The 1,153,433-nt window shown below is 43.2% G+C and overlaps 1 protein-coding gene, 4 non-coding genes and 2 pseudogenes across 5 annotated transcripts; 4 read left to right on the top strand and 3 right to left on the bottom strand.

Annotated features, from left to right (window-relative positions):
- The first annotated feature begins 25,568 nt into the window (after nucleotides 1–25,568).
- Nucleotides 25,569–25,641, top strand: Trnaa-cgc. The gene has a single exon. It is a non-coding gene; the product is annotated as a tRNA-Ala (tRNA).
- A 7,615-nt stretch (nucleotides 25,642–33,256) lies between these two features.
- On the bottom strand, nucleotides 33,257–33,340 carry Trnas-gga. Its single transcript is given in 2 exon segments — nucleotides 33,257–33,291; nucleotides 33,301–33,340. It is a non-coding gene; the product is annotated as a tRNA-Ser (tRNA).
- Nucleotides 33,341–287,945: 254,605 nt separating this feature from the next.
- Nucleotides 287,946–1,084,259, top strand: LOC124612930 (synaptic vesicular amine transporter). Its single transcript, XM_047141470.1, has 13 exons — nucleotides 287,946–288,101; nucleotides 715,800–715,948; nucleotides 953,317–953,511; nucleotides 982,275–982,428; nucleotides 988,921–988,979; nucleotides 1,018,667–1,018,750; nucleotides 1,027,911–1,028,093; nucleotides 1,028,340–1,028,441; nucleotides 1,033,037–1,033,211; nucleotides 1,034,177–1,034,228; nucleotides 1,040,504–1,040,687; nucleotides 1,046,088–1,046,221; nucleotides 1,080,970–1,084,259. The coding sequence occupies exons 2-13, from the start codon at nucleotides 715,813–715,815 to the stop codon at nucleotides 1,081,036–1,081,038; spliced, it is 1,527 nt and encodes a 508-aa protein (XP_046997426.1). The 5' UTR covers nucleotides 287,946–288,101; nucleotides 715,800–715,812; the 3' UTR covers nucleotides 1,081,039–1,084,259.
- LOC124557371 lies at nucleotides 425,553–425,670 on the top strand (annotated as a pseudogene).
- Trnas-cga lies at nucleotides 685,632–685,706 on the bottom strand. The gene has a single exon. It is a non-coding gene; the product is annotated as a tRNA-Ser (tRNA).
- On the top strand, nucleotides 685,947–686,021 carry Trnas-cga. Its single transcript has one exon. It is a non-coding gene; the product is annotated as a tRNA-Ser (tRNA).
- On the bottom strand, nucleotides 902,189–902,306 carry LOC124559763 (annotated as a pseudogene).
- Nucleotides 1,084,260–1,153,433: the final 69,174 nt, after the last annotated feature.

Raw genomic sequence — 1,153,433 nt, 5'->3', positions numbered from 1 at the left:
TCAGAGGTCTTCTGAAAATAAAAATTGTGGTCGAGGTTAGGCTCTTAGTTTTCCTTCAAGACGTGTGTCTTTAGGAAAGTGTAGTATTGTTGTAATTCTTCAGTTTCTTCCGCCGTATTTCTTGCTCGAACAGTCCATGGGTGTACTGCCGGTCCATAATGTCCAACGGGCATTTCTTGAAGCCATTCTTCGGAGCACGAGAAAGCTCCGGCCTCCTGCTGACAGAATCCCTTAGCCGGGCTGCGAGGCAGGGCTTGGTCGTAAATGCTCAGCAGTTGACAAGCCCCCCTTCCACGGCTCTAACACAAAACTTGGTTGCATAACGTTGCTCTAAATTCCACTCTTCTATTTTCGTAGCACACAACAAAAACACAACTTCACTGACCCTTCGAAAACCACGTGATGGTTGTACGGAGCTGAGTCTCTGTCTGAGCATCTGGAAGGGGTGAACACACCGGTCTACACAAGTTGAACAACACATCGTTGCCAGTGTCAGTCTCATTATTTTTCTCACACACATTGAATGTACAGGGTGACAATTATTGAACTATATGAAATAAAATAGTCGCAACTTCTGAGCGGATTGCGTTAGGACGTTCATACTGCACGGCTGGCCTCGGGGTATGATGGGAATTAGTATGCGCATGTATGGTTTGGTTTAGCGACGAAGTCCACTTTCATTTGCATGGTTTCGTCAATAAGCAAAATTGGCCCATTTGAGGGACTGAGAATCCGCAGTTCGCGATCGAGAAGTATCTTCACCCTCAATGGGTGACTGTATGGTGTGCAGTGTCCACTCACGGAATAATCGGTGCGATATTTCCTTGATGGCACAGTGGCTACCGAGCGGTACAAGAAAGCTTTGGAAGACGATATCATCCCCATTATCCAAAGTGACCCTGATTTTGACATGACGGAGCTCGACCCCATCGAAGCAGGAGAATGTTTGACGTCCTGAAGGATCACTTTGGGGACCTCATTCTGGCTCTGGCGTACTCAGAGGCCACTGGCATGGGCCTCTATTGGCCACCGTATTTTCCGGATCTGAACACATGCGACTCCTTTTTGTGGGGCAATATTAAAGACAAGGTGTGCGGCAATAGTCCCAAAACTATTGCTGAGCTGGAAACAGCCATCAAGTGGTTCAAAAATGTGTGTGAAATCTTATGGGACTTAACTGCTAAGGTCATCAGTCCCTGGGCTTACACACTACTTAACCTAAATTATCATAAGGACAAACAAGCACACCCATGCCCGAGGGAGGACTCGAACCTCTGCTGTGACCAGCCGCACAGTCAAACACGCACACCCATGCCTGAGGGATGACTCGAAGCTGTGCAGGGACCAGCCGCACAGTCCATGAGTGCAGCGCCTTAGACCGCTCGGCTAATCCCGCGCGGCCATCAAGTGGTCTTCGACAGCATCAGTGTTCCGACATTTGGTCGGGTCGTGCGAATTTTCATTATTCATCGGCGCCACGTCATCGCCAACGATCACAGGCATACCGAATACGTCATAACCTAAAACCGAATATCTGTAGTGACATTTACATATTGAATAAAGTATGTGCACGACGTAGTTTGTAATTAATTTACGTTTTTTATATAGTTTTATAATTGTTACCCTGTACATTGTGAATAGTAATGGTCCCATAATAATCCCTTTGAGTACAACCGAAGTTGCATTTATGTCTGGTGATATCTCTCCATTAAGATAGTCCGTACGCTCGTATTTTGTTCATAAATCGATATTGCGGAACTGTATCGAACGCCTTCCAGAAGTGAAGGAACACGACATGAAGCCATCAGAATGTGCCGCCCCTACTGGAGCACACCGTACAGCGGGAAGCGCAACTAGGGTATGTCGATGCAGAGGGAGGGGTGTGCCGGCTCCCTGAGGGATAAGGAGGCCTCGCCAATCGTCTCCTCGCAGCGCCTCACCTTTTGTTTTCGCGGCGCGCAGCTTTAAGTATTTTTTATTCCATTTCCTCGGGACCATTCATTTATCCGTCTGGCGGGCGCCGGTCCATTTATCTGCGCCCCAATCCGTCCGCCTGCGCCGACCCGTCCGAGATTGGTTCCGGAATAGAGCGGCTCCCCTCCCGGCGCTATCTGCCTTGTTTCAGCCTGCTCCATTGGCTGTCAATAGAAATGCCGACGAGCTGCCGTCGCCTGGGAACGGGCCTTGCAAAACGGGAGCTTCCGCATCGACTCAACGAACTTCGGCAACGTGCGAACTACAGGTTTATACCCTAAACAGAACGGAAAATGTCAGTGAAGTAAGGTTCCTTCCAAGAGTGGGGTGGTCCGAACACACGTCACTGACGTCGGACATATTTTCATGTCCGTCGGTAAAGGCTGAAAGCTTAGGCCGCCGGAAGCATGTACATGAGTTAAACGAGGAGTGTCTCGTATTGAACGAGCCAAAAATGATCGTCAGTATTCTTAATGGGACGATAATGTGATCATTTCTTGTGTACCCAAGACAGTGTTGTTTGGTTGTTACTGTTTAAAAGATATGTAAATGATGTAGTCATGTTGTACAAATGGAGAAGATGTCTTAATTACTGACGACGCCTTCGGCACAATTGTTTTATTAATCTCCATTGCATGATGTAATTTTAGATTTTTTACTTCTGATGAAGGTATATTTATATGTACCGAAACCTTGGTCAAGAATTTTAATAAATTTTTATCCTGCAGCTGTTTTTGGCTGTCATCCTTTATCGTGAATAAATGATTTAGGGCAGGCAATGGCAACATTTGGTGACTCACGGACCTGGTTCACATATTTACTGTAAGTTCGCTGGCCGCTCCATCGCGTGACGCGATAGCAACCTTCCAGCGCACAAAGACAAAAGCATAATCTTCTTGATGTTAATGTTTACGGGATAAACAGCCACACTCCACCAACACTGCGGTTCAATAGTTTTGATGCACTACATAAATGACATAGTAAATGGTAAGATTACCGGCAGTATTGGTAGCACTGGTAGGGAAAGAAACATAAATGAATGTGTAAGAGATAAAGTGGGAGTTGAGAAATCCTCTTTGTTGTTTGTTTATTTGGTTGTTTGCTTTGCGCATAATTAGAACCGCATATCATTCAGAATTAGTCTGCTTTGTGTTTTAATAATAAAAATTAAGTAAAAAAGTAATAAAAATTAGTCGATCGCCTAACTTCTGCGCATTTTTGTGACTGAAGCAACTAATTTAGATGCAAGTACAGTTTACATGCAAAAACATAAAAAATACTTAATTCGAGTTCGTATTTTGTACTCAATCGAATGTTCATCATCATGATCAAATTCAATAGTTTCTTGTTATTACTGATAATGCGAAAGTTGTTTATGAATAACGGAAAAATATTTTAAATAAAGTTGGACGAAGTACTGAAGTGATGTTTGACATACTTTTTTTTTTAATTTTATCCTTTTGTTGAGGAAATAGCGGTTTCTAGCGCTATGTGATAACTATGTATCGTTTTATTTATTTTTACCACAACATTCCTATGTTTCACTTTACAGATCAACAATTTCCGAATAAAATCACTTACATACCCTCACTCAGCTTCTTCAGGGTTCACAGCTTCCGTTTTTTTAGGGTACAGAAGAAACTGATCACATACGTAAAGAAAGCGATCTATATCAGGTAACGCCCGATAGGCATGCGACTCACTTAATGTACACGTAACGTAATTTCGACCTTAACTGACCAAAGCTATTAGGAAATCTACCGTAGTCTAGGCTTATTTATGATAGTGTACGGTAACCTAGAGTATTTGGCATCTTTCTCCCGACACGACACTCCACCAAATTATGCCTGATAACACGTGTTTTTGAGAGTACATACATTTTATGTTCACCCTGTCTTCAGATTTTTACATTTATCAACGCGTACTGAACGTTGTTTCTTTACTTACGAGTTTTACAATAGCTGTCTTGAAAGCTTGCGATGTATAATCATGTATTTCCGTTAATAAAGAAATAATGTGCACGACTCGTAACGAAATGTAAACAAACATCTTGAAATGTCACCACGGTAAAATAAGCGCCCACGACAGCAATTAGTTGCAGTCAGTTCATTATAAAGTACCTTAAGTTTCAACAGTTACACTATTCCAGTACATCCTCAGCTAATACGAGGAGCAGAAAAATAAAATACGTTAATGACATGGGCAGTCCCACTCGATAAGCTATTAAGAGTATCTTTGCGATTTTTGGCAACAGGATGTCATTGTAGGGTCAAAATTTAAACTGGTAATATCCAGAAACATTATCGGCAAGAATTTTTAAACATTTTCCCAAATATACTTTTGATAACTGATCGCATAGGCATGGGTTGTTTCCGTAGCCAGGACTAAATAAACTTAATTTGTTCGTTCATTTTTAAAAGTTTAAAAGTTTAATCACTTGAATATATCTTATATCGGCAGTATTACACGTATGACGGACTGGAAAGATGCAGACAACAGAATAGTGAATAGTCAAACCGTTTGTACTCAACCTCACATGCACAGTTCGTGTTCGTAATACTGAGAATAATTTAATGCGCAACAATACTGTTTGTCAGTATTTCCAGTACTGACAGTAGAAAGTATTCATTCTCAGACGGTCATCAAATTGACGTATTGACAATAGTGCTGAACGTGTGTGGACCCCTTAACTGGTTCTCCCTCCCGCGAATTTCTGCCGCGGGCCTGATTGAAACCGCAGACGATGCTGTGCTCTATAGAAAGCCAAAAGACTGCGGCGAAATTATGGAAGACCTGCGGAAGATTAATGATTTGTTGAAGGACTGGCAGTTGGCCCCGAACGTAAATAAATGTAACTAATTGCAGGTAAGTAGGCGAGCCGAAATTTGTCGTCAAGCGCAGTGCAGTGGTTTTGGTCGTACCTGACGTCCCGCAAGCAATGCGTCATGTTCGGCACCACAAACTATCAGTGGAGGCGGGTAAAATTAGGCATCCCCCCAGGGTTCTGTATTAGGTCCTACACTCTTTTCACTGAATGCCAATGAGGTGTCATCAAATTTGTCTTACTGTAGACACCACATGTCTGCTGGTTACCTCCAGGTGTATTTAAGCGCAAAACCAATAACCCTGAAGACAGCTATCGAGAATCTCAATGCTGGTTTGAGTGTACTATCAAAATGGGTGCAGGATATAGCGTTAAAGGCAACCCATCCAAAAGCCAAGCGGTACTGGTTGGTCGTTCTAGGCCCATTAGATCGAATTATCGGGAACTATCTTTAATCCTAAATGGGACAAATATCGATTCCTCTCCCTCAGCAAAGAGTCTAGAAACAGTAACAGATGAAAATCTAATTTGGACTGAGCACGTGACTGCAGTGTGCAACATGGTATCAACATCTCCCCATGCTCTGCAAAAATATAAAAGACTCTTCCCTCTTGACATGAAAAAGGAACTTGTACAAGCACTTAGAATTAATGATTACAGCGATGTTATCCTGCAGGGTCTTTCTTGGGAAAGCCTAAAGCGCCTGGAACTGGTTATGAATGTCCGTGTTCCTTATTTCTAGGAGGTTCGAGTCTTTGATTATATTTAACCATCATATGCACGGCTATCTTGGGTGCGTGCAGTCAGGTGCAGACATTTCCATACCCTTCGTCCTCTCTACTGTCTTATCAACGTACAGTGTCCTCTATATCTCGCCTCGACCTTAACGCTCTTGTCGGAAAAACATGAAAGAAACACCCATCAGAGCAGAACAGTCTCTGTTCCACTACATTTTCAACCACTTTCTGGAAGTCCTTCTCAGCTGCATGAGTCCATGAAATACCACCATATGGATGTTGAAATCATCACCGAACCCCCGCCATGTTTCACTCTTGGGACGAAAACTCGGCCAGAAGTTGTAAACAGTGTGAACCAAGACTAATGTGACCAGATGACTTTCTACCATTGCTCCATGCGGGGCCCTCACAGGGATACTCCTAACCGCCCGATTTAGGACCCCATGCAAGAGTGTCCGTCTGAATGCAGTGTCATTAAATCCGCAGATATGCGGTCAGCCGCTAATTCATTTAGACATGATACAGTTGGCGTGTGGTGTCACGCATGCTGTTCTGTGCTCTCAAAAAAAAATGTTCAAATGTGTGTGAAATATTATGGGACTTAACTGCTAAAGTCATCAGTCCCTAAGCTTACACACTGCTTAACCTAAATTATCCTAAGGACAAACACACACACACACCCATGCCCGAAGGAGGACTCGAACCTCCACCAGGACCAGCCGCACAGTCCATGACTGCAGCGCCTCAGACCGCTCGGCTAATCCCGCCCATTTTGCGCTCTCCCACAATTCGTTCTGTCAGTTGTTTACAGTACGCGACGAGATTGTTGTGTCTTTCTCAGATTCTCCTCAACAACCTACTGTATGCGACGCAATCATGTGGGATTCCTGTTGCTGGACCAAGAACTTTTTGATGGAATTTATAAATATTTACAAAGAGTAATAGAACTTGTGGTAAAGTGAGATCTATGCCCTACGTAAATAAGAATTTAAAGAATGACGCCTACGCTAAATTGTTGCATTTTGCAAACCAGTTTTGCCCGAAGCAAACCATGCCTTTTTTGCAAAAAGTACAAAGCTTACAGGGCTAATTTCGAAAGGAACTCAAAGTTCGCGACAGTAGGCGTAGTGGCAGGTCTCTCGATTACATTTATGTGACACCTTTGTGGTACTACGACACACTGAAAACTTTGACTACACAGATTAAAATATGTGACAATGGTATGTGAGAAATCAGGCTTCAAAACCGTTTTCTTCTTCATCTCCTACTGCATCTGCAGGGCCTCACACTTCTTTTCCAGCTTACGACATACTTTCCTTAACACATTATACGACCAATATGGTAATTAAACGACCAGAGACTTCTGGTTTTTAAGCAGTGATGTCAGTAAAAATGCACTTGGATGACTTTGTGAGTTTTCTTCCATGTAATTTTTAGCAGTTTCTTAAGGTATTATTACAATAACTAAGACATTCAATTGTTAACCGTTGTAATCCCTGGTGGTGGTGCATAACAATGTGCTTTGCAAGTCTCGGGAATTACATTAGAGAGCGACGATGTGGAAACTCCCGTGGCAAATTTTCGATCTTCGAAGGAGTTACTTTTTGCTAAAAACTTGAAAGTAGCTGTAAGACTTTCCTGTGCAGAAAAGCTCTTACTCGTAACTGTGTCGCTGCAGCTCATATTGTCTTAACGATGTTCGCCAATATACACTCCTGGAAATGGAAAAAAGAACACATTGACACCGGTGTGTCACACCCACCATAATTGCTCCGGACACTGCGAGAGGGCTGTACAAGCAATGATCACACGCACGGCACAGCGGACACACCAGGAACCGCGGTGTTGGCCGTCGAATGGCGCTAGCTGCGCAGCATTTGTGCACCGCCGCCGTCAGTGTCAGCCAGTTTGCCGTGGCATACGGAGCTCCATCGCAGTCTTTAACACTGGTAGCATGCCGCGACAGCGTGGACGTGAACCGTATGTGCAGTTGACGGACTTTGAGCGAGGGCGTATAGTGGGCATGCGGGAGGCCGGGTGGACGTACCGCCGAATTGCTCAACACTTGGGGCGTGAGGTCTCCACAGTACATCGATGTTGTCGCCAGTGGTCGGCGGAAGGTGCACGTGCCCGTCGACCTGGGACCGGACCGCAGCGACGCACGGATGCACGCCAAGACCGTAGGATCCTACGCAGTGCCGTAGGGGACCGCACCGCCACTTCCCAGCAAATTAGGGACACTGTTGCTCCTGGGGTATCGGCGAGGACCATTCGCAACCGTCTCCATGAAGCTGGGCTACGGTCCCGCACACCGTTAGGCCGTCTTCCGCTCACGCCCCAACATCGTGCAGCCCGCCTCCAGTGGTGTCGCGACAGGCGTGAATGGAGGGACGAATGGAGACGTGTCGTCTTCAGCGATGAGAGTCGCTTCTGCCTTGGTGCCAATGATGGTCGTATGCGTGTTTGGCGCCGTGCAGGTGAGCGCCACAATCAGGACTGCATACGACCGAGGCACACAGGGCCAACACCCGGCATCATGGTGTGGGGAGCGATCTCCTACACTGGCCGTACACCACTGGTGATCGTCGAGGGGACACTGAATAGTGCACGGTACATCCAAACCGTCATCTAACCCATCGTTCTACCATTCCTAGACCGGCAAGGGAACTTGCTGTTCCAACAGGACAATGCACGTCCTCATGTGTCCCGTGCCACCCAACGTGCTCTAGAAGGTGTAAGTCAACTACCCTGGCCAGCAAGATCTCCTGATCTGTCCCGCATTGAGCATGTTTGGGACTGGATGAAGCGTCGTCTCACGCGGTCAGCACGTCCAGCACGAACGCTGGTCCAACTGAGGCGCCAGGTGGAAATGGCATGGCAAGCCGTTCCACAGGACTACATCCAGCATCTCTACGATCGTCTCCATGGGAGAATAGCAGCCTGCATTGCTGCGAAAGGTGGATATACACTGTACTAGTGCCGACATTGTGCATGCTCTGTTGCCTGTGTCTATGTGCCTGTGGTTCTGTCAGTGTGATCATGTGATGTATCTGACCCCAGGAATGTGTCAATAAAGTTTCCCCTTCCTGGGACAATGAATTCACGGTGTTCTTATTTCAATTTCCAGGAGTGTATCATTCTTAAGAGTAAACAGTTTCGATAGTTATCTAGGTAACTCTCACGCAGCACTTAAAACAAAGAAGTATGACTAAGACGGTAACTGCACTCAGTAACCCAAGTACCACATTTCCTGTGATTCATGTTCATGTTCATAGCTTCAACAGCTATTGGTGCTGTAGCGTAAATAATACGCGTTCGGTCTATTTTCTCATGGAACATAGTTGCAAGTAAAGGACCCGCCGCGGATACGCCAAGTAAGATTTTAGAAATGACGAAACTCCGTATGCCACGCTTCGGCGAATACCTCCGCGCGGATTTCAGCATTTACAGGCAAACAGTTGCTCGTGGCTCTCCTGGACGCCGTCTTGCACGCCGGTAGGAACGTTCCCTTAACACCATTCTACGCACCTGCGGGCCACGGTTTTGTGTGCGTTCAGGTGCGCTTCAGTCTCGTGATTACAACTGTACGGGTGAGGTCCTCTGTAGTCCAGGTTTTATGGCTTCGGGGCCACGGTTTGCTGTTACGAGTCCCCGCTTACGGAGCTCCTCTCGTGTTATTTTTGTGCTAGCAGGGTTCGCGAATGGGGCGTTCAGTTCTGGAATGACTGTTGCAGCTATCGTACTCTTCGTTTTCGTCACGAACATCTTCAAAAACCGCATGTTACGATCACTCAACATACACTATCGTCAGCGTCATGACGGGTGATGTTTTTCCACTTTCCTTGGGTCAGATGCCTTTACAGAATGAGATTTTCACTCTGCAGCGGAGTGTGCGCTGATACGGAACTTCCTGGCAGATTAAAACTGTGTGCCGGACGGAGACTCGAACTCGGGACTTTTGCCTTTCGCGGGCAAGTGCTCTACCAACTGAGCTACCCAAGCACGACTCACGCTCCATCCTCACAGCTTTACTTCCGTCAGTATCTCGTCTCCTACCTTCCAAAAATCTCATTCTGGAAACATCCCCTAGGCTGTGGCTAAGCCATGTCTCCGCAATATCCCTTCCTTGAGGAGTGCTAGTTCTGCAATGTTCGCAGGAGAGCTTCTGTAAAGTTTGGAAGGCAGGAGACGAGGTACTGGCGGAATTAAAGCTGTGAGGATGAATCATGAGTCGTGCTTGGGTAGCTCCGTTGGTAGAGCACTTGCGCGCGAAAGGCAAAGGTCCCGAGTTCGAGTCTCGGTCCGACACACAGTTTTAATCTGCCAGGAAATTCCAGATGCCTTTAGGTTGGTTGCGGAAGCACCCAACACCATAAGGGCTCCAAGAATTCACCAACAGTCGAATTCACTTAGTTTCGACATAATGCACTCAGAACTTCACAGAACATTTTTATGACCACGAATTACACTTGTAGCGTATTTGAAGACATCGCACAGGTGCTGTTAGTGATCAAATACAACAACACACCCTCCAGGCTTGTCCAGAATGTGCATTTGTGTTCAAGTAAGCATTTCTCGTCTTGTTTCCATATTTTTCTCCAGTGCCTGTAAGATATTTATTACTGTTTGGAAATGAATGAAACTGCGGGAGCATGTTGGCAGAGATCTCTTAGTCATGTATGGGAAGTTGGACGTCATATGGCAAGAGATCAACGTGACTAGAGCACGAAATGGTATTGGCCTCACAACACAAGGCAACTGAGGGCAATGTGTGTCACCCAGCGAGCAGTTGCAGATCATTGTGGTGGTGTTCTTCATTACAATATGGCTCGTAGACAACATCTGGATGACTTCACACAGGAAGCAATCATCTGAAAACTGGAAGAAGAACAGAGTGTAACGAGCGTAGCCCTGGAGTTTGGAGCGGGCCGAAGTGGCCGTGCGGTTCTAGGCGCTACAGTCTGGAACCGAGCGACCGCTACGGTCGCAGGTTCGAATCCTGCCTCGGGTATGGATGTGTGTGATGTTCTTAGGTTAGTTAGATTTAATTAGTTCTAAGTTCTGGGGGACTGATGACCTCAGAAGTTAAGTCGCATAGTGCTCAGACCCTAGAGTTTGGAACTTGTGTTGCTCGCCATTCCGAACACACTGGTGCCTGAAGGTGAGGTCAACTACAGCAGTAAACGACCGCTACATTATGCAACAAGCAAGAAGGGATCCACGTCAAAAAGCAGGTGCAACGGCAACCAAATTTAAAAGGACTACAAAGCATAGAGCTCTATGCTCAACAACGCCACGGAGGCTGTTTGCCGATGGTCTCTTTGCCCAACGACAAGTACGTTGCGTTCTGTTGACATCTGCACATCCATGGCACCGTTTGCGATGCTACTAAAAGCATAGGGACTGGACCAAGCCGAGTAAAGGGGTCGTATGCTCTCGGATGAGAGCAGACTCCGTCTGTGTTTCTGATCGTACCCTCAAATGGCGCTAGCAGGGAACGCGTAATGAACTCAGGGACATAGTCGAATATGATCGTTCTGGTTGTCTAGGTGTTATTGTATGGGGAAGCATAATGCTGCTTCCGTGTACTGTCCGCAAAATCTTTGAACACGACACCCTCACAGGTCAACGTTATTGTGCCACTGTACTCCTTAACCATGCGTGTCTTTTCGGAGGTCCATTCGGGCTTGAGGTCATTTTTATGGATGACAGTGCGTGACCGCATCGAGCCCCACAAAGGGGGCAGCTCTCGGAACTAGGGAATATTCGCCGAATGGACTGGTCTGCCTGATTTAAATCCCATCTAGTGGCATGCGATGCGGAGGCGTATTGCAGCACGTTCTTATGCGCCAACGAAAATCGAGAGTGGAGGAAGAATGGAACGTTCTACCAGAAGATCTTTCAGAAAACCCAAAGAAATTTTGATCGTACGTAAAGACTGAGTGGTGCAAAAGGAATGGAACGCTCTACCAAAAGATCCTTTAGAAAACCCAAAGAAGTAGTGGTCGTTCCTAAAGGCTTTTAGTGGTACCAAAGTTAGTGTCCAGGCAGTATTGGACGAGACAGAAACTGAAACTGAGGGTTGCAATCCAAAAACAAAAATGCTAAACTACTTTTTAAATTGTTCCTGTATACAGGAAATCCCAGGAGAACTGCCGTAAATTAAGTTTCGTACATCTCAAAAGATAAGTGAAATACACTACTAGCCATTAAAATTGCTACACCAAGAAGAAATGCAGATGACAAACGGGTATTCATTGGACAAATATATTATACTAGAGCTGACATGTGATTACATTTTCACGCAATTTGGGTGCATGGATCCTCAGAAATCAGTACCCAGAACAACCACCTCTGGCCGTAATAACGGCCTTCATACGCCTGGACACTGAGTCAAACAGAACTTGGATGGCGTGTACAGCTACAGCTGCCCATGCAGCTTCAACACGATACCACAGTTCATCAAGAGTAGTGACTGGCGTATTGTGACGAGCCAGTTGCTCGCCCACCATTGACCAGACGTTTTCAATTGGTGAGTGATCTGGAGAATGTGCTGGCCGGGGCAGCAGTCGAACATTTTCTGTATCCAGAAAGGCCCGTAGAGGACCTGCAACATGCGGTCGTGCATTATCCTGCTGAAATGTAGGGTTTCGCAGGGATCGAATGAAGGATAGAGCCACGGGTCGTAACACATGTGAAATGTAACGTCCACTGTTCAAAGTGCCGTCAATGCGAACAAGAGGTGACCGAGGCGTGTAACCAATGGCACCGCATACCATCACGCCGGGTGATATGCCAGTATGGCGATGACGAATACACGCTTCCAGTGTTCGATTACCGCGATGTCGCCAAACACGGATGTGACCATCATGCTACTGTAAACAGAACCTGGATTCATTCGAAAAAATGACGTTTTGCCATTCGTGCACGCAGGTTCGTCGTTGAGTACACCATCGCAGGCGCTCCTGTCTGTGATGCAGCGTCAAGGGTAACCGCAGCCATGGTCTCCGAGCTAATAGTCCATGCTGCTGCAAACGTCGTCGAACTGTTAGTGCAGATGGTTGTTGTCTTGCAAACGTCCCCATCTGTTGACTCAGGGATCTAGAAGTGGCCGTACGATCCGTTACAGCCATGCGGATAAGATGCCTGTCCTCTCGACTGCTAGTGATTCGAGGCCGTTGGGATCCAGCACGGCGTTCCGTATTACCGCCCTGAACCCACCGATTCCGTATTCTGCTAACAGTCATTGGATCTCGACCAACGCGAGCAGCAATGTCGCGATACGATAAACCACAATTGCGATGGGCTACAATCCGACCTTTATCAACGTCGGAAACGTGATGGTACGCATTTGTCCTCCTTACACGAGGCATCACAACAACGTTTCACCAGGCAACACCGGTCAACTGCTGTTTGTGTATGAGAAATGGGTTGGAAACGTTCCTCATGTCAGCACGTTTTAGGTGTCGCCACCGGCGCCAACCTTGTGTGAGTGCTCTGAAAGGCTAATCATTTGCATATCACAGCATCTTCTTCCTGTCTGTTAAATTTCGCGTCTGTAGCACGTCATTTTCGTTGTGTAGCAATTTTAATGGCCAGTAGTGTAGATATTATTGGCAGTGGCGTTGAGAAACAGCTGAAATCGTTAAAACTGAACACAGCTGTATAGTCCGATTGAATCCCTATCAGATTCTATACTGAATTTGCCCCTCTTTCAAGTATAATCCATCATAGATTCCTCAAACAAAAAACCGGACCCGGTAGCTGGAAGAAAGCATAGGCCACAACCCCTTAAATAGGACAGTAGAAATAACACACACAACTACTATCCAATATCCGTGCCACAGATTTCTGTAGAACCTTATACCATAATCTGTGCTCTAACATAATGAGATATCTCGAACAGAATGACCTCATCTATGCCACCCACATCGATCATGTGAAACCCATCTCGCACTTTTCAAACATGACATACTGGAAACTTCGGATCGAGGCAGTCAAGTATATGGAGTATTTTTTGATTTACAGAAAGCATTTGACTCAGAACCACATCTACTCTTATTATCAAAAGTACGACCGTGTGGGATATCAACCCAAATTAGGTACTGGACTGAGGATTTTTTTGGTAGGGAGGATGCAGCAAGTTATCGTGGATGGAGAGTCATCGACAGATGCAGAAGTAACTTACATCATGTGTGCCCCATGGACGTGTGTTGAGATCTTTTTCCCGTTCATGTTGGATGCTGATGACCTTGCTAACAATGTTAATAGTAACCTCAAACGTTTGGCAGATGATGAACTTATCTGTAATGAAGTACTGTCTGAAAGATGCTGTGCAAATGTCCAGTGAGGTCTTGGTAAAGTTTCGAAGTGGTGCAAAGATTGGCAGCTTCTGTAAATGTTCAGAAATATAATACTGCACACTTTACATAACAAGAAAAAGAGAACGCAGTATCCTCTGACTATAATACCAATGAGTCACGGCTGGAATCTGTCAACTCATTCAAACATCTCGGTGTAACATTTGGAAGGGATATGAAACGGAATGATCACACAGGCTCAATCTTGGGTGAATCAGGTGGCAGACTTCGTTTAGTTGGTAGAGTACTGGGAAAATGCAATCAGCCTATAAAAAAGACTGCTTACATATTGGTCGTGCGACCCATCTTAGAATATTACTCAATTGCGTGGGTCCCGTATCAAATAGGACTAACAGGAGATACTGAACGTATCCAGAGAAAGGCAACACGTATGGTCACAGGTTTGTTCGATCAGTGAGAGAGTGTCACAGAGATGCTGAAGAAACTGAACTGACAGACTCTTGAAGATAGACATAACAATTCCTAAAAATCTATTAATTAAGTTTTAAGAACCTGACTTAAATGATGAACTGGGAATATACTACATTCCCTTCCACCACGACCACCTACGTATTGCGCCCGTATGGATCATGAGGACAAGATTAATTACAACACGCAGTGAGGCATTTAAACAGTCCGTATGCCCGTATTCCATGCGTGAATGGAATGGGATAAAATTCTGATAACTGGTACAGTGAAAAGTACCCTCTGCCATTTATTTTACAGTGGTTTCCAGAGTACAGATGTAGATACAGATTGAGAAGAACTGCTTACCAACCTTTTGGCCAACATCGGGGCACGGTGCAAACCATACAGTGCCATCTGTGATGGTCATACATACTATTAAGAACCATATCCCGCCTTTCCCCCATGTCCGTGGGACCATCATAAATCGCTGTGACTTCAAAGTAATTAGTGTCTTTGAATGAAAGTGTCATTTCTTTTCATCTCATTGCGTATTTCTTTCAGTTACTTTCTGTACTACTCTACAGCAATTTATTCTATGTATGGTCCAAGTTTCATCGAGCTATGTTACTTGGCTATTATACATCACGCGAAAATTAGTTTCTTCCTAAAGTTTCGCACAACAGTGTATATGGAAAACACTGGAGGTCACATTATCATTCCTTGCGGCAATTCGATATTACTTTCTTTTCTACGGAGCATTCACTGTCTAGTATAACTTATTGGGTTCTGTTGTTCGAATAGTCATCGACCCAATCACAAATCTTCATATGATCGTCTTCTACTTAGTAGCTTGCTGTGTGGCGTAGTGTGGAACGCCTTTTGGACGTCTAGGAAAACGGAATTTGCTTATTTATCTTCATTTATTTTTTGCAAAATCTTATAAGTGAACAAAGCAAGCTGTTTCACACGAGTGGTTTCTCTTGAATCCATTCTGATTTCCTGTCGGAAGCATGTTTACCTCAACAGGTGTGAAAGTCTGAGCTTAGCATATGCTTGCAACAAGCGGATGTCACTGATGTTGGTATGTAATTCCGTCCTTTTGTTCTTATACTCTTTTAACAAACAGAATGATCTGCAATCTTTTTCCATGCACACGAAATTATTAGTTACGCAAGAGATTCTAGATGGATGTGAGGCGAGTGAGTCGATAATTACACAGCGCGATCGTTGTAAAATCTATCTGAAACTAAATACTTTCGATACTGGAAGTGTTTGTGTCAGTATTTCCCTTTTCCGCATTTGTGCGGTGGTCAAACAGTGGTTTGCAGACTATAGATGTGATATTTATGATTTATGTCTGCTGTCTTCAGTTTCAAAACCAGACAGATCCATTAGAGATTGAGCGTTAGGTTTGGATATCTTCGTTCAGTTTACCACCGTAAAGAAAAAATTAACGGCGACGAGAACACTGATGTCGTTCACTATATTTATTCAGCTAACAGCACCAAGTAAATATATGGCTTATGTCAATGCGTATCAGAAACGGGATCATATGAACAGAGTAACGAGAATGAAAATTAATTTTAACTATTGCGTCAAAGCATCAGATGAAAACTCTATCTTTTGGTACTGGCTAAATGACGTAACAGTAGTAAATAGTAGTTAATAAAATATGGTCATTTTAGGGCACGCATATCGTTGACATTGCCAATATGGCCGTTCGTGTCTCTGTAAAACATCGGTGACCATATAATGCTAGTCGCACAAAGCTGATTGTTAATAGTCTTGAACTTTGAAATTTGGTCTTCAGCTTGACCCTAATTACATGGATTATTATCCTCCCAGAAGAAATTTGGTTTGTCATGTACAGTTATTTATTAACACTTAGTATTCAAAGACACTGTTGGAGACTATTCAGCAATCACTGTTTAATATGGTTGTGCCTTTGTTTATAGCAATTCAAGACTGATAATATTAAGTTCTGTAAGGTGGTTGACGCTCATATTGTTAAAAAAACCCAGCATTTTGTAGCAGTCATGACTTCCATGATTCGACTACAGTGCTTGTAGCATCGTTCCTACTGCTCGCTATATATTTGTAATTTCCACTTGACTTCTATGGAGATTATGTTTCATACTACAGCGGAACGCATGATTAACATCTTTCAAGCGGTAACACTAGAAAATGGGGTTGAAGCATGTAACTTAGTCCTTCTAAATTAAAACGTTATGATAGAGGTAAAAAGTATATTTTTATACAACAAAAGGCCTAAAAATAAATACAGGAATAAAACAATGCAACTACATATTTCCAACGCCCTTTCTGCTGTTTTCTAGAGAAAACTACAAGGAAGTGAATGAGAAGACCTAATTCTGCCGTTAATACTGTGGTGAAGGAACATGTGTGTGAAAATAAATTGCCTAAAATCTACTGCATCTACATCTACATGACTAGCCTGCAATTTACACCTAAGCTCGTCGCAGAAGCCCCCGAGAAAATCAAATAGTTAAATCATACTAATGATTTTTGGATTAAAATTTTGTAAGTGTGACAGACGCGACAATACAAGTCAATATCGTGAAGGAATTAGCCAAGAATGTAAGAAATTCTGTAGGAAAAATGGTTATGAACATAAAATTACCCTGAAAAATTTGGAAGCAAATGTTGTTCAGTTAGAAGAATATAAATTCAACTGTTTGGGAGAAATAAGTTAGTAAATACGTTTCTAAATAACAGCTTATGATATGAAGGCGTATGTTTACAAGATAAAAATTGTCTCACAACTTTAAAATACAGCAATACACTTCAACAGTCAAGCCACAGTCCATATGTGGAAGTGGATGTTTAGTACTAAATTATGATATCGATAAACGAGAAATATTAGAAAGAAAAACTCTATGGAAATTATGAATCCGCTTAGAAAAGACAGGCAATATTGATATATATCAGAACACTCAAAAAATAACGGAGCAGTAAGAGATTTCATTAAACACTCAGCTTTTCAAGTAATTTTGGCAAAAGAAGTTAATAACAAACTAGAATGAAGAGATCAAGTAAGATTTGCAAAGAAACAATATAAAACACGAAGAAACTACAGATAGAGACATGTATAGGATGAAAGTGATCCAGAGGAAGTAATCCAAGACATGAAGGAAAAAACCAATCAGTCGCAAAGTGAAGTGAGGAGAGGGAAAAGGAACGTTGAAAAGAGGAAAAAAAACTGGAGGGAAAATAAGAGAAAACAATGGACTGTGAAGATTTGAAACACATATGCACTGCAACGAGAAGCAAAGAAATTTTTAATTAAAATTAGTTAATAATAATTTTGGGTGCACATGTTCAAAATAGCTCCAGGCATTATGGGACTTAACATCTGAGGTCATCAGTCCCTAAGACTTAGAACTACTTAGGTTAATTATATTTAAGTACATCACACACATCCATGCCCGAGGCAGGATTCGAACCTGCTACGGTAGCAGCAGCGCGGTTCCAGACTAAAGCGCCTAGAACCGCTCGGTCACAACGGCCGGCTGTGCGCATGTTTTGAATGTATTTTAACAAATATTATGGTATATGTGTACCTGATGCATGTATTCTGGCGAATATACACGTAAACTACGGTATAGAAGTTTTAATGAAATTAAGTGTGACTGAAGGAACACTTCTGAGACGCCCAGTAATCAAGCAGACTATCCTCCGTGAAGCTTTTCTTTTCAATAGCTCATTGCCTTATTTTATTCCATAGGAAATGATAATTTTGCAGAACATTTTATGTAAAACTATAGAAAGTATGTATATAAAATAACACCTGTGTAACCGGCCAAAGGAGGACCTATGAGCGCTGATGACCTCGCTGTTTAGGGCGCGAAAAACGGCGACTACAGGCCGATCAAATAGTATACGTTTTGGTGTAATACTGTGTTATAACCCGGCGAGGTTGTTTTCAGGATATACAGGATTTCGTAAATTCTCGTTACACACTTCTAGGACTTGTAGAAGGCGTGAATATATACTTTTTGGAGAGGAACCCATGTTCAAAAACGTACCGTTTCCTTTCTACGACAGTTTTAGTTCAGATATGTAACGCTTCCACGTCTGCTAAGGGGACGAGAAAAGTCTCTGAGTTGCTTATCCTGGTATGCAGTAGGGTAGACAGAATGACGTGTACCACGTCGGGCGGTTACCTAATGTAACTTAACGTCTGCCTTGTTTGTTTCACGAGACTCCTGTAGAGAAAGAGAAAGATCTGCTAGCAGGAGTTCTGACCGATGCAGCAGAAATTAAAGAGACAGCAGGCGGGATGGAGAGTGTGTACCAGAACATTCTTCGTAGGTGCAATTATGTAACAACGTTGGTGGTCACCACATCGAGTCGCTGTTGTAATGCATCAGTACTGCTCTGTACGTACAGTATGCTGGATTCTTTTTTGTCCTGGAATAATGTAAACATATAATGTTTAAGTGTTAATACAAGCAAATTACCTTAAGTGGATATTTCGTTGTGTTTCCTTTTAAACACTAGTTAAGAAATTTAAACTTCTTTCCTGCATCTGGTTTGTAAATGGGTGGATTTACCTAGTTTTCAGCAGTGGTAAAATTAGTTTTCTCTATGACGTCACATTTCCTAGATACACAGCAGAATAAAAAATGGTAAGAGCGAAAATTGACAAAATTAAGTCAAACAATAATACACATTCAGAGCTTTTGGAATCAAAACTATTTTGTATGTATGTAGGGGCATGATGCCAATAAAAGGTCCAAATTACTTCAGAAGATATTTTTACCTTTAATCGTCTTTGGTTTTTGAAAAATGAGACAACGGAGCTCTTCTTTTGTTTATCGTTTCATCACTCTCCCTAACAAGACCCTAGCAGTAGTCACCCATCATCGAAGGGTTCCAATGGCCTTGGTAACGGTGTTCCATGGTAAGCGTTCACCATGCTCATAGCTTACGGCTCCCAGATTTTCCGGGAAGAAATCAATGCGAGAATGTAAAAGGTGAATTTTAAGCGACATTCTTATAGTTGTCCAACAGATCATTCACGATGGTAACATAGCTTTTGTCTTTTCTGTTACCCAAAAAGCCCTTCACAGTTGCTTTAAAAGAAGACCAAGCAGCTCATTGGATATCTGTGAATATTGTATCAGAGGTTGGATCTTTCAGAAATTTACTTATTTGTGGTCCAACAAATATACCCTCTTTCAGCTTTACCTCACTTAATTTGGGAAAATTTTCTTTTAAGTGATTGAAGGCCTCACCTTATTTATCCAGAGCTTTTACAAAGTTCTTGATGAGGCCCAACTTGATATGATGGGGAAGCAAAATGATTTTATCGGATTTAACCAATGGGGTATTGTTCACATTTACGTTTCCAGGAACATATGACTTCCTTATAGGCTACTCCTTGACTGCATAGTGTGTCTTGGTGTCACGGGTGCCCCAAATGCACAAAAAGCAGCAGTATTTCGTGAATCCAGCCTGTAAACCTGTGAGGAGTGCAACAACTTTTAAATCACAGCAAAGCTGCCATTCATGAGCCTTATATTTGATTGCCTCTAGAAGCATAGCCATGGTATTATAAGTTTCTTTTATGTCTACTGCGTAAGCCAAAGGTACCGATGCAAATGTCTTGCCATTATGCGGTAGTACTGCTTTCACGTTGGTTTTACTGAATAAATAGTCGCCACTCCTGTGGATTATATTGTACACCTAGCTGCATCATCAGACCATTGACATCTCTACTTACACACATTGAATTCTGCATATCGAAATACTGAACGAAGGAAGCACCTCTTGATCTGAAACAGGAAATTTTTGTCCCTGGAGCTAGAAGGTTCCGCCGTTGCAGTCTCGACCCCAAGAGTTGAACTTGCTGTTTCGATAGTTTTAGATCGCGAACCAAATCGTTCAGTTCCTTTTCATTAAAGAGCTAAGGCGAAGTGTCATGATATTGAGGAAAGTACTCTTCTATATATTCAATACTTTCTGATTCACTTGACATGGTGTCTGGTTCCGTGGCTTTCAAGTTACGAACAGCAACAGGCAACCCCTCATCATGGGGCACAGGCAAATGAACTGAAGATACATTTGGATACCTTATTTTATGTCTAGTTTTGCTTGAATGTCCCGAAATATTTGTAAGACAGAAGTCACAGTCTGAATCACTGTCATTAGGCTCACACTACACCAGCGGAACAGCGAGTGGCATGGCTCGGCGTTTTCCTTTCAACCACTCGGCTAAGGTTATAGTGCAGGTTATGCAGGCAATGTGAGGTGCAAAATGTTTATCTTGATCACCAACAGGACAATCAAAATACAGTTTATATGCCTCCTTAACCAAATCAGTGATTGGTTTTCTTTGTGCTTTTGGAGTGAATTTCCCACACACATAACAAAAGTTGTCGGGGTGGTTTAGACAGCAACGAGATCTACTAGTTGCTATTTTTCTTAGTGTATGTTTTAAACACCAAAAGTTTGCACTATCTTTCACAGGAAACGCTCACTGAGGATCTCTTTCACACTTCTGGATTACCACACTAACCATTTACTGACATTTACTAACTCTCCTCTGCAAATCAAAAACAAACAATTAAACATGAAAACAGAAGAACAGCAAAAAGCTCAATACTGAATACGAAAAATAAAAATCTTTAAAAACACAAAAATGTTATGTGACAGAACATTTTGAAAGGTATATTCAGATTCTACGCATCAAAATACATAGTAGTTGATGTATCACATTCCAGATGCAAAATAGCTGTTAACTAGTGTAATTGTTCTGCCTCGTGCCTAATTCAGTTCGCCAGGCAGAAGTGGATGAGTTAATCTGCATTGAAACCGTCGTAGAACGGAAGTGATACCTTTAAGAACATAAGTGCCTGTTCAAAATATTATGTACTCACTCCCCTCCACAACTCATAGAGGTTTCTATTTGGAATTTCCGAACATCCTGCACGTATCATCATTTGAATGTCCAGTGAATATTACAGATACATTCCATAGAAGTGAGTGACTAAGAACGTAGATGCCAGTGGTCAAATACATTGCTAAGATGGAATGAATCGATTACTGTATAGCTGCCTGATACATGAATTTGGTAATACCTTACAGCTCTTCTGCGAATCTTCTTAATTTCTTCTATGAATCCGTTTTGATAACACTCCGACACAAATGAAAAAGATCAAAGAGTAGCTCTAACGAGTGTTTGGTTACAGAAACCTTTCGTAGCTGCGTTACACTTTCTAAATGTTATTCCTACGAATCTCATTCTGTCATCAGCTATCCATGATAGATTTCGGTAGTAGTCCATTTTTAAAGTGCTTATGATGCCTATCCCTAATACTTGATGGTAAAGACTGATTCTAGAGCGCCTTAAAGTTGATAATTTTCAATAAAGTTCCTTGAGATAGTGGTGGAATCGATCACCGAGAATTTGGAAGCAAACTACTCGGTGTACATTCGTTGTGGGGAGGATATATTGATACCTGCTCCGAAGATGTTGTAGATGGCCAGTACTTCGGTATTGTTTCCCTAATAAAGATATTGCGTTGTTGGAGTTGGAAGCACCGCGAAGCAATTTTCACGACGTTATTATACTTTGTATCGCCGAAAGTGGAAAAGTTATCTGAAAATGTGCTCTTACATTTGTAAATCAAAAAAGGGTATATGATGTTCGAAAATGAGGGTACGTCTAGCATAGTATGCAGTTCCTCGAAACATTTGTAAAGAAAACAGTATGAAGCAAAATTTTATCTGCTGCGTATTATAGATAGAAAATTGTCGCAAAGAAATATGATTTGGCGACATCCCACGATGTATAGTGCCTCTAAATAAACATCCAGTATTGGCTACGAGAGGAAAGTAAGTGTAATCAACACTCTCAAACAAAACTAGTGGCATCACTCAATCTTTCATGTATGGCGTGCTGCCCATAGATAAAGATTACATGGGAGAACATTATATCTAAGGTACATGTGAGACTCAGACTTTTATTTTGGAGTGTACTGGGATGATTTAGTGGCAAAGTATTGTCCATGAAAGACAATGTTCCGAGTTAGAATCCGGGTGTGTAGGACGATTTCAGTGAACCAGTAAGGTTCCTTTCAGTGCAAAGCTAAAGTTTATTAAATTACTTTAAAACTGGTGTTGGTTCTCTTCAAAACTGCCATAAAATTTTGTACTGGTATTTTACAAATTAATTTGGTTCCTGCAATTTTATGTAATTTTTAATCTCCTCAAAAGAACGACTGTTCTTGATATTTATTCCATGCTGTAATGTTTTGTGAAAGAAATATATTAAATCTTTTCGTAGTTATCAGATAAACCACTGTTTACTAAAGTATTAAATTTAAGACTCGTGGAGATACGAAGAATAAACTATGAAAACACAGACATACATTTCTGAGAAAAAGTGTCCTCTGTTTTGGTAATACTTCAATTTCTGTCAATCTGTGTAACGTAACTGGATTGTTATTGCATCTTAGAGGCTGTGTTCAAGAGAAACTGAAATGGAGGTCTGTAATGTCCTTATAGGCACCGAACTATAAACTAAAAAAGTTTAAAAAAATGTCTCATTGACCAAAAGGAAATACCTAAAGAGAAAATGAGAAAATAGACGAAATGAATAAAAATAATAGCATCTTCCACGTCATACACAGCGGCCTTGTGGAAGAGACTTATATTGATGTTTATATTTACCACAATTTCCGTGAAAATTTTTGCACATACATTTTGTCTTTACCTGTTACAAGCTGTAAGAGCGTGAGCTTCGGTTTTGCGAATTTATAAACACCCTGTCTAACCTCAGGAAAGTAACAAATAATTCGGTGAAAATGAGTTGAAGTTAATGTCACAGGAAACAAGCCGCAGAATTAAACACCCGCGAAATGTAAATTAATAAAGTTTGGGAAATTCCCGGAGCGTGAATCCCATTACGAACAAACTGCGGCTCGCAGAAAGTTCGTCTTTCTCTTGACCAGCGTTTCGCACAGGCTCTGCTTGAGTGTGTACTGAAGGGCATGCTATGTCGTCATTTGTCTCCTTTCCCCAGTTCAGTAATTATTCAGACTGCATCTGGTGATAATTCTGTTCAGTAAGAACGTCGATTTAATTTATAGCTCCTCCAGTAACAGTGCAATAACCGTTGCATTTATACCACTGTTGTTTGCTACAGAACAAGTGCTACTGTGGTTATTACGGTATTTACATCATAATTACCGTTACACTGATCTATGCTCAGTTTTTAGTCTACATCTACATTTTATCGATATATTGGCTTTCAGAACGTCCCCATACAGCCATCTCAACTCTGTAAATATTATACTGTACTACAATTTGTTTTGACAGTCCAGAATATACATTCGTTGAAGTCGTACGATGGTACGAAGTTACATAAGCTTAACACAGGACAGGTTCCGACATAAAACTATTTTACATCCACAGTATACTGAAACGAGTAAGTAAGACGAAAATGTAACATACGATCAGTGTACTATACAGGGTGGTCCACTGATAGTGACCGGTCCAAATATCTCATGAAATAAGCTTCAAACGAAAAAGCTACAAAGAACGAAATTCTTCTAGCTTGAAGGAGGAAACCAGATGGCGCTATGGTTGGCCCGCTAGATAGCGCTGCCATAGGTCAAACGGATATCAACTGGGTTTTTTTAAATAGGAACCCCCATTTTTTATTACGTATTCGTGTAGTACGTAAAGAAATGTGAATGTTTTATTTGGACCACTTTTTTCGCTTTGTAATAGATGGCGGTGTAATAGTTACAAACGTATAAGTATGTGGTATCACGTAACATTCTGCCAGTGCGGACGATATTTGCTTCGTGATACATTACACATGTTAAAATGGACCGTTTGCCAATTGCGGAAAAGGTCTATAACATGTTGATGTATGGCTGTTGTGACCAAAATGCCCAACGGGCGTGTGCTATGTATGCTGCTCGGTATCCTGGACGACATCATCCAAGTGTACGTATCGTTCGCCGGATAGTTACGTTATTTAAGGAAACATGAAGTGTTCAGCCACATGTGAAACGTCAGCCACGACCTGCAACAAATGATGATGTCCAAGTAGGTGTTTTAGCTGCTGTCGCGGCTAATCCGCACATCAGTAGCAGACAAACTGTGCGAGAATCGGGAATCTCAAAAACGTCGGTGTTGAGAATGCTACATTAACATCGATTGCACCCGTACCATATTTCCATGCACCAGGAATTGAATGGCGACGGCTTTGAACGTCGTGTACAGTTCTGCCACTGAGCACAAGAGAAATTACGGGACGATGACAGATTTTTTGCACGCGTTCCATTTAGCGACGCAGCGTCATTCACCAACAGCGGTAACGTAAACCGGCATGGCATAATATGCACTATTGGGCAACGGAAAATCCATGATGGCTGCAACAAGTGGAACATCTGCGACCTTGGCGGGTTAATGTATGGTGCGGCATTATGGGAGGAAGGATAATTAGCCCCCATTGTATCGATGGAAATCTAAATGGTGCAATATATGCTGATTTCCTACGTAATGTTCTATCGATGTTACTACAAGATGTTTCACTGCATGACAGAATGGCGATGTACTTCCAACATAATGGATGTCCGTCACATAGCTCGCGTGCGGTTGAAGCGGTATTGAATTGCATATTTCATGACAGGTGGATTGGTCGTCGAAGCACCATACCACGGCCCACACATTCATCGGATCTGACGTCCCCGGATTTCTTTCTGTGGGGAAAGTTTAAGGATATTTGCAATGGTGATCCACCGACAACGCCTGACAACATGCGTCAGCGCGTTGTCAATGCATGTGCGAACATTACGGAAGGCGAACTACTCGCTGTTGAGAGGAATGTCGTTACACGTATTGCCAAATGCATTGAGATTGACGGACATAATTTTCGAGCATTTATTGCACTAATGTAGTATTTATAGGTAATCACGCTGTAACAGCGTTCTCAGAAATGATAAGTTCACAAAGGTACATATATCACATTGGAACAACCGAAATAAAACGTTCAAACGTCCCTACGTTCTGTATTTTAATTTAAAAAACCTATCTGTTAACAACTGTTCGTCTAAAATTGTGAGCCGTATGTTTGTGACTATTACAGCGCCATCTATCACAAAGCGAAAAAAGTGGTCCAACTAAAACATTCATATTTCTTTACATACTACACGAATATGTAATAATAAATGGGGGTTCCTATTTAAGTAAGCGCAGTTGACATCCGTTGGACCTATGGCAGAACCGAGCGAGGTGGCGCAGTGGTTAGCACACTGGACTCGCATTCGGGAGGACGACGGTTCAATCCCGTCTCCTGCCATCCTGATTTAGGTTTTCCGTGATTTCCCTAAATCGTTTCAGGCAAATGGTGTGGTGGCTCACTATCCCCCATCCATGAAAAAGGTTCCCGTTTTTACCTAAAGGGCGTTCCTTTGAAAATATGAGGGCTAGGGATTTTAGCCCTCTAGAAATTTCTAGAACATTCCAGGACATTAGAGAGTATTCGAGAACATTCCACAACGTTCCAGAATGTTCCGGAATGTTCCACAATGATCCGGGACGTTCTGAAATGTTCGTGACTAGTCTGGAACATTCAGAAAGATTCCAGAATATTCGGTAACATCCTGGAAAATCCCAGATCATTGTGGAACATTCCAAAACACTCTCGAATGCTATGGAATGTTCCGGAACATTGTAGACTTTTCGAAGCCTTCTCGGTATGTTCTTGAATTCGCTAATGGTGGGGCTATTCATTGGTAGGGGTACAGTGACGAAGGGAGAAACCGAAAAAGTAGCGCAGTTTGTGAATAAAAACAAATAGTAAATGTGAGCAGTCAGAATGATACAGTGACTGCATATAGATCGAAAATAAAGTCTGAAAAGTCTGTAAAATGTACTTACGGAATTTTTTAATAAAAAGGGGAGTTAGTTCATGTTTTAGCCAGTGTTCAAATGTAAATGATCTTGTCAGTTCTGGAGCGAAAAAGCGAAACAGGTGAAGAGCACGAAGCACGTTTAAGTTTCCGACGAACGACAATGAGTAACGTGAGAAGCAGAGAAACCGGAGAACAACGAAATGGACGGATTGAAGAACCAAGAATTGCGTCAAAATCTTGTAATAAAAAAGTGCGAACTCAAGCCAGCCATGAAAATATCAGTTTAGGAGAAGGGCGGAAGAGGACAAGTAAACCATACAACCTGAACGAAGCTGGGTACTCCAGCCAGTATGCTACATAAATACTGCTAGTAAAACAATAAGAAAGTATAAATCACCATTGATACACATTGAGATATTTCCAATTCAATCCAGATTTATGACTATATATTTAAATTAGCAATAAAATATACTTTGATCTGTGCTGTAAGAATTGTTTCAAGAGGTCCGGACAGCGTATTGAATATGTCTGCAGGTCTACTACCACTATCTAGACCAAACATGCAAACAGTATACAAGAGCCAGATTTGGTTATTACAGCCATACGTATAGATACACCAGTACTTAGACACATACACTGATCAGGGAGAACATTATGACCACCTACCTAATAGCCGGCATGTTCACCTTTGGCAGGGATAACAGCGGAGACACATCGTGACGTGGAAGCAATGAAGCCGTGGTAAGTTGCTGGAGGGAGCTGGCACCACATCTGCATACACACACACACAAGTCACCTAATTCTCGTAAATTCCGGGGAGTGGAGTGATGAGCTCTGATGCCACGTTCCATCGCGTCCCAGAATGTTCGATAGGATTCAGATCTGGGGAGTTGGGGGACCAGCACTTCAATTTGAACTCGCCATTGTGTTCTTCGGACCACTCTATCACACTCCTGTTCTTCTGACATGGCGCATTATCTTGCTGAAAAATGTCAATGCCGTCAGGAAAGAAGATCGTCGCGAAGGGGTGTACGTGGTTTGCAACCAGTGTAAGCTTCTCCTTGGCCATCGTGGTCCCTTTCACAAGCTCCACCGGACACATGGATTCCCAGAGCATAATGGAGACGCCACCAGATTGTTTTCATCCTGCAGTATAGTTGTAACAGAGCTGTTCCATCGTAAGACAAGGGATTCGCGCCCTCCTGTCGGAATTCATCAGACCCTGCAATGCTCTGCCACTGCGCCAACGTCCAGTGCCAATTGTCACATGCCCATTTCAATCGTAGTTACCGATGTCATGTTGTTAGCACTGGTAAATGCATGCGTCGTCGGCTGCGGAGACCCATCGTCAGGAGAGTTCCGTGCACTGTGTGTTCAGACACTCTTGTACTCTGTCCAACATTAAAGTCTGATATTAGCTCCCCACAGTTCGCCGCCTGTCCCGTTTTACCAGTGTGCCCAGCCTACGATGCCCTGCATCTGCAATGAGTGTTAGCCATCCAGTCCCACGTCGGTGGACGTGATTTCACCTTGGTTTCGCCACGTGTTGAAAACTCTCACCACAGTACTGCTTGAACACCTGACAGATCGTGTAGTTTCCGAAATGGTCGTGCGGAGCACCGGGCCATCACAATCTGCCCTCGGTCAAACTCAGATAGATCGCACGTCGTCTGCATTCTACACACGGGCAGCGCACTCGCTGGCGGTACTTGAACCGTACATATGTCTGACTAGCAGTCATTCCTCGCCAGGTAACGCTGCTACCACCTGGACGGGTTTATGTCGATAGAAGGATGGTTGTCAAAATGTTTTGGCTGATCGGTGTATGCATCTACAATCACCACCCGATATGTGGTGGACAGAATTTTTTCCTTCCTGTGTTTAATGCCAAGGAAGGACGTCACCGCTCTGTAAAGATGGAATATCTCTCATTTTAAAGATGTGGTCCTTACACGAGGTGTCCGCTTATGAACCAGTACATAATTACCACCGCTCACCGCGAGACTGAATACCGGCTGGTGACGTTACGGTGACGTAACCTATTAGGAAAAGTATATGAGCAGGAGAGAGACTAATGGCATCATGCAAGCGCCGATGCGGGCCGAAAGTAGGGAAATACGCTGATTTAGGCGACTTTGAGATAGGGCTGACTGTTATGGCCTTGCTCCTGGGAACGAGCGTCATGGAAATGGGGCATTGGTTGACTGATCGCGTGCTACTCTCGTGATTACCTGTCGAAAGTGACTGACAGACAGCCGGCCGCAGTGACCGAGCGGTACTAGGCGCTGCAGTCTGGAACCGCGCGACCGCTACTGCCGCAGGTTCGAACCCTGCCTCGGACATGGATGTGTGTGATGTCCTTAGGTTAGTTAGGTTAAAGTAGTTCTAAGTTCTAGGGGACTGATGACCTCAGAAGTTAAGTCCCATAGTGCTCAGAGCCATTTGAACCATTTGACTGGCAGACGGTAGAGCCACAAGTAGATGACAAGGTGCTGGATGTCCACAAGTCCGTGGAAGTCGGATGCTTTCCCGTTCTGTAAAGTAGGATATGTGGCGATCTGTGTCAGATCAGACGACAGAGTGCAATACTGGTTCATGTACAAGTGTTTCGGGCCATCCCGTTCAAAGCACATTGTCGTACCTGGGGTCCTCCAGCTGACGACCCATTTGACTCAAAAACGTCGTTGCAGTGGGCACAGGGTAACAGATATTTGATCGTTGATAAACGGAAACGTATCACACGTTGGGATGAATCACACTTCTCGTTATTCCAGATCGACGAACGTCCCGATACACCGTCATCAAGGAAAACGACTGCTCAAAACATGCACCACTCCAAGGACACTGGCCGGCGCGGGCAGTGTTATGCTGTAGGAGGACGTTCACCTAGTAATAGCAGGCACCATGACAGCTGCGGGCTACGTGAACACTACTGCGGAACATCTGCATCCTGTCTTGTATTGTGTGTATATTGAATCGAGGACTGACGGTGAGGCTTTGCCGTCTGTAGCCCTCAGTGGTTCACAATCCCGTGACAGGCCACAGCAGTCCACTCACCCCACAGCCGCCCCACGCCGATCCGGACACCAGAGGACCGTCCCCCCGTCCCCCCTCCCAGGGACGCCTCATACCAGTCGAGTGTAAACCCAAATGTTTGCATGGTAGAGTAATTATGGTGTATGCGTGAGTGGAGACAGTGTTTGCACAGCAATCGCTGGCTTAGTGTAACTGGGGCGGAATAAGTGGAACCAGCCCGCATTCGCTGAGGCAGATGGAAAACCGCCTAAAAACCATCCACAGGCTGGCCAGCACACCAGACCTCGACACTAATCCGCCGGGCGGATTTTTGCCAAGGATTGGCACGCCTTCCCGCTCGGGAGGCAGCGCGTTAGACTGTGCGGCTATCCGGGTGGGCGCATCCTGTCTTGCCTGACGTCTTGCGCAATAGCGATGGCATCTTCCAATAGGATAACAGTCTGTGTCACTAGGCCAGAGTCGTGTTACTGTGCTTTGATCAACTAGCGATGAACTCAAGTTGATGCCATCAAATGCACCTGATCTGAACCCGATGGAACAAGTCTGGGACACGGTTGGGCAATTCCGCTGCCACAAACTACCAAAATGTAATTTATGGAAAATGTGTGGTCTGTGCGTAAAAATTTGGTGCCGCATGCTTCCGGAAACTTACCAAAGACTTGTCGAATCCAGGGCCTTCCGTATGGCTGCTGCTTTGATCTCCAAAGGTACAACTAAGCATGTTGTCTAAAATTTCGTTCATCCGTGTATGCTGGATGAAGTACTGTGGTGCTTGTTTTGATTCTCTTGGATTTATTATTACTATTTTTATAAGAAGGCACTTTGTAATATTACAATGTTGTCCTTATTTGTCTCTCATTTCTAATACATCATCACATTTTCGTCATTTACTAACACCAGACCACACATTCACGACAAGACGGGTGTCACAGTATCTTTCAAGTAGTAAGTTAATCACAGAGTGATATACAGGTCGAAAACTAAACACAATGTCCCAGAAATGGCGCAAAACGCCCATATGAATTTCACATTTCTCACGTAAATCTTCGCAGCACAGAAATTTTAATTACAGTAATATTATAATTAGTACATCAGTTTTGCAAAATACTCCTTTTTTAGAAACCTGAGAGTTGGGTTATAAGAATATTCCGTTAGTTGTTCAAATCGTATTAAATTTTGTAAAACAGTATGCTAAAATGCGACAGTTTTTATCTTCAATAACTATGAAACAAGTTATTTTGGTACCAAAGGAAAATTGTTCTTTCTGAAGTGGGGGAAAGGTGGTTTCAGTTGCAGTGTATCAAGGTTAATGCAAACAACGATCACCTGTTTAGAAATTTTAACCCATACATACTTTGTAGGTATCACAATTTTACCTCACTTTTTGAAGTAAAACATTTTTGATAGAACTAACTGCACTTTTTCGACAGGAGACTGATAACTAAAATAGTGAGTAAAGGTTCCTTTCTACTGAAACAAGCAGATCAGAGATGGCGAAAGGTAACACTGAAACTATTACAAAACGCCTACATCTACATCTACATCTACATTGATACTCCGCAAGCCACCCAACGTTGTGTGGCGGAGGGCACTTTACGTGCCACTGTCATTACCCCCCTTTCCTGCTCCAGTCGCGTGTGGTTCGTGGGAGGAACGACTGCCGGAAAACATCTGTGCGCACTCGAATCTCTCTAATTTTACATTCGTGATCTCCTCGGGAGGTATAAGTAGGGGGAATCAATATATTCGATACCTCATCCAGAAACGCACCCTCTCAAAACCTGGACAGCAAGCTACACCGCGATGCAGAGCGCCTCTCTTGCAGAGTCTGCCACTTGAATTTGCTAAACATCTCCGTAACGCTATCACGCTTACCAAATAACTCTGTGACAAAACGTGCCGCTCTTCTTTGGATCTTCTTTATCTCCTCTGTGAACCCGACCTGGTACGGATCCGACACTGATGAGCAATACTCAAATATAGGTCGAACGAGTGTTTTGTAAACCACCTCCTTTCTTGACGGAAATGTTTACGATTTACAAAGGGGATTTGTTTCACCGACACCACCTAGATCAAAGCCAGTGGTGTGTGTTTGCCAGAAAACTATGTGGACGATTTTATATTGTACACTCACAATGTTTGGCGTCACAATGACGTTTCCAAGTGCACTAGCAAAATAAATACCTAATTAACCATTGATGCGAGGTGGGTACGGTTGCCAACCGTGTTGGTTGTTGTTACCATTTCCACCTTGCTGTTCCCTAAATCTTGCGGGCTCAGCTTGTGCGTTGACATTTTGTGTTTGCACTGGCCTCATAACTAAGGTCGATGGAATCAGGTACTGATAAAAAATACTCTTTGTACTGTTCTGGAATGGTAATTAACTTTTCACTGATGTGGGCAGGCAGACGGCTTTTCAAAATCTTTAACACGTTGACATGGGAAATCAGATTCGTCCAGTAACGAGTTTTATTCAGTAGGTAGGAAACAATACGTAAGAGTGTTAACACAAAAACAAGTAAATTTTCACGAATAATATACTCAACGGTTCTATTGTAGATAAACGAATGAATGTAGTAAAATACCATTCCTGTAGACTAGTAGGCACCTTCTAGCAGACTTGTTAGAGGCGTAGCTAAGTGTTGCTATCTTGGCTTACAGCGATTTACATGCTATGAAGTTTTCTTGTGTGTATCCATTTGGGTCACTGAATTGTGACGCACTACAGATTACGTTGTGAAATGGTTTTATTCCACAATTTTCAGTTGCAGCAAAAATGGTACATCAGATAGGTCCATTGTTGGTAGTCCATTAGCGAATATGCAGACACAATAGGTCGCCGACGAGGACGTAACAACAAATGACAGTAAAATTGAATATGTTGCTCGCCGTAAAACACGCAAAGTGATGTCTTGCTATGGGCCACGAACATGGCAGAAAAAAAATGGCTCTGAGCACTATGAGACTTAACTTCTGAGGTCATCAGTCCCCTAGAACTTAGAACTACTTAAACCTAACTAACCTAAGGACATCACACACAACCATGCCCGAGGCAAGATTCGAACCTGCGACCGTAGCGGTCGCGCGGCCCCAGACTGTAGCGCCTAGAACCGCTCCGACCAGCGAATATGGCAGAAAGATGCTACACTTATCAACAGGGCGAGAGAGCATTTTTAGATAAATTTTGGGCTGCCGCCGTACGGGAGAGGTTGCACCGTATGAATTAATACATCTCGTTTGTCTATGCAGATAAAACTTGTGGGTGCCTACACAAACCTTTTTGGGCTAACGAGGCACAGAATAGGCTCTCAGATATGTTACCTGTATCACCAGAGTGCCAGGAGTATGCAGCGTGTTTCACAATTCCTATTACAGGCATCAAGAGATTGTAGAGGGGGCTTAGTAGATGAAGTTCTGGTAAGTAACCCATGTCCAGAATTGTACCTTTCGGATGTGAAATAAATTTGAATATCAGATCACTTTCAAATGTCCAGCATCACAGTACGCACATAGCGGGGACAGCGATTTCTGAGCTGTGTGTTCTACAGTAGCTGCTCCATGTGATGACTCTGCTTTTAGTTGGACAAGGTGTATCTGCGACGCTTGCTTCCAAACACATGGTCGTCAAACCCTGGCGTGCGTTCTTGGAGCACTGCAGTCAGCCCTCCCAGCTGTCGTTGTAGTCGGATAAAAATGGTATGTGGTGTACTATCATGATCTGGTAAACGTTCTCGATACATACATTGCGCAGCGACACCATTGCCTACCGTACCGTAAAGGACAATGTTTGAAAGTGATCCGATCTTCAAATTTATTTTCTGTCCAAATTGTACATTTCCTGTGATGGGTTGCTTATCAAAACTTTATTTGCTAAGTACAGTCTACAGCCCCTAGAAACCTGTAACAGGTTCAAAATGGTTCAAATGGCTCTGAGCACTATGGGACTTAACTGCTTTGGTCATCAGTCCCCTAGAACTTAGAACTACCTAAACCTAACTAACCTAAGGACATCACACACATCCATGCCCGAGGCAGGATTCGAACCTGCGACCGCAGCGGTCGCGCGGTTCCAGACTGTAGCGCCTACAACCGCTCGGCCACTCAGGCCGGCCCTGTAACAGGAATTGTGAAAAACCATGTATAGAGAACTGAAGCTTATTGAATGATTTCTCACTCCCCCGCTAATCTACCGAAAATTGATCCCTGTAATGGTATTAGTAAGTCTTTATTTAACAGTCGAACAGCCCAGATATTGCCCTATTTTTATTACTCTCCGTCAGTGAAACAAACCTGTTACCATAGGTGCCGTCTTTCTCTCCGTGTATGGTCAATGTCGCAGGTAATTCATAAATATACCGATCGTGGACATTTGAGTAGTATTTCATAGTATTCAAGCCAAGATGTACATGTTTCTTTTAAGGTAGCTCTTCGGTAGATAAGCTGGGTTACATTAGTACCCTTCAAAACATGCGAAAACTGTCATTTTCCTGGTCCCACAGATCCAGAACAAATAACTAAATAACAGCTAGTATCACTTACCTAGTTGCCCATCCCCAGTAAGACTACTTTTAGCTACCATTATGCGCAACGTAGTATCAAATATACAATTTAATGTAAGGAAAAATTAATGAGAATGCACTTTTGGAGCTCGCCATTTTGTGGAACTGAATCTTAGACTGTGGGAAAATCGGAAAAAAGGGCATCTAAGAGTTTGATATTGATGCTGTGGAAGGATGTTGAAAATTTGGTGGACGGATGAGAGGAAATGAGGAGATTCTCTTTAAAACTGGTGGGGCAGAAGCATGTCTAAAACACCGACAAAAAGGGGCAGTATGATAGGACGCGTGTTAAGACGTCAGAGAATTACTTCCACACTACTTCATGAAGCTATAGAGGGTAGAAACTTCAGGGGAAGACAGAGATTAGAATGTATCGAACAAATAATTGAGGACTATGTGTACAGTGCTACTCTGAGATAAAGAGGTCAGAACAACAAAAGAATTCATGACGGGACACATCAAACCAGTCAAAAGACTGATGACTTTGCATCCAAACTGAAGGTTGGCTGGTAAGTCTGTACCAGGAGAAACTCCATCCTTCAACTCAGGCTTCATCCTAATACATGTAAATACACTGAAAGGCTTGATAAAGGTACCTCTAACTGACATATACACCACCTCTTAGCTGCGGTAACTGACCAAACCAGTAATCTACCTCTAAAAGCAATAATGTTTGTTTTCTTACCCTGGACTGTGGTGAATCCCCTTTCATCTTTATTGAAAACGCTATGAGATAGTTAACTGTGCTTTGCTAACCCCTACATCAAGATAGCAAAGAAGTTTTTGACAGTCACCTTGTTAAATCCACTTACTTTTGTAGAAGAAGCGAGTTCAAGTGACCTCAACCTCAATATTGAAATTTTTTCCAATAAATGGCAATCCATCCCTTCCAGCCATTCTGATACCCTTGTTAAAATTACGAGGAAGATCATTCATCCTCAGCTGGTCCAAATGCTATGAATCACAGATCCTAAAATGTCATTCCAAAAAATCTTGTCTCCAACGATTCGAGATGCTCGTTTATTCTATTTTCTTACTCTGAGGTAAAAATGGACTGAAGGCTACCATTTTTGTTGTCAGGAATACGTTAATTTCACTTCTGCTCTCCCCACTTCAAAATACTCCTTTGGACGCGATAGGTGGTTGTCGCAGTTTTGAAAGTCCTATTCTGCCCTTACTGCGCTCTGCTTGTCATACGGATTCCATGGTTGTCTGTCTCATAGTCCATCCTCGGCAAGCCTCTTTATCTCTGCATAACTGCAGCAGCCTACATTTTTTATGAACTTGGTTACTGCATTAAAACCATGGTCTCCCACTCCAGTTTTTACCTGCCATACTTCCCTTCGTTACTAAATTGAGAACTCGTCGACGCCCCAGTATCTATCCTATCAGCCGATCCTTCTTTTAGTCAAATTCTTCCGCAGTCCTCCAAATTCGATTCAGTATTTCGCTATTAGTTACGCGATCCATCCATCTTATCTTCAGTTTTCTTCTTTAGCAACAGATTTCAAAAGCTTCTATTCTGTTTGTCTCTGAACTGTTTATTGACCTCGGTCGCTGTGGCCGAGCGGTTCTAGGCGCTTGAGTACTGAACCGCACTTCTGTTACGGTCGCAGGTTCGAATCCTGCCTCGGGCATGGTTGTGTGTGTGATATCCTTAGTTTGGTTAGGATTAAGTAGTTCTAAGTCTAGGGGACTGATGACCTCAGATGTTAAGTCCCATAGTGATTAGAGCCATTTGAACCGTTTTTTTTAAAGACCATGTTTCATTTCTGTGCGCGCCTAACTGCAGACAAAACCGTCAAAAAAGACTACCCCAAAAAAGAAATTTATATTCGATTTAAATAAATTAGTAGCTTCCAGAAAACCTTTTCTTGTCATTGCAGTTCTGCATTTTATACCATCTTTACTTTGGGCATCATCCGTTATTTCGCAGCACAAGTAGAAAAAGTTATCAGCTCTATTAGTGTTTCATTTACTAACCTAATTCCCTCAGTATCGCCTGATTTAAGTCCACTACATTCCGTTACCCTTGTTTTGGTTGGTTGGTTAATTCGGAGGAGGGGACGAAACAGTGACGTCAGCGGTCCCATCGGATTAGGAAAGGACGGGGAACGAAGTTGGCCGTGCCCTTTCAAAGGAACCATGCCGGGATTTGGCTGAAGCAATTTTGGGAAATCATGGGCAACCTAAATCAGGATGGCCGGACGCGGGTTAGAACCGTCGTCCTCCCGAATGCGAGCCGAGAATGCTAACGACTGCGGCACCTCACTCGGTTTTGTTTCACTTGCGTTGATGTTTACCTCATAACTTCTTTTAAAGACAGTATCCATTCTGTTCAACAGCTCTTTTAAGGTGTTTGGCTTCTCTCGGATAATTACACACATACATACATACATACATACATACATAATATTTATCAGCAAACCTCAACTTTTTATTTCTCCTCTCTGAACTCTAATATTCTTTCCAAATTTCCTCTTGGAATCTTTTATTGCTCACTCATTATACAGAAGATAACATGGAGCACAGACTACTTCTCTTTCATGTTCTTCGACCCTTGTAAGTGCCGTCTGGTTTCCGTACAAGTTGTATTTTATCCCTTCTACCTTCAGAATTCCCAACAGTGGAGTCTAGTCAACATCATCAAAAGCGTTATCTAAATATATAAATGCTATAAACATATCTTTGTAAACCGTGGAGTCTGTATCGCTTAGAGTTTTCGTCCATATCTCTGGAACCCAAATTAATCTTCGCCGAGGTCTGCCCCCTATCAGTTTTTTCATTCTTGTGCAAATAATTCCTGTTAGCATTTTGCAACCATAACTTATTAATTGTTAGTTCTGTAATATTCATAGCAGTCAGCACCGCTTTTCTTTGGAATTGGAAGTGTTACTATCTTCTTGAGGTTTGAAGTTTATTTCATCAGTCTGTGGAACGGTTTTGTCACGGCTGGCTCTACCACAATCTCGATAATTATGATGGAATGTCATCTACTCCAGGACCTAGTTTCGACCTACGTTTGCAGTGCTCTGTCAAATTCTTCCCACAGTATCATACTTCCCGTCTCATCTTCGTCTAGTTCCACTCCTTTTTCAATAATACTGTCTTAAAGTTCATTTCCCTTAATCTTTCAGTTTTTCATTCTTTGCCTGGTACGGGATAACCATCTGAGCTTTTAACATTCATAGAGCTCCTTATCTTTTCTCTTTAATTTTCCGGTAGGTGGCATCAGTTTGGCATTTGTCCTCTAGCCATTCCTGCTCTGCCGTCTTGCACCTCCTTCAGAATCACTTTTTACACGTTTATCTTCTCTCCCACGTGCTTCATTTGCTGTATTTTTATGTTTTCTCCTTTCTTCAATTAAATTCACTCTTTTCAGTGTTATCGAGAAATTTCTTCTAGGTCTTGTCTTTTTACCTATGTGATCATCTGCTCCCTTCACTATATTATCTCTCAAAGCTACGTATTTATGTTCTATTGTACTGATTGCCTCTTTTACGGTTCAACTTCGCCTCATGTTGTTGTTGTTGTTGTTGTTATTGTGGTTTTCAGTCCTGAGACTGGTTTGATGCAGCTCCCCATGCTACTCTATCCTGTGCAAGATTCTTCAACTCTCAGTACCTACTGCAGCCTACATCCTGCTGAATCTGCTTAGTGTATTCATTTCTTGGTCTCCCTCTACGATTTTTACCCTCCACGCTGCCCTCCAGTACTAAATTGGTGACCCCTTGATGCCTCAGAACATCTCCTACCAACCGATCCCTTCTTCTAGTCAAGTTGTGCCACAAACTCCTTTTCTCCCCAATTCTATTCAATACCTCCTCATTAGTTGTCTGATCTACCCATCTAATCTTCAGCATTCTTCTGTAGCACCACATTTCGAAAGCTTCTATTCTCTTCTTGTCCAAACTATTTATCGTCCATGTTTCACGTCCATACATGGCTACACTCCATACAAATACCTTCAGAAACGACTTCCTGACACTTAAATCTATACTCGATGTTAACAAATTTCTCTGCTTCAGAAACGCTTTGCGTGCCATTGCCAGTCTACATTTTATATCCTCTCTACTTCGACCATCATCAGTTATTTTTCTCCCCAAATAGCAAAACTTCTTTACTACTTTAAGTGTCTCATTTCCTAATCTAATTCCCTCAGCATCACAAGGCTTAATTCGACTAAAAATGGTTCAAATGGCTCTGAGCTCTATGGGACTCAACTTCGGAGGTCATTAGTCGCCTAGAACTTAGAACTAGTTAAACCTAACTAACCTAAGGACATCACAAACATCCATGCCCGAGGCAGGATTCGAACCTGCGACCGTAGCGGTCTTGCGGTTCCAGACTGCAGCGCCTTTAACCGCACGGCCACTTCGGCCGGCTAATTCGACTACATTCCATTATCTTCGTTTTGCTTTTGTTGATTTTAATCTTATACCCTACTTTCAAGACACTGTCCATTCCGTTCAACTGCTCTTGCAAGTCCTTTGCTGTCTCATACAGAATTACGATGTCATCGGTGAACCTCAAAGTTTTTATTTCTTCTCCATGGCTTTTAATGCCTACTCCGAACTTTTATTTTGTTTCCTTTACTGCTTGCTCAATATACAGATTGAATAGCATCGGGGCTACAACCCTGTCTCACTCCCTTCCCAACCACTGCTTCCCTTTCATGTACCTCGACTCTCATAACTGCCATCTGGTTTATGTACAAATTGTAAATAGTCTTTCGCTCCCTGCATTTTACTCCTGCCACCTTCAGAATTTGAAGGAGAGTATTCCAGTCAAAATTGTCAAAAGCTTTCTCTAAGTCTACAAATGCTAGAAAAGTAGGTTTGCCTTTCCTTAATCTTTCTTCTAAGATAAGTCGTAGGGTCAGTATTGCCTCACGCGTTCCAGCATTTCTACGGAATCCAAATTGATCTTTCCCGAGGTCGATTTCTACCAGTTTTTCCATTCGTCTGTAAAGAATTCGCGTTAGTATTTTGCAGCTGTGACTTATTAAACTGATAGTTCGGTAATTTCCAATCTGTCAACACCTGTTTTCTTTGGGATTGGAATTATTATATTCTTCTTGAAGTCTGAGGGTATTTGGACTGTCTCACACATCTTGCTCACCAGATAGTAGAGTTTTGTCATGACTGGCTCTCCCAAGGCTGTCAGTAGTTCTAATGGAATGTTGTCTACTCCCGGGGCCTTGTTTCGACCTAGGTCTTTCAGTACTCTGTCAAACTCTTCACGCAGAATCATATCTGCCAATTCATCTTCATCTACATTCTCTTCCATTTCCATAATATTGTCCTCAAGAACATCGCCCCTGTATAGACCCCCTATATACTCCTTCCAGTCTTCTTTGCTTAGAACTGTGTTTCCATCTGAGATCTTGATATTCATACAAGTGGTTCTCTTTTCTCCAAAGGTCTCTTTAATTTTCCTGTAAGCAGTATCTATCTTACCCCTGGTGAGATAAGCCTGTACATCCTTACATTTGTCCTCTAGCCATCCCTGCTTAGCCATTTTGCACTTCCTGTCGATCTCATTTTTGAGACGTTTGTATTCCTTTTTGCCTACTTCGTTTACTGCATTTTTGTATTTTCTCCTTTCACCAATTAAATTCAGTATCTCTTCTGTTACCCAAGGATTTCTACAGCCCTCGTATTTTTACCTACTTGATCCTCTGCTGCCTTCACTATCTCATCCCTCAAAGCTAACCTTTCTTCTTCTACTTTATTTTTTCCCCCCATTCCTGTCAATTGTTCCCGTATGCTCTCCCTGAAACTCTGTACAAACTCTGGTTCTTTCAGTTTATCCAGGTCCCACCTCCTTAAATTCCCACTGTTTTGCAGTTTCTACAGTTTTAATCTACAGTTCATAACCAATAGATTGTGGTCAGAGTCCACATCTGACCCTAGAAAGTCTTACAGTTTAAAACCTGGTTTCTAAATCTCTGTCTTACCATTGTATAATCTTCTGAAACCTTCTAGTATCTCCAGGGTTCTTCCATGTATACATCCTTCTTTCATGATTCTTGAACCAAGTCTTAGCTATGATTAAGTTATGCTCTGTGCAAAATTCTACCAGGCGGCTTCCTCTTTCATTTCTTATCCCTAATTCATATTCTCCTACTACGTTGCCTTCTCGTCCTTTTCCTACTGTTGAATTCCAGTCACCCATGACTATTAAATTTCGTCTCCCTTCACTACCTGAATAATTTCTTTTATCTCATCATACATTTCATCACTTTCATCATCTGCAGAGCTAGTTGGCATATAAACTTGTACTACTGTAGTAGGCATCGGCTTCGTGTCTATCTTGGCCACAATAATGCGTTCACTATGCTGTTTGTAGTAGCTTACCCGCACTCCTATTTTTTTTATTCATTATTAAACCTACTCCTGCATTACCCCTATTTGATTTTGTATTTATAACCCTGTATTCACCTGACCAAAAGTCTTGTTCCTCCTGCCACCGAACTTCACTAATTCCCACTATACCTAACTTTAACCTATAGATTTCCCTTTTTAAATTTTCTAACCTACCTGCCCGATTAAGGGACCTGACATTCCACGCTCCGATCCGTAGAATGCCAGTTTTCTTTCTCCTGATAACGACGTCCTCTTGAGTAGTCCCCACCCGGAAATCCGAATGGGGGACTATTTTACCTCCGGAATATTTTACCCAAGAGGATGCCATCGTTATTTAATCATACAGTAAAGCTGCATGCCCTCGGGAAAAATTACGGCTGTAGTTTCCCCGTGCTTTCAGCCGTTCGCCGTACCAGAACAGCAAGGCCGTTTTGGTTAGTGTTACAAGGCCAGATCAGTCAATCATCCAGACTGTTGCCCCTGCAACTACTGAAAAGGCTGCTGCCTCTCTTCAGGAACCACACGTTTGTCTGGCCTCTCATCAGTGGTTGTACCTACGGTACGGCTATCTGTATCGTTGAGGCACGCAAGACTCCCCACCAACGGCAAGGTCCATGATTCATGGGGGGATTTGCCTCATGCTGCTTCTGAAACTCTTTACAACCTCTGGATCCTCAGTTTTCTCCAGGTACCATCTCCTTAATTTCCTACCTTTCTGAAATTTCTTCTGTTCTAATCACCAGTTCGCAACGAATAAATTATGGTCCGAGTCCATACGCGCCTCTGGAAATATCTTACAGATTAAAATCTGTAACCGAAATCTCTGCCTCATTATTTCATAATCATAGTTTTTATTATCCAAAAATAATTACCACTTATTACTGTAAATTAGTTACATTATTATTGTTGTTATTATTATTATCATTATTACTGTTATTACTAAGATGCATAGTTTCATATGTTTACATTGAATATTTATTTACATAAATAACTGCACAGCTGGTATATATACGACAGCAGTGGTCATACCGGCCGCTTGTTGGCCATTGTTCCCCCTGGAAGCCATTCCACAAAGTACCTATAGTTGTTAGTCTGCGACGGTCTCCGGTGAAACATTCGTCGACATGAGAATTTATTGCTAAGTACTTTACTTTAGAAAAACCTTACTTGTTCTATAAATTTGTTTAATAATTACATCAGTTGAGTAGTTATCTTCAATTAGAGGATCTCAAAACTGTACAAAAAGTGACTGCTAGGCAATGCGATATCCTGAAGCCTTCAAATGACTGTGTACAACCATGGGGTCAACCTAGTATAGGGATTTCTGATAATGTGGCTTTGGTTTGCTACCATTTCATTTGGGGCACTGCAAGTTTGTCATATTATTTTATTATTAGTTAATATAAAATCTTCCATATTTGTTTTTACTTTGTACAAAACAGACTCTGGTATTCTTCAGACTCATATACTTTTGTTCCTGCTTCGATGTGTCAACACTTTTGGTGCCTTCCCGCAGGATTTTTCCACGCTTAAAACAAAATTTTGTACAGGTACATCGCTCTTTAAAGTCAATAATTCCAGATCTGCGATGTTTCATGTGTGCTTTTGCACTCTCGAAATTGCATTGTAAGTATATTGATCGTATTCTGCTTGATATTTGATGTCGTCCTTTATATTGGTAGCGTCAATAATTTTTTTCCTAATAAAATAGTAGCTTATTTCGTCGTATGGTGTTCCTGCTTGTTAACCCGAATGTGTACACGTGAGTTAATTTGAGTCGTAAGTGGGGCCTATATTATTTGTATTCTGCTTGATTTCTGTTTGCTTTCGTTTTTCATATTTTCTCGCATTTAATGGAGGAAAGTTATTAGCTTTTGCCATAATTTTTTATTGAACTACCTTATACGGAATGAGCATGTAATTGTGCTTTGAATGGTATTGCTACTTGCCACTGAGTATACTTCTTAAAATTAATGAAAACCAAGCAGTTATTGTGTTGGACACTATTACGCAGAAAAAATAGTCTACATAAAAGCGCACATTTGAATATAGCGCAGTGTGAATTTACTACCACCGTGCGGAATGGTACTGTACATAGTAACCTCTACAGCATCTTTAGGATTTTGATGATATTCTTTCTTTCCCTGCTTTATGAGAAAAGTTAGAGAGATATTCTAACTTTTGCAAGACACCATTCGTTTTTTATTTACGCAAACTTATTTCATCATTTTTTGTGTTACCCTCAGTGGGATTTTTATTGTTCAGTATTACATGACGCTAACAAGTTATTTTGTGTTGGTAGCATTATAACTATCACACATTTTTTTTACAGCCTGTCATCTGCAAACAACATGACGATATCTCTTCTTCTGTTTTTCATCAATTTCAGACTGAAGATAGTGTTATTTAGCATGTTACATACAATTTTAAGTCTTGTTTCCCATTATTTCTAATATGTTAAGAAACTTATTTTCCTTGTTAACGTAAAAAAATGATTCAAATGGCTATGGGACTTAACATCTGAGGTCATCAGTCCCCTAAAACGTAGAACTACTTAAACCTAACTAACCTAAGGGCATTACACACATCCACGCCCGAGACAGGATTCGAACCTTCGACCGTATCAGCAGCGCGGTTCCGGACTGAAGCGCCTAGAACCGATCGGCCGCAGCGGCTGTGAACATAAGTTTTAAACCTTATACTCGCATTTTCATTTATTAAAAAAATCTTTTGATAGAATACATTCACACGTGTTGTAACGTATTCCAGATATGTTGCAGAGATCTTGGATGGTCTGTTAACGGTCTTGCAGAATCAGATCCCTCAATTTCTGAAGATTATCGGTGGTAATCACAGTTGATGGCAGACCGGAACGGTACTCACTCGTTTGTGAAACGCTCATATAGTCTACATGTGATCTATAGCGTTGTCCCCAAATGCTTGTGTCCAAACTTTGGTGCATTCCTGCAAGATTTTCTCACGTTCAAAACAAAGTTTTCTACAGATACATCACTCTATAAAGTCAGTCATCAGAGAACTGCAAATTCGCGAGAAAGCGACAATGAAAGTATGCTCACCAACTACTAAAATGTGATAAGTGTTTTAAATTTTTCCGTTGAACTTAAACCGAAAATTTAAGTCTTATTAGCGCTGTCACTTTCTACAGCGAACGTCATACGCGATATTTTCAGGTTCAGGACCTTGCTATCAGTATCTCTTTAAAAAGTATGTTGTGAGTAAAAATCAACAAGTAACAAAAACTACACCTTTTTAAAAGTTTTTTCTGGTGGTCGGGCAGCTTTCTAGTACACGTTATTGAAAATCCGTAGATATTGCTAAGAGTGCTCTAAAGCATATCTTCAGGTTCTGGATCCTACTAATACGTCAGTATCTCTTTAAAACATTCGTCATTTAATGTAAGTCTACAACACTTACTGAACGCTGCTCTTTTTAAAACATTTTTAGGGTGGGCGACAGCAGCCCCCCCCCCCCCCCCCCGGTTGTTATTGCGCGTTATAGAAGATACGTTGATACTGATATGGTTAAAACGTACCTGTGATTAACCATCGGCAACAATGCGCAGCACCATTTATCCGTTAGGGTTCGGTGCCCTGTCGATAGGGACGACATTTATGATAATAAGCCACTAGAGGCGGAAGCTTTCCGGTGGGACTTCTGTTGTATGAAGCGAATATTTTCGATGCGTAAATTAAAACGACTTGATATGTAAATGTCGTGGTTTGAGCCCGAAAATGAATCCCCTGTCTAACCAGCTGTCGGCTCTCTCATTAGTCAACAGTACTCTCCGGAAACGTCAGAGGTTTCGTTGGGTGGGTGGAATCAGTAGTTATGAAAATACTGTAGAGATTTAAAAAATTGTCGCCGGAGTGGTAGGTAACTATTCCGTATTTTAATTTAAATTCCATCTTTATGCGCTTAACATTTAATTTCGCGTGTCCTGTTGGCGTAACTATTTGCCACGTGTTTTGATGTCGGCGGCGCTTGAAAGAAGGGCGGACACAAGCTCATCCGTTTGCAACGCTAGAGGAGAGTTAATTCTGAAATTTGTAACGACGAGCAGTTGCAGCAGTGAAACAGACCTAAGATTTTTAGTGAAGAACCAGAATAAGAGAGTATAACTACGCGCGTTCTTACGTTTAGTTGTTTCGTAGGTAAACGAGATTATATCAGAGTGAAATCTTTTCCTGACAGCATTCCATGTGCTAAATTCTAATGTACTAGAGGAGGGTATAAATTTTCATAGTGCATAATAGAATTAACAGGATCTGTCACGAACTGTTAAATACAAATTGTTGAAGAGAGAAATTAATTTAATAAATTGTCCTAAGCTCTCTTGGTGTACGATCCATTTCCGTATATAAAATATTCCGAAGTAACAAGCTAGATGTCGTATAGAGGCAAAAGTGTAATCGTCACAAGAGAAAAGACTGGTAGAATTTTCAGATTTATTTAAGAGTATAAACATATTTGTGTTTTTTCGTTTGGAATATATTAGTCGGCAGTCGTAATGGGTAAAACGAGGTCTGTTTTTTTGTTATGACAAAAGTGATTCACGTCAAGCGAAGAACTCAGTGTCCACACTGTCAAGTGGAATATACGAAAATTCTTCTTCAAATCCTAAAGTAATCATTAGTAATTTTTAATTTAGCTTTGACAGTGTGGTCTTCTAGAATTCTATATATATCAGTATTTTCCATTTTAGAGATGTAAATGGGGGAGATACATTAGGCAGACAATCTTGTAGGTAGTGCAACCAAAGGTATGAATAATCATCGTGGGTATAAATAAACCGCTTCAGTTGTATTTAGTCCTTTAGTGTTAGATCATTACCGATTTCATGGCACTAAAAACCATATGTTCAGGTGACCATCTGCTTAACAATGAATTAAGAAGGCCTAACAACCGAGAAACATCCATTGATATGATGACACACTGCTGGCAGATCTGTTTCGTTGCCGTAATATATATGCATCTGATGTTTCTGTTTCAAGAGTTCCTTTAGGTTAGCATAACGTACGGCATTACTAATGAAAATAGATGCCAACTATCACCATCACATACTACGGATTGTTTTTCAAAGAAGTTTTTCTGCTTGTTACCTCAATATTCCTTGTTCTCATTCACCCTTCATGCGTCCCAAAAGACCACCGATCATTCGGCTGAGCTTGCGTATCACCAGTGGATACCTGAGCCATCTATAGGCATGCTGTTTACTTTCTTGTCGTCAGCAAGAGACAGCATGTGGCCGTGTCCCCTGTTCGCGACTACGTATAAACCGGAGAAGTCGAAAGTGCGGTTTTCAGGTTCTGCTTTTCCGTCAATAGCAATTTCTCTGATGTATTTGCACCAGGTAGAACATCACTCCATACTGTTGCAATCACTTCTTAGTTCTTGATGCTAGCTGCAAATTAGGTCTTAAAAGTTTTCCATTTATTTTCATCTTACCCGTAGATCACTGCGGTGTAATTTGTTTAGGCCCCATTCACCATACTGGATTGGGATCCACGCACCCGGCTGTTTTGATTTAGTGACATACCGCCTTTTAGCGGTATTTTGCTCTGACGGACAACAAATGTTGGGTACAAAATTCCGAGTTTTTTACCTCTAATGTTTTAGTTACGTGAGTACAAATATTTTAATAATCTCGTGTAAATGTTTTTAATAGATTTAAAAAAAATTAAAAGCTTAAAATAATTTTATATAGTTATCGTATCAGTAGATGTCTCACTGTTTTCCTTCTTGATTTTTTGTTACGCAGATGTTCACCTGAAGATGTGGCTTTTAGTGCCATGAAATCGGTAGTGATCTAAAAATAAAGTATTAAATACAGCCGGAGCGGTTTATTAACACCCAAGAATATACATTAGAGTTTTACGTTCCTTTCAGGACGAGGTCATTAGAGGCACAAACGACCGTACACAACATAGTTATGGAAGGAAATTGTCTACGCCCTTTTGTCTAAGGAACCATCTTGGTATTCGCCTTAATACGTCCAGCGGAGGTACGGAAAATCTAAATCAGGCTGACTGGATGAGGGTTTGATCGACGCGATTCCCGAATGCCGCTTTAGTGTGCTCGCTACTGCATCTTCTCACTCGGTTCAAACATATGCGAGTTTATTGTGCGTTTCGTAAAGTCCATCTTTCGCTATAACTACACCAGAAATACTCTCCGCTAAACATCGAAAGTTCTCTTGAGGAGTATAAAGGCAGTTGTAGTCAGTATCTTACCATATCGAATACACCAAAGAAGATTTATAATCCATCTATTTATTTGGATGTATACTCCATACTTTTGAAATAAGTTTTCATAACAACGTCATGAAATCATCACATTCTGTGGTTTCTTTTCCCCGGTTATTCGTGTCCTTCTAGTTGTTCTGAAGATTCTTTTGGATCTGTCCGCTGAATAGTCTTAGGTTCCGTGTGCCTTTTGATTTGAACTCCATGATTCACGGCCTTATGTTAGATCCGCCAGAAGCACTGATGTAGTCATCTCCATTTCAGTCGCTTTGAGAATTCAAAAGCTGTGTCTTGTCAACAGAGGCCAAGAGAGCCCATCCAATAGCTACGTGATCAAGCTAGGTGCACAACGGACCAACCGCTCAGTTATACATCTCTCGATAGCATGGTGGAGAATATTGTCAGCATTCTATTTTCTCGGTATTTAGTGTCACATTTCTTAAATATCAGTGTCTTATTCTTGAAGAATTCATTAAAAACAAGAAAAACTCTTTTCAACATTTTAAAATATAAAATAACTGATTGGATTACAATAATTTCAAAATGTGGGAATATGGAAAATCCTCCTCCCCCTTTTGTATTGCTAGGATTAAGGAGTGTTTTCAAAATTACATATCTCAAAATATTATTATACAGGATTGTACCAAAAGGTCCAAGAAATTTCAGTTTTGCTCGCGAATGGTTACGAGTACAATTAATTACCGCTAAGTGCCTCACCTTCTTGAATTAGTATGGGAGCTGAGTGGTTTCATTAGTAGTTGAGCGTACCCCACCCTTGGCCCTCCACCTCGTATAGTTGTTGACAAATCCAAAATGGAAAGCTCTGCAAGGTTTCCAGACGACCTGATCGCTCAGCTATTGTTGGGAATACGTCATCCTGGTTGATTGTGGGTGGGAAGAGCCCAGCCTGACTGGCCACACAATATGAGTTATGCACACCGTATGTATCCTGGTTCCAGCTGTGACTAGTTTACAGAACATCACGTTTACAACTCTCTCCGCCGGTATGCAAGAAGCTTTGTTTTAGTGCGTTATTGTAATGTTACCGTCAGTTGATGATGAAGAGCCAGACCGAGTACGGGGCACGTATCGGCATTGTTGGGCAGAGAAAGGCAATGTTTTGGTAGAGATTACAGTGTGGTAGATTTTACCAGATGTAATGTTCTTACAGATTTTTGACGTTCGATAAAGAATTGAGAAAACTGAAGTTGTGAATGCGAACCCTGAGTCTTACGTGGATAGCATAGCTTGTCAAAGACTTACGAGTCCTAGTCAGTCATATAGTACTAACGTATTCAGAAAGTTTCATAACTGAGCATCCAATGCTGCGGTGTGATAAATTCATCTTGATTAAGCCCTTACTAAATGAGGAGTAGAGGTAGTATTTCGAGCTCAACAGAAAATCCTTGGCGGCGGAAACGACATGTCAGAAATGCTGGTGCTAAGATATCGATGTAAAGTATGACGGACTGCGGCCATTAGCGGGAATATGTTAACAGATTAACGAAACATACAATATTTTATATTTAAAAAATAACAACCTTTCCTTAGTTGTACATCGTATTGTATAACAGCATATACTCAAAACATGCTTTTCAAGAACAATTGGACTAGTAAGCACAGAAAAATTCACATTTGCAATGCACCAAATAAAACTTATTGCTGTCACTGCTCTCTATATACCTGAAAATTTTAACAGAACAAAAAGGTAGGAGCTTACCTAACAAGCAACTTCGTCTAATCGACAGATTGCTCTTATTGTTGCTGTAAGTAGTATTGCAGTAGCTGCATTGAAAAAGCCTGTGGATTAAATTAAAGTCTCAGTCGTTTTTCTTTATTTTTAAAAATGGAAATCAACTGAGGTAAGCTATTAACCGCTATTAAGCTAACTCGAGGTTTTAGATACAGATTGAGTTGATAAGGAAATAAACAATGTAACTGGGCAGTATAAACATAAGAACATATTTCAGAGATGTTAACCTAACATGGCTAATGCGTTCTGATGCACATTATTGATGATAAAAAATCTACGTCCTTACAAACAGAATGGAATTAATATCTGCACTATATAAGAGAGACAAGATCTAGTTGACATAAGAGGTAATTTACGTACAATTTGGTTCTTCCATCACTATAAACTCTCAGTGCTAGTATCTCCACAGCCAAAAAAATCTAATGACGGTGTATCTTCCGTTTTAGTTTCAACTCCCGAAGAGAAAGGACTCAAAGTTTCCTGATTTTCGGTCTCAGAAGTGCTTTCTATCAAGAATAGCTTTTGTTATTCTCTGAATCTCTGGATTATGTCGAGATGTTTTAAACTGTTGCAGCTGATAGAGATATCTATAACAACCGTTTGAACTACTGAATTACTTCATAAAACTTTTACGTAATGTTGAAGCAGACACCTCGCCTAAAAGTTGTGCTGGGGAAAATTGGCATCTTACGGTTAGTTATAGGGTACACAGCCATAGAGCAGATCAAGTTTGCCAACCCACCCCTGACTGGCAGTCTTTTGTACAGTGGTATATGCTGATGTGGTTTTAACCAGTTTTAGATTGTTTTAGTTGCAGATTTGCCATGAGTAGTTCCAAAAAAATGTCTGAGGAGCAAAAAATTCTGTACGAAAAATTTTAGCAGTGTTCTCGTGAGAGTCTTCCCTCCTCATCCCCCCAGTGACACACCAACATCGAGGTGAATTGTCACACTGGAAGACGTTCACTTCTTTCCAAAAGTAGGACCACGAAGGAGTCCAACCTTGGCATGAAAATGTGGCACATAACCAATTTGACAGACACTGGCAATAAAAATATCTAAACGAAAAATATACGATCTAGTAGGCCTATTTTAGGCACAGCAGCTCAAAAAAGAAGAAGAACAAAAGTTCACAGGAAATGGGCTGAAATGGAAGAATCTGGATATGATGTATCAGATATAACAAGCAATGGCGAGTCCTCGAATCAGTTCCCCATTAGACATAGACGCTGAAGAGGAATGTGAGCCCAAGCCTTCAGGGTCTAAAAGCTGCACATCTTCACCAAATATACAGAAAGGCCCCAGAAAGCCATTTGAGGAGGATATTCGGAGCAATATAACGTGGTTGAATTAATAGTGGTGAATTATAGTTGCAGATTATATCCTAGATAGATATTAGATATGGATGGTGATGAAGTAATTGTTTCCATTAGGGTGAAAGAAAAGAAATTTTGGAGATGGACAGATATACCTTTCACAATTTTGCATAAACCAAACCAAATTGTGTGGTAATTAAAACATCCATAGTATTTTTTTTACATTATGTATTGAAGTAGAAGTTTTATAGATACTAACATACGTTTATTTCTTTTTTCATAATTAATTAATAGTGAAAGAATAGCACCATCTGTAAGCATTACATAAAAAAATAGGAAAACAGGAAACTAAGAAATATTCCAGCCAGATACAGTCTCCAATAAGTAAAGTTGCGGGATGTGTGTTTAAGTCGTATTGTGCTGTTTTTAATTACTTTTTAGGTGGTCAGGGCTTAGCCGTTGTCCAGCGGTAGTGTCTTCGATTACTAATCCAAACGTCCTCGGTCCTGGGTTCGAACCCCGCCACCGTTTAAATTCTGAATATAAATTACTAGCATAGTCCGCCGAAGACTTCCGGCATAAGAAGTCGCCCTCATTCCCCTAATGGCCTTGTCAAAGAGGGCGGAGGAGCGGGCAGCGGTTCACGGCACTTTCTGCCCTTGGAGTAGGAAACTGCCCATAAGGGTGGAAGAACCAGCAATGATCAATGACATGGGGATGCAGAAGGCAACAGAAACCATTGCATTAAAGACACATAATGTGTATCAACAAGACATGTGGCCTGTAACTGAAAAAGTGTGTTGATCATCATGTCTCTATTGGCAAAAGATTCCGGAATAGCCCATCCATTCGGATCTCAAGCAGGAACCTGCCAAGGGGGAGGTGACCATGAGAAAAAGATTGAATAATCAACGAAAGGATAACGCTCTGCGAGTCGGTATGTGGAATGCCAGAAGTCTTAATCTGGAAAGCGAAATGTAAAGGCTCAACCTACATATAATGGGAATCAGTGAAATGAAATGGAAAGAAGACAAGGATTTCTGGCCAGATGATTATAGGGTAATGTCAATAGCAGCAGAAAATGGCATAACGGGAGTAGGATTCGTTATGAATAGGAAGGTAGGCCAGAGAGTGTGCTACGGTGAACAGTTCAGTGACAGGGTTTTTCTCATCCGAATCGACAGCAGACCAACACCGACAACGATGGTTCAGGTATACACGTCAATGTCACAAGCAGACGATAAAGAGATAGAGTAAGAATACTGAACGGGTAAGGGAGATGAAAATCTGATAGTCAGGTAGTCTGGAACTCGGTTGTAGGGGAAGAAGCAGAAGAAAAGGCTACGGGAGAGTATGGGCTTAGTACTAGGAGTGAGAGAAGAGAAAGTCTAATTGGATTTTCCCATAAATTTCAGCTATTAATAGCGAATACTCTGTACAAGAATCGTAAGAGGAAGAGGTATACATGGAAAAGGCTGGGAGATACGGGAAGATTTCAGTTGGATTACATCATGCTCAGGCAGCAATTCCAAAATCAGATACTCGACTGTAAGGCGAGTCCAGGAGCAACATAGGCTCAGATCAAAATTTAGTAATGTGAAGAATACGCTGAAATTTACGAGACTAGTCAGGAAGAATCTATCCTCAAACAAGTGGGATACGGAGTATGAAGGAATGAAGAGATACGCTTGATGTTCTCTGAGGATATAGATACTGAGATAATAAAGAGCTCAGTAGGCGGTTCAGTTGAAGAGGAATGGAAATCTCTAAAAAGGGCAATGACAGAAGTTGGAAAGAAAAACAAAGGTACAAAGAAGATAACTGCAAAGAAACCATGGGTAACATAAGAAATATTTCAGTTGATCGGTGAAAGACGGAAGTACAAAAATGTTCAGGGAAATTCAGGAATACAGAAATAGAAGTCGATTGGGAATGAAATAAATAGGAAGTGCAAGGAAGCTAAGGCGAAATGGCTGCATGCAAAATGTGAAGAAATCGAAAAGGAAATGATTGTCGGAAAGACTAGCTCAGACTATAGAAAAGTCACAACTATGTTCAGTGAAATTAAAAGCAGGAGTGATAACATTAAGACTGCAATGGGAATTTTGCTATTAAATATGAAGGAGAGACCGGCAGGTGGAAAGAGTACACTGAAGGCCCCTATGAACGGGAAAACAGGTCTAATGTAAAAGAAGGCGAAACAGGAGAGAAGAGATAGGGAATCTAGTATTAGAATCAGAACTTAAAAGAGCTTTTGAAGACTGAAAGACTTAAGTTCAAATAAGTCAGAAGGGATGTATAACATTCCTTCAGAATGTGTGAAATCAATGTGGGAAGTGGCAACAAAACGAGTAATCTCGTTGGTGTATAGAATGTTTGAGTCTGGCGACATACCATCTGACTTTCGGATAAACATCATCCACACAATTCCGAAAATTGCAAAAGCCGACAAGTGCGATAATTATCGCACAGACAGCTTCATAGCTCATGCATCCACCTTGCTGCCAAGAATAACATGCAGAAGAATGGGAAAGAAAATTACGGATGTGTTAGATGGCAATCAATTTGGATTCACAAAATGTAAAGGCACCAGAGACGCAGCTCCGACGTTGCGGTTGATAATGGAACTAAGATTAAAGAAAAATCAAGACAAGTTCATTGAATATGTCTATTTGGAAAAGCATTCTAAAATGTCAAATGACGCAAGACGTTCAAAATTCTGGAGAAAATAGGGGTAAGTTGTATGGAGAGACGAGTAATATACAACATGTACAAGAGCCAAGAGGTAATAGTAATAGTGGAAGACCAAAAAATAAGCGCTCAGATTAAAAATGGTGTAAGACAGGATGTAGTCTCTGGCTCCTACTGTTCAATGAAGAAAATAAAAGAAAGGTTTAAGAGTGGAATTAAAATTCAAGGTGAAAACATATAAATGATAAGATTTATTAAAAAAAAATGGTTCAAATGGCTCTGAGCACTATGCGACTTAACATCTATGGTCATCAGTCCCCTAGAACTTAGAATTACTTAAACCTAAGTAACCTAAGGACATCACACAACACCCAGTCATCACGAGGCAGAGAAAATCCCTGACCCCGCCGGTAATCGAACCCGGGAACCCGGGCGCGGGAAGCGAGAACGCTACCGCACGAGCGATAAGATTCATTGATGACGTTGCTACACTCAGTGAAAGTGAAGAAGAATTAGGTGATGTGCTGACTGGAATGAACAGTCTAATGAGTTCAGAATATGGATTGAGAATAGATAAGTAATGAGAAGTAGCAGAAACGAGAATATCGAGGAACTTAATATCAGGATGATGGTCACAAAATAGATGAAATTAAGGAATTCTGCTACTTAGACAATAAAATAACCCATGACGAATAGAACAATGAGAACATCGAAAGAGGACGAGCACTGGCAAAAGTCTACTAGTATCAAATAGAAGCCTTAATTTGAGGAAGAAATTTCTGAGAATGTACGTTTGGAGCACAGCATTATATGATGATGAAATATAGACTGTTGAAAAACCGTAGCAGAAGAGAATCGAAGCATTTGAGATTTGGTGCTACAGGCGATCCTTGAGAAAACCGGTGTTCAACTTCATGGTTAGTTTCAAAAGTCTCATGATCCGCGGGATCTTGTGAGTTTTCCCCCGTACCCCATCTTGACCAATCAGGGATTAGGTCACTCGGCGCCATTTTCTTGTGTAGTAGTAAATATTGATGCCAGTGGAGTGTGTTTTCTGTTCTGTTCAGATATTTTGGGGAATATAATTCAATATAGTGGTTCGAATAAAACTGATTTGAGACACAAGTCATGGAAGAAAACGTTTCACCCGTTGGAGAAAGAGGAAGGCCAAGGAAACGTTCACAGCATCCAGAAATGTGGAAGCAAACGAATGAGGTTAGAATTTCCTGTTTCTTCATTGTTTTCAAATTAAACTGATTCTTGTTATTGGCTTGATTTGTTCCTCCACGTAAGAATGTATAAAAAATGGTTCAAATGGCTCTGAGCACTATGGGACTTAACATCTATGGTCATCAGTCTACATCTACATCTACATTACTACTCTGCAATTCACATTTAAGTGCTTGGCAGAGGGTTCATCGAACCACAATCATACTATATCTCTACCATTCCACTCCCAAACAGCGCGAGGGAAAAACGAACACCTAAACCTTTCTGTTCGAGCTCTGATTTCTCTTATTTTATTTTGATGATCATTCCTACCTATGTAGGCTGGGCTCAACAAAATATTTTCGCATTCGGAAGAGTAAGTTGGTGACTGATATTTCGTAAATAGATCTCGCCGCGACGAAAAACGTCTTTGCTTTAATGACTTCCATCCCAATTCGCGTATCATATCTGCCACACTCTCTCCCCTATTACGTGATAATGCAAAACGAGCTGCCCTTTTTTGCACCCTTTCGATGTCCTCCGTCAATCCCACCTGGTAAGGATCCCACACCGCGCAGCAATATTCTAACAGAGGACGAACGAGTGTAGTGTAAGCTGTCTCTTTAGTGGACTTGTTGCATTTTCTAAGTGTCCTACCAATGAAACGCAACCTTTGGCTCGCCTTCCCCACAGTATTATCTATGTGGTCTTTCCAACTGAAGTTGTTCGTAATTTTTACACCCAGGTACTTAGTTGAATTGACAGCCTTGAGAATTGTACTATTTATCGAGTAATGGAATTCCAACGGATTTCTTTTGTAACTCATGTGGATCACCTCACACTTTTCGTTATTTAGCGTCAACTGCCACCTGCCACACCATACAGCAATCTTTTCTAGAACTTAGAACTACATAAACCTAACTAACCTAAGGACATCACACAACACCCAGTCATCACGAGGCAGAGAAAATCCCTAACCCCGCCGGGAATCGAACCCGGGATCCCGGGCGCGAAGAATGTATAGGACTCTTTCTTTGGAACTTAACAGTGAGGAATCGCAAATTCAATATTTTAAGTCCAATTTTGAAAAATGAACAGAACCTCACAGTGTAGTTCGTTGTATCATTATAGGTACAAACCTTCAGTGCTGCCCCAGTATCCGACATGTCAACACCGTGTAGGAGCATTTAATTGTTGTTCAGTTTCTATGAACGATATCAAAAACTTTCATGATCTGCATATCGAGTCGCAACACGATAGTTCCCACGAAACCAACATCGTCCAAACAGCTCAGTACCAAAACTCACAAGATCCAAAATGGGGATTGTCAAAAATTACATGTTCCATAGCTCATTAACAAAACCCACATGATCCATAATATAACCTTAAATAATTGTAATTTCTCAACAACCAAATATAATCTGCAATATACGTAATGATTTATAGCCATTGTTCTTGCACATACTGATGTCAATATATGGGACATGCGCACGACGCATGTAAAACACGTTCTTAGTCATTTGTAAAAATTCATGTTTTTGGAGCATGTAAGTTATGCTTCTAACCTACTCAAAAGAATAGCACGAGGCACACAATGTCAGATGAATTACGATAAAAAAAAAATAGAATACAGTGTTTACATATCCACAAGAGACGTATGTGACAGGTAGGCAGTTGAGAGGTGAGATTCGCGCCGGAAACCACGTCTTTGCCTTCCGCTGCTGAGGGACGTGTTGGGAGGGGTGGTGGATATAGGGAGGGGAAGGGAGGGGCGGTAAGGCGTTGTGCGGGCCCGGGGGCACGCGCCCCCCTGAACGGTTTCCGGTGTCTGCGCAATGGAAGAGTGCTGTCGCCGCTCATCCCCCACATGTGTGCCTACCCACTTGATACGCACACCACGTGTGGACGCCGCTATTTTCAATTCTACACTCTTCTCATTCCTCGCTAAGCCAAGCCAAACTACGGTCATCCATTTGCAGATGAGGACAAAGTACTTGGCACGTGTGACAACTGAAAAAGTGCCGCTCTATATCTTATGTGGTTAATGTTTCTTCAGGTCACGGACACCGGTATTAAAGATTTCTGTATGATGAAAGTCCGAATATAGTAAGCTTCTAATAGAATTAAGTCACCGTAGAATATATTACTCACTCCCTTCAACGACCACAGTGGTCGCCATGCAGTGTTTCGATCAGTGCAGAACTACCAGGCACTCAGCTGACTGTCCACTACTGATGTACGAGGGGCCTTCAATAAGTAATACCATATATTTTTCCAACAATTTCGGTTGAAAAAGCCGGCCGCTGTGGCCGAGCCGTTCTAGGCGCTTCAGTCCGGACTGCGCTGCTGCTACGGCCGCAGGTTCGAATCCTGCCTCGGGCATGGATATGTGTTATGTCTTTAGGTTTAAGGAGTTCTAAATCATGACCTCCGATGTTAAGTCCCATATTGCTTAGAGCCATTTGAATTATTTTTTTCGTTTGGAAATGTGGGGAATTTTCTGTGGGTCATCGTGTAATATTCCCACTTCAGCCCGTATAGTTTCATGAAGTTCCGAGAGCTGGAGCCCCTATACGTAGCCTTCGAAATGGCGTGTGTGCCGGAAGTACGTTCCAAGCAGATAGCTGTCATTGAGTTCCTTTTGGCGGAAATTCAGAGCATCACACAGTCGCTTGCAGGATGTCAACAGAGGTCTGGCAGTGAGGAAAAGCACGATGAGTCGTTGAGCGCGTCCTCTACTATCATAGCAATGGAAATACTATCGACGAAAGTGCTGCTAAAGCAGAGTTGCTAAACACAGCTTTTCAAAAACAGCTGCAACCGTGAATAAGTTAGAAGCATATATCCTCAGAGTAATGAAGCAACTTAAATCAATAAAAGCAAGTATTCCGGTCCAGACTGTATGCCGGTTAGGTTCCTTTCAGACCATGTTGATGCAATAGCTCCATACTTAACAATCATAGACAAACGCTCGCTAGACGAAAGATCCGTGCCCAAACATGGAAAAATTCCACAGGTCACACCAATATTCAGGAATGGCAGTAGGAGTAATTCAATGAACTACTTGGCCATATCATTAACGTCGAGCCGGCCGGGGTGGCCGAGCGGTTCTAGTTGCTACAGTTTGGAACCGCGTGACCGCTACGGTCGCAGGTTCGAATCCTGCTTCGGGCATGGATGTGTGTGATGTCCTTAGGTTAATTAGGTTTAAGTAGTTCTAAGTTCTAGGGACTGATGACCTCAGAAGTTAGGTCCCATAGTACTCAGAGCCATTTGAATCATTAACGTCGATATGCAGCACGATTTTTGAACATGTACAGTGTCCTAACATTGTGAATTACCTCGAAGAGAACGGACTATCGACACACAGTCAACACAGATAGAGAAAACATCGTTCTTGTGAAACACAACCAGCTCTTTACTCAAACGAATTGTTGAGTGTTACTGACAAGGGATTTCAAATTGATTCCTTATTTCTAGATTTCCTTAAAGTTTTTGACACTTACCACACAAATGGCTTGTAGTGAAATAGCGTGCTTTTGGAAAATTGTCTCAGTCATGTGACTGCATTCGTGATTTCTTGTCAGAGAAGATTAAGTTTTTAGTAACTGATGGAAAGTCACCCAGGAAAACTGAAGTGACTTGTGGCGTTCCCCTAGATAGCGTTATGGGCCCTCTGCTGTTTTTTATCAATATAAACGATTTAGGAGACAATCTGAGCAGCTGTATTAGGTTGTTTGCAGATGATGCTATCGTCTATTGTCTAGTAAAGTCATCAGAACATAAAAAAATTTCAAAACGGAAAATATATCTGTATGGCGCGCAAAATTGGCAGTTGATCCTAAATAATGAAATGCATGAGGTCATCCACATAAGTGCTAAAAGGATTCTGTTAAACTTCGGTAACACGATAAATCAGTCAAATCTAAACGCCGTAAATTTAACAGGTGTACAACTTTGCTTCCGCCGTTTGCCGATAGGTGGTGACAACGGTAAGTAGCGGTCGAAAGAGACAGATCGCAGACGTCAGGCAGTTAGCTTGGACCTCGGTCAGCATAACCTTATTTAAACACTAGTCGATTTGTGTCTGCATCGTAAAGTTTTTCTTGACTGAAAATGTCAGTTTACGAGCGTAATTCTCGTCATCTAAGGGAGGTGTCACTGTTTTGTTCCAATATGAAGAAAACAGCGGCTGAGTCTCATAGAATGCTCTCAGGTACGTATGATAAGGACGCTAGTAGTGAAAGAACGTGTCGTGAGTGGTTTCAACGCTTCAAGAACGCTAATTTTAACGTCGTAGACGGCATAGTGGTGGAAGAGAGAATGTTTTTGAAGATGCAGAATTGGAGACATTGCTGAATGAAGACTCGCGTCAAACCCAAGATGAATTGGCACGATTAGTGGGAGTGACACAGCAAGCCATTTCAAATCGTCTCAAGGCTATGGGCATGATTCAGAAAGAAGGAACTTGGATCCCATGTGAGCTGAAACCAAGAGACGTTGAGCGGCGTTTGTGTGTTTGTGAACAGTTGCTTCAGAGGCAAAAGAATTTCTGCATCGCATTGTGACCGGGGACAAAAAATGGGTTCATTAAGAAAACACTAAACTCAAAAAACCATGGGGATATCCCGAACATGCTTCCACGTCGATTGCCAAACCGAATACTCACGGCTCCAAGATCATACTCTGCATTTGGTGGGGCGAGCTCGGCGTCGTGTACTACGAGGTGTTAAAACCAAGTGAAACCATCTCAGGTGCTCGTTATCAAACACAATTAATGCGTTTGAGCAGAGCATTAAAGGACAAACGGATGCAATTCAGCGAGAGGCACGATAAAGTGATTTTGCAGCACGACAACGCTCCACCCAACGTCGCAAAAGAGGTCAAAACGTACTTGGAAACGTTAAAATGGGAAGTCCTACCCCACCCCCTTTATTCTCCAGATATTGCTCCCTCTGACTATCAACTGTTGAGATCAATGGCGCATGGCGTGCCTGACCAACACCTCCGATCTCATGAAGAAGTCACAAATTGGATCGATTCGTGGATCGCTTAAAAAGACGAACAATTTTTTCGACGCGGGATTCGTACACTGCCCGAAAGATGGGAGAAAGTAGTGGCCAGCGATGGAAAATGCTTTGAATCATACATGTAACCAATTTGCTTCATTAAAGCCTCAAATGTTGGGGAAAGCGGAAGCAAAGTTGTACACCTTTTAAATACCTAGGAATTGCAATTACGACCAACTTGAATTGCAAAGAACACGTAGAAAACGCTGGGGCGAAAGCAAACGAAGACTGCGTTTTATTGGAAGAACACTTAGAAAATGTAACAGATCTACTAAGGAGACTGCCTACACTACGCTTGTCCGTCCCCTTTTGAAGTACTCCTGTATGGTGTGGGATCCTTACCAGACGGGATTAACGGAGTACATAGAGAAAGTTCAGAGAAGGGGGGTTCCTCATCGCCTAACAGAATACCATGAAGAGCATCGAAGGACCATTTTTGCGGAGCTGCTTGGGTGTTACGAGGCTTATCATAACAATTTTTTGTCGAATATCGTCACAGACGATGAAAAATGGGATCATCACTTCGAACTGGGAACGAAACAGAATTCCGTGGAGAGGCGCTACACCACCTCTCCTCCGAAGAAAAAGTTCAAAGCCGCACCCTTAGTCGGAAATTGGAAATTTATGGTAAGTCCTATGGGACCAAACTGCTGAGGTCATAGGTTCCTAAGCTTACACGCTACTTAATCTAACTTAAACTAACTTACACTAAAGGCAACACACACACACCCATGCCCGAGGGAGGACTCGAACCTCCGACGGGAGCAGCCGCACGAACCTTGACAAGGTGCCCTAGACCTCACTGCTTCCCCGCGCGGCTCAATCGGTAAAGTTATGGCGACAGTTTTCTGCGACGCTGAAGGGGTTGTTCTACGGCGACAGTCTTCTGCGACGCTGAAGGGGTTATTCTGTTTGATGTCCTCCTTCATGGTGCAATGATCAACTCCGAAGTGTATTGTGCTACCCTCCGGTAACTGAAGAAACATCAGCGTGTTCGTCGCCACAGAAATGCAGACGAGCTTCTCTCTCTCTCCAGGACAACGCAAGGCCTCACACAAGTCTTCGCACTCGAGACGAGCTCACAAAACTTCATTTGACTGCTCTTCTCTTCCTCATCCACCCTACAGCCCGGAACCCGCACCTTCCGATCTCCATCTGTTTGGCCAATGATGGATGCACTTGGCAGGAAGCAGTACGCGGATGATCGGGAGGTTATTGATTCAGCAAGACGTTGGCTCGGACATCGACTAGTAGAGTGGTACCATGGGGGCATACCGGCCCTCCCAATAAAGTGGCGTAAGGTCGTCCCATTGACTCGAGATTACGTTGAAAAATAGCATTTTGTAGCCAAAAAAGTGGGGAATGGAAATGAAATGGACGGGAGCCCCCTATTCGGTGGAGTTCGGCCACCAAGTTTGGCCAACAAGTGCAAGTCTTATTTCATTCGACGCCACATTGGGCGCCTTTAGCGCCGGTGATGAGGATGAAATGATGATGATGACAACACAACACCCAGTCCCCGAGTGGAGAGAATCTCCAACCCGTCCGGGAATCGAACCCGGGCGCGCTTGCATAGGAGACGAGCACATTACCACCCAGCTTTTTTTTTTAGTTCTTTGTTGATTTCATTGGGTTCTATTTTGTTCGTTGCATATGATCGGGGCGGACGTCTCATGACACCAGTTCAGGTTGTTCGTTGATCCGTTCACTCAGTTTTTTTTATTATAGAGGGTAGCTAAACCTTCTGACCGAACACGCTGAGCTACCGTGCCGGCGGCTAAGCAGGCGGAATAGTGGGGAATAATACGGTGTATTGCAATAGTGAATAAAATGAATCTGCTTTCAGAAAAAGGCTTTGCATACTTATTGAACGCTCCTCATAAATCATGACAGTGTTGTGCTATGCATGTGTCTTTCGGTTGTATGGAACCAATGGAGCAAGATGTGTGGACGTGAGACATGACATAATGATAGAAAGGAGTTTGAGACCCAGTCGGCACAAATCTTCGCATGCCAGTTTTGTATAATACTTCTGTACGCATTACAGCCGATGTCATAAAATTCGCTTTTATCGAATAACTTGGAATAATGTTTCATACAGCTGCTGATAGTCAAATCGTATTTAATAATTTTTTTATGCGTTCTCAGCCAACGATATCCGACTTAACCCAGTTGTAGAGAATTCGTTAGATACTGTATTTGTAGAATTTACTAAGCAGCAGACCACATCTACATCTACATCTACATGGATACTCTGCAAATCACATTTAAGTGCCTGGCAAAGGGGTTCATCGAACCACCTTCACAATTCTCTATATTCCAATCTCGTATAGTGCGCGGAAAGAATGAACACTTATATCTTCACGTACGAGCTCTGATTTCCCCTTATTTTATCGTGGTGATCGTTCCTCCCTATGTAGGTCGGTGTCAACAAAATATTTTCGCATTCGGGGGAGAAAGTTGGTGATTGGAATTTCGTGAGAAGATTCCGTCGCAATGAAAAACGCCTTCTTTTAACGATTTCCAGCCCAAATCCTGTATCATTTCTGTGACACTCTCTCCCATATTTCGCGATAGTACAAAACATGCTGCCTTTCTTTGAACTTTTTCGATGTACTCCGTCAGTCCTATCTGGTAGGGGTCCCACACCACGCAGCAGTATTCTAAAAGACCACGGGCAAGCGTAGTGTAGGCAGTCTCCTTAGTAGATCTGTTACATTTTCTAAGTGTCCTGCCAATAAAACGCAGTCTTTGGTTAGCCTTCCCCACAACATTTTCTATGTGTTCCTTCCAGTTTAAGTTGTTCGTAATTGTAATACCTAGGTATTTAGTTGAATTTACGGCTTTTAGATTAGACTGATTTATCGTGTAACCGAAGTTTAACGAGTTCCTTTTAGTACTCCTGTGGATGACCTCACACTTTTCGTTATTCAGGGTCAACTGCCACTTTTCGCACCATTCAGATATTTTTTCTAAATCGTTCTGTAGTTTGTTTTGATCTTCTGATGACTTTATTAGTCGATAAACGACAGCGTCATCTCCAAACAACCGAAGACGGCTGCTCATATTGTCTCCCATATCGTTTATATACACTCCTGGAAATGGAAAAAAGAACACATTGACACCGGTGTGTCAGACCCACCATACTTGCTCCGGACACTGCGAGAGGGCTGTACAAGCAATGATCACACGCACGGCACAGCGGACACACCAGGAACCGCGGTGTTGGCCGTCGAATGGCGCTAGCTGCGCAGCATTTCTGCACCGCCGCCGTCAGTGTCAGCCAGTTTGCCGTGGTATACGGAGCTCCATCGCAGTCTTTAACACTGGTAGCATGCCGCGACAGCGTGGACGTGAACCGTATGTGCAGTTGACGGACTTTGAGCGAGGGCGTATAGTGGGCATGCGAGAGGCCGGGTGGACGTACCGCCGAATTGCTCAACACGTGGGGCGTGAGGTCTCCACAGTACATCGATGTTGTCGCCAGTGGTCGGCGGAAGGTGCACGTGCCCGTCGACCTGGGACCGGACCGCAGCGACGCACGGATGCACGCCAAGACCGTAGGATCCTACGCAGTGCCGTAGGGGACCGCACCGCCACTTCCCAGCAAATTAGGGACACTGTTGCTCCTGGGGTATCGGCGAGGACCATTCGGAACCGTCTCCATGAAGCTGGGCTACGGTCCCGCACACCGTTAGGCCGTCTTACGCTCACGTCCCAACATCGTGCAGCCCGCCTCCAGTGGTGTCGCGACAGGCGTGAATGGAGGGACGAATGGAGACGTGTCGTCTTCAGCGATGAGAGTCGCTTCTGCCTTGGTGCCAATGATGGTCGTATGCGTGTTTGGCGCCGTGCAGGTGAGCGCCACAATCAGGACTGCATACGACCGAGGCACACAGGGCCAACACCCGGCATCATGGTGTGGGGAGCGATCTCCTACACTGGCCGTACACCACTGGTGATCGTCGAGGGGACACTGAATAGTGCACGGTACATCCAAACCGTCATCGAACCCATCGTTCTACCATTCCTAGACCGGCAAGGGAACTTGCTGTTCCAACAGGACAATACACGTCCGCATGTATCCCGTGCCACCCAACGTGCTCTAGAAGGTGTAAGTCAACTACCCTGGCCAGCAAGATCTCCGGATCTGTCCCCCATTGAGCATGTTTGGGACTGGATGAAGCGTCGTCCTACGCGGTCTGCACGCCCAGCACAAACGCTGGTCTAACTGAGGCGCCAGGTGGAAATGGCATGGCAAGCCGTTCCACAGGACTACATCCAGCATCTCTACGATCGTCTCCATGGGAGAATAGCAGCCTGCATTGCTGCGAAAGGTGGATATACACTGTACTAATGCCGACATTGTGCATGCTCTGTTGCCTGTGTCTATGTGCCTGTGGTTCTGTCAGTGTGATCATGTGATGTATCTGACCCCAGGAATGTGTCAATAAAGTTTCCCCTTCCTGGGACAATGAATTCACGGTGTTCTTATTTCAATTTCCAGGAGTGTAGATAAGGAACAGCAAAGGACGTATAACACTACCTTGGGGAACGCCAGAAATCACTTCTGTTTTACTCGATGACTTTCCGTCAGTTACTACGAACTGTGACCTCTCTGACAAGAAATCACAAATCCAGTCACACAACTGAGACGATATTCCATAAGCACGCAGTTTCACTACGAGCCGCTTGTATGGTACAGTGTCAAAAGCCTTCCGGAAATCCATAAATACGGAATCGATCTGAAATCCCTTGTCAATAGCGCTCAACACTTCATTTGAATAAAGAGTTAGTTGTGTTTCACAGGAACGAAATTTTCTAAACCTATGTTGACTGTGTGTTAATAGAAATTCATAGTGTTCGAACACAATATATGTTCTAAAATCCTGCTACATATCGACGTTAACTATCTGGGCCTGTAATTTAGTGGATTACTCGTACTACCTTTCTTGAATATTGGTGTGACCTGTGCAACTTTCCAGTCTTTGGGTACGGATCTTTCGTCGAGCGAACGGTTGTATATGATTGTTAAGTATGGAGCTAATCCATCAGCATGCTCCGAAACGAACCTAATTGGTATACAGTCTGGACCAGAAGACTTGCTTTTATTAAGTGATTTACGTTGCTTCACTACTCCGAGGATATTTACTTCTACGTTACTCATGTTGGCAGCTGTTGTTGATTCGAATTCTGGAATATTTACTTCTTCTTCTTTTGTGAAGGCATTTCGGGAGACTGTGTTTAGTAACTCTGCTTTGGCAGCACTGTCTTCGATAGTATCTCCATTGCTATCGCGCAGAGGAGGCATCGATTATTTCTTGCAGCTAACGTACTTCACATACGACCCGAATCTCTTTGGATTTTCTGTCAGGTTTCGAGACAGAGTTTCGTTGTGGAAACTGTTATAAGCATCTCGTATTGAAGTCCGCGCTAAATTTCGAGCTTCTGTAAAAGATCCCCAATCTTGGGGATTTTGCGTCTGTTTAAATTTGGCATGTTTGTTTTGTTGCTGCTGCAACAGTGTTCTAACCCGTTTTATGTACCAAGGAGGATCAGCTCCGTCGTTTGTTAATTTATTTGGTATAAAGCTCTAAATTGCTGCCGATACTATTTCTTTGAATGTAAACCACATCTGGTCTACACTTACATTATTAATTTGGAATGAGTGGAGATTGTCTCTCAGGAAGGCGTCAAGTGAATTTTTATCTGCTTTCTTGAATAGGTATATTTTTCGCTTATTTTTTGGGGATTTGGGGATTACAATATTCAATTTCGCTACGACAACCCTGTGTTCACTAATCCCTGAATCTGTTTTGATGCTCGTTAGTAACTCTGGGTTATTTGTTCCTAAGAGGTCTAGTGTGTTTTCAGAACCGTTTACTATTCGCGTGTGCTCATGAACTAACTGCTCGAAATAATTTTTAGAGAATGCGTTTAGCACAGTTTCGGATGATATTTTACGCGTACTTCCGGAATTAAACATGTATTTCCGCCAACATATCGAGGGCAAATTAAAGTCACCACCAACTACTATCGTATGAGTCGGGTGCGTGTTTGAAATCAAACTCAAGTTTTCACGTTTGATCAAATATAAAAGGTTCTAGTTGGATTGAGAAATACCCCACAGTTTAATTCATCTTGGATTATGGCACTGAGGAACTACTTCAAAAAGTCATAGGCAGCTGTTTCGATAGATTTCCTCTTCCTGAGACAACTGACGAGTGTCATTAAAAAAGTTAGATAGCCTTTCACCCATAACCATTTCAATTGTCTTTGAAAACCTTTATAATAGTGTGACTGGCGCATAGTTTTCTCTTGTGTGTCATCCTTTTTGTGAAGTAGCTTTAATATTCATAGTTTTAGTTTTATTGGGAATACTCCTGTACTAAATTATATGGTCATTATACGTATCAGTTACTTGAAAGTCTGAGAGTCGTGATGATGGATCCACGTTTCGTCACCAGTAATGATCCTGTCTAAGAACTTGTCCCCTTCGTTACCATAGCGATCCAAATGTTTTTTGCAGATGTCCAAGAGCGTTTGTCTATTAAACTGTGTGAGTTGTTTTGGGACCAGTCTTGAACAACCTTTATGAAACCCAAGTCTGTTGTCGATGATTTGGTACGCAGAACCGGGACTAATTTGCAGACGATGGGTCGCTTCGTCAATAGTTAATCGTCTGTCTACGAGAATCATTTCACGTGTACGCTCAACCGTTTCTTAATTTGTGGCGGTAAACGGTCGTCCGGCTCCTTCATCGTGCGTAACACTTGTGCGACCGTTTCGGAATTTTGCAGTCCATTCGTAGAAACTCCATCGTGGAAAAACACTTTCCCGTACTGTACCGAAAGTCTTCGATGAATTTCGGCCCCTGATACGCTTTCCGACCACAAGAAAAGGATCACTGAACGTTGCTCCTCTTTGGTGCATATAGACAGCGGAACAGCCATGATTGACAGCACGGCAGCGATAACGAAACTAACCTAGCATCTTGAAAATTGCAAAGATATAACAACAAATAAACAAAGCATGCGTCATCAACGTGAAACGACAGTACTACCAAAATAAACAAAAATATAACTATATTGCGAATAATAATTGACTTATCCTTGCATCAGTTAACTGAGAGTCTGCTTAGCTTAAACTCTGTTTAATTATCGTATATGAGATACCACAAAGATCACAGAACGCTTTTTTTAATTACTTCTGTTAAAGTTACTGGATAAAGAAACTTCACGTCAATATGAGCGTAATTTCCTGAACAAAGCAACGAGAGATTACCTCCCTCATTGGAGTCCAATTGAGCTAGTTCCTCACCTCTCATAATACGATGTCGACTACAACCTTCTAAAATTTCTGGTTTTTTATTATTGCAGAAACTTCTCAAGTGAGACTTAGGTCTTAAGAAAGAGGACATGTATTGATGTGGGACATGTATTGATGTGATAGTGCTATAAATTCAGTTGTTGAAGGAGATACACTACTGGCCATTAAAATTGCTACACCAAGAATAAATACAGATGATAAAGGGGTATTCATTGGACAAATATATTATATTAGAACTGACATGTGAGTACATTTTCACGCAATTTGGGTGCATAGATCCTGAGAAATCAGTATCCAGAACAACCACCTCTGGCCGTAATAACGGCCTTGATACGCCTGGGCATTGAGTCAAACAGAGCTTGGATGGCGTGTACAGGTACAGCTGCCAATGCAGCTTCAACATGATACCACAGTTCGTCAAGAGTAGTGACTGGCGTATTGTAACGAGCCAGTTGCTCGCCCACCATTGACCAGACGTTTTCAATTGGTGAGAGATCTGGAGAATGTGCTGGCCAGGGCAGCAGTCGAACATTTTCTGTATTCAGAAAGGCCCTCACAGGACCTCCAACATGCGGTCGTACATTATCCTGCAGAAATGTAGGGTTTCGCAGGGATAGAATGAAGGGTAGAGCCACGGGTCGTAACACATCTGAAATGTAACGTCCACTGTTCAAAGTACCGTCAATGCGAACAAGAGGTGACCGAGACGTGTAACCAATGGCACCCCATACCCGCCAGTTGATACGCCAGTATGGCGATGACGAATACACGCTTCCAATGTGCGTTCACCGCGATGTCGCCAAACACGGATGCGACCATCATGATGCTGTAAACAGAACCTGGATTCATCCGAAAAAATTACGTTTTGCCATTCGTACACCCAGGTTCGTCGTTCAGTACAGAATCGCAGGCGCTCCTGTCTGTGATACAGCGTCAAGGGTAACCGCAGCCATGGTCTCCGAGCTGATAGTCCATGCTGCTGCAAACGTTGTCGAACTGTTCGTGCAGATGGTTGTTGTCTTGCAAACGTCCCCATCTGTTGACTCAGGGATCGAGACGTGGGTGCTCGATCCGGTACAGCGATGCGGATAAGATGCCTGTCATCTCGACTGCTAGTGATACGAGGCCGTTGGGATCCAGCACGGCGTTCCGTATTACCCTCCTGAACCCACCGATTCCATATTCTGCTAACAGTCATTGGATCTCGACCAACGCGAGGAGCAGTGTCGCGATACGATAAACAGCAATCGCGATAGGCTACAATCCGAAACGTGGTGGTACGCATTTCTCCTCCTTAAACGAGGCATCACAACAACGTTTCACCAGGCATCGCCGGTCAACTGCTTTTTGTGTATAAGAAATCGGTTGGAAACTTTCCTCATGTCAGCTCGTTGTGGGTGTCGCCACCGGCGCCAACCTTGTGTGAATGCTCTGAAAAGCTAGTCATTTGCATATCACAGCATGTTGTTCCTGTGGGTTAAATTTCGGGTCTGTAGCACGTCATCCTCGTGGTTAGCAATTTTAAAGGCCAGTAGTGTAGGTATATATAAGTTGTATAGTTTGGCAATAACTTGATGATTGCAACACGAAACGATGTCCAACAGGATTTTTTGAAAAATTCTGCTCTCAGAAACATCGTAATATGACGGTTCACCTTTCGCCAAGAATCGATTCTGAGATGTTACGAACTGTAAGTGAATGGCATGTACACTCCGCAACAAAATTAAAGCATAACTTTTTCGAAACCCCACAATACCCACCAATTACGAAGCTTAAGTTTAAGGTTTACATACAAAACTTCATGTGTAACGGTGCAAAGTAGTGGCATGCCGCTACGTGAACCTCGGGTTCGAAGACGGCTCAAAGGGCGAGGTGTCAACACATACGGAAAAAAGGCCACAGCTCACAAATTCATGTGAGTTTTAGGGTGCGCTAATGATGTCACGTCGGTATCAAATTTTATCAGAATTCTGCTCAACGCCATCATACACGTATTACACGGTGTAACGTCGAAACACCTCCTTTCATCTACGTTCCACCCCTTCTTTTGACACCTCTGCGATGGAGGTCAGCCGGCCGGGGTGACCTAGCGGTTCTAGGCACTTCAGTCTGGAACCGCGCGACCGCTACGGTCGCATGTTCGAATCCTGCCTCAGGCATGGATGTGTTTGATGTCCTTAGGTTAGTAAGGTTTAAGTAGTCCTAAGTCTAGGGGACTGATAACCTGAGATGTTAAGTCCCATAGTGCTCAGAGCCATTTGATGGAGGTCAGAGCAGCGGCAACCGGCATTGAAATCACGCGGTTTCAGACACTCCGCTGCTACGAAACGACACGGGAGCGCCTCACGGGTGGCATGGAGGGCGTCAGTGATCCTACCCCTTCGCTTGGGGCGTTGGTCCCCACACATTTCGCTCTAGGAAACGACAATTCGCAGTGCAATGAGCAACAGGACGACATTCTTCACATTATTCGACACTACTGTCACACCTGGGCGCTTCAGCTCTGCTTTGAAGACATTGAATGCTGCAACCCCATTGACTGTTATCTGACACCTTTGGAGTGCAGCACAACTGCAATTTTTGCTATGCTGTACAACCTGGAATCACTAGGGACCGTCAAAAACCACTCGACGAAATCTGAACGTGATCCAATGCAGTAAAGGTTTCACATGCTTCTTTAGCCCTCATTTCTTTCGCGTCCTCCTATGGCGTGATCACATGAGAGAAGGGGGTAGAGCATTAAGACATGCAAAGTTCATGTGAACCGAGACCCTCTAGTTTGGCAACACCCTTGGTGCCACACACGCACCTTAGTTGAGCTCGTAACAAATGTACCTGTCAGAAACTTTGACACACATCTAGCGCCTGAGGTTCAGGCAACCCTTCGATACCCCTGAGATGGTCAGGTTCTAGAGCAGCAGCAAGGCATAATTTGTGTCGAAGTTTCTGATAGGAAAGTATGTAACGTGCTGACCTAAATAGCCGAATTGAGGAATCTTATAGGGGCCCTTTGGCGTTTTATTCATTTAAATCTTAATTTTGCAACCCCACCGAACATAAAGGTAGTCTGTTCCACGCTATATGCGTTCACGGAAACCACTTGATTAAGCTTAATGATTCAGTACCTCACGTTCCTGATTTTAAGAAATTAGTTTAGCTTTAGGTTCTTTTTATACTATTTTGGTACTTATCCGATAGTACTATTCAAAATGACCTCTGTCGGTCATGATATTAAGGGCGATGAAGACGACGTTGTACGTCCTTTCAAGCAATTACATTAAGCCTGTCATATCAATTTGACCCTTTTCTGGTCAGTAGCGCTTAGAATTTAATATAGTGACTTTACACGCTTATCCAAGCGCAGTCATCGAATACTATCATCGACCCCAAGTAATAGAAAAATGGCTTATTCATCCCCCATATTTTTAGCCTGCTTCTGGCTGATGGTATTTTGTCTGTCCTTCGTGCAAGCGTTTTGACCATCCGTGGAATTTGCTATCCCACATATGTAGTTTCAGCCTATCCACGTTCTGTAGTTCTATAAAGTTATCCTCGAGCTAGGGCATTGTACATACACAGGCATTAACTTCCTGCGTCTTTGACTCGGTCATTGGATCACTTTCGTAACACATTTTATGCCAATCACATGGAAGAAGACGATTTCTCAATCTGCGCATGCGTGTTCGTTTCTGACATTCTTACAGCCTAGCTGCCGGCCCCACCTCAGTTTACCTGAGAGCCCGCGGCCCATCGAATGTTGGCTGGGGTGAGGGAGCACGCTTCTGACGTTTGAGCAAAGTACAGCTATTGACACGGTACACACGTACCGTTTATTTTACATTTTATGCGAGTCTTTTGCCCTTTTGGGCGTTCTGTATTAGTGTTGGACAATGCCTCTTTAGGCAGTTTGTAGTTTTAGTGTGTTCCGAAGAAGGCGTGGCTATCCGCGCCGAAACCTAGGTCAGCATCCGGTTTCTATTTGCACTCGAGGCGGATTCTTTATAATCATTAAATTACGCTGCGAACTGTCGTTCCCGGCTGCGAAATGTGTGAGAATCGGCGCTCCAAAGAAAGGAGTGGTTTCATTGACGCCCTGTGTGCCACCCCTTGAGGCGTTTTCGTGTCGATTTTTCCTCTACAGTCCATAAGAAAACCAAATGGTTTCAACGCAGTTCTGATCTCCATGACAGAGTCTTCAAAAGAAGTGGTGAAGTGTGGGTAAGAGTGGGTGTGTGACAACATTCACATCATACGACATGTGCATGATAGCGTTGGGCAGAACTGTTGAGAAATTTGGTGCCAAAGTGACATCATTAACCTACTTTGCAGCTAAGATGAACTTCTGGACTGTGGCCTTGCTGTCTGGGGCATCGTCGAGCCCGAGTGTGACGTCACAGAGCTCCACGTTTTTCCATCATTACAGAAGATGGTTGTACGCAGCTAGGGTGTCGATTTAATTATCATTTCATTCCAGAGAAGCTGCACGGTCATCAACGGTGTCTGTTCTTTCGGGAATAGATACTACCTTCATATATACACTCCTGGAAATTGAAATAAGAACACCGTGAATTCATTGTCCCAGGAAGGGGAAACTTTATTGACACATTCCTGGGGTCAGATACATCACATGATCACACTGACAGAACCACAGGCACATAGACACAGGCAACAGAGCATGCACAATGTCGGCACTAGTACAGTGTATATCCACCTTTCGCAGCAATGCAGGCTGCTATTCTCCCATGGAGACGATCGTAGAGATGCTGGATGCAGTCCTGTGGAACGGCTTGCCATGCCATTTCCACCTGGCGCCTCAGTTGGGCCAGCGTTCGTGCTGGACGTGCAGACCGCGTGAGACGACGCTTCATCCAGTCCCAAACATGCTCAATGGGGGACAGATCCGTAGATCTTGCTGACCAGGGTAGTTGACTTACACCTTCTAGAGCACGTTGGGTGGCACGGGATACATGCGGACGTGCATTGTCCTGTTGGAACAGCAAGTTACCTTGCCGGTCTAGGAATGGTAGAACGATGGGTTCGATGACGGTTTGGATGTACCGTGCACTATTCAGTGTCCCCTCGACGATCACCAGTGGTGTACGGCCAGTGTAGGAGATCGCTCCCCACACCATGATGCCGGGTGTTGGCCCTGTGTGCCTCGGTCGTATGCAGTCCTGATTGTGGCGCTCACCTGCACGGCGCCAAACACGCATACGACCATCACTGGCACCAAGGCAGAAGCGACTCTCATCGCTGAAGACGACATGTCTCCATTCGTCCCTCCATTCACGCCTGTCGCGACACCACTGGATGCGGGCTGCACGATGTTGGGGCGTGAGCGGAAGACGGCCTAACGGTGTGCGGGACCGTAGCCCAGCTTCATGGAGACGGTTGCGAATGGTCCTCGCCGATACCCCAGGAGCAACAGTGTCGCTAATTTGCTGGGAAGTGGCGGTGCGGTCCCCTACGGCACTGCGTAGGATCCTACGGTCTTGGCGTGCATCCGTGCGTCGCTGCGGTCCGGTCCCAGGTCGACGAGCACGTGCACCTTCCGCCGACCACTGGCGACAACATCGATGTACTGTGGAGACCTCACGCCCCACGTGTTGAGCAATTCGGCGGTACGTCCACCCGGCCTCCCGCATGCCCACTATACGCCCTCGCTCAAAGTCCGTCAACTGCACATACGGTTCACGTCCACGCTGTCGCGGCATGCTACCAGTGTTAAAGACTGCGATGGAGCTCCGTATGCCACGGCAAACTGGCTGACACTGACGGCGGCGGTGCACAAATGCTGCGCAGCTAGCGCCATTCGACGGCCAACACCGCGGTTCCTGGTGTGTCCGCTGTGCCGTGCGTGTGATCATTGCTTGTACAGCCCTCTCGCAGTGTCCGGAGCAAGTATGGTGGGTCTGACACACCGGTGTCAATGTGTTCTTTTTTCCATTTTCAGGAGTGTCGTTAAAATATGGCAACCCGACCATTGACCGTCTTGTGCGAACACACACACTATGCCCCAACTCTTACGGGACTCGGTAGAATGTCATCCACGAGTAGTGAGTGTGTTAGGGTGAGACACTACGAATGTAGTGTGTGGACATACAAGGTGAGAATGTGGGTCTCGCGGGAGGCGTGAGCGAGATAGTCCCTGCAGTCGCACTATCCTCTCTGCTCTCGGTGGCTGACATGTAAACAGGAGATCCCGGGTTCTAGTCCCGGTCGGGGCACTCCTTTTTAACATGTCCCCAATGATGTGTATCAACGCCTGTTTGCAGCTAGGGTGTCGATTTAATTATAATTTTGTTGTAGGCATCTTTGAGCCAAATTTCAAACGCAAGTGTTGCAATGGGTGGGAATTACGGGATTTCGGAAAAGTCATCCCTTAATATTGTTGTGCATTTTAATTGGTGTACATGGATATGATGGCTCGGAATACTTTTCCTTACTGAGCGGTGTGGCCGATGTTGTTTCGTTTTTAAATCGAACTTCAGCGGGCGTGCTGTCCGCAGCAGCCCGCGGGTTGGATAGCCTGGCGAGATGAGCTGCCAACGGCAGACAGCGCCGCGGCCGCTCGCGTGAGCTTTCACGTGCAACCTCGCTGGCGAGCTCCGCTCCCACGGCTCTGACGCAAGCTGTGTGTTTCTGTTACAAGCCAATGGCCAGGTAATGGCTTCCAAACGCGTATTACAACGCTGTGTATTATATGAGAGCACTTATAAACACAATCCCAACACTGGTAAATGTTGTACACAGTGTGTTGTATTAGCAGCTGGCTTTCACTTGATACGCCATCTTGATTTATGTAAGTCGACTAGCAGACATGAGAAGCATATTGACAGCTAATGTTGTAATGAAATGTTTCCCTCTAATATACAGAGGGGTCCAAAAAAATGTACCCACTGTTTAAAAGTCCGTAACTGGCAAACTAATTGACGGAATTGTCTCATCTTTGGTAGTGTAATAGTTTGTAGTTCCGGCAATCGCCACACAAGCGTTGTATTGCGTTATTTTATTTTGTCAGATGACAGTCGCCAGATAGTCAGTGTTTTGTTCTTAGTTGCACCTAGTTACTCTAGTAAACATGGCTGGCGCAAGGCTTACATTCGATGAAAGGAAGTCAGTTTTGAAGCGGTATTTTATGTACGAAAATATTAATGAGGTTCAACGGCAATGGTGAAATGAGTATCAAACAGAGCCACCAACACGTTTAACGATTCATCGCTTTCGAGAGAAATTTGAAGCCGAAGGCTGCGTTAAAGATTCACACAAACAACGATCTGGACGACCTGTGACACTAACAAGTCCAGCTAACTCCCATCGTGTATTACAATAATTCACTCGATCACCACAGAAGTCTGTGAGACAGTGTGCCTGTGAAACTGAAGTGAGTCGCTCAAGTATTCGGCGAATTTTGAAGACAGCAAAGTGGAAGTGCTACATCCCACGATTGCTACACGCAATGAAAGAGGACGACCCGGATCGTAGAATGGAGTACTGCGAGTGGTTTACTAACATGGTGCGCAAAGATGAAGAGTTTGCAGAGATGATTGTGTGGTCTGACGAGGCACAGTTCAAACTCAATGGTACAGTAAATCGCCACAATTGCATCTACAGGGCCGCCGAAAATCCGAACGTCCATGTAGACAAAGCCGTGAATTTGCCAGGAGTAAATGTGTGGTGTGGATTGTCTTACCGGGGCTTGATTGGGCCATTCTTCTTAGACGGCACAGTTACCGGTGAACTGTACCTTCAGAAGCTTCAGACTTCCATTTTACCTGCCATCCGAGACGGAAGAGTTTACTTTCAACAAGATGGTGCCCCAGCTCACTACCAAAATCGTGTTAGGGCGTATATCGACGAAAATCTACCAGGAAGATGGATAGGCCGTAGAGGTGTTGTGGAGTATCCACCACGTTCCCCAGACCTATCTCCTCTGGACTTTTACCTGTGGGGAACACTGAAGGACGTCGTTTATCGACAAAAGCCACGCACATTGGATGAACTTCGAGAATCCATCGTACATTCATGTACAAATATCCAACTGAGCACGTTGCAGTCAGTAGTTCGTGCTGCAGTTCGGCGGCATCGTTTGTGTGTGGATGTTAATGGTGACCTTTTCGAACACCTACAGTGATATCTTTAAGTTGGACTTTAAGCTACATTTTCACCAAAAATGAGACAACTCCGTCAATTAGTTTGCAAGTTATAGACTTTTAAACAGTGGATACATTTTTTTGGGCCCCTCTGTTTTTCTATGAAGCTGTTATGTCTTATTAGCTGTCCAGTTAATTTATTTTTTCTTCTCTGTATCATGTTAATCAATCTCCTTTTCTCTTTAATTTCTTTTATTATCTGTTCATTGCATTTTATTTCACTCCATAATCGTTTTATGATTCTTATCCTTGTCTATATGCTTTTAATTTTCTTTTTCTGAACTTAGCTGTACTGCAATGAATTGCAATAACACTGATAATTTAGCGCTACCTTCCAGTCGAACCTTCCCCATCAGCCAAACGTCTATAATTTTATGATTACATACCTCAACCGATAAAAATGGAACCCTTATAGGATGTTTCTTTTCGATCTGTCTGTCTATCCGACTTTTAGAAAGAATGTTCGTCAGGAACGGATAGACGTATCGAGTTGAGAAAATCTCAAATGACTTACTAGCAAGGGAAACTACCCATAGCACCCACCTCAGATTTAGCGGTGAAATGGCCCAGTGGGCTGAACACAGATCAAACACGAAAACAGGAAGAAGATGTTCTGAACTGTGAGAAAATAAAGACAAAAGCAAAACAGAAACTGTGAACGGTCCAAGCTCAAGGTGTGGAATATCGATCGTATTGCAAGAATCATGGCATCGTGGCTGTGTGGTCATGGTGTTGGACTGAAGAGCGAGAGGTCCGTGTTCAGATCTCCCTTTCCGCCCGGTCATGGACGTATCTGTTCTCCTTCTGTAGTCTTAACAATTGTCATACCATACACTGGTTACAGAATGAGTCACGTGGTAAGAATGTAATTACCATCGCAGGTATATGTCATGAACAGTAAAAGCGGGCGAGATGCCGCATAGGCCTCTCACAGAAACGAAAACAACAAATAAACGGGTATGAGCTATGAAACTTCCTGGCAGATTAAAACTGTGTGCCGGACCGAGACTCGAACTCGGGACCTCTGCCTTTCCCGGGCAAGTGCTCTACTAACTGAGCTACCCAAGCGCGACTAAGGACCCGCCCTCACAGCTTCATTTCTGCCAGTACCTCGTCTCCTAACTTCCACACTTCACAGAAGCTCTCCTGTGATGAGTCGTGCTTGGGTAGCTCAGTTAGTAGACTTGCCCGCGAAAGGCAAAGGTCCCAAGTTCGAGTCTCGGTCCGGCACACAGTTTTAATCTGCCTGGAAGTTTCATATCAGGGCACACTCCGCTGCAGAGTGAAAATATCATTCTGGGATATGAACTAAATTATAACAAAGGAATTCATGAGTAAAAACTTCCAAAACGGAACGCAAGAGTCATAACACGTGGTATTTGTGTGGAACTAATAGGAGGTACGTATGTCTGGAGGTCCCTTCCTTACACCTCGCTGTTGCAAACAGTTCACTAAGACAGAGACACAAATTTAAATTCCGCAAACAAACACCTCAATGACCAGATGTTGCACATCCTGAGCTTGGACAATTCGCTGTTTCGATTTTGCTCCTTTCTTCACAGTTCGGTACACCTTCTCTCCGATGTCATGCTTGATCTGTGTTCAGTTTTTGATAGGCTATCCACTGTGTCATCTTACCTCTAAATCTGAGGGAGATGCGATGGGGAGTTTCCCTTGTAGGGTTAAATGACGATCAGTTTGGCTATCAAAAAGGTTAATGCCGAAGCTGTCTGTCTTTCCCAACTGAAAGAGAGTCGCAGTAGGAGTACAACAGCTCCTTCACTGTCCTTCGGAAAACCAAAAATATATTCGCCACGGTTTATCACTATAAATTAACTGCGTCTCCTCTGCTGTTCCAAGCAAAATACAGTTTTGTCGATTCGTCTCCACCTAACGCTCTGGAGCCAGAACTAACCACGGAAATGACCAACACTCGCACAAAGCTGTTTTACAACGCAGAAGCCTACTTCGGCGTTCCGCTGACGTCACCGATGGCATGTCGACGACAGATTAATTGAGGAACTGCAAGCAGACGGTACATGAGTCGGCTAGCTCTTGTCTACGGGAACTGTTCGCAGTGTGTTTCCTTAAATAGCTGTTCTCCAGGAAGAGACGTGCTGTTCCCTAGTAAATCGTGACCGGGTGTAGGCGTAATCTTGCGATGCGGACAACGACCTCCTGCTGTTGCCTGGCTAGGTACCCGTTGGTCCGTAGCCCTTTATCAGAGGGGACACAGGCCAGACGTGTTAGACATGGCCCTCATCAAGGGCATTACATCGACACTCAACGTTGCCGTTGAAAACGATCTGCCCTCAAACCACCAACCTGTAATACTTTACATTGAGGAAACACTGCAGCACATGGAACAATGCAGGATGTTGGACTACGGGCGTGCGAATTGGACATTGTTCAAGGAAACGCTCGGTAGCCGCATCCCACCCATACACGAAATTAACGAAACAACACAAATTGACGAGGCAGTAGAAACCCTCACTAACGGCGTCCAGGACGTAATGGCGGGCACCATACCTGATCGCACTTCACAACAACACAGTGCGGCCCTGCCCCAGGAAATCCTGGGCTTAATCTCAATGAGGAATCGCCTCAGGAGACAATGGCAGCGCACAAGGCGTCAGTACTTCAAACGGCATATTAACAGGCTACAGGGCATCATACACGATAAAATACAAACACATAGAACACAACAGTGGAACCAAAGACTCGAAGGGCTGGACACCGCGCGACCTGGGGTGTGGCAACTAGACTGACACTTCAACAGGGAGAAAATATATACCCCAACGCTTCAAGGGCCTGACCGATCTGCATACTCAGCGGAAGAGAAAGTAGAACTAATGGCCCGCAAACTCGCAGCTTTATTCACACCGAACCTGGTACCATCAGATCCAGTGTTCACACTTGCTACTGACCAGGAGGTTACACGCATTCTAGCCCAACCATCGCGCGACGACATTCGACATGCTAGCACAGCCGAAGTCTCCTGGGCTATAATGCATTCCGCTGCTAGGAAAGCCCCTGGTCATGATGGCATTCAAAACCGTGTCCTCCAGGAGTTCACGGATAAAGCTACTGAGTACCTAACACCCATAACGAATGCCATACTAAAACACCAACACTCCCCCGCCTTTTGGAAGACGGCCAAGGTCCAGGAAGCCGGGGAAAGACCACAGCCTCTCACAAAATTACCGACCCGTCAGCCTTCTGAGCTCGTTCAGTAAGATTGTTGAGAAGGTGATTCTCAAACGCATCACTAGGCACTGCAAAACAAATGACATCCTGAGACCGGAGCAATTCGGCTTCAGGAATCACCACTCCACAACACAACAACTCTTACGGGTCGTTATATAACACATGGCTTCAACACAAACAAAGCAACAGGGGCGGTGTTCCTGGACATCGAAATGGCTTTCGACCGTCTATGGCACAACGGCCTTATTCGCAAACTCAGCGACGCGGGATTCCCCGACGGGCTGGAGCGTCTAATACACTCATGCCTCACAGACAGCAGTTTCAACACTGACGTGCAGGGAAAACAATCATCACGACACGATATACACGCGGGAGTACTCCAGGGAAGCATCCTTGGGCCCCTACTGTTTAACCTCTACACAAACTATCTCCCAACCACACACAACACAACGATGGCAATCTACGGGGATGACGCAGCCATCCTCGCGCAAGATTGGAAACCATCAAACATTACGTCACGCTTACAGACTGCACTGAGAGTGGCTGAGCCTTGGTTGGAGAAATGGCGTGTTAGAGTAAACATCGACAAGTGCGAAGCCGTTCTCTTCACTAGAAGACCGAAGCAACTGCGCAAACACCGACACTGCAGACCAATAACTCTACGTGTAAGCCCAATACGTTTCCGTGAGAAAGTCAAATACCTCGGTGTCTGGCTGGACCGGAAATTACTCTGGGGGGACCACATACAACACATGACCAACCGAGCTAGCGCGAGGCTCAAACAGCTCTACCCTATCCTCAACAGGCGAGGCACCCTGAACAGAAGGGTGTCGAGGTCCATGTACATGACACTTATTCGACCCCTGATTACGTACGCAACTCCTGTCTGGGGATACGCTGCGCCTCCACTCCTGCGCCGTCTGCAGCTCATACAAAACAAAGTACTCAAAATCATAAGCAATGCTCCACGATACACACGCATCGCGGACCTTCACCGGGAATACCGACTTGAGACTCTCACGGAGGTAATCCACAAACTCACCACAAGACTATACAGAAACTTCAGACATTCCCAGAATCCGTTTACTCTGGGGAACTACGACCACAACCATAGATGGAAACATAAAAGACCAAAAGACATACTTGTAAGGACCTAACATCTATGGCCAAGCACACGCAAACACAACGGTACAGGTGAGCCCCTGTTAATCAGACGAAAATACTGGATATCAAGCTGGAATACACTGCCGAATAACTGACACCACGCAGGGAAGCCGTACCGTACACTGCATGCAGACAAGCTCCACACATCCCCCATACAGTGAGATGATCTATGGCCGCTATCCCACTACTATATAACGATCTTGATTGTTCCAGGAATGTAGCTGTTGCAGCAACTGGGATACATCGCCATGGCTTGCCACGGTAATGATGCATGATACCCACACTAACAAACCCAACCTTACACGAACTATCGCAGCTAGTAAGCCACTACTGCTCTTACTACCCATCCCGCTGTCGCAGAGGTTTTTTCCCTCGGCACGAGCCTTGGAACTTTTTTCCCTCTGCTCTTCAAATTGCTACCCTCATTCGCGTTTCGTTCACAATCTATCACCTGATGGACCGTGTTAATGCGTAGTCTTACCCAGACGCACGGATAACATCACAGCCCAGCATCCTGTGATCCACTCACTAGATAACTAACATGTTGATGGAGGTGACAGTGGAACTTTTGGTTTGGTCACCACGTTGGTGCGGACGTGGAGGGGCCCCATCTCTTTAGCCCTTGGTGCGCCTCCTGGGGGTGTTGGGGCATATTGGAAAATCCCACGTAGCTGCTACGGGCTGCGTGAGCGTTGCTTTCCGTGACTCGCGCTATAGCAGTCATGCGTGTTGCGACTGGTGTCCTGGGCGCTGCAGAGGCCTAGGCGATGATGATGGATGCTAGTCTGAAGAAAAATCAAGACACGTTCATAGGATTTGTCGATCTAGAAAAAGTGTTCGATAAAGTGAAATGGAGCAAGATATTCGATATCCTGTGAAAAATAAGGGCAAGCTGCAAGGAGAGATGGGTAATATACAATATGCACAAGAACCAAGATGAGCAGTAAGAGTGCAACACCAAGAACGAAGGTCGTGCGGTAGCGTTCTCGCTTCCCACGCCCGGGTTCCCGGGTTCGATTCCCGGCGGGGTCAGGGATTTTCTCTGCCTCGTGATGACTGGGTGTTGTGTGCTGTCCTTAGGTCGGTTAGGTTTAAGTAGTTCTAAGTTCTAGGGGACTGATGACCATAGATGTTAAGTCCCATAGTGCTCAGAGCCATTTGAACCATTTTTTGAACCAAGAACGAAGTGCACGGATTAAAAATGGTGTGAGACAGGTATCTAGTCTTTCAGCCCTACTGTTCAATCTATATGTCGACCAAGCGGTTACAGAAATGAAAAGGCTCGAGAGTGCATTCAAAATTCAAGGTAAAAGGATATCAATGTTAAGTTTCTGGTAATCCATGAAGGAAAATGGGACAGCAGCAGGACACGAATTACTTGAATAATGATAACAAAACCAACGGCTGTACTTGAATCCGATGTCGTTTATTCCTTTCAACACGTGCATGTGTAAAAAGAATAAACGAAGTTGGATTGAAATATAGCCGTTAGTTTTGTTATCATTAGGCAAGTAATCAATGTTAAGATTCGCTGATAACATTGCTATCCTCAGTGAAAGTAAAGAAGAATTACAGGACATGTAGAACAGAATGAACAGCGTAATCAAAACAGGTATTGCATTCAGAGTAGATAGAAGAAAGGCGAAAGTAATGAGAAGTAGGAGAAATGAGAACAGCGAGAATTAACGCCAAGACTGGTGATCACAAAGTAGAGGAAGTTAAGGAATTCTGCTACCTAGGCAATAAAATATCCCATGACGAATAGAGCAAGGAGAAATTGAAAAGGAGACTATCATTGGTACAAAGGGATTCCTCGGCAAGAGAACCCTGCAAGTATCAAACATAGGTCTTAATTTAACAAAGAAATTTCTGAGAATGTCGTGTGGAGCACAGCATTGTATGTTAGTAAGACATGGACTGAGGAAAAACCGGAACAGTAGAGAAGGGAAGATTTTGGGAATTGGTGCTACAGAAGACTGTTGAAAGTTAGGTGTACCGATGAAGTAAGGAAAGATGAGATTCTCTGCAGAAGCTGCGAGGAAAGGAACATGTGGAAGTCACTGACAAGAATAAATGACAGGATCATACGACATTTGTTAAGGCATCAAGGTAGAACTTCCATGATACTAGAGGGAGCTGTAGAGGGTAAAAATTGTAGAGGAAGACATAGATTGGGATACATCCAGCAAATAATTGAGGATATAGTCTGCAAGTGATACTCTGAGATGAAGAGGTTGTCACAGGAGAGGAATTCGTGGTAGGCTGGAACAAACCAGCAAAAAGACTTGACCAAGATTCTAAGTCAAGGCAGTCAAAAAGTGCGGCCTTTTATGTCACACATTTTCACACTAGCAAACTCACTCATTACAACCCATAGGGTACTTCCCGTTGACCTAGAATCATGAAGCTTCCCAAGAAGCAAGGTTTCACGCTATAACAAAAGGAAGCAATCTGAAAAATTGTTAATTTGTGATTATAACACAAGACAAAATTTTCTTTCGTTATTTATCATCCGATTCAAACTTAAAAATAAAACATTCTCGAAAGTTAGATTGCAATCCATATGGTCCTCTTGTGTGCAGCGATCGTTGAATATAGACAGTGGAGAAAAGAACAGCAATCTATCGCTCAATCTGTCGTTTTATTACAGCAGATCTAGATTTAAGATATTATATAGTCATCTTCAGTGCTACAAATTACAAAACAGGAGAATCAGGAACGAATTTAATATAGTTAACAACGAATCGTAAGGTCAAGCATAAACACCACACGGTTACATATCATATAACAACAGGTGACATTAATCCAAAGTGTCATGTAGTAAGCAATATTGGTTGATGTAGAACATGCAGGAGTGTAATACGAAAGCAAGCCTTTGTTTACAAGGTTAACAGGAATAAAATGTGACTTCAGAGATGTGTGGTGCCCTCTGTGGAGGCAACGGTGAATAATTAATAGTGATGAATCTATATATTTTTTAAAAAATTAAAAAAATTTACTGAACAATGAAACCTCAAGTAACTCCTGAAATTCTCGCGAACGACATCTTGCCAGTATCAGTTTCGATAACTGGCAAAAGTCGTCGAGATTCTCGGTTTCCGAGATGGTTGAACTGTGCATACACATATTTAAATTTTTACGGAACTCTCAGAGCGTGAGTGCTACTCATACCTGGCCAGGTTAATGTTTTTGCGTCATTAATTCTGTGACTAGTATTGTGCAGCCTGCAACGACTTCCCTGCTGGGCCAGCCTCTTCAGCTCAGAGCAGCACGTACCAGTTACTTGTTGGGTATATTCAGATTTCCGTCTTCCCCTACACCCTCTGCAGCTCCCTCTGGTATTATCGGTGTTATTCCATATCTTTCAACATGTCGCTTCTTCTATTCAGTGTTTTCCACTATATTCCTTTCACATGCCAATTCTATTGGAGAATTCTGCATTTCTCGCTTTATCAGTTCATCTAATTTTTCACATCATTATACAGTAGAACAACTCAAATACTTCAATTCTCTGATTCCCAATTTTCTTATATTTCAAATTCAATTCCGTAAAATCCTGTGCTCGAAACGTACATTCTCAGGAATTTCTGCCTCAAATTAAAGTTGCTCATTGATAATAGCAGACTCCTTTTGCCAGGAGCGTCCTCCATGCTTCGTCCGCCTTGCTTCCAAGGTAGGACAATTCCTTCACCTTATCTACTTCGTGGTTCCCAACTCTGAAGTTAAGTTTTCTCTTTCTGTAACTCCTCATCTGCAGATGAGAGTATTCATTCATTCAACAGGCCTGTAAGTCCTCCTCACTTTCATAGCAATATACTCATAGAATCTTACACTCGATGTCCTTTCACCTTCAATTTTAATACCACTCCTGACCGTTTCTTTTCTTTCCGTCATTTCTTCCTCGATGTTCTAATTGAACAGTAGCGAGAAAGACTGCATCCCTGTCTTACACAGTGTTTCAAAATGAATATGTGGGTTTTAAGGCTTTGTAGCACATATTACATTCAACTTGCAATTACAAATAATACACCAAATGAATGAGAAACACAAACAGTTTTTCTTACAATTATTCAGTGTGAACACCGATCACACATCAAGTCGATAGGCGAGTTGGTCCGAAACCTTGATCAATGTGTCAGGAGTAACTGTTGCAATAACACTGTATCTAAAGTCAGATAGATCAGCTGGTATCGGAGGCACGAACACATGATCGCGTCAGGTCGTGTGTGAACGTGGAGGTCATGCATAAAACGCTGTGTCAACTGGCCCCTTACATCCAACCCACCGGCCGGATACAACGTCGTTTAACCAGTCGCGTACTGAGTTATGCAGTGAGGCGACGCACCATCTTGCTCCCAAATAAAGATGTGTTGTTTAGCTTTTTCCCGTAGGCACGGGCCATAGCTGTAGCACATCAAGATAAGAAACATCAGTTACAGTTGATTCACCGAAAAAGAAAAGTCCATAAACTTTCCGCTGGGATATTTCTTGGGGCTAAGCGTGAAAGACTCCCACTCGTTCAACAAGTTTACCCGTCACTCTTTGTCATTCCATACTCTTCCCATTGCGCACAGGTATACAAACAAAACTGTTCGAGTTGCTCTTTCATTTGGTGTATTATTTACAATTGTAAGCTGAACGTAATAAATGCTACAACGTCTTAAAACCGGTATGTTCATTTTGAAACACCCTGTATATCCCTTCTATTCCGAGAACCATTCATATTGTTCCATCTAGTCTCTTGTACATAATGTATGTTACCTGTCTTTTCCTGTAACTTACACCTATTTTTCTGAGAAATTCCAAACATCTTGCTCCTCTTTACATTGTCGAACGCTTTCTCTATGTCGACGAATCGTATGATAATGTCTTTATTTTTCTTTAATTAAACTGCGATGGTACGGGGTTTTACTGTGTCTGGACCCTGATCGCTCATCTTCTAAAGTTTCCTTGGAACCACGTCCTGTCCTGATGCGACGTATAATGTGATTCATCCTGGGAAAAACTGTTTGCATTACACATGTCAGCAGGATACATAATATGTTCTGTTTCTTGGTGCAAATAGGGTTTCTTACAACAGGTCTGAGTGAGCCTACTAAATAAAACCATTTATTGCCTAAAATGTCTGTCCCGTATTCTCACGTTAACAATAGACAAGCTGCTACTAGTTCCGGCCTAACTCACATTTCTAGACGTAAAAGCATGTGCTTGCTCATAGTTTATGTTACAGGGTTCACTCACATTTCATGTTCTTTCAATAGTAGCCTGAATAAGTAAAAAGCTCTCTACCTGCTGTCTGAAGAATCGCAACTTATAGCATTCAGTGAATGGTTTGAAAATTCTACGATGCCTATCGGTTTTGGCATGCTCACTGAGTAGTACACAGTTTACCAATGCGCAGTAATCTGAAGTTCAGAATTATGATTGCATGGACGCCACATGGAACCCCTTAGCTGATCCAAAGAAAGTCGCAAAACTATCTAAAACTCTAGAAACGTCTAGAAACATTGTTTTCACCTGTTCTCATCATTTTACGAACTACTCTGCTTCTAATGGTAAGTAAATTAAAAAATTCTTGTAAATCACTAGGACACCTAGACAGCGATGCACACGCTACTAGAACTGAATTAAGAGTTCTCTAGAGGAGCGGCCCAAGACTGTCCCCCCCTCCTGAACACACGAATGTTCTCTATTCTGATTAGCAGGAACATGCAGCAGCAAGTCAGCTTCACAGCTTTTCGCAGACAGTCTGGTAATTTCCCTTCTTTCTCTTCTTGACCAGTATCCAATTCAGAATTTCCTTTAATCATTTTCGTAACTTAGAATTTTCAGAACAGCAAATAAACTGAAAATAGTAAAACTTTTACTTCCGTAAGGACAGAAGCAAAGGTTTTGCTTATACGACCCTTAAACTGCATACCGTACATTAAGTCTATCATAACATGTATATCACTCACTGCTTGATTACGCAACCTGACTGACACGCTCATTTATCATAATTATTAACACATTTCGATTACGTACAATCACTCTGTCCCTCACTCTTTCAGTGTAACAGAAGAAAATAACGAGGCCAAACCCTGAAAATAATAACTACTGTTTGAAAATTAAGTACATTACATGACTTATGTTGGTAACAACAAAATATTGTGTAATATAAAGCAGAATCTCAAGGAATTAGAGTAATCTAGATTAAACATTTCTTCTGCTGCTATGGTTTCCAGAGATCACACTACACGCAAGATCGTAAGGAGTGCAACTATAACAGTAATGCCTCTGCTTTTACGTAATGTGAAGTCATTTAAAGAACATTCCCTTTTGCATCTGATAATATTTTAAGCTGCATGATTTAATCTTTCATGTTATTGCTCCGTCAGAATATTATTACTCCACAAATATCACTAACAGAAATTTTCAGTTCTCGTGAGTACTACTTGTGAAAGATGTCACATTTTCTTTACTACACGTCTATGGTCATAAATTTTTTGTCATTAGACTACCGTTTTCGGTCTATAATGACCACCTTCAGATCTGTTTTATAACGACATGTCGTAATATACTGGATCCATTAGCACATGTTTCTATAAAACAGATCTGAACATGGTCATTATAGGCCGAAATCGGCAGTCGATGACAAAAAATTTGTGACCATAGACATGTAGTAAACCACATGTATTCTACATTCGGGTCACTGTTCAATTCGCGACCATGGTGCAACTTGTGAAAGATGTCACACGTCGGGGTTATTTCCTGTAGGAAGACTATCACTCAGTCCTTCACTTTACATCCCCTTGTTTTAGATGGACTGGTTTATACTTTCTCATTCCGACTATTTGAAAAAAAAAAATCCGCGGCTAAGGTGTATATATTTACAATGACAATTCCATCACGATGTTTTATCTCAGAATAGTTGTGTACTCTTACACATGACCACTTGTTTATGGATTCATCCGTCGCTTCTTGATAGAACAATTCCATATTGAGGGTTGAATAACAGTTAGGCGATTTTTTGTTCTGCTGATTTTTATTTGTATGAACTAGTTTTAGGCTTATTAAGCCATCTTCAGCTAACTACTGGCTATTGTTTGCAAGGAGCTTGTGTTCTTACGAACCAAACATTCTGGACTAAGATACAGAGCACTTATATCCGATCTGTAGTTGTGGTATTGCTTTGAAATTGTCAGGCAGCCCCCAGAACACAACTGTCGAGCAGTTCCGTCTTCTTGCCGATTCTCGGCCGGGCACTGCAGAGGTAATGAAGACGCTCCTGCAGCGTTTCCGATGAGAAGTGGTTGATCACCCGCAATACAGTCCGTAATTGATTCCCTCTGAGTCTTGTCTCAGCTCACAAGAACCGCTGGCTATGAAGACAAAATTTTTCGACAGACAACGAGCTTCAGAGCAGTGCAGATAACTGGCCGAAATCTCAGGCGGGTGCCTTCTATGACAAGGATATTGGAAAGTTGATACAGTACTACGACAGAATTCGAAGCTGGAGCGGCGACTATGTAGAGAAGTAGGTTGAAGGTGTACCTAACTGGTGCAAGTAAAACGTTTCTGGTTTTCACTGTGGTTTCCATTTCGCGACCCTTCGGAACTTACTTTCTGGACAACCCTCGTATTTCGTTGCACACGCGTGTTCATGTCACCACAGTTGACCCTCCACTTGTTGAAAGACATATACAGCCGGCCAAAACATAGCATTAATTGCTTGTAGTTAAAGTTCATTTTCTCATATGGAGTTTGGTTTCCAATAAAAATTCATTCAAGTATTGAGTTACAACAATATACATAACATGATAGCGTATATCTATGGCTTACAGTCCATCCATCACTTATACTACGTACATAAATTTCTTAAGTTTTAAAACGTCATAAAATTTTCATTTCAATTTGTTTGTTAGTTTCAACTTCTCTTCGTTCACATCACATGTACAAATTAATTACATATCACATTATTATGAGAATTCAAGCATAAGATACATTTGTGTTTCATTTTATAGATCGACTTTCATCACTTATGGTAGCTCATTTCTTACTTAGGTAGAGGAGGTTGAAAAACATTGGAAATAGGACTAAAAGATTGCGCACTGCTGGTGGCCTAACTACGCTTGGTGCCGCCTCCTTATTTGCGAGCCGCGCGTGTTAGCCATGCGGTCTGAGGCGCCTTGCCAAGGTTCGCGCGGTTACCCCGTGGGAGGTTCGAGTCCTCCCTCGGGCATGGGTGTGCGTGTTGTCCTTAGCGTAAGTTTAAGTTAGTGTATTTAGCGCGTAAGCCTAGGGACCGATGACCTCAGCGGTTTTGTCCCATAGAACCTTACCACAAATTTCCAAAAAATTACTTGTTTGGGAGGGAAGAAAGGAAATACTCATCTACTGGTTCAAGGAGTTATGAGGAAATGTTACTCGTACAATGATGGACTAGTTGCCAAGGAGCTTTTGTTCCATTGGAATAATGTGTACAGACTAATCATTCACGTAGTATCATGTTGTTTCTTCATGTGTTAGTGCTGTTTATTTCAATTCACGTGTAGCTTAGTGTGAAACATGGCGTTTTAACCATCGTAGACTTATTTTTCTCGATGAACTGGAAATGTCATTATTCGAGCTTCCATGTGACATGATAAAATTAATTGGTTTTTATAAAATCACAGGCTTAAACGTTTGTGTATACTCTGCAACGAATAGATACTGATAATTGTCACGGATATATACTGCGACGATGCATATTCCATTGTTCATTTGCGTTATGACGTTTGTATAATTATCTTTATACTAACTTGTTTACTCGAGGTGCGGCCCGTTTCTTCATTTGGTACCTGCTACCCTCGACGTAATTCTCTTCTTCTGGGCCGTGACGAAGCACCGGTTGCTGAAAGAAAAAACTTAAAACTAACTTGAAACTAATTGCATTTCGTAGCTCGGTGGTCACTGTTAGATTTGGTCATTGCATACGTCCGCAGATAATTCCATACGTTGTTCAAATTCATAGATATTCGTTTATTCTGTTACCCATTATGATAATTTACTCTGCAAAGAAAATTATTTTACATTTCTCACTGTATTTGGTCGTTATTCCTTAGTTTACACGTCTCGTATAGTTTTTCATAATACTTCCTTTTGCCTGTGAATACGTTGTATATTGCTTAATATTTAATTAACTCTCTGTGTACATACATCAAAAGGTCCTTAGTTCTTAGATAGTAGATATAATTGTGCAGTATTTCCGTTTACTTTGTATTTAAGTTAAGTACTTGTATATACTGCATTCCTATTTGGTTCGCCTTCTGTCAGCCTGTTGCGCATGCGCACGGGTCAATGCCTCCTCCTCTACTACTGACGTCAGCAAGTATTGTTGAACGCGGAGAGCTGAGAGGTAAGCTAATTTCGTTCATACTTTCATTCGCATGAGGCGGTGTGTTACTTCTCATTGCTGTTAATTTTATGCCTACGTGCAAAAGTCAGAAGAATTACTTATGCCGATACACATTACTTTATCTTAAAATAATCTCCAGAAGAAAAATTAGTGTTATGTACACTATGTACAATTATCTTGTGATAGAAATAAAAAATCCTACCTAGCTTCATCATTCTATAAAAGCTCTTACGTCTTTGTAGGGGTGAAGACCCTTGTCTCTTCCTGTTTACTCATAAACTAACCTGTACGTCCCAGGGTATCGTATTTTGGAAATTACATATGGTCCTGGATAAAGTAATTGCTACTTCTTATTCAGTTTGACAATTTTTGTCGATTTAGAATGCGTCCATAAGAGGACTCATTGCCCTTCAAAAATTGTGTACCACGTTTCAGTTTATTATTATAAATTTTCCTTCTATACTCGGCCCTGATTTCTAGTGTAACCATAGCTTCTTTGATTTTGTCTTGTAATGTCATTTCTGTAGTGTTCCTGTAGTGGGTATCTTTGGTAGGGGCGACCACCACTCATTCCTTTGTTTTGTGTGGAACATCAGTTCATTAGGTGTGAAACCTGTTGAAGAACGTGGAAGGCTATTGACAACTTGCATGAAGGGTGTTACGTATTCTACCCATCAGGTGTGTTTGTGAGGGGTGTACGTCCTAATAAACCGGTTAAATTCTTTAAAGGCTCGTTCTACTGGGTTTGCTTCTGGGTGATAAAGGCTTACTAATATATGCTTTATGCCCTATCTTTATGTATATAATTCTACTGTACGTGTGTATGTCACTGAACTCCTCCTAAACGGCTGGACCGACTTGAATGAATTTTTTAGTATGTGTTTGGGTGGCGCCCTGGATGGCTTGGATTCACAAATCAGCCTGGCAGATGGCACTGCAGTCGGTATCTAGGTTATTTATCTACACTGCAACTAAACGGCTGGATCGACTTGAATGAATTTTTGTGTATGCATTCAAGTGGGGGCCTGGAAAATTTACATTCTTAACCCAACACGGTAGGTGACGTTGCATTTTTGTGTGCAATAATTAGCGTATTATATTCAGATATGCGTTGCGTGCATAGGACTTCGTTTATTTATCGACTTTTGAGTGTGTTATGTTAAGTGTGTTATGTTATTTTGACATTTTTTTTGTGTGTTTTGATACTTCAGGTGTCGCATTTCAGTGAATATTAAGCGTATTATATTCACATATAACTTACGTACATAAAACAATGCCACATCTTCGTGAACGAGGAGATAATATTGGTCGACAGACTCGGAATTCACAATTGCTTCAGAACCGTCGGTTAAATAGATCGGCAGAAGATCAACCGACAGACAATGAAAATTTAAGAAACCAGGCTGCAATCAGATGTGCTAATGAAAGTCAAGAGCAACGCAACAAACGCCTTCGAGCTCATGCATTGAGACAAAGACTGGCCAATCAACGAGTCGCCGACACATTCAGAACACGTGAACAACAGCGTTAGCAAGTATATCGCGCATTGACACGTGCATCACTTCTTCGCCTTGCGTTTGAATATGAGTCGGACATCGACTATTTGTCACATTCACAAATTGTAATCGGCGCTATGAACAAACAATGTCAACACTGTCATGCACTCAAACACAAAGGTGAATCGGCCGGTTTTGCTGCGCGTCTGTTGTATTGCCACCATTGAATTCGCCGCCAGAAACAGTGAAAACACTATTGGCTGGAGCTATATCTCAGTGTAAATTGTTTTTGCGTAAAATTCGCAAATTCAATTCGTGCTTTCAAATGACATCATTTGGAGCAACAAAAATCGTTCAGAATGAGGATGGTCGCAATTTTCAATCAATGTTTAAGATTCAAGGCCATGTGTATCATCAAATTGGTTCTTTAATGCCGATGCTTTTGACAATGTTGACTGGAATACTCTCTTTCAAATTCTAAATATGGCAGGGGTAAAACACAGGGAGCGAAAGGCTATTTACAATTTGTACAGAAACCAGATGGCAGTTATAAGTGTCGAGGGTCATGAAAGGGAAGCAGTGGTTGGGAAGGGAGTAAGACAGGGTTGTAGCCTCTCCCCAATGTTATTCAATCTGTATATTGAGCAAGCAGTAAAGGAAACAAAAGAAAAATTCGGAGTAGGTATTAAAATCCATGGAGAAGAAATAAAAACTTTGAGGTTTGCCGATGACATTGTAATTCTGTCAGAGACAGCAAAGGACTTGGAAGAGCAGTTGAACGGAATGGATGGTGTCTTGAAGGGAGGATATAAGATGAACATCAACAAAAGCAAAACGAGGCTAATGGAATGTAGTCGAATTAAGTCGGGTGATGCTGAGGCAATTAGATTAGGAAATGAGACACTGAAAGTAGTAAAGGAGTTTTGCTATTTGGGGAGCAAAATAACTGATGATGGTCGAAGTTGAGAGGATATAAAATGTAGACTGGCAATGGCAAGGAAAGCGTTTCTGAAGAAGAGAAATTTGTTAACATCGAGTATAGATTTAAGTGTCAGGAAGTCATTTCTGAAAGTATTTGTATGGAGTGTAGCCAAGTATGGAAGTGAAACATGGACGGTAAATAGTTTGGACAAGACGAGAATAGAAGCTTTCGAAATGTGGTGCGACAGAAGAATGCTGAAGATTAGATGGGTAGATCACATAACTAATGAGGAAGTATTGAATAGGATTGGGGAGAAGAGAAGTGTGTGGCACAACTTGACCAGAAGAAGGGATCGGTTGGTAGGACATGTTCTGAGGCATCAAGGGATCACCAATTTAGTATTGGAGGGCAGCGTGGAGGGTAAAAATCGTAGGGGGAGACCAAGAGATGAGTACACTAAGCAGATTCAGAAGGATGTAGGTTGCAGTAGGTTCTGGGAGATGAAGAAGCTTGCACAGGATAGAGTAGCATGGAGAGCTGCATCAAACCAGTCTCAGGACTGAAGACCACAACAACAACAACAACACAATACCGATACCTGATACCGCCTCAAAACTTATACAAATCTACTTCATGGGTAATGAGGAGCAGCAAATAAACGCACGCTGCCAGTACAACCATATCGAGCAGATGGAGGAGCAAGAAATTGTGGGTATTTTAGAACCGTTATTACAGAATCACAACCACTTGGTCCGGTTGTTCAATACCGTTTCAGAAAGACTGCAAAACGACAACTATACGATCGTCATCAAAGCAGACAAAGTACTATTTGGGCAGCACACGGGCCGATATAATGCACCGACCGTTAATGAAATTGCAGTTCTTATGGTTGGCGACGCATTTGAACGTCGAAATATATGAATCCAACGCAGAGATAACACAGTGCATACGATTGAAGACAGTCATCGTTCTTACGAAGCTTGCAATATCCGTTGATATTTTGGGAAGGAGAAGATGGATATCATTTAAATATCAAAGAAAGAAATCCAGCAACAGGTACAATCTACACATGTCATTACCTAATATTTTATTTTTATGCAAGGTAAAACAATGTCGATTTGTGGGTTGGATCTAGAAAATCCGGCCTTTTCACATGGCCAAGTATATGTGGCGTGTTCTTGCGTTGGAAAACCGTCAAGTTTATTCATTTATACTCCTCAGGAATTGACTACAAATATTGTTCATCAACTCGCATTAAGATAAAATTAAACAAACATTATTGATTATAACGAATTGCTTTTAGAAAAATTTATGTTATTTCAACATAAAGAATAACGAAATTATTATTTTATTTGTATTTCATTTCATACTTTGTTTAATATCCTAATCGCTTGAAATATCATGCAGGACTACGTCTGTCGGGTCTGCTAGTGAGATTATAAATTGTTTCCACTTTTGCGCAGCGAAATATGAAGCATTATCAGTTAGTAGTACCTTTGGTTTACCTACTCTTCTCAAACAGTCTCCCTCAATTTTTTTCTGATATTTGTGGCTGTTGCATTTTTAATGGCAGACACTTTGATATGTTTCGTGAAAATATCGTGTAGTACTACTACGTATCTTACTCCTCCTTTACTTCTTGGACATGGACCAGCTGTGTCGAGGGTTACCGTATCGAGAGAGTTTTTGTATTCGGTGTAGCTCAGTATATTTTTTACACATTGGACTTTTTTGGTTATTGACATATTGCACAATTTCTTAGTACCTTTAAGACTTGTCTTCTCAAGTTTGGAAAATAACGAAGTGTTGCAATTTTTTCAGTACATTTGCCTACTCCATAATGTCCCCATACTTCACGTCTGTGTCTTATAAATTCGTCGATATAATCTTCAGGAATACACACACACACACACACACACACACAAACACACACACACACACACACACACACACACACACACACACCATTGATCAGATTTTTCATGTTTCCTACGAAACAAAACCCCCTTTGTACTCCTGATACCATTTACTTACCTTTCCACCGTCCTGCTTAAAGTTTTGCATGACTTTCCTCCATCTGCGAGCTCACTGTTGTATAATTTTCATTTGCTGAGAAAAGTATGGTAATCAGACTGTTGTGTTGTACCTTGCATTAATAACGTTTTGATTTCTTCGTCTTGCTCTGTTAATTCACTCAATTCCTCTAAACCTTGTGGTAACGTAGACAAGGCATCTGCAATAACATTTTGACTTCCTTTAATATAAATAATTTCGAAATTGAATTTTTGTGAATATAGACACCACGTAGCTAATCTATGGTGCAATAGTTTAGATGTTAAAAGAAATGACAATGACTGATGGTCACAGTAAACTTTGGTATTCTTGCCCCACAAAAAATATTCAGACTTTTTAAATGCTCATATTACCACTAAAATTTCCAATTCTGACACATAGTAAAATCTTTCTGCTTCTGATAACGTGCGAATAGCGAAATTGATGATCTTGGTTACTTCCTTATCTTGGAGCTGTGCAATTGCGTATGGCATCAAGTTTCTTCGAATTAGGTAATATACCTTTTTCTGTCACAACATATTCTAAAAATCTGACTTGCTCCTTTCCAAAACTAGAATCTTTTAAGCTGGTTGTTACTCCGTAATCAGCAAATCGTTGAAGCACCTGTTTAATGAGCCTGATATGTTGTAACCAAGTGGACGTGACTGTTAGCATGTCATCTACATAAACAGTGACTTTGCTGATCAATTGTGGTCCCAAAACCTTGTCCAGTGCAGACATAAACACTCCTGCACTACTGTTCAGTCCAAAAGCTAGAACACGGAAACCGTTAATTCTCCCACCAAAAACAAATGTATATTTTCGACTTTCTTCATGGAGCTTTATTTGCCAGTAGGACATCTTGAGAAAGAGTATACTGAAACATTTTGTACTGTAAAACTTTAGAAGCTGTTCGTTCACGTTGTATGGTCTTATGCTTACTGGCACTATAATATTATTGAAAGCTCTCACATCTGGACATCTGGAACTAATGTTATAGAACTGTCTGGTTTACTTACTGGTAATATTGGACTACATATGGTGAAAATGAAGGTTGTATCATTCCCCATTTAATCATATGATTGATCTCTTCCCTTACTGCCTCTCGTTTTGCCCATGGAATAGGACATGACATTACACAAAATGTCTCATGTGGATAGACTTCAAATTTATGTTCATAGTCATTGATTACTCATGGCTCCTTATTGAAAACATTTGCTTACTTAAATATCAAGTTAGAAATTTCTTGTCGTTGCATATCACCTAGTACCTCTGATTCACTTAGTTTCTGCTCTAAGAGTTCGTAACTAACCTCAGTGTTTGCCCCTTGTTAAGTATCGGATTTGTTTGTGAAATATACAGCTGGAAAGGAATATTGTACTATTACTTTTGACTGGTTTTTTTTTTTTACTTTCATCAGGTGTTTTCAATAAATCAATAGAAAAAATCTGATCGTTTACATAAAAGTGACATTTACCATTACCTACGTCAATCTATGTTTTGAATGTTCTAGACGTGTCCATGCCAATAAGACTGACTATAAGTTTGTCAATTATAAGAAACTTGCACTTCACTGTAAAATGTTCATGGAATAAGTGCCTGATGCTTAACCAATTTAGTCTTACTGCCTGCAGCAGTTTGCACCTTGCAGTTTTGTACAGAAAATGTTGGGAATTTTCCTCTCTTCTTCAATTCACAAAAAAATGCATTTGACATTAGATTGGTAGTTGAACCTGTATCTAAAATTACCTGTGTGTCAATGCTAAATATTTTCACCTTAATGATTGCTTGTATTTGTTCTTTCTGAACTTTATCTACAGTATCTAACTCTTGCTGATACAAATCATCCTTGATGACACCTTGTTTGCCAATCCTTATGAAACATGTTTGTAGTTTTGCTTTATCTCCACTCCCTGAGAGGTCAATAGCCTGGGGCTTAACTACGACGATTGGTGTTTTCCGACGGCGTAGCGTGACTTAATTCATTGCTTGGAGTAATTTCAGTTAGTTGCACTGAGTGTATACTTCGTCAATTTGTGTTGTTGTTACCAGCTGTGCAGTTATTTTGCTGCCCAAAGGTCGGTTGCGATACATCGTGAGGCATGGCATTGTTGCCGCGCGTCGGCCACAGCTGCTGCTGAATGTTTCTATTCATTTTCGGCATAAGCCCTTGTTATGGTGAATTGTAATTCGCTCGTGCGTTGAAATTACCCACGTTGTTTTGAAAATTTCTTTTAAATCATTTCTTTTTTCTGTTCTCGTTACCTCTGCGTATGCAACTTTGCTGTTGTGTGTACCATCTTTGCTGTGTGTTTAGATCAATTTTTACTGACTGATTTACATAACTTTATTGTTGTTGTGCCTGATTTTCTGCTGCTCTAATGGGTATAGGTCTTTCCTCATAAATTAAGTCGATAGAATCGAGCACTGACAGAAAATATTCAGTGTCGTGCTCTGTCGTTGTGACTAATTTTTCTCTAACGTGCGATGGTAAACGGCTTTTCAAAAGTTTTAACACGTCTGCCTGTGATATTGGGTTCGTCCAGTAGCGTGTCTTGTTCAGGTATTTTTCAAAGTACCCACGTAGGCTACCATATTTGCCTTTGAACGGTGCGGGGTTGAAAACCTCGCGTCTGAGTCTTTCTTGCACAGCCTCAGACCAGTATTTGTCGAGGAAAGCCCGTTCAGGTTGGATATAAGTGCTGCAACGTTCGGCCACTTCAGTTGCCTATAAAAGAACGTCACCTTGCTTATATCCTATCACAAATCTGATTTTCTGTGCTTCCGTTCAGTTTAGTGGAAATACATGACGAAAAGCACTGATAAATACTGCGGGATTCATTCTTTTACCTTCGGTACTGAATGTAGGGAACTGTCGCTGTCTTAGAGCGTACCTTCGTCTGCAAAAATAGTTGATAGACACACGGCATTTTCAGTAGTATTGATGTGGTTATTGTAGTTACCTGTAATTCCAGTTAGTAATTGCTCAGGTATTCGATTTGTGGTATGTTTACACTTCGCACTCTACAGCTGTCACTGGTACCTACTGTGGGACTCGTGACAATCTGTGGATAAATACCAAGAGGTTGTGATTTGTTCACTGTAGCCAGTGAATTATTTACACGCATATTTCGAGATCCGGTAGTATTATCTTCTAAAAGATTGCGAATCCTGTTTTCTGCAAAGGTCCCGAGTTCGAGTCTCGGTCCGGCACGCAGTTTTAATCTGCCAGGAAGTTTCATATCAGCGCACACTCCGCTGTAGACTGAAAATCTCATTCTGGAATGCTTACCTTCTTCACTATTTCATTTCCTTTTTTCTGAATAGCCTTCTCTACTACATCTGTGTATAACTTGCAATCGCTTACTAACTTTTCTGCCACACACCGTCAGGTGGCTTGCGGAGTGTGGATGTAGATGTAGATGTATTACCGTTATGTGTCGTACCTGCTCCAGCTTAACTAATAATATCACTCAGATTTTCATTGATATTCTCTCTCTCCATCTTAGCACATGCTGAGTCAACTTCTAATGCTGCTACTCTTAAAGTAAGCTCTTCTACAGTTAGAGGTACACCTTCATAGTCTCTCTTTAGTTTGTTAACGACATTGGCTACCTTTTTTACTGTCGAAACCAATTGGTTTTGTGTGGATTCAGTGTTTGTGTTTGCATCTGTGGTTTTCTTTATCTGTTGCTCTACTCGATCATGATGGTCGTTAAAAGAATCTACCTTCTGTTCTAACTCCATAATGTTACTGTTAACGTCAGAAAGTACTTCATGCTTTACTTGTCTCTTTATAACATTCAATTTTTCGTCGATTTCAGTGCGAAAATTTTAGGCTGTCATCGAATTTCTGTAGGACCGTGTCTTCCAAATCCCTGAATACTTGTATTTGTTCTTGTTTCATTCTAATTATAGCTTGTCTAACAGTGTTTTGTTGCTGTTTTACCGTGTTCATATCATGTGTGACGGTGTTCAGATTCTGTGTCAAGTTATCAATTTTGGTATTCATATCTTGTTTCATATCACTGAAAGTGCTGTTCATATTGTATTTCATATCATCAGATTTCGTGTTTATGTTACCAAATTTCACGTTTATGTTAGATAATAACTGCCATAGTAGTGCTTCAGTTGTACTACTATGATTGCCGTCAGCTGTACTTTCTAAGTTAATATTTGCGTTTTGAACAAGTGATGTTTGTAACGTGTTGTCAAAATTCATATTAGAATCGCTCTCCAATGATTCATTCATGAGAGGTATGTCGCTCTGGGAGATGCATGATACTGTCTCGTCAATTGTAAACATTGGATCGTCAAGGTTATTCTGCTGAGGACCGTCGCTATCGTTTGTCACACCTGCGACTCTCATTTCTGATCTACTTAAACTTTCTGCAGTAGGCATGCATGGCGTCTGAACTGCAGTTAATCGATCGCGCAATTCTACGCCATCTTCGCTGATGGCGTTTTCGCTATCAACAGTGGTCATATATTTTTCGGCCATGTTATATGAATATGCAAAAAATAAAATTTTCACCAAAACGTTAAAATTTCATAAGCTAGTTATTACACTTGACAAATGTAATTTACGTAATGTCAAAGCCCGTTTTACGTCTATTATGATATGCAAACTATTATACTGCAATTTTTTTATGTTTTCCTGACAATATGTATCACATTGAGAAACTCCTGTAAATTTCTCGCAAATAAAATTCAAGGCGCGAATAATGAGGAAAAGGTTTCGATCTACATCAAAAGAGGCGCTGCCAAGCATAACCATGCAAGCAACTTGCGTAGCCGTCCTACCTTTGCTGCGTCAAACAAAACAGCTTACTATGGAAAATTTTGCGTGACCTGGTTCCAATTCTTATTCCTTTCAAAAATTTTCTCCTTAATTTTGCCTTTTTGCATTACTTGCTCCCTGTCGTGATTAATGCAAACTGAAAATACAGACAGTTAATTTTTATGACCAGTAACAACGTCATAGAAATTTCTTACTATAACAATAATTAACAAACCCTACTCACAACCGGTGCCCTGAAATCCTGGCACACAGGTTGACAGTTGCGTTCTAAAAAAAATTAATAAATAAATATTACTAAATATTATTAAATATGCATATGAAAAAAAATTTTTGTTGGATATAACACAATTGCGTTATTAGAAATGTTCTGTGCTTATACGAACTCTTAGGCTATCGGACTTCGTTTCTTACTTCTTCAATTGTAGCTGCAGGCAGCGGTCTCCAAGTACACCGGCGCCTGTCATAAATAAGAAAATCCTCCTTCCTAGGATTCACTTCACTTGAATAAGAAATTCTTAATACTGGTATCAAATTTTTTTCTTATTCCAAACATGTGTGATACAAAATACTCGTAGCCCGTCATCCTCTGCACGGCACTACTTAACAGAACTCCTACATTCAAGAGAGTGTGTAAAAAAACAAAATCATGAACGAAAAAATGTATGAATGTTTTTCCTTTCATTTGTCGGCACCTTACCGCGCATTGATACTTAACGTCTTTGCCAACGCTTATGATCGATCGCTGTTTCATATTTTTGTTTTTTAATAAATCTTAATTTTACGATATCCTTGCGGTCTCTCACAATGTACAAAAGATGGGGCCGATTAAATTAATTTGTATTTCATGAAATGTGAGTTACATATGAATAACCCCTGTACAGATGAAAACTGGAAGTTTAACATTTTACAAAAGCTGGGTACGAATATTCAGTGTGTCCCCTTCTTGCTCCACAGCGTAATAATCCATCCCAAGTAAGTACATTTTAGGAATAAATATTCCATCATTCTTGAACTATTTTACTATCATCAGGAGGAAATAATTACAAACAAAACATGTTTTACTCCGCTCTTGATTCCTGCTAGTTGTCTGAGGTCGGGTTTCTTATCTCATGGTTGAAGCACATTTCTTCACGTTTTTCGTCGTTTATGAACATCAGGTCAGCTGTTTACGACACAGCTTCTACAGACAAGTGAGACAAACTACAAATATCTTTAGACGAATGGTACACTATCTTTCAAGTAGTAAGTTGATCACAGACAGACTGTCATACTATCTTTACTCGTCGCGACCAAAGACGGATTCCTAAGATTCGCTCGCAACTCCTGTATTTACAATCTCTCATTTCCCGCGAAACAGAAACGTTTCAATTGGAATAATTATGTAACTGCCACATTAATTTGGCCAAAATACACATTCTTAGAAGCACGAGGATTAGTGTTACAATAATATAGTTATGGTTATTAAGATATTATTCAATTTTACAAAAGAAGATACTACAATGCGAAAGTTTTACTAACAATAACTTTCCGAACAACTTTTTTGGAAAAAAAACTTGCGCTTTCAAAAGTGGAGAAAAGGAGTTTTCAATTGAGATTTGTCAAGTATTATAAAAATAATTTGTGTAGAAATTATTGGCAGTACAAACTTCGTTGATATCGCAATTTCATCATATTCCTTTAAACAAAATGTGTTGAATAGAAGTAACTGCGCTATTACAGTCGGTAGACATAACTTTATGAGAATAAGACAGTTTAACGTAAAAAAATTTTAATAAAATTTTGACAGTTTCTGAAACATACATTACCTATCTAACAGACAGTATAAAAGGAATATAATGTTATTTGGAATATCAGTTCCCTTATTTTAACATAAAACGTGTAATGACGAGCTTTTATTACTGTATGTTAAGCATATGTGTTATATTTGATTATAGCTTAAAAGAAATGCCACTTTTAGTTACAACACGTCCTGAATAAAAAACTGCTTATAAGTGATGACATGTATCTTAAAGTTCAGGGAACATCTAAATGGTAGCCAGACACGCAGAAGGCCCGTGCTCCGTGCTTTTCAGAAACACCCAGTTCATTGAAATTTCTTAAACCAGCGTCTTATGTTCTTCTTGGTTAGTGTTTCATCGTTAAACCGGAGACGAAATTCTCTCTGTTCAGAATAACTGAGTCATTTTTCCTGAATTCAAGACCACGCCAATAATTCTGAGACAAGTTGCACACAGTGAAACGTAGACTTGGTACATAGCAAGTGTTTATTTGTTTAAATCTGCACTATGTCAAATCGATGTACCTCCTCGTATTAAATTGCTCTCAGAAGGCTGTAAAAACGAACAAATAAAATTATTTCCAAATGTACTATTTTAGTTCTTAAAAAATAATAATATTTGTAATCAATGCAGCTTAGCAAGTTGTCTGTATTGAGGTGATGGGACTGCTCTTTATTTTGTTCAAGTACCTTACTCACTCAAGCTCAATAACTATAGTTCTTTATGAACCTTAAATTCACATTTGAATGATAGGGTGGGATTAGGGAATTATAACAATTTTGCATGAAATATCATTTTATTGTGTATACTTATACAGGATGAATCACGTAAAACCTGTACCGCAACTATTTCTGAAATGGGAAGTGCTGTTGACGTGCGTTTTCGCAGAATGGACTGGTAGTCAGGGGCTCCTATTGTTAGCCAATCAACAGATTGTAAAAATATTTAGAAAGTGTATTTTTGTGTAAACATACAAATTTTTAAATGGAACAATGCCTATTGACATTAACAAACTAAAAGTAAGCTAAATTAGAAGGTGAATGGTGTTTGTTGCGGGATTATAGTGAGAGTCGTTTACGAGGTACCCTATTTTGAAAGATCCCCACATTGACATCTGTACAATACCTGATGTAGCACACACTAAAGAGCAACACTAGTTACGTGTGTCCTGACCAGTAATGAGCCAACTGACCATCACAGGTTGTGTTCAAAATAACCACCGGCGGCGACAATACACGCTTCCAGTTTGGTATGGAACGACTGCCGCACACATGCTAGCATTTCTGCGTAGATGTCCGAGCAAGTTGCAGTAATACGTTGTCGCAGATCATCGGTTGTCGTTGCATATCATCAGGCGTAGTTGGTATGTCTCTGTAGACCGTGTATTTGAGCTCTCACCACAGCATAAAGTGTACAGGCGCCAAATCAGGGGAAAGGTACGACCAAGGTACAGGTCCTCTTTGTCCAATCCAGCGATTTGGAAACAATTCGTGAAGACATGTTGTAATACTTCATGCAATATGTGCTGGACAGCTATTATGTTGGTATCACAGGTCCCTCCTAGTATACAGAGGAACGTCTGTTAGGAGCCTGCGATACTGATGTGGATTCAGAGTTCCATCTAAGAGAAACGGGCCTATGAGCTGATGGTTCACCCTCCCACAGCACACGTTTACGCTCCGTGGACGCTGACGTTCCACCTGTTGGAGCCAACAGGGATTGTCAACAGATCTCTAATGCATGTCTCGGTGGTTTACCTGCCCATGATTGGTAAATGTGGCTTCATCACTAAACAAGCTACATAATACATCTGGAGTTTCCTGTCTTAATGCCCACGTACAGAAGTTAACATGATTCTCATAATCGTTTCCATACAGCTCTTGGTGCAGAGAGATGTGACAGGGATGGAACCTATGTCGATGGAGAATGCGTAGGACTCTTGCCTGACTCATTCCACTTCCTCACGCAATTGCGGTTGCGGGGGAGCTACCGTGCGGATCGACTTCAGCAACAGCTAGAACGTTTATTTCCCCCTCTTCTGTCGTCTCCTGTTTCCTTCTGTTACATTGTCTAGGTGTTGCCCCACCACTTTCACGACCAATGACCATCGCAGTCTGGTCCCTTCAATCTCACAAACCAACCAACCAACCACTTTCACATAACTGGTTGAAGATGCCGAGGTGGTTGACGACTATTCCGATATCTTGCCGCACACACAATGCAAGAACCAACTGCATTCCTCCTACATTCTCCATACACGACGTGCATATCGGCTTTTTCGGCATTGGTAAACCCTATCGTACGCTCACGACCTACTGCTCTGACTGTAACACACTAACTAACTAGCAAGTCGCATTGCACTGAAGGAACACACAAGCACACTGTAAACAACCGTAACAACATCGTGCATAGCAACTACGCAGGTTGATAGGCATGAACAAGTGTCGGTGTGGAAATTTTCAAAATACGATATCTCGTCAACGACTCGCACTAGGACCTTGCAGCAAACATAAGACGCTGATTTAAGAAATTTCAATGAACTGGGTGTTTCTGAAAAGCACGGAGCACGGGCCTTCTGCGTGTTTGGCTACCATCTAGATGTTCCCTGAACTGTAAGATACATGTCATCACTTATAAGCAGTTTTTTATTCAGGACGTGTTGTAACTAAAAGTGGCATTTCTTTTAAGCTATAATCAAATATAACATATATGCTTAACATACAGTAATAAAAGCTCGTCATTACATGTTTTATGTTAAAATAAAGGAACTGATATTCCAAATAACATTATATTCCTTTTATACTGTCTATTAGATAGGTAATGTATGTTTCAGAAACTGTCGAAATTTTATTAAAATTTTTCTACGTTAAACTGTCTTATTCTCATAAAGTTATGTCTACCGACTGTAATAGCGCAGTTACTTCTATTCAACACATTTTGTTTAAAGGAATATGATAAAATTGCGATATCAACGAAGTTGGTACCGCCAATAATTTCTACACAAATTATTTTTATAATACTTGACATATCTCAATTGAAAACTCCTTTTCTCCACTTTTGAAAGTGCAAGTTTTTTTTCCAAAAAAGTTGTTCGGAAAGTTATTGTTAGTAAAACTTTCGCATTGTAGAATCTTCTTTTGTAAAATTGAATAAAATCTTAATAACCACAACTATTTTATTGTAACACTAATCCTCGTGCTTCTAAGAATGTTTATTTTGACCAAATTAATGTGGCAGTTACACAATTATTCCAGCTGAAACGTTTCTGTTTCGCGGGGAATGAGAGATTGTACATACTATAGTTGCGAGCGAATCTTAGGAATCCGTCTTTGGTCGCGACGAGTAAAGATAGTATGACAGTCTGTCTGCGATCAACTTACTACTTGAAAGATAGTGTACCATTCGTCTAAAGATATTTGTAGTTTGTCTCACTTGTCTGTAGAAGCTGTGTCGTAAACAGCTGACCTGATGTTCATAAACGACGAAAAACGTGAAGAAATGTGCTTCAACCATGAGATAAGAAACCCGACCTCAGACAACTAGCAGGAATCAAGAGCGGAGTAAAACATGTTTTGTTTGTAATTATTTCCTCCTGATGATAGTAAAATACACTCCTGGAAATGGAAAAAAGAACACATTGACACCGGTGTGTCAGACCCACCATACTTGCTCCGGACACTGCGAGAGGGCTGTACAAGCAATGATCACACGCACGGCACAGCGGACACACCAGGAACCGCGGTGTTTGCCGTCGAATGGCGCTAGCTGCGCAGCATTTGTGCACCGCCGCCGTCAGTGTCAGCCAGTTTGCCGTGGCATACGGAGCTCCATCGCAGTCTTTAACACTGGTAGCATGCCACGACAGCGTGGACGTGAACCGTATGTGCAGTTGACGGACTTTGAGCGAGGGCGTATAGTGGGCATGCGGGAGGCCGGGTGGACGTACCGCCGAATTGCTCAACACGTGGGGCGTGAGGTCTCCACAGTACATCGATGTTGTCGCCAGTGGTCGGCGGAAGGTGCACGTGCCCGTCGACCTGGGACCGGACCGCAGCGACGCACGGATGCACGCCAAGACCGTAGGATCCTGCGCAGTGCCGTAGGGGACCGCACCGCCACTTCCCAGCAAATTAGGGACACTGTTGCTCCTGGGGTATCGGCGAGGACCATTCGCAACCGTCGCCATGAAGCTGGGCTACGGTCCCGCACACCGTTAGGCCGTCTTCCGCTCACGCCCCAACATCGTGCAGCCCGCCTCCAGTGGTGTCGCGACAGGCGTGAATGGAGGGACGAATGGAGACGTGTCGTCTTCAGCGATGAGAGTCGCTTCTGCCTTGGTGCCAATGATGGTCGTATGCGTGTTTGGCGCCGTGCAGGTGAGCGCCACAATCAGGACTGCATACGACCGAGGCACACAGGGCCAACACCCGGCATCATGGTGTGGGGAGCGATCTCCTACACTGGACGTACACCACTGGTGATCGTCGAGGGGACACTGAATAGTGCACGGTACATCCAAACCGTCATCGAACCCATCGTTCTACCATTCCTAGACCGGCAAGGGAACTTGCTGTTCCAACAGGACAATGCACGTCCGTATGTATCCCGTGCCACCCAACGTGCTCTAGAAGGTGTAAGTCAACTACCCTGGCCAGCAAGATCTCCGGATCTGTCCCCCATTGAGCATGTTTGGGATTGGATGAAGCGTCGTCTCACGCGGTCTGCACGTCCAGCACGAACGCTGGTCCAACTGAGGCGCCAGGTGGAAATGGCATGGCAAGCCTTTCCACAGGACTACATCCAGCATCTCTACGATCGTCTCCATGGGAGAATAGCAGCCTGCATTACTGCGAAAGGTGGATATACACTGTACTAGTGCCGACATTGTGCATGCTCTGTTGCCTGTGTCTATTTTCAAAACAACGTGGGTAATTTCAACGCACGAGCGAATTACAATTCACCATAACAAGGGCTTATGCCGAAAATGAACGGAAACATTCAGCAGCAGCTGTGGCCGACGCGCGGCAACAATGCCATGCCTCACGCTGTAACGCAGCCGACCTTTGGGCAGCAAAATAGCTGCACAGCTGGTAACAACACAATTTGACGAAGTATACACTCAGTGCAACTAACTGAAATTACTCCAAGCAATGAATTAAGTCACACTACGCCGTCGGAAAACACCAACCGGTCGTAGTTAAGCCCCAGGCTATTGACCTCTCAGGGAGTGGAGATAAAGCAAAACTACAAACATGTTTCATAAGGATTGGCAAACAAGGTGTCATCAAGGATGATTTGTATCAGCATGAGTTAGATACTGTAGATAAAGTTCAGAAAGAACAAATACAAGCAATCATTAAGGTGAAAATATTTAGCATTGACACACAGTTAATTTTAGATACAGGTTCAACTACCAATCTAATGACAAATGCATTTTTTTGTGAATTGAAGAAGAGAGGAAAATTCCCAACATTTTCTGTACAAAACTGCAAGGTGCAAACTGCTGCAGGCAGTAAGACTAAATTGGTTAAGCATCAGGCACTTATTCCATGAACATTTTACAGTGAAGTGCAAGTTTCTTATAATTGACAAACTTATAGTCAGTCTTATTGACATGGACACGTCTAGAACATTCAAAACATAGATTGACATAGGTAATGGTAAATGTCACTTTTATGTAAACGATCAGATTTTTTCTATTGATTTATTGAAAACACCTGATGAAAGTAAAAAAAAAAAGCCAGTCAAAAGTAATAGTACAATATTCCTTTCCAGCTGTATATTTCACAAACAAATCTGATACTGAACAAGGGGCAAACACTGAGGTTAGTTACGAACTGTTAGAGCAGAACCTAAGTGAATCAGAGGTACTAGGTGATATGCAACGACAAGAAATTTCTAACTTGATATTTAAGTAAGCAAATGCTTTCAATAAGGAGCGAAGAGTAATCAAAGACTATGAATATAAATTTGAAGTCTATCCACATGAGACATTTTGTGTAATGTCATGTCCTATTCCATGGGCAAAACGAGAGGCAGTAAGGGAATAGATCAATCATATGATTAAATGAGGAATTATACAACCTTCATTTTCACCATATTGTAGTCCAATATTACCAGTAAGTAAACCAGACAGTTCTATAAGATTAGTACCAGATGTCCAGATGTGAGAGGTATCAATTATATTATAGTGCCAGTAAGCATAAGACCATACAACGTGAACGAACAGCTTCTAAAGTTTTACGGTACAAATTGTTTCAGTATACTCTATCTCAAAATGTCCTACTGGCAAATAAAACTCCATGAAGAAAGTCGAAAATATACATTTGTTTTTGGTGGGAGAATTAACGGATTCCGTGTTCTAGCTTTTGGACTGAACAGTAGCGCAGGAGTGTTTATATCTGCACTGGACATGGTTTTGGGACCACAATTGATCAGCAAAGTCACTGTTTATGTAGATGACATGCTAACAGCCAGTCCACTTGGTTACAACATATCAGGCTCATTGAACAGGTGCTTCAACGATTTGCTGATTACGGAGTAACAACCAGCTTAAAAAATTCTAGTTTTGGAAAGGAGCAAGTCAGATTTTTAGAATATGTTGTGACAGAAAAAGGTATATTACCTAATTCGAAAAAACTTGATGCCATACGCAATTTTACAGCTCCAAGGAATAAAAAACAACACACTTTTTTAGGAGTAGCATCCTTTTTTCGTAAATTCGTACCACAGTAACTGATGAACAGTGATGCATTGCTCCACTTGTTACCAAAAAATAGGCTTTAGTTTTGGGATGGTAAGTGTCAACACGACTTTAATAACATTAAGCAGGCGTTAGTCAATGCAAACATTCTTGACCACCTTGACGTGTTCAAGGATTTTTGTCTATGCATAGATGCCCTATCTCAATGTCTGGAGGCATTCTTGCTCCAGATGCGAGAGGAAGAAGGTAAGGAAGTACCCAAGATCATCAATTTTGCTATTCGCACGTTATCAGAAGCAGAAAGATTTTACTATGTGTCAGAATTGGAAATTTTAGTGGTAATATGAGCATTTAAAAAGTCTGAATATTTTTTGTGGGGCAAGAATACCAGAGTTTACTGTGACCAACAGTCATTATCATTTCTTTTAACATCTAAACTATTACACCATAGATTAGCTACGTGGTGTCTATATTCACAAAAATTCAATTTCGAAATTATTTATATTAAAGGAAGTCAAAACGTTATTGCAGATACCTTGTCTACGTTACCACAAGGTGAGAAATTAAGTGAATTAACAGAGCAAGATGCAGAAATCAAAACGTTATTAATGCAAGGTCCAACACAACAGTCTGATTACCATACTTTTCTAAGCAAATGAAAATTATACAACAGTGAGCTCGCAGATGGAGGAAAGTCATGCAAAACTTGAAGCAGGTCGGTGGACAGGTAAGTAAATGGTATCAGGAGTACAAAGGGGGTTTTGTTTCGTAGGAAACATGAAAAATCTGATCAATGGTGTGTGTGTGTGTGTGTGTGTGTGTGTGTGTGTGTGTGTGTGTGTGTGTGTGTGTGTGTATTCCTGAAGATTATATCGACGAATTTATAAGACACAGACATGAAGTATGGGGACATTATGGAGTAGGCAAATGTACTGAAAAAATTGCAACACTTCGTTATTTTCCAAACTTGAGAAGGCAAGTCTTAAAGGTACTAAGAAAGTGTGCAATATGCCAAAAGTCAAAAAAGTCCAATGTGTAAAAAATGTACTGAACTACACCGAATACAAAAACCCTCTCGATACAGTAACCCTGGACACAGCTGGTCCATGTCCAAGAAGTAGAGGAGGAGTAAGATACGTTGTAGCACTACACGATATTTTCACGAAACATATCAAAGTGTCTGCCATTAAAAATGCAACAGCCACAAATATCAGAAAAAAATTGAGGGAGACTGTTTGAGAAGAGTAGGTAAACCAAAGGTACTACTAACTGATAATGCTTCATATTTCGCTGGGCAAAAGTGGAAACAATTTATAATCTCACTAGCGGACCCGACAGACGTTGTCCTGCATGATATTTCAAGCGATTAGGATATTAAACAAAGTACGAAATGAAGACAAATAAAATAATAATTTCGTTATTCTTTATGTTGAAATAACATCAATTTTTCTAAAAACAATTCGTTATAATCAATAATGTTTGTTTAATTTTATCTTAATGCGAGTTGATGAACAATATTAGTAGTCAATTCCTGAGGAGTATAAATGAATAAACTTGACGGTTTTCCAACGCAAGAACACGCCACATATACTTGGCCATGTGAAAAGACCGGATTTTCTATATCCAACCCACAAATCGACATTGTTTTACCTTGCATAAAAATAAAATATTAGGTAGTGACAGGTGTAGATTGTACCTGTTGCTGGATTTCTTTGTTTGATATTTAAATGATATCCATCTTCTCCTTCCCAAAATATCAACGGATATTGCAAGCTTCGTAAGAGCGATGACTGTCTTCAATCGTATGCACTGTGATATCTTTGCGTTGGATTCATATATTTCGACGTTCAAATGCGTCGCCAACCATAAGAACTGCAATTTCATTAGCGGTCGGTGCATTATATCGGCCCGTGTGCTGCCCAGATAGTACTTTGTCTGCTTTGATGACGATCGTATAGTTGTCGTTTCGCAGTATTTTTGAAACGGTATTGAACAACCGGACCAACTGGTTGTGGTTCTGTAAAAACGGTTCTAAAATACCCACAATTTCTCGCTCCTCCATCTGCTCGATATGGTTGTACTGGCAGCGTGCGTTTATTTGCTGCTCCTCATCACCCATGGAGTAGATTTGTAGAAGTTTTGAGGCGGTATCAGGCATCGGCATTAAAGAACCAATTTGATGATACACTTGGCCTTGAATCTTAAACGTTAATTGAAAATTGCAACCATCCTCATTCTGAACGATTTTTTTTGTTGCTCCAAATGATGTCATTTGAAAGCACGAATTGAATTTGCGAATTTTACGCAAAAACAATTTAGACTGAGATATAGCTCCAGCCAATAGTGTTTTCAATGTTTCTGGCGGCGAATTCAATGGTGGCAATACAACAGACGCGCAGCAAAACCGGCTGATTCACCTTTGTATTTGAGTGCATGGCAGTGTTGGCATTGTTTGTTCATAGCACCGATTACAATTTGTGAATGTGACAAATAGTCGATGTCCGACTCATATTCAAACGCAAGGCGAAGAAGTGATGCACGTGTCAATGCGCGATATACTTGTTAACGCTGTTGTTCACGTGTTCTGTATGTGTCGGCGACTCGTTGATTGGCCAGTCTTTGTCTCAATGCATGAGCTCGAAGGCGTTTGTTGCGTTGCTCTTGACTTTCATTAGCACATCTGACTGCAGCCTGGTTTCTTAAATTTTCATTGTCCGTCAGTTGATCTTCTGCCGATCTATTTAACCGACGGTTCTGAAGTAATTGTGAATTCCGAGTCGGTCGACCAATATTACCTCCTCGTCCACAAAGACGTGGCATTGTTTTATGTACGTAACTTATATGTGAATATAATTTGCTTAATATTCACTGAAATGCGACACCTGAAATATCAAAACACACCAAAAAAAATAAAATGTCAAAATAACAGAACACACTTAATATAACACACTCAAAAAGTCGATAAATAAACGAAGTCGTATGCACGCAACGCATATCTGAATATAATACGCTCAATATTGCACACAAAAATGCAATGTCACCTACCGTGTTGGGTTAAGAATGTAAATTTTCCAGGCCCCCACTTGAACGCATACACAAAAATTCATTCAAGTCGATCCAGCCGTTTAGTTGCAGTGTAGATAAATAACCTAGATACCGACTGCAGTGCCATCTGCCGGGCTGATTTGTGAATCTAAGCCATCCAGGGCGCCACCCAAACACATACTAAAAAATTCATTCAAGTCGGTCCAGCCGTTTAGGAGGAGTTCAGTGACATACACACGTACAGTAGAATTATTTATATAAAGATAGGGCATAAAGCATATATTAGTAAGCCTTTATCACCCAGAAGCAAACCCAGTAGATCGAGTCTTTAAAGAATTTAACCGGTTTATTAGGACGTACACCCCTCACAAACACACCTGATGGGTAGAATACGTAACACCCTTCATGCAAGTTGTCAATAGCCTTCCACGTTCTTCAACAGGTTTCACACCTAATGAACTGATGTTCCGCACAAAACAAAGGAATGAGTGGTGGTCGCCCCTACCAAAGATACCCTCTACAGGAACACTACAGAAATGACATTACAAGACAAAATCAAAGAAGCTATGGTTACACTAGAAACCAGGGCCGAGTATAGAAGGAAAATTTATAATAAAAAACTGAAACGTGATACACAATTTTTGAAGGGCAATGAGTCCTCTTATGGACGCATCCTAAATCGACAAAAATTGTCAAACTGAATAAGAAGTAGCAATTACTTTATCCAGGACCATATGTAATTTCCAAAATACGATACCCTGGGACGTACAGGTTAGTTTATGAGTAAACAGGAAGAGACAAGGGTCTTCACCCCCACAAAGACGTAAGAGCTTTTAAAGAATGATGAAGCTAGGTAGGATTTTTTATTTCTATCACAAGATAATTGTACATAGTGTACATAAAACTAATTTTTCTTCTGGAGATTATTTTAAGATAAAGTAATGTGTATAGGCACAAGTAATTCTTCTGACTTTTGCACGTAGGCATAAAATTAACAGCAATGAGAAGTAACACACCGCTTCATGCAAATGAAAGTATGAACGTAATTAGCTTACCTCTCAGCTGTCCGCGTTCAACAATACTCGCTGACGTCAGTAGTAGAGGAGGAGGCATTGACCCGTGCGCATGCGCGACAGGCTGACAGAAGGCGAACCAAATAGGAATGCAGTATATACAAGTACTTAACTTAAATACAAAGTAAACGGAAATACTGCACAATTATATCTACTATCTAAGAACTAAGGAACCTATTGGTATATGTACACAGAGAGTTAATTAAATATTAAGCAATATACAACGTAATCACAGGCAAAAGGAAGTATTATGAAAAACTATACGAGACGTGTAAACTAAGGACTAACGACCAAATACAGTGAGAAATGTAAAATAATTTTCTTTGCAGAGTAAATTATCATAATGGGTAACAGAATAAACGAATATCTATGAATTTGAACAACGTATGGAATTATCTGCGGACGTATGCAATGACCAAATCTAACAGTGACCACCGAGCTACGAAATGCAATTAGTTTCAAGTTAGTTTTAAGTTTTTTCTTTCAGCAACCGGTGCTTCGTCACGGCCCAGAAGAAGAGAATTACGTCGAGGGTAGCAGGTACCAAATGAAGAAACGGGCCGCACCTCGAGTAAACAAGTTAGCATAAAGATAATTATACAAACGTCATAACGCAAATGAACAATGAAATATGCATCGTCGCAGTATATATCCGTGACAATTATCAGTATCTATTCGTTGCAGAGTATACACACACGTTTAAGCGTGTGATTTTATAAAAACCAATTAATTTTATCATGTCACATGGAAGCTCGAATAATGACATTTACAGTTCATCGAGAAAAATAAGTCTACGATGGTTAAAACGCCATGTTTCACACTAAGCTACACGTGAACTGAAATAAACAGCACTAACACATGAAGAAACAACATGATACTACGTGAATGATTAGTCTGTACACATTATTCCAATGGAACAAAAGCTCCTTGCCAACTAGTCCATTATTGTACGAGTAACATTTCCTCATAAATCCTTGAACCAGTAGATGAGTATTTCCTTTCTTCCCTCCCAAACAAGTAATTTTTTGGAAATTTGTGGTAAGGTTCTATGGGACCAAACCGCTGAGGTCATCGGTCCCTTGGCTTACACGCTAATTACACTAACTTAAACTTACGCTAAGGACAACACACACACCCATGCCCGAGGGAGGACTCGAACCTCCCACGGGGTAACCGCGCGAACGTTGACAAGGCGCCCCTGACCGCATGGCTAACACGCGCGGCTCGCAAATAAGGAAGCGGCACCAAGCGTAGTTACGCCACCAGCAGTGCGCAATCTTTTAGTCCTATTTCCAATGTTTTTCAACCTCCTCTACCTAAGTAAGAAATGAGCTACCATAAGTGATAAAAGTCGATCTATAAAATGAAACACAAATGTATCTTATGCTTGAATTCTCATAATAATGTGATATGTAATTAATTTGTACATGTGATGTGAACGAAGAGAAGTTGAAACTAACAAACAAATTGAAATGAAAATTTTATGACGTTTTAAAACTTAAGAAATTTATGTTCGTAGTATAAGTGATGGATGGACTGTAAGCCATAGATATACGCTATCATGTTGTGTATATTGTTGTAACTCAATACTTGAATGAATTTTTATTGGAAACCAAACTTCATATGAAAAAATGAACTTTAACTACAAGCAATTAATGCTATGTTTTGGACGGCTATATGTGTCTTTCAACAAGTGGAGGGTCAACTGTGGTGACATGAACACGCGTGTGCAACGAAATACGAGGGTTGTCCAGAAAGTAAGTTCGGACCGGTCGCGAAATGGAAACCACAGTGAAAACCAGAAACGTTTTATTTGCAACAGTTAGGTACACCTTCAACCTACTTCTCTACATAGTCGCCTCTCCAGCTTCGAGTTCTGTCGTAGTACTGTATCAACATTCCAATATCTTGTCGTAGAAAGCACCTGCCTGTGATTTCGGCCAGTTATCTGCACTGCTCTGAAGCTCGTTGTCTGTCGAAAAATTTTGTCATCATAGCCAGTGATTCTTGTGAGCTGAGACAAGACTCAGAGGGAATCAATTACGGACTGTATTGCGGGTGATCAAACACTTCTCATCGGAAATGCTGCAGAAGCGTCTGCATTACCCCTGCAGTGCCCGGCAGAGAATCGGCATGAAGACGGAACTGTTCGACGGTTGTGTTATGTGGGCTGCCTGACACAGGCGAAATCTCTAACCAGGTCCTCATACTTGGCGGGAGACGCTATTCCCTACGCATCTTTACGTGCTCACTGTTCACTCATAACTGAAAAGAGGGATGCGACACGATCGACAGGCATACTGGAGACACTGCCCAACACATCTGTGCAATGTTTTCCGGATTTTCCCAGTGGTTTGCATTTCGCGACCGAACGGAACTTACTTTCTGGACAACCCTCGTAATTTCTGAGTATCGTGGCTCACAACGCTTGATACTTTAACAAGTGAACTATAGCTCTTGGAGCAGGTACTTACCTCATCAACTGATGCTGTTGGTCGGGGTTCTCTCCGCTGAAAATGCGAGTACGACGGATAAAAATGACGCCCGGGCCGTAAAAATGGAGAACTTCTGCCACGGCGTCAGGTTTTGAACAATAAGCGCACACCCGCTACACTCAGAATGAAGACAAACGCCACGGTAATTCTTCGATATGTGACACTCAGGTAAAAGTGTGACGCTCAATGTGAAATCAATACTAAGAAAGCGAGTGCACGCATGTGTAACGGTTGCATCTAGCATCTTGACCGTTAGCGTCTAGATCTTAGCCGCCAAATCGGCCAGTGCGGCAGCAAGAAACCGGCAGCGAGAATGAAGCAAACTGAACGTTGTTGTTAGTGCGCTAAATTCAAATATTTAATGGACTATCATATTATGTATATAATCTTTTAATTTCTTCTAGAAATTTAACATACGTAGGACAAACTGACATATCCATTCCATTAAATAAAAAAAAAATCCGACAAATAAAGGGCATCGACCCCTATCGGCAAATGTAAATAAAGACATACAAAAAACTGTGCTTCTCCATACCATGTCATCGTACAGTGTGGAGGCAATTGTATAAGTAGATGGTGAAAGACCCCCAGAACATCGTAAAATTAAGATTTATTAAAAAACAAAAAGTGAAACACCGATCGATCGTAAGCGTTGGCAAAGACGTTAATTGTCAATGCGCGGTAAGGTGTAGACAAATGAAAGAAAAAACATTCATTCAATTTTTTGTACATGATTTTGTTTTTTACACAGTCTCTTGTATGTAGAAGTTCTGTTAAGTAGTGCAGTGCGGAGAATGACGGGTTACAAGTATTTTGTATTGCACGTGTTTGAAATAAGAAAGAAACTTGATACCATTATTAATTATTTCTTATTCAAGTGAAGTGGGGTTGGGTTGTTTTTTGGGTGAGGAGACCAGACAGCGAGGTCATCGGTCTCATCGGATTAGGGAAGGATGGGGAAGGAAGTCGGCCGTGCCATTCCGGTATTTTCCTGGAGCAATTTAGGTAAATCACGGAACACCTAAATCAGGATGACCGGAATCGGGATTTTTTTATCTCATTTTGTTCTTTTTCTTGTTCTATATTGTTCGTTTACTTTGTTCCTGGCGGGTGTCCGATGACACTCGTTCAGGTTGTTCTTTGATCTGTTCACTCAGTTTTTTATTACAGAGGGTAGCTAAACCCTCTGGCCGAACACACTGAGCTACCGTGCCGGGATTGAACCGTCGTCCTCCCGAATGCGAGTCCAGTGTGCTAACCACTGCGCCACCTAACTCGCACAAGTGAAGTGAATCCAAGTAAGGAGGATTTTCTTAACTATGACAAGCGCCGATGTACTTGGACTCCGCTGCCCGCAGGTACAATTGAAGAAGTAAGATACGAAGTCCGATATCCTAAAAATTCATCTAAGCACAGAACATTTCTAATAACACAACCGTATTATATCCTACAAAAATGTGTTTTCATATGCATATTTAATAATATTTAGTAATATTTATTTTTTATTTTTTATTACAACATAATATAAAAAAATACGGTATTTACTCATTGTGGATACATCTGCGCTGTCACAGCCGTCTCCGCCTGTGTACGGTGGGCAATATGAATAGTCATAGAGCACTTGCTCACGAAAGGCAAAGGTCCCGAGTTCGAGTCTCGGTCCGGCACACAGTTTTAATCTGCCAAGAAGTTTCATATCAGCGCACACTGCGCTGTAGAGTGAAACTTTCATTCTGGAAACAACCCCAAGGCTGTGGCTAAGCAATGTCTCCGTAATATCCTTTCTTCCAGGAGTGCTAGTTCTGCAAGGTTCGCAGGAGAGCTACTGTGAAGTTTGGAAGGTAGGAGACGAGGTACTGGCGGAATTAAAGCTGTGAGAACCGGGCGTGAGTCGTGCTTGGGTAGCTCAGTCGGTAGAGCGCTTGCCCGCGAAAGACAAAGGTCCCGCGTTCGAGTCTCGATCCGGCACACAGTTTTAATCTGCCAGGAAGTTTCATATCTAGCAGGAGGTTATAATTAATGTGCAGCCTGGGCTGTAATTTCGTATGGCAGCGAAACTTGGCAGATATTCTGATGCGTTGGTTAGGTTAGGTTGGGTTGCGGAACCGATTTGCGCTGTAAAAAATTAGTTCCAATTTTGTTCACCAGGCGCAAATCGCTAGTTGTAGAGCCTCTCGTTGACGTCTCCGGTGCTCACATTATACAAACTGTGTAAGCGGCAGTTAATAAAACACCAATATTATGCGTTTCGCATTTGTTTGACCTTCTCTGCGACGTCCCGTCCCTAATCCAATGCATACGGGAACATTTCTGTACATCTTTCATTCACAGCGCCAGATTTGCATCTGGTGGCGAAAATTGTAACTACTTTTTTCCAGCGATAATCGGTTCGGCTTTAACGAACTAGAATATCTATAAGTCTCGCTGCCATGCGATAATTACCGCCCACACTGGAGTAATTGAATATTCATTACTACCACGTGGCAGCTCCCGATGCTATAGGAAGGGACCGCCGTTGGCTGCGAGCGTCGTGGCCGGCCGGGGCCACAAAGCACAGGCCAGCAACAAGTGGCGCGTGACGCGCTCCACGCCGGCTGCGAGTGACAGACCGGAGATATCGCGTTGACAGCTCCCCTCTCACAGTGCGAATCGGTGCCCACATGGACAACAGCCGCACCGATCCCCAAAATACCGGTCGTGCGAAATTCCGAACTGCTGCTTTCCTCGCATGGCATCTCCAAAACCATGGATCAAGGCAATCAGCTGAACACAATATTTCTTGATATACAAAAAGCGTTGAACTCGGTACACACTGTAATGGTACGACTATATCCGCCTTGCATATTGCCTCTTTTTTTCAGTTTAAAGCATTAACGCTAGATTGATGAATTAAAACTGTATTCTGAGTGATTGGAATAAGGGATGCAAGTGATTGATTATCATCTCACTCACTGATCTCTTGCATGCAAGCTTACGAGCTGCCACGCAGTGTTTCAGTATTTCCCCGGGCAACACAGAACATACAGAAGCTGTCTCCGATCTAAAAGAAGTGCTGAATTAAAATTTTTTAACATCACTCTTTGCATTGTATCCCTCTTTGCAACTGTTCACAACAAATACAAAAAAAATTGTAATTTTGTAGTAATATATATTCTAAATAATTCTAATTGTTGTCGTACATGGTACTGACAAATTATAAAATGTGATTTATTATGTTAAAGAACAGTTTTACGGAACAAAACGTCAAACGACCCGTTTGACAATTTCAAAGCAATACCACAACTAAAGATCAGATATAAGTGCTCTGTATCTTAGTCCAGAATGTTTGGTTCGTAAGAACACAAGCTCCTTGCAAACAATAGCCAGTAGTTATCTCAAGATGGCTTAATAAGCCGAAAACTAGTTCATACAAATAAAAATAAGCAGAACAAAAAATCGCCTAACTGTTATTCAACCCTCAATATGGAATTGTTCTATCAAGAAGCGACGGAAGAATCCATAAGCAAGTGGTCATGTGTAAGAGTACACTACTATTCTGAGATAAAACATCGTGATGGAATTGTTATTGTAAATATATACACCTTAGTCGCGGATTTTTTTTTCAACTAGTCGGACTGAGAAAGTATAAACCAGTCCATCTAAAACAAGGGGATGTAAAGTGAAGGACTGAGTGATAGTCTTCCTACAGGAAATAACCACGACGTGTGACATCTTTCACAAGTTGCACCATGGTCGCGAATTGAACAGTGACCCGAATGTAGAATAAATGTGCTTTACTACATGTCTATGGTCACAAATTTTTTGTCATCGACTGCCGGTTTCGGCCTATAATGACCATGTTCAGATCTGTTTTATAGAAACATGTGCTGATGGATCCAGTATATTACGACATGTCGTTATAAAACAGATCTGAAGGTGGTCATTATAGACCGAAAACGGTAGTCTAATGACAAAAAATTTATAACCATAGACGTGTAGTAAAGAAAATGTGACATCTTTGACAAGTAGTACTCACGAGAACTGAAAATTTCTGTTAGTGATATTTGTGGAGTAATAATATTCTGACGGAGCAATAAGATGAAAGATTAAATCATGCAGCTTAAAATATTATCAGATGCAAAAAGGAATGTTCTTTAAATGACTTCACATTACGTAAAAGCAGAGGCATTACTGTTATATTTGCACTCCTTACGATCTTACGTGTAGTGTGACCTCTGGAAACCATAGCAGCAGAAGAAATGTTTAATCTAGATTACTCTAATTCCTTGATATTCTGCCTTATATTACACAACATTTTGTTGTTACCAACATAAGTCACGTAATGTACTTAATTTTCAAACAGTAGTTATTATTTTCAGGGTTTGACCTCGTCATTTTCTTCTGTTACACTGAAAGAGTGAGGGACAGAGTGATTGTACGTAATCGATTTGCCCATATTTGCGTTATTCCCCTATTTGCGATTTTCCCATATTTAGTTTCTTCCCATATTTGCGTTTTTCCCATATTTGCGTTTTCCCCATATTTGCGTTCTTCCCATATTTGCGTTTTTCCCACATTTGCGTTTTTCCCTTATTTCCAATTTTCCCATATGTGCGTTTTTTCCATATTTGCGTTTTTCCCTTATTTTCGATTTTCTAATATTTGCGTTATTCCCATATTAGCATTTTTCCCTTATTTGCGATTTTCCCATATTTGCGTTTTTCCCATATTTGCGTTTTTCCCATTTTTGAGACTTTCCCATATTTGCGATTTTCCCATATTTGCGATTTTCCCATATTTGCGATTTTCCTATATTTGCGATTTTCCCATATTTGCGATTTAACCATATTTGCGTTTTTCCCATATTTGCGATTTTCCCATATTTAGGTTTTTCCCAAATTTAGGTTTTTCCCATACTTGCATTATTCCCATAGTTGCGTTTTTGCCATATTTGCGTTTTTGTCAGATATGCATTTTTGCCAAATTTGCGTTTTTGCCATATTTGCGTTTTTTCCATATTTGCGTTTTTTACATATTTGCATTTGACGCATTACTCATAAACCCATCCTACCAACCAATTCCTTCTTCTAGTCAAGTTGTGCCACAAAACCCTCTTCTGCCATATTTGCTATTTTCCGGTTTTTGCGATTTTCCCATATTTACGATTTTCCCATATTTGCGATTTTCCCATATTTGCGATTTTCACATATTTGCGTTTTTCCCATATTTGCGTTTTTCCCATATTTGCGTTTTTCCGATATTTGCGTTTTTCCAATATTGGCATTTTTCCCATATTTGCGTTATTCCCATATTTGCGTTTTTTGCATACTTGCGTAATTCGTATATTATCGTTTTCCGCATATTTTCGCCATTACTCATGAACCCATCCTACCAACCGATTCCTTCTTCTAGTCAAGTTGTGCCACAAAATTCTCATCTACCATATTTGCGATTTTCCCATATTTGCTTTTTTTGCCATATTTGCGTTTTTCCCATATTTGGGTTTTTCGCATATTTGCGTTTTTGCCATATATGCGTTTTTGACATATTTGTGTTTGTGCCATATCTGCGATTTCGCCATTTTTGCGTTTTTGCCATATTTGTGTTTTTGCCATATTTGCGTTTTTCGCATATTTGCGCTTTTCGCATATTTGGGTTTTTTCCATTTTTGCGTTTTTCGCATATTTGCCTTTTTTGCATATATGCGTTTTTGCCATTACTCATGAACAAATCCTACCAACCGATTCCTTCTTCTAGTCAAGTTGTCCCACAAAATTCTCTTGTGCCATATTTGCGATTTTCCCATTTTTGTGATGTTCCCATATTTTCGAATTTCCCATATTTGCGCTTTTCCCATATTTGCGTTTTTTCCATATTTGAGTTTTTCCCACATTTGCGTTTTTCCCATATTTGCGTTTTTTCCACATTTGCATTTTCCCTATATTTGCGTTTTTCCCATATCTGCGTTTTCCCCATATTTGCGTTTCTCCCATATTTGCGTTTTTCCCATATTTGCGTTTTTCGCATACTTGCGTTTTTCGCATATATGTGTTTTTGCCATATTTGCGTTATTGCCATTACTCATGAACCCATCCTACCAACCGATTCCTTCTTCTAGTCAAGTTGTGCCACAAAATTCTCTTTTGCCATATTTGCGATTTTCCCATATTTGCGATTCTCCCATATTTGCGTTTTTCACATATTTGCGATTTTCCCATATTTGCGTTTTTGCCAAATTTGCGATTTGCCATTTTTGCGCTTTTGCCATATTTGCGTTTTTGTTGTATTTGCATTTTTGCCCTATCTGCGTTTTTGCCATATTAGCGTCTTTGCCATATTTGTGTTTTTGCCATATTTGCATTTTTGCCATATTTGCTTTTTGCCATATTTGCGTTTTGCCATATTTGCGTTTCTCCCATTACTCATGACCCCATCCTACCAACCGATTCCGTCTTCTAGTCAAGTTGTGCCACAAAATTCTCTTCTGCCATATTTGCTATTTTCCGGTTTTTGCGATTTTCCAATTTTTGCGATTTTCCCATATTTGCGATTTTCCCATGTTTGTGATTTTCCCATATTTGTGTTTTTTCCATATTTGTGTTCTACCCATATTTGCGTTTAACCCATATTTGCGCTTTTCCCATATTTTCGCTTTTCCCATATTTGCACTTTTCCCATATTTGCGATTTTGTCATATTTGTGATTTTCCCATATTTTCGAATTTCCCTTATATGCGCATTTCCCATGTTTGCGTTTTTCCCATTTTTGCGTTTTTCCCGTATTTGTGTTTTTCAGATATTTGCGTTTTTCCCATATTTGCGTTTTTCCGATATTTGCGTTTTTCGCATATTTGCGATTCTCGCATATTTGCGTTAAACGCATTTTTGCGTTTTTCGCATATTGGTGTTTTCCGCATATCTGCGTTTTTGCCATCACTCATGAAACCATCCTACCAACCGATTCCATTTAGTCAAGTTGTGCCACGAAATTCTCTTCTGCCATATTTGCTATGTTCTGGCTTTTGCGATTTTTCAATTTTTGCGATTTTCCAATATTTGGGATTTTCCCATATTTGCGTTTTTCCCTCATTTGCGTTTTCCCCGTATTTGCGTTTTTCCCATATTTGCGATTTTCCCATATTTGCGATTTTCCCATATTTGTGATTTTCCCATATTTTCGAATTTCCCATATATGCGAATTTCCCATATTTGCGTTTTTCCCATATATGCGTTTTTCCCATATTTGTGTTTTTCAGATATTTGCATTTCTCTCATATTTGCGTTTTTCCCACATTTGCATTATCCACATATTTGCGTTTTTCACATATTTACGTGTTTCCCATATTTGCGTATTTCCCATATTTGCGTTTTTCCAATATTTCCCTTATTTTCCACATTTGCATATTCCCTATATTTGCGTTTTTCACATATTTGCGATTTTCCCATGTTTGCGTTTCTCCCATTTTAGCGTTTCTCCCATATTTGCGTATTTTGCATACTTGTGTTTTTCGCATATATGTATTTTTGCCATATTTGCAGTATTGCCATTACTCATGAACCTATCCTACCAACTGATTCCTTCTTCTTGTCAAGTTGTGCCACAAAATTCTCTTCTGCCGTATTTGCGATTTTCCCATATTTGCGATTTAACCATATTTGCGTTGTTGCCAAATGTGCGATTTTGCCATTTTTGCGATTTTCCCATATTTGTGATTATCCCATATTTTCGAATTTCCCTTATATGCGCATTTCCCATATTTGCGTTTTCTCCATATTTGCGTTTTCCCCATATTTGAGTTTTTCAGATATTTGCGTTTTTCCCATATTTGCGTTTTTCCGATATTTGCGTTTTTCGCATATTTGCGATTTTCACATATTTGCGATAAACGGATTTTTGCGTTTTTCGCATATTTGCGTTTTTCGCATATTTGCGTTTTTCGCATATTTGCTTTTTCTGCATATTTACGTTGCTGCCATTACTCATGAACCCATCCTACCAACCGATGCCTTCTTCTAGTGAAGTCGTGCCACAAAATTCTCTTCTGCCATATTTACGATTTTCCCATTTCTGCGTTTTTTACATATTTGCGTTTTTCCCATATTTTCGTTTTTCCCATTTTTGCGGTTTTTCACATATTTGCGTTTTTCCCATATTTGCGTTTTTCCCATATATGCGTTTTATCCCATATTTGCAATTTTACCATATTTGCGTATTTCGCATATTTGCGTTTTTGCCATTTTTGCGTCTTTCGCATATTTGCGTTTTTGCCTTATTTGCGTTTTTTGCATATTTGCGTTTTTCGCATATTTGCGTTTTTCGAATATTTGTGTTTTCCGCATTTTAGCATTTTTCGCATATTTGCGATTTTGCCATTACTCAGGAACCCATCCTACCAACCAACACCTTCTTCAAGTCAAGTTGTGCCACAAAATTCTCTTCTGCCATATTTGCGATTTTCTCATATTAGCGTTTTTCGTATATTTGCGTTTTCCCCATATTTTCGTGTTTCCCATATATTCGTTTTTCCTTTATTTGCATTTCCCCATATTTGCGTATTTCCCATATTTGTGTTTTTCCCATGTTTGCGTTTTTCCCATATTTGAGATTTTCCCTTATTTGCGTATTTCCCATATTTGTGTTTATCCCAAATTTTTTCGATTTTACCATATTTGCATTTTTGCCATTTTTGCGTTTTTGCCATATTAGCGTTTTTGCCATATTTGCGTTTGTCCTATTACTCATGAACCCATAATGCCAACCGATTCCTTCTTCTAGTCAAGTTGTGCCACAAAATTTCCCTCTGTCATATTTCTTATTGTCCGGTACCTGTGATATTCCAATTATTGGATCTACCCATATTTGCGATTTTTCCATGTTTCCGAATTTCCCATATTTGTGATTTTCCCATATTTGCGAATTTCCCATATATACGAATTTCCCATATTTGCGTTTTTCCCATATTTGCGTTTTCACATTTATGCCTTTTCCCATATTTGCGCTTTTCCCATATTAGCGAACTTCCTATATTTGCTATTTTCCAATATTTACGATTTTCCCATATTAGCAATTTTACCTTATTTGCGTTTTTCCCATTTTTGCGTTTTTGCCATATTGGCATATTGCATTTTCCCACATAAGTGCTTTTCCCATTTTTCGTTTTTCCCATATTTGCGATTATCCCATATTCGCGATTTTCCCAAATTTGTGATATTCCCATGTTTTCGAATTTGCCATATATGCGAATTTCCCATATTTGCGTTTTTCCCGTATTTGCGCGTTTCAAATATTTGCGTTTTTCCCATATTTTCGTTTTTCCCATATTTGCGTTTTTGCCTTATTTGCGTTTTTAGCATATTTGCGTTTTCGCGATATTTCCGTTTTTCGCATATTTGCGGTTTTCGCATATTTGCGTTTTACACATATTTGCGTTTTTCGCATATTTGCGTCTTCCGCATATTTACGGTTATGCCATTACTCATGAAGCCATCCTACCAACCAATACCTTATAGTCAAGTTGTGCCACAAAATTCTCTTCTGCAATATTTGCTATTTTCCGGTATTTGCGATTTTCCAATTTTTGCGATTTTCCCATATTTGCGCTTATCCCATATTGGCGCTTTTCCCATATTTGCGATTTTCCCATATTTTCGTTTTTCCCATATTTGCGTTTTTCCCATATTTTCATTTGTCCCATATCTGCGTTTTAGCCATAATTGCGTTTTATCCACATTTGCGTATTTAGCATATTTGCGTTTTTGCGATATTTTCGTATTTCGCATATTTGTGTTTTTCGCATATTTGCGTTAAACGCATATTTGCGTTTTTCGCATATTTGCGTTTTTGCCATTTTTCATGAACCCATCCCACCAACTGATTCCTACTAGTCAAGTTGTGCCACAAAATCCTCTTCTGCCATATTTGCTATTTTCTGGTTTTGCAATTATCCAATTTTTGTTATTTTCCCATATTTGCGAATTTCCAATATTTGCGATTTTCCCATATTTGCAATTTTCCCATATTTGCGTTTTTCCGATATTTGCGTTTTTCCGATATTTGCGTTTTTCCCATATTTGCGTTTTTCGCATATTTGTGCTATTCCCATATTTGCGTTTTTCCCATATTTGCGTTTTTCCCATATTTGCGTTTTTCCCATATTTTCGTTTTTCCCATATTTGCGTTTTTGCCATATTTCCATTTTTGCCATATTTGCGTTTTCGCCATATTTGCGTTTTTGCCATATTTGCGTTTGTCCCATTACTCATGAACCCATCCTACCAACCAAATCCTTCTTCTAGTCAAGTTGTGGCACAAAATCCTTTTCTTCCATAGTTGCTATTTTCCTTTTTTTTCGATTTTCCAATTTTTGCGATTTTCCCATGTTTGGGATTTTCCCATATTTGCGATTTTCCCATAATTGCGATTTTCCCATATTTGCGATTTTCCCATATTTGCGATTTTGCCATATTTGCGATTTTCCCATATTTGCGTTTTTCCCATATTTGAGCTTTTCCCATGTTTGCGCTTTTCCCATATTTGAGTTTTTACCACATTTGCGTTTTCCCCATATTTGCGTTTTTCCCATATTTGCGTTTTTCCATATTTGCGATTTCCCATATTTGCGCTTTTCCCTTATTTGCGTTATTCCCATATTTGCATTTTCCCATATTTGCATTTACCCATATTTGTGTATTTTGCATATTTGCCATTTTGCCATTACTCAGGAACCCTGCCTATGTACCGATTCCTTCTTCTAGTCAAGTTGTGCCACAAAATTCTCTTCTGGCATATTTGCGATTTTCCCATATTTGTGTTTTTCCTATATTTGCGTTTTTCCCATATTTGCGTTTTTCCCATATTTGCGTTTTTCCCATATTTACGTTTTCCCATATTTGCGTTTTTCCCATATTTGGGTTTTTCCCATATTTACCTTTTTCCCATATTAGCTTTTTTCCCATATTTGCGTTGTTCCCATATTTGCGTTTTTTCCATATTTTCGTTTTTCCCATATTTTCGTTTTTGCCATATTTTGGTTTTTGCCGTATTTCGTTTTTCCCATACTTGCATTTTCCCATATTTGTGTTTTTCCTATATTTGCGTTTTTCCCATATTTGCGTTTTCCCCATATTTGTGATCTTCCCATATTTGCGATTTTCCCATATTTGCGATTTTCCCATATTTGCGACTTTCCCATATTTGCGTTTTTGCCATATTTGCGTTTTTAGCATATTTGCGTTTTTGCGATATTTGCGTTTTTCGCATATTTGCGTTTTACACATATTTGTGTTTTCCGCATATTTGCGTTTTTGCCATTACTCATGAACCCATCTACCAATCGATTCCTTCTAGTCAAGTTGTGCCACAAAATTCTCTTCTGCCATATTTGCTATTTTCCAGTTTTTTCGATTTTCCAATTATTGCGATTTTCCCATGTTTGCGATTTTTCCATATTTACGATTTTCCCATATTTGCGTTTTTCCCATGTTTGCGTTTTTCCCATATTTGCGCTTGTCCCATATTTGCACTTTTCCCATTGAAAGGTCTCTGTTGGATTCCTATCATGTTTAATTTCTTAAATCTGTTGTCATTTGCTGGCCGAAGTAGCCGTGCGGTTAAAGGCGCTGCAGTCTGGAACCGCAAGACCGCTACGGTCGCAGGTTCGAATCCTGCCTCGGGCATGGATGTTTGTGATGTCCTTAGGTTAGTTAGGTTTAACTAGTTCTAAGTTCTAGGGGACTAATGACCTCAGCAGTTGAGTCCCATAGTGCTCAGAGCCATTTGAACCATTTGTTGTCATTTACGGCATAAATTCTTCTTCTAAATTTACTGTGGCGTTTCTGACTATCTGGGAGGAGACTGAGTAGTGGAACGTGTTACTTTTACACATAAACGAGAACAATCTGTCACACTACTACACTTTAAAACACAGTTTATATGTAATTCATGTCACACAGTCTCATACGGAACCTGCATCAGCTTTCTTTTATATACTGTATATGATAAGATACTGTCATCCCCCTTCCCTTCTGTGTGAGAGGATGAATGAGCAAATGTATTTCTAGTTGCATGCTTGAGGGTAGCAGACAAGCCTGTCTGCTAGAGAACAGTAGGACTAACGTCGGAACAGGTAGCTACGATTTCTAAAAGCAGAGAGGTCTCTATCCTTAGTATGGTCCTGTCCGTCCTTTGTCATGTTGGTATAGGAAGCTGCCCCTCTGGCCACTTCCGTTTGTATTGGTGAGCCACCCCTCAGGAAGGGACCAGGGCAGTTTGTCCGCGGCGAGCGTCTGAAGTGGTAAGATCTCCGGCTAAGCACGTGTCTGCTAAGTCCGTAGGACAATGGATTTCTTAAGTTCAGCCTAACTGAAAATTTAATTACCTTTATTTCAGGTTTAGCTCTAAAATATCTAATGTTATCTTAAATTGCAGTGCAGTGTAATTCTCGTGTGTAGTTCAGAATATATTCCGGTAGTTGCTTTGTCACTACTTTGCGAGTAAAGTGGAACCACGTGTTGATCAAAACTCTAACTAAGTTCATCAATCTTAAATGCGAATGTGCAGGAGATTATAACGTCTCGTCTTGACAATAATTTTCTATATAGCAACTTTTTTTTATCTTCAACCCACGTGGGGTGTACTTTGTGAGACCACTACCACGTGCATATATAATTGTTTGACCCATCAGGTTAATAGTAAGACGTTAGTAACCAGTTCGAGATTTTTCTTTTGTAAATTGCTTTTCGATCTAATATATTTTAATTATACAATTATTGTGGAGTTATACGCTTTGTGTAAACCAAGTTGACCACGTGAAGCATGTGGTGTAATCATCAAAGTAGCCCTCAGCTATTCTTTTTGGGGAGATTTCACAAAGAGTTAATATGAATTTAGTATACCAGTGTGTGGTAATTGCATGACGGACAGGATTGTGCTACGAACATAACTTCTTTGGGTGAAAATTGAATCGGTTGGTAGTGGTTAATTTTCTCTTGCATATGTTTCAACGTTCTTTGTGTGTTGTTTTATGAATGAAGTGTTGTATACAGTCTCCCAATCTTGGCTCCATATTTGACGTGTTCCACAAGATTACAAACTCACATTTTCACAGTCCTAAATAAGGCACCAGCTTAGTTATGACTCACATTTAATATGCTGAAATTTCAATGATCAACGTTAAAATAAATTTCCAAATATAAACTGATTTATTTCTTTTTATTTAAATCTTCTTTTATATATATATCACCGGTTGTCATATGTCTATTAAGAGATTATAATTAATGTTCATCTGGTTGGGAATTTGGTAAGCTAGAAAGGATACCTGGTGAAACAGTTGCTCAGTAATGCAAGATTAACTTCCCCAGACAGCTCACAGCTTTTAACCCGCTTTTATTGTCTATCAGTTCCATTTACATAGCAAAATAAAGCAACAACATTACACCATATTCGCGCTTTTCCCATATTTGCGGTTTTCCCATATTTGTGGTTTTCCCATATTTGCGATATTCCCATATTTGTGAATTTCCCATATTTGTGAATTTCCCATATTTGTGAATTTCCATATTTGCGAAATTCCCATATGTGCGAATTTCCCATATTTGCGAATTTCCCATATTTGCGAATTTCCCATATTTGCGAATTTCCCATATTTGCGAATTTCCCCCATATTTGCGTTTTCCCCCATATTTGCGTTTTCCCCCATATTTGTGTTTTCCCCCATATTTGCGTTTTCCCCCATATTTGCGTTTTCCCCCATATTTGCGTTTTCCCCCCATATTTGCGTTTTCCCCCCATATTTGCGTTTTCCCCCCATATTTGCGTTTTCCCCCCATATTTGCGTTTTCCCCCCATATTTGCGTTTTCCCCCCATATTTGCGTTTTCCCCCCATATTTGCGTTTTCCCCCCATATTTGCGTTTTCCCCCCATATTTGCGTTTTCCCCCCATATTTGCGTTTTCCCCCATATTTGCGTTTTCCCCCATATTTGCGTTTTCCCCCATATTTGCGTTTTCCCCCATATTTGCGTTTTCCCCCATATTTGCGTTTTCCCCCATATTTGCGTTTTCCCCCATATTTGCGTTTTCCCCCATATTTGCATTTTCCCCCATATTTGCATTTTCCCCCATATTTGCGTTTTCCCCCATATTTGCGTTTTCCCCCATATTTGCGTTTTCCCCCATATTTGCGTTTTCCCCCTATTTGCGTTTTGGCCCTATTTGCGTTTTGGCCCTATTTGCGTTTTGGCCCTATTTGCGTTTTGGCCCTATTTGCGTTTTGGCCCTATTTGCGTTTTGGCCCTATTTGCGTTTTGGCCCTATTTGCGTTTTGGCCCTATTTGCGTTTTGGCCCTATTTGCGTTTTGGCCCTATTTGCGTTTTGGCCCTTTTTGCGGTTTTGCCCTTTTTGCGGTTTTGCCCTTTTTGCGGTTTTGCCCTTTTTGCGGTTTTGCCCTCTTTGCAGTTTTGCCCTCTTTGCGGTTTTGCCATATTTGCGTTTTCCGCATATTTGCGTCTTTGCCATTACTCATGAACCCATCCTACCAACCGATCCCTTCTTCTAATCAAGGTCTGCGACAAAATTCTCTTCTGCCATATTTGCTATTTTCCGGTTTTTGCGATTTTCCAATATTTGAGATTCTCCCATACTTGCGAATTTCCCATATTTGCGTTTTACCCATATTTGCGTTTTACCCATGTTTGCGTTTTACCCATATTTGCGTTTTACCCATATTTGCGTTTTACCCATATTTGCGTTTTACCCATATTTGCGTTTTGCCCATATTTGCGTTTTACCCATATTTGCGTTTTTCCCATATTTGCTTTTTTCCCATATTTGCTTTTTTCCCATATTTGCTTTTTTCCCATATTTGCTTTTTTCCCATATTTGCGTTTTACCCATATTTGTGGTTTTCCCATATTTGTGGTTTTCCCATATTTGTGGTTTTCCCATATTTGTGGTTTTCCCATATTTGTGGTTTTCCCATATTTGTGGTTTTCCCATATTTGTGGTTTTCACATATTTGCACTTTTCACATATTTGCGCTTTTCCCATATTTGTGACTTTCTCATATTTGGATTTTCCTATATTTGTGATTTTCCCATATTTGCGAATTTCCCATATATGCGAATTTCCAATATTTGCGATTTTCACATATTTGCGTTTTTCCCATATTTGCGTTTTCCGCATATTTGCGTTTTTGCCATTACTCATGAACCCATCCTACCAACCGAATCCTTCTTCTAATCAAGGTCTGCGACAAAATTCTCTTCTGCCATATTTGCTATTTTCCGGTTTTTGCGAATTTCCCATATTTGCGAATTTCCCGTATTTGCGTTTTTGCCATATTTGCGTTTTTGCCATATTTGCGTTTTTGCCATATTTGCGTTTTTGCCATATTTGCGTTTTTGCCATATTTGCGTTTTTGCCATATTTGCGTTTTTGCCATATTTGCGTTTTAGCCATGTTTGTGTTTGTCCCATTACTCATGATCCCATCCTACCAACCGATTCCTTCTTCTAGTCAAGTTGTGCCACAATATTCTCTTCTGCCATATTTGCTAGTTTCCGGTTTTTGCGATTTTCCAATTTTTGCGATTTTTCCATATTTACGATTTTCCCATTTTTGCGATTTTCCCAAATTTGCTTTTTTCCCAAATTTGCTTTTTTCCCAAATTTGCTTTTTTCCCAAATTTGCTTTTTTTCCCAAATTTGCTTTTTTTCCCATATTTGCTTTTTTCCCAAATTTGCTTTTTTCCCAAATTTGCTTTTTTCCCAAATTTGCTTTTTTCCCAAATTTGCTTTTTTCCCATATTTGTTTTTTTCCCATATTTGCTTTTTTCCCATATTTGCTTTTTTCCCATATTAGCTTTTTTCCCATATTTGCTTTTTTCCCATATTTGCTTTTTTCCCATATTTGCTTTTTTCCCATATTTGCTTTTTTCCCATATTTGCTTTTTTCCCATATTTGCTTTTTTCCCATATTTGCTTTTTTCCCATATTTTCGCTTTTGCCATATTTGTGGTTTTCCCATATTTGTGGTTTTCCCATATTTGTGGTTTTCCCATATTTGTGGTTTTCCCATATTTGTGATTTTCCCATATTTGCGATTTTCCCATATTTGCGATTTTCCCATATTTGCGATTTTCCCATATTTGCGATTTTCCCATATTTGCGATTTTAACATATTTGCGATTTTCCCATATGTGTGAATTTGCCATATTTGCGTTTTTGCCATATTTGCGTTTTTGCCATATTTGCGATTTTGCCATATTTGCGATTTTGCCATATTAGCGATTTTGCCATATTAGCGTTTTTGCCATATTAGCGTTTTTGCCATATTTGCGTTTTTGCCATATTTGCGTTTTTGCCATGTTTGCGTTTTTGCCATGTTTGCATTTTTGCCATGTTTGCGTTTTTGCCATGTTTGCGTTTTTGCCATGTTTGTGTTTGTCCCATTACTCATGATCCCATCCTACCAACCGATTCCTTCTTCTAGTCAAGTTGTGCCACAATATTCTCTTCTGCCATATTTGCTAGTTTCCGGTTTTTGCGATTTTTCTATATTTACGATTTTCTCATATTTGCGATTTTCCCAAATTTGCTTTTTTCCCATATTTGCGTTTTTCCCATATTTGCGATTTTCCCATATTTGCGATTTTGCCATATTTGCGATTTTCCCATATTTGCGATTTTGCCATATTTGCGATTTTGCCATATTTGCGATTTTGCCATATTTGCTATTTTGCCATATTTGCTATTTTTTCATATTTGCGATTTTCCCATATTTGCGATTTTCCCATATTTGCGATTTTCCCATATTTGCGATTTTGCCATATTTGCGATTTTCCCATATTTGCGATTTTGCCATATTTGCGATTTTGCCATATTTGCGATTTTGCCATATTTGCTATTTTGCCATATTTGCTATTTTGCCATATTTGCTATTTTGCCATATTTGCGTTTTTGCCATATTTGCGTTTTTGCCATATTTGCGTTTTTGCCATATTTGCGTTTTTGCCATATTTGCGTTTTTGCCATATTTGCGTTTTTGCCATATTTGCGTTTTTGCCATATTTGCGTTTTTGCCATATCTGCGTTTTTGCCATATCTGCGTTTTTGCCATGTTTGTGTTTGTCCCATTACTCATGATCCCATCCTCTCAACCGATTCCTTCTTCTAGTCAAGTTGTGCCACAATATTCTCTTCTGCCATATTTGCTATTTTCCGGTTTTTGCGATTTTCCAATATTTGCGAATTTCCCATATTTGCGATTCTCCCATACTCGCGAATTTCCCGTATTTGCGTTTTTCCGATATTTGCGTTTTACCCATATTTGCGTTTTTCCGATATTTGCGTTTTACCCATATTTGCGTTTTTGCCATATTTGCGTTTTTGCCATATTTGTGTTTGTCCCATTACTCATGAAGTCATCCTACCAACCGCTCCTTCTAGTCAAGTTGTGCCACAAAATCCTCTTCTGAGATATTTGCAATCTTCCGGTTTTTGGCGATTTTGCAATTTTTGCGATTTTCCAATAATTGCGATTTTCCCATATTTCCGATTTTCCCATATTTCCGATTTTCCCATATTTCCGATTTTCCCATATTTCCGATTTTCCCATATTTCCGATTTTCCCATATTTCCGATTTTCCCATATTTCCGATTTTCCCATATTTCCGATTTTCCCATATTTCCGATTTTCCCATATTTCCGATTTTCCCATATTTCCGATTTTCCCATATTTCCGATTTTCCCATATTTGCGATTTTCCCATATTTGCGATTTTCCCATATTTGCGATTTTCCCATATTTGCGATTTTCCCATATTTGCGATTTTCCCATATTTGCGATTTTCCCATATTTGCGATTTTTCCATATTTGCGATTTTCCCATAATTGCGATTTTCCCATAATTGCGATTTTCCCATATTTGCGATTTTCCCATATTTGCGATTTTCCCATATTTGCGATTTTCCCATAATTGCGATTTTCCCACATTGCGTTTTTCCCACATTGGGTTTTTCCCACATTGGGTTTTTCCCACATTGGGTTTTTCCCACATTGGGTTTTTCCCACATTGGGTTTTTCCCACATTGCGGTTTTCCCACATTGCGGTTTTGCCACATTGCGGTTTTGCCACATTGCGGTTTTGCCACATTGCGGTTTTGCCACATTTGCGTATTTGCGGTAATTGCGTTTTTGCCATATTTGCTTGTTCCATATTTGCTGTTTTGCCATATTTGCTTCTTGTCATTACTCATGAACCCATGCTACCTACCGATTCCTTCATCTAGCCAAGTTGTGCCACAAAACTCTCTTCTGGCATGTTTGCGATTTTCCCATATTTGTGATTTTCCCATATTTGCGATTTTCCCATATTTGCGATTTTCCCGTATTTGCGATTTTCCCATACTTGCTATTTTCCTGTATTTGTGACTTTCCCACATTTGCGATTTTTCCATAATTCCGTTTTTCCCATATTTGCGTTTTTCCCATATTTGCGTTTTTCCCATATTTGCGTTTTTCCCATATTTGCGTTTTTCCCATATTTGCGTTTTTCGCATATTTGCGTTTTTCCCATATTTGCTCTTTTCCCATATTTGCTCTTTTCCCATATTTGCTCTTTTGCCATATTTGCTCTTTTGCCATATTTGCTCTTTTGCTATATTTGCTCTTTTGCCATATTTGCTTTTTTGCCATATTTGTTTCTTTGCAATTACTCATGAACCCATGCTACCAACCGATTCCTTCTTCTGGTCAAGTTGTGCCACAAAATTCTCTGCCGCCATGTTTGCGATTTTCCGATATATGCGATTTTCCGATTTTTCCGTTTTTCCCATATTTCGGTTTTTACCATATTTGCGTTTTTCCCATTACTCACGAACCCATCCTACCAACTGATTCCTTCTTGTAGTCAAGTTGTGCCACAAAATTCTCTGTAGTGTTGGCAGAAGAGCCAACGCTGTGTTTCTAGTGGAGGCCCAAATGCATGATGTAATACTTAACTGTAATCCACAATTGTAGAACATCTCTCTTGATGATACAAGCTTCACATAATAAATATCAATTGAATACGGTGTCTTGCTAGGTTGTAGCAAATGATGTAGTTGAAAGCTATGCTAACTATCGTCTCGGCAAATGAGAGCATAGTTGTCAGTGAACCTTTCCTTGCAAAGTCGGCTGTACAACTTGGGCGAGTGCTAGTAAGTCTCTCTACAGCTGCCGTATTGTGGCGCTCGGTCTGCTGTCACTGACAGAGGCGACACGCAGGTCCGGCGTATACTAATGGACTGCGGCCGATTTAATGGCAACCACCTAGCAAGTGTGGTGTCTGGCGGTGACACCACATTGTCTTCTGCCATATTTGTGATTTTCCCACATTTGCGATTTTCCCGTATTTGCGATTTTCCCATATTTGCGATTTTCCCATATTTGCGATTTTCCCATATTTGCGATTTTCCCATATTAGCGATTTTCTCATATTAGCGATTTTCCCATATTTGCGATTTTCCCATATTTGCGATTTTCCCATATTTGCGATTTTCACATATTTGCGATTTTCCCATATTTGTGGTTTTGCCCATATTTGTGGTTTTGCCCATATTTGTGGTTTTGCCCATATTTGTGGTTTTGCCCATATTTGTGGTTTTGCACATATTTGTGGTTTTGCCCATATTTGCGGTTTTGCCCATATTTGCGGTTTTGCCCATATTTGCGGTTTTGCCCATATTTGCGGTTTTGCCCATATTTGCGTTTTGCCCATATTTGCGTTTTGCCCATATTTGCGTTTTCCCCATATTTGCGTTTTCCCCATATTTGCGTTTTCCCCATATTTGCGTTTTCCCCATATTTGGGTTTTTCCCCATATTTGGGTTTTTCCCCATATTTGGGTTTTTCCCCATATTTGGGTTTTTCCCCATATTTGGGTTTTTCCCCATATTTGGGTTTTTCCCATATTTGGGTTTTTCCCATATTTGGGTTTTTCCCATATTTGCTTTTTTCCCATATTTGCTTTTTTCCCATATTTGCTTTTTCCCCATATTTGGGTTTTCCCCATATTTGGGTTTTCCCCATATTTGGGTTTTCCCCATATTTGGGTTTTTCCCATATTTGGGTTTTTCCCATATTTGCGCCTGTGCCATATTTGCGCCTGTGCCATATTTGCGCCTGTGCCATATTTGCGCCTGTGCCATATTTGCGCCTTTGCCATATTTGCAATTTTCTCATATTTGCGATTTTCTCATATTTGCGATTTTCTCATATTTGCGATTTTACGATATTTGCCAATATCCCTAATTACCGATTTTCCCATATTTGCGTTTTTTCCATTACTCATAACTCATCCTACCAACCAATTCCCTCTTCTAGTAAAGTTGTGCATAGAATTCTCTTCTGCCATATTTACGAGTTTGTGATTTTTGCGATTATCCGTTTTTTGTGATTTTCCCATATTTCCGATTTTGCCATATTTCCGATTTTCCCATACTTCCGTTTTTCCGATACTTGGGTTTTTCCCTTACTTGCGTTTTTTTCATTTTTTCGTTTTTCACATTTTTCGTTTTTCCCATTTTTCGTTTTTCCCATTTTTCGTTTTTCCCATTTTTCGTTTTTCCCATTTTTCGTTTTTCCCATTTTTCGTTTTTCCCATTTTTCGTTTTTCCCATTTTTCGTTTTTCCCATTTTTGCGTTTTTCCCATTTTTGCGTTTTTCCCATTTTTGCGTTTTTCCCATTTTTGCGTTTTTCCCATTTTTGCGTTTTTCCCATTTTTGCGTTTTTCCCATTTTTGCGTTTTTCCCATTTTTGCGTTTTTCCCATTTTTGCGTTTTTCCCATTTTTGCGTTTTTCCCCATTTTTGCGTTTTTCCCCATTTTTGCGTTTTTCCCCATTTTTGCGTTTTTCCCCATTTTTGCGTTTTTTCCCATTTTTGCGTTTTTTCCCATTTTTGCGTTTTTCCCATTTTTGCGTTTTTACCATTCCTTCTTCTAGTCAAGTTGTGCCACCACATTGTTTTATGCTATATTTGCGATTTTCCCATATTTGCGATTTTCCCATATTTGCGATTTTGCCATATTTGCGTTTTTGCCATATTTGCGTTTTTGCCATATTTGCGTTTTTGCCATATTTGCGTTTTTGCCATATTTGCCATATTTGCCATATTTGCCATATTTGCGTTTTTGCCATTACTCATGAACCCATCCTACCAACCGATTCCTTCTTCTAGTCAACTTGTCAGTCTTATTAGTTAAAAATTATAGTAATTCTGTTTTGCAAGATTTTGGACATAATTTTTTTCTGTATGCCTTATATTCGCTCTGTGTCGCATTTGAACCTATAGGAGCGTAAAATACATAGGTATTCCGTCTGTAAATTCTACTTCTCTGGATTTCATAGTTACGAGGGCAATAATAGCGAACTTTGGTATTGCATGAACTCATGAATTTATGCACTCACATACACACTACGATTACAAAGATAGCTTACAAGGTCATAGAACACAGCTTTGACGTACGGGCAACAGCAACTCAACCAGTCCGTCGCAAACGATAGTGCACACTATAGGTCGGACAGGTTCACAACATTTGAATGTTTTACGTAAAGACACTCTTCTCCAGATGTAAATTCCGGGGTTCTTCTCTGTACATATTGATAATGGACACCTTCTTACCAGACACAAGGACGTTGGTAGGAGTACGAGACGCATTCATACTTGGTCATCATTTTACTCTCAAGGTACTCCATTACGGTACATAGGCGGTCCACGCAAACCATATATACTGCGTTTTAGCACTACATTGAATATTTTCAATTAAATTTATAATGTCAAAGTCACTACCTAGTGCTAAGTCTACAGCCACGCACTTCGATCCACTGGCAGTCACGTGATTAGTATTGGCAAAGAGCAGTATTCTGGAGCCATTAACTGCAGCTCGCTGGGTTGAAGAAACTCCGACTCTGCTCCAGTAGCTCATTGCTGTGCTGCTGCTGCTGGGGTGTATACTTTACACCAACTGCATTTTCTGCTCCCATAATACAGTTATGTGCTGCTGTTGTGTTGAACACCTGTGTATCCTGTTCCAAAGTATCAGCTACGGTTGATTCCCACTCCATTGCATTGGGATGACGTTGCACTGTTGACAAAAATGCAAAAACAAACCATAAGTATTTGAAAAAATCATAGATTGGAGTGTTCTCCAGGAATGTGCATGTGAGTAGTTCACTGCTGCTGGTGAGTGGAGGTGCAGATGATGTGGGCAGCCAGTTTGTTTCCAGAACTCTTTATTAACAATCATATATGAATACAGAACAGTGTATCTGCAGTTGAAATACAGTACGTGACAGGCAGCATTCAGTCAGGCAGTAGTCAAGGATAGGCAGCCGAGCTCAGCAGGACTATCCAGGTGGTGAACACGGAACTGTGGGTCTGATTAGTGGCAGTGGGCTGACTAAAACCTACTGCAGGGCTATTACAAATGATTGAAGCGATTTCATAAATTCACTGTAGCTCCTTTCATTTACATATGGTCACGACACACTACAGATACGTAGAAAAACTCATAAAGTTTTGTTCGGCTGAAGCCGCACTTCAGGTTTTTGCCGCCAGAGCGTTAGAGAGCGCAGTGAGACAAAATGGCGACAGGAGCCGAGAAAGCGTATGTCGTGCTTGAAATGCACTCACATCAGTCAGTCATAACAGTGCAACGACACTTCAGGACGAAGTTCAACAACTGCTAACTCCATTCGGCGATGGTATGCGCAGTTTAAAGCTTCTGGATGCCTCTGTAAAAGGAAATCAACGGGTCGGCTTGCAGTGAGCGAAGAAACGGTTGAACGCGTGCGGGCAAGTCTCACGCGTAGCCCGCGGAAGTCGACGAATAAAGCAAGCAGGGAGCTAAACGTACCACAGCCGACGGTTTGGAAAATCTTACGGAAAAGGCTAAAGCAGAAGCCTTACCGTTTACAATTGCTACAAGCCCTGACACCCGATGACAAAGTCAAACGCTTTGAATTTTCGGCGCGGTTGGAACAGCTCATGGAAGAGGATGCGTTCAGTGCGAAACTTGTTTTCAGTGATGAAGCAACATTTTTTCGTAATGGTGAAGTGAACAGACACAATGTGCGAATCTGGGCGGTAGAGAATCCTCACGCATTCGTGCAGCAAATTCGCAATTCACCAAAAGTTAACGAGTTTTGTGCAATCTCACGGTTTAAAGTTTACGGCCCCTTTTTCTTCTGCGAAAAAAAACGTTACAGGACACGTGTATCTGGATATGCTGGAAAATTGGCTCATGCCACAACTGGAGACCGACAGCGCCGACTTCATCTTTCAACAGGATGGTGCTCCACCGCACTTCCATCATGATGTTCGGCATTTCTTAAACAGGAGATTGGAAAACCGATGGATCGGTCGTGGTGGAGCTCATGATCAGCAATTCATGTCATGGCCTCCACGCTCTCCCGACTTAACCACATGCTATTTCTTTATGTGGGGTTATGTGAAAGATTCAGTGTTTAAACCTCCTCTACCAAGAAACGTGCCAGAACTGCGAGCTCGCATTAACGATGCTTTCGAACTCATTGATGGGGACATGCTGCGCCGAGTGTGGGAGGAACTTGATTATCGGCTTGATGTCTGCCGAATCACTAAAGGGGCACATATCGAACATTTGTGAATGCCTAAAAAAACTTTTTGAGTTTTTGTATGCGTGTGCAAAGCATTGTGAAAATATCTCAAATAATAAAGTTATTGTAGAGCTGTGAAATCGCTTCAATCATTTCTAATAACCCTGTACATGACCTGGACTATGGATGCGGTGGCAGATGGTGGTTGGTTTGGGCTTAGGCAGTGAGTTAGCAATCGCTGCTTCCGGGCTCAGGGACGGCAAACGTAGCTGTGTCACAAGAACAGTGGCGACTGGCACGGGCTGGCCGTCATAGCAGGGCTCTGCTGCACCAATGAGGATGGGCTGGGCTAGGGGGTTTAAATGTCAAATTTTTCTGTGTTGCTTGGAAATTTCTGGAACAGAAGACAATAACTGGGCTCCAGTTGTTATGCAGCAGTCGGTCAAGCTGCAGAAACTTCCTGAGGGCCATTCACTCCCAGGTAATTGGCATGTGGATGCAGAACTGTAGCATCAGCGGAGGGTGATGTCTGGAGGGCAGGCTGCGAGTGTGGCCTGGTGATGGTTTCAGGCTGCTTTACGTGCTGTTAATATCCTATGTCGCAACAGAATATTAATAAATGGATAATACTGAGAAGATGGATGGACTAATACTTACATTCGTGTGAGCTGTGTGCGGCTCGCGTTGGCGCCGTTGGTAGGTTGGCATCGTGTAATAGGGATAGTGGCGTCTCGTTTTCTTCGTCTGTTTACTGGCGCCACTACATTTGCTAGCGTTGTCTGTCCGCGAGTGGCAGCAGCAGCGTTTGTCGATATCTAATACCTGTACTATCTTTGGAAGGACATGAAGTGTTTTCCGAGTCGGGTGTGTCGGTAGTTCGGTTGAGACGGAGCAGTAGAGAGATCCAGTAGTGCGTAGACATGCCGGGACCGCTGGCGGCACGCAGGCACTGCCAGATCGAGGGGCTGTAGTTGCGAGGGCCACAACCTCGTTGTCCACCGGACCCAGCACGTTGAGTTGAGTGAACATTAATCCAGTAGTGAAACCTCCATTTCTGTGATCACGCCGTTTATGCGTGCGTTGCTGCTCGAGGATCACTGTGAGACGAACAGCAGCAAGTGGAGCGTGTCGAGTTGGCAGAATCTATTAGCCGCTTCTACTGACTGTTATTAGTTTTTGAATTCTGTGTTATTATTCGTGAAGTGTAACCGAACGGTATTTTACTGCCTAGTGGGCGCTAACGCCCCCGTTACCTGCCCTGGAGGTTAGCGTATTTTTGCGGCATTGTACTTTTCCTCGTCTTGCCGATGCTGTCAGGCATGACATGTAGTTCGACAGACTGCTTGATTGCAGTGTGGATTGTGGTTTCTTTTGTCTACCTTGGTTGTAGTGGTTCCTTCCGCATGTCAATGTTTTAAACACCGGATCCTGAAGACGGAGTTCTGTCTGTCACTTCACCCTCACTTGAATTATTCCATCTTGTATTGGTTATCACACGTTAGGTGGATCTGGTAAGAGGATTGATCGGCGTTTAAACTGTACCTAGTTCGAGTTGCCGTCCTGTTAGTTGAGCGTAACTCTTGGCTGCCTGTCTCACTGCTTATGCAGCTATAGGGACTTTTCTCAAGTCGACCCTTGGAGCACTGTCTGTGGATCACTCCCCTTTTTTGTTTGGTCTGATTGTGTCAATTGTTTGCCGGCCAGTGTGGTCGTGCGGTTCTAAGCGCTTCAGTTTGGAACCGCGTGACCGATACGGTCGCAGGTTCGAATCCTGCTTCGGGCATGGATGTGTGTGATGTCCCTAGGTTAGTTAGGTTTAAGTAGTTGTAAGTTCTAGGGGACTGATGACCACAGATGTTAAGTCCCATAGTGCTCAGAGCCATTGTCAATTGTTTAAAAATAATATATGTTTGAATTTTTCCTATTGCTTGTGGCCTTCAGCTGACAAATAATTTGAATTCTCTCTTAATAAAGTTTTCAGCTGCCTGTGTAGCTTGTGTTACAGTTAATTTTTTTAAATGATTGTTTTAAAAAGTTTTTTCCTTCAATAAAGTGTATGTGTTTATTGTGCAGCCAACGGTAACTGATTAGGCCCCATCCACACCTTTTCCTGCTTTCACTGAGTCCCACGTGTCATCGTGTCCCTTCCTCGTGATGACTGGGTATTGTGTGATGTCCTTAGGTTCGTTAGGTTTAAGTAGTTCTAAGTTCTAGGGGACTGATGATCACAGAAGTTAAGTCCCATAGTGCTCAGAGCCATTTGACTGATGACCATAGATGTTAAGTCCCATAGTGCTCAGAGCCATTTTTTTTGTCATCGTGTCTGACTGTCTTCTTATTTTTTTTTATTCTGCCTGGGGGCGATGGCAAATCTCTGAAGATGCTTCATGATGATCCTCTCACTACAGTGCACAGAGCTCAAATAAGACTCGCACATCTGCAATAGCGAGAGAAGAAGGAGAGAAAGGGATTTTACCGCCAGTTTTAAGTCACACTATTGGCCTAGATCAACGGGCGGAGGGTGAACTTGATTTTGATTCCTGTACGCCCACAGTGGATGGGTGATCTTCATTCTCCCGCCACTTTTATGTTGTACAATTGGCCTATAGCAGCGGAACGAAGGGGTTATCTTGACACATGGCAGGTATAAGGCTCCATCACGAGCTAGAATTTAACACACGCAATTGCCATAGAGGTGTGGGCGGTAATTTTGACTTACAAATGGTTCAAATGGCTCTGAGCACTATGGGACTTAACTGCTGAGGTCATCAGTCCCCTAGAACTTAGAACTACTTAAACCTAACTAACCTAAGGACATCACACACATCCATGCTCGAGGCAGGATTCGAACCTGCGACCGTAGCGGTCGCGCGGTTCCAGACTAGAACCGCTCGGTCACCCCGGCCCGCCTTTGACTTACATTATCTGTTCCCATACTGGTGCTACGTCAACATGTATAAGCCAAGCCTGGCTGAAAATTAGTATAAAATTCTTGCTTATGAATGAGATAAGCGGAAGAAAACATAGTGCCTCCGCCCCTGTAGCAACGCGAGGAGAACTTGCCCCCTACTCCGCAACCACAATCTGCACACACACGATGAACGCCGACTGGGGCACTGCGAGCGCCAGCAGTAACTAATGGCCCCGCATAATAAATAATTTCTGAGATGGATGTTTCTGAGGACATTTTTGTGTTCACCACCACGGCGAACTCGGCCTTCCGAAACCTTAGCCGAGCGCTTGTTTGGCTTCTGAAATGATTAATCACATATTATTAAGCGAGCCATAATTAATTGTTGTTGGTGGGAGATTAGATCGCTAAGACGTGTGTTGACGTAGCAATCTCCTGAAGGCAGAAACGTGGGTGCTGTATTTACAGCTTAGGGTAGGAAATAAATATCATACTACGTAAATATGTTACACGGTACAAATCTGAGAATGTTATGCGGGTATCAATTGGAGTTGGATGATGTATTACGCACGCCGAGAAACTTGACTGTCAATAATTGTTTCTCAGCGGTGCAAACTCGTGGATAATCTTCAGAAATAGCTTTCCTCTGCCCATGAATGGTGTTATTAAGCGTAGATAACACAGTATTACTTACTTCCATATTACCAAAGATGATCATAGTGACAGACATGAGATTCACAGATGAATTCTAATCCTCCAGACTGCAGCGCAATAGCGTCATAGGCCTTCTGGACATGCTGTTCATGAGTGTACGTGTGAGCGGCATGTACAACGCTTTTCAGAGGTCCTCAGCAAATAAAAAAATCAAAGCAGCTTTAGTCTGGTGATCGAGGTGGCCAGGCACATGGACTTCCTCGTGCTATTTTTCTCCTGGAGAAGATGCTGATTCGGCAGTGAGCTGCTGCCCCAAATATGCGCTAGCCGCATTGCCTGTCGTACTGCTAAAGGAACATTCACAAGCAACTGCAAGAATTCAACAAACGCTTCTCCATTAAGGCTTTGTAGCGTTACAAATTATCCATCTCGGTGATTGCCAATAATTTCTGCGCAAACTTTGATACTAAACTGCTGCTGATGTGGCGATTCGACCATTGCGTTAGGATTTTCTCAGATCACATAAGTCGATTATGTGGTTTTATGATGCCACCTCTACTAAAGGTCCCTTCATCAGTGAAGAGTACCGACGACAATAGTCCCATAATGCTGGTAGTCATTTGCAGTGACTGGCATCAAAACGTTTCTCGTGAAGTAAACTTTCCTGCCTGTAATTCCTACACACGCTGCTGGTGGTAGGAACAGAATCGACTTGCATGCAGCATACGCAAAGTCGTCCTTATTGCATGCTGGACAGCCACGTGTCTGGAGCTATTACTGGGGTTGGACCCAGTATCGTGTAGAGCCTATTGCTCTCTACTTGGTGTGCGAACATCCCGTGATCGCCTAGATTCTTCCTCTCTCTGAAATACTCACGCTCACACAGATACTGCAAAACGTATCCAAAGGTTTTGTGCATTGCGTAGAGCTGAATATCACGGTAAGTGATCAGCCCTACTACCGTTTCCTCGTGCTTGACCGTTGAAACGTCCCCTTTGAACAATTTATCATGACTGTGCTTAAACTGACACACAATATTTTGTTAGCGCAACGCAATCTGACTTTCAAAATTCCCTACAAAAGAATGCCCCTGACTAACATTAAACTATACCTTTCACAAATCACTTACCTCACAAAAATCTTCGCTGCTCAAGCTACTGCAATACAGCGAGTGCCACTACTGCCAGCTAAATAAAAGATTCAAACTACGGAAGGCACTAACTACTGATAGGGATAGTTAGCAAATGAAAGATATTAATAGAGAACAAACAATGTATTTACCTTGATATCATCATATATAAATATAGCAGTTCATGACAAATTTCAAAACTCCGCCATCTCTCTCCCCACATCCACCACTGCTGGCGGCTCCCCTCCAACTGCGCAACGCTACTCGCTGTTCACAGCCAGCTGCCTAACACTACAATGGCGAGTATTACAACAATGCAAAGCAGCTACAGACTGCACACAGCACAGCCAGTGATTTTCATATTGAGTGCTACGTAACGTTGCCAATAAGAAAACATAAACAGTGTAAAGGATGAGCCAGACAATAAGGGATTTTACTTTATTATATGAGCACCCAAACGGTAACTTCATTTTTTCATTGCGGCCAAGCCACGGCCGGCAGTGTTAGCTGCCTCTAAATTCTTTCGTCCCACGGTCTACTAACAGGAAGTCAGCACCGAGAAAGGGCACCTTGTTCACGCGCCTCTCTCGTGTGCTGACGAGGTAACGCCGTCCCAGGCGTCGCTTAGCAGGCAACGCTCTGGAAAGTTCCATGCCGCCCGCACGGTTTGCTCGGTCCTGACCAATCAGGGTGGAGGAAGCCGCGTGGTGCGTCGAACATACCCGGCCGCCCGTCGCCGGGCCCGCTCTCTTGTATTCTTGCTCACCCGTGAGTCGGATGCGCGCCCTGTAGCATTGATCATCTCCCGCTTCTCCCGGTGCTGCGGCACTGTGGACTTAGTTTTGGCAGACAACCACTTTCGGTAGCTTCGCGAACAATGTTCGCCAAATTGCAAGCTCTGGCTCACCCTCACCTCCCTAGGCCTATGTAGCCCCTTTCATCATGCTTTAGCCAATAAATGGCCTTTCTCTAAAAATTACACTATTATTCCATAACGCCCACCGCCTGCCCATACCCGCCATCCTGTACAATTGGTGTCAGAGGTGTGGATCCGTTCCCGTAGTGACTTTGTCGCTACACTAAATTTCTCCCGGCAAGACGCCGTACACTTCGCGCATGGAATGCGCCAACCGGCCGCCACGTTTGCTCCACGTGGGCCGTGGCTGCTCCACTAAACACGCACAGGGCGCGCGCTGCAGCGAGGCAGCCCACGCTAGTCAGCCATGTGAGCCGGACGCCGCCGCGCTGCCCGCTGCCTGAGTTCGAGGGGCCTGCGCTGCGCGACCGGCCGGGCCGCCGTCATCCGCCGCCGTCATCCGCCACGCCGCCGCCGCCCGCCGCTGTCACCGACGCGCCAGGGGCTGCCGCCATCGCCGACCGGCCGAGCCAGCGCCGTCCGCCGCCAACACATTTGCCGCCGCCCACGGGTCCGGACGCCGTCGCCGCCGCCCGCCGACCACCGCTCGCCGCCACTGCACCATGCCGTCGCCGCCACCAATGCGTCGCACCATCGCCATCACCATGTAAGTCGCCGCGATGCTTACAACTATATCTTCGACGATCTTCCGCCGCTGGATTGAGAATCTTTGTGGCCGTCCTTTTTTTGTAACAATCATTACTTTTTTCTGGTCACTAGCGTCCCATAATATTGTGAACATGCCGATAGGGACACGAGCGACGGAACGGGATACCCCCGTAGAGGCATCTGTCTCGCAAGACCCGCTCGAGGCCATAAATGCACAAATACGCCAGTTATTCGCACAAAATCAGGAGCTACTTGAGCAAAACCGCGTCTTGAAACAGACGCTGGAAGCTAGTGCGCGAACTTCCATGCCTGTGGCTAGCTCCACCCCTGTAACAAATGCTCAAACAGAGGCAACTAACACTAATTCTGTCTCTAATACAAACGCCACAATTTCTGCTAACATGGCGACTGTAAGCAATTTTCCTGCGGCTGATTTCATTCCCACCTTTTCTGGGAAGTCCCACGAAAATGTAGCTATGTTCTTACAAAATATTCGTGATGTGGGTCGCACGTGTGCCTGGCCGGATGATCTATTGGTCAATGTAGCCAGACTCAAGTTGACTGGGGAAGCCCGAATGTTCATAGAAATAGTGGACGAATTGCGTGACACGCACGAATTTGAAGTATTGGCCCGCGGATTGACTACGCGTTATTCCGATACCAGAGGTACCGCATATTACAGAGATCAATTATCAACCCTTAGGCAGAAGCCTAATGAGGATTTTGATGCCTTTGCAGATCGCATACGAGCAGTATCTTGTCGTACCTATAAGCTAGGCGAAAATGCCAGTGAAAACAGAATTTTGCGCTCAGAAGCCGAAGCGCGTGCAATTGATGCATTTGTCCGCGGTATTGACCCCCGCATCGGAGGAGAAGTCAAAGCAGCCTCCCCCACTTCTCTGTTTGAAGCTGTTCGTTTGGCAATGCTACGCGAAGAGGTGTTGCGTTTTTGCGCTGCCGCCCCGCGCCCATCGGACCCAGTACCGGTCCCAGCAAAAGAAGTATTTTGTCAGCGTTGTGGGAAGCCCAACCATACGGCAATGCGCTGTCGCGCGCCGTATTGCACTATTTGCCAGACAGTAGGTCATGCTAATAATGTTTGCTCCACAAAGTCACCATTTTCAAATCAGATGCGCGGCCACCGCCGCAACGCGGGGTCGAATCAGGGAAACGCTTGGGGGGCAGGTTCCGCCACCCACCCGCGCCCCCGACAAAAATAATACACCCGGTTAGGACCGAAAAATGTAAAGAGGTGGAACACGTTAGTCTAGTTGGCGTACTCGGGAACAAATCAGTTAGAATTTTAGTTGATACTGGTGCTCAAGTTAGTGTATTGTTTGTGGAGAAAAATGATCGAAGGGTGTTACAGCCACCCCGGTACAATATCAGTGGCCTTGGAGAGGAAGTAATTGTCCCTGCAGGTTCGTGTGTAGTGAATCTGCAAATAGACGGTGGTAAATACAGTCAGAGGATGGAGGTAGTGAGGCTAAAGAAGGGTGAATTTGACATCATACTAGGGAATGACTTCCTGCACCGTTATCAGGGGATAGTGGACTATCGAACGCGAACTGTGCAGTTCGGCGAAGCAATTCACCGATTTGGCAGTGCGCACCCCCGTCAGACGCGAGGGAGCTGCAAAAGGCGCCGTTCACAGTCTCCCATAAAACCGCAGATGTGGGCGATAAAAACCACTCACCCTGTGAGGATAAAAGGCGGAAGTGGAAAGATTCTCTGGATAGATGTCAAAAATCAAGAACAGCCTAATACAGACATTCTGGTTGACCCGCTCACCCAGAATGATGTTTTAGATCGTCAGTCAGTACATATAAAGAGAAGTATCTGCCGACCGGAAAGGAGACAGAAGGGTTTTGCGATACCAGTAAGTATAGATAATTTTGGTGTAGAAGATGTTGTGATACCGAAGGGTACTATTGTTGCCAGTGGTCAGGAAATTTTTGAGGAAATAAGAGGAGCTGAGAAGCAGCGAAATAAAGATAAGAAAGGAAGGAAAGGAAAGAAATGTTCAGTTAGAGAAGTGCGATATGTCGCGTCGACGATAAGGAGTCAGTTAGCAGAGAAGTTAGGTCATTTAAACAGTGAGGAGAAAAGGATGTTGCAGCCGGTATTAGAGGAATTTTCGTGGTTGTTTGAAGAGAGGCAGTTTCTACCGGCTACGGATTTGGTTCAGCACGAAATTCCGACCGGAGAAGCTCGGCCAATTGCACAAAAACCTTACCGCATACCATATCATTTGCAGTCTGTAGTTGAAGATACGATTCAGCAGCAATTAGCTGCAGGAATCATACAACCCTCCTCGAGTGCGTGGGCGTCCCCCGTGGTCGTTGTGCCAAAGAAATCAGTAAATGGGGAGAAAGCCTATCGCCTATGTGTCGATATGCGGGCAGTAAATCGGGTAACGACACCAGACACATATCCGTTACCGCGCATTGATGAAACATTGGACCGATTGGGCAACTGTAAGTATTTTACCACCTTTGATTTGCGTTCTGGGTACCATCAGATCCCTGTTGCACCCCAGGACCGCCATAAAACTGCTTTTGTTGTACCTACAGGATTGTATGAATTTGTAAGGATGCCATTTGGATTGAGAAACGCCCCTGCCACTTTTCAAAGATTTGCAGACTTGCTGCTGCGTGGGTTGAAACCTACAACCTGCTTGGTGTATTTAGATGACATTATTATTTTTTCTAAAACGATAAAAGAACATGCAGAAAGACTGAGGGACGTTTTGCAAAGGTTAAAAGGAGCTCATTTGAGTGTAAAATTAGAAAAGTGTGCTTTCGCCCAGTCACAAGTACAATATTTAGGTCATATAATAAGTGGAGAAGGCGTCAAACCGGACCCCCGTTTGACCACCGCAGTAAAGGAATTCCCAACACCGACAAATGTCAAAGAACTACAGTCATTTTTAGGCCTTGCAAACTACTACAGACGTTTCGTGAATAATTATGCCACCCTTGCTAAGCCCCTGACTAATTTATTGAAAAAAGGAGTTAGTTTTATTTGGACCAAAGAATGTGATAAAGCTATGCAACAAATTCAACATGTTTTAACTAGAGCCCCTGTACTAGCGTACCCGGATTTTGAAAAACCATTCATACTGTCAGTGGACGCCTCAGATTATGCTGTAGGAGCCATCCTGTCACAAGAGATAGATGGCGAAGAACGACCAATTGGTTATGCGTCTCGACAGCTTAATAAAGCAGAGTCAAATTACAGCACAACTGAGAAGGAACTACTAGCACTCATGTTTGGTGTAACTTATTTCCGATGTTATTTGTATGGGAGAAAATTCACTGTCATCACTGATCACGCCGCGTTACAGTGGATGTTGAGCTTAAAAGACCCTAGTAGTAGGCTAACTCGTTGGGCTTTGAAATTGAGCGAATTTGAGTATGAGGTGAAACACAAACCGGGCAAGTTACACCAAAACGCCGACGCATTAAGCCGAAAGGTCAGAGTGATCGTAGCTAATGACGTTTCTATTGAAGAATTAAGGGAGGCACAGCAAAGAGACGTCGAATGTCAGAAATATGTGGCTTTGCCTGAATTTTCCGTTGAAGATGGAATTTTATATCGAAAGACCCATTTGGGTAAAGAGGCAGTAATCCCGAAAGAATTACGTTCCAAGATTATCGCACAGTGTCACGATAGCCTGCAGGCATGTCATAACGGCCTTCGCGCCACAAATTGCCGAATAGCCGCCCGTTATTTCTGGGCAGGAAGACGGAAAGACGTGCAAAAGTACATACAAAATTGTCTACCTTGTGTTAAGAGGTCCTTACCACCTCGAACGAAAGTGCCTTTACAGCAGGTACCAAAAGCCACTTATCCCTGGGCAGTAGTAGCAGCAGATATTGTCGGTCCTTTCCCTGTGAGCCCCCAAAATAATCGGTATATTCTGTCCCTTATAGATCATTTCTCTAGGTTCTTGATTCTCATTCCTATACCAGATATGTCCGCTGAAACAGTAGCGCGTGCTTTTGTCACCCATTTGGTGTTACCATACGGAAGCCCTGAAGCTGTACTCACAGACCAGGGTACGAATTTCATGTCTGCGGTATTTACCGAAGTTTGTCGGTTATTGCGAATTAAAAAGTGGCGAACGACACCGTTCCACCCAAAAGCAAACGGTCGCCTGGAACGAGTCCACCGCACCGTTATGCGCATGCTGTCTTACTATGTTAATAAACATCACTCTGACTGGGATAAGTATGTTCAATACGTTACGTCAGCTTATAACAGCCGTGTCCATGAAGCTACAGGGTACTCACCTTATGAAGCAGTATATGGCCGCCCTATGAATTCGCCTTTTGAAATTGACAAACTGCCCCCTGGAATTAAATCCAAAGATGTGAAAGGTCTAGCTCGACGTCTAAAATCCATTTGGAAAAAAGTAAGAGGGAACAATGCCCGAGCCACCGCCCAACAGCTAAAGAGAAGTAATCAAAAAGCAAAAATGCCTGAGTACAAGGTAGGAGACCTAGTTATGTTGAGCAATCCAGTAGTAAAAAAGGGAAGGACCAAAAAGTTTACACCTACTTATGAAGGACCGTACCGTATCATCCGGCTTACTTCACCGGTAAATGCGGAAATTCAGTTAGCGGAACGCACAGTGATCGTTCATTTTGACAGATTGAAACTGTATAAAGGACCCGAGCCACCCCCACCTAACAGTGAAACCAGGCCTATTACGCCAGTAGTTCCACCCAAAAAAGCAAGAAAGAAGGTAATACAACCGCCTAGACAGCAACGTAGATATGCTCTAAGGTCAAACCCCTATGATTTGCGTTCCTGAAAGTAGGTCTGGAATGGTATGTAAACAGTTGGCAAAGTCCTGCATGCAGCAAGAGAATTAATTGACGGAAAACACCGTAGTTACTATACATTTAATTAAATTGTGCATGTTAGTTATAAGTAGACATAAGAATTGGCAACTGTTGGTAACTGGTAATAGAATTTATGACGTCACATGTTAATGGAAGTGACTGAAGTTATGTGATCATTTTGTCTTGTCATTTAACGTCTCCAGTCATGTTATCGTAGCAGTCGAGAATTAAAACCACAAACATTCTTTAATCATGGAATTAAGGTGAAAGTTGTCCTTGCCAAAAGAACACGTAGAGAAAGAATCAGTTAATCTTGTATATTTCAAAGAGATTCACATTTCACTTGTTAATTTAGTGAATAGTGCACGAACACAGGTATTAAAGCTTTACCATAAAAACATGATACTAATACGCCTTCGTAATTGCCAGTAGATCAGTGACTACATGCAGCCGTCTACCTGTACTTTGAAAGACGCCCTATTACATGCATGTTTTGCAAAATGATCACACAACGATAATAACAAGAATAAATACGTCCAAGTTAAACAACAAATAGGCTACTCTAAAGTAAAAGGAGTCTTCCTGAAGTGCTATTTTATTGTTTTCGTGATGCGATGTTGAACAGACAACGAGGTAAGTTTTTTGGTACCACGTATTTCTGTATATTAAATGCCACGGAAGGAGTGCGTAAATACCTCCACTGTGGTCTACAGCTGTTCACATGCGCCGAGTCCCGCCCCTCCCTGTCAGCTGGCGACGCGGCCCCCTCCCCTCCCCATCCACCGGCCTGCCGAGAGAGCGGCCATTGCAGTTCCCCCTTCCCCACCCACCGCCTCTGTCCTTGGTGCGTGCAGCATCTGCACCTCTCCCCTCGCCCCTCCTCTCCCCCAACCATCGCCCTGCAGGCCACGTGCCACAGCCACGCTACACATTCGTATATTCGTACGTTGCAGTTTAAACAGCAAACCTAAAGTGATAGTTATAGAAATAAAGTCACCAGCTTAATATTGCCCTACAGATTTTATTAGTCTTATCTAAAGACGGGAATCTATGTGTATTGTCTATTTAAATTTTCAGTATGGAACAAAAATCGTGAGAGAGAACGTTTCCTGGTACGCATTGCCTAAACCATCAGGATTAGAAAATGTTGGAATTTCAGATCGATCTCCGGCTATGTTGTATCACCACCACGGTTAATAAACGGATCTATATGGCGCAAGAAAGCCGGCACTTGCCGCTATATCTGTCCTGTAAACGACCGCTGTGTGGGGAACGCGTTAGCCAAGGAGTTGGGTTTGGAATGCCATTGCAAAATATAGTTTATATAGAAGCCTAACACCTGCCATTTACCTAAATTTTAGAAGAAGAGAGTGTTTAAATAAAATAATTGGAACCCGATAGTTTTGTGACCTCTAGCGATTGAAGTTATTAGAGTCCCTTAGAAAAGAACATCCTCCATGCATAACTGTCGTGAACAACATAAGATAACTTTGGAAGGAAATTTTGTGACTGTACCGAGAGGTTAACTCCACGCGTAGTAAGAGGACGGACCCAGCATGAACGCCAGTTATGCTGCCGAGCCAGTGAAACCGGACGCAGCCGTACTGTCAGCTGTGCTGTCAGCAACTTACAATCTCACGAGGGCGACGCGTGTCGCACCTTAGCACCTCAAGCTGCACTGAATCTCAACACAGAAATTCTTAACCATTATATAACGAACCCTATGAATAACGTTATGCACATTTTCAATAGTCAGGAACTTACTTTGCTCCCTACACACTCTTTATATGACAAATGAACTCTAATTTTATAAAAAACCAAAGCACCGACAGGTAAGTCATATCGACGTCTTCCGAGATGCAACTAGCTTCGTCGAGCCGCCAATATTGATTATATGGAAGCAGGTAAGTGAGAGAATGAACAAAAAAGAACAACAAATACACACCGGAACGATTGACTGGGTGACTCATAATCACAAGTATTTGCAAAAACAAATCAACACAGGAACCGGTTTATCACACGTTTAATAATTATTGGCCTGTCCATTGAAGGAGACATAAAATCATTTTTCATCAGAATCTTGCTAAAGGAAGTATTAACGTGACACTACACTATTCCACAGCATTACACATAACATTGCCATTGCTTAATGACAGTTTTCCTGTGGGTAGAAGTACCAAAGATCGGTTGGAATGAAAATACAAACGAGAGCTTAAAGGAATACCAGGGGATGCTTACATTCATTTTGCTACGAAATGTAACTGGAGGATAAGGAAGTTTTGTTTGAAGGAAATAATATTTTAAACTTTTGCTTTTGTTACGGTTTTGCCACCGCTTATATCACTATGACGAGTTGCCAATTACTTATGTCAAATTGCTTGTGTCTAATTGATTACGTCCAATTACTTATGTCTAATTACTTGTGTCCAATTACTTAAGTCCATGTATTATCTTATTGTTGTTCATTTTGACTGTTTTATTACTAACTATTTAGAGAATTTTGCTAAAGTTTTGCCAGCACCAGTAATTTAGTATTTGTATCAACCTAGTGTTTCCATGTGTCACTGTGCTACTAGACTGATGAGGATAATAATTTTGTAGGATTTCAAGCATGCTAGAGTAAGTTCCCGAGTACTGCCAATTATCTGGTTAATAATAATGATGTCTTAGGTGATAAATTGTTTTAGAAGAGTAGTTTAGGATGTAACCATGCTTTATTTTGATTTGTATTTGAATGTTTATCTGGAGGGACATACCACATGCACCACCCGCAAGGGCACGTACCTGACGTGACGCGGTTGGCTCCCGCGCGGACCCTTAGCTGTCTGTGTCGTTTCTTCACTTTTCCGTTTCGCGGCATAGTCCGTTCTACCCACTTTGATCTTTCCACTATCAACAGAACAACACATGAAGAGTCATACACCACCCGCAAGGGCACGTACCTGACGTGACGCGGTTGGCTCCCGCGCGGACCCTTAGCTGTCTGTGTCGTTTCTTCACTTTTCCGTTTCGCGACATAGTCCGTTCTACCCACTTTCATCTTTCCGCTATCAACAGAACAACCCTTGAAGAGTCATGCTCCACCCGCAAGGGCACGTACCTTACGTGACGCGGCTGGCACCCGCGCGGTCCCTTAGCTGTCTGTGTCGTTTCTTCACTTTTCCGTTTCGCGACATAGTCCATCCTACCCACTTTGATCTTTCCACTATCAACAGAACAACACATGAAGAGTCATACACCACCCGCAAGGGCACGTACCTTACGTGACGCGGCTGGCACCCGCGCGGTCCCTCAGCTGTCTGTGTCGTTTCTTCACTTTTCCATTTCGCGACATAGTCCGTCCTATCCACTTTCATCTGACAACTTTCAACCGAACAACGCCTTTTGCAGTCTATTACCCGGGCGTATCCTAACACAAAACTATTCAGCCCAGACTTTGATCTTCCACCTCTAAGAAGAGTTCACGAGAACAGTGTTCCGAGCTCTCTGACGACAGCTGATCAGGCAACGTCAGACGCGAACCGCGTCTAGCCCGCAGCTAAACGCCAGTAAGCGGAAATCTCTGTTCAAAACCTTGAGCCTTCTTTGTTTTCCCATTGTATTTTCCGAAGGAATACCGACTATTGAAGTAGTAGCATTTAACTGTATGACGTGTCCCAGGACACTGCGATATAACCAAGGATAGACGGAGTTTTAAGCAACCAGCTGGGCCCGAGGTGACCAGCACTACGGAGTTACAGAGACGGCGAGTTTAGTCGCAAAATGTTGAGAGGACAAAGACGGCGAATTTGGTCGCAAAGTAAAGTTAGTCGCAAAATGTTGAAAGGATAAAGAAGGCGAATTTGGTCGCCAGTAAAGTTTTATTTTATGTGAGAGAAGTAGAGTTTGAGGAAGAAGTATGAAGCAGCTATCTTGGAGTCGCAGAACTGTCATATACACAGTTAAGTAGGCGACAACGTCGTGTAAACGATGCGCCTTGCACTGCACCTTCATAAAGGGAAAGTCCTTCAGAAATTACGCTCAACTTAGTCTTTTCTAATCCAATTCCTTATACTCTCTGTGTCCACTATGGACATCGTCGAGTTTTGTTTCCCCCCTCTCGTTAGCAACAGCCTTGACATCCAACGACACAATCTACGCCCCACCTGCACCAAACTGGTGTCATTTTTCTTGGTCAGTCTCCATTTATGGTGTTCAGCAAATATATTGAGTTACGTGAAAATTCTTCTCAAAATGTGAATGTTATTACACGTAGAGGGTCAGCCCAAAGAGGCACTCAACCTTCTTTGTTTACCGATATGGAATATGCAGTAAATTTAATATGATATATGTGTACTTCACTTTTACATTTTCATGTTATAAACCAATTTACTATGGCATAAAGTAATTTTAAAAAGTAGCCGCTGTAACAACGCATCTAACATGATGTCACGAGTAATCCCACTTCTATTTTGTTGGTCATCGATGAATAAACCCTGTCGATTACGCATATCTATTCCCCTTTATTCAGTAATGCTATACCCCTTTTTGTGACATTAATATTCGTCACTTTGAAGCACATAAATACGCTCATCTGGCGCAGGAGCCCAAGAACATGTGGAGAGAGCGTAAAATACAGACAGCGCAGTGAACAGCGTCGGTAAGCTTCATCGTTCTCTCTCGCTCTTACACCTGACGCTTGCTTCCTGCACGTAGCCGCCTCGGCTTCGCTTCTCAGCTGCCGCGTGCAGCCCCGACGCCGCGCTGGCCTTGGAAGTTATCTGCCGCGCGCCTTTCTGACGTAGCCTCCACGCAGGTCTTTAGCAAACGGTTCCCGTTGGAACACCACTTATAACCTTTCATGCCACCACGCCTTACTTAGTATTCGCACCCCTTTAATTATGCTTTTATACCTGAAAGCTCATTCATGATTCCCTTGTCAGCTAACGTTCAAGTTTTACCTAAAAAATCAAATAATCACATCCTAACGTCAATTGATGATTTGCTAAGATCATGAAAAAGGACAAATTTCTTACGTTCGCCTGTTAGCACACCTAAATTAATGGCAAACCGCCACTGAACGCCATACAAACATCACACCCAGTGCCAAGATAACCCTGGTCATTATTATTATTATTATTATTATTATCATTATACTAATATGGACCTAGAAAAAAGAGAAAACAGAAACCTATCAGGCATGTGCCCTCCCTTAGTTTTAAGAGTGAAACTGAGATGTCAACTAATGTGGAAAAACTAGTGTAGTGTAGTGAAGTGTTCCCTTAGTGATAAGTCCGTTTTTAAACGTGTTTGGAGCGTGTGAATCTCCCCTCATACCCTCCGTGCGCTGAGTTCCAGTGCACGGACCTGGCCACGGCCACGGCCACGCCCCCTTCCCGCCGGCAGCCTGCGCGCTGCCCGCTGAGGACACCACACCACGCCGCCTCGCGCCAGGCGCTCCCGCAGTGACTCACCAGTGGTGATATCTTTACATTTTCAACTTATTTTAACAAAAGCAAAAAAAGACATTTTTACTTCAACTTAGCAACAAGAACACTTGACATGTTTATCTAATTCACACTGCTATGATTTGTTCTAATTTTGTTTCGATATTCTATGATATTTTATGATGTTCTGATGTTTTACAATGTTTTGATGTTTTATGATGATTCTTGTATACACGAATATTGTTGACATGTGTAAGTCCTTTTGCGACCCCTAGGAGGTCTTTAGAGTCTATACATCCTCCCGTAGGTTAAGACCCCTGCCGTCTTCCGTGAGGGCCATTCTTAATCAAGTAATGTTTACTTCGTTTTGCAAGCTAAATTTGTTTACATTTAAATGCTAATTACATTGAGCGAATTCACGTACGTTCTCCGCTCCCACGGAAGGGGGAGGAATGTAAAGGATGAGCCAGACAATAAGGGATTTTACTTTATTATATGAGCACCCAAACGGTAACTTCATTTTTTCATTGCGGCCAAGCCACGGCCGGCAGTGTTAGCTGCCTCTAAATTCTTTCGTCCCACGGTCTACTAACAGGAAGTCAGCACCGAGAAAGGGCACCTTGTTCACGCGCCTCTCTCGTGTGCTGACGAGGTAACGCCGTCCCAGGCGTCGCTTAGCAGGCAACGCTCTGGAAAGTTCCATGCCGCCCGCACGGTTTGCTCGGTCCTGACCAATCAGGGTGGAGGAAGCCGCGTGGTGCGTCGAACATACCCGGCCGCCCGTCGCCGGGCCCGCTCTCTTGTATTCTTGCTCACCCGTGAGTCGGATGCGCGCCCTGTAGCATTGATCATCTCCCGCTTCTCCCGGTGCTGCGGCACTGTGGACTTAGTTTTGGCAGACAACCACTTTCGGTAGCTTCGCGAACAATGTTCGCCAAATTGCAAGCTCTGGCTCACCCTCACCTCCCTAGGCCTATGTAGCCCCTTTCATCATGCTTTAGCCAATAAATGGCCTTTCTCTAAAAATTACACTATTATTCCATAACGCCCACCGCCTGCCCATACCCGCCATCCTGTACAACAGCCTACTTACACAGAGAAAACATAAACAGCCTACTTACATAGAGAAAACATAAACAGCCTACTTACATAGCCCCCATGCTCCCCACAAAAAATTTTACAAATTGGTTTGGGCAGTGCCCAATACAGATTTGAAAATTTTTTTCATAATTACAATAACAAAGATATCAAATGCACACACTTATTGATACAATGTTGGTGAAAAGCTTAAATTTTCTCACAGTCGATAAAGACAGTCCTGATCATTCATTACGGTAAAATATAGTGTTTTTCTCAAAGTCTGAGCAGTAGAAGAAAATGCACACGGAAGTAGTGGATTTCCATGCAGTCTTGAAGAAGCAGTGTTGTCCTTCCAACGGAAAGACAGTGCTGACTCTTGACATGCAGACAGGTAATGGGCCACAACATAGCAAACCCACAGCAGAGTCATTCGACGTTTTGAAGAATATTGGTAGGTAGGTCATCACAGAGCAGACCCACTGGAGTCCTGGTAGAGATTGAGAGATTACGGTATTGGTGGGCCACCAGAGATGCAGACCCACTGCAGTCCTTGTAGAAATAATGGTATTGATGGATCATCAAAGATGTAGACCCACTGTAGTCCTTGTAGAGATAGCCAGCAGCCATCTGTTGTGACTGTGCAGGTGCACAATCACCATTGAAGAGTCTTGCGGATAATATAGCAAGTCCATAACCACCACTTGTGCACTCACAAAGTTTTTGGAATTGTCCTTAGAACCAGCAATGCTGTTATCCAGTCCCTTGCTGAGTTATTAACACACGTGCAAACACTAACAGTCCCAACTTCTCACATATTGTCCATATACTATGACCAACAGAAACGTGTGCAGTGAAATGTAACTAACAAGTTAATAATATCATGAACTGGTGACAATTAAAATTTTATAACATAAAAATACAATAACAAAGGTACAAATACATCATTAAAGAACATAATAATACAGATAACATTTGTAGGAATAGGGGCTTTACAAAAGAATCGAACTAACATATACATCAGTGGAATTATGACATGAGTACATACATAAAAGATCACAATAACTTTTGAAACACCAACTTCACACATGAGCATTAACACAAAACAGAATAAATAATGTCTAAACATCTTTACAAAGTAAATAACATATTATTAATGCCAATTATATTCGAGGATAACAGTATTCCTCATCATAGTGAATGTAGCTTAATATTAAAAGAAGAAAAAATTCTATGAAACTACACAGAGACAGGAAGAAAACAAATACACAAGGGTACACAAACACATAGTGGGATATCACCAATAGGAAAGGACAGGGTTCGTTTTCAGTGTAACATTTGGTACTGCAGTCCAACCCAAAACTTCATATATCTTTCCTCTTATTTCATCCTTTGTTTCCACCAAAAAAAATTCTATCTAAGCATGCTTTCTGTATTTATATGTTCACACATTTCTTACCTCAACATTTATTTCCAAGAAAATCCTACCTAAACCTGTTTTCTGTACTTTTTTTCGTATAACTTCTGAATGCATTTCTTCCAATTCATCGCAACTCATTCTCTTAGAGGCTACCCCCTCTTAAGCTAACTTAAATCTACTGAGCTCAGATGCTAAACTAAGGGACGAGGCAATGCAGCAGCACTTAAAACAATTAATATAAATGGAAAATCGCAAAGCAAGCTACAGTAAATCTAAATTACCAAGCAATTCAACATTACAACTAATATGAGGCAATGTGCAGCAACAAAAAAAATAAATCTGGCTTAGCAGAGTAACACAAATTAAAGTTCAGTAGCACTATGCCTGGCAAACAGCAGCTTATATCTAAACATGACATAGCTCAAGCAGAAAAAATAGTACACTAAAGATAACAATGCAGATAAGGGAAATGTATAATCACATCTTAATGTCTAAGTAATTAAAGTGGTGCACCACAAGAAGTTATTCTACCAAAAAGTTACCAATTACTTGAAAAGAAAATTATGAATGCAGTTCCTGTGAAGGTAAATGTCGCTTTGTGCTCCCTCATTTTTTTGAAAAAAATTATTATATACTCGATCTGTAGACAGAAAATATTTATATTAGTACATCTGTAAAATTTTATTTTAACCAATGCTGCAGTGCAGCTAGAAACTAGATATCAAATGAAATAAGCAACTATGTACAAAGCAAAGCGTAAGAACATCGTTCGGTAGTCATGTGGCATTTCATAAGTAGTAAAAAAAATCTCTCATCTAGAAAGACAGTGCCGGCCGAAGTGGCCGTGCGGTTAAAGGCGCTGCAGTCTGGAACCGCAAGACCGCTACGGTCGCAGGTTCGAATCCTGCCTCGGGCATGGATGTTTGTGATGTCCTTAGGTTAGTTAGGTTTAACTAGTTCTAAGTTCTAGGGGACTAATGACCTCAGCAGTTGAGTCCCATAGTGCTCAGAGCCATTTTTTTAGAAAGACAGTAGTCATAGTCAGGTGTGTAGACAAACTATTTCTTGTCATTTCATTAGGCATTTCAGTAACTATCAGAAAGTACGATATGTTTCCAAGTAATTAGCGTGTCGGATTTGCGATGCTTTCTCTAAAGGAATGACAATGGCCAGGATAATGGCCTCCCTTTTTTTTTTCTTCCTGTGCTCTGAAAGGCACGCGCCAATGGCCCTCTCTCCAGGCGTCCGACACAGCTGGGTGCCCACGACGCATTACGTGCAGGTGGTCACTTAACTTTCTTACGGAAATATTTACGACAGCAGTTTCCGCTACAGTGACAGTCTCACATAAAAATATTTCACAGGTCACAGAAAATCCTATAAATATAAGTGTCCAAATAAAATATTCGTCAGCATTGTGATACAGTCATGCATTTACGCACATTTCATAACTCTTAAAGTACGATTCTTGGTTTCCAACATACTTCTTATTCCTCATATACGGTAGCAACATCTTAGTGATCATAAACATATCTCAACAGCATAGTACACATCGTCGTCGTAATAATATCATAACACCTCAGTCAAATCTCAAAATCGTCGTAGCTTCCTAAAATAATTTCAAAACCTAAAAAAAATTCTCTGCTCATTTCAATAGTGTCATCTACGTCAAACGTACTTTAAAATCATGCTCCCTTACCAAATACATCATTCAAAGCTCTCATAGTATCACAATGATTCCGAAAAAATATGAACAGTTTACAAAGTACAGACAAAATACAGTTTCATAAGTGTGAAGTTACCCAACTGTGTATTGCGTAAACATGTGTCACTGATGTAGTAAAAAAATGTTTATCTCTCAGTTAAATGATCAGATAGCTGTGTAATTTGTGTGTTAGAGAAATATGGTACCGATGTGTAAAGTTGTATAAGCAAATACCATATTAGCTAGGGTTCCTTGTGGTTGCCACACACATAGTACACAAAGTAAGCGTGTACCCCCCTGAGGATTAATGTAATTATACCCTCAGGTGTTACAGATTACAACAATGGAATGAAATGTATTACGGAAAACCTTGGTATCATTGTCCTTCAAATATCTTTAAAAATAAATGATTTAAGTACAAAATTAATCATTCAAACACATGTCCTGTAGCGCTAAATGTGCGTCTTGCTGTAAGATAATCTCTGTGAAAGTGTCGTAGTTATTGTCCTCTGAAAGCTAAGTTCTGCAGAAGTCAATGTACTTACCTCATGATAAACAAAAGTCAAATGCTTTGCGTATAGATATCTTAGTCATTACGCTTATTGCCGTGATGAAGAAATTACTGTGCTGTAACGTATTGTTGTGCTACGGAAAAGGCAGTCTCATTGTAGCTATACTACAAAAGTTACTACTAAAACCTGTTTTACTTTCCAGAATAAAACAGAAAACTGTGCAGATATAAAACGGAAACACTGCAAAAGCAACATTGTAAATTTTCACTCATTAGTAGCGTCGTGATAAAACCGTAACCACTGTGTCGTCTGGTATCTCACAGAAAGTACTTTAAACCCAGAATGTATTTTCAAGTAAACCAAAATGTTGCATTAAAATCTCATTAGCAGTACTGATAAATGTTCTAAGTATGTGAGCCTTATAGTCGTTACGTAATCGTGCAACTAACAAGCAAGAATGTACAAATAACAACACTGTGTCGTCTGTTCACTATAACAATGCATTCGTAATTTCTGTTTAAATAAGTTCTCTTGGTTCTTGGCTGGATATTTCACTTCAAACATTGTTGCATGTTAACAGTTTCTTAAGTCTGACAAAGCATACTAGTAATGTGAAGCGAAAAATTTTATGACAAAGACTAAGTTAAAAAGCAGATTATCTTTCAATAAACGGTTTTACATGTGAAATGTGGTGTAATCTTTTACTCTTCAAAGTACTCAGAATTTCAGCTTGAACGCAATTATCATGCAGTATACGTCAGTAAAGAATACTGGAATTTTTTACAAGGTTAGCGTCTATGTTATTTTTCTCTGAGCCAGCCGGCGCACATGGGTGCCTGCGGCGCGAGTCATTGTCTGTCTCTTTGTTGGCGCGCGTTGTTATTGGGATTAGGAGACCTAACTTCTACGAATTCGCCTTGCCGAGAGGACCCAGCTCTGTTAGAATCCCGACAGTTCTGATGAAATTCACGTCTGTCGTTTTGTCGGTAGTTTACATAGTTTCTTGTTTGTCGGTCATGTGGTGGAGAATTTCTCCCTGAGTCATAACTGCGCGCTGAACTGTTGCGTCTAAAGTTATTCTGTCCCCCGTAATAATAATTATTTTGGTTCCCATATTGTCTGTTTCTCTGATTGTCTCTGTAATAGTCATTACCGCGGTGAGGTGATCTTTCCCTGTAATTATTACTACTCTGCCAACGGTTGTCATACGGGTGGTGTCTGTTTTGGTCACGATTTGCGTTGTAAGAATAGACCTGTCGTGTCCAGTTATTGTTTCTGTCGTCACGGAATTGTGACGGAAGTGACCTGTAGTGATTGATTTCCTGTTTTCGCATCCCGCGACTGTCTGTGTCAATTTCCAGTTCTTGTAACAGTCCCTGAAAAGCCTCAAAGTCTTCTTTACAACGTCCTGCTAAAATAATATGTCGTAAATGTTCAGGCAATTTGAGTAAGCAAATGCGGATGAGTTCTGAGGGGCTGTATGGGTTTGAAAGATACTGATTCTTATGCAACATGTCTTCAAAATATTTCACAAGACTGGAAAATTCAGATTGTTCGAAATATTTCATCATTATGATGCCATGTTTTACTCGGTCTTGTGTGGCTTGAGACCAATATGCTGAGAGGAAGGCATGGTAAAACTCTCCTTCACTGTGGCAATCGTGAATTACCGATTGCATTCTTACAGCTGGTTCATTCTCCAAGTAGCCACACATAAATTCTAATCTGTGTTCCAACGACCAGTTGGGAGGAAAGCAATGAGAGAATTGATGGAGCCATGCTTGTGGATGAATGTCGTTGCCAGAATTCTTAAATGTTTTGAATTTACGTGTAGTAATGAACAGCTTATAGTCAAAATCATCATGTCGGCGAGTCGCATGTCGGTCATTGTTACGTCGTTTCGGCGGTTCCATCTCAAAATTCGGTGTACCTTGCCAATTTCTTTCATAATTTCCGAAGTGCCCTGTGTTATTATTTTGTGGCTGTTCCGTATTTCTGTGTCCCTCTTCCCGTATTGGGGCACGAGTATCCTCTGAAATACGTAATTCTTGTATTACCTGTGTCAGCTGATCTTGTACTTCCCGAATTTCTCTTTTGTACTGTGTATTGATTTGATTTTGATTCTGTTTGAATTTTCTAATTTGTTCATACTCTTCTGTGTCAGTGAAGGCTACAGGTCTTGTGTCATTCAGATCATCATCTACCTTTGTAGATAAGTTAGTAACCTGATCCGAAAGTTCGGCTACTTTCTCCGATAGTGAACACATTTCCTCAGTGTGTTTTTCTGAACCAAGTTTCAGAGTGTCCATTTGTGTTGAAATCGAATCTACTGCGTCCTTTAAGTTTTCCTGAGTTTTTGCAAGTTGCTTAACCGAATCGGTAGATGCAACTGAGTCAATTTTAGCCCACAAGGTCTCATGATTTTCATGAACAATGGTTTGCAGTTCTTTTATGGCTGCTTCGTGATTCTGTAATGCATTTTCATGCCGCGAAAAAATAGGTTGAAAATGCTCACAAATTTGTGTTTTTACGTCATTACAGACCTTTTGACATTTCGATTCGATGTTATGTAACTCAGTGGTTAAATCTTCACGTGTTTGTTCAAGTGTAGTGTCTAACTTTTGAAGATTTTGTTCCATTGTGTCTAACTTTTTGAGATTTTGTTCCACTGTGTCTAACTTTTTGAGATTTTGTTCCACTGTGTCTAACCTTTTGAGATTTTGTTCCACTGTGTCTAACTTTTTAAGATTTTGTCCCATTTGCCTCTGATTTTGTTCCATTTGTTGCATTAATTGCAACAATAATGTATTAGTGTCTGGAATCTGTTTCTCTACGCTTTTCGGCAGTGCATTTGCACCGGCAACATTCACATTTTGACAAGCAGAAAATGCGTCTAGACTTATTTGAGAAAACGGTGATAACCCAAAACCTGAATCTACAGTATTTGCGAAATTGTGTCCTGTCATTTCGGATTCCTGAGGCGAGCTGTTGCCGACCGATCGATCGATAATGCTTCCCTGTTCACTACCTGTTTCACTGTCTACGCCATTGTTTGCAGCCCGCTCCATTTCCCTATGCACAATTACCAAATTACTACTTTGAACATCAGTTAATTCATTACTCGGTGGCGCTAACACACTGCTTTCATTTTCACTGTCATTTCTCAGTTTACTTTGGAGCCTAGTATTACGTTTTTCACACGCCATTATTGTCACAATATTTCACACGACAACACAGAAAAGCACAATTTGAAGAGCAAAAATAAGAGAACACATTAACATAACACTGAAAATAATATCTAGTTAATTGCAGCTGCGAAATACTTGGTGCAAATCTACATGCATGCCACAACTGTTTTACTGTACAACAATGAAAGACTGCAACTACAAAGGAGATTTTCTCTACAATTACGCGCTAGCAATAAACAAAATCTACACTAATTACACAAACTACAACAAAAGATCAGAAGATTCCAGTGAGGTATCCTAGGCGAAGGGTCGACATATGAAACGTCCTCTTAGAAAAATTTTACATGACTGTGCTTAAACTGACACACAATATTTTGTTAGCGCAACGCAATCTGACTTTCAAAATTCCCTACAAAAGAATGCCCCTGACTAACATTAAACTATACCTTTCACAAATCACTTACCTCACAAAAATCTTCGCTGCTCAAGCTACTGCAATACAGCGAGTGCCACTACTGCCAGCTAAATAAAAGATTCAAACTACGGAAGGCACTAACTACTGATAGGGATAGTTAGCAAATGAAAGATATTAATAGAGAACAAACAATGTATTTACCTTGATATCATCATATATAAATATAGCAGTTCATGACAAATTTCAAAACTCCGCCATCTCTCTCCCCACATCCACCACTGCTGGCGGCTCACCTCCAACTGCGCAACGCTACGCGCTGTTCACAGCCAGCTGCCTAACACTACAATGGCGAGTATTACAACAATCCAAAGCAGCTACAGACTGCACACAGCACAGCCAGTGATTTTCATATTGAGTGCTACGTAACGTTGCGAATAAGAAAACATAAACAGCCTACTTACATAGAGAAAACATAAACAGCCTACGTACATAGAGAAAACATAAACAGCCTACTTACACCGTGTACAGAAATCATTTCACTTTGTTCCTGGAATGAATAACTGATCACAGTGCTTCTGCTTAGATGAATGTTACCTCACAACCTGCAACAAGGAGAATATTGTTGTTCATCAGCGCCATCTACGGTGGCAAATATTCACCACCCTCCACTTGCAATGAGACCGTAGCACAGCAGAAATAAATGTATATTGAAAAACACTAATTCTTAAAACATAAGTTGAAAGGTTTCCTTATGGCTCACTCTTACTATTCTGTACAAGAGTTCTTTGCAGTATTTGAGAAATTTATTTTGTAATGTGTTATTTAGCCGTATAGGGTAAGGTAGTTTTTTCCTGTTTTATTAATCCTTTAGTTGTTTCTTCATCAACTTTCTCATCAACATTCTCTAAAGTACGAACTAACTCTTTACGTGCCCAAGTAGCTTTGGCTCACATGGTCCAACGTAACCTGATAAATAAAGAAACGCATCAAATAATAAGCTACCATTGTGTATCAGCATTTCTTCGTTATCCGCCCCGATAGCTGAGTGATCAGCCTGACGGATTGCCGTCCTATGGGCCTGGGTTCGATTCCTGGCTGGGTCGGGGATTTTCTCCGCTCAGGGACTAGGTGTTGTGCTGCCTTCATCATCATTTCATCCCCATTCGGCACGCAGGTCGCCCAGTGTGGCGTCGAATGTAATAGGACCTGCACAAAGGCGGTCTGACCTGCCCCGCAAAGGGCCTCCCGGCCAATGACGCCAAACGCTCATTTCCATTTCTTCGTTGCAGAGTCACCCCCCCCCCCCCCCCCCCCCAGTTTTTGACCACATGGTGATATGAACTCATTCGTTTCTTTTCCCGTCATTTAATATTCATCCTGTACAACGAGGAAATCGTTTCCAGTTTGTGTTCTTTCGTGTTTGCTTGCAGAGTTGCTCTTCGTGACTTACCATTGACAGGATTACGGTATGATGGTGAATCCACAGAGTCCATCTCGAGAACTTTTATTATTACTATATGTATTACAATCGGGCTGTTGATTTCGTAAAATCGAAATAGACTTGGGATGTCTATTACCGAACACAACGGTCTCGAGATCTTACAAGGCTGCAAATTAGATAGCTTTCGGGGTCGTTCTTCTGCAGTAACAAAATGGGACAGCAAATTTCTGTTGCAAGTATGCAGAAAACTGCTTTCACCCTACGGCATGTATCCCGACAATGGATGTTCTTTATAAGAAATCTTTTAGGAGGTACTTTTTTCACATAAAATAAACACAATCATGATTTATGTCGTTATCATTTATCTTATTTTGTAAATTGCGTGGTAACTTAAATTACATATGACTCTCAGAAACGCACTGAAATGAATGTTGAAAATTTTCATTCATTTACAAGTAAAGCGAAACGAGACGAAGAATCGAGTAATTTACGCTTGGTTACTTCTTTCAGTGGTCAGTCATCGAGTCGTACAGGCACATGAAGATACAATACACACTGGTGTGTAAACCTTAAATACGAAAGTAGCGTTCGCATGCTGTGTCACTGCCAAGTACCATAGCTCGATGAAACTTAGACCAAACATTCAAAGATCTGTTACAGTCTAACACCGAACGTAACGAAAGAAAAACGCAATGACGCAAACAGAAATGACGCTTTTACCCAAAGACAACAAATTCACCAAGGTCATCGCTATTTATGATGGTTCAAAAAATGGTTCAAATGGCTCTGAGCACTATGGGACTTAACATCTGTGGTCATCAGTCCCCTAGAACTTAGAACTACTTAGACCTAACTAACCTAAGGACAGCACACACATCCATGCCAGAGGCAGGATTCGAACCTGCGACCGTAGCAGTCGCGCAGTTCCGGACTGAGCGCCTAGAACCGCGAGACCAGCGCGGCCGGCGCTATATATGATGGTCCCCAGTCCATTACAAATGGGATATCTATTTCTACGTCATACTCCGCAAGCCACCTAATGGTGAGTACCGGAGGATACTTTCGTACCACTATCTGATCCCTCCAAACCTGTTCCACTCGTGAATAGTGCGTGGTAAGAAAGATTGTCGTTAAGCCTCTGTATTGGCCCTTATTTCTCGAATTTTCTCCCCGTGGTCAATACGCGAGATGTATGTGGAGGGAAGTAATATGTTGTCTGACTCCTCTTGAAAAGTACTGTCCCGAAATTTCAATAGTACACTATTTGCCATTAAAATTGCTACAACACGAAGGTGACGTGCTACAGACGCGAAATTTAACGAACAGGAAGAAAATGCTGAGATATGCAAATGATTAGCTTTTCATAGCATTCACACAAGGTTGGCGACGGTGGCGACACCTACAACGTGCTGACATGAGGAAAGTTTCCAACCGATTTCTCATACACAAACAGCAGTTGACCGGCGTTGCCTGGTGAAAAGTTGTTGTGATGTCTCGTGTAATGATGAGAAATGTGTACCATCACGTTTCCGACTTTGATAAAGGTCGGATTGTAACCTAACGCGATTGCGGTTTATCGTATCGCGACATTGCTGCTCGCGTTGGTCGAGATCCAATGACTGTTAGCAGAATATGGAATCGGTGGGTTGAAGAGGGTAATATGGAACGCCGTGCTGGATCCCAACGGCGTCGTATCACTAGCACTTCAGATGACAGGCATCTTATCCGCATGGCTGTAACGGATAGTGCAGGCACGTCTCGATCCCTGAGTCAACAGATGGGGACGTTTGCAAGACAGAAACCATCTGCACGAACAGTTCGACGACGTTTGCAGCAGCACCGACTATCAGCTCGGAGACCATGGCTGCGGTTACCCATGACGCTGCATCACAGACAGGAGCGCCTGCGATGGTGTACTCAACGACGAACCTGGGTGCACGAATGGCAAAACGTAATTTTTTCGGATGAATCCAGGTTCTGTTTACAGCATCATGATGGTGGCATCCGTGTTTGGCGACATCGCGGTGAACGCACATTGGAAGCGTGTATTCGTCATCGCCATACTGGCGTATCTGCCGGCGTGATGGTATGGGGTGCCGTTGGTTACACGTCTCGGTCACCTCTTGTTCGCTTTGACTGCACTCTGAACAGTGGACGTTACATTTCAGATGTGTTACGACCCGTGGCTCTACCCTTCATTCTATCCCCGCGAAACCCTACATTTCAGCAGGATAATGCACGACCGCATGTTGCAGGTCCTGTACGGGCCTTTCTGGATACAGAAAATGTTCGACTGCTGCCCTGGCCAGCACATTCTCCAGATCTCTGACCAATTGAAAACGCCTGGTCAATGGTGGCCGAGCAACTGGCTCGTCACAATACGCCAGTCACTACTCTTGATGAACTGTGGTATCGTGTTGAAGCTGCATGGGCCGCTCTACCTGTACACGCCATCCAAGCTCTGTTTGACTCAATGCCCAGGCGTATGAGGGCCGTTATTACGGCCAGAGGTGGTTGTTCTGGGTACTGATTTCTCAGGAGCTATGCACCCAAATTGCGTGAAAATGTAATCACATGTCAGTTCTAGTATAATATATTTGTCCAATGAATACCCGTTTATCATCTGCATTTCTTCTTGGTGTAGCAATATTAATGGCCAGTAGTGTAAATACCTCCGTGATGCCCAACACATCTCTTGTAAGATCTGCCAGTGGTATTTGTTAATTTAAAGAGCATTTTCCTACCACGTGTGTTTATGTGCCACGCCCACTTTTCTGTCACCCATTGTCAACCCACTGACTGTCAACTCTAAGCCATATGGAGATGCCATTATTAGCAAAATAGAATGTGTAGGCCATGTTCAAAAACGTTTGGGAACAAGACTGAGAAAACTAACTGTTGATATGAGAGGAAAAATATTAGAAGATGGAAAATTGTTGACCAGACAGTATCGTTTAACTAAAGCTGAAATAGAAAACTTGTAGGTATACTATGGGCAGGCAGTTATGAGAAATAAAGAAAGTCTGGGGGCAATGGAGAGAGATGTTTGAGCCATATTCTTCCATAAGTCCTCTACTGGTGATAAGCCATGTCATGGATTGTGTCCATCAGGAGAAAATTCGTGGTGCAAATACGATAAGGCTCAGGCAACTGGAGAATGTTATTCTTATCAGAATTCTCTTCCTGCTGCTGTTATTACAGCAATGTAACTTATTTTTAGAGTCTTGGCTCATCATGACCTAAGGAAGTGTCTGCATGGGCAGACACAGAACCCACATGAATGTTTCAACAGCATAATTTGGAACTGCCTTTCTAAAACTGTATTTGTAGGCATGCATACAATGAAACTAGGAAGTTCATGATGCTGTTATCATTCAGTTGTGGTAATATTGGAAAGTGTTGGGTACTGAAAAAGCTGGGAATTAATCCTGGTGAAAATATGATCACTGGGGCGCAACATTGCGATAAAATGAGGATAGCGGATGTAGACAGGTCTGCATCTAATGTGGCCGAGAAAGCAAGATAAACATCCAGGAAGGTGAAAAAGAAGCTGGAAGACCTGCTAGAGGCCAAAGAAGGGCCATCATATGCAGAAGGACAGTTTTAATTAACTGTAAGTAACAAATTTCAAAAGTTTTTTCTTTAAAGTCAATTTCACGCAAACTAAAATTTTCAGTACATATGCCCCATTATATGAGAAACTATCATAGATAAATGAATGAAATTTTCAGAGACTCTGAATAACATAAAATGCTACCTCTGGTACTACATTCATTAATATTCCTTGATTAGGAAGCTCTCAAAAAATATTTTCTGCAGAAAAAAACTTAATATTTTTGTTAACAAATTTAAAAAAGTATTTCTTAAAAACTGTAAAATGGATAAAGTTGATTTTAGTGCAGTTGACTCTATTAGCATCATGTAACATACAGTAAAAATATTAAGGTCCTACATCAAATAGTTTTTTCATAAATGGGTCAAATACTTGCCTAAATTAAGATAGGTTAGATAGGCAGGTTGTGGTCCCCTTAAATCCCTTCGATCACGTGTGGGATGCGTTGGGAGAAGTACTGAAGCACATCCACATGCATCAACGACCGTCCAGCAGTTGTCAACTGCGCTGGAGGAATGGAGAGCTCTACCACGAGAACTCCTTACCAACCTTGTGGGCAACATGGCAGCACGTTGCAGAGCATCTATTATCGTCCATCGTGATCACATGCCCTATTAAAAACCGCGTCGCGCCTTTCGTAATGTCCGGGAGATTCTCATGGATCGCGCTGACTTCAGTGTAATTATTGGGCTTGAAGGAAAGTGTCGTTTCTATTCTTCTCATTGCGTATTGCTTTCAGTTACCTTCTTTACTGTACTGCAGCATTTCTTTCTACGTGTGGTCCAAGTTACAGGGAGATACGTTACTTGGCAGTGACACATCATGCGAAAGTTACTTTCGCCCTAAAATTTTGCAGGCCATTCAGGAATTCACTGACAGTCACAGGTGATATTCCGATACGTGGAATGATACTGTCATTCTTCAAGTTTCAGCTAACAGGAACACAAATACACTAAAGGAAATGGAGTGTGGTCACTGAGCAGCGTGCAGCTCGCGTTGGTGCCGTTCATAGGTTGGCATCGTGTAGTAGGGATAGTGGCGTCTCGTTTTCGTCTTCTGTTTAGTAGCGCCACTGCATTTGCAAGTGTTGTCTGTCCGTGAGAGGCAGCAGCAGCGTTTATCTATATCTAGTATCTGTTCTATCTTTGGAAGGACATGAAGTGTTTTCCGGGTCGGGTGTTTCTGTAGTTTGGTTGGGACAGAGCACCAGAGAGGTCCGGCAGCTCGAGGACATGCCGGGACTGCTGGCAGCACGCAGGCACTGCCGGATCGAGGGGCTGTAGTTGTGAGGGATACAACCTCGTTGTTCACCGGACCCAGGACGTTGAGTTGAATGATCATTAATCCAGTAGTGAAACCTCCACTGTTTTGTGATCACGCCGTTTGTTCGTGCGTTGCTGCTTGCAGGGTCGCCACGAGACGAACAGCAGCAAGTGGAGCGTGTCGAGTTAGCGGAATCTATTAGCCATGTTCTACTGCCTGTTATTAGTTTTTGAATTCTGTGTTATTATTGGTGATGTGCAACCAGAATTATTTTACTGCCTAGTGGCTGCTAACGCCCCAGTTACCTGCCCTGGAGGTTAGGGTATTTTTGCGGCAGTGTACTTTTCCTCGTCTTGCGGATGCTGTCCGACATGACGTGTAGTTCGATAGCCTCCTTGATTGCGGTGTGGATTGTGATTTCTTTTGTCTACCTTGGTTGCAGTGGTTCCTTCTGCCTTTCGATATTTTAAACACCGGATTCTGAAGATGCAGTGCTGTCTGTCACTTCGTCTGCACTTGAATTATTCCGTCGTTGTACTGGTTATCACATGTTAGGTGGATTTGGTAAGAGGACTGATCAGCGTTTAAACTGTTTCTAGTTCGAGTTGCCATCCTGTTAGGTGAGCACAACTCTTGGCTGCCTGTCTCCCCACTCACATAGCTGTAGGAACTTTTCTCAGGTCGATCCTTGGAGCACTGTCTGTGGATCACTCCCTTCTTTATTTTGTCTGATTGTGTCAATTCTTTAAAAATAATATTTTGTTTAAATTATTCCTATTGCTTGTGGCCTTCAGCCGAAAAATAATTTGAATTGTTCTTGATAAGGCCTTCAGCCGTCAGTGTAGCTTGTGTTACTGTCAATCTTTTTGAAATGATTGTTTTAAAATTATTTTGTGTAGTTGTCATCCTCATTTGTAATTCAGGCCTTCAGCCGCTAATTGTTCTGCAGTATCGCTCGTGGCCTTCAGCTGACAAATAATTTCCAATTCTTTCTTAATAAGGCCTTCAACCCTCAGTGTAGCTTGTGTTACAGTCAATTTTTTTTAAAATGATTGTTTTAAAAAAATTATTTCCTTAGATAAAGTGTATGTGTTTACTGTACAAACAACGGTTACTGGTTACGGGCCGTTCACAACTTTTCCTGCTTTCCCTAATACCCACGTATCAATCACCTTGGCGAATGCTACCAAACTTGTACTCTAGTATTTCCATGGCTTTAGGATGATTTGATTAAACGTTTATCCTTATGCGGGTTTATTTTCAGTCCAGAGAAAACCTATGCCCAAACATAAAGAATGGCGCGAGTACACGTTGTGTACTGGGTGTATCTATCGTTTGTGGATCGTTGGAGGAGGAGGCCGCAACACGGCTTGCCCATAGGACGTACAGTTGCACTTATCGCCAAATATTTGACAACAGGGACACGGGAGAATCATGTCGACACATCGCACGGACAGTTGTGGAGGGGCTGCGGAGCAACTGGTGACTGGGTTGCGTCGGTACAGCAGTGTGGCGAGGAGAACACGCACGGGCCCCTACAGAAACTCAACACCACAACAAGATAGGGCGGTCGTTCAAATGACTCTGACGAATAGACAGATGACAGAAGTTGAAGTCCGGGCAGAGTTTACGGGTACTGTGTAATAATCACGAACCGGCGGTAACAGATTACTGGCAGGTGAGTTGAGGTCTCTAGTTGGTATTCATCGTTTACCGATGACACCGTACAACAGCCAACAGAGACTAACATAGTGTAGAACCAGAGTCAAGAGAAACGTTGAGTGGCATTCAATGAAGTTCAGTGAAGAAATTCTCTCCCAATATATTTTCATAAGTTGGCGCCCACAGCACGCAAATGGTTGAAGAACGTCATGATTATTACCAAGAGCTACTGTTTCGGACCACAGACCGTCGCCAGGGCCATAAAAGCATTTACATCATACTAGGCTTATGAAATATTTGGCTCCAGATAACTAAATCCGTGAAGTTGTCAGATAAAACACATGCTGTGGTTGAAGCCCACCACAAGACAACCAGACTGACAATGTGGTTTCCACAGTAGTGGGATGATGTGTTTTATTTGACGACTTCATAGCTTTCATTTTCCGACGCTAATAATTTTATAACGCCTAGTATGATCTTTAAATGCTTTTAAGAAACTCATGGTCTGTGGACCGAAACTAGATGTTAAAAAAGGCATTTTATCGGCAGCTCTTGCCGGTACTTATGAACTCCGTCCGACCAGGCATTGGAAGGTCCAACGGTATCGACCGGCCGCCGTGTCATCCTCGACCCATAGGCGTTACTCGAGGCGGATATGAAGGGGCATGTGGTCAGCACACCGCTCTCCCGGCCGTATATGAGTTTACTGGACCGGAGCCGCTACTTCTCACTCAAGTAGCTCCTCAGTTTGCCCCACAAGCGCTGATTGCACCCCCCTTGTCAACAGCGCTCGGCAGACCGGATGGTCACCCATCCAAGTGCTAGCCCAGTCAGACAGTGCTTAACTACGGTGATCTGACGGGAACCGGTGTTACCACTGCGGCAAGGCCGGTCGCACTGGTATTCATGACGTTCTTAAAAATTTTCTCTCCTGTTTCTGGAGACCAGTTCAACGCCAGTGTGTCCATAGACGACATGGTGAAAGGCCACAGAAAGTAGCGATTGTAGAGACTAGTACTTTTACAACTCCTGGATTCATAGTTTGGATAGCTATTGGATATGACAACAGACGGATTTGATTATAGTTGAAGGCAAGCTGAATGCTTGCAAGTATGTGAGAGGAATGGGAAATTTCGGCGTAATACAATTCATGATCAGGGAACTCGACACTGCAATTCACAGCACAAAACTCCTTGACGAAAGTATAAATTTTTGACTAGCCTGCCGGGTACTCTGATTTGTCAGCCATAGAGCACGTCTGGGATGTAATGCTAAGACTTACTTTCATACCAGCCTACAGCCAACCATCTTCATAAAGTCGCACAGCATGTGACTGGAGCATGGCAAGAAATTTCTCAAGATAATGTTCGGAGAGTATTCAGTTCCATATCACAACGTATAAAAGAATGTATACGTGCCACTCCGAGTCACAACTCAAACTAATGATAATGAACAACAGTTCCGAGTGAAAAGAAAATATTATTATGTACCCGTAGTGTGATGAACATCTGCACGAAGTTGCTTCACTTTCTACTTCCGTCCGTGCAGGATCAAGAGCGCATAAGGAATGAGATTTTGTCGACGAGTGTTACTACGTAAGCATTATCAAGTTTTTGTGGGTAAGGTTGTATCGCCCGCCCGGTCGGCCGTACGGTCAAACGCACGGCGTTACGGGCGGGAAGGAGCGCCTGGTCCCCGGCACGAATCCGACCGGCGGATTTGTGTCGAGGCCCGCTTGTAAGTAGGCTGTTTAGGTTTTTGTATTGGTAACGCCACGTAGCGCTCTGTATGAAAATCACTGGCTATGCTGTGTTCAGCCTGTGGCTGATTGGCATTGTTGTAATATTCGCCATTGGAGTGTTGGGCAGTTGGCTGTTAACAGTGCGTAGCGTTGCACAGTTGGAGGTGAGCTGCCAGCAGTGCTGGGTGTGGGGAGAGAGATGGCGGAATTTTGAGAGCGGACGATCTGGACGTGTGTCCATCAGAAAGAGTAAATTTGTAATATTGGATATCATGGACTGCTATATATATTATGACTTTTGAACACTATTAAGGTAAATACATTGTTTGTTCTCTATCAAAGTCTTTCATTTGCTAACTACGCCTATCAGTAGTTAGTGTCTTCAGTAGTTAGAATCTTTTATTTAGCTGGCAGTTGTGGCGCTCGCTGTGTTGCAGTAGTTCGAGTAGCGAAGATTTTTGTGTGGTAAGTGATTAGTGAAAGGTAGGGATTATTGAAAGTCAGATTGCGTTGCGCTAAAAAATATTGTGTGTCAGTTTAGTGTTGATCAGAATAGGTAAAGAGCGAAATGTCTGAGTACGTTCAGTTCTGCTCAGCTGTTTGAAAATCAAATAACGTCAGAGGTTTACCAGCACAGTCATTTATAAGTTTTCTAAGGGGACGCTTCACGGTGAACCGGCCAGTCTGTGTATGGTTTTTAGGCGGTTTTCCATCTGCCTCGGCGAATGGGGGCTGGTTCCCCTTATTCCGCCTCAGTTACACTTTGTCGACGATTGCTGCGCAAACAAGTTCTCCACGCACGCGTACACCACCATTACTCTACCACGCAAACATAGGGGTTACACTCGTCTGGTGTGAGACGTTCGCTGGGGGGTCCACCGCGGGCCGCACCGCACAGTAACCCTGGGTTCGGTGTGGGGTGGTGGAGGGGTGAAGTAGACTGCGGTAGTCGTCGTGGGGTTGCGGACCACTTCAGCAGCGGCGGGGACGGAGCCTCTCTGTCGTTTCTAGGTCCCCGGTTAAAATACAATACAAGGTTGTATCGATGCCGCATTAGATATTTGGAGCGCCTTTAATCGCGCCAGCGATAGCGCCGCTGCAAGACGTGTGGCTGTTTGAGCGAGGCGGCTGCGTGCTCTGCAGTGGCGGCACGTCATGCCGCGACGTATTGGCCACTTGTTGCCGCGCTAACCAGCCTCATGCATGTTTAATGCCGCCACAAGCCTCCACAGTCTTCTCTCGGAGCCAGATGATATCGCAGTTTGGTACCACGATTCGTGCTGGCGTGGCAACTAAAGCGTTATGTAGAGTCACTTAGGCAATGGTTCCTCCAGATTAAACAGTAGTGGTACACATTATTTCTTCTCATCCGCGTGTTTTGAAGAAGATTCGGGCGTAATGCAGCTCACAATTGCAACTGTTTATAGTAATATCTTACGCTTGAAGGCAAAAGAAGAGGTCGAGGCACATAGGTTTTGTTCTTCGCTTTGGCCTGAAAGGGTGAACCATCCACTTCCAGTACTCCCTGTGGCAACGTCAAGACTGAAATTAACTCGACATCCACGGAAAAAAAATCGGTCCATTCAATATTACACTTTGTGCAGTTCCATTCGTGCCAAGTTTATTGCCAAGGCTTGTTATGTGTTTGTAGACTGGCATGCGATGGCGACGTTGACGATACACACGTCAACTAGGCATAGTGCTTCAATGCTGTTGCAGATATAGCTCACAGCGGAATGATTCCGCTGGTTTTTCTTTTTTTTCATTTATTGAATTTCAATTCCCCCCGAAGGGGGCGGGCTGGCAGCAGCTTAGTATGCCGCTCTTCAGCCGACAGATTTTGTGACAAAGATCAAGAGAACAAATAATAAAAAACAGGCGATAAAATCGGAGACTTAGAGAGTAACAAGGCGAAAAGAAATCGTTGAACGTAAAACAACAACACAGGGATGATGACGCTAATAAAAATACATACGAAGCAGACAGGGAAAACAATAGACAATTAAAAAAAAACACGGCGACAGTCTGGATTCTGTTCGCAAAGGACATAAAATTCACACCTAGCGACAGCACGGTTTCTGTTCGCAACACGAGAAAGACAAACAACACTGAATAGTCACTGGAACACTGCACTAAAAAGTTGGCAAATGTGACACCACAGTCGAGAGCAGGTGGGGGGAAACTGGACAGAAGATGGGACAACAAAAAAGGGGGGAAAGGAGAGTAAAAGCGAAGGGGGGAGCCGGGAAGGGAGCTGAAGGAGGATGAGGACCCATAAGAGGGGTGGGGGGCAGACGCGACAGGGAGTGGGGTAGGCAGAGGAGGGGAATACAAAAGGACTGGGGGGGAGAAGGGAGGTAGGGAGAGGTTTAGTGGGGAGAAAAACAGGACGGAAGGGGGGGGGGAAGAGGGAGCTCAGGGAAAGGACAGAGGAAAGGAGGGGGATTGAGGATCAGAGTTGATAGGAAGGATAAATGGAGGGAGAGAGGGCATCATCCGGGAGGGGGAGTTGCCGGAAGCCACCTTGGGAAAGGAGATGGAGGGTGGAGAGATGGAGGGTAGGGGGGACACAACGGTGAAGACGTGGCAGGGGGCGGGGATGGGAGAGGAGAGGAGCAACCAGGGGGTGAGGGGGTTCAAGACGGCGGGAGGTGTAGAGGATGCGGATATGTTCGAGGAATAGGAGCAGATGGGGGAAAGGAATGAGATCATAGAGGATCCGCGTGGGGGACGGGAGGCGGATAAGGAAGGCGAGGCGGAGTGCATGACGCTCAAGGATCTGGAGGGACAAACTGTGTGGCCGACCGAGACTCGAACTCGGGACCTTTGCCTTTCGCGGGCAAGTGCTCTACCAACTGAGCTACCGAAGCACGATCCGCTGGTCTGCTTTGGCCGCTTTAATACTGAGCGTATGACCTCGATTACATAAGAGCGCTGATAACGGACTTAGCCGCTGCGATGGCCGTTGTCCCGTACGCGTGCTCTTGTCGCACTAGCTGTCGAGCAGGCCCAAGCGGGTTGCATCATGCAGCCTCGCAGGCGCTCAACGGCCAACGCGGCACTGTTTTCGATTTTTTTCAAATTGTTGCGTCCTTGAGCCCCCGTTCACCTAATGTAGGTCTAGCGATTGGTGGCTGACGCTACAGATCAAACTTTATTAATAATTATAGTACAGGGTTACATCATCAGTTAGAGTTACATTCTCAGCAAGTCCTTTCATCCATACATGTATTTCTTCATCATTCCTAACTTTACGACAGGAGCGGGTATATAATACAAAGGGCATATTACTATACACATAACTAGGTCTAGATTGTATGTGTGTGTGTGAATTATTATGGGACTTAACTGCTAAGGTCATCAGTCCCTAACCTTACACACTACTTAACCTAAATTATCCTAAGGACAAACACACACACACCCGTGCCCGAGGGAGGACTCGAACCCCTGCCGGGACCAGCCGCACAGTCCATGACTGCAGCGCCTGAGACCGCTCGGCTAATCCCGGGCGGCCCAGGCTTATCTTCTGATGAGGCACACCCGGGACTTGTACCCAGCATCACGGCACAAACATAGTTGTGTAACTTCCGTGTGCCCCATTTGAAGATGAGCCTGAAAAGGCTCGGAAGCTAGCTTCTGGAATAAACAGATCCAAATTAACATTATAAATGCGAAAGTAACTCTGTCTGTTACGCGCTCACGACTAAGCCGTTGAGAAGATTTCGATAAAATTTGGCATGGAGCTAGTTTGAACGCTGAGGTAGAACATAGGCTACTTTAGAAAGTTTGCAGCACAACATAGTTACTGATTCGAAGCATATAACGCGAATTATTGCACAATAATTACTCTGTGAGTAAGCTATTTACTCTTTGACTTTTGAATTTTATCATATTTGTAAAAGTGCTTTTATAGTTTGATGTGCAGCGCTGGATTAGGAGAGCGGTCTAAGGCGGTTCAGTCATGAACTGTGCGGCTGGTCCCGGCGGAGGTTCGAGTCCTCCCTCGGGCATAGGTGCGTGTGTTTGTTCTTAGGATAATTTAGGTTAAGTAGTGTGTAAGCCTAGGGACTGATGACCTTAGGAGTTAAGTCCCATAAGATTTCACACACATTTGAACATTTCAATAGTTTGATGTATTCTACATAATACAATGTACCTTAATTAATACTATGTTTATACAGTCCTCTACATGTTTAATTCATACATCCATTGTAATATCAATCACAAGCCATCACAGTTTAGTCCCTCGTCGGAGGTTCGAGTCCTCCCTCGGGTATGGGTGTGTGTGTCGTCCTTAGCGTAAGTTAGTTTAAGTTAGATTAAGTAGTGTGTAAGCCTAGGGACCGATGACCTCAGCAGTTTGGTCCCATAAGGCCTTACCGAAAATTTCCAGTTTTTTACAATTTAGTCGCTGTCACTTCCGTGAAGAGCTCGGTGGTCATGGGTTCACGTGTTCGATTCCCACACGGGTCGGTTTCTTTCTGCTCATGTCTGGATGTGTGCGTTGTCCTGATCGGTCGTCATTTTATCATCATCGACGTACAAGTCACCGAAGTGGCATTATATAAAAAGACTTGCACTAAGCTCCTGAACATCCCAACCGGCGTCTTCCGGCCAGTAAAGCCATAAGCATATTTTATTTCATTTTACTGGTACACGAGCGCAGCCGTGGATAACAGCTGGAACACAATGCTTACACAATCCTCAACGTGTTTAATCCATGACAATCCTTACTTCCATACTAATATTACAAACGCAAATGTAGCTCTGTCTGTTAAGTTTTCACGACCAAACCGATGAACCGATTACGATGGTATTTGTCACGGGGAGAGCCTCAACCATGAGGAAGACCACAGACTACTTCAGAAAGCTGTATCTTTTCGAGTATTATTAAAATTTTTAAACATGGTTTACATGAGTGGAGTGCAGACGACGGTGGCGGTGTGGTCGGTAACTCTTAGTGTCTGTGGATTATTCCGTGACATTACAAATCCAGTGTTACTGTGCGCGTGGTTTATGGCACTGAGTTCCTACACCACCTGCCACAGCTAGGAGGGAGACGGGAAGGGGGAGGGGGAGGAGGGAGGGTTTGTGGAGATACAACAATAAAGTCGGACGGTAAGCCCGAAAACCATATTTAAAACTGTTACTGTAAGCCTCGCAAACGTTAGTCTGATTTACCGCATACTTCTAAAAAAGCTCGAGCTGTGAATCCAACAAACCTCAGAGCAATTCGCTGGAGCTTGGACGCCTTAAGAGCTACACAGGCATTAGAAGAGTCACAAGCCAGTCGCATTTTGTGCACTGAGCCTCGTGCGTTTCTTACAGCTTCCAATATGCTTGAAGACTAATAACGGTGGCCTCATTTATAGACTATACGACAGAACACAGATGTGAAACGTGGGAAAAGTTGGTGCATTTGATTATTACCTATTAACTGAATATGTTAATCATAAAGTAATCACTCTAGGGGGATGTATAAAGAATGTAGGCACTGTTGTTGTTGTAGTCTTCAATCCAGACTGGTTTCATGCAGCTCTCCATGGTACCCTAGCCTCTGCAAGCTTCTTCATCTCCAAGTACCTACTGCAACCTACAGCCTTCTGAATCTGCTTAGTGTATTCTTGGTCCCACTCTACGATTTTTACCCTCCAGTACTAAATTGGTGATCCCTTGGTGCCTCAGAATATGTCCTACCAATCGACCCTTCTTCTAGTCATGATGTGCCACAAATTCCTCTTCTCCCCAATTCTATCCAGTACCTCCTCATTAGATACGTGATCTACCCATCAAGTCTTCAGCATTCTTCTATAGCACCACATCTGAAAAGCTTCTATTCTCTTCTTCTCTAAACCATCTATCGTCCATGTTTCACTCCCATTTATGGCTACACTGCATACAAATACTTTCAGAAAGGACTTCCTGAGACTTAAATCTATACTCGATGTTAACAAATTTCTCTTTTTCTGAAGCGCTTTCCTTGCCATTGCCAGCCTCTACTTCGACCACCATCAGTTATTTTGCACGCCAATAGCAAATCTCATCTACTACTCTAAGTGTCTCATTTTATAATCTGATCCCCTCAGCATCACCTGTTTTAATTCGACTACATTCCATTATCCTCGTTTTGTAGGCACTATGTTGATTTAAATTGGAAAGCGGGAACGGTCGGTCTGTGTAGCTCCGGTGGCAAAATCCCATCCAGTACTAGATGAGCCAGAGAATCTCCTAAAAAATCTTGTTTTGCACGAATGTAATGAATAGAGGAATTTTTAAATTAATTAGAAGATATAGTGCATACTCTCAGATTCGACACACAGCAAAGTAATAAAACATGTGCATTATGTACCTACATACCGGCACTGCATACATCTCTTACACACGTCGCTGCACCACTGTATACACAGACTCAGCTGATAACAGCTATTATTTTATAACTGAATGTCGCAATTATCAGAATCTACGAGCGTGTGCTGCAAAGTAATGCCTCAGAATTTTTTGCTTGAAAACTTTAAAGCTTTTTAAATAAAACAAACATTAACATTTCACTGCTTTATTCTTCATACGTTGTTGTTGTTGTGGTCTTCAGTCCTGAGATTGGTTTGATGCAGCTCTCCATGCTACCCTATCCTGTGCAAGCTTCTTCATCTCCCAGTACTTACTGCAACCTGCATCCTTTTGAATCTGCTTAGTGTATTCATCTCTTGGTCTCCCTCTACGATTTTTACCCTCCACGCTGCCCTCCAATGCTAAATTTGTGATCCCTTGATGCCTCAGAACATGTCCTACTAACCGGTCCCTTCTTTTTGTCAAGTTGTGCCACAAACTCCTCCCCAATTCTATTCAATATCTCCTCATTATGTGATCTACCCATCTAATCTTGAGCATTCTTCTGTAGCACCACATTTCGAAAGCTTCTATTCTCGTCTTGTCCAAACTATTTGTCGTCCATGTTTCACTTCCATACATGGCTACACTCCACACAAATACTTTCAGAAACGACTTCCTGACACTTAAATCTATACTCGATGTTAACAAATTTCTCTTCTTTAGAAACGCTTTCCTTGCCATTGCCAGTCTACGTTTTATATCTTCTCTACTTTGACCATCATCAGTTATTTTGCTCCCCAAATAGCAAAACTCCTTTACTACTTTAAGTATCTCATTTCCTAATCTAATGCCCTCAGCAACACCCGACTTAATTAGACTACATTCCGTTATCCTCGTTTTGCTTTTTTTGATGTTCATCTTATACCTTCCTTTCAAGACACTGTCCATTCCGTTCAACTGCTCTTCCAAGTTCTTTGCTGTCTCTGATAGAATTACAATGTCATCAGCGAACCTCAAAGTTTTTATTTCTGCTCCATGGATTTTAATATCTACGCCGAATTTTTCTTTTGTTTCTTTTACTGCTTGCTCAATATACAGATTGAATAAGATCGGGGAGAGGCTACAACCCTGTCTCACTCCCTTCCCAGCCACTGCTTCCCTTTCATGCCCCTCGGCTCTTATAACTGCCATCTGGTTTCTGCACAAATTGTAAATAGCCTTTCGCTCCCAAACAACTAGACACGTAGGATAAAGCTGTAGAATGATAATAACATTGTTTTATTTAAAAATCTGTAAGACTTTTCACCTAAGAAATTCGGAGGCATTTCTTTTCAGCACGCCCTCGAGCGTTCAAGGAGCTCTACAACTACGATAATGGGTAAGCTTAACCTGTAGGTACTGTAACAGACATTTTATTGATAAATAATGTGCTACTATCTTTTACAGAATTATCTGTCAAGAGCCATTCATGTTTACAGAAAATAGTTCAACAATAATAGTCATTTTTTTCCTCTTGTTGACCAACTAGGATCACATAACAACTTCAGTTCCTCTTCTTCCATTCTTTGTTGTTTCGTATTTTTCTATCTCTATCTTTACGTTCTCCACTTTTTATTTTTATTTTCTTCTGCCCACTTTGTTTCCAAATTCTTATTTTTTGTGCCAAGTCTCTAAAATTTAGTATTTTATTTTTAAGAAAATTTCTTCGTGTTGTTTCCCATTTTTGTCTTATTTCTGTAATCATGAGTATCGTTGATTTCGTTTTCCACAAATATAGTGATGTTTGTTTCGTTAGCCTGTTCTCATTCATTCGCTAGTGGTGCCCAAAGTAAATTAATCTTCCCTTTATCGTTATTTCTGATATTTTCTGTATTATTTTGCTAAAGCTTCTTATTACATTTTATTTTCCAACCATCTGTTGTTTATATTGCACACATTATTTTTCTAATAATTCCTCTTTCAAGTAACTCTATTCTCTTCATTTGTGTATCTGTATTATGATTATTACTGTTGTTATTACGTGCGATTCGACCATATGGTTCAGTTTTCTGAATTTACATGCACCTCTCCGTCTCTCAGTTTTTCTGTGTGACTTCTCTTTCTTTCTTTTTTCATTCCATTTTATTCTGTTTCTTTTCTCCGCAGTTTCGTCCTCCGACTGTACTTCCCATCTGTCATTTTCTTATCTTTACGTGAATCTATCCTAAACTCATGAGAGTTTTGTCTTTGAATGTCGCTGAATCCAGCGTATACTCTTAAGTCACTTCGTGCACGTTAAAAATTTGTCGACAAGTCTTGCTCCTGTCTTTAGATGTGTCCATAAGATTTCAATCTTCTTTTCCGTATGTTTGAAACGAGGTTAGATGATTTTCCTGTAATTTTTCAGAGTTTTAATTTGCATCTGCGCTATTGTTATTACAAACAAACGGTCAAACTTTTAAATTTGTTCTTGGGTGGGATCCGCCTTTAACAAACACACTATTGTCTTCCTTCATGTGCCGCTGAAGTTACAGAATCATAGTGGCTTTTTTTGTTCAACGTGCTTGTTTTTTTTTTTTTTTTTTTTTTTTTTTTTTTTTTGCAGCTGTTATTCTTCAACAGTTTGTCGTTCTTTCTGGTTTCCCCTTTATCTCCACTGTGAAAAAAATGCACTCTTTAAAGTTTCTCTGTCACTGTTTACAAAGTTTGTAAATAGTGACAGTGGAACCTTAAGACATGCAGTTTTTCACAAGAACTCCGTTCTTTCCTGTAAGAAGTCCCGCATCCTTAAACACTTCACATATTCGGATTCCTCTAGAGCAGGGTCGTAAACACAGTAACGCGATGTCATGAACCGTTATTGATAGCAGCCAGGTGTTATCTACTTACTGAGAAAGTGGTTCGTTGACGACATTACACGTCAATTATAGGGTAGTAAATGAACTTCAACACCCGCTCGCACACACGCACATACACACACGCAACACGCTTGCTCGCACATGAAAGAGAAGCAGGGAGAGAGAGAGAGAGAGAGAGAGAGAGAGAGAGAGAGAGTAAGGCGTTCTGCCTCAACTTGACAAAAGATTCCAAAAAGACTGTTGGAATAAAGTTCCTAAAGGGAACACAGGAAGGTGAGACTTGTGCTTTTTTTTTAAAAAAAATCCAATTACATTTCTGATGAAACTGATCCTTAGTTATTTCACCTGCTTGATATATTGAAACTGGTGCTGCTCAATACCAGATTGGTGTCGTGGTTCAGTGATCGCTAAACGTTCATGATACGGTGGTCACTTTGTCTCTTGTAAGTAAATGGGATAAGTTACTACTGATCACTGAATTACATTTCTATAATACGATAAATTAAACATCGGAAACATAATTTACATTATGCGTCTGGGGGAAAGATTACACGCGACCGCAAAGACAACTCTGCTGCTTCAGACACCGGTCATGTATCCGAGCGGGAGAAAATAAACTGGGTCGTGGCTATGAAGTACTAGAAGAACGAATTATTTGTTGTATCAACATGTGAAAGCTCCACAAATCGGGAATTCGTGTCGGAACATCAAATGTTCTGAACCGGCTCTTATGTTTCGTTCTCCAGAACATTCGTATCTTACCTGTGACTCTTCTTATAGCAATATGGCTAGAGGTTCTGAAATAAGGAATAAGATCAATTATTATTGCTTTTTCTCGTCTTAAGCTCACTGCAGTTTAAAAGCGTTTTTCAGTGTAAGCGTTTCGATTTTACTTTTTAAGCACCTTCAGTGGTTATTCTGGAAACATGATATATGTTATAAGTTTCTTCATTTTGCTACATAGGGACTTCAGAAAGAAAGTTACTCATGTCGTCCCACGCAAAGGCCATTTCGCAACAAGTGTGACGCACTGTCAGGAGAGTTCAAGTTCCAGGTTTCCTGCAGATTCAGTTCTGCTGCGGTAAGGGCAACACGTACATCACAGGGTGGGAGACAAATGACGAGGTAACTAGAAACGTACTTCTCAGTTGACAATTGAAGGACACGGGATAGTACGATTGTTGTTGTCAAAACGTCTAAGTTGCACACAGTGTCGCCGTGAAATCCTGGTGATAAGAGGTGCGGTCAATAAATAATGCAACACGTTTTTCTTGGCCAGTTTTGGTTAAAACATGTGGAATTTATTGTGGGACATCGTGGAATATTCCCGCATCGGTAATTCCCAAGAATGGTTGCCTATCGAAGTCGCTGAGTCCAAACGATACATATCGAACGTGCGATCGTAAATCGATCATGCAACTCTGGTGGCGGGCTTTATGAGTATGTTTACAGTGGTCACTACAGCAATGACAAAAGAAGAGCGTTACAAAAATACTTGCAATTACTCGTCGTCGGTGTTGTTTTCATGTTAAAGTCTGTTACCGTGGTCTGGATGGATAATTTGGAAGAGTCGAACCACGTTTTCTTCCTGATACTCGTTTGTTTTCCGCACTGTCCGCAATGAAATTGTAACGGTATTTCAGCATCGAAACTGTTCTTACGAAGTTTTACACACTTCGCACCACCACAGTCTACACCAGTCCCTTCTGACCTCATCTGGGCCGGCCAGTGTGGCCGTGCGGTTCTAGGCGCTACAGTCTGGAACTGCGTGACTGCTACGGTCGCAGGTTCGAATCCTGCCTCGGACATGGATGTGTGTGATGTCCTTAGGTTAGTTAGGTTTAAGTAGTTCTAAGTTCTAGGGGACTGATGACCACAGATGTTAAGTCCCATAGTGCTCGGAGCCATTTGAATCATTTTACCTCATCTGGCAGAACTCATATTTGCGACAAAAAGTCAAACAATTTTCTACGCTGGATAAACATGGAATTAGATTTGTCCATGTGGGAGAATCCGGGGAAGAAACATCAACGACACCAGACATCCCACTCACTAACGACATAAATCGTTTGGGTTTCCCTAGTAACTCATAAATAATTCGTGGAGGTATGTAATTTAGAGCAACAACGGGATAAACGGGAATCAGATAAAAATGACGATCACAAATAATTGACCACAATGCCCGCCACCGGAGTCGCATGATTGATTTACGATCGCACATTCGATATGTATCGTTTGGACCCAGCGACTTCGATAGGCAATCATTCTTGGAAATTATCCCGTTTCAATCCCTATAGTTTCAATAGGTGCTTGTAGTAGGTCTACGGAGACCTGGCGGTGAATAAAAGCACGGTGAGCCATTTGGTGAGTGTCACTATCGCAACAAGATCGCGAAAACCTATCCGATCTCTCGCGTGCCGGCGGGACGCATACAGCTGTGACTCCTGCAACGTTGGAACGTGGGGACACTCTCATTCGAGGTGATCGACAGATCACAATCAAACACCTCGCTGCTCAACTACACGTCTCTGTTGATGGTACTGACAAATCGTCCACTGGTTGCGGTACTCAAAGGCGTTTGCCCGCTGCGTTCCTCGTTGCCTAACAGAATACCATCAAGAGCAACGAAGGAGCATCTGTACGGAATTGTTGCGCGATACGATGCTGATCGTGACAATTTTCGATGCAATTATTGATGCAACACGACGTTGGCTCCGAAGTTGACCGTGTGGGCATACAGACCCCCTCTCGTAAAGTGGCGTAAGGCCGTCGCATTGAACGGTTATTATGTTGAAAAAGAATGGTGAATAATATGATGTACTGTGTAAAGCCGCCCTGCTTTCAGAAAAAGTGTTGCATTATTTATCGAAGGTCGCTCGTGTGTGGACTAGTTACAAAGTCACGTCCAGTCGCAGAGAAACGGTGTGAACAGTCGGACAAGGGCGCTTAGACGGGGGTAATACTGATATGGAAGTCCACGTCTTGCATCGTGTCACTTCCATCTTTTTGGCATTCTGATACAGCATCTGCGGGGGACATATATCGGAGATATTCCAACGTTGAGGACTTTCACCCAGTGATTGTCGAATGGCTCAGTGACCAAGCAGCGAATTTCTATCGTCGAGGAATTAAATCAGTGGTTGCACGTTGTGACCACTGTTTACAGAAACATCTCATTTTGCAGCATAGTTCAGCATCAATAAATGTTACTAGGCCTGCCATAATAATGTGCAACTTATATTCTGAAGACCCTTCGTAATTACAAATTAAAAACAGTTTCATTATAAATTTATTTACTATTACTCTCCACTGCTTTTCCCCTCGATGTTAGTGGAGGTTAAAGTCGAAAAAAATCTGGTTGGACATTAACTTTCCGTGATGTTTCGGCTTTTAAACACGCGCCTTTTCTTTTTCTCCATTTTCATTTTTTGCGCCTTACTTTTGAAAACTGCAACAGAATACCATCAAGAGCAACGAAGGAGCATCTGTACGGAATTGTTGCGCGTTACGAGGCTGATCGTGACAATTTTTGGTGCAATTATTGATGTAACACGACGTTGGCACCGAAGCTGACCATGTGGGCATACAGACCCCCCCCCCCCCCCCCTGGCAATGTGGCGTAAGTTCGTCACATGATATTCTAAGAGTTACGTGTTTCCCACTCAACATGATGTTTCTTTGGTCATTTGCTTCTCGAGAAGGTTGCGAGTATTACCAAACTTGTAAATATATATTCTTTGTTCATGTTTGGATTCAGTGGAATAAATACTTTTTAATGTATAAATAGCAAACGTAGAAACATTATGTGTACTATGTTTCCAGAATTGCCTCAGAAGATGCTTTTAAGTACCCTGTACGAGCATAACGAGGCCAGTTGTAAATACTCTTTAACTGCAGTAAGTTGAAAGCGGGATAAACAATAATAACTTACATGTAACCGCCGCTGCGGAAGACGACCATGTAAACAAAAATTAAGAAATTTGGTTTTGGGTAAGTACACGATGGCTAAGATTTTTCTTGGTGTATCGATTCATATTTGTGCTTTTTCAAATTCTTTCCTGTGCTTACTGCATACAACCAGTATTTTTTTTCAATAATAGCTCTTTAAAATGTTAGTACACTAATCTGAAGCTTACTAAGGTTCACAATGAAACGCATCATAGGAAAGGCAGAAGATTCGTTAAATATGTAGTTCAAAAGTGGTTCGCGAGAATGAGAGAGACAGAGAGAGAGAGAGAGAGAGAGAGAGAGAGAGAGAGAGAGAGAGAGGAGGACGAGGAAATAATTTCAGTTCTATTCCTAATTACGTATCACATAATTACTGGAGAAGGAACTTCGACTTTATTACAGGAAATGTCTGCAGAAGGTGTATTTAAACACACCTGAGGGCTTGTAACATTATTATCTACATTACCTATAGTGGTCTTACTTAACTTACTCGTCTGTCTTTACCTAGTGTGACTTCTGTATAACTTCTGTAACATCGATGTAAATGTTTTATTCATCGTTTATGATAATTTATGTAATAGTAATTAATCTATGAATGTAATTTCAACGTAATGTGCTGTAAAAGAATGTGTTATATTTTACTGGTTCATGCGTAGGGAAAGTAGGTTCGCAATCTATAAAACTTGGAGGGAAGTCCCTCCGCAACGGAACTACACTGAAGAGCCATAGAAACTGGTACACCTGCCTAATATCGTGTAGGACTCCCACGAGCACGCTGAAGTGCCGCAACACGACGTAGCATGGACTGGGCTAATGTCTGAAGCTGTGCTCTATGGCGGGGGGGGGGGGGGGGGGGGAGGAATTGACACCATGAATCCTGCAGGGCTGTTCATAAATGTGTGGAGCCCTCTTCTGAGCAGCAGGTTGCAAGGCACCCTAGATGCGCTCAATGATGTTCATGTCTGGGAAGTTTGGTGGCCAGAGGACGTGTTTAAGCTCAGAAGAGTGTTCCTGCAGCCACTCTGTAGCAATTCTGGAGGTGTGGTGTGTCGCACTGTTCTGCTGGAATTGCCCAGTTCCGTCGGAATGCACAGTGGCTACGAATTGATGCAGGTGATGGGACAGAATTCTTACGTATGTGTCACCTGTCAGAGTCGTATTTAGACGTGTCAGAGGTCCCATACCACCCCAAGTACACACGAATCACACCATTACAAAGCCTCCGTCAGCTTGAACAGTCCCCTGCTGACATGCAGTGTCCATGGATTCATGAAGTTGTCTCCATACCCGTACACGTCCGTCCCTTGATACAATTTGAAACGAGACTCGTCCGACCAGGCAACATGTTTCCAGTTATCAACAATCCAATGTCGGTGTTCACGAGCGAAGGAGGGGCACAAAGCTTTGTGTCGTGCAGTCTTAAACACGGGTGGACCTTCGGCTCCGAAATCCCATATCGATGATGTATCGTTGAATGGTTCGCACGCTGACACTTGTTAATGGCCCAGCATCGAAATATACAGCAATTTGCGGAAGGGTTGCACTTCTGTCACGTTGAACGATTCTTTTCAGTCGTCGTTGGTCCCGTTCCTGCAGGATCTTTTTCCGGCCGCAGAGATGTCGGAGATTTTATGTTTTACCAGATTCCTGATATTCACGGTACACTCGTGAAATGGTCGTGCGGGAAAATCCCCGGTTCATCGCTAACTCGGAGATGCTGTGTCCATTGCTAATGCGCCGACTATAACACCATGTTCAAACTCACTTAAATCTTGATAACCTGCTACTGTAGTAGCAGTAACCGACCTAAAAACTGTGCAAGACATTTGTTGCCTTATATAGATGTTGCCGAACTCAGCGTCGTATTCTCCCTGTTTATACATCTCTGTATTTGAATACGCATGCCTGTACCAATTTCTTCGGCGCTTCAGTGTAGACGGGTGGGAATAGAAAAGGTAGATCTGGCCGTCGAACTGCAAAACCTCTTTGCAGCATGAGTCAGTCGGTGGCTAGCAGGCAAAGGGTACGCATCCCGTGAACTGAAAGAGGCGAGAAGAATTGCAAGATTGTATAATATAGCCTCGCATATCTTGTATCTTATCAGCAAAACAGCACTTCAGTGTCAAGTAAAATCAATCCCAATAGTTAACTTTCTTTATGAGCCGTGATAGTACGGGGTACAACTTTGCCTAATTAGGCTGGCGACCTTTTTTCATGTAATTACAGTTTACTTGACTGCTAATAGAACGTTGGTTCGATTCCCGTTCACCTTTCTTTCAATAGAAAGCTTTAGGGAAACAAAATTAGTCTCGTACCTTACCAGTGCACACCGTGTCTGTCACAAAAGAAAAATCCTTTCACGGGGGTAACATTATCGGCATATTACTAATTTGGTAGTAGCCAGTAGTGTTATAGGCTCGTCTTACGTTAGGGGGGATTGAACCACCCTTGTAGTTGGTGAGAGCAGTTGATAGCTGTGGAGAGGGGACGTTTGCGTGGGGAAAGGTGTTCTGGTAGTGGGAAGCTGCTATGTCTTTGCTTGAATGCTTAAATATTGCCGAAATACGTGAGGAGTGTATGGGACAAGACGTTGCGATCTGATGCATTCCTTTCACAAAGAAGAGTATATTTCCGTTATCCTCTTTGCTGTACTCGTATCTTCAACAACTTTGGAAACACCATGGCACGGAAAAATGTGAATGTTATTGCTGTTTGTTTCAGTGGCAGTCCTCTATAGGTTCCTGCCTGTCCACGCAGTCGGAAATTGCCACAGTTTCGGAAATAATCAACTAAAAAATTGTTTCATCTTCGTTCCTTTTCCAGCCAGACGGAAATGTAAATAACGTCGAATATTGCACGACATGCTTATGTTGTATTCATAATAAAGACCCAAAACGTGTTAAAACCCGCAAGGAAAAAAATTAGCATACAAAGGATGGCAAACCTACTTTCTTCGACTCTGTGATCCACATCTTTATCCACTACACTACAGCAAAGGCAATTAGTGTTGGCTGTAATAGTATCTCTTGAAGGCCCACACTGAGGTGACAGGAGTCATGGGATATGATAAGCACTTCTACAGATGGCGGTAGTATCGCATACACAAGGTACGAAGGGGCAGCTCGTTGGTAATCATTTTTTATTCAGGTGATTCACGTGAAAAGGTTTCCGACGTGATTATGGCCGCACGACGGGAATTACCAGATTTTGAACTCGGAATGGTAATTGGAGCTAAAAGCACGGGACATTCCATTTCGGAAATAGTTAGGGAATCCAATATTCCGAGATCGACAGTGTCAAGAATGTGTCGAGAATATCAAATTTCAGGCACTACCTCTCACCGTGGACAACGCAGTGGCCGACGGCTTTCACTTGTCGACTGAAACGAGCAGCGGCGTTGGTGTAGAATTGCCAGTGCTAACAGACAAGCAATTCTGCGAGGAATAACCGCAGAAATCAATGTGGGACGGGCGACGAACGTATCTGCTAGTACAGTGCGGTGAAATCTGGCGTTAATGGGCTATGGCAGCAGACGAGTGAACCGAGTTCCTTTGCTAACACTGCGGTACCATCCCGCAGCGCCTCCCCTGGGCTCGTGACCATATTGGTTGGACCCCACGCGACTGGAAAACAGTGGCGTGGTCGTATGAGTCCCGATTGTTGTCGGTAAGAGCTAATGGTAGGGTTCGTGTGTGGCGCAGATCCCACGAAGCCATGGACCGAAGTTGTCATCAAGGGGCCGGCCGCAGTGGTCGAGCGGTTCTAGGCGCTTCAGTCTGGAACCGCGCGACCGCTACGGTCGCAGGTTCGAATCCTGCGTCGGGCATGGATGTGTGTCATGTCCCTAGGTTAGTTAGGTTAAGGGGCTCCGGAAAGGCTCAAAATCATGAAAAGTTCAATTTTTACTTTTTTGCGTTTTCTGAATCTGCAGACTATTACCTTTTAATAGACATATAACTTATTCAATTCCGAAGACTACAACTATTTTTAAATTTTTTTTGAAATGTGTTCTACATTGGCGTGACCCACTGTGGCGCTGTTAAACTGCTGTCAAATGGTGTTATTATTAACGTCCGTGTTCATCAGGTACATTTTAGTGATGTGAGATAAAGTATGTGTTGTGGCTAACCTATTTTCAGAGACTTAGCAGCACCTGAACTGTTGAAAAAGTGTGTTCACGGAAAAACTCAAAACCCCAATGAAAGTGTAAATAGTGTTATATGGTCGAGAATCCCCAAGACTGTATTTGTTGGAATAGAAACACTTCACTTTGGTGTGTATGATGCTGTTGAGACTTTCAATGATGGCAACATTGTAAGGTGCAAGGTATTTAGAAATATGGGAAGGAAGATAGGTTCTAACATGGTACGAGCGATGCTTGCTTTAGACAAGGAACGCCTTCGGGCTGCAGACAGGGCTGTAAAGAGTCTAGAAATACAAGCAAGTGTAAACAGGAGGAGGAACAAGAGGAAGCTGGAGGAGGAGTTTGCAGAGGATGAAGATAATGCATCCTATGGACCTGGAATGCACTAAAAAGTTAATCCAATCTTTGTCGCTCGATTCCCAAAACTTTTATTTTCCCATACTAATTAATGTTTTCTAAGGATCTTCCAAACATATTTGTTTCAAACTTTCAGTAAATGTTACACAGTACCTTCTGCATAATTTAACACAGCCTTTTTCCAAAAAACTGTATATTTTTGAATATATAAATAAAAAATTGCAAAAAAAAATGTTGTGAATTTTCATTACAATTGAGAAAAAATCATCTTTAATAACTGAACTAAAATTTTGTAAAATCCCTGTGTTAAATTGTAGCCCATATTCCAATAAATAATCTGTAAAAAGTTCAACTTCCTACCTCAAATACTTTGTGAGGAAAGATGTAATTTATAAGCCTTATTTTAACATTGCAAGTATAGGGCGTTCCGGAGCCCCTTAAGTAGTTCTAAGTTATAGGGGGCTGATGACCTCAGATGTTAAGTCCCATAGTGCTCAGAGCCGTTTGAACCATTTGAGGGAGTTGGGGTCTCCAGCGAGTTGGAACGCGCCTGCAGGGCAGTTCGGACCTGGCAGTCTTATACACTCCTGGAAATTGAAATAAGAACACCGTGAATTCATTGTCCCAGGAAGGGGAAACTTTATTGACACATTCCTGGGGTCAGATACATCACATGATCACACTGACAGAACCACAGGCACATAGACACAGGCAACAGAGGATGCACAATGTCGGCACTAGTACAGTGTATATCCACCTTTCGCAGCAATGCAGGCTGCTATTCTCCCATGGAGACGATCGTAGAGATGCTGGATGTGGTCCTGTGGAACGGCTTGCCATGCCATTTCCACCTGGCGCCTCAGTTGGACCAGCGTTCGTGCTGGACGTGCAGACCGCGTGAGACGACGCTTCATCCAGTCCCAAACATGCTCAATGGGGGACAGATCCGGAGATCTTGCTGGCCAGGGTAGTTGACTTACACCTTCTAGAGCACGTTGGGTGGCACGGGATACATGCGGACGTGCATTGTCCTGTTGGAACAGCAAGTTCCCTTGCCGGTCTAGGAATGGTAGAACGATGGGTTCGATGACGGTTTGGATGTACCGTGCACTATTCAGTGTCCCCTCGACGATCACCAGTGGTGTACGGCCAGTGTAGGAGATCGCTCCCCACACCACGATGCCGGGTGTTGGCCCTGTGTTCCTCGGTCGTATGCAGTCCTGATTGTGGCGCTCACCTGCACGGCGCCAAACACGCATACGACCATCATTGGCACCAAGGCAGAAGCGACTCTCATCGCTGAAGACGACACGTCTCCATTCGTCCCTCCATTCACGCCTGTCGCGACACCACTGGAGGTGGGCTGCACGATGTTGGGGCGTGAGCGGAAGACGGCCTAACGGTGTGCGGAACCGTAGCCCAGCTTCATGGAGACGGTTGCGAATGGTCCTCGCCGATACCCCAGGAGCAACAGTGTCCCTAATTTGCTGGGAAGTGGCGGTGCGGTCCCCTACGGCACTGCGTAGGATCCTACGGTCTTGGCGTACATCCGTGCGTCGCTGCGGTCCGGTCCCAGGTCGACGGGCACGTGCACCTTCCGCCGACCACTGGCGACAACATCGATGTACTGTGGAGACCTCACGCCCCACGTGTTGAGCAATTAGGCGGTACGTCCACCCGGCCTCCCGCATGCCCACTACACGCCCTCGCTCAAAGTCCGTCAACTGCACATACGGTTCACGTCTACGCTGTCGCGGCATGCTACCAGTGTTAAAGACTGCGATGGAGCTCCGTATGCCACGGCAAACTGGCTGACACTGAGAGCGGCGGTGCACAAATGCTGCGCAGCTAGCGCCATTCGACGGCCAACACCGCGGTTCCTGGTGTGTTCGCTGTGCCGTGCGTGTGATCATTGCTTGTACAGCCCTCTCGCAGTGTCCGGAGCAAGTATGGTGGGTCTGACACACCGGTGTCAATGTGTCCTTTTTTCCATTTCCAGGAGTGTAGTTGGGACGCGGCGGAAGTCGGTCGGGTTGGAGCAGTAGTGAGGCTCGGATAGCCACGACTCGCCCCACCGTTGCCTGCACACATGACTTGAACTGGGGACGGTCTTGGTTGATCGTCGGTTGGTCATCTTACCGAACGACGTGTATTTGCTCGCTGGTCGCTTACGGGTTGGCGGTGTGTGTCCCAACTCGTGGATTGGCTGTGTCATTGCTCGGTCACTGCTTTTAGCATTGGTTGTGTTCTTCGTCCTAGTGTTTGTGAAATTGTGTGTAGCTTGTGATGTCGACTGCTCAGTCATTTTAGTGCTGTCTCCGTGCGAGGAGTCGGTCAGTTGGCGTGGAGCAGCGAGGAAATCCTCCACAGGCCATGGTTTGGTCGGGCCAGCTGGTGGTCTCTACGCAGTGTCGGAGTGTACGGGGCTGTTCCCATTGCTACGTGGCTCACCGAGCCTGGACACGAAAGTTGAGTATGGATTTAATTTATCAGCAAATAAAGACTGTTCACATTGTATCGTCTGGTTCTCTTGTTGGCTGTTGGGACATTCCCGCGAGCAACAACGTGTGTGTTCGAGTTGGCGAAGGTTTAGCCACCGTCCGTTTGTGACGTATAAAAATTTTCGATGCCTTCAGTCTCACGTCTTTCAGTGTCACACAATTTTTTTTTTTTTTAAGTTGATCACTTAAGACCATTTCCATGGGTTCGTCCCTCAAATTCCACCCTCATATCACAAAATTGTCGTCTGATGTAGTACAAACTGAAAAAATAAATTCCTTTTAAAGCACAATTTTGTATATAATTTATATTCAAAGCCCTTACACCTGTGTCACAGAACAAATTCTACATCGAGAATACTTTACACAAGTTTAAGGGAAGAAATGCTTCCGATAATTAATACAGTATTTAAAGAACATCAAAATATGAACGGGCTGATATGAACAAACAGTACATGAGACTTTGTTAGTCAGATCAACTGTAAAAAGCTAAGGAGCATATTATTAACAAAATGAGCACTTCTCAGTAGGGGGTAAATCAAAACAATCAGAATGGCTGAAAGAGAGCACAATAACATGAGCCATAAACGAATAAAAGCTAAGCAACTAAGCAAATAAGAGAATAGGCAAGAATGAAATGCCAACAAAATGAGAGATGGCCGAACTCCGTCGGCACTTACATACGGTTGCGCTCGTGGCGGCACCTCGCGGCCCGTACGCAACACGCGCGCCTGCGACCGCAATGCACTCTTAGCGCTCGCGGCGGCGTCTAGCGGCCCGTACGCAAGTTGTGCGATTGTTGTCGCGGGTCGACCCTTAATCTATGATGTTACACTGTGAAGTCTAACTGTATTTGGTAATTTCCAAAAGAAGTGTACCAGCGGAATTTTCTGCCTTGTGGCCGTTAACGTTCCGGTTACCTGCCCTGGCCGTTGACGTAAATTTAGGCAGTGTCCTTTCGTCACCGTGTTGTCGCTATCCAGCATGGTGTGTAGTTCGACAGCTTAATGTATGCTTGGATGTGGGCGCCCATGCCTTTTACGTTTGCATTGAACTCCCAGTTGTGTGTTGGTCGAGTGGAGCGCAAGTTACCTTGTCGGTGGGTCCGTTGACTGTCTGTTGGTTGGGTTGTCGTCGAATCTGGAATGGTTGGGTCAACTGCCTGTCTCACCTAAGTGAACTTTTGAAACAGTATGCTGCCACAACACACAAGTCAATATGTTCTCTCCAAAGTTGTCGAATAATGCGAGTACAGGAAGCTACTTGTATGGGGGACCTGCTGGTAGGCAGTGTCACGGTCCCTGCGCCTTTGGCCTGCGAAGGCGCCGCGCGGCCGGCGTCCGGCGTCGGCAACGATCCGCGTCGCTGCCCCCCCCCTCCCCCTTTGTTTCCCCTATCCGCCCCACTCCCGCCCTGTGCTGTCAGCGATATCAATCACGTGACCGCTGGCGCTGAGTGGCCGCCCGCAACTTGCCGGACTCCATTATTTACCGCCTCTGCCGACGTCGACGCCGCGAATAAAGTATTTCCACTGGCGGCCGGCCCTCGCCAGCCTTCCACTGATACACAGTACTGCCTGGCCCTTAGAGTGTCCGATATTTCCCCGCAATATTTCGTAAAATAGATCCGGATTCGTCAAATTAGTGTTTGATGAAAGTAACTCTTGGTTTCTGTTGTCATTTAGCAAAATATATACGGGCCGATGATTTGTGAACTTGGAGTAGAAGCCCTAAAGTATCCCAGACGTGTTCCATCGGATTATGACTAGGCGAATTTGTCGTCTGAGACACTAACATGAGTTCGCTATCGTGCTCCTGAAACCACTGTAGTACGGTTCTCGCCTTGTGGCATGGACAATCTACTGGGAGATGTCATCACCATCAGGGGGAGTATCAAGCATGACGAAACACAGAGCCGTCTATAATAATGTTCATGTAGTCGACATCTGTTATGGCGCTTTCGATTACTATCACAGTTCGCATGGAAATCGAGGAAAATCTTAACTGATGATGTCGTTGTTCAACGTGGTACCTCGTATGGGTCGTCTGCCCCACCTTCAATAGTGTGCGATGGACTGCGTGCTCTGAAACACCTGTAACTGCACAAGCACTGTATTCTGTTGTCTGGTCGGACACAGAATACCGCCTATCCTTTTTCACAGAGTGGGAACGTCTTTGACCTTCAGGTCCTACACCGTGTCCGCCTACTCGTGATATGTTGCTCCGTCATTCATTTTCCATAATACTCATGTCAGTAGCACACGAACAGCCAACCAACTTCGGCATTTACGAAATGTTCTTTATTAGGCGCCGGGTAATACAATTCTGCCCTTTGTCAAAGTTGCTTACGTCAGTGGATTTCCCCATTTGTGGCACGTATCGTTTCTAGATTGAGTTCCCTCTCATCTATGTTCCACTTGATCTCTTTCTTACTGGTTTTACATTTACCCATTCGTTTGTATTTCAGTTAATATTTAACTACCATTCCAAAACTTTAAAAGGCCCTAAAATTGTATCTGCTAGTCGTCAGGCACTCTGACACATGACCTTATATGGGCACAAGAAAAAGACACATCAAACAGCTCGTGTCGTAAGACTGCACCACACGTCGACAATGAATATATCGTAAACATAAATTAATTTTCAAGATAAGGCATAACTGTTGTATATGCCCCTGCATTCCTTCATCAGATTCAGCCTAACATGGCACACATATCACTTACCTGTAAACAAGCACTGTATGGGTAAAACCCACGTCCCATTAGGGTGTGTGTGTGTGTGTGTGTGTGTGTCGAAACGATGTGACATCGGAGTTGGAGAGAGAGAGTGGAGAGGAGGAAATAGACAGAGGGAGGATGAAGGAGGAGATGGATAGAGAGAAGGGAGTGCAGGAGATTTGTGCATATGTGACATCTGTGAACAGCAAAAGCTGTGGGTAAGAAACTTGGTATTAATGTAATAACAAGAAGAAATGTATTTAGGACGTGTAAGACTGTATTTTAAGTTCGACTTTCAATAACAGCAGAACACTAATTCTCGTCAGCCAATGTACACACCTAAATACTCAGTCTGGCTCATGAATGTTAGTTGAGAGATTCTTTCATAGTAATGGATGTTTTTTCTTTTCAAATAATTTGACTTCTAACACGACAGTGCACCGTTCACAAATTAATTTAGTTGTCTGGTACAAGCTGATCTGAGTTTGTCCAAGAATCCTAACCTTGCATGTACAGGAACACATTCACAATTTTTTTAATTTGAGAGCACTCCCAACAAAAAAAGACCTTTCTGAATATTAATAAAATGGCAGAATGGGAAAAAGAACTCAAAAAAGAAAAGTACTGGAAACCAATATCACTGGGAACCAAAAAAGATGACCTACAAATCCCCTACTTAGCCTACGCAGACGATCTTGCAATAATGGCAGATTCTAGTGAAATGGCAGTCAAAGAGATAGAAACCTTAAAAGAACGTGCAGGAAAAGTTGGCCTACAAATATCTTTTGAGAAAACGGTGTTTACAACAACAAATCTAGAAATTTCTAAGTTACAAACCAAATATGGAGAAATTAAGAGGGTACCATACTTTAAATATTTAGGAGAGATAATTTCTGAAAAATACTCACAACAAGAAAGAATATTAAAAGCTCGTAGGGGTCTAGGGCTGGTCCAAAACATTTACAATAAAAAATGTCTATCTATAAATACAAAAATTAAACATTATAAGTCGGTAATTAAACCAATAATGCTATATGCCAGCGAAACCTTGACACTTATAAAGGAAAACAGATATGGAAAACCTGAAGAAAGAGGAAAGGAAAATCATTAGGAAAATTCTGGGACCAAGATGGACCAAAGAGGGGTATAGATTACAGAAAAATTCTAAAATTGAAGAATATTCTAACATAGAGATAGACATGAGGAAGAGGCGTCTAAAATTCTATGGCCACATAATGAGACTTCCCGATCACAGACTTACAAAAAAATAGTAAGATATGTAGCATCCCTTGTTAATGGAGGAGAATGGATCAAAAATGTAAAGAAAGATCTGGAATTAGCCAACATTACTACTGAAGACATGAACAAAAGAAACAATTTCAAACTTAAAGTTGACAAATGGGAGGTCAAACCAGAGACAAAAGCGCCGAGAACTGGAACAAAATGGAGCGAAGAAAGAAAAGCTGAATTCTCGCACAGAATGAAGACCTGGTGGGCAAACAAGAAGAATAAGAAGCCCCAGAAGTGAACCATCTTTACTTAGCGTCTTCCATGTTGGGAGCTTTACGACTAATAATAATAATAATAATAATAATAATAAAATTTGTCAGTGTACTACGCACAGTTTTGTCATAAATTATAAGGAAAAGCCAGATATTTATTAAATTCAAAAAAGATAGTCAAAAATCTAGGTATTAATCCGATTCAAAAATAGACAAACCATAGTATTAACTATACACAAAACGATATAAAAATACCTGGTATTAGTTAAATCCGAGAAAAAATACAAAAACTGTGTATTACTTAGACCTATATAAAGAGAATAATTTGCGTGTTGGTTAAACCGAAGAAAAAAATAAACACATAAATTACAAACATATCACTCCTCTTAATTGGGAGTTTAATTCAGTAGTATCTCATTTTGTGATAGTGCTAACTAATTCTATTTCCATCATAACAGGATTTAAGCTGCAGTCTATCTCCCATCACAGTAAGCATTACGTAAGTCTATTTTGTTTTATTTACCACTCAGAATCGTATCTACCTCGTAGTCTTTCCATCTTTTCCCATTCTCTTATCACAGTGGGGTGATCCCTACCCTTTCTTGATTGCTGTCAGTGTGAGTTACATCACAGTTTTCATTCATTTATTTACCGCGTTAAATTGCTGTTTGACCTTGCCACTGTGTACTTATTTTCAGTTTTACGCTGTTCGTCTTCTACACTAATTAAAAGTGCTTTGATTGGGCCTTATTGGAACGAACATGATTTATAAATGATGAACCAGGCATCTACGGCAGTGTCAGACATTGAAATCTCTAATAATAAAATGGAAAAAAAACCATTTTCTCCATGTTGTGTTTAGCATTTAACCTAATGATAATCTTTCTAATCTAAAGAACATAATCTATTAAATTTATCAAACAATGTAGAAATTGATCCCATCCAGCATTCCTTCAACATGGAATTTTTCTGCAACGCTTAATAGCGATTAATACTCATCAAAACATTAACTTCAATTTTTATTCCCATACAACATTAATATTCAAGACCTCTCCTGGTCATATCTGTGTACGCAGGCTCCAAATTAAACTGTACTTTTCATTAGCCCTTGTTAACTTCTCTTCCCTGCAGCGGGATTACTTTAAGTAAGTGCTTTGTGGAATCTTACTTCAGCTCTTCGTCCGTTCTCCATATAATATGGAATGGTTTCTGGGATTAGCTCACTCTCCTATTGGTACAACTTTCATTGTTTGAGTTAATGTCTATCTACATCGACGTTCTTTAATGGCCATTTAATCAACAGCTGCTCCCCATCGTGATCACCTCTGTTGTTCTCAGTTTTACTACTACCATTGTATTTACATTCTGGAAGAAATCCTTTAGGCTTTTCATTCTTTTCCCTTGCTAAACCCTTTACTCTTTATTTCTCCTCTGCAGATCAGTTCTGCCAACGGTTCCCGTCAGATCACCGACGTTAAGCGCTGTCGGGCTGCGCTAGCACTTGGATGGGTGACCATCCGGTCTGCCGAGCGCTGTTGGCAAGCGGGGTGCATTAAGCCCTTGTGAGGCAGACTGAGGAGCTACTTGACTGCGAAGTAGCGGCTCCGGGCTCATAAACTGACATACGGCCGGGAGAGCTGTGTGCTGATCACACGTCCCTCCATATCCGCATCCAGTGACGCCTGTGGGCTGAGGATGACACGGCGGCCGGTCGGTACCGTTGGGCTTTCCAAGGCCTGTTCGGACAGAGATCAGTCCTCTCTTTTGATTGTCTTCCGATATGCTCATGGACTCTATCGTCGTTACTCCATGATTCCCTATCCTTCTTTTCCACTTTATTCTCCTTTTTTCTTTGTCTTATTGCTTCATACTTCCTTTATCCCTCATTCCTCCTTTAATCCTTACTGTAGTCCTTTCTTCTCCCTTATTCTCCTCTACAAATGTCTTTTTCACCTTCGTTACTACGCTTTTATTGCTTAACTTCTTTTGAATTCCTCCAGACCATACTTCTTTTCACGTTAACATTGACATTAATGTGCATTGTTCACCTTTATTACCCTGTAAGATCTCCTCTCCAGGTTATCCTTTCATAACAGATTCGAGTGCCACTTATTTTTCTTACTGATGTTTAATTTCTGTGTTTGTTACTTGAAACCGTATAGCCATCATGTAACCTTTTCATTGCCCTTCCCGTCGCGCCTTATGATCTCCCCAGTCCATGTATTGTCAACTCAATCTCTTCAACATAAACCATCTCCTTTGTACTTTTCTTCCTCGTTTGAATTCCAATCGATTTCCATTATTACTAGTACTCACATTCTAGTTGCTTTTATATCAGTTCCTGGGATGGACCATACCAGGAAAGATCACTAACAGAGTTACGGAATAGAACTGGAGTTAACAGATTGCATTTTGATAAATGAAAATAGGAGAAAACTGTAAAATGTTAGGAAACTTGTGTACCCCACACATGTTTCACCTATATTGTGAAACCACTAACACTTTATTTAAAATTCTTAGTGGGTGACTCATCACCCTCGACGACCGGTGTCAAATCTTTATATAGTTGCTTTTTCCTCCTTCCTTCGTAACATTTAACTCAGTACCTTCCCAGTCTTGATATTCTGTAAGACCTATCTTATCAGCCTCGTTTTATGAATATGTGGCATACCCTACCACATCTTTCTTCTTATAAAAGGTTCTAAAGTTATGTTCCTCATTTGACACAGGCGCATTTGTTCCCGCTCCATTTCTTCCCTTTGTGACTTTACGATTTCATACTGTTACTAATTCGTTAATCGTGACACCACCAACGCAATACTTTTCCCTATCGCTTCGTTACAACAATCCTAATGTGAATCGATCCTCTCTGACTGATTTCCGTTGTCATTATTACTATCTCCCTCATTTCCGCATGCTCTGTTCTCCTTGCGCACGTTTCATCGTATTCATTTTTCTTTCTTTCTAATATTTCTCCTGGCCACTCGGTTTCTGACTTAATAACGTTGTCGGTATCAGATATATTTGTTTGCCCTTCCAATTCAGTTATTGATTTATCAGTGCATTCACCAACTTCATCTGTAAACTCTGGCAAATCATCTGCTTTCTCGCAAGCACAACTATCTCCACGATCTTCTTCCCCTTTTTTAGAGTTTGTTAATATCTCTGTCTTTCTCTCATATCTATTCTAAATAGTCTCCTTTCTCGTAGTCTAGTAATCCTTCCACCTAAGTCAAACATTTCTTGTTATCCACTGTTTCATGATGCACATTTCGTTCTTCATCAATCCACGAATTTCAAGTACTTCCCCTTCAGATAGTGTAGAACTTTTCAGATCGTTTCGGAACTGATTCATTTCCGGAACTTTACTTACCACTGGCGACTTTTGTATCCACAATAACGTACTATCCAATCTTCCTTTTCGTATCATAACTTATCCTTGAACATCCGACTGAATTTAATCGCTATTTGTAGTTTATAACTAGCATCATGTTTCTGTTATATGCTTTCCCCATATGGGACTTTTCTTCTGGTAGACTCCAAAGGTTCTTCAATTACGACTACGCTGATAGCTTATTCATTTAATGTTGACGATCACTTGTACCATCTCGTTTCAGGTCGACCCTTTTCTGGGGCAGTATATAATTTGATGGTGTTGAGACAGCAAGGAGCCACAATTTTATTTTCAGTTCCTTTATTCAAAAGTGCTTGTATGTATCAAAACATGTGGTGTGGGTTAGAAATCTATTCTGTGACAAATCTAAAGTGTTCAGTGAGAAAAAACTTACATGTACAACGATAGTAATGCAGTGGGAATGTATTCATATCTCTTGGACCATGAAAACAAACACTACAAACCGACATTTCACGACAATTAATCTGTAAAAAAAGGCACCACATGTAATGAAAGCATGAATCCGTCTGAAGATGAATCATAACGATTCGAAACCTGTAAAGGTACCTTTTGAATAAAGGAATTGAAAATAAAATTGTGGCTGGCTGCTGTCTCAACACCATCAACATTTGTCTTCAAACAACAGCCACGGTCCCCAACCATGTCACCATATGAACAAATTGCAGTATTCAGTTTTCCTGGCTATTTGACTGGATCTGGCCACGAAAACGAACTTAGCCTCATCCTCATACATGGGCAACCTTTCGTGGCCCGTGGACCTGACTGACATTCTTTACTTACGACGTTTTACAACAGCAATTAAAAAAAATTCATCGCAAAATTCTGCAACCCGGTTAGTACAGTGCATCTGAAGATGGGGTGCCAAGCATCTTGAAATGTCATCATAGAAAAATAAATGCTAGAAAAGCAACTGATTGTGGCTAGTTCTTTATAAATTAGCGTCAGATTTAACAGTTTCAGTGTTCTAATACGTCCATAACGGACAAGAACTGTTTACTAATAATAATACGAGATAACAATAGAAAAATACTGCATGCATTCCTGGTCGACGAGCAATGACTTTGTGAGTTTTGGGCACAGGCGAATCATTAGAGTGTTTGAAATTTCGTGTGTTAATGTCCACAAACATTATTAGCAAACATTTTGTAAAATGTTTTTCTGAAATGGTTTGATGACTGATCGGATAGCCGTGGATTGCTTACATAATACTAAATAATTTAAGCCATCATTCTGAGTTCAATCAAAATCACTTGAACTTAACATATATCGGTTGTATTATGCAGATGTAAAATTGATAAAAAAATGGTAGCAACAGAATGCGGAATATTTGAAAATACGTCACGTGCGGAGTAAAATTAAGGGCCTCGCTCCGCCACGAATTTCTTGCGGGCAGGATTGGGAGCAATCGCATGCTGATTGCCCGCTCGTGTTCTACTTCTTTTGCTAGGCATACTTCAACCTACCTGCGTTGTTCAATGGCTGCATATCATAACGGTTTTGTTGCTACCCTTTTGTATATGATTATGGAATCTTTGTGATTCATTTGTTTCAGATCGATACCAAAATCCTGCCTCATCTACTCGACTTAACAGTGTCTCTAAGCTACTGCTCGATGTTTTTTGAATTTTCCTGAGTATTTTGCGCCTTATTTCACCCATAATATCCTCCGCTTTCATGGATGGATCTGCGGATTCTAATTTACAAGTGTGAAGTTTTGTAAAAAGCTTTCATCGTCTCTCGGGATTTATAGTTTTCTGGACCTTTGAATTTTCTATCTATGTCCCTCTGCTTTTGTTTTCACCACTCTTTGGCTCTGCATTTTCTTGAAAAAGCTTGTACACTCGTCTAAGTCTATAATGGCCCAGCCTCGTGCATCTCCTGAACGCAGCTATTTTCCATTTATAAAGCGATCCTTTTCCGCCATTAGCTTCTTTAGCATTTTCTTACAATTGGCGATGAAGACGACCACATGCATTTCACCTGCAGCATCAAGCTTGTTATTGGCAGACAACCGTCTACTGCAGCAGAAAATTTCATTGAATATACCAGGCTCTTTGTTCATTCTTTATCGAAATAATTAAACCGTTCTTGTATTCCTTTCTGAATACCTACGAAAAGTACTTACGATAGTTTCACACATTTATGTAACCTCAGCTTTGTTAGATATACACTCCATGGCCTGTAAATCAGATTTACCACTAATTTTAATAATTACTTCTCTTCAAATTGTTCGCATATCTTAGTTATTGGCCCTCTAAACTCATCTGATTTAGCGCTTGTACGTAATTGAACTGCCTAAATATATTTCAAAATTTCTTGATGAACTGCTGTGACATTACTTTAGATTTTCTGTTCACATTCAGTCTCAATTTTGTTCATACGTTCTTTCAATTCTGTCCATACTTTGCAATCTTTTATTTGTTGTTTACATTTGTCCTCTAACTAAGGAAATTCCTTGGCAAATTTCTCAACATATGTCCTTATTCATTGTCTCATTGTCTTCATGTCCTCCTTCGTGTTTATCATCGTAGTTCATTAAATTACTCATCTTATTGTCTCGACTTTTACCTGCTTCATTGTCCATTGGACCTTTGTGTTACCTTACTTCTGCTCTCCCTCCTGATCGTAAGATGGCCCTGTTTTAGTCTCCTTTGATTTGTACATTTACAAATTGTTCTCTGTGATATTCTTCCTACATGTCCCGTACTATGTTTGACTTCCCATTATTATGATATTTTTCCCAGTTTTCTTTTTGTGAGTCTGCTATGCTTGTACAGTCTCACCTTTCAGTAAACGCCATCTTCTCTTCACCTTCGTCATCTGCGTCTTTTCGATTTGACATGACATGCCCCCTTCTATTGATCGAATGCTTATGGATCTCAATTCTACTTTCGATGTTAAAATTCCGGTGATTGCATCTAATTACAATCTGTTATTGATAGAAGAGGTTTTTTCAAATTTTTCCTGTCACACACGGCGCACTTAGAAATATTCGTACTAAAAAATCGGTCAAAATTATTTTATCTTTTTTTTTCGCAATAGGATCAAATGAAAAGCACTATGTGACCCGAATTACATGTTTATTTCCAGAATATACAAACCTGCCATGCGAACTATTACAATATATCTTTATTCAGTGTCAAAGTGTTGATCATCGCCCTCTTCGTGATCTTTGCCTTTCTCTGTAGTTTTGTCGCTATTATTTTCCTCTAGAGACAAATACGGTGCGCTTGCGATCATTAGACTGATGGCCTCTTGCGAAAATGGAATAGTTTCCTTATGATGCCTTTGTCAGCTGCAACTTAACTATGGGCCTGAACTTAGTAAAAATCTGTGTAGTACCCTCCTATTACAGCCCACACGTGAAAATTTACGAGCAAAATTTATTGTGTACTGGCGTACGTCCTTGCTGCGGCCTGAGCTGTTTTCTTCGACAATGGCAAGTATGTAGAGTTGCTTTAGATATGACTTCAGCACTGTGCATTAAAACTTTGTGGAGAGTTGGTGGCATAGGACATCAGTCACACAAATTTGTGTACAGTTTTGCAGTTTCACAAGTAATACAATCCAGTTTGACAGTACCATTGCTGTTGTCAGTCAAAATCGCTTCCAGGATTGCTTTGAATTGTTTAATTAAATCTACATTGATGCCTCAAAATTCCGTACAAAGATCTTCTGGTAAATGTTTTGACTCTTCCCAAAGAATCTACAACAGAATAAGCGAAAAACTGTTGTATTGCAATAGTTTAACCAATTTATCATTTCACTTTAAGTGAAAAAAAAAAAAAACAAATTTGAGGATGGGGGTGGACAATATTATTGCGTTAAACAATTTTCCTCGGTCTATATATCTTGCCAGTAAAAGAAATATAGCTCGACAAAACCGACAGGTAACTAAAAACACTGAGATTTCAGTGATTGTCGATTTGAAGTATCAAAAATACCCACAGAAATATTGTCTATAAACGTACAGTTTACGGAGTGACACAATAAAGATATAATAATAAATTACATAATGTTCATTTCCATATTAAATAGGTGTTCGTATCTAACTTAACCACAAAAACGAGAGAAGCAAACGTCACAAGCTAAAGCTGGTTTTTGACTGGCTTTGCAGCAGGTGGCGTGAGCGTAGGCGGAGGTTCTAGCTGCCGAAAGACGGGCAAGTAACCTACCTTGAAAACTGACAGGTTTGAAAGGATTTCAAAGTAACTCAGCGATTTTAATTTTTGAGCGGTTTTAGAGTGCAAATACATCTATGTGCGGCATCATTTTTAATTGTTTCCTGGCTTCCTTATCGGAATTTGATGATTTGAATTTTTTGTTGGTTAAGCCATGATCCAATCACTGTCCGCCATGACCTTGTGTCCTATTGATGACAGTATTGGTTTCAGTGACATGTCATTAAAAACTGTATCAATTTAATTAACTGTTCTGGTTCTGTACTTAGGATATGTTGGCCTTTCTGGAAGTGGCAGTCTGCAGCCTTTGCCCAAGAAACTTTACAGCCGCACGAATGGTCGTTCAGCTGTTATTTACGACCCACGGGCACTGAATGTGCTCGCCAGAGGATGCCTTGCCTGAGCCGTACAGGTTTCTAAGACGGCTGCGAACTTCGCACAGCCCTTGACAACAAACTAAATCCGTTCTCAAGTCTGACCTGTTTAAATAAAATTTAGAAAAGGAAATGTACCCAGATAGACGAAATCGACATCACAGCTGGAAAGAAAGTTTGAAACCTCAGAAAGACTGGCACAATATGCTTTTACATCCAACTTATTCAGCTACCTCATAATTTTGGAACAGTTTCTGCCAGTTAGGTGAAATATAAAAAAAATACAACCTCTTCACGAAAACGAGCTCTCTACAGCGGTGACTGACCTAGCTACAGGCAAGAACAGTCATTCTCAGACATGAACGCTCTGCTTGGTCTGGCGAGCCGGCGCATTCAGCGATGTTGCAGCCTGTCAGATTCCCCTGTCTCGCTTTCACCTCTCAACTTCTGGCGTTACTTCCTCCAATTAAGATGGTATACACCAGTATTATACTCATAACTGAAGAAATATGTTTAGCACAGCCGATTTCAATGGCCCTTCAAGGGAAAGAATGGCTCTGAGCACTATGGGACTTAACTTCTGAGATTATCAGTCCTCTAGAACTTAGAACTACTTAAAACTAGCTAACCTAAGAACATCACACACATCCAAGCCAGAGGCAGGATTCGAACCTGCAACCGTAGCGGTCCCGCGGTTCCAGACTAAAGCGCCTAGAACCGCTCGGCCACTCTGGCTGGCCCTTCAAGGGAGCCTCTAATTCAGAGTAATCGTTTTCCCAACATACTCTCTATTAACTCACGATGCCAGTGGGATACAAAGCAGCAGGGAGGCGTTGCTTGTAAACATTCAATGATGCCTGTAAAAAATATTCTGCAAAGCGGGGCTTCATACACTTAACGACAGCTCACTGAAATACTTCTTGACACTGTCCATCCAAAGATTCGCCACTCCTATCAGGTTTATCTACTCAATCGCGACTATAAGGGCATTCGTGGTTAGCTAAAACAACACTGAGGATATTCTCGTAAGAATAATTGGCGTAGTACTACTTACGAGTAAAGTGGAGAACAACGAGGCAGTTTCACGGCATAAGTTTTGATCAACTGTTCTAAACACTGTAAGTAGGCTGTTTAGGTTTTAATGTTGGTAGCGTCACGTAGCGCTCTGTATGAAAATCACTGGCTGTGTTGTGCGCAGTCTTTGGTTGGTTGGCATTGTTGGAATATTCGCTATTGTAGTGTTGGGCAGTTGGATGTGAACAGCGCGTAGCGTTGCGCAGTTGGAGGTGAGCCGCCAGCAGTGGTGGATGTGGGGAGTGAGATGGCGGAGTTTTGAGAGCGGACGATCTGGACGTGTGTCCATCAGAGACAGTAAATTTGTAAGACTGGATGTCATGAACTGATATATACATATATATTATGACTTCTGAACACTATTAAGTAAATACATTGTTTTTTCTCTATCAAAATCTTTCATTTGCTAACCATGCCTATCAGTAGTTAGTGCCTTCAGTAGTTAGAATCTTTCATTTAGCTGGCGTCCGACCCCGGTAGCTGAGTGGTCAGCGCGACAGACTGTCAATCCAAAGGACCCGGGTTCGATTCCCGGCTGGGTCGGAGATTTTCTCCGCTCAGGGACTGGGTGTTGTGTTGTCCTCATCATCATCATTTCATCCCCCTCGACGCGCAAGTCGCCGAAGTTGCGTCAACTCGAAAGACTTGCACCAGGCGAAAGGTCTACCCGAAGGGAGGCCCTCGTCACACGACATTTTATTTAGCTGGCAGTATTGGCGCTCGCTGTATTGCAGTAGTTCGAGTAACGAAGATTTTTGTGAGGTAAGTGGTTCATGAAAGGTATAGGTTATTGTTAGTCAGGGCCATTCTTTTGTAGGGATTATTGAAAGTCAGATTGCGTTGCTCTAAAAATATTGTGTGTCAGTTTAGTGATGATCAGAATAAGTAAAGAGACAAATGTCTGAGTACGTTCAGTTTTGCTCAGCTGTTTGAAAATCAAATAACGTAAGGGGTTTACCAGCACTGTAATTCATTAATTTTTCTAAGGGGACGTTTCAACAAATCTTAGTCTGTAAGTTTTGTCAGCATTCAAAACAAAAATTTTGTTCACCAATAAAAGTGACGGTCTATCTCGTTCTACCACTGACCTACACCAGTGACACGATCTACTTTTGACCAACCCTCGTCACTGTCTGCTTGGAAAAAAGGTAACACTACACCTGTTCGCAAATATTTCCTTATCTGAGACGTCAGATACATCACTTTTAGCCCGCATCTCGTGGTCGTGCGGTAGCGTTCTCGCTTCCCACGCCCGGGTTCCCGGGTTCGATTCCCGGCGGGGTCAGGGATTTTCTCTGCCTCGTGATGGTTGGGTGTTGTGTGCTGTCCTTAGGTTAGTTAGGTTTAAGTAGTTCTAAGTTCTAGGGGACTGATGACCATAGATGTTAAGTCCCATAGTGCTCAGAGCCATTTGAACATCACTTTTAGTAGCACACATAATTAAAATACTTTTGTTAGCACCAACTGTATGTAACACGTATACGCAGTTGCAGCAACTATTATGAGAATTTTAGTATGTCTGATTCTTATCGATACATTATTTTTACTATTTCGTGTTCCTCCCCTTCCGGGACAAGGACTTATTCATTCTTCTTGGGCCAAAGCGTGTCTCTCTTTTCAGACTGCGTCTTACTTTTCAGTTTCGTCTGAAGTATCCACAGCCCAATCTTCTGCAACGTCTGAGAAGCTAATTTTGCTCAACTCCAAGACACATATTCTATCCACTTCGGCGTCCCCTCTCCTCATGCGGCATTCCTCCTCTCGGCTTTCGGAACATTACGAAACAAGGCTACCTCTCACTCACTTGAATTCTGCTATTCCACTATTTTTCAAGATGCATAGTAATCAAACTAAAAATTGGATTTACATGCAGATTCCATGCAAATTTTCTGTGTTATATTTTCCAACCTACTGTACTAAAAATTATGCTTTCTCTCGAGTTAGTATGTAACACTATTTTCGAACCTGAGTTTCTTTCTTTCTTGGGGCCTTCGTCCCACACCAACGGAGGGTCGGCCTTGTTATTAGGATTTGGCAGTGTCAGTGGCAGAGGGTGGCTGGATGACCTTCCTGCTGCCACCCTGAACCCCCTGGGGCGTAAGTAGTGTACCCCAGCTGTCTGCATCTAGTCTAGTCAAGAAATAGTACGAACGTTTTCCAATGTCTCTGAGTCGTGTTACTGAGGCCGAACGTGAGGATCAACACGGTATTCACCTAGTAGGACGTGGAAAACCGCCTAAAAACCACCTCCAGGCTGGCCGGTTTACCAGCCCTCGTCGTTAATCCGACGGGCGGAGTCGATCCGCGGTCGGTGCGCCTACTCGAGACCAAGAAACAGCTCATTAGCGCTCTCGGCTACCCTGGCGGGTCATGTTCGAATCTGAGTGTGAGCAGGAAAATAAAACGTCACTGTCACGTCTCATTCAGATTAAAGGTTAGCATACTTCTACAAGAGACCATTTTATACTATGGAAGTTAAAAGTATTCCAGTGGTTGTGTCATACTACCATTATAGTGGCAGTTAACTTGGTCCACAAGTTTTATCTCACTAATATTGCAATGAAGTTATTTGTACTCAGACTGATAGCAAAGTTCTATCAACAGGATTAATGGACACAAATGGCAACCCTACTTTATGATATAGTACTGTTACGGTGGCAAAGAATGTATCTTCAGTCAAGTAAAGCATCTTTACATAAATTTAAACCACAGACCACCGAGCAGCTGTGCGAGTCCTTCTTATGGCGCTATAATAGTACTTACTTTCCACCGTTGGAACTGCTCCGCCGGCCGCTGTGACCGAGCGGTTCTAGGCGCTTCAGTCCAGAACCGCGCTGCTGCTACAGTCGCAGGTTCGAATCATGCCTCGGGCATGGATGTGTGTGATGTCCTTAGGTTAGTTAGGTTTAAGTAGTTCTAAGTGGTAAGGGACTGACGATCTCAGATGTTATGTCTCATGTGGTGTCACCGCCAGACACCACACTTGCTAGGTGGTAGCTTAAATCGGCCGCGGTCCATTTAGTACATGTCGGACCCGCGTGTCGCCACTGTGTGATCGCAGACCGAGCGCCACCACAAGGCAGGTCTCGAGATACGATATAGCACTCGCCCCAGTTGTACGAGGACTTTGCTAGCGACTACACTGACGAAGACTTTCTCTCATTTGCCGAGAGACAGTTAGAATAGCCTTCAGCTAAGTCCATGGCTACGACCTAGCAAGGCGCCATTAGCCTTACATAGTTTGATAGTTATCATATGAAATGTCTCATACAGAATGCTGTATTCACACAAAGAATAAAAGATAAGTATTCGAGGAGCTGCATACTTTTCTTATGAGAATTCACTACTTATCCTGTTCCAGAATTCACGCCCGTCTGCGTTAGATAGCGTGCATTTAGGCCGCCTCTATCCACAAGGTGTTGGCACATTTACCAACACATCATCTCATAGTGCTCAGAGCCATTTGAACAATTTTTTTTTGGAACTGCTCCGTTGTCTCGATATGTTCAGCAGCACACTGCATTCTGCAGATTCCTTACCCTTTCCGTGCTTGGACTTACCATTCATGAGGCTCTTGTTGGAAGTGAAAGCACTTACAGATAGATGAGTCGGTTCTTCATTACGGAATGGGACTTGTGTAACAAATCCAGTTGCTCTCAGAATTTCAGCAATATATTGATCCACTTAACAATTCACCATGGAACCTCAAAACGTGGATCAGGTCGCGTCCTTCAGACCACCCCTCCAGAAGATCGACACTTCGTCCGAATGGCTTCGCTGGACAGATACACGCCCTCCTCGGCTCTGGCGGAACAGTGTAACAGTGTAACACATTGTACACCATCAGGGCTGACAGTCCGCCGCCGTTTATTACGGCATGGGTTACGTGTGCTTCATCCACTTGTCCGCGTACCTATGGCGAATGATTGCATCAGATAGTGTTTTCGGACGAATCAAGGTTTTGTTTTCTTGAAAGTAATGGCCGTATTTTGATTCACCGCAGACAGGGGGAGCGGCATCATGGTGACTGCATTCCCACAAGACAACAGCGCCAACTCAAGGCGCTATGGTGTAGGGTACTATTGGGTACAATGACATATCACAGCTGGTGCGTGTCCAGGGAACTGTGACCACTGTGACCTACGTGAATGATATCCCGCGACCCGTAGCCATGCTCTTTCTGCACAACAACCGTGACGCCATTTTGCAGCAAGTCGATGCCTGACGACACGTTGCTGCACGAACAGGTCCTATCCTGGTGTCACTTGACGTCAGCCTTTTGCCCTGACCCGCCAGATAACCAGACTTGGTGCCAGTCGAAAATGTGTGGGATATGGTGAAACCCAATGTCAACCATCACAGACGAAGTTTGGGAACAAGTGAATGCAGCGTGGATGTTTATCCCACAAGACGCCATTCGCGCTTGATACGCGTCGATGCCATCAAGCACGAAAGTTATCAGGGCCCGTGGCGGACTCTGTGCCTACTAGGCAAAAGGGCACGTGTTAGACTGAGGTCACTGAAGTGTTAATCATTCCTGCAGAACATACTAATGAACATATCTTATGAATATGAACGCCCTTTCGCTACTGGTTCAGTGTGTTCAGTTATTTTCTGAACATAAGTGTATATGCGTGAGGTGTCTGTTCTGTCAGATGTGTCATACAGAACAGGCGCCACACATGCATGCATATGTAGTTTCCTCACACGTCACGTGCCAGAAACACAACCAGGTGGCATTCAGTGTCCTGTGGGCAACGGTCATTATGTTTTGGTTCATCGAAGTATCTTCGTGGAGAATACGTCACTAGAGAGCAGGGCACAGTTGAGCAGTTACGGTGTTCCCACTCAGGCAACTGCTTACAAGAAATGAACTGAAGATATTTACAGCGGAAGCTATAGTACAGTATGTACGCACAAAATAACTCTCGTCATCAACAAGAAATTATCCTGGAAGGTGGACGTTAGACATGTTACAAAACCATGTGAGGCTTTCTCTCAATAAAAATCGCAGCTATGACGGGATTTGTGCGGGCTGAATGTCAACGAAATTGTAAGGTTTTGACGGTCGATGTTACATCCAATAACTGATTACAGGGGAAGGTGTTATGGATCTAGCACAGATATCTAAGTTGACGAAATTAACAAATGTCGATACAAATCGCTTGCAGTCTGGATTGGAGCATTTAGCTTCACTCCAAGCAATGTACTATCATATGAATATTGCACAGAGGTTAAACAGTCAGATAATCTCCAGCGAATTTCTTTAAACGTGACAGTAAAATATTCAGCTATACAGTTGTTGATTACTAACTCCCCACCTCCCTTAGCTGAAGCATTCTTAGAAATTTAGGAATATTATATGGTTACCTCAACTAAGCAACTTTAATGTACCACACCCCCATAGATTATTATTGATGGAGATAATAAGTGATATTCCTTAACATCGCGATGGCCACTGAATTAAAAACATTTGCTCATAGTTTTTAATTTACCATTGCGATCCATATTCACGTTGGTGTTTCAGAATCACAGCTGGAAGCTCGTTCTACATCCCAAGCCAAAATAAAGCTGGTTTATTGAAATTAGCAAGCATCATGACTATGGTGCCTATGAATATACTAGAAGCACTATATTTGAGCTCGTAGATGACAAAAACTTTTACGTTTTACTGAGTGCTTCACAGCATGTTCTAAAAATGTCGCCAAACAAACAGATTGGAAACAAAGAAGCGCCTCTAAAAAGAAGGCGGTTTTGTTACCATCGTTTGAGTGAAAACAAATAATGGGACTACCTATAGCGAAGTTGATTACGTAGAGAAGGAAGCTGCTGCTCTGGTAGTGTAACGCACCTAACATTTTTGCAGCTTAGGAACCCCAATTAACGATAACGCCTTCTGACTTTGTGAGCGGCCGGCCGATGTGGCCGAGCGGTTCTAGGCGCTTCAGTCTGGAACTGCGCGACCGCTACGGTCACAGGTTCGAAACCTGCCTCGGGCATGGGTATGTGTGATGTCCTCAGTGAGGTTTAAGTAGTTCTAAGTTCTAGGGGACTGATGACCTCAGCTGTTAAGTCCCATAGTGCTCAGAGCCATTTGAACCATTTTGAACTTTGTGAGCGTGCTCAACCATAAATTGTCGGCTAAGTGATGCGTTAAGTATTGTCACACTATGGTTATGCGTATGCCGAACAGCTGATAAATGTGCGAAATGGACAGCGAGATATCGCGAATCTCATCTGATAACCTAATACAGCATTTTTGATTAACGAAAGTGTCAGTAACTAACGATCCAAAACACCTGCACTTCGAGAAAAAATAAGTCGAGAAGTGGGGAATTTCACAATTTTTTCCTAGGCACATGTACTCTAGCACTCACACATACAGATACACCGTCCAGTCACATTAATGTCATCACCGCATACGTTCGACGTAAACGGGCAATAGCCACTTATAGACAGCAGGTGGCAGCACTAGCAGTGGAGGGTATATAAAGCATTTCGGATTGATACGAATAATAATGTAATCGTAGTGGTAATGGGGAAACAGAGCGATTTATGTGACTTCCAAAAGGGCATCATCATTCGCTTTCGGGCCATAGGTGAAAGTATTTCTCAAACGGCGAAGTTTGTGAACTATTCGCATGCTGCGGTGGTTAAAGTATACTGCCCGCATCTCGTGGTCGTGCGGTAGCGTTCTTGCTTCCCACGCCCGGGTTCCCGGGTTCGATTCCCGGCGGGGTCAGGGATTTTCTCTGCCTCGTGATGGCTGGGTGTTGTGTGCTGTCCTTAGGTTAGTTAGGTTTAAGTAGTTCTAAGTTCTAGGGGACTTATGACCACAGCAGTTGAGTCCCATAGTGCTCAGAGCCATTTTTTTTTAAAGTATACTGACCATGGTAAAATGGCACTATCCAAAACTAACACCGAATCAACTGTGGTGGATCGTGGGCCATGGATGAAAGGGTGAACGACGGCTGCGGCGACCTGTACGGACGAACAGAAGTGCAGCCGGCGAGCAACTGACCGCCGAGATGAACCAAGCGGCTACCAACAGTGTCTACTTAAACCTATCTAACATAAGGACATCACACACATCCATGCCCGAGGCAGGATTAGAACCTGCGACCGTAGCAGCATCGCGGTTCCAGACTGAAGCACCTAGTCTGCAGCAGGCATCTGGTTAAGGCACCCTTACTGACTGTTGTTCGTCGGCGACAAAGGCTGGAATTTGCACTCCAACACCACAACTGGAAATCGAGTGAGTGGTGATCAATCACTTTTTATGCTCCAACAGCGTGAACGTCTGAAAGCAAACACCCTGCAACAATCGTCGGGGAGGACAGAGGAGGAAGCGTTATGGCCTGAGGAATGTTTTCGTGGTATTTGATGGGTGATCTTGTCATTCTGGAAGGCACAGTGGATCAACACATGTGTGATTCTATCCTTGGCGACCATGTCCATCCCTAGAAGCAGGACATTGCAACTGGTCACACAGCTCACAGTGTATGCGCGTGTTTCGAAGAGAACCAGTATGTTTACCGTACTCCCCTGGCCACCTAACCCCCTCGATTTAAAACCAATCGACAATCTATAGGACCTCCTCCATCGGGCTGTTCGAGCCATGGATCCCCAACCGAGAAACCGAGCTCAGCTGGCCACGGAACTGGAGTCGGCATGGTATCGTATCTACCAGAACCTCACTGACTCACTTCCTGCAAGTCCGCTCTGCAGAAGGTGGTCTCAGACTTTCGACAGGTGGTCGCGTTAATGTGTCTGGATCGTCTACAAGTAGTTAAACAACATAAACAAATGCGACATAATATTAAACAATTCCTAACACCTAACGAAAATATTCTGCATGAATAGTTATTAAGCATCTCTATGAGAAGCATCAGAGCAAATTGTAAAGTATTAAGTGGTCTACGAGGTGGGACAATAAAGTAATGAGGCAGATGTGAAAAAATTGTTGTTAACGGTTTAATCAAGTTTAGTGTTGTCTCCTTCAAAGTAGGTCCCTTCCAATTGCACACACTTTTTCCAGCATTTCTGGAACTCATATTCTGTAATATCCTCAAAGACCCTCGTCACAGCTTTTGGGACATCTTGTGTTGTTTGAAAATGGTGTCCCTTGACCGCCGTTTTGACTCTTGGAAATAGAAAAAAGACGCACGTAGCGATATCTGGTGAATAAGGTGGCTGTCGCAGTACTGAAATTTGTTTTGATGTTAAAAATTGCTGTACTCACAGAGCAGTATGGGATGGCGCATTATCGTGACGCAGAATCCAGTTATCAGCAATGTTGGCACGGATACGAAGAACTCTTTTACGAAGTCTTTCTAAAATTTCTCTGTAGTAATATTGGTTAACTGTTTGTCCAGGAGGCACCCTCTCTTTATGAACAATTCCCTTGGAATCAAAGAAGCACACAAGCATGCATTTCACTTTTGACTTTGACATGCGACCTTTTTTTGGTGTGGGTGATCCCTTTGAGCACCACTGCGAACTTTGGCATTTTGTCTCTGGATCGTACTGAAAAACCAACTTTCATCACCAGTGATAACAGGGCTCAACCATTCTGGATTGTCCGCAGCTCGTGGTCATGCGGTAGCGTTCTCGCTTCCCACGCCCGGGTTCCCGGGTTCGATTCCCGGCGGGGTCAGGGATTTTCTCTACCTCGTGACGTCCTTAGGTTAGTTAGGTTTAAGTAGTTCTGAGTTCTAGGGGACTGATGACCATAGTGCTCAGAGCCATTTGAACCATTAGCCATTCTGGATTGATTTCCGTTTGCTGTAACAGATCGGCTGCCACATTTTTCCGTTTCTCTCGCTGTTGTGGTGTGAGATTTTTGGGGACCATTTTTAAACAAATATTTCTCATACCAAGATCTTCAGTTATTACTAGACGAATCGTTCCTTGATTGATGTTCAGTTCTTCTGCAATCATTCTCACGGATAATCTTCGATCAGATCGTACGAGTTCACGCATCCTGGCCAGGTTGACATCCGGCCGTGAGGTTGATGGTCGTCCACAGCGGTCTTTATCTCCAATATTGGTTCTGCGTTGACTAAACATTTTATGCCAATGAAAAACTTGAGCTCTTGAAATAACCTCATCTCCAAAAGCCTTCTGAAGCTTACCGTAAGTTGTCGTCGCGTTTTCACCCAATTTAACGCAAAATGAAATGGCATAGCGTTGAGCAATATCATGCGGTTCAATTTTCGTGACAAGAGACACAAGTATGTTTTAACTTATTACAGCACAACTCACGACTGAGCTGTTGCATCGATGTGCCGCTTGAACTAGAAGCAGCTTATAGACCGAGGTCAAAGATGTTGTGCCTACGCAGGGTTGCCACATCTTGCAAAGAAAATCAGTCTCATTACTTTATTGTCACACCTCGTATTCATATTGTTAAAGCAACATATGTGAAAAAGAACGAAATCATTCAGATTTAAGCTATTGTTTATCGAATTAACGCTCACGAGTTATTAAGCAACGTTAATTTTACTGGAGTAAAAAAATAGTTGAAATGTGTGTGAATTCCTAAGGGACCAAACTGCTGAGATCATCGATCCCTAGACTTACACACTACTTAAAGTAACTTAGGTTAAGAACAAGACACACACCCATACCCAAAGGAGGACTCGAACCTCTGGCAGGAGGGACTGAGGCTGCGCGAACCGTGACATGGCGCCTCGAACATCGCAGCCACTCTGTGCGGTGGCACTGGAGTCACATGTGAGCATTCAGGACACTTACATGAGAATTGAAGTCACAGTCTTCTTTGCTTAACATTTTGCTTCAAGATCCATATTTATTACTGAGATAATTTTACATGGTTTTCTTCCTGTGGATAAAGAACAACAAAAATTTCGTTGGGTAAGCTCGTTCAGAAGGCCTCCAACATTCCAGCTGTGTCGTTGTGCTCTGTACGAATGTACTGCATATAATAATTATGTAATTGATTCACCTCGATGGGCGATGAATCCACCACCTTTAGCACGGGTGCACAATTATGTTCAACCTCCTATCAAAATATCAAAGTAGCGAGCATGGAGAGCATGGCGCTATGTAGAAGTATGGATCGGCCGGAAGTGTGCTGTGCAATTGCGCTGGACGTGTGTATAGATGGCGCAGTGGTTAACGAAACTGTTGGTTGCTTGGTTTGGGGAGAGAGGACCAAATAGCGAGGTCATCGGTCTCATCGGATTGGGAAAGGATGGGAAAGGAAGTCGGCTGTGCCCTTTCAAAGGAACCATTCCGGCATTTGTCTGAAGCGATTTAGGGAAATCATGGAAAACCTAAATCAGGATGGCCGGTTGCGGGTTCGAAACGTCGTCCTCCCGAATTCGAGTCCAATGTGCTAACCACTGTGCCACCTTGCTCGGTAAACGCAATTGTTTACTAAGCAAGAGAGCCCGGTTTGAATCCAAGTCCACCACATATTTTGAGTCATCACCGCTGATTCCACATAAAGTCCCGATGCAATTGACATCAACAGTTTCTTTCCTTTCGTCTCTTCCCCCTGTACCTTCGATTTACGTAATAAATATATAACAATTCATTTAAATGATTTGACACACAATTAGCTGTAGAATTCAAGGTAGTCATTAGCACTGGGGGGTCACAGCTGGTGGTATTGTCCCAGGTGGCGAGAATAAATCACACGTGCACAAAACTAAAATTTCACCTAGAATTTCAATGAATACCTTGTATGAAGTTTCTATAAAGTTCACAATACAGTACAGAATTGAAAATACGTGTCTGCCGTTTCCAGGATGTCACGTGTAATAAACGAAAAGCACATTTTACGACCACTCAGTCATCATACTGAAACGTCCCCTTTGAACAATTATGCACGGGACTGTGCTTAACCTGACACACAATGTTTTTAGCGCAACGCAATCTGACTTTCAAAATTCCCTACTAAAGAATGGCCCTGACTAACGTTAAACTATACCACAGGTCAAGAATTAGCGTTGCAAATCTGTAGAAACAAAATCCTATAAATATAAGTGTCCAAAAAATGTTCAGTGGCATTGTGATACATTCACACATGATTCACACATGTCATAACTCTTAAAGTACGATTCTTGGTTTCCAACATCCTTTTTCACAAGTCAAGAGTCCCTACCCACTATTCATTACTCCTTACCTTATTACACATATACGTATCCATCGACACTCGTCAATATTTCGTCATTATAAATATGAAGCATAATCAAATAACTCATATAGTAGCCTCAGCCTATTAATCGTAAACATACCTCAGCAGCATAATACACATCGTCGTCGTAAAAATAACATCATAACACCTCAGTCAAATCTCAAAATCGTCGTAGCTTCCTCCAAGAATTAAAAAAATTCTCTGCTCATGTCAAAAGTGTCATCTGCCTCAAACGTACTTTAAAAATCATAATCCCTTTACCAAATACATCATTCAAAGCTCTCATAGTATCACAATGGTTCCGAAAAAATATGAACAGTTTCACAAAGTACAGACAAAATACAGTTTCATAAGTGTGAAGTTATCCAGCTGTGTAATTACGTAAACATCTGTCAATGACGTAGTAAAAAAATGTTTATCTCTCAGTTAAATGATCAGATAGCTGTGTAATTTGTGTGTTAGAGAAATATGGTACCGATGTGTAAAGTTGTATAAGCAAATACCATATTAGCTAGGGTTCCTTGTGGTTGCCACACACATGGTACACAAAGTAAGCGTGTACCCCCCTGAGGATTAATGTAATTATACCCTCAGGTGTTACAGATTACAGCAATGAAACGAAATGTATCACTGAAAACTTTCTTTGTAATTCAAAAACCTTTAAAAATAAATGTTTTAAGTACAAAATTAATCACTGAAATGCGTGTCCTGTAGCGCTAAATGTGCATATTGTTGTAAGATAATCTCTGTGAAAGTGTCGTTATTTTCCTCCAAAAGCTAAGTTCTGCAGAAGCCAATGTACTTACCTCATGATAAACAAAAGTGAAATGCTTTGCGTAGAGATATCTTAGTTATTACGCTTATTGTTGTGATGATGAAAGTACTGTGCTGTAACGTATTGTTGTGCTATGGAAAAGGCTGTCTCCTTGTAGCTATACCACAAAAGTTACTAATAAAACATGTTTTGATTTCCAGAAGAATTCAGAAAACTGTGCAGATATAAAACAGATACACCGCAAAAGCAACATTGTAAATTGTCACTCATTAGTAGCGTCGTGATAAAAATCGTGTAGCTGTCACATAAACTAACCTCTGTGTCATCTGGTATCTCTCAGAAAGCACTTTAAATTCAGAATGTATTTTCAAATAAACCAAAATGTTGCATTAAAATCTCATTAGCAGTACTGGTAAATGTTCTAAGTATGTGAGCCTTATAGTCGTTACGTAATCGTGCAACAAACAAGCAAGAATGTACACACACAATAACACTGTGACGTCTGTTTACTATAACAATGCATTCGTCATTTCTGTTTAAATAAGTTCTCTTGGTTCTTGATTGGATATTTAACTTCAAACATTGTTGCATGGTAACAGTTTCTAAAGCATACTAGTAACGTGAAGTGAAACGTTTTATGGCAAAGACAAAGTTAAAAGGCAGATTATCTGTCAATAAATGGTTTTACATGAGAAATGTGGTGTAAACCTTTACTCTTCCTAGTACGCAGAGTTTCAACTTCAACGCAATTATCATGTGGTATACGTCGGATTCTGTAAGGTCCATTGTAAACTAGAAAGAATTTGTGACTCAAGTGTTTCTTCTTATGTGACAATGAATGAGCTTTAATGAGAACTTTCTGACCAATATACAATTTCTTTGCATTTGCTTTACCGTGTAGTTTTCTCCTTTTGTCTGCTGCAGATTTTATATTTTTAAGAGCCAAATCAATTATGTCTTTGTGTCGAAGTTTACGTGTATTCGGGAAAGGTACAAGCTCTCTGATTCTGTTCGGTGGTTCTTCATTCTTCAGTACAAGAGTAGGTGGTAAAGCAGTGGAGTCGTGAGGCATTTCATTCAGCACGTTTTGAAATAAGTGTAAATATCTGTCCCAATGCTGATGCTTTCTGTGACAATAAAGTCTGCAAAGCTTATTGATTTCTTTCATAATCCGTTCAGACGGGTTGCAATGTGGTGAGTACAATGAAATAAAAACAGGTTTGATTTTATGGTTGCGAAGCATGCGTGACCAAACAGCAGATCTGAATTGCGGTCCGTTATCTGAAATGACTTTACTAACGTGTCCAACTTCACGTAAGAAATTTTTAACAAAGGCGTTGGATACAGACCGTCCAGTGGCTTTACGTAACGGAGTGAAAGAAACAAATTTTGAAGTAAGTTCAACAGCGACTAAAACGTACGAAAATCCATTGGATGTTCTGACAAGCGGTCCCAACAGATCAACAGCAGCAAATTCTTTTAATTTAGCAGGAATAATAGGAAACAACGGAGCACGATGTGAGACAGTAGATGGTTTCGCCTTTTGACAAAGTTTACAAATAGACAAGACTCTTCGAATTCGCTTTTCCATATTGTTAAAATAACAAGTCGTTCGAAGAATATGATAACATTTTCGTGGGCCAAAATGTGCGTAGCTGAAATGAATGTACCAAATGAGCTTATTAACAAAATCGTCTGGAATGCAAAGTACCCATAGCTTGTCATCAACAGTGCAGCGTTTGAAGAGTATGTTGTTTCTAACCAGGTAATAATGCCGAATCTGTGTGTGTGTCTTTTCATGCCATTTGCTCTTGATGTCTTTCCAAATCGGATCTTTATCTTGTTCATGAGCAATGTCCTTTAAAGATGTGGTGATGAAGTTTTCAAAGGCGACTTTCTGAATGTAAAGAATACTGAAATTTTTCTCGAGGTTGCCTTCTGTGGTACTTTTCTCAAGCCCAGCCGGTGCGCGTGACAGTGCGTCCGCAACAATGTTCTCCTTGCCGGGAATGTAGACTATTGTGAAGCGGAATTCTTGCAGAAACAATGCCCAACGTTTTAACCTGTCATGATTTAATTTTGAAGACATAAGAAATTGTAATGCACGATGATCACTGTATACTTTTACGTGCTTACCAGAAAGAAAGAAACGGAATTTGTTAAATGCCCAAACGATAGCTAAAGCTTCTAATTCAGTAACGGAATAATTTTTTTCAGATTTTGTTAGCACTCGGCTAGCAAAAGCAATGGTTTTCTGAACGGTAGTGTCATTTTCTATGGCTTCTTGAAATAAATGGGCACCAAGACCGACTTTAGAAGAATCCGTACTAAGGCAGAAATCTTGTGACAGATCAGGATGAGCTAGTATTGGCGCGTAAAGTAACGCTTCTTTCAAAGAATCGAATTCCAACTGTGCTTGTTCGTCCCAGTTCCAAATAGTATTTTTTCCAGTGAGAGAACAAAGTTTTGGTGTAACTAGAATTTGCATATTCAGAAAACGACGGTAAAAATTTACGAGACCTAGAAAACTGCGGACTTGTCTTTTTGTGGATGGAACTGGAATGGCTCTGATTGCTTCTAACTTTTCAGGATCCGGCTGAATGCCTTCAGAAGAAATAATATGTCCCAAAAACCTCACCTTTGACCTACCGAATTCAGACTTTTCCAAGTTAACTGTAATTCCAGATTCTGCAAAAATACGTAACAGACTGTTGAGGATGCGATTATGTTGTTCCCATGAAGCTTCCGCTATTAGAATATCGTCCACATATAAGGTGATGTGACGTTTTAAGAACTCAGGTAATATGGAATTTAGCCCGCGAATAAATGCTGCTGAAGAAATGTTCAAACCAAAGGGAAGTTTCCGAAACTGATAACAAACGCCGAAACAAAGGAAAGCTGTGTATTTTCTGCATTCTGGATGAAGTTCGATCTGATAAAAGCTGGATCTGAGATCAATGGAAGACAATACTTTTACACCATTAAAATTTTGAAGAAGTTCTTCCATCGTCTGCGGCCTGTCTGTTTCAGGAATAATGATAGTATTGATTTGTCTCGAATCTAAGACAAGTCTGATCGATCCATTTTTCTTTTCAACAACATGTAATGGATTGTTGTATGAGCTTACTGCAGGCTCAATAATGCCCTCGTCAAGCATAGATTGTATTTCTGTTCTAACACGGTCCCTATAATGTGCTGGAATTACATATGGTCTAACACAAAATTTAGTATGCTCACGAACACGAAATTGGTATTGAAATCCCTTGATTGTTCCTGTTTTATGAGTAAAAACTGTGGAATGTGCTTGTAAAATCTCAAAAAGGTCCTGCCTATCAGTGTCATTACAATTCTCAATTGTTTGAATTTTATTCTGAATTAACTTATTAATGTCAAATGCGCCATCGATATCATCCCTGTCAGTACTTGCAGAGTGATTGTTAGTGTCTAGTTCCGTAGAAAAGTCCGAACTGTTGTCTAACAGAAGGTAAAGCCGATTAATTTCCTCGTCATGGTTTGAGAGCCAGTCTTCAAATTTCAAAGCTATTGACTTACCTTCTTTCTCTAAACTTATTTCAGCATCGTGAAAGCTTAAGATTGCTTTGTATTCATTCAAAAAGTCTACTCCCAATATAATTTCCGTCGACAATAATGGAACAATAAGAAAGTTTATAGAGAAGCTGTGGCTTTGACAAAAGAATTCTAAATTGGTTTGCTGGCGTACATCTACACTTTTTCCAAAAATTGCACCTTGTAATTTGATCTTACGTAACGGAAGTGTAGGGCAATCGTTCGATTTGTTACATTTGCTAAAGGCTGTTTCACTAATTACTGAGATGGGACTGCCAGAGTCAAGTACTGCCGTAAATTTTACGTCATTTACTGTAATGTGAATCACAGGATATGCAATATTGTTACGTTTTATGTCGTGTTCCTGGAGTAAGATGTCCCTAATGTCTTCCATTTTTACGTAATTACTAGCTACGGCAGCTGCGTCGTTAGTGTCATAAGAACGTTTTGTGGCTGCCATCGGTGTGAGTCATTGCCTATTGTCTCTTTGTTGGCGCGCGTCGTTATTGGGATTTGGAGACCTAACTTCTACAAATTCACCGTGACGAGAGGGCCCTGCTCTGTTTGAATCCCGCCAGTTCTGATGCAGTTCAGGTCTATCGTTACGATCATATCGTCTGTCGTCATGTCGGTAGATGCCATAGTTTCTTTCTTGTCGGTCACGTGGTGGAGAATTTCTCCCTGAATCGAAACTGCGCGCTGGACCGTTGCGTCTAAAGTTATTCTGTCTCCCCTGATAATATTTATTTTGGTTCCCATATTGTCTGTTTCTCTGATTGTCTCTGTGATAGTCATTACCACGGAGAGGTGATCTTTCCCTGTAGTTATTACTACTCTGCCAACGGTTGTCATACGGGTGGTGTCTATTTTGGTCACGATTTGTGTTGTGAGAATAGCCTTGTCGTGTCCAGTTATTACTTCTTTCATCGCGGATTTGCGACGGATGTGACCTGTAATTGTTGTGTTCCTGGTTTCGCGTTCCGCGATTGTCAGTGTCAATTTCTAATTCTTGTAACAGTCCCTGAAAAGCGTCAATGTCGTCTTTGCAACGTCCTGCTAAAATAATATGTCGTAAATGTTCAGGTAATTTGATTAAGCAAATGCGGATGAGTTCTGAAGGGCTGTATGGGTTTGACAGGTACTGATTCTTGTGCAACATGTCTTCAAAATATTTCACAAGACTGGAGAATTCAGATTGTTCGAAATGTTTCATCATTATGATACCATGTTTTACCCGGTCTTGTGTGGCTTGAGACCAATATGCTGAGAGGAAGGCATGGTAAAATTCTCCTTCACTGTGGCAATCGTGAATGACCGATCGCATTCTTACAGCTGGTTCATTCTCTAAGTAGCCACACATAAATTCTAACCTGTGCTCCAATGCCCAGTTGGGAGGGAAACAATGAGAGAATTGATGGAGCCACGCTTGTGGATGAATGTCGTTGGCAGAATTCTTAAACGTTTTGAATTTACGTGTAGTAATGAACAGCTTATAGTCAAAATCATCATGTCGGCGAGTCGCATATCGGTCATTGTTAGGTCGTGTCGGCCGTTCCATCTCAAAATTCGGTGCACATTGCCCATTTCTTTCATAACTTCCGAAATGCCCTGTGTTATTATTTTGCGGCTTTTCCGTGTTTCTAAGTCCCTCTTCCCAAGTTGGGGCACGAGTATCCTCTGAAATGCGTAATTCTTGTATTAACTGTGTCAGCTGATCTTGTACTTCCCGGATTTCTCTTTGGTGTTGCGTATTAATCTGATTCTGATTTTGTTTGAATTTCCTAATTTGTTCGCATTCTTCAGTGTCAGTGAAGGCTACAGGTCTTGTGTCATTCAGATCATCATCTACCTTTGTAGATAAGTTAGTGACCTGATCCGAAAGTTCGGCTACTTTCTCCGATAGTGAACACATTTCCTCAGTGTGTTTTTCTGAACCAAGTTTCAGAGTATCTACTGTGTCCTTTAAGTTTTCCTGAGTTTTTGCAAGTTGCGTAACCGAATCGGTAGATGCAACTGAGTCAATTTTAGCCCACAAGGTCTCATGATTTTCATGAACAATGGCTTGCAGTTCTTTTATGGCTGCTTCGTGATTCTGTAATGCATTTTCATGCCGCGAAAAAATAGGTTGAAAATGCTCACAAATTTGTGTTTTTACGTCATTACAGACTTTTTGACATTTCGATTCAATGTTATGTAACTCAGTGGTTAAATCTTCACGTGTTTGTTCAAGTGTAGTGTCTAACTTTTGAAGATTTTGTTCCATTGTGTCTAACTTTTGAAGCTTTTGCTGTGTTTGTCTCTGATTTTGTTCCATTGTGTCTAACTTTTTGAGATTTTGTTCCACTGTGTCTAACTTTTTAAGATTTTGTCCCATTTGTCTCTGATTTTGTTCCATTTGTTGCATTAATTGCAATAATAATGTATTAGTGTCTGGAATCTGTTTCTCTACGCTTTTCGGCAGTGCATTTGCACCGGCAACATTCACATTTTGACAAGCAGAATATGCGTCTTGACTTATTTGAGAAAACGGTGATAACCCAAAACCTGAATCTACAGTATTTGCGAAATTGTGTCCTGTCATTTCGGATTCCTGAGGCGAGCTGTTGCCGACCGATCGATCGATAATGCTTCCCTCTTCACTAATTGTTTCACTGTCCGTGCCATTGTTTGCCGCCTGCTCCATTTCCCTATGAACAGTTACCAAATTACTACTTTGAATGTCTGTTAATTCATTACTCTGCGGCGCTAACACACTGCCTTCGTCTTCACTGTCATTTCTCAGTTTACTTTGGAGCCTAGTGTTACGTTTTTCACACGCCATAATTGTCACAATATTTCACACGATAACACAGAAAAACACAATTTGAAGAGCAAAAATAAGAGAACACATTAACATAACACTGAAAATAATATCTAGTTAATTACAGCTGCGAAATACTTGGTGCAAATCTACATGCATGCCACAACTGTTTTACTGTACAACAATGAAAGGCTACAACTACAAAGGAGATTCTCTCTACAATTACGCGCTAGCAATAAACAAAATCTACACTAATTACACAAACTACAAGAAAAAATCAGAAGATTCCAGTGAGGTATCCTAGGCTAAGGGTCGACATATGAAACGTCCCCTTTGAACAATTATGCACGGGACTGTGCTTAACCTGACACACAATGTTTTTAGCGCAACGCAATCTGACTTTCAAAATTCCCTACTAAAGAATGGCCCTGACTAACGTTAAACTATACCTTTCGCAAATCACTTACCTCACAAAAATCTCCGCTGCTCAAGCTACTGCAATACAGCGAGCGCCACTACTGCCAGCTAAATAAAAGATTCAAACTACTAAAGGCACTAACTACTGATAGGGATAGTTAGCAAATGAAAGATATTAATAGAGAACAAACAATGTATTTACCTTAATATCATCACAAGTCATAATATATATATCAGTTCATGACAAATTAGAAACCTCAGCCATCTCTCTCCCCACATCCACCACTGCTGGCGGCTCACCTCCAACTGTGCAACGCTACACGCTGTTCACATCCAGCTGCCGCTGCCCAACACTACAATGGCAGACAACAATGCAAACTAGCCACAGACTGCACACAGCACAGCCAGTGATTTTCATATTGAGGTGGCGTTACCATAGAAAAACCTAAACAGCCTACTTAACGTTGCCAACAAGAAAATATAAACAGCCTACTTACATAAAGAAAACATAAACAGCCTACTTACAATACACGTCGGGGCAGCGAGAACGGTTTTAAACCGAAACGCAGAAATTCTGAAATAGCCCGTAGCCCATGTCAGGAATTTTCCAACCTTTTCAACGTATTACGTGGGGCCGTCTTGCCTCCAAAATAAATGTTCCGGTACGATATCGCAGCTGCTTCGTGTTATACGTGTGTTGTCATTCACAGCTCAGCAACGACAAACAGGGCGTCACCTGAGTGCAATGCCCTCTTGGAGCCTGCACCTACCCTATTACTGCTTACGTTATGCAAGTTTATAGGCTGTTCATATATTCAGAGAACCGTAATCACTCGTAGATCCTGAAGAAGATACCAACTGAGGGATCAAAACGTTGCTCGTCTAGAAGAAGTTGAAGACATGACGTGACATAATATCCTGGATGAATTTACATGTCTCAATTCTAACAACGTTGTGGAACTGTTTTTAGAAATATTTCTTATGAATGTTTACAATTTCACTATTTTGTATACCTACATATACTGTTATACACACGTTTACACAAATAAATTCATAAGGTTTACCATTTTGTCAAGTGTATGTATGAGACCTTTCAACGTTCAGACAATAAAGCAGTTTAAAATTTTTGTCCATTAAGGTTGGGGAACACTCGACTGTGGTTAATAACGGGTTTCAGAATAACTGCCACCAGTCACCTTCTGTGACGATTCAAGTTTTGCCAGGATAGATTTCAAGTCTCTTAGCGACTCATCATCAGACACAGTTTTGATTGTTCTGAAACCATTCATGGTAAAACGAAAACTGAATCATCAGAAAAAGTGGATAGCTATAATTTCTGAAAACTTTTATTTATCACTTTGAAAATTAGCTTAAGTAACTGTCTGTTTTGTTCACATCCTGTAAAGCACGTAACCAGCGGCAGAGTTTGTGTATGCTGTGTAATCAACACAACGAGAAAACGTAAACTATCTATTCCAAAGTGATTTGTGCACCAAAATTGGTCTTATGGGTGTAAACAACTGTAATTAATACTTTCAAGTCGATTTATGGTGTAAATAATTGCAGATACCTCTCCATATCCAGTGCTTATTTGATTCGATTTTTCTGTATTGCCACAGCCACACAACGACCCCGCAAGGCTACAGCCAATCACTAATAACTGCGTACCATCTGATGATGAGTCACTAGTTGACTTGACACCTGCCATGGTAAAATAAAAATTGAATCATCATAAAAAGCGACTTGTTGCAATTGTTTATGAAAACCTTAAATAAAGCGGCTATCGTATCATTGGATCATATTGCACCCCGGAAACAACAGCAACACAACTAAAAAACGCAGTATTTGAGAAAATCGATTTGTTGTTGTTGTTGTTGTTGTTGTGGTCTTCAGTCCTGAGACTGGTTTGATGCAGCTCTCCATGCTACTCTATCCTGTGCAAGCTTCTTCATCTCCCAGTACCTACTGCAACCTACATCCTTCTGAATCTGCTTAGTGTATTCATCTCTTGGTCTCCCTCTACGATTTTTACCCTCCACGCTGCCCTCCAATGCTAAATTTGTGATCCCTTGATGCCTCAGAATATGTCCTACCAACCGATCCCTTCTTCTAGTCAAGTTGTGCCACAAACTTCTCTTCTCCCCAATCCTATTCAATACCTCCTCATTAGTTACGTGATCTACCCACCTTATCTTCAGCATTCTTCTGTAGCACCACATTTCGAAAGCTTCTACTCTCTTCTTGTCCAAACTGGTTATCGTCCATGTTTCACTTCCATACATGGCTACACTCCATACAAATACTTTCAGAAACGACTTCCTGACACTTAAATCTATACTCGATGTTAACAAATTCCTTTTCTTCAGAAACGATTTCCTTGCCATTGCCAGTCTACATTTTATATCCTCTCTACTTCGACCATCATCAGTTATTTTACTCCCTAAATAGCAAAACTCCTTTACTACTTTAAGTGTCTCATTTCCTAATCTAATCCCCTCAGCATCACCCGATTTAATTTGACTACATTCCATTATCTTCGTTTTGCTTTTGTTGATGTTCATCTTATATCCTCCTTTGAAGACACTGTCCATTCCGTTCAACTGCTCTTCCACGTCCTTTGCTGTCTCTGACAGAATTACAATGTCATCAGCGAACCTCAAAGTTTTTATTTCTTCTCCATGGACTTTAATACCTACTCCGAACTTTTCTTTTGTTTCCTTTACTGCTTGCTCAATATACAGATTGAATAACATCGGGGAGAGGCTACAACCCTGTCTTACTCCCTTCCCAACCACTGCTTCCCTTTCATGCCCCTCGACTCTTATAACTGCCATCTGGTTTCTGTACAAATTGTAAATAGCCTTTCGCTCCCTGTATTTCACCCCTGCCACCTTCAGAATGTGAAAGAGAGTATTCCAGTTAACGTTGTCAAAAGCTTTCTCTAAGTCTACAAATGCTAGAAACGTAGGTTTGCCTTTTCTTAATCTTTCTTCTAAGATAAGTCGTAAGGTTAGTATTGCCTCACGTGTTCCAACATTTCTGCGGAATCCAAACTGATCTTCCCCGAGGTCCGCTTCTACCAGTTTATCCATTCGTCTGTAAAGAATTCGCGTTAGTATTTTGCAGCTGTGACTTATTAAACTGATAGTTCGGTAATTTTCACATCTGTCAACACCTGCTTTCTTTGGGATTGGAATTATTATATTCTTCTTGAAGTCTGTGGGTATTTCGCCTGTCTCATACATCTTGCTCACCAGATGGTAGAGTTTTGTCATGACTGGCTCTCCCAAGGCCATCAGTAGTTCTAATGGAATGTTGTCTACTCCCGGGGCCTTGTTTCGACTCAGGTCTTTCAGTGCTCTGTCAAACTCTTCACGCAGTATCTTATCTCCCATTTCATCTTCATCTACATCCTCTTCCATTTCCATAATATTGTCCTCAAGTACATCGCCCTTGTATAAACCCTCTATATACTCCTTCCACCTTTCTGCTTTCCCTTCTTTGCTTAGAACTGGGTTTCCATCCGAGCTCTTGATATTCATACAAGTGGTTCTCTTCTCTCCGAAGGTCTCTTTAATTTTCCTGTAGGCAGTATCTATCTTACCCCTAGTGAGACAAGCCTCTACATCCTTACATTTTTCCTCTAGCCATCCCTGCTTAGCCATTTTGCACTTCCTGTCGATCTCATTTTTGAGACGTTTGTATTCCTTTTTGCCTGCTTCATTTACTGCATTTTTATATTTTCTCCTTTCATCAATTAAATTCAGTATTTCTTCTGTTACCCAAGGGTTTCTATTAGCCCTCGTCTTTTTACCTACTTGATCCTCTGCTGCCTTCACTACTTCATCCCTCAGAGCTACCCATTCTTCTTCTACTGTATTTCTTTCCCCCATTCCTGTCAATTGTTCCCTTATGCTCTCCCTGAAACTCTCTACAACCTCTGGTTCTTTCAGTTTATCCAGGTCCCATCTCCTTAAATTCCCACCTTTTTGCAGTTTCTTCAGTTTCAATCTGCAGTTCATAACCAATAGATTGTGGTCAGAATCCACATCTGCCCCTGGAAATGTCTTACAATTTAAAACCTGGTTCCTAAATCTCTGTCTTACCATTATATAATCTATCTGATACCTTTTACTATCTCCAGGATTCTTCCAGGTATACAACCTTCTTTCATGATTCTTGAACCAAGTGTTAGCTATGATTAAGTTATGCTCTGTGCAAAATTCTACAAGGCGGCTTCCTCTTTCATTTCTTCCCCCCAATCCATATTCACCTACTATGTTTCCTTCTCTCCCCTTTCCTACTGACGAATTCCAGTCACCCATGACTATTAAATTTTCGTCTCCCTTCACTAGCTGAATCATTTCTTTTATTTCGTCATACATTTCATCAATTTCTTCATCATCTGCAGAGCTAGTTGGCATATAAACTTGTACTACTGTAGTAGGCATGGGCTTTGTGTCTATCTTGGCCACAATAATGCGTTCACTATGCTGTTTGTAGTAGCTAACCCGCACTCCTATTCTTTTATTCATTATTAAACCTACTCCTGCATTACCCCTATTTGATTTTGTATTTATAACCCTGTAATCACCTGACCAAAAGTCTTGTTCCTCCTGCCACCGAACTTCACTAATTCCCACTATATCTAACTTTAACCTATCCATTTCCCTTTTTAAATTTTCTAACCTACCTGCCCGATTAAGGGATCTGACATTCCACGCTCCGATCCGTAGAATGCCAGTTTTCTTTCTCCTGATAACGACGTCCTCTTGAGTAGTCCCCGCCCGGAGATCCGAATGGGGGACTATTTTACCTCCGGAATATTTTACCCAAGAGGACGCCATCATCATTTAATCATACAGTAAAGCTGCATGTCCTCGGGAAAAATTACGGCTGTAGTTTCCCCTTGCTTTCAGCCGTTCGCAGTACCAGCACAGCAAGGCCGTTTTGGTTAATGTTACAAGGCCAGATCAGCCAATCATCCAGACTGTTGCCCCTGCAACTACTGAAAAGGCTGCTGCCCCTTTTCAGGAACCACATGTTTGTCTGGCCTCTCAACAGATACCCCTCCGTTGTGGTTGCACCTACGGTACGGCCATCTGTATCGCTGAGGCACGCAAGCCTCCCCACCAACGGCAAGGTCCATGGTTCATGGGGGGAAAATCGATTTAATGAATTATATAAAACTTATACTGAAGTAGTATACGCTTTAAATTTCAAGTAGGTATTCCTGGCAGTAAATTCCATTATACTGTACGCAACAGTAATATGGACATGTAGTTCTACTATCGTACAGCGTGAGGAGTTATCAGACAATTTAATTACTTCTTTGATTGAGTCATTCTTATTGCTTTTCTGAAAACGTTTTTGATTTTGTTATGACTCCTCATGTAATACTTTTACCACTTTTCCACTTCGAATAATATCATTTTTTCACTTACTGTAATACAGTACGACATTTGAACCTCTATGAGTCCAAGTTAATACCTAAGTAAGAATAAATAATGAAAAACAAGTTGAAAGTGTTTTATTAGAAAAATCCAAAATGAAAAATTATAATTTGTGAAAATTGATGTAATATAAAAAGGAACATCAAATAGATACATTTTAAGGATCACAATTTACGGAAAGATAGAATCATATGTAGTAGTAGAAATACATTTGGCCGGAAAAAGGGATTCAAAATAAAATTTCTTTACAGCGGAAATATCCACTTTTTTCTTGTACGCTGCAACGCACGAAATTTCGTAATATACAGGGTTGTCCATTGATAGTGACCAGGCCAAATATCTCACTAAATAAGCACAAAACGAAAAAATTACATAGAACGAAACTCGTCTAGCTTGAAGGGGGAAACCAGATGGCGCTTTGGTTGGCCCGCTAGATGGCGCTGCCATAGGTTAAACGGGTATAAACTGCGTTTTTTAAAATAGGAACCCTCATTTTTATTACATATTCGTGTAGTACGTAAAGAAATATGAATGTTTTGTTGGACCAATTTTTTCGCTTTGTGATAGATGGCGCTGTAATAGTCACAAACACATGGCTCACAATTTTAGACGAACAGTTGGTAACAGGTAGTTTTTTTTTAAATTAAAATACAGAACGTAGGTACGTTTGAACATTTTATTTCGGTTGTTCCAATGTGATACATGTATCTTTTTGAACTTATTATATTAAGAATTACATGACAAACAAGTTAATAGTTTCACTGGTCACAGCCAGATGGTGTTACTGAATCTATTATGCATGAGCATCGAACTGTTTAAAACTCAACTGAAATTATATTGAACAATTTCAAGAAAGAAATTTATGCACAGTGACTACTACGTATAAGATTATATCGTTGCAGAGGGACCATAACTCGCACCGAAATACCAAGTACGGATTAGAGATGCGTACTGTTTCCAGGTGTGTCAGAAGACTGGTAATGTACGTGGAAGTAGACATCAAACCACAAAGGCAAGAATTATACAGTAATTCAGCCGATAGTTCCTCATTCCACAAAATCTGATCCGTACGCCGACTATAGGAGCCTGGTTTCTGTAACAGCTAAAGTCAAGTTTAACTACCTACGTTTTTGCAAAACGTCTGGACACTGTCAACTGAGACTCCTTTCAGTTTTTGTAGGGGACGGCAGGACGCAGGTCATCTTTTCTCTGTGTGTTCTACACTACACGAAATTACGGCAGTCTTCTCACGCCATGTTGTCAAGCTACGTGTTGTGTTATGGTTTTACTTGCAACGAAGGATTACAGATCTTACAACGCGCACTGCAATTACATCATCGCTGCAGGCGTACACAACACAGTGCAGCCCACGTGTGTAAAACACGTGCTGTAACACTAACGATCTGAAAGAAATCAATAAGATATGTACGTTACCTATTGGAATAATTCAGTTATACTGATCAAGATAATGGCCAATAAATAAAATAAAAGAGACTTTGAGGTCTACAGAATATTAAACACTAATTTTCCTTCGTTTCTTCAAAATGGAGTTACAATGAAAACGAGTTACTGACATCTTATTTTACTTTTTGAATTTCCTTATCTAGCTCATTTGTCTTATATATGGCAACTTCTACGCTTTTGATAGTTTTCAGAAAAGATTTTCTCCCGAAATGCTTTTCCAAGTTGCTCATGTGTCAGTTAACGCTTCCTAGTGTACCACACTCCGCCCGTAGTTTACGTAGCACTTACCAGCGCTTCAGTTCAGAGTTGAATATTGCTTTGGGATAGCTGCAAGATCAAGTTTACCAGAGAAGCGGTTCCTAGGTGAAGAGCGCAAACAAGTGTTGCTGCAAGTGGTGGAGAAACCTTTAGGTCCTAACTATTCCTTACAATACTTGGGAATGGCCCCAGGCAATCTGCAATAACTTCACAAAGCAGGCTTTCTTACATCAGTGGTACATACTGACGCGAAATTTTCGCTCACCGATTAACAAAAGGGGGTGCTTAATGACTAATTCGCAGGTGGAAAGTATGGAGGGTGAGTATTAAGTAAGAGGCCAAACTTCAGAATTGTAGAATGACGTTCATAATAATATTTGTTCAGAAATGGGCGCGGAGTCTGAAACAAAAGCAATTAGTGTTGGTACATTACAGTAAACATCAGATGGTATTAGTTTCTTTCACTTTACAAGAGATGTTCAAATGGATCTCCATGGGATGCCGTCCTGGACTGCCTCGCTGCTTCGAAATTCTAGAATGTTGTTGAATAGTGTCACAAGCTATACGGCCACACTGTTCAAGGATCTGCACATCAGCAACTGGTTCGGCATACGTAACACTCTTCAGATGCCTCCACATGCAAAAATCAAGAGGACTTACGTCCGGTTATGGAGGTGCTCAGGCACAAGAGCCTCCCTGAGCTGTCTGTCTCCTGTGAGTGACCATGACGATGTTGCTGAAGGAACATTCTCCAAGTAGACTGTTTTATGTTAATTCCACGTACGTGTGTCCATGAAGACGTTTGGCAAAACTAAGAAGTTTAAGTAGGCGGTCGCCAATAATCTAAAGCCACACATTAAAGTCAAAACCGTTGATGATGCGACGATTCCACCATTGTCTCACCATTTTATGTGGCCACAGGATGACAACTGCGTAGGCTTATGATGCGGTCTCTACTTAAGATCGCTTCATCAGTGAAGAATTCTTACAATAGAAATCTTATAAAGATGGTGGACTGTTGGGACGACGATTGTAAAAACCTGCCCCTTGTATTAATAATGGGCTATTTTGCTTCGACTTAGCTGATATCACAACCTGCAACACAGAAAATAATTGTGTTCATCTATGTCATATACACTGACAAATATGCATTAATGTGTGTAATGTATCAGTACTACCTGTTGAATTGAATACTAACCGTTCCTTTTTGGGCGTATGTTGGTGTGACCTCTTAGTTCCTTTTCCCATCAGGAATCATCTCCTCAGGTCTGTCACCTTTCTTAATACTCACCCTGCATAGTACTGGATGCAGTTTCTGGAGTTCCATTTGGAGATGACAACTGAAGCAAGCATATTACACGCAGCTGACGTTCGTAAAGATCTTTTAACATATTAGAATTAGTCTCATAGTAATGAGGGAAATTACAGTCCCATGCCTAGACAGGTATAATCTCTTATTGTCAAAAACATTTTTGGAAAATTACTGCAGCTGATAAATATAAAGTCATTTATTGGAAGACCAGTTTGAACAAAGCAGTCATTTCCCGGGCACAGCCCTATTTGAGGTAGCGTACTCTCATTGACATGAAATTCATGTGGCCTACCCAGTTAAAGAGAAACTCACAGAAACCGATAGTTTAGGAGTCTGCTGGAGTCTGCCAGTTCATTTTTTTCAAAATTTGCAAGAGACTCTCCTCTGGGTCAGACACACCTGTGACTGTTTATTTGGTCCTCCTTTGCATGTTTTCATAATCTTTTGTTATCCCTATTTGGTATGGGTACTAAACATTTGAGCTGTATTTTTAGATGGAACGCATGAGTGTTTTATAAGCAGTCTCTTTTGCTGGTTGACGATATTTTCCCAGAATCCTGTCACTGAACTGATGTCTACCATGTGCTTAACCTCCGATCTAATCGATGTGATCTTTCCTGCTCATATCCCTAGAAATTATTGCACTTACACTGAGGTGACGAGAGCCATGGGATACTTCCTAATAACTTGTCGGATCTCCTTCTGTCCAGCGTAGTGCAGCAACTCGCCACCGCATGGACTCAACAAGTCATCTGACGTCCCCTACAGAAATATTGAGCCATCCTCCATCTATAGCCGTCCATGATTGCCTAAGTGTTGCCTGTGTACGATTTTGTACACGAACGGACCCCTCGATTACGTCTCATAAATGTTCGATGGGATTCATGTCGGACGATCTGGGTGGCGAAATCACTCACAAACTGTCCAGAATTTTCTTCATACCAATCACCAACAATTGTGGTTCACTGACATGATGCATTGTCATAAAAAACTACATTGTTGTTTGTGAACATGAAACCAACTAAGGGCTGAAAATGGTCTCCAAGTAGCCGAACATAACCATATCGTCAATGATCAATTGGACCAGAGGATCCAGTCCATTACATGTAACACAATTAAACATAGGTTACAGCATTATGAAGCCACCACCCGCTTGCACAGTGCCATGTTGACAATTTGTGTCTATTACTTCTCTGGGTCTGCGGCACATTCGAACCCTACCATCCTCTATTACCAACTGAAATTGGGACTCATCTCACCACGCCACGGATTTCCAGTTGTCTAGGGTCCAACTGACGTGGTCACCAGTCCTGGAGAGGCACTACAGACGATGTCGTGCCGTTAGCAAAGGCATTCGAGTCGATCATCTGTTACCATAGCCTATTAACGCCAAATTTCACCACGCTGTCTTAACGGATACGTTCGTCGTACATGCCACATTGATTTCTGCAGTTATTTCACACAGTGTTGCTTGTCTGTTAGCACTGACAACTCTACGCAAAGACTGCTTCTCACGGACTCTAAATGAAGGTCGTCGGCCACTGCATTGTCCGTGGTGAGTGGTAGTGTCTGAAATTTGGTATTCCCGGCACAATCTTCACACTGAGGATCTCGGAATATTGATTTCCCCAACGATTTCCGAAACGAACGTACCGTAGTCGAGCTCCAACTACCATTCCGCGTTCGTCGTCTGTTACTTCCCGTTGTGCGGCCATAATCACGTCGGAAACCTTTGCACATGAATCGCCTGAGTACAAATGACAGCTGCGCCAATGCCCTGCCCTTTTTGTACCTTGTGTAGGTGATATTACCTCCATCTGTATATCTGCGTATCGCTATCCCATGACTATTGTCACCTCAGTGTAAGTATCTATATGAGTTGACTGTTTCAAGTTGCGATTCACTGATATTGTAGCCACGGGATATTCGTGTTCAGAATTTTGTAAAGTATTGCTACATGCTTGCCCTTTAAGGTCAGTAAATGAGTTAGTTACTTCTGTCAAGAACTCGTCTATGGCGTAGATGACTACCAGTATTACATCTACATCTCCATCTACGTGATTACTCTGCTGTTCACAATAAAGTGCCTGGCAGAGGGTTCAATGAACCACCTTGAAGCTGTCTCTCTACCGTTCCACTCTCGAACGGCACACGGGAAAAACGAGCACCTAAATTTTTCTGTGCGAGCCCTGATTTCTCTTATTTTATCATGATGATAATTTCTCCCTATGTAGATGGGTGCCAAGAGAAGGTTTTCGCAATCGGAGGAGAAAACTGGTGATTGAAATTTCATGAGAAGATCCCGTCGCAACGAAAAACGCCTTTGTTTTAATGATTGCCACTCCAATTCACGCATCATTTCTGTGACACTATCTTCCCTATTTCGCGATAATACAAAATGAGCTGCCCTTCTTTGTACTTTTTCGATGTCATACGTCAGTCCGACCTGATGCGGATCCCACACCGCACAGCAATACTCCAGAATAGGGCGGACAAGCGTGGTGTAAGCAGTCTTTTTAGTAGACCTGTTGCACCTTCTAAGTGTTCTGCCAAATAATTGCAATCTATGGTTTGCTCTACCCACAATATTATCTATGTGATCGTTCCAATTTACGTTATTTGTAATTATAGTCCCTAAGTATTTAGCTAAATTTAAAGCCTTCAGGTTTGTGTGACTTATCGCGTAATCGAAATTTAGCTGATTTCTTTTAGTACTCATGTGAATAACTTCACACTTTTCTTTATTCAGTATCAATTGCCACTTTTTGCACCATTCAGATATCGTATCTAAATCATTTTGCAACTCGTTTTGATCATATGATGACTTTACAAGACGGTAAATCACAGCATCATCTGCAAACAATCTAAGACGGCTACTCAGATTGTCCCCTATTAGTGAAAATGGCGGTTGGTTGTTATGTTTTACTTGAGACTAAGAAAGTAATGTATTTTTTGACTCAACGACTATGTCTCGAAGTCAGGTTTTGCATCTCGAAAACAACATAGACATGCACTACTTTCTGTGACGCTTTGTTCGTGACAGCTATATCTTGTTTTAGACTGGAATGAGGTTACATGCAACGCACTTTTTACATAACTTACGTCTAGTTGATGCTGATTTTATTGCAAGAGAGTTCTATAAAACGTGCGCTTGTAATTTATACAAATAATCCTAATTATTTTCTGTTATGCGGTGAATACTTTCTTCAGTGAATTAACATCAAATTATCAGTCAGTGAAACTATGCGAAATACGTTAATTTATTTGTCCTTCGTTCCCAAGCCTGACATATCTAGTGCCAGAACTCGAAACTTTGCTAAGACGTTTCAGAAAATCCATTACGTGTATTTGCACTTCTATTTCTCTTCTATATGCTCACTAGATTGACACTCACCCCTCACTCCCCCTCCCGTGCCATCTTCTCTCAACCAACTCCCTTTCCAAAAACCACAACAGGAAACCCTTTTACTGGCGACAGTTGGCTTGCTACATATATTATGCTATACTTTTTGCTATAGCCAATGAAGGTGTATTATATCATTTCTGGCAGATTGCTAAATAACTTTCGGAAGTATGGGTCATTTTATGGTTACATTCGTAACATTGGTACAATTTACAAAGGAGCAGTAACACGAAAATAAAAAAAAAGGATTGATCTGAATATACAGCGAAGGTTTGATGATGATAGATTTGTTGGTTTTCCACTAAATACAAGAACAAAAACTGTTACAAACTTAAGAAAGCCTTCATTTTTGATGGAATGGCCCGAATGTGATTTGTAGTTTCATTTTTTGACGATTTTTATATTCAGTTAAATAACACAAGGATAATCAGTTAAGCAAGTTGCAATTTGTGTAGATATCGTTCTTGGTTAGAGAAGATGAATGTAAAATGTTTTCGACCAATGGAGACACATCCTGGATAGTAGAATAAGTCAGGTTCATACCCTATGGAATTCCCTTGAAAGTCGTACAAACGAAAACGGCTGAGCTTGCATAGTATCTAAGATAATGGTATTCAGGAAGAAACATATTCAGATTCCGTCCGAACACCTGCGCTTTTGATGAAGCATTACGTGCAATTCTCAGGCTCGTTAATTGAAGGGATCTACGAAAGTAAGTTCTAACACATTAGAGCTTAATCTGAGTTTTCGAGAGTCATGAGTTTGGTTAAAATCAATGACAAGAACTTAAATACAATAACACAAATATGTTTATGCAGTACACAATATTTCTAACGGTAAATAAGGAATTGATTGTGAATAGCATGTGGTACTTTCGAAAACCCTTGTGGTTACGTGATCAGAAAAATCCTTTCTACCTTTCTAAGCTACTGGTGAGTCTTTCCGACTCAACGAGACCAGGAGCATCTCTGAAGATGTGCAGTACAGCTCTGGACGAAACGTTACGAGCGGAGAAGTTTCATGGAACACGGCGATACAACCCAGAAGACTCACCGGCAACTACGATATCCAGTCGTGTAAGCCTTCACTGTATGAATTCTTACTAAACTGAGAGTTAGCACTTTCTTTTGCCGATCCGTTAGTTCCTTAGAGGCCGCAATCAATTTCTTGCCCCATCCTTGCCCATTCCGATCTTGCGCTCTGCTTCTAATGGCACTGTGATTAACAGGCTTTGCTGGCGCGTATCCATGTTTGGGAGGAGGAGGGTAGGCAGTCATAGTAATATGATGCCCACCACCCAAAGATCATTTTACTCGAAGTGTTCATAGTTTTACATACACCAATTTCGAAAATTTTCAGCTAATTTTTGAAGAATGAATTGACAAGAAAACCAAGAGCCTCGAAAATCGCAGCGAATTCCAGTAAATCTCGAGCTACTTTTCCCACAGTATACTTTCCAGTTGCTTCCACGTGGATGGACATGCGACCTGACCCGCAGCAAGCACACATTCCAACAGAGCACGGGCTGCCTGCTATTCACAGACTGACCATGCCTACTACCAAAGACAAATAAAACACGTTTCGCTAGGTCGTAGGTAGTGTCATCAAACCACAGGAAGATGAGTAAGGCATTCCACACTCTCTTAGCCGTAGTCTGTATTCACAGTTTCAGATCTTAGTGAAGTACTGATAATGGTAAGCATTAAATGTATTCGCAGTTGCTAATACGAACAACCACCAGCTATAGAACAGAATGACGAAAATGCATGCATGTCCAAAGGAAATTTACGTTGTAATTCAGAATAAACAGGCAATGCAATATCGCATTTACCTGGCAAGCGACTTTCAAGTAAAATGTCTCGCCTATAAGGGAATGACTGTAATGGATGTACGATTACAGATTGTAGAAGCATGATTGACGACGTATGGAAGTTTGAGTCGTGCACGAATATCCAAACGGTAAGGTGACCGCTCGGGATAAGTGGAAAATCCGGGTTCGAGTCCCTTTCCGGTACAAATTCCTATTGTCATTCCATTCTACAACTGATGGTTGTCCATATTCGCAGTTACGAATACATTTAATATATTTCATAACGGCTTCAGCCGCCGCAGTGTCTTACTTTGGACACGCATGCATGTCCAAAGAACTTTACATCGTTAAGTCAGAAAAACATAGGCACTGCAATACAGCATTTATCCGCCGACACCGGGCCAGCAACTTTCAAGTAAAATGTCTCACGTGTACGGGAATATACATAATCGATGTAGGAGTGCAGGTTGTAGACGCATGGTTGACGACATTTGCAAGTGAGTCGTGCACGGATAGCCGAATGGTAAGGCGACCGCTCGCAATAAGCGGGAATCGGCGTTCGAGTCCCTTTCCAGCACAAATTCTTTTTGTCGTCATTCCATTCTACAGTTGAAGGTTGTCCAATTGCGAATACGTTTAATATATTTCATAATGGCTGTAGCGGCCGCAGTGTCTGTTCCTTTGGACACTCATGCATGTCCGAAGGAACTTTGCATCGCAAGTCGGAATAACACAGGCGCTGCAATATCGATAATAGTGAGTATATATTTCGGTTTTATATCGTGATGATTATGATATTGTGAGACATTTGTGATATCATTTTACTATTATTCTTAAATCACTTGCATGGAACGTGTACATCTCAGACTGTTGGATGTAAGCTTTTAAAGTTATGTTGTCCCCTGAACTACAGTTTCTTGGAAGTAATACTGAAATAATTGCTGTTATTATATTAAAACACATTATCGGGTTTATTATTAAAATCTTGCGAATATGTAGCACGTTACAAGTTAGGTGATAATGGCAGTTTGTAATATGGAGAAGAATGGGGATGGGAAGGGGAGGAACAGACGAAAACTGTTGGGATGTTGTAACTGAATGTCCACGGTAGCAGGAAACATATTTCAATTATACTTCCCTAAAAAGTTGACAGTATGCCCACTAGTTAATATACCTAGTTAATATCTGCTCTTATAACTGTTTGACAGAGTGGTACTAGAACAGAAATGTGCCAACAGAATGAGAAATAACCAATGACATTTATTAACAGAATTGAAAGAAAAGTGTACTGTACTTTAACTTTCGCAACAGTTCAGTGCGTGTCACTTGTTGCCCTGAAACTCTAAATAACTTTGCTGTCTCTTAGCAGTCTATGAATTAGTCACTACAGCTGAAAGTACATTGTACAGACACTTAGTTCACAGTATGGATTGCTCTGGAAATAGTGACTGCTAAGTCGGAAGAATTGCCTTTTGAACGGAACTCGAGGAACTGTGCGCGGTAATTGCAGGAAATGCTGGCACTCTAAGAACTTTTGATCTGCAGGAACTGTTGACGCTACAGAAACTGAGGGCGAGTGGTTGTGCTTGTGTGGTAACAGCATCTCGTGTGATTGATGTATACCTCTTGCCATGTACACAGCAGAAACAAACTGTAACCTTAAAGTTAATATCTTCTGGGTTGTCAGGCTGCGTCATATTTACTCTAAAATAATCAACGTTTCGACCCCTCTGCTGGGATCCTCTTCAGCATCTTCTGGTGACCACTATTGCTACAACACGGAAGATCCTAAAGAAGATCCCAGTAGAGGGGTCGAAACGTCGATTATCTTAAAGGAAATATGAAATGACCTAACAATCCAGAAGATTTCAACATTAGTGAGAACGGCCACGAAAGCCTGCAGACTTACATAAACTGTAACCTTCTCCCTCCGCCCCCCTCTCTACCAAACTTCATTCCGTCATATGTCTAATAGAGCCGTAAAATTATCGTAGGCTACTGTAGACTATCATAAGTAAGAGTAGATTACGGAAGTTTTCCTAGTAGCTTTTGCCAGTTAAGCTCGTACCTGCGTTAACTGTATGTTATGTGTGTTGCATACCTATCGGGCGTTACCTCACAACGATCGTTTTGTTTCTTTATGCAATCAGCGTCTTACTAGATTCCCCTCAAAAACCAGAAGCGCTGAACCATCTAGAAACTGAGTGAGAAAATACAAAGGACCAGGCAACCTACAGAACATTTTTGTTCTATAGTTATCCTACTGTCTGTTAACTTAAAAGTAAACAGTATTTATAGCAAAATTGAAAATGTCAGTGTTTAATTCAGGTTTTATTCGAAAATTGTTGATTTTTAACCTGAAACAAAAGGATCTTGTAATAAAAATAAAGGAGCAATGCAGGTTTACCATATAATTTCCTCAACAAAAAGGTAAAATAAAAATCCCAACAGAAACAAAAATATAGCAAACATTGCTTCAATACTTTGTCGAACACACATAAAACATGTTTCTGTTATTCAAAAACTTTCGCATTTATTGATAATAAGAGGAAACTCTTGCCTTTGGTCATGATGAAGAATGTTCTATAGAGCACAAAAAACCACAATAATTGTATATTTTTCATGTTTGCGCATGTAAATTGTACTTGCATCAAAAGTAATTGCCTTGGTTACATAAAAGCCCAGGAGCCGCAAGAACAAATAATTTTTATTGCTTATAAAATGAAATTTGTATTCTTTATTGTTGTTGTTGTTGTTGTGGTGGTGGTGGTCTTCAGTCCAGAGACTGGTTTGATGCAGCTCTCCATGCTACTCTATTCTGTGCAACCTTCTTCATCTCCCAATACCTACTGCAACCTACATCCTTCTGAATCTGCTTAGTGTATCCATTTCTTGGTCTCACTCTACGATCTTTATCCTCCACGCTGCCCTCCAATACTAAATTGGTGATCCCTTGATGCCCCAGAACATTTCCTACCAACCGATCCCTTCATCTAGTCAAGTTGTGCCACAAACTCCTCTTCTCCCCAATTCTATTTAGTACCTCCTCATTAATTACATGATCTACCCATCTAACCTTCAGCATTCTTCTGTAGCACCACACTACGAAAGCTTCTATTCTCTTCTTGTCTAAACTATTTATCGCCCATGTTTCACTTCCATACAAGACTACACTCCATGCGAATACTTTCAAAAATGACTTCCTAACATTTAAATCTATACTCGATGTTAACAAATTTCTCTTCTTCAGAAATGCTTTCCTTGCCATTGCCAGTCTACATTTTATATCCTCTACTTCGACCTTGATCATTGTGTTCCCCAAATAGCAGTGTGCTCCCTGCCGCCGTTGGATAAGCAGCTGCAGCAGCAAGTCGTATACTCCTAGCTCACTCATTTGTTGCATAGTTTAATTCTTAATTTCTTTGCGTGTTTTTGGTACTTGCATTGTATAATTCATAAATTTCTGGAGTATTATAGTATTTGAGAGTTGTAGCATCGCGTTTTAGTACCTGAGTAGTGTAAATTCGCGTAGTCGTCTGTCTTCTGTTTTTGTTTTGAACGGCCAGTGTCGGTTGGTCACAGTCAGTGTGCTCCCTGCCGCCGTTGGATAAGCAGCTGCAGCAGCAAGTCGTATACTCCTAGCTCACTCATTTGTTGCATAGTTTAATTCTTAATTTCTTTGCGTGTTTTTGGTACTTACATTGTTTAATTCATAAATTCCGGGCGTATTATAGTATTTGAGAGTTGTAGCATCGCGTTTTAGTACCTGAATAGTGTAAAATCGCGTAGTCTCCTTCCGCCGCCGAGCAGTGTGTCAGCAGTGCGCAAGTAGCAGCATTACTGCATTTACTAGGCAATCTTGCATTTTAATAACCGTTTAAATTTTGTGTCGATTTGTTTGCGCTCTCTGTAGATTAGTTCAGACGTTCTTTGCACAACAGTTTTTAGCATGGATAGGGACTGCAACTGCTGTGTTCGGATGCAGGCTGAGTTGGCATCCCTTCGCGCCGAGCCTCAGGCAGTGTTGGCTTCGGTCACACAGCTTGAGGCTGTTGCCAATGGGCATCACTGTGAGGGTCCGGATGGGGGTTTGTCGGGGACGGCCAGCTCGTCCCACGCATCCCCCGATCGGAATACGACTGTGGTTGCCCGGGATACTGCCCGCATTGAGGCTGATCCCCCACCTGTGGTAGAGTGGGAGATCGTCTCAAGGTATGGCAGGGGGCGAAAGACATTCCAGAGGGCTGAACGGAAGGCCTCTCCAGTTTGTCTGACGAACCGGTTTCAGGCTCTGTCTCAGGCTGATACTGATCTTCGGCCTGACATGGCTGCTTGTCCTGTTCCAGAGGTTGCCCCTCAGTCTGCAAGATACGGCGGTCGCAGAGGGTGGGCTTACTGGTAATTGGGAGCTCCAACGTCAGGCGCGTAATGGGGCCCCTTAGGGATATGGCAGCAAGAGTGGGGAAGAAAACCAATGTGCACTCCGTGTGCATACCGGGGGGAGTCATTCCAGATGTGGAAAGGGTCCTTCCAGATGCCATGAAGGGTACAGGGTGCACCCATCTGCAGGTGGTCGCTCATGTCGGCACCAATGATGTGTGTTGCTATGGATCGGAGGAAATCCTCTCTGGCTTCCGGCGGCTATCTGATTTGGTGAAGACTGCCAGTCTCGCTAGCGGGATGAAAGCAGAGCTCACCATCTGCAGCATCGTCGACAGGACTGACTGCGGACCTTTGGTACAGAGCCGAGTGGAGGGTCTGAATCAGAGGCTGAGACGGTTCTGCGACCGTGTGGGCTGCCGATTCCTGCACTTGCGCCATAGGGTGGTAGGGTTTCGGGTTCCGCTGGATGGGTCAGGAGTCCACTACGCGCAACAAGCGGCTACACGGGTAGCAGGGGTTGTGTGGCGTGGGCTGGGCGGTTTTTTAGGTTAGATGGCCTTGGGCAAGTACAGAAAGGGCAACAGCCTCAACGGGTGCGGGGCAAAGTCAGGACATGCGGGGACCAAGCAGCAATCGGTATTGTAATTGTAAAATGTCGAAGCAGCGTTGGTAAAGTACCGGAACTTCAACCGCTGATAGAAAGCACCGAAGCTGAAATCGTTATAGGTACAGAAAGCTGGCTGAAGCCAGAGATAAATTCTGCCGAAATTTTTACAAAGGTACAGACGGTGTTTAGAAAGGATAGATTGCATGCAACCGGTGGTGGAATGTTCGTCGCTGTTAGTAGTAGTTTATCCTGTAGTGAAGTAGAAGTGGATAGTTCCTGCGAATTATTATGGGTGGAGGTTACACTCAACAACCGAGCTAGGTTAATAATTGGCTCCTTTTACCGACCTCCCGACTCAGCAGCATTAGTGGCAGAACAACTGAGAGAAAATTTGGAATACATTTCACATAAATTTTCTCAGCATGTTATAGTCTTAGGTGGAGATTTCAATTTAGCAGATATAGACTGGGACACTCAGATGTTTAGGACGGGTGGTAGGGACAGAGCATCGAGTGACACTGTACTGAGTGCACTATCCGAAAATTACCTCGAGCAATTAAACAGAGACCCGACTCGTGGAGATAACATCTTGGACCTACTGATAACAAACAGACCCGAACTTTTCGACTCTGTATGTGCAGAACAGGGAATCAGTGATCATAAGGCCGTTGCAGCATCCCTGAATATGGAACTTAATAGGAATATAAAAAAAGGGTGGAAGGTTTATCTGTTTAGCAAGAGTAACAGAAGGCAGATTTTAGACTACCTAACAGATCAAAACGAAAATTTCTGACAATGTTGAGTGTTTATGGAAAAAGTTCAGGGCAATCGTAAAATGCGTTTTAGACAGGTACGTGCCGAGTAAAACTATGAGGAACGGGAAAAACCCACCGTGGTACAACAACAAAGTTAGGAAACCACTGCGAAAGCAAAGAGAGCTTCATTCCAAGTTTAAACGCAGCCAAAACCTCTCAGACAAACAGAAGCTAAACGATGTCAAAGTTAGCGTAAGGATGGCTATGCGTGAAGCGTTCAGTGAATTCGAAAGTAAAATTCTATGTACCGACTTGACAGATAATCCTCGGAAGTTCTGGTCTTACGTTAAATCAGTAAGTGGCTCGAAACCGCATATCCAGACACTCCGGGATGATGATGGCATTGAAACAGAGGATGACACGCGTAAAGCTGAAATACTAAACACCTTTTTCCAAAGCTGTTTCACAGAGGAAGACCGCACTGCAGTTCCTTCTCTAAATCCTCGCACAAACGAAAAAATGGCTGACATCGAATTAAGTTTCCAAGGAATAGAAAAGCAACTGGAATCACTCAACAGAGGAAAGTCCACTGGACCTGACGGGATACCAATTCGATTCTACACAGAGTACGCGAAAGAACTTGCCCCCCTTCTAACAGCCGTGTACTGCAAGTCTCTAGAGGAACGGAAGGTTCCAAATGATTGGAAAAGAGCACAGGTAGTCCCAGTCTTCAAGAAGGGTCGTCGAGCAGATGCGCAAAACTATAGACCTATATCTCTGACGTCGATCTGTTGTAGAATTTTAGAACATGTTTTTTGCTCGAGTACCATGTCGTTTTTGGATACACAGAATCTACTATGTAGGAATCAACATGGATTCCGGAAACAGCGATCTTGTGAGACCCAACTCGCTTTATTTGTTCATGAGACCCAGAAAATATTAGATACAGGCTCCCAGGTAGATGCTATTTTTCTTGACTTCCGGAAGGCGTTCGATACAGTTCCGCACTGTCGCCTGATAAACAAAGTAAGAGCCTACGGAATATCAGACCAGCTGTGTGGCTGGATTGAAGAGTTTTTAGCAAACAGAACACAGCATGTTGTTATCAATGGAGAGACGTCTACAGACGTTAAAGTAACCTCTGGCGTGCCACAGGGGAGTGTTATGGGACCATTGCTTTTCACAATATACATAAATGACCTAGTAGATAGTGTCGGAAGTTCCATGCGGCTTTTCGCGGATGATGCTGTAGTATACAGAGAAGTTGCAGCATTAGAAAATTGTAGCGAAATGCAGGAAGATCTGCAGCGGATAGGCACTTGGTGTAGGGAGTGGCAACCTGACCCTTAATATAGACAAATGTAATGTATTGCGAATACATAGAAAGAAGGATCCTTTATTGTATGATTATATGATAGCGGAACAAACACTGGTAGCAGTTACTTCTGTAAAATATCTGGGAGTGTGCGTGCGGAACGATTTGAAGTGGAATGATCATATAAAATTAATTGTTGGTAAGGCGGGTACCAGGTTGAGATTCATTGGGAGAGTCCTTAGAAAATGCAGTCCATCAACAAAGGAGGTGGCTTACAAAACACTCGTTCGACCTATACTTGAGTATTGCTCATCAGTGTGGGATCCGTACCAGATCGGGTTGACGGAGGAGATAGAGAAGATCCAAAGAAGAGCGGCGCGTTTCGTCACAGGGTTATTTGGTAACCGTGATAGCGTTACGGAGATGTTTAGCAAACTCAAGTGGCAGACTCTGCAAGAGAGGCGCTCTGCATCGCGGTGTAGCTTGCTGTCCAGGTTTCGAGAGGGTGCGTTTCTGGATGAGGTATCGAATATATTGCTTCCTCCTACTTATACCTCCCGAGGAGATCACGAATGTAAAATTAGAGAGATTAGAGCGCGCACGGAGGCTTTCAGACAGTCGTTCTTCCCGCGAACCATACGCGACTGGAACAGGAGAGGGAGGTAATGACAGTGGCACGTAAAGTGCCCTCCGCCACACACCGTTGGGTGGCTTGCGGAGTATAAATGTAGATGTAGATGTAGAACTCATCTACTACTTTAAGTGTCTCATTTCCTAATCCAATTCCCTCAGCATCACCCGGTTTAATTCGACTACGTTCTATTATCCTCCTTTCCTTTTGTTTATGTTCATCTTATATCCTCCTTTCAAGGCATTGTCCATTCCGTTCAACTGCTCTTCCAGGTCCTTTGCTGTCTCTGACAGAATTACAATGTCATCGGCAAACCTCAAAGCTTTTATTTCTTCTCCATGGGTTTTAATTCCTACTCCGAATCTTTCTTTTGTTTCCTTTACTGCTTGCTCAATATAGAGATTGAATAACATCGGGAATAGGCTACAACCCTGTCTCACTCCCTCTTCCTAGCCACTGCTTCCCATTCATGCCCCTCGACTCTTATAACTGCCATCTGGTTTCTGTAAAAACTGTAAATAGCCTTTCGCTACCTGTGTTTTACCCGTGGCACCTTCAGAATTTGAAAGAGTGTATTCCAGTCAATATTGTCAAAAGCTTTCTGTAAGTCTACAAATGCTAGATAAGTAGGTTTGCCTTTCCTTGATCTATCTTCTAAGAGAAGTCGTAGGGCCAGTATTGCCTCACGTGTTCCAACATTTCTACAGAATCCAAATTGGTCTTCCCCGAGGTCGGCTTATACCTGTTTTTCCATTCGTCTGTATAGAATTTACGTTAGTATTTTGCTGCCGTGCCTTATTAAACTGATAGTTCGGTAATTTTCACATCTGTCAACACCTGCTTTCTTTGGGACTGGAAGTACATTCTTCAAGGGTTCAAAATTCGCAATGCACTAATAGTAAATGATGCGCGATTCTACTGCAAAACAAACGACCAAATAAAGAATAAAACAAAGAGATTTCGTCGGCTCCCAGTTTCTCTTTCACACACTCATTTACTTCTCTTTCGCCACCAATGCTAACAATACTACCGGTAATTCCACGATTTACTACGACATTTATATAGCGTACCAAAAATATCGAACCGCAGTTTTGGTAGAGTGTAACTCTAATGTCTAACGATAAATCACACACTATGAACTCAGAACGCAAATATTTTCACCACCTCATTTGAGAGATTCTAAACATCGCTTGCGGGTAAAACAATTCGTCGTGGGCGTCTTACTGCTGGAGCAGCGAGGCTGCGTAGTCCGCCTGAGTTTAAGAATTGAAGAATAAATCGTGCTCTTAAATACTTGAACGGCGCTGTGTGGGACGGCCCAGCTGCCTCGGGGAAGCAGCATTAAATCTGAATGCGGCAGGTGGGACTTCTCCCCTCCTAACGCCGCCTCCGGAGGCCTGTGGAGAACGCCGGACCGCGGAAAACACAACCAAGTAAACGGCCGCCGTAAATTCTGCGAGCGATTTCAGAACGGAGTCTGGTTTTAGCGACTAGAGCAACACTTTTTTTTTTTTAAAATCGACGAGCGTGCCTGAAGCAGAACTTACGTCATTTACCACCGAAAGATTTTAAAGTAATTCGGCGTCCAGCCGAGATTAAACGTCATTGTACTTTTCGGACTTTGCTGGACTTAATATTCCAGCCGTGCTGTCTCGAAAAAATGAGTCCATTAAGAGCACTCAGGCCATAATGGCGTATTATCGACAAGTTCAGCGAAACTCGGCCTCAAACCACGCTGGAGTAAGCCTTGACACATCAATCACCGCGATCCGGGCCTCCTGACCCCACTGCAGCGTGCTGGTAATTCGAAATAGCTCTACTCCCGCTCTGCGAACGAAGTTGCGGAAGAAATGTGTGTGGCTGAGCGCTGTGCGTATTTTAAGAAGAATACAGCGGGGACGCGTGTAAGAATACGGAATGGTGATGTCTTTACACTGTCTCTTCCTAACCCTAGACATTCTCTAAATTACATAGCGTTCCAAAACTTCCGTTGCGTTTCACGAGTCAATATTTTCACACCAAAGAACATAGAACCTTGTGGTACATTTTAAGTTAAGCGTATGACTACTATGTTTTTGCTTTCAGAATTTCATATCTCGATGAAAAAGGTTTTTTTTTTATAAAGGGCAGATGTCGTAAATTAGTAGTAATTAACATTTAGTCTTTTAGGACACCACATACGAGACATGAAAACAATTATTTTACCACTGATTTTCAGTCACTGTTTGGCAGTTACCTTTGAGAACACGTACTTCTAAACAATTAGTATTAATAGTTATTGCTAAATGATGAAAGAGAGATTTCGTACCTTGTTCGTTAATTGATTTTGAACACAGAAGACATTAATTTCAAAATGCATTCATTACATTATAATATGATTGTGGCTAATACTTCACATGCAGCAGTATTATTTCATGAAACTATGCTTTCATAAAACAGCGACTAAATGCACAAATGAGACGTTTTCGGGAAAGCTTCCAGTTTCTTCAACTAATGAATCAGAACTAAGAACTAATCTCTGATATTGCCTGCGTGTCCTCAGAAAGGAAAACAATTGAAAATCCAGAGATTAAATACCAACGAGTTTAGAATGAAGGGGAGGTGGCGATAGCTATGCCGAGCACAGACGTCAGATGGTACCTGTCCGACATCTTGGTGAGTCTTACACGTCTGTTTGTCCGTTAAAGCCCTGTGTTAAACATACTGTCTTAGCGTTGCCGCGGCGAAATGACAGTCAGTTCTGGGTATGTACTTTCAATATACTTTCGTGGATCAAATCTCCTTGGTAAAAAAGTAAACCTACGCATGTACATAAAACCTTGGAGTACTTTTTACAGTTTGAAAGAAGGTGACATTTTTCCACTTTTGCTGTATTTATTTTTTGGTACACGACTAGCTTCTGCCTTTCATGGCACTTTCAAGTGATATTACTATATAAAAGAAAGCGCATTACGCGAAATTTTTTAGAAAGACAATTACCAGCAGTGGAAAAATGTGTCATATGCCTTAAAATGGCCACTGGACTCGAATTCGGGAGGACGACGATTCAATCCCGCGCCCGGCCATCCTGATTTAGGTTTTCCGTGATTTCCCTAAATCGCTCTAGGCAAATGCCGGAATGGTTGCTTTGAAAGGGCACGGCCGACTTCCTTCCCCATCCTTCCCTAATCCGATGAGACCGATGACCTCGCTGTCTGGTCTCCTTCCCCAAACAACCCAACCCAACCCCTTAAAATGGCAATGCCTTTAAATTTATGTGTCCTATCCGTTTTGGTTCAGATATATGCTGTCTTGTAAGAAAGTTTAAAATTTTAGTAAGACGTGAAATTTACAAACATATTACACTGACTAATGAATAAAGCTAAGCATGGACTAATAATTTCAAATATTTAAGACTATACATTTATGTGTGTACGTGAGGATAACAATAGAAGTGGTTTAGTACTACATCTTGTAAAGAATAAACATTCGTCCAAAAAAGGTAGGAAAATGAATATGTTAGAAGAAATGGAAATTTTCAGACATTTAAAAGGCGAAGCAGATATATATATACATTCACGAAGAAACAGATCTAGCGAACAGAAATTTTCTTGACAATTTGAGCCACATAATGCTAATAACCAATAAAAAATCGGCTATACGATAATATTGTAACATTATTATTTTATTTTTTACTTTCTATTTTCCATATTTCTTACTATTTATTAACTTTCCTTAAATAAACACATAAATATACAGTCATAGTCACTCGAAATTCTTAATCTGTTCTTAGCTTTATTGTGTAGTCTAAATTTTTCACAATATCAAAATGTATGGTGTCAAACTAAAAAGGCAGTATATGGGTTAACCAAAACGAATAGGCAACCTAAATTTAAAGACGTCCCCTTTTAATGCGTCTTCCTACAGCAGGCTTTCTAACAAGTTTAAAATAAATTACATTCACATTATTATATTTCTATTCGTGGAGGTAATCTAGTGTGCTCTCTTTTACAGAGAAAAATCATTTGAAAATGGTCTGAAAGGCAGAACATAATATGTACGAATAAAATTAATACACCAGGAGTGGAAAAATGTCACTTTCTTTTAAAAAAAATTTCTGCTGTGGTACCCACTATGAAGAAAATGTTTTACACTTTCATTTAGGACTAAAGTTTTAAAAACGAGTGGATTATAATCACGCCTTGAAATTTTCAATCAAAGCAAAGTCTACGATTTTCAGGCCCCGGAAAATCCATCTGGAAACAAAATGTGACTAGCGAAGTTGAACAGAAATGTGTAAGCCATGTGACTCAGAAAAGTAATTCATGAATGTCACTTTCACGTAGCACAATGTACGAAATCTATTACCATGATACATAACCAAACAGCAATCGGTGAAACAGCTCACGTTGACCTATCTTGGCTGGAGCTGAAACCTCATAGTATGCAATGAAAAGTCGCTTCTTTTCAACGTCTTCTGACATAGGTTTTCAGTGATTGATTTATGATATAGCCTGACGCTCAACAAGACGGCGCCCATGCTACATGACATGCTGCACTAGCTTGATACAAATAATGATAAGGCATATTTTACAATAAATTGGTGAGAAACTGACTGACAAAAAATTATAACGGAACACAAGGAAATAATTTTACACCTCCTCAGGGGCACTCATAACTACAAGTACAAGTATTAAATTTAATTCACGTTATAGGAACGCCATATTTTCACCTCACTTTTCCCCTGAATAAATAAAAAAAGTCTTTGAATTAGAGAATACATATATAATACACACCATTGATGTAAATGCTCAATATATATTTACTTGAGTAGCATACAATATACACTCCTGGAAATGGAAAAAAGAACACATTGACACCGGTGTGTCAGACCCACCATACTTGCTCCGGACACTGCGAGAGGGCTGTACAAGCAATGATCACACGCACGGCACAGCGGGCACACCAGGAACCGCGGTGTTGGCCGTCGAATGGCGCTAGCTGCGCAGCATTTGTGCACCGCCGCCGTCAGTGTCAGCCAGTTTGCCGTGGCATACGGAGCTCCATCGCAGTCTTTAACACTGGTAGCATGCCGCGACAGCGTGGACGTGAACCGTATGTGCAGTTGACGGACTTTGAGCGAGGGCGTATAGTGGGCATGCGGGAGGCCGGGTGGACGTACCGCCGAATTGCTCAACACGTGGGGCGTGAGGTCTCCACAGTACATCGATGTTGTCGCCAGTGGTCGGCGGAAGGTGCACGTGCCCGTCGACCTGGGACCGGACCGCAGCGACGCACGGATGCACGCCAAGACCGTAGGATCCTACGCAGTGCCGTAGGGGACCGCACCGCCACTTCCCAGCAAATTAGGGACACTGTTGCTCCTGGGGTATCGGGGAGGACCATTCGCAACCGTCTCCATGAAGCTGGGCTACGGTCCCGCACACCGTTAGGCCGTCTTCCGCTCACGCCCCAACATCGTGCAGCCCGCCTCCAGTGGTGTCGCGACAGGCGTGAATGGAGGGACGAATGGAGACGTGTCGTCTTCAGCGATGAGAGTCGCTTCTGCCTTGGTGCCAATGATGGTCGTATGCGTGTTTGGCGCCGTGCAGGTGAGCGCCACAATCAGGACTGCATACGACCGAGGCACACAGGGCCAACACCCGGCATCATGGTGTGGGGAGCGATCTCCTACACTGGCCGTACACCACTGGTGATCGTCGAGGGGACACTGAATAGTGCACGGTACATCCAAACCGTCATCGAACCCATCGTTCTATCATTCCTAGACCGGCAAGGGAACTTGCTGTTCCAACAGGACAATGCACGTCCGCATGTATCCCGTGCCACCCAACGTGCTCTAGAAGGTGTAAGTCAACTACCCTGGCCAGCAAGATCTCCGGATCTGTCCCCCATTGAGCATGTTTGGGACTGGATGAAGCGTCGTCTCACGCGGTCTGCACGTCCAGCACGAACGCTGGTCCAACTGAGGCGCCAGGTGGAAATGGCATGGCAAGCCGTTCCACAGGACTACATCCAGCATCTCTACGATCGTCTCCATGGGAGAATAGCAGCCTGCATTGCTGCGAAAGGTGGATATACACTGTACTAGTGCCGACATTGTGCATGCTCTGTTGCCTGTGTCTATGTGCCTGTGGTTCTGTCAGTGTGATCATGTGATGTATCTGACCCCAGGAATGTGTCAATAAAGTTTCCCCTTCCTGGGACAATGAATTCACGGTGTTCTTATTTCAATTTCCAGGAGTGTATTTCTATATCTTTCTTCCAATAATCTCGATAGCATTATTAGAATTATTCAGTGTGGCTATTCGGCACGGAGAAAATCCTAGAAGTCCTTCCAACACACACCAGAGAGAATATTATAAAGAGTAATTATGCGCTCATGGAATAGTAATAGTACTGTACGTTTTTGCACATCGATTCTGCGAGTATATAGATGGTCAAGTAGGAAACGTAATTCACTCATAGAGTTGTGCAGGGATAATTAGTAGAATATAAAGAGATATTACACATTGCCCCTCGCAGCGACCAAAGTTAATGATAATACACTTTGCGAGCTAACCGTAAATTTTGTTGGCTCATTTATTCAAAAGAGAAATATTTTGAAGATTAGTTTTTTAGAAATTTACCATAGAGTATATGGGTAACATGTTAAGACTGTATGTTACCAGAATACCTCTGCTGTGACTTTTACATGTACTGAGTATATCAACATCCCGCGCACATAGTCAGGGAAGATATAAATCAGTATGATCGCGGAAAAGGTCCACCCTTTTGGGAGCTGGCCTTCACAGGGAAACCCTGGAAAATCCGGAAGAATAGACCCCAGCACAGGTACTAAAGACGATAGGAAACCATAAACAAAGTGATTTTGAAATGTATAAAAAACTTGATAGATGAGGTAGATAGAATAGTGCCTCATAGTAAAAAAAAAGAAATCTTTACAACAGTGTTCAAAAAAAATTTTTTTTAATTTCTTTTTTCGACGGTGTAGGCGGAGATCTCGTAGTGGAGCCGATGAAACAGGAACACTGGGTACGGACAGCGGGTAGGCGACGTACAGCATTTGGTGGAGGCGTTACAGAAGACAGGCGATGAGTGGCGGTACAGGACAGAAGCTGGTAATGTGCCGCAGAAACGGCAAGATGGTCTCAGGAACAGAAGGTCAGAGACGTGAACGTGGAACAAGTCTAAAGTGGAATGAGAAAAGGTTCTGACTGAATATAGTCACGCACATATCTCTTTACAACAGCTCTGGAAGTAGCACACTTTAATGGATATAATTTTACATATTTCGTAAATACATCATTAAATCCAAGAATGAATCTTACTCCTCCTCCTGACCATGGTAGTGGGCCGCAGGTATCACACGAAATTAGTGACCTTGGCTCTTGTGGAATAATTGAATGCAGAACATCTTTACTACCTCTATTTTCCGGTTTTGCTTTCTGACAGATTAAACACTTTCGTATTAGTTTGTGCACTTTCCTCCTAATATTCGGAAAATAACGGTAGGCTCCTATTTTGTTTGCACATTTAACCACTCCCAAATGTCTCCATGATAAGTGGGTGAACCAAATTAATTTCTCCTCGTATTCTTTCAGGATGCACACACACCACCGTGTATTGTTGTCCTTCCCACATCTGAAGAATAACACTCCATTCACTAACTTGTAGTGATCTAAATTGGCAATTGAATTTTGTTGTTCCTTTAGCTGAATTATCTTGTTTCATCGCTGATCCTTCCGTTGCAAATTTCTCATATCTCTACAGAGATGTATATAGTAAACTTTGTAGTTATTGTCCTGCAACAGTAGTATTGGAAATTCTGAAGTATTGATTGATTCTATTTCCTGCGTTACACCTGCTGGAGATCTCGTTACTGCATCAGCAATAATATTCTCCTTTCCAGGTACATGAACGATTTTAAATTGGTATTTCTGTAGTTTCATTGTCCAACGTGACAATGTGGGATGTAATAATTTACACGTCTGCAAAAAGGTTAGTGATTGATGGTCACAATACACAATGGTTTTCGAGCCATATAAATAATAATAAAATTTCTTGAATGCCCAGATAACTGCAAGTGCTTCAAGTTCTGTTGCTGTATAAGTTATTTCACTTGGTGATAAAACTCTACTAGCAAATGATATTGGGCAGAATGTTGTTACTCCTTTTATTTTCATTATCTGAAAGAGACAGGCACCTAATCCAACAACCGAGGAATCCGTAGAAAAATAGAACTCACAATTCATATCAGGGTGATATAACAAGGATGCATTCACGAGTTGGTCTTTAATGTCTCGAAACGCTATTTCATATTCTTCGGTCCATTGCCACGGCACATCCTTCCGCAGAAGTCGGTTTAATGCTTCGGAATTCATGGCTTGATTCTTTATGAAACGACGGAAGAACGACGCCATTCCTATGAATCCCTTCAGTTGTCTCTTATTCCGTGGAGATGGAAAATTTCTAATTGCACTTATCTTTTTAATCGGCAGAATACCTTTTGCATCAATCACATTCCCAAAGAAGTTAATCTGTGGTAATGCAAAGTGAGACTTCTGTAGGTTTACTGTAATTCCTGTCTTCTTGAAGACATCAAAAATCCTTTCCAGAATATGTAAATGCTCTTCCCATGTCTTCGTGGCTATTAATAAATCGACAACGAATACAGTTATGCGACTTCGCAATTCTGGCCCAAGAACATAATCCAACGCTGAAATGAATATTCCGGCACTGATATTGAGTCCGAACGGGACAGCTTTAAATTGGTAACTTCTACCTGCATAGATGAATGCCGTGTATTTCGTAGATTCTTCACTCATGGAGACTTGCCAATAAGAACTTCTCAGATCGACACTAGTCAAGTACGAAACATCTTGAAAATTTTGAATTAATTCATCAATATTTTCCGGATGGGTTCTCACAGGAACTATTATTTTATTGATCTCTCTTGCATCAAGAACTAATCTTACGTTGCCTCCAGGTTTTGGAACAATATGGACTCGTTGATGGCTCAATCAGGTCCCATCTTAGCATTCTATTTATCTCCTTTTGAACAGATTGTTTTAATCGCCAGGGGATTGGATAGTTCGTGTGACAGTAAGTTTGATGTAGCTTTACTTGCAGGTGGCAAATATACCCTCTGATAATTCCCGGTTTCTCATCAAAAATCTCTTCATAAGCCGCTAACAGATGATGAAGCTGCTGCCTTTGTTCTACGGTAAGCTGATTTGATTCACTGGCTTTAAGTATTGCTGTTTGATTAAAGTCTTCATTCTTTATCGAATTATTTGAAAAATCCTTCCAACGACCGTTTGTCGTATCAATTAATTGAATGGTGGCACCGCGACAATACTTCTTATGCACCGTCTTGTTTCTATTTAAGTCCAGTGCTATCTCTCCTCCATTTATTCTAAATTTAACTTTCCCTTCCGAAAAATCAATCTTACAATCGTACTCCTGCATACTCCCAATACCAAGAATACAATCCACTAACAACTTCTCTACTACAAGGAACGTGCATCTTATTGCTACATTTCCCATCTTCATCTCCAATTGGGTTTGTATTTTGACATTGGGAGAGCGTGCTCCTACAGCTCCGATGATTTTACAGTTTTGTACCGGTAAAATTGGTACCTTCCTCTTCTTAACAATTCTCCTAAAAAGATCGCCAGAGATGACATTGGCGGAAGCGGCGGTGTCTAGTATTACATTCGTTGGATTCTTCTCTATTTCGACAAATACCTACGATACAGGAACACTCGATCTTTCATTCTGACACATTGTTAAATCTTTCGTCAACTCTTCAGTTAATAGCTCACCGTCATTATATCGTAACATTTGCACTTTTACTGAATCGCCCCTAACAGATGCCCTGACCGCTCCTCCGGGGCTCGATGCGGTCACGATTAGTTTGACTGATTTGTATTACGATTGCTATTTGTATCGTCAATTATTTCAGTAACGATCGGTTGTTGTGGTGAATCGTGATTCCGTTCTGTCTGTTGAAGTGAATTTGGTCGGTATTGACTCGATCGGTTCGTGTAGTTATTGTTATTATTCTGCGACTGTTGGTAGAACTGTCTTGCATTCCCATACATAGGATTAAATCGATTAAAATTTCTATTGTTCCTGAAACTGGCCCTCGCGGCACTGTTACTGAAATCTCCATTATAATAATAATTGTTGTTTCCATTTAATCCATTTCTAAGTCTTCGCGGGTAAGATGGTTGGTCGTGTTTATTATTACTGTTACTATTATTGCCATTTCCGTTCCTGGTGTAGCTCGGATTTGCTTCAATCGGTCTTATTTGCTGGAACATTTCTCTTGACCTTTGATAGTCCTCCTCAATTAAATCAATGTGATCAAGAGTGGTCATAAACGAGTCTAAGTCCTTATCATTTATGTACAGAAGCTGATTCCTTACATTCGTGGGTAATCTGGATTTAAGTATTCTGAGTATGTCAGGTAAAGGAATTCGTACGTCCCAGTATAATGATTTGTTAATATATTTCTCAAAATATTTCTTTAGGGATCCCCTAGAGAATGAGAAAGGCTCAGGATATAACACTTCCTGCCTTAGCCTTTCTTGTATTCCAGCAGACCAGTATTTTGCTAGAAAAGCCTGCTCAAATTCTTTATATACTTTACAGGACGATATTTGCTCAGATGACCACAATGCTCCTGATCCTTGAATATATCCTGACACAAAACTAATCTTTTGCCATTCTATCCACGATCGTGGAAATAGACCACTAAATCTTCTAATGAAAACTACAGGATGAACATTCCTTTTATCAGGATTAAAGATTTGGAATTGTCTTTCTTTAATCATTTTTTTCTTCTACCGCACTACGATTCCAAAAATCATGCTGTTCAAAATCTTCACGGTGACAATCTGGTCGATCAGCTCTAACCTGTGACGTTATACTTCTGTAAGCGCCTGACCTTGACGTTGACGGAATGTCACGCATAGATTGAGAATTTTGTTTCTTGCTTCAGCGGTTTCCAAATCCTCCTGCGAGAGATTTAACGATCTTTCAATATTTTCCTTCCAACGCGAAATTTCCTAACCAAGTTGGTCACGGACTTCCTTCAACCCTTTGTTAAAGAAATTCTCTTTGGAACTATCAGAAATCGACTGCAAAGCTACTTTCACTGTTTCTTCGGTCTTTTCAGAAGAAATGTTCTGCCGTTCTAATGTTATTTCTGAAACTTTTCCGGTAAGTACATTGATTCTATGTTCAACATTCGTCTGGTTTTCCTTGATTTCGTCGAACTGCTTTTTTAGATTGTCTTGTGATTCTGTTATTTCAGGTATCGTAGCTACGGCACACTGCATGTCCTCTTGTGCTTGTATTAATTGAGGAACAATTCGACTCGTTTTTGTATCGTGTCTATCTTGACAGATACATATTCGGTTAGTTCCGCCTTTAATCTACTGGTAATTTCTTGACATTGCTGACGGACCTGCTCAATTTGAGCAATGAGATTTTGTTCGGTCCTTTCTGCCTGTTCTTTTATTTCCTGTGTCTTGGTATTTAACCCGTGATCTAGTTCATTAAAGTTTTCTCGTAACTGATTCTGTAATTCGGTTTGCCCTTCTGCTAAGAGGGATAGCTGCTGCTTAATCACAATTTACGGGTCCACAACATTTTGATCTGGTGTTATACGAACATTGTCTGAACCAGTGGGGGTTTCTATATTGCTACCTCTATCCACAACAGTCTCAGAATTGCTCTCTGTGGCCCCTGATTCGGCGCAAACAGCTGAAGGCTGTTGCACGTCTTGTTGCTGATGCATGAACATTTTATATGAAGCTCAAGTTAATACCATAAAATAATTATCTATCACAGTTTATAAATCACTAAATATTGTTTCGAAATTAATGTCTTAACCAAGTTTAACGTTCATATTAATTCACTGAGGTAGTCAAGTTAAATGCTCACACACGAAATAATAATCACACAACATTAAAATTCTACAAGCTAACTACTCTCTGAAAATTTTCTTTCCAAGATACTTCAAATTCTATTTTAACTACAAAATTAAAAATTGGTTTGTTCTGGTCTTTATCTGGAGTGCACTTCTTGTCTAGTAGGTGAAACCTTTCCTATTGGCAGCCTTTACTGTCAGCACAGGATATCTCTGCAGCTTAGTTCCAGCTCGTCTTCTTCGTTTATCATGAAACAGAAAATAAATGTATTATAGAAAAATCCAAGAGAGTCCTGTCACACTGGCGCCAATATAATTTTAATTAATTTTTGTGTTTATACTGGCTGCCGGTGAGGAGAAAATTTAATTATTCGTATTTTATTAATGATTTGATTCATAAGCAGCCATATTATAATCATCACAGTCGCTCAAGAAAGTTATAATTAAGCTTTACTTGTTTAATCAGAATCGGACGATGACTCTCCTGGTCCGCAGTCTCGATGATTCGAAGCGATCTGCAATCCTGTGTAAATCAAATGTCTGGGTTTTCTTGCGTTGCGCACTCAGTCGGGAAACCTCAGATCAAGCGGAAAGTTTACTTTGATAGAGTTTAATCATCCGATGGAATAATGGAGCTCTTTTATCTAATAATTGCAGGTTCGTTTGCAATCCATCGGAAGTTCCCTACTGATTACCAACGAAACGACACCTCCGTGCAAATTTCCAATTAGAGAATACAGATATAATACACACCTTTGATGTAAATGCTCAGTATACATTTTCTTGAGTAGCATACAATATATTTTAAATCTCTTTCTTCCAGTAATCTCGATAGCAAAATTGGAATTATTCAATGTGGCTATTCGGCACGGAGAAAATCCTAGAAGTCCTTCCAACACACACCAGAGTGAATATTACAAAGAGTAATTATGCGCTCATGGAATAGTAATAGTACTGTACTACTTTGCGCATCGATTCTGCGAGTATATAGATGGTCAAGTAGGAAACGTAATTCACTCACAGAATTGTGCAGGGACAATTGGTAGAATATAAAGAGATATTACAGGTAAGAAGAAGAGAAAAATAGTATAAGTAAGTATGTCAACACCACTCATGGATTAGGCCTATTCCGACTGGCCACCTACTGCCTACCAAACAGTACGAGGAGTGGTCTATGATAGTGGGACATGTTGTCGACATGACGCCAATCACTCCGGCCGTTATTGTCAGTAGATGAATCCTAACGATACTGCTGCTTCTTTAGTCAAGCAGCTGATCATTTGATCTTAGAAGGGCTTAGTGGACCCCGTAAAAATAGTGTACGATGCTGTAATCAGTTTCCAGTCAACTACGTACGAGCAACCTATAAGCTTCCATTTTATGACGCAAAGGCAATGGCCCGATTCCTACTCATGGAGTGATTGAACCCAAGCAATGCCAAATCTAAACTTGTCACAACAACTAAACTTCACCGCGGGAAGCAAATTGAAATCGTCTCAACCAATTCTTCATTCATCGGAAAATCTGCAGAAAGCATTGACCTCCACCAAAGGCAGTTTCCTCTCCAATACAGCTCCCACGACTAGCATCTAACCGAACAAGGAACAGCACATAGACTCCAATACAAAGTAAATTAATGGCGAATTGTCTTTCAGACAGGAAACATCACGTGGGCTGCGTCCCCATTGATCTAAAGCGAACTGACTCCCCAAAGATGTAAAATGTCTTCAGCAACCAAGCAAGGAGATTGCTACACTGTCGGTATAGATTAACCGAAACTGATTATAAAAGACTCGCGTAAAGTATTGCAAAGATAAATATCGCGAACTACTAAAAACAAAAGGTAATGGAAAGAATTGAAAGTTACGAGTGAACAGGCAGCTTTTAAGTATTCATTTGCGTTTCCACAATGTTCACGGTGCTCAACTCCGCACGCACGGAAAACATCGAGGCAATAATGAGACACGTCCTACATTTTTGTGGACGTGTATGGAATTACTGCGTACACTGCTGCCGTGCGGTCTAGGTCGCCTTTTCACGGTCCGCGCGGCTCCCCACGTTGGAGGTTCGAGTCCTCCCTCGGGCATGGGTGTGTGTGTTGTCCTTAGCGTAAGTTAGATTAAGTATGTGTAGACTTAGGGACCGATGACCTCAGCAGTTTGGTTCCATGAGACCTTACCACCGTTCACTGCTGTTGTTGCGCGGCGTGAAATATTTCCTTACAAACAATTGTTATCACTTTCAAACAAGATATCTTATTATTCAGGGTGGTTAGTATCCAGCTCTGCGAAATGCAGTCCGTGCTCCAATGATCGGAAAATGGCTGGAGGCGCTATTTTTCAAATATTGAGAAGGAAATAAATGTATTTAAACCGTCGCCGAAACTGCAGGTTCTAGTACTCCCCACCATGAACCGACAACGATGTAAAAATTCTTTTTAGGGTTCAAACTAGGAATATATAATGTGAAGAAATGAAAGTTACGAGTGAACTATAATTCATAGTCTCACCATATGATGACGACATTCATTTAATCTCTTGAGTAATTAGTTCCATGAATACGTGAATTACTTATGGGCAAAATAACTTATACCAAGAGCAGGCATTGGTTGTCTACAGTATTTGTTTAGTAAAACATTAACACATTTCCAAATAATATTTTTACGCAACAGTACTGAGGCATGGACATCACAGTCAGTTTTATTGATACAATTTTCTGTTAGCAACCCAACTTCTGGAACAAATTAAATGAACAAAACTGTGTTTAATGAAACTCCTTTTGAATAGATCCACAGGTTTAAATGGTTTTAAATAACAATATATATCAAGTAATGGGACTACAAGACAAATCAATATACATAAAATTATAGATTGTTCTTTCACTTTTTTCACCCACTTCTTCCGTAAAAGTATTACATTATCTTTCAGTTCCTAAAGGCTGTTATATGATATTCTTTTTAAATATCCATTGTGGCTGGTTACAGTAGTCTCGATGGCTTCCTGTAATGCTGCTGCCTACGACGTTTTCCTTTTTTCTGCTGATTTCTGTCTGGATGGTCCTGCAGCCGAAGACAGGTGGACTGGACAGACAGGATAAACACATGGTACGGTACTTGATTCAAACCGTGATTCTGAAAGTGCGGCAGTTATGGTTCTTCCGTGTGTGGCAGATACTTCCCACATAACGTCGCCAACTTCTAAATGTCTGTGGCACACCTGAAAAATGAACAGTGAAATGCATTAATCATGATATAATCAAGCCAAGTGATCCGGGATACAATAATATATCATAATATAAAAAATGTGTTAGTAAATTTCAAAGGATAGTATTTAACTTCCGTCTGAAAAATTAGTAACTATGATGTCCTACCTGGTAATTTAACTGAGCCACATCTGTCTCACTCTATCATCTTTAATATATTTGAACACGCGAACCTTGTTTTCTGCTGTGTAATTTTCATAAACTTTCGGTACGAAACACCACATAACCATAATGAAGGCGTATCTGAATAAACCTATATTACGTTGCGTGAACTTCCCCCCCCCCCCCCCCCCCCCACACACACACACGAGTTTGTAAAACGTAATTGATTTCTTTGTACTTAAATAATAAATTTGTAACTATCATATAGCACACAAGTCCATCTCGCGGAATATCTACATCTACATCATTACTATGCTATTCACAATAAAGTGCCTGGCAGATGGTTCAATGAACCACCTTCAAGTTGTCTCTCTACCGTTCCACACTCGATCGGCACGCAGGAAAAACGAGCACTTAAATTTTTCTGTGCGAGCCCTAATTTCTCTTATTTTATCGCGATGATCATTTCTCCCTATGTAGGTGGGTGCCAACAGAACGTTTTCGCAATCGGAGGAGAAAACTGGTGATTGAAATTTCATGAGAAGATCCCGTCGCAACGAAAAACGCCTTTGTTTTAATGATTGCCACTCCAATTCACGTATCATGTCTATGTTACTATCTCCCCTATTTCGCGATAATACAAAACAAGCTGCCCTTCTTTGTAGTTTTTCGATGTCATCCGTCAGTCCCACCAGATGCGGATCCCACACCTCACAGTAATACTCCAGTATTGGGCGGAAAAGCGTAGTGTAAGCAGTCTCTTTAGTAGACCTGTTGCACCTTCTAAGTGTTCCGCCAATGAATCGCAGTCTTTGGTTTGCTCTACCCACAGTATTATCTATGTGATCGTTCCAATTTAGGTTATTTGTAATTGTAATCCCTAAGTATTTAACTGAATTTACAGCCTTCAGATTTGTGTGACTTAGCTGATTTCTTTCAGGACTCATGTGAATAATTTCACACTTTTCTTTATTCAGGGTCACTTGCCACTTTTCGCACCATTCAGATATCTTATCTAAATCATTTTGCAAGTCGTTTTGATCATCTGATGACTTTACAAGACGGTAAATGACAGCATCATCTGCAAACAATCTAAGACGGCTACTCAGATTTTCTCCTATGTCGTTAATATAGATCAGGAACAATAGAGGGCCTATAACACTTCTTGGGGAACGCCGAATATTACTTCTGTTTTACCCGATGACTTTCCGTCTATTACTACGTACTGTGACCTTTCTTACAGAAAATCACGAATCCAGTCGCACAACTGAGCCGATACTCCGTAAGCACGCAGTTGATTAGAAGACGCTTGTGAGGAACGGTGTCGAAAGCCTTCTGGAAATCTAAAAATATGGAATCAATTTGACATCCCCTGTCGATAGCACTTATTACTTCATGGGCATAAAGAGGTAGTTGTGTTTCACAAGAACGATATTTTCTGAATCCGTGCTGACTATGTGTCAATAAATCGTTTTCTTCGAGGTATTTCATAATGTTCGAACACAGTATATGTTCCAAACCCCTACTCCAAATCGACGTTAGTGATATAGGCCTGTAATTCAACGGATTACTCCTACTTCCCTTTTTGGGTATCGGTGTGACTTGAACAATTTTCCAGTCTTTAGGTACGGATATTTCTGTGAGCGAGTGGTTGTGTATAATTGCTAAATATGGAGCTATTTTATCAGCAAACTCTGAGAGGAACCTGACTGGTATACAATCTGGACTGGAGGCCTTGCCTTTATCAAGTGATTTAAGCTGCTTTGTTACACCGAGGATATCTACTTCTATGTTTCTCATCTTGGCAGTTGTTCTTGATTGGAATTCAGGAATATTTACTTCGTCTTCAGGTATCGATGGAAAACTTCACCGTTTTTATCGCACAGTGAAGGTATTGATTACGTCTTGCCATGTAGACCAGAATCTCTTCGAGTTTTCTGCCCCATTTCGAGACACAATTTCGTTGTGGAAATTATTAAAAGCATCTCGCATTGAAGTACGCGCTATATTTCGAACATCTGTAAAACTTTGCCAATCCTGGGGTATTTTGCGTTCTTTAAAATTTGGCGTGCTTTTTTCGTTGCTTCTGCAAAAACGATCTGACCCGTTTTTCGTACCATGGGGTATCAGTACCATCACTTATTAATTTACATGGTATATATCTCGCAATTGCTGTCGATACTATCTCTTTGAAAACGTTCCACAACTTTTCTACCCTTACGTGATCAGATCGGAAGGAGTGAAGACAGTCTCTTAAAAGGGCGTTAAGAGCATTTTATCAGCTTTTTTTTAAATAGATATACTTTGCGTTTCTTTTTGATGGTTGTAGGTGTTACGGTATTCAGCCTACCAGAAACTGCCTTGTGATCGCTAATCCTTGTATTCGTCACAATACTCACTATTTGTCCAGGATTATTTGTTGCTAAAAGGTCAAGTATGCTTTCGCAACCATTTACGCTTCGAGTGCCCACGAATTGTTCAAAATAATTTTCTGAGAAAGCATTCAGTACAATTTTGGATGACGTTTTATGCCTGCCGCCGGCTTTAAACGCATAATTTTTCCAGCTATGGAGGGTAGATTGAAGTCACCACCGACTGTAATTGTGTGAGCGGAGTACTTATTTGAAATGAGACTCAAGTTTTCTTTGAATTGTTCAGCAACTATATCTTCTGAGTCGGGGCAAAACGATCCAATTAATAGTTTAGTCCGATTGTCAGATGTAACCTCTACCCATAATATTTCACACGAGCTATCTACTTCGATTTCGCTACAAGGCAAATTACCTCTGACAGCAGTAAATACTCCACCACCAACTGTATTTAATATTCCCAGCACGTTGTTGATGCAACTCATGATAGGTGGTAACTTTCACAGTTTCTCGCTGACGCCAAAACTTCGCGTTCTCTGTTGTAAGGCATTCCCATGTAGGCGGTGTTGGCTTAACAACGTCATGTCCATGGCCTGTTCTAAAATTTCGTAACAGTCATAAGATATATATCGTTGTCGAAAAAGCTATTGGCACTCATATGGTACTCCATAATATTAAAATTTCCTTTGTTGTCCCGTTTACCAAAATACTAAAAAGAATCTCTGAAAAATCTCTCTGTAGATCAGTACACAATCACACCTAACCTCGAAGACAACTGATGTGAGAAGCTTGATAGTGGCGTCTTTAGTAAAACTCTGGAAGGATCTTATTTTGTTGTTTCTGTAGTGGATTGGTTGGTCCCCCTCGGTGTAGAATCTTGCTCCACCTGCCACTAACGCGTCGTATGTATAACAGGAAGGCGATTTGCCGTATCTTTTCCTCTTGGGTCACCTTGCTCTGTTGTTGCTGTATCATACCGTATAGTTCTCTCACTAGATCCATTTGTCCTGAAAGAGGGTAATAGCGTGCACCCAGGACGAACAGCAACGACTATCACCTACATATCATATATAGCAATAGAAAGAGAGAAGAAAAGCATACGTGTAAGTGGAATACCATATCAGCAACATGAGAAGTAGTCAAAAGGCTTTGGTTATCACCTGATAAAAATAGTTAAATAATTAAGTTTGTTTGTAAGTACATGTCTGCAGTTCTGTTACTCACTGATATCACCATGCCACAGTACCGTGGCAGGCGGCTAGAGGAAACAAAACAAAATAGCGCAGCCCATTGATAAAGTGGATTATCGTGCGCTGCAACAATTCCTGGAAGTGTACGGAAACAATACGCCATCTTATGACACAATGGTTAGATGACAAAGCTTCCAGTGTAGTCGGACACTTCTGAATGACAAGGAAGTGGCAGGTTATCCTTTTCTGGAGACCCGGTACGGGAGGTACTGTCTCTGGTATTTTATGATCAGCGAATCACAATCGTGACGATAGTGGGAAAAGTGAAAACCAGTCGTGGATCAGTTTTCAACATACTGCACGAGATTTTGAACATGACGAACATCGTCATCGCTGGTTTCAGTAAGTTTCCAGATCCATTCGAAAATCCCGTCTAAAAAACTGTGGAGAAATCCTTGCATGCTCTGTCAGGAGGATACAAAATTTGATAGTCAAAAGAAGAAGCATGTGTGAATGTGTATGCATAGCTATTAGGTGGCTCTTTGTTTTTTTTTTTTTTTTTTTTTTTTTTTTTTTTTTTTTTTTTTTTTTTTTTTTTTGGAAACAAGAAAAAATAGCTTGTAGTGAGAGCTAGGGAGTCAGGAGAAGACAGTCATCCCAGCCAGGCACACCGTTTTAATCTGTCAGAAAGTTTCAAAACATCGCACGTTCCGCTGAAGAGTGAAAGATTCATTCTGAAAACAATCGCATAGGGTGACGCGAAACCTTTATTCTGCAGTGTCATTTTTTCCAGTCCACAAGGTAAACAGAATAACTACTGCGAACCTTCGAAAGCAGGAGAAAAGTACTGGCAGAAGGAAAGCTCTAAGCGCAGGTTGTGAGCCAGTCGTGCCTGCTTATCAATTTGGGCAAATATAGGGTACCAAATTAATAGGGCAGACATCAAGGTAGCGTGGTACAAAATAATCTGTAGAAGAGTGGCTACGCCGGCCGCTGTGGCCGAGCAGTTCTAGGCGCTAGAGTCCGGAACCGCGCTGCTGCTATGGTCGCATGTTCGAATCCTGCCTCGGGCATGGATGTGTAGGATGTCCTTAGGTTAATTAGGTTTAAGTAGTTGTAAGTCTAGGGGACTGATGACCTCAGATGTTAAGTCCCATTGTGCTTAGAGCCATTTGAACCTTTGAAGAGTGGCTACCGACGAACGACGGTTCAAACCCGCGTCCGGCCATCCTGATTTAGGTTTTCCGTGATTTTCTTAAATCGCTTCAGACAAATGCCGTGACGGTTCCTTTGAAAGGGCACGGCCGACATCTTTCCCCATCCTTCCCTAATCCGATGGGGCCGATGACCACACTGTTTGGTCTCCTCCCCAACCAACCTACCAACAAACCAACCAACGATTTCACGCAATCAGACAACGCGAAAAAAGTTTTTCCAGTGCACTAATCGAAGTTTAAACTTAACAGTAAAAACGAAATGCGGAAATGGGTTAGAAAAGAAACTGCATTTCATTATTTCAGTCCAACGATTTTGAAAATGCCAAAAGAAAAACACTAGCAAAAAATTGTATCCTATTTCAAAAATAAACAAAGTGCGAACGACACAAATGATTTCGTTGTCAACATGGTTATTGCGTACAGAATAATTGCGTCATGCGGCACTACGAAGAAACGTGCGGAAAAAGAACACGTAGTATTTTTAGACACACGAATTGGTTAATAAGACGAAGTACAGGACTAGGGCCTTGAGTAAAGACACTGAACCGGGAAGTAGAAATGAAAAACCCCTATGGAAGTCATACCCTGAATCTTAAATTATAAACCTAGGAGGAGATAATTTTAGTTTTAACACAACGTCTAGCTAGGAGATATTAAGCTGAATTTACAAAAGTTTTTATTAAAAAAAGGAAGTATTTCTGGTATCAAAGAAAAATAAAGTAATTACGTCAATTATTATTTATTTTACTAGCTTCGTTCATATTACTATCGACTTATACACACGGTTTGATGTACGAGCTGATCATTTATTGTGAAGTGTCAGTAAGGGCGTGAATACGCTGCGTCACTCCAAAGGCACAACCAAAGATTTTCAGAGAAGAGAAAGAGGAAAATACAAAGATAGAAGGAAAACCTATAGAAAAGAAACTGTGAGGCAACCACTGCTGAAGAAGCCAAAACTGGATACTTAAAGACAGCAGGTTTAGTCTGTTAGAAAATTTCCTTTTCAAAGCAGTTGCACAATAATGAAGGTTCACTATTTGATCTTGAGGTAGAAATTCGTAATCCACAATTCCACTGACATAGAAAAAAATTAGAGCGTCATTTTGCTGTTGTGCTTTTCAGTTTGGGCATGGATATCCTCTGCTAAACAAATCTGGTGTCTAATCATGTGTCGCAATGCTACAGAAGCAAATACAACATCGTCTCTTATGAGGGTAGCCTCCACAAATATCAACCTGTTCCTACAACTGCTTGCCAACGTTCACCCAATGTTGCTTCTGCTGTCTGGATATCAAATGTGTAGCTGATTTCGTCGGACCTCCGTTCCATTTTTCATTTATTATCTGATGACGTGAACAAAATGCGATTACATCTGGAAATTATCTTTCAGACGATGGTGCGAGCTCATCAGATTGTTGATTTTCCGAACTCGACAGCCGACAATTTAAGCGTAAGTTGTTTTCATTGTGAGTAACCTTCAGTTGATTCAGGAGCACTTCTGAAACGAGAGAAGCATTCGTAGCACTCCGTTAGACGTAAGGCATCGTCTTCGCAGCCTACTTTGCACGTTCAGACGTTTACGTAAATATTGTCTTCACTTTCATATAAAATTTCACATTTCATCATTGCTCTCATCAGTCATACTGAAGAAACCGTCGCCATCATTTCATCATCTTTCACTCAAATAACAATAGGTCAGAAACTAAGAGCAGTATCATTAATGTGAATCACTGTGTTTAGTCTGGAAGTTATAATGAGTACAGTCCTACAACGCTCCTTTTTTCCGTGTAAAGAAGTTCGGATATGCTCTGAAGAGCTCACACATTCAGTACTGGAATATCTCAACAAATTATTTTCGTATGAACCAGTAGTATGGCGAGCCACTGAGGAACTGGAAGTTGTCAATCATTGCGATAGCAAATCAAAAGTTTCTGACGTGCATATTCATTATTATGGCAATGACTTTAAACAATGTGAGGTATTTTCAGCTCCAATCAAAAAGTTCTGAATCACTTGTTCCTTGCCAATCGAAAATGACTAAAACATGCAGCTAGTTAGCTGGGAAGCTTACGGTCATCAACAGGAGTCATAATGTAAGTCGAAAATGTAATTAGGCATGATTGTCTTAAGGAGCGCGACTAAATGTAAGAGTTTTCAAATTTGACTTCAATACAGTAGTCAAGCCATGGTGTAGTAAATTACAGAAAGTTTATATGACTAGTTTCGGTGAAGCTCTGTCACCATTATCTGATGCAACAAATATGAAATAAGTCTGCTGTTAATTATGAGAACCTAAAATATAAGTAGCATCTAACCACAACTGCATTGTCTTAAGAAACAATACTGCGAATTTATCATGTTTAATTAAACCTTGTTATGCAGTAATGGCGAAGAAGCAACATCATTGCAATTGATCTATATAGAAGCCTTTTTCTACATAGAACATTAAAATCTCAACGTCGTATATGTTGGATTAGGATCGGCGTTGTCCAACTACTTGCATAGAGAACCCGCCAAGTGAAACTCTTGTCTTACTGATCTTAGCACTTCTGCTGTTGTTCTGAAACATACATCACTCACGTGTGAAGTGGAGCCATTAACTGAAGTGTCAGGAAGCACCTTGATGAAGTTAATGAAATATCAACATCCATGCATGAATACTGTATATTATTATTATCTGTCTTCGAGGAAATAGCATCAGCGTACATTGGCCTTTAACAGCATACACCGTAGCGCTCGAACAGGAAATCGGGGCAGACCGAATGATTTGATGTTTCGTTCTCTGACAGATCGCCGTTTACTGTCGAGCGTGAAGCCTAGTGCTAACTGGAGACAACGCGGAACAATTCCGCATTTGTGTGCGAAACTCGGCACCCAAACTCCTTACCCAAAGACCGGAAAGTTGCATAGGTCACACCAATATTCAAAACAGGTAGTTGGAGTAATCCACTAAATTACAGGCCCATTTCATAGCGTTGATATGCAGCAGGATTTTGGAACATATATTGTGTTCGAACGTTATGAATTACCTCGAAGAAAACGGTCTATTGACACACAGTCAACGCGGGATTAGAAAACATCGTTCCTGTGAAACACAACTAGCTCTTTATTCACATGAAGTGCTGAGTGCTATTGATAGGCGTTTTGAGATCGTTTCCGTATTTCTGGATTTCCGGAAGGCTTTTTGACACGGTACCACACAAGCGGCTCGTATTGAAATTGCGTGCTTATGGAATATCGTCTCAGTTATGTGACTGGATTTGTGATATCCTGTCAGAGAGGTCACAGTTCGTAGTAACTGACGGAAAGTCATCGAGTCAAACAGAAGTGATTTCTGGCGTTCCACAAGGTAGTGTTATAGGCCATTTAGTGTTCTTTATCTATATAAACGATTTGAGAGGCAATCTGAGCAGCTGTCTTCGGTTGTTTGCAGATGACGTTGTCGTTTATCGACTAATGAAGTCATCAGACGATAAAAAAAACTGCAAAACGATTTAGGAAAGATATTTGAATGGTGCGAAAAGTGGCAGTTGACTCTAAATAACGAAAAGTGTGAGGTCATCCACATGAGCGCTAAAAGGAACTCGTTAAACATCGGTTACACGATAAATCAGTCTAATCTAAAAGTCGTGAATTCAACTAAAAACCTAGGTATTACAATTACGAACAACTTAATTTAGAAGGCTAACCAAAGACTGCGTTTTATTGGCAGGACACTTAAAAAATGTAACAGACCTACTAAGGAGACTGCCTACACTACGCTTGTCCGTCCTCTTTTAGAATACTGCTGCTAGGTTTGGGATCCTTACCAGATAGGACTGATGGAGTACATCGAAAAAGATCGAAGAAAGGTAGCATGTTTTGTATTATCGTGAAATATGGGAGAGAGTGACACAGAAATGATACAGGATTTGGGCTGGAAATCGTTATAAGAAAGACGTTCTTCATTGCGACGGAATCTTCTCACGAAATTCCAATCACAAACTTACTCCTCCGAATGGGAAAATATTTTGTTGACATCGACCTACATTGGGAGGAACGATCACCGCAATAAAATATGGGAAATCAGAGCTTGTACGGAAATATATAGGTGTGCATTCTTTCCGCGAGCTATACGAAATTGGAATAATAGAGAATTGTGAAGGTGGTTCGATGAACTCTCTGCCAGGCACTTAAATGTGATTTGCAGAGTATCCATGTAGATGTTGATGCAGATGTATATGTACCGAAGCTCCACGCTGACCATGTTTGCAGGAATAAGCACCATCGAACGTAAAGAACTTCACGTAATCAGAGGCTTTTATTAGATAAATTTAAGGATATCCCGCGTCATTTTTGCTGCCTTGCCTGAATTGTCGATTCAGTCTGCAAAGGCTTGCCAGTGAACAATAGGCAACAAAGAGAAAGGGGTCCACTTGTGTATCGTGACCAATATGTACCCCCGACTTCAGAACGGTTGAATGTGTTTGAGAATGTTGCTCGGCCGAGCTGGACATTGTACTTCGGCGTTGCCCATGGTCAGCACTGACGATAATGTTTTTAACAGGTCTAAGATTGTCTTCACTTGTTTGGCTGATCCCGTTGCAAACAGTGGTCACTCTTTAACAAATCCTTTTATGCTTTATATCGTTCCTTCTTCTTGGTAATTTTTAATGCAGATTTTCCAGTTTAACCTGTTAATGATTTCTCCACTATGAATGTGAACAGAATAATGTTACATTTCAGCAGAGATTTTATGTGCAGAGAACTAAACTTTGTGCACGGTATCATTTGTAACAAACCCGGTTGTTATGGTCCTCCAAAGGTGAACGCAACAGTACCGGCAAAACTGTTGAATCACGCCTCGCGATGAATACATTAAAATTAAAAACGTTAATTTGCACAACGGTTTTGTAGAGTTACTAAACAATTAATTTGATGTTGTGCAAGTAACGTGACAATTGCTTTGCCGACGTTGGTAACACCATCGAAGATAAGCGCTGTCGGGCTGGGCTAGCACTTGGATGGGTGACCTTCCGCGTCTGCCAAGTGCTGTTGGCAAGTGGGGTGCTTTCAGCCATTGTGTTGTCAACAGAGGATCGGTTTGATTGAGAAGGAGCGGCTCTGGTCACGAAAACTGACTACGGCCGGGATAGCGGTGTGCTACTTCATGCCCCTCCATATCCGTATCCAGTGATGCCTGTCGACTAAGGATGACACGGCGGTCGGTCAGTACCTTTCGGCCTTCCGAGGCTGTTCGGACGGAGGTAGAAGAAGCGTTCAGATGCCAGGTCAGAAGAATGTTCCATTGACAATCAGCAAAAAGAATACGCGCGCCATGAAAGAATATGAAAAGAAAAACACTGATGGTCATAATAAAAATACCGAAGATAGAAACATGTTCGGAATAACCATCCAAGTTTCGAATTGGGCATCATGAAAGCAAATACATCGCAGGCTATTCAGATTCCGACAACATGAAATCGGAATGCAGCAAGCGTGAAATTGGTGTGAAGTTTACTGCACGTTTGGATATTACAGAGGCACAACAGTATTTGTTCTTTATTTTCTTGGTTAAATGAAATTTATTTCTTTGTAGAACAGATATAATAGTCTGACTATAGAATATGTTATCTATAATAAGAAAAGAAGTTATGACTTTAAAACGTAAAGTCATAAGAATGGTACTAGTTAAATCTCGGAGGAATAGAATAAGTGGCAGGAGCATGTTTGTAAAATTAATATTCTTCCCTTGTCTGACATCCTTCACCTGTCACTTCCTCCTTCACCTTTTCTTCTCCTGTCCTTGGTCTGTCAAGATATATGTGTCATTGTAAGCTCGTATAAGTCAGCATAATTGCTTATTTTCTTTTAAATATTGACCCATGTCTAATTATTTATTATCATTAATCTCTTTTATATGTAATTGACAGTTTCCCAATTGGAAATGTGGATGAGTCGTGTTGTATGAAGGAGAATAATCGGCTTGGACGATGTCTGTTTAGCCGCCATTAAGGCTATCTCACTGAGATCGCTACGAATCGCAGTAATTATTGAAGACCTGCTTAGTATTTAATTCATAAAGTGCGATTTTCTAGCGCGAGCAGTAATGATGCACTTGAGATATTCAAAGATGCCGGCCATAGTGGCCGTTCGGTTCTAGGCGCTCCAGTCTGGAACCGCGTGACCGCTACGGTCGCAGGTTCGAATCCTGCCTCGGGCATGGATGTGTGTGTTGTCCTTAGGTTAGTTAGGTTTAAGTAGTTCTAAGTTCTAGGGGACTTATGACCTCAGCAGTTCAGTCCCATAGTGCTCAGAGCCATTTGAACCATTATTCAAAGCTGACGCGGCTGCGAAAAATAAGAAACCAACTCAGTTATTTCCGAAACATATAATATTTCGTGTGAATCGAAGATTTTCAATTGATCGTCAGTTTAACTCTCCAGTAGAGTTAAAATATGCGAATAAATAGCATTTAGGCGCAACAACACAGTAGATGGAAGTAATGCCATCTACATTCTGTAGCTGACGAAAGATTATGTAGCGTGCGTCTCACTCAGAAATCGCGTCTGAACGGTGCTTGTGTGTGAGAAGACTGTGTTACGTCTCATGTAAAAAGAAGAAACCTCTTTCAGAAGTGTCTCGATTCGACCGCTGCAAAATCATGATCTAAATGCGACTGCAGTTTCTCGTTCCGTGATACTGCTGCTCGCGTTGATAGGTATACCACAACTGCCATTGGAATATAGTATGGATGGGTTCGATTCTCAGTGCCCTGTACATCGCAGTGGCCCCACGCGACTAGGGCCTGAGAGGAAAGACACATTGTATGAGCTGGATCGTACAGGCACGTTACGCATTTTGAATCAGCACTTCAGCTCGTTTGCAGCACTACAATTACCCACACGGACAATTCAGTTCAGTTTCAATTCAGTTTATTGCTACAAATTTTAGACGTATTATCGGGAAGCTCTAAACAAGTCGTACATATTCGTTAATCATGGTAACAATGTTTTACATTATTTATTAGTAGCAAATCGTTTTAACAGCAACCATTGGTAATATTAATGTACAAATAAAACAGAACATTTAAAAGATAAGAATCAATTAAAAAACATAAAAAAGTGAATTAACTCGAGTTACATGTGAATAACTTCCTTTTTACATTCCTAGATATGTTACTGGCAGCCTCGGAAAAACTCGGGGTTTCCGATTAGCTTCTTCTAAACATAGTGTTGATGCACTGTTTTACATCGTCCACACTGGTAAGTGCGTGCCTCGGCAATTCTTTAGTCTGTACATACCCGTGTCGGTAGCCACAGAATCCTTTCTGCTCTTTTTACTCTATTTTGCTTTTTTTCTTATTTGTATATACAGTTGTTTACAAATGGTTCAAATGGCTCTGAGCAGTATGGGACTTAACATCCGAGGTCATCAGTCCCCTAGAACTTAGAACTACTTAAACCTAACAAACCTAAGGACTTTACACACATCCATGCCCGAGGCAGGATTCTAACCTGCGACCGTAGCGGTCGCGCGGTTCCAGACTAAAACGCCTAGAACCGCTCGGTCACTGAGGCCGGCCAGTTGTTTCCAGATCGCAGTCTAATTGTCTGCAGTCTCTCTCTACATGGAAAAGGGGGCATCTGAGAACGACATATTCAGCGGAATCTTCCTATCCACATTCACAGATTGGTGTGTTATTACATTCCATTCGATGCAGATGTTTGGGATATGTACCGTGACCTGTTAATAGGTACACCATATCTAGAGTAGGGGCAATGTCCGTAATTTGAGCCTGTTCCTAATGTTTGGGAATATGCTGCAACCGCGCCTTGGTGTGCTCCTAACGTCCCAGTCAGACTGCCATTCATCCATCTTCTACGCTCGTAAATGTCTTATCTCGAACACACGATCATATCGCTCACACCCCCACCAATACTGCGCTGCCCTGTAACGTACCACGATATCCATTGGACATACCCCGAGGATTACCAGTAAAGCCCGTACGGGTGTAGTGGAAAGGCACTGAAGAGCCTCAGAAGTATGCCCCGTTGAAATCGTCCCAGTATTACTTTGTAGCTGCCTAGTCTAAGGAGATGCTCCCAGACGCTGGCAGCGAAGCCCTCAGTGGCGCTGAAGATAGTTTCGTGTTATGACCGCACAGATGCAACGGTAATTTATAGTCAGCTGTACGAGCACGAGCAGGCTTGTGCATAATTTTGGCCGCTTTTGACACAACTACCAGCATGTCATCTGCATACGTGACACCACCTTCAATATCAACTGCCCCTTATAACAGATGTAATAGGGCTATGATACACTAGACTCTCTCTAATCCGGCCCTCAGAAGTCCGGCCTCTCAGTAATTGGGCGCACATCCAAAAACACGTGCACAATGATGACTTATCGTGCGCAACAATGCTTAGTTAAACAATGCTTTAATACTGTATTTAAAATTGTAGCTTTCTTTACAGTTCGGAATTGGGATTCTAAAAGGATAAGTTAAATCGAGGTTCTTCGCACAAAGTCGAGTTCAGTGTTGGACGAGCAACTATTTATGACGTCAAAAAGAAAAAAAAAGATGTTATTCTACAGCACTCAACACAAGTGGATAGTGAGTTGGAAAATCGGAAGGTTATGCGAAAGAGTGAGAATGAAGAACTGGACGTAGTTATTTATAGATGGTTCATACAACAACGCAGTAAAGGAATTCCAGCCAGTGATCCGATTATAAAGGAAAAAGTAGCTGCATTTAACAAATAACTTGGTGGTAGTAACTTGTTTGCAGCGAGCGAAGGTTGCCTATCAAACTAGAAAAAAACGACATGGCATTCGGGAGCTGAGAGTCGCCGAGGAAAGTCGCTCAGCTGACGATAAGAATGCTGATGAGATTGTAAGCAAGATATGGAAGATAACAGAGGAAGAATATTTAACTGCTGATGCCTTGTATAATGTTGATGAAACAGAACTCTTTTACAAGATGCTTCCTCCAAAAACATTAGCTTCCAAGAACGAGAAGGAGGCTCGTGGTTACAAGCAACAGAAACAGCGAGTAACATTAATGGCGTGTTGTAATGCAAATGGGAGTCATAAACTACTGCTTATCTTTTTTTTTTTTTTTTAAAAATCTTATGGCACTTAACCGCTAAGGTCATCAGTCCGTAAGCTTACACACTACTTAACCAAAATTATCCTAAGGACAAACACACACACCCATGCCCGAGGGAGGACTCGAACCTCGGCTAGGACCAGCCGCACAGTCCATGACTGCAGCGCCTTAGTCCGCTCGGCTAATCCTGCGCGGCTGCTTATATTTATTGGAAAATCCCAACATTCACGTTGTTTTCAACACACTTGGCATAAACACTCTACCAGTGCAGTATTGCGCTCAGAAGAAAGCGTGGATGGACAGACAAATATTCTCTCGGTGGTTCCATGAAACGTTTGTACCAGCAGTGAGAAAAGAGGTAAAGAAGAAAAAACTGTCCTTATAATTGACAATGCTCCCAGTCATCCTTCAGATGTTTCCCAAAACTCCGATGGTATACATGCACACTCTTTCTCCCACCCAATGTGACAGCCCTAGTTCAGCCCATGGACCAGGGAAATTTGGAATCAATTAAATGTCATTATCGACATTCAATTCTCGTTTCCTTGCTGAACGAAAGTGAAAAAGACTCTATCGAGACTATGCTGAAGGCGTGGGAAGCAATTAACATACGTGATGTTGTTTTCCAAGCAGCCGAAGCATGGGATAAAGTGGAGAGTGCCACCATAATGAAGAGCTGGAGAAAATTGTGGCCATGCATTGATGCCGAATTGGATCCAGTAGTGAGTGACAGCGATGAGCCAGTCAATTCGGAATTATCAATTACTTTGTACTTTGACATGTTCCACAATCTTCCAAGAGGAGAAGAAATTGATGAAGAAGATGTCACTAAGTGGTTGAATGAGGAAAACTGTAATACGGACCAAACTTTAACAGAGGAAGAAATAATCGAAAGCATGCAAGAAAGTAATGATGAAAGTGATGAAGAAGAGGACACAGGAGGAGAGAGCGTGAAGATTTGTCACACTGCTGGTGCTGAACCTGCCGAGGTCATCTTGGAGTACACTATGCGATAACCAGATACATGGAGTATCGATGTAATGCTTGTGAAGCGGTTGCGTGATAAAGCACGCCACTGTCGCGTATCATCATTGCGACACGTAAAAATTAGGGAGATGTTACATAGTGAGTGATACGACTGTATAATTATGTACAGTATTCACTCAAAGAGTAAATTTTCTTTGAAAATAAATGTATTTTAGGATTTAATAAAGTATATCCTTTATGTTTAAAAATTATATCCTTTGGTTTAATAAAGTACAGTACACTATATCCCTGTTGTTGTGGTCTTCAGTCCAGAGACTGGTTTGATGCAGCTCTCCATGCTACTCTATCCTGTGCAAGTTTCTTCATCTCCCAGTACCTACTGCAACCTACATCCTTCTGAATCTACTTAGTGTATTCATCTCTTGGTCTCCCTCTACGATTTTTACCCTCCACACTGCCCTTCGATACTAAATTGGTGATCCCTTGATGCCTCAGAACATGTCCTACCAACGGATCCCTTCTTCTGGTCAAGTTGTGCCACAAACTCCTCTTCTACCCAATTCTATTCAATAAATCCTCATTAGTTATGTGATGGATGTAAATTTAGTTTTTATTTACTGCGACTAAATTTACATCCATATCGACAGATAAGCTATAGTCATTGCGATACATTAAAGTGTGACCCATCTTTCTGCCATAGAACCAGCACCCAGCATTATGCTACTATCAGTAATGATGTAACTTCCCGGATCCTCCCGAAACCATCTGAAGATGAACCTGAAAAGGTTCGAAAACCGGTTCATGTAATAAAGCATTACTATAAAAAAAGTCACTGGTTGCAGTTGTGTATAACTTATTTACATTCAATATACAGTCACGGTTCTAAAATATCCGTAATGGATAAGCGTAAGCCATTGCATTTATTTCAGTGCTTGTTTGCGGATAATATTTGAATTTCAGTTTCGTCGTTTATACAGCGTGATTTTATCCACCGTGTACAAACTCTAGGGGTTCATCTATGAGAGGATACGAATCAAGAAAGGTGTAATGAACTTATGTCCGGAAATGTATGGTTTCCATGATAGAGACCATTTATTCAAACATACTTTGTTACAGAGACTGAGCTCTAATGGGCACCGTACCATGCAACCAGAGTTACAGTACGCATGGTTTCCTCCTAGAGGCTGGTACTGTTCCTCATATGTCATGCCCTAGCGTCCTCTCCTGCCATAGTAACTGGTAACGTTATGTCCGATTCACTTCTCTTTCTGATAGAGCGTTGTACCCTGCCATTTTTGTTACTGTTTTTGTGGTATAAAAAATGGATAGAGAAAAAAATGGTTCCGTTTTCGAATCGAGTACTTGACGACAAGGTGTGTACTTACGGAAAGGCAAACTGCAACGGGCTTCGGGCAGCAAGATTGTATCAGGAAACCTATTCCCGCTGACAACAACCATAGCATTTAGTGTATGTAACAGTGTTTCACCGTTTCACTGAGACAGGGTCGTTTCATGAAGCGGAAATCATGAAAGACGTGCCCGAAATGTTCGGACACCAGACTTGGAGACTGACGTCCGTGTCAGTACCAGGCAGTTGGTCCGCCATTACTGGGTAAGTCAGACAACCTTGTGGAACATACTCCATGACAGTTGTTGCTACCCTTATCACTCACAGCATGTGCATGCCTTACTAGCGACAGACTTTCCACATCGGGAGTAGTTTTGTAACTGGTTTCTTCACCAGGCAACCATGATTTCTGGATGTGTCTTCCATGCTGTTCACAGATGAGACCATCTTTAAGTGGAGTCATATTTTCAATTTTTCTTAACAATCATCTGTGGAGTAGTATGCACAACCCCCATGGTACGATGACAGCGAATCATCAACATCGGTGAAGGCGGAATGTGTGGGCCAGGATAACTGGCGACCGTATTTTGGGTTTATGGGTAATTTGGGATCATGTTATCAACCTCCTATACATACTGAATTATCAGTTTAATATCCGCACATTCTTCGTCTACGTCTTCATCTTCTGCTTCTGACGCCAACGTGTAAGCCTGAACTTTTACTGTTGGTGATGGTTTGCTGTTGATTCTGAGGAAAATCATCCTATCACTGAACTAATCAGAGTAGCTCATTCTCTGCTCAACCTTCCGATTCTTAAAGAATCCTCTCTGTTATATCGTTCTCTGTTGCTGTTGATATTGTCCTATAGTCATCTGACCAGAAATCCTCATCTTCCATTTCACCTCATTGTCCCTCTCTATATCTGGCGAGCACGGGGTCCCAGGTTCGATTCCCAGCGGGATCAGGGATTTTCACCTGCCTCGAGATAACTGGGTGTTTGTGTTGTCCTCATCATTTCATCATTATTCCTGAAAGTGGCGAGTTTGGAAAGGTTGGGAATTTGTATTGGCGCTGATAACCGCGCATTTGAGCGCCCCACAAAACCAAACATCATCATCATCATCATCATCATCTAGATCTGGAATGGGCCTTTGAATTTCCTTTATCAGATATTCTAGCTTCCCTACAACGTCCAAACTTCTGAAATTCCACACTCTGATTCCTAGAATGTTACCCTTTCATTGCTCATTTAATCTTTCTCTCGTAGTTACTTCTGCCTTGGCAGTCCCCCTCTGGAGACTCGAATGGAGGACTAATCCGGAATCTTTTTCCAGCGGAGAAATCATCATGGAAGTTTCTCAGTTACAAGCCACATATCCTGTGGATACCCACTGCCCGTTTTTAATGCAGTGGTCTGGTATTGTCTTCTGCGTCCTCTTGCCGTTGATCACTGCTGATTCATCTGCGTTTTAGAGGCAGTTTTCCGCCGCAAGGGCAAGAAGGTGTCCTTCTGCCAACTGCAGAACAAGGGTGGATTCATATTACGGACTTCTGATGACTTGTGTTCGAAGTTTTAGCAGTGGCTGGGCTCGAACCCAGGGGACACTGCCGCAAGACCATGTTGTTTATTCTTGAGAAAGATTTACTTGTCAGGTGATTGGACTTTCGCCCAATTACGTACATTTTTGATTAACGTATAGTCTGGCTACCTATCACGTTCACGACGTCAAGACACAGACTATCTATGTATTTATTCTCTGGTTTCTTTTAGTCTGCCACCTAGACACTAAAAGAGGGCAAATGTTGTACATAAAAATGTACATAATAACACAACGCACAATATGTTAAAATATTAATCGTATTAGTGTGTCTGAACATTATGCTGTTTAAGAAATGTAAAGGATAAATAAAGAGAAAGAGAAATAACGAAATAATTGGGCGGGACACACTGTACGAGGTTTCGCAAGTCTTTCTGTTTAGCACCAGTTTCACAAATTTCCTGTCTTTGTGATGTAGATGATATGAAATGATATGGAACAACGGAAACACCTACACATATATAGAGAGACAGAGTAAGAACACAGGAATTCCACATTCAGGGAACTGTACAGGACTACACTACACTACATTACATTACGTTACTGTACTTGGTACGGGAAGCAACACATGTTTTTCTGATTTTGTCTGGATTGTTAGCCCCTGGTGACGTGGGACATGGCTCAGGATTCACAGGAGCTGAGCTGTTATGCCATCCGACATGTATAAATATGGAGAGAGGTGCCTGTCAGGGTCTCAGGAAATCCTTCCAGGCCCTCGCTTAGTCTCAGTTCCTCTTTGCTTCCGAAGGGACTTTGTAGCTGAGTGTTCTGTATTGGTGCGTCCCGTTGTCATGGTGTATGGCTTCTTCTAATTTGTCTGTATGTCTCTCTATCTCTCTTCTCTATCTCTCTTCTCTCGGCCACGTAGGATTGCAGTTCCTTAGCCGATACTTCGTCTGTCAATAGTATCAGCTTGTATCACAGTTCCTCAATCCTTATTACGCTAAAGACTTGTGCGTTATCAGAGACGTTCCTGCCCTGGTCTGTAACACCTTGTCTGTTGGAACACTCCTAGAGGTGACGTCCGTGGCGAGAAGTATGAAATTCTCGATCTTTCTTTTATGTTAGGCGTGATATATTAGTTTCTCCTCACTGTTTCAGCCATATCCAGGCTTCTTATCAATTCTCTATCAATGCATGCCTTTATTTTCTTATTTGACGTGGCTCTTGTGGCCAATAACTACTTTACCTTATCATTTCCTCTTTTTAAGCCAATATTGCGCACTTGCCTTTCTTACGGCCAGGTCCAGTGGCAGTGTCATCACGGGCGCCGCAGTCGGTGTGGTTGTTTACGGGTCTGTCAGGCGAAGAAGCGGACTTACCTGGGCTAGCTGGAGAGTCTGCACTGCCTGTAACTTTCTGGCTCTATTAGTCCATAGACCCACCCCCATAACTCACAACAGCTATTAAGATGGTGTTATGGTACGTTCTTATTGGTCTTGGAGGCAGCTGCAAGCTGCCTTGGGCAATTCATGCAATTTTGTTCAGGACTTTAATGATTCTCTGGCAAATGACTTCGACGTGTGGTTGAAAGTTTTGATTTTCGCCGACAGTTGTACCATAGTATTTATATATAATACTTTTCTCACAACTGGTTTGTCATTTATTATGATTGTGCGTTTTCTTGCTCTTAATGACAGACTGTTTTTACAAGCTTCCAATATACAGGGTGTTACAAAAAGGTACGGCAAAACTTTCAGGAAACATTCCTCACACACAAGGAAAGAAAATATGTTATGTGGACATGTGTCCGGAAACGCTTACTTTCCATGTTAGAGCTCATTTTATTACTTCTCTTCAAATCACATTAATCATGGAATGGAAACACACAGAAACAGAACGTACCAGCGTGACCTCAAACACTTTGTTACAGGAAATGTTCAAAATGTCCTCCGTTAGCGAGGATACATGCATCCACCCTCCGTCGCATGGAATCCCTGATGCGCTGATGCAGCCATGGAGAATGGCGTATTGTATCACAGCCGTCCACAAGACGAGCACGAAGAGTCTCTACATTTGGTACCGGGGTTGCGTAGACAAGAGCTTTCAAATGCCCCCATAAATGAAAGTCAAGAGCGTTGAGGTCAGGAGAGCGTGGAGGCCATGGAATTGGTCCGCCTCTGCCAATCAATCGGTCACCGAATCTGTTGTTGAGAAGCGTACGAACACTTCGACTGAAATGTGCAGGAGCTCCATCGTGCATGAACCACATGTTGTGTCGTACTTGTAAAGGCACATGTTCTAGCAGCACAGGTAGAGTATCCCGTATGAAATCATGATAACGTGCTCCATTGAGCGTAGGTGGAAGAACATGGGGCCCAATCAAGACATCACCAACAATGCCTGCCCAAACGTTCACAGAAAATCTGTGTTGATGACGTGATTGCGCAATTGCGTGCGGATTCTCGTCAGCCCACACATGTTTATTGTGAAAATTTACAATTTGATCACGTTGGAATGAAGCCTCATCCGTAAAGAGAACATTTGCACTGAAATGAGGATTGACACATTGTTGGATGAACCATTCGCAGAAGTGTACCCGTGGAGGCCAATCAGCTGCTGATAGTGCCTGCACACGCTGTACATGGTACGGAAGCAATTAGTTCTCCCGTAGCACTCCCCATACAGTGACTTCTCTGACGCTGACATTAGGGTTATCGTCAACTGCACGAAGAATTGCCTCGTCCATTGCAGGTGTTCTCGTCGTTCTAGGTCTTCTCCAGTCGCGAGTCATAGGCTGGAATGTTCCGTGCTCCCTAAGACGCCGATCAATTGCTTCGAACGTCTTCCTGTCGGGACACCTTCGTTCTGGAAATCTGTCTCGATACAAACGTACCGCGCCACGGCTATTGCCCCGTGCTAATCCATACATCAAACGGGCATCTGCCTACTCCGCATTTGTAAACATTGCACTGACTGCAAAACCACGTTCGTGAAGAACACTAACCTGTTGATGCTACGTACTGATGTGCTTGATGCTAGTACTGTAGAGCAATGAGTCGCATGTCAACACAAGCACCGAAGTCAACATTACCTTCCTTCAATTTGGCCAACTGGCGGTGAATCGAGGAAGTACAGTACATACTGACGAAACTAAAATGAGCTCTAACATGGAAATTAAGCGTTTCCGGACACATGTCCACATAACATCTTTTCTATATTTGTGTGTGAGGAATGTTTCCTGAAAGTTTGGCCGAACCTTTTTGTAGCACCCTGTATTTTTCTATGTAAAGTGTAGTGGAGTAAGTCACCTTTGTGGCGCCGGCACCAGGCTGTTGCAGAGAGAGAGAGAGAGAGAGAGATAGAGGGAGAGAGAAAGGTAGAGAGAGAGAGAGAGAGAGAGAGAGAGAGAGAGAGAGAAGAGAGATAGACAGACAATCTAGAAGAAGCCATACACCATGACAACGAGACGCACCAGTATAGAACATTCCCCCACAACGTCCCTTGAGCCAGCTCCGACGAATAGGTGGTGACTCAGTGGTCATTGATTAGGTTGGTCTCCCAACGCTTTCCGTGTTTCGTGGCAACTGAATACAACTTGTCGCCACCGACATCACAGCGTACGTAGTCGCAATACGCAAGCAGCTACGTGTTCCTAATGCAGCTGTTAAAGACTAAACTTCCCTGTCCTTCTAATTGATGTGTGCCTTACACAGAATGTAGGCAGGTAGTGTCTAGGTCTGATGCCAGTGAGAGCATTAGAACATATTGTATTGCCTGTTCTTCTGCGTGTCTAATTGTGTTTGAGTCAGGTCTGGTTCCCTGAAGAATGTCACTTCTGGTCTGCTGAGCGTGCCCACTTACAAAAAGGATGGTGCTTACAAGCGACCCACGTGCCTCACTCAAGAAAATTAATATAAACAGTGGCTCTGCTGCAGACAGTGATTAAGATTTAAAACAGTTTTAACTGGAGGCAACATCTAGAGCGGGCATTTAGACAGTCTCGTACCTGCAGGTCCCGATGCTGTCCTTCGCAGCTGGCAGAGCTACTGTGCTATAAACTGATAAACGTGGGTTATTACGGAATTGTAGTCAGCTACCATTAACAAACGATAAATCGGTGTATTAACACGTTGTGTTTCCTGTAAGTAAACACTAAGAACTTTCCAGTAATACACTTCTGGTATTAACAGTCATAACCAACTATAAAATGGAAAAATATTACATACCTAACCAGCTCGTGGTCTCGTGGTAGCGTTCTCGCTTCCCGATCACGGGGTCCCGGGTTCGATTCCGGGCGGGGTCAGGGATTTTCACCTGCCACGAGATGACTGGGTGTCGTTGTGTCGTCTTCATCGTCTTCCCCATTACGGTCGGAGGAAGACAATGGCAAACCACCTCCGCTAGGACCTTGCCTAGTACAGCGGTGCGGGTCTCCCGTATCGTCCCCTACGCTCTGTGAAGGAGTATGGGACTTCATCATCATCATCACACAACCAACACTACCATGTCGGATGGATCGTAACTAGGCGCCAACTGACAATCCGGGAGAGTACAAAATGCACCATGTCCTATCGTAGTATATTGTGTCTTATTGTACACTGATAAGCGGAAACATTATGACCACTGACCGTCGCGACGTTGGATGCTGCCTGGTGGCGTTGCGCGCAAGTGACACGGTACAAAAGTATGTAAGTGTGGCAGACACGGACGGGGGATCACTCCAGCGAAGGTATGGGATGGAAACGAGGAAGTACATTGCGATAACGGACTTTGAAAAAGGGCTGATTATTATTATGCAGAGCCTGTGAACGAGTATCTCGAAAACGGCGAAGTTGGTCGAATGTACACGCGCTACTATCGTGAGCATCTACGGAAAGAGGTAGAAGGGCAGAGAAACTACCACTAGGTGCTAAATAGTTGGATGTGTACGACACTTCACAGAACGTGGAGGTCGGAACTTGTCTGTCCTGTGAAGTACACTACTGGCCATTAAAATTGCTACACCACGAAGATGACGTGCTACATACGCGAAATTTAACTGACAGGAAGAAGATGCTGTGATATGCAAATGATTAGCTTTTCAGAGCATTCACACAAGGTTGGCGCCGATGGTGACACCTACGACGTGCTGACATGAGGAAAGTTTCCAACCGATTTCTCATACGCAAACAGCAATTGACCGGCGTTGCCTGGTGAAACGTTGTTGTGATGCCTCGCGTAAGGAGGAGAAATGCGTACCATCACGTTCCCGACTTTGATAAAGGTCGGATTGTAGCCTATCGCGATTGTGGTTTATCGTATAGCGACACTGCTGCTCGCGTTGGTCGAGATCCAATGACTGTTAGCAGAATATGGAATTGGTGGGTTCAGGTGGGTAATACAGAACGCCGTGCTGGATCCCGACAGCCTCGTATCACTAGCAGTCAAGATGACAGGCATCTTACCCGCATGGCTGTAATGGATCGTGCAGCCACGTCTCGATCCCTGAGTCAACAGATGGGGACGTTTGCGAGACAACAACCGTCTGCACGAACAGTTCGACGACGTTTGCAGCAGCATGGACGATCAGCTCGGAGACCGTGGCTGCGGTTACCCTTGACGCTGCATCACAGACAGGAGCGACTGCGATGGCGTACTCAACGACGAACCTGGGTGCACGAATGACAAAACGTCATTTTTTCGAATGAATCCACGTTGTGTTTACAGCATCATGATGACCGCATCCGTACTTGGCGACATCGCGGTGAACGCACATTGGAAGCGTGTATTCGTGATCGCCATACTGGTGTATCACCCAGCGAGATGGTATGGGGTGCCACTGGTTACACGTCTCGGTCACCTCTTGTTCGCACTGACGGCACTTTGAACAGTGGACGTTACATTTCAGATGTGTTACGACACCTGTCTCTACCCTTCATCCGATCCCTGCGAAACCCTACATTTCAGCTGGATAATGCACGACCGCATGTTACAGGTACGGACCTTTCTGGATACAAGAAATGTTCGACTGCTGCCCCCGCCAGCACATTCTCCAGATCTCTCACCAACTGAAAATGGTCAATGGTGGCCGAGCAACTGGCTCGTCACAATACGCCAGTCAGTACTCTTGATGAACTGTGGTATCGTGTTGAATCTGCATGGGCGGATGTACCTGTACACGCCGTCCAAGCTCTGTTTGGCTCAATGCCCAGGCGTATCAAGGCCGTTATTACGGCCAGAGGTGGTTGTTCTGGGTACTGATTTCTCGGGACCTATGCACCCAAATTGCGTGAAAATGTAAACACATGTCAGTTCTAGTATAATATATTTGTCCAATGAATACCCATTTATCGTCTGCATTTCTTCTTGGTGTATCAATTTTAAAGGCTAGTAGTGTAGGATATATGGTGATCTGCGACAGCCTTGCCGAAAGAGCACAATCCTGGTGCACGCACAAGTGTTTCGGAGCACACCGCTCATCGTAGATTGTTGAACGTGAGGCTCCCCAGCAGACCATCCCTTCTTGTTCACATGTTATTCCAACGACAACGTCACTTTACGATTGCAGTGAGCATGGAACCACTAGGATTCGACCGTAGATCGATAAAAATGTGTCGGCTCTTCGGGCGAATCGCATTTTTGCTACACTAGGTTGCTGGTAGTCTCCACAAACGCCGTTGTCGAGGTAAACGACGGCTCGAAACATGCAGTGTACCAAGGACGTAGGCTGGTGGATGCAGTATTATGCTATGAGAGACATTCTCCTGCACTTGCATGGTATAATCGAACACACGCTGACAACTACGAACCACCTGCGTCCCTGCATGCTTGATGTCTTCCCCGACGGTGATGTCATCTTTCTTAATTGTCCGTATTTGGGAGGCAGATCTGTGCTACAGTGATTTGAAGAGCATCATAGTGGACTAACACTGATGCAAATACAATTGAATCCATCTGGATCGCTATTGGGCGCCATCTCCAGCTACACAAATAAGCGGCCCATTATTTACGCGAATCACATGACCTCTGCATAGACATCTAACGGCACATATTTCCACAAACCTACCAAAAAACTGTCGGGTCCCTCATACACAGAATCAGTGATGTATTTCGTCCCAAAGACGAACAAACGAGCTATTAAGCGGGGGTCATAATGCTTTGGCTCGTAAGTGTATATTCTCAGGCGACTCTGCCTATTATTTGCTTAACTGTTTAAAAATTATGAGAAATGACTGACGGAATTTCCCTGACATCTTGTACAGGGTTGGCAAAACAATACTGTCCAGGAAAATGTTTTATGCACTTTAAGATAGCCAACCTAAGCTACATCATGCACACCTGTGGCGGATGATGTAAGTTGGATTTCCTACTTTAAGGAGCATGAAATATTATCTGGGCCAGTGTTATTTTGCCAATTTTGTATATCAAGTTATCGTTTATAATCTCTATATTTAAAGTTATGACTGTCAGCCATCACTTCTTGGGATCTACCAATCATTTTGCCAGATGTCTTATCTCATAACCGGCAGCGCCATAGACAACCACCCTATTATAAGCACCATATCCTGTCAGCCCAAAATGTTTCGAGACTGGTTTAGTAAAAAATGGAGATGCGTTAAGATAGTTGGTTTTTTAATGTTTAATGTATTCTACATAGTCTCCCCCCCCTCCCCCCCCCCCTTGAGTACAACACAAAGAGCATTCATATAACCATGTGAAACTATCAGAAAAGTCCTTCCTTGGGCTGCTGTTTAACCTGCACGTCACGTTGAACTGAACGTCGTTTAGGTCGTCAAAGCGTTCATCCTTAATGTTAATATCTTCACTCTGTCATTTATATTGACAAGACCAAGTTTTATCACCTGTTATGTTTTTATCCAGCCAAAACTGTCTGCATCTAGCATTTCAGTCAAGTGACGACAGGCGTCCATGTGCCGATCTTTTCGTTTGGGAATGAAAATTTGAGGGACAAACTTTGCATACACTTTTCTGTTCTATAAAATTGAGCACTTGACCTAGTGATGATGCACCATTGCGATTTTTGGCGCCATATCGTTGACACACTGGTGTTGAATATCCATTACTTAACACTGCTTATTCACGACTGATGGTCTAATGCACATCTGCAGTCGTTAGTTCAGGCTGCCGCTGTAGTTACTTCGCTGACGTCGGGAGGAGTAAAATCAGTTTCGCAAGCTTTTGAAAATGGTTCAAATGGCTCTAAGTACTATGGGACTTAACATCTGAGGTCATCAGTCCCCTAGACTTAGAACTACTTATACCTAAGGACATCACACACATCCATGTCCGAGGCAGGATTCGAACCTGCGACCGCAGCAGCAGCGCAATTCCGGACTGAAGCGTCTAGAACCGCTAGGCCACAGCGGCCGGTTGCAAGTTTTTGACGTGTGTATATCGCAACATATGAAGGTTATTCGAAAAGTAGGGTCCGATCGCTCGCGAATGCAAACCGGAATGAAAATCAATAATGTTTTATTTGCAACTGTTTGTTATACCTTCTAATCACTTCTTTACATATTCACCACTGCGACTTACATATTTTTCGCAGCATTTTACCACCTTTCCAGTATCCTCGTCATAAAAGGCCTGTGCTTTCCGCCACTTCTCTACGCTGGTCTGCAATTCTTTGTCTGTGCCAAAATGTTGTCTTCATAGCCAGGAGTTCGTATGAGCAGAGATGAACATCGGAGGGAGCGAAGACTGAGCAGTATAGTGTGTGATCAGACACTTTCCATCGAAAATATGCGTCTTCATTGTCCCTGCAGTGTGCGGCCGAGATTTTAGAAGAAGGAAACGCATGACAGGTACGTTAAGTGACGTTGCAAGAAATCAGGTGAAACCTCGCAGAGGACACCCATACTTGCCGGGAGTCACTATCGTTCTAGCCATCTTTATATGCTCGATACGTGCTTAGAAGTGACAAAATAGAGACATTGCCCAACACATCTGTGCAAAGCTTCATTGGATTTTCACTGCCGTTCCCATTTCGCGGTCTGTAGCACCTTACTTTCGGAATGCTCTTCGTATATGCTGCTCAAACTGTATCCGACTTGTAACCGCTCAATGTCATTCAATACGATCACGACGACACCCCTCGATCGACGATAACACTCGTGGTGTCACTCGGCTTCATACACGGCAGTGGACGTTTGAAAATTCGTGACGCTAGCTCAACGGTCGTCAACTAATTTAAATGTATTTCCCGGCTGACTCTTAATTCAATTACTGCCACCGGGGTGAGGAGAAAGAACACATCCTGATGGTACCAGCATTATGCGTATTTAGATGTTCGATTAATCTGAATGGTTTGAAATGTTCCAGCGATTCTATTCGAACTCTATGCTGATGTACCGACAAGGACCATTTTCGCAGATAAACATGCAAGTACGTAATGGATGTTCAGTTTCTCAGTATAGTTCGTCGCACTCACACATTATACATCCGCTGTAAGAACAATTTCATGCATTTACATTTTTTGGTGTCCCACAATATTGGTTGGCTAAATATTATGACGATACGTTGCATACAACTTCCACAGATATTGTGTATCATGTAGTCGAGACTACGTAATGAAGCCAAAATCCACAGATATTGGCTAAGTATTATGACGATACGTTGTATACAACTTCCACAGATATTGTTTATCATGTAGTCGAGACTACGTAATGAAGCCAAAATCCACAGATATTGGCTAAGTATTATGACGATACGTTGTATACAACTTCCACAGATATTGTTTATCATGTAGTCGAGACTACGTAATGAAGCCAAAATCCACAGATATTGGCTAAGTATTATGACGATACGTTGTATACAACTTCCACAGATATTGTTTATCATGTAGTCGAGACTACGTAATGAAGCCAAAATCCACAGATATTGGCTAAGTATTATGACGATACGTTGTATACAACTTCCACAGATATTGTTTATCATGTAGTCAAGACTACGTAATGAAGCCAAAATCGTGGATAAAATTGAAATGTAGTTTGTTTATTAACACTTCTCTTTTCACTAATTAAATACGAAATATAAATCGGGATTGGAGGTGATGATCCTATCCTTCTTTTTTAGTATTTTAGGTCCCCGTTAATTAATATCTGGTAGTTAATAAGCAACTATTTTTTATGCTGTCTGTATCAGTTACCCCCGCAACCGTCCTAGGATAAGATTCTATCAATGCTCCGCGCACACGCGTTTCACCATTTTATAAAATGCAGAATTAAGTAAACAATAGCTTTCCGTTGCGCACAACTTTCGTGGGTTTCACAACCATAATAGTTTCCCAAGAGTATTTTTCCCAGCTAACACAAAGTTCGAATTATGTTGTCGAATTCATTTTCACTCCACCCGACAATAAACGTCTCTGATCACTTCGTCACACGTAACGTATTTTAAACGTGCTTGAAGAGTCTTTAAATAATCTCCTTAACGAATTTCGCAGTCGCGTACCACTTTTTCATCGACTAGCCCGATCGCGATAACTGAAAGTAGAGAGCTCAATAATGTGTTACATGTTCATTTATATGTATTAAAAAACAACTGCGCCCCTGTATCTTTCTGTCCCTCTTGGTCTTTGCTCCTTTGCTTTTTATTACTTTTCATTATATTGCTTCTTAGTAATACTGTGCAGTTATTAAAGTTTCGTATTACTTCCCCCCTTTTAGTTCTTCCAAAATAAAGTCTATTTATCTGCCATTTTAATTAATATGATGCTAATTGCCACGCCTGCCCGCAAAGTACCGTTATACACTGTATCCAACTATGGTTCTGTAGCTCGTAGAGAGCTGAGTAAATGTTGTGAAGCCTAAGGCTGTGTGATACTTAAAACATCTAATTACAGAAAATACATAAATGGCACGATTACGACAAAGAACGTCACACGGTACTGAACATTTCTCATTAAGAAGGTTTGTAGTGAATGGATGTGTACAGCTGCCGTACAGACGAAACGTACAGTGTCCTGTTATGGCGTCCATTGTGAGTATGATCTGTGGAACGAGTAACTAAATACCGGTCTAGTTGCGTTTCCATGTTTCATCGATTATGAGAAACGAGAGGCACGCGTCTTTGTCTGAGCGCGCACGACGCCGGCGTCCTCGGCGTCTCCGTGTGGGCGACTAGTGCGCGCGACAGCCGCGGCAGCGGCGGCGGCGGCACGGTCGCGCGCCTCGGCCATATAGAGCGGCGCGACGGCGAGCGCGCCGCCAGTTCCGAGGCAAGCGGCGCGGGGCTCGCAGGGAGCCGCAGCGGCCGCGCCACGCGCCACGCACAGCCATGGACGGCCAGCGCACACCCAGCGACTGCCTCCGCCGGTACACCTGGTAGGCGGCCGCAGCCCGCTCCTCCTCCTCTGCGTCGCCTGTCCGGCCTTGCCGCTGTCGGTAAGTCGCTAACCCCCTACAGTACGTCTGACGCCAGTCTCGTAGCGTCAGTCCCCTACTTTGTATGCCGGCCCGCAAGGCGCTCTCAGCTGGCGGGAGCCTAAGGGACGCGCTATTTTGCGACTGCTCCGAAGACATTTGTTTCATAACAAGCAAGAATGATCAGAAAAAAGCTGAACATCAACCAAGGGGCAAGAAATACTGTAGAAGGAAATAAAAATACCCCAACAACAACAAATTCACAGTAAAATGAGACTTTTAAAAGATTGCACTATTGCTCACGTAAGAATCTTGGCTAATAAAACAAGACAAACCAATTTTTAACTACGATACACCAAAGAAAAATACGATGATTCCTAAATGACGTTAAAATCATTTTACGGTATTTTGTAACTTAGAAACATTCCAATGACAAGCGATCATTGCGGGTAATTCTTTACCACTGACCACTTTAAAACCTTCAGGCAACGAGAGATGTAGCGTAACTGATTGCTACACATTCTACTGCTCAGAAATACTAGATTTCTGGGCCTTCTTCGAACTTACGGGAGCGCTTACGAGTCTCTCATACGGATGCTACCATCTCTACTGATTTACATCGAAATGCCGAAATGGATCTAAGTAATAAGAGAGAAATCATATATACTGGAAAGAATAGTAGCTATGAAACCATAAAAGAATGTACGTACGACTTCTGCATGACACTCACTGTTTAGGTCTGACAAGCCAGTTTTAGGAAATAAATCAATGGCTTGATAAGAAGCATGCCAGTGTTCTGACATGTATCAAATGGCAAAAACATACAAATTGTTCGTTATGGTGTTGGCGAATATGCAAAGCAGTTATAGTTGAAGTAGTATGGCTTTAGTAGCAGTAGCTTAAAATGACAACATATAAGTATTGAACCGATTGTGGAAATAAGCCTGTTTTATTTTCTGAGAAAAAGATACGCAATATAGTCTAAAACAAGTTTTACTTCGGAGTTTTGTGAACTTGTATTAATCGAACGATTTTACGTTGCAAAGCACAAATAATACACTTTTTAATAGAGAGTGCTTCTTATAGCGCAGACGCAGCTGTAAGATGAAGAAGCCGCACAACAATTGCTTAATCCAGAATCTTTTATTGTGTACACGACTGGTTTCGGAATACTTAAAGTTCCATCATCCGCTGTAAACTATAATAATGATTTAACAAAATATTTCCATTATTACAGTTCATACGAGATGATAGAACTTAAACTTTCCCAAAACCGGTCGTGTTTGTTAAGCAACTGTTGTGCTGTTTCCTCATTTTATAAATACACGTTTTAATTTTGTCCACAGTTGCAGCTTAACAGTATAACATTATTTCCGCTTGATCACATCTATCACCTCAATCACTACAAAATTCTGGTTGCATTAAAAGTGAAGCCTTTCGGAAGAGCAAACTCCCATCTTCAGTCACTTCACCGTAAGAATCAGAATATCTCTTGGAATAAAGATTTCATTAAATTTCTTTTATTTGTGAACAGATTTGTAGGTCTTATTCTATGAGGTATTCGGATTTTCGTGGTGGTGTGACTGAAGATAAAATCTTGTTCTCCCGAAACGCAACAGTTTCAATATGACCAAAAGTTTATGGTGGTTAACGTAATTGATGTGGTTAATCCGAAATATTCTGTTAAACTGTTAAATTAGAAATCTGGATAAAGTCAAACGTGTAATATTTGTGGTTTTAAACTCTGTTGCGACTGCTGTTACTCATGTAATTTAACCTATTGTATTAGGACTGCAGTTACGTTATATGAAATTTTACTGTAATTTGTGCACAGTCAATTAATTGCAACGCTTTTCAGTGTTTACTCTGTAATGTAAGAAGTGTCTATTAACGTTTATGTCTTGTAAATGTCAATATGTCTATTTTCAGCTATTTATTTTCGCGCACAACGGTTATAATTTTTGTAGAATCTAACCTGACTACAAAAGAAAATATTAATGGGAGAATCTGCGACATGCAGTATTTATTCTTGAACACTGAATCCCGTAGTCTTTGTGTTAAAAAAAGCGTGGCGTGATCCATTTTCTGCACTTGATGAGATGGTTCCCAGAGCATGCCCATAATGTGCTCTGTTTCAACTGCAAAATGGCGACGAGCCCTGGATGAGTATGTCCACCTTTCATGGAGACGCTTTGTTCGAAGATAATAAAATGAAAGAAGTAAACTTTAGCCGTTTCGGGTTGTGAATTATTATTGTTGACTTTCCTTTTTTGGTACCAACTGTTGATATGCAAAAGCAGTGCCATTTATAAAAACACTTGGTTAATCATGTGGGACATCTTGTCAAACCTTGACGTTACTTCTGCACTTGTTTCATTATTTTCCTTGTAATACTCGCGTCTTTTTGCACTTTCGACGATCTATCCCAAATTTTATATTTATTAATACTTTGCACGCACTCTCACGCCATCCGTCGCCGTTCCCGTGACAGCCATTGTCCGACTCACACTGACTAATGAGGAGAACATGGCAAGTGCCATAATCCGATTTCTCAGAAACTTCGCTCTGTGGAAGAGAAGTCCAAATAAACGAGGACATGTCTCGGCTTATCCGTAGATACTCGATCGTTTCTGAGAAAGCAGCGGTAAAAGTTTTCGACGTAATTTAGACGCCTTTTATTTGACCATAACGTCAACCGAAATGGTGGCGCAGTGCGGTGTGTCACTTTTGCGCCCCATGTTCGAAACCCGATTATTTTCTATATATGTTTTATTTTAATTTCTTTTTTTCATTTATGTACCCATGTCCGTAGAATATGGCTACATGAATAATTCTTGTGAAGATACGGGGTACAAAGGCATTATGTAAGTTATAAAATTACAACTTTTATTCATAATGAGGTCATACATTTAGTAAATGTTATATGTGAGTACGCTATTTTTAAATTCTCATGTTCTTGTATTTCATTCTTATATCAATTCTTACATTAATTCTTATATCAGATTCTTACGTTTATTCTTTAGGAGGACTTGGTGCATTCCTTTGGTTTATACCGATCGTAGAAACTCGAACATCACGCAGACGCAGATTTGCCACACTCACATTTCTTAGTATGAATCTCACTTGGGAAAGAAATGTCGCAGTCGGAATTCCTTACAACAGTCCAACGTAGGCAACGTAAGGTCGGTGACATTGCTGAAGATTCCACACGTTCGCAATAATTAAGCGGGAAACCACTTTACCGAAAACTTGCGCTTGTAGCTGATAAGGTACACTACCAGAATTTCACCGAAAACAATTTCAAATAATTTTCTCATTCATTTGTTTCTTCTTCTTCCTTTTTTGTTTTTAAATTTATTGATCAGACACACTATTATTACACGTATCAAGACAAGGGATGTCAGGTCGATTCCACATTCCTAGATTTTCAGAAGGCTTCTGATAGCGTTCCTCACAAGCGACTATTAATAAAATTGCGTGCATATGGAGTGCCGTCTCAGTTGTGTGGCTGGATTCGTGATTTCCTCTCAGAGAGGTCACAGTTCGTAGTGATGGACGGTAGATCATCGAGTAGAACAGAAGTGATATCTGGCGTTCCGCAAGGTAGTGTCAAAGGCCCTCTGCTGTTCCTGATTTGCATAAATGACCTAGGTGATAATCTGAGCAGCCCCCTTAGATTGTTTGCGGATGACGCTGTAATTTACCGTCTTCTAAAATCATCAGACGATCAATTCCAATTACAAAATGATCTAGAGAGAATTTCTGTATGGTGCGAAAAGTGGCAATTGGTACTAAACAAAGAAAAGTGCGAGGTCGTCCACATTGGTACTAAAAGAAATCCGATAAGTTTTGGGTATACGATAAATCGCACAAATCTAAGGACTGTCAGTTCGACTAAATACCTAGGAATTACAGTTACGAGTAACTTAAATTGGAAAGACCACATAGATAATATTGTGGGGAAGGCGCTTTGTTGGCAGAACACTTAGAAGATGCGACAAACCCACTAAAGACACAGCCTACATTACACTTCTCCGTCATCTGCTGGAATATTGCTGTTCGGTATGGGAATCTTACCAGGTAGGATTGACGGAGGACATCGAAAAAGTGCAAAGAAGGGCAGCTCGTTTCGTGTTATCGCGCAATAGGGGTGTGAGTGTCACTGATATGATATGCCAGTTGGGGTGGCAGGCACTGAAACAAAGGCGGTTTTGTTTCCGGCGACATCTATTTACGAAATTTCAATCACAAACTTTCTCTTCCGAATGCGAAAATATTTTGTTGACACCCACCTACGTAAAGAGAAATGATCATCATAATAAAATACGAGAAATCAGAGCTCAAACGGAAAGATTTAGATGTTCCTTTTTCCAACGCGGCATTCGAGAGTGGAATGGTAGACAAGTTGTATGAAAATGATTCGATTAATCCTCTGTCAGGCACTTAAGTGTGAATTGCAGAGTAGCCATGTCGATGTAGATGTAGATGAAGATAATATTATTTGAGCATACATTTAAAACATTCGTGTAGTAATCTCCTACAAACATGGGTAGATAAAGGAAAAACTAAAATAAAAATAATAATCGGGATTCGAAAACGGGGAGTAAAATTGTGAAGCCGCGACGTTAGCCACTATGCCACCGTTTCGGCTGAACTATGGATTCGCTTTATAATTCATAGAGTACCACGGAAAAGTTGACGGCCGTTTTCTCAGAAGCAATCCATTATTTGTGGGTAAGCCGAGACATGTGTTCGCTTATTTTGACCGCTGTTCCACTAAGTAAAGTTTCTGGGAAATGGGGCCGTAGCACTTGTTGTGTTCTCCTCGTCGGCGTCTCTTCCGCATGGTGTGTGTCTGCGTCGCACTCTGTGATGACGTGAACAGCGTGCAGGGGTTGACAGAAACAAAACATGTACCATTCACGTGATCATCTGAGAAGTGCAATACTCTTCTTGATAATTCCTTTTCGTTACAGTACATTTTTTCAAAAGCACTATGGGATTTAACATTTGAGGTCATCAGTCGCCTAGACTTAGAACTACTTAAGCCTAACCAACCTAAGGACATGACACACATCCATGCCCGAGGCAGGATTCGAACCTGTGACCATAGCAGCAGCGCGGTTCCGGACTGAAGCGCCTAGAACCTCTCGGCCACAACGGCTGGCAGTACATTTGTAATCAAAGAGTAGTCTCAAAGGGGCACTGACATCATTTACATATGCACTGAGGTGACAAAAGTTGCCGGATAGCGATGTACACATATGCAGATGACAGCAGTAACGCGTACTCATCGAATAAAACGGCACTGCATTGGCGGAACTGTCATTTTTACTCAGGTGATTCATGTGAAAAGGTTTCTGACGTGATTAAGGCCGTACGACGGGAATTAACAGACTCTGTACGAGGAATCGTAATCGGAACTAGACGAATGGGACATTCCACTTCGGGACTCGTTAGGGAATTCAGTGTTCCGTGACCCACAGTGACTAGAGTGTGCCGAGAATACTACATTTCAGGCATTACCTGATACCACGTTCAACGCTGTGGCCGACGGCCTTCACCTAACGACCGAGAGCAGCGGCGTTTCCGTCGAGTCGTCAGTGGTAATAGACAAGCAACACTACGCGAAATAACCGCAGAAAGCAATGATAGGCGACGAACGTATCCGATAAGACATTATGGTGAAATCTGGCGTCAATCGGCTGTGGCAGTAGACGACCGACGCGAGTGCCTTTGCTAACAACATATCGCCTGCAGACCCTCTCCTCGGCTTGTGACCATGTTATTTGGATTATATGCGACTGGAAAACCATGGACCGGGCAGGTGATAACAGATGATGGTAGAGTTTGAATGTTGTGCAGACCCCGCGAAACCATGGGCCCAGGTTGATAACAAGGCAAGCTGATGGTGGCTCCATAATGGTAAAATGTAAATGTCGTGCGACTAGGGCCTCCCGTCGGGTAGACCATTCGCCAGGTACAAGTTGACGCTACTTCGGCGACTTGCGCGTCGATGGGGATGAAACGATGGTGAGTAGGACAATACAACACCCAGTCCCTGAGAGGAGAAAATCTCAAACCCAGCCGGGAATCGAACCCAGCCCTTACGGATTGACATTCTGTCGCGCTGACCAATCAGCTACCGGGGGCGGACTCCATAATGGTGTGGGCTGTGTTTACATGGAATAGACTGGGTCCTCTGGTCCAACTGACCGGATCATTGATTCGAAATCATTATGTTCGGCTACTTGGAGACCATTTTCAGGCATTCAACGTTTTTAGAGTGCCACACTTATTCGCTATTGGTTCGAAAATGTTCTCGAAAATTCGAGTGAATGATTTAGCCACCCAGATCGCCCGACATGAATCCTATCGAATATTTACGGCCGCGTGGGTTTAGCCGAGCGTTCCAAGGCGCTGCAGTCATGGACTGTGCGCCTGGTCCCGGCGGAGGTTCGAGTCCTCCCTCGGGTATGGGTTGGTGTATTTGTCCTTATGATAATTTAGGTTAAGTAGTGTGTAAGCTTAGGAACTGATGAACTTAGCAGTTAAGTCCCATAAGATTTCACACACATTTGAACATTTTTGAATATTTATGGGACATAATAGAGAGGTCAATCTGTACACAAAATCCTGTACCGGCAACGCTTTCGCTGTTATGGACGGCGATAGAGGCAGCATTGCTCAATATTTCTGGGGAGGACTTGCGACGACTTGTTGAGTCTATGCCGAGTTGGTGCACAATGCCGGGCGAAAGGAGGTCCGACACAATATTAGGAGCTATCCCACGATTTTCGTCACCTGAGTGTAAAGAATAATAGTCATCCGCACTGATCATCTTTGCATTGATAAAACTGTATGGTGACATCTGACGCCTCTGAGAGCATGTGCATACAACACCCTCAGTGGCATTGTAGCGAGAAGGAAGTACTTCTCTGGGCGGTATCACTAACCTGGTGTCTTGCTGCTTCGGTAAGTCCCTCGTAGCACAGTAGTAGCGCTCAGTCGCCAGGTTCCATGTAGGTGGTTATCCTGCTGAATTGGAGTGCTTAGGGATGCCTGTTGTTAATGGTCAACAACGTTTGTACTATACTTGTTTTAATACAGCTTTGTCACATAGGTCACAGAATCAGCATTTGCAATATGGAGGCTCTGGACTACTCCGTTACATTCGACCCTTTACACATATTAACACGGTTTTCTGACTTTACTTAATGATAGACGCTGCCCATGACACGTGGCGTTCTAATAACTAATAACTTCACTTTCTAGCTTGTTTAACAGCTGAAATATGTACTGGCGACCGTTCTTTTAGAGCCGCCCCGGTTACTCGACCGTGCGTTTTGAGTGGCTCCTCGCGACTAACTCGCCCTGTCTTCCCGAAGAACAAGAGAGACCTCTCCTCTTTCTCCCTCAGCCAATAAGGACACTTCTCTCGTTTCCTACACACACACACACACACACACACACACACACACACATACACACACACAAACACACACACACACACACACATACACACACACACGTATATATATATATATATGCAAACTTTCAGCCAATAGGCGTTCAGATTGGTTTAAATGGCTCTGAGCACTATGGGACTTAGCTTTTGAGGTCATCAGTCCCCTAGAACTTAGAACTACTTAAACCTAACTAACCTAAGGACATCTCACACATCCATTCCCGAGGCAGGATTCGAACCTGCGACCGTAGCGGTCGCGCGGTTCCATACTGTAGCGCCTAGAACCGCTCGGTCACTCCGGTCGGCTGGGCGTTCAGATCGCTGTTGCTAGGCGGATCTGACGTCACGTTTGCGGACATTTTATATATATATATATATATATATATATATATATATATATATATATATATATGCTAACTTTCAGCCAATGGGCGTTCAGATTGGTGTAAATGGCTCTGAGCACTATGGGACTTAGCTTTTGAGGTCATCAGTCCCCTAGAACTTAGAACTACTTAAACCTAACTAACCTAAGGACATCTCACACATCCATGCCCGAGGCAGGATTCGAACCTGCGACCGTAGCGGTCACGCGGTTCCATACTGTAGCGCCTAGAACCGCTCGGCCACTCCGGCCGGCTGGGCGTTCAGATCGCTGTTGCTAGGCGGATCTGACGTCACGTTTGCGGACATTGTATATATATATATATATATATATATATATATATATATATATATATATGCAAACTTTCAGCCAATGGGCGTTCAGATTGGTTTAAATGGCTCTGAGCACTATGGGACTTAGCTTTTGAGGTCATCAGTCACCTAGAACTTAGATCTACTTAAACCTAACTAACCTAAGGACATCTCACACATCCATGCCCGAGGCAGGATTCGAACCTGCGACCGTAGCGGTCGCGCGGTTCCATTCTGTAGCGCCTAGAACCGCTCGGCCACTTCGGCCGGCTGGGCGTTCAGATCGCTGTTGCTAGGCGGATCTGACGTCACGTTTGCGGACATTGTGACGGAAGTTTGTCTCGGAACACTGTCTCAGATTGTAAGATCCTACTCCCGAATAGTGGGATCTTGTCCCTACTAAGGTTGCACAACATTGCCTCCTATGATTTCATCACTAGTACTCCTTGCTGACGCTTTAGTCTCAAATGTACATGTAGTCTTGCTGCTGCTGAGCATTCCCGATCGCATAAATCTGCATAATACTTGGCTCAAACACTTGAAGGGAATGCACGTATGCTTTACAAGGACCTTACAGTACAAACTTGGGTAGTGGTACCGACAGTTTGGGGAGTGCGGGGAGACTACCCGCTAAACAGCGGTGCATTCCGTGCCAGATCGGCGAGGAGGTAAGTACGAGCGCGGGACATGAGGTCGGTTGTTTGCCCGTGTCGTGGCGCAGCGCGACATCAAAGAACGGCGGCGATGCCGTGGCGTTTTATTGCACCGGAGCCTCGCGGCGTGTTGACACTGCGCCGCAAACGGCTCGTCCGCTGCCGCTGCCGCTGCCGATGGCCTGGCGGACTGCAGAAAGCCTGTGCCCCGCTCTCCGCTATAAAAGGCAGGTCTGACGCCGAGGCCAGATAGCGCCACAGTCCCCACATGTCTCAGATATACTTCACGGACAATGTAGTGCGACCTCTTACGATGCCGGGCTCAGAAGTTCCATGACTCGCAATAGTAGCCCTGACCGCATACAGTATTTGTTGCCAAGATCAGTGGTGTGTACACAGTAGAGACGGGCAAACTCGTTCATCCTTGGGAACTAGTTCAGTGCTGATAGTTCTTTTTTGGGAACCGTTCATTTTTACTCGTTCACCGTTCAATTGTGCTTGGTATATGGTTCTTATGAAAAACTGAAAACTAGTAGTGTAGATGACTGAAGGATGGAGGGCACCAAGAGGGGGCGCTTGCCTCCCCCCCCCCCCCCCCCTGGAGTACAGAGTTTTTATTCATAACAGATACAGATACAACAAACAGACAAACATGTAATAATTAGGCAGTGAAGAAATAACAAGCTAATGTAAGCAACAATGACGAAACAATCGATGACGATGTGTAGAGAGCTGGGGAAGAGAACATGAAAATCTCACGCGACGCGCATGGGCTATAGCACATGTAGTCTTGTAAACCTGTTGGTGGCTGTTTCCCAACTTAATAGACCACAAGTGTCTTGTATAAAATTCTTCGTTTCGTCTTCCACAACATAGCTATGCCACGTTGTAAACAATAATCGTTTACACCCTATATATACTTCACGTTGTCTCTGAGTTCGTAGGCGAAGTAGATTTTATGGAAGCATAAAATAAAATGTGGTTTTCTCATCATACTTGCGTCACACGCTTAGTAAAAATTAGGTTTTTATGTTGCATTATTAAAGTTAATGCAGCAATAATAATAATAATTAAGTTCGCAGTAGTAAAGTTTTTGGTTTGAAGGCTCCTTCTGAACAAATGTTTTTGAGATAATAAGTAAATACGATTTTATGGCAATCTATGTATTTTGAAATGGAGAGGCACCGCTTTTGCTACTGAACCAAAATGACCCACAAGCCACTTTTTTTTTCAAAGAAACCAAACTAGCAGCTAATGCAAATTGGAAACAGCCAAACTTAAAGATAATTAGAGCCTTCCTAAATGTAATGTTTTTTATATGAAAGATACACGAAAATCGTTTTATATGAATTTTCTTACTCTAAAAGTTAAGCATATTATTGAAAGTTGGTTGCTAATTCAAGTCGATGAAACCAAAAAATATATGAATAACAAAAAACTTGCCTTTTTTCTGTCTTCTGCTGTTCATCGATATAATGCAGTGAGCTGATATGCCCTTTTGTTACCTGAAAAGACGTACCTATTACATACAACGTGATTTTTATGTAATTTACGTAACTATAAAATACTTTTTGATTACCGGTCGTGGACGCTGAATAGCCAGACCCAAGTGCAAGAACAGTTTGGAACACATGTAAAGTGGGCGAGCGCAGTGAACGAAACGAATAACTGGATACTGAACTAACTAGGAGCAGTCGGCAGTGTAACTGGTCATGTGAAGAACGACGAGTGCGGCCGAGGGAGACCGAGACGGAGACGAGCACACGACCGAGGCTGGGACGAGAACTGCCGAAGTGACCGCCGCGACCGAAGTGAACTAGTGAACTATGAACCGATCGTTCCTCGTTCCCGGGAACTATAAGTAGACCGCCGCGACCAAAGTGAACTATGAACCGATCGTTCCTCGATTCCGGGAACTATAAGTAGACCGCCGCGACCGAAGTGAACTATGAACCGATCGTTTCTTGGAATTTGTTCCTCGGTCCTTTCGTTCATCTTGGTGAACCGTTCCTTTGCACCCGTAAGGAGAGGTGGGCTACAGAGCAACTGTCGTCGTAGGAAAGCTGGACAGGAGCACAAATGATTAACGAACAAGGTAACACGACAAACAGAAAATTTACTTAACTTGTATTCTCCGAGCATAAGAAGATTCGTTACATACAGGCGACAAGTATTTAAACCGACAAACTGTGGGAGGTTGTAGGGGTCATCAAAACAAATATTTTTCCCTAATGTCATTTACTCCTATGAGGATTATTTAAACCAATGGAGGCCGTATTACGCCCTTCAGTTGTTACAGGCCGTATTACGATCTTCATTTGTTGGAGGGCGTATTACACTCTTCAGTTGTAGGCAACTGCTGTTCACCAGCGTAGTAGTGCATTGTCTCTTTTTAGTAATGGAGCGATACACCTGGAGTGAGTACACTGATATAGTTGTTGCGTACTACGTAGCGCACCACAACGGACGAGCTATACAGCCAGTTTATCAGCAACAATATTCTAATCGCAGTATCCCGCATCATACGCATCATACGACCTTTGCTGCTGTGAACCAACGTCTGCGTGAGACCGGGTCATTTAGCAGATTAACTGGACAGGGACGCCGTCACACGGTAAGAACGCTGCAATTTGAGGAAGCTGTCTTGCAGCATGTGGAGCGGGATGCTTCAATCAGCACTCGTGCAATTCCACGTAACATGGGGACGAATCAGACGAATGTAAGAACAGTCGTTCCAGAGCAATTGTTACGTCCATTTCACTTAGAGCGTGTCCACAACCTGGAACCAGTTGATTATCCACCCAGAGCACAATTTCCGCAGTGGTACCTGGAACAGTGTAAAATGCATCCTACATTTCCATCCTGTGTTATTTACCGATGAAGCAACGTTCGGGCGTGATAGAGTCTTCAACATGCACAATTCGCATGTTTGGAGTGAGGATAACCCACATGCCACAGCTACTAGCGCTAATCAAGTGCGGTTCTTCGTTAATGTGTGGGTCGGTGTTGTTGGAGACTGTTTGATTGGGCCGAATCTGTTACTTAGGCCATTAAATGGCAGGCACTATTACAATTTTCTCGCCAGAGCATTGCCAGAATTGGTGGAAGACGTCCCGCTCCCTACAAGACAACGCATGTGGTTCCAACATGACGGGGCGCCGGCACCTTTCAGTCATCGTGTGGGTCGATTCCTTGAACGACGGTTCCCAGAAACTTGAATTGGCAGAGGTGCTCCTGTGCCATGACCTGCTCGATCCCCAGATATGTCCCCCTCTGGACTTTTTTGTGTGGGTAGAGATACACAACCTCGTTTACGCAACTCCTGTTGCATCAGAAGATGATCTGATTGCCCGGATAGTAGCAGCAGCAGGAACAGGATAATCCTGGGGTTTTTGCCCGTGTGTGACAGAACATGATCCGACGGTGTGACCTTTGTTTACGTGTCAATGGAGGCATTTTTGAAAATCTACTGTAATTGAAATTGGGTTGCGTTAATCTGTTGTCTCTTGGTAATAAAAAAATGGAAAAGTGTTTGTTGGTTTAATTAATTTGCCACCAGAGAAATCTTCATCTACCGGGTTAAATACTCCTCATAGGAAAAAAATGACATTAGGGAAAAATATTTGTTTTGATGTCCCCTACAACCTCCCAGAGTTTGTCGGCTTAAATAATTTTCACCCTGTATAATGCTGAAGATGCTGTGATACGCAAATGATTAGCTTTTCAGAGCATTCACACAAGGTTGGCGCCGGTGGCGACACCTACAACGTGCTGACATGAGGAAAGTTTCCAATTTCTCATACACAAACAGCAGTTGATCGGCGTTGCCTGGTGAAACGTTGTTGTGATGCCTCGTGTAAGGAGGAGAAATGCGTACCATCACGTTTCCGACTTTGATAAAGGTCGGATTGTAGCCTATCGTGATTGCAGTTTTTCGTATCGCGACATTGCTGCTCGCGTTGGTCGAGATCCAATGACTGTTAGCAGAATATGGAATCGGTGAGTTGAGGAGGGTAATACGGAACGCCGTCCTGGATCCCATCGGCCTCGTATCACTAGCAGTGAAGATGACAGGCATCTTATCCGCGTGGCTGTAACGGATCGTGCAGCCACATCTCGATCCCTGAGTCAACAGATGGGGACGATTGCAAGACAACAACCATCTGCACGTACGGTTCGACGACGTTTGCAGCAGCGCGGACTATCAGCTCAGAGACCATGGCTGCGGTTACCCTTCACGCTGCATCACAGACAGGAGTGCCTGCGATGGTGTACTCAACGACGAACCTGTGTGCACGAATGGCAAAATGTCATTTTTTCGGATGAATCCAGGTTTTGCTTACAGCATCATGATGGTCGCATCCGTGTTTGGCGACATCGCGATGAACGCACATCGGAATTGTGTATTCGTCATCCCCATACTGGCGTATCACCCGGCGTGACGGTATGGGGTGCCATTGGTTACACGTCTCTGTCACCTCTTGTTCACATTGATGGCACTTTGAACAGTGGAAGTTACATTTCAGATGTGTTACGACCCGTGGCTCTACCTTTCATTCGATCCCTGCGAAACCCTACATTTCAGCAGGATAATGCACGACCTCATGTTGCAGGTCCTGCACAGGCCTTTCTGGATACAGGAAATGTTCGACTGCTGCCCTGGCCAGCACATTCTCCAGATCTCTCACCAATTGAAAACGTCTGGTCAATGGTCGCCGAGCAACTGGCACGTCACAATACGCTAGTCACTACTCTTGATGAACTGTGATATCGTGTTGAAGCTGCTAGGGCAGCTGTACCTGTACACGCCAACCACGCACTGTTTGATTCAATGCTCAGGCGTATCAAGGCCGTTATTACGGCCAGAGGTGGTTGTTCTGGGTATTGAGTTCTCAGGATCTATGCACCCAAACTGCGTGGAAATCTAATCACATGTCAGTTCTAGTATAACATATTTGTCCAATGAATTCCCGTTTATCATCTGCACTTCTTCTTGGTGCAGCAATTTTAATGGCCAGTAGTGTAGTAAGTTAAGTATAGAGTTGTTCGTTTCGTCCTCTGCGCACGCGCATTCTAGATCTGTTTCAAACATTTTTTGAATTCTGAACTTCTGGTTCTTTTTGTATTCTATTCAGCGTCCATGACTGGTAAGTAAAATGTATTATATAATTCCGTAAATTACATAAAATTACGTGGTATGTGGCAGGTAACAAAACGGCATATTACCTTACTTCACTATTTTGATAAAAAGCGTAACAAAACGGCATATCAGCTTACTACACTATTTCGATAAAAAGCGGAAGAAATACTTGTAAAAAGGCAATATTTTTTTGTTATTACGCATGCAAAGAAAGTCAGCACGGTACACACGAGTGGCCATTTTCCAAGGTAGAAGAGCATGTTCATTATTACGGAAGGCAGACCGACTTACAACCGAATGAAGTGCGCGTTCCATTATCGAGTGTCTGGTGTCACTTTTTTTTTTTTTTAACGGGAATACGATAACTTCTACAATATTATTTCAGTGGTACAGGGCGGCGCACCGAAAAATTGGCCCTAGTCATAGTCGCCTAACAATAGTCATCTATTGTTTCGAAGTTGTTGTTTGCATTAGCTTATTTGTAAGTTTCTTCACTGCCTAATTATTACATGTTTATCTATTCTGCTCGTAGCGGTCAACACATTCTGCGCAATTGGCCAGCAGTCTGTACTCGGGGCCGGTTTTCCGTGTGCCACCTCATATCATTTCATTGCGATCAGCCACATAACGCTACAGTTGGCTAAACGAGAGGTTTTGCAGAATCACGAAACTTACAAGTGTGTGAGAATTCTGTTACGAGCAAAAACTCTGTACTCCAGGGCGGAGGCAAGTGCCCCCTCTTGGCGTCTTCCATCTTCAGTCACATATGCTACTAATTTTCAGTTTTTCGTAAGAATCGTATATCAAGCACAAATGAAGGGTGGCAGGCCGCTGTGGCCGAGCTGTTCTAGGCGTTTCAGTCCGGACCCGCACTGCTGCTACGGTCGCAGGTTAGAATCTTACCTCGGGCATGGATGTGTGTGATGTCCTTAGGTTAGTTAGGTTTAAGTCTAGGGGACTGATGACCTCAGATGTTAAGTCCCATAGTGATTAGAGCCATTTAAACCATTTTTGAACTGTGAACGAGTAAAAATGAACGGTTCTCAAAAAAGAGCGATCACCAGTGAACTAGTTCCCAAGGATGAACGAGTTTGCCCATCTCTAGTGTCGATACGTGATACCACAATCACATCTCGTCACTGATGTCGCTGTACAGTGCGAAACACCCACACCTCTTATGACAGCAGCCTGAGATCTTGCATCTCTCCCAACAATAGTCCTTACCGCATACAGTAGTTAACATCCGTTTCAACCTAATGTCACCATTCTCAGATCTTTTCGCTGATGGTGCACAGTGCGAAACACCAATGCCTCTTATGATAGCAGACTTAGATCTTCCATCTCTTGCAACAGTAGTCCTGACTGCATACTGCAATTAAGATCTGTTTCGACCTACTGTGGTCAACATCAGATCTCATCGCTGATGTCGATGTACTACAACTTGAACATATTTTTTTTGTGAACAGTTAAAGATATCGAAACAAGGTTTTCGGCAAGTGATAGTAGGCAGAGGGGCACATAATTTAATTGTATGGGCATAGTTTTAACTCTTGTATAACCTAGATATTGTAACAAGTGGAATGGCGTACTTTTTTAAGAGCAGTCGAAAGCAATCTTGAAGACCAGTATCGGAACATGACGCTCGATAATGTACGCATTGAATTTCTTCTCAGAAGTATTCGAGAAATGTGCTAAAGTTGAAAGTCAATGCTAGTGCTGTGTAAACACTAGAAAGAGGAGCTTTCACACCAGGTTCCATCTTTATATACAGCAAGGAAATAAACATGCGCTACTAAGACAAAATGTATTTCCTCTTGGCTTTACTTCATACGAATACATAGGCGTTCGCAAGGGGCGGTAAGGAAGGGGGGGAGGGGCGCCCTAGAATCTTGTATATAGAGTTAGTATTCATTATAAAGTTTACCAATAACAAATATCGAGAGGACTAGCTCAGCGCCCGCCGATTCGCTCGCATTTATTTCGTAATTACAACAACAAAAATTATATGGGTGTATTAGTCCTACTGAAAAATTAATGTATTAAAGAGCCGTTTATTTTGTGTGTAGTGCTGACAAAGCCGATTTGTCGTGGGGACTGTTAAATAGCTTTCTTTGATTTTGCTCACGAATTGGAACACCATATAAACATCTTACGCTAATTAAGGCCATAGAAGCTGGTTTTTTACGAATGTACTTCTGGCCAAAAAGCGATTTTGGCAGCTGGAGCCTGAATTTTTTGTTAATCCTGCCTTTTGAGTTCTTGTGGTAATATTTCTACACAAAATTTCATCCCTTTGCGCTTATTTCTTTACTTCTAACCGAGAAGTCAAATACCAGTTTTCATAGGTTTACCTTCAAAAATGTTTTAAAATAACGAAATATTTCGTCCCCTACTTCAGCCCCTTAGGGTTGAATTTACAGAAATTCTGAAAAATGCATTTTTTTAATTTCTAAGCGAGAAGCCAAATACCAATTTTCGTAGATTCACTTTTAAAAATGCTTTCATAATGAAATATTTTCATAAAACTATTCATTTTCTGTTTCGCCCCCATTAAAGGTTGAATTCCCAAAACAGTGAAAACAGTATTTTTTATTTCTATAACAGAAGTGAAAACCAATTTTCATAATATATATTTAAAAACGCTTCCATAATGAAATATTTTATGAATATTTCATCCCTATTTCACACCCTTTGGGGTAGAATTCCGAAAACCCCTTTCTTAAACGATGCCTACGGTGTAAGATCAATACGCCTCCAAATTTCAATTTTCTATTCTTTGCGGTTTGACCTCGGCCATGATGAGTCAATGAATCATTGAAATCTTCTTTTATATACAGAGAGATAACCATCAGTTCTCTGCTACACACTGAGGTGACAAAAGGCAAGAGACGGCAATATGCACATATACAGATGGCGTTAATATCGCGTTCATAATATGTAAGAGGATAGTGCGCTGGTGGAGCTGTCATTTGTACTTAGGTAATTATGGTGAGGAAGTTTCCGACATTATGGCCGCACGACGAGAATTAACAGAATTTGAACGTGGAGCTGGGCGCATGTGACATTCCGTTTCGGAAATCTTAAGGGAATTCAATAGTCCGAGATTCACATTGTCAAGAGGGTGCCGAGAATACTAAAGTTCAGGCACTACCTCTCACCACGCACCATGCAGTGGCCGACGGGCGACGGAGGATGTGTAGCATTTAATCAAAATGTCGCAGAATAATTGGTAAACTGTACGAAGGCATCTCAGACTTATTGTACAAATTTTGTTTATGAAACTGGTTAAGCTCAATATCGCGGCGAGTCATATATTAAATCTTTTCATTCCGCTGTGTGACTACATCTCTTCCCTTTTTGAAATCTCCTGTTAATTTCGTTGTTTCCGTTGTGTAAACACAATTTATAAGGCAATAACCATTTAATTACAAGGCGTACAACTTTGCTTCCGCCGTTTTTTCCCCAACATTTGAGGCTTTAATGAAAAAAATTAGTTACACATGTGTCATTCATAGTATTTTACATCGCTGACCACTACCTTCTCCCATCTTTCGGGTAGTGTACGAATCCCGCGTCGAAAAAATTGTTCATCTTTTGAAGCGATCCACGAATCGATCCAATTTGTGACTTCTTCATGAGATTGGAAGTGTTCATCAGCCAGGCCGTGCGCCATTGATCTAAACAGGTGACAGTCAGAGGGAGCAACGTCTGGAGAATACGGCGGGTGGGGTACGACTTCCCAGTTCAACGTTTCCAAACGTTTTGACCTCTTTTGCAATGTGGAGTCGAGCTTTGTCGTGCTGCAAAATCACTTTATCGTACCTCTCGCTGTATTGCGGCCGTGTGTCTTTTAATGCTCTGCTCAGACGCATTAACGGCGTTCGATAACGAGCACATGTGGTTGTTTCACTTGGTTTTAACACCTTATAGTACATGAGGCCGAGCTGGTCCCACCAAATGCAGAGCATGATCTTGGAGCGGTGAATATTCGGTTTGGCCGTCGACGTGGAAGCATGGCCGGGATATCCGCATGAGTTTTTGCGTTTAGGGTTATCGTAATGAACCCATTTTTCGTCCCCGGTCACAATGCGATGCAGAAATTCCTTCCATTTTTGCCTCTGCAGCAACTGTTCGGAAACACACAAATACTTTTCAACGTCTCTTGGTTTCAGTTCACACGGGACTCAAGTTCCCTCTTTCTGAATCGTGCCCATAGCCTTGAGACGTTTTCAAATGGCTTTCTGTTTCACTCCCACTAATCGTACCAATTCTTCTTGAGTTTGACGCGAGTCTTTACTCAGAAATGTTTCCAGTTCTGCATCTCTGGAAACATTCTCTCTTCCACCACTATGCCGGTTTACGATGTTAAAATCACAGTTCTTGAAGAGTTGAAACCACTCACGACACGTTATTTCACTGATAGCGTCCTTACCATACATACCTGAGAGCATTCGATGAGACTCAGCCGCTGTTTTCTTCATATTGAAACAAAACAGTAACACGCCCCGCAAATGACGAGAATTAGGCTCGTAAACTGACATTTTCAATCAAGAACAACATTATGAAGTAGACACAAATCGACTAATGTTTAAATGACGTTATGTTGACCGAGGTCCAAGCTAACTGCCTGACGTCTGCGATCTGTTTCTTTCGACCGCTACTTACCGTTGTCGCCACATATCGTCAAACGACGGAAGCAAAGTTGTACTCCTTGTATTTAAGGAAGATTAAATATTTTGAATTGAATAAACTTAAAAAATTTGGAAAGTTGTGGTAAGATCGTATGGGACCAAACTGCTGAGGTCATTGGTCTCTTAACTTAGGCACTACTTAATCTAACTTACACTAACTTACGCTAAGGACGACACACACACACCCATGCCCGAGGGAGGACTCGAACCTCAGACGGGGGGAGCTGCGCGGACCGTGACAAGTCGCCATAGAATGCGCGGCTACCCCGCGCGACACAGAGCTTGGCATGAGAGGCTTACTTGGCGGTATTCTTGCCACAATAGCCGATTGCGATCGCCTTGTCTTACAATTTTAGTACGATTGTTTGAAATATTTGCAAAAACGTTCAACGCCAACAATAAATCTGTAGCTGAAGTTTCAAGAGTATTCCAGTGCCGTTGAAGAAAGAATGCTATTCCAGAAAAAAAAAAAAAGAAAACACATGCTTGTGCATCTCTATTAATACAAGACTTGAGAGTATTACCCATACAACAGCATTACTTGTCCCTCTACCTACACTCATATGCCGAGAATGACGTTTCGATTCTTGAGCTGTTCATGAAATGAAAGGAATTCAAATTTAAGTTGACTCACCAAGTAATATTTCAGTCATCGTAACCACATCGGAAAGTACCTAAAGCCAAGGGTTGATGATGTATTTAGCAACAAGCTAGAATATATTCAGATACTCTTGTCAGGAGCTACACGTGTAACGGTATCAAATGCGTGATCCAATGATAGTCATAAAATGCCCGAAACCAACCATAGAGGTAAATGGTGAATTCTGTCACGTCTAGTGCTTTAACTAGAAGAAAATATTTATGGATACTCGCCTTTAACCTAGTAGCTACCACGTACGATATTCAGGAATCTCTGCTTTAACATTTTGCTTCCTGCAAGCTCTTTCTTTTGCTAATCCGTCCGCAGCTCGTGGTCTAGGGGCTAGCAGCCACCGTTGCTACCTCTGGATCACGGGGTCCCGGGTTCGATTCCCGGCTGGATTGGGGATTATCTCTGCCCGGGGACTGGGTGTCTGTGCTGTCCTCATCATTTCATCATCATCATCATCATCATCATTATCATTTGTGAGATTGACAAGATTGGATTGTGAAAAGAAAGTGGACTGTTCAAAAATTGGGACTTCGTACGGGCGCTGATGACAGCGCAATTGAGCGCCCCATCAATCCAAACATCATCATCATTTGCTAATACCCTTTCTTCCCGCAGCCAAGATTTCAAGTGGGGCTCAGGATTGAACTCATTTAGAGGTGGAGGTAGTCCCACGTAACTCAGATATGTCAGAGTACTACCTCGTTCGACAGTAAAGGAATTTCTTCATTGTGCATCGCCTTCTACCAGGCCATTTACAGGCCCTCCAACGGACGTGTACTTAACACTAGTGCCGTTAATGCCGCTCTAATGTGCAGCCGTAGACTGTAATCGTTGGAAAACAGACATGACATGTCCTTGCACTCAAGGAATTTCATCATTGTTGATTTCAATAAAATGGTATGGTATGGGATAAATATTTCTGAGAACGCCGTTCCCACCCGAATCTACATCTACATCTACATGATTACTCTGCAATTCACATGCATTCGGAAGAGAAAGTTGGTGACTGAAATTTCGTAGATAGATCTCGCCGCGACGAAAAACGTCTTTGCTTTAATGACTTCCATACCAACTCGCGTATCATATCTGCCACACTCTCTCCCCTATTACGTGATAATACAAATTGAGCTGCCCTTTTTTGCACCCTTTCGATGTCCTCTGTCAATCCCACCTGGTAAGGATCCCACACCGCGCAGCAATATTCTAACAGAGGACGAACGAGTGTAGTGTAAGCTGTCTCTTTAGTCGACTTGTTGCATCTTCTAAGTGTCCTGCCAATGAAACGCAACCTCTGGCTCGCCTTCCCCACAATGTTATCTATGTGGTCTTTCCAACTGAAGTTGTTCGTAATTTTAACACCCAGGTACTTAGTTGAATTGACAGCCTTGAGGATTGTACTATTTATCGAGTAATCGAATTCCAACGGATTTATTTTGGAACTCATGTGGATCACCTCACACTTTTCGTTATTTAGCGTCAACTGCACCCTGCCACACCATACAGCAATCTTTTCTAAATCGCTTTGCAACTGATACTGGTCTTCGGATGACCTTACTAGACGGTAAATTACAGCATCGTCTGCGAACAACCTAAGAGAACTGCTCAGATTGTCACCCAGGTCATTTATATAGATCAGGAACAGCAGAGGTCCCAGGACGCTTCCCTGGGGAACACCTGATATCACTTCAGTTTTACTCGACGATTTGCCGCCTATTACTAAGAACTGCGACCTTCCTGACAGGAAATCACGAATCCAGTCGCACAACTGAGACGATGCCCCGTACGCCCGCAGCTTGATTAGAAGTCGCTTGTGAGGAACGGTTTCAAAAGCTTTCCGGAAATCTAGGAAGACGGAATCAACTTGAGATCCCCTGTCGATAGCGGCCATTACTTCGTGCGAATAAAGAGCTAGCTGCGTTGCACAAGAACGATGTTTTCTGAAACCATGCTGATTACGTATCAATATATCGTTCCCTTCGAGGTGATTCATAATGTTTGAATACAGTATATGCTCCAAAACCCTACTGCAAACCGACGTCAATGATATAGGTCTGTAGTTCGATGGATTACTCCTACTACTCTTCTTAAGCACTGGTGCGACCTGCGCAGTTTTCCAATCTGTAGGTACAGATCTATCGGTGAGCGAGCGGTTGTATATGATTGCTAAGTAGGGAGCTATTGTATCAGCGTAATAAAGCATTGGTCAAGCATAGTGGACAAATTATTACAAAGATAGTTTACAGTAGTGAAAAAATCTTTATAGAAGATTTAAGAAAGTTAATGCAAGTTACTGCTAGTTGGTTTTATGTGAAGATAAATTTTCAACAGTCAGAGATAACCGTGTTGCTGTAACTGAAAATCGGACTTCGCAAATAACTTCAAAATGCGTAGCGTTCAGAATGCAGAGCACGAGAAATGAAAGAAAACTAATTTTAAGCTACTTTTGTAATTAAGTGAAAGTATCACACGCGCTTCCACCCTATAAAGCATTGGCCACATTTACGTAAAGGGTAAGGAGAAGAAAATGCTTCCATTTCAAAGCAAGAACAAATTTTTAAAATTCATCACTGATAATTATTATTTAACGAATACATACAGGCCACGAGCGAAAGACAAGACAAGAATTAAGTAACAAGATGAAAAAGACAAGCTACAAGAGAGAGATAAAATGGCGTCTTTAGTCTGTATAGCAGTTCATGGACTCTTTATGTGTCACCGAGAAACCTAAAGTTTCAACATACTACTTGTGGTAAATATTATTTGTTAAGCGCATATAACTGTAATTACTTTTACCACTAATTAGAGGCTTCACAAGGCAGTGTTCATCGACAGCTGACTTGGTTGGTTGTGTCAGACGTGTATGCCGTTCGTGCTCCAGACATCCAACCTACGGTCGTCTTCAAAAATAATGCTATATGTTCAATTAAAATTTTGAAACAAGTGTTAACCTGATTTTCAGCCAATTTTCAAGCGTAATTCCATGATAGTACAATTGAATAAGGTATTTTAATGACGACGGTAGCGCTTTCGTGAGCGCAAAGGAAAATTCGATGAAGTATTGGTGAAAGAAACAAATTAATGAGTTTAAACAAGGAATAGTGTTGCATTAATGCACACCTGAGTAATGAGCCTCATCTTGTTGACGAAATCCGTGAAAGGAAACATACTTGGCATCTGTACGTTCTCAATATAAGCACTCAGGACAAGAACTTTAAAGGGTAACAAAAAAATGTTTAGATGTGTGTGAAATCTTATGGGACTTCACCGCTAAGGTCATCAGTCCCTAAGCTTACACACTACTTAACCTAAATTATTCTAAGGACAAACACTCACACACCCATGCCGGAGGGAGGACTCGAACCTCCGCCAGGACCAGCCGCACAGGCCATGACTGCAGCGCCCTAGACCGCACGGCTAATTAAAGGGTAACAAACAATGACTGATCTGACGACGTCGGTGCTCCGAACTGGGTGCACCACTACATCATGTCGGCTTGCATGATACCTGTTAATGTTAAAAGCCAAAAGGAGAATGCATAGGAAACAAAGCGAGTGCATTTCGTATTGAAGCAAAGCAGTTAGAAGGGACCAGCTACTACGACCAAACCCAATGCTGGTGCTGACATATAAAGCCTCGGGGCTGTAACTTCGGACAAAAGTGAAAAGACGAACGTAAATTGTGGTAGAAAAATATCCTAATGTTCCAAAAGATTTTTTACCGGATAGACAACCTCTTGTAGGTGGCTACAATACGTCTAAGATAACCCGCATCTGATGTTTACTGATTTAATAAGACTAAAAATTATCCAATATCATCCTTCTTGCTGATTTTAGTTGAGAGGAAGGAGAGAGACAGTTTGAAGCTGCCACTGTTCGAGGATATGTTAACCGAAACTGGATAACGCCATGTATTTGGGCACATGGTTCTGAACTGGTCACAAAGAATACTGATTTTCATCCAAATTTGGACAAATATGCAACTAGAGAATTTACTCTTTATAAACATGACTCGAAAGCAATACGGTTTGCAAGAAACGAAAGTTATACGTGTGGAATGAACAAATAAAGCCAAAGCATGCTGTGACCTCACCGAGATGCATATAACAGCATGTTGATACAGTAGATCTGTATCATCCGTCCGAAAATTAGTGCCACTGTCCACACCGCAGAAAAGCCGAACCCAGAGTGTCTTTCTGTCGTGACCACGTTGGAGTCAATTTGAAATTTTCGCGGCGAGCACTTGATTGCCTCCCGCATTCCAAAGCCTTGAACTCCGCGAGATATCCCATATGTGGCTACACAGAGATAAATGCCGCACACAGCCAGGCAGTTATGACAGTCAAAACTGTTATACTGCAGAAGGAAACACAAGACTTGTGATGGATGCTCTTGTGCGCTTATGGCAGAAGTCTGTGTGAGTAGTTGGCGCCTTTCAACTGTTCTAGTTGTGTGGCCGAAATATGACATACCACACCGACACGGAATGTTGCAAATTCCTGGTTTTGAAATTATAATCTTTATATTCTGAGTAAGTTAATTATGATACGTCTTTGTAAGCTCCATCTGAGTAACTGCAATACACTGCTTCTCGAGAAAGGGATAGTGAATTTTGATAGCGCTCAGTTCAGACAACTAGAGAACCATTGTGCCTTCTGAAGCTTTTAGATAGTGCAGTGAACACAAATTTAAATAAATATCCATGTATTTCACGATTAAGGTTCTTGCCAGTTAAGATACCCTTTGAGATTTAACTGTCCCACTCAAAGTTTTACCTTCACATGTCGCATAGAGTTCCATGTTTCCATTCATCAACAGTCCAGTGTCGGTGCACGGGAAACATGGCCACTTAGATTTTTCCCTGGGAGCTCTGATTTCTCGTATTTGCGACGGCCATCTATTCCCATTTACGTGAGCGTCAACAGAATATTTTCGCATTCAGAGAAGAAAGTTAGAGACTGAAATTTCGTGAAAGGCTCTTGCCGCAACGAAAGACACCTTTGCGTTAGTGACTGACACCCCAACTCGCGTATCATATCCATGGCGCTATCTCTCCTATTTCGCTATAATAAAAAAAGCACAGCCCCTCGAGCTTTTCCGATGTCCTGTCTGGTACGGATCCTATATGGCGCAGTAGTGTGCCAGAAGAGGACAAACAAGCGTAGTGTATACAATGTCGACAGTAGGTCTGTTACATCTTCTAAGCGTTCTACTAATAAAACGCAGCCTTTGGTACGCTTTCTCCCACAACATTATCTATGTGAACATTCCAATTTAAGTTATTCGTAATTGACATCCTTAGGTGTTTAGTTGAATCAACAACCTTTACATTTGTGCGATTTATCATGTCACCGAAACTTAGCGGAGTTGTATTGCCTTACTAATTTTACAACTTGTTTTGATCATCTGATAATTTTAATAGACGGTAAATGACAGCATCATCTGCAAACAATACAAGATGGCTGCTCAGATTATTTTCTAAATCTTTTATATAGATTAGAAAGAAGAGAAGGCCCATAACAAATCCTTGGGGCACCAAATATCACTTCAGTTTTATTCGATGAAATTCCATGAATTACTACGAACTGTTTACTTTTCTCACGGGAAGTCACGAATCCAGTTGCGCAACTAAGATTGTTCTCCATAGCCTAATCAATTTGGTTACAGCCGCTTCTGAGGAACGGCCTTAAAAGCCTTCTCGAAATCCATAAATATAGAATCAATTAGAAATCCTTTGTCGATAGCACTCATTGCTTCGCGAGGATAAAGAGTTAGTTGTGTTGCACAAGAACAACGTTTTCTGAATCCTTGCTAACTATCTACCAACAGATCGTTTTATTAGAGGTAAAATATAATGTTAAGCACAGTATACGTTCTAAAAACCTACTGTAAATCGACGTTAGAGACTGGGGTCTGTAATTCAATAGATTATTCCTATTTACTAAGGATAGCAACATAATACTTCTATTTCCTATTCATGTCATCCTACACATTGCACTGAGATTAGAAAAATGAGATAAGGGAGATTGGGTCACAGAGGCATATAAACAGCTAGCTTCCCCTCGCTCAGTATGTGAAGAAAATAGGGGAGAAAATTGATTATATTGTTAGGAAGTGCCGTCTGCCAAACACTACCCAGTGAGTTGTTGAGTGTATACACTATGAACAAAATAAAAGTGGCACAGAAAATATTTCATGCACCTTAATACATGCAACCCAACTTACATCATCCACAACAGGTGCGATAGATGTAATATGGGTCGTTAATCTTAAGGCGCATGAAATGTTTTCGGTGCCAGTTTTAAATTGCTCACATTATATGTAGATGTAAAAAATATTAGAATTTTTAAAAGAAGTAGTGCAGGGCAATGGACATAGTATGCGTCCTATCGTAGAAAGATTAACGCAAGACAGGAAGTGCTGAAAGTCGATAGAAAATGAGTCGAAAGCCACAGTATGAAAATTAACTACCAGTGCGTCATATGTAGGAAACTGCTGGTTCTTTCAAGCTTTCGTACCTATTAGAAATATTCTCGAATGCTGTTTGCTTACTCAGTTCCACTCCGCACGATCTCATACATATGAATGCCCCTTGAGCATATTTTCTCTTACACCTCACAGGTGCACTAAAGCTTTGGTAGTCTCCTACTCCCACAGTCATCAGTGAATCGTAATGCACAAAAGAAAGCATATTTACCCTTTCTCTCGCCTAAATTTATTCTATATGCTGTTTTTTCTGATTTACATACTGCCAAAGAGCACTTAACTATTTTCAACTCAATCTCGGCGAAAAAATAACATCGGGAGACTCCAGTGAAGATTTCTACACATTTGGAAAGATGTACGACAGCTATTCTGGAAGTAAGATTCAAAACGGTTCAAATGGCTCTGAGCACTATGGGACTTAACATCCGAGGTCATCAGTCCCCTAGACTAAAACTGCTTAAACCTAACTAACCTAAGGACATCACACACATCCTTGCCCGAGGCAGCATTCGAACCTGCGACCGTAGCAGCAGCGCGGTTCCGGACTGAAGCGCCTAGAACCGCTCGGCCACAGTGGCCGGCTGGGAAGTAGGGTCCGATCGGTCGTGAAATGAAAATCACAGTGAAAATCAAAACTGTTTTATTTGCAACAGTTTGCTACACCTTCCAGCTACTGCTCCACATAATCGTCGCTCCAACTTAGATATTTGTTGTACCATTGTACCAGCTTTTCAATACCCTCGTCATACAAGGCAGCCGCTGTGCTTTCCGCCACTTCTGTACGATGGTCTGCAGTTCGTTGTCTGGGCCAAAATGTTGTCCTCGTAGCCAGCGGTTCATGTGAGCAGAGATGGGCGTCAGAAGCCCAATTTGGGCTGTATGGGGGGAGGGGGGGGGCTCAAACACTTCCCATCGAAAAAGCTGCAGGGACATCCTCATTGCCCCTGTAGTGTGCGACAGAGAATTACCATGAAAAATAAAACGCATGACAGGTACGTGATGTGGGGTTGCATGAAATCAGGCGAAATCTCTCAGTACATACCTATACTTGGCGGGAGACACTATTGTTCTAGGCATATTTACGTGCTCACTGTGTGCTCAGAACTGAAAATAGTGACGTGAAGCTATCGACAGGCATACTAGAGACACCGTCCAACACATCTGTGCAAGCTTCATCGCTTTTTCACTATCGTTTCCACTTCTCGAGCGATCAGATCTTCCTTTCCGAGTAGCCCACGTACGTGAAAGAATAATGACTGACCACCTATTGATTTTAATCATCGTGAAGTAAGACAGTCTAGAATTTCTGAGGGGCTGCAGTGAATTGAAGTTTCTCCAAAGAGAACTTCTAACCAGCAGCCATTATAGAGGTGTACCCACATCTATATCAGACGAAATCGTTGTAAGATTGATCTCAAGCGCATTGATATGACAAGCAAAATCAGTACAAATTATATCATACAGAAAGTCATTTTTCTGCTAATCTGACGTCACGAGAATGTAGCTAAGAGGACTCAAATAACGATCTATCCGAGCTGATTTCGTGTCGTTCTCATCGTCAATTTATTATTCCGCAGAATTTTGTAAATCGGCTGTTACGCGAGATGTTGACAGGTCTCTAGTACTGCTCCATCTTCTACTTGTCAATTTCCACATAAAACATGCTCCGTACAGCGGCCGCGTCAGAACTAGTTGACGCCCGCATCTATCAACGTCAGCCGCCTTATTAAACTTCCTAGGTAATTCGTAAACTTCTGGAGCCTTTTGTGCTGCCCCCATGCCCTCAGTTTCAATGTTACCGGCAGCTATTCCGCTTCATTACAAGTGATTATTGGCCTGAAGTCACACTTTTCACTCAGTAGTGTTTCCACTATCAGATTCATACTTCTCGCTTATACGATTTGTATTACAAGTAAGAATGCAATTGTGAAGTATTCATAGGAAATACTGCATAAATACACTCATTTCGTCAAGTTGTAGCGCTGCAACATGCTGGACAAGTTACTTGTTTCACTGGTAATGAAAACTTGTGAATAGGAAGTCTGATTAGAAACGTAATTCCTGTGAATGGTGACAGTATTTTGTCACTTCTGTACATAGTCTTGTCAAGAGTTCAACTGGGGTGGCAACTGACGTGTTTCCAAAAATCTTCTATAGAATATAACACATCGTTAACGCCGAGAAAGGATAGAATTACAGATGGAAAACTTATTGTTTCAAGGGAACAAAGTAAACATAAGTTGTAGTTTGAAAGCTACTTGGCATTCAATCAGAGGAAATAATTTAGTATAGAATTCAGCAAACTGTATTCATTTTTGGAATGTGAAGAACGCTGAAAAACTTGGACATATAGAATAGAAAAAATGGCTCTGAGCGCTATGGGACAACTTCTCAAGTGATCAGTCCTCTAGAACTAGGACTACTTAAACCTAACTAACCTAAGGACATCACACACATCCATGCCCGAGGCAGGATTCGAACCTGCGACCGTAGCGGTCGCGCGGTTCCAGACTGTAGCGCCTAGAACCGCTCGGCCACACCGGCCGGCTATAGAATAGAATCTTCTTCGTAATGGCACATAAAGACAGCGACAAGGGAGACGTTGTTGACGACTCATGAAGAACGTTGTGAGGTTATATTATCATTAACTGTCATATATCTATTTTCGAGACCTGTATAAGCGAAAATACGCTGATTCGGTAAATTACAAGTTACGCTAGGAAAAAAGAGATATCCTGACCAATCTGTCGCCGTAAGAGATACCACGTAGCAGCTTTATCTTTTTACTGTAAATTGCTTGCATTACTGAATTTTTGTTCTCACATTTTATCCTAAAATTAATAACATACACACATCACATTCTATACGCAGCATATATGAATTATAGTTTAGTACTACCCTATAGCCTCATTCTGTACGTACCACTCGTTGCTTGATCGTTAATTGTGGTATTACTCTGAGGCACTGAATGTCCAAAGGCTTAATTAGAAAAGAAGCGTTACTATCGATTGTATTTTCTGCTTCGTTGATCCAATAGGTGTAGTTTATGAACAAAAGAGAGCTGTGTTATTATTGTAGCAAGCTGCACAGGAACATTAAGCATTGGTTATTATATCGGTCTGCACTAAATGTACGGAGGAAACGAGCTGTGACTATTCGTGAGGAAACATTTTTGACTTTCATCTAAGGTGCTTAAAGGAAAAGATGCCGACTGTTGCACAATTCACTTCCCTCAGCATCTCCTGAACTAATGTGACTGAACTCCATTGCTCTTGTTTTAGTTTTGTTTAAGTTTATCTTTTAACATCGTTTCAAGGGACTGTCCCTTCTCTTCAAGTGTTCTTCCAAGTCCTTTGGCATCTCTAACAGAATTACACTGAGGTGACAAAAATCAGGGAATAACTCCTAATATCGTGTCGAATCTCCTTTTACCCGGCGTCGTGCGTCAATTCGACGTGGCATGAATTCAAAAAGTCGCTGGAAGTCCCCATGCTGCCTCTATAGCAGTTCAAAATTACCCAAGTGTTACTGGCGCAGGATTCTGTGGACAAACTGACATCTCCAGGGCCGTATCGTTAATGTCGATATGCAGCAGGATTTTAGAACATATATTGTGTTCGAATATTATGAATTACCTCGAAGAAAACGGTCTATTGAGACACAGTCAACATGGGTTTAGAAAACATCGTTTCTGTGAAACACAAATAGCTATTTATTCACATGAAGTGTCGAGTAAATTGACAAGGGATTTCAGATCAATTCCGTATTTCTGGATTTCCGAAGGGCTTTTGACACTGTAGCACACAAGCAGCTTACAGTGAAATTGCGTACTTGTGGAATATCGTCTCAGTTATGTGACTGAATTTGTGACTTCTTGTCAGAGAGACCACAGTTCGTAGTAATTGACCGAAAGTCATCGAGTAAAACAGAAGTAACATCTGACGTTCCCCAAGGTAGTGTTACAGGCCATTTGCTGATATATATATATATATATATATATATATATATATATATATATATATATATATATATATATATAAACGATTTGGGAGACAATCTGAGCAGCCGTCGTAGGTTGTTTGCAGATGACGCTGTCGTTTATCGACTCATAAAGTCATCACAAGATCAAAACAAGCTACAAAACTATTTAGAAAAGATGTCTGAATGATGCGAAAATTGGCAGTTGACCCTAAATAACGAAAAGTGTGAGGTCATCCACATGAGTGCTAAAAGGAACTCTTTACACTTCGGTTAGACGATAAATCAGTCTGATCAAAAACTTAGGTATTACAATTACGAACAACTTAATTGGAAGGAACACATAGAAAATGTTGTGGGGAAGGCTAACCAAAGACTACGTTTTATTGGCAGGACACTTAGAAAATGTAACAGACCTACTAGGAAGACTGCGTACACTACGGTTCTCCGTCCTCTTTTAGAATAGTGCTGCGCAGTGTGGGATCTTTACCAGATAGAACTGACGGAGTACATGAAAAAGTTCAAAGAAAGGCAGCACGTTTTGTATTATCGCGAAATATGGGAGAGAGAGTCACAGAAATGATATAGGATTTGGGCTGGAAATCATTAAAAGAAAGGCGTTTTTCGTTACGACGGAATCTTCTCACGAAATTTCAATCACCATCTTTCTCCTCCGAATGCAAAAATATTTTGTTGACACCGGCCTACATAGGGATGAACGATCACCACGATAAAATAAGGGAAATGAGAGTTCGTTCGGAAAGATATAGGTGTTCATTTTTTCCGCGCGCTATATGAGATTGGAATAATAGAGAAATGTAAAGGTGGTTGGATGAATCCTCTACCAGGCACTTGAATGTTATTTGCAGAGTATCCATGCAGATGTAGATGTAGATGTAGACCGATAAACGTTCTATTTTACTCATGTCGGGCGAAGTGGGTGGCCAAATAATTCACTCGAATTCTCCAGAACGTTCTTCAAACCAATTGCGAACAGTTGACATATTTGGGAACATGAAGCCCTTGAATTGCTCAAAGTAGCCGAACATAACCATTTCTAGTCGATGATCGGTTCAACTGGACCTGAGGATCCAGTCAATTCCTTGTAAACACAGACCACCCCGTTACGGAGCAACCAAGAGCTTGCACAGTGACTTGTTGATAACTTTCGTCCATGGCTTCGTGGGATCTACGCCACACTCGAACCCTACCATCAGCTCTTACCAATTGAAATCTGGACCCATCCGACCAGGCCACGGTTTTCCAGTCCTCTAGGGTCGAACCAGTACGGTCACGAGCCAAGAAGCAAAGCTACAGGCGATGGTGTACGTTGTTAGCAAAGGCACTCACGTCGGTCGTCTGTTGCTACAGCACATTAACACCAAATATCGCAGCACTGTCCTAAGGAATACGTTACTCGTACGTCTCAAACTGATTTATGCTCTTATTTCACGCACTGTCGCTCATGTGTTACCACTGACAACTCCACGCAAACGCCGCTGTTCTCGGTCAAGTGGGGTTCGTCGGCCATTGCGTAGTCCGTGGTGAGAGGTATTGCCTAAAATTTTCCATTCTCGGTGCATTCTTAACACTGTTCATCTCGGAATATTGAATTCACTAAAGATATAGGAAAGGAATGTCCCATGCTTCTAGGTCCAACTACCATTCGGCTTTCAAAGTGTAATAATTCCCGTCGTGCGGTCTGAGTAATGTCGGACACCTTTCACATGAGCACCTGAGTACAAATGTCAGATCCGGCGATGCACTGCCCTTTTGTATCTTGTGTACGCGATACTACTGCCATATGTATAGGCCGAGCGGTTCTAGGCGCATCAGTCTGGAATCGCGAGAATGCTACGGTCGCAGGTTCGAATCCTGCCTCGGGCATGTATGTGTGTGATGTCCATATGTTAGTTAGGTTTAAGTAGTACTAAGGTCTAGGGAACTGATGACCTCAAATGTTAAGTCTCATAGCGCTTAGAGCCATTTGAACCAATTTGCAAAATGTATATGTGCATATCGCTAGCCCTTGACGTTTTGTCATCTAAGTGTACAATGCATCGGCAGGCCTTGACATTTATATTTCTTCTCCCTGAATTTTAATTTCCTTTCCAAATTTTGCTTGGTTTCCTGTGCTGCTTGCTTCAATGTCCAGATAGAATATCATCAGGGCTGCAGCTGGCTACGACTTCTAGTTACATTAATTATTTATCGAATGTATTGTAATTTCCTAATGAGAACTATTTGTTTTTGTATGCCTGAATGGATTGCGAATCCGAAGAAGGAAAAAGTAATTTTTTGGTCTGAGTGATAACTCCAAGTTATAAAGTGTTCCGACGTTTCGGCCGGAAGTTGAGGTCGTCCGCAGCTCGTGGTCGTGCGGTAGCGTTCTCGCTTCCCGCGCCCGGGTTCCCGGGTTCGATTCCCGGCGAGGTCAGGGATTTTCTCTGCCTCGTGATGACTGGGTGTTGTGTGATGTCCTTAGGTTAGTTAGGTTTAAGTTCTAGGGGACTGATGACCATAGATGTTAAGTCCCATGGTGCTCGGAGCCATTTGAACCATCCGTAAAAAAAAAAAAAAAAAAAAAAATTGAGGTTGCACATCAAGAACACTTTCGTCGAAACTGATGCGTGCCGCCGCTGCCTGCACATGCGTAGTGCACAGTAACTAGACGCTATATCACTTCTACGTCCAGTATCGTAACACAACAAACAGATTTTTTTTGAGGTTGAGTTCTACAAAGGAGAGCATTGATTAGTTTCTGTGAACGGCCGTTGTAGACCTTCCCAACGGCCACAGCAAGCTTCAGTTGGTTAAGGTAACCCTGGAATGAAGAATTAGCCTTTTATTTCTCAGAGGAAGGAAGATAGGACAGCGCCGTCGAAAGAACTATCCAGACCTCTGCCTAAATGCACTTGAAGAATCTACAGAAAACTACGTCAGTGAATGGACTACTCGTACATTGTTTCTCTCATATTATAGTTATTCATTGAGCAAGATACAAACTTATGATTTACAAGCTCAAAGAAAAGCACCGAAAAATTGGCAAAACGACTTACGATTTATTTCAGTTAGATTGCAGTTAATACAATGCGACATGAACTTCTCCACAACTGGAGAAGACAAGTAACATAAAATTTATATGTATTTAAAAATATATACATACAACCTGTGTTATGAAACATAATATATTCTTCCCACTTCGAAATACGTAAATGTTTTTGGAGCTCACGCTCTGTAAAACAGCGCCGTGCGTTTTAAACAGATGAAAAGGGCTTAGCAGTCTTTGTTTCTTTAATGCGAAAATATAGTGAAACTATGCATGTAACTGTTCGAAAAGTAGTTCAGTGGCTTTTGCCTTGCGGAGAGAGAAGCCAATTTGACACATTTTGCATATTTTCATTCAGTACTGTCACATGGAATGATGTTCTGGGGTAACTCATCTTTACAAAAGAAAGTCTTCATTGCTGAAAAACATGCTATAACAATAATCTGTGATGCTCACCAACGATCATCTTGTAGACGGCTGTTTAAGGAGTTTAGGCATTTTGACTGCTGCTTCGCAGTATATTTCATCCCTCATGAAGTTTGTTGCAAATAATCCACTCCAGCCCAAAATGTACAGTGATGCATGTAACTTCAACGGACATTTATGCATAAGCTTTTTAAGCTTCCTTCAATTTTCCAGACGATAAAGACATTTTCAGAGAATCTTAGCACTGATATCCTTCTACTCCGAATTTTAATCCCACTTTCGATATTTCTTTTGTTTAGCGATACCATCACCAATTCCAAAAATTCTGTCAAAATGACTGAAACGATTATTTTTCCAATAGTACTTAAAGCAGTGGAAAAGCGTACATGCTTTAGTCCGGAGGATGTGGAAACGAATTAAGAAGTGTTGTAGCACAGTATTTCCTCGGATGAGAGGAAGTGAAGGAAAAGAAGAACGAATCTCGCCGCAACACAAGTCGCAGCAAAGCTGTGCTCTTCTCCAAGTTATTCCTCGGCTGGTCAGTTTCAGAGAGGAGCTGTGAGGCGCGGAAAGTATGTTGACAGCGTGGAAGCTAAGGATGAAACTCGTTTTGCGCAGGAAGTTCAATTATGGGACGGAAACGAAAACGGGGAAGACCCGCTAGTTACGGACTTGTGCGGTGTGCATCGCCCATTACACGCCTGTTATCTGCAAGTATCCGCCCTGACACGGAGCTTTGTACTCGTAACTCTTATGCTGCGATGAGGCCACTACCCTGTTGTAGGCGTCCTTTCTATTTTAGATGTCAGAGACTGTTACATAGCTACACGTTTTCCGCCAAACACATAATGTCTGTCGCGTTCCTTGACGATACATCTTCGTTTGTGATGAATGCTTTCTCTGCACCCCGTACAAATCTTGCTTTTTTTGGATACTACTAAGTATTTCGATACCACTCCTGCAGAATCAGGTACTCTTAAGTTAAATTAACATTTGTATCTTCTTCTTCCGCTTGTTTTGGCTGTCTGAGGACAACACTTTTCACCTGGTCTCTGTCCTCACCCGGTATTCTTTCATTCATACGAACAAACGTCACCCGTACAGGCTTTGAGCGTGCAACGGTATCGACCGCCCACCATGTCATCCTCAACCCTTAAGCGTCACCGGATGCGGATACGGAGGGACTTGTGGTCAGCACACCACTCTCCCGGCTGTTGTCAGTTTTCGTGACCGGTGCCGCTACTTATCAGTCAAGTAGCTACTCAATTAGCCTCACAAGTGCTGAGTGCACTCCAGTTGCCAACGGCACTTGGCAGACCCGTACGGTAACGCATCCAAATGCTAGCCAAGCCCGACAGCGCTTACCTTCAATGATCTGACGGGAACAGGTGTTACCATTGTGGCAAGGCAGTTGGAATTCTTTCATTCATACTCTTTGCAAGCTTCTTCGCTCTTGGGTCCTTGATGTTTTTTTCCTGGGTCTAATTTCTCCCTTAAAACCCAAGGCAATGTGAATTTTTTATGAGCCATCCTGTTGTAGATGTTAACTGTGTTCCAATTTCTTCCAGATCCCTTTGTAATCCTTGTATACAACATACTTTGACTATCGTGTTCATAATAAACTGCGTTATCGCCGCGCGGGATTAGTCGAGCGGTCTTAGGCGCTGCAGTCATGGACTGTGCGGCTGGTCCCGGCGGAGGTTCGAGTCCTCCCTCGGGCATGGGTGTGTGTGTTTGTCCTTAGGATAATTTAGGTTAAGTAGTGTGTAAGCTTAGGGACTGATGACCTTAGCAGTTAAGTCCCATAAGATGTCACACACATTTGAACATTTTTGAACTGCGTTATCTAATGTGCCATCCTTGCCTGGTTCATTATAAGGACGTGTTTGTGGTGGTATCAGAGATCCTCTCTGTCTGGCTATACAGTCCCTGTAACGACTGTCTAATGTTCTTTGAGGTCGCAACATTACCTCCGAAAGTTCTTCGTTCCACATGTTCTAACCTCGTAATTAACCCTGTCCTTGGAAGGTATTGACTTTCGGCTCTTATAAGGCTTTGACATTAATCGAAAGATTCTTGTTGTAGATGTCCATAATTAGTTATTTAGCTAATTTCATCTTGTTTATTCGTGCTCCTTTAGCTTCGTTTCTGTTGGCCCAGTTTCTGTCCACTCTCCTAGTTATTTAAATCTCTGTATCTTTTAAACTTTCTCTTCTTATGATGCCTTAATGTTCGTCAAATAGGTGTATTCTCGATACAGGTCTGTAAATCTACAGTAGCAGCTTGTCTCTGGTTCTGGGTGGCTTAATTCGTCATCTCTTCTAATAATAATTCTGGAAATATCACAACATAGTCTGCAAATGCCAGACAATAAAGTTGTATTTTATTTTTCTTCCACTCAGTAGAATTCGACCCTTTCCTTTCAATTATCGTCGTCATTCCTTGATCACCTTACAAGTCACAGAGAGCAGTGAGGGGAATCCCTCTCTCTGTGTGACTCGAGTCTTGGCCTTGTAAGGTCTCTGAAAACTGCCCTGTAAACTTGGCATTGTATGAAGTATTGGTTAAGTTATTTTTATCAGTTCATTGGATTTTCCATCCAAACATTTCTTCAAAATTTGGAAGAGAGTTGGTGTATCTACTCAATCGTAGGTTTTATTGAAGTGCACGACATTACGAAATTCTTACTTCTCTGTTTTTGATGCACAACATTTGTTCCGCGGACGATCTACCTTTCCTTAACCCTCCTTGTTTCTCTAAACAATTTGGCGGTTTAGTTGCTTTTGCATTCTAATGAGCAATACTTTTGAGAATACTTACAGTTGACAGGTGTCAATGATATCCCTCTGTAGTTCACAGTTTCTAAGATATTTTTTTGTGTGTGTAGGAGATTTTAGGGTCAACCTTCCTGCGGCTGTTCTTCTCAAACGTTTCCTATAATATGTGTTAGTTCGATAATTATTTTAGCGTTAGCATACTTCAAGATATCTGGAATGATCTTATCTCACGTATATTGTTTTTACTTGTTTCTCTTACTGTATCGTAACCGTGTGTAATTTTCCCTCCGGCGATATAAGAAACTCCTAACAAGGAAAAGTATTATGTTTGAGCGCTTGGGTGCACGTGTGTTACGAAATCGGATGGGCACTTTGCTATCTTGACTGAACGCTGCACGCGGTATAGACCTCTTGGTGCAGAACATAGAAATGCAAAACATTTACGCAACGTGCCATCACCAAATTTTTGAAGTGAGATATTAAACATACAGTCGAGAAACAATTTCCTTTCTCTGTTCGGAGGTTATGCTTCTCTGAACTGTGGGCCAGAACGTCTTGTGGGAGAGCCTCTGTAGAGGTTGAGAGGAAAAGCAAAAATGGCTCTGAGCACTATGGAACTTAACTTCTGAGGACATCAGTCCTCTAGAACTTAGAACTACTTAAACCTAACTATCCTAAGGACATCACACACATCCATGCCCGAGGCAGGATTCGAACCTGCGACCGTAGCGGTCTCTGGGTTCCAGACTGTAGCGCCTAGAAGAGCTCGGCCACACCGGCCGGCAGGAAAAGCAAGAAGGCAGCGACAGGTTAAAATTTGTAGTCTTTTGGTGAGGCGTGCACGAACTACGTATTTTTCCCATAAAGCCAAAGACCATACAACACTTTATCGCTAGAATATAAAAAGTTCGTGACGTAAAGAACTAACGTAAACTCCGTGCACTGGTTCCGGAGGACCCATCGGTACCGACCCACGGCCGTGTCATCCTCTGCCAATAGCGTAATTGGATGCGAAATGGAGGGGCATGGTGTTAGCATACCGCTCTCCCGGTAGTTGTCAGTTTTCGTGACCTATATGCACTGATACTCAGTCAAGTAACTCTTCAGTTGGCATCACGAGGCTGAGTGCAGTCTGTTCCTGTTCCCCTACCAAGGTAAAATCCCTGGTAGTACCGGGAACTGACCGTAGGTTCTCAGTTGGCAGTCAACCGCTCTGATCATTCAGCTACGAAGGCAGACGACTTAAAGAATCACAAAAAAAATAACTTTTACTGATTAAGCTGCCTACCAATAGTATCCACCCGTCAGCTGTTCGAGACGTAGGATACAATATAATAACGTCAGGTACTATCTCATCTGTAGTCTAAGATTCGAATTACCGAGTCATAGATAGACTTTGACATTGAATTACAGGGCGTTTGCTGGCGGTCTGTTATGATTGTGGCTTCGATTTATCCCTTGTACGTAAACGTACACGAGGGTAATTTCGAAACCAACGTCTCTCACTTGTTCTCATGGTAACTACAACAAAAACAGAAGGCACAATAGCATAGTTAAATTGAACAAGATTTCAGTTATATACTGACATTTTTACATATAGTCACTGGCATTGGTTATGAAATTTTATTAACGAGAAAATTCGTGCTCGTTAAAACCTGAATCAGTCGGGGCTAGGCACTGTGCTACAATTTGGACGACAGCGGTTCTGGATTTTGCTTTGTTGATGCTTTCAAGAATGCAGCATACCGGAGTTTATTCAGATTTTGCTGATATTCAGAAACATTTTCTCACCAGCCTGTGCGACCTTCTCTACTTTTTTCGAGGGGTAAGTGAAGGTGTCAGATACTGTCATTTGTCTTAACCTCTCCTCCTCTGCTTTTGTTGCAAATGGCGGACGTCGTGTCATACCAGCTAAAAGAGCGCATGAAAGATAAGAATGGTTTCAACAAAAGGCAGCTGTTGGAGTTTAATTGCTCAAAACAATTTGGATTCAAATTCCTCTCATCAGGCTTCGTGAAGTACATGGTAGCGCACGAACTCCAACTGTATTATCGCGACTGCGGGATGGAACATTGTTAACCTTTCGCCTCCGTTTTTGTTTCTTTCTCTTGTTTATCAAAAAATTCGTCACCCATAGCTTCCACACAAAACAGACAGCTAGTTATAAAATCAAATTTTGCTTCAGCCTAACGCAAATGTTTGAATCCAGCTGCTGTTGAAGGCTGTTCCTCTGAAAAAGCCTCCCTCAGAAACCTTTTAATTGACTTAGCTCTGCTGTACTCTTTTCTGCAAGATGCATGACCAACACCGTGCTTTATGTTCCTGAAACTATGAACTTCCCCACCTTTTCTCAATCCACATATTACTTTCTCACTATTATTGCGTAGGTCACAGATAACATCACTCTCACAGATTAAACACTTCTCAGTCATTGTTTACAGGAACATATTTTACAAGCCGGCCATGTGGTCGAACGGTTCTAGGCGCTTCAGTCCGGAACTGCGCTGCTGCTACGTTCGCAGGTTCGAATCCTGCTACTGGCATGGATGTGTGTGATGTCCTTAGGTTAGTTAGGTTTATGTAGTTCTAAGTCTAGGGGACTGGTGACCTCATATGTTAACTCCCATAGTGCTTAGAGCCATTTGAGCCATTTTGAGCCATATTTTACACACAAACACTCTTAACTACAGCAACTGAAAGTCACTCCACTATTTAAACATGAGAACAGTGAAGTTACTCTGTGTACTCACATAATAGATCTGGTCAGGAAATGCTAGGGATGGCATAGTCGATTGTTCGACGAGTAAACTGAAGAGTGAGTAGTTTTTGTCGTGCGGGATCTGACCTCCCCCTGAAGAAAGCCACAACAGCTGTACGGTATGAGCAACAATCAATTTCTCTACTAGCAGTGCAAGGCGATGTTCGGAGATTTACGTAGATTCTCGTCGTATGTGTAGTTTTATTAGTAACTAGTCTCTGTATTCCAGTTAGTGTTGACGCATTTTGTGGAAAACAAATACTCTCCAGGTTTGTCCTCGCACTGTGTCAACAGTGATTTACAAGGCGTGCTGCGGTAGGGAAAGTATGATTTTGAAACAGCGTGTAGTTGTTTCTTGCGTTGTAGTGGCGAAGAGAGAGAGGACACTCACTTGCTTCCTCTTCGTTTTGCAGACGCACAAATGGGTGAGGGATCTCATTCAGGCGACCTGTCTTTCCTCACGTTTCTACCCTCCACCCCTACTACCTCCCAGTGCCACCAGCCAAATACCCACAACCCAATTAATTCCCCAGTACGGTTCTACTGTACTTAGATATCGTACAGTCATTTAATATTTGATCTTGACCCACTTCATTTAACAACAAACATTAAATTTATAACATTAAAACACTGTTTTTAGTAATTTGCGATTTTTTCATCTCCTGCCACGCAGAAACTATTAGTTCTAGAGAAGAGATGAGTAGGATCTTTTTCGAAGGAAACTTAATGTATTTAATTTTGTACTGGCAAGGGAAACTTCCCAAGGCACCCCCTCAGATTTAGGTAGCCCGTCACGCATGGAAACAGGAAGAAGGTGTACTGAACTGTGAAAAAAGAAGCACAATAGAAACAGTGAACGCTTCATACTCAAGATTTCCAACATCGAGCTAATGCGAAAAGATACGGCCTGGTGGTTATGTGGTCATGCTGTAGGACTGTAAAGCGGGAGATCTGTGTTCAAATCTCTCTCGTGCCATTTTTTCTGCACAAGATTGTGAACTGTCCGTCCTAGCGTTGACGTGTCTGTTGTCTTTCTGTAGTCTTGGAAATTGACATACTATACATTAGTTGTAGAATATTAGTCATGTGGTAAGAAAATGATACCGTCCCAGGTAAATGTGGTGAATAGTGAGAGCAGGTGAGATGCCACATAGACCTGTGACGGACATGAAAACAACAAACAAACGGGTGTGAACTGTGTTACAACAAAGAAATTCAAGAATTAAAACTTTCGAAACGAAACGCAAGAGCCATAACAAGGTATGTACGCCTGGAGGCTCATTGTCTTGTAATCACGGGATCCCATTGTCGATTACCGGCGAAAACACACAAGATCGCTGATACGAACCTGCCAGTGGTGCGGACCCACTATAAGCAGTAGGTCTGATGCGAGATAATCTCGCAGTAGTATGTTTTGCGGAATCAACTTTCAATATAGGTCCGTTCCTTAAACCTAGCTGTTATAAACGTACGTTACAGCACGACAGACCAGACAGACAGTTTTGGAAAAAAAAAATGAGCACAGGAGGGAGATTTGAATACCGGTTTGCCGCTTTGTAGTCCAACATCATGATCACATGACCACGACGACGTGGCTCTTCCTAATTGTTCGATGTTGTAGGTTTTAAGTTTGGACCGTTCACTGTTTCTGTTTTGCTTCTTTTTTTCACAGTTCAGTATACCTTCTTCCTGTTTTCATGGTTGATCAGTGTTCAGTTTTTCACAGGCTCTCCATTGGGCTGTCTTACCACTAAACCTGAGAGGGGGTGCGATGGGGAGTTGCCCTTGTGGGTAACATCTCCGCTAGGAGCCGCAGTTTTCGAGTTATTCAAGAAAAACATAAGAAAATGACCTTTAAACGTGCCACACCTCAACGTACACACCCCACAGATAAGGATTTTTAGCGTGTGGTTAATGACACTCCCCCACACGACTGCAACAAAATTTGCAACTACACGAATTTGTTCTCCTATCCGCCCTTTTTTGGTCTTCGTTGACTGGCTAACAAACGGTGTGACGCATAGGGCGAGCAGGAATGTCAACAGTTTGCTGACGTAGCTGTAGAGTACGGGAAAGTGTTGAGTGACTGTAGGTGGGTAGGGGATTACTTATACCGAATATCTTGTATGGTGCGATGAGTGGCAGCTCGATGTAACCGTAGAAAAATCTAAGTTACGTGGATGAGTAGGAAACCAAATCCTGCAATGTTTGACTACAGCGTTAGTGGTTCAAATGGTTCTGAGCACTATGGGACTTAACATCTTAGCTCATCAGTCCCCTAGAACTTAGAACTACTTAAAACTAACTAACCTAAGGACATCACACACATCCATGCCCGAGGCAGGATTCGAACCTGCGACCGTAGCAGTCGCGCGGTTCCGGACTGAGCGCCTAGAACCGCTAGACCACCGCGGCCGGCCAGCGTTAGTGGTATGCTGCTTGACACAGTTACCTTGATTAGCAAAGCGACATGAAATGGAACGAGAACGTAAGGTGAGTAGTAAGGAAGGTGAATGGTCGACTTATTAGTACAATTATAGGAAAATGTAGCTCATCTACAGAGGAGAAGGTGTGTAGAACGCAGGTTCTACTCGTCCTCGAGTACTGTTCGAATGTTTAGGATTGCTGCGGTGCGTCAGCTCAAATGGAAGGTAAGATGCCGTTCTTTTGAGAAACGTTATGAGAAAACTTAGAGCGCTGGCCTTTGCGGATGACTGTAGAACGAATCTACTGCTGGCAGTGTACATTTCACGAAAGAACCACAAAGACAAGATAAAAGAAATTAGGGCTCATACAGATTATGGAATGTAGTCGAGTTAACTCGGATGATGCTGGGGAATTAGATAAGGAAATGAGACACTTAAAGTAGTAAAGGAGTTTTGGTACCTGAGGAGCAAAGTAACTGATTATGGTCGAAGTAGAGGGGATATAAAATGTAGACTGGCAATGGCAAGGAAAGCGTTTCTGAAGAAGAGAAATTTGTTAACATCGAGTATAGACTTAAGTGTCAGGAAGGCGTTCCTAAAAGTATTTGTATGGAGTGTAGCCATGTATGGAAGTGAAACATGGACGATAAATAGTTTGGATAAGAAGAGAATAGAAGCTTTCGAAATGTGGTGCTACAGAAGAATGCTGAAGATTAGATGGGTAGATCACATAACTAATGAGGAGGTGTTGAATAGAATTGGGGAGAAGAGGAGTTTGTGGCACAACTTGACTAACTTGACTAGAAGAAGCGATCGCTTGGTAGGACATGTTCTGAGGCATCAAGGGATCACCAATTTAGTATTGGAGGGCAGCGTGGAGGGTAAAAATCGTAGAGGGAGACCAAGAGATGAATACACTAAGCAGATTCAGAAGGATGTAGGTTTGAGTAGTTACTCAGAGATGAAAAAGTTTGCACAGGATAGTAGCAACAAATTATCTTGAGATAATATCGAACATCAAAACGGATGCAGGGGTTAGTGAACACAGGGTTGTCGTAGCGAGACTGAATACCGTAACTCCCAAATCCTTCAAAAGTACACGAAAAATATACCTATTCAAAAAAGTAGATAAAAATTCGCTTGACGTTTTCCTGAGATACAATCGCCGTTCCTTCCAAATTCACGATGTAAGTGTAGATCGGATGTGGCTTGAATTCAGAGAAATAGTATAGACAGCAATTTAGAGATTTATACCAAACAAATTAACGAACGACTGAGCTGATCCCCCTTAGTACATAAAATGGGTTATGACACTGCTGCAGAAACAACGAAAAAACCATGCGAAATTTAAACGAACGCAAAATCTCCATGACTGTCGATCTTTTACAGAAACTCGAAATTTAGCGCGGACTTCAATGCGAGATGCTTATACTCGTTTCCACAACGACTTGTCTCGAAACCTGGCAGAAAACCAAAAATATTGTGGTTGTTTGTAAAGACACAATCAATGTCTTCTCTGCACAACAGTAATTGAAATACCATCAATGACAGTGCTGCTAAGAATTACTAATCACAGCTTTCCGAAATTCCTTCATTAAAGAAGACGAAGTAAATATTCCAGAACGCGAATCAAGAACAGCTGCCAACATGAGCAACTTAGAAGTACATATCCTTGGTGTAGTGAACTAACATAAATCACTTAATAAAAGGAAGTCTTCCGGTCCGGACTGTATACCAGTTAGGTTCCTCTCAGAGTATGCTGATGCTGTATCTTCATACTTAACAATCATATAAAACCGCTCGCTTGACGAAAGATCTGTACCCAAAGTTGCACACGTCATACCAGTATTCAAGAAAGTCAATAGGAGTAATGCACTAAATTGCAGGTCCATATCATTAACGTCGATGTGCAGTAGACTTTTGGAACATATATTGTGTTGGAACATTGCGAATTACCTCGAAGAGGTAACGCGGATTTGAAAAAAACATCGTTCTTCAGAAACACAACTAGCTCTTTACTCACACGAAGTGTTGAGTGCTATTGACAAGGGATTTCAAATTGATTCCGTATTTTTAGTTTTCCAGAAGACTTTTGACACTGTACTCACAATCGGCTTGTAATTGCATGCTTATGGAATACCGTCTCAGTTATGCAGCCGGATTTGTGATTTCCTGTCAGAAAGGTTGCAGTTCGTTGTTACTGACAAACAGTCAACGAGTAAAAGAGAAGTGATTTCTGGCGTTGCCCAAGGTAGTGCTATAGGCCCTCTGCTGTACCTTATCTATATAAACGATTTAGGAGATAATCTGAGCAGCCGTATTAGGTTTTTGGCAGATTATGCTGACGTTTATTGTCTAGTAAAGTCATCAGAAGATCAAACAAAATTGCAAAACGGTTTAGAAAAGATATCTGTATGGTGCGAAAATCGGCAGTAGACCCTAATTAATGAAAAGTGTGAAGTCATCCACATGTGTCATCCACATGTGTGCTAAAAAGAATCCGTTTAATCAAATCTAATGGCCGTAAATATCTAGGAATTACAATTAAATTGCAAAGAACACATGAAAATGTTTTGGAATACTGTTGCGTGGAGTGGGACCCATACCAGATAAGATTAACAGAGTACATCGAGAAAGTTCAAAGGACAGCACGTTTTGTATTATCGAAAAATAGGGGAGAGAGTGTCACGGACATGATACAGGATTTGGGTTGGACATTATTAAAACAAAGGAATTTCTTGTTGCCGTGGGATCTTCTCACGAAATTTCAATAGCCATCTTTCTCCTCTGATTGTGAAAATGTTTTGTCGATCCTAATCTACGTAGGGAAAAACGATCATCATAATAAAATAAGGGAAATCAGAACTCGCACGAAAAGAGACAGTCGTTCTTTTTTTCCCACGCTGTTCGAGAGTGGTATAATAGTGAATTATTGTGAAGGTGGTTCGCCGAACCCGCTGCCAGGTAGTTAAGCGTGATTTTCAGGCTATGCATGTAGATGTAGATGTAGCAGTAGATGAGTCGCTTGCTGCATTTACTGGTGAAAAAGGAAGGGGAATCACTTGTAGTGGTACAAGGTACCCTCCTCCATGCACGGTGTGATTGCTTGCAGAGTACGTAGCTGTAGATGTAGAAAGAAACACACCCTGCCGATCCCAGAAGACTGTGCTCGTCACCTTGCCTGCTGGTGGTTACGTCTTGAACTTCTTCGTTGTTGGGTAATTAATATGTTGCCACTCATGTGGATGCGGCTCGTTGTGGTGACACCGCATCGCAGTGATGGTGATTTTACGAAAATTGTCAGCTTCGGCCTGGTATTGGTCTAGAGGTGCCCACAAACTTCCTTTCTATGACCGTTTTGGTCTCGTCTAGGCATCCTCATGACACATCTCACATATACATTGCGATAACAAGTGTAGTGTAACAACTTGTTTAAGGCACCTCAGCCGACATTCAGCTGTGGTCAGAATTCCTTCGTCGTAATCCACCGATCGTCAGGGATGAGTTGATCGACGCGTTTTTCAGTTTGAGGAATGTTATCCTAGCAGAGTCGACAGGGGGGGAGGGGGCTTTCAGTATCCAGCACATTACTGAAGTTTAGTGTAATCATCTAGATGTAAACGCCTCCATACATCTTTAGCAAGCTTCGACGGATTTTAATTGGCGCAGTTTGTTAAACATTGGGGAATTCAGTGACGCACCTCTATTTCATAGGCACCTCGACGTCAGCCGGCATTTTGGAACGCTCCGATACTGCTGCTGGATAATGACCTTAACAGGACATTAGCGGTAAGATCTGAAAATTTGTACTACACCGACATCAGCTGGCGCGAACATTCAAAGACGACACAATCATGGCGGGCATTGGATTCGGAGTATCCCTCCAGTCATGGGAGTTGTCTCAAGGAACCGGTCAGCCAGTTCGAGATATCAAGAAACTCTACAATATTCAAACTAGTGGGAGTCGATTGTATACGAGAAGACGGAAGACAAAGAAGCGTGAGGTGTTATTACGCTCGACGGACGCGAAGCGGTGGTCCGTACTTTGGCCAGCCGTGTTCAGCCAGAGCCACACGAGTTGGCAGCCAATTGCACCATATAAGTGGGCTCTGCCATTAGGAGCAGTTGGCCGCGCTAATTAGAAGGCGAGGGACGCGTGTGTCCATTCGCCCCCGCTCCCCCCACTACCCCCCCCCCCCCCCCCCCCGCCACTCCCGTTGATGCGTTAACTGCGTAATCCAGGGGCAAGGCCTGCTAATTGCCGCCTGAGATGGACACTGCAGTTCAAACGCCAGCCTAACGCCTGTTCATCAGTCAAATCTCTCTGCCACGCCGGACTGCAGCGCCTCTCGGTTACCAGTAGCGGCTGGCAATTTCTTGACACCGTTGCCCCAGAGTTTCCTTTTCTGTTGGTGCCTCCTCGCGGACTGAAGACTGTAAGCTATCCCTTTCTTCAAGTCACATTTTGTTTCCCTATTTTCCAAAAAAACAAATGGCTCTGGTCACTATGGGACTTAACTTCTAAGGTCATCAGTCCCCTAGAACGTCTTAAACCTAACTAACGGAAGGACATCACACACATCCATCCCCGAGGCAGGATTCGAACCTGCAACCGTAGCGGTCGCTCGGTTCCAGACTGTAGCGCCTAGAACCGCTCGGCCACACCGACCGGCCCTTATTTTCCAGTTTCGCAATTTTGTACCGCTTCAAGTGGTCTAGAGGTTGCCGGCATGATAGCTCAGCATGTTCCGTCAGAGGGTCAGCTACCCTCTGTAATAATAATAATAATAATAATAATAATAAAAGAAAACTGAGTGAACTGATCAACGATGACCTTGAATGGGTGTCATGGGACGTCCGCCCCGAATAAATGCGACGAACAATAACGAACAAAACAGATTAAAAAAAGTGCAGCGCATTTGATTCGTAATCAAAACCTCCTCGGTCCTGAGTTCGAACCCATCCGCCGCCGCTTAAATTTTGAATAAAATTCATCAGCATTGGCAGCCGAAGGCACCCGGCGTAAGAAGTCACCCTCATTCTGCCGATGGCCGTGTCAAAGAGGACGGAGGAGCGGACAGAGGTTCAGGGCACTCTCTTGCGCTTGGGATGAGAAACTGCCCCAAAGGCGGAAGAATCAGCAATGGTCAACGGAATGAAGATGGAGAGGGCAATGGAAACCACTGTATTAAAGACACATAATGTGTAGCCGGCCGAAGTGGCCGTGCGGTTCTAGGCACTGCAGTCAGGAACCGCGAGACCGCTACGGTCGCAGGTTCGAATCCTGCCTCGGGCATGGATGTGTGTGATGTCCTTAGGTTAGTAAGGTTTAGCTAGTTCTAAGTTCTAGGGGACTAATGACCTCAGAAGTTGAGTCCCATAGTGCTCAGAGCCATTTGGAACCATAATGTGTATCACAGGACATGTGGCTTGTAATTGTAAAAGTGTCATGATGACCTCTCCACTGGAAGAGATTCAGAAATAGTCCCCCATTCGGATCTCCGGGAGGCGACTGCCAAGGGGGAGGTGACCTAGAAAAAAGATTGTATAACCAAGGAAAGGATAACGTTCTTCGAGTCGGGGCGTGGAATGTCAGAAGCTTGAACGTGGTAAGGAGTCTACAAAATGTGAAAATGGGAATGCTGAGACTCAATCTAGATACAGCAGGTGTTATTGAAGTGAAATGGAAAGAAGACAAGGATTTCTGGTCTGATGAGTATGTAGTAATATTAACAGCAGCAGAAAATGGTGCAAAGGGACTAGGATTTGTTGTGAATAGGAAGGTAGAGGAGAGAGTGTGTCACCGTTAATAGTTCAGTGATATGGTTGTTCTTGTCAGAATCGACAGCAAACCAACACCGACGACGATGGTTCAGGTAGACATGCCGATGTCACAAGCTGATGGTAAAGAGATTGAGAAAATATAAGAGGATATTGGACGGTTGATTCAGTACGTAAAGGGAGACGAAAATCTAAATGTCATGGGGAACTGGAATGCAGGTACAGGAGAAGGAGCAGGAAAGAGGATAACAGGACAATATGCGCTTGGTACTAGAAGTGAGAGAGGAGAAAGATTGAGTTTTGCAATAAATTTCAGCTAGTAATAGCGAATAATCTGTTCAAGAATTGCAAGAGTAGGAGGTATACTTGAAAAGGCCGGGAGATACGGGAAGATTTCAGTTACATTACATCATTGTCAGGTAGATACTAGATTGTAAGGCGTAACCAGGAATAGATATAGACTCAGATCACTATTTAGTAGTGACAAGAGTAGGCTGATATTTAAGACTACTCAGGAAGAATCAATACACAAGTAAGTGGGATACGGAATTACTGAAGAATGACGAGATACGCTTGAAGTTCTATGACGCTATAGATACTGCGATAAGCTCAGTAAGCAGTTCAGTTGGAGAGGACTGCACATCTATACAAAGGGCAATCAACGAAGTTGGAAAGAAAAACATATATACAGAGAAAGTAACTGCAAAGACACCATAGATAACAGAAGAAATACTTCACTTGTTCCATGAAAGAAGGAACTTCAAAAATGTTCAGGGAAATTCAGGAATACAGAAACACAAATCGCTGAGGAATGAAAGAAACAGGAAGTTCAAGGAAGCTGCAGTGAAATGGCTGCGTGAAAAATGCGAAGAAATCGAAAAAAAATGATGGAAGTCGGTTTTTTCAATGCAGATATTAAGATATGCCCACAGGTGAAATTACTTTCTTACAATAATATTACAACGGCAGAAATCAATCATCATTGATAAATAAATGAATAATGTTTAACCTAACGAAAATGTACGAGCGGCTACGAAATATCACGACCGTAAGTACGTAGTACTGCGCGCCATAATCGTCAGTTTCCGATGGAATGGCTTCTGGTATGGTTCTCTCGTAACACCTCGCTCTCAGGAAAGTGTTAGTTTTCATTTAATCGTTATTAATTGTGTCGATGCTAGCTTTTATGGTGTCTAGTAAATAAATACATCCCTTTTGAACGTTATTCCAGATAATATAGCTTCCTGCTTCTTCACTTAGAATCACAGGAAGTAGAATTGCTCTTTACAGAGAACCCGACAGCACTGATACTGCTTCCACGAGGGACATAAACTTCCACAGCTTTATGGAAAAAAAAACAGGTAGAAAGATTCCTATACGTCGACTCTCTAAGGTAGTCCAAAGAAGGATTGTCTTACTCAGTGCAAAACTCGGATGTAAAAGCAAGGCCAGGCATACTGTATATCTCTTATACCATTCTCTAAGGACTCACTGGCTAAACTAAGACATTTTTAGAGGTTTGGTACAAATGGGGTGTTCCTGCATGACGTACGACAGGTGTTCATAAACTTTTAATATCACTTCCAGAAAATGCAGTTATGCAATCAGTTTTCTGGTTGCTTGAAGGTACATGTTTGCAGTCATGAAACGCATTGAAATCGATGCGCTAACAATAAATTAGTTCATACTGAAGCACTTGCAGTGTCTTTTTTTGGTTGGTTTGGTATTTTATTTAGCTGCTGGTTCGCTTCTTGTAGTTGAATCTGACTCAGAACAATTCATGAGATCTGTCACTCGACATAATATCTGACGTATTTATCTTTTTCTTATAATCTGATTCTCTCGAAGCGGAGTCTGCTAATCATGCCCCTGAAATCGCGTGTGTAGACGAAGAAAGGCTTGACTCCATCATGTTCTGCAGCTACTATTGGAACAAAAGGAGATAACTTCTACTCGTATCACGAAAAAGCACGTCTATTACTTTCCTTTTACGAACATATATTTCCTTGAATACGTGTACAGATCACTAGAGCAACTCGTGAATTAGAGTAGAATACAACTTTACATACTACACATGTCTCGAAGGCTCAACATCATATTCAGGATTACAATGTATTTCATACGCCGCAAAACCATGTTGTTTTTTGTTTTTATTCTTGGAGAGTGTGGTTGCTCCTTGATGGTGAAGCGACCGCCAAGCCGCGACGCCAAAACGTAAAAGGCGGGTGAAGCCGTTTACTTGTCATCACAGCTTGCCGTTTTCTCGTATTCCACCCCTACCGTTTAACGTCTGGATATACGAAAACCAACACCCACGCGCAGTACGTGTTCCGCGACTTAGTCCCTACTTACAAGGGAACCTCCCCATCGCTCCCCCCTCAGATTTAGTTATAAGTTGGCACAGTGGATAGGCCTTGAAAAACTGAACTCAAATCAATCGATAAAACTGGAAGAAGTTGTTTGGAACTATGAAAAAAATAAGCAAAATATACAAAGTGAGTAGTCCATGTGCAAGATAGGCAACATCAAGGCTACTGTAGGCGCAGGAGCTCCGTGGTCCCGTGGTCGGGGTGAGCAGCTGCGAAACGAGAAGTCCTGGGTTCAAATCCTCCCTGGAATGAAAAATTTGTTTTCTTTATTTTCGCAAAGTTATGATCTGTGCATTCGTTCATTGACGTCTCTGTTCACTGTAATACGTTTAGTGTCTGTGTTTTGCGACCGCACCGCAAAAGGTTGCGATTAGTAGACGAAAGGACGTGCTCTCCTATGGGAACCGAAAACATTTGGTCGCAAGGTCTTAGGTCAACCGATTCCTCCACAGGAAAACACGTCTGATATATTCTATGCGGCACTGGTGACAGATAATAATTGGCTGAAAATAAAAAATTAAACTCTTCACTCAATGGAAGTCTTGAACCCAGGACCTCTTGTTCTACAGCTGCTCACGCTAACCACTGGACCACGGCGTTCCTGGGCTCGCAGTTTGTTTGATGTTACCTACCTTGCACATGGACTACTCAGTTTGTACATTTTGCTTATTTTTTTCATAGTTCCACACAACTTCTTCCTGTTTTCTCGATAGATCTGTGTTCAGTTTTTCAAGGCCTATCCACTGACCCAACTTATAACTAAATCTGAAGGGGGTGCGATGGGGATGTTCCCTTGTTAATATTATTCTGTCACAATCATCTTTCCCTCTACTACACAAGGAGTGTGAAACGTTGTTTGGTGCCTAACTGCATGTAACACTTCACATCCTACAAGTTTACACATTTTGCAGAGATTACAGTCGGTAGTTCCCATCATACCGTAGCACGCCGATAGAGGTGAAAAATAGTTAAAAAACCAGCAGAAAAAGCGGAGATTCATGAGATGATTCATTTTATATATTTTGAAAGATAGTTCTTTCTGTGTTTCTATCGTGAATTGTTACAAATGGGAGTAAATTGCGAAAACTTTTTAAAGAAAATGGTGACGACTCGGACTTTAATATTAGAAGTACACATGGTACAAATGCTCTGAGCTTATTGTTTGGTGAAAACAATCTCTTGCTTTAAGCTGAGAATTATGGCCTGAAACGGAAACCTTTTAGTTGGACGACGGACAGTCTCTGTATCTGTCCCGCAACTCGTTGACTCGTACTGTAGCGAACTTAACGCTGAAAGATAATTAATTCATAATGCTGCCTGCAGCCTGTGTATAATGAGCAGTCAAATGAAAACGGGACGTATGGAGAAAGAGCAAGTAAACTGTTTATTATTTCATAAGTAATCGCTACAACTGCTAATAAATTTATACCACTGTGTGACAGTATGGTCAGTGCCTTCATGGAAAAAAGGTTTCTGTTGACTTCAGAACAATGCTTGTACCCAGACGTGCACTTGTCCGTCCGAAATAAATCAGCGGCCGCAGATGCCTTTTTTCAGGGCTCCAAAAATATGGAAATCTCATGGGAAGAGCCGGCCGCGGTGGTCTCGAGGTTCTAGGCGCTCGGTCCGGAACCGGGCGCTTGCTACGGTCGCAGGTTCGAATCCTGCCTCGGGCATGGATGTGTGTGATGTCCTTAGGTTAGTTAGGTTTAAGTAGTTCTAAGTTCTAGGGGACTGATGACCACAGATGTTAAGTCCCATAGTGCTCAGAGCCATTTGCACCATTTTTGAACATGGGAAGAGATCGTGACTATGGAGGATGTGTAAGGTTCAAAATGGCTCTGAGCACCCTGGGACTTAACTGCTGAGGTCATCAGTCCCCTAGAACTTAGAACTACTTAAACCTAACTGACCTGACGTCACACACATCCATGCCCGAGGCAGGATTCGAACCTGCGACCGTAGCGGTCGCACGGTTCCAGAATGTAGCGCCTAGAACCGTTCGGCTACCCCGGCCGACGATGTGCAAGGGCTTCTTAGCAAAACGTCTGCAGTGCAGTCAAAACAACCTTGGCAATATGTGGACAGGCATTATCCTGCACCAAAATGGTGCCGTCCGTCAACGTTCCTAGGCGTTGGACTTGATGGCGCGCTTCAAATTTTTGCGGAGTGTTCACATAACTCTGTGCGTCAATTGTGATGTCGTGTTCCAAGGAGTCAATGAGCACTGGGCCTTTGAAATCAAAGAAAGAGGTCGTCATGACTTTCTGGGAGCTGGCAGCCTGTTTTTTCGACTAGGCTGCTGGAATAAGTTTCTCTGGGAAGCCCTCACACATCCTCCGTACTTTCCCAATCTCTCCTCTTGTGACTTCCATGCTTTTGGAGCCCTGAAGAAAGACATTCGTGGATGTCGATTTGCTTCGGATGAAGACGTGCACGCCTGTGTACGATCATGGTTCCGTAGGCAACCGCTAATATTTTTCCATGAAGAGCAATGACCGTCTTATCTCACAGTGGAATAAATATATTGACAGTAATGGCGATTACGGAGTAACACCGGCAATGCAATATCGTAATTTTAAACATGGCTGTCAGCAGCAAACATAAGCAAACTTTCATTAAACGATGTATGCAACTAATCGGTCACATAAGGTTTATTGTAGTAAGTCTTAAGACATGAGGAGCCGACTGGCTGTTTACATCATTTACTCATATGGTGAAGATTTTTCTACCAACTCCACAGCACGCAGCATGGTTCACCGAATGCGTCTGGAGCCATTCACGAGGCAAGTGGTGCCTGCTCACACAATGACTTTTACCGGCGTTTCCGCCAAGAGAAGTTGATGTCTCATTCCTCAGTCAACCTCACAAAGAAACTAAGTAAGGAATGCAGAGGCCGGCCCCAAAAGCTTTTCTGCTGCAGGTGTAGCTATAGAGTAAGACTGTATCTATAGTAAATTCGGAAAATCGCCATGCACTGGGCTACGGAAAACAGATGTAGGTTACGTCGAAACTCCGAAACAAAGTTGGCAGAACCGTTTTTTCATAGATACGCGATTGCTTTTGAATTCGTTCTACCGTTGCGTAGCATTTAACTGTTTGTTTAAAGCTATTGAATACGATGTGTGGTGTGTAGAGGTTCAGTTTTTTTAAATTACGGCGATTTCAACTGTGGAACGTATTTTTCTTGTTGCACATCTGTTTTGACAAGGCAATAAATACACAGACTTGTTGCAAGGGCCGTTTGCAGAAAAACTCCCGGGAACAGGTGAATCTCAGCGTAACGGCATTCGCTGGCGCAGAAAGACAGGTACAGCGTTAAATGCCGAACGAACTGGAAGCCCGTATAAACTAAATGAACAGAAATTGTCGGATATTTCTGATTCTATGCAGCAGAGCCCAGAAAAATCACTCCGCAAGCTGGCACAGCGGTTAGGGAAACACAGAAATTAATCCAGTATAAAGCTACAACAGTGCATGAATTGAATACGGCGGATCATGGAAAGCGAATCCGTTGCATCTTGATGTCACGTCCTATAAATATGAGCCCTGGTTCCACCTCTCTGGTCATGTTAACACACAAAATACCCGACCTCACGCTGTGCTTGCAACGTCACTGCATCATCAGAAAGATGAAGCGTGGCTAAAAGTAGACAGACGATGCATTACTGCCTATTTATTGTTGGAAGAAAGCGTGAACAGTGAGAGTTATTATTTAATGATCCATGGTTTCACTGGCTTGCTAAAATAAGATGAAATCAGCAACTCTTGGTTTAAACAAGATGGCGCTACTGACAAAGGAACCTCCCCATCGCACCCCCCTCCGATTTAGTTATAAGCTGGCACATTGGATAGGCCTTGGAAAACTGAACACAGATCAATCGAGAAAACAGGAAGAAGTTGTGTTGAACTATGAAAAAAATAAGCAAAATATACAAACTGAGTAGTCCATGCGCAAGATAGGCAACATCAAGGAGAGTAAGAGCTCAGCAGCGCCGTGGTCCCGTGGTTAGCGTGGGCGGTTGCCGAACGAGAGGTCCTTGGTTCAAGTCTTCCCTCGAGTGAAAATTTAATTATTTATTTTCAGACAATTATTATCTGTCCCTCCGTCCCTCCGATGCGATCACTTTTTTTGGGAGTGATTATCACATCCACAAGAAAACCTAAATCGAGCAAGGTAGAAGTATCTTTTTACCCATTCGCCAAGCGTACATGTTAGGTGGGTCGACAATATATTCCTGTCATGTGACGCACATGCTGTCACCAGCGTGTTATAGAATATATCATACGTGTTTTCCTGTGGAGGAATCGGTTGACCTATGACCTTGCTATCAAATGTTTTCGGTTCTCATTGGAGAGGTACGTCCTTTCGTCTAGTAATCGCACGGTTTTGCGGTGCGGTCGCAAAACAAATGTTCAAATGTGTGTGAAATCTTATGGGACTTAACTGCTAAGGTCATCAGTCCCTAAGCTTACACACTACCTAATCTAAATTATCCTAAGGACAAACACACACACCCATGCCCGACGGAGGACTCGAACCTCCGCCCTGACCAGCCGCGGTCGCAAAACACATACACTAAACTTATTACAGTGAACAGAGGCGTCAATGAACGAACGGACAGATCATAACTTTGCGAAAATAAAGAAAGTAAAATTTTCACTCGAGGAAACACTTGAACCAAGGACCTCTCGTTCCGCAGCTACTCACGCTAACCACGCGACCACAGCGCTGCAGATCATTCATTACCCTTGATGTTGCTTAACTTGTAGAGGACTACTCGGTTTCTATATTTTGCTTATTTTTTTCATAGTTCCACACAACTTCCTCCTGTTTTCTCGATTGATCTATGTTCAGTTTTTCAAGGTCTATCCACTGTGCTAACTTATAACTAAATCTGAGGGTGGTGCGATGGGGAGGTTCCCTTGTGAGACACATCTAACAAACCATGAATCTTCTGCAAGAGATTTTTGGGGAACGTGTTACCTCAAAAAACCTATGGAGCCCTCGCTCGCCAGAGATTACTGCAACACACTTTCATCTTTGCGGAGCAACAAAATCTGTAGTGTATCGTAATCGCCCACTCACGGTTTGTGACTTAAAGATGAAATACGTACGTACGTGAGAAGCATATCACAATCAGATATGTATAAGGTTTCTTTCCAATAAAATTAACGATACAGGGTACTTTTCCGGCTCAATATTATGTAAAAATCAACGCCTATTTCTTTCAGATACTGTTTACAATATATATGTTTCACAGATTTTTTTTTTGATATCAAGTAATGCAGCACACTTTCTAAACAAGTTAGAAGTATTTTGAATACTTTTGAACCTGCTTAGGGTTATTAAAAAATTACAAGGAAATTGGCGCAATTTTTTTTCCAAAATGCTTCCTCAAATTGAGATACCATTTAATCCAATGTTATACATTTGAAGGAGACTTAATTTTTTACCAGATATGCATGACATGATGGCTGAGGTACTAGACATATTTAATTCCACCTATTATGTATATTACAAGGATAAAAAAATCACATCGTACATTTTAATTTTTATATATTTTTTCCTAATGAAATATTATTTTTTCTATAATTAAGTTGATTCTACACTAGAGCTTAGGTATAATACATGAGTATGGACTATTGCAACTTACAGAAAAAAATAGAGCGATGCTTTATAAACTTTAGGAAATATTTGTACCTGAATTCTGAAAAATACAACTTGCCTCAAATTACGAATGAAGATATGTGTCCAATTTAACTGTACCTCAGAACATTTCTGAAGCATAGTCTTCATCCTGCAGAATAAGCATTTCTTCATCTTCTAACTTCCTCTCGGCATTCCTTTTACCACTTCTTGATTCTTTGGTAACTTGAACAGAGAATCTCTCAGCTTCATGCACCCGTTGTCTGTCACCCGCAAGCAATTGATCTTCCACATTAGAGCCACATTTTATGCCTAAATTTCTCAGGACTTCCAACCTTCCTATCACTCCATCATTGAAACATATCACTGCATCTAGTGCACCAACTTTTAACGTATTCAGTACTACAGAAACATTCTTGGGTAATCTTTCCCATATGCAATGGTTGAAACTTTCATTTGTATTCTGAGTGACCCCATGAAGACATTTACTAAGCAAAACAGGGTCACTCAGATGTCTAAAAATTGGTTTTATTTCATTCATAACAGGCTCAGGAAGAGAATGCTTATGATGATATATTTGAAGACTTTCTCTTGCTTTTTGGTAACCACACCAAGAATCTGCGCCTTTAAGGCAAAGTCCGTGAACACGGTGGTCATCTGTGGACAACTTATGAAAGTAGGTGGCCCATATAGCTTTTCTCATTGCAGTAAAATCATTCAGAGGTGCAGTTCGTCTAATGGACAGTCCATACTAACTCTGAAGAAGGTCTATTTCAGTTTCCGTCAATCTGCCTCGGGCAGGCAGAGATTTTCCATCAGATAGCAACTTTCCATTTATTTCTCTTCGTAGCTTCCTCAATCTAGCACCCGTCCTCTTTTGCACATGTCCAAAACGCTCCAGTTTTGTTACATAGGCATCACCATAAACATTGAACTCATTAATTTTATTGAAAGCTTTAGAGCTCCCATCGCCTAGGTACTTGGTAAATCTAACGTTATAAACGGGTACCGACATCTGAAATATTTTTAGAGCTCCACCACACTTCATATCTCCACTGTAACCATCATAATTCTTAGAACACTGATGTTCACAATGTCCTTCAGTGTTACCATGGCAGGTGTGCCAGTACTTAGATAAGCATGTAACATCAACAACTTTTCCATTCTCCAGAGAAGCAGCACTTACAACACAATTGAAGGAACGATGTCCTCGAAGTTGCCATGTCCCATCAAGTACAAGAGCAATGTCCCTGGATCCAGTAATATTTACAGTTTCTTCTACTGCACGTTTCATAGATACTTTAGGCACACCCGTCGAGGCACCTAAAAGTATTTTATGTACTTGCTGAACATACTGGGAGGAGGAGGAAGGTCCATCAAATCAGAAAACGTTTGAGCAACCTTTTTTCCTTTTCCAACTTCACGTATTCCATACACTAACTTTCGAAGTCATTTTCGAGGTAGATTTATTGCAGGATCTACACAGAACAACTAATTTTGACTCTAAACCTTTCCTACTACTTTGTTGTTCAGTTATTTCCAGACAGCCTACATCATCACATTATTTACATTTTCCACTTCCTTTATCAAAGATGATAAGATGCCCACATAAACAACAACAATCCACTACAAACAGCACCATTGTTAACACAAAAATTTGAATCACCAGGAGGCGAGCCATGTGGGAGTTTCTTCCCTGAAGAACTGATACATAGGTTACTTTCAACAATATCGCTTGCTTTTTTGTGAACTGGTTACCACGGAATTTCCTTTTATTAAATTTCTTCAAATGATTCAAATGGCTCTGAGCACTATGGGACTTAATATCTGAGGTTATTAGTCCCCTAGAACTTAAAACTACTTAAACCTAACTAACCTAAGGACATCACACGCATCCATGTCCGAGACAGGATTCGAACCTGCGACCGTAGCAGCAGCGCGGTTCCGGACTGAAGCACCTAGAGTCGCTCGGTCACAGCGGCCGGCGTAATCAGACATTTGAAGCTATTTCATACATGGGAGTTCGACTATTCGGAGAAAGATACTACGGGCAGTTACTGGTTCGATGTATTACAGCTGTGTAGCAGCACCCTGCGAAAACGAAAATAAAAATAACAATAGAGGTAAATAAAAAACATTTCTCTCGCAAACATGGATTCGTATCAGCTAAAACCAGATAGAGCGCCACTATGTCACAGCGATTTAGCAACATCAGCCGGCTAAAACTTACAGGCTGTTAGCGAGATTCGTCCCGGAACATTTCGGTATCAGCAGTTGGCTGCCCTGTCGCGGGCACGAGGCGGCGCCGTGTTCTGGAAGCAGCAGTGCCTGAGAACAATGGCCGACGACAGCTGCGGTTGCGAGGGTCTGCGCCAATTAGGCGCCTCTTATCTCGCTGCCGGCCGAGCTTTAAGGGCTACCAACTGCCGGGCAGCAGACAGACTATCTCTGAGCCACCGTCTCTCTCAAACACACTGATTCTCACTTCAAATCGTGCCTCACTGGCTGGATCTTGTGTTCATTTGGTGTTTCATATCAGTCTTAGGACCAGTTTGCTTAACCATACTTGTATTATTGCTCACCTCAACAAGAGATGATATTTGGTTTGTGGGGCGCTCAACTGCGAGGTTATCAGCGCCCGTACAAATTCCCAACCTTTGCTCAGTCCAATCTCGCCACTTCCATGAATGATGATGAAATGACGAGGACAACACTAACACCCAGTCATCCCGAGGCAGGTGAAAATCCCTGACCCCGCCGGGAATCGAACCCGGGAACCCGTGCGAGAACGCGAGAACGCGACCGCGAGACCACGAGCTGCGGACTACACCTCAACAAGTCTCTTTATGGGGACCAACCTGCCACTGCTGATGATGCTGTCATCTCTCAGCTTCCAGTTTAAGTTCCCACGTGCTGAGTAGTGGTACAGAATTTTCTCTGCACTAGATGTTGTGATCGTACCGAAAATAAACTGACAGAAAAAAAATCGCAGTGCCATGAAAGAGTTTTGTAACATATATGAAGGTTGGGATGCGTGTTTCTACATCTGGAAGATGATGGTTATTCAAAATTCGCGCCAGTTTTATAAGAGAGGCAATAGTAGCCCCACTATGAGAATGTAAATCAGGTTTGCTTTAATATACGCTGTAACGGTCGTCAGTGTTAGTTAGCTTTGAGATTGGGATCGGAGGGTTGGTGTTTGTCAAGAATGCCTTTAAGGCGACAAAGACGCCATTATCAACACCTCACAGAGTTTGAATGAGGTCATCTAATAGGGCTACGAAAGCTGGATGTTCCCTCTGTAGTATGGCAGAAAGACTTGGCAGGAATGTAGCCAGTATACATGACTGCTGACAGCAGTGGACATAGTCGCAAGAAGACCAGGATCTAGACAGCCAAGTGGCACTACCGAGAGGGAAGACCATCGAGTTCAGCGTATGGCTCTGGCGCAATGTAACTGCATGTGCAGCAACAATTTGAGCAACACTATCCCAGATAGGTTACTTCAAATACAGCTCCGAGCCAGGCGCCCTGTAGTGTGCGTTCCACTGACCAAACCACCGCCATTTTCGACTTCAGTGGTGTCAAGCGACAGCTCGTTGGAGGGCAGGGAGGTCTGTTGTGTTTTCTGATGAAAACTGGTTCCGCCTCGGTGCCAGTGATGGGCGTATGTTGGTTAGGAGGAGCCCAGCTGAGGGCCCACTACCAACCTGTCTGCCTGCTAGACACACTGGACCTACACCTTATGGTCTGGGGCATGATTTCGTATGAAAGCAGGAGCAGTCTCGTGGTTATCCTAGGCACCGTGACTGCAAATTTGTACGCCAGTCTGGTGATTCGACCTGTTGTGCTGCCATTCATGGTGTGTTTTCCAACAGGATAACGCTCACTACTGCTGTTGTAGCCCAAGATGCTCTACAGAGTGTCGACATGCTGCCTTGGCCTGCTCAATCACCAGATCTGTCTCCAATCGAGCATATATAGGACATCATTGGACGACATCTCCAGCTTCAATCTGCAACAGCATTAACCGTCCCTGTACTCTCCGACCAAGATCAACAGGCATGGAACTTCATCTCACAAACCGGCAACCGCCACCTGTGTAACACAATGCATGCAGGTTGGCATGCTTTCGTCCAACATTCTGGCGATTACACGAGTTATTAATGTACCAGCATTTCTGATTTGCCATGGATTTTCTCTGCTTACACTAGCTTGTGATCTTACAATGTTATCCACTTTAATATGTTACCTCGGCAAATGTACTCCCGAAATTTCATTACTCTACATCAATTATCTTCCGGTTTTGCGATATTTTTCCGTCAGTGTGTCAAGGTCGAATGCAAGAGTGTGATTTATCATCTGTGCTTGTGAATGTGCATAACCGAAATCCTTTTGCAATTAGTGAATAATAATAATAATAATACCGTGTGATACACTGGCCTGGTGCAAGTCCTTCAATTGGACGCCACATCGGCAACTTATGTGCCCGTCAGCCAACAGTACCTGGTTTTCCCTGAACGGTCATCCACCCAAGTACTAACCGAGCCCAATGTCGCTTAACTTTGGTATCTGGCGGGACCGATGTTACCTTCGTGCCAAGGCTGTTTGTTTTGTGACCCAACCACTACCACCTTTGCAGACGACCAGTTATGACCGTCTCAGACGGCCATCTTCAGATCCAGTTGCTGCACAGGAGAACCATGCACTGGCATTCCTGTGCAGCAGCTAGATAGGGAGATGGACGTTTGAGATGGCCAAAACCGATCATCTGTAAAGATAATTGAGGCTGTGTCTTAAAATAAAAAAGCCATTGTAAATATCTCAGCAATCACGGCCGTCTTCAGATTAAATAGAATGTCATACTATCGTAAATGAACTACCATTTTACTCCATTAATCTTAAAAATCTAGGTTATTTACTGACCATGCTATTTGCAGACAACCAGCTAATTATTGTGAACAGTGCGAACTATTTACAGAGAGCAGCCTATAAACAACAAAGAATCTGTGCTTCATACAATCTGCGGGTAACTGATTACGTAGTGAAGATGATTAAATTTTAAGCGAAATACATAACAAGGTCCAAAATTGTAATAACCCATAAGACAATTGAGCAAGCAACAAATTTTAAATAATCAGTATACAATTTATCATATTAAGACGAAATTGATTTCCAAGATAAAACAGAATTTTAACGTAATAAATGGGACTATAAGATGAACCTTAAAGAGGAATGTAAGGAAAAAGACACAATTGAATTTTTACAGTTGCTAGATATGGACGCGAAATGTGGATAATAACGAAGAAGGATATAATAAGAAATCAGAGGTTGGAAATGAGATTTCTCAGACATGTAACAGGATATGCAATAAAAATCGAAAGCAAAATACAGGAATAAGAGAAAATTCTGGATTAATGTGTCTAAGCGAGATAAAAAACAAAAAAAGCAGAGAATGCAGAAGGAAATAGAAAGACTATACCAGCAGTATGGAGACTATCAGATAGGAAAAATACTGTACAAACACAAATCAACGGGGCGAACAAACGTAGGGAGATCCAAAAGCAGATGAAAGGACTTAATCTACCTAAGTAGGCCTAACAGGCAAAGCCCTAACACCAGGACAGGGTGATGGTGACGATGATAATGATGATCATGATGATGATTGTAGTGATGATTATTTCAGTATCGTCTAAATAGGGATGTGCCTGAACTCAAACGGATAAACTGAATAAAAATGATTTTAAAACACGAAGACGCATCTTTACTATTACCTAACAAGAGTATTCATCTGTAAAACTCGGCATTTGTGCACAATGAAGGTTTGTAGGTTTAGAGATTAAAGACTACAGAAGCACAAGAGCCTGAAAAACAATACCGTGTAACAAATAATTATGACCAGCGGATTCGCAAGCATCAGATGAGGAATTATTTAGCAAAAAGATAAAAATTTGTTCGAAACAATGTACGGAAACACAAGTATGTCCGAAAGAGCAAACACCACATATACAGGGTGTTTCAGAAGTGATGGTCAATAATTCACAGACCAAAAGTAGTTAAAAAGCTCCAATAAACATGAGTCCTTAAATCAATCGTTTCAGAGGTATCGTATTAATTCTAATTGGGAACCCACTGTAAACGCCGCTAGATACCACGGTATTCACGTTGGTATCTCAAGATTTGGGATCGACTGTCTATTTGTTTAAGCTTGCGTAACTACTTCCCTTTGTCCCTCCGTGCACTGTGCAGTACAGGCCTCACAATCAGTCACAAACGTGACGACACCGTGGACAGAAGTTACGCCAATGAAGAGTACTCTGACTTGTACTTCAAGTACGGCAAAGCGAATGGCAGTACCCGTAAGGCTGCGCGATTGTATTAAGAATCAGCCCGACAGACGTACATTTAGCCGGATACATCAGTACCTTAGAGAAACCGGGAGTTTCTCACACCAATCGAGAAGGTCGACCCAGATCCATAAAACCCGGTGTTGAGGAAAGGGTGTTACGCATTGTACTCGAACGTCCGAGTACTTCAGCAAGAAGGATTGCTACCGAAGAGCGAGTCCTGAGTCACAGCAGTGTGTAGCGGATTTTACATCGGCAAGTACTCTATCCATAATGAGATTTTCACTCTGCAGCGGAGTGTGCGCTGATATGAAACTTTCTGGCAGATTAAAACTGTGTGCCCGACCGAGACTCGAACTCGGGACCTTTGCCTTTCGCGGGCAAGTGCTCTACCATCTGAGCTGCCGAAGCACGACTCACGCCCGGTACTCACAGCTTTACTTCTGCCAGTATCTCGTCTCCTACCTTCCAAACTTTACAGAAGCTCTCCTGCGAACCTTGCAGAACTAGCACTCCTGAAAGAATGGATATTGCGGAGACATGGCTTAGCCACAGCCTGGGGGATGTTTCCAGAATGAGATTTTCACTCTGCAGCGGAGTGTGCGCTGATATGAAACTTCCTGGCAGTTTAAAACTGTGTGCCCGACCGAGACTCGAACTCGGGGCCTTTGCCTTTCTCGGGCAAGTGCTCTACCATCTGAGCTGCCGAAGCACGACTCACGCCCGGTACTCACAGCTTTACTTCTGCCAGTATCTCGTCTCCTACCTTCCAAACTAGTTCTGCAAGGATCGCAGGAGAGCTTCTGTAAAGTTTGGAAGGTAGGAGACGAGATACTGGCAGAAGTAAAGCTGTGAGTACCGGGCGTGAGTCGTGCTTTGGTAGCTCAGATGGTAGAGCACTTGCCCGCGAAAGGCAAAGGTCCCGAGTTCGAGTCTCGGTCGGGCACACAGTTTTAATCTGCCAGGAAGTTTCACTCTATCCATACCATCTTCGGCGAGTGCAAGCCCTCAGCAATGCAGACTTCCCTCCTAGAGAGAATTTCTGCCAATGGGTGCAAAAACAGTGTACCGTGTATCCCCTGTTTGTAAGCAGCATTCTGTTCATGGATGAGGCTGGATTTACCCATGACGCTATTGTCAACTACCATAACTGTCACATTTTGGCCTGTGTCAATCCTACTACACCAGACGTATCACGACATCAACAGCGTTATTCGTTGGACGTCTGAGCAGGACTGCTCGGAGACTGCATAGTTGGACCGCGCTCCCTACCACAGAGCCTAACCGGACAGTAGTACTGCGGTTTCTGCGGAATGTACTTCCAGATGTACATGATGATGTGGTACTGAACCAACGCCTGAACATGTGGTTCATGCATGACGGTGCTCCAGCACATTTTCATTTACGAGTGCGCCGGTTTTTAACACGGACGTATGGTTAACATTGGATAGGTAAAAGAGGGCTTGTGCCATGGTCTCCAAGGTTCTCGGATTTAAATCGCACGAATTTCTGTTCGTTGGGTCATGTCAAAAACCACCGCGGACATCTCACTTGAGGAATTACGCTCGCAGATTAAAGCAGGGTTCTAGCATTTACAGAATTCTCCAGGACTACTGTGCATATATATATATATATATATATATATTATTAATACTATTCGAATTGATTACGAAGTCTTAATTTACAAATCTTGTGAATCGTAAGTCAGTGGAGGCGTGGACTTACGTCGATTTTGCTTGCTTTATGCCGTTGAGATTTACGGAATTTGGTTATATACTTCTTCTTCCGCCATAACTACTCCTCATTTTTGACCGTGAATACAATACTGATTTTTATCGGACTTCCTCTTCAGATGCAGGCAGCTACAGTCACATGACATTAGCATAATGTGCTGAAGAAAAGAAAACTTTCGTGGTTTTACACTAAAAAGAACACTCACACTTCATACTTTCATAAAAATTATTATTCAGGTAACAGAATGTCTACTACACAGTTCTCATAAGAATACGTCTTCTCCCCACGAGAACTAAAGACAAAGAGTTCTATATAATTGAAAAAAAAATTGAATGGAGTTTCCATCATTTGTCATGCGCCTTCCGGCGTAGCAAAATACCGGTACTTCTTTTCCGACAGTTACAGCGGTCGCGCCAATGATTATTATCATAGGTTTCAAATTTTGTCGTAGCTTGTTGGGGCTTTTCCTTATGTACCTGTACACTACCTGAGAGGATTCGCAACTCATTTCAGACACGGGTTCAAAGTGGCGTTCAGGTGCATTGTCAACATTTCGAACACTTACTTTAACGTTTAGAGATGCCATGTGTTCCTGGACACTGATGAAACACAACAGAAAATGTATTGTATTTCGACAACGGTTAATTTCTTGACCTATGTTCACTGGAGCGTTTTAGCTACTTTTGGTCTGTGCTTGCCATGTGTGATTATTGACCACTACTTCTGAAACACCGTGTATATAATCCAGGCGAAGACGGCTAATGATATCTTCAGCGTAGTTGCACACGAGGCTCGAATTCTTACGGGAATCGGCGAAATGGCGCGAATAATGCGAATAATGGGCAAGGAACACTGAATTCGTAACGTGTGGACGAGTTGAGAATTTGGGTCTGATGGAAGGCGTGCCAGGGTAATCCGTGCAGTTGCGACGACCACTGTGTCCGGATGGCTTAATGGTCAGAGCAACTGCCTAGTAAGCAGGAGACACGGATTCGAATCACGGTCTACCACAAATTTTCAATATTCCACATTGATTTACGTGAATGTCCACTCGCAACCAATGGCTGTAATTCAACTGAGTCTCACTTCAGAGTTGGTCGTTGAATCATGAGGGAGGAGTCCCAGAAGATCGTCGCCATGACGTTACCTGCTGAGGGTACGGCTTTGAACTTTTTCTTCGGAAGAGGTGTGGCGCAACTCCGTGGATTGCCGTTTAGTCTCCGGTTGGGAGAGATGAACCTACCGCCTGTGACAGTGTTCGACAAAACTTTGTCGCGATCAACCTCGTAACGCGCAAGTATTTCCGCACAGATGATCCCTCATTGGTCTTAATGGTCTTCTGTAAGGCGGCGAGCAACCCAGAGAGCACATGTTTGAGTACCCCCAACTGGTGTACGAGTGTGTCAGCACTACCAATAGGAAAGTCCAGTTGAGCAGCGAAGTGTTTGATTTTGATCCGTCGATAACCTAGAATGAGAGTGTCCGCACGTTCCAACACTGCAGGAGTCACAGGCGTGTGTGGCTGATCGTCACGCGGGAGATCGGACACGTTTGCGCGACCTTGTTACGATGATGAAAGATGCCTCACCCAACGACTCACCGTGCTTTTGGTTACTGCCAGGTACCCATAGATATCAACATCTACATCTAAATCTACATGGTTACTCTGAAATTCACACTTAAGGGCCTGGCAGAGGGATCATCGAACCATTTTCATACTATTTCACAACCATTCCACTCTCGAATGGCGCGTGGGAAAAAGGAACACCTAAATCTTTCCGTTCGAGCTCTGATTTCTCTTATTTTATTATTATGATCATTTCTCCGTAGGTAGGTGGGTGTCAACAAAATATTTTCACATTCGGAAGAGAAAGTTGGCGATCGAAATTTCGTAAATAGATCTCGCCGCAAAGATACCTGGGAATTAAATCCACCGAGTTTTCAGTCTAGATATTCAACACAGAATTAGTGGGTGAGCCAGTGTATCTTTCCTCCCTTCGTCTTTCACGAATGGTTGTGTAGTATCGATGCTTGCATGTGGAATTGTAATGAACAATGGGTGATGAAATGACGTCAGAGCACATTTCCGCGGAAACCTTGCTTAGCATTGTCGTATTTCTATATAAGGAAAGACGCCGGGACGACTGGGCAGAGTTTTAGAGACAGGTCGCTGCGAATGAACAGCATACTGCAGAAGCGAACGTATTTAGACGACGCCACTTCCATGTCACAAGTCGCTGGAAGCGCAAATGCTGAGGAGATGGCAGCGTCGGTGCTGTCTGCGGAATATACGAAGGTACGCCCTGGTGTTTGGGTAAAAGAGTAGGTACGAACTCTCACAAATCGCAGTTAACATTTGCTCACGTACTCCACTTTTTTTTTCTTTTTCTTTTTTTTTTTTTGTCTTTGTTTCAGTGACTGCCACCCCAACTCGCGTATCATATCAGTGACACTCTCACCCCTATTGCGCGATAACTCGAAACGAGCTGCACTTTCCGATGTCCTCTGTCAATTCTACCTAGTAAGGATCCCACAACGCGTAGCAATATTCCTGCAGAGGACGGACAAGTGTAATGTAGGCTGTCTCTTTAGTGGGTTTGTCGCATCTTCTAAGTGTTCTGCCAACAAAGCGCAGTCTTTGTTTCGCCTTCCCCACAATATTTTCTATGTGGTCTTTCCAATTTAAGTTGCTCGTAATTGTAATTCCTAGGTATTTAGTCCAATTGACAGCCCTTAGTTTTGTGCGATTTATCGTATACCCGAAATGTATCGGATTTCTTTTAGTACTTATGTGGACGACCTCGCACTTTTTTTGGTTTAGTGCCAATTGCCACTTTTCGCACCATACAGAAATTCTCTCTAGATCATTTTGTAATTGGAATTGATCATCTGATGATTTTAGTAGACGGTAAATTACCGCGTCATCTGCAAACAATCTAAGGATGTTTCTCAGATTATTACTTAGATCATTTACGTAAATCAGGAACAGCAGAAGGCATATGACACTACGTTGCGGAACGCCAGATATCACTTCTGTTCTACTCGATGATTTACCGTCTATCACTACGAACTGTGACCTATCTGACAGGAAATCACGAATCCTGTCACGCAACTGAGACGATACTCCAAATGCACGCAATTTGATTAATAGTCGCTTGTGAGGAACGGTATCAAAAGCCTTCTGGAAATCTAGAAATATGGAATCGATCTGAGATCCCTTGTCGACAACACTCATTACTTCGTGGGAATAAAGAGTTGCACAAGAATGATGTTTTCTGAATCCGTGTTGGTTATGTATCATAAAGTAATTTTCTTCAAGGTGATTCATAATGTTCGGGCACAGTATATGCTCCAAAATCCTACTGCAAATTGATGTCCCTGATATGGGTCTGTAATTCAATGGGTTACTCCTATTTCCTTTCTTGAATATTGATGTGATCTGCGCTACTCTCCAGTGTGTAGGAACAGTCCTTTCGTCAAGTGTATATGATTGCCAAGAAAGGCGCTATTGTGTCTACATACTCTGAAAGGAACCTGATTGATATACCATCTGGACCGGAAGACTTGCCTTTCTTAAGTGATTTGAGTTGTTTCGCAACACCTAAGATATCTACTTTTACGTCACTCATGCTAAGAGGTGTTCTGGTTTAGAATTCTGGAATATTTATTTCATCTTCTTTCGTGAAGGAATTAAAACTGTATTTAGTAACTCCGCTTTAGTGGCTCCATCATCGGTAACATTTCCATCGCTATCGCGCAGTGACGGTATTGGCTGTTTTCTGCAACTGGTGTACTTTACAGGTTCTGTAAGCGCCTGTGAATATCTGCGATGCCCTGGATTTCCGCCTAAAGAAACTCAATGACAGCTCTCTGTTTGGAATGCACCTCCGTTACGGACTCCGTTTTGAAGGATACGTATAGCGCCACCAGCTGTCGGATATTCCTGGAAATATAGGGGCTGAAGAGGGAATATTCTAGGATGTCGTGCAACAAATACCACAGTTACTCAACCGAGATTGTCCATAAAAAATACGTTCCGTTACCTATTGCAGAGCCTTCGTAGCACAAGCCTTCGGAAGCAGAACCTCGCGTGCCTGAGGTACCAGGTGCGGGCAGAGAGTTTTATGACACCAGTCCAGAGAGAGGGCGCTTTGCGAGTGCCGGTGCTGTGTACCAGGGAGTTAGGGCGCTGTGGTGGTGGTGGTGGTGGTGGCGGTGGTCTTGCGCAACGTTTACGCTCGTGCTGCCACGTTTACTGCCGCACTAAAGTTAGGGGCGGCAGCACTGTTGTGGCTCTTACTTTTCAAGTTTAATTTTTTCTTTGTGCTACCCTATACTTCGGACCCAATGTACGAAAAGAAAAGTTGCAAGTTGAATTCCATAGTAACATGGGAAGCCGTGACCCTAAGCCCATACGTATGGAAGAATACGAAAAATCACATCAACGTCTCACATACTTTCTGTTTCAAAAGCTACACTACTGGCCATTAAAATTGCTACGCCAAGAAGAGATGCAAATGATAAACGGGTATTCATTGGACAAATATATTATACTAGAATTGACATGTGATTACATTTTCACGCAGTTTGGGTGCATAGATCCAACCACCTCTGGCCATGATAACGGCCTTGACACGCCTGGGCATTGAGGCAAACAGAGCTTGGATGGCGTGTACAGGTACAGCTGCCCATGCAGCTTCAACAGGATACCACAGTTCATCAAGAGTAGTGACTGGCGTATTGTGACGAGCCAGTTGCTCGGCCACCATTGATCAGACGTTTTTAATTGGTGAGAGGTTGGAGAATGTGCTGGCCAGGGCAGCAGTCGAACATTTTCTGTATCCAGAAAGGCCCGTACAGGACCTGCAACATGCGGTCGTTGATTATCCTGCTGAAATGTAGGATTTCGCAGGTATCGAATGAAGCGTAGAGCTACACATCTGAAATGTGTTACGACCCGTGACTCTGAAATGTAACGTCCACTGTTCAAAGTGCCGTCAATGCGAAGAAAAGGTGACCGAGGCGTGTAACCAATGGCACCCCATGCCATCACGCCGGGTGATACGCCAGTATGGCGATGACGAATACATGCTTCCAATGTGCGTTCACCGCGATGTCGCCAAACACGGATGCGACCATCATGATGCTGTAAACAGAACCTGGATTCATCCGAAAAAATAACGTTTTGCAATACGTGCACCCAGATTCGTCGTTGAGTACGCCATCGCAGGCGCTCCTGTCTGTGTTGCAGCGTCAAGGGTAACCGCAGCCATGGTCTCCGAGCTGATAGTCCATGCTGCTGCAAACCTCGTCGAGCTGTTCGTGCTGATGGTTGTTGTCTTGCAAATTTCCCCATCTGTTGACTCAGGGATCGAGACGTGGCTGCACGATCCGTTACAGACATGCGGATGAGACGCCTGTCATCTGGACTGCTAGTGATACGAGGCCGTTGGGATCCAGCACGGCGTTCCATATCACTCTCGTGAACCCACCGATTCCATATTCTGCTAACAGTCATTGGATCTCGACCAACGCGAACAGCAATGTCGCGATACGATAAACCGCAATCGCGATAGGCTACAATTCGACCTTTATCAAAGTCGGAAACGTGATGTTACGCTGTTTGTGTATGAGAAATCGGTTGGAAACTTTACTCATGTGAGCACGTTGTAGGTGTCGCCAACGGCGCCAACCTTGTGTGAATGCTCTGAAAAGCTAATCATTTGCGTATCACAGCATCTTCTTCCTGTCGGTTAAATTTGCGTCTGTAGCATGTCATCGTCGAGGTGTAGCAATTTTAATGGACAGTAGTGTATTAACAATGGTGTAACTGATTAACCAGTTAGTTTCAATTTCAATACGAATATTGTACTGTTAACTTTAACAATTCAGTATGTAACACTACTATGTGCAATGTTTGCCAGGAAATTACGCTGGTATGCAAACTCACGGACGTAAATAACTTTCTGATAATGTTTCACTGCCAGATAACATAGCCCGACGATACCAGGTGTACCGGTATGAAATGATTGTTAAGATACAAATGTGTCGATAGGGAACATTTGTTGTGAACAAGCCTTAATTTTTTTTTTGTTTCGTTGGTATGACATCCTTCAAAGATATTTAGTATACATCAAGTCATGGAACAAACAACACCATATGTTTTCATCGTGTTAACAATTTCGAATTTTGTACCAGAAAGTGATGATTTGCGGAAAGCATTAATTTTTTGTTTTTATTTGAAAAAAAAAACTGATGCGGAGTCGCGTCGAAATCTTGTCGAGGCATCTGGTGATCACGCTCTATCAGAAGCAACATGCAAAAGATGGTTTCAACAGTTCAGAAATAATGATTTTGATGTAAGAAATGAAGAACGTGGAAGACCACCAAAAAAGTTCGAAGACGCCGAATTGCAAGCAATATTGGATGAAGATGATACTTTGAGTCAGAAGCAAATGGCAGTAATGCTGACCTTTTGAAAGCTATGGGAAAGATCCAACAGTGTGGAAAATGGGTGCCACATGAATTGAATGAAAGACAGATGGAAAACCGAAAAACCATTTGTCAAATTATGCTTCAAAGACATGAAAGAAAATCAATTTTGCATAGAATTGTTACTGCGGGTGAAAAATGGATTAATTTGAAGAATTCTAAACGGGAAAAATCATGGGTTAATCCGGGACAACCATCAGCATCGACTGCAAAACCAGATCGATTCGGCAAGAAGACAATGCTCTGTGTTTGGTGGGCTCAGAAAGGTGTGGTGTATCATGAGCTCCTGAAACCCGGTGAAACTGTGAATACTAATCGCTGCAGACAACAAATGATCAATTTGAACTATGCATTGATCGAAAAAAGACCAGAATGGGCCAGAAGACATGGCAAAGTAATTTTTTTACACGACAATGCACCTGCACACGAAGCAAAACTGGTTCAGGACACAATCAAAACACTTGGCTGGGAGCTGCTACATCACCCGCCGTATTCACCAGATTGGCCCCTTCCGACTACCATTTGTTTTCATCAATGGGACACGCATTGGCTGAGGAACACTTCGATTCCTACGAAGAAGTCGAAAATTGGGTGTCTGATTGGTTTGCTTCAAAAGACGAACATTTCTATTGGCGTGGTGTCCACAAATTGCCAGAAAGGTGGTCAAAATGTATAGAAAGCAATGGTCAGTACTTTGAATAAAATGTTTTTAGTTTTCAATTCAAAATTAGTGTTTCATTTTCACAAAAAAACGCTCATTTCATACCGGTACAACTGGTATACAACGATACGTTACAGCATGGTAAAGAAGGTAACTGAAAAAAAACCGCAATGATAGAAACAGAAATGGCGCTTGTGTTCAAAGACAGTAATACTACTGAAGTCAGGATGATTTATGATGGTTCGCTGGTAATTGGAAAAAGGCGCTGCGTGGTTCTTAATAGGCTGTGTGATCAACAAGGACAGCAATACATACGTGCTCCCGTGCCGGCCAAGAGGTTCTCTTGGTGGGGCGTGCCATTCCTGCACCAGCTATGGATGGTCGTGACGCATTTGGTCGTGCTGCAATAAGTTCCCCAACTCATTCCACACGTGGCCGATGGTATTTAAGTCGGAGGAAAGGCCAGGATAGTCCATTCGCATCATATTCTCTCATTACAAGAGTTTCTCCACCTGCGCAGGTTGAAGCGGCCGCGCATCGCCATGCATAAAAGTTAAGTCAGCCACAGGATGCACGCCCGAAAAGACGCACATGGGGAAGGAGTACACGTCACTAACGTTGATCCATGAGTGTTCGTGTCCAAGGATTTGTAGGTCAAGACGCCTATGTAACATCATGCATCCCCTCACCAAAACAACTGGACCACCACCAAACCATCATATTCAACAGTGCTCCTGGGTACATTACGTGTTCCGACCTCTCGTCATATGAGGGTGCGGCGAGAATCGCTACTCAAGCTGAACCTGCTCTCAACCGAGAATAGCATGTGACATCATTCCTCGATGGTTCATTCCTATGCTCTTGACTTTACGGCAAACGATGCCGTCGATGTGCGGATGTCAACGAAACATAACATGCTGGTCGTCGGGCAAGGAGACCACCCCTATGCAATCGCGGTGCTACTATGGAGCGTGAGATTGCATCCCTAGTAGTGCTGATAAATGTGTTTGCAACTGCACCCTCCGTTTGACGAGGGTTCCTTCTTGCACAATCTGTCGGTCATCTGCTGCTGTAGTTGCCCCTGCGGTTGACCACTTCCTGACCTTCGAGCAGCAGCGACCGTTGTCCGAAACGCTCCCTGTTCACGCCAAACAACGCCATGAGTGATATCAAAGTCCTGGGCTGCACTCGTCACACTTACTCCTTCTTCCAGTTTCCCCATGACTGTTTCCCATGTGAAGTCGCTCTAATGCGTCTCTGGGACATGATGTAATGAAGAACGCTACCATAATCCACCGCAACTACTTGCCACGCTGTCTTTTCTCGTGCATTCAGCTACCTCTTGTTGCGGCGCTAGTTCCATTTGGCGCTCCATCCCATGTTGAGCTCACGCCATATGACGTCCAGCTTTCTGTGCACGGCAGGGAAACCTCCGGCAACATGCTTTCGCACTTTCATTCGTTCCCACCGAGTTTTTAATACGTTACGTTACCTTTCTATCTCGCCCTTTGGCTTTGTGGAGCTGTGGATGATGAGAATTTCAATTTTTCTTTCATAAATTATGGTTCTTTGATGAAGCAATTCTTTTTGTTCCATGGGAGCTTAGGGCGATATTTCGATACAATCTATAAGTAACTTCTTGTAGTCCTCCATGAGATGGAAGCCTCTTCCTCTCGAATCATTTACAACTTTAAGTTCACTGGCTTGGTGTAGAATGCCGACGTAATTTTCATTTACAACTCCGTTAAAAATCAAATATGGCATAAAATAATCTTTTTTTTATTAGAAACAAATTTTACGATCCCATTTTTGATAGTTTCTTTGATTCGATCTGTTTCTGCATGAACTCCTTTGGCATTTTCTTTTGATGAACTATCATTGATCAAGGCACTGGTGTTTTTAATTTTAGAAGCAGAAGACAAATTTGGAGCAAAGGATGCAAGGGGGACGTATTCAGTACACGGTAAAAATAATGATTTTTAAATTTTTTTAAGCCATACGAAATTGCAATAGACAACCTGTGAGACAATGCTAAAATCGATACATTTATTCCTCATAATTCGCTCTAGGTTGCTGTTCTCTCAAATTATCTCGAACAAATCATGCACTCAAGGCACGTCGGTTTTATTCAAGACTTCCTTTCCTTTACAGAACTGAATTCAAATATAGAATTAATTGACACGGATTACAGACCATGAATTTTCCAAATTTTTAAAGACTGTTATAATCGGACCTGTGTTTCCGCGGTATATATTTTCCTTAAAACCACTTTTCGTAATCATTTCATAGTCATGTAGCCTGCAATCATTACAAATTCACATCTATAAGTTCCATAGATGATGCTGCTGTGTCAAAAACTAATGCTTTAACATAGGACTGAAGAACTTATGTAGTAAAAGTTTCACAGACAGCTGCAGTCTGCTCTTTTCCAGACGCCGATCGGAATGCAGGCACTCCAAGAAGTTGCTCAGTATGACAGTTTGAAAGAGCCAGAAGACGTCTTTCTACCGTGTCGGTACCTGTTAATGCTAGTAGCAGTTCACAGTTCATTGGGTAGTAGCAGCTTGCAATTTTTTACCCTTGAATTCGTTCTTTATTTCAGTAACATTTTCTCCAGGAGTTGTCTTGGTGTAATCTGAATAGAACAGTTGACTGCAAAATCTTTCATATGCGGACCTTGTTCTTCGGATGTACTTATTAGGATGTGAACTCGTTCCTTGCCACTGGTCCGAAATCTATCAAAAGCAGCAACGAGCCTTGGAGTCATTGCTGCTTAACATCTTCTTCTACTTTTATTTGAGGCGATGGAATGTTTGGGACACTGTTATCAGTCGTTGTCTCTGGTGCTTCCTTGAAATCAATTAATTACGTGAACTTGGCGTCAAAAGTTCGGCAAATTTGTCTGAGCAAAAAAAGATGACAAGAAAGATGTGAACGGTAGCAAGTTAAACAACCGGTATAAAAGTGAAATTCTCAGTACTGAATGAGTAATGGATTCTTCTTTTATTTTGTTTTAAAATGTACCGATACGTATGTATAAAACTAATGTGATAAATTCGTACGGGTAAATAAATGATTCGCTAAGCTGTCGGGTTTCATATTTACTTCGCTCAAACCTCTTTTCAGCTGCCTCTGCTTGCTTGGTCACTCTTCTCTCTTCCCCTAAGAGCTGGTGATCGATTCCATGTATGAACCCTGGCCGTCCTTTCAAACGCCGTGTGGTCAAATACGGTTCATCTTCTCCAGTAGTATTACTATTTAAAGCACTAGCATGTTCTATGCGAAAAATCTGTTTCTTTTTGGTTATCACCTTCTGGCGATCTTCCAGCATTTTTGTAGTTGCCTCCATTGTCGATACAAAGCTTCTAATTTTTTCAGACAGTTTCTGAGTTCTAGTGCAGGAACTAGCGCCGTTTGCCAAAAAACCGTCACTTTCTGCACAGTTAATTTATTCATCTACTGATTGTAAAAATCTTTAATGTGTATTTTACAGATGTTAGGTTGCTTCCATTTATTTCATGGTGATAATACCCAAGTAAATAAATTTTCTCCCATGAACGAACTGAATATAAAGATGTTATATCCTTGATACAATGATCCATACGTTCCGTGGAATGCGAAGGACTATTGAAATGGTCCAGGTTCGGTCATAAAACGGGACGGCAGGAATTCTCTGCCTCATCTCGAGCTCTCTGAATCCCGTGGCTTTTCTGATATTTGGGGGTGCAAGAATATAATTAAATTATCTGTCTGTCTGTTTCCACATTCCCGACCCTGAGCGGACGAATGGTAGGTCAGCTCCGATACAGGCAAAACTACCCGCAACAGGAGCCCAATATTCAAATCTCCGAATACGTGCAACGGATATTTAATTGAAATTGTCAGTGACTGTCATTGCTTCGTCCCTGGATCTGCACCTGACTGCGTGGTTAGATAACTTATTCTCTGCATGAAATCTAAAGGTTAGATTCTCAGAGATTCTTTCAAGTTTAAGGAATAAGTTCTCGTAACTAGACTCCTGGAAATGGAAAAAAGAACACATTGACACCGGTGTGTCAGACCCACCATACTTGCTCCGGACACTGCGAGAGGGCTGTACAACCAATGATCACACGCACGGCACAGCGGACACACCAGGAACCGCGGTGTTGGCCGTCGAATGGCGCTAGCTGCGCAGCATTTGTGCACCGCCGCCGTCAGTGTCAGCCAGTTTGCCGTGGCATACGGAGCTCCATCGCAGTCTTTAACACTGGTAGCATGCCGCGACAGCGTGGACGTGAACCGTATGTGCAGTTGACGGACTTGGAGCGAGGGCGTATAGTGGGCATGCGGGAGGCCGGGTGGACGTACCGCCGAATTGCTCAACACGTGGGGCGTGAGGTCTCCACAGTACATCGATGTTGTCGCCAGTGGTCGGCGGAAAGTGCACGTGCCCGTCGACCTGGGACCGGACCGCAGCGACGCACGGATGCACGCCAAGACCGTAGGATCCTACGCAGTGCCGTAGGGGACCGCACCGCCACTTCCCAGCAAATTAGGGACACTGTTGCTCCTGGGGTATCGGCGAGGACCATTCGCAACCGTCTCCATGAAGCTGGGCTACGGTCCCGCACACTGTTAGGCCGTCTTCCGCTCACGCCCCAACATCGTGCAGCCTGCCTCCAGTGGTGTCGCGACAGGCGTGAATGGAGGGACGAATGGAGACGTGTCGTCTTCAGCGATGAGAGTCGCTTCTGCCTTGGTGCCAATGATGGTCGTATGCGTGTTTGGCGCCGTGCAGGTGAGCGCCACAATCAGGACTGCATACGACCGAGGCACACAGGGCCAACACCCGGCATCATGGTGTGGGGAGCGATCTCCTACACTGGCCGTACACCACTGGTGATCGTCGAGGGGACACTGAATAGTGCACGGTACATCCAAACCGTCATCGAACCCATCGTTCTACCATTCCTAGACCGGCAAGGGAACTTGCTGTTCCAACAGGACAATGCACGTCCGAATGTATCCCTTGCCACCCAACGTGCTCTAGAAGGTGTAAGTCGACTACCCTGGCCAGCAAGATCTCCGGATCTGTCCCCCATTGTGCATGTTTGGGACTGGATGAAGCGTCGTCTCACGCGGTCTGCACGTCCAGCACGAACGCTGGTCCAACTGAGGGGCCAGGTGGAAATGGCATGGCAAGCCGTTCCACAGGACTACATCCAGCATCTCTACGATCGTCTCCATGGGAGAATAGCAGCCTGCATTGCTGCGAAAGGTGGATATACACTGTACTAGTGCCGACATTGTGCATGCTCTGTTGCCTGTGTCTATGTGCCTGTGGTTCTGTCAGTGTGATCATGTGATGTATCTGACCCCAGGAATGTGTCAATAAAGTTTCCCCTTCCTGGGACAATGAATTCACGGTGTTCTTATTTCAATTTCCAGGAGTGTATTTTCAAATGAGATAAGAAGATGCACTACAAATCACCATTCAAACCAATAACCACATTTCCACGTTTTATTACTATCACACAACTAATATAAATTTATAAATAAAAACAGAGTACTGATGGAATATAAATTAAATGTACTCAGGAACTTTTCGTAATACACGTAATGTGGTATGTCTTTCCCTATCTATCCTTTTAAACATTCTGTAGCGACCCGGTGTGAGTAGGGCCGCTGTCATATAGCGATCCTGGACTGGCGGGCTGCGGAAGCGGTATTGCTGGCCAGCAGGGGCTAGGAAAACTCCGCTGCTGGATACAACATTGTATTGTATTGTATTGTATGTTAACCGAGGGCCTAGAAACGACACAGAGGCTCCGTCCCCGCCACAGCCACAGTGGTCGACATCCCGACGACGACTACCGCAGTCCACTTCACCCCTCCGCCGCCCCACACCGAACAACCTTTTCAGGGTTATTGTGCAGTTCGGCCCCCGGTGGACCCCCCCCCCCCTCCTCCCCTCCCCCTAGGGAACTTCTCACACCAGATGAGTGTAACCTATATGTTTGCGTGGTAGAGTAGTGGTGGTGTACGCGTACATGGAGAACTTGTTCGGCAGCAATCGCCAACATAGTGTAGCTGAGGTGGAATAAGGGGAACCAGCCCGCATTCGCCGAGGCAGTTGGAAAACCGCCTAAAAACCACCACAGACTGCCCGGCTCACCGGACCTCGACACAAGTCTGTCGGGAGCATTGGTGCTGGGGACACGGCTAACCGGGCTGGCTGGATACACAATATTCTTTTTTCTTTCTTTTTTTTGCTTTTTTTTTTTAAAGAAAACCAACTCACCGTGAAAAAAGAGTTTCGCAAATTGTGCAAGTGAGTAACGCGTTGGTCCACCTCTAGCCCTTATGCAATCAGTTATCGGCTTAGCATTGACTGACAGAGTTATTGGATGTCCCCTTGAGGAATGTCGTGCCACATTGGCGCGTTAGATCGCCAAAATCCTGAGCTGGCTGGAGAACCATGCCCAAAATGCTGTAATCGTTCTCAACTGGGGAGAGATCTGGCGATCTTGCTGGCCGAGGTAGGGCTAGCAGGCACGAATACAAACAGCAGAAATTCTCGCCGTGTGCGGGCGGACATTATCCTGCTGAAATGTACCCCCAGAATGGTTTGCCATGAAGGACAAAAAACGTGGCATAGAATATCATCGTTGACGTACCCCTGTGCTGTAAGGATGCTCGTGATGACAACAAAGGGGTTCTGCTATACCATGAAATGGCTCCTCAGACCATCACTCCTGGATGTCGGGCTGTTCGGCGAGCGAAAGGCATGTTGGTATTGCACTGCTGTCCAGGCCGTCCCACGTACGTCTACACTGGCCATTGGAGCTCAGTTCGAAGCGGAATTCATCACTGAAGTCAATTTTACTCCAGTCAATAAATTTCCACGGCCCTCCAACCAGCTCACGATTTTGACGGTCTAATGCGCCAATTGAACAGAATTTGGCACGATATTCTTGAGGAGACATCTAACAACTCTGCCTATCAGTGCCAATCTGAATAACTGATTGCATAAGGACCAGGTGTGGATTAACAAGTTATTGTTCAGTTTGTGGAGCTATTTCTCTTGAATAAGTCATCCAATTTTTCTGAAATAGCAATCATTATTTTGTCTGTACGTGTACGTCACTTCTACCTATTTCCGTTCCATTCGGATTATTCTTCCCGTGGCGTGTCTTTTTTGGCTTGGAGTGTACCCGGCCGCTGTGGTCGAGAGGCTTTAGGCCCCTCAATCCGGAACCCACGAGGCTACTGCGGTCGCAGTTTCGAATCCTGCCTCGGGCATGGATGTGTGTGATGTTCTTAGATTAGATAGGTTTAAGTAGTTCTACGTCTAGGGGACTGATGACCTCAGATGTTAAGTCGCATAGTGCTTAGAGCCAATTGAACCATTTGGCTTGGAGTGTATGTTATTTCGTCTTGAGTTACAAAGTCGGAGTGCTGCGACATCCCTGGGTACGTCCTCTGCAGACGTGTGCTCCACCAGCGGTGACGATAACGTCAGGAGGTCGCGGCGGCGGGATAGTTGTTCGATGTCTGCCCCCTGCTTTGCTGACACTATTTACCCCACACAGCAGCGCTTGTCTGAGTCAGCATTACATGGCTCTGCGTGAGCAGTGCCAGCAACAATTACGTCCGCTGAGGTGCGGAAGGATAGTGGCATTACTGCCCTGGCTGCGAACCGCTGCCCTCCTAGAGAGAAGTCCGATGCTGACGTAAGGCCTGGAGGACCAGAACCGTGACCGGTGTCTGGTGCTGGCTGGCTCATAGAGTTATGGTGATACCCGTGAAACGGACGTCACGGCGGGTGCAACCAGACTGTGCATAACTGGACTAGAGTCAGAGCATTTACAGTGGTTAATAACACACGTACACTGATCAAATAGAACATTATGAACAGCGACCTACTACCGATGTAAATCCATCCAGGCGATATAGCATAGTCTGGCGAGAAATGATTGCTAGTGAGACAGATGCACAGTGCATGTAGTATCAGTGAGTGTGTAGAACGGGAAGGCGCATGATCTGTCTGAGTTTGACCGAGGGCAGATTTTGATGGCCCGGAGGCTCAAATGGTTCAAATGGCTCTGAACAATATGGGAGTTAACATCTGAGGTCATCAGTCCCCTAGACTTAGAACTACTTAAACCTGACTGACCTAAGGACATCACACACATCCATGCCCGAGGCAGGATTCGAACCTGCGACCGTAGCAGCAGCGCGGTTCCAGACTGAAGCGGCTAGAACCGCTCGGTCACAGCGGCCGGCCCGGAGGCTCAGCACGAGCATTTCGGAAACTGCATAACTTGTCTGGTATTCGAAGAGTGCTGTGTTAAGCGTTTTCAACACTTGGCGAAACCGGGGTGAAACCGCGTCCATACGTCATAGGGTTGGGCGCTCACCCCTCATTACAGATGTCGAAAGTCGTAGACTGGTTAAAGAGGACAGGCGGCGAACTGTGGCAGAACTAACACCAGCCTTTAATATTGAGCAGCGTACAAGCGTGTCTGAACACACGATGGGCCTCCGCAGCCGACGACCCATGCATGCGCCAATGTTAACACCATGAGGTCGCCAGCTACGACTGAAATGGACATTGACTATCGGCACTGGACGATGGAGCAGTTGCAGTGTGTTGCATGGTTTGATGAATCCCAATACCTTCTTCATCGTGCCAATGCGAGGGCGCGATCCGCCGTCTTCCAGAGAACAGCTCCTTGAGACCTGTACTGCAGGAGGGATACAAGCTGGCGGCGGCTCCATTATGCTCTGGAGAACATACACGTGGGCATCCACGGGTCCAGTGGAGCTCGTGTAGGGCACCATGACGCCCAAGAAGTATAGTATACTATTTGCAGACCACGTACATCCTTTCATTACGATCGTGTTTCCCGACGGCAGTGGCATTTTTCAGCAGGATAATGCACCATGTCACAACGCCATGAATGTGATGGAGTGGTTCGAGGAACACAGTGGCGAGTGCCAATTGACGTGCTGCCCCGCAACGTCGCCAGATCTGAACCAGATCGAACACATCTGGGATGTGATTGAACGTGGCACCAGACCTCTTCGCTTCACTACCTGGAAATTACGGGACTTAGGTGACTTGTGCGCGCAAATGTGGTTCCAGCTCCCTCCAGCGACCTACCAAGGCCTCATTGCTTCCATGCCATGATGCGTCACCGCTCTTATCCGTGCCAAAGGTGGACGCACTGGCTATGAGGTAGGTGGGCATAATGGTATAGCTGATCAGTGTACTTTGCCGATGTATTTCAGTCAGGACGTTCAAATCAACATCCCCGTGCTCCGCAGACCAGCTTGTTCCACGGGCTCACTGCTATGTCACCAGGACTGCGTGTCTTGGTCCATTGATAATCTCGGTCTCCTTAACTGCATGCGTGCTCACGTCACAGATCATATCGTACAGGTGATGTGAGGGGTGTAGGTCAGCTTATGTCGACTGTTCATGTACCAGTTCTTACTCCCTCCGATAAGTGAAAAAGCTACGAGAATGTTAAGAGAAAAATTGCTCAGCGAGGAGGTTAAATCACGAATGTGCAATAAACAATATACGAGGCGTGTTTTTTTAAGTAAGTACCGTTTTGAAATTAAAATAGACGTGCTAGTATATCTCAATAATTTTATTTTTACATGAAAGCCTGTACCTTAATCTACACACTGACGCCATTACGGTCTGATTCTTCCTTGTTTACGTTGTGTACTGAGTGTTTAAGATACCTCCGATAATCGTGAGTCCCGCCGACTGTGAAGTACCGGTTGTTATAAGATTTCTTAGTGCTAAAGGCCTAAAACCGATCGATATTCATCCTGAGATCTGTGCAGATTACGGAGAAAACATTATGAGTGATGGATTGGTAAGAAAGTGTGTGAGAGTAAAGATGGCCGCACAAATATGCATGATGAACAACGAAGTGGGCGTTCTTCGGTCGTTAATGAAAGTTTGGTGCAGGAAGTGGACAATAAGGTGAGAGAAAACAGACGCTTTACGATTTCCTCCTTGTGGGACGACTTTCCTAATGTTTCTCGTAGTGTTTTGTATGGCATTGTGACCGAGCACTTGAATTACCGAAAATTGTGCGCACGTTGGGTACCGAAAATGTTGACGGATGTGCACAAAACCAAACGTTTAGACAGTGCATTGACTTTCCTTGAGCGGTACCACAACGACGGTGATGATTTCTTAAATCAAATTGTTATGGGCGATGAAACATGGGTGGGCTACGTCACACCAGAATCAAAGCCACGGTCCATGGAAGTTGAGCAAGGGCATCGTTTTGCTGCAAGACAATGCCCGTCCGCATGTGGCGAATCAAACCAAAGATCTCATCACATCTTTTCGATGGGAAACTCTAGATCAGCCTCCGTACAGGCCAGATCTTGCGCCCAGTGACTACCATCTGTTCCTGCACTTGAAGAAACACTTGGGCGGTCAGCCTCTTCAAGACGATGTTGAAATCAAAATAGTGGTGATGCAGTGGTTAACAAGTCAGGCGGCAGACTTCTACGCGGAGGATATTCAAAAACTGGTACAACGTTATGACAAGTGCCTCAAATTGACGGAAATGATGTAGAAAAGTAGATTAAGGTACAGGCTTCCCTGTAAAAATAAAATTATTGAGATGTCTTAGCACGTCTTTTTTTAATTTCAAAACGGTACTTACTTATAAAACACGCGTCGTATTAATTTGTTCTAAAAATGTTCTAGAAAGAATTGTTACGACGCCATGCAGTTGTCGGAAGTACTTGGGAAAAATGTGCAAGGTTAGGTGAGCCTGTGCGGCCACAGCTGGGGGACAATGCACTGAGCCTCGGGACGCCATTGCTGAAGTCCAAGAAATGAATTAACTATGTACGAGGGCTGTCCAGAAAGTAAGTTACGATCGGTCGCGAAATGGAAACGACTATGAAAATCCGATAAAGCTTTGCAAAGATGTGTTGGGCAGTGTCTCTAATATGACTCTAGGTAGAATTATGTCGCTCTTTTCATTCCTGAGCTCTTAGTGAGCGCGTAAAGATGTTATAGAAAATAGTGTCTCCCGCCAAGTACGAGGGCCTGGTGAGAATTTTCCCCTGAAGCTATGCAACCAACATTAGATAACTGTCGTGCGGCTTCTTCTTCAAGACAATTCTCAGCCTCATTCTGTAGGGGCAATGAAGATGTTCCTGCATCGTTTCAAAAAATGGTTCTGAGCACTATGGGACTCAACTGCTGAGGTCATTAGTCCCCTAGAACTTAGAACTAGCTAAACCTAACTAACCTAAAGACATCACAAACATCCATGCCCGAGGCAGGATTCGAACCTGCGACTATAGCGGTCTTGCGGTTCCAGACTGCAGCGCCTTTAACCGCACGGCCACTTCGGCCGGCCCTCCATCGTTTCAATTGGAAATGTTTGGTTACCCACAATACAGCCCGTAATTGTCTCCCACTGAGTTTCATCTCTGCTCAAACGAACCGCTGGCTATGAAGACAACATTTTGGCACAGACAACGAGCTTTAGGCCAGCGCAGAGAATTGGCGGAAAGCACGGGCGGCTGCCTTCTATCATGAGGGTATTGGAAAGTTGGTACAACGCTACGACGAATGTCTGAGTCAGAACGGCGACTACGTAGAGAAGTAGTTGAAAGGTGTAGCTAACTGTTACAAATGAAACATTTCTGATTTTCACTGTGATTTTCATTTCGCGATCAATCGTAACTTACTTTCTGGACAGCCCTCGTAAAAGCTCTGTAGTTGTTTTGCACATAAAATTTGCTAATTGACGTAATACTCTTTTGTTGCGCCAGGCCTGATCATTTACTAAAGATAATGTTCAAAACTGATTGTATGGTAACACCGTTGTTAAATTTTGGGGCGTTGCCGAATTAAAAGCAGCTCCACAACAGCCGTGTGTGGGGTAAGCAGTCAGGCAAAGAGGCGCTGGTGTGTAATTTCACAAGCGAGCCAGTTTGTACAGCACAGATGAATCCGTCATGAAAACGTAATATTTTTCGAAGTTAATGGTTTTATATTTACGGATTTTCCGCTTTTGGAGGCCCAGGGGCATCACTACTCCTTATCCTGTTGAGCCCAAATTTCTCGTAGGTCATTTTTACATGGAATGGAACTGGGAGGAATCTCACGAAAAATTATAAGAAATTAAAGAAGCGCCAAACAGGAATCACCCTACGGCACCGCAACACATGACTCTGCCCGCCGAACCCCTAGCAAGCAGGCTGCACGCACAGCACCCCAACAGCCAGGTACCTCGTACCACGCGGGTAGATCTACTCACAAGTGAACTGCGCGTTGTACACATCATCGATGCAGGGCTTGACAGGAAAGGGCATTGATAGAAGTGAGAACTTCAGATGGCCAAATGTTTAGAAAACTAGCATTTTTGGTGCGGTTTATGTTAAGCTAGCTTGCAGACAGTGGTTGGTGCATCGGAAAGACTGTAATCCGAGGACCGTAGACTCGAGTCCCTAAGTGCAAACACGTATTTATTTTCAATTTTTGTGTGACTCACGCTCCGAATAAAGCGATCTAATCCTCAGTATATTATATTTATTAATATTTTCATGAAAGGCGTGAAAAGGAAAGGGAAAGGAAAACTCTGAACCGATATAGTCGATGAGTACGTGGCAAAATATAAGAAAGTTGTCGTTACTTTATCAAAATCTAGGAAACCAGCACAGAATTATAAAATTTTCTTTGACTAATGCGATGAACCCCCATGTACCGGAGAACAAATTTATTCTGTTAATTGACTCGTAACGAGGACAAACAAATCCACAATTATACTACGAGATTTTTCAATATGAGGAAGGATTGCCAACGTTTAGTATTAAAGTGATTCCCCCCAAAGGCACTCCGCTAATGCGATGTCTGCTTTTATTGTCAGGTACAGAATTAGATCATAAGCTTCGAAACTGCTTTTATAAAGAGAGGGAAGAAAATCACATGTCGAGAAGACTGCTTCAAAAATACATTACGTTGTATACCACCAATTACTGTCGCTAGTATTTGGGAAATGATGCGTTACGCGTGCTTTGCTGCCAAGCAGTGTGATTAAAGAGAACCTTTTATTAATGTAAACCAAGTCTGTTTTTCTATAGAATCTTTAAAACAACTATGGTACTGCAAAAATTTGGCGTTTGTAACATGTGCGCCGGCCGGGTTGGCCAAGCGGTTCTAGGCGCTACAGTCTGGAACCGCGCGACTGCTACGGTCGCAGGTTCGAATCCTGCCTCGGGCATGGATGTGTGTGATGTCCTTAGGTTAGTTACGTTTAAGTAGTTCTAAGTTCTAGGGGACTGATGACCTCAGATGTTAAGTCCCATAGTGCTCAGAGCCATTTGAACCAGCCGTTTGTAACATGTGCAAGATGTCGAGAAAATTATTGCTTCTCCTATTATTGCGGTGAATATCTTCCCAGAACGTGTACATCATTAACTGTAAAATAATGAAAGTATCGAATAGTATACAGATAGTTGTCATCTATGCCCTACAGTCATATTTTGGAATTTTATTTGCAAACCTAATTTTTTCTTTGTTTTTCCTTTTCATTCATTTTATGAAAGTATGATTAAATACAATATCCTGAGTACGTTTCGGTTTATATGCAGCATAACGTAAAATCTGAAATAAAAAAAAGGATTCCGCACAGGGATTCTTTTACAGCAAGAGCGTTCTGTCCCGTTTGTCAGCTTACAAATGCATCTACCAGAAAAGTAAAGATTACTTCAATAGACCAGTTCAAACGCGGTCGACACAAGTTTAACTTCATGTAATACTTCACAAGCCAACGAAATGAGTTAGTTATCATAACACTACATTGCGGGCTGTCAGATTTGAGATATTCTCTAAAAGAATAACAATTTCATAACGGCTGAACGTACACAGCTGGCTATTACAATTGCAACACCATGGTGACGGCATATAACAAACGTAATATTAATGATTAATGAAAACCAGTTCACTTGTATTATTACACGTTTATTGTGTTACGACCGGTTTCGTTCGTTGAACGTCTTCAGGGGTAGTTATATTAATGTCATGACCTCCTTACTTCTGAGCAGATTTCCCAGTATTCTTAGCTTGTGCAGTCTCCTTAAATTTCCTTTCCCCGGAACTCCTTTATATAAAAAAATAAATAAATAAAAAATTTTTCAAATTTGTGTAAAATCTTATAGGAATTAACTGCTAAGGTCATCAGTCCCTAAGCTACACTCTACTTAACCTAAATTATCCTAAGGATAAACACACACACCCATGCCCGAGGAAGGACTCGAACCTCCGCCGGGATCAGCCGCACAGTTTTTAACAAAAAATATCAATTCTGTATATCTGTAAATTCTATCGTTATAGTTATTATAGTCGTTATTATTATTATTATTATTACTATTATCACTGTTAGCAGTAGCAGCAGCAGCAGTAGAAGAAGTACTGCCAGTACTAATTTTATTTGTCCATAATCAGTAGGCCTATTATTTACTCAAATTGTCACTGCAGACACTCATATAATTTTAATACTATTTGTCATATTAAAATTGTTATTTCTTAGGTAACTATAGTGTAAAAAAGGTACTGTATTTGTGAATCCATGGTCCAATGTAAGAGAGGGCCTGATGGCCCTTACCAGATCAGATTAAATAAATAAAAAAGTTAAAATACATGTAATGCTAGAAACCACTTCTAAAAATACTGGTTACAAATATTAAGCCGACCATCTGGCGAAGTATGGCGAGCAGGCACCGCATGCTGTATAGAGTAAACTGTTTGGGCAGTCAGCGTTTTTATTATATTTTTAAACACTTGTCACAGCTTTATATCTTCCTTGAGAAATCTAAGCCGGTCTGCGAGGGTAGGCGTTGGTAACCGTTTCCCAGCACCCTCTCAGATTCATTTTCCCGCAAAAATTATCGCCGCTGCCCGCGTAAGAAGCGGATGACAGAAGAGGAGCAAGGGGCCAGGCCACTTGTTAGCGGCGGCGATAAGAATGGTGTAGGTAGCTGTGGAGGAGTCCTCGGTAAATCGCAGTATCGAGCGCGAACGCCAAGACAAACAGCGGGCAGCCCTGATCAGCCGTATAATACGGGCGCCGCCATTACTCGGCCGGCTCATCTGACTTTCAGCAGGTGCGCCGCCAGATAGCGCGCGCGCTCTCTCAAATAAAACACGAACGCTGCGCTGTGCCACGACGCCAGCGCGCAGAGCGGCGGGTAATGAATTTACACGCGCAGGAAGCGGCGGCGCTGCCATTGTCTCTGTGTTGTTCCTTCCAGTGGCGTGCCAACGAGAAACGACAGCTTTGCTCGCGCGTCGCGTTTTCATCTCTTTGCCGTCGTGTTCTTCTCCTGTCCGGCTGGGGAAGTGCTGTATCTCATTGCCTCGTGCAGCTCTTAGCTGTGCGCCGTACGCAGTAGATACGGGAGTTTTCATGTTTATTTAGTTGCCTGAGATAAGAATACGTATTTACGCTGAAGTAATTTATAGAGTTCAGCGGCGCTTTCAACCCATAACCATTAATAATTGTAACTCAGAGATAAAGAAAATGTGAGAAAAAGTTTTCGAAGTCTGAGGCTGTAGTAACCTAACATGGCAATGTATTTGTCGTATGTTTTTATTTATATACACTGAAGCGCCATAGAAACTGGTATAGGTATGTGTATTCACATACAGAGATATGTAAACAGGCAAAACGCGGCGCTGTGGTCGACAACACCTACAGAAGACAAGTGTCTGGCGCAGTTGTTAGATCGGTTACCGCTGCTACAATGGCAGGTTATGAAGATTTAAGTGAGTTTGAACGTGGTGTTATAGTCGGCGCACGAGCGATGGGACACAGCACCTCCGAGGTATTGGTGAAGTGGGTATTTTCCCGTACGACCATTTCAAATGGTTGAAATGGCTCTGAGCACTATGGGACTTGACTTCTGAGGTCATCAGTCCCATACAACTCAGAACTACTTAAACCTAACTAACCTAAGGACATCACACACATCCATGCCCGAGGCAGGATTCGAACCTGCGACCGTAACGGTCCCGCGGTTCCAGACTGTAGTGCCTAGAACCGCTCGGCCACCCCGGCCGGCGTACGACCATTTCACGAGTGTACCGTTAATATCAGGAATCCGGTAAAACATCAGATCTCCGACACCGCTGCGGCCGGAAAAAGATCCTGCAAAAACTGGGCCAACGACGACTGAAGAGAATCGTTCAACGTGACAGATGTGCAACCCTTCCGCAATTTGCTGCAGATTTCATTGCTGGGCCATCAATAAGTGTAAGCGTCATCGATATGGGCTTTCGGAGCCGAAGGCCCACTCGTGTACCCTTGATTACTGCACGACACAAAGCTTTACGCCTCGCCTGGGCCCACCAACACCGGCATTGGACTGTTGATGGCTGGAAACATGTTGCCTGGTCGGATGAGTCTCGTTTCAAATTGTATCGAGCGGATGGACGTGTAAGGGTATGGAGACAGCCTCGTGAATCCACGGACCCTGTATGTTAGTTGGTGGAGTATCTGTAATGGTGTGGGCCGTCGCAATTGGAAGGATATGGGACCCCTGATACGTCTAGATACGACTCTGACAGGTGGCACGTACATAAGCATCCTGTCTAATCACCTGCATCCATTGATGTCCAGTGCAATCCGATGGTCGTTGGCAGTTCCAGCTAGACAATGCGACACCCCACACGTCCAGAATTACTACAGAGTGTGTCCAGTAACACTCTTCTGAGTTTAAACACTTCCGTTGGCCACCAAACTCCCCAGCCATGAACGTTATTGAGCATATCTGGGATGCCTTGTAACGTGCTGTTCCGAAGAGATCTCCACCACCTTGTACTCCTATAGATTTACGGACAGCCCTGCAGGATTAGTGATTTCAATTCCCTCCAGCACTACTTCAGACATTAGTGGTATCCATTATGCCACGTCGTGTTGCGGCAGTCTGCGTCACAAACAAACACACACACACACACACACACACACACACACACACACGCACACAAATATATATATATATATATATATATATATATATATATATATATATATATATTCGTTGCTTTAAGTGTAGAAGGAGTCGGTAGCAAATTGTGGCATGTAGATTGGAATGCTGAATGTTATCAAAAGTACTGATGTTTACTGGGTGTTTGAATAACCTAACATAGCAGGCCTGGAGGAATACTGATTGGTTCGTTCTATGATAAAGCAAACTAGACTTCGCGCTGTACGACCATTTACAGATAACATTTCCAGCCGTAGTCAAATAACCTAGAGTCTGATATAGAAACTATCTTCTTTATTTGTGATTTTAAATTTATCGCATAATCTGAATGAAATACACCATCTGTGTCTTAAGGTAGCAAGAATAAAATGCAGGGAACGGAAGAATATCTCTGAATTTTTCGGAAACCAGAATTTAGCTATAAGTGCATGATAGGGAGTTAAGAAGGGAGTGAGACGGCTTGGTAGCCTTTCGCACTTGTAATTCAGTCTGAATGAATAGAAAGTAAAGGAAACTAAATACAAAGTAGGAGAGAAAATTCAAGATCAGGAAGAAAAATGAAAACTGTTTAGCTCGTCGGTAACATGGTAACTTCATCACAAACTGGTAAGGACTTTTAAATCTGTTGAAAGGAATGTGTAGTGCCCTGAAAAGCGGTTATAAGATGCATATCAACAGAATTAAAACAAGGGTGATGGAATGTTGTGGAATTAAGTCAGAGGATAAAGAGGTACTGAGGTTAGGAAGAGATACGAAAAGTAGTAGATGAATTTTGCTATTGGACAGCAAAATACGTGACGATTGCCGAAGTAGAGAGGATAGAAAATGCAGTTTGGCAAGAGCAATAATTACGTTTCTGCAGTGGAGTAGCCGGCCGGAGTGGCCGTGCGATTCTAGGCGCTACAGTCTGGAGCCGAGCGACCGCTACGGTCGCAGGTTCGAATCCTGCCTCGGGCATGGATGTGTGTGATGTCCTTAGGTTAGTTCTAAGTTCTAAGTTCTAGGTGACTGATGACCTCAGAAGTTAAGTCGCATATTGCTCAGAGCCCTTTGAACAATTTTTTGCAGTGGAGTAGTACGTTACACGTCCAACACAAATAAACGTGTTTCCGTAAGAGCGTGCAAAAATGTAAGAGGACGTAGAGAATGCTCCACTGAACAATTTGTGGAGATATGGACGTAAACTTGTCTACCGCTTTGTCTAGCGTTACTGCTTTCCAGTACAAGTAACAGGCGTACAAGTTTACTAGTAGTGCGCTGTTTATTTATACAGGGTGTTTCAAAAATGACCGGTATATTTGAAACGGAAATAAAAACTAAACGAGCAGCGATAGAAATACACCGTTTGTTGCAATATGCTTGGGACAACAGTACATTTTCAGGCAGACAAACTTTCGAAATTACAGTAGTTACAATTTTCAACAACAGATGGCGCTGCGGTCTGGGAAACTCTATAGTACGATATTTTCCACATATCCACCATGCGTAGCAATAATATGGCGTAGTCTCTGAATGAAATTACCCGAAACCTTTGACAACGTGTCTGGCGGAATGGCTTCACATGCAGATGAGATGTACTGCTTCAGCTGTTCAATCGTTTCTGGATTCTGGCAGTACACCTGGTCTTTCAAGTGTCCCCACAGAAAGAAGTCACAGGGGTTCATGTCTGGCGAATAGGGAGGCCAATCCACGCCGCCTCCTGTATGTTTCGGATAGCCCAAAGCAATCACACGATCATCGAAATATTCATTCAGGAAATTAAAGACGTCGGCCGTGCGATGTGGCCGGGCACCATCTTGCATAAACCACGAGGTGTTCGCAGTGTCGTCTAAGGCAGTTTGTACCGCCACAAATTCACGAAGAATGTCCAGATAGCGTGATGCAGTAATCGTTTCGGATCTGAAAAAATGGGCCAATGATTCCTTTGGAAGAAATGGCGGCCCAGACCAGTACTTTTTGAGGATGCAGGGACAATGGGACTGCAACATGGGGCTTTTCGGTTCCCCATATGCGCCAGTTCTGTTTATTGACGAAGCCATCCAGGTAAAAATAAGCTTCGTCAGTAAACCAAATGCTGCCCACACGCATATCGCCGTCATCAATCCTGTGCACTATATCGTTAGCGAATGTCTCTCGTGCAGCAATGGTAGCGGCGCTGAGGGGTTGCCGCGTTTGAATTTTGTATGGATAGAGGTGTAAACTCTGGCGCATGAGACGATACGTGGACGTTGGCGTCATTTGGACCGCAGCTGCAACACGGCGAACGGAAACCCAAGGCCGCTGTTGGATCACCTGCTGCACTAGCTGCGCGTTGCCCGCTGTGGTTGCCGTACGCGGTCGCCCTACCTTTCCTGCACGTTCATCCATCACGTTCCCAGTCCGTTGAAATTTTTCAAACAGATCCTTTATTGTATCGCTTTTCGGTCCATTGGTTACATTAAACCTCCGTTGAAAACTTCGTCTTGTTGCAACAACACTGTGTTCTAGGCGGTGGAATTCCAACACCAGAAAAATCCTCTGATCTAAGGAATAAACCATGTTGTCCACAGCACACTTGCACATTGTGAACAGCACACGCTTACAGCAGAAAGACGACGTACAGAATGGCGCACGCACAGACTGCGTTGTCTTCTATATCTTTCACATCACTTGCAGCGCCATCTGTTGTTGAAAATTGTAACTACTGTCATTTCGAAAGTTTGTCCGCCTAAAAATGTACTGTTGTCCCAAGCATATTGCAACAAACGGTGTATTTCTATCGCTGCTCGTTTAGTTTTTATTGTCGTTTCAAATATACCGGTCATTTTTGAAACACCCTGTATGTACAGTCCTTATTTCCTGCCAGGAAACAAGGAGAACGAGCCTGATTACAAGAAAGTCCTGACGCATGTTTTGTTTACTATACTTGCCCATAAGGCGGCTCTGTTGTATCGTATTTACATTGTTCAATGACAGAATGAATCAACGACAGACCCATTCATTACTCAGTGCTATTCAGAGACGTACGGTACAATACGATGGAGCAGTAATGGTACAATATTTCCTGGTCCCTGAATCGGAAGGGGAGGTCCTATTCCATAGCCTGTAGTAGGATTCTGGGGCATATACTGTACTCGAACATTATGAATCACCTTGATGAAAATTACTAATTGGTACATAACCAACACGGATTCAGAAAATATCGTTCTTCCATGCAGTAATGAGTGCCCTCGACAAGGGATCTCAGATCGATTCCATATTCCTAGATTTCCAGAAGGCTTTTGATACCGTTCCTCAAAAGCGACTATTAATCAAATTGCGTGCATATGGAGTGTCGTCTCAGTTATGTAACTGGATTCGTGATTTCCTCTCAGAGAGGTTACAGTAAGGGGTTATAGACGATAAATCTGATCTGAATCCTCTTGAATATTTCCTTTGGGGATATCTAAAGTCACTTGTGTATGAGACCCCAGTGGTTACGGAGATGGAATTAGTTGCCAGAATTGGAGCTGCCTGTGATGTGATTCGAAGCACACCAGGGATATTTGTCAGGGTGCGTCAGAATGTTTTTCGATGATGTCATGTTTGTGTTGAAGCTGATGGCCGTCAGTTTCAGCACATTTTGTAAGATACAGTACAAATGGTACGTTCATTGTGTCAGTGTTGGCATTTGCAGTTAACTAATCTAAATAAAAAAGTACACAGTAATGTGATTTTATCCTATTATCTCCATAAGCTGGCTTGTCCGACCCCAGGTTCCCTCCCTCAGACTGTTCAGTGGAGCATCCTCTGTCCTGTTACATTTCTGCACGCTCTTACGTAAACATCCTGTATAAGCGTCGGTCGTCTTTAGTGAAAGTATTTGTCTGGGGTGTAAAAAAGTGTTCAACTGTGTGTGAGGACCAAGCGAGGTGGCACAGTGGTTAGCACACTGGACTCGCATTCGGGAGGACGACGGTTCAATCCCGCGTCCGGCCATCCTGATTTAGGTTTTCCGTGATTTCCCTAAATCGCTCCAGGCAAATGCCGGGATGGTTCTTCTGAAAGGGCACGGCCGACTTCCTTCCCCGTCCTTCCCTAATCCGATGAGACTGATGACCTCGCTGTTTGGTCTCTTCCCCAAACCAACCAACCAACCAACTGTGTGTGAAATCTTATGGGACTTAACTGCTAAGCTCATCAGTCCCCTAGAACTTAGAACTACTTAAACCTAACTAACCTAAGGACATCACACACATCCATGCCCGGGGCAGGATTCGAACCTGCGACCGTAGCGGTCGCCCGGTTCCAGACTGTAGCCCCTAGAACCGTTCGGCCACCCCGGACGGCCACCCACCCACCCACCCACCCACACACACACACACACACACACACACACACACACACACACACACACAATTTTATGTGGTGATGGCCAGCTAATGAGGAATCCTTATAGAGGACTCATCATATTTTAGGTAACTCTTGTATTATTATTGACATGCCGTTGTATTACTTACTCCATGTTACTGGAATGATCGTGTTACGACTTGACATTGTACTCTGCACATAAGATGGAGATTTATTAAGGTGTATTTACATATGATCTGACGATGGCAACTTAGATTTGCCCAATCCGGTCATAAACAAAATTATAATTAGCGATATTGGCTGTTGAAGTTTTTTCTATTTCATATTGCTGTAGAGGGCCACGGTAGTTGAGTAATGTCAAACATATATACAAAAAACTTTTTTCTGACGATACTGGAAAACTCCTGGAACGATGGACGAAGGTCACACAAAATCAGGATGATTTTTGCCAAAAAAAAAAAAAACAAAAAAAACAAAGAAAAAGGTCACTGTAAATTTAGAGCTGTTCTGGTATGAAATTAAAGAAAAGATGGTGCAGATACTTTATGATTTACCCTCTTAATAGGTGTGCTTGATGAGTAGCTCTCAGGCTTTTCAGCCCTGTCAATATTAAAGACGGCGTTGCTATAAAAGCGCTACAGCATTCGATTACAATAGCGAGATTCTGTAGAGCCAGACCTTTTGAGAAAATGAGTATCAAGCTCGCGTTTTTACGGTTTCTGAAACCGTGTTGAATGCTTCATTCCGCTCAATGAGCTTAGCGCGGTAGATAGACCCCATCGCTAGGCGCGGGCACACAATAGGAATCCCGAGTATCAGGACGGGCGCGCAGCAATAAGTACGTGGCTTCTGGTCTATATGGACGACCTGTTCAGCATTCAGAGCCGCCAACGCCCCGCTGCAGGATCGCTGTGCACTATCGTATACTATGGTTAATAAAATAATAGCGAACACGTTCACATCATCCTTTGTCTTTTATTTCAGGGGAAAAAATATTTTAAAGAATTTGAGGTTCGCTGATGGCACTGCCATTCTGTCAGGGACGACAAAGGACTTGGAAGTTGGCTGAAAGGAATGAATCTTGTCATCACGTCTACATGGTTACTCAGCAATTCAGACTTAAGTGCCTGGCAGAGGGTTCATCGAACCACTTTCGTACTACTTCTCTACCATTCCACTCTCGAATGCCGCGTGAGAAAAAGGAACACCTAAATCTTTCCGTTCGAGCTCTAGTTTCTCTTATTTTATTATGATGATAATTACTCCCTACGTAAGTGGGTGTCAACAAAATATTTTCGCATTCGGAAGAGAAAGACTGTGATTGAAATTTCGTAAATAGATCCCGCCGGAAAAAAACCACCTTTGTTTCAGTGACTGCCACCCCAACTCGCGTATCATATCAGTGACACCCTCACCCCTATTGCGTGATAACACGAAACGAGCTGCCCTTCTTTGCACTTTTTCGATGTCCTCCGTCAATCCTACCTGGTAAGGATCCCATACCGCGCAGCAATATTCCTGCAGAAGACGGACAAGTGTAATGTAGACTGTCTCTTTAGTGATTTAGTCGCATCTTCTGAGTATTCTGCCAACAAAGCGCAGTCTTTGGTTCGCCTTCCCCACACTATTATTTATGTGGTCTTTCCAATTTAAGTTGCTAGTAATTGTAATTCATAGGTATTTAGTCGAATTGACAGCCCTTAGATTTGTGTGATTTATCGTATACCCAAAATTTATCAGATTTCTTTTAGTACCCATGTGGATGACCTCGAACTTTCCTTTGTTTAGTGCCAATTGCCACTTTTCGCACCACTCAGAATTTCTCTCTAGATCATTTTGTAATTATAATTGATCGTCTGATGATTTTAATTGACGGTAAATTACAGCGTCATCTGCAAACAATCTTAGGGGGCTGCTCAGATTATCGACTAAATCATTTATGTAAATCAGGAACAGCAGAGGGCCGATGACACTACCTTGCGGAACGCCAGATATCACTTCTGTTCTACTCAATGATTTACCGTCTATCACTACGAACTGTGATCTATCTGACAAGAAATCACGAATCCTGTCACACAACTGAGACGATACTCCATATGCACGCAATTTGATTAATAGTCGCTTGTGAGGAACAGTAACAAAAGCCTTCTGGAAATCTAGGAATATGGAATCGATCTGAGATCCCTTGTCGAGGGCACTCATTACTGCATGGAAGAACGATATTTTCTAAATCCGTGTTGGTTATGTACCAATAAGTAATTTTCTTCAAGGTGATTCATAATGTTCGAGTACAGTATATGCCCCAGAATCCTACTACAAATTGAGGTCAGTGATATGGGTCTGTAATTCAATGCGTTACTCCTATTTCCTTTCTTGAATAATGGTGTGACAAGAGGTCACGAGATAAATAGCAGCCAAAGTACAGCGAGGGTGGTAAAGTCTAGTCGAATTAAATCAGGTGGTGAGGAAAGAATTAGACTTGGAGATGTGGTAGACAAGTTTTGATACTTCGGCAAAAAACTGACAGACAGTGCCTCACAATAATATTTCTATTTAACATAAAGATGTTGATTGACCTGCACGTACGCGCAGTGCCCTACGTTCCGTAACAGGAAGGTGTACCAGGTTTCTTGACGGTTTGCCACACGAGTTTACGCAAATGCTGATCTGGTCTCCAGTTTCCTCCTCAGTTAAAATACGGAAACATACAGAACAAAATTTACGTGATTCAGAGACAGATGGCGACCAAAACTTTCGTTATTAACGAGGGGCGTTCAGTAAGCAATGCAATACTTTTATTTATGAAAGCAGGTCGGTTTTATTCAGAATTCCAGTACAACATATTATTCCACACTCCTTTAAGTATAAAACCCTATTTTTAAACGTGATCTTCGTTCATTGCGACGGCCTTACGAAACCTTACTGTGACGGTCTGTATGCCTACATGGTACCACTCCAATGGTCGACGACTTCAATAACCTCCCCACCATCCACATACTGCTTCCCGCAAAGTGCATCATTCATTGGACCAGACAGATGGAAGTCGGAAGATAAGAGATCCGAGCTGTAAAGTGGATGTGAAAGATCAGTCCAATGAACATTTGTGTTTTTCTTTCGGGAGGGGGCTTGCGTGAGGCTTGGCGTTGTCATGGAGAAGTTCGTTTGCATCTTTTATAGTCTTCTGTTAGGCGGCTAGCAACCTAGCGGGCACAAACCTTTGAGTACTTAATTAGTAGACGAGTGTGTCAGCATTACCAACAGAGACGTCCAGTAGGGCAGCGAGGTGTTTTATTGTGATCCGTCGATCATCTCGAATGAGAGTGTCCGCACGTTCTAACATTGCAGGAGTCACAGCAGTGTGCGGCCGGCGGTTCAAATGGTTCAAATGGCTCTGAGCACTACGCGACTTAACATCTGTGGTCATCAGTCCCCTAGAACTTAGAACTACTTAAACCTAACTAACCTAAGGACATCACACACATCCATGCCCGAGGCAGGATTCGAACCTGCGACCGTAGCAGTCGCGCAGTTCCGGACTGAGCGCCTAGAACCGCTCGGCCACCGCGGCCGGCCTATCATCAGGGACCTATTCTTCACTTTGTTGTTTTGTGGTAGGTTCGTCTAGAACAGAATTGTTTGCATTTTTCTGTTCCCTCAGGTCGCGGCAGGCCGTCATCCGCCGTTGTTTTTGTTCGGAGACTAAGATGTGCAGGACAAACTTAGCAAACATTGTTCCTCAACACATTCTGGAGAATGTCTTGAACACTTGATTTCGAGATATTTGGTTCGTCGCTCTATTTCGATTTGTGGCACAACAACGTAGACTCTCGGGGGCCGCACGGCCGCTACTTAACACAGCCTCCTCAAAACTGTGTGGTCGAATGTATATCTTCTGTTTGCAGCTGTTAGTTCAAGTTGCCACCACTACACTGACGTCGCCCATACACTAGAAAAAATGTATTGGAAAAGAAGTCAAATGTTTAGTGAACTGATTTCTATGAAAGAAAGAAATTCAAAAATAAGATAAGTTAGAGAAACATTTGACGCGCTTTTGAATGACGCTCGAAAACATGCAGAGGAAATGAAGTGCCAGTTAAGAATGCACATTAATTTTTCTGATATATGAAAGACTCGATATTACAACATTTTTGAGACTGAAAAATTCTTGGAAGACTTTTCCACGTTCGGGTACAAACGATAGAAATACGTCAATGCCACAAAAGAGCAGACTGCATGGTATACATTACCGGCCGGACAGATACGCTCTAGTACTCTCCAACATACTTAGATTATAAATTAAATATTTAACTCTAAATTCTCAGTTGGCACCTAATTTGCTGTACGTAATTTCGTGTAAGATTCGCGGACGTGTCAAATATTTTTTTATCTATTTTATTTCTTATTTTTAGACAAATAATTTCACAAAATGTTTGACGATTCATTTTTCAGTTTTTTTAATTATCTGGGGCACTGTACTGGAGTAGTTCGTGCAGCTGTGTTACTGATACTGCTACGGTGGCGTAATGGCTAACACATCTGTAAGCAGCAGACCTGGGGTCAACTCCTGGCAGTGACACAAATTTCAGTTCACTTCTTCAGCTTCTCTCATTATTGTAGATAAAGTTGAGGCCCATATGACTCAAGGGAAATTTGATTATATAAAATACGCAGAAAATCAGTAACTCTATGTACCGTGGTTCTGTTTGTGGCGGGATGATGTGGCACAGTATGGGGTGCTTGACATCGACGTTTTCCTTTATGCTGGTGTAACAATACTTCGAGGTCTCATAGAAAATGGTTCAAATGGCTCTGAGCACTATGTGACTTAACGTCTGAGGTCATCAGTCCCCTAGAACTTAGAACTAGTTGAAACTAACTAACCTAAGGACATCACACACATCCATGCCCGAGGCAGGATTCGAACCTGCGATCGTAGCAGTCGCGCGGTTCCAGACTGTAGCGCCTAGAACCGCTCGGCCACTTCGGCCGGCGAGGTCTCATAGAGGCAGCCTTTAGCAAGAAATTTATAATAGAAACCCGAGTCCGAAAATATCATCAAACAACGCTACAAACCAAATAAGCTGTTGCGGTTAATAGTTGCTGCTCGGCTGCACAACCATTGGAAAACGCGAATTTGTACGCTGACGTATTGCACCCCTTATTGGTGTGACAGCCGTGCACTGTAGAGCAACAATATCTGCGGAGTGAGCATTCAGGCCCGCAGAACAGAACTTCTATTGCCAGCATACGTCGCCTTGAAACATCACGTAGCCTTTGTGTGGCATAACGTTAGCCGGTAACCACAGTGCAAGTTTTGAATGTGGGACGAGATTTAATGGAAGTTACATATATCGTCCCAAGCTAAGACCATGGTACAATAAGAGTGGCACTTTGACAGAAGAGAGTATTTGTTCCATTTTTCCTGCAGGCAAAAGTTCTGCTGCAGTACGGGGATAACAGGAGCATCACAATGTGTTACTGAAATGACGAGGCAACTAGAAACATACTCTAAGTTTAAGTATGCGATACAGAGCGATTCTTGTGAGAAAAACGTCTAAATTGGACGTAGACGCACCTTGAAATTCTGGCAAGTCTCGGATCAAATGCTATGTTGCGTCCAGCCGAGTTGAAATGGCGGCAACAATTTGACCATGCTGTTTGGGAAGTCCAGACTTTGCACAATGCGAATTCCATCTTCTTGGCAAATCTGATAAAGTATCTCAGTGGGCAGAGACTTTCCAACTATGGAGATGTTCGCACGGTGGTCCTCGAATGGTGCCCCGTCCTCAGCTCGTGGTCTAGTGGCTAGCATTGTTGCCTCTGGATCACGGAGTCCCGCGCTCAATTCCCGGCCGGGTTGGAGATTTTCTCTGCCTGGGGACTAGGTGTTTGTGTTGTCCTCATCATTTCATCATCATCATTAGCGACAGTGGCTAAATTCGATTATGTAAAAATTTGACTGTGAAAAAAATTGGGACTTTGTACAAGCAGCCGGTCGAAGTGGCCGTGCGGTTCTAGGCGCTGCAGCCTGGAACCGCGAGACCGCTACGGTCGCATGTTCGAATCCTGCCTCGGACATGGATGTGTGTGATGTCCTTAGGTTAATTAGGTTTAAGTAGTTCTAAGTTCTAGGGGACTGATGACCTTAGCTGTTAAGTCCGAAGAGTGCTCAGAGCCATTTGAACCATTTTGTACAAGCGGTGATGACCGCGCAGTTGAGCGTCGCACAAACGAAACATCATCCAATGAGCCCATGAAGACGGAACGAATTTCTTTCGTAGAAGTGAACGATTGGTAGAATGACAGAGACATGGTGACTAGGATGAAAAATACCGACATGTATATGGTATGGCAGCAGGAAACAGTTTCGTAAGAGTTTTAGATTGTGTGTAAAGCTTGTTGAAAGTCGTTAAGTGTTCACATTCTCAAATACTTGGTGAATATAATTTGGGTAATGTACGTTCCATGAGTTATATTGTCTCAAGCTCTATACACCGTTTCTGACTTTAATACTTGACTTACTGCGTTGAAACTTTAAAATAAGATTGAACATCTTAATGGGTTGAATATGACAGCATTTGAAATTTTTAAATTTGGCCAATAATTATATGAAACACTGAAAAACTAAGATAGTGGTGTGCAAAACGTAAGGACGAAAGTAACTTTCGCATGGTGTGTTGTATTGTATTGAACTGGGGACCTAGAAACGACGGAGAGGCTTCGTCCCCGCAATAGCTCTCGGTGGTTCACAACCCCACAACAGGCTACAGCAGTCCTCTCACCCTACCACCAGCCGGCCGGAGTGGCCGTGCGGTTCTAGGCGCTACAGTCTGGAACCGAGCGACCGCTACGGTCGCAGGTTCGAATCCTGCCTCGGGCATGGATGTGTGTGATGTCCTTAGGTTAGTTAGGTTTAATTAGTTCTAAGTTCTAGGCGACTGATGACCTCAGAAGTTAAGTCGCATAGTGCTCAGAGCCATTTGAACCATTTTGAACCCTACCACCACCCCACACCGAACTCAGGTTTATTGTCAGGTTTGGCCCCAGTGCACCCCTCAGGAAACGTCTCATACCATACGAATGTAACCCCAATGTTTGCGTGGTAGAGTAATGGTGGTGTATGCGTACGTGGAGAAGGTTTTCGCGCAGCAATCGCCGACATAGTGTAACTGAGGCGGAATAAGGGGAACCATCCCGCATTCGCCGAGGCAGATGGAAAACCGCTTAAAAACCATCCACAGACTGGCCGGCACACCGGACCTCGACACTAATCCGCCGGGCGGATTCGTACATGGGACCGGCACGCCTTCTCGCGTGGAAAGCAGTGCGTTAGACCGCATGGCTGACCGGTCCGGCGCATTGTGTGTTACTGCCAAGTAACATAGCTCGATGAAACTTGAACTATACATGGAAAGAATTTCTGTACTATAGTACAGAAGGTAACTGAACTAATTGCGTTATCAGACGAACGTAAATAACACTTTTCTTCAAAAACAATATTTACACTGATGTCATCGCGATTCATATGGTCCCCAAGACACTGAAAACGGCGGCATATGATTCTTTATAGGGTGTATGATTACGATGGAGAGCAATCCATGCTCTGCACAGTTCGATTAGGTTGAAAGTTTTCATCCATGCACTCCTGAAAAAACGCAGACTGAATCAGCCAATTTTAGGATGTCAACGAGACATATCGTACTGGCCGTCGAGCAAAGAGACCAATCTCATGCAGTCACCGTGACGCTATGGAGCGTGGGATTGCGTGCTTTGCAGCTCTATTCAGTCTGGTTGCAATTGCACAGCTGTCTGTTGTGGGTCCATTCTTGTTTGCTACGCAATTTAGCGGTCACCTGCTGGTTTAGTTGTCGGTGGTCGACCACCTCCCGTTCGTCGGATAGCAGTACATGTCTTTCGGAACGATCTTCATGCACGTGAAATAATGCGGTGGGTATTACCAAACTCGTGGGCTATACTTGTCACACTTCGTCCTTTTTCCAGTTCCAGATGATTCTTCCACGTGTTATACAAATGTTTTCTCCGGATCATTCTGTAATGAAGAACACCTCCACAGTATATCGTACTGCTCGCTGACTAACACACAGTCTTTTCCCAATCCTTCAATTGCCTAGTGTTATGGGACCAGCTCCATATGGCGCTATAGCCACGCTGACCTCACGACATATGACATCCAACTGTTTGCTCATTCTGTGCACAATTAGGAGACCTCTAGAATCATGTTCGCGCACTTTCATTCAGTTCCACGGAGTAGTTATTGCGTCGTGTTGCTTTATCTACCTCATCTTTATGTACTATGGAACGGTATTTATCGTCTCTGGAAGCCGTTAGACTGACCGTGTACAGCTGGTAATGTGTGGCCGTTTTAGTCGTTTGGTAAACAGATCATCTCAGTCGAAATGCAGTGTAAAGTAGAACCGACTACTTTGATTACACGCCTTATTATATATGTAGTTAGGCAGGGCACTGCCTGGGTGACAGCGTATTATCATATTCCGCAACATTACGCATACGAACCAGCTCCACAGCATGCACAAACAGTCAAAGAAATGGAAGAATTTTTTAAATTACCCAGTACCATATTTTATGTGTGTTCGGTTTATCCAGTACAATATTTTATGCATGTTCGGCTACATAGAACAAGATGCACTAGGTGATATCCGCCAGGACAAATGGATAGATAGGTCCGGACTAATTGCATGGCCCGACACAAATCCATTGGATTATTGTGTCTGAAGCATCTGAATAATTGATTTATGTGGCAGGCATTCCTAAAGCAGATGAGCTTCATCAGATGGGCACGGAAGCTCGCGAAACCATTCGACACAGTCCAGGGCATGCGTGTGTAAAACCAAGCTTTGACGTTATGAACATTTGTCACGAGATTCTGATTGAGACTCCTGTAAAATGAAGTGTCATCAATAGCTGAAAAACGAAGAGAATGCCTTTTTCATTTCTCTCCCGATAGTCAAAAAGTTCGTAGAAGTATTTACGACACGCATTGTACTTACACAGGAGTGAAACATTATTTAAGAAATATTTTTGGAAAGAGTGCTACCACCGAAATGAAGAGACGCATTGGTTAACATATTATATTTGCATTCATGGAATCATTGCCATCCGGATTTAGATTTGTCATGGTTTCCTTAAATATTTCCAAGAAAATACCGAAGAAATTCCTTCGAACGAGGTACGACCGTTTTGCTTCCCCAAAAAACTTAACTTGCGGTGCTTTACTAGTTATCGACAGAAAGCTAAACTCTACCTTTGCCCCCGTAATATTATTCCAGTTAGTGGTGTGGGACATCTGAGCTACAACGGATGTTCTTCTCTCGTGGAGCTATAACTGTCTACCGTTTTATGGCGTGCGCCTGCTTTAGAAGTCATTACATGATAACCCTTATGCTAAACAGTAATATTCTATAGGTATTGTAGTGTCCTTCACACAAGAAAGGATAAGTTTCAGACTGTAGTTTTTAGTTTTACGTAATTACCTTTATTTGTCCACATAAATCTTTTTTTTCCTTTGCATGTATCGTGCACAAGATGTCGGTACATAAGATATTTCCTTTGGGTTTTACTACTAACAAGTAAAAGTCATTTAAATTTTTATAATAAAAATGGGTTAACAAGAAATTGATTTATATATACTGTTGTAAGAAGGCTGTTTAGTTTTTTTGTTGGTAACGCCACGTAGCGCTCTGTATGAAAATCGCTGACTGTGCTGGTTGAATTCATTGTTGGAATATTCGCTATTGTAGTGTTGGGCAGTTGGATGTGAACAGCGCGTAGCTTTGGGCAGTTGGAGGTGTGCCGCCAGCAGTGGTGGATGTGGAGAGAGAGAGATGCCAGAGTTTTGAGAGGACGATCTGGACGTGAATCCGCCAGAAAAAGGAAATTTGTAAAGATGGATGTCATGAATTGATATTTTGTTCTCCATCAAAATCTTTCATTTGCTAACTATGCCTATGAGTAGTTAGTGCCTTCAGTAGTTAGAATCTTTTATTTAGCTGGCAGTATTGGCGCTCGCTGTATTGCAGTAGTTCGAGTGACGAAGATTTTTGTGAGGTAAGCGATTCATGAAAGGTATAGATTATTGTCAGTCAGGACCATTCTTTTGTAGGAATTATCGAAAGTCAGATTGCGTTGCGCTAAAAATATTGTGTGTCAGTTTAGTGATGATCAGAATAAGTAAAGGGAAAACTGTTTGATTACGTTGAGTTTTGCTCAGCTGTCTTTGTATCAAATAACGTAGAAGTTTACCAGCACAGACATTCATAATTTTTCTAAGGGGACGTTTCACTGTACATTACGACTTTTATGTGTAATTAAATGGTTGAGTTACACAATTTCATGTATGAGATGCTGTGAGGCTGAGCAGAAGCAGTTTTGCAGTCTGTAAGTCGTCGGAGGTTTTTTTAAAACCTGTATTTCAAAAAGACGTTCTTGCGGTAATGCATTGCCCTAACTAAATGATAAACTAGAGCTGTATGGAGATGTGTTTTCAAATATTACCAACGTTAACTCCACACGCTTCGAATCACACTTTCTCTTTATGTTACGAGCATTTCTGCGGCCTGCGATGCCTACAAATGCGCACAGTATTTGACGTCCAACTTCTCACAAGGATGTTAGACAGTTTCCATAAGCCGCTTGCAGCCGTATATGCTTCAATTGTATTAAAGTCGGGCTCCAAATTTCAGACCGAGGGAATTCGTTGGCGAATGCCCCTTCCCTGAATAAAGCTACGGAAACAACGTTAGTTAACTTCTGCCTCCGCCTATTTCGCACAGGGAATGCCGCAGTGCCAGTAGAAGGGGCCCGAATGGTTGGCAGCACTGGCGCGAATTTATCTTCGGACCGCCGGAATCCTCTGCGGCTTAACAGGCCGTAAAGTCTCGTTCGGCGGCCGTGTTTCGTTTCTCCGAGCGGGCGCCCTGGCTGAGGAGCATTTGTTTCCCATCACTCTCGAACCTATTTGCTCACGTTCATTCCTCCACGAATTTTCAACTTATTAGTCAGAGGATAGTAACAGCTATCTTAACTAAGCACTCGTGACTAAAAGCTACTCATGCAGTCAGAGGACATCTCGCCAGTAATGTGTGACACCACCCCCAGCGTTTTTTATGGCCTCAGTTCTGGTCGGAAGGGAGACAGTCCACAAGTTTCTTCACGCATTCAACAACAAACTAAAGCCAGTCATTGATCATTACATCGCGTGGAGCTACGGAATTCCGTTGATGCTGATTGCTGTGTGTTATCTGTCATTCCAAATATTGCTAGACATTTTCTGCAGAATAAGGGCGGGTGTTTTACCGCGCCAGTCGAGGTGTCAAACTGCTCTGACTCATCTAAACTGACAAGGGGAGGCCACGACGTTTGGAACGTGGATTTACTGCAGACTTCGTACACTCGTAGTACTCCATGAGGACAACAAAATATGTAAGCAGTAGCGCGTACTTCACAAGCGTTATTGAGAAAATCGCAAGTTAATTTCGGTTGTCAAATATATACCTGTGCGTGGCCATTTTTACTATGAAGCGGCGACAGCCCCGTAATCCCTGGATATCTGGATCGAATCCCGTTCGTCAGTATTTTTTTTATTTTCAACACACTCATTTTCTTTACTAATTATATTACAGTTGATATAATGGGAAAAATACGTGTAATCGGATGAACTTTTATTAAATTTACAACGTTATTTGGCAGCCTACAAATTTTTACTATCACAAATAATATAATATTCATAACTATCGGCTAGTAGACGACCAAACGCATAAAGTGATACTGAAAATGTATGCTTGTCCGTGTCTTCAAAATTGTTCGTATCTAATCGAAAGAGAACGAGAAATTGCTTCTCGTGAAGACGCTATTAAAATACAGTCGATACTGCATGACCAATTATCAGCGCCGATATTTAAGGAAATGCTGCGTTATGCACGGTTTGCTTCCAAATTATCGTCTGAAAGAGAGGTTTTTGAAAATGTTAACGAGGTTTGGTTTTACACGGAAATCCTCAAAAGACGTTACGTATGCGGAAACATAGCATTTATTCAATGCAGCTGATGCCGTTTAAACTTGTTTTCCACGTTTTTACGAAAAATACCATCCTGCAACTTGTACTCGTAATGTCTAAAGCCAGGATTGATTGTAGATCGTTCAAAAGCCGTCTGTGCCGGTCATAACTTGGAGGTAACAAGTTGTTTCGGTCTCCTTCCAGGTATAATGGATTTCTCAAATCACGGACAAGCGTACATTTTCAGTATCACTTTGTGATAGTAAAAATTTGTAGACTGCAAAATAACATTGTAAATTTAATAAATGTTCATCCGGTTACACGTGTTTTTTCGATTATGTCAACTGTAATATAAATAGTAAAGAAAATGACTGTGTTAGAAATAAAAAAAAAATGCTTTCGAACGGGACTCGATCCATCGATCCAGCGATTACGGGGGCTTGAACGCTAACCACTCGACTGCTGATGCTTCATGGTAAAAATGTCCCGCACAGTTATATATTTGACTACCGAAATTATCTTGCGATTTTCTCAATAACGCTTGAGAAGTACGCGCTACTGCTTACACATTTTGTTGTCCTCATGGAGTACTACGAGTGTACGATGTTTACAGTAAATCCGCATTCCAAACGTCGTGGCCTCCCCTTGTGAGTGCGACAGTTTTCGTATACCAGTAGGCCTGAATGAAAAAAGCTTCACCAGTTAGCGGACGAGGTAAATACCGATAGCCCGTCGGGATCTCATTCTACCCAGTACTAAGGCTGCTGATAAATATAGATATATCGATATTTCCCACAGGAAAATAATATTTACCCATGATACTCACTTCCCTCGATATATCGATATGTCGATATCAAAATGGCAATATCGAGAGCCGATATTTTTATTTTATTTATTTATTTTTATGCAATTTTCGGTAGATATTTGAAACTGTTCTTTTGAAATTTTAGTAGAACGTAATTTTACTTTCACTGTGTGAAGGTTTCTAACTACATTTTGAGATTTCGTCAGCCGCAGTCTTTCTCGCTGACTATGTATGGTATAGGTGGCAGAAACGTAGAAGTCCGATTGCTCTCGGGGGGGCGGCAAAAATTCTTCAAAAATAGTTGCTGAAAATGGTGGGCAAAAATCTAAATGACAAAATTGATGTTTGTGGCAGGTGGAGGCGTGTAGAGGAAATGCTGTCGTAATCGGCACTCGGCCTACCAACAGGAACTGCAACGTTCACCACGCGACATCAGCGTGAAATAAGTTTTATTTCGACATGTGATGATGATGAAGTCCCATACTCCGTGCCGGAGTGTAGGGGAACGATGCGGGAGACCCGCACTGCCTAACTAGGCAAGGTCCTAGTGGAGGTGGTTTGCCATTGCCTTCTTCCGACGGTAATGGAGATGAATGATGATGATGATGAAGACGACACAACAACACCCAGTCATCTCGAGGCAGGGAAAATACCTGACCCCGCCGAGAATCGAACCCGGGACCCCGCGCTAGGGAAGCGAGAACGCTACCGTGAGACCACGAGCAGCGGACTTGGATATGTAGGCAATGGCAAATTAAGAAAATGAAGTATGAGAGGTTAACTGGAATGAAATATTGTATGAAAACGCACCGTGTACACAGTTGCGAATTAAGAACACAACATTCGACCTAAAAAGTATTGCAATACAATCTTTTCATCTGCACAAAGTCTCATTAGTAACCTACAAATTTTCAAATTAAATGTTTCTCTTTCAATTCTTGCTTTAAGGAGGATAGTCAGGCCGCTAGCTTGTTGATGTACAGAATATTTAATGATAAATCTATACTTAACTATACATATCTGAAAACGGCAGCATGTTTAGAATGTGCAGCAGACACTTTTATAGGCTGATATGTCGGGATTTTTGGCCCTTGATGCATCGATATTTTTAGTCGATATATGTAGAGCCGATAATTATATCTTTTCAGATAACGATGTATCGGATTACCCAGGGTAGCCTCCACTAACGCAGACACAGTCACAGAACGACATACAGAAATAGCATTCACCTATAACAACACAGTTTTAAGGTAGAACAATTCGCAGAAAGAATACTGAACCATGAGAACTAGGTTTCGGTGATAAAACTGGGGAGTGAGGGAGGTTGGCAGACTTCTGTAGACCGTAGCACATGGCTGGCGCTGTTGCTCTTCCGCAGTATCGCTTAACACTCGAGATCTCCAAACGACCGAAACGGCGATCGAAGCCGAAAATCATGACTAGACTGCGCTCGACGTAACACGTTAAACTTTCCGGAACATGGCAGAGCGTACCTATCGACAAGAGGCGGTCACGGGAGAGAAGGCACCTCGTGGGCCTTCCAAGAAGACGTTACACAATATGGTCCGAGCGGCGATGCTCAGGAATTTTGTTAGTTGGTCGGCACCTCACACTACTGTGCCTACTGCTAGGAAAAGTAGTTCCGATGCCAACTTGCTGGGTGGTCAAGAGGCCAGTTGTTGCCTCCTTGTCCACAGAACTCGCCACTTCTTTTCACACCAGAGGGGTCTTAACCTAGCGCAGCCTCGGCCGTTGGGACGGTCGCCTTTTCTATGTTTATGTGCACGTCAAGACCAAGAAGAACCTGAATCTTTTTAATGGCCGTAGTCATACTGAACAATTTACTAACTCCTCTCAATGTCAAGCGCCGGAACGCCAGTCGGGAAGGACAGGGAAGACAAGGCTGTGAGAAGAAGTCAACTAAACGCACGATGTCCGGACATGCCTCCAGGACTTAAACGCGACAGCTGCGGCCCCTGTGTGAAGAGGAAACAAGCGCCGCGACCGACTGGTGAACGCCCACTTCCTACGACTTACCAAGAACAGATGTCTACACCAGCGACCCCCGTGAACGACGTCCGCCTGCAAGAACAGGAAGCCGTCGTTACAGCAGAATGGACTGCTTTTCGTACTACGCCTGTCGGAGCCGCCCGCAACTCTCCACACCAGCAGAGATCCGTAAAATTATCCGGAAGACTCGGAATAACGCACCAGGCAACGACTCCCTAAACAACACCGATTTGAAACAGTTGCCCAGGAAGCCAACTGTGTTCCTTATCCGAATTTTCAACAGCTCCTGCAGGGATATTTGCCTAGGGCGTGGCAGACGGCTCGAATAGTTCCAATCCCCAAGCCAGGTAAAGACCCAGCAGAACCCGACAGTTACCGGCCAATTAGCCTCTTGCCCACCCTTGGCAACGTGCTCGAGAGGGTGCTGTTGAAGAGGCTCCATGTCACGCTTACAGCGCATGATGTTATACGACCCGAATAATTCGGTTTCAAGGACAAGTTATCTGCCGAACTTCCACTTCTACGGATCACCGAACGGATACAAGAAGGATACAACAAGCAGCACTTCACGATTGTTGTACTCCTTGACATCGTAAAAGCTTACGGTAAGGTATGGCTACCCAACCTTATCGTCAAACTACATAGCACTACCCCTATTGCGGATTGTTACATTGGACTGATAGACAACTTTCTGCACGTCCTGTATGTCCGAGTCGACGATGGAAACTCCGAAATGAAACTGATCTCCGCAGGACTCCGTCATTTCGCCTCTGCTTTTCAACTTATATATAAATAACATCCCAACAGTCCCCCTTGTTACGGCGAGTTTTTATGCGGACGATACGGCCTTTCTGACGACTGGACGACACTTGGACCAGCTAATCGCTAGGATGCAACGGCAACTTGCTGTAATGGAACACTGGGCGCTACAAAATAACATAACTATCAACCCGACGAAGACGGCAGCCGTTATGTTCACAGGGAGGAAACCAGTCCTAAATGACAGACTCCAAATAGCTGATCAACTTATCCCATGCTCGCCGGGAGTGAAGTACCTCGGTGTCTACGTTGAAAAAAAAATTGCTCTTCCGCAGCATATTGACGACAAGAAAACGGCAGCCCAGAAGATGGCCAGGTCATTGATTCTGTTCCTGAAGAGTAAGGATCTCAACCCTAAGACTAAACTCCAATTGTATAAGGCAGCGGTGGAACCCACAATGTTATATGGCTCCACCTCGTGGGGAACTATGCTATCGATGGATCACAGGAGCTCCATGATGGAGAAGAAGCGTCGACATCCGCACCGCACTCCACGAGACCACTATACAAGAGAAGGTCCACGACAAGGCTCTACGAATTTTTTGACAAAATCTATGCCCTTAAGTTCGACAATTAGAACCGTTAGGAACGGTAAACCCAGCAAGATAGCACTAGTATCGAATACCTACGTCAGTAACGTGCCACCCCTCTGTCATAACACGAGGAAGCTGTCACCCATAACAGCATAGACACATCTCACTCTCCGCAGGAAATAGACATCACCAAAGACAGCAGGCTAAAGGACCCATTGAGTGCCCATGCCTAACTGAACGTGTAATAAATATAGTGTTTTCCTTTTATCCTTACATCGCATCCTAGAAGAATAAGTCATCAACGATGATCTCTTCAGCGCACACACACACATACACACACACAAACACACACACACCCACATACATACACACTAAAAAAGATACCCACTTCCACAGCAGCTTCCAGATTGCCGACTTGAATAGCAGCGTCAACTCTAGTTGCTTCGCCGGCCGGAGTCGCCGAGCGGTTCTAGGCGCTTCAGTCTGGAACCGTGCTACCGCTACGGTCGCAGGTTCGAATCCTGTCTCGGGCATGGATGTGTGTGACGTCCTTAGGTTGGTTAGGTTTAAGTAGTTCTAAGTTCTAGGGGACTGATGACCTCAGAAGTTAAGTCCCATAGTGCTCAGAGCCATTTGAACCAATCTAGTTACTTAACTTGTATTCTCTGTGTAGCACAAACTTGGGATTTTTTATGTTGAAGAAGATTAATTATTTCGTATGTCGCCCTTTGGTTGCAGCACAACTGTGTAATGACAAAAGTTAAGTATTGTAATTTCCTTTCTGTAATAAAACTCACTAATATGATTTATTTGTTTGTTTGTCTGGCGACCCAAGTATGCAGGCATCCTAGACAGCACACTGAAAATAACAGCAGCCCAAATCTGTTTGTAGCGAATTGCTATTACAAGATTTATTTTGTTTCTCTAATTCCTTAGGTGCTTTAATTCGCGATTGAATCTATAAATACGTCGAAATAAAACTGATATGCAAATTATGGGTAGAACAGTGCTTGTTCCTCGTCACAAGCTCCCGCATCTGTCACCTCATTTCATATTCGTTAGTGACTTCTCGATGATGATGATGATGATGTTTGGTTTGTGGGGCGCTCAACTGCGTGGTTATCAGCGCCCGTACAATTATCCAATCTTTGCTCAGTCCAATTTCGCCACTTTCCTGGATGATGATGAAATGATGAGGACAACACAAACACCCAGTCATCTCGAGGCAGGTGAAAATCCCTGACCCCGCCGGGAATCGAACCCGGGACTCCGTGCTCGGGAGACGAGAACGCTACCGCGAGACCACGAGCGGCGGACGTGACTTCTCGAATGGTTCAAATGGCTCTAAGCGCTATGAGACTTAACATCTGAGGTCATCAGTCCCCTAGACAGAACTACTTGAACCTAACTAACCTAAGGACATATCACACATCGATGCCAGAGGCAGGATTCGAACCTGTGACTGCAGCAGCAGCGTGGTTCCGGATTGAAACGCCTAGAACCGCTCGGTCACACCGGGCGGCATGACTTCTCGACCCATCCTTTGATTCTGACCTTATTTGTTCTAATATAGCTGTGTTAATAGTTTTCAGAAATATCTGTGTGTGCCGGCCTCTGGTGGCCGATCGGTTCTAGGCGCTTCAGTCCGGAACCGCGCGACTGTTACGGTCGCAGGTTCGAATCCTGCCTCGGCAAGTAAGTAAGATGGCGAGCCGCTAAGGGCTGCTCGTACTTTAGTGAACAAGGGTTGCCTTTTAGCGGCTTGCAATATTTCTTACAACTATTCATGACGTCGCCTTTCCGGCTTAGATCTTTTTTAATATGTGAGTTGTAAGTACTGCATCTTTTTCCAGTCAGTACAAACTTTAATTTTATTAATGTATTATATACTTAATATGTTTTAGAACAATTGGTCTAATTCTGAAGACGACGCTCATAGTAGCGTCGAAACCTGGTCAATTTTGACTTAATATTTGTTCTAATATAATTCTGATACGGTCACTGAACCTTAGCAGCTATGTTCAAAGTTTTAGATTAACATAGCGCCGTATTCCAAAATTGCGTAAAACTCGCTCGCACCCTAGCAGGAAAAAGCGCACACGAATCTTCGGTGTGGCTAGCCAGTGCCTCTATCTGATGTGAGACGGCTGGGTGTATTCGTTTTGGTGAACAGTGAAGTAGGGAGGAATCGCAGTTGGGGAGCGTGCCGACGCGGTTCCCCCCTGGGGGGGGGGGGGGGGGGGTGGGGGGGGGGAGCCATGAATGCCCCGGGCGACGCGTGATTGAGTCCGTTATCCAATATATCGCCCAATATGGCGGCGGATAGCGCGCGCTGCCTGCCGAGGGGACGAGTCGGGTAACTCACTTAGCTAAATGGGACGCGCACTGACGCGGCGGACACTCGCACCAGGGCGGTGTGCCTCTGCACTCCTCTCTCTGAAAGCAGCGTTTCACCTGCTTGATTAAAGACCGCTCAAATTACTCGCCGCTAAAATTACTCTGGCTTGCTCCCCCCAAAATGCACGAGGGTCCCGGAACTACGGGAAGAAGAGTGCGACTACTGCGAGCCCTAAGCAAATAAACTCCTTTGTACATATAAAAGTATACTTGAGAACTGATATTCGGTTTGAATGTAATGTTCGAATAGTTGAAATAAGCTCTGTAGTGCAGAGTCTGAGACACTGCGTTGAGCCAGCCACTGTGGTCGAGCGGTTCTGGGCGCTTCAGTCCGGAACCACGCGGCTGCTACAGTCGCAGGTTCGAATCCTGTCTCGGGCATAGACGTGTGTGATGTCTAGGTTAGTTAGGTTTAAATAGTTTCAAGTCTAGGGGACTGGTGACCTCAGATGTTAAGTCCCATAGTGCTTAGAGCCATTTGAACCATTTGAACACGCGTTGACGATCAACAGACGCATTCAATTAAGAATGGTCCTACATAAAATCGCTAAGCGGGTCTAAAGTTTCCATCCAGTTACTCGTTGACACGTCTGGTGTGACAGTTGAAGACTACAAAACGAAAGCCGAAGTCTTGAATTCCGTCTTTAAGAAATTGTTCACGCAGTAGAATCGTGCGTATACCGTCGCTTGACCATGGGACACACTCCCGTATGGATGACATAGTAATATGCGTCCCTGGCCCGACAAACAATTGAAAGTGATGGAAATAAATAAGTCGCCAGATCCGGATGGAATCCGTCCGGTTTTATAGAGAGTTCTCTACGACATTGGACCCTTACTTAGCTTGCATTTATTGGGAATAATGTAGCCTATCGCGAAGTCCCAAGCCACTGCAAAGAAAAGTGCAGGTGACTTCTGTACTTTTCTTTTTACTCTATTCTATCGCTTGCGCCGTCGTCCCGCATTTCGCGCAGGTTGGCGTGGTTAATTCGGATTTTGCATGTTAATTTGAAAGGGGTGGCCGGATGCCCTTTGTACCACCACCCCGTATCCCCCGGGACAGAATCAGAGTACCCCATCTGTCTGCATCTAGTATAAATCATGGAAAAGTGCGGATGCGTTTGAAATGTCTCTGAGTCGTGTAACTAAGGTGGGACGTGGGGACTAGCCCGGTATTCACCTAGAGGGATGTGGAAAACCGCCTAAAAACCACATCCAGCCTGCTCGGCACACCGGGCCTCGCCGTTAATCCGGCGGGCGTATTTGATCCGGGCCGGCGCGCCTACCTGAGTTCAGGAAGCAGCGCATTAGCGCTCTCGGCTAACCTGGCGGGTCAGGTGACTTCTGTACATAAGAAGGGCAGAAGTACGGATCCACAAGTTACAGATCATTATCCCTAACATCAGACTGCTGCAGAATCCTTGAACATATTCTTAGTTCAAATAAAATAAATTTTATTGTGGCCAAGAAGCTTATGTCCACGAATCAGCATGCTTTTAGAAAGCATCGCCCTTGCGAAACCCAGGTTCCTCTTTTCTCACATGATGTACTGAGAACTGTGGATGAATCCATATTTCTAGGTTTACGAAACGCATTTGACACGGTGCCTCATTGAAGACTGTTGAGGGAACTACGACCATAAGATAATGTTCCCAGTTATGTGAGTGGCTTCAATACTTCTTAAGTAACAACACCCAGTAAGCTGTCCTCGACGACGAGTGTTCATCAAAGGCAAGGGTATGGCAGGAATATCCCTGGAAAGTGTAATAAGATCGCTATTATTTTCTGTATACGTAAATGATCTGGCGGATAGGGTGCGCAGCAAAATGCGGTTGTTTGTTGATGACGCTGAGGTGTCAAAAGTGAGTGAGTGTAGGAGGATACAAGACGACTTAGACAAAATTTCTGATTGTTGTGATGCATGGCAGCTACCTGTAAATATAGAAAAGTATAAGTTAATGCGGATGAGTAGGTGAAAAAAACCCGTAGTGTCAGGCTACAGCATTAGTAGTATCCTGCTTGACACAGTCACCTCGTTTTAGGCGCTACAGTCTGGAACCGCGCGACCGCTACGGTCGCAGGTCCGAATCCTGCCTTGGGAATGGATGTGTGTGATGTCCTTAGGTTAGGTTTAAGTAGTTTTAAGTTCTAGGGGACTGATGACCTCAGAAGTTAAGTCTCATAGTGCTCAGAGCCATTTGACCCATTTTCACGTCGTTTAAATATCTGGGCGTAATGTTGCAAAGTGATATAAAATGGAACGGGCTTGTGCGCATTGTGGTAGGGAAAGCGAATGGTCGGCTTTGGGTTATTGGGAGAATTTTGAGCAAGTGTGATCTGTAAACGACACCGCATATAGGACGTTAGTGGGACCCATTGCTGAGTACTGCTTGAGTGTTTGGGACCCGTTCCGGGCCGAATTAGAGGAAGACATCGAAGCAATTGAGAAGCGGGTTGCTAGAGTTGTTACCGGTAAGTTCGAACAATCTACAATTGTTACCGGAGACGTTTCAGGAACCCAAACGGGAATCCCTGGAGGGAACATGAAGTTCCTTTTGAGGAACACTATTGAGAACATTTAGAGAACCGGCACTGAACCTGACTGCAGACGATTCTACTGCTACCAACAGACATTTCGCGTAAGGACCACGAGGATATGAGACATTATGGCTCATACGGAGGCATATCGACATTAGCTTTTCCCTCGCTGTATTTGTGAGTGGAGCTGGAAAGGGAGTGATTAGTAGTGGTACAAGGTACCCTCCGCTAAGTACTGTTCTCTGGTTTGTAGAGTATGTATATAGATGTATGGTTCTGCATCAGCTGTAGAATATTTCAGAACAAATGAAAATTTTTTGCCAGACTGAGACTCGGACCCAGATTTCCCGCTTGTCACGAGCGGTCACCTTAACCACTTTGGCTACCCGAGCATGCTTCCGGGACTGTTCAAAATCTCCATTTGTTTACACTCCCTTTCCTTTGTTCTGAAATATTCTACAGCTGGTGCGGAACCATAATGGCGGGTTTCGAGTTCATTCTTAATGAAATAAGCTCATCGAATAAAATACACTGCTGGAAAAAAAAAATTATTAGACTTAGAAACAGGACGTCGATTTCGATCCGATAACGGCATATGCCACCTGAGGGATAGTAGGTGTACTGATAATGGTGTAAGAGGTCCATGATTAAGGAATTTGTTGCTAGCGCACTCGAGCAGATGTAATTTCGATGGATTTCTCATGCGCTGCCTGCGATACGTAAGCTATAAGAGAATCTCAGACCAGAGAGCAGTGTTGTATGCAGCAGGAACTGGGTAGCAGTAGGAGTAAGTAGTTGCTAGCAGTCTGGTGTATCGTGTTGGCTGGGCCGGTCGTGGGGAGCGATGGCGGAGCCTGAGCGTTGTAGTATAAGGTAAAAGCAGTCTCGCGCATATGTACTATTATTATGTCAATCCCCATGTAAATGTTTTTAAAAATCTCTTAATAATAATCTTTCTTATAAAAAATTAACTTTTCATAATCATTCATCTCAATTTAAAGAACTTACTAATTTCTCCAATCAATGGTCATCCCGATTATTGTAAAGAAAAATCAGTTGTTTCTTTTTATACATGACAAATCTATCGGCCAGCATTGCACAGGGCTGAGCCAGAAAAATTTCTTATAGGAGCAGATATATACGCGTTATCCGGCGACCTTATTGAGGTAAGAATTTCAATGTACTGAGTATGATCTTTCAGGGCCATGACGCAGCACTGCTGACGTCCAAAATTTACAAGTTATTATTGGTAGGTTACGGATTTTTTTTTTTTAATGAGCAATCCATCGAAATTACATCTGCTCGAGTGCGCTAGCAACAAATTCCTTAATCATGGACCTCTTACAATGGTATTAATGTCGTCCGCCAAAAGATAGCCGAGTGGCATAGCTACCAGAGTGCCGTCTATGATTGCCGTTTAATAGAGAATGGTCACAGACGGAAGGCTCAGTGTGGTGCAGACGTGTGAAGCAAGCTGGCCACCATGCCACAGAAACCCACAGTCAAGTGAGCGAGTTTGAAACCGCTCACAGTCTGAAACGCAATATCATAAACATAAAAATGACGCATTGGCTTAGTAATTAAATCTCATAACCATTGTAACAACATTAATTAGAGACACGCGTTTTCATTTGTAGACGACGAGAATACAGAGTACTTCGCTTATGGAAAATTTCCGAATTTAATTTAGCCTAAATTCTGTACCCTCACAGCAGCACTATTGGACAAAGGTGTAGGCTTATAGGGGTTGGGATAAAAATACGGGAACTCAGCGAGAAATGCGTGCTTATACATAAATACAATTGCTAGCCAAGCCTGCATTTTTCGCTGTTGTATTTGACCACGAACAGAAACTGTGGAATGGCCTCAATACGTTTGAAGAATCAGTCACGGTCAGGGCAGTGTTCTGTGTAGTCGTGAGAGCATTATGCACGAGCTAAATGAATTCGAAAGTGGGCAGATTGTTAGTGCTTGTATGGTAGGTGTTTCCGCAAGCAAGGCAGCAGACATTTTTGGAGTTTCAGAAGGTACGGTATCGAAGATTTACACAGGATACAGGGACAGGGGAAGAACATCATGCGCTAAGATACTTCTTGGCAGATTAAAACTGTGTGCCGGACCGAGACTCGAACTCGAGACCTTTGCCTTTCGCGGGCAAGTGCTCTACCATCTGAGCTACCGAAGCACGACTCACGCCCTGTACTCACAGCTTTACTTCTGCCAGTATCTCGTCTCCTACCTTCCAAACGTTACAGAAGCTCTCCTGCGAACCTTGCACAACTAGCACTCCTGAAAGAATATTGCGGAGACATGGCTTAGCCACAGCCACGGCGATGTTTCCAGAATGAGATAGTCACTCTACAGCATACTGTGTGCTGATATGAAACTTCATGGCAGATTAAAACTGTGTGCCGGACCGAGACTCCAACTGGAGGCTTTTGCCTTTAGCGGGCAAGTGCTCTACTTTTTGGAAACATCCGCTAAGTCACAATGCGGGCGAAAGCGTGTATTGAGTGATGGTAACATACAATCACTGAAGAGGATTGTGACGAAAAATAAGAGGATGACAGCTACAGAAGTCACTGCAGAACTAAACGTCGCGCTCGCGAACCCTGGCAGCATCAAAACAAGACGAAGGGACTCCATAAGATGAGCATTGTCGAGCGAGTTCGAGTTCCAAAACCAGTCATCACTGATGAAAATGCTCGTAACAGCAGACCGTAGTGCCGAAGTCAAACCGGCCGGAGTGGCCGAGCGGTTCTAGGCGCTACAGTCTGGAGACGAGGGACCGTTACGGCCGCACGTTCGAATCCTGCCTCAGGCATGGATGTGTGTGATGTCCTTAGGTTAGTTAGGTTTAAGTAGTTCTAAGTTCTAGGGGACTGGTGACCTCAGAAGTTAAGTCCCATAGTGCTCAGAGCCAATTGAACCATTTGCCGAAGTCATAAAACCTGGGCTGTGGAACAATACTGGAAAGTAATTCAGCCTCAGAATTCTTGTTCCACCTTGCTTCCAACTTCTATCTGAGTTTACGTCCCACCAGTGGTTACACGAAAAGATCGCATTACTTACAAGGATTATGTGACTGTGCTTGCTGAGCAGGTCCTTCCGACTGTGCAATGTCTGTTCCCCAATGGTGATGTTGTGTTCCAAGATGCCAGGCCCCTTGCTCCTACAGCTTACATCATCCAGAATTATTTTTATGATCACGAGGATGAACTGTCGCTTCTCCCGTGGTACCACAGTCGAGATCTCATTATTATTAAGCCTCTTTGGTCTAATTTGAAGAGAAAGGTGCGTGTTCGCTATCCACTTATATCTACGTTATCTGAACTCGCTACTACACTACTGGCCATTAAAATTGCTACACCAAGAAGAAATGCAGATGATAAACGGGTATTCATTGGACAAATATATTATAGTAGAACTGACATGTGATTACATTTTCACGCAATTTGGGGGCATAGGTCCTGAGAAATCAGTACCCAGAACAACCACCTCTGGCCGTAATAACGGCCTTGATACGCCTGGGCATTCAGCCAAACAGAGCTTGGATGGCGTGTACAGGTACAGCTGCCCATGCAGCTTCAACATGATACCACAGTTCATCGAGAGTAGTGACTGGCGTATTGTGGCGAGACAGTTGCTCGGCCACCATTGACCAGACGTTTTCAGTTGGTGAGAGATCTGGAGAATGTGCTGGCCAGGGCAGCAGTCGAACATTTTCTGTATCCAGAAAGGCCCGTACAGGACCTGCAACATGCGGTCGGACAGTATCCTGCTGAAATGTAGGGTTTCGCAGAGTCGAATGAAGGGTAGAGCCACGGGGCGTAACACTTCTGAAATGTAACGTTCACTGTGCAAAGTGCCGTCAATGCGATCAAGAGGTGACCGAGACGTGTAACCAATGGCAACCCATACCATCATGCCGGGTGATACGCCAATATGGCGATGACGAATACACGCGTCCAATGTGCGCTTACCGCTATGTCGTTAAGCACGGATGCGACCATCATGATGCTGTAAACATAACCTTGAATCATCCGAAAAAATGGCGTTTTGCCATTCGTGCACCCAGGTTCGTCGTTGAGTACACCATCGCAGGCGCTGCCTGTGATGCAGCGTCAAGGGTAACCGTAGCCATGGTCTCCGAGCTGATTGTCCATGCTGCTGCAAACGTCGTCGAACTGTTCGTGCAGATGGTTGTTGTCTTGCAAACGTCCCCATCTGTTTGACTCAGGGAACGAGACGTGGCTGCACGATCCGTTACAGCCATGCTCATAAGATGCCTGTCATCTCGACTGCTAGTGATACGAGGCCGTTGGGATCCAGCACGGCGTTCCGTATTACCCTCCTGAACCCACCGATTCCATATTCTGCGAACAATCATTGGATCTCGACCAACGCCAGCAGCAATGTCGCGATACGATAAACCGCAATCGCGATAGGGTACAATCCTTCCTTTATCAAAGTCGGAAACGTGACGGTACGTATTTCCCCTCCTTAAACGAGACATCACAACAACTTTTCACCAGGCCACGCCGGTCAACTGCTGTTTGTATATGAGAAATCGATTGGAAACTTTCCTCATGTCAGCACGTTGTAAATGTCGCCACCGGCGCCAACCCTGTGTGAATCCTCTGATAAGCTAATCATTTGCATATCACAGTATCTTCTTCCTGTCGGCTAAATTTCGCATCTGTAGCGCGTTATCCTCGTGGTGTAGCAATTTTAATGGCCAGTATTGTATTTTCCAGGAAGTATAGTGTAAGATTTCCTTGAAAATCTTAGAGGATCTGTGTTTGTCGATTCGAGACGACTAGGCGCTGTTTCGAAGGGAACGGGATTTGCTACACCACATTAGGCAAGGTAATGTGTAGTGTTTCTGTGTTCTCAATCACCGCAGTAAATTTAGCGTGTGACGCGATACAGTATTCAGGGACAGGTGAGCGCGCAAAGCCGCAACTGCAGCAATAACCCACGTGTCGCGCTGACTTCCCTCTGCTGTGACACGTGGCGGAGAAACTGGCGCCCGCTATTAAACCGCGTCGTCAACACGAGCACACGCCCAAGTCGGGACGCTTACTGTTCTCAGGCGCCGTGTAACTTCGCAACAGCGCGCGCTGCCGCTGCAGCTCTATTAAATATGCAGCCGAAACACCGCCGTCCGTGCTAGTTATTCTCTTTGCTGTTTACCTTCTGCGGGCTGCTACGTTTGCACGGTACACCGCAAAGGACCTAAGCATACACACTTGTGGACGGAAGTATTAATGCAAAGGAGACAGTGTTGCACGTCTGTAAACGGGCAGGAAGGAAACTACCTGAAGTAGGGTAGTAAACATCAAACAGAGCAAAATTTTCTGAATAACCATAGGTCGTGTACAGTTTTACTTGCTACCCGTTCATTTCTTAAGTCCAAGACTATAACTACACTACTGGCCATTGAAAATGCTACACCACGAAGATGACGTGCTGCAGACGCGAAATTTAACCGACAGGAAGAAGATGCTGTGATATGCAAATGATTAGCTTTTCAGAAGATTCACACAAGGTTCGCGCCGGTGGCGACACCTACAACGTGCTGACATGAGGAAAGTTTCCAACCGATTTCTCATAGACAAACAGCAGTTGACAGGCGTTGCCTAGTGAAACTTTGTTGTGATGCCTCGTGTAAGGAGGAGAAATGCGTACCATAATTTTTTCGACTTTGATAAAGGTCGGATTGTACCCTATCACGATTGCGGTTTATCGTATCGCGACATTGCTGCTCGCGTTGGTCGAGATCCAATGATTGTTTGCAGAATATGGGATCGGTGGGTTCAGGAGGGTAATACGGAACGCCGTGCTGGATCCCAACGGCCTCGTATCACTAGCAGTCGAGATGTGAGGCATCTTATCCGCATGGCTGTAACGGATCGTGCAGCCACGTCCCGATCCCTGAGTCAACAGATGGGGACGTTTGCAAGACAACAACCATCTGCACGAATAGTTCGACGACGGTTGCAGCAGCATGGACTATCAGCTCGGATACTATGGCTGCGGTTACCCTTGACGCTACATCACAGACAGGAGCGCTTGCGATGGTGTACTCAACGACGAGCATGGATGCACGAATGGCAAAACGTCGTTTTTCCGGATGAATCCAGGTTCTGTTTACAGCATCATGATGGTCGCATCCGTGTTTAGCGACATCGCGGTGAGCGCACATTGGAAGTGTGTATTCATCATCGCCATACTGGCGTATCACCCGGCGTGATGGTATGGGGTGCCACTGGTTACACGTCTCGGTCACCTCTTGTTCGCATTGACGTCACTTTGAACAGTGGACGTTCCATTTCAGATGTGTTACGACCCGTGGCTCTACCCTTCATCCGATCCCTGCGAAAACCTACATTTCGGCAGGATAATGCACGACAGCATGTTGTACGTCCTGTACGGGCCTTTTTGGATACAGAAAATGTTCGACTGCTGCCCTGGCCAGCACATTCTCCAGATCTCTCACCAATTGAAAACGTCTGGTCAATGGTGGCCGAGCAACTGGCTCGTCACAATACGCCAGTCAGTACTCTTAATGAACTGTGGTATCGTGTTGAAGCTGCATGGACAGCTGTACCTGTACAGTCCATTTAAGCTCTGTGTGACCCAATGCCCAGGCATATCAAGGCCGTTATTACGGCCAGAAGTGGTTGTTCTGGGTACTGATTTCTCAGGCTCTATGCACCCAAATTGCGTGAAAATGTAATCACTTGGCAGTTTTAGTGTAATATAATTTTTCCAATAGATACCCGTTTGTCATCTGCATTTCTTCTTGGTGTAGCAATTTTAATGGCCAGTAGTGTATATTTAGTGATTTCTTTTGAATAATCAATACTAATGTTATAAGAAGGCGAATACAAGAAATCTGGTAATGTCGATTTGCAGCTGGGTTTTGGAACGTATACTGTATTCGAAGTTGATGAATTACTTCGAAGAAAACGATGTATTGACAAACAGCCAACACGGATTCAGAAAATACCGTTCTTGTGAAACGCAACTAGCTGTTTATTCTCAAGAAGTAATAAGTACTGTCGACGGGGGATGTCAAACTGATTTCATATTTTTAGATTTCCAGAAGGCTTTTGACACGGTTTTCTGCAAGGGACTTATAATCAAATTGCGTGCCTCTGGAGCATCGTATGAGTTGTGCGTCTGGATTCGTGGTTTGCTGCCAGAACGGTCACAGTTCGTAGTAAGTGACGGAAAGTCCTCTAGTAAATCGGACATAGGTATCTGGCATTCTCGAAGGAAGTGTTATAGGCCCTCTGCTTTTCCCGATCTACATAAACGATTTAGGAGACAACCTGATTAGGTCTCTTAGATTGTTTGCAGATGATGCTGTCATTTACCGTCTTGCAAAAGTCACCAGACTACCAAAATAGCCACGCGGTGAAGCTCAACTAAATACTTAGGGATTACAATTACGAATAAATATAAATTGGAAAGCAAACCAAAGGCCGCATCCGATGGGACTGACGGGGGACATCGAGAAATCCCAAAGGACAGATCGTTTTGTGTTATCACGAAACAGGGGAGAGTGTGCCACTGATGTGATGCGCGGATTGAGATGGCAGTCATTAAAACAAAGATGGTTTTCATTGTGACAGGATCTTCTCATGAAATTTCAATCAGCAACTTTGTCCTCAGAGTGTGAAAATATTTTGTTGTCGCCCACCTTCACAGAGAGAAATCATAATCATAAAATAAGATAAATAGAGCTCTCATGAAAAGATTTAAGTGTTTGTTTTTCCTCCCCGCTGTTGGAGAGAGTAATCGTAGGGAAACAGCTTGAAGGTTGTTTGATGACTTCCCTACCAGGCAATTAAATGTGAATTGTAGAGTAATCAAGTACATTACGTAAACTGAGTCAGTTAGCTGTAGCAATAGTGAGTAGTAATACTCATATTTCATTTTTATTCACCTGTCAATGCGGTTGAGTAACCCTTCACTATAGACTAATATTTCCCAGATTTTGATTGTGTGAAACATTTATACGACATTATAATGAAAGGTGAGCATACTGCTTTAAATTCTATCTGCATTTTAATTCTAAGGAATTTTTGTCGATGTAAAGCATACAGAAGGTAATGCACATTTGGCCTGAAACGAACTAACTTGGCGGGCTCAGACGCCAGACTACTTATACAGTTTTGACGATCTAAATTAATATATTCATTGTTGAAAACTAATCGTAACAGATTTAAAAACAATAATTAATTTAGTTCAATTAAACAGCACTATGGCACTATGGCGTACATTATGAAATACAAACAAAGACTGATTACACAAAATAACAAGCATACGCTAACTACATCTGAAATTTGTAATATTAGCAGTGATAACAATATGTATCCATCAAGTCTCAATTAATAAAATAATTAATATAGTGTATTTTTATTTTCTAGATAAATTACGTGCGAACGGTATATACGGTAACGTTTCAATCTGCGGCTAATTGAACTTTTATAAATCTGATAAAAGAATTAACTTCGATTGCAGTAAGTGGTGACATATTTACTAGCATTTAACATAAATGAATGCACATGATGCACAGTTTGAATATTTTGCGAACAAACCAAATGATTCAAAAATGGTTCAAATGGCTCTGAGCACTATGCGACTTAACTTCTGAGGTCATCAGTCGCCTAGATGGGTTCAAATGGCTCTGAGCACTATGGGACTTAACATCTGTGGTCATCAGTCCCCTAGAACTTAGAACTACTTAAACCTAACTAACCTAAGGACATCACACACATCCATGCCCGAGGCAGGATTCGAACCTGCGACCATAGCGGTCGCTCGGCTCCAGACTGTAGCGCCTAGAACCGCACAGCCACTCCGGCCGGCCAAAAAGATTCAGTTGGTTTTTGAATATGGTATCGGTCACTTCAGGACTGTGTCTCTTGGTCTGCCACATGACAGTCGGAAATGCATCGTTGCGGCCATAAACAACAGCCAATCAACGACAAGCGTGTGCAGGTGTGTGCATTTGAATTAATTTCCCTAGCCAAAGAGCGCAGTTACTAGTTAAATTAGCTGAAGGTAATGATTTCCTCTGAGAGTCAAGGCGAGACAAACTAAACTTTCCCATTCATGGTGTTAATGTTCGATGTCAATTTTGTGTGATGTTTACTGGTTATAGCTTAATTAATAAATCACCTAAGATAATGGTACCGTACTTCCACTAATTTGTTGAGATAACGAGCTATACTGCAGAGATGACACACACAGTTAGGAAACTGTTCCAGGCTATTATGCCGCGGTCGAATGGATTTCATATTTCAACCCAAAGTATCGTTCTCATCCTTGAAGGACATTTTCAAAGGAGATCCGATTCACACCCTGGCTCATTGCTGACTGCTACAAATATCCGTTTATGCGTGCTTCTGCACGATGGCATGACGTCACATGTTTTGAATAGGACCGAACATGCTTCCGCGGGGAACACCATTCTCTTACGCACTTTAATCAAAGTCTGCGCTGAAACCATACTGGTAGACGGCTGCAATCATGAGAGACTATCTTCTGACTAAAGAGTACGACAACAGCAACAACCAAAACAGGTCAATCCTATAATAATGAGTTATATGGTTCTCCAGAGTGTCTGTATGAAACCCAACACGCTTCTGCGTGGAACATCTTTTTCCTATACACTTTTAATCAAAGACTGTGCTGACACCGTACTTGTAGACGGCTGCAATCATGAGGGACTGTCTTCGGACTAAAGACGACAACAGCAACAGAGAAAAAAGCCAAGGTGTCTGTATAGGATCCAAGATGGGTCAGCGTGAAACACCTTTCTCTTACACACTTTTAAACAAAGTCTGCGCTGACACCATATCTGTACATGTCCGCAATCATGGGATACTGTCTTCTGACTAAAGTGCACAACAACAAAACAGGCCAGTGCTCCCATAACGAGTTATATGCTTCTCCAGAGCATCTGTATAGGATCCAACATGCTCCCACGTGAAACATGTCTCTCCTACGTACTTTTAATGGTAGTCTGTTCTGACACCGGACGGCCACTGTGGCTGAGCGGTTCTAGGCGCTTCAGTCCGAAACCGCGCTGCTGCTACGGTCTCAGGTTCGAATCCTGCCTCTGGCATGGATGTGTGTGATGTCCTTAGGTTAGTTAGGTTTAAGTAGTTTTAAGTCTAGGGGACTGATGACCTCAGATGTTAAGTCCCATAGTGCTTAGAGGCATTTGAACCATTCTGATACCGTATTTTTAGATGGCAGCAATCATGAGAGACTGTCTTCTGACTAAAGACCACAACAACAAAAATAGGCCAGTACCCCAATAACGAGTTATATGATTCTCAGAGCATCTCTACAGGTAACATGCTTCCACGAAGAACACCTTTCTCTAATTTACTTTTAATCGATTCTGTTCTGATATCATACTTGTAGATGGCTACAGTCTTGAGAAACCGTCTTCTGACTGGAGGTGACAACAACAAAAACAGGCCAGTCCTCTACTAACGAGTTATATGATTCTCCAGAGTGTCTGTATTGGACCCAACATGCTTCTGCGTGGAACATATTTTCCCTACGCACTTTTAATCAAAGAGTGTCCTGACACCGTATTCGTAGATGTCCGCAATCATGAGAGACTGTCTTCTGACTAAAGTGCACAACAACAGCAACAACAAAAACAGGCCAGTGTTCCAATAACGAGTTATATGCTCCTCCAGAGCGTCTGTATAAGCTCCAACATGCTCCTACGTGAAACACGTCTCTCCTACGAACTGTTAATGGAAGTGTGTTCTGACACCGTATTTTTAGATGGCAGCAATAATGAGACTGTCTTCTGACTAAAGGTCACAGCAACAAAAACAGGCCAGTGTTCCAATAACGAGTTACACGATCCTACAGAGTGTCTGGCATAGGACCCAACATGCTTCTGTGTGGAACACTTTTCTTCTACGCACTTTTAATCAAAGTCTGTTTCTGAGTCCATATTTGTAGATGGCCGAAATCACGATAGACTGTCTTCGGACTAAAGACCACAACAACAAAAACAGTCCATGCCTCTAATAACGAGTTACCGGGTGATCAAAAAGTCAGTATAAATTTGAAAACTGAATAAATCACGTAATAATGTAGATAGAGAGGTACAAATTGACCCACATGCTTGGCATGACATGGGGTTTTATTAGAACCAAAAAAGTACAAAAGTTCAAAAAATGTCCGACAGATGGCGCTTCAACTGATCAGAATAGCAATAATTAGCATAACAAAGTAAGACAAAGCAAAGATGATGTTCTTTACAGGAAATGCTCAATATGTACACCATCTTTCCTCAACAATAGCTGTAGTCGAGGAATAATGTTGTGAACAGCACTGTAAAGCATGTCCGGAGTTATGATGAGGCATTGGCGTCGGATGTTGTCTTTCAGCATCCCTAGAGATGTCGGTCGATCACGATACACTTGCGACTTCAGGTAACCCCAAAGCCAATAACCGCACGGACTGAGGTCTGGGGACCTGGGAGGCCAAGCACGACGAAAGTGGCGGCTGAGCACACGATCATCACCAAACGACGCGTGCAAGAGATCTTTCAAGCGTCTAGCAATATGGGGTGGAGCGCCATCCTGCATAAACATCGTACGTTCCAGCAGGTGTTTATCAGCCAGGCTGGAGACGATGCGATTCTGTTACATATCGGCGTACCTCTCACCCGTCACGGTAGCAGTTACAAAACCAGAATCACGCATTTCCTCGAAGAACTGTTCGTGCAGATGGTTGTTGTCTTGCAAACGTCCCCATCTGTTTGACTCAGGGAACGAGACGTGGCTGCACGATCCGTTACAGCCATGCTCATAAGATGCCTGTCATCTCGACTGCTAGTGATACGAGGCCGTTGGGATCCAGCACGGCGTTCCGTATTACCCTCCTGAACCCACCGATTCCATATTCTGCGAACAATCATTGGATCTCGACCAACGCCAGCAGCAATGTCGCGATACGATAAACCGCAATCGCGATAGGGTACAATCCTTCCTTTATCAAAGTCGGAAACGTGACGGTACGTATTTCCCCTCCTTAAACGAGACATCACAACAACTTTTCACCAGGCCACGCCGGTCAACTGCTGTTTGTATATGAGAAATCGATTGGAAACTTTCCTCATGTCAGCACGTTGTAAATGTCGCCACCGGCGCCAACCCTGTGTGAATCCTCTGATAAGCTAATCATTTGCATATCACAGTATCTTCTTCCTGTCGGCTAAATTTCGCATCTGTAGCGCGTTATCCTCGTGGTGTAGCAATTTTAATGGCCAGTATTGTATTTTCCAGGAAGTATAGTGTAAGATTTCCTTGAAAATCTTAGAGGATCTGTGTTTGTCGATTCGAGACGACTAGGCGCTGTTTCGAAGGGAACGGGATTTGCTACACCACATTAGGCAAGGTAATGTGTAGTGTTTCTGTGTTCTCAATCACCGCAGTAAATTTAGCGTGTGACGCGATACAGTATTCAGGGACAGGTGAGCGCGCAAAGCCGCAACTGCAGCAATAACCCACGTGTCGCGCTGACTTCCCTCTGCTGTGACACGTGGCGGAGAAACTGGCGCCCGCTATTAAACCGCGTCGTCAACACGAGCACACGCCCAAGTCGGGACGCTTACTGTTCTCAGGCGCCGTGTAACTTCGCAACAGCGCGCGCTGCCGCTGCAGCTCTATTAAATATGCAGCCGAAACACCGCCGTCCGTGCTAGTTATTCTCTTTGCTGTTTACCTTCTGCGGGCTGCTACGTTTGCACGGTACACCGCAAAGGACCTAAGCATACACACTTGTGGACGGAAGTATTAATGCAAAGGAGACAGTGTTGCACGTCTGTAAACGGGCAGGAAGGAAACTACCTGAAGTAGGGTAGTAAACATCAAACAGAGCAAAATTTTCTGAATAACCATAGGTCGTGTACAGTTTTACTTGCTACCCGTTCATTTCTTAAGTCCAAGACTATAACTACACTACTGGCCATTGAAAATGCTACACCACGAAGATGACGTGCTGCAGACGCGAAATTTAACCGACAGGAAGAAGATGCTGTGATATGCAAATGATTAGCTTTTCAGAAGATTCACACAAGGTTCGCGCCGGTGGCGACACCTACAACGTGCTGACATGAGGAAAGTTTCCAACCGATTTCTCATAGACAAACAGCAGTTGACAGGCGTTGCCTAGTGAAACTTTGTTGTGATGCCTCGTGTAAGGAGGAGAAATGCGTACCATAATTTTTTCGACTTTGATAAAGGTCGGATTGTACCCTATCACGATTGCGGTTTATCGTATCGCGACATTGCTGCTCGCGTTGGTCGAGATCCAATGATTGTTTGCAGAATATGGGATCGGTGGGTTCAGGAGGGTAATACGGAACGCCGTGCTGGATCCCAACGGCCTCGTATCACTAGCAGTCGAGATGTGAGGCATCTTATCCGCATGGCTGTAACGGATCGTGCAGCCACGTCCCGATCCCTGAGTCAACAGATGGGGACGTTTGCAAGACAACAACCATCTGCACGAATAGTTCGACGACGGTTGCAGCAGCATGGACTATCAGCTCGGAGACTATGGCTGCGGTTACCCTTGACGCTACATCACAGACAGGAGCGCTTGCGATGGTGTACTCAACGACGAGCATGGATGCACGAATGGCAAAACGTCGTTTTTCCGGATGAATCCAGGTTCTGTTTACAGCATCATGATGGTCGCATCCGTGTTTAGCGACATCGCGGTGAGCGCACATTGGAAGTGTGTATTCATCATCGCCATACTGGCGTATCACCCGGCGTGATGGTATGGGGTGCCACTGGTTACACGTCTCGGTCACCTCTTGTTCGCATTGACGTCACTTTGAACAGTGGACGTTCCATTTCAGATGTGTTACGACCCGTGGCTCTACCCTTCATCCGATCCCTGCGAAAACCTACATTTCGGCAGGATAATGCACGACAGCATGTTGTACGTCCTGTACGGGCCTTTTTGGATACAGAAAATGTTCGACTGCTGCCCTGGCCAGCACATTCTCCAGATCTCTCACCAATTGAAAACGTCTGGTCAATGGTGGCCGAGCAACTGGCTCGTCACAATACGCCAGTCAGTACTCTTAATGAACTGTGGTATCGTGTTGAAGCTGCATGGACAGCTGTACCTGTACAGTCCATTTAAGCTCTGTGTGACCCAATGCCCAGGCATATCAAGGCCGTTATTACGGCCAGAAGTGGTTGTTCTGGGTACTGATTTCTCAGGCTCTATGCACCCAAATTGCGTGAAAATGTAATCACTTGGCAGTTTTAGTGTAATATAATTTTTCCAATAGATACCCGTTTGTCATCTGCATTTCTTCTTGGTGTAGCAATTTTAATGGCCAGTAGTGTATATTTAGTGATTTCTTTTGAATAATCAATACTAATGTTATAAGAAGGCGAATACAAGAAATCTGGTAATGTCGATTTGCAGCTGGGTTTTGGAACGTATACTGTATTCGAAGTTGATGAATTACTTCGAAGAAAACGATGTATTGACAAACAGCCAACACGGATTCAGAAAATACCGTTCTTGTGAAACGCAACTAGCTGTTTATTCTCAAGAAGTAATAAGTACTGTCGACGGGGGATGTCAAACTGATTTCATATTTTTAGATTTCCAGAAGGCTTTTGACACGGTTTTCTGCAAGGGACTTATAATCAAATTGCGTGCCTCTGGAGCATCGTATGAGTTGTGCGTCTGGATTCGTGGTTTGCTGCCAGAACGGTCACAGTTCGTAGTAAGTGACGGAAAGTCCTCTAGTAAATCGGACATAGGTATCTGGCATTCTCGAAGGAAGTGTTATAGGCCCTCTGCTTTTCCCGATCTACATAAACGATTTAGGAGACAACCTGGTTAGGTCTCTTAGATTGTTTGCAGATGATGCTGTCATTTACCGTCTTGCAAAAGTCACCAGACTACCAAAATAGCCACGCGGTGAAGCTCAACTAAATACTTAGGGATTACAATTACGAATAAATATAAATTGGAAAGCAAACCAAAGGCCGCATCCGATGGGACTGACGGGGGACATCGAGAAATCCCAAAGGACAGATCGTTTTGTGTTATCACGAAACAGGGGAGAGTGTGCCACTGATGTGATGCGCGGATTGAGATGGCAGTCATTAAAACAAAGATGGTTTTCATTGTGACAGGATCTTCTCATGAAATTTCAATCAGCAACTTTGTCCTCAGAGTGTGAAAATATTTTGTTGTCGCCCACCTTCACAGAGAGAAATCATAATCATAAAATAAGATAAATAGAGCTCTCATGAAAAGATTTAAGTGTTTGTTTTTCCTCCCCGCTGTTGGAGAGAGTAATCGTAGGGAAACAGCTTGAAGGTTGTTTGATGACTTCCCTACCAGGCAATTAAATGTGAATTGTAGAGTAATCACGTACATTACGTAAACTGAGTCAGTTAGCTGTAGCAATAGTGAGTAGTAATACTCATATTTCATTTTTATTCACCTGTCAATGCGGTTGAGTAACCCTTCACTATAGACTAATATTTCCCAGATTTTGATTGTGTGAAACATTTATACGACATTATAATGAAAGGAGAGCATACTGCTTTAAATTCTATCTGCATTTTAATTCTAAGGAATTTTTGTCGATGTAAAGCATACAGAAGGTAATGCACATTTGGCCTGAAACGAACTAACTTGGCGGGCTCAGACGCCAGACTACTTATACAGTTTTGACGATCTAAATTAATATATTCATTGTTGAAAACTAATCGTAACAGATTTAAAAACAATAATTAATTTAGTTCAATTAAACAGCACTATGGCACTATGGCGTACATTATGAAATACAAACAAAGACTGATTACACAAAATAACAAGCATACGCTAACTACATCTGAAATTTGTAATATTAGCAGTGATAACAATATGTATCCATCAAGTCTCAATTAATAAAATAATTAATATAGTGTATTTTTATTTTCTAGATAAATTACGTGCGAACGGTATATACGGTAACGTTTCAATCTGCGGCTAATTGAACTTTTATAAATCTGATAAAAGAATTAACTTCGATTGCAGTAAGTGGTGACATATTTACTAGCATTTAACATAAATGAATGCACATGATGCACAGTTTGAATATTTTGCGAACAAACCAAATGATTCAAAAATGGTTCAAATGGCTCTGAGCACTATGCGACTTAACTTCTGAGGTCATCAGTCGCCTAGATGGGTTCAAATGGCTCTGAGCACTATGGGACTTAACATCTGTGGTCATCAGTCCCCTAGAACTTAGAACTACTTAAACCTAACTAACCTAAGGACATCACACACATCCATGCCCGAGGCAGGATTCGAACCTGCGACCATAGCGGTCGCTCGGCTCCAGACTGTAGCGCCTAGAACCGCACAGCCACTCCGGCCGGCCAAAAAGATTCAGTTGGTTTTTGAATATGGTATCGGTCACTTCAGGACTGTGTCTCTTGGTCTGCCACATGACAGTCGGAAATGCATCGTTGCGGCCATAAACAACAGCCAATCAACGACAAGCGTGTGCAGGTGTGTGCATTTGAATTAATTTCCCTAGCCAAAGAGCGCAGTTACTAGTTAAATTAGCTGAAGGTAATGATTTCCTCTGAGAGTCAAGGCGAGACAAACTAAACTTTCCCATTCATGGTGTTAATGTTCGATGTCAATTTTGTGTGATGTTTACTGGTTATAGCTTAATTAATAAATCACCTAAGATAATGGTACCGTACTTCCACTAATTTGTTGAGATAACGAGCTATACTGCAGAGATGACACACACAGTTAGGAAACTGTTCCAGGCTATTATGCCGCGGTCGAATGGATTTCATATTTCAACCCAAAGTATCGTTCTCATCCTTGAAGGACATTTTCAAAGGAGATCCGATTCACACCCTGGCTCATTGCTGACTGCTACAAATATCCGTTTATGCGTGCTTCTGCACGATGGCATGACGTCACATGTTTTGAATAGGACCGAACATGCTTCCGCGGGGAACACCATTCTCTTACGCACTTTAATCAAAGTCTGCGCTGAAACCATACTTGTAGACGGCTGCAATCATGAGAGACTATCTTCTGACTAAAGAGTACGACAACAGCAACAACCAAAACAGGTCAATCCTATAATAATGAGTTATATGGTTCTCCAGAGTGTCTGTATGAAACCCAACACGCTTCTGCGTGGAACATCTTTTTCCTATACACTTTTAATCAAAGACTGTGCTGACACCGTACTTGTAGACGGCTGCAATCATGAGGGACTGTCTTCGGACTAAAGACGACAACAGCAACAGAGAAAAAAGCCAAGGTGTCTGTATAGGATCCAAGATGGGTCAGCGTGAAACACCTTTCTCTTACACACTTTTAAACAAAGTCTGCGCTGACACCATATCTGTACATGTCCGCAATCATGGGATACTGTCTTCTGACTAAAGTGCACAACAACAAAACAGGCCAGTGCTCCCATAACGAGTTATATGCTTCTCCAGAGCATCTGTATAGGATCCAACATGCTCCCACGTGAAACATGTCTCTCCTACGTACTTTTAATGGTAGTCTGTTCTGACACCGGACGGCCACTGTGGCTGAGCGGTTCTAGGCGCTTCAGTCCGAAACCGCGCTGCTGCTACGGTCTCAGGTTCGAATCCTGCCTCTGGCATGGATGTGTGTGATGTCCTTAGGTTAGTTAGGTTTAAGTAGTTTTAAGTCTAGGGGACTGATGACCTCAGATGTTAAGTCCCATAGTGCTTAGAGGCATTTGAACCATTCTGATACCGTATTTTTAGATGGCAGCAATCATGAGAGACTGTCTTCTGACTAAAGACCACAACAACAAAAATAGGCCAGTACCCCAATAACGAGTTATATGATTCTCAGAGCATCTCTACAGGTAACATGCTTCCACGAAGAACACCTTTCTCTAATTTACTTTTAATCGATTCTGTTCTGATATCATACTTGTAGATGGCTACAGTCTTGAGAAACCGTCTTCTGACTGGAGGTGACAACAACAAAAACAGGCCAGTCCTCTACTAACGAGTTATATGATTCTCCAGAGTGTCTGTATTGGACCCAACATGCTTCTGCGTGGAACATATTTTCCCTACGCACTTTTAATCAAAGAGTGTCCTGACACCGTATTCGTAGATGTCCGCAATCATGAGAGACTGTCTTCTGACTAAAGTGCACAACAACAGCAACAACAAAAACAGGCCAGTGTTCCAATAACGAGTTATATGCTCCTCCAGAGCGTCTGTATAAGCTCCAACATGCTCCTACGTGAAACACGTCTCTCCTACGAACTGTTAATGGAAGTGTGTTCTGACACCGTATTTTTAGATGGCAGCAATAATGAGACTGTCTTCTGACTAAAGGTCACAGCAACAAAAACAGGCCAGTGTTCCAATAACGAGTTACACGATCCTACAGAGTGTCTGGCATAGGACCCAACATGCTTCTGTGTGGAACACTTTTCTTCTACGCACTTTTAATCAAAGTCTGTTTCTGAGTCCATATTTGTAGATGGCCGAAATCACGATAGACTGTCTTCGGACTAAAGACCACAACAACAAAAACAGTCCATGCCTCTAATAACGAGTTACCGGGTGATCAAAAAGTCAGTATAAATTTGAAAACTGAATAAATCACGTAATAATGTAGATAGAGAGGTACAAATTGACCCACATGCTTGGCATGACATGGGGTTTTATTAGAACCAAAAAAGTACAAAAGTTCAAAAAATGTCCGACAGATGGCGCTTCAACTGATCAGAATAGCAATAATTAGCATAACAAAGTAAGACAAAGCAAAGATGATGTTCTTTACAGGAAATGCTCAATATGTACACCATCTTTCCTCAACAATAGCTGTAGTCGAGGAATAATGTTGTGAACAGCACTGTAAAGCATGTCCGGAGTTATGATGAGGCATTGGCGTCGGATGTTGTCTTTCAGCATCCCTAGAGATGTCGGTCGATCACGATACACTTGCGACTTCAGGTAACCCCAAAGCCAATAACCGCACGGACTGAGGTCTGGGGACCTGGGAGGCCAAGCACGACGAAAGTGGCGGCTGAGCACACGATCATCACCAAACGACGCGTGCAAGAGATCTTTCAAGCGTCTAGCAATATGGGGTGGAGCGCCATCCTGCATAAACATCGTACGTTCCAGCAGGTGTTTATCAGCCAGGCTGGAGACGATGCGATTCTGTTACATATCGGCGTACCTCTCACCCGTCACGGTAGCAGTTACAAAACCAGAATCACGCATTTCCTCGAAGAAAAAAGGCCCGATAACGGTGTATGTGGTAAATCCAACCCTTACTGTGACTTTCTCGTTGTTCAATGGAGTTTCTACGACAGTTCTAGGATTTTCGGTAGCCCAAATTCTGCAGTTGTGGGCGTTGACAGACCCTCGGAGCGTGAAATGAGCTTCGTCGGTCCACAACACGTTACTCAACCAATCGTCGTCTTCCGCCATCTTTTGAAACGTCCACACCGCATATTCCCTCCGCTTCACTAAATCGCCAGGTAACAGTTCATGATGCCGATGGATTTTGTACGGATAGCATCGGAGGGTACGCCTCAGTGCCAACCAAACAGTAGTGTATGGAATGTCGGTGCGACGTGCGACTGCGCGAGCGCTGACTTCACCGTGCATTGACGAACCCGCTACAGTGTCTATTTCTCCCTGAACTGTCTCAGCAGCATTACGCCTTGTGCTCGGTCGGCCACTACGGGGTCTCTCGTCTAAACAACCCGTGGCCTCGAACTTCGAAATCATTCTCGCCACAGCTGCATTTGTTAACGGACCTTTACCCGTTCGAATACGCTTCCTATGGCGATAGGATCGTAACGCTGCTCTATCACATTCCCCATTCCGATAATACAGCTTCACTAAAAGCGCCTTTTCGGGTCACGTCAACATGCTGTGACTGCTGGCGCATCTGATTCTCTCTGTCATTACAGCTCCTTTTATACACGATTCTCATGCGCAGTCACTGACGTTTGGGTGTCCAGCGCCATCTGTCGGACATTTTGTGAACATTTTTTTTTGGTTCTAATAAAACCCCATGTCATTCCAAGCATGTGTGTCAATTGTTACCTCTCTATCTACATTATTCCGTGGTTTATTGAGTTTTCAAATTTATACTGACTTTTTGATCACCCGGTATCTGATCCTCCAGAGTGTTTGTGTAGTACACGACATGGTTCCACGTGGAATACCTTTCTCGTACGCACTTTTAATCAAAATCTGTGCTGCTACCGTATTTGTACACTGCTACAATGATGAGAGAGGACTTTCCCTGGACCCCGGCGCATCGCGCTTTGAATAGTTAATCAGCGCGCGGCAGTAGCAGCGGCCAGGCAGGCAGCGTCTCGGGCCAACTTGGGTAAACTGTGACAGGGCGGACGGCCGGCTCAACTCGCAGTCGGAGCAGGTGAGGGGCTACCAGCCGGCGGCCGGCGGCAGCTGCCTAACCGAGTTACCCCGGGGCGGGCGCGTCTGCAGCTGGACCACCTGGATGGGGCGGGGGCGGAGGCGGGGGCGGCCGACTTAAAACTAATTAGTCGCGGCCCCACCCCGCCAGAATAAACGCGCTGCTAATTGCTCGTCTCGCTACTTGATAACCTTAATTAAGCAATATTCCTCGCATGTGAGGGGCGCAGCTTGGCCGCGCTCATTTACCCGCTGAGATACAGTTTTAATTATCTGCTCTCAGCACCGGCGCCGAGTTGTCTCGCCTTCCAGAAACAATCGCAAGCGAATTTGTTTGCTTAACAGTTGCGTTTTCTCCCGAGTGAGCGCAAGTCGGTGTGCGATTGTGGAAAGTGGTTTGAGCTTCGAAACTGAATTTATTTTCCCCCAAGGCTTAATTAAAATGAGGAATCACAGGTCTCTAGATACATTCCCACATGATGAATTCTTACGTTGAGACTGCAGCTGTCTATGGTTTGGGGGAAGAAGATCCACCAAAATGCTACAGTTTTTATCCTTTGAACGTTATTCGTATGCCGGTTCCGGAAATTTGTAATTCGATTACTACTATTGTATAAAAAAGGAAAAATTTCTTATGTCAATGATAAAAGGTAAAAAATATATACGCCAGATCCTGAAATGAATTTCACCAGCGATACGTAATGATATAATTTAGATTTTGAACTCGTCGCAGTTAAAATATTAAGAACATTAAAACCGATACTACTGCAAATATCTGTTATGTTTGGATGTGGATTATATCTTGTGGCACGTCGATACAGCAGAAGGTTGTGCACATGGTGCAGATGTACATCTACATCTACATTTATACTCCGCAAGCCACCCAACGGTGAGTGGCGGAGGGCACTTTACGTGCCACTGTCATTACCTCCCTTTCCTGTTCCAGTCGCGTATGGTTCGCGGGAAGAACGATTGCCTCCGTGCGCGCTCGAATCCCTCTAATTTTACATTCGTTATCTCCTCGGGAGGTATAAGTAGGGGGAAGCAATATATTCGATACCTCATCCAGAAACGCACTCTCTCGAAACCTGGACTGCAAGCTACACCGCGATGGAGAGCGCCACTCTTGCAGAGTCTGCCACTTAAGTTTGCTAAACATCTCCATAACGCTATCACGCATATCAAATAACACTGTGACGCAACGCGCCGCTCTTCTTTGGATCTTCTCTATCTCCTCCGTCAACCCGACCTTGTACGGATCCCACACTGATGAGCAATACTCAAGCATGTGTATTGTGGAATGCACTGGGTTTGATTAACATTATCCGAAAGATCAATGCATTTAAGGGTGAGTGTATAGGAACCAGTCTACAGAAACGCATTACAATAGAACATTATTTTTGCTAGCGTAATTATAACATACATAGACTCATTTTACCCTATGTCATTAGGGCTTTGCTTCATCAGTCATAAAGATTTTAAGTGACTAGTACAGAAGACTCACATTTTGGAGGGCGACAGTTCAAATCTGCGTCCGACCATCCAGATTAAGTTTCCCGTAATTTTTCTAAATCGCTCCTGTGAAATGACGGGATGTCTCGTTTGAAAGCGCACGCCCGATTTCCTTTCTTGTCCTTAAATAAATCCGAGCTTGTGTTCCACGTTTCTAATGACCTCGTTGTCGACGGGACGTTAAACTCTAATCTTCCTTCCTTCATAAAAGTTTCACACGCCTAATATGAAGTATTTAACACAGTAAATCATTTGTAATCGGAAGTTTGAAATTGTTCTGTACACGAGAGTTTGATTCTTTAAAAAATAGGGGTCGCGATCGTACTAATAGCGTTGCCGTGCGTCTGGCTATCTATAGACGGACAGGGTGGCGTCCGGCCAAAAATATAGAAATTCGACTCCTTTAGGCTTTTTTGCGGTGAAGCAGAAAACGCACAACTGAAGCAGTTTCCCAGCTAATGACGGACGTGCGTGATAATTTTGCTTTACGCAGCACTGGGCTGTCGTATGCAAATAGCGCCTTGCACTTAGCCACTCATACAAGCAATGTGGCCAGCGTACTCATATTATGGTCTTATGGTAGGACATATGAAGATTGCTTGATAATGGACTAAGATCCGAAACTGCTCAAAATGTAAATAAGATTTTACAGCATGCGCCCTACGTTTTCCGTTTTAAATTTTACAGGCATTGTCATAAATATTAAAAATTCGAAAGCACAAATTTTCAGACACTATCTGTACAAGGTTAGGAATCTGGATGGGGCTAGGAGAACTTTCTCGCCGTTATCCTGTAAGTTGGTAAGCGTGCTACAACACCGTGCAGAAGAATGGCCTGTAGGTGGCAGCATAGTGCAGATGCACACATACCGTTGTAGTAACAGTATAAAGATGGCCGCCCCACTTGCGACTTGCACCAGGGAAGAACAGCGATCTGTTATTCGGTTTTTACGTAGTGAAGGTGTGAAACCTATTGAAATTCATCGACGAATGAAGGTTCAGTACGGTGATGCATGTTTGTCACAGAAGCAAGTATACAAATGATGTGACTTCAGTGGAAGATGCTCCTCGTCCAGGTCTGGCACAACGAGTTGTGACTCCACAGAACATTGCAGCGGTTGAAGCCATAGTGAAGGAAAACCGCCGACTGACACTGAATGACATTGCAGCATGTTTACAGATTAATCATGGGTCAGCACACCACATTGTGCATGATGTGCTCCAGTTTCACAAAGTGTCTGCAATATGGGTGCCACGGCAGTTGACTCCTGAAATGAGAAAACGACGTGTTGATGCTTGTGAAGAACTTCTTTGGCGCTTTGAAGGAGAAGGTGATGCCTTCCTTGCAAGACTCGTTACTGGGGACGAAAGCTGGGTTCACTTCCACCAACCGGAAACGAAGAGAGCGAGCAAGGAATGGCGCCATTCCTCATCACCAAAACCAAAGGTTTCGAACAGAGCCATCAGTAGGGAAGGTTATGCTGACTCTCTTTTGGGAAGAAAAAGGCGTCATTTTGGAGCATTGCATGCCAAGAGGGACCACTCTCACCAGTGGATCATACACAGATCTCATAAAAAATCATCTGCGGCCTGCAATCTAATCAAAGCGACGTGGATTGCTGTCAGCAGGTGTCCTTTAGCAACATGACAATGCAAGGCCCCACACTGCCCGTGCAACAGATGCAACAATCACAGATCTGCATTTTGAGTGTCTTCCTCATCCACCATACTCACCAGACCTCGCCCCAAGTGATTTCCATATGTTTGGACCATTCAAAGTCGCAATGGGAGGAAATAAGTTCCGTTCTGGTGAAGAGGTACGTCACGCGGTGCATGAGTGGTTGCCCGGACTACCAAAAGAATTTTTTTCTAAAGGAATTTATGTACTTTGTAATCACTGGAGACTTGCATTGAGCGTGGGGGCGATTATGTTGAAAAGTGATACAGTTTTGTACCACTTCTGCACACTAAATAATATTTTTAAAAAATTTAACCTTTTCATTTGCCTCACCCTCGTAATTCATTATTAGTAAACGATTGAAAATATCCCTTTGACTCCGAATCTATTTCAGTTACGTAGACCCACTTTTAGATGAAAATGTCCGCTTATATGTAACGACGAGTCTGCCTTTTCAATTTTCGGACCCGGTAATCCTAGTTTCTGGTACATATCTAGCGCCGGACACCCATCTCTGCGTAGTACTGGATTCCCAGCTGCCGCTGACGCGCCCGCTCCAGTTTTCTGATGCCGAATAGGCGAAACGGCTCCTGGGAATGAGGGCCGGCGAAGTTGGCGATATTTATGCAGAAGTGGAGCAGCGGCGAGCGTCGCCCACGTGCGGTCAGGCGCGTCCCGGCAAGTTGGGGGCGGCTCTGCTCCGGCGGCTGGAGGCGGCTTTGTGGGCCGGCGTGATCAAAGAGGCGCTCCTAATGGAGACTGTCAGGGCCAGGCGGCGCCGCCGAGCCCTTCTTCCCGCCCAGCCGCGCCGCAGCCGGCCCGCTTCCGCCGCCTTCTGTACTTGGGCCCGCAGCTTTTGTGGCCGCCCTATCAGTTCTGTCTGGCGCGAAGCGGCGATCTGCAGCTGCTGCCTGGGCCCAAAGTGGGCGCGCCCGCTCTTCTCTGCCGCCAGTTGCTATGGAGACCATCTTTCGCACGACTACTCTACCGAGGCAAACCTAACAAGTACGAGGGACGTAACACACATTCGTGGTCAATAACAAACTACTGAACGTGTCCTGGGGCAACGGCCTTGCCGCAGTGGCTACACCGGTTCCCGTCAGATCACCGAAGTTAAGCGCTGTCGGGCGTGGCCGGCACTTGGATGGGTGACCATCCAGGCCGCCATGTGCTGTTGCCATTTTTCGGGGTCCACTCAGCCTCGTGATGCCAGTTGAGGAGCTACTCGACCGAATAGTAGCGGCTCCGGTCAAAGAAAACCATCGTAACGACCGGGAGAGCTGTGTGCTGACCACACGCCCCTCCTATCCGCATCCTCAACTGAGGATGACACGGCTGTCGGATGGTCCCGATGGGCCACTTGTGGCCTGAAGACGGAGTGCTGCTGCTGCTGAACGTGTCCTAATACCCTAATCCTATACCGCCTGTGCGTGGATAGGTCGACTCGTAAGTTGGAATCCGCCGTTTTTTCTGAAAGCAAATTGGATTTATTCATGTTCTTTTTTTTTCAAAAAAAGAATAAATCTTTATTTACAATACATTATAATTATACAAATATAACCCACCACCATAGTGATTAGTGGGTCCTAAGTGATAAAACGTTGTTATTGCAGCTAATTACATTTTATCTTGTAAACTACAGAAAGTATAGACAGAACAGGTTAATGGGCAAACTTAAGATCTATGTTAAGCTATACACACTGTAGGGAAGCAGCCTACTCACTCTATAGTAAATTCACATCAGTTTCCATTATGTGCCAGCCAGTCTGCTGTAACTAGCTCTGACGTCATAAATGTTGCGCAATACCTTAAAAATCAAGCAAATGAACTAAAACTTTTCTAGCATGTCAGAAATAATACTAAATTAATGTGTGTTAAATATCAGTTCGATAACTTCAGCCATTTCCGAGATTTGGACGTTTTTCTGGAAAAATCATTGGCGCAACAGAACAGAGCTAGAGACTTCAAAATTTATATTTAGATTCATCTTTCATAATGATTTAATAAAAACAGTACTTTGGATTTCACAAATTAAGACTTTAGTGGAAATTCATGATTTTCTGGTTTTCGTCTCAAAACTGAAGGAAGCAAGATAGATTAAGTAGGTTAGTAAATAAGGCTAGGATGTTTAGATTTAAATAGGTTGGAGGTCCGCTATGATTATGAAAATGTGTAAAGTTTCTTTTTAATACCTATAAAATTATAGCGATAGCGGATCTCAAAAGGGACAGTTCAGAGCTCATCTGCTGCGTGCAGGGTAATTTAATTAATTCTCTCGCCCAAAGTATTTAACTTAGCCACGTCAAAATTTTATTATTAATACTTACCTGCGTGCTGAATGCACGTTTAAATTAAGAGCTTCTTCGGCCATCAGCCAAAGAAGCTATAAATTATTATGTATCTTGAAGTGGTGCGTTACTAGCCCAGCGGCTAGTCGGGAGAGCGGAATTAATCAGGCGTTCCCTCAGCCGTCCGCACCGCGGCTTTATATATAAGAACACTGCGCGAGGAAGCAAGGCCCCAGTTCTCTCCAGACGCTGAATGACACGCCATCTGTGTCGGTAGTCGCGTCGCATCAGTGTATCTGCTACAAACAGCCTCGGGTGCCGTATTAAGTTACTAGAGATACGCGGAACCATGAGAACATTTCATGTGAAGTGTTAATTCTGGAATGATTTTCATTAACTAGCTTCAGTTTGCGTATTGTCGTATTTTCACGTGCCGTCGCGGGACAGACATTCTACCAAATATTTAGCGTGGCGTTTGATGGAGTATTTTCATCAAATTATGGCGAGCATTTTTTTTTTTTAACATTTGATTCGGACATTTATAGTTGCATCAGCGCATTAGACTCTGAACTGTTCTGTTAGTTAGGTTGTAGGGATACTTGTGTTGTTTATCAGTGAATTTCAGAATATACTCAACTATTTTGGAAAACCGTTTTTGATTAGAAATCCCGGACAATCTCCTAATTCCTCAGAGCTATAAGCTGCAGCTATAAGAACATTCTCAGGTAAAGTGGGCACTAGGATATCTATTTACTGGCTCCAAGTTTTATTAAATCACTTTCTGGGGGTCACGGAGTAAATAGAGAGCCAGTGTTGAGAACGGCAAAAGACAGCAATAACAACATTCTAAAAGCTAGAAACTGATTCAACACGCAAGCGTTTATACAGCAATAGATTTAATTATTATTACAAACTCTTAACCGCCGCCCCACATATGGTGCATCGGCCGGGAAATCGACTAAGTGAAAGTGATTTTTAACTATTCGGATTCGCGAGTGAAATGCGACACGCAACTGAGAATAGAACAGTGAATGTGTTACGTGTGCATGTGGACGACGCAATTGGATTAACAACGCATCTGGATTGACGGAGCTGGCACTGAGTCTAGCGGTGCTGCCGGCATCGCGAGAAGCCAGTCTCGCTGTACCGCAATCGTCCCCTGGAGCAGCCGGCGCAGAGCCTGCAATTGCGGGCCACGCAAACACACAACAGCCGTCGGAGAGCCGTCCGCAGCTCAACGTGCCACGTCGCATCAGGAATCCTGGTACGCCGCGCCGGCAACGCCATACGTCGTGCAGAAGGAACTAAGTTAAGTGAAAAGCTGTTAAAAATTTTACTAACCTGCACTAAAAGACTGTCGGCGATGGAATCGCCAAAAGAAACTGAGGTTAAACTTAAATCAGAACCTATGTCTGTTGAGGGAACTGTAAATCCAGACAACGGTTCAAGTGTAAATATGCATGAAAGTAGTAATGTTAAAGTGAAAAATGAAGTATTGTCTCCTGACAGTAGTGTGGGAAGGGGCAATGATTCAATAATAGAGACCCCTGTAGTAAAGCGGAAAGTAGAAATTGTAAATTTATTGGATAATAGTTTCTCTGATGAATTAGAAATGAAACAGTCATCAGAAATGGTAGAGTTTAAGAAGGAGAAGTTAGAGATGACTAACCAATCAGAAGTTTCATTTGGTTTTGATGATTCTGGTATTGGAGCTAGTTTTTCGTCACCTGAGTGTGATAAAAAGCCAGCTCGCGAGCAACCCAAAGATGCTGGGGCTGTTGATCTAAATGTTATATTACAAGCAATAGCTGCCAGTCAAACAAATTTTAATATGCGGTTTGAGGCAATGGACAATAAATTAGAATCCAATAATGCTGAATTAAAGTCTGAAATAAGTGAGGTCAAGAGCAGTAATGCTAGAATGAATGCTGAGTTAAAGTCTGAAATAAGTGAACAGGTCAAAAGCAGTAATGCGGAATTAAAGTATGAGATTGTGGCCAGCCAAACAAATTTTAATAAACGATTGGAGGTAATGGACGATACTTTCAAGGCTGGTTGCAATAAATTGAAAGAGGATCTAGACAGTTTGAATTCTAAAATTGATTGCAATCATGAGGATATTAAGAAAAAGGTTGCTCAACAATTTTCTGAAATGTATAAGACAATAAAATCCGAAGTCGCTGAGGTTCGCAAAGACTTCCAAATGGAAGATGCGAAGCTGGAGCACAAGTTAACAGAAAAGATCGAGGCGGAGTCTGAACTGTGCTCAGATAGATTTAAAGATGTTAATATAAAAGTAAACATATGTCAAGCAGAAGTAGAAGCAATCAAAACTGACACTACTCATATTGTGCAAAGAGTAGATAATGTTGAAATGAAAGTAGAAAATATAAGTACTAACATAGCTAACATTGAGAGTAAAGTAGCTTCAGTAACTTCTGGTAATGGTAATGTACAACAAGTTGTAGCTGCAAACGCCGCTTTTATCGGGTGTCGGCAGTTCTTGCGGTTCGATCCAGATAAAAATATCCACCCGCTAGATTTCTGGAACGATTTTGAAGATGTGATTCCACCAACTTGGTCTGAGCGGGAGAAAATCTCATTTATTAGAAGCCATTTAGCAGGTGACGCCATGCGTTGGTCAGCTGATGTTATGTTGAAATGTAAAACATTAGCGGAATTTAAAACAGCTTTTATTAATGAATATTGGTCTAGCAATAAGCAAAATGAAGTGTTGAGAGAATTTTGGAGTGGAAAACGCTTCAATGCAGGCAAGGAATCTATTAAAGAGTTTGCTAGGTCATGGATTTCACGTTTGTCACATTTGGCGGAAAAGCTAAAACCAGAAATGATTATACTAGGTCTGGAAGCCAAACTGCCATGGTACTGGCAAACTAGAATTATATCAGCCCCTAGAGACAATCTGGATCGTTTCATTGAATATTTGGAACGTGTAGAACGTGTTGCTGCCAATGAGGAGCAAGCACGTAATAACCGTAATGCCAATAATAATAATAGTAATTTTAGGAACGAGCAAAATGGCAGTGTAAACATCAGAACAGTAGGTGTTCGTCATCCTAAGAGAGATAGGAATTGGGGAAATAATTATCAGAACCAACAATGGCGTCCAAGGGATAATAATTTTGTTCCAAACAGAAATATGCATGTAAACAACAGTACGGAAAGTAAGGCTATGCCAGCTAACTATAATGAAAATAAAGGAAACAGTAGTAGACCTAGGCAGGAAAACTAGTTCCCGTCTATGAGGACACTGGCGCTCACCAGGCGGTTACTTTTCCTAAGCCAGTAGTTAAGGGAATTGGTAAGACAGATCAGAATACTCAAACTGAACAGATGGATGAAATGTCGGTAGCACCTAAGGATACAACAGAAATATTAGATCACTCACAGTATTTGCTAGATACCGTGTTAGAGACGCTTTCTAAGTGGGAAGAGAAAAAGAAGGCGCAGCAGTGTAACAGTAGAGATGAGCTACAAAGTACTGAATTGACAGGTGAAGAAGCAGAAGAAATTCATGCTTATATTTACGATGAGGATGATGTGCTCTTATCTAAAGTGCCTGTGCAGGATGTTGATAATGTACTAATAGATTTAGGACAGGAGATAAGTGGGAATGTAGAGGGTAGGCTGTTTGGGGTCGATGAACCCAGTAGCTGTGACCAGTTGTCACTTGAGAAGGAAACCGACGATAATGGTGAAAGTGGTTTAGCTGTAACTAATGTTATGCCCGGTCTGGAGGCGCAGAATCGCTCAGACTACAGTAATTTGGGTCATGTTCAGCAAACTAAATGTAATGAAGTCGTGCGGTGTTTCGATTTAAAATTAATAGACCGACTGGAAAAGGCAGCTGAAAATGTAATTCAGGAAACCCCTACACACTGTGACCTAAATCTAATGAAGACAGATGTTGATCACTTTAGTTGGAGACAAATCCAAAAGGAACTACTAGATGAGTCTGAGGAACCACCTGTACAACTTAGAATAAGCCACCCTATAATAATAGTGAATATGTTGGGTATCAATGTACGTTGTCTCTTAGACAGTGGAAGTGAGGTGAGTGCGATATCTCAGTCCTTCTTTGATGTATTACCTGGTAAAGACAAGCTTACAGTAATGAGGGTATCAGGACTGAGAATAATTGGTGCTACTGGCAAGGTGTCAAAAACGGTAAAGGAAGAAGCTTTACTACCCTTTAACATTAATGGTAATTTAATTGATCATCCATGTTTAATTGTAAACAACCTCAGTATTGAGGTTTTAATTGGCATAGATTTCTTGTCGAAATATCAGAGTGTTGTTGATTTTGAAAGAAGCCAGTTAAAAATGGTCTTGCCAATAACCGGAATAATTATAGTACCTTTTAGTGATAAACATGTAGTAACTGATCATGAAACTTGGGAGCTGCCTATACGAGTTCTGAAAAATAGGAGGTATTGGGACGAAGGTGTTAATCTTAATAACAATAAGCTGAACACAGAAGAAGAAGAAGAAGCAATTATTTTAGACAAGATAGAAGCTAAGTTGCAGGAAATCGATAAAATTTCCGCCAATCAGAAGGAAGAACTGAGACAGGTTCTAAAAAGGCATCATAAAGTATTTTCGGATCGACCTGGCATAGTCAAGGGTTATGAATGTCAATTACAAGTGAAACCCGGCCAAGTGTTTTTCAGGAAGCCATACCAAATACATGTAGCTAGGAAGGAGGCAGTTCGAAAGGAAATACAGAGAATGCTAGAGTGGGGTGTGATTGAGAAAGCGGTCAGTGAGTACAATAATCCTCTTGTTGTTGTACCAAAAAGAGACGGGAGTGTCAGATTGGTCTTGGACGCTCGTTGGTTGAATGAAATTGTGGTTAGGGAAAGTGATAGACCGCAGAACATGGACGAGTTACTGCAAAAATTCCGGGGAGTAAAATTCTTAACGTCTATGGACATCACGTGTGGGTATTGGAATTTGCCACTGGCGGAAAGTTCAAGGAAGTACACAGCTTTCTTATACGAAGGAGTTTGTTACCAATACCGTGTGGTACCTTTCGGACTTAATATCTCTGTTTGTGCCTTCGTACGTGTGATGTGCCATGTTTTAGGACCTGCTTTAAGCAATAAAATAACAGTTTACGTAGATGATCTGTTAATAGCAACTCCTACCTGGGAAGAACACATAGATTTATTAGAGGAAGTGTTAGAGGCTATTGAGAGAGGTGGCATGAAACTAAAGATTGAAAAGACTGAGTGCGTTAAAGAGGAAATAGGTTTCTTGGGATATAGGATAAGTGGAAAAGGTATTCTGCCTGACCCAGGCAAGCTAGCAGTCATTGAAAAATTTGAGGCTCCCAGAAACAAGAAGCAGTTGAGATCAATGTTCGGTCTTTTCGGCTTCTATAGGCGTTTTGTTAGTGATCAGGCTTTTAATGCTCCCTGTCTTCACCTCCTGCTGAAAAAGAATACCCCTTGGGTTTGGACAGCAGAATGTCAACAGGCGTTTGAGGTGCTTAAACAATCGTTAATTAATAGTCCAATTTTGCATCATCCTGACTTTGAAAAACCTTTCTGTATGTCTGTTGATGCTAGTGGCTATGGTATAGCTGTGGAGATATTCCAAGTAGAAATAGAGAACGAACTAGAAGTGCACAAGACTATAGCTTTCGCCAGTCGATCTTTACAGGTAGCAGAGAGAAATTACGGCATCTCAGAACTGGAAGCATTAGCAATTGTATTTGGGGTACAGAAGTTTGAGCAGTATCTATTAGGTCACAAGATAATAGTTTACAGTGACCATAAGGCATTGACCTTTTTAAAGACCTGTAAATTGAGGAATGCTCGTTTGATAAGATGGTCATTGTATCTCCAGCAGTTTGACCTTGAGGTTAAATATATTCAAGGGAAAGACAATCTAGTAGCTGATGGGTTATCTAGGAGTGCGGAGCTCTGTGATGACGCAGGAATTACAGCAACAGACCCAAATGAAATTCGAATGTTTGCATTGCACGAAGTAAAGGAGGAAAGTGCATTAAAGAGAGTGATTAAGAACTTGAGACGTGAGCAGAATGCAGATGACCAACTGAGATTAGTGAAGAGCTATTTAGGAAATGCGAACTATCCTAAGGTTTCACAATACTATTGTCTGCATAAAGGTATTCTGTTTAGAAGGAAGAAGGTAGGTGTTTCTGAGTGGAAGCTGTGCTTTCCCTCACAACATGTAGACTTACTAATCGACTATGTACACCTGAGGTATGGGCACTACGGTGCAAAGAAGTGCATTGCAAAATTACAAGAGAAGGTTGTATTTGACAACATGTACCGCCGTGTGGCCAAGCGTCTAGCATCGTGTGTAGTGTGCCAAAAGGTCCGTGCTGCCAACACCAGAATACAAGGGGATATGCATTCAGTAGAGCCAACTGAAACCCTAGAATTACTGGCTTGTGATTTGTTTGGCCCTCTTCCTGTTTCGAGAGGTGGTTGCACCCATGTTTTTGTTGTGGTGGATGGATTCAGTAAATATGTGAAGCTATACCCAATTAAAAGAGCAAATGCAAAAACATTGGTTGAAAAATTGGAAAAAGATTTCTTCGTGAACGTTGGCGTTCCGAAGAATTTGCTGTCTGACAATGGACCTCAATTTACTTCTGATAGATTTAAGGAATGTCTAGATAAGGCAGGCGTGAAACATCTGAAAATATCTGCGTATTTCCCCCAAGGAAATATGAGTGAACGTATTATGAGGGAATTGAATAGGCTTTGCAGAACTTATTGTGCTCGGAAACACTCAAGTTGGGCAGAGCACATTAAGTATTTCGAGAATGTAATTAACAACCTAAGACATGATGCAACTGGTTTTGCACCTTGTGAATTGATGTTTGGCCAAGAACCGCACAATGTGATTGCAGATATGGTAGAATTCCCTATTCTAACGCAAATATCCACAGACGAGAAGAAGCTAAAGGCTAGGGCTAATATGAGAAAAAGAGCGTTGGAAAGGAAGAGGCGTCATGACACAAAAGCTGTACCTACTAGCTTTGAAATAGGTCAATTAGTCCTGGTCAAAACCAAAGAAAAATCAAAGAAAGTAAATGCGGAAACAAAGAAATTCATGTTTGTATACCAAGGACCTTTCAGGATAATAGGAAAACCACATGCCAATGCATATAGGCTAGAGTACCCTAAAAGTAAGAAGCTCTTAGGTCTCAGGAACGTGATTGACCTAAAGAAATTCATAGGTAGCCACTGAATGCTGTAGGGAGGAGGTTGTTCTGTAACCTCTACACAGTGTGGCAGCTGTGCAGTCCCAGCTGTGTGAGATCTTCTTTCCTTTTCAGGTCTCACTCACTCTTCATCTTTCCTGTCCTCAAAAATTTCTAACTCTTCTTTATAGCATTAAACAAATGAATGCTGTAGGGAGGAGGTTGTTCTGTAACCTCTACACAGTGTGGCAGCTGTGCAGTCCCAGCTGTGTGAGATCTTCTTTCCCTTTCAGGTCTCACTCACTCTTCATCTTTTCTATCCACCTAAAATTTCTAACTCTTCTTTACAGCATTAAACCAATGAATGCTGTAGGGAGGAGGTTGTTCTGTAACCTCTACACAGTGTGGCAGCTGTGCAGTCCCAGCTGTGTGAGATCTTCTTTCCCTTTCAGGTCTCACTCATTCTTCATCTTTCCTATCCCCAAAAATTTCGACCTCTACTTTCCAACACAAAATTTTCCGTTATGATAATCAAGCCAGCATTAAACTAATGAATGCTGTAGGGAGGAGGTTGTTCTTTAACCTCTACACAGTGTGGCAGCTGTGCAGTCCCAGCTGTGTGAGATCTTCTTTCCCATTTCAGATCTCACTCATTCTTCATCTTTCCTATCCACAAAAAATTTCGACATTATCTTCCAACATATAAAATTTTCTGGTATGGTTATCAATACAGCATTAAACCAATGAATGCTGTAGGGAGGAGGTTGTTCTTTAACCTCTACACAGTGTGGCAGCTGTGCAGTCCCAGCTGTGTGAGATCTTCTTTCCCTTTCAGGTCTCACTCATTCTTCATCTTTCCTATCCACAAAAAGTTCGACCTCTTCTTTCCAGACATGAAAATTTTCTGTCATGGCTATCAAGCCATAAGTTATGTAACCATTCTATCTACCGATTAGTGAAAAAAGAAAAATACCTAATGTGACAAACCTTATAGTGACAAACAATAGAGAAGTATGAAGTAATTAAGATATAAAATGTACTTGAGTAACAATTATGTATAGTACCCTGGTAATATAGTAAGTACAAAGTGTTGTTTTATTGGAAATGGTCCACCAACAGTAATTTAAAAAGATATATGAATTCATGTACAAGCAGAATCTGAAGTGGTAATGAAACCTAGTGTATGCATTAGAGCTAACTAATAAATAGTAAGAAAGAGATTGCTTAGTGTTATGAAAAATATGCAGATAAGATGTAAGATTAAACTCACCTGGTGTAGCAAGGAAAGGCAGTGTAATAGAATTGAGCAGTGTTTGTGGTTGAGACGTGAAGGACACGTCCCTGAAGTATTTATAAGGTTGGAGCTGGCCATTATTTTAGTGTAGTGTGTGACAGGATACACATACACGTATTGAGGTTATGAGTTGGAGGCGTGAATGCGACCATAGGTACCCTTATGTTAAATGAGACAGAGCAGCTCATGGTGTCCTAGAGGTTTAAGGAATTTAGCATTACGCTCGTCCATAATTACTTGATGCACTTCAGTGGTAGGTCTGAGAGAGACTACCTGAGGTTTCAGCGTCCGATCGAGTGGAAATGGATTGCCACGTGAGCAAACTAATCAGCTGCAGTACGCTATGAATATGAAATAAATGTGCTTTCCTATGCTTTAAATTTAAATGGAGTGAGTATTACTTAAGTTCATACACTAGCAAATAAATAAATAACATACTGACAGACGTAAAACATTATTTTAGCTCAGCATGAATACACTTCAAAGTAAGTAAGTACCTAATTGCAGATGTGGGACTGACAACAGCAGAGGACCAATTAGTGGATTTAGTTGTCAACTAAACGTAGTGTGTTTTGAACACTCAAAACTGTACTATTACCAAAAGTTACTCACATGTACAAAGAAGCTGAGAAAACAACCACTAATCATACTCATACTATCTCTAAGAATAAAGTAATCAAAGATGAGTCAGTTAAGTAAATAAGATGCAGATTTGTCAGGAATGTACCGAGCATTGGTTCAGCGTTCCGGCCCAGAAATAAGAAATTCAGATTAAATATGATTTATGATTGTATGCCTTAGGAGCAGAAATTTTCTCCAGTACGTGACTAACGGCGTTTTGAGCCATTTGTTTACCGACTTTATGACAATTAAGTAACCGTGAGAGTAAAATTGAGAAAGGTTCTGTTAACTTTGTTCCAGTAACATACTGAAGGATAAAATGTATATATCCCCATTTCATTGTGACCCACCCTTAGATAATAAGTGAACAGAGTCTGAGGCACTCTTTTTGTTTGTTCTACAGGACAAACCAGATAATGGCAGCCTGGTAGCTGCGTGAAAGCGTGGAGTGACTTGGACACAACTCACAGTGACCCCTCCCCTTTCCCCCATGTAATTTAGAGTGAACGTGAAGGACGCACACCATAGCAACTTCCCCTCCTCTACCCTTGTGAATGGAAGTGTAGGACGCCAGCCAAAGCGGCTACAACCACGTGTGTAAAAATTATTTGTGAACTTTTTCTTTCAGGTTTAGAAAAGACTGCTAAGAGATAATCATCTGTTAATGTATCATGTTATTTTCTTTGAATTTGTGTATGTAAAAATGTATTTAATGGATCTAAGATTTTCATAATTTTTCAATTTCTATGTGTTTGTTTGTCTAAGGCAATATGTATGCCAAAATATTTCATGACTTTGCTTTAAAAATTTGAGTAATGACATTGTTTAAAAGGCAGTGAACATGCCTACAATTTAAATAATTAATGTAGGTAATCAGTTTTCTTTAATGTTTCTACAGGTTTATATTTCAATTCTGATTTTTCATAGGGAGTTAAACTGTACTCTTGCTTCCCTTTTTGTAATTAAATTTTTTTTTCATTCATTAACATTCATAAACAAAAAATTTAAGTAGAGGGTGATGTAGGGAAGCAGCCTACTCACTCTATAGTAAATTCACATCAGTTTCCATTATGTGCCAGCCAGTCTGCTGTAACTAGCTCTGACGTCATAAATGTTGCGCAATACCTTAAAAATCAAGCAAATGAACTAAAACTTTTCTAGCATGTCAGAAATAATACTAAATTAATGTGTGTTAAATATCAGTTCGATAACTTCAGCCATTTCCGAGATTTGGACGTTTTTCTGGAAAAATCATTGGCGCAACAGAACAGAGCTAGAGACTTCAAAATTTATATTTAGATTCATCTTTCATAATGATTTAATAAAAACAGTACTTTGGATTTCACAAATTAAGACTTTAGTGGAAATTCATGATTTTCTGGTTTTCGTCTCAAAACTGAAGGAAGCAAGATAGATTAAGTAGGTTAGTAAATAAGGCTAGGATGTTTAGATTTAAATAGGTTGGAGGTCCGCTATGATTATGAAAATGTGTAAAGTTTCTTTTTAATACCTATAAAATTATAGCGATAGCGGATCTCAAAAGGGACAGTTCAGAGCTCATCTGCTGCGTGCAGGGTAATTTAATTAATTCTCTCGCCCAAAGTATTTAACTTAGCCACGTCAAAATTTTATTATTAATACTTACCTGCGTGCTGAATGCACGTTTAAATTAAGAGCTTCTTCGGCCATCAGCCAAAGAAGCTATAAATTATTATGTATCTTGAAGTGGTGCGTTACTAGCCCAGCGGCTAGTCGGGAGAGCGGAATTAATCAGGCGTTCCCTCAGCCGTCCGCACCGCGGCTTTATATATAAGAACACTGCGCGAGGAAGCAAGGCCCCAGTTCTCTCCAGACGCTGAATGACACGCCATCTGTGTCGGTAGTCGCGTCGCATCAGTGTATCTGCTACAAACAGCCTCGGGTGCCGTATTAAGTTACTAGAGATACGCGGAACCATGAGAACATTTCATGTGAAGTGTTAATTCTGGAATGATTTTCATTAACTAGCTTCAGTTTGCGTATTGTCGTATTTTCACGTGCCGTCGCGGGACAGACATTCTACCAAATATTTAGCGTGGCGTTTGATGGAGTATTTTCATCAAATTATGGCGAGCATTTTTTTTTTTTAACATTTGATTCGGACATTTATAGTTGCATCAGCGCATTAGACTCTGAACTGTTCTGTTAGTTAGGTTGTAGGGATACTTGTGTTGTTTATCAGTGAATTTCAGAATATACTCAACTATTTTGGAAAACCGTTTTTGATTAGAAATCCCGGACAATCTCCTAATTCCTCAGAGCTATAAGCTGCAGCTATAAGAACATTCTCAGGTAAAGTGGGCACTAGGATATCTATTTACTGGCTCCAAGTTTTATTAAATCACTTTCTGGGGGTCACGGAGTAAATAGAGAGCCAGTGTTGAGAACGGCAAAAGACAGCAATAACAACATTCTAAAAGCTAGAAACTGATTCAACACGCAAGCATATATCCAGCAATCAGATTTTTTTTAGTTTATTATTACAAACTTATACATCCGCCGCCCCACAACACTACTACCTACTTGTAAGTAATCTCAATTGCCTGCAGCGTCACAGGTGTGTCAGTGTGGTTATAAACCTACTGCAATGGCTTGCTCGTCGAGCTAATCCAGATGAGCGTGCCCCTGACACTAGGCAGGTCAAAATTACTAATCGCTGCAGGTTCGTATTTCGGTACCTGTTTCTAAATCCTACTAACTACTAACTAACCTACGTCAAGTCCGGTGCATGTCATCATTGTGAAGTTAATGTACCCCACTCCCCCTAGCGCGGCACGTGGCGGATTCCAACTTACGAGACGACCTGTCCACGCACAGGCGGCATAGGATTAGGGTACTAGGACACGTTCAGTGGTTTGTTATTGATCACGAATGTCCCTCAGGTATGCTATCAGAACTTTACGTTATACCTCGTTAGCCAGATTTCTCAAGGTTTCGAAAGTCTTATCGTGTCTCAGCAAGTTGTATGTGTCTTTGTTTGGTAGTTGTTGTCGTAATGTAGCTGCTGCATCATCGAAAAGGGGGCACTCGTAAACAACATGGTCGGGAGTACCCTCTGATACGCCACAGACACACTCGGGCGTGGCACTCTTCCCAAACCGGCATATATATGTCGGATAGGGCCCATGACCAGTGAGAAAATGAATTAAACCCCGGGTTGGCTCAAAATACCTCATGCCTAAACTGTCGTTTACATTTGGTAAGAGTCGGAAAGTTCTTCTACCAGATTCGTCCATTTCTCATAATTCCTGCCATAGATCTTCGCCCCTTTTCCTTATCTCACCCTTATCCCCAGCCCGAACTCCCAAAATATTTTCTATTTTCATGTCATTACCTTTCGTAGCCCAATACCATGCCGCTCGCTCCCTAATTTTAAATCCCCATTATCACTAATAGCCCCCCCCCCCCCTGGAGATGTCCTATAAGCCCCCACAGATCTTAGCAACATGTTTCTCTGTACTCTTCTCACTGTCATGGCGGCAGACACCACCCTTGTGAGCCTGTGTGCCCAGACTCCCGAGCCGTAACCTACTATTATTCAGATTTACAATACACCGTACCATTTTTCCACTCTCTTGGCTACAAGACCCTATTTTTCAGCACAATCTCCGTTCAGTGCGACGGCCTGTCGCGACCTCACTGGGAGGGCGTAGTTCCATCTACTGGTCGACGTCTTGCTGGATCAGTAACCTCCCCATCATCCACGTACTGCTACTCGCGGAGTGCGTCCTTCATTGCGCCAAACGGATGGAAGTCGGAAGGTATGAGATCCGGGCTGTAATCTGGATCAGAAAGAGCAGCCAATGAAATTCTGTGAACTCTTCTCTGGTGCACAGATACGCCTCCAGTAGACGTCTCGCTATTACTGTGCAACACCCCCGTCAGCCTCTAAAATCATTTCAATTTGGCGAGGAACAAAGTCTCCGAGCATCTTCGTGTACCGTATCTCACGTCGATCTTAAGCCATCATTCATGATTAACTTCCGAAGAACTACCAAACTGCGCGGATATTGATTGCTACGTTTATCGCCTGTTCCAAATAGCCGCAGACGTTTTATAAGAGGCAGTCAAAAAGTCTGAGGGCATCGCTGCACCTTATATGTGAAATAGTGCGACTCCGGTACGGGTATACACGTGCAAGCAGCAATATGTAGACAGGGGATCAATGTAACATTCGAATCTTTCCAACTTGTCTGCAGTAAATGAGGAAACATCAACTGTGGCGACGTTACTACCAAATGCAACCAAACAGAACCAACGTGTTGTTATTCTTTTCTTCCTTGCCAAAGGAAAAACATCAGTAGACGTCTACCGGAGAATGAAGAATGTGTATGAGGCAGCTTGTCTTTAATATCACTATTGTGAAATGGTGCGCCGCGTCCCGTGCTGAGCGCGATTCGACACAAGATGCCTGTCGATCTGGGGGGGGGGGGGGGGGGGGCAGCCTCATCCAACTCAATGGGGGACACACGAACACCCGCCCTATAGTCCTGATCTCCCCATTCGATCACCACGCCATCGGTTCCGTAAAGAAAGGCCTTGGAGGGTCGCAGATTCCTGTGGGACGATAGCTTCAGTACTCACGGGTATTTTATCCAATTGAAATACCGATACTGGATTGTACAGTCTTCGAACGGAAACTCTTTGATTGCCCCTAACGTATGGGGTAAAGATGGGGAGAATGGAAAAAAAATGTCAATCTCTTGGGTGACGATCAGTTTGGATTTAGGAAAGGAAAAGGCACCAAAAAGGTAGTTCCGACGTTTTATTGGACAAGGGAAGCAACACTTAACTAAAATCAAGATACTTCATGGTTTTGATCAAATGGCTCTGACCACTATGGGACTTAACTTCTGAGGTCATCAGTCCCCTAGACTTAGAAACTACTTAAACCTAACTAACCTAAGGACAATCACACACATCCATGCCCGAGGCAGGATTCGAACCTGCAACCGTAGCGGTCGCGCGGTTCCAGACTGTAGTACCTAGAACCGCTCGGCCACTCTGGCCGGCTACTTCATGGGATTCGTGAACTTAGAAAAAGCGTTTGGCCGTCTAAAATGTTCGAAATTCTCAGGAAAATATGTATCGTACAAGGTATGATATTCAGTATGTAATAAAACCAACCGGGAACGATTAGAATGGAAGACCAAGAACGAACTGCTCCGATTAAAAAGGGTGTAAGACTGGGATGCACCCTTCCATACTTCTGTTCAGTCCGTACATAGAAGAAGCAATGGAGGAAAGAAAAGATACTCAGATGTGAGATTAGAATTAAGGCTGAAAGAATATCAACGATAAGATTTGCTAACGACAGTGCTATCGTCAGTGAAAGTGGAGACGACTTACAGGACAAGGTGAATCGCACGCACAGTCTAATGAGAACGGAATATGATTTTAAACCGAAGAAAGATGAAAGTAATGAAGAGCAGCACAAATGAGACCAGCGAAAAACTTTACATTAACATGGATGAGCAAGAAGTAGATGAGGTGAAGGAATTATTCTAACTTGGAAGTAAAATAAAACATTCCAGACGAAAAAGGAGAACATAAAAAGCAGAATAGCATAGGCATAGAGGGTATTCGTGGCCAAAAGCGGTCTGCTAGTGTGAAATATTGGCCTTAAGGTTCTGAGAGAGTACGTTTCTCGTAAAGCCTTGTACGGAAGTCAACAAGCGACTGTGGGAAAACTGGAAAAAGAAGATGGTTCAAATGGCTCTGAGCACTATGGGACTTAACATCTGAGGTCATCAGTCCCCCAGACTTAGAACTACTTAAACCTAACTAACCTAAGGGCAGCACACACATCCATGCCCGAGGCAGCATTCGAACCTGAGACGTAGCAGGAGCGCGGTTCCAGACTGAAACTCCTAGAACTGCTCGGCCACAACGGCCGGGGGAAAAGAAGAGATTCGAAGTATCTGAGATGCGGTCCTATAGAAGGATGTTGAAAATTTGATGGTCAGATAAGATAAGGAATTTGGAAATTCTGCGCAGAATCAGTAAGGAAAGGATCATACAACGACTCCTCGTACTGAGGACTGATCGAAGAATTTTTAAAAGAATAACTTTACTAACAAAATGAAACTCAATTATAATGTCATTGGGTGAATATCCACACAACTACACTACTGGCCATTAAAATTGCTACACCCAGAAGAAACGCAGATGATAAACGGGTATTCATTGGACAAATACATTGTACTAGAACTGACATGTGATTATATTTTCACGCAACTTGGGTGCATAGATCATGAGAAATCAGTACCCAGAACAAACACCTCTGGCCGTAATAACGGCCTTGATACGCCTGGGCATTGAGTCAAACAGAGCTTTGATGGCGTGTACAGCTACAGCTGCCCATGCAGCTTCAACACGATACCACAGTTCATCAAGAGTAGTGACTGGCGTATTATGACGAGCCAATTGCTCGGCCACCATTGACCAGACGTTTTAAATTGGTGAGAGATCTAGGGAATGTGCTGACCAGGGCAGCAGTCGAATATTTTCTGTATCCAGAAAGGCCCGTACAGGACCTGCAACATGCGGTCGTGCATTATCCTGCTGAAATGTAGGGTTTCGCAGGGATAGAATTACGGCTAGAGCCACAGGTCGTAACACATCTGAAATATAACGTCCACTGTTCAGTCAATGCGAACAGGAGGTGAGCGAGACGTGTAACCAATGGCACCCCATACCATCACGCCGTGAGATACGCCAGTATGGTGATGACGAATACACCCTTCCAATGTGCGTTCACCGCGATGTCGCTAAACACGGATGCGACCATGACGATGCTGTAAACAGAGCCTGGATTCATCCCAAAAAATGAAGTTTTGCCATTCGTGCACCCAGGTTCGTCGTTGAGTACACCATCGCAGGCGCTCCTGTCTGTGATGCAGCGTCAAGGGTAACCGTAACCGTGGTCTCCGAGCTGATAGCCCCTACTGCTGCAAACGTCGTCGAACTGCTCGTGTAGATGGTTGTTGTCTTGCAAACGTACCCAGTTGTTGAGTCAGGGCTGCACGATCCGTTACAGCCATGCGGATAAGATGCCTGTCATCCCGACTGCTAGTGATACGAGGCCGTTTGGATCCAGCACGGCGTTCCGTATTACCCTCCTGAACCTACCGATTCCATATTCTGCTAACAGTCATTGGATGTCGACCAATGCGAGCAGCATTGTCGCTATACGATAAACCGCAATCGCGATAGGCTCCAATACGACCTTTACCAAAGTCGGAAACGTGATGGTACTCATTTCTCCTCCTTACACGAGGCATCACAACAACGTTTCACCGGGCAACGGCGGATAATTCTGTTTGTGTATGAGAAATCGGTTGGAAACTTTCCTCATGTCAGCATGTTGTAGGTGTCGCCACCGGCGCCAACCTTGTGTGAATGCTCTGAAAAGCTAATCATTTGCATATCACAATATCTTGTTCCTGTCGGTTAAATTTCGCGTCTGTGGCACGTCATCTTCGTGGTGTAGCAGTTTTAATGGTCAGTAGTGTACTTCCTTGTATGATCTGGGCTTTTTAGCACGAAGTTACAGATACCTTCCACAGTGCCTGGAAGCACCAACCTCGCCGGCAGGCAGCATACTTGTTTCAGCAGAGAGCGCTGTCAGCAGGGCGCCATTCCGCTGCGGCAGCTCACATCGCCTCGCAGCGCCACGCGGATATCCATCCGTGCCGACTATTTATGCCACTGTCGGAGGGTGTGAAATGCGTTACGCCCTACGCTCAAGTCGGTTGTACAAGCAATTCCGTCCAACCGCATCAGCAGTTCGGTCCCAGCGCAGCAAGTCGGCAGTACCAGCAGTTTGCCTCAGCGTTCCACGCCGACAGAACCGGCCCATGTCGTATTGGACTGTACCAGCAAAAACCATCCGTCGCACGCCGGCAATACCGACCCACTAACGTCCCAGGTCTTCACGCCTTCATCTACCACGACTCTGGAGTTCGTCGCGTAGGCACATCGCAAACGACGTCACAGGACAGATATTTCTGTTGTATGTACACTACTGGCCATTAAAATTGCTACACCACGAAGATGCCGTGCTATAGACGCGAAATTTAACCGACAGGAAAAAGGTGCTTTGATATGCAAATGATTAGCTTTTCAGAGCATTCACATAAGGTTGGCGCCGGTGGCGACATTTACAACGTGCTGATATGAGGAAAGTTTCCAACCGATTTCTCATACACAAACAGTAGTTCACCGGCGTTGCCTGGTGAAACGTCGTTGTAATGACTCGTGTAAGGAGGAGAAATGGGTACCCCATCACGTTTCCGACTTTGATAAAGGTCGGATTGTAGCCTATGGCGATTGCGGTTTATCGTATTGCGACACTGCTGCTGGCGTTGGTCGAGATCCAATGACTGTTAGCAGAATATGGACTCGGTGGGTTCAGGAGGGTAATACGGAACGCCGTGCTGGATCCCAACGGCCTCGTATCACTAGCAGTCGAGATGACAGGCATCTTATCCGCATGGATGTAACGGATCGTGCAGCCACGTTTCGATCCCTGAGTCAACAGATGGGGACGTTTGCAAAACAACAAACATCTGCACGAACAGTTCGACTATGCATCACAGACAGGAGCGCCTGCGATGGTGTACTCAACGACGAACCTGGGTGCACGAATGGCAAAACGTCATTTTTCTGGATGAATCCAGGTTCTGTTTACAGCATCGTAATGGTCGCAACCGTGTTTGGCGACATCGCGGTGAACGCACATTAGAAGCGTGTATTCGTCATCGTCATACTGGCGTATCTCACGGCGTGATGGTATGGGGTGCCATTTGTTACACGTCTCAGTCACCTCCTGTTCGCATTGACGTCACTTTGAACAGTGGACGTTATATTTCAGATTTGTTACGACCTGTGGCTCTACCCGTCATTCGATCCCTGCGAAACCCTACATTTCAGCAGCACTGTAGCGCTTAGAACCGCTCGGCAACTCCGGCCGGCTTAAAAGAAAAGCACCTTTTGCATACTGCATTTGCAGAGCATTTAAGAGAAAACAATCACAAACCTACTATTAGAGAGAAATACATGAAAATAGTTATAATAAGTAATGAAAAGAAGCCACTACCAAATGACCAACTGAATATGATTATCCACTCACTGCTGTTTACACTGACTGATCATCTAATACAGACAAATCCCATCAGATGATCAAAAATCTCATTTCTTTCCTAAGTATACAAATGAAAACTGAAAAAGAAAAGGTAATAGTTAAAAAATAAAAAAATAAAAAAGAACCACAAAAAATAAATAATAAAATAAAAACAGTACAGACAGCCCTCCCCCCCCCCCCCCCCCACAAACGTAACGTACACAGCACACATATAGTAAAAGAAAAAACAATTGAGAGGAAAAACTGAGACAGCTGGCAATACGAATGACACTCTAGACATAAAAAGTGGCAGTTACAGTGCTACACCACTGGCCATTAAAATTGCCACACCAAGAAGAAATGCAGATGATAAACGGGTATTCATTGGACAAATATATTGTACTAGAACTGACATGTGATTACATTTTCACACAATTTGGGTGCATAGATCCTGAGAAATCAGTACCCAGAACAAACACCTCTGACCGTAATAACGGCCTTGATACACCTGGGCATTGAGTCAAACAGAGCTTGAATGGCGTGTACAGGTACAGCTGCCCATGCAGCTTCAACATGATACCACAGTTCAAGAGTAGTGACTGGCGTATTGTGACGAGCCAGTTGCTCGCCCACCATTGACCAGACGTATTCAATTGGTGAGAGATCTGGAGAATGTGCTGGCCAGGGCAGCAGTCGAATATTTTCTGTATCCAGAAAGGCCCCTACAGGACCTGCAACATGCGGTCGTGCATTATCCTGCTGAAATGTAGGGTTTCGCAGGGGTCGAATGAAGGGTAGAACCACGGGTCGTAACACATCTGAAATGTAACGTCCACTGTTCAAAGTGCCGCCAGTGCGAACAAGAGGTGACCGAGACGTGTAACCAATGGCACCCCATACGCAAATATGGCGATGACGAATACACGCTTCCAATGTGCGTTCACCGAGATGTCGCCAAACACGAATGCTACCATCATGATGCTGTAAACAGAACCTGGATTCATCCGAAACAGTGACGTTTCGTCATTCGTGCACCCAGGTTCGTCGTTGAGTACACCATCGCAGGCGCTCCTGTCTGTGATGCAGCGTCAAGGGTAACCGCAGCCATGGTGTCCGAGCTGATAGTCCATGCTGCTGCAAACGTCGTCGAACTGTTCGTGCGGATGGTTGTTGTCTTGTAAACGTCCACATCTGATGGCTCAGGGATCGAGTCGTGGCTGCACGATCCGTTACAGCCATGCAGATAAGATGCCTGTCATCTCGACTGCTAATGATACGAGGCCGTTGGGATCCAGCGCCTTTATCAAAGTCGGAAAAGTGATGGCACTCATATCTCCTCCTTACACGAGGCATCACAACAACGTTTTACCAGGCAACGCCGATCAACTGCTGTTTGTGTATGAGAAATCGGTTGGAAACTTTCCCCATGTCAGCACGTTGTAGGTGTCGCCACCGGCGCCAACCTTATGTGAATGCTCTGAAAAACTAATCATCTGCATATCACAGCATCTCCTTCCTGTCGGTTAAATTTCGCGTCTGTAGCACGTCTTCTTCGTGGTGTAGCAATTTTAATGGCCAGCAGTGTATATTTCGAAAACAGAGTGACCTCAAGAGAGAGTGCAAGCTATCAATCAATTTGCCACATGAGAGAAAGCTGTGAGAGAGAAAGCTGTTTGGCTTACAAATAATAAATTAGACGCTGATCTGTCAGTACCTTTCCATTTTACTCAAAAAACTTAAAGGAACTGTTTTACATCTATAACCTATATGTGCAAATGGTATCGTCCATGTACGGACGAAAATATCGTGTAGTATTTGACGATACTCACTGAAGATGCTTCATAAATAAGGCGAAACGCTTCTGGGCGCACACGTTAAATGGATCAAATGACTCTGAACACTATGGGACTTAACATCTTAGGTCATCAGTCCCCTAGAACAGGGCTTCCCAACGTTTGGTCCGCGGACCCCTTAGGTGTCCGACGGCTCTTTCTAGGGTGTCCGCGGCCACCTTTCAGCAAATCGTCTAAAATAATGAGTAAAATTATTGAATAAAAATGTGAAAATCAAATTCATCACTATTTTTTTTCGCCTGAAAAACATGTGTACTTATACATCAGGTCGTATCCCCTAGCAGCCTCTGCGGTTCCTAAGTGAGAACGAATACACAGTTTAGTGCCGGAGAATGCGGGTTCTCTGATCGACTGTTTTGCAACAATACGGGGGTCCAGAATGAGATTTTCACTCTGCAGCGGAGTGTGCGCTGATATGAAACAGAGCACTTGCCCGCGAAAGGCAAAGGTCCCGAGTTCGAGTCTCGGTCGGGCACACAGTTTTAACCTGCCAGGAAGTTTCATATCAGCGCACACTCCGCTGCAGAGTGAAAATCTCATTCTGGAAACATCCCCCAGGCTGTGGCTAAGCCATGTCTCCGCTATATCCTTTCTTTCAGGAGTGCTAGTTCTGGAAGGTTCGCAGGAGAGCTTCTGTAAAGTTTGGAAGGTAGGAGACGAGGTACTGGCAGAAGTAAAGCTGTGAGTACCGGGCGTGAGTCGTGCTTCGGTAGCTCTGTTGGTAGAGCACTTGCCCGCGAAAGGCAAAGGTCCCGAGTTCGAGTCTCGGTCGGGCACACAGTTTTAATCTGCCAGGAAGTTTCAATACGGGGGTCGTTTGTGAGCCGGCTCACGACGCTAGATGCGCTGAAACCTTTTACGCATGCGCGGAGTGAGTTTTGTCGACTAATCACAGCGCTCGCTGGCACGTATGCGGCCCCAGGCATCATTAAATGCTAAACTTGCTTTGTCAGTGCACTACCTAATAAGTCGATTTTTGACACCCGTAGATTTTACATATATTTGCACATTTTTCTACGGATTTCACGAAAAACCACACACACACACACACACACACACACACACACACGACTGTTACAAAATACGTATGCTCCTTACACAACAGTAGCCAAACAGTGGAAGTGAACAGACGACAAGCGTCAGCATGTCAACAGCGAACAGTTTGGACGTGACGTTGATTGCTCTTGGAGGAAGGCAGCTCCAACGTGTGAAATGTCAGTTACCAAGTAATTTTAATCAGGCTATAGTGTGTTGAACAAAGAGAGTAAATCCACTAGTAAGTGTTTGGATACAGTGGGAATTCAAATTGGATCGTTAATTTCAAGTTGTTTTCATTCATCTCTAAACCAAAGACTATTGATACTTCGGGTGGTTGGGGTCACTGGGATCATAGCACTTGCATCAAGAAGCTTTCAGTTCGCATGGGTTTCGCTCTGAAATTTAAAGTTACTGTGGTCCTGACTGACTAGGGGTCCGCCATGGATTTTCGACTGAAGAAGGGGTCCGCCAGCTGAAAAGGTTGGGAAGCCCTGCCCTAGAACTTAAAACTACTTAAGCCTAACTAACCTAAGGACATCACATACATCCATGGCCGAGGCAGGATTCGAACCTGCGACCGTTGCGGTCGCGCGGTTGCAGAATGAAGCTCCTAGAACCGCTCGGCCACACAAGCCAGCCGCACAAGTTAAATACAAAGCTTAATGTGCAGCATGCGGAAGAGTTTTTCTTTTAAACCACTGCAATGTAGAACAATTTACGTGTTAAACTATTTGTAAATAAGCCAAAACTGCTAGAGGTTACATGACAAGTAGATTACTCGACACTACATGGAGTATTTGGAGTTTTAGCATTCGTACGCGCACTGATGTGAGCGGAGCGCTAGCAGGTGAGAGGGCTGCGTCGGCCCTCACGTCGGTTCCTCCTACGCCCCACGCGGGGTCGCTGGAAAACCGCATTAGCCGTTCCCTGTCGTCAATCTCACACGTCCCTCGCCTGCCGAGTTAGCGCCGTCAGCGAGAACGCGTGGGACACACCAGGAAGGTACCAGCCTCTGCTCCACATGTCGACAGAAATCACTCTTCAGGCGATGTCATGTCAAAGTGTAGCGCCGTCTCAAATGGACTGTTGCGAAACAAATAGACTAGACTGCGCAGGTCTTCGTGTACGTAATTGTTGACTGCGAAGTATAGGAGCACAACCTAAATCAATACGGAAGAAGAAGTTTCATCACAACATATCTACATCTACATCTCTCCTCTGTGCCGGCTGGTGTGGCCGAGCGGTTCTAGGCGCTTCAGTCTGGAACCGCGTGACCGCTACGATCGCAGGTTCGAATCCTACCTCGGGCATGGATGTGTGTGATGTCCCTAGGTTAGTTAGGTTTAAGTAGTTTCTAAGTCTAGGGTACTGATGACATCAGATGTTAAGTCCCATAGTGCTCAGAGCCATTTGAATTATTTTATCTCTCCTCTGTAGGCCACATTACATAGTTTGATGGAGGGTACTACTGTTATCACTGTTATTTTCCCCCTTTCCAGCTCTGAACAGTACATGGGAATAGCTAACTGCTGATACTCGATCCGAGAAAAGTGAGTTACTGGATACAATGCATTGTTATTTTGCTAGAAGAGTAGGTGTCGCTACAACTGGATAAGATCAAATTTCTCTAATTTTACTTTCATCGTATTTTCACGAGATATACAGGGTGATCAAAAAGTCAGTATAAATATGAAAACTGAATAAATCACGGAATAATGTAGATAGAGAGGTACGAATTGACAAACATGCTTGGAATGACATGGGGTTTTATTAGAACCAAAAAAATACAAAAGTTCAAAAAGGTCCGACAGATGGCGCTTCATGTGATCAGCATAGCAATAATTACCATAACAAAGTAAGACAAAGCAAAGATGATGTTCTTTACAGGAAATGCTCAATATGTCCACCATCATTCCCCAACAATAGCTGTAGTCGAGGAATAATGTTGTGAACATCACTGTGAATCATGTCCGGAGTTACGGTGAGGCATTGGCGTCGGCTGTTGTCTTTCAGCATCCCTAGAGATGTCGGTCTATCACGATACACTTGCGACTTCAGGTAACCTCAAAGCCAATAATCGCACAGACTGAGGTCTGGGGACCTGGAAGGCCAAGCATGACGAAAGTGGCGGCTGAGCACACGATCATCACCAAACGACGCGCGGAAGAGATCGTTCACGCGTCTAGCAATACTTTGTTTTTCTTTTGGTTCTAATAAAACCCCATGTCATTCCAAGCATGTGTGTCAATTTTTACCTCTCTATCTACGTTATTCCGTGGTTTATTAAGTTTTCAAATTTATACTGACTTTTTGATCACCCGGTATGTAGGAGGAAGCAATAAATTGGTCGGCTCGTTTAGGAACGTACACTCCCGGAATTCTAAGAGTAAACTACGCCTTTTATAGCGTTTCTCAAAATAAAAAATAAGATATTTTGTATTATTACTAAGGTAATCCCAAAAGTAAGGTCTCCTATTTTTTTACAAGTACATAGATCTGATTATTTCTACAATGGTTTACATCAGTTTAAAGCTTGAACATTTAGCTATTTTTCGACATAATCACCATTTGTGTCGATGCATTTTTGTAGACGCTGTGGCATTTTTTTGTATGCCCACGTCATACCAGCTCGCCGCCATGCCTCTTCTTTCACCTCGTCGTCGGAGCTGAATCGCTCGGACCACAATTAACGCTGACAGGTATTGTGCGACTCTGAAAGGATGTTGAGCAAGGGCGTACATATTCTCCATGACAACGCTCGCCCATACATCGCTCGGCAAACCGTTGCTCTCCTGCAACAGTTTCAGTGGAACATAATCACCCACCCACCCACCCTATAGTCCTTACTTGGCGCCCAGTGACTATCACCTGTTCCCTAGGTTAAAAGAACATTTGGCTGAAAGCGATTCAGCTCCGACGACGACGTGTAAGAAGAGGTTCATAACTTTCTGAACAGCATGGCGGCGAGCTGGTATGACATGGGCATACAAAACTGCCACAGCGTCTACAAAAATGCATCGTCAGAAATCGTGATTATGTCGAAAAATAGGTAAATGTTCAAGCTGTAAACTGATGTAAACCTTTGTAGAAATAAACAGGTCTATGTACTTATAAAAAATAGGAGACCTTACTTTTAGGATTACCCTCGTGTTATTATTTCTGTTCGATAGATATGAATTAATTAATTGAAATGGAATGTTAATAGATTTTATCTCTGCTAGTAAACGTGATTTTTAAGAAATCATTGAATAATTGGTAAGTTCTGGTGGAGAGCACTACGTGCATGTTACTTGCTTTGCTGGAGGTAATGCTACTGAAATGATAAAACATGACACAGAAAAAATTTACTATCTTTTCTAATTAAGTTGAACTCTGTCTTCCAGCGTCGTCGTTACATCAGACCGGCGAGTGCGTTGCTACACGACATTGTTTAGAGACCAATGACCAATCTGAATATTACACGGTTCGCGTCATAACATTGCCCTGATTTTGAGAAAAAAAAAATCGGTAAAAAAGACCTCAGGGACGTATGAATTATAATCTGACTGTGTAACCGGCGAGTGAGCATCGACAGTGTTCGGCCGTGACCACCAAACAATGCGAGAGCAACTTCTCTTCGATGCAGCCTGAAACTGAACTAAAAAATGCATTATGAAATCATATATAACGTGAATAGCAAGGAAACTGATCTTCAAATGAAACACGGCTACTCAACATCAAATCAACATAATTATTCAACAAAATCGTACAAGTTACACAAGGGACACTCACACAGCTTATCTCGGTAGCGGAGCAAAAAAGAGAGAGCGCGAACAAGTCGTGTTCCGCTTCTTTATATCGTTAGACAAACGAATGTACCTATTACATTCTGTTTCACAGAGTTTTCTTTACACATTTTAACTCGTAGATACTCCTTTACAAAGTAATCCACGAATAATTAAAAATACATCATCTCATTAGTACCAATTAATATACAAATTTATTTATATATGTAAAATTATTTATAATACATTCAGGTGTTAATTAAAGTTGGGGCTTCTTTTTTATGCATTTATAAAGTAACATTTCACATCATGCACAAATCCTCTCTTTCGGACATTGCTAATGGCATCGTTTGAGTTAGCTTGAACGTCTCCGTCTCCATTGTTATGCAGGATGAACAGAAACAGTCTGAACAGCTTGTAAGGGTATTGGGATGTTGTAGGGTAGATTGTGCTGAGAAACAATTGTCAATAAAGAAAACTCGATACGTTGTGCAGTTTCCGAGGTAATTAGCACTGTTGCGCACGCAGAGTCTAGCTGCCCTCCAGAGCCGATGTCGCCAAACGTGTTCTTCGTTTTGCTCCCTAAAACTGAACAGGAGAACCACACAAAATCTGGGCATAGGGCGGCAATAGGGATTGAGCGCGAGCGCTATTATCCACGTTACGAGAACAATAGAGTCAGTTCATCTGGTGAGCCGCTTGAATTTACGCACACAACGGTCTGATTGGCTAACTTCAGTTCTACGAGGGTCACTCCAAAAGAAATGCACACTATTTTTGTAAAAATACAGTTTTCATTCTGCATGTGTGGAAGTTTTACAGTGTGTCGATACACCCTTCCCGCTAGTTTTCAAAATTAGTTCAACCTGTTCCCGTGAGTGGCGCCGTCACGGCACGTCTTCAAGATGGCATCTACACTTGACGTTCGTCAGAAGCAACGTGCTGTCATAGAATTCCTGTGCTGTGATAACGAGACTGTGGGAAACATCCATAAGAGGTTGAAAAAGGTGTATGGAGATGCTGCTGTCGATCGCAGTACAGGTAGTCTGTGGGCAAACAGGTTACGTGATGAAAGCGGGCACGGCAATATTGAGGACTGTCCTCGCAGCCGCAGGCCTCGTACTGCACACACTCCAGACAATGAGCAGAGAGTTAACGAATTGGTGACTGCTGACACACACATCACAGTGAACGAATTGTCACGCTACGTTGGGATAGGGGAAGGAAGTGTTTGCAGAATACTGAAAGTGTTGGCGTTAAAAAAGGTTTGTACCAGGTGGGTTCCCAGGATGTTGACTGTGGCTCACAAAGAAACAAGAAAAGCGGTGTGCAGCGAACTTTTGGAACAGTACGAGAATGGTGGATGAATTTCTTGGAAGAATTGTGACAGGTGATGAAGCATGGCTCCATCATTTTTCACCAGAGACGAAGAGGCAATCAATGGAGTGGGATCATGCAAATTCACCCAAGAAAAAAATAAATTCAAAACCACACCTTCTGCTGGAAAAGTTATGGCTACGGTGTTTTTCGATTTCGAAGGACTCTTGGTTGTGGACATCATGCCAAGTGGAACCACCATAAATTCTGATGCATAGGTGACGACACGGAAGAACCTTCAAGCTCGACTAAGTCGTGTTCGACCAGATCGGCAAAAGCAGGATGTTTTGCTGTTGCACGACAGTGCACGGCCACATGTCAGTCGATAAACCACGGAAGCGATCACAAAACTCGGATGGACAACACTGAAACACCTGCCTTACAGTCCTGTTCAAAAATGGTTCAAATGGCTCTGAGCACTATGGGACTCAACTGCTGAGGTCATTAGTCCCCTAGAACTTAGAACTAGTTAAACCTAACTAACCTAGGGGCATCACAAACATCCATGCCCGAGGCAGGATTCGAACCTGCGACCGTAGCGGTCTTGCGGTTCCAGACTGCAGCGCCTTTAACCGCACGGCCACTTCGGCCGGCCTTACAGTCCTGACCTGGCTCCATGTGACTATCACCTCTTTGGGAAATTGAAAGACTCTCTTCGTGGAACAGGGTTTGAAGATGATGACTCCCTTGTGTACTCTGCCAAACAGTGGCTCCAACAGGTTGGTCCAGAATTTTACCGTGCGGGTGTACAGGCGCTGGTTCCAAGATGGCGTAAGGCAGTTGAGAGGGATGGAAATTATGTGGAGAAATGAAAATATTGTTCCTAAAGGATGTATCTACACACTATAAAACTTTCAAATTTGTAGAATGAAATATGGATTAAAAAAAAATGGTGTCCATTTCTTTTGGAGTGACCCTCGTAATTAATTAGCAAACGACACAACGTGTCGAATTTGTTTCCTAACAATTATTTCTCAGCACAATCTACCCTACAACACCCCAATACCATTACAAGCTTTTCAGAGTGTTTCTGACCAACATTTACACTGTATATTGTGAGCAGGAGTAGTTGTATAACACTGTCTTGTCGTACCTCCGAAATTACGTTTACGTCTGAAAATCTCTCTCTCCACTAAGACATGCTGTGCTCTGTTTAGTAGGAACTCTTCAGTTCGTTCACACAGCTGGGCTCGTATTTCCGTCTACAGCCGACAGAACAGCGCACCATATTATCGTGGCTGCTTTGTTTGTTAGATAAGACAACATTGTGAACAGCTGTGCACACGTATTACTCGGCACATTACAAGCGCTGACAGTAAACATTCACTCAATTACCTGCTGATAATCCACGATGATGATGGAGTACGCTAATAATGAACTGATTAATAATGAGTTTGATTTACGGTGTGGTACAAACGAATTAGGCTGTTGCTTCCCGTACGCATTCTGCACGTTTTACTGGCCGACATCCCGAGCTACAAAACTCGTCTTTTGAGGGAAACTGGTCCTACGAATTTGTTGTAATTAGTACTGGTTTGCTGCGGCGACACGCAGCAGTTGTGGTGGAGGAGGCTACTGCTATACAAAATTCAGTGGAAAGCTCACCGGATGCAAGTGCTCGAAGATTAGCTGCACGCTGCTAACTGCCGCAGTGATCTGTGTGGCCTCTCAGTGGTTCCTGTCCAATGACGATCAGTGCAGGATATGTATTCATTTCTTGATTTTCATCGTCATAGAACATTTTGCAGTGCTTTACTGAGCCAGCAAGTCACAGACCTACAGTTCGTCAGTAATCATCAAGGGAACATTTATAAGAAACGGCATTCTCAATCTCTTCTGGTAAACCTTCCGGGATGTAAGGTCGTGGTCCATGAAACTCTTCAGCTCCTAACGTTTCGTCCAGAGCTGCGCTGGACATCTTCAGAGGGGTGTTTCTCCTCCGGTGAGTCTTGCCGACTGACGGGTCAGACGTCTGAGAGCGACTTATATATCGTAGAAAGGGGACGTGTCCAGAGTTACACGTGATATGCACACCCCCTTTCTACGATACATAAGTCGCTCTCAGACGTCCGACCCGTCAGTCGGCAAGACTCACCGGAGGAGAAACATCCCTCTGAAGATGTCCAGCGCAGCTCTGGACGAAACGTTAGGAGCTGAAGAGTTTCATGGACCACGACCTTACATCCCGGAAGGTTTACCAGAAGATATGTCATCCGGTCGTGAAAGCCTTCATACTATTCTCATTCTCCCCAAGTACCATATTTGAGCAGCTGAAAATCCACCAGTCATCTTCGAGGTCCTTTCAGAGTATCTGCTCCCCGTCAAAGTTTACGCAGAAATCGATGGTGACTGCTTCTTGGGGTGTATGATGACATAGCTATTACATAGTAACTGAATGGACTTCCTTGAGATTGCCTTTCTTTGTTACTGCAGATCGTTATAGTGGCACTGACGCAGAACGCACGGTTACTTCGTGGGGAGCTTCTGCGCGTTAATACAGTCTTGTGTCCAGCTATCTGACTGAACATTAACCCTTAGAGTCTCAACAATATCAAAAAAATTAAATTTTGGAATTTTTCACAAAATTGACTTTCATTATCATGCTAAGCAAAGTATACAAGAATAAATTGGGAAAAGTAAACAATCAATTGTTTTAAGGCGGTGATTTCACTTTGGAACCACTGGGAAACTCAGTTTTCAACTACCCATCATTTCATGAGAAATGTTTGAAAGCAATTTCGCATTTTTTCCTGGACGCGATTCCACATTCGAAGCTTCCATGAATCACTCATAAAAGTAGCAGTAAAAACCTCAAATTTATCTTTAGATATACTTACTTTCACTATCACTTATGTCCTCAGTACGATCAATATAAAAAAGACCATATGTCACAATCTCCACAGTCTCCTACAAATCACTTAGCACAGTCTGTGCGTCGACTGATCCTTTTCGCTATAGTGCACTATATTTGTAGGAGTCCCTCCGTGTACTACCAGGCATCTTTGTCTTGCAGTAGCATCGTCGGTTTCATGCGAAAGATACTGGTACCTCAAATAAATCGATAAGATATTGGTTTCAAGCAGGAACCACTGGTACTCAAAGGGTAAGCGTAGACAATGGATTGGGCGCAACGCACCAGTTTTCTGGTTAGTTCAAATGGTTCAAATGGCTCTGAGCACTATGGGACTTAACATCTGAGGTCATCAGTCTCCTAGAACTTAGAACTACTTAAACCTAACTAACCTAAGGACATCACACACATCCATGCCCGAGGCAGGATTAGAACCTGCGACCGTAGCGGTCGCGCGGTTCCAGACTGAAGCGCCTACAACTGCTCGGTCCCACCGGCCGGCTTATGGTTAGTCAGCCATCCTGATTTCTCTGAGATGGTTTGTTTGCAACATCATCCCTCAGTGCTCTAACATGGGAGCATAGTGCGCTGTTTCGATTAACTATTTTTGTTTTTAGGGGGAGGGAGAGTAAGACATACGTGCTGGTATACAACGATAACAGATTCCTTCCTTATATAGAGATCAACTTTGCCCTTCTCATATGTAGAGTGAGCAAACGTAGCTCCATGTATGTTGTTGTCGTGGACGTCAGTCCGAAGAGAGATTTCGTGCGTCTCTCCACGTTATTCTATCCTGTGCAAGTTTTGTAATCTCTTCTTAGCTACTGTATCCCACTTTGAGTTAAACTTTTTTACAATAGTGAAGTCTTGGTCTCCATCTACTGTTTTTGTCCCCCCCTCCCTCAACCCGCTCCCCACTCTTCCAATTATCAAACTGATAATTCCTTGATGTCTCAGGACGTGTCCTATCAACTGGTCCCTTCTTTTAGTCAACTTGTGCCCCTAACTTTCTTTTCCCCCCTTTCGATTCAGTGCCACTTCACTAGTTATTTAATCTGCCCATCTAATCTTCATCGTTACTCTGTAGCACCATATTGCAGAGGCTTCTATTCTCTTCTTGTATGAACAGTTTATCATTCATGTTTCACTTCCGTACAAGGCTACACCCCAGACAAATATTTTCAGAAAGACTTCTAACGCACAACTTCTTTTCAAAATACTATCCATTCCGTTCAGTTGAACCCTTTCTTGCCCTTCGACCGTAATAACTGAAGTCTGGTTTCTGCACAGGCTGTTGCTTGACAACTGCTAGGGAACAACTGACACTTGCGAAGTAACAACTCCGGTTACTACGGAACAATAGACAACTGCTACGGAAAATCCGACCAATGATAGTACATGGAGATGTAGAGGGCGGACGTGTTAACTGCAGCGAAGCTCGTGCACAAACGCTCTGTATGCATTCATCAACTCACGCTGTACAGTGTTTGACGGAAGTTGTTGTGGAACTGATTAGAGTGACATTCCGTACCGTACGGCAAAATGGTGAAAGACATCATTTGGGTACTTGCGATAGTGGACGAACAGTTGGTCGGCTCGGAACCTGTCAAAGTATCACTACTGTGGCCACAGTAATGGGTGTGTCCGAAAGTGTCATCTCGCGACTAAAAAAATGACCGCTGAAGGTGGAAATGCTATGCGAAACCATGCCGGTGGCCGTGAACGGACAACCACACTGCTAGAGTATCGATATGTGGCCTTTGTGGCGAGAAGGAATAGACATGACACCCCTAGACAGATAGCTGCAGATCTTCCAACCGCTGTCGGTACACGTGCCTCTGCCATATCCATTAGGTGACGATTAAACCGCGATGTTTCGTATATTTGGAAGCCTTTTAAATGCATTCCGCTTCAACTACACTATCGGCGAGAAAGAGTTCATCGGTGTAGAGAGCATGTTGGTTGGGGTTAACAACAGTAATCCACAGTGATGTTCTCAGAGGAATCCAATTTGACTGTAGGAAATGATTTTGGCTACCAGTTAGTGTGGAGAGACGGCGAAACACGTTGCGCACCACAGAATATTCATGAACGTCATCGGTATGGCCTAACGTTAAGGTGTGGGCAGGCATTATGCACAATGGCCGAACACCGCTTCATATCTTTGCGTAAGGTACCGTTACAGAGCGGTGGTGCTTCAGGGAGACTGATCTGGGTCATGTCCGGCTCTTTAAGGGTGCAGTAGATCCTAACTTCCTGTTTATGGACTACAATACCCGCCAATAGAGGACCACTGAGATCTACGAGGTGCATTCAAGTTCTAAGGCCTCCGATTTTTTTTCTCCGGACTGGAAAGAGATAGAAACATGTGCATTGTTTTAAAATGAGGCCGCGTTCATTGTCAATGCGTTCCGGAGATGGCAGCACCGTACGGCAGATGGAATTTTACCGCCAGCGGCGAGAATGAGAACTGTTTTAAATACTTAAAATGGCGACGTTTTCCTTACTTGAACAGCGTGCAATCATTCTTTTTCTGAATTTGCGTGGTGTGAAACCAATTGAAATTCATCGACAGTTGAAGGAGACATGTGGTGATGGAGTTATGGATGTGTCGAAAGTGTGTTCGTGGGTGTAACAGTTTAATGAAGGCAGAACATCGTGTGACAACAAACCGAAACAACCTCGGGCTCGCACAAGCCGGTCTGACGACATGATCGATAAAGTGGAGAGAATTGTTTTGGGGGATCGCCGAATGACTGTTGAACAGATCGCCTCCAGAGTTGGCATTTCTGTGGGTTCTGTGCACAAATCCTGCATGACGACCTAAAAATGCGAAAAGTGTCATCCAGGTGGGTGCCACGAATGCTGACGGACGACCACATGGCTGCCCGTGTGGCATGTAGCCAAGCAATGTTGACGCGCAACGACAGCATGAGTGGGACTTTCTTTTCGTCGGTTGTGACAATCGATGAGACGTGGATGCCATTTTTCAATCCAGAAACAAAGCGCCAGTCAGCTCAATGGAAGCACACAGATTCACCACCACCAAAAAGATTTCGGGTAACCGCCAGTGCTGAAAAAATAATGGTGTCCATGTTCTGGGACAGCGAGGGCGTAATCCTTACCAATTGCATTCCAAAGGGCACCACGGTAACAGGTGCATCCTACGAAAATGTTTTGAAGAACAAATTCCTTCCTGCACTGCAACAAAAACGTCCGGGAAGGGCTGCACGCGTGCTGTTTCACCAAGACAACGCACCCGCACATCGAGCTAACGTTACGCATCAGTTTCTTCGTGATAACAACTTTGAAGTGATTCCTCATGCTCCCTACTCACCTGACCTGGCCCCTAGTGACTTTTGGCTTTTTCCGACAATGAAAGACACTCTCCGTGGCCGCACATTCACCAGCCGTGCTGCTATTGCCTCAGCGAATTTCCAGTGGTCAAAACAGACTCCTAAAGAAGCCTTCGCCGCTGCCATGGAATCATGGCGTCAGCGTTGTGAAAAATGTGTACGTCTGCAGGGCGATTACGTCGAGAAGTAACGCCAGTTTCATCGATTTCGGGTGAGTAGTTAATTAGAAAAAAAATCGGAGGCCTTAGAACTTGAATGCACCTCGTATTTACGAAATTTCAATCACCAACTTTCTCTTCTGAATGCGAAAATATTTTGTTGACACCAGCCTACGTAACGAGAAATGATCATCACAATAAAATAAGAGAGGTCGAACGGAAAGATTTAGGTGTTCCTTTTTCCCACGCGCCATTCGAGAGTGGAATGGTAGAGAAGTAGTATGAAAATGGTTCGATGAACCCTCTGCCACGCACTTAAGTGTGAATTGCAGAGTAACCGTTTGGATGTAGATGTAGATGCAGGTTGCTTTAACTTCTATCCGGACATTTCTAAACCGTGTGAATCACTCGTAACACCGAGTACGGCTTAAGCACTCATCGCCGTAGGCTTCCTGCATCATTTGGTGTGTCTCTGTAAAGGTTTCTTGAGTTTCACGCAAAATTTAATGCAGACGCGTCGCTCCTGTAACTCTGCCATTTCGAAATTCGCAAACTATGCGATACAGCGTTCTACTCAATACAGCACTGAATAATAACTGACAGTCAGCCAACAATGAAACTTCTGGCAGTTACACTTTAAACACTAGTGTGTGCAAGGATGCCAACCGCATTTCGCCCCAACACACCATTGGCTCGAAATTACGAATGTTCCGGAATTTTTTGAACAGACATCGTATGATCACATTTTATACCATGGAGTACTGGTACAGTAGAGGAATAGTTCGGAGGAGATAATTGTTTGTATCAGCATGACATTTCACCCAGTCATAATGCAACACCAGTGAGGAAATGGTTTGTGATCAATAACATCTCTGAAATATTGTTGGATGTGAGATCCGCGACAAACTAAGTTACATTCTGGAAGATAGGTTAACTACCAGCAACAAACTTTCTCATCAACATCGTTTGGTTGAAGATGAAAAGCTATCTGCATTAATTAACACACAAGTGATCCAGAAAATTCATGCACACCAAATGTAAAGGTATTTAGAAAAAGAAACGATCTGTTGTTTGAACTAAAGATGCACATTGCAGAATAAATAAAAACGAAAACCCACTGATGATGGCGCAGTGGTGCCGAAACATGTTTGGGTACTTAGAAAATACGGTGTTTTGCATAACTGGCGGACCTCAGTGTAACTGCAAACACGGCCAATACAAGGAGCTGCAAAACAAAATGATGAATATCTCTGAAATAGATTGGCCTGCCCAGAGTCTCGACCTGAATTTAACGGAAAACCTTTGGAACGAGGCAGAAAGTAGACTTCGCTTCAGGCGTCTCTGATTTCGGCTGTTGTTTTTAGACACCTCATTCAGAGTTCATTGCAGAGTTCAGTCAGCAGTAAAAGCGAACAGTGGATTTATCCCATATTAATATTCAGTAGTAGGTGTTTGGATACTTTTGATGAAATGATGTGTGATTATGTAGTAAATCGAGACCGTTATCACAAGAAAAACTAAGCATTTGTTGGAAAGGAAACGAATGTGCGTCGGAAAAAAGTGCTGTGCAGCTATAGTGGAGACCACGGTACAGGCCAAAACTATAGAAGGAAAGGGAATTTACCGTAAAGAAACAGACTGAAAAATCGGAACATCATAATTTCCTTCAAAACAGAAGAGACGGGAATATGTTTCTCATACACGGCATAAATCAAAAAGTAATACGTCAAAACAACGGAAACAAGATCATCAAAACACCATAAGGAAATTAAATTTAAAATTAGCACCAAGAAGTTATATCACTGGAACCATTACCATCACGCCACTGGTCAAAGCGGCCGCTAGTACTGCAAATTCCCGTTGACTCCGGCACCACACCAGTCAGTCTAATTTCACGCAATTCCAACAGAAAGCGCTGTTACCCAGGCGATGGTAGATCCTCTACGTGCTGTGGACGTTGGACGTTGCCTGGCAACTGCTCACTCATGTTCCACCACGACATTAGCAACCCAGTGCGGTCTTCCACCAACGGTCAGCATCAATCCTGAAAGTGACGAAGGAGGTAGGTGCACGATATTTTCTAGTTACATTGACACCATCAGAAGAAACCTCGAAAAGCCTAACCAATATATATGATGTCAGACAAGTGTGGTACAGCATAATCTGAAATGTTATTTCAATTTTACGCTCCAATGAAGTTATTCATAATGATGCTACTGAGGCGTCCAAATACAACACAGCTTTGTCAGTTTTGACGTCGTTCATTATGTGGATTAGGACAGATTCTTCAGATTTACGTATGTAAAGGAATTTCATAATTTCAGGTTCAGTACTTTGATTACGCCCGATCTGGTCCTTGTTCGTTTGGTACAAGAACGCCTCTACAGGATCCTTAGTTCAAATTGGGGAAAGAGAACTTGCAATTTTTTCCTTTGGCTCTGACCAGTGGCGCAGTGCTAATGGCTGATGTGATGTCATTTCGTGGTACGTATTTTTAATTGTACTTATCTATAAAGTTGTTCGTTTTTAAATTTTCATTCGTTTTGAAAGAAAGAAATTGTGTTGATACGGCGATTATTAGAAAAATCTACATTTCCTGGTTTCTATTTCAGTATTTTGCGGATTTATCACTCCTTTATATTTCGAAGGGCAAAGGCGGATCAGTTCTGCATCCAATTTTGCTGATAGTGCTGACGATAGTGGAAGTAATGATCGTGAGGTTTCAGAAGTGCGATTCACCATTCCGCTCTTGATTGAGAAGACTAGAAATCCGACTACCCCTGTCAGCTTCTTGCAATAACAGTGTAGATTTGAGATGTATAGCTAAAATTTATTTTGCAATATCAGCTACAATTATTTTACGAAAATATGTTTCTTATTTAGTTCGGATTCTAATTCGTAGTCTTCAATCCAGCTGTGGCTGAGTATCTTAATTACAGCCCCTGTTCAGTGTACGTACCTCACAGCATATCAGGATACAATGTAGTAAATAACAACAGTTATATGGAACTTATCACCTGTATGGAATTGTATAATATTCCATCCCATCAATATATAATAAAGTTAAACGTCAAACAAATTAAGTGCATGGTAGATACATAAGTCTTCACCATTATTGCTTTACTTAATTATCACTGAGAGCAAATAATTACAGACAAATCATGTTTTACTTATCTTTGTTTTCTTTTGCCTTTTTTACGGTTAGTTTTCTTCTATGATGACTGAAACGCATTTCTTCGCCTTTTTCGTCATTTATTAACATCAGCTCGGCGGTCCAAGACGCGACTCTTACAGACAAGTGAGACAAATGACAAAAACCTACAGACGAATAGAAGAGCATCTTTCAAGTAGTTAATTAATCACTGACTACTTAGAATCGTATCTTTACAGGTCAACATCAGACACAGACTCTCAGAATTGTGCGCAACACCCATATTCACAATTTCGCTCTTGCTGCTATAGTACTTTCTCTAAACAGAAATTTTTTAGTTTCTATAATTTTATAATTAGCACATTAATTTTATCAAAAGAATACATTTTTTAAAACTTGAAAATTGGGATTACAAAAACACAGTGCTAGTTATTCAAATCTTATTCAAAGTTACAAAATAATATTCTAGAATGCCGATGAATTTATCGTCAATAACTTTCCAAACAAATAAATTTTGGAAAAACGGAACTATTCTTTCAGAAGTGGTGAAAATGATATTTCGATCGAGGTATGACAACGCTGAGAAAAAAACCTTCACCTCTCTAAAAAAGTTAGGTAATATATACTTTGTAGGTTTCGTAATATTATCATTTTTTAAATAAAATATTTTTAATGAATCTAACTACATTATTACAATCAGGAAACTATTAAGTCAGTACCTAATAGTAAAGTTTAACATAAAACATTATTAATAAAATTTTGACAATATCTGGAACATATTAATTATCCATTGCGTATTTGGTAGACAGTATCAAAGAAATTTATAGTGTTATTTGAATCATTAGTTATTCTTTTGTTATTGATCATTTCCTTTATTTTTAAAATAACTGATGTGGTGACAAATCTTTCTTATTGTGCATTAAACATGCGTGTTCTACTTGACTATAGCTCAAAAGAAATGCTTCTGTTGGTTACAACACATATTGAATGAAATAATGCTATTACATATATCGCATAGTTTTGATAAAAGTTAGCACAGACAGCTTTTGTCGACATTAGTATCGTCTACTACAGTATCGGAAAACTACCTACCCCCTCCCCGCCCAATACATTTTTACTGATATGTTGTAACCTACCACTCAGAAACTGTACATTTAAAATTAGCGCATGCATAGTGGGCATTGGGCCATGTGTTATGATATGGAACAACGATGGGCTCTACAGTTGCGGATACAGTGACAGATCTCGACAGTTTCCATCTTCACTGTGGAAAACGCGAGGATTTCTTTCCCAACTTCTCTTGGCATATTTCTAGTGGTGTTGAAGGGATGGGATATGGGATCAGTGTGCACAAACGCGATGTCGGCGTGGTACCGCAGGGAAGAGAAGAAGGGAAGAGAGGAAAGATGCTGGCAGGAGAGGGGGAGGGAGGGATGGAGAGGGGAGGCAGCTGGCGGCCAGCCAATGGCGGCGCGAGCCCCTCCGACGTCACGGCCCGCTGCTGTCGGCTGTCGGGCGCACTTGTTACTCGCTCAATTGGGCTTGTTGGCGTCGCCATTGTTTGCAGCCGCGCTGACAGAAATGAGTCAATTGTGCGTCGCAGCTCTCAATATTCTGTTTCGTCCCACGGCGCAATACCCCTCTCGCACACAGCCACGCACGCGACGGGCAGATGTCGAATATTTCCATTCTCTTAGCGCCGGAGCGAATGCAGCCTGATTTTCGGCAGAGAATGTTCTGGCGCACGCTCACGGCGCTCTGAATTTATCTACGAGAATCGTTCGTTACCTGTACGGGAGAGTAGGCAATACATCGCTTTGTTCGCGACTGATTGCACATTAAACAAGAGAGCAGGTGCGATGAACTGTTGCAGGTGAGTCTCTTAATTTAAGATTAACTATCGTGAAAACTGAAATACTTAAGACAGACATGTCGGCGGAGGACTGTTTTGAATCTCACTGTACTTGCCACATATCAGCAATTTGTATCGCATGATTGTGATACTGCAGAAATATCACATCATCGAGAGCCAATAATCTTTCACTCCAGTATTTTAGACTTGTTCCTGACCTAGTATACACACGTCTACAATAACTGCGATAAAATAGAAATATAAATTAATGTAATTAATAAATAATATAAACGTAAACCGACCTGATGAATCTGACAGAGGGTACTTTGCTTACCTCTGCCACTCCTCACTCCCCATTTTCCTGTTCCATTCGCGAACAGTTCACGACAAAACAACTTTTCGGTAACCCTCCGTGTGAGCTCGAATCTCGCTAGTTTTACTTTCATGGTCTGTTCCTGAGATACACATAGGAGGAAGCAATATAGTGCTTGACACACCTTGATGCACAAAACTTCTCTTGTAGATTCTACCATTGGAGTAGGGTGGACATCTCCGTGATGCTCTCTCTCGCCATAGGCCGGCCGGTGTGGCCGTGCGGTTCTAGCCGCTTCAGTCTGGAACCGCGTGACCGTTACGATCGCAGGTTCAAATCCTGCCTCGGGAATGGATGTGTGTGTTGTCCTTAGGTTAGTTAGGTTTAAGTAGTTCTAAGTTCTAGGGGACCGATGACCACAGATGTTAAGTCCCATAGTGCTCAGAGACATTTGAACCATTTAAACCATCTCTCGCCATAAACGAACCGGTGACGAAACGCGCTGTCCTTCTTTCTCCATTAGTTCTATCACCTCTATCTGTTAGCAGTCCCAGACTGATGACAAGACTACCGCTCGAAGGGTTTTTTAAGCTACCTCCTTCGTGTGTGGATTACACACTGTGGTGAAGAAAGCCATGGGTACTTCCTAATATCGTGCCGGAACTCCTTTCGCTCGGCGTAGCAGCTCGACATGGCATGCACTCAACAAGTCATTGCAAGTCCCCTGCCTCTGTAGCCGTACATAATTGCGAAAATGTTGCCAGTGAAGGATTTTGTGCACGAATTGACCTCTCGATTATGTACCATAAATATTCGATCAGATTCAGGTCAGGCGGTGTGGATAGCTGAATCATTCCCTCGAATTATCGAGAATATTCCTCAAGCCAGTCGCGAACAATTATGGCCAGGTGACCTGGCGTATTGTCATCCATAAAAATTCCATCGTTGTTTGGGAACATGAAGTTCATGAACGGCTGCAAATGGTCACCAAGCAGCCGCATTAACCATTTACAATCACTAATCAGTTCAATTGGACCAGAGAATCCATTCCATTCCTTGTAAACATAGCCCACACTATTACGGAACCACCACCAGCTTGGTTCAAATGGTTCAAATGGCTCAAATGGCTCTAAGCACTATGGGACTTAACATCTGAGGTCATCAGTCCCCTAGACTTAGAACTACTTAAACCTAAACCTAAGAACATCACACACATCCATGATCGAGGCAGGATTCGAACCTGCGACCGTAGCAACAGCGCGGTTCCGGGCTGAAGCGCCTAGAACCGCTCAGCCACAGAGGCCGGCCCACCAGCTTGCACAGTGCCTTATTGATAACTTGGGCCCATGGCTTCGTGAGTTCTACGCCACACTTGAAGCCTACCATCAGCTCTTACCAATTGAAATCGGGACTTATCTGACCACACCGCGGTTTTTCAGTCGTCTAGGGTCTAACCAATGTGGTCATGAGCTCAGGAAAGGCCCGCGCCACATCGATTTCTGCAGTTATTTCAGGCAGTGTGTGCTTGTCTGTTAGCACTGACGACGTAGACAAACGCCGCTGCTCTCGGTCGTTAAGTGACGACCGTCGGCCACTGTGTTCTCTGGTTCCATTCAAGCCCAACTCACCGCAAACCCTTTGACTGCCAGCATTCCGAACCGCAACAAGGCCAGCCGCTTGGTGGACTCCGATTTTCCGCTCATAAACACTACACAAATTTCAGCCAATGTTCGTTGGCCTTCGTTGGTCTAGTGTGGATCCGCCTTTAGCACGTGGCAGAGCCACGCGCCGCTTGCCCTGTACTAGTTGAGTCTGCGGCGCGTGAGGCGATTGCTTGCGCGTGCCTAGCGAGTGGTGTGTACTGTGTGCTGCTCACCCGGGTTCGCCACGCTGATGCGGAGCTCTACTAAGCAGGTTCAAATGGCTGTAGGTTGCGGTAGCTATACGGAGATGAAGAGGCTTGCACAGGATAGATTAGCGTGAAGAGCAGCACCGAATTAGTATTCGGAATGAAGACAGCTACAACAACAACAGCAGCGTCAACATCACCTTCATATCTCTGAATTACCCTATGTGAACAAAAGTATCTCGACACATCCAAAAACATACGTTTTTCATATTGGGTGCGTTGTGCTGCGCCGGCTGCTGTGGTCCAGCGGTTCTAGGCGCTTCAGTCCGGAACCACACGGCTGCTACGGTCGCAGGTTCGAATCCTGCCTCGGGCATGGACAGCCGCGACCGACAGTACAGGTAGAAACAGGAAAAGACGGGTTAAGACAGGAAAAGACGGACCACATTTTTCAATTTCTAAATTGGATTTTTTCCTCATTATATAATCGTGAACACAGATAAATAACAATATGCAGTCAACTGATATTATTCGATTGTTAAAGAGTTTAATTATTAATTTATATCGTTCTTCTTTTATACAATAAGATATGTGAATAATTGTTTCAACTGAGTTGTTAAAAAAATTGAATAAATGACTGCATATACAAAATTCATTTATATTACTGTCAACTATACCTTCGAGAAGGAAGTAGAGTACTGGGCTAATTTGCCACTGACGTACTCCTGAAAATGTCAGTGGAAAATGGTACCTGCATATCAGGTCTCCTTGGCATACTAAAAGTTTACGGAGTAGAGTAGTTAGACAACCGGGGATTAAATTGTGTTCTCACCTGATCTGGTCCCACCACATATTATTCACGCTTATAAGAAACTGTAAAATGAAAAAAAGTTATAAAAGCGAATTTCATACTAATGTAATAATCAAGTAAGTAGCTGTACTATAAATGCAATGGTGTGGGCCAAATGAACTAAGACTTTTTGGAAATATAATTGTGGATATTATTTGGTATCGTTAGATAATTTGTTGATTGTGAGGGCCCCTTACATGCAGAGACGCGGGGCTCCAGGCCCGGTTGCTCTTGCCTAAATCCGGCCATGAAGTAATATATAAAGCGGGAACATTGTTACCAAAAATCTCAAAAAGTACTCGAGCGATTTACTTCAATTCTTTTACACATTACTCTAATAAACGTTTGGGTGTATTTAATATACACAGGGTGAGTCACCTAAGATTTCCTCTACAAATATTACGGGAATAGAAAGTGCTATTGATGTGCAGTTTTCACAGACTGCATTGGTAGTCGGGGACTCGTGTTGTTATCCAATCAACATATTATTATAATAATTAGAGCATGTGGTTTTCTCCAAACGCACACTTTTCTAAATGGAACAATGCCTATTGACATTTACAAACTAAAACTAGGGTCAATTAGAATGTCAGTAGTGTTTGCTGCTGGGTTTTACTGCCAGTCGTTTAGGAGATATCGTATTGCCACATTGACACTCGTACAATACCTATGGTAGTACACACTAACAAGTGCAAACACTATTTATATGAATTCTGACCAGCAGCCATAAAGTGACCATCTCCGGTTGTGTTCAAAACGACTACCAGCAGCGGCAACACATGCTTCCAGTCTGGTATGGATAACTGCTGTACATGTGCTAGCTTTTCGATGGAGATGTCCAAGCAGGCTGCAGTAATACGTCGTTGTATATCATCGGGTGTAGTTGGTATGTCGTTGTAGACAGCGTCTTTCAGCTCTACCGGAGAAAAAGTCTACAGGCGTAAAATCCAGGGGACGGGGCGGCCACGATTTAGAAATAATTCGTGAAAACATGCTGTAGTGCTTTGTGCGCTATAGACTGGGCAATCATCATGTTGGTACCACAGGCTCCTCCTAGTCTGTAGAGGAACGTCTTCTAGCGTCCGTGGAAGATGGCCTGTTTGGAGGCTGCGGTACTTGTTCGCGTTCAGTGTCCCGTCTATGAAAAACAGGTCTATGAGCTGATGGTTCACTATCCCACTCCATTGACGATGATGTTCCACCTGACGAAACCAACGGGGATTGTCAACAGACCAATTGTGTATGTTTCGGTAGTTTAACTGGCCATAACTGGTAAATGTGGCTCCATCACTCAACAAGATACGTGATACATCTGAAGTATCTTGTCTTAATGCCCATGTACGGAAGTTAGCACGATTCTCATAATCGCTTCCCTGTAGCTCTCGATGGAGAGAGGTGTGGTAGGGATGGAACCTATGTCTATGGAGAATGCATACAACACTTCGTCGTGCGACTGTGCGGTGACAAAGGTGCGGATCAACTGCAACAGCAGCAAAAACATTAATTTCCCTTTCTGCTGTCGTCAGTTGTTTCCTTCTTTTACAATGTGTGGGTGTTACACTTTCACGTAGTCCGCCCCGATAGCTGAGTGGTTAGCGTAACCGTTTGCCGTCCTACGGGCCTGGGTTCGATTCCTGGCTAGGTCGGGGATTTTCTCCGCTCAGGGACTGAGTGTTGTATTGTCTTCATCACCATTTCATCCCCATCCGGCGCGCAGGTCGCCCAATGTGGCGTCGAATGTAATAAGACCTGCACCAAGGCGGCCGGTCCTGCCCTGTCAGGTGCCTCCCTGCCAATGACGCCAAACGTTCATTTCCATTTTACTTTCACGTAACCGGTTGAAGGGGTTGATAAATAATTTACGAGGTGGTTGACGCCTATTGGAATATCTTGTTGCATACACCGTACAATAAGAACGGTATTTTTCCTAAACTCTCCATACACCATGAGAGTGTTGGCTTTTTCTGCATTGGTAAATCCCATTGTCCGCTCACGAGCTACTGCTTGGACTGCCACACACTACCTGACTATCAAGTCTCAATGCCCTCAAGGAACACACAAGCACACTCTAAGCAAACATATTAACATCATGCCTAGCAACTACGTGTGTTGAATGGCACAAACAAGTCTCGGTATGGAAACTTTTCAAAAAGCGATATCTCGTACACGACTGGTTCTAGAATCCTATAAGAAACACCACTGAGATTCTAATTTAGCCTACTTTTAGTTTGTTTGGGCATTGTCCCATTTAAAAATTGCATGTTTGTACTAAAAATACACTTTCTACAATCTTTTAATTGCCTAGCAAAAAAATGGTTCAAACGGCTCTGAGCACTATGGGACTCAACATCTGAGGTCATCAGTCCCCTAGAACTTCGAACTACTTAAACCTAACCAACCTAAGGACATCACACACATCCATGCCCGGGGCAGGATTCGAACCTGCGACCGTAGCAGTTACGCGGTTCCGGACTGAAGTGCCTAGAACCGCACGGCCACCGCGGCCGGAAATTGCCTAACAATACAAGTCCATGACTAGCAATCCGTTCTGTGAAAACTGCACATCAATAGCACTTTCCATTTTCGCAATATAGGCGGTGCAAGTTTTAGTTCATTTACCCTGTGTGTAAAAACTTTGCAAACAGGAAAACTGCATTTTTGATTTATCAACGTGTGATTAGAATACTACTACAGAATATGAATTTGAATTGATAATAAAAAAGGCTCAAGGTCAGAGAGAGTGGGGAGTGAGAGATGGAGGAGGAGAGAGAGGGGGCAGTAGGAGGTGGAGTGAGAGAGGGGCAAGGAGAAGATGGACAGAGAGGGGGGGAAGCAGGAGGAGACGGATTATGGGAGGGGGAGAGATAGAGACTGATGGGAGAAGTAGATTAAAATGCATGTCCAATTCCCTTATATACTGGAAACGTGTGCATTCTCTTTTCTTTCTTTTTCATTTAACAACACTGAGTGACAGCAGCACTTGGCCGGGAACAGCTAATATTAAAATAAATGCACAAAACGACCAAGATCTGGAGCGAGTGACGCGTCAAGAAACCTACGGAACGAATTAACAAAGCTACGCGAAGGATGTAACGATGAGGGTTACGTTGTGGCGAACGAAATGGACTTCTGTATTAGAAAAAAGATGCAGGCGATGTAACTAACCACTTCTTCTTGCAAAATTAATTTACTTTGTTACCTTTTTAATTAACGTGGTCTGATACGTAAAACTCCCATTTATTATTAAATTTCTACACGGTTGTAGACGGTTACAAGTTAAAATGCTTTGGCAGTATCTCAAATGGTATTACGGCAAGTTGAAAAAGAGTTAGAGAGAAGGGACAGGGTGATATATACGTGCGTATGATGGACCCCTTGCCTCAGAAATATTCCTGTCCCTCATACCTCCTCTGTGTTAGCACAGACGACGTGTCACTGATCTCATTTGTACTTAGATTACAGTACACGCGAGGTGCCCATTTGCTCCCACCACCGTGAGTGGAATGCATAAGTTCTGATAAATTTTCACCAACCTGCAGTCTTCTACAGTTGTTGTCCCCTGGGCAGAAAACAGCACGTAGGTCGTGAATCCGTTATCTTGAGGCTTTAAGAAATTCTTAGCGAGGAACTGTTATTTTAGAAATAATTAAATTTCCCATCACTTTGTTTATACGGGATGTCACTCGCTTTTTATTAGAAGAACACGAGAAACTGCACAACTACATTCCAGTTTAGAGTGAGAAATAATTTCTATTCTTCATCAAATTAATGAATTCCATATTTTCGTAATTACTGTCACACTATTCTCAACTATATGTTTCAAATAACCGTACGTAGCTACTAAAGTCTTAACTAACCGAAAATGGCAGATAACATGTCTGCTCTACGACGTTTCCCTATCGGCTCTATTATCAAACCATAGATTACTAACAAAGAATTAACACCGACCGCGACAGGCAACATGAATGTCCTCTCAAACTGTCGAACCAGTTCTAATTTTATAAACCACGGATCTTAACTGACACTGACCGCTCCAGACAGCGTGTCTGTCCTCCGAAACTGCCGAACCAGCTGTGATCTAACAGCCGAACCACTTCGCCCGCCATCCACGTTAGGAGCGATCCAAAGATCACCGAAGAATTTCGTCCTCCTTTTCGTTTCGCAGTTGTTTATTATTCTGGTGCTTATTAATACTCGCGAAGTTATGGAATGATAGCATGCTATTGAGAGATGCTTTAATTTGAAATTCATGTAAATACCCTATTTAATTTCTCGAATATTGATAATAGAAGATTGCCGTTGTGGCGCGCAACTTCCGAACGCAGCAGCCAATCGCGAAGAAGGGCCACAATTTAGGCGGTCTTTCTCGCGATACCCGTACTCAACAAACCATCTGTCATCGGTATTTCACACCACATTACGTCGTCTTCCCACTGCTGCCTTCTCAGCTGCTCTGAGAAGAGATTCTTGTAGCCGAATATGATGGCTGCAAAGCGAGAAATATTACAGTATCCATCCACATTCTGACGCGAAACTTTTTTTTTTCACTTCATAGGTAGATTTCATTTCTTTCCCTGTCTAACATAAGAGAGTGACCGCACTGTGTAAGGGGTCCTCAATGAATAAAACATGAATTGTTTGAACGTGAGTCACATATTTCGTAATGAATTAGTTGTAGTAGGTCTTGTAGTTGCCAATAAAATTCAGAATGACCGTTAAACCTGGAATATACGGGGTGTTACAAAAAGGTACCGCCAAACTTTCAGGAAACATTCCTCACACACAAATAAAGAAAAGATGTTATGTGGACATGTGTCCGGAAACGCTTAATTTCCGTGTTAGAGCTCATTTTAGTTTCGTCCACATACGCTCAATGGAGCACGTTATCATGATTTCATACGGGATACTCTACCTGTGCTGCTAGAACATGTGCCTTTACAAGTACGACACAACATGTGGTTCATGGGCGATGGACCTCCTGCACATTTCAGTCGAAGTGTTCGTACGCTTCTCAACAACAGATTCGGTGACCGATGGATTGGTAGAGGCGGACCAATTCCATGGCCTCCACGCTCTCCTGACCTCAACCCTCTTAACTTTCATTTATGGGGGCATTTGAAAGCTATTGTCTACGCAACCCCGGTACCAAATGTAGAGACACTTCGTGCTCGTATTGTGGACGACTGTGATACAATACGCCATTCTCCAGGGCTGCATCAGCGCATCAGGGATTCCATGCGACGGAGGGTGGATGCATGTATCCTCGCTAACGGAGGACATTTTGAACATTTCCTGTAACAAAGTGTTTGAAGTCACGCTGGTACGTTCTGTTGCTGTGTGTTTCCATTCCATGATTAATGTGATTTGAAGAGAAGTAATAAAATGAGCTCTAACATGGAAAGTAAGCGTTTCCGGACACATGTCCACATAACATATTTTCTTTCTTTGTGTGTGAGGAATGTTTCCTGAAAGTTTGGCCGTACCTTTTTGTAACACCCTGTATACAACAACTGGGAGTAGAATTTGTAAACAAATTGAGAGGACTGACACAATGGAACGGTTATTATTTCTGGAATTTATTCAGACTTTTGGTTGTAAGTAACAGTGATGCCATCTATACCTGAAGTGAATCTGTGTGACAAGTACACGCGAACAGCAGCCACGTGAATTACTACGTCGATTGAGCCGCGCACAGACATGCACTCATGGGGATTTACGGAAACGGCACGAGCGTAGTAATGGGCAGGAATAAACAGAGTTGTGTGCTGCAGCGCTGCAGTTGGCCGTTGCAGTGTCAGAGTTAGAATTGGCAGTACCGTAACTCACCGCAGAACAAGGGCTTTTTAGATGAGGCTCGGCCGCCAGGTCGAAGCCGTTGCCACGTTCTGGAAACAGAAACACTCGCGCATAGCACGGCATCCATATCAACAACAGCTTTGTACGGACGGAATGGTGGCAAATGCGTTCTGTCGTGAAAATCATTACTACACCGGCTACGAGAAGCTTCTTGCAGCAAATAAGTATTTGTGCTGCACCTGCACAACAGGTCAAATTACCAGACTGAAATGAAAATTTGTAGTCAGGATGCGTGGGATAACCGCAAGAGAGCTCCTACTGTCATACGAATCGCACCCCAGACCATAACTCCAAGTGTACGTCCAGTGTGTCTAGAACGCAGACAGCTAGGCTGCAGCTGCTCACTTGGCCTCTTTCTAACCAACAAACGGCCATCACTAGCCTGTCAGAGAGGTCACAGTTCGTAGTAATTGACGGAAAATCATTGAGTACAACAGAAGTGATTTCTGGTTTTCCCCAAGGTAGTGTTATAGGCACTTGGCTGTTCCTTATCTATATAAACGATTTGGGAGACAATCTGAGTAGCCGTCTTCGGTTGTTTGCAGATGACGCTGTCGTTTATAGACTAATAAAGTCATCAGAAGATCAAAACAAACTGAAAAACGATTTAGAAGAAATATCGAGACGGTGCGAAAAGTGGCAGTTGATCCTAAATAACGAAAAGTGTGACGTCATCCACATGAGCGGTAAAAGGAACTCGTTAAACTTCGGATACACGATAAATCAGTCTAATCTAAAAGCCGTAAATTTAAATAAATACCTAGGAATTAGAATTACGAACAACTTAAACTTGAAGGATCACATAGAAAATGTTGAGGGGAAGGCTAACCAAAGCCTGCGTTTAATTGGCAGTACACTTAGAAAAAGTGTACTACACTACGATTATCCGTCCTCTTTTAGAATACTGCTGCGCGGTGTGGGAGCCTTACCAGATAGGACTGACGGAGTATATCGAAAATGTTCAAAGAAAGGCAGCACGTTTTGTATGATCGCGAAATATGGGAGAGAGTGTCACAGAAATGATACAGAATTTGGGCTGGACACCATTAAAACAAAGGAGTTTTTCGTTGCATCGGAATCTTCTCACGAAATTCCAATCTCCAACTTTCTGCTCCGAATCCGAAAATATTTTGTTGACACCGACCTACATAGGGAGGAACGATCACCGCGATAAAATAAGGGAAACCAAAGCTCTTACGAAAAGATACAAGTGTTGATTCTTTCCGCGCGCTGTACGAGATTTGAATAACAGAGAATTGTGAAGGTGGTTCGATGAATCCTCTGCCAGGCACTTAAATGTGATTTGCAGAGTATCCATGTAAATGTAGATGTAGATGTAGATGAAGCAGACCTGACTTCCATCAGAAAACACAACAGACCTCCAGCCCGCCGTTCATTGTGCTGTGAAGCTCGTCCAGTTGCACTGGGTTGATCGATTTTTATATAGAATGTCGCGGGTTAAGAACACGGTTCAGAGTCAAAAAACTGGTTCTCACTGATACTCCACGAGCATTTGTTTATTTGTTTCACTGTGGTAATGCCGTGTTAAATGATATAAAGGAAACCAATCATATCCTTTATTACGATTTACTGTACAATGTAGGCCACAAGATAGTTGTGAATATTCTTAGTGTTCGCTATGCATGCTATTTTCTCTTAATAAGTCGATTGCCATTGGGTTTACGTCAAGCTATTTTTGATGCTGTGACAACTACTTGTCTTACCAGTCGGCAGTCGTTTAATGAACAAATTAAGAGCATATGGACTGTCAGACCAATTGTGTGATTGGATTGAAGAGTTCCTAGATAACAGATCGCAGCATGTCATTCTCAATGGAGAGAATTCTTCCGAAGTAAGAGTGATTTCAGGTGTGCCACAGGGGAGTGTCGTAGGACCGTTGCTCTTCACAATATACATAAATGACCTTGTGGATGACATCGGAAGTTTACTGAGGCTTTTTGCGGATGATGCTGTGGTATATCGAGAGGTTGTAACAATGGAAAATGGTACTGAAATGCAGGAGGATCTGCAGCGAATTGACGCATGGTGCAGGAAATGGCAATTGAATCTCAATGTAGACAAGTGTAATGTGCTGCGAATACATAGAAAGAAAGATCCGTTATCATTTAGCTACAATATAGCAGGTCAGCAAATGGAAGCAGTTAATTCCATAAATTATCTGGGAGTAGGCATTAGGAGTGATTTAAAATGGAATGATGATATAAATTTGATCGTCGGTAAAGCAGAAGCCAGACTGAGATTCATTGGAAGAATCCTAAGGAAATGCAATCCGGAAACAAAGGAAGTAGGTTACAGTACACTTGTTCGCCCACTGTTTGAATACTGCTCAGCAGTGTGGGATCCGTACCAGATAGGGTTGATTGAAGAGATAGAGAAGATCCAACAGAGAGCAGCGCGCTTCGTTACAGGATCATTTAGTAATCGCGAAAGCGTTACGGAGATGATAGATAAACTCCAGTGGAAGACTCTGCAGGAGAGACGCTCAGTAGCTCGGTACGGGCTTTTGTTGAAGTTTCGAGAACATACCTTCACCGAGGAGTCAAGCAGTATATTGCTCCCTCCTACGTATATCTCGCGAAGAGACCACGAGGATAAAATTAGAGAGATTAGAGCTCACACAGAGGCATACCGACAGTCCTTCTTTCCACGAAGAATACGAGACTGGGACAGAAGGAGGGAACAGATAGAGGTACTCAAGGTGCCCTCCGCCACACACCGTCAGGTGGCTTGCGGAGTATGGATGTAGATGTAGATAGATCCGTGATATTGCCTAGGCTGTAAATATGCGTACTAATGTAATTCATAGCTTGCTGTGTGACATTTTGCTTTAAATGAAGATTGGTACTCATACACACTAGGCGGCTGCAAGTCTAAAAGAATTTTATAGGATTTTATTATTTTTTTTAAAAAAAGAAAAATGACGAGCTTTGTTTCTGCGGAGCTCTTGATTGTATGCCGTCTAGTGCTGCTCTTTTTAAGAAATTTACATGTTCCCTAGAAAATCTGAGATGTTAAATAGTTTTATGACTAACAAATATGTAAATATGTTTCAGTCTATTGTGATGGATATACACAAAGGTTTGATGTAATGCTACTAACAAATATATACACATGATTTAGTTATTGTGCTGGATGTACACATAGATTTGATATAACGCTAATAATTCCATCATTTTTAAGTTTCAGCGGTATTATGATTACCTGTCACCTCTAAACTTGATTTGTACACTCTTATATTACTATATGTATACTCCTTTTTATGTAGGGGACTGAAAATGGCAAAACGAATTGCCGAAACTGGCTGCTTTCGAAATAAATAAAAATCCTAAATCTGTTGGTAAAGCTTATTGAATTGAAAAATGTCGTCAGTCTCTCCAGCCTTTATTGACAGTTGATCAATGTTAATGATGGCACTGCTGCTTTATTCATCTATATCTACATCTACATTTATACTCCGCAAGCCACCCAACGGTGTGTCGCGGAGGGCACTTTACGTGCCACTGTCATAACCTCCCTTTCCTGTTCCAGTCGCGTATGATTCGCGGGAAGAACGACTGCTGGAAAGCCTCCATGCGCGCTCAAATCTCTCAAATTTTACGTTCGTGATCTCCTCGGTTGGTCTAAGTAGGGGGAAGCAATATATTCGATACCTCATCCAGAAACGCACCCTCTCGAAAACCTGGGCAGCAAGCTACACCACGATGCAGTGCGCCTCTCTAGCAGAGGCTGCCACTTGAGTTTGCTATCACGCTTAACAATAACCCTGTGACGAAACGCGCCGCTCTTCTTTGGATCTTCTCTATCTCATCTGTCAAGCTGCTCCCCATGTGGCTTCACGAGGCTGCGTGGATCCCATTACATAACTCGCTAAATGGTTCAAATGGCTCTGAGCACTATGGGACTTAACTTCTGAGGTCATCAGTCGCCTAGAACTTAGAAGTACTTAAACCTAACTAACCTAAGGACAGCACACATATAGCACACATATTTATTAAGAAAAGCTAGTTTTTCACGTATCTGAGTGTTCATAATGTCAAATCTTCAGAACTGTGGTTCAAATGGCTCTGAGCACTATGGGACTTAACATCTGAGGTCATCAGTCCCCTAGAACTTAGAACTACTTAAACCTAACTAACCTAAGGACAGCACCCAAATCCATGCCCGAAGCAGGATTCGAAACTGCGACCGTAGCGGTCACGCGATTCCAAAGTGAAGCGCCTAGAACCGCTCGGTCACAGAGGTCGGCCATAACTCACCACCTCAGAAGAAAATATGAGGGGTAACCAAGAATCAAACATTTTCCCTTTCGCACTGAAAGCAGTGATGCTGACCAGTTTCTAAATTTTTTGTCTTCTTTATTTCGACGTGTTTACTCGTCAGGGGTTTTGTGCGGATGTCGCATGCAATCTTTCAAATTCAGTATGGTGTGTCGCAAAAGCCGACAGGCGCCGACGCCACACTCAACACAGTGCCGTCACGCTGGTTGCCAGCACAGCCCCTGCGGCAACACGGCGTTCCGGCTCCGCCATTTGCAGCGCGACCTGAGGAGGACCTTTGCGTACACGGACCAAAGCACAGAAGGCGTGTAGAGAAGCAAGAGAGGTCGCTCCTGCCACGAACCTTCTGCTGTATCTGTCAATCTCACCTTGCAGCCAATCAGGAGAAAGTGCACCTCCGCCGTGCGGGTATTTAGGACCGTGTCCGCACGCGCGCCGACAGGCTATCATCATAGGCCGCATTACCTGCTACTTCCGTCTCCATGATTTCTACCTCACCATTTGTGGCCTTCTATCCACCTCACTCCTACCCTCAAATACCTTGGTCTCACCCTCGACCGCCACCTCAAAAATGGTTCAAATGGCTCTGAACACTGTGGGACTTACCATCTGTGGTCATCAGTCCCCTAGAACTAAGAACTACTTAAACCTAACTAACCTAAGGACATCACACACATCCATGCCCGAGGCAGGATTCGAACCTGCAACCGTAGCAGTCGCGCGGTTCCGGACTGAGCGCCTAGAACCGCGAGACCACCGCGGCCGGCACCGCCACCTCACCTGGACTCCCCATCTCCTTATCATCCAACACAAAGCTCACAACAGACTACACCTCCTGAAGCTCCTGTCCGGTCAGCCATAGGGTCTGCATCCTTCCACCATCCTTCACACCTACAAATCCTTGATCCGCGCCATCCTCTGTTATGCCAGCGTGGCTTGGATTTCCGCCCCTCCCAGGTTCTATAAAGCCCTCCAAATCCTCGAACGCCATGCGCTCCGTCTCGCCTTCCGCATCCGCCTTCCGTCCCCCACGCGCCTCCTCTACGACCTCATCCCCTTCCCCCAACTTCTCCTTTTCCTTGAACACGTCCGCACAGTATATATATTTTCCGCCGCATTGATCCCCCTCACCCCCTGGTGTCTCCCTTCCCCTCCACCCCCAACCCATTACCGCTCCTTTACCGTTGTGTCCCACTCTCTCTCCATCTCCACACCCTCCACATTCTTTCCCAACGCAATTTCCACCATCTACCCCTCCCAGATGACGAGTTTCGCCCTGACATCTACCCTTCCTACCAACTCTAACCCCATCTTCCTCCTGCCTCCTCCTCAGGGCTCCCTCTCCTCCCCCTCCCTCCTCCTAAGCGGCTTCCCCCTCCTATTCCCCCTCCCTCACTTGTGCTCCCATTCAGTGTCCCTGCACTCCCTCCTGCCTTGTCTTCCCTCTTCATCTCATGCCTCACCAGTCTCCTCCCTCTTGGTGTACCCACTGATGCCACTACTCTTTTCATCCCACCCCCTCCCCTGCTGCACCTTGCTCTCCCCTCCTTTTCTATCATCTCTAGCCTGTCCCTCGGCAGGTCCCACCTGGCAGTTTTATTCTTCATTGTGTGTGCTCCAAGTGGATTTAAAGTGTGTTGTTCTGGAGTGTTTTTAATATTGTGGCCGAGTTTTAACCTGTGTGTGTGCCTTCAGTGTATTCTTTGTGTTTTAAGAATCGCTAACTGTGTTTTTTAACTTTATGTTGACTTTTTTAATTGTCCCCCGCCTCGCGGAATTAGCCGAGCGGTCTATGGCGCTGCAGTCATGGACTATGCGGCTGGTCCCGGGGGAGGTTCGAGTCCTCCCTCGGGCATGGGTGTGTGTGTCTGTCCTTAGGATACTTTAGATTAAGTAGTGTATAAGCTTAGGGACTGATAAATTTAGCAGTTAAGTCCCATAAGACTTCACACACATTTGAACAATTGCCCCCCATGGATGTCTCCATGTCAGTGTATTTTTACCTCCATTATCTGCCCTTATTCTGTTTTATGTTCCCCCTTTTTTTTCGCCTTATATGTAACATTTTATTCTTGTATTAGTTGTCATGTCACTCGGCTGAAGAGCGGCTGACTGTGCCGCTGACAGCCCTCCCCTTCCCCATATGGGGCAGGGGAATGAAATCACAATTTAAAAAAAAAACGACCATGCTGAGCACGGCAGTCAAGACGCAGCCAGCCAAGGGACCTTGGCAACGTGCTCACTGGCCCGCTGGTATTCTGTCAGACTCATTTGGCAAGACTGTAGAAACTGTGAACTCGTACAGATCGTAACTTACGTGTTAGTCTGTTACAATGTTCTCACCTCAAGGAGAGCGAGAACTTAAACAGTTGGTAGTCAAACCAGTGGACGAGGAACTCTGAATGTAGCAGCTTTCATTGTGTTGTTTCCTCAACCAAGACTTGTATTGTGTTTAATTGTGAACTTATTTTCGTGTTAGGAACTAGTTTTAAAGATTGTTACTTGTTTACGACAGCCAACGAAGACCATTTGTGTTGAGCTCACTATGTTCTTAAATATAGAGGATGAACTGTACGCTCCTGTGTTTCTTGAGGAAGTGTTCAAAGTCCAGGATACTTCACAATGGACGAGAACTTCACTCAGTTTTATGTTAAATAGGGTTGCCAGTTGTCTGACCGAAGACACTGATCTACCATGCCGGCTCCATTCGAGTAAAGAAACGACCGTAGGTGTCTAGGATTATTTGTTAGGTCTCCTACTAAAGCGCCACCCGACGACAGTGACAACGGATCGGAGTGGACTCCGTCAGCCGCGGCAAGGGCATAAGCTGAGGTGTGAGAACGAGATCTTGTTCTCTTTTTCTGTTTATCCTTTTTTGTTTCCTTTATATTTTCTCTGGGGTTTCAGTTCGGGTCTGTTCTTCACTTGTGATGAGGACAGATTTCCGATTTTAGGCCCTCCGCTTTTCGCTTTCTTGTGTCAATTGACGATAGTTTTGCCGTAGAGTGTGTTTGCTTGTGTGATTGCGCCTTTGCGGCACTGACGTTAGCACTTCCGTAGAATTACTTGCCTAGGTTTCTTTTACTGGAACACTGTCTTCATTTGTGTTACTGCGCATGAAGATCAGGACTGGAGTTTCGTCTCTTGTGGGTAAAAGGGAAGGAGCAAAATTCTCCGCGGAATAAACTTTAAGAGTCTACAGGGATGTGCAGAGGGAACCAAGCAAATGTTTAATTGCATATAGCTTCGAAATTAACTGACAAAAACGACTCATTTTCAGTGACAGTTATGAATACGAAAATACAACTAGGTTCGTAGATTTATCACTTTGCAACAACTTAATTGTTCCGCTGCTACGGACACCTCTCACAAAACAATAGAACGCAAAAGGATAACAAAAAAAAAAAAAAAACAAGAACAGACTGATGATTCACTTAAATAATCCTACGCATCTTTTAATCGCACAGAATTGGCTTTTTGTTCTCCGGCGAAATTATACAAGAACGTTTGCCAAATGCGCGGAAGTATATACACTGAAGAGCCAAAGAAATAGGCACACCTGCTAATATCGCGTAGGACCCCTGCGAGAACGCAGAAGTGCCGCAACATGACGTGGCATGGGCTCGACTAATGTCTGAAGTCGTGCTGGAGGAAATTGACACCGTGAATCCAGCAGGGCTATCCATAAATCCGTAAGAGCACGAGGGGATAGAGATCTCTCCTGAACAGCACGTTGCGAGGCATCCCAGATATGCTCAATAACGTTCATGTCTGGGGAGTTTCATGGGCAGCAGGAGTGTTTAAACTCAGAGGAGTCTTCCTGGAGCCACTCTGTAGCAATTCTGTACGTGTAGGGTGTCGCATTGCCCAAGTCAGTCGGAATGCACAATGGACAGACGGGATGCTTACGTACGTGTCGCCAGTCAGAGTCGTATCTAGACGTTTTAGGTGTCCCAAATCACTCCAACTCCACATACCACACAGCATTTCAGAACCTCCACCTGCTTGAACAGTCCGCTGCTGACATGAAGTGTCCAGGGGTCATGAGGTTGTCTCCATACCCTTATATGTCCATCTACTCGATACAATTTGAAATGAGACTCGTCCGACCAGGCAACATGTTTCTAGTCATCAACAGTCCAATGTCGGTGTTGACGGGCCCATGCGAGGCGTAAAGCGTTGTGTCGTGCAGTCATCAAGGGTACACGAGTGGCCCTTCGGCTCCGAAAGCCAATATCGATCATGTTTCGTTGAATGATTCTTGTTAATGGCCTAGCATTGAAATCGGAGCAGTTTGCGGAAGTGTTGCACTTCTGTCATGTTGAACGATTCTCTTCAGACGTCGTTGGTCACGTTCTTGTAGGATCTTTTTCCGGCCGTAGCGACGTTTGATGTTTTACCAGATTCTTGATATTCACAGCACACTCGTGTGGTCGTACGGGAAAATCCCCACTTCACCGCTGCCTCGGAGATTCTGTGTCCCATCGCTCGTGCGCCGACTATAGCACCACGTTCAAATTCACTCAGATCTTGATAACCTTCCATGTAGCAGCAGTAACTAATCTGACAACTGCGCCAGACACTTGTTGCCTTATGTACGCGTTGCCGACCGCAGCGCCATATTCTGCCTGTTTACATATCTCTGTATTTAAATACGCATGCCTATACCAGTTTCTTTGGCTCTTCCGTGTGTAATTAAGAGGCACGGTGCTACACATTTACGCTGTACCGTGCTTTCAAACCGGCGCCGCCATGTTAGACGTTCCAAAACAATAACTGACTACTGTTTACGGTTGCTTCGTGTTCTTACTTTCTGTAACGTACAGCTGCCTTAAATAGTAAATATACAGTGATTTCGTGAATAACACGGTGTCAGAAAGACATTTTCAGGCGTTTTTCAGGCCTTAAATGCAAATCTGATCAAGTAATACGACGCATTTTGCCTCGTTGATGTTAGTTTCTTTTTGTCAGATGTTTCGAATAACAAAGAAGAAAAGTGTCCTGAGAACATATTTTGCTATGTCTGGGCGGTTTCGAGTCTTTCCTTCTTACAGCATTTACCAGAGAGCTTTTTGAGTTGGACCAACAGAAAATCCAAAGTCAAATGTCAAAAACACAACCACTACAGTAACAATAAACATCGCTACCAAAATTCGTATATATGAATGAAAATATCGCTTGAACATCTCCATTATCGAATGAAATGTTATCCCCTAACAGTTTACGCTACAATCAGAACCATCAGTACACATGTAAATGATGCAAACTGACATTTCTATCAAATGACCTCCACCAGCAAGTACTGTGTTGGTGCATAAGTTGATTACATTTTTCCGTAAATTTAAGAAACGAAACAGATATACATAACAGAGACTTCAGTGATCATTAATATGTTCTCCTTCACTATTTGAAACAGCCTGCAAAAGCTGGGGTAACTTTTCGATATTACGACTGTGGAAAACACGCCATTTTGAGGTGAAGAACTGGTCGAATCATGTTCGGAGTGCATTTTCACCAGGAAAGGAAGTTCCTCGAAGGTTGTTCGTTAGCGAGTGGAAAAGGTGAAAATCTGAGGACACCTGATTAGTTGAATAAGTTAGGTGCGAAACGAATTCGCAACCGAACTACTGTAGAGTGGCTATTGTCAGTCTAGCAGAATGCGTGCAGGTGTTATCGTGCAAGAGAATCACTTCACGCAGACTTCCTGGTCATTGTTCTTGAATTGCCTCTGCAAGATGTCTCCGTTATTGACGATAATTGTCAGCAGTGAAGGTAACACCTCAAGGATGCAAATTTGTAGTAGTATACCAAATCGTCAGTGTTCCATCAGATGCATAACTTTATGTTTTGTGGATGCGGCAAGGTCTTTGTCCAGGGAGTTGTTGCTTTGTTTAAGCTCAACCACTCCTTTCTTTTCCTTATGATAGCATAAAGGCACAATTTCTCGTCACCACTAATGATACGGGATGGGAGTGGTCGGTGTTGTTCACGAGGCGATTGATGGCGAGCTGGTAAAGATACAAATATAGCCACGCAGTGATTTTTGTGATTTTGGCTTAGAGCATGCGGTACCCATACATCCGATTCTTGACCTCCTCCAATGCATGCAAATGTCGCACGATAGTAGAATAATAGGAATTCATCGCATCTGACAGTTCTCGAGTACACTGACATAGATAATCGTGGTTCAATGCGTATAAACGATCTTCATGAGACCCCGGTCCGCCCCCGGTAGCTGAGTGGTCAGCGCTACAGAAAGTCAATCCTAAGGTCCCGGGTTCGATTCCCGAAGATTTTATCCGCTCAGGGGCTGGGTGTTGTGTTGTCCTAATAATCATCATTTCATCCCATCGACGCCCAAGTCGCCGAAGTGGCGTCAAATAGAAAGACTTGCACCCGGCGAACGGTCTACCCGACTGGAGGCCCTAGTCACACGACATCAAACCCCGAAGATCTTTCTGCACGTGGAGAGCCACTAACTTCAAAACGATCCTCCTTAAAACGGGAAAACCATTTTCTTGCCGTTCTGTGTCAAATGACATTATCCTCATATATGGCGCAAATGTTTCTGGCCGCCTCCGCTGCCGTCACCTCTCCATTGATCTCATACAGAAGAATACTCCGGAAAGGTTGCTATTTCTCACCTTGGCACTCCATTTTATACCGTCCATAGCTCCACTCACTATCTTCAAATGACAAAATTACAGTATGTAAACTCAAATAACAACAGTGAACTGCAAACAAAAAATTACAATTGATAGCTAAAAGTACAGAAATCAGAATACGAACATGCAAGAGAAAAGGAAATTACGAACTTAAGCACCAACCTAACAACATTTGGTGACGAGGCGGACGTCAGCTTCAAGTCTGTGGCGTGTGACGGCTACCGTTATTATACCTCCACGGGTAAAGGAAAGATAACGAGAAGCACTTAACCTACGAGATACGGTTCAAATGGCTCTGAGCGCTATGGGACTTAACATCTGAGGTCGTCAGTCCTATAGAACTTAGAACTACTTAAACCTAACTAATCTAATGACATCACACACATCCACGCCCGAGGCAGGATTCGAACCTGCGACCGTAGCGGTCGCGCTTTTCCAGAGTGAAGCGCCTAAAACCGCTCGGCCACACCAGCCGGCACGAGATACGGCCAAGATCGCAAAAAATGAATTTCAGTCAGGTCACATGGACGCATCGATAATCTTACGATGCACAAGTACAAAATGCATCACTGCCACAACTATATAAAACAGAAATAACTTCGGAAGAGTCTTTGAAAACTTTCTGTGTTAACTGCAGTAGGCCCGACGCATTGATAAATCGGTCATTCCACAATGAATACAACGCAACGATGGACTATGACAATGTCCCGTTATGTTTTGGTTTCTGCAGACAACCACCAGTCGTTGCTGTGCCTGTTACACCTCTATTCCAAGTCTCTGCTGCATTCACATGTTTCCGAAGAGCTGTATTCCTCCGGGACGCGAAGCTGTGTGGCGGGTCAGACGCCCTTAGCAATCGACACAAGATAATTATTTTCAAAATGGTAGTTACAAGGACATTTTAAGTTTTTGTCGTTCTTCTCCCATCATTCAAAAATAATTTTGTATTCATTATCCTAACTTTAGATTTGAAGTTAATATTTTAACAGGGAATAAGAAAAGTTTATAACTGGACCTTTACATACTTTTGCTGCCTCCTCTACTGTTGTTGTGTAGCAGAAGCTACTCTTGAGTATGAAACTTCCTGGCAGATTAAAACTGTGTGCCAGATCGAGACTCGAACTCGGGACCTTTGCCTTTCTCGGGCAAGTGCCCTATCATCTGAGCTACCCAAGCACGACTCACGCCCCGTCCTCACAGCTTTACTTCTGCCAGTGTCTCATCTCCTACCTTCAAAACTTCACAGAAGCTCTCCTGCGAACCTTGCAGAACTAGCACTCCTGAAAGAAAGGATATTGCGGAGACATGGATTAGTCACAGCCGGGGGGGGGGGGGGGGGGGTGACGTTTCCAGAATGAGATTTTCACACTCTTCAGCGAGTGTGCGTTGATATGTAACTTCCTGGCAGATTAAAACTGTGTGCCGCACCGAGACTCAAACTCGGGACCTTTGCCTTTCTCGGGCAAGTGCTCTACCATCTGAGCTACCCAAGCACGAAGCACGTCCCGTCCTCACAGCTTTACTTCTGCCAGTGTCTCGTCTCCTACCTTCCAAACTTCACAGAAGCTGTCCTGTGAACCTTGCAGAACTATCACTCCTGGAAGAAAGGATATTACGGAGACATGGCTTAGCCACACCTTGGGGGATGTTTCCAGAATGAGATTTTCACTCTACAGCGGTGTGTGCGCTGATATGAAACTTCCTGGTAGATTAAAACTGTGAGCCGAACCGAGACTCGAACTCGGGACCTCTACCTTTCGCGGGCAACTGTGCTTGGATAGCTCAGATGGTAGAGCCCGCGAAAGGCAAAGGTCCTAAGTTGAAGTCTCGGTCAGGCACACAGTTTTAATCTGCCAGGAAGTTTCATATCAGCGCACATTCTGCTGCAGAGTGAAAATCTCATTCTGGATACTCTTGAGTAAACCGCCGCAACGGTGAGTATCGTTTCCCGAAATCTCATTAGACAACAAGTGTATCCTTAGATTTCACTGCATCGCAGACAGGCAACTGCTACCGCGTGACTAAGGGATCACTATCGAGTAGATTTAATGGGGAGATCTACTGAAAACAGAAACACTTCTTTACATCTGCAGTTAATAGAGATCTGAACATTCACAATTTTATAAAAAGCCATAACTAAAATTCTAATTTTATTATGAAATAGAAAATTTTATTGAAGAAACCTGAGATGGTTATAGGATCACTAAACTAAAATCATTAATTTGTCTTTAAAATTCTATTGTTTAGAAAATTTTGTAACTGCACAAGCAAGATTAATTATTTTTTGCTATTATGCATTCCTATAAATCAGAATTTAATTAAAAGATATTATGTTTTATTCGCTTCAACTATACAACTATGTGTTCAGAACACTGCTGAAAATTTCATAGCATAAGCACATAAACTTTTTAATAAAAGACTTCTAATAATGCAAAAAATCCAAACCGAGAATTGCAGTTTAAAAATTTAGTTGATACTAGAATCGCGCTCTACCAAAACTACGGTTCGGTACATTATATGAATCATGTAGTAAATGGTAGGACCACCGATTGTATTGACAGAATTGGTAGTGAAAGAAACGAATGTGTAAGAGACAAAATGGGAGCCGACGACATTTCTTTTTTTTCTTTTTGTTTGTATGATTATTTATTTTGCACATAATTACTCGTAGATTCGCACATCATTCAGTGTTAGACCATTGTTTATTTAATATCATTACAGAACATAGTTTGCATTTTATACGTAATAAAAATTAACTGATAGCGTAACATCTGCCCTTTTGTGTAACCAATGGAATTACTTTTGGTGCAATAACAGTTTGCATGTACAAACAAAAAAAATATTCGTAATTATTTAGGTCCAAGGTAAGATGATGGGCAGCGTCAGTGGTAAATTTTTAATCAGTTTAATAAAGATCGATTTCAGCTACTGTATTCAACTCATGATGACTTAGCGCAAATAAAATCGCACATTGCTCCACTTTGGCATCACATATAATTATGAAACTGATGGAAGCAGACCTGAAGTATGTTATTTTGTACTCAATAGAACGTTCTTCATCACAAAGGGGAGAGATTTCTGTCATTGTTGATAAATGCGAAAGTTGTTTATGTATAACAGTAATTTGTTTTACGTAAGTTCGACGAAGTATTGGAACGATGTCTAGTATAAGTTTCTTTTGCGTTTTTTTTTTAAATTTTACCTATTTGTTGAGGAAATTGTGTTTTCTAGCGCCATGTGATAAATCTTCTTAAATTACGTGGTACGTGTGTCAGTTTCCGTCCTAATAAAAATGCTTTCTAGCCAATGCCACTTTCCCGCCAAAAGCACTCAACATGCTTACTAATTATTGAATGTCTCTAACCTGTCACGACAATCTTCAGACGATAAAGAAATATGCTACCTTACGAAATCCGGCCATGAACTTGCTGCAGTGTGAAACCCGGTTACTGGTACTATAACTAAATTCGAATCGTTAGCAACGCGACCGGTTGCAGTAACTTGCCGAGTTATCGTATAACGAACAGAGATGCTAGGAGGCCACTAAGGGGCTCACAGGAGTTGCGGTGGAGCAGAGTTGCTAGCGCTACGGAAGAGCGACGATGCGAGCGCTTAACCGCAGAACAACGTAATTTGCAAAGTTGGCAGACGGCGGGTAATTGATCGGCGGCAGTTCCGCTGATCGCGGAGTGAACTGGGGCTAATGATGGGCCGCGGCTGGAACTGGACTTGGCAGTTGGAGGAGGCTGGAGCCGAGTAGCGTCCGCCGCGGAAGCAGCCGCAGGAAGGACGTCGTTAGCGGCAGGCAGCAACAGGTGGACGGGACCGCCGCACCCACCACCTGGCGAGCGAAGGCGGGCCGGCGCCCACTAGCTAACTCCTCATCTGCATGCCGTCTGCTCCTACAAAGTCCCTATCTTCAGAGCAGATAGACACCACTGCGCAGAGCGTCCTGTGGTGTGTTCGCCGTGACTGCGGCATCGTTTCTGCTTCGGGGAACAACAGAACTGCAACTACACGAGTACCAACCAGTCGGTGTCAAGTGGGATCCGCATCGTGTAGTGGCTGCGCGCTTCCTCGCCACGAAGTGGGGCAGATGTGCGCAAGTGCTGCCACTTGGCAGGTGGGCTACCGCGACCTGTTCAGGGATGACGGGGCGAACGGTTTCGCTACAAGAATAGCTGCCGCTACCCAGACGAGCTCAGGTGCTGATCTGGTCCAAAAATGTTGGGGCGTATCGAACTACTTCTGGGGGGCGTTATTGGTGTTATGGGGCTGCGTCCATTAGACATCAAGATTCGGGAACAGGCAGCATGGTACTGGATAACCAAAGGGAAGATTGAAAAGACCAGGGAAATCTGGGGGTACAGGTAGGTGACAAGTTTGTTATTAGAAGTAGCGGGCAGGAATCATGGGAAAATGAAGAAACGGGGAGAAGGTTATTTCAACTGCCGCCTAATATTAAGGAAAGATTAGAGATGGGTTACTTAGAGCCGAGTAGCACTTTCTTACAGGGCATGAACCATATCTGGCGCACCTATGTCGATTTGGAAAACGGGCTACACCAGCGTGTGACTATGGCGCTCAAGACGGCACACCTGAACACATCGTCTATGAATGTCCAATATACACTACTGGCCATTAAAATTGCTTTACCACGAAGACGACGTGCTACAGACGCGAAATTTAACCGACAGGTAGAAGATGCTGTGATATGCAAACGATTAGCTTTTCACAGCATTCACACAAGGTTGACGCCGGTGGCGACACCTACAACGTACTGACATGAGGAAAGTTTCCAACCGGTTTCTCATACACAAACAGCAGTTGACCGGCGCTGCCTAGTGAAACGTTGTTGTGATGCCTCGTGTAAGGAGGAGAAATGCGTACCATCACGTTTCCGACTTTGATAAAGGTCGGATTGTAGTCTATCGCGATTGCGGTTTATCGTATCGCGACATTGCTGCTCGCGTTGGTCGAGATCCTATGACTGCTAGCAGAATATGGAATCGGTGGGTTCAAGAGGGTAATACGGAACGCCGTGCTGGATTCCAACGGCCTCGTATCACTAGCAGTCGAGATGACAGGCATCTTATCCGCATGGCTGTAACGAATCGTGCAGCCACGTCTCGATCCCTGAGTCAACAGACGGGGACGTTTGCAAGACAACAACCATCCGCACGAACAGTTCGACGACGTTTGCAGCAGCATGGACTATCAGCTCGGAGACCATGGCTGCGGTTACCCTTGACGCTGCATTACAGACAGGAGCGCCTGCGATGGTGTACTCAACGACGAATCTCGGTGCACGAATGGCAAAACGTCATTTTTTCGGATGAATCCAGGTTCTGTTTACAGCATGATATGGTCGCATCCGTGTTTGGCGACATCGCGGTGAGCGCACATTGGAAGTGTGTATTCGTCATCGCCATACTGGCGTATCACCCGGCGTGATGGTATGGGGTGCCATTTGTTACACGTCTCGGTCACCTCCTGTTCGCATTGACGTCACTTTGAACAGTGGACGTTATATTTCAGATGTGTTATGACCTGTGGCTCTACCCGTCATTCGATCCCTGCGAAACCCTACATTTCAGCAGGATAATTCACGACCGCATGTTGCAGGTCCGTTACGGGCGTTCGACTGCTGCCCTGCTGCCCTGGCCAGCACGTTCTCCTCATCTCTCACCAATTGAAAACGTCTGGTCAATAGTGGCCGAGCAAGTGGCTCGTCACAATACGCCAGTCACTACTCTTGATGAATTGTGGTGAAGCTGCATGGGCAGCTGAACCTGTATACGCCATCCAAGCTCTGTTTGACTCAATGCCCAGGCGTATCAAGGCCGTTATTACGGCCAGAGGTGGTTGTTCTGGGTACTGATTTCTCAGGATCTATGCACCCAAATTGCGTGAAAACGTAATCACATGTCAGTTCTAGTATAATATATTTGTCCAATGAATACCCGTTTATCATTCTTGGTGTAGGAATTTTAGTTGCCAGTATTGTATTAAGGAACGATTAGAGATGGTTTACCTCGAGCCAAGAAGAGGTCTGCTGCACATTATTACAGGGCATGGACCATATCTGGCGTACCTAAGTCGATGTGGAGAACGTGCTGTACCAGCGTGTGACAGTGGCGCTCAAGACGGCACACTTGAACACATCATCAATGAATGTCCAATACATGACGACGTGGCGAATGAGTTGAGATATCAACTACCGAACAGAGGCACCTATTCCCTATTACGACGTGCTGACACCTATCATGTCTTAAATACGCTCCCAAACGAGGTACCACGTAAGATCATGAGGGAATATATTAGGGACCAAAATGGTCAATAAACAAAAAACCGTGAGAGACTGAGGTGCACCTGCCCAATACCGTTACGACCGAGATCCGTTGCGCTTCATGATTGGGCAGGCAGGTGTATGAAAATTCATCAACAGTAACAGCAGTTCCAATTAGATACTAGGTATTAGAAGTACGAGTTAGAATGTAGATACAAACTATCAGTACTAACAAGATTAGGGACTGCAGGCCAGTGCCAGGGGCACGCCCACTGGGATTAGCTCGGTAGGCAGACGACAAAGAGTAAGTTTGTAGTGCAGCTGGCACACATGTAACGATGCAGATTAGCCTAGCATTTAGAGTAGATTAATATATTTGAATTAACCTTGTCCATAGAAATTGTGCCAGACAGCAATTGAGAAACTGCATTTGTTATTGTATTAATTAAAGGCCCACTAATTAGTTTAGGTTGTGGGTTATTTTGTATGATTATCATTTTATTGTATTGTATTAATAAAGATTTAAAATATACACCTGGCGTGCAAAGGTTTGCATGATGTGTCACTGATAAGTAACGTATCTCGATGGAATTTAGACTATACACGGAGAGAGATGCTACAGTATAGCACAGAAGGAAACTGAAAGAAATACGTAAGGAGACGAACAGACAATACTTATTCTGAGGTCAGCTATTTGTGATGGTCCCTTGTGTAGAAGTCTCGTCGACACTGTGGTGTTCTTGCTACTGTAGAGTCTTGTGCCACAGTAAGCAAGAGAGAGGTTGATGTTATGGATGGTCAATATCCTCGTTCTACAACACAAATGCACACGCGGATTAATACGGTTCCTTATTTACACGGACCTTTACTTATCTTGAATACAGTCTATGTAGTACAAGCCCATCATTAATAGTCCTCTTGGAGACAATGTCGGTAATCTTGCTATTACAAACTTTAGTCTCTAATCCATTAGCTACGTACTGTCGTAACCTGTGATAAACTACAAACGCTCTGTGATCGAATTGACAGACGCCAAACTGGAGTGTGAGAGCGGGTCTCCACTCAGCGGCGGCGACCCAAGTACATGCTGTCTACAGTGCGTTGGCGGCGTGTTGCTTGTCGGTGTGTCTCTGGCCTCTCTCGTGAAAGGTGCGCTTGATCCAGCGCATAGTGTCGATCTTCGCGCTACATTTTTGCAGACCAATGTGTTGGCCAGCACTGCTCTTCCAAGTCCTTTGCTGTCTCTGACAGAATTACAATGTCATCGGCGAACCTCAAAGTTTTTATTTCATCTCCATGGATTTTAATACCTACTCCAAATTTTTCTTTTGTTTCCTTTACTGCTTGCTCAATATACAGATTGAATAACATCGGGGATAGGCTACAACCCTGTCTCACTCCCTTCCCAACCACTGCTTCCCTTTCGTGCCCCTCAACTCTTATCATTGCCATCTGGTTTCTGTACAAATTGAAAATAGCGTTTCGCTCCATGTATTTTACCCCTGCCACCTTTAGAATTTGAAAGAGAGTATTCCAGTCAACATTGCCAAAAGCTTTCTCTAAGTCTACAAATGCTAGAAACGTAGGTTTGCTTTTCCTTAATCTTTCTTCTAAGATAAATCGTAAGGTCAGTATTGCCTCACGTGTTCCAACATTTCTATGGAATCCAAACTGATCTTCCCCGAGGTCGACTTCTACCAGTTTTTCCATTCGTTTGTAAATAATTCGCGTTAGTATTTTGCAGCTGTGACTTATTAAACTGATAGTTCAGTAATTTTCACATCTGTCAACACCTGCTTTCTTTGGGATTGGAGTTCTTGTAGTAGGGCATTTCATTCTTCATCGAATGCGGTTGATAACTTCTGGTTGGTCTTTTGCCGCATGTGGACTTGCTGTAATACTTCTCCTAACGCATATGATGCACTTTTGGTAGAATTTAAGTCAGGGAAACGGACAGCGGACATTTCAGTCCATGTGTCGAATATCCTCTCGTTCCACACCTCTTCCACCTGCTCAGTTCGAAAAGGGTGCACATCCATAAGATCAAGTCGAGACCAAATTCATACCTGAAAAGACACACATAGTGCTGGAGTACAGAGTCAGAATAACGTCGACTGGTGTGTATATCGTCTTCAAAGATGTAGATATTAGTACGCTCATGCAACATTATGCCTCCACACACCCTACAACAAAAAAATCAAACAATATTTGACAGTGTTCCTGGGTACATTATGTATTTCCACCTCTCTCCATATCAGGGTACGACCAGCATAGTCGAACATGATCGTTTAAAAATCGGTACTTCAATTCTCGTGTTCACGTATTAATAATGTGCCTGAAAAGAAAATATGTTGAGCGCTCAAAAGGGGGACAGGAAATAAAATGAAACTTCGCGGGAAGAGACAGTACGGTATTTATTGCAGTGGTTACAAAATCGGGTCATAATTAATAGGCCGGCCGAAATGGCCGTGCGGTTAAAGGCGCTACAGTCTGGAACCGCAAGACCGCTACGGTCGCAGGTTCGAATCCTGCCTCGGGCATGTGATGTCCTTAGGTTAGTTAGGTTTAACTAGTTCTAAGTTCTAGGGGACTAATGACCTCAGCAGTTGAGTCCCATAGTGCTCAGAGCCATTTTTGAACCATAATTAATAAAGAACATGATACCCCACTTATCAGTATGACGCCGCACCCCGTCTGGTATGGAAGCACGCACTGATTCGGTTGGGTTGGGTGTCTTCAAGCTGTTGCACCTCTCTTGAGGCAAGGTAACCCACAGCTATTGTAACTGGTCCTTTATGCCCGTCACACTGATACTGGGGCGGGGTTGACGTTCGAGGTGGCCACAAATATATTCTATCGACGATCTTGATGGCCAGTGGAGTACTTCAGCATCGCACAAATAGCTCATAGAGACACGTGCCATGTGTGGACGAGAATTTCCCTGCTGGAAAATGACACCGCGGTACTGTCATATGAGATCTAATAGTTGAGGACACTTGTGTGAGTAGATTTGCAATTCTCTGCGACAGACGGAACGCCCATCAGAGTCCATTAACTCAGTCAAGGTTTAGTGTTGTTACCATGTGGCTGGTAGGTATATAAGGGCCATGAACAGCGCCAGATGTTGAATGATCGCTGTGGGGCACACGACGTTTCCGCGAACTCGTGTGAAACAGCGTTATCAGCACCTAGTAGATTTTAAAAGGGGCCTCATTGGTGGTTGAATTGTGCAATATTCAGATTTGTGTGTCATCCGGATATGACAGTGGCCGGATGTTAGACTACTTGGAAACGTGAAGGCATGCATACTCGACGTCAAAGTTAAAACGAATGCCCATTTTCCAGAGTGAAAAACTGAGTCCCCCTTCTAAATGACCTGCGGACAAGTGCAGTTCAGACACGCGCATCTTTACCATAAATTCATCCTAATACAGGCAATTACGTGGAGCAGTCGATCCCATCCTTTCTTAGACCATTACCGCTGAGTGCAATGAGACATTAGTTAGTACCCCGCCCTTCCCCACCCCCTTCCCCCTGTCCGCCTGCCAGCTATTGCACTCCCTCCACACATTATAATCAACTTCATTATCGTCAGTGTTCTGCCAAAAGGCTGGTTTTCACATGGTAGCTCTCCAGGTTATCCAGTCTTCTGCCATCCTCTTCAGGTCTGCATAGTTTCCTCTTTCCTTTATGTCGTCTATCATCTTGTAACTCCTTCTTACTCTCAGTCTTCTCCCACCAACCAGTCCTTCCAAAGCATCTGCTAGCAAGCACTCCCTTCTCAATGAATGTCCCAACCAGTTCTTTTTCCTTTCTCTTACAACCTTCAGTAGACGTCTTCTCTCACCAACTCTTCCTCATACTCTCATTACTCCCTCTTTCCATTCAGCTTATTCTCTCCCTTCCCGTCCACATCCACAATCAACTTCAGCACTTATCTAAACTGTGGAATGAGAGATTTTTTTGAACACTTTTATTTTTAAAACGATGTGTGTGTGTGTGTGTGTGTGTGTGTCTGGAAGCGGGGGTAGGGTAGGAAGAATTACAAAGGAATTCGTGGTGCATCGCATGTGCCACCCACAACTTCTTCTCAGATAAGAAAGCTAACAATCCATAGTGAGGGCAGACATTTGCTAGAAAACATGCTTCCCCTGCATTACTCCTCTCCATTGCAGCACTTGCTTGACCTGCACACTGCAACCCCATTTAAAATCAAACAATTTCACATGTGTGCAGTATACTTGATATTTGTGAATCACTTGATTGCAATACTCCTCACTGTGGAACTGCCACAGATCTGACGAATTCAGGCTGTTAATGCTTTGTGTCTGACCAGTCTAATAATAATAATAATGATAATGATAAATCTGAGTACATCCTTATTTAGTTACTGCTGTGTCGGTATGTCAATTAATTCATTTATCTGTTTGTAAGCGAGTAGTGAAGCAATTTATGGACGACTGTGGGTTCTGTCTACAACTTGCAGAAGACATTTTCTTGAGATATTTAGTATTGGTTACGTATATGTCTCACTTGTATCATGAGCAATGTACGGGACAAAGCACGACATATGAGTTTAATCGGTGGATTATGTGAGGAACCTGTAATCGCCACCAGATTGATGCTACTAACTGAGAAAAAGGCGGGTCGGGGTGGCCGAGCGGTTCTAGGCGCTACAGTCTGAAACCACGCGATCGCTGCGGTCGCAGGTTCGAATCCTGCCTCGGGCATGGATGTGTGTGACGTCCTTAGGTTAGTTAGGTTTAAGTAGTTCTAAGTTCTAGGGGACCTCAGAAGTCAAGCCCCATAGTGTCCAGAGCCATTTGAACCGTTTTTGAGAAAAAGTAATTGTTGATAACTTATATAATAAGTATCTGAGTCCTACAAAATTGCGATAATAATACTGATATTTTGAAAATAATTTAGTGTCGTGACTGAAATGAAATCGATTTGTTTAGTTTCTAGCCCTCTGGAGGTAATCACCCACAGGTTGCGAACCACTGACGTAGAGCATTTTGCATCCACGTCTAAAACACTGAACACTTCTAGCTCCCTAATCAAAATTGATAGAAATTTGATTTAAAATGACTTATCATACAGTTGGTTTAAATATATCAGCTACGTAATAGAAAAAATATATTATATTATATAAAATTGCAAGTTGTTGCTGTAACTCTCTGCTGGAAAGCAACTGAATAAACTGCGTTTCTAACTCCGTAGAGACAGTAACGGTTCTTCCGGTTACATATCTAAATAACTTTTCCTTTCTCTTATTATTTTATAGGTTACAGTGAGAAACACCTTCACTTAAAGACTCTGTATATACGACTTAGTAGATGTATCTCTGTTACGCACCCATGGGCTAGGTGTAGCGTGTTTGACTAGTAATCAACACATTCGGGGTCCCGAGTTCGAACCTCGCCAGTGCTTAATTCTTGACCGCGCCGTTCCTTGCCCCGCTGTGCGTTGCCGCCCGCCTCTCGCGTCGCTTTTCTGCATCGCGGCGTAATCTGACTCGTTTCGGTACACTTTTCTTAAATAAAGTGATTGTGGTGGTTGTAAGTTGTGAACAATTCGAAGCTATTGACAGGAGGAAAGTGTGCTATGAAAATAAGCAGGTTGGAATTGATTTATTTTGAGAGTCTGATGAAGGCTTTTGCAGGATGAGTGAACGCATACACAATACTTTCCGGAAAATAAGTGTTTCAAGAATTTCTTTCCTTGAGTAACACAGCACATTTGAAAATCTTATTTCTGAACTGTGCTTTGTAGGAATATCATTGCGAACAAAGAACAGAAATCTCTGTTGCTGGTTGGTACCCATCTATGCAAATGCGATTGTTGTTGCAGTGTACCCACATGTGAACGTACAGACTGTTCAGCGTATTTTTCATTTCATTAACTATTATTTTTAACAGCGTAGCGTCGAAAATGAATGTGAAGATACCAAGTGGATCCTTGCGACTGGTGTAAAACTCTAAATACGCTTTGCAGAGCATTCCGAATGTTGCCAACTGCAACCCGAGCACCGTTCGTCGAGTACGCAACGCAGCGCTGTCAGGGAGGTCGAACGCAATTCGTCGAGCAGGACCGAGGAGCTAAATTTTGAATATTCATCAGAAATGGCGACCGAAAACTTCCGACATAAGAAATCGTGGCTAACGGCCAACCGCCTTGTCAAAGAGGGCGGAGGAGCGGAAAAAAGTTCAGGGCATTCTGTTCCCTTTGGGGTCGGATACTGCCCTAAAAGGCGGAAAACAGGAGCAGTGATAAACGACATGAGTTGCAGAAGGCTATGGAAACCACTGAATGAAAGACGCGTAATGAGTATCCACAGGACACATGGCCTGTAATTGAAAAAGTAGCATGATGATCTCTCCATCGGCAAAAGATTCCAGACTATACCCCGATTCCTAACTCCGGGAGCGGAGTACCAAGGGGAAGGTGACCGTGAGAAAAAGCATCAATAACCAACGAAAATATGACGATCTACGAACTGAGAGTGGGGGTGCCCTAAGCACTGTGGGACTTAACATCTGAGGTCATCAGTCCCCTAGACTTAGAACTGCTTAAACCTAACTAACCTAAGGATATCACACACATCCATGTCCGAGGCATGATTCGAACCTGCGACCGTACCAGCAGCGCGGTTCAGGACTGAAGCGCCTAGAACAGCTCGGCCACAGCGACCGCCGATTGTGGGGGGTGGGGAGTGGGGGCAGAAAATTTGAAAAGTGAAATTGCTAAAGCTCAGTCTACACATAGTGCGAGTCAGTGAAGTGAAATGGAAAGAAAACAAGGATTTTTGGTCAGAAGAGTATAGGTTGACATCAGTAGCAGTAGAAAATTGTATAAAGTGAGTGGGATTCGTTATACATTGGAATGTGAGGCAGAGCATAAGTTATTCTGAACACGCAGTGACAGGGTTGTTATCATCAGAATAGACGGCAAACCATCACCGACGACGCAAGTTCGGGTATATATATGCCGACATTGCAAGCTGAAGATCGGGAGACAGAGAATGTATATGAAGATATGGAACGGGTATTTCAGCAAGAAAAGGGAAATCAAAATCTAATAGTCATGGCCGATTGGAATGAGGTAGGAGAAGGGCTGGCAGAAAGGGTTACGGGATCAAATGGGCTTGTTACTAGGAATGAGAAAAGAGAAAGATTTAATTCAGCAATAAATAGCAGCCAGTATAAGCGAATACCCTGTTTTAGAATCAGAAGAGGAGGAGGTGTACTTGGAAAAGGCCGGAAAATACGGGAAGATTTCAGTTAGATTACACCATGGACAGGAGATCAGATACTGGATTGCAAGACGTACCCAGGAGTAGATATAGACTCGGATCACAACATAGTGGTGATGAAGAGTAGGCTGAAGTTTAAGAGACTAGTAAGGCGGAATCAGTGCGCAGAGTAGTGAAGTATGGAAGCACAAAGAAATAGAGAGATACGCTTGAAGTTCTCCGAGCCTGTAGAAACCACGATAAGGAATTGCTCAGTAGGCAGTTCAGTTGTAGAGCAATGGACGTCTCTGAAAAGGGCGGTCGGAGAAGATGGAAAGAAAAACATAGGTACAAGGAAAGTAAGTGCGAAGGAACTGTGGGTAACAGAAGAAATACTTTATTTGATCGACGAAAAAACGAAGCAGAAAAAAGTTCAGGGAATTTTAGAAATACAGAAATACAAGTCACTTAGGATTGAAATAAATAGGAAGAGCAGAAAAGCTAAGGCGAAATGGCTGCATGAAAAAATGTGAAGAAATCGAAAAAGAAATGATTGTCGGAAGGACTAATTCAGTGTATAGAAAAGTCAAAATGACGTGAGATGAAATTAAAAGGAAGGCCGGTAACATAAAGAGTGCAATGAGAATTGCACTGTTAAATGCAGAGGAGAGAGCGGGTAGTTGGGAAGGGTACGTTGAAGGCCTTTGTGAGGGGGAAGACTTTCTTGATGACGCAGTAGAAGAAGAAACGGAAGTCGGTAGGGAACAGTTAGGGGATCCAGCATTCGAATCAAAATTTAAAAGCGCTTGGGACTATTTAAAATCAAATAAGGCAGAAGGGATAGATAGAACTTCATAGGAATTTCTGAAATCATTGAGGGAAGTGGCAACGAAACTTTGGTGTGCAGAATGTATGAGACTGGTGATGTAGCAACAGATCGTCCACACTATTATGAAGATAGCAAGAGTCGACAAGTGCGAGAGTCAGCGTACAATCAGTTTAACAGCTCATATATCGGAACTGCTGACAACAATAATGAGCAGAAAAATGTAAAATAAAATTGAGGATGTGTTAGATGACGATTGATTTGGCTTTAGGAAAGGTGAAGGCACCAGAAAGTAGTTCGGACGTTGCGATTGATTGATAATGGAAGCAAGACTAAAGAACAATCAAGACTCATTCTTAGGATTTTTCGACCTGGAAAATGGTGTAACATGTTCCAAGTTCTAAGAAAAATACGGGTAAGAGAACATCAACAGTGGAACAAAGTGCTCGGATTAAAAAGGATGTTCGGTGTATACATCGAAGAATCAATGACGGAAATAAAAGAAAGGTTCAAGAGTTGGATTAGAATTCAAAGTGAACGCACATCAACGATAAGATTCGCTGATAACATTGCTGACTTCAGCGAAAGTGAAGAAGAATTACAGGATCTGTTGAATGGAACGAACAGCCTAACCGGTACAGAATATGGCTTGAAAGAAAAACCGGAAAAAGCCAAAAGTAACGAGGAGCAGAATACATGAGAACAGTGAGGAACTTAACATCAGAATTGAGGATCACGAAGTAGATGAAGTTAAAGAATTATGCTACCAAGGCGGCAAAATAATCGATGATTAATAGAACAAGGAGGACATAAAAAGCAGACTAGCACTGGCAAAAAGGACATTCCTGGCCAAGGGAAGTCTACTGGTATCAAACATAGACTTTAATTTGAGGAAGAAATTTCTGAGAATGTACGTTAGAAGCAGAGCATTGTACAGTAGAGGAACAAGGACAGTGGGAGAACCGGAAAAGAAGAGAATCTGAGCCTTTGAGATGTGATGCAACAGAAGAATGTTGAAAAGTAGGTAATGAGTGAGAAGATTCTCCGCAGAATTGACAAAGAAAGCAAAATATCGAAAACACTGTCAATAAGATGAGGTAGGATGGTAGGACATGTTAAGACATCAGGGAATAACTTCCATGGGTAAAAACTGTGGGGGAAAACAGAGATTGGAGTACATCTAACAAATAATTGTTGAGTACGTAGGACGTAGATTGCAATTGCTGCTCTGGGATGAAAAGGTTGGCACAGGAGAGGTATTCGTGATCAGTCGCATCAAAAAGTAAGGAAAAAAAGAGAGAGAGAGGGAGAGAGCAGCTTACATGAGGGTGTTTACAGATGACGCAGTTGTGTGTCTCGAGGTGGCAAACTTAGAAAAGTGCTATGGAATGCTGAGATACATGCAGATGTCGATGTATGGTGTAAAGCTTGACACTTGATCCAAACTACTAAATGTGTATATATGTAATGTGGTGCACATAAACAGCCGAAAAGATCCCGATATGATCTGACTAGTAAATCGACGATCAGACACTAGTCTTCAAATGCCTAGTAGTAATTTAAGAACGATCGACCACTTAAGCCCAGCTAAGAGGAAGGCGGGTGCCAGACTGGGAGATTCTGAGTGGAGTGTAACTCGAAGTCGAAAGAGGTCGCGTACAGAAAACCCTTTTTTCGATCAGTTGTTGAGCACCAGTACATCTCACCCGCGACCGATTGTTTAAAGAATCGAACTACCACACATAAAACAGCTACTTCTTCTCACGTTTTAATATTTATGACGCCATATCCTCTGAAATAATGATATACGGGGAGAGCCTTACTCATAAATTCCGAGAGCTCACTTTCCCAAGTGAGTAAAGAAACACACTACTTAGTCCACCATATATCTCGAGTTATGACCACGACGCTAGAACTGGAGAAATTCTGGTCCATGCTGGATTGATACACATTTGTTATGTCATGAGCGGGTTCGTTCAAAAGGACATGAATATAGCTCGACTTCTTAAATAATAGTATTGGTACAACTGTGTGGGGATTTGTTATGAAGACTGTTGGCAGTGCAGTCTTGTGATGCTGCATTTAGCGGAACCGCGTGTGACATATAAATGTGTATCAGTAAAGCTGTAGTTGTTTCTTATTGTCTTTACGGGCAGTAGTTGCCTGTTATCTCTTCATTCCTTCACAGCGAGCCACTTCTGACGGACGGAGACTGAGCTGAGTCTGGCGCGATGTTTCTTGTTTGACAACGACAGCAACTTAAATTGTGAAAGCCGAGCGAAACGTAAGCCGAGCTTACAGAGCAAAATTCGTTAGTACTGAATTAATTGCTACGCTGGGTTTAACTTCAAGCTCTTCTTTCCAATTAACGAAGAGTTGCCAGTAATTAGATTCATTCTTTAATACGTAATTAGGAACTGAGCATTATTCTACCAGGGATCTTGGAGCCATAAAAATGGAAAGCCACGTAGCAGAAGCCATTTGTCTTAAATTGAATACTTATTATCGTACACGAAGAGGAGATATAACGAGATGAAAAGAAAATAACATGGTAGCCTGTGTATGGAAAAAGTCACGGATTTCGGCTATGATAACCTCTGGAATAAAAGAGATTAAAATCATCCCAAATTTTCTCTTCTAAAATAGCTTATCAGTTTTCTAAAGGAAACGATATCACTGATCCAAAGTGACAGATTTTTTTTACATTTTAAAAACACAAAATCAACGTTGACGGACATAACATCCCATATTATACTGTGTTAAGATTCACTGGAAAAAATGTAATTTTTTTATATCTGCATCTACATCCGTATTCAGGAAATCACGGTGAAGTACGAAGCGGAGGGTACTAACTTTTCTACCATATTTCAGTTTAATTTCTTTGAATCTTACAATGAACGTTCAGTGCGGGACCGCAAGTTCAGTTTTCATTGAGGCTCATTTGAAAATGTTGTATCAACAGTTATGACGTTAAAAATATTACCAGCTAATGACTCAGCATGTGCATCAAGAGGGTGATAGAAATTGAGTGTCCGAGAGGTGCATAGATCAATCTTCTATGGGACGTATGCATTACACTTCACAAAATGGACATCGTCGACTTTCAAGAGATGTTCAAAACAAGACTTTAACTTGCACCATTAACACCGAATGAAAAATGGCACGCCACAGTGATCACGAAGGTTCGCACAGTTAAGATGGAGGCAAGATCCTTGGAAGTTACAAACCGTGCAGGACATTCGGCTAGGTATCTACTCTTAAAGAATGCATGTAGAATCATATTGGTGTAACGAGGTAATGATAACTGATGGAATATATAGGCATGCAACCGAATGCGAAATAGTCTGTCGTGGAGCTTATCGTGAAACTGGGTATCCTTTAAGGCGTAGCTGCAAACACTGCGATAGTGTTTTGTAGGCAAAAAAAAAAAAAAAAAAAAAAAAAAAAAAAGAAAAAGAAAAAACAAGCATTCAGAGGCTGAATTTGTCCAGTGGGTCCAGGTGGTATGAACTGCAAAGTCACACACTTTTCAGGAGGGATAGTTTGTTCGAAAGGAGTATAATTTTACAAGCACACCACGAATAAAGTAAAAGCACGTTATTTTGACCAGTTATTGACCAAAAACAGTGCTCATATTATAATTGTAGTTCTCTTACGAAACTTCCTGGCAGATTAAAACTGTGTACCGGACCGAGACTCGAACATGGGACCTTTGCCTTTCGCGGGCGAGTGCTCCACCAATGAGCTACCCAAGCACGACTCACGACCCGTCCTCACAAGTTCAGTTGTACCAGTACCTCGTATCCTACCCCATTTTCCAACTCTTTCTTGCTGTGATGTAGATATTTCCTACTGCCCTTGCAACATCACGCCTCGATGTTAGTTGACCTTGATACAACTCTTTTGGTACCGCTATTTCCAGGATTCGTTTCATAATCATTTCCTCTTCAAATTCCGATTAGTCGGATATGAAAACAAATTCCTTATAGAACTATGGGATAAGTTCGTTTGTCTCATCTACAAATTTTCGGGCCGATTCCGCAGTTTCCTGTGCATCTTTAAGCTGACGCTTTGTATGAAAATTCGTTTGAACTTGTGGAAGCATGCAGTGTTTTCCTTGATATCAATGTAATCCATGTGGCGCGCAATATGATGTGCATAACGTAGTACGTCACTGTTATGCACATCTTGTAAATTGTATGGAGTACCCTTGAAGCGCTCAAACACCAGTTTTTATGACAAGTGCGCCTTGTCCTCGCTTGAATATGCGTAGTTTTTCTTATGCACTACACGGTCATACTGATGCGGATTTATCCGAAATCCGTTCGTAATTTTTTTTTTGTACTGTGGTACGGATGATCTTCCAAGTACGTAATTATATTTTGTACCCGCTCCTGCGATAACCCTTTTCCTTTACTACGTTTCACTGGAGACGGGATTTGTGGCTCCGTGTCCGACAAGGATGATGAACTAGGCTACATGGCTCGACAACTGTTTCAATATCACGTTCGCTTGTGAAGCACGTATCGTCATCATTGTAGTCTTCATGTACACTGTTCTCACAACCGAGCATATACGACACCACACACTACAATGACTCATCTTGTAGAAACGCTAATATATCATCTGGCACTTTTTTCTCACTCTGTAAATTCCTTGGCTTCCTCTCTGAAGAAATGCTAACTTCGGCAACTATTGTTTTAGATATAACACAATATTTGCTTTGTTTTTCGTTGCCATTGCTCTGCTTTGTATCAACATAACTAGCACAGTAGCACTGTTGTGAGTTATTCGTCCACTAAGCAGTTCTACTACGCTCCGTAGCCTCATACTGTGCGCACGATTGGATACCTCCAGTTCCTTCCTCTGTTGCCATTAGCTGCCAATATTGTGGTTGCATGTTTGACAATATGTGTTAACATCATTGGCCTTTTGTGACCTCGCACTCAAGAGGTTCCTTGTTAGTATATCATTGTTTTGGCGGTCCCTGCGGGAGCGATGCAGAGGCGCCTGGATTATATTCGTGGATTCCTCACTTACAAAGGTAATGGTTTTCTAAATTGTGCATGTAGGCTTTCGCTGCCTAGTCGACGACTTATCTTCAAGCGTCAAGCGCCTGTAAGTTCAGATTTCTCCGTATTTCCGTGGCAAATTTGGCCAAAATTCTACAAAGAGTCGCCCGAGAGTTTTGCCAGCAATCTCTTTCGTAGCCAGGTGCATTATCCCGGTACCCTACCAATGAATGGAAATTTCTCACCTGTTATACCTACGACTGAGGCTACTTAAGAATTGCAGTTCCTATAGCGACTTAATGGTAAACTCCGCTATTTGTATGAGTTGATTGATTCTAGTTATAACTCGTGATACGACGCTTTTCAGACTTAAGACAGACAGACACACAGACACACACACACACACACACACACACACACACACGATGTTACGTTTTTGAACGTTTAAAGCAAGTACCAAGCTTTACACCTCTACGAGCTCTGATCAAAATCTGACTGGATACGTAGTCTTTCAAAAAGATTCATCCGAATTCACAAGAGTAGCCAGAGCAATTGAGTGATGATGTTACAGTAGTATAGGGATAATGGAGAAGGATAAATGTATCAATTGGAGGTAAGGGCTTCCAGTTCGGTGGGCCGTGGAAATTTAAGGTACTCTTGAACTGACAAGGAAGTTCTTGATGACATTCGTTAAATTCACTGAAACCACACATTGAAATCGTAACATGAAAATCGTAACATGACTCTTAGAATAATCTCTTTCTCTATAGTAACCAGGAGCCCATAAAGGGACAAGGGAATGTTAGAGAAGCATTTCTGAGAACAACTGATCTAATACATTAAAACCAAAAATATGTTAAGTTCTCCATATAACAAATTCTGAATGGGGGCTCTTCCCGACTTAAAATTAAGGAACTGCCGGATGTGACTCTACTTTAAACTAACCAACAAAAACCTTATTTCACATTACTAAAACATCTACTAAAGAATGTTTACAACTACATACAAAAGACACACGTATAACAGACGGTACTCAACGTAACTTTAATTGATGAGACGGTGCATCTGGCAGAATTCTATGATCGTGTCTCTGAGTGAGAACATTTCCAAACATAGCATGCATCCAGTTGATCAAGAACAAATAGTTCTTCACTCGTAATTCTACGACCTTCATCCTCCCAAGTCCCTGCCTAACAGGGCAGATTGAAGATTCATATAAAAGAACTTAGTACAGCAGTCAGCTATAGTACTTGACTAGCAGTGTCGTTAGCAGAGCTTCAGAAACCGTGAAACTACCCGTCACTACCCTAAGGGGCAGTGCTCTCCGTATTACTTTTCTCGGATCCACGTATCATATGATTTCATACAACAGCGCAACGAACACACTTTCTGCTGTTGTCACACGGCGGCTCCTTTCCGCAACGGACGCCGATCCGCCTAGAGGCTCTGTTCCTGAGGCAAAATACCCTTCACACAAATCGACAGCAAAGCCCCAGAATCGTATTAACCGGTACACTGAAACCGACAGAGTCAAGAGGTATAAGCGACGACCTACCGACGTTCCGCCTTAGCTTCACACGTTGCTCAAACTAAGTGCCCCAACTTCGGAACTCTGATCGTGACATATAGAATTCCCGCTGAATTCCCCCCTCGTACTCTCAGATAATTTTCCATGTTGATGGACTAGTAACGGTTCACTAACTTGATGTCAGAGAGACCGAACATCCTAAGTCTACGGTACAATAATTATGAATTCCATTTGCTTGCACAAGTATCACAACTGCTACATTTAGAGCAGTTGTTAGAAATGGCGTCTCCGGCGTGAGTGCAAGCATGAAATCGTAGCACGAAGTTCAGTCGTAGCTGTTCTAATACCACCGGTTTCGTTTTAATAGTGTCGCTTGCAGCGAGAATTCTTGCCATGACATTCTCTTCACTCTCGACAGAGGTCTCGTATACAAACCTTTTCACAAGGCCCCACAAGAAGAAATCAAGTGGGGTGAGATTAGGTGATCGTGCTGATCCAGGTGTTCACGAACCTCAGTCCAAAGTTAGTTGGGGGTCCATCATATTGGAACGGCATCCGTTGGTGTGTAACAAGTGAGATACGTTCCAGGAACTTTCATCTTAGCAAATACAGTTTTGGTGCAAGTGTTCCACTATCTGAGGCATCAGGAACAAGGTAGCTTATAACTTTCGTCTCGGTCATTTCCGCCTCTTACTTCAAATAGATATATTTTTCCTTCTCAGTTATCTCTGAAAGTTTGAAATCACACTGTATCCGGTACATGGTTGGTTATTTGATTTGGGGGAGTGGACCAAACAGCGAGGCATCGATCCCATCGGATGAGGGAAAGATGGGGAAGGAAATCCGCAGTGCCTTTTCAGTGGAGCCATCTCGGCATTTGCTTAGAGCGATTTAGAGAAATCATTCAAAATCTAAATCAGGATGGCCGGACGCGGGTTTGAACCATAGTCCTCCCGACTGCAAATCCAATCTGCTAACCACTGCACCACCTCGCTCGCGTCTACCACATGAATGAAAATCGCAACTTGGAGTAAATCTTAAATTACATATGTGACTAAAAAGTTTTTTTTTAAAGTTCCGTCCGACTTTACATGGGAATATATTTTACATGCAGCCACATAAAACCTTGTACTTTTTACGGTTACGTTTGGAATTAAAGTTTTCTGTTAACTTTCACAAACGGGGAATGTGCCCTTCATCGGATGCATGACAAACGACCAGACAATTTTTCGCTCGTCCCATACGTTTTCAAGCATGCCCGAAATTATTGCATTCAACAGTACTGTTATTGTGCCGTGTTGCAGGTCATCCAGAATTGTTAGAAGGGCGACACAGACGGAGTCATCCACAAACCCGCATAAAAGGAAATCACATTCAGTGAGATCATGTGACATTGGAGAGAGGTGGTGCAATGTGAAATCCATACGTCCCTTTCACAATAGCATGTGCCATACTTTCAACAAAAATTACTGCACACCGTTGTAACTGTATTGTATTTGTTGAAACGGACAACGCAAAACGACATTTATTGCTGCGATATCGACATCTCGACTAGATGCACGCTGGGTAACGAATGAGCAATCGAGCTATCTAGCTGCACTAGGGAGATCCATACCGCCAATCGTATGAACTACATCTACATCTACATCTATATTGATACTCCGCAAGCCACCCAACGGTGTGTGGCGGAGGGCACTTTACGTGCCACTGTCATTACCTCCCTTTCCTGTTCCAGTCGCGTATGGTTCGCGGGAAGAACGACTGTCTGAAAGCCTCCGTGCGCGCTCTAATCTCTCTAATTTTACATTCGTGATCTCCTCGGGAAGTATAAGTAGGGGGAAGCAATATATTCGATACCTCATCCAGAAACGCACCCTCTCGAAACCTGGCGAGCAAGCTACACCGCGATGCAGAGCGCCTCTCTTGCAGAGTCTGCCACTTGAGTTTATTAAACATCTCCCTAACGCTATCACGGTTACCAAATAACCCAGTGACGAAACGCGCCGCTCTTCTTTGGATCTTCTCTATCTCCTCCGTCAACCCGATCTGGTACGGATCCCACACTGATGAGCAATACTCAAGTATAGGTCGAACGAGTGTTTTGTAAGCCACCTCCTTTGTTGATGGACTACATTTTCTAAGCACTCTCCCAATGAATCTCAACCTGGTACCCGCCTTACCAACAATTAGTTTTATATGATCATTCCACTTCAAATCGTTCCGCACGCATACTCCCAGATATTTTACAGAAGTAACTGCTACCAGTGTTTGTTCCGCTATCATATAATCATACAATAAAGGATCCTTCTTTCTATGTATTCGCAATACATTACATTTGTCTATGTTAAGGGTCAGTTGCCACTCCCTGCACCAAGTGCCTATCCGCTGCAGATCTTCCTGTATTTCGCTACAATTTTCTAATGCAGCAACTTCTCTGTATACTACAGCATCATCCGCGAAAAGCCGCATGGAACTTCCGACACTATCTACTAAGTCATTTATATATATTGTGAAAAGCAATGGTCCCATAACACTCCCCTGTGGCACGCCAGAGGTTACTTTAACGTCTGTAGACGTCTCTCCATTGATAACAACATGCTGTGTTCTGTTTGCTAAAAACTCTTCAATCCAGCCACACAGCTGGTCTGATATTCCGTAGGCTCTTACTTTGTTTATCAGGCGACAGTGCGGAACTGTATCGAACGCCTTCCGGAAGTCAAGAAAAATAGCATCTACCTGGGAGCCTGTATCTAATATTTTCTGGGTCTCATGAACAAATAAGGCGAGTTGGGTCTCACACGATCGCTGTTTCCGGAATCCATGTTGATTCCTACATAGTAGATTCTGGGTTTCCAGAAATGACATGATACGCGAGCAAAAAACATGTTCTAAAATTCTACAAGAGATCGACGTAAGAGATATAGGTCTATAGTTTTGCGCATCTGCTCGACGACCCTTCTTGAAGACTGGGACTATCTGTGCTCTTTTCCAATCATTTGGAACCCTCCGTTCCTCTAGAGACTTGCGGTACACGGCTGTTAGAAGGGGGCAAGTTCTTTCGCGTACTCTGTGTAGAATACCAAGCTAACCTTTTAGTTTCTATGCTTAAGTTGAAACTTTAGCCATGTCTCTGCACCCATTCGTGTGGAAGATACAGTCTTGTCAAATCGGAACGGTAATTTTGAAACACTTTGTATTTGTGCAGCATCTTTCAGGTAACACCTTTTTTCTTAGATAATCACATGCCCACAAAAATTTTGCTAGATCTTTAATGTACAACATGAACAGTAATGATCCCAGCACACTTCCTTGGGCCACGTCCCCTGTTATAGCCTCTCCATAAAAGATAACATGTAGCACTCTTCGTGCCAAGAAATCCTCTATCCAGTCAAGAAGTTCTTTGACGCAAAAAATTGCCGTTCGAAAATAGGATAATTATTTGAAACATTTATTGAGTTTGAAAAGAGAGAAAAGTGACACTTTGAACTCTTAAAGTTTCGGGGTTTGTTTCTTCACTAAAGAAACGTAGTTTCCTAAATTTTTCGAGTGACTGATGAAGAACTGTTCCTGTCTTCCACAAGCAGGGACAGGAGGGTTGGTGCTAGAGGTGTCAGTCGTCCCTGTACCAGTAACGGATCATCATGTCACCCTCGATTCTTTGCAGAATTGAAGTCCTAAGTCCTCCGTATTAAGAAAAGCTAGTTTTTCACGTATCTCAGTGTTCATAATGTCAAATCTTCAGAACTGTGGTTCAAATGGCTCTGAGCACTATGGGACTTAACATCTGAGGTCATCAGTCCCCTAGAACTTAGAACTACTTAAACCTAATTAACCTAAGGACAGCACACATATCCATGCCCGAGGCAGGATTCGAACCTGCTACCGTAGCAGTCGCGCGGTTCCGGACTAAAGCGCCTATAACCGCTCGGCCACGGCGGCCGGCTTTCTGAACTATGTATCGTACAATGACACAATTTTACAGATACATTGATTAATATGCGTGGGTATCGTCTGCAAAACGTATTGCGAATAGAGTTAGTAGTAAAGAGGTAATAAATTAAAACGCCCTGCTTGATAGTTAAGTTTTATTACATTTACAGCGAAAATGTAGTAAGCACGAAACTTCACCGCTTTATTATTTTATGAGAGGAGGATCAGCGATAAAAAGTTCCGAAAAATGTTTGAAATTATGTGTAAGTGTTCTCATTCTCAAATGCTGGATGAATAGCGCTTGGGTGATTTGCGCGTTCTGGGTTCCATAGCTTTTTTATTAAACTAAATTTTTTGTTGAACTGAAGTACAACAATTACGAGGATTTACAAATGTGAATAAGTATTGTAACGATCTTCATTAGACCCTTTAAATTATTAAAATTAAACAAAGAATTAATAATACTTTAATATGATGATGAAAATGCGATTATAGCAATGAACATACTCTATGCGGAGGAACATAAATTATTTTTAGTTGTTCTTGCGGAACATTTTCTTTAGTTGTTTATGTACTGTCTGAACTGCTTTAAGACATACACACAGTTTCTAACTATAATACATGTGTTATTGTGATAAACGTTTAACGTAAGATCACACTTATTAATGAGTTGATTATGGCAGCAATACAAATTTTTAATTCAATCAATAATTATGTTAAACACTGAAAACCTAATATTTGTTGCTTTTGAGAACCGTTAGATAGGCAACCTGCAGCTGCAATCCGGTAACCGTGTGACCGTTTTAGACCTTTTGTAATACGGACTGACCTCCTTTCCATTTCCGAATTCTGACGCATTTCTAGAAATGTTTGTCTGCAGGTACGTAACTCCAGATTTATCACAGTAGAACTCAAGGTGAATACATGACTTTAGCAATCTCTAAATACATTGGTTTCCTTGGTTGTCACGCAGTTCACATGAAATTCCGCAGTTTCCTAGGCGAGTCGGTGACTTCGCACTGACCTGCAGTCAAGGAGAATAAGAAACTTTACAGAACATTGCCTAGATAAATTCACGAAACCGTCCTTTGTCGCGCGCTCGTAAAACCCTTACTGAGCTTTCGGAAAGGATTGGTCTGAAGGATTGCCAGGATTTGTTGCTAGCAAACCAGGACGTTTCTCTAAAATTAACTAAAAACGGCCATAATTTGTGAATCATAAACCGTGACATTTCAGCACACTTCTCTTAACGTTAGAAAAGTGAAATATTTGTGCAAATTACTGTTGTAGTCAGTTGATGTAGTAAAATAATTAAATAAATGATCACTTTATGCTGTAAATAATTTAATAAAATCCAAGGGAGAGCATTCAAATGATAATAACATTTTACTATATTAGTACTGGTAACATACATTTTTTTTATTTTGAAACATTAATACGAGATACAAAATTTTCTACTGAAACACTGTATGTTGAAATGCAAAGTTCACATTATTTGTTATCCTACGTCTGATATTTATCTGAATTCTGAGCTTTCGAGAGAAGACCTTTCCGCTGTATATTATATTCATAAAACTTAGAGCAAATCATTTGATAATTAAAAACACATTTAATTATTGCTTCGATATTGGTTTCTTCTGTTTCATCTATTTCGTTTCTCAGTCCACTACTCATTCATGAGAGAAAATACTCGTTCCACGTTTGCATTATGCCCTGGAATACTGAAGACGAATTCACACACATTCAGCAACTGAGAATAGTGTTCTTCGCATCCAGTCTGTCGAAAGAAATAGGTCTATTTCTCCTGACATGATTTACCACCCCAGTTAACGCTATTTTTGTTGAGTTCTGATTCAGTGAACAACTTGAGTAAAGAAATCTGTTCATATAATAAACTATCATCTACTGACAATCCTTTACCTTGTACAAATGTTATTGCCCTTGTCACATTGCTCCACTCAGGTTCTGCATCCAGCAACATCCATTTAAAAATGGAAAACTCATTGAGATTTTCGACAATTTTCCTAAATAAGCTGCACACGTTTCGTAAAACTGTTCTACATCAACATGAAATTTTTGAATTTCACTAGTTAATTCAGCCTCGCTGTTCTGCAAGAGAGTGTTACTTTGAGTAGAATGAAACTTTCTCCTGTACGATGTTCTGTGATTCTGATAGTATTTTCCGAAATCTCAGCTACTCTTATAACACTACTGCCTGCTTTTGTCTCTGAAACACTCTCAACTGCCTATGCAGGAACCGCAGATATGCTTCCGTTGAGCGATTCTGGAAGGGGGTTGTCAGAAATTTAGGTGCCTTTTCTTCTAAGAGAAAGAATGATTTAAGAGCATCATACAACTTCAGTACTATCTCTCCAACAAACAAAGATAACGACCTTGTCTTGTATGTGACAACAATGCATGATACTCTATGCCCAAAATGTCACAAAACTTCTTTAGAGCTCCGTTCGTAGTGTGTATATGGACAAGTAACTGAAAAGTTTAATTACAAAGGTTTCTGCGTCAACATCCATCACGTCAACCGCTGCCTTGGCATCATTGTGTAGTATGTGAGCAGGGCAGCCAGCCCCTGAAAGATTTTCGTTTACTTCACTTTTTAATCTAGCAATACATTGTTTGTACCTGCTCCTCGCAATCCTCCAAAATTAGTGTTAGCATTGTCACCACAAAATGCAATACACTTACTCTTATCAATTTCATTTTCTTCTAATGCAGTAAAACAATACTTACTTATTGTAGAAGCGGTTTCATTTGGCAGCGAAACTAATTTAAGTAATTTCACTTGAATGCCACTCTGAGGTGAAAAATATTGAACAATTAATGGAAATATTTTTCAGCCTTGTGATTAGTCGCACCTGTAGCTATTGAATAATATCGGACCAGCGAAAGGTCGTCGCATATTTCTTTGACAGTATCAGGGGCCAAAACTGCTTTCAAAAGTGCTGCTGTTTTGGTTCTGACAACGTCACACTATTCGCTGTGACATAATCATTAAAAAGGTTGGAGCTTAGCCTAGAAGTACAGTTTACAGACTTCAAATACATATGATGTTTAACGGTATGGTAACACATTGTTAATTCCACTGCTGCTACTGTTTGACTCTGTTTTGATGACTTTGAAATAAATAAGTGTCTATTTTTTTATGTGTTGGCAGAGCACATGTTTGATTTATGCTTTTGGCTACCTAAATGATCTGTAATATCTGCCTTTCCTCCATGTGAAATGGAAACACATGACTTATATATTCCACATTCCACTTCATAGTCATGTCTTCCTTGTTTGACCATTCTTCTGTATATTTGTCTTGAAAGGAACACTTTCGCTTTGGCATTTGGAGCTCACTTCACACACACGCAAATACGAACTAAGCACAATAAGCCTCGGGCAAAGAACCACTTCTTAACTGATCTGAATCCCAAGACAAGAGTTAATAATAGAAAGAAGCGTTTCGCGTAATAAAAGCACTTGATAGAATCTGGAAGGTGCAACAATCAAACTAAAATCATTATTTTGCTTAACAGTGACAGTTAAAATACAAATCCACTCCAGTTTTTGGGAATAAATAGACGGTATGAGAGTATTTCTTTGGCATCAAAAAACCGGAACCAAACTGGCGTTCCGAATGCACTTTTGAGGGCACACATTTTTTAAATCCGAAACTGGGACTGTCTAGAAAAACCGGGACGCCTGGCAACCGTAGGTCTGACGTCTCACGTGGAGTTGCCATGGAACACCTTTCGTTTCTCACCAACGGCACATGAATATGATTGTGTTATACCTGGCCGATAGCTATCTCCGATTCCCTCATGGACGGCCCCTCCTCCTGCTACAGAATTCAACCACAACAGTAGCTTATCCTTTGCCCGTAGCAAATAAAAACCCATAGCGCATTGCTAAAACTGTGTTAAGTTGTACGGAATTATTTTAATTGTCTTCCGAGAAGATAGCAAAGTTATACTGTATGCGTTCTTATCCATGCTTCATCTGTGTGCCAAAAAACAACAGTCAGAAAGCGAAAATATCATATTCTACACTAGGAGAGAGACAGAAAATTCGTAAAATTTCCAGTTAGAAAAGATGTTCCCTCCGCAAGTTGATAATTTCTCGATATTTGTGGGGGATATAACAGCGCAATACGAAGTCGTAGTGTAACCCCAGTTGGCTTGTGTTCATAAGACGACGTGAAACTGAGAAGACAGATATAATATTTCTTCAACCATCGGCTGTTAAGAATTCTACAGGCCAGTTTGAGGGTCGTTTTGGGTATCTCACTTTAAGTATCTAGTCGCATGTTGTGCCTGGTATCATCATCCTAAATAATGGATCTTATGGAACATATTTGCTTAAATTTCAATTACGCCAATCAATTTTAAGAAGACAGAAGTCGTGAGAATAATTCTTTAAATTCAATAAGATGAACAGATATGAAGTTCTGTATGTAACTGAAATGTTATATATACCATCAAAACTGAATAAACGACTTTTAACGTTCATTTACTTTTCTTCACGTTGAGTATTAAATGGTTCAAATGGCTCTGTGCACTATGGGACTTAACTGCTGAGGTCATCAGTCCCCTAGAACTTAGAACAACTTAAACCTAACTAACCTAAGGACATCACACACATCCATGCCCGAAGCAGGATTCGAACCTGCGACCGTAGCGGTCGCACGGTTCCGGACTCTAGCGCCTAGAACCCCTCGGCTACTCCGGCCGGTACGTTGAGTATTACTCAATGGTATTATATGCGACTTTTAGTTACATGCAATAGGATTTCTTCACTCATTTAGACTGTTTTTTTATTTCAGTAACAGTCTAACTTTATATTTATATGAATGTCAATATATTTTGTGAACATTTTCTAGGTTTATTTTCTAACTCGTTGCGTATGTTGTATGTAATCACCTAAGAATCAGTAAATAAAAATGCGTCATGCATAATAGTATTAGCAATCTAAAATAGGCATTTTGCATACTGGTACCCTAACCAAATACGCTTAACTTCTGCGTATCAAAGTTATCTACCATAAAAAATATTTCGCGTACAACTGTGACTGCGTTGAGATTCCATGAGTATCGTGTGTCTTCTGGAAAGTTTAATTTTTGGGTCACGACACGTCTTCAATCTGTCAGAAGCCGTTATATCACAAATGACGATTTCAGAATCTTGTCTCTTTTATGAGGAGGTATTCTGCGATTGTGTGGCTAATAGAACAGTGAGCAACCTAAATGGATACTGCACTCCTGAAGACGAGAAATAATTTTTTACTTCACAACTACCTCCGCTGTGGCAAGTAATGTAGTGATGTGTGAGAGTGGCGGGAGATGGCCGTATCCGAAGGTCTGAGTGGCAGGGACGCCGGACGCGGCTACAGTCACGTTCTCGTGTTGACTCCGACGATGCGGCTAGGGGTCTCCAAGCCACTGTGCATTTCCTGATCTCAGCAGGCAAACAGCTTCAGCTCCGCGTACTGTGTACCAAAATGAAGGGTGGCGGGGTGAGATTATAGTAGTAGTAATGTTAGGTGACGCCTTACACTTACACACACACACACACACACACACACACACAAACAAACACACACACACACACACACACACACACACACACACACACATACATCAAGTACATCAAGCACACATCATGATTCTCAGCCGACTCCATCCCCAATTTGCCACTTGTACAGTAAGAAGAATCACAAAAATAATCAGAACGTGCTACTTCGTCTGTATAACAGATGTTCGTACGAAATCAAAAGATTAATAAAATAAACACCGCGGTTCTAACACTACAGGTTATATTCTGTTCCTGCTTAGTGGATACCATATCTAAAGTTTCTAGTACCTGCAAAGAACACTCACTGCTGGTACCATTCCTTAATACACTGTTCTTCGATGACACTGATTTACTCATTCTCCAACGGCCGGGATAGGCAACAACAGGGCATCCTGTGCTATTTCACATACGTCGGCACTTCTTGCTGAAGCTGCAGCATTGCGCTGTTTCTTGTCACCTATTGTGCCGCGTCCGTCTCTTGGTTCCGCGATCTGTTGCGGCTTTCAGACAATGCACGAGATTGACTTTGGTTGCGTAAGCCGGTACTTTACCTTACTTCACACAAAACACTTTTTTATATATCACACTTTCATTCAGCCTAGCGTCTAGTGCTGAACGCAGTTCATTATTGATCAGTATTGATGAACAATCACAAAAAGTATAGCATAGACATCATCACGTCACCAAAACTTATTGGACGGATATGGGTAGATGTACTGTATATGTACAGACAAACAAATGATTATAGTTTCCGAAAAAAATTGAATGATTCATTCAAGAAAATGATTCGCAAATTGAGCAAGCAAGCCATAACTCTTCGGTCCACCTTTAGGACTTATAAATCTTGCTGTTATTTTCATAACTATTAAAAATTCACAATGACAAATTTTTAGCACCTTCTTATTGGGGTTATAAGTCTGTATAGGGCTGAAGAAATTATTCTGTATCTTTCAGTCCGATATAAGAACGTGGTATATTAAAAATTAATTTTCGTTTAAATAATTATTTTCTGCTATTCAGCCTTGTGTGTGTGAAATGTTTGAATCGATTTCAGATATCGCGAAGACATTAAAACAGAGATATGTGGTAAACTTCAGGTTTATTTCAATTTCTCTTCACCTGAGTCAATCAGTATGTTGCTTCCTCCTACGTGTATGTCGCGAAACAACTGCGAATGTAGAAATTAAAGAGATTCCGCCTTACACAAAGACTTGCCAGCAATAGTTCTTCCTGTGAACCATTCTTGACTGGAACAGGAAAAGCTGGAAATGGTAGTGGAGCACAAAGTTTGGTGTAAAAATGGAAGCCACGATTATGCCTTCATAAATGTTCTCTAGTGTGCTGTCATCAATATCTTCCAATACACTGAATGTCATCTGTTTGGATGGAGACAGTTCGTATTCACTTTGACTGCACTGCTCCTGTTGCTCTGAAGCTGTACCTCGTGCAGTGCTTGAAACACACGTTCAGGTCGTTCATGTCCTTCCAAATCAGTATAAATAAATCCATTAAAATGTCATGTATTTATGTGTCTCCTCGTTATATTTTTGAATTATTTGTTATACAATATTTTCCCGAACTCTCTATCCTCGAATCCGATTTCATTTCCATTTTCAGCACGTCGCAGCTTTGTCCCTAACATTTGGACCACATTCGTTGAATCAATTCTCTTCAGGATATCACTGTGCACAGCTTACACAACAACCCACAGTAATTCCAAGAGACAGATTCGTATTGCAGCTATATATTGACTCAATTCTAGCACTTTTTATTGCAGCTGCAACATAGCACCACCTGACAGCGCTTGCAGAAAAGTGCGGAGTTTTGCATGGAAATGACAAAGACCATTGTTGTTTTAATGATAGAGTGCCATTCTATGCATGGTTTCATACGGTTCAGAGAGTTCGAGGTCAAAGGTGTCCCTCGTAAGATGAAGAGTTTGGCAGATAAGTTCGTTGAGGTCGCATGAATCCAGAGAAAAGACCGGGAATATACACTCCTGGAAATTGAAATAAGAACACCGTGAATTCATTGTCCCAGGAAGGGGAAACTTTATTGACACATTCCTGGGGTCAGATACATCACATGATCACACTGACAGAACCACAGGCACATAGACACAGGCAACAGAGCATGCACAATGTCGGCACTAGTACAGTGTATATCCACCTTTCGCAGCAATGCAGGCTGCTATTCTCCCATGGAGACGATCGTAGAGATGCTGGATGTAGTCCTGTGGAACGGCTTGCCATGCCATTTCCACCTGGCGCCTCAGTTGGACCAGCGTTCGTGCTGGACGTGCAGACCGCGTGAGACGACGCTTCATCCAGTCCCAAACATGCTCAATGGGGGACAGATCCGGAGATCTTGCTGCCCAGGGTAGTTGACTTACACCTTCTAGAGCACGTTGGGTGGCACGGGATACATGAGGACGTGCATTGTCCTGTTGGAACAGCAAGTTCCCTTGCCGGTCTAGGAATGGTAGAACGATGGTTTCGATGACGGTTTGGATGTACCGTGCACTATTCAGTGTCCCCTCGACGATCACCAGTGGTGTACGGCCAGTGTAGGAGATCGCTCCCCACACCATGATGCCGGGTGTTGGCCCTGTGTGCCTCGGTCGTATGCAGTCCTGATTGTGGCGCTCACCTGCACGGCGCCAAACACGCATACGACCATCATTGGCACCAAGGCAGAAGCGACTCTCATCGCTGAAGACGACACGTCTCCATTCGTCCCTCCATTCACGCCTGTCGCGACACCACTGGAGGCGGGCTGCACGATGTTGGGGCGTGAGCGGAAGACAGCCTAACGGTGTGCGGGACCGTAGCCCAGCTTCATGGAGACGGTTGCGAATGGTCCTCGCCGATACCCCAGGAGCAACAGTGTCCCTAATTTGCTGGGAAGTGGCGGTGCGGTCCCCTACGGCACTGCGTAGGATCCTACGGTCTTGGCGCGCATCCGTGCGTCGCTGCGGTCCGGTCCCAGGTCGACGGGCACGTGCACCTTCCACCGACCACTGGCGACAACATCGATGTACTGTGGAGACCTCACGCCCCACGTGTTGAGCAATTCGGCGGTACGTCCACCCGGCCTCCCGCATGCCCACTATACGCCCTCGCTCAAAGTCCGTCAATTGCACATACGGTTCACGTCCACGCTGTCGCGGCATGCTACCAGTGTTAAAGACTGCGATGGAGCTCAGTATGCCACGGCAAACTGGCTGACAATGACGGCGGCGGTGCACAAATGCTGCGCAGCTAGCGCCATTCGACGGCCAACACCGCGGTTCCTGGTGTGTCCGCTGTGCCGTGCGTGTGATCCTTGCTTGTACAGCCCTATCGCAGTGTCCGGAGCAAGTATGGTGGGTCTCACACACCGGTGTCAATGTGTTCTTTTTTCCATTTCCAGGAGTGTAGTTTTAAAAAATGCGAAGTAATTTATGTTTAGTAGATTTGATCACGATGTTCTAGGGTTATACACCGTCAACGCATTTTCTGTGGAAGTACGAAAGGAATGCAAGTAAAAGAGTAGAACTGGATGATAAGCCAATAAATTTGGGATAAGAACCACCTATATGCAAAAGGGGAGAGGGTGAGGGTGGAAACGGGGTAACAAAGAAGCGCAATGAAGAGCACCGCTTGTCTTACTTTATATTTTAGTTTATCATCTTAGCATCTTGGCATTCGCGTAGACTCAGTGTCCTTCCACTAAAGATAAACACGTTTCCGCGTCAAAAAGCAGTATGAGACACAAACTGTTTATCTCTCGTATGAGACCCAGAAGCATAAGAACTGCAGGGTCATATTTCACGTGCTTGGTAGTGAGTTTCTGCCCCGTCGCGATGTTTTTTTTAATCTGCACTCAGCGTCTGGCAGGTGTGCGCCATAATCCATGAGGATTATCACGTCTGAGCCGCAGAAAGCCGGTAAAAGCAACGAGCCGGCTCTGCACTCAACACATTTTGAAAAATATTAAATGTGCTCTTCTGAGATTTTTCCAGCCTTTCCTGCTTATTCTAAGAAGCAATTTCGTTTCGCACCACTTCCAAGGTTCTAAGAGCACTTACAGCGCTATAAAAGTGTAACCAGTATACATTTTTGTCCAAAAGTTAAGAGAAAGTAAAGAGAAAACTCGAAAGAGAAAATGTGATCAGTGACTACGTATCATCGTCATAATTTTACAAGGACGGTAATTGTGCTGCAAAGTATGGGAAAGAGTTGTGGCTAAAATATATAAGGAAAATTACATTACACCTGCTTATAATGAGTTGGTGGAATTCAGTTACGTCTACGAGACAGCTTGTTGCCTTAATAATTACACCTTCAAGATTAGCTGTCCACCTGAAACATAAAACACTTGGTCTGTACGCCAGACATATGACTGTATGTGTTATGTGCTTAGGAATCGATGGTGCTAAACCAGGTACACGTGCCGCTGAGTAGATCGATTATGATGAAACCTTTTATATCATTAAGGGAACAGTTCAAAATCGAGGAAGAGTAGTACGCTAGTACGCCACAACAAATAGTTTTTTGATGATTAGCTTGTACGACTTTTATTCGTCTTTTGGAAACGAAGCTTCATGATTGTTTCTATCCTCATACGTTATCTAATATAATTTGGCTACTTCTGTGGGGTACAAATAAATAAAAGTTATTATTCTTTTCAAAGACATTAGCCTTTTTTCACATACGCAGTTTTTCATGGCAGCTTACCTTCTTTTATTTCGATTTGAGAAAGTGGAAAAATTGTGCGAATCCCTATCATAGCCTAGCGTCATTCGAGCTCTTATTTTCCGACGGACATAATTATACTGTTAGTAGACTTAGGTATTAGTCAGATTCAGCTCTTGGGTCGTCAGATTCAGACACATCTTCACTCAGTTGTCAATTAGATTCAGCTGGGCCTTAATTAGCGTCGCCTGTAGTCTCAGGTGTAAGTTCTTCAGATTGTTCAGTTACGGAAATTCAATTAGTAGTTTATCAGTCACTAACGAAGGTACAGGAAGTTCATTGGCTATTACATCAGGATCTAATGGTTCAATTCCCGTTATTTGAAAAGCTTTCTCTTGTGTTGTATGCTCATGACCTCTCAGGCAGCATTTTAGAGTATATCCGATCGGCGAAAGCACCGTCCAGAGAAAGAACAACGACGCATTTTATTTTCCATCTCATTACCTTTTCTTTACTGTGATATGGTACGAAAAACATTATTTTCATATCATTCAATCCAAAACAACTAAGTTTTATATCTGTTCTTTCGGACATGTCCCGAAGAACAGATACCATCTTCATATATATATAGTTAAGGCTCAACGGCCATTTGACCATCTTCTGTGCGAATGGACAAACAGTGCCCGAACTCTTACGGGAATTGGTAAAGCCGCGAGTAATGAGTGTAATGGGCAGGAGCACTACGAATATAGTGCGGGACAATAAGTTGGGTTGGGAATGTGGGTCTCACAGGAGGCGTGCCAGAGATAAGTCCCTGCAGTCGCACTATCCTCTGTGTCCTCGGTGGCTCAGATGGATATAGCGTCTGCCATGTAAGCAGGAGATCCGAGGTTCGAGTCCTGGTCGGGGCACACATTTTCAACTGTACCCGTTGACGTATATAAACGCCTGTATGCAACTAAGGGTATTCATTTCATTGTATTGATTTAATTGTAATTTCAATCAAGTTTTAAGTATTAAAACTTACATGCAAATAAGTTAAGAAAACATATTTCATCTCGTGAATTCTAAATGAAGATGAGGAAGTAGATGACAATTTGATCTCTCCAACAGCAGTTGTAGACACACTAATACATCACATCAGACACCATAAGAAATGTCGCCAACTGAGTGAAATTACTCTGCATGGTCCCCCTCTTACTCTATGTGCCCTTCTAACATGCTCACAGCCAGACTCCTATTGAGCGGTTGGTGTCGCAGGGAAAAGCGGCAGTGGTAAATATGACGCCTGTATTACTGCTAGAGGCTCCGTATTTTGGGTCGTCACCGGTAATCTAAAAGTCTCCTTTACGTGAGCGACTTTCTGATCAACGTACACTATTCCTCGCAGGTGCGTATCATATTCTTGCATGCACGTCAGCCGCCAACCACGACGCCAGTGTGTATATGGTGTCAATGATCAACTGAGTGTCGTGTGCGGAGCTCTAAAATATGGAGTATGCTGCAGATTGTGGATGCATACAAAAAGGGCACTGTGGCATCGTCTGGTAACATAGGAATTAAACATTTTCCCGCCGATCTCTCTCGTACTTTTGTAATGGATTCTGTGCTATTGTGTTCTCTTAACTTTGTTATGTTCTTTTCAATACCAAAAACTTCACAAAGGGCTGGTATTTTCCTACTAGAGTTCTACCAAAAGACGGAAAAGATGTCACAAATAGAAACAAGCATGTTCTACCATCCCTAGGAAAGGAAAACACCTGTACTATCCATAAATAAGAATGTAAATGTATAAATATATTTTAATAAAATAGTTTCAACAGTGAATAGATCAGATCTATTTAACGAGGAAAATAATTTTCGACGTTATTTGAGTTAGGAAGAAAACGAGATACAAAGGATAAAGCTTTTACTGTTTTCTTAGCACGGGATATTCCAACATGAAGTTTTCAAATTTGATGAGGGATGTTTCAGAACGAGGGATAAGTAGACAGTGCGGTTTGCGGCATAGTGTTCATACACATATGAAGTTTTAGAAGCATCTAATAGAGTTTAGCATGTGCGTGATCAGAGAAACGCAGAATATCTAAGTGATATTCCAGTTCCTTCAATGTTCGACGTCGCATGTCCACGTAACGCCTCCATATTCCGTGAACGTCGTGTAACACTGTCTGACAGTGTGATGCGTCTGTAACGTGCCCGGAAACTCCGCTGGATCTGGGAGTCAGATTTGGTCTCTGTCAACCATTCTACACTCTGTGCCATCTGCGTGGGCGCGGGGGGTGGGGGTGGGGGGTGGGGAGAGGGATGGCCGTTTTCTTCAATAACTGACCTGTAAAAAAAACTAAACCAAACTTCAGGTGTGTGTGCGAAAATTTTTCCGTAAATCTATCTACCTCTCTCCGTTTTTGAAACATACGTGTTCAAAGTTCTAAAGATCGTTTTAGAGCACCCTGCATTGTTTTACTTGTTTATAATAATTTATTGTTGTGAGCAGATAAATGGTTATTTCTAAATGTTTGGAGTTCATATTTTTTAATATTTCACTTTTCCAGAGTGTGGAGGATTTATCACTCAACCTTTGTCAAGAACATTCACTCTGAATGTTGCTTTATCATTAATAAATCTCTATTAACACTGCGTGTTCCTCCATTATGTTACTAAATTTCATCATGTCACCCATCATCAAAATGTCGACCGTTTCGTAGAAAGGGCAGACCCTTATAACCGCACGTTCACGATTCAGATGTAAAACTGGACAGTGTACAGGTCTCACAACACAGGCAGTTTTGGCGCTGACATGTCAAAAAAAAAAAAAAAAAAACCGACCTCTCGAGACAGGCGACAATACCTACATGAATAACACCCCGCGGCCGCTACAGTAGACTCATTTGCCTGTAGTGATATTCCAGTTCCTTCAATGTTCGACGTCGCATGTCCACGTAACGCCTCCATATTCCGTGAACGTCGTGTAACACTAAAAGGAAGTCAGTCGATCGTGTGAAAGGCCCTTAACGATGCTAATGGAGGCAACTTACTCAACCCCTTTCCTTGTGTAAATCATCACCATCATTTTCCTCTTTCTTGACACAGAGCATATTTATTCTACTCAACTTCATGTATATTGTCAGTAAGTTGTTCGGGAACCTGATAATCTGCCAGAATCTGTAACAATTTGTTTCTGTTGACTTTTTCGAATGCTTTTTGAAGTCGACGGAGGCAATATGCGTCTCCGGATTGATTTCTCTATGTCTTTAGGGTTCCGTATCGCAACTGATAAAAAGGTAACCCTGATATGATCACTTTGTTGTCCGTCCGTGCGCCTGTCTGTCTGTCTCTTCAACTTTTCAAAACCCTATTCTCAGGAACGGGTAGGCGTATCAAGTTAAAATATGTTAATACTAAGGTCTACAGTCCATTTAGGGTGTAAAAAATTGTAGTTTCTAAGACAATGCAATCAAAAGAAACAGCCATTTATGTCATATGTTTTGATACTCTCAAATTCACTCATCAAAACCTATTGGATACTTCCCGTTGACATAAAATCATGAAATTTGGCAAAATGCAAGATATAGCCGCATAAGTGAAGTAAAATATCAGAAAATTGTTACTTTGTAATTATATCGCACGAAATAAATATTTCTTTGTAATTTGTCATCCGACTTCAAAAGTGAAATTAAAACATTCCCGAAAGTTTAAAATGGTTCAAATGGCTCTGAGCACTATGGGACTTAACTTCTGAGGTCATCAGTCCCCCAGAACTTAGAACTATTGGAACCTAACTAACCTAAGGGCATCACACACATCCATGCCCGAGGCAAGATTCGAACCTGCGACCGTAGCGGTCGCGCGGCTCCAGACTGTAGCGCCTAGAACCGCTCGGCCACCCTGGCCGACCATTCCCGAAAGTCTCGGAATCGCTGGGACAGATATCTTGCCAGTATCAGTGTCGATAACAGACAAAAATCTTCCTTCGAGATAATCGATTCCCAAAATGGATGAACTGTCATATATAAAGTTTGTACAGAACCCTCATTACGTGAGTCGTATTCTCGCCTGAAGCCATTTTCGGAAGCCATTTTGCTCCTCACTCTTGATGGATTCATAGTTCTGCACAATTTATTCTTGATGATGCAGCAACCTATACAACGTCGAGTTCAGTCTCCGATTTTGAAGATAGAACCAACAATTGATTTCGTCCAGCGCACACATCTATCATCTTCCGACCAGATATCTACAGCTACATCTACATGCATACTCCGCAAGCCACCTGACGGTGTGTGGCGGAGGGTACCTTGAGTACCTCTATTGGTTCTCCCTTCTATTCCAGTCTCGTATTGTTCGCGGAAAGAATGATTGTGTGGGCTCTAATCTCTCTGATTTTATCCTCATGGTCTCTTCGCGAGATAGAAGTAGGAGGGAGCAATATACTGCTTGACTCCTCGGTGAAGGTATGTTCTCGAAACTTCAACAAAAGCCCGTATCGAGCTACTGAGAGTCTCTCTTGCAGAGTCTTCCACTGGAGTTTATCTATCATCTCCGTAACGCTTTCGCGATTACTAAATGATCTTGTAACGAAGGGCGCTGCTCTCCGTTGGATCTTCCCTATCTCTTCTATCAACCCTATCTGGTACGGATCCCACACCGGTGAACAGTATTCAAGCAGTGGGCGAACAAGTGTACTGTAACCTACTTCCTTTGTTTTCGGACTGCATTTCCTTAGGATTCTTCCAATGCATCTCAGTCTGGCATCTGCTTTACCGACGATTAATTTTATATGGTCATTCAATTTTAAATCACTCCTAATGCCTACTCCCAGATAATTTATGGAATTAACTGCTTCCAGTTGCTTATCTGCTATATTGTAGCTAAATGATAAAGGATCTTTCTTTATTTGTATTCGCAGCACATTGAGATTCAATTGCCATTCCCTGCACCATGCATCAATTCGTTGTAGATCCTCCTGTATTTCAGTACAATTTTCCATTGTTACAACCTCAATTCATTATTAATTTTCAAGAAGCTTAGGAATCGGTCTGTAAATTACTTTCTTGCATATTTAAACAACTCTAGACTGAATAATGTTGCCCCGGGGCTTACTGTGTAAAGGAAATTTGAAGAAGAGTAATAGAGATTTTCTAATTGCCCTGCTGTTCCACCATTTCTCTCGGTCTATAAGCGAGCTACGTATTCGCCGCGCTGGCGAGAGTAAAACCTCAGTCTGGACGCCAAAAGCCGAGACCGGCTTGGCGGCTGCAACGCAATTTTCCGCTGTCAACGGTGGAACGCTGCCGTGATGAAGGCCTCAGCCGAAAGGCAAAGGGCCGCGCCCTGGCGCGTTCCTTTGAATGGCGCCATCGCCTTACTCGAATTTCGCGGGTGAGGGTGGTCCTCTCCTATTCCGGCCTTCGCGGTTCCACGTGTTCCTCGCTACTCGAGTCTTTACTCAGAGACTTAGAAATCCGTTTAAGAAAATCCTGAATATTTGCGGGTGGAAAGTGGTTGCTCCATGAATACATGTGAGTACCCCAGGTGATTGTACAGGGCTATTACAAATGATTGAAGCGATTTCATAAATTCACTGTAGCTCCATTCATTGACATATGGTCACGACACACTACAGATACGTAGAAAAACTCATAAAGTTTTGTTCGGCTGAAGCCGCACTTCAGGTTTCTGCCGCCAGAGCGCTCGAGAGCGCAGTGAGACAAAATGGCGACAGGAGCCGAGAAAGCGTATGTCGTGCTTGAAATGCACTCACATCAGTCAGTCATAACAGTGCAACGACACTTCAGGACGAAGTTCAACAAAGATCCACCAACTGCTAACTCCATTCGGCGATGGTATGCGCAGTTTAAAGCTTCTGGATGCCTCTGTAAGGGGAAATCAACGGGTCGGCCTGCAGTGAGCGAAGAAACGGTTGAACGCGTGCGGGCAAGCTTCACGCGTAGCCCGCGGAAGTTGACGAATAAAGCAAGCAGGGAGCTAAACGTACCACAGCCGACGGTTTGGAAAATCTTACGGAAAAGGCTAAAGCAGAAGCATTTCTTAAACAGGAGATTGGAAAACCGATGAATCGGTCGTGGTGGAGATCATGATCAACAATTCATGCCATGGCCTCCACGCTCTCCCGACTTAACCCCATGCGAATTCTTTCTGTGGGGTTATGTGAAAGATTCAGTGTTTAAACCTCCTCTACCAAGAAACGTGCCAGAACTGCGAGCTCGAATCAACGATGCTTTCGAACTCACCGATGGGGACATGCTGCGCCGAGTGTGGGAGGAACTTGATTATCGGCTTGATGTCTGCCGAATCACTAAAGGGGCACATATCAAACATTTGTGAATGCCTAAAAAAACTTTTTGAGTTTTTGTATGTGTGTGCAAAGCATTGTGAAAATATCTCAAATAATAAAGTTATTGTAGAGCTGTGAAATCGCTTCAATCATTTGTAATAACCCTGTAATTAAAATGAAGGTCTTCACATTAGTGCAGTCCACGCTCTATACATCGCTGGGCGCTGAAACATCGTAGGTATGTTCATTAGTCGGTGCGCTCGTGGGGTATGCTGAAAAAACTGATAGTTTCACTGTCTGCCGCCAGGTGAAAATATGGCGCTGTAAGCAGTCACAATGTGAAATGTTTTCTGGTTTGACGTCAATAAATAGGCTGAAGAATATTATCGAGAAACAGATGAATTAGATGGTGCAGAGGGGAGAGGGAGGCGGCCCATTCCATGCCAGCTGATAATGAAGTTGCTGTAGCTATAGTCGAAGTGCTCGAGCTGTGTCATGGGAGGTCGAAGAGCTCGAGCTGTGTAATGGGAGTTGCCTCTCCCTGGTGAACATTTCAAAATATTTTGCGGTGCTTTTTACATTGGTATTCACACAAGATTCAGAATGTGCGCCAAATAAAGTCCCAAGATAAACTGCAGCGCTGTGCCTTTGCCCTTCGCTTTTTGGCACGCATAAAAATGGACGACATGTATGAGTGGAATATTCTTTGGACGGACGAGGCACTTTCTACTCTGCACAGTGCCGTGAAAGTCCAGAACTGTCGCGTACAGTATTCTACTCCGCCACTTGCCGAGCAGGAATATCCATTGCACGCACCTTATGTGACTTTGTGGTGTGGTTTCACCAGCTCCTTCTTTCTCGGTACTTTTTACTTTGAGGAGATGACACTTTGCTGGCCTATTAGAAGTACAATGGTATTTGCACATTGTAAGGACGTTCTTGAGAACACGTGGGCCCAGCTTTGTAAGAATGCAACTGTGTCCACACCATTATTTCCATGCACCATTATTTCCATCTCTAGGCAGTTTCAAGATGTGCGGCCTTCCAGTGCCACAACATAAATCTATGAGACTTCTGTTAGTGAGCATATCTGGAAGATGATGTATGTCAGGGCTGTATCTCGATTCTTCTTGATGTGAAGGGTAGCATACTATGACACTGAATTACACCGGATATGCCGCCAGCAAGTGTCGACCATGCCGCATTATGGGTGCAGCATGTTTCTGAGTCGGGAGACCATAATGAGCACATGTCGTAGCTTGTGATCATATCATAATAAACGTGCCACAACCAGCATTATCGTGTGTTTGATCGTTCCCCCCTTTTCCTGCACCCACACCACATTCTGACTGCTGCAGCGCCATATTTTCACTTGGTCGCAGAAAGCGTAACTATTATTTTTTCAGCATACTCCACGAGCGCACTGACTAATGCACACGCTTAACCCTGTTTCAGCATCCTGCGGTGTATACTACCCGTTGCACTCCGAAAACCTTCCGTTTAATTATTTAATTATAGCCACACGGTATCGAACATATAAAAAAAGCAGACCATCCGTTAGTTTCGAGAGGTTACGACGAAACACGGGATGCTGTTTGCAACTAAAACAGGAAAACAAGTGTACGAAGACTGTTACTATTCCTATAATATAACGGCTCACTGCTCAATTTCGTTTTGGTCAAACCTTTTTGCTCCATCCACATCCTAGCAGGAAATATTAACTACAAGTAGGTCTTTCGAGTATTTAACGTGTTTAAAAGAGCTTCTAGTATATCAGGTTACATGGAATGTTAAACTTCGGCATTCACCTCCAGCCCAGCTTCCTTCCTTGCAGCTTTACAAATCAGGATGAGCTATTAAATCGAGCTCCGGTTAATAATCGTTAAACATCGTGGAACGGAAACGAATTCTAGCGAGGAGGTAGCGGAAGGTGACCTGGAGGAGACTGTCCGTTTGCTTTACATCAGTGGCCCGAGGTTTTCATGAGTCGCAAATCTTTATTTCGTAAGGTATCAGTAACACCAAGCCAAGAAAAGAAACAATCGGTGATACCTTAAACGTTAGATGGGAAGGCACGGTCCCCGTAATACATTATCTCCGTCAAGGCATCGAGAATTCACTCATGTGGGGAGGAAAAATAAGGAAATCATTAGATATAAGAAGGGAAAATTATTATTCTCTCGAATAGTTTGCAGGCACAACTGTAAAACACCATTTCTGTTAACTACAGATCACTATTTCAAACACTGGTGGCAGAATGAGGGAAATTACGGCGTAGCGACCAACAGACCACCAGCTATTTTTTGGTTGGGTCCAAACTCATTATGAGACTTAAGAATGACTCTCTACCTTTTCCTGACTTGATTGGATCAAGTAAGCTAAATCGAAAACGACAGGAATGCGACCAGTCGTGACTTAAACTCGGTCCTCCCAAAACCAGCAGGAGATGTCGCACTTACCGAATGCAATCAAAAGCCACACCACCGCTCGCGTCTCACCGTCAGTCAGGGCCCCGTACTCGCTCATCGCTGTCGTGGAAACGCTCCCGCAATTGAGATCATTCCACGGTCCTTAGGACTGGGACAAAGCCAATGGCCTTAGATTTGGAAGTGACCAACCATACTCTTTCCTATCATAACTTGCTCATTCTCGTTTTAATCTACCCCTTACAACGTCGTTTGGCACCCCCCTCATTTTTGCGAGTACTTCTCTCGCATCCAAAGGGAGGGGCTAAAAAGGCTCGTTAGATTTTAAAGTGTCCAATCATCCCATAATCTGCGTCCTTCTGCCTCTTTCAGCCCTGGTCAGCTTCGTTGCCTCTAAAACGGCGCTTGGTCGCGGGTAGAGAGGGAAGGTTTCCGGTGGATTTGAAACATTCCAATCACAGATCATTCGACACTACGTGTTTTTCTGTCTCTTTTCGGTTCTGCGCTTCTCTCTCAAGTCCAAAACAGGCTCCCTCTACCGAGTAGTGGAGAGAAGTTATCATCATGATTTAAATACGCCAACAATTCTCTCGTTTTTCGTTCAGTATTTGACCATCTCCCTCACAGAAGGTACACAGATGTACCTTCTGTGAGAGAGATTGTCATTGTCACCCCACAAGGTACCTACTTTTGCGGAGGGGGAAAGTTTTAGCTACCATTCGGAAAACCAAACCGACGTTCCAGCTCATACTGGGTCTTTCCTTCTTCTGCCAGTACGATACGTTAGGACTCAAGTACCCATACTATCACTCAACTGCAGTCGCACATGGAATAAGGAATAAATGAGTTAAAATGAAAACAATTAACTTGCATCATCTCCCTTACACCAGCCTTTAAAGAACTCTCACCAAGATAAAGTAGCATGGTAGATGCTGTACAGTGCCACCGGTATGATGTACAGGTGACACATTATGTTAATCTATATGAAACGGACGAATAGACACCTCTCAATTGGTGTTTCAGTTTCCACTGTTTCTTCCATTCAGTAGGTCAGAAAACTCTCTTACGTCTACTAAATATACAGGATGGTCAGAAACAGTATGAACAGCTTGTATACGGTGTTGCAGGATACGTTGTGCTGGGAAATACCTATTAAGAAAAAAATTCGATACGTTACGCCGTTTCCCAGTTAATTAGTGTTGACGTTAGCCAATCCGGCGGTTGCGCAAGCACATTCAAGTAGAGCGCCAGATACAATTTGTGTCAGTTGTTCTTATAGCGTAGATGATAGCGCACGAGACTGCTCAGCCTTTGGCTCGGGTTCGATCCTTCTACCGTCCCAAATCCAATTTTTGTATCGCTCCCTTGTTCGCTTTTAGCGATCCAAACGACCAACAGATTTGGCGACACCGCCCCTGGTGGGTAGCTTGAATCTACACCCACAACGGCATTATTGGCTAATTTCAATGCTAATTAACTCGGAAATGACGCAGCGTATCGAATTTTTTGTTAACAACTATTTCTCAGCACAACCTACCCTGCAACACAATTACAAGCTTTTCAGACTGTTTCTGACCAAGCTATATATACACATCAAAAAATGTTTTGCATCATCCCGGTTCCCAGAACTCCTGAAGATACTGTATCACAGACACAGGCCCTTTGACTGTTCAGAGTTGTCACTTAACCCGTCCAAAGATGTAAACAACCATGCATGATTAGCGTCTATTAGACGGATAGACGGAGGGTGTCCGACAGCCGATCATTTCCAGTCGTTCCACCAGGAACGAGGTACACCGCTCATACTGTCTGTAGTTCAACCATGCCTAGACGGCCAATACCGCGGTTCGATCGCGTCCGCACTGTTACTTTGTGCCAGGACGGGCTCTCAACAAGGAAAGTGTCCACGCGTCTCGGAGTGAACCTAAGCGATGTTGTTCGGACTTGGAGGAGATACAGAGAGACAGGAGCTGTCGATGACATGCCTCTCTCAGGTCGCCCAAGGGCTACTACTGCAGTAGATGACCGCTACCTACGGATCAAGGGTCGAAGAAACCCTGACAGCAACGCCACTATGTTTAATAATGCTTTTCGTGCAGTCACAGGACGCAGTATTACAACTCAGACTGTGCGCAATGGGCTGCATGATGCATGCTCAACTTCACTCCCGACGTCCATGGTCAGGTCCATGTTTGCAACCACGACACCATGCAGCTCAGTACAGATGGGCCCAACAACATGGCGAATGGATCGCTCAGTATTGGCATCACGTTCTCTTCAACGATGAGTTTCGCATGTGCCTTCAACCAGACAATCGTCGGAGACGTGTTTGGAGGCAACCCGGTCAGGCTGAACGCCATAGAATACACTGTACAGCGAGTGCATCAAGGTGGAGGTTCCCTGCTGTTTCAGGGTGGCATTATGTGGGGCCGACGTACGCCGCTGCTGGTCATGGAAGGCTCCGTAACGGCAATACGATATGTGAATGCCATCCTCCGACCGACAGTGCACCCACATCAGCATCATATTGGAGAGGCATCCGTCTTCATGGACGGCAATTCGCGCCCCCATCGTGCACATCTTGTGAATAACTTTCTTCAGTATAACGACATCGCTCGACTAGAGTGGCCAGCAAGTTCTCCAAATATGAACCCTATGGAACACGCCTGGGATAGATTGAAAAGGGCTGTTTATGGACGGCTTGACCCACCAATCACTCTGCGGGATCTGTCCCGAATCGCCGTTCAGGAGTGGGACAATCTGGACCAACAGTGCCTTGATGAATATGTGGATAGTATGCCACGACAAATACAGGTATGCATCAATGCAAGAGGACGTGCTAGGGGGTATTAGACGTACCGGAGTGTACAGCAATCTGGACCACCACCTCTGAAGGTCGCGCTGTATGGTGGTACAACATGCAATGTGTGCTTTTCGTGAGCAATAAAAAGGACGGAAATGGTGTTTATGTAGATCTCTATTCCAATTTTCTGTACAGGTTCCGGAAGTCTCAGAACCAAGGTGATGAAAAACGTTTATTGATGTGTGTAGTTGGGTGTGCTCCTTGACCAACACTGGAACAAGAGTTTACTGCATGAGGCAGGCGGTACCGATTACAGCACCACAGTGAGTGTGCGACGCGGGATTAGCCGAGCGGTCTTGGGCGCTGCAGTCATGAACTGTGCAGCTGGTCCCGGTGGAGGTTCGAGTCCTCCCTCTGGCATGGGTGTGTGTGTTTGTCCTTAGGATAATTTAGGTTAAGTAGTGTGACCTAAGCAGTTAAGTCCCATAAGATTTCACACATATTTGAACATTTGAACAGTGAGTGTGCCACACAGTGATTGATGATTAGCTGATCCTGTTCAGCGTGGTGACAGATGTACAGCAGAATGTTCGACAATGTTTCTGCGTACATTACGTTTTTTCATGTCTTACCATTTGAAGACACGTCCAGCACTGACGAATGCGCAGGTGGGGGAGCGCTTGTAACGACAGGACATTCGGCTAATGGATTGACCTGGCCGTTGCCCCAATTTAAATCCCATCGAGCAAGTGTGGGATGCGTTGGGGAGGGTTATTGCAACACTTCCACAAGGACCACCCAGCAGCTGTCAACAGCGCTCGTGGAGTTTATCACAAGAACTCCTTACCAAACTTTTGGTCAGCGTGGAAGCATGTTGCACAGCATGCACTACTGTACGTGGTGATTGCACACCTTATTAATAACAATGTCCCGCTTTTCACAATGTCCAGGGGGCCATCGTAAATCGCTGTGACTTCACTGTTGTTTTTGTCTTTGAGGAAAATTGTCATTGCGTATTTCTTGGAGCTATCTTCTGTACTATACAGTAAAATTTTTCTCTATGTATGACCCAAGTTTAATCCAGCTATGTTACTTGGCAATGACACATCATGAGAAAGCTTCATTGGTCCTTACGTTTTGCACCCCGTTGTATTCTTAAAACATATAAACAACTTTTCAGAAAGGGCAGCAACGCTTGTTCTCTGATGAGGTGGATATTTCACGCCAAGAAAATTATCCTGACCTGCTCAATGAAGTTATATGGCTATTGCTGTGAGCGTATCAAGCCTGTAATGGTTCTAATGACAAACTGAACACCTGTTCTATGTTTATTCTAACATCCTTTCAGTGAGAAGAATTTTTTGTGAAATTCTGAGAATGCTGAAGAAATTTTATGGACAAACATAAAAATGATTTAGGGAGTACGTTCCTTAGTATAAGTTCTCCCTTATGTGTCGACATCGTCTCGTTGATGTTTGTCAGTGAGGTCCTTAAACATTGATAATTTTATTGCATACTGTCTTAAAATACAATAATCATCTAAAGAAAATGCTAAACATATTTGAGCAATAAAGCAAACATTGTCTATCACTCTTGATGATGCTTTACATAGGCACCTGGTTTCCGCAATCATTCTTTCAGAAATGAATGGTTAATTGACCATCAGATTGATTGACGAGTACTATGTAATACAGAAGTACAAGTAGATTACTGTTCTTTTTCTAATTTGTAGTGATATTGCGGTGTCCAATTATAGCAACATAACGTTAAAAATAATCCTTGCATGTGGATGTAACAATGGTGTTCCCTTATAATTCCTTACCTGTTCGTTGAATTAACCTCATCAATAAAGATGAAGAATAGTTCCACTTTTGAACGTGTTTTCATGGCTTCTCATTTTTTATTTTATTTTGGTGTTGTTGTGACTAACAATTTGCAATTTTTCACAAGAACAACATTTTATTGAGGTAAGTTCACAAGGTTGATGACTGAACCACAAACAAAAAGGTAACAATAACGATGCTGGTAAAAGTCTCCTAATTGAGGCAAACAAAAGTTCACTTCTAATTTTCTACAAAGGTTCGTGATAACATACACAAACTAGTAAGAGTTCAATTCAGAGACGAAGACATAATCTTCAGCAGTTGAAGTACACGAGGTCAGCATCTGGACTGAACTGAAGTTCAGGGCTGGTTCTAGCCCCTAAATAGCTGTCTGCAGCCAGTCAGGTTTTGGCGTAGTGATACTTCCTGCATGCCGTGGCGCGAGCTCCCCCTGCAGGAAGTATTGCTCGGAATGTGTTTCCATTATCTTGTTTGTCAATAGCCGGTGTTTACCATGGTGCTTTTGGAAGGCCTTGGACAGAGACAACGCTGTCCTCTGTAGTGTAATATGGGTTGCTGGCCCTCAGGGGCTAACTTGGCTCCGGCATAACAGCTGTGTTATTTTCATATCTTCTGCATGCCTTTGTTCTGTGGTACAGCAGCGACCTTAATGATACTTATGATACGATGAAAAAAAATCTTCTTCCACACCTCAAATCTGAAACCTCTGATCTTCCCAAAGGCGCAATCTGCGCTTCACACTTCGTTGCCGCTTTCTGGTTGCAAATAATTCTCTTTAACTCATGGTAACATTACATTTTAGGTGATACTTGCAATAATGGAGGCTACAGCAAAGTTTTTATCAGTTATACACTACACTAAGCGCTGCTGCCCTGCGTCCGCTTGCGACCGCTATCAGAACAAGTAGGCGCGAATATCAGTTTTGGTTTTCCTACTGCCAGTGGTGGCAAATAAACACGAGTCAGTAGTAGAGATACATATGCTCAAGTGAGAGTCTGATCGGCGTAAAAAAAGCATGGGCAAAAAATAATAAAAGGAATGTTACACCACTGATACGATAATAAGCGGGCTGTGTTACGTCGCAGCAGGAAGAACGGGTCACGAACGAAGGCAAACCGCACTCCATAATCGAATGCCTGGTGGTACCTTTCCTCACAACTCTCTAACGGAGAGAACGCAGTGCTCTTCCATCCATAATCTGAAACACACACATCGTCCGTCCAAAATTTCAGAATCCGATTTTGCACTGGTCAACTAGAACATTATGACCACCTACCTAATAGCTGATATGTCCACCTTTGGAATGGACAACAGCGGCGACGCGTCGTGGCAGGGAAGCGGTGAGGCCTTGGTAGGTTCCTGGACGGGGTTGCCACATCTGCACAGACAAGTCAACTAATTCCCGTTAATTTCGTGGAGGGGAAGAGGGGGCGATGAGCTCTGACGCCAGGTTCACTCAGATCCCAGATGTGTTCGATCGGGTTAAGATCTTGCAAGTTGGGGGACCAGCACATCAACTGTTACTCGCCACTGTGTTCCTCACACTGTTAGCCTTGTGACTTGACGCATTATCCTGTTGAAAAATGCCACAGCCGTCAGCACACATGACCGTCATGAAGGGATATACGTGGTCTGCAACCAGTTTACGATATTCCTTCACCGTCATTGTGCCTTGCACGAGCTCCACTGGACCCATTGGGATTCACGTCAATCGTCTCCAGAGCATGATGGAGTTGCCGCCAGTTTGTTTCTGACCCGCACACAGTACAGTTGTTAAGTAGCTGTTCCCCTGGAAGACTACCGATTCGCGCCCTCCCATCGGCATAATGAAGAACATGTAGGGATTCATCAGACACTGCAACGCTCTGCCACTGTACCAACCTCCAGTACCGATCGTCACTCGCCCACTTTAGTCATAGTTGGCGATGTCGTGTTGTTAACATCGGCACGTGCATGGGTCGTCAGCTATGGAGGCCCATCGTTAGAACTGTGTGTTCAGACACACTTGTCCTCTGCCTAGCACTGAAGTCTGATGTTAGTTCCGCCACAGTTCGCCCCCTGTCCTGTTTTATCAGCCTGCCCAACCTACGACATCCGACATCTGTGACGGCCGCTGTGGCCGAGAGGTTCTAAGCGCTTTAGTCCGGAACCGCGCTGCTGCCACGGGCGCAGGTTCCAATCCTGCCTCGAGCATGGTTGTGTTTAATTAGTTATAAGTCTAGGGGACTGATGACCTCAGATGTTAAGCCCCATAGTGCTTAGAGCCATTTGAACCATTTTGAACCGACATTTGTAATGAGGGATGGCCGTCCAGACTCACGACTTCTGGACGTGTTTCCACTTTGGTTTATCCGCTTGTTGAAGACACTCACCACAGCACTCTTCGAACACCCGACAGGTTGTGAAGTTTCCGAAATGCTCGTGCCGAGACTCCGGGCCATGACAATCTACCCTCGGTCAAACTCAGGCAGATCGCGCGCCTTCCCCATTTTACACACGGACATCATGCTCATTGATACTACATACAGCGTGCGTGTGTCTGATTAGCAGTCATTCCTCGCCATGTGACGCTGGTACCACCAGGACGGTATAACAACAGGCGTGAATTCGACCATTCAGTTCTGAGCAGGCAGTGTTCAGTAGTGAATGCGCTGCCTTTGTGTGCCAACGTTGTTATGTCAATCACGATGGAGCAACATCTCTGAATCGTGGGTTCAAGACATTATCTGGAATAATAAAATTATAAACAGCCGACCAGTTGCAATGGATAAAGAAATCTTTACCTAGGTTTCAACAAATTTAAATTTGTCTTCTTCAGAAGGTGGCAATTTTACATTAGTATGGACTGATGTATCATCGCCGTTTTTACAAATGTCTGCATAGATCCATTTTTCCAAATTAAAATATAGCCCTAAAAATAGGGTTTGTCATGTAAGTAAGCTTGTGAGCTCTGCAACATCCATGTACTAATTTATACTTTCATGACAAACCCTATTTTTAGGGCTATATTTTAATTTGGACAAATGGATCTATGCAGACATTTGTAAAAACGGCGATGATACATCAGTCCATACTAATGTAAAATTGCCACCTTCTGAAGAAGACAAATTTAAATTTGTTGAAACCTAGGTAAAGATTTCTTTATCCATTGCAACTGGTCGGCTGTTTATAATTTTATTACGTGGAACCGTTGCTGTTGTGCAGCTATGTTTAAAATTATCTAGAATGGTTGGAGGAATAGAAAAGTGTGTGCAGAGTTTTTCCCACACACCTTTACTCCAAAGAAAAACGAACACACGCGGACGCCTGGCGCAGTTAGATTTTGAAGACCCTCATCACGGGTTACGAGACTTGGTTTTATCAGCACTAGCGACACGTGAAGCCGACATTTCAGCCAATGTGTAGCGCGAGTTGAACAGCATCCCAAAGGAGGAAAGCTTCACACGGTTGTATGAACTCAAGTGGTCTCAGGGGTGGTAGGGGGGGGGGGGGAGGGGGAGACTCTATGTAGAACACCTGTGCAATGAATCTACCCGATCTCGACTTTCCTCAATTTTTTACTATACCAGTCTGGAAACTTTTTGGGGTCTGTAACTTATACTCACCTTTTTTACATTCACACTTTAAAATTTTTTTTAAGTGGAGTCTGGATAAGTAATGTCTCCGCGCCTTGTAGTAGTGCGCGGCCCAGCGGCGGATCCCTGGCGCTCTCCCTACTGCTCTCCACCACCATTTCATTGAACGAGAGTACATGTTTTGTACTAGGATGTCAGCGTCCCTCTCATATCTGTCAGCTGTCTGTGATTTACGGTATCGTAGCAGTCATGATGGATCAAAATCCCTCTAAATTGGTTCAGATGGCTCTAAGCACTATGGGACTTAACATCTGAGGTCATCAGTCCCCTAGACTTAGAACTACTTAAACCTAACTAACCTAAGGACGTAACACACATCCATGCCCGAAGAAGGATTCTAACCCGCGACCGTAGCAGCAGCGCGGTTCCGGACTGAAGCGCCTAGTACCGCTCGGCCACAGTGGCCGGCATAATCGCTCTAACTGGTATTCAAAGGGTTAGATCTGAAGCTCAGTACTGTTGACTAGTGCCGTTTGTATCGTTATCGAGACTAGGTCCTCTTTGCGGAGCGTTGCTCAAGTGTGAGTTGTATTGAGTTGTTCTACTGATGTTTCTAGTTCTACTATTGATTCCTGTAGATAATCGATCGGGCATTCACAAGGTAGGTTTTCAATATCTCTTTCAAAAATTTAAGACAAAATGTAAGTTCGGGACCCTTGTTGTCCTCAATCATTTTTGAAGAAATTGAGGAAAAAGCATAAAAGTTGAGGACTGTTTCCAGAAAATGAGGATGTCTGGTCATTTTAGTTCAATTATTAAAAGGACATACCATAGATGACATAGACTGCGCATGACGTCATTTTACTGAAACTAATATCGAAGTCACGTGACTCGTGGCATACAGCCGAATATGTCATTAAGTACTTGTAGCGCAAAATTTGACTTTTTGTTACAGATAAAATGTGCATTTTACCAGAAGCACATATGCTCAGATAAGCCTTGTTTTGTATTCTACAAATTAGGTACAGTGACGAATGTTTCAGTTGTGAACGTGAACTTCTTTAAAATACTTGCAAAGATCTTTCCATGAGTTGAAAATTAGAATATATGTTGATCGTTAGAGATGAATAACTCAATGAAAGATTAACTTTTTAGAATGAGAGATCGTTAATATCTATTCACTACATTATTTTCTAATATATTATGTCCATTTTTTGGTATGTGTACTGGATAAAGAAAAATTCACAAAATATAAACGCTAATTATGGAAAAACGGACATTATGGATATAAGAGGATCTCGTTTCTTATAAAAGCGTAATAAAACATTTGATACATATTGTTGAGCAATCGTCAGTTAACTAATGCGGCCAGCCGAACCGGTGCTTCTGTGGAAGCGGTAGATTCAGACTGATGTGCAACAAAAGCAGGCATTCACCAAGGAACCGTAATTCTGTCGCTTGAGAAAAGAACTGCCAAAACTTTTGAAATGGCCACGAGTAATAACGATAGCCATCGAATGAATATGAGGAATTTCAGAAAAATTAGGTTAAGTGTATTAGTACATGACGTATAATAGCAATACGACAATCCATTTTATTGTTAAAATCTGTGCTTGATTTCAGGTATAAGTGAGAAAAACAGTCAGCCCGGTTTCGGATAGCGCACAGTTGCAGAGAGTCGGCTTGGTGCAATGAGTTTAGCTTGCTGGCCCGAGTCCTGTGACTTAGATGTTGTATCAAACGTCAACAAGGCAGATCTAAGCACTATGGGACTTAACATATGAGGTCATCAGTCCCCTAGACTTAGAACTACGTAAACCTAACTTAACCTAAGGACTGCAGACACATCCATCCCCGAGGCAGGATTTGAACCTGCGACCGTAGCAGCAGCGCGGTTCCGGACTGAAGCGCCTAGAACCGTTCGGCCCCAGCAGCCGGCTGGATCACGGGGTCCCGGGTTCGATACTCGGCTGGATTGGGACTTTTCTCTGCCCGCGAACAGGGTGGGTGTCTTTTCCTCGTCATTTCATCATCATCATCATCGTTCGTGACAGTGGCTAGATTGGATTGTGTAAAAACTGGGACTTTGTACGGTTCTGAAGACTGCGGAGTAGAGCGCCTCACTAACCGGACATGATCAACAACAACGAGCGCAGAAGAGGCGCTGCAGGCGATTACGTGCTGTTTGCAAAGACATTCGCGTCGGTCGTCTGCAGCCACTGCCCATTAACGCCGCACTGTTCTAACGAATACGTTCGTCGTACGTCCCAATTTGATTTCTGCGATTATTTCACGCGGTATTACTTGTCTGTTAGCTCCGACAACTCTATGCAAAAGTGAAGGCTGCCGACCACGGCGCCGTCCGTGGTGAGAGGTAATGTCTGAAAGTCTATATTCTCAATACATTGACACTGTGAACCTCGCAATACTGATTCCCTAGCGGTTTCCGAAATGAAATGTCCCATGCGTCTAACTTCAACTACCTTTCCGAGTTCAAAGACTGTTATTTCCCTTCTTTGGCCATAATCATATCGAAAATTTTTTCACATGAATCATCTGAGTTGAAACGATCGCTCCGCCAATGCACTGTCGTTTTGTAGCTTGTGTACGGAATACTACCGCGATCTGTAGATGAACATATTGCTATCCCATGACCTCAACATAAAGTGGCGACTATTCTGGTGAGTTTATCTTACGTGTTTGCATCATGTAGCTGTGTCATTGGTTTTGTGCTACAGGGATAAACACACACACACATACGCACACACAGCCTAGCGGAGTTATTGCCAGATTATCAGCCCAGTTCGAAGAACTTCTCTGTGGACAGCGAGCCTTAGCCGCGGACGCTCCGCAGAGTCAAAGCAAAGCTCACCAGCCCCGTTCGTCGTTTAATACGGCCTCGTGATGCTCATTTTAATGAAGTGAGTGATCCGTCCCGCCGCCATTATTAAAACGCGTCTGCTTCTGCGTGGTGTGCGAATATCCGGCAGAGGTTAATAAACGCCCGGGGGCGGGTCGTAACTGGCTGTTTGTGTGCTGTCGCGCGTTTTCCTCTGCGAGGGCGGCGCCGCCTCCGGCAGGAAATTGACGCCCGCAGCGCAGCTGAGAGCTCTGGCGGGTATTCCCCGCCAGCGTCTGCGCAGCGTAACCTACACTACACCACTGGTGCTGTGCGGCTATCGGGGAGCTCCGACCAGGGCAATGCCCTGGAGCCCGCACCATGTCGGTGGTCAACTGCAGGGCCAACGCTATCTTTTTTGTCCCCCTAGGCGAGAAATGAAGAATGACTCCCCCTCTTTTTACTAGAATCGGCCTCCCCGATCACCACCCTCCCGCCATCACCACCACCACCAACATCCAACGACACATCAAAGCAAATCTCCTATTATACCTTTAATCACAGACCTATATTTAATATTTTTTGTGGGATCTGAAATTTAAAAACCTCTCTCACACCGGCCTGATTTAGCTTCACTGATCAGGATAGTAAAAAACATGCGTATATTAAGGGAATTTTCATTCACAAAGCAGACTTATCACATTCACACAGTTCAATACTGTTCTACCCTGATTAAATTGAGCTTAACTTAAATTTCATAAGGCAGTGAAGCAATTTCGAAGTCTCGGTGCGACGAAAATTGTCAGTCGATCTCCTGAAAACATTTGTAATAATTATTAACTTTCGGTGGTCACATGGGGAAGACCGGAGATCTGCTGGTAAGACCGTGTTAGCCCATTTATTGAAAGTAATAAATTGGATATCTTGAGCGTACAAAAGGGCAGGTTCGTCCAGTGTAAATCAGACGTTCCCCACTGATCCCGTGCAACACAGCGTAGTAAGCAGACACTGTCAATAATAATCAGTTAAATAATACGCGAACACACTTACTTTAGTTTAGTTCATGTATTAAATTCCTTCTCATACAGAATATCAAGATGGCGACTAGCTCAACAATACATGCATATACATCTTCGTTCTTTCACCGCTAATCGGCAAGATCTGAATCATTCCTTTCATAAGAGAAAAACATAGATAGCAGAGAAGTTATTCCCTGGAGAAAATGCACGCTCAAAGGGATAATAGGGCTTGAAACTACTTTGCATTGATAATCATCGTATATTAAAGTTTAGGAATCGGTAAGATAAGAAGAGATATTTCGAGATATGTACTGAGCTATATAATTTATAAAATTTCTGAAAATATCATGGAGAGACTCGTGATCCAGGGGCAGCAACGCCATCCACTAGACCACCATGCGTTAGTGACCATATCGGTTGGAACCTAGATTACTCGAAAACTGTACCCTGTCAGATGAGTCCCGACTTGAGTTATAAGGGCTTATGGCCTACCAGACCCAACTAAGCCATGGGCCCAAGTTGTCAACAACGCACTGTATAAGCTGATGGTGGCTCGACAATGGTGTGGGCTGTGTTTACGTGGAGTGGACTGGGTCCTTTAGTCCAACCGAACCGATCACTGTTTGAAAGCGTTTATGTTCGGCAACCATTTATGGACTTCATGTACCCAAACGAAGTTGTCATGTCATTGGATCGCAACTGTCCATGACTGTTTTGAAGAACATTCTGGACAATTCAGATCACCCTATATGAATCCCATCGAACATTTATGGGACATAATCGAGAGGTCAGTTAGTGCACAAAATTCTGCACTGGCAACACTCGCAGTTGTGGACGGCTGGCCCTCCCGGTTGGCCGTGCGGTCTAACGCACGGCTTTCCAGGTGGGAAGGAGCGCGGGTCCCCGGCACGAATCCGCCCGGCGGATTTGTGTCGAGGTCTGGCGAGCCTGCCAGTCTGTGGACGGTTTTTAGGCGGTTTTCCATCTGCCTCGGCGAATGCTGGCTGGTTCCCCTTATTCCGCCTTAGCTACACTACGTCGGCGTTTGCTGCGCAAACAAGTTCTCCACGTACGCGTACACCACCATTACTCTAGCACGCAAACGTAGGGGTTAAACTCGTCTGGTGTGCGACGTTCCCTGGGGGGTCCACCGGGGGCCGAACCGCACAATAACCCTGAGTTCGGTGTGGGGCGGCGGAGGGGTGAAGTGGACTGCGGTAGTCGTCGTGGGGTTGTGGACCACTGCGGCTGCGGTGGGGACGGAGCCTCTCCATCGTTTCTAGGTCCCCAGTTAAGATAACATAACATATGGACGGCTAGACAGGCAGCATTGGTCAATATTTCTGCAAGGGACTTCCAACGACTGGTTGGATCCATGCCACGTCGAGTTGCTGCACCGCTCCGGCCACTATATTTTAAGATATGTCGTGGCGCTTGTCGCTTCAGTGTAGAAGAAGTCCCTGGTTGTTTTGTAGAGCTGCAGAAGATGGTCACGTGCCTGCAGACTTCTGACGCGCGGGGGTTGGACAAAAATATAAAAACCCTGCAAGAAATGTATGCTTGAACGTAAATACAGATGCTAGCCAAGCCTGCAGGTTGCGGTGCTGTATTTGGCGACGAACGGCAACCTGTACGATGTCCTCAACACGTTGCAAGAGTAAGTCGTGGTCAGAACAGTTTTGTGTGTCGCTGTGAGAGCATTACGCCAGAGCTAAGTCAATTGAAAAGGGGCAAAATTGTGGTGCTTGTATGGTGAGAGCTTCCGTAACTTAGGTAGACGAAGTGTTTGTTGTTCCAATAGCCACCGTGACGAAGATTTATACCGCATACAGAGAAAGCGGAATAAAAATTATCCACTAAGTCACAACGCGGACGAAAGTGTGTGTTGAGTGATCGATGACGGGCGGTCATTGAAGAGGACTGTGACGAGAAATAAGATGACGACAGTTGCAGTGGTCACTGCAGAACTGAACGTCTCGTTCGCGAACCGTGTCAGAACCAAAACAACACGAAAGGAGCTCCATAAGCGGAGAATCGCAGGGCGAGCTAGAATTCCAAAATCACTCATCAGTGATGCAAATACGCGCAGCAGGAAGACTTGGGGCAGAACCATAAAGTTTGCATTATGGAGCAATAGAAGAAAGTCATTTGGTCGGCTAGTCTTGTTGGACGCTGTTTCGAACTTCTGGTAGAGCTTACGTCCCAAAACTGAAACATATCGGAGTTTCCGTGACGGTATGGGCAGAGATTTCGTGGTAGTCCATGGGCCTCACGGTTATTCCGCAAGATCGCATTGCAAGGATTATGTCACCCTTTTGGCTGCTCGTACCCAACCTATCGTACAAGGTTTGTTCCCCAGTGGTGACGAGCGGTTCTAGGCGCTACAGGGCCTCGGTCATGGATGTGTGTGATGTCCTTAGGTTAGTTAGATTTAAGTAGTTCTAAGTTATAGGGGACTGATGACCTCAGAAGTTAAGTCCCATAGTGCTCAGAGCCATTTGAACCCAGTGGTGATGTTGTGTTTCAAGACGCGAGAGGTGCTCACACAGCTCGCATTGTCCAGTACTGCTTTTGTGAACACAAGAATGGTCACATCTCACCTGGCCACAACAGTTGCCAGATCTCAATATTATGTGGCCATTATGGTCTACTTCGGAGAGAAGGTAGGCCATTATGGTCTACTTCGGAGAGAAGGTAGCATCATCGCTATCCACGTCCATCATCGTGACCTGCACATGCCACTATTTTGCAGAAAGAAGGGTATAAGACTCCTTTGAAGACCATGCAGGACCTGTATTTATCCATTCCGAGAGAAATGGAAACTGTTTTGAATACCAAAGGATTTCCTACACCGTTTTAGACATGATAATGTGTTACGTTTTATGTGTTTCCATACTTTTGCCAACGCCCTGTAATTCATATCAGTGAATTATCGTCCATGTGCCTGTCGGCCTCATTGAAACAGTTACATAAGTAAGCTCAACCAGTTTCTACGAGAACATTGTTAAGGGAACTACACTACTGGCCATTAAAATTGCTACACCACGAAGATGACTTGCTACAGACGCGAAATTTAACTGACAGGAAGAAGTTGCTGTGATATGCAAATAATTAGCTTTTCAGAGCATTCACACAAACTTGACGGCGGTGGCGACACTTACAACATGCTGACATGAGGAAAGCTTCCAACCGATTTCTCATACACAATCAGAAACTGACCGGCGTTGCCTGATGAAACGTTGTTGTGACGCCTCGTGTAAGGAGGAGAAATGCGTACCATCACGTTTCCGGCTTTGATAAAGGTCGGATTGTAGCCTATCGCGATTGTGGTTTATCGTATCGCGACATTGCTGCTCGCGTTGGTCGAGATCCAATGACTGTTAGCAGAATATGGAATCGGTAGGTTCAGGAGGGTAATACGGAACGCCTTGCTGGATCCCAACGGCCTCGTATCACTAGCAGTCGAGATGACAGGCATCTTATCCGCATGGCTGTAACGGATCGTGCAGCCACGTCTCGATTCCTGAGTCAACAGATGGGGACATTTGCAAGACAACAACCATCTGCAGGAACCGTTCGACGACGTTTGGAGCAGCATGGACTATCAACTCGGAGACTATGGCTGCGGTTACCCTTGACGCTGCATCACAGACAGGAGCGCCTGCGATGTTGTACTCAACGACGCACCTGGGTGCACGAATGGCAAAGCGTCATTTTTTTGGATGAATCCAGGTTCTGTTTACAGCATCATGATTGTCGTATCCGTGTTTGGCGACATCGCGGTGAACGTACACTGGAAGCGTGTATTCGTCATCGCCATACTGGCGTATCACCCGGCGTGATGGTATGGGGTGCCATTAGTTACACGTCTCGGTCACCTCTTGTTCGCATTGACGGCACTTTGAACAGTGGACGTTACATTTCAGAGCCACGGGTCGTAACACATTTCAGATGTGTTACGACCCGTGGCTCTACCCCTCATTCGATCCCTGCGAAACCCTACATTCCAGCAGGATAATGCACGGCCGCATGTTGCACGTCCTGTACGGGCCTTTTTGGATACAGAAAATGTTCGACTGCTGCCCTGGCCAGCACATTCTCCAGATCTCTCACCAATTGAAAACGTCTGGTCAATGGTGGCCGAGCAACTGTCACGTCACAATACGCCAGTCACTACTCTTGATGAACAGTGGTATCGTGTTGAAGCTGCATGGGCAGCTGTACCTGTACACGCCATCCAAGCTGTGTTTGACTCAATGCCCAGGGTATCAAGGCCGTTATTACGGCCTCAGGTGGTTGTTCTGGGTACTGATTTCTCAGGTCTATGCACCCAAATTGCGTGAAAATGTAATCACATATCAGTTCTAGTATAGTATATTTGTCCAATGAATACCCGTTTATCATCTGAATTTCTTATTGGTGTAGCAGTTTTAATGGCAAGTAGTGTACATGCAGTTGGCATTTGGAATCGTGTGGTGAAACACGTCTTCTCGACAGTACTGCCGAAAACATGATGTGGGCCTGGTTCTGTCCACAAACCCTGCGTCTTCTATAGCTGTGTGTGTTACGCAGAAGATACTAAACGGTCGTTTATCCGTTGATAGCAGTCACCTTGACTGCAAAGAGGATCGCTATACATAATTAATATGCTGCTTCGTTATTTTCCAAGAGCATTTAAAGATTTTTTAGACATACCGAGATACTTTTCATCTATAGCGAGAGCTATCTTCGTGGAATGTGTACCAGTCGCATTCACAGCACTTCGAATAATAACATTCACACAGAAATGATGTTAAACCTATTGAAATCCGTACTATTTTCAACACGTACTTTCAGTGTGTGCGGCTTTCTGCAAGCACGTCCATCCTCAGACGGTGGTCACCGCATTGAGACGGGCCGATCTGCACTCTATGTTCTCAAATGGTAACCGTCAGGGGAGAGAAAAGGCAACGGCTCGTTGTATGGACGTGCTGTGCACGGCAAATGGAAGACAAGGAAACCTATGTCTCACTCGTTTCACGTGTTTAGCCCCACATCCAATGCAGTATGTGTCACCCAGTTCAGTTTATCACATATTGCACATTACAGTTTGCGTACTGTATACTGCACTAGTTGGGTGGAATGATCATCTCCCAGCAAACCAAAATCCTGTTTCACATATGGTAGGTCTAAGCGTAGGGCCAACCAAAACTAACAGGTGGCTATAATGAAAGAACAACAACTCACAGAGGTCCAGCGCTGGCTGTAATTATCGTGTGACAATGAAACTAGATATCCTACTGCGTTAGTGTGAAACCTAGAGCTATGAATGCAAGAAAGACATATAGAAAGATTTCCAAATGTAATGGATTAGGCACGGGATGTGGGCACGAAAGGTCAAACGAAAGAAAAAGGCATACTTCTGATTTTATTATTAACAGCCGTTGACACAGTTTGTTCAATAGCAGCACCGGAGACGTTGACAAGATGCTATACAGCGCCAGATTTCAGCCTGTTGGCCAAAATTGGAACTGTCTTGCCTTCTCCAGCGTAAATCGGTTCCGCATTAACGCGTTAGTTTCGCTACCATAAGATAATTACATCTCACACTGGACCTCCGTGGGCAGTTGCGCATTATTTATGACCGCTTCGTACTACAGCCAAAGGGCATTACTTTCAGTGACAAATAGATCTGCATATCTTTAAAGGGTCAAGCAACGAATACACTGGGCAGCAGCTGACTGGGAGCGTGTAGTGTAGTCCGACGTATCTCAGTTTTCCTTTTTTCACATGATGCAAGACGTCGACAATGAGGCGTTTAACATGCAGCGGAGGGTGTAGTTCAGATCGGATGTGGTTATGCGATATTTCGGGAGTGTTTTTCGTACAGCGACTTGTTCAATGTTCAAATGTTTGCGAATTCCTAAGGGACCAAACTGTTAAGGGCATCGGTCCCTAGACTTACACACTACTTAAACTAACTTATGGTAAGAACAACATACACACCCATGCCCGAGGGAGGACTCGAACCTCCGGCGGGAGGGGCCGCGCAATCCGTGACGTGGCGCCCAGACCTCGCGGCCACACCGCGGAGCCAGCGACTTGCGCATGCTGTTTCAAGTAATCGTAATCGCGAACAAAGATGCGTATCTTAACATTTTCGGTGATTAAGAGCTGACTTCTCTTCTACGTCTTCATGGCGAGTCCTCCCGTGATTACATCCTTGTCCACAGGTCTGCGCACAGAAGTTCCTGATTTGAAGAAAACTTGCTGCCCTATCGTACCTCCACCGTTGTAGCAGGTGTTAATCCCACAGAAAACGGTTTTTGGAAGAGTGAGTGATACCAGTACCCACGATTTAGTAGTTCTACAGAATCTGATTGTGGTGTATTGTAACAACTAAAGAGTACCTCAGGAGGAAGTCGAGCAGACTCTACAAAACAAATACAAATTGTTAGTAATTTATTAAAACTTGATAAGTCTATGATAAAAAAATACGCACCACGAAGGAGTTATGCGAATTGGTAGCAAACTGATTCTTTCTTTCTTGGGGCCTTAGTCCCTCTTCACGCGGGGTCGACCATGTTACTATTGATATGACAGTGTTAGTTGCAGAGGGTGGCCTGATGCCCTTCCTGCCGCCACCCCAAACCCCCCAGGGTGGAAGTAGTGTTCCCCAGCTGACTGCGTCTAGTGTAAGCCATGGAATACTGAGAATGTTTTAGAATGTCTGCGAGTCGTGTAACTGAGGCGGAACGTGGGGACCATACCGGTATTCACATAGCGGGATGTGGAAAACCGCCTGAAAACCACATCCGGGCTGGCTGTCATAATGGCTCTTGTCGTTAATTCGCCGGGCGGATTTGATCTGGGGCCGGCGCGCCTACCCGAGTCCAGGAAGCAGCGCATTAGCGCTCTCGGCAACCCTGGCGGGTTAGTAGCAAACTGATATTCATAGACATATCGACGGAAACAGCATAATTTTGAGCTTTAGTGGTCGATGGATGAATATACGACCTAGCAACGCAATTTTTCCGCGCAGCTGGCGAGCATAGTAAACAGGGGACATGTCGATACCGCGTCATGAAGGTTTTGCGAGTTTCATTCCTTGTACTTAGTTGGACAGTAACTGTGCCTCGCAGACAGGACTGCGAACAATATACGCAGATGTCAGTACTTGAGAGAGGACATGAAGTTGGGCCCAAGAAGCCGGCTGGAACAATCGGCGAATAGCATGACGTTTGAATAGGAGCGACGCCAGTATTCGGCGATGTTGTTAGGAATCGGTGAACCATGGGCGAACACGACGTCAAGAAGGAATCGGTCGACCTAGAGAGACGACAGCACGTGAGGACCGAACAATCGTAAGAGAGGCACTCAGAGCCCCGAATTCATCATTATCGCTAATCTGACGTGCAAGTGGTGCATCAGTGGCCACGAGGACCATTAGTAGGTGGCTCACAGAAAGGGGGCTTAAAGCATGGCGCCCCTTGCGCCGACTATCATTGATCTCCGTTTGCAGTGGTGTTGGGCTCATTCGATCTGGAATCTCATTGACTACAGTTGTCTTCAGTGATGAGGCCTGCTTCGAAAAGAGCCCGGGTGACCAGCGAAGGGGTGTCTGGGGACACCACAGACAGTGATGGGATACCAACCTGACTGAAACTTCCTGGCAGATTAAAACTGTGTGCCGGACCTTGACTCGAACTCGGGACCTTTTCCTTTCGCGGGCTAGTGCTCTACCAACTGAGCTACCCAATAACGACTCACGCCCCGTCCTCACAGCTTTACTTCGGCCAGTACCTCGTTTCCTACCTTCCAAACTTTACAGAAGCTCTCCTGCGAACCTTACTGGCAGAAGTAAAGCTGTGAGGACGGGCGTGAGTCGTGCTTGGGTAGCTCAGGTTGTAGAGCACCTGCCCGCGAAAGGCAAAGGTCCCGAGTTCGAGTCTAGGTCCGGCACACAGTTTTAACCTGCCAGGAAGTTTAATATCAGCGCACACTCCGCTGCAGAGTGAAAATCTCATTCTTGATACCAACCTGACTGTTGGCCGTCATTCGGCCCGACAACCAGAAGTCACGGTCTGGGGTGCCGTTTCTTTTCATGGCAGGACAACTTTGGTTGTCATCCGCGGCACCTTCACAGCAAAGCGGTACGTCCTCGATATTCTACATCCCGTTTTGTTGCCATTCATAGCGAGTCATCCTGCGCTTACACTTGAGCAAGATAAAGTCCGCCCGTACACCGCGAAAGCTTCTATTGTTTGTCTTGTGCTTTTCAAACGCTACTTTGTCTAGCTGATCGCCGGATCTCTCGCAATTGAGAATGTTTGAAGTATTATGGTTCAAATGGTTCAAATGGCTCTGAGCACTATGCGACTTAACTTCTGAGGTCATCAGTCGCCTAGAACTTAGAACTACATAAATCTAAATAATCTAAGGACATCACACAGATCCATGCCCGAGGCAGGATTCGAACCTGCGACCGTACCAGTCACGCGGTTCCAGACTGAAGCGCCTAGAACCGCACGGCCACAACGGCCGGCGAAGTATTATGTGTACGGCCCTCGAACCACTTGGGGTTTTGACGATGTAACGCGGCAGTTGGACAGAATTCGGTACGATATCTCTCGGTAAGCATCGAACAACTCCGTTAGCCAGCGTCAAGGCGAGTAACTGCTTGCATAAAGGCCACAGCCTTATTGATTTGCACAGTTCGTAAAGTTCTTTCTCTTGAACAAATCTTCCAAATTTTCTGTACATGTACATATCATCTACCGATTTCCATCCCATTTGGATAATTCCCTCGTAGTGCGTCTTTTTTTTTGTCTTAAGAGTGTACTTGCAGAAATACGATGTCAAAGACTAAAGGTCGCTGGGCTTCCAGCTTTACTTTAGTTACGGCTAACAAGCTTTGGGTCTCGTATCGAGCAAGCCTCGAGAAATGAAATTAAGAAGCTCGCAGTGTCTGTGCCCGTGTCTGCCGACAACAGGGCAGGGGATCACGCAGATGACGTCACCGGGGGCTGAGCCGGCAATTAGGCGCGCGCCTCGGGCTGGAGGCCTGGCGCAATCAGCGCAGCCGCTAGGCGGATTACGCGGCCGCTACACGTCCCAGCGGCCGGCGGCGCCGTTTGATGAAGTACTGTACTGCTGAGGGCTGCCCGCCCGGCAGACGCCGCGAATCACAGCGACGGCTACACGAAAATAACGTAGCCGCATAAGACTTTTCACAGTCAACTTGTAACATATCGTTCCGGACAATTCTCCACACAACACCAAAAGGCCCAATATTGAACTTTCTGGAACAGATACAAATCTATATACACAACTGAAAATATCCAGAAAAAATTTAAAACGAACAAACCGATTTAAAACATAAAAATTATCTTGATAATTTTATTGAAATTATTGACCACGTATAATTTCATAAAACGAACACCAGTATACAGCTGCAAAGATATTAATATCACAAAACTCCATAGATTTATATAAACAAATCTGTAACCATGTAACATCGCTGACATAACTTGATGTGGTGTCACCGCCAGACACCACACTTGCTAGGTGGTAGCCTTTAAATCGGCCGCGGTCCGTTAGTATTCGTCGGACCCGCGTGTCGCCACTATCAGTGATTGCAGACCGAGCGCCGCCACACGGCAGGTCTAGTCTAGTGAGACTCCCTAGCACTCGCCCCAGTTGTACAGCTGACTTTGCTAGCGATGGTTCACTGTCTACATACGCTCTCATTTGCAGATACGACAGTTTAGCATAGCCTTCAGCTACGTCATTACGACCTAGCAAGGCACCATATTATGTTACTATGTCTTCTGAACAGATAATATTGTGACTCATGTACCGTTAAGAGCGACGTTCCTCATTAATGGATTAAAGTTAAGTATCAAACTAATTACGTCCGATTTCTGAATTCTAATTCCTTGTCATGTTCCAGACCTCACGTCAGTATAGTCCTTCCCTCCTCACGCCAGCCTGCGTGAGCTAAAACGCGTGCATTTCGGCCTCTACTAGTAACACGGTGTTGGCTCTTCTGCCAACACAACACTTGAACCTGTCAAACTTACAAAATGTTAACAAGATCTGAACGATACTGGCCAACAAAAAAAAATTTCCACTGCCGAAACGTTACTTAGCGAGTACTTTATAATTTCACCTGTGCTTTGCTTAAAAACGCACCAAGTAAGGTATCTGACAGCAAGAGCGTCAGCGACGTAATATGGAAGTAAGTCTTACGCCAAATGTGCAAAATAATTATTTATTACGAAAACTCACAAATATATGATCTAAATATCGTACAATATGTTGCAGAGTGCTGGAAAATAGCGTCTGAGCCGAAATAGGCATGTAGCCAATGAAAATAAAGTCACAATAATAACAACTGCTACAGAAAGCAGCGTTTTCCCTTAATGTACACATAATGTCCTTTTAAGTTGTTGTTATGCCCGCTGAGTCAGTATCCGGAGGAAGCGGATGTTCTCTATCGCGAAGATGAGGCGTTGATCTTTCCCTAGTCCTCCTAAATAGGTTATGGTCGGAGCCTACACGGCTAGGTTTGTGAGCCCGCGTGATGCACGTCGCTATAAGCGGCAGGTTGGGACAGCCTCTGAAACGTTGGACGTGCTTAGAGAAATTCTCCAAGCGCGTCCGACGTTACCTGAATGATACCATTCCAGGACGTTGGATTGGAAGAAGAGGAACAGAAGATGAACTCCATAGCTGGTAGCCTCCCAGGTCTCCAGGCCTCACACCTCGTGACTTTTATCTATTGGGTTACGCAAAAGACCGCGTTTTCATCCGCATCATGCCTCAGGCTCTTGAAAGTCTGCGACATCGCATTGTTGAAACTGTGAATTCGATAACGAGAGACCAGCTGTTTCGTGTGTGGCAGGAAATGAGTCACCATCTTGATATTTGTTGTGCAACACACGGTGCTCACAGTGAATGCATTAAAATTGGAATTCCAGGAACGTGGAATTGTGTTTATATCTTCTGTAGTTTGGAGGCAATAAATGTTTTGAACAGTAGAGCTGCTGACAAGATGAATCTTGCATATGATTCTATTTATATGTATTTGACCATGCTGGTGCTGATTTTGTGTTTAAAATTTGACTATGCCACTATGGCTCCATTATATTAGGACATGGTTTTATAAAACAGATCTAAAGATGGTAATTATAAACCGAAACCGGTAGTCTGATGACATAAATTTGTGGCCATTGATGTGAAGTAAATGAAATTTATTAGATAAACACAAATTATCCTGTACATAAATCAATGAATGTCATTCTTTTGTAAAATCTTTACTAGCCAAGATCGCATATAGGAAATTTGGTAACTAGTTTCGAGCATTTTCGGTTATCTTCAGATGGAAGTACACACAGGTGTGTCGAAGATAAGAGGATACTTCGTCAACTGGCTGCTACGAACACAATGGAATGGAAGCTTCGAATTCATACTTGTAAATCGTAAGTACAGAAAAGCAATACTGTCGTGCATAAAAAGTGACATACAACAGCTGTGCTGTCTGCTGACAGTGACAGTCAAACTTGGGATGAGGCGGTCGTACACAAACCGCACGATCGACTCGTGGACACTTGTCTGTACTTAGGATTTACTCATGTTACAAATATGATTTCGAAGCTGATATCCAGTTGACAAAGTGTTGTCCTATCTTAGACACAGACAGGTATACATTGATCTGAAGACAACCGTAACTAGTTATCAAATGTCCTACATGCGATCTTGGCTAATAAATATTTTACCAAAAAATGACATTAAATAAATAATAGATCGCGTCTCTACACAGACAACGTCAGTGAACTAAAATTGTACTTAAATGTTGTCATAACGATAGTTTGTGAGAAGTGTTGTAAAATAAAAGTTCCGCACATTGTTTCACTGTTAAGCTATCGTGAACATCTGAGGACTTCACTAGTAAGAAGTATATGCATTTACTGCGTCGGTCGTCTTCTTACTCGGGTGTAAACATGACAGTGGTACCACCGTGGGCAAATCTTCTGTTCGCTTTGTTGGGTAATACTGGATAAAGAGGTCATTACATTTTCTTCTCTCGTCTGAGGTGTAAACAAAAAGATCGCTTGGGGCCCCGGAGCGTCCGCAGATCGGATTCAAACAGTGAGCGGACGTGACTCGGATGCACGAGAGGGCTGCGTCCGCTTACAGCTGTGATGCACCTCGCGTAGCTTCATTTACGTGACACGACCTACGCAGGTTTCCAGTTTAAACACTGGTTTGGAACTCTGTAGTCGTTTACGTTACGTCTGTCACGCTCCCCCGTAGCAGGAGTCGCTAACGCATACCAGTGCACTGGCGCCCGGTTCCGAGTTTGTGTGTTCGAATCCTGCTGGAGGAAGAACTATCCAGTGCTAGTACCTGGTCGGGAAGAGTAAGAGATACATTGGCATTCTTTTCCGGATCACCAGATAATGTTCCAATGACTGAACGCACTAGGTTTCACCGTCTCTTTTCTATCATTATCATACAACATAAACACACTGTACAAAACACCCATTACAACAACATACCCTCAAGTGACACACTTAAGGCGTAACTCTGATACACCACGAATAACTGTTGTATTGTGTGCCGAAGAAGAAACCCTTTCCTATTAGGCATCTGAACCTACTCTTCGCGGTCTATGAGCCAGCGATGCCATATGGCTCCTTTTCTCTTTAAATATGCAGCTGCGTTTTATCAAAAAAAAAAATGCAAAAATGTTTGTGGCGTCTAGGACAGTGGTCCCCAACCTGGTGGTAATCACCCCCTAAGGGGTAAAATGAAATTTTCTTAGGAGTAAAAACTAAAAGATTCGATTCTGTTACAATCACGAAACTAATTTTTTTTTCAGAAGATCATCATTGTTATCACAACTTTGTAAGACTCTAATACCGATTACACAAGTTATCAATAATTACTTTTTCCAATTAGTAGCATTAATCCGGTGCAGGTTACATGTTTCTCACATAGTTCACCCACCACATATGTTACCTTTCCTCCCATACATCGCTGATGATAAAAGTGAGACATACATGTAACAAATGCTAAATATCTCAAGAAACTGTCTTCTTCAAATTGTAGACGGTCCCTGCTGTAATCCAAAATTACTCGCTTCGAATTAGATAACTCGGGTAATTGACAGAAAGACAAAGCAGGAACTACATAAGGGCTACTAAGCTGCTGTACACAGTATTATTTATTGATATTGTTATTATTATTATTATTGTTATTACTATTACCATTAGTGGCTCTTGTCAGACACAAACCATTAGCAGCCTGAACTCTTCCAATTTTTTCCCAGTTCAGAAGTAAGGAATGCACCAGTCAAGTGATTTATGAACAGTAAGTATAGTACACATATTTTAGCTTGATGGATTTTAAATGGAGTTGCAGTGTGCAGGTCAACCAAGTGCCGCAATGGAGAAGAGTAATGCAGGGGAAGTTTGTTTTGTAAAATGTGTGTATCCTCGCTGTGGACAGTTAGCTTTCTTATCTGAGAAGGAGTTTTGGATATCCCTTGCGATGCATCACGAATTTCCTTGTCATTCATTCCGACACACACACACACACACACACACACACACACACACACAGAAACTAAATATCATCCATTTTTCACCGAAAATAGAAGTGTTCCAAGAAAAGTGCTAAATTTGGTGCTAAATTTGGTGGTGATTTGGGGAAGGGCCAACAGGCGGCAGAGGGGTGGGGCGGGATACTAATTAATGTCTAATTGCACTCATGGGTAATGTATATGAAAGGCTGGGAACCAAAGGTCTAGAAGGTAATAATTCATACGTCGACCTGTCAACTTAAAATCTTGCCTTCTCTTTTTGCTAGTATTAACTGAATTAGGGGTAATGATCAAAATGTTACTTCCATAATGGGCAAAATAGTGAAATTAACGCAGAAAACATGTTTTGAACTCTTAAAGTAGGCAACAAAACCCATCCGGGCCCTGTGGCAAATCATGTAAGTAGGGTTGCCTATCTGAAGATACATGAAATACTTTCAGGCTAGCTTTACTTCTCCCATCCCTTATAACTGCAGTGCCGATCGTGTCATCAGTCGGAAGTGGCGCTCCTTGCCAGATCGCCACTAAATTGAGTGAAATTGGACCGATGTGCTGCATCATAACAGCAGCGTTTTCATCGTTCTGTATCTCCTACTTCCACACACTGTTAAACAATAAGCCATGATTCATTCAACTGTAATACAAGCGGTGCGTAGGCTACTTGAAATCTTCTTGAGCCTTCCTTACTGCCGAGTGCTTTCATATTCTTCTCAACATTATCGCCCCCGAATATCGTTTTTATACTCTGATCAGCCAGAACATCATGACCGCATACCCAACAGGTGGTGTGTCCACCTTTGGAACGGATAACAGCGGCGACGCGCTGTAGCATGGAACCAATGAGGCATTGGTAGGTCGCTGGAGGCAGTTGGTAGCACATCTGCACACTCAAGTCACCTAATTCCCGTACATTCAGGAAAGTTTATACGCCATTGTCAATCACATCTCAAATGTGTTCGATCGCGTTCATCTTGCGAGTTTGGGGGCCAAAACATCAATTGGGGCTCACCACTGTATTCCTCGAACCACCCCATCACACTCCTTTCCTTGTAACATGGCGCATTATGTTGCTGAAAAGTGCCACTGCCGTCAGGAAACATGATTGTCATGAAGGGATGTACGTGGTCTGCAACCAGTGTGCGATACTATTGGCCGTCATGGTGCCTTGCATGAGCTCCACTGAAGTCATGGATGCCCACTTGAATGATTCCCAGAGCATAATGGAGCCGCTGCTAGCTTTTGTCCGTCACACAGTACCGGTGTCAAGGAACTGTTCCCTTGGAAGAAGATAAATTCGCGTCTTTCCATCGGCATGATGAAGAAGGTATCGGGATCCATCAGACCATGCAACGCTATGCCACAGCGCCAACGTCCAGTGCCGATAGTCACCCGCCCATTTCAGTCATAATTGCCGATGCCGTGGTGTTAACATTGACACTGGCATGGGTCGTCGGCTGCGGAGGCGAATCTGTGGAGTGTTCGGTGCACTGTGTGTTCACACACTCTTATACTCTGTCCATCATTAATGTCTGATGTTTGTTCCGTCACAGTTCGCTGCCTGTCCTGTTTTACCAGTCTGCTCATCCTACAGCGTCAGACATCTGTAATGCCGTCCGCCCCCGGTAGTTGAGCGGTTAGCGCGACAGACTGTCAATCCTAAGGGTCGGGGTTCGATTCCCGGCTGGGTCGGAAATTTTCTCCGCTAAGGGGCTGGGTGTCGTGTTATCCTAATCATCATCATTTCATCAGTGGCGTCAAATCGAAAGACTTGCACCCGGCGAACGGTCTACCCGACGGGAGGCCCTAGTCCACGACATTTACATCTGTAATGCCGCCCAACCCCACGACGTCAGGACGTGGTTTCACAGTGGCTTCGCCACGTGTTGAAGACACTACCCACAGAACTCCTTGAACGCCCGAAAAGTAATGCAGTTTCCGAAATGGCCGTATGGAGCCTCCAGGCCATCACAATCTGCCTTCGGTCAAACTCAGATAGACGCGCCCCTTCCCCATTCTACACACGTACAGTACGCTCACTGGTACTACATGCACCGTGCGTGTGTCTGACTAGCAGTCATTCGTCGCCAGGTAACACTGCTATCGCCGGACGGGTTTATATCGGCAGTAGATCGGTGGTAAAATGTTCGGGCTGATCAGTGAATATTCCTCAAGCTTGTCAGCGAAGTAAATGGATATAGCACACACACTCTGTTATTGTGGAAGGATTTCCCATCAGACTCCATTGGTATTAGTAACCACTTGGAAAAGGCTCTATGGAAAATTTCTTGGTGATATTTTTTTTCTATTTATGAAATACGGATAGCTGGAACAGTGAGGTTTGTAGGCAAGATGTAGCTTAATTATCAGATTCTGGCTACCTGTGCTTGCTGACGTAATGGTTTGAACCAAGACTACTCTTGATATTGAGAGAATGAAACCAACTACCACAAAATATCCAACTCATCTGGAATAGAACGAAGGGACCTGCTGAAGTCAGTATATGCATTCTAAGGACGTATCGCAATACACAAACTTACATGGTCTCTGTTCTTGAGACTCTTGGATTAGATTTGACTTCTAAACTTACGGCTACGGCGCATAATCTGGTTATCATGATGGTACATTATTTGTTGCTGAAACTTATTTACGATGGTTAATTACCTCTCAGTTGACTGCCACCGCACAACCATACCTAAACTCTACTACTAAGTGAAGAAAACGACGCCTCGATACAAGAGAAAACCGAGAAGACGTTAATATAGCCCATAATCGAGTACTGATTATCTATCTTCAATCCTCAAGAGATACGTCCGAATGAATAAATTGGAGGAATTAAAATAAAACTTGTTCGTTTGCTAATGGGTCTGTTTCATGGGCAAGAGAACAATATATAGACGCTCATAAAATTTAATTTTTGATGCCATAAGATGAAATTTATTCGTAGTTGCGAATATGAACAACCATCGGCTGTATAATGGAATAACGACTATGAAAATTTTTGCCGTACCGGAACTCGAACCCGGATTTCCCACTTATCGCGAGCACTCGCCTTACCTTTTTTTTTCGTTCTCATTTTGTTATATATTGTTCGTTGAATTTGTTCGGGGCGGACGTGCGATGACACCCTTTCGGCTGTTCATTGGTTCGTTCACTCAGGTTTTTTTTTTTTTTTTTTTTTTTTTTTTTTTTTTATTGCAGAGGGTAGCTAACCTTCTGACCGAACACGCTGAGCTACCGTGCCGGAATACCATTAGGCTATCCGAGCACAACTCAGCGCCTGACCCAGAATTCCATATGTAACTCATGTGTCTACAACTTGTATATCCATTATGTATATTCCCTAAGGGGAGACGTTTTGCTTGAAAATCGCTTGTTCGTGTCGGCGGGCAAATACGATACTGCAGTGCCCATGTTACTCCGAATTACACTGCAATGTTCCTTCGGAAGGAACAGACACCGTGGCGGCTTTAGCTGTTATGAAATATGCACAGTCGGAAGGAACGTTGCATCGTAATTAGGAATATGACAGGTAGTGCAGTATCGTGTGTACCATAAGAACTAAAACTGGAGGGTCTTATCTTAAAATTGCAATAAGGTATACACCACGATAATTCTAAATAAGTTACACATTGATTTTAATTTTAATAACCAACAGCCTCCGTTGCACCGTTTACCTAGAATTTACCTACGTTTCAGTCGGGACAACCCAACCTTCTTCACAATAACAGTAACTACCGTTTGTCCATAGTGGATACCGTCAAGCTAAAACTAGAAATCCATAAATTATCGCCAGACTGTAAAAACTTATCTGAAACTGCCTCTGCCCCACTTCGCGAAATGTTGAAAATATTTAAGCTACACATTGCTTTGTCGCGTATACAAATGGAACACAGCCTTAAGTGATAAAATTTAATCGATGAGTTGGAAAACCGTCATGTCAACTTTTGTTTCAAATTACATTTGCCAGACGTAACTGATGTTATATGTACGCATTGTTTTGTATAACAGGGGATCAACAGACACGTTCATGACAACTTTTGTTTCAAATTACATTTGCCAGACGTAACTGATGTTATATGTACGCATCGTTTTGTATAACAGGGGATCAAGAGACGCGTTCATTAGAAGGATATTTAATTAGAGAAGGGGCATGTCCATATAAACAAGCATATTTGAGTCTATGTGATTGCCGTAAGCTTAGTGACAACAGTGCATCGCAATTTAAGTTATACAATATAGCACTGAAGATGGTCACTCAGTGACAGAAAATCGATTTTGCAATAGTAAAAAATACACGACCAATGCTGTCTCTTTTTTTCAAGTATACCTGTTACCTGGTCGTAGTGCACAAGACAACATGGAGTCGCCAATCAACAAGCATATTGTATTGTATTGTGTTGAACTGGGAACCTAGAAACGACGGAGAAGCTTCGTCCCCGCCGTAGCCCTCAGTGGTTCGCAACCCCACAACAGGCTCCAGCAGTCCACCACACACCCCACCGCCGCCCCACACCGAACCTAGGGACATTGTGCGGTTCGGCCCCCAGAGGGCCCCTCCCCCACCCCCCCTTCCGCCTCCGGGGACGTCTCACACCAGACAAGTGTAACCCCAAATGTTTGCGTGGTTGAGTAAGTATGGTGTATGCTTACGTGGAGACAGTGTTTGCTCAGCAATCGCCGACGTAGTGTAACTGAGGCGGAATGAGGGGAACCAGCCCGCATTTGCTGAGGCAGATGGAAAACCGCCTGGAAAACCGTCCACAGACTGGCCGGCACACCGGACCTTGACACTAATCCGCCGGGTGGATTCGTGTCGGGACCGGCACGCCTTCCCGCCCAGAAAGCAGTGCATCAGATCGCACGGCTAACCGGGCGGGCAACAGGCATATAGTGGACCTGGTCTAATAAAAAAGAAGAAACTGGAAGACGTACAAAAATTTTACGATACATACCTGACGAACAGAAACTACATTATAACAGTGTAAGCCAGTGGCCAGTGAAGGATGGACAAGATGAAGCATGCCACCACTGACTGCTTTGCTGTATTTTGCTTGTGGTTGTATTTTGGGTACTTTATGAATAAACCTGTATGCTCGTAAGACAGTCTTTGTATTGCTGCAATGAATATGAATAACACAAACTTGCAAAACACACTCCTTCCTGTGCAAAGAGAACGCTAGTTGTCGCATAAACAGCATAACACCTCCAGTACATTCAGATTGGATTACTGACCACACTCGATGGCTAAAGCATGTTTTAAAGTTTGGGAGATGATCCGTTTTCCAAGTCAACGATTTAATTAAAGAGCTGACTGCTGTGGCCGAGCAGTTCTAGGCGCTTCAGTCCGGAGCCGCGCTGCTGTTACTGTCGCAGGTTCAAATCCTGCCTGGGGCATGAATGTGTGTTATGTCCTTAGGTTAGTTAGGTTTGAATAGTTCTAAGTCTAGGGGACTGATGACCTCAGATTTTAACTCCCATAGTGCTTAGAGCCATTTGAACCATTTAATTTAAGATATTAGGTAACGTGTATAATCCGACAGTGTGAGGCTAAATACGGCCTGCTTAAGATAAACTTGAAAAATTATTGTGTGAAAGTGCTAATTTCTTATGTTTCCGTCAATTATCTATCTCCTTTTTCTGTATCGCAATTACTGATTGTCTCACCTTAGGCTTTGGTCTTAAAGAACAAACTCGGAGATCCATTTCGTTGAAACATTTTTCTAGTTTCTGCCAAATCCTGTAACATAATACTCCTACAACATAATTAAGTTCTGTTATAAAACAGACGTCACAAGCCATACGCATAGTTGTGTTATGCTTCTTACGGGTATGATGGGTTCGCATCCAGTGTAGTTGCATAAAATATAACATTCTGACTTCCATTTAATTCGGGGACTTTATTCTGTTTGTAAGTGCACTTGAGAAGGCGCATTGGTTCGAAACTAGCCAGCAGTGCTTAATAAAGTAGTCATTTAGAACAAAATCTTGCCGGAAACGATGTCCTTTTGTAAAGTTATGAAGGCTGCGTCGCCCACCCACAATGCGTCCATAAAATACATGCGCTGATAACCTACATATCATACATTAACGAGCAACACATAATTAAAATATGAAATCGACTCTTGACCAATGGCTGTGTCATAATGTATCAAATATCAGTTCATGTGTGAGACTCCTACTAGCAGACGGACCAGAGCACGTCCATTCCAATCCTTAAGAATGCAAACGTGGATCTACGAGAACCTAAAGATTGGCTTAAACTGGTAATTTACGGATATGTTAAAATGGATTAAAATGTCAAGAGTTGTTTCATTGGGTAAATGGAAAGGATAAACTTCCTGCCTATCCTATTAGATAGCGGCGCTTTAAGTATTGTTAAAAATCAAAACGCAGTTTAACAAACAGTTAATACTGTAGGGCTAATTTGCGTTACAGCATGGCCAAATACTTACGAGAAAGTGCTATAAAATTCAGCAGTGTGGGAGTGTTCTCTCAGTCAGTCCACTGAATTCATACAAATTTTGAGCGATGTTCAGTCGTAGATGAGATTTATGTGTGACAGTCCGTTATTTTATCAGTGTTATACAGATATTAAAGACATTTTTCTTATCTTAAAATAGTCACAATAGGTAACTGTACCAATATTACCACCTACGTCGTGAAGAAACAGTATGTGCGATTAATATTTTAGTTCCGGGAAGGATGTACAAAGATTAAGAATACTGTATCAGAAATTAGGAACTGGAAAATTTGACCAAAAAAAATTTTGAAATTGATAATTTTCTGCAGTTAAATGCTCCGAATTTGAACTGCTTGGGACAATTTCACATTGACATACTAGGAAATCATTTCTCAATAAAGTCACAGCAGAATTTATTAAAACACAGACTCGGAAATACGAGAAACTGCAGTACCAAAGGTGAAAAATAAAGGTTTCTATACATTCTTTTACTATAAGTAATAAATAGTGAAATCTACGCCTTGAAACTTTACTTAAACAAACCAATTGCCATTAAGTTTACCTCGATTTAAGTCAAATAAATTCGAGGAATCGAATAAAAGATGCTCATGAAACGTATCTACAGAATCCAAAACACTTTTGAACGCGATATGTCTATGCTAGTGATGTAATGACATTCAAAATCTGCAAGGCGATTATGGGCAAACATTTCGTCGTACTACAGACACATGACTTCGTAGGCAAAATTTGTTGTCCTGCTCGTCTGAATGCTCAGTCCATAGATATTCCTACTCTATATAATAAATCAGCGATGTACTTTGTAGATTGTTAAAATCAGTTGCTAAGCAACTGACCTACATCCGGACTCGCCGCGTTACTAACAGACGGTGTCGCCATCGAAGTTTCTTCAGACTGCGCACAGACAGAAGAAAATAAAGAACAAGGAGACGAAGCTAGAGACGTTCTTCGTGGAAGAGGAATGCATGTCTTACAATGCAGTTACCATTACAGCTCATTTATTGCGTGTTGCGGAGAGTTACTTTATGCGGAAAACAGGTATTCCTTTATTTTTATATACTTGTATCATGTTAACTAGTAACTTCCCCTTTCATAGTAAAGACTTTACATGCGTAGAATAAAGTAAGTCTTTTTCGATTAATACAGTTTTTTTCTCGTCTGTTGCTAAAATTCAAATTCAGTGAATATGTTACTCTTTTAAGATTTAGTGCAGTCGCCTCGATTCTTTTATTACATTTATGTATTTTGTTATTTATAAGAAATATGTTGAGTATCTGACATTTAAAATCTTTTATTTTGCGCACACTGGACTCGCATTCGGGTGGGCGACGCTTCAATCCCGCGTCTGGCCATCCTGATTTAGGTTTTCCGTCGTTTTCCTAAATCGCTCTAGGCAAATGCCGGGGTGGTTCCTTTGAAAGGGCACTGCCGACTTCCTCCCTTGTCCTTCCCTAATCCGATGAGACCGATGACCTCGCTGTCTGTTCTCCTGCCCCAAGCAACCCAAACAACCCCTCTTTTATTTTGCAAGTGGAACACACGCACTTACCAAAAAAAGTGCGTATTTCCTACTGTAAATTGAAAACGTGCAAAATATTAAGCAATCTCAGTTGCGATTTTAATTGTTTTGAGATTCATAAAACGGCAAGAAATTTTGATGAAGATTTCCTGCATTTGTAGATGTGGATACATCGCCGTGCTGCTATTCCGTAATGTACTTTTAGCCGCTGTGTATGAAAATCAGGCCTTGAGACTCTACAACGGAAATGACAAGCACACCAAAATATCTTCAATATAACGACACACCGTTATCTAATTGTGAATTGATAAACGCTGGCTTGACGAGGACGAACGCTAAATACCGGGCTTGCGAGACTAGGAACGCGAGAATAGATCAGTTGCGCTAAGTGAGCTCATTGTTTGCTTGCGTTAGTAGGTAAATTGTACATAGGAATGCATACAAGACTAAAAGTAAAAACACATAGACTAACCAACATACAGAAAAGTAACAAAACAAGGAATAAAAGCTCTGCATGTCACGAGAAGAAACTGCACGTGCGAAAATTTACACTTGCACTCTGGTGACACTCATGCACAAACACAATACACGCCAGATAATTGCTGCGATGTTGCATACTTAAGAAGTGCAACGCCGAAACAAAGGCATAGAGAAATGCTCTGTGATGCTTGCGGTGTTCCTGTTCTTCGAACACCATTTTTTGCTGTCGTTTTTAACACTGCATTGGAATACAGCAGTTAATATGAGCAACTCGTTCCGTTAAGCAGGAACCCCTCTACCATCCTCCACACCTACAAATCCTTAATTCGTCCCATCCTCTGTTGTGCCAGTCCTGCCTGGATATCCACCCCCCCCCCCTCCCAAATTCTGTAAGTCCCACCAGATCCTCGAGCGCCGTACACTCTGTCTCACCTTCCGTATATGCCTCCCGTCCTCTACGCAGATCCTCTGCAACCTGATTCCTTTCCCCCATCTGCTCCTTTTCCTCGAACATATCTGCGTCCTCTACACCTCCTGCTGACTTGATCCCCCTCACCCTCCTGGTTGCTCCTTTCCTCTCCAACCCCCGCCCGCTGCCACGCCTTAACTGTTGTGTCCCCCCTACCCTCCACCTCTACACTCTTCATCTCCTTTCCCAAGATGGCTTCCATCAACTCCCCCTCCCAGAAGATGACCTCTCTCCCTCGATTTATCCCTCCTATCAACTCTAATCCTTACCTCCCATTCCCTCCCTCTGTCCTTTTCCTGGGCTCCCTCTCCCCCCTTCCATTCTGTTTTTTCCCTGCCTACCCTCTCTCTGACTCCCTTCTCTCCCCCGAGTCCTTTTGCTTTCCCCTCCACTGCCTTCTCCCAATGCTTTCTGCGTCCACTCTGCCCCCTTTTTTCTATGCCCTCTCCCTCCATTGGCTCCCCCTCTTTTCCTCGCCTCCCCCCTTTTTCCCCCCTCATCGGTCTGGGTCTTCCCCTTGCCCCCATCTGCGGCCTTGTCGCCTCTATGTTGCTGTTTTAAGTGAATGTTCAGTGTTGTGGATACCCTGTCAGTGTTGTGAACAGCCATGATACTGTAGCTAATTGTGTTTTTTATCTCATGCGAACAGAAACCAGACTGTCACTGTGTTTTTTTAATTGTGGATCACTGTGTGTCATCATCTGCATCGTCAACACCGTGTTTTTATATTTTAAATTCCACAACTTTCCGCCATTTTACAGTTTTTACAATGTCAGCGTTTATTTCCTGTTTTTATTGTTTGTTTATATTCTCATTATTTTTTCAACTTTTCTGTAGGCTGTAGAGAGGCCTATTACGCTGCTGCCAGCCCACCCCGTCCCCCCTTGGTGGGGGGGGGGGTGGGGGGGGGGGGGAACGAAATTCAATACAGAAAAAAAAATGTTAAGCAATAGTGTACATTGCTATAGCGACGAAGTCTCGCGTCCAGCATTCCAGTCGGCGTTAGGATGCACTGTAGACCCAATCTCTGTGTCGAACATGCTCTCGATTTTCCCCATCTTTGATGTTAATGTATCAAACTAAATAATTGTGAACTATTGTGTTAATAAAAGCACTCCAAATCACTCGTTTCGAGTCATCCACTGTCCAGTGGCGCCGGTCCTTAGGCCACCTCAAGCAGCGCTCTGTCTTTGACTACAGAAATGAGCGACTTATGAGGAGCGGCTCGGCCACTGCGCCCTATTCTTTTTACCTCCCTACGCACAGTCATTGTGCTACCTGGGCTGCACTTCAGAACACACAAATGATTCGTGACTGTTTCGCATTCAATAGGGTTGTACGGATACTTTTAATCAGATAGCGTTCGCTGTTTCTGTGCCACCTAGTAACACTCCTACACATTTTTAGAAATATGATTACCAAAGTTTTTGCGTTATTCGTAGATAGTCACGATTTTAGCTTTATTCGCCGTCGTACCAAGACGATGCGGCTACGGAGATGGATTAGAAACGAACAGCGCTGCAGAGCGAGCCAGCGTGCTGCAGCACCAGCTTGTGCGAGTCAGTGTTGGAACAGGGTGGGCGGAGCAGCGTGCTGGCTCCCTCGCGTGCGCATTCCCCCGCAGCAGACGGCGAGTAAACCAATCAGCGCGCTGGCAGCGCCAGATAAGGGGACACTTGTCGTTGGATTACCGCCAGATTGCCGCCTGTGACGTCAGCCCCTCTACCTGGCCCAGGTGTCCTCGGCGCGCGCTCACTCCCAGGAATCCACTGCGTGCCAAATGCGCTCCCGACGCACCACAGTGGCCGTGAACTCTCTGTGTCTCTTAGTCCAGAACAACGTGGACATCATCCAGCTGAACAGATGGAATAGAGTAACGAGGTAACTGCATAAGCGAAAACGAAAAACTAGCTTCTCAAAAGAAAAAAAAGGAAGTAAGATTAAGCTTTAGCACACCGTATACGACATTCTCATTACAGACGGAGAATAGTCTCGGTTTGGTAATCGTCCACGTCGTTTAAAGTAACATCACAGAATTTACCTTGAGCAATTTAGAGTAACTATAAAAAAATTAAGAAAATGACCAGATGGGAATTTGGTGACCAGATGGGAAGTTTGATGGCCAAATGGAAATTTTAACCTTAGACTGTTTGCCGATGATGCTGTAGTCTACAGGAAAGTAGTATCACCCGAAAGTTGTGAACAAATCAAAGAGGATTTGCAGAAAATAAATGCGTGGTGTAATGATGGCAGTTATCTCTCAATATTAGTAAGTGTGACTTACTGCGTATAACATGGCGAAAATCCCAACTAATGTATCAGTACAAAATAAATGATCAGTCTTTGGAAGCGGTAACATCAGTCAAGTATCTGGGTGTGACTATTTGAAATGAACTCAAATGGAATGATCAGATTACACAAGTAACGGGTAAGGCGAACTCTAGATTGCGGTTTATTGGTAGAATCCTGAAGCGATGCAGTACTTCAACAAAGGAAATAGCTTACAATACGTTAGTTCGTCCAGTCTTAGAGTACTGTTCGTCTGTATGGAACCCTTACCAGTTGGGTCTGATTCAAGACATTGAGAAGGGCCGGCCGGTGTAGCCGTGCCGTTCTAGGCGCTTCAGCTTGGAACCGCGTGACCGCTACGGTCGCAGGTTCGAATCCTGCCTCGGGCATGGATGTGTGTGATGTCCTTAGGTTAGTTAGGTTTAAGTAGTTCTAAGTTCTAGGAGACTGATGACACAGATGTTAAGTCCCATAGTGCTCAGAGCCATTTGAACCATTGAGAAGGTCCAAATAAGAGCGGCAAGATTCGTGACTGGTACATTTAGCCATCGCGAGAGCGTTACAAACCTCATAGAAAGTTTGAAGTGGGACACAGTTGCAGACAGACGAAGCGCTAAACAGAAGGGGCTGCGCACTACATTCCGAAACCCAATCTTCGCCGCGGATGTAGAGCATATATTATTACCACCAACTTTCAAATCGCGTAATGATCATCATTCAAAGATAAGGGAAATAGGAGCTTGTACTGAGGCGTTCAGACAGTCGTTTTTCCCTCGCGCGATCCACGAGTGGAGCAGATGGCGGGGGGTGGGTGGTGGGGTGGGGCGGGGGGGCAAGGGGGGGGGGGGAAATATGACTTTGGCGCGAATTATGCCCTCCGCCACACACCGCTTGGTGGCTAGCGGACTAAATATGTAGATGTACATCATCCAGATTCTCTAAGGAAAGCGTTCCCAGACGAATGCAAAGAAGCGCGCTTCTAAAAGTGGGTTTGAAATCTTGTTGGTAGTACTCAGAATGTGTACTGCCGATATACACTAATCAGCCAGAACATTATGACCACCTAACTGTTAGCCAGTAAGTTCACTTTTGGTACGGATAACACAGCGACGAGTCGTGGCATGAATCCAATGAGGTGTTCGTAGGTCGCTGTTGGGAGTTGGCACCACATCTGCACACGCAATTCCCAACATCTGTAATGAAGGATGGCCGCCCAACCCTACAACGTCCGTACGTGTTTTCAACTAGGTTTCGTCACGTGTTGAAGACACCACAGCACACCTTGACCACCCGACAAGTAGGGCAGTTTCCAAAATGCTCGTGCCGAGCCTCCGGGCCATCAAAACCTGCTCTCGGACAAACTCAGCTCGAGCGCCTTCCCCATTCTACACACGGACAGCACGCTCACTGATGCTATACACACAGTGCGTGTGTCTGACTAGCAGTCATTCCTTTCCAGGTGACGCTCCTACCGCCTGGACGGGTTTATGTCGATAGTAGGTCGGTGTTCATAATGTTATGGCTAGTAATTGTAACTAAACTGACTGCATACTTGTGGTTGCGGAAAAGTGGCAATGAGAAGGCAAGTTAACTCCCTGTGGCCCAAATCATGAATAAAGTTTAGTTAAATTTGTGGAGGAATGGTGCATGACAAACGGACAGGGGCAATGAAATTCGTTGTCGTACTTACGTACTCTTCCCAGATATTCGTGAAAAAATGGCACTGCCACATAGTAATCCAAACACCGACGTGATCCGTGTGATAATGGGACTAGAACCGTGTTCTCTCTATCTGTAAGTAATGAGTAATGATGACAGTATGGGACTCATGTACCGTATGATACGATAATTCGTATTGCATCAAGGAATCATCAATTTAGTATCAGTGGCAATTGTGGGAGGGAAAAATTGTAGAGGAAGACCAAGAGACGAACACAGGGAGCATATTCAAATGAATGTCGTTTGCATTATTTATTTGGAGATGACGAAGCTTGCGCAGGGTAGAGTAACATGGAAAGCTGCATCAAAGCAGTCTTCCGACTGAAGACGACAAGAATCTCGGGCTAGCCTAAATCTGTGCTAACAGGCTGCGAGAAACAGAGTATCGATTCAACCTATGTTAGTATAGTGAAGAATACATATAAGCTAATGCTACATCTTTCATTGGAATTATCAGAATAGTGTAAAACTAAAAACAAAAAAGAGTTAGATATGGAAATTACATACAAAAACTGTTCTTATCACTCCTAGAGAAAGTTTTCAGATTTTTGACCCGAGTAAATAGGGATGAAATATACAGGGTGTACATAAAGTCCGGGAACACTTTCAATTATTTATTGAACAAAAACCAAACATTGTACAGGTATCATACATATGTCATTTTGAAGAGGAACCCTGACAGTTTTTCTTCATGTATTCCGCCACAGTGTACTTTGGTAATTTGCCAATAGCGCTAGTCGGAAACATGGCGAGTTCAGGTGCAGGAGCGAGCTGTTTCATGACGTGGCCTCCCCGTTCATCAGCTCTCACTCCGTGTGACTTTTTTCTGTGTGGACACATTAAAGATCTGGTGTATGTACCGCCTCTACCACGTGATGTAGCAGAGCCCCGGGAGAGAATAGTTGAAGCGACTGCCACAGTCGGTGATGCTATGCTGGGACGGGTATGGCAACAATTCGATTACCGTATTGACGTCTGCCGCGTCACTCATGGTTCGCATATCGAATGTTTGTAAAAAAAAAAAAAAAAACTTTCAGAGTTTCTCTTCAAATTGCAATATGTATGACACTCGTACAATGTTTGGTTCTTGTGCAACAAATAATTGAAAGTGTTCCCGGACTTTATGTACACCCTATATGTTGATACATCATCCCTGCAACTACTGCCGTTTTCTGCTGGCGTGTACTGTTTGCGTCTAGTACAAATAAACTTCAGCAATAAGTGAAGGAACGTAACACAGGAAGTTTGAAAGTAGGCCTAAAAATTGTATACTGATTAAGATAGTGTTGAAAAAACACATTCAAATCGAAATTGACAGTACACATCATAGTTGATTGGGTTTTAGAGCATTTGAAGACAATGACTGGATGGACAAAAAAATAAACAGGAAGGAAAAAAAACTAGCATGTTGCGATGATGGCAACTAAAACTGTGTTTAGAAACTATGCTTCTGATATGCTTTCACAGAACATTTACAATCAGTGTGTATTACTAGTTTTTAATCATGGCAGTTAGACATGGACATTCACTGAAACTTCCTGGCAGATTAAAACTGTATGCCGGACCAGACTGGAACTCGGGACCTTTCCCTTTTGCGGGAAAGTCCTCTACCAGCTGAGCTACCCAAGCAGCACTCACGACCCGTCCTCACAATTTTACTTCCGCCAGCTTGGAAGGTAGGAGACGAGGTACTGGCGGAAGTAAAATTGTGAGGACGGGTCGTGAGTCGTGCTTGTGTAGCTCAGTTGGTAAAAAAAATAAAATAAAAAATAAATGCAATAATTGTTTGGAAAAAAAACAAGGAAAAACGTTGGTAGATCACTTGCCCGCGAGTGGCAAAGGTCCCGAGTTCGAGCCTCGGACCGGCACACTGTTTTAATCTGCCAGGAAGTTTCAAATCAGCGCACACTCCGCTGCAGAGTGAAAGTTTCATTATGGACATTCACTGTAATCATCATCATCATCATCATCATTTAAGACTGATTATGCCTTTCAGCGTTCAGTCTGGAGCATAGCCCCCCCTTATAAAATTCCTCCATGATCCCCTATTCAGTGCTAACATTGCTGCCTCTTCTGATGTTAAACCTATTACTTCAAAATCATTTTTAACCGAATCCAGGTACCTTCTCCTTGGCCTGCCCCGACTCCTCCTACCCTCTACTGCTGAACCCATGAGTCTCTTGGGTAACCTTGCTTCTCCCATGCGTGTAACATGACCCCACCATCTAAGCCTGTTCGCCCTGACTGCTACATCTATAGAGTTCATTCCCAGTTTTCCTTTGATTTCCTCATTGGGGACACCCTCCTGCCATTGTTCCCATCTACTAGTACCTGCAGTCATCCTAGCTACTTTCATATCCGTAACCTCAACCTTGTTGATAAGGTAACCTGAATCCACCCAGCTTTCGCTCCCATACAACAAAGTTGGTCGAAAGATTGAACGGTGCACAGATAACTTAGTCTTGGTACTGACTTCCTTCTTGCAGAAGAGAGTAGATCGTAGCTGAGCGCTCACTGCATTAGCTTTGCTACACCTCGCTTCCAGTTCTTTCACTATGTTGCCACCCTGTGAGAATATGCATCCTAACTACTTGAAACTGTCCACCTGTTCTAACTTTGTTCCTCCTATTTTGCACTCAATCCGTTTATATTTCTTTCCCACTGACATTACTTTTGTTTTGGAGATGCTAATCTTCATACCATAGTCCTTACATTTCTGATCTAGCTCTGAAATATTACTTTGCAAACTTTCAATCGAATCTGCCATCACAACTAAGTCATCCGCATATGCAAGACTGCTTATTTTGTGTTAACATATCTTAATCTCACCCAGCCAGTCTATTGTTTTCAACATATGATCCATAAATAATATGAACAACAGTGGAGACAGGTTGCAGCCTTGTCTTACCCCTGAAACTACTCTGAACCATGAACTCAATTTACCGTCAACTCTAACTGTTGCCTGACTATCCATGTAAAGACCTTTAGTTGCTTGCAAAAGTTTGCCTCCTATTCCATAATCTCGTAGAACAGACAATAACTTCCTCCTAGGAACCCGGTCATATGCCTTTTCTAGATATATAAAGCATAGATACAATTCCCTGTTCCACTCATAACACTTGTCCATTATTTGCTAAAGATCTGGTCCTGACAACATCTAAGAGGCCTAAACCCACACTGATTTTCTTCCAATTGGTCCTTAACTAATACTCGCACTTTCCTTTCAACAATACCTGAGAAGATTTTACCCACAACGCTGATTAAAGAGATACCTCTGTAGTTGTTACAATCTTTTCTGTTTCCATGTTTAAAGATTGGTGTGATTACTGCTTTTGTCCAGTCTGATGGAACCTGTCCCGACTCCCAGGCCATTTCAATTATCCTGTGTAGCCATTTAAGACCTGACATTCCACTGTATTTGATGAGTTCCGACTTAATTTCATCCACCCCAGCTGCTTTATTGCACTGCAATCTATTGACCATTTTCTCCACTTCCTCAAATGTGATCCTATCCCATTCTACCTCGAAATCTGAAACATTACTGATCGTACTTTCACCTAAATTGAGCAACTCTTCAAAATATTCCCTCCATCTGCCCAAGGCATCCACAGGATTCACCAGGAGTTTTCCTGACCTGTCCAAAATACTTATCATTTCCTTCTTACCTCCCTTTCGAAGACTGCTAATTACACTCCAGAATGGTTTTCCAGCAGCTTGACCCATAGTCTCCAACCTGTTTCCATAGTCTTCCCAAGATTTCTTCTTGGATGCTGCAATTATCTGTTTGTCTTTGTTTCTTTCTTCAACGTAACTTTCTCTGTCTACCTGAGTTCTAGTATGTAGCCATTTTTGATACGCCTTCTTTTTCCTGTTACAGGCTGCCTTGACTGTGTCATTCCACCAAGCTGCTTGCTTCATCCTACTTTTACACACTACAGTTCCAAGACATTCTTTAGCCACTTCTAGTACTGTGTCTCTGTACCTTGTCCATTCCTTTTTCAATGACTGTAATTGACTACATTCAACTAACTGGTACCTTTCTGAGATCGCTGTTATGTACTTGTGCCTGATTTCCTTATCCTGAAGTTTCTCCACTCTTATCCTCCTACATATGGACCTGACCTCCTGCACTTTCGGCCTCACAGTCCCAATTTCACTGCAGATTAAATAATGATCAGTGTCGTTAAAGAATCCCCTGAATACACGTGTGTCCCTCACATCCTTCCTGAATTCCTGATCTGTTATTATATAGTCAATCACAGATCTGGTTCCCCTGCCTTCCCAAGTATACCAGTGATTGTTCGTATGTTTAAAAAAGGAGTTTGTGATTACTAAGCCCGTACTGGCACAGAAATCCAAGAGTTGTTTCCCGTTGCTGTTGGCCTCCATATCCTCTCCAAATTTACCCATAATCTTTTCATACCCTTCTGTTCGATTTCCAATCCTGGCGTTAAAATCACCCATGAGCAGAACACTGTCCTTGTCCTTTACTCTAACGATTACATCACTGAGTGCCTCATAAAAACTATCCATCTTATCTTGATCTGTCCCTTCACAATGCGAATATACTGACACAATCCTAATTTTCTTCCTAGACACTGTCAAATCTATCCACATCAGTCGTTCGTTTACATACCTTATTGCAACTACGCTGGGTTCCATTTCTTTCCTAATGTAAAGCCCTACACCCCATTGTGCTATTCCTGCTTTGACTCCTGACAGGTAGACCTTGTATTCTCCCACTTCCTCTTCTTTCTCACCCCTTACCCGAATGTCACTAACAGCTAAAACGTCCAGCCCCATCTTATTTGCAGCCTCTGCCAGCTCTACCTTCTTCCCAGAGTAGCCCCCATTGATATTAATAGCTCCCATCTCATTACCATTTGTTTGCCAAGCCGTATCTTAGGAGTCCCTGGTTTGTCAGTTAGAGGTGGGACTCCGTCACCTCCAAAGGTCTAAGGCATTTTGCTCTGATTGTTGCCAGCATCATATTTAAAGTACCAGGGAAGCAGGTTGGTAGCCTTACTTGCCCCGAGTCCCATTGGGTTTTACCCCTAACGGTTGAGGGACTAACCGGTGGATTTAGTAGTTTTTGCCGTATGAGCACAAAGGTGACCACGACTCAGAATATATCCGAGATGCCCAGCCTTATTCCAAAGTAACTGGTATCCCTACTGTTGGGACCACTTACTTGGCCACTCATACGTTGCCCGTGGTTCATAGACTAGGACACGACTACACGAACCTACACCATGAACCGCCATTCACTGTAAAGGCTATTAAAATTGAGGATTTTGATGAAAGTCATAGACAGATTCCCTCTTGTCACATGTTGCAAAGCGGATGGTTGTTAGATGGTCCAAGGATATCCCTAGCTGCAAGAGACAAGACCTACCAGGAAGAGCACAGGAAAACAAACATAAATACAGCTGAAGACAAAAATTCATACAAAAATCTGGATGAAGCCTTTATCCAGCAGAGAATGTTGAATGGCTGGTGCTGATAATAATGATAAGATTCAAATGGTTCAATTGGCTCTGAGCACTATGGGACTTAACATCTGAGGTCATCAGTCCCCTAGAACCTAGAACTACTTAAAGCTAACTAACCTAAGGACATCACACACATCCATGTCCGAGGCAGGATTCGAACCTGCGACCGAAGCGGGCACGTGGCTCCAGACTGAAGCGTGAACACCTTCACCGAACGCTACCGAACTAATACTGCCAAATTTCCATACCTCTGGGATGAGATTCATCCTTATGTTGCCTCATTTCAAGCAGCTTCAGTACAGAAAAAGGAAATTCTTCCAGATGAACAGTAAATGTTATAGCTATTACGTGTGTCTAACATTATTGGATCTTTTCAGGTAGAGATCACAGCTCAGCATGGAAGTGCAGCTTGTCGTTTTCTTTCAGTCGTTGAGAGAGGTCGAGGTAGCATGGGAGCAAGCGAGGATCAGACTGAGATGTCGTACGGACAGGTGGCTGCAGTGCAGTTATGGCAGAACGATTAGGATAATGACTGGTATATCTACATCTACATACTCCGCGAGCCACCATACGGTGCGTGGCGGAGGGTACCATGTACCACTACTAGTCGTTTCCTCGCTCCGGTCGCAAATAGAACAAGGGAAAAACGACTGACGGGAAAAAAGTCGCAACACTAAGCAGGAGTTGTGCGTCATGAGCGAATATTTTGTAGGCGTGTTTATACATCTGTAAGATTATGTGTTTTGAAAGTTCGCGCCATTCAGGTAAGATAGGCGCTGGCAGCGCCACTATGAGGATGATGTCAGGTTTGCTTTAAATACACGCCGTAATGGCCGTGAGCGTTAGTTACCTTTGAAATTGGAATTGGTGAGTTGGTGTTAGTCAAGAGTGACTTTAAGGCGACGAAGACGCCATTATTGACACCTCACTGAGTTTTAACGAGGTTGTTAGTAGGTCTATGAGAAGCTGGATGTTCCGTCTGCTATATTGCAGTAAGACTTGGCAGGAATGTATCCACTACACATGATTGTTGGCAGTGGTCAAACGAGAGCTCACTGGAGGGCATGGCGGAGGTTTGTTGTATTTTCCCATGAAAGCTGGTTCTGCCTCGGTTCCAGTGATGGCCCTGTGTTGGTTAGGAGGAGGCCAGTTGAGGGTCTGCAACAAACCTGTCTGACACACTGGAGTCACTGGACCTACACCTGGACTGATGGTCTGGGGTGCCATTTCGTTTGGCTGCAGGAGCACTCTCGTGCTTATCTTACGCATCCTGACTGAGAATTTGTACGTCAATCTGATGATTCGACCTGTTGTGCCGCCATCCATGAACAGCATTTCAGGGGGTGTTTTCCAACAGGATAACGCTCGCCCACATGCCGCTGTTGTAACCCAACGTCCTCTACAAAGTGTCCCCATCAACAGATCTATCTCCAATAGAGCACATATGGTAGATCATCGGACGAAAACTTCAGCGTCATCCACCGACATCGTTAACAGCATCTGTATTGACCGACCAAATGAAAAAAAGTAACTAAAATAAATTTAAAAAAATAAAAAAATGGTTCAAATGGCTCTAAGCACTATGGGACTTAACAGCTGAGGTCATCAGTCTGCTAAATTTAGAACTACTTAAACCTAACTAATCTAAGAACATCACACACATCCGTGCCCGAAGCAGGATTCGAACCTGCGACCGTAGCAGCCGCGTGGTTCCGGACTCAAGGGCCTAGTACCGCTCGGCCACCGCGGCCGGCCTACCAAGTGCAACTGGCACGGAAATCCATTCCACAAACTGACATCCGGCACCTCTAAAACACAATGCATGCACGTCTGCATGCTTGCATTCAATAATCGGTTACGCCGATTATTAATGTACCAGAATTTCACATTTGAAATGGATTATCACTCGCTTGCATTAAACTGTGATCTTACAATGATAATCACTTAAATATGTTACCTAGACAAATGTATTCCCGAAATTTCATTGTTCTACATTAATTATTTCATGGTGTTGCGATTTTTTTCCGTCAGCGCATATGCATCCGGATGCGTTCTAATTTCTCGTATCTTCTTTCACACTCCTTACACAAAATGTAGGTTGGTGGCAGTTGAACCGTTTTGCAGTCAGCTTCAAATTCCAGTTCTCTAAATTTTCTCAATACTGCTCCTCTAAAATAACGTCACCTTCACATCAGGGATTCTCATTTGAGTCTTAGAAGCATTTCTGTAACACTTGTGTGTTGGTCGAGCCTACCGGTAACAAATCTAGAAGCCGGCCACAGAATTGCTTCCATGTCGTCCTTTAATGTGGTCTGGTCTGGTATGAACCACAATTTCTCATGTCTCTGTCATCCGACCGCGCGGTCGATGCATTACGATGTCCATTATCAGCGACTCCTTTGGTAACTGGTAAGAGGCGTCAACGGGCCGTCACATCAACCTAGCCGCTGACATCAAGCGGGAGGTGAAACCCACCCGTCAGACCGCTACGAGGCGCTATGGATTTTGCTTACACCGTACTTTTATGACTTGCTTGCTTACTCCATTTCAGTTGTACTAAGTTTCGGATTTCTGTTCTATAGATTATTGTCGAATTTGTTTGGCTTCGAACTATCTGGATTATAAGCCCGCCCGGTTAGCCGTGCGGTCTAACCCACTGCTTCCGTGCTGGAAGGCGTACCGGTCCTCGGCACGAATCCGCCCGGCGGATTAGTGTCGAGGTTCAGTGTGCCGGCCAGTCTGTGGATGGTTTTTAAGGCGGTTTTACATCGGCCTCGACGAATGCGGACTTGTTCCCCTTAATCCACCTCAGTTATACTATGTCGGCGATTGCTTCGTAAATACTTTCTTCACGTACGAGTACACCATAATTACTCTACCACGCAAACATTGGCGTTACGCTCGTCTGGTGTGAGACATTCCCTGGGGTTGCCACTGGGGGTCGGACCGCACAGTAACCGTTTTTCGGTTTGGGGTGACGGTGGGGTGAGTGCACTGGTGTAGAATGAAGGCTTTCACGACCGGGTGACATGGCTGTTGATATACTTTGCGGGATGTGAGGTCGTGGTCCAAGAACTTTTCTGCTCCTTACGTTTCGTCCAGGACTGCGCTGGACTTCCTCAGAGGCGCTGCTCCTCGGCAAGACTCAGCAGAGCAGCGCCTCTGAGGAAGTCCAGCGCAGTCCTGGACGAAACGTAAGGAGCAGAAAAGTTTTTGGACCACGACCTCACATCCCGGAAAGTATATCAACAGCACTGGTGTAACCTGTTGTGCGGTTGTGTACCACTGAGGGCTACGGCAGGGACGAAGCTACTCCGTCGTTTCTAGGTCCCCAGTTCCATACAATACAATACAATCTGGATTATCCTCTTGGTGTGTTCTACAATTTACGGCGGCCTGGTGTGGACTGGAATTGTTAACTATCGAGTCTTAATAGTGTAGCGATATTTGCAGTGTAATGAAGAGTGTGTTGCCTTATAGCTGGTATAATGTTGACTGATGTGGAGCTTGTCTCTGTATATTGGTTTGGTTTTTCGACCACTGTTTCCAGTTGCTCAGTACACTAAATGCATGTGTGAAAGTTCTTGTAACAAGCAATTTTCCCTCTTCAACAAAAAGTCATTAAACAGAGATAAACTCTAGGATTAGCACATCATAGGCTACCGTGCGTTATTTTCCAGCGTACTGTCTCCAATGTCGATGCAGTAGGCATTTGTTTATCATGAGAACTAATTGGTTTAAAAACAAGTGAGTCACATGCATTGCACATTCGAGAGGTCGTAACGCCGGAAATATTGATTTCTGAGTGTCTTTTCACTTTATTCAAACACTCAGTGTTGGTTCAAATGGCTCTGAGCACTATGGGACTTAACATTTATGGTCATCAGTCCCCTAGAACTTAGAACTACTTAAACCTAACTAACCTAAGGACAGCACACAACACCCAGCCATCACGAGGCAGAGAAAATCCCTGGCCCCGCCGGGAATCGAACCCGGGAACCCGGGCGTGGGAAGCGAGAACGCTACCGCACGACCACGAGATGCGGGCACACTCAGTGTACCTTGCGCTGTAGTCCGTACAATTTTGCCATCAAAGATAAGGAACGCACTGTATATCTACGAAGTTAGACTTTTCCAGCTCACGAGCATACTGGTGGGCAGTCAGAAGCGAATGGTCACAGAAGGGCAGGAGTGGGCAAAAAATGACACATGGACAGATCTCTAGCGTTTCCTCCGTAAAGTGCTCAATCGTACTACCCAAGCCCGGGCGCCGACAAGCGAGCCAATTGGCTAGAGCATGAAGGTCATCTGATGAGTGGCTGATATAGGCTACCCCTGCACGCGAGGAGGTGATGGGTGTCCAGCAATATTCGTGGCCTATGGGTCAGTGTTGGAACAGCCATGAGACAGCAAGAACTAAGGAGTCAATGAGACAACTGAATACTGCTTAATGGTAACGCACATGAAAAAAAGGCAAGGTCTTACGCAGTCAAATTTTAACCTCTTACAATTTTTAGGATAGTAATAACGATATTTTAAAATTAGGTTTGTGACTGAGTCACAATGGAATTCTTTTGGTTTTATCCCCCAAAAAATTCCTCATACAACCCCATGTTGGGAACCACTTCTCTAGAGAAGGCCTTTATCTAAGAGTGCATATTAAATATCTCAAGATGAGATTTATTATTTGAGTGTGTCCCGGATTCCTAATGCTGATACCTGCCTGTTGTTTACTCCACGTTCGTAAGGCTGCTGTAAGTCACTGCGAGTAGTCATGGCCTCTCGTTACCTTTCCTAGTTCTCGTTTCACATCCGCCTTTCAGACTGGCAGAGTGGTCGTATCAAGAGTATGGGATAAGCTTTTTTCGGCAAGGAGCGTCGTTAAATTCTTCCGCCAGCGTCGTTCCTCCTCTGAGACAAGTGCCCTGGCCGCCTTCCACGCATTACCCACGTCGAAGCGGACACGCAGTTTAAGTGGCTGCCACGGACTTGCGTGACAAGTCTACTGTGGCTACAATCTGTTCACGCTAGATGCTGAAGAATCAAGCAGCGTTGTTAAAGTTGTTTTATGAATGTTTATTCTTTTCCTCCAACAACTCCATCACGGCAAAGCATTCGTAAATGTAGGAGTATTATCCGCTAACTGTTAATGAGACTTTCTATGCGATTATATTTTTGTACTGAACGTATCATCTCCAAAAAATAAAATGTAGCTTACTTCAGGTTTCATATGAATGAAATTATGTTCACTTACTATACACTGACGTGATGAAAGTCATGGGATAGCGATATGTACGGATACAGATGGCGATAGTATCGCGTACACGAGGTATAAAAGGGCAGTGCATTGAGGGAGCAGTCATAAACATTTAGGTAATTCATGTGAAAAGTTTTCCGAATTGAATATAACCACTCGACGGGATTTAACACACTTTGAACACGGACTGGTCGCTGGAGCGAGATGCATGCGACATTCCACTTCTGATATCTTTAGGGAATTCAATATTCCGAGGCTGATTGTGTAAAGAGTAAGCCTTACCTATCACCTCGGGCAACACAGTGGCCAAGGGCCTTCACTTATCGACCGAGAGCAGCGGCGTTTGCGTTGAGTTGTCAGTGCTAACAGACTAGCAATACTGCGCAAAATAACCGCAGAAATCAATGTGGGACGTACAACGAACTTATCCGTTAGGACAGCGCGGCGAAATTTGATGTTAATGGGCTATGGCAGCAGATGACCGACGTGAATGCCTATGCTGACAGCACATCGCCTGCAGTGCAAATATTGTTCTAGTTAGCTTAAACGCATTTGAAATGGCAGCTTTTCTGTTAAACCCTCATTTAAGTCGGCTTCAGTTTCAGCCATAGCCCATCGTTAGGAAATATCGTAGATACATGATCAGGACCGGCAAATTTTGTTGCTGATGTAAGACGACATGTACAGCATCGATACAGCTAATATTGGACAAGATGAACAAGGCCTATTCCTTCACCTCCAAGATCAACTAACTTCAATTTTGGATATTTCTGTCTGGTAGGCCATGCCAAAAGGGGGTTTGTGGGACTCTCGGTGATACAGCTGAAGAACTCGAGCAGCGAATTGTACAGTTTTCTCAAGCTTAAGGTGATTAACAGGTGTACTTAACCCTTTGACTACCATCGGGACGTGTTTCCCACGATAGGTTATCAGAGAACTGCTGCATGTTATTGCTGTCTATCAATGTCCCACTGGTAAAGGGAAGCCTACTAATGGCTAGCAGAAATCTTATAATTACATATTGCATCTGTAGGTTGTACTGTTCTCAAATTTCGTTGATAAGCCTCGTCTCCATTTTGTCACATCGAATTAGTTCGCACCTGCAGAGAGGCAACCTATTTACCGGATTCGCCAAGTGCGCTGCCTTCGCCCTTTCCAAGACACATCAACGAGTTTCACGCATGAATTGACGCTTGCCACATCACAAATGAAGCCCATATTGAGAAGTTACATTTTTGGACAGACACTCTGTTCCGCTGATGTGTGTCTGTTTTCAGTTTGTCTTCCAGTTTTTGCGCAGTCGTCTTCTGAAACCCTGGCGGTACTGATGAATAATCTTGTGTGTGCTACCTCTTCGGCCGAAGACATTAATTAAAATAGCTATACATTAATGTTTTTGAAATATAGTTGATAGTCAAACGGTTAAACCTACTGCAGAAACGAGTGCAGTACTGCATGCAAGTGTGTGGAAGACAGCCTCAAATAGCAACAATTATAAAATAAATTTCAACGTAAATTGCCGTAGCAGTACTGGTCTGGGAAGACATTTCATTACATCATCCGCCCTGGGCCTTGTTGGTGGAAGTTCGGTTGCCTGTCTTAAGGTACATGAAATATTTTACCGACTACTTTCCTTTGCCTATCCTGTATTTCTTTTTGAAGCAGGCCACGGATGAAATTTGGGCCCATTTAGATGGGAATATAATGGAAAATTTTACATTTCAAACACATTTCTATTAACTTGGTCAATAGAAACAAACACAGTCCGGACAGACCTTGACGATCCAACGGTACCGACCGACCGCCGCGTCTTCCTCAGACTCAGGCGTCACGGGATGTGGATGGGCATGTGGTCGGCACACCGCTCTCGGGGCTGTTGTCAGTTTTCGTGACCGGTGTACCTACTTCTCCTTAATTGGCTGAGTGCATCCCACTTGCTAACAACACTCGGCAGACCCAGACGGTGTCCTGTCCAAATGCTAGCCAAGACCGACAGAGCTTAACTTCGGTGATCTGATGGGAATCGTTGTTACCACTGCGGCAGGGCCGTTGGTTTAACTTGGTCAACAGTTCATACTTAAGTCCGTGGTGCGTAGTAGCGACACGTTCGCAATTACTAGGAATTTTTTATTTTTCATCGTCCGATCATTCGTGAAATGGAGACCACCGTGAAAATTAAAAACATTTTATTTGCAAGATTGGCTACACCTTCCAGTTACTTCTGTATACTGTCACCGCTTCGACTTAGACACTGGTCATTTTGCGATACAATTTTTCCAACACCGCCGTCATAGAAGGCAGCCAGCCGGCTGTGCTTTTCGACATTTCCGTACGACGGTCTGCAGCTTGTTGGGTGTGCCAAAATGCTTTCGTCACAACAAACGTTTCATGTGAGCAAGGAGACGAAAATCAGCGTGACCTAAGTCCGGCCTGTATGGTGGGTGATCACACATTTCCCATAGAAACTGCTGCAGGAGCGTCTTCGTTGCAGCTGCTGTGTGCAGCCAGCTAAGCATTGTCGTGAAAATGGACAAGGCCTGATGACAACATTCCTTTTCGCTTGTTCTGACTTGCCCTTTATAAAAAGTTTACTAGACTCGCCTGATGCACTCACTGGTCAAGATAATCGGTTGGCGCACGCTTCCTTCTCTGACCTCTTGCACCATGGACGTCTGTACTTCCTGCTTCTAAGTACCTGCACCTTGTCGCTCCTTGCTGTCACCCATGGCAGTTAAGTTGCACAGTTCGCGATGGTGTGATAGAATGGAACTCTGGTACATGAAACGTAAATACTCTGCTATTCTGCGATCTCTGCACTGTAATCCTGTCTAGGTAGGCTGTGCTTATGCTTTTATCTGCTTTCTGGTAGTTCCTATGCACAACTTATCCACTTACTGTAGTCTGTGGTTCTTGGTACAGTGACGGTAATTAATAACCACGACCCGACTTTAATTATACACCGAAGAGCCAGAGAAACTGGTACTCCTGCCTTCTATCATGTAGGGCCCCAGTGAGCACACAGAGGTGCCGCAGCACGACGTGACGCGGACTCGACTAATGTCTGAAGTAGTGCTGAAGGGAACTGACACCATGAATCCTGCAGGACTATCCGTAAATGCGTAAGAGTAGTAGGGGAGATTCCCTCCGAACAGCACGTTGCAAGATCTCCCTGATGTGCTCAATAATGCTCATGTCTGGGGAGTTTGGTGGCCAGCGGGCCGCACGGTTTGAGGCGTCATGTCACGGACTGCGATGACCCTAGGGAACTGATGACCTCAGATGTTAAGTCCCATAGTGGTCAGAGCCATTAGAACCATTTTTTGACACATAATTAAGGATCCTGTCTGATCACCTGCGTCCATTCATGGCCCTTGTGCATTCCGACGGACTTGGGCAATTCAGAAGGACAAAGCGACAACCCATACGTCCAGAATTGCTACAGAGTGGCTCCAGGAACACTCTTCTGAGTTTAAACACTTCCGCCGGCCACCAAAAATGTTCAAATGTGTGTGAATTCCTAAGGGACCAAACTGCTTAGGTCATCGGTCCGCAGACTTACACACTACTTAAACTAAAACTAACCTATGCTAAGAACAACAAACACACACATCCACGCCCGAGGGAGGACTCAAACCTCCGGCGGGAGGGTCATCGCAGTCCGTGACATGACGCCTCAAACTGCGCGGCCCGCTGGCCACAAAACTCCCCAGACGTGAGCATTATTGAGCACATCAGGGAGATCTTGCAACGTGCTGTTCGGAGGGGATCTCCCCTACTACTCTTACGGATTTACGGATAGTCCTGCAGGATTCATGGTGTCAGTTCCCTTTAGCACTACTTCAGACATTAGTCGAGTCCGTGCCACGTCATGTTGCGGCACTGCGGTGTACTCGCTGGGGTAGCGTAGTTATATTGTGCACGACCTTGAGTGTGAAGTGTGTAAGCAGACAGGCCGGCAACCAGTCTGTCGTAGGTGTGCTGTGGGGAGATGTGTTCCCAAGCGTTCTTTGTGATTGCACTTAACGAAAAGCGAAAGAACGTATGCGACAACTCAATATTATGGTACATTTTCATCTGTGTCTGTTTGCGTTAGTAATTATACATCTACATTTCTACTCCGCAAACCACCCAAAGGTGTGTGGCGGAGGGCACTGTACGTGCCACTGTCATTACCTCCCTCTCCTGTTCCAGTCGCGTATGGTTCGCGGGAAGAACGACTGCCGGAAAGCCTCCGTGCGCGCTCGAATCTCTCTAATTTTACATTCGTGATCTCCTCGGGAGGTATAAGTAGGAGGTATAAGTAGGGGGAAGCAATATATTCGATACCTCATCCAGAAACGCACCCTCTCGAAACCTGGACAGCAAGCTACACCACGATGCAGAGCGCCTCTCTTGCAGAGTCTGCCCCTTGAGTTTGTTTACATCTGCGTAACGCTATCACGCCTACCAAATAATCCTGTGACGAAACGCGTCGCTCTTCTTTGGATCTTCTCTATCTCCTCCGTCAACCCGACCTGGTACGGATACCACACTGATGAGCAATACCCAAGTATAGGTCGAACGAGTGTTTTGTAAGCCACTTCCTCTGCTGATGGACTACGTTTTCTAGGGACTCTCCCAATGAATCTTAACTTGGCACCCGCCTTACCAACAATTAATTTTATATGATCATTCCACTTCAAATCGTTCCGTACGCATACTCCCAGATATTTTACAGAAGTAACTGCTACCAGTGTTTGTTCCGCTATCATATAACAATACAATAAAGGATTATGATATGCCATGTGAATGTACTGTAGATTTCGAACTTCGCAGTTCTGTAGGCAAGTTACATTTCATGAGTCCTGCCAGTGAGTGTCAACTTGCCACCTGCCGCAGCAGGCTGCAGCGGCGACGGCGTTGTGTGTGGCATGTCGGCGCCCCCCTTCAGGGCCGGCTCGGAGCGTTGAATCCGCCGAGGGCGGGCGGTCGTAAATACCTGGTGGGCCGCTGCCACCTGGAGATGCGGCGCCCCCGGCGGCCATCATTGATTTTCATGAGCCGGCAAGCGGCGCGTCTGTGGGGACGCCACAGCGCCCCGTGACGGTAAGTTGCCGGCGCCGAAGTTCGCCACTCGCGCGTCAGCACAAACACTCGCGGGCCGGCCGGCGCCCTGGGGGCCCGAGTGCCCTCCCCAGTCGCGGCTCCGATCTGGAATTGAAAACCCACACCGCGCCGCGGAGTTGTGAGTTCCCCGCTCCCCGTCGCTCTGCTCTGGTAGAAAACGATTCGCAAGTGTCAGTCGCACTTTCCTCTGCACACATTTTAAACTCGCCCCTTCTTGTAAATTCGATCTGGATATCGGTGTCGATTACATTTTCGTCAGTTGGTGCAATCTGGAACGCCGGCCGGAGTGGCCGAGCGGTTCTAGGCTCTACAGTCTGCAACCGCGCGACCGCTACGGTCGCAGGTTCGAATCCTGCCTCGGGCATGGATGTGTGTGATGTCCTTAGGTTAGTTAGGTTTAAGTAGTTCTAAGTTCTAGGGGACAGATGACCTCAGAAGTTAAGTCCCATAGTGCTCAGAGCCATCTGAACCATTTGAACCAATTTGGAACGCCTCTTGGGCAGGGAGTGCCTGCCTATACTGCAATTGTAGATGGCTAGTGCCTGTAAACATTTATTAGATTACCGTCAACACGTTGAAACGCTTATAGCTAAATTAAGATTGATGTTTATTTCTAACAAAGAACAGTTACATCAAGTGGTGTGCTGACTGCGTATCTGATTACGTGTATCTGTATATTTATCTGGCCCTGTTATAAACAATCTGTCTACTATCAAAAAAAGAATACCAGTAAACCCAAACTAATTAAAACCTGTGCGCGATAATGACGAATTTAATATGAAACGGGTCTGAGCACTATAGGACTTAACATCTGAGGTCATCAGTCCCCCAGAACTCAGAACCACTTAAACCTCTGGACATCACATACATCCATGACCGAGGCAGGATTAGAACCTCCGACCGTAGCGGTCGCGCGGTTCCAGACTGAAGCACCTAGAACCGCTCGGCCACACCGGCCGGCGGATGTCAATAGATTCAGATTACTCGCTCCTATTACGGTCCTGTAAATATGAATAAGTACAAAAGTGGTCCTTGTGCGAAAATCCACGAACTGCGTGAAATGAATTTCTTATCTCGTATTGGTGTCGCCTTGGATAACGCATTGCTCTGCTCTCATCTCTACTAAACTAACTACAGTTGCAAAAACAAAAACGCAAGATATTTAACTGAGGCAAATGGTTCAAATGGCTCTAAGCACTATGGGACTTAACTGCTAAGGTCATCAGTCCCCTAGAACTTAGAACTACTTTAACCTAACTAAGCTAAGGACATCACACACATCCATGCCCGAGGCAGGATTCGGATCTGCGACCGTAGCGGTCGTGCGCTTCCAGACTGTAGCGCCTAGAACCGCTCGCCCACAACGGCCGGCTTGACTGAGACACATTTAGAATTTGTTTGAATAAAAACGACTTGGAATTAGGAGGCGGAACACGACTGAGGAGAGTGACAGTAATACCTTACTTGAAAATCTTACTATGTTGTGAAACTGACTTGCAGCTGTTAAGCCATTTCATAAAAATTACATTTACGCAAACAAATGATCTTTACAAAGAATACAATAAAAAACTTGCGGCTACATACAAAGTTGGTCTCATTCGAGTTCATTCTACAGTAAAAGTGCATAATTACATGAATATTGATTACGTCATTGTAGATAGATGTAACAATATGTAGAAAGTTTCTTCATCAAAATTTCATAGCAATTTCTTAATTAATTTTACGTCAAATTTTATTTCTTCCATAAGTCATTAATACACAGCATTGAAATCATTGCACTGAATATTTAATGCTAAGCGAATGCCATCTCCGGAGCATCGCAACAGACACTGCCAGCCTATGGCACGCTATTCCTTCTGCTCCTGAGCAACAACTGCCTACAACTGCGAGATGTAACGTAAGCTTTTTGTTACACATACTCTGCCTCAGCGATAGCTGCCTCACAGCGTTCTGTCACACGTATACCTTTGTAATCGATATATCGCTTTGATAATATGTCAAAATTTACAATGATCATTATATGTACCTATTTCAACGTATAGCGTTGGCTGAGGACGGGGAACATGTCCGGTGTTTGAAAGTGCCAGTTCGAGATTTACGTTTAGCAGCGCAGACTGAAACTGCCTTGTTACCCTCTGTATATTTGTGCCACGCATAAAGGCGTCCAAAGCAGGAGTTTATTTTCTGCTCATCCACAGCTTCTACAAACTGCTTGAGTGACACGATATCTCCTCTTTATTTTGGCTACTACTTTCGAACAGCGCTCATTTTCACGTCCTTCCTCTAAGAAATCGGACTGTAACAAATGAATTGTGTGTTCCAGAAATATTTTGACAAAGGTAGAGGGGCTGTAGAGGGTGTCTTGAGGAATAAATCGACGATAGGAACCTGTGTCCGGAAACGTCATCCAACGACGCTGCAGAGCGTCGAAGTTACAGCCACCGCCTTCTGCCACTAGGTTTGGCAGCAATGGTCACTATGTAAACTGATGGACTGTAGGCGGAATGTCTCGCAATATTGATTGTTATTGAGTGATCGCGACTGATTGCCACAATCGCCAATGGAGAAGACAGAGCTGATGGACTGTAGGCGGAATGTCTCGTCATATTGATTGTTATTGAGTGATCGCGACTGATTGCCACAATCGCCAATGGAGAAGACAGAGCTAGCTGCTGCATAGAAACGCCCTGTCTCCTATGAATGAGATGCTCATTACGTCGGTGGATGACAGTTTCGGACCTGGGTTTCCAACTGCAGTTTATTTTTCTCCTCTGAACCTCTGAAATCCGAATTGATTTTCAGGACACAGGAGCAAAATAAACTGCAGGTGGAAACCTGTGTCAGAAACTGTCATTCACTGAGGCATCAGAGCATCGCATACATAGGAGATGAGACCTTTCTACACGGCAGCTAGGAGTATCTTCTCCACTGGCGTTCGTGGCAATCAGTCGCTATCAATGAGTAACAAACAATATTGCGAGATGTTCCGCCTACAGTCCATCAGCGTTCAAAGTCATATTTGCTGCTGAAAGGGTAGCCTAATGTCAGGCGCTGGCACCTATAACTACAACACACTCTAGCGTCATTGGATGACGTCTCTGAATACAGGTTCCTATCCTCGACCTGTTCCTCAAGACGCCCTGTACAACCCCTCTAACTTTGTCGCAACAATTATAGAACACCCTCTATATCGTAACATCAAACTATATGAAAACTGTCCACCACGAGGCTGAATGTCCCTGGTGGCGTTGTGGGCATGTGACACAGTGAGAAAAATATAAAACCAGAGCAGAGAAGAATGAGGAGTCATTTAGCAGTGATACGGACGGCAAATAGGGAAATCAACTGACATGAGTATTTATGACAAAGAGCAGATTCTTATGCTCTAGCATCTGGGAATGGGCAAGCTGGTCGGCTACTCGTATGTTACTAACGTGACCATCTATGCAAAGTGGATCAAGACGGTAAAAACCTTGATTTAACTGTCCTCGCCTCGTCACAGAACGTGGGACTCGGAGGCTTGCCCGCTAGGTAAAGTAGGATACGCGGTGATCTGTGGCAGATCTGACGACAGACTACAATGCTGATGCGGGCAGAAGTGTTCAGCGCTGTTGAATATGGGGTTCTGCAACTGAGCACGACGTCATCAAGTAAGATTAGAGGGGGCACGGGATCATCGAGATCGAACTGCAGATCAACGGAGACCTGTCACATGATTCTATGAATCACGATTCTTGTGAAGCTAGGACGATGGCCGTATGCAGTAATGGCGTCTTCCATGTGAACACTCTTCAATACAAGCTTCACGGCACTGACGCAATCCAGTGAGGGTACTGTAACGCTGTGGGGGACATTCATCTTGGCTTCCATCGGATCTCTAGCAGTAATCGAAGGAACCGTGACAACTGCGAACAAAGTGAACACTATTGTGAAACATCCTCTTCAACTTGATGTCTTTCCCGTCAGCGATGGCATCTTCGGCGTCAAATGTGAAATCATGCTACAATGGTGAGGCTGGAGATGGGATGCTTTGGTGTGCCAGCTACTAGGCCTCAAACCACCTTACCGCAACTGCGTGACATGTGTGTAGATATCTGCTGCCACATACATCCAGAAACCTACCAAGAACTTATGGAATCCATGATACAATAGCTCCCTACTTAGCAATCGTACACAACCGCTCGCTCACCGATAGATCTGTACCTACAGATTGGAAAACTGCGCAGGTCGCACCAGTGTTTATGAAGGGTAATAGGAGTAACCCATCGAACGACAGACCTATATCATTGACGTCGGTTTGCAGTAGGGTTTTGGAGCATATACTGTATTCAAACATTATGAATCACCTCGAAGCGAACGATCTATTGATACGTAATCAGCATGGTTTCAGAAAACATCGTTCTTGTGCAACGCAGCTAGCTCTTTATTCGAACGAAGTAATGGCCGCTATCGACAGGGGATCTCAAATTGATTCCGTATTTCTAGATTTCCGGAAAGCTTTTGACACCGTTCCTCACAAGCGACTTCTAATCAAGCTGCGGGCCTATGGGGTATCGTCTCAGTTGTGCCACTGGATTCGTGATTTCCTGTCAGAATGGTCACAGTTCGTAGCAATAGACGGAAAGTCATCGAATAAAACTGAAGTGATATCAGGTGTTCCACAGGGAAGCGTCCTGGGACCTCTGCTGTTCCTGATCTATATAAATGACCTGGGTGACAATCTGAGCAGTTCTCTTAGGTTGTTCGCAGATGATGCTGTAATTTACTGTCTAGTAAGGTCATCCGAAGACCAGTATCAGTTGCAAAGCGATTTAGAAAAGATTGCTGTATGGTGTGGCAGGTGGCAGTTGACGCTAAATAACGAAAAGTGTGAGGTGATCCACATGAGTTCCAAAAGAAATCCGTTGGAATTCGATTACTCGGTAAATAGTACAATTCTCAAGGCTGTCAATTCAACTAAGTACCTGGGTGTAAAAATTACGAACAACTTCAGTTGGAAAGACCACATAGATAATACTGTGGGGAAGGCAACCCAAAGGTTGCGTTTCATTGGCAGGACACTTAGAAGATGCAACAAGTCCACTAAAGAGACAGCTTACGCTACACTCGTTCGTCGTCTGTTAGAATATTGCTGCGCGGTGTGGTATCCTTACCAGGTGGGATTGACGGAGGACATCGAAAGGGTGCAAAAAAGGGCAGCTCGTTTTGTATTATCACGTAATAGGGGAGAGAGTGTGGCAGATATGATACGCGAGTTGGGACGGAAGTCATTAAAGCAAAGACGCTTTTCGTTGCGGCGAGATCTATTTACGAAATTACAGTCACCAACTTTCTCTTCCGAATGGGAAAATATTTTGTTGAGCCCAACCTACATAGGTAGGAATGATCATCAAAATAAAATAAGAGAAATCAGAGCTCGAACAGAAAGGTTTTCGTTTTCCCCGCGCGCTGTTCGGGAGTGGAGTGGTAGAGAGATAGTATGATTGTGGTTCGATGAACCCTCTGCCAAGCACTTAAATGTGAATTGCAGAGTAATCATGTAGATTTAGATGTAGATGTAGATGCAGATGCCATCCGAAATTGCTGTTGTGCCGCGCTTCAGGGGTGGACAAAGACGTTACTAACAAGGGAACCTCCCCATCGCACCCCCCTCAGATTTAGTTATAAGTTGGCACAGTGGATAGGCCTTGAAAAACTGAACACAGAACAATCGAGAAAACAGGAAGAAGTTGTGTGAAACTATGAAAAAAATAAGCAAAATATACAAAATGAGTAATCCATGCGCAAGATAGGCAACATCAAGGGCAATGTGAGCTCAGGAGCGCCGTGGTCCCGTGGTTAGCGTGAGCAGCTGCGGAATGACAGGGTCCTTGGTTCTGAAGTGTTGGCAGAAGAGCCAACATCGTTATGCTAGAGGAGGCCGAAATGCACGCTTTTAAGCTCACGCAGATTGGCGTGAGGTCTGGAACAAGGTAAAGTAATTATCCTATAAAGAAAAGAACGTAGTTCTTGGAATACTTAACTTTAATCCACAATCGGAGAACATCGCTCTTGTTTAGACATTAATATAATCTCAATGTAACTGGTAATGGCGCCTTGCTAGGTCGTAGCACATGACGTAGCTGAAGGCTATGCTAACTATTGTCTCGGCAAATGAGAGCGTATTTGTCAGTGTAGCATCGCTAGCAAAGTCGGCTGTACAACTGGGGCGAGTGCTAGGAAGTCTCTCTAGACCTGCCGTGTGGTGGCACTCGGTCTGCAATCACTGACAGTGGCGACACGCGGGTCCGACGTATACTAGCGGACCGCGGCCGATTTAAAGGCTACCACCTAGCAAGTGTGGTGTCTGGCGGTGACACCACAGGTTCAAGTCTTCCCTCGAGTGAAAAGTTTACTTTCTTTATTTTCGCAAATTTATTATCTGTCCGTTCGTTCATTGACGTCTCTGTTCACTGTAGTAAGTTTAGTGTCTGTGTTTTGCGACCGCACCGCAAAACCGTGCGATTAGTAGACGAAAGGACGTGCCTCTCCAATGGGAACCGAAAACATTTGATGGCAAGGTTATAGGTCAACCGATTCCTCCACAGGAAAACACGTCTGATATATTCTGTACGACACTGGTGACGGTATGTGCCTCACATGACAGGAATATGTTGCCCACCCACCGAACTTGTACACTTGGCGAATGGGTAAAAAGATTCTACCTTCCCCGATTTAGGTTTTCGTGTGGATGTGACAATCACTCCCAAAGAAGTGTTTGGCGTAGCGTCCCCATACTACGGCGCAGTTACCTCGCATCGGACGGACGGACGGACAGATAATAATTGTCTGAAAGTAAAAAATTAAACTTATTCACTCAAGGGAAGACTTGGATCAAGGATCTCTCGCTCCGCAGTTGCTCACGCTAACCACTGGACCACGGCGCTCCTGAGCTCACGCTGTCCTTGATGTTGCCTATCTTGCGCATGGACTACTCAGTTTTTATATTTTGCTTAATTTTTCATAGTCTCACACAACTTCTTCCTGTTTTCTCGATTGATCTGTGTTCAGTTTTTCAAGGCCTATCCACTGTGCCAACTTATAACTTAATCTGAGGGGGGTGCGATGGGGAGGTTCCCTTGTAAGCAGCGGCTCGTAATGTTGTGGCTCATCAGTGTACAAGATACACTTCCAGTCACATTAATGTGACCACCTATCAGACGCCTGTATAACCAACTTTTGCAAGGCGGTCGTGCAGGAAGAGAGTAAATGAGGTTCTGGAAGGTATCGATAGGGATGCGGAGCCGTGGCGGCTCCAGTGATGCGGCTAACTGCTCTAGGTTTATCGGTTGAGGATCCATGGCGCTAACAGCCAGGTCGAGGAGGTCTGACACATTCTCGATTGGGTTAAAATCCAGGGAGTCTGGTGGCCAGGGACATGCGATACACTCATCCTAATGCTCGTCGAACCACCCACGTAGGCTGCGAGCTGTGTGACACATTGCATTGTCTGGCTGGTAGATGCCATCGTGCCGAGGAAAATTAAATTGGATGTACACGTTTAAGTGATAGGATAGATGCATATTTATGTTGCTCCATTGTGCCTCCCAGAACGACGATCACCCAGGAGACTTTCCCAGATCATAACGCTCCCTACTCTGGCCTGGACTCTCCCGATGGCTGTTGCAGACTGCTTGTTTTAAGATGTTTCACGCCTTACAAACCAACAGTCATCGGTCCGATGGAGCATAAAAAACAATTCATCTGGGAAGTCCACCTGGCGCCACTCACTGGGCACTTACGGTATTGGTGTGCAAATTCCTGCCATCAGAGCCGATGAACAGCAGTCAGTTTGGGCGCATGAACCACGCACATGCTGTGGAGGCCTATACGCAGCAACATTTGCAGGTCGGTCGTTTAGGAGACATTGTTGGTAGTGCCTTGGTTCATCTTGGCGGCCAGTTGTTCAATAGTTGCACGTGTATTCACACATACACATCTCCGTAGCCATCATTCAAACCTGTCATCTATAGTCCGTGATGCCGGCTTTTGTGACCGAGCGGTTCTAGGCCCTTCAGTTCGGAATCGCGCTGCTGCTACGGTCGCAGGTTCGCGTCCTGCCTCGGGCATGAATGTGTGTGATGTCCTTAGGTTAGTTAGGTCTAATGAGTTCTAAGTCTAGTGGACTGATGGCCTCAGATGTTAAGTCTCATAGTGCTTAGAGCCATTTGAACCATTTGAATAGTCCGTGATGCCCCAAAGTCACCTCGACAATGATTTTGGGTATCACCATTTTGTCATCCACGATATACTTTAACCACGGGAGCACGTGAAGAGTTTACAAAACCTGGCCTTTTCGGAAATGCTTCCACCCTTGGCCTGAAAGCCAGTGATCGTGCACGTTTGGACGTCAGACAAAACTGCTTTGCGGAAAGAGTTTTGAACGCGGCATCTCGTAAAAGAGTCCAGTCTGTTGAACTCTGCACTTGTTGGCGTAAGATGTTTTGAAAAGTTTGGATAATCTTTACCAGATAGCAGCGCTAGCGCCGGCGTAAAGATATTTTATCCAGTGTGAGTAAACACGTGAGCTCGGATAATCACCACCAGATATCAACGCTAGCGCCAGCGTAATGATAGTTCATCCTGTGTGAGTAAACACGTGAGTTCGGATAATCACAAACACATATCAGCGCTAGCGCCAGCGTAATGGTAGTTCATCCAGTGTGAGTAAACACGTGAGGCGCGGGTGCTCATGTTTGAGATTTGTTGTGCGGATTTCTTTCTGTTGTTGTTCCCGATTAGGGTTTGTCTAGGCGAAAAGAAAATTGATAATCGAGTAGTGATTAAGTGCTTTGTAAAGAAGGGTATTAAAGGAAAGGAAATTCATGCCGATTTTTAGAACGCTCTGGGAAACTCTTCTCCTTCATATTCCACAGTTCCCAATTGGAAAACGAGTTTCAATTTTGTCGGGACAGCTTGGATTATGATCCGTGTAGTACTCAACCAAAATCTGCCATGGCCCTAGAAATTATTGCAGATGTGGATAAAATGGTGTGGGGGATCGCCTAGCTGCTGTGGGATGTTGCCAGTGCCATCCCATCTGAACGGGCATACTACGCTTTCGCAGTGGAATTGGATATGAGGAAATTATATGCTAGATGGGAGCCGCGATTCTTAATGCAGGATCAGAATGTTTGACCCGTTTCCAGAACAACCAACACGATTTTTTGCTACTTGGGTCCACTATATACCCCAGAGGCAAAATAACAATCAAAGCAGTGGAAACATGTTAATTCACCCCCATCAGCATCGAAGGAAGAAAAAATCAGCACTGTCGGCATGAAAGGTCACGGCGACAGTTTTTTTGGGTTGAAAAGGGATTCTGCCGATTACAAGTACAACGCTAATCTCTTGGGCCAAGCATAGCATAAGACAAGAGGAAAAACGACAGGTTTTGCAAGGAAGAAAGTCGTCTTTCACCAAGGCTATTCGCGCCCACACACAAGTTTTGCTGGCATAGCAGAAACACATAAACTAAGATAGGACTTGTCTCCACACTTGATTTGGCTCCATCAGACTTCCATCTCTTCACCAAGCTCAAAATTTTCCTCGATGGTAGGAGATTCTTTTCAAACAAAGATCTGACAGCCGAAGTTGACAAATATTTTGTACACCTAGAGGATTAAAATCTACGGGTTGGTTCAAAAATGGCTCAAATGACTCTGAGCACTATGGGACTTAACTGCTGAGGTCATCAGCCCCCTACACTTAGAACTATTTCAACCTAACTAACCTAAGGACATCACACACATCCATGCCCGAGGCAGGATTCGAACCATCGACCGTAGCAGCAGCGCGGTTCCGGACTATAGTGCTTAGAACCGTTCGGCCACAGCGGCCGGCTTTTCGGGATTGGTTCAAGGCATTGGAACACCGCTGTATCAAATGAATTAATGTACAAGGAGACCAAAATGAAATAACAAATGTTATGGGACACCGATATGCAGGTATACAGATGACGATGGAATTTTTATGGATGACAATGCGACGTGTCACCGGGCCATAATAGTTTCGACTGGTTTGAAGAACATTCTGGACGAGTCGAGCGAATTATTTGGCCATCCAGATCGCCCGACATGAATCCCATCGAACATTTATGGTACATAATCGAGAGGTCACTTCGTGTAGAAAATCCTGCACCAGCAACACTTTCGTAGTTATGACTGGTTACAGAGGTGGCATGGCTTAATATTTCTGCAGAGAACTTCCAACGACTTGTTGAGTCCATGCCACGTCGATCTCCTGCACAACGCCGGGCAAAAGTAGGTCCGACAAGATATTTGGGAGTATCCCATAACTTTTGTTAACTTAGTGTATGCTGAAAAATAAAAGTGTCACTGAGGTAAGTCCTTTCTTTGTATTCCATTCCGAGAACGTTCCAAAGTACTGTCGTAAGTATCCCAGTGCCATCCTCTTTAATTGCTTGACACCCAGTTTCCGATACCATGAGACCAATTGTCATTGTTAAGGGGCTCCGGAAAGGCTCAAAATCATGAAAAGTTCAATTTTTACTTTTTTGCGTTTTCTGAATCTGCAGACTATTACCTTTTAATAGATATATAATTTATTCAATTCCGAAGACTACAACTATTTTTAAATTTTTTTTGAAATGTGTTCTACATGGGCGTGACCCACTGTGGCGCTGTTAAACTGCTGTCAAATGGTGTTATTATTAACGTCCGTGTTCATCAGGTACATGTTAGTGATGTGACATAAAGTATGTGTTGTGGCTAACCTGTGATGGTTCAATATATATCGCTGGTGTGATTGTCGATTGTTTCATGTTTATTTACTCTGTCGTTATCTCGAAAATATTCGTAATTAATTCTGTTTCTTGAGTCTCTGTTTTGTTGAAGTATTATAATGAATAAAAGTAAAGTTATTAGAAATCCTCTGAAGGCTTTTAAGAAAAGGAGAAATGTTGGAAAGCCAAAGGTATGTGTTATTACTGTAAACAATAAAGACGATAACCAAGTGAGTGAACCTAACCTCTCAAGTACACCTGCCCATAGCAGTCAAAGTGGGAAAGAAAATACTTCACAGAAGAAGCTTGGTTCAATGAGTGAAAACTATGAATGTTTTATGGGCGAATCGGATGTGAATGAAATATTTGATATGTCGGTTCTCAAAGGAATTTTTTCAAACTGTGTAAGATGTATTCATTGTAGTGAAGTTGGTCTGGAACTCTCCATAATAAAGCACGTAGGACTTGCTAGTGAAATACAACTGAAATGTGATAAGTGTTCATACATGACCACCTTTTGGAACAGTGTTGCAGTAACTGCAACTGAAGAAAATGGTAGCAAAATCTACGAACACAACAACGAGCGATGCTTGCTTTAGACAAGGAACGCCTTCGGGCTGCAGACAGGGCTGTAAAGAGTCTAGAAATACAAGCAAGAGTAAACAGGAGGAGGAACAAGAGGAAGCTGGAGGAGGAGTTTGCAGAGGATGAAGATAATCCATCCTATGGACCTGGAATGCACTAAAAAGTTAATCCAATCTTTGTCGCTCGATTCCCAAAACTTTTATTTTCTCATACTAATTACATGTTTTCTAAGGATCTTCCAAACATATTTGTTTCAAACTTTCAGTAAATGTTACACAGTACCTTCTGCATAATTTAACACAGCCTTTTTCCAAAAAACTGTATATTTTTGAATATGTAAATAAAAAATTGCAAAAAAATGTTGTGAATTTTCATTACAATTGAAAAAAAATCATCTTTAATAACTGAACTAAAATTTTGTAAAATCCCTGTGTTAAGTTGTAGCCCATATTCCAATAAATAATCTGTAAAAAGTTCAACTTCCTACCTCAAATACTTTGTGAGGAAAGATGTAATTTATAAGCGTTATTGTAACATTGCAAGTATTGGGCGTTCCGGAGCCCCTTAAGAAACTATACATTAGTGTCTTTCCGAAAACCGACGTTTACTGCTCAATGTTGTGGTATATGCGTTACTAGCGCGACAGGTGAAGGAGGAATTAATGACGGGCGCGCACCTCGGCAATCCCGTAGTTGGTGGTCGTAGAGCTGCGGCAGCTGGCGGTTAGCGCGGCTCACATCAATATGACGCTTCCCCCCCCCCCCCCCCCCCCCCCCCTTCAAACTCCCTAGCCGCTGCAAACCGCGTGCCGATCGTGCCGGCCATTGTTTACTGCCTCCTGCGTGGATTTGCCGTTGCGAAAATTAATGGTCGCCGTTCCGGGTATTTTCCCGTCTGGTATTTATCAAACTACAGCACGGCGCAGTGTTCCGCGGGAATAAACCGGCGGCTAATGCTCGTATACAGGGTAGGTATTTTGATGGCGCGGGGTTTCAATACGACCGGAATACATCCCATGTTGTCACGTGTCCCTCCAGAGAGTGAATTACCCTCTCCATTTTTTATTCTTGAAGCGGCTGTGGAAGACATGCGCGGAAACTTCACTCTTTGATGGGAGGGGCAGAGGTTTGAAATTATGTTTCGTTTTCTTTGTTTCCTTTCAAATGGTTCAAATGGCTCTGAACATTATGGGACTTAACTTCTAAGGTCATCAGTCCCCTAGAACTTAGAAGTACTTAAACCTAACTAACCTAAGGACATCGCACACATCCATGCCCGAGGCAGGATTCGAACCTGCGACCGTAGCGGTCGCGTGGTTCCAGACTGTAGTGCCTAGAGCCGCTCGGCCACCCCGGCCGGCTGTTTCCTTTCATTATTTTGTGGAAGGTATCAGCGAGACAAAGTTTCGAAATGATTTGAAATTGTATGTAGAGTTTAATATCGGATGAAATTAGAGTAATTTTCTCTCGGTTTTTAAAAAAGCTAGTTATCAGTGTTTATAACTGCATACACTATGTGATCAAAAGTATCCGGACACCTCCCAAACATACGTTTTTCATATTAGGTGCAGTGTGCTGCCACCTACTGCCAGGTGCTCCATATCAGCGACCTCAGTAGTCATTAGACTTCGTCAAAGAGCAGAATGGGGCGCTCCTCGGAAGTCACGAACTTCATACATGGTTAGGTGATTGGGTGTCGCATCATACGTCTGTATAAGAGATTTCCACACTCCTAAACATCCCTAGGTCCTCCGTTTCCGATGTGATAGTGAAGTGGAAACGTGAAGGGACACGTACAGCACAAAAGCGTACAATCCGACCTCGTTTGTTGACTGACAGAGACCGCCGACAGTCGAAGAAGGTCGTAATGTGTAATAGGCAGATATCTGTCCAGACCATCTCACAGGAATTCCGAAAAGTGCATCAGGATTCACTGTAAGTACTATGACATTTAGGCGGGAGGTTAAAAAACTTGGACTTCATGGTCGAGCGGCTGCTCATAAGCCACGCATCATTCCGCTAAATGCCAAACGACGCCTCGCTTGGTGTAAGAAGCGTAAACATTGGACGATTGAACAGTGGAAAAATGTTGTGTGAAATGACGAATCATGCTACACAATGTGGCGATCCGCTGGCAGGGTGTGGGTATGGCGAATGCCCGGTGAACGTCATCTCCCAGCATGTGTACTGCCGACAGTAAAATTCGGAAGCGGTGGTGTTATGGTGTGGTCGTATTTTTCATGGTGGGGGCTAGAACCCCTTGTTGTTTTGCGTAGCACTATCGTAGAACAGGCCTACATTGATGTTTTAAGCACCTTCTTACTTCCCATTGTTGAAGATCAATTCGGGAAAGGCGATTGCTACTTTCAACACGATCGAGCACCTGTTCATAATGCACCGCCTGTGGCGGAGTGGTTATACGACAGTAACATCCCTGTAATGGACTGGCCTCCACAGAGTCCTGACCTGAATCCCATAAAACATTCTGCGATATTCTGGAACGCCGACTTCGTGCCAGGCCGCACCGACCGACATCGATACCTCTCCTCAGTGCAACTCTCCGTGAAGAATGGGCTGCCATTCCCCAAGAAACCTTCCGGCATCTGATTGAACACATCTGCGAGAGTGGAACCTGTTATCAAGGCCAAGGGTGGGCCAACAACATATTGAATTCCGGCATTACCGATGGAAGGCGCCACGGACTTGCAAGTGATTTTCAGCCAGGTGTCGGGATACTTTTGATCACATAGTGTATGCCCAGAACCATGTGTCGTACAAACGTATAATTTTCGAGATACATTCAGTGATACATACTGAGGTGTCAAAAGGTATGGGATCACTCTTAGTATCGTGTCACATCTTTTGCCCGGCGAAGCGCAGCAACTCGACGTGGCGTGGACTCGACAAGTTTCTGGAAGTCTCCTGCTGAAATAATGAGCCATGTTGCCTCTGTAGCCGTGCATGATTCGTAAGTGTTGCCGGTGCAGAATTTTGTGCTTGAACTGACCTCCCTACTACGTCCAGAAAGTTTCGATTGGAGGCCAAATCATTCGTTGGAATTGTCCAGAATGTTCTTCAAAACCAACGCGAACAATTGTGGCCCAGTGATGTGGCGCATTGTCATTCATAAAAATTGCATCGTTGTTTGAAAACATGAAGTCCATGAATGGCTGTAATGGTCTCCGAGGAGCTGAAAAATAACGATTTCCAGTCAATAATCGGTTCCGTCGGAACAGAGGATCCAGTCAGATCCACGCAAACGCAGCCTACACCGTAATGGAGCCACCACGAGCTAGCACACTGCCTTGTTGACAACTTGGCTTCGTGGTGTCTGCGGCACAGTCGAACCGTACCATCAGCTCTTACCAACGCAAAGCGGGACTCATCTGAATCAGCTGACAAGGGAACCTCCCCATCGCGCCCCCCTCAGATTTAGTTATAAGTTGGCACAGTGGATAGGCCTTGAAAAACTGAACACAGAACAGAGAAAATAGGAAAAGTTGTGATGAACTATGAAAAAAATTAGTAAAATATACAAACTGACTAGTCCATGCGTCAGATAGGCAACATAAAGGAGCACGGAAGCTGAGGAGCGCCGTGGTCCCGTGGTTAGCGTGAGTATCTGCGATACGAGAGGTCCTTGGTTCAAGTCTTCCCTCGACTGAAAATTTTACTTTCTTTATTTTCGCAAAGTTATGATCTGTCCGTTCGTTCATTGACGTCTCTGTTCACTGTAATAAGTTTAGTGCCAGTATTTTGCGACCGCACCGCAAAACCGTGCGATTAGTAGACGAAAGGACGTGCCTCTCCAGTGGGAACCGAAAACATTTGATCGCAAGGTCATAGGTCAACCGATTTCTCCACAGGAAAACACGTCTGATATATTCTATACGACTTTGGTGACGGCATGTGCGTCACATGACAGGAATATGTTGTCGACCCACCTAACTTGTACACTTAGTGAATGGGTAAAAAGATTCTTCTACCTTGCCCGATTTAGGTTTTCTTGTGGATGTGATAATCACTCCCAAAAAAGTGATGAAAACATAAGAGTTTGTCACATAAACTGAAAATAAAAAACTAATTTTTTCACTCGAGGGAAGACTTGAACCTAGGATATCTGGTTCCGTAGCTACTCTCGCTAACCACTGGACCACGGCGCTCCTAGACGTTCGTTCGCCTTGATGTTGCATATCTTCGCATGGACTACTCAGTTTCTATATTTTGATTATTTTTTCAAAGTTTCACACAACTTCTTCCTGTTTTCTCGATTGATCTGTGTTCAGTTTTTCAAGGCCTATCCACTGTGCCAACTTATAACTAAATCTGAGAGAGGTGCGATGAGGAGGTTCCCTTGTGAGTACAAATGACAGCTCCACCAATCCACTGCCCATTTATACCCACCGTGTGCGATACTCCCACTACCTATATCGGTATCCCATGACTTTTATCATCTCAGTGTATGCGGATAAGCATGAAAAATCTCTTGCGAGTAGAGGTAGTAATAAAGGAGTAATATATTAAAACGTGATACCTGATGCTGAAGGTACGTAAGTGAAGTGAAATAAGTGATTAACTTTTTATCTTTAATTATTTTGTCGGGGGCTCTGAGCAAGTTACGAAATGATTTGAAAATACACATATTAAATTGTGTTGGAAGTCGCTAAATGCTCTTATTCTCAAATAGTGGGTGAATATAGATTGGGTGATTTAGGCGCCTTAGTAAATGTACGCAGTTTCTAACTTTAATATTTTAAGTACCGTATTAAACATTTAATGATAGATTATAACACTTAATCACCAGATTATGACAGCATCTAAAATTGTTAGATTCGATGAACTGTTTTATGAATGATTAGAAATCAAATTTTTGTTGCTCTGAAAACCGTTAGACATGCAATCTGTTAATGGGATTGGATGTTCCGGTACCGTTTTAGCCACTTTGTAATACATCGTATACGAAGGCGTCCACTGTTTCAATATAAGAACACAGTAAGAAAATAGAGTAGTGGCGATGCAGTCACTTCCTAGGGTTGCGGAGCGATGCTGGCAGCACTCAAGGTAATTTGTGTCGGGGAGACCAGAGGGTGTGTCAACAGCTGGCTGTAAGCAACCATTGAGAGAGCAATAAGCAGACTACGGCATCGCGAGGAGATGAAGTAGTCCAATTATATTAAATACTAACTTGAATATAATTACAGCATGCGCAGTGGATTCTGAGAAACAGTAATCATCTCAGCTGTTCGAAAAATAAAGGTAATTTGTGGAACGTGATATACGGCCGAAATGACTACTCGGTAACCCGGCGAGATATGTCTCACGTCAGTAAGTTCATCCGAACTTTTTCTCGCGTTTTTAAGTCTCAACTAAACTTTCGGCTTCATGTCTAATCCACACTGAGCATTAGAATTAAAGGATAACTTTTTCCAAACCCTGTAATTGTCTCAGATTACGACGCAAATGTTTGAAATTTGGCTCAGAAGTTCCTACGACTTCCTTCTGCAATGGTGCAAAACGGGGGTGACCTGCAACGTCACCCGTGGTGTCGTCAACCCTTTAAACACCGAGGTACGGACACATGCGGAAAAGAGGCCAGAGTCCATAAGTTTATGTGAGGAATACGATGGGTTAATAATGTCACATTGGCACCAAGTTATAACACAGTTCTGCCCAACGCTACCGTGGACATGTCACACCCCATGTTATGCACACATCACCCATTGTTTGATGCCACTGCGGTGGGGGTTATAATCACGATAGCCATCATTGGCCGAGATAAACTTTTCAGGCCAATCACCACTCAGAAACGACACGAAAAGGCCTGAGTGGTTGGCGTCAACAAATTCATCTTCCCTTGTAGCTTTGATTCCCAAACATTTCGCGGTCGAAAACGACAGTTAGCAGTGCGATGAGCAAAGAGGAGACGTTCTTAACAGCCTAGGACACTGCTGATATCTCACGGACAATTCAAGTCTTATCTAAGGACATCGTGGTGTTCGGTTGCCATTTGTTACGTTATATATATTTTATCAGGTGAAGTTTTCTTTTGTTAGAGCACGATTCTTTCTCTCAGGGATGTTATCTTTTCTTATCACTTTTACACTTTTACTTACGTGCATAAGTAAATATGAACGGGTTCTTGAAGGGCGGCTGTTATTCATGTACCAACTTTAGATTTTGAACGTGATGTCTAAAATATAGTTGCTGTTAACTGAATTGAATGTAATTTTGGTTAATTTCTATTTATTGATTGCAAAGCAAGGCTCGAGAGTATTTCGATTGTTGCCGTGGAGCGGCCAAGAAAAACTCATGGAATCTGTATAATTTAAAAAATGATCTTTAACTTAAATTAATTATCTGTTGCATTTTAAAAAGGTTCTTAGAACGAAATCTCTCGCATTTACAGTTACTGTTAACACTTTGAAAAATAAATTAATATTTCGGCGCGTAATGGCCGACCAGAGGCTGCATCGGAAGATGAGCTTGCCGCAGCGCAAATTACTGAAAAAAATGCTTGTTAAAAATAATTAGCCGCTGCGACCATTTGAGGTGACAACTATTACAAAGAAATTCATTTTGTGATAACAATAATTAGTTTATTTTAGCAGAATACCGAATAACTTACATAAAATATGTGTAGCCGCTCAATGGCTGCCTTCCATATCGCGAAACAAAACAGCGTGTGCACCATAAAGTACGTCCTTCCTCCTCGGCCGTAATATCGCGTCTCTTTTCGATCCTTTTTTATTTTCATAGATATGTTTTAAATACAGAAGCTACTATTAAATTATCGCTGCATGTCAGTTGTTTCAAGAACATTAACTGTATCTTTTATACTAATTATGTTCATAAAATACAAATACATAAAATACAAATAATTTTTGGTTCACCCTTAACAATATTGTTCACTGTTTACAACCGGTAAAAATGTCAATATTTATGTGACGTACCGTCACAGTGGGTCTACATCCCCACACGTGATCGTACTCCTTTGGACTGTAGTGTGGAAGCAATTTTTGTCCTGGTGTACAGGGTATAACCACTAGGGACCGTTCAAAACAATTCTACAAAATAAGAGCATGGTGGGGAGCAGAAAAAGGTGTTTTTCCGTCATCCTGTTTCATGCCCTCCTGCGGCATGATCACGGAGGGAAGGGGCGGGGATGGAAGTGGTGGGGTGTGCGACATTGACACATTTGTGAATAAAACACCCAGGAGCAGGCACCCCTTGACACTCCTCAGACTCCACATGCACGCAATCAGGCGCGTGAACACCCATCAGGATACCGCGTAATTTCAACGCTGGGCGTCGCGGCTCTAACTTCTATTGCAGAGGTGTCGGACGCATTGGTGGTATGTGCGTAAGAGGGGGTGTGACGACCTTCCCATCGTGTGACACGTCCAAGGTGGTGTTGGGCAGAACTGTAGTAAAGTTTGATGCCAATGTGACATCATTAACCCATCTTATTCCTCATATAAACTTCTGAGCTCTCGCCTCTTTTCCGCATCTTCTGTGTCGCAATGACAGACAAGTATGGGGTTTCGAAAAATTGTCCCTTTCAGTGGATTGCGCAGTGTAGTATTGAGTCGCCTGTAGCTACGTAATGTTCTCGAAGCACAGATTTCGTTGGTTGCTTGAGATTGTTGTGTCCCCAGTGGTCTTCTTCATTCTGGGATTGTGCTCTAAAGGGGGCCGTTGAAATATTCTTGGTGGATAGAGACAGTGGCTTCGCTCTTAGTAAAGCGTGGAACGCAGCACTCAGCCAACTGAGCTCACAAGCTCAGACGATAGTGACGTAGGCGCCAGACTATGGTGGCAGAAGCACTGAGAGACGGGAGTTTGCGTCAAGCAGTGAGGGATCGCGTTCCCTATCACTCTATCCAACGCGCCTACGACTGGATAATCAGGTGAGATGTGGACAACAATAATAGTGTAAAGGAATCGCTCTATAGCCAAGACTTGCATTCTACAGCTGCGACAGCAAGGTACGCTGTCAAAACACCAAGTTTTGTAAAAGATTGCACCTGGCTGGACACTAGAAATCAGAAGCAGAGCGAGTAGCCGACCGGAGTGGCCGAGAGGCTCTAGGCGCTTCAGTCTGGAACCGCGCGACCGCTACGGTCGCAGGTTCGAATCCTGCCTCGGGCATGCATGTGTGTGATGTCCTTAGGTAGTTAGGCTTAAGTAGTTCTAAGTTCTAGGGGACTGATGACCTCAGCTGTTAAGTCCCATAGTGCTCAGAGCCATTTGAGCCCAGAGCAAGTACGAGCCTAATGTTGGGGTTGAATCCTTCACAAATCAAGGCGCCCCCTTAGGTCAGCGCTAACGGGCGTCCTTCGCTCCCGCTATATTTCCGCAATTATGACGAGTCTGAGAACTGTGGCGCTATGGTCGCTTCATGCTCGTTCTCTCTTACTGGAGCATGCAGGAGTGTAAGGTAACATTGTTAGTATGGTAGATACGACCTTGCTGCAGTAAAGTAGCACTGACAAGGCGAAACGGCTGACTGCTGCAAACCACACGATTGCAAATTTTTCATCCAATGAAAAAAAATGGTTATATTCTTGTTTATTCCACCTCCGCCATGAGAAAACATATGTGCTACGTCAAACAAAAACTGTGCATGGAGCAACGTTACTGTTACGAGGGTTATTCGGAAAGTAAGGAACGATCGGTCGCGAAATGGGAAATATGGTGAAAATCTGATGAAGCTTTGCACTGTGTCTAATACGCCCGTCGATCGCTGCATGTCGCTCTTTCCAATTCTGAGCTCACAGTTAAAACGTAAAGATGGCTAGAAATTAGCGTCTCCCGCCAAGTATAAGGGCCTGGCGAAAGATATCGCCTGAAGCTATGCAATCCACATAACATAACCGTCATGCAGTTCGCTCTATACGACAATTCTCGGCCGCACTCTGCAGGAGCAATGAAGATGCTCCTGCAGCGTTTCCGATGGGAAGTGTTTGATCACCCAGTACAGTCCGTAATTGGCTACCCCTGAGGTTCATCTCTGTTCAAATCAACCGTTGGCTATGAAGACAATATTTTGACACAGACAACGAGCTGCAGTCCAGAGTAGAAAATTAACGAAAAGCACTGGCGGCTTTTTTTAACGAGAGAATTGAAAAGTTGGTACAACGCTACTATATATGTCCAAGTCTGGGCGGCGACTGTGTAGAGAAGTAGCTGGAAGGTGTAGCTAACCGTTGCAAATAAAACAGTTTTGATTTTCACCGTGTTTTCCATTTCGCGACCTACCATTTCTTACTTTCCCAATAGGCCTCGTATACTCCTGCGACAAATAGCACGCTATTTCTGTAACCCAACTTGCGTTTATGGACTAACAGTGAGGTATGTAGCTTATCCTTTATTTCTGTGATTTATTTTAATAGTCAATCACCATTTAGATACTACACTTCCTTCTCATATCATGTTTTCTGGTACTGTAGTTACAGAACTGCTAACGCCTTTGAAGTTTGAATATGTCAATGTAAATAATAGACATTCTCTGAGTAGATATTAAATATTAACATAACTGTACAGCCGCCTTCGAAAAAATTTTATCTATTTAAATATATGTATAAAGAGAACAATTTTCACTGATAACCAAGTAGTCATTGTATTGGTATATAACTTGCTTCTGTCACTTAGCCAGGTCAGATATTTTGTGACATCTCAACTTGCATCTGAGAATGTCTACAAAGCCGAAATCATGATTGTGTGAAATAAATGAGTAGCAGTTAGCAGTTTTCTTTCGAAACGGAGATGGCAAGAATTTCAAGAGTCGTATACTCGCCCTCCTTTCTGAGCGAGTTGAGTCCACTTGTACCCACAACAGACTGAGTCGACAAGTGGACTGCGGCCGACACTCGCGAGTAGAATCTATGGTCACACGGAGAGGCCTTGTTCAGAGATGATGTCGCAGCTGAGTTTAGGGCAAGTACATGGAGCTCATTTATGGTCTCTACTGGACACCCGAGAGCAGAACCGACAGATTCAGAGAAGCTGTCAGCTATAGTGTTTGCCAAAGGATGCAAGGGCTGTTTCTGGCTTGTGCTGGAAAACAACCACACTGAAACTTCGCATGGCGCTCTGGCACGTAACTTGGAATGTGGCAGGTGGCGTATCCATTGTAGTGTAGAAAACCAATTAAATCATCTTGGAGTGGTCTTGAAAATGTCAGAGAATCATTGCGGTATTTAGCGATTCTGACTGATTCGACAGTCTCAGTTGCTCACAGAGCTGTGCGCTAACATATTGTTACAGTATCTACATGTGGAAACGTTGAACCTGAAACGCTCGTTCTTCTATCGAAGCGTGATGGTATTTATCGGAGTACGAAAACTCGAGCACGAGGAACGACGTTGGAGTTCTGAAAATCCTCATCAGCTACAGCACCAGTCTCTGCATGGTGTAAATAAAAGGTCTCTGGCCCTGATGGACCAATGGAGATCGACCGACCGCCGTGTCATCCTCTTACAATGAATGGCGACATTGGATGCAGTATGCAAGGGCGCTGGGGCAGCACACCTCTCTCCCGGCCGTTGTCGGCCTTCTTGGCCTTGGAGTCGCTACTTGTCATTCAGGTAGTGGCTCAACTGGCATCACTAGGCTGCCAAGGTATCGAACTCAGGTCCTCCGCGTAGCAGCCAGACCACTGAGCTACGGAAGTGGACTCTGCATGGTGTGAAAACAGGCAATTAGTGCAACAGAATTATTAGGGCAATGTTTTATATCAAACTACAACTGCAGCCTACTGCTACTATTGTTCAGATAATCAACAACTATCGAAAGAACCACGGTTATTTTGTGGAGAACAATGCAAGTTAACATATATGATAGAGTAGTTTCGATCATCAGAAAGGTGCGAACAAGACTCGCGCACTGTGAGCTGCGTACAAACTTAATTATGTATACAGAATGATTTTAAAAAAATCGTTTACAAACTGACATAGCACATCGGGCATACAACTCAAAGTTTTGTCCAGATGCATTGAGAAACGCCTGACATCGACACTGCATTGAACGGTGCTCTCTCTCAAAGATCCCGTGTGTACCTCGATTACATCCCGCTGCCACAACAGTCCTGCCTACTAGGTCCTCCGGCGGTGTAACAGCTGTTTCGTACACAAGGCCTCTCAGACACTCCCAGAGCAAAACATCTATTGGGAACAAATGGGATGATCGTGTTGGCCATGCGACTCGCTCACCACAGCCAATGGTTGCCTGCAGATATGCCCTAACATGTCTGCTGAAATGTACGGGATCTCCGTCGTGCTGAAATCGAATGTGGCTATGAACAGGCGTGGGAACATCATTCAGCATATCCGGCAGAATCTGCCGCAGGAACGAGATACGTGCTAGCATCAGGTCGGTCCGGAGAATGTCCTGCCCAGTTAAACTGCCGGTCCACAGGTGACCGTAGCGACCTCACGTGGCACTTGCAACCCTCGGTTCCTAGGTGATTACTGATCTTATTGTATGCCCGATATGTCATCTCAGTTTCTAAACGTTTTACCTGTTATCGACATAGATACCGGCAAGATATTGGTGGCAGGAATTTCAAAACTTTCGAGAATTTTATAATTTCAAGTTTGAAGTCGGATAACAAATGACAAAAGAAATATTTTTTCATGTGATGTATTTACACATTAACCATCTCGGATATTTTCCTTTACTTATACACTCCTGGAAATTGAAATAAGAACACCGTGAATTCATTGTCCCAGGAAGGGGATACTTTATTGCCACATTCCTGGGGTCAGATACATCACATGATCACACTGACAGAACGAAAGGCACATAGACACAGGCAACAGAGCATGCACAATGTCGGCACTAGTACAGTGTATATCCACCTTTCGCAGCAATGCAGGCTGCTATTCTCCCATGGAGACGATCGTAGAGATGCTGGATGTAGTCCTGTGGAACGGCTTGCCATGCCATTTCCACCTGGCGCCTCAGTTGGACCAGCGTTCGTGCTGGACGTCCAGACCGCGTGAGACGACGCTTCATCCAGTCCCAAACATGCTCAATGGGGGACAGATCCGGAGATCTTGCTGGCCAGGGTAGTTGACTTACACCTTCTAGAGCACGTTGGGTGGCACAGGATACACGCGGACGTGCATTGTCCTGTTGGAACAGCAAGTTCCCTTGCCGGTCTAGGAATGGTAGAACGATGGGTTCGATGACGGTTTGGATGTACCGTGCACTATTCAGTGTCCCCTCGACGATCACCAGTGGTGTACGGCCAGTGTAGGAGATCGCTCCCCACACCATGATGCCGGGTGTTGGCCCTGTGTGCCTCGGTCGTACGCAGTCCTGATTGTGGCGCTCACCTGCACGGCGCCAAACACGCATACGACCATCATTGGCACCAAGGCAGAAGCGACTCTCATCGCTGAAGACGACACGTCTCCATTCGTCCCTCCATTCACGCCTGTCGCGACACCACTGGAGGCGGGCTGCACGATGTTGGGGCGTGAGCGGAAGACGGCCTAACGGTGTGCGGGACCGTAGCCCAGCTTCATGGGGACGGTTGCGAATGGTCCTCGCCGATACCCCAGGAGCAACAGTGTCCCTAATTTGCTGGGAAGTGGCGGTGCGGTCCCCTACGGCACTGCGTAGGATCCTACGGTCTTGGCGTGCATCCGTGCGTCGCTGCGGTCCGGTCCCAGGTCGACGGGCACGTGCACCTTCCGCCGACCACTGGCGACAACATCGGTGTACTGTGGAGACCTCACGCCCCACGTGTTGAGCAATTCGGCGGTACGTCCACCCGGCCTACCGCATGCCCACTATACGCCCTCGCTCAAAGTCCGTCAACTGCACATACGGTTCACGTCCACGCTGTCGCGGCATGCTACCAGTGTTAAAGACTGCGATGGAGCTCCGTATGCCACGGCAAACTGGCTGACACTGACGGCGGCGGTGCACAAATGCTGCGCAGCTAGCGCCATTCGACGGCCAACACCGCGGTTCCTGGTGTGTCCGCTGTGCCGTGCGTGTGATCATTGCTTGTACAGCCCTCTCGCAGTGTCCGGAGCAAGTATGGTGGGTCTGACACACCGGTGTCAATGTGTTCTTTTTTCCATTTCCAGGAGTGTAGTTTGACTCTTCGCTTCTTGCTGAACTGCATGATTCTAGGTCAACGGGAAGCACCCTATAGGTTTTGATGAGTGAGTTCTTGAGTACCAACATACGTGACATACGTAAATGGCCGTATATTTTAATTGAATTGACTAAGAAGCTTAATATTTTTACACCGCCAAGGAACCGTAGAGCTTAATATCTGACATAAATTTGAGCTTGATAGGACAACTCGTTCCTGAGAAAGTGTTCTTAACAGTCGGATAGAAAGACATAGATACAGACAGGAGCACAGCAAAGCGATTGTATAAGGGTTCGATTTTTGCAGATTGAGGCATGGAATCCTAAAAACACCTTCTGAAACCAATAAGGACGCACTGGCAGTCTGTGTCCCGTTGTCCGTCTAGTTTGTTATGAGCTAAAACAGACATGCCGCCTGCTACGGTGTTCAAGCACAACGCAATGAATAACCTTCTTATCACACTTCTTTGTTATACTCTGGACACGGTCTTCTCTTCTGAAGATTTTTCGCGTTCTGATTAGTCCTATAATACGCAAGATGGTCAGTAGTGAGATGATTTTCTAGAAGGCAAGAACTATGGCGATAACGTGGGCACCGCTTTAGTGTGATACTCTGCACGCTTTAACGCAACGAAAAGTGTTTTATGCATGGGATCCCTTATCATATAATACTAAAACATCAGGTGGCATGAAGTAAAACAAAGCAATAGTTCAGAAGGTAACCTGATAAGGATTACAGCAAGTGCAACCTTTTCAAGCAAATAGCGCACATCCCAACGTGAGGGGGAGGGGGGGGGGGAGAGCTGTTATGCGCTGCCTGTATTAGCGTCGGAGCTCTGTCCCACATTATCAGAATATTTCATCTTTACGTCCACCCTCAGACGGTATAAGGAAGAGCTCCCCGCGAGACTATTGTAAGACGGATATTCGCCGAGTCGCTGCGAAATTGGTTCCCAGACCAAAATTTAATACGCGACGTCAATCTCTCTTTCTGTCACAGGAAGGATAAGACGGCATTGAATTTCGTCGATGCTATGCCACAGTCGAGTTTTATTTAATTTTCTGCCTTTGAATCAGAGAATCACACGTGGTAAATGTAAGAAATGGGAGAAATATAGTACTGCACGCCGCATTGTGCTCAAAGAACACGGCAGTAAGAATCGAATGAAGCTGACAGGACTAGATCATATCTGCATGTTCTTCCTGTTTCTGATCTTTCCCTCTTCCTGTCCCTCCTTTGAGAGTTTACTCTTGTGTGTGCGACATATGTTTTCTTTTCCTTATTCCTTCATTCAGTTGCTGAGAATGTCGGGACACACTGCACGTAAGACGCAATCAGAATATCTGTAACGTTTTCTCCAAATGAATGAAAACTATTGTGGAAAGCGGCTTCCGCTAAATATAAACTGTTTCTTGACATTTATCCTGATCCTTGTGCGTGTAGAGTGTGATTTTGATGGAATAAATTCCTCAAGAATACTTCATAGCATAAAAATTCAATACTGTTTATTCCAAATTACGAGGTTAAAGATGAGTAATTCGACATTGCCGCAGGGTACAAGATACTGAGTAAATGAGTGTAAACACATCACAAAATTTGACTGGAATGTGTTCGTATAGAGTAAGTTAGTATTAGTTTTTAATAAACTGTGTGCAACTTACTAACGCAGCCCATTTTTATCACTAATTCCTATAACTATTTTCCGACTTTTGCTTTTTCATTCTTCTTAATTTTTCTTTTGCCCACCTGCACATATTTGAACGTTACTTCAAACTGATCTCTTCTTAATTCTTATATCTCTGAAACTAGAATGAGCATAGAAAGCTCATCTAACACTACAGTAAAACTATTTGGCGTGCCAAAGAACTAGTCGTCAATCTGTCATGGTAAATGATATGTACTAGGAATGCTCAACTATTGCATCGTGCCCATCTTATGAAAATATTGTAATCTAGCCAGTTACTTAATATTTTAAAACAAAAAAATGTTTATTATTTTTAAGCAGTTCTTCTACCAGCATGAATAAATGTTTTAAATTTTTCAGTTAAACTTAATGCAAAAATGTAAGATTTAGAAATAGATGTCACTTTTCACTGTGAATGTCGTATTCAATATTGGCAGGTTCAGGACGTTACTTAAACATCAGTATCTGTTTAAAAAGTTTGTTAGTGTGTAAAAGTCGACAAAAATTAACAAAATTTGCATTTTTAAATTTTTTGTGGTGGTCATAAAGTATCCCCAGATTGGTAGTACACGTTACTGAAAATGCGTTGATGTTGCTAAGCTGTGCTGGAAAATATTTTCACGTTATGGAATCTACTTACAAATAGAGTACCTCTCCAAAATGTATGTTGTTAATAAAAGTCCAATCACATTAAAGTGCCACTTTTCGAAACCTGAATAGCCATATTTTGCAGGGTGAGACGTGCAGAAGGAGAGCCAATGTGTTTCTGAAAGGTACCGACAGAAATGTGGAGCTATGCCTACTCAAGTGCCGTGGATAGCTGCGCTGTGTTCCTCGGTCGAGGATCCATGGCACGTGCAGCCCGATCGATGTGGTCCCACGGAGTCTCGTTGTGATTAAATCCAGGGAGTTCGGTGGTCAGAGGAGTATGCTAAACTGGTAGTGGTGGTCTTCGAATCGAGCACGTCGCTGCGAGCTGTGTGACGGTTTGCACTGTCCTGCTGCTAGATGCTATAGCGCCGAGGAAAAACAAACTACACGGAAGGGTGGACACGGTCCCCAAGGATAGATGCATACTTACGTTGATCCACTCCACCTTCCAGAATGACGAGATGATCCAGGGAATGCCACGAAAATATTCCCCAAACTATAGCGCTCCCTTCTGGTTACAGGATGTTTACTTTCAGACTTTTCGCTCAATACACGCCAGCGGCCACCTGTCCGATGGAACACAAAACGTGGTTCATCTGAAAAGGACACCTGTCGGCACTCATTGGACGTCCAGTTCCGGTACTGGTATGTGAAGTCCAGGCTTCGTCGTAATGAACGAGAGTCAGCAAGGACCCCTGAACCAGGCATCTGATGTAGAGGACTGGGGGCAGCTACGTTCGCTGAACGGTTATGAGGAAACGCTGTTCGTAGCCCCTTGGTTCATTTGGATCGTCAGTTGCTCAACAGTTCCACGTCTATTCGTACGTACACATCTCCGGAGACGTCGTTCGCCGGCCGCGGTGGCCGAGCGGTTCTAGACGCTTCAGTCCGGAACCACGCGGCTGCTACGGTCGCAGGTTCGAACCCTGCCTCGGGCATTGATGTGTGTGATGTCCTTAGGTTAGTTAGGTTTAAGTAATTCTAAGTCTAGGGGACTGATGACCCCAAATGTTAAGTCCCATAGTGCTCAGAGCCATTTGAACCATTTGAGGCGTCGTTCACCCCTGCCGTCTATGGCCCATTGTGCTTCACAGTTGTCTCGGCGCCAGTTTGGACAGCGCAATTTTGTCTTGCACAGTATACCCTAACCACTGCTGCACGAAAACCATTTGAAAGCTTAGCTGCTTTCGCCCCTTGCCCAAAATCCAATAATCAAGTTTTTTTGGATGTCAGATAAATCGTTCCGTTTCCTCATTATGACAACGACTGCGTTGTTTTAGGCGTCCCTCCGACATGCTTTATACACCCTCCACTGCTAGTGCTGCCACCGGCATTCTGTGTGTGTTTATTGCACGTGTGTTTGTGTGTGAATTACTAAGGGACCAAACTGCTGAGGTCATCAGTCCCTAGAATTACACACTATTTAAACTAACTTAAACTGACTTGTGCTAAGAACAACACACACACCCATGCCCGAGGGAGGACTCGAACCTCCGGTGGGAGGGGCCGCGCTATTGCACTTTGACACCGAATGTAGGTGGTGGTCACATGAAGTGGCTGGACCGTTTATAAGGTAACAACTAACGAAATATCGTCCTCTTTTTATGGTGGCATATAGAACCCCCCCCCCCCCCCCCCCATCGTTATTTACGTTATGCAAAACGCGTTGGTATTGCTAGGATTAATCTCAGATGCATGTGATAAGTAAACTAGGTTGTCTCAACAGGTCTTAACAAGCATATCCATTTGTGGTTTGAAAGAGGCATAACGGTCGCACTGTTTTCCACGAACACTTAATTCTCTAACGCCGGCGGATGTGGCCCAGCGGTTCTAGGCGTTTCAGTCCGGAACCACGCTGCTGCTGCGGTCGCAGGTTCGAATACTGCCTCCGACATGGATCTATGTGATTAGTTAGGTTTAAGTAGTTCTATGTGTAGGGGACTGATAACCTCACATGTTAAGTCCCATAGTGCTTAGAGCCAATTGAACCATTTTTTAATTCCCTAAATTTACCTGGCGAGAACAACGACGTATTTTGGCATGTAAGTTTTTGTTACTCCTTCCTATGGGCTATACTTATTAGGAACCTAGCAGGACGCTTCTAAATTGTTCATTTTCTACTGTCATGCCTGCTCGATGATGTTCTTCAAATGCTGGAGAACCCTTTCAACAGCCGGCCACGGTGGCCGTGCGGTTCTCGATGCTGCAGTCCGGAACCGCGGGACTGCTACGATCGCAGGTTCGAATCCTGCCTCGGGCGTGGTTGTGTGTGATGTCCTTGGTTAGTTAGGTTTCAGTAGTTCTAAGCTCTAAGGGACTGATGACCTAAGATGTTAAGTCTCATGGTGCTCAGAGCCATTTGAACCATTTTAACCCTTTCAACAAATCTAAATCTTCCATTTGTTTTCCCTAACAATGATTTTGGATGTTTGTCCCTTTTCATATCACCTTTCACCGCAAGCCTGAATATTTAAATGGTGTGACGGACTTTAGAATTTATCTACAAATCTTGTCACACTATACACACAGCAAAGTCCACAGCCAAAATAATTCTTTTGTGCGATAATAATTACCAAAACGGCTAACGTAATTTAAAATACCGTGTAAAAGCCAGCTCGTTCTGTTTGCCCACGACACCGTGGATGCAGCACATATCGGCATCCAGGTTGATGCCGTGTTGCTTTACCCCCGGAAAGCATTCGATCAGCTCTTAACTACCACCTAATGAACACAATACGAGCGTACGGAATATCAGACCAGATGTGTGACTGGACTGAAGAGTTTCTAGCAAACAGAACGCTTGAGATCACTCTCAACGGTGAGTCGTTCCTCCTCCTGTCTCTATTGATCAACAAAACATTTTGGTGATAAATTACAATAAGAACAGACTATGAATATCAAGAAATTTTGCATAGCTCGAATACCGCGAAGAGAAAGATATTTTTTAGTTAAAATGGTGTAAAATCCTGGATGATTATAAGTCACATGCATTTGTGAAGTAACTCATAATCAAAATGAAACTGTGGACTGTGGACACCAGATCATTGAGGCGATTGACGAAGTCATTACTCGGTGACAGATGACCGATTAGTTTGACAAAGTTGTTATGCAAAAATGTACGCGAAGATCAGGACACGATTGGCAAATAAATCTCAGGGTTTTTCCGCTTTGTAATAAAGAGTAAAGAAACGAAAGAGCACGTAAAAATGTAGGGTCCATATAACACCGAACAATCCGCCATCAGTCTTTTTCATGCGGCCACCGAAAAAAGAAAGAAACACAAATAAAATTGTTTTCATTACACAGGAAACGAGGAAGGTAAAGTTTTTGATGCGGCCACTGCAAATAAAGGAACACATATAAAATTGTATTCATTACACAGGAAACGAGGAAGGTAAAGTTTTTAGAAATAAATAAAATATGCGTTGATATTACGATATAATATATTTCAGCCCAGTGACAAGAGAATGCCACTTATGTGTTGACAACTCGCGATGGGAAAAAGCTGCGAAAATACAGAAGGGGAAATTACAGCTGTATGCAAAGTAGCTTCTGCTATCACCGTAAGATTTGGATTGTAACCCTGGTGAGACTATTTAAATGATTGAGAATGTAGGCAAAATTTAGTGTACTAACAACATTTATTTTCCCAAAATACACATAAATTATGCTAAACAAGTTATTTAGACTACATTTGATAAGGAGTCTGGGTGGCAGAGACAGGTTAACTCGTGGAGTGAGTCAAGTACTCTGACCCTAAAAATGTGGGTATTGCAATCTGAATTGATCTGACGCTGAGCAGACTTTCACAGATGAAATCTACTGAAGTTTCTATACAAAGGTGCAGCTGAGACCAAGTGGCGACTGAGATCTGAACTCCCTGACAATGCCGGAACGGCAGTACGATACGCTGCTTGCTTCGTGCGGAGATGTAACTTGCAGCCGGCGACATGTGTGCAGCGGAGGTGAGACGTGGAGGCAGCACCTGCGAATCGATCGCGCGGCCACGAAAGAAATGCAAGAATCTCACGGTCTATCGATCAGGCAGAAGGATCGAAATTTATTCTCTACTAGAGCCCTTAAATCATGGTAGATTTCAGTGTGTGACATACTCATTCGCTGGTCGTACCAAGGATCAATTTGGCTGGCTTATACGACAGAACGCACAAGGATACCAATCGTCAAGACTGGTAAACCAAAAACGAATAAGTGTGCCCTCGACACACGAGTAATCCGAGACGTTTGAAGTCACGCTGTTGGAACAGTAAGAACTTCACCACAGGATCCCCAGTCTAAACTATTTGCAAGTGAAGTCAGTCTCAGGACAGGTCCCAAGTACCAATCACACATGCCAGAGCCTCGACCAGAAGTGCTTACCAGACCAAAGTCCTGCACCTGAGTGCTTCGCATCTCTCAAGAAAAAAATTCCGTTTTCCCGCAAAGTGTATGAACGGCACTGTCTTCTCACCGTCTTGAGCCAATCACAAGGCTCTAAAGGAGCTAAATCTCCCTTCCCACGTGACGGCACAAACTCGTGTCGAACCAGGACAAGAGTTAAGAAACCTGCGTCTCTGGAATAAAAAAGAAACCGCCAATTACTCGCTTTTTTTAAGTTTTTGCAGAGGGGAAGACGATTTTTTCCAAAGTCGTGTCTCTTCCCATGGCAACACGAGAACAGATAAAATCTCAAAAAAAAAAAAATGGTTCAAATGGCTCTGAGCATTATGCGACTTAACTTCTAAGGTCATCAGTCGCCTAGAACTTAGAACTAATTAAACCTAACTAACCTAAGGACATCACACACATCCATGCCCGAGGCAGGATTCGAACCTGCGACCGTTGCGGTCGCTCGGCTCCAGACTGTAGCGCCCAGTACAATCTCAAAGATCTTTATCTAAATCGCCTGTGCCTTGGAGCTTGTTAGTCCTAGCTATGAGGTGTAATAAAGATTCTATCTCCAAACGTGTCTCAGATGCCGGATTTTTCTTGTACAACCGAGGCGGCTGGGGAAAGTGGTTCAGTGGCTCTATTTGCACTATCGGCAAACATGAAAACTTGTGAATTTTTATTACATGTGGCTCTGCACAAAATGCTCAGTTTACAACTACACTGTGTAGACACGTTCCTTTAGACCATTGCCCCAGCTCAGGCTTCTGCTGGCGCTGCGGCAGGTAGCACGGCATTGTTCTGCTGGAGACCTGTCTCGATCACAGGCTGCCCTGTCTGTCCTGTATGGTTATGGGCCTGTCTGGCAAGATTTACTAAGGGATGAGCTCGCCGTCAATTGCTGTCAACTCCCAACATGCCGTTTCTACGAGCTAAGAATCATAAAAATCTCATGGTTTTAGTGCCCTACCAGGCTCCATCAATGTCTGCTCAAGTCATTAACTTTCTAGAGTCTCACTCAAGGTGCATCAGGTTGTAATGAAATATTTAATAATTTTCCATATGCGAAAAATAGGTGAGAGACTAACTTGTCCTCTCTCAGGTTGCTTGAGGAGGATGATTGTAGATGTAGATCTTTTTACATCAGTGTCACAATACTGCACATATTCGCTTCTGTGGTCGTTTACTAGTGTTTGAAATAAATACCAGATGTAACATCGTTAAAATAAGAATATAAAACAACCATTAGCTGTCGATAGAAATACACATCAAAATAAAACAAATCTTATATGGTACAACCGCTCAAATGGAATAACGCTTTACAGGTAAGGTAACAAAAGTGATGGAGCACGAAAGTATTATCTGAATGGAACTGAAGTCGGTAGATGTGAAGTACATATACAGACAAACATATGATTGCAGATTTCAGAAAAATCGGATGATTTATTCGTAGGAAGAGCGTCACAAATAGAGTACGCCAATAATGCGCTGGTCCACTTCCGCCCCTCTTGCAAGCACTTATTGGGCCTCCATTGATTGAGAGAGTTGTTGGAGGTCCTACTGAGAGATATTGTACCAAATTCTGGCGCAATACATCGTCAAAATCCCAAGCCGATTGGAGGGTCCTGCCCATAAGGTTGCAGACATTATCGACCATTCTCGACTGTGGAGGGTTTGCGAAGCACAAAGACAAGCACATTGCCGTGTGTAGTACAGCATTGTCTTGCTGAAATGTGTTCCCAGAACGGCTTATCGTGAATGGCAGCAAAACTGTGCGTTGTATATCCGACGTACCGCTATGCTGTAAGGGTGCCGCGCATGACAACCAAAGAAATCCTGCTAGCACCACAGACCATTGCTCTCGGTTATCGGGCCGTATGGCAGCGAAATTCAGGTTAGAATCCAATCGTTGTCTTGCGCGTCTCCAGACAAGTCTTCGGCATGGAGTGTCATTGACTGGAGAGGAATTGTCTTCAGTGGTGACTCCAGCTTCGAACTGAGCCCCGATGAGCAGTGAAGGCGTGTCTGAAGGTACCCCATACAGTGGTGAATTCCAACCTCATTGCTCGACAGCCAGGAATGGAGGTCTAGGGTGCAATTCCTTTTCATCCTTACAGCACAGCGATACGTCTACGACATTCAACACCTCGTTTTGTTCTCCTTCATGGTAAGCTATCCTAGCCTTACATTTCAACAAGACAACGCCCGCCCGCACACGACCACAATTTCTGCTGCCTGTCGTCGTGCTTTCCAAATAGTACCTTGGTCAGTAAGATCGCTGGATCTCTCCCCAACTGAGGAATTTTGGAGCATTGTGGGCAGGACCCTCCAACCAACTCAGGATTGTGACAAACTAACTCCCCAATTGCACAGAATTTGGCTCGGTATCCACAACGAAGACATTCTACAACACTTTCAATCAATTCCAAGCCATATAACTGCTTGCTTAAGGGCTAGAGGTGGAGCAACGCGTTATTTACTTGCTCAATTTGTGAAGTTCTTCTCTTAAAGGGGCTACCATGTGGTTCCTCCTGTAAGGGGTCCGTAGGTCCTTACTATAAGTTTTGCGACAGCACAGGTCGACAGGACAAACAATCGATAGTGTGTGTCGGGTTGCGAGAGCGTGTGTTGAGTCAGTAGAGTGGGACCCAGGCTGCGGGCCGGGCCGTGGGGCGGCCGGTGGCCGTAATAAAAGGTCGTACCGACAAAGGGGGTGGCCATCGCCGCGGTTTAACCCCTTTTGTGTTAGAAATATACGGGAAAGTGAACAAGTACAATTACTAGTGTGATTCAGTGATATTTCAGTGCCGATATTTGTATTTTCGCGTCTACCGCGCCGGCATTATTTGGATTGCAGTGTTGGATTGCAGTGTTGGATACAGTGATTAAAATTTGCGTGTGACCATAATGAATAACGAAAGGGCCTGTGCTGAGATTAGCCGTTATTAATTCTGTACGACGAAGGCAGTGGCTGTCTCCTTACTTTGTGTTTTTGTGATGAATATAGGTCATTGTTTAATGAAGCTGTGTTGTTGTTCTTCTTGGCACCAGATATTTTATTATTACAGCATTTGAGAAGGACAAAATGGAATGTAACGACTCCGTAGCAGTCCAATCCGATTGCCAGCCCATTAGGTACACGGTCACATTAATTATTATCTATTTGGGCTGCTATCAGATCCCGATCGAGCGGGATAAATCAGTAAGATCAAACCGGAGTGTTACACTCCCTTGTCGTGGTCAGACTTGACCGACGTGAACATGTTTGTAAACCTTCGTCGCCAGTTTTGTAAAGCCTCGTCGCCAGCTGTGTAGGCCGAGTTTGTGAGTCCGGGAAATGGCTTCGGTGCAGTACACCGCTAAGACAATTTCTCCCTGCCACTATTACACAGCTACGCCCCAGGGTCAGGCATCAGCATAGGAGAACGAAAGTTCTACAGCAGTCCAACAAATTAGTAACAACGTCACACAAATGTGGTAAAAGGATTTAGTTATCTTTGTGACTAGTTGAATAATTAAGTCTACAACACTGCTTGTAGTATAACACAAAAAAGGCCCTCAATGACTAAGGGCAAACAATCGTAGGTAGACTTCAAAAGTACGTGGCAAATGCAATTTACAACTACTGTCTGTTAACTTCTAAGAGTTCACTAAACGACGTTCCCGTCTAAGTCAGACCTGGGTACGATGATCGATAACCAAGGGGGCGAGAGCTGCTCTTCCAACTTCCTGGTAGGCTTCTGTTCGTTGTCGTCCGGTCATTGGCGGATTTTACTCGGCCGGCAAATGGCCGAGGCGAAGTCGAATCACACGTGTTTGATGAGATTTAATTCTGGGGAACGGGCAGGTCAGTCCTTTCGTCGAATATCCTTTTGTCTAAGAGCTTCTCCATCTGCGCTGTCCGAAGTGGTCGTACATTGTCGTCCATCAAACTGAAGCAACGACCGAACTCTCCCCTAGAAAGAGAGACGGTACCCCTGTGAAGCTGACAGTAGAGGGTAATGTGTTCAAAGATCTGGAGATCAGTATATCCATGCGACATTAAGCCTCACCACATCGTAATACTTGAACACAAAGACAATAATGTTATACACTACTGGTCATTAAAATTGCTACACCACGAAGATGACGTGCTACAGACGCGAAATTTAACCGACAGGAAGAGGATGCTGTGATATGGAAATGATTAGCTTTTCAGAGCATTCACATAAGGTTGGCGCCGGTGGCGACACCTACAACGTGCTGACATGAGGAAAGTTTTAAACCGATTTCTCTTGCACAAACAGCAGTTGACCGGCGTTGCTGGTGAAACGTTGTTGAGATGCCTCGTATAAGGAGGAGAAATGCGTACCACCACGTTTTCGACTTTCATAAAGGTCGGATTGTAGCCTATCGCGATTGCGGTTTATCGTATCGCGACATTGCTACTCGTGTTGGAAGCGTGTATTCGTCATCGCCATACTGGTGTATCACCCGGCGTGACGGTATGGGGTGCCATTGGATACACGTCTCGGTCAGCTGTTGTTCGCATTGACGGCACTTTGAACAGTGGACGTTACATTTGAGATGTGTTACGACCCGTGACTCTACCCTTCAGTCGATCCCTGCGAAACCCTACATTTCAGCAGGATATTGCACGACCGCATGTTGCAGGTCCTGTACGGGCCTTCCTGGATACAGAAAATGTTCGACTGCTGCCCTGGCCAGCATATTCTCCAGATCTCTCACCAACTGAAAACGTCTGGTCAATGGTGGCCGAGCAACTGGTTCGTCACAATACACCAGTCACTACTCTTGGTGAACTGTGGTATCGTGTTGAAGCTGCATGGGCAGCTGTACCTGTACACGCCATCCAAGCTCTGTTTGACTCAATGCCCAGGCGTATCGAGGCCGTTATTACGGCCAGAGGTGGTTGTTCTGGGTACTGTTTTTTCAGGATCTATGCACCCAAATTGCGTGAAAATGTAATCACATATCAGTTCTAGTATAATCTATTTGTCCAATGAATACCCGTTTATCATCTGCATTTCTTCTCGGTGTAGCAATATTAACGGCCAGTAGTGTATAATGCTGGACGTACCCTCATAAGGCGAGATGGAGAGGCGAGAACTCGTGATGCACGCAGGAACATTGTCGATTAAAGCCTTTGATGCTGGCATGTGAACTGTTGAGTGTATTCACTGAAAAGAATTTAACATATTGGATAGTGAAAGACTAAAGCTACAGAGAAGCGACAGACAATTTTAAAATCAGAATGGTAAAATTTTCAACACGAAACCGCCTGTTCAGTCACTGCCGAGCCAGTACCGTGGTCAATATCGAGACTGCTATACGACGGAGAAGTTTTTTTCCCGATGGCTCGTGATTTACTGCTCGCGTGCGCCTTGCCGTCTGGAGAAAAGAGTTGCTGTTTTGTTCTGCCTCTCTGGGAAACTTACGTTCAGTCACTGACAGCGGTTCGCTCAGCTTTCTTCTGTTCGGTAACCCGTTTTAAATGGAAGAAGCTCACCGATTCTATGTTTAAATACTGTGCGATACACAATTTCTATTGAGGATTTTCAGAGGCTGTAGAGAGGCTTTAGCAGACAAAGCTTTAATAAGGAACTTATGCCCAAAAATAGGCGTAAAATCAGTCTGAAGGTCGGATCTGTCTCAAATCTCCCGCTTCACATCACGCACATAAACTGAGAACAGGGATCCTCCTTGAGGACATCTTGTACTCATGACATCGCATATCATTTTCGACCTACAACAACGGCTACGAGCCGGCCGTTGTGACCGCGCGGTTCTAGGCGCTTCAGTCCGGAACCGCGCTGCTGCTACGGTCGCAGGTTCGAATCCTGCCTCGGGCATGGCTGTGTGTGATGTCCTTAGGTTAGTTAGGTTAAGTAGTTCCAAGTCTAGGGGACTGATGTCCTCAGATGTTAAGTCCCGTAGTGCTTAGAGCCATTTGAACCAACCAACGGCTACGAGAGACTGGTACTTTCGCATCCAGAAGGATTGACTGTGGTGCGTCACGTAAGCCACGCACTGTAGACTTTGAACGGAACGTCCTTGTCAAACTGCTAACGTCATCTGTGCGTAAGCTTACACACTACTTAACTTAAATTATCATAAGGACAAACACACACACCCATGCCCGAGGGAGGACTCGAACGTCCGCCGTGACCAGCCGCACAGTCCAGAACTGCAGCGCCTCAGATCGTTCGGCTCACGACGAGTACTCGAAACATTGCCCACGTCGTGGGCTCCTGTAAAGCATACATGTCAGAACTCATTGCCTCCGCTGTGTGCCTACCGTGAAGCGCGGGTCTGAAATGCGATACGATCTTCAGTGCTATTTTGCATCCAAACGGTACATTTCCGGACACTGTTTCCTTACGAAAACTTTCTCTACCAAGTCTCCCCTGCAGTCCCTAGAAGTCTGTAATAGAAATTGCGAAACACGGTGTACAAATGACCATATAGTGTTAATCAGGAATAGTAGCCTCTGAAATTTCTTGCTCAGGAAGCTGAAATGTAGAAGGGCGCTGACAGTGTTGGACGCATCAAAAACAATCATCCGATTTTTAAAAAATCATAATTATTATGTTATTTGAGATATATATGCGTGTAATGTACTGTTGGAAAGAGAAAACTCTCGAGTTTTACACGCTCCCGCTTGGTAGCAGCAGTCTGCGCCCACTTGAGTTCTAGTAAAAATAATGTCGGGACAACAGAAAGCGTTTTGTGTTCTACTTTTTGCGCAGTGCGGGTCAGTAACAACTGTTCAGTGTGAGTTTCGTATTAGGTGTGGTGTGGATCCTCCTACAGCAGAGAGCGTTAGACGATGGCACGAACAATTTCGAGAAACAATTTGATTGTATAAAGGCAATTCGCCGTGCCATCACGGAGTGTCTGACTCAGACATCGAATGCATCCTCTATAGTTCCACAAGGAGTCCGCAGAAATCCGTTTTCCGCGCAGCTCGACAGCTCAACATGACCCCGATGTCCGTCTGGCGTGTGTTCCGTCGATGTTTGCACATGAAACCATACAAAATTCAACTACTCTAAGCTCTTCATGAAGCTGACAAACAACAACGTGTGGAGTTTTGTAATTTCGTTCTTGGCGAGATGGAGGATGACACTTAGATTTTAGTGACGAGGCAACATTCCGCATTTCTTGCGGATGACTTTGACTCCCCTGCTGGAAGAAGTGCCACTGATTATTCGAAGGATTATGTGGCTGGTACATGATGGTGCTCCCGCCCGCTTCGCCGTTAACGTCCGGATGAATCTCAATCGTGTGTTTCCTGGTCGATGGCTCAGACGTGGGTGCTCCAGTTTGATGGACTGCTCGTGCACCGGACCTCAACCCGTGCGATTTTTGGCTATGGGGCCATCTCAAAAGTTTCCTGTATGCAGACCCCATTCCAGACATGGAGACACTGGAGCAGCGTACTCATGCGCCCTCTAGCACTGTTCGCGTGCAGCCTGGACAATGGGAACGAGTGAGCCAGAACATGCTACGGCGCATACACGCATGCATTAAGGCACATGGAGGCCATTCTCAACACGTACTTTAACTGTGGCTGCATGGTACAGCGTATATTAGACTACAAAAAAATGGTTCAAATGGCTCTGAGCACTATGGGACTTAACATCTGTGGTCATCAGTCCCCTAGAACTTAGAACTACTTAAACCTAACTAACCTAAGGACATCACACAACACCCAGTCATCACGAGGCAGAGAAAATCCCTGACCCCGCCGGGAATCGAACCTGGGAATCCGGGCGCGGGAAGCGAGAACACTACCGCACGATCACGAGCTGCGGACTTAAAGTTGTTCACAAACCTGTAATTTACCTGTAGTGTGGAGATTATTTCCGTCATACGTGTCATTCCTGGTGTTAAAATGTTCACCATAATTGACTGTAGGTATAAAACCTAAATTTGGGAACATTCACCTTCTTATATCGTCCTTCGTTTCATACGAAACATATGCTGCACAAGCTATACGAAACTCTTGCGATGGAACGTACAACGTTGAACGTCGGAGTCAGTAAGCGCTTACTCTATTACAAACTCTATTGATGAGGTACGGTGCAAAGTTTGATGAGATGATCGGCGCGCCGGGGAGAAGTGGTCGTGATGGATCATATGGTGGTGGTATTGAGCTGATAGCCATTAGCCGGCGTTTGAGCGGCATTAACAGCCGGCAGTAGCGGCTAATGAGCACATAGTTGCGTAATGGAGCCGCGCCGATACCGGCCTGCTCTGGCTCTGCTACGGTCTGGGCAGCCACCAGGCAGCACTGGCTAATGACGTCAGAGAGGCAGCTCGGCAGTTTGGCCGGGGAAGCCCTAGCTTCGCGATGCCTTTTCGGTGTTTACGCCCATTTCATGCGTGCGTCTGCGGACGCCCTATAGGTAGTTCGTAATCTTCCACTTCCTTTAAGTTATAATTTTCATTGGACATTAGCGATCGCAGATTTAATTTAAAGTAGTCTTACATTAAATGTTGGTGTATGTGGAGGGCGGGGTGATGGTGGAGGGGGGGGAGGGGCTGGGGAAAGCGTTGAAAAACACAGATATTGATCAACAAGGGCAGGTTAGAAGCCGTGACCACATGCCTAGGACCTCTTCAAAATTTAATAGAGTTTTTCATTGCCATTTAATACTGTAATTGGTAGTATCGACATGATCTGTATTCAGTAATTACAAGTCCAGTCACAATAAGGTGACCACCGCCTGTGTTTGTTTCAACATGAAATAACAAACCACGGACGGCAGGTGGCAGCACTAGCAGTGGAGGGTATATAAAGCATATTGGGATGGCGCAGGAAATAGTGCAGCTGTTGTCGTACTCCGGAGACGGAGCGATTTACCTGACGTCCAAAACGGCACGATCATTTCCGAAACAAAGTTTGTAAGCTGATCACTTGGCGCCGCAGTTAAAGCATACACTATGTGATCAAAAGTATCCGGAAACCTGTCTGAAAATAACTCACAAGTCATTTTGACTTTGGAAAAGTCATTTTCACGTGCTAAAGTCTCTTGATGTGATGAATGATGTAATTCAGCAGCCGGAAAATAGTCCAACTTTTGTTCTGTCCCCCGCAAGACTCTGAAAATACATCTCATTTTCTAACAGAGGAATCAAGAATTGTTGTCAAAAAATAAAACAAAAAGGAAGAGACCTCGTTAGACTCTTTGTAGACTACTCTTTCGACATACACGAAGAAATATGATTCATCGCTTGACAATATATGAATATTAAACATGCACAACGTTAACTGTCTCATGCAGTACACGTCGTTAGTTGTGATATCAGGGATAGGTAAGTTTTTTTGGGAATCCATAGTAATACTTTCACATTCTTCTGATGCCCTGCAGTTTGCTTTAGAATTTCTTTACGAATATAAAACATGTCAGGCCGGCCGAAGTGGCCGTGCGGTTAAAGGCGCTGCAGTCTGGAACCGCAAGACCGCTACGGTCGCAGGTTCGAATCCTGCCTCGGGCATGGATGTTTGTGATGTCCTTAGGTTAGTTAGGTTTAACTAGTTCTAAGTTCTAGGGGACTAATGACCTCAGCAGTTGAGTCCCATAGTGCTCAGAGCCATTAAAACATGTCAGATTTTGATAAGTGTAGTTTTTTCACCGTTGACAGTTGATTGATTTCTTTTCTGCACTCACCATTTCTGAGCTATTTTCCGGGTACGATTTCAAGGCGTGTTCAACGGCTCGAATTTCGGCAGCCTGTCTATCACAGTACTTAAAAGTGTCCATTCTAGGGTACCCGAAACCGACGTTAAATTCTGTATTGAAATCAAGTCGATGTTAATAATACGAAACAGACTGAGTAGGGTATGATTTCTTCCACATATCAAAAAAAGTTTTGCATCACCTCGCTTCCGTGAGTTCCGGAACCTGTACAGAATATTGGAATAGAGATCAACATAAACATCATTTCCGCCCATGTTATTACTAATGAAAACCACTCATGGCATGTTGTACCACCATAAAGCGAAACCTTTAGAGGTGGTGGTCCAGATCGCCGTACACACCGGTACTTCTAATACCCAACAGCGCGTCCTCTTGCATTGATGTATGCCTATATACGTCGTGGCATACTATCCACAATTTCATCAGGGCACTATTGGTCCAGATTGTCCCACTCCTCAAAGGCGATTCGGCTCAGATGCCTCAGAGTGGTTGGTGGGTCACGTAGTCCGTAAACAGCCCTATTGAATCTATCCCAGGCAAGTTCGATAGGTTCATATCCGGAGAACATGCTGGCCACTCTAGCCACGCCATGTCGTTGTCCTGAGGGAAGTCATTCACAAGATGTGCACGAAGAGGGCGCGAATTGTCGTCCATGAAGACGAATGCCTCGCCAGTGTGCTGCCGATATGGTTGCACTATCGGTCGGAGGATGGTATTCACGTACCGTACAGCCCTTACGGCGCCTTTCATGACCACCACCGGCGTACGTCGGCCCCACATAATGACATCCCAAAACAGCAGGGAACCTCCACCTTGCTGCACTCGCTGGACAATGTGTCCAAGGCCTTCAACCTGACCGGATTGCCTCCAAACACGTCACCGACGATTGTGTGGTTGAAGGCATATGCGACATTCATTGGTGAAGAAAACGTGATGTCAATCCTGGGCGGTCCATTCGGCATGTTGTTGGGCCCATCTGTACCGCGCTGCATGGTGTCGTGGTTGCAAAGATGGACCTCGCCATGGACGTCGGAAGTGAAGTTTCGCATAATGCAGACTATTGCACATAGTTTGAGTCTTAACACGACGTCCTGTGGCTTCACGAAAAGCTTTATTCAACATGGTGGCGTTGCTGTCAGGGTTCCTCCGAGCCATAATCCGTAGGTAACGGTCATCTACTGCAGTAGTAGACCTTGGGTGACCTGAGCGAGGGGTGTCATCGACAGTTCCCGTCTCTCTGTATCTCCTCCATGTCCAAACAACATCGGTTTGGTTCACTTTGAGACGCCAAGACACTTCCCTTGTTGAGAGCCCTTGCTTGCACAAAGTAACAATGCGAACGCGATCGAACCGCCGTATCGACGAATTGACCACCTAGTCATGGTTGAACTACAGACAACACGAGTCGTGTACCTCCTTCCTGGTGGAATGACTGGAAGTGATCGGCTGTCGGACCCCCTCCTACTAATAGGCACTGCTCATGCATGGTTGTTTACATCTCTGGGCGGGTTTAGTGACATCTCTGAACAGTCAAAGGGACTGTGTCTGTGATACAATACCCACAGTCGACGTCCATACGTCCATCTTCAGGAGTTCTGGGAACTGGGGTGACACAATTTTTTTTTTCTTTTTGTTATGTGTAAATAGCTCATACATTTTACTGATGTTTAGATCTGGTGGGAGATACACTTCCTTAGTGGTTTTCAAGCTGTGGTGACTTCGTTTACCTTTAAATGAACTAATGTTTTGGCGAACTGTGTCAAGCGCTTCCAATGTCACACGATGTTTTCGATTAGAGTGTTGGCCCCGACCATCCTTAGGACTCACACCTTTTTTCAGATAACATTGTATTAGTTCTAATTTTTTTAGGTATTTCATGAAAAGATGTAAAGGCTTTAGAGCAAACATTTTCTTAAGTGACAGAATTCTCCCTCTTCGCATTTACACGACATGAATAACTGTTGACACGAAATTTAGCTTCATTTTCTGGTTGCCCAGGTCTCTTTGCGATATACTATTTACATCACTTAGGGCTGCCAAGTAAGCATTCTGCTCATTCACAGTCATTTCGTCATAATTAGATACAATATACCCACGTTCTGCGTCGGTGGTACTCTGAAAATATTTTAATCTTGGAACATTTACAGTCTGGCCTGAATTCATGGGTGGATGATAAAAGTTGTTTTCTCACATCGGAAAATCGACTTGTACTCTTCCTTTTCTTCGTTGAATGTGACAGTTGGCTGAAGGAGATACTTTCCTCATCTTCGTTCTCCATGTTCACTTCCACAGTTCAGTTCAAACGTAAAACAAACCGAACAATTCACACAACACACAAAGCACTAACTTAACCTCTCCAACAACACATACTCAACACCTGCTAATCATAGATATTGGAACGTAAACAACAGCTGCGATCAGTGCTGCCAACTGACCAACCCCCTTCTTTCTTAGTTTCTTATAGACCTACCCCCTATTTGCTGTGAACGCTATATATTTAAACCACTGTAACTTTGAGACTATCCCCCTTCTTTCCACGAAACAAAAACTGATAAAAGCAGTTTTTTGAAAGCTTTTTGAAACTGTGGTAACCTACAGTTTCATTTTTTTGACTTGACCCCTTTTTTCCGTGGATCCTTAGGAAGAGACTGACGAAAGACATCAAAAAAGTTCAGATAAGGGCATCTCGTAATATCGCTAAATATGGGAGAGGTTGCCGCGGATATGATACACGAATTGGTGTGACAGTCATAAAACAAAGGAGTTTCCGCTGCGACAAAATTTTCTCATGAAATTTCGATCGGCAACTTTTTCCTCAGAGTGTGAAAATATTTTGTTAGCGCCCACCTACATATTTAGAAATGATAGTCAAAATAAAATGAGAGAAATCAGAGCTCGGATGGAAAGATTTAAGTTTTCGTTTTTTCCTCGTGCTATAGATGGTGGTCGAAGGTGATTTTATGAGCCCTCTCCCAGTCACTTCATTGTGAATTACGGAGGAATCTGGTAGATGTAGATACAGCTGCTGTGACACGGGAAAAGCCATGTAGCAAACATGCCTTCATAGCATGCGATAGTCTGTCAGTGGAGTTCTTATTTTTGTGTATTGTGTGATTGCTACTGATTCGACTGGTGAGGTTGTGAATGTTATAAACAAAATAATAATTTTCTGCACTTTGTGTGCCACTGGTTCCACACTTTCTTTTACACACACACGCACACCACACACACAGACACACACGTGGACACGACAGCTAGCCCCTCTCATTACACGTACCACAGGCCTAGGGCCGCTTAGCGCGCCGGCTAACTTAGCGGCAGTGGAGACCGCGCAGGTGCGGGCAGCTAATTGAGCGCCCCCTGGGGACTCATCGCGAGCAGGCAGGCACCGCTATCCTACCTCATCATCCCGCCTACCCAGCCGCTGCCCGCCGCCTCTGCCTGGTGTACATATTTCCGCTAATCACACCAAGACCACGCTGTTATGAAATGCAAAATATGTGTATATCTGTTAGTCATAATGTGCGGCTCTGAATACACTACAGGCTGTATCACAAAGATTCATCAGAATTCATAAGGCTACGTTTTCTACAGCAATCAACTCACACTGACAGAAAAGAACTGCAATTAATTAACCAATTAAGGACCAAGCATTAAAATAATATTTTTTTGAAAATAACGTTTCTTTGATCTAATTGTACACTAATATAGAAAAAATATACAAAAAAGAAATGTAGGTCCTAATTTAAGTACGGCAAAATCTTGCGTTTATGCAAATTTGGGACTATAAGGACTTTCATTTCGTTCTCTTATGATATGTTTAAAAACAGGGTGAATGGAGATGCACATACATTTTTTGCATTTGCAAATTGTTGTACTTTTACATAACCTACATCTTCTTCTTACTTTGTTTGCCTCCTCTATTGTTAAGTGGCCTACATCATCATAACGTATTTCTTTCGGAAGAGAGTATTTGGAGGGACGTCCATAAGAGCATTTTCCTGTGTACTGAGGCGTTGCAGTTTCTCTGTTTCCTTCATTCTCGGATGAAGTATATTCTGTTTCCATTAGAGTCAGGCATAACTATGATCGAAATTCAAGTTGTGTCATATATTCTTCCTTTGCAAGATTGTCTATTTTCCATGAATTCTCAGTTACACTCTCTATCATGTTGGTGAAGAGATGCCACCACCATTTCTTGCCTCTTATTCGAATTCTGTATTTGGCAATAGCGTTATCGTGTAAATCAAAACTACTCATATGTTGATTGTACTGAGCTATTACCCTGGGTACTTTTCTTTCCGACTTAACCTTTTTGCTTTCGCTGAAGGCTGGACGGTGTCGTTGTTGGTAACTACTGTCGCAGTGGAATTGTCAGTCCACTTTAGCATCATGACTTCAGCATTATCGTTAAAGAGAAAGCTAAACACACCCTTGCCTTTTTTCTTCATGCTCGAGGTGGATTCCGAAGGGCACTTTACAGTGGGGTTCTTCAGAATAGCTACAATGGCAAAAAATCCCTTTTGTCTTAAAATACAAAATAAAGAATAAGAGGAAAAGAAGTTATGAAAATATATACAATGACGAAACGGGTCTTCAACAACTGAAAGCAAATTCATAACTAGTTGTTCACCTAAAGAAAGTTCAGATGTTTCACATCCTGCCATCTTCCCACCATAAGGAATGAATTTGTACAAGTAGCCATTTGAACTGCATAAACACCGCGATTTGATGCCGAATATGACAGGTTTTTCTTTGATGAACATCTTGCAGGAATGTCTCCCAAAATAACGGACCATTTCCTCGTCAATAAACAAATTATATGAAAATATTCCAGATTGAAGATTTTTTCATTGATTATAATAAAGGTTGGTCTCACTTTAGAAAAGTAGTGATTTTTATCTAGTTTGCCACTATCAGGCAGACGGATGTTTTGTTTCACTGACAAGAATTATTACGACTCATGCAACTTCCTACAACTGGTAATCCTTTGTCTTCGTCTTTCGACCAGTACAGTTTCGTTGCAGGTAATGTGTGATATCCTGAAAGAATAATTATTCCTATAAATTATTTCAGCAATGGAACAGTTATTTGAAATGAACGGCGATTATTATCTTGTGCATATTTATTTGTGTATTCGGTAATTTTTGAAAACATGTATGACTCAGAGTAAAGTGAAAAAATTTCATAAGGCGATTGACCCTCCACTCTGTTCTCTATGTCTTCTGTCTTGTTTAGGTCCTCTGTTACTGGTGAAGAAGTGTAAGTTAGTTGAACCTTCTTCCAGTTCAGAGCATCATTTCTTTTCGTTACATTCACACCAATTCGTTTTCTTTTCTTAGCAACTGCACGGGGTTCTGGCCCTACAGTTGAATTCACTTGCTCACTATGTGCATGTATTTCAAATGTACCAGTGATACTTTTGCTTCCTCTTCCTCAACAAGAAGATCTTCATCAATGTCTTCTTCATCTGTGATCTGATCAACATCTGGTGGAATGGACGTGCAATCGATGCTGTCTGCTGCATCAAGTTTTTCATCTTCATTCAATATGGACGTAAGTTCCGCAGTAGATAGGTATTTCGTGTAACAATCAGACATTCCTAAACAAGCATAAATCCCTGTATGTTTTGTCTGCATTCATTTGCAGCAGAGCTGTGGTAAATTACGATTCAATTCGTGATAATCAAAAGTAAATAAAATGCAAAATTTCAATAAAACTGACTTACTGGTAGCGATTATTTGATCGGAGTTGTTGTTCCATCTGCAAACACACTGAAACTGCAACCAAACTGAATGAATATCAGACAAAGGATAACAGAATAAACTGTTCGGTCAACAATGGAATACCGATATGTTATTACGGTAGAATGAAGCAGCCGTGTTTCACAAATATACGCGGCGGTCCCAAAGTTGCGTAAATGCAACATTATTGTAAATAGCAAAAAACAGTTCGAATACTGACGCCTCTGAACGATAATGTAGTATGATAACAGAAGTTTGAAAGAAGTTCACTGTATAAAATTCGTTTAAAACTTATCACGTGCTAATTAAGAAAGAAAATGAAAACTTTTGCAATGAAATACGCAAATTTATATGGAAGTCTGAAAATACACGACGATCAACATTACGGTCAGTGATCTGAGTAAAATGCCTAACTACTTTTTTTCCGATGTCTTCTTGACGCTGTAATAAAGAAATTCGAAATTTGTGCAACTCACTTTATATTTTAAGAAATTACGAATGAAATGATGCGTTAGAGCAACTTTGGGCCTTCATGGGACTGTAAAGTAATGAAATTTCGGGAATACATATGTCTAGGTAACATACTTAATAGATTAAAATTGTAAGATCACAGGTTAATACAAGCACGAGGTAAGCCATTGCAAATGTGAAATGCAGCTACACTAATAACCGATGGAACCGCCAAAATGTTGAATGGAAGCATGCAAACGTTCATGCATTGTGTAGCACAGATGCCGGACTATAAATGTAAATTGGTCTTTTTCGTATCTGAACTTTACACACACAGAAGAAAGATAACATTGGGCAAGGCATCTTTGTCCGTTATGTTATTTATGACTGCGCTCTTGCAGATTCACCTTTTATATATCGGACTTCGTATTTCAGATCAGCACCCGAAGACGTCGATGGTTCGTGCTGGACGACTATGTTTTCAATTTACGGGTCCTTTCTTTGCCAAGCCAAGACACTCAACAGTCTTATAAATAACTAGTGACACAAAATAAAACATACATGGATTAGTAACAATTATGGTTCAAATGGCTCTGAGCACTATGGGACTTAACACCTGAGGTCATCAGCCCCTAGAACTTAGAACTACTTAAACCTAACTAACCTAGGGACATCACACACATCCATGCCCGAGGCAGGATTCGAACCTGCGACCGTAGCAGTCGCGCGGTTCCGGACCGACGCGCCTAGAACCGCTTGGTCACCGCGGCAGGCGTAATAATTATATTCTGAAATAGAAACATAGTTTAAAAGAACAGTTACATCATGTGACTACGAGTGCCGGTAATTGCAACTCGTGAATAAAATACTGAAATAACACATTGTTAATGGCGGTGTGCCACACACGTCCGATCTGTACAGGACCTATCAAACAAAAAGTAACCTATGCTTTCGTCATCTGCCGATCGTAATTCTTCCTCTGTTTTCCAGCGGCTGCAGGCAATGCTTGCATAGCCGTGGATTTCGTCTGTGGTTTTTCAATGTGTCTTTATTTTTCATCTTATAACTGCTACTTTTTCCTAAATAACCGCTCAGCGTGCGAATGTTCCTTTAAAGGTCGTCAGTTTCCAGGATGAAGTTCTATGCCTGTCGGTCAATACAAGAGTGGTTAATGCTCTTTGTAGATGACTGGAGCTGTCACCCGATGATGTTCCATATGTGCTCGAATGCAGACAGATCTGGTTATCGAGAAGGCAGTGTCGACACTCTGTATTGCATGTTGGGTTACGATAGCAATATGTGGGTGGGCGTTGTCCTATTGGAAAACACCCCTTCGAATGCTGTTCGTGGACGGCAGCACAGCAGGTCGTACCACCAGACTGACGTACAAATTTCAAGTCAGGATGCGTGGAGTACTCTCAGTGTGATACGAAATCGCACCCCAGACCATAACTGCAGGTGTAGATCGAGTGTGTCTTGCACGCAGACAGGTTGGCTGCAGATCCTCAACCCTCCTTCTCCTAACAACACACGGCCACCTCTGGTACCGAGGCAGTGTCAGCATTCATTATAAAACACAACAGACGTCCACCCTGCCCTCCAATGAACTCTCGCTCGACACCACTGAACTATCAACTGGCGGAAATTTGAGGTCAGTGAAATGCATGTTACAGTACGTCTGGCTCAGAGCTGTCCTTGGAGTAAACGATTTGTAACAGATCTTTGCGTCACCGTGGTGCCAACTGCTGCTTAAATTGCTGATACAGATGCAGCACGATACGCCAGAGCGATACGTCGAACACACTGGTCTTCCCTGTCGGTAGTGCCTCGTGGCTGTCGGGATCCCGGTCTTCCAGTGACCGTTCATTCTCGTGACCACCGCTTCGAGCAGTCATGTACTCTGGCTACAGTCCTGCGAGGTCTTTCAGCAGTATCACAGAAGGAATGTCCAGCTTCTCGTAGGCGTATTATACGACCTCTTCAAGCCCATGAATTGTTGATAATGGCGTCTTTGTCACCTTAGAGACATTCTTGATTAACGTCAACTCACCATGTACAGTCACAAAGGTAACTAACGCTCACGACCGTTACAGCGCGTATTTATAGGAAACCTGATTTGCATCCTCATAGTATTTCTATTAGCGCCACTGTTATGTGACTGGCGCAAAATTTGAACAGACATTATCTTTCACAAGCAGAAACATGCCTATCAACTTTCATTTATGTCGCACAATTCGTTCTGGGTCCTGCTGTGTTTTTCCGTAGGTGTAGACATTTCGAGTGAATTTTAATTTACGCATAGACCACAAGTTTTAATTTTCAAAAGAACTATCCGATTATACAAATGGTATATTCCATAAATGCATGCACATACAGACTTTGCTTACTTTCTGCAAATGTATTTAGGATCAAAGTTTCCATTAACCTTTCAAAAACATTTAATGTGCCCTCCATGGGAGACAGGACAAAAATTCGGACGGTAGCCAAACTTGTCCTACACTTCTGCGAGCAAGCCTGGAGTTTTATTTTTTCTCCTTGATGGCCACACAGCCATCGCTGGTGTTCAAGAATTTTCTAGGATTTTAAATGGTAAATTGATATTTATTTAAAATTGTCAAAATAATTTTCAAATTAATATATTATTTTTATGAAGGAGAGCTGCTACATTAACTAGTAATGTTTGATGACATCTGATTAATTGTTGTATAATATCATTTTGCTAGTCTGCACAAAGTTTACATTCGGAAAAAATGGTTGAAGTGGCTCCAAGCACTATGGGACTTAACATCAGTCCCATAGACTTAGAACTACTTAAACCTAACTAACCTAAGGACATCACACACATCCATGCCCGAGGCAGGATTCGAACCTACGATCGCAGCAGCAGCAGCGCGGTTCCGGATTGAAGCGCCCAGAAATGCTCGGCCACAGCGGCCGGCTTACATTCGGGGAAAAATAAGTAATTGATATCTCCTACTTTTACTCCATTACATTCACATAAAGTATTGCCTTGAACGTGTATTCGGTGACGATGGCTGGGAAATGATCAATAATAAAATCTCATGCGAATACGGAAGTTAGAAAATTTTTATTAACCTTGATTATGTGAAACCAGGGATTCAAGGGAACGTGTGACTGTATCTATCTATAATATTTTCCTTTACTACATCCTGACCATCGATATTCACCTTCTTGTTGGGGCTTTGTTGTTACACATAATCTAGTCTTCAGGTCTTAAGGCGGTAATACGATGTTTTTAAATGCGCTGTTTTGAGCGGTGGTCTTCACTTAGTCATCGACTATTTCGCAATATTTAATGTTAGCGTCTCCGTGACTCCACATAAATTTTATCTTCTCCCCAAGATTTTCGTGTCTCTCGGTAGCTTGCATAATATCCATTACCAGCTGATTAGTTTTCCTGATACTGGCTGGTATCTGCGTATCTTGGACCAGGCTTCCACAACGCGTTAAATTCAAAATGTTTTGTACTGTGAGGTTCTGCAGTTAACATAAAGTTATGAGTATAAATGTGGTGTCTGCAGAAAAATTTATTGTTTCGCCGAGAAGCGAAAACAATCCGCTGAATCTGTGCTTGGACCCAGGAACGCACAACCAACTCCGCCATTATCTGTGGTTATGAAATTTATTCGCAAACTGCGAGGGTGGCACCACAGCAGCTATACCATTTACTGGAAACACATGAAAATTTGTGTCAGAGTGGGATTCGAAAATGGTTCAAATGGCTCTGAGCACTATGGGACTGAACTTCTGTGGTCATCAGTCCCCTAGAACTTAGAGCTACTTAAACCTATCCAACCTAAGGACGTCACAGACATCCATGCCCGAGGCAGGATTCGAACCTGCGACCGTAGCGGTTGTGCGGTTCCAGACTGTAGCACCTAGAAACGCTCGGACACCCCGGCCGGCGGACTGGGATTCGAACCCGGATTTCCTGTTTGTAGTGAGTGATCGCCTCAAACACTTCGGCTATCCGAGCACGCTTCAACGACGCACTCAAATCTCCATTGACTGCCTTGGTTCTTGTACAGTTATGTGATTTGCGCACAGGGTGAGAATTATTTATTTTTCTCGTCTGGCTGCCTCCGCTTTGGCTTGGAATCCATTAGTGCAGCGTCTTTAGTTGACAGGGTCTGAATAGTTCGATGCTCTGTTTCCTCGGACATGCATGCGTGCATGAATTTTCAAATATGTTTCCATTACCAGTAAATTGTACAGATGACGTTTCTCCACGTCCCTTTTTTTAACTGTCTTCTCTTACGTCGATTGGGACTTGTAATTTATATATAGCTTATATCCTCACTTTACGTATGTCCTCCACGCACTCTCTGTCTCTCCAAAACACACACACAACCAAAACACGATGAAATAATAATTTCCAAGGCACTTTTAATTATGTCAGAAATCTATGGTAATGAAACAAAAGAAAATTTGAGAAAATTAGTTTATATAAACCTATCTTCTTGGTTGTACTTTCAGTTGATACTACTGATGAATACATTAAGACTCTACCTCTGCTTGACAATGCCAGCACAGTTATTATGTGTTTTAGATATATACCTCCGAAAGTATAGAAGTTATTAATATGAAATTTGACAGTATGGTGTGTTATCCATAGAATGTGGTATACTAAGTATGAGAAAGATCGATTAATATTTAATAGTAATTCTTGAGATTCATAGAGAGCATGTGTAACGTACTGCACGCAGCATGAAGCAAGTACACGGCTCGCTCGGCTCAGTATCCAGCGTGAGAACCAAAATTTGCTCTCTTTCCGGGTCCACTATGCTTTCAATGCAAGATGACAACTCGTAATAATTTGCTACGTTACGACACTAATTGCTTTGGTCCCAACACACTTCCGTGGTGATTAGACAGCTAAAAAAGTCATCTGCAACGTTTCCGCTGTTTCATTCTATGCCCTGTTCGAAATACGACGTCAGATACTGAAACTGCTCCACGACTGATTTTCACTTTTTCTACTATCGCATCAGTTGTGGTACATCAGTCTTTGAGCATCACGGTGTTCTGCTTCTTTTGATAGTTCCGGTTCTTCACAGAGAGATGACCTGGCACACCTCATTTCGTCATTCCGATTTGTTTTACCAAAATGGAAGCGTCAGCGACACCTAACTACTGTGTCATATGATGATGAAGTGTTGACGTACACTACCACCGACTCTGCTTGGCCTGTCACGACGTTGTTTCCTTTCAAATACAAAAGACAAATTACTGCACATTTTCCCAGTTCTGAATGGCATGCGCCGCTTTCTTTCGGCTCCTCGAGCGACCTGTCACCGTTCTGTGGTACGGATACTTCAGTGAGTAGCCCACCAGGACTGCAGACGTGTATCTGCAAAGAAACAAAAAAGACTATTACGTAACTTTATTTTTTCCTGGTAAGAATTAATACTTCTTGGCTAAACTTCGTACTTTCTTACTTCATTACACGATGAAGAGTCAGAGACGCAGTGACATTTGAAATGAACTGATAATTCATCTGTCCACATCAGTAGTTCCCAACCTTTCTTAGACCATTACCTCTGACCAGGAAAGTACTTGGGTTCGAACAAACAGATCTGTATGCACGTTTGGTTACAGGACCATTATGTACTTCTGAATGTGCTGGTGGGTGTCGTTTTTCTGCAAAATTCTGCAGTCATGCTCTAGATATCACTGTAGATGTAATTGTAGACGTCATACGCAATGCAGCAATCTTAACTATAAATGTAAATGCGGAATGCCAATAAAATGCTCCGAGCAATACGAATGACTGCAAAACGCACAGTGAAGAAATGTAAATTGATCGCATGGCGTATTTGCACATTCTATAATATCAGTGTTGAACGCTACGACAATGACACTTTTGAAGCTGCTCACTGGTTCACCAATATCGTAGCCACCGTTCTGCCACTCGTAATGAAGCATTGGTCTGTATACTCCCGCAGATAACTGATTGTAAATGACAGAATGCATATTCATGATAAAGAATCTGTCGTGCAATATCGGCTGCATATTATTGGAACGTAGTTTAATGAAGTCTGTTATTCTCTTGACATATATTTTATATTGCCTGAAGAAATACACATCCAGAGGTTGTGCATATTTTGTAGTTTTAGGCGGAATGATTTTTAAATCTACATGTTTTCCGCCAGATGCTTCCAGTAGTACTAGTTCATCCTTATGTCCAGACCAGGAGTCAAATAGTACTTATGACTTTCTCGACAAATGTGGATTCAAAACTGACAGAAAAAACGTCTTCAGATGTTGTTTCTTCATCTTCCCACTCACACTTGCATCGACGACGACATTTGGAGGGCACCGCGTTTCTGTTTCCCTTGACAAGCGGGGTCCAAACTTTACACTGGATTCTTGGAAACAAATATAAGAGTTTGTCTGCCAATCGTCCGTCCATTGATATAGTAATATCGATCGTGTAACTATGTGTTGCACAGTTAACTGATTGTAACATCGCGCCAGTGTTTCTCTCCCCTTTCATGGATAGTGTTCTGTCACAAGAAAGTTTATAGTTGAACTGACTCTGATCACAATTCCATACAGAACTAATATCGATGTTTTCTCTCGTGATATGCTCATTGACGTCAGCAGCAAACGTTTGAGCTCTTTCAATCAGCTCTTCTTCGTCATCCTTATCTTTTCGTGCTTGGAGCATAGTGATACGGCGCGATGTTATCCTAAACTCCTTTTTCAAATTAGTAATAAATCCTAGTGAAGCTGTAAAGTTTGTACAGCCGAGACTTCTGGCTACGTCCAATGCCCAATGTTGTAAATACCAATAATGAACGGCGGAACCGCATTCTCGCGCTTCATCGAATTTCGCCATTACACGCTCCTTGATGGTTTTGAACGGCAGTGTACGATTTCCTTTGAAAACTGTATTTCTTTCTCTTTTCTTTGCCACGTAATCCAGTATGTTTTTAATATTGCTTTTAGACTTCAGTTTAGGGTATCTTTTCAGAAGCTTGTCGTATGTGTCGAAACCTCTTACGTAATAATCATCGTACATGTTCTCCAGTGTGTTGTCATCAAACGCCGTGATGATACTTGCAACTTTAACCTTCTTCTTAGGAGACGGTTGGTACTGTCACTGCTTCCATCGCCTCCTCCCGCACTTGCCGTAGCACTACCGTTTGCAATGAGTTGTTCGTCATTATCATCCCTATCATCATCATTATGTGTTAGTGTTACAACAGTACCTGTTTCGAACTTATGCTCATACTTCTGCACTGTAGCAGATACCAGAAAACATGCTAATGATTCGTCTTCTGCACCAATACCATCTTCACGAAGAAGGGTTCTTCGTAACTTCATCTCAACCAATCGCAATACATTAGCAGGATTGATTACCAATCGCCGAGCCATCTGACGCTTCAATACACAAATAATGTCACAAAACGCAACTTCAGAGGCACACTGCACCGTCCCTACTGGACCCGACTGGCGTACCGGCAGGTCAGCGTGCAATGCACCATGGCATACGCAGAGGCCTCTAACGGACGACTGCAGAGTTTTGCAGATGCGAGAGTATAACTAGTGCAATAAGTGACCTTTACATTATTTCTCATACGATTTTGGTGTATTTGTGTTTGTTCGAGCCCAAGTACTTTCTTCGTGAGTGCTATTAGCCTACGCGCAGTCCGGAACCGCGCGACTGCTTCGGTCGCAGGTTCGAATCCTGCCTCGGGCATGGATGTGTGTGATGTCCTTAGGTTAGTTAGGTTTAAGTAGTTCTAAGTTCTAGGGGACTGATGACCACAGCTGTTAAGTCCCATAGTGCTCAGAGCCATTTGAACCATTTTTGAGCTATTAGCCTAACACCCCGCTATTGCCTATCGCCCCCCCCCCACCTCTCCCACATTATCACCAAATTTAGCAGGTAAGTAAACTGTAGAATACAAGACTTTCGCCGGCTGGTGTGGCCGGTTCTAGGCGCTTTAGTTCGGAACCGCGCTACCGCTACGGTCGCAGGTTCGAATCCTGCCTCGCGCATGCATGCGCGTGATGTCCTTAGGTTAGTTAGGTTTAAGTAGTTCTAAGTTCTAAGGGACTGATGACCACAGATGGGCTCAGAGTCATTTATGAATGAGACTTTCCTTGGACCTCTTTTATTTATGATGAAAAGTGGATGATATTCAATTTGTGTGTGTATGTGAGTGTGTGTGTGTGTGTGTGTGTGTGTGTGTGTGTGTGTGTGTGTGTGTGCGCTAGAATGAATGACAAAGGAATTCGAGGTGCCTCGCAAGTGCTACCCACAATTCCTTCTCAGATAAGAAAACTAAATGTCCACAGCGAGGATACAAACTTTTTACAAAAAAACTTCCCTTGCATTACTACTTTCCATTGCGACAATCGCTTGACCTGCCCGCTGCAATGCTATTTAAAATCAATCAAGTTAAAATGTGTGCACTATTCTTACTGTCCATAAATCACTTGATTGCTGCTCTCCTTACTTCTGAACTGGCAGAAATTGGAAGACTTCAGGCTTTTAATGTATTGTGTCTGACCAGAGCCACTAATAGTAACAGTAGAAGTATTACTAATAACAATTATAATAGCAATAGTAAAAACAATGTACAGCACCTTAGTAGCCCATATGTAGTTACTGCTTTGTTGAGCTGTCAATTAATTCATTTACCTATTTCGAAGCGAGTAATGAAGCAGTTTCTGGACTACTGCAGATACTATATACAAATCCGAAAAGACATTTTTTTGAAATATTTACAGTATTTGTTACGTATATGTCTCACTTTTATCATCAGCAACGCATGGGTCGAAGCATAAAATGTGTGTCTTGGGTGTACTATGTGAGGAACCCGTAACCTCCACCGTACTAATGCTATTAATACACAATAAGTAATTATTGATAACTTATGTAACCAATATTAGACTCTTACAAAATTGTGATAACAATAATGATTTTTTTTGAAAAAAATTTAGTTTTGTGACTGAAACAGAATCGAACCTCTTAGTTTTTACCCCTCAGAAAATTTCATTTTACCCCTCAGGAAGTAATTACCCCCAGGTTGGGAACAACTGGTATAAATAGACAATCAAGCTTTAATATGTCGCGGGATTGCACAGTAGAAATGTTGGAACACGCGAGGCAATACTGACCTTACGACTTCTCTTAGAAGATTGGTTAAGGAAAGACAAACCTACGTTTATAGCATTTGAAGACTTAGAGGAAGCTTTTGAGGATGTTGACTGGAAAGCTCCCTTTCAAATTCTGAAAGTGGCAAGGGTAAAATACAATGAGCGAATGGCTATTTACAATTTGTCCAGGAACCAGATGGCTGTTATAAGAGTCGACAGGCACGAAAGGGAAGCGGTGGTTGACAAGAGAGTGAGACAGGGTTAGAGCCTATCCCCGATGTTATTCAATCTGTATATTGAGTAAGCAGTAAATGAAACAAAATAAAAATTTGGAGTAGGCATTAAAATTTATGGAGAATACATACAAACTTTTAATATTTACCGACGACATTATAGTTCTGTCAGAGACAGTAAAGGACCTGGAAGAGCAGCTGAACGGAATGAACAGTGCCTTGAAAGGAGGCTATAAGATGAACATCAAAAAAAGCAAAACGAGGATAATGGAATGTAGTCGAATTAAATCAGATTATGCTGAGGGAATTAGCTTAGGAAATGAGACACTTAAAGTAGTAGATGAGTTGTGCTATTTGGGGAGCAAAATAACTGATGGTGGTCGAAGTAGAGAGGATATAAAATGTATACTGGCAATGTCAAGAAAAGTGTTTCTGAAGGAGAGAAATTTTTTAACATCGGATACAGATTTAAGTGTCAGGAAGTCTTTTCTTAAAGTATTTGTGTGGAGTGTAGCCATGTATGAAAGTGAAACAAGGACAATAATTACCTTAGACAAGAAGAGATTAGAAGCTTCCGAAATGTGGTGCCGCAGGAGAATGTTGAAGATTAGTCGGGTAGATCATGTAACTAATGAGGAGGTACTGAATAGAATTGGGAGAAGATGAATTTGGGGCTCAATTTGACTATAAGAAGGGATAGGTTGGTAGGACACGTTCTGAGGCATCAAGGGATCACCAATTTAGTACTGGAGGGAAGCGTGGAGGGTAAAAATCGTAGAGGGAGACCAAGAGATGAATACACTAAGCAGATTCAGAAGGATGTAGGTGGCAGTAGTCATACGGAGATGAAGAGGGTTGCACAGTATAGAGTAGCATGGAGAACTGCATCAAACTAGTCTCTGGACTGAAGACCACAGGTACAGCAACATGTTCGATACCCCTGCCATCATTAGCAATAATGTGGCGCAGATGTATAGCGAAATGGCTCAGCTCAGCGATGGTTTTGGGGTTATTGCTGTACACCTTATCTTTAATATAGCCCCACAAAAAGGAGCCGCATATGTTCAGACTGGGAGTACGTGGCGGCTAATCGAGGCCCAAGCCAGTGGCCTCTTGGTACCCCAGGGCCAGAATGCGGTCTCGAAAATCCTCCTCCAGGACATCAAACACTCTCCTGCTTCGGTGGGGTCGATATCCGTCTTACGTGTACCACATCTTGTCGAAATCAGGGCCACTTTGGATAACGGAGATGAAATCATCTTCGAAAGCCATCAAGTAACGTTCGACAGTCGCCGTCCCATCAAAGGAATATCGCTCCGATTACTCCGTGACTAGACATTGCACACCACACTAACACTGGCTCAGTGTGAAGGGACTTCTCGATCGCGAAATGCGGATTGTTAAGTCCCATTATGAGCCAATTTTGCCTATTGACGAACCGATCCAAATGACAGTGGGTTTCGTCGCTAAACAAAAGCATGAATGCACATACTAATTCCCATCATGTCTCGCGGCCATCCGTGCATTTTGAACGCCCTAACGCAAACTGTCAAGAGATTATGACGATTTTATTTCATATAGCTCAATAATTATCACCCAGTACGATGAGCGTGTCCACTCGCTTGCGATAACGTTATTATTCCGTTAACCAAATGTTTGCTCTAATTTTGAGTAGTGATACTGGACTTTCGTGAAATATAACATGTAAAAGTAAACCTATAACATGTAAAAGTAAACCTCATGCTTGTCTAATACACTCCTGGAAATGGAAAAAAGAACACATTGACACCGGTGTGTCAGACCCACCATACTCGCTCCGGACACTGCGAGAGGGCTGTACAAGCAATGATCACACGCACAGCACAGCGGACACACCAGGAACCGCGGTGTTGGCCGTCGAATGGCGCTAGCTGCGCAGCATTTGTGCACCGCCGCCGTCAGTGTCAGCCAGTTTGCCGTGGCATACGGAGCTCCATCGCAGTCTTTAACACTGGTAGCATGCCGCGACAGCGTGGACGTGAACCGTATGTGCAGTTGACGGACTTTGAGCGAGGGCGTATAGTGGGCATGCGGGAGGCCGGGTGGACGTACCGCCGAATTGCTCAACACGTGGGGCGTGAGATCTCCACAGTACATCGATGTTGTCGCCAGTGGTCGGCGGAAGGTGCACGTGCCCGTCGACCTGGGACCGGACCGCAGCGACGCTCGGATGCACGCCAAGACCGTAGGATCCTACGCAGTGCCGTAGGGGACCGCACCGCCACTTCCCAGCAAATTAGGGACACTGTTGCTCCTGGGGTATCGGCGAGGACCATTCGCAACCGTCTCCATGAAGCTGGGCTACGGTCCCGCACACCGTTAGGCCGTCTTCCGCTCACGCCCCAACATCGTGCAGCCCGCCTCCAGTGGTGTCGCGACAGGCGTGAATGGAGGGACGAATGGAGACGTGTCGTCTTCAGCGATGAGAGTCGCTTCTGCCTTGGTGCCAATGATGGTCGTATGCATGTTTGGCGCCGTGCAGGTGAGCGCCACAATCAGGACTGCATACGACCGAGGCACACAGGGCCAACACCCGGCATCATGGTGTGGGGAGCGATCTCCTACACTGGCCGTACACCACTGGTGATCGTCGAGGGGACACTGAATAGTGCACGGTACATCCAAACCGTCATCGAACCCATCGTTCTACCATTCCTAGACCGGCAAGGGAACTTGCTGTTCCAACAGGACAATGCACGTCCGCATGTATCCCGTGCCACCTAACGTGCTCTAGAAGGTGTAAGTCAACTACCCTGGCCAGCAAGATCTCCGGATCTGTCCCCCATTGAGCATGTTTGGGACTGGATGAAGCGTCGTCTCACGCGGTCTGCACGTCCAGCACGAACGCTGGTCCAACTGAGGCGCCAGGTGGAAATGGCATGGCAAGCCGTTCCACAGGACTACATCCAGCATCTCTACGATCGTCTCCATGGGAGAATAGCAGCCTGCATTGCTGCGAAAGGTGAATATACACTGTACTAGTGCCGACATTGTGCATGCTCTGTTGCCTGTGTCTATGTGCCTGTGGTTCTGTCAGTGTGATCATGTGATGTATCTGACCCCAGGAATGTGTCAATAAAGTTTCCCCTTCCTGGGACATTGAATTCACGGTGTTCTTATTTCAATTTCCAGGAGTGTATTTCAGTCTAATACGAGGGTCACTCCAAAAGAAATGCACACAATTTTTTAAAAATCCATCGTTTATTCTACACGTTTGAAAGTTTTACAATGTGTAAATATATCCTTTAGGAACAATATTTTGATTTCTCCACATAATTTCCATCCCTCTCAACTGCCTTACGCAGTCTTGGAACCAGCGCCTGTATACCTGCAGAGTAAAATTCTTGACCAACCCGTTGGAGCCACTGTTTGGCAGCGTGCACAAGGGAGTCATCATCTTCAAACCTTGTTCCACGAAGAGAGTCTTTCAGTTTCCCAAAGAGATCATAGTCACATGGACCAAGGTCAAGACTGTAAGGCGGGTGTTTCAGTGTTGTCCACCCGAGTTTTGTGAGCCACTGTCAACATCCTGGGAACCCACTTGGCACAAACCTTTTTTAACGCCAACACTTTCACTATTCTGCAAACACTTCCTTCCCTTATCTCAACGTAGCGTGACAATTCGCTCACTGTGATGCGTCTGTCAGCAGTCACCAATTCGTTATCTCTCTGCACATTGTCTGGAGTGTGTGCAGTACGAGGTCTGCCCTTGTGAGGACAATCCTCATTATTGCGGTGTCCACTTTCATCACGTAACCTGCTTACCCACCGACTAACTGTACTGCAATCGACAGCAGCATCTCCATACACCATTTTCAACCTATTGTGGATGTTTTCCACTGTCTCGCTTTCACAGCACAGGAATTCTATGACAGTACGTTGCTTCTGACGAACGTCAAGTGTAGTAGCCATCTTGAAGACATGCTGTGACTGTGCCACTCACGGTAACAGGTTGAACTGAGTTTGAAAGCAAGCGGGAAGGATGTATCTACACACTGTGAAACTTTCACACGTGCAGAATGAAAACTGTATTTTTACAAAAATAGTGTGCATTTCTTTTGGAGTGACCCTTGTACTTCTCCAAACGTAAAAATGAGCCTGACCGTAGAAATGACTTTTTTTCTCGTTTTGTCTCGGAGATACCATTTGAATGACTTAAGTCTGAAATAGATAATAAGAATCCACACCCTCTCCCAAGGTAGCTTCCGCCAGCTCCCCCTCCCTGATGATTCCCTCCTCCCCTCCATCTACCCCTCCTACCAACTTTGATCCTCCCTCCCTCCTCCTGTGTTTTGTTCCTATGGGCACCCTCTCTCCTTTCTCTCCCTCCTCCCTCTCTCCCCACTCCTCCCCCGGGCTTCCCCTACCCCCATTCCTCCGCTCCTACTCCCGTCTCCTCTGCGATTGGCATCTTTGCTCACCCCTCTCCCTCCCTCTCCCCCTTCTACCCCTCTTGGCAGGTCCCCGGACTCGTACACGCTACGTGGACATTCGCGCGCCGGAGATCATCGCCATCAGCTTCTCGTGTGTGTGCCGTCGTGTTTGTGTTAGTGTCCGCCGTCACACTCCAACGTTCACATGTGTCGTCGAACTCATCAGTGTTTGTGCGTCGTGTCGACAGTTTTAGTGGTTTTTCGTCTAGTGTGAACGGCTTCTTGTTTTTTATGTTCTGTATCTACCGTTTTTTACCCGCCTTTGTTCAATCTCTTATGTGTCTTCTATATGTATTATAATTGTTAACTCTGAGGCTGAAGAGTGGCGTAAAATGCTGCTGCCAGCCTGCCTGTTGTTGTACAGGAATAAAAACAACAATAAAGGAAAAAGAAGATAATAAGAAAAATGTAGAAACTAGATATGTGATTCCGAGTGGCAGTACGACTATTCTGTATAAAACTGATGTAATTGTCCTTCAGATAAAACGACGTAACTTTTTTTTTCCAATGAGGCAGTCTCGTCCCCTGACGCTGAACCACTGTTCCGCGTCACACGTCTGCTCCGAAGCATGAGCGCAGCTCGGCACAGCGCAGTAATTTCCCGTTATTAGATCCAGTTAGACGTTTCTTTAAATAGACACGGCGTGGACGCTGGTGGCAATATCTGTCAGCCTACAGCGGGGGCCACCTACAGTGGCGAGCGACGGATCAGCAATTCTGGTGGCGCATTACGCGCTCGATGTGTCAGCCGCGCTGACACGTGGCTTTGACAAGTCACCCATTCCAGCGGCTGTCCCCCTGTCCACACGTGCCGGCTGCCACCACTCGGGGAAGGCGCGTTTTAATCAGGATTAGCCTGCTGGCTGATTGTTGGACGCCGGGCCTTGTCACACAAGCGGATTACATGCCACAAAGGCTCCTCAGAACGAGCGCTCGGTTCGCCGGCGCGCCTAATCTTTCCGAATTGACAGCATGCGGCCCTTTTGTAGCGCACACCACTCCCTAATTGAATCTCTTTATTTGCTCTGCAGCCTCACAAACCACTCTAGTCTTTATGCGGAGCTAATAGGGAAAAATCCATTTTGTAGCTACATTACATGATTGGATGCACGCCACAAGCAGCGATTCCATTACAACCAGCCTCTAAACCGGACGTCATCCTTCTATTGTCATTCGCCATTAGCTTACATCCTGTTCCAATCTTTTCATATTATCGTACCTGTTACACACAGAGAGTCATCTATGAACTGTCTTTACATACACTATTGATCAAAATTATAATGAGCCTTGCCCACAACGAGATAGAGTACCGCTGGTATGTGACGAGGCGAGGAAGGCACACAAGGCGAGTCAGCTGCCCCTAACGATGTCGTTTTAGGCAACCCGCACTACATATATATCTGGGACGGTATCCAGACAGGCGATCGCCAAGTAATCGATGCAAGTTCCCTCTCTGAGCTTTGGGCGCCTTTTTTGCAAACGGAATCATACTGTAAAATTACAAGTGAGTATTGGCCATGTGTTACACGGCATTTTTCTAGCAAGATACAGTTTAGTCATGCCACACTTACCCAAGTGTCTCCAGTCTTTCTTTGTTTAATTAGCGGTAAGGTCTTACAGGTTTTGTATTCCTCCATGAATTTATTCCATTTATAGTACTTAATCTTTTGTAAATGGTTCATAAGCGTTGCTTATACAGGGTGGTCCATTGATAGTGACCGAGCCAAATATCTCACGAAATAAGCGTCAAACGAAAAAACTACAAAGAACGAAACTTGTCTAGCTTGAAGGAGGAAACAAGATGGCGCTACCGTTGGCCCGCTAGATGGTGCTGTCATAGGTCAAACGAATATCAACTGCGTTTTTTTAAAAAGGAACCCCAATTTTTTATTACATATTCGTATAGTACGTAAAGAAATATGAATGTTTTAGTTGGACTACTTTTTACGCTTTGTGATAAATGGCGCTGTAATAGTCACAAACATATGGCTCACAATTTTAGACGAACAGTTGGTAACAGGTAGGCTTTTTAAATTAAAATGCAGAACGTAGGGACGTTTCATTTCGGTTGTTCCAATGTGATACATGTACCTTCGTGAACTTATCATTTGTGAGAACGCATGCTGTTACAGCGTGATTACCTGTAAATACCACATTAATGCAATAAATCCTCTAAATGATGTTCGTCAGCCTCAATGCATTTGGAAATACGTGCAACGGCATTCCTCTCAACACCGAGTAGTTCGCCTTCCGTAATGTTCGCACATGCACTGACAATGCGCTGACGCATGTTGTCAGGCGTTGTCGGTGGATCACGATAGCAAATATCCTTCAACTTTCCCGACAGAAAGAAATCCGGGGACGTCAGATGCGATGAACGTGCGGGCCATGGTATGGTGCTTCGACGACCACTCCACCTGTCATGAAATTTGCTATTCAATACCGCTTCAACCGCACGCGAGCTATGTGCCGGACATCCATCATGTTGGAAGTACATCGCCATTCTGTCATGCAGCGCAAGATCTTGTAGTAACATCGATAGAACATTGCGTAGGAAATAAGCATAGATTGCACCATGCAAGTCCTGGTGCACAGAAATATGATGCGGGTGCAATCGATGTTGATGTAGCATTCACAACACCGACGTTTTTGAGATTCCCGTTTCGCGCCCAATTTGTCTGCTACTGATGTACGGATTAGCCGCGACAGCAGCTAAAACACCTACTTGGGAATCAGCATTTGTTGCAGGTCGTGATTGGCGTTTCACATGTGGCTGAACCCTTCCTGTTTCTTAAATAACGTAACTATCCGGCGAGCGGTCCGGACACTTGGATGATGTCGTCCAGGATACTGAGTAACATACGTAGCACACGCCCGTTGGGCATTTTGATCACAATAGCCATACATCAACACGATATCTAACTTTTCCACAGTTGGTAAATGGTCCACGGGTAATGTATCACGAAGCAAATACCGGCCGTACTGGCGGAATGTTACGTGATAGCACATACTTATACGTTTGTGACTATTACAGCGCCATGGATCACAAAGCGAAAAAAAGTGGTCCAAGTAGAATGTTCATATTTCTTTACGTACTACACGAATATGTAATAAAAATGGGGGTTCCTATTTAAAAAAACGCAGTTGATATCCGTTTGATCTATGGCAGCTCCATCTAGCGGGCCAACCATAGCGCCATCTGGTTTCCCCCTTCAAGCTAGACGACTTTCGTTCTTTGTAGTTTTTTCGTTTAACGATTATTTCGTGAGATATTTGGCCCCGTCACTATCAATGGACCACCCTGTATAAGGAGATTCAGCTGTCCCTATCAATGTCGTTTTAGGCAACCAGCACTACATATGTATCAGGGACGGGAACATACAAGTGAGTATTGGCCATGTGTTACTCGATATTTTTGCAGCAAGATACAGTTTACTTCTGCCACACTTACCCAAGTGCCTCCAATCTTTCTTTGCGTAATTATAAGTCATACAGGTTTTGTATTCCTCTGTAAATTTATTACATTTATAGTAATCTCTGTAAATTTATTCCATTTATAGTAATTAATCTTTTGTAAATGGATCGTAAGTGTTGCTTATAGCCGGCCGGGGTGGCCGAGCGGTTCTAGGCGTAACAGTCTGGAACCGCGTGACCGCTACGCTCGCAGGTTCGAATGCCGCCTCGGGCATGGATGTGTGTGATGTCCTTAGGTTAGTTAGGTTTAAGTAGTTCTAAGTTCTAGGGTACTGATGACCTCAGAAGTTAACTCCCATAGTGCTCAGAGCCATTTGAACCACTTTTTTGTTGTTGCTTATATAGTATGGTTCACCATCGGAAACAACGAAATTAACAGGGGATATCAAAATGGGAAGTGCGGAAGTGACAATATTCCTGTATATTAGATAATTTAATATATGACTCGCCGTGTTAATGTGCTAAAGTAGTTCAACAAAATTTGTACAACATGTCTAAGGTATTTTCGTGTACTTAACCAGTTATTCTGCGACATTTTGACAGTGTACTTCACATCTTCAAAGCAAGCTTTCCAACAACATTGTTCTGTCAGGCGGAGTTTCTTAAAATGGCATCGGTAGGGGCAGCTGAATCACGCTGTGGCACTCTGTCCATCATACACTGTATGACAAAGTGGCGTTCTGACCAGGCTTAGCATTAAATCAAGAACGTCTTTTATTAAGAATCTGCATACCTCTGACTCAGTAATATAGCAACTGTTTCGGAAATTACGTAGAACAAGGATTTTAAACAATCATTACGCTCACAGGGCACAAGGCGACTTTCTCGCCTCTTGCTGCGCTGGTGTCCCTTCAGCTGCGAGACGTTAATATACTTCACAGCACTGAGTATTGCAGCTGTATGTGGCAAACAGGGCAGTACTATCGAGATCGATTTAGCCAGCAAGTGTTGATTGTGCCCAGTTTGGATTCCGAAGAAATGTAGCAGCAGGCGAAGCAGTACTGCCGTTACGACTTATCCTAGAAGACAGGCTGAAGAAAGGCAAGCCGATGTTTACGGCATTTATGCTTCAAATGGCTCTGAGCACTATGGGACTTAACATCTGAGGTCATCAGTCCCCTAGAACTTAAAACTACTTAAACCTAACCAACCTAACGACATCACACACATCCATGCCCGAGGCAGGATTCGAACCTGCGACCGTAGAGGTCGCGCGGTTCCAGACTGAAGCGCCTAGAACCGCTCGGTACGGCATTTATAGAAGTAGAAAAAGTTTCTGACAGTGTTGACTGGATTACTCTCCCCAAAATTCTGAAAGGAGCTGGGATAAAATAGAGAGAGATTGAGAGAGAGAGCGAAAAGGTATCTTCAACTGTGTAGTATCGAGACTACAGAGACGAAGGGCAGTAGTTCAGAAGGTAGTGGCGAACGGTTGTAGCATCTTCCTGATTGTATTCAAGCTCTGCGTTGAGGAAATTGTGAAGGAAAGAGAATTGAAGTTCAGGCAGAAGAAATAAAAAACTTTGAGATGTGCTGATGACACTGTAATTCTGTCAGAGACGGTAAAGAATTAGAAGATGGACTGGATTCAGTAGATAGTGTTACAGAACGAGATTACAACATGAACATAAACAAAAGTGGAACTATGGTAATGGAATATAGTCGATGTAAATAATCGGTGCTGATAGAATAGGGAACGCTGAAAGTAGTAGAGGAGCTTTGCTACTTGGACAGGAAAATAAATTGCGAAGGTCGAAGGAGAGAGGATGTAAAATTCAGACTGGGAATAGCAAGAAAAGCGTTTCTGAAAATACAAGTTTGTTAACGTAAAAAATATAGCAGAGCAAGAATTTGACGTTCAAGACCCTGTCCCACCTGAAACATTAGATAGCGCATAAGTTCGTAGCACAACGGATACACATAACAGAGACCTTATTCATCAACAATATATTCTCCTATAGTATTTACAACAATCCATCAGCGCCGGGGTAACTTTTCGTTTCCGCGACTGTAGAAGTCACGTGGTTTTGAGACGAACAGCTCGTCCAGGCGTTTTCGTCCGGAAAGGAAGTTCCCCGTAGATTGTTCGTTAGAGAGTGGAGAAGGTGAAAATCCGAGGGCGCAAGATAAGGTTAATAAGGCGGGTGCGGAATGTCTTTCCAACCCAACTTCTGTATAGTGTATTTTGTTAGTCTAGCAAAATGCGGGTCGGCGTTTTCGTGAACTAGCATCGCTTCATGTAGTCTTCCTAGTCGTCGATCTCGGATTGCGTCTGTAAGATGTCTGAGTTGTTGACAATAAACGTTGGCTGTGATGGTTACACCTCGGGGAAGCATTTTGTAGTACCGGGTGATCAATAAGTCAGAATAAATTGGAAAACTGAATAAATCACGCAATAATGTAGATAGAGAGGTACAAATTGACACACATGATTGGAAGGACATGGGGTTTTATTAGACCCAAAAAAATACAAAAGTTCAAAAAATGCCCGACAGATGGCGCTTCATCTGATCAGAATAGCAATAATTAACAAAGTAAGACAAAGCAAAGATGATGTTCTTTACAGGAAATGCTCAATATGTCCACCATCATTCCTCAACAATAGCTGTAGTCGAGGAGTAATGTTGTGAACAGCACTGTAAATCATGTCCGGAGTTATGGTGAGGCATTGGCGTCGGATGTTGTCTTTCAGCATCCCTAGAGATGTCGATCGATGACGATACACTTGCGGCATCACGTAACCCCAAAGCCAATAATCGCACGGACTGAGGTCTGGGGACCTGGGAGGCCAAGCATGACGAAAGTGGCGGCTGAGCACACGATAATCACCAAACGACGCGCGCAAGAGATCTTTCACGCGTCTAGCAATATGAGGTGGAGCGCCATCCTGCATAAACATCGTACATTCCAGCAGGTGTTTATCAGCCAGGCTGGGGATGATGCAATTCTGTAACATATCGGCGTACCTCTCACCCGTAACAGTAGCAGTTTTGAGTTTTGCTGTCCAGCGCTATCTGGCGGACATTTTGTGATCTTTGTTTCTTTTTTTTTTTGTTCTAATAAAACCCCATGTCATTCCAAGCATGTGTGTCAATTTTTACCTCTCTGTCTACATTATTCCGTGGTTTCTTAAGTTTTCAGATTTATACTGAGTTTTTGATCATCCGGTACATCATACTGTCTCTGTTCCATCAGATGTGTAGCATTATTTTTTTTTCGATGTCTGCAGGTGTTTGTAAGGGTAGTTGCTGCTTTGATTGGACAAAACCGTTTCTCTCTTTTCGTGATGTCAGCATGAAGACACATTTCTCGTCACCAGTAACGTTACAGGATAGGAACGGTCGGTGTTGTTCACGATCTAGTTTATGACAAGCAAGCAGAGACGCACATTGGCCACCACGGATTCTTGTGATTTTGGCTGAGAGCACGCGATACTCACACACCCGATTTTTTAATCATCCCCATTGCTTGCAAATGTCGCACAATGGTGGAATGATCACAGTTATTCACATTACCAGTTCTCGAATACAATGACGTGAATCACTGTGGATTAATGCGTGTAAACGATCTTATCAAACCCTAAAGGTCTCCCTGAACTTGGAGAGTCACTAACGTCAAAACGATCCTCCTTAAATCGAGAAAACCATTGTCTCGCCGTGGTTTCTCCAATGCCATAATCCCCATACACGGCGCAAATGTTTCTGGCTGCCTCCGATGCTGTCACTGCTCTACTGTACTCAGACAGGATTATATTGTTTCCATAATGAGATTTTCACTCAGATATGAAACTTCCTGGCAGAGTAAAACTGTGTGCTGGACCGAGACTAGAACTCAGACCCTTTGCCTTTCGTGGGCAAATGCTCTACCATCTGAGCTACCCAAGCACGACTCACGCCCCGTCCTCACAGCTTTACCTCTGTCAGTACTCGTCTCCTACCTTCCAAACTTTACAGAAGCTCTCCTGCGAACCCATAGCAGGTAGGAGACGAGGTACTGGCAGAAGTAAAGCTGTGAGGACGGGGCGTGAGTGCTTGGGTAGCTCAGATGGTAGAGCACTTGCCTGCGAAAGGCAAGGTCTCGAATTCGAGTTTCGGTCCGGCACAGTTTTAATCTGCCAGGAAGTTTCATATCAGCGCACACTCCGCTGCAGAGTGAAAATCTCATTCTGGAAACATCCCCCAGGCTGTGGTTAAGCCATATCTCCACAATATCCTTTCTTGCAGGAGTGCTAGTTCTGCAAGGTTCGCAGGAGAACTTCTGTAAAGTTTGGAAGGTAGGAGTCCGGGTACTGCAGAAGTAAAGCTTTGAGGATGAGCGTGAGTCGTGCTTGGGTAGCTCAGATGGTAGAGCACTTGCCCGCGAAAGGCAAAGGTCCCGAGTTCGAGTCTCGGTCGGGCACACAGTTTTAATCTGCCAGGAAGTTTCAGGATTATATTGTATCTGTTCCGATTTCTCCAGTCGACTCTTCATTTTCTAGCGTCCACAGCTCCATTCACTATCTCCAAATGGCAAAGTGACAATATGGAAACTCAAACAGCAACAGTGAACTGCAAATAAAAAAAACAGCAATCGGTAAATAAACTCATAGCAGCTGGAATACCGACACGCAAAACAAAAACGCTACGACCTTATGCACCAACCTGATATTAATTTCCGAGAAATCGTACATTATCTCGAAGTACACAGGCTAGGATTCTCCACCGTCTGTGCAGTTTTGAACAATAAAGCCTTGGGACAGTCTCTGTATTACAAGTATTTGTTTATTCACTAATCGCTGAGAAGATATTTGCGTGCAGAGTGCAACCGAGTCTTGATGCTGGTGCAGTGCGTTCCCGTTTTAGCACGCAGTGCCGTGCAGTTCTAGTTTACGAGGGAGGCGATCCCCACGCGGCAAAAAATCAGATAGCACCTTCGCACTCGCACTGCCGCCAGCGTCGCGTGGGCGAACTCAGCTTGTCGCGATCGCTCTAATTGCCTGGAAACTGCGCCATTGTCTACGCTTGTTCCTCGTCGCCACGGAATGGCGTAATGGATGATGATGGAGTTTCGCCATTAAGAATCCCTGCCGCGCTCGGGCTTTCTGCTGTATTATCGCCGTACCACTAAACCCTTTGTTCGCCGAGAAAACGGCGCTCGGCCGGGCGTGGACGTCGCGGCCAAAGATAATGTTTATCATACTCCGCTAAATGTCGCCGACATGCACTCCCGCTACGCAAATAATGCACTGCCGGAAAGGATTACTGTATGTTTGTTTGCCTTAGTCGAAAAACGACTGTAGATCCTACTGATGTATTCTACTATTTCATGTCGTTGGTGTTGTAGTAGTTGTTGTTGTCGTCGTCATCGTCGTCTTCTTCTTTTTGATTGAAGTGTAACAGAGCTTCTTTGCACGAAACATTACTGTCGTATTCTCCCAGCCTTTTTTCGACCACTGCTTTTGTAGTTTGCCGTATTAAGAGGCACTCTATAATTGCTAACCGTTTACGTAAACTTATTCAAAATTTGCTCCAAAAAAATAGATTTTATAAGGCCTCCAGTGTCAGCCTATTCGATGGAAATGACAAAGTAGTGACTTACCATAAAATCCAACTTTGTGCATTTGACCTTAAGGGGACCACAGCCTGCCTATCTAATCCATGTTAATTTAGGCAAGTATTTGACGCATTTCTGAAAAAAGCTATTTGATGTAGGCCTTAATATTTTTACTGTATGTTACATGATGCTAATAGATCAACTGTACTAAAATCTACTTCATCCATTTTATAGTTTTTAAGAATTACTTTTTTCAATTTATTAACAAAAAATATTAAGTTTTTTCTGCAGAAAATATTTTTTGTGACTTTCCTAATGGGGTAATATTAATGAATGCAGTACTAGAGGTGGCTTTTTATGTTATGCAGAGTCTCTGAAAATTTCATTCATTTATCTATGATAGTTTCTGATACAATGGGGCATATGTACTGAAAATTTTGGTTTGCAGGAAATTGACTTTAAAGAAAAACTTTTGAAATTTGTTACTTACAGTTAAGTAAAACCGTCCTGCTGCATATGATGGCTCTTTTTTGGCCTCTAGCAGGTCTTCCAGCTTCTTTTTCACCTTCCTGGATGTTTGTCTTGCTTTCTTGGCCATATTAGATGCAGACCTGTCTGCATCGGCTATCCTCATTTTATCGCAATGTTGCAGCCCAGTGATCATATTTTCACCAGGATTAATTCCCAGCATTTTCAGTACCCAACACTTTCCAATATTACCATAATTGAATGTAATAACAGCATCATGAACTCCTAATTTCATTGTTTGCATGGCTACAAATACAGTTTTAGAAAAGCGGTACTAGATTATGATGCTGAAACATTCGTTTGGGTTCTCTGTCTGCGCATGCAGACATTTCCTTAGAAGGTCAGGATGAGCCAAGTCTCTGAAAATAGATTTAATTGATGTAATAACAGCAGCAGGAAGGGAATGCTGGTGAGAATAAAATTCTCCAGTTGCCTGAGCCCTGTTGTATTTGCACCACGAACTTTCTCTTGATGGACACAATCCATAACATGGCTTATCATCAGTAGAGGAGTTATGGAAGAATATGGCTCAAACATCTCTCTTCATTGCCTCCAGATTTTCTTTATTTCTCCTAATTGCCTGACCACAGTATACCTGCAAGTTTTCAATCACACTTGAACAATAAACAATACTAACCGCGTGGTTGAAAGCTTGTTGTTTACAAACAGCAGAAATGAAAGAATATCGACCGTTGCATTCCAAGGATGGCCAACACACTTGGGAGTAAAAACAAAATCCCTAACGTGCAATGCAGGGGATATAAAGATCTGAAATATATGCAGAAAAGTGGCTGACTCAAATGTGGGCGTGGCACATTAACACACGTGGTAGAAAAATGCTCTTTAAACGCGCGAAACAAATTTTTTTATGCAAAATCCTTTTCAGAGTACTTAAATAAAACCTTAATCTATCGAAATTGATGAAAACCGAAAATTGTTTTTTTTTTTCAACCTGAACCAGGGTGTGAGCCCCTTAAGTACAATCAGATACGTCGCGAACTTAACATCGCATGGTGAAGGATACAATTATGAGGGGCAGTTAAAAGAAAACTGAACACCCCCCACAACGGAAGCATGGAATTTCTCCATTCGAAAGTAATCATCATAAGAGTTAAGACACGCTTCTGAGCACTATGGGACTTAACTTCTGAGGTCATCAGTCCACTACAACTTAGAACTACTTAAACCTAACTAACCTAAGGACATCACACACAACCATGCCCGAGGCAGGGTTCGAACCTGCGACCGTAGCGGTTGCGCGGCTCCAGACTGTAGCGCCTAGAACCGCTCGGCCACACCGGCCGGCGCCGTTAAGACAAATTATCGCACTGGCAGGCACCCATTCTTGCGCTTCCTTGTCCGGCTGAGACCGTCGTCCACGCATATCTTTCTTGAGGTCGTCAAAGATGTGAAAATTACACGCTGAAAGATCCAGGCTGTACAGAGGATGTTGCAGTGTCTCCGGACCAAATCGCTGAAGCATGACCTTCTTCCGATTAGCAGTGTTGGGGCGGACGCTGTCATCCAACTGGATGACTCTGTCCGACAGTATTTCCACAGCCCAAGGGGAACTGACAAAACAAACAGTAGAAACATGGCCCAACTCCCCCGCCAAAGAAATCCAAAGATGTTCCCACAAGCTACGGTAAGATCATGATGACCTCCTCCTTCGACTGCAGTGGACCCTCGGCTCGTAGGGTTCCTCGAGCGTGGAACTGTAATCATTGTGAAGCGCTGTGAAGACACTTTGCAAAAACTGCGACGCACCATAGAAGTCAAAACGCCCAGGAATGCTGTCGGATGGATGCACCCTGTTGCACGATAACGCTCGTCTTCACACTGACCATTGAATGAAGGCGATTCGGTTGGGGAAGACTGCAACATCGCCCAGATCTTTTTCGTGTGATTTTCACATCTTTGGCGACCTGAAGGAAGACATTGTTTCGTTGATTGGTTCGCACGCTGACACATGTTGATGGCCCAGCGTTGAAACCTCCACAGATTCGGGGTGCACTTCTGACACGTTGAATGATTCTCTTCGGTCGTCGGTTGTACCGTTCTTGCAGGATCTTTCCCGAACGAAGCGATGTCAGAGGATTTGATGTTTCGCCGGCTTGCTGATATTCACGGTACACGTACGGCAATAACCCCACTTGATCGCTACCTCGGAGATGCTGTGTCCCATAGCTCGTGCGACGACTATAATACAACTTTCAATCTCACTTAAATCATGATAACCTGCCATTGTAGCAGCATCAACCGATCTAACAACTGCGCCAGACACTTTTCGTCTCACATAGGCGTTGCCAACCGCAGCGCCACATTCTGCCTGTTTACATATCTCCGTATTTGAATACGCATGCCTATAATAGTTTATTTGGCGCTTCATTGTAGAAGTTGTGGACCTATATTATAAGAAAATAATACAGTAATGTTGTATGTAGAAGAAGTACTTATCGTCTGTCGATAATTATTTTACATCTTCTGCAACACTTTATGTATTAGCTCTACAGCTTTGCTTCCGTCATTTTTTCTCGAAGTTCGAGGCTTAATTGTGAAAAGCCTACAAAAAAGTTACGATTCGACGTATTGGCCATATTTCGGACAGCATATGAATTTCTCTCTTCAGGAGGTCGTTCATATGACTGGCAGTGCTGGTCAGCCAGGCCGTGTGCCATTGATCGAAACAGGTGGTAATCAGAGGGAGCAAAGTCTCGAGAATACGGCGGGTAGGGTAGCACTTCTCATTTCAACGTTTCAAAGTATGTTTTGACGCGTTTTGCAACATGAGGTCGAGCATTGTCCTACTGTAACATCGCCTTTTCATGTCAATCGCTGTGTTTCGGCCGTTCGTCTTTCAATACTCGATTCGAATGCGACAACTGCATTCGATAAAGATCTCCTGTGATTGTTTCCGCCGGTTTTTGTAGCTCCGAAAGTCTTCTGTCTTCCAGAACCATGCCGGTCTATGACGTCAAAAATCACAGTTCTTGAGGCGCTGAAATAATTCTCTGGACGTTCTTTCACTAATAAGCGCGCCACTCTAGATCTCATCCAGCACTTTATGAGCCTCAGCCGCAGATTCTTTCCTTTTAAAACAGAAAATTAAAACTTCTCACAAGTGACGACTACTGGGCTCGTAAGTTGACATATTCAGTCGAGAACAACTATATAATGCAGTTACAAATCGACTAATAGTTTGGTGGCGTTATGTTTAAAAATGCCTAAGCTTACTGTATGACACCTCCACCACCACTTGACACTATTGCCATATTTTGCAAAACGACGGAAGCAAAGTTGTAGACCCAATAAATATTCCTGTTATTGTAGCCTTTAGTCCCGAAAATTGTTTGATGCAGCTCATGAAGCTAGATGTCCTTGGCAGGCAATCTAAATCCACTGAACCTGCGTACTATAGTGAAGTCTTGGTCTCTCCTTATAATTTTTAACCCCACATATTTCCCTCCACTACGATATAGATTGTTCCTTGAGGGTTTTGAACGTGTTCTGTTAGCCTAAGTCACCCTTTAGTTAAGATGTTTCTTAAAGCGATGTTCTTCCCAATACGATCTGTACTCCTTACACTATATATCCATTTATTGTGACATCTTATTCCAAAAGCTTGTCTACAATATTCATTATCGTTGTTTTACCTCCATACAACGCTGTAATCAATATCAGTACTTTCAGAAAAAACTTTCTTGGACATAAATTTATATTCTATGTTAAAATATTTCTTTATGTTAAGTGACTTTTCTTTTTTATAAAAACTTCCTTATTATTGCCAATCTCCATTTTGTATCCACTTTACACATGATATCGTCAGTTGCTTTGATATGTAAAAAGTATTGGCATTCACGGCGAAGCTCTGATTTTCAGATATGTTGGTTAAAGCTGTATTCAAGTAGTTTACGTTAATTGGACGCTTAAAGTTTTATTAGTTACGTACACCTCTTGATATTTATCAGTACTTGATTATTAACCCTTCAATTAATTCTGACACAGCAGCAAATTCGTTTTTACAATTGAGAAGAGACAAGAAGATAATTTCTGAATTGTAAAACAATAATATATCGCTATCAATATCGATAACTTTCAAAGATGATATTTAGCATTAGGTTTGGTCAGTAGCTCGTGACTCACTATTGATTTAATTAATAGCTGGGCTTTCCTGATAACAGTTTGAAGAAAACAGTTAACTTCACAAAACAAGAAGACTGTCTGATTCCACAAGTAATAATTTCTGGTAATCTTTGAGTAACTTGGCAAAGATAGTACTGTTCACTTCCCTAGTATTAAAACTTATGTAAAACGACAGAGGAACTAAAAGGAAGTCCCTTTCCCTGTGTTATTTCGCCTGTCGTTTTACTTACGTTTTAATTTCAGACACATCACCTTTAACCATTTCTTCTTTATCTTAAGGCGAATGAGATAGGATGATGGTGAGGGTCAAGGCAAGTGAGGTGGGAGTGTGTGAATGAATGTTACTTTAAGGTTTCATTCCTCACTGTGTGACAGCAATTTTAGCCATTTTACCCACATTAGTTCCTTTCAGTATGTGTACGAGCGCTGGTAACCTCGCCGTTAAGTGCCCATAAACTTCTATTCCATACACACACACACACACACACACACACACACACACACACACACACACACACACACTGACACTGTTCTTCACAATACGCCTGTAGTCCGTTTCTGAATGCCGCAGCTGGAAGTCATTACTTGATTTAGTTCCAAATAAAATCGTTACTTCTGTCACTTACCCTATTCTCATTTGGCAAGATGGCGATAATAATAGTTTGCTTCTGAATATTAATGCTGTCAGTAAGACTGTTTCCTTGTTAGCATATATTGTTCTAGCACACATATAAAAATGATGTTTACGTCACAAAATATGCTTCTCACACCGTTAATGTGAACTCAGTGACATACGATGCAGAAGTGTGACAAAATCAATATTCCTTCAAAAATAGAATACAAACAGCCTCGACCGCAGAAACATTTATTTATAAGATAACCGGTTTCGATCAGTATTTGACCATCTTCAGACCCTCATACCATCATGGTAGACAGTGGCGGTGAACGGAGCGGATGATGTAACTCCATGAACGTCTTGCACTGCTTCTTGTCCCGTCGGTAGGTCTTCAGTGGAGCTTCTTGTCAGGAGCTCGTGTGTTGTGCGCGTACCAGACAGAAAGACACACAGTGCTTCAATAAAACCTTCACAATACCACATAATACTTAAGAAGATAAATAACCCGGCTTACGTCGCTCAAGTGGCTAAAGATGACGGTGCGTTTGGTATAAATCTTAAACGCTGCAGAGTAAAACGTATGTAGCACTTTTAGCGTCTCTCTCAGCATCGCCGCAGTTGGTTCGGTTACATTTCATTATCCTCGTTTTACTATTGTCACTGTGCACCGTATAGCCACTTTTCAAGTTCCTGTCCATTCTGTTCAACTGGTCTTCCAAGCCCTTTGCGACTCTGACAGAATTACAATGTCATTGGCAAACGTTAACGTTTTAAGTTCTTCTCCGTGAACTTTAGTTCCTTTTCCAAATTTAACTTTCGATTCGTTTATTGCTTGACCTATGCGCAAAATGGATAACATGGGGTTAGGTTGCAGTGCTGTGTCAATCCCTTCCGAACTACTGTCCCCCTTCATGTTCTTGAACTCACGTAACTGCTCTCTAGTTTCTTTACAAGCCGTAGACTGGTTACTACTCCCTGTGTTTTATCCGTAATATTCAGGAAAGTAAAATCGAAACAATTTCTCTTTCATAATTGTAAAGTAGTGCCTATACCAATTCAACGAAAGGAGTAGGGCTCTATGAAACATATTGTTAACCACAAGCCGAAACTTAAATTTTTATAATTGCAGGCATGCAACTGCTACCACGTCTTCAGACTTCACGGCGTTGGAACTTTGTTTCAGAGGATTCATCTTACGTCTATCAATGACAGCCTCCAGGACGAAATGACACACCTACACTCAAAACATAAACTGTGAAATTCACGTCGCATTTTGAATGAAGTGCTTTGGTGATTCAGAAGACAGCCACTGACGTATCTTTTTTTTGTGGAAGAGAAGCTTTCAACCTATGTAGGGTCATCGGAAAGTAAACTGCCTTACGAATACAACAAGCATACACACGCACAAATGCCCATCCTTACAAACACACACAGACATAACGCGTCGATAAGCAATTTACTACAGTTGCTGTCATTTGTTCATCGTAGCAGAAATTCAGATTTCACCAGCCTGAAACGTCTCCTCTCTCCAAACGACGCAAAAATCTCTTCCACCAGCTCATTGCGATTTCCCTTCGCTCTTAATTGTGAAAATTCTCACGCAGTGAACTGAGTAGTCGCAGCCGCCTGAGAGTCAGTGAGGCGTATACTATCTCGCACGCGTGAACGTTACACATTTTTCTCCAAACGTCTGCCGCTGTCCGTATTTCTTGCTTTAGAAAAACGAAACAAAATCCGAGTTTCACATTTGCCAGCCGTTTCTACCCTTGTCAGAGTTTTGTCTACCTGTCACCACCAACTACAAAGTTCACAGCTAATTGCTAACAGCTTATTTTCCTAGTCAAAACAAAAGACTTTACTTGACATTTGCGCTAAAGCATAGACATCTATAATCGCTTACCTTGTTGTGAAAGAATATCAAGCTGCCGCTCAAATCTGGAGAGACTGCAATGATTTTGGCAGCACTTACAGCATTTTTAGGTACAGCAGTGTTGCAAATTACAACATTGTGTATTACAGCCCTGAAATACATATATACAACGCCCCCATGTAACTTCATAACCGTCTGAACACTGAGATGAAAATGTACCAATAGCAAGATAGTAATACTGTATGTGGTGAATTAGTGTTTTCTTGTTTTTTTTCTATGTAAAATACGTTTTGCAATGAAAATCGTAATAAAACCATTTAGTCAGAGAATTTTGGTAAAGACGCCAAACGAAAACGAGCTCTGTATATCTTTCAATGTAAAACAAGTGATAGGGCATTTTATTTCTTCCCACCATCCTGTAACGTCTTTATTTGTCTGAGTGTTGCAGAGTAAGCACACGTTTCTGTGTATGTTGCCTTTAGATGAAATATAGAATTTTTAAAAAAATATGTAAATGGACTTTAATTGTAATATGAAACCGGATAATATCCCATCGTAATAACCATAACTTCGTATGGATATTTGTATCTTTCTTTTCAAAGGCGATAAGGAAAGGAGTGGTGACGAGTTGTTTGAGGGAAGAACGACCGAATCCGTCACGTGATCTTTCGTTCCATGTTCAATTTCGCAAAGCAGAACTAACCTGAGACAGAGTTGCTGATCATTTCTTTTCATTCCTTAAGTATATTTTTTGCCAAATAATCATGTTAGGTTGATCGGTCATTTACCTTCGAACAACTATGTCGGCAATCGCTTCACTGGCTTGATGTATCGTACCTCACGATATTAACAGACGGTAAATCTATAATCACGTAACTACGTGGTTGACATTTGTTGACAGTAATTTCGTTTATCTATAAGGTGTACAAATTTGATTCCGCCGTTTGCCGACAGCTGGCGCAATGGTAAGTAGCGGTCTAAGGAAACAGATCGCAGACGTCAGGCAGTTAGCTTGGACCTCGGTCAACATAACCTCATTCAAACATTAGTCGATTTGTGTCTGCATCATAAAGATTTTCTTGATTGAAAATGTCAGTTTATGACCATAATCCTCGTCATTTGCGGGGGGGTGTTACTGTTTTGTTTCAATATGAAGAAAACAGCGGCTGAATCTCATCGAATTCCCGTAAGTACGTATGGTAAGGACGCTATTAGTGAAATAACGTGTCGTGAGTCGTTTCAACGCTTCAAGAACCGTGATTTTAACGTTGTAGACCGGCATAGTGGTGGAAGAGTGAATGTTTTGAAAGATGCATAATTGGAGACATTGCTGAGTGAAGACTCGCGTCAAACTCAAGAAGAATTGGCACGATTAATGGGAGTGACAAAGCAAGCCATTCAAAACGCCTCAAGGCTATGGAAATGATTCAGAAAGAAGGAACTTGGGTCCTGTGTGCGCTGAAACCAAGAGACGTTGAACGGCGTTTGTGTGTTTGTGGAACAATTGCTTCAGAGGCAAATCTGGAAGGGATTTCTGCTTCGCATTGGGACCGGGGACGAAAAATGGGTTCATTACGATAACCCTAAACGCAAAAAATCTTGGGGATATCCCGACCATGCTTCCACGTCGACGGCCAAACCAAATATTCACGGCTCCAAGATCAAGCTCTGCATATGGTGTGACCAGCTCGGCGTCGTGAACTATGAGGTGTTAAAACCAAGTGAAACAATCACAGGTGCTCGTTATCTAACGCAATCAATGCGTTTGAGCAGAGCATTAAAAGACAAACGGCCACAATAGAGCGAGAGGCACGATAAAGTGATTTTGCAGCACGACAACGCTCGACCCCTCGTTGCAAAAGAGGTCAAAAAGTACTTGGAAACGTTAAAAATGGAAGTCCTACCCCACCTGCCGTATTCTCCAGACATTGCTCCCTCTGACTTTCACCTGTTTAGATTAATGCCGCATAGCCTGGCTGACCAGCACTTTCGATCTCATGGAGAAGTCACTAATTGGATCGATTTGTGGATCGATTCAAAAGATGAACAATTTTTTTCGACGCGGTATTCGTACGCTGCCAGAAAGATGGGAGAAATTAGTGGCCAGCGATGGAAAATACTTTGAATCTTACATGTGTAACCAATTTGTTTCATTAAAGCCTCAAATGTTGGAGAAAAACCGGCGGAAGCGAAGTTGTACATCTTGTATATTTATGGATCAGATTTTCCATCTTTGAACTTTTCTCTCGCCCGTCGCGGAAGTGCGTAATAATAGTATTTTTATTTTCTGTGACGTACTGGGAAAATTTTTCATGTTACTAATATCCCAGACTTTTCTCTTGTGCTATAAATTCTAGAAAGCAACGTTCCAGAATGAGATGGCGAAGGGTACTGGACTCGTATCCGGCAAGATTATGGTTCAAATCCTCGTCCGGCCAAACAGGTGTAGGTTATCCGTGATTCCTCTAACTCAGCTCCAATCAGAACTTGTGCCCCTTCTCTAATAACGTCATCGTCGACGGGGCGTTAGACCGCAGATTCCATCCTTCTCTACAACAGCCCACACTATTTTCTTGTTAATGCTATTGAATGCTTTTTCGATCTTAATAATTAGTAAATGAACATTCGTGTGGTTTTTCATCTACCTGCTCACTCAACGTCATTTTCGATAACCATTCAGTATTGAAGCAAATAATGGAAGTAACAAACGACCTCACAGCTCGTAGTGGCTGGCAGCTCTTTGTCTCTTAAGTTTACAAAAACAGATCCGAATAACCAATAAGAAATAGGTCCACGATAGGTTAAAGAAGTTTGGTACATATGAGAAGCTCCTCATTGGCTCCGAGAAAAAGAGATGACTACATCTTGTGCAGGGTGAGTAAAATATAATAAAGTGACAAAATTAATGGGACAGCGATAGTCATGTGTACAGATGACGATAGTATCGCGTGCACAAGGTATTAAAGGGCAGTGAATTGGTGGACCTGTCATTTGTACTCAGGTGATTCATGTGAAAATGGTTCCGACGTGATTATGGCTGCACGACGGGAATTGGCAGTCTTTGAATGTGGAACGATAGTAAGAGCTAGACGCATGGGACGTTCCATTTCGGAAATCGTCAGGAACTTCAGTATTCCGAGATCTACAGTGTGAAGAGTTTGCCGAGAGTTCCAAATCTGAGGCATTAACTCTCACCACGGACAACATTGGCCGACGGCCTTCACTTACCGATCGAGAGCAGCAGCCTTTGCGTAGAGTTGTCAGTGCTAACAGACAAGCAACGCTGCTTGAAATAATCACAGAAATCAATGTGGGACGTACGACGAGCGTATCCGTTAGGACAATGTGGCGAAATCTGGTGTTAATGGGCTATGGCAGCAGACGGTCGACCGAGTATCTTTGCTAACAGCACGACATCGCCCGGAGCGTCTTTTGCGCTCGTGACCATATCAGTTGGACTCTAGACGACTGGACAACCGTGGCCTGGTCAGATGAGCCCCGATATTAGTTGATAAGAGCTGATGGTAGGGTTCTAGCGTGGCGCAGACCCCACGAATCCATGGACCCATGTTGTCAATAAAACTCTGCAAGTTAATTGTGGCTCCAAAATGGTATGAGCTGTCTTTACATGGAATGGACTGGGTCCTCTGATCCACCTGAACCGATCATTGATTAGAAATTGTTATGTTCGGCTACTTGGAGACCACCTGCAGCCATTCATGGACTTCATGTTCCCAGACATGTTACCGGGCCACATTTGTTCACAATTGGTTTGAAGAACATTTTGGACGGTTCGAACGAATGATTTGGCCACCTAGACAGCTCAACATGCGTCCCATCGATCATTTATAGGACACAATCGAGAGGTCGGTTCGTCCACATTATCCTGCACCGGCAACACTTTCGCAATTACGGACGGCTGTAGAGGCGGCTAGGGTCAATATACATGCAGGGGACTTGCAAAGACTTGTTGAGTCCACGTCTCGTCGAGTTGTTGCACTAGGCCCAGAGAAAGGACGTCCGAAATGATATTAGGAGGTATCTCATGACTTTTGTCATCTCAATGTAGAACTTTCTCGGAATGTATTGCAAGCCTCTTAAGTTAAGCAGTAAAACTTACATAATGTGCTCCACGGTGATGTTGGATTGCTCCAACGGGCTACAGTTGCAAAACCCAGGTTTATTAACCCTTCACCAAAGTTCCGATGGAGTGAAAACCTTCTTCCTCAATAGATGTGCGTAAATTCACACTATCTATAGCCAATGTAGGAGTCGTTGACTGTCTCTGGTATATATCATCCACTTAATCACTATTTAAAATACATTAAAGCAGTTTACGCTTTTTAGGATCTTATGCCATGCTTTGTACTTAAATGCCAGTTTTATACAAATCTTGCAGGTGGTACAGTATATGTTGTTGTATCCGGCGTCGAATATGTGTTATCTTAAAAAGTTTTAAGACCAGGCCCTACAGTAGATGGCTACTACATTTATATAATGTATTTTAAATGGTGATAAGTGGATGACATGTTCTATACAGCGCCAATAACTCCCACATTGAGTATTGATAATGTGATTTTCGTACAACATCTTCTGAAGAAGACGGATTTAAAACCGTCGAAATAATGGTCAAAGTATAATAAACCTTTATTTTGCAACTTGTGGGTTGTTATTTCTAATCCACAGAAGCTCTTGCATGCACGGTTGCTGAAGCGCAGCCATGTTCAAAATCTTGTAAACTGGGTTGCCTGTCTTAACCTGCATGAAATATTTTCCAGATCTTTTTTATTTTGGGTACCCTGTATGAAAGGCTTTTGAGACTCTGGTACCAGACGATGTTCTACGTATTTTTTATTTAACAGTTATTTAAACTTTTCTTACTGGCGGCGGCCTGGCAGCAGCCAAATTGCCGCTCTTCAACAACTGTGTTATAAAATTTACATTTTAATTGTAAAAAATTATTGATATTTATAATGTGCTGATGTTTATGTGATGTAGAACCCTCTTCATTATGAGGATTAGAGGGCGAGGACTCATGACAACTCTTGTGAGGGATTGGGATGTGGGAATTATTGGAATTAATGTTAGATGAAAAATTATACGGGATATTTGTTTGGCCGGGAACTGTTGGGTGGGATATAGGTATGCCTTGTACTCTGGTATTATGATCTTTAGCGTGCGCCTGTGCGCTATGTATGCTTGTGGGTGGGTTTCCACATTTTTGTACAGTAATAATTCTATTACACCTAATGGCCATTGCGCTTGCGCGCGTATGCGTATGCGTATGTGTGTGTGTGTGTGTGTGTGTGTGTGTGTGTGTGTTAGGACGCGTGACAGTGACGAGCAGCAGGGCAGAGGGGAAAGAAGAATGACAACAATATACTGTTTGAAAGAGCAGCACATGTGCTAGTATGCTGGAAATAAGATTGCGCAATAAATGACATGGTCAGAATGCTGCCTTATGTTATTTTCATGGAAAGAAATGCTGTTTCACTCGTTAACAACTATGAAAACTAGAGAACTGACACTTATATCCATGAATATTAGTTATACAGTCGGCATGTAGTTGAGGGCCATTTCTGTAAGTTGTAGAATGAAATGACTGTGTTGACGGCTTCATTCTTAATCAGATCTTATAAAGGGACCTTGCAGACGACACCATTCGATTTTCTTCAAGCATCAGTTTCCTAAATCAATACGACACAGTCTTAAAAAAATAGAAAAAATCGCCTTTGAAGAGATTTCCGAGTGCTACTGTGTACAAACATATGCATTATCTTTAAAGAATCAGTGGTAGGTTAATGCGTAGCACGTAATTATTCCTAATGCGAGGTCCTTGGTTCAACTGACACTAGGACTACCTTTCTTACGCTTTCATGTAAGTTCCATGTCTGTTATCAAATGGAAATATTAGTTAACAAGTACTTAATCGTAATTTTTAATAAAAATATTGTCTTTTTATTTTTAACCACCAATCGCAAGAAAACGAATTAAATTTGTTATGGACATGCTTAGTACCCTACAGTTAAATTAAAAAATTGTATACATCAGTAATAATGTTCAGTCGCTAGATATAAAGAAGTATTTAATTTACTGTTGATGTTTCAAATTTTAGTTTATTTTGAATGACTGCATGTTCATGAAGTTACTAATTAAAAATCGAAAGATCTTATTTTTATTTAAAAATTATGATTCAGTATTTGTTAGTAAATATTTTCATTTGATAAAAAGTTGGAAATCTTTAAATTAAAAATCGCTACTAGTGAGAATCGAATCAAGGACCTTGTGAATACAAGACTTGGACGTCACACGTTTAAATACACTACTCATCAGAGCACCGATCTCTCCCAATTTTGAAAGGCAATTTTTCGAGTTCTTTGGAGAACCCGTGTTCTGGCATTGACCTTCAATTCTGCAAGTGCTAAGAAAATAGAATTGGACAGGTCAGTCTGCGATGTTCCCTCGTTAGACTGTAATAAGAGTAAAGAAGTGCCGTTTTTCCCCGCTGAGAAGGAACGGAGAGATTTCTACTAAATGTGCTAATGGCGTGGTTTTGTTAGTATCCAGTCTCTGTTTGCCGCATGCAATTTCGTCGTCAAGCCATAAAGGCCCGGAAGCGCTCGTCTTCAGATTAGGCCGTCAAAGGAGCGACGGTTGTTAGGGAGTCATTAGCGTCCCAGTTAGAACGTAAAGGGTAGGCGAGGTGACCTGTTTAACATGCTGCGTGACACGTCTCTCGCTTACTGCTCTACGGTTTTGTAGTAAAGCTGCTTACCAGCTGGCTTCGGAATTAGTCCTTTGCAATTGTGATGATTATGTACGGAGATTTATAAGGCTGTTTGTGACCTCACAGGTAAAACTACTTTGTAAGAAATTTAAAACTGTAAACAATGTACAACCATAAACCTCCATCACCAAACACATACACACACTTATAGACGCGATCTCGATTGTGTAAAACAGCTTCAAACGTCTGATTACTTTACGAGCGAGTTAATGTGTTAATACTGTAGCTGACTTTAAATATTTGTGTTCGAAGACGCTAGACCCTAATTGTGTTGGATTTATTACTATTCACAAACATCCTAAAAGTGCGCTCGTTATCGGATATCAGACGAGTATAGCATGGGTACTTTGTACCCCGTCATAAGAGAAGCTAATTTTTTACTCATCTCTACACCTACGTCTACACTCCTCTAACCACGTTGAGGTGCATGGTGGAGGGTACTTTGCGTACCAATGTCACTCCCCTCCCATTTCTTTTCCAGTCGCGAACGGTTCGCGGGAAGAACGATTGCCGGTAGGCCTCCGTGTGGGCCCGAATGTCTCTAATTTTATATTCATGGTCTTTTCACGAGACGCAAGTCAAGTGGGAGAAAGCGATTCATTGGTAAACTCTTCTAGGAACGTACACTCTCGGAACTTCAGCAATAAACCACACTGTGATTCAAAACGCCTCTGTTGCATCACCTGCCACTGGAGTTGGTTGATCTCCTCTCTGAAACTTCCTGGCAGATTAAAACTGTGTGCCCAACTGAGACTCGAACTCGGGACCTTTGCCTTTCGCGGGCAAGGTTCGCAGGAGAGCTTCTGTAAAGTTTGGAAGGTAGGAGACGAGATACTGGCAGAAGTAAAGCTTTGAGTACCGGGCGTGAGTCGTGCTTCGGTAGCTCAGATGGTAGAGCACTTGCTCGCGAAAGGCAAAGGCCCCGAGTTCGAGTCTCGGTCGGGCACACAGTTTTAATCTGCCAGGAAGTTTTATATCAGCGCACACTCCGCTGCAGAGTGAAAATCTCATTCTGGAAACATCCCCCAGGCTGTGGCTAAGCCATGTCTCCACTGTATCCTTTCTTTCAGGAGTGCTAGTTCTGCAAGGTTCGCAGGAGAGCTTCTGTAAAGTTTTGAAGGTAGGACACGAGATACTGGCAGAAGTAAAGCTGTGAGTCCCGGGCGTGAGTCGTGCTTCGGTAGCTCAGATGGTAGAGCACTTGCCCGCGAAAGGCAAAGGTCCCGAGTTCGAGTCTCGGTCGGGCACACAGTTTTAATCTGCCAGGAAGTTTCATATCAGCGCACACTCCGCTGCAGAGTGAAAATCTCATTCTGGATCTCCTCTCTGTCGCTTTAGTGCTTACTAAATGAATCCGTAGCGAAACACGATGCTCTTCTTTAGATCTTCTGTATGTACTCTTTCAATAGTATCTGTACGGATCCCACATTGACGAGCAGTATTCAAGTATTGGCCGAACGAGTGTTTTATAAGTTACCTCCTTTGTTGATGGACATTCTTCCAATGAATCTCAGTCTGGCATCTGCCTTACTCTCGTGATTAATTTTACGAGCTGCGACAATAAAGTAATGAGACTGATGTGAAAAAACAATGTTGCTTACCGTTTTAATCAAGTATAGTGTCTTCTTCTTCAAGCTAATTCCCTTCTGATTGCACACACTCTTTCCAGCGCTCCTGCCATTGATGGTAACATTTCTGGAAGTTGTCTTCTGCAATATTCTCCAAGACCCTCGTCAAAGCTTTTTGGACATCTTGCGTTATTTGAAAATGGTGTCCCTTGACCGCCGTTTCGATTCTTGGAAAGAGAAAAAAGTCGCGCGGAGCGATATCTGGTGAATAAGGTGGCTGTGGTAGTACTGAAATTTGTTTTGAGGTTAAAAATTGCTGTACTGACAGAGCAGTATGGGATGGCGCATTGTCGTGATGCAGAATCCAATTATCAGCAATGTTGGCACGGACACGAAGAACTCTTTTACGAAGACTTTCTAATATTTCTTTGCAGTAATATTGGTTAACTGTTCGTCCAGGAGACACCCACTCTTTATGAACAATTCCCTTGGAATCGAAAAAACACACAAGCATGCATTTCACTTTTGACTTTGACATGAGAGCTTTTTTTGGGTCTGGGTGATCTCTTTGAGCATCATTACGAACTTTGGCGTTTTGTCTCTGGATCATACTGAAAAAACCAAATTTCATAACCAGTGATAACACGGCTCGACAATTCTGGATTGATTTTTTCTGTGTTTCTTGCTGTTGTGGTGTGAGATTTTTGGGGACCATTTTTGCACAAATCTTTCTCATACCAAGATCTTCAGTTATTATTAGACGAACCGTATCTCGATTGATGTTCAGTTCTCCTGCAATAACTTTCACAGATAATCTTCGATCAGATCGTACTAGTTCATGCACCCTGGCCAAGTTGACACCTCTCTGTGAGGCTGATGGTCGTCCACTGCAGTCTTCATCTTCAATATTCGTTCTGCTTTCACTAAACATTTTATGCCAACGAAAAACTTGAGCTCTTGACATAACCTCCTCTCCAAAAGCCTTCTGAAGCTTACCGTAAGTTGTCGTCGCGTTTTCACCCAGTTTAATGCAAAAAGAAATTTCACACCGTTGCGCAGTATTACGCTGTTCCATTTCCGTGACGAGAGACACAAACACGTGTTAACTTATTACAGCACAACTCACTACTGAGCAGTTGCATCGATGCGCCGCTTGGACTAGAAGCAGCTTATAGACCAAGGACAAAGATATTGGGCCTACGCAAACCTGCAGGGTTGCCACATCTTGCAAAGAAAATCAGTCTCATTACTTTATTGTCGCACCTCGTATTTGCGGTAGTTCCATTTCCAACTGCTCTGTAGGCGTACTCCTAGTAACTGTTTGCAGTCATTTTTCTGCACTTGTGTCATCATTCAATAAAAGGTCTTTCTGTATATGCAGTTTAAGATGTATCTCCTGAACTACGTGCCGCACAACGTTATAGTATTTCATGTACTTTCAGTGGTTTATGAATATGCTGTCAGAAACATGTGTTGTGAATAGAGTCTGTGGTTAAGAAGTAATAAATTAGAACGTTATGTCTGATGCTGAAGTTTTGAGGCACGAACAGCGAAAATGTAGAAACCGAATCCTTTCATTATTTTGTGGGGTCTCGGACATAAAAGGTCTAGAAAAAGTGTGACGTTATGTGTACAATTTGCTGGAAATTGCTAAGTACTCTCATTCTCAAATTATGGACGCGTATAGTCTGGGTAATTTTCGCACCATGAGTTATGGTGCTCCAAGACACAAATACGCTTTCTAATTGTAGTCATTGACTTATTGTGTTAAACATCTAACGTTAAAGTTTACATCTTAATACGTAGATCTGACAGCATTTTGATTTTTTAAATTCGATCAATAACTTTATGGAGTACTGAGAACAAAGTTTTTGATGTCCCTGTAAGCCGTTAGATAGGCTTACAGGGTTACTGGGTAACTGCTTTAGTCACTAGGTAATCGATATAGATATGCGAATAAGACGAAAGATGAGATATTAAACTCTCGTCTAGCTCAACACCCTTAGGCCGGTATTACACTATCAAATTTCTTTGTCAAAGATTTGATCAAAGATGTGATCAAATATTCCGTCAGATATATTTGACAAAGATCTTTGACGTAGCGTTAGAAGGGGTATTACACTGTCATCAAATTTTTCGTCAAAGTTCAAGATGGCTGACAACAACTTGTTATTAACTGCAGTAGTTGTACGTACCCCAATTGCATAGTGTGCACATGCGGAAAAGAAGTAGGGGAAAAAATGGAACCATACATACGAGGTTGACAGTCTTAAAAGTCCTTGGATTACAACTTGATAATAAATTCAGTTGGGAGGAGCACATCCCAGAACTGCAGAAACGCCTTAACAAATCTGTTTGCAATTCGAGTGTTAGCAGACATAGGCAACATAAAAATGAAAAAGCTTGCATACTTTCATTCCATAATGTCATATGGTATAATATTTTGGGGTAAATCTTCAAGTCAAACAAAAGTTTTCAGAGTGCAAAAGCGTGTAATACGTGTTATTTGTATTTTGGACAAAGATATTTGACAAAGAAATTTGAAAGTGTAATACCGGCCTAAGGCGTGTCTGCAGTTCTGGGATGTGCTCCTCCCAACTGAATTTATTATCAAGTTGTAATCCCAGGACTTTTAAGACTGTCAACCTCGTATGTATGGTTCCATTTTTCCCCCACTTCTTTTCCGCATGAGCACACAATGCAATTGGGGTACGTACAACTGCTGCGGTTAATAACAAGTTGTTGTCAGCCATCTTGAACTTTGACGAAAAATTTGATGACAGTGTAATACCCCTTCTAACGCTACGTCAAAGATCTTTGTCAAATATATTTGACGGAATATTTGATCACATCTTTGATCAAATCTTTGACAAAGAAATTTGATAGTGTAATACCGGCCTTAGAGACGTCTGCCCAAAGTAGTATTCCAGCATGCGCTGCAAGCGCATGGACAACCTAACACGATGTGGCCGACAAGTATAAAATTCGAAATCTACATTTATACTTCACATGCATTGCTAAGTGAATCTGTAACGTAATGCACTGCACTCCTTTGGGTCTTCTTTTTCTTGTACTAGAGTTGTTACCTAAGCGTCACAGATTGACGAGCAGCACTCAGTAACCGGTTAAGCGAAGGTTCTGTAAGATACCTCACTCATAGGTCAATAACTCTTCCGGAGCGTTCAGCCAACGAATTTCAGTCTAGCATCTGCCTTTCTACTGTTTGTTTTAATTGGTCATCCAATTTTAAATCCCTTCGTACGCATATTCTCAGATATTTAATGGATGTGACTGCTTCTAGAAACTGTTCTGCAATTGTAACAGAGGTTTTCTCCCGTTTAAAAGAATTACAGGGTGATTCCAAAAGAATATACGTATTTCGAATGCATGTATTTATTAAACTTTAAGACATACGAATATGAATCTTTGCACACATATATACGAACCTCTCAAGTTCAGATTACAGATGTTCAATATGTCCTCCGTCAGCGACACGAACGATATCACATCGATACTCAAATTCCTCCCATACTCGGGCAAGCATGTCCTTTGTCACTGAAGTTATGGCAGTACGCATCCGGTTCTTCAACTCTTCCAGGTTCTGTGGGAGTGGTGGTACATACACGTTATCTTTGACGAAACCCCATAGGAAGAACTCAGAGAGTGTTAAATCCGGTGACCGTGGAGCTAAGTCTGCAGCTCCTTGACCAACAGTTCGGTAGTTTCATTCAGATATTCACGCACTTGGCGACTCCAGTGACGCGGTGCCCCGTATTGTTAAAAAATGAAGTTGTCTTCGTGCAGCCTCGGAAACAACCAGTTTTGTAACATAGCGAGAGACTGCTGACCGTTAACCGTGTTTCCATCAAAGAAGAATGGGCCGTAAACAGATGATCGGGATATCGCACAAAAAACATTGACGTTGGGCGAATCTCGTACATCTTCAACAGCTGCGTGTGCGTTCTGTAGCCTCAAATTCGAACATTGTGTTTGTTTACCTGACCACGAACATGAAAAGTCGTTTCATCACTGAACACCATGCGTTGAGTGAAAGTGTTATCATTGTCAATAACATCAAGAACCTCGTTACAAAATGCCACATGTTTGCGTTTGTCATCAGGACGCAGAGCGTGTAACAGCTGTAACTTGTACGACATCATAACCAACCGACGTCTCAAAACACGCCAAATTGTTGTTGTAGGCAGTTGTAAATCCCGACTGGCACGACGACTTGATTTTGAAGGACTACGTTCGAAAACAGTTTGAATTCGTGCAGCATTTTCTTCAGGAACACGAGGGCGACTAGAATTCTTTCCTTTACATACACATCCTGTATCTAGAAATTGTCAATACCATCTGCGAATGTTCCAACCATTCGGGGGATCAATTTGGTACCTCAACCTGAAACGATTCAAATGGTTCAAATGGCTCTGAGCACTATGGGACTCAACTGCTGAGGTCATTAGTCCCCTAGAAATTACAACTACTTAAACCTAACTAACCTAAGGACATCACACACATCCATGCCAGAGGCAGGATTCGAACTTGCGACTGTAGCGGTCGCGCGGTTCCAGACTGTAGCGCCAGAACCGCTCGGCCACCAGCGGCCGCCTAACCTGAAACGTCTGTGCACTATAATCATGGAATTGCACTTCGCAAACTCGAGAACACAGAATGATTACTGCTGTGGAGTAGCCATTTTAAACAAATGACGGTTACCAAGCAAAACAGAAGTCAAGTGGCATCTAGCGGCTATTAATATAAACTAGACTACTTATTCGTTTCTCCAATAGCCGAGCCGAGGCGTAACGATCGATAATTTGGAAAAAATAATACTCCGTAATACGTATATTCTTTTTGAAACACCCTTTACATCATATTTGTTTATGCCGATAGTCAACAGCCAGTCCTACACCCCAGTCGATCCTCTCCGAATTTTTCTGTATCAACCGTACGTACTCTGATAGGTCAAAATAACTGAATAAGGATATAATTGTTGTCACAATTACGCTTTTGAGCTGAGTTTAGCGAAATATGTAAAGAAAATGTAAATCATGACTTTTTGCTTTTATATGACAGACTCAGTAACAGTTCTCATGGAAGAAACACCTATAAAAACAGAGGAAATTGCTCCTGAGCTGCAAGGAAATTTACATTAAGACTCGCATATATTCTGTCTGTGTTTCTCAGGTACATTTATTTTCATACGTCCTAGATATCAGTAGAAAGTAAACACTGTCGAGTCATTACTACAGCTTTCTGGTACGTATAACAGCAAAGAGTTTATCGGAGTACTTTATTACAATTAAGAGGCCTCGCCGTGTGTACATTTGTATTTAAGGTCGCGCAGCGTGATGTTGCAAAGTTGTGACTACCGCTGCAAAGCGCATTAATTCTGAAATGAGAGATAATCTCGTTACATCGTATTGCTCTTAATTCTACACTGGAGCTCAGAATATGGAAACACGATCAATTATGAAGGCAAACAAGCCACAGATAAATGTGCGATACATAGAAAAGGAAGCTGTGTGCACACTACACAGCCAAGGCCAGCATATTAGTTTGAACTATGGTTACCGGTACATCAAGATCTGTTTCCACGGGACGTAGTTTATAACATAAATTGTAATAACCTAAGGAGTCACAATTTTTCACACACTTACAAGAGTTAAGCAGCAATTGTTGATAGACAATCTTTGACTCAAAAACCGTTATGAAAAACTCTCATCTGTCTTCCTGTCGCGCACTATAGTTTAAGTAGTATCGCATCAAATCATAAATTATTTTCCTGAATTAGTGCTACACTCTACTTTACAAAGTCAAATACACTGTGAAACTGTATACGGGCAAATTTGCTGGGTTGACAGCGTTTACCATTTAGTGTTGTCGGCCAATACAGCGTTCTGAAGATAGAGGTTCTATTACCAAACAGACTGAAATAAAAAAAAAATACAAAAATTAGTTTATGTAATTGATACATACGCTGAAGAACCAAAGAAACTGGTACACCTGCCTGATATCGTGTAGGACCCCGCGAGCATGCAGAAGTGCCGCAACACGACGTGGCATGGACTCGACTAATGTCTGAAGTAGTGCTAGAAGGAGCTGACACCATGAGTCCTGCAGGGCTGTCGATAAATCCGTAAGAGTACGAGGGTGTGGAGATCTCTTCCGAACAACACAGTGCAAGACATCCCAGATGTGCTCAATAATGTTCATGTTTGGGGAGTTGGGTACCAATTCTGAACGTATGGAGCGTCGCTTTGTCCTGCTGGAATGCCCAAGTCCGTCGGAATTGCAGAATCGATATCAATGGATGCGGGTGATCGGACAGGATGCTTACGTACGTTTCACCTGTCAGAGTCGTATCTAGATGTATCAGGGGTCTCATATCACTCCAAATTTACACGCCCCATACCATTACAGAGCCTCCACCAGCTTGAACAGTCCCCTGATGACATGCAGGGTCCATGGATTCAAAGGTTGCCTCCTTACACGTACAAGTCCATTCGCTCCATATACACTCTTGGAAATTGAAATAAGAACACCGTGAATTCATTGTCCCAGGAAGGGGAAACTTTATTGACACATTCCTGGGGTCAGATACATCACATGATCACACTGACAGAACCACAAAAAAATGGTTCAAATGGCTCTGAGCACTATGGGACTTAACATCTATGGTCATCAGTCCCCTAGAACTTAGAACTACTTAAACCTAACTAACCTAAGGACAGCACACAACACCCAGCCATCACGAGGCAGAGAAAATCCCTGACCCCGCCGGGAATCGAACCCGGGAACCCGGGCGTGGGAAGCGAGAACGCTACCGCACGACAGAACCACAGGCACATAGACACAGGCAACAGAGCATGCACAATGTCGGCACTAGTACAGTGTATATCCACCTTTCGCAGCAATGCAGGCTGCTATTCTCCCATGGAGACGATCGTAGAGATGCTGGATGTAGTCCTGTGGAACGGCTTGCCATGCCATTTCCACCTGGCGCCTCAGTTGGACCAGCGTTCGTGCTGGACGTGCAGACCGCGTGAGACGACGCTTCATCCAGTCCCAAACATGCTCAATGGGGGACAGATCCGGAGATCTTGCTGGCCAGGGTAGTTGACGTACACCTTCTAGAGCACGTTGGGTGGCACAGGATACATGCGGACGTGCATTGTCCTGTTGGAACAGCAAGTTCCCTTGCCGGTCTAGGAATGGTAGAACGATGGGTTCGATGACGGTTTGGATGTACCGTGCACTATTCAGTGTCCCCTCGACGATCACCAGTGGTGTACGGCCAGTGTAGGAGATCACTCCCCATACCATGATGCCGGGTGTTGGCCCTGTGTGCCTCGGTCGTATGCAGTCCCGATTGTGGCGCTCACCTGCACGGCGCCAAACACGCATACGACCGTGATTGGCACCAAGGCAGAAGCGACTCTCATCGCTGAAGACGACACGTCTCCATTCGTCCCTCCATTCACGCCTGTCGCGACACCACTGGAGGCGGGCTGCACGATGTTGGGGCGTGAGGGGAAGACGGCCTAACAGTGTGCGGGACCGTAGCCCAGCTTCATGGAGACGGTTGCGAATGGTCCTCGCCGATACCCCAGGAGCAACAGTGTCCCTAATTTGCTGGGAAGTGGCGGTGCGGTCCCCTACGGCACTGCGTAGGATCCTACGGTCTTGGCGTGCATCCGTGCGTCGCTGCGGTCTCGTCCCAGGTCGACGGGCACGTGCACCTTCCGCCGACCACTGGCGACAACAATGATGTACTGTGGAGACCTCACGCCCCACGTGTTGAGCAATTCGGCGGTACTTCCACCCGGCCTCCCGCATGCCCACTATACGCCCTCGCTCAAAGTCCATCAACTGCACATACGGTTCACGTCCACGCTGTCGCGGCATGCTACCACTGTTAAAGACTGCGATGTAGCTCCGTATGCCACGGCAAACTGGCTGACACTGACGGCGGCGGTGCACAAATGCTGCGCAGCTAGCGCCATTCGACGGCCAACACCGCGGTTCCTGGTGTGTCCGCTGTGCCGTGCGTGTGATCATTGCTTGTACAGCCCTCTCGCAGTGTCCGGAGCAAGTATGGTGGGTCTGACACACCGGTGTCAATGTGTTCTTTTCCATTTCCAGGAGTGTATTTTGCAACGAGATTCGTCCGATCAGGTAATATTTTTCCAATGAATAGTCCAATGTCGTTGTTGAGGGGCCCAGGCGAGGCATAAAGCTACATGTCGTGCAGTCATCATGGGTACACGAGTGGACCCTCGGCTCCGATAGCCCATATCGATGATGTTCCGTTGAACGGTTTGCACGCTGACACTTGTTGACGGCCCAGCATTGAAATATGTAGCACTTTGCGGAAGGATTGCACTTCTGTCACGTTGAACGATTCTCTTCAGTCGTCGTTGGTCCAGTTCTTGCAGGATGTTGTTTTTCCGCCCGCAGCGATGTCGGAGATTTGATGTTTTACTGGATTCCTCATATTCACGGTACACTCGTGAAATGGTCGTACGGGAAAATCCCCACTTCATCGCTACCTCGGAGATGCTGTGTGCCACCGCTTGTGCGCCGAATATAACATCACGTTCAAACTCACTTAAGTCTTGATAACCTGTCATTGTATCAGCAGTAACCGATCTAACAACTGCGCCAGACACTTGTTGACTTAAATAGTCATTGCCGACCGCAGCGCCGTATTCTCCCTGTTTACATATCTTCGTATTTGAATGCACGCCTTTACGAGTTTCTTTGGTTCAAATTGTTCAAATGGCTCTGAGCACTATGGGACTTAACATCTATGGCCATCAGTCCCCTAGAACTTAGAACTACTTAAACCTAACTAACCTAAGGACATCACACAACACCTAGTCATCACGAGGCAGAGAAAAATCCCTGACGCCGCCGGGAATCGAACCCGGGCGTAGGAAGCGAGAACGCTACCGCACGACCACGAGCTGCGGACAGTTTCTTTGGTACTTTCACGTGTTAAACGAATTGAAGCCAAGTAAATGCAGCAAATATCTTGCTGAACATTCATGATAACGATAATATTCAATTCTATAACAGTACCTACTGAAATTTAACAGGAAACTTGTTATATCAAGTATGATTGCACCGAAATTGCAAAATAAATAAATAAATAAATGACTTCCCTCAGACAATTTTCATTGTTTGTGTGCAAATTCTGTGAGCCAAAGCCACCATCAAAACTGCTCCAGACTGACAGTAGTTGAAGCAGGGCATGATCAGGATACCTTTGTAACACAGTAAATGCAGTCACCAGGAAGAGCTACTTCCTGTAATAAGTTCTTATAAGAATGTCTAAACTGATGTCCATATTGGCCACACCATCCAAACTCTTTGGACATATGGTCCTTTAAGAGACTTAGAGCCATTGTAGTGCTTATTGATAGTCTGGTTTTGTCCTGATGGTCAAAATTCTTTACGAATCAGTGGCCATACATTCTTGTTAACTCCACCAACAAATACGTGGCAAAACAACAGCAAAGAGTGAAAATAGCACAGAATTCACAGAAAAGAGGACACGTTGACTTGCAGACAGGCCAGAACGTTAGCCTTAGCAGCCAGAGGCAGCGGTCATGTGTGCATCAGACGTGCTTACTTGGCTTGCGAATGTGGGTGTGCGTGTGTCTTCTTTTCAGAAGAAGGCTTTGGTCGGAAGCTCGATGTGTCACAGCCTTTCCTTTTGCCTGTCTCAGACTCAGCGTGTCGTCATTACGGTGTTGATATTACAACCTGGACTTACCATTGTGTGACAAAATAGACAGAGTTACATGCCGGATATACCAGACGTGAAACATAAAAAAAAAAAAAATAATGCGAAGGTTATTGGCAATAGTGACGAATTATGCGTTATGCAGTGCGTGTTGTAATAGATTGCCCCCTGGTGCTGTCTGTTTATATTAACAACTGTCTTGTAGCTGCCTGCGATGACTGACCGAGCAATCAGTATCCACTTGCAGCAGTAATTAATCTTGGTATCTCTCTTAATCGGCTAATAGAAATTAAAGGCATTTAGGGAGAATACGACGCTACCTAGACTGACTCGAAGAAACAGATGCATTTAATAAAGCCCTGATTTACGGGTACAAGAAGCTCACATTGTGATAACAGTGAAATGAGTGGTGAAGCTTCCAACTTTTACAAGTTACTGGAACGGCAATCACTAGTCGACCATCAAGAGAAAATCACAATAAAATGGGTGCAAGAAAGGTTTCTATTACTAAATGGCTAAAACGATCTCAAAGCCCAGTTGGAGTTTGGCTAAGTAAAAGCTTTCAGGAGCAACAAAAATTTGAGTCTCAGTATCTAACCTAATTATTTACCGAATTTCGCAATTTTAAATGTAGTCCTTGTGTAATCATTAAGTAACACAATTTTACGGTAAATGTTTAACTTTTGTGTATATGCACTGAGGCAGTGTAACTTACGTCGCGGAAAGTAAGCACACCAAATTCGTCCAACATTGGAGAATGAAAGTTCTTAGCGATTTCCAACTAACTTCACACATAATTTCAAACCTTTAGGAAATTTTTCATCATTAGAGTCCACCCACCCCTGGAAAATTTTTCGCCATTCATACAGTGAAACTTAAGCATCTGGCATGAAGTTTTAATTGGTTACTTCTTCATTAATTACTCTATTTGCGACAGATATTGCACACAGTATACTACTATAATACTGAATGGAGATACAAAATTAATATGTCATTGTACGACTCGTAGTTCAGAAAATACATCTTAAACATTGAGATGTGCGAAAAATTAGCTTGTCTTAAAACGAAGCTGTTTTATACGAGGGCAGTCAAAATGTAATGCGTCTTATTTTTTTCTTATTAAATAACGTTTGTTAAGCGAAAATTTAAATTTGGTGCTATTCCACAAAGCTTCTTTTTCCGTACACTGCAGTTGTAACTGTCTGTGCCAACAGATACAAGTACTGCAGTTGATTGCAAAATAGCTGCCATCGATGTTCGTATCAGAGAGCGTTCTGTGATATAATTCTTGAATGTAAAAGGCGAAACGCCTATTTGCATTCTTGAAAGCCTGAAAAATATATCCGGTGATGCAACAGAGAATATCAGCGCTATTAGACGATTGGTTTGTCGCTGTAACGAAGCTGAAAGACAAACTCCGTTGGCTCACATGGAGCGGCAGACCGGTGCAAACGGTGTGATTATGGTTGATTTTTTGGATCAAGGATACACGATAAATTCTGTCCAATACGTAAGAACCCTGAAACAGATTAATGCAGGCAGCGGTGTAGCCCAACAAAAGCTATGGGGGATGTTCTTTTGTACGAGAATGCAAGACCACACACCACTGAAGCGACTATCAAAACTCTGTCGGAAGTCTTCCTAATCTCCCATATAGCCCTGTACTGGCGCCAGAGTTCCACCTATTCAGGCCGCTAAAAGAAGCTCATCGTGGAATTCACTTTGAAGATGAGGAGGGCGTGAAATGGCTTCGGAAGCAGGATCGTGCATTTCACCACAATGGAATACACACCCCTGTTAAAAGATGGACCAAAACTGTGAGAATAGTCGGAGATTATATTGAAAAGTAGTAAATTAAGGAATCAGTTGGGATGAGGTGAAGTATTACTGATAGATAGTAGATACATAGATAGACAGATAGATACACTTATGCTCATAAATTAAGTATAATTGCAGAATGTGGTGTCACACAACGTGGCACTACACAAAACTGGCGCTAATAGCATAGGCACATAGGGAACACACACGACACAGATCTCTAAGTCCACGGTATTGGTGATAAGCTGAGAAAACCGTCCCGAAACACATGTGCTACAAAACGCCATTGTTTCCTGCGCATGTACGCCGATATCAATATGGGATATGATCACCGTGCACACGTACACAGGAAGCACAACGGGTTGGCATACTCTGGATCAAGTGGTCGAGCAGCTGCTGGGGTATAGCCTCCCATTCTTGCACCAGTGCCTGTCGGAGCTCCTGAAGTGTCCTAGGGGTGTGAAGACGTGCAGCAGTACGTCGACCGTCAGCATCCCAGACGTGCTCGGTGGGGTTTAGGTCTGGAGAACAGGCAGGCCATTCCATTCGCCTGATATCTTCTGTTTCAAGGTATTCCTCCACGATGGCAGCTTGATGAGGCCGTGCGTTATCATCCATCAGGAGGAAGGTGGGACCCACTGCACCCCTGAAAAGGTGGACATACTGGTGCAAAATGACGTCCCGATACACCTGACCTCTTACAGTTCATTTGTCAAAGACATGCAGGGGTGTACGTTCACCAAACATAATCCCACCCCACACCATCAGACCACGACCTCCATAAATGTCCCTTTCGAGGACATTAAGGGGTCGGTATCTGGTTCCTGGTTCACGCCACATGAAAACCCGTCCAGAATCACTGTTCAGACTTAAGCACTCAGGTACACTTCTACAAAATGGAGCCTAAACTGCTGGTCCTCGTGGCCAGGGCGCTGACTGTACGTATTGCGGAACTGCTCGTTGAGCTCCACAAGCTGGTCTAAAATGTGTGAGCCGCTGCTCGGCTTGGATGGTATTGAAACCTTCTGCTCACGGGGAAAACAGGCGGCAGACCAAATTGGCGCTACATTTTATGGCCAGCCTAAGTCTTTTACAGCAGTACTCGAATGAGTGCTGTGTGACCTTAAGTTTCCAAGCTCTGGCGTCTTCTATCTGCCAACTTCACCTTGCGGCTGCAGTCACGCAATTGAAAGCGCCCAAGTTCATGCAATGAACTGGTTTTGACGAAGGTGACCAATCTGCGACAATAATTAACTCTTTAATGCAAGTACTTTTTTTTCTTTCATTCATCAGTCTTCCAACTGGTTTGACGCAGCCCACCACGAATTCCTCTCCTGCGCCAACCATTTCATTTCTCAGTAGCACTTGCAAGGAGGTGTCACCTATAAAAAAATCAATGTACAATACCTACGCATCATAATTTTGTATTTATCATCCCTCATCTGCACTCACACAGCACATAAAGCTGCCGGCCGGTGCGGCCGAACGGTTCTAGGAGCTTTAGTCTGGAACCGCGCGACCGCTACGGTCGCAAGTTCGAATCCTGCCTCGGGCATGGATGTGTGTGATGTCCTTAGGTTAGTTAGGTTTAAGTAGTTCTAAGTTATAGGGGACTGATGATCTCAGATGTTAAGTCCCATAGTCCTCAGAGCCATTTGAACCATTTGAGCCACATAAAACTGATCTGAAGATTTACTCACCCGTTAATTACCAACTCTCCTGCCTCATTTTCTTCAAACTAATTGTTTATAAATTTTTTATCATTTTACCACCGTCCCTTCAATGTGTTACAATACAATGCAGAAATACCACCAGTGATCGAGTAACGTGATCTGATAAGTACATTACAAGGAAAAAAGTTTCTTCCTTCTGGTGGCTTCATTAGAAATTACAATTGGACGGGAAGTAACGAATGAATGCAACGATAAACTGAAATCTCTATTAAAACATGTTGACATATTGGCGAAATAAGTTGTTTGTTACGAAGTGTAGCTCGTTTTTTACCATCGCGAAATAGGGGACGGAGTGTCAAGGATATCAAAGCGAGATGGGATGGCAATCATTAAAACAAAGGAGATTTTCATTGCGCTGCAAACTTTTCACGTAATTTTAGTCATCAATTTTTTCGTCTAAGTGCGGAAGTGTTTTGTTGTCACGAACCCAAAAAGGAAGAGATTATCATCGAAGTAAAATAAGAGAAATCAGAGCTCTTACAGGAAGATTTAAGTGTTCATTTTCCCCCCGCACTGTTAGCGAGTGTAACGGTAGATAAATAGTCTGAAGGTGGTTAGAAGTTCGCTCCGCCAGGCTCTTAAGTATGAAATGCAGAGTAATCATGTAGAGGCAGACAGAGATCTAAATAGTAGTGTAGCTAGGGTACTGTTGATCTGCGATCGAATGAACTAACATTACCTGTAAGAATAGCAAGTATTTAGCTACATCAGGATGTCTATCGTATGAGATTACGGAAGGGCCTCAGAGAGCTGATATATCCTGGCAGACCTCCAACCAAGTCCTTATTGTTTGACTCCCATGCGGAGTAATACATGCTCACATGCTGGACCTGTATAATATTTACTGCGCCAGTATTGTCACTGCTCCACATTAAAATGTGTTCCGTCCATACTTTCGCTTCCAGACATGTTTATCAGTGGTTTCCCTTGTACAAGTATGTAACGTAAATGATGGAAGTGAAAACCCCTGCCAGATATTTCGAATCACAAGCCCAATCCCCTCGATTTCTCTCTCACTCCTATTGTTTCAGACATCTCTCTGAAAAGAAACTAATTCTGAATGAACCGGCTTGCCACATCTTCAGAATTTGAATGCACGTATTCTAATCAAGATTGTCAAAAACTCTGTCAAAATCCACAAATTCTGTAAACAAAGATTTTCCTTCCTCTAACTTATCTTGTACGTTAAGTCGTATGGTCATTATGATCTCGTTGGTTCCTACATTCCTCTGGAACATAAACTGATCTTCTCCGACATCGTTTTCTACCAGTTTTTCCACTCTGTAAATTTGATACGGGAAGTGGAGGAAAGACGCTGATGTGTTTTACATGTAGCCAATATTACATTATATAGGATCTAGCAAACATGCTTGGAAGAAGTACGAAATCATATGACTCACATCATATGAAATAATAGTTCCGTGCACGCTGAGATTACAGTACACGAAGGTAAGTTATAGAAGTACACAACAAAGCAACTACATTTTCGATACTGGCATATTTAAATTTTCGATACGAATGTTTCTGATATAACTGTTTTCATGAACCATATGAAGAAAATATCAATTTCTCTGAATAAAGCTTTATTGAAGGAGCAGCTGTTTAGCTGCTGATAAAGTAAATTCACTATCATTTTCGATCAACCGATCATCCGAAGGTATCGTAAATTTATTTACATCAGCCTAAATGGTATAGTTTTTATTGTAGCGGCAGAAATTACAAGAAAATAAAATAACCGGCTTGCTTCGCTGGTACTGTCGTCGGTAGTAAAATGCATAATCAGTCAGCTAGGAAGCGGACGAGTTATTTTATTTTACTTTTTGACACGACAGTAGAAATAATATAATACAGCCTTATATCGATGGCCTGCTGAAAACTAATGACTCAGAATTTTGTGTGTGGAAACTCTTAAATATTTTTAAATAAAGCAAACGTTATTAAAATTTTACAGCTTTATTCTTCATGTCTACATATTTACTTCTCAAAACATAGTCACCATGGCGACGAAGACGTCTCCCATCGAGAGATCAGTTTCTTGATATGGTAACTGTAGAAACCTTTGACTTCGCTGACGGAGCCACAACCTTACCTCTGCTTGCACCATTTCATCACTAACAAAGGAAGTCCTCGAAAGTGTTCTTTAACTTTTGGAAACAGATGAAAATTTGATGGGACAAAGTCGGAACTGTATGGCGGATGATCGAAGGCGTCGGATTGTTGTAGATGTTGCAGCTCTCGTGTGCGGTCTGGCATTGTTATGCTGAAGCAAAACCTGCTGCGTGTGTATAAGGCTTCTTCAAATTCGAAACTCGATTACAGCATACTGTTTCTCAAGCAACTACATGGTTACGTTACACAGCTCCGTGTTACACGCTACAATTCGGAGCTCTGTAACAACAGAGGGCTGAAAATATGTAAACATGAAGAATAAAGATGAGGACTTTACTAACTTTTGTTTTATTTAAAATACCTTTAAGAGTCTTCACTTAAAAAAATCGAAGGCATTACTTTTCACCTAACCCTCGTAAATAAGTATATCACACCTGGTGACAATCGGTTGATCGAGCCTGGCGCTGAATAAAGGTACACTTCATCAGCAGCTCCTGCTGGCTCTTCAAGTTGAGTTCTTTCTTCCCGATACACTGCCGGAAAAAATTAGTACATCAGGAAAGGTGACGTAGAGTTTGATCCGATGACGGCATATGCTGCCACCTGGAAGACAGTACATGTACTGTCCAGTCCTAAGAAAAAAAAATTAATAATGATTTTATTAAGCAGTACTTGTCAGATGAAATGAGCGGAGAACAATTGTCACTTCATGAAGTGAGAAGCCTCAGAGTTTAAGCATTGAGAAACCCTAGTTTAGGATATTTGTGAAGGGGAGAAAGATAAGACGCATACGATCGAAACACGCACATTAAGGGGGGTAGGACGTGAAACAGGCCGACTTGGAGCAGGAGAGTCACCACAGGACATTTTAATTTACACTGTCTATACTTTTACAAATAAATTCATAAAACTTTGTCACCATGACCAGGAAGGATTGAGGACTCACACTTATCGCAGTGGGAGTTCAAAAACGTAGCAAAATACCTATTTTTTGCTTGTGAAATTTCATCATTTTTTCACTTATTACTGGCTCCATTTGTTGCTATAGGTACACTTTCTTTCCTAAGTAAGAGAGATTCTGTGATGAATTTTTCATAGCATACAAACAGTAGTTACAGGTGTATGCAGCTCTAGAATTTTCCAAATCTATTAAAAACTGTGGAAAAAATTGAGATAATTATCTATAAAACTTGAATTTTTTCTAAACATGAGGTTTAAAACGTAACAGTTCATTCATTTCCAGAATGAGATTTCCACTCTGCAGCGGAGTGTGCGCTGATATGAAACTTCCTGGCAGATTAAAACTGTGTGCCCGACCGAGACTCGAACTCGGGACCTTTGCCTTTCGCGGGCAAGTGCTCTACCAACTGAGCTACCGAAGCACGACGCACGCCCGGTACTCACAGCTTTACTTCTGCCAGTACCTCGTCTCCTACCTTCCAAACTTTACAGAAGCTCTCCTGCGAACCTTGCAGAACTAGCACTCCTGAAAGAAAGGATATTGCGGAGACATGGCTTAGCCACAGCCTGGGGGATGTTTCCAGAATGAGATTTTCACTCTGCAGCGGGGTGTGCGCTGATATGAAACTTCCTGGCAGATTAAAACTGTGTGCCCGACCGAGACTCGAACTCGGGACCTTTGCCTTTCGCAGGCAAGTGGTCTACCAACTGAGCTACCGAAGCACGACTCACGCCCGGTACTCACAGCTTTACTTCTGCCAGTACCTCGTCTCCTACCTTCCAAACTTTACAGAAGCTCTCCTGCGAACCTTGCAGAACTAGCACTCCTGAAAGAAAGGATATTGCGGAGACATGGCTTAGCCACAGCCTGGGGGATGTTTCCAGAATGAGATTTTCACTCTGCAGCGGGGTGTGCGCTGATATGAAACTTCCCGGCAGATTAAAACTGTGTGCCCGACCGAGACTCGAACTCGGGACCTTTGCCTTTCGCGGGCAAGTGCTCTACCAACTGAGCTACCGAAGCACGACTCACGCCCGGTACTCACAGCTTTACTTCTGCCAGTACCTCGTCTCCTACCTTCCAAACTTTACAGAAGCTCTCCTGCGAACCTTGCATAACTAGCACTCCTGAAAGAAAGGATATTGCGGAGACATGGCTTAGCCACAGCCTGGGGGATGTTTCCAGAATGAGATTTTCACTCTGCAGCGGAGTGTGCGCTGATATGAAACTTCCTGGCAGATTGAAACTGTGTGCCCGACCGAGACTCGAACTCGGGACCTTTGCCTTTCGGGGGCAAGTGCTCTACCAACTGAGCTACCGAAGCACGACTCGCGCTCGGTACTCACAGCTTTACTTCTGCCAGTACCTCGTCTCCTACCTTCCAAACTTTACAGAAGCTCTCCAGCGAAACATCCCCCAGGCTGTGGCTAAGCCATGTCTCCGCAATATCCTTTCTTTCAGGAGTGCTAGTTCTGCAAGGTTCGCAGGAGAGCTTCTGTAAAGTTTGGAAGGTAGGAGACGAGGTACTGGCAGAAGTAAAGCTGTGAGTACCGGGCGTGAGTCGTGGTTCGGTAGCTCAGTTGGTAGAGCACTTGCCCGCGAAAGGCAAAGGTCCCGAGTTCGAGTCTCGGTCGGGCACACAGTTTTAATCTGCCAGGAAGTTTCATATCAGCGCACACTCCGCTGCAGAGTGAAAATCTCATTCTGGAAACATCCCCCAGGCTGTGGCTAAGCCATGTCTCCGCAATATCCTTTCTTTCAGGAGTGCCAGTTCTGCAAGGTTCGCAGGAGAGCTTCTGTAAAGTTTGGAAGGTAGGAGACGAGGTACTGGCAGAAGTAAAGCTGTGAGTACCGGGCGTGAGTCGTGCTTCGGTAGCTCAGTTGGTAGAGCACTTGCCCGCGAAAGGCAAAGGTCCCGAGTTCGAGTCTCGGTCGGGCACACAGTTTTAATCTGCCAGGAAGTTTCAGTTCATTCATTTTTTCATAAATTAAGTAACTTACATAGTTTCATACTCCTGTAACTATGGTTTGTGTGCTGTGCAGAAGTCATCCAAGAATCTCTCTTACTTGGGAAGAAAAGTGTACCTATAGCAACAAATGCAGCCAGTAGTAACTGAAAGAATGATGAAATTTCACATGTAAAAAAATGTGTTTTGTTACGTTTTTGAGCTTCCACTGCTATGAGTATGAATCCTGAATCCTTCCTGGCCATGCTGTTAAAGTTTTATGAATTTATTTGTAAAAGTATAGACAGTGGAAATTAAAATGTCCTGTGGTGCCTCTCCTGCTCCAAGTCGGCCCGTTTGATGTCTTACCCCGCTTAAGATATTATTTGAACCGCAGTTGGACGAAAACAGAAGTTTTCCATGTTTTATGTAAAGTAGGGATCTCCAGTAGCTCTTGAGGTCATGGACTAAACACGTGATGGAACTATTTGAGACTGCGCCAAGGGAAACACGCCCTGACGTCAACGGAAGCTTTCCAGTATACATAAGTGGTAACATCGAGCGGAAATCTCTAGGAGAAATCCAACATTAAAGTATTTACGTGTGAAGGGCGCCAGCTAATGGAAATATTCCGAAAGGCTATTATTGAGGGTCAGCTGCAACTTAGACGGTATATATAGAAAGAGATAAAATGAGAAGAGTCAGTCTAATGGAGAATTCTGATAGAGTAGTCTGACGGAGGAGTCCGAGAGCAGTAGTACGCCATTCAGCCACAACCTGAGTATGCAGAAGTAATATTCGCAGCGAGAAGTCAGTGATCACATCTGGAGACACACACATCAACTGCAAGATAAGTGATCATTATCAACTGCAAGATAAGTGATCATTAGTTCTGAACATAGACGATCTGTCTCTGCCTCATGGAACAGCTTGCATTTGTAGCACATAATTAACAAGAACAATTTACGGAATAGTAATTGTCTCTTGTAATCTTAGGTGTGTGGCCTGTTGATAACAATAAATTGAGTAACAATAAATTGAGTCTGACAAGTAATACAGATAGGGGTTAGGAACTGGCACCTCGTTTATAAGTTATCAAAAATAAAGATATTACTTAAATAAATACTGAACTCTTCAGCATAACCATACTGCCATTAATCCTAAGAGATAACTTCTGCAACTAATAACTACCCAGTTCTACCTCGGAGAGCTATCTCCCTCTCATCTCCGACAATAAAGGTGGACACTCAAACAACCTTCAGATTCTAGAATGAGATTTTCACTCTGCAGCGGAGTGTGCGCTGATATGAAACTTCCTGGCAGATTAAAACTGTGTGTTGGACCGAGACTCGAACTCGGGACCTTTGCCTTTCGCGGGCAAGTGCTCTACCAACTGAGCTACCCAAGCACGACTCATGCCCCGTCCTCACAGCTTTACTTCTGCCAGTACCTCGTCTCCTACCTTCCAAACTTTACAGAATGTCTCCTGCGAACCTTGCAGAACTAGCACTCCTGAAAGAAAGGATATTGCGGAGACATGGCTTAGCCACAGCCTGGGGGATGTTTCGCAGGAGAGCTTCCGTAAAGTTTGGAAGTTTCAGCTACTAATATCGAATACCCTGTTCAAGAATCACAAGAGGAGGAGGTATACTTGGAAAAGGCCGGGAGATACGGGAAGATTTCAATTAGATTACATCATGGTCAGACAGAGATTCCGAAATCAGATACTGGATTGTAAGGCGTACTCAGGAGCAGATATAGACTCAGATCACAATATAGTAGTGATGAAGAGTAGGCTGAAGTTCAAGACATTGGTCAGGAAGAATCAATACGCAAAGAAGTGGGATACGGAAGTACTAAGGAATGACGAGATACGTTTGAAGTTCTCTAACGCTATAGATACAGCAATAAGGAATAGCGCAGTAGGCAGTACAGCTGAAGAGGAATGGACATCTCTAAAAAGGGCCATCACAGAAGTTGGGAAGGAAAACATAGGTACAAAGAAGGTAGCTGCGAAGAATCCATGGGTAACAGAAGAAATACTTCAGTTGATTGATGAAAGGAGGAAGTACAAACATGTTCCGGGAAAATCAGGAATACAGAAATAAAAGTCACTGAGGAATGAAATAAATAGGAAGTGCAGGGAAGCTAAGACGAAATGGCTGCAGGAAAAATGTGACGACATCGGAAAAGATATGATTGTCGGAAGGACAGACTCAGCACACAGGAAAGTCAAAACAATCTTTGGTGACATTAAAAGCAACGTTGGTAACATTAAGAGTGCAACGGGAATTCCACTGTTAAATGCAGAGGAGAGAGCAGATAGGTGGAAAGAATACATTGAAAGCCTCTATGAGGGTGAAGATTTGTCTGATGCGATAGAAGAAGGAACAGGAGTCGATTTAGAAGAGACAGGGGATCCAGTATTAGAATCGGAATTTAAAAGAGCTTTGGAGGACTTACGGTCAACTAAGGCAGAAGGGATAGATAACATTCCACCAGAATTTCTAAAATCATTGGGGGACGTGGCAACAAAACGACTATTCACGTTGGTGTGTAGAATATATGAGTCTGGCGACATACCATCTGACTTTCGGAAAAGCATCAACCACACAATTCCGAAGACGGCAAGAGCTGACAAGTGCGAGAATTATCGCACAATCAGCTTAACAGCTCATGCATCGAAGCTGCTTACAAGAATAATATACAGAAGAATGGAAAAGAAAATTGAGAATGCGCTAGGTGACGATAAGTTTGGCTTTAGGAAAAGTAAAGGGACGAGAGAGGCAATTCTGACGTTACGGCTAATAATGGAAGCAAGGCTAAAAAAAAAAAAAAAAATCAAGACACGTTCATAGGATTTGTCGACCTGGAAAAAGCGTTTGACAATATAAAATGGTGCAAGCTGTTCGAGATTCTGAAAAAAGTAGGGGTAAGCTATAGGGAGAGACGGGTCATATACAATATGTACAACAACCAAGAGGGAATAATAAGAGTGGACGATCAAGAACGAAGTGCTCGTATTAAGAAGGGTGTAAGACAAGGCTGTAGCCATGATGGAAATAAAAGAAAGGTTCAGGAGTGGAATTAAAATACAAGGTGAAAGGATATCAATGATACGATTCGCTGATGACATTGCTATCAAAAATGGTTGAAATGGCTCTGAGCACTATGGGACTCAACATCTTAGGTCATAAGTCCCCTAGAACTTAGAACTACCTAAACCTAACTAACCTAAGGACATCACACACACCCATGCCCGAGGCAGGATCGAACCTGCGACCGTAGCAGTCCTGCGGTTCCGGACTGCAGCGCCAGAAATGCTAGACCACCGCGGCCGGCATTGCTATCCTGAGTGAAAGTGAAGAAGAATTAAATGATCTGCTGAACGGAATGAACAGTCTAATGAGTACACAGTATGGTTTGAGAGTAAATCGGAGAAAGATGAAGGTAATGAGAAGTAGTAGAAATGAGAACAGCGAGAAACTTAACATCAGGATTGATGGTCACGAAGTCAATGAAGTTAAGGAATCCTGCTACCTAGGCGGTAAAATAACCAATGACGGACGGAGCAAGGAGGACATCAAAAGCAGACTCGCTATGGCAAAAAAGGCATTTCTGGCCAACAGAAGTCTACTAATATCAAATACTGGCCTTAATTTGAGGAAGAAATTTCTGAGGATGTACGTCTGGAGTACAGCATTGTATGGTAGTGAAACATGGGCTGTGGGAAAACCGGAACAGAAGAGAATCGAAGCATTTGAGATGTGGTGCTATAGACGAATGTTGAAAATTAGGTGGACTGATTAGGTAAGGAATGAGGAGGTTCTACGCAGAATCGGAGAGGAAAGGAATATGTGGAAAACACTGATAAGGAGAAGGGACAGGATAATAGGACATCTGCTAAGACATGAGGGAATGACTTCCATGGTACTAGAGGGAGCTGTAGAGGGCAAAAACTGTAGAGGAAGACAGAGATTGGAATACGTCAAGCAAATAATTGTGGACGTAGGGCGCAAGAGCTACTCTGAGATGAAGAGGTTAGCACAGGAAAGGAATTCGTGGCGGGCCGCGTCAAACCAGTCAGTAGACTGATGAGAAAAAAAAAGCAACAACTGTCGTATACGTGACTGTAGGCTTTCCCGGCGTAAACTATTGATGAAGATTTCTCGGGTCTCCAGTCGGGTGGTAGCGTTGATATCTCGCGATGTTTCGGGAAGTGACATACTACCCATCTTCTGGCGATGTGACTTGTGGGACACTGCAGCCACCATGTGAGAAACTCAACCGAATTCGTAAAAGTACTCAGGGACACGCGACTACAAAGGGAGGACCTACTCGTGAGCTTCGACGTGACGTCGCTTTTCACGAAAGTGCCTCTTCAAGACTCCTTGTCACTTTTAACCCAGCATTTTGAACCACAAACAGTCAGCCTCTTCGAACACGCACTAACAACCACGTACTTTCAGTGCAACAGGGAATTCTTCGAGCAAATCGACGGTGTGGCGATGGGCTCCCCATTGGCTCCTGCGATTGCAAACCTCTATGTGGAACATTTCGAGGAAGTGGCCCTTCAAACTGCCAGACAGAAACCGAAGCACTTCTTCCGCTATGTCGGCGACACTTTTGTCGTGTGGGGACATGGCAAACAGGCGCTAGATGAGTTTCTTGAACACCTCAATAGCATCCCCCCGAACATCAAATTTACAATGGAAATGGAAGAAAATGGATGCCTCCCCTTCCGTGATATTTTAATTAAGAGGAAGGCAGATAGATCACTAGGCCATGCAGTACATAGGAAGAAGACACACACAGATCTATACCTTCATGCAACAAGCTGACACCATCCAGCACAAAGAGAAACAGTACTGACCACCCTGGTACATAGGGCGCGCGCCGTCTGCGACAAAGACAGCCTACCATCCGAGCAGCAACACCTGAGGGAAGGCTTCCAACAAAATGGCTGCAATAAAACGCAGATTAACAGGGCGCTTAAAAGGAAGAAGGAAGCAGGGAGAACCCCAGAAGAAAACAATGAAGGAGAAGAAGAAGATAAACGACTCGCTTTCCTTCCGTACGTGGGTCCGCTATCACCAAAATTGCACGACTTCTGGGAAAATACAAGATCAAAACCATTCTCCGACTACCACCGAAGACGAGGGAGCTCATAGGTTCTGCCAAAGACGCGCTGAACCTTAACACACCAGGAGTATACAGCATACCATGCGAATGCGGAAATCAATACATGGGGCAAACACAGCGCTGCGTATCTAAACGCTGCAAAGAACAAATCAGATGTGTGCGACTAGGCCACACAGAAAAATGGGCCATTACAGAACACAGCATCAATGAAGAACACACCTGCAACTTCGAAAACACGAAGGTACTGTGCCGAGAATCTGGCTTTTGGGAAAGCGTTATCAAAGAATCCATAGAAATAAGGATTAACGAGAATCTGGTCAACAGAGACGGGGGATACCAACTCAGCGCAGCACGGAACCCTGCGATAGCGGCAATCCGCCGGGAGCGCGCCCGTCAATGTCCTCCGCCGCGGACGCAGACAGAATGCTTACACCGAGAACCGAACGCGGCCGCCGGGGGCGCCCGCCATCCCCACCACTGCGCGCACACCGCTGGTCCACCGCAGCCACCCGAGGTCTAGTGGAGAGGGGTGACCGCGCATATAAATAGCCCGCTCTCCGCGAATCTCGAAACTTCTCCAGAAGATGGGTAGTATGACACTTCCCGAAACGTCACGAGATATCAGCGCTACCACCCGGCTGGAGACCCGAGAAACCTTCATCAACAACTGTCGTTTTCTTTTGGGCTCCTGGAGGAGACGCTAACCAGCGCTCGGTAGGTGCAGAATGTTATTAGACCTGTTCTTATACCGATCTTGCAACAAGAAGGTGACGTGTCGTTTCAACAGGACGAGTCTCGCCCACACACTGTGTAATGTCTCTTGCAGCGGTCTCTCCGCGATATTTTCAGAAATTTTATAAATTATATAACTCAGTACATATCTCTAAATATCTCTTCTTATCTTACCGATTATCAATGCAAAGTAGTTTCAAGCCCAATTATTCCTTGGAGCGTCCATTTACTCCATGGAATAGCTTCTCTGCTATCTATGTTTTCTCTTATGAAAAGAATAGGAACTTCTTGCCGATTAGTCGAAAGAGAAGGAGGTATATATGTATGTATTGTTGAGCGAGTCGCCATCTTGATGAGATTCTGTACGGGAAGGAGTTTAATACATGAACTAAACTAAAGTAAGTGTGTTCGCGTATTATTTAACGGATTATTATTATTGACAGTGTCTGCTTACTACGCTGTGTTGCACGGGATCAGTGGGGAACGTCTGATTTACACTGGACGAACCTGCCGTTTTGAATGCTCAAGATATCCAGTTACTTCAAATAAATAGGCTAACACGGTCTTACCAGCAGATCTCCGGTCTTCCCCATGTGATCACCGAAAGTTAATAATTATTACAAATGTTTCCAGGAGATCGACTCACAATTTTCGTCGCACCGAGACTTCGAAATTGCTTCACTGCCTTATGGAATTTAAGTTAAGCTTAATTTAATCAGGACAGAACAGTATTGAACTGTGTGAATGTGATAAGCCTGCTTTGTCAATGAAAATTCCCTTAATATACGCATGTTTTTACTATCCTGATCAGTGAAGCTAAATCAGGCCGGTGTGAGAGAGGTTTTTAAATTTTAGAAATATTAAAACTGCCCATGAAACTCAACGCGCTTTGTGAGACGTACAGCAAGTTCCCTGGCCAGCACGATGTCCAAATTTGTCTCCTATCGAGCACGTGTGGAATATGATGGAGCGAGAAGTGACTCCTGAGCCTCGTGAACCAACAACTCTTACAGAGGTACGCGAACACTTCGAGCAGGCGTGGCATAACGCATCCCAGGACAGTTTTCGCCATATGTACCATCGACTGGATGCCAGTGTCAGCGGCTGTATTGCCGCCCGTGGAAGCCACACCACGTACTAATATGAATGTTTCAGCGTGGGTCGGTTCCGGTTGAAACGTCCCCTTAGAAAAATTGGTGAATTGCTGCGCTGGTAAACCCCTTACGTTATTTGATTTTCAAACAGCTGAGCAAAACTGAACGTACTCAGACATTTCTCTTTTTACTTATTCTGATCAACACTAAACTGGTCGGCCCTATATAATGCCACCCCAAAACAGCAGGGGACCTCCACCTTGCTGCACTTGTTGTACAGTGTGTCTAAGGCGTTCAGCCTGACCGGGTTCCCTCCAAACACGTCTCCGACGATTGTCTGGTTGAAGGCATACGCGACACTCATCGGTGAAGAGATCTTGATGCCAATCCTGAGCACTCCATTCGGAATGTTGTTGGGCGCTTCTGCACCAAGCTGCATGGTGTCGTCATTTCAAAGACGTCAGGAGTGAAGTTACGCATCATGCAGCCTATTACGCACAGTTTGAGTCGTAAAACGACGTCCTGTGGCTGCACGAAAAGCTTTTTTCAACATGGTGGCGTTGCTGTCAGTGTTCCTCCGAGCCACAATCCGTAGGTAGCGGCCATCCACTGCAGTAGTAGCCCTTGGGCGGCCAGATCGAGCCATGTCATCGACAGTTCCTGTCTCTCTGTGTCTCCTCCACGTCCAAGCAACATCGCTTTGTGTCACCCCGAGACGCCTGGAAACTTCCATTGTTGAGAGCCCTTCCTGCCACAAAGTAACAATGCGAACGCCATAGAATTGACCACCTAGCCGCACGGTTGGAGTATAGACAACACGAGTCGTGTACCTCCTTCCTGATGGAATGACTGGAGCTGATCGGCTGTCGGACCCCTCCGTCTAATAGGCGCTGCTCATGCATGGTTGTTTGCCTCTCCGGGCGGGTTTAGTGACATTTCTGAATAGTCACAGTGTCTGTAATACAATATCCACAGTCAGCGTCTATCTACCAGAGTTCTTGAAATCGGGGTGATGCAAAACTTGTTTTGATGTGTTTATTTTAAATTCAAATTTGCGTGTTTTTTTTTTTCCTCTTCAAAATCTAAAAGTTTAAAATTTTACAATTTCGGAGGAACCCAAATACTCCTAACACTATCGCAGCGTAACACTGCATCGACGAAGTAAATTTTCTTTTCGAGTATCAACTAATGTTGGGAGAGATGAGAATAAAGTCAATTTTCAGCGGTTCGGTAGCATAATTAATTGCTTTGATCTGGAAAGCATGTCGAAATTGTGTGTAGCGAGAGCAGTATACCTGACGCAGTCTGCAGCACTGCACACCCGCTGGCCACGCCGGGCGGATAATTGCCAAAGCGCGCCTCCTTTGGGCGGCTCAGCGCCGGCGGCCCGCGACCGGAATTTAATTATTCTTTGAGCGCGGCCGCCGCTCCGCGGAACTTTTAATGTCCCCAGCGGCCAGCGGCCAGCGGCTAGCGACGTCCCGGCGGGCTCTATCAGCAGTGGCTGGCTGTTCCATAACTGAAGTTTAATGCACTAATGCCGGGACCAGTCTGCTAGGCGCAGCGCGGCTTTGCCATTAAAGTGGGCCTCCGATCTTTGTGTGTGCAGATGGCGAAGTTCGGCCGACCGCCAGCTCAGCTGCTGCGCCCGCGAAAGCAGGGGCGACACCAGCACTCCGTATGTTTCGTAATCTGCAAGCCGAGCATAGCCCTACGGATCGCAGAGTTGGCATACCTTAGTGCGGTCACAATATAGCAAGAGGTAGTTTAACGGACCCTCCATTTTGTTTGTCCTTAAAGCCGCAATTTTCTAGTGACTTCAAAGTTCTTGAGCACATAGTGTACCTTCTTTAACTTATCATATACAGGGTGTTACAAAAAGGTACGGCCAAATTTTCAGGAAACATTCCTCACACACAAAGAAAGAAAATGTGTTATGTGGACATATGTCCGGAAACGCTTACTTTCCACGTTAGAGCTCATTTTATTACTTCTCTTCAAATTACATTAATCATGGAATGGAAACACACACCAACAGAACGTACCAGCGTGACTTCAACCACTTTGTTACAGGAAATGTTCAAAATGTCCTCCGTTAGCGAGGATACATGCATCCACCCTCCGTCGCATGGAATTCCTGATGCGTTGATGCAGCCCTAGAGAGTGGCGTATTGTATCACAGCCGTCCACAATACGAGCACGAAGAGTCTCTACATTTGGTACCGGGGTTGCGTAGACTAGAGCTCTCAAATGCCCTCATAAATGAAAGTCAAGAGGGTTGATGTCAGGAGAGCGTGGAGGCCATGGAATTGGTCCGCCTCTACCAATCCATCGGTCACCGAATCTGTTGTTAAGAAGCGTACGAACACTTCGACTGAAATGTGCAGGAACTCCATCGTGCGCTGAACCACATGTTGTGTCGTACTTGTAAAGGCACATGTTCTAGCAGCACAGGTAGAGTATCCCGTATGAAATCATGATAACGTGCTCCATTGAGCGTGGGTGGAAGAACGTGAGGCCCAATCAAGACACCACCAACAATGCCTGTCCAAACGTTCACAGAAAATCTGTGTTGATGACGTGATTGCACAATTGCGTGCGGATTCTCGTCAGCCCACACATGTTGATTGTGAAAATTTACAATTTGATCACGTTGGAATGAAGCCTCATCCGTAAAGAGAACATTTGCACTGAAATGAGGATTGACACATTGTTGGATGAACTATTCGCAGAAGTGTACCCGTGGAGGCCAATGAGCTGCTGATAGTGCCTGCACACGCTGTACATGGAACGGAAACAACTGGTTCTCCCGTAGTACTCTCCATACAGTGACGTGGTCAACGTTACCTTGCACAGCAGCAACTTCTCTGACGCTGACATTAGGGTTATCGTCAACTGCACGAAGAATTGGCTCGTCCATTGCAGGTGTCCTCGTCGTTCTAGGTCTTCCCCAGTCGCGAGTCATAGGCTGGAATGTTCCGTGCTCCCTAAGACGCCGATCAATTGCTTCGAACGTCTTCCTGTCGGGACACCTTCGTTCTGGAAATCTGTCTCGATACAAACGTACCGCACCACGGCTATCGCCCCGTGCTAATCCATACATCAAATGGGCATCTGCCATCTCCGCATTTGTAAACATTGCACTGACTGCTAAACCACGTTCGTGATGAACACTAACCTGTTTGTTATTTTGTGAATCTCTCTATACGCGTCATTACATACAAAATCAGGAGCTTTCGGAGAACTAGGTTTTGAAGATGATGGTGCAGCATTAGTCTCACTACCGCCTTCGTCACTACCAGAATCAGGTGGGACAAGAACAGGCAGTCCGTCTCCGCGAGGCAATGGTACCATGGCCGCCGGTGTGTTAGGATATGTCAAGGAAAACTTTTTCTTTTTGGAAATACCATATGCTAATGGAGTTGTCATACAAAAGTAACAATCACTCACCGGTTTGACGTTCTCGACATATCATGGATATAGCAAAGCCCATGGAAGGTCTTTTACGATTCAACAACGACTGAAGACTCAAAACACAAGACATGCAACATACATGAGGAGCCCAAGGCTTATCGTGGTCCCAGCTTTCACAGCCACAGTACAGTCTTTGCGCCTTCCTAATATACGGCGTTACTGGCCTCCTTTGCGATTTAAGTGTAGCCTGTCCGTAAATATAGCTAAAATTGTCAGCACTGTTTACTTATCTACGAGGCATATTGAATCACAGGAATTACAATGACCACACTTCAGTAACACGTTATTCCAGCACACGAACAGAAAACAGCTTGTAACCCTCTGAAACTACTTTCCCTTGTTGCTACGAGATCGGTCTAAAAGTAGAGATTAAATACACACAGCTATTTTTGTCTGTAACTTCATCGCTCTGTCTACCATCAATCGGATTTTGACGCCCGAATGGAAATGGATTGGCAATGAAGGCCAGTAAAATATAATTATAATTCAACACACCCCCTTTAACTTGGAAACGAAATATAACTTGAGTTTATCATTGTCGTTTCCAGTATCAGCGTGGTCGATATAATTAACAAACAATAACTTCATTATAGTCATATTTTTCACTGTTGGCTAGTGGCATTGCAGAAACATTGCCTGAACATTGACCTAGCTCACCCATGGCTCTTCTTCTTATTACTAAATGCCACGGAGCACTATACAATAATTCCACATCTGTATACGTGTAACCAGCGTCGGAGGCTCTAATTCTTTAGAACTGTAGATATTTGAGTCTCACATCCTCGCCAGTATTCCACAGTTTTATTCATGAACACCTGAAAATTAAGATTAACATGAAGCTCTGGTGTTCCACACGTGTGCAGTCGATGTTCTACGAGAGAAATACGTTAGGGTCAACAATGTCAACAAAAGTGCTGCAAAACACGAGTCAAGTTTGTTTTAGTCGTAACACGGAAACAGAAAGCGTATCTATGTAAAATTTGCCTGCTGGATACCCTATACAGCCAAAGGGATCTGTAATATGAATTTTCGAATACACTTTACTGGCGATGTAAAAGTTGCTCGCCAAACACCAGCTGTAAAATTATACAACACCTCTTCAGCGTACTCATGAGGACTTTCTGATGCATAATACCGTTTATTCTGTGAGTTCACATACCTGTGCAAGCTTAATCATGCCTCATTTGATGAAACGGAAAACTAAGCACCCGCGAGTTTCTGATATCATTCCATTCAGAAATTAGCGCTAGAAATGAAAATCCCCAGGTTGGTCTCTTAAAGCTTTAACTTACGCAGACAGGAAAGATGCAGATTTCGTTTGTAATAGGAACGTATCAGCTATGTAGCTGCTAAGGGAAATAGTCACTTTAAAATTTGTTAATTAAAGTTTCTTTTTAAATGATTTTTTGATTTTTGCATTTTGATTCTCCAACTTTTCATATATCTTGCTCTCTTATCTTACCGTATCGTCTCTAGTTTTCACGTTAAGAAAGTAAGTATACTATTTCTATCACAGTTCAGCATGATCTTCTTTTTTTTATTTGCGCTTATCTCAAATTATACCTAAGTAAGCTGTTCAAGCTATTGTATATTTCTTCTAAGTCCTCTTCAATTTTACGCAAAAGTATTTAAACGAAATATAGTTGACGACCTTATCATTGTCTCTTTCCCTTGCGTTTGTTTTTCCATTGTAAAAATTCTCATTCGCTCCCTTCATTGATACTTAGAGATTCGTATTATATGTCAGTGAAACAATTGTGCCTTTCAAATAGATTACTGAAATAATTAACTCTGCCTTTCATATTTCTGGTTCTTCCCATTTACATACGAAATGGTCTATTTGCTACAGCTATAAGAGGGAATAAGGCATTTTTTATCGACTTCTAGGTTCTTTCTCACTTTCGGTTAAAGAAGATAGATAGCAGTAAACCTATAGATGCCAATGAAACATTTCTGACTCGTTTACGGAGCAGAAGCTGGCAAGCGTAATAAAAGACTTTTTATCTCTCCCTGGGTTCTTTCTTGCAGTTCATTAGAGAAACTAATTAGCAATGCAACGGTAAAAACCAGTGCAACGTCTCTGTCTCGTTTTCGGAGAAGAAGCTATCAATTATCTTGTTTCCCTGTTGCGTTGTGCTCCCTTGAAGACGAATTTATTTGGCCCGGCCTTGTTGTAGAGCTCTGAGCAGCTTCCGGAAGAATTGTTATTCAGTTGGCACAAAAGGGCGCCTCTCGCTTCGTTACCTGATGGACGTCTCTTCATGGGCAGGAGCAGCGTTGTTTCTGGGAAAATATTAGAATCTGCCTTAGGAAGGGCAGCTAACTGCTACGCAAAATCTGTAGGCAGGGTCAACGACTTCAGGTGCCAGCCTTCCTTGATTGCAGGAAATACAAAACACGAGAGACAAGGTAAAAACGAAAAAAAGTCTGGAAGCTCCAAGCCTAGTGTAAAAATTCTCGATTCTAAAGCTACACCTACATCTACATAGATACTGTGTAAATTACACTTAAGTGCCTGGCATATTGATCACCGACCACTGTCACAATAATTCGATATTATTCCAATCTCGAACATCGCGCAGAAAAAACGAACACCTACATCTTTCCGTGCGAGCTCTGATTTCCCTTATTTGATTATGATGATCGTTCCTCCTTATGCAAGTCGACGTTAAAAAAATATTTTCGCCTTCAGAGGAGGAAGTTGATGATTGAAATTTAGTGAGAAGATTCCGCCGCAACGAAACATGCCTTTGTTTTGATTATGTCCACCCCAATTACTTTGTCACGTCACTGACACTCTCTCCCTACTTCGCAATAATACAAAACGTGCTGCTCTTCTTTGTACTTTCCCGATGTACTCGTTAAATCCCACCTGGTAAAGATCCCAGACTGGGTAGCAGTACTCCAAAAGAGGACGGACAAGCGCACTGTAGGCAGTCTCTTTAGTAGATCTATTACAGTTTATAAGTGTTCTGCCAATAAAACGCAATCTTTGGCTCGGCTTCCCCACAAAATTTCGTACCTGTTCTTTCCAAATTAAGTTGTTCGTAATTGTAATTCCTAGGTATTTAGTTGACTTTATGGCTTTTAGATTTGACTGATTTATCGTCTAACCCAAGTTTATCGGATTCCTTTTATCACTCATGTGGATGACCTCACACATCATTATTTAGGGTCAAATGCCAATTTTTGCACCGTATAGATATCTTTTCTAAATCGTTTTGCAATTTGTTTTGATCTTCTGATGACTTTACTAGTCGATAAACGACACCAACATCTGCAAACAACCAACGATGGCTGCTCAAATTGTCTCCTAAATCGTTTATAAAGATGAGGAGCAACTGAGCGCCTCGGAGAACACCAGAAATCACTTCTGTTTTACTCGATGACTTTCCATCAGTTACTCCGGACTGTGACCTCTCTGATAGGAAATCACGAATCCAGTCACGTAAGTGAGAAGATATTCCATAATACTCAACTTCACTACAACCCGCTTCCATGTAACTTCGGCAATTTGTGTATCAGTTTGCTAGTTATTTTACTAAGCAGGTTCTCATTTGCCGTCAGAGCGCTAAGTGGACACCGTTCAGGGCCTTTCCATCTCAGAAGAATTAAGAGTGGTCATCGGGAACCGGGCGCAGAACCTTCTCTTAAATAGCCAACAACGTTAACTATTTTTAATGCATTTAATACAATTTTCTAGAAAAATAACTGAAATTATGAAATAATATTTGTTTTCGGGAAGACTTTTCATTCAACTACATTTTTGTCCACTTTAAGGGGGCCACTGTGGCCGAGCGATTCTAGGCGCTTCAGTTAACTATTTTTAATACATTTAATACTATTTTCTAGAAAAATAACTGAAATTATGAAATAATATTTGTTTTTGGGAAGGCTTTTCATTCAACTACGTTTTTGTCCACTTTAAGCCGGCCACTGTGGCCGAGCGATTCTAGGCGCTTCAGTCTGGAACCGCACTGCTGCTACGGTCGCAGGTTCGAATAGTGCCTCGGGCATGGATGTGTGTGATGTCCATAGGTTAGTTAGGTTAAAGTAGTTCTAAGTCTAGGGGACTGATGACCTCAGATGTTAATTCCCATAGTGCTTAGAGCTACCTCGATTGTCCACTTTAATTCTATCGACGACAGTTACCTTATTACCCAAACAGCAAAATTCCTCTACAACTTTCAGCGTCTCATTTCCTAAGTAGTTCCCTGCGGAACACCTGACTTATATCTACTACATTCCATGTTCATTGTTTTACCTTTCTTAATGTTCATGTTGTAACCAATTTTCTAGATACACTCCATTCCACTCAAGACATTTGTCGCCTCTGACGTTACTGCAAGCCTTAAATTTCCAAATATTTTCCTGAAATTCGGTATGGATGTATGACCTAAAGTGACACATGCAAATTTGCGCCAGACCGGTTCTCAAACCCGGATTTCCAGCTCATCGCGAGCGGTCGCCTTGCCACTTAGGCTCTCCGACCACGCTCCCCAGACCGATATGTCACAGACCTATCTATTTATTCTCAAAGATTATTAATTTATTTACCTACACAGGCACATATCATGAATAGATGAATTAATAATCCATGAGATGAAATATATTGGTGTGTGAAATGGAAGTTTGGGTCATCCGGGGGAGTGTGCTCAGATAACCAAAGTTGTGAGGTAATCGCTTCCGATAAGCGAGAAGTCCACGTTCCAGTCCCAATGAGGAACAAAACAAAAACATTAAAAGTTTTATCTATTTTCTGTTTACTTCCGTGCACAGCCCTACAATATTTTGGAACTGACAATATTTTGCGCCAGGAATGTTACTAGGTAGGGACTTCAAAAGTGCATCAAGAGTGGCGCATTCTCAGATGAGAGAAAATTTCCAGGTTTACTGCATACACAGTTCTAGTATGGTACGGATAACGGGTGCGTCAAATGTGCGATTGAAATGACGCAGCACGTGGAAACGTCCTCCAAAGTTTAGGTGCAGAGCCGACAGTACGATTCTTGTCGGCAATACTTGTAAATGACACACAGATTCATCGTGAATTCAGGCGGTGTATGGACCAAACGCAGTGTCACGTCAAGCCATAGTAAAATGGTGCCAACAATTTGACCAAGGCCACACACAACGTGGGTGATGCTAACCGGTAAGCCCAGACCTCGCTTCATGAGGTTTGCGTCTCTTCGGCAAGCTGAAAGAACATTCTAGGGGAAAGAGATGTTCCAACAATCAAGACACCCACACAGCGGTTCTTGAGCGGCTCCGCGACCAAGCAGATGGTTTCTGTCGTCGAGGAAGTGAATGATTTTTAGACTATTCTCACCGGTGACTTAGTTGAAAAATAGTGTCATGTATCTTTGTCACTTTTAAACGTATTGGAGCATTCAATAAAACTTACTTGGCCTGCCATAATAATATGTAATTGGATTTTTGAAATCTCCCCGTAAATGTGCTATTCAGGATCGCGATTTACCTGCTATGCCATTCTCAAGTGCCAACCGTAACAACATAAACTGCTCATTATATGTGTTGAATATGGAAACATGTGTGACACGAGGACCCCATCCTCTTAACAGCTACAGTCACGCAGTAAATCACTTCTGAGTTCAATCGCATTTCTCTAAAAGCAATAATTTTCTTTTTATAAAAACGTTTCGAAAACGGAACATTAGATCTTTTTCAGCATATCTACGAGGTGCTTGGGAATTCTCCTTTCGTCCAGACTTAACAAACTTTATTCCTGCCTGAGGTCGCTTAATTGGTGCCACACGAAAGAATGTGAGCCACATAGTTCCGGAAACAAGATTTCTAGGCTCCTGTCGCCTCAAAGTCGTTGTCCGCTTAACACAATGCGACCCAGTTATTTGCGTCCGGCAGCCGACAGGGGCTTCTGTGTGCTGACTTACTTAATCTGCTCCGTCTAGTCTTTTTCTCGGGCCAGCGTTTATTCCCACTGAATGAAATTCCGGCGGTCAGAAAGTTGGCCCACAGAAGTGCTCTCTCAAACGGCTTCCATCGCCGCGGAGGAATAAAAGGAAAAAAAGAAAAAAAGGAAAAGAAGTACATGAGCCGGGGCTTATCTAGCTGGAGCCACGCCCCATTACGCGCTAAGAGGATTTTGTCCCCCTTGACACCAATCAAATATTTACATCAACCTGGTTGCAGGCCAGCGGTCTTTTACAAGTGGAGTGCACTGCTGGTTCTTTCAAAGGAAGGGCGCCCACCTCCTCGGTTCTCTCTCTCTTTTTGTGCAAAAAAGGGAAAAGAAAGGGAGAGGAACGCGTCGAAATTCGTGGGCGCCGGTGTCGAGCAAGAGCGCGCGGGGTTAATCAGGCCAGAAATTACTGGCCGCGGGGTTGCCTGCTCAAAGGCGGCGCGAGCCACGCCACGCCACCTGCACCCGGCCGTCTTCAATTATTTTTAAGTCGCCCTCTCAAAGGAGCCGCTGCGGTATTTGTAAAGGGGGTGGGGAAATATCAAACACAGTCTTGGCTGCGTAGGACTCTTTCTTGTGCCCTAATTCTGAGAGAAATCTCGTTACACAATTATTGATTCCGCTTCCAAATAAGATTTGATACGCTATTTACAAGAGGTACTGCTTAACCCTTTGACTACCAATTTTATTTTTAAAACCATTCATGTGTGGTTATTTTAATTAATGTTTTAGTCAGAAGTAACAGTGTGAAAAAAATGTTTTCCACCGTTTTGTAATCCAGTGGTATTGGGGATGATGGCTGCCAGATACATGATTCTTCATAAGTAACTCCAGAGTTTCAGAAGACGACAGTGCGAAATCTACAGGACAGGCTGAAAATTCACACACGTCAGTGGACAGGGCATCTCTCCAAGCATGTAACTCACACGACTGGTGCTCAATAAGGGACTCGTTTGTGATGTGGTAAGCGTCAGTTCGTGGGTGCAAGTCGTTGACGCGATGTGTCCGGGAATGTACGAAGGCAGCCCATTTTTCAAAACAATGAAACCTGAGGACAGCACGACCTACAGGCCAATCTGTAATTATGAATATTCTGCTAACCGTTAGTAGGCTTCCCTTTACCAGTGGGACGCTGATACATAGCAATAACATGCAACAAATTCCAGTTGGTTCTATGTAACCAATTTTGAGAAACACACGCCCCGTTAGTAGTCAGAGGTTTCAATGGAAATGAAAGAAAAGAGAAACCATGTCCTAATCTCCTTCTCCTCCCTTTCTCTATCCATATCCTCTTCCACCTCTCTTTGTTCATCTGTGTGTCTTTGTCTCCCTTCCATCCATCACCTTCCTCACAGTCTCCATCCATCTTCACCTTCTCCTCTGTCTCCATTTCCTCATGCCCTCCTCTTTCCATCTCCTCCTTTCCCCTCTCTATGACAACTTCCTCCCAACCCTCTATTCGTCTCTTCGTCCACCCTCTCTCTGTCTCTGATCCTTTTTTATGCTAATTCAGATTCTGTAGTTTGAATATTTAGTGGAGCATCGTTTATAATATTTAGTAAAGTGGTGAAGATCTTTTCGAAGTTTTTAATAACAACATTTCAGTATTATATATTTTAAATAAATCTATGTAATACATATAAATATATAGCCTGTGTTCCTTCAATCATTTATTAGAGTAACGTGTAAAAATTTGAAGTTATCGGTCAAGCACATTTTGAGGGTTTTTATTATAATTATTCCCCTTTATATATTACATTATTGCATGTACGAGAGGGAGTCAAAAAGTATAGGCACTTTTGAGAAAAGTAGTATTTATTCTAATGATAGAAAACTGGAACGTACACTATTTTTCTGCATAACATTCCCGCACTTCAACGCGCTTTGCCCAGCGTTTGACAGTTTTTTTTTATTCCAACGGAAAAAAAGTTTTTTGGTTCGGCCTGTAACCAATTTTGCATAGCATTGATGACTTCTGCATTGGTTGCAAATCTTCTTCCCCTGAGCGCTTCCCCCAGTGGTCCAAACATATGGAAATCGCTTGGAGCCAGGTCTGGACTGTATGGTTGGTGCTCCAGCAATTCGAATCCCAGCTCTTTTATTGTTTCGGCCGTCCGTTTGGCAGAATGTGACCGAGCGTTGTCATGCTCCAGGATGACACCTTTTCGCAGTTTTCTGCGACGTTTGGATCTGATTGCGGGTTTGGGTTTAGTTCCCAACACGTCACAATAGTTTTCACTGTTCCAAGTTTCGCCTGTCGGGGTGAAACGAACGGATACCACACCTTCCATGTCCCAGAATAGTGTCAGCATAATCTTACCAGCAGATGGTTGACGTTTAAATTTCTTAACTTCTGAAGATGAAGGGTGTTCCAAAACCATGCCCGCAGCCTTACTTTCTCGTTCGTGATGATGCACCCACGCTTTGTCTATAGTAACGATTTGCTCTAAAAATCCATCTCCCTCGCGACAATAACGGACCACATGTTTACGAGAGATGTCCATCCTTTGAGCCTTATGCTACGCTGACAGTTCCTTCGGTGTCCACCTTCCACACACTTTCCGAGAATTTAACCTATTGTGTCAGATGGAATATGCTGAACCATGAATGATATGTAAAGTACTGGCGATTTCGTCCTCTGTGATTCGTCTGTTTTCCATCACCATAACCTCAGAAACTTCCCAATTGTCCTCAGTTGTTGACATCGATGGCCTGCCCGCATTTTCCTCGTAACACAGAGAAATTCTTCCCTGTATGAAGCGTTCAATCCATTCGTAGATGCTGTTTGCTGATAAACAGCTGTCACCATACTGCACTTGCATTCGACGAATAATTTCCGTAGGCTTAACACCTCCTGCGAAAAAAAGCGAATCACTGCCCTCATTTCCAACTTGGTGAAGATCGACAATGGTACTGCCTTATTTCACGGCCTGGTACAATACAACGACTAACGAGGGACTACGGATGACGCGTTGTATAGAAATGTTGCAAATGACAGTACTTCAGCGCTGGATACAAGCAGTGTTATTAAGCCCTATGGTGAGAAATTGCAAATAAAAATGTAGAGCCTACTATCTGGGTGAATTTTCCTTAGAGTATCGCGTATAATTTTAAGTAAATCTATCAAGCACGTTCCGAGATTTTTGGTAACAATATACCTCCAGTTCAGAAAGTAAGAAACGATATGTCGTGAAAAGATACAATGAGTGAAAATCAGATGGAGCTTTGCACAGATATGTTTGGCAGTGTATCTAGTGTGCCCATAGACAGCGTCATGTCGGTCTTCTCGGTTCTGAGCGCACAGTGAGTGCATAAAGATGCATAGAAAGCAGTTTCTCCCACCAAGTACGGGCATCTGCCGGGAGATTTCGCCTGATTTCATGCAACAGCGCGTAACGTGACTATCACGCATTTCCTTCTTTATGACAATTCTCGACCGCACTCTGCAGGGGCAATGAAGACGCCCTCTGATTTTCATCTGTGTTCAAATGAACCGCTGCCTATCGCGACAGCATTTTGACACAGGCAATGAGCTGCAATTCGTCACAGAAAATTGTCGGAAAGCACAGGAGATTGCCTTCTACGACGAGGGTACCAGAAAGCTGGTACAACGCTACGGTAGGTATCTAGGTTGGAGTGGCGCCTATGGAGAGGACTAGCTGGAAGGTGTAGCTAACTATTGCAAATAAAACAGTTTTGGTTCTTACCGTGATTTCCACTTCGCGAGCGCTCGTTCTTTAGCTTCCCAATAGTCCTCGTATATTCATATATTATATGTATTATAATATGTAGCCTAGTCTGTTTGAAGTAACTAGCTCCAGAACTTTTCAGGATTTTTGGTAACAGTGTTTCCCCATTATATGTTACATTTTTATTTTCACATTACATATATTTGAAAAATTGGTATACAAAATCACGCACGTATTTGAATGCAACGGTGTGACTAAATTTCAAGTCAAACGACCGCCTACTTTCGAGTTTTGCGAGCACAAACATACGCAGGCTGAATTTATATACATAAAAATGAAGTAAAACTGAAAGTAGTCCTGTCCACAACGATAAATTATAGAGCTGGTACTTAGCTGGTTTTATGCTGACTTCGTTGTCTTCTTCGAGGTATAATAGTGTTGTCAGAAGTTTTCCTATACGAAGTATTACTTTAAAAATTTAATTTGCATTTTGAAGGTAGCTGCTACTTCCAAAAAATAAGAATTCCAATGAGTTTTGTCTTCTTAATTTTTCATAGCGAACAAGCATACTGTTTCACAATGGAAGTAAAACAGCGCAAACTTGTCTCTCACATCCGACTTCGCAAGAGACACCACTACCACATCTCTTTCCGCCAAGCGCGAGGATGAAGAACAGTCACGTTAAAATAGTAAGCGAGGAGTCTAAGAATATACATAATAAATTTCCTATACACAAGATATCTCGTAAATATTACAAAATTTAGTGAGAACCTTATTGTGATTATGAGGACTATTTTTTTACGATGTCCGCTAGTTTACGAAATGGAGACCACATTAAAAACCAAAAATGTTTTATTTACAACATTTAGCTACACCTTCCAGCTACTTCGTTACATAGTCACTGCTCCGACTCAAACATGTCTCGTAACATGATTCCAACTTTCCAATACCCTCGTCATAGAAGGCAGCCGCCTGTGATTTCCGCCAATTCTCTACGCTGGTCTGCAGCTCGTTCTCTGCGCCAAAACGCTGTCCGGTTCAAGTGAGCAAAGAGGTGAAATGGGCTGTGTGGTGGGTTGCTCAAACATTCCGACATAAAACGGTACGAGATAGTCATTCTTGCAGCTGCAGTGTGCAATTGAACATTGTCATGAAGAACGATAATGCCTGATGACAGCATTCCTCTTTTCTTGTTCTGATTTGACATTCGTAGACTATTTTCTCTAATTGCTTGAATCACTGGCTGAAGAAGATCATCGGTTGACACACCCTTCCTTCCCTGGCCTCTGCGTAATGATCGTCGATATGTTGTGCTTCAGAGTTCCTGTACCATTACCGCACTTTTCTGTCACGCATGACAGTGTCATTACTGTATACGGGCGGAATCACTCAACAAGAAGAAATCAAATGACAGCGCGCGCTTCATATTAGGGGGAAGACACAATTGTTCTAGGAATTTCTTGGCATCTTTACGCGCTCACTTGTGCGCCCATACCTGAAAAGTGCGACATAATCCGATCGACGGACATGCTGGAGACACTGAACAACACATCTGCGCAAAACTTCATCTGATTGGGACTGTGATTTTAATTTCGCGACAGATCGGACCTCGTAACTTTGTAAAATTAGAGAATGTATTTTTATTGTTAATTAACTGATTCCAAAATGGACCAATCGCGTCAAATAAAAGCAGTGGCTGACAGAGTATGCCGGTTACATGGAAATCAATTTACACAAAGTTATTATTATTTTTTTACAAATGACGTAATCGATACCCACCAATATCGAAGACTTCCAAATATGCATTTCGCTCGTGCATCACAATGAGTAAATGAAAATGTGACTCAGAAGAATGTACGATTGGATAAAAGACATTATTCAGATAGTTAAGGGAAACGAAAATTTAATTGCAGTGAGAGACCGGAATTCGATACTAGGAAAAGAAGGAGGAGGGAAAATAGCACGAGAACATCGACTGGGGGATAGGAATGCAAAGCAAAACCGCCTTACCAAAATTTGCACATGGCTCAATTTAATCATTGCTAACTCTTGGTTTAAAAATAACGAAGGCAGATTGTATGTATGAAAGAATCCTGGAGACACCGAAAATATTAAAGTGGAAATTTGTGGTAAGGTCTTGTGGGACCAAACTGCTGAGGTCATCGGTACCTAAGCTTACACACTACTTAATCTAACTTAAACTAACTTACGCTAAGGACGACACACCCTTGTCCGAGGGTGGACTCGAACCTCCGACGGCAACCCCGCGCGGCTCCGAAAAGATTAAGAGATATTACACAATGGTAAGTAAGAGATTTCTAAGCCAAATTTTAGGCTTCAAAATATTTGCTGAGGCAGATGTCGACTCTGAGCATAATTTACTGATTATGTAGTGCTGATATGAAACTGCAAAATGACAGCAAATTAAGGGGATGGGACCTGGATATATTGACAGTACCGGATATTGGTAAGGATTTCAAAGAGAACATTAATCACTAGCTATTAATACAATGTAAGACGAATGGTTACTTTTGAGAGAGTCCAGATAGTGACGGCAGCAGAGGATCAAATAGGCAAAAATGCAAGACTCAGTGGAAATCCTCGTGCAACACGCGAGATACCGAATGCAGATGACCAAGGGAGAAAATAAAAAACTCAGCATATGAAACAGACAAAAGGGAATACAGACGACTAAAAAATAAGATTGGTAGAAAGTGGAGAATGAGAATGGTTGTGCAGGAGTGACTGGGGGACAAATCAAAGATTTAGAAACATAAATACCTACTGAGAAGAAAGGTGGCGCTTATGGCAAAATTAAAGAGACATTTGGAGAAAAGAGAAGCAAGTCTGTCCATAATAAGTAATCACATGCAAGCCAGAACCAAGCGACGAGGGGGAAACTGGAACGTGGATGGAATATATTGAAGAGATGTACAAGGATAACTGACTTCAAGACATTGTAATAAAAACGAAGAGGTTGTAGATGAAAGAGAAGAAACTGATAGAGCATTCAAAAATGTAAGTCGAATAAAGAACTCTGTAGTAGACTACATTCACTCAGAATTATTGAAATATTCCACTTCATATGAAAGAAACACAAGACAGACAAAATACCCTTAGATTCAATCCAAATACAAAGAAAGGTATATGCTGAGAGATGTGAATATCACCGAACTATCAGATTAATAAGGCATAGTTGCAAAATACTGACACAGTTACAAAATAATGGGAAAGCTGATAGAAGTCGACTTCAGCGAAGATCAGTTTGGGTTCTGGAGAAATCTATAACACGCGAGGAAACACTGACCGTATGATTTCTCTTAGGATATAGAGTGAATCAGTGGTTAAGAATGCAGTGTGACAATGTTGCAGACTATCCTCAATATAATTCAATCTGTGTACTGAGCAATCTGTGGAGGAACTAAGAAGAAGTATGGAAAGTGAATGTATGTTAAGGGAGAAGAAATGAAGTTTTCGAGATTTAGTGATGACGTAATTCTATCAGAGACAGAAAGACTTGGACGTTCAATTGAACGGAATGGACAGTCTTGAAAACAAGCTACAGGGTGCTCTAAAATTTCCCTTAAAATCTCCTATGAGTTGTAGAGGGGACTGAATAGATAATATTTTTAACTGGAACCAACTGGAACGCTGTGAGACACTGATAACTTGTTAAGTGAAGCCGCTGTCGGATGTTCAGTGCGTGGTAGATATTTGTCTTCTACATTGACAGACGGGTTATAAATTTCAACGGACTCTACGTAAACTTTTAGGGGGTAACAGTTAAGATATTTAGTTATTGTTTGCTGTACATGAGTGCCTTAGACAATATACAGTCCTTATTTATTGGCGTCTTACTTTTGTTAATCCCTCACCAAAAACAAATTTGGCAAGTTGACGGCATCATCCATGAGCACTTCTATAATCGCCATTGTGGTTAATGGTTTAAAAAATATGAGATTCAATCTCATAGAACCCTTGTGTTTAGAGAAGATGATTTTTCTATGGCGGGAACTGCAGACCGTCTTCTTGTTACGGACCATGACGAAATTGAAAATTCTCCAGCTCAGACTACAACATCTAAAGATCAATTCGCAGAAACTGTCGAAAATCAGATAGAGCAAAATGAAGGTTCAGGACCTTCGACAAACGCTTCTCCCATTAAGTCAGAACAGAGCCAAGATATTTTTGATTTTAAACTGGTAGGCAAGGAAATAAAAAAAACAGGTGTTAATTGATAATGAAGAAAACGAGAAAAATATTCAAAGCGACTTGCTTATGATGAGCTCTCCTCCAGAACACGGTATACTACAGACTGTTGGAAATCCCATAGAAGGTGGCACGAGAACTGCTCAAAGACCCAGGGACGAAAATTTAAGTGGCGTTGTTGTTAATGAAAAACAGTGATATTGAGTTACACAATAATCAGTTCAGCACATACTACTGAATAAGAAGTGCATAACAATGATCAATTAACATACTGTTTTATAATTTTTGAGAATAGAAAATGTGTTCGTTTTCATCATATTGCCCCACTTGTCCCAGTAATGAAACAGTTTCTTTTTAACTGACAAAATATTTAGGGTTGTATTAATACGAAGATTTTGCAGTTTTTGCCAATGCGGTAATATATGGATGGAAAAAGAGGACGATTCCAAAGATAAAAAATTATAATGTGCAGAAAATTCGTCACATTAATCTATACGTGGTAAGGTGCTATGGCCCTAGCTTATCTAGATATGCGCTGACGTGTCCTACTCGCCAGCGTTACGTCTAACATTTATCATGTTTCGCCTACCATTTCCAGCAACTACCCATTACCCCTGGAACCGCTACTTAATCACACACTAGGCTCAGAATCGGGTTTTGCGTGTTAAAACTAGTGATTTCCCCATATAACAGGGCGTCAGATCTGAAGGCCGACAGGTTAATATGGTGAAACTAAATCAGAACAGATCACGATTGAGATCTTCTCGTTTGTGGCATTTTTAACACCCATTATTATTTAAAATTAAAGCAAAAATGAGTGAATTTGCTGCTTTCGATTAGTTAAACAAGTAGAAATATGAAACGCCAAGTTGTGGTTTTAACAACGCCTCTGCAACTTCTATTCTTTGTGTCTGAGGAGGAAACGGGAGAAAGTAAAAAACGATTTACCATATTAACAGCAGTTGTAACTAAAAATTATTCCATCATTCGTCTGGGAGGCAAGAAGGGCTGAACGCAAAAACGTTTTACAAAGCACTTCCCTTGTAGGAGGTATATTTTACTTCTGAAATTAATTTAAGAAATGGACTGTGTGATTTTTGTAAACGCAGTGTAAGGTTGGATATTGTGGTGTAGAATGTCAATGGAGTTGCTGAGACACCAACCAACGTGTTACAGTGAATAATCTATTATTACAAATAAATTACCCCTTTTGATAAGGACTAATAAATGTTGTCCCAGGGTCGCCTCGGGTGAAAGCAGGATTGATCAGGAAAAGAAAGTGCACAAAAGCTCTCTTTCAGTTTAGAAGGCAGTACATATCGTAGTAGGGAGAACGGCTACCCTAACGATCAAGGCACTGCAAAGGCAGTGCCGATCAATCAGAAACGGAGACACAATCAGTTTCTTTCAGCCCGGAGATTGGTAGTATTAGAAGAAGGAAAAACGAGAATGTATGAAATATTGATGTAGCTTGCGAAACGCAATCCCTAGCTCCGAGAAATGCCATTTGAATTCCTTCACGGCCCCCACTTTCGTAGCGTGGTAAGCGATCAAGACGTGGCCCGTATTCCTGATTACTGTTCTTGTATTCTGCACAACTTCTTATTCGCCGCTATTACGCTGCTCGAGAAACACTTTTAACTTTGGCTCTCGTGAAGTCTTATGAAAAATTCGTAACAGTTTGTCCACTAGCTTCAAAGAATTTCCATGAATCGGGGAAACCAAAGCACTTGCTGCAATAATCTGTGACCCTGTCAAAAGAATTATGAAAGAGAAAATTGAAACAGGCAACGAAAAATAATTAGATGTTTGGAAAAAATGTTTCGAAAGCTTTTATTTTCGGTAAACCCATCTCTGTTTTGCGTCTTATAAATCAGAACGTTGCAACGTAAATGGTCTTTAGTTTCCAACTACGTTGCATTCCCCGAAACTTTGACTGTGACAGACTGATGTAAGAATGAAAAAAAGAGATTGGCTCAAGGAAAAAAGAAAACTGTTTCGGTAAAGAAATGCAGACGGCGGTAGCGAAGCACAGATATGCGTTTTAAGTTGTCTATTATCTCATGTCTCTGGAAGTTCCCATAACAAACCTTGTGTTCAATTAATTTTTTTTTTTTTTACTCCTGCCCAATTATTTTCTGCACCTATTGACTCATCACGTGCTAAAGTTCATTTATTTTTGTTTACCCTTTTCGCAAAAGAACTATGTTGCTTCATTAACGCGATGGAATTCTTTCTTTCCACCTTGTACCTCTTTTTTCATCTTCGCGTGAGAACATATTAGATTAACTTATTCAGATATTCCAGTCATTGTCTATCAAAATATTTTTCCTCACATACTGCTGATTCCCACTCTGAATTATAAGTGATGTGTCAGGTCAAAGTTCTCCTTATAAAGGGTTTTCCATTGACATTTTTTCCAATCCTGTTCTTCCTAATACTTTTCAGTTGTACTCACTCGCTCATATAATTTTGACATCCTTCTGTAGCACTATATTTTCTGTAATTCCAGTTATTTCTACTCGTGGTCGCAATAACGCCGTTTCAGTATCACAATGGTCTGTTCCAAACGTACTGTTCCAGACATTCCTCTATCTACTCATCTGTCAGTATAAGACAACAGTAGCACCCTTTCAGCTGCAGCGAGCATTCTTAGCCTGCATTAATCTGATAGTTCTGATAAAGCAAAATTCTTCAATTTCTTTATTGCCTTCTTCAGTTTTGCTGCTTACAGCGTCGACATTTTGGTTTCTACTGTTATGCATCATTTTCCGCTCGTCATTGATTATCATTCATGAAAATAAAGCGATTCTGTAAGTAGTATTCGATCTCTTTCAGCAATTCTTGTAGGTAATCCAAACTTCCGTTGGCATATATTATGCCCCCTGTGAAGCATATCAGCTGTATTTTTTCCCTTCTATATTAACTGTTCCTGCGTTCTTGTCACATGTTCTATTAACTGGTATTGTCCGTTGTGAGGAACTGCCATAAATGTCTTCTTCGTCCGCTGAAATATGTCTTCATTGTACACACATTTTTAACCTCATCCTGCACCAGCAGTTTAGAGATGAACATCTGTAGCAGGTATGAACATCATATCTTGCACTAACGCGCTGTATCGGGCTTCTAAAGTACAGTTTCATAATCTTTCCGTTCTAATTTAAACTGGTCATTGACACTGGCTGACTGATTTTTGTTGAAGGATGCAATGCTTTTCGTACCTTGTTTGCTATACCCTCAGTGCTCGTTCTTGAACATTTAGGACAGTTTCGTATCAACTCGATACTACATCAGCTGGCTCGTTCCAGCAAACTCGCGGAATAACTTAAATCTTACATTACTTCTATAAACTGTATGCTTATCTCGCATGCCTGATGATGTGTCACCAGTGGGAGAAAGGAAGTGACGGAAGAATTAGATAACCACAACCTGTTTTTTGATCCAATAAACTTTAAATTCTACGTAATCTTACATTCTGTCATATTTATCATTGTCGAAACTTTTCTTTCAAACTGAGATTCAGTTACATACTTATCTACGAAGCGTTCAAAGCAAAGCGGATAGCACTCTCTGAGGCAAATGGAAATACCGCGTTGTTGTCTTAAATCTGATGCCTAGGAATGACAGGCTCAGAGTTAGTTTCGACAAGTAGCCCAATGTTCTCGGGAGACATCGGGGCGCCTGCCACGTTTTGCGCCCCTGTCTAACATACGAATCACCACAGACAGTGTCCTATGCCCACATCTCGTGACACAGTACATAAAGATTTGAAGTACACAAATTCCGCTATCTCTCCCATTGCGCTTACATTCCGTTGATGAAAATTTTAAGCACTAAAAGGATTAGATTTTTTATGTTCAATAACTGTAAATACAAACTGTGTAATAGGTAGTAATTCATATCAGTATAAAAAAACTGTATAAACTACTGTGAGGAAGAAGCATACACTGAGCTGAAAAAAGTCATGGGTTACCTCCTGATACCGTGTCGGACCTTCATTTGCCCGTCGTAGTGCATCATGTGTGGCATGATCTCAACAAGTCACTGGAAGTCTCTTGCAGAAATATTGAGCCATGCTCCGTCTATCGCCGCCCATAATTGGGAAAGTGTTGTCGGCGCAGGATTTTGTGCACTAGCTGACCTCTCGATTATGTCCCATAAATGTTCAATGGGATTCATGTCGGGCGATCAGTGTGACCAAATTATGTTCTTCAAACTACCTGCGAAGGATTGTATGGCCTGGTGACTTGGCGCCCCGTCATCCATAAAAAACCCATCGTTGTTTGGCCACATGAAGTCCATGAATGGCACCAAATGGTCTCCATGCAGCCGAACATAACCATTTCCAGTCAACTATCGGTTCAGTTGGACCAGAAGAACCAGTCCGTTCCATGTGAAGTCAGATGACACCATTGTGGAGTCAGCACCAGCTCACACAGTGTCTTGTTGAGAATATGGATTCATGACTTCGTGGGCTCTGTACCACTCTCGAAACCTACCATTAGCTCTTACCGACTGCTATCGGGACTCCGTCTAACCAACATGAAAACGTACCCAGGAGAGCCTTTGCAGGCGAGGTCATGCTGTTAGGAAAGGCACTCATGTCGGTCGCCCTCTGCCATAGCCTATTATTGCGAGATTTCACCGCATTATCCTAATGCATACATTCATCGTACGTCCAACATGAATTTGTGCCGTTATTTCAAACACTGTTGCTTGTCTGTCAGCACTGACAACACTACGCAAACGCGGCTGCTGTCGGTCATTAAGTGAAGACCGGCGGCCACTGCGTTGTCCTTGGTGAGACGTAATGCCTGAAATCTGGCATTCTCATCACATTCTTGACACACTGGATCTCAGAATATTGAATCGGCTAACCATTTCCGAAATGGAATCTCCCATGCGTCTTCAACTACCATTCCACGTTCAAAATCTGTTAATTTCCTTTGTGAGCCCGTGATCACGTCGTTAACCTTTCCACATAAATGACCTGAGAACAAATGACTGCTCCGCCAATGAGCTGCCTTTCTATACGTTGTAGTCCCACTGTCTATACATATGCATATCGCTGTCCCATAGATTTTGTCGCGTCAGTGTACCTAATCAGTTTCTTCCATTCTAGATGCTCACACGCCTCTGCTTTCCATAGAAAGTACAGTAGACTACAGCGCAGTATGTGTATATGTTGCAGGGCCGGGGACAGGATGACGGTGGTCCAGGACTGCGTGGGTGGCACGCGCCTCAACGGGCTGCTGCAGCGCTGCCGGGAGTCGCGCAAGCTGGTGCTCGTCATCGTCGCCATAGCTCTCCTGCTCGACAACATGCTGCTCACCACCGTCGGTCAGTACACCCACACTCTCTTGTGGTTCTACCACAGCCTAGACCCCGTAGTCATTCAGTATCTTTCCCACATGGGGTGCAGGGAAGTGTGAAGGGGAAATCACCGTGAAACATACAGGTTGTCCTACAAATGCTGCGACTTACTTTGAGGTGTTGTAGAGGGGGTCTTGAGTAACGAATGTAGCATAGGAACCGAATCCACAGTCTTTATCCAAAGACCCTACGGGGCGTCGAAGTCACAGACACCGGCGTCTGCCACTAGGCTACCCATTTGCATGACGCTTAAAACGACATCGGTAGAGGCAGCTGCACAACAGTGTATAGGTATCTGTCCTCGCCATTTCGTAATGCGGACTGTGACGTTAAATTGTTATTAACGCTTATTACATTAATCACATGAGAGGAACCACTGAACTATTCCTATACGGTCCACGGTACCACTCTCTGAAATTACAAACCCCAGACATAAATGAGCAACTGACATTTATTCTCGATTATCTCTAGTGTGCAATAAACGCAAGGATAATCCATTCTACATGTGCCACTAAACATCAGTGGACTGTTTCGTGAGTTATACATTACTGGCCATTAAAATTGCTACATCAAGAAGAAACGCAGATGATAAACGGGTATTCATTGGACAAATGTATTATACTAGAACAGACACGTGATTACATTTTCACGCAATTTGGGTGGATAGATCCTGAGAAATCAGTACCCAGAACAACCACGTCTGGCCGTAATAACGGCCTTAATACGCCTGGGCATTGAGTCAAACAGAGCTTGGATGGCGTGTACAGGTACAGCTGCGCGTGTAGCTTCAACACGATACCACAGTTCATCAAGAGTAGTGACTGGCGTATTGTGACGAGCCAGTTGCTCGGCCACAATTGACCAGACGCTTTCAATTGGTGAGAGATCTGGAGAAAGTGCTGACCAGGGCAGTAGCCGAACATTTTCTGTATCCAGAAAGGCCCGTACAGGACCTGCAACATGCGGTCGTGCATTATTTGCTAACAGTCATTGGATCTCGACCAACGCGAGCAGCAATGTCGCTATACGATAAACCGCAATCGCGATAGGCTACAATCCGACCTTTATCAAAGTCGGAAACGTCATGGTACGCATTTTTCCTCCTTACGCGTTGCATCACAACAACGTTTCACCAGGCAACGCTGGTCAACTGCTGTTTGCGTATGAGAAATCGGTTGGTAACTTTCCTCATGTCAGCACGTTGTAGGTGTCGCCACCGGCGCCAACCTTGTGTGAATGGTCTGAAAAGCTAATCATTTGCATATCACAGCATCTTCTTCCTGTCGGTTAAATTTCGCCTCTTTAGAACGTCATCTTCGTGGTGTAACATTTTTAATCGCCAGTAGTGTACTAAACGTGTTTCTGTACGCTGAAGCACTGTAGGTGGGACATCTCGCAATGTTGTTTTTCAGTGATTGCGACTGAATGCCACAATCGGCAGTGGAGAAGAGGGAATTAGGTGTTGTGTAGAAAGGCCCTGTTTCCTATGAATGTGATGCTCTGTTGCTGCAGTTGATGACCGTTTCAGAGACGGATTTTCATCCACAGTTTGGTGCCTGAAGCCCTCTAGAATCTCCAGTGTTTTTCCGTGTATCTGAGAAAATAAACCGCAGATAGAAACTCATCTACAAAACAGTCATCCACCAAGGGAACAGAGCAGCACATTCATAGGAGACAGGGCCTTTCTATTCAACAGCTAGCTCCCACTAGCGATCACTGGATAACAAACAATACTGCTAGAGGTTCCGCCCACAGTCCATCAGCGTAGACTGTCACGTTTGCTGCCGACGGGGAAGTCTAGTGGTAGGCGCAGTGGTAGACGCTCTGTAGCGTCGCTGAATGACGTTTCCAGACACGGGTCGCTATCCTCGATTTGTTCCTCAAGCCAACATATCCAACCTGTCTAAGTTTGTCACAAAATTTCTGGTACACCCAATATACATGTATTGATGAAAACTTTTTGGGTTATCAGCCAAGCCAGGGCGTCATGTTGTCGCATTGTTTCGACGAGCTTCCTACTCGTCTGGATAACCCGTGAACATTTCATCTATTAAAATCGCCGCGGGAGTCTGCATTCTCATATACGGGGCGAGTCACCTGCCCCTACCGCTATCGCTTCACCCAACCCTCAATGTTATATCTGGCTGCATGCGAGATTTTTATAATTCTCTCACTCCTTAAGCCCAAACTGGTAGCCTTACAGAAAAATGAACAGGACCTTTTTGTAACAAATATAATGTAAATAAATTTTGTACCGTGAAACGCTTTAGCTAGAAACCATATTTTTCGAGTTTTTCACGAAAAACGTACGAAGGCGAGAATGAGATTTTCGCGCTGCAGCGAAGTGTGCGTTGATATGAAACTTCCTGGCAGATTAAACCTGTGTGCCGGACCAAGACTCGATCTCGGGACCTTTGCCTTTCGCGGGCAAGTGCTCTACCATCTGAGCTACCCAAGCACGACTCACGCCCCATCCTCACAGCTTTTAGTATGTAGTTCATTACACTCCTTCTACAACTGTAAAAGAATTTGCGACTGCTCTAGTTATTTCCCACAGTCGACCTTCATCGAGTGCTCTTATTACGCATCGACTTAGTTGAGCACTTACAAACTATAAAGTCGAAAAAAGTGCAAATTTTACCTAACAATTTTGTTGTATTTTAACAGCATAAAATTAAGAGTTACATCGTTGTATGCACCAGGCCTTCTGACTATCAAACTACTGTACTATTAACGGTTAAGTCTGGGCAGAATTTTCAACGTTATTGGTTTCAATGTAACGTTTATAAATGTGGTTTTCTTTTCATTAACTTTACGATCACGTTTAAATTAATAACATTAACGAAGTAGTCAACTATATGAGTGGCGTAACAGCCCAATCAATAGGGATCAGAATAGGTCGAATATCGGGAATAATTCGTGTAGTCGGAATTTTTTGCACAATGTTAGAAGGGAATGCTATGAACAACATACCAGAAATCTTAACTACTGAGTGATGCGCGTGAAGCTGAAGGTGCGTTTGAAGGTCAGTTTTGTACGTTTTCCTCGAATAACTCGAAAATCATTGTCTCCAGCGAAAACATACTTCAGTACAAAATGGTCCTGTTCATTTTTTCTGTAGGACTAATACAGTAGTTTCTGTATAGCGAGCGAGAGAATATGAATAACTCGTGCGTGGTTCACGAAGGGCAAATATAATATTGCATGACGCTTAAAACGACATCGGTAGAGGCAGCTGCACAACAGTGTATAGGTATCTGTCCTCGCCATTTCGTAATGCGGAGTGTGACGTTACATTGTTATTTACGGTTATTACATTCATCACATTAGGGGGACCACTGAACTATTCCTACAGGTTCCACGTTACCACTCTCTGAAATTACGAACCCCAGACATAAATCAGCTACTGACATTTATTCTCGGTTATTTCTAGTCCACAATAAACGCAAGGAAAATCCATTCTGTATGTGCCACTAAACTTCAGTGAACTGTTTAGTGAGCTGTACTAAAGCATTAGACATTTGACTTTAGATACCTCAAACGGATACTACACAGCCAACAACAAATGGTAATGTGGGATTATAAAAATTATTTTATAGATTTGCAAAGGTAACAAATAATAATAATATAATTCATATTATTATCATTACGAAGACAATAATGAAATAATTTTTGTATTGTCGTTTTCAAAATCAAATTGTCACTTTCAAACTTACTATAATACATTTCGACGACCAATATTGGAAGACACTGCAAGTGGCACATAACGTCATGATCGACACATCGATATTTAAATCGAACAAGCTTCATTTTGACCGTCATCTTCTTTCTGTAGCGCAGCAGAAACGCTAGTGATGATCCGTTTTAAGAGTCATTTGCAAGTTTATGAACAGTGGTTAACAAGATCGAAATGGTCATCTTCTTTCTGTAGCGCAGCAGAAACGCTAGTGATGATCCGTTTTAAGAGTCATTTGCAAGTTTATGAACAGTGGTTAACAAGATCGAAATGGTCATATTAATGGAGGTAACTGAACTCTGCACAGGAAGACATCCATTTCATATGAATCAAGTGAGAGATTATTCTTTTAAAGAATTATGTGAACACCATACCAACAAACGAAGCGAATATTACATCTTATTAGATTATCTGTACTTTTCTTCACGGGATTACAACAGCACATATTAGTCTGTGAAGAACATATGAACAAAATTTTGTGACAGGTAGCGGCGTGTGAAAAACATTTTCATATTTTCGAAACATTCATGGTCGCTTAACAGTCAATATAGCTTTAATAAGGATATCTTGTATAAAGAGATAGACACTAGATCATTATCTGTATATGTGGTTACCATTCAGGTTTATTAACATTTAACAGCTGTCTAATGCCAGCCCATTACAATAAATCTACTATTTTCTCATAAAACATGAGGTGGATCCTGCACCTATCTTACCATGTACGTCAGAGTATAAAGAATGTAAACGTATGCTTACTGTTGAGGTCTACGTACCCCTGAATTAAACAAGAGAACGTTTTTCTGTAGGCCCATGTTTCAATGAGCTTGACTTAACCTGTGTATCGGATTATTTACTTGAATTAAAGCTGATGAAGAATCTGACGGACTACTACCAGATTTGAAGCTTGCACAAACAGATACGAACAATATCTAATTGGAAAGCTTCCTTTCGTGTGTAAATTAATAGTTTACCAGCGAAAAGCTACATACAAATTGTTTATATTTCGTCAAGTAAAAATTGTTTTTCCTGTTACGGTAATACAGGCAAACTTTAATTTGCAATTTTTAGTTCCCGTTCTAAAAGTAACTGCTAACCTAAAGTAATAGGGGAGAATAAGTTCCTCCACATTTCATAAATTTTGTTATTACATGTTTCTGCATACGATTGTATTGGCAGAAGTTATTAAATACGGCTGCAGAGTATTAATAAATGAAGTGCTGTAACATGTTTTAAAATGAACGCATAATATTTGACTCAGTTATAAAGTTTATCAAAAACCAAAAGCGGTGATCTGCGGTCCTTTTCTTAACATTTTCTTGCAATAATGCCATTGTAGTAGGGAAGTGTACGTACAAAAGAGGTAAAACTGATTTCAAAAGAGACTTTGTGACTCACGCTAAATCTAGTATTATGTGAAATTACACTGTAGTACCACTGAGCGAAACAGAATGAACTGATCTACAAAAAATCGACAGTAATAAATTTTACTAAATACCTAATTAAAAACCCTGATACCATAAATGAAATATTTATGGAAAAAAGACCTCTGAAAGATACACTTAAAATTTAAAAACTGGGGCAAAATGTAGGAGTAATTTTGTTGTATTGTGAACAGGGTTTGCGCTCAGATTTAGACATTTCATTTAGTTTTGGAATGCTTGTGTCTAAATCCACAATAAGAGTGAAAACTTTTACTAGTGGTACAAAACATTCGTTGTAGTAGAAAACGTAAGGAAATGACAAAATAATGACAAAAAATTTAAGTGTAAAGCCCCATGACTTCAGTTTCCTTGTTTGTGATTATTGTGAACTTTTCTAAAACTGGAGTGAATTAACGATCCATTTGTTGTTTTCTACAGAAAATTACATGTTTCTATCAAATGTATGTTTATTTGTATCCTTATGTTTTCTTGGAATGTCGCAAAAGCTTGATAAATCACTGCTCAGAACGTGCTTATTGACATTGTTCGCATCTTTTGACAAATTAGGTAAAGGAGAATGTTGAAATTTTAAGCAGTTATAAAGCAGACAACGCAAAATCGTAGAGATGTAGTCACCTAGAATCAATAGGTAACTAGAAACATTACGTGTGAACGAAGCCTTAGTTACATGAAATTTGTGAGAAGACATAAAATAATCGGTCGATAATACAGCTTAACAGAAACGTCGTAGCAGGATGTGTTTCTGATAAAGAAATTGTATAAAACAAAGAAATCACCAGCGCGAGCAGAAATAAAAGACAGCAGGAAAAGCCGAATATCAGCAAATGGAAACTCGACTGACAGCAGCAGAGTCGGGGACTCATTCTCGGTTAGGGTTTTACAGTCCATAAACGCATCGAGAGAACAAGACGAATCCCCAAAACTCACAAAAGCAGTCGTGTGGAAGAGATGCCATGATATTTAGATATCGTGACAATGCTTTTGCCGTTGCCAACACGTTTAATTCTCTTGCACAATGCCTTAGCCTAAAAGAGAAAACGAAGTACATCAGAGAACAATAGAAGTGGAGGAGATGCCGAACAACTGAAACGTCAGTGCTGACGTGGCCGCGACATCAGCTGTCGAACGTCTCATCCATTTACAGACGCAACGTCCTCCCTCCACTACGGGTGGTTTTTCTGCCCTGTTTTCCAACCCGCGCGCTGTTTGTGACGTCTTGATGTTTCCATTCGTGCCATGTTCTTCATACTTTATTTACTTCTGACTAAGTTGGAATATTTAATCATTACAAGCATTACTAGACTGTCGTGGCAGGAAAGAAAGTGAGCGACTGCTTCAGTTAACCTCCAAAGAGAGAGAGAGAGAGATTTTAATGCCTCATCAGTTTGCTCTGGGTGTCTACTTAACACCAAATGCACCTGTTTTCGTCCTGGCACTGGTTACGGAAGGAATCACCTTGAAACTGGAAGAAGGACGACGCGTGGCGAGTGTAGCCCAGGAGTTCAGTAGTGTTCATAGCATTGTCTTAAGTGTATGGGAAGCGTTCCGAACCACAGGCACTGCTGCCCCAAGGAGCATGGTCACACACAGCAGCAGATAACCGCTATACTGTGCAACATGCAAGACGGGATCCAAGTGAGACAGCATGTGCAGTTGCATCCACTTATAACAGGACTGCAAAGCACACATTCTCACGCCCCACACTGCCATGGCGGCTAGCTGAGGATTGTCTCTTTGCCCGACGACCAGTAAATTGTGTTTCGTTGACATCCGTGCATCGATGACACCATTACCGATGGTGCCAAGACTGTACTAGCGATGAGTGGGATCGTCTGCTCTTGTTGGTTGAGGGCAGATCTAGTCTGTGTAGTGATTCTCGAAGCACTCTCATGTGACGAGATATGGGAACACGTAACACCCAGGAACAGTGTCAAACATAATTGTCTGGGTGGACCACCATGTTGTGATGTGTGGAGGCATAATCTCGCGTGTGCCTACTATCCAACAGGTATTTGAACACAATATACTTAAAGTTCATCGTTATTGTGATACTGTATTCCTTCCCCATGTGTGTCATTTCAGGTTTTCCTTTCAACCCTGATGCGGATGACAATGTGCGACCGCAAAAAACAGTGCATGTGGAGAAAGTCTTCGAATGAGAGGATATTCGGAGAAGGGACTGGCCTGCCAGTAACCCGTTCTTAAATCCAATCCAGCACCTCAAGGATACTTTGGGGAGACGTATTGCAGCACCTCCACATGTCCAACGGACCATCTAGCAGTGCTGGTGGCAGTGTGGAATACACTACCACAAGAACTCCTGTATTTTTACTGTAGGACTAACAGTATGCACGTAACGAGCGAGAGTATGAAATATCCGTACGTGATTTTTGAAGGTCATATGTAGAATTGCGGGTTGCATAAGACGACACCGGTAGGGGCTGCTGAATCACATTGTATAATTCGGAATTTGAATGGTATAGATAAAATCTACTACCTGACTAAGCATCATATAGTTTGTGCTGTTCCATTCAAACTTCCGCTTAAGAACTATTTAACCCTGGGAAAAAGGTGAAATGATAATCCCCTACGACTCAGCAAACAGCACAGTTGTTAGCACACTGGACTCGTATTCGGGAGGACAACATTTCAGATCCCCGTCTGGCCATCCAAATTTACGTTATCCGTGATTTCCCTAAATCGCTGGAGATAAACAGCAAGGCATATTAACATCGCCATCCTTCCTTAATCCTAGCCTGCGCTTCGTCTCTAATGACACTGATGTGGATGGCACAGTAAAACACTAAGCTTTCTTCCTTAATTCTGTGCTTTACGTTGAACTGAAAAATATCGCGATGTGCCTCCATAAATATTTTTATTTATTAGTCACAATCTTGTGAGATCGATGCCGACGTCACCGATTTGACCAAGCACCCCCTTGTTTTTAAAACACTGAGCTAAGTTCCTAAGCTTTCTACACAGTTCGAAGGAACTAAGACAGAAAGCTGTAGTTCCGGCAACAACTCCTGGATCTGATACGTAAGTTTTCGTTTCTTTAATCAATCCGCTCGCAGTTTATGCAGAGCTAGACTAGTTCTGGCTGTGTCAGACGCAGGAGTTTGAAACCGATCTCTATCGGCAGACGGACGAACCGCGGCGAGCACTTCTTCTGCCGGCTGGCGGAGTAAACGACGGCCTTTGTTCCCGGCGCCCGCTTTCTTATGTCTGCGTCGCCTTAAAAGCAAAACTCGCAGCCTGTTGAATAAGCTCGCAGATTACTCTGGTGCCAGCTGTCATAGACGCCTGACAAAGGCGCCCTAGCGACCAGCGTCTTCTAATGAGCACAGCAGAGGTGTTCACGAGAGAATAGTCACGCAGATGATTTCAGCCACAAGAATCACTACGATTCTTTCTACAGTGATGAAAAAATTTGAGTTAAGTCTTTCTTTCGATCTCACACACTAGTAGAACTGGAAGTAGCAATTCTAAAACTGGTAATTACAAACTGCATGAAACATTTTAAAAAGTCGGTAAGTGGAGAAACATAACGTAACAAATGATATAGTACACAAAAGACAAAGTCTCAAAGGTTTTTTGAACGTGTAGCCCGCAGGTTAGTTTGGGAAACATAAAACAGGAGTGTCACCGACCGCAGTTGCTGACAATGGCGGCCAACCAGGCAGCGAAAGCATGTTGTGTGTTAGAATTTGCCTGTTGCCAATCTGTAGTAAATGGGCAAAGCGATTTTCCGAAGCAAGCTTAAGAGGACACCACCGATAAGTTTATTTACAACAGCGCAGTGAAGTAGTACAAAAAAATTTGAGGAGTATATTAACAGTGCGACGCAAAACGCCCGGACCTCCTGGGCTTCTTAGAACAGGCAGTGAACCAACTGAGGGATGTGGTGTCGCGAAGCTTCACAAGGTCTGTCTATCGAGACAGTGCAGAACTGGCAATCCCTCAGCCTGTACTGTGGAGAATGTTTCGTAAGCCATTGAAAGCTGTGTGTGTGTGTGTGTGTGTGTGTGTGTGTGTGTGTGTGTTTGGTCTTCAGTCCAGAGACTGGTTTGATGCAGCTCTCCATGCTACTCTATTCTGTGCAAGCTTCTTCATCTCCCAGTACCTACTGCAACCTACATTCTTATGAATCTGTTTATTGTATTCACCTCTTGGTCTCCCTCTACGATTTTTACCCTCGACGCTGCCATGAAATACTAAACTGGTGATCCCTTGAAGCCTCAGAACATGTCCTATCAACAGATTCCTTCTTCTAGTCAAGTTGTACCACAAATTTCTCTTCTCTCCAATTCTATTAAATACCTCCTCATTAGTTATGTGATCTACCCATCTAATCTTCAGCATCCTTCTGTAGCACCACATTTCGAAAGCTTCTATTCTCTTCTTGTTCAAACTATTTATCGTCCTCGTTTCACTTCCATACATGGCTACACTCCATACAAATACTTTCAGAAACGACTTCCTGACACTTAAATCTACACTCGAAGTTAACAAATTTCTCTTCTTCAGAAACGCTTTCCTTGCCATTGCCAGTCTACATTTTATATCCTCTCTACTTCGACCATCATCAGTTATTTTGCTCCCCAAATACCAAAACTCATTTAGTACTTTAAGTGTCTCATTTCCTAATCTAATTCCCGCAGCATCACCCGACTTAATTCGACTACATTCCATTATCCTCGTTTAGCTTTTGTTGATATTCATCTTATATCCTCCTTTCAAGACATTGTCCATTCCCTTCATCTGCTCTTCCAGGTCCTTTGCTGTCTTTGAAATGTAAGTCATGCAAATTGTAGCTCCTACAACCCACAAACCATGATGACAAAAGAAATATTCAAATGTATGTGAAATCTTATGAGACTTAACTGCTAAGGTCATCAGTCCCTAAACTTACACACTACTTAACGTAAATTATCCTAAGGACAAACACACACACCCATGCCGAGGGAGGACTCGAACCTCCGCCAGGATCAGCCGCACAATCCATCACTGCAGCGCCTAGACCGCTCGGCCCATGATGACAGATTGTACTGTCTGCAGTTCTGCATTATGACGACTGTACAAGCAAATTAATCTTCAGTGACGCTACCACTTGTCACCTATGGGGGAGGTCGACCTGCACATCACGCTCATATGTGGAACAGGGAATCCACATCAACTGTCGAATACGACTGGCTTTCCAGGAAGTTAACATGTTCTGTGCCGTGTTCAACAAGATAATCTATGGACCCTCCTCCCCTGAAACAATGGTATCACCTATCTCGACATGCTGCAACTTGTAGCTCATGGCACAACTTGAATCTGATAGCAGGCATTTCATCTCTCAAGAAGATGGTGCCCCTCGACATTTCCGCACTTGAGTACAAGGTTACCTGAAAGATGTTTTTACATTACTGGATAGGCTGCGTTGCAAACGATGATCCGACGCTCCACGAACGGCCGCCACGGTTGTTACACCTGATGCCTTGCAGTTTTTTTCTTGTGGATCAACACCAAGGATAGCGTTTATGTTCCATCTCCACCACTGTGCCTCAGCTACTTGAGACACCTAAATGCAGCATCTCTTCTTATGGACACTCTTGATGTTATGGGTCGAGCATAGATAGATCTGGACTACCAATTAGCTGTCTGCTGTATGCCGAAGACTGGACACGGAGTGTGGTATCGTCCAAAGATAGTGCTGCCGCACCGCATTCGGCAACACGCAACGATATCAAGGACATTAGCGATGTCTCGCTGCAATCGGCAACGACGTATAGAGAGACAAAGAAGACACGCTCTCTCTCTCAACACAGCAACGCCCTCGCACAGAGGTCAGTATAGAGCCAAGCATGCCGGCCTGAGTGGCCGTGCGGTTCTAGGCGCTACAGTCTGGAACCGAGCGACCGCTACGGTCACAGGTTCGAATCCTGCCTCGGGCATGGATGTGTGTGGTGTCATTAGGTTAGTTAGGTTTAATTAGTTCTAAGCTCTAGGTGACTGATGACCTCAGAGGTTAAGTCGCATGGTGCTCAGAGCCATTTTTAGAACCAAGCATGGAAACGCTGTATGCAGCTGGCCGTCACATGAGGGATCAGACAGGTCTGCGCGACAGACGCCTTGCCCTACGACTCACCGTGCTATTGTCCACCGTAAGATGTCAGTAGCGACGCTACCAATGAGAACTTCCTGAAACTATAGGTGTTGAAGCGACAAAATTCCACGATGTCCCACAGTAAGTTCTGCATTGTTTCAAGAGATATTGGCCCAGAAAAAAGTGTTGCATTACTTACCGAACTCCCTGCGTACTCCAAGAGAAGAAATTGTTAATTAGTACCTGAACTGATTCTTAGTAACTCCTGTGACAAGGGATTGTACCAAGTTAAGTAAGTCTCTTTATCATTCAAGTATGAAAGCGAACTATAATTTCATATGTGTATTTCGATGAGCCCTCTACCAGAGCAATCAGAGCAACCATAGTTATGGCCGGTCGACTACAATTCCGTCTGGTCGTAACACAAAGAATATTTCTAAAAACTGCTAAAAGCTTTGAGAATATTTCTTTCTCATACTGTATCATCTGTTACATTGTTCTTGACCATATAATTCTGCCGGTTTTTTAAAAAGGTTCATGGACTTTAGAATTATCTTGGAGTTGTCATTTTCTCACCTATATTCAACTATGAGAGTTGCAAAACTAATGCCTCTTATTTTTTGTGTTGCCTTTGAGTCTCCGTGCCAGATTATATTAGAGTAGCATTAAAGCGGCGTGATGAAAACTAATGCCTCCGAATTTTTTATGTGAAGACTATTACATCTTTTTAAGTAAAAAGCGTTTAAAATAATGTAAACTCAGAAATTACTTATTTTTTCATGCTTAGCACAACGCTTTTCGATAATTTATTATCATTTTCAAGTGTATTTCTTTACATGAATGGTGACGTTTACATGTGTGATTTTCTGCCTTTTTTGCATTGAGGTTATAAGATATAGCGCCTCCTCCATAACGCAGAATGTCGCTTACATGGAAATCATCACTCGTTCTGTTTGTTTTTGTAATTAAAAAGCATCAGGCACGAGCACAATGTGCAACGTTTGCATCGTGTGTTGAAATCAGACCAGCGGTTAAGAGACGGCGCATATCACATCACAGTGTTGAAAATCTGTCGCTAATTGGAAGCTACACCATATAAATGTTCCAAGCTGACCCTGTCCCTAACGAGCCCCGATGTAGCCCCAACGGCCTTTATCTTGTTCCCCATTTGAAGAAAGCCATCACAAGGCAACGTCATGAGACTGTAGTATGGATCAAAGAAGCTTCGGCGCGCTATTTGAATGACATTCAGGAAAAAGAAAACAACTTTAGGGCATCTGCCAGGCATGGAAACACGTTGTCAGAAGTGTGTCTACGCCCAGCGGCCCTGTTATGAAGAGTTTTGTATTTTTTCAGAATTTTAAAGCATTACTTTCTACACAGACTAAATTAGGTAGCAGAATATTTATGATGCAAGGTGTTTCAAAGAAATTCATTTTACTTCAAAAGATATTATTTTCCACATAATGGAAAATATAAAGTTGTGGAGGATTTTAATTTATGCATCAAAAATAGAAGTATATTGACAGCAGCTGTAAATTGTCGACTCTTATGGTTGCCGGTAGGGGTCTCCCTTGTGAAACTACGTAGCCCTCTCGCTCGTTAATTACACATTGTGTGTCGAGTCGGAATGGCGGTAACACAGCAACGAATGGCGTTTTGCATTCTCCGTGTCAGCAGATGCAATTAAGCTACAACCGAACATTCGTAAGGGTTTTGTGCATAGCCCACAGAAGTCTGCTCGTCGTGCCAGCCGATGATTAGCCATTCTTCACGTCCGTCTGGAGTATTTTGGGCCGACGTTTTTGTTTCAAACAATTCAAGATTCAATTCCACATTGAACATTCGAGAAAAGTAAATAAAAATTTCATTCCTAAACCTTATTCTAATGAGTAGCCCAACATTGTATGTGTATGCATGCAAAAAAAGCAGTCGTGAAATCATGTAGTTCTTTTGAAAATAAAAACTTTGTAGCCATATGCTTAAGAGAATAGACCAGGGTGACGATCGATTTTGCAGCCAGTATGCACGATTTATTTTCCATTAAAATAACAAGAAACTACAAAACAGACTTTAGACTTTTATTGTTAACACTTTAGACTGGAGCATGTATTTTTCAGTAAAAAAGCTTGCACCTAGAGGACACTATACGACATCGATGAAAGGACTTCGCGGAGTACAAAGATGGTTGGTTGGACTTCTGAACTCCACAATTTTCAGCCTAGTCCAAAATTTCAAAAGCTGCTTTGACACTGATAATATTGTCTAACCTAGTACACAAGGATACTTACAAGATCGGTTTCAACAAGACGACGGCACTATAAAATAAAACTTAATGTTTTCGACAAAAAAGTCGTTATAAAAATCTGCACAAAAAAATAGAAATTAAAATCATACGTACTACTGTAGGAGAAACGCCGACTCTAAAGTTATAATGCAATTGCATTTATTTCATGAGTTATAGCTCCCGCTAACGTGAAAAATGTTGTTTCGCAAAGCAAGTTCTTAACGTTTCAGCTTGCGTTTTTTAATATTAAAAATGAACAAACCTTTAATCGGCAATGGTAACGCCGGACTGTTGGTCTTTTTTTCCTCGCCCATGTCGAAACACTCTCATTTCGACGAAATTGTGTTGATTAAGTTCCCCCCCCCCCCTTACCAGTCGAAGCTACTGTACTATTGGGATTAATTTTCGAACCTTTTCTGTCCGTGTGTCATTTTCAAGCACTCACGTTTTACTTTGTATAAAAAAAAAAACAAGATAATGACAAGTTAAGCAGATGTGAGAGAAGCACGTGCTTACAGACTGTTGCCGGCCGGAGTGGCCGAGCGGTTCTAGGCGCTTCAGTCTGGAGCACTGGCTCTGAGCACTATGGGACTTAACTTCTAAGGTCATCAGTCCCCTAGAACTTAGAACTACTTAAACCTAACTAACCTAAGGATATCACACACATCCATGCCCGAGGCAGGATTCGAACCTGCGACCGTAGCGAGTCTGGAACCACGGGGCTGCTACGGTCGCAGGTTCGAATCCTGCCTCGGGCATGGATGTGTGTGATGTCCTTAGGGTTCTAAGTTCTAGTGGACTGATGACCACAGAAGTTAAGTCCCATAGTGCTCAGAGCCATTTGAACCATTTCTTTCAGACTATTTCCCGTATACGAATCATTTTACGAGCAGGAGTGTTATTGAGAATAGTATTTTAGTTGATACTCACGGCCTCTGTGATGCTACCGGCAAGTAACAGGACCCCCATTCCATCGGTAACTCCTTTAATATTGCATCAGTTGCACTCGAGTGTTCGGAAGCTTCAGACACCCATGCAGTAAATCGCGATTTTAACACTTATGACGTACTTAATATAAGTGAATCTCAAAAAAGGCTCTCTAAGGCACATCTTAAGCCAATAAAAAAATTGGGCTACCACGTAAATTAAAAATTCACCTTAAGTTTTCATCGTCGTTGATGTAGAAGACACAGCGTTTTGGAAGTGGCTAAATCTTTTCGAAGCACCCAGTAGTACATACCCTTTCCTTCTTCCTTAACCCTCCAACAGAAATATTTTCCACTTGCTCGAGCTGACGAGCTGTTCTTAGCCATCATACGCTGCAGCTACTTCTACTCTACTGGAAAAATGAACAACTACGCTGCCGCTTGGTTACACAGCTTCGTAATGCGTTAAAGCCACGAGACGAGCATAACGTAAAAGACGACCAGTTACGAGAATGTCGTAAAGCTGATGGGTACTGAGCTGGCAACATTTGCGGTGGACGTAATGGCGCTCTATACTTTATTCATCGTAAGTTCAACCGTAACGTAATCAAACACTCGCTCAGCACTCTCAGGGATTGCTAGTCGAGCAAACTGCACCTGCAGCAGATGTAACGCTAGTGGAAACAAGTCCCCATTACGTAGGTGCTACTTCGTTGTTATTTCAGCGTGAATGAGGTACGCTGAAGCGTTGAAAACCTTCACCATTTTCTTGAATCACCGTGTTAAATATTTAATTCATGTAATTGTTTTTCCAAAGCGCTCTGGACAGCTGCTCTCCCTGTTCCATTAATAATGCGCGTTAGCGTTATTGTTCGTATGCACTGTGATAATGTATGAAGATCCTTAGTGTTCTGAAGTGAAGCATAGGCGCAGAAAAGCAGTAAAAACAGTAAGAAACAGATTATGGTTGATACCTTCGAAAAGTCTTAACAAAAAATTCGTCGCTACTTATACGGAAAACTTCAGAAACAAGCAAACATTTGAGTTTATCGGTGTTTCTGTGTGTGTGCTGAATTATATTCGGTGCGCGGCAACAAAAACTGTCCAGAGGAAAATTGTCTACTTCTGGCAAGAAGACAAGACGATAATCGCATGTGTCGGGAGAATGTGACGATTTTGTGAAACGTGTTGTATTGTAGAAATTATATGGATGGAAACTGGGTGCCTGGAAGGATACCGTTGTTGATAGGTTCCCATCAATATGGCAGATGACAGCACGAACGATGAACTGGGTTCCTCGAATTCTGATGAGGAAAAATGGTTCAAATGGCTCTGAGCACTATGGGACTCAACTGCTGTGTTCATAAGCCCCTAGAACTTAGAACTACTTAAACCTAACTAACCTAAGGACATCACACACATCCATGCCCGAGGCAGGATTCGAACCTGCGACTGTAACGGTCGTGCGGTTCCAGACTGTAGCTCTGATGAGGAAAGAGTCGAGAGATTACCAGAGGACTTACTACAAGTAATGCCTTCTGTCGGTTCAGTATCTGGTTGTACATTGAAATCACTGCAATAGGATTTTACGTTGTACATACATTGAAGTGACAAAAGTCATGGGATAAAAACAATGGTTCAAATGGCTCTAAGGACTATGAGACTTAACAAAAAAATGGTTCAAATGGCTCTGAGCACTATGGTACTTAACATCGGAGGTCATCAGTCCCCTAGAACTTAGAACTACTTAAACCTAACTAACCTAAGGAGATCACACACATCCACGCCCGAGGCAGGATTCGAACCTGCGACCGTAGCAGGAGCTCGGTTCCGGACTGAAGAGCTTAGAACCACTCGGTCACAGAGGCCGGATAGTCATGGGATACCTCCTAATATCGAGTCGGACCTGTTTCTGCCCGTCGAAGTCAGGCAACTCGACTTGGCGTGGATTCAACACTTTTTGGAAGCCCTTGCAGTAACATTGTGACATCCTGCCTCTGTAGTCGTCTATAATTGCGCGACTGACCGGTACGGGATGTTATGCACGAAGTGACCTCTCTATTATCTCCCATAGATGTTCGATGGGATTCATATCTGGCGATCTGGGTGGCCATACAATTCTCTCGAACTGTCCACAGTGTTCATGAAACCAATCGCAAACAATTGTGGCCCGTTGACGTGACATCGTTGTATGGGAATATGAAATGTATTAATGGCTGCAAATGATATCCAAGTAGCCAGACATAACTATTTGTGTTCAATGTTCGGTTCAGTTGGACCAGAGGATCAAGTCCAGTCGATGTATACACAGGCCCCATCACTATGGAATCACCACCAGCCTGTACGATGCCTTGCTGACAACTTGGTTCCATGGCTTCGTGTGGTCTGCACCATACTCGAAACAAACCATCAGCTCTTTCCAACTGAAACCGGGATTCATCTGAACAGTCAACGGTTTTCCATTCGTCTGAGGTCCAACCGACATGGTCACGAGAGCAAGAGGGGCACTGGGGCACTGCAGGCAACGTCCTGGTGTTAGGAAAGGCATTCGCGTCGTTCTTCTGCTGCCATAGCCCATTAACGGCAGATTTCGCCCCACTGTTGAAACGGATACGTCGTACGCCCTGCATTGATTTCTTTGGTTATTTCGCGCAATATTGTTTGTGTTTTAGCACAACTCTTCGCAGACGCCGCTGCTCTCGGTTGTTAAATGAAGAACTTCGTCCACTGCGTTTTCCGTGGTGGGAGGTAATTCCTGAAATTTGGTAATCTCGGCGCCGTCTTGACACTGTGGATCTCGGAATATTGCATTCCTAATGATGGCTAAGCAGGGATGGCTAGAGGACAAATGTAAGGATGTAGAGGCTTATCTCACTAGGGGTAAGATAGATATTGCCTACAGGAAAATTAAAGAGACCTTTGGACAAAAGAGAACCACTTGTATGAATATCAAGAGCTCAGGTGGAAACCCAGTTCTAAGCAAAGAAGGGAAAGCATAAAGGTGGAAGGAGTATATAGAGGGTCTATACAAGGCTATGTACTTGAGGACAATATTATGGAAATGGAAGAGGATATAGATGACGATGAAATGGGAGATATGATACTGCGTGAAGAGTTTGACATAGCACAAGCCCCGGGAGTAGACAACATTCCATTAGAACTACTGACAGCCTTGGGGGAGCCAGTCCTGACAAAATTCTACCATCTGGTGAGCAAGATGTATGAGACAGGCGAAATACCCTCAGACTTCAAGAAGAATATAATAATTCCAATCCCAAAGAAAGCAGGTGTTGACAGATGTGAAAAATACCGAACTATCAGTTTAATAAGTCATGGCTGCAAAATACTAACGCGAATTCTTTACAGACGAATGGAAAAACTGGTAGAAGCCGACCTTGGGGAAGATCAGTTTGGATTCCGTAGAAATACGGGGACACGTGAGGCAATACTGACCCTACGACTTATCTTAGAAAATAGATTAAGGAAAGGCAAACCTACGTTTCTAGCATTTGTAGACTTAGAGAAAGCTTTTGACAATGTTGACTGGAATACTCTCTTTCAAATTCTGAAGGTGGCAGGGGTAAAGTACAGGCAGCGAAAGGCTATTTGCAATTTGTACAGAAACTAGATGGCAGTTATAAGAGTCGAGGGACATGAAAGAGAAGCAGTGGTTGGGAAGGGAGTGAGACTGAGTTGTAGCCTCTCCCCGATGTTATTCAATCTGTATATTGAGCAAGCAGTAAAGGAAACAAAAGAAACATTCGGAGTAGGGATTAAAATCCATGGAGAATAAATAAAAACTTTGAGGTTCGCCGATGACATTGTAATTATGTCAGAGACAGTAGAGGACTTGGAAGAACAGCTGAACGGAATGGACAGTGTCTTGAAAGGAGGATATAAGATGAACATCAACAAAAGCAAAACGAGGATAATGGAATGTAGTCGAATTAAGTCGGGTGATGCTGACGGAATTAGATTAGCAAATGAGACACTTAAAGCAGTAAACGAGTTTTGCTATTTGGGGAGCAAAATAACTGATGATGGTCGAAGTAGGGAGGATATAAAATGTAGACTGGCAATGGCAAGGAAAGTGTTTCTGAAGGAGAGAAATTTGTTAACATCGAGTATAGATTTAAGTGACAGGAAGTCGTTTCTGAAAGTATTTGTATGGAGTGTAGCCATGTATGGAAGTGAAACATGGACGATAAATAGTTTGAACAAGAAGAGAAGAGAAGCTTTCCAAATATGGTGCTACAGAAGAATGCTGAAGATTAGATGGGTAGATCACACAACTAAAGAGGAGGTATTGAATAGATTTGGGGAGAAGTGGAGTTTGTGGCACAACTTGACTAGAAGAAGGGATCGGTTGGTAGGACATGTTCTGAGGCATCAAGGGATCACCAATTTTGTACTGGAGGGCAGCGTGGAGGGTAAAAATCGTAGAGGGAGACCAAGAGATGAATACACTAAGCAGATTCAGAAGGATGTAGGTTGCAGTAGGTACTGGGAGATGAAGAAGCTTGCACAGTATAGAGTAGCATGGAGAGTTGCATCAAACCAGTTTCAGGTCTGAAGACCACAACTACAACAACAACAACAATGATTTCCGAAATGGAATGTCTATTCGTCTAGCTCCAACTTCTACTCGTATATCGCGTTGTAGACTTAATCACGTCGGAAACCTTTCCGCAAGAATCATCTGTGTATAAATGAGAATTGTCCCTTTATACCTTCTGTACGCGGTATTATCGCCATCTGTATATGTGCAATTCGTTACTACATGGCTTTTGTCACCCGAGTGTATCTCACACAGATAAAATATCCAGTTATTGGGACAGATTTTCCAGCTGCTCCTTCTTTCTTGTAACTTGTGCTCGCCCTTTGATTCCATTACCGAGGAGGAAGCGCAGTGCTTAGCACACTGAGCTCGTTTTCGGGAGGACGACGGTTCAAATCCGTGTCCGAAGAACCAGATTTAAGTTTCCCGTGATTGCCCTAAATCGCTTCAGGAAAATGCCGGGATAGCTCTTTTGGAAGAACACGGGGCATTTCCTTCCCCATCCTTGACACAAAACGAGCTTATACTCTGTCTATAATAACATAGTTGTCGACGAAAAGTTAAACCGTAGTCTTCCTTCCTTCTTGATCCCCAGTGCAGAGTATAGCGGAGTGTCAGAGTGTATTATGAGCTGTGTGAGAAAAGCAATGAGTCTCACAACAATGCCAGCGATCTGGTTACTCTGTGTCGTTCTACTTGTGTAGACCTGTGTGTTCATCCCTGCTGGATGCTCAGTCCAAATTACAGGTCCCTATAGCCATCACGTTATTTTTGAGCGCCATAAGTGAAATTGTGCTTTTTGTTGTAAGAGCTTACTCCTCGGTAATGGAATCAAAGGGCGAGCGCAAGTTACAAGAAGAACGAGCAACTGAAAAATCTGTCCCAATAACTGGATATTTTATCTGTGTGAGATACACTCTGGTGACAAAAGCCATGTGGTAACGATCCTCACATATACAGATGGCGATAATACCGCGTACAGAAGGTATAAAGGGACAATTCTCATTTATACACAGATGATTCATGCGAAAAGGTTTCCGACGTGATTAAGTCTGCAACGTGAAATAGAAGTTGGAGCTAGACGCATAGGACATTCCATTTCGGAAATCATTGTTGTTGTTGTTGTTGTTGTGGTCTTCAGACCTGAAACTGGTTTGATGCAACTCTCCATGCTACTCTGTACTGTGCAAGCTTCTTCATCTCCCAGTGGGATTTTGACAAAAGTTATTCCATCAGGTTTTGTGCTAAGCTTGAGGAGTGTGCGAGTGTGACCACTGAAAATTTGAAACAAGCCTATAGGGAATATTCTTTATGAACAGCACAAGTTTTTCTCTGGCACAAATCATTATCGACGAAAAAGTCGAACATGTGTGAGTTCGTGTGAGATTGTTCCTCCAGTACAAATTGCCAACCAAGTGTTTACAAAGGCGTCCTTGAAAGGCTCAGGAAAAGGATGAACTGAGTGAGACCGGACTTGCAGCAAGTGGATGACGCATCACGGCTGCACCTCTTGTCACACAACCAGTTCCGTCTTGCAATTTTTGACCCAAAAGGCAGTCTTGTTGTTGCAGAGCCCTCCTATTTACGTGACCTGAGTCCTCGTGGCTGGTTTCCTTTACTGAAATTGAAAAACGGCTTTTTAAACGACGTCATTTTGGGACTCTAGAGAACATTCAAAAGAATGTTCAAATGGCTCTAAGCACTGTGGGACTTAAAACATTCGAGGTCATCAGGCCCCTAGACTTAGAAGAACTTAAACCTAACTAACCTAAAGACATCACATCCATGCCCTAGGCAGGATTCGAACCTGCAACCGTAGCAGCAGCGTGGTTCCGGACTGAAGCGCCTAGAACCGCTCTCCCACATCGGCCGGCTCAAAACAATGTGACGGACATGTTACAGGTCCTACCATCTGAAGCCATTCACCGCTGCCACCAGTACAGGAAAAACGACTCCGTCGGTGTATAGCTGCCGAATGGTGCTACTTTGAAGGAGGCAATACTGTTTTTTGAAAAAAAAATTAGTGTCATTGCTGCTCTCACACACCTTACATTTCATTGTTCTTGCAAGTTATTCTAAATGGAACTGGAAGTTAAACTTTGTTTCTGCTGCCCATCATCGGCCCTACACACGAATGATAAATCGTTTCGACATCGGCAGCGAAATCGGCTATAATCGGTAGCATACTTCCATCCTGACGCACACGACCGGTTTATCAAGCAATTTCAGCCAGTATTTCGAACCCTACTGTATGTTGGAGTTCTGCTATGGAAAAGGCATGTCCCGTGTACGCGTTTCCAGCCTGTATTTCGCAAAGTCCTCAATTCCTTCTTAATTAATTAGTCTTGTAGTGTAATACAAGTAATTAAACAATAGCTTTGCGATGTCTGTGTGTCTATGCAAATGTTGTCAATAAGAAGCACTCCTGGTTTTAGTAACTTACATTGTAAATTTTACGAGGGGCAATATAACAGAATGAAATGACAAGGGATTTAAGTCTAGCAGTAGAATAGATATGCCCAAAAAGTTTAAATTAGAAGGTCCACTTAATATTACGTTTAAAAATTAAAAACTTTAATTATGTGTCTAATTGTTTCATAAATAAATTAAAATTGCCATCTGGTACTCAGTGTATTGTGACTATCGTCATCAATTTCCGATGAATTTCTACTTCTGAAGTACAGTCTTTAAAGTGCTACCCAATGCAAAATCTGAATCTGTCAATGTTTTTATATTCATTTTCCTTCTCAATATACACTGAAGAACCAAAAGAACTGGTGCACCTGCCTAATATCTTGTAGGGCCCCCGCGAACACGCAGAAGTGCTGCAACACGACGTGGCATGGTCAAGTAGTGCTGGAGGGAATTGACACCATGAATCCTGCAGGGCTGTCCATAAATCCTTAAGAGTACGAGGGGTGGATATCTCCTTTGAAAAGCACGTTGCAAGGCACCCCAGATGTGCTTAGTAATGTTCATGTCTGAGGAGTTTGGTGGCCAGCAGAAATGTTTAACCTCAGAAGATTGTTCCTGGAGCTACTCTGTAGCAATTCTGGACGTGTGGGGTGTCATACTGGAACTGTCCAACTCTGTTGGAATGTACAATGGACATGAATAGATGAAGGTGATCAGACAGGATGCTTACGAACGTGTCACCTGTCAGAGTCGTATCAGGGGTCCGATATCACTCCAACTGCAAACGCCCCACACCATTACAGAGCCCCCACCAGCTTGAACAGTCGCCTGCTGACATGCAGGGTCCATGGATTCATCACGTTATCTCCATACCCGCCGCCGCGTGGAGTGCCGCGCGGTTAGAGGCGCCATGTCACGAATCGCGCGGTCCCTCCCGCCGGAGGTTCGATTTCTCCTGCGGGCATGGGTGTGTGTGGTGTCCTTAGCGTAAGTTAGTTTAAGTTGTGTGTAAGTCTAGGGACCGATGACCTCAACAGTTTGGTACCTTAGGAATTCACACACATTCGAACATTCCATACCCGTACACGTCCATCCGATCTATACAATTTGAGCCCACGCGAGGAATAAAGTATTTTTGCGTGCAGTCAGCAAGGATACACGAGTTAGCCTTCGCCAGGTTCGTCGTTGAGTACACCATCGCAGGCGCTCCTCTCTGTGAAGCAGCGTCAAGGGTAACCGCAGCCATGGTCTTCGAGCTGATAGTCCATGCTGCTGCAAACGTCGTCGAACTGTTCGTGCAGATGGTTGTTGTCTTGCAAACGTCCCAATCTGTTGACTCAGGGATCGAGAGGTGGCTGCACGATCCGTTACAGCCATGCGGATAGATGCCTGTCATCTCGACTGCCAGTGATACGAGGCCGTTGGGAACCAGGACGGCGTTCAGTATTACCCTCCTGAACCCACCGATTCCATATTCTGCTAACAGCCATTGGATCTCGACCAACGCGAGCAGCATTGTCATGATACGATGAACCGCAATCGCGATAGGCTACAATCCGACCTTTATCAAAGTCGGAAACGTGATGGTACGCATTTCTCCTCCTTACACGAGGCATCACAACGTTTAACCAGACAACGTCGGCCAATTGCTGTTTGTGTATGAGAAATCGGTTGGAAAAGTTCCTCATGTCAGCACGGTGTAGGTGTCGCCACCGGTGCCAACCTTATGTGAATGCTCTGAAAAGCTAGTCATTTGCATATCACAGCATCTTCTTACTGTCGGTTAAATTTCGCGTCTGTAGCAAGTCATCTTCGTGGTGTAGCAATTTTAATGGCCAGTAGTGTGTATTTGTTTTGATGCTGTCTACCTCCTTTATTAATTGTAGTGAATAGTTCCGGACCACCTTGTGTACTAAATATTTGAGTTCTTTTGGGGGGTGAGGTGGTGGGAGGATGTCTTGAGTATCGTCACCCCTTCTCTTTTCCCCACCCCCACCCTCTCACCACCCCCACTCCCACACCCTCTATGATCCGCGCCTGAGTCTCGACAGGGTATGATTTACGTTCCGCCAGAAGGAAACTCCTATGAGGAACTCGGAGGAACACACAGCTCAATGTTTACTTTTGTGTTAAGCTTACGAGAGACAGAGTACACTGCAGGGAGACGAGCTGTTTCTGGCAGCTGAGGGACCACGGAAGGAGAACGACTACCTGCGCGCGGCGCGAGACAGCGTCGCGGCGTGGCGTGACGTCAGTGAGAGTGACAATCGATCGTTGTGGGAGTAGGCGCACAAGAAGAGCGACGCGCCGGCAGGATGACGGGCGCGCAGCCACGGCACCGAGCCTCGTCTCCCGGGAGACGCGGGCAAGCGCGGTTACGCAAAGTGCTCGCTAATGCCGCGCCGCCTGCTCTTTGTCTTTGTCCCGCGCAGCGCTCCGCGGAAAATGCGGAAGAACAGCGTCCCTTGGCGCCTTTCTCCTCCCCTGCTCCCTCCACCAGTCCCCTTCCACCCTGTTGCGCCCGCGATGGCATAGCAGCCAGAAGATACGGCCGTGTTTAATGCTGTTAGCAACCCTACGACGTAATTATCTTCATTGTCACAGTAAGTCACTAAACTATTATTTTCAGTGATTGAAGCACAGAGGACGCCAGCAAATACCGAAGGCTTCTTGTTAGTCACTATAATGTATTGTCAACTTTTCGCCCCTTCAATTCTTTCTTCTTCTTTCCTTTCATCCCCTTTGGGGTACGCTGGATCAATCATTTCTTTGCGCGTTGTTCTTTTCTTAGGGCCCTGTATTTTTTCATTCTTTCTTATCGTTTCCTCTCTTCTTCCGAGATGCAGGGTTTCGACTTTTGTGTAGATTTGTCTTGGAACCTTATGTTTTCATCTTTAGTAATTAATTTAGCTGTTGGATCAAAAAGTGAATTTTCTGAACTCTTTAATTCTACTAGGTCTTTCTCAGTTTCTTTAAACCAGTTGGGTTTCGTTTTGCGGTTGCGGAAAAAGTCAAAGATTTATTTAGTTAATCTGTTGGAATCCATTCTGAGAAGATGACCATAAAAATTTATCATCCTCTTTCGCATAGTATCTGAAAGTTTTCCAGTTTTCTTGTAGAGAGTTTCATTTTTGATGTATATAATCTTATTGTCTTGAAATTTTGGTCCTATTATTTTTCTTAAAATTTTTCTTTCCTTTAGCTCAGATTTCTCCATTTGGCCCTTGAAATTCATGTTTAGTGTTTCTGCTGCATACAGTGCTTCTAGCTTAATCACTGTCTTGTAATGTGCAATTTTGGACCCCCATGAAACGGATTTTTTGTTGTATGTATTTTTTGTTAGCTGGAAGGCCAATTCAAGTTTATTTTTTCGGGATTCCATTGATTTGCTTTCCCCAGCATTCCAACTAATCGGTTCTCCGAGATATTCGAATTCTTTTACTATTTCAATATTTTGTTCTTGAACTTTGAGGTATTCACATGAATGCTTGATGTTTGTCAATATCGTAGTTTTTCAAAGGAGATGTGCTGCCCTACTTTAGCTGCTTGTTTCTTTAGTTCAAGGGTTTGCTCCCGTGCTTCTTCCATTGTTTCAGCAAACAGGGCCATGTCATCTGCAAAAGCAATGCATTATACTTTAAGGTTCTTCTTTTTGAAACCCAGTCTTATACCACTCTTAATATTTGTGTTCCAATCTCTGACTACTTTCTCAAGCGCACAATTGAACAGCAATGGTGAGAGTCCATCCCCCGTCGCACTCCCGTTTTTATTTCAAAGGGTTCCGGTAATTCTCCCAATAATTTAACTTTCGAAAATGTATTTGTAAGGGTTACTTTTATAATATTAGTTGTTTTCTTATCCAAACCCATTTCTTCCAGGACTGATAATAGAGATTCTCTGTCAATCTAATCATATGATTTTTTTCTTAAATCAATGAAGGAGATTACGTATGTCTTTGCCCTTCATTTTAAGTATGCCATGATGTTTTTCAGGTTCAGTACTTGTTCCGAACATGATCTACCCTTTCTAAAACCTCCCTGGTATTCCCTGATTTGTGGGTCCAATTGCGGTTCTACCCTGTTCAAAATGACTTTAGAAATAATCTTGTATGTTATATCCAGCAGTGATATTCCTCTGTAATTGTTGGGGTCCGTCTTCAAACCTTTCTTCTGGATAGCGTGGATGAGAGCTGTTCTCCATTCTGAGGGGATCTCTTCTTCTTTCCAGATCTTCTCGAAAATACACTGAAGGCATGTAATTGCATTTTTTTCAGCCATTTTCCATAGTTCGGCCACAATTTGGTTTTTTCCGGACGCTTTGTTGTTTTTAAGTTCTGAAATGACCTTCTGTAGTTCTTCAGTCGTCGGTGGTTCTGAATCCTGCTTCTCACTGTTATTTGGGATGGATTCAAATTTTTCAAGGATGGGTTCACAATTCAGGAGTTTCTCAGAGTAGCCTGCTAGTATTTTGCAATTTTCCGTGTTATTGTGAGCGATGGTCCCACTTAGATCTCGAAATTGGAGGGTGGGTGCTTTGTATCTTGATAACCTTTGTTTGAAAGTTCTGTAATAGCTTCTTGTGTTGTTTTTAGCAAATTCTTCGTCAATTTGGAGGAGAGTTTTGTTTTCATGTGTCTTCTTAATCCTTTTTATATTTCTGTCTACCAGTTTTCTACCTTAATGAAATTCAATCTGCTTTCTTCTGTTTTCTGTGTTAGCTAGTTTTGCCATGCATGTTTTCTTGTTTCAATGAGGGCATCACATTCTAGCGACCACCAGGCATGTTTTTAACTCTTTGTGTTAGGTGCCATCCGTTCGGCTGTAGTAATGAGGTTTTCCTTGATATCCTCCCAGCTTTGTGTCTGAATGGTTTCTGTTGCCTTTGTGAATTCATCTGATTTTAATATATTTTCCGTGCTGTACTTCCGACCCTTAATTAGTTTCATGCTGCGTTTCCTGTTTGGGATGACTTTTAACTTAATTTCGGAAAGGTAGTGGTCTGAATCCAAGTTTGCATCCCTGGATACCTAAAATTCATGATTTCTTTGCGAGAAATCTTCTTGATTGCCACATGATCAAGCTGAAATTCTCCAAGGCTAGGATTTGAGGATATCCATGTCTTTTGTCTTCGTGGTAGTTCATTATATACTGACGGAAAAAATTACAACACCAAGCAATAATTAATGTAAAGAAATTTCGGGAATACGTTTGTCTAGGTAACAAATTTAAGCGATTAACATTACAAGTTCGCAGATTAATGTGATCGCGAAATATGTAATTGCAAATGGGAAATTCTGGTACATTAATAACCGGTATAGACGACAGAATGTTGGCTACAAGCATCCAAACGTGCAGAGGACGTATGTCATTTTGTGGGATGGAGTCTTCTGCCTGTTTCACTTGGTCGGTCAATACGAGTACAGATACGATTAATGCTGGTTGGGGATGGCGCTGGAGTTGTCGTCCGATGATGTACCGAATGTGTTCGACTGGAAGCAGATCTCGTGGCCCAGCAGCCCAAGGCAACATGTCGGCACTCAGTAGAGCATGGTGAGTTACAACAGAAGGACATGGGCGAGCGTTATCCTGTTGGGAAACACCTTTGGAGCAATGGACCTATACCGCGCCCTCCAATGATCACTATTGAAGTCGCAAATGGCGGTGGTTTGGGCGCAGTAAAATTCACGCTTCAGGACATCTGCCTCGGAGCTGTCTTTGAAGTAAGTGATTTGTAAGAGTTCGTTGTGTGTGTCAACTGCTGCTCGAATTGCTGCTGCAGATGGAGTACGATGCGCCAGAGCCATACACCGAACACGATGGCCTTCCCTCTTGGTAGTTCCACGTGGCCATTCAGAGTCCGACCTTCTTGCGACCGTACATGGTCGTGAACACCACTGGCAGCTATCGTGTACAGTGGCTACATTCCTGCCTCGTCTTCCAGTAATATAGCAGAACAACACCCAGCTTCTCATAGCCCTATTACACGACCTCGTTCAAAATCAGTGAGGTGTTGATAATGGCATCTTTGTCTCCTTAATGCTTTCTTGACTAACATCAACTCACCAAGTCCAGTGTCGAAGGTAGTGAACGCTTACGACCGTTACAGCGAGTATTTAAAGCAAACTGGATTGGCATCCTTATAGCGGCGCTACTAACACCACTCTTATACTTTCTATCGCTTACGCCATTGTCCCGCAGCGATCGCAGGGTCGGCGTGCTTACAACGGATTCGGCAAGGTTAGTTTTAGGGATGGCCGGATGCCCTCCCTGCCGCCACCCCGTACCCCCCAGGACGGAATCAGTGTACAACAACTGTCTGCGTCGAGTGTAAATCGTGAAATAGTGCGGACGTGTTTCAAATGTCTGCGATGCGTGTAACTGAGGAGGACTGTGGGGACCAGCCCGGTATTCACCTAGCTGGATGTGGAAAACCGCCTAAAAACCACATCCCGGCTGGCCGGCAGATCGGCCCTCGTCGTTAATCCGCCGGACGGATTCGATCCGGGGCCTGCGCGCTTACCCGAGTCCAGGAAGCAGCGCGTTAGCGCTCTCGGCTACCCTGGCGGGTTAACACCACTCTTATACGACTGGCGTGAAATTTGAACAGACATCATCTTTTAGGTGCAGAAACACGCCTACTAACTTTCGTTTGTGTCGCACGACTCATTCTTGGTGTTACGTTTTATTTTCCGTCTGTGTATTTCACCTGGACGAAAGCTTATGCTGTCTCTATCGGTTCCCAGGCTGTCGTTTCCGAGACGTCACATTCTATGATTAATCTTCAAGTCGTAATCGTCATCTCGAAAAATTTAAGTTAGATAATTAATTTTTTGTTTGTGTTAGCGGTTCTGGCCCACATTGAAATCCTCGCGTCGGATTAACGCAGCACGAGGCTACAGAAACCAAATAAAATAACACAGCCTATTGATAACTCAGAGCACCGTGTGGTAATACATATATTCCTGAAGGCACAGTGTCTGATCAAAAGTACCCAGCCACCTACTAGTGTGCGATAATATGGGATGTGTCCACCCTTTGTCTTCATTACTGCTGTGCTTGAGACACTTTCAGTAAAGTTTCCTACTAATTGTCTGTGGAGGAATGGCAGCCCGTTCTTCTTCAGGAGCTGAGTCTAAAGAAGGTATTGGACTTTCGAGTTAGACGTTGTAACTCGTCCCAGTGTTCTTCCACTGAGTTGACGTGACAATTATGAGCAGGCCAGTTCATTTCAGGCATGCTACTGTCCACAAAGCATTGCCTCACAGATGCTGCTTTGTGACAGGGTAGATTGTCTTGCTGATACAATCATCGTATCTGAACCCTTACTCTGCTGTATGAATTACGCAATGCCTTAACATGTGTTCATATCCTTCCCAATTTAGCATTTTCTTAAGTACAATAAGGAGAGCACACCCTAATCACGAATCAACGCCTCCACACCGTAACACCAGCTCCTCCGTCTTTACTGTTGGCACTAAACGTAATGGCAGATAACTTACTCCGGAAATTCGGCAAAGCCAAACGCTTTATCAGATTGCCACAGGATACACTGTGAGTCATTAATCAAAATCACTCGTTTCTAGTTATCCACTATACAGTGGTGTCGGTCTTTTAACCACATCAAGCACTGCATAGTTTCGACTACATAAATGTGTGCTTTCTGAGGAGCTGTTCGTCGATTGGACTCCATTACTTTTAACTCCCTACTCACATTCACCGCTCTAGCTGAACTTTGAAATTCACGAGTGATTCCTTCCACTAATGTCATGTGATTTTTGTGCAGCTATCCTCCGCCGCGCTCGGCGGTTCTCCTCCATCTGTACACGGGGTCTACCTGGTGCTGGTTTAGCTGTGGTAGTTACCTCGTGTTTTTACTTCACATCACATCACCAATAGCGATTTGGACAGCTTCCGAAGGATTGAGATGTCTTTGATGGATTTCTTACTCAAGGACATCCATTGACTAGTCAACATTGTTAGCCACTGAACTCTCCTGCCTAATCCGTTCATGCTGTTACTCTTTCTGTACTGACATTACAACTCCCCTACCCGTCAATTCCGCATTGCATAGAAGTGTCCGGAAACTTTCGATCAGATGACTACTTTGTGCGGCTATCTGCTGCTATCACTTCCGAGTCCATCATTCCCTAGGTGTCATATGTGACGAACAGTCATAAAATATTTGTAATCACTATTTTTTCTCCCAGTGACAAACAATAGTCCATAATCATTAATAGTCGTTATAAATGGACCGTCTTGATACCTACGTGTAGTTTTATTTTTTAAAATTAAACACCTTAAGGCGTTTCTTAGACAGCCGTTACAACAGTCTATCAGATGTTGTTGTGGTCTTCAGTCCAGAGACTGGTTTGATACAGCTCTCCATGCTACTCTATACTGTGCAAGCTTCTTCATTTCCAAGTACCTACTGCAACCTACATCCTTCTGAAACTGTATAGTGTATTCATCTCTTGATCTCCCTCTACGATTTTTACCCGCCACGCTGCCCTCCAATATTACATTGGTGATCCCTTGATGCCTCACAATATATCCTACCAACCGATCCCTTCTTCTAGTCAAGTTGTGCCACAAATTTCTCTTCTCCCCAATTCTATTCAATACCTCCTTATTAGTTATGTGATCTACCCATCTAATCTTCAGCATTCTTCTGTAGCACCACATTTCGAAAGATTTTATTCTCTTCTTGTCTAAACTATTTATCGTTCACTTCCACACGTGGCTACACTCCATACAAATACTTTCAGAAACGCCTTCCTGACACTTAAATCTATACTCGATGTTAACAAAGCGTGTGTCATCATCGCCGCAAGGTCAAGCAAGACTGTCTGATCTCCCGCGTGCGGGCCGGCCGTGCACAGCTGTGACTCCTGCAATGGCGGAGCGTGCGAACACACTCGTTCGAGATGATCGACGGATCACCATCAAACAACTCAGTGCTCAACTTGACATCTCTGTTGGTAGTGCTGTCACAATTATTCACCAGTTGGGATATTCAAAGGTTTGTTCCCGCTGGGTCCCTCGTTGTCTAACCGAACACCATAAAGAGCAAAGGAGAACCATCTGTGCGGAATTGCTTGCTCATCATGTGGCTGAGGGTGACAATTTCTTGTCAATGATTGTTACAGGCGATGAAACATGGGCTCATCACTTCGAACCTGAAACAAAATGGCAATCAATGGAGGGGAGCCACACCCACTCCCCTATCAAGAAAAAGTTTAAAGCCATACCCTCAGCCGGTAAAGTCATGGTTACAGTCTTCTGGGACGCTGAAGGGGTTATTCTGTTCGATGTCCTTCCCCATGGTCAAACGATCAACTCTGAAGTGTATTGTGCTACTCTTCAGAAATTGAAGAAACGACTTCAGCGTGTTCGTAGGCACAAAAATCTGAACAAACTTCTCCTTCTTCATGACAACGCAAGACCTCGCACAAGTCTTCGCACCCGAGAGGAGCTCACAAAACTTCAGTGGACTGTTCTTCCTCATGCACCCTACAGCCCCGATCTCGCACCGTCGGATTTCCATATGTTTGGCCCAATGAAGGACGCGATCCGTGGGAGGCACTACGCGGATGATGAAGAAGTTATTGATGCAGTACGACGTTGGCTCCGACATCGACCAGTGGAATGGTACCGTGCAGGCATACAGGCCCTCATTTCAAGGTGGCGTAAGGCCGTAGCATTGAATGGAGATTACGCTGAAAAATAGTGTTGTGTAGCTAAAAGATTGGGGAATAACCTGCTGTATTTCAATGCTGAATAAAACAACCCCTGTTTCAGAAAAAAAATGTGTTGCATTACTTATTGAACTGCCCTCGTACTTCAATCGTCTCATTTTCTAATCTAATTCCCTCAGCGTCACCCGGTTTAATTCAACTACATTCCATAATCCTCGTTCCAGGTCCTTTGCTGTCTCTGACAGAATTACAATGTCATCGTCGAACCTCAAAGTTTTTATTTCTCCTCCATGGATTTTAATTCCTACTCCGAATTTTCCTTTTGTTTCCTTTACTGCTTGCTCAATATACAGATTGAATGACATCGGGGATACGCTACAACCCTGTCTCACTCCCTTCCCAACTACTGCTTCCCTTTCATGACCCTCGACTCTTGTAACTGCCATCTGGTTTCTGTACAAATTGTAAATAGCCTTTCTCTCCCTGTAGTTTACCCCTGCCGCCTTCAGATAAAGAGAAAAAAAATGAGAAGTCATATTTCAACCTCCACAGCTACGTCCATTTTAATGCAGTATGCAGAACTGTCACGGGTCTGAAAAACGGAAGTGTTACCACTTTTGTGTCCAATGTCGTCGTTGAATGCATCAGTGTCGGCGCAGTTCTGTTCCAACGAGTAAAGGAAAGCCATGTTGACAGTCCATTGCGCGCCAGAACTTTCTCACACGTCAGTCCGGGTAGTTGTCTTCCTGCAAACAATCTTATTTTCTCTCTAAATGTACATAACATACCTGTAGGATCCCGCACGAACGAGTGAACAATATGTCTGTCGTCTAGGACTCTAATTATGCAGGACTCTCTGCATGCCGCATGGCTTTCGGTTCTGCTCTCCTCAAACCATCTACTCCCTACTCAATACCAGCAGCAATACGTCTGTCCTCTCGAGCACTAATCACGCGTCACCCTCGGTATGGTATGGTGTTCAGTAAGACCCTCCTAAAATCATCTATTCCGTATTCGCATGAAGTCGTGGGATTCCAATCAGTGCGAGCAACACAATGTCTGTCCTCTCGGACTCCAGTCATGTGGGTTTCGACATGCAGCATGGTATTCAGTATGGCCCTCCTGAAACCATCTATTCCATATTCGCCATATTCGTATGACAGTCGTCGGACCCCTATCAACGACAGCAGGAACATGTCCGTCCTCTCAGGCGGTAATCTCATTGGACCCTCGATATGCTGCATGGCTTTCAGTATGGCATTGCTGAAACCTTCTACTCTGTTCTCGGATGACAGTTGTGGGATCCCGATCAACACCAGCAGCAGTACATCCTTCCTCTCGGGCGCTACCCATGTGGAACCCTCGATATGCTGCATAGTGTTCAGTATGGCCCTCCTGAAACCATCTATTCGAAATTCACACGACAGTCGTGGGATGTTTATCAACACCAGCAGCAATATGTCTGCCCGCTCGAGAGCTAACCATGTGGGACCCTCGACATACAGCATGGCGTTCAGTACGGCCCTTCTGAAATCATATCTTCCGAATTCGCAATGCAGTCGTGTGATCCGCATAAACACTAGCAGCAATACAGCGGAATGATAAACCACTCTCAATAGGTCATGATACTAACGCTGTCGAATTCCGACATTTGCTGGTATTTCTCCTTACACCCAGAAAAGCACTATCTCGTCAGATACAACTGACATTCAAATAGGATTCCTGAATGAGAAATGAGACTGCATAATCTTACCTTAGATGTGGTATTACGATCGCATTACTGCTGTTTACTTTGTGCGGCTGTGTTGAAATGTTAATTATTTACATGTCAAAGCATGCAGTCCACGCTAATTTGAGTTTGTTGCATGCCACCTTCACGGTCTTGCAGTTTTAATGACCTGCTGTGTAGTAATGCAATCCTTACAGTAATAAGACGTTCGTCTGATTTATACATTAAGCATTGTTTGGGCTCCAAATACAGCTGAAAGTGAGAAAACAAGTCTTGGTACCAAAATCAAACTTCCACACTGCGCTCTGCAGCGAATAGTAGAAGTCATACACTTAGGGAAAATCATGAACAGTGTCTGGATAATCAGTCCGTAAAGGCGAAATTCCGGATTCGAGTTAACTTACGTCTCTCGATGTTACACTATCCTTATGTCTTGGTCTTTGCTTTTACAGCCCTCTAAAATACAGGCACCTGTTTTTGTTAAAAGTTTCTTACCACTTGATGCAACATTCCCTTGACTTTCCGTACACAGCCTTCATCACCAATGCACAATTCCCAGTTTTCCACACGACGTTCTCAGCACACAAAAGATGCACTGAGGTGACAAAAGGCATGGGACACCCCCTAATACCACATCGGACCTCCTTTTGCCCGGCGTAACGTAGCAAGTCGACGTATTATGGAGTCAACAAGTCGTTGGGAGTCCCCTGCAGAAATGTTGACCCATACTGCCTCTATAGCCATCCATAATTATGAAAATATTGCTGGTGCAGGATTTTGTACACGGACTGACATCTAGATTATATTCCATAAATATTGCGTGGGAAACACGTCGGGTGATCTGAGTGAATGGCCAAATCATTCGCGTGAATTGTCCAGAATGTTCATCAAACCAATAGCCAACAATTGTGGCTCGGTACATGGCGCATTGTCATCCTTAAAAATTCCGTCATTGTTTGGGAACAGCCGGCCGCGGTGGCCGAGCGGTTCTAGGCGCTTCAGTCCGAAACCGCGGGACTGCTACAGCCGCAGCTTCGAATTCTGCCTCGGGCATGGATGTGTGTGACGTCCTTAGGTCAGTTACGTTTTAAGAAGTTCTAAGTTCTAGGGGACTGATGACCTCAAATGTTTTAAGTCCCATAGTGCTCAGAGCCATTTGAACCATTTTTGTTTGGGAGCATAAATTCCATGAATGGCTGAAAATGGTCTCCAAGTAGCCAAACATAGCCGTTTACAGTCATAAGTTCAGTTGGACCATAGGACATAGTGAATCCCATGAACACACAGGCATCCAAGACTTTGCGGGGACTGTTCCACACTCGAACCTTACCGTCACCTCTCACCACCTGAATTCGTGACTAATCTGACCGGGCCACGGTTTTCCAGTGTCTAGGGTCGAACCGATACTCTCATGAGTCGAGGAGAGGCGCTGCAGACGACGCCGTGCTATTAGCAAAGGCACTCGCGTCGGTCGTCTACTGCCATAGCCAACTAACGCCAAAGGAATACGTTCATCGTACGTCTCAAATTGATTTGTGCTGTTATTTTACGAAGTGTTGCTTGTTTGTTAGCACTGACAACTCTATGCAAACGCCACTCTTTTCGGCCGTTAAGTGAAGGCAGTCGGACTTTATATTTTCCGAGGTGAGAGGTAACGCCTGAAAAATGATACTCTCGCCACACTCTTTGACACTGTCGATTACGGAATATTGAATACCGTAATGATTTCTGACATGGAATATCCCAACTACTATTCTGAGTTCAAAGTCTGTTAATTTCTTTCGTGCGGACTTCACCACTTCGGAAATACTTTCACGTAAATCACCTGAGTACAAACGACAGCTCCATCAACTCACGACGGTTGTCCAGACAGTAAGTTCCGATCGGTTGCTAAGTGGAAACGACAGTGAAAATCAGAAACATTTTAATTGCAAATATTTTAATTGCAATAGTTAGCTACACTTTCCAGATACTTCTCTGACATTTTTCAGAACGTTATACCAAATTTCCAACACCACCGTCATAGAAGACAGCCACCTGCCTTTCCGATAATTCTCTACACTGGTCTATAGCGCGTAGCCTGCACCCAAGTGTTGTCTTCGTCTCCAGCGTTTCATGTGAACAGAGATGATACTCAGGACGAGCCAATTAGGGCTGTGTTGTGGGTGATCGAACACTTACTTCCCACCGAAAAGGCTGCAGGAGCGTCTTCACTGCCCCTGCAGTTTGCGGCTGAGAATTGCCACGAAGAAGGAAGTGCGTGGCAGTTGTGTTAGGTGGGCTGCATTCAATAAGGCGAAGCCTCTCAGCGGGCCCTCCTACTTGGAGGGAGGCATCGTTGTTCTAGGCACCTTTATTCGCTCACATTGCGCTCACAACTGAAAAGAGCGTCTTGGTGTAATCGACGGTCGTACTAGAGACACTACCCAACACATCTGTGCAAAGCTTCATCGGATTTTCACTGTGATGTCCATTTCGCGACCGATCGGAACTTACTTTCTGGACAACCCTCGTATATTGCGTACGCCATACCACCGTCATCTATATATGTGCCCATCGCTATCCCATGACTTTGGTCACCTTAGTGTGCTCCACCCAGCTGCAGATCTGAAAGACTCGCTTGTGTGTGGAGAGAAATAACCGTATTTAATTTCAAGCGGATTGCAGGTTTCCTTGTGACGGAATCAATTATGCAGTGTGAAAATTACCTGTCCCCTATAATCTATGCGGCGAAAGCGTCGCCTATAGTCAGAAGTTGCGAAGACAATGAATTGGAGAGATTATGCAAATTCTCCAAAGTTACTTTGCAGTCCAAAGTTAAACACGAGGGAGGAATTTCTATTGAGCTGCTGAGACTTCTTAATTCCGCCGTCCTCTATTGTATAGAATTTTCATCAGTCTTGTTTCCCAAAAGTTTGTAGTTATAGTTTTACCACAGCTTTCATTACGAATTTCCGTGATGTTCCGTTGGCTAAATTCTTAGATCTCTTTTACAGGACGGACAGTCGCTATTAAAAGGCAGATTGGCATCTGTCGTAAAGCACTGTAGTAATTGTCCAGGATTACAATAATTCGCAAAAAAGGTCGACTTGCTTTCGGAAAGAAGAGATAATGACATTATCTCTTGACGACGCATAGGACCCGCTTTCCAATTCAGTGCGAAAGGAGAGTGAACGTAGAAGTACGTAAACAGTACTAAATTTTGCTTGTGCTAGCCAAGAGTTATTACAAACTAACAAATCGTGTACGTAACAGTTACTAGAAAAATCAACTAATCTTAATTGCACCAGACTGCTATTACTTGATTACTCTTCTAGTGTAAGTTCTCCACAAGGAAAGAAAAATATTTATTTGCTGGATTGAGAACTAACCGCGTTGCACGTTCTCTATTAAAAGTTTGCTCTTATGGTCTTCACAGGTACGTCAATACGTCTATATTACTTTGCCAAATAAAATGCCTTAATACATGATTGCTATGCCGTGTATCGCCTCTAAATATGCGTTTGATGCCGTCTTCCGGTACCTCATGCAAATGTTTAACCTCATAGTTTTAGAGGTGCTCATTTTCTTCTATAGATTATTGAACTCTTCTTATTCGTCTTCTTCGTCGTCTTCCTCTTCTTCCGTCGTTATGGCCTCTTAAGGAGGGCGTATGAACTTGGAAGTGGTTGATAATCTTTGCTAGTTATTTTCTTAAGACCTCTTCATGAATTAACTATGTTTCTTCTTCTGTGCCTCTGAGTCAGTCTTCTTTTTAAGATTACACGTGAATTATGATTCGTTACTATCGTATAAAACGTCAGACGACTGTTTATGGTAGTTCCTGTGATGCGAATGTCATAAGTTTTCCCTAGTGCCTTCTAGCCAGCTGAAATCTACCTGCTTTGAATTGAGCATTCTTTCGATGAACCTGTTTTCGCCCATTCTATAAATGTGGTAACAGAAGTTCAAGCGTTCTCGCACTATGTTAGTGAACTTCCTTTTAGCGTGTGGAGCTGAAATTTTCTCCTCTTTACTCAAATTCCACTTCTTTCCTAAGAATTTTCCACTGCTGTTTCTCGATTTCTACAACTTTAAAGTGTTCTCCAACAGCTGCGGTCTATAATGGATATTGTGCTTCCAGTAAAAGAGCAGTGCGTAATATTACATTTCTTTTTATACTGACCCCAACTGATTTAGATCGCTTTTCGAAGTTTGATAGCTCTTTTTAAGTCTGGATTACTGTCCACCATTATGGAAGTATGATCTCTCCTTGATATCTGATGGAGAACAAAGGCAAAACCGCTCCATATCCCATTTTTAATGGAACTTTGCTGTTGTTTTGGTGCAAATTTTTCATATAACGACTCTTCTCGTAAGATATCTGGAGATATGTCTTTGCCGCTTTTTCTGGGTAGTGTTTCTATGCCATATTAAATTTATTCTTACGTCTTACAGGGGGGAGTATCGACAATGCACGTCTTTTGCACGGTTGTACAACATTGAGCTAGACTGAACTTACGTTTACCAAGAAATAATGAACATGAAACTCAAACATTTTCTGCCAAAGAATAAAACTGCACAATAAACTGCCCAAGGGTACTAAAGAGATTACCTTAAACATCAGCTGCTAAGCAATACAGTGATGGATTAATTAGTTAGTTCAGAGTAGGTGTTTGGCAAATAAATGTAATAATAACAATATGAATAACAATGAGTTTGTATTTGTGAAGATAGAGGTTCCAATCTTCATCTGGACATGTTGATTTAGATCCTCAGTTGATTCCCTAAGTAGAATTCAGGCAAATGGTGGGATGGTTCCAGCAGTGAGGTACATACAATAAATATAAGTGCATGTATATGTGAATGATGTATGTTAATATTGTTGTTCTCAAATTGTAGCAGTATGAAATGTGCAATGACCTTGTAAATGTGACCCATAAATGAGTAACACTACCCTCCCCCACCACCACCACCACCACCACTACCACAAAAACCACAACCACCACCGCCACTACTATTACTACTACTACTACTGCTACTGCTAGATGTAACGAGTGCTACTGCCCAAGTCAATGCGTCTCTCAAGGTGTTTCGAGAAATCGGCGTTCCAAGTGTTACAAACCTGTTAAATACCGTAAGATACGTTAGCTGTCTAACAACAGCGTTAGGGCAACTGGCTAAGGCTGCGGACTATAAATCTACCCGAACTGTGTCGTTATATTTCATTATTTTTCTCTTGCCTTCTGTCAAACACTTGTAACGCTACAAAGTGCATGTTTCCTCGGACTACAACAGTAATATTAATAATGATAGTCATTGTGGTACATTCACGGCGAGGTTTAATCGAGGCGAAGTAAGAAATCTGGGCAACAGTGTCCACCTTGCGGTGTATACTTTTAGAGTCAAACAAAAAGTTCTCTGAAGCGATACCAGCTCCTTTGCATTGTTGCTGGGCCAGAGACAAATATCCTCTGGTGAGGATCCAATTACCATTCATTCGCTGGTACTGTATCAGTTGGCAGCTTTGGCATTCGCGCATGTGTTGAAATACGAATGGTTTGCGACTAAAATATAGCTGAAGAATCATTCTTTTTATATGTCAATGAGGTGTGTTTCCCGCTATCATTATAAAAATCATATGCATGGATGTGAAAGTGGCAATCATAAAATGCGCTTAGAATGAATATGTACTGGCTGTTTTATGCTTTCAATGTAGACCCCACCCAAAATGTCGTTGTCTTACGAATGACGATGAATTATTAGTGCAATGATTTTTAGCATGCACATAAAAGTGTCGATAGATGAATGTTCGTGTTATCACAGTTCCCCGTGATGCTTCGCCACAAAGGTAACATTATGGTCTCCATTTCACGAAAAGGTTCTAGAGCTGTGTTTGTTACATCTGTAGGGGTCGCCCACTCCCAGACTGGAAACCTCTAGTGTTTCGCCAGGATGGGGGCAGAGGGATCTGTGTGGGGTCATCAGCTGCAATAAAACAACATTGTGTATAACTTCTTTTATACATCAGAATACATTTTGTCGCCGTGTCTTCCGCGGCGGCTGGTGGCTTCATAAGCCAGAGTCGAATCTGCAGAATTTAGAGGCAGAGTCCGGGCTCCTAAGGAACACTGCATCAGCCCCGCGTGCCGACCGGTGACTAGGAGTGTGGCGCTCCCCATCGGCTGATCTGCAAAAGTGAGGAAGCGACCGCGGCATGTGTGTGCATTTGAGTCACACGCCGTTCTGAGAGTACTCTATCCCTTTCACATCACTTCCTGTGTTGTCCCTTCAGTTGGGCCGTGACATCAGATGCCATGATGTCGTGCTGAATGCTGAAGTTTCAGAACAATGAGTGCCCTTAACTGGATTGGTGTTGGTAGACACGTGGACAACACAAAAGTGTTGATGTCACACCCTTGGTGACCAACTAACCGTGTCAAAAAGGTTATAGCTAGTTGCTGGCTCGTGTTTAGACTTCCATGTGTTTGGGCAATGCTGGGCTGTAAGTATAAGACATCTACAGGGTGTTTCAAAAATGACCGGTATATTTGAAACGGCAATAAAAACTAAACGAGCAGCGATAGAAATACACCGTTTGTTGCAATATGCTTGGGACAACAGTACATTTTCAGGCGGACAAACTTTCGAAATTACAGTAGTTACAATTTTCAACAACAGATGGCGCTGCAAGTGATGTGAAAGATATAGAAGACAACGCAGTCTGTGGGTGCGCCATTCTGTACGTCGTCTTTCTGCTGTAAGCGTGTGCTGTTCACAACGTGCAAGTGTGCTGTAGACAACATGGTTTATTCCTTAGAACAGAGGATTTTTCTGGTGTTGGAATTCCACCGCCTAGAACACAGTGTTGTTGCAACAAGACGAAGTTTTCAACGGAGGTTTAATGTAACCAAAGGACCGAAAAGCGATACAATAAAGGATCTGTTTGAAAAATTTCAACGGATTGGGAACGTGACGGATGAACGTGCTGGAAAGGTAGGGCGACCGCGTACAGCAACCACAGAGGGCAACGCGCAGCTAGTGCAGCAGGTGATCCAACAGCGGCCTCGGGTTTCCGTTCGCCGTGTTGCAGCTGCGGTCCAAATGACGCCAACGTCCACGTATCGTCTCATGCGCCAGAGTTTACACCTCTATCCATACAAAATTCAAACGCGGCAACCCCTCAGCGCCGCTACCATTGCTGCACGAGAGACATTCGCTAACGATATAGTGCACAGGATTGATGACGGCGATATGCATGTGGGCAGCATTTGGTTTACTGACGAAGCTTATTTTTACCTGGACGGCTTCGTCAATAAACAGAACTGGCGCATATGGGGAGCCGAAAAGCCCCAGGTTGCAGTCCTATCATCCCTGCATCCTCAAAAAGTACTGGTCTGGGCCGCCATTTCTTCCAAAGGAATCATTGGCCCATTTTTCAGATCCGAAACGATCGCTGCATCACGCTATCTGGACATTCTTCGTGAATTTGTGGCGGTACAAACTGCCTTAGACGACACTGCGAACACCTCGTGGTTTATGCAAGATGGTGCCCGGCCACATCGCACGGCCGACGTCTTTAATTTCCTGAATGAATATTTCGATGATCGTGTGATTGCTTTGGGCTATCCGAAACATACAGGAGGCGGCGTGGATTGGCCTCCCTATTCGCCAGACATGAACCCCTGTGACTTCTTTCTGTGGGGACACTTGAAAGACCAGGTGTACAGCCAGAATCCAGAAACAATTGAACAGCTGAAGCAGTACATCTCTTCTGCTTGTGAAGCCATTCCGCCAGACACGTTGTCAAAGGTTTCGGGTAATTTCATTCAGAGACTACGCCGTATTATTGCTACGCATGGTGGATATGTGGAAAATATCGTACTATAGAGTTTCCCAGACCGCAGCGCCATCTGTTGTTGAAAATTGTAACTACTGTAATTTCGAAAGTTTGTCTGCCTGAAAATGTACTGTTGTCCCAAGCATATTGCAACAAACGGCGTATTTCTATCGCTGCTCGTTTAGTTTTTATTGCCGTTTCAAATATACCGGTCATTTTTTAAACACCCTGTACGTATGTACTACAATCATGGAAAAGTGTACGATTCGCTTATTAGTGGTAATTTCTATACATCATCGAAGGCTAAGTATATAGCATTGATTTTGCGATGATTGTGTATTTAATGTCTCTTATCTTACATTTGCTAGGTCTAATAGTTGGTTACAAATCGAATGGAATGTGACATTGGAGATTGCCATAGATATCGTCACCTCATAAGTACATACAGCCGTTTGACAAGGGGACAGCCTGCCCACCTGGTGTTTGCCTTAGTTCTGGACGAAGCTATAAGCTAATCGGAAAAAATAACACTGTAAGATAACAGTTGATGTTGTAATATAACAGTGGAAACAGTAACAGAAGGAACTGTAGGTCTCTCTTATTAGAATAAACCATTTGACTACAAAATTATGCGAAAAAAGGATTGACGCAATCTATTACATCGCCACCACATCTTAAGGTAAAAAAGAAATGAATGTCATTTGCAGAAGTCTTCTTCAGCTAAAGATGACGACCTTGAAATGTCAGTGGTCAGTGGTTGCCATTTGGCAGTAGCTTCATCACTTTCAGGTCGGCGCTGAGAATTGAGTTTTTCAGTGTGGGGCGGCGTGCGTGTTCATGCTTTCCTTCGTTTGTCGGCGCTGCTCTTCCTGTTTCTCGCTGTGTGGCGGTGGTCGTATTGAAATGCCCTAAGTTACTATTTTAATATATTGATCTGTTATTTTAAAAGTAGTGTAACACTATCTCATCAGACTGGGGAATGAATGTTGGAAATATCGTCCGTCACAGTATGTACACAGGAACGCACAGTGTGATTTACATGTGAAAATTCAGTGAGTCCGCCATCCACTTCTCGTAACTGAATTGTAGTCGCCTTGCCTACCTCGAGTCTCGTGCGCATTACCCCAACTGTTTCTTTTCTATCGCTCGAGAGCTCTAATGCTTGTGCAGTACATAATAATATGGCAAGTGCTTCAGCATAACGAGAATCGTAAAATGCTAGGATACAAACTAATTTGGTTTCATTTTAGCAGACGCAAAATTAGCATAACGCTTTCTAGAGCTAGTCTATCGTTAATATTCATGATAAGATCCCCGGTCGTCAATCATTAGTTCCCGAGCAGCGCTGAAGTCAAAAAAATGCTTCACTCGTTCTTAGAATCAACATGAGACCGCACAAATATGTTTTCCGAGGAAACTTTAACAATCAGTTCCACCTTTATGCAGAGTAGCACTTCATGCACCAGTTCGCGTTTTCCTCGGAAACCAATCGTAGACTTGCTTGGATTAACACAACGCCCAAATACGTCAGCCGAGGCAATTTTTCAACAAGCAGTCCCGTCCTTAAACGAGATAAGATTTTATACACGGATTCAGGTATTACCTCCTCGGAAACCTGCCGTAGATTACCCACGGGCTATCTTATGAGTTGGGCTCCTGCGTCTCAGGGCGCAATTGTGATTGGTCCATCCTTTCCATCAAGAAGCACTAACAAATGGTTCAAATGGCTGTAAGCACTATGGGACTCAACATCTGAGGTCATGTCTCCTAGATTTAGAACTACTTAAACCTAACTAACCTAAGGACATCACACACATCCACGCCCGAGGCAGGATTCAAACCTGCGACCGTAGCGGTAGCGCGGTTCCGGACTGAAGGGCCTAGGCCCCGCTCGGTCACAGCGACCGGCTGAAGCACTAACAATAACTGTAATTTGTAATTAGCGTTTTCTGATGAATTGCATGACACTGAAATCATTATTAAAAAGTTTTCAGTGCAAGTACCGTCATGAGCGCGGTTGGAGCTGCGTATTAACATCTGAACCTTAAATACAGGTAATAAAATATTCGCTTCTTGGCGCCCAGCGCTCCACTACGATTCAGCTCCCACTCGCTCGGACGTTCTCACGCTGTGTGAGCATCTGGTGCATCATTCGAGTGAGTCTGCCTTGTGATCCAACCTATTAGTTAGCCTCTCGTAATAAAGTCTTCCTATATTGTGCATTAAAAGACAGCAACAAGAAATGATATACACATGGATAGGGGAGTGGTACTAATGCTTCTAAAACAACGAGAGATCACGTAAGATAATTTTACACTAAATTAATCACTTATTATGCGATAAATCATTTGTTGAGAGAGAGAGAGAGAGAGAGAGAGAGAGAGAGAGAACTCTTGTTGTAGGGTCACACAAAATTTTATTCACAACTGTTCGTCGCGCCTGGTTGATGACTAATGCAGCATACGGTAATGTGTTGCTGGTAGCGTAATTGATGAGTGTCGAGGGTGCTACACGCCGAGGTGAACGTGTTCAATAACTTTCGTTGCAGTCAGATTTCATTAACAAACACGGTCAGATTAAATAATTTACACAGAATGATAGATCCTGTTATGCATGAACATTAGCAGATTAAAGACATATAAAAATGGCCATATTACGTGGGTTGGATGAAAAGTAATGGCAACACTATTATAATTCATACCGGATTTCCTGACAGACGTGAACTGTATTACGCGCCCTCAGCATTATCACCCTGCATCTTGATCACCTTCCCCTAGACACATGCAAGGCTTCGTTCGTCGTCAGCGAGTCTATCTCTGACGATGTCTCTCAAGAATCAGCCTATGCCTCGGATGACGTCTTCTCGTGTATTGTAGCAAGTGCGACGAGGTAGTTTCTTCATTTTGGCGAACAGGTGGTAATCAGATGGACTCATATAGGATGAATAGCCGGCATGTTCCAGTATCTCCCATCCCCACATACGTAGGATCCCCTACACGGGGTTTACAGTGTGGAATTCTGCATTGTCATGAAAGACGATGGAACGCTGTGTCAGAAGACGCCATTACTTTCTTCACAGTGAGGGACGAAGGCGAAGTCACAACAAAAGGCAGTTGTAGGCTGCAGTGACTCTCCTCCGTTGCGGTACGACGAGATGCAGGATTAACCCGTGGGCATGATAAACCACAATATCCGTCGCTTTGGTACCAGCTGGTTCACGGCGCACTTTCTGTGGGCGAGGAGAAAGAGAATGTTTGGATTCATTGAGCCAATCCTGAATGACATTCTTACCATCCCGAAACGCTCTCACCAATCCCACCTCTGTACGACATGACAATGCTACATCACCAGTCGCTTCACGTAGCGCTGAAATACCGCTTCAGTCTTGATCCAGGCATGTTATTCATGTTTCCGAAACACATAGTAAGGGCACCTGAACTGGCCTCCCGCACTCTCAGACACAACACATTGCAACTGATTCAAACACATTTGTAGCCACACATTGTAATACTTCAACTGACCTTAAAAAAAAAAGAATGGCTCTGAGCACTATGGGACTCAACTGCTGAGGTTATTAGTCCCCTAGAACTTAGAACCAGTTAAACCTAACTAACCTAAGGACATCACACACATCCATGCCCGAGGCAGGATTCGAACCTGCGACCGTAGCGGTCTCGCGGTTCCAGACTGCAGCGCCAGAACCGCGCGGCCACTTCGGCCGGCAACTGACCTTCCAGTGTCGTTTTAAGTATATAGACTGAAACGGCGACTGAAAATTGTTACCAAAGTCTGGAACGGACCTGGGTCTCCTTACTACACAAGTACGTTAGCCGCTAAGCCATCTTGGCACAGCGGTTTGCACAACTGCACGGAGTACGCTGGCACGCCTACCTCCTCGATCCAAATTCTTACTGCCTCCCAAGTCTGCTTTAAATGCCTCCTTACATACGAACAGATTGCTGAGAGTCTATCCACGTTCTGGAATACAACCTGAAACCCAGGTGCAGGTACTTATACGGGGTGTTCAAGAAGTCTCTCGGCAGTGCCGTATGATTGTTAGCCTTGCGTGCCGTATCATTGTTCGCCTGCCTGGGTTACTTCCCTTCAAGTGGACTCTCCCAACATCCCACTGTTTCGTTTATCTCAGACAGCGTCGGTAGCATCGTTGGTTTGTGTCGTTCAGTGTAGACGTGAACGTTTAAGTTCAGTTCCTTTCTTTGTTTGTTTCGTTTTTATCACTGTTAAAATGCTAACCATTGAAGAACGTGTGTTTTTAGTCGAACAAGTGTTCAAAGCTGGCGGTAAAAACACAGTTTCAGTTCGTCGAACATTTAATTCAGTTTTCCCGGAGACAACACTCCCACATCGCGATACTGTCCGAGATTTGACTAACAAATTTCGAAGTGCGGGTTCAGTGACAGATGCACCGAGAAGTGGGCGTCCTAGCGTTTGGTCTGAGAATAAACTACTCGATATTTCCGATAAAATGTCCATGAGTCCGAACAAGTCAGTAAGAAACCTAGCCCAGGACATCGTTGTTAGTGTCGGAACGGCCCACGCAGCTGCACGGAAAAAATTAGAACTTTTCCCATACAAAGTGACAGTCGTGCAAGAACTGAAAAATACTGATCAAGGCAGGAGACTGCATTATTGTCAATGGTTCAAAAATTTCGTTCAACAAAATGTAAGGGATATTCTTAAAGGAAAGTTTTTCACTGATAGGGCGTGGTTTCATTTATCCGGGTACATGAACTCGCAAAATTCTTGTCTGTGGAGTACTGCAAATGCATTGTGTGTTAATGAGGAACCACTTCATTCTGTGAAAATAGGGTTTGACTTGCAATTTCTAGACGTCGGATTGTGGGCCCCATAATTTTAAACGAAACAATAAACGCACAACGATACTTCAGGTTCAAATGGCTCTGAGCACTATGGGACTTAACATCTATGGTCATCAGTCCCCTAGAACTTAGAACTACTTAAACCTAACTAACCTAAGGACATCACACAACATCCAGTCATCACGAGGCAGAGAAAATCTCTGACCCCGCCGGGAATCGAACCCGGGAACCCGGGCGTGGGAAGCGAGAACGCTACCGCACGACCACGAGCTGCGGGCGATACTTCAGGGATATTCTGTACCCGTTCATAGGAGAACTTGTGTTAAGTGAAATACTGAACGGTTATTTTCTACAAGATGGTGCAACCGTGCATACAGCTCGCGTTTCAGTGTCACTGCTTGCATATGTTTTTGGTGATCGCATAATTTCACACGGACTTTGGTCTTCACGATCGCCTGATCTAACACCACCTGACTTTTTCTTCTGGACTGCAGCGAAAGCAACTGTCTATAAAAAGCGTCCAAAATCCATCGATGAATTGAAAACGGCAATGTCCACTATCACTGCTTCTGTTACAGAAGGAATGTTAGAGCTTGTGTTTGGACATATTATTAGACGAATTAATTGTGTATTCAACAACAGGGGGGCGCTTCCGACATTTAATGTGAAAATTTGTAAGTAAAACTGAATATTCAATAAATTAATAACTTGTATTTCACTGAGTTTCATTTCGGTATATTCACTGCGGCATACAGCACGCGAGGCTAACAATCATACGGCATTGCGGAGAGACTTTTTGAACACCACGTACAAATGTAATGAAACAATTTCGGAGACTTTACTGGTCTCATACAGATTGGTTTTATGTATATAGATTAGGGAGGCAATGAGAATTTGGATCGAGAAGAGGGCGTGCCAGGCTAACCTTAGCAGTTGTGTGAATCGCTGTGGCAAGGTGGCTTAGTGGCTAACGCACTTGCCTAGTAAGCGGGAGACCTGGGTTCGATTTCCAGCCTTGGTATAAAGTTTCACTCGTCGATTCAGTCTATATACATTAAATGATATCTGTACGAGAATAGTGAAGCCTCTCAAATTGTGTCACTTGCAGTATCAGCTACACATACCGCACATGCCATTGGACGCACATCCTTCAAGATGTGGCAATATTGCCACTACTTTTCATACAAGCCTAGTATACTTGTCGATCTGTGCCAGTGTAAGATATCATGCATATATACTTCAATTATAGTACCAAAAAAGACACAGCGATAACAAAACATTAACGATACATGACATTCCATGCCAGAATAAACATTGATGTAATGAAGTACGCGCTTTCTGTGGCTCGGTTTGTCAGCACACGCTGTTACGTCTAAAATCTGAGGAAAGAATTTTAGTGATTACTTGTGTTGAGGAATAACACAGCCCTCCGTGCTTCGGTTCGGCAACATAGGCGTCCTCGTGCGGCGATGTTATCGCTGGGAGAGCACCGGTTGAGTGGACACCTGAGGCGTGCCCCTGTCACAAGAGTGTCGGTATGGTCATCGATTGCTGTCGCGGTGGCGGGTATCGGCTGGCGTGGCGGCGAGAGCGGGCTGTCCACTAATGGACGTCTGGCGGACCGCAGGTTGTCGCACCGCCATCTCCACCAAATGGACGGCCTGCCGCTATCGCCCAGCCTACACACGCACGGCAACATGCACCCGCCGCTGCACTCTGCACTGATCTCGGACACTTTTAAGCCATTTATCCAGACAAACACAAAAATACACACACGCAGCGGGGTAGTTAACGTTTATCCGCAAGTGTCTCCCAGTTCAGATTCTTCACCATTTGCGTGACGTTTCCCCGCGAGTCAAACAAACCATTCGGGCAAATCCTAACTTATAAACACCATCGAACAAAATGCTGCTAAATTTACACTACTGGCGATTAAAAGTGCTACACCACGAAGATGACGTGCTACAGACGCGAAATTTAACCGACAGGAAGAAGATTCTGTGATACGCAAATGATTAGCTTTTCGGAGCATTCACACAAGGTTGGCGCCGCTGGCGACACCTGCAACGTGCTGACACGAGGAAAGTTTCCAACCGATTTCTCATACACAAACAGTAGTTGACCGGCGTTGCCTGGTGAAACGTTGTACTGATGCCCCGTGTATGGAGGAGAAATGCGTACCATGACGTTTCCGACTTTGATAAAGGTCGGATTGTAGCCTATCGCGATTGCGATTTATCGTATCGTGACATTGCTGCCTGCGTTGGTCGAGATCCAATGACTGTTAGCAGAATATGGAATAAAAAAAAATGGTTCAGGAGGGTAATACGGAACGCCGTACTGGATCCCAAAGGCCTCGTATCACTAGCAGTCGAGACGACAGGCATGTTATCCATATGGCTGTAACGGATCGTGCAGCCATGTCTTGATCCCTGACTCAAAAAGTGGGGACGTTAGCAAGACAACAACCATCTGCACGAACAGTTCGACAACGTTTGCAGCAGCATGGACTATCAGCTCGAAGACGGTGGCTGCGGTTACCCTTGACGCTGCGTCACAGACAGGAGCGCCTGCAATGGGGTACTCAATGACGAACCTGGGTGCACGAATGGCAAAACGTCATTTTGTCGAATGTATCCAGGTTGTGTTTACAGCATCGTGATGGTCGCATCCGTGTTTGGCGACATCACGGTGAAAGGACATTGGAAACGTGTATTCGTCATCGCCATACTGGCGTATCACCCGGCGTCATGGTATGGGGTGCCATTGGTTACACGTCTCGGTCACCTCTTGTTCGCATTGACGGCACTTTGAACAGTGGACGTTACATTTCAGATGTTTTACGACCCGTGGCCCTGCCCTTCACTCGATCCCTGCGAAACCCTACATTTCAGCGGGCCTTTCTGGATACAGAAAATGTTCGACTGCTGCCCTGGCCAGCACATTCACCAGATCTCTCACCAGCTGAAAACGTCTGGTCAATGGTAGCCGAACAACTGGCTCGTCACAATGCGCCAGTTACTACTCTTGATGAAGAGTGGTATCGTGTTGAAGCTGCATGGACAGCTGTACCTGTACACGCCATCCAAGCTCTGTTTGACTCAATACCCAGGCGTATCAAGGCCGTTATTACGGCCAGAGGTGGTTGTTCTGGGTACTAGTTTCTCAGGATCTATGCACCCAAACTGCGTGAAAATGTAATCACATGTCAGTTCTAGTATAATATATTTGTCCAATGAATACCCGTTTATCATCTGCATTCATTCTTGGTGTAGCGATTTTAATGGCCAGTAGTGTATTATTTGACAAGTAACTCTTACATGTAAACATAAAGGGACTATAATTTTTTTGGTTTAACAGTTTTAGTTTTGACTTTTTCATCCATCTATGGCTGAACAGTTCGAAACTAATAGAAGCAGCGTTTTTGTGTTTTCAACTGTAAAGCCATTACATGCTTAACGTCAAACGTTTAACGGATTAACTCATTTTTAAAGTAATTAGATTTGTTTTGCACATGGGAGTTCCATTCTTTAAATATTTTTGCTGGTTACCTGCTAATTACTCAGAAACTGGTCGATTCCAGGACTATTTTGTGCGGTGTACAATCCCCGCAAGCATCACCTAGAGAATCATCACGCTGCTAATATCTTGTGTTGGAACAAAACATGCTGGCTTTCGACAAATAATGACCCATAGGACTTTGTACTGGAAACAGGGCACATATAAATGTCAGTATTTCATTAAAATTATTCGCTCTCGTCGTCTTAATCATTTACAGCTGCTCCTGAGACGCCCGGTGCCACACCTGTGTAGCTGGTACTCTAGGTTCCGCATCGATTAGCCGCCTGTCCTACGCGTATACAAATTAGTCATCAAAGTCTGAACGAGTGAACACACTGTTGAGGAGTCCTCGACGTACAATGCGAGCCGGAAATGGTACTCACTGACTGACGCGGAGCGCTCTCGGGCGTTTACTGTCGCTCGTGTTTAGACTCGGTGATTTACATTGGAGCAGGAGTGTTGTTGGTCAGTGTGTGTGCTGACCTAACAACAAGTTTACCCGTGCGCGTACGCACTGGACTGACGGCGGAAACGCAACAGAGAGGAGGGGCGGCAGCGCAGCGTACAGAAGAGGGGTGGGGAAGCTAACATACAGACTTGCTGTTGTCAATAGTATGAGTCAACAGCTGCTACAGAGGGAGAGTTTTAGCGAGAGAACGGAAATGAGAGTCAATATCCGGCGTACGGACTTCAAATACTGAGAGATCGACTGAGTCCGCGCTATGAACTGACAAATTCAGCGCATACGACGGGGTCAAGGACACGAACTTTCTCTGTACAAAACGATCAACCTCGTATAAGTGGTGAAATACTGACTGAAGGTGAGAGCGCGACTCTTGTGAAGCAATGAACTAAGTACGCCAACCATAACGATGAAATTCGGCCTAGAAACCACATACACACATCAAAAAAAAAGTTTTGCATCACCTCGGTTCCGAGAGTTCCGGAACCTGTATAGAAAATTGGAATACAGATCAACATAAACATCATTTCCGCCCTTTTTATTGCTCATGAAAACCACTCATTGCATATTATACCACCATACAGCGAGACCTACAGAGGTGGTGGTCCAGACCGGTACTTCTAATACCCAGTAGCACATCCTCTTGCATTGATGCATGCTTGTATTCCTTGTGGCATACTATCCACAAGTCCATCAAAGCACTGTTGGTCCAGATTGTCCCACTCCTCAATGGCGATTCGGCGTAGATCCCTCAGAGTGGTTGGTGGGTCACTTCGTCCATAAATAGCCCTTTCCAATCTAGCCCAGGCATGTTCGATAGGATTCATGTATCGAGATCATGCTGACAACTCTGGTCGAGCGATGCCCTTATCCTGAAGGAAGTCATTCACAAGATGTGCACGATGGGGACGCGAATTGTCAGCCGTGAAGATGAATGCCTCGTCAGTATGATGCCGATATGGTTGCACTGTCCGTCGGAGGATGGCATTCACGCATCGTACAGCCGTTACGGCGCCTTCCATGTCCACCAGCGGCGTACGTCGGCCACACATAATGCCACCCAAAACAGCGGGGAACCTCCACGTTGCTGCACTCGCTGGACAGTGTATATAAGGCGTTCAGCCTGACCGGGTTGCTTCCAAACACGTCTCCGACGACTGTCTGGTTCAAGGCATATGCGACAATCATGTTGTTGGTTTCATCTGTACCGCGCTGCGTGGTGTCGTGGTTGCGAAGATGGACCTCGCCATGGAGGTCGGAAGTGAAGTTGCGCTTCATGCAGCCTATTGCGCACAGTATGAGCCGTAGCACGACGTCCTCTGGCTGCACGAAAAGCAGTATTCAACATGATGACGTTGCTGTCAGGATACGTCGGAGTCACAATCCGTAGGTAGCGGTCATCCACTGCAGTAGTAGCCCTGGGTAGCCTGAACAAGGTATGTCATCGACAATTCCTGTCTCTCTGTATCTCCTCCATGTCCGAACAACATCGCTTTGGTTCACTCCGAGACACCTGGACACTTCCCTTTTTGAGTGCCCTTCCTGGCACAAAGTAACAATGCGTACGTGATCGAACCGCGGTATCGAACGTCTAGGCATGGTTGAACTACAAACAACACGAACTGTGTAACTCCTTCCTGGTGGAATGACTGGAACTGATCGGCTGTCGGGCCCCTCCGTCTAATAGGCACTGACATGCATGGTTGTTTACATCTTTCGATGGGGTTACTGACATCTATGAACAGTCAAAGGGACTGTGTCTGTTTCAATATCCACAGTCGACGTCTATCTTCAGGAGTTCTGGGAACCGGGATGATGTGAAACTTTTTTGATGTGTGTATATTTCAAAAATGGATGTACGTATATACACTAGTGTGCCAAAACATTATGACCACCTGCTTAATGGGTTTTTTGTCCGTCTTTGGAACGAAATACGTCACTGATTTTGCGAATCAGGGTTCCGACAGGCAGAGAAAGGGAAGAGGAGAAGATGGACACAGAGGAGGGAGAGGAATAGATGTACAGAGGAAGGAAAGAGGAGGAGATGGACAGAGAGAGTGGGGAGGAACAACTGGACAGAGAGGGGGACAGGCAGTGGGGAATGGAATTGATGGTCAAAGAGGACGGCCGAGAAGATGTACAAAGAGAGGGGGAAAGACGACGTGGGCTAATGTAATTGGAATAAATAAATACCTAAGAAACGCTTTGTATGTAGCTAGTATATGATAACACGAAAGCGTACTAACTAGTAACACGAAGCCAAGCACCCCTACCCCCCCCCCCCTCCCCCACTCCCCTTTCCTTCTCCCGGCCATTCCTTTTGAAGTATAGGAAGTCTTACCTCCTTAAATATTTGTGGAACAATGATATAATTGTGCAGATAAATTCAGTGGTATATGCAGATACTGTCCGCAAAATTCTTTGCGAATAGAGTTATTACGAAAATAGTAATAAACTAAAACTTCATCTCCGCCGTTGAGACCCTACTGCATGTTCAGCGAAAATGTAAGGAGGAACTTCTTTCTTTTCATTACTTTTTGGGGTGTAAGCGAACAAACGCTGGAAAGGGTTTGAAATTATGTGTGAAGTTTGTTGGAAGTCGTTAAGCGCTATCATTGTCGCATACTCGATGAATATAGTGTGGGTAATTTGCGCGACGTCAGTTTCGCTTTCTCAGTACATACAAACAGTTTGTAAATCTACTACATTTCTTGCAATGCTAGTCCTTTAATTCAGGATTAAACCACTTAAGATTATGACAGAATTTTAAATTTTATCAATTCTGTCATTAATTATATCAAATGCTGTAAATTGACTTTTTATTGCCCTTGGAAGCCTTTTGATAGGCGTCCTGCAACTGGGATCGTGCACCGTTTGAGGCATTTAGTAATTCAGATAAAAGTGTCTGAAGCTACAGTACGTCTACGACAAGAATATACATACGTTTTCGGGATAGAGAAACGTGTAAGAAATATACGTCCTGCGACCGCACCGACCTGCGTAGGTAGAGCAGGTGTTGGAACGAGAGTATATGCAACGAATGGACTATCGTGTCCTTTCCTCCGGCTTAAATTCCATCGAGCACGGGTGGGATGAGTTGCGGGGACGTCCATTCAGCATTTTTCAACCGTGCTAGTGGATGAATGGAACGCCCTACAACAATAACTCCTTACCAACATTGTGGCCAGCATTAGAGAACGTTGCAGGGCATGCACTGATGTCCGCGGTGATTACGCACTCTGTAAAGAAACATCCCCCCCCCCCCTTTTAGTAACATCCAGCGGGCCATCCTAAGTTGTAGTGGCTTCAGTATAATTATTGTCTTTGCATCAAAGCGTCATTTCTGGTCGTCTCATTGCGTATTTCTTTTAGTTACCTTCTATACTATACTGTAGTAGTTATTTCTATGTATGGTCGAATTTTTATCGAGCTATGTTTATTGACACTGACACATCATGCGAAAGTTACTTTCGTTCTTAAGTGTTGCACACGATTGTAGATCATGTTTCCCCACAGTCCGAAGGTGAAGGTGTTCCGTATAGTAAGTACGCGGTGCTTTTGAAGTGCGGGTGTACCTGACGCTGATCGCCACTGCGTGCAACCAAGCGCTGCAGAGATGTGTATCTTAATGGACTGCTACACGGCTAATATAAATACACATTCAACGTAGTTGTCCGGTGTCAGCTGCGCTCTACAAGCCACTATCATCATAAAACGTCCGAGACATTTGAAAGAGCTGAACGGTGAAAACATTGAGTAATTGGAGCTCGCGTTTTAAAGGCCAGGAAATGAATATTTACCTTGTAGATGGGGAATATAATGGTGGCTCAACACTAACCCATAATTGGTGTATTGGACGAACACTTTCCAGTGCAGTTCCTGTGGCACACATTCGTTGGAGTTAACCTCCACTGGAATAAATACAGTCTACGTACAGGTAGAGATGTTCGCTGAAGCATCATGCAAGTGTACTGTGGTACCACCATGATGACAGAAGTGTACGTCGGCTACGACAACTTTTTTGTTTCTTCTTTAATTTTTCATTTTTGCATTTGATTATGCACTCAAACAGCCATCAAGTACATATGCTTCTCCCAATATATGCACAATCATATTAAAAGATGATCTACACTTCAATTAGATGTGGATTGAACGGGCATAGAAGCGCTGTTGTGGAAGTCGACAGAGGGCATCTCATGTCGACCAGATGTTCTGACTTTCAGGTTGGGATACACTCCTTTGACGCTGTAGCATAATGAGGATGACGTAGTCAATGGAATATAGATTTTTCCTACAGCGAGCCGTGATTGAATGTGAGGCATGTTATACTCTTGCCATTCTCTGATCCATGTTGCTCTTGTTACACGATTTGATGACTGCTTCGTCTACGTTCTGCTGCCTCATATTCAGAAATGCTGCAGCGAATATTTGTACAGCAGATGAAAATAGTATCATCAGATTATTGGGATTTAATATCAGGTTTACAATGTTAAATGTCACTAGATGATTGTTTCGTCCACTACACAGTTCTGTCAGTAAAGGAAGAGGTGAGCTGGGATTAGAGAGGACAGCCATCAGAGCAAACTGATCCTACTCGCCGTACGGAAGTCAAATAACGTTCTACACTGAGATAGTTCACCGTTTACGACTTTTCTTTACCAAACACTGCTACGTTTGAGAAGACCGGTGTGCGCAACCATCTAATTATGTGGCATAGACAGGAAAGATATGGACCTATTTGATGATACAGGAATCTTACAGTTACGGCTAGCGATGCGTAGTCTTCTGCAATGATTGCCATTTCCTGCTCCTAACGGACAATATTCGTACTCTTGTCTGGTGATAACTAAAGCTGAACAAATACTATTCGACATTTGCTAGACCAATAAACGCCAATGTTGGCATTATAACGGTCACAAGAGCATTTCTACAACTCTCTTTCCTGTTCCAGTCGCGTATGGTTCGCGGGAAGAACGACTGTCTGAAAGCCTCCGTGCGCGCTCTAATCTCTCTAATTTTACATTCGTGATCTCCTCGGGAGGTATAAGTAGGGGGAAGTAATATATTCGACACCTCGTCCAGAAACGCACCCTCTCGAAACCTGGACAGCAAGCTACACCGCGATGCAGAACACCTCTCTCGCAGAGTCTGCCACTTGAGTTTGCTAAACATCTCCTAACGCTACCACGGTTACCAAATAACCCTGTGACGAAACGCGCCGCTCTTCTTTGGATCTTCTCTATCTTCTCCGTCAACCCGATCTGGTACGGATCCCACACTGATGAGCAATACTCAAGTATAGGTCGAACGAGTGTTTTGTAAGCCACCTCCTTTGTTGATGGACTACATTTTCTAAGGACTCTCCCAATGAATCTCAACCTGGTACCCGCCTTACCAACAATTAATTTTTTATGATCATTCCACTTCAAATCGTTCAACACGCATACTCCGGGATATTTTACAGAAGTAACTGCTACCAGTGTTTGTTCCGCTATCATATAATCATACAATAAAGGATCCTTCTTTCTATGTATTCGCAATACATTACATTTGTCTATGTTAAGGGTCAGTTGCCACTCCCTGCACCAAGCGCCTATCCTCTGCAGATCTTCCTGCATTTCGCTACAATTTTCTAATGCTGCAACTTCTCTGTATACTACAGCATCATCCACGAAAAGCCGCATGGAACTTCCGACACTATCTACTAGGTCATTTATATATATTGTGAAAAGCAATGGTCCCATAACACTCCCCTGTGGCACGCCAGAAATTACTTTAACGTCTGTAGACGTCTCTCCATTGAGAACAACATGCTGTATTCTGTTTGCTAAAAACTCTTCAGTCAAGCCACACAGCTGGTCTGATATTCCGTAGGCTCTTACTTTGTTTATCAGGCGACAGTGCGGAACTGTATCGAACGCCTTCCGGAAGTCAAGAAAAATAGCATCTACCTGGGAGCCTGTATCTAATATTTTCTGGGTCTCATGAACAAATAAAGCGAGTTGGGTCTCACACGATCGCTGTTTCCGGAATCCATGTTGATTCCTACAGAGTAGATTCTGGGTTTCCAAAAACGACATGATACTCGAGCAAAAAACATGTTCTAAAATTCTACAACAGATCGACGTCAGAGATATAGGTCTATAGCTTTGCGCATCTGCTCGACGACCCTTCTTGAAGACTGGGACTACCTGTGCTCTTTTCCAATGATTTGGAACCTTCCGTTCCTCTAGAGACTTGCGGTACACGGCTGTTAGAAGGGGGGCAAGTTCTTTCGCGTACTCTGTGTAGAATCGAATTGGTATCCCGTCAGGTCCAGTGGACTTTCCTCTGTTGAGTGATTCCAGTTGCTTTTCTATTCCTTGGAAACTTATTTTGATGTCAGCCATTTTATCGTTTGTGCGAGGCATTCCCTAATCCATTCTTCCACGTATAAATCATTCTGACTGAAGTTAGAGCAAATCTATGCTTGAAGATGATATTCTCTCTGGAGAGGTTGGCGTTTCTCTGAAAGATAATGGGCTTTGGGCAATGATCGAGAACTATAACTTTGCCTAGAATTTAGGAAAATCTAAAAAGTGTTTGGATTTGTTTCAACAAAACCTCCACTAAATGCCCATGGGAAACGAGGCATTGATTCTGTTTACGTTAGAATGGTGAGAAATTATAAATCCGCACTGCTGCTTGCATTATACTTCGTTGAGATGGTTGGAAATGTAAAAGTGAAGGAATAATTGGACAAGGAATGCAGTGTTAATAAAGCTATTCGCGGCAGCCTAACACGAATTCTTTAGATACTTAAACTGTGAAAACAGGAAGAATGCGTGTTAATGCAACATGCCTGAACCGTCTCAATTAACCTGATTGTATTGTTAAGTTGGCCTCAAAGTCAGTTAGACAACTAATACAACAACTTAAGAGAGCAACATAATTCAGTCTCACACTGCCAGTATGCATATACTTGATGTCGTTCGTTTAATGAACAGTAGTAAATGATCTAAAGCATGTTTCCGTGTATAATGTTTCATCCGTTGAAGACATCCTAAGAGGATTTAGACGTAGCTAATCGTTTTTCACATACAACCATATTGGCAGCTTTGAGGTTATTTTTCAAAATGTGTTGGTTGCTTTTTCTCCATGTCGAACATTCTTCCCACAGACACGTCACAAACTTCACTAGCTGATGTTTTCAGCATGGCTGTAATGCACCACTAAGTGGACTATGTCTGTCAGTATAGGCTAGCCACTTTGCGTCCACGTGTCCATACTCCAGCACCTGACCTGCTGCCCAGGGGAAAATAAGCGTTAATGGCTTGCTATTGGCACTTGTACTTGACTGTACTACCCGACCCAAAAACATAAAACTTTTAGTTATTAGTCTGCAAATGACTAAAAACTGATCTAATATTGTTCAGTACAGGATCTTGAGTTACTAATAGAAATATCAACACTTACACCGAGTGTAAATGTCGTGTGACTAGGGCCTCCCGTTGGGTAGACCGATCGCTAAGTGCAAGTCTTTCCATTTGACGCCACTTCACTTCGGCGACTTGCGCGTCGATGAGGATGAAATGATGATGATTAGGGCAACACAACACCCAGTCCCTGAATGGAGAAAATCTCTGACCCAGCCGGTAATCGAACCTAGGCCTGTAAGATTGATATTCTTTTGCACTGACCACTCAGCTACTGCGGGCAGACACTTATACCCATTACACCCTGTATATAAATGATCTAGTGGAAAATGTCAGACACTCCATCAGACTGTTCTCGGATGACGCGATGTCCATAAAAAGAAAGCAACACCAGAAGATTAGCGAACTACAGGAAGACGTGCAGAGAATTAATGGGCAATGCAGGGACTGCCAGTTGATTCCGAACGAAAAAGAAGAAGTATTATGTGTATAGAGATTGGGCAAAAATATAGCACACTGGATAAAAAAATCGTCATGTCTGGTATGGTTAGAAAATCGGTTGGCATTCAAAACGTATTCCAAGCGCCTAGAAATGTATAAATACAGGTCTTGTATCGTGTACTGGAAATCTTATACCATTCTTTCTGCAAAATAGTGGTAAGTTCAGGAAAAGGTGATGGTGGTGGACAGCGATCACCCACTTATCTCTCCAAAGAAGATTACAAAGCCTCAATAATAATGAGATCTGTTGACTGTGATGTCCAGGTCAGATGCTACAATTAATTCTTGTGCTCACAGAACCAGTCATAGACGAAGCGAGCTGTGAGAACAGAGCCCTGTCTTCTTGGAACATAGCATCACGATTGGGAAAGTAACATTGTACCATGGGATGGGCCTGATCAGCCAAAATGTTCACATGATGGTGGGCAGTAATGCGACCACACAGAGTTACTGGAAGGTTCATGGATGCCCAAAATTAATGACCGAACTACCACCTTGTTTCACTCTTTGGGACGCAAATTGGGTCAGAAGTTGGAAACTGTGCGAAACAAGATCCATGCAAATAAATGACTTTCTTCCCTTGCTTTTGCAGCTTCGGTACCTGGTTTTCTTGTTAGGGGCATTTGCATCACTAGTGAGTGGTTTTCAGTTCGGCCTGCAATTCCCTACTTATGCAGGTCCATTCGTGCTGTTTTATTTTTCGTCACGATCTTCTTCAATGGTCGTCTCTTCACGATGTAAGGTATCAGGCAAATCCAACACCTTCCATGAAAACCCTGACATGACAAGCAAATCCAGTAGTATGTCACATAGCTCCGAATAAATCGTGACATTAAATTAACCAAAGTAATATGAGTAACGAGTGAGCAAATGGAATACCACAGAATAACACAAGAATGCCTAAATGCATGTCATACCTTCCCACCGTGAGACAGACGCAGTTCCGAGGGGAGAAACGAGAACAGAAGCCAAGAGCAGAACCGTTTTAAGCTGGAAGGCCCTACGATAAGGGACGGACACCCACGTCGCCAGCTAACCGCTAGGACCACCCCCAGCCCATGTTAAAAACTAGAGCCCTCCAGAAGAACAGTATAGATCTTACGACATCACTAAAAGGACCACCCCAGCCGCAAGTTTTAGCGTGAGACTTTTTCGCATCTCTGTTATGTCAGGACCACCCCCCAGCCCATGTTAAAAAATAGAGCCCTCCAGAAGAACAGTATGGATCTTACGATAACACTAAAAGGGCCACACCAGCTGCAAGTTTTAGCGTGAGACTTTTTCGTGTCTCTGTTACGTTGCAAACTTTACAAACATTGCCCCACCACGAAAAGTATAACGTTTCTCATTGGATTGACAGAATTTTTGTAGGCGGAGCTTAAGGTTAACATTGAGACCCTGACTGGTCAGATGAAAACACAGCCAAATAGTTTTTTTTAAACCAACTTCGGTAAATTGTAGTAAGGAGAAGTGAGGAGGAGTTGCTTCCGAGATGGCGAGGTGAGCGGAGCTGTGCTGCCCGCCGCCCCCTGACGAACACTGACAAGGTAATGAACGCACACGATGCTGCATAACAGCACATAAAGCTTCACTCAGAACTACAGAAGTCTCATCTGTTACACCCCCTTTTTTGCGTAATACTAGTGTCGATCGTCAATTAAAGCTCATGGTGCTCACATTTGCCACTTGAAGTAAAAATCTGAAACATGATGATTTTTCTGTTATATAGTTATTGAGAAGCCACATCAGCCACTATAATTTACGACAAGTAGATAAGTAATTAAAGATAATTGAGGGTCACTGTAGACCATTTTGATAGTTTTCTCTTTTGTGAAACTTAATTAAAACCTGGATTATAGATGTGATATGGCATAGGTCATCCTTCGAGCCATTGTAGAACTTGGAAACCCGTTCAGGGAATATTCGTTCACATTTTTGCTGAACGCAGTTGGTTTTTACCATCCTGTATTAAAACATTTCCTTTTATCAATAGTGCAATTTATAAACAATGTTTTGTGAGTAGAATAAAATTTCCAATGGTAAACTGCTTTTTCGACGTTATTTTACCAGCTAACTAAAACTCTTAAAGCCTTGAACCCCTTCCACTAAATTTAGTTAGTATTAAGATTCTTTTACAGGGAGTGCAGTGGAGCTGAAGCTGAAATCATGAAGTATTTGGTTATATCATCGCTAGTCTCACTGAACTCTTCTGAACTCTACATGTCATGTGTGGTCTGGCGTCTCCTTACCAGCAACAGGTCCCAGGTTCAAATTAGTCAATTCCCTAAAAAACTCAGAGCGTCGTTGCGCGAAAGTGGTAGGGAGACACGATATAGAACAAACAGACACCACGCAGAATGTTAGAACGATCACTCAGCATACAATTTCGTCCACATTATGAGTTAGCGGATGATATTTTTCCACTTTTTCTGTATACGGTACAAAACTTTGATTCGATGCCCTTGATACACCAGTCATTTCGGCTCCATTGGTTGGAGAAGGAGCACTGACAATTTGCCCACGTTCGCATTCACTTAGCTCCGACACAATGCACTCACAAGTACGCGGGGCACTGATCTGACGACGAGTGGCACTAGAAAAAGTGTTGAGGACATTGCACAGATGTCTTGATGCATTTCGTGGTCAAATACAATCTACAAGCTTGACTGGCACCTGCATTTATTTTCAAGCGTGCATTCCCACCCGGTGTTTGCATAGGTTTTCCGATCCCAGTAAATCCACAGCTGTACTAGTACTCTGTTCGTCTCAAATTACTAAAAACAATAACTGCCTTAAAAATTTCTGGCGTGACATAAAACGGAATGGCCACACAAAATAAACTGCAGGAACAGTAGACACCACGCTGAGATTCATAGGGAACTGTAATTCAATCTCGAAAGAAGTGGTTTACAAAAAATTTCCTCTACTTCTTCTTCATCTACATCTACATCTACATCCATACTCCGCAAGCCACATGACGGTGTGTGGCGGAGGGTACCCTGAGTACCTCTATCGGTTTTCCCTTCTATTCCAGTCTCGTACTGTTCGTGGAAAGAAGGATTGTCTGTATGCTTCTGTGTGGGCTCTAATCTCTCTTATTTTATCCTCATGGTCTCTTCGCGAGATATACGTAGGAGGGAGCAATATACTGCTGGACTCTTCGGTGAAGGTATGTTCTCGAAACTTTAACAAAAGCCCGTACCGAGCTACTGAGCGTCTCTCCTGTAGAGTCTTCCACTGGAGTTTATCTATCATCTCCGTAACGCTTTCGCGATTACTAAATGATCCTGTAACGAAGCGCGCTGGTCTCCGTTGGATCTTCTCTATCTCTTCTGTCAACCCTATCTGGTACGGATCCCACACTACTGAGCAGTATTCAAGCAGTGGGCGAACGAGTGTACTGTAACCTACTTCCTTTGTTTTCGGATTGCGTTTCCTTAGGATTCTTCCAATGAATCTCAGTCTGGCATCCGCTTTACCGACGATCAACTTTATATGATCATTCCATTCTAAATCACTCTTAATGCGTACTCCCAAATAATTTATGGAATTAACTGCTTCTAGTTGCTGACCTGCTATTTTGTAGGTAAATGATAAGGGATCTATCCTTCTATGTATTCGCAGCACATTACAGTTGTCTACATTGAGATTCAATTGCCATTCCCTGCACCATGCGTCAATTTGTTGCAGATCCTCCTGCATTTCAGTACAATTTTCCATTGTTACAACCTCTCCATACACCACAGCATCATCTGCAAAAAGCCTCAGTGAACTTCCGATGTGATCCACCAGGTCATTTATGTATATTGTGAATCGTACTGATCACCAGTCTGAGACACGTACCAGGTTAGATATACACAAGATGCTACGAAGAACGGGACATTCCGTCACTGGATCGTTTAGTCGGAGGCATTGTGGAGATACTTAACAAACTTATATGACAGACGTTACAAGAATGGTGTTGTGTATCAAAGACGTGATTCGGTGTCGAAATTCCGCGACAGTATGTTCGAGGAAGAGTCAAGCAACATATCGCTTACTTCTACATACGTCTTGCGAAACGATCACAAAGGGAAAATCCGAGGATTTGGAGTTAATACGTAGATTTACCAGTAATCATTCTTCCCACGTGCCATTCGCGAATGGATCAAGGATGAGCGGAACGTCTAGCAATAATAGAAGTACTCTCTGCCACATATCGAAAGCTGGCTTGTGGAATACAGATGTAGATGTAGGGGACGACACGTAAGGCACGGAAATATGGCCTGGACCACGGCATAAGGCTCACGAAATTAATTATAATTAAAATCAATAGTGCAAGTTTGAAAGCACGAGGGTGTATTGAAAAGTAATGAATTAGAATTTATTACGCGAAAAGTCTCAAAGCTTTTTATAGAATAAACAAACGTTTCTAACGAAATTCCTGGCAGTTTAAAACTGTGTGCCGGACAGAGACTCGAACTCGGGCGGAAGTAAAGCTGTGAGGACGGGCCGTGAGTCGTGTTTGGGTAGCTCAGATGCTAGAGCACTTGCCTGCGAAAGGCAAAGGTCCCGAGTTCGAGTCTCGGTCCGGCACAGAGTTTTAATATGCCAGGAAGCTTCATATCAGCACACACTCCACTGCAGAGTGAAAATCTCATTCTGGAAAAGTTACTAACATTCTACGTCTTTGGTCTTCAAGTTTGCATATTTGCAGCACTTTGCCAATAGAGATCTCCGAACTGTTGCTTGTAGCATGGCGGTGTGTAACTAACTATGTAGGGCTGTGAGGAACAGTGTGCTGTAATTGAGTTTAGAGTTCGAAGAGTTCGTCCACACATAGATCACCCTCTCCTTCAGTATGACAAGGCCGGACCACACACGAGCTCTGCGTCATCTGTACCACTCTGACACCGTAGGATTATGTACAATGTTTAGGTTAATGTAAAATAATTCAAGAAGTTGATGATGTATATGACAATATGATGGAATTGTGATGTACACTTTCTTTATTACGTTGATAGTAAGCTGGGACATTCTGGTAAGCATTGGTGTGCTTGGGATGTGAGAAGTATTGGAGAGGATGTTATATGGAAAAGGATGTGGGATATCTTTGCAGGAAGCAACCTTCAACAATTTTGGCTGAATTTACATTGGTGCTAAACCGTCCAAAACCAAGATTTGTTCGATGTCACGGTATCAAAGTTCATCCGTTTGCTCAAACGCATAGTCCAATACTGTTTTAATTAGTGGTGCGAAAGAAAGTACTCTGTAGATAAAGTTGATAGTTGAGTTTCATTAGTGTGCAATATACGTCTTCCTAATTTAATTGATTTCAACGACATCTGCTAGCCACACCGTGCTACATCTACATCAACATCTACATCCATACTCCACAAGCCACCTGAAGGGGTGTGTCGGAGGGTACCTTGAGTACCTCTATCGGTTCTCCCTTCTATTCCAGTCTCGTATTGTTCGTGGAATGAAGGATTGTCGGTATGCCTCTGTGTGGACTCTAATCTCTCTGATTTTATCCTCATGGTCTCTTCTCAAGATATACGTAGGAGGGAGCAATATACTGCTTGACTCCTCGGTGAAGGTATGTTCTCGAAACTTCAACAAAAGCCCGTACCGAGCTACTGAGCGTCTCTCCTGCAGAGTCTTCCACTGGAGTTTATCTATCATCTCCGTAACGCTTTCGCGGTTACTGAATGATCCTGTAACGAAGCGCGCTGCTCTCCGTTGGATCTTCTCTATCTGTTCTATCAACCCTATCTTGTACGGATCCCACACTGCTGAGAAGTATTCAAGCAGTGGGCGAGCAAGCGTACTGTAACCTACTTCCTTTGTTTTCGGATTGCATTTCCTTAGGATTCTTCCAATGAATCTCAATCTGGCAACTGCTTTACCGACGATCAACTGTATATGATCATTCCATTTTAAATCACTTCTAATGCGTACTCCCAGATAATTTATGGAATTAACTGCTTCCAGTTGCTGACCTGCTATATTGTAGCTAAATGATAAGGGATCTTTCTTTCTATGTATTCGCAGCGCATTACACTTGTCTACATTGAGATTCAATTGCCATTCCCGGCACCATGCGTCAATTCGCTGCAGATCCTCCTGCATTTCAGTACAATCTTCCATTGTTACAATCTCTCGATGTACCACAGTGTAAGTAGGCTGTATAGGTTTTCATATTGGTAACGCCACGTAGCGCTCTGTACGAAAATCACTGGTTGTGCTGTGTGCAGTCTGTTGCTGGTTAGCATTGTTGAAATATTCTCCATTGTAGTGTTGGGCAATTGGATGTGAACAGCGCCTAGCGTTGGGCAGTTGGAGGTGAGCTGCCAGCAGTGGTGGATGTGGAGAGAGAGATGGCGGACTTTTGAGAGCAGATGATCTGGACGTGTGTCCATCAGAGACAGTAAATTTGTAAGACTGTATGTCATGAACTGATATATATATATATATTATGACTATTGAACACTATTAAGGTAAATACATTGTTTGTTCTCTATCAAAATCTTTCATTTGCTAACTATGCCTATCAGTAGTTAGTGACTTCAGTAGTTAGAATCTTTTATTTAGCTGCCAGTATTGGCTCTCGCTGTATTGCAGTAGTTCGAGTAATGAAGATTTTTGTGAGGTAAGTGATTCATGAAAGGTATAGTTTATTGTTAGTCAGGGCCATTCTTTTGTAGGGTTTATTTAAAGTCAGATTGCGTTGCTCTAAAACTATTGTGTGTCAGTTTAGTGATGATCAGAATAAGTAAAGAGAGTAATGTCTGAGTACGTTCAGTTTTACTCAGCTGTTTGAAAAGCAAATAACGTAAGAGATTTTCCAGCACAGTAATTCATAAATTTTTCTAAGGGGACGTTTCAACAGCATCATCCGCAAAAAGCCTCAGTGAACTTCCGATGTCATCCACAAGGTCATTTATGTATATTGTGAATAGCAACGGTCCTACGACACTCCCCTGCGGCACACCTGAAATTATTCTTACTTCGGAAGACTTCTCTCCATTGAGAATGACATGCTGCGTTCTGTTATCTAGGAACTCTTGCGTCGTGGAATATGCGAAAGGATAAAGATGCCGTTGGTTCCAAGAAGGCGACCGGCAGTGTGAATGTTAAAACCAAATGTTCTAGACTCTTCCTCGTATTTCTCTAAATAAGATCAGGTAATGCGTAACGTTCGGGGAAAAAAAAGAAATGCGATGGTGAGAATAAATCTGCCTGGGCTTGGAGAGCTGGAGTTAATCCGGCGGGGTCCCATCTGGCGGCAGAGGTTTGCGTAACGACGGCGTGAGCAGGTGTCTGGTGGCCGAGATTGTTCGTCGGTTAATCCGCGGGGGCGCTGGCTCCCGTCCTTGGCCCGTGAGCTGCCCGCCCTAAAGCCTGGTGGGGTGGGGTGGGGCATCCAGTGCGGCCGGAGCCGCAATTAGCACATCAGCCCCTCGGCGCCTCTCAGCTCCACCCTTACCCCCTCCTCCACCCCGCCACACTGCGCGCGGGGCGTTAAGCCCCCTCCCCTCCAACGCACTAACGCCGTCCACCACCCCTCCCGCGGTCTGACGTGCTATCGCACGTGCGAAACGCTCACTCCTCGCCGTAGCCCGCGGTGCACAGGTTACCATAAATTTAACAATAAGCTCCTGACGCGCCGTAAATTCTTCTGCGTGTTAAATGTGAGCGTAATTGCAGCAAATTTCGCGGAACATAAATCTGATTCAGTACACAGCGCAAAAACCAGCGATGTTAACGATGTACGCGTATGTGGAGCACAGCTTAAAATAAAGGCACCGCTGGAAGCTTTCTCTTGTTTCTTGTCTGTTTTGCAACTAATTTTAAAGCTCTAGCGATATCCAAGGAAAATAAAGAGTAGACAAATGTGACGACAGCTACAAATGCAAGATGTCAGTGTTTATCTTTAGCGTCCTTTGCTTTTCAATGTTAAAAATAAACGTAGTAGTGACCAAAATGGTACTGAAACAGAATGTCTTTATCCAAAACTGTTTCACAGAGGAAGACTGCACTGTAGTTCCTTCTCTAGATTGTCCCACAGATGAAAAAATGGTAGATATCGAAATAGACGACAAAGCGATAGAGAAACAATTAAAATCGCTCAAAAGAGGAAAGGCCGCTGGAGCTGATGGGATACCAGTTACATTTTACACAGAGTACGCGAAGGAACTTGCTCCCCTTCTTGCAGCGGTGTACCGTAGGTCTGTAGAAGAGCGTAGCGTTCCAAAGGATTGGAAAAGGGCACAGGTCATCCCCGTTTTCAAGAAGGGACGTCGAACAGATGTGCAGAACTATAGACCTATATCTCTAACGTCTATCAATTGTAGAATTTTGGAACACGTATTATGTTCGAGTACACTGACTTTTCTGGAGACTAGAAATCTACTCTGTAGGAATCAGCATGGGTTTCGAAAACGACGATCGTGTGAAACCCAGCTCGCGCTATTCTTCTACAAGACTCAGAGGGCCATAGACACGGGTTCCCAGGTAGATGCTGTGTTTCTTGACTTCCGCAAGGCGTTCGATACAGTTCCCCACAGTCGTTTAATGAACAAAGCAAGAGCATATGGACTATCAGACCAATTGTGTGATTGGATTGAAGAGTTCCTAGATAACAGAACGCAGCATGGCATTCTCAATGGAGAGAAGTCTTCCGAAGCAAGAGTGATTTCAGGTGTGCCGCAGGGGAGAGTCGTAGGGCCGTTGCTATTCACAATATACATAAATGACCTTGTGGATGACATCGGAAGTTCACTGAAGCTTTTTGCGGATGATGCTGTCGTATATCGAGAGGTTGCAACAATGGAAGATTGTACTGAAATGCAGGAGGATCTGCAACGAATTGACGCATGGTGCAGGGAATGGCAATTGAATCTCAATGTAGACAAGTGTAATGTGCTGCGAATACATAGAAAGAAAGATCCCTTAACATTTAGCTACAATATAGCAGGTCAGCAACTGGAAGCAGTTAATTCCATAAATTATCTGGGAGTACGCATTAGGAATGATTTAAAATGGAATGATCATATACAGTTGATCGTCGGGAAAGCAGATGCCAGATTGAGATTCATTGGAAGAATCCTAAGGAAATGCAATCCGAAAACAAAGGAAGTAGGTTAGAGTACGCTTGTTCGCCCACTGCTTGAATACTGCTCAGTAGTGTGGGATCCGTACCAGATAGGGTTGATAGAAGAGATAGAGAAGATCCAACGGAGACCAGCGCGCTTCGTTACAGGATCATTCAGTAATCGCGAAAGCGTTACGGAGATGATAGATAAACTCCAGTGGAAGACTCTGCAGGAGAGACGCTCAGTAGCTCGGTACGGGCTTTTGTTGAAGTTTCGAGAACATACCTTCACCGAGGAGTCAAGCAGTATATTGCTCCCTCCTACGTGTATCTCGCGAAGAGACCATGAGGATAAAATCAGAGAGATTAGATTCCACACAGAGGCATACCGACAATACTTCTTTTCACGAACAATACGAGACTGGAATAGAAGGGAGGACCGATAGAGGTACTCAAGGTACCCTCCGCCACACACCGTCAGGTGGCTTGCGGAGTATGGATGTAGATGGAGATGGAGAGATTTAATTCTATGAGTTTAATTCGGTGTGGTGAGAAGAACGTGCAATATCTGTGGATCGGTTCAAAGAGTTTCCAGGCCAGGTAGGAGATTTTATGCGCTCAGGGACTGGATTTTGAGTAGTTCTCATCATCATTTCACCACCAAAGGCTGCGTTTTATTGGCAGGACACTAAGAAAATGTAACAGACCTACTAAGGAGACTGCCTACATTATGCTTGTCCGTCATCTTTTAGAATACTGCTGCGTGGTGTGGGATCCTTACCAGATAGGACTGACGGAGTACATCGAAAAAGTTCAAAGAAAGGCAGCACGTTTCCTATTATCGCGAAATATGGGAGACAGTGTCACAGAAATGATACAGGATTTGGGCTGGAAACCATTCCATGAAATACGTGTTTCGTTGCGAAGGATTCTTCTCACGAAATTCCAATCACCAACTTTCTCCTCCGAATGCGAAAATATTTTGTTGACACATACCTACATAGGGAGGAACGATCACCACGATAAAATAAGGGAAATCAGAGCTCGTACGGAAAGATATCGGTGTTCATTCTTTCCGCGCGCTATACGAGATTGGAATAATAGAGAATTGCGAAGGTAGTTCGATGAGCCCTCTGCCAGGCACTTAAATGTGATTTGCAGAGTATCGATGTAGATACAGATAGATCGACGACTAGCAAGTCGCCGAAGAGGCATCAAATAAAAAGACTTGCGACTAATTTTAAATAAGGAAAATAAAGAGTTACACAAATGTGACGATAGCTACAAATGCAAGATGTCAGTTTTTATCTTCAGCATCCTTTCCTTTTCAATGGTAAAAATAAACGTAGTAGTGAGGTTTAATTCGGTGTGGTCAGAAGAACGTGCAATATATGTGGAACGGTTCAGTGAGTCTCGTGTCCAGGTAGGAGATTTGTTACGCTCAGGGACTGGGTTTTGCGTAGTCCTCATCATCATTTCACCATCGACAACTTGCAAGTTGCCGAAGAGGTATCAAATAAAAAGCCTTGCACTAGGCGATCGATAATTCCATACGATAACTTAATTTTTTTTCCTTCTCATACCGTAGGGATACCAACGGCTTCGATACTTAGACGTATACGAAAGAATTAAAAACTTGAAATAGGAAATACTGAAACTGAATACTGTCGTTTCTTACCCCGTATACCGCTATACGTATCAAGGCTAAGAGCTCGGAATAGCCAGGTAAGTCGTTCGTGACCTGTAAGACCGCTGATCATGTCTGACTGCTGTGGCAAAGATATTGTAAACTGTTCCTCGCTCGCTTTCCGATAACCAACAAGCTTTTGTACATTTTACTATATTTCAGCTATTTTCGACGCGAATCTTTTGTGTGCAGTGCTTTATGATGGAAAAGAAAAACAAAATTAGAAACAAAGAAGATTATTGAGCTAAGAATTAAGGGGAAGCCGATGTAACAAAAGACAGCTGCTGCTCAGAAAGAACCACCACAAAGTGATATAAGGTGAACTTACTGGAATTTAACTGGGTATTTTGCAGCATATTGATATAATACGAAATATCATGTGATTTTGTGATTTCGAGTACATCATCTGCTCATCCTAACACAATGAAGAGCCAAAGTAACTGGCACACCTGCCTAATATCAAGTAGGGTCCCCGCGAACACGCAGAAGTGCCGCAACACGACCCGACATGGCCTCGACTGATGTCTGAAGTAGTGCTGGAAGGAACTGACACCATGAATCCAACAGGGTGTCCACAAATCCGTGAGAGTACGAGGGCGTGGAGATCTCTTCTGAAGAGCATGTTGCAAGGCATCTTCGACGTGCTCAATATTGTTCATGTCTTAGAAGTTTAGTGGCCAGCGTAAGGGTGTAAACTCAGAAGAGTTTTTCTGGAGCCACTCTTAGTAATTCTGGACGTGTGGGGTGTCAAATTGTCCTGCTGGAATTTCCCAAGTCCGTCGGAATGCACAAAAGACATGATGGATACAGGTGATCAGATGTCGAAGATCTGATATTTTACCGGATTCCTGATATTCACGATACGCTCGTGAAATGATCGTACGGGAAAATCCCCACTTCATCCCTACCTCTGAGATGCTATGTTCCATTGCTCATGCGCCGACTATAACACCACGTTGAAAGTCACTTAAATCTTGATAACCTGCCGTTGTAGCAGCAGTAACCGATCTAACAACTGCGCCAGTCACATGTTGTTTTATATAGGTGTTGCCGACCCCAGCGCCGTATTCTGCCTGTTTACATATCTCTGTATTTGAATATGCCTGCCTATACCAATTTCTTTGGCACTTCAGTGTAAATATTCCTCGCCTTCCATTGACGAACAAACTAAGTGCTGAAAAAAGGAACGGCCTATTAACCATGGACGATTTTCTTCAGGTGAATCAAAGACAATTTTACTTCCTATTGTGTCAGTGATGTCAACACTATAAGTGAAACAAAGGCAGTTTTACTTATTGTATCAGGGATGTCAAGACTACATTCTCTGTTGCTGCTCAGAGTTAAGTGACATTATACTGTGAACATTGAAAGATTCCTTGAAATGAAGGGTGGAACTTACATCTTTACCTAAATTTTAAATTTTTTAAAGTCGAAACTTATTACACTTTTGCAACAAATTTTCTGTTAGACGTTAGAAATTAAGTGACGGTATCGTAAGTCGCATTCCTTCGAATGAGTTATAACATGAATCTTTCATGCTTTTTTACTGCTTTCTTACAGTTTCGCGTTTCGTACTTTCAGCATTTCTATAGTTTTTGTCACCTTCAAACTTTGCCTCTAATTTCATGTGACGCTGTGCTACGTATCTATGAAAGGTAACTGTTTCTCCTTTCATTTCGATTTCCATTTGTAGCAATAACAATTAATAACAAATGCTATTACTGGTAAATGAAAATGTGAGCGAATGCCCGTAATATTAAAGTTTCAGTCTCCTGTCAGTGAAGAATGTGAACATATAGCGTTATAATGAAATCACGTGACTTTTCCGTTTTTTTTGTTGGTGACATTCGAAATAAATTCACTACACAGATATTCCTACACTGCTAAATCATCCTGAGATGATTTTTTTGTTTACTACAGTAAAGAAATATTGAAGTTTCTGACTTGAGCAAAAGACAAATTTGTTTTCTGTTCTTCCGAAAATGCTTCATTCACGTTGAACTATCACAATTCTGTTTCCGTTTACGTAAATTAACAGCACATTTCGTTGTCCATGTCGCTGCGTGCAGGACAGCTGATATTTCAGTGCAGTTTATCCTCTGAAACTTTGTTTTCAGAGGTAATGTTTTGCACATCATGAAAACTGTGAACTAAAAGCGGAAATGACGTGACAGAGTGCACCAGATACTTTTCTAAATTATGATATCCTGACAGTTGTCAAGAATATCTTGGCACTGACAACTGTAAGAAAACATACATTACTCAACTGCGCAACGAATTTCCTATCCACGTATGCATACATATCATCAGTAGCCATGTATTTTCACACATTTTCAGAGCATTCTACATTTGAGTATGTACCACTGGTAAAGGAAGTAGCCATAGGATGCCTGTCAAAATGTTATTTCGCTTTTAATATTTATAGTTGTTGTTTGGAAGAATATTGTACGGTCTGAAGCGCCTTGTCATGGTTCGTGCGGCTCTCCCCGTCAGATATTCGAATCCTCCCTCGGGCATGGATGTGTGTGTTATCATTAACGTAAGTTAAAGTTAGATTAAGTAGTGTGTAAGTCTAGGGACCGATGACGTCAGCAGTTTCGTCCCATAGGAACTTACCACCATCAGTGTGAACAGTAAAATAATAAACAGACAGGTAGGACGATACTAAAGAATTAACTAACATATCGTTTATCTTCTCCCTTGTCCACTCCCGCTTGCCTATTCTCTGTCACTCCTTCAACCCAACTCATTGTTATTATCTCTTTGTGACTCAGTAATTTTCACTGTCTACTGCCACACAACCTCATCTTCTTCGCTCTGTCCTATTAATACTGTATCCTCCCAGATTCACTGTGTCCCTCTGGCTCTATCTTACTGCTTCTATTTCACTCATTCTTTCATACTACTGCTGTCTATTCTCACTCATCTCTTTCTCCTTCGTTGTCTTTTTCATACTCTTTGTCCCTGATTATCAGGGCTCTCATTCATTTCCTCTTTCTCTTTATTCCTCCTCCCCTGGCATTGTCTCCTTCGCTCTTTCCCTAGCACTGTTCTCCCACTGTCAACTATGTTCCACTGGCACTGTGTCTTCCTCTCACACTGCCATTTTCTCCTTCGCCCTTTCTAAACCACAACCACTGCCTTCTATCTTCCAGTAATATTACTTTTCTGTCTCTTTCTTACAGCCACTGTCTCCTTCTCTCTCAGCATAAACAAACGGGAATATTTTTGCATGTCAAAAGTTTTGGGGAAATTTTAAAGATGCTGAAGAAGGCAGTATGAGGCAGCTGGTACTCCACTTTTCAGTCAGAATCTTTTATAAACAGGTGCATATTCACCTTTTTTGTGCTCCGCTAGAAGCATTATTCTGGTGGTTCCTTTCTTTACCCTGCCACGGTAGAGCAGGCCACTCCTATGAAAAGAACTTTATGGGTCAATACAATCTTGGTAGTTTACTTGTGTGAAATTCAAAATAAGTGAAACTTCGAGAGTCATTCAATAATTAAAAAAAAAAATCAGTCTGGAGAAAAAAGCGTTTATTTTTACGAAACAATACTTTTTCTACTTTTGAAAAAACTCCCCTTGAACATTTATGCACTTGTTCTACATCTACATCTACATCTATACTCCGCGAGCCACCTTACGGTGTGTGGCGGAGGGCACTTATTGTACCACTATCTGATCCCCCCCTTCCCTGTTCCATTCACGAATTGTGCGTGGGAAGAACGACTGCTTGTAAGTCTCCGTATTTGCTCTAATTTCTCGGATCTTCTCGTTGTGATCACTACGCGAGATATATGTGGGCGGTAGTAATATGTTGCCCATCTCTTCCCGGAATGTGCTCTCTCGTAATTTCGATAATAAACCTCTCCGTATTGCGTAACGCCTTTCTTGAAGTGTCCGCCACTGGAGCTTGTTCAGCATCTCCGTAACGCTCTCGCGCTGACTAAATGTCCCCATGACGAATCGCGCTGCTTTTCGCTGGATCATGTCTATCTCTTCTATTAATCCAACCTGGTAAGGGTCCCATACTGATGAGCAATAATCAAGAATCGGACGAACAAGCGTTTTGTAAGCTACTTCTTTCGTCGATGAGTCACATTTTCTTAGAATTCTTCCTATGAATCTCAACCTGGCGCCTGCTTTTCCCACTATTTGTTTTATGTGATCATTCCACTTCAGATCGCTCCGGATAGTAACTCCTAAGTATTTTACGGTCGTTACCGCTTCCAATGATTTACCACCTATGGCATAATCGTACTGGAATGGATTTCTGCCCCTATGTATGCGCATTATATTACATTTATCTACGTTTAGGGAAAGCTGCCAGCTGTCGCACCATGCATTAATCCTCTGCAGGTCCTCCTGGAGTACGTACGAGTCTTCTGATGTTGCTACTTTCTTGTAGACAACCGTGTCATCTGCAAATAGCCTCACGGAGCTACCGATGTTGTCAACTAAGTCATTTATGTATATTGTAAACAATAAAGATCCTATCACGCTTCCCTGCGGTACTCCCGAAATTACCTCTACATCTGGAGATTTTGAACCGTTAAGAATGACATGTTGTGTTCTTTCTTCTAGGAAATCCTGAATCCAATCACAAACCTGGTCCGATAATCCGTAAGCTCGTATTTTTTTCACTAAACGTAAGTGCGGAACCGTATCAAATGCCTTCCTGAAGTCCAGGAATACGGCATCAATCTGCTCGCCAGTGTCTACGGCACTGTGAATTTCTTGGGCAAATAGGGCGAGCTGAGTTTCACATGATCTCTGTTTGCGGAATCCATGTTGGTTATGATGAAGGAGTTTGTATTATCTAAGAACGTCATAATACGAGAACACAAAACATGTTCCATTATTCTACAACAGATTGACGTAAGCGAAATAGGCCTATAATTATTCGCATCTGATTTATGACCCTTCTTGAAAATGGGAACGACCTGCGCTTTCTTCCAGTCGCTAGGTACTTTACGTTCTTCCAGCGATCTACGATAAATTGCTGATAGAAAGGGGGCAAGTTCTTTAGCATAATCACTGTAGAATCTTAAGGGTATCTCGTCTGGTCCGGATGCTTTTCCGCTACTAAGTGATAGCAGTTGTTTTTCAATTCCGATATCGTTTATTTCAATATTTTCCATTTTGGCGTCCGTGCGACGGCTGAAGTCAGGGACCGTGTTACGATTTTCCGCAGTGAAACAGTTTCGGAACACTGAATTCAGTATTTCTGCCTTTCTTCGGTCGTCCTCTGTTTCGGTGCCATCGTGGTCAACGAGTGACTGAATAGGGGATTTCGATCCGCTTACCGATTTTACATATGACCAAAACTTTTTAGGGTTCTTGTTTAGATTGTTTGCCAATGTTTTATGTTCGAATTCGTTGAATGCTTCTCTCATTGCTCTCTTTACGCTCTTTTTCGCTTCGTTCAGCTTTTCCTTATCAGCTATGATTCGACTACTCTTAAACCTATGATGAAGCTTTCTTTGTTTCCGTAGTACCTTTCGTACATGATTGTTATACCACGGTGTTATACCAGGCTACAAGCTTTTTTATTCCGGCTGGAAAGAACTCTTTATCTTGATGTTTGAACCAATTTCCCACAAACTGTTTCACGTCCTCGTTGTCTTGGAACCTCTTCCCACGTAATGCCTCCTTCAGTGCACCAAACCAATGGCAATCACTAGGTGCTAAATCAGGACTGTAAGGGGGATGAGGCAGTACTTCCCACCCCATTTTGTCGATGGTTTCACGAGTTATTTGAGGAATATTAGGAAGCGCGTTGTCTTGCTGGAGAATCACACCTCTCCTCTGAGATCCACGATGTCCCTCCCTCATGGCTGTCATAACCTTGTTTAAAAGCAAATCTGAGTAGTATTGGCTGTTCATTGTACGCTGCTCTTCGAGATAATCACAAAAAACTGGACCTTCAGCATCCCAAAAGACCGTCAACATAACTTTTCCTGCTGATGCTTGGGTTTTGAATATTTTCTTGAGAGGCGAGTTGGTGTGCTTCCACTGCTGGCTCATAGTAGTAAACCCAAGTTTCATGAAAAGTTAAAATTTTGTTGAGGAAGTTCTCAACTTCTCTTTCATAACGTGCGGTTCTAGGCGTTGCAGTCTGGAACCGCGAGACCGCTACTATTGCAGGTTCGAATCCTGCCTCGGGCATGGATGTGTGTGATGTCCTTAGGTTAGTTAGGTTTAACTGCTTCTAAGTTCTAGGGGACTAATGACCTCAGAAGTTGAGTCCCATAGTGCTCAGAGCCATTTCAACCATTTTTTTTCTTTCATAACGTTCTTTTAGCTCTGTGCACGTTCTCAACTTTGTTTCCTTGTGTAGCCGCTTCAACTTCTTTGGGACCCATCAAGCACATGTTTCGCGGTACTTCAGCTTGTTACAGATAATGTTATGAACTGTACCAGTACTAATTTGAACCTTACGCACTATCATTTCCGACTGATGACCTCAGAAGTTAAGTCGCATAGTGCGCAGATCCATTTGAACTATCATTTCCACAGTAACACGCCGGTCGGCACAAATAATGTCATCATTTCGACTTTCAAGGGGGGGTGGGGACTTGAAACTGCAATTGGTCTGCCAGATCGGTGTTTGTCAGTCGCTGAGTCGCGACCTTTTTTGAACTGTTCTACCAACTTGCAAAACTTTGCACGATTGATACAACCTTCATCATAAACTTTAGACATTCTACAGTATATATTCACTGGTTTCTCGCATTCAGCATGCAAAAAACGAATAACAGAACTTTGTTCAACTAATGTGGGCGTTTCAAGCGGACTCGCCATCTTGAAATGTATTTTTGCGGTTACAAACGAAACAATGTTGATACATCAGCTGATCAAGGCTCATCCCAGTGATGGCAACTTAAAGCTATAAAAGTACCAAACTTGTCCTACTAACGGATTTTTCCCCAGACCAGTTTGTCTCTTTAATTGTTGAGTGACTCTCGTATATAGTTTAGCACCTCAGACCAGATTTTATATGCTCACAAATTTTGCATGTGCCTCGGTACTACAGCAACATGGGGTGCCCTCTCATAATAATGCGACACAGCATATTTCCCCGAACTACATTACTTTATAAAGTACGTGCTTGCTTCACACCAGATTTTACATTCGTATTTTACGTGTACAAGTAGGGTAACATTGAACCCCCTGTATCTCGAAAACGGACAAAGAGATAAAGAAAATTCTCAAGGTGGTTCCAGATTGGGATATTAGCAATAGATCGTAAAAATTACAGCTATTTCCTGTGCATTGCTGTCTTGGAATCCGCAGCTTGAATTTGGTACCGAAAAACTATGTTTTCTGGGATACCTCAGTAACCATTCGTGATCTAAATGGTGTCTGCATAAGCCTCTTAAGACGCACGGGGTAGGCCACATCTGATTCAAAAAGAACCAACCTTGCTTCATTTGCCTAAGCTGGTGGAAATGTGTAATATTCATACTTTGACCCTGTATTGTAGAATAGTGACATTAAGACGATCCTTCTGTTAGGTATACAAGTGGTCCCTAGTGCAACGCATCAAAACGCTGGACCCAACCTTTATACGAGGGTGGTTTTAAAAGTTCTCGGAACGGAATAGAAAAAAATGTACTTACATCACTGAAACTTCTTTTATTTTTCAATGTAGTCTCCTTCTAGATTAATGAACTTGGTCCAACGAGGTTCCAGTGCCTTGATCCCATCTCGAAAACGAGTTTCCTCATGGCCTGCAAAATAGTTGTCAACTCCGGTTATCAATTCTTCGTTCGAAGTGAAGCTTCGTCCACCAAGACAAATTTTCAGTTTTGGGAAGAGATGGAAATCTGACGGAGCCATATCAGGTGAATAAGGCGGGTGTGGTAACAATTCATACCGTAGTTCGTGTAATTTTGCCATGGCGACGGCACATGTGTACTGGCGCGCATTGTCTTGATGGAAGTTGACTTTCTTCCTTGCTAAACCTGGCCTTTTTTCGCGTATCTTTTGTTGCAATTTGTCCAGGAGGTTAGCATAGTATTCCCCAGTAATTGTTTGCCCAGTGGGGAGACAATCTACAAACAGAATCCCCTTCTCATCCCAGAACACTAATGCCATGACCTTTCCCGCCAAAGGAGCTGTCTTTGCTTTCTTTGGTTGCGGAGAATCAGCGTGTTTTCACTGCTTTGACTGTTGTTTTGTCTCTGGGGTATATTAGTGCAGCCAAGTTTCATCTGTGGTCACAAACCGGCGCGAAAGGTCTATTTCGTTTCTCCTAAAACGGGCCATTGTTCAGATATGTCCATTCTCATGCGATTTTGATCCAGCGTCAAGAGTCGCGGCACCTAAGATCTATTTCGTTTCTCCTAAAACGGGCCATTGTTCAGATATGTCCATTCTCATGCGATTTTGATCCAGCGTCAAGAGTCGCGGCACCCGTCTTGTAGATAATTTTTTCATTTCTAATTCTTCATTTAAAATGTGATATAGCCTTTCAGAAGACATCTGGCAAGCGTGAGAAATTTCACGCACTTTAAATCGGCGATTCTCCATGACCATCTTGTGCACTTTTGCAATTATTTCTGGAGTAATGACACATTTTGGCCGACCGATGCGCAGATCATCATCTAAGCTGTCCCGACGAAATTTAAATTCATTTGTCCACTTGGCATTAGTTGAATATGAAGATGCAGAGTCCCCCAATGTATTCCGAAAATCAGCATGAATGTCCTTTGCTTTCATACCTTTCGATACGAAGAGCTGTATCACTGCACGAATCTCGATTTTTTCCGTCATCACAAATCACTACGCGGGAACAACAACAGAGCCACGTCATCGCCACAGCTCTCTTCCAAGAACACTGGCGTGGCACGTGCTTACAGGCAACAGTTCAATGAATATTATGTGAACAGCTCGTTGCGCTAGCGCTGACCTCTCGTGGTGGTTCCAAGAACTTTTCAAACCACCCTCGTATCACCAATAAAACCCGAGGTATGAGACCCGGAAAAATCCCGTTTTTATGCATGGGATTTTGGAATTTATTAGATAGCGTATGTGTACCGATACAGGGCGGAAATGACGACGACAAATCTACTGAAAGGCAGCACCCTGCTCTTTCCGAAAGATCGCTGCGTAGTCGCTGAACTGCGCGTCTTCCGGCAGCAACCTGTGGATCAGGCCGGCAGCGTCTGCGCGCGACGCAGAATGTCGGACGTGGCGATGTCGTAATCACGAGCAACAGCCCCACAATGGCTGCGGCTGCGGTCGAGGCGATACGCCGCAGCAATTTGCCAGCTGGCGGCCGGCCAGACACCGGGGGACTGACTGCAACTCTGTAGCAGATACAGCCCCACCGCCGCCGCTACTACGCACTTCGCTACTGGCTCCCGGCACTATCAACTGTGGACTGAGCTACACACTCGTAGCAAATAATCCAGCCACGCTGTCAGAGATGGTAACTATGCGCTGGAGATATCGACTTTACCTGTAAACAGTATCGATATGCAAGTATAGATTCAAAACCGTCGATATATCAACAATATCGATCCATCTCCCTCATAAACAATTTGTATTTCTATTTTCCTGAAACGATCCCCACACGACTGACGGATCGCAGTGATCCGTCGCTAGATCATGCCATCTGCCCGTAGATTGCATGTGTGTGGGCAAGTAGAAGATCGCTCGTAATTCCGAAGCAATCTGATGAAACACATGCGACAACTCGACCAAGTGTGGCAGTACCCTTGCCTGAGCCCGCCCGGCTGGTCGTGCGGCCTAACGCACGGCTTTCCGGGCGGGAAGGGGTGCCTGGTCCCCGGCCAGTCTGTGGATGGTTTTTAGGCGGTTTTCCATCTGCCTCAGCGAATGCGGGCTGGTTCCCCTTATTCCGCCTCACTTACACTATGTCGGCGATTGTTGCACAAACAAGTTCTCCTCGTACGGGTACACCACCATTACTCTACCACGCAAACATAGAGGTTACTCTCGTCTGGTGTGAGACGTTGTCTGGGGGGTCCACAGGGTTCGGTGTGAGGTGGCGGAGGGGTGAAGTGGACTGCGGTAGTCGTCGTGGGGTTGTGGACCGCTGTGACTGCGGCGGGGACGGAGCCTCTCTGTCGTTTCTAGGTTCCCAGTTAACATACAACATACAACCCCTGCCTGACTCCAACTATTTTGCCTGGTACTTTTCTGTTCACTTTGCCCACGTGCAATGGGGACTTTATATTATAAACGACAGGTGTCCACCCCCAGTAGCTGAGTCTTGCCGGCACGGTAGCTCAGCGTGTTCGATCAGAGGGTTTAGCTATCCTGTGTAACAATAAAACTGAGTGAACGGATCAACGAACAAACAACCTGGACGAGTGTCATCGGACGTCCGCCAAGAATAAATTCAACGAACAATGTAGGACAAAATGAGATCAACAACAAAAAAGTGGTCAGCGCGATAGAATGTTAATCCGAAGGGCCCAGGTTCGATTCCCGGCTGGTTCGGAGATTTTCTCCGCTCAGGGACTGGGTGTTGCGTTGTCCTAATCATCATCATTTCATCCCCATCCACACGCAAGTCGCCAAAGGGGCGTCAAATCAAAAGACTTGCACCCTGCGAATGGTCTACCCGAGGGGAGCGCCTTATTCACATGACATTTACTTTCAACTACTGCCGCGCGGGATTAGCCGAGCGGTCTTCGGCGCTGCAGTCATGGACTGTGCGACTGGTCCCGGCGGAGGTTCGAGTCCTCCCTCGGGCATGGGTGTGTGTGTTTGTCCTTAGGGTAATTTAGGTTAGGTAGTGTGTAAGCTTAGGGACTGATGACCTTAGCAGTCAAGTCCCATAAGATTTCACACACATTTGAACATTTTTTCAACTACTGTTGTTCAGGGAACACAGTCTACTCTGAAAAGTGAAGTTCAAAGGAGACTTTTCACTTATATTAAACTATTAAATAAATATTATTGTGGAACATTAATTTAAATATGAAAGACACATTCATAAGATTTGTTGACATGGAAAAAGCGTTCGACAATGTAAAATGCTGCGAAATTCTGAAAAAATAGGGGTAAACTATAATATAGAACATATACAAGACACAAGAAGTAACAATAAGAGTGGACGACCAAGAACATAGTGCTCGGATTAAAAAAGGGTGTAAGACAGGGATGTAGTCTTTCGCCCCTACTGTTCAATCTGTACATCGAAGAAGCAATGATGGAAATAAAAGAAAGTTTCAGAAGTGGAACTGAAATTGAAGGTGAAAGGATATCAATGATATGATTCACTGATGATATTGCTATCCTGGGTGGAAATGAAGAAGACTTTACTAACCTTCTGAATAGAATGAACAGTCTAAGGAGTACAGAGTATGGATTAAGAGTAAATCGAAGATGAAGAGAAGTAGCAGAAATGAGAACAGCGAGAAACTTAACATCAGGATTGATGGTCACGTAGTAGATGAAGTTAAGAATCCTGCTACTTAGGCAGTAAAGTAGCCAATGACTGGAAAAGCAAGGAGAACATAAGAAGAAGACTAGCATTGGCAAAGAGGGCATTCCTGGCCAAGGCTACTAGTATCAAACACTGGCATTAATTTGAGGAATAAATTTCTGAGAATGTTTGGAGCACAGCATTGTATGGTAGTGAAACATGCACTGTCGGAAAACTGGAAAATAAGAGAATCGGGCATTTGGGATGTAGGTACTAGAGGGAGCTGTAGAGGGAAAAAACTGTAGAGGAAGACAGAGACTGGAATACATCCAGCAGATAATTGAGGACGTTGGCTGCAAGTGCTACTCTGAGATGAGGAGGTTGGCACAAGAGAGGAATTGGTGACGGGCCACATCAAACCAGTCAGAAGACCGATGACTCAAACAAAAAAAGTAAAATAAAAAGGTTTACCCCTTTATATTTCGCACCGAGGAACATTTTGAAAGTTGTGCTATGCATTTAGAAATTCACAAGACGGTCAGACTGGGGTCAAGATAGCGAATATTAGTTATTTATGGAACAACTAGCTGAATTACTAATATTTTTAACTTTTATAATAATTTACTTCGACATTTTTATTTACTAGTTCAAGGCACATCTATTTTACACTCTTACTTAAATATCATGTTATCTACATAATCAAGTTTTCTTGGAAACAGTTTGTATGAGTTGTACACTAGCAGCGCTTCTATTGATATTATTTCTATAGACACGGCGAGATTGCAAAGACATTGCGTAAATATACTAAGGTATACTACAGGACTAATGAATGACAGTGGAGGACTGGGAAGTTGTGCAAAAAACAGTAGGTGTCAGTGAGAAGTATAATGTAGTCTGTAACATCTCTTTCACATCTTAAGGAATGCATTCCGTAACATTTTTAATAAATTTCAGTTCCCGTTTACTTATTAAATTTTTTAAGTACTAGACGACATAGGGAAATCAAAAGCAATTCCTGTTGAACGTGATACTTCTTGTCTCGACTTCAAGTCACAGTGGCTTGCAAAATATAGGTTCAAATTGCTTGATAAGTAGGTCGTGTGCAGCTGGTTCGAACCGAGCGACCAATTGAAGGCAATATCTTATCGCTACGGTATGGGAGCCTTTAAGCGTTACATACTATTTCTCTGTGATATTATTATTGTCTTTGGTACTGCATTTATTCTTTCTAGGTTGTTTACGAACAGTACCATTAAACAGATTAGCGCGTATTCAACTAAAGGCAATAATCATGGAGACCAACACAATTACATATATGATGCATAATCTGAATGCTGTGAAGGCAACTGAGCGAGATTGCGCAGTGGTTAGCACATTGTCCTCGCATTCGGGAGGACGACGGTTCAAACCCGAATCCGTCTCCCGATTTAGCTTTCCTGTGGTTTCCTTAAATCGCTTCAGGCAAGTGCCGGAATGATTCCTCTTAAAGGGCACAGCCAACTTCCTTCCCCATCCTTTCCTAATCCGATGGGACGGATGACCTCGATGTTTTGTCCCCTTCCCCAAATCAACCAACCAACCCTGTGAAGGCATATTATCAACAGTGTAGAGAATGAACTTGGGGAGTGCGATTGGGGAAAATAAGAAAGTAAGGAAAAAATAAAACGCTCAGATGGGCTCCAGAGTGTTGGCTATTGCTATTCTTCCACATAGATATACTGACAGAAAACAAAATAAGACTGCGTACATAACTAGTAAACCAGTTGTCGTGGGGAATAAACGCATTCTGTTTTATTATTAAGTTACTGCACCTGGTTTGTGTAAGAGCTGTTGTAATTACGGAATAATGATCTAGAACCCAGGTACCATAGCCGGCCGGTGTGGCCGTGCGGTTAAAGGCGCTTCAGTCTGGAACCGCGTGACCGCTCCGGTCGCAGGTTCGAATCCTGCCTCGGGCATGGATGTGTGTGATGTCCTTAGGTTAGTTACGTTTAAGTAGTTCTAAGTTCTAGGGGACTGATGACCACAGATGTTAAGTCCCATAGTGCTCAGAGCCATTTGAACCCAGGTACCATAACACATTGGTTTAAAATTAGTAAATTGCTCTCTCCACAGTGAGTTTTTTAACGCAAAACTCTACCCATTGCATTATCTGTGCAGCAGAAAAGCTGTGTGTAGCGATTTTAGTCGTAACCTTGAAGACAGTGGTGCAGTTTGCTATTTCTGGCGTTTGTTTTCCGCCGAAAATATGTGCGAAATAAATCTGTATTACAGACGTTTTTGTATCGCTGGTAGGTAAGGCATCAGATTGCGTAGTTTTATATCTTCAAATTGTATATACTCCGTTTAAAATAACTTCGTGATTGACGTTCCAGCGAGTCGAATAGTAGGACTTATTCGCCCGCTAATGCTTTCTCGAATGGCACATGCTCACCGGGTTGCCTGTTTCTCTCGGGCTAGGCGCTTCGGAGGTTCCCAGCCAGCGATGCCAGGTTCCCTTTACCGAAGGCACAAGCACTAGCTGTCTCCTATTCTGTCCATTAGGACTGACGTAGAGTCGTTTAAATCCTCTCTGTGTTCGTGTTCTGTAGTTTTGACTTGGGCGTGTATGACCCCAGCTGTTTTTTGCACCCTAAAGCAAAGCAAAACAAAACAAACAGCCTTGTTTAGCGTGGTTGGCTGCACTCCTGCTGTGCTGCCACCGCCACTGCGATCTGTCAGTCACAAAATTATTTTATTCTTCGTCTAAATCTACAACAATATTCTGCAAAGCACTGTGAAGTGCATGACAGAGGGCGCATCCCGTTATACCAGTTATTAGGGCTTCTTCCCGATCATTCACGTATAGATTGCAGGAAGAGTGACTGTTCAAATGCCTCTGTTAGCTTTGTATTTGATATAATTATTAACAGCGTGTTTCCGAGTGTTCTGTCGAGTCGTTGTTTCCATTTTGTGTACAATATTTCGACGATGGTATTATGCGTATTTGCTGGCTGGGCTCCAACCACACTGGTAGCTACCGTATTCTAAGGACTATAAGACGTACATATTTCTTTGAAAATCTTCCTCCAGAATTCAGTTGTGCCTTCTGCTGGAAATTAAGATAGAAATCTCCAGTGTCTGATTTCAAATTCCCTCCAGTCTTAAAAATGGCCATATATTCGATGCCGTAGGAAACCCATATCTATCTAGCAACATTGGATCAACTGGCAACAGCAGTACACAGATGTGACGAACATGAGTTCCGAGGATTCACAAGCTTTGTAATACTGTCTCCCTCACACCCCGCCATCGCAGTCCTAGAACACTGTTTAGTCTACGATGCGTCAATGCAGCATACGGTGCCAGTGAACTTAAATTGAAAGTGATTTGTGTTACCGGTAACAGTATAATATTTTTGTTAGTAGCTAGTTTTGTACAGGAAAAAATAAAATGTATTCATAGGATGCGGGCTATAAATTGAAAGTAACAGCATATGCAGAACATGGAAACAGAGCAACTAAGAGGCATTTCAGCCCACTATCAACAGAAAAAAACATTCGCGATTGGCGGGCAAGTAAAGAAGAACTGAAAAAAAATGAAAACTAAATTTACAATTAGACGAATGAATGCAAAATGGCCAAAACTAGAAGATGGCTTATTGAAATGATTTCAAAGAAACCGTCAAAATGTCACTGGAATTAATACAAAAATAATTCAAATGCACGCTCCCACGCTATCTCTTCAGTGGAATTTAACAGATTTCAAGGGTGGAGTTGGTTGGTGCTACAGGTTTATGAAGCGCAAGCGTCATGCAAACCAAAACCAAAGTACCTCAGAAAATGCCACAAGAATATGAAGAGAAAATATTATTTTTACATCGCTTTACTATTCAAAATCGACAGAAGACCATTGTGGAACGAAGCCAAATATCCAATGTGGACGAAACTCCTCCGATATTTGATGCGGCGAGTAACAGCACTGCTGGCATGAACGGTGCCAAAAATGTAACTATAAAAACATGTAGATATGAAGAAATGCACTACTGTTGTCCTTTCACGTTGCGCTGACGGTACTAAACTTAATCCAATAATCATATACAAGCGCAAAACAATGCCAAAACCTTCTGAAATATCGCCAGGTGCTGTTCACGTACTTGACAAGGGTTGGATGGACGAAGCTGATATGAAATTATAGATTAACAGAGTGTGGGAGAGAAGGAAAGGTGCCTTATGAAAGAAGAGTTATCTTCCTGTGCTAGATCAGTTTACTAGCCACCTGAAAAATTCTGTTTGTAAAAATATGAGACAGGAAAATACAAAGCTTGCTGTTATTCCCGGAGGACTTACTTCATAAATGCGACCTCTTGCTGATTCGATAAAGAATCAATTTAAAGGGTGTATGGCAGAGGAATGGAACAGATGGATGATGGATGAAACGCAACATGAATTCACGCCGAAGGGAGATTTAAAACAACCTACAATCAAACAAGTGTGTCACTGAATAAAACAGTCTAGAGAGAGAGAAGATATCATTGTTAAATCTTTCAAAAAGTGCGGCATTAGTAACGCTCTTGATGGTCGTGAAGACCATCTTATACGTGAAGAGGAGAACGATGACGACGAAGAGGTAGAGGAAGAGGAAGAAGGAAAAGGTTCAAATGACGATTTCTGGGAATTTTAAATGTCAGTTTGGTTTTATATACAAAGAATATTTACAGCCTTGCCTTGCAATCTAATAATAAAAATGGTAAGAATGTTATGCTTAAAAACATTACTTAAAAATTAAGGTACGTCTTATGGTCCGTAGCGTTTTACAGTCCGTAAAATACGGTATTGTTGATCTCACGCCACCTTTTACAGCCTAATTCGTTTCCTGACTCTCAATGCGTCCTATAATGCTCTTTTTTTCAGAGCTCGCGCTGGAATACTGTGAAATGCAAATTCTCTCAATGTCTTCCAACTCTAGTGGATGTGACTGCCGGCGAGATTTTGATAAATTGAGTGCGAAGCCCCAAGCGTTATTTAAACTGAATCCGCCGTCCCTGTTTATTAGGTTTTGTGAAATCTTTATTTCGATATACTCCTTAATTATGCTACTCCAAAACTCGACGTTCGCACCACGATGCTGGCCTCATCGTATTTCATTTCGTGACCGTATTCAAGGCAGTGATAGTTGATTTTCCGGGTTGTTTTAGTCGGGTGTGACGCTGATCTTACCTGTATCGAGTGACTGTTCTGACACTGCCCGACATAAGACATGCCACACTCGCTTGGAATGCGACAACACTCTGCTTCCTGTGACCTAGATCGTCTTTAACATTATTATTTTAGTTGAAGGAAGTAGAAATACACTGGATGCTATGAATGGAAACAATAACTCAGCAGAACGCCGGGAAGCACGCTTTTAGTCATTCGCGTTCATAATTTTACGTTTATGAATATTTAAAGCAACTGGGCAAATTTTGCACCTCTTTGAAATCTTATTATTAATGGTTTTAATATTACATTACTAATATTGTACACAAGGTCATTAATATACAACACGACTAGAATAGTCCCAACACACTTACCTGGGGCACACAGGAAGTTACATTTACGTCTGTTGACAACTCTCCATCCAAGAAAACATCTGTGTCTTCCCTACCAAAAAATCCTCGGTCCAGTCACTTGTTTAGCCAGTACCGCATACAATCGTTCATTTGATAATAAACGTAGATGCAGTACTGAGTCAAATGCTTTTTGGAATACGGGAAATATATCTGGGCCCCTCTAGCCAAGGCTTTCAGCATGTCATCTTAGAAAAGTTTGGGTTTCATATAACGCATATCTTCGGAATCCGTGTTGGAGTTGACATGAAAGAGGTCATTCTGTTCGAATACGTCGTTACATTTGTGTTCAGAATATGTTCTAAGATTCTGCAACAAATAGGTGCCAATAATATTGGACGATAGTTTTGTAGATCACTTCTGCTACCGTTCTTACAGACGTGTAGGACCTGTACTCTCTTCCAACTGATGGACACAGTTTTTTGTTCTTCAGTTGTATGGTAGATTATGGTTTAAAAGAAGGGCCGGTACAAGCTCAAATTCAGTGGACAAACTGACCAGAATTGCTCTGGACATTGCTTTTTGTGCAGTTTCAATGATTTCAGTTAATTTTCGACACTACTGACGCTAATATCTACAACACTCATCTTTGCAAGCTATAGTGATGGAAGCAGGAGCCCAAGACTTTTTGGATGTATGTTGAATGTACTCTCTGTGTCGTTGTTGTGGTCTTCAGTCCTGAGACTGGTTTGATGCAGCTCTCCATGCTACTCTATCCTGCGCAAGCTTCTTCATCTCCCAGTACCTACTGCAACCTATATCCTTCTGAATCTGCTTGGTGTATTCATCTCTTGGTCTGCCTCTACGATTTTTACCCTCCACGCTGCCCTCCAATACTAAGTTGGTGATCCCTTGATGCCTCAGAACATGTCCTACCAACCGATCTCTTCTTCTAGTCAAGTTGTGCCACAAACTTCTGTTCTCCCCAATCCTATTCAACACCTCCTCATTAGTTATGTGATCTACCCATCTAATCTTCAGCATTCTTCTGTAGCACCACATTTCGAAAGCTCTATTCTCTTCTTGTCTAAACTATTTATCGTCCATGTTTCACTTCCATACATGGCTACACTCCATACAAATACTTTCAGAAACGACTTCCTGACACTTAAATTTATACTCGATGTTAACAAATTTCTCTTCTTCAGAAACGCTTTCATTCCCATTGCCAGTCTACATTTGATATCCTCTCTACTTCGATCATCATCAGTTATTTTGCTCCGCAAATAGCAAAACTCATTTACTATTTTAAGTGTCTCATTTCCTAATCTAATACCCTCAACATCACCCGACTTAAGACGACTACATTCCATTATCCTCGTTTTGCTTTTATTGATGTTCATCTTATATCCTCCCTTCAAGACACACTCCATTTCAACCGAGCGAGGTGGTGCAGTGGTTAGACACTGGACTCGCATTCGGGGGGACGGCTGTTCAATCCCGCGTCCGGCCATCCTGATTTAGGTTTTCCGTGATTTCCCTAAATCGCTCCAGGCAAATGCCGGGATGGTTCCTTTCAAAGGGCACGGCCGACTTCCTTCCCCGTCCTTCCCTAACCCGATGAGACCGATGACCTCGTTGTCTGGTGTCCTTCCCCAAAACCAACCAACCAACCACTATCCATTCCGTTCAACTGCTCTTCCAAGTCCTTTGCTGTCTCTGACAGAATTACAAAAAAAAAAAAAAAAAAAAAAAATGGCTCTGAGCACTATGGGACTTAACATCTGTGGTCATCAGTCCCATAGAACTTAGAACTACTTAAACCTAACTAACTTAAGGACAACACACACATCCATGTCCGAGGCGGGATTCGAACCTGCGACCGTAGCAGTCGCGCGGTTCCGGACTGAGCGCCTAGAACCGCTAGACCACCGCGGCTGGCACAGAATTACAATGTAATCGGCGAACCTCAAAGTTTTTAATTCTTCTCCATGGATTTTAATACCTACTCCGAATTTTTCTTTTGTTTCCTTCACTGCTTGCTCAATATACAGATTGAATAACATCGGGGAGAGGGTACAACCCTGTCTCACTCCCTTCCCAACCACTGCTTCCCTTTCATGCCCCTCAGCTCTTATAACTGCCATTTGGTTTCTATACAAATTGTAAATAGCCTTTCGCTCCCTGTATTTTACCCCTGCCACCTTCAGAATTTGAAAGAGAGTATTCCAGTCAACATTGTCAAAAGCTTTCTCTAAGTCTACAAATGCTAGAAACGTAGGTTTGCCTTTCCTTAATCTTTCTTCCCAGATAAGTCGTAAGGTCAGTATTGTCTCACTTGTTCCAACATTTCTACGGAATCCAAACTGATCTTCCCCAAGGTCGGCTTCTACTAGTTTTTCCATTCGTCTGTAAAGAATTCGCGTTAGTATTTTGCAGCTGTGACTTATTAAACTGATAGTTCGGTAGTTTTCTTATCTGTCAACACCTTCTATCTTTGGGATTGGAATTATTATATTCTTCTTGAAGTCTGAGGGTATTTCGCCTGTCTCATACATCTTGCTCACCAGATGGTAGAGTTTTGTCAGGACTGACTCTCCCAAGGTCGTCAGTAGTTCTAATGGAATGTTGTCTACTCCCGGGGCCTTGTTTCGACTCAGGTATTTCAGTGCTCTGTCAAACTCTTCACGCAGTATCATATCTCCCATTTCATCTTCATCTACATCCTCTTCCACTTCCATAATATTGTCCTCAAGTACATCGCCCTTGTATAGATCCTCTATATACTCCTTCCACCTTTCTGCTTTCCCTTCTTTTCTTAGAACTGGGTTTCCATCTGAGCTCTTGATATTCATACAAGTGGTTCTCTTTTCTCCAAAGGTCTCTTTAATTTTCCTGTAGGCAGTATCTATCTTACCCTAGTGAGATAAGCCTCTACATCCTTACATTTATCCTCTAGCCATCCCTGCTTAGCCATTTTGCACTTCCTGTCGATCTCATTTTTGAGACTTTTGTATTCCTTTCTGCCTGCTTCATTTACTGCATTTTTATATTTTCTCCTTTCATCAATTAAATTCAATATTTCTTCTGTTACCCAAGGATTTCTACTAGCCCTCGTCTTTTTACCTACTTGATCCTCTGCTGCCTTCACTACTTCATCCCTCAAAGCTACCCATTCTTCTTCTACTGTATTTCTTTCCCCCATTCCTGCCATTTGTTCCCTTACGCTCTCCCTGAAACTCTGTACAACCTCTGGTTTAGTCAGTTTATCCAGGTCCCATCTCCTTAAATTCCCACCTTTTTGCAGTTTCTTCAGTTTTAATCTACAGTTCATAACCAATAGATTGTGGTCAGAGTCCACATCTTCCCCTCGAAATGTTTTACAATTTAAAACCTGGTTCCTAAATCTCTGTCTTACCATTATATAATCTATCTGAAATCTCTGTATGTATGTATTCTCTGTATGTCCATCTTTTCAGAGATGGTTGCGGGACTCGGCTGTTCGATACAGAATGTCAAATCAAATACCTTTCAGACCTCTAATTTCCAAACTTATTTTATTTAGCTACCAGTTTCCACGATTTATTTCTCCATCTTCAGGCCCCTGACCGACGTGTAGGAAGATTTCACCTCAACAATGGGGCGGTAGATGATGTGTGAAGTTATCACCACAGCAACCAGAAATGTAGACATACCAGTATTTGAATGCTGGCCCCTATTTTGACGCGGGATCTTCCCGCACATCGATCAGGGGCCTGAAGATGGCGTAGTAAATTGCCGAAACTAATAGTCAAATAAAATAAGTTCGGAAATTAGACGTCTGAAAGGTGTTTGATTTGACATCCCGTTGAGTCTATTAGTGACCTTGCTCAAACTGTTGACAAGGACTTGTTGCTGGACATCTTTGCACACATGCAAAAGAATGGGACTCGGCGGGACAGAATGAGTGGCCGATCGGCCGGTGCCTTCGGTGGGCGGAATGTGGCGGTGTCGGAGCGTGGGCGTTTGTGCGGTCAGCGGCTGTGAAGCGATAACAGAGCGCCGCCAGCTGCGTGATCGATGGCGCGCTGTGGCCCTCGATCCCCGCGGGTTCGCGGGTGAGTGTTGGTCGAGGCCGAGGGTCACCTGGGAGTAGGCCAGATAACGGACGCTCCAGCCCAGCAGCGGGGACTGCACTGGCCGGCGAGCTGGAAGCACAGAGCGCCTGGCGCTTCTGCCAGCTGCCTTTCCTGAAGCAGTCCGCCTCTGCTAGACGTCGGAGAGTGTCATGTAGGAGTAAGGAAGAAGGATTTTATCACTCTGTAGCGGACTGCGCGCTACTACGAAACTTCATGGTGAATTGCGGGACTCAAGACAGGACTTTTTCCTTCTCTGAGCGATGCTCTTCCCAAGTGAGCAAACAAGTAACATTATCTTTCTCCTGCCTTTCAAACTGCACAGATGGCTCGCCGTCATATTTTAGTGGAGTAGTGCTCCCTTATGAAAGGGTATTGTGTTCCTATTACCCAAAGTATGTAAAAAAAGAGGAAAGACGAACCACCAAGGAATTATACGAATGGGACGGAAGTTGGTAGATGTGTCGCGAATGATAGAAAATTGACTTAGAACTCAAGTGAGATGTTAGCTTGGAAATTCTAGTTACCAGCGAGGCGGATGTGACCGGACGTATGTTGTGTGTAATGTTGACTCTGCTTACAGGAGCGGACTAAGCCGCATCACGAGGCTCGATAGCCGACTGCACGACACAGAGCTCTACGCCTAACATGGGCCCGTTATCACAGACATTGAACTGTTGATGACTGGAAACATGTTGCCTGGTCGGACGAGTCTCGTTTCAAATTGTATCGAGCGGATGGACGTGTACGTTTCTGGAGATAACCCCGTGAATCTATGCACCCTGCATGTCAGCAGGGGACTGTTGAAGCTGGTGGGGGCTCTGTAATGGTGTCGGGCGTGTGCAGTTGGAGTGATATGGGCCCCTGATTCGGGTAGATACGACTCTGATAGGTGACACGTACGTAAGCGTCCTGTCTGATTACCTGCGTCCATTCGTGTCCATTGTGTATTCCGACGGACTTGGGTAATTCCAGCAGGACTGTGCGGCACCCGACACGTCCAGAATTGCAACAGAGTGGCTCCAGGAACACTCTTCTGAGTTTAAACACTTCCGCTGGCCACCAGACTCCTCAGACATGGACATTATTGAGCATATCTCGGATGCCTTGCAGCGTGCTGTTCAGAAGAGATCTTCACTCCCTCGTATTCTCACGGATTTACGGACAGCCCTGCAGGATTCATGGTGTCACTTCCTCCGGCGCTATTCAGACATTAGTCGAGTCAATGCCACATCGTGTTGCGGCACTTCTGCGTGCTCGCGGGGGCCCTACACGGTATGAGGTAGGTGTACCTGTTTCTTTGGCTCTCCAGTGTACAAAGAACATAATTTAGATTGTTTATTTTGTAAAAGATAGTCGATGAGCATGTGTTGGTAAAAGATGAGTGATACTGATATAGGGATGGTGCTGAGAAACAGGTAAAATGGATAAAATTGATGAAAGCCTGAGGGTCTGATGAAACCCTGCCAGAGTCTATACAGAATTTACAGCTGTGTTGGGCCAGAGTTTAAAAATAATGTACCGCACATCCCTCGAAAAAATGTATGCAGTAATGGAAGAAAGCACAGGTCATACCCATCTACAAGAACGTAGCAGAGCTGGTTCATAAACCTACCGTCCAGTATCCTTGAATTCCACTTGTAGAATCTTAGAACTTATTCTGTGCTCAACAGTGAAGTATGTCGAAGAGAATGGCCTCCTCGATGCCAACTAGCATGGATTCCGAAAAAATTGCTCCTATGTAATCTAACTCGATGTTTTCTGACGTGGTATCCCGAAAGTTATGAGTCAAGGCAGTCAGGTAGATGCAGTATTTCTTTGTTTCTTAAAACATGTGACAAAGTACCAGACCAACCATTAACAATTTACGTACCATCATATTCACTTTCACGCGAAATTTGAGACTGAACTGAGGAATGTTGGAAGGGAAGACGTGCCATGTTATCTCGGATCCGAATCTTAGACAAATGTAGAGCTAACTTCATGTGCGCCCCAGCGATTTGTGTTGGGACCCTTGCTACTTTTGTTTTATATTAATGACCTGGAAACAGTATTAATAGCAAACTCTTACTATTTACATATGGCGCAGTTATTTGTGATGAAATACTGTCAGAAAAATCGTGCACAAATTTTCAGGCAACTCATGATGAGCTTTCTAAGTGATGCAAGGATTGACTGCTTGCTTTAAAAGTTCATAAATGTAAAATTATGGACGCCAAAAGACGAAAGTACAGTCTCATATGACTACTGTATCGATGATCCACAGTTATAATCAGTCTATTTATACAAATACCTGCCTATAATAATGTGAAGGGATGTGAAACGGAACGAAAACTTAATTTCAATCGTAATAAAGCAGGTTGTCATAGGAAAATGCAGTAAATGTGAACAAAGAAATTGGTTACAGTACTCATGCACCATCCATCGTAGAATATTTCTCAAATGTTCTGCATACGTACAAAGTAAAAACAGGGGATATACAAAGTAGGGCAGCGCTAATGGTCACAGGTTGGTTTAACCCATGCAAGAGCGTCACGAAGATGCTGTGAAAACAGGACTGGGAGACGAATCTTAGATAAATGTAGAGCTAACTTCATGTGCGCCGGCGGAGCGGTTCTAGGCGCTACAGTCTGGAACCGCGCGACCGCTACGGTCGCAGGTTCGAATCCTGCCTCGGGCATGGATGTGTGTGATGTCCTTAGGTTAGTCAGGTTTAGGTAGTTCTAAGTTCTAGGGGACTGATGACCACAGAAGTTAAGTCCCATAGTGCTCAGAGCCATTTGAGCCATTTCATGTGCGCCCCAGCGATTTGTGTTGGGACCCTTGCTACTTGTGTCTTATATTAATGACCTGGAAACAGTATTAACAGCAAACTCTTACTATTTACAGATGGCGCAGTTATTTGTGATGAAATACTGTCAGAAAAATCCTGCACAGATTTTCAAACGCAAACTATCTCGGGAGCCCCTGCTTACAAAGTTTCAAGAATCAACTTTAAGTGACGAATCTTGAGATATATTTCAGTTTCCTACGTAACTCTCCAGTAAGGATCGTGAAGATAAGATTAGACTAACTATAGCACACGCAGAGATGTTTAAGCAATCATTCATTCCACGCTCCTTAGATGAGTAGAAAGGGAAGATCCCTAATAAATGGTGCAATAGGAAGTATCCTGTGCCTTTCAGTTCTCAGTCGTATGCAGAGCATGGGTCCAGATGCAGTAATTTCCAACAAGCATCTCCACATTGCTCGCTGACTAGATGTCTCACTGTCGAATGTTGAAACTGGTAGCATACACTTCGGAAGTTCTGTTTGAAAACCATTCTAAATTTACAAAAGGCACTCCATCCCACTTCTTCTCTTTTGTTCATTTCTTGCGCATTCAGCTGATATCTTGAACAGCCATAAATACAAAACCTTGTCCACTGGTTCTATGTCTTTTTGTAAATTAACATTATCTTTTCATCGACCATCTGGCTATACTTTTTGTGTTACTGTAATTTAGTTTATGTCCTACTTCCAAACTTCCTCTGTTAACATTGTCCACTTATTGTTGAGCTTTGTACGGACCAGAGACAAACAAAACGATGCCATCCACAAAACGAAGTTCCTCGAAATACCTATACAGGGCCGTCAAATGAATACGTGACAGATGGAAAACAGTAAGTACTCTTTTTATTGTTTCAAAAGTAATCGTAATAACTGATAATACGAGTACATTTATCCCACTGTGAGACAACGTGGTTAACACATTAACGGAAAAATATTAGCGGTTGCCTACGGAACCATGGCGTACACTTCTTCATCCGACGCAAATCAGCGCCCATGAATGTCTTTATTCAGAACTCCAAAAACATGGAAATCACATGGGAAGTGATGTGGACTGCATGGGGAATGGGAGGAGCCCGCCGTCATGTTGCCAAGGTTGTTTGACTACGATGCGGAAGTTTCGCTGGGAAGTCCTCACACATCCTCCGCACGGTCCCGATCTCTCTCATGCGTACGAGCCCTAATTTCTCTTATCTTGTTGTCGCGGTTCTTCCGTGAAATGTTCATTGGTGCCAGTAAACCCGTTTGCAGTCAGACGCAAATGCCGTATCTTTAAACTTTCTGAATAATGTTTCGCGAAAAGAACGCTTTCTGCTCTCCAGCGATTCTCACTTAGGTTCACGGAGCATTTTCTAATACTGACGTGTTTACCAAAACCTACAGGTAACAAAGCTAGACTCATGCTTCTGAAATTCTTCTATGTGTTCCTTTAATCTGAACTGGTGATGATCCCAGACACTCTGATTGTACTCACGAATGGGCTGTGGGCTGCACAAGCGTTTGTAGATGAGCTACACCAGTGCGGCTCCCCCCCCCCCCCCCCCCCCCCCCCCGTCGAAGGTTCAAGTCCTCCCTCGGGCATGAGCGTGTGTGTTGTCCATGACGTAAGTTAGTTTAAATTAAATTAAGTATTGTGTAGGCTTAGGGTCCGATGACCTCAGTAGTTTGGTCCCATAAAACCTTACCACAAATTTCCAAAATTTCAGCTACACCACCACCAAATTAAATAACACTTTCAGAGCAGTAATACAATTCGTACCATGGCAAATACACTGAGACTAAAATTCAAACAGCCGGGGCGGAAAAATTCTGGGAAATGTGAGGAACTTGAGTACAGTTCAACGCTGTGGTTACCTTGCCCAGTACAGATAAGACAAGCGTGATGTAGATCATGGACGTAGCCACCGCGTTAGCTGCTGTCAATCGAAGATAGATACTTTCGTTGGAGTTGCAACAAGTTCGGCGACGCAACTGTCTAACACTTCTTTAGATTCGTGTCGCTTGGTAATGGGCAGCATCACTCGGCGTTAATTCTTACAAGAGTAAAAGTGCTTTGCGATCAGTCTGAGCTTTAGGTGATAGTTCCCTGAACGTATTTCCTCTTCCAGTCGGACCAAACAAATGAGGGAAGGACAAACTTTACCATGTGTTATGAAATCTCCCATTCCACCATCGACTCCTCCTTCTCATAGGAAAGGAAAAACACAGCCTTAATAACTGGCACGGGAGCCTATAGGAATAAGTCTTGCCAGGGTGCCAACCCTTCAAAAAGGCCTCTTCGTTTCATGAGTTGTTGGCATTTTCAGACCAAAGAATGGTTCGATGCAGCTCTCGATGCTAGTCTACTCTGTGCAAGCTTTTTCACCTCTGCATAGTTACTGCAATCAACACCCATTTTAGCCAATTAATTCATGCCATGGATTCCCTCCTTCCTTCCCTGCATTACCAAACTGACGATTTATGATGCCTTAGGATGTGTTCTATCAACCGATCCCTTCCTTTAGTAAGGTTGAGCCATAAATTTCTTTTCCCTCAATTTGATTAAGAACTTCTTCACTAGTAATACGATCTTCTAGTTAACAGATTTCTTCTGTGACGCCGCACTTCAAAAACTTCTATTCTCTACTTGTCTGCTGTTTTATAGCCTACGGCTCACTTACATAGAATGCTGCATTCCAGGCAAATACCTCCGGAAAAGACTTCCTAACATTTGAATTTACTTTCGGTGTCCGCATATTCCTCTTTTACAATTCTATTTTTATTTTTTGCATTTTTATCCTCTCTACCTCGGCGATCAACACTTATTTTGCTGCCCAAATAACATAACTTATCTACACTCCTGGAAATTGAAATAAGAACACCGTGAATTCATTGTCCCAGGAAGGGGAAACTTTATTGACACATTCCTGGGGTCAGATACATCACATGATCACACTGAGAGAACCACAGGCACATAGACACAGGCAACAGAGCATGCACAATGTCGGCACTAGTACAGTGTATATCCACCTTTCGCAGCAATGCAGGCTGCTATTCTCCCATGGAGACGATCACAGAGATGCTGGATGTAGTCCTGTGGAACGGCTTGCCATGCCGTTTCCACCTGGCGCCTCAGTTGGACCAGCGTTCGTGCTGGACGTGCAGACCGCGTGAGACGACGCTTCATCCAGTCCCAAACATGCTCAATGGGGGACAGATCCGGAGATCTTGCTGGCCAGGGTAGTTGATGGTTCAAATGGCTCTGAGCACTATGGGACTTAACTACTGTGGTCATCAGTCCCCTAGAACCTAGAACTACTTAAACCTAACTAACCTAAGGACATCACACACATCCATGCCCGAGGCAGGATTCGAACCTGCGACCGTAGCAGTCGCGCGGTTCCGGACTGCGCGCCTAGAACCGCTAGACCACCGCGGCCGGCCAGGGTAGTTGACTAACACCTTCTAGAGCACGTTGGGTGGCACGGGATACATGCGGACGTGCATTGTCCTGTTGGAACAGCAAGTTCCCTTGCTGGTCTAGGAATGGTAGAACGATGGGTTCGATGACGGTTTGGATGTACCGTGCACTATTCAGTGTCCCCTCGACGATCACCAGTGGTGTACGGCCAGTGTAGGAGATCGCTCCCCACACCATGATGCCGGGTGTTGGCCCTGTGTGCCTCGGTCGTATGCAGTCCTGATTGTGGCGCTCACCTGCACGGCGCCAAACACGCATACGACCATCATTGGCACCAAGGCAGAAGCGACTCTCATCGCTGAAGACGACACGTCTCCATTCGTCCCTCCATTCACGCCTGTCGCGACACCACTGGAGGCGGGCTGCACGATGCTGGGGCGTGAGCGGAAGACGGCCTAACGGTGTGCGGGACCGTAGCCCAGCTTCATGGAGACGGTTGCGAATGGTCCTCGCCGATACCCCAGGAGCAACAGTGTCCCTAATTTGCTGGGAAGTGGCGGTGCGGTCCCCTACGGCACTGCGTAGGATCCTACGGTCTTGGCGTGGATCCGTGCGTCGCTGCGGTCCGGTCCCAGGTCGACGGGCACGTGCACCTTCCGCCGACCACTGGCGACAACATCGATGTACTGTGGAGACCTCACGCCCCACGTGTTGAGCAATTCGGCGGTACGTCCACCCGGCCTCCCGCATGCCCACTATACGCCCTCGCTCAAAGTCCGTCAACTGCACATACGGTTCACGTCCACGCTGTCGCGGCATGCTACCAGTGTTAAAGACTGCGATGGAGCTCCGTATGCCACGGCAAACTGGCTGACACTGACGGCGGCGGTGCACAAATGCTGCGCAGCTAGCGCCATTCGACGGCCAACACCGCGGTTCCTGGTGTGTCCGCTGTGCCGTGCGTGTGATCATTGCTTGTACAGCCCTCTCGCAGTGTCCGGAGCAAGTATGGTGGGTCTGACACACCGGTGTCAATGTGTTCTTTTTTCCATTTCCAGGAGTGTATTATCTAATTCCTCAGAGTCGCTTCATGTAATTCGACTTCATCTGTTATGCTTTGCTGATGCGCATCTTTCAGGGCACTATCGATCCCGTTCAGCTGATTTTCTACGTCCACTGTCTTCTAACACAATTACAGTGTCATCAGCATATTTCTTTCTCCAGAACTTGGATTGCTTTCCAAAAGTCTCCTAACTTTTCTTTATTGCTTACTCAATGTAGGTATCAAATAATATCCGTTCTCAATTTATGTCTGCCTTTTATGTCTTTAAACTCTTCTGGTTTTTGTAGAAGTTGAAACTTCCTGGCAGATTAAAATTGTGTGCCGGACCGAGACTCGAATTCATGACCTTTGCCTTTCGCAGGCAAGTGCTCTACCAACTGAGCTACCCAAGCACGACTCACGCCCCGTCCTCACAGCCTTAATTCCGCCAGTATCTCGTCTCCTACCTTCCAAACTTCGCAGAAGCTCTCCTGCGAACCTTGCTGAACTAGCACTCCCGGAAGAAAGGATATTGCGGAGACATGGCTTAGCCACAGCCTGGGGGATGTTACTAGAATGAAATTTTCACTCTACAGAGGAGTGAGCGCTGATATGAAACTTCCTGGCAGATTAAAACTGTGTGCCGGAGCGAGACTCGAACTCGGGACCTTTGCCATTCGCAGGCAAGTGCTCTACCAACTGAGCTACTCAAGCACGACTCACAACCCGTCCTCACAGCCTTAATTCCGCCAGTACCTCGTCTCCTGCCTTCCAAACTTCGCAGAAGCTCTCTTGTCGATAATCTTTCGCTTTCTGTATTTTAATCTTCTACCCCAAAGAGTGTATTCCAGCATTGTCACAGACGCTTATAAATGCTATTAGCCAAGGGTTGACTCTCACCATGTCGTTTAGTAAGATAGGTCATACGGCCAGTATCATATCTTGTGATAGTAAATTTTTGTTGGGACCCAAATAATCTTCCCATGGTCGGCTTCTTTCAGTCTTTCAGTACCTCCGTAAATAATTTCTGACCATGCGATCGTTCTTTGTAACGATCTACGCTGCTTTTAATAAATTTGCTTCTCAGTATCTACGGACAACACACCAAGGGAAAAACTATCCTCAAGTAGACCTGTTCTTCCCAGCTGCCCCTCTTCAAAGAGGGGAACAGACCAATTCAAAATTAAAATTTGAAGGTTTATCAAAGTCGTAGCTAAATGAAAATTTAACTTGTCTACAAGGTTAAACAAGTTAAAATGGTTACTAATCTGGTTTACCCGTACATTATTGAATAACACTCACCCGGAGGGTTTTATATTACGTAAGCTCTCCTTTATTCTGGTAAGCGTATTCAGTACATCTTTTACCTCTGAAGAGTTTCAAATAATTTAATGCACTGAGCGATTTTGGTTTCTCCGATAAATTTTATACACTAATGGTTACCACATGCTGAAAAATGCTTCATTTACTTATCTATGCACAATTTAAATCAGTTGGCGAAAAGTAATTACCGTTAATTTGTCAGTATCGTTATGAGACGCAACAAATGAATTCACTCTTTTTCCACCCAATCTGCAGCAGAAGAATAAGTATTAATTTAATTAGGAAAAGTTCTGATCCTAAATCAGTATATTTTTGATGGAACTCGTTTCTTTTTGTATGCATACTATCTCCAGCGTTGAAACTACGTCGCTCAGTTATAAAAGAAAATGGAATCAGCCTGTTCCAGTCTCGAGATTGCTCGCATTAGAAGCAGAGACGTATGACAAATTCATGTGACTGGGGCAGAGAAGACACTATAGCTCCGAGGAATATCATTTGAATTCGGTAAGCGATCTCGACGTGGTCCCTCTGCCCGATTACTCCTCTCGTATTCCACACATTTTTCACTGCCTTTGCAGCAACAGGCTGCCGTATATTTTTTATAACATTCATTCTTTCTTGCCTCAAAGACTTTTCGTATTATGAGCACTAAAATGTTTGTGGGATAATCTATTACACTGTGCCATAATCAGGTCAATAATACGTTTTTAGGAGATACATTATTTCTAAAATGTTTTTTATGTGAGACGTCCGTGGTTTTCAAACATAAAATGCGGATCGGAATTGTAAAATAACGAACATAATTTCTGGGAGAGCAAGAGGGCGTAGTTGTCTTGGGATAAAATGACATAAGTTGGCAGAGAATAAAAATGTATCAATATGGTGTCGGTTGGTTCAGAACGCACAAATATTGGTAGCGTCTCGCAATTTGACGAAACTTAGCGGTTATTTCATCACATCATCTAAATTAAGCGAAATGCAATAATATGGACTAACAGAGTAAGGCTTGTACAGGAACGTTGAAAATAAGCTGTAGAAGCTTAAAATTTTTGTCGATGATACCGATTATACCCAACAAACCTCCACGTCTCCTAGTCACATGTCTCATTGCTACTGATACATCTGTTTTGTGAAAATAGTTAGCTAACATCCGGAAGTACAGAATTCTCGCATTTTATATCATGAGCAAAGTGATTAACAGAGATTACAACTTTCATGCACCATGTAATACCTTTTTTAAAGTTATTCACCAATACCGTTTCCTTTTTAATGGCGATAGTTACCTGTAGTTTCATGATAAGCTTAAAAGCCGAAAACCAGTTAAACAAATAATCTGATACTGTAATACATCCATATTTTCAGATTTTCATTTACATATATCATGTATGTGTGGAAGAACAAATTAATATGCGCTGTATAGTCCCTACATCGACTGACTGAACATTTAATTCGTAAAACAAGTCGTTGTACTTCTGATCGGTGTCAAAGAATAATACTAAAAAAGACGCTTCGTGAAACGAAGGCAGCTTCTGACTGAATATGGTAGTCACCTTGAAACCTGTTTAAGTGAATTTTTTTACGTGAAACACTGGTAGGGATCGACAAATGAAAGCAGACTGGTAGATTTGCCGAAAGAAGGTGACGTTCTGCATGTGTCATGTGATACGAAATGAAATACTGGTTTATCAGGGGACAAATATTTTACAGAAAATCCATCAATTACATACGTACATCATCATGACTGCAGGTGAGGTCCATATTAACATGAATTGAGACAAAAATGTAGGTAGCAAATTAATTTGGACTCCAGTTTTTTACGCAAAGATTTCAACTCCTTCTTAGCTTTGTAACGGCAGCCAACCTCTACTGAAATCTACTTACTTATTTCGTGAAATCATACACTGTTGTGACAAAAGTGATGCGATAGCGATATGCACATATACACATGGCGGTAGTATCGCGTATACAAGGTATGAAGGTATGAAACATTTCACTGGCGGAACTGTCATTTGTACTCAGGTGATTCATGTGAAAAGTTTTCCAATGTGATTGTGGTCGCACGACGAGAATTAAGAGCCTTTTTGGAGCTACACGCACTGGACGTTCGATTTCGCAAATCGTTATCTAATTCAATATTGTGAGATCCACAACGTCAACAGTATGCTGAGAATACCAAATTTCATGCAAAATTTGAGGCCAAATTTCAAGCGTTTTCGGAAGCCGTTAAAAAGTATAGGAATTCTATTTAACAAAATAATTCTTGAAACTTCCTGGCAGATTAAAACTGTGTGCCCGACCGAGACTCGAACTCTGGACCTTTGCCTTTCGCGAGCAAATGCTCTACCAACGGAGCTACCGAAGCACGACTCACGCCCGGTACTCACAGCTTTACTTCTGCCAGTACCTCGTCTCCTACCTTCCAAACTTTACAGAAGCTCTCCTGCGAACTCTGAAAATAATTCTTGCTTCAATATCTCGATCGATACAAGAATTAAGATTCTTTATTGCAGACCAAAGTACGTGCCCTGGCGTATTATTATTTCCCGAAAACCTTGTTTCAATATCTGGAACCGTTCACGTACTAGTAGGGTGTTACGTCTTACCTGACTCACCGGGTATATTTGTAGAGAACAATCCTGTGGCGCATGATAAACGTGATGGCGAGAGCTATGGAGTAGACAGCCACCTTTAAGCCTAAAGACCGCCGGCTGGTGCCGGCACATTTCAACAAAGTCGACGAGGCACGAGGAATTTATCGAGTGAAACGCGGCTGTTCCATTCTAAATCTCGACAGGCAGGCGGTCGTGCACCTGTTCCGCTAGAAATGCCTTTCCTTTCACTGGATTTCACCCTACCCCCGTGTTTTACTCGGCTATCAACAGCGCCTTTTGCTAGGTAGGAAGGTTCACCCTATCTACAATAGCGTCCGCATAGAGTCCAGAAATCCACTCTCTCGATCGGAATGCCAGTGTAACAAAGAAATTAGAAAACTGTGTCCTTAACTTTTATTCCATTTTTTTAAACCTTCGCACGGGAAAAGCAACAGAGCTTTTGAACAAAGTTTTCAGCCGCCCACACACTGAATAATCGTACAGAACATATTCTCGTAAAATACGTTTTATCTTCTTCGTACTTATTGTGGAGATGGCCAGATCAAAGTCTGCTTGTGCGAGAAACTAACGGCAAAGTGACCGCTAGCACGAATCTTACTAATAGATTAAAACTGTGTACCGGACCAGGACTCGAACCCAGGAGACTTGCCTTCCGCGTGCAAGTGCTCTACCAACTGAGGCAAAGGCCCCAGATTCTACCCCTGGTCCGGCACACAGTTCTAATTTGCCAGGAAGTTTCAAACTGATGACATTTGGGTGGTATACGGAGATTTTGCGATAGACAGCCATGCAAAAATTATTCCGCCTGGTGTGCGAAACGTTTTAGACAGGCGAAATATCGTCAGGCTTGAAGAACAATATAATTCCAAATTCAAAGAAAGCAGGTGCAGAACAGCTTAATAAGTCATGGTCACAAAATACTGACACGAATTATTTACAGAGGACTGGAAAAATTGGTAGACGCCAACCTTGTTAAGATCAGTTTGGGTTCCTGAGAAATGTAGGAACACTAGAGATAAGACTGACGCTATCATGTGTCTTAGAAGATAATTTAAAGAAAGGCAAACCTACGTTTAAAGCATTTAAAGACTAAGACAAAATTTTTGGCAGTGTTGACTGGAACATACTTCTTGAAAATCTGAAGGTAGCAGAGATTAAATACAAGGAACGGAAGGATATTTACAACTTGAACAGAAACGAGACTGCAGTGAAACAAGTCCAAAGGCATGAAAGGGAATCAGTAGTTGAAAAGCGATTGGGATAGGATTGTAGTCTACCTCTGATATTATTCAATCTGTACGCTGAGCAAGCAGTAAAGGAAACCAAGGAGAAATTTGGAAAGGATTTTTAGTTCAGGCAGCATAAAATAAAAAGAATGAAATTTGCCGATAGTATTGTAACCCTGTCAGAGAAGGTAATGGACTTCAGAAATCTGTTGAAGACAGTGGATAGTAACCCGAAAACTGGTTGTAAGACGAGCATAAAAAAAGTACGCGTATGACAAGGATATTGGAGACAAGTCGAGTAAAATAAGGTGATACTGAAGGAATTCGATTAGGAAATAAGATGCTGAAAGTAGCAGATCATCATTGCTATTTGCTCAACAAAATAACTGATGATGGCCTATATAGAAAGGATATAAAATGCTGACAGGCAATGATGAGAAAAGATTTTATGAAAAACAAGAATTAATTAACACATTTAAGTGTTCGGAATCCTTTTCTGACAGCATTCATCTGGAGTACAACTTCGTATGGAAATGAAAAGTGGACAATAACCAGTCCAGACAACAAGATAATGGAAGTATTGGAAACGTAGTGTTGTAGAAGATTGCAAAAGATTACACAGATAGATCGCATAACTATTGATTAGGTACTAAACAGAACTGAGAGCAATAGAAATTTGGGGACAACTTGGCTAAAGGAAGGGAGCTGTTGACTGGACACGTTCTGAGATATCAAGGGATCATCTGTTTAGTATTTAATGGAAATGCTGAGGCTAAAAATAGTAGATGGTATTCACTAAGCAGGTTCAAATGCGTGTAAGTTGCAGTACTTATTCGGAGATGAAGATTTTTGCACAGGAAGGACTGGCTTGGAGATTTAATTATACACACAGCAAAAAAAAAAAAAATTTGCTTTACCTCGGTTCCCAGAACTCCTGAAGATAGACGTTGACTGTGGATGTTGTATCACAGACACAGTCCCTTTGACTGTTCAGAGATGTCTCTAAACCCGCCCATGCATGAGCAGTGCCTATTAGACGGAGAGGGTCCGACAGCCGATCAGTTCCAGTTAATCCACCAGGAAGGAGGTACACGGCTCGGTTTGTCTGTAGTTCAACCATGCCTAAACGGTCGATACCGCGGTTCGATCACGTCCGCATTGTTACACTGTGCCACGAATGGCTCTCAACAAGGAAAGTGTCCAAGGGGCTCGGAGTGAACCAAAGCAATGCTGTTCGGACATGCAGGAGATACAGAGAGACAGGAACTGTCGATGACGTGGCTCGCTCAGGCCGCCCAAGGGCTACTACTGCAATGGATGGCCGCTACGTACGGATTATGGCTCGGAGGAACCCGACAGCAACGCCACCCCCGCGCGGGGTAGCCGTGCGGTCTCAGACGCCTTAAAACGGTTCGCGCGGCTCCTCACATCGGAGGTTCGAATCCTCCATCGGGCATGGGTGTGTGTGTTGTCGTTAGCGTAAGTTACTTTAAGTTAGTTTAATTAGTATGTAAGCCTAGGGACCAATGACCTCAGCAGTTTGTTCCCATAGAACCTTACCACAAATTTTCACATTTCCAAAGCAACGCCATGATGTTCAATAACGCTTTTGTGCAGCCACAGGAAGTCGCGTTACATCTCAAACGGTGCGCAATATGCGGAATTATGCGTAACTACACTTCCGATGTCCAGGGCGAGGTCCACCTTCGCAACCACGACACCTTGCAGCTCGGTACAGAACGGCCCAATAACACGCTGAATGGACCGTTCAGGATTGGCATCACGTTCTCTTCACCGATGAGTGTCGCATATGTCTTTAACCAGACAATCGTTGGAGACGTGTTTGGAGGCAACCGGTCAGGCTAACGCCTTAGACACACCGTCTGGCGAGTGCAGCTAGGTGGAGGTTCCCTGCTGTTTCGGGGTGGCATTATGTGGGGGCGACGTACGCCGCTAGTGGTCATGGAAGCCACGGTAACAGCTGTACGATACGTGAATGCCATCCTCCTACCGATAGAGTAACCATATCGGCAGCATATTGGCGAGGCATTCGTCTTCATGGACGACAATTCGCGCCTCCATCGTGCACATCTTGTAAATGATTTCCTTCAGGATAACGATATCGCTCGACCAGAGTTGCCAGCACGTTCTCCAGACATGAACCCTATCGAACATGACTGTGATAGATTGAAACGGCTGTTCATGGATGACGTGACCCACCAACCACTCTGAAGGATCTACGCCGAATCGACGTTGAGGAGTGAGACACTCTGGAACAACAGTGGCTCGATGAACTTGTAGATAGTATGCCCCGACGAAGACTGGTACGCATCAATGCAAGAGGGCGTGCTACTGGGTATTAGAAGTACCGGTGTGTACAGCGATCTGGACCACCACCTCTGAAGGTCTCGCTGTATGCTGATACAACATGCAGTGTGTGGTTTTCATGAGCAATAAACATGGCGGAAATGATGTTTATGTTGACCTCTATTCCAATTTTCTGTACAGGTTCCGGAACTCTCGGAACCGAGGTGATGCTAAACTTTTTTTTTTGTTTTTGAGGTGTGTATTACAAACCTGAATAGGAGCTAATGATCATACAATCGCTGTATGCATTATTCTTGAAGTAACAATGTTTATATACATAAATGTAAATACGAAATTTACAGTTCTAATTATAACACACCCCATTTCACAGATCAAGTTAAATTTTCATATGGATAACTACACTTATTCAAGAACGTCCCCGCGGAAAACTATTTTGTCACAAAATTTTCATATGATTTGTGTGTGAGTGTAGCACCTTGTTGTATGACTTACACCCTGTATTAAAGCTCAGAGCCCTCTGCAGTGTGACATGGCGACAGAGCATACGACACTATTAATAACCCGTCCATCAGACTAGGACATTACGCTTGACGACACCTTTTCTTCTGATTGACAGTTGTAGGCTATGCTCCGTCCCTTTCATTTCCAATCTTGTCAAATGGAATAAACGAATGTACAGATAAATAATATCACATATTTACAATGTAGACACCAGTTATCACAGTATGATAGAGAGACAAACTTAATATACTGCAACGAGGGAAAGGGAGGGACTTTCCATGTCAACACGTTATGCCTCACGAATACCCACGAAAATTGACAACGATGTTCGGATTCCTGCTGTTGACCACGTGCGGAAACAGAAAAACTGAATTAACTCTCGGTGCTTGATAAAACATAAGAGTTGTACAAAAAACGAAACACATTTCTCATGTCCTGCAAAGCGGTATTTATTTGACGGCGATTTGGCTTTTGGGTTCATCCTCATGCGTTAGCTGAACGTTACAACCACAGTGGAAATAACGTGCAAATTCATGAAGCAGATGTTACATGGAAAGAGGAGATATAGAATGGTTACCCATGAAAGAATAACTTTTTATGTTAAGCAAATAGTCGCAATTACACACTTATATTTAGAAAAAACAGAACGCCTTGAACGAACAGAGACAGGACATTCATATTCACAGGACATGTACATCAGTATATTCTGCAGAAATAATCAGAGTTTCAGTCATCTTGGTTCAGCGTGTGTGCTGTTACCTAGTGGGCATAGGGTCCGCCATGGGCCTGATAACTTGTTCCATGCGTGATTGCATCGACGCGTATGAAGTGCGAATGGCGTCCTGCGGTGTAGCCATCCATGCTACATTCACCTGGCTCCAAAGTTCATCTGTGGTGGTTGACATTGTGTCACATGTACCACACATTTTCGATTGGCGAAAAGTCTGGTGAACTGGTGGGCCAGGGCAAAAGGCTGACATCCTGTGACACCAACAAGGCACGTCTTCGTGCAGCAATATGTAGTCGTGCATTGTCTTGCTGAAAAGTGGCTTCTGGGGTATTGTGCAGAAAGGGTATGGCTATGGGTCGCAGGATCTCATACACGTATGTTACACTGGTCACAGTGCCCTGGACATGCACTGTCTGTGATTTGTGGTTATAGCCAATAGCACCCTACACCGTAAGACCGTGTCTTGGCGCTGTACATTGTGGTGTCACCGCCAGACACCACACTTGCTAGGTGGTAGCTTTTAAATCGGCCGCGGTCCGGTAGTATACGTCGGACCCGCGTGTCGCCACTGTGAGTGATCGCAGACCGAGCGCCACCACACCGCAGGTCTAGAGAGACGTACTAGCACTCGCCCCAGTCGTACAGCCGACGTAGCTAGCTACAGTTCACTGACCAATACGCTCTCATTTGCCGAGACGATAGTTAGCATAGCCTTCAGCTACAATTGCTACGACCTAGCAAGGCGCCGTATTCAATTGATATTTATTATATGAAGCATGTATCATCAAGAGCGATGTTCTACAATTATGGATTAAAGTTAAGTATTCCAGAAGCTACGTACTTTTCTTTATAGCATTCATTACGTATCCTGTTTCAGACCTCACTCCAGCCTGCGTGAGTTTAAGCGCGTGCCTTTCGGCTTCCTCTCATTGTGTCTAGGCTGTCTTGTCTAGACACAACATACATCTTGTGCGAATGCAGTGACTGTGATGCCGCTCCCGCTGTCTGCGGCGAACCAAAATGCGGCCATTATTTTCAAACAAACATAACCTGGATCCGTCGAAAACACTGTTTGATGCCATTCCTGTCCCCAGTGACGTCGTTTGGTACAGCATTGCAGTCTAGCATTCTTCTACACATTCGTCGAAGATAGGTAGAGAAGTGGACGACGCGCTCGTAACCCATACCGTTATAAACGGTGACAGACACTCACTCCTCATAGTGTACGAAGTGTTAAACTATCCCACTGTTGCGCCAGAGCCAAGTACGACGCAGATGTGTCCTCGGGGAGTTGTCTGGATGGTGGGACCTAACATATGTCATTGTGTTATACGGTCTTACGTGAACTATTCTGCACACGTCCTTTGTATTGCTGAAACACTACGTCCTACACTAGCAACAATTTCCCAGGTAGATGCATCATATTCCCTCACACCAATAATGCACCCTCTTTCAAACTCGCTGGTTTGACGGTACGGTTCACGCATACATCAGCGAGGCATCTTACACGTCGGTTAAGGTCACAATGATCCATTACCTTCGGTTTATCGCTACAACGGGAGCCGCAGCCACATTTTATTGTTAGGTAGTGTTGCGCCGTGATATCGTTATTGACCTTGAACCCGCGAGCCAACACGGTTCAAACGCTAATCACTTCTGCAGAGCATACTAATGCACATGTCCTGTGAATATGAACGTCCTATCTCTAGTCGTTCCAGGTGCTTCGTTTTTCCTGAACAAGAGTGTATGATTATGAGATTGCAGATGTATGTAAGCAGTCACATCCGTTAAACATCTGGAAGGATGCTTACGGAGTGAAATAATGTGGAGTGACCATATAAAACAAATCACAGGAAAGATAGATTGTAGACAGATTCATTACGAGAACTCTGAGGAAATGTAGTGCACAAGCAAAGGAGCTCACTTAAAAAGCTCTTGTTCGAACAATATTTGACTATTGCTCTTCGGTCTGACTCGTATCAGAAAGGATTGAAAAGACTATGAGGATCAAATGAGGGACATTCGAGCTCAGGCGGAGGCCTACCAACAATCGTTCTGCTCCCGCAACTCTCGCGACCGGAACAGGTAAAAGGGGGAAGTAACAGAGGGATCTCTAGTAATCTCCATCACACACAAGATGGCTTGTGGATTGTAGAGGTACATGCAGATCGCTATATTTCACAAACAGTATTCTTTGAAATTATGGATTGTAGTCCAGGCCTCTTCTAGAAAACCATTTTTCGGGCCGTTGTTAGGGCTGTTGGTATAAATATCTTTTGTAGAAGTTCTGTGCTTTTACATTTTGCTTTTACATTTTGCTTTAGTTCATGTTACAATCGTTCTGTTCGAAAATAAGATCCTTTGTTTAGTTTCAAACCTTACAGCTTTTTATATAAGGATCAAAAAACAATATATGGATCACATTAAATACATTCTCAACTGCGAATCTGGAGAACTGCCAGCTGTAGAAAGGAATGACGATAATGAAAATTTGTGTCGGACCGGGACTCATACCCTGATTTCCCGCTTACCGCGAGCGGTAGCCTTGCCATTTGGCTATCCGTGCCAGACTCACGGCCAGAGCCAGACTTCCATATGTTGTCAACTGTGCGTGTACAACCTGTACATTCCCGTACAGATGAGACATTTTACTTGAAACTCGCTTGTCCGGTGTCGGCGGATAAATACGATACTGCAGTGCCTGTGTTATTCTGAATTGCGATGCAAAGTTCCTTTGGACATGCATACATGATCAAAGGGACGCCGGCCGTCGTGGTCGAGCGGTTCTAGGTGCTTCAGTGTGGAATCGCGCGACCGCTTCTGTCGCAGTTTCAAATCCTGCCTCGGGCATGGATGTGTGTGATATCCTTAGAGTAGTCAGGTTTAAGTAGTTCTACGTTCTAGGGGACTGATGACCTCAGATGTTACGTCCCATAGTGCTCTGAGCCATTTGAACCATTTTTGAACCAAAGCAACTTTGTGTCGTAGTTCCAAATGGTAATACAAAATGGATATCGAGCACAGGTTGTAGGCACATGATTGACGTCTTCAACTTTTGTGGTCCTGTCCTCCTCAGTTGCGCGTAATACTACGGTATGTTGATGATTTTCACTTATGGACCGTCTGACAGCAACTGAATAAAACACAATATTAGTGCCATACGCGTTTCGCCTTTATTTTCTGCAAGGCATCATCAGTGGCCTGTAATATTTACATATGTTAGCTATTTTATTTACATTTTTGTCACTGTGCCTATAGGTTATAAACAGTTCTGGTGGTTGGTATTTCCTATTAAGTAGTAATGTTTTGAACTGTACTTACAGGTTGCGTAGACAGTTTCTTACATATTACGCTCCTGTTGCATTTTTGGGCTTGTTCTTCTTCCTATGAGCGCCAATTTGCTGCTTTTTCCGCATTCCACAGCACTATGCACTGAACGCTTGTTTTAATGCAATGTTTTGGTTTCTGTTGCCGACTGTCAAATGTTTTTGCCATAGATCGAATATTACTGCCAAACTTATGAGTGTAACTATCGAAGTATCTGTGGTCTGTTCGTGTATGCATTTGTGTGTGCGCTTGTGTATGTGTGTGTGTGTGTGTGTGTGTGTGTGTGTGTGTGTCAGTGTTTTTTTGGTGTCATATTAATTTAATTTAATTTTATTGTATTTAATTATTTATTTTTGTTTATGTCTTGTATATGTGTGTGTGTGTGTTTTGGTGTGATATATATATATATATATATATATATATATATATATATATATATATATATATATATATTTGTGCTGTGTATGTGTGTCTGTCTGTATTTTGGCGTTATGCATTTTTTTTTTTTTTTTTGGAGGGGGGGGGCTTTGTATGTGTACATACACACACACACACACATACACAGCCCCCCCTCCAAAAAAAAAAAAAAAAAAAAAAATTATGCATAACACCAAAATACAGACAGACACACATACACAGCACAAAAAAAAATAAAAACAAATATATATATATATAATCACACCAAAACACACACACACACACATACACAAGACATAAACAAAAATAAATAATTAAATACAATAAAATTAAATTAAATTAATATGACACCAAAAAACACTCACACACACACACACACACACACACACACACATACACAAGCGCACACACAAATGCATACACGAACAGACCACAGATACTTCGATAGTTACACTCATAAGTTTGGCAGTAATATTCGATCTTTGGCAAAAACATTTGACAGTCGGCAACAGAAACCAAAACATTGCATTAAAACAAGCGTTCAGTGCATAGTGCTGTGGAATGCGGAAAAAGCAGCAAATTGGCGCTCATAGGAAGAAGAACAAGACCAAAAATGCAACAGGAGCGTAATATGTAAGAAACTGTCTACGCAACCTGTAAGTACAGTTCAAAACATTACTACTTAATAGGAAATACCAACCACCAGAACTGTTTATAACCTATAGGCACAGTGACAAAAATGTAAATAAAATAGCTAACATATGTAAATATTACAGGCCACTGATGATGCCTTGCAGAAAATAAAGGCGAAACGCGTATGGCACTAAAATTGTGTTTTATTCAGTTGCTGTCAGACGGTCCATAAGTGAAAATCATCAACATGATTGACGACTTATAGAAGTTTGGGTCTGGCCGTAAATCGTGCATAGATAGCCAAATGGTAAAGCGACCGCTCGCGATAAGCGGGAAATTCGGGTTCGATTACCGGTCACTGTTGTCATTCCACTCTACTGCTGATTTCATAACGGCTGTAGTCACCGCAGTTCCTGTTCCTTTAGACATGCATGCATGTATGTCCATAGGAACTTTGTATCGTAATTCAGAATAACAGGACACTGCAATATCGTGTTTATGGACCAAGTCCACAGAGTTCGCGAATATTACGCCAAACAGGAGTTCACTTGAGGCATAAAAAACCAAATGCGTCTCCATCACGTCAAGAAACTTCACGTAAAGACACAATTGCAGATCTCTTAAACTTATGAGTTCCTTTAACAGTAATTCTTTGTCAGTAACCGAAAAACTAAAAGGAATGGCAAACAACATCACTTGACAGTTTCCAATAAAAACTTTCTTTCAACACAGCTTTTGTGACAGTGCTTAACAGACGAGATCACAGATGAGATTAAAATATGTACAGTTAGGGCTAAAGTAATCATGCCCAGTTCACCCTTCTATTTACGTGCACCTGCGGAAAAATTGAACTGCGAAAGAGGCAAGGGAGAAATTAAAAGAAATCTTGGAGGACTTACGACTTTACCGAAGAATAGGATCGCTGATGCTCTTAACAACTACATTGGAGCACTGTTCATCTGTGAAAGAATATTTGTCGAGAACCATTTCAACGTCAACAAATTGAATGATGTTAACTTCGAAGTGAAACACGATTGGGCAGAATACGCTTTATTACCAGGACTGACTGATGAGTACAAACCAGTGACCTCTGACATTCTGCACGCTGTACATATAATATTGTATACCAAATCTGTAGTTAGGCACTTTTCTAGCTAACTAGCTAAATGGTTAATGCGAAAGGCCAATAAAAAGAAATAAAAAGCTAAAACGCTGTTGAGGGTGATTCTATTAAAAACAAATTCCTACGGAGGAGAATGAGGATGCGTGCAGTAACACGAGTTTTAGTGAAGCAGCTTTTTGTTCGCAACTGCGACGAATGTGGGCACATAGCGAAGGGTGCAGTAAAGACAAGCTAAGTGGAAAATCTGCCCCAAGGAAACAAGTTATAAGACTTTCGTAATGACGCCATCTTAAGCGAAAGCTATGCACATAGAGTGAGACGTACACTGAAGAGCCAAAGAAGCTGGTACACCTGCCTAATATTGTATAGGGGCCCTGCGAGCACGCAGAGGTGCCACAACACGAAGCAGCATGGACTCGACTAATGTCTGAGGTAGTGCTGGAGGGAACTGACACAATGAATCCAGCAGGGTTGTCCATAGATCCGTAAGAGTACGAGGGGTTGGAGATCTCTTCTGAACAACACGTTGCAAGGCATCCCAGATATAATCAACAATGTTCAAGTCTGGGGAGTTTGGTGGCCAGTGGAAGTATTTAAACTTGGACACCCTGCATTAGAACATCCATAATGTACACTCCTGAAAATGGAAAAAAGATCGCATTGACACCGGTGTGTCAGACCCACCATACTTGCTCCGCACACTGCGAGAGGGCTGTACAAGCAATGATCACACGCACGGCACAGCGGACACACCAGGAACCGCGGTGTTGGCCGTCGAATGGCGCTAGCTGCGAAGCATTTGTGCACCGCCGCCGTCAGTGTCAGCCAGTTTGCCGTGGCATACGGAGCTCCATCGCAGTCTTTAACACTGGTAGCATGCCGCGACAGCGTGGACGTGAACCGTATGCGCAGTTGACGGACTTTGAGCGAGGGCGTATAGTGGGCATACGGGAGGCCGGGTGGACGTACCGCCGAATTGCTCAACACGTGGGGCGTGAGGTCTCCACAGTACATCGATGTTGTCGCCAGTGGTCGGCGGAAGGTGCACGTGCCCGTCGACCTGGGACCGGACCGCAGCGACGCACGGATGCACGCCAAGACCGTAGGATCCTACGCAGTGCCGTAGGGGACCGCACCGCCACTTCCCAGCAAATTAGGGACACTGTTGCTCCTGGGGTATCGGCGAGGACCATTCGCAACCGTCTCCATGAACCTGGGCTACGGTCCCGCACACCGTTAGGCCGTCTTCCGCTCACGCCCCAACATCGTGCAGCCCGCCTCCAGTGGTGTCGCGACAGGCGTGAATGGAGGGACGAATGGAGACGTGTCGTCTTCAGCGATGAGAGTCGCTTCTGCCTTGGTGCCAATGATGGTCGTATGCGTGTTTGGCGCCGTGCAGGTGAGCGCCACAATCAGGACTGCATACGACCGAGGCACACAGGGCCAACACCCGGCATCATGGTGTGGGGAGCGATCTCCTACACTGGCTGTACACTACTGGTGATCGTCGAGGGGACACTGAATAGTGCACGGTACATCCAAACCGTCATCGAACCCATCGTTCTACCATTCCTAGACCGGCAAGGGAACGTGCTGTTCCAACAGGACAATGCACGTCCGCATGTATCCCGTGCCACCCAACGTGCTCTAGAAGGTGTAAGTCAACTACCCTGGCCAGCAAGATCTCCGGATCTGTCCCCCATTGAGCATGTTTGGGACTGGATGAAGCGTCGTCTCACGCGGTCTGCACGTCCAGCACGAACGCTGGTCCAACTGAGGCGCCAGGTGGAAATGGCATGGCAAGCCGTTCCACTGGACTACATCCAGCATCTCTACGATCGTCTCCATGGGAGAATAGCAGCCTGCATTGTTGCGAAAGGTGGATATACACTGTACTAGTGCCGACATTGTGCATGCTCTGTTGCCTGTGTCTATGTGCCTGTGGTTCTGTCAGTGTGATCATGTGATGTATCTGACCCCAGGAATGTGTCAATAAAGTTTCCCCTTCCTGGGACAATGAATTCACGGTGTTCTTATTTCAATTTCCAGGAGTGTATATCAAGATGTTGAGTTCCTTCATCTTCATATATTTATAGTTAAGGCTCACCGGCCATTTGACCATCTTCTTCTGTGCAGATGCACAAACAGTGCCAGAACTCTTGTGGGAATCGGCAGTGAAGCCGCAAGTAATGAGTATAAAGGGCAGGGGCACTGTGCATTTAGTGCGGGACAATAAGTTGCGAATGTGGGTCTCACGGGAGGCGTGCCAGAGATATGTCCCTGCAGCCGCAGTGTCCTCTGTGTCCGCGTTGGTTTAGATGGACAGAGCGTGTGCTGTGTAACTAAGGTATCCCGGGTTCGAGTCTCGGTCGGGGCACACATTTTCAGCTGTCCCCGTTGACTTATGTCAACGCCAGTATGCAGCGAGGGATATTCATTTCATTGTAATTTCATACGTAATGTGTCTTCCTGTAGAGGGTTCAAATGGCTCTGAGCACTATGGGACTTAACATCTAAGGTCATCCCTGTAGAGGGGAACCAAATCGCTTGTCCGGTGTCTGTGGATACATACGATATTGCAGTGCTTGTGTTGTTCAGAAGTACGATCTATTGTATCGTGCAAACAGTAAAAGTCAAAAGCATTAAAAGATCAAAGAAACCAGTCATGAACTTGAATTGGGAAGTCAATATTTGAACATTAAACTGGTTGAAGCTCTACTAAGCTTAAATTTCAGAAGATCCGTAACCGACTATTTTGTTTACCACAAATATCAATGGAGTGATATATTCGTCGTAGCAGTTTACGCAGAAGACATGCTGATTTTTTATGAAAATCTGGAGCAAAATATTGCCTTTGAAGAGGAACTGAAGCAACAGTTTAATTTAAAGGAACTTATAGGTATGTCTTGGGATCAGAGCAACGAGAGATCGCAAGAGTAAACTTTTATGGACTGACCAGATCCATTATACAGAGTGTTTCACAATTTATGTTACTCACTTTTAGAGGTTGTTAATCGATCAAGTTGTACATAGGAACCGATGTCAGGAAACGTCATCCAACGACGCTACAGAGCATCAAAGTTATAGGCGTCGGCGTTTGTAATTGTACGAATATACAGAGTTATTCCATAATAATGTCACAAACTTTCTAGGATGATGGATAAGGATAAATGTATCAATTTGAGGTGAGCGTCCATGCTCCGGCAACGACCGACTCGAAAGTTATAAGCAAAACAGTTCTGATACCTCCGACACTGTACCGAGCGAGGTGGCGCAGTGTTTAGCACACTGGACTCGCATTCGGGAGGACGACGGTTCAATTCCGCGTTCGGCCATCCAGATTTAGGTTTTCCGTGATTTCCCTAAATCGCTCCAGGCAAATGCCGGGATGGTTCCTTTGAAAGGGCACGGCCGACTTCCTTCCCCGTCCTTCCCTAATCCGATGAGACCGATGACCTCGCAGTTTGGTCTCTTCCCCCAAAACAACCAACCAACCTCCGACACTGGAATACAAGTACTGATATTGTTGTGGCTAAGACTGTACGGTAGGCAACTTTCAGAGGTTTTAGTGTGGACCAACAGTAAGCATGGGCTGCAAAATGTTCAGCCGACCGGAGTGGCCGCGCGGTTAGAGGCGCCATGTCACGGATTGCGCGGCCCATCCAAGCGGAGGTTTGAGTCCTCCCTCGTGCATGGATGTGCGTGTTGTTCTTAGCATAAGTTAGTTTAACAAGTCTGTAAGTCTAGGGACCGATGACCTCAGCAGTTTGGTCCCTTGGGAATCCACACACATCTGAACATCTAAAATGTCTATCCGAGGAGCTATGAGCACTTCTTTATCTTTGCTACTGTGAAACATTTCTCTGTTGAACAAATACTCATAGTTCTTCAGGTATGCATTTCTGAGCCCATTGTTACTAGACATTTATTCTTGTTCTGATCCATACTACCACCTCATAAAGTTGCCTACCCTACAATCTTAACAACAACAGTGCGACTACGTGTATTCCATCTTCAAGGTATAAAACTGGTTTTCCCTTATAACTTTCGACTCGTACGTTTCCGGCACAGTGACCCCCACCACAAATTTATACATTTGCCCTTATCCATGACGCTAGAAAGTTTGTACCATCACCACGGAATCACCCTGTATACACATACATTTACAGGCGCCGGTGCCTATAACTTCAACGCTCTGTTGTGTCGTTGGATGACGTTTGCGGACATTGGTTCCTACGCAGAACTTGATCTACTAAGTCCCTTCTACAACTCTGTATAAATCAGATTTTAGGAAAATATAACACGCAAAAACGCCAGGTATTATCTACATTGCTATATGAAAACGAAGTATTAACTCGTGAAATGAAGCCAAAGACAGAGAAAGAGCTGCCACGAGGGACGTCCCATATAGGCGAAACCAAGGTAGTCTAATGTAAGCCGAATTATCTACTAGACAGGATCTTTCATGTACAATCGGAGCGCTTAGTAATAACCACGAATACTCCAGTTGTTAACTGTGTCTAAAGAGACCTAACCATTTCCAACCACAATTTTCTAAAGATGATGACCATGACATCACAGGAAACACTGCTGCCGACTGGATTGGTGAAACCGGAGATAAAAAATCGACCGCTGGCTTCTTGTTTATGTCATAAGGTGCAGCAGTTTCTTGGAACATCAGAAAACAACCAACAGCAGCTATCTCGCCGACAGAAGCAGAGTACACGACATTAGCTTCTGCGTGTCAGGGAGCACTTCGACTGCAAGAGCTGCAAGAAAATGTCTCCTATATCGAAAGAGAGACCCATTAAATTGTCATTCAGCAAGTAAAGCTCAACTGGACTATCAGCGACAAGTGGTTAGTAAACACATTCATATAAGGCTTGATTTCAAACTTCCTGGCAGATTAAAACTGTGCGCCGGATCGAAACTCATATTTCATATAATCGCAAACTCCGCTACAGAGTGAAAATCTTATTCTGGAAGACTTGATTTCATCAGACAAAAAAACTGATTCACGCGAAAAACCTGCGGAGTAAATATGACGTATGGAATGCCCGCATATAGGATGACAAAGCGGTTGACAGGAACCCGACATCAGATTATCCAAGAATTTGGAGCTCGAGAATAAAGTACTAAGAGATATTGCTGCTAGTGGGATGTTGGAAATACTGAACTAGAATCAGACTCGCTTCGAGAAAATCATGTATGCACGCTTTTTGTAGATGTTCTGTGCTTTTGCATTTTGTAATAGTCCGTGCTACATTAGTTCTGTGTGAAACAACATTTCAAACCGTAACCATTTTTCATTTAAGGATTAAAAACAAAAAATATTTTACGTAATAGTGAAATTCATAACGACACCGTATCTGTACGCTGGCAAATAGGAGCCAGTCAGTAGTTATAGAAGTGGTACACTATCCCACATGTAGGCAAAATTTCAGATAGTCAAAATTTCAGATAGTCTTGCCAAAAAGTTAAAATCTCGCAATTACAGACCTGCGTTAGCATAGCTAGCAAAGACAAAATCTTTGGCGCAAAGTGCTGTGTATACAACTAACTGTAGAGAGGTTAGTCAGGCAAGGCAGTGGCAATTACGTTATGGGAACAACGAAAAAGCTTTGTAGTATTGAATAGTATGGAAAAAGCCTTTCGGAGAATTTTCAAATAGGAAACCAATCATCCAATACACGTTGTAACATTTTACATATTGTTAAGAAAAGCAAGATGATAACACTAATGGAAATATTCGGCCGGCCGCGGTGGTCTTGCGGTTCTAGGCGCTCAGTCCGGAGCCGCGCGACTGCTACGGTCGCAGGTTCGAATCCTGCCTCGGGCATGGATGTGTGTGATGTCCTTAGGTTAGTTAGGTTTACGTAGTTCTAAGTTCTAGGGGACTGATGACCACAGATGTTAAGTCCCATAGTGCTCAGAGCCATTTGAACCATTTTTTTGGAAATATTCGTACTTCAAGTTAGTAAACATACAACGCAGAGTGCTAGCTTAGTTTTAAAAGACCGGACACAGTGCCCTTCATCTCACCTGGTAACTTAGGTTTCAGTTAGGCAAGTATTAGCTTAAGATAACAAATTTTACTTTAGTGTTCGATTTCTGTTAAATGTAAAAATCTTACATGTAACATAAAATGTATTTTTCATCTCGGTTAAAGACAAAATCTATGCACAACGTAAACAATAGTTCTGTCCTTTGTAAATAGTCCATATCTTAATATTTTATGTAATCTATACAAGAGTAATATTCCTGTAAGTCGCGCGTTTTGGCTTCATTTAGCAGTCACCTAACGACGTGAGGTAAACTGAAAGCCGGTTTGTGATCAAATTAATATTCTGCAGGATAAAAATAAGGTGTTTTCTAATATACATCTGGAACAAAGCAACTGTCAAAGAAAATTTGCAGATTCTCTAGCAAGATAGATTAGAACTAACTTAGCTACAATATTTGAGTTTTGTTTATTCGTAATCAGGACTCGGAAGCGGCAGCGACAGAGAGGAGTGAGATTAAGTAAGTGAGATTGTATGGTTTAATACGAACACACTTGAGTCCATTGCGTTTCTCTTTAATTAGATCTTTTTTTTGTTAATTTCTGGCTAATGCCTCTGAGCGCAGAGCATATTTCGCGAACAATAGGGAACGTCTATTTTCATTGCTTGTGACAAAATGTGACGCCTCTACAATTCGTTTAGCTCCATGGCGACTCTCTACTGTTCTGTTTCACGGAGCCAAACTAATAACGCCCAATTTGTCCCTTTTATTTCGGGGCTTCAGAAAAATCCAGGCTTTCTGTTACTGTAGAATTGCTTTACGTTTTAATTGAACTAGACGTGTTTTTCGTATCAGCACATGACCGGTGAGAACGAACTCTATCGCGCGAATTCTACTTTTCGCCAGAAATGAACTTCATTTACGACTGCCGTGCAGTAATCCGTGACTCGCAACGCTGACTCTCGCTTTTTGTCCCAGGCTGCGATCTCAGATAAAAGAGAATATATGAGGGGTGAGGGTGCTAAAAAAAGCACGAACATCTCGACTCCCTTGTGTGTGTGTGTGTGTGTGTGTGTGTGAGAGAGAGAGAGAGAGAGAGAGAGAGAGAGAGAGAGAGAGGGAGGGAGGGAGGGAGGGAGAGAGAAAGGAAGAGACAGAGAGACAGGGAGAGAGAGAAATATGGTGCCAAAAACTTCACTATGGATAAGTGAAAAAGGTGGCTATCGCAGAACTGTACCATGTTTTTGTCCTCTGGTTCCTACGTTTGCAACTCTTGGTAGCAGTGTTTAAAACACATAACGTTTCATGATTCATGTCAGCAGTGCTGTTTTTCTGGGGGAACGCTTGGGGATGCGTATCCCTAAACTTTTTCGTCGACAAAGTAATTTTTTTACGATGTTGAGAGCTTGTAAAAGTGCCAAAGATTTATTTCACGGACGTAAATTTTTTATTTCGTTTTTTGTTGGTAATTGCAATACGAACGATACCAGTGCAGTTTTTGGTGTGAAAATCGATGTCATTGACTGCTTCAAGCATTTCGAAGCTGCGGCAACCGTTCTCGACAACTGAATCGCTGGCAGCCAGTTCGACAAGCAAGTACTGCCCTCGCCCGCTAAGAGTGGGCGATGGTAGTGCTAAACGGATATGCGTACGCTCAAATCGCATGCTTCATTTGAGGTGACGTAAACTGAAGTGTTCGATACCACATTCTCTTGTATGTTTGTGTGTTTCTCGGTACCGCCTGCGTCATTTGAGCCATAGTAAAGTCAACTGAAGAGTCTTGAATAAATGGCTCTGAGCACTATGGGACTCAACTGCTGAGGTCATTAGTCCCCTAGAACTTAGAACTAGTTAAACTTAACTAACCTAAGGACATCACAAACATCCATGCCCAAGGCAGGATTCGAACCTGCGACCGTAGCGGTCTTGCGATTCCAGACTGCAGCGCCTTTAACCGCACGGCCACTTCGGCCGGCTGAAGAGTCTGATACCTTTTTTTTTTTTTTTTTTTTTATTTGACATGTTGATGACGTCATGGCTAAAAGCAGACGGGTGGCATCCCATGCTTCAGTTATAACTAATTTTCGCTGCATTATATCCCATGTCGGAGTACCCTCAAACTTTTTTTTTTTTAGAAAAAAAGCACTGCATGTCAGTTTCCACCCTGTGATGTAAAGCAAGAGCATGTTCAGGTCTAAGCGCACGTCTGGCCGTTATACACGATCCTTTCACATTACTGTGGCCACCTGCTGTGTTCGACGACAACGTGCAATAACCACGCACAGAACGGTTCAGCCGTTGTCGTAATGCGGAGACGGAGCAATTTATATGACATCCAAAAGGACATGATCATGGGGTTTCGGGCCAATGGTGTAACAATTTCAGAAACAGCTAAGTTTGTTAAATATTCGGGTGCCGCTGCAGTTAAAGAATACCGTGCAGAGTAAAACAGCTTTGCCGAAAACCAGTGGCAACTGTGGTACACCGTAGGCCGTAGATAACAGGGTTGAACGACGGCTGCTGACAAGGGGAAGGCCTCAGACACGGCCAATCGATTCGGCTCAAATTTGGCAGGTCGCTTGTGTAGGACCTAAAACGCTGGAAAAGTGTTGCCTACGGTTCTGCTGTGTTTACAAGAAACGAATGTTACATTTGGTCCTCGGGTTATAGAAGAGGTCAATTGTTTAACCGACTCGTTGAAAAATGTTTACATTACCTGCTCCAAATCCGGTAAACTGACGAATGCGATTTACAGAACATTTCTTGAAAATGTTTTAAAACCATACGTTTCTGATAACGAGTTTTGTCTAATATTGGATTCTTGGAGTGAACAAATTAATACTACAATATATGACACAATGTTTATAGATGGCGAGGGTCAAACGACGTTCACAGTAAAAGTAATACCTCCAAACTGCACACGTGTGTGCCAGCCGTGTGATGTTTATTTCTATCGCCAGGTTAAAAACTTTATTTCCAGGCTTCAGAATTGCAGTGTGCTTCTGGAAACCTAGCGAGAATTGCACAATCGCACGGGTGCAATAACTATTCACAGTATAATTCATAACCAACTTTCAGCACGGAATTTTCAGACAATGATATCGTATGCGTGGTACGCATCAAAATTAATTCCCGAAAAAGACATATTTTTAAATGTAAACCAAGTTTGTTTTCCGCCTACTCTTCGGAAGAAGCAGTGTAGCTGTCGGAAGATTGCATTCATTAGATGTTCTTGGTGCCGTGAGTACATTTGTTTCGAATGTTTATATGACAAGTACTATCCACCTATTTGTCCGAAGAAAAATGAGGACACGAAACAGTGACTGGAAGAGCCATTGTAAAGTGACCTGGAATAACACTTTAATTGTTTACTATCCCAAGAGATTTGAGAAATTTATTTGCCCACCTTATTACTATCATTCCTTATTGATTTACTTACCTTAATAAGCCTCCTATCCCTATCAATTGAAATATGGAAAAATACAAAAGAAAAGAATAACATCGGCTAGGTTACTTCGACATTCGTACCCGGTTTTTCCGATTCCCCGCCAGTTACCTTGGCCGTTGCGCTATCGTTGCTGTCGGCTAAAAGCGTTTATCATGTGGATACAGAAGCGGCAGTTGTAAAAGTTTCTTTCCTCGATTTCTGGAAAAGTTTGCGTTTGCAGACTCCATACCTGATGAAGAAAATGCTCTATTTACGATTATCTATCGATCCCCCCAATTCTGAGCTGATTGCTCGTCATAACCTTTAGTGGTGATTTTCTCACAAACGCGAGGGTGTAGACCCAAAATATCTTAGATTCCTTCGTTTTAGGTTGTACACAAGCGACCTACCAAATTTGAGTCGAATCGGTTGGCCGTGTCTGAGGCCTTGCCCTTGAGAGATGTGCACGGGCGAATGGACGTACAACTGTTGAGCAAGTGACCGCCCAGATGAACCAAGGGGCTACCAACAGTGTCTCCTCAACGACCCTTCAGAGAACGTCGTCGCGTATGGGCCTCCTCATCAGGCACGTGGTTCACGCACCAATGCTGACCGCCGTTCATCGGCGACGAAGCCTGGAATTTGCACGTCAGTACTGCAACTAGGCGTCCACAGAGCGGCGACAGCTGTCCTCATCTACATCTGCATCTGCATACATACTCCGCAATCCACCATACGGTGCATGGCGGAGGGTACCTTGTGCCACAACTAGTATCGTCCCTCCCTGTTCCACTCCCAAACAGAACGAGGGAAAAATGACTGCCTATATGCCTCTGTACGAGCCCTAATCTCTCTTATCTTCGTGGTCTTTCCGCGAAATATAAGTTGGCGGCAGTAAAATTGTACTGCAGTCAACCTCAAATGCTGGTTCTCTAAATTTCCTCAGTAGCGATTCACGAAAAAAACGCCTCCTTTCCTCCAGAGACTCCCACCCGAATTCCTGAAGCATTTCCGTAACACTCACGTGATGATCAAACCTACCAGTAGCAAATCTAGCAGCCCACCTCTGAATTGCTTCTATGTCCTCCCTCCATCCGACCTGATAGGGATCCCAAACGCTCGAGCAGTACTCAAGAATAGGTCGTATTAGTGTTTTATAAGCGGGTTCCTGAACAGATAAACCACATCTTCCCAAAATTCTACCAATGAACCGAAGACGACTATCCGCCTTCCCCACAACTGCCATTACATGGTTTTCCCACTTCATATCGCTCTGCAATGTTACACCCAAATATTTAATCGACGTGACTGTGTCAAGCGCTACACTACTAATAGAGTATTCATTTTCCTATTCATCTGTATTAATTTACATTTATCTATATTTAGAGTTAGCTGCCATTCCTTACACCAATCACAAATCCTGTCCAAGTCATCATGTATCCTCCTACAGTCACTCAACGACGACACCATCCCGTACACCACAGCATCATCAGCAAACAGCCGCACATTGCTATCCACCCTATCCAAAAGATCCTTTATGTAGATAGAAAACAACAGCGGACCTACCACAATTCCCTGGGGCACTCCAGATAATACCCTCACCTCCGATGAACACTCACCATCGAGGACAACGTACTGGGATCTATTACTTAAGAAGACTTCCAGCCACTCACATATTTGGGAACCAATCCCATATGCTCGTCCCTTAATTAGGAGTCTGCAGTGGGGCACCGAGTCAAAAGCTTTCCGGAAGCCAAGGAATATGGCATCCGTGTGATACCCTTCATCCATGGTTCGCAAGATATCATGTGAAAGAAGGGCGAGTTGCGTTTCGCAGGAGCGATGCTTTCTAAAGCCGTGCTGATGCATGAACAGCAACTTCTCTGTCTCAAGGAAATACATTATATTCGAACTGAGAATATGTTCGAGAATCCTGCAACAAACCGATGTTAGGGATATTGGTCTGTAATGTTGAGGATCCGTCCTTCTACCCTTCTTATATACAGGCGTCACTTGCGCTTTTTTCCAGTCGCTCGGGAGTTGACGTTGGGGAAGAGATTCGCGATAAATGCAAGCTAAGTAAGGACCCAAAGAAGATGAATCGCGTTTTATGCTCAATCGGACAGATCTCTACTGGCGTGAAACGTCTGAAGTCGAACAGGGAGGGGGCGTTACAGTCTGGCGGATGTTTTCGTGGCGTTCCCTGGACGATCTCATCATCCAGGAAGGCACAATGGAGCAACAAACGTATGCACATATTCTGGGGGATCGTGCCCACTCCTAAATGGCACCTACCAACAGGACATTGCAACGTGTCGCACAGAATAGAACCAGGATTTATTATTTATTTACTTATTTATTTATTTATTTACACGGCAAGTTCCGTAGGACCAAATTGAGGAGCAAATCTCCAAGGTCATGGAACGTGTCGGTACATGAAATTAGAACATAAAAGTAATAACAGATAAAAATCAATGTTTATGAACCCGAGAAAAGTCAGTCCATAAGATTAAGTAAACGCAATCAACAATACAATAAGAATCAGCTTAATTTTTCAAGGAACTCCTCAGCAGAATAGATGGAGTGACCCATGAGGAAACTCTTCAGTTTAGATTTGAAAGCGCGTGGATTACTGCTAAGATTTTTGAATTCGAGTGTTAGATTATTGAAAATGGATGCAGCAATATACTGCACACCTTTCTGCACAAGAGTTAAGAATGTCCGATCTAAATGTAGGTTTGATTTCTCACTTATTGCCCGAACCGCCCGTTTCTGAGCCAAAAATACCCTTTAAGAATGGGAAGAGTTACCCCCAAAATATAATACCATACGCCATAAGCGAATAAAAATAAGCAAAGTAGACTAATTTTCGTGTCAAACGATCACTCACTTCAGATACCGTTCGAATAGTAAAAAAGGCAGTATTAAGTCTTTCAACAAGATCCTAAACGTGGGATTTCCACGACAGCTTACTATCTATCTCAACACCTAGAAATTTGAACTCTTCAGTTTCACTAATCATATGCCCATTCTGTGAAATTAAAACGTCAGGTTTTGTTGAATTATGTGTCATAAACTGTAAAAACTGAGTATTACTGTGATTTGTTTGTTTATTTTCTACAACCCATGAACTTATATCATGTACTGCACTATTTGAAACCGAGCCAACGTTGTACACGACATTCTTTACTACCAAGGTAGTGTCATCAGCAAATAGAAATATTTTAGAGTTACCCGTAATACTATAGGGCATATCATTTATATAAATAAGGAACAGGAGTGCCCCAACACTGATCCCTGGGGCACCCCCTCTTGACAGTACCCCACTCGGACCCCACATCACATCCTTTATCAACATTGTGGATAATGACCTTTGCTGCCTGTTGTCGAAGTAAGAGGTGCACTCCTCTACCCACCATACTCCACGAATTTAAGGCCAATCGAGAATCTGTGGGACTACTTCGATCGGGTGGTTCGTATTATGGATCCTCAACTGAGAAATCTAGCGCAACTGGAAACGGCTCTGGAGTCGGCATGGTTCCACATCCGTGTCTGGACATTCCAGAACCTCATAGACTATCTTCCTTCACGTCTAGCAGCGGCGTGCGCTGCAAAAGGTGGGTATTCAGGCTTTTGACAGGTGGTCGCATTAACGAGACTCGATAGTGTAATTGCAACATCGTGAGATTGAGTAATGTATTTTATTCATAGTGCGTGTACAACATAGTAGGAAAAATACATGATTTAATTCGTGGGTGATTTAGGGGTCTACATTTACTATGGAGAGCTGCCACCTCTTGCAGGGGCAACGTCTCTAAGCCAGATGAGCATCTAGTACAAGTGAGCTTGGATGATAGACACGGGTATGTGTTCCAGATCAACGTCGGAGATCATCTATCACAGTGGCTTGTGAGTTGTGGTCTCTTGGCAACCCATGGCTAGATGCCTCAACTGGGTGAGGAATCTGGATAACGTGCTGTCCTGAGCAACAGTCGATTATATTTCGAAGTAGGTCATGAAAGTATGAGCAAAATGACTTGCGATTTCTTGCTGAAAGACAACGTCACATGGATCTGGAAGACAGGGCACAAACACCGGTCATGTCACTTTAGAAATGTAACCGCTGGTGTCAAAATTTCTTGCTGTGCGAACCAGAGGTGACCACGTTGTGCACCCAATGGCTTCCCTTGTCATCACGTATGCTACTGGGCTCGTATGACTTTGGCGGATGCAATGCGACAAAAATCAATGTCCTCAGAGCCTCTCCACATGAAAACATCAGTAGGCTGTATGCAGAGTCTGGACAAAAATTACATGACACCACTCCTATGTCCGGTGCCTTCACTGTGTCCACCACTGTTGACACCCTTTGACTGCTGCCACGCTAGGGAAACCCGCAGCGATTGCTCGCCGAGCTGACAGTCCAAGGTACCACAGACGTCATTGGACTGTCGCTGTGGATACTTCACTCGCTGTCAACAAGCTCATTTGCTGACTCAAGGGGCGCAACGTAGCTGTTAGGCACTGCACTGCTGAGCTAAATATATACCTTTCCACTACGGAGCTAGGCGTGTGGGTTCACTGAGTTCCATCATGGCGTTTAGAATGGCCGTCCAGAACCCACCGATTCACTATTCCCAAGACAGCCATTGGATTCCGACCAACGCTAACAGACATTTCGCAGAACGATAAATCGCTGTCTCAATGACTCATGATCCTGCCACTTAAGAACTCTGATTTGTGCTGGTAGATGTTTGTCCTGCTTAGATGTGGCATAACACTGTAATGACCCAGCCTATTTCAGGTATCTAAGCAACAAGGTGGGAAAGAAAAATGTGGAGGGAGTGGGCAGATTCACGCCGTTGTGGTAACATTGACAGAGGTTTATTCAAGCAGTCTTATACAGCACCCCAGCTGGCTTCAAGGCTGCTCTGGTTGCATGCAAACGCAGTTGAGTGTACATTGCGTTGACACCTCGATGGTCCCCGTAACGTCCTAAGTCATGGACGGCAGTTACTGTGATGCCGTGTTTGTCGCTAGTGGCGAGGAACGTGCGCAGCCGGCCCCAGGTCCTCTGGAGTTGTGCCAGCTAGGAACATCCTAGTGTACTCATAGTCCCCGGATCGTGCGCTCGACTTTGTTAGCAGACACTACTTGTTTAATGCCGAGCAACAATGCCCGGTCACGTCCCTAGTGGTCGCCAGAATGATGACTGGTGTCGTCTAGGCGGCTCGGAGGCCAAGAAGGTACTCTTCCCCAGCCGGATCGTAGACAGCTTATAGTCCGTCGGCTGATGTCCCTCATGGGGTTGCGACTGGCTGCTCCGTAAATCGTTGAATTTTCCCAAGTCCTTCAGCTATCCTGCCACAGTCTCGTGCTGAAATTTGACTTGTTAATCAATGAGCAGGCTGCCAGCAGACCTTCACCATCACAGATTTGCCGTGGTTTCTGTTGAAGTTCAAAAGCCCGTCATTCTCAGAGACGCAGACAGAATGGCGGCACTACTGTTTCCTTGAACCCTCATGCTAGATTATTTATACTCCTATAGCTACGCTTCTGACATACCCGCCAGGATAGCCGAAAGCGCTAACGCGCTGCTTCCTGGACTCAGGTAAGCGCGTCGGCCCCAGATCGAATCCCCCCGGCGGGAAACGACGAGGGCTGGTGTACCGGCCAGCCTGGATGTGGTTTTTAGGCGGTTTTCCACGTCCCGCTAGGTGAATACCGGGCTGGCCCCCACGATCACCCTAGGTTACATGACTCGCAGACATTTGAAAACTTTCACACTCTTCCATGGCTTACACTAGACGCAGACAGCTGGGGCACACTGTTTCCGTCCTGGAGGGGGGGGGGGGGGGGGTATTGGGTGGAGACAAGAAAGGCATCCGGCCACTCCTTAAAAATTAACATGCCACATCCGTTTAACCATAACAGCAGACACCGCACGTCGGGACTAATGCTTGGAAAGAGAGAGCTACGCTTCTGACATAACCTACCGGAAGGGGACAAGTCGGTTTGTCAAATTACCTGTCCTCTCAGCTTTTGCAACATGCTTCTCGGTAGCACGCAAGTGCTCTGAGGTACAAAATGTTACACTGAGGTAACAAGAGTCATGTCAGAGTGATATGCACATGTACAGATAGCGGTAGTATTGCTTACACAAGGTATGAAAGGGCAGTGCATTGGCAGAGCTGTCATTTGTACTTAGGTGACTCCTGTGAAAAGGTTAGAGACGTGATTGTGGCCTCACGGCGGGAATTAACAGACTTTGAACGCGAAATGGTTGCTGGAGCTAGACGCCTGAGACACTTCATTTCGGCAATCGTTGGAGAATTCAATATTCCGAGATCAGTAGCGTCAAGAACGTGCTGAAGACACCAAATTTTAGGCAATACCTCTCCCCATGGACAACGCATTGGGCGACGGCCTTCACTTAACGGCCGAGGATATCTGCGTTTGCATAGTGCCATCAGACAAGCAAAACTGCGCGAAATAACCGTAGAAATCAACGTGGGACGTATGACGAACGCACATGTTAGGACAGTGCGGCGAAATTTGGTGTTAATGGGTTATGGCAGCAGACCACTGACACGAGTGCATTTGCTAACAGCTCATCACCTGCAGCGCCTTTCCTGGGCTCTTCACCACATCGGTTGACCGCCGACGACTGGAAAACCGTGGCCTGCTAAGAAGAGTCCCTATTGCAGTTGATACGAGCTGATGGTATGGTTCGAGTGAGGCGCAGAGCAAACAAAGGAATGCACCCAAGTTGTCAACGAGGCACTGTGCAAGCTGGTGGTTGTCCAATAATGGTGTGGGCTATGTTTGCATGGAATGAACTGGGTCCTGGTTATGTTCATCTGCTTGGAGACCATTTTAAGCCATTCATGGACTTTACGTTCCCAAACAACGATGGAATTTTTATGGGTGATAGTACGTCATGACATCGGGTCACAATCTTTCGCGGTTTGTTTGAAGAACATGAAACGGCCCCTTAGAAAATTTATGTATTACTGTACTGGTAAACCTCTTACGTTATTTTTTTTTTCAAACAGATGAGCAAAACTCAACGTACTCAAACAGTTTTCTCTTTACATATGCTGATAATCACTGAACTGACACACGATATTTTTTGCGCAACGCAATCTGACTTTTAATAATCCCTACAAAAGAATGGCCCTGACCAACAATACCCTATACCTTTCATGAATCTCTTACCTCACAAAAATCTTCGTTACTCGAACTACTGCAATACAGCGAGCGCCAATACTGCCAGCTAAATTAAAGGTTCTAACTACTGGCATAGTTAGCAAATGAAAGATTTTGATAGAGAACAATCAATGTATTTACCTTAATAGTGTTCAAAAGTCATCATATATATACATATATACATATTGTTTGTTCTCTATCAAAATCTTTCATTTGCTAACTATGCCTATCAGTAGTTAGAACCTTTAATTTAGCTGGCAATATATATATATATATATATATATATATATATTCATGACATCCATCCTTACAAATTTCCTTTTTGTGGCGGATACACGTCCAGATCGTCCGCTCTCAAAACTCTGCCATCTCTCTCTCCACATCCACCACTGCTGATGGCTCACCTCCAACTGCGCAACGCTACGCGCTGTTCACATCCAATTGCCCAACACCACAGTAGCGAATATTCCAACAATGCCAACCAGCCACAGACTGCACACAGCACAGTCAGTGATTTTCATACAGAGCGCTACGTGGCGTTACCAACATAAAAACCTAAACAGCCCACTTACAAACATTCCGGGCAACTCGAGCGAAGGGTTTGGCCACCCAAACCTCCGTCATTAATTCCATCGAACATTTATGGGACATAATCGAGAGGGCAGTTCGTACATAAAATCCTGCTCCGGTGACACTTTCGCAATTATGGACAGTTACAGAGGCAGCACGGCTAAATATTTCTGCAAGGGACTTCCAGCGACTCGTTGAGTCCATGCGAGGTCGAGTTTCCACACTACGCCGGGCGAAAGCAGGTACGACACGATATTAGGAGGCACCTCATGACTTTTTTCACCTCGTTGTAATTCACTCTTGGTCACGCAGTGTTGTGGCGTTAGCGGTTCTACGCAACTTGGCCGTGGCCAGTGTCGCAAACCCATTCTGGCTGGAGTTTTTTGACGTAATCTCAACAATACTGCCCAGTGGCTTAATCAGTTAGCACATCTGCCGAAACGTCTTCTACCGCCTGGCTGCAGTTGGAAAAAAATATTAAAAACTTTCCATTCGCGCACCGAAATTATTCTGGTGCAGCAGCATGATGTTCCCACAAACAAATAACATTCAAATGCAATTTCTGAGCGAGGAGCCGGAGCAGAATTTCTCGTCATACACACAGACGTCGTACTGTTATGCTGCAATGTCAATAATTTCCATATTCAACTTCCGAAGTTCTTATGCCCTTATCTCGCAATATTCCTTATTTTCCGGCCGGGGTGGTCGAGCGGTTCTAGGCGCTACAGTCTGGAACCGCGCGACCACTACGGTCGCAGGTTCGAATCCTGCCTCGAGCATGGATGTTTGTGATGTCCTTAGGTTAGTTAGGTTTAAGTAGTTCTAAGTTCTGGAGGACTGATGACCTCAGAATTTAAGTCCCATAGTGCTCAGAGCCATTTGAACCACTCCTTGTTTTAGTATTATGCGTGCGATTTTCTTACACACTGAGGTGACGTGTCGGATCTCCTTTTGCCCGGCGTAGTGCGGCAGCTCCAAGTATCATGGACTCAAAAGGTCGTTGGAAGTCCCTTGCAAGAATATTAAGTCACCCTACCCTACCATTATAGTCGTCCATAAATACGAAAGGGTTGCCAGTGCAGGATGATATACACGTGCTGACCTCTCGATTATGTCTCAAAATTGTTCGATGGGATTCATGTCGGACGATCGCAATATTCTTCAAACCAATAGCGAACAATTGTGGCCCAGTGACATGACATCGTTGTTTGCGTTTCCATTTCCAGTCCATGATGGGCTGAGTTGTACCAGAGGACCCAGTCCAGTCTATGTAATCACAGCCCACACCATTATGGAGACACCACCAGCTTGCACAGTGCCTTGTTGACAACTCGTGTCCATAGTTTCGTGGGGCTTGCGCCACACTCGAACGGTCTAGGGCGTCTTGTCGCTGTTCGCGCGGCTTCCCCCGTCAGAGGTTCGAGTCCTCCCTCGGGCATGGGTGTGTGTGTTGTCCTTAGCGTAAGTTAGTTTAACTTAGATTAAATAGTGCATAAGCCTAGGGACCGATGACCTCAGCAGTCTGGTCCCATAGTCCTTATCACAAATTTCCAAATTTCCAGACTCGAACCCTACCATCAGCTCTTTCCAATGGAAATCCGAGCTCATCTGACCAGGCCACGGTTTTTCAGTCGTGTACGATCCAACTGATACGGTCATGACCCCAGGAGATGCGCTGCAGACGATGTCGTGCTGTTAGCGAAGCCACTCGCGTCGGCAGTCTGCTGCCACAGCCCATTAATCTCAAATTTCGGCTCACTGTCCTGACTGATGTTCTTCGTACGTCCCCCATTGAATTCTGCGGTTATTTCTGTAGTATCGACGTTCGATACCACACTTGTTAGGGGTTGCAGTTATCGACCGCGGTCCGAATTAGTATCATTGGACCTGCGAGTCGCGACCTGCCCCGCTAGCACCAAAAAAATGGTTCAAATGGCTCTGAGCACTATGGGACTTAACTTCTAAGGTCATCAGTCCCCTAGAACTTAGAACTACTTAAACCTAACTAACCTAAGGACATCACACACATCCATGCCCGAGGCAGGATTCGAACCTGCGACCGGAGCGGTCGCGCGGTTCCAGACTGTAGCGCCTAGAACCGCTCGGCCACCACGGCCGGCTACGCTAGCACCACTCCGTGGTTTGTATCAAGTTTGTAGCGAGCTCTCGTCCACTCTTGCTCGCGACGTCAAGTAGTAAAGTAGCACAGCCTTCAGCTGATAGGAAGCAATCTCTAACAAGGCGCTTAGTAACGTTTGGCCTAGTGAGGCCTCAATAGCTATCTGTTAATAATTATATGTATGCAGCCAAGAAGAATCAAATGGCTCTGAGCACTATGGGACTTAACATCTGTGGTCATCAGTCCCCTAGAACTTAGAACTACTTAAACCTACCTAACCTAAGGACATCACACACATCCAAGCCCGAGGCAGGATTCGAACCTGCGACCGTAGCAGTCGCGCGGTTCCGGACTGCGCGCCTAGAACCGCTAGACCACCGCGGCCGGCCAAGAAGAAGAATCCTGTACAACCAGTTAAGCACAATATATATTATTTTTTACCAACGACTTCTAGTTATTTTAGTCGTTGTAGATCCAGACCGTGCAGCCAGCACCTTATCGACGTTACTGACAAACCTGCTGTAGTTTACATGTTTCTATTTAGCATTGGCCACCAGTCAACATTGGCGACGACTAGTTCGTCGTCATTATAACAGTTTTATCGTGTGCTGCTCGTCTGTTAGCGCTGACAAGTCTACGCAAACGCCTGAAATTTGGTATTCTCGGCACAATCCTGAGAATGTCGATCTATGAATATTGAATTCCTTAATGATTTCCGAAATGGTGTGTCCCATGCGTCTAGCTCCAACTACTATTACGCGTTCGAAGTCTGTTAATTCGCATCGTGCGGCCGTAGTCATGTCAGTAACCTTTTCACATGAATCTCCTCAGAACGAATGACAGCTCCGCCAACGCATTGCCGTTTTCTACCTCGTGAACGCAATACTGCCGCCATGTGTATATGAGAAAATCACTATTCCACGGCTGTCACCTTAGTGTATTGCAAGCCGCCTCTTCTTGTTCCAGTTTTAACGGCAAACAGTTTTTCTATTATGTAGCATTAATTCTGGTGAAGTTGATAGCCGTCAGCATAATTCTGTCCTTACATGATTAATAGTATTAGGTACGAATGAGGTAGTGCTCTGAATGGGGGAAAAAGGAAGCATAAAATTTAATATCCCATCAACACCGAGATCATTACTCTCAGACCAATAGCTCAACTGGAGAAGAATGAGGAAACATTTAGTGCTTAACCTTATCGAATGAACAGTCACGGCGGTTCACTTACTCCATCACCATGGCAGGACGGTGGGTGGAACCTAGCACCTCCAGAATGGAAGCTCAGTCTCGCAATCTCCGTTTCACGCCCAACGATATAATTTAATTTGTAAGTAACGCCTTATCAGGCAATATCGCGTAGTTGGTGCGCTCTTCTGCAAGTTTGTGTTCGATGTGAAACCATGCAAAGGTCTGATATTCAGCGAGGCATATTCTAGAGCTGCCAGTCACTTAATTACAGAGTAATGACGTAGAGGCAGATTCTGCTTTTGCATTGACATTACCAACTTTACATGCCATTGGCAATTTCTTTCAGTGGGATGCTTGTGTAAAGCCTGAAATACATTTTAATATGTTTACCTTTACTGAGTTGTCGGAAGTTGATTTGGACGACAAAGTGATCACCAGGCTTGATCTTGTTGGAGATGCTTTCTTCTGCTCTGCCAACTGTCTTCAGCTGTACCGGTACAGTGTAAAATGGAATCCTAACTATGTGAAACTGGATTTTCTTCAAATACTCAGTGCACCATTGAGTTCGAAAGTAATAATTAGTGAGAGAAAGGAATCCAAATTCTGACTTGGAGTCGAGCCAAGGACATGTGAATATATTAGCCACCCACCCCTTTCGAATCTCTGCCACGTAAGATAAAAAACATCTCAATGATGTACGATTATCCGAATGCGATCTACTGTATGTGCTATTCGTCGCACGTAATGATGAAGTTGTGGCGGTGAGATTGTTTCTAGATTCGTTGTTATATTTCCGTTACTGAGTCTGTCTACTCGGTTTAATCCTAACACTTACTGTCCACCACACACGAAAGGCATGTAAACTACACATATAACTGACCTGAAAACAGTATTAAATGTGTCACCTGTAGTGTGTATTCCACTTGTCCACATTTAGAGCATTCAATAGCTGGAAAGAAACTCTTCCTCGATACATAAGGTAGCAACGACCTAGCTACTGCCATCACGTAAACTATGCCGCACACATACACACACACACACACACACACACACACACACACACACACACACAACATATTAACAGTTCACAAAAATTGTTTCTTTTCCTCAGCGCTTAGCACAGTTCAAGCAGAGTGAAAAAAATTGAACCGTCGAAGATTCGATCCTGTAACCTTTAAGTTCAGCCAAACACTCTACAATTATACTATCAAACCAGATCCCAATTTTGTCACACTTTCTGCTAACTGAAGGCGTTGCTGCTCTCTCGAGCTGTATCCGACGTTCCGCATGTGACAGTGGCATCTTTTCACAACTTAACATAAATTCATCGTAATTAATTCGTAGAATCGTTTATAAATTATATGCAGAAATCTTCCTCTTGCACTAATGTATCTATTAGTGAAAACCTGATCAAAGTCCCTACAGCAATCGTTGAAACCAACCTGCTCATACAGACGCATGCTGGGAGGCGACTTCAACTTATATACTGGATGGGGCAAATAAATGTGTCCCGGGGAACATAGTTCCAGGATACAAAGAAACACGGCAGAGGAAAGGACTGGACTGGACTGATTTGGGGGAAGAGACCAAAGAAACAAACAGCGAGGTCATCGGTCTCGATGGATTAGAGAAGTGTGAGGAAGGAAGTCGGCAGTGCCCTATCAAAGCAACCATCCCGGCATTTGCCTGAAGCGATTTAGGGAAATCACGGAAAACCTAAATCAGGATGGTCGGACGTGGGATTGAACTGTCCTCCTCCCGAATGCGAGTCCAGTGTGCAAACCACTGCGCCACCTCACTCGGTAAAGGAAAGGGAATACGGTACTAACCTGGCTATACCAGATATTAAAAGTGACCACCAGTCGTCTCTTGGGGCTCTTGGGCCCCGGCCAGCAAGTTGCTGAAGGTGAAGGAAAACTGGATTCTAGAATTGCTGCAATCTCATACGAAATGTTCTGCTTTAGTTCTTGAATACTAGGAGGATTGTTGCGATATGTCTTAGACCTTAGGGCTCCCTACATAGAGCAATCGCACATTGACAGATGAGATACCTGGATGGCCAGCTAGGACCTGACCAGATTGATTTCTGCTAACAACTCCGTCAGGCGTGAAAATTGTGTAAATGCGTTCGAAGGTTCGGCCGACTGTGTTGGCAGTTGCTCCATCCTGTTGGAAGTAACGATAGGTCTTTCCCTACTCCGTTAATGCTGCCACAAATTTAAGTCCAATTGTCTCCACTCGTCTGGACCACTTTTATTCCCCACCTTGTAAATACAGGAAAGACAAGGACATTTGTAAAGATTAGGTACACTCCTGGAAATGGAAAAAAGAACACATTGACCCCGGTGTGTCAGACCCACCATACTTGCTCCGGACACTGCGAGAGGGCTGTACAAGCAATGATCACACGCACGGCACAGCGGGCACACCAGGAACCGCGGTGTTGGCCGTCGAATGGCGCTAACTGCGCAGCATTTGTGCACCGCCGCCGTCAGTGTCAGCCAGTTTGCCGTGGCATACGGAGCTCCATCGCAGTCCTTAACAGTGGTAGCATGCCGCGACAGCGTGGACGTGAACCGTATGTGCAGTTGACGGACTTTGAGCGAGGGCGTATAGTGGGCATGCGGGAGGCCGGGTGGACGTACCGCCGAATTGCTCAACACGTGGGGCGTGAGGTCTCCACAGTACATCGATGTTGTCGCCAGTGGTCGGCGGAAGGTGCACGTGCCCGTCGACCTGGGACCGGACCGCAGCGACGCACGGATGCACGCCAAGACCGTAGGATCCTACACAGTGCCGAAGGGGACCGCACCGCCACTTCCCAGCAAATTAGGGACACTGTTGCTCCTGGGGTATCGGCGAGGACCATTCGCAACCGTCTCCATGAAGCTGGGCTACGGTCCCGCACACCGTTAGGCCGTCTTCCGCTCACGCCCCAACATCGTGCAGCCCGCCTCCAGTGGTGTCGCGACAGGCGTGAATGGAGGGACGAATGGAGACGTGTCGTCTTCAGCGATGAGAGTCGCTTCTGCCTTGGTGCCAATGATGGTCGTATGCGTTTTTGGCGCCGTGCAGGTGAGCGCCACAATCAGGACTGCATACGACCGAGGCACACAGGGCCAACACCCGGCATCATGGTGTGGGGAGCGATCTCCTACACTAGCCGTACACCACTGGTGATCGTCGAGGGGACACTGAATAGTGCACGGTTCATCCAAACCGTCATCGAACCCATCGTTCTACCATTCCTAGACTGGCAAGGGAACTTGCTGTTCCAACAGGACAATGCACGTCCGCATGTATCCCGTGCCACCCAACGTGCTCTAGAAGGTGTAAGTCAACTACCCTGGCCAGCAAGATCTCCTTATCTGTCCCCCATTGAGCATGTTTGGGACTGGATAAAGCGTCGTCTCACGCGGTCAGTGTGATCATGTGATGTATCTGACCCCAGGAATGTGTCAATAAAGTTTCCCCTTCCTGGTACAATGAATTCACAATGTTCTTATTTCAATTTCCAGGAGTGTATTTGAATCTCGAAGCAAAGTTGGAAAGCATGTAGAAGTGTATCACAACGAGGAAGCAGCTATGGACTGCATCTTTATCTGGTAAACGGCAATCTGGAACAAGTTTCATTAACATCTTCTTCATCAAATGAGTGAGTCATTTTTCATCTTAATTATCATTTATTTAGTCCTAATGATTAATACATCTGTCATGCCACTTGATTTTTTTTGGCTAACTGTGTACTGAACCAAAACGAAAGTGAACGAGTAATATGGCGCAGTGTCTGTGGTGCGGCGCTTTTGCTGTATAATCACACTGCTGCACTGCTCTATGCAGTCTCACGGTGACGTCAGGCGGATTCAGCCAATAGAAAGCGTTTCTTCCGAAATGGGCTTCCTGGTATAACATGTCTACTCAGATTTGTTGGCATACACACAAACAGAGAAACAAGTACAAACCGACCCAAAGCAATTCCTGTAACAGCTCTCTGCCAAGTTTCGCCGCAATCAAAACAAATCTCGCTAATTAATCCTTCGAGTTGTACAGACTCGGAGGGCTACCAGCACAGAAAGCAAACTTACGAAACAGTGGAAGCAATTCGATCACCTGTTCTGTCGAAACATTGTGATTTGCACGATATTCCTCCATATCGGTTTAAAGTGCAGACTGGAATGTGCAAAGGAAAAGAATTAGTGAGGCAAAGGCAAGCTTCAGCGGAACAAATAGCCTTATTGATCGCCTTTGTCGATGTAGTGCAACTGGAATGGACATTCGTTGATGTTCATTGAATTGAGCAAATAAACACACAGTCATCAAATGATTTTATGAGTGTTTATTTTTTTAGGTTCTTTTTAAATTCTTTGAACGAGCTGACGGCTTTTTTGCCCTTGTGTCCTCTGTCACCGTTAGAATTGAAATATTCTACATATTAGGTCCACAGTGAGCCTGGTTAGGATATTCAAAGTGTGGGCGTTATTTCCTAGCCATGCCTATGTGCTCTGCCTTCAGGTATTGGATGCAACAGGTTCGGGTTCTGCCAGAAGGAGGCTCTTTTTCAGCATTTAAGTGATGTGACAGTCTTTCCCTAATGGTCCTTAATTTGTTGTACGTGGAGCTTACATGGATGACTTAAAAGTCTGTGATTTCCCACAACGGATGGTATTTTCCTATATCAAGTATATCTTCCGGGCCGCCATGCGCTGTTGCCATTTTTCGCGGTGCACTCAGCCTCGTGATGCCAATTGAGGAGCTACTCGACCGAATAGTAGCGGCTCCGCTCAAAGTAAACCATCGTAACGACCGGGAGAGCGGTGTGCTGACCACACGCCCCTTCTATCCGCATCCTCAGCTGAGGATGACACGGCGGTCGGATGGTCCCGATAGGACACTTGTGGCTTGATGACGGAGTGCTTTACCATCAATCAGGGACAGAAGCAGAATGTAAACATTTTCGTTGGCCATTTCGTGCTACCACGTATGGTGCTTCTCTAATGGACTGTTCTCTTACAAAATTACTGCAGAAGAAAAAGTTTACTTCGAGGAAGTTTGACCGAAGGAAACCCCAAAATTAAAGGAATTTAAAAGTGGTTGCACACATGACGATGCCCCCCACGTCACACAGAGAGCCTTGTTACAAACCGAAGTTGGGTCTCATTTGTTTGTTTTATAAGAGTTATCAGCCTCCCATGTTGACTGATCTGTGAAAGCATCAGAGCTGAATCTCTTTCGTTTGTATAGGAATATGCTGTTAACATTTGTGTTTACAGTGAAGTAATGGAATTAGTTGTGGTGGTTCTGTTTGGGAAATTTTATGTGTATTTTAGTAGTTGTGGAAATCTTTTAAAATTCATCGATATATATCTTCTGAGAAAGGCAGATTTGGCTACTTTCTCTCATAAAACATCGACAGATGACAACCTATATCAAGCACTCTCCCCACCTGGCAATACGTCAAGGTGTGGCTGCCAGAGAGTTATTATTTTATTACAAAAGTGTTTACAGGGTAATAGTCAAAACCCAAATGAGAGTTTTAATAATTGTATATGGGAATGGATACCAAAAATTGTTCTGGTAGGACTAAATACTTGGAAAACAGGTGTACTGGATGCTCTTCTGTGTTCATTGACGGTGCAGTTCGAGGTACAATGACGGGAGTACCTGGTGAACTAAATATGCAAAGTTCTTTAATTGCACTTGACTACAGGAAACTCTTAGAAGCGGAGGTATCAGTGTTGGAAACCGCCAAAGAAGCAAGAATAAAAAGACCAATTCAGTAAAAGGAAAAGGAGGAGGAACAACATCGGAAATAAGATGAATATCGACTTGTGATGTATTCGTATAGTGTATGCTAGACAGAGAAAACAGTTTTAGCTAAAACTTTGATTTCCCAGAAGTTCACTCTTTACATCTCTGGTACACACTGGCTAAAAACTATTGCAGACAAAGAGTTGAAATTTTGTACACTGTCTTAAAACATACTCAAATAAAAAGCAGACCATTTCATGACTTAAATTTAAAAAGTGAGGTTTTGTAAAGAAAAACTGTGAGCAAATTATAACTTTTGATGACCATAATTAATTTATTTGAAACATAAATAATGACAGCAACATCTATTTAAAAGTCTGTTTAAAAAGTGAGAGTTTTAAGAACTTTCAAAACAAAAATAAAGCTTCTACTTTGTTTTTATTTCGAGATATGTGTATCTAAGCTGTGCATTCATAATTACTATGATTTACCTCACTTGCAACAGAAATAAAATTCAGGAAAAGCGTGTGACCAAAAGCTATTGCTGACAGATCAAAATTTTCGTAAAAGATCTGTTAAAAGCTAGTAAGCATTACACGGAGTTACAGCTCTTATTCCTTGAGCTGCAATATTTAGAATACTGATAATTTTTTTTTAAGATTTCATCTGTTGTTCATGTAGCAGTTCGCTTAAGAGTGATGTTTTGAGGGTCTGTTTCACCGTTGATATTACACTATATTCTTGTTTCGTTGTTGTGGAGATTATCGGCGACAGTTGTTAACGACCAGTTAGAGGCGGTGTATGAATTGTTAGCGGTATAAGTATCCTAGTCCAACAGTCTGGTGTAACAATCTTTCCAAAAGTAGTTAGATAGCTGCAATGCACTGACCGTCGAGTAGTTGGAGGTTTAACCCAGCTGGCGACCCTTATTTAGAGTTTTTTACCAAAAGAAAGTCACCAAACAGCCGTATGTTTTCATAAGTTGTTATTTTATTTAGTAAAAATTAAAGAACAACTTCTGAAAACATACTACAGAGGGGCCGAGCGGTGACACCTCTGCATGAAGTCAGGATAGCAGCTGGATACCTCTGACACGTCTCTGACGCTAGTAAAACATTGTCAAAGATCAGTTATTTGTTAACCATGTTGACAGTCGACTTGTTCCACACCGGCTGCCTGTCCAATTCCTGCTGAAGACTGCCGAGTCAGCTCCAGTTCTGCAGGCCCAGGCAGAGTGAGTGACCTCGCGCCACGGCGCACTGCCGGCGCGGCTGTGGTCCAGCACGAATGGTCTCGTGTTAGGTGCTGGAGTGTGCTCGATCGCACTCCGCATTCTGCGTTGAGCCCTGATGATCCATCCACGATGTGGTGTTGTCGAAAGTCGTGTAGTCGGTCGATATCCTTCCTACTGGCCTGGGACATTTCAGCACCCAGAGGTGCCTAAGTCTTGAACAGGAACGCGGACCCCAAGACGCACTGCTGCTGGTTTCCGCTCTAAAATTTGGTGCTGTCAGCACTTTGGGATGTGGTGTTGTCGGAAGACAGTCAGCTTCTCCATCAGCAGTGGTAGCCGGAGAACAGTATGAAGTTCATCAGGCGAAGACCGTCACCTCAGATGCATCTTCGGCTGGTTCGTTGACTGTTCTGGAGTATCTAGGACACAGATTCGCTACACTATCGTAATCATGGAATCCAGTGCTATTACAGTGAACGACAACGATTCCAGTGATTAACTCCTTGACAGGTTCGAATCCTGCCTCGGGCAAGGATGTGTGTGATGTCCTTAGGTTAGTTAGGTTTAAGTAGTTCTAAGTTCTAGGGGACTGATGACCTTAGAAGTTGAGTCCCATAGTGCTCAGAGCCATTTGAACCAAGCTATTTGATTAACTCCTTGAGAGATGGAGAGCTCGAATATTTAAAAGGAGCTAATGTTAGGAGCTAAAACGTTTTCCTGTGTCTAGCCTGCACAACACGAATACATCACAGATCAATATTCAGCTTATTTCTGATGTTGGTCCTCCCATCTTTCCTTTTACAGAATTCTTCTCTTTATTCTTTCTTCTTTGGTGGTTTCCAACACTGATTCCTTTGCTTCGAAGAGTTTCCTACAGTCGAGGACAGTTAAAGAACTTTCTATATTTAGTCCGTACCTCGACACTGTACCATTAATGAACATAGATGAGTATCCAGCAAACCTAGTTTCAAAATGTTTAGTCCAATCAGAACAGGGTGCTTGCTTCACAATGACTATATGTGTCCCTGTTATTCTGCTATATTTGCTTAAAAGGCTCTTAACTGCTGGGTAGGTTCTCTGATACTGGTTGTTATGAAATTGGTATTGTTTCTTTCGACATCTCTTACCAGATAATGCACTACCCAGATACTTAGCATAATACTGACGGTATCTCGTATTATGCTTGATAAAGGTAAAGGGATGTCGCAGGAATGTCCAAAAATCAAGAACCTTCCTCTCTTTCATGAAACAAGTAAGAGACCGATTCGTGTTTTATCCAGTTCACTGCATTGGTCGTACGTGTGAAGTAGGTCTATCCAGGATCATGTCTGACTTCGGTGCAATGGCGTGGAGAGCCGTACGTAGAAGAAAAGGAAGCATTTTCCAAATCAGCTGCCACACCTCTGCAGAAGGTTCACACATCAGTCGATGTTCATCTGTGTCAGGCGTGTGACACTGGGGACAAAGCGACGATTCTGCCGTGTTAATGACATGTAGACGACGTTGTGTCGTATGTTTCCCATTAACAACCAGACACCGGCTCGAACGAGCTTTCGTGCCGAGGGGGCACGGTGCACAGAACGCCGGACCAAGGGCATACGAACCGTAGGATACCGGCTTTCCACCACATTCCGGGCATGATCTCCCGTCATTAGGCGGTAAATATCACGTCCCGTTGGAGTCCTGGTACAGCTCAAGTCGGTGCAGACTTAACTGTATTCGATGAGAAAGGTCCTGAAATGTGAGAGAGAGGCAGAAATATGTGCTGCTGCAACGGGCTCCTCTGGGGAGGGAGGGACCAATTCCTCAACCAGGCTTCCCGTTAATCCGCTCCAGTGGCGAGTCCACGATCTAACCAACATTCTTACATAAAGGGCAGCTGATCTTGCGTGGACGTTGACAAGACCGAGACCACCGTCTCGAGGATGAAGAACCGCTTTTGCTGTCCGTGCACGAGTTACGGCCCTACCCAAACTTCCACATGTTGTCGTTCCTGCGTCACTACCTGTACTCGTACACATATTATGTACTTCCCGTACAGGGAAGGACATTTTAATTGAAAGACGCTGCCTAGTATCGCCGGCTAAAAACGATGTTGCAGGGTCTGTGTTGTTCCTTTGGATATTCATGCAAGTGGCGTCATGGAAGACTTGCTGCCATCAACTGTCACTAAAACTGACACAACCCATATAATTGTAGTCGTCCAAGGAGTGGCAGGGCTGGATTGAGCCGTGAGTGAATATAGTGTTTGAACACATGTTACGTAAGAAAAACATATTCATCGCCGGCTGCGGTGGTCTCGCGGTTATAGGCGCGCAGTCCGGAAACGCGCGACTGCTACGGTCGCAGGTTCGAATCCTGCCTCGGGCATGGATGTGTGTGACGTCCTTAGGTTAGTTAGGTTTAAGTAGTTCTAAGTTCTAGGGGACTGATGACCACAGCTGTTAAGTCCCATAGTGCTCAGAGCCATTTGAACCATTTGAACCATATTCATCCATTAGAGCAGGCTGTTCCAGCTCGTGGGCTCCGCTGTGAGCCGCGGAGCGCTCCCTGCTCCAGGGAGCTGCGTCGCTCGCTGTGACCAGTCAAGTGGGCCGGCACGCCGGTACGTGGCACGGCTGGCTGAGGCAGGCGGCAGGGCGAGCGTTTTGATGTGCCAGCTGCGTCTTACAAGATCGAAAACCTCACTCTCTTAGCTGCTAAGACGTGGTGACATGCTACACCAGGAAATACGATCTTCAGGAAATAGATAAGAAACAAATGTTTTACAAGAAATTGCATACTAAATTTATTGAGCCTCTGTAGCTTGAAATTTTCTTTTCATTGCAAGATCGGAAATATCAGGCGTCTAAGTGTTCGCAGCGTTAATGCGGAGGATGGCCTTCATTGTTGCATCCTGAAGAAGCGATCGTTCCTTACTTTATAACTGTTTTCATTGCTCAGAAAAGCTGCTCACATCAAAACGTAAATCCAAACATGCACATGATCTGAGCGGCATTGTTGTGAAGTTTGGGAAATGTTTTTTCTGTAATGAACACTACCATCGTGACAAATACAACGTGATGTAGTACCTCTCTTTCAACAAAGTTGAATTTTGCAAATCAATAATCTCCAATTGAAGCGACGATGACAAGTCATCGGTGGAAACTGAAAAAGGAGTGCTGAATACCTTAAGTTCCATTTCCAAACTAGTGAGGTCTCGGAATCGTGTTTCAAACGACGTGATGAGCTGCTTTAACTTTGCTTGGTAATCGCCGAAAGTAGTACCATCAGGTAGTTTTAAAGAAGCAAGATGATTGAAGAACGTTAGATGTCCATTACTCATCTGTCTCTCAAATAAACGTAACTTTTCCATGAACACTTTGATCTGGTCGTGCATGTCAACGATTAGCTGCCCTTTGCCCTGCAATGACAGATTTAAATTATTCAGATGCATAGTTATGTCAGCTAGGAACGCCAGGTCTGATATCCATTTTATATCTTTCAGACAACGCATTTCTTCCCCTTTCATTTCGAGAAAATGGGTATTTCCTCACTAATGGCAAAGAAAACATCAAGAACTTTTCCCCGGCTCAGCCAACGAACTGTACTGTGGTGAGCTATATCCCCATACTCCGCTTCCACATCTTTCAGGAATCCTTTGACGACGCACAAAATTCACACAGTTCACGACATCTTTCATTACGCCACCTAGCTCTACTGTTTCAGCACACAGTGCCTCTTGGTGCATTACAGAACACGAACTATGTTGCATGTTTTGATGCCCTCCGTATTACGAATCCGTTTTTAAACATACGTCTACTGGTATGTCGTTCTTAAGCCTGGCTAGCAGGTCTCTGCGTGCAACGCCTTCAACCTGACTGTATTTAATTCTGTATATTGTACCTCTTCGCAGAATTAAATACTTTATGACATGCAAAACACTGCAGTCGACCATCCCTCTCAATGAATAGAAAGGTATCCTCCAATAGAGGTACAGAGCTCCCGCGGCTAGTCATAGCTGTCATTGAGCACGGATTATTACGGCTGCATGCGGCCAGGACAGTGAGTTCGCTTTCCCCCTCCACGCGGGCTCCGAGCTGCCGCAGTGAGCGCTCCGGAGCGCTCCGGCTCCCTGGAGCTCGGTTGGAACAGCCTGCATTAGAGCCATAGAGCCATCAGCTAACCAACAACTAATTAAATAGGATCAATCTGCTTTAATTTGGCAAATCACTGAAACCAGAACATGAATCTAACAACGATTAAGCTTAATTAAAATTGTAACACCAGTGCAATCAATAAAACTGTTGCGGCCGACTCCGCAGTAACACGGGAAAAGCAAAGAAGATACTCATGAAAGCTTAACAACTGTTGTACATGTTGTTTTCACGGAGACAAAGTGCCACTGTAAGCTTCACGACGGGAAGCTAGGCGGCCAGAGTGGCCGAGCGGTTCTAGGTGCTATAGTCTGGAACTGCGCGACCGCTACGGTCGCAGGTTAGTATCCTGCCTCGGGCATGGATGTGTGTGATATCCTTAGGTTAGTTACGTTTAAGTAGTTCTAAGTTCTAGGGGACTGATGGCCCCAGAAGTTAAGTCCCATAGTGATCAGAGCCATTTGAATGGGAAGCTAAATTTGTACATGCATCACTTGTTGGCTGCTGAATGGTACTTGGCGCAGGTTTCGAGTAGACCCTACAGCGCAACCACTGACATTCGGTATGACCTAAAGGCGGGACAGTAATAGATGGTATGCATCTGTCAGTAACTCAGTGTTCTTTTAGATGCTAAAAATCAGTTGGTAGCACAATAATTGATCTTACGTGCACTTGCTGCATTCTCATAGCTACAACATTTGTAGGTGGTTTTGATGATGTTTTGTTTGTGGGGCGCTCAACTCCGCGGTCATCAGCGCTCGTACGAAGTCCCAATTTTTACACGGTCCAATTTTTTACGCAGTCCAGTATAGCTACCGTCACGAATGATGATGATAATGATGAAATGATGGTGACAACACAAGCACCCAGTCCCCGGGCAGAGAAATTCCCCAACCCGGCCGGGATTCGAACACGGGACCCAGTGATCCAGTGGCAGCAACGCTAGCCCCTCGACATTCGTGGGCGGGATCACTGCTACAGGGTAAGATACGTTTAGCACCGTTAGATATATGGTGCGAGTGAGAAGGATGTTACATGCAAACATAATCTAAAAGTAGCTATATTATCGCCGAAACAATAGTATTCAAAGCCTTTAGGCTGATTGTCGGCAATTTCGATGATATTCAATCTGCACATATGAGGCCGACAGTAGGAAAATGTGGCAGATAAAACACAACTTTGGGACTCATTAAGCACTTTAAAACTATTTGTGTACACATATGACTTAGAAACTGGAAATGTGAAAAGGACAATAAGGGTATGAACACCTGTATAGATGCGGGTGATAATGTGTGTCATGTATGGGATTACATGCGACTGTAATCACAGACGATAAATTATTAGTATCGAATCCTTTATCGATAAATTATTAGTATCGAATCCTTTATCGTAGATGTACCTCGTCTGGTGGGGGATTACAAGAGGCGTGTGTAGATGTTATTCTAATCGGGCAGCGCCGAGAAATCAAGTAATACCATCACACAACACAATCTATGTTTTTTTTTAGTTTTATTTATTGCTTTCTTTCTTCAATAACGAGGATTAAGGGGATTACATCGGTTTACAACAGCTCAATTCGAATGTAATCAGTTTCCCCGAGACGGAAAAGCTTCTGTTTATAAAATGGTTCAAATGGCTCCAAGCACTAGGGGACTTAACATCTGTGATCATCAGTCCCCTAGACTTAGAACTACTTAAACCTAACTAACCTAAGTACATCACACACATCGATGCCGGAGGTAGGATTCGAACCTGCTATCGTAGCACCTATAACCGCTCAGCCACAGCGACCGGCTGTACGGGATGGTGTCGTCGTTGAGTGACTGTAGGAACATACAGGACGACTTTGACAAAATTTCTAGGTGGTGTGACGAATGGCACCTAGCTTTAAATGTAGAAAAATGTGAGGTTATGCAGATGAGTAGGGAAAACAGTAGCCGTGCGGGATTAGCCGAGCGATCCGGGGCGCTGCAGTCATGAACTGTGCGGCTGGTCCCGGCGGAGGTTGGAGGCCTCCCTCGGCATGGGTGTGTCTGTTTGTCCTTAGGATAATTTAGGCTAAGTAGTGTGTAAGCTTAGGGACTGATGAAATGAAATGAAATGTCGTGTGACTAGGGCCTCCCGGCGGGTAGACCGTTCGCCTGGTGCAGGTCTTTCGAGTTGACGCCACTTCGGCGACCTGCGCGTCGATGGGGATGAAATGATGATGATTAGGACTACACAACACCCAGTCCCTGAGCGGAGAAAATCTCCGACCCAGCCGGGAATCGAACCCGGGACCTTAGGATTGACATTCTGTCAAGCTGACCACTCAGCTACCGGGGCCGGACTTAGGGACTGATGACCTTAGCAGTTCTTAAAAAAAGGGGGGAAACAGTCGGTAATGTTCGAATACAAAATTAATAGTGTGTTGCCTGACAGAGTCATGTCGATCGAATATCGAGCCGGAACGTTGCAGAGATATATGAAATCGAACAAGCATGTAAGAATCGCGGTAAGGAGTGAGAATTGTCATCTTTGCTTTATTAAGAGAGGGATGTGTGGTTCATCAGACGGACTATAGGACGTTAGTGCTACCCATTCTTGAGTATTGCTCGAGTGTTTGGGAGTTGAGAAGGGAGACATTGAAGCAATTCAGAGGCATACTGTTAGATTTGTTAGCGGCGGACTCGAATAACACGCAAGTGTTGCCAAGATGCTTCGCGAACGCAAATCGGAATCACTGGAAGGAAGGCGAGTTCTTCTCGCGGAATATTATTGAGAAAATTTAGAGAACTGGCATTTGAAGCTGACTGCAGAACGATTCGACTGTCGCCAACCTACATTTCGCGAAGGATCACGAAGATAGGGGAAATTAGGGCTCATTGGGAGGCTCTGGCTCTACTTGCAAGTGAATGGGGAAGGAAATAATTCGGATAGACTCCGTCACACTCCATACGATGGCTTACGGGGTAAGTATGTAGATGTCAGCGTAGCTGTGCCGGTGCTTCTGAGAACGGCACAAGGACGAAAGTGGCGGCGCTTGGCATGCTGTGACTTTACGGTCTGAGGCGAGGGCGAGTTTTTGCTGAGCCCGAAGGGCAGCGCGGCGAGATGGCCACCGATACGCAGAGCTGGAAATGAGCCAATCGCTGACGGCGGCGCTTATTTGCACGGCACGGCGCCGCGTCCGGCCCCTGACATCGGCCGCCGCTCAGAACTGCCCCGGGAACAGGGGTCCGCCGGCGGCCTGCCTGCCTGTCTGATTCCCCGCACCCCGACACCGGAAACGAGGTGCGCTGCCGATTAACAACACGCGGGTTCGGACAATGTGGCAGGACTTCCCGTCCCCACGAATTTCCCTCCCAATCTACGAACGCCAATCACTCGGTTTCGCCTTCCGTATCTGTCTACTTTGTCACTCCAATCCTATGTCAAAGTCTCCTTCTTCTCTTACAAACTAGACATATTAGAATTTCCCACTCTTTCCGCAACCTTCTACATCTACATCTACATTTATATTCCGCAAGCCACCCAACGGTGTGTGGCAGAGGGCACTTTACGTGCCGCTGTCGTTACCTCCCTTTCCTGTTCCAGTCGCGTACGGTTCGCGGGAAGAACGACTGCCGGAAAGCTTCCGTGCGCGCTCGAATCTCTCTAATTTTACACTCGTGATCTCCTCGGGAGGTATAAGTAGGGGGAAGCAATATATTCGATACCTCATCCAGAAACGCACCCTCTCGAAACCTGGACAGCAAGCTACACCGCGATGCAGAGCGCCTCTCTTGCAGAGTCTGTCACTTGAGTCTCCGTAACGCTATCACGCTTACCAAATAACCCTGTGACGAAACGCGCCGCTCTTCCTACGATGTTCTCTATCAGGAGCGCTCCTGTGAACGGGAACGCGTTATGCAGATCTTGGTGCCTCTCGCGTCCATCTAGAAAAGATAACCTGAAGATGCCTAAATAAGGTGAAACGAGTCGTAGAAAAATAAAAAAACAAAAATTGCGACCAAGACTGTTTTAAGAAATACTGTTTTCTTGGTATTCCCAGGGTGATCTAGTCATTCTAGAAGACACAGTGGAGCGGCAAAAGTATCCATATATCTTTGCGGATCAAGTACAACCCCTAAATGCAGTTTGGTTTTCCTCAGTACTACGGCACCTATCACCAGGAAAATGCAACATGTCACACAGATCACAGTGTACGCGCGTGGTAGAGAGAACACCAGGATGGGTTTACCACACTCTCCTAGCCACCAAACCCAACAGATAATATGTGCGATCACCTTGATCGGGCTATTCGGGCCATACATCTAAAACCGAGAAACCCAGTGTAGCACTGGAGTTCTCATAGGTCTATATGTGGTCTATAACCTCACTGGCTAAGTTCCTGCACGTCTCGCGCTGCAAAAGATGGTTATTCAGCCTTCTGACAGGTGGTCACATTAATATGACTGGACAGTGTATTTATCTAGACTTTAACACTTAGCGGTGGAGGTGGCATTAGGATAAGCTGATTTATGAAACATAACTCTGAAAAGCTTCCAAAAATTTGAAGCTAACTTGGTGCGCACATCATTTATTTACGTAGACTCAGATCACAGTTCGGTAATGATGAAGACTAGGCTAAAGTTTAAGAGTCTAGTCAGGAAGAATCAACGCGCAAAGAAATGGGATACCGAAGTATAAAAGAACGAAGAGACACGTTTGAAGTTGTCTGGGTGTATAGATACTGCGATAAGCAATAGCTCGGTAGGCAGTTCAGTTGAAGAGGAATGAATATCTCTAAAATTGGCAATTAAAGAAGCTGGAAAGAAAAACGTATGTACAAAAGATGTAACTGTGAAGAAACCGTGGGCAACAGAAGAAATACTTCGGTTGATCGATGAAAGAAGGAAGAAGAAAAATTTTCATGGGAATCCAGGAATACAGGAATACAAATCGCTGAAGTGTAGGGGAGCTAAGCGAAATGACTGCATGAAAAAAATGAAGAAATCCAAAAATAAATGATGGTCGTTAGTTCTGTAACAGCATATAGTAAAGTCGAAACAACCTTCGATGAAACTAAAAACAAGGATGGTAACATTAAGAGTGCAATGGGAATTCCAGTGTTAAGTGCAGAGGAGAGAGCGGACGGATGGAAAGAGTCCATTGAAGGCCTCTATGAGGGGGAAGATTGTCTGAGACCATTACAGAAGAAAAAACAGGAGACGAAATAGTAGAGACAGGAGATCCAGTATTAGAATCAGAATTTAAAAGTGCTTTGGAAGACTTACGGTCAAATAAGGCGGAAGGGATAGATAAAATACTATCAGAATTTCTAAAATCATTGGGCTAAGTGGCTATAAAATGACTATTCACGTTGGTGTGTAGAATGTACGAATCTGCGATATACCATCTGACTTTCGGAAAAACACCATCCACACAATTCCGAAAACTGCGAGAGCTGAAAAGTGCGAGAGTCATGGTACGATCAGCTTAACAGCTCACGCATATAAGTTGCTGACATGAATAATAAACAAAAGAATGGAAAAGAAAATTGAGGATGTGTTAGATGAAGATCAGTTTGGCTTTGGGGAAAGTAAATCCAGCCGAGAGGCAGTTCTGACGTTGCATTTGATAATGGAAGCAAGACTGAAGAAAAATCAAGACATGTTCTGGGTAATATGCAATATGTGCAAGAATCAAGAGCGGAAAAATAAAAGTGTAAGACAAATAACGATGTGATCTGATTAAAAAGGGTGTAAGACAGGGATGTAAGTTTCTCGCCCTGCTGTTTAGTCTACACGTCGAAGGAGCAGTGACGGAAATAAAAGAAAGTTTCAAGAGTGGGATTAAAATTCAAGGTGAAAGGATATCAGTGTTAAGATTCGCTGATGACATTGTTATCGTGAGTGTATGTGAAGAAGAATTACAGGCCCTGTTGAATGCAATGAACAATCTAATGAGTAGAGAATGCGGATTGAGAGTAAATCGAAGAAATACTAAATAAATGAGAAGTAGCAGAAATGAGAACAACGAGAAACTTAACATCATAATACGTGATCACGAAGTAGATGAAGTTAAGAAATTCTGCTACCGAGGCAGCAAAATAATCCATGACGGACGGAGCAAGGAGGGCGTAAAAAGCAGACTAGCTTTGGTAAAAATGGCATTACTGGTTAAGAGGAGTCTACTAGTATCAAACATAGGTTTTAATTTGAGGAAGGAATTTCTATGAATGTACGTTTGGAACACAACATTGTATGGCAGTGACACATGGTGTGCGAGAGAACCGGAACAGAAGAGAATGGAACCATCTGAAATGAAAATTACGTGGACTGATAAACGTAAGAAATGAGGAGGTTCTCCGCAGAATCGGCGAGGAAAGAAGTATCTGGAAACACTGAAAAGAAGAAAGTACAGGATGATAGGAAATTTGTTAAGATAACGGGGGATAACTTCCATAGTATTAGAGTGAGCAGAAGGTAAAAATTTTAGAAGAAGACAGAGGTTGGGATACATCCAGCAAACAATTGAGGATGTAGGTTGCAAGGGCTACTCTGAGATAAAACAGTTTGCACAGGTGAGAAATTTTCGTGAAAAAAAGACATGACTGGTGGTACTACGCTTGCGGTGGAGTTGGAATGGCGGTGACAGGAAAAAAGTCTCGAAAATGACTCATTGGAGTGGAATATGAGTAGGTTTCGGGATCATTAGATGACTAATGACAGCCCCGATCACACTGCAGCCCAAGTTTCGTAGTGCAGGTGGGTAGGGGGCGGCAATAAAAAATTTAATTGAAGCAAGAGAAATCTTAACAGAAAAGGCGGACACTGAAAAGTTATGTAGTTCAGACTACACCTCATTCCGACAGACATCTCTTTTAATTTTTAAAAGAAGGTAAGGATAGCTGTTAACATATAGTGAGCCTTACCTTCTTCATCACGGACAGTACCCCATGTTTGCGATCTATCAAGCAGTGTGGAGTGGTTTTGAGAACGCTATGTTTTTTGTTTTTTGTTTTCTTTGGGGGGGGGGGGGGGCTAGTATATGCTGTTTAGTCAAGAGTTGTTCAGTCAAGAATTTTTTTCTCTTGCACTTGGAAATAAAACAAAAAATATTTTACGTAATTAAGGTTTGTGGTATATTAATAGTGAACTTCTAAAAGTTGTCTTGTAGACAATATTGTCAGTTTTAAAAGTATATGAATGAACTCTGTTATTATACTACAGATATATCTATTTCTTTTTACTATCTACGAACAATACAAGGTTGCGACAGTCAAATGAAAAAAGAGGACAACAGAGAGTCAGCCAGTGTATCTCTAAAAGCAAAACGCAGCATACTGTTAAGGTTTTAGTTGCAGTGTCGTACTGCCATTTTATAGAGTATATATGAGATTATGAGAAGTACGAGACCATTGTCATCCGATATGTCAGTAATTTGGATGTGGCTTAGAAATATGTTAAGAGTTACAATAACATGTTTCACAATATTGACTTTAAAATAACGTCAGTTGTTGCGGTGATGACGTTCCTGTACGAATGTGCAAGTTGCTGAAAAAATAAGCCGTATTATTTGGCAACGATAATTGGAGAATTGCAGTGATTAATTTCATTTAATGTCAGCAAGAGTTCCTAAATAATATTCGCTTTATAATGAATAAATACACGCAATTCTTTCATAAATTTGACAGACAATTAAATCAAGTAGTCTATGTGGCAGAGTGTCGAACAGATATTTGTGGTTAGCGACAAAAGTGATGTTGCGGTTATGTAACGGCAATCTATATTATAAACGTCTAACGAGGGAAATCTTCTGGAATCAAACGATGATATTTTACTGTTACTATTTGTTCATTGTATCAAACATAATCTATAAATTTAGTAAATTTACTAACAACATTAGCCATTTGAGTCTACTCCTAGGTAAATTCCATCAATAGAAATTTCCATGAAATCGAGTCTTCAGAATATCCATCCACAGTGCTGCTCATAATGTCAATCTCCCATTTCCCATTAGACTGTCACCTCTGTCCTTTCTTAACTCTAAGATTTCAACGTAGAACTTTCATGGTCCATTTGGGCTTATTCATATTTAGAAAATATGTCTTACAATACTGTCATTACTAATTGAATCAGTGACACATACACTATATGATCGAAAGTATCCGGACACCAATTAGTGCATATTAAAGGTACTGATGTTGGGCGCTGGGGTCTGGAGTGAAGTCAACATTTTAACTCATACCACAGGTGTTCCATTGGGTTCAGGTCGGGAACCTGAGCTGACCAGTCCATTTCAGGAATGTTATTGTCCACAAACCATTGCTTCGAAGATGGTGGTATACGCTGAGAGGACAAAAGTCATTGGATACCTTCTAATATCGTGTTGGACCTCCTTTTTCCCGGCATAGTGCCGCAGCTCGACGTACCATGGATTCAAGGAGTCGTTGGAAGTCCCCTGCGGAGATATTGAGTCATGCTACCTCCATAGCCGTCAATAATTGCAAACATTTTGCCGGCACAGGATGTTGTGGACTAACTGACCTCTCTATTATGTCACGTAAATGTTCGATGAGATTCATATCTGGCGATCTGAGTGCCCGAAATGTTCGCTCGAATTGTCAAAATTTTCTTCAAACCAGTTACGAACAACTGTGGCTCGGAGACAAGGTGCTTTTCATAAAAATTCCATAGTTGTTTGGGAACATGCGATCAACGAATAGCTCTAAAGGTCTCCAAGAAGCCGAGCGTAGCCATTACCAATCACTGATCCGTTCAGTTGAATCATAGGACCCACTCCACTCCATGTCAACACAGCCCACACCATTATGAAGCCACCGCGAGCTTTCACTGTGTCTAGTTGACAACTTGGGTCCATGGCTTCGTGGGGTCTGCGGCACACTCGAACCCTACCATCAGCTCTTAGCAAGTAAATTAGGGACTCATGTGATCATACCACGGTTTTCCAGTCGTCTAGGGTCTGACTGATATGTTTACGGGCCCAGGAGAGGCGCTGCAGGCGATGTCCTGCTGTTAGGAAGATCATTCGCGTCGGTTATCTGCTGCTATAGCCCATTAACTCCAAATATCGCTGCGCTGTCCTAACGGATGCGTTCGTCGTACGTCCGTCATTGATTTCCGTGCTTATTTCACGCAGCGTTGCTTGTCTGTTAGCACTGACAACTCTACGCAAACGGTGCTGCTCTCGGTCGTTACCGGGAAGCCGTCGCTCACGGCGTTGTTCGTGGTAAGAGTTAATTTCTGAAATTTGGTATTCTCGGCACACTCTTCACGCTGTGGATCTCGTAATATTGAATTCTCAAACGATTTCGGAAATGGAATGCCCCATGCGTCTAGCTCCAACTACCATTCGTGGTTCAGTCTGTTAATTCCCGTCGTGCAGCCATAACCACGTCGGCAACATTTTCACATGAATCACCTGAGTGCAAATTACAGTTCCGCCAAAATACTCTCCTTTTCTACCCTGCGTACGCGATACTACTGCTACCTGGATATGTGCATATCGCTATCCCATGATTTTTATCAGCTTAGTGTATGACACGGTGCACTGATATGGTGATACAAATTATTATCGTCTCTGAGATCTTCCTCCACTACACACGCTACGCAATGCTATAAAATGTGCTCATATTCTTTCTCATTTAGCGTGTTCTTAAGCACAATGAGGGAACCACATCCGAACCAGGAAAACATCCCCATACCGCAAAACCACTTCCTTTGTACTCCATTGTTCGCAATAAACATAACGTAGACATTCGCCGCTCCCATACGCTTCCACAGGATTGCCACAGGCTATAGCGTGATTCATCACTCCAAAATACTCGTTTCCAGCCATCCTCTGGCTATGTTAGACGCTCATTGGACAACCCGAAGCGTATGCCAGCCCGACAACAGAAATGTGTGGCTAATGAGAAACTGCTCGACCGCTGTATGCAGTTCTTTTTAACTCCGTACGCACACTCATTGTGCTAGCTGAACTTTCGGTAGCACTTTGAAGCTCACGAATGAGTCCTTCGCCGGTTTCATACGATTCTCTACACACATCCTCCGTAACATTTGAACTGTGTCTGTCTGTCATTACATGAGGTCTGTCAGGTCTTGGTGCAGCTGTGTTGTTCCTTCGCGTTTTCAGTTCACAGTCACATCTACAACAGTCGACTTCGGCAGCTATACAGGGTGGTCAGTTGATCGTGACCGGGCCAAATATCTCACGAAATAAGGGTCAAACGAAAAAACTACAAAGTACGAAACTAGTCTAGCTTGAAGAGGGAACCCAGATGGCGCTATGGTTGGCCCCCTAGATGGCGCAGCCATAGGTCAAACGGATATGAACTGCGTTGTTTTAAATAGGAACCCCCATCTTTTATTACATATTCGTGTAGAATGTAAAGAAATATGAATGTTTTAGTTGGACTATTTTTTTCGCCTTGTGACATATGGTGCTGTAATAGTCACAAACATATGGCTCACAATTCTAGAAGCACAGTTGGTAACAGGTGGGTTTTTTAAATTAAGATACAGAACGTAGGTACGTTTCAACATTTTATTTCTGAGAACGCATGCTGTTACATCATGATTACCTGTAAATACCACATTAATGCAATAAATGCTCAAAATGATGTCCGTCAACCTCACTGCATTTGGCAATACGTATAACGGCATTCCTATCAAGAGCGAGTAGTTCGCCTTCCGTAATGTTCGCACATGCGTTGACAATGCGCTGACGCACGTTGTCAGGCGTTGCCGGTGGATCACGATAGCAAATATCCTTCAAATTTCTCCACAGAAAGAAATCCGGGGACGTCAGATCCAGTGAACGTGCGGGCCATGGTATGCTGCTTCGACGACCAATCCACCTGTCATGAAATATGCTATTCAATACCGCTTCAACCGCACACGAGCTATGTGCCGGGCATCCATCATTTGGAAGTACATCGCCATTATGTCATGCAGTGAAACTTCTTGTAGTAACATCGGTAGAACATTACGTAGGAAATCAGTATACATTGCGCCATTTAGATTGGCACTGGTAAAATGGGGGCAAATTATCCTTCCTCCCATAATGCCGCACAGTACATTAACCCGCCAAGGTCGCTGCTGTTCCACTTGTCGCACTCATCGTGGATTTTCCGTTGCCCAATAGTGCATATTATGCCGGTTTACGTTACCGCTGCCCGCATCTCGTGGTCGTGCGGTAACGTTCTCGCTTCCCACGCCCGGGTTCCCGGCTCGACTCCCGGCGGGGTCAGGGATTTCCTCTGCCTCGTGATGGCTGGGTGTTGTGTGCTGTCCTTAGGTTAGTTAGGTTTAAGTAGTTCTAAGTTCTAGGGGACTGATGACCATAGCTGTTAATTCCCATAGTGCTCAGAGCCATTTGAACCATTTTACGTTACCGCTGTTGGTGAATGACGCTTCGTCGCTAAATAGAACGCGTGCAAAAAATCTGTCATCGTCCCGTAATTTCTCTTGTGCCCAGTGGCAGAACTGTACACGACGTTCAAAGTCGTCGCCATGCAAATCTTGGTACATAGAAATATGGTTTGGGTGCAATCGATGTAGACGTAGCATTCTCAACACCGACGTTTTTGAGATTCCCACTTCTCGCGCAATTTGTCTGCTACTGATGTGCGGATTAGCCGCGACACCTGCTAAAACACCTACTTGGGCATCATCATTTGTTGCAGGTCGTGGTTGACATTTCACGTGTGGCTGAACACTTCCTGTTTCCTTAAATAAAGTAATTATCCGGCGAACGGTCCAGACACTTGGATAATGTGGCCCGTTGGGCATTTTGATCACAATAGCCATAGATCAACATGATATCGACCTTTTCCGCAATTGGTAAACGGTGTATTTTAACACGGGTAATGTATCACGAAGCAAATACAGTGCGCACTGGCGGAATGTTACGTGATACCACGTACTTAAACATTTGTGACTATTACAGCGCCATCTATCACAAAGCGAATAATGTGGTCCAATCAAAACGTTCATATTTATATACGTACTACATAAAAAATGGGGGTTCCTATTTAAAAAAACGCGGTTGATATCCGTCTGACCTATGACAGCGCCATCTAGCAGGCCAACCAGAGCGCCATCTGGTTTCCCCCGTCAAGCTAGACGAGTTTCGTTCTTTGTAGTTTTTTCGCCTAATGCTTATTTCGTGAGATATTTGGCCCGGTCACTATCAATGGAACACCCTGTAGAAGGGTTGAAATGTCTCTGATTGGTGTGTTACACCGGTGACATCCACTGCCTAGGCCACGTTCGATGTCTGTGACCTCCCCTGACCGACTCATTCTGCCTTTGCTGCTTCTCTGCTGACAACACAGTGCTCCCCGCCTTCTTTGACGCTGACATACGCGCCTGTCGTGACATCCAGTGGTCTGTTCCACATTGGATAGAGGTGTCTGATACTTTTGATCCGACAGTGTAACTAGCAACGTGAACTGCATTCTGTTCTACGCTCGGTCGTCCGTTTTCCACAACTTAACGAAAATTGGTCGACTTGAGTCCAAGGCCCGCACATTTGCTCGCAGGTCACCACGAAGTTTTCCTTATTATCGATATCAAATGACGTTGAAAACCAGGTAAACCCTTCCATACACGTTAAACAACATGTAGTATCAAAAATACACTCCTGGAAATGGAAAAAAGAACACATTGACACCGGTGTGTCAAACCCACCATACTTGCTCCGGACACTGCGAGAGGGCTGTACAAGCAATGATCACACGCACGGCACAGCGGACACACCAGGAACCGCGGTGTTGGCCGTCGAATGGCGCTAGCTGCGCAGCATTTGTGCACCGCCGCCGTCAGTGTCAGCCAGTTTGCCGTGGCATACGGAGCTCCATCGCAGTCTTTAACACTGGTAGCATGCCGCGACAGCGTGGACGTGAACCGCATGTGCAGTTGACGGACTTTGAGCGAGGGCGTATAGTGGGCATGCGGGAGGCCGGGTGGACGTACCGCCGAATTGCTCAACACGTGGGGCGTGAGGTCTCCACAGTACATCGATGTTGTCGCCAGTGGTCGGCGGAAGGTGCACGTGCCCGTCGACCTGGGACCGGACCGCAGCGACGCACGGATGCACGCCAAGACCGTAGGATCCTACGCAGTGCCGTAGGGGACCGCACCGCCACTTCCCAGCAAATTAGGGACACTGTTGCTCCTGGGGTATCGGCGAGGACCATTCGCAACCGTCTCCATGAAACTGGGCTACGGTCCCGCACACCGTTAGGCCGTCTTCCGCTCACGCCCCAACATCGTGCAGCCCGCCTCCAGTGGTGTCGCGACAGGCGTGAATGGAGGGACGAATGGAGACGTGTCGTCTTCAGCGATGAGAGTCGCTTCTGCCTTGGTGCCAATGATGGTCGTATGCGTGTTTGGCGCCGTGCAGGTGAGCGCCACAATCAGGACTGCGTACGACCGAGGCACACAGGGCCAACACCCGGCATCATGGTGTGGGGAGCGATCTCCTACACTGGCCGTACACCACTGGTGATCGTCGAGGGGACACTGAATAATGCACGGTACATCCAAACCGTCATCGAACCCATCGTTCTACCATTCCTAGACCGGCAAGGGAACTTGCTGTTCCAACAGGACAATGCACGTACGCATGTATCCCGTGCCACCCAACGTGCTCTAGAAGGTGTAAGTCAACTACCCTGGCCAGCAAGATCTCCGGATCTGTCCCCCATTGAGCATGTTTGGGACTGGATGAAGTGTCGTCTCACGCGGTCTGCACGTCCAGCACGAACGCTGGTCCACCTGAGGCGCCAGGTGGAAATGGCATGGCAAGCCGTTCCGCAGGACTACATCCAGCATCTCTACGATCGTCTCCATGGGAGAATAGCAGCCTGCATTGCTGCGAAAGGTGGATATCTACTGTACTAGTGCCGACATTGTGCATGCTCTGTTGCCTGTGTCTATGTGCCTGTGGTTCTGTCAGTGTTATCATGTGATGTATCTGACCCCAGGAATGTGTCAATAAAGTTTCCCCTTCCTGGGACAATGAATTCACGGTGTTCTTATTTCAATTTCCAGGAGTGTATTAATCCGATTTCATAAGATTGCATCTTCTACGAGGGTTTGTTGAAAAATGATGACTCCTAACTTTTTATATGATAACTGTTAAAGATTTTACATAAAACAAACGTTGTTAACGTTCCACATCTTTCTTTTCCACGTTTACAGATTTGCAGCCCTCTGTCGCTAGAGCGGTCTGAACTTAGCGTGTGGTGTGGCGGTGTGTAACGTAACTATGGCGGTGCATGAGAAACAGCGCGCTGTTATTGAGTTTCGAATTCGAAGAGTTCGTTACACGCCAGACCACACACGAGCGCTGCGACATCTGCAACAGTCGGACATCTTGGGTTCACTGTCATCGATCACCGTCCACAAAGTCTCGACTTGGCTCCATCCGATTTTCACCTGTTTCCAAAACTTAAAAAACCTTCGAGGACTTCACTTTCATAGTTATGAAGTGGTAGATGCAGACGTGAGGTTGTTATTTCGTCAACGAAGTTAAACAGTCTACAGTGACGGTATAAATAAATTGATCTCTCTTTGGGTGTTCGTCCTCCGGCCGGCTATGTTGACAAATAAAATGGTTCAAATGGCTCTGAGCACTATGGGACTCAACTGCTGAGGTCATTAGTCCCCTAGAACTTAGAACTAGTTAAACCTAACTAACCTAAGGACATCACAAACATCCACGCCCGAGGCAGGATTCGAACCTGCGACCGTAGCGGTCTTGCGGTTCCAGACTGCAGCGCCTTTAACCGCACGGCCACTTCGGCCGGCTATGTTGACAAATAAACATTTAGACATGAGTAAGAAGGATGTATAATGTTGATAATATTAATTTTACTTAAAAATCTTTAAGAGTCTCTCAGATAAAAAATTCGGAAGTATTACTTTTCAGCACACCCTCGTACATGAAAGAAGACAAATTCTGGGGTAAACTTTAACTTACGGGTAGCATTATGAAACTTAGTTTTCAAAAGAACCAACCGATTTCACCAAGACACATCTTCCACATATATCCAAATAAAGCCTTCAGGTACTTTTTACAGGTGCATTTAGTATTAAACGTATCATTTACCTTCACAGATGTACTGTGCGCCCTGTACGGGTCGCAGAAAAAATAATGTCCAGACGGTACACGGTACGTAAACTCGTCCGCACAATTGTGAGCACCTCTGGAGTACTGTAGCTACAAGGCGTCGCTTCCACCCTAAGTTTCTGGAATTAGAGGTACGGAGATAGAGTTGTTAAGACACAAAAGGACATTTATGGACAGCCTGATATGTTGTTGTTGTAGTCTTCAGTCCTGAGACTGGTTTGATGCAGCTCTCCATGCTACTCTATCCTGTGCAAGCTTTTTCATCTCCCAGTACCTACTGCAACCTACATCCATCTGAATCTGCTTAGTGTATTCATCTCTTGGTCCCCCTCTACGATTTTTACCCTCCACGCTGCCCTCCAATACTAAATTGGTGATCCCTTGATGCCTCAGAACATGTCCTACCAACCGATCCCTTCTTCTGGTCAAGTTGTGCCACAAACTTCTCTTCTCCCCAATCCTATTCAATACTTCCTCATTAGTTATGTGATCTACCCATCTAATCTTGAGCATTCTTCTGTAGCACCACATTTCGAAAGCTTCTATTCTCTTCTTGTCCAAACTATTTATCGTCCATGTTTCACTTCCATACATGGCTACACTCCAAACGAATACTTTCAGAAATGACTTCCTGACATTTAAATCAATACTGGATGTTAACAAATTTCTCTTCTTCAGAAACGCTTTCCTTGCCATTGCCAGCCTACATTTTATATCCTCTCTACTTCGACCATCATCAGTTATTTTGCTCCCCAAATAGCAAAACTCCTTTACTACTTTAAGTGCCTCATTTCCTAATCTAATTCCCTCAGCATCACCCGACTTAATTAGACTACATTCCATTATCCTTGTTTTGCTTTTGTTGATGTCCATCTTATATCCTCCTTTCAAGACACTGTCCATTCCATTCAACTGCTCTTCCAAGTCCTTTGCTGTCTCTGACAGAATTACAATGTCATCGGCGAACCTCAAAGTTTTTATTTCTTCTCCATGAATTTTAATACCTACTCCGAATTTTTCTTTTGTTTCCTTTACTGCTTGTTCAATATACAGATTGAACAACATCGGGGAGAGGCTACAACCCTGTCTTACTCCCTTCCCAACCACTGCTTCCCTTTCATGTCCCTCGACTCTTATAACTGCCATCTGGTTTCTGTACAAATTGTAAATAGCCTTTCGCTCCCTGTATTTTACCCCTGCCACCTTTAGAATTTGAATGAGAGTATTCCAGTCAACATTGTCAAAAGCTTTCTCTAAGTCTACAAATGCTAGAAACGTAGGTTTGCCTTTCCTGAATCTTTCTTCTAAGATACAGCCTGATATATAATCACCATATGATACCTTTTCAGAAAAACATTTTCTGTTCCATCCCTGCCAAATCCGAGTTTATGCCCCTTCTCCAGTGGTTTGTGTAGACACGTTATAGCCTTTTCTGCGCTCCTTTTCTCTTTCATTGCTTCTCTCCCTCCTTCGCATTCCCCCTTCCCCTCCCTTCTGCCCACCCCTTCGATCTTTATTTTCTTGTCCTCGGTGGTAACTTCTCACACTCGTCGTTTGATGGGTTTCGTACTCAGCAATCAGCTACGTAGGTGAAAATTTCAGTGTGTAGCCACTTAGTGATGTCTGTCCGCTACTGGCCTCCAGGTCAAACATCGATGATCGCTGGTGCGGGTTCAAGAGACAAGGGCATCAAAAGTACATGTATGGTGAATGCGACACATCTACTAAAAATAAACCAGCATGATGCCCAGACGTCAAGGGCAAAAAGAAGCGAATATTATCGCATAATCAGATAAAATCTCGGGCACTGAAGCTCCTAACAAGAACAATATACGAAAGAGGGGAAAAGAAAATCGAGGATCTGTCAGAAGACGATCAGTTTGGTTTTCGGAAAGGTAAGGACACCTGGGAGGCAGTCCTGAGGTTGTTCTTGATAATGGAACAACGAGTTGATAAAAATCAAGACACATTCACTGGATTTGTCGACTTAGAAAAAGTGTTCTATAATGCAAAACGGTGCAATATGTTCGTAATTCCGCGAAAAATGGGAGTGATTACTGGGAAGTATTGGTAATACGTCACATGTACAAATACCAAGAAGGACAAGGAGGAACAATAACGATGGAAGACCAAGAGCGAAGTGGTCGTATTAAAAAGGATGCTTGACAAGGATGAAGTCTTCCGCCCCAACTGTTCAACCTAATCTGCGAAGAATCAATGACGGAATTCATGAAAATTTGAAGAGGGTGAAAGGATGTCAATGGTAAGATTTGCTGATGACATTACAATCCTGAGTAAAAGCAAAGAAGTAATACAGGACATGTTGCATGGCATGAAGAGTCTAGCGAGTACAAAATATGAATTTAGAGTAAACGGCAGAAAGACGAAATTAACAAGCAGTACCGGAGATCAAAATAATGATAAAATTAATATTAAATTTGGTTACTACGGTGTAGACAAAATTAAGGGCTTCTGCTACACAGTAAGTATTAGGTTGGTGCATAAGTTCGTAGCCTTTTTTCTTTTGCGTGTTGCTATTCCGCTTGCTACTGGTTTATTAATCGATTACCAATTTTTATTTGTAGTTCACTGTTGCTGTTTGAGTTTACATATTTTCATTTTGTATTCTGAGAGTGAGTGGAGCAGCAACTCCCCGTAGAAATACCTGCACACATCACAAAATGTAATGTTATGCATCTGCTTGCATTTGAAAGGAAGCTCCTCAGGAAAATATTTGGACCAGTCCGAGATCAGACTACTGGAGAATGGAGAAGACGCCGCAACACAGAATTAGAAGAGCTGCACAAGGAGCCTTTCATCTTGCGAGTGATGAGAACCAAAAGGCTGCAATGGAGTGGACATGTAGTTAGAATGGAGGCAACAGGGTGGCCCAAATTTGCAATGGACTGAATCCCGTCAGGCAGCAGACCAGTGTGAAGACCTAGAAAGAGGTGGATCGATGGAGTGAGAGAAGACTTTTTGCAGCTGGGAGTCGTGGAAAACTGGAGACAGATAGCAGAAGACAGAGACATGGAGAGCTCTGAATGCGTTGGCGTGCGGTCCACTGGGCCTGATCGCGTGAATGAATGAATGAATGTGTTAAAAAATGCCGGAGACTTAAAAATAAATGAGAATTGTTTTAAATATCAGTTCGTTGCTCTTCTCTCGAGAGTAATATGCTGGCTATAGGGAAAAGAATTAAACCTGTCAGAAGACAGATGACTCGAGGAGAAAGGCGTCTAATTTCTTCCTGAACGAAACACGTTTTTCACGATACAGTACGAGACAAGAAAGAGATCGAAGAAGGTATACGGGGTAAAAAGGCAGATAGGGATAGGGGAATGAGGAATGAGGGGGAAAAAGGACACTGCCCAGTGTCTGTTACCACGGGGACATAGTGCGTATGTGATGTTGGGAATGGACGGTGTTTCGGTGCACAGACGCTGCGTCCAAATGTTTCGCGAGAGGCGGCCCCTAACTAAACTTGCTAACTAGGCTGGCTGCAAAGTGCGGTCAGGGTGAAAAAGGAGAGACGGGGGAGGGTGGAGGAGACACTCTGACAGAGTGAAGTTGCGACCCCTCGGCCTCATCGCCAGTCGGCAGGCGACGCGCAATGTGGACCGCTGGAGGGTTGGGTTGTTTGGGGGAAGAGACCAAACAGTGAAGTCATCGGTCTCATCGAATTAGGGAAGGACGGGGAAGGTAGTCGGCCGTGCCCTTTCAAAGGAACCATCCCGGCATTTGCCTGGAGCGATTTAGGGAAATCACGGAAAACCTAAATCTGGATGGCCGGACGCGGGATTGAACCGTCGTCCTCCCGAATGCGAGTCCAGTGTGCTAACCACTGCGCGCGGTGGACCTCTGGAACCTCTGCGCTTAGGGTTCCACTCTGTAGGGACGAGGCGACGTGCTCGTGTCGACATTTCATGATCGCTTGTGTTAACCATTTAATGCATAGTGTAGCTGATCAGCTACAGACTTCATTTCTTCGATCTATCCTATACTGAGCAACATTTTGTAAGAAATTCGTTGTGTAGTTAAGTATATACACTCTACTGCAGCTGTAAGCTGCTAGTAGTTCCTCATAGCGATCGTAAATGGCAGGGTGAACTGAACCAGTTCGTAAATGAAATGTTTGGATGCACTGCCGCGCGTGTGTTTTGGTGGAAAGTAGAGACTTTTTTTGGTGTTTGTGCACTGATTTGTGGGTTTGAAAATTACTTTTTTATTTTGAAAACGTAGGTAGATATGATGTTGACAGTTAATTCGAGTGTCTTACGATTGATTTGAAATTAGGTCTGTTTCTGTGTTTGTAGAGATTGTCAACAGTAATACTTTGTTCATACAATAAAAAAATTTCAATATTTTGTTCGTAATTTAGGCACTATAAACTAAACGTGGTAATTTTTACAGCTTGAAATAAAGAATCATGCGTTTAAGGGTTAAGACCACACGCTAGGCGTTTTTATATCTACTCAGAAGAGAGAACGCCTCGATACCATCACTGTCGGTACAAAATATTAATTACTATACTAGTCAACGGTGGCTCGACTACAATCCCTTGGGAGCTCAGCTCGGGAAAGGGGAACGAAACTCGATATGCGAGACGATCCACGGGGGAGCGGACTGAACACCACAAGTTCGAGCGGTTGAGTAACAAAGCACATGGAAAACAAGTGTACGGCGCGAGGCGGAAGCCAGGCCCGAAGTAGTTGATGTTCGCTTTAGAACTGCCGACCCTCTCGTGTTGGCGTCGAGAATAAATCACCTGTGTCAGTCGCTCCGCCCATACAACACCTATCACAAGCCCTCCATGGCAGCGTTCGGCAGTGATACCCACGTCAGCCCATCTGCATCCATCTCGATATCCGCTGGCAGGTACAGTAAAGGCGCCATTTTAAGTTGTGCCGCACTTAAATGATGCACCAGATTGAGTGTCCTTTGTGTAATGGAACCAGTTATGGATTTAGTTAATAGTCCCAGACTGGGCTAACTACACTCCTGGAAATGGAAAAAAGAACACATTGACACCGGTGTGTCAGACCCACCATACTTGCTCCGGACACTGCGAGAGGGCTGTACAAGCAATGATCACACGCACGGCACAGCGGACACACCAGGAACCGCGGTGTTGGCCGTCGAATGGCGCTAGCTGCGCAGCATTTGTGCACCGCCGCCGTCAGTGTCAGCCAGTTTGCCGTGGCATACGGAGCTCCATCGCAGTCTTTAACACTGGTAGCATGCCGCGACAGCGTGGACGTGAACCGTAGGTGCAGTTGACGGACTTTGAGCGAGGGCGTATAGTGGGCATGCGGGAGGGCGGGTGGACGTACCGCCGAATTGCTCAACACGTGGGGCGTGAGGTCTCCACAGTACATCGATGTTGTCGCCAGTGGTCGGCGGAAGGTGCACGTGCCCGTCGACCTGGGACCGGACCGCAGCGACGCACGGATGCACGCCAAGACCGTAGGATCCTACGCAGTGCCGTAGGGGACCGCACCGCCACTTCCCAGCAAATTAGGGACACTGTTGCTCCTGGGGTATCGGCGAGGACCATTCGCAACCGTCTCCATGAAGCTGGGCTACGGTCCCGCACACCGTTAGGCCGCCTTCCGCTCACGCCCCAACATCGTGCAGCCCGCCTCCAGTGGTGTCGCGACAGGCGTGAATGGAGGGACGAATGGAGACGTGTCGTCTTCAGCGATGAGAGTCGCTTCTGCCTTGGTGCCAATGATGGTCGTATGCGTGTTTGGCGCCGTGCAGGTGAGCGCCACAATCAGGACTGCATACGACCGAGGCACACAGGGCCAACGCCCGGCATCATGGTGTGGGGAGCGATCTCCTACACTGGCCGTACACCACTGGTGATCGTCGAGGGGACACTGAATAGTGCACGGTACATCCAAACCGTCATCGAACCCATCGTTCTACCATTCCTAGACCGGCAAGGGAACTTGCTGTTCCAACAGGACAATGCACGTCCGCATGTATCCCGTGCCACCCAACGTGCTCTAGAAGGTGTAAGTCAACTACCCTGGCCAGCAAGATCTCCGGATCTGTCCCCCATTGAGCATGTTCGGGACTGGATGAAGCGTCGTCTCACGCGGTCTGCACGTCCAGCACGAACGCTGGTCCAACTGAGGCGCCAGGTGGAAATGGCATGGCAAGCCGTTCCACAGGACTACATCCAGCATCTCTACGATCGTCTCCATGGGAGAATAGCAGCCTGCATTGCTGCGAAAGGTGGATATACACTGCACTAGTGCCGACATTGTGCATGCTCTGTTGCCTGTGTCTATGTGCCTGTGGTTCTGTCAGTGTGATCATGTGATGTATCTGACCCCAGGAATGTGTCAATAAAGTTTCCCCTTCCTGGGACAATGAATTCACGGTGTTCTTATTTCAATTTCCAGGAGTGTATTTATTTAAATTACAATTATTAATTATTTTGCAACTGCAACAGCGAGTGCCAAGGTTCAAATACGAAAACGAGATAAAAAATTAGTTACGCCCATGTGACAATAGGCCAGCACCATGTAACACCGACTCTAGCCATGATAATGGCCTTAATTTGACGAGGAACACACTCAGCAAGTTACTAATATAAACCATCTAATTATAAATCACATTATCAATGAGTGTTTGATCATGAGATACTGTAGCTGTTTCAAGATGTGGGGCTGTTGATTGCTACATTTCACCTGCTATTTGAAATAGTCCCAGATATTTTTTATGAGTTTAAGATAGGATGATATAGCGGTTCAATTAAGATGCGGTAGGCTGCATAAGCGTTCGGTACAAGAAACACGTAATCGTGCACCGGACTGTGAAAACAACTGTTCTCATCTTGCAAAATAGGAATACCCGCAGGATAGTCATCATGAAGATGTTAAAGAAATGGCAGCACTTAGTCACTGAGAATATCGTAATAAACATCATGCTTTACTGTCACAGTAACTTGAACGAGTGAGGCCAAACTATGACACCAAAAGCATCCCGTAACATCGTACAACCACATCCGGCCTTCACTATACACTCTGCACGCAGTGGGCTAAACGCCTATTTGGGCCGTCGCCGCATTCGGTCGCATGCTAAACGTGACAAGAGGCACAGTTGCGAAATGTCGAACTACACTATACGCTTCCATTCAGTGTGTTGTGGAACTCACTGAAGACTTGCTGTCTTAGATGCGTCGTACCCAGATTCCTGTGTTCATCGCATGGACACTGTCTTATCAAAAGTACTCGGATACCTCTTAATGTACCAACCCTTCGCCTTTACGACGCTTGAACTCTGCTGGGGACACTTCAGTGATGTGTCTGAATGTCTACGGAAGAGTGAGTGTCCCATCTTCCTCAAGAGCCGAAACGAGAGAAGGTAGCGAGGTCTGGAGCGAAGGCGATGTTCTAACTAATCCCAAACCTCGGCAGAAAAGTCCATTTGAGGAATTTTACTGTCCACAAACCATTAATATCGATCCGCCACTGCAAGGAGTCACACCTTTTAGGTACAAGTATCTGTTGCTAACTGTCTGAAACGATAACGAGCCATGATGATGCCAGACTGACAATCATCAGATCATCCCAAGGAAATGTAGTTCACCCACTAACAGATATGCTTAAAGAAAGCAACATACACTGAAGAGCCAAAGAAACTGTTACACCTGCTAATATCGTGTAGGGCCCCCAAACCACGCAGAAGTGCCGCACACGGCGTGGCGTGGACTCGACTAATGTCTGAAGTAGTGCTGGAGGGATCTGACACCATAAATCCTGCAGGGCTATCCATAAATCCGTAAGAGTACGAAGGGATGGAGATCTCCTCCGGACAGCACGTTGCAACGCATGCCAGATATGCTCAATAATGTTCATGTTTGCGAATTTGTTGGTCGGCAGAAGTGTTTAAACTCAGAAGAGTGTTCCTGGAACCACTCTATAGCAATTCTGGACGTGTGGTGTGTAGGTGTAGGTGATCATACATGATGTTTACGCACGTGTCGCCTGTCAGAGTCGTATCTATACGTATCATGGGTCCCATATTACTCGAACTGCCCACTCCCCACACGATTACAGAGCCTCCATCAGCTTGAACAGTCCCCTGCTGACATGCAGGTTCATTGATTCATGAGGCTGTCTCCATACCAGTGCACGTCCATCCGCTCAATACAATTTGAAACGAGACTCGTCCGACCAGGTGACATGTTTCCAGTCATCAACAGTCCAATGTCTGTGATGACGGGCCCAGGCGAGGAATAAAGCTTTGTGTCGTGCAGTCATCAAGGGTACACGTGTGGACCTTCGGCTCCGAAAGCCCATATCGAAGATGTTTCGTTGAATGGTTCACACGCTGGGTAGCCCGGCATTGAAATCTGCAGCAATTTGAAAAAGGATTGCTGTTCTGACTTTTCTTCAGTCGTCGTTGGTCCCGTTCTTCTAGGATCTTTTTCCGGCCTCAGAGATGTCGAAGATTATGTTTTACCGGATTCCTGATACTGTAAACTGGCGGAATACGGGAAAATACGCACTTCATCGCTACCTCGGAGAAATTGTGTCCCATCGCTCGTGCGTCGACTATAACACCATGTTCAAACTCACTTAAATCTTGGTAAATTGGCATTGTACCAGCAGTAACCAATCTAGCAACTGTTCCAGACAGTTGCAGTCTTAAATAGGCGTTGCCGACCGCAGCGCCGTATTGTGCCTGTTTACATATCTCTGTATTTGAATACGCGTGCCGATAGCAGTTTCTTTGACGCTTCAGTGTATGCCAGATCTTCATTGCAGAATTTCGTTATAGGAACCATATTGCGGAAGCTTCTTCTTGTCGTAGTTTTTACGTATTATATTTCATTTCTTCAAAGTTTCTTTAACATCCCATAACAAGTCAGACAGGAAAAAAATCTCATGAAAAATTCTGTGTCCTCTGCCGTGTAAGAGACCTTTCCATTTTTAGATTTGCAGATTCGGCTTTGTAAAACCTGAGAAGGAAGAGATAATGGCGTAAGCAGATGTGACAAAATATTATGACCACCTGTTAATAGCTTGTTTGACCGTCTTAGGAATGAAATAAATAATTGATTCTGCATATCAGGGACCCGACAATTTGTTGGTAGCTTTGTGGAGGTATGTGGCGTTAGAGGTCTTGTACAGGTCATGTAATTCGCGTATATAACGGGCTGCTGATGGCGTACGCGGTGATATCGCCCGATGATTACACATATGCGTCCCGAAGCATTTACATCAAGTGAGACATCAACGTGATTTCACTATAATGCTCGTCAAACCACAATAGCACGGGTCTCAAAAATGGTTCAAATGGCTCTGAGCTCTATGGGACTTAACTTCTGATGTCATCAGTCCCCTAGAACTTAGAAATACATAAACCTAACTAACCTAAGGACATCACACACATCCATGCCTGAGGCAGGATTCGAACCTCCGACCGAGCACGGTTCTCGCTCCGAGACGTAGACTGTTATACTGCTGGAAGATGACATCGCCTTGGGGGAGACGATCAGACATCTACATCTACATCCATTCTTCGCAAGCCACCTGACGGTGTGTGGCGGACGGTACTTTGAGTACCTCTATCGGTTCTCCCTTCTATTCCAGTCTCGTATTGTTCGTGGAAAGAAAGATTGTCGGTATGCCTCTGAGTGGGCTCTAATCTCTCTGATTTTATCCTCATGGTCTCTTCGCGAGATATACGTAGGAGGGAGCAATATACTGCTTGACTCCTCGGTGAAGGTATGTTCTCCAAACTTCAACAAAAGCCCGTACCGAGCTACTGAGCATCTCATCTTCCACTGGAGTTTACCTATCATCTCCGTAACGCTTTCGCGATTACTAAATGATCCTGTAACGAAGCGCGCTGCTCTCCGTTGGATCTTCTCCATCTCCTCTATCAACCCTATCGAGTATGGATCCCACACCGGTGAGCAATATTCAAGCAGTGGGCGAACAGGTGTACTGTAACCTGCTCCCTTTGTTTTCGGATTACGTTTCCTTAGGATTCTTCCAATGAATCTCGGTCTGACATCTGCTTTACCGACGATCAACTTTATATGATCATTCCATTTTAAATCACTCCAAATGCCTACTCCCAGATAATTTATGGAATTAACTGCTTCCAGTTGCTGAGCTGCTATACTTTAGCTACATGATAAAGGATCTTTCTTTCTATGTATTCGCAGCACATTACACTTGTCTACATTGAGATTCAATTGTCATTCCCTGCACCATGCGTCAATTCGTTGTAGATCCTCCTGCATTTCAGTACAATTTTCCATTGTTACAACCTCTCGATATACCACAGCAACATCCGCAAAAAGCCTCAGTGAACTTCCGATGTTATCCACAAGGTCATTTATGTATATTGTGAATAGCAACGGACCTACGACACTCCCCTGTGGCACACCTGAAATCGCTCTTACTTCGGAAGACTTCTCTCCATTGAGAATGACATGATGCGTTCTGTTATCTAGGAACTCTTTAATCCAATCACACAGTTGGTCTGATAGTCCATATGCTTTTACTTTGCTCATTTAACGACTGTGGGGAACTGTATCGAACGCCTTGCGGAAAAAACACGGCATCTACATGGGAACCAGTGTCTATGGCTCTCTGAGTCTCGTGGACGAATAGCGCGAGCTAGGTTTCACACGATCGTCTTTTTCGAAACCCAAGGCGATGTCACCTTCCAGCAGTATAACTGTCTACGTCTCGGAGCGAGAACCGTGCTCGGTCGCAGGTTCGAATCCTGCCTCAGGCAAGGATGTGTTTGATTTCATTATGTTGGTTAGGTTTAAGTATTTCTAAGTTCTAGGGCACTGATGACCTCAGAAGGGAATGAAGGGATGCACGTGGTTTACAGCTGTGAGCGTGTCTTCGATTAGTAATACAGATCCCGTAGCATAATACTGCTCCCGCCAGCCTGCATCCGTGGCGCGCTATACGAGCCGCCGTACACCTTGATGACGCCGTTTGTGGAGACGACTAGGGACGTAGTGTATGAAAATGTGATTCACCCGAAGACCGAAACGTTTCCATTGATCGACGGTCGAGTCCCGATTTTCACGTGTCCACTGCAATCATAACTGACGATGTCGTTGGGTCAACATGTGAACGTGTAGGCGTGCTGTGCTGTAGAGCTCCATGTTCAACAATGTACGATGTATGGTGTGCACCGAAACACTTCTGTGTGCACCAGCATTGTGCTCTTTCAGCATGGATGCTACAAATGACCATCTGTCCTACTTTACAGAGCAGACAAGCTTCCAAACGCGACGTTCTGTGAAGAGTCTTGGACGTTCAACCATTTAGCGCCTAGTGACAGTTTCACTGCCCTAGATGTTTCCGTAGATCCTCACGACAGTACCACATGAAATTCCACCAACTTCGCCGTTTTCCAGATACTCGTTCACAGGCTATGCGTAACAATAATCTGCCTTTTGTCAAAGTCGCTTATCTCAGTGGATTTCCCCACTTGCAGCCCATATCTTCTCTAGGATGATCCCCGATCCGTGTCTGCTTTGCTTACATGCTTTTGTTACTGCGTCACGTGTCTGCAACGCACCCAGATGGCATCCAACTTCGCGGAGGGCAGTGGTCATAATGTTTTGGCTTATCAATGTATGGCGAGTAGGTATGTTGACTGTAATAAACTTCTGATACATCTGTCAACATCATTCATTAAATCGTTTCTCAGCGGGACAGAATTTCAGTAAACGATTGAAAAACACTAAATCAAATTCTTTTTTCTTACACTTGCTTCAAATGTCTAAATAATTCACTTACCTTTTGTTGTGCCGACTAGAAACACATTACCACGCTCCAGTGTATAATAACAATTATAAAACGTTCATGCGATAAAGCTGGTTTCCGCCTTCTCTATAAAATTCAACATTTACAATCCTGAAGAACTTCTTCATTATCTTTCAAGCCTTAACGAACATTTATTACTATTTTAAGCTTCGTACATTAGAATGAACAGAACAAGCTGATAAACCTAACTCCACTAAATCCCACTGTATTAACATAAATTCACGATATTCGATAAAAGTCACACGAAAATGCAGGGGATCGTTTTTCTGAGGGACGATGCCCTTCGTCGCGCTACGGCTTGTGACATGTGACAAGATTTTCGACAGAGTGGCGCGTATTGAAAGACGTCACACACGTTCTCCACGTATCAACCGTTATATGAAAAGAGAAAGATACAGTTCCTGTCGTCACACAATATACATACATATAATTCAGAACGTAATATAAACTTGAATGAAATAGGTCGAACGTACATTGGGTCGGCTGTTGTGAAAAATAAAAAATAAGTATGTCTGTTAACAAACTGCCTATTGGCTTCTATCTCGGGTTCTTCTGCCGACGTTCATCTAATGATTTTACTGACGTTTCGCCAGCGCGAGTGGCTGGCATTGTCAAAGCTTCACCTCCATTGCCGGTGGTGAACTGGAGCCGAGCTCGCGGCCGCAGACTATATGTACCTGGCGCGCTAACCTCCGAAGGCTTCTCCGCGGTTATTTCCCGTGCGGTTCTCCTCTTGCTACCTGCGACGGTCGTTCGCTGCAGTACAGGAAGCCAGGATCCGTTCAACTTAAGGTCGCGGCCGCGAGCTAAGCTCCAGTTCAGCACCGGCAATGGAGGGTGAAGCTTTGACAATGCCAGCCACTCGCGCTGGCGAAACGTCAGAAAAATCATCAGACGAACGTCGGCCGAAGATCCCGAGACAAAAGCCAATACGCAGTTTGTCAACAAGTGGCCACAAAAGCCTTAACGATTTTGTATGTCTATTAAGCTTGTGACACTGCAGTACCAAGTTGGATCAACAGAACAGAGATTCGAAGTAGAGATGCTAGCTTCCTGAAGGGTTTCTTTAGTTAGTCAGTAATTCTGAACATTCTGATGTGGGACTATACAATGAGGTATCATGATGACTGCTGAAGGAATATCGACAACAGACTAAAATTCAATTTACTGCCACAGCAGCCAAACGGAGGAACAGGTGGGAAGATCTATATGCACCCAAAAATGGATCTAAAATATTCGAGCTGAGGGACGTGTTAGATCGAACAACGAAAGAATTTTTTCTAAATTTTAATTTATTTTATTTTTATTTTTATTTATTGCTTTATTTTTATTCGTCGACGTGCGTTACGCTGTGCGAGGGCTATTGTGATCATCATAACTGGAGTCGATAACAAAAGGGCTCTTCAGATAAAACGCAGCAATTTACGAGTCAGTATTCCAGGAAGCCACTGCTGTCAGATTCAGGTGGACTGTTGTGTGCAAAATGAGAGCTATCGACTGATGCGCAACAGGGGCACACACCTGTTACTCACCGGCTAGCGCGCCCGTGGGATAGCCGCAGCTGTCTCGACGCAGCAATAGAGCTACTGGGGGCCATTACAAGTCGCCGTTATCGCAGAGCCGTATTGCTCTTTTAATACTAGTAATAGCAGTAAACGAATGGGCCATAGTTAAGACCAATTCTTTCCTTCTGTCTCACATTCTCCCGACAGCTGTAGCGAATTCCGCATATAATGATTTAAGTGACGATTAACGGGTGAACAACAGGACTTACTTCTTGCACGTAGTAATTACCTCAACATCCACTTTTTGTGAGTCATTCACTTCCGTATTCGACAGGCAACACAGTGCATTTTACTTTTCTTAACAAACTATTTGAATTTTGCATAATTTATTCGCAGAATTAGAAATTAACGTTTCTCACCTAATGCAGCGTAATAATAATTTTTTTTATACTTCTGATGGTTCACCTAACTGACGCATCACTGGAATTTTGTTTTTCGTTTCATTAAATATTTGTACACTACTGGCCATTAAAATTGCTACACCATAAAGATGACGTGCTACAGACATGAAGTTTAACCAACAGGAAGAAGATGCTGTGATATGCAAATGATCAGATTTTCAGAGCATTCACACAAGGTTGGCGCCGGTGGCGACACCTACAACCTGCTGACATGAGGAAAGTTTCCAATCGATTTCTCATACACAAACAGCAGTTGACCGGCGTTACCTGGTGAAACGTTGTTGTGATGCCTCGTGTAAGGAGGAGAAATGGGTACCATCACGTTTCCGACTTTGATAAACGTCGGATTGTAGCCTATCGCGATAGCGGTTTATCGTATCGCAACATTGCGGCTCACGTTGGTCGATGATCCAGTCACTGTTAGCAGAATATGGGATCGGTGGGTTCAGGACGGTAATACGGAAAGCCGTGCTGCATCCCAACGGCCTTGTATCACTAGCAGTCGAGATGACAGGCATCTTATCCGCATGGCAGTAACGGATCGTTCAGCCACGTCTCGATCCCTGAGTCAACAGATGGGGACGTCTGCAAGACAACAACCATCTCCACGAACAGTCCGACGACGTTTGCAGCAGCATGGACTATCAGCTCGGACACCATGGCTGCGGTTACCCTTGAAGCTGCATCAGAGACAGGAGCGCCTGCGATGGTGTACTCGACGACGAACCTGGGTGCACGAATGGCAAAACGTCATTTTTTCAGATGAATCCAGGTTCTGTTTACAGCATCATGATGGTCCCATCCATGTTTGGCGACATTGCGGTGAACGCACATTGGAAGCGTGTATTCGATATCGCCATACTGGCGTATCACCCGGCGTGATGGTATGGGGTGCCATTCGTTACATGTCTCGGTCACCTCTTGTTCGCATTGACTGCACTTTGAACAGTGGACGTTACATTTCAGATGTGTTACGACCCGTGGTTCTACCCGTCATTCGATCCCTGCGAAATCATACATTTCAGCAGGATAATGCACCACCGCATGTTGCAGGTCCTGTATGGGCCTTTCTGGATACAGAAAATGTTCGACTGCTGCCCTGGCCAGCACATTCTCCAGATCTCTCACCAACTGAAAACGTCTGGTCAATATTGGCCGAGCAACTGGCTTGTCACAATACACCAATCACTACTCTTGATGAACTGTGGTATGGTGTTGAAGCTGCATGGGCAACTGTACTTGTACACACCATCCAAGCTCTGGTTGACTCAATGCCCAGGCGTATCAAGGCCGTTATTACGGCCAGAGGTGGTTGTTCTGGGTACTGATTTCTCAGGATCTATGCACCCTAATTGCGTGAAAATATAATCATATGTCAGTTCTAGTATAATATATTTGTCCAATGAATACTCGTTTATCATCTGCATTTCTTCTTGGTCTAGCAATTTTAATGGCCAGAAGTGTATATACGTGGTATTCAGCAAACAGTATCCGCAAAACCACGGAGTACGCGAGGATCACTTTTCAAATGGAGAAAATGTACGACACGTGTTGAACTTAACGGCGAGAGAATGCAAACCACACAACATACCGTGTAGGAGTGTAACATAACATGATATCCAGGCAATGGAAAGTACTTTCTGAAACTGTCCCCGCATGTTGTTGGCTAGACTCAGAAATTAATCTGAACTAACTCCGTTAGTCTGATAGCAGCTAAAACGATCACCTGGTTACCCGATACCAGTTGTAGGATGCCTCTCTAACGGCTTCAAGGCTCCACAAAAACTTCAGTTTCACTGTTTCATATAAGTATTGAACGAATTTTAACATTCAAAAAGGCGTTATGATCTATTCATTAAGAGGTATATTTTAGTCTCAAAGGTTGAACACAATAAATATTAATCTCATTAGCTGTGTGTACGTCTTGAGTCATTGTAGCTTATTGCGGGTAAATCACCCAGATTATATTCAGCCTATATTCAAAAAGGACGATACTTAGCGACTTCCAACAAACTTCACACACAATTTCAAATTTTTCTGAAACTTTTCCTAGCTAGTACACCGCCCCCCCCCCCCCCCACTACCAAATACACACAAAATAATGAAAGGAAAACCTTTGTCCCTTGCTACATTTTCATTGTCCATACTGTAAAACTTCGGCATCAGGACGTTTTAATTTATTACTTCTTTACTACTATCACTAGTTACAACACATTTTTCAGTTTCTGTATATAACACTGAAAGTATCCGCAAAATTATATCATTGTACGATATTTAGTTCAAGAGATGTGACACCATAAACATTGAGATATGTGAAAACCATCGTTTCTCAAAACTGAGCGAAAAATTAATCAGGTTATACTCATCCAGGGTTTGATAATGAGGGCACCTGGTGGCTTTCGACGAACTTTAAACGTTATTTCGAATCTTTTCTAATTACTTTCTGTTTAGTTTTGACTTTTTCAGTAGCCTATTGGTGCATAATCCAAAACTAACATAACCAACCTAATTAGGGTTTTGCATTTTACCCATGGAGGTTTTACATGAATAGCGTCAAATATTTAACACATTAACTCATTTATAAAACGGTCAGACGTTTGAATCTGTTTCACACATGGGAATTCGATTCTTTACAGAACTGGGTGTGTGGACAGATTAGGGTGGGATTTACACTGGTACTGTATATTTACACCATACATTTTAACTGTTTATCGTTAATATCATTATTTTATATCTCAATAATAATAAAATGGATTCCGCTACACGTTAAATAAATAATAATTTTATGAAATGTTAACTTACAGGAATAAAAAACCTATGTAATGGAGAGCATTGTTCCTTGAGTATAATGTACCTAGGAACTCACGATGTGCCCTGGTTGTCGTTTCAATACAGTGGCTATAACGTAACACTAGCCAACGCTAAAAGCATTTCTGGCATTTTCTACGGTTTTTCTTCTTGTGAGACGTGAGATTGTGTTTTATGCAACATTTGCAATTATTTTGAATTCTACACATTGAACTGCTCTACAATATATTAAAGCTATTTTGTGTGGATGGTTAAGCCATACTTCTTTGGACGTGGACCATCTAGTACCTTGAAACGGAAGAATATATTCTACCATGGAACATGTGATATTTGTAAACGATGTGAATCTCTTCAGTATCCTAATATGTTATCTGTCTTGCAAATAAAAATTTATATTAGTTTCCGATAGCTTCCCTTTCAAATCGTATTTAACCTGTAACTGGTTTTCATAATACTTCATCTTCATTTGATGTCACCTGATTATTACTGGTGTGTAGTATAGTACGAGGGTCACCCCAACATAAATGCACACTATTTTTGTAAAAATACAGTTTTCATTCTGCATGTGTAAAAGTTTTACGGTGTGTAGATACATCCTTCCTGCTTGTTTTCAAACTTAGTTCAACCTGTTCCCGTGAGTGGCGCCGTCACAGCATGTCTTCAAGATGGCTGCTACACTTGACGTTCGTCAGAAGCAACGTGCTGTCATAGAATTCCTGTGAAAACGAGACAGTGGGAAACATCCACAAGAGGTAGAAAATGGTGTATGCAGATGCTGCTGTCGATCGCAGTACAGTTAGTCGGTGGGCAAGCAGGTTATGTGATGAATGCGGGCACGGCTATATTGAGGATTGTCCTCGCAGCGGCAGGCCTCGTACTGCACACACTCCAGACAATGTGCAGAGAGTTAACGAATTGGTGACTCCTGACAGACGCATCACAGTGAACGAATTGTCACGCTACGTTGGGATTGGGGAAGGAAGTGTTTGCAGAATACTGAAAGTGATGGCGTTAAAAAAGGTTTGTGCCAGGTGTGTTCCCGGGATGTTGATAGTGGCTCACAAAGAAACAAAGAAAACGGTATGCAGCGAACTTTTGGAACAGTACGAGAATGGTGGAGATGAATTTCTTGGAAGAATTGTAACAGGTGATGAAACATGGCTCCATCGTTTTTCACCATAGATGAAGAGGCAATCAATGGAGTGGCATCATGGAAATTCACCAAAGAAAAAAAATTCAAAACCACACCTTCTGCTGGAAAAGTTATGGCTACAGTGTTTTTAGATTCCGAAGGACTCTTGCTTCTGGACATCATACCAAGTGGAACCACCATAAATTCTGATGCATATGTGACGACACTGAAGAAACTTCAAGCTCGACTGAGCCGTGTTCGACGACGTCGGCAAAAGCAGGATGTTTTGCTATTGCACGACAATGGACGGCCACATGTCAGTCAAAAAACCATGGAAGCGATCACAAAACTCGGATGGACAACACTGAAACACCCACCTTACAGTGCTGACCTGGCTCCATGTGACTATCATCTCTTTGGGAAACTGAAAGACTCTCTTCGCGGAACAAGGTTTGAAGATGATGACTCCCTTGTGCACGCTGCCAAACAGTGGCTCCTACAGGTTGGTCCAGAATTTTACCGTGCGGGTATACAGGCGCTGGTTCCAAGATGGCGTAAGGCAGTTGAGAGGGATGGAAATTATGTGGAGAAATGAAAATGTTGTTCCTAAAGGATGTATCTACACCCTGTAAAACTGTAAAACATGTAGAATAAAAGATGTATTTAAAAAATAAATAGTGTGCATTTCTTTTGGAGTGACCCTCGTAAGAATGTGACACAAGACTATTAAATAGAGTACTGGCCTGATTTTCTCGACGGTAAGGATTTTTAATTATAATTCAATATTTATTCCTAGACGGTAGACTATACTGTACCTTGGAATATTTTTCGCATTGAGAAACCTTACTTTTATGAAGAAGTTCCATATTTTTCATAAAAAGACTGTAGAACACAAAAAGCAAATGCCATCATTTAAAAATGGAGTAAGAAAACAGATTAAATTTCTACACTGAGGTGCAAAAGTCGTTGCATACCTCCTAATACCGTGACGGACCTCCTTTTACCCAGCATAGTGCAGCAGCTCGATGCGACATAGACTCAAAACGTGTCGTTGGAAGTCCCCTGCCGAAATATTGCGCGATGCTGCCTCTATAGCCGTCAGAAGTTGCGAAAGTGTTTTCCGGTATAGGATTTTGCTCGCAAACTGACCTCTCGATTGTGTAATACAAATGGTCATTTGCATTCAGGCTGGACGATCTGGATGTACAAATCATTCGCTCGGATTGGCCATAATATTCTTCAAACCAATCGCGAACCATTATGGGTTGGTAACACAGCACATTCTCGTCCATGTAAATTCCATCGTTGTTCGGGAACATGCAGACAAGGAATGGTTGAAAACTGTCTCCAAATAGCCATGACGAGTCAATGATCCATGTAGACACATCCCACACTCTCAGGGAGCCACCACCAGTCACACAGTGCCTTTTTGATGACTTTGTTTCATGGCTTCACGGTGTCTGCGCCACACCCGAATCCGACCATTAACTGCTACCATTTGAAATCGGGACTCATCTGACCAAGCCATGGTTTTGCAGTCGTCTAGGGTTCAACCAATACAGTCACGAGCCCAGGAAAGGCGATGCAGGCGATGTCGTACTGTTAACAATGGCACTCGGGTCGGTCGTCTGCTGCCATAGCCCATTAACGCCAGATTTCGCCACACTGTCGTAATGGATACGTTTGTCGTACGTCCCACATTGATTTCTGCGGTTATTTAACACATTGTTGCTTGTCTGTTAGCACTGACAGCTATGCGCAAACGCCCCTGCTCTCAGTCGATAAGTGAAGGCCCTCGGTCACTACGTTGTCTGTGATGATCGGCTTTGACTGAAATTTGGTATTCTCGACACAGTCCTGACAATGTGAACCTCCGAAGTGGTATGTTTCATGCGTCTAGCTCCAACTACCATTCGACGTTCAGAGTGTGTTAATTCCCGTCGTACGGACATTACCACGTGGGGAACCTTTACAAGTCAATCAACTGAGTACAAATGATAGTTCTGCCAATGAGCTGCCATTTAATACTTCGTGTACGTGAGACTACCGCCACTTACATTTGTGCATATCGCTATCCCACGACTTTTGTCACCTCCGTGACTTAGGCTAGAAGCCTAAGTCTGAGAAGTGTTACAAGGTACAACACACGGTGATTCAAGTCTTTGACCAAACGTCTAAGGGGGATGTATATCGTGTCATGGAGAAAAACTTTTATCAGAGCCACATGTTCACTGACATTTCATGGCTGCAATAGGAGTCTTTTTGTATTGGTTATGCCCTTGACAGGTAACATTGCATAGGCAATCTGCGGCGTGCCAATGCAGTACCTGTTGCCTGTAATTGGTCGTCTGCTACAAGTAGAATGAACAGGCCACACAAAATTCAAGTTTCTGATTCGCTTTTCCTCTTGGAGACGCTCATTGCTAAGGTTTTCCAAACAAAATGATTATTGACAGCTAGTTAACTTCGTTCAGTTGCTCAGAACTGAGAGAAAGACCACCCCACTCCTCTCGGTCATGCATTAAGATATTAAGCGTTTAATCTGTTTCATTTTTGTATAGAAATTTTCTTTTTACTTTGTACGCTTTTTAAATCGCTGTTCACTTTGTTAAGCATATCATTGTTCAGACCAATGCTATGTGTGAAGATGACGCGAAGTTTTCCTCTATCTTTTTGAGTACATACTTCGTCCTAAAATTGTTGTCTTGGAATATGATTTCATAGGAATAGTTACTCTCCCCACCCCAATGTTTATTATTATGCATTACCACATTGCACCATGAATGTTTATTTAGAAACAGAAATCTAGGTTAGCACCTACCTGCTTGCTGTTTGATGTTGTGTTTTCGAGAAATCTGCAAGAATCTCGTTAAGAAGCGAGATAAGGGAAAATTTTGATTAGGACCAGATAATTATTTTACTTCAGTTGCGCATTTAATATAAAGAGAATTTGTGTTCAGAACAGTTACAATTCAAATCAAATTAGGTTCTGTTTACTCATAGGTTAGCATACAAGTCTAAATTGGATAGCAGTTTGTGGGAACATAGTTTTGGTAACATGTTGACATTTATAGAGTGGGAGGTAAACTTGGTCTAAATTTCAGACAGAAACAAAATATAGTAGGGAGGTTACACTATGTACCAAAAGGATTCTTAACTTACTCGTACAGCAACGAACAATCAGTTATTATTAAAAATGCTTTTGGCAAATGTTAAGTGCAATTGATTATTTTTATTTCAGGATTTTCAGAATATGCGCCAGTGTGTTTTCGAGTTCGTGGTACGTTTTTCGGGACTCTGCTTACTACCTACATAGTTAATATGTTCAGATACGATCTGCTGCAGTGTGGACAGTGAACGGTGAAGACCCATGAACCGCCGAAAAGTGAGTGACTAGTATAAAGGTTGTCGTACTTCTGTTGGATCTTAATGAATATAATAACGCACCACGCACTTTTATATTTAGCTGTGTATAGATTTGGTCAACGTGGTCTGAGAACGTAAGTGTCTGAACAGTATCGATATACCGAAACATTGCGCGAGGTTCTTGATCGAATCACTGTCGAATTTTGAAATGAAACTTTAGAAATGTTAGCGTTTATTACACTAGTTATGAAACAATTAATGCTGCCCTTCTCCATATATCTGTAAAATATGCATTTGTACACAGTAGGAAAGTATTTTATTTGTTGTTCTAGTGACGCTTCGTAACTATCGTGTTGCATGTAAACAAATTTCTTTTAGATAGTATAGCGACTAGACGAAAGACGTTTAGTCTCGTATAACGAACGACTGGGCACCATAACCGCATAGATAGGCATACAGGCGATAGACTTATTTTTGGTAAACATTTTTGGAATGCAGTGATCAATAAATTGTTATATTTAGATTAAAGTTCAGTCTTGATCACGTTATGTCTGTTTTAATGAGTAACCGGTTTCGGTTTTTTCTATAAAACCATCATCAGACCTGTGAATAAATTTTAAGAAATACTAGATACCAATTTCTAAATGAATGAAAAAGTCTAATGATGTCAAAATTTTTAACAAAATAAAATAAAATTAGTTATACCCATTGGTCCCTTGGGTTGGTAGGTGGAGCTCTCCTTGCTGCTGTGCAGTCAACTGATGGTTATGAGTGCTGAGCACGAGCTTAAATATGCAGAGGCTCCGCCTACTTCCTGTCACACTACTTCATAACTGCCAATCAGCGTTCATAATATGACGCCATCGTCAAAATATAAAAGTAGGAAATACACTAATAACATAAAATTGATTCATTTAAATATCTGATTAACAAATAATAGTTGTGTCTACAACTTATTTCTATTTTGGATAAAAACAGTGAATTACGATGTGTAGGTCGAAATTTTGCAGTAAGGTACAAAGAACATACGTCAGGTACCTCACGAACAAAGTCTGTTTTTGGTCATCATATAACATTCAATAATCATGCTGAGGGGACTGTACAACAGAATTTACAAGTTCTTCATTATGCAAATAAAGGCTTACTTATGAATATCCTAGAAGAAATCGAGATATATGCTCATTTGAAAACCAAATCATCAATGCTGCTCAATGAACAATTAGATTTTCGTGAAAAATATTATTACGACCTTTTTGACGAAATTTTATAATAAAAGCATCTACTCTTTTGTTTTAAAAATATAAGATTAGTTATACCCATGGCAAAAGTAATGTATGTAAAATATGCTGCATCAGCAGTCTCATCAGTTATTCAGATATACATAATGTGGAACGTACTATTGGCTGCTAACCTAATGCTATAAAGAACATTGCCATAAAAACTACAGTTAAAACAAGACGATTCTGCAGCATCCAACAAAGATGCAATTGTGATGTAGGCGACTTGGTAGAATCGATATATACCACAACGCCAAGGATTTTACATCTTTGATGTAACTGGCACTGTAATAATATTAAGGTTGTCCATAGAGGGCACAGCTATCACACATCGTAATTCACTGTTTTTATCAAAATAGAAATAAGTTGTAGACACAACTATTATCTGTTAATCAGATATTTAAATGAATCAATTTTATGTTATTGGTGTATTTCCTACTTTTATATTTTGACGATGGCGTCATATTATGAACGCTGATTGGCAGTTATGAAGTAGTGTGACAGGAAGTAGGCGGAGCCTCTGCATATTTAAGCTCGTGCTCAGCACTCATAACCATCAGTTGACTGCACAGCAGCAAGGAGAGCTCCACCTACCAACCCAAGGGACCAATGGGTATAACTAATTTTATTTTATTTTGTTAAAAATTTTGACATCATTAGACTTTTTCATTCATTTAAAAATTGGTATCTAGTATTTCTTAAAATTTATTCACAGGTCTGATGATGGTTTTATAGAAAAAACCGAAACTGGTTACTCATTAAAACAGACATAACGTGATCAAGACTGAACTTTAATCTAAAGATAGACTTATTTGCGTAGTGATAGGAATGCTCCTATCGTCATGATGCTTATGTTGAGAAATAGTCGGTACTTGTATTGTGCAGAAACCCTTTCTCACCTTCAAGCTTGTTATATTTTCTGTCTCTATCGCAGATTAAAAAAAAAAAAAAAAAAAAAAAAAAAAGATAAGAAAAAAAAAACAGCTTAGCTTCTGGCCGAACTCCAGGGGCATGCTGAAAAGTAATGGCACCGAAATCTCTCTGTGAACAACTTTTCGCGCATTTAAATGAAAAAAACATTATTAACATTCTACATCTTTATTATACATATCTACATACTTATTTTTCAACATTGTTACCTGGCGACGAAGACATCTCTACCAGCGAGAGATCATTTTTTTAATACCGTCACTGTAGAATCTTTAACTTTGTTCACGGAGCCAACCCCCCTCCGCTTTCTCGCTTCATCGCTCTCAAAGTGAAGTCCTCGAAGCTGTTCTGGAAACAGATGAAAATCGGATGGGGCCAACACAGGACTCAATGGTGTATGATAGATGGTAGTGTTCCCAAGAAGTTGGATTGTTACAGATGTCGCAGCCTTGTGTGTGGTCTGGCAGTGTAAAGCTAAAGAAGGGGGTTCTCCATGTATGGACAAACTAATCGAATTCCAAACTCGATGAAAGTACGCTGTTATTCACGCACCGACGTAGTAACATTACACGTCGCCATGCTACATGCTGTAATTCGGAGACCTCTAGCCGCAGAGGGTTGCTAATATGTAGAAATAAAGAATAAAGCTGCAGAACATTAATAACCTTTGTTTTATGTCCTTCAATGCGAGATGCATTTAATAATTTCCACAACGAAGTTCTCTCTCGAAATGTGGCAGAAAGCCCAAAGAGATTCTGGTCATACATAAAGCACACCAGTGGCAAGACGCAATCAATACCTTCACTGCGCGATAACAACGGTGAAGTCACTGATGACAGTCCCACTAAAGCAAAGTTATTAAACACAGTTTTCCGAAACTCCTTCACCAAAGAAGACGAAGTAAATATTCCTGAATTCCAATCAAGAACAACTGCCAAGATGAGAAACATAGAAGTAGATACCCTCGGTGTAACAAAGCAGCTTAAATCACTTAATAAAGGCAAGGCCTCCGGTCCAGATTGTATACCAGTCAGGTTCCTCTCAGAGTATGCTGATAAAATAACTCCATATTTAGCAATTATAATCAACCTCGTGCCGGCCGGAGTGGCCGTGCGGTTCTAGGCGCTACAGTCTGGAACCGAGCGACCGCTACGGTCGCAGGTTCCCATCCTGCCTCGGGCATAGATGTGTGTGATGTCCTTCGGTTAGGTTAGGTTTGATTAGTTCTAAGTTCTAGGCGACTGATGACCTCAGAATTTAAGTCGCATAGTGCTCAGAGCCATTTGAACCATTATACAACCTCTCGGTCACAAATAGATCCGTCCATGAAGACTGGAAAATTGCTCAAGTCACACCAATACCCAAAAAGTGAAGTAGGAGTAATCCGCTGAATTACAGGCCCATATCACTAAGGTCGATTTGCAGTAGGGTTTTAGAACATATATTGTATTCGAACATCATGTAGTACCTCGAAGAAAACGATTTATTGACATATAGTCAGCACGGATTCAGAAAATATCGTTCTTGTGAAACACAACTAGCTCTTTATACTCATGAAGTAATAAGTGCTATCGACAGGGGATGTCAAATTGATTCCATATTTTTATATTTCCAGAAGGCTTTCGACACCGTTCAGCACATGCGTCTTCTAACCAAACTGTGCGCCTATGGAATATCGCCTCAGTTGTGCGACTGGATTCGTCATTTCCTGTCAGAAAGGTCACAGTTCGTAGTAATAGACGGAAAGTCATCAAGTAAAACAGAGGTAATATCCGGCGTACCCCAAGGAAGTGTTATAGGCCCCCTGTTGTTCCTGATCTATATTAACGACATAGGAGACAATCTGAGTAGCCGTCTTAGATTGTTTGCAGATGATGCTGCCATTTACCGTCTTGTAAAGTCATCAGATGATCAAAACGACTTGCAAAATTAATTAGGTATGATTCTGTATAGTGCGAACAGTGGCAATTGACCCTGAATAAAGAAAAGTCTGATTACGCGATAAGTCACACAAATCTGAGGGCTGTGAATTCAACTAAATACTTAGGGATCACAATTACAAATAACCTAAATTTGAATAATCACATAGATAATATTGTGGGCAGAGCAAACCAAAGACTGCGATTCATTGGCAGAACACTTAGAAGGTGCAACAGGTCTACCAAAGAGACTGCTTACACCACGTTTGTCCGCCCTATTCTGGAGTATTGCTGTGCCGTGTGGGATCCGCATCAGTTTGGACTAACGGAAGACATCGAAAAAGTACAAAGAAGGGCAGCTCCTTTAGTATTATTGCAAAATAGGGGAGATAGTGTCACAGACATGATCTTCTCATGAAATTTCAATCATCAGTTTTCTCCTCCGATTGCGAAAACATTCTGCTGGCATCCATCTACTTAGGGAGAAATGATCATCACGATAAAATAAGAGAAATCAAGGCTCGCACAGAAAAATTTTAAGTGCTCGTTTTTCCTGCGTGCCGTTTGAGAGTGGAACGGTAGAGAGACAGAATGGTTCATTGAACCCTCACCGGCCGTGTGGCCGAGCGGTTCTAGGCGCTACAGTCTGGAACCGCGCGACCGCTACGGTCGCAGGTTCGAATCCTGCCTCGGGCATGGTTGTGTGTGATGTCCTTAGGTTAGTTAGGTTTAAGTCGTTCTAAGTTGTAGGAGACTGATGACCTCAGAAGTTAGGTCCCATAGTGCTCAGAGCCATTTGAACCATTTTTGAACACTGTGCCAGGCATTTTATTGTGAATATCAGAGTAATCACGTAGATGTAGATGCAGAGTTTTCACATAAAAAATTCCTTGGCGTCATACTTCAGCACGTTGTCGTACATTACGTGAGTCTGGCGCAATTTGGATGACGAGTTGACGTCGAACGACTGCCTGTGAAGTTTCAACTTACGACTGTGACGCCCGCGAGAGCGTATAGGGCTGTGGTGAAAATGCTGAAACGTGTTGGAACGTCCACTGTGCTGCGAACAGACGGCCAATATTGAGCCGTTTCGCGGCTGTGTTCCCGTTGTGTGCACAGGCGGCTGCTTTTGAAAGCAGCGACACTGTCCCCCAAAATTGGTTTATCGCGAGCCGACAAAAGTAGCAGGCAGGCAGTCGATTAACGGCGGCGAGACCCGGGATTGCCGCTCCAGCGCTGGAGGCCGTAATTGCCGCGATATTGCAGGGCCCGGCCGTAATGACGTGTTAGCACGCCCCTGGCTCCGCCGACACCCGCACAGCACGAGCAGCTCCGTCCCCTCTTGCTGTGTGGACGCAGGAGCAGTGAATGAGCGGTTTCCTACAGTGGTTAGGGGTAGGGGCTGTCCTTTGCCTACAGTTTGTGGCGCGGCTGGGCGAGTACAAACCCATGTCTTCTACGTTAAGTTTACAGGGTGTATGAAGACATCACAGACAAGAACGTAAATGGCGTACAGATGATCGTATTTTCTCAAGAGACATGACGTTTCAGAAAAAAAGTTATGTATTTCAGCAAAATCTCACATAAATGGTGTTATTATCAGTTTCGAATTATTGACAAGTCATCATTAGATCTACATTTACATTTACATCCATACCCCGCAAGCCAACTGACGGTGTGTGGTGGAGGGTACCTTGAGTACCTCTGTCGGTTCTCCCGTCTATTCCAGTTTCGTATTGTTCGTGGAAAGAAAGATTGTCGGTATGCCACTGAGTGGGCTCCAATCTCTCTGATTTTATCCTCATGGTCTCTTCGCGAGACATACGTAGGAGGGAGAAATATACTGCTTGACTCCTCGGTGAAGGTATGTTCTCCAAACTTCAACAAATGCCCATACCGAACTGCTGGGCGTCTCTCTTACAGAGTCTTCGACTGGAGTTTATCTGTCATCTCCGTAACGCTTTCACGATTACTAAATGATCCTGTAACGAAGCGCGCTGCTCTCCGTTGCATCTTCTCTATCTCTTCTACCAACCCTACTGGTACGGATCCCACACTGGTGAGCAGTATCCAAGCAGTGGGCGAACAAGTGTACTGTAACCTACTTCCTTTGTTTTCGGGTTGCATTTCCTTAGGAGTCTTCCAGTGAATCTCAGTCTGGCATCTGCTTTACCAACGATCAACTTTATATAATCATTCCATTTTAAATCACTCCAAATGCCTACTCCCAGATGATTTATGGAATTAACTGCTTCCAGTTGCTGACCTGCTATATTGTAGCTAAATGATAAAGGATCTTTCTTTCTATGTATTCGCAGCACATTACACTTGTCTGCATTGAGATTCAATTGCCATTCCTTACACCATGCGTCAATTCGTTGCAGATCCTCCTGCATTTCAGTACAATTTTCCATTGTTACAGCCTCTCGATGTACTACAGCATCATCCGCAAAAAGCCTCAGTGAACTTCCGATGTTATCCATGAGATAATCTGTTTGAAAAGGAAGAAAAAGGGGGCAATAGAAAAAACTAGAAAATGTGAACATGTCGGTGCTCTGATTGTCGTAGCTGTAGGCTACGATTCACTACGTAATACAGCGAGGTGATTAAAGTCACGAGATAGCGATATGCACTTATACAAATAGCGACAGTATCGCGTGAATGTATAAAGGGGCAGTGCACTGGCGGAGGTGTCGTATGTACTCAGGTAATTCATGTGAAAAGATGTCCGATGTGATTATGGCCGCATGAAGGGAGTTAACAAACTTTGAACGCGGAATGGTAGCTGGAACTATACGCCTAGGACAGCCCATTTCGGGAAATGTTAGGGAATACGTTTTCCGAGATCCACAGTGTCAAGATTGTGCCGAGAATATCACATTTCAGGCATTACCTCTCACTACAGGCAACGCAGGTGGTGGAAGACCTTCACTTAACAAGCGAGAGCAGCGGCGTTTGTGTAGAGTTGTCAGTACTAAAATGTAGACTTTCACGGCCGGAAATGTCATGTCCATTATAATTATCCGGGCTGTTATGCCGTGGTCGGTTGATGAATTCTGTGTCGATTACCAACGTTTCGTCTCCGACTGCGGGAGACATCTTCAAGGGGGTCCGTAGCTCGATGGAAGGTCCAACACACCCACTGGCTCGCTACAGAGTTGTCAGTGCTAACAGACAAGAAATACTGCGTGAAATAACCGCAGAAATCATTGTGGGGCGTATGACGAACGTGTCCCTTAGGATAGCAGCATTCCGTCGTCAGGCCACAACTGGCCCATCGGGACCATCCGACCGCCGTATCATCCTCAGCTGAGGATGCAGATAGGAGGGGCGTGTGGTCAGCACACCGCTCTCCCGGTCGTTATAATGGTTATCTGTGACCGGAGTCTCTACTCTTTGGTCGAGTAGCTTATCAATTGGCATCACGAGGCTGAGTGCACGCCGAAAAATGGCAACAGCGCATGGCGGCCCAGACGGTCACCCATCCCAGTGCCGGTCACGCCCGACAGTGCTTAACTTCGGTGATCTCACGGGTACCGGTGTATCCACTGCGGCAAGGCCGTTGCTGTCCTTTAGGATGGTGCAGTGAAATTTGGCGGTATTGGGCCATTTCATCAGATAACTAACGCGAGTGCCTTTGCTAGCAGCACGACATCGCTTGCACGGCCTCTCCTGGGCTCGTGACCATGTCGGTTGGAACCTAGATGATCGGAAAACTGTGGCATGGTCAGATAATAACCGATTTCAGCAGGTAAGAACTGATGATAGGGTTCATGTGTGACGCAGATCCCACGAAGTCATGGATCCAGACCCCAGGAAGTCACGTACCCAAGTTGTCAACATGGTGTTGGTTCCATAATTGTTTGGGCTGTGTTTACGTGGAATGGGCTGGGTCCTCTGGTGCAACTGAACCGATTATTGAAGGGAAATGGTCATGTTAGGCTACCTGGAGACTATTTGCAGCCATTCATTGACTTCATGTTCCCAAACAAAAAAAATGGTTCAAATGGCTCTGAGCACTATGGGACTCAACTGCTGAGGTCATTAGTCCCCTAGAACTTAGAACTAGTTAAACCTAACTAACCTGAGGACATCACAAACATCCATGCCCGAGGCAGGATTCGAACCTGCGACCGTAGCGGTCTTGCGGTTCCAGACTGCAGCGCCTTTAACCGCACGGCCACTTCGGCCGGCTTCCCAAACAAAGATGCGTCACGTCACCGGGTAACAATTCTTCCCGATTGGTTTGAAGAGCATTCTAGACAGTTCGAGAGAATGTTTTGGCCACCAAATCGCCCGATAGGAATCGCATCGAACATTTGTGGGACATAATTGAGAGGTCAGAGGTCAGTTCGTGGACTGAATCCTGCACCGGCAACACGTTCACAGTTACGGACGGCTATAGAAACAGCATGGCTCAATATTTCATCAGGGGACTTCCAATGACTTGTTGGGCCCATGTCACATCGAGTCGCTGCACTACATCGGGCAGAAGAAGGCCCGACACGATATTACGAAATATCCCATGACTTTTGTCACCTCATTGTGGTATAATGATGTTAACTTTTAAATCGCAAATTAAAGACCAAAAATATTCACGATATAAACCGATTGATAGATAAAGCATTCTCAAATTGAAAACCAGAAAAATATTAAGTGCTATTGTAGATAAGCTAGATGCACACTAGGAAAAAGATAGACGATGCCGTAGCATGTCTATAGCAGTAGGCAGGCAACTGTATTTCCGTAAGCCATTTCCCCTATCAAGTGTATAAATTTTTTAATTCGTCCTATGAGTTATGCGCTTGAACAAGATGCACTGGTGAAGGCTGCAAATGAACCGTATCCAACTGGCAATTAGTTGTTCTGCTTTCAAGCCTTTATTAAGCTTTATAATTCATTGCTTACCTGTGAGAACTAAAGACAACGCGGGCTATGAATTATTCGAGATCATGATGTAACAAATCGGGGGTGTTCGACCTAATTTTAATGGTACAATTGACCGTGTATACGAAGGGTGGCCCGAGCTCGTTTTATTGACATAAAAGAAAGCACTGACTTAGCAGAAACAAATAACTTGTACAAAAAATAAGCAGTAACATGCAAACACACTTCAGTCAGGTGCCAGTTTTGAATAGAGAACCTGTGGAATTCTCAGACGATAAGGACATGTCACTGATTGTGATAGGCTAGCGCGCGCTTCGTATTGTGTTGGAGTGAAAGTTTAATTTCAAATTTGGAAATATTTATCACTTGTAAAATCGCTACAGGACATATTTATGATTTGCACTGTATGAGAGTTTGTATGTGGGTACGATACAAAAACTATCAGAAAAACTGTAGTGAGCTTTGTTGGTGTAGTTCGTAATAATAGTGACCATTAAATACTATTACTGTAATTTCTCAGAAGCATTTTGGCACATGTTTGAAACACCAGGTCATTTTTAAATACAGCTTTCATTCAATCTGACTTTACTGATAAGCTTCTGGCAATCTGTATTATTGGTGAAATTGCTTTTAAACATTATCAAACTCACTTTTATGCTCTAAATAAAATTCATAGCCAATCTGACAGAGTAAATCATTGTCCTGTCGGAATCAGTAATACTGGTAGGTTTAAGTAGCAACAATTAATTAATGCAGTTGGGTAGATAAATGGATTTTTTATTAATTTCAAAACCAACAGTGTTGGCACTTTCTACTGTGTTATTGGAAATGGAACGCCTTTTTATCTGAAAACAGAAAGCTACAAGTACAAACATCGCCCATAAATCTGTCAAAAAATTCTTTGCGTTGGCTGCACTTTATCTCGTGGGTTTATTCCTATATTCCGCGACGACAACGGCGATGAGCTCTTGAACTGAAAAATTATGCTTTGAGACTCTTTACGGATCTGTTTCAGGTAATGTTCCAACTCCTATCCTCTTGTTTTTGTCACCGAAACTTCAATATTGTGGCACCTCAGTTTCACGATCTGCGCAACGTGGACACGCGGCCTATCTTCTTCGTCTCCTTCTTTTTACGTTCTTTCCATATTAGGTCAATTGTGACCTGTTACTATCCCCACCTGTTTCTAAGTCTGCCAGAATCTCTTTTCCATTTTGACGTAAAGGTTTTTATCTGACGTGGTAGTCTCGCTGAGTTCATCCTCTGTATATTTCATTCCTTCTTTTATCCAACTTTTTCTCACACTCTAGATTTTCAACTCCTTTCAAATATCTTCATTTTGTATTTTATCTCTTTTTTTTAAATTCATTCACCACTTTAATAAATCTCATTTGTATTCCTTCTATTTGTTTCTCTCGTCTTTTATTCAGCACTCACGATTCACTAACATACAGTAGGGCTGGCAGTCCGATTTTTTTTCTTTTCGTATTTAGTGCTGTTACCTTTTATTAATTGTTCCACAGATACTACCAGATCTATTCATCTCAATATGCATATCATCTTGGTATTCATTTGATATTTTATACATAAGATAATTAAAATATTTCATTTGTTCAGTTGCTTTACATTATGTGCTATCTAATTTCTTACTAAATATCTTCCACAAAATGCCACTGGCAGATTTACTGTAATCAGATTAAAATTATTTGTTAGTTGACGGCTATCACTCAGCAGTACAGCATTGCTGCATTGCCACTCAGTTATAGGCGACACACAAACATGGAGGGTCGCTTACAAAGTGCTGTAACGCGGAACACCGTTGGAGCAGCTGCAGTGAGGTATGACGGGAACGCAAGATGCTCTGTCAACAGTAGATTCTAGGTGACCAATGACTGAACTGCGGCAGACGATGCGTTTTGTAGCCTCGAATTTAAACCCATGTTCTAACCTAACCACAACCTGGTAATGTGCAATGTATGCGAGAAATCGGTGCTCAACAACTTGCGGCAGAACTACGAGTACTAATTACGCTCGCTTTGTTCACGGCGATTAAAAGCAAACCTCTACCAGCAAACTCAACACAGAAATATGCCACTTACAGCTAAAAAATTAAACAGTTATTTCTTCCTTTCATTGGTTATCTGGAACTGATGCGTTATCAAACGATGGGCAGTCCTGGTTGACACCCAGTTACAGGTTACAGGCGACACGAGTACAGCACGTAGAAACAAAGCATACTGATTAAAAGCAAGTAATCGGTTTTTGTGCACATACCTTCAACGTTTAGCTGCAGGCAGCTGCGTTGCCCGAAAGAGGGTACACATCACTCAGTTCAAAGTATGGGAACTTTTTGACGTGGATGAGCAGTTGAAAGCAATAATAATTTCCTTAACACTATCTTCGAGAAGACCGTCATTGTTCCACACATCGCCAGTTACTCGTTTTGTTTGCATCACAACAGCCCTCCAGTTCATTTCGGTGACGTTTTCCATGCCACAAATAGTTTCCGGACATTACTCACAGTAAAAGTTTTACATTCGCTAGGAACAAAACTTTTCACTTGCGCCCGAGTAAGTTCAACTGTGTTATAGTAGCGTTGATAAGGCGTGGTCTTATGACTCTATGTACGTATTTATAGGCTACTCCGTCGATAACGTATGTCGGGAATTGTGGCCTGTGCAGTGACACAGGTTCAAATAACTCTACTTTTTTCAGTGCAGTGTATCATCCACAGCAGTTTCGCGTTGTCGTGAACTCTGAATAATATCTTCCTCTCGAGAGGACGGAGATGGAGCCATTTCCTTTACAGCTGAATGGTATGAAGTACTGTCAAGAATAGCTACTGATGGAGTTTCTAAGCTTGGTAACAAAGTATTTTCGAACCAATTAAAAATGTTTTATGAATAATATCTTCATGGTACTCTGACTTTTTGTTTGAATTGAAAAGCGGTTAACAATGCAATAAGGCCATAGTAGGTGCCAGTATGTAAAAGAATAATTCTACCACCTCTGCAGCTGGTAGTACCATACCTTCTCCTTTGTCATCACTCCAGTCTTTCGTAGCAGTATGCCTAACAGCCCCCATGTTTCGTCGACCAAATAATGTCCTCGAAATTAATATCTTTTGCTTCAAGCAGAAATATGCGACAACATGTCTGCTCGTTCCATCGACATTTTACGGCCTGAAATATTTTTTATTTAAAACCCAGACTCTGTAGAACCTGTCACAACGATAAATTGTTGCCTTCAAAAAGTTAGGATTCAAGCAATATGGTGAGAATTTTATCTGATTTAAGTTGATCTCGCAGATGATGATAATTGTATATGTGACGCAGAGTAGCGTCTTGGATAAAAAGATCCGGATTTATTACGCCTTTCTGAATGCTTCTCTTCTTGTCTTGCATTTGAAGGCAAGAGGATCCTGCTTCAGTTCCTCCCTTCAGGTAGTTTTCTTTACCAATACGAAGTACGGTCGTTTCACTACACTTAACAGCGGCAGCGGTTCGCCCGAGTACTCCGGAAACCGGAACCTTACTTTCTTCCTTCCCCACAAAATATTCCCGGACATTGCATGAGACTTGTCACTACTGTCCTTTAAACGCAATTCCTTGTCCGACTTTCTTTCTCGATATATTTGGATCCTGGGACTTCCCTTTTTATTTCGCATTCCATCAGACGTGATAGATAAACCAAACACACACATATTCTCTCTCTCCCCCCCCCCCCCCCCCCACACACACACAAACTCAAATGGCTCTCAGCAGTATGGGACTGAACATCTTAAAGTCATCAGTCCCCTAGACTTAGAACTACTTAAACCTAACTAACCTAAGGACATCACACACATAAATGCCCGAGGCAGGATTCGAACCTGCGACCGTAACAGCAGCGCGGTTCCGGACTGAAGCGCCTATAACCGCTAGGCCACAACGGCCGGCTCACACACACACACACACACACACACACACACACACACACACACACACACATACACACAACGCTGGTAACGAAATACGCACGTTTCATACGTAGCATCAGTCAGGTAACAGAAGTGAACTGTCCATGTATTGTGGCAATTTGACAACGGCAAATAGTTAAAATGTCTCTGAGCACTATGGGACTTAACATCTGTGGTCATCAGTCCCCTAGAACTTAGAACTACTTAAACCTAACTAACCTAAGGACATCACACACATCCATGCTCGAGGCAGGATTCGAACCTGCGACCGCAGCAGCCGCGTGGTTCCGGACTACGCGCCTAGAACCGCTAGACCACCGCGGCCGGCGGCAAATAGTTAGGGCGAGACGTTGAGTGCTTTGTCAAGAGAGAAAGAGTTCTACTAGGTGAAGTGTCAACCAAACAAATAATTCCATCAGACTATGGTAGATATTTCCATGATACATTCTGTTCATTTTATTTGGTTCATAAAGTTCTTTTTGTATAGCATTTCCTCCTGATAAAATCACTGTACGATCATCAGCTCATAGAAGTGATTTTAGCTTTACCGAATCGGATAGTTGTACCCTAGTGTTTATCCTAGAATTCCATCTGTGGACTGCACAGTAAATGTAAGTACTGAACAGCGGAGGGGACAAATTACAGTCTTGTCTCATCCTTCTATTCATTTGTGTCTGTTCTGTATACATGCCTTCTATAACTGAGATTACTTTACACAGACTTTTGAAAGTGATATAAGCTTTGTGCTCCATTATTCTCCGTAACTTTTCTCTAACCACATCATCAGAACCCTCTTAAACATGTATAAAAGCAGTAGGTGTTTTTTTATTAAACACCCTATGCTCCTCGATAATCTGTTGTAAAATAAAATCTGCATCAGTTGTTGATTGTGTCTTTCTAAATCCTAACTGTTCTTCCATTGATTCATATGGTTCAAATGGCTCTGAGCACTATGGGACTTAACGTCTATGGTCATCAGTCCCCAAAAACTTAGAACTACTTAAACCTAACTAACCTAAGGACAGCACACAACACCGAGTCATCACGAGGCAGAGAAAATCCCTGACCCCGCCGGGAATCGAACCCGGGAACCCGGGCGTGGGAAGGGAGAACGCTACCGCACGACCACGAGCTGCGGACCTTCCATTGATAAAAGATTTTACCGCGCGGGATTAGCTGAGCAGTCTAGGGCGCAGCAGTCATGGACTGTGCAGCTAGTCCCGGCGGAGGTTCGAGTCCTCCCTCGGGCATGAGTGTGTGTGTTTGTCCTTAGGATAATTTAGGTTAAGTAGTGTGTAAGCTTAGTGACTAAAGACCTTATCAGTTAAGTCCCATAAGATTTCATACACATTTGAACATTTTTAAAACATTTTGGCCAAAGTTTGTATGCTGTGTCAAGTAAACTTTGCAAGATACCCTCGCTTATAAACTGATACTGTTATTACTCAGCTTAGCCGCGAGTCCGTAGAGGGTGGTATATGTGACGTACAGTATAACTGGTCAGCATTTCCACCCGGAATTTGCGAGTGTATATCGGACCTTCCTTGATCCGCCTTGGGTCGTGTCGTCGGATTTCCTCCTACCTGTGCGCGGTGCAGCTCTCGTAAATGTCGTCCCGTGCAGATTCTTCATTGTCGCATTGGATGTCTCTATCGGTGGAAGCTAATTATCTGAAATTGCTGTCGATCAACTTTGGGGTATCTATTTACTCGAAATTATCATTCAGAATGCCGTTATATCACTTTCATTCCTATTAGATCAATAACGAAACACTCATGTCACAAACTCTTCGTAACCGAGAGCATGGCTACCATCGAACAAGACAGGAAGAGCTCTTAACGCCGACTGCCAACTTTGGCACGCAGTCCGTATCTCTTAGTAGTTTCCTCACAGATCGTGGGTTTCCGATCAAGTTCGTACTTACTAAGGTATGCATTTGTCAATGAACGGGTGTGAATTTTAACGAGACAAAATTATGATAAATAGTTTTAAACATCGAGAGGCTCCTCCTAGTATTCATGTTGTCATAAATGACTTTAATTATTAAATATAAATAAACAAAATCGGTGACTTTGGCGCGAAGATGGCGGTACTTCCCATCATGTATATTTCCCAGGCTGACGCTTGTTGCTACGGTCCAGTTCTAGAATTTATTCAGTCACTGGCATTCCTCGTACTGTTCATATTAATGACGTTCATACATTGTTTCAACGGCAAGTACAGGATTCTCTTTCATTGTCCTTACATATTCAGTTGCACGTCAACGTTCATATTTTTTTCCGTCGTCAGATCCTATCCTCCCACCGATCTTCTTTCGCACGTTATTTTCAGCAATTTACGAATAGCAGCGCACCGGCACACAAAGCGGCGAGAACATTCCGTCACAGTCTATCAATAGTTCATTCTCGACTTCTTTACAAGCTATCATAACCATGAAGGTATAATAATGGGAGATAGCGCTACGGATTTACGAAGTGCGCTGCTCTGAAGCCGGTGCTGCCATGTTAGATGCTTCGAAACACTAGCAGACTACTGTTTAAGATCGTATGCAAGCAACTGCCATTTTAAATGGTAAATATTACACTGCTTTCGTGAATAACACAGAGTGAGGAAGACATTTTCAGACGTTTTTCCAGCCTAGCATGCGTATTTGTTTCATGTTCCCGAAAAGGCTGAGAATATATTTTTCTGTGTTTGGTCGATTTACAGTCTTTGCCCCTCACAGCGTTCACCCACAGAGCTCTTCGAGTTGGACTGATATGATCATGAAAGTGAAAGTAAACAACGCAACCACAATTCACGCATTCAAAATAAAATATCTCTTTAAATAGTCCAAATACGAATGAAATATGATTCCTTTGCACTTTAGACCATGATCAGAACGATTAGCACACCAGTAAATGACACAAGCTGGCATTTTTGAGAAAATTCTTCCATCAGAGCTTAATGTTTGGGGCAACTGACATGACTTCAGCTTCAAGCTTGTGATGTCTTGACAATTCCTCTTATATCTTCATGCTGATAACAAAGCCAGCGTACTCATATATTGTAACTCTGTGGCCTGACACAGGTATCTCAAATTTTTAAGAACTGTATCTCTAATACCTAACATCATAAAATAAAGTAAAACAAAAATAAAAGGTGGCATACATTGGCTACACAGAGCAGTATCGTTATAGTGGATATGATTATATGCACTCAACGAACTCTATTATTTGCTGAATACATTCCAGTCTCTGTCTTCCTCCACAGTTCTTACGTGTCCCTCTAGTACCACGGAAATTATTCCCGATGTTTTAACACATGTCCTGTTCTTCTACTCAGTGTATTTCGGATTCTCCTCCCTTCGCTAGTTACGCAGTGTACCACCTCATTTCATATCATAACAGTCCACCAAATTTTATGCACCGTTCTGTAATCCCACATTTCAGACCCTTTAATCGCCTACTTTCCGAGTTTTCTCACTGTCTATGATTCACCTCCATGCAATGCTGTGCTCTAGACGTACGAGTGCATTGTCAGAAATTTCTTCCTCAAGTTAAGGTCTATGTCTAACACTAATAGAGTTGTTTTAGCAATGAACGCCTCTTTTGCCTGTACTAATCTGCTTATTGTGTATATTCTTCTTGCTTTGTCCGTTATGATTTATTTTGGTTCCAAGGTAACAGTATTCATTCGTCTATATGTCGTCCGCAATTTCGATGCCAATGTTATGGCTAGCCATTTCTGCTACTTCTCATTACTGCCGCCATCCTCTGGTGTACACTAAATTTATATTCTGTGGTGATCAGGCTGTTCATTCCATTCAACAGATTCGGTAATCCTTCCTCACTTTCAAAGATCTAATTGGCATCAGTTCATCCTGAATTTTAATACCTCTAATAAAGCTTGTGTTTCCGTCATTGCTTCTTCGGTGTGCAGTTTGAATAGTAGGGCAGAAACATTGCATTCCTGTCTTACTTCCCTTCTAATCCGAGCACTTCTCTACTGGTCTCCCTTTCTCATAACACCCTCTTGGATCTTGTTTATATTGTATATCACTCTTCTTCATGTAATCTAAAATAACTGAGCTATATGTCAATGGTGTACCGGACAGTAGTCGCAACCTAGCGCTTTCTCTCATTATTTCAGTGATGGCTATCCAGTAACAAAGCAGATGCCACTTACTCTGCGCCATCGTAAATGTATCTCGTTTGAAATCTGTAGTGTGGATTCTTCATCAAAGTGCTTATGCTGCTGTCTTCACATAAACGTGCTATTTACAGCTAAGGCCTACTTCACAAATGTCGATTACTGTAAGAGTCAGAATATCCACATCTCGGGCTTTGATGCATAAGCGATTCTTGTAAAATCTCACAACAAAGAATTTCCATGAAAATTTGGACTAGAATAGTTCGTATTTATCTCTATGTCCTGTACTTCTGAAGCCACGTCTGATGGAACAGCTTACCATCAGGTACTGCACCCTTCAAGGAGTTACTTGCCTCAGCTATTTGCAAAAACCTTTGTTTATATAACATGAGCCGCAACATAGTTCAGTAATGACGTGCGAGCATGGTTAACTGGTTGGATCAAATAGTGTCAACAACCATCTGAATCAGTGTAGGGCACCTTTAGCGTCAACAAAAGCCTTTATCCTCCGCGAAATACGTGCATGTAAAAAAAGTGCTCCCATTTCTGCAGAAATTCTGGAGGTCAGCGTCTTCAGCCGTTTCTCAGTACACAACAAAATGGCTCCATGCTGTTCTAAATCTACTGACTGAGAAAGTGAGAGAAGATCTGTTATCAACATGATTATTTATACTTATTCCTTTATCTGTACTAAAATTTTAGATTTGTTTTTATTTTGAGATACAGTAAGAAATTCGGCAAACGTGGAACATGTACCAAACTGTTTAATGGGACGCCCACATGTTCCCAAGGTTGTTTCGAGTAAGCTGCAGACGTTTCACTGTGTAGGCCTTACACGTATTCCATAGAGACCCAATCTCTCCCCAAACGGTTTCCACGTTTTTGGAGCCCTGAAGAAAGATATTCGTGGCGGCCGATTTACATCGGACGAAGAGGTGCTTGCCTGAGTACAATCATGGTTCCGTAATCAACCGCAGACATTTTTCCATTAAGGTATTGATCGCTTTGCCTCACAATGAGATATATGTATTAACAGTTGTGGCAGTTACTTTTGAAATAATAAACAGTTTACTTACTTTTTTTCCGTCCGTCTCGTTTCAATTGGACTGCACAGCAATATAGCTGTAGAATTATTTTTATCAAATTTTGCCATATTCGATTCGTTTTCTTTCCAATAAATAGTTAAAAGTTTTTCTTGTGATAACCATTTCGATTTACTCGCAATATACGCAAAATGATATAGGTAACTGCATACCGCAGTCTCCACTTGAGCTAGTAGCTAAAGTGTATTTTTTGATACTAACTTAGATTTCTTTGCTACAATTTCTTTTTCTTGGTATCCGTTACTGCTGTGCTCACTGTTTTACTTGTGTTTCAAAATATGGCCAGGTATATGACACTATAGTCGCCATGTTGTTTAGGTCTCTCATGCCTTCTTACTACATCACTGGTCATAACCGGCTGCTAGTACCGTAATTTTTTCTTTGATAGCAGCAGTTTTATTCTCTAAAGGATCACTTTTAAAATAATTCTAGACGCCATAAGAGCAGAAAGAGTAATTCACGTACTCTGCCGGAAAAAATTGATACATCTGGAAAGACGTAGTCAATGTTGATCTGATGATAGCACATGCCACCTGGGGGATAGTAAATGTACTGCTAATGGGTGGAAAATGTATCAGAGCGCCATCTGTGTCCACCCTGCAACAGGGAATGCTCACAGCCAGAAGGCTCAGTGTGGTCTAGACGTGTGAAGCGAGCAGGCAACCACGCCACGGAGAAGCACTCGTGCTTCCTGCAGACAACTGAGCGAGTTTGAAAGCGGTTGCTTTCCGAGTGGCGGAATGGTCCTTTCGGAGAACTTGCACAGAATTTGGACGGTGGTATCAACGGTCGCGTGGACATTCTCACCCCCGCAGACGAGGTTCTGGATGCATACGCAGCACGATGCCCGCCACGACCGTCGTATTGTAAGGGCAGCAATAACAGACCGTACAGCTATCACAGCACAGATAAGAGGGCTCGTGAGTCCAGACGTGTCAACACGAACTGTTGTGAACCAGTTATTAGCATCTGGACTACCGGCAGCACGACTCTAGCCCATCTTACACTCATGCCTCAGGATCGACATACACGGCTCGACTGCTGTCGTCAGAGGATTACTTGGAAAGTGGAATGTCGCGCCGTGGTGTTCGGCAATGAAAGCGGATTCTCCCTGCACGCAAGTGTGGTTGTTTGCGCGGACGGTGTAGACCTGAGCGCTGTCTCGTAGAGTGCATTCGTCCCAGACACAACGGTCCCACCGCAAGCCTGGAGTGTGATGAGCTACAACTCTTGTCCACCTTCGATATATCTAGAGGAGACGCTAACCAGCGGTCGGTACGTGCAGAATGTTATCAGACCCGTTCCCTTCTCCTTCTTGCAATAGGAAGGTTGTGTGTATGCGTCGTCTAGGCAGATTAGATTAGATTAGTACTTGTTCTATAGATCATGAATACGACACTTCGTAATGATGAGGAAAATGTCAGGTTAATAAAAGGTGTCTATCCAAGATATTACATTACACAAAATATTACATGACACTTAATATTTTTAATTTTTTTTTTTGTGAGGGTGGGTAAATTACCCACTTACTATAACTTACTATATCCAAAAGTTCATCTAATGAGTAAAGGAGTTGCTATTCAGAAATTCTTTTAATTTCCTTTTAAATGCTATATGGCTATCTGTCAGACTTTTGAAGCTATTAGGTAAGTGACCAAAGACATTTGTCGTAGCATAATTTACACCCTTCTGAGCCAAAGTTAGATTTAACCTTGAGTACTGAAGATCATCCTTTCTCCTAGTGTTGCAGCCATGTACACTGCTATTACTTTTGAATTCGTTCGGATTGTTAATAACAAATTTCGTAAGTGGTTCAAAAATGGTTCAAATGGCTCTGAGCACTATGGGACTTAACATCTATGGTCATCAGTCCCCTAGAACTTAGAACTACTTAAACCTAACTAACCTAAGGACAGCACACAACACCCAGCCATCACGAGGCAGAGAAAATCCCTGACCCCGCCGGGAATCGAACCCGGGAACCCGGGCGTTTCGTAAGTGAATATATATATATATATATATATATATATATATATATATATATATATATGTGTGTGTGTGTGTGTGTGTGTGTGTGTGTGTGTGTGTGCGTGTGCGTGTCAAGATCCCCAGTTCCCTAAATAAGTGTCTACAGGATGAGCTCCAGCAATTAATATGATAACACGCTTTTGTGCAATGAACACTCTTTTACTCGATTATGAGTTACCCCAGAATATGATTCCATACGAAAGCAGAGAATGAAAATAAGCGTGGTAAGCTAATTTACTGAGATGTATATCGCCATAATTTGCAATGACCCTAACAGCATAAGTAGCTGAACTCAAACGTTTCAGCAGATCTTCAGAGTGTTTTTTCCAGTTCAACCCCTCATCAATGCGCACAACTAGAAATTTTGAATATTCTACCTTAGCTACCGATTTCTGATCGAAGTCTATATTTATTAATGGTGTCATTCCATTTACTGTGTGGAACTGTATATACTGTGTTTTGTCAAAGTTTAATGAGAGCCCATTTGCAGAGAACCACTTAATGATTTTCTGAAAAACATCGTTTACAGTTTCATCAATGAATTCTTGTCTGTTGGGTGGGATAGCTATAGAATGGCTCTCACTCATCTTGTTAGGTTTAGGTTCTCCGAGGTGGATGGACGAACTGTGGCAGAGCAGTCCAATTAGTGATACACAAATATACACTTTACTGCGCTGCGAGACTTAAGTTCTACAGCAGGTCGCTGGATGTGCTTGCGAATAGATACAACTAAGCAAGTGGTCTGTCAAGGCGTGCGTTACTGAATACAATGTCAACAAGGCTATGTCCGTCGTGGGCACCACTCTGCCAATCTCTATAGTAAACACTCGTCCCCGTGCGACGCTACAGGCGTCTCCACTTGTAGACTAAGTGTCACAGGCTGATCTCCTCCACGAACTGTAGCTACGACCTGACGAACTGCAACCCTGGAATTCTGTGCTAGAAATGTCGTACCCCAACGCCCAATATGAACCACCCGCTGCTGCCTGTGGCCGTTGCTTATCACAACGAGGAAGTTCATCTGACTGGCGGTGGCACGGAGGTTGCTAATGGAAAATTTGGAAATTTGTGCAGGTCGGGGTGGCCGTGCGGTTCTAGGCGCTCCAGTCTGGAACCACGTGACCGCTACGGTCGCAGGTTCGAATCCTGCCTCGGGAATGGATGTGTGTGATGTCCTTAGGTTAGTTAGGTTTAAGTAGTTCTGAGTTCTAGGGGACTGATGACCACAGATGTTAAGTCCCATAGTGCTCAGAGCTATTTGAACCATTGTTTTGGAAATTTGTGGTAAGATCTTACGGGACCAAACTGCTGAAGTCATCGGTCCCTAAGCTTACGCACTGTTTAATCTAACCTAAGCTAACTTAAGTAAAGACAACACACACCCCCGTGCCCGAGGGAGGACTCGAACTTCCGACGGAGGGAGCCGCGCGGACCGTGATAAGACGTTTCAGACCGCGCGGCTACCTCTCGCGGCGGTTGCTAACGGGGCCGCCCTTGTGGTTGGCAACGAACTTCAAAGCTTTGCCCTTAGCGCCTGTGCAAAACTGCCTCAGCGCGCCAGCTGCGGTTGCGTCCACTGTCGAGGACGCAACAGAAAGTGATGCGTTTTTCCAACAGGACAATGCTCGCCCACACACTGGCCGTGACATGCTCTGCGAGACTTGCAGAAACTTCCCTGGCCTGGGCGATCTCCAGACTTATCTCCAATGGAGCAAATGTGAGACACGACGTGACGAGAAGTCACTCTTGCGACTCGTCAACCAACAACCCTTACAGAAGCACGTGAATAGGACCAGCAGGCGTGGCATAACATGCCCCAGGACAGGACAATTTTCGCCATCTGTACAATCGTTTGGATGTCAGAGTCAGCTACTGCATTGCCACTCATGGAGGCTACGCTGCATACTGATATGTGTGTTTCAGCATGCGTCAATACCTGGTACCTCAGAAATGGTTGTACTATTGCTCTGTAAATGTAGTCATTTTATGTACTTCATATTAACTATTCCAACAATAAATCTGAACTGGAAACCTCTAGAAGGAATTACTATAGTTCAAATGGCTCTAAGCACTATGGGACTTAACATCTGAGCTCATCAGTCCTCTAGACGTAGAACTACTTGAACCTAACTAACCTAAGGACATCACACACATCCATGCCCGAGACAGCATTCGAACCTGCGACCGTAGAGGAATTACTATCTTTTTTTGTGGCAGTGTATATAAGCATTTACGTATTTAAGACCTAGTTTGACGGGGATACGATAGCTTGCCGGCCGTTGCCCTGTAAAGGGAACCATCCCGCTATTTGCGTGGAGTAATTTAGGAAAACTACACGAAACCTAGGACGGGGAGCCACAGTCTCCATTCTCCCGAATACAAGGCCAGGCTATTTAAAACAGCACAACGTCATTCACTATATCCCTAGTGTAAAATATTGTTTTCTTCATAAGTTGGTTCAAATGGCTCTGAGCACTATGGGACTTAACTTCTGAGGTCATCAATCCCCTAGAACTTAGAACAACTTAAACCTAACTAACCTAAGGACATCACACACATCCATGCCCGAGGCAGCATTCGAACCTGCGACCGTAGCGGTCGCGCGGTTCCAGACTGAAGCGCCTAGGACCGCTCGGCCACACCGCCCGGCTTCATAAGTTGTTCCAAAGAAATTATTCCATACTTTAAAATGCTTTTCTACACTTTTCATTCCATTCTCAACACCAATCACTAGCCACACCACACACACACCGTTTACTGACATCAGGACAATGACAACGAAGTTTGATTTCAATTTTGTGTACCGCGTATTGAAATTTGCTTGCATAAAAAATTGAGTCATAATCCCAAGACAATGCCATATTGAACGAATAAAGAGGATAATATGTTAGCATTATCCATCGCAGACCTTTACTGTAAGGATTACCACGAAAAAAATCCAGTTTGAAAGTGTGTTGTGAAGCGACAGAGATGTTTTATTATTATTCACATGTGTTACATTGATGATCAAACTTCTAGTCTGTTTTGTCCAACAATCTTTCACTCTATAGAATGTATTGCTAAGCAGGTGCTTTTCAGCTGCCGTTACTTCCATGTTGTCACCAAAACTCAAGAACTAACCGCCATGATATTCTTGCAGACAAAGAGGTGAAAAACTCGCTATTCTCTCTGAGCTCTTCCTATGAACGACTGTGAAAGGTGTTGTGTACGAAAGAAATATCAGGAAGAAAATGAAAATCATAATATGCAACTACTGCAAAGAAAATTTTGTCCAATTTCAAAGTACAGTTCGAAGATTATGAATCGGTGATTTTTTGTGGAGCTCTAATGTCAGTGGTAGTCATATTCTTACACGTATATGAATTTCAAAAATGGCTCTGAGCACTAAGGGACTCAACTGCTATGGTCATCAGCCCCTAGAACTTAGACCTACTTAAACTTAACTAACCTAAGGACATCACGCACATCCATGCCCGAGGCAGGATTCGAACCTGCGTCCGTAGCAGCAGCGCGACTCCGGACTGGACCGCCTAGAACCGCACGACCACCGCAGACGGCTGTATATGAATTTAATGTTATTGTATGTACACAGTGTCGTGACATTCATTTTTAGTTACTCGAGAATTTGGTTTAGTTTCCCTTGACAGTAATAAGAGTCCGACTGTCAAATAAATAAAAAACAACGAATAAACATGCCGGAGTTAGAGGCGAGTTGCGCTCCGTGTTGAATAAACATGGAGGACAATATTTCTTCAGTCAGATTCGAGGGAGTCTCAGCTTGCTGTCTGAATCAATAACCTTGCAACGAAATCGAGTTAGCTACTACAGGAAAACTTGTAATTTTGTTTACGGTTGGGGGAAACGCGATCTCCTGCGCGGGGATTAAGTTGTCTCCAGAGATTAAGTTTTCCAGCCCAGAGGTGTACCTTACCTCCACGGTGTCGCTGCGCTCTTGTGCGTGTACTGGTGTACCCACTGAGAAAGAGCGAAGAGGCTACTTGTACTCTGGAACAGCTGTGCACAGCCTACTATTTTAAAAGAACCTTGGTTTGTGGCCCAGCGGACAGTACAGCACACAGTTTTCATTTACCACAAAGTTTCATTTTTGTAGTCGTTTGTTATTTAATTCTAAGAGTGGTTCACACACTAATTAAAAAAAAAAGAGCTACATGGTGTTTAACACGTTTAATTAATGAACTGAGATAGAGTCTAATCACATTAAAGGTAAGTTAATTTTATCGTAATTACGGAAATACTAAGGCAGTGGTTTCAACAGGAAATAAAGGAAGATTAAAGTGAAAACCGGCGGGGGTGACCGAGCGGTTCTAGGCGCTACAGTTTGGAACCGCGCGACCACTACGGTCGCAGGTTCGAATCCTGCCTCGGGCATGGATATGTGTGATGTCCTCAGCTTAGTTAGGTATAAGTTGTTCTAAGTTCTAGGGGACTGATGACCTCAGAAGTTAAGTCCCATAGTGCTCAGAGCCATTTGAACCATGAAAGTGAAAACTTTCTATGAGTTAGTGGAACAAGTTGATAAATTCAGGTACCTCTGATGCAATAAACCGGTAACACGACATGTGATAACGAACTCTACATGACTATAGCAAAAGAAATGTTCTGCAGAAGGCGCAGTATTTTCTGTGGTCCACTACATAATTAATTAAAAGATTAGTTCTCCATGGAATACTGGCACGGTGCCAAAACTTGGTGATGGATAGATGTAAAATGCGTATATTGTTTTCAAGTGTGCATTTGGTAAAGAACGAAGGTGTAAAATGCAGAGATCAAATAATGAATTAGGATGAATGCGAAACGGCAAATTATGGATACAATTGAGAGAAGGAAAATAAATTAAGTAGGACAATGAATGAGAAGAGACTGCATAGTGGACGATGGACTAGAAGGAATGCTGGTGGGGAACGGAACAGGGGAAGAAGCAGATACCAAGTAAGTGGTGACATCGTGGTAAATGCATTGAAATGGTGTGGAATGGAAGAAAAGGACCTGGAGGGTTGAAGTATGCTGAAATTGCAGTGATGAACCTGCATAATAGGCACAATCATACGGCGTCATCATAATCATCATCTTCGTGAAGCAATATTTCAGGCGTTAAACATAGGTCTTCGTGACCAAAACTGAGGATAACCGTACATATTACAAAAATGTATGTATGTATGTGTGCATGTTCCACATCTCCTCCTAAACCACTGAATCGATTTCAACCAAACATGGCACAGGTATCCCTTACTGTCAGACAACAATCGCTGTGGGCGTAAGAACCACATACCTATCATAGTTCATGAGATATAAAATAATAAACAATGAGATGCGTGGAAAACTGCCGCATCATGCATGACTTTAAAAATCAATTATTTCTGAACTACTAATTCAATTTGTAATAAATTTCCCTTAGCCACATATGCTGCAAAATGCACTTACAAGGGAACCTCCCCATCGCACCCCCCTCAGATTTAGTTATAAGTCGGCACAGTGGATTGGCCTTGAAAAACTGAACACAGATCAATCGAGAAAACAGGAAGAAGTTATGTGGAACCGCGAAAAAAATTAGTAAAATATACAAACTGAGTAGTTCATAAGCAAGATAGGCAACATCAAGGAACGTGCGAGCTCAGCATCGCCGTGGTCCCGTGGTTAGCGTGAGTAGCTGCAGCCCGAGAGGTCCTTGGTTCAAGTCTTCCCTCGACTGAAAATTTTACTTGCTTTATTTTCGCAAAGTTATGATCTGTCCGTTCGTTCATTGACGTATCTGTTCACTGCAATAAATTTAGCGTCTGTGTTTTGCGACCGCACCGCAAAACCGTGCGATTAGTAGACGAAAGGACGTGCCTCTCCAATGGGAACCGAAAACATTTGATCGCAAGGTCATAGGTCAACCGATTCCTCCACGGGAAAACACGTCTGATACATGTTACACAACACTGGTGACGGCATGTGCGTCACATGACAGGAATATGTTGTCGACCCACCTAACTTGTACACTTAGCGAATGGGTAAAAAGATTCTTCTACCTTGCCCGATTTAGGTTTTCTTGTAGATGTGATAATCACTCCCAAAATAGTGATGAAACCGTAAGAGTTTGTCATATAAACTGAAAATAAAAAATTAAAATTTTCACTCGAAGGAAGACTTGAACTTAGGACCTCTCGTTCCATAGCTGCTCTCGCTGACCACGAGACCACATGTTGCCTACCTTCGCATGGACTACTCAGTTTGTATATTCTACTAATTTTTTCATAGTTCCACACAACTTCTTCCTGTTTTCTCAATCGATCTGTGTTCAGTTTTTCAAGGTCTATCCACTGTGCCAACTTAGAACTAAATCTGAGGGGGGTGCGATGGGGAGGTTCCCTTGTTAGAAAATTTTATCATGGTGCTACACATACTTCAGGAGATATGACGTCACAAACACTGAAATGTGTGAAAAACTGTGACATCATACATTACTTTTCAATTTGTTACTTGTTTGCTAGTAACTCTATTCGTATCATTTCGTAGATAGTAGCCACATATCCCGATGAATGTACCTATAGAAATGTACTCTAATGGTCATTAAAATTGCTACACCAAGAAGCAATGCAGATGATAATCGGGTATTCATTGGACAAATATATTATACTAGAACTGACATGTGATTACATTTTCACGCAATTTGGGTGCATCGATTCCGAGAAATCAGTACCCAGAATAAACACCTCTGGCCGTAATAACGGCCTTGATACGCCTGGGCATTGAGTCAAACAGAGCTTGGATGGCGTGTACAGGCATAGCTGCCCATGCAGCTTCAACATGATACCACAGTTCATCAAGAGTAGTGACTAGCGTATTTGTGACGAGCCAGTTGCTCGTCCACCATTCACCAGACGTTTTCAATTGGTGAGTGATCTGGAGAATGTACTGGCCAGGAAGCAGTCAAACATTTTGTGTATCCAGAAAGGCCCGTATAGGACCTGCAACATGCGGTCGTGCATTATCCTGCTGAAATGTAGGGTTTCGCAGGGATCGAATGAAGGGTAGAGCCACGGGTCGTAGCACATCTGAAATGTAACGTCCACTGTTCAAAGTGCCGTCAATACGAACAAGAGGTGACCGAGACGTGTAACCAATGGCACACCATATCATCACGCCGGATGATACGCTAGTATGACGATGACGAGTACACGCCTCCAACGTGCGTTCACTGCGATGTCGCCAAACACGGATGCAACCATCATGATGCTGTATACAGAACCTGGATTCATCCGAAAAAATCACTTTCTGCCATTCGTGGACCAAGGTTCGTCGTTGAGTGCACCATCGCAGGCGCTCCTGTCTGTGATTCAGCGTCAACGGTAACCGCAGCCATGGCCTCCCAGCTGATAGTCCATACTGCTGCAAACGTCGTCGAACTGTTCGTGCAGATGGTTGTTGTCTTGTAAACGTCCCCATCTGTTGACTCAGGGATCGAGACGTGGCTGCACGACCCGTTACAGCCATGCGGATAAGTTGCCTGTCATCTCGACTGCTAGTGATACGAAGCCGTTGGGATCCAGCACGGCGTTCCATATTACCCTCCTGGACCCACCGATTCCATATTCTGCTAACAGTCATTGCATCGCGACCACCGCGAACAGCAATGTCGCGGTACGATAAACCGCAATCGCGATAGGCTACAATCCGACCTATATCAAAGTCGGAAACGTGATGGTACGCATTTCTTCTCCTTACACGAGGCATCACAACAATGTTTCACCAAGCAACGCCAGTCGACTGCTGTTTGTGTATGAGAAATCGGTTGGAAACTTTCCTCATGTCAGCACGTTTTAGGTGTCGCCACCGGCGCCAACCTTGTTTGAATGCTCTGAAAAGGTAATCATTTGCATATCACAGCATCTTCTTCCTGTCGGTTAATTCGGCGTCTGTAGCACGTCATCTTAGTGGTGTAGTAATTTTAATGGCCAATAATGTAAATGTATTTGCAGATACTTCCAAACATCTGTGAATAGCAGTGTGCTGTCTTGCATCCGTTTACTTTGGTTAACGTAAGACATTTAACAAAGCAATTCTCATTTCACATGTACAGAATGTAACTGTTATAAGTGCAGATATTTTTATTTGTGACTGAGAAAAGCGTAGAGAATAACATTACATCACCATTTACTTCTTTTATACACTAATAATTATAGCTAGCGGAAGTAGTCTTTTTTTAGTTTGTTCGGTACTTCCAAGTACATGTGGCAGGAGCGAGCGACTTAATGCTAATTTACCCCTGGGTAGCATGCCAGATGTCGAAGTGCTAAAGCGTGGACACGAGACGGTTAGTCTGTACTGCAAGAGTAGTCCACATAAGTGGTGCTGTTACGACTGTGGAGGAAACAGCAGGTAGTGAATTATGTGATGTGTTTGCGGGAATACTGTTTGACGCAGAGAGAAAAAAAGCAACCAACACTCTGGTGTGTATACGTATTAAGGTATCATATATAATAATACACCACTGGCCATTAAAATTGCTACACCACGAAGATGACCTGCAACAGACGCGAAATTTAACAGACAAGAAGAAGATGCTGTGATATGCAAATGATTAGCTTTTCAGAGCATTCACACAAGGTTGGCGCCGGTGGCGACACCTACAACGTGCTGACATGTGGAAAGTTTCTAACTGATTTCTCACACACGAAAAGCAGTTGACCGGCGTTGCTTGGTGAAACGTTGTTGTGATGCCTCGTGTAAGGAGGAGAAATGCGTGCCATCACGTTTCCGACTTCTATAAAGATCGGATTGTAGCCTGTCGCGATTGCCGTTTATCGTGTCGCGACATTGCTGCTGGCGTTGGTCGATATCCAATGACTGTTAGCAGAACATGGAATCGGTAGGTTCAGGAGGGTAATACGGAACGCCGTGCTGGATCCCAACGGCCTCGTATCACTAGCAGTCGACATGACAGGCATCTTATCCGCATGGCTGTAACCGCTCGTGCAGCCATGTCTCAATCCCTGAGTCAACAGGTGGGGACGTTTGCAAGACAACAACCATCTGCATGAACAGTTTGATGACGTTTACAGCAGCATGGACTATCAGCTCGGAGACCATGGCTGCATCACAGATAGGAGTGCCAGCGATGGTGTACTCAATGACGAACCTGGGTGCACGAATGCCAAAACGTCATTTTTTCGGATGAATCCAGGTTCTGTTTACAGCATCATGATGGTCGCATCCTTGTTTGGCGACATCGCGGTAAATGCACATTTGAAGCGTGTATCCGCCATCGCCATACTGGCGTATCACCCAGCGTGATGGTATGGGGTGCCATTGGTTACACGTCTCGGTCACCCCTTGTTCGCATTGACGGCACTTTGAACAGTGGACGTTACATTTCAGATGTGTTACGACCCGTGGCTCTACCTTTCATTCGATCCCTGCGAAACCCTATATTTCAGCAGGATAATGCAGGACCGCATCTTGCAGTTCCTGTACAGGCATTTCTGGATACACAAAATGTTCGACTGCTTCCCTGGCCAGCACATTCTCCACATCACTCACCAATTGAAAACGTCTGGTCAATGGTGGCCGAACAACTAGCTCGTCACAATACGCCAGTCACTACTCTTGATGAACTGTGGTATCGTGTTGAAGCTGTATGGGCAACTATACCTGTACACGCTATCCAAACTCTGTTTGACTCAATGACCAGGCGTATCAAGGCCGGTATTACGGCCAGAGGTGGTTGTTCTGGGTACTGATTTCTCTGGATCTATGCACCCAATTTGCGTGAAAATGTAATCACATGTCAGTTCTGGTATAATATATTTGTCCAATGAATACCCGTTTTTCATCTGCATTTCTTCTTGGTGTAGCAATTTTAATGGCCAGTAGTGTATCTGTACTTATCCCCTTAACAGACTGTATCTATAGTGAATCACCAGCTATTGGGGACCGATAACCCTGTAGTTTTGTCCTCTTCTCTCCAAACCAACCAACCAACTAAATCTTGTTTAGTTTTTATTTTGAATCGTTCAACACATCGAAACGAGGTTTTCTGAATACGATGGTATGCAATGGAGCGTGTAGTGTCGTTGTACATAAACCAAGATTTTGAAGCAGATATAGTGTTTTTAATTTGTACAATACACGTTTTTTACCACAGTTAAATGTTCATGAAAAGAGGCAAACAGCCTTTCTACGCAACATTTCCTCATGACTTCAAAAATAACGTAGCATTTACAGATTCCAGAATTAGGTGGATCTTCGTGTATGCCTAATCTTTAAAACAGAGCACATCAGAGCTCCCGAGGCAAGCCGCAATTTACTTCTGTGTTGTGTATGACTATCAGGCTAACATAAAGCACTTCATTGTGCTTTATAAGAAATTTTCATTCAGAGGATGCAATTTAAAGTGAAACTACAATATAAAAAAATAAACTGTAGGAGAGGTAGATACGAGACCGAGATTGACTGGTGGAATCTGTAGAATGTACAATCCGTGGCTGAAGGAGTACCGCTTTTTCTCGCAAACCATTCGCGACTGGAACAGGAAAAAGGGCGAAAAGTGAAAGAGATACACTAAGTATATCCCCCCCCCCCCTTCCTCCAACTACTCAAATAGACAGTTAGGTAGTGACAGAGATTCATTCGGCTGCCAAGGAGCCAGAGCAGACATAGTTATTTTGATACTTTACAAAAAAAAAATCGCTAACGTGGTTATAGGACGAACAAATTAAATAAAGCCGCTCACTGAAACTCCGTGCTTTCATGCATTCCGCTTCATTCATTTATATCGCCAAATGCTAATTTAATTTCCGCTTAAAAGCGCAACAGTGCTGTTACCGAAAACAACATAATGCTATACTGACGTTATCAATGAACACCACTCGTGAAACATTTATCTGCAGCGTGGCAGACAGCTTAAAAGCCTGTTACTGCAAGGATAACCCAGACAGGACGAAAAGGCAGTCTAATGCCGTTTTATAAAATTAACGAGTTCTGCCGCTGTATAATACATCACAACATTTGGAAAACACAGCTTTCTGCTGGACGATAATTCGTCATTCTGCAAGCTTTAAGCCGCTCACAGACTGTGCCTGTCTTGCTCATTACAGAATCTACACTTGTCATATACAAGCTACGTAACGATGAAGAACACAATATGCACATCTGTAATTTCTTCCGAAAGCTACTCATTGTGAATAGTGTTAAATAATTATTTAAATAAAAACATTCTAATATAACACGTTTTTAAAACGGACTAAAAAATATAAAATAATTTATCCTAGCCCAATACAGATTCCTAACCTCACACAGATATTCATGAAAATTTATGCTTGTGAGTTTTTAATAGGTTGAAAATACTTGTAGAATAGAAAACGAAAAACATGGGGTGCATGCAATAGATAATAATAAAGTGGTGAACTATTCATGCGTCAATTATGTACCGCATGAGGATTATGCAATAGATATTAGTAAGGAAGTAAACTAGTCGTGCATCAGCTATGTGTTGCGTACACCCCACGTTTTTCCGTTCAAATTTTACAAGTATTTTCATAGCTGTCAAAAATTCGCGAGCACAGATTTTCAGGACTATCTGTACGGGATTAGGAGTCTGTGTGGGGCTAGTGGGAATTATTTTATACTATTCAGTCAGTTTTAAACAAGTATTATACTAAGAAATATTTTTATTTAAATAATTATTTCCTTCCTTTTGGTCTTGTGTCTGTCAAATTTTTCAGTCGATTCCAATATACAGGGTGTACCATTTCTCTTGACCACCCTAAATAACTGTTTGTCCAGATGCAAATCACAAAATGTTTCAAGCAAATGTTCTTTAGCCGTCAGGGGTACATCAATCAGCGTGACTGCCTTCGTTGTAGCTTTGTTTTTTACAAAGATATGAACAGAGGTATGACTTTTTTAAATGGCACCCTGCATTTTTTATTCCGTAATTCATTTCCTCTCCTAAAGACTTATTCAAAATTGTATCACAGTGCACCATTCACTGAAACACGTTATTAATTACATAACACAACATTGACTTTGATCCCGGTATCACAAACTCGTCCACTTGCTGGAGCTGTCAGAAAACAAATGAAAACCAAGTAAAAAGATATCACAAAATTGACTTTCACTCTCCTGTGCCATTGCCCAGGAGTAGAACATTCAAAGGTGCTCAAAGTTGTGACCCTGGACACCGATACACTGGTGCACTCGTTGAATGAAAGAATTATTTACTACTTCCAGTGTTGCCTGCTGAAGAGAATTACAAGCAAGCACGATATGTTCCTGCATGTCCTCTGGAGTTGTTGAAATATCGCAGTAGGGAACGTCGTTAATGCATTCCCGAAGAAACAAGTGACCGGCGGCAGTGTCCGAGCGGTTCTAGGTGCTTCACTCTGGAACTGCGCGATAGCTACGGTCGCAGATTCTAATCCTGTCTTGCGCATACATGTGTGTGATGTCCTAAGATTAGTTAGGTTTAAGTAGTTCTAAGTTCTAGGGTACTGATGACCTCAGATGTTAAGTCCCATAGTGCTCAGAGCGATTTGAACCATTTGAAAGAAAAAAGTCCAGAGGATTTAAATCAAGAGACCTAGCAGGCCAAGTAATTGTTCCTCCTCGACCAATCCATCTCGCAGGATACCGTCGGTTCAGAACGCGACGTTCACGCGGGCACTGTGTGCTGGACATCCTTCGTGTTGATACCACATAAGCATTCTGGTTCTTAGCGGCACTTCATCCAGAAGAGAAGGAAGAATTCGTCTGATAAAGTTCGCATACGCTGTGCCGTTTAGACTACCATTGATGAATTAAGAGCCAATAATTGTACACTCCTGGAAATTGAAATAAGAACACCGTGAATTCATTGTCCCAGGAAGGAGAAACTTTATTGACACATTCCTGGGGTCAGACACATCACATGATCACACTGACAGAACCACAGGCACATAGACACAGGCAACAGAGCATGCACAATGTCGGCACTAGTACAGTGTATATCCACCTTTCGCAGCAATGCAGGCTGCTATTCTCCCATGGAGACGATCGTAGAGATGCTGGATGTAGTCCTGTGGAACGGCTTGCCATGCCATTTCCACCTGACGCCTCAGTTGGACCAGCGTTCGTGCTGGACGTGCAGACCGCGTGAGACGACGCTTCATCCAGTCCCAAACATGCTCAATGGGGGACAGATCCGGAGATCTTGCTGGCCAGGGTAGTTGACTTACACGTTCTAGAGCACGTTGGGTGGCACGGGATACATGCGGACGTGCATTGTCCTGTTGGAACAGCAAGTTCCCTTGCCGGTCTAGGAATGGTAGAACGATGGGTTCGATGACGGTTTGGATGTACCGTGCACTATTCAGTGTCCCCTCGACGATCACCAGTAGTGTACGGCCAGTGTAGGAGATCGCTCCCCACACCATGATGCCAGGTGTTGGCCCTGTGTGCCTCGGTCGTATGCAGTCCTGATTGTGGCGCTCACCTGCACGGCGCCAAACACACATACGACCATCATTGGCACCAAGGCAGAAGCGACTCTCATCGCTGAAGACGACACGTCTCCATTCGTCCCTCCATTCACGCCTGTCGCGACACCACTGGAGGCGGGCTGCACGATGTTGGGGCGTGAGCGGAAGACGGCCTAACGGTGTGCGGGACCGTAGCCCAGCTTCATGGAGACGGTTGCGAATGGTCCTCGCCGATACCCCAGGAGCAACAGTGTCCCTAATTTGCTGGGAAGTGGCGGTGCGGTCCCCTACGGCACTGCGTAGGATCCTACGGTCTTGGCGTGCATCCGTGCGTCGCTGCGGTCCGGTCCCAGGTCGACGGGCACGTGCACCTTCCGCCGACCACTGGCGACAACATCGATGTACTGTGGAGACCTCACGCCCCACGTGTTGAGCAATTCGGCGGTACGTCCACCCGGCCTCCCGCATGCCCACTATACGCCCTCGCTCAAAGTCCGTCAACTGCACATACGGTTCACGTCCACGCTGTCGCGGCATGCTACCAGTGTTAAAGACTGCGATGGAGCTCCGTATGCCACGGCAAACTGGCTGACACTGACGGCGGCGGTGCACAAATGCTGCGCAGCTAGCGCCATTTGACGGCCAACACCGCGGTTCCTGGTGTGTCCGCTGTGCCGTGCGTGTGATCATTGCTTGTACAGGCCTCTCGCAGTGTCCGGAGCAAGTATGGTGGATCTGACACACCGGTGTCAATGTGTTCTTTTTTCCATTTCCAGGAGTGTAGTACCAAGCATCGGACACCAGATGTTAACTCTCCATTGACGCTGATGTTCCACCTGTCCAAACTATCGTGGGTTGTCGCTGGACCAATAATGCATGTTCCTTTTATTTACCTGTCCTTCGTTTGAGAAGGAACATTCATCGGTAAATAGGACACTGGAGAAGAAGTTCGGGTTGACGAGGATTTTATGCTGTGCCCATTGACAGAACTGTACAAGATTCTTGATGTAGGTGTACAAGGTAAGAATGGAACCGGGGACGTATACGAATACGATGTACACTGGTTTTAGGAATGCCAATCTCATGTTCAAACTGTCGTGTGTTCCCCTGTGCTTTCATACCAATGGAAGCGAGAAGAGTAACTTCGGCAGCTTTGTCTGTGCGAGTGCTACAACGATTGCGTTTCCTGAAGCGTCGCAACAAGTCGAGAAAACATCCGTCGGGAAGGTTGGTTCTTGTCATGATATCTCGCTCTGTACAGTCCCGCTGTATGCGTATCATTTCGCCTACCTTCAACAACAGCAGTAAAAGAAACGTTATGTCGATGCAGTTTGTAGGAAGGACAGCCTTTACTGTATGCCTACTCTACATGTTGTTATTGTGGTCTTCAGTCCAGAGCCTGGTTTGATGCTTCTCTATTTCGTGCGAGCTTCTTCATCTCCCAGTACCTACTGCAACCTACATCCTTCTGAATCTGCTTAGTGTATTCATTTCTTGGTCTCCCTCTACGATTTTTACCCACCACGCTGCCCTCCAATGCTAAATTTGTGATCCCTCAATGCCTCAGAACATGTCCTACTAACCAGTCCTTTCTTCTTGTCAAGTTGTACCACAAACTCCTCTTCTCCCCAATTCTATTCAATACTTCATCATTAGTTATATGATCTACCCATCTAATCTTGAGCATTCTTCTGTAGCACCACATTTCGAAAGCTTCTATTCTCTTCTTCTCCAAACTATTTATCGTCCATGTTTCACATCCATACATTGCTACACTCCATACAAATACTTTCAGAAACGACTTCCTGACACTTAAATCTATACTCGATGTTAACACAATTATCTTCTTCAGAAACGCTTTCCTTACTCTACATTTTATATCCTCTCTACTTCGACCATCATCAGTTATTTTGCTCCCCAAATAGTAAAACTCCTTTACTACTTTAAGTGTCTCATTTCTTAATCTATCTCCCTCAGCATCATCCGACTTAATTCGACTACATTCCATTATCCTCGTTTTGCTTTTGTTGATGTTCATCTTATATCCTCCTTTCAAGACACTGTCCATTCCGTTCAACTGCTCTTCCAAGTCCTTTGCTGTCTCTGACAGAATTACAATGTCATCGGCGAACCTCAAAGTTTCTATTTCTTCTCCATGGATTTTAAAACCTACTCCGAATTTTTCTTTTGTTTCTTTTACTGCTTGCTCAATATACAGATTGAATAACAGCAGGAAGAGGCTACAACCCTGTCTCACTCCCTTCCGAACCACTGCTTCCTTTTCATGCCCCTCGACTCTTATAACTGCCATCTGGTTTCTGTACAAATTGTAAATAGTCTTTCGCTCCCTGTATTTTACCCCTGCCACCTTCAAAACTTTAGAGGGAGTATTCCAGTTAACATTGTCAAAAGCTTTCTCTAAGTCTACAAATGCTAGAAACGTAGGTTTGCCTTTCCTTAATCTAGCTTGTAAGATAAGTCGTAAGGTCTGTATTGCCTCACGCGTTCCAATATTTCTACGGAATCCAAGCTGATCTTTCCCTACGACGGCTTCTACCAGTTTTTCCATTCGTCTGTAAAGAATTCGTGTTAGTATTTTGCAGCCGTAACTTATTAAACTGATAGTTCGATAATTTTCACATTGTCGACACCTGGTTTCTTTGGGATTGGAATTATTATATTCTTCTTGAAGTCTGAGGGTATTTCGCCTGTCTCGCACATCTTCCTCACCAGATGGTAGAGTTTTGTCAGGACTCGCTCTCCCAAGGCCGTCAGTAGTTCTAATGGAATGTTGTCTACTCCCGGGGCCTTGTTTCGACTCAGGTCTTTCAGTGCCCTGTCAAAGTCTTCACGCAGTATCGTATCTCCCATTTCATCTTCATCTACATCCTCTTCCATTTCCATAGTATTGTCCTCAAGTACATCGCCCTTGTATAGACCCTCTATATACTCCTTCCACCTTTCTGATTTCCCTTCTTTGCTTAGAACTGGGTTTCAATCTGAGCTCTTGATTTTCACACAAGTGGTTCTCTTTTCTCCAAAGGTCTCTGTAATTTTCCTGTAGGCAGTATCTATCTTACGCCTAGTGAGATAAGCCTCTACATCCCTACATTTGTCCTCTAGCCATCCCTGCTTAGCCATTTTGCACTTCCTGTCGATCTCATTTTTGAGACGTTTGTATTCCTTTTTGCCTGCTTCATTTACTGCATTTTTATATTTTCTCCTTTCATCAATTAAATTCAATATTTCTTCTGTTTCCCAAGGATTTCTACTAGCCCTTGTCTTTTTAGCTACTTGATCCTCTGCTGCCTTCACTACTTCATCCCTCAGAGCTACCCATTCTTCTTCTACTGTACTTATTTCCCCCATTCCTGTCAATTGCTCCCTTATGATCTCCCTGAAACTCTGTAAAACCTCTGGTTTAGTCAGTTTATCCAGGTCCCATCCCCTTAAATTCCCACCTTTTTGCAGTTTCTTCAGTTTTAATCTACAGTTCATAACCAATAGATTGTGGTCAGAGTCCACATCTGCCCCTAGAAATGTCTTACAATGTAAAACCTGGTTCCTAAATCTCTGTCTTACCATTATATAATCTTTCTGATACCTTCTAGTATCTCCAGGCTTCTTCCATGTATACAACCTTCTTTCATGATTCTTGAACCAAGTGTTAGCTATGATTAAGTTATGCTCTGTGCAAAACACTACCAGGCGGCTTCCTCTTTCATTTCTTAGCCCCAATCCATATTCACCTACTACGTTTCCTTCTTTCCCTTTTCCTACTCTCGAATTCCAGTCACCCATGATTGTTAAATTTTCGTCTCCCTTCACTACCTGAATAATTTCTTTTGTCTCATCATACATTTCATCAATTTCTTCATCATCTGCAGAGCTAGTTGGCATATAAACTTGTACTACTGTAGTAGGCATGGGCTTTGTGTCTATCTTGGCCACAATAATGCGTTCACTATGCTGTTTGTAGTAGCTTACCCGCACTCCTATTTTTTTATTCATTATTAAACCTACTCCTGCATTATCCCTATTTGATTTTGTATTTATAACCCTGTATTCACCTGGCCAAAAGTCATGTTCCTCCTGCCACCGAACTTCACAAATTCCCACTATATCTAACTTTAACCTATCCATTTCCCTTTTTAAATTTTCTAACCTACCTGCCCGATTAAGGGATCTGACATTCCAAGATCCGATCCGTAGAACGCCAGTTTTCTTTCTCCTGATAACGACGTCCTCTTGAGTAGTCCCGGCCGGAGATCCGAATGGGGGACTATTTTACCTCCGGAATATTTTACCCAAGAGGACGCCGTCATCATTTAACCATACAGTAAAGCTGCATGCCCTCGGAATAATTACGGCTGTAGTTTCCCCTTGCATTCAACCGTTCGCAGTACCAGCACAGCACGGCCGTTTTGGTTAGTGTTACAAGGCCAGATCAGTCAATCATCCAGACTGTTACCCCTGCAACTACTGAAAAGGCTGCTGCCCCACACGTTTGTCTGGCCTCTCAACAGATACCCCTCCGTACTGGTTGTACCTACGATACGGCCATCTGTATCGCTGAGGCAAGCAAGCCGCGCCACCAACGGCAAGGTCCATGGTTCATGGGGAGGGGCTACTCTACATAATAGTATTTAAAAGGACTAAACTACTGTAGTAAAGGTACCTGTACATAAGAAGACAGTATTGCAATTACTGTTCATATCTTTGTAAGAAAAACAAAGCTACAACGAAGGTAATCATGTTGATTGATGTCTCCCTGGCGGTTAAGGAACATTTGCTTGAAACATTTTGTAATTTGCATCTGGACAAACAGTTATTTAGGATGGTCAAGATAAATGGGACACCCTATAAACTATTATTTAAATAATACAAGCCATAATTAGTTATATCGCAGTTGGTATATTCCGTGATCTTTTCCAGGGGTTTCGTTGTGCAGATTATGTTACTCTCTTAAAAAGATTGAAGTTTTATGGAATTGATGGCTTTACGCACAGATGGTCTGATTCACACTTTACAACCAGAAAGCAAAACTTTGTGCTCAATAACACAGACATTGACGGAAAGGTAGAAAATTTTAATGACGGGAAAAACCACAGAGAGATTCTCAAAGGGTTCAATTTTCGGTCCCCTGCTATTCTCTGTATTTGCGAATGACCTTCCACTTAAAATTCAACAAGCAAATTTGGTACTTTTTGCAGACGGTACTAGTGTCATTAGATAGAAATCAACAGAAGAGTTACGAATGGCATTTTCCACAGAATTATTAAGTAGTTCTCCGAACATGGAATCTCCCTGTAGTTTGGATAGAAACACTACATTCATTTCTGTACAATAAATAGTCATATCAACAATTCATGTAGCACATAAATAGGAGTCAGTAAATATGGTAGAATGGTTCAAATTTTTGGGTTTACATACTGACGAAGGCTTAAACTGGAAGAAGCATATTACTGAGCTTCTGAAACAAGTTCAATTACTTCTGCTCTTCGTCTAGTTCCTAATCTTGGAAACAAACGTATCAACTTACTGACATATTTTGCATATTTCCATCCAGTAATGTCTTACGGAAAAATTTTCTAAGATAACTCATCCCTTAGAAAGAAAGTACAAGGGTTGCACAGAAAGTAATTCACTGAATCTTTTTCTTCAAATATTCTTTATTGAATATAATGAGAATTACACATACGAAAAAATGGTGTTTTATCTACACACCTTGTGTTTCATGTAGTTTCCATCCCGTTCTAGGGTCTTCCTCCAGCGCGAAAGAAGGGCGTGTGTGCCCTGTCGACCAATTCTTGTCCTGATGGCGGAGCTAGTGCTTCACTGTGTGAATCACCTCCTCATCGTCCTCAAAATGTCTTCCGCGAACCTGTCACTGTGGCCGAGCGGTTCTAGGCGCTTCAGTCCGGAAGCACGCAGCTGTTACGGTCGCAGGTTCGAATCCTGCCTCTGGCACGGATGTGTGTGATGTCCTTAGGTTAGTTTACCTAGTTCTAAGTCTAGGGGACTGATGACCTCAGATGTTAAGTCTCATAGTGCTTAGAGCCATTTGAACCATTTTTTCCACGAATGGCATCTGTCCTCGCAATTGACAACATCAGCTCGCTGCAACACGTCAGGTGTGACAACCGTGGATGGTCTCCCCGACAGCTGCGAATCGTGGAGCTCCGTCGAACCGCCTACTGATGACCTTGCCTTCCGTGCTCAGCGACTAACTGTACTTCTGTCGATAGCAGATGCTCCATAGAGTTTGCACAAGCGTTTTTGAGTATTCCCCACAGTTTCTTCCTCTGCAGTGAGAAATTCAATGACGACACGTTGCTTGTAACGTAGATCACCCACAGACGCCATTTTGAAACCGTCCTGCAGCTACGTTATCTGTCGGAAGTGACGGAAACTTGGCCCGCTCACTCAGGATACTTCAAATAATGCATACGTAACGTTTCGCATTCGTAGCATTGTTTTCGTCCGAGAAAAAAGAATGCGTTGCATTATTTTCTGGGCAACCCTCGTATTGATTGCACAAAAGCGAGCAATAAGGATAACATGTGCTGTTCACACAGGGATGTCATGCAGGTACCTTTTCAAGGAGAATGCGCTAGTGAAATTCGTCATAAATAATTCAACACAACGGTAATAACCTTTCAGCAAATATCCACTTGCCGTAATTCAAGCTTACTTACATAAAACACAGTAAAACCAAGAATTTTTTTATCATTGGCTATGATAGATTATAAATAGACAAATAAACACCGATGAGAAATACAGTAAAGACAACAGCACTCAGAAGCCTCCAGGAGGTCGGTCTGCTCTCGTTCACGTAGGCGAGAGAGGTGGTGAGCCCAACTACACTTGATCCGTCGGAACGCAACCAAGGGACAGCCACAGACCGACCGACAAAGGACTTGATTGCCACCAATCTGTACATGAGGATTCCAACACAAAATGTTACAGGCGTGATTATCCACAATCAAATATGTATATGTATTATGCTGCCAAAACTACACACCGTGTTGGACAGCGACATCAGGTGAGGAAAAGACACTACCTGCAATTACGTTAGTGGCCAGGGCGGGTAACCGGAACACTAACGGTCACAAGCCAGAAAATTCCGCTGTTGCACTTAAATTCTAGTCAACCAATATAGTTAATTCCACCGCGTGGCGGCTAAATTTCAGTAATACAAACAGTCGGTGTTGGTCACAGGAAAACCTCCGCAACAGCGAACCACCGAAAAGAACCACACAACGTACTTGGGTACTTGAAACCACTACTCAACTTTGACGTCCTGGGTCGGTGAACCACGAAGCCCGTAGCGATCTGACAGCTCCACACACACTCCGACACTGCGCAGGGACCGCCAGCGGACCCAGCCGACTGCACCGCACGGAGATAACTTTCCTGGTCCACACCAACCGACCCACTCAGAATGCCGACAACATCTAAAATAGTCGTCAGCGGAACTAACGCCAACTACACACACAACCTGCCAAACACTTGCACGAAGACCTGGACGATACCCAACAGTAACTAAGCACGCACGAAGACAAATCGGGAGTCGAAACGCACACACACACACAGCCGACTCATGAACTATCGGGGAGCCGAAACGCGTCGACCGGTAGGACGACCGCCCGATGATCCACCAAGACCGTGGCCCGACTCAAGTGATGCGTGGCGGCAACGGTCGGGCGAGCCATGTCGACGCAGACCTCACTGCTGCTTCCAACCCGACTGCACTAGTGCCGCATTGCAACTCCGCGGCTGGCAGGTCCGGACTGCGCTCCAGACACATTCCAACTGACTGGCAGCCCGAAATCGCTTACGACAGACAATGACCGGGAAGTAATGGCAGTCGAGCAAAGATACTACGAGAGGGGATATATCGATACGCGCTGCTAACGCCGCTCACAGTCAGGCAAAGCAGCAACTCAGCGACAGTAGTGATATAAATTAACGTAGTGAGCTGGAAGTACGTTAAAAACAGGGTGTAAAATACATGATGGCGGTAACACGAGCCACGCACGGCTCAGTGTGTATGTTTGTGTATACACTGAAGAGCGAAAGAAACTGGTATACCTGCCTAATAACGCTAGGGCCCCCACGAGCTCGCGGAAGTGCCACAACACGACGTGAAATCTCTGTTGGTCCCCTACGGCCAGGGGACATCGGCTGGTACATACTATTCAATTCAGTAAATTTTAACAACAGCCATACATTTTAAGATACTTTATTTTATTCTGAAAGCAACCAATTTTGGCAATTCATTTTGCCATCTTCAGGCCCCATGCGCTGTTTTCAAATCAAAGAACTTATCGTATAGCGCCATAAACCTGTAAAACTGGATGTCGTGAATTCCAATCTTTGTACAGCTGATTCATACGAAAGCGTGAGAGAAGTTGTTGTCGGACAAGGCAACACGTTTCCAGTCATCAACAGTACAACGTCGGTGTCGGCGGGTCCAGGTGAGGGGTAAAGCTTTGTGTCATGCAGTCATCAAGGGTACAGGAGTGCGCCTTCGGCTCCGAAAGCCCATATCGATGATGTTTCGTTGAATGATTCACACATTGGCACTTGTTGACCGCCTAGCATTGAAATGTGCTGCAATTTGCGGAAGGGCTGTACTTCTATCACGTTGAACGATTCTCTTCAGTCGTCGTTGGTCCCGATCTTGCAGGATCTTTTTCCGACCGCAACGATGTCGGAGATTTGGTATTTTACAGGATTCCTGTTATTCACGGTACACTCATGAAATGGTCGTACGGGAAAATCTGCTCTTCGTCGCTACGTCGGAGATGCTGTGTCCCATCGATCCTGCGTCGACTATAACACCACTGTGAAACTCACTTAAATATTTATAACCTGCCATTGTAGCAGCAGTAACCGATCTAACAACTACGCCATACGAAAATTCCTGGTAGATTAAAACTGTGTCTCGTACCGAGACTCGAACTCGGGACCTTTGCCTTTGGCGGGCAAGTGCTCTACCATCTGAGCTACCCAAGCACGACTCACGTCCCGTCCTCACAGCTTTACTTCTGCCAGTATCTCGTCTCCTACCTTCCAAACTTTACAGAAGCTCTCCTGCGAACCTTGCAGAACTAGCATTTCTGAAAGAAAGGATATTGCGGAGACATGGCTTAGCCACAGCCTGGGGGATGTTTCCAGAATGAGTAAAGTAAAGTTTGGAAGGTAGGAGACGAGATACTGGCAGAAGTGAAACTGTGAGGACGGGGCGTGAGTCGCGCTTTGGTAGCTCAGACGGCAGAGCACCTGCCCGCGAAAGACAAAGGTCCCGAGAACGTGTCTCGGTCCGGCACACAATTTTAATCTGCCAGGAAGTTTCATATCAGTGCACACTCCGCTACAGAGTAAAATATCATTCGTGGCCGTGCGGTTAAAGGCGCTGCAGTCTGGAACCGCAAGACCGCTACGGTCGCAGGTTCGAATCCTGCCTCGGGCATGGATGTTTGTGATGTCCTTAGGTTAGTTAGGTTTAACTAGTTCTAAGTTCTAGGGGACTAATGACCTCAGCAGTTGAGTCCCATAGTGCTCAGAGCCATTTTTGAAAATATCATTCTGGAAACTACGCCACACATCTGTTGTCCTATAGAGGCGTTGCCGACAGTAGCGCCATATTGTGCCTGTTTACATTTCTCTGTATTTGAATACGCATACCTATACCAGTTTCCTTGGCGCGTCACAGTATAGTGTACAGCGTTCTCTCGAAAAGGCTGATGGGAGCCACATGTTGTGCTGACCTTTATACAGGATGAACCAGAACTCCACCAAAAAACTATCAGAGCTTGTTCGTGGATATTTTCTGAATATTTTGGTATAAGGGACTGACAGAATCTGGAATATCGCTGCAAATTAATACTGTAATTATGATTTATTTGATTTGTTACTGCAGTCACTCTTGTTTCCGCCAAGAGAGCTTCCCAGCAGGGAAGAGACCTGTAATATGCAATAACCAATATGTACAACAAACAACACAAATTAATGCCACAAGCCTCAGACGAAAAACGTACACTTTTATCACAGTGTGTTGACTCTGTTCTGTCGGTGTACAGTACAGCATGTAACAAAAGCAGAACTCTTCCATTACAGCCGTTGAAACTTTCGACCACCTTGGTCACGGCAGAGTGCGCAGCAACGCATCATGGACTGTATTACACGCTCAAGAACTCCAGAAATTTGGCATACTACCTTCGCGGCTGCGGTAATCCAAGCAACCAGGTCGGTGAGTGTAGCGAACGGCGTCTGTCAAACTATGCTCTTCATATGCCCCCAGCAGAAGAAGTCCATTGGTGTCATGTCCGCTGATCGAGCAGGATCATCGCGACCGATCCAGTCACGCCAAAGATGTGCTTCCTAACATCGAGTGGGAAATGTGCTGGCGCCCTGTCATGTTGAAACCACATATCGTGAGCAAACGGAAACAAGACACACAGTGCACACCGTCCACATTTGCATTGTTCTGCACTATTTTCAGTATTATTCGGTTAGAAAGCTAATGGGGGCAAAAAACTAAACGAGCTACCAGAGATCGTGAATACCTTAGACAAAAATAATCAGACGGTACAACAACCTTGAAAGTCCGTGGAATTTTGGATCTCCCTGTATCTTGACAAAATAGCGTGAAAACTCCGTTTTGCGCAGCTTCTAAGTAGCAAATGCTATGCAATAAAATAAAAAACTCTGGGAAGATCCGTTCCCGAGCAGTATACTGGGGCCGACCGGTGTGGCCGAGAGGTTCTAGGCGCTTCAAAATGATTCAAATGGCTCTGAGCACTATGGGACTTAACATCTATGGTCATCAGTCCCCTAGAACTTAGAACTACTTAAACCTAACTAACCTAAGGACAGCACACAACACCCAGTCATCACGAGGCAGAGAAAATCCCCGACCCCGCCGGGAATCGAACCCGGGAACCCGGGCGTGGGAAGCGAGAACGCTACCCCACGACCACGAGCTGCGGACTCTAGGCGCTTCAGTCTGTAACAGCGCGACCGCTACGTTCACAGGTTCAAATCCTTCCTCGGGCATGGATGTGTGTGATGTCCTTAGGTTAGTTAGGTTTCAGTAGCGCCTGTGCGGCGCAGCTTAGATGCCAGGCAGCGAGCGTCCGTCCACTGCTGCGGTACGTCATGACTAGATTTAAAATATAAGCAAATAAATTTTGTACTCACCTACATCACGCTAGGAGATGCTGGAACTGCTTACCATTATTTTCCACGCATTTCTGACAACTACTCAAGAAATTAATCACACGATGTAATTCTCTCTGAGGTACTGAAATAATTGATTCATGGACATTATCCGTGAGTTCCACTACCGTATGAGGATTTGTTGTGTACACTTTGCCCTTCAGTGCACCCCCACAGATAAAGATCGCACGGATTTAAATCAGGACATCTAGCGGGCAAGATACTGTTACTAGTCACTCTTTCATCGAACACACCGTGAATTGTGTGTCGTATGAGCCCTTGCCGAATCCTGTTGAAAAATGCGAAGCATAGTTCTCTTTCATTGAAAATTTACAAAAACACATCACCATTATGATTAAATGTCAATAACTCATCAACTATATAATCCTTCAAGATAGAATGTGATAACCAAGACCGGAGCTAAACATTGCACAGTTAAGTCGCGGTTTCTGCAGTGCAAGGTTGTTGGTTCGTGTCCCATTACATGCAATTATTTCATGTTAGCGTTGTTAACACGTTCTGTTAGTTTCTTATAAATGCAATATAAGAACGTTCCGCAATCTTGAATGTTATTTACATACAGTCTGATCTGAGAACGAAGGATGAAATAAATATTTAGCGATTTCCAAGTATGTGGTTAGGTAGGAACGCAAGAGTACAGCTTAAATTGCTACGACTGAAAAAGCAACAATAAAATTCGTATTCTTCCTTCTCACAAATATTTGACTCTCTCTTTCCGAATATGTGCTATCTTCCGAGCGCATGGTTAAGCAGGACCAAAAGAGAACAGTTTAAACTGCTGCAAGTAAACGACGATTATTAACATACATATTCTTCCGTATCACAGACATTTCGCAGACGTTTTCTGAGGGAGTGGTCAGTCAGGAACGTAAGAGGACAGCTTTAATTGCTGCGAACGAAACGAGCAGCAATAAAATTCATATTCTGCTTTTTCGCTAATATTTAGCTCTCTATTTGCGAGTACGTTGCGATTTTCGAGCTTGTGACTAGGCTGCAACTCAAGAGTACAGCTTTAAATGCTGCAGCTAAAAAAATGGTTCAAATGGCTCTGAGCACTATGGGACTTACCTTCTGGGGTCATCAGTCCCCTACAACTTAGAACTACTTAAACCTAACTAACTCATCCATGCCCCAGGCAGGATTCGAACCTGCGACCGTAGTGGTCGCGCGGGTCCAGGCTGAAGCGCCTAGAGCCGCTCGGCCACACCGCCCGGCCCGGGTGATGGTTTTAGTTGGCTAGTAATATAGATAATTAACAAGTGCCTGCTTGTGGCTATATTAAAGCTATCGGTGAAAAGGAAGCTAACTAAAATTCCATACACGCAACAGAACATATCACCTCAGTTATTGGAATGATTACCTTATGCGCTGTTTTACAAACACTAAAGCTGTCAGCACACGGGACGAGTTAGCTAACGTTGACGTGGCTCTCTAAGAGTTTTGTGACGTCACTTCCAGCTATCTATTGTTGAGAAGCCATTTCGTCACATGAAACACATAATAAGATCTGCGATATTTCGGCAAAGTGCCACGTAAAATAGAGCCAATACGAAGCATGAACGCTCCCTACGTCACAAGCAGAAAGCGAGAAGCCATACTGTACTTGTTTTGTCAGCAGAAATCGATACTCGATGGATTTTATATTATGCGTTACACCCTATGAATATGTCTTGAAATGAATCGTTATTGGTACTAGTTGTTGTAATAAATCCCGAGAAAGTCTGTTAACAAAGTTTCAAGGACAGGCTTTAAATGATTAATAATATACTGCAGCCCCTACGTATTGCTCACATAGGGATTGTGAGGATAAGATTAGAATAATTACCGCATGCACAGAGGAATTGAAACAACCATTCCACTTGCGCACCATACGTGAACGGAACAGGAAGAAACCCAAATAACTGGTACAATGAGGCATACCCTCCGCCATGCACCTCACGGTGGTTTGCAGACTATAATTGTAGATGAAGACGCAGAATAAAATGACTGGGAAAGTCACATTGGTGGTTAAACAATTTTCATATTTAGTTACATTCACGCTATAGCTCGTGCCTAATGAGAGTAAGCCATTTTAAAGCAACGACCCATTTAAGATTCGTAAAACGATGTCGTCCTTATTATGATTTATTATCTAATTAAGACCCAGTAACATTTCGGACAATGGAGTTTCATATGAAATTAACAAAATAATTTCTGTTATATTTGATGTTACGTAAATATGAATGCGCTCTCTTCTAGAAGTGGGTGTCTTTGATTTGCTGAACTTCTATAAGCTGATGTCTTTCCTGAGTGGAAATGTATCTTCCGTTTTTGTCTTATTACAAGTTCAGGACTTTTGAATTTTATTTGTGTATAATATAGAGAAATCAACATGAGTAGCATACGATCAGGAGAGAAAACGTTCGCTTTAGTAGAGGTAAGGTACGAATTCTACGCACATTTATTTTTGTGAACAAACAGTATAGTTTGCGTGCCAAATACATCCGACAACCGTCGAGGGAGAGAGCTGAGAGCGCAAAATCATGTCAATCAGCTCGTGCCGTGTGACGTGGGACATCCCCTCCGGGTATATGTCAACGGTTGCTGCCTCGTCCTAAGTGCCGACGACTTAACAGTCGTTGAACCACCGAAGTCCTCTTGTTAAGAACTGTTAGATGGCGTTATGAGAAAAACATCGCTTAAGTACAAAAGCATCGTTGCTACGTTTCCACAGCCAGATGATCGAAAACCTTTCATACATAAGCTTTATCCTCCACCACACACCATAAGGTTTCTTGCGGCATATGAACGTAGAAGTCGATACAATTCCCGACTTAATCTCTCATCTCAATGACACACAGTAAATAGTTGTGCACATTTTCGAATACCTTATTTAATAAGTTAGCAGCCAAAAAAATATCGCTCTCAGTTTCATTAATTATACTAAAATATCTATTCCTTTGGGCGTCATAATAAAGCAAAAGTCGCAAAGGCCTTTAGCGTGTGAACGACGGGTCTGACATGAATTTGTAAGTTCACGCAGCTAACAGGCACGAGGAGAGGATTGTTGCACACATAATGCTGCTTTCGTCCTTCAGTTAACTGCATCTCCGAAGTTGGCATTCCACTTTCGAGCAAGTAATGAGCTACGCGCTGCAGCGGCGTTTCGGTGTCAGTGGCATGTCTTCAGGAGCCGTGCCTGGCAGGTGCGGCTGGCGCCAGTCGCCGCGAGCGGAACGGCGTGGAATGCGGCGGCGCCTCACTGGCGCGCCAGGAACGCCGTTCTGCACACAGACTGGTGCCGGTTCTTCGCAAAGGGTACTGCAGTGCAGCCGAGACAGCAAGCCGCCAGCTGTTCGGCGCGCCACATGTCGTGGCAAGAACACGTCAGAGCGATGGCGAATACCACGCGAACGAATGTTTGTGATCGTGTATACCGTGTTCACATTCCTCCTTCACACAGGAATGCTAGCATCCGTAGCCGAATCGATTCCCACCAGACTAGGCTGAAAGAACCTACACTATACAGGGTGTTACAAAAAGGTACGGCCAAACTTTCAGGAAACATTCCTCACACACAAAGAAAGAAAATATGTTATGTGGACATGTGTCCGGAAACGCTTATTTCCATGTTAGAGCTCATTTTATTACTTCTCTTCAAATCACATTAATCATGGAATGGAAACACACAGCAACAGAACGTACCAACGTGACTTCACTTTGTTACAGGAAATGTTCAAAATGTCCTTCGTTAGCGAGGATACATGCATCCACCCTCCGTCGCATGGAATCCCCTGATGCGCTGATGCAGCCCTGGAGAATGGCGTATTGTGTCACAGCCGTCCACAATACGAGCACGAAGAGTCTCTGTATATGGTACCGGGGTTGCGCAGACAAGAGCTTTCAAATGCCCCCATAAATGAAAGTCAAGAGGGTTGAGGTCAGGAGAGCGTGGAGACCATGGAATTGGTCCGCCTCTACCAATCCATCGGTCACCGAATCTGTTGTTGAGAAGCGTACGAACACTTCGACTGAAATGTGCAGGAGCTCCATCGTGCATGAACCACATGTTATGTCGTAATTGTAAAGGCACATGTTCTAGCAGCACAGGTAGAGCATCCCGTACGAAATCATGATAACGTGCTCCATCGAGCAGTACATACTGACGAAACTAAAATGAGCTCTAACATGGAAATTAATCATTCCCGGACACATGTCCACATAACATCTTTTCTTTATTTGTGTGTGAGGAATGTTTCCTGAAAGTTTGGCCGTACCTTTTTGTGACACCCTGTACATCAACTGGCTATTATTTCCGTAACTCAACCGTAACAGCCATGTCTCGATAATCAGGAAATCTCGTTAGCTACTCACCCATCCAAGTAGTAAAGGAAACCAAGGAAGAATTTGAAAAATGAATTACAATAGCGGAAGAAGAAATACAAGGAGTTTTAATATTTTACTGGAAGGCTATACTCAAAGTGCAACTACTAACAGAGGTTCAGTGTGGGCTATAATTATTGTGTGGCAGCGAAATTTGGCAGATATGCTAAAGGAACCGATTTACAGTAGAAAAAAAATAAATTCTAATTTTGGCCACCAGGTCTAAATCTAGCGCTGTGAACGCAAGAAAGACTTATAGAAATGTTTCCAAATGTAATGGATTAGGAGCGGGACAGGGGCAGAAAAGGTCAGACAAGTGAGGAAAGCTTAATATTGATTTTAATATTAGCTGTCACATAATTTGTTCAGTATGAGCATGGGAGCAGTTGATCGCCACAGTTCCATTGGAATGTGAGCAACGCGTTCCTGTTGGCATTCAGATCAGGTAGAGACCGAGCGCGTAATTTTTGATATCCCCAGAGTCAAAAGTCACGTGAATTCAGATGAGGTGATTTTGCAGGCCGTGTAGAAACCTCTGGAGACAAAACGTTCGTGATAGACTGCATTCAGCAGAGCTTTCATGGAGTGGGCTATATGAGATGTGGGCCCACCTCGCATGAAAACTGTGGTTTCCACGCTGTTGCGCTCTTCCAAACCAGGAATCACATACTGTACAAAGAGGTTTCGATAACGTGCAGAGCCGGCCGTTGTGGCCGAGCGGTTCTAGGCGCTTCAGTCCGGAACCGCGCTGCTGCTACGGTTGCAGGTTCGAATCCTGCCTCGGTCGTGGATGTGTGTGATGTCCTCAGGTTAGTTAGGTTTAAGTAGTTCTAAGTCTAGGGGATTGATGACCTTAGATGTTAAGTCTCATAGCGCTCAGAGCCATTTGAACCATAACGTGCAAACGTCACTGGAGACAAAACGTTCGTCATAGACTGCATTCAGCAGAGCTGTCGCTGGGCGAGCTATACGAGATGTCGGCGCACCTTGCGTGAAAACTATGGTTTCCACGCTGTTGCGCTCTTCCAAACCAGGAATCACATGCTGTACAAGGAGGTTTCGATAACGTGCAGAGCCGGCCGTTGTGGCCGAGCGGTTCTAGGCGCTTCAATCTGGAACCGCGCTGCTGCTACGGTCGCAGGTTCGAATCCTGCCTCGGTCGTGGATGTGTGTGATGTCCTTAGGTTAGTTAGGTTTAAGTAGTTCTAAGTCTAGGGGATTGATGACCTTAGATGTTAAGTCTCAAGAGCCATTTGAACCATAACGTGCAGACGTCACTGCCCACGTGAGAGGCTCTCTGGTTGATTCTAATCAAAGGAGAGCGGACTGAGAGTAAAGGTACTACTGAATCCACACCACACAGCGCATACGGCGAGTGCAATGACTCTTCGTGCACAACACGCAGTTTAACAGTATTCCAAATTCGGAAGTTCTGCATATTTACAGCACCTTGTAGTGTAGATATGTGCCTCGTCACTACACAACATATTGCCTGGCCACATCTCATCAGCTTTGATTCGTGCCAGAAAAATTGGAAATTTGTGGTAAGTTCCTATTGGACTAAACTGCTCAGGTCATCGGTCCCTAGGCTTACATACTGCCTAATCTAATTCTGATTTATTCTACGGGCAACATACACACCCATGCCCGAGGGAGGACTCGAACCTCCGACGGGGACAGCCGCGCAGCTAACCTGTGCGGCGATTCGTGCCAAAGAGCAAATACGGAAAGATGCTGCGGATCATGAAGTTTCAGTTGCTTCCGTGCCTGAATCTTGTACGGGTACCTGCATAAAACAGACCACAATTTTCCGCGTTGCTGATCATGGGCTGTACAATTTTCGTAAAGCTGCACCAGCACTACCTAGGGCAATCGCTGCATGGTCAGTTGCAGCAAAAGCAAGCTCACCGATAACTTCTATCAGAATAGGACGGCTTCCTCTTCCAGGTGCCACACAAATTCACTCATGTTTTCGGACTTCATAACTATCTTCTTTATGTCATTTCATGACATCAGTCGGCGACATTCTCTTAACGCAGTGCTGTAACTGTTGCCGTTCACGTAAAACAGTTTCATTAACAGTGCACAATCCCTCCGCCAGGTAGCCATACTGTTCACTCACGTTATAGCTTGTAAAACGACAGCGTGGATGTGATACCATCGAGCAAACTGTGTACAGCGCCAGATTAGCACCTGGTGGTCAAAATTAGAACTAATTATATTTCTAGCTTTTCGGTTCCGATTTATCGTATTGGCATATATACCAAGTTTCTGTGCTACACGATAATTACAGCCCGCGTTGGATCTCCGTCAGCGGCTGCACTTTAATTATAAGAAGACGGTAAGACTTGGAAAATCGGTTGACTGACAAGGACAGTCTCTTGAAAACAGGTTGTAGTATGAATATCATAAAGAATGAATCAAGAATAATGGAATGCAGTCGAATTTAATGAGGAATTACGTGGACACTTCAAAAATTAAGTTAGACATGTCGTCCCAGGCTAAGACCACTGAGCAGCAAGAACAGTACACGTTCAGGGTTTCTTGCAGGCATATTTCTTCTTTGGTACGGATTACAGGTGAATCACAGTCTGCAAGTAAAATAGCGTGGCAACTGGAAACGTACTCTGAAGTTGAAAGTGCACAGGAGTGAACGGATTATTTTGTGTATTTGGTGTTGGCTGATTTTCTATGGATTTTTGACCCGGAGGACTGCAATTTCTTACGTGACCTCTCTGGATGCTTTCGGTTTTGTCTTCCCACCAGCCTTCTCAAAGTTTATACACACTGATTATGTGACGTATTCACAGAAGGGCAGTTGATGTTGGAGGCATGCTGTCGGAACGCAGCGGTATTATTTGCAGATATTAATCGAAATACTAGAGATCACGAGTCCTTTATGTAAACCCACTCATAAAATATTCTACACAAAATATTCTAGAAAAATCTCTGAAATGCTATCCATACAGTTCCGATACATCCAGTATATTACTTGTTGTTGCTAATAACCAGGTAATTTAAAAATAAAATGCTGGAGAAAGGTCTTTTTATTTATTGTTATTGGTTTCAGGCAAAGCCCGTGCCACCATATACGATTATGTCACATAATGATAGGAACAATGCACTTGTCTACCTTCGTAACAAAATGTACAACATAAATGAGCGGATTACATAGTGCATTTGTCCCACTACACAATTACAATAAAAGCCACATAGTTTTAATATGAAATCCAACTATATATGCACTGAAGCGCCAAAGAAACTGCTATAGGGATGCGTATTCAAATACAGAGATATATAAACAAGCAGAATACGAAGCTGCGGTCGGCAGTGTCTATCGCAGTTGTTAGGTCGGTTACTGCTGCTTCAAATGCAGGTTATCAAGATTTTAATGATTTTCAGCATGGTGTTATAATCGGCGCACGAACGATGGGACACACAATCTCCCAGGCAGCGATGAAGTGGGGATTTTCCCGTATGACCACTTCACGAGTGTACCGTAAATACCAGGAATCTGTAAAATATCAGATCTCCGACATCGCTGTGGTCGGAAAAGATGCTGCAAGAACGGGACCGACGGCGACTGAAGACAATCGTTCAACCTGACGGAAGTGCAACCTTTCCGCAAATTGCTGGAGATTTCAACGCTGGACCATCAACAAGTGTCAGCGAGCGAAGCATTCAACGAAACTAGACTCGTGTACCCTTGGTGACTGCACGACACAATGCTTTACTTACGCCTCACCTGGTCCCTTCAGCATCGACATTGGACTGTCGATAACTGGAAACATGTTGCTTGGTTGGAAGAGCCTCATTTCAAATTGCATCGAGCGGGTGGACCTGTACGGGTATGGAAACAACTTCATGAATCAATGGACCCTGCATGTAAGCAAGAGATTGTTCGAGGTGGTGGTGGCTCTGTAATGGCGTGGGACGTGTGCAGCTGGAGTGATATGGCACCCCTTGTACGTCTAGACACGGCACTGACAGGTGACACGTACGTAAGCGTCCTGTCTCATCACCTACATCCATTCGCGTCCATCGTGTATTCCGACGAACTTGGGCAATTCCAGGAGGACAATGCAACACCCAACACTTCAGAACTGCTACAGAGTGTCTCCAGGGACACTCTTCTGAGTTTAAACACTTCCGCTGGCCGCCAAACACCCCAGACATGAAATTATTGAGTGTATCTGAGATGCCTTGCAACGTACTGTTCGGAAGAGATCTCCACCGTTTTGTACTCTTACGGATTTGTGAACAGTCCTGCAGAACTCGTGAAAGTGGTAAACGTCTATGGGACCAAGCTGCTGAGGTCATTTCTCAGGATTCATGGTGTCAGTTTCTTCCAGCACTACTTCAGACATTAGTCTAGTCCATGCCAAGTCGTGTGGAGGCAGTTCTGCGTGTTTGCGGGGGCCCTACACGATATTAGGCAGGTGTACCAATGTCTTTGGATCATCCGTGTATATAAGCTCCTCAAATTTTGAAGTTCCCTTTTACAAAGATGGGTGATATGACAAATACGCAACGAACGTGTCTAAGGAACTAAGAGCTCTCTAAGGAGAAATAATCTTTAATTCTTAATGGCAGTATAGTTGTTCTTAAATGATTTAATTTATCACATTCTATCTGTATATGTGTCCGCTGCTCGTGGTCTCGCGGTAGCGTTCTCGCTTCCCGAGCACGGGGTCTAGGGTTCGTTTCCCAGCGGCGTCAGGGATTTTTCCTGCTTCGAGATGACTGGGTGTTGTTGTGTCGTCTTCGTCATCATCGTTCATCCCCCTCACGGTCGGAGGAAGGCAATGGCAAACCACCTCCACTAGGACCTTGCCTAGTAAAGCGGTGCGGGTCTCCCGCATCGTTCACCTACGCTCTGTAAAGAAGCATAGGACTTCATTTCCATTTTTTCCCGTCAGTATACGTTTAATTTCCTCTCATTGAGGCAGGTACTACAGCTTGTAGAGAATATCAGTCTTAGGAAATGTAGTAATTTTTTTAGTATTCAATTGACATGATCTTAATCTGCTAACAGTAGCAATTTCGTTTCCCTTGAGCACTGAGTTTGGAAACCAACGGTGAAATGGCATCTGTTGGTGCATCGTCCAGTACTAAATACCTTTTATAATATGGTCCACATCCACTAACCTTGTCCATTCCTTTACGTCTCGTAAGTGCGACGACGCCAGGAATCTAAATAAGGCAAGCAATGTGATGTAGTGGTAAGGCACTGGACTCACAGTGAGATTACAGTGGCTCAAATACCAATCTGCCGTATAGATTTAGATTTTCAGTAATTTATTTAATCTTTTTGTGGAGTTCTGATTCACTATGTATACGACGGTAAGAACCTGTCAGTAATGTGAAAGCTGTCTGTTGTTATGCATTAGCAAGCGATTTACGAAGCAGTCATATAACCCAGACACTCTGTAGTCCATTTTCCGTCTTATACACTAGCCTTATTTTTGGTTAAGTAGTGAAAAGCATGTGTATAAGCAGTACTTTGAGCATGGAGTTTAGTCAGGCAGTCAGACTGCTTCGCAGCCAGTCATTCTACATCTACTCTTTTTCTCAGCTTGAAAACATGAACATCACGCTGCCTGCTTATGGTTTACAAATTATAGACCTGTGTCTTGTTTATTATTGATAATGCCATTTCGAAGCTACATCGTCCATGATTATTGATGAAACTGTATCAGAATGAAATTTTCACTGAGCAGGGGCGAGTGCGCTGATGTGAAACAAATTAAAAGTGTGTGCCGGAGTGAGACGCGAGTTCTGGACCTTTGCCTTTCGCGAGGAAGTGCACTACCGACTCAGCTAGTCACGCACGACTCAAGACCCGTTCTCACAGCGTCACCTCCACCAGTACCTCGTCTCCTATATTCAAAATTTCACGAAGGTCTCCTGCGAACCTTGTACAACTATCACTCCTGGTAGAAAGAATTTTGCAATCACGTGGTACAGCCTGGAGGATGTTTCCAGAATGAAATTTTTACTCTGAAGCGGATGTGCAGTGATATGAAACATCTTGGCAAAGGTCCCGAGTTCGAGTCTCAGTCCGGCGCACAGTTTTAATCTGACAGGAAGTTTCGACGAGATTGTTACTTGCTTGTACTGTATTGACGTATTTCTGTATTGCGTGATTTTCAGGTCCATTTCCAAGGCGTGCTTTGCAGTTGCTCATATAAGGCAAGGTTAGCTCCTCATTTGCTTCGCATCTTTCTTTCAATACGCGAGTATCAGTGTCTACTTTCCATTGAGTCATCCGAGCTTATCGGTCGTCTTTAACATTCCATATTTTTAAATGGGTGATACAATACTGCCAAGCGGGTTGCTTGAGGATATTTGTATATATTATTCATGAGCTGTAATAACTGAATATAGGATCAAATCAATCACGAATTATTTTTATGACGAAGTCGTTTTACAGTGCTCATTTGGACATGTGCTCATTGCAATGTTCCTCCAAGCACCATCGCTTCCCGAGCACGGGATCCCGGGTTCGATTCCCGGTGGGGTAAAGGATTTTCACCTGCCTCGAGATGACTGGGTGTTTGTATTACCCTCATCATTTCATCACCATTCATGAAAGTGACGAGGCTCGACTGAGCAAAGGTTGGGAATTTGTACGGGTGCTGATAACCGCGCAGTTGAGCACCCCACACACCAAACATCATCATCATCATCCAAGCACCATGTACGAGTCCCTGTTAATTCAAACGTACTGCCTTGAGCAGAATTATTCTTTCTAGAAACTGTCTTCGATTTTATGTACAATTTTCAGCTGAATAAGGCAACTACAAGTCGCAGTGAACTACAGAACACTTGTTGCAGCAATGAATACGCGAGAGGTTGCTTTCAAGTGCATCATTCTTTTTTGGATACACGTCAGAATGTACCATGTGCAGTTGCACCCGTATTGAAGGTGTCTCTTCTGCGAGGAGGGATGTACTCAAACTGACAGACCGGAAATGTATTCGCAGTTGCGAATATTGGCAATCTTCAACTGTACAATGGAATCACACTATAAATTTGTACCGGACCGGTACTCGAATCTGGATTTCCTGATATACTCGAGCGGTCGCATTAACCATTTCAGCCGTCCGCGTACACTTCATGACCAGGCTCAAACTTCCATATGTCGTCATCCATGTGTCATGCATGTCCGAAGAAATATTGGATGGTACGTTTTACAAACATAGGCACTGCAATATCGTATTATACTGATAAGTTTTATTAGGATATGCAGGAAATGTACTCGTATTTGGAGTTGCGACTACGGACCACCTTCGGCTGTGTATTGGAGTGACGACAATGAAAGTTTGTGCCAAACCGGGACTCGAAACCGGATTTCCCGCTATACGTGAGCGGTCACCTTAATCGCTTCGGCTATCCGTGCACAAATCGCGGCCTGACCCAAACTTCCAGATGTCATCGTCCTTGTGTCATAACGTTCACTCGTTCATTGCGTACATTTCCGTCCAGGAAGGACATATCCATTGAGAGTCGAGGGCCTGGCTTTGGCGAATAAATTACGAAATAGTAGTGCACATTTATTAAGAAAAACTATGTAGTGTTCCTTCGGACAACACAGACACTGCCCTGTCCTATGTGTTAGGATAGTTGAAGATTTTGGTTGCAATTTATCATCATTTGCTACACTACTGGCCATTAAAATTGTTACACCACGAAGATGACGTGCTACAGACGCGAAATTTAACCGACAGGAAGAAGATGCTGTGATATGCAAATGATCAGCTTTTCAGAGCATTCACACAAGGTTGGCGCCGGTGGCGACACTTACAAGATGCTGACACGAAGAAAGTTTCCAACCGATTTCTCATACACAAACAGCAGTTGTCCGGCGTTGCCTGGTGAAACGTTGTTGTGATGCCTCGTGTAAGGAAGAGAAATGCGTACCATCACGTTTCCCATTTTGATAAAGGTCGGATTGTAGCATATCGCGATTGCGGTTTATCTTATCGCGATATTGTTACTCGCGTTGGTCGAGATCGAATGACTGTTAGCACAATATGGAAACGGTGGGTGCAGGAGGGTAATACGGAACGCCGTTCGACGACGTTTGCAGCAGCATGGACTATCAGCTCGGAGACCATGGCTGCGGTTACCCTTGACGCTGCATCACAGACAGGAGCGCCTGCGATAGAATACTCAACGACGAACCTGGGTGCACGAATGGCAAAACACCATTTTTTCGGATGAATCCAGGTTCTGTTTACAGCATCATGACGGTCGCATCCGTGTTTGGCGACATCGCGGTGAACGCACATTGGAAGCGTGTATTCGTCATCGCCATACTGGCGTATCACCCGGCGTGCTGGTATGGGGTGCCATTGGTTACACGTCTCGGTCACCTCTTGTTCGCATTGACGGCGCTTTGGACAGTGGACGTTACATTTCAGATGTGTTACGACCCGTGGCCTTACCATTCATTCGATCCCGCGAAACCCTACATTTCAGCAGGATAATGCACGACCGCATGTTGCAGGTCCTGTACGGGCCTTTCTGGATACAGAAAATATTCGACTGCTGCCCTGGCCAGCACATTCTCTAGGTCTCTGAGCAATTGAAAACGTCTGGTCAATGGTGGCCGAGCAACTGGCTCGTCAAAATACGCCAGTCACTACTCTTGATGAACTGTTGTATCGTGTTTAAGCTGCCTGGGCAGCTGTACCTGTACACGCCATCCAAGGACTGTTTGACTCAATGCCCAGGCGTGTCAAGGCCGTTATTACGGCCTGGGGCGGTTGTTCTGGGTACTGATTTCTCAGGATCTATGCACCCAAATTGCGTGAAAATGTAATCACATGTCAGTTCTAGTGTAATATATTTGTCCAATGAATACCCGTTTATCATCTGCATTTCTTCTTGGTGTAGCAATTTTATTGGCCAGTAGTGTATATGTTAAAGGCCCCTTTGCTCTTCCGTTGTACTATGGAGGTTTGTTTACTACCCAATTGTTGGTCTTTGATGGCTTAAATTTCATAGAAAAGAGAATATCTTCATAGCATTAACACGGGAGTTATAAACTGATACGCACTCACAGGTAAAACTATAAGGTAGCGGCAGCTTTCAAATGGGGTCTCTAAACCCCTGTTTATATCAGTGATCCACGGTAGATATACAGCAGAAGAGGCTTTCAGCTCTCACAGGTAAAACTATAAGGTAGCGGCAGCTTTCAAATGGGGTCTCTAAACCCCTGTTTATATCAGTGATCCACGGTAGATATACAGCAGAAGAGGCTTTTAGCTTCCAGCGACCGCTGCAGCCGCTCCGCTGCAGCCAGATCATTTCACCCGCTGCGTCAGCGGCAGGGTGTTTCGCACAGCGGGGCGGAAGGAATGGCGCTGTACGAAGTGCGGCTGTTTGTGTTGCAGTGCCCATCATCCCGGAGTTCCTGTACGACATCCGCCACCCCAACGAGAGCCACGGCGCTGTGGACAGTCCGGAGACGCCCCCGCCGCCCCCACCAACCACCGCCGCCCCCACCACCGCCGCCCCCACCTACTCTACTGAAGACCAGGCCCGGCTCGAGTTTCTCACCGACCACACGACCGTCTCCCCGGAAGCAGGTACGCTACTGCCTTGACAAGTAGAAACTAGTTCGTGCAAGGTGCACACCACTAGAGCCTCAGTCCCGTGTACACTTCACATTTACAGCAAGCTATTTCTTCTTCCTTCCACGCTGGTGGATGGAGGAAATTCGTCCACTGGTTATAGATAATAATTCTACATATCATTTTCACTAGTGTAAAAATTACAAAGTGTCAATGCTGTCTTTTTATACATTCCAGAATTTGTTACACTAACATTAAAAGATAGCTACGTGAATTTTATTACGTAATTAGACACACAACTTGGTAGGATGTTCTGTGTTAAGTATTTCTCTTACACGAGGCGCGATTTTTAAGTTTTGAAATTAAAAAAAGACGTGCTAAGATATCTCAATAATTTTATTTTTACATGAAAGCCTGTACCTTAATCTACGCACTGATGCCATTACAGACTGATTCTTCCTAGTTTACGTTGTGCAGTGAGTGTTTGAAATGCCTCCGAGATTTCGTAGTGCTAAAGGCCTAAAAGCGATCGATATTCATCGTGAGAAAAAGATTATGAGTGATGTAATGGTAAGAAAGTGGGTGAGAGCACTTAAAGATGGCCACACAAATGCGCGTGATGAACAACGGAGTGGGCGTCCTTCCGTCGTTAATGAAGTTGACAGTAAAATTAGAGAAAACAGACGCTTTACGATTTCCTCCTTGCAGGATGACTTTCCTAATGTTTCTCGTAGTGTTTTGTATGGCATTGTGACCGAGCACTTGAATTACCGAAAACTGTGCGCACGTTGGGTACCGAAAATGTTGACGGATGTGCACAAAACCAAACGTTTAGGCAGTGCATTGACTTTCCTTGAGCGGTACCACAACGATGGTGATGATTTCTTAAGCCGAATTGTTTCGGGTGATGAAACATAGCTGGCCTACGTCACACCAGAATCAAAGCAACAGTCCATGGAAGTTGAGCAAGGGCATCGTTTTGCTGCAAGACAATGTCCGTCCTCATGCGGCGAATCAGACCAAAGATCTCGTCACATCGTTTCGATGGGAAACTCTAGGTCATCCTCCGTACAGCCCCGATCTTACGCCCAGCGACTACCATCTGTTCCTGCACTTGAAGAATGAGATTTACACTCTGCAGCGGAGTGTGCGCTGATATGAAACTTCCTGGCAGATTAAAACTGTGTGCCGGACCGAGACTCGAACTCGCGGCCTTTGCCTTACGCGGGCAAGGAGTTCGAGTCTCGGTCCGGCACACAGTTTTAATCTGCCAGGAAGTTTCAAAAATAAAATTATTGAGATATCTTAGCACGTTTTTTTTTTAATTTCAAAACGGTGCATACTTAAAAAACACGCCTCGTATTATTATGGTAGATTATGCACGAAACCCCTACCAAAAAGTTTTAATACTTGGATTCTTGTTAATAGCAATAATGATCACGTGCTCATTTATCCACATAATGGCTGCAGGCCTTGTGCGCAAATTTATGTCGTAAGTTAAAGTAATGTACATTCTGTTTTTCGTGGCACTGAGCCCACAGCGCAGTACACGTCGTAATACATTTTGAAAAAGGAAAGGTCAAGACTAGGTGCAATAAATTTAATATTCTCTATTACGACATCTGTTTCGGCTGTTATATTTCACCGATTGAATTTTGCTGTGAAACATATCATTATTGCTGCCTAGCTAACTACATTTTGGAAACATGTATCATAAGAGAAAGCGAAGTGTCAAATAAATTTCAAATCGTACTTTATAGTAAATGAACAGTCAAATAAGTGACAAAACGTATTCCATACGTTTATAATTACTGCATGTCACGTAATCTCTACGAATTAGACAATGACCGTTTACTATAGACGCAATATGGATGTCAAATCAAACTAGATGTAAGTACCAATGTACTCTCCTGATGTGTACTTATTCATACGAACAACAACCATATGTGCAGATAATTTCATCAACGTTATTCGCAAGTTACTTGAGAATGGAAAAAAGCCGAAGCACGTGTCGTAATAAAGAATGTTAAACTTATCGGAATTGGAGCTAGCCAAGACCTTTCCATTTCAAAATAACGTTTTTCTCTCCCGAAAAGTATTTGGCTAGGTACCACACCAAAGTTTATTTAACAAACGTACCATCACATGCGTTACGAAAGAAAATTTATTATTTATGCTTTCTTAGCAGGGAGGACAAACATATTATCTTCGATGAAGCGTCATCGAAAAAAGTGGAAAGCGACGTCGAAAAAAGGTGTACCTCAGGGAGGTGTGTTGGAACCATTGGTGTGCTTGTTGTGTATTATAGCAACCTCAGATTTATTATCTTTTTATGGAGATGACACAGTTATCTGGAAGCACCGTCTAAAAAGCTGCACAAATATCCAGTCAGATCTTTCCAACATTTCAACGTCGTGCAAAGATTGACAACTTGCTTCAGATACACAGAAATGTAAAATCGTGCACGTTGCAAAACGCAAAAGAGTAGCACCCTACTGACTCAGCATCACTGACTCGTATTTTGAATCACTGTACTCACATAAATATCTAGGTATAACAATTTGAATTGATCTGAAAACAAATGGTCACGTGGGCTTAGTCATTCGTAAAGCAAGTGAGTGACTTGAGTTCATTCCTAGGATACTGACATTTAGTCGGCAAAAGAGTTGCTTGCAAGTCACCTGTGTGTCTCATCTTTCCGTCTTAGTATACTGCTCCAGCATGTGGGACATATATCAAATACTACTAACAGGGGATACTGAATGCATACTAAGAAGGGCTGCACGAATGGTGGTAGGGTTGTTTGACTTACAGCAGGGTGTCACAAAAAGGGGGACAAATCGGAATTTACGGATAACTGGAGATTGACGCCACTTACTCCGTGAAAGCCTACTCACAAAGCTATATGAATACGTGATGTCTGTTCTTTCGGACACGCGTAAACTGAAAGGAGGAGGGAGAAAGGATAGAAAAGGGAAGGAAATGAATTGACGATGTCAGTTGAATCGAGACTTTACGCGACATCAGAGTCGAGAGAAAATATGTGACAGACCAAGACTCGAACCCAGAATCTCTTGTTTTCCAGGTTTTTTTCTTTTTTTGTATGAGGGAGGTTTGAATATGGATATTCCGCTTTTTCCTTTTCTTTTTACTTTTTTCCGTCCCTGGACAGGAAAGGGAAACTATAGAAAAATCTACTTGCCACCACCACTTGTGTCTTAACAAAATGAATAAAATAAAATAAAATGCACCTCTTCAGACCTACGCCTATCCCGAAACAACTAGCCTATTACTACGAGGATGTAGGGAAGGAGAAAAGTAGGGGGGAAGAACATATAGAGTAGGGATGAAAACGAAAGTAGTTGTGTATGGGTTTTTGTTTTTTTAGTATATTTTATTGCATTTTTCCGTTTTTTTCTATGTATATATCTTCATTTTCTTTCATTTATTTATTTATTATGTTGTTTTTTTAATTTTTAAATTAAATTAGTCTATGTACCAGAATTTCAGGAGTCGCTAGAGCCTTCGGATTGGCGGAACGTCCAAACGTGTCTTTTCGAGATTTTAATGGAGATTCCGTTTTTAGTGCGTTCAGAACATCATGTCAGCAAAAAAACATCAGCATCTCATGGCTTGGACGTTCCAGGTGGAACATTAATAATGAAAGGCGCTCCGTAGAAAATTGGAAAAGAAACTTCTTGTGTCTGGGGTTGCGAAGAAGTGCACAGTGTCGATCGTTAAGGTACGCCCAATAACCTAGTTCTGATTTCTCATCGGGGCCAAAACGGTAGCGGACCGTATGACCGCGTATCCAATGCACAGCGTTAGTTTTTGTTGCGGAGTAATGAATCACATCCCGGAATAAAAGCGTCAGGAAAGTGATCTGAGCAGGTGTCTGTCGGGTAAGGAAAGCCAAGATAGGCTGCGCGAGCCGCCAGACGTCAGACGACGGCCTACATGAGAATCGATCAGCGTCTGTGTCCTCTACACCACAGAGAACACAGAGAGGTGTGCCAGCGAGGCGGATGCGGTGCAAACGAAACTGGTTGACCTGTTTGCAATTGACTGTGATATACCAGGTGGACTGGTCGCTGGTGTCGAGATAACCAGCATGCACCGCTTTCCACACACGACGTCATATGATCTGGGGAAACTTGTGTTGATGGGTCCAGTTAGATGCGTTAACCACTGCGCCATCCGAACACGCTGTTTATCGTAATTGAGCGGACCATCTCGTCACGCCTCCCGGCCGATTGACACCCCCACCGAGCGCTACCTACCTGTAGTCCCATTCCATGTTCTCCGTGCTCACACTGGAGGTCGAACGTACTTATGCATCCGCACTGAAGGCGGTGCATTCATTGCCCATCGAGGCGAATTATTTGTATGAGTGCATGGTGCCTCTTCTTTAAGACATTTCGTATGCTGTTACAACGGAAAGAAATCCTGATACGTGATACAATGCTACGAACCCTCCGTCATGTACTTCACAGTCTTTTGCAGAGGTATGTGTGTAAGGTTACATAAAGTGTCTGTCAGAAACCTTTGACACCAAAACATTACAAAAGTTATAGAGCCAGCAAATACACCACGTGGCTTCAGGAAGGAATATGTGATCTGCTGGAATCAGGAGACCGAAGACCTCTGCAAGAAATACGAGGGCAGTGGTGATTCAGAAGTAGGCAGAAAAGTTCTCCGTTTCTTAACTGCCAAAGGAAAGGAAGGTGGTTAACGGCTTCCCAAGAACTGGATTTTATCTACTCAAGCCGCAAACATGGTCCATTCTCAGACAGTTAGAAGCAGCAACACCAAAAATAAGCCAGAAACCAGAGATCACATCACCGCGTATTGCACAGCACATCAAGTCGCGAGCGGAAAATGTTCCTCTGGGCAGCAACAGCACAAAAATATGCAAGGAGAGCTTCTACAAAAGGATGTCCTTCAGCTCTCCTTTTACTGACAATGAGATCGAGAAAGCCATAAGATACCTAAAGCTAAAGAAAGCAGCAGGGCTATGTGGACTGTTCCCAGAATTTACCATTTCTCCTTGGAAAAAATGGCAGAAATGGCTAAAGAGATTTTAATCAGACTGTTGAGCAAGGGTCTGATACCAGCAGATTTTAAGATAGCAACAACTATTAGAATCCTCACACCAGGGAAATCGAAAGTCGATCACCCAAACTATCGTCCAGCTGCCCTTCTCAGTGTCTGTTACAAACTGCTACAGCGGCTTATTCACAACAGGATTTACGGTAGAGTTGCCACTAAAGTGGTTCCTACGAAGCAGGTTTCAGGCAAAACCGCAGCAGCTGTGAGCAAGTACTGGCGCTTACATCTTACAGCGAAGCTGCTTCCCAGAAAGGACCAAAATCTGTAGTAGCGTTTGTGGATCTAACTGCTGCTTACGATACATTGTGACTGGATTGACTAATTCTAAAGCTAAAGCGAACTGTCCCTTGCTTAAGGCTACAACTCTGTGGTCAACATGTTGAGAAACCAGTATTTCCGAATCTGCTTTCATGACAAAACGAGCAGGTGATGTATAATCAAGAACGGTTCAACACGAGGATCTGTCCTGGCCCCACTGTTGGTCAACCTGTATATAAGTGACGTGCCAGAAACTGTGTCCAAGAAGTTCTGCTACACAGACGATGCTGCCAATCCATCTCAAAGCAAGCAACTAGAGGATGGAAAATGTGCTCACACAAGACCTGAGATTATTTGGTGACTATTATACACTCAAGCGCCAAAGAACTGGTATAGGCATGCATATTCAAATACAAAGATACGTGAACAGCCAGAATACGGAGCTGCGGTCGGCAACGCCTGTAAAAGGCAACAAGTGTCTGACACAGTTGTTAGATCGGTTACTACTGCTACAATGGCAGGTTATCAAGATTTAAGCGAGTTTGAACGTGGTGCTATAGTCGGCGCACGAGCGATGGGACACAGCATCTCCAAGGTAGCGATGAGATGGGGATTTTCCTGTACGACCGTTCCATGAGCGTACCGTGAAAATGCGGAATACTGTAAAACAATAAGTCTCCGACATTACTGCGGCCGGAAGAAGCTCCCGCAAGAAGGGACTCAACAACGACTGAAGAGAATCGTTCAACGTGACAGAAGTGCGACACTTCTGTAAATTGTTCAGAGTGTGAACCGTTCAACGAAACATCATGAAGATGGGCTTTCGGAGCTGAAGGCCCACTCGTGTACTCTTGATAACTGCACGACACAAAGCTTTACTCCTCGCCTGGGGTCGTAAACACAAACATTGGACTGTGGAAACATGTTGCCTGGTCGGACGAGTATCGTTTTTAATATTGTATCGAGCGTATGGACATGTACGGGCATGGTGACAACCTCATGAATTAATAGACCCTGCATATCAGCACGGGACTGTTCAAGCCGGTTGAGGTTCTGTAATGTTGGGTGTGTGCAGTTGGAGTGATATGGGACCCCTTATACGTGTAGATACGACTCTGACAGGTGACACGTATGGAAGTTTCCAGTCTGATTACCTGCATCCATTCATGTCCATTGTGCACTACGACGGACTTGGGCAATTCTAGCAGGACAATGCGACACTCCACACATCCAGAATTGCTACAGAATGGCTCCAGAACCACTCTTCTGAGTTTAAACTCTTCTGCTGGCCACCAAACTCTACAGACATGGACATTATTGAATATGTCTGGGATGCCTTGCAACGTGTTATTCGGAAGAGATCCCCAACCCCTGGTTTATGGACAGCCCTGCAAGATTCATGGTGTCACATCCCTCCAGCACTACTTCAGACATCAGTCGAGTCCACGCCACGTCGTGTTGCGGCAGTTCTGCGTGCTCGCGGGGGCCCTACACAACATTACGCAGGTGTTCCAAAAATGGTTCAAATGGCTCTGAGCACTATGGGACTAAACATCTATGGTCATCAGTCCCCTAGAACTTAGAACTACTTAAACCTAACTAACCTAAGGACATCACACAACACCCAGTCATCACGAGGCAGAGAAAATCCCTGGACCTGCCGGGAATCGAACCCGGGAACCCGGGCGGCACGTGTTCCAGTTTCTCTGTCTTCTCAGTGTGCAAATTGGAGACTGTGCCCTAACCCTACAAAGATTGAAGTGACACCTTTCCACCTCAACAGTCGCTTAGCAAACCAGCCGCTCAGAGTAGCTTTCTGTAACAAAACGGTTATGAACAATACTCACTCTAAGTACCTCGGATTTGCAGTGGGGGGGGGGGGGGGGAGGGGGGGAGAGGGGGGGGTGACCCAAGCTGACTCTCGCCATAGAGTCTCATCATCTGTTTTACACTGACAAAAAACATTCGTACCATCAAAGAATAATTGATGTAGAGTAATGCAATTTCGGTAATACATTTGTCTAGGTAACATACTAAAGTGATTAACATTGCAAGATCACAGGTTAATGTAAGCGCGAGATAAAACACTACAGAAGTGAAACGCTGGTTCATTAACGGCCGGTGTAATCGCCAGAATGTTGATTGCGAACATGCAAACATGCACGCATTGAGTTTTACAGATCCCAGATGTCAGTCTGTGGGATGGAGTTCCGTATCTTGCACTCTCTCGAGCAATGCACGGACAGTTAATGCTTTTTGTGTTTGATGCTGGATGTGGCGTCCGATGATATCACGCATGTGGCCGATTGGGGACAAATATCATGACTGAGCAGGTCAAACCAACCTGTCAACACTCAGAAGGGCTGGTTTCGTTGCAATAATGGTATGTAGGCGACCGTTATCCTGCTGAAAAACAGATCAAATCACCAGATTGACGTACATACTTGCAGTCAAGGTGTGGGTATAACCACGAGACGGCTTCTGCTGTCATATGAAATCACACACCAGATCATAACTCCAGGCGTAGGTACAGTGTAACAAGCACGCAGACAGATTGGTTACAGGCCCTCAACTGGCCTCCTTTTAACCAACACACGGTCATCATTGAAACCAAAACCAGCTTTCATCATAAAACACAACAGACCTCCATCATGGCATCCAATGAGCTCTCGCTTGACACCATTGAAGTCACAAATGGCGGTGGTTTGGGGTTAGTGAAAAGCACACTAAGCGTCTGGCTTGGGGCTGTCCTTGAAGTAACCGATTTGTAAGAGTACTTTGTGTCAGAGTGGTGCCAACTGCTGCTCAAATTGCTGCTGCAGATGCATTACGATGCGACAGAGCGTTCGCTGAACACGATGATCTTCCCTTTCGGTAGTGCCACGTGGCCGTCTAGAGCCCGGTTTTCTCGCGACCGTACACTCTTGTAACCACCGCTGCGAGCAGTCATGTACAGTAGCTACGTTCCTGACAAGTCGTATGGCAGAAAGAACATCCTGCTTCTCGTAGCCCCATTACACGACCTTGTTCAAACTCAGTGCGTGTTAATAACCCCGTCTTTGTCCCCTAAAAAGCTTTCTTGACTAACGTCAACTCATAACTTCCAATTTCAAAGGTGACTAATGCTCACTACCGTTACAGCCTCTATTGAAAGCAAAGTGGCACTACCAGTGCCACTGTTATGCAACCGGCTCGAAATTTTAATAGTGATCGCTTTTCAGGTGTAGAGACACCTCTACCAATTTTAGTTTACGTCGCACAGCTTTTACTTGGTATTGCGATTTTTTTCCGTCAGTGTATATTCTGTGGTTGAATACTGAGCACCAGTATGATACAAGAGTGCAACTGAGCTGAACGATACCGTGAGAATCATAACAGGCACTTTGAGAGCGACTCGTCTACCTTGGCTATTTGCTCTCAGTAACACTGATTCACCACATTTGAGACAACAAATGGTTCAAATGGCTCTGAGCACCATGCGACTTAACTTCTGAGGTCATCAGTCGCCTAAAACTTGGAACTAATTAAACCTAACTAACCTAAGGACATCACACACAACCATGCCCAATGCAGGATTCGAACCTGTAACCGAAGCGGTCACTCGGCTCCAGACTGTAGCGCCTAGAACCGCACGGCCACTCCGGCCGGCTTTGAGACAACAAGAAGCAGTGACTCTTGAATGGTAAAAAATTAATAAGGAAATTTACCGAAGGTTGCCTATCCAGGAAATTTTGGTTAGTCCACCCACCAAGCGTCTGAAGTCAAGGAAATCATTCTACATTGCTCGCGAGATCCAACCACTGAAGACTGAAGGTGGGTGGAAGGAGACATGGAAAAACAACACCAGCGTCCGTCGTCATTGCCTCGAAGACGCCACAGGTATTTCAAGCTTGCAACAGCCTAAAAGAACCTGGTGTCAACTGAACAGAATCCGATGTGGACAGGGCAGAACGAAGTCCTTCATTTACGAGTTGGGCTCTCGGGACACCCCAGTGTGTGACTGTGAAGCTTCGGAGGAGACCGCCCATGATAGTGTAGAGGAACGTCGCGAGAGATGTTTCAGAGGAAAATGGAAGGATATCATCAACGCATCTCCAAGAACACTGGGATGGATAGGCTCTCTTGAAATCAATCGCCGGCCGGAGTGGCCGTGCGTTTCTAGGCGCTACAGTCTGGAACCGCGTGACCGCTACGGTCGCAGGTTCGAATCCTGCCTCGGGCATGGATGTGTGTGATGTCCTTAGGTTAGTTAGGTTTAAGTAGTTCTAAGTTCTAGGGGACTGATGACCACACCAGTTAAGTCCCATAGTGCTCAGAAACATTTGAACCATTTTTGAAATCAATCTGGAAGATCAATTTAGACCAGAGATCTTGCATATTCAGTTTGTACCTCACTGTGTAAATACTGTATAGTCTCCATACGAGAAATAAGTAAACAAAAAGTTCATGTGAACGTGGGTCCGAAAATCCTTCGTTCAGGAGGTGCAAAAGGATTATTCATGGCACAAAAGTGATACATTTAGTATGCATATTTACGTTTATAGAAATTTCTTGAACTGACAGCCTCCTGCTTATATGATTCCCCAGAGCCTGCGTTCCAGACTTTTCCGTTCGTTGTTGAAAACTCCCAGTGTGTTCCGTATTTGCTCAAATCCTTTCTGGACACTCTCCCTCAGAATACTGAAACTGGGTAAGGAAGTTGAATACACAGAGGATTTTAAATATACCCAAAGGAAAAGAATCCATTGGATTCCAATCTGGCGATCGAGCAGACCATGCAATGGATCCCCCCTCGACTAATTCACCTATACGGAAGGTGGTTTTTCGCAATACTAGCCAGCTATCTGAGTAAAGTGAGGTGGAGCATATTGTGCATAAACCAAATCCGTTGGATGACATGTAGAGGTACATAATCAAGTAAATGAAGTAACTCATGTCTCAGTAACCGCAGGTAGGTCTGTTCAGTATGAGGTTGCAGAAATAAGGAGGGGCCAGAGAGGTGGTCATGAGGCTGAAACCTCTGTTGATGTCTAACTTGTCGGACTCCATAACGGTTTTCGTAAGCTCAAACTTGATTGTTATGGTAACCAAAAATCCCATCAGTGAAAAGCCAATTTCGTCAGTGATTAAGGTAGATGGTCAGAACCGCAGAAACACAGCACACTGCCCTAACATATATTGACAGAAAATTTTTCCTGACTGAACGTATGCCTTCTTTAATTCTTGCGTCCACTGAACATAACATTTTCATGAAAAATTTTCAACATCGTCATGTGATTAACGCTTTCCCACCTCGCAGTCCTCCTTGACTTTATGGAATTTCATCCACAGTTTGGAGAGCCTGTGTTCAAGCTCAGGCGTTTGATACATTGCGTGGTCTCCCACCACCCGCATCTCCCTTCTCGAATGATCGTTTCTCTTGCGAGAATTGGTGGAATCTTACAAACTTTCCTATACAATGTACCTTTCAACATACAGTTGACGTTCTGCGTCCATATTCCCATGCGTTACGCCATGTGTGAAATGCATCTCTATCATTTCAGACACTAAATTCTGATGTGTTGTGATAAAAGTCACTCTAAAACACAACAACCAGGCAAAATAAATAAAATGTTATGACGTGCTGTAAACGCGACATCGAGTAAAAAGCACATAAGAGGTAAATTACACAACCAGGAGGTAGTATAGACCTTTCATACTTCCTAACGAAGGATTTTCGGATCTATGCTTGAGTGAACTTTCTGTAATATTTTCATGTCAAGAATTAATTGCTAGAGCTTCTGACATACGTTTTTACAAGTCCTGTGTTGTTTGCTCATAGATGTATCTCGCGAAAAAGAGAGAGATTCGAGTTCACACTGCGATATTACTAACTTTTTCAATATAAAGCTACTGCCTTAATGATCTTTGAATTGCTATCGCGAAAAATACTACGCTCTAACTTATCACCACAAGTAATTAGTAGTATATGTCAAAGACAGTAAAATATACACATCAATGCTTTTTGCAGTGCTCACAGAATGTAACATTTTTTATTGTATTTAAACTCTGTACAGAGAATGCCAACTTAATGGCCCGTAAGCATAATTCGCGTCTTGCTGGGCGATTGTCTTAATCTGCGATGATGGTGATTTTCGTCTTGCTGTATTAGATCGAAGTCAGCAAGGAAACCTAAAAAAAGGTTAAGCTACCCGCGATGCGTCTCTGTTGTAGCAAGCGTACATTGCTAGACCAGGGACTTACATATTTTACTTTCTCTTAAAGTATGGTACACTACAGTTTGGAAAAAACTGAAACACCAAGACGTAGAGACGTGATCACAGTGAAATTTATTCTACCGGTTAAGGACATGAAACTACACAAATGGCCAGCATACTGACCTGTACTCGCACTGGGACTGTCGAAATTCAGTACGGAGTATCACAACCACGTGCTGCGATCAGAGCCGCTAGACATCGTGGCGAGGAAACAAAGAGCGCCTGAATGTGCTGCTTAGGTATACTCTGCCATGCAGTTTGTAGGCAAGTCCACAAAGCATCAATTGTGACTGCAGGAGGACATGAACGATCAAGTTGTCGACCGACCACATTCCGAAATGCTCGAGGGGCGACGTGTCAGACGAACGTACAGGCCAGAGAAACAGCGGTACCCCATCATTTTTCGAAAAAGGCTTGCACATGCAGCCGGGCGTTGTCCTGCTAAAATATGGCATTTCGAACGGCCTGCAGAAGGCGTGGTGCCTCGGGCTGTAAAACCTCCCTGACACTGCACTAGCTGTTCACGGTGACCTCAAGACACGAGACGCGAGATCGCGTGTTGTGCGGAATGGTGCCCCAAACCATCACACTTGGCATTCGTCCACTATGCCGCTCACAAGGGAACCTCCCCATCGCACCCCCCTCAGGTTTAGTTATAAGTTGGCACAGTGGATAGGCCTTGAAAAACTGAACACAGATCAATTGAGAAAACAGGAAGAAGTTGTGTGGAACTGTGAAAAAATAAGCAAAATATACAAACTGAGTAGTTCAATGGAAGATAGGCAACATTAAGGACGATAGGAACGCAGGAGCGCCGTGGTCTTGTGGTAACGTGAGCAGCTGCGGAACGAAAGGTCCTTGGTTCAAATCTTCCATCGAGTGAAAAGTTTAATTTTTTATTTTCAGTTTATGTGACAAACTCTTATGTTTTCATCACTTTTTTGGGAGTGATTATCACATCCACAAGAAAACCTAAATCGGGTAAGGTAGAAGAATCTTTTTACCCATTCGCCAAGTGTACAAGTTAGGTGGGTCGACAACATATTCCTGTCATGTGACGCACATGTCGTCACCAGTGTCGTATAGAATATATCAGATGTGTTTTCCTGTGGAGGAATCTGTTGACCTATGACCTTGCGATCAAATGTTTTCTGTTCCCATTGGAGAGGCACGTCCTTTCGTCTACTAATCGCACGGTTTTGAGATGCGGTCGCAAAACACAGACACTAAACTTATTACAGTGAACAGAGATGTCAATGAACGAACGGACAGATAATAACTATGCAAAAATAAAGAAAGTAAAATTTTCAGTCGAAGGAAGGCTTGAACCAAACTCACGCTACCACGGGACCACGGCGCTCCTAAGCTCACATGCTCCATTATGTTGCTTATGTCGCCCATGGACTACTCAGTTCGTATATTTTGCTTATTTTTTCACAGTTCCACACAACTTCTTCCTGTTTTCTCAATTGATCTGTGTTCAGTTTATCAAGGCCTATCCACTGTGCCAACTTATAACTAAATCTGAGGGGAGGGGGGGGGGTGCGATGGGGAGGTTCCCTTGTCAGTAGTACAACCTGCGGAATTGCGTTCACCCAACACCGACTCAAAGGAAGGCCTCGGCGCTTGTTCGTGACGTCACGTCAGCTAGGCACGGCGAACGCCAGGTCTGTTGCAGGCATACTCATAATGGTGGTGTCTCCCTCCCTGACACAGGAAAATGTGAAACTATTGGCGGTAGTTGACCAATACACATTGTTCTGAGAGATTTCTGCAATCAATTAATTGTGCAATTCATTACACTTCTTAACAAATAGTGTACTCCTGAACTTAAATTTCCACCTGTTTTATGAGTGACATACAAAAACAACTTCATGGTCCAGCAGCAACAGAATTCGTGCTCCATTACCTTATTTGTAAATCTGAGGAAGTTAGGTTTGTACTGGGTTGCTTTTACAAGAAACTGTGAACATATTGGTGCTCTTCTTTAGGTATCTTGGTTGACTATGGGCTGAGGAGATCTGAATGTTAATGAAATATCTTGCGATTGTACACGTTGGGGGAGGGGGTGGGGGACAGAAGAAGAGGCAAAAGAGAGGTACTTGTTTTATCAAATAAATTTTTTTTTTATCTTATAAAGTTTCTCCTTTCAGTTGCAAGAGGGGAATATTTATCTTTCCTAATGTGGATGTTTAAAAAAGTTTAAGCTCAGCAGTATTTTCGATGTATGAAGCTATTTTGTTTCCTGTTTAGAATTCCTTTCGTTGAAAACGACTGTAATCTAATGACTGGCAACAGTTGAACATTTACACATGTAAATTAGTTCATATTTCCAGTTACGATGTCAAACGAAAATAAATAAATAAATAAATAAAAGAAACGAGTTCATTGTGAGGGGGTTGGGGTAAGTTTCGATAGCAAAATGGATCAAGTAAATATAGCTACTTGAATGTAAAATTTCCGAAGCTTGCAATGGGGCAAGGCGTCTTCTCATACTGATCTACGTTTGTTTCGACAGGATTCAGTAATACAGAACTATGACCTTCATTTGTAGCTTTACGATAGTAAGAAAATCTTTCATCTAAATAAAAATGCAGAATCCAAAACAATACCGAACATTTTGTCCAAAAATAAGAGATTTATAGTGATAAGCACGCCAAGGCGTTTCTGCCTGCCACCGACGTGGCGTTCGCCGTGCCTAGCTGGCGTGACGTCACCAACAAGCGCCGAGGCCTTCCTTTGAGTCGGTGTTGGTTCACCACGGCGGCGTCGAACGTGTTTGCGGCCATCTCTGTTGGACAAATTTAAGCAGGACTCACCCGAAAACACTGCATTTTGCCACTCAGCACACCACCGTCGGAGTTCCCATGCCCATTGCAGTCTCCGACGTTGGTGGGTTCCGGTCAGTGGAAGCCGACGCAATGGAAGGCGTGCCACCAATCCATCCAACAGAGGAAGTTGTTGAACCGTCGAAAAAGACATTTCCACACCTGTTGCAGTGCTCCAATGTCGCGCCAACACTGTGGAAGAAGCTGTTCTGCCCGTTTCAGCCAAGTGGACAAGTTTGTTATCTCGCGCTGTGGTCACATTGTGTCTTCCAGTACCCTGCCGGCGCTGTGTATTGCCATCTTCTCTCCACTGGTTCCATGTACGCCTTAGTTTTGAAGCATCATGCCCTTATGAACCGCAATGCCGCAGTGCGACAGGCCCAGGAGATCAATCATCCGGCCCCGTTCCAATGAACTCGCATGACAATATTCTACCCTGTGACTATCCAGGTCCGACACGATTGGACATGTCCGAAAGAAGAGACATCTACATTCATATAATTGATTCGCATTGATGGGTGATGAATGCACCATATTCAGTGTTGATGCATAATCACGCCCAAACTCCTTCGGGAATCTCTAAGAAGCCATCATGGAGAATGCCCACGAGGACTGCAGATAGGTGGCAGTAGGTGGAAAAGCGGGTCGGCTGAGAGGGGTGGCGAGATAGTACGTGCAATGTCCGGGTGGCGCAGTGCTTAACACAACTGCCTAATAAACAGGAGATCCCGGGTTCTAACCCCGGTCTGGCACACATTTTCATGCGTCGCCGATGATGCTGCACAAAGTCATGATGTAGCTGATATCAATAATCTCTTTCATTTCCTTATCTTTCCTTTCCTTTCTCTCCCCTCCTCCTTCAATTTACGTAATCGCAAAGAATCACTACTTTAACAGAACATTCACTATTTTAACAGAAAAGCGGAAAATATCAGTTGTACGCAAAGTACCCATCGCCACACACCACCCGGTGGCTTGGGGAGTATGGGTGTCGATATAGAGGTCGAAAGTTTGTGCGGAAAGGCAGATGATGCGGCTTGGTGTCTGGTGTGATGGCCCAGCGGGGTCCACTGCTGAGCTGTCGGCCCGATGGTATCACCGCAATCCCCCCCACCCACACCCCTTCAGCCACCGTTGCAGACCATTAAACACGAGCCGCGCTGCGCAGACTCAGCAGTCGTTAGCCACCTGCCCCGCGCGACTGCAGGACGTCTCGCCGCCCCATAAAGCATTGCGCCACTACTTGCAAAGTGTGCATACATCTGGGGACTCGCTGCTTGCCTTCTCCAGGGACCGCCATTTTTTCACGCTTATAGCGTTCCAAGTTATACGCTGTTTCTACGAACAGCCAACACCTGATGTACACCTTAACAGCCAACAACTGTAATCAGACGGGGTGTCTTGTTTCCAATACAGGCAAAGGCTTTCAATCAGTTACCAACCGTAGTCTAATTCACGAGTGCAGGATAATCCTAAAGACTTAAAATTCTGTTTCAATATACGTGAGCTTGGTGAAATTCTTGAGGGGAGAGAAAACGAAGTTACCTATGAATTATACAATGGGATTGTCCGAATTTTCATAGCCAAACGAAGAGTGGTAAATAAACAAATGGGATATAAGACTGATCAGAGTGAGGAATACTTACGCAAAACAAGATTTACTTCCTTGTAAGCAATTACGGTGATTAAGAAAAATTTAATTATTGATTTGAAAGAAATTATTTATCCGAATTTTCATGGACAAACGAAATGTAGGAAATGGGGAAACGGAGTATAGAGTTGTCCAGCTTGAGATCTGTTGTTGTTGTTGTTGTCTTCAGTCCAGAGACTGGTTTTATGCAGTTCTCCATGCTGCTCTATCCTGTGCAAACTTCTTCATCTCCAAGTACCTACTGCAACCTACATCCTTCTGAATGTGCTTAGTGTAATCATCTCTCGATCTCCCTCTACGATTTTTACCCTCCACGCTGCCCTCCAATACTAAATTGGTGATCCCTCGATGTCTCAGGACATGTCCTACAAACCGATCCCTTCTTACAAGTAGTGCCACAAATTCCTCTTCTCCCCAATTCTATTCAGTACCTCGTCATTAGTTACGTGATCTAACCATCTAATCTTCAGCATTCTTCTGTAGCACCACATTTGGAAAGTTTCTATTCTCTTCTTGTCTAAACTATTTATCGTCCATGTTTCACTTACATACACAGCTACACTCCATACAAATGCTTTGAGAAAAGACTCCTGACTCTTAAATCTATACTCGATGTTAGAAAACTTCTCTTCTTCAAAAACACCTTCCTTGTCATTGCCAGTCTACATTTTATAACCTCTCTACTTCGACCATCATCAGTTATATTGCTCCCCAAATAGCACAACTCCTTTACTACTTTTAGTGTCTCATTTCCTAATCTAATTCCGGCAGCGTCACCCTATTTAATTGACTACATTCCATAATCCTCGTTTTGCTTTTGTTGATGTTCATCTTATATCCTCCTTTCAAGACATTGTCCATTCCGTTCAACTGCTTTTCCAGGTCCTATGCTGTCTCTGACAGAATTACAATGTCACCGGCAAACCTCAAAGTTTTTATTTCTTCTTCAAATTTTTCTTTTGCTTTCTTTATTGCTTGCTCAGTATATAGATTGAATAACATCGACTCTTATAACTGCCATCTGGTTTCTGTACAGATTGTAAATAGCCTTTCGCTCCCTGTATTTGACCCTTACCACCTTCAGAATTTGGAAGGGAGTATTCCAGTCAACACTGTCAAAAGACTTCTCCAAGTCTACAAATACCAAAAAAGTAGGTTTCCCATTCCTTTATCTCCTAAGATAAGTCGTAGGGTCAGTATTGGCTCACGTATTCCAACATTTCTACAGAATCCAAACTGCTCTTCCCCGAAGTCGTCTTCTACCAGTTTTTCCATTCGTCTGTTAAGAATTCGTGTTACTATTTTGCAGACATGACTAATTAAACTGATACTTCGGTAATTTTCACACCTGTCAACACCTGCTTTCTTTGGGATTGGCATTATGGTATTCTTCTTCAAGTCTGAAGGTATTTCGCCTGTCTCATACATCTTGCTAACGAACTCGTAGAGTTTTTTCATCGCTGGCTCTCCCAAGACTATCAGTAGTTCTAATGGTATGTCGTTTACTCCCTGGGCCTTGTTTCAACATACGTCTTTCGGTGCTCTGTCAAACTCTTCACGCAGTATCATATCTGCCATTTCATCTTCATCTACGTCCTCTTCCGTCTCCATAATATTCCTCTCAACTACATCGCCTTGTATAGTCCCTTTATATACTCCTTCCACCTTTCTGCTTTCACTTCATTGTTTAGTAGTTGGTTTCCATCTGAGCTCTTGATATTCATGCAAGTGGTTCTCTTTAATTTTCCTGTAGGCAGTATCTATCTTATACCTAGTGATATATACCTCTACATTCTTACATTTGCCCTATAGCCATTCCTGCTTAGCCATTTTGCACTTCCTGTCAATCTCATTTTTGTGACATTTGTATTCCTTTTTGCCTGCTTTATTTACTGCATTTTTATATTTTCTCCTTTCATCGATTAAATTCAATATCTCTTCTGTTAACCAAGGATTTCTACTAGCCTACATCTTTCTACCTACTTGATCCTTTGCTGTCTTCACTATTTCATCTCTCAAGGCTACCCATTATTCTGCTACCGTATTTCTTTCCCCAGTTCTTGTCAATCGTTCCCTAATGATCTCTCTGAAACTCCTTACAACCTTTGGTTCTTTCAGTTTATCCAGGTCCAAATTTTTTCAAATTTCCGCCTTTTTGCAGTTTCTTCAGTTTTAAACTGCAGTTCATAACCAATAGATTGTGGTCAGAGTCCACATCTGCCCCTGGAAACGTCTTACAATTTAAAATCTGGTTCCTAAATCTCTATCTTACCATTATATAATCTATCTGAAATCTTCCAGTGTCTCTAGGCCTCTTCCACGTATACAACCTTCATTCATGATTCTTAAACCAAGCTATAGCTATGATTAAGTTATGCTCTGTGCAAAATTCTACCAGGCGGCTTCCTCTTCCGTACCTTACCCCCATTCCATATTCACCTACTACTTTTCCTTCTCTTCCTTTTCGTGCTATGGAATTCCAGCTCCCCACGACTATTAAATTTTCGTCTCCCTTCACTATCGGAATAATTTTTTTATTTCATCATACATTTCTTCAATCTCTTCGTCATCTGCGTAGCTAGCTGGCGTATATACTTGTACTACTGTGGTAGGCGTGGGCTTCATATCTATCTTGGCTACAATAATGCGTTCACTATGCTGTTCGTAGTAGCCCACCCACGTTCCTATTTTTTTATTCATTATTAAACCTACTCCTGCATTACCCTTATTTGATTTTGTATTCATAACCATGTATTTACCTGATCAGAAGTCTTGTTCCTACTGCCACCGAACTTCACTAATTCCCAATATAGTTAATTTTAATCTATCCATTTCCCTTTCCAAGTTTTCTAACCTACCTACCCGATTAAGGGATCAGACATTCCACTCTCCGATCCGTAGAATGCCATTTTTGTTTCTCCTGATAGCGACGTCCTCCTGAGTAGTCCCCGCCCAGAGATCCGAATGGGATACTATTTTACCTCCGGAATATTCTACCCAAGAAGACTTTCAGCCGTTCACATTACCAGCACAGCAAGGCCGTTTTGGTTAGTGTCACAAGGCCAGATCAGTCAGTCATCCAGACTGTTGCCCCTGCAACTACTGAAAAGGCTGCTGCCCCTCTTCAGGAACCACACGTTTGTCTGGCCTCTCAACAGATACCCCTCCGTTGTGGTTGCACCTACGGTACGGCCATCTGTATCGCTGAGGCACGCAAGCCTCCCCACCAACGGTAAGGTCCATGACTCATGGGGGAGGCTTGAGGTCTGCTTATGGGAAAAGAATTGTTTAATTGCTTGAGAGTTATCATGGTAATTAAGAAAAACGTAATTAGGGATTTGGCCGAACTTTCGTAGCTAGACAAAGAGTGGTCAATGAACAAATGTGTTTCAAATCGACCATTGTGACGCGTAGTATTTCAGAAAAAAATATTTAATTAGTTTAAATTAATCAGCATAATTAATAAAACGTAATTAGTGATCTGAGACAAAATTATTATCCTAATTTTCATACCAAACGAAGAATTCGAAGTGGACAGATGGAGTTTCAAAATGACAAGCGTGATATCTGATTTGTAAAAATGTATTTAGAAGCTTGCAAGTGATCTTACGTAATTAATGATTTGAGGGAAACTTGAAATATTTCACGTGTTTCTGCCGCAAACTGTGTAAATGAAGTGACGAATTAATTCTAAGAAGAGGAAAATACTACTTTTAATGTCTTTGCTTACATTGTGGAATAGGCTGTAGATGTATATATTACTGTCCAGGTACATTCGCTGCAGAAAACCTGTTGTCACCGCTTTTGCAAAATGCTGGATCGTTTTGTAATTAACAGAATGTAACTTTTTGAAACGAAAAACGTCAGACGTTATCTAACATAACTTCTCGATTTATCCAGTCCAGCTCACTACCATACAACAAACACTTACAACTGGTGACTATACTGAACTGCTTTTTTGAGTGATATTAACAACTACGAGATGCCGAATGCGAACTCTAATGGGCTCGCAGTCACGGTTATGCATGTGAATGGAATCAGTTTTAGGTATTATTACAAACAATATTTTATGTAATTTTCGAAATAACATATGCGTGACGGCATGCTCAGGGGAAAACGTAACATAGTTTGACAAAATACAGTTTTTTACAAGTCAGATTTCGTAAAATATGAACTGCAAACAATTAGTACTAAAAATTATAATTTCTACTAAATAACATAAATATTTTGGTTACTAGCATTTACACGTGTTATCACTCAAGAATTATATTTATTAGCGCAGAAAGTTTTCTTTTACTTTGTTACACATTACTAATAGCTCTTGATATTTCAATTCCGATATTCTGAAACTTTCAGAATAATAATTTTATGTGAAAATAACTGCACTACAAAAATCGTTAATATTCCTTTAAATTGGTCTATTTTGTTTCTGCTAGTTATTAATTCACAGGCAAAGGCTTGCCGCAGTGGATACACCGGTTCCCGTGAGATCACCGAAGTTAGGCGCTGTCGCGCGTGGTCGACACTTGGATGGGTGAACATCCAGGCCGCCATGGGCTGTTGCCATTTTTCGGGGTGCACTACATCTACATCTACATCTACATGATTACTCTGCAATTCATATTTAAGTGCTTGGCAGAGGGCTCATCGAACCACAATCATGCTATCTCTCTACCATTCCACTCCCGAACAGCGCGCGGGAAAAAACGAACACCTAAACCTTTCTGTTCGAGCTCTGATTTCTCTTATTTTATTTTGATGATTATTCCTACCTGTGTAGGCTGGGCTCAATAAAATATTTTCGCATTCGGAAGCGAAAGTTGGTGACTGAAATTTCGTAAATAGATCTCGCCGCGACGAAAAACGTCTTTGCTTTAATGACTTCCATCTCAACTCGCGTATCATATCTGCCGCACTCTCTCCCGTATTACGTGATAATACAAAACGAGCTGCCCTTTTTTGCACCCTTTCGATGTCCTCCGTCAACCCCACCTGGTAAGGATCCCACACCGCGCAGCAATATTCTAACAGAGGACGAACGAGTGTCGTGTAAGTTGTCTCTTTAGTGGACTTGTTGCATCTTCTAAATGTCCTGCCAATGAAACGCAACCTTTGGCTCGCCTTCCCCACAATATTATCTATGTGGTCTTTCCAACTGAAGTTGTTCGTAATTTTAACACCCAGGTACTTAGTTGAATTGACAGCCTTGAGCATTGTACTATTTATCGAGTAATCGAATTCCAACGGATTTCGTTTGGAACTCATGTGAATCACCTCACACTTTTCGTTATTTAGCGTCAACTGCCACCTGCCACACCATACAGCAATCTTTTCTAAATCGCTTTGCAACTGATACCGGTCTTCGGATGACCTTACTAGACGGTAAATTACAGCATCATCTGCGAACAACCTAAGAGAACTGCTCAGATTGTCACCCAGGTCATTTACATAGCTCAGGAACAGCAGAGGTCCCAGGAAGCTTCCTTGTGGAACACCTGATATCACTTCAGTTTTACTCGATGATTTGCCGTCTATTACTACGAACTGCGACCTTCCTGACAGGAAATCACGAATCCAGTCGCACAACTGAGACGATACCCCATAGGCCCGCAGCTTGATTAGAAGTCGCTTGTGAGGAACGGTGTCAAAAGCTTTCCGGAAATCTAGAAATACGGAATCAACTTGAGATCCCCTGTCGATAGCGGCCAATACTTCGTGCGAGTAAAGAGCTAGCTGCGTTGCACAAGAACGATGTTTTCTGAAACCATGCTGATTACGTATCAATATTTCGTTCCCTCGAGGTGATTCATAATGTGTGAATACAGTATATGCTCCAAAACCCTACTGCAAACCGACATCAATGATATAGGTCTGTAGTTCGATGGATTATTCCTACTACCCTTCTTAAACACTGGTGCGACCTGCGCAATTTTCCATTCTGCAGGTACAGATCTATCGGTGAGCGAGCGGTTGTGTATGATTGCTAAGTAGGGAGCTATTGTATCAGCGTAATCTGAAAGGAACCTAATCGGTATACAATCTGGACCTGAAGACTTGCCCGTATCAAGCGATTTGAGTTGCTTAGCAACCCCTAAGGTATCTACTTCTAAGAAACTCATTCTAGCAGCTGTTCGTATTTCAAATTCTGGAATATTCCATTCGTCTTCCCTGGTGAAGGAATTTCGGAAAACTGCGTTCAATAACTCCGCTTTAGCGGCACAGTTGTCGGTAACAATACCGGCGGCACTGCGCAGCGAAGGTATTGACTGCGTCTTGCCGCTTGTGTACTTTACATACGACCAGAATTTCTTCGGATTTTCTACCAAATTTCGAGACAAAGGTTCGTTGTGGAACCTATTAAAGGCATCTCACATTGAAGTCCGTGCCAAATTTCGCGCGTCTGTAAATTTTAGCCAATCTTCGGGATTTCGAGATCTTCTGAACTTCGCATGCTTTTTCCGTTTCCTCTGCAACAGCGTTCGGACCTGTTTTGTGTACCATGGGGGATCAGTTCCATCTCTTACCAATTCATGAGGTATGAATCTCTCAATTGCTGTTGCTTCTATATCTTTGAATTTGAGCCACATCTCGTCTACATTTGCATAGTCAGTTCGGAAGGAATGGAGATTGTCTCTTAGGAAGGCTTCTAGTGACACTTTATCCGCTTTTTTAAATAAAATTATTTTGCGTTTGTTTCTGGTGGATTTGGAAGAAACGGTATTGAGCCTAGCTACAACAACCTTGTGATCACTAATCCCTGTATCAGTCATGATACTCTCTATTAGCTCTGGATTGTTTGTGGCTAAGAGGTCTACATCTACATCTACATCTACATCTATACTCCGCGAGCCACCTTACGGTGTGTGGCGGAGGGTACTTATTGTACCACTATCTGATCCCCCCTTCCCTGTTCCATTCACGAATTGTGCGTGGGAAGAACGACTGCTTGTAAGTCTCCGTATTTGCTCTAATTTCTCGGATCTTTTCGTTGTGATCATTACGCGAGATATATGTGGGCGGTAGTAATATGTTGCCCATCTCTTCCCGGAATGTGCTCTCTCGTAATTTCGATAATAAACCTCTCCGTATTGCGTAACGCCTTTCTTGAAGTGTCCGCCACTGGAGCTTGTTCAGCATCTCCGTAACGCTCTCGCGCTGACTAAATGTCCCCATGACGAATCGCGCTGCTTTTCGCTGGATCATGTCTATCTCTTCTATTAATCCAACCTGGTAAGGGTCCCATACTGATGAGCAATACTCAAGAATCGGACGAACAAGCGTTTTGTAAGCTACTTCTTTCGTCGATGAGTCACATTTTCTTAGAATTCTTCCTATGAATCTCAACCTGGCGCCTGCTTTTCCCACTATTTGTTTTATGTGATCATTCCACTTCAGATCGCTCCGGATAGTAACTCCTAAGTATTTTACGGTCGTTACCGCTTCCAATGATTTACCACCTATGGCATAATCGTACTGGAATGGATTTCTGCCCCTATGTATGCGCATTATATTACATTTATCTACGTTTAGGGAAAGCTGCCAGCTGTCGCACCATGCATTAATCCTCTGCAGGTCCTCCTGGAGTACGTACGAGTCTTCTGATGTTGCTACTTTCTTGTAGACAACCGTGTCATCTGCAAATAGCCTCACGGAGCTACCGATGTTGTCAACTAAGTCATTTATGTATATTGTAAACAATAAAGTGTGTTTTCGCAACCATTTACAATTCGCGTGGGTTCGTGGACTAACTGCTCGAAATAATTTTCGGAGAAAGCATTTAGGATAATCTCGGAAGATGTTTTCTGCCTACCACCGGTTTTGAACAAGTATTTTTGCCAACATATCGAGGGAAGATTGAAGTCGCCACCAACTATAACCGTATGAGCGGGGTATTTATTTGTTACGAGACTCAAATTTTCTCTGAACTGTTCAGCAACTATATCATCGGAGTCTGGGGGTCGGTAGAAGGAGCCAATTATTAACTTAGTTCGTCTGTTAAGTATAACCTCCACCCATACCAATTCGCACGGAGTATCTACTTCGACTTCACTACAAGATAAACCACTACTGACAGACACAGACACTCCACCACCAATTCTGCCTAATCTATCTTCCCTGAACACCGTCTGAGACTGCGTAAAAATTTCTGCAGAACTCAGCCTCGTCATGCCAATTGAGGAGCTACTCGACCGAATAGTAGCAGCTTCGGTCAAGAATACTATCATAACGACCGGGAGAGCGGTGTGCTGCCCCACACCCCTCCTATCCGCATCCTCCACTTAGGATGACACGGCTGTCGGATGGTCCCGGTAGGCCCCTCGTTGTTAAGTTCTTCTATACAACATAAAATAATGAATGATAAATTTCTAATGTAGCCATACGATAGTGAAATTCTCGATACTGTGCCTCGAGGAATACTTTAAATGCTGTATATCGTGTATTTCAATATGATATTCAAGGTTAATATATTACATGTTTTAGGTGTATAGATTTCGTCGATTAGGAAGGAAATCCGCAGATTTGATATCCGTTGTTCGTGGTGTCGTATGGGTAAGCTGACTCATTAGCGGGTTAACTTCGCTATAACATTTGTAAAAAGTTTAAATTTCAGATGGTACTAATTTGACATTAGAATTTCAACGACTTCGATGTTAAATAGATATCTACGAGCAAAGGTGGGTTCTGAACGAACCCTGGTAAACAGCCACAGCTTGGCGGGGAACGTTGTCGGCTGCGGTGCAGCCTTTGCTCGTTTAGTCGTAGCGGGCCCGGCGCCTACCATTTGCACATTCGCCCATTTCCGGCCGCGAGCCCCGCTGGCTCTGTCCTTGTTGATACGTGGTACACACGGCTCAGTCCGCGTGACGTGTGCCAAACACGGCGTGTTCCCCGTCAATCGATGGCTGCCTTTGTCGGTAGGGGGAGGGGTGGAGGCGGGTGAGGAGGGCCGAGGCCGGCCATTTGCGTAATCCCCTTTTGGCTTTCCGCTCCTGCCCACAGCCGAACACAGAATGACGCGCCCAGTTGCTGCTCTAACCTGCCATGACAGCAGCGCTGGCCGAATTAGTTTACCGTAACCTAAGCCCGTGCTACTTTGTGAGGTGGAGTTTCTGTTTCTAGCGTAGGTGATGTTTCTGGAGACCACGCACTATTTATTATCGTGTATTCATACACTGACGGAAAAAAATAATTAACGTAGAGTAATGAAATTACGGGAATTCATTTGTCTAAGTAACATATGTAAGTTATTAACATTGCAAGAACAGAGAACAATGTAAGCGCGAGATAATCCATTGCAAATGCGAAATGGTGGTACGTTAATAGCCGGTATAGCCGCCAGAATGTTGAATGCAAGCATGCAAACGAGCATGAATAGTGCTGTACAGGTGCGAGGTGTCTGTTTGTGCGATGGAGTGCTATGCCCGTTGCAAAAATGGTTCAAATGGCTCTGACCACTATGGGACTTAACATCTGAGGTCATCAGTCCCCTAGAACTTAGAACTAACCTAAGGATATCACACACATCCATACCCGAGGCGGGATTCGAACCTTCGACCGTAGCGGTCGCACGGTTCCAGACTGAAGCGCCTAGAAGCGCTCGGCCACAGCGGCTGGCTCTGACTTTCAGTGAGGATACCAGTGTCAGCATCAAATCTTACCATTTATATCCTTTCGTCCAGAATGCTAAGCCCACTCTTCAACCTTTCATTTATTTCCGTCATTGTTCCTTCGACGTATACATTGAACAGTAGGAGCGAACGACTACATCCCTGAATTACATCCTTTTTAATACGAGCACTTCGTTCTTGGTCTTCCATTCTTATGACTCCCTCTTCGTTGTTGCTCTTATTGTACATTATCCGTCTTTCGCAATAGCTTACTCCTATTTTCGTCAGAATTTCGAAAATCTTTCTACATGTACTTTGTCAAAGCCTTTTTTGAGGTCGACAAATCCTATACCATGTCCTGATGTTTCTTAATCCTTGCTGCCATCACTACTAGCAGCGTCAGAACTGCCTACCGGTGACCTTATCTCTTCTGTGATCACTATCCAACAGATCCTCAAATTTATTTTCCATTATTCTGCATATTATCTTTGTCATCCACTTGGATGCGTGTGCCGCTAAGCTGATTGTGCAGTAGTTCTGGTGTCACCGCCAGACACCACACTTGCTAGGTGGTAGCCTTTAAATCGGCCGCGGTCCGGTAGTATATGTCGGACCCGCGTGTCGCCACTATCAGTGATTGCAGACCGAGCGCCGCCACGCGGCAGGTCTAGAGAGACTTCCTAGCACTCGCCCCAGTTGTACAGCCGACTTTGCTAGCGATGGTTCACTGACAAATTATGTTCTCATTTGCCGAGACGATAGTTAGCATAGCCTTCAGCTACGTCATTTGCTACGACCTAGCAAGGCGCCATTATCATTTGCTATTTATCTTGTGATGCATGTACCGTCAGACTGATGTTCACCAATTATGGACTAAAGTTAAGTATTCCAGCAGCTACGTACTTTATTTGCTAGTCTCAATTACTTTACCTGTTCCAGACCTCACGCCAGCCTGCGTGAGCTTAAGCGCGTGCCTTTCGGCTTCCTCCTAGTGGACTGGCTGTCTTGCCAGTTCACAACACGGAATCGTTTGGATGACAGATTTCCGAAAGTCGGATGTTATGTGACCAGACTTAACCAATTGGTGCCACTTCCCCCAATGATTTCAGAAATTCTAATGGAATACTATGTATCTCTTCTGCCTTATTTGATCGGAAGCCTTCCAAAGCACTGCTAAGCTCTAATATCGTATTTCCTGTGTCTTCCATACCAACTCTCATTTCTTCCTCAGCCATGTCATCAAACGAGTCCTCCCCCTCGTAGACACCTCCAATGTACTTCTTCTACCTACTCGCTCTCTCCTCTGCGCTTAACGGTGGAACTACCATCCCAATCATAATGTTGTCACCGTTGCTTTTAATTTCATCGAAGGTTGATTTGACTTTTCTATATACTGATTCAGTCCGACCGACGACCATTTCTTTTCCGAATTCTTCACGTTTTTCCTGAAGCCATTCCGTCTTAGCTTCCCTGCACCTACTATTTATTCAATTGCTTCAAATATATCCTAAGATTAGTTTCAAAAGGTAACCGAGCATCTATCAAAACAGAGTTCAAAGCCACAAAGGATATATCTACATACAACTGTTTACCGTACAGTCACATGTCCGGTTCGAAGTCGTGCACTTTTACAACTGTGTGATGTGGAATTACGCATGGAATGCGATATTTGTTTGACGAGAATGAAATATCCACATCCATTGTAGATGTACTCAAGGATGAACCACGCAGGTGCCTAGTAGTTCCTATTAAAGTACAGTTTTAAAATATAACCTGGTGCAACAACTGACAATCTGTATTGATTCCTAGGAATCTAGAGATGTACCATCTACATTTAATTATATGTCATTTTACCCTTTCAAACTGAAATTCATCGCATTTATTTTATTTATTCTCAGTGTTAACTTTATTGCATACCAGCTGCAGCGTACCGAGCGAGGTGGCGCAGTGGTTAGCACACTGGACTCGCATTCGGGAGGACGACGGTTCAATCCCGTCTCCGGCCATCCTGATTTAAGTTTTCCGTGATTTCCCTAAATGCCGGGATGGTTCCTTTGAAAGGGCACAGCCGATTTCCTTCCCAATCCTTCCCTAACCCGAGCTTGCGCTCCGTCTCTAATGACCTCGTTGTCGACGGGACGTTAAACACTAACCACCACCGCCAGCTGCAGTGTCCGGCGTCGCCCGTGATGTTCAATATGTGCCACACGAAGTGATTCGCTCTGTGTGTTGTTGATACTCATAGCGAATGCAAGCCGGGTGGGAAACCGCAATCGTTTTAAATCGAAGGGCACATTGAAATCACGAGGTATCAGCGGAATGCGGAGAATGAGTGCGTCATCACCTACAGCATACCGCGTGATGAAGGTGGCCTCTATTACGTTCTGCAACAGGTTATTCACGGCCAGCCTTGCTCCGTTGCATATATAACAACAACAGCTAATCAATAAATAAGAGTTTGCAGTCACGTTTCTGTCAAATTGTCGAGCTTTCGCTCGTCCGGCGATGTGGTGGCGTTTGATGTACTATCTCCAACGCGGGTACTGCCGCTATAATTCATTCTCACGATAGGAATTACTGTCAGTTCACCACAATATATTTCGTTTGTTACGCATTCAGTTTTTCATTAATTTTTTTCATTGTTTCATCTGAACGTAGAAATTTGAAGCAAGAATCTTTAGATACTTTTGATAACAACCTTTCCCCTTTATATATTAAGTACATGCATGTTCCATATCTGATGGAAAAATATTATGAAGACAGTGACCTACCTCTTGTCTTGAAGGTGAAATGTGGAAACTTTCGTCATGATTTGTATGGATTACAAAGAAAATGAAGCTCTTCTTCATATTTCTAGACAGACTGACAATTTGCAAACTTCGTTGAGGATTTCATTTGTTTTACTTAAAGAGAGTTTTCTTGATTTTTCAGAGACTGCACTGCTCCTGCCTTCAGGAAAGTGAATTCTTTTCCGTTGACTAACAACATTTGAAAGTTTTTGTTGTATTTTAGGAAGAATGATGGTCCTAACACGCTGCCCTGAGGAACTACTTTATTGTCTCCGCAGACAACGTGACGACGACCCTCTCGCCCGAAGAGCAGCGTCGCAGGCAGCGGCACAAGGACCTCATCGAGGAGACGGTGGCAGTCGGCATGATGTTCGCATCCAAGGCCTTCGTCCAGCTGCTCGCCAACCCCATCGTCGGCCCGCTCACTCACAAGTAAGCACCTCCCCTATCCTCTCACTGCCCGCCTCCCGTGCAAAAAAACATTGCTGTCAGCCATATCTTTTAATAGATTATATACCACAAAAAAATTTCCTTTAGCGAAATTACATTGTCCACTTAAAAGAGCCCTCTGGTCTCATTTAAACGCTGTAGATGGTGTACACCTGGTGCCAATCGGTCACATTACCGCTGACGTAAGTCATGACACTGAAGTTTATGAGCCTGTCGTATGTATGACACCAGCTAGTGTGGTAAGATAGGTCGACTTTGGACGTGACAGAATGACATAAAGGAACACACCGTCAATGAAGTTGCACGATTTGTTGCTGTGTTAAAGAGGACTGCCCAACGTGTCACCAAGGAATGGTCACCACTCGCAGCCATGTAACATGGTCTAAGAACAGTTGTCGTAAAAAGAGCCTAACAGAAAAGGACCGAAGACGACTGGTACGTCTTTCCAATCAGAATAGGTTTCAGATCGGTCAGGGGTTGCTGCTGTCAATGAATGTAGATCCATCTCAACTAGTTTCCGGGCGAAAATTTTGAAGGGATCTGCATTCAATGGATACTGGTGGGCGAGTACCTCGGTAAAGACTACTGTCAAAAGTCATATATATATACAGAGTTTTCAATTATCCAATGAGCCAAACAAAACAGAAACTGTAAACTAGACCACTGGAGGCCTATACGAAGTGTGTGAGAAAAGTAATGATATTGACAGTACTGCAAGCGATCTCGTAACGCTGTGGCGTTCTGTTTGTGTAGACCGGTGTGTTCATCTCTTCCAGATACTCAGACCGAATTCCAGCTCCGTACAGTCATCATGTGACTTTTGAGAGCACCATCAGTGAAGTTGTGTTCTTGTAGTGTGTTACGAAATGGAACACCTGAATTTAGAGCAACATTATGCCATCAAGTTTTGTGTTAAATTTGGTGAATCCGCGAGTGTGATCTTTGAAACACGCCTATGGGGAACATTCCTTATCAAGAGCACAAGTTTTTGGACGGAAAAAATCATTTTTGGAGACAGAGAATACTTCGAAGATCAACCTCGCTCAGGGAGCTCTTGTAAGAGCAGTACGACGTTTAACAATAAGGATGATGGATGACCTGTTACACTTAAACACTTTCACCGTGCATCAAGTTTTGACCAAAGATTTGCACATGCGAAAGGTTTGCGCCAAAATGGTGCCGAAAAACCTTAGAACTGAGAAGGACAATCGAAGAAGCGCATGTGTTGATACCAATGACCGCGAATGGTTCAGTCATGTGATCACAGGTGAAGAATACAGCTTTTTTTGCACAGTAGGGGTATGGTGCACAAAGCACTGTTCCTCCAGGACCAACTGCTAACCAGTTGTTTTACACAGATGTGATTAAAATGTTCAGGGAAAGGGCGAATCGAGTGAGAACGGACATAGCAGACAAGTGCATGCTGCATCATGAGAACGCCCCATGTCAAGCGACCACTTCCATCACGGTATTTTTTTTTTTTACCTCAAACGGCATTCCGTTGTTCTACAGCCCCCCTATTCAGCTCATCTGAGTCCTTGCGACTTTTCTCTTCTCCCGAAAATTGGAAAATGCCTTGAAAGGACATCATTTTTGGACTATGGAAAACGTTAAGAAGAATGTGACCGACATGTTGAAGGCCCTACCAGTTGAAGCTTTCCAGTGCTGCTGCCCAGACCGGAAACAACGACTCCGCCGGTGTTTAGTTGCCGAAGGGAACTGCTTTGGATGGAACAATATTGGTGTCTCGAAATAAAAATTTTGGTGGATAAAGAATCAATCTCATTAATTTTCTCATACGTCTCGTAGCGTGGTCCAGAGAGTAGCGGTTTTTCCTGTTTCCAAATGATATTAGGTGTCGAGTACACTGAGGCCCACTGAGGCGTTTCGCCTTGAGCGTGTGGAGGGCGTATTTCAGGTCTAAGATAGTTCCGCGTTGCGGTGAGGGTGTTTTCGTACCATGAATTGGCCCCTCGCATTCAGCTTACCAGGAACATAAACTAGAGTCTATCAGTAGAAATCGTCGGTAGCCTAGTGTTGCCATTTACACTACTGCCCATTAAAATTGCTACACCAAGAAGAAATGCAGATGATAAACGGGTATACATTGGACAAATATATTATACTAGAACTGACATGTGATTACATTTTCAGGCAATTAAGGGGCATAGATCCTGAGAAATCAGTACCCAGAACAATCACCTCTGGATGTAATGACGGCCTTGGTGCGCCTGGGCATTGAGTCAAACAGAGCTTGGACGGCGTGTACAGGTACATCTGCCCATGCAGCTTCAACACGATACCACAGATCATCAAGAGTAGTGACTGGCGTATTGTGACGAGCCAGTTACTAAGCCACCATTGACCAGACGTTTTCAGTTGGTGAGAGATCTGGAGAATGTGCTGGCCAGGGCAGCAGTCGAACATATTCTGCATCCAGAAAGGCCCGTACAGGACCTGCAACATGCGGTCGTGCATTATCCTGCTGAAATGTAGGGTTTCGCAGGGATCGAGTGAAGGGTAGAGCCATGGGTCGTAACACATCTGAAATGTAACGACTGTTCAAAGTGCCGTCAATGCGAACAAGAGGTGACCGAGACGTGTAACCAATGACACCCCATACCATCATGCCGGGTGATACGCCAGTATGGCGGTGACCTATACGCGCTTCCAATGTGCGTTCACCGCGGTGTCGCCAAACACGGATGCGATCATCATGATGCTGTAAACAGAATCTGGATTCATCCGAAAAAATGACGTTTTGCCATTCGTGCACCCAGGTTCGTCGTTGAGCACACCATCGCAAGCGCTCCTGTCTGTGATGCAGCGTCAAGGATAACCGCAGCCATGGTCTCCGAACTGATAGTCCGTGCTGCTGCAAACGTGGTCGAACTGTTCGTGCAGATGGTTGTTGTCTTGCAAGCGTCCACATCTGATGACTCAGGGATCGAGTCGTGGCTGCACGATCCGTTACAGCCATGCGGATATGATGCCTGTCATCTCGACTGCTAGTGATACGAGGTCGATTCCATATTCTGCTAAGTCATTGGATCTCGACCAACGCGAGCAGTAATTTCGCGATACGAAAAACCGCAATCACGATAAGCTACAATCCGACCTTTATCGAAGTCGGAAACGTGATGGTACGCATTTCTCCTCCTTACACGAGGCATCACAACAACGTTTCACCACGCAACGCCGGTCAAGTGCTGTTTGTGTATGAGAAATCGGTTGGAAACTTTCCTCCTGTCAGCACGTTGTAAGTGTCGTCACCGGCGCCAACCTTGTGTGAATGCTCTGAAAAGCTGATCATTTGAATATCACAGCATCTTCTTCCTGTCGGTTAAATTTCGCGCCTGTAGCACGTCATCTTCGTGGTGTAGCAATTTTAATGGCCAGTAGTGTGTTATACGTCACGCTGAGTATGGTGCGGACACTTCGTTGTCCCAAGGTGACAGCAGCCATGATCACAAAGCTGCACACAGGGGAATGTCTTATAAATTGTACTACCTTGTAAACTGTACCAATAACGTAGTTAGCAAACAGTGTACATTGTGAGGACGCCTGTTTGACAGAACGTGTACTATGCTGTATCTAGAAATTATACACGGCAGTTTGACAGACAGTTGAGAATTCTGGCGTGGAGTGGTTCATTCAGGCTCTGAGGTGATAAATATTTGTTTGTGGAATCGTACTCTCACATGTATGAAAAGGTTATTTATAATTTATGTAATGGGAAATTACACTTATTTAGGGATAATATAGCGTAGAAAATTTTACAATCGCCCTAACCAATACCCCGTAAACAATAAGTTCAAAAAGTATGGCATCCCCTTATACAAAAAATTGTACCATTACTTTTCTTACATAAGAGGCGATCACAAAGTTTCCGTGAGGAGGCATCGCTGCAGCGTATATGCAACGCAGCGCGATTACGACGCGGGTGATCTTTCCACAAGCCATTATACGATTTTCATGCCATTGGTCCCTTAAAAAAACCTAAGGTCGACGATTTCTGACGGACAAGAATGTGCAGCAGGCAGTTACGGACTTCTTCACGTAGCAGGGCATGGTCTTTGCCAAGCTGGTACCTTCAACCTGGTACTTCAAATGTCTCTGAGCACTATGGGACTTAAGATCTGTGGTCATCAGTCCCCTAGAACTTAGAACTACTTAAACCTAACTAACCTAAAGACATCACACACATCCATGCCCGAGGCAGGATTCGAACCTGCGACCGTAGCAATCGCGTGGTTCCGGACTGAGCGCCTAGAACCGCTAGACCACTGCGGCCGGCAACCTGGTACATCGGTGGGATCATTGCCTCAATGCTCAAGGCGTTTTTGCCTGATTGGCATACCGATTCTGGACTGTACAACCTTCGAACTTATTCAGAACCACCTATATACTACAACGGTACATTTTAAAACGATGGTCACTACATATGTTTTAACAATATTATTCTAATAACAGTACCACCATATGTGTTGAAGAAATTAGGACATAGCACAGGCCTACCTGTGAAGCTTGAGGACGAACTAGTGGATCACATTCTGCTACTTGAGTCCCTCATGTCTGGAGGTCCTCGAACTGTAAAGGTTAGCCTTTGATTTGGCACAAGCAAATGGGAGTACACAGATTTAAAAATAGGACGGCACGTAAACAACAGTATTACAGCTTCACGTTTGGGCACCTTGAATTATGTTTGTGCCAACCAGAAGCTACTTCGACAGCTACAGCATTTGGCTTCAACGAAGAACATGAAATTTTTTTCAAGTTTTTTTCTTATTTAGTGAACAAACATGATGTTTAGGTTATGCGGTTATTCAATATGGACGACATTTGCCTATCCACGGTACAGAAACCTCAAAAACACGAAGCGGGAAACAAAAAGTAGGCGCAATAACTGGCGCAGAAAGGGGAACAAATAACATATCTGTTTGTTGCTCCTGCTGTGTGAGTATGTGCCTCAATTTAAGAGAATACCATTTTATGATGATTTGAAACCTGTAGCTCCACCCGTCTTGAAATTACCCTGCTTCAGACAGCAGTTGGATGACTAGTGAATTGTCTGTTCAGTGGATGGAGCGCTTCATCAAAACTGTAAAATCTGGATGTAAGAGAAAGGTGTTATTAATATTAGACGGACAATCAATACGTACCAAATCTGTGCAAGCTAGAACTTCAGCTAGAGATAACGTTGTGATCATGTTTCTTCTGCCTACACACAGGTGACCCACAAGCTATAGCCAATAGAGACGTTGCATTTTTTACGCCACTTACAGCGTATTGCAACCAACAGCTTCGCACAAACCCTAACACCAATATTAGTTAGAGAAAGATTTTTCTCCCGTTAGGTGAGTCATATGCCAGTTTTGCGATAGTACAAAATGGTGTCACTCCTTTTGAATGATCCGATCATTCTTGTGGCACTCGCACTGTAAGGATGTCGTCGGAGTAAAGAAATAGGAATCCCAAGTGAACTTTTATTTTTAAAGAACTATGATTTTATTAAATATTTGTATTTTATTAGGTCTGCATCTCTGTCTGGCGACGAATACTCGTTTATCTACATGAAATTAACTTGTTTAACCGTGCTGTAGACAGTTTTGCTGCAATGTGTTTCACTCTGAAATACGTCTATCTTTGCCGTTTGCTTATCACTATAACCTCCGTAGAGTGCACCAGTTCAATAGGCCACGATGTAATTCGCCATAGATATCTGTGAGCCCTAAAGATGGAGATACAGATAAGTAATTTGTTATTAGTAATAACATAAACGTCTCCTTTCCTGTCTTGTTAGATGACGTTAGAAATAACACACACAAAATTTTTGTTCTCAAAATCTTCCTTCTGCAAAGCAAAATTGTTCCTTCTTTCTACAGCTATACATTGTCTTTCCTGGTTACCTACTTATTTATTTATGTTTTGAAACTACAAAATGTGTTCATGGCGACAGTCAACTACAGGGGTCCCATATCAGTATCCATTGTATTATAATTTTTTTCCAAATAAATAAACAAATACCGACAGGCTGTGGTATGTAGGTACCGAAACATGCCTGGTCTATCACAAGAATGAAATGCACTTTGCATTTTTAAAAAAAGTGGTACTTCCAGATTTATCTCGTAAATACGGAGAAAATAAGTACAACATGTGACCAGAGACAATATTTTTATTTAAATTTTACAAAATACTAAGAATTTCTTATACTAAAACTTCTGATTTATTTAAAACTCTGCATTCAGTTACCAACATCTAAACACAGTAGACGTTTTTGTCTAAACATGATGAGTATGTTCCATAACAGCCCGGAGACTCTCAATGTCTTTTTTTAGTGACTCTTTAGCTACATAGTTCCATCTTTACGAGACCTATAATTACTATTTGTTGCCCTTCTATTAGCAACACTAATCTCCTTTCACATCGACGGCTACCGCTTTCTTACGTTCTGATAATTTTTTTCTGTTTCAGGATTGGATACAGCATTCCCATGTTCACTGGTTTCATCATAATGTTTATTTCTACCTTGAGTAAGTACATGCCTAATGGATAATCTAAATTAACTTTAAAATTTTACAACTATATCTGAGAGATTACGGCGACGTGTCTGCACCATTATTTTTGCCTAATTAAAGTATGCTTTGCATTGTGATCAAATTGTGCATAAAAGCATCGCCTTTTCTCCTGCTACTCTAAGCGCAGGATAAACAGTTGATATTTGTCTTGTAGCGATTCAAATACGCAGAATCATTTCATAATACTATGTCTGCTCTTTGTGTAAGGAGCAACTCTTGGTGCATAGGTGTTTTTAGATTTTAAGAATGGGATAAACATATCAGCTGAAACATTACGGCAGAATTCTGCAGAATATGGTGACCCATCTATGTTTCGATTTAGTTATTTAGTACATCATCTTACCAATCACACATTTTGACATAGAAGGGTTGACAAACACAATTACCGAAGAATGTGTTGTACATGTGTTGAATATAGAACCGCTCTGTCTGACTATCCTGGAAAGAGTAATGGTAGTAGACGACAAACAGTTTACACAGATTTTCACTGATTGAGCTGCAGTTTTTCAAGATGACGGCTCCATGTTTTATAGTATTACCTAGGTATGATGGATGTATTGTACCATTACGGTTCCCAAAATAGGTGTTCAGTTTCTCACTTGTTGAACAGGTATTACAATGGTATTTTATCTGTGGACTTTGGTGCCATAAACTGAAAATACAATTGGATACGCACCATTACATAACCATTGCGAACATTATAGTATATACGAATCCAATTTCCCATAATATACTATCATCCTGAAAAGTATCCAAACGACCCGAATTCCGCCCCACCTGATTCGCATGCAGCCCACACAGTGTAACTTTCTTGAAGATCCTCCAATCTCTTTTCATCACAGTCCTTAGACTATACATAACGGTTACCGTAAGTGACCACTAGGGAACACTGCACTGTACGGCAGGGAATCCAGATATAAATCAACACCACGATACTGCAAATACCAGGAAACACTTTACAAGAGATGAGACAGTCCTGCACGCTTGCAAACTCAAATTTATTCCAATACGTGACTCTCATTAGTATATGAGACAAGTGAAATCCATAAACTTATCACATAATGAAGTTAAATGAGCGTGTGGCATCGTTGGCCGGGAGGCCCTATCAGGGGAAGTTCGGCCGCTAAGTGCAAGTCTTATTTCAGTCGACAACACATTGGGCGACTTGCGCGCCGGTGATGAGGATGAAATGATGATGACACAACATCCAGTCCCCGAGCAGAGAAAATCTCTAACCCGGCCGGGAATCGAACTCGGACCCGTTTGCATGGAAGGCGAGCACATTACCACCCAGCTCAGCAGGCGGACATACCCTATCACATAAATCATTAAGTAATCCTTAGTCAACACTATTTTTAAGAGATTTTGCGAAACGTGTACACCCAAACTTCTGTGATAATTGGAAATATGATTGCAATCTAAAAGGTTTTCCACCTATCTGTTAACCGTCGTTATCTAGACGAGTGGTTCTGCATTAACTGGTTAATGAAGTAATCACGCAGGAAAACCGTGATCAACAGCGTCAAGCGTTCTCTGGAAAGCTCAGCATCAACAGATTATCACTAGTAATTTCACTGTACTCATAATGGCATGTGGATCTATGTGGTGTTGGAAAGTCCCCTTCTCCCTATTTGTCATTGCAAAGTGACACTAAATATCTAAGGTATTCACAAACAGCTAGCTGTTTACATGTTTGAACTTTAAATGTCATGACTCCTTTGTTCTGGATATGGATTCAGATCCAACACCTACAGCAAATACTAAATAAGCAGAGCTTTCTTGTCTGACTGACATTCGAACACAACACCAAGCGTCATAGCTGACTAGGCATAAAAGGACGAGAAATTCAAATATTTGGCCAGTATCAGTCCGAAGTTGAAGTTACTTGACAGGAATTTGTATAATGAGTCAAGACTTCTATTCACGAGCTACAGTTGTTTATAACTAGCCATGAAAGATGTTTATAGTCTCATTCACAACTGACAGAACGTGTGCATGTTTAAACTTGAAATGACGGAACATAATGTTTTGTGTTGCAAGGGCATTGTAACCTAGCATTTAATCGGACTGTTAACTAGGCAAAATCAAATGTTAGACACCAATATCGATATGTTGTATATTGTTTTCTTTCACTGGTAGCGAGAAGTATGAATTTTTGAACTAGAAATAAAGTGACAAAAATTTATTCGCTTACTGGGAATTGAACCCGCACGTATCATCGTTGTTGTCTAGCACGAATTCTTTTTCATCAGTAGCAAGAAGTGGCATGGTGTGATAATTCTGGAATCTTTGCTAAGCAAAGAAACGATGGAACTAAGTCGTCCCGAAAGTGTCAAATCTCACAAAAGGGGAGATCCTAGTTGGAATCTCATTCCTGAACTATTATTTTCCACAACTCAGTTTCAAACTAAATAGGAAATTTGTCCCCTATGGCCTTACATGATGATTAGATCATTCAATAAATTAACACTGCGAATGTGAGAAAGCTTATTGGTCACTGTTTGCACTTGCCATAACTTCCGACTCTGTAATGGACAAACCTAAACCGACTCTGCTCTAGTCAGTAGCGAAGGAACATCATGTATAAAGTGGATTTGGAGCCACAGTGCATCGCTGTGTTCTTCACCTGGCGTTATCAGAGATGAAAAGAGTCTGTTCATCCTTCTTAAAAATGGTCAAGAGTAATGATAATCGAAACAAGGCCTTAGGCTTACCAGTCTAAGCATCAATCCAATACCCAGCTTCGCATGTGGCTGTGTCATAATTCTGTCGCGATGAATGATGTTCCAAGCTGGGTAAGAATTCTGAGTCGTTAGTGGTGGATTACAGCCTGTTCAATGCATTCATTTCCTTGTTCAACCGCACCGCCATTCACCAGCTTACTCGATTACCCAATGTGTACATTCGACTTGATTTTGAAATCACTGAAATCATGTGGGTGTCGTTTCCACCTACTGACAACCGAGGAATTCTGAAGTCTATACAGCAAGCGTTGTCTTTCACTTGAAGTGTTCTGATGCTGTACGTGTTTGTGATTTAGTAGTAAACGGCGAACAGTATAACCTCAAAGCCGAGATATCGAAAACACTCCTTCCTTTATTTTTTAACCTGCATTTCACCTCTCTGGTAAAAGTATCGTCTGATGAAAGTTCAAAGATAGTTTACTTAATATTCTAACCTGACAGTAATAGCAAAACTTTGCAAAAACATCTCCGTGAAAGAGCTTGGGGCTGTCTGTCAAAATCAGAACAACTTGTGATCGAGAGTTTCCGCCCGCTGTAGCAAGCGCCGATAAGCTACCCTCGGGCGGCTAACATAAGGCATAAAGTGCACGTGTCTGCACTCGGATTGGCATGCACAAAATTATTTAGTATTGTATATTATTTAATACTGTAGTTTGGTTTTCAGCGTGAAATATCTTCGATAAACTGAGTGAACATCTTTCAGTAACTACAGAGTTGTCACAATTGCTCAGGCAACATATGACGTGAGGAATATTAAAATATGTCATTATCACCGTGGGTAAAACTGACCTGAATAAAGTATCTTGGGGCACAAGTTCGTGGCTATTTTGTTGTTCTTACGCAAACTGATATTTTGGTGCATAAGTTCGTGATGATTCTGTTTTGCCTGTTACGCTATTAATAAGTGAATTCATCGATCTTCATTTTTTAGTTGAAGTGTGGTAACTTAATAAATGTTGCATATTTGAATGTTATGACGACTATAATTTAAGAGTTAGAAAACGAAGCGTAAAACAAAAAAGTGTCTAACATATGTGACATTTTGTTCTCTTTGGATTTAATAGAGGTGTGAAGGCGGTGTAGGCAGCTGGAAACAGAAGAGTCATGTCAAGGCCATCGAAGAAATCACCGTAGAAAGTAGTTTCCTCGATTCAAGTAGGATCGTTTTGAGTTGAGTTAATCACCGCATTCACGAAAGACGTTTTTTTACAGTTTATCTCTATGGGCCACATCATTGTGTCCTGTAATATGCATGAACTGTGCCCATTTAGACTTTGTGCGATACTAGTATTCAGTGGGCAATTTTGGAGAAAAGGAAAGGCAGTAAGATTAGGTTTAAACTTCCAGTCGACCACGAAATCGCTACTGACGAAGCTAAAACTTGGATTCGGAAACACTGGAATGTGAACCACCTGTACCCTTTCAAAGGAATTATCCTATTATATGCCTTAATAACTTTAAGGAAAACACACAAGGCCTAACTCCATATGGCCAGAAGAGGACCTGAACCAACTTATGTTAACTTCATGAAAAGAAAATAATGATTGAATTTTAACAAAAAAACTTCTCAAACAATGGGCAGTGTGAGTCCACATATGAAATGCAATGCATCTTTTGGCACAAAGAAGGTGCTTTTCGTTACGAAGGGAATCCCAGGTGTGTGCTCGTCCCAGTTAATATCTGTTGCAACAACCGAGGCATCTTGCAGTCGCAGTACAAGAAAAACGATCAAGAAGTCTACATCAAGTGTTGCTGCTGCCCGGTAAGCTGCCTGCACTCTGTTGATTTCATAAAAGAAGCTGTCCAGTAGCTTCGTTGGGAAATCATCCTCCACACCACCTATATCTCTGACGTCGATCTGTTGTAGAATCTTAGAACATGTTTTTTGCTCGAGTATCATGTCGCTTTTGGAAACCCAGAATCTACTATGTAGGAATCAACATGGATTCCGGAAACAGCGATCGTGTGAGACCCAACTCGATTTATTTGTTCATGAGACCCAGAAAATATTAGATACCGGCTCCCAGGTAGATGCTATTTTTCTTGACTTCCGGAAGGCGTTCGATACAGTTCCACACTGTCGCCTGATAAACAAAGTAAGAGCCTACGGAATATCAGACCAGCTGTGTGGCTGGATTGAAGAATTTTTAGCAAACAGAACACAGCATGTTGTTATCAATGGAGAGACGTCTACAGACGTTAAAGTAACCTCTGGCGTGCCACAGGGGAGTGTTATGGGACCATTGCTTTTCACAATATATATAAATGACCTAGTAGATAGTGTCGGAAGTTCCATGCGGCTTTTCGTGGATGATGCTGTAGTATACAGAGAAGTTGCAGCATTAGAAAATTGTAGCGAAATGCAGGAAGATCTGCAGCGGATAGGCACTTGGTGCAGGGAGTGGCAACTGACCCTTAACATAGACAAATGTAATGTATTGCGAGTACATAGAAAGAAGGATCCTTTACTGTATGATTATATGATAGCGGAACAAACATTGGTAGCAGTTACTTCTGTAAAATATCTGGGAGTATGCGTCCGGAACGATTTGAAGTGGAATGATCATATAAAATTAATTGTTGGTAAGGCGGGTACCAGGTTGAGATTCATTGGGAGAGTGCTTAGAAAATGTAGTCCATCAACAAAGGAGGTGGCTTACAAAACACTCGTTCGACCTGTACTTGAGTATTGCTCATCAGTGTGGGATCCGTACCAGATCGGTCTGACGGAGGAGATAGAGAAGATCCAAAGAAGAGCGGCGCGTTTCGTCACAGGGCTATTTGGTAACCGTGATAGCGTTACGGAGATGTTTAATAAACTCAAGTGGCAGACTCTGCAAGAGAGGCGCTCTGCATCGCGGTGTAGCTTGCTCGCCAGGTTTCGAGAGGGTGCGTTTCTGTATGAGGTATCGAATATATTGCTTCCCCCTACTTATACCTCCCGAGGAGATCACGAATGTAAAATTAGAGAGATTAGAGCGCGCACGGAGGCTTTCAGACAGTCGTTCTTCCCGCGAACCATACGCGACTGGAACAGGAAAGGGAGGTAATGACAGTGGCACGTAAAGTGCCCTCCGCCACACACCGTTGGGTGGCTTGCGGAGTATAAATGTAGATGTAGATGTAGATTCTTCTAATCTTGCACCCTCAAATGTTTACCTTTCTTGCTCCTTATCGAATAAAGAATAGTTCTTTGCTGAAGCAAGTGCGTTAAACTTTGCTTGACGACATCGCTAAACTCTGAAGAAGTAGATTTTTACAGACTTGGAATTGAAAAAGTGGCTGAGCATGATCAGACTGTTTTAGATAATGTGAGAGCATATATTGCTGACTATCAGTTCTCTCTTACTTTTATACATTTTGTTCAATAAAGTAACATTTAACGCTCCACGGTATGCACCATATTAACACAAATGAAATACAACCCATCACGATAGCCTTATGACGAAAGCCTATCTTCATTTAACATCAAGTATCTGTAACATGATCGTGTCGAAATCGTCACGTTATAGTAAGCTATTACGCACTTTTGATCTCTAAACAATCTGTGAAGACCTGTGTCACACTCAAGTAGCATTACAGGCCTGCATGAATATGGTAGTGTGGCAGTAGGAGTAGACGCATAAAGAAACAAAGACAACAAATTCTTCAGTGCCACAATTTCATCATTCAAATTACAAATTTACAAAAAAATTAAAAATTGTGTGAACAGAAGCAAGAAACAAGTGGCATTACCAAGTTAAGAATTCTGCAATATCATTTGTTTATTACCGAGTGAGGTGGTGCAGTCTTAACAACATGGACTCGGTATTCGAGGGGAAGATGGTTGAAATCCACTTCCGCCGTCCAGATCAGGTTTCCCGTGATTTGTCTAAATCGGCCCAGGCAAATATCTGGATGGTTCCTTTGAAAAGGCGCTGCTGATTTCCTTCTCCATCCTTGAACCAATCCGAGCTTGTGCTTCATCTCTAAAGACCACAGTGGGGAAGGGACGTTAATCCCAAACCTTCCATCCCTTCACAAGTATTACCATACTGAATGGAACAAAAAGCCTTTTGATGGGATTTCTTTAGAGATTTTAGATCTGGTCGCTTCTAGCACTCCAACAGAAAAGGTAAAAGGTTAGTCGTCCGTGAGATTGGAATGAACAGTTAAAACAGTCTTTCCTCAACAGCGTGACTACATTAACACAGAGCTAGCGAACAACTGCAGCTTTTCTAACTCACTAATTGTACTAGTGGTGGTTAAGGCAGACGGTTTAAAATCTAAAAGATGAAGTTAATTGTTGTTACTGCGTATAACATCCTTGACCCAAACGGACAGCCGAATACCTTAACGCGCCACTTCTGACATTGAGGGATGCGATACTGCCCCAAACTGATGGGACTCGTTAGCCAGCCACTCTCACTGAGACTTTTAGGTGGTTTTCCACACCCACCTAGGTAAGTACCCGGCGGATACCCACATACAACCTCAGATACACACTATGCAAACATTCAGACAACGTTCTCACGCTTAAATATGAATTTTCTCCGGAGTCATGCAGATGAGGCACACAAATTCTGTTCTGGGGGTGTGGTGGCGACAGCTACAGGCCACAACTTTCGCTAACATTGCATCAATCTGCAGAGAACAGGATCAAGTAACGAAGAAGAAGAAGAAGAGGACTACGTGGAACAGCTTTCCTGTACTCAAAATTATCTCTCTGATAACTCGATGACCAACTTAAGTGTTCAAAAAATGGTTCAAATGGCTCTGAGCACTATGGGACTAAACATCTGAGGTCATCAGTCCACTAGAACTTAGAACTGCTTAAACCTAACTAACCTAAGGACATCACACACATTCATGCCCGAGGCAGGATTCGAACCTGCGGCCGTAGCAGTCTCGCGGTTCCAGACTGAAGCGCCTAGAACCGCACGGCCACTTAAGTGTTCATTCCGAACACTTAATTGAAACGACAAGATAAAATCAAATGAATTTAGCAGGACAGTTCTGTGTCAGTCCAGATAGTAAGACAACAATCACAGAGTTGAATCTTCTTGGCTGGCTGTAACTGTATGCCCGGCCGAGACTCGAAATCAGGACCTTTGCCTTTCGCGGGCAAGTGCTCTGTCGACTTTTCTTTTTTTTTAATCTCATTTTTTTCGTGATTGTTTGTTCTATTTTTTGGGACGAACGTCCCATGACGCTTGTTCAAGTTCAAAGTCGTTCCATGAACTCAGTTTTTTTTACTACACATGGCGGCTAACCCTCTGACCGAACACGCTACCGTGCCGAGCACTCCTGGAAGAAAGGATATTGCGGAGACATGGCTTAGCCACAGCTGGTGGGATGTTTCCAGAATGAGATTTTCACTTTGCAGAGGAGTGTGCGCTGATATGAAACTTCCTGGCAGATTAAAACTGTGTGCCGGACCGAGACTTGAACTCGGGACCTTTGCCTTCCCAGAAGAGCTTCTGTGAAGTTTGGAAGGTAGGAGACGAGGTACTGGCGGATTTGAAGCTGTAAAGTCGGGTCGTGAGTCGTGCTTGAGTAGCTCAGTCGGTAGAGCATTTGCCCGTGAAAGGTAAAGGTCTCGAGTTCGAGTCTCGGTATGGCACCCAGTTTCAATCTGCCAAGAAGTTTCATATCAGCGCACACTCCGCTGCAGAGTGAAAATCTCATTATGGAAATCACAGAGATCTACAGCTACATCTGCATCTACATGGATACTCTGCAAATCACGTTTAAGTGCCTCGCAGAGGGTTCATCGAACCACCTTCACAATTCTCTATTATTCTAATCTCGTATAGCGCGCGGAAAGAACACCTATATCTTTCCGTACGAGCTCTGATTTACCTTATCGTGGTGAACGTTCCTCCCTATGTAGGTCGGTGTCAACAAAATATTTTCGCATTCAGAGGAGAAAGTTGGTGACTGGAATTTCGTGGGAAGATTCCGTCGCAAAGAAAAACGCCTTTCTTTTAATGATTTCCAGCCCAAATCCTGTAACATTTCTGGGACACTCTCTCCCATATTTCGTGATAATACAAAACGTGCTGCCTTTCTTTGAACTTTTTCGATGTACTCCGTCAGTCCTACCTGGTAAGGATCCCACACCGCGCAGCAGTATTCTAAAAGAGGACCGACAAGCGTAGTGTAGGCAGTCTGCTCAGTAGGTCTGTTACATTTTCTAAGTGTCCAGTCTTTGGTTAGCCTTCCCCACAAGATTTTCTTTGTGCCCCTTCCAATTTAAGTTGTTCATAATTGTAATAGCTAGGTATTTAGTTGAATTTACGACTTTTAGATTAGACTGATTTATCGTGTAACAGAGGTTTAACAGGTTCGTTTTAGCACTCATGTGGATGACCTTACACTTTTCGTTATTTAGGGTCAACTGCCAATTTTCGCACCATTCCGACATTTCTTCTAAATGGTTTTGCAGTTTGTTTTGATCTTCTGATGACTTTATTAGTCGATAAACGACAGCTTCATCTGCAAACAACCTAAGACGGCTGCTCAGATTGTCTCCCAAATCGTTTATATAGATAAGTAACAGCAAAGGGCCTATAACACTACCTTGGGGAACGCCAGAAATCACTTCTGTTTTACTCGACGACTTTCCGTCAATTACTACGAACTGTGAACTCGCTGACATGGAAATTACAAATCCAGTCACATAACTGAGACAATATTCCGTAAACACGAAATGTCACTACGAGCCTCTTGTGTGGTACAGTGTCAAAAGCCTTCCGGAAATCCAGAAATACGGAATCGATCTGAAATCCCTTGCCAATAGCACTCAACACTTCATGTGAATAAACAGCTAGTTGTGTTTGACAGAAACGATGTTTTCTAAACCCGTGTTTAGTTTTCTTCGAGATAATTCATAATGTTCGAACACAATATATGTTCTAAAATCCTGCTGCATATCGACGTTAACGATATGGGCCTGTAATTTAGTGGATTACTCCTACAACCTTTCTTGAATATAGGTGTGACCTGTGCAACTCTCCAGTCTTTGTCAGACATTTTCTATCGTGTTGCCAGGTCTTAGTCATTTAGCAGCAATAATACTGTGTTTCCACAGCCAATCTGTTTCTTGAGCCGGCTAGCAATACGGGAGCAAAACTAGCACTTTAAAGACACAATGCAAACAGTCGCCAAGTTGTCAGAGGACTGGGATACGAAAATTATAAGCAAATGAATACAAGCCAACCAGAACACCAGAAATTAAGAACAGGGGGAACAAATAGGTGGCTCTCCTCTTCCATTGTGGTCCTAATTACACTTCCTGACAAAAACGTAGAGCACCCAGACGGTGAAGAGCAAACTGAATAAAACAACACAGTTTACAGGGTATCTGCTGTTAGTGCAGTAATTGCAAAATTGTGTCAAATTTACAAAGAATCTGGTAGGAAGAGCACACTTATTGATACCACGTTACACCCTAATGGCATGAATGCATGCACTTGTTCGATTGGGAGGGGTGTCATAAAGTCATTGCATCGTGTCGTGAGGCAAGCTGGCCCACAACTGTGGTAATTGACTGTTGATTTCCTGGACACTGGTATTGGCGCATAGTTGACGTCTGAGGTGTTTCTACAAACCTTCTATTGGAGACAGACCTGAGGATCTTGCTGGCTGCGGGAGTGTCTCAAAATCACATACAGGGTGTTTCAAAAATGACCGGTATATTTGAAACGGCAATAAAAACTAAACGAGCAGCGATAGAAATACACCGTTTGTTGCAATATGCTTGGGACAACAGTACATTTTCAGGCGGACAAACTTTCGAAATTACAGTAGTTACAATTTTCAACAACAGATGGCGCTGCAAGTGATGTGAAAGATATAGAAGACAACGCAGTCTGTGGGTGCGCCATTCTGTACGTCGTCTTTCTGCTGTAAGCGTGTGCTGTTCACAACGTGCAAGTGTGCTGTGGACAACATGGTTTATTCCTTAGAACAGAGGATTTTTCTGGTGTTGGAATTCCACCGCCTAGAACACAGTATTGTTGCAACAAGACGAAGTTTTCAACGGAAGTTTAATGTAACCAAAGGACCGAAAAGCGATACAATAAAGGATCTGTTTGAAAAATTTCAACGGACTGGGAATGTGACGGATGAACGTGCTGGAAAGGTAGGGCGACCGCGTACGGCAACCACAGAGGGCAACGCGCAGCTAGTGCAGCAGGTGATCCAACAGCGGCCTCGGGTTTCCGTTCGCCGTGTTGCAGCTACGGTCCAAATGACACCAACGTCCACGTATCGTCTCATGCGCCAGAGTTTACACCTCTATCCATACAAAATTCAAACGCGGCAACCCCTCAGCGCCGCTACCATTGCTGCACGAGAGACATTCGCTAACGATATAGTGCACAGGATTGATGACGGCGATATGCATGTGGGCAGCATTTGGTTTACTGACGAAGCTTATTTTTACCTGGACGGCGTCGTCAATAAACAGAACTGGCGCATATGGGGAACCGAAAAGCCCCATGTTGCAGTCCCATCGTCCCTGCATCCCTGTACTGGTCTGGGCCGCCATTTCTTCCAAAGGAATCATTGGCCCGTTTTTCAGATCCGAAACGATTACTGCATCACGCTATCTGGACATTCTTCGTGAATTTGTGGCGGTACAAACTGCCTTAGACGACACTGCGATCACCTCGTGGTTTATGCAAGATGGTGCCCGGCCACATCGCACGGCCGACGTCTTTAATTTCCTGAATGAATATTTCGATGATCGTGTGATTGCTTTGGGCTATCCGAAACATACAGGGGGCGGCGTGGATTGGCTTCCCTATTCGCCAGACATGAACCCCTGTGACTTCTTTCTGTGGGGACACTTGAAAGACCAGGTGTATCGCCAGAATCCAGAAACAATTGAACAGCTGAAGCAGTACATCTCATCTGCATGCGAAATCATTCCGCCAGACACGTTGTCAAAGGTTTCGGGTAATTTCATTCAGAGACTACGCCATATTATTGCTACGCATGGTGGATATGTGGAAAATATCGTACTATAGAGTTTCCCAGACCGCAGCGCCATCTGTTGTTGACAATTGTAACTACTGTAATTTCGAAAGTTTGTCTGCCTGAAAACGTACTGGTGTCCCAAGCATATTGCAACAAACGGTGTATTTCTATCCCTGCTCGTTTAGTTTTTATTACCGTTTCAAATATACCGGTCATTTTTGAAACACCCTGTAGACAGTTCATAGACACACGAGCCATGCGTGGACAAACATTATAGTCTTTAAAAACGGCACCACGATACTGTCGCTTGATGATGTACTATTGTATCATCAGAGTTTCGTTAAGCACTACCAGCCATAATCAGAAGTCGTAGCAGATGGCTGCCCACACCGTGACGCCAGTTGTAGCACTGCTGCTCTCCTAAACATTAGAAGATTGTGACCGCTCGCCAGGTCTCTGCCATACTCCCCAACGATGGTCATCCAGGCTAGTGCAGAACCGCGATTCACCGCTGAACACGATGCGACGCCATTCATCAGCATTCTATAGTTCCCGGCCATGGAACCACTCCAAATGCAACTGTTTGTGATGTTCTGTTGATTAGAGCCTACGCACGGGACGGTAATTCCATAGTCTGGCGGCTGCTACTTCCCAACCAATGGTGCAAAATGACTCAGAATGTTGCAATGAGTCCACTGTTTTTTCTCGGACGGCAGTTGCGAAGAGGTTCAAAATGGTTCAAATAGCTCTGAGCACTATGCGACTTAACTTCTGAGGTCATCAGTCGCCTAGAACTTAGAACTAATTAAACCTAACTAACCTAAGGACATAACATATACGTCCATGCCCGAGGCAGGATTCGAACCTGCGACCGTAGCAGTCGCCCGGTTCCAGACAGTAGCGCCTACAACCGCACGGCCACTCCCGCCGGCCGGGTGAAGAGGTAACGATATGTTTATGGTGGCCATGCTTATCGACGACTATCTACATCGACACTCATGCTCATAAATTAAGGATAATGCTGATACATGGTGAAACAACGCTCTGGTGGGCGGTTTGCGTTTTTAAATCACCTCGGGTTGTGACAATGCGGTGCATTTGACCTGCGGTCGTTGCAAGGTGGCGGTGACAGCAGTCCACATATGCAGAGGTGTGTTGATGCATGTCAGAGTACGGAGCAGCGATTATGTATGCAGACGTTTTCAGACGTGCTAATGGTGACTGTGTGTTGAAAATGGCTCAAAGAACACATATTGATGACGTTATGAGGGGTATAATACTAGAGCGACTGGAGGCTGGTCAAACACAGCAGGTCATAGCATGGGCCCTCCGTGTGCCACAAAGTGTGATCTCAAGATTATGGCAGACAGGAAACGTCTCCAGGTGTTATAGTACGGGACGCCACAGTGTACAACACTACAAGAAGACAGATATCTCACCATCAGTGCCCGCAGACGGCCACGGAGTACTGCAGGTAGCCTTGCTCGGGACCTTACCGCAGCCACTGGAACAGTTTTCTGCAGACGCACAGTCTACAGACGATTGAATAGACGTGATTTATTCTCCCGGAGACCTGAAAGAGACATTACACTGACCCATGGTCACAGGAGAGACCGTAAAATCTGGTGTCAAGAACACAGTACATGGTCATTGGAACAGTGGTCCCAGTTTATGTTCGCGGACGAGTCCAGGTATAGTCTGAACAGTGATTCTTAGCGTGCTTTCATCTGGCGCGAACCAGGAACCAGATACCAACCCTTAACGTCCTTGGAAGGGACCTGTATGGAGATCGTGGTTTGATGGTGTGGGGTGGGATTATGATTGGTGCACGTACACCCCTGCATGTCTTTGACAGAGGAACTGTAACAGGTCAAGTGTACCGGGACGTCATTTTGCACCAGTATGTCCGCCTCTTCAGGGGTGCAGTGGGTCCCATCTTCCTCCTGACGGATGATAACGCACGGCCCCACTGAGCTGCCATCGTCTAGGAGTACCTTGAAACAGAAGATATCAGGCGAATCGAGTGGCTTGCTTTTTCTCCAGACGTAAACCCCATCGAGCACGTCTGGGATGCTCTCGGTCGAAGTATCGCTGCACGTCTTCACACCCCTAGGACACTTCAGGAGCTCCGACAGGCACTGATCCAAGAACGGCAGGCTATACCCTAGCAGCTGCTCGACCACCTGATCCAGAGTATGCCAACCCGTTGTGCTGCCTGTGTACGTGTGCATGGTGATCCCATGTTGACGTCGGGGTACATGTGAGGGAAACAGTGGCGTTTTGTAGCACACGTGTTTTGGGGCGGTTTCTTCAACTTATCACCAATACCGTGGACTTACAGATCTGTATCGTGTGTTTTCCCTAAGTGCCTATGCTATTAGCGACAGTTTTGTGATGTGCCACGTTGTGTGGCGCCAAATTCTGCAATTATGCTTAATTTATGAGCATGAGTGTACATAGATACTCCATAATCCGCCATACGGAGCGTGAAAGAGGGTTCCATGTACCATTGCTAGTCATTTCCTTTCCTGTTCCACTCGCAAACAGAGCGAGGGAAAAACAATAGTCTACAAGCCTCCGTGTGAGCCCTAATTTCTCGTATCTGATCTTCATGGTCCTTATGCAAAATGTATCTTGGCGACAGTATAATCGTTCTTATGCCAGCTTCAAATACCAGTTATCTAGATTTTCTCAATAGTGTTCCCCGAAAAGAACATTGCCATCCCTCCAAGGATTCCCATCTGACTTCCCGAGGCATCTCCAAAACACTTGGGCATTGTTCGAAACAGCCCGTCTTTGAGTTGCTTAGATGTCATATTTTAATCCGACGTGGTACGAATTCCAAACACTCCAGCAGTACTCAAGATCAGCTCGCACTAGTGTCCTATATGCGGTCTCTACAGATGAATCACACTTTCCCAAAATTTGCCAATAAACCGAAGCCGACCATTCGCCTCCCCTAGCGCAATTCTCCGATGTTCTTTCCATTCCATATCGCTTTGCATTGCTACGCTCACATATTGAAACGCCTGTGCCAAGCAGGACACTGCTAATGATGTATCCGAACATCAATGGGTTGTTTTCATACTCATCTGCATTAACTGACATTTTTCTGTATTTGGAGCTAGCTGTCATTCATCACACCAACTAGAAACTTTGTCTGAATGAAACTTCCTGGCAGATTAAAACTGTGTGCCGGACCGAGACTTCAAATCGGGACCTCAGCCTTTCACGGGAAAAGTGCTCTACCATCTGAGCTACCCAAGCACGACTCACGCCCGTCCTCACAGCTTTACTTCTGCCAGTACCTCGTCTCCTACCTTCCGAACTTTACAGAAGCTCTTCGGAATGACCTTGTATACTCCTGCAGTCACTCAACTTCGACACCTTACCGTACACCACAGCACTATCAGCAAACAACCGCAGTTTGCTACCCACCCTGTACACCAAATCATTTACATATACAGAAAATAATAGCAGTCCTGTCACATTTCCCTGGGGCATTCCCGGAGATACCCTTATCTCTAATGAACACTCACCGTCATGAACAGAACACTAAACTTAAGAAGTCTTAATGCCAGCCGGCCGCGGTGGTCTCGCGGTTCTAGGCGCTCAGTCCGGACCCGCGCGACTGCTACGGTCGCAGGTTCGAATCCTGCCTCGGGCATGGATGTGTGTGATGTCCTTAGGTTAGTTAGGTTTAAGTAGTTCTAAGTTCTAGGGGACTGATGACCACAGATGTTAAGTCCCGTAGTGCTCAGAGCCATTTGAACCATTTTTTTTTTCTTAATGCCACTCACATATTTGGGAACCTATTCCATTTTCTCATACCTTCATTAACAGTGTGCAGTGGGGCACGATGTGAGTCGCTTTCCGGAAGTCGAGAAATATGGAATCTGCCTGTTTCACTTTATCCACAGTCCGCAGTATATCATGTGAGAAAAGGGCAAGCTGAGTTCCGCACGAGCGATGTTTTCTATAACCGTACTGATTCATGGTCTCAAGAAAATTTATTGTATTCGAACTGGGAATATGTTCAAGGATTATGGATCCAAACGATGCTAGTGAAATTATTTGTAATTTTGCTGGTCCGTTCTTTTACCCTTTCCTATCTGCAACAGTCACCTGTGCTTTTTCCAGTTTCTTGGGGTTTTGAGTTAGCCGAAAGATTCGCGGTAAATGCAATCTAAATAAGGGGCCAATGTCGCGGACATTTGTCACACGGAATTGGGATTCCATCCGGACCTGGCGGCTTATTTGTTTTCAGATCTTTCAATTGTTTCTCTACGCCAGGGATGCTTATTACTATGTCGTCCATACGGCATTCTGTTCCATGGTCCAACGGCGATATGTTTGTACCATTCACTTGCGGCAAAGATTTCTAAAACACGAAATTTAAAACTTCTTGTTTTGTTTTGCTATCTTCAACTGCTCTACCAATATGGTCAACAAGTGGATACTGGAGGGAAGCCTTAGATTTTATGGTTCAAATGGCTCTGAGCACTATGGGACTTAACATCTGAGGTCATCAGTCCCCTAGACTTAGAACTACTTAAACCTAGCCAACCTAAGGACATCACACACATCCATGGCTGAGGCAGGATTTGAACCTGCGACCGTAGCGGTCGCGCGCTTCCAGACTGAAGCGCCCAGAACCGCTCAGCCACTCCGGCCGGCGCTTAGAGATTTTAAATAGGAGTAGAATTTTCTCTGGTTCCCGGCCAGATCTTTTGCTAACGTTTCTCTTCTAACCGAGAGGGCAATAGCCTTTGCTTCCTCAGCATTTTCCGAATTCCGTTGTTAAACCATGCTGGATATTTTCCGTCCTTAATTCACTGACTAGGCATACAGTTCTCCAGACCACGATTTACCGTCGGTTTAAACTTTACCCATCATTCCTGAACATCTATATTACTGGAACTAAGTGATGTCAGCTCATTGTCGAAGTGAGATACAAACAATTGCTTATCTGCTCTCTCTGTCAGAAACGCTGTCCTAAACTTCTTGACTGATTTATTCACTTCGTAACCATAGTTGTTATATTGACATCATGATCAATAATTCCCTCTATCATGATGACATCGTCAATAAGATCCCGCCTGTTTGTAGATACAGTATCTAAGATATTTCCGTTGCGTGTGGGATGCCGAACTAGCTACTCAATAATTTTCAGAAAAAGTTAAAAGTACTTCACAAGACTGTCTGTAACCCCTGCAATGAATCGTAAACGTCCCAGGTTATCCTCAATACGTTAAAGTCGCCTCCAACCAATGCAGCATGATCTGGGTATTTACATACTACTGACCGTAGTTTTTCTTTGGATGATCCCGGATCTGCCCCAGACCAATCGGGTGGTGGGAGAAAGAATCCAGCAATTAACTTGGTCCAACCTAGACCTATCGTATGCTGACCAGATAACTTCGCTGCCACACTCAACTTCGACGCAGAGAGAAGTTGTCCAATATTAAGCCACAGTCACATCCGGAAGCCGCACAAATCTTGATATTGCACGATTCGACCATGTGGCCTAATGGGGACGTTTGATGAGGCCTCTTTCAGACTCTGTTAGATTCTGATAACACTGTCTCAGACGAGTAAATGGTATCTGTGTATCATTCACAGTGATAACTCAGCATTTGACGCCATTAGGGTAACTTGTATATCCCGCAAGGCCTGGTAATTACAATAAACAAGAACAACATTAGTGAACTCTGGTGACCATTCCAACTGTCTCAGGGAATTGCAACTCGCTGATGGTGGGCACGAGTACGAAGTTACGCTGAAATCTGACAAAGTCTTCCAGATGATTCAGTAGTTGTTTTTTTCCTTTTTTTCCTCAGACTGTATTTTTTACTTAATATCCAGATTATTACAATAATTTTAAGAGAATTATCAAGGAGTAATAAAATGGGTTGCACGTTAAACGTAAATACAGCTTTGTGCTCATTCTGCTGAAGAGCCCAATGACAGCAAGTCAGTTAACTACGAGAGTCACTCCAAAAGAAATGCACACAATTTTTGTTAAAATACAGTTTTCATTATGCATGTGTGAAAGTTTTACAGTGTGTAGATACACCCTTCCCGCTTGTTTTCAAAATTAGTTCAACCTGTTCCCGTGAGTGGTGCCGTCGCAGCATGTCTTCAAGATGGTTGCTACACTTGTTCGTCAGAAGCAACGTGCTGTCATAGAATTCCTGTGCTGTGAAAACGAGACCGTGGGAAACATCCACAAGAGATTCAAAAAGGTGTATGGAGATGCTGCTGTCGAACGCAGAACAGTTAGTCTTTGGGCAAGCAGGTTACGTGATGAAAGCGGGCACGGCAATATTGAGGATTGTCCTCGCAGCGGCAGGCCTCGTACTGCACACACTCCAGACAATGTGCAGAGAGTTAACAAATTATTGACTGCTGACAGACGCATCACAGTGAACGAATTGTCACGCTACGTTGGGATAGAGGAAGGGAGTGTTTGCAGAATACTGAAAGTGTTGGCGTTAAAAAAGGTTTGTGCCAGGTGGGTTCCCCGGATGTTGACAGTGACTCACAAAGAAACAAGAAAAACGGTATGCAGCGAACTTTTGGAACAGTACGAGAACGGTGGAGATGAATTTCTTGGAAGAATTGTGACAGGTGATGAAACATGGCTCCATCATTTTTCACCAGAGACGAAGACGCAATCAATGGAGTGGCATCATGCAAATTCACCCAAGGAAAAAATTCAAAACCATACCTTCTGCTGGAAAAGTTATGGCTACGGTGTTTTTCGATTTCGAAGGACTCTTGCTTGTGGACATCATGCCAAGTGGAACCACCATAAGTTCTGATGCATATGTGACGACAATGGAGAAGCTTCAAGCTCGACTGAGTCGTGTTCGACCACATCGGCAAAATCAGCATGTTTTGCTGTCGCACGACAATACACGGCCACATGTCAGTCAAAAAACCATGGAAGTGATCACAAAACTCGGATGGACAACACTGAAACACCCGCCTTACAGTCCTGACCTAGCTCCATGTGACTATCCCTTCTTTGGGAAACTGAAAGACTCTCTTCGTGAAACAAGGTTTGAAGATGAAGACTCCCTTGTGCACGCTGCCAAACAGTGGCTCCAACAGGTTGGTCCAGAATTTTACCGTGCGGGTATACAGGCACTGGTTCCAAGATGGCGTAAGGCAGTTGAGATGGATGGAAATTATGTGGAGAAACTAAAATATTGTTCCTAAGGGATGTATCTACACACTGTAAAACTTTCAACCCTATAAAAGATGGATTTAAAAAAAATAGTGTGCATTTCCTATGGAGTGACCCTCGTATAAATAAATAAAAAAATTTGCCTAGAGTGGCATTCACACAAAGAGTGGCATTCACACAAAGCGACACACAATAACACTGAGGACACGAATCTAACAGTAGAACGAGGAGATGGTGTTGAAATGTGTGAAGATTGTCCAGAGTCCCTTGGTTCACTATGCGAAACTATTACAGTAATTTAACAGCAGTCATTGTAAGCCAGATTATAATCCAAATTAACATACTTCTAGAACTATGACACTATAATTGTGTCATAATCTCACTAAAACATGCATGCGCACACTTGTCTACAGTTGTATTGAACGCAGTTTTCCGAAATTCCTTCACCAGGGAAGACGAATGGAATATTCCAGAATTTGAAACACGAATAGGCGCTAGCATGATTTTGTTAGAAGTAGATACCTTAGGGGTTGCGAAGCACCTCAAATCGCTTGATACTGGCAAGTCTTCAGGTCCAGATTGTATACCGATTAGGTTCCTTTCAGATTACGCTGATACAATAGCTCCCTACTTAGCAATCATATACAACCGCTCGCTCACCTACAGATTGGAAAATTGCGCAGGTCGCACCAGTGTTTAAGTAATCCATCGAACTACAGACCTATATCATTGACGTCGGTTTGCAGTAGGGTTTTGGAGCATATACTGTACTCAAACATTATGAATCACCTCGAAGGGAACGAACTATTGATACGTAATCAGCATGGTTTCAGAAAACATCGTTCTTGGGCAACGCAGCTAGCTCTTTATTCGCACGAAGAAATGGCCACTATCGACAGGGGATCTCAAGTTGATCCCGTATTTCTAGATTTCCGAAAAGCTTTTGACACCGTTCCTCACAAGCGACTTCCAATCAAGCTGCGGGCCTGTGGGGTATCGTCTCAGTTGTGCGACTGGATTCGTGATTTCCTGTCAGGAAGGTCGCAGTTCGTAGTAATAAACGGCAAATCATCGAATAAAACTGAAGTGATATCAGGTATTCCCCAGGGTAGCGTTCTGGGACCTCTGCTGTTCATGATCTATATAAATGACCTGGATGACAATCTGAGAAGTTCTCTTAGGTTGTTCGCAGATGATGCTGTAATTTACCGTCTAGTAAGGTCATCCGAAGACCAGTATCAGTTGCAAAGTGATTTAGAAAAGATTGCTGTATGGAGTGGCAGGTGGCAGTTGACGCTAAATAACTAAAAGTGTGAGGTGATCCACATGAGTTCCAAACGAAATCCGTTGGAATTCGATTACTCGATAAATAGTACAATTCTCAAGGCTGTCAATTCAACTAAGTACCTGGGTGTTACAATTACGAACAACTTCAGTTGGAAAGACCACATAGATGATATTATGGGGAAGGCGATCCAAAGGTTGCGTTTCATTGGCAGGACATTTAGAAGATGCAACAAGTCCACTAGAGAGACAGCTTACACTACACTCGTTCGTCCTCTGTTAGAATATTGCTGCGCGGTGTGGGATCCTTACCAGGTGGGATTGACGGAGGACATCGAAAGGGTGCAAAAAAGGGCAGCTCGTTTTGTATTATCACGTAATAGGGGAGAGAGTGTGGCAGATATGATTCGCGAGTTGGGATGGAAGTCATTAAAGCAAAGACGTTTTTCGTCGCGGCGAGATCTATTTACGAAATTTCAGTCACCAACTTTCACTTCCGAATGCGAAAATATTTTGTTGAGCCCAACCTACATAGGTAGGAATGATCATCAAAATAAACTAAGAGAAATCAGAGCTCGAACAGAAAGGTTTAGGTGTTCGTTTTTCCCGCGCGCTGTTCGGGAGTGGAATGGTAGAAAGATAGTATGATTGTGGTTCGATGAACCCTTTGCCAAGCACTTAAATGTGAACTGCAGAGTAATCATGTAGATAAAGATGTAGATGTAGTCTAATGAGAAAAAAGTGAACTTCACTCATGATGGACGTACCCGGCTCTGAACCCTACATGAGCCGTATACCTCATGGCAACGGAGCCGTGTCACCCGGTGTATGTGATGGGAGTGCTCCAGTGTCAGAAGGTATTTCTGGAGTGACGATAAAATCTTTCCTCGCGCGATGGTGGGAGCCATGCTGGACTCTCTCACAGTGTGGTGATGAAGCCCCCGTATCGAGGGCGGTGTAATCACGGCCGCGGCGGCGCTGGCAGATTTTTAGCTAATAGAATTGAGCGCTGGGTGTGAAATAACTTCACGGCCGGCGCGCCGCCAGCGGTGATCGGCAAAGCCCGTGACGGCCAGGTGGGCAGGGAGCACGGCGCTCGCTCTCCTTTTGGATCGCCTCGGCTCGGCTGGCCGCTATTCCCGACACGCGCTCCCCTGTATTCTCGTCGGCTGCTGCCCCGGTGTGGGCGTACAGAGAGTGGCACGTCATACGAGGCGAAAATACCTCACACACACCGAAGTGGGGCCAACGGATGTAGTCACTTCCTAGTATCTCCAGTAGTCTGACTGCCTATCACCACGGTACCACAACCTACAAAAACAATGTACTAAGGCCACACATCGATTCCAGTTTTTATAGTGATGGTCTTGCGCAACCCTGTTGCTGTAACCAGACAAAACTGCAATCGTGCTCTGAGAAATTTTTAACTACAACAGATGAAATACGCCGATGGAAAAAAATGGCAACCTCAAAAAATAATTAATGTAGAGTAACGAAATTTCGGGGACACATTTGTCTACACTACTGGCCATTAAAATTGCTACACCACGAAGATGACGTGCTACAGACGCGAAATTTAACCGACAGGGAGAAGATGCTGTGATATGCAAATGATTAGCTTTTCAGAGCATTCACACAAGGTTGGCGCCGGTGGTGACACCTACAACGTGCTGACATGAGGAAAGTTTCCAACCGATTTCTCATACACGAACAGCAGTTGACCGGCGTTGTCTGGTGAAGCGTTGTTGTGATGCCTCATGTAAGGAGGAGAAAAGCGTACCATCACGTTTCCGACTTCGATAAAGTTCGGATTGTAGCCTATCGTGATTGCGGTTTATCGTATCGCGACATTGCTGCTCGCGTTGGTCGAGATCCAATGACTGTTAGCAGAATATGGAATCGGTGGGTTCACGAGGAAAGACACATTGAGCATGTAATTTTGAACTATGGGCAACCGTAGCCAATTTCTACATTTTGAAAGAAATAATTTGCGTTAGCTGTAGAACATTCTTTATTAAAAGTCACTACTAAGAAGTATCTTTATTACCTGAAAATGTGTCTTCTAGTAGTCTGAAACTGGTTGTGGCTTTTAATAGAAATATTCTACTGCCAATGCGGATTATTTCTCTCAAAAGAGACACATTGTTCGCTGCAGGATGGTATGGCAAGGTCTTGTACTGTGAGTTCAGAAATGGTTTTGTATACAGAAAGACAAGTATCTACCTAGACAGTGGAATGACGTGTAGAGCACCAAAGACTGTCAGCACGGCAATCGTTGCGGCGACTTCCCTTGAAGTAGTAGCAGCAGAGAGAGGCGTGCCCAGTGGCAACACTGGACACAGGAGTGGTTCCTCGTCGTATCTTCAGATATCCAGTTCTGTATACAGCAACACTATGTGCGTCTCCAAGTGCGAAAGCTTATAGGAGCACGAACTTCGCCAGACTACACGAGCCGAGTACCTGGCGTAATAGCACGGGGTGTCATTGAACACACAACTTAATTACCTCTGAATCGCATGGCCGATAATTTGGGCAGCAGCAGTTAGATTTCTGACGTTTTGATGCCGGCAGTTGTGCTCCATCTTCGAGGAATGTTGCTTTATCTTTCAACAAGATAACGCATGATCACACGATGCCCATGCTGTCCCGACCTACTTCGACGCAGAAAGTCTTCGACTACTGCACTTTCTCCAGATATCTCACACTCTGAAAATATCTGGTCATGTCTTCTTTTTTTGCGTTCTGACTTCCCTAGACATAGCATCATCATCTGCAAACAGCCTCACATACTTTCAGCGCTGTCTACTAGAACATTTACGTATATTCTTGAAACTTTCCGTGTCGTAGCAGCGTACAGTTATCATTAATTGTACTTGGTCTCTCCAACAAAACAACTGAATAATTAATTGTACCCATTCAATGTACTTATTTTTATAGCACTAAATCTACTGCGTCATTAGGGACAGTGTACAAATGCTTCTCAAATTAACTGAGACACATGTGCAACACATAATCATACAACAGGTTATTTATTTATTTCATGAAAGTATTTTAATCAACCTACAGAAATTTCATTCGTGCTGCGTTAAAGATCTTTCCATCCATGCTCTGAAGAGACGACTGATGGTATTAGAAGTAGAAATCGCTTCGTATTCAGCTCGCTCGGTTTTCCGAGTACTTTGAGAATTTAATGGCGGTAAAGATTATTCATGAATCCATTGCTAGCACTGTTTGAAGTTTTTTTGAGAAATATGTCTCTTTCGACGGCATTTTGTCCTTGCGAATGTTGCACAACCTTTTTGCCACATTTCTGCTGATCGTTTGCGAAACAAGCCTCTCGATGGCAGTGTAATAGAAAGGTAATCTTGCATATTATAAATGCGAGTTTGTGTGTGTGTGTGTGTGTGTGTGTGTGTGTGTGTGTGTTTGTGTGTGTGTGTGTGTGTGTGTGTGTGTGTGTATGTGTGTGTGTGTGTGAGTTAGTATGTTTGTTACTAATTCATGCTGAAACGCCTGGTCGTATGTGCACGGAAGTTGAATAGAAATAGTTTATATCCTGCATCAATGCATAGGCTGCATTAAACATAGCTACCTATCAAAGAGTTGGGGATTTGGATGAAATTTTGAACAGAGATAGCTTATGCCCTGAATTACACATAGGTTACCTAATATATAGCGTTCCATTCAGATTGGGGTGATAACGTCCAGAGAGAAGAAGGCAGAAGGAGATGGGCATATATAGGGGAGGAGCGAATGAAAAAATAGAGAGAAGAGGAGATGGACAAAAAGAGGGGAAGGAGGAAATGGACTGAGAAAGAAAGGAGGAGGAGATTGGCAGGGGAGGAGCGAGAAGGAGATCGACAGAGAAAGGAAACAGAAAGAGATAGAGAAAGAAAAGAAGAACTGTGAGAGAGGATAGGGGGAGATGAACAGGGAGTGGGGGCGTAGGAGTTGGACAAACAGAGGAGCATGAGAAGGTGGACAGAGAGATATGGGAGGAGGAGATGGAGAGGGAGAGATGGAGGAGATGGGCAGAAAGGGATGAGGAGGAGTTGGACAGAGAGAGGAAGAGGAGGAGACAGACTGAGAGAGGGGAAATGAGGAGACTGACAGAGAGTGGGGATGGAGGAGATGGACAGAGAGAGGGTGGAGGATAAGGATAGATAGAGGGAGAATGGAATAGATGAGCTAATAAGAGTCTGGAATAAATACATATCGATTCATGTTTTATAAGCAACTGTTTAACTTTGGGTAATGCCGTGGAATGGAGCTACCACGCTAGTTTTCACGTATGAAGTAACGACAATGATAAACCGCTCTACACTAACTCCTTCAAACTATGTGCAATAAATAGTATGCAAATCAAAATATTGCTTAATTTTTCACTTGCTGTGCAAAGTATATTTATGTCCATTCATAATTATGGTATAAAATGTTCAGTCTGTTTTTCCATTACTAAATATTCTACCTTCGATCACTGATTCGGATCTACTATAATATCACTCTAAAAATCGCAGGACTTAAAAGAAACGTGCCACATGCGATCAAGCCGGTGACAGTTGACAGAAACGACCAAAATTCGTCCGCAACAGTTTCGTAAAACGATGCACTTTATTTTAACGAGCAGCAATGTGCCATTACCGCAGCTAAACACGTAATCCACTCGTCCATTTCGACGCGTGATAATCATTTTGTGGGTTAGATCGATACAGATACAATGCTAATGAATACCGCTTGTGGCTACAACTAAGTTACAATTACGACCACTACGTCCATATTCAAACAACATATGTTTAACATTCAATTTTTTTTTCTTCAAACGCTGTCACAGTATTTGCTAATGTGCCCAGAACATCTTACCTCCTGGTCAAAAACAATATCACTTTTACTAAAAAGATATACATTTTTGGTTTGCAAATATCTGTAACTAACTCTAACACATGTAATATGCATGTAAAGTTTTAGTAATTGCAGCTCTTGAATGACAAAACTAAACTTTTCAATTTCAGTTGAATTGAAATATAATTAAAATTATTATGTTATATTATCTGTAACAAAACAACAAAATGAATTGGATTTCATTTATGGAAATAAATATTTTTAAGGTTTTGTTCTCTATTCAGTTCACTGTCTTATCTATCAAAACTACAAGCTCCTATCTCGCAGTAACGTTTTTTGCATTTGCACCAGTACATTAATAGTATATATTTCGTCATATCATGTAAGTCAAGAATTAACTGAAGATCATGACATTTATGTGGCAAACTCCGTTAAGTTCTTGTGGCAGGTGGTGTACTGCAACGTGAAGGACGCCAGCTGCTAATTAAATACTTGAAGTGACGCCCACCGTCTTCGGCATAACGTCATGGACAGCCAATCACATAAGTTGCATTTCTGCCACTTTCTTAAGCTTCAAGTATTTAATTAGCAGCTGGCGTCCTTTACGTTGCAGTACACCACCAGCCACAAGCAATAGGGTTGCCATGCGCCACCGACTCCGGCAGACATCTATGGTATACCAGCATTATTTACTGTTTATCAATATAATATTTCGTCCTTTATATGATATAAGGATTCTTGTTCATTGTAGGTCTGAAGATAATATTATAATAAGACCGAAACCAGTCACCACATTAAAAAATTTATGCGATCAAGACTGTCTCCAGTTTATTTATAATAATTATAGATCGCTGTTTCCTATAATACGAACTATGTTATTTAAAAGATTCCTTACAACCTCCGTCGGCAGGGTTCGACTGTCCCCGTGTGTCAGTACATAAGGCCTGCCTTGTCTCCATTTAGCTGCGGCTGTTTCCTCACGTTTCGACTCCGCAGTCACATCGCCAATAGTCGACTTGGTCAGCTTTAGCAAAGTTCAAATCTCCGTGATCGATTTTTTACTCAGGTGATATCCGACAGCTAGTCCACGTACGAAGTCACCCAAGTCTCCTGACCAAAACATTCTGCTGTTACTGCCTCGAGCACCCAAGGCAAAATATCTGTCATCTGGAGTCAGGGGGGCACACTTTTTAGGTTACAACCAGATTACAAATAGATGGTCTTGAAAGAATTTACAACAAAACAGGACCAGAATGTGTGTAACAGTTTCCAGAGAAGTAGAATTAACTTGTTTCATCAGAACAATTGGGGCTGAAAAACAAGACTGATGAGCTTCTTGTGCGTCTAGAAGACGTGAAGAGTACGGAAGTGACAAATGTTCTATGGGTGTCTCAACACCATGTAAATCACAGGGATAGAAAAGTATCGGTGATTATAGGATTGGCATCATTTACGAGTAGAGTTAACAGAAAAAAGAAGGAGTTGTAACATATATAAAAGTTGGGAACGAAGTCAAAAATACTGAAATAAATCGTTTTTGTACAGATCAGAACCTAGAAGCATGTACATCTGAGATGTTATTGTAGAATATTTCTTTGATAATTACAACAGTCTACAGGAGCCCTCTAGCGAATTTTCAGCTATTTATAGTCAATCTAGATTATTTATTGAGCTACCTGTCAGACAATAAAAAACAGTACTTTATAGAGATTTTACAGTAGATTTCATAAAAGATACGGACCGTAAAAATGGATTGGACTGATTATTTTGGTTTTTCAATGAACCTTCTAGAGTTAATTTTCCAACTCGTGTCTAACCAGATGGTAGAACCTTGATTGATAACATTTTTGTAGACAGTGCTCAGACTGGAACAATTAATGCATATCCATTTGTTAGCGGACTATCTGATCATCATACACAGTTAATGTAAATAAACAATACAGTACCTTGTTGATACAAAGCAGTGACGCTTATTAATGAAAACAGGATACAGTGTTTTAAGAGTTAGTTAAGGGATGTGGAATATGATGTAGGAAGAAATTATAACGTCCAATTCTTTCTATTGCACATTTAATATGAGTCAATATTTGAAAATAGTTTTCCTAAAAACTATTCCTGAATATCAAAAAAAAGAAGAAATGTCCTGGATGAATAAGCGAATCAAGATCTCATGTAAGAGGAAGGGGAATTTATACAGAGGCTAGAATAAGTCAAAATTTGATGTTACTTACTGATTACAAAAAATCAAAAAACATTGTAATAATTTAAGGAAAGTCATTAAAATGTCCATAAGTGCGCATGTGCAGAGAGGAGTTAATAGTTTAGGTAATAAGATTGCAACTATACGGTATACTGGCAAACGGAAGATAGGACAGCCAGTCAGGTTACAAAAAACTACAACAATTAAACTAATTTACAATGTTATGATTGATAACTCACAAACTGCAAGTACTTTTCACAATCAGTTTCCAAATATAGCAACAAAAATAGGGTTAAATCGTTCAACTGAGGAAACAAGAGTAAGAAATTCTAATATGGTGTTGATGGAATTTAAAGGAGAGTTCTAAAAAGTTTTTCTGACTTAACAAGTAATGTCATTAGTGATGCATGTAGTGCATCACTGGCACAGGGAATTTTTCCAAACGGACTGTTGTGGCAGCGGTAAGTTAAAATATAGCCGAAAGGAGTCTGTCAGATATAAAATTTCACCTCCGTATTAAATTAAAACACACACAACATGGCTATTTTCATATGGTCCTCACCAGTGTACAGCCATTGCATCAGGGCCACATGCACAACGCTTACACTAGTAAAATCTTCTGCCCAGACAGAACACCCGTCGAAGTACCGATCGCCCGTTAAGCACGGTAAGATTCGCGAAAATCAATAAATCAATTAACAAAAATTTTGTGGCTATAATGCATTCAGAATGTGTCTTCAGTATTAACGAATAAACAAAGTAATGGGAGGTTCAAAATGTATCAGAAAAATGGAGATTTCGTTACCTCCAGTTTGCAGCGCAGCTCTTGAGGAGTGGATCCCCCCTTCTCACAGCGACACAGAATCCTAAGGGCCCGGGTTCGAGTCCCGGCTGGGTCGGAGATTTTCTCCGCTCAGTGACTGGGTGTTGTGTTGTCCTAATCATCATCATTTCATCCCCATCGATGAGCAAGTCGCCCAAGTGGCGTCAAATCGAAAGACTTGCACCCGGCGAACGGTCTACCCAACGGGAGGCCCTAGTCACACAGCGACACAGGTCTCCATTCACAGGAAAGCTGTACCTGCGTTGTCCTGCCTCCGGAAGACCTCGTTACTTACTATCTGACCAATCTAACAACCACGTGAGCGCTTCTGGTATCCAGTTTCCTGCTTTAGGTAGATCTATACTGATGCGACATTTTGCTTCAGCAGTTACTTCAATTGCTGAACACTGATAAAGTACTAGAAGAGTAGTGAAAGCTAGCGTGGTTAATGTTTCTTGTTGTTAATACAGAAAACACAGGCAACTGTCAGCTTTTTCATTTTTTTGCTGTCGATTTTGCTGCTAATTTTGGATGTTTCGAGCAAGTTTTTGTGGTACATGTCCTGGTGGAAACTTATCTGATTTGCATGAAATGTATCGGACAACAATCAGCTGTAACTGGAATGAAGAGAATGAAAATTTGTGCCGGATTGGGATTGGGACTCAAACCCGGATTTCCCGCTTATTGCGAGCGATCCCCTTGCCATTAGACTATCCAAGCATACCTCACAGTCAGACCCAAACTTCCAAGAATAGTCTTACGAGTACTTCCGTCTTTTAGTTTTATTTTTCTTCGATTTTTACCGTTCAAGTAGAGGTAATTTCCTTGAAGGATAGGCCTTGTGTTCTCATTTTGTTTAGCATTTACTGTGTGTATTTTTTGCCTGCCTTTTCGTTACAAAACTACTACACCGGAAAAAAGCTTTCTTCGTGAGGTAAAAAGAAAACTGAGCGTGCAGATGTCTGGGAGAAGTTGCGTCCATTTTTACGCCACAGTGCAATGTACTCTTCCAGTTTACTCTGAAGGACGCACATTTTCGCAGATTAATCCCCACAGTGCAGGCTCTCCCATAGCTGCTCCGAGGTGAGTGGGGTAATCAACGAGAAAGCAAAGTGCTGCAGACGGGCCCTCAAGTTCTTGGCAGCTTTGGAACTGGGGCGGAGCCCAAGATGCCCGCCACTCACGCGTCCCTGCCCCACGAGGCCACCAGAGTTACAGGCCCGGGAGCCGGGTTTCATATTTTACGCGCAGCACAGTCACCCTGTAGGGACGCTGGCGCTGGCGACGCATGTGAAACTTCATTGTAGATGACCACCAGCTGTTTATTTTTATGCTCAATGCTACAGGTCTCGGTCAGTAGATGATTATCAACCCGAAGCTATGTTTTTATCCAAACATCGAAGTTGTTCACTTCAAATGTTGCAGCGATCAGCTGGTTACTCTTTGCTTCGGCTTGATAACGGTCTACTGATCGAAACCGGTAGCACTGAGCATAAAAATAAACAGCTGACTGCCATCTGCACTGAAGTTCTACAGTTACCTGACAGCCCCATCTCATCACCAATCTAGCTAATGACGCTGTTTGTGTGTTCGCAGTCTTCGCTTTCGGCCGGAGCTACGGTGTCCTCTTCCTGGCTCGCGCTCTGCAAGGCATCGGGTCTTCCTGCTCCAGTGTTTCTGGTAAGTTCCGCCTTGCAGGCTTCATTAATCTAGCAATACACTAATGTGGATGAATACAAGAGGTTTCATAGCCTAGGGGTGACAGATTACGCCATGGGCAACAACTTTCGGTAGAGACAAAACGTTCGCTGGCGCTTCGTGTCCTTTAGTATTCTCCGGTTCAGGGACAAAGAGCTTACACCGAACTAGCGGGGCCTACTAACAGGTGTGCTACATACTACCTACCCCGGTAAATTAATTCAGTGGGTGTCATCATTAAAACCTAAAGAATGAACGCCTATGAACGGCTCTATGGGGGGTAAGATTTTTTAGATGCGAATCAGGAAATTCAATTCTGCTTTCCCTACCCCACTTCCACATATAGCAAATGGAAGTATTACAGCAACACACGAGGCTAACACACGCTGGAGAGTGCCTGCACCAGTGGTTCCCAATCTGGCGTAATTACCCCCTGGGAGGGGGGGTTAAAATGAATCTTCTGAGGTGCGAGGACATAAGGTTTCGACAGTGTACCGTTCATGAAACTAAACTGTTTTTAAAAGTCCATTGCCGTTATCACTATGCCATATGATTGTAATATATATTGCTTAAGTTACCAACAACTACTTTTTTTTCAAATTTAGCGTTAACACGTGACGCAATGTGACGGTGATATAGTTGCAAAACTACCGTAGGCTACCACAAGTAAGCGGAGACTATAGCTTTGGCCAGTTAAGATCGTAAGCATGTTACATGTACGTTAGGCGTGTTGCATACTAGCGGGAGTTACCTCATTTCGCCGGCCGGTGTGGCCGAGCGGTTCTAGGCGCTTCAGTCTGGAACCGCGCGACCGCTACGGTCGCAGTTTCTTATCCTGCCTCGGGCATGGATGTGTGCGATCTTCTTATGTTGGTTAGGTTTAAGTAGCTCTAGGGGACTGATGACCTTAGATGTTAAATCCCATAGTGCTCAGAGCCATTTGAACCATTTTTTACCTCATTTCGATAGCTTTGTTTACATATGAGATCAGTGTCGTATTAGATTCCCTAGAAACCGGAAGCGGTGAACGATCTAGAAAGTGAGAAAGGATATATAAAGGGCCGCATAACCCACGGAACATTTTTGTTCTGTATTGTTATCCTCCTGTTTCTTAAAAATAAACGGTATTTATTGAAAAACTCAAATTGACGATGCTTAGTTCAGGTTTTATTCGAAAATTGCTGACCCGTAACTTGAAGCAGAGGGATGAAGTACTAAAAGTAAAAATAATACACATTTGTCGTAAGTTCTAGAAAACTGTTTCCTCAACAAAAAGTAAAACTTAAAAAAAATCCCGATGTAAAAACATATCAATCATCTGTTCAATACTTCATCGAGCGTACATAAAACATGCTTTGGTTATTCATAAACAGCTTTCGCACATATCAGTAATAACAGGGAACTCTTGCCTTTGATCATGATTAAGAACATTCTACTGAATACAAAAAGCAACAACAATAATACGCAGTTTGTTATGCTTTATGTTGTGCATGTAAATTGTACTTGCATCAAAAGTAATTGCTTTGATTACTAAATGCACAGACCTTATGTGATCAACTAATGTTTAATATTTATAAAATGCAATTTACGGGGTTGGAACTTAAATAGTGGCAACACTGTTGTGGAGACACTATGCAATGGAATCTACTATTGTCGCTGATAGCACACGTTATTGACATACCTACCTTACCTCCAAGAAAATGGACTCGCCCGTCCCACGTCACCGGCGTGCGCACAATCGAGGGAAAAATAGTCACTTGTGAGCGAACGGTCTAACCTAAGGGTGTCACTATGTTTTCGAAACAGGAACAACGGAGTTGTATCAAGATTGAATGTGCCAGAGGTCATACAGCACGACAGTGTCATCAAGGTCTTCGAGAGGCGTGCGGGGAATCAGCATTGCCGTACAGAACAGTGGCACGTTGGGTAAAAGCCTTCAACGAAGGTCGGCAAACTGTGGCAGACATACATTGGGCAGGTCGTCCTAACGTCTTTGAAGAAGAAGTGCATGCTGTTGCCGCGTCAGTGGACAGTGATCGACGCCATACGATTCGTTAGCTCGCCCACGAAACCGGATTAGCGCATACGACTGTGCTTCGCATCCTTGCATCCTGAAGGAACGCCTGGGCATGCGAAAAATTGCATCACGATGTGTTCCACGTGACTTGACGGAAATGTACAAATGGATGTGTTACGATTCTGATGAGACGCACCTGGAACGCTATGAGTGCAAAGGAGAGACTTTCTGACGCCGTATCGTAACACTGGATTACACATGGTCCACATCGTACGAGGCAAAACTGAAAAGCCAATCCAACGAATGGCGTCATTATGGGTCGCCACGAAAGTCGAAAGTGCGTCAGAGCCCCAGTATGGTGAAAGTTATGGTGATTCTCGTGTACGAACTGTGATAGTGTTATCCTAACGAATTACGTTCCTCCACGGCAAATCGTCAATGCACAATATTACTGTTCTTTTTTGGAGCATCGCCTGCGACCAGCTTTGCGAAAGAAGCGGCGACACTTTCTGCGCAAACCCACCCATAATTTTGCACGACAATGCGCGGGCGCATACAGCGCGAGATTTTGCTGCTTTGTTCGGTCGATGGGACAGGGAAGTACTGTGCCATCCACCATACTTCCCGGACTTAAATCCTTGTGACTTTGATTCCGAAGATGAAGGAACCACTTCGTGGCATTCGCTTCAGAACTGTTCCAGAGATTCGACAGGTAGTAGACCGATCCATTCGCACCATCAACAGAACAGGCACTGCTAACGGTATACTACGCCTTCCACATCGCTGGCAACGGGTTCTACACAACGCTGGTGACTACTTTGAAGAATAGTAACAGGTGCAAACATGTAACTCTTTTGTTACCACTATGTAAGTTCCAACCCTCATATATTTACCAAAGATATAGAATACAGGACGGACTGACACTGAACGATGTGCGGTGCTAATTATGAGCAAAACACACAAAAACCAAAGAGATGTAATTTGCTCCCAGAATCTCTCTCACATATTCATTTATGTTTCTTTCCCTACCAAGGCTACCAACACTAGTGGCAATCCTGTAGTTATTACGTCATTGACGTATTTCACCAAAACGACCGAACCATAGTTTTGGTGGAGAACGACGCTAGATGGAGGCTACACCTTGTGAAACGAATGTATGAACACCATCTCCCACACATCGTCTACCCACTTTAGACATACTTTGTTCTTTGTAGCATGCATCAATGACAGTAAAATTGAGACGTATAGGACACGTATGTTTAAATATCTAAGAAAAATACCTTCTCCGAGTTGTAGGTAGTTCCTGTAATGGATCAGAAATCACTGCATTACTCACTTTGCAACAGTAAATGATCTAATTGACACAACAACATCTATGTAATGCCTCTTACACTGCTGTAGGGCTTACACCTTATTATTATTATTATTAGTATTATTATTATTATACTTTTTCCGTTCAGTCCTTCTGCCAGAAAAAGAAGCCTGTGGCTCCAAAAGCTTTCCACATGTTATATGTGTTTATTCGTTTCGCCACTTGGTGAGTATATCTTTCACCTATCCACATTATATTTTCAAACACTGATTATTTTCGTTGGTATAGACACACTGCATATAACCGTGAACACAGCAAATGAGTTCATTATTCTGGATATTGTATTTCCTTAGCATTCGGACACTCCCTAGTGTCTAGGACTGTATGATGTACCGGCGTATTTTGTGCAGATCCCAGTAATACGACTTTCTGTAGCTGAAGAAGGGATATTTTATCAATGCCATGGCTTTCAAGTGTCCATTAAGATCTTTTGGCATTGCTCCCGCTATTATTATTATTATTATTACTAGTGGCAGCAGTCAGACAATGCATTGGCAGTGTGAAGTCTTTCAGTTTCTGCCATTTAAGAACTAAGGAGTCAAGCAATCAAGTGATCCATAAACAGTAAGCACAGTGTGAATGGTTTTCGGAGACACTCTTTCACAAATCACCATGTAATTCAATAATCGAGTTTCTGGTGAACGTGAGATGAAAACTACAATAAAACAGGCATAGCAGGGAACATTTTAATAAAAATAAAAACAATTTTTTGACATTTTCAAAGAGGTGTACCCTTTAAAGGGTTAACAGCATCCAAATATGAGGCTAATGAAAATATGACTGTTAGAGTGCTGCAACGCTCAGTGTTTGACCGGTCACAGCTCGCCTGTTGACGGGGGGATCGAGCCGCTCGTGTCCGGCCCCACACGACTCGGCTCGGTCACGTACTCGCCCCGTGTCTGATGTCCGGATTCCGGACACGCGGATAACCGAGCATGACCGGTCACCGCTGACGTCTCACCTCGCCTCTCCCCGGCTCGCTGCACTGTACTGTACTGTACTGTACAAATCCAACGTCTCTCTCTCTCTCTCTCTCTCCCTTTTAATACAAAAGTAACATTTCCAAGAACGGGTACGTGACAGCTAAATTCATAAAGCACCTGGAAAGTAAAACGATATTTCAATACAATCGCAGATAGAAGACGAGTCTCATTTCCAAACAAAAGAGATATTTTTCCTTTCATTTATAGGAAACATTAAATAAGTGCTTTCCCTGTAATCTAGAAGACAACCATCTTCATAAAGAAAGCATACAAAGAACATTAAACAGTTACAGACGTAACTTGTCATACGTTTCAATTGTTTGCAACATAAACAAAATTATAGTTATTGTTGATCAGCAGGAAATCACTAACGCGTTCCGGATTTAATTGGCTGCGGCAATTTGTTAGTAACATGTCGGCTTTAGTAAAGCACCTTTCACTAGGTGCGCTTGTTGCTGGGATACATAAAATGCGTCTTGCAGCTGCAGCCAAACCTGGCAGATCTGTTTCATGTCTGCTCCACCACTTTAAGATGTCATCATCTCCGGGGTGCATTAAAATGTACTGATCTACTTCATCTGCTGCGGATGATCTGTTGTTCCTCCATTCCTTGAAACGAGCTCTCTTTCTGGGTGGTGATGACACAGTACTTGAAGGATCTATGATAATAAACAAAAGAGAGAAGTAATACAGAACTGATATGGAAATCATCGAAACATTCCCGTAAGAGACCGATGACCTCGCTGTTTGGTCTCTCCCCCCAAACAACCCGACCCCCGTTCCCATAGAAACGAGATGTTTTACGTTAATGAAATATTATACGAGTCACAACATTCCCGTTTCTCTATAATACACTTTCCACTAACTATGCAAAACCGATTATGTTAATGATTGAATGTTGGACCTGCGTACGTAGCACACATTTATCGCACATTGTTAAGAACTTCCTGCTTTTCACTTATTTCAAGCATATTAAGATAACGGAAGGACGGCCAAAGAAACGACCTTTGAGAGGTTTCTTGCAACTGTGTTTCTTTAAATGAGTGGTTCCCGACTGGAAAAACAATAAAGTGGAGCAGTTTATGCACGATACGTACCCAGTAGACGCAATGTTTTCATCTACAACCAACAGAAATGTACTACATACTTGGCTTTTCAGACCTTCCCGTTTCTTTAATGTGTAAACATTGGTTTCAATCTTACGTCTTACTACACTGGCTTCCTCGCGCTGCATGATTACAGAGAGAGACACACCACAAATAAGAAGCCCGTACTGGCTGCAGTGTCACACGGATAGTAACACGTGTAATGCGTTTGAAGTTATGTGCTACGTATTCGGTCACGGCTTCTGTGTTCGGTCACAAGAACTAGTGCGGGTAGCCTATCCAGTTAGGGTGTGCTCGCCCCACCTCGTATTTTGTGCTCGCTTACTCGGTCATGCAGGACTCTAATGACTGTTGTATTCTACGTTGCTGTTACTCACCGGCTGTCTCGGAAGATTACTACTAATATCATCCAGTTTCTGAGCCCCATTGTTTCCCATGCATGCGTGGTACAGCCTCCGCAGTACGCACTTCTTATCGGCCTCCAGACGCCCCTGTTGGCCTCAGTGTAGGCAACGCGCGCAACAAGTGCCAGCGCTGACAGCTTTTCACGGGCAGCGCGGTTACAGACCTCCAACCCGCTCTGCTGCTAGAATACGACGACTGGCTGGGAAGCCCGCAGGAAACATTGGTTGCCAATTCATTTGCGTTCGGCTTCTCATCCACACCAAACGAAGGCTTGGGACCATGGCATTCGGCCGAGTGGAATCGCAGTTAGCTCTGATAACTTGCGACGTTGCTCTCTTTTGTTTATTGTCATAATTAAAAGTCAACCGGCCGATATTATGAGGAAAGAAGCGGCTTTAGCAGTCGTCGAATTTGCAGCATTTATTTTACTGGGAACAGCTGATAGTCATCAAACGAAGAAATGACGCTTGTGGACGACTTCCTTTTGAGAAACAGGGAGCAATGTGGTGGGTCAAAATTAAAGCCTGCCTTAAAGCTGAATTGGAATATGGGCTATTTCATATTTTTTCCCTAATGAAAGCTACAGATTTCGAATTGTTACTGAACTGTGTAGGCCTAGAATTTCCAAAGATTACATCTCTTTTAGGAGAACTTTACCTGCAGCAGAAAGTTAATAATCATTACCAGGTTTGTTTGTTTCTCTTTGTCGCTCGCGGCGAAAAGATGTCAATAAAGACACCGTTTCCTTTTTCACATCGTGCGTATCACTTTCTAATAACTATTTCCCTCCTAGAGTCTAGTGTTTTCAGTTTGTTTTCATAATCGCAGTTCGTAGGGGCTCATAACGCCCGTTTTATAATCGAGTAGTTTTAAACATCATAAATACACATCCTTGGCAAGAGCAGGCATTGCTTGCGGGTGAAACAGCTACTCTTGATTTCAGGTGTTTCACTACAGGCACAAGTCACACCCACAGTAAGTATGTTTTATTCATTATTTTCACTCTTTAATTTTTTCAGATAGAAATTTATGAGAATGTACGTTTGGATTAGAGCATTGAATGCTAGTGAATCATGGACTGTGGGAAAACCGGAACAGAGCAGAATCGAATCATTTGAGATGTGTTGCTGCAGCGAATGTTGGAAATCAAGGGGACCGATAAGGTAACGAACGAGAAAGTTCTGCTCAAAATCGGAGAGGGAAACAACATATGGAAAACATAGATAAGAAAAAGGGGCAGAATGATAGGACATCTGTTATGACATCAGGGATAGCTTCCATTATATCGGAGGGAGCCGAACAGTGTAAATAATAATAATAATAATAAAACTGTATGTTGCTTTCTGATGGTAGTCTTGTTAATTTAAAGAGCGAAAGCGTCAAAACAGACGCTAACTGCTTCCTGTGGCTGTCCTGAAAAACTTAAATACACACCTGTTCTAGAGACATAGCATGAAACATATATGTTTGAAATATGATTGAAATTATTTAACTGACAGTAGTCTGAAACACAAGTGTCAGAATGGGAATGGCATGTGGACGTCTATTTTATGTCTTCTCTTACGCGCCTTGGTCTGTTCTGAACTTTAATGACTGCGAGAATGTAAGTTCAATTTATCTGCAAGAATGGAAACTGTCAATAACTCCAAACCAAACCAGAAGTGCATGAATTTACATAACACAAAAACTGAATCTTATGCAACATTCTTGATTTGCAATTGGCCCTGGTAATAAAACAAAACTTGATGTATTTGAAAATAATGGTCCCTGTACTTAATGAATGCTGTCACTGAAATAATAAAATTTCTTACCTTTATCTGCGCAGTGATAACGCTCTTCGCACTCCACTCTGTTAGCACTTTAGGTTGTATAGTTACCAAACAGCTAATGTGCAAGGTTGTTGCTTAGCGCACATTTTAATTAAATCGGACATGACTGAGACAATAACTTCTTGAGAAAAATAGTTAATCAAAAATGACCTCGAGACTAGTATTGACTTGTGGTAAGTAACAATATGGTACTAACTTTAAAACTTGTATTTTGACTCTGAAAATTAATAACGGTCATAGTGAACACAGTCAATAAGCTGGTTATAGAATGAGATTTTCACTCTGCAGCGGAGTGTGCGCTGATATGAAACTACCTGGCAGATTAAAACTGTAAGCCGGACCGAGACTCGGACTCGGGACCTTTGCCTTTCGCGGGCAAGTGCTCTACCATATGAGCTACCCGAGTTCGAGTCTCGGTCCAGCACACAGTTTTAATCTGCCAGGAAGTTTCATATCAGCGCACACTCCACTGCAGAATGATAATCTCATTTTGGAAACATCCCCCAGGCTGTGGCTGAGCCATGTCTCCGTAGTATCCTTTCTTACAGGAGTGCTAGTTCTGCAAGGTTCGCAGGAGAGCTTCTGTAAAGTTTGGAAGGTAGGAGACGAGGTACTGGCAGAACTGAAGCTGTGAGGACGGGGCGTGACTCTTACTTGGGCAGCTAAGATGGTAGAGCACTTTCCCGCGAAAGACAAAGGTCCCGAGTTCGAGTCTCGGTCCGGCAAACAGTTTTAATCTGCCAGGAAGTTTCAGCCCGGTTATACATTAGCAATTAGCTGTACATAGTCATTGGATGTGAGTGCTATACATTGTCTCAATCATCACTAATGAATACGCGCATTGCATTAGTAACAAAACAACTTTTTTTACTTACGTTTTTCCCAACTTCTGATGAGATTCCTTTTACAGTTAGCAAACATCATAGTATCTTGAAAATAAAAAAATCATTACTACCCGTATCGAGTAAGCGTACATCCAGCACACACCGGATAGGACACGTCTTTATACTTGAGAGTCCTCGATATATCTCCCATCTAAAGTTTCTCTAACACATTACTCCTAACACCTTGAATGCTGCTCAGCAGAGACGCTGCTAGACAATCAATACTACATTTGACCATCTCTGGTTCAATACAATATTTTCTTACAAAATTTCAATTAATTTACCCTGTGTGTATACCTTTCAAGCAGATTGCTACACCATGAGAAGGTTCCCAACGCCAGCCAAAGGCCAACGCTTTGATGTTACCGCCAATAGACAGAACCGTAACCAAGACCAACTGCATCGTTCGCTCCGGTTTTCCGCCTGTACTCACTACGCAAACCTCGGCCGACGAAGGGGTTGACTGTCGTCCGTTGGCCTTAGTTGGCGTAGTGTGTAAATGTCTGAACGCTGTAGCAGTGTATGTGGTGTTGTGCGTGTTGGCAGGAATGGGGATGTTGGCGGAGCGGTACCCGGACGACAAGGAGCGCGGCAACGCGATGGGCATCGCGCTGGGCGGGCTGGCGCTCGGCGTGCTGATCGGGCCGCCCTTCGGCGGCGTCATGTACGAGTTCGTCGGCAAGTCGGCGCCCTTCCTCGTGCTGTCGGCGCTCGCCCTCGGAGACGGCCGTAGGTACCGCGCCTACGCGCCCACTCCGTTCCTAAGCCTAGAATAAAACATCGTAATCAGTCACTCTCAATTACGCGAATTCAAACGCCCTTCCTCTAGAGCAGTGGAATATTTACTTTCCAGACGAATTATGCACTTTTATATTAAACGAATCTTCAGTGGACTTTTTCGGTCGTTAGTTAACTAACTGCTATAATCCACTGAAAATGCTTCTATCACAAAAATTAACTAACTTATGCCGGCAGTGCTGCAGTTGCTGATGCTTCAACCGGGTGTGGTGCGCCAGGATTCCGACCCTCCATCCCTCAAGGCACTCGTCATGGACCCGTACATCATCGTCGCTGCAGGTGAGCACAACATGCTGCAATTTTTATCCACATTGTATATTTCTCTGTTCCCTTCTGTTGTGTCTAGACAAGACAGCCTAGACACAATGAGAGGAAGCCGAAAGGCACGCGCTAAGTTAAAGCAGGATGGCGTGAGGTCTGAAACAGGATACGTAATGAATGCTATAAAGAAAAGTACGTAGCTTCTGGAATACTTAACTTTAATCCATCCTTTTGATACATCTGGAGATTGTGGCGATACAAGTGAGACTCTTTAGATACATGCAATGTTACTAATGGCGCCTTGCTAGGTCGTAGCCATTGACTTAGCTGAAGGCTATTCTAACTATCGGCTCGGCAAAGGAGCGAGGCTTCGTCAGTATAGTCGCTAGCTACGTCGTCCGTACAACTGGGGCGAGTGCTAGTCCGTATCTCGAGACCTGCCTTGTGGTGGCGCTCGGTCTGCGATCACACAGTGGCGACACGCGGGTCCGACATGTACTAATGGACCGCGGCCGATTTAAAGCTACCACCTAGCAAGTGTGGTGTCTGGCGGTGACACCACACCTTCCATATAGTTTTTTTTCTTTTTCTGAAAAGGATGGAGAAAAGAGTCTGATAATAAGGTCACAACAGAGTAGGGGATTTCGAATCCAACAAAACTTTCGAAACAACCAAAATTTACCGTTGTGGTTTTATGGCCTCAAAACGACAGCCAATCAGCAACTAGCATGCGGATTAAATGATGACTAACTGACAGCCTCAGCTGCCGATGGGTGTTGTTGATATATCTCGATGTGGTCAGTTGAAAATGTGTGCCCCGACCGGGACTCGAACCCGGGATCTCCTGCTTACATGGCAGACGCTCTATCCATCTGAGCCACCGCGGAAACAGATGAATAGCGCAACTGCAGGGAGTTATCCCTCGCACGCTTCCCGTGAGACTCACATTCCCAACTGTCCACAATTCTACATATGTATTGTACCTTATAGACATTTGCCCACCCACTCATTACTGGCGCACACTTTGGCGATTCCCGTAAGAGTTTGGGCAACCTGTGCGCATTTGCACAAACGAAGGTCAATGGCTGGGTAGCCTTTAACTATATATACGAAGACAGTGGGTGGGCAAATGTCTATAAGGTACAATACGTATGTAGAATTGTGGACAGTTGGGAATGTGAGTCTCACGGGAAGCGTGCAAGGGATAAGTCTCTGCAGTCGCGCTATTCATCTGTGTCCTCGGTGGCTCAGATGGATATAGCGTCTGCCATGTAAGCAGGAGATCCCGGGTTAGAGTCCCGGTCGGGGCACACATTTTCAGCTGTCCACTTCGAGGTATATCAACAACACCTGTCGGCAGCTGAGGTTGTCATTTAGTCATCATTTATTCCAGGGAAAAGCTGCACGGTCATCAACAGTAACTGCTCTTTCGAGAACAAGTTACTGTCTTCGTATACATAGCATGCGGATGTTTGTCCGTTAAGTGAATGTGGTTTGGTGAACCTAACAGTGCCGGTTTTGTTCACACTTACTGCTCTGCTGCTCTAGTTAGCATAAAACATCGTTTCTACATCTGTATCTACATATATACTTGACGAGCCACCGTAAGGGGCTTGGCAGAGGATACCTTGCACCTGTAGCTGTTATTCCCTTCCCTGTTCCACTCGCAAATATAGTGAGTGAAAAACAGCTATCTACATGCCTCCATACGAAACCAAATTTCCCCTGCCTTTGCGGTCCTTAAGGGAAATTTATGATGGCAGAAATAGAATCGTACTGCAGGCAACCGCAACCGCTGATTCTCTAAATTTTTCTCAATAGAGTTTCGCGGATAAGAGTGTCGTCTTCTCCCAGTTATTAATTTTTTAGTTCTCGAAGGATTTCCGTAATACTCTCATTTTCATCGAACCTACCAGTAATAAATCTGGCAACACGCGTCTGAATTGCTCTGTGGAACTCCACAGCATGGATTATGACCAAACCACAGACTTCCAAATGCTGGAACTGTGTAATCAAAGCAGCCATAGAAATCAGAGTAAGGAAGCCACAACTTAATCGTGACAGCGGTTACATCCTTAGCAAGGCGTGGGAACCCGCGATCACCCAGATTAAGAAGAAAAAGGATATTTCCCAGAGTGTACCGACTTCGGGGGAGGAGGGAAGAATAACGAGAGCTGTGCCGGCAGACACTCCTGAACGAGAGGACCTAGGACGCAGCGCCCGGACGGCGGGAGAACGGACGCTGTAACTGGACCGCACCGACTCATAGGAAGGGGGATTGTCCTATATATACATGGCGCCGGCCCACCGCCGGTCAGTACATCAGCGTACCTGATGATGGCAACGTGGTCGATTGCCGAAATATTGTGTCCTATGCACACTCATACCAGGCTGTTCACCCGAGGTTTATTTCGTCATAAAATACGCCTGGAGAAATTGAATAATCACAGTGTTAAAATATGTGACACAGATTATCATATCTTTCGACTGCATTACCTTACACGCTTGCGTTCCGTACACCGCCAAAGGACCGTCAACCTTAGTACTTGATGTAAATTCACACTTCATACCTCAACCGTTCCTGAGAAAAACGGCTCTTAACAGCCGGACAGGCAGGCAGACAACATAATAATTATATGAGGGTTCCATTTTTCCCAGTTGAGCTTCAGAATTCTTAAACTGAAGGTGCAGCGCTATTGGAAGCTTTTGTACCCTAATAAGATGTGGCGTTTCCAGTTGCTAGGACAATAGAGGAGAACGGAAATGTAATTTTGAGAATTGGTTACGAATGGCTGTGAGTGAGACTATCACTAGTCAACATCCACTACATGTTCCGGAGTTCAATTGATACCTCAGAATGTGCAGGATGAGAGTGCGTTCTGCCAAAGTCATTATTTTTTTCTCAGTGTCCCACCATGCTGTCCTTACATCGTTGTCCATTCAGGAGCTATTTTTTCTGTGAGATTATGCAGGGCACTGAAAGTGTAGCTTTTCCAATTAGTGCACAATGAAGAAATATCATCAAGACCGAGGAATACGATAGCTGTTCTAAACCAGAAAGAAAAGACCAATCATTGATGTCACTGTGAGCCGCAAAAATACACTACTGGCATTTAAAATTGCTACACCAAGAAGAAATGCAGATGATAAACGGGTATTCATTGGACAAATATATTATACTAGAACTGACGTGTGATTACATTTTCACGAAATTTGGGTGCATAGATCCCGAGAAATCAGTACCCAGAACAACCATCTCTCGCTGTAATAACGGCCTTGATATGCTTGGGCATTGAGTCAAACAGAGCTTGGATGGCGTGTACAGGTACTGCTGCCCATTCAGCTTCAACACGATACTACAGTTCATCGAGAGTAGTGACTGGCGTATTGTGACGAGCCAGTTGCTCGCCCACCATTCACCAGACGTTTTCAATTGGTGAGAGATCTGGAGAATGTGCTGGCCAGTGCAGCAGTCGAACATTTGCTGTATCCAGAAAGACCCGTACAGGACCTGCAACATGCGGTCGTGCATTATCCTGCTGAAATGTAGGGTTTCGCAGGGATCGAATGAAGGATAGAGCCACGGGTCGTAATACATCTGAAATGTAGCGTCCACTGTTCAAAGTGCCGTCAATGAGAACAAGAGGTGACCGAGACGTGTAACCAATGGCACCCCATACCATCACGCCGGGTGATACGCCAGTATGGCGATGGCAAATACACGCTTCCAATGTGCGTTCACTGCGATGTCGCCAAACACGGATGCGACCATCATGATACTGTAAACAGAACCTGGATTCATCCGAAAAAATGACGTTTTGCCATTCGTGCACACAGGTTCGTCGTTGAGCACACCATCGCAGGCACTCCTGTCTGTGATGCAGCGTTAAGGGTAACCGCAGCCGTGGTCTCCGAGCTGATAGTCCACGCTGCAGCAAACGTCGTCGAACTGTTCGTGCAGATGGTTTCTGTCTTGCAAACGTCCCCATCTGTTGACTCAGGGATCGAGACGTGGCTGCACGATCCGTTACAGCCATGCGGATAAGATGCCTGTCATCTCGACTGCTAGTGATACGAGGCCGTTGGGATCCAGCACGGCGTTCCGCATTACCCTCCTGAACCCACCGATTCCATATTCTGCTAACAGTCATTGGATCTCGACCAACGCGAGCAGCAATGTCGCGATACGATAAACCGCAATCGCGATAGGCTACAATCCGACATTTATCAAAGTCGGAAACGTGATGGTACGCATTTCTCCTCCTTACACGAGGCATCACAACAACGTTTCACCAGGCAACGCCGGTCAACTGCTGTTTGTGTATGAGAAATCGGTTGGAAACTTTCCTCATGTCAGCACATTGTAGGTGTCGCCACCGGCGCCAAGCTTGTGTGAATGATCTGAAAAGCTAATCATTTGCATATCATAGCATCTTCTTCCAGTCGGTTAAATTTCACGTCTGTAGCACGTCATCTTCGTGGTGTAGCAATTTTAATTACCAGTGGTGTAAGTTTGAAATATGTCTTTAGTTGTAAAGACCGTCACTTGTCAAGTAATAATGCAGAGATTGTAGGTGACAGGCACCTGATGAGGCTGTACTTGGTTGTGGCAGGAGCAATTACGTTCGCCAACATGGGTATCGCAATGCTGGAACCGTCGCTGCCGATCTGGATGATGGACACGATGGGGGCCGGCCGCTGGAAGCAGGGTGTCACCTTCCTGCCAGCGTCTGTCTCCTACCTGGTGGGCACCAACCTCTTTGGACCGCTCGGACACCGCATGGGACGGTCAGTGTCCAGTCACACCCGCCGCTCAACTACCTACTACTGCTCTGTTTCTCAGAGCTACTCAGTCATTGCACTAGTTTGATTTCATCCTCCAGCTGCTTCTGCCTCAGGATAATACGCTCATCTCTATGTAACTGTTACACACAACATTTAATCGAATCTATTTTCGTGTATATAGTCTTTGTGTGACCCTACAATTTGTCCCCTCTACCACTCTTTCCAGCCATGTTCCTGGATGCCTATTAGATGTCCCAGTAATCTGCTCTGTCTCCTGGTAAAAGTTTCCCACACACTTCATTCCTCGTCTATTCTTTACACACACTTACCATTTCATACTTTGTGTTAATAATACATGTAACCTTTTCCTAGAGCACCGAATTCCAAAAGCTTCTTCACCTATTCTTTTAACATGCTGTCTTTTCCTTGCATGATACATCAGTTTCAGTATTTTCGCCACAGCGCAACTTTTCAAATTAATATCTTAACTGCATAATATTTAAGTCACTGCTAGTGAAAACTAAAATACGGAATGACAGAGTGAAACTAATATTTGCGAAAGAAAATTGTTAAATTTTTGTTACATATAGGCAGTATAAGTTGCAGCTTTGTACAGAAGAATGAAAGACATATAAAATTACTTATTTATTCCGCTAGGGTGACAAATGAAACTATAACAAGACATCATCCTTTACACGGAGATACTTGTCAGGTGCGTTTATGTTACAATTCGTGGCTATAAACGGTTGAATAATGACGAACTTCTGTTCGGGTGTCCGTCAGCATAAAAGTACACAGGTGAAGGAAACTGTAGAATATACTATTGCGCTGTTGTGTTTATGAGAATTGTCACCAAACCGCGTCTTAACTCACAAATGTAGCCTTTTGGTGAGTTAGAACTTATAATGAATCTAATTATGTGATATCATCTGTTCTCCTTCTGAAGTGAATATTCGTTGTGTTTTCAGATGGCTAGCCTCGATGCTTGGACTGATTATAATTGGAATCTGCTTAATGTGTGTAAGTACCCCACTACAGTGTGATTTTAGAAACATATGTAATTACAGTAATTAACTATCCTAATTGAGCAGTAGTAACTGAGCTCACCACGTTATTAGAAGCATATCCGTTATACTTCGATAAATATCATACGACTTTCAATGAAACATCGTCGTAGCTACGATCAGAATCGAAGCACGTCTGTAATGGTTGTAAGAGCTAAGAGAATAAATTACATAGTAAATTATAATTATTCCAACAACACAATATCAATTGGATTTAATAAAAGAAAGTCATCTAGTTAAAACATGGCAACAGTGTAACGAACACGGTGAGCGGTGTGCCATACGCACGACTCGCTAGTGGATATTCTCGCAAATGAAAGGGTCCCTGCTTCAGAGGACTGTGTCCAAATTGAGTTATAGTCATTATTACACTAAACAGAAACAGTCAGCTATTTAATTACGTTTCCGACGTATTCGCCGGTATATATAAGACAAGATGGTTAGGTACAAAACAGTGAGAACAGTTACTTGATAAAGCATTGAGGCACCATGTACAGTCTCCTGCGAATCGATACACATAAATCCATGAGAGAGACAAAGAAAATGTATTAAGTCATCGACATCCTGATCAAAACAATCTTGGCAATTTACAACTCTATTATCTTGAAAGATTCTGTTTCTGTCTGGAAACAGTGTAATTGTAATTGAATGGACGTGGTCACCTAAAGTGCTTTTGTAGGAGGTACGAATACCATTTACTTTCCATACGACGACAGAGCTCATTGAAAACCACAATGTAACTGTCCAAATTATTGAAAAATCTGTGCTCTGATTAAAAAGGATTAAATACAGGCAGTCTTTCGCCCTTAATGCTCGATATATGCATCGAAGAAGCAATGATGCAAATAACATAAAGTTACGGGACTGGGGTTAATATGCAAAGTGAAAGGATATCAATGACACGATTTTCTGTTCACATTGTTGTCCTCAGTGAAAGAAAGGAATTAAAGGACTTATTGAAGGGAAAGAACAGTCTAATGGAAGAAAATTATAGACGGATTGTAAACCGAAGAAAGACGAAAGTAATGACGTGAAAGCAGTAATTGGATTATTTATAAACTAATCAAAATTGTCATTAGTTTTTTTGTTCTTCTGACTGGTGTGATTCAGCCCGCAACGAATTCCTCTCCTGTGCCAAGCCTTTCGTCTCAGAGTGGCACTTGCAACCCAGATCCTCAATTATTTGCTGCAGGTAGACCAATCTCTGTCTTCCTCCACATTTTTTGCTCTCTATAGCTCCCTCTAGTATTTCTTGTCAGTGTTTTTCCATATGTTCCTTTCCTCGCCGATTTTGCGGAGAACGTCGTCATTTCTTACTTTATCAGTCAACGTTCTTCTGTAGCACCACATCTCAAATGCTTCGATTCTCTCCTTTTCCACCACAGTCCACATCTCACTAGTATACGATGCTGTGTTCCAAACGTACATTCACGGAAATTTCGCCGGCCTCTGTGACCGAGCGGTTCTAGGGCCTTCAGTCCGGTACCGCGCTGCTGCTACGGTCGCAGGTTCGAAACCTGCCTCGGGCATGGATGTGTGTGATGTTCTTAGGTTAGTTAGGTTTAAATATTTCTAAGTCTAGGGGACTGATGACCTCAGATGTTAAGTCCCATAGTGCTTAGAGCCATTTGAACCATTTGAGCGGAAATTTCTTCCTCAAATTAAGACCTATGTTTGATACTTCTAGACTTTTCGAGGCCAGAATGCTCTTTTTGCCAGTGCTAGTCTGCTTTTTGTTCCCTCGTTCCCTCCTCCTCCGTCATGGGTGAGTTTGAGGCCTACGTAGCAGAATTTCTTAAATTCATCTACTTCGTGATCACTAGTTCTGACGTTATGTTTCTCACTGTTCTCATTTCAGCTACTCCTCAACACTTTCGATTTACTCTCAACACATACTCTGCGCTCGTTATACTGTTCATTCCATCCAAATGATCCTGTAACTCTTCTTAGCATTAACTGAGGATATCAATGTAAGCAGTGATTCATATCGTTGATGTCCTTTCACCACGAATTTTAATCCCACTCTTTAACGTTCGTTTTATTCCCGTCGTTGTTTCTTCGATGTATAGATTTAACAGTGAGAGCGAAAGACAACATCCCTGTCTTACACTCTTTGTAATCCGTCTACTAGTACGGAATATTGGCCTTAATTTGAGAAAGAAATTTCTGAGAATAGACGTTTGGAACTCAACATAGTATGGTGTGAATCACAGGCTGTGGTAAAACTGAAAAAGAAGAGAATAGAACGTTTGAGATGCGGTGCTATCAAAGGATGCTGAGACATAGACTGTGTAATGGAATAAGAAAGTTCTTGGCAAAGTCGAAGAAAGGAAAACGTTGGCAAGAAAAGAGGTAAGATGATAAGTCATGTGTTAAGACATTAGGGACTAATATTCACGGTACTAGAGAGAGCTGTAAATTTTAAAAACTGTAAGGGAAGAGAGACATTAGAATACAGCCAATAAAAAACCGAGGTCGTAGGTGTGAGTGCTACTCTGAGATGAAGAGGTTAACGCAGGAGAGGAAAACGTGGCGGGCCGCATCAAACCAGTCAGGGGAAAAAAGTAGACAGAACAGCTTAGAAATTAATGACCATCTCAGGGAAACTTTATTTATTAACTGAAAGGTCCAAAATATCCGGGTTGATAGGAACCAGTGCGGATCGCACTGATAAACAGTCGCTCAGTAACGTATACGAGGTTGTGCGAACATCAATTAACGGCCCAAAAACTGCGTGGTTTTGGACACTGATGAAGAATGATTGCTCAGACAGTCTCGTTCACAGTTCCACGTCTGTCGATTGCAATACAATGAGCAACGCAAAGCGGATAGACTTGCAACTAAATCATAGTTAATGACAGGTTGCAAGGTATTGTAAATGTTATAGGATGATGTGAGAACGTTATTTTATTTCATTTTGTGAACTGTAATCAAGAGACTTTGAATCTTGCATGAACATTCGCGCTGATTGCGAATAAATGTGGCAGGCCTGTGTGGCTGTGCGGTTCTAGGCGCATCAGTCTGCACCGCGCGACCGCTACGGTCGCAGGTTCGAATCCTGCCTCGGGCATGGATGTGTGTGATGTCCTTAGGTTAGTTAGGTTTAACTAGTTCTAGGGGACTGATGACCACAGATGTTAAATCCCATAGTGCTCAGAGCCATTTCAACCATTTTTGAATAAATGTGGTGGTTTAAAAACGGTGTACGTTCCCGTTTATTATAGTTTACCAGCATTCCAATTAATGCCACTTTCTTTTGAATTTTCTTGTAAAGGATGTTTCTAAGTTATTGCATCGATCATGCCATGGAGAACGACTGTTGTTACAGATAAATGTTTGCTGACGCTTCCCGACAACGCTAGGGGTCCCTTATTATTCCCCAGCCATGTGACGACGAATTGTCACCGAATTAGCATGGTGTGCAGCATACTACGTAGCCCAATAAAATTATAAAGTGATTTTCAACAAGAAAACCTTAAGAATGAGAGCAACTAAGCGGAGAAAGGTGTTTTAGAAGCGAATTAAGAAGCTTAATTTCGCTGGGCCTACCTCCTTTCACACGAAACAAATGACAGACTTATGGGCAACATAAAGGGCATACGCAGCGTCTCTGGAGGTATTCAGTGCAAAAGGACGTCATTGGAAATATTCCCCGTGACGTGATCTATCACCTCCACTTGTTTTATATAAATCCAGGAAAAAAAATACGTGCCATGGACGAATTATCCGATAGGGGCGTAAATCAACAGATCTGATGAACATGCAGAGACAAACAGAGCCGGCCGAAGTGGCCGAGCGGTTCTAGGAGCTTCAGTCTGGAGCCGCGCGACCGCTACGGTCGCAGGTTCGAATCCTGCCTCGGGCATGGATGTGTGTGATGTCCTTAGGTTAGTTAAGTTTAAGTCGTTCTAAGTTCTAGGAGACTGATGACCTCAGCAGTTAAGTCCCATAGTGCTCAGAGCCGTTTTGAACCAGACAAACAGATGATTATAATTTCGGAGGAACTGGATGATTTCTTCACAAATCATCCAGTTCTTCCCAAATCGATGATTTCTTCACAAACGGCGGCCTCCGTAGCGTTTCCGCCTATCACGCAGGGTGCCCGGGTTCGATTCCCGGCTGGGGACTGGGTTTTGTGTGTCCTTCATCATCATTTTCATCACGCCGAAGTGGCGTCAACTTATAGGGACTTGCGATACGGCGGCCGAACTCCCCCGCATGGGGCCTCCCGGCCAACAATGCTATACGCCCATTTCATTTTTTTCTTCACAAATTTTGCAAGTCAGTAACGCATTGGCCCACATCTGACCTTTATGCGACGAGTTATTCGTTTTGGCACTGGTTGACAGACTTGTTAGATGTCCTCCTGAAGGATTCCGCCCAATTTGCTTGTTGGATCGTCAAAATTCCGAGCTGGTTGGAGGGATGGACCCGTAATGATCCTAACGTTCTCAGTTTGGGAGGCATTCAGCGGCGTTTCTGGCCAATGCAGAGTTTGGCAAGCAAGAAGACAGGCTGTAGAAACACTCGCCGTGCGGAGGCCGGCATTTTCTTGCTAAAATGTAAGCCCTGGATGGCTTGCCATGAAGAGCAAGAAAATGGGGCGTACAACATCGTCGACAGACCGCTGTGCTATAAGGGTACTGCGGATGACAACCAAAGGGATTCTCCTATGAAAAGAAATGTCGCCCCAGAACATCACTCCTGGCAGTCGGACCATACACCGGGTGACAGGCAAGTTGGTTTCCCATCGCTGTCCCACCATCTCCAAAGACGCCTTCGCTGATTATTGGGGCTCAGTTTGAAGCGGAACCCATCACTGGAGACGATTCAACTCCAATCAACAAGATTCCAGACCGAAGACGTGTTTGGAGACGCCCCAGATAGCAGTAGGGTACCAGTCTGACCGTTGACAGCCATACGGCGAGAGAATCGCCAGTGGGGGTCCAGGCTGCCATTTCTTTTCATAGGAGGACACTTTCGACTGTCATCCACGGCACCCTCACAGCACAGGGGTAGGTCGATGATATGGCAAGCCATCAAGGGCTTATATTTCAGCAAAATAATGCCTGCCCGCGAGAAATTTTACTGCTTGTCTTCGAGCTTTCCGAGCCTACTTTGGTCGGCAATGTCGCTGGATCTCTCTCCAATTGAGAACATTTGGAGGATTATGGGCAGGTCCCCCAACCATCTCGGCATTTTGACGGCATAACATGCCAGTTGGACATAATTTGGCACGATATCCCTCAGAAGGATATCTCGTAACTGTCAGTCAATGCCAAGCCGAATAACTGACTGCTTGCTTAAGGGCGGGAGGTGGACCAACGAATTATTGACTTGCTCAATTTGTGAAGCTCTTTCTCTTCAACGAATAATGTGGTTATTCTGAAACTGTAATCATTGTTCGTCTCTACATGTACATGACATCTTCCTATTTCCGTCATATTCGGATAATTCCTTCCTGGCGCGTCTTACTTTTTTTTTCTCTCTTTCTTTCTTAGAGTTTACGTTGAAACACCCTCTATAGCCAGGCTGCAGAGCTATGAAGCAGACAGCGTCAGCGTGCAGTAAGTGGTAAGAGACTATCTGACGTAGCGACTTCAAAGGAAAACGGCTGACGGTTTGTTCATAACAGGAGGTTACTACTATGGAGATAGGTTGCCAGATATACTAGTGGATATCTATGGAGGGGTACATTATACTCTCTTCCTCCGAAAATTTAAATTTTTCTTATATTATTGTGTCAAGCCGTTTTCTCATGGAAATGGAAATCAGCGTTTGGCGTCATTGGCCGAGAGGCCCCTTACGGGGCAGGTCCGGCCGCCTTGGCGCAGGTCTTATTACATTCGACGCCACATTGGGCGACCTGCGCGCCACAACACCCAGTCCCTGCGGGAAGAAAATCCCAGAATCAGCCAGGAATCGAACCCGGGCCCCTTAGGATGGCAGCCCGACACGCTGACCATTCAGCTATCAGGGCGGACTGTTTTCTCGTGAAACTGCGTCAACAGATATAGTGGCTCCAAAAGCCCCTATATTTGAAATCGGTACTATGTACAGAATACTACATGGATAGCGACAATTTTCGACTTTTGAGATAAAATTTCCTAGGTTGTTTGGCTGTGTCATGTTCCTCTTCTAATATCCTCTTACATAAATTCAAGCTGGTTGCAAGTCTGTTGTTAGACATGACTTCAGTTCAAGACAACTGCGTGTGCTGCGGGGTTGCAGATCCCTCTGGCGCGCAACATCAACCACTTGATCGTGCCGAACGCTGGGCTGGGATTCGCCATCGGCATGGTGGACAGCTCCATGATGCCAGAGCTCGGCTACCTCGTGGACATCCGCCACACCGCCGTCTATGGCAGCGTCTACGCCATCGGTGACGTCGCCTTCTGTCTTGGATTCGCTATTGGTGAGTAGCGCGGATATGCAGCGCACGACGTAGAGTGACACCGCTGACTTCCTCGCCTATAGGATTCGAAAGTGAATAACACGTAAATACGAGGAATTCTTTACCCGATACTAGACTAAGGGGATCCTGTATTTGCCTCTTCATACACTGTTACTTGCCTTTTAAGGAAATTCTGAAGGTGGCAGGGGTAAAATACAGGGAGCGAAAGGCTATTTACAATATGTACAGAAAGCAGATGGCATTTATAAGAGTTGTGGGGCATGAAAGGGAAGCAGTGGTTGGGAAGGGAGTGAGACAGGGTTGTAGCCTATCCCCGAGTTTCTTCAATCTGTATATTGAGCAAGCAGTAAAGGAAACAAAAGAAAAATTCAGAGTAGGAATTAAAATCCATGGAGAAGAAATAAAAATTTTGAGGATCGCCGCGATATTGTAATTCTGTCAGAGACAGCAAAGGACCTGCAAGAGCAGTTGAACGGAATTGACAGTGTCTTTAAAGGAGGATATAAGATGAACATCAACAAAAGCAAAACGAAGATAATGGAATGTAGTCGAATTAGATCGGGTGATGCTGAGGCAATTAGATTAGGAAATGAGACACTTAAAATAGTAAAGGAGTTTTGCTATTAGGGGAGCAAAATAACTGATGATGGTCGAAATAGAGAAGATATAAAATGTAGACTGGCAATGGCAAGGAAAGCGTTTCTGAAGAATAGAAATTTGTTAACATCGGGTATAGATTTAAATGTCAGGAAGTAGTTCCTGAAAGTATTTGTATGGAGTGTAGCCATGTATGGAAGTGAAACATGGACGATAAATTATTTAGACAAGAAGAGAATAGAAGCTTTCGAAATGTGGTGCTACAGAAGAATGCTGAAGATTAGATGGGTAGATCAAATAACTAATGATGAGGTGTTAAATAGGATTGGGGAGAAGAGAAATTTGTGGCACAACTTGACTAGAAGAATGGATCGGTTGGCAGGACATGCTCTGAGGCATCAAGGGATCACCAATTTAGTACTGGAGGGCAGTGTGGAGGGTAAAAATCGTAGAGGGAGACCAAGAGATGAATACACTAAGCAGATTCAGAAGGATGTATATACTGGGAGATGAAGGAGTTTGGACAGGACAGAGTAGCATGGAGAGCTGCATCAAACCAGTCTCTGGACTGAAGACCACAACAACAACACTGTTACGTAGCAGTCGAAACATGAGTGATGCAATTTCTGCTTCCTATTTACGTGGTTCAGTCACGTTAATGTGACCACCCCCTATGTCCGACGTCAACGTGCAATAACCTCTCACAGACGGCAGGTGGCACCACTAGAAGTGAGGGCAATATAAAGCGTGTCTGGAGGATGCGCAAAACAATGTAGTAGTTGTCAATTTATCTGACGTCCAGAAGAGATTGATCGTTGGCTTTCGGGACAAGGGTGGAAACATTTCCGAAACGGCGAACACAGCGTACACGCCGATTGAGTATAAAACATGATCCATCTGGAAAGGCGACATGTCGCCATTCAGTGGAAATCCAGTTTCGTTCGTGCTATCGAAAACATTGATGCACCGAGGTCCGTAGATGACAGGGGTGAATGACGCCTGCGGAGGAGTTTACGGGCGAGTAGACGCACAATTATTGAGCAACTGACAGCTCAGATTAATCAAGGGGCTACGAACAGTGTCTCCTCAACGACTGTTCTGCGAACGTTGCAGTGATAGGCATCAGCAGCGGCATCCTGGTTCATGGACCGATGCTGATAGCTGTTCATGGGCGACGAAGGCTGGAATTTGCACCTCTTCATCACTATCAAAGTGAAGTCTTCGAAAGTGTTCTTTTAGTTTTGGAATGAGATGAAAATTTGGTGGGTCAATGCCGGGACTGTATGGATGACGGTGAACACAAGGCGTCTGATTTATTGCAGATGTGGCAGCTCTCGTGTCGGGCATTGTCATGCTGAAGGAGAGAGTTCTCCATGTGTGTACGAACTCTTCGAATTCGAAACTCCATTACAGTACGCTGTTTTTCACGCGACAACGTAGTTACGTTGTACACTGTCATGTTACGCCCTACAATTCGGAGCCCTCTAGTGGCACGGACCTGGAAATATGCAAACATGAAGAAGAAAGATGTAGAATGTTAATTACCTTTGTTTTCAGAATGAGATTTTCACTCTGCAGCGGAGTGTGCGCTGATATGAAACTTCCTGACAGATTCAAACTGTGTGCCGGACCGAGACTCGAACTCCGCAATATCCTTTCTTCCAAGAGTGCTAGTTCTTCAAGTTTCGCAGGAGAGCTCCTGTGAAGTTTGGAAGGTAGGAGACAAGGTACTGGCAGAAGTACAGCTGCGAGGACGGGCTGTGAGTCGTGCTTGGGTAGCTCAGATGGTAAAGCACTTGCCCGCGAAAGACAAATGTCCCGAGCTCGAGTCTCGGTCCGGCAAAAAGTTTTAATCTGTCAGGAAGTTTCATATCAGCGCACACTCCGCCGCAGAGTGAAAATCTCATCCTGGAAACATCCCCCAGGCTGTGGCTAAGCCATGTCTCCGCAATATCCTTCCTTCCAGGTGTGCTATTTCTGCAAGTTTCGCAGGAGAGCTCCTGTGAAGTTTGGAAGTTAGGAGACGAGGTACTGCCAGAAATAAAGCTGTGAGGACGGGGCGTGAGTCGTTGTTGGGTTCCTCAGATAGTAGAGCACTTGTCCGTGAAATGCAAAGGACCCGAGTTCGAGTCTCGGTCCGGCCAACAGTTTTAATCTGTCAGGAAATTTCAAGCTTTGTTTTATTTAAAAATCTTTGAGAGTTTTCACATAAAAAATTCTTAAGAATTACTTTTCACGCCATCGTGGGTTTCCTGTGACTCCCATAAATCGATTAATGCAGTGATTACTTTGAAATGTCACCGGTGGTTCCGCGTTCATCCTTGTCCTTTCCGAACTTGTGCTTTGTCTGTAATGATCGCTGTTGCTTAGATGTTAAAACGCAATTTACACTTCTTCTTAATACCAGGGAGTACTCGATATGCAAATCACGTTAGTATGACGTACTCTCAGATATTTGGTATCCTGAAATAACTTGAATCATGTGTAATGTCCATGTGTACTGGGGTGACAAAAGTCTTGGGATAACTCTTAATATCATGTCGAACCTCCTTTTGACGGCGTAGCGAAGCAACTCAACGGGACATGGACTAAATAAGTCGATAGAATTCCGCTGCAAAAATATTGAGCCTCTGTGTTATGTCTCGTAACTTTTCGGCGGAAACCATCACGTGCTCTGCGTGTGGCCAGATCACTCGCTTGAATTGTCCAGAGTATTCTTCATATCTATCGGCCATAATTGTGGCTCTTTGACATGGGGCATTGTCATCCACGAAAATTCCATCCTGTTTGCGAATATGAAGTCCGTAAATAGTTGGGAATGGGCAAGTGTCCGAATATAACCATTTACAGACAATAACCCAACTCATTCCATGTAAACACTGCCCATACCATTACGAAGCCATCACCATCTTGCACGGTGCTTTATTGACATTTTTTGTCCGTGGCTTTGTAGGGTCTGCGCCACACTGGAATCCTACCATCAGCACTTACTAACTGAAATCGGTACTCATCTGAACAGGTCACAGTTTTCCAATCGCCTAAAGCTCAACCGATATGGTCACGAGCACAGGACAGGCGCTGCAAGCGATGTCGTGCTGCCTGCAAAGTAACTCTCGTCGGTAGTCTGCTGCCATACCCCATTAACGTCAAATTTCGCTGCACTGTCCTAACGCATACGTTCATCGTACGTCCCTCATCGATTTCTGTGATTATTTCACGCAGTGTTGCTTGTCTGACAACTTTGCGCAAACGGCGCTGCTATCGGTCGTTAAGTGAAGGCCGTCGGGCCACTGCGTTCTCCATTGTGAGAGGCAATGCGTGAAATGTGGTATTCTCGGAACGCACTTGACGCCGTGGATCTCGGAATTCTGAGTTCCCTAACAATTGCCGGTCGTGGTGGCCGAGCGGTTCTAGGCGCTTCAGTCCGGAACTGCGCGACTGCTACGGTCGCAGGTTCGAATCCTGCCTCGGGCATGGGTGTGTGTGATGTCCTAACAATTTTCCGGAACTGAATGTTCTATGCGTCTGTTTCCAACTACCATTGCGCATGTAGAATCTGTTAATCCCCGTCGTGCGGCCATAATTATGTCGAATACCTTTCCACATGAGTCATCTGACTACAAATGACAGCTGCACCGATGTCCATTGTAATTATCCGGGCTGTTATGCCGTGGTCGATTGATGAATTCTGTGTCAATTCCCAGCGTTTCGTCCCCGTCTGCGGGGGACATCTTCAAGGCGGTCTGTAGCTCGATGGAAGGTCCAACACACCCACTGGCTCGTTACTGCCGCTAAATTCCGTGTCCGCGTGCTCCCGCGCCGAGGCGTGACGTCACGTGTTTTGAAAACGTCAGTGCAATTGGCCGCTGTCCGTAATTTACAAGCCCACCAGGAAGATACAGGAATACCTTCAGCCAGCCAAGGATGCTCGAAAACCATTGGAAAAAGCTGGAGTGTATACGATTCCATGGAGCTGTGGAGGTGTTTATGTGAGTACCACTAAAAGAACTGTTTCAAAACGTTTGGAAGAGCACAAGGGCAATTGTGGAAGAGGAGAAACGGAACGATCAGCTGTTGCGGAGCATGCTTTCCAGACAGGTAACCACCATATTCGTTTCGAGGAGACGCAAGTACTAGCGGCCACAAGCGGGTATTACGAAAGGCTCTACAGGGAGGCAATCGAAATCGCCAAACATCCTAATAATTTCATTCGAAAGGAGAAGGGCGTGAAATTAAACGGTATATGGATGCCGGTGTTGAAGAAGATGTGTACCACCCGTCCACCACTGGGTGATGGCAACGGCGATCGACGGCAGCGGACAGCGGCCAATTGCACTGACGTTTTCAAAACACGTGACGTCACGCCTCGGCGCGGGAACGCGCGGACACGGAATTTAGCTGCAGTCAGTAGCGAGCCAGTGGGTGTATTGGACCTTCCATCGAGCTACAGACCCCCTTGAAGATGTCCCCCGCAGACGGGGACGAAACGTTGGGAATTGACACAGAATTCATCAACCGACCACGGCATAACAGCCCGGATAATTATAATGGACATGACATTTCCGGCCGTGAAAATCTACATTTTAGTAGCTCCACCAATGCACTACTTTTTTATACATTGTGTACGCGATGCTACCGCTATCTGCATATCGCTATCGCATTACATTTGACACCTAGTGTATTTTAAATTATGAATTTATTGAAATACCAGTTTACGTAGTGGTCTAGGGATCGAGAGACAGCACACAAAAACCTGCCAGTCTCGACAGGAATGAAGCTAATGCAGCGCGCGGTGTGTTGCAGGCCCTGCACTCAGTGGATCGCTGGTGAAGAGCATCGGCTTCGAGTGGATGCTGTTCGGCATCGCCATCTTGAACTTCATGTACGCGCCGCTCATGTACCTGCTCAAGAGCCCACCGACCAAGGAGGAGAAGCGGGTAACGTATGGTCCCGTCCCCTACCGTCGCCACCGCTCCAGCTGCTGAACGCGAAGGAGGCGCGTCGTGCGGTGTTTACACTCTTCAGGTCTTCATTCTGACTAGGGAGCGGGCGGGTCGCGTTCGTACTGTTACAGGTGGAGGAAGAAGTACCAGCTGACAGCCAATGCATTGTAAATACGTAATACCGCTAGTAGTCGAATCTCTGAAATTTGCTGGTGTCAGAAACCATAGAACAGCATCTAACATCCTGTACTATCTCCTGTGCCTCAAGAGGTACATCATCTCAGTACAAGAAAACTCTTGTAGTCCGAGGGAGTCTCAAAACGAGGATGTGGAAGGAAAGGGAAAGGATTGGCGGGAAACTTGTGACATCCAACAGCACGGGGCATTATGGTAATGCAACAGCGAGGGTTGAAAATTTGTGACGGACCGGGACTCGAACCATCATGCTCCGCTTCTCCATAATGTTTCCCTGAAGCGTCTCGGCCATCCGGACACGCTTTCCGTTCGACCAAAATTCTGAACTGATCGCACGCTTCAATGAAGGGTCCGTCGTCCATTAACCCCCTATTCGCTAGTTATTGATAACTGTAGGAGTTCGAATGAAGTTAGAACATCCTCATTGAAACTAATGTCAAGGAGCCGTCGCTCTTACAGAGATGTATATATCCGAGAGATGTCTCTTCTGTAGGACACAGATGACAGTCGCCGAAAAGTTCTGTGCACGAACGTTTCCGATACTTCATAGATTTCTCTGCGTACAAATTGAAAATTATCTTTGGATAGTGACATAGGAAATTTGTAAGCGTAGGCTTCCACGTGTGTTGTCACAGTCAGTAAAATTATTCTGCGTACGTTACCGCATTGTGAATGTGCGAAATTCCCCGACGTTTCACCCACTGTTGCAAATGGACGGCCTTAAGGTGTCCTTCCTATCACTGAGGAGAAACACGCGAGGGTTTCTTTCCTAACAGTTAGGAAAATCACGCTGAGGAGGCCATTTACAACAGTGGCCAAAAATTACGGTCACATACCCTGAAGAATTTTATTGACTGACATAGTGCATTGTTTAGGGACAAATGCTTTCATCTCTAAAGTATATGGAAACCCTTCCGGGGTTACACACGGTCGCATATAATTTGAGAAAAGCAATTTCCCTTTGAATAGTTTTTTTTCTCACCAGAAGACACAAGAAGTACCATGTATTTGCTAAGGTGTAATGGTGTTTCACATACCTTGATATAATATGCAGATCATGGCTTGATGAATCTGCATTTCGCCCAGGCCGCACCATCACCTGGTACCGACCAAAGGTTTTTCGTACGTTCACCAAGTCTGTCTTACGGTCACCCCTCAAATTTAGATACGGTGCACTTTACAAATTATCTGTTAATTAAATGATTCAGGTCCATCAAAAAGCATTCGACCATCATTCTGCTCATGTAATGTGGTGAAGCCGTCAAACTGCACCGTTGTCATTGTGGTCGAAGCTAACAATAACATTTGAAATAGAATGTGTCATGCAGTTCTCAATAAACGCAAGTGAAAAGATTATTTTTTATTCCTCATGAAGGATTCGTGGTGGGTTATTTAAGGCTATACTTCGTTAGCACCCAAAATATTTCTGCGGAAGTCTGGACGAGTTGACCTCAGGAAGTAAGGGAGTAGCAGTGTTCCATGGTGTCACCTCCTGCAGAGGTCATTTTATTCTTATCAAAACTGGGAATCGGAACACCTATCGACAGGACGTTATGCGCTCATGGTCTCCACAAGCATTAAAAGTCTGTTACAGGAAATTTATTTTACACCACATTTTCTCCCAATATGAAAGCGTGACTGTAAAATTCTGAAAAATACGTTGAACCTGATGGCGAGGAGTATGTTCTGTAAGATATATCTCTTGCCAACCAGGGGTATAATATGGAGAACGAAGTTCGAAGGATCGTCCGAAAAGTAGTGCTCAAGAAGTTTATATCAAAAATATGAGTACCTGTTCCCTAACAGCACGAATAAATGGCACCACCATTTAGGGGATTTATTACTTACAGCTGTTTGACACGTGCTGTTTCAACACCTTTTTAGCGGGAAGCCTACACACACACAATAGTGATAAAAGCTGAAATGAAACGGAAACAGAAAATACGAGGGTTACTCTAGTATATACTGCCGTAACACAAGCAATTCAAATCGCTACTGGATGGTAATCGAAGATTAATGCTTGGACTACTTCGTTACAGACACTGCTGTCGTATTAGGGGGACATTGACGTATTTGGTTTATTTACAGGCCTCTCTTGCTTGTTTATTACGTTTTTGTACAGTACTTTGTGTTATTTTTATTTTAATAGAAATTTCTTCGTTCCTATGTACAGTTTTTGTTTTAATTACTCCTTTTTTATTTGTATTTTGTACATATTTGTTTGTTTTGTTAATAAAGTTTCATTTTATTTTTAACTGTTTATCATATCTTTCACTCTTTTATGTCTCACCAGGAAGTACCAAACCGCACTAGCCTTCGCTGTTCGACAACTACTTCCACGTAATCTAGGACGTAATTTTCTTAAAAACCGCCATCAGCACAATAGCTAAGGAGAAGAACAGACATAAACAAAAGGCTTTTCAGAGAACGTCTCGCCTACCGTAGCAGATGGATAGCTGCAATTTTTCCGCAGTGTATTCACACTGACACATTAAGACACAGTACTTCTATTTATTTTCAGTCTCGCTCGTGCTTCAAGAAACAGCGAACGCTATAAGAAACATGCACTTAAAAACTATCCGTTAAATATAGTAAATCAACTTTAAGCACTGGTGAACACGAATCATTACTTCTCGAGAATATTTCACTTACAAATGTCACAAAAAAGATTATTATAAATGCATGGATGGATTAGAGTGTGCAGCGTGACTACAAAAACCCCGTTACCTCCTTTAAACAAATACTTGTTAAATATTCAACCTCTTCCAGAACAAATACACATTACAACATACCACTCGAGTCGTTCTACGAACACAAAATAATTCAGAGCCAGGTTCAGTGCGATATTTTTCGCAGCAGTGTCGGTTAGACCGTCAGTGAGAGAGCACTTCGATTTCCTGCTGCTAATAAGGCGAGTACACCGTTCGCTTGTTACACATTTTTGCGAGCTTCAAACAGGTACAACTTATTTTCAGTTATCTGGGTAGTTACTATTTTATTTTTGTAATTTCTTGCGTGTTTGAGTGCCTACTAGACACAACCTTTTATTTTAATAACAGTGTAGTGTACAGTATCGCCGTTGCTACTGACCCTCGTACCGTACAGGCTTTTGTTTGTTTGGTTAGAACAGCTCAGTGTCGGTTAGACCGTCAGTGAGAGAGCACTTCGATTTCCTACTGCTAATAAGGCGAGTACACCGTTCGCTTGTAGGGTAAACATAGTCATGTGTAGGGACTGTGGTTGTTGTGAGCGGACGCAAGGAGAATTGGCCACTCTTCGGGGGCAGGTGGAGGCTTTGTCTGTTAGGCTCATCGAGCTCGAGGCGCAGGCGTCGGCTCGTAGTGGCGTTGGGGCAACTGTGGTGAGACCTATGCCTACTTCGGTGGCCTTGGAATCGCATGGAACCCCTGATGTCGCTGCGTCTTCCGGCAGTGAGCATCTTACCGGTCAGCCATCAGTCCAGGGTGAATGGCGGACAGTGGTGGGCTCGCGCGTGCCTGGCCGAAAGGTGAAGGTGGGATCTGGCCGCGTGGCAGCTGCCTTACCCCTTTCCAACAGGTACGGGGTGCTTCCTAGTGGTGATGACATCGTTTCCGAGCCACCACAGGATGCCTCGCCTGTTGGGCCAGTGGCCGATTCTCCGGCAAGGTCCCGACAGTCACAGAGGGCGGGCCTATTAGTTATAGGGAGCTCCAACGTTAGGCGGGTTATGGAGCCCCTTAGGAAAATAGCGGGTAGGTCGGGGAAGAATGCCAGTGTGCACTCGGTGTGCTTGCCGGGGGGTCTCGTCCGTAATGTGGAGGAGGCCCTTCCGGCAGCTATTGAACGCACTGGGTGTGACCGGCTGCAGATAGTAGCACATGTCGGAACGAATGACGCCTGCCGCTTGGGTTCTGAGGCCACCCTTGGTTCCTTCCGGCGGCTGGCTGATTTGGTGAAGACAACCAGCATCGCACGCGGAGTGCAAGCTGAGCTTAATATCTGCAGCATAGTGCCCAGAGTCGATCGCGGTCCTCTGGTTTGGAGCCGTGTGGAGGGTCTAAACCAGAGGCTCAGACGACTCTGCGACTATAATGGTTGCAAATTCATCGACCTCCGTTATTGGGTGGAGAACTGTAGGGCCCCCCTAGACAGGTCAGGCGTGCACTACACACCGGAAGCAGCTACTAGGGTAGCAGAGTACGTGTGGCGTGCACACGGGGGTTTTTTAGGTTAGAGGGACCCCCCCTTGGGCGAAACGATAAAATACCTGACGGCTTACCAGAGAGGACATTATCATCGTTGATAAAGAACGTCCGTCCTCAGAGACCAAAAACAGGAAAAGTTAACGTAATATTGGTAAACTGCAGGAGTATCCAGGGCAAGGTTCCTGAATTAGTATCTCTTATTGAAGGAAATAGTGCGCATATAGTATTAGGAACGGAAAGTTGGTTAAAACCGGAAGTGAACAGTAACGAAATCCTAGACACAGAATGGAATATATACCGCAAGGATAGGATAAACGCCAATGGTGGAGGAGTATTTACAGCAGTAAAGAATTCAATAATATCCAGTGAAGTTATTAGCGAATGCGAATGTGAAATAATCTGGGTTAAGTTAAGTATCAAAGGTGGGTCAGATATGATAGTCGGATGCTTCTATAGACCACCTGCATCAGCAACCGTAGTAGTTGAGCGCCTCAGAGAGAACCTGCAGAACGTCGTGAAGAAGTTTCGTGATCATACTACTGTAATAGGGGGAGACTTCAATCTACCAGGTATAGAATGGGATAGTCACACAATCAGAACTGGAGCCAGGGACAGAGACTCTTGTGACATTATCCTGACTGCCTTGTCCGAGAATTACTTCGAGCAGATAGTTAGAGAACCAACTCGTGAAGCTAACGTTTTAGACCTCATAGCAACAAATAGACCGGAACTTTTCGACTCCGTGAATGTAGAAGAGGGTATCAGTGATCATAAGTCAGTGGTTGCATCAATGACTACAAGTGTAATAAGAAATGCCAAGAAAGGAAGGAAAATATATTTGCTTAACAAGAGTGATAGGGCACAAATCGCAGAATATCTGAGTGACCACCATCAAACGTTCATTTCTGAGGAAGAGGATGTGGAACAAAAATGAAAAAAATTCAGAAACATCGTCCAGTACGCCTTAGATAAGTTCGTACCGACTAAGGTCCAAAGCGAGGGGAAAGATCCACCGTGGTATAACAATCATGTACGAAAGGTACTACGGAAACGAAGAAAGCTTCATCATAGGTTTAAGAGTAGTCGAATCATAGCTGATAAGGGAAAGCTGAACGAAGCGAAAAAGAGCGTAAAGAGAGCAATGAGAGAAGCATTCAACGAATTCGAACATAAAACATTGGCAAACAATCTAAACAAGAACCCTAAAAAGTTTTGGTCATATGTAAAATCGGTAAGCGGATCTAAATCCCCTATTCAGTCACTCGTTGACCACGATGGCACCGAAACAGAGGACGATCGAAGAAAGGCAGAAATACTGAATTCAGTGTTCCGAAACTGTTTCACTGCGGAAAATCGTAACACGGTCCCTGACTTCAGCCGTCGCACGGACGCCAAAATGGAAAATATTGAAATAAACGATATCGGAATTGAAAAACAACTGCTATCACTTAGTAGCGGAAAAGCATCCGGACCAGACGAGATACCCTTAAGATTCTACAGTGATTATACTAAAGAACTTGCCCCCTTTCTATCAGCAATTTATCGTAGATCGCTGGAAGAACGTAAAGTACCTAGCGACTGGAAGAAAGCGCAGGTCGTTCCCATTTTCAAGAAGGGTCATAAATCAGATGCGAATAATTATAGGCCTATTTCGCTTACGTCAATCTGTTGTAGAATAATGGAACATGTTTTGTGTTCTCGTATTATGACGTTCTTAGATAATACAAATCTCCTTCATCATAACCAACATGGATTCCGCAAACAGAGATCATGTGAAACTCAGCTCGCCCTATTTGCCCAAGAAATTCACAGTGCCGTAGACACTGGCGAGCAGATTGATGCCGTATTCCTGGACTTCAGGAAGGCATTTGATACGGTTCCGCACTTACGTTTAGTGAAAAAAATACGAGCTTACGGAATATCGGACCAGGTTTGTGATTGGATTCAGGATTTCCTAGAAGAAAGAACACAACATGTCATTCTTAACGGTTCAAAATCTGCAGATGTAGAGGTAATTTCGGGAGTACCGCAGGGAAGCGTGATAGGACCTTTATTGTTTACAATATACATAAATGACTTAGTTGACAACATCGGTAGCTCCGTGAGGCTATTTGCAGATGACACGGTTGTCTACAAGAAAGTAGCAACATCAGAAGACTCGTACGTACTCCAGGAGGACCTGCAGAGGATTAATGCATGGTGCGACAGCTGGCAGCTTTCCCTAAACGTAGATAAATGTAATATAATGCGCATACATAGGGGCAGAAATCCATTCCAGTACGATTATGCCATAGGTGGTAAATCATTGGAAGCGGTAACGACCGTAAAATACTTAGGAGTTACTATCCGGAGCGATCTGAAGTGGAATGATCACATAAAACAAATAGTGGGAAAAGCAGGCGCCAGGTTGAGATTCATAGGAAGAATTCTAAGAAAATGTGACTCATCGACGAAAGAAGTAGCTTACAAAACGCTTGTTCGTCCGATTCTTGAGTATTGCTCATCAGTATGGGACCCTTACCAGGTTGGATTAATAGAAGAGATAGACATGATCCAGCGAAAAGCAGCGCGATTCGTCATGGGGACATTTAGTCAGCGCGAGAGCGTTACGGAGATGCTGAACAAGCTCCAGTGGCGGACACTTCAAGAAAGGCGTTACGCAATACGGAGAGGTTTATTATCGAAATTACGAGAGAGCACATTCCGGAAAGAGATGGGCAACATATTACTACCGCCCACATATATCTCGCGTAATGATCACAACGAAAAGATCCGAGAAATTAGAGCAAATACGGAGACTTACAAGCAGTCGTTCTTCCCACGCACAATTCGTGAATGGAACAGGGAAGGGGGGATCAGATAGTGGTACAATAAGTACCCTCCGCCACACACCGTAAGGTGGCTCGCGGAGTATAGATGTAGATGTAGATGTAGATCACTGGAGGAATCCATTGGAATACCAGCCTCACAGTATCGTCTAAGTCATTAACTGTTGCATACTGTTTCTCTGCAACAATGCTGATGATAAAATCTAATAGCGAACTGTCATGTCTTATCCACTGCCTATACAGCCATCTGTGAGAACCTCATTCAGATATTCCCACAGCGAAATAGCAAAATGAGAGGTCCACCATCTTTCTGAAACCAACGGCCCTCAGTATTCCCTTGCCCTTGTAATAGGGGTATGAACCAGGCCCTTAACATCTGAAGATACTGAAGTTGGTTGGCGGTACCATCAAAAAAATATGGACTGTAAAGTTGTCTGTCATCGAAGCCGCCCATAACATAACATGGGGAAGGTTATTCTCTACCTCATCATCAAAATATTGGGTCTCCTTTGACCAAAAGACGATCGGGAACTCCGGTGAATGGCACATTCATCGCTAAAAATCACTTCTCCACGCTTAGAAATGTTGTTCAAAGACCTTTAGTCGTAGAACACACGTGTCTTACCTTCGTCTCAAATCCCTGTCGGACAACTGCCGAACATACGATGATCGATAAGCGGTACCTTGAAGTCGTCCTGTTTTTGCGCAAAGTTGAGCAAGACACACCAAGTTCCGCTGATCTTTTCTGAGTCCCGTTCATTGATGAATTTTTCACAAATGCTGCGATATCTCTGGATTATTCCTCTCTTGTTGATGCCCGATCACTTCTCAGTTTATCCTGTACACTATCGGCAGGAAAAAGTTTTTGTTCACACCGAAGAAGTGTTCCCTTTGCAGATGGTTCACGACCGATCGAATCTGGAAGTTCGTTCGCACTTGTTCCAAAGACTGTCCTCATCATGGCCTTCCATGGAGGTGCTCGCAGTTACGCGCTCTAAAAAGCTGTAGTCACTGGTGTCCGCCATTGTTTACGTAATCTGCAGGAGACAACAGACAACAGTGTGAGGTCACCGCACTGCAAGTTTGTTGTATCGTACATATATCCATCATTCTGGGAGATGACGGAACTTCGTGCCACAGGAACTCAAAAAATTATTTACTCCATCAAAAGCAATACTACCGGTTCCGAACAAATGAATAGCAAATTTCTTAAGCTGAGAAATGGCTTGACTCGATTCAGTTTTCTCCCCTACAGTTCTGAACCCATCTATATCCATAACCCTCCAGAAACTGTCTCGCAAATTTCTTTATGCAGATGATACACTCTAAGACAAGAAATAAAAAGGGGACGGGTATCGGTAGATTCGATGTACATATACAGACGAACAAATGATTACAGTTTCAAAAAAACTGAATCATTTATTCAAAAAACAAGCTTCATGAAATGAGCACTCCTGGTTCTCAGCCATATGGTGGGCGACCCTCAGGCTGGTGTCCCACCGCTGTCCAGAGACACAGGGTGTTTCAAAAATGAACGGTATATTTGAAACGGCAATAAAAACTAAACGAGCAGCGATAGAAATACACCGTTTGTTGCAATATGCTTGGGACAACAGTACATTTTCAGGCAGACAAACTTTCGAAATTACAGTAGTTACAATTTTCAACAACAGATGGCGCTGCGGTCTGGGAAACTCTATAGTACGATATTTTCCACATATCCACCATGCGTAGCAATAATATGGCGTAGTCTCTGAATGAAATTACCCGAAACCTTTGACAACGTGTCTGGCGGAATGGCTTCACATGCAGATGAGATGTACTGCTTCAGCTGTTCAATTGTTTCTGGATTCTGGCGGTACACCTGGTCTTTCAAGTGTCCCCACAGAAAGAAGTCACAGGGGTTCATGCCTGGCGAATAGGGAGGCCAATCCACGCCTCCTCCTGTATGATTCGGATAGCCCAAAGCAATCACACGATCATCGAAATATTCATTCAGGAAATTAAAGACGTCGGCCGTGCGATGTGGCCGGGCACCATCTTGCATAAACCACGAGGTGTTTGCAGTGTCGTCTAAGGCAGTTTGTACCGCCACAAATTCACGAAGAATGTCCAGATAGCGTGATGCAGTAATCGTTTCGGATCTGAAAAATGGGCCAATGATTCCTTTGGAAGAAATGGCGGCCCATACCAGTACATTTTGAGGATGCAGGGACGATGGGACTGCAAGATGGGGCTTTTCGGTTCCCCATATGCGCCAGTTCTGTTTATTGACGAAGCCGCGTTTGAATTTTGTATTGATAGAGGTGTAAACTCTGGCGCATGAGATGATATGTGGACGTTGGCGTCATTTGGACCGCAGCTGCAACACGGCGAACGGAAACCCGTGGCCGCTGTTGGATCACCTGCTGCACTAGCTGCGCGTTGCCCTCTGTGGTTGCCGTACGCGGTCGCCCTACATTTCCAGCACGTTCATCCGTCACGTTCCCAGTTCGTTGAAATTTTTCAAACAGATCCTTTATTGTATCGCTTTTCGGTCCTTTGGTTACATTAAACCTCCGTTGAAAACTTCGTCTTGTTGCAACAACACTGTGTTCTAGGCGGTGGAATTCCAACACCAGAAAAATTCTCTGTTCTAAGGAATAAACCATGTTGTCTACAGCACACTTGCACGTTGTGAACAGCACACGCTTACAGCAGAAAGACGACCTACAGAATGGCGCACCCACAGACTGCGTTGTCTTCTATATCTTTCACATCACTTGCAGCGCCATCTTTGTTGAAAATTGTAACTACTGTAATTTCGAAAGTTTGTCCGCCTGAAAATGTACTGTTGTCCCAAGCATATTGCAACAAACGGTGTATTTCTATCGCTGCTCGTTTAGTTTTTATTGCCGTTTCAAATATACCGGTCATTTTTGAAACACCCTGTATGTCTGCGGTGATAATATGGGCGCAATTCAAAGGGAGCTTATCGCTGATGATATCACTGATGACACTGCTTCTTCAGTCAATAACCAGACTGAAGACGTGTCTGTAAAAGCCCCAGACAGCGGTGGGATACGAACCTGACTGTCGCCCATCATATGGCTCCCCCCCCCCCCCCCCCCACCCACCCAGCCAGGAGTGATCGTCTGTGGCGTCGTTTCTTTTCGCAGCAAGACCCCTTTTCGCTGTCAGCCGCAGCACGCTTACAGCACAGCTGTACGTCGACGACATTCTACGCTCCGTTTTCAAATTGTTCAAATGGCTCTGAGCACTATGGGACTTAACATCTGAGGTCATCGGTCCCCTAGAACTTAGAACTACTTAAACCTAACTAACCTAAGGACATCACATACATCCATGCCCGAGGGAGGATTAGAACCTGCGACCGTAGCGGTCGCGCGGTTCCACGCTTCGTTTTGTTGCCGTTCATGACAAGCCTTCCTGGGTCTATATTTCAGCAAGATAATGCCCCCACGGACACGGCGAGAGTTTCTACTGCGTGTCTTCGTGTTTTCCAGACCCTACCTTGGCCAGCAAGGTCGCCGGAGTGAGAACGTTAGGAGCATTATGGGCACGGACCTACAAATAACATGGGATTTTTACTATCAAACACACCAATTGGACAGACTTTGGAACGATATCCCTTAGGAGGACATTCAACAACTCTATCAGTCAATGACAAGCCGAATTAAGTGCTTGCATGAGGGCCAGGAGTGGACCAACGCATTGTGGATGAGACGCCCCGCTTAACCCGAAGAACAAGACAGGTAGTTTAAATTGAGGAAAGGGACCAAAATAAGTGGCTGTCAGTTACACTCGAACATACAACTTTATTATTTCATCAAACATTACAAGAGCCCAAAAAAAATTTTTTTCAAACACACAATTTTAATTTTTGGGACTTAATTACCGGCTGAAAGCCACCTTGATTTAAAAACGGCTGAGGGTCAATAACTTAAAACGCAAGCATAATCAGAAATTTAAAAGGGAAACCTTATCTTACGACAGTTCTTTATTTAGGCTGAAGGCCCAAAGAATCTGTTATTTTCAGAACAAACAATTTGAATTCAAAATCGGCTGAAAGGCCAACACTCAAAATTCAACAACATTAAAACCTTTAAAATGCCAAAAGTCTTACGTAAAACAGATTTAGGCTGAAGGCCTTAAGAGCAAAACAACTGAAAATTACATTAGGATGAAGGCCTAAAGAATCTTACGCATTAAGGGCAAAACAATTTTAATTTTTTAAAAAATCGGCTAGAAGCCATACAACTACAAACAACAAGAACGAATTTTAAAAAAAAGACAGTACACCCAAGGGCGCTCAGATGTTTGAGGGACGGCTTGGAATTCAAACACTAACGCTCGCTTAGGTGAGACAGCCAGTCGGGCCAACCATTCACGATCCGACGATAACCCAACCGACAGACAGTCAACGGACCAAGCGACAGGATAACTTATCTTTCGTGTCTGGTATCGGTGCGCAACGGACCACGTAGCAATCGGAACAGCCCCTCACACTCGGACCGCGCGTGGACGCCGCCAAGCCACGGGCAGACACGCGCCACGGCGACTTCCTCGCTGCACCACGCCAATCGACCAACTGCCCAGGCCAGGAAACGGTGAAAGGACCAAATATACGTCGGCCGATGAGACGACCAACCAACGGTCGTCCCGCTCCAATCTCCCTCCGTCGGACAGTTAATGTGTGTCGCCAGCTGTCGGCGAGCACTGGCTGTCGGCGCTTCAGCGGCTCTCCGTCCCGCGACTTCACTGCTGCTGCGTCCTGACTGCACAACTCGTCCGTCTCCAAGTCAGACACAGGCCGACCCGGAAATACTATCGGTCGCTCCGAAGATAGTACGACAGTGCACTTATCAATACGCGGTGCTGCTGCCGCTCACGGGCAAGTAAGGCAGGAAGTTAGTGTCGCCAGTAAATGGAATAAGAAAACGAGGTGGCAGTACCGTAATAGAAGGTGACAAAAACACGAGCCGTGCACGGCTCAGTGGACTTCCTCATTTTATGAAGCTGTTCCTCTTGAATAAATCATCCTATTTTTTGATATTTTTATTATTTCTTTTTCTGTATGTATACATCACATCTGCCGATTCTCGTCCCATTCGTATAATTCCTCAGTGGTGCATCGTCTTTTTTTGTGGATATGCCTAGTGGTCCAACGGAACAGTTTCTCAGAAGTCTAATAAAGAAGATCTGCGAGTGTGTCGCGAGAATTTCAGGAGGTAGAAATTAAAACCAAACTCACTGGAGACAGAAGTTACAGCGTTCCACTTGAACAAAGAATTCGCATGGTACTGCCCGCTGGCCGTGTTAGTAGACAGTATATTACAATGCAGCAGCAAACCAAAGTACCCTGGCTTTACTTTGCATGGGTCACTTAAGTACCAGTGCCAATATTTCCAAAAGTGAAGAGCCACAATAATTTATTGCAAGAGCTAATTGGCACTTAGTTGGAAGACGACATAAATACTCAGAGAACAGCAGCACTTGGTCTTTAATCTGTTCATCATCTGAACATAGTCCGCCCCCGGTAGCTGAACGGTCAGCGTGACGGATTGTCAATCCTCTGGGCCCGGGTTTAGATTCCCGGCTGGGTCGGGGAATTTTCTCCGCCCAGGGACTGGGTGTTGTGCTGTTCTCATCGTCATCCTATCATCCTCATCGACTGCGGGTCGTTGAAGTGGCGTCAACTTGAAACACCGGCACCCGGCGAACGGCCTGCCCGACGGGGGGCCCTAGCCATACGATTAAATAAAATTGAATATAGTTCATCTGAATAGCGTAATAGTCGTAGTAGCCAAACGAGCGTATGTGTGTTCAGTGTAGACAGTCTGCACGCTGCGTATCTGATACCCTTCTGCCTACTTCTGCGTAGGGTGTCCCAGTAGTAAGTAACATCGCTCCACCTGACGTAAGAAGGCAGTAAGTTCTCGCTCGATTGGGGACAAGAAGAATTAGTCTCTTCTCATTCACTGTATTATCCAAAATGGCTCTATAGACAGATAGAAATTATGTTAACTATCCTGGGAAACGACCATGAGCCTATTAGCCATTGCGTTCTCTCTTGTGGCTGTCTGATCCAATCAAGAATTGTTGTGAGTCGAGAACCCAACTATAAAAATATCGGGCTTCAGTCTTCCTCGCACTTCCTGAACCGAATCAGACAGAACAACTGCTACTCTCTGTAGTTGAGGATGGTGGAACGCTCCAATCTGTCACTGTAGCAGATGGTGCCACATCTCGAGAAGGATTGCCCCTTACGTGCTTTGCCGGATGCCTGGAAAAAATGGATCAAGCTGGCACTACGGCAGTTATGTGACTGGATATCTTGGCCATTAATCTTTGATTTCTTTTGTTTGTTTAACTGATTGTTAATAATTCCTTTGTCTGAAATTGTTAACGTGCTTGTTGACTGTTCAGGAGCATCAAATACTAAATAAATAAAACTAGGGATGCCTTATATACAAGGTGATTCAGCTACCCCTACCTGTGGGTTTTATGCAACCCACAACACCTTCAAAAACCATGTGCGAGACTTTCATGTTCTGTCACCCATAATGTGCAAACTATGGGCTACATAAAAACTTAACAAGATCTTTTCGTAGGAAATTTAATGTAGTTAAATTCTTTGTTTGTGTTTGTGAGTTCTTAAGGGACCAAGCAAATTCTGTACTGGGATACGTTTTCGTTGGAGGCCATGTTTATCGAGCTATTCCAGAAAATCGCGCTTGAGGGTTAATTTTGGACGCCTTTCTTTAATAATTTGAAACCTACAGCCACTAGTAAAAACGTATTCCAGCACAAAATTTAACGAATTAAATTTCCTACTAAAAGCTCTGTTTAATGTTTTCTGTAAAACTAATAGTTTGCATGTAGTGAGTGAGAGAATATGATAAGCTCACTTGGTTTTCGAAAGCACTGCAAATTGCCTAGAGCCCATAGGTTGTGGCAGTTGAACCATCCTGTTCATTCCCTTTAAGGTAATTAAATTCTTGCGGTTCATTTATTTAATTTACTTCTGCCTCCGTGTGCTGTAAGAACTGACCATTAATTTCTTTTTTCCAAAGATTTACTGTTCCGTTGTCAACTACCTCGCTGCAGACGATAGAATTACTGACACCAGACACAGGTCGATGGTTAAAGAAATGAGAATACCGTGACTGTCGCCCGGCATGACTTATGGAGGAAACTCAGAAGATCCACAGCTTATCGAAGAAAACAGTGAAAGTGAACATAAAACAATTGTGAGGTTCACTCATCAGATAATTTCTGACGGACCCGTTTAATGATATTGGATTTTACAAAGGACTTGAGATGCCAGTGTCATACTATAAAACAGATGGGTTTCTTTAGCCCGGAAAGCGAAAAATTTGTGAAAACTTGAAAATTATGTAATTATGAAATACATAATGAAGACCAGAAATATGTTTGCTCATAAATGATTAATTACCAGAAGAAAAGAACATAGTCTGCCTGCTGCTAGTCTACTAACAATGGTGTAGGATGACAGAGTATGTTCCTCTGAGTCCGTTACTTGATGTGGGACGGCAGGCACAAATGTGGAGGGTTTACGATGTACTTGGTGCACGGTACGACGATCCTTCCTTGCGGTGGTCAGATGTGGTACACCGGAACCTTCATGATGAACAGACCTGCCATAACGTTGGCATGAAATCCAGTATCGGGCTGCGGTTACATCTGACTGCCCCGGAACCAGCGCATAACACTTGGATCCCACAATTACAGGTCCAAAATCTAGCACATTGTGAGCAGAGATTGTAATTTGTAATCTGACTCTGTTACACTAAACATAGTAGGATACAATCATTCTACGAGAATGTGAAAATTATGGCAACAAGAAATATCCAGGCCAGCTGCGAATATATGCTACCTGACAAAAGTGGTGAAGCACCCAAATGACATGGTCGGAAGTCAGAGTAACTTCGTACACGTACCCACTATTGGCAGACCTCTTCGGGTCGAGAGTTGCTTACTCTAGCGATTCTATGCCGTTTCGGGCGTAAAACGATGTGACATGGTTTTAGTCGTGAGCTCTCCTGCTAATCGTCACTAAGCGCAGTTGTGCAGTTTTGTTTCGTTTAGCTTTGCCTACGTCAAGTAAGGACTTTATGTTAGAATGTAGTTGTTCAGTGACCACGAACTATTCTGCTAAGTGAATTGGAGGACGGAGTTGCCACTTGTATTAAGAAGTAATACAAAATACACCTTCCGATTATGAATGATTAGCATTTGGAAGCTTGCACTTTAGAAACAGAACTGACAGGAAGTTCATAGTAATAGTCACGATACACTGTGCTCCATCTGATGGTTCTGAGCTGTAGGCATTATTAGAGTTTTTTACATCCAAACAGAACGACGTACAGTAATATTAAATGGAGATTTTGATTTAAGTGTTTTCGTGGCATCTATTACACAATTATACAGACTCCGAAGAAAACTGTTTCAAAACAAGTTTAATAAATTATAATTCTCGTTTATTTTCAATTTAATTTTTACAAGTATTCGTGGGGATATGAAGACACCTGCAACTGCTGTTGAACATTGTAATTTACTTTTCATAGCAGAACTTCTCGACACAGTGGCGTTCATTATGCTGATCGAAGTTGCGTGGAAAACCGTTCGTGTTTGGGGTGTCGAGGCGAGCGACCGATTGCAGATGATATCGCATGCGACAGGTCACTGCAATTCGTCGCTCGTGTGTGTGGAGCTCTTAACAGTGAGTGCTGGACTTCTACGGAAGCAGCAGCAGGTAGTATATAAGAACACAAGTTTGCTCTAATATTGATCCCACCGAACTTCTTATTTGCTCTTACGGTAGCTACATAAAAAACTGCCAGTAGTGCAATTTGGATCGTAATAGTTAAAACTGCAACCATTTATTTCTATTTATTAAAACAGTTTTTTCCGCTAACGATCATTCCTTCCCGTTGTTCTAAGATTTGATTGAAATAGTGAATAACGAACCGTTACGAACCTTAGTTCATCGAGCTGGCCCGTCACTCAGGTCTACCAAATATCTTTTCCACAATTCTGACGTCTGTGCCACATCAGCTTATAGCAGCACTAGTAGCTTCATCGTACTTCACCCCTCCATTCTGAGGGGTGTCAGGAGAGAAGCGGCCCGTTTCTAACGATCTAGTTCTGCGCTGTACTAATTGGCATCATTAGCAGTGCGCTGCTAATGAGAACCTTGGTGGCCAGTAGGAAACACATTCAGTGCATATACGATACGAAATACGAAAGGCGCAGTGTAAGTGCCAGAGAAATCAACATCCTTCATGCAACCGTGAAATCGTCCGTGAAATAAGACTGCAGCATCATTAAAAGAACTCTGTTACCTGCCATTTCTAGTGAATGACTCACTATATTTTCACTCTTTTCATTTGATCTTCTTTCAACAGGTTTAAAGTATCCATCATAATGAGGTGACATGTAATTGTATTATCCGGGAAAGAATCAACGGCCGTGCGGTTCTAAGGGCGTCAGTTTGGAACCGCGTGACCGCTACGGTTGCAGGTTCGAATCCTGCCTCGGGCATGGATGTGTGTGATGTCCTTAGGTTAGTTAGCTTTAAGTAGTTCTAAGTTCTAGGGGACTGATGACCTCAGTAGTTAAGTCCCATAGTGCTCGGAGCCATTTGAACCAAAGAATCAACGCGTGGGAAAAAATATTCATTGCATTCTTATTACGTAGAAAGTTCCCTTTTGGCTCATGCTTCTTTCACTGTTATTTAATTTCCAATCAGAGCCACGGCTTCGACAAAAATATGGAAAAATCGCGATGAATGTATGCTTGAGCATAAATACAGATGCTAACCAAGCTTGCAGGTTGCGTTGCTGTATTTGACAACGAATGGCATTTATGCAAAGTCCTCAATACAAGTATCAGTCCTGGTCACAATACTGTTCTGTGTAGTTGTGAGTACATTATGTCGGAGCCCAGTGAATTCGAGAGTGGGCAAATCGTTGGTGCTCGAATATTGGATGCCCCCGTAAACAAAGTAGGCGAAGTGTTTGGTGCTTCAAAAAACACTGTATCGAAGATTTATACCGCAAACAGGGAAAGCCGAAAACCATTATCCGCTAAGTCACAACACCGACGAAGGAGCCTGTGGAGTGATCATGACAGAGGATCATTAAAGAGGATTGTCACGAAAAACTAGAGGGCGCCAGCTACAGAGGTCACTGCAGAACTGAATGTCGTACTCGCGAAACCTGTCATTACCAAACCAACACGAAAACAGCACCACAGACACAAATGCTCGTAACACCGTTACTTGGTTCCGGAGCCATAAAACCTGGACTGTGAAGCAATGAAAGAACGTCATTTGGTCGAATGAGGCTTGTTTCACATTGTTTCCAACTTCTGCCAAGAGTGAAGCCTGGCGGGTGTTCGTTGCTGATTTTGGCAGTGGTACTCCATGGGTCCTAAAGGTACTCTGCAAGGTGGTGCTACTGCCAAGGACCATCTGAACATTTCGGCTGATCAGGTTCATCCCATGGTGCTTTGTTCCCCAATGGTAATGCTGTTTTCCAAGATGACAGAGCCCTTGTTTACACAACTCGCATCTTCCAGGACTGGTTTTGTGAGCACGAGAATGAATTGTCGCATCTCCCTGGACACCACAGCCACCAAATCTTGATATTACTGAGCCTCTGTGGTCTGCTTTCGAGACAACGGTGCGTGATCGCCATCCGCCTCCATAAACGCTATCTGAAATTTCACTATTTTTCCGATGAAAAACATACAGGACCTGTATTTATCCATTCTGAGAGGACTGGAAACTGTTTCGAATGCCAACGGTTTTCCTGCACCCTATTAGGCATGATAATGTGTTATGTTTTTGGTATTTCCATATTTTTTCCAGATGCTGTATACTTCAGAAAATGTAATATTTAATTGGAATATACTGACTTCCAGTAAGATCTATAAAATAAAATCTCACCTTCCTTTATAGAGCTTATCAGTAACTACCTACTGTCCGCCCCCGGTAGCTGAGTGGTCAGCATGACTGAATGTCAATCGTAAGGGCCCAGATTCGATTCCCGGCTGGGTTGGAGATTTTCTCCGCTCAGGGACTGGGTGTTGTGTTGTCTTAATCATCATCATTTCATCCCCATCGACGCGCAAGTCGCCGAAGTGGCGTCAAATAGAAAGCCTTGCACCCGGCGAACACGACATTTATTTTAGTAACTACTTATTCATATTTGGGCGTTCATAAATTTCTATTTAGGAGATGAATTCCCTATTTCTCCCAGCACTATGCAAACAACAAGATTCATTACATTCATATACGGCATGCGAACGACTAATGAAAAGTAATGAAGCAGGATTCTAATATAGTAGAGGAAGTCTTTTGTCTAAACGAAATAGAACAGCGGAACACAGTATCGAATGAAAATGTGGAGAGATACCTATCGATAAATTTAGAGCATCGTCGTTTCATTAGTCGCTAAGTTCCCTATCATTCGTAAGTTGGGCCGGCCGGAGTGGCCGAACGGTTCTAGGCGCTACAGTCTGGAACCGCGCGACCGCTACGGTCGCAGGTTCGAATTCTGCCTCGGGCATGGATGTGTTTGATGTCCGTAGGTTAGTTAGGTTTAAGTAGTTCTAAGTTCTAGGGGACTGATGACCTCAGAAGTTAACTCCCATAGTGCTCGGAGCCATTTGAACCATTCGTAAGTTGGAAATACTAAGGACGAAAAGTTTTCTCCAGCGTGGGCTATAATGTAGCATGTGCAGGAGAAATTTTAGTCTCTTAATTATGTGAAATCATCCAGGTTGCGTATTTTATCCAGTGTAGTTTCAGAACGGCTCCTGTAATCAGGGCTTCATCACATGAATTTCAGTATTTCAGGAACATATAACGAAACCGGATGCCGCCGGAAACTAGCAGACGCAATCCAGTGTCTCTGAAACCCGGTTGTGTAATTCGTACACAACGATTACAGCATATTTGGGATTAGAACGGTAGTTCATACTGAATCACTGCGAGACGACAGAGACAGTAGACAACTTTCTAAAATATCGTCAGCTGTTCGCTTACCAGAGAAAATGCCATAGAGGACTATTGGCCGACTGGTAGCAGGTCAGACGCAGAAGAGTCCACTTGGTTAGATGATATTTGCGGCAATAACATCGAACCACATCCTTCGTCACCTAGAATTTTCGTACTAGGATGATAAATGTTCACCACACTTGCTGATGATGCTTTTTTGTGGTTGTAAGGAACTATGACGCGGTAGGATAGTCGATTTCACCCACTGCAGCATGTTTTCCATCACTTGCAGTCTCTCCCCCTGAAAGGCGCATGGCCACGTACCAATTATGCGAGGCCAATCACTGTAGGAAAACTTCGCATTCTACTTCACTTGATATCGCGCAGACTCCTTGCCTGTTACATTTTCTGTTTCACAAGTAACTTAATCGTCTTCATCGTCAGCAGCAGCAGCATTCGCCATTTCGCTTCCAGTTCTGGATAAAGACATTCCCTAGACTTTCACATGTAATACAGTCTTCAGCCACTCGTCCACCTTAGCTTCTTAATGTCGCCAACATACCTCGATTTTGTAGGGAGCACATTGTGCTCACGTGGGCGCGATCTAGATGGTTGTAAAACAATAAACTGGTAGCCAAGATCGCAGGAATCCTTTTTATTCCATTATTACCGGTTTCGGCGAAACTAAAGCCGACATCATCGGATCTTAGGACACATACAGGTTACAACATCAAGACAGACGATGGTGATATTAATAGTTGCAGCATGTTTTCCATCACTTGCAGTCTCTCCCCCTTGAAAGGCGCAGGCTTTGCAAAATTGTCATACGTAGCACATAGGCGTCCAAGAGAGATGACATTATAAATGTTAAGTGTCTCCATCACACACAAGCGCAAGCTAGGTATTTCTTTGTTTCCCCTAGCAATTTCCAACATGAATCTCTCCATTGCTCGCTGAGAGCGTTTGGATTTTTGAATAGTTTCTCTTTTGAAGGAAAAGTGTGTGAAACCTTATGAGACTTAACTGCTGAAGTCTTCAGTCCCTAAGCTTACACACTACTTAATCTAAATTATCCTAAGGACAAACACACACACCCATGCCCGAGGGAGGACTCGAACCACCGCCGGGACCAGCCGCACAGTCCATGACTGCAGCGCCCTAGACCGCTCGGCTAATCCCACGCTCTCTTTTGAAGCCAATGCCTCACTGCCCTAGGACCACATTGGTAATATATATTTATCGTAAATTTTCCATTTCAGACACAGCGGAAGCGTAGGTCTCAGTTTTCGATTTAAGTGACGAAAAGCACTTCAGGTCATTTTGAACTCTTTTGTTTATTTATTTTCTGTCCAGCCGTTATTTTCACGCGCACACGCAAAATTTTGGTTTATTTTTGTCTGAGACGGTGGACAACATTGTTCCAGAAAAAAGTGCAAAAATATCTAGTCACCTGGTTCCGGTTTTTCTGGAGATTTTTCTTGGGCGTTATCGCCATATTCTCACTGCCTTTGGCACTCTCAGCCAACTGGGATAATTGGGTGGAAAGATTCTCCAACAACTTGCGCAACTCTCAGGTTGAATAAAGCATCTGCAAAAAACTGCGCTAAATACAAATTTTTCTCGATTGTTTCTTTGATTTCATCGCTTGTTTGTTCAATTTCCTTTTCAATATATTTGATATTATGTAGTTTGTTTTCTGTAAGTTCAATTTGCAATTAATTTGCAGTCATTTATTTGAACCCTTTATCCCTTTCTGAAGTTTAGCCGCCCTAGAGGCAAACAGCATAATACCATCAGCGAAACGAAGATGGTTCAGATATGATCCATTAACACGTATTCATTCAATTTTTCGCAGTTTACATATCTGAAAACTTCCTCTAGCACAGTTGAGAGTAGGTTTGCTTAATGTAACCTCCTTGCCGGTCTTTTTTGATTTTCACCTTATAACTACCTTGATGAATTCTAATATTCGGGAGTGCTACGGTCTGTACCCCGTCAAGCCACCCAAATTTAGATTTTCCGCAGTTTCCCCATTTAGTTTAAGGTAACTGCCAGGATGGTTTCCTTGCAATGATACGACCGATTTTCTGGCCGATTATTTCCCAATCGAGCTTGTGCTGCATCTGTAATGACCCCGTTGGCTGCCGCACTAATCTTCCTCCTTTCGCCCCTCCAAATGGAAACTGTATCTTGACGTACGTGTTCTTTACTATACTCACATACAGTATGTTGAATCGATGCCTTCTGTCTCTGGGGGTGTTAGGACACATTAGCGCTGAAGTCAAGTCTAGACTTTTCTCAGAGCTGGTGAACTCCTGACAATGTGATAATTTATACTAATTATTCTGTTATATATCTTTATTCTTATCTAGAAAATAATCTATTGCGCCATATCAACTTCTAGAACTGACTGAAAATCAGTTGTTTTCGATCCGGTTCGTGATACTTTAAATAAATAGCTCGTGCACTGCGGAGAGAAGACTGGTAGGTCTAACTTACTATGAATAATACTGTACATGTTTTTATCTTTTCTGTGAAATATATCTACGATAGTTGTGTCCTCATCTTTCTATACCTATACAATTCATTAAATTATTCTTTATGTTTTATAAGTCGTAAACGTATCTTCGTCTCTCCTACCTTCTTTGTTTATTACAATAAACAGCGTAGCCAATGTCATAGATTACTGGACAGCCTTGATGCACAGAACAATGCTGCTATGTACTTTATAAGTTATACAGGTAATCGATGCAGAAGTATTTGGATGTAGATTACGGTAATGGATTTCAGAACAGGTTTCTATAGCTGATCTTCAAGAGCTTCTTGGGAACACTGCTCGTTGCATATTCTTTTAATGTTCCGTCATCCGAGACGGCTTCATTGGTTTACTCGGTAAACAAGAGTAATGTCAATAGCCATTAGGGTCCGATACTGCCCCCATAGGCGCATTTCCGATCGCGACTCTAATATTCATGAGGCTCTTAAAAGCATGCAGCAACTGGAATCACAGTCGTCAATAGCGTGAAATAGTAGACGCCGTAATTTTTGCGTGGATCGAGTGCCCAGTTCGTGCATCAAACGAAAACTGTTCCGCCGTACAACCACAGTATCCGATACGAAGTCTGACAGTGGATTAATGCAGAACGTCCACCGAACACAGGGTTTTCAGAAACATAGTAAAGACGAGGGAGGCACCAATTGCGAGGTGAGTGGTGGAGGATTGTAATCTATGCTGTACAGTAACCACTGAAAAAAATAAACAAAAATTTGAAAAGCAACTTAAAGTCCAGGAAGAAAAACTAAAAACTATACGGTTTGCAGCTGACATCGTAATTCTCTCAGAGACTGTAAATGATCAGGTGAAGGGAATGGATGGTGTTTCGATTCTAAAAGAGATTACATATAATGAACATCAACAAAAGTATAGCAACTATAGTATCTAAGGCTTTCCTAGCGTATACGCTACTTCCAGGGTTCTCCGGTGTACTGATAGATCCAATCGTCGAAGGTCCAGGATAACAACACTCGTTCCGCCATCATTAGGTGTTGCTGATACAATGAAGTGTCTGTCGCGTGCTGGCGTTATTTATTCCTGCCGGACCAGAGTTCAATCCTCGCCGACCCCACGCCGTCCTCCATGGGTAGGGGGGGAGGAGGGGTAGAGTCTCAGTTGCCTACCTCCGACCCAGTCTGTCGCATCTCGCGTCCGGTGTCATTTTCTCTTTCGATGGAGCTTAGTATTGGCTCTCATGCTTTACTCATTACTCAGTTGGAAGCCCGTGTTCCTGTTGATTAAATAATCAGTCACGAGGATTTCATTGGCTTCTTTGAAAATTCATTTGATATCCATTTTCAATGCAGTCTTGTTCGGTTGCAGTAAGCGGGTGGGGTGCTCATATTCTGTATATAGATCTTCAATAGCACTGATTTTTTGTCCAGTATAAGTCCAGTATAAGTTCTTCACATTCACACGGAACTTGGTACATGGCTCTGAGCACTATGGGACTTAACTTCTTAGGTCATCAGTCTCCTAGAACTTAGAACTACTTAAGCCTAACTAACCTACGGACATCACACACATCTATGCCCGAGGCAGAATTCGAACCTGCGACCGTAGCGGTCGCGCGGTTCCAGACTGAAGCGCCTAGAACCGCTCGGCCACTCCGGCCGTCGGAACTTGGTACACCTCCACATTTTTGAGACCCAGTTCGCCACTGTCGGTAACAAAGCTCGTGTTTATTGGCTGGCGGGCGGAAAACTGGCATTATGTGGTGTTTTTGCAGTAGTCTTCCTTTTTCGACGATACTTTTCCAGAAAACAATACGAAGCGATCTTCTTATTGTCTTCTTTCGTGTTTCCGTCCTCCGTATCGTTCTTGGGGCTCTTGGTTGTTGTATCCACTCTCGTTCTCTTACAACACCTGAATTCCATCGATGACAACATTCAGTTTACCATGGAAGTAGAAAAGAGGCAAACTTCCGTTTCTCTACATCGTAGTTCAGTGTAGGAGCGATGGCTCGCTTGCCCGCAGTGCATACAGTGAGTCAACGCATACGGATTTCTATCTCCACGCCTCCAGCTGCCACCGTCCCGACCAGAAGAACAGAGGTGCGCTAAGTTCCGTGTGAATGAGGAAAAATTTGTATTGGACAAACGACCCGCACAGCTGAACATCAATGTACAAAAAAGAGCACATCCGCTTACTGCAGCCCAACAAATCTGCAATAGCGGAACACTGCATTGAAAATTGACATAAGATTAAATACCAGAAAACGAAAGTTCCATCTACCACCAATAAATTTTGGGACTACATTTTTAAAGAGGCGAATGAAATTCGTTTGACATAATTTAATCAGCAGTGACACGGGCTCCCAATTAAGCAAGGCATGTGAGTTAGTACTAACCCCCATCAAATCAGAACGTCATATCCGGTCGCTAGATGCGACACCGCCACCACCAAACTCAGCCACATGCCCCCAACCACGAGCTCTGTACGAGGCCGGCGATACCCGAAATCTGGGCCGGCAAGTACAAATACCAATAGCGCCTAGTAGACACCTGATGATAGCTGAATGGTTGTTCGCCGAAATGTCGTGGACGATTGAATCCGGCAGTACACTAGAGGTCCTTGCAAGTAACACAAGGATAATGGGTGTACAAGAATTAAATTAGGTCATGTTAACAGAATTAGCTTAGGAAGTGAGGCGGTGACAGTAGTAGCCGGGTATAATTTGGTCAGTAAAATAACGGACGATGGTATAAGAAAAGAAGATATAAAATTTATTAAAATCTCACATAAATTTAAGTTTCAACAAGCCTTTTTTTTTCAAATATTTGTCTGGAGTGTCGCCTTATACGTAAAATGAAAAGAGGACGATAAGCAGTTCAGAGAAGAAATGAATAAAAATTTTTGAAATGTGATGCTACAGAAGAGTACTGAAGATTAGATGGGTACACCGGGTAAGTAATGAAGAGGTATTGCATCGATACATTGAGAAAAGAAACTACTGCCTCAAACTGTCTGCAAGAAAGTTAGGTACGTAGGACACAACCTGAGTGACGAGGGATAGGTAATTTGTTAATAAAGGAAGGATTGTGGAAGGCGAGGGGAGATTTCAAAATGGAGAGGGAGACATCATGAAAACAGTAAGCCAAGTCAGCAAATGATTGTAAGTTGCAGTAGCTACGCAAAGATGAAGAAGAGACCTACATGGCGAGCTGCACCAAACCAGTTTTCGGGTTGAAGACCACATCAAGAAAATTGTAATCTAAGCAAGAAAATCGTCTTAAAACTGACAGGTGCAATGGAAAAAGTAATCATTTTACTTATACAGAGTAATTTCTTGCATTCTCCTATTAAAATTAGTAATTAAAATGTTTTCTGTTAAATTCCGATGCTGCATATCGCACCTACCTTGCTGCAACTGTGTTTGCGAGCAGATTTGTTATACATGCAGGTACTTCGACCAATTTAACAGTTTCTCCAGTTAGATTTTTATTATAACAGTAGTACGTTCCAGCCATGTAGAAAATCAAAGTATTCCCTGTTGGTCAGGCAGAGAACAGACGCTGTCCCAGTTCCAGATCCAGTGGTAATTTCAATTTCCCATCTTTGTTCCTTCGTTAGATGTTACCCAAAGAACGCTCAGAATGAAATCTTCTCGGTTCTCAAGCTATTTAATTTCGAATAAATTCTTCGATCTTTCGACAGATGTCCCAACCATCGTCATCAAGCGTGAAACTACTTTGAGGCAACGACCACAAAACAGGATCCGTGCTGTGGTGACATGGATTGGGACTGGTATGTTGTCAGCCACCAAGACTAGAGATATTTTGAGCCCCATTAAAGCAGGCCTTCGAGTAACATGGCTTCCACTGTGAATGCAGCGCTCTCAACCCGTGACGCGTCAGTGCTCTAGGTAGAGATCTGTGGTGGGGGTGTCCCTCTGTTGTTGTTCCCGTGTAGTAATTTGTAAAGACGGAAAAAATTGAGATTTGAACACTGATTAAATACTTCGTATAGAAAGGTACGAAGATAAAGGGAATTCACGCTGATTTTCAGAACACACTAGGGGACTCTTCTCCTTCATATTCAACTCTTGCCAGTTGGACAAAGGAGTTTAAATTTGTTCGAGACAGGACCGCATAGTGGTTGGCCAAGATGTGCCTCTACGCCAGAAATTATTGCAATAGTGTATAAAAAGTCATGGAGAATCACCGACTGAAAGTGCAGGAAATTGTGAAGGTATAGGGATGTTATCTGAACGGGTATATCTATCACATTTTAATAGTGGAAGTGGATATGAGAAAATTATCTGCCAGATAGGTGCCGCGACTCTCAACGCAGGATCAGAAAAGCATCATAATGGAAGCGTCCGAACAAAGTTTGACATGTTTTCAGAGCCGGTTTTTGAACAAACATGAAACTTGGGTGTACTGCATTGCCTCAGAGACAAAACAATAGTCAAAGCCGTGAAAACATGTTGATTCACCACAACTTACGCCACCAAAGGCAATACTTTATTTTGAAAGAAATTTCCGTCATGCGACTGTTAATCCTTCATTTGTTTTACACAGTAATGATTTCGGCTTTGTAGCTATTCTCAAATGGATGTTGAAATGTTAAAATATGTATGACCCGTCTGTGAAATATCAATGTCGAAAAAAATATATTTCTGGTCCTATAGACCAGCCGTTGTATTACATGATACGAGCACATATCCAAGATACATAATATAGCTGATATTTTGCACAACGAGAAACCATTAACGTCCAATGTGGTGTATCTAACATATAATATATGAACTGTTGAAAACAACAGACTGTATGTTAATGGTTTCTCATTGTGTACAGTTATGAAACTGAGCAAAGATTTTTAAGCATATATTCTGAATATCTATTTGAGCCACTACCACCTTCAGTAATGAGTGATGACGGTCATTTTTCTTCCTGTGTTGCAACTTTATCAGCCTTCTTGCTTTACATTACTAATAACGAATTTCAGTATCAGAGGTACACATGTATAGTGAAGGTGCAGCTAGAATGTCTAACTCATTGAAGGGGTGTCCTACAAGATGACTGTAGGTGAGCTCGAGATATTAGTCTCACTTTTATTCAATCAAAACATTTTTTTCCAAGCTACCACAAAAAATTATTCCCTAAAAAATGAATGTGGCGATACTAAACAGACGATTTCGTGAAAAGTAAAATTCTCTGCACTTAGCTGTTTGGAAAGCTCAGTGATACACATTTTCCCAAATAAAATTTATTTCAAAACTGGTATTATCAATTCTTCTGTTGCAGTCTCTTCAAGAGGACTGAGTGTAAAACTTCTACTATGTACTAAAAGTAATTATTTTGATTGATATATTCCCAGTGAATGGTTATTCATGTATATAAAGAATAGAAATTTTCCGCAAATCGAATCCTTTCTCCTCACTCACCAACTTGTCCTCACCTTGTAAGATTGAATAAATAAAAATACATTAATATTTGCACACTTTTCGTTAAGTATGATTTAGGCTATTTGTCAGTAATTTTATTAATCACACAATAACTAAGAATTTACGAGCGATTATCGGTATCTACACAGTCATATTCACTGGATAGCTCACAAAACTTATCAGTTGATATTAAGTTGTAAAAATAGCTGACATTTTGTTATTTAAGGATTGAAATATTTGTTGAGTAGATGACGACATGATATTTTCCGTCGAGCAACCTTGCTTTTAGTTGTTACATTACTTTTGGTTACATTAATTTCTTCAACAATTTTGAAAAAATATTTCCGCGATAGAGTAACGTAGGTCTTTTACGAGGGATATCACTTAGAAAAAATTAAACAGCGATAACAAAACTTGGTGATTATCTTGGTCTTCCTGTGCATATTGACCCTTCGGTGCGACACATTTTTGCCACTGATAGATGATTTGGTGTAGACCTTCATTCTATAATTTTAGATTTTGGCTGTTCAGAAAACTTTCTATCTTGAAAATTACTTTGTCCTCATTCTTCAGCTGATGAAAGAGGAAGGCGTCACTAACTTCCACGTCTGGTGACGTGGAAGGGGCTGGGGCTATGAAGGGGATGAGGAGACAATATTTGATAGCCCAGCGATATCATGCGTGACCGAACAAGTTGACTGACAAGGTAACATTCCCATGCATAAACAAACGACCCTGATGAAACTTGGCAGGTATGTAGAGGGCTAAAAACAATGCAGTACTTATTGTTTCGTTTTCATCCAGTCTCACTTTGAAGGGGTAACACACATCCTAGAAGGTGTATGATGTTTAGAGGGGCTAACTTCGAAACCATGATATGTAAAAAAAATTGTTTCATATAAACGTTAAAATTTAATTAACGTTCTTGAAAACTGTATGATCAATGTCTGTAATAATCTGAAAGTTTCCAAAATACCCAACCTCCATTAATTACTTGTGTTACAACATAAATTAAAGGCTCTTTCGCGTCACATGCATCCATCTACAATAAAGCTGGCTTCTGAAATACAATTTTTGGAAAATAAGGTGCACACAATGTGGTGTCAGAGTATTTCAACATACCTAATAACATACCTAAAGATTCATTATTATAGTAATTATCCATTTTAATTATTTTGGTTTCATGTTCAGCATAACGTTAAGCATTTCTTCACAGATTATCATTATTGTAGTGATTTTCTTTCATAAAAAAGAGTCACTTTTCATTTTCAGGTAACAAAACATAATTTTGTGAAGTGGTAAACTAAAAAAAAAGACATGAATTCAAAGCTTAAAATAACAATTTAAAACATACAAATTAAGTAAATAAATAGCTAGAACAATAATGAAGTTTAGATAATGTAATTAGGTGCGCTTGAAAGACTCACACACCACATTCTGTACAGCTTATTTTCCAAAGAAGGTATTTCAGAATCCAGCCTTATTACACATGGATGGATATGGCGTGAAAGCTTCTTTAACATAAGTTGTAACAAAAGTTTCTATAGTTTAGAAGTAGGTAATGGTGGTAGGATTTTTGGAAAATTTCAAACTATCACATACGTTGATTACATAATTTTCAAGAACGTTAGTTACATTTCAGCTTCCAGACGAAACTTTTTTATATAGCGTAGTTTAGAAGATGTTCCCTCTAAATATAATGTGCCAAATTACCTTTCAGGGTCCATTTTACCCCTTTAAAGCGAAAGTGTGCAAAAAAGAAAAAATCTAATGCATTATTCTGTATCCTCTACATACCAGCCATGTTTCATCAAGATCGTTTATTTATACCAGCGAATGTTTCCTTGTCGGTTTTTTGCAAAATAAGCAAGTGTAGCCTTGGACAGCTTCCCGACACACTTGACCTTGCCAGCCTCCCAGTAATTTCATCAGGAGATTTCGGTAGTATGTTCCGTTAATTGTTTTCCCTTACATGTATAATGTGTTAGCGCCACACCATGACAGAGCCAAAGAGCACTCATCGTCATCTTGTCCGACGACGGTGGGTCTTCGCCTTTTCCGGAGTTGGTAAAACCACTTCTTGTTCTAATTCTTAGCCCCGGGATCATAGTGATGCAGCCATCATTTGTCCACGGTGGTTAGCTGGTTGAAGAAGTGGTCTGTATGAACTTGACACAGCTGCAACGTTTCCTCCGCTGCCCCGATTCGGCGAGCTTTTTTAGTGGGTGTGAACATCCGCTGACGTTGCACTTTGAGAACTCATCCACGAATGATTTTCATATTTTCTCCTGTCATTTCGACTGTGATGCGTCTCTCCTCGAGCACCTATGCCTCCACTTTTCTCGAGACACCCGGTTCTTCACGCAGAAGTGGGTTGCCACTTCGTTCTTTGCCATCCAGATTTGTTTCGCCCCACTGGAAGTGCCTGCACCTGCTGACCAATGCGTTACGTTGTGGTGCACGGTTGCCGCACCTTTCCAACAGCTCAACCCTGGACAATGCAGCGTTGTTCTCCATAAAATGCGGAAAATGAATTCCTGCAAGGTACTCCGCTTTATAAATTGGCTGTGCCACTTTCTTTTGTCTCCTTTACTAGCTTGTTACAATAGTGTGGCATGGAGATTCCTATGTGTACCGGGACTGCAGACCTGTATCTGGAAAAAAATTACTTAGCTTTACTTTTGTTGGCAATAAGACTTTATATCAGCTCATCGTGTAAAGATTAGCAATGCACTTTAAATTCTGTGCGAATACGCTCATGATTTCTCTCCAGCCACTAAAATTTTCTCATCTTCCTTAATTTGTTTGAATTATTCACTACTAGTTCCTGCATTTTTTTAGTAATTATGATTTTTGTCAGTTGTTTGACACACTATTAAACTGGCATTCTGGCATTCGCAAGTGATGATCTATCCATCCCCCTCCCCCCCCCCCCACCTTCGCCCCACTTGTCTTTCACCAGTTTGCAGATATCTTTTAATACTTCCAGCTTCTCAGTCATAGTGTGCTCTTTTACCGTATCCCTTCATCTTCAGGGTCAACTTAATACCTCAAGTATTGGGCCTCTTATACAATTATATTTCCCTGAAGCGCTCCTGCTTTTACACTCACGCTCGTTACTGTTGCGTATTCACTTACAAGTGCTTCTCGTGCGTTTTTGAGATACAATAAAGAATTTGCAATGTTTACCTGAGCCTGCGGGCTCGTTATTAGCCATTTGACTTTAATGGCACACTTTTTACCCCCTCTCCCTCCCTTTCAACTTTAAATTAATGTACTAATTCTGGTAATGGATATTTACTTGTGAAATCACACATGCTGCTCTTGGCAGCTACGCGCATACAGGTCCCGCAGGAGCGCCACCTGCGAGAGGCAAACAGAAGCTAGTGCCTCTATTGTTCAGCCAATCGGCGAGCGTCATTAGCTCTGTACTTGACATACACTGCAGCTCCAAAGAAATTGGTATAGCCATGCGTATTCAAATACACAGACCTGTAAACAAGCAGAATACGGCGCAACGTCTGGCGCAGTTGTTAGATCAGTTACTGTTGCTACAGTGGCAGGTTATCAAAATTTACGTGAGTCTGAACGTGGTTTATAGTCGGGGCACGAGTGATGGGACACAAAATTTCCGAGGTAGTGGCGTGCGGCCATTTCACGGCTGTACTGTGAATATCAGGAATCCGGTAAAACATCATATCTCCGACATCGCTGCGGACGGAAAAAGATCATGCAAGAATGAGACAAACGACAGAAGAGAATCATTCAACTTGACAGACGTGCAACCCTTCTGCAAATTGCTGTAGATTTCAATGCTAGGCCATCAACAAGTGTCAGCGTGCGACCCATTCAACGAAACATCAACGATATGGGCTTTCGGAGCCTAAGGCCTACTCGTGTACCCTTGACGACTGCACGACACAAAGCTATACGCCTCGCCTGGGCCAGTCAACACTGACATTGCGCTGTTGATCACTGGAAACCTGTCGCCTGGTCGAACGAGTCTCGTTTCAAATTGTGACGAACAGATGGACGTGTACGGATATGGAGACAACCTCATGAATCCATGGACCCTGCATGTCAGCAGGGGGCTGTTCAAGCTGGTGGAGGCTCTGTAAAGGTGTGGGGCGTGTGCAGTTGGAGTGATATGGGACCCCTGATACGTCTAGATACGACTGTGACAGGTGACACGTACGTAAGCATTGACACCTGCGATAGCCCAGCACTGAAATCTGCACCAGTTTGCGGAAGGGTTGCACTTGTGTCACGGCGAACGATTCTCTTCAGTCGTCGTTGATCCCGTTTTTACAGGCTGTTTTTCCGGCCTCAGTGGTGCCGGAGATTTGATGTGTTAATGGATTCCTGACATTCGCGGTACACTCGTGAAATGGTCGTTCGGGAAAATCCCCACTTCATCGCTACATCGGAGATGCTGTGTCCCATCGCTCGTGCTCCGTCTATAGTACCACGTTCAAACTCACTTAAATGTCGATAACCTGCCACTATAGCAGCAGTCACCGATCTAACAACTGCGCCATACACTTGTTGTTTTACATTGGCTTTGCCGACAGCAGCGCCATATTGTGGCTGATTACATACCGCTGTATTTGAATACGTATGAGTATACCAGTTTCTTTGGTGCTTCAGTGAAAATACACAGTACCCCAAAAAAACGCGAACTTAAAATAAAATATGTCGTTCTTCGACCTTACGCAAGCTGCGGGCCCACCGGGAAGGAAACAATTGAATATAACTGAACCGAGGTTTTACTTTCAAAATCTTTTCTTAAGGAATTTACTTTATTTGGCAACGATTCGTTAAGAACATTAACACATTTAATCACACTGTGTGGGCGTGGAAGTAGTTGCCAGTGGGTAACTGATGAAAACAAATTTCTTTCAACAAATGGAATTTTTATGCCTAAAAACCCTTTCCTGTTTAAAAAAAAAAAAAACAGATTTAAAAATTATAACCAGAAAGCACCCTGTAAATATCAAGTTACAATTTATTCAGAGGCAGAAATAACATTTATTTTTTTTTAATTTTTTTTTAACAGTATGAGCTTTCGGGCTGAGAATCCTGCTGCTCCCTTTTAACACGGCCGTAGTCACGACCGCTCACAACAAACTCTGAAAGACTACACTGGTGCAAATCTGCAACACACCAGATTACTTTAAACTAAAAATTCTAACAACTCACACAGACACAAAAACTATGCACCCCGTAGGAGGGATGGAAATGGTACAAACACTCACATTAAAAAAATTACCTGCCACCGAACGTGCAACTTGTTTTTAAAAGAAAACTCTTGTGGTGGAAGGGTGGCAACTTTATATACTAAAATGACCATTTAAATAAAAATCCATGAAATGCAGTCTTACATAAAATATACAAACATTCTCCACACTATAAATATACCGCCTCTCAAGATGATAGGCAAGATAAAAACATATTTCAGGAATTCGGTCTTTACACTTCAAGCAATAATTTCGTTAACACCGAATCCGACAAACATGACAGAGGCAGCTATTAACGTACGGCAGACAGACAGGCACTAACTGTCTAACAAATGCGGACAGGAGACATACGAGCAAGCTGGGCACGAGAGACTGACCTAGAAAACAAGCAGAATTTAACAACTAAATGAAACAACATATCACAAATCACTTAACTTCTAAGAAACTGCGATGTCTGGCGAAGATCTGGCGCAGCACCCCCAAAACGCTCTCCCGAACCGTCCGCTGCCAGCCGCTTCAACGGACGCAGGAAGGCGTGCCGATCGCCCGTTTCACGACGTCGCAGCTCACACCGGCCAGACCGATGTCGTAGGTTGGCTGCTATTGCTCTCGTGTCGACCGCAAAGCCACTACCCCTCGCTATACGGCGCGGCCCACTGGACTGACGTGGCGACCTCACATGCGCCGATGCTCAAGACGGACAAGTCATCTTGTGACCCAGTGCGCGACCGACTACCGGTCGATCCAACCGCCAATGACCATTGCCTGAACAAACTCGAGCAGACTGGCGGCCTAACACATACTAGCAGTCCGGACGACAGACAGACACTGACTGCCCCACACTGACCCGGCTGACCAACTGACCAGACTCGCCGAGACTGACAGACTGACCTACTCACTCCGACTGACCAACCACCGAGTTTTCTTTTTTGTTTTTTTTTTCTTTATTGTGATTTCATTCCCCTGCCCCATATGGGCAGGGGAGGGCTGTCAGCCGCACAATCCGCCGCTCTTCAGCCGAGTGACATGACAACTTAAAACAAGAATAAAATGTTACATACATAAGGCGATAAAAAAGGGGAACTTAAAACAGAATAATGGGAGAAAATGGAGGTAAAAATAGACCGACACGGAGACGTTCATGGAGGACAGTTAAAAAAGTCACCAGAAAGTTAAAAAACGCAGTTGGCGATTCTTAAAACACAGAGAAGACACTGAATGGACATGCACAGGTTAAAAGTCGGCCACAGTATTAAAAACACTCCAGAACAACACACGTAAAACCCACTTGGAGCACACATGGCGAAGAATAAAACTGCCAGGTGGGACCTGCTGAGGGAAAGGTCAGAGAGGATGGAAAAGGAGGGGAGAGCAAGGGGCAGCAGGGGAAGTGGCGGGATGAAGAGAGGAGGGGCATCAGTGGGTATACAAAGAGGCAGGAGACATGTAGGGTGGGAGATGAACAGGGAAGACAAGGCAGGATGGAGTGCAGATACACTGAAAGGGGGCACAAGAGAGGGAGGGGGAGTAGGGGGGGGAAGCCACTCAGGAGGAGGAAGGGGGAGGAGAGGGAGCCCTGAGGAGGAGGCAGGAAGATGGGGTTAGAGTTGGTCAGGGGGAAGCTCATCATCCGGGGGGGGTAGATGATGGAAGTTGCGTTGGGAAAGGAGATGGAGGGTGTGGAGATGGAGAGAGGGTGGGACACAATGGTAAAGGAGCGGCAACTGGTTGGGGGTGGAGAGGAAGGGAGACACCAGGGGGTGAGGGGGATCAAGGCGGCAGACAATATATAGTGTGCGGATGTGTTCAAGGAAAAGGAGAAGGTGGGGGAAGGGGATGAGGTCGTAGAGGATGTGGAGCACATGGCGTTCGAGGATATGGAGGGCTTTATAGAACCGGGGAGGGGCGGAAATCCAAGCTACACTGGCATAACAAAAGACAACCGCCGAGCTGATAGCGCCCCTTAAATGCACGTAACAGGCAACCTTTCCCCTTTTCCACCAGAGGGAGACACCAAAGCTGCGATTGCCACAGCAGCGCCACCGCCAGAAACAGAGGACGACTGCATCACTCAACGCGCTTCGGCGCGCTCTTCAAAACAGGAATTTTTACCACGGCTCAATAACATCAAGAGAAACCACGGGGTGTATCCTACACTACTTACGCACCTGTATTTCTCAATCATGAATGTTTGACATGTACAAATTTGGTTTCATTCCTCTTTTATTGACAATTTTACAACACTTTTCCCGGGATCTCTTAGGAGAGGGACACCTTGCACAACTAATACAGCAGAGTGCAGCTTTGGTGCTTTGCTGTTCCAGTCGCTGATCCTGGGCGAGAAGTCGTCGGTGCGCTACGTGACGTACCAGAACGAGGAGGACGAGGAGTAAGAGGGGCAGACTTCCGCCAGCTCGCGGGGCTGCCAGGGAGGGGCCGAGAGCTGCTCCCGCCGCCAGATATCGCCGCTCACACCCCGACCGGACTACAAGACGACGCGACTTCGGCACCACCTCCAGCCAGCCAGAGGACGGACTCCGCCGAGAGGGCTGCAGCGCTGCAAACTACGGTTCCAGGGACCCGAGATCACGCTGCAGACGGCACGGGGCAGCCCAGTCCACCATTCGCATCTCGTCAGAGCACACTTCTACACGATTCTCACGTATTTCACGAACGTGACAACCTCGCTACCGACGACGTCAACCTGTACAAGGGCAACACTCGCCTCGACGTACAAAACCCAGGCATCTACGATATAATATGTACAATCGCGACATTCTGTTGCAGGCTTCTTCTTACCACTTACGTCATATACATACGTCTACGGTCTTATTAACGCAACTTTACCGAGACGGACGATTAGAAGACCTGCAATACTTCGGGCGAGGACCAAAGTTTTTTCCTAACTCAAAACTATCTCTCATCCAAATGCTTGAAAGTTATTGTAGAGTATTCCATATTTTTTCAGCTTTGAGTAACAAAAATACGAGAAAAAAAATCCCAAATATTTATGATAGATATTGTTGTTCGTGAAATTTGAAATTATTTTTTTATGGCTCTGTTGAAATATATAAGATAAATACCCACGCATTAGGGGGCTTATGAAAAGTTAATTGATAAGAGTAAACGCATTATTTTGATACTCCTCTAAACTTCTGTTGTATGTATTCATAATTATCCCCTGATAACTTATGGTAATACTCCATTCTCTTCGAATTTCACACCAAAGAGCGAATAGTTTCGGAAACAAACTGCTTGAAGAGAGTAGTACTTAAATATGCTTAATGCTCGAAATATTTTAGTGACCTTTGTCAGTAATGTGATAACCCACCATTCCATTTTCTGAAGACAATCCTTGTATACGTAAATATTCTTCTTTTTCCTTCAGACATCGTGATAATTCATACAGTACGTTAACTGTTACACACATGTAGTCTATTCATTTCCGTTCATACCGATGTTTTCATACAGCGAATACTTCCAAAGCTACTCTATTTTAGACAGTTACAAAAATATGGTGTGTTCTGTCAACAGAAATGACAAGTCGATTATTTATGTATTTACCTCAGTATTTCCCCAATCATTTTTCGCTTATGTTTGTATTTTCTTTCTACTTACTTCCGTCTGCAGTCCCACAGTATTTTATAAATGATGCAATGTTCCGCGTGGACTGTTATTAAATTTATTTACAATTACGATTTCGGCCATTGTGTCATCCTGAAGTAATAGCGCTGTGTGAAATACGCCAATGCGTATTTAGTACTGTTAAAATGACATCGTCCTTGTGTAACCTACATTTACAAATTTCATATGCGCGAAAACAGAATACCTAGTGATCTATATAAAAGGAAGTAACACTTCAGAGGATAATTCTTATACAGTTCATGCAGGTAAATACTGCACTCTTATTTATAACTATGTGTGCACCAGTTGCAGTACCTGATAAATTTAATAACAGACCAGATGGAACATTCTGGACTTCCTTTTTCTCCCTTTTTTCTTTGAGAATTTTCTGCACATTTATCGTTTCATTGTACCTAAACATTCTTGTATCTACTTTGCAAATGACATCAAATTTAACACCTATTCGTTAAAATTAACACCCATCATTTATCACTTTAAAAATACAGAATATTACTAATTTAAGTCGTAGCTTAACAAACGGTAAACATATCTTCATATCCAAGTTATTTCTGGGAGAAATAAGCTGCGTGAGGAACAATCACTCAAAAGTACTATAACACAAACCTCCGCTTGAAACAGTAGTGCAAAAGAACCTGAAATTGCATAGATTAGAGTAGTTACGAAGATGTACACATTGGAGCCCTAAAACAGGGTACACTACTGCTTGCTTTTGTAAGACGGTGTCAGTCTTTTAAAACGCTTCTTCTTTTGTATATATCCATTTCTACACTCTTATAAGTATACTTGTTTTCATCGTTGGTATGGAATCTGTGAGTTCCGCATATTTATCAGTTGCATGCCTAAAGTTCACAATACCCAGAGAACACTCCTTTGTTTTGGACAGGTACAGTTTTAATATTCTCCCTTTGTTATACAAGTAAAATAGCGGTTGCAGTATTGATAACCGCTCAGGACAGGAGCCACCCAAGGATATCTAAATCCAGGAAACTAAAACACGGACATTCGTAATAGGAGTGCCGTTATCCCACGCGGTTCTGGATACCCAAATTCTAAATTTTGCTCATTAAGGACAGCGGCCCGTTATTTGATTCTGTGAATGGCTGCACAGAATCAGCACAGAGGGTTTTATTGTCGACTGTCCATTTCGGTACTTCGTTTCGGATATACAAAAATTTTTCGCTCTGAAGAAGCTTGAATGTTGTTGTATAAGGCGCTCCTATAAAAACACGCCCGAAAAAGACACATTTCACTCTATTGTCACAATCTTTGTAAGGCTCTTGTGCATATGTTAAACTGTACCCAATTTGAGACAGGCAGGTTAAAAATAAACGAATTTGCCACTCTTGTATCTATACTAAAGAAGAATGCACTTCTCATTTCGCGTCTGCGCTTTTAAACATTTGGCTATGGACATTAAGGTATCCTGAGGAATGGACGGAAACAACGATTTCCCCTAGGAGATAAGATACACAGTATTATCGTGTATAGCTAACATAAGGTGTATCAACAAAAAAAATGTTCTGTTTTGTGTATGCTGAATGTTGTTTTTATTAAGAACATTACGGTCGTTCTTCAGACGAGTTGCTCTCTGAGTAGTACTTGTGAACAGACAATAAAATGTCAAGATAAAACACACTTGCTGCAACAATAACGAAATTTATTCAATGATGCATTGTTTGCACGCAATGTAAAAGCTGGTATGGGTCCGAAAACAGTAAAACTGTAAATATAAGATAGTAACAATTGTGCCGGCACGTGGCTTGTGCTGCGGCCGGTTCGTATGTTCATAATCTTATTGGTATTATTGTATAAATACGATGCATAACTATATTTACTATGTGTGATATGTAAACAAGTCCTCTTAAGGTATCCCCAACATCAGTGTTGCATTCCGTGTCATTTTAAGTGGAGTGCTTCAATTGCTGTATGATGTTCGCTGAAATGTGGTGCAAATAAATGGATAAAATGAAAAGTCTTGTCTCAGATTTTATTTGTACCTCTCCATAAAAAAATCCAAAAATGTGTCGAATCGTATAGAAAATAACAACAGTCTTATAAGTTTCTACTACCTATTGTCTGCTCGAGACAGGCATAGACAAATCTAAAGCAGACACGCAGGTCAGTATATACTTAAATCGTCCTCACCCATTTCACGGTGAAGCGAACGTGAGAAAACTCCATCTCTGTCTGTAGTCTGGATTACTGCCTCTCTCACCCACAGTCCTCCCCTTACAGTACCACTTCCGTTCCATTCGCCCACAGCTTTCTTGGCTATTCTCCTCCTTCCTTGCTTTCTACGCCTCCCTTCTCCATTAATATTAATATTAGCAGGCGAAATTTCGATCTTTGGTGGTCATAATCAAACCTATATACACGTTCAAACATACATACACGTATACATATAATAACAGATGCATTCGTACAGTATATATATATATATATATATATATATATATATATATATATATATATATATATATATAAATTATCTGCACTTATATCCATCACACTATATATATATATATATATATATATATATATATATATATATATATATTTTTAGTGTGTGTGATGGATATAAGTGCAGATAATTTTATATGTGTTACCTTAATATACACAAACATCAGTTTCTTGATTGTTTCTTCTCTGTGTCAACCAGTCTTCCCAGAAACTCGTCACTAACTTTACGACGTAATGTTTTCTTCATGGTTGTAAGTGCACCAGGACCACATCTGTCAATATAGACTAACCATTTTGCGTCCACTCGCCCACATTTCAATACCTGACCTGCTGCCCAGGGGAAAATAAAAATTAATGACTTGATCTTGAAACGCGTTCTTGGAGGTACTTCCCAACCTAAAAAGATACTACCCATCGTATCTACAATTGTTAGTATGCAAATGACGTAAATAATACTGTAATTTTGTGCAGTACCTTCTCGTCAGTCACTAATAGAAATATCTGCACTTATACGAATTGCACCCTATACATGAGGCTTATTCGAAAAGTATGGGCCATTTACCTACGAGGGTTGAATGAAAATTAATGCCTCCACCTTCGTTAATTGGGTTTGAATGGGACTATTTTAATAAATCAAACGCAGAAATAATCCTTAGAATGTGATCTTTAATTATCACTATTCACTTTTCCACATAATCACCATCCAATTGGATACATTTCTGTCAACGATGAACAAGTTTTCTGAAACCGTCACGGAAGGAGTCGACACTCTGTTTCCGCAACCACAGTCTCACAGTTCTCTCAACGTCTTCATCAGAAGAGTAATTATCGTCTTTCATCATCGGTAACAGATGGAAGTCAGACGGTGCTAAATCTGGACTGTATGGAGGATGCCGTAAGGTGGCGAGATTCAGTCTCTGAAGTTTTGCTGTGGTGGCATGTGAGTGTGTGGTTTGGCATTGTCATGCTGCAGGAAAACATTTCCCTTTTCCTTTCGGACCCTTGTTAGCCGTCGTTTCAGAGTTCGCAGCGTTGTGATGTAACGCTCTGAATTTATTGTTGTTCCACGATCAAGGAAATCAACATGGATTACACCATCTGCGTCCCAGAACACTGTGGCCATGATTTTTCCAGCTGAGGGCTGCCTATTCCATTTCTTTTTCTGGGGCGAGTCTTGGTGTCGATATTTCATAGAACGACATTTCGTCTCCGGGTCGTAATGGTGTACCCACATTTCGTCTCCTGTCACTACTGAGTGGAGAAAGTCGTCACCTCCATTCCCGTAACGCGAGAGGAGTTCCTGGCAAATTTCAAGGCTGTGCGCTTTCATTTCAGGAGTCAGCATCCGGGGAACCCATCGTGCACAGATCTTCCAACAGCCAAGCAAAGCAATAATGTGACCCACACGTTCTTGTGAAATACCGATTGTGCTTGCAGTTTCTCTCCGAGTGATACGACGATCGTCCTGAATTTATCTGTCAACATTTTGCTTGTGAAACTCGGTGGTTGCTGTGACAGGACGTCCGACTCTTTGTTTGTCATGCAATTCAGATGTTCCCCCCCTCAACATCTTAAAACGTACTCGCCCAACGACGCACAGTACTCACGTCAACAAAGTCACCATCAACTGTTTTCATTCTCTGATGAATCTCGTTTGGGGTGACACCTTCTGCTGTCAAGAATTCACTGACTGCACGTTGCTTAAATCGCATTGACCGACCGTCTGCGCAGGGCTCTAAACTTTACACTGTAACAACACAACCATTCAATGCTAAGCCTTCCCGCCAACTGGAGCTGTAGAGAAGAGGGTACGGAACAAGCCTGTACCTGCCGCATGTCAATGCTGCCAACTGTTGAAGAGTTACGAAGGTGGAGGCATTACTTATCAGCGAATCCTCGTATATTTAAATGTTGGCATCTGAAAACAACGTTGCACTAATGTAGCGCCATAGGATTCTTTGCATATGTTCCAGTAATAGTTTGACTGAACAATGGCTTCAAAAATCGTTGCTCCTGCCAGTTGCAAAGAGCGCACTATCGCTCGAGTTTTGTGCGCAAGAACATCTACAACTGCTGAAATTCGTGAGGCTTATGAGCTTAAAGTACTGAGTTATGGGAATGGTTGACAATGGCGTCGAGACTTTAAAATGGCGGTATCAGGATGACGAAGAGTGAAGTGGCAGCCCAATGGCAGATCGTCGAGCAACGAGTGGACCAGAAACTGACACCTGATCGGCGAACGTGGAATAATACTTAGGCTGATGAATTTCCTCATGTCGAATGAACACAGTATTTGTACGACTGCCTCGGACAAGGTCCTATATCGTAAACTGTGTACAAGGTAAGTACCACAAAAACTCACCAACCAACACAGAGAATAAATAACTGCTGGTAGACGGACGATTTTGGATGCTTGTAGAATAAATGGAGATTATTTCCTTTCCCACATTGTCAAGACTACGAGATTTCCCTAACAAATACATTTTTATGACTGAATGGACCTCTCTTTTCGAACACTACTGGTGTGTAATTGGTAACACAATTTCTGATATGTATCTTTTGTCTTAAACGAGGTCGAGACGAAAAGTAATACTTCCGATTTTTTTATGTGAATAGACTTGAAGCTTTTGAAATAAAACAACCTTTACTAACATTTTACATCTTTATTCTTCATGTCTACATATCAATTTCGCAACATATTCACTGTGGCAAGGAATTATTTCTCTCAACGTGAGACTAGTTTGTTGAAAGTAGTGGGACAGTGTTTGTATCAGCCCACTCTGCATTGCTGCCAAATTTATTCAAGAATGCGGACCCAAGATGGTGGAGATAGATGTGGCAACATCACAATGACGTCATGCTCAGAAGTTCAAATTTTAGTGGAAAAATATATCAACTGGGCTACCTCAACTAACATAACCCCCTACCCTCCCCCCTTCCCACCCTTTTCCCCTCCCCAACAAAATGGCAAGAAGTTCAAGTTTTGGTTGGGAAAAAAGGGCTCTTGGGCTACCTCCAATAACCTAAGAAAATGGTGGGAAAAAAGGTCATTTGGGCTACCTCCACTAACCTCAGTCATCCAACCGCCACCTCTTCCTTGGAATAGGTGGGAAAAGGACTCAGCCTGTGCAGGGCTGCTGTTTGAGTTGTCATAGGCAGTAACTCCATCCAGTGTGTTCACGATGAGGTCCAGAGTCCAACTGACCTCATCCCATGGCGATCTGGGCGTAAACGCCAGGAAAAGGACTCAGCCTGTTCTGGGCTGCTGGAGAGAGGAAGGACTGCACTTCTTTATTTTGAAACAATTTGTTTAGAGACGGATTTAGCCTAGTTCATTCATTACACAGATACACTCGCTCTGACGTGCTTGGGGTCACAATACACAGCCTACAGACCTATAAACTACTCGTAAATCACCGAAATAATGTAGTACACTGATGTACAGACACAAAAACAACTCGTAAATTGTCAAAACAATGCATTTAAAATGCTCTGAAAATACGCTCACTAATTGTGAACTGTCAAAATAATGCATTACACAGCATACAGGCCTGCAAACTACGTGTAAATTACCGAAATAATGAAGTACATTGATGCACAGACACACAAGAAACTCGTATATTGCCAAATAATGCATGTGAAGGGCTCTGCAAACGCGCTGACTAATTGTAAACTGTTGAAATAATGCATTGAGGCAACAGGCACGACCACTAGCCATGCAGTTCTGAAAAAATAATGCATACACATATAATGCTCTGCCAGCACGCTTACAACGCTTAAACAGCTGAAAATAGTACACTACACAAACACTCATTGCATTTCAAAACGCTTTGTAACTACTGTCAACCACAACATATCAGAAAACTATTCTCTGCAGAGGTCCCAAGGCACACATGCCAGATGGCAGCCTCACACTAGTCCCATGCATGAGACGCCTATGAGCCGTGTACATGGGTTTTCCATTGCTGGTGCAATGCCTTTCTACCTACGGTCAAGTGAAGACCTAATTGCCAAGCGACTCACCATCGTAGGTACAGCTAAAAGGTTCTCAATGTTATACTGATGTCACATGGATATGTAAATAAGAGCAAAGTTTACCTCTCGGAAATAGTAAAGTGCCACAGAAATAGCTAATGGTAGCTTTTGTCAGCATGGAAATCCTTGTTCTAACAGCAGCTGCTGACAAAAATAGCCCAGAATAAAACCAAATGCATTCTTCCCGATGGTCCTAAAGAGGGATCCCAAGCTACCCTTCCTGGAAATCGTAATATTCTGCTTTCAACATAGTCTCAGAAACAGTAAACGTTCTCACTGCAATGTAGAGGCTCCTACATCCCAGCACAAAGGATGTCTTGTGAATGAGTGGAGCATTCTGACTGGCTCTTACTGAATTTACCCATCAAACTGATGCTGCTGCCAGTGCGGGAGCACTGTCCAACATTTTTTACTGCAGACAAGACTTTCAAATGGTTCAAATGGCTCTAAGCACTATGGGACTTAACATATGAGGTAATCAGTCCCCTAGACTTAGAACTACTTAAACCTAACTAACCTCAGGACATCACACACATCCATGCCCGAGGCAGGATTCGAACTTGCAACTGTAGCAGCAGCGCAGTTCTGGACAGAAGCACCTAGAACCTCTAGGCCACAGCGGCCGGCTGAGACTTTCAGCAGCAACACTATTTCCTACAGATCGCCATATTTCTCTGACAGCTAAATCCTAGAAAAGTGGTCTACAGATCGTCAAATATAGACAGACTCTTCATCAATTACACTGCTCTGCTACTGAGGATGGAAGCTTGAATGTTAGAGCATGAAACCAATCTCCATCCTGGCAATATGTCACTGCGTACCGTCTCGATGTAGTAAACATATAATTCATATCTTGCGCCATACAAAATCTCCCCTTTTACATAATGCATATAGCTATTGACCACCAGACATTCGTGCATATACCGCGAAGACAGACGGCATAAGTACATGAACCATATATACTCCTCACAGCACTAAATACTGCCCTCAAGGTCGGATGGTCATCCACCACAGCCGATGGTCACAAGTCATCTGCCCCCGACATGTGACCAGAGCGCCCCCAGTGGACCAGAGTCACTGTCCGAACTGTTGTACAAAATAGGGGTTGGTTCCCCATGGCACAAAGGCGTTATTGTTTCTGGCCCTGATCTGCTTGCTTGCTTTCTGCACCTGTCTCCAGACTCTGTAATTAAAAGAACATATGTAATTTCACATTGTTTGCTAGAATATCATACCATTTTCGCGATATTTCTCGATATCAAGTACATAGCAATATTGCTTGCATAGCAGTATCGCTTACACAGTATAATTCAGGAGATATAGACAGTAAATTATTTCCCTGGAAACCCGAAACTTTAGCGAGGTGCAGTGTACTGTAAAACACTAACTAGAAGCTTATCTCGTCTGCGTAGAATTTTATTTGAAACCTCGAAAAAGGAAACTAATATTTCCACTTGCGAATACCAATGCAGGTGATATAACAGATTCCAAGTCATCCTCATAATTTACAAAGTCAACTAAGGTGTTTTTCATGTCTAGAGAACCAACAAATGTGTCCTCTGTCCGTCTTTCACCTGATAGATGCACTCAACACATTACAATCGATGTTCTTTCAACTAAATAAAGACAATTTACGTGGGAGGGAATAATGATCCAGTGCAAACACATGACCATATTGAATCTTATCAAATTTCACTGAGAACACGCGCGATCATGAAGGCTGCCCAACATATAGTGGGTATTAGTTTGCTATTCAGCTGTATAGAGGATGACACAATTAAGTCAACTACATTCCTGCATCCCAACAGACCTTTCCCTTTGCACAGATTCTGCCATTAGGTAGAAACTTAAATCATTTCCGCCACACACCATGCACCACCACCCCCCATCAGAATAGTGCTAGGAAACCAGCTACGTGTATATTCCATCACTGTACTTGCTATTAAATGTTACGATTGCTCTCTCAATTGAACGACATTCGACAATGAGCAAAGTATTGGAAATACAGCCTGCTGACGGTTGTGGCTCTGGAAATAGAAATATCTGTACCATTCTTATGACTTGACATACTCTTCCCCTTGCTATTACAGTATTCCATGTTAAATCCATACCTTCCTTACGACTGGACGTAGTCATTTCTTTGCACATGTCGGAACACAAGCACATACTTTATAAGCCTGACGCTCAAGGCGAACCTATCATACATCCCCTACTACTAAGTATAAGTATCAATAACTGATTCCTGGCAATATGAAATAATACTGACTAAAAATCAGCGATGGGGGGGACATATCCCGTAAGTTTTTCTTGCGAGTGGTACCACTGTGTCCTACAAAGAGAAATGTAATCGTCTTACAAACCGCCAGATGATAGAAAACATGATCGCAGGAACTACTGTATGTTATTGTCAGCCAGCCGGAGTGGCCGAGCGGTTCTAGGCCCTTCAGTCTGGATCCGGGCGACCGTTACGGTTCGAATCCTGCCTCGGGCATGGATGTGTGTGATGTCCTTAGGTTAGTTAGGTTAAATTCGTTCTGTTCTAGGGAACTGATGACCTCAGATGTTAAGTCCCATACTGCACAGAGCCATTTTTTGGTATTGTCACAAACGGTCTCTACAGGTGCCCACAAGTATCCATTTTAAAAGCTATACTGCCTTTATAAATCGATGTATTCCTCTACCTCTGAATGAAGCGGTTTTTCCAGGCAAACACGACGACACTGAATATAGACAGTGATCGCCGGAGTGTATATCATCAGACCAACAGTGCGGTTACACGTCGCCGACGGTGCAACCTCGTAATATAATTACTGAATTTAGAAAGTGATTCTGTTAAAGAACGTGGTATGAAGCCGGTATTTCCAACTCCCTTATGTCGCCGCTAGATATTTCTCCAGTATTTGTAATGCATGCCACATCAGAGGTTCGGTGGTATGTCCACTGGGTTATAGGCAATGGTTGATTGAGAAATATCACAAGTAGTAGATGGAGTGCTGATTGAGGTCATAAGAAATGTACAATACTTTTCTAGATCTCTACTGCTACGCTTTGCGGTCTAAATGATGTCTGTGATTTGGAACCAAGTCTTTCCATTCATCCACATACCTGTGTTGTATCCTATGGAGAAGTCTTTTAATGATTACAGTCACTAAAGAATCATATTTCTTGCTCTCTCATATCTCGAAATAGTCACTTTTTTGAAGCTCTCAGCTACAATACAATTTTAGATAGATCCCTTGGCTTTTGCAACTGCTGCCATTTCTGCAGATTTGCGAATGTAGTCCTACAAGTTTAAGTCAGAACTGAGCGGAAGTTGAAGAGAGCTTTATCTACCACCTTCTGCAACCCACATAGAAACAGAGTGACCCTAGTTAGGGCAACAGGACCACGTTTTGACCATTCAGTGGAAATGGGAACATGTTGTCGTAGATCCGCCAACAGTGTACGATGTCTAAGGTCAGCACCACATGAAACCAGCTGCTACAACGTGGGGTAGTATAAAACACAGTATGGGAACTGGAAGAAAGACGAGGATTTGGCTACTACATTGTGGTGCATTCCCAAACTACATACTGGCCATTAAAATTGCTGCACCACGAAGATGATGTACTACAGATGCGAAATTTAACCGACAGGAAGAAGATGCTGTGTTATGCAAATGATAAGCTTTTCAGAGCATTCACACAAGGTTGGCGCCGGTGGCGACACCTACAGCGTGCTGACATGAGGTAAGTTTCCAACCGATTTCTCATACACAAACAACAGTTGACCGGCGTTGCCTGGTGAAACGTTGCTGTGATGCCTCTTGTAAGGAGGAAAAATGCGTACCATCACGTTTCCGACTTTGATAAAGGTCGGACTGTAGCCTACCGCGATTGCGGTTTATGGTATCGCGACATTGCTGCTCGCGTTGGTCGAGATCCAATGACTGTTAGCAGAATATGGAATCGGTGGGTTCAGGAAGGTAATACGGAACGCCGTGCTGGATCCCAATGGCCTCGTATCACTAGCAGTCGAGATGACAGGCATCTTATCCGCATGGCTGTAATGGATCGTGCAGCCACGTCTCGATCCCTGAGTCAACAGATGGGGACGTTTGCAAGACAACAACCATCTGTACAAACAGTTCGACGACGTTTGCAGCAGCATGGACTATCAGCTCGGAGACCATGGCTGTGGTTACCCTTGACGCTGCATCACAGACAGGAGCACCTGCGATGGTGTACTCAACGATGAACCTGAGTGCACGAATGGCAAAACGTCATTTTTTCGGATGAATTCAGGTTCTTTTTATACAGCATCATGATGGTCGCATCCGTGTTTGGCGACATCGTGGTGAACGCCCATTGGAAGCGTGTATTCGTCACCGCCATACTTGCGTAACACCCCGCGTGATGGTATGGTGTGCCATTGGTTACACGTCTCGGCCACCTCTTGTTCGCATTGACGGCGCTTTGAACAGTGGACGTAACATTTCAAATATGTTACGACCCGTGGCCCTATCCTTCATTCGATTCCTGCGAAACCCTACATTTCAGCAGGATAATGCACGATCTGGTTTTGCAGGTCCTGTACGGGCATTTCTGGATATAGAAAATGTTCGACTGCTGCCCTGGTCAGCACATTCTCCAGATCTCTCACCAACTGAAAACGTCTGGTCAATGGTGGCCGAGCAACTGGCTCGTCACAATACGCCAGTCACTACTCTTGAACTGTGGTATCATGTTAAAGCTGCATGGGCAGCTGTACCTGTTCACGCCATCCAAGCTCTGTTTGACGCAATGCCCAGGCGTATCAAGGCCGTTATTACGGCCAGAGGTGGTCGTTCTGGGTACTGATTTCTCAGGATCTCTGCACCCAAATTGCGTGAAACTGTAATCACATGTCAGTTCAAGTATAATATATTTGTCCAATGAATACCCGTTTATCGTCTACATTTCTTCTGGTGTACCAATTTTAATGGCCAGTAGTGTACATACAGGTACTGCAGTCTTGAATGCGTCATGTTGAATAAATTTGGCAACTATGCAGAGTGAGGTGATACATAGGTTGCGCACTACTGTTGATAAAATCACTGTAAAATGTTTGATATTGTTGACAGGGACAAAACCTGACCTCCGCTTGCACCAGTTCATCAGTATTAAAGTGAAGTCCTCAAAGGTGTACTTTAAGTTTTGGAAAAAGATGGAAATCAGATCGGTCCAAGTCGGGATTGTATGGAAGTTGATAGGTGACAATGAATCTAAGGCATCGGATTGTTCAGATGTCGTAGCGCTCGTGTGATGCATTGCTATGTTGAAGGAGAGGAACTCCTTGAATTGGCGTGTTCAGTTTTCTGAGCGTTTGGCAGTACCTCATAAAATTTATAGTGATGCCTTTAGGGATTAATTCCAAATAGACCAGGCTTTGAACATTCCCGAGCACTGTGAGCATTACTGTGCCTGTTGAAGGCAAAGTCGTGAAGTATTTTCGCGTCAGTCATCATTTTGTGGTGAACCTTCATTGATATTCACTTGTTTTCAGGGTCAAAGTATTGGAGCTTTGTTCTTCTGTCACAATGTTGTTGCTTTTGCTAGAGTCAATAGGCGTATTTTCTGTTGGCTCTTGTCTTGTGATCTTCGGCCGACATTTATTAAACAGTTTTCCTGACGTTTCGTCAGCATGAGTGGGTCTCATTGACAAAGATTCACCCTCCATTGCTTAGGGCGGACCACCAAGCAGTGGAGGGTAAAACCTTCAACAATGGCAGCTGCTGGTTCTGGGGAAAATTGTGAACAAACTATGGTCGAAGGTCCTGAAAAACCGGAAGATTAATATTTAACGTCCCGTCGACAACTAGGTGATTAGACACGTAGCACAATCTCGGAATTAATGATGATGGGGAAGAAAATCGGCCTTGCCTTCAGCTGTTTCGGGAAATCACAGAAAACCTCATTCTGGGTAGCCTGAAGGGGAACTGAACCATAGTCCCCTGGAATGCGGGTCCAGTGCGTTAGCCGCTGCCCCACCTCGAAAATCCCACAGCAAGAGCCGACAGACAATATATCAACAATTGGCCACGAAAGTTTCAGCAATTCTGTAATGTAAATAGACTTTTCCAAACTAATCTTCAGAAGTAACTAAAAAGAAAAGTTTAACTGTCTGTTTGTTTTACCAGGTTGTGGATACACATCTGTAACGCGAAAAACAGTCAGAAATGTAGGACTGTTCAACAATCAAGCGAGAGATGCATGTTGGTAACTAGGAGAGAAAGGAAAATTAACACCCACCAATACAGAAGCGCACTGGCAAAAACCATAATGTGTAGAGAAGTAATCTTGATCTCCACAGAAGATTCTTGTAAACATGACTAAGAAACTTCTGCAGCCCTGTTGATTAACATTTATTATGTCATACCTATTTCAAGCGGAAGAACACCACCATGTTACACTGTCAACAGCATTCATAAGAAATCCTAAGAATCTTGAGCCAGTATCATGACGTAGGAAGGGTAGTTATCCTACAGGATGTTTCAAAAATGACCGGTATATTTGAAACGGCAATAAAAACTAAACGAGCAGCGATAGAAATACACCGTTTGTTGCAATATGCTTGGGACAACAGTACATTTCAGGTGAACAAACTTTCGAAATTGCAGTAGTTACAATTTTCAACAACAGATGGCGCTGCAAGTGATGTGAAAGATATAGAAGACAACGCAGTCTGTGGGTGCGCCATTCTGTACGTCGTCTTTCTGCTGTAAGCGTGTGCTGTTCACAACGTGCAAGTGTGCTGTGGACAACATGGTTTATTCCTTAGAACAGAGGATTTTTCTGGTGTTGGAATTCCACCGCCTAGAACACAGTGTTGTTGCAACAAGACGAAGTTTTCAACGGAGGTTTAATGTAACCAAAGGACCGAAAAGCGATACGATAAAGGATCTGTTTGAAAAATTTCAACGGACTGGGAACGTGACGGATGAACGTGCTGGAAAGGTAGGGCGACCGCGTACGGCAACCGCAGAGGGCAACGCGCAGCTAGTGCAGCAGGTGATCCAACAGCGGCCTCGGGTTTCCGTTCGCCGTGTTGCAGCTGCGGTCCAAATGACGCCAACGTCCACGTATCGTCTCATGAGCCAGAGTTTACGCCTCTATCCATACAAAATTCAAACGCGGCAACCCCTCAGCGCCGCTACCATTGCTGCACGAGAGACATTCGCTAACGATATAGTGCACAGGATTGATGACAGTGATATGCATGTGGGCAGCATTTGGTTTACTGACGAAGCTTATTTTTACCTGGACGGCTTCGTCAATAAACAGAACTGGCGCATATGGGGAACCGAAAAGCCCCATGTTGCAGTCCCATCGTCCCTGCATCCTCAAAAAGTACTGGTCTGGGCCGCCATTTCTTCCAAAGGAATCATTGGCCCATTTTTCAGATCCGAAACGATTTCTGCATCACGCTATCTGGACATTCTTCGTGAATTTGTGGCGGTACAAACTGCCTTAGACGACACTGCGAACACCTCGTGGTTTATGCAAGATGGTGCCCGGCCACATCGCACGGCCGACGTCTTTAATTTCCTGAATGAATATTTCGATGATCGTGTGATTGCTTTGGGCTATCCGAAACATACAGGAGGCGGCGTGGATTGGCCTCCCTATTCGCCAGACATGAACCCCTGTGACTTCTTTCTGTGGGGACACTTGAAAGACCAGGTGTACCGCCAGAATCCAGAAACAATTGAACAGCTGAAGCAGTACATCTCATCTGCATGTGAAGCCATTCCGCCAGACACGTTGTCAAAGGTTTCGGGTAATTTCATTCAGAGACTACGCCATATTATTGCTACGCATGGTGGATATGTGGAAAATATCGTACTATAGAGTTTCCCAGACCGCAGCGCCATCTGTTGTTGACAATTGTAACTACTGTAATTTCGAAAGTTTGTCTGCCTGTTGTCCCAAGCATATTGCAACAAACGGTGTATTTCTATCGCTGCTCGTTTAGTTTTTATTACCGTTTCAAATATACCGGTCATTTTTGAAACACCCTGTACGTAACGTTAAAGTCAAATTTTAGACCGTGACTTATTGCTGTTATTCAGAGGCAATAATTACAGTGGAGTCACAGTGACCTGTGATGATCTGCTGCACATTACAAAAGGTAGTACATGGTTCTCAGTAGGGTGTGTGATCACTACGAGCGGCAATGCGAGCTTCGGATCGTGCTGCAAAGCTGGCCATAAGCTTGATGGTAGAACGTCCCCCCCCCCCCCCCCCCACTCAACTCATCCCACAGGTGCTTGATTTCATTTTAGACGGTGGAACGGGAAGTCCAGTCCATTTGCCTAATATTCTCTCGTTCTGAGAGCTTCTCAGCCTGAAGTCCGGTCCAAGTGAATCCCTGAAAAAAAAAAATGGTTCAAATGGCTCTGAGCACTATGGGACTTAACTTCTAAGGTCATCAGTCCCCTAGAACTTAGAACTACTTAAACCTAACTAACCTTAGGACATCACACACATCCATGCCCGAGGCAGGATTCGAACCTGCGACCGTAGCGGTCGCGCGGTTCCAGACTGTAGCGCCTTTAACCGCTTGGCCACCCCGGCCGGCAATCCCTGAAAAGACGCACATGGGAGATGGGTACAGTATCACAATAAAGTTAACAGGTGACCATACCATGTTCATAGATTCAGAGATCAGTACAGCCATGCAACATTGTGGCTTCCCGCACCATAACACATGGACCACCAAATCGATCGTGTTCGACGATGCTGGACGTATCCTCATATGGCGAGAGGTGGGAACTCTTAATGCACCTAGGAATATTGTCGAACATGGTGTGGGAAGGCACAATGTTGCTTGGACGCTTTGACTTCGAAATATTTGTACACCGCTCAACGTTGTTGAGACACTGTACTCTTTCCCCATGTGCGTCTCTTCAGGAGTACATTAGGCGACTGCATTGAGTATCACAGATGGAAGAGCTCTTGGAACGAGAGGATATCGGGCGAATGGACTGTTTTGCCCGTTCATCCGACTTCAGTCCCATCGGTCACGAGTTGTATGCGTTGGGGAGACTTATTATAGCACTACACGAACGACTATCCAGCATTTGTCGACCGCTCTTGTGTAGGAATAGAACGCCCTACCACAAGAACTCCTCAGCAAGCACGTAGCCAGCATGGAAACGCGATTTAGAACATGCATTCCCATCCTTGGTGACCGCATGGCGTCTCAACGACCAAGTCCCGCCTGATGCAATGTCCAGGGGACAATCATAAATCTTGGTAACTTCAGTGCATTTATAGTCTTTGAATAAAAATGTCATTTCTTTTCGCCTTGCTGCATATTTCTTTCAGTTGCCTTCTGTACTACACTGTAGCATTTGTTTCCGTGTATGATCGGAGTTCCACCGAGCTATGTTACTTGGCGGTGAGACATTATGCGAAAGTTTTGTACACAATTGTATATATACTCGGTCGACCACCAGACAGAAGCACTGTGAGCAGTGATGGTGGGTAAATTAGCTTGCTGTGTACACTGGCCTCTAGTGTACACTAGAGCATAGACTGGAGTCCAGAGTACACAGCAGACTAATTTACCTACAGCCTCTGCTGGCAGTGCTTCTGCCTGGCGGTCGACGAAGTGTTTGCACAATCGTCATGTCCCAGAATTTGCCTTTAACTTCACTCAAGATTGTCATGATAGTGGCATAACTTTGCGAGAATGTCTTATGAGGACAGGTGGCAGCGTTACCTGACGATTTTATTTTAACGAGAGCGGTTTTAGCATGCTACATATGTATAATACAGCGTATAATATTATTGTCATGGAGAAGTTTTGAGGTTTTCATCTAGCAGTGCATGTCAGCTTGCTGTTATTGCTAATGTAACTCACGACGTGCTCTTCTCCTCTGCAGGCACGAGGTACTCTTCCTGTGCCGTACTGTTGCCAGGTGAAAAACTGAACTTTATCAAATACGTTAACCTACTTGAGAAAAAAAATTCATGAAATTTTCGGTTACGGCAAGGTATACAGGCTAAAACATTCTCACCGGATTCGTCATGCTGGTCATAGCTGATTGTAATCTGAATGAATATAATACCATTTCGTTAATTCGATCTTGCTGTTACAAATGTCTACACATTTCGGTAAATTTTAACGAAATAACAGAGTCGCTAGTATTGTCAGCGAGGTTGATACTAAATACAGTCCGTGTGCAGCATTACGGATATGAGAATAGGAAGTGATAGTAATATGATAATGATTAAAGTTGAAAACACCACATATTATTGTTAATTGAATCGAAATTACTTTTATGTGAACAGTTTCAGTAATAACTGATCCTCACTAATGTGATTGTTAAGTATACGTTTACAGACATTCCTTAACGAGAAATACACATCCAATATTTTATTTATTTATTTATTTATTTATTTATTTAACCAGATCAGATTAGGGCCATCAGGCCCTCTCTTACAACGGACCAGTGTTCCACACATGCAGCATTTCACACATCAGAGTTACATCATGACCACAGTTTAAATGAGAAAATTAGCTTACTCTAGTGTCAATATGAATAAAGAGTAGTGACTAAGACCTAATAAATTAAATGCGGCAGTATTTTTACAACAGGTGCTATACATACAGATTATGATAAAAGCAATAATAATAACAGTAAAAGAATAAAATAATAATGATAAACATGACTAAGACCTAATAAAGTAAATGCTCGCAGTATTTTTACAACAGGTGCTATACATATGCATTATGATAAAATCAATAATAATAACAGTAAAAAAAATCAAATAATAATGACAAAACATGAGAAAGATTGGCAATAGTAATGAAGGTTTGTGCAGATGTACATTAATATCTTGGTGTGTAAAGTAGATGTTTACTAGTATAGCGAGTTTTGGGGAAGGGAGATTTAAGGAGGGGGAAAGACGGAAGTAATGAGGTGAAGTGCATTTGTGTACAGAGGAAGGCATTACTGTTGCTTAAGTAGATACATCATTAACTGTTTTTTGAAGCCGAACATGTTTTTAAGTTCTCTAACATAACGAGGGAGGTTGTTCCAGAGTCGGGTTCCCGCTACTGTAAAGGACTTGGAAAAAGTGACTGAGCGATGCAGTGGTACGGAGAGGATTTTATTATAATGGGAACGTGTGTTTCTGTCATGTTGTTCCGACATGAGCGTTAAGGACAAGGAGAGATATGAGGGACAGTGTACATTTATAAGGCAGTAGATGAGACAGAGTGTATGGAAATCTCTGCGTTTGTCTGCACGCAGCCAGGACAATTTTGCATATGCTGGTGAAATGTGATCAAAAAGTCAAACGTCACAGATATATCGGATGCAGGCATTCATGACCAGTTCTAGACGTCGGGAATTTTCCTGAGAGAGGCCTTGTAGGATAATATCGCTGTAGTCAATGACTGGGAGTATTAGCGTTTGTAATAATTTCTTTTTCAGATCGAAAGGGAAGAGTTTTTTTATATTTTTGTAGGACATGAAGGGATGCGGATGCTTTTTTGCACACTGCAGTTACGTGCTCTGTCCAATTTAGATTTCCATCTATTATTACTCCCAAACTCTTTGCTGAGGGAGAGAAGTTAATATTCGTTCCATTTAGGATAAGAGGTGGTACGGATTTCCGATGTTCTGGGCTAATGAGCTTAGAGTGACCAACAAGTACCGCTTGGGTTTTAGATGGGTTTAGTTTTAGACCTATGTCCTGTGCCCATTTTAACAGTGCATTGAGGTCAGTTCTGAAATTTTCAATAGCTTTCTTGAGATTGCTTGGTTTCGCACTTAGATACAACTGAAGGCCATCAGCATACATATGATATTTGCAATAGGTCAGAACCGATGACACATCATTGACATACAGAGAGAGATGACACATCATTGACATACAGAGAGAAGAGTATAGGACCTAATACTGAGTCTTGGGGAACGCCTGACACTACCTGCCGCCATTGTGATTTTCTATTACCAGACAGGACGCGTTGCTGACGAGATGTTATGTATGAGCGAAACCATTGCACTGCACATGGTGAGAAATTTAGACCACTAAGTTTGGCTAGTAAGATGTCGAAGTCGACAGTATCAAATGCTTTGCTGAAATCTAAGAAGCAAATGATAGTCGCTTCTTGTCTGTCCATGGCAAGTTTCAGGTCATTTGTCACCTTTATCAGAGCGGATGTTGTGCTTCGATGTTTACGGAAGCCTGATTGTGAGAGGCACCCACATGCCTTGCTCATACTGTGGCATCAAGCAGTCAGGCCTGCAAGATGAGTGGTCTGCCAAGCGAGTGGATTCATTCTTATTTATCGAGTAACATGAACTCTAGTACTCACACATAAGTTACAAGTAATCCTCCAATATGATTATTACGCAACGGAAACACGCTTCTGACTATCAGTAATTTACAGAACTCTGACTGTACACTACGCACTGGCAATACCACATTTCCTTTTTGTCTTTTATTTAACGGCTTTTGTCAACACGTGGCCACCGCATTGAATATGAATGGCGCACACATTATAAATTTGGGACATTATGACAACATACAATTCGAAGGAAAAGTCCACCAATCTTTTTCTTTTCACTATCTTATTTATTCCGATAAATTCTCTAACCTAAACACACAAATTCTAGAACCTACAACAACAACACATGAGAAATTCCGCCCAGTGGGCATGGCTTTACAATGGTGAATCTCTATATTATGGTCTCGTAATTATTTTTAACGCTACAGTGCACTTTCTGGATAGGATGGTGGATCTTTTTTTATGCCTCACACTTCGACTCTCACAATCATCATCACTAAACTTTCCTCCAGACCGAGCGGTACCGAAGGAACAAGCATAACCCACTAATCTTTTGAAACTACCTTGCTACTCTCCCATGCAAACCACATATACCCAAATTACATGACATACATCACACTGCAATAATAAATATCAAACACTAAATAGTCACAACACTATCACTTTCAGCTTTCCCACTTCAATTAATATTTATCCCAGTTTCACACGACACTGCCCCACTTCGTAATTCTACTTTCCTACTGTGAGTTCTGGAGATATATGCACGTCTTCCTGTGCAATGCAAGCCAAGTGGCGTTGCTGGATAGACGGCCGACTCACCTTGATTCTCTCTCAGAGTTTAAATCTAGCGTCACACGGAATCATATCACGCAAAGTAATATTAAGAACATATTCATCACACACGCGAGTCCTCAACCGATACCATGGACGAGTACTTCTCTTTATCTTTTGTCTCATACACAGTTTGAGACTCACACAGTACTCACCACGTGGAAGTACTCGTCTCTAATTTCAAGTCCTGCACACGCCATTTCTTAAATATTTCAACTTATGGTACACACGCTATTTCTTAAATATTTCAACTTATTGTACACACGCTAGTAATTCAGCTTAACTTAAGCACACGGAAGTATTTCAACTTATTGCTACACGTGGTTTCATTGTGACCATTGGTCACTTCCGAAGATTACTACAATCCCATTAATATTACCTGCCCGACATTTAATTCTCCCCACAAAAGTTCCTGAAATAGAGAAATTAATATTTCAAACTACTCTTAAATATTCCACATGCATACCATGTCTCCACTCTTTCGTCATTACGGAGCACAACTAAAACAGGTCTTAACAGCACAAGATCCAGCGGCAGAGTGCCGAAACATGGCCGTTCTCTGGGTCCTCTCCCATCTCTGTCGAGGTGGGGGAAGCAGCTTGCTATCGTATTGGTCAGCCACATTTCAGGCGCTCAAAGCTCTGGTAAATTTCATCTCTTTGGTCCCACCAAAGGTGGCCAAAGGATCGACTCAAAGATGATCATATATTCACATTCACTATCTGCGGTTAGCAGACGACCATACATTCATTCATTTCACAGATCTCACCAAACTGGATGTAGGGATTTACTTTGTGGGAGTGCACATGTGATCAATTAAATAAATAAATTGTCATTCTTTCCCACACTGGTATCCGGCTTCACTGTATTAATTGAAATTGAGTTATTTTACAAAAAAAATGTGTTGTTCTGACAAAAATAATGAAGTATGTTGTACCTATTTTCAATGTCGGGCGGTACTGTACCCTTTCACCACATGCTACCCATGCAGAAAAAATTGGCACGGTACTATCCTTGCAATGCGAGGGTAGTTCCGAACATTTTTTTAAGAAAGCTGTATTAGAACAAACTTAGCAAGTCATCAAAATAACCAGGAGGAGACCTTAGCCCCTGGTGACCTCAAATTGACGACCAAATGTTGTTACTTTACCAAATTATTGACACAGTTGTTGCATTATTGTACTCTCCACAATGCGGAGTAACGTACACATACAAATTTACAACAATCCACATGACAAATAAAACATTACATCATACAAATAAAAAATAATGGTGAGATAAAAAAATTGCTTAGTTACCGGGATCTCCGTTATTTTCATGAGTAATCCAAACTTCACTAATTCTATGACAAATAAAAGAAAATACTAATTGTACTCATGAAATTTCAAATAGCTCACTGTCCAACTACAGAACAAGTAATCTGACATTCATAAATTGCATTGTAATAATCTTTACACGGCAATGTCTAAATACAAAACAGAACCAACAAAAGAAAAAATTTCGTACATTAGTTACACGTAGAATGTCAGGGTCCATACCATTACTCTAAAATATACATCCAACCTACAGAGAAATAAAACTGAGAAGAAAAACAATGAAATATACCACAAGTTACATACTGGTTACGTAATATAGTTCGTCTAAGACATCATGTCATACCTCATTAACTATCATCACCTAAGCAATTGCCACAACTACTCGACAGTGAGTTTAACCTTATCCTTATCCACCAGTACCAATACCTGCTGCTGAGCCAGTCAGTCCATCAACTTTGATCAACACACGCAGTAAATAGTTTAGCAATAAGTGCTTGAATCCACCAGTAGCTCTCGTATCTTGCTCTACTGCTCATTTCTCTGTTGTCACACATATAGACGACAAGAACTTGCATTTCGACTAGCCTTCATTGCACTTTAATGTGAAATATCATCACTGTGATAAAAAATAAGTGGCTTCAGTCAACACACCAACAAGATCATTACCGTCCATGACATCAAAATGCATCAATTAATTCCGATATTTGTTGTGCAATGCAAACTCTTGTCCCCTGTGACAACCTTACTGACCAATGCAACAAGAGCTGCTACGTTAGTATTAGGCCACTGGCTAATAATTAAAGCATCATTGTACCAAATATTCTAATAAACATGCTACGTGAACTTGATAACCCAGAACAAACAAAAAAAACACTAACTATTCTAAACACAAATGTTAATGAAATACAATTACACTTGCTGTCCCTTCAGGAATGAAACACATAAAAAAATTCACACAATTAGAAGTACAAATACATTATTCCCTATCTTGCGAGTCACACAGAATCATTTCACTCTGTGATTTTCTTGGGGTCAAAAAAGTTGCTGACAGGTTCCCTAGAAACACTGTCTCGGTGTCAAAGCTCTCCCATGGTTACCCGGACGAAAGTCTTTAGGTCACTCAAATCGGCATTTTGAACACGCACTGAACAGTAAACTGTATCTCACATTAAACACAAATGTCATAGTCACTCTCAGCGTACCATCCACACGAATCTGGTCGTCCAGAATTTGCCCTACAACTACTACTACCCACGGTTTTGTCCTTTCAGTTCATGGTGTAATTGAAAGTCGTAAGTTCCCACAAACAGCACTTATTCCCGCTCCAATTCAAGAAATGTCTCCTACTACAATTGCAAATGTCAATGTCCCACTTTAGTTTCTTGCGTTCATACAATAATTAGTCACCAAACGACAACTGTCCTCTTTAAGTATACCAAGCGTCCCACATGCAATTCACAAAGCACACTTAACCAGTCACTGCCAAAGGTTTATGGATCCCACCGTTCAGTGGTCAAGACAAAACAAAACAACAAAATCTTTTCCACCGGCCGGCCGAAGTGGCCGTGAGGTTAAAGGCGCTGCAGTCTGGAACCGCGAGACCGCTATGGTCGCAGGTTCGAATCCTGCCTCGGGCATGGATGTTTGTGATGTCCTTAGGTTAGTTAGGTTTAAGTAGTTCTAAGTTCTAGGGGACTAATGACCTCAGCAGTTGAGTCCCATAGTGCTTAGAGCCATTTGAACCATTTTTTTCTTTTCCACCACTCACAATGTGGGAACACCAGTCTTTCACTTTCCACCTTATGGAGACACACGAGCAGTCATCTTGCTTCACGGCTCCACAGTCCAGTACTAGTTAATAGTTGCTGGTAACAAATGCCTGCCAGGCTCTGCCGCACGTCGTCCATTCTGCCGTGGCGCAGCTGCGCGCGCCGTTGAGCAGAAGAAACCACCCGCTGTTACCTCCGCGGGATTCTTTCCCCAGTCGTAAGGGTGGCGGAACTTATGAATGGCCAGTGGTACGAGCGTGTCGCCCCAGGCCGTTGACCTGCTGTAGCGGGCGCGTGGAGTGTACCCCGACCAACAGTGGAGTGGGGAGTGCCGCGGCTCTGTCGCCCGTCGTCATGGCGACGTCAGCTCGGCCCGCTAGCGGTACGGGCGTTACGACAGCCAATCAGTCAGACCCTTCCATGCATCTCGCAACATTACAGACAAAAGGATATCCTTACATTATTTAAATACTCATTGATTACATGTATGATCTATTAGATACATTGGTAATAAAGGAATCTTTGTTCTAAAAAACATAAAACTATACACCCTAGTTTTCTACACATACAACATCAACATTTATCCCTTTTCTATATACAGCCCACACTTGTGCTATTGATTGTACCTGTCGTCCCTCATACAAATCATGAAAGTGTAAAAAAAAATGAATAACAAACAATCTATACAACTCATAATTACAATATAAAATAGTAGAAACTCTAACATCCTATCACAGTGAAAATATTAGAAACTGTTGATTCTAAAACTACAATATGCAATGAACCTTTGTGCTTGTCACAGACTGAAATTAATACCCCTTGAAAGTGTTCTAACAAAAAGATAAGAAATAATCTACACAGCTCACAATTACCTACCACAGGTTATTAAATATTAAACTACTTTAACATCCTAACACAATAAACATTTTAGAATCTGATGACTCTAAATTTAGAACATACAATGCACCTTTGTGCTTGTGACAGACTGAAATTAGTATCTCTTTATACATTTTACATTTTATTATATATAACAACATTTCTAGGACATGTATTTGCCATCCACATGTCAGATGCTGACCTGACATCGAGGTTCATCCCAATCAAACAATACACAATAATGTTTTAGTTATGGATCGGTAGCATCCACTTTACAGGAGTGTGCGCATTGATCACACTACTCTACGACTCTCACTTACCAGACATCACATTTTCTTTCTCATTCAATCCATTAATACACTAACAGAATAGGTCTAGAAGTCAGCTAACCTTAACACCACCACACTCACGACAACATACCATACCTTTGCTCCCTTATACTCAACCACATAACACATGAAGCTGTTTCGGAGATAGCTTTCCAGTCTCCGAATTCGTCCTTTCACTCTGGCACCTCTCTCCATCGGCTTACCTCTGCATTCACTTCACCGATTATTCCTCCCGCTAAATATCACTTAGAATTGCGACATTTCATCTAAGAACAAAAAATACACAAATTATTCATCCTGCAAAATAACTGTACACATTCTTGGTACCGTTTTGATTAGTTATACCGGTACCAGGCTTCAACAACAACAACAACAAAAATTATTTTTGCCAAATTGCATATCTTATGGTAAGAATTAGATTTACACTTATATTACATATTACGTCAGTATTCCACAACGTTCACCATCTGGATCTCATACTCCCTTTATGTCCTTTCACGTTGTGCAGTTGTCCTCATCTCTTCATTCGTATTTCGGCTCTCCGTCCGTCCATTACTCCATCATTTCCTGGTCTTCCTTCGCCATTCGCATCTATCTCGATTGCAGCATACACCGGCCTCTCTGTAACATACATCTAAGACATCTCCACATTATTCAATTCTACTCACCTTTATTTACCACTGTTTCACCACGTCGAATCTCTCTTTATTAATCACACTGCTCCACGTCGCTTCTCTCCTTATATATCACCTTTATCCACTACTATTTATCACGTCGCTTCTCTATCTACCATCTTTATCCACTCATTAATCATCACGTCGTTTCTGCTTGATCCTTATTCATATGACAAAAAATACGTACATACACCACTCTGTCGACTCCTGTTCATGACTCATTCGACCAGTCTATTCCGTCATACTTCCTGACATCCCGCCTGAAAATTCTTATGTTCGATTTGACCCTGCACAACGTTACACACCACAAATAAATACACTGACTATCTTCCATAAATTGCCTACTTTCGATCTATCCTTAACTTTTCCACAATTTGATGTTTGAAATGTGATGAAGCCCACGCGATTGTTTTCCCTTGATCGTCTCAGTCAGTACAGCATTTTCCTGGACAATCCACCTCACTCTGAATGGTCCACTATACACAGTAAAGAATTTGCTAGTTAGGAATCTAAGTTTACATGAAAATTAAATGTGTGCAGAGAATATACAAGCTGGGAGATATGGGCAGCCCAAGTGTTAGAAACTTAGGTGCTAGAGGCCTCTTTCCCTAACACCAGATTTCGAACAACCATACACAGCACTTCACTATAACTGTCACCACGACAATGACATCAGATGGCATCTAATTTAAAAAACTTCGATCACATTACAGATGTTACCAGTAACAGCAGTATAAACGTACCCTATTCCATACAGATCACACTGTTTACTTTATACATTACGTGTTAAGTACCCGCAATAGTCAAGTCACACTATTTAAACTGGACTCATTGGCATTATTACATAACATTTTAGCAACTGGTTTCTTTGAGGAAACAGTCCTTTTACTTTACTGTTCGAAATAAAAATTTGCAAATTTTGCTCTGAGAGACCAGTCTAACAGATGCCATTACTGGTGTTTTATTCTCTGATCAGAAGTATGGTATCTGCATTCCTACATATCAGTAGAGTATGTCTGCTACATAGACAATTTTCAGTGCCAGCTGCATGTGTTTTACGGCAAGATGCTAAGGGCTGATATGTTGGATTAGTTTCTCCTATTCTTCAATCCATTATGACAAGAATGAAATGCCAGGATTCCATGCTCTCCTGTCATTCTGATAGTTTCTGCCGTTCCTATCCTCGACCCTGTCTGACCTATGAGTCGTTTCGCCGTTCACAATGTTGCACTCATTACCCAGTTCCTGTAACAAGTGTTGAAATGACGCGGAATCGTCTAAGCCTCTGCCTGCTATCACTATATCTCTGCGCAATTTCACTGGCAACTTCGCTATACAGATCCTAATGAGCTCCCCAGGTTCGTATGTCACATCAAAATACCTATTTCGTCTCAGGATTTCCTGATAGCACGACACTGGATCTCTTATACCACCTTCGTTACAATTTGGCATCATCAATATGCTTTGCTTAACCTGGTCCTGCTTACTTTTCGACCAGAATTCATTTAAAAACTTGTCACAAAATATCTCGTAGCTACTACAGTCTTTAATAACTTCCTGCATTTTCGCTCTAGCCTCGTCCCTCAAATGGTTACACACAAACTTCATTTTGCGGGGCAGTCCCCATGATGAAGGTAATGAATCTTGAAATTGAGACAGCCTTGGACTACACCCAGTTGGGCTTGCCACCTATTTTATCCGACACAACCGTTCTTTTAAATCTCTGAGTTCGTCTCCTGCTTTCTGCCTATTTTCGTTTTTTGAATTTATCTCACTCTCCCTCTGCAATCTACCTGGTGGTGTGTCACCTTCGCTACTGCACGCTAATTGCAATTGTGCTAGTTCTTCACTATGTTTCCTACTTATTTCTAATTGCGCCTCTTTAAGTTGTAATAGTGATTGTATCTCCCCCTGGTTGGCATAAACCTCTCGCTGCGTACTGTCAGAGCCCGTCTCACCTCTTATACTGAGCTTTTCTACATCTGCACTAATCGTTTTCATTCTGACCACTACCTCTTTGATTCGCTCATCCGGCAACACGTCCCTACGCTCAGTAGTATCACTCTCTATTGCAAATACTTGTACCTTCAAATTATTAGCTTTTTCTTTCACAGCGTCACATACTTGCTTCAACGCAAACAGATTCTTCTCCCCCTCATCTAACCGATTATTAACTGCGGGCAGACGCTCATCGATAACTGTATGTAGCTTCCTCATTGCCTCTCTATTTCCCTTATCCAATGTCTCCATACTTTCCTTACCACCTTTATCCATCGCTTCCCATCTTTCCTTATTATCTCTATCCATCACGTCCAATATTTCCTTAAACTCCCTATCTCTCTCCTTAGTCTCCCTATCTCTCTCCTTATTCTCCCTATCCATCGCTTCCAATATTTCCTTATAATCTTTATCCATCGCTTCCAATATTTCCTTATTTTCTTTATCCATCGCTACCAATCTTTCCTTATTTTCTTTATCCATCGCTTCCAATCTTTCCTTATTATCTCTATCCATCATCTGTAAAAACTGCAGTAGCACATTGTCATTTGCTACTTTCGACACGCTCACCTCGTTCGCCTGAGAAACCGTAGCTTCGCTAAGGGTAGCTGCACTTTCACTGCATACCTGACCTAGTCCCGGCTCGCCCGCGTCGTCGGGAAAAGCCCCAGATTGTGAACAAAGCCCGCCGCATAAAGGATCACCTAGCCGCGGTCCGCTGAACAATTCAGCCCCTTCTGAGTGCTTGCCGTCCCTGCTCATTAACCCATGGTCAACAGCTACTTCCTGCTGCACTGCTACGTCCACCCCAGAATCGCTATTCTCCATGGTGGCTGCACTTTTCGACTGCGACCTAGTTACTACGGACATTACGCAAAAAAAATTATACCACGATCTTCCAGCCTTGGACGATATAGCAATTAATTACATAAAAAAAATAAAAGATCCTCACCAATCCAGAAAGAAAATGCAAACAGAAAAAATTTTACTTCTTAGCGCTATCACAATATATTCCATCAAAAAAAAAAAAGTCTTAACAGCAAACCCCAACAGCAAAATATCCTGGCAGAAAAAAAATCCTGGAAGGGTCGAAATTATGAGAGGCACCCACATGCCTTGCTCATACTGTGGCATCAAGCAGTCAGGCCTGCAAGATGAGTGGTCTGCCAAGCGGGTGGATTCATTCTTATTTATCGAGTAACATGAACTCTAGTACTCACACATAAGTTACAAGTAATCCTCCAATATGATTATTACGCAACGGAAACACGCTTCTGACTATCAGTAATTTACAGAACTCTGACTGTACACTACGCACTGGCAATACTACATTTCCTTTTTGTCTTTTATTTAACGACTTTTGTCAACACGTGGCCACCGCATTGAATATGAATGGCGCACACATTATAAATTTGGGACATTATGACAACATACAATTCGAAGGAAAAGTCCACCAATCTTTTTCTTTTCACTATCTTATTTATTCCGATAAATTCTCTAACCTAAACACACAAATTCTAGAACCTACAACAACAACACATGAGAAATTCCGCCCAGTGGGCATGGCTTTACAATGGTGAATCTCTATATTATGGTCTCGTAATTATTTTTAACGCTACAGTGCACTTTCTGGATAGGATGGTGGATCTTTTTTTATACCTCACACTTCGACTCTCACAATCATCATCACTAAACTTTCCTCCAGACCGAGCGGTACCGAAGGAACAAGCATAACCCACTAATCTTTTGAAACTACCTTGCTACTCTCCCATGCAAACCACACATACCCAAATTACATGACATACATCACACTGCAATAATAAATATCAAACACTAAATAGTCACAACACTATCACTTTCAGCTTTCCCACTTCAATTAATATTTATCCCAGTTTCACACGACACTGCCCCACTTCGTAATTCTACTTTCCTACTATGAGTTCTGGAGATATATGCACGTCTTCCTGTGCAATGCAAGCCAAGTGGCGTTGCTGGATAGACGGCCGACTCACCTTGATTCTCTCTCAGAGTTTAAATCTAGCGTCACACGGAATCATATCACGCAAAGTAATATTAAGAACATATTCATCACACACGCGAGTCCTCAACCGATACCATGGACGAGTACTTCTCTTTATCTTTTGTCTCATACACAGTTTGAGACTCACACAGTACTCACCACGTGGAAGTACTCGTCTCTAATTTCAAGTCCTGCACACGCCATTTCTTAAATATTTCAACTTATGGTACACACGCTATTTCTTAAATATTTCAACTTATTGTACACACGCTAGTAATTCAGCTTAACTTAAGCACACGGAAGTATTTCAACTTATTGCTACACGTGGTTTCATTGTGACCATTGGTCACTTCCGAAGATTACTACAATCCCATTAATATTACCTGCCCGACATTTAATTCTCCCCACAAAAGTTCCTGAAATAGAGAAATTAATATTTCAAACTACTCTTAAATATTCCACATGCATACCATGTCTCCACTCTTTCGTCATTACGGAGCACAACTAAAACAGGTCTTAACAGCACAAGATCCAGCGGCAGAGTGCCGAAACATGGCCGTTCTCTGGGTCCTCTCCCATCTCTGTCGAGGTGGGGGAAGCAGCTTGCTATCGTATTGGTCAGCCACATTTCAGGCGCTCAAAGCTCTGGTAAATTTCATCTCTTTGGTCCCACCAAAGGTGGCCAAAGGATCGACTCAAAGATGATCATATATTCACATTCATTGTCTGCGGTTAGCAGACGACCATACATTCATTCATTTCACAGATCTCACCAAACTGGATGTAGGGATTTACTTTGTGGGAGTGCACATGTGATCAATTAAATAAATAAATTGTCATTCTTTCCCACACTGGTATCCGGCTTCGCTGTATTAATTGAATTTGAGTTATTTTACCAAAAAAATGTGTTTTTCTGACAAAAATAATGAAGTATGTTGTACCTATTTTCAATGTCGGGCGGTACTGTACCCTTTCAATTGGTATTCGTCTAGTAGGTTGTTAGTAGTTAGGTAGTTGGTGAGCTGGTCATGAACTATATATTCTAAGGCCTTTGATAGTGCAGGAAGAAGGCAGATGGGGCGGTAGTCAGAGGGTGCTGTGGCGATGTCCTTTTTAGGCAGTGGCTTCATTTGTCCCAGTTTCCAGGCCTCAGGGAAAACGTGATTAACGAATCGTTTAAAATGTCTGTTATAGAAGGCAGTAGTTGGTCAATTATAAGTTTTACCATCTGGATAGTGATACCATCATGTCCAGTAGATGCTGACCTAATCCGCATTATGGCTTTCTTGACAGTACTGCAAGTGACGTGCTGTTGATAGAACTTTTCTTTGCCACAGTTGTTCATCCCCATGAAGTAATCAATGATTCTCTGTTTCTTCTGCGGTTCAATTTTGGTTGTAGGTAATGTGAAGAATCGGTTTAGTTCTTCAGCTGGGACCATGGGATTTTCTACAACTTTTATTTTGCCTAAACCGAGACTACGGAGATTTTTCCACAGGATAGCTGGTCTACATCTATTGTCAGCTAATGTACGAGCATGTCTGAGCTTAGCGTTTCTCACCGCTTGACTGACTTCGTTTCGTTTCTGCTTATATACAACCTGATTTTCAGGTGTGGGGTGTATCGTGTATGCTCGATGTGCAGCAGCTCTGAGATTCATGAGCTGTTTTAGTTCATCAGTCAGCCAAGGTGCAGGTTGCCTTTTTTACTTTTCTGGTCTTTATTGGAGCATATTTGTCATGTAGTTGAGTAATTTTGTTAGTGAAATCCTGGAGTTTGTTGTTTATGTCCATGAAGGGAGTAGAGGTCATCCTCCAAACTATTTCTTGTGCCTCAGTTTCGAGTTCAGGGAAATTTATGCGTTTGAGGTCTCGGTATGTAGACAGGTTTTGTTTCTTTCTAGGGCATTCTAGTGAATACGTCATGGAAATGATGTCATGGGCAGACATGCGAGGTGCAGATATTTGAGAAGTGCGGATTATTCTGTTCGGAGATTTCGTTGCGAATATATCTATGAAAGTGTGACTGGTAGGTGCCAGCTGAAGTAGCGTCATATTTGAGGAAGAAAGCATCCTCTTAAATTTCCGAGTGGAAGGACTATTGCACAGAAAATTAATGTTAGTGTCACCTGCTATAATTACATGTTCATATGACGATTCGAGACTAGAGAGGGCAGCTTCGAAGCAGGCGAACCCACCTACTTTAGGAGGTTTGTAAAGGACACATATTAATCACTTTCTGGTAACTGATTTTATCTCTATGAACATATATTCCACTTGTTTATCTACATTGTTGTCGGATGTGTGTAGTACTGTAGGTGACAAATCAGAGCGTATGTACGCCCCTACTCCGCTCCCTCGTCTGTTGCATCTGTCGTGCCTGAGAAAGATATAGCCATTTAGGTTTACGGAAGTTGTAGGAATACTTGGTTTGAGCCAAGTCTCTGACGAAAGTATTACGTGTATATCAGCAGTTTGAAATATATATCTGAACTCGTCGAAGTGAGCTGGCAGAGACTGGACATTTGCATGTGCAATATGCAGCTTGGTGCGTTCGGGTGTTGATTGCCCGAGGAGGCTGCCGACCGATGTTTGCGGGTCGTGGTTGGCGGTGACAAAAGGGTCTGGCATGAGGAATGTGGAAGGCGTGTGATGGAGAAGGGGTGGGGGGGGTGGTGAGGGAGTGTCCTCCCAGTTCTGTGCTGTGAAAGCGGACAGGAGGGGGAGGGGGTAGGTCCCCGGGGAGGCAACGGGATGTGCGGCCAAGGTCAGCGAGGTCTGCAATGGTTCTGGAAGTAGCCGTGGGCTGGCAGGGGAAGGAATTTCGCTTAACACAACGGGAGTAATCTGCACGTTACAACAGAGTGTGATATTAATTGCACTTATGAGGATAACAAGTTAAGAATGATGGTGGGTTGCTAATTAAGGATGGAAGTGAGACTACCTTATGTAATAATTAACAAAAATTACATGAGAAAAACAATTAAAGATGAAAATAGTTATGTGGAGAAACGAAAAGTTGATGATACAAATAATAACAAAAATTACACGAGAAAAAATAGTTAGAGATAAAAAAATAATTATGTCGAGAAACGAACGATTTGATAATACATTAGTTAAGATATGGTTGACAGTGTAAACAATATAAGCATACAGGTTAGTGGCAGCAAGATTAGACATGATTTAGCTTCTAAAGCACAGGCTTTCGAGTTCATTAACACTGCAAATTGTTTTCTTTCCGTTTTCGGTCTTAACCATCATCCTGCCGTCATTTGTCCATACGTTCTGTAGCCCAAATTTCGAAATCGCGCTCTTCAAAATGTTTAATCTTTCAGAGGTCAGATCCTCGCGTACTGTCAGACCCGACTTCGCGAGATTCTTCTTTGCTCTGAAGATTTCAGATCTTTTCCTATACGACATAAATTTCACTATTATAGGTCTTGGTTTTGTAGAACCTGGCGACTTACGACCCACTCTATGACTTCTGTCAATGTCACTCAGGGTCACCTGCACGCCTAGCTTTTCTTGGACAAGGTTTATCACAAGTTCATCTGTGTTCTCACTGCTGCTCTCTGGAATGCCAACCAGTCTGAGATTATTGCGTCTCTGATATTGTTCGAGCTCTTCCGTCTTCTCGATCAATTTCTGTTCGAGCAGTCGTGCTTTCTCCTCACTTTTAAGTAACCTTGTAACAATACTTCACTACTGGGTTGGAAGTAAAACTGTGGTGACAACTTACTTCATCAAATTTCTATTCAGTTACACCCTCAGTAGCCAAGCCGTAGCTCACAGCGCTTCAGATTCAGTAATATGCACACGGAATTTCAGTTTTCGTCTTCGTTTTTAAAACTATAGTGGCGAACTAAGAAAGTGTTGAGAAATAATTACACTCCAGAGTTTGTAAATAATGATAAATATAAACGATGTTATCCTTACAAATACACAATGTGACGTAACCAACATCTCCTGAAATATCTACTACTATAGATATGAGTTTACAAATACCACGACTTGAAGACAAGGATGTGATATTTTTCGGTGACATCGATTGCCAGGAAATTTCAATCAATGTCAGAAGTCCACCGGAGGTAAGACCACGTACCGAGTGATCATAGCCAATGATCACGGGTGATGATGTGGAAGGTAAGGGATAGGCAGACGAGGAATAATCATCTACGCGCCTGCGACGAAGCCAGACGAAATGTTTAGTCTGCCAGTATCTTTACCAGTAAATTATATTCGTTCTGTTAAATATAGTGCTACGGTCGCAGGTTCGAATCCTGCCTCGGGCATGGATGTGTGTGATGTCCTTAGGTTAGTTAGGTTTAAGTAGTTCTAAGTTCTAGGGGACTGATGACCACAGATGCTACGTCCCATAGTGCTCAGAGCCATTTGAACCATTGTTAAATATAGTCCTTTTTTATCTGTCTTGGTAGTCGTCTGTTGCTTTAGAAAGAAAACTTAAGAGGTAACTACACAACTCTTGATAGAAAAACAAAACAAATGGTTTATGGACATTTCTTATTGTAGAAAAAGGAACACAACACAAACACCCCTGCCAAGGATAAAGTTAGGAGCACTTCCCAACTGTTTGAACCAAGTTATGTTCTTCTTTATACGAGGGCAGTTCAATAAGTAATGCAACACATTTTTTTTCTCGGCCAATTTTGGTTGAAAAAACCGGAAATTTCTTGTGGAATATTTTCAAACATTCCCGCTTCGTCTCGTATAGTTTCATTGACTTCCGACAGGTGGCAGCGCTGTACGGAGCTGTTAAAATGGCGTCTGTAACGGATGTGCGTTGCAAACAACGGGCAGTGATCGAGTTTCTTTTGGCGGAAAACCAGGGCATCTCAGATATTCATAGGCGCTTGCAGAATGTCTACGGTGATCTGGCAGTGGACAAAAGCACGGTGAGTCGTTGGGCAAAGCGTGTGTCATCATCGCCGCAAGGTCAAGCAAAACTGTCTGATCTCCCGCGTGCGGGCCGGCCGTGCACAGCTGTGACTCCTGCAATGGCGGAGCGTGCAAACACACTCGTTCGAGATGATCGACGGATCACCATCAAACAACTCAGTGCTCAACTTGACATCTCTGTTGGTAGTGCTGTCACAATTGTTCACCAGTTGGGATATTCAAAGGTTTGTTCCCGCTGGGTCCCTCGTTGTCTAACCGAACACCATAAAGAGCAAAGGAGAACCATCTGTGCAGAATTGCTTGCTCGTCATGTGGCTGAGGGTGACAATTCCTTGTCAAAGATTGTTACAGGCGATGAAACATGGGTTCATCACTTCGAACCTGAAACAAAACGGCAATCAATGGAGTGGCGCCACACCCACTCCCCTACCAAGAAAAAGTTTAAAGCCATACCCTCAGCCGGTAAAGTCATGGTTACAGTCTTCTGGGACGCTGAAGGGGTTATTCTGTTCGATGTCCTTCCCCATGGTCAAACGATCAACTCTGAAGTGTATTGTGCTACTCTTCAGAAATTGAAGAAACGACTTCAGCGTGTTCGTAGGCACAAAAATCTGAACGAACTTCTCCTTCTTCATGACAACGCAAGACCTCACACAAGTCTTCGCACCCGAGAGGAGCTCACAAAACTTCAGTGGACTGTTCTTCCTTATGCACCCTACAGCTCCGATCTCGCACCGCCGGATTTCCATATGTTTGGCCCAATGAAGGACGCAATCCGTGGGAGGCACTACGCGGATGATGAAGAAGTTATTGATGCAGTACGACGTTGGCTCCGACATCGACCAGTGGAATGGTACCGTGCAGGCATACAGGCCCTCATTTCAAGGTGACGTAAGGCCGTAGCATTGAATGGAGATTACGTTGAAAAATAGTGTTGTGTAGCTAAAAGATTGGGGAATAACCTGGTGTATTTCAATGCTGAATAAAACAACCCCTGTTTCAGAAAAAAAAAGTGTTGCATTACTTATTAAACTGCTCTCGTATATGTCTATTGTTTCCTCGGAGAGGAGAATAATATTGAACGTAAAAGTTTGTATTTACATTTCTTTTCTCATTTTTAGAGATCACTCAAATAGCTCGACATATTTCCCTTCAAAACGCAACATAGCAGAGCACTGCGATCACAGAAGACACAAACTGTACTTGGTCCACATGCAAGTTTCACAACGCCACGTACACCAACGACATTTCAACAGAAACACAGATATTTGCGTGTATACGAGGATAAAATATAACTTGTGAGTTATGAAATCAAAGTTATGTGTCCTACAGTGCATCGAGGAAGCTCGGTGCAAATAAGTGGCTTTCAAAACAAAACTGCTGTTAATCACGGTATTCATTTACTTACAGTATAACATTTCTTAGTGTAGCACCGCATAGAAGTTTGCGGCTACAACGTTCCAGTTCCCAACATTATAAGTGCCTGATGGATGACTCACTTGAAGGGTGGTAAATAACGGGAGTCAAGCAATTCATAGAGACAAAATGTCTAAATTCTTTACAAATCTAGATCGAGATATCTGGAAGCTCAGCCGGGCAGATTCGTAATTTTCTATCCCACAACCATCTACTACATTCACAACCGCCCCCCCCCCCCCCCCCCTATGCATTCCAAAATCTGCGTAGCAGAAATTTCAGCTGTAAGGCAAGATGTTGCTTACATCAAAACTTAGGATGACGCATTTGTATTTTGACATATTTCGAAAGTATTTTTCCAAAATCTACAACAAAAAACTAATCTAAAAACAAACATTTACATATATTATCTTCTGGACCTAATCGGAAGAATTAATCCAAACGGCAACCGTGTAACCTATTATGGATTAAGGTTCATAAAAGCATACATCTGGCAAAGTAAGTCATTGAGGACAGTGAATCTATATTTATTCACTTTACTCACAGACACTCGGTGACAATACAGGTGCCACTTCCATCTAAAATAGTCTCAATCTACTATCCTGTCATCCATATCCAATTGTAGCTCGTGTACTCACTTTTTCAGGTCTAGAAAAATCACAACGTACCTAATTAGACTTCTTATTAGGGCATCAGTTGTCTGCAGCATTGTTCTTGCAAATTATTGCCAGATTCATTAGCAACAAATACCCGATGTCGTCCCTCTACTTCATGGGTACTCCCAATATCAGGGCAAGTCAAGCTACCATAAGCTTGACTATAAAATAACAGAATGAAAATTTTACGCGCGTTCGTTGCTGATAAACACCCAACAATAAAAGAATACTTATCCGGGACTGGATTTTCAATCAGAATGCTTTGTAATGATGTAATTTCAGAATGAGGAAGCCGACAATACTAATTTAAAAATTAAGGAACAAATTATATTGTACTTGGCGAAAGCAAATTCTGTAAGGGGCGATCAAAAGTTTCTGATTGAGGGCGTTGCTGCAGCGTATCTGCAGTGTTGCGCGACTCGGATGCGGATATATAAGCAGCTATGTATAGGCGAGGGATTAGTGTGGCATTCGTGTCTTTCCGACGAGCGTACAGTAAATGCGATAACTTGAACTATGGCGACGTTATTACCAAATGCGTCCGCACGGGAACAACATGCTGTTATTCCTTTCTTGGCCGCTTTAGGACAGACACCGGCAGACATCTATTGGAGAATGAAGGATATGTATGAGGCAATTACGGCGACACATCCGCATAAAGTGTCACAAGGGGTGCTGTTGATTTATGATAGCGCACGACCCCATACCGCAAATGTCGTAACGAAGAAGTTACACTACTGGGGACACTCGAGCACCTGCCCAACACGCCTGATCTCTCCTCGTGCGATTTCACGCCTTCGGTCCCAAAGAAGGTCTTAAAGGGTCAACGATTACTGTCAGACGAGAATATGCAGCAGGCAGTTACAGACTTCTCCACCCAGCAGGATACGATGTTTCACCAAACGGCTATCTTCAACCTGTTGCATGCTTGGGAATGGAAATTTTTTGATCGCCTCTTATACAAACAGATGCTAATTTCAGGAGAAGGACAATGACACAAAATTTTGTTCACATTCCCTTTCATGTTTTTAGTTTTTAGCAGCCTGTTGATCGTTCCATACATAACGTTGAATACAAAATCAAAACTGAACTAATTAAAGAGGTTCATTTGGTCTGATCTCCCTTTGATGGCAACGATTTCGGTAGATTTGGGATTTTTGCATCATAGCGACAATGATATTGTGACTTAATATTTTCGGACTACACGGACGGAAAAACATTCGCAAACCGTAAAATAATTAATGTAAGTTAAGAACCAGAGGTTTTAGAGAGTTTCAGGGAGAGCATAAGGCAACAATTGACAGGAATGGGGGAAAGAAATACAGTAGAAGAAGAATGGGTAGCTCTGAGAGATGAAGTAGTGAAGGCAGCAGACGATCAAGTAGGTAAAAAGGCGAGGGCTAATAGAAATCCTTGGGTAACAGAAGAAATATTGAATTTAATTGATGAAAGGAGAAAATATAAAAATACAGTAAATAAAGCAGGCAGAAAGGAATAAAAACGTCTCAAAAATGAGATCGACAGGAAGTGCAAAATGGCTAAGCAGGGATGGCTAGAGGACAAATGTAAGGATGTAGAGGCTTATCTCACTAGGGGTAAGATAGATACTGCCTACAGGAAAATTAAAGAGACCTTTGGAGAGAAGAGAACCACTTGTATAAATATCAAGAGCTCAGATGGCAACCCAGTTCAAAGCAAAGAAGGGAAGGCAGAAAGGTGGAAGGAGTATATAGAGGGTTTATACAAGGGCGATGTACTTGAGGACAATATTATGGAAATGGAAGAGGATGTAGATGAAGACGAAATGGGAGGTAAGATACTGCGTGAAGAGTTTGACAGAGCACTGAAAGACCTGAGTCGAAACAAGGTCCGGGGAGTAGACAACATTCCATTAGAACTACTGATGGCCTTGGGAGAGCCAGTCATGACAAAACTCTACCATCTGATGAGCAAGATGTATGAGACAGGCGAAATACCCTCAGATTTCAAGAAGAATATAATAATTCCAATCCCAAAGAAAGCAGGTGTTGACAGATGTGAAAATTACCGAACTATCAGTTTAATAAATCACAGCTGCAAAATACTAACGCGAATTCTTTACAAACGAATGGAAAAACTGGTAGAAGCCGACCTCGGGGAAGATCAGTTTGGATTCCGTAGAAATGTTGGAACACGTGAGGCAATACTAACCTTACGACTTATCTTAGAAGAAAGATTAAGAAAAGGCAAACCTAGGTTTCTAGCATTTGTAGACTTAGAGAAAGCTTTTGACAATGTTAACTGGAATACTCTCTTTCAAATTCTGAAGGTGGCAGGTATAAAATACAGGGAGCGAAAGGCTATTTACAATTTGTACAGAAATCAGATGGCAGTTATAAGAGTCGAGGTGGCATGAAAGGGAAGCAGTGGTTGGGAAAGGAGTGAGACAGGGTTGTAGCCTCTCCCCGATGTTATTCAATCTGTATATTGAGCAAGCAGTAAAGGAAACAAAAGAAAAATTCGGAGTAGGTATTAAAATTCATAGAGAAGAAGTAAAAACTTTGAGGTTCGCCGATGACATTGTAATTCTGTCAGAGACAGCAAAGGACTTGGAAGAGCAGTTGAACGGAATGGACAGTGTCTTGAAAGGAGGATATAAGATGAACATCAACAAAAGCAAAACGAGGATAATGGAATGTAGTCAAATTAAATCGGGTGATGCTGAGGGAATTAGATTAGGAAATGAGACACTTAAAGTAGTAAAGGAGTTTTGCTATTTAGGGAGTAAAATAACTGATGATGGTCGAAGTAGAGAGGATATAAAATGTAGACTGGCAATGGCAAGGAAAGCGTTTCTGAAAGAAGAGAATTTTGTTAACATCGAGTATAGATTTAAGTGTCAGGAAGTCGTTTCTGAAAGTATTTGTATGGAGTGTAGCCATGTATGGAAGTGAAACATGGACGATAACCAGTTTGGACAAGAAGAGAATAGAAGCTTTCGAAATGTGGTGCTACAGAAGAATGCTGAAGATAAGGTGGGTAGATCACGTAACTAATGAGGAGGTATTGAATGGGATTGGGGAGAAGAGAAGCTTGTGGCACAACTTGACTAGAAGAAGGGATCAGTTGGTAGGACATGTTTTGAGGCATCAAGGGATCACAAATTTAGCATTGGAGGGCAGCATGGAGGGTAAAAATCGTAGAGGGAGACCAAGAGATGAATACCCTAAGCATATTCAGAAGGATGTAGGTTGCAGTAGGTACTGGGAGATGAAGAAGGTTGCACAGGATAGAGTAGCATGGAGAGCTGCATCAAACCAGTCTCAGGACTTAAGATCACAACAACAACAAGTTCAAATGGCTCTGAGCACTATGGGACTTACCGTCTAAGGTCATCAGTCCCCTTGACTTAGAACTACTTAAACCTAACTAACCTAAGGAGATCACACACATACATGCCCGAGGCAGGATTCGAACCTGCGATTGTAGCGGTCGCGCTGTTCCAGACTGTACCGTCTAGAATCGCTCGGCCACCCCGGCCGGCTTAATGTAAGTAATAGGTAACATACTTAAGTGATTAACATTGCAAGATCACGGGTTAATGTAAGCGAGAGATAAGCCATATCAAATGTGAAATACTGGTACTTTAATAACCGGTGTAACCGCCAGACTGTTGCATGGAAGCATGCAAACGTGTATGCGCCCTGTTCTACAGGTGCCGGATGTTAGTTTGTGCGATAGAGTTCAAGGCCTGTTGCACTTTGTCGGCCAACACAGGGACGGTTAATGCAGTTCGTGGATGGCGCACGAGTTGTCTCCAGATGATGTCCCATATGTGTTCGATTGGAAACAGATCTGGTGATCGAGTAGGCCAAGGCAATATGTCGACACTATAGAGCAAGTTGTGTTACAAGAGCAGCATGTGGGCGAGCGTTATCCTATTGGAAAACGCCTCCTGGAATGCTGTTTAAGAATAGCAGCACGACATGTCGAATCACCAAATCACCAGACTGACGGGGGAGGGGGAATACCATGAGAGTTGTTCTACTGTCCTACGAAATCGCACTCCAGACCATAACTCCAGTCAGGTCCAGTGTGTCTAGCACGCAAACAAATTGGCTGCAGGCTCTTAACTGGTCTTGGCTCAAATGGCTCTAAGCACTATGGCACTTAACATCTGAGGTCATCAGTCCCCTACACTTAGAACTACATAAACCTAACTAACCTAAGGACATCACACATCCATACCAGAGGCAGGATTCGAAGCTGCGACCGTAGCAGCAGCGCGGTTCCGGACTGAAGCGCCTAGAACCGCTCGGTCACCTAATCAACAAACCGTCGTAATTGTCACGAATCAAATTTCGTTAGAAAACACAACAGACCTCTCTCCTGCCCTCCAATGAGCTCTCACTTGACACCACTGAAGTAGCAAATGGCGGTGATTTGAGGTCAGTGAAGTGCACGCCAAAGGGAGGCTGGCTCGGAGCTGTCCTCCAAGTAATCGATTTTTAACAATTCGTTGTGTCACTGTGATGCTAACAGCTGTCCAGATTGCTGCTGCAGATGCAGTACGATGCGCCGGAGCCATAAACCAAACACAATGTTCTTCGCTCTCGGTAGTGCCACGTGACCGTCCGGAACTCGGTCTTCATGCTACTGACCACCGGTGACTGCACTCTTGTGCAGTGGCTACATTCCGGCCATGTCTTTCTGCAGTATCGTAAAAGGAACATCTTCCTTCTTGTAGTCCTATAACACACCCTTTCAAACTCAATGAGATGTGATAATTGGGTCTTTTTCGTCTTAAAGGCGTTCTTGTCTAACATCAACTCAACATGTCCAGTTTCAAATGTAGCTAACGCTCACGACCGCCACAGCATACATTTGACACAAGCCTCATTTGCATCCTCATAGTGGTACTAGCACCACTCTTATGCGACTGGAGTGAAATCTGAAGAGATGTCATTTTTCAGATGAAGAAAGACACCCAATAACTTTCGCGTACGGCGCACAGCTCTTACTTGGTGCTGGCATTTTTTTTCCATCATTGTTTATTCAGTACACAATTTGTCAAAAAACAAGCATTCTTCTGTATAGGTCATCTCATTTTATTAATATCGAGGTCATCAGCATAAAGAAGTAAATTCAGCTCCAATAGTTCATTCAATTGCACACCTGTGTTAACTATAAGATGTCATATGTGAGGGGCACGATCAAAAGAAATACTATATAAAATTGGACATAATTTGCATCCTTACCTCACAGCTTTATTTATTGATTTTACATAGCAGGTTAACTTTCCATAAATATCCATACTGCGCTGAAAATAAAGTGTTACAGATAATCATAATCTAACAAGAACGACTTCAAAAGCACATCACATCGCTGATTTAGGATTTAATCTAAACAAACAGATGTCACAAGTTTCCACTGAGACGACAGACTAGTCAAGCCAAAACTACAGTGTATTTTCCAAACACTTCTGTCTTTCTCCCGCCTCCCTCACCCCCTCCCTTCCCCACACACACATGCCTTTCAATAAAACTCTAGCCTATCTCCGTGGTACCGTGAGTAGAACTCAACCTACAGGCAGCGTCTGTAGAAGACCACTGCAAACATTCGAAGGAAGGAAGGAAAGAAGATTAGCGTTGAACCTCCCATCGACGACGATGTCATTACATACCGAGTACAAAAGTATGAGAGGTGCCATGAGCCCCCTCTCATATTTCTATCTTATGATTCTCCTCTCTAATTGCATGCGGTGGAAAGTTGCTATTCCTTCACACGCAGACTTCCCACACAGCGTCTTTCGTCACCCGGGTGGTCCGGTGACAGGCGGGCTCTGTTGATTTTGAAAGGGTAAGCCGACGGGTGTGAGGGAGTCGAGTGAATGCTTTCCAGACGCCGACATTGTCAAAAGACACGCCCGGAGGGGCCTGAAGTAGCGGCTAGGCTAGAGGTTCCGTTACTTCGCAGAAACTTAGCGAAAACACTTTCTGGCGGGCTACCAGCGAGGCGTGGGAATGACTTGTGTACCCAGGCAGTTGTGGCGGGAAAATTCCCGCGCTTTCCGCAAAATAGTAACTGTGATTGGCTTGCTCAGGGCATAGCTCCGTGACGTAGCAAAATCAGCGCAGAAATTGGCGCCAAGAGTCTCCATTGGCGGAATGGTAGTGCTCCGGCAATAGAGTGGAATTTTCCGCCGGTTTTTGAGTTGCTGATTGGAACGTTTAACCACGGCCACTGTCGTGGGGGCGGGAATGTTCTGTGTTCGGCCTGTATGGGTGCTCAGGGGTAGTCGTTTTTCGCCTTTCGGTGGAAGTAGGTTACAAGACTGAGTTCTCGCTGCTGGGGTCAGCCTGCCTTCCGTGGGCTGTCTAATATACTTTTATTTAATTGTAACTGTTTGACGAAGTTGCTGAAGTTTCGACTTCAACGTAACTTTCCGAGTACAGTTGGCAATTGAGCGTTCTGTGTACAAGAGGCCTATGTTGTCTGTCTTGAGCAGTTTTGGCTAATGTTGACTGTATCGGAGTTACTGGGTGACTTCGCTTGTTAAAATCAATCACTGTACCGTCAGTGATTGTGTGGCGAGCTTTCTTCATCTCCCTCAGAGGCGCATTTGAATTGCTAGGAAGTCTTTAGTCTGGAACAACCAGGCTAGGATAATTTGTTTCGGGCTATACTCGCGACATTATCATCACCACGACAGGCCGTCAAAGCAACCAGCCATCGCCTCCGGTACGCCAAATCGTGTTCTTGCAGTTAAGAAGACAGATTGGTAATGTATGTCCGCAGCACCGGCAGACACTGATTTTCCTGGCTGATAATCAGAGCTCAGCAGAGCGCGCCTGTTCGTCTTTTTCTAACTTTGTTCTGTCTTGAGTAGCAGCAATTAATGTTGGGTTGGCTGTGTGTTTTCTCTTAAGATTTGAGTTGCAAGGAATTGGCTCCACATACCACTTCATCATAATCCTCACAATCTAGTTTAGGGACAACTTCACATTCACAGCGTTTGTTTGAGTATCCAATTTGAGCCAATTTGATGTATTGTAAATGTTTCATGTGGTTTTGTTTATTATTTTGTGTTTAGTCTTAATAAATCATATTGTTATTTTGGACAGAACTTTCATTCTGTTAATCGGTAGAGCAACCCTATCATTTCTCACTATGTTAATGAAACCTTCGTTTATTTAACTTATTTATCAAATTAAATTATTGCAGGTGCAAACTCTCTTCTACTCCACTGGCAGGGTTGATTAGAGTCAGTTCGCGTATTTTTTTTAATCCTTGTGCAACAGCAAAAGTCGGAGTTAGAATAGGGGGGGGGGGGGGGGCTTAGAGCATCGTTTACATATGTGGATTCTAGAAGAATTTAGTGTTGAATACACTGCTAGCCCCGGCACCTCGCAAGTACAAGCTCGGAGTACGGAATGTTGGGGAAAGAAATCGGCCGGGTCCTCCTCAAAGGAACCACCCCGTCATTTGCTTACTGCGATTTAGGGAAATCGCTGAAAACCTAAATCTGAAAGACCAAGCGGGGATTCAACCCCTTGTCCTCTCGCATGCCACTCCAGTGCGCTACCCACTACGCCACCTCGCTCGGTGCGGACATTCGAGCTCGGAACAACTTCCTTCAAATAACTCTGAGGTACAACGCAGTGAACCTCTGCATCGACCCTCCGAGTTTCTTTCCTGAGCCTGTTGTGCTCCGCTACGGAATACAGAGTACCAGTGTACCTCAAAAATGCCCACGGAAAGACGTAGAACTAACTTGCATCATAATAACTAGAATGGTAAGTTCTACATGTATCCTTTGGTTCCCTATGCTAAGTCACATTCACCCATCCCAAATATGGCGTTACCATGCCCTCGTAAGGAATGGATTGAGATGAAAATATATCCTTTACTCTGGAAACAGGCTCTCTCTTAGAATTTATGGTGGCTCATATTCTTGACGTTTGGTTCTTTCTTTGTGCTAGCCCTCAGTTTCTTTCCATAACATAAAATCATGAGTTGTGTAAAATTTTGGCTGCGTAGGCGACGGGAAGGCGTGCAAAATAAATTATTTATTTCCTATTTCAAAAAAGATTCGCCAGAAGCAACTCATTAAGTAATAATTTAATTTGTTATCAGAATTATTAATATTGCTGTGTTAACCTTAAGAATACCAACTCATAAGCTGCTATTAATAATGTTTGTGAAGCATAAATCCCATTTCACCTATTCCGATCATTATGTCGATGAGAAAAGCGATCAACACAATCAGAAAAATTATTTGCGTTATTCTATGTAAATCTTATTACTTTAGAATGTCTCAAAGCGTGTATATGTTACCGTGAATGACCGAAATTGGAGAATGTCGACTTTCACCGGTGAATGTCAACAGATACCAAATAAGTCGGTGAAAGATCGAATATTTCATTAAATTGTTGTACATTCGGCCCCTCTCCGGTGTGTGTCGACAATCACAGATATGCTCTGATGGAGGTCCAAAACAGAAGAGTCAAAAAACAAGCGACTGGCTCTCTCCCGCCAAATCCTTCGTTCTGCTCGGAGTCAATCAGCTTTGTCAGTCTTATGCAAGCTTTGATAACGCGAGCAACGTTTTCTTAATATTTTCCGATATCCTAATTTATACTAAATGGATACTGCAATAAATCGTGATCTTTTTCATGATAAGTTAAATGCATTAATTGTGGGTAAACGAGAAGACAATTGTTTTTATTTTTCTCAAGGAAAGTATTCTAAAATACTTTCTGAAGCGGTTTCTGCTAAAATTAAATGCAACACACCTTTGGATTACAGACGATTAAATCGTTTTGATGTTTTAAAAATTAATGATGGAGAGGAGTTAATTGTACCATTAAAACCAGGGGAAACGAACATACAGTATTATGTTACCAATGAAGAACTGTACACTATACTATAAGAAACTCACATCAGAAGAGGCCACGGAGGAAGAACACGTATGCTTAAAGAGTTGCAAGTTAAATAGAAAAATATTACATATGTAGTAATGTTGTATTTAAATTTACGCAAACAGTGTCAAATGAAACCAGTGCACCTAAGAAAGGTATTGTTGTGAAGCCAATGGCTAGTTCTGAATTAAACTCAAGATATCAAGTTGATCTGATAGATCAGCAGTCAAACAAAGATGGAGAATATAAGTTCATAATGGTATATCAAGATCATTTAACTAAATTTGTCCAGCTACGACCAATGAAAACTAAAAGAGCTGAAGAAGTAGCGCACCACGTTCTTTCAATATTTTTAACATTTGGTGCACCAGCAATATTGCAATCAGATAATGGTAAAGAATTTAGTAATCAAGTCATATCCGAAATGTGCACTATGTGGAAAGATGTTAAAATAGTTCATGGAAAGCCTTGTCACAGCCAAACACAAGGCTCAATTGAAAGGGCCAATCAGTATATACAGAATATGCTAACTGCATGGATGAACGACAACGATACAAATAAATGGTCAGATGGTTTATCCTTTGTTCAATTTGCCAAGAAGACTACATACCACGAAGGAATACGCCAAAGTCCTTATGAAGCCATGTTTGGCGTTAAAGCAAAAAGAGGCATAGCATCGTCTTTTCTGCCTGGCTAACAAATCGCAAATATTGAAACTGAAGAACAACTCGAAGAAATTGCCAATACTTCTGAAAACGAAGAACAGCTTGAAGAAACTGTTAATGCTTATAAAAAAATTTGAGCGGTGGTCATACCGAAAACCATATTCCAAATAAAAATATTGAAGAGGACCTACAACCTACAACGTCTTCACATCAGATTTTGTCTGAAAAACACGAGTTGATTTCTACAAAAAGAGCGGCCGCGAAAGAAAATCTTCAACTGCAAGCAACGAAGATGTTACTAACCTCACAAAAACAATTTCCTCCTTCTCAAATTGGTGATAATGTATGAATACAAGTCCCTGATGTCGACCGTGGTCGTACAGATAGCCGAAATGTGTTAGCGGTTGTTGTTGGACTTCTATAAGCTGGCAAATAAAAATGCTACCTTCAAGCAGCTTTACACACGTAATCAGTTCGTAATTTGTAAAGAAAAAGTTACTTTCCACAGATGAGATTTCTTTTCAAAAAATGTCGCTGAGAGTAGCGGCTGCAGCTAATTCGAGAATCGGAGGATAAGGCTATACACGCTGTCATTGCAAAAGGAAGTGTTCCACAAATAAATGCAATTTTAAAAGCAAGGGACTCTTGTGCAATTCAAAGTGTCATAATAGTTTAAGTTGTTGCAATAAATAAGATTTGAATCCCATAAGTAAGTAATTTTTTTTAACTAATATTTTCTTTTCTTATTTAGAATGTACTGTGTATTTTAAATTCTTGGTCATTCCTTTCAGAAAGAGAGGCGAAAAAGTTACTTCACCCTTGTGACGTTTTACGACGACTGAATTACGGAGAAGAAAATATAAATCTCCAACATGTTCAACATTCACCATTAGTGCACGGTGAATGTCAACATTTACCGGTGTAAGTCAGAAATAAGGGTATTTAGCAAATATTTCGGACATACACTAAGCGACTATGTGAATGCTGACATTCACCGGTGAAAGTAGACATTCTCCAGATTTCGGTGTTTCACTGTAACATATATACATATAGTCATTTATGAGCTTGACATCCGTCTTGGCCAGATTGTTTACAACTTTCTGTTTAATAACTACGTATAGAGTATTGACCAAATTTTAATTTCCATGCCACTGCGGAAGATTTGTACGGAAGGCCCATTCACTCAATTTAAACCTCGTAAAATTCTCTTATTCTAATGGAAAGAAATTGTTCATTCATATTATTGCCAGTTGCTGAGATTTCGTTTATTCATACCAAAAGCCATCATTTGATCGTTGTGTCTCATGATTCAACACATTGAAAGTTTTCATTTGTAATTCAGAAGACCATTTTCGATGAAAGATGGCCAAAGCGACAGCACGGAATAGAGGTCACAGAAACGAGTTTACAGTTTTTCAAAGATTTTTAGAGATGTCATGATCGACAATCAGATATTTATATTAAAGAATTCTGAAAACATGGAGTTTTCACTTCAAATAGGGCACGTGACCATACTTCCAACCACATAATGGTAAGAAAAACAGAAATATCTCAAACTGTATTCTCTTCTTGGGGCCGTAATTGAATTCATCACCTATATTTTTTCAAGCTATTAACAGGTTTCATCATCCACATAGGATCCATACATAACATCCTCTTCAGTGCGGAGGTATCATATATGATACCTTTAGGTCTTATTTTCTTCTCGGGCACATACCCAGCCGCACATTTTCTGGCCTGTGTTATTACGTACGATACACTTAGCTAACGTCTATTGCAAGCGTCATATTCTGCAGCAGCACACAATGTGTAGAGGAAATAAAGGTAAAGACATATATTATTCTAATTACAACTGTTTTCATATGCTGTAATAACTTATTAAACATCTACAGGCAGTCGTCAGTTAACAGCTAATTACAGATTAGAAGTATGAACAGTGATTAAATTTTCAACTGCCAAGATCACTAAAATGATTTATTCATACAGATACCGGTTTCGGCAATCCGCTGTTGCCATTTTCGGATCTGCAAAATACGGGACCGAAAAGGCAAGGATATAGCGATTAACATAACAGCACACATAATTATATCGAAAGGTTTTCAACAGATGGAATAACAACAAATCATTGTTAACACAATCTTCTCCTTCAGTACAGTTAGTAGTGCTATTCAATGTATGCCGTACTAGTATCGTGAGGTGTACTAGACGCCGGCATATCACTTTTAAAATAGCAGCTATGTACACACATGTTATTGAGTCGATTGCAAAAACACCACCGTACGACTGATACATCCTGGTTCAAAATGGCTCTGAGCACTATGGGACTTAACATCTGAGGTCATCAGTCACGTAGAACTTAGAACTACTTAAACCTAACTAACCTAACTAAGGACATCACACACATCCATGCCCGAGGCAGGATTCGAACCTGCGACCGTAGCGGTCGTGCGGTATACATCCTGGTGCAAACATTCTTCGTTATATATAGTTTCAGAAGTGTATAAGTAATCGAAATCTCCCAGAGAGCTATGGACTACGTGAATATTATTGCAGGCCATCCTACATCACTTTATACTTGCTGTCGTCCCTGAAGGCGACGGCATCTTCTAGCAGGATCCCAATTCGATTTCACAAAGAGTACTCGTCGGCTTTGGCCCCTTATTTAGTTTCCATTTGCCGCGAATCTCTCGCTCAGGCGGCTGCAAAATGCGCAGGTATTCCTGTATACAAAAAGGTAGAAGAACGGAGCCCCAAAATTACAGACCAATATCGTTAATACTGGTTTGTTGCAGAATTCTTGAATAAATTCTCGGTTGGAATACAATAATTTTTCTTGAGACAGAAAAGCTTCTTTCCACAAATCTGAACGATTTTAGAACACTTGCTCTTTTCTCACACTATATCCTGCGTACTATGGATGAAGGGAAAGAGGAAGATTCCATATACCTACACATTTGACATCATGATCCACTGCGTACTGTTATCGAAGGTATAATCAGGCGGAATAGGTTCCCAGATACATGAGTGGCTCGAAGACTTCTTGAGTGACAGAACCTAGTACGCTATCCTCGATTGCGAGTGTTCAGCAGAAACAAAGGTATCATCAGGAGTGCCCCAGTAAAATGTGGTAGGACTACTCTTATTCTCTATGTACAAAAATGATCTGGCACACAGGGTGAGCAGCAATCCGCTCCTGTTTGCTGATGGTGCTATGGTGACTTTGGGAGGATGCAAGATGACTTAGAGAAATTTTGTAGTTGGTATGATGAATATCAGCTAGTTCTAAATGTATAAAAATGTAAGTTAATGCGGATGATTAGGAAAAACAATCCCATAATGTTCGAAAACAGCATTAGTAGTGTGCTGCCTGACACAGTTAATTCGCTTAAATATACTACTGGCCACTAAAATTGCTACACCGAGAAGAAATGCAGATTATAAACGGGTATTCATTGGACAAATATATTATACTAGAACTGACATGTGATTACATTTTCACGCAATTTGGGTGCGTAGATGCTGAGAAATCAGCACCCAGAGTAACCACCTCTTGCCGTAACAACGGCCTTGATACGCCTGGGCATTGAGTCAAACAGAGCTTGGATGGTGTGTACAGTTACAGCTGCCCATGCAGCTTCAACACGATACCACAGTTCATCATGAATAGTGACTGGCACATTGTGACGAGCCAGTTGCTCGGCCACCATTGACCAGACGTTTTCAGTTGGTGAGAGATCTGGAGAATGTGTTACCCAGGGCAGCAGTCGAACATTTTCTGTATCCAGAAAGGCCCGTACAGGACCTGCAACATGCGGTCGTGCATTATCCTGCTGAAATGTAGGGTTTCGCAGGGATCCAATGGAAGGTAGAGCCACGGGTTGTAATACACCTGAAATGTAACGTCCACCGTTCAAAGTGCCGTCAATGCGAACAAGAGGTGACCGAGAAGTGTAACCAATGGCACCCCGAGTGATACGTCAGTATGGCGATGACGAATACATGCTTCCAATGTGCGTTCGCCGCGATGTCTCCAAATACGGATGCGACCATCATAATGCTGTAAACAGAAACTGAATTCATCCGAAAAAATGATGTTTTTCCGTTCGTGCACCCAGTTTCGTCGTTGAGTACACTATGGCAGGTGCTCCTGTCTGTGATGCAGCGTCAAGGGTAACCGTAGCCATGGTCTCCGAGCTGATAGTCCATGCTGCTGCAAACGTCGGCCGGCCGGGTTGGCCGAGCGGTTCTAGGCGCTACAGTCTAGAACCACGCGACCGCTACGGTCACAGGTTCGACTCCTGCCTCGGGCATGGATGTGTGTGATGTCCTTAGGTTAGTTAAGTTTAAGTAGTTCTAAGTTCTAGGTGACTGATGACCTCAGAAGTTAAGTCCCATAGTGTTCAGAGCCATTTTTTTTTTTTTTTTTTTGCAAACGTCGTCGAACTGTTCGTGCAGATTGTTGTTGTCTTGCAAACGTCCCCATCCGTTGACTCAGGGATCGAGACGTGGCTGCACGATCCGTTGCAGCCATGCGGATTAGATGCCTGTCATCTCGACTGCTAGTGATACTAGGCCGTTGGGATCCAGCACGGCGTTCCGTATTAACCTCCTGAACCCACCAATTCCATATTCTGCTATCAGTCATTGGATCTCGACCAGCGCGAGCAACAATGTCGCGATACCATAAACCGCAATCGCGATAGGTTACAATCCGACCTTCATCAAAGTCGGAAACGTTATGGTACGCATTTCTCCTACTTGCACGAGGCATCACAACAACGTTTCACCAGGCAACGCCGGTCAACTGCTGTTTGTGTATGAGAAATGGATTGGAAACTTTCCTCATGTCAGCACGTTGTAGGTGTCGCCACCGGCGCCAACCTTGCGTGAATGCTCTGAAAAGCTAATCAATTGCATATCACAGCATCTTCTTCCTGTCGGTTAAATTTCGCGTCTGTAGCACGTCATCTTCGTGGTGTAGCAATTTTAATGGCCAGTAGTGTATGTAAGCGTAACACTGCAAAGCGGCATGAAATGTGATGAGCATGTAAGGATTGTTGTAGCGAACGCGAATGGTCGACTTCGACTTATTGGCACAATCTTAGGAAAGTGTGGGTCATCTGTAACGGATATCGCATATGGGATACTAGTGTGACTCATTATTAAGAGTTGCTCGAGTTTTTGGAATCTGCACAGGTCACATTAAAGAAAGAAGTCGAAGCATTTCAGAAGCGGGCTGCTAGATTTGTTACCGGTGTGTTCGAACAACACGCAAGTATTACGGAGATGCTTCAGAAAGTGTAATGGGGGTCCCTGGAGGAAAGAACCGGAATCTGAAGCCGACTGCAGAATGATTCTACTGCTGCCAACGCACTTTTCACGTAAGGACCACGAAGATAAGATACGAGAAATCAGGGCTGATACAGAGGCATATAAATATTTTTCCCTCTCTCTATTTACGAGTGAACAGGAAAGGAAATCAGTATTGGTACAAGCTATTCTCTGCCAAACACCATACAGTGGGATGTGGATTATGTATGTTGATCTGAATGTAAATAGTACACATTACTCTTCACAAATAAGACGGCCCGTATCTCAACAGCTATTGCTTTCCGAAAATACATTTATAGGAACTTTGGTTTTGTAGGAATACACTCTAAGACAAAAAAACGACACACCATGAAGGAGTTATGGAGACTGCTCACAAACTGATATTCAAGCAGGTATCCACAGAAAATGCAAAATTCGCATCCGATGGATGAATGTGACACTGCAGCGCAATTTCATCGCGCAGTTGGCAAGGATAGTAAACAGGGCACATCTCGATACCAAGGCCTAAAGGCTTTGAGAGTCTTGTTCGATGTACTTAGTTGGATAATAACTATGACTCGCTCACAGGCGCGTTCAAAATATTCGATGACGCCCGCATTTGACAGAGAAGCTGGTTGAAGCAATCGGCGAATTGCTCGGCATTTGAATAGGAACCAGAATTTCTAATATCATTACGGTAAGTGACAACAAAAGGACTATTGACGTTGATATGTAGAAGTATGAGTCTGGTGACATAACATCTTACTTTCGGAAAAATATGAGCCACACAATTCCGAAGACTGCAAGAGCTGACAAGTGCGAGAACTATGCACAGTCAACTTAACAGTTTATGCATCCAAGTTGCTGAGAAGAATAATGTACAGAAGAAGGGAAAAGAAAATTGATGCTGTGTTAGATGACTATCATTTCGGCTTTAGGAAAGGTAAAAGCACCCGAGGAGCAACTCTGACGTAGCGGTTGATAATGGAAGTAAGACTAAAGAGAAAGCAAGACACGTTCATAAGATTTGTCGACCCTAAAAAAGAGTTAGACTATTTAAAATGGCGCAAGGTTCGAAATTCAGAGAAAGATAGGGGTAAGCTATAGAGAGAGACGGATAATATACAATGCATACAAGAGCCAAGAGGATATAATAAGAGTGGACGACCAAGAACAAAGTGCTCGGATTAAAAAAGGTGTAAGGTATTGAAACGTCCCCTTTTTACAACAATTACACACGACTGTCCTTAAACTGACACACAATATTTTTAGCGCAACGCAATCTGACTTTCGAAAATCCCTACAAAAGAATGGCCCTGACTAACATTAAACTATACCTTTCAGAAATCACTTACCTCACAAAAATCTTCATTACTCGAACTACTGCAATACAGCGAGCGCCACTACTGCCAGCTAAATAAAAGATTCAAACTACGGAAGGCACTAACTACTGCTAGGGATAGTTAGCAAATGAAAGATTTTAATAGAGAACAAACAATGTATTTACCTTAATAGTCATAATATATATATCAGTTCATGACAAATTACAAAACTCCGCCATCTCTCTCCCCGCATCCACCACTGCTGGCGGCTCACCTCCAACTGCGCAACGCTACGCGCTGTTCACATCCAGCTGCCGCTGCCCAACACTACAATGGCAGACAACAATGCAAACTAGACACAGACTGCACACAGCACAGCCAGTGATTTTTTATACAGAAGTGGCTACGTGGCGGCGGCGTTACCAATATAAGAACCTTAACAGCCTACTTACATAGCCCCCATGCTCCCTACAAAAAATTTTACAAATTGTTTTGGGCAGTGGCCAATACATATTTGAAAAATTTTTTCATAATTACAATAACAATGAAATCAAATGCACACACTTATTGATACAATGTTGGTCAAAAGCTAAAATTTTCTCACAGTCCACGACAGTCCAGATCATTCGTCACAGTAAAATTGCAATGTTTTTCTCAAAGTCTGAGCAGTAAAAGAAAATGCACACAGAAGTAGTGGATTTCCATGCAGTCTTCAAGGAGTGGTGTTGTCCTTCCAACGAAAAGACAGTGCTGACACTTGACATGCAGACAGGTAATGGGCCACAACAGAGCAAACCCACAGCAGAGTCATTCGACGTTTTGAAGAATATTGGTAGGTAGGTCATCACAGAGCAGACCCACTGTAGTCCTAGTAGAGAGTATGGTATTGGTGGGCCATCAAAGATGCAGACCCATTGTAGTCCTTCTAGAGACGGCCAGCAGCCATCTGCTGTGACTGTGCAGGAGCTCAATCACCATTGAAGAGTCTTGCAGATAATATAGTAAGTCCATAAACCACCACTTGTCCACTCACAAAAAATTTGTTTGAAATGTCTTTAGAACCAGCAATGCTGTTATCCAGTCCCTTGCTGAATTATTAACAAACGTGCAAACACTAACAGTCCCTACTTCTCACATATTGTCCATATACTATGACCAACAGAAATGCGTGCAGTGAAATGTAACTTACAAGTTACTTAATTTGATGAACTGGTGTCAATTACAATTTTATAACATAAGAATACAATAACAAAGGTACAAAATAAATCATTAAAGAACATAACGATACAGATAACATTTATAGTAACACAGGCTTTACAAAAGAATCGAAATAACATATCCATCAGAGTTACAGGAATTATGACATAAGTAAATATATAAAATAATGAGAATAGTTTTCGAAACATTAATTTCACACATGAACATTGAAACAGAACAGAATTGTTAACAACTTTACAAAGAAAATAACATATTATTTATGCAACTTATATTTGAGGATAACAGTATTCCTCCTCATAGTGAATATAGCTTAGTACTAGAAAAATTCTACAACATAAATCGTATTAGCTAAACACATAAAGACAGGAAAAACACAAATACACAAGAGTACACACACATATAGCGGAATAATACAAAAGGAAAGGACAGGGTTTGTTTTACTGCAGTATTTTGCAAGCAAAACTTCCTTTACTTCTGGGAGATCTCCCTTCATTCATTATTATTCCCAAAAAGTCCTATCTATGCCTGCTTTCTGTATTCTATTCATATTTCTTTCAATATAATTATTTCTCAGTGTACAATACTCATTTTGGCCCAAATCTTTTTCATATAACTTCGCAACGCATTCTTTACCTATTGTCCATAGTCAATCTCGTATATAGTCTACCCCCTCTTAAGCTAACTTAAATCTACTGAGCTCAGATGCTAAACTAAGGGACAAGGCAATTCAGCAGCACAAAACAATTAATACAAACAGCAATGAGAAAAAATGGAAATTTGCAAAGCAAGCTACAGTAAATCTAAATTACCAAGCAATTCACATTACAACTAATATGAGGCAAAGCGCAGCAAACAAGAAAAATAAATGCGTAGTAAACTGGCTTAACAGCGTAATACAAAGTCAAATTCAGTAACACTATGCCTGGCAAACAGCACCAGAAAATGAAATAACTTATACCTAAACATGACAAACCTCAAGCAGAAAAAATAGTACATTAAAAATGGCCATGTCTAATACCTATGTCACATCTTAACACTAGAGTGATGCATCACGAGAACTTACACTAGCAGATAATTTACCAAATCGTAAAGAAATTATTTATGCAATTCCTGTGAAGGGAAATGTCTATTTATGTGCCCTCGATTTCTTGGAAGTAGATCATAAATTTCTTATTGACTGGATCTGTAGGCATAAAATAAATATATTAGTACATATATTAAATTTTATTTTAACCAATGCTGCAGTGCAGCTAGAAACTAGATATTAAACAAAATGAGGAATCTCTCAACTAGAAAGACAATGGATGTAAAATGTTTCTCATCATTTCATTAGGCAATTTAGTAAATATCATAAATTAAGAGCTCCACAGTGTAATCATATGTTATCAAGTTCGACCGTGTCGTTCTTCCGATGCTTTCTACAAAGGAACGTCAATAGCAAGGATAATGGCCTCCCTTTTTTTTCCCACCTGTGCCTCTGGAAGGCACACGCTAATGGCTTTTTTCAAGGCGACTGTCGCCCAGCTGGGTGCCCACGACGCATTAGGTGCAGGTGGTCACTTAACTTTCTTACTGAAATATTTACGACACCAGTTTGGATTACAGTGACAGTCTCATATAAAAATATTTCACCGGTCGAGAATTTGCGTTGCAAATGTGTAGAAACAAAATCCTATGAATATAACAGTGTTCAAAAAATTTTCGCCGGCATAGTAATACATTCACGCATTTACACACATTTCATAACTCTTAAAGTATGATTCTTGGTTTCCAACATCCTTTTTCACAAGTCAGAGTCCCTAACCACTACTCATTATTCCTTACCTTATTACACATATACATATTCGTCATCGTAAAAATAACATCAAAACACCTCAGTCAAATCTCAAAAACGTCGTAGCTTTATGCAATAATTTTAAAACCTAAAGAAAATTCTCTGCTCATTTCAATAGTGTCATCTACCTCAAACGTACTTTAAAAATCATGATCCCATACCAAATACATCATTCAAAGCTCTCATAGTATCACAATGGTTCTGAAAAAATATGAACAGTTCACCAAGTACAAACAACATACAATTTCGTAAGTGTGAAGTTATCCAATGGTGTAATTACGTAAACGTCTGTCACTGATGTAGTAAAATGGTTTGTCTCTCTCAGTTAAATGATGAGGTAGCTGTGTAATTATGTGTTAGAGAAATATGGTACCGATGCGTAAAGTTGTGTAAGCAAATACCATATTAGCTAGGGCTCCTTGTGCTTGCCAAACACATGGTACACAAAGTAAGCGTATACCCCTCTGAGGATTAATGTAATTATACTCTCAGGTGTTACAGATTACAGCAATGGAATGAAATATATCACAGAAAACCCTTGTATCATTGTACTTCAAATATCTTAAAAAAAAATTAATCACTCAAATACGTGTCCTGTAGCGCTAAATGTGCGTCTTGCTGTAAGATAATCTCTGTGGAAGTGTCGTAGTTATTGTCCTTCGAAAGCTAAGTTTTGTAGAAGTCAATGTACTTACCTCATGATAAACAAAAGTGAAATGCTTTGCGTATAGATATCTTAGTTATTACGCTTATTGTTGTGATGAAGAAATTACTGTGCTGCAACGTATTGTTGTGCTACGGAAAAGGCTGTCTCATTGTAGCTATACCACAGAAGTTACTACTGAAACATGTTTTACTTTCCAGAATAATACAGAAAAACTGTGCAGATATGAAACAGAAACACCGCAAAAGCAACATTGTAAATTGTCACTCATTAGTAGCGTCGTGATAAAATCGTGTAGCTGTCACATAAACTAACCACTGTCTCATCTGGTATCTCACCAAAAGTACTTTAAATCCAGAATGTATTTTCAAGTAAACCAAAATGTTGCATTAAAATCTCATTAGTGTTGCCAGTATATGTTCTAAGTATGTGATCCTTATAGTCGTTACGTGATAGTGGAACTAACAAGCAAGAATGTACACACACAATAACACTGTGTTGTCTGCTCACTATAACAATGTATTCGTAATTTCTGTTTAAAAATGTTCCCTAGGTTCTTGACTGGATATTTAACTTCAAACATTGTTGCATGTTAACAGTTTCTTAAGTCTGACAAAGCATACTAGAAATGTGAAGTGAAAAGTTTTATACCAAAGACTAAGTTAAAAAGCAGATTATCTCTCAATAAATGGTTTTACATGTGAAATTTGGTGTAAACCTTTACTCTTCCTAGTACGCAGAGTTTCAACTTCAACGCAATTATCATGTGGTATACATCGGTAAAGGATGCTAAAATTTTTCTCAAGGCTAACGTCTTACGTTATTTTTCTCGGAGCCAGCGGGCGCATGCGGCTGCCTGCTGTGCGAGTCATTGTCTGTCTCTTTGTTGGCGCGCATCGTTAGGATTAGGAGACCTAACTTCTACAAATTCACTCTGACGAGAAGGCCCTGCCCTGTTTGAGTCCCGCCAGTTCTGATGCAATTCAGGTCTGTCGTTACGAATATATCGTCTGTCGTCATGTCGGTAGATTCCGTAGTTTCTTCCTTGTCCGTCACGTGGTGGAGATTTTCTCCCTGAATCGTAACTGTGCGCTGAACTGTTGCGTCTGAAGTTATTCTGTCGCCCTTGATAATAATTGTTTTGGTTCCCATATTGTCTGTTTCTAAGGTAATCTCTGTCATATTCATTACTACGGAAATGCGATCTTTCTCTGTAACTGTTATTACTCTGCCAGTGGTTGTCATACGGGTGGTGTCTGTTTTGGTCACGATTTGTGTGGTGAGAATAGCCTTGTCGTGTCCAGTTATTCTTTCTGTCATCACGGAATTGTGACGTATGTGACCTGTAGTGATTGTTTTCCTGTTTTCGCATCCGGCGACTGTCTGTATCAATTTCTAACTCTTGTAGGAGTCCCTGAAAAGCTTCAGTGTCATCTTTGCAACGTACTGCCAAAATAATATGTCGTAAATGTTCAGGTAATTTGATTAAGCAAATGCGGATGAGTTCTGAGGGGCTGTATGGGTTTGAAAGATACTGATTCTTATGCAACATGTCTTCAAAATATTTCATAAGACTGGAAAATTCAGATTGTTCGAAACGTTTCATCATTATGATCCTATGTTTTACTCGGTCTTGTGTAGCTTGAGACCAATACCCTGAGAGGAAGGCATGATAAAAATCTCCTTCACTGTGACAATGGTGAATGACCGATCGCATTCTTACAGCTGGTTCATTCTCTAAGTAGCCACACATAAATTCTAATCTGTGTTCTAACGACCAGTTGGGAGGAAAACAATGAGAGAATTGATGGAGCCATGCTTGTGGATGAATGTCGTTGCCAGAATTCTTAAATGTTTTGAATTTACGTGTAGTAATGAACAGCTTATAGTCAAAATCATCGTGTCGGCGAGTAGCATATCGGTCATTGTTACGTCGTGTCGGCGGTTCCATCTCAAAATCCAATGCACCTTGCCAATTTCTTTCATAACTTCCGAAATGCCCTGTGTTATTATTTTGCGGCTTTTCCGTATTTCTAAGTCCCTCTTCCCGTGTTGGAGCGCGAGTGTCCTCTGAAATACGTAATTCTTGTATTACCTGTGTCAGCTGATCTTGTACTTCCCGGATTTCTCTTTGGTGTTGCGTATTAATTTGATTCAGATTTTGTTTCAGTTTCCTAATTTGTTCGCTCTCTTCTGTGTCATTAAAGACTACCGGTTTTGTGTCATTCAGATTATCATCTACCTTCGTAGATAAATTATTTAGCTGATCCGAAAGTTCAACTACTTTCTCTGATAATGAACTAATTTCCTCCATGTGTCTTTCTGAACCAATTTTCAGAGTATCTACTGTGTCCTTTAAGTCTTCTTGAGTTTTTGCAAGTTGCATAACTGAATCGGTAGATGCAACTGAGTCAAATTTAGCTTGCAAGGTCTCATGATTTTCATGAACAATAGTTTGCAGTTCTTTTACGGCTGCTTCTTGATTCTGTAATGCATTTTCATGCCGCGAAAAAATAGGTTGAAAATGCTCACAAATTTGTGTTTTTACGTCATTACAGACTTTTTGACATTTCGATTCAATGTTATGTAACTCAGTAGTTAAATCTTCACGTGTTTGTTCAAGAGTTTGTTCCAATGAGTCTAACTTTTGAAGATTTTGTTCCATTGCGTCTAACTTTTTGAGATTTTGTTCCACTGTGTCTAACTTTTTGAGATTTTGTTCCACTGTGTCTAACTGTTGCTGTGTTTGTCTCTGGTGTTGTTCCATTGTGTCTAACTTTTCAAGCTTTTGTCCCATTTGTTGCATTAATTGTAATAACAATGCACTGGTGTCTGAAACATGTTCGTCAGTGCTTTTCGGCAGTGAAGTTGCACCGGCAACATTCACATTTTGACAAGCAGAAAATGTTTCCTGACTCATTTGAGAAAATGGTGAGAACCCAGAACCTGAATCTACAGTATTTGCGAGATTGTGTCCTGTCATTTCGGATTCCTGAGGCGAGCTGTTGCCGACCGGTCGATCGATAATGCTTCCCTGTTTACTAATTGTTTAACTGCCTACACAATTATTTGCAGCCCGCTCCATTTCCCTATGCACAATTACCAAGTTACTACTTTGAACATTAGTAAATTCATTACTCGGCGGCGCTGATAAGCTACGCTCTTCGTCACTATTATTTCTCAGTTTACTTTGTGCCTAGTGTTACGTTTTTCACACGCCATTATTGTCACAATATTTCACACGATAACACAGAAAAACACAATTTGAAGAGCAACAATAAGAGAACACATTAACATAGCACTCAACATAATATCTCGTTAATTGCAAGCGCAGCAGCGAAATACTTGGTGCAAATCTACATGCATGCCACAACTGTTTCACTGTACAACAATGAAAAACTACAACTACAATGGAAATTCTCTCTATAATTACGCGCTAGCAATAAACAATAGTTACACTAATTACACAAACTACAAGAAAAAAAAATCAGAAGATTCCAGTGAGGTATCCTCGGCTAAGGGTCGACATATGAAACGTCCCCTTTTTACAACAATTATACACAACTGTCCTTAAACTGACGCACAATATTTTTAGCGCAACGCAATCTGACTTTCGAAAATCCCTACAAAAGAATGGCCCTGCCTAACATTAAACTACACCTTTCAGAAATCACTTACCTCACAAAAATCTTCATTACTCGAACTACTGCAATACAGCGAGCGCCACTACTGCCAGCTAAATAAAAGATTCAAACTACGGAAGGCACTAACTACTGATAGGGATAGTTAGCAAATAAAAGATTTTAATAGAGAACAAACAATGTATTTACCTTAATAGTCATAATATATATATCAGTTCATGACAAATTACAAAACTCCGCCATCTCTCTCCCAACATCCACCACTGCTGGCGGCTCACCTCCAACTGCGCAACGCTACGCGCTGTTCACATCCAGCTGCCGCTGCCCAACACTACAATGGCAGACAACAATGCAAACTAGACACAGACTGCACACAGCACAGCCAGTGATTTTTTATACAGAAGTGGCTACGTGGCGGTGGCGTTACCAATATAAGAACCTTAACAGCCTACTTACAGTATATAATCTTTCGCTTCTAATGTTCAATCTGTACATCGAAGAAACAATGATGGAAATAAAAGAGAGGTTCAGGAGTGGGTTTAAAATTGAGGGTGAAGGGATATCACTGATATGATTCGCTGATGACTCTGCAATACTGAGTGTAAGTGAAGAAGAATTACATGATCTCCTGAATGGAATGAACAGTCTAATGAATATACAATATGGACTGAGAGTAAATCGAAGAAAGACGACAGTAATGAGAAGTAGCAGAAATGAGAACAGCGAGAAACTTAACATCAGGATTGATGGTCACGAAGTCAATTAAGTTAATGAATTCTGCTACTTAGGCGGCAAAAATACCAATGACGGACGGAGCAAGGAGGACATCAAAAGCAGACTACCACTGAGAAAAAGGGCATTCCTGGTCAAGAGAAGTCTGCTAGTATTCAACATAGGACTTAATTTGAGGAAGAAATTTCTGAGAATGTACGTTTGGAGCACAGCATTGTACGATAGTGAAACTGTGGGAAAACCGGAACAGAAGAGAATCGAAGCATTTGAGATTTGGTGTTACAGATGAATGTTGAAAATTAGGTGGACTGATAAGGTAGGGAACGATGAGGTTCTCCGCAGAGGAAAGGAATATGTGGAATTCACAAGTAGAAGGGACAGGATGATAGGAAATCTTTTAGGATATCAGGGTTCAAATGGCTCTGAGCACTATGGGACTTAACTTCTGAGGTCATCAGTCCCCTAGAAGTTAGAACTACTTAAACCTAACTAACCTAAGGACATCACACACATCCATGCCCGAGGCAGGATTCGAACATCCGACCGTAGCCGTCGCGCGGATATCAGGGAATGACTTCCATGGTACTAGAGGGAGCTACAGACTGTAGAGGAAGACAGAGAGTGGAAAACATCCAGCAAATAATAGTGGTCGTAGGTTGCAAGTGCTACTCTTAGATGAAGAGGCTGGCACATGAGATGAATTCGTGATGGGCAACATCAAAGCAGTCAGAAGACTGATGACTCAGTAGTAGTATTGATAGTATACACCGCTTGTCAGTAGGAATAATAATAATTTTGCGTCAGTCACTAGACTGGCGCAAGTCTTTCAACTGGACACCACTTGGGTGTTTTTCCCCCTAACCTATCCCAGTTATGCAACCGGGGGAAGAGGACACTCAGTTTAAGGTGAAACCGCAACTAAAAGTCCGACAGGAATTTCATACCGCTTCATCTTGGTTTCCAGTCAATCGCTTTTACTGCTAGATCATCAGGCCCGACTCTTCACAAGTGAAACAGTCCATACCTCAATAGCTACTGGTTTCCGGAAATATAAGTATAGGAACTTTTCCTCTAGTTTTCGCCAGTATTACGCCGGCCGCTGTGGCCGAGCGGTTCTAGGCGCTTCAGTCTGGAACACCACGACCGCTACGGTTAGATTAGTTTAGATTTACTTTCATTCCAATTGATCCGTAGTGAGGAGGTCCTCCAGGATGTAGAACATGTCAGAAGAACAATAATACGTGACAAATATTTACAACTCAAACAAATAAGCTAATGTACCATTCCACAAGTCCCAAGTGGAATGATCGTCAATTTTTTTAATGAACACTATATAAAAGAATCATTTTACAAACACTAATGCACTGAATTGAAAATAAAAAAGTTATTATTTATTTATAAGGTAATAAACATGTAATAAAACTACTATAATACTTATTACAATGAACACATTACTGCACTAAAATTGTGCAGTTGTTTCTACTGAGAAATTCATCAATGGAGTAGAAGGAGCTTGCCACCAATAAATAATAAATCGTTTAGGCTTCTCTTAAACTGAATTTCATTGGTTGTTAAGCTTTTTATGGCTGCTGGCAAGTATTGAAAATGTGTGTTCCTGAATAATTCACACCTTTTTTTACAAGACTAAGTGACTTTAAATCCTTGTGAAGATTATTCTTATTTCTAGTATTGATTCCATGAACTGAGCTGTTGGTTTGAAGAAGTAATATATTTTTAATGACAAATTTCATTAAGGATCGGTCGCAGGTTCGAATCCTGCCTCGGGCATGGATGTGTGTGATGTCTTTAGGTCAGTCAGGTTTAAGTAGTTCTTAGTTCTAGGGGATTGATGACCTCAGATGTTTCGTCCCATAGTGCTCAGAGCAATTTTTTCACCAGTATTATCTCCTGTAGTAATATGTGACACTTTTTCTAAAACGTGTTGTATGCAAGTGAGTGTAGAGGTGAAATTATTTCCCTAACTAAAAGAGCCAATTATTGAAATGACTGCAGGAGTAGGGGCCTTAACATTCTTTTTTCGTGAGCTCCGTCAGCGAATGGAGCTGAAAGATAACGGGGAGACGCGAGTTGCGCATGATTAGGGCACTATCTATCCTCCGCCAGATACTTACGTTGGCCTGCCCTATAGAGAGTCCTGAAGCTAAGGGCACTGTATTTGTACCATGAAGGCCCTGGGTTCAAATCCCCTACCGTGGCTTGTCTAAAGCTCTTCAGTAGAATACCGGGCTGGTTCCCGAATTAGGTCACGGTCGCTTCGTATCCCCGCCCAGCCACAGGGGCCTTAACATACTTTTTCCCTGAGTTCCGTTAGCGAATGGAGCTGAAAGATAACGGGGAGAGTTGAGATGCGCATGATTAGGGCAGTATCTACCCTCCGCCACACACTTACGTTGGCCTACCCTATAGAGAGTCCTGAAGCTAAGGACACTGTATTTGTACCCTGAAGGCCCTGGGTTCAAATCTGCACCCATGGCTTGCCTAAAGCTCTTCAGTAGAATACCGGGCTGGTTCCCGAAGTAGGTCACGGTCGCTTCGTATCCCCGCCTAGCCACAGCCGAACTAGAGCGCCGTCTTTGATTACCTCGGCGTCTGGAACTCTCGACGCCCCGCGCCTCAGCTGCAGCTCGAACCCGGCGCCAGGGCGTCGCTGCGCAGTGGGTTATCTGGCGGCGCCACCGCTGGAGGGCCCTCTGCCGCCTCCTCTCCTCCAGCTGGAAAGCGAGCCTAAGTGCTTTCAATTAGGCGCCGGCGGCGTGCCTTTGAGCGACCTCTCAGGCGCACCATTAAAATGAGGGGCGCCGCGCACTCCGGCACCCCGTCGCCTCATTAAGGGACGCGCCGCGTCACACGACACACCACACCTCACACAATAGCTCCGCATTTCATTTCCTCTCCAGGGCACTATCTTATCTTTCAGCATGACGCATTTGTGTGGTGCGTTTTTTGTTACTTTTTCACGTAAGCCAGCAATATACATTTCGATTCATAAAATCAAATGCTGCAATGCACTGCCAGTAGCAAAATTCCACTTCCGCGAGCTACCGCGCAGTGGCATGACGTCACATGTTTCGAATACGCGAGTGCAATTGGCCGTTGCCGACTGACGTCGCTCGCTTTTACCATAATCACATAGCGGAAGACTAGTACACATCTTCTTTAGCGACGCCCTCCTCCTTCCTACTGAAATTCCTGTCGTTTTTCACAATCTCTAAAGCCTCCTTGTGTAGCCATTCGTGGTATCCGCTTGTGGCTGCCAATGCTTCAGCCCGGTCAAGATGAATGTGGTGGTCTCTTGGCTGTAATGTGTGTACCGCAACAGCTGATCTGGCAATCTCCCCTCTTCTGCAATTGCCTTTGTGCTCTTCGAGTGGTTTTTTGACAGTTCTGTTTGTAGTACCCACTCACGTGGCATGGGGGAAGTAGATCGTTTTCGCAAACATCTGAACAGGGTCAGTCCGAAGATTCAGTTTACCAAGGACGAGGAGGCAGGCGGAATATTAAATTATCTTGATGTGCTAGTTTTCAAGAAAGAAGATGGTAGCTTGGACCACACGGTTTACCGAAAACCCACGCACACCCACCGTTACCTGCACCGGGATTCGAACCACAACCCACAACAAAAGCGAGGAACAGTAAAAGCGTTGGCTGACAGAGCAAGGAAAATCTGTGATCCAAAGTTTCTTGACACAGAATTGAAACATCTCACCAATGCATTGCTCAAGAATGGTTATTCGTTCACTGAGGTGGAAAGAGCATTAAGACCAACGTGTAGAAGTCATAGTGATGCTCAACCGCCAGTGAAATCGGAAGTTTTCCTGTCATTCATTACTGACGTGACTGACTGCATAGGAAAAATCTTGAAAAAGCGGAACATCGCAGTAATTTACACACCCACACGGAAGATACAAGATCACCTAAAATCGGCCAAGGATGCTCCCCAACCACTGGAAAAAGCTGGGATTTATAGGATTCCATCTAGTTACGTGGAGGTGTACATGGGTACTATAAAAAGAACTGTCTAAAAACGACTCGAAGAGCACAAGGTGGTGGTGATAAGTTCCCGTGGGACCAAACTGCACACAAACATGCCCGAGGGAGGACTCGAATCTCAGAGGAGGGGAAGAGGGGGGGGGGGAGCCGTGAGAATCTTGGCAAGGCGCCCTAGGCCTCGCGGCTACCCTGCATGGCGAAGAGCACAAGAGGAACTGCAGGAGAGAGGAAATTGACATTTCAGCTGTTGCAGAACATGCTTTACAGCCAAGAGACCACCACATTCATTTCGACCGGACTCAAGTACTGGCAGCCACAAGCGGATACCACGAAAGGCTATGCGGAGAGGCCGTAGAGATTGTGAAACACCACAGGGATCTCAATAGGAAAATAAGAAAATATAAATGACCTAGTAGATAGTGTCGGAAGTTCCATGCGGCTTTTCGCGGATGATGTTGTAGTATATAGAGAAGTTGCAGCATTAGAAAATTGCAGCGAAATGCAGGAAGATCTGCAGCGGATAGGCACTTGGTGCAGGGAGTGGCAACTGACCCTTAACATAGACATATGTAATGTATTGCGAATACGTAGAAAGAAGGATCCTTTATTGTATGATTACATGATAGCGGAACAAACATTGGTAGCAGTTACTTCTGTAAAATATCTGGGAGTATGCGTGGGGAACGATTTGAAGTGGAATGGTCGTATAAAATTAATTGTTAGTAAGGCGAGTGCCAGGATGAGATTCATTGGAAGAGTCCTTAGAAAATGTAGTCCATCAAGAAAGGAGGTGGCTTACAAAACACTCGTTCGACCTATACTTGAGCATTGCTCATCAGCGTGGGATCCGTACCAGGTCGGGTTGTCAGAGGAGATAGAGAAGATCCAAAGAAGAGCGGCGCGTTTCGTCGCAGGGTTATTTGGTAAGCGTGTTAGCGTTACGGAGATGTTTAGCAAACTCAAGTGGCAGACTCTGCAAGAGATGCGCTCTGCATCGCGGTGTAGCTTGCTGTCCAGGTTTCGAGAGGGTGCGTTTCTTGATGAGGTATCGAATATATTGCTTCCCCCCACCTATACCTCCCGAGGAGATCACGAATGTAAAATTAGAGAGATTCGAGCGCGCACGGAGGCTTTCCGGCAGTCGTTCTTCCCGCGAACCATGCGCGACTGGAACAGGAAAGGCAGGTAATGACAGTGCCACGTAAAGTGCCCTCCGCTACACACCGTTGGGTGGCTTGCGGAGTAGAAATGTAGAAGTAGATGTAGATGAAAGAGGCTATAGAGATTGTGAAATACCACAGGAATTTTAATAGGAAGGTGGAGAGCGTGAAATTGAATGAAATTTGGATTCCCATGCTGGAGAACATGTGTACCACTCGTCCATGGGATGATAGTAACAATGGACGACGGCAGTCGACAACGGCCAATTGCGCTCGCATATTCGAAATATGTGACGTCATTCCACTGCGAGGGAGCTCGCGGAAGGTAGTAGCGAGCCTGGGTTAGAATCGGATATTCAACAAAGGTACGATTCCGCATGAAAATATCCTCAGCAGATGAGGGCGAGACGAAATGTCGGGTTTTAAAGTGAAGTCCCTTCGACAGCGGGATAATACCTCGGAATATTTTATTAATTGAATCATTTCATGTATTCCATATTGGAACACCACCGATTATATTCCTTTATTGGCTTTTGTGTAATTTATCGAAGCCGCTAAACAGTTGATTATTATGATTATATGACCGTGTGCTTAATGGAGGAAAGGCTATCGGTTTTTCTCCTGTGGTTTCGGGGGTATTTCAACCGAGTGCAGCTGTTCTGAGACTGAATAGTGGAATGATTGAAAGTTTGTCTATTATTAAGGCCATACAGGTTGCGGTGTACAAACTGATATATATTTCATACTAACACACAAATCCTGAGGCAGTTGCTACCTTCGCCTTACACGTGTAATTACAGTTATATCTTTTTATTAGTTGCTGATTTTCAGTACTTCGTCACACGCAATCCTGATGGTCAACATTCACAACAATAATCACTGCAATCCATGGTTGTTGCTGGCCGACGCGGTCGACGCGAAACACGTAACTCGGCACTTGTCACTTTCTGCTTCATATCACTCGCGAATCGGTATTAGTGAGGGTCAACCCCACGACGATCAGGGCGACGTGCTCACTCGTCATACTCCGGTGAATTTTTCCGTTTACAACTCACTCGACCACCATTCTTGCCCGTCTCTCCCGCACTACTTCTCACTCGACATTCTCCAGTACTACTGCTCACTCGGCACTAGTCTCACTGCCTCCTGTAGCGCTCGACAATCGACTCCTGTCTACTATCGACTTGTGTGTCGGATTCTAGCATCTATGCTTGTGGGATCACGGATCCCTTACAATATGCATTATTGAAGCAATAAATCTTGATTGAATGGAAACCTATAAAGGGGTACTGTTTTTTCCGGCAGTGCATTTGTGACGTCATGTCACTGCGCGGTAGCTCGCGGAAGTGAAATTTTGCTATTGGCAGTGGCGAGCCAGGGTATGAATCGCACATTCGACAAACTACGATCCCCCCCTGGAAATGTCCTCCGAAGATGAGGACGAGACGAAACGTCGGGTTTTAAAGTGAAATCCCTTCAACGACGGCCTAATAGCCCGGAATATTTCATCAATTGTGACACTTCCGGCCGTGAAAGTTTACATTTTACAACATGAAATGACTATATTTACAGATCAATTGCACAAGCGGTTTTGAGGTACCAGGTCTCGGACAGTGCTGAAATACATGTATTAGCACTTGATGTGGCATCCACAGGCGGCAGTACAGGCGCTGCCGGCCGCGGTGGCCGAGCGGTTCTAGGCGCTTCAGTCCGGAACTGCGCAACTGCTACGGTCGCAGGTTCGAATCTTGCCTCGGGCATGAATGTGTGTGATGTCCTTAGGTTAGTTAGGTGTAAGTAGTTCTAAGTTCTAGGGGACTGACGACCACAGATGCTAAGTCCCATAGTGCTCAGAGCCATTTGAACCAAGTATATGGCATCCAATCGATCGTACAGATGGCCAATAATGTCCTGGGGTATGTTATGCTATACCTGCTTGACCTGTTCACGTAGTTCTATAAGAGTTGTCGGTTGACAAGTCACACGAGTCAATCTCGTTTCGGCCGCGGAGGGTAGCCGAGCGATATCAGGCGCCTTGTCACGGTTCGCGGGGCTTTCCCCGTAGGAAGTTCGAGTCCTCCTTCGGGCATGGATGTGTGCTGACTTAGCGTAAGTTAGTTTAAGTTAGATTAAGTAGTGCGTAAGGTTAGGGACCTATGCCCTCAGCAGTTTGGTCCCATAAGACCTTACCGCAAGTTTCCAGTTCACTTCTCGTTTCATCATATCCCACACATTCTCGATTGGAGACCGGAGATCGTCTTGGCCAGAGACGTTCCTGCACGTCTTGCAGAACAAGTCCAGTTTCACGGATAGTGCGTGTGTGAGCACTATCCTGTTTGGAAAAGCCCATCACCTTCCTATTGCTAGAACGGCAAAAGAACGGTTCTAACAATATTCTGCATGTAATCAGCGCTGGTTCCGGTCCCCTCCAGAAATACCAAAGGCGAATGAGACTTGTAGCTTATCGCACCCCAGACCGTAAGCACTAGCGTGGGGCCACCGTGTCTTGGACGAATGGACTCTACGTGACAGCGCTCTCCAGCTCTACGTCGTAAGCACAAACGACCATAACTTCATGCAGGCAGGATCTGCTTCCATCGCCGAAGACCAAGGCGAGCCATTCTATTTTCTAAGTGATCCTCTGCTGGGATCATTCGAGCCGTGCACGTCGATGCCGTTGCGTGAGTGGAAGAGGGCTTAGACGTGTGCGGACCCGTAATCCCACTAGTAGTAACTGGTCTGCAACAGGTCATGTTGACACGTCTGGGCTCACAAGCTATCTTGTCTGTGCTGTGATAGCTGTACGATCTGCCACTGCTGCCCTACAATACGACGATCCTGGCGGCGTCTGTGCTGCTGGGACATACAGAACCTCGTCTACGGGTGTGAGAATGTTTACGTGACTACTGATACCAACATCGTTGCCCAACTGCCGCAGCATGTCCGACTTGCGTGACAATTCCCCCAAAGGACCATCCCGCCACTCCGTAGGTCACAATTTGGCTCCTTTCAAACTCGCTCAGTCGGTTGTAGGAAGGGCGAGTCCGTCTCCATGACAGGGGTGCCTACTTGCTTCACATATCTGCGCCACACTGAGCTTTTTGGCTGAGAGCATTTCCTATTAAAGTTAGCCTGGTAGCCATGCCACACTATCTGTTGAGGGGCGACGTTAAAACAATTATCAGTACATCTGCTATCCTCGCAGGCGGCACATGCCGTCATCGGATCAAAATCGACATCGTCTTTATTATTTTCCGGCAGTGTATTTATTTTAAATTGAATCGTCCAGGTTTAGCTGCTAACAGTTCTATTATATTTCGTACAATAGGCCTATTTTGGCAGTACTGCAGCTGTAGAGTACACGTGCGAGCATTACAATCGCAAAATTTCATTTGCTTTTGCGATATTTGTATGTGGAGTTAATTGTACATATACACTTGCACCTAGCTGGCGGGAGGTACATATTGCGCCATTGATGACTGCTTTTGTCAGTTGTCGCAGTTTTTGTAATGGTGAAATAGTCACGTAGCAATTTGACAGCTAGCTGACGATTCTCAGTGCTGCCTGTTATGGATAGTCAGCGGTATCGTTTGAGTTACAGATAATTAAGTTGTTTGTGCAACTGAAACAATCCCACTGACTTGCTATACCCGTAATTTACCATCGTAAAAACAGTGACAATTGCCTCTTTGTGAAGGCGGGATGCGGATAGGGAATGTGAGGAATAAATTCGTAATCGTCTACCACTTCCCAGCAGGAAGTCAATTCATAAATGTTGATTGAAATTAGACGACTATAGCTTGCTGATCCCTGTTGTGATTTCTCATTAGTCCAGACTGGTGTAGAGAAACGTAAATTTATAGGGGTAGTCAAACGTAATTTTGAAAAGCCGAGTGCATAATGGCTCTGAGCACTATGGGACTCAACTGCTGAGGTCATTAGTCCCCTAGAACTTAGAACTAGTTAAACCTAACTAACCTAAGGACATCACAAACATCCATGCCCGAGGCAGGATTCGAACCTGCGACCGTAGCGGTCTTGCGGTTCCAGACTGCAGCGCCTTTAACCGCACGGCCACTTCGGCCGGCCCGAGTGCATAATGCGATGGGTCTATCCCGTTATACTGTATGGTTACTCAGTGTCGGACTTACTTTCTGAGAGACTGCAGGTTCATTGGTGCACGATAAAAGCTTCGACAAGTTTCTAAGCTGTATTTGGGACACCCAATAGTGGATGGGCTCCACGTCAGCACTTTTGCATTGCTTTATGAATAGCTGCAAACATGGCTGATGATTACAAGAGAGTGTTAGAAAGGGATATGTTTGGGTTGATAAATAAATGAATCTGAAAGATATTCATTCAAGTATGCGTAAATATATTCATCTTATTCAGGAGCTAAGAAGATAGATGCTTACACAGCAAAATCTGAAGAACAAGAGGCGATACGAGAAACGGCAAGGCATCTCCTTTGGGTCTTACAAGCATTACTGAGAAATGTCAGCTAGCTGTCAAACTACTACGTGACTTTGTTTTGCAACAACAAAAACAGCAACAGTTCAAATTCAAATGGCTCCAAGCACTATGGGACTTAACATCTGAGGTCATCAGCCCCTAGACTTAGAACTACTTAAACCTAACTAACCTAAGGACATCACACACATCCATGCCCGAGGCAGGATTCGAATCTGCGACCGTAGCAGCAGCGCGGATCCGGACTGAAGCGCCTCGAACCGCTCGGTCACAGCGGCCGGCCAGCAACAATTGACAAAAGGGTTCATCAATGATGCATGCAATATGAATACTTCGCCCAGGTAGACGTAAGTATACACGTACACGTAATTCCATATACAAATATCGCTAAAGAAAATGAAATTTACCAACCTCAGTATTCTAAGACGAACTCGACAACGGCAATACTGTCGAAACACGCCTACTGTACGAAATATAATAAAGCTATTAGCAGCTAACTTGGAAGATTCAATTTAAAATGTCATATTACGACCAAACAAAAAAGAAAAATAAATTATGTTCCAGACGCGTTTCGCGTTTTGGATTACTATAGCGTTTTGATTTGTAATACAATTGCGAGGCGGCACCATACGAATGCGAGAAATACGTTGCTGCCGCGGTTGTTTATGGTTTTGTGTTTGTTTCTGTACCCTATGACTTGGACAACATTCGTACTCGCTTGGTGTCTGGTCAAGGCGGGAGAGAGTGTTGTATCTATACTTAGACAGTCTCTTAAGTGGATCGACCTGTTGATGTGCTGCACATCTGCATTCTTATTTGAAGAATAGAGGGGAGAAAGGGCTAAGTCATGCTTTTGGTCAAAGTCATTTTATGCTCCATTCGTGAAGCTTAATTTCTGTACATTACAGTTCACAGATAGTCACAGAAATGCCGTCTGTTTTAATATACACATACAGGGGAAACGGAGGAAAGCACAGCGCCCAGTGGGGGGAAAAAGGAGCACGTCTACAAATGTCGCATTGCATCACACCGATACAACAAATTTCTTGTGTTTTAGTTGCCAACTTGCACTTAGCTAAAGAGGAAAGAGTAGCTGTTTTATTCTGTACTTCTCTCCTTACCTTAACCCGTACCCGTAGATTCATGGTGTTGTACAATAACAAAAATTTTAGAAAGCATTCTATCAATCCAGCGTAAGGAGGGATCGCTGTGAAATGTTAAAATTCAGTAAAACTCTCGGCCGCAACATGTTTATTTTGGTTGGCAATCAGTTTCGGTCTATTATTTAGACCATCTTCATACCATAACCACTGCAATACAACAGTAATACACATTCAGAGGGATTTCTGTGCAAAGTGATGGTAATATGGCTAAAAATATCTAAAATAAAAGGTACAGTAATAATGAAGTACGATGAAATAGAAAAGATACTAAAATGACTTATATGGAAAACTATTTCGGGCAAAATAAATAGATTGTTTAAAAACACTGAAGTGGCCATTGTGCACACTACTAACAGTTTAGTACAAACTTAACTCAGACACACGACTGGCAATTGCAATAATAGATATTTAAATTCAGGTGGGTATAAAACAT

The sequence above is a fragment of the Schistocerca americana genome, chromosome 1 (assembly GCF_021461395.2).
Source record: "Schistocerca americana isolate TAMUIC-IGC-003095 chromosome 1, iqSchAmer2.1, whole genome shotgun sequence".
NCBI lineage: Eukaryota > Metazoa > Arthropoda > Insecta > Orthoptera > Acrididae > Schistocerca > Schistocerca americana.
This window is presented reverse-complemented; position numbering and strand designations above follow the sequence as displayed.

Coding starts and splice junctions, on each gene's coding strand:
- LOC124612930 (XM_047141470.1), top strand. CDS start 715,813: ATGACGGTGGTCCAGGACTGCGTGGGTGGCACGCGCCTCAACGGGCTG. Junction 953,512..982,274: donor GACCGTCTCCCCGGAAGCAG/GTACGCTACTGC, acceptor TTGTCTCCGCAG/ACAACGTGACGACGACCCTC. Junction 1,034,229..1,040,503: donor TTGGAATCTGCTTAATGTGT/GTAAGTACCCCA, acceptor GCGGGGTTGCAG/ATCCCTCTGGCGCGCAACAT.